Raw genomic sequence first — 1,153,433 nt, forward strand, 5'->3', positions numbered from 1 at the left:
TATTTTTAACTTCTTGAGGAACCTCCATACTGTTTTCCAGAGTGGCTGTACCAGCTTGCCACCAATAGCGTAAGAGGTTCCCCTTTCTTTGAAACAAATGTTGGTAAGATCTTTTTAAATAGTTCTTTTCTGTCCTCTGAACTATCTTTGCTTTCTCAGAAGCTGTTTGGTCCTTCCTGTTCATGCATTTGGTATCCTTGGTTATCAGGGTACTTAAATGACTGAAAAAATTAGGTCAAATAAAAGGTAGTACATTAAAAAAAAAAAAGGTAGTACATTTGTTTTCTATTGCTACATAACAAATTACTACAGAGTTAGCAGCTGAAAACAATACAAATATATTATCCCATTGTTTTCACGGGTCAGGCATCAGTGTGGGTCAGCTGGGTCTGCTATTCAGGGTTCCACCAGGCTGAAATGAAGACCCAGAGCTGGAATCTTATCTGACACTCAAGGTCTTCTTCCCTGCTCAGTGGTTGTCGTAGAATTCAGTTCCTTGAGGTTGTAGAACTGAAGTCCTTGTTTCCTTGATGACTTTCTGCAGGGCCGCTGTCACCTCCCAGACACTTCCAGTTCACCACATGACTTTTTTCTTCTTCAACGACAGCATGAAAATACCTCTGCTGCTGTAAACTTCCCTGACTTCTTTAGCAGGTTCACCTGATAATTCTAGAGCTACCCAGTACAACTGTCCTTTTTTATTAACTCAAAACCAAATTATTAGTAACCTTAACAAGGGAGCAAAATCTTGCTATAGTCATAGGTCTTACTCACATGCAAGGGAAGGAGATTAGGAATGTGGACACCAGGGGGGATATATCCTGGATACTATCTTAGAATTCTAAGACATAAGGTGCATGAGTGTCTTTGTAGAAGTCTAGATCTGTTTCCCCTTACAGGCTCATCATTTCTTATAATATTGTGAACTGAAAACTCTAGAAAAGTGAATTGGGGTGAAGGCATGCTGACTGGCTGGTTTTACAAGTTATTAAAATAAGGAAGCTTTACATTAGGAATGAAAGTCCTTAGGACAGTCTATTCCAGGATAAAGGAGCTTTATTCTATTGGATATCCAGTAACCATAAAGTCCGTGCTTCTTTTCTTAATTCCCCACTCTCAATGGCGAACCTTCTCTGGTAGGTAGTTCACTTTCTTGATCATGTACGCCTTGGATTTTAACCTAAGATCAAGTGTTGCTACAGCCTATTGCTGAGGCTGAGTTGGGAGCTGCACTGGCCCTGGTGTTTTTCATCGACCTCTTTAGTTAATATTTCTAATAGGTGCCCAAGACCCCCTCCTGAACCTATTTACTCAGTGTGAACTTGAAGTTTCTCTGGATGCACCATTACCTAAGTTGTTGTTGTTGGTGGTGGTGGTGGTAGTGTGTGTGTGTGTGAGGCTATTTTCTCCTCCATTTTTGTCCAATCTGCTTTCTATATTCCATAAATTTCCCACAATTTTTCATCTGTTGATAGCACAATTTTTAGATTCGCTTTCTTGTGCTGCTAAAGATTTATTCATTGCAAAATATATTTTGTACTGCTAAAAGAAATTTGAGGTAGGAAGAGAGGTAGATGCATGTGCTCATTCCATTATTTTGCTCTCACTTCTAATTTGATTTAACTTTACATCAAGATTTTTTGCAATTAGGGTCAACTGTCTACAAGTAGATGGCATAATCAACCCTTAAGTTGATATCCCCATCTAATTTTTGTTCCTTCCTCCTTAGGTCCCTAAATAAAGAGAACAGAGAGAAGGCAATTATGAAAATCAAACACCACTTTTTCTTCTGTGTTCATCCACAGTGGGAAAAAGTTGATTTTAGTTGAAATTTTTGGCTAAAATGAAGGCCTGCAGTATTCGCAGATTTCCTCCCCACCTGAATACCCAATGCATGGATAATAGAAGAGCTGTCATAACCTTCAAATGGCTAGAACATTTCAATTAAATAGGCTTATTCAATAAGCCATCAGAAGCAAAAAGAAAATGGAATTAGGTTGGTAACCTTTCTTACAGAACTAAGATGGAAGTACTGACAGCACAATCTCACAGAGAATAATGAAGTTTCTTAATTGGATTACAAATTGCAGAATGTCTTATCAACAGATAACATGGCATAATTTAGCTCATGATTTAAGGGAAAGATTTTAAAGAATCAGGCTTTGAAAAGAACATGAAAGTATTTAGTTGAAACAATATACATGACTTAAAAATATGTGCAACTTAAAAATATATACAAACATATACATAAGTGGCTTGTCCAACTCACAGAACAAGACGGTCAGATATGAACAAAATTTATAGTAGACTTGTATGCTAAATGCATATGAGAGACCAGAGCATAAATTCAAGCCTGGAGAGAGTAATAGTAACTGACATATAGGACAGAGGAGAGCTGTTTTACATGTTCTTTCAGCAGAAAGTATAGTAAAGGGAATCAGAGGATAAATGTTTCAGAGAAAGCCAAGTCTTGCAAAATGAACTAGGTGAAAAGAATATTAATTCTAATATACAAGGCAAGCATTCAAGGGTGAAGGACTAGAGACTGTAATCCATCCTTTTCTACGCCAGATTGAGTGCCATCCATACCATGCCAGGAAAACATTCTATTTAGGGCCATGAACTCAGTGGAAAATTGAGTAGCATCTATAAATTCTATTCACTCCCTTTTCCAGATCATTAAAGGCATTAAACTAGACCAGACCCAACACCGACCCTTGCAACACCTGACTACACATTGCCCTAGAGTTAATTATGCTATCATTAATCATTTGCCCATTGTTTATAATCACCCAAGCATTTTTAATATAACTAGATTCTTACTCAAGTCTGTTTTAAATTAATTCTGCAAATAAAATTTGGAGGGTTCACATACAATGATAGATTCACATCTACGTCCATCAATTACGCAGCATTCTCCCTCTTTTCTCTCTGGGAGTTTTTCTGGTAGGATGTACCCTTCCCACAGATCTAAACTTTATGTTAGACATAGCTCTTCTGTGTTCTAGTTGTTTACAATTTTTCTCTTTCAGTAGCTGCACCATAACTTTTCAATCGGTTGACGTAAGAACAACCAGACAATAGTGACCCAAATCACATTTGCTTCTTAAAAACTGATTACACGTCTTGTTCTGTATTCACTTTTCCACTCACCATACTCTTGTCTTTGTTTTCAGCAATATGCCCTAGTTCTCAATGGAAGTGACTAGTTGATATATTTCCTTAACACCATTTAGGTCCTTTTATGCTTGGATGTGTGTCACATACACTGCCATTTTGGATTTATTAAATAAATGTCTTATAACTGTCTCAGACTACATTTTAAAAAGAGCTATTTTTCATGTTTTTTTCTACAGACTTCAAGAACACTCCATGCCTACATTTTTAAATAACTTATTCATCTCTGCATCTGGACTTTATTCTTCTCTCTTACCCTATTTTTAACTAATAAAATCTAAGTTTTATATGCATACACTTTAGAATCAAATAATTCTACAAACGTTTATCATGAAAAGGAGTACTCTTCCATCCCCACTCCAGAATTTACCTCTTCAAGGGACAACAGATTTAAACTCAGCTAAATATTTTAGTATTTACCTCCATGACTCAATATAACGTACTTGAGGGCAGCCCGGGTGACCGTGGTTTAGTGCCACCTTCAGCCCAGGGCATGATCCTGGGGACCCGGGATCAAGTCCCAGGTCGGGCTCCCTGCATGGAGCCTCCTTCTCCCTCTGCCTCTGTCTCTGCCTCTCTCCCTCTCTGAATCTCTCATGAGTAAATAAAATCTTAAAAAATAATAATAATAACGTACTTGAATTTTTACCATTGATTTTTATTTAGACTTTAATGTCTTCCTACTATGGAAGATAAAGGTTTCGCTCCTTTTCTTTTCAGATTCCTACCATACATGCATTCCTTTCTTTTATCTCATCCTTCCGATATAATTATATCATAATTAAATTGGGTTAGTATCAGATTTAATTTTATTATGCTTTTATAAAAGTTAGCTCTAGCAGAAATAAATAGTAAACTCTAGTGACTTATTCTTTCTTGTAGAACTTTTCGTTTTCTCTGGAATTAATGACTTAATTTTTTTTCTTGATTTTTTAATTTACTTTTCACTAATTCATCCCCTGACTTCTCACCAGTTGTCAAAAGCTCCTCTCAAAACTGTGAGATTTATTAGCATTACCTTCATGTTTTTTCTTCCTAATGAAGGGCCTTACAGAGCCTCTCTTTTTCCACTCCGGAATGATAGCACTCCAGCTCTAATGGACAGGTCTCATCCTGGGATCTCCTCTCGGCATCATCTTGGCATTCTTTTATCTCCTCTTCAGTTGGCTCTCCTGGTCTCTTTTGTCCGGTATTTTTCTCTTTCTTGACTTAGTCTAAAAGAGTCTTGAGATTACAGAAATGGGAAGTAATGTTCTGTGAAACCTGTGTATTCTGAAGATCCTTTAGCTATCTAACACGTTGTTGGCTGGGCACAGACATCTTAACTGGTATCAATTTCTTTCCAATTGCTTGAGGCATTATTCTATCAACCTCTAGAGCTTCCAAGGTTACTACTGACAAGTCTGACATATTCTCAGTCCATTTTCTTTATTATTTGACCAGTTTTTTCCCCTTTCTCTTTGTTTCTTGTTGTGCCCTGTGTTCTGAAATTTCATAGTAATAAACCTCGGTATAGTTCTCTTTTAATCCATATGTGCTATATACTTGGTGCACCCTTTCAGTCTAGACATTAAGTTGTGCAATCCTAGGAATTTCTTCCCCAATTACTTTGTTAATGATTTCTTCCTTTCTAGTTTTCTTTCTTTCCTCTTTCTGGAATTCCAATTATTTGAATATTAAACTTAATTTGCTTTTCATTTTGTCCTTTCTTATTTTCTATCCTTTTGGTTCTTCGGCTCTACTTTCTGTAGAGTTCCTCAATTTCATCTTTCAGTTCTTCTATTAAGCTATTCACTTTTGCTATATTTTCAGGGGTTTTTTTTTTTACATAATCATTATATTTTATTCCCATCACTATTATACACATGGTAATAAGAATACTAATGGACTTAATCAAACCAGAACAACTGTATTTCTGTGCCATACATGAGAAGGAAATCATTGACCATCCCCAACACTGATAATCTTCTCTATTATATATAAGCGTTTTTGTTTATTTAAATTCAATTTGCCAACATATAGTATAACACTCAGCGCTCATATCCCATCATGTGCCCTCCTCAGTGCCCATTACCCCATTACCCCATCCCCCCCTTCCATCTCCCCTTCTGCAACCCTTTGTTTCCCAGAGTTAGGAGTCTCTCATGGTTTGTCTCCCTAATTTCCCACTAAGTTTCCTTCATTCCCTGAAAATCACTTTCACTATTTCTTATATTCCATTTACACGAGTGTATATTTTCAGCTTCTAATAGTTTTCAGTTTCTAGTATTTTTAAAAATAAGGTTAATCCTATTAGAACCTGAATTTTGTCTGCTATCATATTTGCATTGCCTTTTGTTATCTAAGCCTATTTTCCCCAATATTTTGTTACAAAAAATTTCAAGCATACAAAAATGGTGAAAGAGTAGTGTGATAAGTCATACACACACTACCCAAATTCAATAATTTTTAATATTCTGCTATATTTGTTTATCTTAATCTATATATATGTGTGTGTGTGTAAATATTTTGCCAAGTTATTTGAAAATCAATTGCAGATATCATGTTACTTCACCTCTAAGTTCTCCATGGGTATAAGATGATCAATTTATGCTCATTTGCCCATAATTTTCCTGCTTTTTAAACTGAATGTCTGGTTTAGTTGGCATTAGAAAAAATACAAATCAAAACACAAGGAAATATCACCTCACACCAGAGTGGCTAAAATTAACAAGTCAGGAAACAACAGATGTTAGCAAGGATGCAGCGAAAAGAGAATTTTCTTACACTGTTGGTTAGAATGCAAGCTGGTGCAGCCACTGTGGAAAACAGTATGGAGGTTTCTCAAAACATTGAAAATAGAGCTACCCTATGACCCAGCACCTGCATCACTAGGGATCTACCCTAAAGATACAAATGTAGTGATCCCAAGGAGCACCTGAACCCCAGTGTTTATAGTAGCAATGTCCACAATAGCCAAACTCTGGAAAGAGCCCAGGTGTCTATCAGCAGATAAATGGATAAAGAAGATATATATATATATATATATATATATATATATATATATATACACACACACACATACATACCTACAACGGAATACTACTCAGCCATCAAAAAATGAAATCTTGCCATTTGCAATGATGTGGATGAAACTGGAGGGTATTATGCTAAGTGAAATAAGCCAATCAGAGAAAGATAATTATCATATGACTTCACTCACATGTAGAATTTAAGAAACAAAACAGAGGATCATAGGGGAAGAGAGGGAAAAATAAAACAAGATGAAATCAGAGAGGGAGACAAACATAAGAGACTCAATCATAGGAAACAAACTGAGGGTTGCTGGAGGGGTAGGGGTGGGAGGATGGGGTAACTGGGTAATGAGCACTGGGTATTATATACAAGACTAATGAATCACTGAACTCTACTTCTGAAACTAGTAATACATTACATGTTAACAAATTGAATTTAAATTAAAAATCATTACAAATTAATTTTTAAAAAGGGAATGCCTTATATCTTGAGAATCTCCTTCAGGTTAGTTGATCATCCTAAATAGGTGACTCGTAATGATGAAATTCTCCCGCATAATCACAGTACCATTATCAAACTTAAGAAAATTAACAGTAATTCCATGATATTATCTTTATTCCAATCCTAATTTAAATGTGTACAATTGTCTTTATAGAATATATGTGTTTATGTGTTTGTATGTGTGTGTATTAGGTCTCTATTCTCTCTGTTTCTCTGACGCTGGCATTTTAAGAAATCAAGTAAGTTGCCTAGGAATTCATTACATTTTGGATTTTCTTGATCATTCATTGTTCTTAATGTCATTTAGCTTGCTCTGTATCAACATTATATTTTGGATACAGGCAGTAAGGGTTAAAGTTTGATTGGATTGAGGTTAAACTTTTGGTGTGACTATTCCATATGCTATACTATATATCTCCGAATGAATCACATCAAGCAGCACAAAATGTCAAGGTTCCCCACTATTAGTAATATAAGTTTGAACTCTCAGGTGAGGTTACGATCACCAGATCTCTCCATTGGAAATGCATGTTATTTCCCTTGCAATCAGCAAATAATCCTTGGGATGATATTTTAAGACCCTTCAGATATTCTGCTCTTCACAACCTTTCATCTGATGATTTTAGCATCCACTGATGATTTTTATCAGGAATATTATTTCAAATGGTATTGGCAAGCTGTGTTTTTTTTCTAATTCACTCATTCTATATGTATTCGCTGATCTTCTGTAATAAAGAATTCTCTCTAAACTGGGGATAAACTACAGTTTTTCCTAAAAAGAATTAGTAAATCTTTGCTTTCTTTCTCTTTCAATCTCAATTTTCCAACTAAGGAATGGTGCTACTGGCCCTCCAAAGGTGGCAAATAGGGCCTTTTCCCCCTACCCCCAACCAATGTGGCCTTAAGAATTTTTTGTTGTTAATATAATAGACTTAAAAGTTATTTTATTTTTTTATTTTTTATTTTTTTAAAGACTTTTATTTATTTATCCATGAGAGACACACACACAGAGAGAGAGAGAGAGAGAGAGGCAGAGACACAGGTGGAGGGAGAAGCAGGCTCCATGAAGGGAGCCCGATATGGGACTCGATCCCGGGACCCCAGGATCATGCCCTGAGCCAAAGGCAGATGCCCAACCACTGAGCCACCCAGGCGCCCTAAAAGTTATTTTACTAGAAGAAGCAAAACTGTCATTATTTGCAGATAACATGATACTATAGATGGAAAATCCTAAAGCCTCCACCAAAAAACTACTAAAACTAATAAATGAGTTTAGTAAAGTGGTGGGATACAAAACTAATATACAAAAATTTCTTGCATTTCTTTACTCTGATAACAAAATTGCAGAAAGAGAATTTAAGAAGCCAATTCCATTTATAATTACACCAAAAAGAATAAAATACCTAGGAATAAATGTAACCAAGGAGGTGAAAGACCTATATTCTGAAAACTATAAGACACTGATTAAAGGAACTGACGACAACACAAATAAATGGAAAGCTATACCATGCTCATGGACTGGAAGAATTAATATTAAAATGTCCATACTACCCAAATATTTAAATTCAATGCAATCCCTAGCAAAATGCCAATAGCATTTTTCTCAAAACTAGAACAAAGAATCCTAAAATTTGTTTGGAACTATAAAAAAACCCAAATAGCTAAAGCAGCCTTGAAAAAGAAGAACAAAAGTGAAAATATCACAATCTTAGATTTTAAGATATACTACAAGCTGTAAGTAATTTAAAAAAGTATGGTACTGGCACAAAAATAGACACATAGATCAACAGAACAGGATAGAGAACTCAAAAATGAGCCTCATATGGTCAATTAATGTATGATTAAGGAGGCAAGAATATACAATGAGGAAAAGACAGTCTTTTCAATAACTGGTCTTGGGAAAACTGGACAGCTACATGCAAAAGAATGAAACTGGACCACTTTCTTAGACCATGCACAAAAATTAACTCAAAATGGATTAAAGATCTAAATGGGAGACCTAAAACTATAAAATTCATAAAAGAAACACAGCCAGTAATCTTTAGACATCACCCTTAGCAACATATTTATGAATATGTCTCCTCAGGCAAGGGAAGCAAACGTAAAGACAAAAATAACAAAAAACTTTTAGGAGTACAACAAAAGAAAAGGTTTCTGTACAGCAAAGGAAGCACCAATGAAACAAAAAGCAGCCTAATGAATTGGAGAAGATATTTGCAAATTATATATCCAATAAGAGATTAATAATCAAATTTTATGAAGAGCTCATACAACTCAACACCAATAAAACAAACAATCCAATTCAAAAAATAAGCAGAGGACCTAAACAGACATTTTTCCAAAGAAGACATACAGATGGCCAACAGACACATTAAAACCACAATGAGATGTCACCTCACACCAATCAGAGTGGCGAATATCAAAAAGAACGAAATAACAAGAGTTGGCAAAGACGTGGAGGAAAGGAAACCCTCCTGCACTAACACTAGATATGTAAAGTGGTGCAGCCATCGTGGAAAATGGTATGAAGGTCCTCAAAAAACTAAAAATACAAATACTATATGATCCAGTAATTCCATTACTGGTTATTTCCCCAAAGAGAACAAAAGCTCAAAAAATATAATTAATATATATAATATATATTCAAATAATATGTATGCATCTCTATGTTTATTGCAGCATTATTTACACTGGCCAAGGTATGGAAGCAATCCAAATATCCACTGAGAGATGAATGGATAAAAGAGATGTGGTGTGTCTATACATGACTACATATATATGTGTGTGTGTGTGTGTGTTTATATATGTATATATGTACATATTTATACATGTATATATTTATATACATATTTGTGACAACATAGATGGAACTAGAGGATATTATGCTAAGTGAAATAAGTCAGATAAAGACAAATATTTTTTGATTCCACTTACATATGGAATATAAAAAACAAAATGAATGAATAAATAAACAAAAACAAACAGCCTCTTAAAATACAGAGAAAAAACTGGTGGCTGCCAGAAGGGAGGTAGGTGGGAGGATGGGTGAAATAGATGATGGGGGGAGTAAGAGGTACAAACTTCAGTTATAAAATAAATAAGTCATAGAGATGAATAGTACAGCATAGGAGATAGTAAAAATACAATTGTTGAACCAATATATTGCACATCTGAAACTAATAAAACATTTTATGTTAATTACACTTCAAAAAAGTTACGATTTTCTTCAAGTCACATTGTATAATAATAGATTGATTTCTCTTGATAGTTTTAAAATGAGCCATGTGTTTGATCATTTTCCTATTGCAGTAATATTTAATATTCAAAGTGATTCCTAGCAGCTTATTTTCTGAACTCCCTCACACAACATTAGATATATTTTTACATATGTTGAGAACTATCTCTCTAAATGTATTTCCTCTTTCCAAAATGCAGTATTAGTGGAGGTGTTTATTAATGTAGCCTCTCTCCTCTCTCTAAAGGTAAAGCTCCCTAGATCTGGCTAGTGGGCATCTGTCCCAAATGCTGATGATCCAACCACAGGCTGTGGGACCACCTTCAAAAAAACAACTAGGCTAATAAGATTCCTTTCCTATGAATTTGGAATTGGGAAACCAAGAAACTGAATCAGTTAACAGTGACACTGAAGGAAAAGTAGGAACAGAGAGGCCTTGATGACCCATAAGAAAGTCAAAGTTACTGGCACCTGGGGGGTTCCAACTGTCAACCTTGGGCTCAGGGCGTGATCCTAGGGTCCTGGGATTGAGCCCCACAACAAGCTCCCTGCTCAATGGGGAATCTGCTTCTCCCTCTCTTTGCCCCTCTCCCAACTCCTGCTCTTGATCTCTTTCTCAAATAAATAGATAAAATCTAAAAAAAAAAACAAAAACCCAAAGTTATGGGAGGAAAAACTATAAGCAAAACCAAGAAAAGCAAATCAAGTGGGTTGTTGCACCAGCACAGTATTCCTTCTCCTGTTCTCCATCTCAGGGAATGACATCATCTTAGAAGAAATAGTACAATTCTTAGAAGAAAATAGAAGTGTAAATTTTTGTAACCATGAGTTAGACCTTGGTTTCTTAGCTGTAACACCCACAACACAAACCATCAAATAAAAAATAAGTAAAATGGATTTCATAAAGATTTTATATTTCTGTGCCTCAAAGGATACTATCAAAAACAGTGAAGTGACAGTCCACAAAATGGGAGAAAATATTTGCAAATCTCAGCTAAAAAGTATCTAGTATCCACAATAAATAAAGAACTACTGCAACTCAACAATAAAAAAATTTTTTAACAGGAAAAGGATTTGAATCCACATTTCTCCCATGAAGATCTACAAATGGTAGAAAAGATGTTCAATAATGTAAGTCACTAGGAAAATGCAAAACAACAATGAAATATACTTAGCATCTACTAGGCTATCCATAACAAAACAAAACAAAAAAGGAAAAACTGGGTGAGGATATGAAGAAATCAGAACCTGCCATACCTTGCTGGTAGAAATGTAAAATGGTGTAGCCACTTGCAGAACAGCTTAGCAGTTCCTCAAAATACTAAATATATGACCCAGTAATTCCACTTCTATGTATATATCCAAGGTATCTGAAAACATATGTCCATACAAAAGTTTGTACATGTTCATAATAGCCAAAAAATAGGGAACAACCTAGATGTCCATCATTTGATGAATGAATGAACAAATGTGGTATATCCACACAGTGAACTATATTCATAAATAGGAATGGGATTTTCAATGCTACAGCATGAATGAACCCTTGAAAACATTTTGCTAAGTGAAAGCAGCCTGACACAAAAGACCATATACTGTATGATTCCATTTATATAAAATGCCTCAAATAGGTAAATCCATAGAGACAGGAAGTAGACTGGTATTGTCAAGGGCTGGAGTAGATGCAGAATAGAGAGGGACTGTTAATGGGTAGAGGAGTCCTTGTGGGGTAATGCAAATGTTTTGGAATTAGACTGCGGTGACGGGTGCACACCTGTGTGAATATACTAGAAAATCACTGATCATATACCTTGAAAGAGTGAATATGGGTGTATGAATTATATCTCAATAAAAGAAATAAAAAACCCAAGTATAAATTATAAGCATATTAAAAACATTCTAAACATAAGGCCATTATTAGTTTCCTCAATCTGAGCTATAGTTTTCTATTCTTTATTAAAGGTTTTATTTAGCTTTGAATGAAAGACAACTATTGATAACTTTCTGTAAAACAAACACCAAGGTGAAAAACTGAGAACAAAATAATTTAGTGTAGCACTTGGTCATTTGGTATTTCCCATGTGGCCAACATATATACAAATACGTTTCTCCATAACCTGCTGCCTTCCCAGATTTCCTGCCTGCTATAGTGTGGTCCCTATCTCTTGATATCCATGAAAATACCGCTATAGCTAAGATAACCCTCATTTACTTGGACTGACATGGCTACTGAAACTTGTCGTCATACAAATGTGATAACATCTTCTCTACCTTCGTTTTCTAACTTTTTTCACTTAATCATGTATTGTGAAAAATCTCTTTAATTTCAAAACACATACATATGGATCATTTAAATGACTACATAGTGCTCCATTGTGTGACTAAAACAAAATGTGACTAGTCTTCTATGATTACACTTTTAAAGGTAGGGCACCTGTGTGGCTCAGTCAGTGAAGCATCCAACTGTTGATTTTGGTTCAGGTCATGATCTCGGGGTGGTGGGATCGAGCCCTGAGTCCGGCTCTGCACCAGGCATGGAGCCTGCTTGGGATTCTCTCTCTCCCCTCCCCCTTCACTCCATCTCTCTCTAAAATAAAACAAAACAACAAACAAAAACACTTGCCAATTTTTTCCTATTTGCTTAATCTGTTTTTTTTTTTTTTTTAAGATTTTATTTATTTAATCACAAGAGACACACAGAGAGAGAGAGAGAGGCAGAGACATAGGCAGAGGGAGAAGCAGGCTCCATGCAGGGAGCCTGACGTGGGACTCAATCCCAGGACTCCAGGATCATGCCCTGGGCCGAAGGCAGACTAAACCGCTCCATTAGCTTAGCTCCCGCTGAGCTACCCAGGGATCCCCTCAAACAGGTTTTTGATTAGACAAACCTTGAAAATTTTGAAAATTCTCTTTGGAGAAAACAAAAACCTAAAAAGATTAAAGACCTAGAGTGAAATGATTAAAATTAACATTTGACTTTTGACTTTTGCATGGGAGCTATAATATGATTGAACATGGACCAGAATTCTATCAAAGAGAACTAAAGTTACAGAGTTGATGTCATACAGACTGTGTCATTCATATATATATATAGAGAGAGAGAGAGAGAGAAAGAGGGAGAGAGAGAGAGAGAGACAGAGAGAGAGAGAACACAAGAGATCGTGCCAATGGCAGCTCTCTAATCTCCTAGCTTTGGCAAAAGAGTGTGCTTCTAGAAGCTAGATTTTAAAACTTGGATACTAATTATCCATAATGAGGATCCTTCTTCTGCAAGTATATGTTTGAGAAGAGCTTAACTGTCTTATTCTCTAAAATTTATTTTCTCTTTGACTTTCTTTTCAATTTACTATAATCCATTTATGGGAAACTGGACTCAGGTAAGTATGGAGGGTGGTGGAATTATTTTTCTTTCTTAGCTTGCTCGCCTCATTATTAAGCTTTCAAGTATAATAGATTTTAATGGCTCTGTACTTGGCCAAAATGCTTATGCCAGATAAACTGGATTTTCAGGGTTTCACTTAATTAGGAAGAAAAATGGCAGAGGAGAGGTGTCTGGGTGGCTCAGTGGTTGAGCATCTGCCTTTGGCCCAGGTCATGATCTCAGGATCTCAGGATTGAGTCCCACATCGGGCTCCTCGCAGGGAGCCTGCTCTCCCTCTTCCTGTGTCTCTGCCTCTCCTCTGTGTGTGTCTCTCGTGAATAAATTAATAAGATCTTAAAAAAAAAAAGGCAGAGGAAAGGAAAGCATGTGGTCAATAAGGACAGAATGATGAGCCTAATGAAAGGGTTGGCTGGATGCCTCTCTAGTATGTCCTTAAAGTGCACTGTCTTGACCCAGTTTTCTAAGAGAAAATTCAAAACCATTTTTCTCCAAAATTCTCACTTACAAAATGGATCTGGATATTCCATGCATAGGATTACTATTTCAAAAGAAATCATTCCCAATGCATTGTTTTTAACCTGGCTTGGGTCAGGGAATGAATTCTGAGCTTTATAGTAAATATAATTGGGAGTGTCTAGGTGTCTGGAAGAAAAGCTCTACTCCAGGGCATGCCAGTCCTCTCAGAGCTGCTACACATTACTTAAAATGTTAAGAAAGAGTGGTTCTGATTTTGTATCATTCACAGCTCACTCTTTGACCCACCCCTGAGCCAACTTAGGATCCTGGACTTCTCTGGGGCGATTCACTAGTTTATTTGTCTCTAGTACACCAAGACTCGCAGTTGGAAGTTCCTTGTTCCTCGCGTGGAAGGAGCATGCTGAGGTGCTGAGTGCCTGGGGAGGCAACCACATTCGGATTCATTACGTGCCTGCGCTTCTCTGTCTAGATGAATGGAGTCTACTGGTATCATGACGAGGTTTATTGTCGGCATCTCTGCCATCTGCATGCTTTTCACACTCGCGCTGATTGCTTTGCTCAGCTTCAGATTTCAGCCTTCATTTCTTATTGGCAATGAAAGACATGATCACTGCGGCTCAACACTGTGAATAACAGCCCCTCCAACAGGATCTCTGGGCCCTCTGCGTGACCAGGGACTTTCCTTGCCACAACAGACACACAGCCTAGGCCCTGTGGAAGCTGAGAAAACGGTTCGAAAAACAGAGAGATTAGATTTAGTATCTTGGTTGCCTTCTTTTAATTGGGGTTGTGACTTTGTGAGAATGCTCCTGGCTTAGTGGTCTGTGAGTCAGAGGAGATTCGCTGTCATTTTGAAGAATTAGACTGAGTTTAATACCAAGTGTTTAATTCAACACACCGACTGAGCCCTCAACATGTCCTAGGCATGATGTGGCCATGGATAGGAGTCCCTGCCTCGTGTTTATTCTCCAGTTGTTCCTTCTTCTCATTCATGACTGCCTTGGGGACAGTGAGGTCCGACAAATAAAAGGAATTTCCAATCTTTTGAGATAAAAGTGTAGCAATTAATAATCTTGTGCATATTGTTTGCTCTACATTTCGGTAGATGTAACTTCAGGGTAGATTTCTTAAAGTGGACTGACAAATTCTTCATAATGGTTGTAACATTTGCACTCCTACTAGGAATGTATATAAGAATGTCTATTTCTCCAGGGCACCCTGGGTGGCTCGGCTCAGTTGGTTAAGTATCTGACTCTTGATTTCAACTCAGATCAAACAAATAAAACTTTGAGTTCCTTTCCAGTTTCTATTCATATGTATTAATAAATTTTTCAGTTATTGAAGTGTAAACAATTTTATGCTTTGTTTTTCATTTAACGTCTCATAACACTTTTCCTTCTTATTGAATAGTCTTCAAAATTTAAATCATAATGACTACATAGTATCACCAACAGCTTACTTTGAAAAATGCACAGAAAACCTAATAGAAAAACCCACATTGTTTCTACCAAGGATGCCTAAATATATATGAGAAATCTGAATGGAACTGTTTGTCAAAAAAAAAAACCTGTTTTTTTCCCTAGTAACAGTTTCCCTAGTCACAGTTTTCTCTAGTGTCAGGGAAATCCTTCTCCTTTTTTTTTTTTTTTTAATAATTTTTTTAAAATTTTTATTTATTTATGATAGTCACAGAGAGAGAGAGAGAGAGAGGCAGAGACACAGGCAGAGGGAGAAGTAGGCTCCATGCACCGGGAGCCCGACGTGGGATTCGATCCCAGGTCTCCAGGATCGCGCCCTGGGCCAAAGGCAGGCGCCAAACCGCTGCGCCACCCAGGGAATCCCTCCTTCTCCTTTCGTATCCATGGTTCTTTCTTTCTTTCTTTCTTTCTTTCTTTCTTTCTTTCTTTCTTTCTTTCTTTTTCTTTCTTTTTGTAAGATTTTATTTATTTATTTATGAGAGACAAGGAGAGAGAGGCAAAGACACAGGCAGAGGGAGAAGCAGGCTCCATACGGGAAGCCTGACGTGGGACTCGATCCCGGGACCCCAGGATCACGCCCTGGGCCAAAGGCAGATGTTAAACCGCTGAGCCACCCAGGGATCCCCTCCATGGTTGTTTCAAACAGATCTCCAAAATCTCTGGCACTCATCCTTTTAGAATCTAGTTCTTCTCTTCCTGATTATAAACAGTACTTCCTAACATACTGTGATGGAAATAATGCTCTCTGACTTCTGCCTGGTCTCCCTTATAGGATGTTTGCCACCAGAAACCAGTCACTGGAAACCATACCAGTCAGTATGGTTTGTTGTAAGGAAACCCAAACCATATAGAGAGGCCACATGTACGTGTGTGGGCCTACTACCTCAGCTAGGTCCTCAGCCAATAGCCAGGATTACCCGCTAAACAGGTGAATAAATAAGATTCCAGTCCATGGGTTTCAAACCCTGTATCTGAAGCTCTGAACATTGTGGAGCAGGGACAAGTCATCTGCACTCAAAGAAACCATGAGAGATAATAAATGACTATTACTGCTCCAAGGCAAGCCTCTTCAGTGAGCCTGAAACAGAAAAACACTTAACTTCCCTCTGGGAGATGTGCTCAGACTTTCAGAAACTTTGTGTTGACCTCTCTTTCTGGAGTTAGGACAAGGGAAAAAAAAGCACACTAGTTGGCTTTTTTATTTCTTAGCAAATCATCATGTTGTTCAGTTGATCATAACTCTTTTGGTTACAAGTTTCAGAAAATTCAACCCCAAAGTAGTTTATACAAACAAAGAAATTAAATTGGTTGTCATATCTGAAAGGTCCAGTGTGGATCTGGCTTCAAAGACAGCTATATTAAGAAAATGAAGCAGGGGATTTAGAGCACACATATTATGATGAGCACTGAGTAGTGTATAGTTGAATCACTGTCTTGTACACTTGAAACTAATATAACACTGTCTGTTACCTCTTTTGGAATTTTGAAAAATTAAACGTCATCAGAATCTAGTGTGCCTCCAATGTTTTGTGGCTCTGCTTTTCTCCCTGTTTTTTTCATTTTTAGTTTCCAGATGGTGACAAGATGGCACTAATAACTGCAGGCCAATAATCTTCCAGGTTTATTTAAGTCTAACAGAAAAAAAAATGTACCTCCCTGTCAGCAGACCCAGAAAAAAGTCTGATTAAGTTTTATTGGCTCTGATTGTGTGTCCATTTCTGAACCAATGCCTACAAATTAGGAAATGCAGCGCTAGCCGAGTCACCTGAACTTCCTTAATGCACATGAAATGAAAATTGAGAAGATTCCGAGAAGAAATCAGGACTTAGTAACCAGAGAAGGATAAATAGGTGGGTAAAAATAATTGTACAGTAAAGTGAAATGAAATCAACATAATATCAGGGAAATGGATAGACTGAAATTTTCTAAGACACACTAGCAAAAGGTCTTCTGCAATTTCTTTCCTCCTATCTCCTTGAATCCAATGAACAAGAACAGAGAGTACACTGTTCACAGGGGTGGATCAGAATTCCATTTTTTTTAAAAGATTTTATTTATTTATTCATGAGAGACAAAGAGAGAGAGAGAGGCAGCGACCCAGGCAGAGGGAGAAGCAGGCTCCATGCAGGGAGCCCGACGTGGGACTGGATCTTGGGTCTCCAGGATCACGCCCTGGGCTGAAGGCAGGCGCTAAACCGCTGAACCGCTGAGCCACCTGGGGATCCCCAGAATTCCGCTTCTAAATATCTAGGAAGACTAGATATTTTACATAAAAGCTTACTTGTCTGCCATGTACAAAGTACTGTTAGCTACAACTGCATGCATGTAACAATGGTTATAATCTCAGATAGTTTCTCAATATAACCATTTTGGTCTTACAACAATTCCTCTTCAATTCCTTCTCTTTTCCACCAATCCATTAGACAAACATGGGCATGTATAACGCTTAGAGATAATTCAGTAAATTTACATCCAAAGGCCACTTAGAAAAGATAAGCTTTCCCTATCAGTTTCAAGACAAAGGGTACAAAATGTGCTAATTTTTGTCAAAGATTTGCAACCTCTTTAACATCTGGAGACTAGATGTTGCAACATTAGGATTCATTTGTTCATTAAACTATATACACAGCAAAAAAAATTGTACATAAAAATAGTTTTGTTGCAAATGTCAAAGAATGAACACATTAGCATATTAACTTTTGCAATTCTTTCCTTCCCACTTCCTTCAAACCACTGAACAAGTACAGCCAGTAGTATACTACTCACAGAGGCGATTTAACAATTCCATTCCCAAGAGACAATAATTCCTATGAATTTTAGCAAAAAGATAATTACAAAGTACTATTTTACTGCCTCCTCTACTTTAACATATATTCAGTATTTCTACTAGATGTTTCAAAAAAGGACTGAATCTGTTCACTGTATACACAGCAATCACTGAATAAACTGCACACGTGTAACAAGAGTTATAATCTGAAAGCGTCTTCAAAATATGAACATTCTAGGGATACCTGGGTGGCTCAGCGGTTGAGTATCTGCCTCCGGCTCAGGGCATGACCCCGGGGTCTTGGGATCGAGTCCCACATAACACTCCCTGCAGGGAGCCTGCTTTTCCCTCTGCCTCTGTCTCTGCCTCTCTCTCTCTCTCTCTCTTTGGGCCTCTCATGAATAAATAAATAAAATATTTTTAAAAATATATGAATATTCTGACCTAAAATATTCCTTTCTTTCCCTCTTTCACTAATCCAGTGGACTATAGGTTTCAAATATTTAAAAAACAATCTTTCCTAGGAATTTTAGCATAATATGTACCAAATGTGTTAATTTACTAACTTTACTTTTGTCATATACTGGCAATCTCTTCAACATCTAGAGAGACTGGATGTTGTAAATGATGACTCAACTGTCTATTTATACAATATATATCCTGCAGAGTTAAAAAAAATCCATCAAAAGAAGGAACAATGGTTAGTTTTGCTTCATTATAAACACACTGGCAAGAATTCTCTGCATTTCCTTCTCCCTCCCCAAAACAGTGCACAGACACAATGTGTACTGCTTAAAGAGATGGTTCCTCCAACCCCTCCTCCCCTGAAACAATATTCCATATGGATTTTAACAAAAATATATTTACAAAATATGGGATTTTATTATCTCTACTTTCAACACCAGGCACTTCAGAACACCTAGGAAGATAAGCTATTCAATAAAGCACTCAGCACTGTCAACTATATATGCAGTAGTGAGGAAATGCACACATAAAACACAGTTTATAATATAAAGAGGTCTTCCAAATATGACCAGTTGGCAGAGAACCTTTCTCTTTTCTTTTTATATGACATGAACATCTAACATCTGCCTCTCATTCCACTCCTTGATATTTCTAGTCCTATCATGTAATCTGCTTGTGGCTGACATCACTAATCATCAGTGATTCTAGGACCACTGTCTGATTTTGTGCTTTGTTTTCCTTCCCAATTCTTGGCCTTTATTTGGTGTTACAGCATTAACCTAGTGGTCCTTCCAGACTTCACTCTTTCAGCCCTAGGCTACATCCCAACTTTGGAAATAACATCCCAACAGAAATCTTTACAGACTTTAAATTTCCCTAAATCTCGGCCAATATGCTTGTATAGTTTGCTTTTTTTTTTTTTTTTTTACAAGTTGAGGCTGAATTCTAGCATAAATAGAGCATTTGGTTAGTGCTTGAGGCCACTGTAATTGGATTTGATTTGAAGATTCATATTATAAAACTCACTCAACCAGACTTTTCTGTCTCTGAAATTCTTAACCATAGGAGGATAGGAAGTCAGAAGTGTAAATTCAATGACACTTTTTATTCTGACAGCAAGAAAATTGAAAAGCAATCTGAGAATTGGAAATTTCTTTATCACATGTGAACTTTAAGCAATCTGCTGTACATGTTTAAATTTTCATTTGCAGCATTATATAATTCAATTCACCAGAGTGTTTATTTAAAAGGAAAAGTGGCCTAATACTAATTTTCAATCATTTATAATGAAAAAATTTCCATATTATAATTTTGTGAGTCAAAACAAGCATATCTTTCTTTTCTTTAAAGGTCTTTCTATGATCTGTAATCACACTAAGCAAAAAATTTTCTATCCCTCCCATTTTGAGAGTTGTTTCCTAAATAAATCATAGGATGTCTTATCATACAAAGAATAACTAGCCAAGGAGCTTATTATGTATAAACATAAGTGACACAATATTTTACAAATATTGATCTACCTCTGAACTTCAAATATGTTTCGCTCAGTGCAGTGATATAAATATGTCTATGGATCTAATAGCAGAAAAAGTCTTACATTTACATACACTATTCTTTGGGAATTGCATAAAATGTAATCACAGAAATGTGTTTAGAGTATTTACTTTTCTTTGTAGTTATTTTTTGGAAATATACTTTCCAAAAAAGTTTTCTGCACAAATTTGACCATTTTAATTATTAAATTTCTGCTATCAGAAGACTGTTCCTTCATCTGCTTGTGTAGGAACCAAAAGAAGCCTGAGTTAGACAAACTGAAGCTTTGGAGCTAAAAAAAGAAAGGTGTATTTATATACCAATCAATTACCTCATGCCACCTATGCCTCATGAAGATATAGAAGAAAATAGAGAAAAGGTTCAGCTCTGAAAATGGTGACCTAACTTACCAGTTAGCAAAACCAAAGAAAGATTATAAATTGAAGTAATTTATGCAGCTGACAAACACATATACATTCAGATATAGACGCACTTTGGGTTGTTTTTTATGGGGTTAATGCCCATTGGTTCTCCCTTTTCTCCACATGATGGTACTCCATGAAATGGGACATGTAGTGCTAGTCCCCAAACACAGGGCTCACAATGCTTATAGCTGGGCTGATGACTGCCACATTGTGTCTGAAATCTAACTATTGTAAGTGGATAAGAATGCTCAAGTCTGAATAGGCCTCTTGCTTCTATGCTCTCAAGAACTAATATTTTAGGGCAGCCCGGGTGGCCCAGCGGTTTAGCGCCACCTTCAACCAAGGGTGTGATCCTGGAGACCCGGGATCGAGTCCCATGTGGGGCTCCCTGTGTGAAGCCTGCTTCTCCCTCTGCCTGTGTCTCTGCCTCTCTCTCTCTCTCTCTCTCTCTCTGCATGAATAAATAAAACCTTTAAAAAAAATAAAAGAACTAATATTTTACTTGGTAGATCCACTGATACTATAAATTATATTAGGTTAGACTGAAATCAGAATATACTTCCGGATAGAAGTGTCAGAGAGGAACTGCATAAAAAGGATGCAAGGCTTCTCCTGATGAGTCTGTTTCCTTTCTTGCTCTATTTTGGTTAGTATTAAAGGTATTTGGCAGATATGGCCAATTATTCATCCTTCATTCTCCTTAATTTCCTTTATTAAAAAAAGATGCCCTGACCAGCTAGAGATGACTTTTCTCAGCCTACCTTACAGCTATGGGATTCAGGTCATTGGGATGGGAATATAACTGATGTGGGAACTTCTGATTATGTCCATAAAGGGAAGCTTCCTCCTCTGGGCTCCCTTTTCCCTCCCTCCCACCATCAGGGGAAATGGCAACAACCAGAGGAGCTGCGTTGGACCTAGAGATGGAGCTGCATATTAAGGATGGTTGGGCTAACCCAGCAGCCTGGTGTCTGGATGAACACATAGAGTAGAACCACCCCTTTAGTCACACTGATGTGGGCTTCTGGCTTATTACATGAATAGGAAAGAAGCTTCTAATTTAAGCCCCTGTATTTTGGGATCTCTTTGTAACTACGGATTATCCTATGTCTTAACTAATGGAACAACCCAGATAACCTCAACTACTATAAGAACCAGTATCATCATCATTTTCATTGTCGTGATGATATAGTATTTGTTATCACCTGATACATCCACTTAAAAACTACTTATGTCAAGATTACTTTACTAAAAAATCCACAATAACAACATACACAGTAATACATGCAATAGAACACATGGTGCAGGTTATAATGACAGTAGCAAGCAGACATCCTGAGCAGCACGTTTGTGCTGAGTACTACGCATGTGCAGACTTCACATCTCTTCGCATCAGAGAGGAGGTGACATACCTAAGGGTCCTTTGAGAAAGGCCAGAATGTAAGTGGGAAATTAAAATGGAGAGATGTGGCAAAACTGTGGAAATACAAGTTCTCTCTCTCTTAGACATACATTTGCTGCCAAGTAACTGGTACTAAAATACAACCATAAACAGACAGTTTCAGCAAAACTTGAGGGCAAAAATGCTACCCCAAGAGGGCAAATATACTACCCACAGAGGGCATAAAGACACAGGAATAACATGCATCAGCCAATCTGTGCCTTCAGGTGAAGTCCATCACCTGTTCAGACCGCTGTGGATCACGCTTGGGGACTCTTCAGACTCAGAGCAGTTGCAGGCTGACAGGAATTCCTGGCAGTGAAGTTGCCTTTAAATTTCTCTGTGTTATTCGAATTCCATTTCCAAGGATTTTTAATGCAGCAATGGAATATATTAGAATCCTTGTATTATTCACTAGTCCTGCTTAGCTACACACAAAAGAGTTTATTCTGGATTCAAGGCAATGTCTCTGGGTCTTAGAAGTTTCATAGATGTGTGTATTCCTTTGTACAATCTGGAAAAAAGGCCAATGTGAGAATTTCTCCTTGGAAGAGAAAAACAGCCTCAAGCACCTGACAGCTTCCTGCCACAACTCTACCCTCCCTTGAGAAGCTCCAAATCTCCTCTCCAAATGTATGAATATGTATAGAGGATCTTGCCTTTCATGCCTGAATACATGGGGCATGTACTGCTGAAAATCCCTGAAAAAACAGACTTAATACAGGAGTGTGTCTGAAAATACTTATACAGGGACAAGTCAAATGACTCTAAATTTATAAAGCCCAGCAAACTGAATGCCTCCTGCCACAGATATTGAAAATACAAAGTATTCATTTTAAATGCTTACATTTACAATACACATTAGTGAAATTGGCATATTCTAGCAAGGTCACTGAAATTAGCACTTCTCTGACCTTTCAATTGTGTCTCATCAATCATTCAATATATTAAGTCACTCTTGAGGGCCAGGCACTGTGATAGGTCCAGGTCACCCGTGAGAGAAATGCTTTCCCATTTACACTGCAAGGCCAGCTCTTACTGTGTGTTAGGAGTTGGATGGATTAAAGAATAATGACAATTTGTCCTTGTTTTTTGAAACTTAGAAAATAGCTAAGGAGCAAGACACAAATATGACAAGTTTAGCACTTTTTCAGATTTCAAAGGCCAAACTAATTAACTGCTAAATAGAATTAGAGGTACAAAAAATTACTCCAACTCTTACCAAGGCGCCCAGCTGGAGGCCAAAGACTTTCCAGCTACTGTCTCACCTAATCTCCACAACCTCTAAAGCATTAACCCCACTTGGGGAAAATGAAGTTAGAGAGCTAAAGTAATTTGATTGAATTCATGCAATGAGTAAGTGACGGGTCTGGGACTGGAATCCAGCTCCGAATCTTCCAATGACTTGATTTCAGTGGGTCAATTCGACTCTTCGGGAAAAGTGACGTGACCTAAGCAGAATCTTAGAGGAAGGAAGGCGCATTTGACCAAAAGGACGAGGGCCTTCAGGGTTAGTGTCTGAGGTAATGAAGGACTGGCAGGTGGGAGCCTGAGGCTTGCCTGTCTACCGAGGAAAATGCCGCAAATCCCAGGAGTGGTTACCTCTTCCTTTCCTTAGAGCATCCAGTGAGCTAAGCAGTTGTCTCTACCAGACTCACTTTCCGTGTATACATTTGCTTTCTGTTGCACTGGTGGGCTAATCATGCGAGTTATTTTGGGGACAGAAAAAACTGCATTCCATAATTCAAATTAAAAGCCCTCGGTTTCTTTCTGTAGAAGGGCATCTGGATATTAGCATTTCCAATCGTGCCTAGGAGTCAAAAAGTAGATAAACACATCGAAAAGTTGACTTTTCATTATGTCCTTGAGCAGATCATTGCCATGAAAACTTTAGTCCAATTACGGTTTATGCAGCAGACCTAAGTTTCCAATAAAGCTACTAAATTTGTAAAGAAGATTCGGTTTTAAACCTGCTGGAAATTTCAAGCTGGTATCTCCTAGGGGTTCCAAGATACAGTTGTCTCCAAATTGGCCCTTTGTGTTGTGCCCCAGGGCAGCACAGCAGTGTTACAATTGTGTCTAATTAACCTCCTGCTAAACACAAAATGTCAGAAAGGCAAATCACCAAACTAGAGCAAGAGGCTGGGTTGTTGTTATTTTCAACAAGGGTAGAACTAGCTGTTTTAGGTTTTGAGGCAACTACTCAGAAATTTGGCAGGATATTAGCACGTTAGTATTAGGATATTTGCATGTCAAAGATGAGATTTGAATAGGTCTTAACTTTGATGAGGTTACATTAAAACCAGCAGCTGAGAAAGACAAAGATTATTATAGATGAATATTAATTTGAAGGAGAAGATTTTTCAAGCAAGTTTGGTCCCATGCAAAATTCTATTCTTTGTGTAACTCAAGGTAACTATCATATATCACAGCTTTATCTTTTCTTTATTTAATAATGTAGATAACCGGGGCGGGGGGGGGGGGGGGCGGCGAGGTTTGGGCAGGAGGAGCAAAAGACTTGCATTATAATTCAGCAGGTATAGGCCAGATTATTCTGCAGCAACAACTCCTAAACCACAGTGGTTTTAAATACCAAAGTTTTCTCTTTTTTGTAAGATTTTATTTTTTTAAAATAATTTCTACACCCAACATGGGGCTCAAGCTCACAATCCTGAGATCAAGAGTCACATGTTCCACCAACTGGGCCACCCCCAAGTTTTATTTTTCAATAGCACTACATTTTCACCAGATCAACTGGGACCTGGTTTTGTAGGAGGCTACATCTCTGTACTGCCACAACTTCCAACTAGTTTTCTCTTGCTGTATATCAAATTACCACAAACTTAGCAGCTTAAAGCAATATACACTAGCATCCTACAGGTTCTTTGGGTCAAAAATCCAGGCATGGCTTTACTGGGTTCCAAGCTACCTGGTCCCGCACTGCAATTAAGATGTTAGCCAAGGCTGGGAGTCTCATCTGAAAGCTTGAATGGGGATGGATCCATTTCCCAGTGTATGTGGCTACTGGCAGGATTCAGTACCTTGCAGGTAGCTGGAATGGGGCCTTGGTTCCTTGCCATGTGAGTCTCACCACAGAGCAAATCAAAACATGGCAGCTTGCTTCACTAAAGCCAGCATGTAAAAGAATGTGCTAAGATGGAATTTACAATCTAATGAATATAATAATGGAAATGATATCCCATCATCTTTGCTATATTCTGTTGGTTAGTATCAAGTTAGCAGAAAAACCCATACTCAAGAGGAGGGAACTGCACAAGGATATTAACGTCAGGGTGTAGGGATCACTGGAGGTCATCAAAAAAAAAAATATATATATATATAGTGTGAACATGAGAAGCCATGAACTGGCTCTTAAAGATATAGCACCTACGCTTATATTACGAAGGCCGTATCAAGTCAAATAGCCATTCCTGTCTTGGGAGGGGGCAGCAATCCTCTATATGCTCAGGGAAAGGAGAAACAGGGTATCTGGGTGGCTCAGTTGGTTGAATGTCCGAATCTTGAACTCAGCCTAGGTCTTGATCTCAGGGTAGTGAGTTCACACCGCATTGTGTTACACGCTGGGTATGCAGTCTACTTGAAAATTAGAAAAAAGGAAAAACAGAACATTTGTCAATAGCCCCAATGACAACCACACTTTGTCTATGAAATAAAAGCACTGTGATCTCTGTAGGAGAATTCACCAGTTACAAATAGTGCATAAAATAACAGGTTAAAAATTAACGAAGGGGGCACCTGGGTGGCTCAGGTGGTTAAGCATCTGCCTTTGGCTCAGGTCCTGGGATCTAGCCCCACATGGGGCTCCCTGCTTCTCCCTCTCCCTCCATCCCCTCACCTCCCTCAAATAAATAAATAACATCTTTAAAAAAATAACCAAGAAAGTTATATCATTACACACCCTTGTCCTAACTTGGGTTCCCCTTAAAGCAGATTCTGAGATGAGAAACTGAGTATAAGTATTTATTTTAGAAGTGATCACACGGAATGAGGATATGAGAGAGGAAGGAAAGAAAGCTAAAAATGGGTATGTGTATGTGATAACAGCTGCTATTGTGGGCAAATTGGGGCTCCAACCTTCTGAGAATATTTCTAAAAAAATAAAATTGGGAGACATTTTCAGGAGGCCTGGCTTCCAGTTCCAACTTCTTATTCAAAGAAACTAAGATCTCTTGAATCTTACTTTCCTCATCTACAAAATCGAGGAAATTTGCTCCAAAATTTTCTTAGGTCTTTAAAAATAATTTATTTCAGGCACACATACATCATTTTATTATTTAATATAGATCTACTTTACTCTGGTGCCTTTGAGTCTTTCTGTCACATTAGAGAGAAACTGAAGTTCTGCCATTACAATGTACTATGCAAGTCACCTTTGGGGAACATATGAGTAAGAATCATGACATCTCTCCTCAGAAGAGCTTTCAGTCATATAGGAGAGACAGACATGTACACCTTTGTCCCATCCCCCCCCTCCCCTCCCTCCTTTTAATATCACCCACATCTGTACTTGGTATTCCAAAGAAATATGTATAGCAAAAGATCCAATAAACTGCTATGTTATTTCTCTATTTATCTTCATTATCTCCAGAGAGAAAAAGATGCCGACATGAAAATCAATGACAGGTTAACTGTCCCCTTCTCCTCACAAAGGAAATGTTTTCAATGGTTTCTTAGAAAAATTCAGCCTTGGATGCCTTTGTGACTTCCTTTAAATTAAAATTAGCATAGACAACTGAATTACAAACAAATGCAGTGCCATAGGCAAGTTTGGATTAACCCCCCAAAATAGTGTCTGGTGTTAGAGAACTTCTGCGTGTTGCGGGCAGTGATAAAACAAAGGGAAAGTAGCTGTGTCTCACACCCTATGTTGCCTCTTCTCTTGAGATTCTCGGTGTTCCCTGGGGTCATGATTCCAGATGTTGAGGTCCTGAGGGCAGTCTGCTGAGCAGAGTTTCTCAAGAGATTGGTACCTCCATCTAGGGTATGGTTGCCAGATTTAGCAAGTATAAATACAGGATGCCTAGTTAATATTAATTTCAGAGAAACAATAATTGTTTTTATTAAGTATGTCCCAAATATATTGCATGAGACATATTTATATGAAAAAATGTTTTGTCGTATCTCTGAAATTCAAATATAATAAGGCATCCAGGATTTAGTCTGGCAACCCTACTCTAGTGAGCTTTTCCAAAATTTATGGAGGAAAATTTCTTCATCATGGTGATGGAGGGAGCAGGGGTGCTGGATATTATTCATATGTTGAACAATCTTACATAATAGAGAAATGTCTCTTGGCCACATGACTTTTGAATATCCCATTGGATACTCAGGAAAACTAAGTTGGGATGGTTTTAATGTATAATGAGGTTTCTTTTAACATACAATGGAATCTTAAAAATCAGAATGCAGTAACTATATAAATTAAGGGATAATTTTACTTTTTGTTCAGTATATTATCAATAGCTGTTCATCATTCCAAAAAAACATTATCACCTGTGGCAACAGTGTCTGTGGTATTTGAGTCACCAGTACACCACACCTGAATCATCTGTAGCTGTCAATATCACAGTGCTTGTATCTGTGTGTGTAAGCACCCGAGTCTTCATTATTCTTGCAGTATTATGGAGCTCAAGTTCTTTCATGTTAAAATACTATATTATAAATTATTTCCTTTTATTTCTTTTATATTAAAATTAGGGTGCTGTATTTTTTTCAAAATATTGCAGAGATAGATTATGTTATATATGAATTTCACCTCAGGACAGCAAGGGGGCTTGGGTCTGATCGAGTCAATACCCACTGCTAGAGGCGTCCAGGAACTTAGATTTGTCTACCATGACACATAGGTAGGCTCCGAGGCAAAAAAGAACTTTGAAGGAAGAAAGGTTCTAAAATTTTAATAGAAAAACCAAAACGACATGACCACACAAAGACACTGCAACCTCTTCACCTCCTCCTTTCTCATCTCTCTAAATCCCTCTAAGAAGTATAGGTACTTGAGGATCCCTGGGTGGCGCAGCGGTTTGGCGCCTGCCTTTGGCCCAGGGCGCGATCCTGGAGACCCAGGATCGAATCCCACATCGGGCTCCCGGTGCATGGAGCCTGCTTCTCCCTCTGCCTGTGTCTCTGCCTCTCTCTCTGTATGTGTGACTATCATAAATAAAAATTTAAAAAAAAAAAGAAGTATAGGTACTCAATCTTGATTCTGCCTTAAATTTTTTATGTTATTTTTTTCTTAAGCTTTTAGACAAAAATTACATCATTGTATGTTGGATGTATTTCTTTGCATTAATCATAACTGTTTTATGAATCCTAACAGATTTAAATGGAAAAGAAATCAACCCCTGAGGCTGTTTAAGGTTTATTAATACCAAAACTTCCATCAGCATAAGCAATGATAGTGTTGATTAGGGCTTTTAAAAAATCTACTTCTGAGTGAACACAATGTCTCACCAAGTAGAAGACAGACCAAGATCCTAAAGATATCTAAACATAGTTATTACAATTCACATCCTCTGCTATTAAGCAATTTGTCTGGCAATTAACTTTCTATATGGTTCCTTGAAACACTGTTATCATAATAAATAGCATTTGGATATAATCAATGTTGGGGATGCTATGAGACTGTCCTCAGGAAAAGGGGAAAAAAGGATGATGGTGCCAAAGAGGAAGGACAGCGATGAGCCTGGGTGTTCTGGTTTGAATTGCTGTGTAATAAAGTCCTTCTATAAAAAAAAAAAAAAGTCCTTCTAAAATTGATACTTTAAAACAACAGCCAATTTAATTATAGTTCATAATTTGGAGGGGTTAGGAATTCAGGTAAGGCTCAGCTGAGCAGCTCTCCTATTCCACGAGACATCATCTGAGTCACTTGGGTATTCAACTGGAGCTGGAAGGTTCAGGTTAACTTCTCCTTCACATGCTTAATGCCTTGGCAAGGAGAGTTAGAAGCGTAAGCATGGACTCCTTGTCTTCACCATATGACCTTTTCTGCAGGGTAACTGAGCCTCTTATGTGGTGGTTCCAAGCTGCAGGACTGTTTCCTATAAAGTGGAAGTAGCTGGTCTATTTGGGCCTTGGCCCAAAAACTAGTGCAGTGTCATTTCTGCTGTATTCTATGTTGCTATCACAGATGGTGCACAGAGGGAAGGAAAATAGTCCTCATTTCTCAACGAGAAGTGGATCAAAGAATTTGTGGTCACTTAACCCACCGGATTTGAAGGAAAAAAGGATAAGGAGGTTGATGGACACATATTATTACACCATTCCAAGATGCAAAAGTACCATGTCTGTGCAAGAAAGACACTATAAAAGAGACAGAGGGAAATGCACAGTGCAAAGTGAACAATAAGGTCAGTAGAGGTACTACTTACCGGGGTTCTGAAGAAGTCTGACAAGAGGTTAAATTTACATCATGAAAGATTACAACATCATGTAACAAGATAATGTGATACTAGGTAACACAGAACAGTACAACAGGCTCATATTTGGAAATATTGTACCATAGATATTTTATTCCTGTAAGATTACTTCTTTAAAGGCCCTCTTCAGAATAAGGAAAGAGCACAACAGAGACAAAAGATTAATTGTTCTTATTCGGACTTCCAAATTAAGTTCATAAAGTCCACTTCCTACAAGAGTCTAAGAGTCAGGCTGTTTAGAGCAAGAAGAAATTGCAGTATTAAATGAGCCTGAACTTAGTGAAATCAAATAGAATGGAGGCTATAAAGTAGACCACAGAGTAGTAAGGATACAGATGTGATTGTTTTGGGGGACTTGTTATGCCACTTGCACAGTTACCTACTTTTTATATGTGTATACTGCAGACACGAGGCTTCTGGGCAGAGGAAAGAGTTTTTTATTACTACAACCAGATCAACAATCAGAATAACATTACAGCCTTTGTCTCCCACACTGATACCCCAGACTTCTCAATGAGAGCCATGGAATCTTTTAACTTTGGTGGTAGAGGGCAGGGAATAATGGATTTTCTCCATGTATACACAGGAGAGAGGCAGCTGCCTCTATGCCCTTCTCCAAAATAGGAGGAGAAAGGAAAAAAACAAAAAAACTTCTGATCTTTTGGGGATGGAAATGATGCTGGGTTCTCACTCGAACTGTTTGGATTGTAAATAGAATCTTTCTAGGTGTCAGAAAGCCTGGAGTGTTTCAACCTAGAGAGGTCCTGGCTTCATCTCTTTTTATATATAAATTCCTAGGAGCTAACCTAGGTGCCTATCTCAGGATGTTTGGCTTTGGGGGAGATAAGAGAAGTTTTATTATCCTTTTAGATCATAGCAGTTAGCTACATCATTAGAAAAATAAATGGCTACAGATCTAATACTTATGGCATGCGAAAATGTGTCCAGGGGAAGTGAAAGCCCATATTCTCCATCTTTGTATCCTTTACAAAATGCTATGTCTCAGGAGACTACAGTTTTTGCAGGAGCACTGGGGAATCTAAGGAAGTTTTATATCCCCACAATGATATAACAGTGGTTTCCTGACACATAGGACGTCAATAAAAACACTTGCTAGTCTGCTGGTACCAGCGAAAGCTGGAAGGCCACGCGTATTTAGAAATGGCAAGACTAGGATATATATATATATGGTGCTCAAGTTGATCAGTTTTTATTGCTTTTAGCTACATGTACAAGTGACACGATCACGACGGCTTAAGTAAATAGAGGGTTATTTTTTCCCCTTTAACAAGAGGTTTGAAGATAAGTAGTTTATCAACGGTCCAGACTGCTCTCAGCATCCTACTGCAGGGTTAGCGTATGGATTGCCAGTTACAAGGTGGCTACTCTACTGTCATGCATGCATTCCAATAAGCAAGAAGGAGAAAAGGCAACGGCAAAGACACACATCAGCTTTTAATTTTTTTTTTTTAATCCTGGAAACAATAGCTTCTGTGAAGGCTATCCAATTTTTCCCATTTATATCTTTTTATCCCATTTATATCTTATTGCTCATCCCTAGTGAAAGGAAATCTGAAAAGGTAAATATTGATATTAATCACATTGATACCCTGAACAAAACTGGGTTTCTTTTAGCAGGAAAATAAGAAGAGCAATCAGAACAGCAATTAGCAATATTCCCCACCCCCTAGGCCTCAGTCTAAGGAAGAATGCAGAGAATGATAATCCCAGATGCCTTGGAAGTAGGCTGAACACAGAGCTTTCTGCCCCACCTGCTGTCTGAATCTGTGAAAGGAGACTTTCTCTCAGTGTGCCAGCACTGTCACAGGGTGGATTGAGTGGGGCAGGAAGGTAGGAGGGTATATTTAAGCAGGGAGAAGACCTCAGCACAATATGGCAGTCATCCAGAAGTTCATGCCTTCCTTAAATGGTACTGAGAAAGGCCATAAGATCCAGAGGAATAAAACAGGCCCCAGTCAGGATGAGGAGATGCAGAAGACACAGACCGGTCACCAGAAGCTCTGGCAGGGACAACAAACGCCAGCACCATATTTCTGTCCAAGTTCCCCAAGCAGGTGTGACCAGATACCTTAGCAGCAGATATAGTGCTTCAGAAGCCAATCTCTAAAGAGCCAAAGGAAGCTGCTGAAGAGCTGAGGCTGGTCTGTAGACCAGATGTGCTATCCTGACGGAATCGTACATATCAGGGAATGGAAGGAAAGGCCACAAACCTTGGATTGTGTGACTCCAAACCCTGAACTGAATATAATTAACTGAGAGATGAAATTTTAAACTGAATGTGACTAAATTACCTTTAATCTACAAAACCAAAATCATTTTTTCCAACATCTGAAGAAATGGTAAGATACGATAGGGTCCCGAGTTAGTTGAATTAAATCATGGAGATATAAAAAAGTTACAGTTTTGCACACCTAAATAATCTATCAATTTAAAATCTATGGTCGTAAGATAGAGTTAGGACCATGGTATAAAAATTACTAAAAGTTAGAAATAGGTGACTGTTTGTTATATCTAAGTCCTTTATTCAGGGCACAAACAATGACTCCGTCTCCCATGAACAGACTCAGTGCTTCATGCTGGTGGCCTGATCTGAACTACTACAGTGGAGCTACAGATGCTCTCTGGGGCTTTGTGAGCCTTAGAGAGGGGGCCCTGCAAACGTGAGTGAAGTAAGACAGCTTCTGCATGTTCAGTTTCCGAGCAGGGAGACTCCTATGGAGTGTGCATCAGGCTGAGGAATTCTCAGCAGTTTGCAGTAAGTTTGGGGGCTAGACAACCTGAAGATAAATGAAGAAACAATGCTCCTCAGAACTTAACTTCCCTGTCACTGGGGAATTTGTAGGAAATTCACAGAAGGAGGTGATAGAAGAGGGAGATAAGGGATCCCTGGGTGGCACAGCGGTTTGGCGCCTGCCTTTGGCCCAGGGCACGATCCTAGAGACCCAGGATCGAATCCCACATCGGGCTCCCGGTGCATGGAGCCTGCTTCTCCCTCTGCCTATGTCTCTGCCTCTCTCTCTCTCTCTCTCTCTCTCTCTCTCTCCCTGTGTGTGACTATCATAAATAAATAAAAAAAATAAAAAATAAAAAAAAGAAGAGGGAGATAAGTTAATAATAGTAGTAATAACAATTACAAATATTTACAACAGCTATTATTGGCTATGGATTTCTACTCTGTTGAAAACATGAAAAATAGTAATTATCTTCAATTCTCACAACAATTCTTGCAGAATAGTTATTTTTATCCCCAATTTTGCATATAAGGAAACAGACTTGGGGAGGATCAAGACATTTTCCTAGGGTTACACAGTCACTAACAGTCAGGGTTTAAACTCAGATCAGTGAGTCTGACACCCAAGCAGGGCTTTTCTTCACTGTGCAGTGTCTACTGCACACAATCAGGGAAACAGTCTTTGGACATTTACCCAAACCCTCTTACTGTGAAAATGCGAAGAGGTTGTTAGACATAAGTGGTGGGGTTTTACTCCTCATCCCTAGATATCCCAACTCCCATTCCTGCTAAAAAGGCTGTGGCTGAAGTTTCCCCATGCTCAGTAGGTCTGAGTTCCTAAACAACAAAATCTGGGTGTGTAAGAGAAACAGGATCTTCAACAGATAGTTTTGTGGTAACAACAAAAGACTCCTGATTCCTAAAAGATGTGCAGTCTTCCTAGTGTAAACAGAGTGAAGTTTCTGAGATTCATAACCAATTACATATGCACTTGGGATTTTTCCATTACATTCTTTGAGCTACTCCCTCTTAACTTCATAACAAGTGATGTCACCCCTGGGGGGCCACCAGGGAGCATAGGGATTCCATGTGTCTTAAATCTGTATCTAGATTACAATGGTGTAACTAAGTCACATTACAGTATTTGCAAATATTCAATTCATTGTTTTCTTTGGATCAGTGGAGTGCAGCACTAAAATAATCCAAATTTCAAGTTTTGGTTTATTTCCCAGAAAGAACTCATTATGTCCAGAGTATTATGGGTCATTTTAGGAAGACAAGGGCAGATCTCATCTTACCACAAAGGAAAACCACAATTTAAAAAAACCTGTGGCTTGCATCTTCTATATCTAACTTCCTCCATTGGTCCAAATTTCTAAGGGTTCTCTGGGGTGAAAAGATAGGAGAGCTTGGACAGAAAGGAGAGAATGACAGTGTAGGATGAGAAAGCTTATGTCATTAGTTGACTCAATACAAGCAGATCCAATCTTGAGAAGTTATCTTCCAAATACTTGTCCTTTTCAAATACAAATAAAATAGGAAAAAATGTGGCATTTATTGATGTTTCATCAACTAAATTTTAAAACTTTGCTGCCAGGGACACCTGGGTGGCTGAGCAGTTGGAGTGCCTGTTTTCGGCCCAGGGCATGACCCTGAAGTCCCAGGATCGAGTCCTGCATCAGGCTCCCTACAGGGAGCCTGCTTCTCCCTCTGCCTGTGTCTCTGCCTCTCTCTCTCTCTCTCTCTCTCTCTCTCTGTGTCTTTCATGAATAAATGGATAAAATCTTAAAAAAAAAAAAAAAACTTCGCTGGCAGAGGGTCTTAAATGAAGTTATTTGTAACTCAGCCCACACTTAGATGTCCAATGATATGGATTTAAAATGGAATAACGTCATTTCTAGTGTTGCCCACCTGATCCTCAAAAGTGATCCTACAAAAGGAGGGAATAAGCCCAAAATGGCAGGATCAAGGCTAAGCATGAATTCACAGAGGGCGAGTCACAGGGTTCTAGGGGGAAGCACACCTGGCCTTGGTGTTAATTGGATCTGACAAATGAGGTTTGCCAGAAAGAATTTCTGGAGTAGACTAAGGCAAATTATGCTTGCTGAGCCAAGCCTCTAGCCAAGTGCTAGAGAACACAGGGTGGCTACAGGAAACAGATTCCACGTCCCCTAGAGAAGAGAATGAAAAGAGCTGGGTGGGGCTTGGGGTAGAGTTCTAGTACAACAGGACAAAAGCCAAGTCATAAGTTATAGAAGCACCATCTGGGTGAAGTCTGTAGCTGGGTAAGCCCAAGAATGCCGGGAGGTCATTCTTGGTCATGCCCTACAGGCCATGCCACAGGCAGGAAGGGGGCTTTTAGTAGGTTCGTGAGATGATTCATGGATCGTGAGCAACAAGGCTGCCTCATTCCACACCTTCCTTGGGACAGGTGAAGGGCACCACCCCTCGGCTAACTATCCAGTGGCTGGGACTCAAAGACAATACAGTATGAATGTCTACTGGTGGTGTTCCATGCAGTGGTCCTGCATGCCAGATAGTCTGCACACTGAAGGTCTTTAGAAGGTCTTTAGCAAGGTGAGACAGAACAGAAGACACTGGCTGCAAATTTCTATTTATTTGTGCTCATTTTATATTGATTTAGAGATAATTCTAGAACATCTTGCTGTAAGTTGTACAGAGCATATTGCTGAACATGAAGAGCTGGAGAAGCAGTTCAGTCAAAGCAAAATTTACTGGCTAGAGCAAAGGACCACAGAGTTTTGAATATCAAAGTGCTTTGACTCTGATCCCTAGATTTGTTTGTACGAGTTGCTCACATGGATATAGACATTTTTACACAAGGGAGATGAACAAGCAGCTAAGCAGTGAAGCTAAGCAGGCTGAAAATTTGAACCTAAGCACTTCCCAGCTAGTGGAGCACATTCATTTCCCTCCATTGCTGTGTCTTCAGGGTATGCCTATCCATAACTCCTATTTTTTTTATCGTGGTGTCCAAACTCACCCCTACTCAGACTAGAATGATAAACTACAATCGAAAGAATTGTAAAGATACCCCCAGAAAATAATTCTCACTCAGATATTTTTCTGGCAACTTGTTCGGTCCAGTGTCTGAGTCTATGATTGATGAAAGCTGGTTGTGATGGCACAAAGCTAGAGTTGTGATCATTCAATGTTCCTTCATCTGAGAAAATAAATCAAGAGGAACAGCATCATGCAGCAGGGAAGTGAGGTATCCTGGAGCTATTTCTGTGTCAGGGGAACAAGTCATAGTTTCCCACGGAGCCTGAGTCTCTCAACTTCATTTTCATAATCAGGTTAGCTTCTTTTCAAAGAAGCTCTATGACATTCACATAGGGGAAAGCTCATGTTTCTTGGCTCAGCCTAATATGCTGACAGTGAAAGGGTTAGGAAGGCATGTCCCCTCTTTCTTTTCCCTTAGTGGATTGAAAGGCACTTTGAAAATATATTTAGTGTCTCTGAACATTTCTGGGCTCACTGCTGGTAGCATTTACAGAAGCCACATGGTGATACAGAAGCCTCACTCTCAAAAGCAAGCTTGTGATGAGTGAAAATAATGATCTAAATATTCTGTCCTAACTTGGGTGAGAAGGTGAGCTGAGATGGCAGTGGATCCTAGCTGCCAGAAACTTAGCTCTCCCTTCGAGGTCTTCCTGTTCCTCTGTACCCTTCCAATCTATCACCTAACCCTACTAGGGTTTCCTCCTAAATATCTCTCGAATCCCTCTACTGTTTCCATCTCCATCATTAATAACCAGCCTTCACTTCTCATGGGGACACACACACACACACACGCACACACAGGGCTCACTAACCTATGCCCTCACAGTCCATTCTCCACACAGTAGCTAGAGGTATTTTTATAACATCAATCAAGTAACGCCACTCTGCTGAATCAAATTCCTTTACTGGCTTCCTTTTTTTTTTTTTTTTTTTTTAAGACAGAGATTTTTTATTTTATTTTTTTTTAACTTTTATTTATTTATGATAGTCACAGAGAGAGAGAGAGAGAGAGGCAGAGACACAGGCAGAGGGAGAAGCAGGCTCCATGCACCGGGAGCCCAACGTGGGATTCGATCCCGGGTCTCCAGGATCGGGCCCTGGGCCAAAGGCAGGCGCCAAACCGCTGCGCCACCCAGGGATCCCCCTGGCTTCCTTTTATACTCCAAATACAACCCAAACTCCTGACCATGGCTTTCCAGCCCCTCAATTATTTGACTTCTCCATCTTTCTCTGTTTTCATTTCCTACAACTCTCCCATCATTCATAGTGCTCCAAACATACTGCCCTTCATCCTGCTTGTCTTACCTTGCACTTACTTCTTTCTCTTTCCAGAATGTGCTTCCTTCTGACACTGGCTCTTTTGTACTGCTCTGATAATCAGATTAAACCTTCACTCCTACAGAGTTATTCCTGACCACCAAGAGACTTTCACTCCATGCCAAATCTGTCATATTTTGTAGATTACTAAACAATTTACCCATTTACTGTTAACCTCCAACAGACTATAGGATCCATGAGAACAAATATCTCACCCTTGTGTCTAGTAGTAACTGGCAGGTAGTAGGTACTGAAAAAGTATTCATTAAGTGGAATGAAGTGAAATGTAGGGATGACATTTTGGCTCTAATATCTAAATCCTGGTTGTTGAGTCATTGTTCCAGCTAACTGCCTAACCTGCTGCCCAACATGACATTATCTTGCCTTCTTCTGGTTAAAGGTACCCTAAGAAGGAGTTTAATGCATGAGTCCCATTTTGACCTATTCTACTTAGACTGGGTTCTGCTTATCTCAGTGTGTTAAGCTTATGTATGAAGCCCTGACAAAGAATACCAATGACTCTAGCCCAGTTTCACTAGCTAATAGGGGAGAAAATGATGATATGATGGATTAAAGACTGTCACAAATTCATCAACATTCTTCCTGTGTATGTTAGGAAGATATGTCCACTACCCTTGAATCTGATGTCTTCTGTGACTGCTCTGGCTGAGAGAACATATTGGGAGTAAGGCTATGCCAATATGGAGTTCAGATCTTCAGAGACTGGTAGCTCACACTTCCTGCCTCTAGGAACACACTTTCTTAGAGTCTTGAGCCACCATGTAAGAAGTTCAGCTACTCTGTGGAGAGCTCATGTAGAGAAGTCCTGAAACTGTAAAAGAAGGAGAGGGGCCCAAATGAGCTCAGACACCAATCAATACAAGTAAGGCACCAGACATATGAATGAATCCTTCTTGGACTCTCCAAATCTAAGTAGCTACTAGGTGAATACAACTGAGTGACCCAACCAGGACTCCATGGGGCAGAAGAGAGGTCTATCTGAGTACTGTTCAAATTCCTAATCCAAAGATTTTGGGCTTCATGAATGACTACTGTTTTAAGGCATCATTTTGGGTGGTTTGTTAAGTGACAAGGATAGGTGGACTGAACAAGCAGGTAGACTTTTACTCTTCCAAGAGGGCATGACTCCTTTGAAAAAGATAGTTGTAATCAGTCAACAATATGGTACAAAGAAACCATAATCAATACTTGGGAGGGAGGGCAATGGTGACTTCTCAGGTTCAGAAGCAGATTCCTGCCTATTTCCTAGGATGCAAATCTAAACCATAGCAATATCAAGACTACCTTATCAGGACAACTGATAAGTGAAAAATGCATAATATTCAGTTAACTCCAATTCAGTTGTACTCCAGGCCTGATGAGTCTACCCAAACAATGTGTGATATGGTAATTATTGGTACACTTTATCAAATGCTGATACAGATTTAATCAAGATTTCAAGATTTCTAGGTTTATTTGAGGATGTATAGCACTCTCAGAAATGAATCCCAAAAACCATCCAGCACTCTCTACCAGCCATCTATCAACGCCATTAACAGCAGGTAAGGGAGTCTATTCAGCAATTTTTCTTGGAGAGTCCAGACTTTCTTGAAATTGTTTGAATCTGATATTACTAGATTATAGTTTGTCTGTTTTAATCATTGATATATCTAACAACCAAAATAGGGACTAGGACATAGTAGGAGCTCAATAAATACTATCAGTAAAATAAATCATTGCATTAGGGAAAAAATCAAAGAGGTATTCTGAGCTGAAGCGATCAGTCTCTAAAGGTATCAGAATATCAGCACTTCCTCAGGGCCACAAGCATGCCCAAGTGCTGTTCAGAGATTATGACACCAAAATCTTTCATTATAAAAGCTTTACAGGGGCAGCCCAGGTGGCTCAGCAGTTTGGTGCTGCCTTCAGCCCAGGGCCTGATCCTGGAAACCCGGGATTGAGTCCCACGTTGGGCTTCCTGCATGGTGCCTGCTGCTCCCTCTGCCTGTGTCTCTGCCTCTCTCTCTCTCTCTCTCTCTCTCTCTGTGTGTCTCTCATGAATAAATAGGTGGGATATTTAAAAAAAAAAAAGCTTTACAGTATATTTTATAAGATTTAAGAAATAAAAAGGGGAATGAGGAATAACGTAACTAAAACTCATGCACTACCACTCAGTTTAAGAGACAATGTATTGCCAAAGTTGTTCAATTCATCTAGTGTGGCCCTTTTTAGATGCCTTCCCCACCCTCCCCTGCAATATAACCATTATACTTAATTTGGTGTTTAGCAATCTTTTTATATATATACTTCATATATATGTATTTATACATATATATACACACATGTTGTATAATTATCATATTATGTGGATATGTATCTTTACGTACTAATAATATTGATTCATGTTTTAAATTGTTATCTTACTATATGAATTGTTCTGCAATTTGTCTTAGTCTATATTTAAAAGTACATCCTTATATCCTTCTAGAAGTTCTACACATATACATGGCGCACACTGATAAAGACATACCATACTCACTACTTTGTAACTTCATTTTTTTCTTTATGATCTTTCATTCTAAAGTATTTCACAATTAAAAAAAGTCTAACAAACTCAGGTGCACATACCTCAAGAGGTAAAACACTGCAGATATACTAGAAGCCCTGCGTGTACCTTTTTTTTTTTTTTTTTATTGCATTTACTTCCTTTCCTCTCCCTCCTGCCTTCCTCCTACAGGCAGAATTTGGTATTTATATTTTATATCTCCCCCCAAATCTAAGATCCGTTTTTATTTTTAAAAAAGGTATCATTCTCTTCTACAGAGAAAAAGACTACTGACGTTTTGAGGGTCTGGACTTCATGCAGGTGTGTAAATTCCAGCTCCCCACATGGAAAAGGCCCTATACCTAGGCTCAGGTCCCTCATAGCCATTAAACCTCTCCTCTCTAGATTCCTCAAGACTTGAGATGCCCTAGGACAGCCTGTGGGCACCACTCCCACTCGGGCTTTTCTCTTTCTCCATTCTTGACACTTGAAGCTTTCTACCGTTTATTGTGAGGACATCTATAAATTTTAACAGATGTGTATTTGATTTTATGCAGCCTTTCTAGGTGCTTATACCAGGAGAGTTTTTCAGAACATCTAATCTGTCAAATTTCAAGAAGTAAAATTCATTAATTTCCAAAATACTTTAAATATATTATAGTCAGCACAAGCATACAGTCATTCCCATAAGAATGCCACAATTTAAATAGCTGACAAATATTTATAAAACACTTGATAGCTTCTTAAAGAGGTATATCAAGTTCATCTAAATAACTCACTTTATTTCAATGTTAATATCTTTATGATTTTTGTTTACATATTTTTAATTTTTTTAAATAAAGAATAACAACACATGCCTTACATGTTAAAAAAGAAAACTAACAGACTTTTCTTCCATTAGGAGAAAAACAGAGGGAACTTTTCAGAGGCAAAACATAGTTGAAGAAGAAGGAAGGAAGGGGTGAGGAGAAGGAGGAGGAAAAGGAAGAGAAGGGGAAGGAGAAGAAAAAGACAATCTCCAAAGTGGTTAGGCCAGGCTTAGTGAGAAGGAATATTTGTGAATTGGGTTGACTAACACAGATATGAGGAAAGGCCCAATGTCTGGAAAAGGGGAGTTTTAGTGATGATGGTATAACCAAGTAGAATTTGTAGTTGTGGAGAGTGGAAAAAGGAATTCTGCGATACCTGGAAAGTCTTGTTCTAGAACTGTACATGGCACATCAAGTAAATTATTGTTCCACCTGAAGTTCAAGTATTACAGTTATGATTGTTTTTTACTGAATGTATGAAGTGGTTTTTATTTTGCTTTGATACTTTCTATATTTGAAATTCTTCCTGGTTTACTAAGTATCCTAGCTACCTTCCATTTCTCCCTTGCCCATTATCTAGCCTTCTCTGCCCTATTCTGGAGGGCTCCTGGAGGCTGATGCACTGTCACAATGGTCTCTTTTGGACCTCACTTTCAGTTGAGTTCAACCAATGAGAGGCACTAGGTTGGACTAGAGGGTAGAAAGAGAATAAGTTAATTGTCTCCTCAGCGCATTCCCTGACAGATAATCATGTATTATCTGCCTCCTTCTACCTAAAGCCACCACTCCTATCAGGCAATGTTTCTATACAGTTACTATCTCCTGATTATAGTAATTTTTCCCCTCCTTACCCCTCAGGCATCAGGTGGTCCAGCCATTAACACTGCCTATAACTTTATTAGCCTCTCCTTAAATTGTCCAACTTGATTATATCATCTAATTTGTGAAGGGAGTCCTGTATGATACAGAAGAATAATTTTAGTGTAAGATGAGACTGAAGATATAGGCAGGGAAACAATCATACTGATATGATCAGATTTTTAAAAAGGATTTCTCTGTGAGGAGGCTGAGAAGATACTAGAGAGTAGGAGGACCCTCCTCCCCCCCCCCCTTTTTTTTTAAAGATTTTATTTATTCATAGAGAGAGAGAGAGGCGGAGACACAGGCAGAGAGAGAAGCAGGCTCCATGCAGGGCGCCTGATGTGGGACTCAATCCTGGGTCTCCAGGATCAGGCCCCGGACCGAAGGCAGCACTAAACCGCTGAGCTACCCGGGCTGCCCAGAACCCTTTTATTTATTTTTTTTAAGGAAAAAAAAAAAACAGCTTTTTTTTTTTTTCTGTACAGACGTATAGATGAATATCTGAACCATAAAAAAGATAAAAGTGACATTAAAGACGATGTGTATGCAAATGTTTCATGGTCTAACATAGAACTGTAAGACCCATGAAGAAGTCCTAGTAGGGATCCCTGGGTGGTGCAGCGGTTTGGCGCCTGCCTTTGGCCCAGGGCACGATCCTGGAGACCCGGGATCGAATCCCACGTCGGGCTCCCGGTGCATGGAGCCTGCTTCTCCCTCTGCCTCTGTCTCTGCGCCTCTCTCTCTCTCTCTCTGTGACTATCATAAATAAATAAAAATTAAAAAAAAAAGAAGAAGTCCTAGTAACAGAGAGAACAAAGCTTAGAATGCTTGAATCCATTTACTGCTTTTCTGCTTACTGTTGTAGTAGTGTTTGAATTTCTTAAGCTAAGAAATTGAATTTCCTAAGCTAACCTCATACAGATACAATTAGATAACACTCACATCAGCATAAATAACCAGAAAAAGACTCAAAGACTGACAGAACAAACTCCACAAATGAAAGTAGAAAGGAGGCTATACTGAAGAAGGTATTAAGAGCAGAGACATGGTTTGGGAGCTTAACAGACTCTCTGCAGTCAGGAGGAAGCCCGTGGCATAGAGAAGGGTAAGAAACAGATTGTCACACTGGCAAGCCCACAAGGAAAAGGTGGATCCCCCTAACATTTGATTTTGAAAGAAAGAGAGGCTGAATTTCATGAGTTCTTAAAACCAGCAGGACTTAAACCCCAGAATTTTAAAAATTAGTGGCTCAACTCTGGAAGATCCCAGAGCATGTTAGGAAGCTGAGTCCCTGCCCTAAAGAAACAGCAGACAAACAGCCCATGCAGATATAGCACAGAAGCAGCAGTTTGGAAACTGGGCATAGGGGAGGGAGAGCTCTGTACTCATCTAAGAGTATGAGATTGCAAAGAGAGCCCTCCAGGAATAAAGGATCTGGCAGGTGCCATTTTACTGTCATCTGCTCCAGCATAAATACATGGTCACCTGTAGGAACCAGGGCAGCACTGAAACCTGCTATTTAACTTGGTTACACCAAGCCTCCCATCTCCCCACTTCCTCTAACCCACCCTTCCCAGTCAGTTTGCCTCAGTCCCTGTGCTGCAGGGCCCCTCCCCAGGAGACAGATGCAAACCTTGTGGACACCATGACTCTGACCCTTGTGTTTTGTGGGGTGTTGGTTCCAGGGGCAGAAGCAGGTCTCATTTTGCAAGCAGACCAGCATGCACAATGTTAAAATGCGCCCCACCCTGGCTAGGGCCACACACTGCCCACAACAGGCAAAGAGGACCTCTGCAGATGACTGAACTGAAGGAAAAAGCAGCCAGGATACACAGAACATAGGCAACACACACATACACTCCCTGAAGCACCAGATCATGGGGAACAGAGGACACTGCACTACAGAACTCCTTCATAAGGCCATTATTTGCAAGGGCAGGAAGAGTAGCTGACTATCCTAAAACAGAAAAAGATCCAGAGAGTCAAACAAAATGAGAAGATAGAGGAATATGTCCCAAATGAAAGAACAGGACAAAACTACAGCAAGAGACCTAAGCAAAACAGATACAAGTATCATGCCTTATAGAGAATTTAAAGTAATGATCACAAAGATACTCAGTGGACTTGAGAAAAAAGTGGAGGACAACAATGAGATCCTTAACAGAGATTTAAAAAAAAAAAAAGGAACCAATCAGAGATGCTGAACACAATAAATGAAATAAAAAAATACACTTGATAGAATACATAACAGGCTAGAGGAGCAGAGGAATGAATTAATGACCATGAAGACAAAGTAATGAAAAGGAATCAAGATGAGCAAGTAAGAGAAAAAAATTATGCAAAGTGAGAATAAATTTGGAGAACTCAGCAACTCCAACAAGCATTGTAACATTTAAATTATAGGGATCCCAGAATAAGAAAAAAATGAAAAGGGAGCAGAAAATTTAGTTGAATAAATAGTAGCTGATAACTTCCCTAATCTGGGAAAGGAAACAGGTATCCATATTCAGGAGATACAGAGAACCCTCAACAAAATCAAACCAAGGAGGTCCACACTAAGACACACAGTAATTAAAATGGCAAAAGGCAGTGATAAAGAAAAAAAATTTTAAGGCAGTAGGAGAAAAGATGACAAGTACATACAAGGGAAATACTAGAAATCTATCAGGGGTTTTCTCAGCAGAAACTTTGCAGGCCAGAAGACAGGGGCATGATATATTCAAAGTGCTAAAAGGGCAAAATATGCCTCTATCCAGCAAGGCTATTGCTCAGAATGCAAGGAGAGAGAATTTCTCAAAAAAAAACTAAAGGAATTCATGACCACTAAACCAGCCCTGTCAGAAATATCAAAGGGGATTCTTTGAGAAGACAGACAGTGAGAATGTGCAAAGTAGGAATCACAAAAGCAATAAGAAAAAAAAGTGTATCTATAAAAATTAGTCAAGGAATTCACAAAATAGAAGAATGTAAAATATGACATCATATACCTAACATATGGGAGGAGAGGAGTGAAGAGTGGTTGAAACTTAAAGCACCATCAAATTAATATAGACTGCTATATGCGGAAGATGTTAAACCTAATGGTAAGCACAAATCAAAATCCAGTAATATATATGCAAAAAATAAAGAGAAAGGAATACATCACTAAAGACAGCCAGCAAACCATTAGAGAGCAAGAGAAGATTAAAGAAAAATTACAAAGACAACCAAAAAACAAGTAACAAAATGGCAATAAATACATACTTACTAATAATTGCCTTTAATGTAATTGGACGAAGTGGACGAAGCGCTCCATCAGAAGACAGAGGGTGACAGAGTAGATTAAAAAAACAAAAACAAAAAAAAAACAAGACCTATTTATATGTTGCCTACAAGAGACTCATTTCAGACTCATTTCAAAGACATCTGCAGACAAAAGTGAGGGGATAGAGAAACAATTATCACGCAAATGGTGTCAAAAAGCCAGGGCAGCAATACAGACAAAACAGACTTTAAAACAAAGACTATAACAAAAAAAACAAAGAAGGACACCAATAATAAAGAGGACAATCCAACAAGGAAATATAATAATTACTTCCCTCCCCCCCCCATGAGATTTTATTTTTAAATAGTCTCTACATACAATATGGGGCTTGAACCCACAACTCTGAGATCCAGAGTCACATGCTCCACTGACTTAGCCAGCCAGGCAGCCCTTAATTTTTCTTTCTTTCTTTTTTTTTTTATATTAAGTAATCTCTATGACTCTGAGATCAAAAGTTGCATGAAGGGATCCCTGGGTGGCTCAGCAGTTTGGCACCTGCCTTTGGCCCAGGGCATGATCCTGGAATCCCAGGATCAAGTCCCACATTGGGCTTCCTGCATGGGGCCTGCTTTTCCCTCTGCCCGTGTCCCTGCCTCTGTGTGTGTGTGTGTGTGTGTGTGTATGTGTGTCTCATGAATAAATAAATAAAATCTTTTAAAAAAAAGTTGCATGAAGAAATAACAATTGTAAATATTTATGCACCCAACCAAATATAGTAGTTAATAGCAAACATTAAGGAACTAATCAATAGTAATACAGTAACAGTAGGCAACTTCAACATTCCACTTACATCACTGGACACATCATCCAAACAGAAAATCAAAAGGAAACAGTGGCTTTGAATAACATACTAGACCAGATGGATTTAACAGAACAATGCAGAACATTCTATCCTAAAAGAGCAGAATACACATTCTTTACAAATGCAAATGGAGCATTCTCCAGAAGAGATCACATACTAGGCCACAAGACAAGTCTCAACAAATTCAGTCATATCATGCATTTTTATGACCATAATACTATGAAACTAAAAATCACTCACAAGAAAAAAATCTGGAAAGACCACAAATACATGGAGGTTAAATAATATGCTACTAAACAGGGATGCCTGGGTGGCTCAGCAGTTAAAAGTGTCTGCCTTTGGCCCAGAGCATGATCCTGGAGTCTTAGTATCGGGTCCCACATCAGGCGTCTGGCATGGAGTCTGCTTCTCTCTTTGCCTATGTCTCTGCCTCTCTCTGTGTTTCTCATGAGTAAATAAATAAAATCTTTTAAAATAAATAAATAAATAAATAAATAAATAAATAAATAAATAAAATGCTATTGAACAATGAATGGATCAACAAAGAAATCAAAAAAAGAAATAAAAAAAGTACATGGAAACAAATAGAAAGGAAAACACAATGGTCCAAAACCTCTGGGATGCAGCAAAAACGATTCTAAGAGGGAAGTTCAGAGCAATATAGGCCTACTTCAGGGACCAAGAAAAATCTCAAATAAACAATCTAACCTTACACCTACAGGAGCTACAAAAAGATTAGCAAACAAAGCCTAAAACCAGGAGAAGGAAGGAAATAATAAAGATTAGAGCAGAAATGAATGATACAGAAACTAAGAAAACAAGAACATATCAAAGAAACCAGGAATTGGCTCTTTGAAAATATCAACAAAATCGATAAACTTCTAGCAAGACTTGCCTAAAAAGAGAGAGAACTCCAACAAAATCACATATGAAGAAGGAGAAATAACCAACACAACAGAAATACAAACAATTGTAAGAGAATATTATAAAAATTATATGCCAATAAATTGGACAACATAGAAGAAATGGGTAAACTTCTAAAAACACATAACCTATCAAAACTGAAGCAGGAAGAAACAGAAAACTTGAACAAACTGATTACCAGCAATGAAATTGAATCAGTAAAAAAAAAAAAAAAAAAAAACCTCCGAACTAACAAAAGTCTAAGATGAGACAGCTTCATAGGTGAATTCTACCAAAAATTTAAAGAAGAGTTCACATCTGTTCTTCTCAAACTATCCCAACAAATAGAAGAGGGAGTAAAATTTCCAAATTCACTTGATGAAGCCTGCATTTACCGTGATACCAAAACCAGATAAAGACACCACAGAAAGAGAACTATGGTCTAATATCTCTGATAAACACAGATGTAAAATCCTCGACAAAATAATAGCAAACTAAATCCAACAATATATTAAAAAAATCTTTCACCATGATCACCTTTCACCCTTCCTGGGATGCAAAGGTGGTTCAATATTCATAAATCAATGTGACAAATTACATCAATAAAAGGATTAAAAGTATATGATCATTTCAGCAGATGTAGAAAAGCATCTGACAAGGTACAAGATTTATTCATTAAAAAGACTGTCAACAAAGTAGGGTTAGAGGAAACATACCTCAACATAATAAAGTCCTTAAGTGAAAAACCCACAGCAAACATTCTTAATGATGAAAAACCATTTTCCCTAAGGTCAAGAACAAAACAAGGATGTCCACTCTAAACACTTTTATTTAACATAGTACTAGAAGTCCTAGCCGCAGCAGTTAGATGACAAGAAGAAATAAAAGGCATCCAAATTGGTAAGAAAGAAGTAAAACATTTACTTGCAGATGACATGACTCTCTATATTGAAAATCCTGAAGACTCCACCAAAAAGTACTAGAACTGACATATGAGTTCAGTAAAGTTACAGGATACAAAATCAATGTACAGGAATCTGGTGCATTTCTATACACTAATAATGAACAGCAGAAAGAGAAATTAAGAAAATATTCCCATTTACAATTCTACCAAAAATAATAAAATAACCTAGGAATAAACCTAACTCAAAGAGGTGAAAGACCTGTACTCTGAAAACTATAAAACATTGATGGAAGAAATTGAAAATGAAACAAAAAAATGGCGAACCATTCCATGCTCACGGATTGGAAGAACAAATATTGTTAAAATATCTACCCAAAGCAATCTATAGACTTAATGCAATTCCTATCAAAATACTGCCAGCATTTTTCACAGATCTAGAACTAATAATCCTAAAATTTGTATGGAATCACAAAGATCCTTGAAAAAGCAAAGCAAAGCTGGAGGCATCACAATTCTGGGCTTCAAGTTATATTACAAAGCTGTAGTGATCAAAACAGTATGTTACTGGCACAAAATAGACACATCAATGGAACAGAATAGAAAACTCAGATATAAACCCACTTAATATGGTTATTTGGTCAATTAATCTTTGACAAAGAAGTAAAGAATATGCAATGGGAAAAAGACTGTCTCTTCAACAAGTGTTGAAGAAAACTGTGTTTTCTTTCTTCAACACTTCATCCAGTGTTGGGAAAACTGGATGGTAACATGCAAAAAAACAAAACTGGACCACTTTCTTACAACACACAGAACTAAACTCCAGGGGATTCCCTGAGTGGCTCAGTGGTTTAGCCCCTGCCTTTGACCCAGGGCGTGATCCTGGAGTCCCGGGATCAAGTCCCACATCAGGCTCCCTGCATGGAGTCTGCTTCTCCGTCTGCCTGTGTCTCTGCCTCTCTCTCACACATCTCTGTGTTTCTCATGAATAAATAAATAAAATCTTAAAAAAAAAAAAAAGAACTAAACTTCAAATGGATCAAGAACCTAAATGTGAGACCTGAAACCATAAAGGTCCTAAAAGAGAGCTCAGGCAGTAATGTTTCTGACAGTGGCTGCAGCAACATTTTTCCTGGTATGCCTCTTAAAGCAAAGGAAACAGAAGCAAAAATAAACTATTGGGACTACATCAAAATGAAAAGTTTCTGCACAGCAAAGGAAATGATCCCCAAAACTAAATGGCAATTAAGAGAAGATACTGCAAATGACATATCCAATTAAGAGCTAGTATTCAAAATATACATTGCACTGACACAACTAAACACCAAAAAAACAAACAACCCAATCTAAAAATGGGCAGAGGACCAGAATAGACATTTCCCCAAAGAAGACATCCAGATGGCCTACAGACCCATGAAAAGATGTTCAACATCACTTATTAGGGAAAAACAAATCAAAACTACAATGAGATATCACCTCACACTTGCACTACTGATGGGAATACAAACTGGTACTGGTACAGCCAATCTGGAAAACAGTATGGAGTTTCCTCAAAAAGTTACAAATAGAACTATCCTACAATCCAGTAATTGCACTACTGGGTATTAACTGCAAAAATACAAAAACACAAAATCAAATCCACATGCACCCCTATGTTTATAGCACCATTATTTACAATAGGCAAATTATGGAAGCAGCACAAGTGTCCACTGACAGATGAATGGATAAAGAAGATCTGATACACACACACACACACACACACTGAAACATTACTCAACCATAAAAAATAACGCAATCCTGCCATTTGTGACATTATGGATGGAGGTAGACAGTATGATGCTAAGCATAATAACTTAATCAGAGAAAGACAAATATCACATGATTTCACTAATCTGTGGAATTTAAGAAACAAAACAAATTAGCAAAGGGGAAAAAAGAGAGGGAGACAAACCAAGAAATGGACTCTTAGCTCTAGCGAACAAACTGATGATTACCAGAAGGGAGATGGGTGAGGAGATGGGTGCAAGAGATGAAGGAGAGCAAGAATACCTTCATGATGAACACTAAATAACGAATGTATAGGATTGTTGAGTCGCTATATTGTACACCTGAAACTAATATAACACCGTATGTTAACAATACTGGAATTAAAATTAAAAAACTTAATAATAAAAATTTTTTCACGATTTCTCTGGCTGTAATTAAAAAAAACAAGAATAAGGAAGGCAGAATGTCTGTGGGTAGACTGATTAGCAAACTTTATCAATTCTCCAAGAAACACTAGTAGTAATAGATTAGATGAGGAGATAATGAAGATTAGTCCTAGGTTTCCAGGTTGCATAACCAGGTAATACAGTGGCTGTAAGATGGAGGATGTTGGAAAGAGCCAGGTCCTCCAAGTCCATTCAAGCAACCACAAGGAGAAGTTCCTTTAGTCTGATTCAGAACGTTTAGTATGAGAATTATTTGGGACATCTACGATGAGGGCAGGTACCCAACTGGAGACAGGATCTGGTGCTTGGAAGAGAGGGTTTGAAGATGTAGATTTGTGAGACATGGATCAGATAACCTAAGGACAGAGTAAAGAATAAAAAGGGAGGAGAGCGAGGAAGGAGATTTCAGGAATCCTGTATTTAATGACTGATTGAAGGCAAAGTATGCAAATGAAACTGAGAAGGAACAGCCAATGAGAGAGGAACTCCAGCTATTGAATTAAGTCTGTGTATATAAAAATATCTGAATGATAAAGCATTTTCCCAACACCCAGACTCATCTCACCTGGTGATGACAGCCTAGGGTTGCAAAATTAGGTTTCTCTCCAACCATAGAAGGCTATATAAAACAGTGTAGCTAGGGCAGGGCTTAGGAATAGTGGTGCAGAGTCAGGTAACCCAGATCTGCATCCTAGCTTCCCTCGCCATTAGACCTCAGGCAAATTGCTTAATCAGTCTCATCAGTAAAATGGGGATAAACTATTATTTCTATCTTAAAGTTTGTGAAAACTAGACAAAGCAATGTATTCAAAATCTATAGCACAGTAGCTGACACACGGTGTTGGGCATCATATTTTTTCATGAAAACATTAAACAATTATACTAGGAAAGCAAAACAAAATAAAAAAATAGAAGAAAGATGGTAAAAACTCAGTAACAAAAGGCCTGGATGCATATCAGTCAGTAGGTTAGAGGGACTGGGGACTGAGGGAACAGTCCAATAACATCAATAGCATCCCTAACCCTCAGGACCAACAGTTTTCCCACCAGCTTCAATGCCCTCCCCAGTGCTCTTGAACAAAAAGAAAAGAAAAGAAAAAAAAAAAAGGGCAGTGAAGTGCCCAAAAAGACAAGGTGAGGAAATGAAGGAGGAAGCTAGGCCTTCCACAAACTGCATAATTGATTTTAAATGACTGAGAACACTGTATACTTTTTCTCCTACATCATTTTCCTTCACCATGAGCAAACAAACTCACAAATGCATTTCTGCAATTCAGTGACAATGACTCTATGTGGCTTATACTGATGTTTCTGATTCAGAAATTTTAGAGACCCACAAAGTCATTACATTTTGTGAAGTGTCTGTTCTGTCATGGTTTGCCTAGGACTTCCCTGGTTTTAGAACTCAAAGTCCTATGTGCCGAGAAATCTTTCACTTTTGGAAAAATCAGAATGGTTGGTCACCTACTGATATTTCCTTCTAATACTGGAAAAGAAGAGTCGTCCCAATCAGTTTGGCAGCAGAGGATATAAAGAGCCTGCTGTTTGTGTCGAGAGAGGAGTAGATCCCTATAGGGTATAACTCAAAGGGTTGTCAAAACCCTTTTCCTCCAAACTAAAGTGTTCCTGACCCTCACCCCTCTCTCTGCTCCCATTCCACTGACTGAGACTGCCTCAAATTCTGAACTGGCCAACTCTTGGGTTGGGGCTACCTTAAGCTTCCTTGCAATGCTAATGTGGTTTGGGAAGTAAGAAAGTTCTTATCTGGAACTAACATTTTACCTGAATATATCAGATTAGTCAAACCCCTGGAAGACTGTGGTGGAAATTAATGGAAATCATGTAAATTTTGATGGAGTATGGAGCAGGTCAAGAAAGATTTAGATGATGGAAGAGATCCGACATGTATTGGTTTAGATAAGGTAAAACTGCAGAAACTTCTAGACAAGAATTTCTAAAGTTTTCCTTGAAGTACTTGTTCCAAGTTTCTTTGTATAGAAGTGTTCCATGGCAAATTAATTTTGGAAAATTGCACATGCTATCTCTCCTCTCCTTACAGACTCAACATGAGAAAGCACATTAAGAGCTCTGAGAAGTCCAGCATCAAAGAATCCTTTTAAATTGTAACTCAGCATGGGGTACCTAGGTGGCTCAGTTGGCTGGGTGTCTGCCTTTGGATCGGGTCATGATCTCAGGGTCCCAGAATGAAGTCCCTGGTGGGGCTCAGCAGGGACCCTGCTTCTCCCTTTGCCCCTCCCCCTTGGCTCATGCTCTATCCCCACTTTCTGTCTCTCCCAAATAAATAAATAAAATCTTTAAAGATAGTGATGGGCACCAAAGAGGGCACTGATGGGATGAGCACTGGGTGTTATACTATATATTGGCAAATTGAACTTAAGTAAAATATATATTTTTTAATCTTTAAAAATAAATAATTTTTAACTCAGCATTTCCCCATTTTATCATTCAACCCTCTGGATTGTACCATTCAGATATAATGTGCCACAGGACATTTGGTGGGGGGGAAATGCTGTAATTTTTGAAGAGGAAAAAAATTTCTTCCTTAGCCTATTTGAGGTAAATGGGTGTTAAAGGAATAAAATGATAAACCAGACAGATAGTGGCTCAGTTGTTTAAGCATCAGACTTTTGATCTCAGCTCAAGTCTTGATCTCAGCATAATGAGTTCAAACTCCAGGAGCCCACTTAACTTTTTTCATGTACTTTACAATATGATGAGGCACATATTCACTCATTTATTCATTGCACAAATACTTATGATTTCTCAATATTTATGATCATCCACTGTGGCAGGCAGAGTTCTAGATACTGGATATAAGCAAGAGTAGAGAAAACCCGGCTCTCACGGAGGCATCATTCTAGTGTAAGAATATAACATTGAACATGAGCTTTTAGCACATCTTGAAACACGTTTGTAAAATAAACCTCCAGACCATGATGTGAGTTAAGAGCTACCAGTATTTGCTAACTCTTGACCTCATGGACTTGGATCTGAATCCCCAGCTCCGTAAACCTTTCCTTCAACTCTCTTCTCTTTGTATTTGAATCTCAGCTTTCCTCCAAGGGATCATCATTCTGGATGTCTCCATGTTGAGGTAGTTTTAGCAGAGCAATCAGAGCTAGCTCTTGACTGATAGTCCCTACCTCTGACATTTCAGATGGAGGAGTCCTGGACTGTCACATGGCCAGGTGGTGGTGAGGTGGTGGTGCTGAAGGAGGTATTCACAAAGAATGGGTCTGACACAGCAGCAACAGTGAAGGATAGCACTGGGAGCAGCACACAGTGCAGATTTAATAAACATCATCAGTGTTATTTGCTACTTTCAATGAAACAAAAACATCAAGTTGTCAATTTAGGGGTTGGCTCAGGTGCAAAGGATGAGGGGATATTGACACACGAGGGTCAGTGGAGAGGAGTGAGCTGGGGACAGACAGAAGCTGTATGTGCTTGCCCAACAACCAAGAATGGTCTCCCAGCTTCACAATTTACTGATTTTACCACTCTAAGAACAAAACTTCTCGTATGTAAAACAGACATGATAATAGCACCTAACTCACAGCATTGTTATAAAGATTAACATAAATACGTATAAAACTCTAAGAATAGTATCCTGGCATACAGTAAGAACTCTGTAAATATTAGCTATAATTATTTTTTAAGTCATAAGTTATGTTGAAGAGAGAGAGTGCTGTAGTTCTTTTTTTGTTTTTTTTTAAATTTATTTATGATAGTCACAGAGAGAGAGAGAGGCAGAGACACAGGCAGAGGGAGAAGCAGGCTCCATGCACCGGGAGCCCGATGTGGGATTCGATCCCGGGTCTCCAGGATCGCACCCTGGGCCAAAGGCAGGTGCTAAACCTCCGCGCCACCCAGGGATCCCGAGAGTGCTGTAGTTCTAACTTGGCTAAAAGTACAAGCAGCACTAAGTGACGGCAGATGACTCCCAATATTGTTATTGCCTGCCACTGGTAAAGGAATTTGTGGTCCAGTACACTGCTTACCTAATGACCTCACATCCTTCATATAAGAAGTTCAAAGTGAAACCCTTACTTGGTTAAAATTAATCTGCGAATTCTTTAAATGAAACTTTAAGTTTTTTACTGTGGTAAAATACACATAAAATGGTACCATCTTAACCATTTTTTTAAAAAAGATTTTATTTATTTATTCATGGGGCGGAGGGGAGGGCAGAGACACAGGCAGAGGGAGAAGCAGGCTCCATGCAGGGAGCCTGACATGGGACTCGATCCTCGGTCTCTGGGATCACACCCTGGGCTGAAGGTGGCGCTAAACCACTGAGCCACCTGAGCAGCCCCATCTTAACCATTTTTAACAGTATAACTCACTGGTATTAAGTACTATAAGACTAATACTTTCATATTGCTATGCAACCATCACCATTATCACCTCCAACTCTTTTAATCTTGCAGAAATGAAACTCAACTCCCATTAAACAAATCTTCCAATGCTTTATCCCTCCAGGCCCTGACAACTACCATTCTTTCTGGTTCTATGACTATTACTCTGGTTCTAGGTACCTCATATAAGTGGATTCAAATGGTATTTGTCTTTTTTTGACTGCCTTATTTCACTTAGCATGTCTTCATCATTCATATTATAGCACATGTCAGAATTTCCTTCCTTTTTAAGGCTGCATAATATTCCATTGTATGTATAGTCCACATTTTGCTTATTATTCTTCTGTCAATGGACACTTAGGTTTCTTCCATGTTTTAGTTATTGTGAATAATGGCTCTAGGAACATGGGTATACAAATGTCTTGAGATCCCACTCACAATTATTTTTGGTATATACCCAGATGGGGAATTGCTGCATAGTATGGCAATTCTATTTTTAATTTTCTGAGGAACCACCCTGCTGCTTTCAACAGTGACTGCATTATTTTACATTCCCACTAACAGTATGCAAGGGTTCCAATTTCTCCACATTCTCAGCAACAATGTTGTTTTCTGGTTTGGTTTTGTTTTTTATACTAGCCATCCAGTAAACAGGTGTGAGGTGATATCTTACTGTAGTCTTGATTTGCATTTCCCTGTTGATTAGTGATGTCAAGCATCTTCTCATATACTTGTTGACTACTCACATATCTTTTTTGGAGACATGTCTATTGAAGTCTTTTGTCCATTTTTTAATCTGGTTGTTTTTTGTTGCTGTTATTAAGCTTTAGGAGTTCTCTGTATTTTCTAGATATTAATCCCTTATCAGATACATGATTTGGAAATATTTTGTTCCATTCTGCAGGTTGCTTTCCACTCTGTTGACTGTGTTCAATGATGCACAAACATTTTTAATTTTCTCAAAGTCAAATCTATTTTTTCTTTTGTTACATGTACCTCTGATGTCGTATCTAAGATATCACTGACAAATCCAGTGTCATTCAGCTTTTTCCCCATGTTTTCTTCTAAGAGTTTTATAGTTTTAGTTTTTATGTTTAGACTTTTGATCCATGTAAAATTAATTTTTGTATATGCAGTAAGGCAATGGTCTGAGATCATTATTTTGAAGATTTTTTTAATTAGAGAGAGAAAGAGAGTGCACAAGGTGGGACAAAGGGGGGCAAAGGGAGAGGGAGAAGCAGACTCCCCCACTGAGCCGGAAGCCTGACATAGAGGTTGATCCCAGGACCTCAAGATTGTAACCTGAGCCAAAGGCAGATGCTTAACTTACTGAGCCACCTACATGCCTCTAACATCATTGTTTTCCATGTAGATACCCAGTTTTCTCAGCAATATTTGTTAAAAAGACTATCCTTTCTCCCACTGAATAGTCTTGCCACCCCAGTCAAAAATAATTTGATTATTTTGCAAGGGTTTATTTCTGTGCTTTATATTCTATTCCATTGGTCTATATGTCTATCTTTATGCCAGTTCTTTAGGTCAAATTTTGATGAGAGAAAGATAACTATAGTATCGGTAAAGGATCAAAAGAAATACACGAGCTATAGAAATATGGGCCAATATTTTATTTTTAGCCTGGCAACATTTAAGCTCTATATACCTATTATAACCCAGCTTCTGACCACCTCCAGTTTGTGTAGGTCTCTTTAGAAGGAATAGAAGCAAAAGAAATAGCACCATATAACCTCTGATGTTCTTATCATCCCTCTTCTTGCATGTCTCTGTGGGCCCTGCTTCCTTTCCCTACCCTTCTCCTAATCCCAACAAACAGGCTGACATGGAGGGTAGACTTTTATTTTTAAGTTTTTAACTTACTCTGTGTGAAATAAATTAACAAACCTAGTTGTGAGTCATTTATACTTTAGTGTAAATTATAGAACACTGACACTTTGGGATGCAGAGACCACTGAGATGCAAAAACATCTTACCTGATATCTACTTCATTGGAGAGTCAGAACTATAAAAACATAGATATCCATTCAATGTTTTCTTCGCCCTACTGCCTCTTCATGTTGGAGACAAGAGCAGATGTTTTAGTACAAGTGAGGTTAAGAATCCTCAATGATTTGGCCTAAGTTGTGAATGCTAACAATGCAATGTGCGCACTTTCCTAGTGAAGTTTTGCAATATGCTCTAAGGCTCTTCAGAGCACATATTTGAATATCAACAGTGAGAATAATGCTATTCTTGTCCTAGGGTTGAAGAGAGGATTTCTGGCTCATGATTTCACGTTTTGCTTGTTACAAAAAAAGAGAGGTGAAATTCTCCCACAGCTGGTAAAGCTCTTACCTCATCTGTAAAAATTCCTATATGCATTATGGCTTCTAGCTATTCTCCTAATTTCTGTTCCCTTGATTTCCTGATTTCATCATATTTACAGGCAAGTCTTATTATACAAAGGATATCACCCATGATGACAGTTTAAAATAATGCTATGCAAGGAAGAAGTCTTTGGTGGGTTTGATATGCAAAGCAGGCAAAAATACAAAACTAAATTTACAAAATTCATACACTTTCTTCATGACTCCCCAGGGACTCAGCCAAGTCAAAAATCAAAACTGATCAAATTTAGGCTGGAACACACTGTAATGCTACAGCTTACTTAGACTTCCTGCCTTTGGAGCTTTTTTGTTTCTTATTTGTGATTTTCATAGGCTACCACGCTGATATAAATTTGGGTATTTCTGACATCCAGATTGGATGTGAAGATTTCTTATTAAAAATGAAGTTAAAAGAAGAAGATGAAATGTAATTGCATCAATTTGAGATAATGTTTGGATTATATTTATTCAAAGAAGAGTTCTTCTGTTATCATTCTTAATAGCCATTAGTAATGGTCTAAGGTCAAACTTTATGCATGTTTTTAAAAATCAAGATTTTTAAAACAGGCCTTTTTGACACTGTGTGTTCAGCCTTGAAATTATTTGCTTGGCTATTACTGCCACAGGCTCTCAGTGATGTACTTGGAGAGAAGTTTCAATGGATAATCATTTAGAACATTTAGAATACTCAGAGGAAATGAGCATTTGAATGAATCATTGACCCAAACAAGAAAAGCTTCCATGGTATTTAAAATGCATCAGAAACCCTAAAATAATTAGTAGCAAATTTGAGTACAGTGGAACATCCCCAGATCTTTGCTCCAAAAGCAAAATGATGAATCACTCTTCTGGGGCTCATCTAAAATTAATATTCTTCAAGGCTCTCTTTATAGCACTTACTGTAGGGTATGTTTTACTTCATCAGAAAAGAATATGAGTAAGCTAGTATTAAAATATGCAATCTAGCCAGAAAAAAATCATATTCCTTACAATTTTCTGCTCTTTTACATAATACAACTTTTTCATACCACTATCACCACTAAATAATGAAAATTAAAATGCTAATTGTCTATAGTCTCTAATCTATCCAAAATGGTTTACCTCTTTCAAAGATTTATTTTTACATTTTCTTTTGGAATTAATAATATTTCCACAAATGATAAAACATGACATTTCTTGATCTGGATGGTGGTTACATGAGTGTCTTCACTTTTATTTATTTATTTTTAAGATTTTATTTATTCATGAGAGACACATAGAGAGAAAGGCAGAGGGACAGACAGAGGGAGAAGCAGGCTCTATGCAGGGAGCCCAATGTGGGACTCAATCCTGGGACTCCAGGATCACGCCCTGGGCTGAACCAGGTGCTCAACCCCTGAGCCATGCAGGCATCCCTAGTGTCTTCACTTCAAAAAAAAATCACTAATTTAAGTATGCTTTGTGTGTATACTATACCTCAATTAAGTTTTTTTTTAAACTAGCTACTATAAAAGCCTCTATGATAATACACTTGGAAAAAGCATTCTCATATTATGTCAAATACGAAGGGTTAATTTTCCTAATTATATACAAACCTTCTCAAATAAAAAAGATCCACAACCCAAAAAAAAAAAAAAAATGTGCAAAGGGTATGAACTTAGAGCTCACAGAAAAAAAGAAATACAAGTGGGACTTAAACTAAAGATAATGTTAAATCTCATTTAGAACAAGAGAAACACAAATAAGACTTTACTGAAACAGGGCACCCGGGGAGCCTAGGTGGCACAGCCTTTGAACATCTGCCTTTGGCTTGGTGTGATCCTGGGGTCCAAGATTGAGTCCCGCATCGGGCTCTTTGCATGGAGCCTGCTTCTCCTTCTGCCTATGTCTCTGCCTCTCTCTCTGTGTCTCTCATGAATAAATATATACAATTTTAAAAAAAGATTTACTGAAACAACACTTTTTGTTTATTACTTGTCAAAAGTCAAGGAAGGTTGATAACACTATGTGGTAACATCAAGGAGATCAACAGACACGCTTCTCCACTATAGAGAAATGCAAACTGGTAACATTCTCACAGAGGACAATTTGATGGTATCTATCATATTTACAAATGGATTTTTTGACATAGGAACTCTACTTCTAAATATTTAACCTATAGGGATGTTTAAGCATATCCAGAGTGATACATACACCAGAATGTTTATGGCAGTATTGGTTACAAGAGCAGACAGTGGAAAGCAACCAAAATGTCTATCATTTGGCTGGTTAAACACTGGTACATTCATACAATGAAATATTCTTTTTTTTTTTTTTTTTTTTTAATGTAGAGAGAATTTTTTTTTTTTTTTTTTTTTTTATTTTATGATAGTTACAGAGAGAGAGAGAGAGAGAGGCAGAGACACAGGCAGAGGGAGAAGCAGGCTCCATGCACCGGGAGCCTGATGTGGGATTCGATCCAGGGTCTCCCGGATCGCGCCCTGGGCCAAAGGCGGGCGCCAAACCGCTGCGCCACCCAGGGATCCCTGAAATATTCTTAACCCTAGAAAAGAATGGAAGCGTTCTTTATGAGCTGACAAAGAAGGATCTCCGAGATCTACTGTGGGTGAAAAATAAAACATGGTGCAGAACAGTGTGTATAAATATTTACCCAAGAAAGACAGTACACATTAATATTTTCATATATACTCACAAAATATGCCTGGAAAGATATACCAGAAACTCTTATCGTTGACTGCCCAAAGAGGGGAACTGGGTGGCTCGGAACGTTCAAGGAAGACTTTTCACTATTGACCTTCTGCACTTTCTGTATATTGAACCAAGTGAAGGTACTGTTCCCAAAATACAAGGATACATTTCTTAAAGTACGCCCATGAATATCTTCCACCTAAGTAATCCGAAAACGCTTTGCATATTGGAATAGTTAAGCAGCACTGTAGATGCACAAGCTGATCTCAGACTGCTATAAACGTTCAGAAGGAGAGGGACATGGATGGTTCAGTGGGTTAAGTGTCCAACTCTTGATTTTGGCTCAGGTCATGATCTCAGGACCATGAGAATGAGCCCTGTGTTGTGCTCCACGCTGGGTGTGAAGCCTGTTTAAGGTTCTCTCAGATTCTCTCTCTCCCTCTCCATCTGTCCCTCCCCATCCTGACCCCCAGCCAGCTCATTCTTTCTCTCTCTAAAAAAAAAAAAAAAAAGAAAACTTTTTCTAATAAGAAATTAAAGGGTCAGCAGGAGACAGTCAATGTATGGGGTACAGTTATGTGAAAATTCCAGAAATTCTTTTTTATTTTGTGGTGTATGCTGATTCTTAGAGATTGTTCACATTCCTAATGAGATATTTCTAGAGAGTCAAATTACTAAAAGACTACTAAAAAGGAAAAAAATTGTGGTAGAGAATTATACAGTCTCTTTCAATAATAGTTCCATTACTCTAAGAAATCATAGAAATCAGTTAAAGAACATGGGTATTCATATTTTATGTACTGAAATATTGCTTATCTTTCTAAAGAATGCCCTTTAGAGAATGCCCTAAATAGAAGCTACCGGACACAAGAAAAGACAGTCTTGGCATTAAGACAACCAGCTTGCTAGGTTGGTGTCATATCTTATTTTGTGTTCAGCAGGCATCCAATACTCTGAAAATAATCAAAACTGGTTTTGGCAGGTGATTATCAATTGGTGGGGCTATACAGCCAATCTGAGTGACTATGCCAACGTCATTTATTAAAGTAGTTAGAAAAAAGTCAGACCACATGTAGCAATGGCCTTAACCACCCTATGGTGGTAAGATAAATGCTTAGGAAAATTATTTCAATTTTTCATACCATTAGGGCAGAGAGATCATTTTGTAGTGATTACACCTGGTTTCCTACGTGAAAAAAAAACTAAGCAGATAATTTTCAGTTGGTGGTCCCACTGCAGACAACAAGACATGTATTGAAGGCCTACTACTCTGCAGCAAGTATTTAACTCTGGCTAAACAGTTTTATAACCTACATGAGATGGGTTTTATTATCTACATTTTCAGAGGAGAAAACAAAGACACAGAAATCACACATTTAGTAATAGGGAAGCTAGCATTAAAACCAATCTCTGGCCAACGGGACAGACCAATCTTCTTCTACCACAATACTTTTTATGTAAGCTACTTACTGCCCATATTTCAGCTGACCTATATAGCTCTTTTTCCTTTTCCAGTACAGGAATGAGTCTAGGGTTTGGGTAACTGCATGTAATTGCCATGCCTCTTTAGTCTCTTTTAATCTGAAACATCTCCACAGCCTCTCTTTCACAATATTGACATTTTTAAAGAATACTGTTCCTCTGCACACTTTTCTTCTCAAATAGAAAGTTTCTTTTGTGTTCATCAGATGTTCCCTCTTGATTAAATTCAGGTTTTATATCCTTGGGTAGAGTTCTTAGAACATATCGTTTGGAAGCATGCAAAGTATGTCTGTCCTTCACGGCTGATTTTGATCACCTGGTCAAGCCGTTACCCTGTTTCTCTACTCTATAATTACTGGGATGTTTTCTTCAGTTGCAATCAATAAGTAGTCTGTGGGGGAGATACTTTAAGACTTCATAAAATTTCTCTTCATAAAATTTCATCCTAAATTTAGCATGCATTGATGATTCTTGTATGATCCAGTCTTTACCATTATGGATGCAAATGATGATTTCCTAAATCCAGCACTCTGTCTATATTTAACAGTAAGGCCTAGTCATTCTACTTTAAGCAAGAGAAGTCATCTATCTATCTACCTACCAACCAATCATCAGTAAAAATTCATGAGTTTGTATTTTTTTCAATCATTGATAACTTATTTTACTTAATTATTTAGAAGTTCAAATTGTCACAGATTTGATGGGTAGATACATCCAGCTGGCTTCTACATCCTTGTGACATTTCCCTATCGTGTGTTTGGGTATTTCTTTATTTTCTGGAAGAGCAAAGGTTGTTCCTGTATCATCTTGTACCCACCTGCCCCTACCCTGGAATCAACCTTATCTGAGAGGCTCTAGTTGTTTTTACAGAGAATGAAATTAGAGACCAAAATCTGGATGCTATATATGCTGATTGCTACCGCCATGTCTTTGCTTTCTGGCTCTTCTGGTCAACAGAGCTAGGAAATACATGTATACGTAGCCATATGTACATGCACATACATGCAAACATATAGATATAAACATATATACACATGCATTATGAGAGCCAACTCCAAGATAGCATCCAACAATCCCTGTCTCTTGGCACTCACACCCTGGTGGGAGGTTTTGTGAGAGGTTTGGTCTGAGTGATCAATAGCACACAGCAGAATTGATATGTCACTTCTGAGATCAGGTTATTAAAGACACTGTGGGGCTTTCATTTTGGTTTCTGTCTCTTCCTCCCTTTACTCTCTCTGGGAAGTCAGCTACCATATTTTAGGCAGCCTATGGAAAAGCCCACATAATGCACAACTGAAGCTGTCAGCTAACAACCATACTGGTAAGCCTGGAAGTGGGTTCCCCAGCTTCAGTCAACCTTGAAGATGATTGTGGCCTTAGTCAACAGCTTGACTATAATCTCATGAGTGACAGTGAGTCCGAACCACTCAGCTAAGCTATTCCTGGATACCTAACCCACAGAAACTATAAGATAATAAATGTTTGTTGTCTTAAGCTGCTAAATTTTAGGATAGTTTTATAGCAATAGATTAATATGTGCATAAACACATAAATTTCAGAAACCGTGAGTATATACTGCTAACTCCAATTCCAATCCCTGCTCATATTCCATATTTGTTTGTCCCTTCTTCTTCATTGAGAACTCTTGCTTCCAACATCAACATATTTACTTATTTGCTTAATCCCATTATACATCCAAAGTCATCTCAGAATTTCTTGCCATACCACCACATAAATGAACCTACTTAAAAGTGGTCATAGGGGCACCTGGCTGGCTTAGTCAGAACATGTAACTCTTGATCTTGGGGTTGTGAGTTTGAGCCCCATGTTGGGTGTAGCCATTACTCAATAAAAAATCTTAAAAAAAAAAATCATAGTCTGTTTGCAATTCTTCCCCCTCCCCAGCCTCTTCCCTACTCCAAACTGAGGGTATACAAGGAAAGTCCATGTGCCTAAGTTATTTGTATTACTTCTTTCTTGATTTCTTTGTTTGCTCTCCCTTGGTACGGTTCTGGTATTTATTTCTGGTATTTATTTGATATAAAATCAGGATAATTTCCTTCAGTTTTAAGATTTTTTTCCCTTTTTAAAAATGTAGGAAACCAGATAAAATTAAAAAATATATATATTTTGTGGGCTAAGCAACTCATAATTAGGGCTGCATTCAGACTATTAGTTTATAGAACTGACTTATAGTGACCTAATGATTGTATAAGCAAACTAACTCAGGCTAGGAGACCTGCCCAAACATCACTAAAGTAGTCAATGTCGACGTCAGAGTTTAAAATAGAACCCAATTCTCGTGGACCCTATCACTCCCTTTATCCTAAGTAATCATTGAACTCGTTCCACTGTTATGGATTCAAATAACCCATCTGAAATTCACAGTGCTTTAAAGAGGTTGATCATTTAAGACACCTTTTTTTTTTGACACTCACCTTTCAACTAAAAATTATAAATAATTTCCCTTCCCTTTTATCTTGAAATCAAATAGCAAAAGGCAGATTTTTATTCATGGTTCCTCTATTAAGACAAGGTATAATTCATCAAGTATTTGCAACACTTTTGAGTATTGCTTTTGAAAAAAACATCTGCCAAGAGATAAATGATGTGATACCTGGATAAACAGTTGCCTGCAAGTTGAGAAGCAAAGGTTCATCTCAATTAACTCATATAATATTAGATTTTTGTGTCAAGGGGCGCTTCATGGAACTTGATATCAGGACAAATATTATTAGTAATAAATCTATCTTTCAGGTGTATTGTAAAGCATAATTAGTTACTATCTGAAGAGCACTTTGTATGTAGAAATTGCTTTATAAATCCCAAGTATGATTTCTCATTAATAACCTTGAATGCATTTGACATTAATCAAATGTGAATTAATTTGACATGAAAATTGCCCATGACCCAGGAGTGGTATAAATGATGTAATCATACAATACAGTGTTATTAACTATAGTTACCATGCTGCAAAGGTGCTAAGAAAATAAATCTTAAAAGTTCTTATCACAGAAAAAAAAAAGAATCTGTAACTACATGTGGTAATGGATGTTAACTAGATTTATTGTGGTGATCATTTCAAAATATATAGGAATACTGAATCATTATGTTGTACCTCTGAAACAAATATAATGTTGTATATCAATTATAACTCAAAAAATAAAAAAAAACCAAATGATATATATCATGGAACTCAATGATTCTAACCAAATACAAAGAAATAAATAGTGGGGGGATCCGTGGGTGGCTCAGCGGTTTGGCGCCTGCCTTTGGCCCAGGGCGCGATCCTGGAGTCCCGGGATCGAGTCCCACGTCGGGCTCCTGGCATGGAGCCTGCTTCTCCTTCTGCCTGTGTCTCTGCCTTTCTCTATCTACCATGAATTAAAAAAAAAAAAAAGAAAAGAAAAAAAATAGGGCCAAAAGTTTTTTAAAAAAAGGAAATAAATAGTGGAAATAATTATAAATAATTGGAAAATAGCTAAATACCAAACCAAAACAATTGTGAAAACCCAAGGAAAATTACTGCACAGAAAAATAATAAAATTATAGGGGGAAACAATAAGATTTAGGTATTTGACTATTGTTTCGGGTTAAAACGAGTCTCTTCTTTTTTAGAATTAATCATTTGACTTAATGTGAAAACCCCAAAGGAATCAGATCAAGAAACTAACTAACCCCCATAAATCCTTGGATGTACTGAAAGACTCATAAAAATATCCCAGGGATTACAGACAGACATATTACTATTGGGCTAAAGAAGAGCTCCTTTTTGAACCACTGCACAGTAGCTTTGAATTAACATTAATATTGTTAAAAGTGACTGAGTGGCTCAGTCAGTTAATCACCTGACTCTTGGTTTTGGCTCAGGTGGTGATCTCAGAGTCCTGAGATCGAGTGCTGCAGGGAGTCTGTTTGAGATTCTCTTTCCATCTGCCCACCTCTGCTCTCTCACAATCTCTCAAATAAATAAATAAATCTTAAAAAAAAATACTGCTATTAGAACTTCTATGATTCAAGCTAATTTAAAAATGGGCAAAGGATCTGCATAGACATTTCTTCAAAGACAAACAAGAGGCCAATAAGCACATGAAGTCTGCTTGAGATTCTCTTTCCATCTGCCCACCTCTGCTCTCTCACAATCTCTCAAATAAATAAGTAAATCTTAAAAAAAAAATACTACTATTAGAACTTCTATGATTCAAGCTAATTTAAAAATGGGCAAAGGGGATCCCTGGGTGGCGCAGCGGTTCGGTACCTGCCTTTGGCCCAGGGCACGATCCTGGAGACCCGGGATCGAGTCCCACGTCGGGTTCCCGGTGCATGGAGCCTGCTTCTCCCTCTGCCTGTGTCTCTGCCTCTCTCTCTCTCTCGCTTTCTGTGTGACTATCATAAATAAATTAAAAGAAATTAAAAAAAATAAAAATAAAAAATAAAAATGGGCAAAGGATCTGCATAGACATTTCTTCAAAGACAAACAAGAGGCCAATAAGCACATGAAAAGATGATTATCAGCCATCAAGAAATGCAAATGTAAAAAAAAGAACTGCATATTAATTTTTTTTTAAAGATTTCACTAAGTAATCTCTACACCCAACATGGGGCTTGAATCCACACTGGTGAGATTAAGAGTCGCACACTCCACTGACAGAGCTAGCCAGGCTCCCCACGGAAATGCACATTTAAATCATGCTGAGGTATTACTTCATACCACCCAGGATGGCTAGAATCAAATCATCCAGTAATAACAAGTGTTAGCAAGGACATGCAGAAACTGAAACCTTCATACACTGCTGGCAGAAATGTAAAATGGCATAACCACTTTGGAAAACAGTCTGGCGGTTTCTCCAAAAGTTAAAAATAGGTTCACTTCATCCCTCCTAGGATGGTTATGATTTTTTTTAAGTGATAATAACAGGTGTTGGCGAGAACAGAAAGAAACTGGAACACTCATATATTCAAGATGAGTATATAAAATGGTGTAGCCACCATAGAAAAGAGTTTGATGGTTCTTCAAAAAGATAGACATAGAATTACCATATGATCCAGTAATTCCACTCCTAGATGTTTACTCAATAGCACAGAAAACAGGAACTCAAACAGATACACATCAATGTTTATTGTAGCATTGTTCACAAGAGCTGAAGATGGGAATGACTCAAGCATCCATGAACAAATGAACTGATAGAATGTGGTGTATTGTAAATACACACAATGAAATACTATTCAGCTATAAAAATGAAGTTCTGATACACACTTCAACATTAATAAACTCTGAACACGTTATCTAAGTGAAACAAGCCAGACATAAAAAGACAAATCCTGTATGATTCCAAATATGAGGTACTTAGAATAGGCAAATTCATAGAGACAAAATTTAGAATAGAGGTTACCAGGGGTGGGGGAGGGGAACTAGGAATTACTGCCTAACAAATATAGAGTTTCAGTTTAGGGTGACTGATGAAAGGTTTTTGTGGTGATGGGTGCATAACACTGTATTAATGTACAAATGTAATTAGTGTCACTAATTATACCATTAAGAATCATTAACATGGCAAATTTTATGGTCTTATATATATAACAATATTTATATATATATATAAAACTACAATTAAAAATTAATGTAGCATACCAAAAGCTGTTGGTTTATACACTTTAAATGGGTGATTTGTGTATTATATGAATTATATTTCAATAAATTAAAAAAAATACTATTGCTGGGGCACCTAGGCAGCTCAATGGGTCAAGAGTATGACTTTGGCTGGATCATGATCTCAGGAGTCGTGGGACTGAGCCCTGCTCCAAAGGGAATCTCCTGGAAGTTCTCTCTCTCCCTCTGCTCCTCCTCTCCACTCATGTACTCACTCACGTTCTCTCTCTCTTTCTAAAATGATAGAACAAGGGGGGAGGAGCAGAGGAAGAGAGAATCCTGAAGAGATTCCATGCTGAGTGTGAAGTCTGATGTGGGGCCTGATCCCATGACCCTAGGATCATGACCTGAGCAGAAATCAAGAGCCAGCTGCTTGACCGAGCCACCCAGGAGCTCCAATAAGTCTTAAAAAAAAAAACAAAAAACAAAAAACTATTGCTGCTGAAGCTCCAGATACTTCTCAAATATCATTTACACTCAAATAAATGTATTTGCATATGGCATCTGTGATCCCAAGCAGCTTTCCTGAACACCTCTTGTCCCATTAGAGTTAATTGCATGCTTTTCCTTCCTAGCACTTATCACATTTGAAATGTTTTCCCCTACCAGATTCCTAACTCCACAGAGCAGGGATCAAGTTTGTTTTTCATCCACTATTGCTTCAGAGTAGCTAAAACAGCATGTGGCACATATTGGTGTCGAACAAATGAATGACTGGGTGCAGAGTCTGCATGAATAGCTGTGGGTTTATCAACTGATAAAGTAACATTTGCAGAATCTATGAGTTGACAGTGCAAAAACCTTATGTAAGGCAGTGAAAAATAGCACATGATTTTCAAAATTGCCTTCAGAGCCCACCCCCAAAGATATATCTACAAATGTATTAATTACAATATGAGTGTCTATTAAAGAAAAGTTCACCCAATTGTGATTTGAAAGGTGATGCAAAGGGTTTTCACTATGAAATGGTTAGGGTGCTATTTTATATCTGGATAAAAGAGACATTTATATAGTATGTGAAAACTGAATTTGGCAGATAAAATATTGAGAGATACCTTAAATTCTAGAAACAAATAAAAACAGTTGCTAATAGGAGAAGAAAGCTACCAAAAAGAGGTCAAGAGATCTGATTTATTTAGATTAAAGAAACGACATTTCAGGTAGAAAAACACTTGAAAAAAAAGTGCCTGACTTGAGAGGAAAACAGACTTTAGATTGAAGAGGCCTGAAGAACAGTAAAGCAAGAGCAAAGGGCAAACTGAAACTGAAATTGGGAAAATATTCCTGGAGCTAATTACAGTCAGAAAGTAGAACCATTTCCCTCAAGAGGTAATTATAGCAAACTCAATAGCAGCGTTCAAATGGAAATTAAATGTTTATGGAAAATGTGTTCATTTTTCTGATACAAAAAGTTCTACTAGCTGATTCAATGAATTCATTACCCTCTTCCATCTACTCCTTTTATCCTTTTGCTTCCTATGAAGTTTTCCATTTTATCTGAGTCTGGGTCTGACAAGTGTTTTACAACTGTGTGCTTAGTCAGCATTTTATATTTTACAAAAGGCATTTACCTGCATGCCATAGTTAAAACTTCATCAAAAGACCAGGCCAGTCAGGGTTATACAATAGATTTTCTCAGCTTAAGTTCAGTGCAAGAAGCTCTGTCTTAGGCCAAAGTTTCCCAATCTAAGTGACATTAGTAATTGACATTAGTAAGTGTCAATTTACTCCTTGACATTAGCAAAATAGTTAAATCTCTTATTCAAACATTAAACATTCTATAGGAATACAATACACTTCTTCTATATTTCAAGAATCAAATTGGGATTTCTGGCTCAAGTAGCAAATTTAGAACAAGTACTTACTTCCTCTCTCTCTCTTTAGACCCCATTCATGCAGTAAAGGAATAAATCTAGTGACAGACGGTAACTATACTGATTGTGGTGAGCATTACACACTGTACAGAATTGTCAAATCACTGTGTTGCAGACCTGAACCTAACACTGTATATATATATATATATATATATATATATATAAAAACACTGTACATCAACTATACTTCAATTCAAAAAAAGGAACAAATCTGTATCACATCAAAGGAGGAGAGATTTTGAGAATTTTCTGGAAGACTAAAAAAAAAAAGAGGGAAGCAGATACTACAGGAAGGTAAGAACCTAAAAGGGAGAGGTTAATGGGCCAGCAGCTCCTGAACAGCTCCCCCCAGCAGACTCTTCCCCCAGCTTTCCACTTCTCTCTGTCCAGGCCACTCAGAAGTTATTCCCAGGCAAAAATAATAAAAATAATACATTAATAATAAAATTTAGTGGGCAGCCCCAGTGGGTCAGCGATTTAGCGCCGCCTTCAGCCCAGGGCATGATCCTGGAGACCTGGGATCGAGTCCCATGTCAGGCTCCCTGCATGGAGCCTGTTTCACCCTCTGCCTGTGTCTCTGCCTCTCTCTCTCTCTCTCTCTCTGTGTGTGTCTCTCATGAATAAATAAATAAAATAAAATAAAATAAAATAAAATAAAATAAAATAAATAAAATAAAATAAAATTTAGTGAACAGCCTGAGGAGAATTAGTTATTAGGGTAGCCTACAACTGCAACCATTACCATTTTGACATTTTTTCCAATTCAGATTTTTTCCAATACATGTTTCACTTTTTTAATAGTTACATAATGCATTTTTTAAAGTTTTTATTTAAATTCTAGTAAACATACAGTATAATGTTGATTTCAGGAGTAGAATTTAGTGATTAAACACTTAACACGTAACACCCTGTGCTCATCACAAGTGCCCTCCTTAATGCCCATCACCCATCTAACCTCCTCCCACCCGTTCCCTCCATCAACACTCAGTTTGTTCTCTATAGTTAAGAGTCTATTATGGTTTGCCTCCCTCTCCTTTTTTTTTTCCCTTTTTTGCCCCTTCCCCTGTTCATCTGTTTTGTTTCTTAAATTCCACATAGGAGTAAAATAATATGGTATTTGTCTTTCTCTGACTGACTTATTTTGCATAGCATAATACACTCTATCCCTATCTGTTGCAAATAACAAGATTTCATTCATTTTGATGGCTTAGTAATATTCCATTCTGTGTGTGTGTGTGTGTGTGTGTGTGTGTGTGTGTGTGTATCCATTCATCAGTCAATAGACCTTTAGGCTCTTTCCATGGTTTGGCTATTGTTGATAATGCTGCTATAAAATCTGTATTTTTGTGTCCTTTGGGTAAATATCTAGTGGTGCAATTGCTGGGTCACAAGGTAGTTCTATTTTTTTTTTTAAGATTTTATTTATTTATTCATGAGAGGCACAGAGAGAGAGAGAGAGGCAGAGACACAGGCAGAGGGATAAGCAGGCTCCATTCAGGCAGCCCGACACTGGACTCAATCCCAGGTCTCCAGGATCATGCCCTGGGCTGAAGGCCCTGGGCTGAAGGTGGCGCTAAACCACTGAGGCCCACAGGCTGCCGGGTAGTTCTATTTTTAACTTGTACTCCATTCACAATGGCTTTCCTTCAGGTCACACTATTCTTTCTCCTGCCTGAGGTCTCTGGCATCTGCTGACTACCTCCTGTGGCATCTCTTTCAGTAAACTGTTTTATTAAATCTTTGGATTCCATTTCAAATGTTACTTCCTCAAGGACAACTTTCCTGATTGAATCAGGCACTGATTCCATCAATTCTTATGCTTTTCCTTCCTCATCAATCTCTTAAATTCTATGATGGAAGGAACAGTATCTGTTTTGCTTAGAGCCCCAGCACTTACAACACTGCCTGGCATACAGGAAGTCTTCAGTAAAGTTGGCCTATCCCTTTCAAACCCCTGGCTCCACATCAGTTCACCACCACTGGGGCAAAACTTCCAGCTCCAAAGACAAAGCTCCCACTCCCTGAAGAATAGGGTCTAACAGGCACAAGAGGCCACTCAGAAGTCTTTTAAATAACTGCAACAATACCTAATATTTATTGGGCATTTAGCATAAGACAGGCACCGAGATAAGCATTTTTTAAATTTTTTATTTATGTATGATAGTCATACAGAGAGAAAGAGAGAGAGGCAGAGACACAGGCAGAGGGAGAAGCAGGCTCCATGCACCGGGAGCCTGATGTGGGATTCGATCCTGGGTCTCCAGGATCGCGCCCTGGGCCAAAGGCAGGCGCCAAACCGCTGCGCCACCCAGGGATCCCCCGAGATAAGCATTTTTAAAAATTTTTTTAAAGACTTTATTTAGGGATCCCTGGGTGGCGCAGCGGTTTGGCGCCTGCCTTTGGCCCAGGGCGCGATCCTGGAGACCCAGGATCGAATCCCACATCAGGCTCCCGGTGCATGGAGCCTGCTTCTCCCTCTGCCTGTGTCTCTGCCTCTCTCTCTTTCTCTCTGTATGACTATCATAAATAAATAAAATAAAAAAATATTTAAATAAAAGACTTTATTTATTAAAAAAAAAAAAAAAGATTTTATTTATTTGAGAGAGACTGAGAGAGACAGCACCAGCAGGAGGGGCAGAGGGAGAAGAGAATCTTGAGCAGACTCCATGCTGAGTGTGGAGCCCAACATGGGACTCTGAGATCATGACCAAAGCCAAGAGTCAGACGCTTAACAAACTGCACCACCCAGGCACCCGGAGGTAAGCATTTGAAACATATTATTTTATTTAATTCTATCAACAACCTACAAATTAGGAACTATTATGTTAACCATTTCACAAATGGAAAACACACTGAGAGAAGTTCAGTAATTTGCCTTGACCTCACAGATAAATACCAGCAGAATCAACTTTCCATAAAAATCACTGTGCTCTAGCATGTTGTTATAGCATGGACCTTCTTGGGACACCCGGGGGGCTCAGTGTTTGAGCCTCTGCCTTTAGCTCAGGGTGTGATCCCAGGGTCCTGAGATCGAGTCCTGCATCGGGCTCCCTGCGAGGAGCCTGCTTCTCTCTGACTGTGTCTCTGCCTCTATCTCTCATGAATACATAAATAAAATCTTTAAAAATAATAATAATAATATGGACCTTCTAATGGTGAAAGTGGTGTAAATTACTACAATTTGCCAAAGCCTGGCCATTAACTAGGCAGTCAAGAGGTGCTGTTAGGCAATTTTTCTAGCAAACATGGACTCGTGCCACCTTTTCTTTAAAGTCACAAACTCAGTATCTTTGCCTTAGATATATCTGTGGTTGTATTTATTCCAACATTACATATATGAACCTACTATACATGATTTTAGACATGCCAGGGACTTCCATGCCAGCACAGAAGATGTAAATACGTTAGAGAGGACACTGGACTCTAATATGTTCTGTTACTGAAGACTCCTAAGACAGAAAGTCTTCAGTAGACTGTAAGTAGTTCAGTAGACAGGAAGACTTTCTGTCTTCAGAGTCTTCATTCAGGTCAATTAGCCCTATAGCTGGATCAATCCTGGACCATCCTGTATCTGTGTCCTGCATCTGTGTACAAGGTGCTAAAGCTCCCAGTTGCCGTTACATGCAAAGTGGTGGAAATTGACAAGTGCCTTGGATCTCCAGCCCTGCAAAGATGAGCAAGGGAGAGGGCCCTGCAGCAAGTCCCCAACACCCTGGGATTTCAATAGTTTTCAGTCAATGCCATCCTAGGCAGCACAGAAAAGTGGGAAGAGTCCACTCCTATCCTCACAGAGGATTCCACACAACAAAATCTAACCTTTGGCTTCTCTCTACTCTTCTCTGGTTTTATGTTCCATATAGTTCTACCTTCAAGTAACTATGGAGGTCTGGCCACATGCCTTTAAGTCTATGTAGATGGTGCCCTCTCCCGGCTGCTAAACATATGACATATATAGCTAAATCACTTTTTAATTCTGTCTCAAAAATGCCTAAAGAATTTGGAGGAGGGCAGCCCCGGTGGCGCAGTGGTTTAGTGCCGCCTGTAGCCCACAGCGTGATCCTGGAGACCCAGGATGGAGTCCCACATGGGGCTCCCTGCATGGAGCCTGTTTCTCCCTCTGCCTGTGTCTCTGCCTCTCTCTCTCTCTCTCTTTCTCTCTCTCTCTATCTCTCATGAGTAAATAAAATAAAATCTTAAAAAAAAAAAAAGAAAGGAATTTGGAGGACTAGTGGACAAATTAACAGAAATACTGTTGGCCCCTGAACAACACAAGGATTAGTGGTGCTGACACCATCCCCTTCCTATAGAGACAAAAATCCATGTATAACTTTTGACTCCCCCAAAACTCACCTATTAATAGCCTACTGTTAACACAAAGCCTTATCAAATGGCATAGCTGATTAACACATATTTTTTGTTATATGTAATATATACTGTATTCCTACAATAAAGTAAGCTAGAGGAAAGAAAATGCTATTAAGAAAAAACCACAAGGAAAATAAATTTATAATGCTGTACTGTATTTCTCAAAAAAATCCATATATAAGGGACCCACATGGTTCTAGAGGGTCAACTGTATTTACTGGTTGTAAGGAATTACTCTATAGTGTTGGCACACCATACATACAATAAAAATACTTTCAAAAATTCTGAGAGCTGGGGCACCTGGTGACTCAGTTAAGCATCTGACTCTTGATTTTGGCTCAGGTCATGATCTCAGGGTCACAAGATCAAGCCCCATCAAGCCCTGTGTTAGGCTACACGTTCAGCATGAAGTCTGCTTAAGATTCTCTGCCCCTCCCAACTGTTCATGCGTTCACGTGCATGTTCTCTCTCTCTCTTTAAAAAGGAAAAGTTTCTGGGGCACCTGGGTGCTCAGCGGCTGAGCATCTGCCTTCGGCTCAGGGCATGATCCCAGGTCCTGGGATCAAGTCCTGCATTGGGCTCCATGTGAGGAGCCTGCTTCTCCCTCTGCCTGTGTCTCTGCCTCTCTCTCTCTCTCTGTCTCTCATGCATAAATAAATAAAATCTTAAAAATATATATATTCTGGAAGCCTCCTACCACGTGGATTCTGAGTGTAAACTATTATTATGAAAACAGTTCAACTTTACTTCATAAATGAGAGGGTAAAAAATCCAAACTACTTGTATCAAGCAAGATCTGACAAGGCTTTGTCAGACCAAAACAATGAATACATATTTCATAGGCTCTGGAGTCAGTCAGCAGGTTGGGGTCTGAACGTGGTTCTACCATTTACCTTCTGAGTGGCTTTGGGCAAGTTACTTTACCTATCTGAGTCTCAAATACCATAAAATGGGATCACATACATTACCTACCTTATAGAGTTTATTGTGCAGGTTAGACTTAATAACATTGTGAAATAAAGCACTTAATATTGTCCCTGGCACATATTAAATACTCAATAAATGGCAGAAATCATTATGGTAAAGAAAATGATGTAAAGCAATGATCTCCAAAGGTCTTTGATTATTCACTTCTATCAGAAAAAAATGTTTGAGAGACGCCTGGGTGGCTCAGCAGTTGAGCATCTATCCGCCTTTGACTCAGGGTGTGATCCCAGGATCTGAAATCAAGTCCCACATCAGGCTCCTGCAGAGAGCCTACTTCTCCCTCTGCCTATGTCTCTGCCTCTCTCTCTGTCTCTCAGGAATAAATAAATAATCTTTATATATCTCTCTATATATAGATATATATACGTGTGTGTGTATATATATATATATATCTTTATAAATTACGTTCACACACACCAGTGTGTTATGTATAATATTAAAGAAATAGAACTATTTGAAGGATGCAACACAGCATTTATATTCATAAACACAAATATAAACCAAAGTTCTGTTATTTTCTTTCCACATCCCAGTGAATTGTCTTGTGCAACTCCCGATACGTATGCACCCTACTAAAGACTACTGATCTAAAGGCCCAAAATAAAAGGCATTTTCCCAAGGATATACGTCCAAGTTCAAGCTCATATTTCTTCTCCTCTATAACCTCTTACCACTCTTCTCTCTAAACATATCTTCCACAAAACATGAGGTCCTATAGACTAGTGAGGGGAGCTTGCTTTCTGCCTCTCTCATAAGCCTCATTCACTGTACTTGATGGCTCAGCTCACATCCACCTTTACCTAAACTGTAGGACTCATCTTAGCAGTCCAGTTCTGTCTACTGTCTACATGAATATGTGCTGTGTTGGTCTCTACTTGGTATAAACCATTTCTACACATCTTATCTCTCCAGCAAGGCTATGAGACCTGAAGATAAGAACCATATCTTAGACTTCCAGGTATCTATGGCGCCCAGACAGCCCTGATGCTGGTGAATATTAGATCTTCAGAAAATACCTGCTGAAACATTTATATACAATTCTTCTTTTTTAATAGTATTACAATGGCTTCCTTGCTTGAAAGTTTGTTCTATCATATAAACTAACCATAAAAGTTGAAGTTTCTTGTTACATGTTATTCAAATCTACTTTTTTTTTTTTAGAGTGTAAATGGGGAGGGGCAGAGGGAGAGAGGAAATTTTTTTTTTTTTTTTTTTTTGAGAGAGGAAATCTTAAGTAGGCTCTACACCCAGCACAGAGCTCACTGTGGGGCTCTGTCTCACAACCCTGAGATCATGACTTGAGTTGAAATCAAGAGTCAAAAGCTTAACTGACTGACCACCTAGGAGCCCCTAGAATCTACTTTTTAGAATTAAGTAATCTTACAGGTGCAAAGAACTGCCTTATTCTTCAACCATGAACATCAAGATTTGGAGACTAAGTGAATTTATTTTAAAAAAAGAAGAAGAAAACATTTCCCAAAAGGAATTTTCACAGTCCAAGATAATTATTAGTTCATCAGAATAAAAATGTTTGGAGAGGATGGGGAGAGAATTTAGACATATCTTTTATAGTGTGGTTCAAATAAGATCCTTTATGACAGGAAAGCCTCTTTCTGTCTTCCTTGTCTCTGCACCTCATTTGTCTATGGTTTTAGGTATATTTCTATGTTGTACAAAAGCATGAGGCTTTTAAAATCTGTCACACACACAAAAAAATAAATAAGCCCTTGTTATATAAGGTACCCTGAGAATTGAACATAAGCAGTACTAGGCAGTTAGATGACCTAAGTATGAGATGATGACTATCGAATAGAGAAAATCAATTGCCTTTTTTCCCCTCCTCAGAAAGTGCCCTGTAGGGGATAGATAAGTGTGGGCTGTAAATAGTTTATTACTTGGTAGTTCTTCCTAATGGCAGGCAGCACGGAAGCTGACAAGGTAACAAGTAGTCACCCAGCCAAAGGTCACGTTTTGTGGCCCAGCAGCCTTTCCACTTGGAAATACAATCTGGGTCTAATGTTGATTTGAAAGGAGAGGTCATTATACCTCCAGGCTCCAACCATCAACTTTCTAAAGGTTTTAAAATTGTGCTTTTAAAAATGAACTCAAACCTGTGATATTTGTGCTTTATTGCTAGTGAAAAGACCTGATTACCGTGGTCAGCTTAACTGCTTTTATTGAGAAGTGGAAGCCAAGCAGTGGAAAATAAATCTTGTGGCTCCGTGTAGGAAGTCAGAAATAAAATTCATCACTCCAGTTAGCTTTCAGAAATAAAAAGGATGAGGATGGGGCTCTGGTTTCTTTTGATTTGTGACTGTCTGTGCAAGTATATAGGGAGACTGTGTGGGGCCCTGGAGAGGGTCACTGGGGCTTACTGAGCAGTAGGAAGAGCAGCGGCTCCTGCACTCCTGCACGTAGCAAAAGACGAGTTCTGAGTCAACCTGCATTGGCAGAAAGACTCAGAATGGCAGAGACAATTAGATTTGCATTTAAAGCTCCCCACCACCCTCCCCCCAAATAAACCTCCCCTGAGGATAAACCTAAGCAACTCTACCAGGAAGAGGAAGGGAATCTACATTTAAAAAGATGTAATTTTACACTACTACCAGTGGTGATGCTGGCCACAGCCGCTTCAGCCACTTGGCAATGACTCAGGTTTGGCTGTTTGGACACCAATTGACTCCAAGTTGAATAATGTTGATTACCACGTGAAATATGGTAATGGTTTTCCCTAGTTATGTCCCCTGTTTATTTATTTATTTATAAAGATTTTATTTATTTATTCATGAGAGACACAGAGAGAGGCAGGCAGACATAGGCAGAGGGAGAAGCAGGCTCCATGCAGGCAGCCCAATCCGGGACTCAGGATGGAACCTCAGGGTAACACCCTGAACCGAAGACAGACACTGAGCCACCCAGGCAACCCATGTCCCCTGTTTAATCTGTGACACTCTCTGTATTCAGACACTAACACCTGCTTGAATATATCTCCCATACCTGTGGATCCTCACGGCTACTCTTAAAACGGAGGTGGTCTAACTGCATATTTCGTAATTAAGCCCATATTGCCTGAACAAGGAAAGGCTCAAGCTCAATGTGTGTGCATTTCCACGGTTTACGTTTTGAAACCTAACTGCAGGCAGACTTGTCAGCACATCCAATGATTCCTTGGGGAATTTTGCTTGATTATGTGAATATGCTTCAGAAATAAGTTACTCAAGCCAGCTTGGGTTTGTGTGCTGAGCATATAATAACTCCACAATATACTGGCCATAATGACCATTGGGCAGACAGCCCTTCCTCGTCCTTTGCTGCAGCAATGCAGCTTTCTTTTGAGCACATCACTGTAATCTCCACTCCTCAGAAACATAGCATTACAGGCCATTTTGAAGCACATTCCTGATATCAGTACTGCAGTTTCTCCATCTCCATGAAGAAAATGTATTCCTCAGTTCTAAGCTGACTAAAATGAACAAAGGGTTGGTTTTGTTTCAAGCAGAATGAATACATTCAAAGCAACTTATAGATTAATAAAAGCACAGGCTAGAAGAAAAACTGCCACAGAAATGATGACGGGTTTATATCAGTATTATGAAAGGAGTGATACACATCAATAGGAAAAACAGAAAGATCTAATAAATGAAGTACAAAATGAAATTAAAGACAAACCTCAAAACAATAAATATAGCCAGTAAGCAAACTCGGGGAAAATGTTCAATACTACCAGTAATCCAATAATGCAAATTTTTAAAAAGAAGATATTGTTTTCACCATTTAAATCAGCAAAAAAATTAAACAAAATTAAAATACTCAATGCTGCTGAAATGGCAGTCTGATGCAAGCTACCACATTTTAATCAGCTCATCCCTTTAGAGATCATTTTGACAATAAGCATTGACGATGTTAAAACTACATATTTTTGGTTCAATAGTTCCTAAGAAAGTAATCGAAAATGAAGAATCTCATGCATAAAGACATTCATTTCAAAATTATTTACATTAGCAGAAATTTGAAATAACCTCAGTTATCAAAGACAGGAAAATGTTAAACAAGTGGCATATTAGAGAGCAACAAATCAAGGCTATCATGGCTATTTATTCATACCTAAAAAAATGTTTAGAGACTTCTGGTCCATACAACAGTTTCGAGCTGTGTGAAATATTTCTCCTTTGACTCACACATTAAAATTTCACTTAAAATATTACTTACAATTTTTAATCTATAAATAAGTGCAATTAAAAACATTTTTAAAGCCTCAATACACAAGCTGAATAAACTAAATACATGCTAAGAAGAAGTAATGAACTGGGAGACAGATCTAGGAATCTCACTGATAATTCAAAAGCAACAATAGAGACAGAAAAGATAAAAAAAGAAAGAGAGAGAGACTGAAAAGATGAATGAGATAATAAGAGACATGGGGAGTAAAAAGATCAGATCCAATATCTAATTGAAATTTTAGGAATAAAGACTAGAGACAATGGGGAGAGGCAATATTTAAATAAAAAGTGGTTTAGGAAAAAAAAAGTGGTTTAGATTCTCCAGCTGTAAAAAGACATGAGGTCACAAATAAAAGGGATACGCCATTGTCCTGGGGACAGCAAAACCAATGCACATATAAACACATCAGAGTGCAGCTGACAATATTAAAATCACAGAGAAAATCCTAAGTTACGGGAGAGAAAAGTCTGATTACCCCACAGCAAAACAGTAATGGGCTCGGGTATCTTACCTCTGAAGTGTATCCACATAATAGAGAAAAAGATCCCAAAGATATTACTGGAAATGCTGAAGCCCTTCACCAGCAGTTGGGTTTTTCAACACTGCTTACCTGTATCTGTGAAGGGTTACTTCTTTTCCTATGATTGTGAATCCTAATGCCTGACTGAATTCACTCAGTTTATATAGTTTTTCATTTGCTTCTTTGATAATTTTCCATATGTATAATTACATTACCTAGAAGTAACAATACTTTTTACCTCCTTTTTATCAATTTTTTAAAAAATTTAGTTCCTTATTCTTATCTAATGGTGTTTACCAGGACTCCTGGAACAATACTAAATAGGGATATCCTTGTTTGTCACTTACGGACCATTTCCAGTGTACAATCTTTTCTTTCTTTCTTTTTTTTTTAAGATTTTATTTGAGACAGAAGAGAAAGAGCCCAAGCAGGAGAGGGGCAGAGAGAGAGGGACAAGCAGACTCCACACTGAGCATGGAGCCCAACACGGGGCTCGATCCCAAGACAAGGATCTAAGGAGATCATGACCTGGGCTGAAGGCAGATGCCTAACTGACGGAGCCACCCAGGCGCCCCATACACAATCTTAAATTAATATGATGTCACTTGAAGATGGAGGTGAATTCTTCCTTAACATGATAAAATGCGGGCAGCCCAGGTGGCTCAGAGGTTTAGCGCCCCCTTCAGCCCAGGGCGTGATCCTGGAGACCCAGGATCGAGTCCCATGTCGGGCTGCCTGCATGGAGCCTGCTTTTCGCTCTGCCAGTGCCTCTGCCTCACTCTCTCTGTCTCATGAATAAATAAAATCTTTAAAAAAAAGAAACATGATAAAACATATCTGATTCCTGTTTTATTTATTATTTAATAAAGAATGGATGTTGACTATTATCAAATATTTTCAGCATCTAGGAAGGTAATCATGTAATTTTTCCATTTTGATTATTATGATAAATTTTATTAATAGTTTTTTCTGATGGTGAATTATTCCTATACTTCTAGATAAAATGCTACTGGTCATGATTTATTATCCTTTTAATGTGCTGCCAAGTTTTGTTTATTAATGTTTTATTTGCCTTAACCGCATAGATAGTCACAAGAAAGACTGACCTATCATTTTCTTTTCTGCTTTCCTTTATTTTTTTTGCTGTCATATTTGGGTTCTGGTATCAATGTTTTCTCATTTTATAAAAGGAATTGGAAGCTTTAGTTCTCCTTCTATATTCTGTAACAATTAGCATTGGAAAGATCTGACTTTTAGGAGCTAAATAAAATTTGCCTGTGAGAACATCTGAACCCAAAAAATGTTTTGGGGGTTGCCTTTTGACAGCTTTCCACACTTCTTCTCTGGTAATTTTTGTTTGAATTTTCAAATCTCTTCTAAGATCAGTTTTGGTAATTTAATTTTTTCTATGAAATTAATCGTTTTATCTATATATATATATATATATATATATATATATCATTATACACACACACATACATAAAATCTCAAACTTAATAAACAGTTGCAAATACAAAGATGTTTTGCTTTTCCCCAAACCCTCTGAGTGTGACTTGTTGACATGATGCCTCATTATTCCAAGTATTAGTGTAATTTTCCTACAAACAAGGAAAGTCTTTTCTCTATCCAAAACACAGCGTCAAATTCAGGAAACTAACACTGATATATTACCACCATCTAATCATCAAACTTCATTCAGGGTTCCGCCCATTGTACCAAAAATGTCCTTTAAAGAAAAAATGATCTAGCCCAGAATTACATGTTCTATTGAATTATCACATCCCTTCAATGTAGAAGGAGACTCATTCTTTCAGTGAATTTCATGATCTTGGCACTTTAAAACAATATTGACCAGTTATTTTGTAGAATGTCTCTCAACTTAGGTTTGTCTAATGATTCCTTATGACTAAATTCAGATGAAGTGTCTTTAGTAGGAATAGCACAGAAGAATTGAGGGAAAAAAAATACTGATTTTTATAGTTAAATTTATCCCTCTCTTTTTTACTGTCTCTAGATTTTGAGTCATAATTAGATTTTCCCACATGAAGATTAAAGATGTATTCACCCATATTTCTTTGTACTTAAATTATAAGAATTTTACCCTTTGATCTCTGATGAACTTGACATTAATTCTTGTGTATACTGTAATACCTCATTTTATCTTTTCCCAGATGGCTACCTAAGTTCATCTTTGACTCAGTGATTAGAGATGTTACCTTTATCATATCCTGGATTTCTGTATGAACTTAGATGTCTGTCTGGACTTTCTATTCTTTTCTTGCCTGTATATTTGCGTACGAGTACCTACTGCTTTAATTATAGGAAATTTGTATTATGTTTTAATGCCTGGTAAGAGTAGTCCCCCCTCATTTTTTGTGTCTTTAGTGTTCTTCCCCCCTGCAATTCTTACATGTTTGTTTTTCCATATGAACTTTAGGGTCAACTCTTCTAACTCCATAGTAAAGCCTGGTGGTGTTTTAATTGGAGTTGTTTCACATTAATAAAGTCACGTAGGGAGAATGTCATGTTTTCCTATTCAAGCATAGAGAATATACTTTGCATTTGTTCAAGTTCATGTTTGTGTCTTTCAAAAGTGTTTTAAGGTTTACCTTGCATAAGTTTTAGACATTCCTTTATTCTTAAATACCTGTTGCTATCATAAAAAGGAGCTTTTCTCTATTATTATGCAGAGGACTTTATTTTGAAACAAGAAAAAATTGCTTCACCTCATAGTTCCCTCTTTTCTTCTACCTAATAGAAGTTGTTTACTCCGTAATCATCCGTCCTAAGCACAGGGTCACCACATTTGGTCTATGTGGGTAGTGCACTGCCTGTCTCCAGAACGTATCATGCACCTATAATCTGTGGCCGTATGTGAAGTCCTTGCCAGGAAGCCTACAACATTACCTATGATATCCATACAGAAACGATATAGGAAGGTCTGCAGAGTGTGACTTGTCATAGAATTATATCTGGCGGGGATCCCTGGGTAGCTCAGCGGTTTAGCACCTGCCTTCGGCCCAGGGCGCAATCCTGGAGTCCCGGGATCGAATCCCGCATCAGACTCCTGGCATGGATCCTGCTTCTCCCTCTGCCTGTATCTCTGCCTCTCTCTCTCTCTCTCTCTATGTCTATCATGAATAAATAAGTCTTTAAAAAAATTTTAAAAAAAAAGAATTACATTTGGCATGTCTGAACAAACATTAGTCACTTTATTCTCTGAGCAGCTCATCTAAGCAGTTATAATTATTTGATTTTTTGTCCCTCCTCCTTCAATCTGAATCCCTCTTTGAGAAGTATGATGCCTTAGTTACCTATAAATTACGATACTTGGCACATATACAACTAGTTGTTCAATAAATGTTTATAGATGGAGTAAGTGAATGAGTAAACTACATCCACCATAAACAGGCTCTACTCTATAGAAGACATAGATGTTGCTTCTTCTCTCCCAGGCAATTTTCTCTCCCATGCAAATTTAAAATTCAGGATTTTTTCCTTCAGAGTAAGAAGAGAATATAGTTTTTATACTACTACATTATAAGGTGTGGTGTTTCTCCCTAAGGTAATTCTCAGTGTGGCTAACCCTCCACAGGTTGTTAGACCCTCCCAATGCTTCTCCTGAGTAGGCATCTCAGTGTATCAAAGCCACCGAATTCCTTATGAGCACTTCACATGTTTTCAGATATCACAGTCTGTATATTTGCTGTACTATCAAAACTCCTCAAGCTAGGGGTGCCTCGGTGGCTCAGTCTGTTGAGCGTCTGACTCTTGATTTCAGCGCAGGTCACCATCTCAGGGTCGTGAGATCCAGCCCCGTATCAGGCTCTGCACTCAGCATGGAGTGTGCACATCTCCCTCCTCTGCTCTTTCTTCTACTTCCCAGCTCACAGGTGTGCTCGCTCACTCGTTCTCTCAAATAAATAAATAAAATCTTAAAAAAAAAAAAAAAAACTCTTCAAGCTAGGCAAGAAGGATTTCTCTCTGGTCCAAAGATATTAAACAAGAGTAACTTTGAGCTGAAACCCACTGAACTGAGCACAACCACATTTTCCCACTCTAGTTTTTGCCCCCTCTAAAATCTGAAATCGAACTTGCAGAGTTTTTAAAGCTTCAGAAGAATTACAGTGCTTTCTGACATTTTCTTGGTTTTCTTCTCCAGGCAAACTTGTTCAATCTCATTCTGAGAGCCATTCAATTTGGTAAATCTCTTCACAAATCCAAAAATAAATAAGTAAATAAAAATGTTTCATGGCTTTTACAAGCACATAGCAGTTTTCTTCCAAGAATCTTCACGTAGTAAGCAAACAAAAGGAATATTCTTAGAATTGATTATGAGAGGAAATAGAAGTTACCACTGAATTTCCTCTCCTATTGAGAAAGTATGACGTGAGAAGGTAAAGCAAAAAATGTCAGACAAAGGAAAGAACTTCTGAATCTGACCACATCAAAATCTTTCAAGTATAGGTGCCACCAGTCTTTCAGAATCAATATCCTAATGGCCATCTGTCATCTGATGAGCTTCGGTTGTCAGAGTGTGGGAATGGGAAACGTGAGGGAGATGGGAAGGCATGATTACTAAGGCCAACTCATTCAGGTGGGGCTAAGCATGTTGTAGACCTCCAGCTCTTCTGATTAGCCGGGGAAAGCCAGTGCTTCTCATGAAGCATGAGGAAGGGACATGACCACAGTAACTCCTGAGACAGAAAGGAGGGAGAGCATTCCACTTTGCGCTATGAGAAAATGCACTTGAAATGGCAAGACAGGAAACACCTACAAAAAATAGAAGAACACATGCCACTGGTGGCTCGAGCCAGACTGAGGGCAACTAAAAAGTGGCCTCTGTCATTCTTGTCCCAAAAAATATAGATTGTTGTTTCCTGTATTCTATCAAAAAGGGTTTTTAAGAAATGTCACTTTGACAGATAAGAGACTTCATCCTTACAACCGGGGAGAGAATATTACATTTCAAATTTCCTAAATCCATTTTATTTCTGTTCATATTGAAAATACAATTAAGGCATAAAGATTATCTCCAAATATTAGGGTCTGGGTTTCCTGTCATTTCAGGAAAAAAAAAAAAAGTAGACAAGTTGACAGCATAGACAGCATGTGTTTGGATATACAATTACTTCTACAATCACTGTTTGATATAAATATACATCTTTAATTCAAAAATGCATATCAAGGTGAAAAAAAGGTGCAATCTTATTTTAAATCGTTTGGTGTTTAAAAATGTAGAAGTGAGGGGCACCTGGGTGGCTCAGTTGGTTGAGTTTCTGCCTTGGGTTCAGGTCATGATCCCAGGGTCCTGGGATCAAGCCCTACATCGGGATCCCTGCTCAGAAGGGAGTCTGCTTCTCTCTCCCCTTCTTCTACTCCCCTTGCTTGTTCTTGCACTCTGTCTCAAATAAATAAAATATTAAAAACACAAACAAAAACAAAATATAGAAGTTAAAACTTTTCTTCAGATCCAAGCCATCACAAGAATTCTTGAAAAACACCTGGGACTCATTTTATTGGGATTCATTTTATACAAAGGGAGGTTTGCAATGTCTATGATCACTAGAGGCTTAAAGGCATTTAGTGGTGTTATTTTCTAATTGCTTGAGAATCTAAATTAAGTCTTGATCATAAGATTAAAGGTTAATACTTAATATTAAAATCAGCATTTTTAACGTTATAGTTCTACTGTTATATCTTGGTTAACTGAAAAATAATTCGCCCAGTTGTCTTTTAAATTACTGCAGTCATTTTTCGATTTTCCCTATAGAAATAGAACACTGGTATCACACAGGAGGAATGACCATTTTCTCTACTTTAGTCAACTTTCTTCTTGAGAATGCAAAACAATAAGTAAATGAATCTAATATGCATACAGGTACCAAGAGTTTTCAAATAAGCTTTATAAGGGATCCATAACGACTTCTCCCTATAACTTGAAAACAAGCAGAATACAAAGAAAATTTTTTTAAAAATTCTGGACTCAAAAACCCCTGTGGCATATGTTAATCAGCAAAAATTGAGCAGGCTGTCTATGGCTAAATTCAAGTGATTATTAGGATCAACAGATCTGATATTCAATTGTTCCTACCTAACATTATATAGCTTATATTCTTAGTTGTGGGGAAACAGCTGAACCACCTTTGCCAACTTTAGAGACTCAACTTGTGACTTAAGTTCAGTTTTGCTGTATGGGTAGTCAGCACCTCTATGGTCAACAATGGAAAACAAGAATGTTCTCTTGTAATAAATATTAGCAAAGGATGGGTATATTTCTGCTCTTCAGATGACTGTTTCATTTTAAACTAATTTTAGTTCAAAGAGTCATTCATCTCTGGTTCCGCATCAGAGACAAAAATTACTTTATTTGATTAACTGTGAGGACTAGGAAGAAGTCTTCCATATATCTTAATATTCAATTCTAATGCATTCATTAGGAAGAAACAATTCCATAACCTCAAGTAAATCGTCTCAAATTGGACTGGTCAAAACAAAAATGCTAATATCCAAATAGAATTTAGTGCGTTACATAAGCATGTGCACTCGTCTGAATTAAAACTAATCACTTTGTATCAGAAGCAGTAGTAAAAGCCAAGTTCAGCCTCATTGTTCTCCGGGTGAAGCATGAATAATACATGACCCAGGTAAGCTTTCCATCTTCCCTGCCTGCATCTTCCACAAGATTTTACCAATTTTATTATTCGAACTTGTGCCTCTTTCGAGCACTTTAGCCATGCTAGAATTGAAATGATACCAGACAGCACAGCTTCTGATGTTCCGATTTGTAGATCTGTCCACAGGCCCTGATGCAAAGCAGAGTTTGACCAGGTCTTACTGGACAAAACAAGTTCAGAGCACTGAGCTTTGCCTCAGGGCTTCCCACTTGCCCAGCCCTTACTCTGCCCCATTCCTCTCCAAATTCTCCAACACTTTCCCTGGATTCAAATCTTTTCTCATTCAGAAGTATCTGGCCCCACCTAGTCTTTCTACAAAGCTGCTCTATATTGGAAAATCTAAACTATCTTGTTTTATAAGCTGAAAACCCTAAGTTTTTTTTAGATATTTGTTTCTTAGAGAGAGAGAGAGAGAGAGAGAACACAAGCAGGGGGTGAAGGCAGGCAGAGGGAGAAGCAGGCTGCCCACTGAGCAGGGAGCCCAATGTAGGCTTGATCCCAGGACCTTTGGATCCTGACCAGAGCCCAAGGCAGATGCTTAATGGACTGACCACCCAGGTGTCCCTGAAAACTCTCCTTCTAATAGCATTTTTTTACTTTACATCAAATGTGTCCATCAATAGTATCACCAGTTTCATCCATCCCATTTATGCATTCCACAAACATTTATTGAGCTCCTCCTGTCAATGATGTGCTAACATCAGAGAAAAGACTCAGACTCTGCCTCTGGGGAGATAACAAATGGAGCAAAAGCCAAATGTTACAACACCAGTGCTAGAGGTGCTATCTCACATCAACAGGAGATGTGGGGAAGGGTTCCCAGAGAAAGACCCTTTTACTCATTCTGTACGGATGAGTAGGAGTAGCTGGGTGATTGAAGAGGAGGGAGAATGAAGAAGAGAACCCTAGGAGGAGGGGTGAGCATCTACGAAGGTGGAGACTTACGGACAAAAACCAGATTTTAGGGTAGAGGTTCCCAGGTCAGTACAGATGACAAAGCCACATCAGTGCAGAGCAGTAAGAGGCAGGGGGTGCTGAGCAGACTGGGGAAGGCACCGGCCTCCAGCAGCCAAGGGGAGTGCAGGCCCACGGAGGTCTCAGAAGAGGACAGAAATCTGGATTTGCATGTAATACCCTAAAAGTTTTCATTGTCAGCGAGCTTGTGGTGTTTGTTTGGTTTTTTAATTACCACTTTGTAGGCAAAAATCAGCCTACCTTGTGGTAGGCCGAATGATGGCCTGAGTTATCCCATTGCAAACCCCTGGAACCTGTACATATGTTACACCGAGATGTGGAGATTATCCCGGATTTTTTGTGTGAACCCTAAATGCAACCCCAATTGTTCTTAGAACAGGGGGGAGAGAGGGTGAGGAGATCTGACTACAGATGGGAAACAGGAGATAATGGAAGCAAGAGGCTGAACAGGTGTGAGGAAGGGGTCGGGAGCCAAGAAATGCAGGCAGTCTCAGAAGTTAGAAAAGGCAAGAAAATGGCTTCTCCCCTAAAGCCATCAGAAGGAACCAACTCTGTAACACCTTGACTTTAGCCCAGTGAAACTGATTTTAAATTTATGGACACCAGACTTGTTTTTTTTGTTTTTTCTTTTAATTTTTTTTTTTTTACGATTTTATTTTTAAGTAATCTCTACACCCCACATGGGGCTCAAACTCTCCACCCTTAGATTAAGAGTCACACGATCCTCTGACTGAGCCAGCCAAGTGCCCTAATTTGTGTGGTTTGATGCCACCATGTTCATGGTAATTTGTACAGCAGCCACAGGAAAATAATACATCTTCTGACCTGATTCAGCTCTTTGAGTTGCCAATTTTATGTATCTTTGTGTGCCCAGCTTGAAATTAGTCTACAGAGCCTAGCCTGCACCAGGCTCTTGGTATTGTATCTGCTACCCCATTTGGAAACATTTCTTTTTATGTCATTCTACCCTATTCCTTAGAGACAGGGACTGCATCCCACTCTCTCTGTTTCTCCACTGCCTAGCAGAGAACTTGGCACATATTCTTTACTTATTAAATAAATAAAAGGCAAGGTAGAAAGCAGGATAGAGCCAAATCACCAAGAGCTTATTATTACCATGCCAAGAAATTTGAATTTTTATTGAAGGAGATGGGGAACAAATAAAATATTTTATGCATAAGAGGGACATGACAGTTTTGCTTCTTAGAAACTGACAATACCTTAAGGACAATTTAGAAAAGCACTACTCAAAACAAGAGTTTGGTTGGAAAGCTGTTGCATTAATATAGTAATCCTATAAACCAAGACTAAATCAGTGCCAGTGGGGATACAAATAAAATTGATCATGTCTTGAGATATAAATTGATGAGACTTAAGGACTGATACACGGTGCAAGGCTGGCTCATTCGGGAGAACATGTGACCCTTGGTGTCAGGGTTGTAAGTTCAAGCCCTACACTGGCCATGGAGGTTGCTTAAAAAAAAAAAAAAATTAGAAAATAACAAATAAATAAAGACTGGTTCAATAGTGAGAGAGGAAAAAAGAGAAGTCTTAGTTGACTCTCAGGTTTGTGGTGGTGAAAGTAAGGTGGAAAAGAAGCACGGGAAAGAAGAGATCAGTTTTGACAGGTTGAGATTAGAGTGCCGATGCAAGATCACAACCTGAGCTGAAATCAAGAGTTGGACGCTCAAGTGACTGCACCACTTAGGTGCCCCTCACCAGTTCATTTTTAAAATAAAAAGTCTCAATTCTTACATCACAGAGAAATAAAAGTTGCAAAAGTCATTTGTTTTACTTGCTTGACATCCCCTCCCAACAGTATTTCCTGCTGCTTACCTATCATGTGCTTCTGCAATGTGTCATTAGCGTCCCTGTCTTTATGATTCATAAATGCTCATGTTCATCCCCACATGTTCTCCATGTGTCTCCCCAATCTGTAATATTTCTCCCAAATTTTCCATCTAAATTAGTTCATTCTTCATGGCCTAGCTGAAGTTCCATGCTCCCATGATGCCTTTCCTGATCTATCTCTGAATTAGTTTACTGTATCTTCCAGCTTTTAGCACCATGCTATCTCCTATAGTATTCTCTAACAGTTGACACGTGCTAGAACTACCTTTTCAAATAAGGCTCCTGAGGACAGAAACATTACTTCATAACCGTAGATTCCCACAGTGGTTTGTAAAGCATTGAATACACAGTAGGTGATTAAGAGGCAAATTAATATGGTAGAAAGTATCTGAGTCAAACCTCATTTTTTAATTCAAGCTTTGCTCCTCAGGCTGAATTCTTTTTAGTTGTGAACTGAAGAACCTGTACCCTGATCATTCAGATCTCTTTCACTTGCTGCAATCTGATTCTAACAAATACTAATTATTTCATTTGACTAGAAGCTGTGATAGTGTACATCAAGCACATCATATTGCTCTGCTTCTAAGATCCTATCACACAGCATGCACCTATATTTAAAAGGATAATAAGTAAGTATTCAATGTACATTTAAATTGTAAGAGTCAAGTTCAATGTAAGATAGACATTCAATAAATATTTATTAAATTCATTCATTCATTTATTCATTCATTCATTCAGCAAGTACTTACTGAGTACCTATTACACGTCAGGCATAATTCTAGGCTGTGTAGGACACAGTGGTAAATAAGATAGACAAGGTCTTTGCTTTCTTAGAGCTTATCCTAGTGGAAACAGTAAAAAAACGTATAATATAATGTCAGGTATGCTATGTCACTTATGTCAGTAAGCGCTATGAAGAAAAATCACAGAAAATACAGAAACATGGGGTTGGTTATAGATGAGGTAGTCATCTTAATTTTAATTTTTCTTTTTTTTAAAAAGATGTTATCTATTTATTTGAGAGAAAGAGTAAGCAAGAGAGAGAACACAAGCAGAGGGAAGGGCAGAGATGGGAGAAGCAGACTCCCCACTAAGCAGAGAGCCTGATACTGGGCTCTTTCCCAGGATCCAGGATCATAACCTGAGCTGAAGGCAGACGCGTAACTGACTGAGCCACTCAGATGCCTCAATTTTAATTTCATACAGTAAAGATACGGGCAATCCTTTAGCTATGTATATGTGCTGCCGAAGCGAGCACAATCCTTTAGCTATGAACACAGATACGCATCTAGATATAAACATAGAGCTATAGATACACAGGTAAACACAGATGTAAATGTTCTAGACATAGCACTATGTGCCATGTAATAAGCTACAGTGGGTCATGATCACAAGTTTATTTAATCTTTCCAACAATCCTTTCAGATGTACTATCCCTTTTTACAAATGAAAAAAACTTATATTCAGAGAGTAACATGTCCAAAGCCACTTAACTAGAAAGCGTCAGTACTGGAAACCACATGGCATTTTCATGTATTTGCATAAATAAGCACACTGTTAATTTTCCTGCAAAAATATACTAAATTAGAATAGGAAGATAAACCATTATGTATTCTGATTACCAGGAAAAGAAATGTATTTTCATTTTAAATATGTCTTAAAAGATCAGAGGGTCCTTTGTGTATTTAAGAATTGTGATGGAATATTATATCCGCCAATAAAGCAGCTGAATATGAAGAGATCTCCAAGATAAACTGTTACACAAAAAAGCAAGGTGTAAAAATGTAACATATCATGCAGCCATTTGTGTATAAAAGTGGATGGATTTCTTATTTGTATATACATGCATAGGACATCTCCAGAAGGATAAAAAAAAACCTTAGTAAGAGTAGTTGCCGTAGAGATGAGTAAGAAGCTCACTTTTCACTGTATATATATTTTATAACTTCCAAATTTTTTTATATGTGAATGTATTGCTTATTTAAACATAAATTTTTAATATTTAAATGGGATAATTGAGGTTAATAGGACACCCAAAATTATTAATAGAATAATCCTATACAAATACATCTTTTTCTTAACAGAACATAAAAATTTTCCGTGAAAGAACTTTCATTAATGTGTGGCCATACTGAAAACTGATGTTGCAAGGTTGGCCTAATGTATAATTGTTGAACCATGATTCTCTATAAGCAAAGAATAAATGGACAATTGGACAATACCCAGAAAGTAGAAAGTGACAACAAAATCTATCTAAGCACTATAGTTATAAGCAGTTATTTTCCACCAGACAGCTAAAGAATGATAAGAGCTCAAAAGTTGCTTGTAAGTATAATGGAATAAAAATTTGGATTATTTTTCAAACTTTTTCTCTTATATGACATTTTCCCTTCAAACTTCCAAATCTCCACCAAGAACCTATGAAGGACCACATTATTCACAAGAAAGGGGTGGGAAATAAATATGACAATATCAGAATTATCTTGTATAAAATTATAAGAACACCAAATGCCACTATTACCCTATTATTTAATGTATTTTAAATATAGTTTATACTAACCCTTTGCCTTTTTGATTCAAGAAACAGAAGTTTTTAGCTATAATAGGTATAGTCAGAAGTTTTATCTAATTTGAATTCATGCCTCTGCATTGAAATAGGAGGTGGAGTCCAGGGTATAACCTCAGTATAATCTACTGGGAATTTAGACCTGTAATTAGCAAATCGTTGGGTATCATCACTTGCCATTCAATATGACTGCAACTAAGAAAGCGTTTATCTGGCAATAAAAAGCTTTTTATATGTTATATGTGTCCGCTTTGTATAGTTAGCCAGATCTATAATTAAACAACCTTTATAATAAACTTTGGGGAAGAACGTAGGAGCGCAGGTGGTCAAATTGCGGCAGGTTGATCCCTTGTGTCATTTTGTACGCCAGTTATGGTGCCAGAAAAAGAATGGGGCTGGGTCAACACAAACTGGAACACAGCATTGCAGAGATCTTTAATTTCTGATTATTTAGAAATAAATAGCCGTGGTTTGACATATACTGACCTTGCATCTATAGAAATGTGGCCCTTTGCTTTGAAACTTCACTCACAGTGGTGAGGCTGCCACTCAGCTCCTTCCTTCCTGACGTGGCAGGTGGATCATTGAGATAGTTACCTACACTGAAAAAAAATAGTGTGCATATTTAGAGCAGAAATTTCATCAGCATAAAACTAACTGGGCTGAAATGAGGCTCTTCTGACTTTACCATCACTAGCATCTTGTAGTAACCAAACAATTCAGATATCTCTGAATCCTTTGCGCTGGGTTCCATGAATTATTAAGTGAAGACTGATGACTTGCCCAATTAATGATACACATTTTATTTCCAGGAAGGATTTTATTCATCTCTAATAAGTGCCTACCATGTTCTGAGATTTAAAAAAAAAAAAACCACTTGGAATTTAGGTCAAGAAAACCCACAGGATTTAAATGACTCATTAACAAGTAGTTAGAAAAAAATAAAAATAAAAATAAAAAAACAAGTAGAGTAAGAATAAAATAACTCACATCTGGAATGTAAAAAAAATAAGTAGAGCAAATTCTCCATTAGAGTGGCTTAAAAATGGAGAAGAAACAATGGAAAAGATTCCCTTTGACAAAACATAAACATGGAGATGGAAATAACAAGTTTAAAAAGATGTTCTTTCATAATTGGACATATTACGTGTCCATGATTAGAGAATATATCAATCATGTACTTGGACCATATACTTCAGACAAGAAATCTTCTATCTGAAAAAAATGCCTGAAACCGTCCTAGGTCTACAAGTGGACCTGATACTTCACTTCTGTGTAAGCAACTCGATCCCTTGAACCCTGGTTTCTTTTAAAGCCCTGCGCACACATATAAGTGAGTGATTAAGGCATAGCTTTTCCTCCCCCCTCTGATGAAGCATGAAAATATCCAGACTCCTTTATACAAAGAAGTCTTGTGCCAGGAGAAATAAAGATACATACAAAGAAGGGCAAACAATTTTGCTCAAAGCACTAGCCTTCCTGTGCTGCTCTGTCATCCCTCATTGAATACATGTCATTTCCTTTCTATCAGACATAAGATAATGGGAAGAATATAAAAGGAATATTAACAATATTCTTTTCTTCTCTGTACTGAAGGAGGAACATACATTTGCTCAGAGTAGATAATAGCATACTTAGAGATAATAAGCATATATACACCCAAACAGAGAATGGTAAGTAGTAGTATTTCATCAGCTCCCCAATGGGAAAAACCATGTAGTTACAGGCAATTACAATGGGAAGTAATTCATGTGGGCCAGAGTTAGAGTCATGAAAACATTAGTCTGTGAGATGACTTAAGAAACATGAGAAGAGGGATCCCTAGGTGGCGCAGCGGTTTGGTGTCTGCCTTTGGCCCAGGGCGCGATCCTGGGGACCCGGGATCGAATCCCACGTCGGGCTCCCAGTGCATGGAGCCTGCTTCCCCTCTGCCTGTGTCTCTGCCTCTCTGTCTCTCTCTGTGTGACTATCATGAATAAATAAATAAAATCTTTAAAAAAAAAAAAAGAAAGAAAGAAAGAAACATGAGAAGAGGGTTGCCTGGCTGGTTTAGTTGGCAAAGCATGCAACTTTTGATCTCAGTGTTTGTTCAAGCCTCATGTTGCCCACAGAGATAACTTTTAAAAGAAATAAGGAAATAAAAAGAAAAAAAGAGAAATAAGGAAACAAAGAAATAGAAGATGGTTGAGAGGGTAGAAAAATGTGCCTTAACTCAAAGCAACAGTTTATTTTTTATTTTTTTTTAAAGCAACAGTTTAAATATTATGTATAAGCAAGGTATATTGAGAAAATAATGATGAGGTCATGATTGTCTTGGCTTGGTAGGGAAAGGAAAGGGGTGAATTTGGAAGAACAGCTGATAGAAAATATAGAATCTAGATATGTTCCTCTTGACATTAAATACTCCTGTTGGAAGGTCAGGAACAAGGTAATAAGCAAATGAAAATAAATTATGTTTAAGTATAGGTCTTAGCTCCAGAAAAAGTCTCTGAAAAGTTTAGTTTATTATAAAGGCATATTATTTAACCAAAGGCTAGCTCCTCATCTGGACACGCTGAGAAAATCAGAAGTAAGTAATGGAAGCCTTTAAATACCCAGGGTGGCTCAGTTGGAGAAGTGTCTGGCATCAGCCCAGGTCATGATCTTGGGGTCCTGAGATCAAGGTTGATGTGGGGATCCCTGCTCAGCTGGGAGTCTGCATCTCCCCCTCTCCCTCTGCCCTTCCCCCAATTCATGCTTGCTCTCTCTCTCTATCTAAAAAAAAAAAAAAAAAAAAATCTTAGGGAAAAAAACTGCAAACCAATACACTAAGGTCACTCAATTCGTCAATAGAAAATTGATTCACACTCAGAGCCTGTTCATTTTTGTTTTAGAAAGAATCTGGGGCACCTGGGTGGCTCAGCTGGTTAAGTGTCTGACTCTTGATCTCAGCTCAGGTCTCGATCTCAGAGTTGTAAGTTCAAGCCCCTTGTTTTTTTAAAAAGGAAAAGGAAAAGGAAAAGGGAAAGGGAAAGGAAAAAAAAGAAAAGGAAAAGGAAAAGAAAAGGAAAGAAGGAGAGAGAAAGAAAGAAAGAAAATCTAATTCCCCTCTCTACTACAGATTAGAAGCAAGAAATTTAAAAAGGTTACTTCTAGACTCAGGCTGACAGCTATAATATTCGATAGTTGGCAGTCTGACAATAAGGAGGCTGAAAAGTATTAAAGGCAGTCATAATGAGAGATACGGGTAATTATTTACTTGAAACTAAGATCAATCTCAGTAAAAAAAAAAAAAAAAGATATTAAATGATTTTAATGCATTATTTTCATTCTCTAAAATTTTGTTCCCGTCACAAAAGTTCGCATTGAGCAATTCAAGCCAAGAAATAATGGCTAAAAATGTACCAAAAAAGCCAACCTTTCTCTGATTTTCTGACCAATTTTAGATGCTACATCCTTTCACTTATTTCCTTTATAACATGTGGTTGTACTTACACTAGACATCTACAATATTTGCTTGAAGAGAGCTGAATGAAGGCTATTGTGCAACTACAATGTGTTCTTTATAATGCTGTAATCACAGTTTTGCAAGGAAATAACAAATTTTTAAATAACTATGTTTAAAGGCATACACAGTCTAAGAAAACACCTTTTTACTAGGCAGGGTTCTTGCCAAGATAGTTCTCTTCTCATTGATTTCTTATCATACAAACTGGTATAAGTGAACGTATAAAAATGGAAATTGCTTCAAGGCTGAATACAATCCTGATATAGCAGTCATATTTTGTTGCATTTCTATATTAACCAGTAGCCCACAAGAGACTAAAAGCATGCTAAAGTCTAGCCTAGGGTCTGTCTCTGTACCTTGGGCTGCCACACTCATGTCCAAACGTGTCTGGAGAAACAGATGAAGATGGTACCATCACGTGCAGATCTGGAGTTCCTTTCTGGACCACATGCTCTAATGCCTAAAAACAAGGGGGAAGAATCATCATAACTAATGTATTTTGAGGACTTACTATGCCCAGGCACTGTTCTAATCTTGTTCTTAAATTAATCCACCTATAATTTTTTTAATAAAAAGTGGGATCCTTGGGTGGCGCAGCAGTTTAGCCCCTGCCTTTGGCCCAGGGTGCGATCCTGGAGACCCAGGATCGAATCCCACGTCGGGCTCCCGGTGCATGGAGCCTGCTTCTCCCTCTGCCTATGTCTCTGCTTCTCTCTCTCTCTCTCTCTCTGTGTGACTATCATAAATAAATTTTTAAAAAATTATTTAAAAAAGTGCTATCAGGCAGGATTATTATATCCATTTTAAATCTGAGAGGCTGAGAGATTAAATAACTTGACTATTATCGTAAGGCTCGAAAACAGCCTAAATTCAAATGCACATCCATCACATGGACACTCTTCAGTACCTCAATTGAAATTTGCCCTTCTACTGATTAATTACTATACGTTTCAACCAAATACTAAGATTTGTTTTACGATTACAGAGTTGACAAGATGATATACCACCAGCCCTTCCCTAATTATCGCTCTCTGCCACTCGAGTTTTACAAATAAGATAAAGGACAATAAAGCAGAATTCTAAAACATAACATCAGCAACCTGAAGCACACTTTCTGCTCTTCAGGAAAATGTCAACAACTGAATTAGTGGGCCCCTCCTCGATAGTAACAGAAGTCCTCACTGTAACTGTTTACATCCTTGAGAACACAAATAGTGCAACATCACTGCTCTTGAGATGTGGTTTACGGTCATCCCCATTGTGTTATACAAGATTCTTTAGGTTGCAAGAAGCAGAAACCAAGTCAATTAACTTAAGCAATCAAGTTTGTAGATTCTCCATCTCCCAGCGTGGCTTGCCCCATGTTGCTATCATTCTCAGTGGTCAAGTGGTGGCAAAATGGCCATCGGAAGGTGTAGGCTTAGCAACCCCAGAGAACAAAAGAAAGTTTTTCTTTCTCACTGGTTCCAGTAGAAAATCCTAAACTGATGTTTATGGCTGTGACTGGCCTGCCTGGATCACAGTCTCTATGAACTGCCTCTATGGCCAGGGCTTTCATCTATCGAACAGTGACTCCAGAGGAAGGTTCAACTCCAGCTGAAACTCAACCGAGGGATCCCTGGGTGGCGCAGTGGTTTAGCGCCTGCCTTTGGCCCAGGGCGCCATCCTGGAGACCCGGGATCGAATCCCACATCGGGCTCCCGGTGCATGGAGCCTGCTTCTCCCTCTGACTATGTCTCTGCCTCTCTCTCTCTCTCTCTGTGACTATCATAAATAAATAAAAAGTTTTTAAAAAAATGAACCTCAACCGAAAGAGGGTGCTTCCCTAAAGAAGGATATTTCTACCTCAACGTAGGAAACTGGGATGCTGAGTATGGATAAAGCACAGATGTCCATCATATCTACCCTGGCATGCCAGAAGAATAAGTGGCTATCTTGTCATACCACTTTAAGTAAGGAGATTTTGAGTTCTCCATCAAAATGACCTCCCTCTAATGAATTAACCTGTAGTGAGTCAAAGCAAGAGTGAGCTAAAGTACACTAACAAGGTTTCACCGAATCATATCGATGCGGATGTGTAGATACAGCAACAGCAGCAACAAACTTTGCCAACTATGGCAGTCACAGACGGTGGAGCTATCTGGGGAAAGGCAAACTTTAGCAGAGAGGGTAGAGAGGTACTGCTACTAAAGTACCTTGCCACATCACAGTCAAGAGATAGAATTCACAAGGATGCTGTTTACTGTGGAAGTAACTACAAGTAATACACGCATCAGACTCTCTAGTTTTGCAAACAGGCAGAGAACACTGTCAGCATTAATATCTTTAAATGCCAAGAACGCTATTTGGAAATAAAATATGAAAGAGCTTCAATATGCTCCTACACACAAAATTTATTCTAACTTAATCCAATTTGTCATGCTGCATAGGTTTCTATTCATTGCAGTCACCCAATTTAAGTAGGTCTCTTCTTATAAATACATAGTGTTAAGAAGTTTTATTTGTAAAAAAAAAAAAAAAAAAAAGTAGTAGTAGTAGTAGTTTCATTTGTCCAAGGGCACCTGGGTGGCTCAGTCAGTTAAGCGTCTGCCTCAGGTCATGATCCCAGGCTCCTGGGATTGAGCCTTGAATCAGGTTCCCTGCTTCAGCTAGGTGTCTGCTTCTCCCTCCACCCTCCCCCTGCTTGTGCGTGCACATGCTCGCTTGCACACTAACAAACAAATAAAAACTTTAAATAAGTAAACTTTGAGTCCATTTTCCCATTGAAAATGTATTAGAAATGGTGACTGGGTTCCAAGGCTAGTCCATTAGTATCAATCAAGCAATGTGAATGTGCTTGGTACACATTGCACACACTTTAGAATTTACAGATATTATTATTAGTTATAATATGGTAAACATGAAAATAATCTAAATTTTTTTTAATATTTTATTTATTTATTCATGGAGACACAGAGGGAGAGAGAGGCAGAGACACAGGCAGAGGGAAAGCAGGCTCCATCCAGGGAGCCTGATGTGGGACTTGAACCCGGGACCACAGGGTCACACCCTGGGCCCAAGGCAGACACTCAACCACTAAGTCACCTAGTTGACCTCAAAATGATTTTTTTTTTAATAATAAGAGCTAAGGCAATGAGCATTTACAAAAATGACAGACAGGGACACTCAGTGAGTTACCATGAAAAAACAAGCTGTTTGGTTTAATTCCCAATTCCACTTCAAATAAGAAGACATTTAATATATTTGAGCCTAACAAATGTTTATTATTGCTTAAAATAAAAGAATATAGAGAATTATCTTAATATGTTTCAGAACAGAATACTATTTAAGTTATAATTAAATTTGAGGGTTCTATGTAGTTGCAAAACTGAATCAAATATTTTGAGTAGATCCATACAGCTGGGAATATTTAATGAATTGCTTTTTATTTACCAAGAACTTTTCATAATTTCTCCTTCCACATGTTACATCCAATGCAATTCCATTTATAAATTGAGGACACGGTACATTGCTATTACCAAAAAAAGAACTGCAATGGGGACATAGCCATAATTGAATTTACATCTTAATTATTTACACTCTTCTCTTTGCAGCCTCAATATTCTAAGCCTCAGAGCTGTTTTGCAGACAAAATAACATCCGGGATTAGTAATCCAGATACTCTTGACAAAAGTGACAAGTTCTTTTAGGTAACTTGCATAACTTCTCCGTGAAATTTACTTCATTTAAGAATTAATTCCACAGGGACGCCTGGTGGCTCAGTGGTTGAGCGTATGCCTTTGGCTCAGGTCAGGATCCCAGGGTCCTGGGATCAAGTCCCACATCAGGCTCCCTGCAGGGGAGCCTCTGCCTAGGTCTCTGCCTCTCTCCCTGCATCTCTTGTGAATAAATAAATAAAATCTTTAAAAAAAAATAATTCCACAGATCTATAATAGAATACTCTGATGCTAACTTCAATGTTTTTTAAATTACTTAAATGCTAAAGATACCTAACTGCCATCATTTATCTAACCATTTTTGCCTTAGTGACAATTCAGGAGAGACTTTTTAAAATCAAATGCCTTTAATAAACGTAGATAATCATGGGTGTCTAAAAAATTCAATGAGTTAGTGTCAGTAAGACTGCCTCATTAGGATTTAGACTGTTACTTTCCGAGTATCTGGCATACTGCCATATACAAAAGAGATGAAATAGACATCAGATTGACTGAAAGTGATGTGATTTGCTTCACTTTTTCATTCATTCAACAACTAGTTATTGGGCATGTATGATGTGTTAGGCTTATTTATAGGTTCAAAGAGGAAAAAGGAGTAAGCAAAGTCCTAATCCTCCATGGAATTTAATTCTGCTTGAGAAAAACAAACAATAAATTATTAGATAGTAATATTCTTCCAATGAAGAAAAATAAACCAGGGCAAGAATAAGGTCAGGGAGAGAAGGACAGTGGTCAGGGAAGTCCTGTTTGAAGAAGTGACACTTGAGACTTAAATAAAAAAACATGCAAAAATGAGAGATAATCAGAAAGTGCAGAGGCCCTGAGGTGAACAATCTCAGTGTGTTAAAGAGCAGCAAGACCATGGTGGCTAGAACAAAGCAAGCTGGCAAGGAGAATGACAAAGGATGAGGTCACAGAAGTAGGGAGGGCCAGACCCTATAGAGCACGCAGGTCATGGTAAGGAGTTTGGGTTTATTTTTATTGCATTGGAAAGCCATAGGATGGTTGGAAGTAAGAGAATGATATGATAGGAAGTTTGGAAAAGAGGCTCTAAGGAGGCAAGGAGACCATTTCAGTCTGGGCAAGGTCTGATACTATTGCACTATTATAATATTGACTCTCCACTGCCTAACTTCTAAGTGGCAAGCAGCATGTTGGGAACAGAAAAATCAGCTATTCAGCTGGAGTGGGACAGATGTAGCTAGAAGAAAATACCTGAAACTGCTTACCTGAAGGCTTACCTCAAGTACCAATTTACAGAGGTTGTAGATGGTAAATTAGAGAAGAATGTAAAAAAGTTCAGAATATTTTGAAATCCATACACCACCCTGTCTCCCTCCCACTATCGACAGCCTGGCTCCTGGTGCTAATATAAATAGAAAAGCATGATGGGTACTACAGGCAGTAAACATCTTCTAAAGTAAAATGCTGCCATCTTGAGGTTTCCAGAGAACAAAGATAATGCGAAAAACAAAACCAAAAAATCTCTGTTCTGTTTGTCGTTTCTATACGCAAGAGATATGACTTGGAAAAATATATATATAAAGTCCATAAACTTAAAAGAATCAAGAAGTAATCTAACCAGTCACATTCTCTTGCTTTGCTAGATCCAACCTGTGCTCTATTAAGTAAAACATGCTTAGTGTTGATTTTGAAAAAAATTTTTGTGGGCCTTTAAATTCATTATAGGTCTCAGAGAGGGTATGCTTCTTTTGGATTTTTGTTCCTCCTCCATAGCAACTAACACTAGGTCTAGTACCATTTCAAATGATAAATCTTCTACATCCCTTTCATTATTCTGAACCTTTTCAGGTTTTTTTTTTTATTCAAGTTTGGTAATTTATATTTTTCTAAGGAAACAGCAATTCTCAGATTTTTAAATTGTCAGACTTATACATAATACTCTTCCATAAAAGTTTAGTCTCTCATCCACCCATTGTTATATAATATTTTTATTCATTAGGTTTTTTTGGGGGGGTGCTGGTTTTTTTTACTTACTTTTTTTTTTAAGTTTACTTATTTATTCATGAGAGACACAAGAAAGAGAGAGACACACACACAGAGACAGAGACAGAGAGAGAGAGAGAGGCAGAGGCAGAGGCAGAGACAGAGGGAGAAGCAGGCTCCATGCAGGGAGCCCGACGTGGGACTCAGGGATTCCAGGATCACACCCCGGGCTGCAGGAGGCGCTAAACCACTGCACCACTGAGGCTGCCCCTACTTTCTCTTTTTATCATAGGATTTTGAGAAGAATGATAAACCTGGATTCTGTCCCAGGAAGACAACAATCACAATAATGTATAGGATAGACTGAAAGGGAGAAGACATGGGAATATCATTTAGGAGACAACTATGTCATCTCAAATTAGTGATGATCAGAGTCTGAAGCAGGGAAAAAGAGACTTAATGGACTCTGCAAAATAAGTCAGTAGGAACTGGTGACCACTGGTGAACACATATCATGTGTTCATAAGAGAAAGGAAAAGGTTAACATGATGCTGCAGTTTCTAGCCTACGATGATGGGAATGTCCTTAACCAAACTGGGGAGAATAATGATTTCCTCTGGGGACATTTGAGTTTCAGGAGATGGAAGGATAGCCTTGTGAAAATGTCCAAGCAGCTGGGAACTATACATACAAATCAAAGCTAGGGATTATAGTTGAAGTTGTAAGAATACACGAGATCAGCTGGAAAAAATATACAGAGCGTAAAAAGTGAGTGTATTAAGATGTCAGGAATTGAGAATTTTTTCTAAAGACTTAAGAGTTTAGGGCACTTGAGTAAAATCACAGAGCAGAGAGAAGGCTAAAAAGGAAAGAATTTAAAGGAAGAGGTAACAGTACAAAAGATAAAACAAATTAAAATGATGAAGATTTGATATGGAACAAAGTGCCATGAATTAACTAACATAAAAATTGGAAAGCTATTTCCAACACACCTGTCATAAGATTAATTCCCCTAATGCATGAGCACTTAACAATCAATAAGAAAGCCATAAAAGAAACTGATATAAGCTAAAGTTTATCAAAAATTAAATCATTTGTGGTGTAAAAGTCTCTATTAAAAAGATGAAAAGACAAGCTGCAGACTGGAGAAAAGCAGTTGCAAACCACCTTCCTGACAGAGAATTTCACCCGGAATATATAAGGAGGTTTCAAATCTCAATAGCAAAAATGAACAAACAACCTGACAGAGAATTTCACCTGGAATATATAAGGAGGTCTCAAATCTCAATAGCAAAAAAGAACAAACAACTCAGTAAGAAAATGGGTGAAAGACATGGGTAAAGAGACATTGTACCGAGGAAGAGTTATGAATAGTAACTAAGCCCACAAAAAGATGTCCAGCATTATCAACTCTTAGGGAAATGCAAATTGAAACCACAATGAGGTATCATTACACCCCATCAGAATATCTAAAATAAAAAAGTGATAATACCAAATGCTGGCAAATATGCAGAGAAACCGCACCATTCATATATTACTGTGGGGATGTAAAATGGTACAGCCACTCTGGAAAATAATTTGGCAGTTTCTTATAAACCTAAAATCCATCTGCCATACTGCACCCTGTAGTCATACTTTTAGACAATTATCCCAGAGAGATGAAAACTTACACTCACACAAAAACCTGTGCATGAATATTCATATCAGCTTTACTCACAACTGTCAAAACAGGAAACAACCCAAATGTCCTTCAAGGGGCAAATGGTCAAACAAACTCTGGTATCCATAGAGTGGGATACTACTCAGCAGTAGGAAGGAATAAATTATTGATACAAACAACTTGGATGGCTCTCAGGGACATTATGCTCAGTAGAAAATTCCAAACTCAGGGCACCTGGGTGGCTGGGTGGTGGAGCATCTGCCTTCGGTTCAGGGCATGACCCCAGGGTCCTGGGATCGAGTCCTACATTAGGCTCCCTGCAGGGAGTCTGCTTCTCCCTCTGCCTATGTCTCTGCCTCTCTCCGTCTCTCATGAATACAAAAAATCTTAAAAAGAAATTCCAATCTGGGGGTCCCTGGGTGGCTCAGCGGTTTTGCACCTGCCTTTGGCCCAGGGTGTGATCCTGGAGTCCCGGGATGGAGTCCCACGTCAGGCTCCTGGTATGGAGCCTGCTTCTCCCTCCTCCTGTGTCTCTGCCTCTCTCTATGTCTATCATAAATAAATAAATCTTTAAAAAAATATTAAAAAAAAGAAATTCCAATCTGAAATGACTACATACTTATATATTTGTATTTGTATACCATTCTTAAAATGATAAAACTAAAGAGATGAAGAACAGATCAGTGGTTGCTAGGACACGAGGATGGATATAAGTGCAAATACAAATGTGTAATACAAAGAAGTTCCTCTTTTGGGGATAAGAGTTCTGTATCTTGATTATGGTGGTGGTTATACAATTCTATAAATGAGATAAAACTTGACATACACAGAGGGAAAAAACTGTAATCAAGTCAACAATTTTGTGCCAATATCAATTTCCTGGTTTTGATATTGTACTATAACCATATAAAATGCCATCACTGAAAAAAAAATGCCATCACTGGGAGAAACTGGGTAAGGGGTTCACAAAGCTCTGTGCGTTACTTTATCAATTTCTGGTGCTATTTTATCAATTTCTATAATTGTTTTAAAACAAAGTTTTTTTTTCTTTTTTTTTTCAAAGTTTTTTTTAAGTTATAAGGAAATATGTTATTGCCTAGAACGAAGGACTGATAAATAAGGAAAAACTGCATCAACTTTATTTTTATTTAGGTGGTATATGCGACTGTTTTTGCAACATTTGATTTCATTACTTAATAGGTGGAAATAAAGGAAAACAGGAAAAAAGTCACTATGAAAACAACACATCAATAGGAAAATAAGCAAAGAACTATAACTGGCCTTTCAGCAAGAGACATACAAAATAGTCCATAAACATGTGAAAATGATCAAGCTCATTTCTTATTAAAGAAATACTAGTTGAAATCAGATATCATTTTTGCCTATCAAGTTAGAAATTTAAAAGGTTTCAGAATGTGTGTGACTATGGGGAAATAGGGACTCATGTCCTTGTACATTTTTGGAAAGCAATCTAGAAATATTTATTAAATTTGTAAGTGGTCATTTTATGTAATGCCAACTATCCTTCTCAGGAATTTATCTAATGGGCACTGGGTGGCTCAGTCAGTGAACTTTCTGCCTTCTGCTCAGGTCATGACCTCCAGGTCCTGGGATCAAGCCCCACATCAGGCTCCCGGCTCAGTGAGGAGTCTGCTTCTCCCTCTGCCTCTCTCCTCTCCTCCCCACCTTTGCTCTCTGCTCTTTCATGCTCTCTCTCAAATAAATAAAATTTTTTTTAAAAAAATTTTCTTAAAGGATTTATCCAACAGAAATACCTAGTATTCAAAGATCCATGTACACAGATGATCACTGCAACACTGTTTATCACAGATAATTACAAACACCGTAAATTTCCAACAATAAGGGATTATTTAAAAGTTAAAATATGGCCATACAATAATATATAGTAGGACATTCAATTAATGCTATTAACCTACTAATTACCTATTTGTTCTGATTGCTTTATAGATATTAACTCAGATAACCATCGTAACATCCCTATGAGGTAGATACCATCATTATCTCCATTTTCCAGGTGAAAAAAAAAATGAGCCACAGACAGCTAAAATAACTCACTCAGGATACTCAGCTACATGCAGGTGGTCCTAGCTTTGCACAGGAACGCAGGACCATAGAGTGACCAAGCATACTGAATATGGTAAAGTGAGCTTGATAATCAATGAGAAAATAAGGATTTAAAGTTTTCTATCAAAAGATTACAAATACTGGGCAGCCCGGGTGGCTCAGCAGTTTAGCACAGCCTTCAGCCCAGGGCGTGATCCTGGGGTCCCGGGACCGAGTCCCGCGTCGGGCGGGCTCCCCGCAGGGAGCTGCTCCTCCCTCTGCCTGGGTCTCTGCCTCTTTCTGTGTCTCCCATTGACTAATTAAAAGAAAGAAATCAGGCTTTTGGTCCTGAAATGATGCGTTTACCCCCGACCCGGGGCACGGCCGTCGCGTCTGCGCACGTGGGGGCGGCGAGCGAGCTGTCCTGAGCCTCCTGTGGGGCAGGACCGGAGGACGCGGACCGGAGGCCCCGCCCGTGTGTCCCCGTCGCCCCGAGCGGCCCACAGGGGCGGGAGAGGCCCGGACCCCGGGTGGAAGGGGCCTGCGGGGGCCGGGTGGGCCCAGCGTGCGGGAGGCTGCAGCGAAGGCCGCCCCAAGGTCCTGGGGTGACCGGGTCCGGAGCGGGAGGCCCGCGCCCTGCAGCCCCGCGCCCCGCGCCCCGCGCCCCGCGCCCCGCGCCCTGCCTGGGCCGGTGCCCAGGGGCCCCCCAGGAACGGGGCTGTCCACGTGCACGCGGGCCCCGGCCGCGGTGGCTCCGAGGCAGCCCCGCCACGGCAGGGGGAACCCCCGCAACCAGGGGAGGCTCCCGGGCGGCACCGGACCTCGGGGACGGGATCCCCGGGGTCGGACGAGGCCCCGCCCTGCCGCCTCCCGGGGCCTGCTGGTCACCTCCCTGCTGAGATGGCCAGAGCACAGTTTCTGGGTATTTATTCGGTGATTTGTTTATGGCCTCCTCTCCCAAGGGGGAGGTTCCACAGGAAGACCACGCCGGCCTTACTTATTCCCTCATGGCTTGGGGCGGCTCATCCCCCAGGACGGAAGATTCAGTGATGGGGAGGTGACCCCGGAAACCCGGGAGGAGGGCGGGGGAGGGGGGGGAGAGTGTCCGTGAGCGGGCGACCCCTGGGAGCAAACTGGACCTCGGTCCTCCAGTGTTCAGAGACTGGGGCATCTATCAGCTGTTTTCTGGGGATCACTGGGTTAGGGCCCATCACAGGTGTTACCTCTCTGAGCATATGCTCCCCAGCCCCCCGCCACCCCCGCGTCCCCTCAAAACCCCCAGCAGAGAAACTCAAGGACCCATCAGCCCTAGAGGGAGCTGTGTAGGGCCTCCAGAGCAGGCCAGGACCTGGGCCGGGCATGAACCGTGTAGACCAGGCTGGGCTGCTTGTAGACTGGTTCCGATGCGACTCCGGCCTGCTGTGAGCTCCCTAAACTACAGCTGAAGAAACAGAAGATTGACACCTGAATGCATTGAAGAGAAGGTGAATGGGATTCTAGTAATGATAATGTCACGAAGGACTGGTGTTTCTTTCTTGGTGTTGGCTTTAGTATTCTTTAAATTTTTTGTATTAATTTTTTTAAAGATTTTACATATTTATCGCAGAGAGACACACAGAGGGAAGAGAAAGAGAGAGAGACCCAGGCAGAGGGAGAAGCAGGCCCCACGCAGGGAGCCCGACGTGGGACTTGATCCCGGGTCTCCAAGATCATGCCTGGGCTGAAGGCAGACACCTAACCCACTGAGCCACCCAGGGATCCCCCTTATTAATTTTGGAGATGGGAGAGCAGAGGGAGAGGCAGGGTCCCCGCTGAGCAGGGAGCCTGACCTGGGGCTCAGTCGCTGGACCCTGGGATCACGGCCTGAGAGAAGGCAGATGGTAACCAACTGAGCCTCCCAGGCGCCCCTTGGCCTTAATTTTGACCCAAATTCTTCACATTCTCTGTCAAACTGAGAAAGATCTAGCAGGTTTTTCCTGCCACGTGCATTTTCCTTCTCTTCCTCCTTGCCTTGCTGGTCACCGCTTTATATACTTTACTCAGAGAGAAGTGTTTCCCTATGCTCATTCCATCCACAGAAAAAAACACTTCATGACTGACTTCATCCCTGTTCACTTCTCAATGAGAAAAATATTGCTAGGTTTCTTGGAAATAAATACAACATTACTTATTGATCCAGTTTTCCTGGTATATAAGCTATTGGCTATAAATTAGTTGGTCTGCTTTTAGCAGTTGCATTAATTCTTTTGGGCCAGTTGAGTACCATTTAGTGCACAAACAGCAAGAAAAGTTAAATTTACAGCATCGCACACTGCAACCATTAATCTAGATCAACACATTCTAGGGATCACTTCCTCCTTTCCTCTTTATATAGTTTTCATCTGGACTATGAATAGGACTTCTTTTCCTGGGCAAAGAAGTATTATCTTCAAAGTTTTCAAATTCTTTTTTTTTTTTAATTTTTTTTTTTTAAGATTTTATTTGTCCATGAGAGACACACAGACAGAGGGAGAAAGCAGGCTCTCTGAGGGGAGCCCGATGTGGAACTCAATCCCAGGACCCTGGGGTCACACCTTGGGTTGAAGGCAACCACTCCATCACTGAACCCCACAGGCATCCCTAAAGTTTTCAAATCCTTGATTAATAATTGTAAAAATCTTATAACCTTCAGTGAAATTCCTGATGTGCACATTCTTTTTGTTTTTCTCCCACAACTCTTGGTTCACATGAGCTTAGCTTAATTCTATTACATAGCAAATGCTCTGTGAGAGTAAACTTTATGTAGGCGGTAATAACGAATTTGAAATTATCAAACATCTGATTTTATCTCCAATTGTTTTCTATGGGACCTCTCTCTCATTTGTCATAATCAATATTTTTTTCTGGCTTCATGGTGACCTGCTATAATACTGAATAATAAATGCAATTTTCCTGGCAAAGGTCATCTAAATAGTACTACTTGAACTTAAAATTATTATTTTTTTTTAAGGATTTACTTTTTTTTTTTTTAATTTTTACTTATTTATGATAGTCACAGAGAGAGAGAGAGAGGCAGAGACACAGGCAGAGGGAGAAGCAGGCTCCATGCACCGGGAGCCCGATGTGGGATTCGATCCTGGGTCTCCAGGATCACGCCCTGGGCCAAAGGCAGGCGCCAAACTGCTGCGCCACCCAGGGATCCCAAACTTAAAATTATTAAATAAACTCACTTCTCTTTACGGTTCCTCTGATGGTTAATTTTATGTATTAAATTGGCTAGGCCAGGGGATCCCTGGGTGGCTCAGCGGTTTGGCGCCTGCTTTTGGCCCGGGGCGCGATCCTGGAGTCCCGGGATCGAGTCCCACGTCGGGCTCCCTGCATAGAGCCTGCTTCTCCCTCTGCCCGTGTCTCTGCCTCTCTCTTTCTCTGTGTCTATCATAAATGAATAAATAAATAAATCTTTTTTAAAAATTGGCTAGGCCATGGTACCCTAGTTTTTTGTCAAGCACCCATCTAGATGTTTTTATGGAAGTAATCTTCAGGTGTGATTCGTGTTTAAATCAATAGACTTTGAGTAGAGCAGGATACTCTCTGTAATAAGTCCCATCCAATGAGTTGAAGGCCGTAAAAGAAAGAGTGAAGTCTTGGAGGAAGAAGGAATTCTGCTAGTGGGTTGCCTTGAGACGTGAGACTGTAGCATCAACAGAATCCCAGGGTCTCCAGCCTGCCAGTCTATCCTGCAGATTTCAGACTTCCACACCCACAATTTCATAAGCCAATTCCTTAAAATAAAACTCTCTCTCTCTCTCTCTCTCTCGAATGCATTAAATGCATTCTCTAGAGAGAGAGAAAGATGCAGTTCCTAGGTTGCAAAGGAAGTAAATGTTCAAAGGAAAGTCCATATGTTTGGAAGAATTGCTTCCTTGCTTCCCCTCCATTCTTCCAGCCATCATGTTGAGTATTAAGGACGCAAAAGTGAGAAGTCATGGGCACTCCTCTCAAGTTCCAATATGATAAAATGATAGCAGAAATAGGTATAAGGGGTGCAGACATACTTAGGGAGGCAGACGTCCCCAATGCCAGGAGCAGCTGGGGAGGTTTAACAGATAAGTCACAGTTAAGCTGAATCTTGAGAGATCAGTAGGAGTTGACTAACTGCTATAGGAAAATGATCTAGACAAGTATAATATTTGATTAAAAAATATGACAACTGACTATTATATTCATTAATTCATTCAACAAATATTTATTGACTGCATGTTTTGTGCCAGGGATGCTTTTTGTCCTCAGTTGGGATTCATATTTTTACATCCCCCTTCCCAGGCTAGGGAAAGCCCATCGTGTTTATCCTGCCGGATGACTGCCTTTCAAAGTTCAGCTCCCTCACATCCTATAGCAGATGTTGGGGATAAAATGGTGAGCAAAAGCAAGCACGTAAAAAAGAACTGCTTAGGATTCACTTTAGCAATCAGTGACAGAGCCCCTAAAATAACAATGGCTTAAGCATGATAGAATTTTATTTTTCTCTCATCAAACTGTTCAGATCTATGATCTAGACTTGGAGTGATAGAATTAGGCTTCTCTACCTTGCTGCTCTGTCAACCTCATCCTGCAGCTATCACTTGATTCAGATGTCTGCCGCAGCTCTGATTCTCTTGTTTAAGCCAAAAGGAAAGAAGAAAGGAGAAAGAGATAAGTATTTATCTTCTCTTTACAGTCACTTCTGGAAGTCATATTTATCACTTTCACCAAAATCCCCTTTTCCAGAACTTAGTTATACAACTACGACTAGTCTTCGTTAGTGGCAGCCAGATGCCCGGCCAAAAATTGAAGAAAGAAAGACACATATTGAGAGACAATGGACTGTGTTGCAGAAGGAAGAGAATCAGAATGAATATTTCAGCCTCAGGGCTGAAAAATAGAGTTGGATAGAAGTAATTGCTCTTTTAAAATCTTCACTACAGGGATGCCTACAGGGTGGCTCAGCAGTTGGGTGCCTACCTTCGGCTGAGGTTGTGATCCCGGGATCCAGGATCGAGCCCCTCATCCAGGCGCCCTGCGAGGAGCCTGCTTCTCCCTCTGCCTATGTCTCTGCCTCTCTCTCTCTCTCTCTCTCAGTCTATGTCTCTTATGAATAAATAAATAAATCTTTAAACTAAACTAAAATCTTCACTATAGAATTCCATTGTTTTAACGATAGTCATTTGGAGCAAGTTATTTAGAAGAAAGGTGAACTTGAGTTTCTCCAAAAATCAGGAAACATTCATATTTTCTGTGTGAATGAATTGATTGATTAAAACAATTGGTTTTTTAAAGGTGAATCCCTACTCAATAGGTACATCTTCTTTCTTATTTTGAATCTTTCAAATGATACATGTGAGAGGAAATCACAAGCATTGAAAACTCAAAATAGAAGTCAATAACAAGGATTCTCACCGATAGCAAAAGTCTGAAACATTTTTAATCATTGAATTAAGCCATATCTATGTCGTAGCCATGGAGGAGCACTGATCATTCTTCCCTCTCAGAGAAACTGCCATGAAAAAAATTATTGGTCGTCCTGCCCCTGGACCCTTAAAAGTTTCACACCAAGGCCAGAGCCTCTGACTGTTCCTAGGGATTCGCTGAATACATTGAGAACGGAGAGAAGTAACCTGTGAATTTCCAAGCCTGGTCCTCAAGGAACCTTTCAACTTCTGCTCTCAGTTTTCACATGCCAACAGCACATGAAGAAACCCAGGCATCCTTCTTGAAGATCAGAAACTATGTGGAGAGAGTGGCTCAGTCAAAAGCCAACAATAACTGCCAGACCTATATGGACATCTTGAGCCATCTAGTGCCAGTCAAATTGTCAGGGGACTTGCAACCACATGAATAATTCCATGGAAGACCTGCAGAAAAACTGCCCGAGTCCAACACACATTGCTGACCCACAGAAACATGGTCAAATCAAGTAGTTGAGCTACTAAGCTACTAAATTTAGGAGCAGCATGTTAAGGACCAAGAAATAATCGACATACACCAAAAATATAAGGTACATGGTGGCTGAATATTGAATGTGTGTATGTGTGTATTTATATGTGTATATATATGTATACATGCATATATATGGTAAATACTAACAATATGAAAGTCTGCATTTCTATATTAATATCAAAAATATAGGTTTTAAGACAAAAGCCATTGTTAGAGTTAAAGAAAGTCAATAGAATTCTAAGCTGTATACACCTAATAAAATGTTCTCAAAATATGTAAAACAAAAAAAGGAAAAGATGGAACTATAAGAAGAAACAGATAAATCTATAATCACCGCAACTACATTAGTGATTAGCTCACGCAGACAGAAAAATAAGCATAAAGGAGATTTGAATGCACAGTTAAAAAGCTGGATTTAATCAACATATAAAGACCCTTTTACTGTTTAGTAGTAAGAATCCGAGGTGGTCCCCAAGATTCCCACCCCTTGATGTGCATGCCCTGTAAAATCCCCTCCCCGTTAGCTTGCATAGGGCCCATGGATATGATAAGACTGTTACTTCCTTGATTATATGACATTACATAGGACCCCATATTTTCAGATTGGAGAGAGATTCTCCTCCTGGCTTTAAAAATAGTAACTTGGGATCCCTGGGTGGTGCAGTGGTTTAGCGCCTGCCTTTGGCCAGGATGTGGTCCTGGAGACCCGGGATCGAATCCCACGTCGGGCTCCCAGTGCATGGAGCCTGCTTCTCCCTCTGCCTACGTCTCTGCCTCTCTCTCTCTCTCTCTCTCTGTGACTATCATAAATAAATTAAAAATAATAATAATAATAAATAAAAAAAATTTAAAAAGTAACTTGGGATCCCTGGGTGGTGCAGTGGTTTAGTGCCTGCCTTTGGCCAGGACGTGGTCCTGGAGACCCGGGATCAAGTCCCACATCGGGCTCCCTGCATGGAGCCTGCTTCTCCCTCTGCCTGTGTCTCTGCCTCTCTCTCTCTCTCTCTCTGTCTCTCATGAATAAATAAATAAAATCTGGGATCCCTGGGTGGCGCAGCGGTTTGGCGCCTGCCTTTGGCCCAGGGCGCGATCCTGGAGACCCGGGATCGAATCCCACATCAGGCTCCCGGTGCATGGAGCCTGCTTCTCCCTCCGCCTGTGTCTCTGCCTCTCTCTCTCTCTCTGTGACTATCATAAATAAATAAAAAATAAAAAAAAATAAATAAAATCTTTAAAAATAAATAAAAAATAAAAATAAATTAAAATTAGAAAAGTAACTTGCCATGTGTGAAAGGACCACATGGCTAGAACCAGAGGGGGCTGTAGGAGCCCTAGGACCCCAGGCCAGCAGCTAGTCAAAATATGAGGACCCCAGTTCTATAATGACAAGGAATTGAATACTACCAACAGCCCGAATAAGTTTGAAGGACCCTAAGGTGCAAATGAGAACACTGTTGATAGATGCTTCGATCTCAGTCTTGTGACACCCTGAGCAGAGAACCCATGCCCAGACTTCTGACTTACAGAAACTGTGAGGTAATAAAGTAAATAAAATAAAGTAAATAAAAACAGATGTCATTTTAAGCCTCTAAGATTGTGTTAATTTGTTCCATATGAATAAGAAACTAATATACACTCTATCATTAGAAAAGCATATCCTGGGGCTCCTGGGTGGCTCAGTCAGTTAAGTATCTGACTTTGGCTCAAGTCATGATCTCCAGGTCCTGGGATCCAGCCCACCCTCACTGGGGAACCTGCTTGTCCCTCTCCCTCGGTCTCTCCCCCCAACTTGTGGCCTCTCTTTCCCTCTCTAACAAAAAAATAAAATCTTTAAAAGAAAAAAAAGAGAAAAGCATATTCTTCTCAACCTCACATGCAATATTCATTAAAATTGATCACGAACAACATCTTGGAGCTGGTTCCAGCAAAATTCAAAGGACTGATGTCACATAAACTATATTCTTTGATCCCAGGACAATTAAAACAACAATCTGTTCATGGATCCCAAAAGTTTTCAGTGCCCAAATGTAGCCTAAAAGTGCTAAGAGGGGTGGGTATACCTGAGCAAAAGATGAGATCAGAAGGAGGCCACCGTGAATGGAAATGTTGGATCCAAGTGCAAAAAAAGATTGTGACTGTGAACTCAGCAGTGGCACCTATGTCCAAATAACTCACAACAGGCTAAGGATGAGCTTCCCTTCCACCGGCACTGGTCTGAGGCAGCCAGGCAGCCACTTAGCAGCAGGACCGGCAATGACTCTGAGGATGCTTTTCTCCCGACCATCGCAGAGTCAAGAAAGCCCCCAAACACCTAACATCACCTGAAGAGAAGCAGGTAAGAAGGAAGAGAAGTGAAAGACTAAGCACTAAGCCCAAAGAGAATGGACAGCCTCAGAAAGCATTAAAATAGAAACAGATACTCTTAAATGATATTGACTGACAAGTTTAAAATTTATTTTCCCTGCTATGCAGCACAGGTGGCTAGTGAGGTATTTTTTTTTCCATACCTGAGAGGAGTGTAATTAAGAACTTTTTAACACACAATGAAAATGTTCTTTGAAACTCATTTAAAAGAACAGTACTTAAATCAATTATAATACAGCATCTCACAGCAGGTGTCTGTTTGTCAAATCTATCTCTCTACCAAGATCTCAAGCTCAAGAGTTTAACAAGGACCAGGCATATAACACAAATGAAAGAAGCAGACTAAGTTTAAAAGAATAAGGGGTGTGGTGGAATTTTTGGTAATTTGAGGAGCATATGCCCACCCCACAAAAAAAAGGATCTCAGATTCTGTGGACTGGTTCCAATGGGCCACCATTTCGCCTCTTCCGTGCTTTGCAATATGCATGCATATTTGTTACCTCTACCACGGCTTGACCATTACATCATGGTTAAATATGTTTAGATCTGTTTCCCCTACAGTGATATATTCCAAAATGCTGCAACAGTGCTCGCTTCGGCAGCACATATACCATAATGCTGGAACAGTTTCCTATTCTTTATACCCCCAGGATATACCCTTAGTATACAGTAAGCCTGCAATAAATACTAGCAGTGGTATCAAAAAAAAAATCAAAAAAAAAAAAAAATACTAGCAGTGGAAATCATGAATGAGGGCCCTGCAGTAGCAAATCACCCAGATCAATGCATTAAATGAATGATGGCAAGAGTAATCAAATCACAGACATGAGCATGAGCATGAGGCACCTCACAGAATCCTGCCTCTCTGTAGAGTGACATGCAAACAGCTGACAGCTCTCTGCTTAATGACAGTCTGTAACCTGAGATTCTAGAAGCTTAGTGTTTGGAAAGGCACTAATTTCTTTCATTTTAATTAGGTGACCAGTGATTAGATTATTATTGCGAGAGACAAGCTGATTAAGAAGTCACTGACAAGTCATTTGTCCTCCTCCAAGGGCTGTCACAAGGGTCCATTTACATAATGACAGCTTCCCAGCTGGGAACTCTACTCTCTGCTAGTGTCACTTCTGGCAATAAATGCTGGTCCCTCACTATTTGGGACTTCAGTAAATTTTCCAAGCAAGCCATCTTCTAGAGAAAATTCTGGGCAGCCCAGGTGGCTCAGCGGTTTAGCGCCTGCCTTCAGCCCAGGGCCTGATCCTGGAGTCCCAGGATCGAGTCCCACATCGGGCTCCCTGTATGGAGCCTGCTTCTCCCTCTGCCTGGGTCTCTGCCTCTCTCTGTCTCTGTATCTCATGAATAAATAAATAAAATCTTTTAAAAAAAAGAGAGAAAATTCTTATCAAAAAGTCTTAGAAATGGAAATGTACCCAAAGAGAATTTGCTAAGGCTGCTCCTCTCTCTCTCTCTCTCTCTCTCTCTCTCTCTCTCCCCCCTTTTTTCCTGGAAAGTAAGTTTCTTAAGGATGCTGATGATACGGTGGTAGAGGAAGGGGAGGGTCCATCAGTTCTGTCTTAGAAAGAATGCTTTGGGGGGGATTGGTTAAAAGGGCATCACCCTAAAGAGGGTGAGACATATAAGGGAGTGAGTGTGAGTGTGTGTGTGTGTGTGTGTGTGTGTGTGTAGCTGGGGTAGGAGTTGGAGAGTAGGGTGTGAGTAGAAGGTTCTCTCCTAAATATTATAATCTTTGAAAAGCAGGAAAACATCTTTTCACTTGATAGTTTTTTTTTTTAAGTAGGCTCCACACCAGAGCTCAATGTGGAGCTTGAACTCACAACCCTGAGATCAAGACCTGAGCTGAAATCAAGAGTCAGATGCTCAACTGACTGAGCCACCCAGGCGCCCCTCACTTGATAAATTTTTCAAACTAGAGCAGCCCCAAGCCTCTAGTTTGCCTTGTTACTTTTATTTTTTCTTATTTTTCATTTTCAAAAGACTTTCAAGGCTCATTGTGTTTCTCCCTTTTTACACAAACAGTTGATTACATTCATTAAAAGAAATGTTCAGTGGGATAAGACGGAGAGAGAGAGAGATAGCAAGAGAGACAGAGTCCCACCCTCGGATTATTTCAGATTAGTGAAGCCTCAGTTGTTTTCTAAATAGAATGCCATTAATCAAGTCCCTAAATTGAATCACAAGAAAAGACAAATGGAAGAACTGAACTTCAAACACAACCTTCAAAATAGCTGAAAAATAGAGAAGAAACCAGCTCATTTGGAGTAAGTGTTCCAAATTAAAGAAAATTTTAATTATGTAAAATAAAGCAAACTGTATTTTTCAATGTTGCCAGCTAGGAATCACTCCGGACTACTTAATGATGTTCTTCTTCTTCTTTTTTTTTTTTTTTTTTAAGATTTTATGTATTTATTCATGAGAGACACACAGAGAGAGAGGCAGAGACACAGGCAGAGGGAGAAGCAGGCTCCATGCAGGGAGCCCGACATAGGACTTGATCCCGGGTCTCCAGGATCCCACCCCGGCTGAAGGCGGCACTAAACCGCTGAGCCCCCCCGGGCTGCCCTACTTAATGATGTTACCCTTATGTCTGAGATTGTCTGAAACAAGTGAAACATTTTCCATGCATTTTTTTTACATTATTAAATTGTTTGGTAAATTTCTTTTTTTCTCCGTAAGTGATGATGATACTCAGTACAGGGTCCAAATGGTGGGAGTACATCAACACAGAAAAGGGTATATTCCAAGAACATAGGAACATAAGGGTTCAATATCAGAAAATCTGCTAATGAAGTTCAGCATATTAGCAGATTAAAAGGAAAAAAACAACACCAGTTATTTCTTTGCCCATGAACCTGTGGTTTGGGCAGGACTTGGTAGGTACAGCCCACTTCTGCTTCCTACAGCTTTCCTTGGGTGGTTAAACTGAGCCTGGCCATTCAACTTCCAGGTTAGCTCACTTACGAGCAAGTTGGTCCTCACTGCTGTGTAGACGGCTAGCTGCATTTTCAGGGGAGCCACAGCTCCTGTCACAGGGTCGCTTGAGCTTCTCTCCAGCAGGCAGCGGGACTCCACAAGCAAGTGTTCCAAAAGACCTGGGTGAATGTGGCAAGGTTTCTTAGGATTTAGCCTTGGACATCAAATGCCCCCTGCATTCCATTAGTCAAGCAAGTCTCTTGGGCAAGCCTAGAGTCAAGGGAAGGGACTACATAGTCTGGCTGGGTGCGGAGGGTGCCAGCTTTTGTAGGAATGGGGTGTGAACACTAGCTGCTTGCACTTGGGGATGATGGTGTCCGAGGAAAGGGATAGCCCCTCCTTTTCCTGGGGACAAGAAGTCACTGGTCCTGTGGGAAGCTGAACCTGGGTGCAGCCCCAGCGGCAGAGAAAGTCAGCTGGGTGCCAGTTAGCCCGTTGACCAGATGCCTCACAGTGAACACCACATTCAGACGTTTTGCCAACCTTCTCGCTGCCCTTCAGGCCTGTTTGTCTGTCTGTCTCCGCCGTCGTCCTGGATGCTTCTTGGGTCCCCTCAATCAGGAGATTTTTGAATGATACAGTTCTCTCTGTTTTCTCTTGTTGAAATTCCTGTTATTTGGACATTGGATTCCCTGGACGATTCCTCTAACCTTCTTGTCTTTTTTTTTTTTTTTTTCTCTCCTATTTTCCATCTCTATATATTTGCTCTGCTTTCAGGAACATTGCCTCGATTTCATCTTCTAATGTTCTTTTTTTTTTATCTTCTAATTTTTTTTTAAGATTTTATTTATTCATGACAGACACAGAGAAAGAGAGAGAGGCAGAGACATAGGCAGAGGGAGAGGGAGAAGCAGGCTCCATGCAGGGAGCCCGTTGTGGGACACGATCCCGGGTCTCCAGGATCACGCCCCGGGCCGAAGGTGGCGCCAAACTGCTGGGCCATCAGGGCTGCCCTATCTTCTAATGTTCTATTGAGTTTTTTCCCCACTGCTATAATGTTTATAATTTCCAAATCTTTTTTGTTGTTGTTGTTATTCTTTATAAATTTTTTAGCACCCTCTTCTTGTTTCAGAGTTACAACATTTTGTCTTTCTGAGAATATTAAAGGTCGTTTGGGTTTGGGTTTAGTTTTGTTTTTCAAGTTTTCTTCTACCTAGGGAGATTCTAGGTCCTCCAAGTTGCTGTTTTCTGTTTGGTTTTGTCCTCATTTTCTTTGTTAGCTTTCCTCAGATACCTGGAAACCCTTGGCTGTCTGCCCTTGATAGGGAACTAAAAAGCTCATTCGGAAGCCCTGGGCATGTGAAGGAGACTTACATTGGGCTTCTCTTTAAGTTTATCTGGACAAGTCATTTGCTAGGAAAGCCCTGGTGCTGATATATGTAGGTATTTCCTTTTTGCCTGGTCAGAGTTCCAAGAATCTTCAGACCCTGACTAGAGAATGAGAGTCTGGGGATCCCTGGGTGGGGCAGCGGTTTGGCGCCTGCCTTTGGCCCAGGGCGCGATCCTGGAGACCCGGGATCGAATCCCACGTCGGGCTCCCGGTGCATGGAGCCTGCTCCTCCCTCTGCCTGTGTCTCTGCCTCTCTCTCTCTCTCTCTGTATGACTATCATAAATTAAAAAAAAAAAAAAAAAAAAAAAGAGAATGAGAGTCTGTCTGACTATTCTGGAGACCAAGTAAGGGATGGTGTCCAGAGGGTTCTGCATTCAACATTAGGTATATCTTTGTAGATATACATTCTGCCCTGTTCTTGGCTTTGTAGCCATGTTCCCTCAACTGTGCTGAAGATGCCCTTTCCCCTCACTCCCTGTGCAAAGATCCTCTTTTACACTCTCCAGAAATAAACCTCTAGTCTTTTCCCTAGATGGACAATGGGCAATGGCCCAGAGCCACAGAGAGGAGGACATTTTTATTTAAAAAGATTTTTTTAATTAAATAAATTGAGAGAGAGGAGGAAAAACGGAGGGAGAAGGAGAAGCAGACCCCCTGCTGAGCAGAGAGCCCAACGTGGGGCTCAATCCCAGGACCCTGAGATCATGACCCAAGCCGAAGGCAAATGCTTAACCAACTGAGCCACCCAGGTGCCCTAAGACGAGGACATTTTTAAAAATTTTTTTTACGAGGACATTTTAAAATCTAACAGCATCCACCCATACCTTTAATGATAGCATGACTCCAACACAGACACCCTCACAAGTGGACACACCTTGCATCCAATTCCAAACCTACCTGGAATAAATAGTTCCTGAACTTTTTCAAGGCTCTAGAGTAACTCACAGATTGTATTTGTTCTCAACCTTCCAGGCTAACAGTTGGCTCTCAACCACCTGCTTTCCATCCTACGAAATTCTGTTGCTGTTTTTTCTTACCAAGTTGTCTCTACATTGAGTTTTTGATTCTTTAAAACATACCTTGTCTATAGTTTTAACATGGTTTAGGTAAGGGGTTAAATTAGATCTACCACCTTATCCCAGTCAGCATCTTTTTTCTTTTTAATTTGGGTATAGTTGACCCACAATGTTGCATTCGTTTCAGGTGTACGACATATAGATCTGACAAGTTTATATATTACCCTGTGTTGACCACAAATGTGGCTCCCTTCAGCTCCCATATATCGCTATTACAGCATCATTGGGCACTTTGAGTCGGACCCGCTGGGGAAGCTGCAGGATGAACGTGGGGGTGGCATACCGTGAAGTAAACCCCAACACTTGAGTGACGGATAGCTGGGGCATCTGGCTGGCCTACATCATCTTGGTAGGACTGCTGTATGTGTTTCTACCCAGCATCCCCTTCTTCAGCATACCTGTTGTCTGGACCCTGACCAATGTCATCCATAATTTGTGAAAGGGACACCCTTTGAGACCCCTGACCAAGGAAGGGCTCGGCTACTGACACACTGGGAACAGATGGACTACGGGCTCCAATTTACCTCTTCCTGCAAATTCCTCAGCATCTCTCCTATTGTACTCTACCTCCTGGCCAGCTTCTACACCAAGTATGATGCTGCTTACTTCCTCAGCAACACAGCCTCATTGCTTAGTGTACGGCTGCCTAAGTTACCCCAGTTCCACGGGGTTCATCTCTTTGGCATCAACAAATACTGAGGGATAGGGCTGGGGTAACACTGGACCCAAGGGCTAGAACATCCTTCCTTTCTCCGTATTGTCTTCTGTATCTTGAAAGCCTGAGAACTATATAACCTTTCCCAAACTCCAGGAAGAGAACAGATTGGAAAGTGGGGGTCCCAGGGCCCAGCCCTAAAAGCAGATTTTTTTTTAATAAGGAAAGGTGGGAAAGATAAGAGCTAAATCACTCTCCTTCACAGCAGGAGGCCATGTCTAAACAGCTTGTTTGGTAACTGAGCAGCTTGTTTTGTGATTTTTTTCTAGATCTTCTACCCACACCACTTTCCAGCTCTGTTTTGCTGTGTATTTTCCTTATAATAAAGATACTTTAAAAAAAAAAAAAAACCAACATCATTGACTCTCTTCGGTATCAACCTGGAAATCTTAATAGTTTTAAGAACTAATATTTTACATATATATTTTTTCTTCTAGCTGTTGAACAGTGTTTAAGTTTCTTCTCCACTCGAGCATGAGACTCTGAAAGTGAGTAGGCAAGACTGATGGACACAAAAATAACCTGGCCTGTAAGCTGAGGAATCTAGCTTTCTGACCTGTAACCACACTTATAAAGCCACTCTAAAATGACCAACTAAATAAATAAAATATTTATTTATTTATTTATTTTAATAAAATATTAAAAAAAAAAAGAAAGAAAGAAAAAGGGATCCCTGGGTGGCTCAGTGGTTTAGCACCTGCCTTTGGCCCAGGGCGAGATCCTGGAGGCCTGGGATCAAGTCCCATATCAGGCTCCAGGCATGGAGCCTGCTTCTCCCTCTGCCTGTGTCTCTGCCTCTCTCTGTGTGTCTTTCATGAATGAATAAATAAATAAAATCTTTAAAAAATAAAATAAAATAAAATAAAATAACCAACTACCGAATATTCTGTGGTAGCTTAATGTCTACGAATTTTTTTTTTTGGGGGGGGGGGGTTATAATGTTTAATATCAATGAAACATTTTTTTTTTCAAAATTAGTATTAGGGAAAGTATAAACAGCAGTAAAGTTCTTCCTTCTGGGGCAGCCTGGGTGGCTCAGCGGTTTAGCACCGCCTTCAGCCCAGGGCATGACCTGGAGACCGGGGTTCGAGTCCTGCATCGGGCTCCCTGCATGGAGCCTGCTTCTCGGCCTCTCTCTCTGCATCTCTCATGAATAAATAAATAAAATCTTTTTTTTTACGTTTTTTTTTTTAAATTTTTAATTATGATAGTCACAGAGAGGGAGAGAGAGGCAGAGACACAGGCAGAGGGAGAAGCAGGCTCCATGCACCGGGAGCCCAATGTGGGATTCGATCCCAGGTCTCCAGGATCGCGCCCTGGGCCAAAGGCAGGCACCAAACCGCTGCACCACCCAGGGATCCCAATAAATAAAATCTTTAAAAAAAAAATTCTTCCTTCTGGACAAAAGCTCCCCGGAACATTAAGGATCCCAGCCACACACCACCTCATACAAAACACTATGGAAAAGCAGAAGCAGCCATTTATTAATTCTTAGCCTTTTCCCATCATGAAGCATGCAAAAGCAGGATTGCCTTTCTTGACAATCCTAGTCTACATCTATGTATATAGCTATGTTATTTCAAGTTTATTTTTTTTTAAGATTTTATTTATTTATGATAGACATAGAGAGAGAGAGAGAGACAGAGACACAGGAGGAGGGAGAAGCAGGCTCCATGCCGGGAGCCCAATGTGGGACTCGATCCCAGGACTCCAGGATCATGCCCTAGGCCAAAGGCAGGCGCCAAACCGCCGAGCCACCCGGGGATCCCTATTTTTTATTTTAACTCACAGTTGATTTGGAACAACTATCTACGAAGGAGAAAGGTGGGTAGAACCCTGACAATGCTGGTTTCTCCTTGGCCACAGGAGCAAAGGCAGAGTTCAGACTGGGCCTCGGAGGGTAAGGCTCCTGACCCGAACCCATGCCCTGCACTGAGGTCCTAACGACAAAAATTACACTGCCTAGTAAAAAAAAAAATTACACTGCCTTGGTAAGAGGTTCCTGGACAGTGTCCTGGCCTATTTCCAGGGGCTGCATGGCTTCATCCAGGCTGCTCATCACTGCAGTGGAGAGGAAATCACTGGAATGGACATTCTCTCTTCCAAAAGACTTCCTGGGTTCCAGGCTGAGCCTCATTGTGCCTCCACAGTGTTTCCCTCGGGGCTTAACGGCCAAGTGTGAATCTGCCTTTGGGCACACTTTGGGTACCAGCGCCTCCCCATGATGAGGATTTGAACCTTGCCCTCGGAGTTGGGGTCTATCATCTGGAGCAGGACCTTGAACTCCCATTGGAACCCCGGGAGGAGGGCTCTGCTCGGTCCGACTATCTTCTCCAGCAGAGGGGCCTCCACGTGAAGCACAACTGGCTTCAGGAAGTGCTTACACCTACGCCAGTACCACTGGGTGTGATAAGGGGCCCGTTCCTGGAATGAGAACACTTCTCGCTGGCTGCTGGGCTGTGCCACCCAGGCAGGCTTGCCATCACGAGGGGCACCACTGCTCGGACCCGGGACGGATCTGCAGGAAGAGGCCAACTTCTACACATTTTTGGAAGTTGACTGGTGTATGAAAGTTCACCGGATGGCACAGCAGTAGGTCCCAAAACCAGACTTCATGAGTGGAAACATCAGATCTTGAGTAGTTTGTGGAACTTCTCTGAGACTCAGTGTGTTCCAACTCTGCCGCTCTCAGTCTGTGTCTCTCTTGAAAAAACAAATGTTTTTAAATAAATAAATAAATAAATAAGTAAATAACAAAGAAAAAAAATGGTGAGTATGGACCTCATAGGTTTACTGAGAGAATCAAATGAGTTAAAACATAAAAAGTGCTTTGAATAGTGCCTGGTATCCAGTGAGTACACAATAAATGTCAGGAATTATAATTGAAATGCAGTATCATCTACTGACATTACATTTTTTTTGAAACGTGCAAATCCTCAAGATAACTTTGGTGTAGTATTTATGAAATTAAGTCATCTTACCTACCATTGAAAAGAATGATCTTCAAAAAAATTAACACTATTTCCTGAACAGGAAAATTCAAGACATTTACAATAATTTCTAGTTTGTATTTAATCAGTTCTTCCAAAACTGAGGAGAAAATGACACTTTAAATTTGCACCATAATTGTGCTGGCTCGAATTAAAACTATGAAGCAACTGTTGTATATGTTAATTTAATAAAGCCAGTATATAATTAACAGCAAGCTAAGCTGCATGCAATAATTTCTTCATTCCTTAGGTGACAGGTGTTTTAAAGAATTACCTCTTTCTTGTGATAATTAAAGTCAATACAGAGGGTTTTTTTGTTTTGTTTTTCTTTTTTTTTTTTTTTTTATTTATGATGGTCACAGAGAGGGAGAGAGGCAGAAACACAGGCGGAGGTAGAAACAGGCTCCATGCACCGGGAGCCTGATATGGGATTCGATTCCGGGTCTCCAGGATCACGCCCTGGGCCAAAGGCAGGCGCCAAACCGCTGCGCTACCCAGGGATCCCTTGTTTTGTTTTTCTACTATCAAAATGATAGTAGAATGATAGTATCAAAATCCCTTTTATGTCTTATTGTTTAATTAGAGGATATAAGGCTTCCCTGCTGATAAAAATATTTCACCACTTGAAAACCAGCATTGCAGTTAGTTTTTCTAGGCACTGGTTGAAATATGGCATGGAGCAAGAGTGACATCTGGTGATCATATAAGTTCATCACATATAATTACATCTGGGAATTCATTTGTGTTTCAAAGCCCTCTTTTACTTAAAAAAATTATACTAGAAACAAAAACTTTTAAGGGAGTACTTTCATATTTTATGAACTTCAAAGGTTGTTTTTAGGTAAAACATATAGAAGATTATGAAAGTAAGAAGAGATTTGTTACAACTTAAGTCAACTAGGGTATATTTTGTTTTTTTTTTGTTGTTGTTGTTGTTTTGTTTTTAAAAGATTTTTATTTATTTATTCATAGACACAGAGAGAGAGAGAGGCAGAGACACAGGCAGAGGGAGAAGCAGGCTCCATGCAGGGAGCCCGATGTGGGACTTGATCCCAGGTCCCCAGGATCACACCCCAGGCTGCAGGCAGTGCCAAACTGCTACACCACCAGGGCTGCCCTAACTAGGGTATATTTTGAATTCCAAAAGCACGAAACAAATGACAATGAGATATATCTTATTTCATTGGTAGGAGAGGCAAAGCCTGCTTTCTATGCTACAAAAAGCATATCGATTCTTTTGAAACTATATGGGGATTTTGCTGGAGGTTTCTCCCATAAATGAATTTAAAAGAATTTGAAACAAAAAAGTCCAACAACAAATAAAAGCAAAGTATAAAAATAATATCCTCAATACTGAACAGTTGGAACATATATGATCTTATTTGCAAACTTCGTGAGGCACCAATGAAAAATCATTCAATTTAGAGTAGAGTAAATAAATACCAAAAGTCAAAGAGAATTTCCTTTCTAGAAAGATCAAGACGGTAGAGTAAGACAGTAAGATACTGTAAAACAAAACAACAACAACAACAAAACCCATTTCTTTCATGCTGTCCAATTCAGAAATACCAAAACTGGGATGCCTGGGTGGCTCAGTGGTTGAGCATTTGCCTTCAGCTCAGGGCATGACCCCGGGCTCCCAGGATCGAGTCCTGCATCTGGCTTGCTGCAGGGAGCCTGCTTCTGCCTCTGCCTATGTCTCTGCCTCTCTCTCTTATGAATAAATAAATAAAATATTTAAAAAAAAGAAATACCAGAACTGACAACAGTAGCATACCAGGAGAAAGATACAGAATATATTTTTTGAAGTCCTCTAGCCAACACTCCAAGACAGAAGCTAGAACAGAAACTAAGCAAGAGAGGCTTTCCCCCCCAGGTGCTCCACAAAGTGGGACAGAGACAGGAATAATTCTCAGGGACCACTATCTTGATCTTGAGTAATAGTGTCAAGTAAAGATAGATAAGCGCAGGGATACACAGCCACACACACACACACTCATGCATGAAACAAAAAAATATTGTAACTGTTCACCAAAGTGTTTCGCTCATCCTGAAGAGAAGAGCAAAACATTGAAAGCCATAATTGGTTAAGAAATATCACTATTCCGGGATGCCTGGGTGACTCAGGGGTTGAGCCCAGGGATTAAGTCCCACATCAGGTTCCCCGCAGGGAGCCTGCATCTCCCTCTACCTGTGTCTCTGCCTCTCTCTCTGCGTCTCTCATGAATAAATAAATAAAATCTTAAAAAAAAAAAAAAGGAAAATCACTATCCCAACTCAGCCAGCCGTGGGTGCAGACTTTTCAAGAGAATTATGAGGAAAGAGAAAGCAGAGATAAATTTCCCTGGATACAGTTGCCCCTAGACGTTGCTTCCTCCCCACCCATCTCATGTAGCTGCATAATTGATCAGAAAATACAAGCCAACATATCAAGTCTTCTAGCTCTAAGTGAAGACTCCAATATGCTCAGGGGAATAGGAAAAGAAGTCAACAAGAAGCCATATGTGGTGTTGGGGAGAGGGGGCAAATCATAATCCTGGATAAACTATTCTGATTCAAAGTTGAGAATAAAAGAGATGATCTTTAATGATGCAAAGTGAGGCAGTATGCAAAGTATAGCAAAAGGAAGAAAGGAAGGGAACACTGGCATCCAAAGAGCATACTCTGGAAGATATATATTCCAACAAATAGAAGAAAAAAGTTTAGAAAACAATGCTTAATAATGTCAGAGAAAATCTGATGTGAAATAATGAAATAAAAATAGAATGAAATACTTGAGGAGGAAAATGATAGCATTGCAAGACCCAAAATTCATTAGGATCAAATATTACCCTATAGAAAAGTGAACCGATAGCATTGAGATGCATTTAAGATATCTGCACAAAGCAGAGGACAAAGACAAAAGGAGAAAGATAGTTTAGGGGGAAAAGAAGATCGTAGATAAAAAAGAAAGACTATAGAAAGCTAAATGTAGGGCATCCCGGGTGGTGCAGGTTTAGCGCAGCCTGCAGCCTGGGGTATGATCCTGGGGACCAGGGATCGAGTCCCACGTCGGGCTTCCTGTATGGGGCCTGTTTCTCCCTCTGCCTCTCTCTCTGTATCTCTATGAATAAATAAACAAAATCTTAAAAAAAAAAAAAACTAAATAAGGTATGATAGTTTGCAAAAGATTCCCTTGACTTCTAAAAAAAAAAAAAAAAGAAAGAAAGAAACCTAAATGTAAATAATTGGCATAAATAAAAAAATGAACCCTGTGGAACACAATTTTCTTTAACTTTCAAAAAGTGGAGGCATACCTAAATCTACACATTTAAAGGGATCATTGTATTCCAGATAAAATTTAATTAACTGGAATAAACTGCTCTATAAAATCATGTAAAAATATGGTTAATATTTTTCTAACTTAATGATTCAGTTCCCCAACTGATTTATTAGCAGGAAGTCTAGTATCTCCCTCTGAATCTCCATCCTCCTACATACCTGCCCAAGAATGCTCATGGCCATTACGATCCCCCCAAGGTCAGAAGGAAATCCACCCCCGTGTACCGCTGTGCAGGAAAGAACTGCACCTCGACCAGCCCTCTCTTGCCGTTAGTCTCCCCCACAGCCCCACACGAACTGGAAATCAACCGTGCGACTGGGGGACATAGCAAATCACCATTAGGCCAAGAGCACAGCGACAACAAGGCAGGCAAGGACCATCAACGGATGCTAAACTTAGTGGGTAAATATAATGAGAAATAGGATCGTGTCAAAGAATTTCTCTCTTGAATAAATAAATAAAATATTCTTAAAAAGGTGGGGGGGTTGGCAGCCTGGGTGGCTCAGTGGTTTAGTGACGCCTTCAGCCCAGGGCCTGATCCTGGAGACCGGGGATCCAGTCCCAAGTCCGGCTCCCTGCACGGAGCCTGCTTCTCCCTCTGCCTGGGTCTCTGTCTCTCTCTCTTTCTCTCAATCTGTGTCTCTTATTAATAAATAAATAAAATCTTTAAAAAAAATTTCTCTCCAAGATATATTTTTAAAGATCTTATTCATTTATTTATGTATTTGGGGAGGGGGCGGTACAATTGGGGGCAGGAATGGAGGGAGAGGGAAAGAGAGAGAACCTCAAGCAGACTCCAGCTGAGCATGGAGCCCCCCACGGGCCTGGATCTCACCACTCTGACATCATGGCCTGAGCCGAAACCAAGAGTCGGTGCTTAATGGATTGACCCACTGACGAGCCTCTCCAAGATATTTATTTATTTATTTATATTCATTTTTAATGTTTTATTTATTTGAGGGAGAGGCAGAGAGAGAGGGAGAAGCAGGCTCCCCCGCTGAGAGGGAGGCCCAATGTGGGGCTTGATCCCAGGACCCCGGAATCACGAGCTAAGCCAAAGGCAGATAGATGCTCAACCATCTGAGCCACCCAGGCACCCCAAGAGATTTATTAATTGAAAAGGGGGAAAAAAGAAACATTATATTGGAAAAATCCAGCAGACAGCGCTTTAACCCTGTGGTGAACGTGGATGAGGCCATATTGACCTCACGTGGCTCCTGAGAAAATGCTCTGAGAAGAGCGTCTTCACTTCTGTGGCTTTTGGCCCAAAATCCATAACCTCATCTAACCGTACATGATAAAATACTAGAAAAACCCAAACTGAAGGACAGTAAAAACCAAACACCTGACGAGTAGGTGCTCTCGGAGTGTCAAGATCATGAAAGAGGAAAACTAAAGAGACATCAGGATGAGAGGAGGTGAAGGAAGCATCACGGCTAAAGGCAGGAGGGTTCCTGATGGGCCGGAAAGGGGCGTGGGGGAACCCCACAAAATGCGAGCAGCCCCGCGGGGTGGTCAGCAGCCGGCCCAGCTGGTTCTGGTCATTGCAGCCAGGCAGTGGGTCGCCGGGGTCGGGGACACTGGGTGAGGGGCATGTGCGACTCTCTACCACCCAGCAAGCTTCTGGAAGTTGGGAATGATTCAGACTGAAAAAGGTTTTCCTAGGTGCCTGTTATAGGCATCTAATCCTGCAGAGGCCCAGGCCCTGTCCTGCCCTCGGGCCGCGCCCGCCTCCTCGTCCTGGGCCGGGCCTGGCTTGCCTGGGTCTCCCGGAGGGCCAGAGCCTCGGCCACCTTTCACCCCCCAGAACATCCCCGGGGCAAGCAGCCTGCCCGGATCCTAAAACCCTTGGGCCCTGGTCTGTCCTCGCTCTGAGCGAGCCTCCCCCAGGAGCCACCCTGTGGGCCCGGGAGGGAGCTGCTGCGGCCCGAGGTTCTAGGCCTTTCCCAGGGGGCTGGGGGCCCACGCCCTGCGGCTCCCGGGGCTCGCAGGCCTAGAGGCACCCTTGACGCCTGCACCCGTCTCCCCTTTGATCTCTACTGCCCTCTCGCCTTCCCTGACATCACCCCCAGGAGGCCACTGGCCCTCAGCCGGTGCCGGTTACAAGGAGCCACACAGAAAACGTCCCCAAGGGGATCCCCGGGGGGCTCAACAGTGGAGCACCTGCCTTCAGCCCAGGGCGTGACCCCAGGTCCCGGGTTCGAGTCCCGCATGGGGCTCCCTGCGTGGGGCCTGCTTCTCCCTCGGCCTGTGTCTCTGCCTCTCTCTGTGTGTGTCTCCCATGAATAGATAAATAAAATCTTAAAAAAAAAAAAAAGGTAAAAAAGCCAACGTCTCTGAGCTGCTCTGGACAGAACACAGCCCCTTAGAGGGCCAAGGCCCCGGCTGCTGGTGAGCACGGATGGGGCCGCCCAGCCTGGAGAACAGCCTGCAGGGCAGCTGCATGCAATGGAGGACTGGGGTCCACGAGGCCCCGGGGACAGGCCTGGGCCTGTCTCCCCCGTTTCCTAGGGGAGCCCCTGCTTCCTCCGTGCCTCGTGCAGCAGTTGCAGCCAGCTGGCGGCTCAGGGCGAGTCGCTAAGGCCAGCTGCAGGCTGCAGCCCAAGAGGGCTGTGCAGGGCAACAGTCTCCACGTGGAGACCTCTCTGTGCCATCAGGAGCCCCCAGCCACCACCCTCAGGGGCCAAGCCCTACCAATGGGGGCAGCCTCTCTCTCCTGAGCAGGGCCCAGGGGGCGAAGGAGCCCGACCCCCGCCTCCCCCTCTCACGGCTGGGCCTCTGGCTGACCCGCTGGCCCTAGGCTGTGCCCCTGCTGAACATCCTCCTCCCCGACTCCTTGGAGGGAATGGGCCCCCCCCGGAGAACACAAAGTGCTGAAAGGGGCCCTGAGGAGTGCAAGTGCTGGAAGGCAGCTTACCTGTTCTCCTTTCTCGCAAGGGAGAGGCAGAGGTTAGGGGGTACACTGCACAGGAGCCTGACCACCGAGAGGGCCGCCCGGGGGGCTTGGTGCCGGCCTGCCCGCGGGCCACAGCCCCGAGCACGTGCACCTGAGCGTGGGGACGGGGGATACACATGAGGCGTGCGGCCACAGAGCCCCGGGGGAGGGCGGCAGTGCTTGGGGGGCTCGGGGAGCAGCCGGGGAGCAAGCGCCACCTGCCCAGGTAAGGCAGGTAGCAACGAAGCCGACCATCACGAGTGCCTGGCAGGGACCATCCTCTCTGCTGGGTGACATCTGTCATCATTGTCCCACTGGGCCTTTTGCAGATGTGACCAGGTCAGGCTGTTGGGTTTATCCAGGATCAAGTTTTTGACAGACCCAGGGCGGGAAGATAAAGGCGCCCAGGAGTTTAGAGAGTCGCAGAAGGTGTTATTAAAACCATAAGCTGGGCAGCCCGGGTGGCTCAGCGGTTTGGCGCCGCCTTCAGCCCAGGGCGTGATCCTGGGGTCCCGGGGTTCCAGTCCCACGTCAGGCTCCCTGCATGGAGCCTGCTTCTCCCTCTGCCTGTGTCTCTGCCTCTCTCTCTGTGTGTCTCTCATGAATAAATAAAATCTTAAAAATAAATAAATAAATAAATAAATAAATAAATAAATAAATAAAATAAAACCATAAGCCAATAAAACAAAACAAAACAAAACAAAACCGTAAACCAGCTGAGTGAGGCTGGACAAACTGAATGTGGACAAATGCCTGGCCGACAGGGAGCGCGGGGCGCCACCGATGGCACTCGTCTTCATGCATCTCTGTCTTTACCCATTTCCTAGGCTCACTGAATGGGTCAGGCATCCTTCTTCCAAGACGGGGAGGCTTTTGCTTCATTCTTTGTACTTCACGTGTTATAAAACCTCATCGATGTTTAATTTTCATTGCCAAATATTTTATTTAAAAAAGAGGTGGAATTATAAGATTTATTTCGCTAATAAATCTCTCTGCAAGGCAGATTATATAGTCAAGCCTTTAAAAAAAACAATTTCATTGGGCAGCCCTGGTGGCTCAGCGGTTTAGCACTGCCTGCAGCCTGGGGTGTGATCCTGGGGACCCTGGATCAAGTCCCACATCAGGCTCCCTGCATGGAGCCTGCTTCTCCCTCTGCCTGTGCCTCTGCCTCACCCCCCGCCCCTCTCTTTCTGTCTCTACGAATAAATAAATAAAATCTTTAAAAAATATATTTCATTTATTTATTCATGAGAGATACAGAGAGAGAGAGAGGCAGAGACACAGGCAGAGGAAGAGGCAGGGCCCATGAGGAGAGCCCGGGTGGGACTCGATCCTGGGTCTCTAGGATCAGGCCCTGGGCTGAAGGTAGGCACCAAATCCCTGAGCCACCCAGGGGTCCTAGTCAAGCCTTTTGTTTCGCAACTGATGACACCAGTGCTGTGTTTCTCAAGTAGAGGATTTCCTTTCCTTCTGAAGACAATAATCATCCTTAGTTGACAATGGATTCGAAATTCGGCCTCTTCGGGGCCAGTCCTTCAGGAGCTTCCACTGGGGCGAGAATTACGGTGCAGGGGAAGTGGGCAAAACCAGGGCGCTGCCCCTCCTGGAAGCCTGGCCCATCATGGGGGCCAGGGCTTGTCCGGGACCTGCGCTAACAGACGTTCCTGCTGTTGCTGTCTGTCCGGCAAGGCCAGGTGGCGTCACGTGACAGTCCAGGTGGCGTCGGGATGATGTCAGGGACAAGTTGGCATGACCCTAGAGCCACTGGAGAAGTCTTCGTAGAGGTGTGCCAAACCCTGTGTGGGACAGCCAACCAAACCTGCAGCCAATTAACATCACGCCCGAGTGTCGTCAGTGTCCTGCTGTCATCTGGTGACCATTCATGGAAATGCAGACCCCCAAAACTCCCCGAAAGACTGCAGAACAATGGCATGGCTCCGGGTTAGAGTTGGCCAAACTCCATGGCAAGTAGAAGTGAGGCCAGCCACTGCTCTCTGAAGGTCACTGCAGTTAGAGACCATGAGACAGAGAGGCACAGAGGTGCAGGGGAGTTGGCTCATACTCGTCCTTTCTGGCCCCATTCCCAGTGCTTCCCAACAGCTGGCGGTTCTGGTCAACACCAAAGCAATCGCAGGCCCACCATCAAATTCTTTTTTTTTTTTTTTTAAGATTTTATTTATTTAGTCATGAGAGACACACAGAGAGAGAGGCAGAGACACAGGCAGAGGGAGAAGCAGGCTCCCTGCGAGGAGACGCGGTACTCGATCCCAGGACCCCAGGGTCACACCCTGAGCCGAAGGCAGATGCTCAACCACTGAGCCACCCAGGTGCCCCCTCACAATCAAATTCTTTGCTGTGTACTCAGAAATGAGAGCCAGGATGAGGGGACATAGATTTCAACACCAGCCCTTCGGGGTCCCCTTCTGCAGTTGGATGTGCCTGGCTTCCCGCAAGGCCTGACTCGTTCACCTGTCCCAGTGCCTGAGAACCACGTGGCTTTTCCCCGATCTTCCGATGCTGGAGGGGACCTTTCCTGCCCCAGCCCTTCTTCCAATTGTGTACAGTCCTATTCCTACAATGAAACCTTATTTCAGATATTCATAGGGTTTCTGCTTCCCCAAATGAACTTCACTGAAACACTCCCTCCACGGTCACCTGTGACGGCAGAGTGGATGCCCTGCACCCTACCCGCATCCCTGCAAAACTCAGCTCCAAATGCAAATCCCAGAAGGCTGTGTCTGATTGGAGGCATCTAGTTAATGTTTGCATTCAAGCAAATAAGGAAACTGGGAATGTATGGGGTTTGTCTTGCTTTTTAAGTATTAAAATGTGGAGGTGGTGTTTGTCAGGGTCCTGTTTGGAACAGATGGCACCCTTAAACGGGGTAATTTGGCAAGAATTTAAGATGCGGGTAAGATTTAAGGAAATTGGGTAGTGGCTGGCAATCCCTCGGCCTGAGAGGTAAGTGAAGGGAGCAGATAATACAAGCAGAAGGAAGGGCGTGGAGAGGGCATCTGACGGGAGCTGGGGCCTTCCACAGAAGCACATACCTAACCTGCTTCCACCTGCCACGGATAAACATGACCACTTTCGCTTCCTGCCCTTTGGACCTCCTGTGGGGTCTGTGTGGTGACCACAGGGCCTTTGCTCATGCCATTATCTACACTTCCTTGGATAGTTAATTTCCCAACACTCTTATTTACATCAACTATTAAGTCCATCAGAAAGAAAAAATAATTTGCTTTTTTTTTTTTTTTTTTAATTTGCTCTTTCTACTAGAAAGACTTTTCGGGATTCCTGGGTGGCACAGCAGTTTGGTGCCTGCCTTTGGCCCAGGGCGCGATCCTGGAGACCCGGGATCGAATCCCATGTCAGGCTCCCGGTGCATGGAGCCTGCTTCTCCCTCTGCCTGTGTCTCTGCCTCTCTCTCTCTCTCTCTCTCTCTCTCCCTGTGTGACTATCATAAACAAATAAAAATTAAAAGAAAAAAAGAAAAAGACTTTTCTGTATTTTCAGCAAAATCTTTAAAATCCATGCTGAAGGTATTTAAGTGATTCTCAATTTTAAGGTTTCACTTGATTGTAGACCAATATGTTGGTAAATTACGAATCAGTTAATTAGAAAAAGAAATAAAAATAAAAGCAAATAAAATACAAGTCAAAATATTTTACCATTAAATTCAATAGTGTAAAATTATTCTGTCAAATTGGCCCTAACATTTTTTTTTCTTTTTCTCTTTAAAATTTTCTATTTAAATTCAGTTAACATATAGTGTATTATTAGTTTCAGGGGTAGAATTTAGTTGCATAAACACCCAGTGCTCATTCCATTATGTACCCTCCTCAATGTCCATCACCCAGTTACTCCATCCCCCCACCAACTCCCCTCCAACAACCCTCAGATTGTTTCCTATAGTTAAGGGTCTCTGAAGGCTTGTCTCCCTCTCTGTTTTCATCTTATTTTATTTTTCCTTCCCTCCCCCTATGTGCATCTGTTTTGTTTCTTAAATTCTACATATGAGTGAAATGATACGGTATTTGTCTTTCTCCGGCTGTAACACTTTATTAATACATATCCTTGATTCTTTGCAACCATTGATTTATTACCTCTGCTTCATTCATGAGGATAACTTGAAAGAATTGTCTGGGGAGATTTTTTTTTAATACTGCTAATTCTTCATACCAGACCAACTAAATCAAAATCTCTGGAAGGCGAGGCCTGACATATGCATATATTTTTTTAAATTTTCTCTGTATGATTCTAATATGAGACTATGTTCGATAATCAATTACCCAAACTGATAAAGTTAGCTAAGAGAACTGGAATCTTCTTTGTATTTGCTTAGTCATAAAGTCTAGGATGGGTTTGTTTTTTAATACCAAATTAATTTCTTTCTAAAATGTTTACACTGAAAACCCTCTCATCTAAATATTTAGCTTTAGATACTACAGTACATTTAGAAAACCTGCCGTTTTGCAAACGTAGTTTCTTCAATACTTTTTTCTTTCTCCAATATTTTCTCCCTCTGAGGTAGTTTATCTTAATTATTGAAGGCACTGGGGAATTTATTTAGGAAATCTTGCACAAGGACTTTTCTTCTTTCTCTTCTTTTTCTTTCCCTTTCCTTTTTTTCTTTTTGAAAAATTTATTTAAGATAATTATTTCTGTGCACTGTTTTTATCCAGTTCTGATGCCTCTTATTCCCTCTGGCAGCCTCACCTAAAAATATCAGTTTGGAATAATCCATACCCTCAAAACATCTCAGGAGAGTTTTACATGAATATACTCGTTTTCCCCACTAAACATATTCTCTTTGTGTTGTCTTTTTCTCTCTCTGTATTTTGCTTCTGGGCCCCCTTTTTCTCCTTTTCTTAAAAGTTTTCACAGAACTTCTCTATTTTCCCCACAAATATTATTTCCTTAGAATCTTAAAGACCTAAGACTGTATGGTTTTAAATGAGTCCCACCATTTTCCTCACTTGAGCTATATAAAAGGAGATTTTAAAATGGAAGGGATCCCTGGGTGGCTCAGCGCCTGCCTTTGGCCCAGGGTCTGATCCTGGAGTCCAGGGATCAAGTCCCACATCAGGCTCCCTGCATGGAGCCTGCTTCTCCCTCCTCCTGTGTCTCTGCCTCTCTCTCTCTCTTTCTCTCTCTCTCTCTCTCTCTCTCTCCATGTCTATCATCAATCAATCAATTTTTAAATAAAATAAAATGGAGCAAGCCAGCCTGCTTCTCCCTCCTCCTGTCTCTGCCTCCCTCTCTCATAAATAAATAAATAATAAAATAAAATAAAGTAAATAAAGTAAAATAAAATGGAGCAAGCCAGCCTAGCTAAGAGAGTCTCTGTTTAAAATAGGTTGGGGGGATCCCTGGGTGGCGCAGCGGTTTGGCGCCTGCCTTTGGCCCAGGGCGTGATCCTGGAGACCCGGGATCGAATCCCACGTCAGGCTCCCGGTGCATGGAGCCTGCTTCTGTCTCTGCCTCTCTCTCTCTCTCTGTGTGACTATCATAAGTAAATAAAAAATAAAGTAGGTTGGGATGCATGAGGGAGGAGGGGTTTATGTAAGTCCTCATCAGGGAAACCAGGAACTTAAAAACAACTTTTCAGCCATCAGTAAGCCCCGCAGCTTGGACTTAACTTCTCATCAGAACACCCTCTGCCTTCTTCACATCAAAAGGAGCCAAGGTTTTAACAAGCTTCAATCTTTCTTTTGCATTTCAATCCAGGCAATCCCAGTTAACCTAGTTTCGATCCCTTTTCTTTCAGAGCCTGCTGGAGAACTATACTCAGAACCTTTTGCCTCTGCATCTCTGTCCCCACCTGTCTTTCCGGGAATGTGACCCAGGCTTCCACCTGAATCTCTGAGCCCAAATTGCAACTGTGATTGCCCGACTTAAATGCCTATTTGCTTAAATTTTCGGTGAATTCTTTCCTGTTCAACAGAGCTTGAAAGATTCTAAAGTCTGTTGGACCCTGGCTCACGGGTGCCAACGTGTCCCGGCGGACGCCCCAGACACTCAGACCCCAGACAGGCAGATGCAATTAGCAAGAGGGTTTATTGGACGTTTGCGCAAACAGGGCTCTCCGCCTCCAAAGAGGAAGAGAGCCCCGATTAGCAATTACAGGTATCTTTTAAAGGCAAAAGGAAAAAAAAAACCGCTTAAAGACAAAAGAACCTCGGGAGTTGCATAGCATTCAGGTTATTGATTTCACAGAGGGTCAACATGAACCTATTCAGGGACATTCCAATCAGGGTGTGGGGGGAAATGGTTTTCTTATTGTAAACAGAATGCTTTTAGTTGCTAAAATTTCAGGAAGACGCCTGGATGGGCTGCCTCTGGATTAGGGCTGGCCCTACTTACAAGGGGGGAGGTTTCTTCATTCCCTCCTCTTGTTTGGGCTGATTTTAACCTTAAAATCTTAGGGAACATTTATTTCTTCAGTTTGGAGGGCCCGACATTGCTGAGTTAATACCAGAGCTTGGGTAATAAACAATCTTTCTCGGATGAACTGGAGCGGCCAGTTGAGGACTCAGGGGACGAAAGTTAGCAGCAGGAGCAGGATAACTAGAGGGCCCATAATGGTAGAGATTAGGGTGGTTAACCAGGGAGACTGATTAAACCAGCTTTCAAACCAGCCCTGCTGGGCCTCCCGGTCCCTTTGTCTTTTATTTAACCTTTCCCTGAGTTTGGCCATGGAGTCTCTGATGACTCCAGAATGGCCTGCATAGAAACAGCATTTTTCTCCTAGGGCTGCACACAGTCCTCCCTCTTTCAGGAATAGTAAATCCAAGCCTCTCCTGTTTTGGAATACTACTTCTGAAAGTGAGGTGAGGGACTGTTCTAACTTAGAAACGGACTGCTCTAGTGCCCGTAGATCCTCATCTACAGCTGCCTGGAGTTCTATATAACATCGTGAGCCCTGGATCAGAGCAGCTGCGCCAGTACCCACCCCAGTAGCGACCCCTAGTCCCAACATAACGGCTAGGGTTAGGGAGACAGGTTCGCGCCAAAAACGGGTGGGATGTTCATTATACTGATTTTCTAGAGTTTCAGCAGGGTGATAGAACACCCTGGGTATGATCTGCACCATGACACAGAAGTCGTTTGAGCTATTTAGAACCTTAGCTGACACACAGGGGGTGAGGACTTTGTTGCATGCCCACCAAGTTCCCGGCTGGGGCTCCAGGTAAGAGTCAGTCCCTAAAATCGGGGCGGTAGTATTGCAGAGTTCCTGGTAACCCCGGGTGAGTATAGTTAGCCTTGACAGTGATGTAATCCCAGGAGGAGGAGGGCCTCTCATCCTATGTCTCCCTAGTCTCGCACCCTCAATTTTTACAATAGAAGTATTCCCCTCCTCCACAGGTGGGATTTAGCCTGCGATCTCTGTGGTACCCGGGACAGACATAAAAGGGAAGAGTGCTTAGCATGGCCCTTCTGTCAGGCGTGCCACAGCCTCCCCATGGGTCTAATCCCAGTCGCCCTGGAGGGCTTTCTCGGTTAGAGGCTCTAGAGGTGTCGAAGTATCCCTCTAGGTCCCATGGGCTAGGGGCCCCTATGGTTAGCTTGCATAGGTCAGGATATAGGTTAGGCCACCAGGTTCCCACAGGGGCGGTCTTAGTTATAGACCAAACCTCGTCACCCCCAGACGTTAGTACCTGCCAGGTTAACCTTTTGAGGGCATGAGGGTCACCTCTGGCGGAGGTGAAGAGCGCTAGGAGAGGTAGGAATATAACAACTGTCATTGAACAATTTTTTGAAAGTCTTATCTTGAGCGGGTTTTGGGTGCAGTGGAGCTTCCATTGGAGTGGCTCGTCCGGTCCGCCTGGCTGGCGTCAGCGGTGCTCGTTGATGGGGCGCGCTTCACGTGTGAGGCATGGACCCAAGCAGCAATGCCGTCTACCTTTAAGGCGGTTGGGGTGGTCAGTAGTACAGTAAATGGGCCCTTCCAGCGGGGCTCAAGCGTCCTGGACTGATGTTTCCTGATGTAGACGGAGTCACCGATCTGGAACGGGTGTGGGTTGGTTGTGTCTCCGGGGCGGTAGACAGCCGCAAGGGGTTTCCAGATCTGGCACTGGATAATCTGGAGCGCCTTTAGCCTGTCCTGTAAACCGGGAGTGTTAGCAAGAGGGTCAATAGCAGAATCTAGCAAGTCCGTTACTGGTGGGGGACCTCCATAGAGAAGCTCGTAAGGAGTTAGCCCATGGCGCGCGGGAGTGTTCTGGACTCGGAACAGGACCATAGGGAGGAGTTAGACCCAGTCTCTAGTGCCAGTCTCTAATGTCAATTTGGTTAGGGTCTCTTTAATTGTTCTATTTATTCTTTCTACCTGCCCTGAGCTCTGGGGTCTGTATGCACAATGTAATTTTTAATTTATCCCCAGTAATCTGGCCACCAAATGACTTACCTGGGAGACGAAGGCGGGGCCGTTGTCCGACCCTATTACCTTGGGCAGTCCAAACCAGGGGAAAATTTCTTCTAGGATTTTCTTGACAACCACCTGGGCAGTTTCTCGTTTGGTGAGGAAGGCTTCTGTCCATCCTCCTGTGGGCCTAGTGCAGCGGCTCGTGCTGTTTCATCGGCCATCCTGTTCCCCTCTGCTACTGGGTCGTTGCCGTGCTGATGCCCAGGACAGTGAATTATCTACCACGACCGCCCCGGCTTTACGTTCACCATTTCGTAGAAAGCTACTCCCCTCGGTGTACCAGGTTGCTTCAGCATCTGGCAAAGGCTGGTCCGTCAAGTCCCTTCTGGTGCCATGGACCTCAGCTAGGATCTGGTGGCAATCATGCATTACCAGGGAGGGGGACTCGGCTTCTGGAAGCAAGGTGGCCGGGTTTAGGGATGTAGCCGTTCCGAACCGTATCCGCTCAGAATTCAGTAACATGGCCTGATAATGGGTGACCTGGCGTTTGAGAGCCATCGATCAGGGGGCTGGCGGATGACTGTCTCTATGGCATGGGGGGGGCCACCACAGTGAGGGGTTGGCTGAAGGCCAACTTATCTGAGTCTTTTACCAGGACTGCCACAGCCACTATTATTCGGAGACATGGGGGCCATCCTGCAGCCACTCTGTCTAATTTTCTTTTGAAAAGTATGCCACGGGCCTTTTCCAGGGTCCCAGTTTCTGAGTTAGGACCCCTTTGGGTATTCCTTGGTGTTCATCAGCATATAGCGCAAATGGCTTGGTTACATCTGGGAGGCTCAGGGCAGGGGCGGTCAATAAGGCCCTTTTTATTTTGTCAAAAGCCAATTGTTGCTCCTTTCCCCAGTGGTAGGGGGTGTTGGATTTCGTGAGAGGATATAGGGGAGCCGCCAGCTCTGCAAACCCGGGTACCCAGAGGCGGCAGAACCCAGCACTGCCAAGGAACTCTCGTAGCCCTCTGGCACTAGTGGGTGCTGGGATCAGGGCTACAGCCTTTTTGCGGCCCTCCGTCAGCCACCTCTGGCCTCCTTCCAGGAGATATCCCAGATAGGTCACTCGTCTCTGGCCTATTTGGGCCTTTTTGGCGGAGGCCCTATACCCCAGTCCTCTCAGTCTCTCAAGCAGGGCCCCCGTACCTTTTACACAATCCTGTTCTGTCTTAGCCGCTATGAGCAAATCAAACACGTACTGCAGGAGAACGAGGTCCGGATGGCCAACTCGGAAGTCTGCCAAGTCCTGATGCAAGGCTTCGTTGAACAAGGTGGGGGAGTTTTTGAATCCCTGTGGTAGCTTTGTCCAAGTGAGTTGTCCTGAGAATCCCGTCTCAGGATCTTTCCATTTAAAGGCAAAAATAGGCTGGCTTTGAGAGCTTAACTTTAGGCAAAAGAATGCATCTTCTAGATAGAGCTCAAGGGTCCTTCTGCCTCAGTTAAAACTGAATGTTGAGCTCCCGTAGCAACCAGGAAGGTCACTGGTTGACCCCCCCATTTTAAGGGTTATCCGAGGCTGGGGTGGGGGGGGGCTCCTGGCCCTGACATCCCTACTCTTCATCCTCTAGGGACAGTACGGGAATGGGCTTCTTCTTAGGTCCCTGCGTTTGGCCCTTCTTTGGACAATCTTTAACCCAATGTCCTTTTTCCTTGCAGTAGGCATGCTGGTCTCGTTCAACCCGTGGTCTTCTTGTCTCCCAGGTCCTTACTCTGTCCTGACTTACTCTGCCCTGAGCCCTGTACTACGGTGGCCAGTATCCCAGTCAGTTCTTTATTGTGTTTCCTTTATCTCTTATTTTCTCTCTCTCTCTCTCTCTCTCTCTCTCTCTCTCTCTCTCTCCTCTCTCTCTCTAAGTATACATACGGTAGCCTTCCATTAATCTTTCCAGAAAACCTGCACTATAGCACGTACCTTTGCCAAATTGGTGGGGCGTCGCCCTGCCCCTCTGAGACCCGCTAGGAGTACCTGGCGATAGAGACGGAGCCGCTCCCTCCCAGCAGCAGTGTCCTAGTCCCAGGTCGGGCGAACCAAGGGGAAAACGTCCTCAATTTCATTAGGCAGCTGGGGCGGCCTCCCATCCGCCCCGGGGACGTTTTTCTGTAGACCCGCTGTCTCTCCTCCGTGGTGAGGAGAGTCTGCAGGAGCTGATCAGGGTGCCCATGGGGTCCTGGCTGAAAGACCGGGGCCTTCACCTGCAAGATAATATCAATATTAAAAGTTCCATTCCTGGGCCACCCGACGTTGAGAGTCGGCCACTCTGAGGAGCAGAAGGTGACCCATCTTCGTCTTCTGACTTCCACCGAAAGGTTGTGTGCCCGGCCGGCGACTTCTTTCCAGTGATCTAGAGCGAGGCTTAAAGGGGTGGTTACAGTTTGCCCCGCGGGTGTAGAAAAGAGGTGAGCGGGGAGGAAGAGGACAGGAAGACACAGAACAGACAGATGCACACAGATGACGGGACCGGCACGGCGGATTCAGACGGGAGCGGTCGCCAACAGCGACCCTCCCCGAAGAGGAGGGAGTGCCGGGCTCCCTCCCTCTTCCAGACCACTCGGGAGTCCGACTCCGGAGCGGGACCAGAAAGACACAGAACGAACAGACGCACACGAATGACAGGACTGGCGCGGCGGATTCAGATGGGAGCAGTCGCGAACAACGACCGTCCCCGAAGAGGAGGGAGTGCCGGGCTCCGTTCCTCTTCCAGACCACTCCGGAGTCCGACTCCGGAGGAGAACCAGGGGTCTCGGGCACGTCTGCCTCCCCCGCTGGTCCAAATACAGAGTACAGCGTCCTGCAGGCACAATACAGACCCGGCACAGACCCGGCCAGTCAGACAAACGGACGAGACAGATATGACATTTAGCGAGCTCGGTCTTACCTCCTACCGGTCTTAGGATTGAGCCTGGGGCGTCTCGGATCCCGGACGAGCCCCCAAATGTTGGACCCTGGCTCACGGGTGCCAACGTGTCCCGGCGGACGCCCCAGACACTCAGACCCCAGACAGGCAGATGCAATTAGCAAGAGGGTTTATTGGACGTTTGCGCAAACGGGCTCTCCGCCTCCGAAGAGGAAGAGAGCCCCGATTAGCAATTACAGGTATCTTTTAAAGGCAAAAGGAAAAAAAAAACCGCTTAAAGACAAAAGAACCTCGGGAGTTGCATAGCATTCAGGTTATTGATTTCACAGAGGGTCAACATGAACCTATTCAGGGACATTCCAATCAGGGTGTGGGGGGAAATGGTTTTCTTATTGTAAACAGAATGCTTTTAGTTGCTAAAATTTCAGGAAGACGCCTGGATGGGCTGCCTCTGGATTAGGGCTGGCCCTACTTACAAGGGGGGAGGTTTCTTCAAGTCTTCATGGAGGTTTTAGGGGATCTGGAAAATTATTTAGGAGAATTTGAAAAAGATGTTATTCTTTCTTTGTCAAATATACATTCTTAAAGACCCTAGTAGATTTTTCTAAATGAGAGGCTTCAAAGTAATTCCACCCTTTCCCCTCCCTTCTTTCTTGACAGAAATGGAAAATTCCATAGGAGGCTCTGGGGAATACTTTAGGAGGCTGTCCTGGAATCTCTGTCCTTCTCTTCTGCTTAATAGAAGTCTTTTTCTTCCTCTGGGCTAGAAAGAGTGGTTTTTTTTGTTGTTGTTGTTTTTGTTTTTTTAATGAAGGTTTTCCCCTCCTAGTAACTTTGTTGTAAAAGTGAGGGTGAATTTCTTAAACATGAAAATTTTCTAGGGCTCGCTGCTTCTTTTTCACCTTTAACAGTTACTGACTTCTTTTGAGAAGTCTGCTTTAGTAAATCTCAAAAGCACTGGGGAATTAATTATTGAGGAAGTTTTGCATGAAGTTGTAGCCTTCCTTTCCACTTCAAATACCCTGTTCTTTCTGCAAACCCTAAGACATGAGATGGTGTTCTCTGATGAAGAATGATGACATCGTGTAATGAGAAGCATTGACTCAACCTGGTGCTGCCTTGTGGTTGTGAAATTGAGGGATAGATGAAAGAACATGGGTTTTAGAGTCAGAATACAGAGTTCATATTTTCTGTCCTTATCCCCTATTAATTGTGTATTTGTAATTGATTTGCTTGGTCTCTCTCAACCTTATTTCCTTTATCTGCTGAAGAGAGGATTATATCTATTCTCTCAGTGTTGGTGGGAGAGTTAAATTTGATAATATACATAAAAGTGCCAAACACTTGACTTGGCACCTAACGAGGCATCCAGAGAAGAAGCAACAGGTCTTCACATCCAAGAGACCTGACCAGCTGGCTGGGCGATTGATTGGAGGGAACAGAGAATATCAAACAAGCCAGTCTCTGACTATCTTCAACAATGCCTCCAAGAGCCTTGTTACATGCTTTCTCTAACATGGTAGTTTTCCATCCTGGCTATGCAAGTAAACACTGAAGGAACTTAAAAAACAAACAAACAAACAAACAAAAAACCATGGGGGGAGGGGGTCCATTGACAATGAAACAAGGATCCTTGAAGGATTTCCACTGCACAAGAGGTTTCAATGTGTAAGTCAGGATTAAGAATCAATGAACCAAGCAATTTTATACTAAGGAAAGACTCAGTGACTTTAAGAACAACTGTCTAGGGGCGCCTGAGTGGCTCAGTCTATTAAGCATCCCATTTGTGATTCGGGCTCTGATCATGATCTATGGGTCTTGGGATCAAGCTCCATAACAGAAATCTGCACTCAGTGGGAAATCTGCTTGAGATTCTCTCTCTCCATCTGCCCCTCCTCAACTCTCTAAAATAAATAAATAAATCTTTAATTGAAAAAAAAAAAAGGAATAATTGTCTAATCGTTAACACAAAAGATGTCACAGACCTGGGAGAAAATATTTGCAAAGCACAAATCTGGGGCAGCCCTTGGTGGCTCAGCAGTTTAGTGCCGCCTTCAGCCCAGGACCTGATCCTGGAGACCCAGGATCGAGTCCCATGTCGCGCTCCCAGCATAGAGCCTGCTTCTCCCTCTGCCTGTGTGTGTGTGTCTCTCTCTCTCTCTCTTTCTTTCTCTCTGTGTCTCTCATGAATAAATAAAATCTTAAAAAAAAAAACTCTCTTGGAAAAAAAAAAAAAAAGCACAAATCTGATGAAGGTCTATTATCCAGAATTTGCAAATAACTCTTACTGCTCAGTAGCAAGGAGACAAGCAATTCGATTAAGAAGTGAGCAAAAGATATCAACAAATAATCCGATTAAACATTTTTTTTAAGGAAATCGAATTCCAATAAAAAAATACACATAAAAAAGTTTAAAAAACCAGGGATCCCTGGGTGCGCAGCGGTTTAGCGCCTGCCTTTGGCCCCGGGCGCGATCCTGGAGACCCGGGATCCAATCCCACGTTGGGCTCCCTGCATGGAGCCTGCTTCTCCCTCTGCCTGTGTCTCTGCCTCTCTCTCTCTCTCTCTCTCTCTCTGTGTGTGACTATCATGAATAAATAAATAAAATATTTCAAAAAAAGTTTAAAAAAACATTAAAAAATTTTTCACTATTTTGTGATGTTTGAAGTCTTAGAAAGCTTGCTAGCCTGATAAAGACTGTCCTTCCCTGGGCTAGCCAATTCTCAGAGACAGCAAAGACTGGGCTGGGAGCACATCTTCATATGCAAACCAATCCATCTGAAATCTGTAGCTCCAACCAGCTTCTTGTCTAACTTTCACACCCCAAACCAATATTTCCCCTGCTTTAAATCATCCCAGGGCTGGGTACAGACAACCAGAGACCACCCCTGTAGGTTTGGGGCTGGAATTATTCAAACTAGCCAATCCTAAACTGTTATTCTGCCCAAGGGAACCCCGATAAAGCTTAATTCCACCTCCCTTTCTTTTTGCCCAGTCTCACATGGAGGGGTGGGAAGAGCGTAGATTTAGATTTAGTAGATGGTATTAGGGCTGCTCTCTTGGAAAACTGCAAAGTGGATGTGTGTTGGATTCTTTGGCGACCTCTTTGTGCTCCTCCCCAAATTTCCCAAGGTCTCCCCTTCTCCCTGTCTTCTTGTTCTCCCTGCAGGAACTGAGGGCCCCTCCCAGTTATCTAGGGTAATTGTTTTCAAGCATTTTTGTTCATTCATCCCTTAAAATAAATGTGAAAATCTGTGTATCCTCCTGCTCATTTTTAAGTTAACAGCTAAATTGTTATCATATATTTAAATAAGTTTGTTTCTTGTTAAGATACAGACTATTAACTATTTTATAGGATGAAATAAAGGATCGGTTATAACTGAAACCAATGACTGAAGATGAGATTTGATGAAACAGGTCTAAACTACCTTTTTGAATAAGCATGCTCCACCTAAAGAAGCGCTGTTACATTTTTATCTATGGGTTTTATCCGATATATCAAAATTTGGGTAGCTTGACAAAGCATTCCAGTTCTGTTTAGAAGAATAAGAATCATCGTCTACCCTTCCTTTCTGTTGTGAATTCAATGCTTCAACATGAGTCGAACATCCTATTTCTCAGATCCTCACTTTTTTTTTCTTTTAAGATTCTGTTTTTAGGTAACCTCTGCACCCACCATGGGGCTCAAACTCACAACCCTGAGATCAAGAGTCACACGGTGTACCAGGTAGGGCCAGCCAGGATTCCCCTCAGAACTTCACCTTTAACAAAAATGTGTGTAAACTACATATGCCTTAATTAATCACTGCGCGGGGGGTGGGGGTGGGGTGGGGTGGGAGTGGGGGGGTGTTCCTTGAACAAAAAACTTGAATATTCCTTTGTTTAGTTCTTCACAGGTATTTACATTCCTGAGCCAAGCACGGTAGTGAGATTTAGGGTGGAGAGGGGGATGGGTATGCCATTCTTTTATACCAATGGTGATTCAGACATTTCAGATGATCAGTTTTAGGAAACGGTACATAAGGATGTTGACATCTTTTAAAAGTCTTCATGTAAATGCACATACTGGAAAGTTTTCAGATATCACCACGGGGTGCATACTTATTGTTAAAACTTAACTCTATTTTAAACTTTCTGTTTCTGGAATAAGATTCATCCTGTTTAAAGAAACTTAAAAAAAAAAAAAAAGAAACTTCAGGCATCATGAAGCTGGTGGTGAAAATATTCGGGAAGGTGCTGTCGCTGAGTGAACCGGGGAGTCCCTGGGCTCTGGGACTTGGAGTCGCCCAACGTTCTTGGTCTGGTCACAGGAATGAATTCAAGGACAGACACAACACAGGGGATGAGGAACACGAGCAAACAGTTTGTTAAAGCGAAAAGTACACTCTGAGATAGGAGTGCTGGTGAGCTCCAGGGAGAGAGAGCTGCGAGCCCTGGGGGGGTGGGTTTCTAGCTTTTACTAGGGGGTGAGGTATTTATTACCTGGGGTGGAGAAACAGTGGTTCCTGCTTTTCCTTCCTAATTTGGTCAGGGCTTGCCTGTCATGGCAACCATCATCTTGAGCCTGTTTGGTTAGGCCTGGCCTCTAGGACAGGCCTCTGACCTTCCTGACAGCTGGCCACGCCTTCCTCATTGCTGACCCGACCTCCAGGTATCCTGCTGGAACCCAGCTGCCTTCTCTAACAGCGCTACAACTTGTCCATTGCCCTGGAAATCACTCAGTGATGACCGTCATCTATTGCCTATGAGTAAAGTCCACCCTGGCTTTAGATTCTTGAGAAAAACCCACATTTAAAGCTTTTTTTTCTGAATATACCTTATGTTTTACTTCTGAGCTATTAAAACATAGATGTCTTTTTCAGATTACTTTCAAAAGCTATTTTTGTCCTATTTTATATATAAGCTTGTTTCTCACTGACCATAGACTTCGTTTTGTATTCACTTAAGAAGATTTCAATACATTTTTGTGTATATATTTGTCTTGCTTGAGAGATTTCAAATGGGATTGACTTTTCCCTTTCTGCCATAATTTCTCATTTCTTCTTTCAGTAGGCTAGAAATAAAGACCTAATTATTGTAACAAGTTACAACTGAGTCAGAGTTTGGCAAACTATGCCCTGTGGGCTAAATCTAGCCCAAGGCATATTTTTGTATGGCCAATGAGCTATGAATGGTTTCTACATTTTTAAATGGCTGGAATAAAAATCAAAAGAAAGGGCAGCCCTGGTGGCTCGGTGGTTTAGCACTGTCTGCAGCCCAGGGTGTGATCCTAGAGACCCGGGATCAAGTCCCACATCAGGTTCCCTGCATGGAGCCTGCTTCTCCCTCTGCCTGTGTCTCTGCTTCTCTCTCTCCTCTCTGTGTATTCTCATGAATAAATAAATAAAATCTTTTTAAAAAATCAAAAGAAAAAATATTTTATGATACAAAAATCCCATGAAATTCAATCGTCAGTGTCCATAAAGTCTTATTGGTGTTCCATATTCTTTTGTACATGGGTACTTATGCACTATAATAGCAAAGTTGAGTCGTTGTAACAGAAACTACATGTAATGAAATGTCTAAAATATTTTCTAGCTGGTCCTTTACAGAAAATCTTTGCTAATCTCTACATCAGATAATTATCATACAATTAATGGGATGCTCCAGGGTAGAAATAAAAAGGTTAAAGACTGGGGGCACCTGGCTGGCTCAGTTGGTAAAGTATGCACCTCTTGATCTCAGGATTGTGAGTTCAATCCCATGTTGGGCATGGAAACTACTTTAAAAAAAAAAAGGAAAAGAAAAAAAGAGGGGCACCTGAGTGGCTCATTTGGTTTGGCATCCATGACTCTTGATTTTGGTTCAGGTCATGATATCAGGGTCCAAGGATCACACCCCCACATTGAGCTCTGTTCAGTGGGGAGTCTGAGCATTCCCTCCCTCCGGCCCTCCCACTCTCCATCTCTCTAAAATAAATAAGTGCATCTTAAAAAAAGAAAAAAGAAGGGATCCCTGGGTGGCGCAGCGGTTTGGCGCCTGCCTTTGGCCCAGGGCGCGATCCTGGAGACCCGGGATCGAATCCCACATCAGGCTCCCGGTGCATGGAGCCTGCTTCTCCCTCCACCTGTGTCTCTGCCTCTCTCTCTCTCTCTCTATGACTATCATAAATAAAAAAAAAAGAAAGTATTCATCCTTTAAAAAAAATGGTAAAAAAAAAAATAAAATAAAAATTTAAAAAATGGTGTGCTAAGTTGGTTTTCAGCATTGGTCCTTTTTATAAAGCAGAGAAATCCAGCTTGAAATGGAATCCTACCTAGTGGCTTTCCACATCATTCAGAATGAAGTCCGAAGTGGTTATTATAGTAAAGAAGGTCATTCTGGATATTGCCCCCTTACCTACCTCCATAACTTCTACTAAACTCTGCCTTCCGCACTGATTCTGCTCCTTGCTATTCTGGGATTCCCACCTCAGCACCTTTGCAGTTACTGGGCCTCCCTATTCCCTTGCCCCCTAGAGATATCAGCATAGCCTACTTAGAGATTGCATTCCTTGCTCTGTTCAAATATTACTTCCTCTAGAGTGGTTACCTTAACCACCTTATGTAAAATAGCTCCCAGCCCCCAACATACATACCCTCTGTTCTACAATCTAAGTTCCCTGGGAGCGGGTACTTTAAGACAGTAGTTTGGTTCAGAGAAGATGCTCAAAACTATTCACTGATAGAACGAGTCAATGATCTCCCCAACTGTATACATGTGAGTTACTACCTTGAAAAGAGATTTGTATCTAGAATGCTGCAAGTTAAAAAATAAAAAATAAAAAATAAAACAATAAAAATAAAATACTGCAAGTTCCCTTGGGGAAAAAAAATGCATGCACGTGTGTACTACCCTGCTTGATTAAATGAAAGGATTTAAGGTAGGAAAAAAAAAAAAAGAATGAGCACAGCATCTGGGAACTGTGAAGACATTTGAGGGTAACACTGAATGACTATTGGCCAAACTACATAAATCTGTGATAGCTGTGGAGCCTCAGAAGCCAAGTTGTGGAGGATCCACGGTGCCTGGAAGAAGAGACACCTTGGAGCTGGGCTGGAGCAGAACAGAGATTACAAACCTGTGGCCCGTATGTTAAGTAGGGCCTCTCCGGGTTGCCCATTAACCATTTAAGAGATTTGTGATGCAGAGCTTTTTACAGATAAGGAAATGGACTCCCAGAGAACTAATTTGCCTTAACTTCCTTTTGCTTTCTTATGCACCTAAACTAGGTTTTATAAATGGTAGGATTACCAATCGAAAAAACAGTACGTTGGTGGTGCTTTGCAAAATGAAATTTTACTTTACTGGAACTCTCCCGAGAAGAAAATCTGGTTGAAGGGGACTAAGGGGTGACTTTATAGTTTTTCCTACAATTCTTGATGGAAGTAAGACAGGGAAATGGGTGGGATTTGTTGAAAACTGAAAGTCGGCCTGGAGAGAGGAAGCAGACGGAGGAGATAAATGAGAAGCGTGAAAGGGTTCATTTCTTAAAAAGTAGTGGTGGTATGCATTTTAGCATCTTTATAAATGTTCTGGTGGAGGCTCTATCGGAGAATTCAGAGATTTAACGGATTTAAATAGACTTTTCCTTTGCAAAGCAGGAAAGATTTAGATAAGAGATAGGTATCATTGAGATGTTAATGATCCTATCTCCACCTGAGGGATTTGAATAGCTGACATTGAACAATTAAATGCACTATTACCACCCGAAAGAGGGTGTGTGTGTTGGGGATCCTGGAGAAAGTATCCACTGAAGGTAGAATCAAAATAGAAAATTTTGCAAGGCATGGGGCCAGAGTGAGTTTTGGGTTACAAAAGCTCTTAATTTTTTTAAAGAGGTAACAAACCTCTCCTGGGGCATTCTGACACCACCACCACCACCAATCACAAAAACCGCTTTACCTACTCTCATGTAAAAAGTGTGCAGATGATACAGTGGGTATATTGTGTATTCTTTATGATTGTTAATTGTGACAAATGGGATTTTTGAAGGGCTCACTAAACTCACTAGAAAGCCATGGGTAGGAGGTAGTTGTGTTATAGCAGCTTATGAGAGTATGAAATATATTAAGCTGAGAAGAACAGACAAATGAGGATATAGGGTGAGAACAGTGACTTTCGTCTGGCAGATTTTGCCACTCAAGATCTATTGCTGATTCTCTAAGTGTAATTCCAGACTTTACATAACTTAGACTTAAATGCTGTTGCTTGAATTATCTTTCATTGCAGCCTCAGACCACCGCTAGGCAGCCTCAAAGTGCATCTAATGGACAAATGTTCATTGATGTCATTGTCAGTGTCACCCTTTACAAACCACTTCAACTGCCCTATTCTGATGAAGCCTTTTCAAAAGATCTCTCCCCCTCCCTCCTCGAGATGGGTCGATCATTTTTTTCTGCCCTTCTGAGACACTTGTTTTACTCTTCATCCTCACCGTCTTTCTATTCTCTCTCTTTCCTGGCTAATTGTATATTCCTGCCCCCTCCCTTTTATTAGTTTTCTACTGAGGATATCTTGACATATTCAACTTCAGTTTGTTTTAGTGATCTCTACACACAATGTGGGGCTGGGACTCACAACCCCAAGATCTGGAGTCAATGCTCTTCTGATTGAGCCCGCCAGGTGCCCCTCATATTCAACTGCAAACTGCTATGTATCTCCTTAAGATTTCGACCAGATGTATAAAAAGAGAAAACATTTTAGTGTTTTTCTAAGTGACAATTGATTTTTCACAAGATTTCAGGAACATTTAGAAGATCTGGGTGATGGCATATAGTGTTTATGACTTTTTGACACAGCCAGGGTAAGTCATTAATTCCTGTCAGAGGCAAATGATGGCGAATGAGGAAAAATTTGTTATGTTAGGGCTTTGACATATACCTTTGGCACTTCCTCAAAATATTTTTAGGAATTCAGTTTGCAGAAAGGAAAGAGAGCCAGCAATGAATTCTAGCCGCCCCAAAGATAGAACATGAAAGTAGGGATTGAAGAGATGATAAGATGAATACTGATCTTTACTGATTGCTTTCCCTCAAAAATGAGAATACGGAGAATCTTTTCCAAGATACCTAACCTGTCAACACTTCTTTCTTTCCTTGTGTTTACTTAGTTAATGAAAATCGAATACGTAATTTTCCTTACGGAGTCTTTCTCTAAACCGTTTTTAAAGAAAATCAAAACATGTGACCCTTGTTAAAGATGGCAAGGCAAAAAATAAAATAAAATAAAATAATAAAATATAAAATAAAAAATAAATTTAAAAATAAATAAAAATAAAAATAATAAAAAATAAAAATAAATAAAATTTAAAAATAGTAAATAAAATAGAAGACGGCAAGGCCAACTTTACTCAGGGCCATCGAGTTAGGTGGAGGGGCCCCTGCAATGGGATTTTACAGTGAGGGGTGGGGAGGGAGAGCTTGGGCTCTACTCGGAATACAGCACAGGGTGGTGGTCATCTGTAGCCCAGAAGCAGGGTGGTCAGTGTGGTGGGGAAATTACCCAGGAAGCATCAGGGCTGAGGGCGATTCTGGCTAAATCAACCTAAGAGGATTCTTGCTGAAGACAGGACAGGGTAATCAAACATCATAGGGTGGGCAGCGGGGTGGGATAGGGATGGGGGGGTGGGAGGGAGGGCGGTTAGGAACCTGATCAGATACCAGGAGTGATTAGATACGCAGAGTAGGGGGTTCTGGTTAAACTAATGAAGAACCCCCCCCCTGTGAGTAGGACCAGCCCTAATCCAGAGGCAGCCCATCCCTGCGCCTTCCTGGAATTTAAGCAACAAAAAAATATTCTGTTTGTCCGAGATAAGAAAACCATCCCCCCCCACGCCCTGACTGAAATGTCCCTGAAGAGGTTCATGTTGACCTTCTGAGAAATCAATAACCTGGATGCTATGCTACTCCCCCAGTTTCTTTGCCTTTAAGCGGTTTTTTTTTTTTTTTTTTTTTGCCTTTAAAAGATGCCTGTAATTGCTAATCGGGGCTCTCTGCCACCTCTGAGGTGGAGAGCCCGTTTGCGCAAACGTCCAATAAACCCTCTTGCTAGGTGCATCTGCCTGTCTGGGGTCTGAGTCTCTGGGGCGTCCACCGGGACACGTTGGCACCCGTGAGCCAGGGCCCAACACTAAGTTAACAGAGTTCTTGGTAAAACCTGATTTCACAAGGAAGCGCACGGAGGGGCCTAGGGAAAGTTTCAGGAGCCTGACGAAAGATTAGTGAAGCACAGAACCTGTGTCAGCATCATTAGCGGGAGAAAATATTTCAATAGCTTAAAAATAGACCTTATGTAGGGGCACCCGGGTCACTCAGTCAGTCAAAGGTCTGACTCCCGATTTCTGCTTAGGTCATGATGTCAGTCAGGGTCCTGGGATTGAGCCCTGCGACGGGCCCTGCCCTACACGTGGAGCCTGCTTATGACTCTTTCCCTCTGCCTCTGCCCCTTCCCGGCCTTAAAAAATACACGTAGTAAGTTTCAATAAACTCCAAAAGGTTAAAAATGCCAGGAGATGGGGGAAAAAAAGCAAAAATAAAAATAATATTAAAGGGGCACCTGGGTGGCTCAGTTGGTTAAGCGTCTGCGTTCGGCTCCGGTCATGATCCCAGGGTCCTGAGATCGAGCCCCACATTGAGCTCCCTGCTCAGCGGGGAGCCTGCTTCTCCTTCTCACTTGCTATGTCTGTCTGTCTCTCTCAACTAAATAGCTAAAAATCTTAAAAAAAAATATTAAAGACTGTAACATTAATTATTTTAACTCAAAACAACAATATTAAAGACTGTAACATTAATTATTTTAACTCTTTTTAATAAAAATAGAAGACCTTACCAAATTAAAGTGATCTAAATCACCACAACAAAGTATCTACTTTTGTTTTAAGTAAACGAAAAACTCCGTAACAGTTCTACGCTCTACAATATAGGGAACATATCGCTCATAGCGTTTTGTCACCAGGAGACCACTTGCATAAACAAGATTTTAAACGACCAGAACATAGTCATTTACCTCGTGATTACTGTCCCTTCAAAGAACAGACAAGTGCACATTTCTAAACATGCCACTTATAAAAAAGCCACCAATACACCCTGGGGGGCCCCGACCTGCCTTTACTTCCCTGACCCCTGGAACCCATATGACCTTTGCTGTGAGTCTGTTCCTGAAGCCGGAGATGCTGCAGTTGTGAACAGCCGGGGCCGGGCTGCCTAACGATTTGCCCCACATCGAACGCTGGTTCTCTGCACACTGTCTGAAGAATTTTTACTTCACTTTGCCTTCCATTAAAAAAAGTTTTTTTTAAAAGATTTTATTTATTTATTCACGAGAGACACAGAGAGAGAGAGAGAGAGGCAGAGAGCCCTATGTGGGCCTCGATCCCGGCCAGGATCACACCCTGGGCCGAAGGCAGGGGCTAAACCGCTGAGCCACCCAGGGATCCCCTAAAAAAATATTTTGAATTATAGATTTCACCTAGGACAACAAGCATCATTACTATTACTGTTAACATATCCGCACCTTTGGGCATTTAAGGTATAGAGGGGTGGAGAGCTTCATGTAAATTATTTCATTCCTCGCGCTTTGTCTGAAAGTTAATAGAGAGAAATTAGATGGAGCTAAAGGTGAATAGGCCTGATGCCAAGGGAGGGAAAAGATGGGGAAGAAAAAGGGGAGATCTCCCTAAGCTGCCTTTGAGGACACAGAAAAAGAGGCATGTTGAGCGGTGCGAGGAAATCTGTAGGAAAAGATTGTGGAAGGGACGCCTTGGAAGCTCAGGGGTTAAGCATCTGCCTTTGGACCAGGGTGTGATCCTGGAGTCCCGGGATCGAGTCCCACGTCGGGCTTCCTGCGTGGAGCCTGCTTCTCCCTCTGCCTGGGTCTCTGCCTCTCTATCTCTCTGTGTCTCATGAATAAATAAAAATCTTTTTTAAAAAAATTGTGGAAGCTTTAGAAAGAGGAGTAAAAGGTTCCTGGGGGCTCTGTGGAGTGCTGGGTGTCGTCTGGCCTAATCTCGGTTATCTACAATTTTTGCCATCTCAGGGCTATCTTATTGCTCTGTTAGTTGTAGTGCAGAGCACAAGAGCTCCAAACGCAGCCGCTTTGGCTGACTGAATACTTTAAGCTGAGTTTGAGGAAGCACAAAGTCTCCCTGACTGACCCGTCCACTGCCTTTCTTGCCGAGGTAGGTTGTAAGGCTCTCATGTGGGAAGCGCCCTCCATAGACCCAGGAGAAAGGAATCATCCTCATCTCCAAGACAGAGGGACATCAAGGAGAATCCAGGGGCACCTGGTGGTGCAGTTGGTTCAGCACCTGACTTGATTTCAGCTCAGGTCATGCTCTCAGGGACTCAAGAACGAGCTCTAGGTCAGGCTCTGCACTTAGCGGGGAGTCTGCCTGGGATTCTCTCTCTCCCTGTCCTTTTGCCTCTCCTGCACTGACGCTTGCTCTCTCTAAAAAGAAATAAATCTAAGAAAAAGAAGAGGAAGACGAAGACAAAGACGAAGAAGAATCATCTAAACAATCAGGCCTTGCTCGATTTTCCACTTATCACACTTACCTCGTAGTCTGTCCCATCATATTTTTCCACAACGACTCACTCTTCATCAGACCTAGCACACAAACATTTAGGTTTAATCGCTTCTTTAGCTCTTCATTTCCTTAATAAGGAGTTATTTATTATTGGGAAGGAATTATGTCAGATAAAACTAATATTAAATGAATTCATGCTTTTCTCCTGCAAATCTGTCTTTGTCAGTTTAATTTTCAGACCCAGTCAGGCACCTAAGCTTGTAGAAGAAAACTTCTTTTCTCTCTAAAAAAACAAATAATTCTTGTCCATAGAGACACGAGTGAAGTTTCGCTACTGAGGATGTGGTTGATTATTGCCCTGTGAATATTACCGAGTTTTGAGTCTCTTACCAAACGTATTCCCATGTGTCTGATTGTCTATTACTTTGTCTACTCTTTGACTTCTCCTTTGACTCGGTTTTTATTTTATTTTATTATTTTTTTTACTTGGTTTTTAACACTATCCTGATTCTCTCACTGATTAATGGATTCTTAAAACTCTTTGGCATGTGTTCATGTTACATTTGATTGAGGACTGTGATTTTCCTTGTTTAAAAATTTAAATTTCAAAGGTTTAGGAGATCCTCCTCCAAGATGCCCTATGGCTTCACCTGCAGAGCCAGGGAACATGCACCTTGGAGACACACCTCTCAAAAGCAGCCCCCCAGGGCATCTGCTGTAGATTCCACAGGTGAATATCAAACAACAACAAAACTAATTTTGCTGACTTTTTCCCCCATTGGCAAATACCTACAGACCAGGGCACTTAAAGGAAAATGAATGGCTTTTTAGGAAGACAAATAGGCAATAGATGGTAGATAACCTTTGTGACTATATATGTTAAAGGTGGTAATAGAAACTACTCATCCTCAGTGATAAGAGTCAGTCTTACTTGGTTGCTCCCGGGGATGGTATGTGTGGCACCTCGTTTCTTTTGAGTTTTAGGGGAGGATGGGGGGGGGGGTGCGGGGGGGGGGGAGAGTTTCTGCTTTTACACAAATAAGGAAATTTGGGAACTCAAATGCCTTCTGCTCAAAGTAACTTTTATGTCACAGTGGGTGGTATATTTGGATTCCTTTATGTACATTTTATTCTACTCAGATTTGTTTTTTTCCAAGCTGCAGGTTTATTAATCAAATAAGCTGACGTCAGTCCCACATAATATTATGTATGTATGTATGTATGTATTTATTTATTTATTATAGACATAGAGAGGCAGAGACACAGGCAGAGGGAGAAGCAGGCTCCATGCAGGGAGCCCAAAGTGGGACTCGATCCCGGGTCTCCAGGATCACTCCCTGGGCCAAAGGCAGGCGCTAAACCACTGAGCCAGCCAGGGATCCCTCTCCCACATAATTTTTTTAAAGGTAAATACTGTTCAACTAAATTGAGTCATTATTCTGATAAACTTTTAATTACAACAGTAGTTTTGTTTTCTAGTGTGTCAACTTCAAGATAATTTCCAAGATCTTTGGGTAACCTAAAACCTTGGACTGTTATTAGATTGAGTTAATTAATAGATAAACATTGACTACCAGGATAATTTCTAGACAAATCAGAATACTGAACCATCGATTATGAAGCAAAGTTTGAAATATATCTACTTTTCATCCTAGTTCATTTGCTACCAAAAGGCTATAACTATCAGTCATGGTTTTGTTTGTTTGTTTGTTTGTTTTATTTATATAGTATTTATTCATGAGAGTCACAAAAGCAGAGACATAGGCAGAGGGAGAAGCAGACCCCATGCAGGGAGCCAGATGTGGGACTCAACTGGGTCTCCGGATCACGCCTCAGGCCAAAGGCAGGAGCTTAACTGCTGAGCCACCCAGGTGTCCCAACTTTTGGTCATGTTAATGAAGTGTTCCTTCTTGCCATCTTCACAAGGTATAAAAGAGATGGATGTTGCTGTAGAGGTTATGTTACATGTGTTACGTGCTAGTTTATTCAAATGACTGTATAGGACAAATAGTTCAGCAATCCATCCCTGTTGGGAGAGAAACTTTTCCTATAGCTACTTCCATTTCATAGGGATCTGAAAATTAACAAGAGACAAGAGAAAAGACAAGGTTTATTTATATCTGTTCACAGAACTCACCAGTAATGAATAATTCACTGAATAGACAGAGGTAGGGGATCCCTGGGTGGCTCAGCGGTTTGGCACCTGCCTTCAGCCCAGGGCGCGATCCTGGAGACCTGGGATCGAGTCCCACATCAGGCTCCCTGCATGGAGCCTGCTTCTTCCTCTGCCTGTGTCTCTGCATCTCTCTCTCTCTCTCTCTCTCTCATGAATAAATAAATAAAATCTTAAAAAAAAAACAAAAAACAAAACTCCTTTCAAAAAAAAAATGAATAGACAGAGGTAAAGGTTTATATGCCAACTTAATAAAGAGATGGGTCTAGGGCTTCCACTGGAAAGTATGAAAGTTTCCATTGGTCTTTATTATTTTTTTTTCTATTGGTCTTTATGATGCTAATGGACAGCTTAATTTGTACTTATTGGCAGTAAGGGCCAATCTTCTTCTTTTTTTTTTTTAAAGAATTTTTCTTTTTAAGATTTTATTTATTTATTCATGAGAGACACAGAGAGAGGCAGAGACAGGCAGAGGCAGAAGCAGGCTCCACGCGGGAGCCCGATGCGGGACTGGATCCCGGGACCCCGGGGTCATACCCTGGGCCCAAGGCGGGCGCTCAACCTCTGAGCCACCCAGGCGTCCCGCCAATCTTCCCAAATTGAAAATCTCTCGGGTCAATGGCAGCTTTATTTTGGGGAGTATCGGCTTCAGTTTAGATGTTTCTTTCTGTGGCTGCTGATTGGTCAGATGTTTTAAGTTTAAAGTAATTTTAATCACTTCATCCCTATACCATCATTTTTCTCTGTGAAAGAAAAGTCAATTATTTCTTTTTTAAAGTTATAATTATTAGGAGTGGTTGAGGCCACAATAGGAGCAAGAGTGAGAGAGAAATAAAATTATGTGTGTGCTTTTATTTTTCAAAGACGAGTGGGGGGGAAGCCTGGGTGGCACAGCAGTTTGGCGCCTGCCTTTGGCCCAGGGCCTGATCCTGGAGTCCCAGGATCGAATCCCGCATTGGGCTCCCTGCATGGAGCCTGCTTCTCCCTCTGCCTGTGTCTCTGCCTCTCTCTCTCCCTGTGTCTCTCATGAATAAATAAATAAAATTAAAAAACAAAGAAGAGTAGGGTTTTCCCCCCGCCCCCGTGAGAAGTGTAATTTTTAGGGGCATCTGGGTAGCTCACTTGGTTGAGTGTCTGACTCTTTTTTTTTTTTTTTTAAGATTTTATTTGTTTGTTCATGAGAAACAGAGAGAAAGAGGCAGAGACCCAGGCAGAGGGAGAAGCAGGCTCCATGCAGGGAGGCTGACGTGGGACTCGATCCCAGGACTCCAGGATCATGCCCTGGGCTGAAGGCAGCGCCAAACCGCTGAGCACCTGGGCTGCCCGAGTGTCTGCCTCTTGATTTTAGCTCAGGTCATGATCTCAGGGTTGTGAGATGGAGCCCTGCATCAGGCTCTGTGGTGTGCATGGAGCCTGCCTAATATTCCCTCTCTCCCTCTGCCCATCTCCTAACCTTTCTTCCTCTCTAAAAAAGAAGGAATTGAAAAAAAAAAAATCTCTATATTTGTTTACACTTTAAAAATTATTGAGGATTCCAAAGAGATTTTGTTTATGTGAAAAATGTATAAAAATATTTATTTTTTGCATCTTTGGAAAAATAGCAATATCATAGGGACCTACTACATGTTGAAAGAAATGACATTTTTATGAAAAGTAACTATATTTTCTAATACCAAAAAAATTGAGAAGAATGGCATTGCTTTGCACTATTGGGAATCTCTTAAATATCTGGCTTACTAGAAGATAGCTGGATTCTCGTATCTGCTGCTGCATTCAATCTGCTGTGATGCCACACTCTGTACTGTGTACTTCTGAGAGAATGAGAATGGAAAGAGCTAATGACATCTTAATATTACTATGAAAATAGTCTTTACTTTGTGCATCTTCTAAAAGAGTTTTGGGGACCCTACAGATCCTGAGACCATACTCTGTCCTCGCCATAGATTGAAGGTTCATGTCCTTCCAAAATTCGTAGGTTTGAAATCCAATCCCTGATGTGATGGCAGTAGGAGGTGAGGCTTTTTGGAGGTCATCAGGGTGGAGCTTTCATCAATGAGTTTAGTGCTTTTATAAAACATAACCCAGAGAGCTCCCTTACCCACTTTCAGCCATGAGATGACCCAGGAGTTAGCTGTCTGTGAACCAAGAAGAGGGCTCTTACCAGACACTAAATCTGCCAGTGTCTTTATCTTGGATGTCTTAGCCCGCAGCATTGTAAGAAATAAATGTTGATTTAGCCGCCCAGGCCATGGTACTTTGTTATAGTAGTCAAATGAACTAAGACAATCTTTAAGAAAAGGGTCAGTTTATTGCAGAATATAAAAATAATATAATTTGAGGGTAGCGACTGAGATTAAAAATTAGATCATAGACACTGTAAATTAAAAAATAATAATATAATGGAGAAGACTTATAAAGGGAATTTTATTTTCTTTGGTTTTATAATACTTCAGTCTGAAAGAGGCTATAATATGTATTAAATTTTGGCAAAGATTAACTCAGTTTAAATAGCTGACTTCCTTGGTTCACTGATTAATAGCTAGCATTTATAAGATGAAAGCTCACTCTTTACTTTTCATGTTATCTGCCTACATAGCAAAGATTCTGTGACTTATCAGAATCATTTTATTTGTGCCTTATGTTGATTTTATTATGTTCTTGATTATTTAAGGAAAAAAAAGAACAAAGTCTTCCCACTTTTCAAAGAGCTGAGGTTCTTTACAATCACATTAACCTTCTAGGTTTGTGTTAAGTCTTTTATTGTCAATTTGATTAAATAAGTAACTAGGTATTGTTTCTCAGTAACCCATGATCCTATCTTAATTGTCTACATGTCCTTTGACAACTCTTCTGAAATTGCCTTCCTCAAACCAGAGCCCTAGGTTCATAAATAATTATTTCAGGATATCTTTTATACCTATAAGCATCTTTGAGATTTTCAAAGACCCCAGGAAAAAAGTCACAAAGATTTGCTTCCTTGCCTTATGGAAAGAGAGATGCTAGAAATAATTAGGTTTGTTCAAGATGTTCCTATTTTGAGAAGAGGATGGGAAGGGTTGACAGGTCAGAAGAGATTTTCATCTTCCTTAGCATAGATTTGGGTTTTGTTTGTTTGTTTTTTGTTTTTGTTCTTAGCATAGATTTGTATAGAGAGACGTTTTCATGATACATTTCGAAGCTTGCATGCCTAACGGGACATCCCTAGATGTTTGTTATCTATAGTACTTTTACTTTCAGGGGAAATCCAAATACAACTCATGAAATAGCTATGCAGTACCTCCAATAGAGAATTTTATTTTTTTCCTCTGATATTATTGGGTGCAGTAATAAATAAGCCATAGCCATGGAGTCTTTGTAATCTACAGATAGATTTGTTTTGTTTTGTTTACTTGGAGGCTTGCCTAAGGACTGTTAAAAGTTATAGCCAGAGTCTGTGTCTTCAACAAACAAGGACAGTGTTAGGGACCAGTGGAAAGAAGACTATAATAGGTATTATTGGCAATTCAAAAACAGACTCATGCTCAGACTTCTGAAATGATAGCACTTAGGTAACTTTCAGACCTTACAAATGAACTGAGTCAGAATTTTCCAATCCCTTTTAGTTCAGAGACTAGGGTCTTCATGAGAGCAGACTGCTAACCAAGACCCAGCCAAGTGAAAGTTGATTATAGAGGAATGAGTGGACTGATGAGGGGAATTTTATGGTGGTTATTCATTTGGAATATCGCTGGTTGTGTTATTATTCTGTTTTTAGTTTGTTTTGTTTTTAGGTAAATGAGGAAGCCCTTTTTCTTTCTTCTTAAGCAATCTGTAACCCACAACAATTTATTTATTCATTTGTTTATTGTTTTTATCGTATTTTTTCTCTTTAAAAAAAATAGATTCCAAAAATAAAAAATAAAAAATAAATAAATAGATTCCATGCCCAACATGGGGCTTGAACTCACAATCCTGAGATCAAGAGTCACATGCTCTACCAACTGACCCAGCTGGGGGCCCCTGTAGCCCACAACAATTTGGTGTACTGCTTTTATAAGCTGAAATAAAACATTTTCACACGATATTTGATTCTCACTGGTGCACCTAAATTCAGAAACTTTTACTAAGTCTCGTGGCTTTTCAAAACCATATAGTTGCATATGTTCAATAAGAATCTGTCTGCCTTTACATCAGGAGTCATTTAGACAAATTGCCTGGAGTGTATGATTTGAGAGTGGGGCTTTTTAAATCAGTGATGACAGGTCATTTTAATGGAAAACAAAAGTTGACAAATGATAAGAGAAAGTTCACTTACTGGTAAGCCAGAAAACTTAGCTCATTTTGAGGACCTCAAAAATAAGGCAATCACTGAATGTATAGGTATTGCAGACAAAGTCTGGTTTGGAGAAAGGTTTTGGGACTTGATTTCTTAGCCTTAGGATAGCCAGTAATAGAATCTTTAAGATTCCAATCCAAGACTCTTTATGAAATCTCCCGATCAGAGGTTTATTTTGTGGCCTTGAAGCTTAGTGCTTAAGTTGGAATAAAAACCTCAAGGCAGCTATATGTTTGTTTAATAATGCTGCTTATCAACTTTTCTCCAAAGTCAGTGGTAAATAATTTAGGCTTTCAATAGAGCCAGGATCAGGGTGAGGCAAGTGAGATGTCGCCGTGTTTTGCCAAGCTGTATTGGAGCTTGAAGCAAATGGAAAAATCAGTAACATTCTGTCTTTGTTTAAATTTTTGACATGGAGGGTTTTTTTTGCATTACTTTTGATTTTTAAAAACATTGCATCAGGGGGATCCCTGGGTGGCTCAGCGGTTTAACCCCTGCCTTTGGCCCAGGGCATGATCTTGGAGACCCGGGATCAAGTCCCGTATCAGGCTCCCAGCATGGAGCCTGCTTCTCCCTTTGCCTCTGTCTCTGCCTCTCTCTCTGTCTCTCTGTATCTTTCATGAATGAATGAATAAATAAAATCTTAAAAAAAACAAAACAAAACATTGCATCAATGTAAAATTCATTCATTTTTCATTACTCATTTTTAAAAAGATTATTATTACTATTATATATTTTTAGTGATCTCTACACCTAATGTGGAGCTCCAATTCACAACCCCAAGATCAAGAGTTTCATGCTTTTCCTACTAAGCCAGCCAGGCACCTCTATCTATTACTTAGTTCTTGGTGCCTCCTCAAGCCTGTGCCAAAGAAAAGAACCTCGCTTGCCTCACCTTAGCTCTGGCCTTGTTTTGTGAGCCTGTGGGAAAGCAGTCACAAACAATATGTAAAGAAAAAGCATAGCTGTGTTCCTATAAACCTTTAATTATGGAGATCAAAGTTTGATTTTCGTGTGTCACAAAAAAATATTTATCTTTTGATGTTTTTTCAACCACTTAAAAATGTGAAACTATTTTTAGCTCCAGGAGGCACAAAACCAGGCTTTGGGGGGGGGACATCAGCCCACAGGTTGTAGCTAGCTCTGTTAAAAAGAAAGAAAGAAGGAAATTCCTCTGATATCAAATTGGCTTTGTTCAACAATTCATGAACCTGTTGTCTCTTTTTTAACAGCTAACTCTTCCTGCCCTTGCTTCAACTATGTAGACAATGAAGTCAAACCCAGTAAAACCAGTCTTTTGGGGTGATTAAGAATATCTTTGAGGGGCTCCTGGGGGGCTCAGTTGGTTAAAGGTCTGCCTTTGGCTCAGGTTATGATTTCAGTTTCTTGGGATTGAGCCCCATTTTGGGGTCCCCCCACTTGTGCGCTCTGTGTGTGTCAAATAAATAAAATCTTTAAAAAAATAATCTTTGAAATTACTATTCTCACAAGGAGAAGACACTATCCGGAAAAATTGTGAAAGACTGAAATGACAAAGAAAAAAATATCACTCTGAAAAAAATATCCTATGAAAGGCCAAATGTTGCCTAGCTCACTCTTCCTCATAATTTGCATTTTTCATTGCAACTGAGTCTTTACCACCCTGTTAGTTGTAGTAAGCTACTGGTAATGCAAGTGATTTTTAAAAAATATTTTATTTTTAAAGTAATTTCCACACCCAACATGGGGCTCAAACCCACAGCCCCAAAATAAGAGTCTCAGGTTCTACTGATGAAGCCTGCCAGGCGCCCAATACTAATGATTTTTGCTGGTGAAGATGCAATTGATGATTTCCCTGTGAATTTCAACCTCTTCCCCCCCCCCCCACACTTATTAACAAATTCATTTGAGCACTCTTCGTGGCCTTGTGTCTTGTCTTCCCAATCTCCTTGAAGTAGACTTTTGCGTTTTTTTCCAGTTCCTTCAGTAATTGAGTTGAAACATTCCTTAACGCAGGTTTATTTTATTTTTCTACAAGGTTCTTGATTCTATCTTCAAAAAAAAGAATCCTTTAGCAATGGGTTAAGACAAACATGACTTACTATAAAAGTCCAGTCTGGGGACGCCTGGGTGGCTGAGTGGTTGAGCATCTGCCTTGGGCTCAGGGCGTGACCCTGGGGTCCTGGGGGATTGAGTCCCACATCGGGCTCCCTGCATGGAGCCTGCTTCTCCCTCTGCCCGTGTCTCTGCCTCTCTCTCTCTCTCTCTCTCTCTGTGTGTGTGTGTCTCAGGAATACATAAAATCTTTAAAAAATAAAAAAAAATTTCAAATAAAAATATACATGTGATTATTGTATATAGATCAATCTTTATGAGTTCCTAAATAATCTGGTGTTGATACACATGATAATGTTAGTAGTGGTACCTACTGGTAAGTAAGGTGAAGGAGCAGAAATTGGAAGGACCTAAGTAGAAATTTTATTTAGTACTCTATACTTAATACTTTAAACACTTAATACACTTTAAAATGCTGAAAGGCTTTTGGATGATTTCTACTGTTCTTGTGGTAGGAGACTCAAGGTAGAAGGTAGAAAAGGAGGTCATCCAAAACCTTATTTTTGATCCTTAATTTCGTATATGCACAAAGAGATTAAAATCCTTTCCAAGAGACTTTTGACTTTCTAAAACCAAATTCTCCTTGAACAAATATCTACACTGAGGTACTCATAAAGAACACTTCTACATTTCAAAGCAATCTTAAAAAAGAACTTCAAGGGATGCCTGGGTGGCTCAGCGGTTGAGCGTCTGCCTTCAGCTCAGGGTGGGATCCCAGATTCCCCGGAGGAGTCCCACATCAGGCTCCTTGCATGGAGCCTGCTTCTCCCTCTGCCTAGGTCTCTGTCTCTCTCTCTGTGTCTCATGAATAAATAAATAAAATCTTAAAAAAAAGAAAAAGAAAAAGAACTTCAAGAAATATTTTCAGCAATAACAGCATCATTGGAAAATGACAGGCAACCCATGAATATAGGCAGTTTCCAATACAGCAGAGTAGTCAAAATTCATTTGTAAATTATTACTCATCTTGGAGTGATACAAAATTATGAAAGGAGATCCTTTTCCTCTTCTGTTTCAGGAAGTTGTAGAAATGTTACTAATGTTTTTATTTAATCAACAAAAGCTGCTCGGAATGCCTCTCACATAACATTTCCTGCACAGCAACATTGTTAGACATGTGGGTAAGATAGGAAAGCAGATTGGAAATGTGTATTCAACCCAAATATGACCGAGCCGTCGTGTTAACAGTAAGCTTCCATAACTATCTGAGGTGGGAGAGAGTGAGGGAATGAAGAAGTCAGCAGGAAGGACCAGGAGGGTCTCTAGATGTGAGCTCCGGGAGGAAGGAGAGGGTCTTCTTACTCGGGTCTGTATCCCCAGCATTGTCACATAGTCAGTCACCACTAAGTGTTGAATGAATAGAATAATCCAAAAGCTATCCTTACTTAACCTGGGTATGGAACTGGGATTTTTTTTTAATTTTTAAAATATTTTATTTATTTATTCGTGAGAGAGGCAGAGACACAGGCAGAGGGAGAAGCAGGCTTCCTGCGGGGGGCGCATGTGGGACTTGATCCTGGGACCCTGGGATTTAGACCTGGGCCAAAGGCAGACGCTCAACCACTGAGCCATCCAGGTGTCCCAACACATATTTTTTAAACCTCGAATCATGCAATACATATTTTCTTAGAATTTTCCTTTTAATCGTAACCACGATGGGCATTTGTTATATAATAAAGAGAATATTTTAGGTCAGAGTGTTATCACTACACTTAAAGACATCTTCCTGATGAGTACAACTCCTCACCTAGTTTTAAAAATGATCAGTGTTTGGGGGCACCTGGGTGGCTCAGTCTATTAAGCATCTGACTCTTGCTTTTGGCTCAATTCATATCTAAGGGTTGTGAGATAGAGCCCCAGGCTCTGAACTGAGTGCAGGGCCTGCTTAAGATTCTCTCTCTCCCTCTGCCCCTCCCTGGCCCTTGTCTCAAAAAAAATTTAAAAAAAGTAAAAATCAGCATTTGTCGTGTCTCCCTCCTTACCATTTGAAACTAAGCTGTAAATATTATATTTCACCTTAAATATTTCAGTATGGGTCTCTTAACCAAAAAAAGCCATTCTTCTATATAATCATATTCTTTTGATGCCTAAGAAAATTAACAATAATTATATAATATCATCTAATACCCAGTCCATATTCAAATCACCATTGTACAAAGATAATTTTCTTAGTTGTTCTGTTACGCTATTTTATTTTTTAATTTTTTTAAATTAATTTATTTTTTTAATTAAAAAAATTTTTTTTTCTGTTATGCTATTTTAAACCAGAATCCATTCTAGGTTTATATATTTCATCTGGTAGGGATCCCTGGGTGGCGCAGCAGTTTAGCACCTGCCTTTGGGCCAGGGTGCGATCCTGGAGACCCGGGATCGAATCCCACGTCAGGCTCCTGGTGCATGGAGCCTGCTTCTCCCTCTGCCTGTGTCTCTGCTTCTCTCTTTCTCTCTCTCTGTGTGATTATCATAAATAAATAAAAATTAAAAAAAAATAAATATATATTTCATCTGGTATTTTTGTTTCGTCAGTCTATTTAAATCTAGTTCAGATATTCTTCTTTTTTGTTTTCATGACATTGAATTTTTGAAGAGTCTGGGTTAGATGTCTCATAGATTTACATCCTCGGGATCCCTGGGTGGCGCAGCGGTTTGGCGCCTGCCTTTGGCCCAGGGCGCGATCCTGGAGACCCGGGATCGAGTCCCACGTCGGGCTCCTGGTGCATGGAGCCTGCCTCTCCCTCTGCCTATGTCTCTGCTTCTCTCTCTCTCTGTGACTATCATAAATAATTAAAAAGAAAAAAAAAAAGATTTACATCCTCTATTCCTTCATTTGAAGTCAGGTTTGTGGAGATATAATTTATGCAGTGTAAATTTCATCTTTTCCAGTGTATAGTTGTTTGATTTCTGACAAATGCATTTAGTCTTGTAACCACTACGGCCACCAAGTTACAGACTACTTCTAACTCTCCCAAAAAGTTCCATTCTAGCAACCAGGGCTCTGTTTTCTGTCCCTACAGTTTTGCCTTTTGGGGAAAGTCATAGAAGTGTAATCACACAGTATGTAGCATTTTGAGTCTTTTTTCACTCAGTGTAATGTGGTTGAGATTTGTCCATTGCTGTGGATATAACACGGTTTATCCATTCACCAATGGAAAAAGGAGTTGTATGCATCTCATATTCGTATTATACATAAAGCTGCTATAAATATTTACATAATGGCTTTTGTGTAAACATGCATTCTTATTTCTCTTTGACAAACTCCCAGGACTGAAATGGCTGGATTGTATGGTAATTGTATTTAATTTTTAAAGAAACTGGTGGCATGTTTTCCAAACTGGATACCATTTTGCATTTCCATCATCAGTATATGAAAATTTTGGTTGTTTCCCATCCTTGCCAACACCAGCTATATCAATCTTTTTAATGTTAGCCCTCCTAGTTAGGTGTGTGAGGATATCTCATTAGGAGTTTAATTTAAATTACTTAAATTTTGAGGTCTAGGTTTCAGGGACAGGAAGGGATAGTTTCTGGGCTGTGTGCCATTAGAAAGACCCTACCTCACCATAACATTTAGGTCATTTCTCTATTGTCTTCTTTGTTTCCTCCTATCATGCTTTCTCTCTTGTGGCCAAGATTATAAGCTCAGGCCCAGTGCCTGTCTCAGTCTAGTCAGAAGGGTTCTAGAATTTTTCCAATCCTGAAAATTTTTATTTGCTTGTGTGTATCAGTGTATCTCTACTAAAGGAAGGGACTGAGTTAAAGGTAGAACTTGTTTGGTATTTCTTGAAAATAATTACTGATGGTAGCATAATACACAAGAAGCTCTCTTTCACACATACACATTCCCACATACCTCATGCAGTCTAAAACCTGATGGCTTCCCAGAAAATGTGCGGCAGGCTCATATTTTATTTTATTAAAAATATTTTTTTAAGTTTTTATTTTTGTAATCTATACAACCAACATAGGGCTTGAATCCATGACCCTGAGATCAAAAGTCCTATGCTCCCCTGACTGAGCCAGCCAGGATCCCTGGCTATTTTATTTTAGAAACAATTATTCTCCCATTAACCCATTCTTTTTTTTTTTTTTTAAAGATTTTATTTATTCATTCATGAGAGACACAGAGAGAAAGAGAGAGAGAGAGAGCAAGGCAGAGACACAGGCAGAGGGAGAAGCAGGCTCCATGCAGTGAGCCCAACATGGGACTCGATCCCAGGTCTCCAGGATCAGCCCTGGGCTGAAGGCAGCGTTAAACCGCTGAGCCACCCGGGCTGTCCCCATTAACCCATTCTTCAAAATTTCTTTTTGGAGTAATCATTGTCCAACTTGATCTTAGCAAATGTTTCCTAAAATGTGCCTGGAAAGGACTGTTAATTTTCTTCATTGGCTTTTCTCCAAAACCACATTTCTTTTTTTTTTTTTTTTTTTTTTTTCAAAACCGCATTTCTAAGAAGAGACTATGAAGCAAATCTCAATATTGTTGAGGTGTCATCTGGATCAGAAAAGCATAGTTAGAAATGAGACATTTTAGGAGTGTAGGGACGCTGGCTGTTAATGAAAGTAGATGAAACATCACGAAACAGGCAATACTATTTAAGCTAGGTCTTAGGGTTAATTTCTCTTAGAGTTAGGGTTTCTTTTGAAATAACACATTTTCTTGTAATGCTTTATAGATTTTGGTCACTTTCCACTGGCTATGTGCTCCACATATCTTTCTGGTGAAGATCCTAATAGATCGTGGTGCCCCTGAAACTTCTAAAGTAAATTTTTTTTCTTATTTTTTAAAAGATTTTTTTTTTTTAAAGATTTTATTTATTTATTCATGAGAGACAGAGAGAGAGAGGGAGGCAGAAACCCAGGCAGAGGGAGAAGCAGGCTCCATGCAGGGAGCCTGATGCAGGACTCCTCCTGGGACCCTGGGGTCGCGCCCTGGGCTGAAGGCAGATGCTCAACCACTGAGCCACCCAGGTGCCCCTCTTCTTTTTTTAATTTATAAGAATACGTAGAGGTTGGTAGCTGGAAAAACTATTTATCCTTTCAAAATTGACACAGAAAATGACTATATTAATTTTAGAAATAGAGTTCCTTTATACCCATAGCACTTGAAAATGACATCTACTACTATCCGCATTTGTTATCTGTCAGTAAGCCAGCAGTGAACACCTCTGATTTGTGGTCTAATAAAGATTCAATTACTCAACCTAGACCAAATTCATTAATGTTTTGGGATGTTGCTTTTTACAGACATGGCAGCAAATAGAAGAAATGTATTGATTTGTCAGGGGAAATTATTGGTGAAACAATAGAAACTGGAAAAAGCCCTGACTCCCTAACATAGAGAAACATATGCAAACACACATACTCACATATTCTTCCAAAATAAGATGGAAATTAATTTATGAGGCAGTGGGAAAGGTAAAGAAGTCACAAAGACAGTATGCTTCCTATAACCGTGGTGGTCAAGCTATGGGGATCAGTTTCCCTTGGAGGAGAGAAAAGACTTTAACATCGAAATTTTACTCATTCCCATTACTCAGATGGGGGTAGGAGAGGGAATTCAATTACAAGCGTTACTGACCAACTAAAACATCTTACAAGAAGATGTTTAGGTTTGCTTTAACACTTAGGTTAAAGACAATATAATTTTTAATCCCTCTACTTGGATCTTCACATGAAATTAGTAGAAAACAATGGCCCCCAAACTGGGTTGGTGCATTTGCATCATTATCTACTGTGAGCATAAGTGGATAAAAACACACAACAAACTAAATTTAAAATGATAAAACAAATGTAATTTGTGATTATAAAGCAAGTAGAACAGAACTGAAATCCAAAGCTACTGATGATAACAAAGATGAGACATTGATAAAGCGTTCTTCCAGAAAGTTGAGGGAATTTATGTAATTTATGAGGTTAAAGAGAACTGATTCCCAATAATTTCTTCCATTGTTTTCACACTTGCATATGACTCTTACTTTCTATTTTTACAGAGGAAAAAGAACTTGAAGAAAAATGTACTTTCGGGCACCTGGGTGGCTCAGTTGGTTGATGAGCCTCTGTCTTTGGGTCAGGTCATGATGGGGGTGGGGGCGGGGTCCTGGGATCAAGCTTTGCATTGGGCTTCCTGCTCAGCGGGGAGCCTGCTTCTCCCTCTGCCCCTCCCCGCACTTGTTCTCTCTCAAATAAATAAATAAAATATTTAAACAAAATGTTCTTTTAAAAAAATTTATTTATTCTTAAGAGAGAGAGAGAGAGAGAGAGAGAGGGAGAAGCAGGCTCCATGCAGGGAGCCCGACGTAGGACTCGATCTCGGGTCCCCAGGATCACACCCTGGGCTAAAGGCAGGTGCTAAACCCCCGAGCCACCGAGGGATCCCCTTAAACAAAATGTTCTTTCACCCCATTCTATATCCAAAGAGTATTATCTACTCCCTCACGAGTAATGAGAACAATGTCCATCACTCGGCTAAGGAGGCAACATGAGGCAAGAGGTGTCCTGATCCAGGGATTAACAAAGCCAGCAGTATCAGAGCATCAGAGCAGAGGTGGGTTTTACCCCGCATCACCACTCCTGCCACCCTTTCTCTGTCCCCTACTTGTGCCAGGAAGCATCACACATGTAACTTGAAAGGTCATTTTAATCCCTTTGGTTTGTGGATCCTGGATATGAGTGGGAGATGAAACTCCTTTTATTTAGGGAACTGGCTAGGAAGGGGCAACCTTTGCGGGTAATCAGACCCGGGAGTGAGGCAAATAAAGCCAGAGCACTGACATTCAGTTGATTATTGTACAGATGCCACAAATCGTCAACACAAAGAATCGTGGTTTGCCATTTGTGAGTCACTAACAGTAATCTTTTTAGAGGGGTGAGGGGCAGTGGGAGACAGAGAGGCCCTACACCCAGTGCGGAGCCAGACGTGGGGCTCCATCCCACAACCGAGATCACGACGTGAGCCGAAATCAAGGAGTTGGGCTTTAACTGACTGAGCCACCCAAATGCCCCTAAAAAGTGATTTAATTTATATAATATATATTATATTTAATATATAATTAAAAATATATAAAAATATAAAATAATAATATATTATTATTATATAATAAGAAACCTAAATGTTTTTAAACTTAGGAGGAAAAACATTTGTTCAGGAGATATATGCAACTCAACTATTTTATCTAAAGTCCCTGTTCTGGGCAGCCCCAGTGTCCCAGTGGTTTAGCATCGCCTTCAGCCCGGGCCGTGATCCTGGAGTCCCGGAATCAAGTCCCACGTCGGGCTCCCTGCATGGAGCCTGCTCCTCCCTCTGCCTGTCATGAATAAATAAATAAAATCTTACAAAAAATAAATAAATAAAGTCCCTGTTCTAGCAGTGGAAAGTGAGAAAAATATCAATTACAATATAGGATATGGCTGGACACAGAACTGAGGGGTTATAAATGGAGGAACATCTTTGTGTAGCATTAATTTCATGTAGGTAGAAGAAAAGATAAATATGGGAATCTTAAGCAAAAGAAAGAAAGAAAACTTAAACCCCCAGGTTTGCCTCAATTATCCCATTAATTTACATAAAAGTGGGAGAACAATGAATAAGGATTGTAAGTCCTGGTGTCTCCTTGCATGACCTTGAATTAATCTTTGAAGAGGCATGGATAATTGATTGTTTGCTTTCTTCCAATAAACTGCATTAAGTCTTGGTTTCCTCAGGACTGTTTGCTGGCCAAGTACATTTCCTATTCCACATCAACAATAGCAAAAAAATGATCATAAATGTAGCTATAGTATATACTATTTCATAGTTACGTGTATCAGTTGTTCTGGGAAGAGGTCAACTGGGTTCTCTGCTCAGGTTCTCACGAGGCTGAGATCAAGGCTTCCGTGCCCCGTGCTCTTTCTTCTGCAGCTCGGGATCTTCTCGGAGGCTCATGTGTTTGGTTGGCATAATTTAGAATTCCACGGGACTGAGGAATGGCCTTGGCGCCCATCATCAGCCTACTTAGTTCCTCGGGGCCACCAGCCACGTAGTTTTCTCCAGGCCATGGGAGCTTGGTTCTTCCAGGCCGACAGTAAAGCATTTGCTGCTGCTCTTCACCTCGGACTTCTCCTGTACTCGGACTTGCAGACCTTCTTCCAGAGAGCTCACCTGATAACATCGTGTCTACCCGAGATAATCTCTTTAAAATGCAACTGATTAGCACCTGGAGGTGCTAGCTCGGGGAGCAAGCTTAATTTGGGAGTAGGGCTGGATTCCGTCGTGGGAGCTGCGGCGAGGGACAGGAACGGTGCACCGGCACGGGGCAGCTGGGGAAGGGCTCTTGTGACAGGTGGCACCGGGGCTGAGACCCAGGTGAGCATCAGTCGGTCAGATGAGCCGAGGGAAGAACAGTGCAGGCAGCAGCTGAACGTTTTCTTAATAAGCTTTGTGCCCGTTGTTGGGACTTGAGCCAGCTGTCTTTGGCTTTGAGCACTTCAGAAGCTCATTTGTGTGGTATCTTTGGTTCTGAGCGTTTCAAAAACACAATCCAATAAGGAATAAAGTTTATTGAACCCTTGGGGCGCTGCATGGTTTTTCTGCACAAAGGACAATGTCTTCTGCTCCCGAAGAGTGTTTACTAGGCCGTCCGTTGTCCCCACCCCCATCAGTGGGGTCGACAGCACGGTCCCCGTGTTCTACCCGGGTCACTGGTGCCAGAGGATGTTTCAGCTGTTTATAACGATGATCATTACCCAACTGCAAGCATTACAACTTTTTATCCTGAAGTGTCTTATTACTGGCAAATGTGACTTTCAAAGGGAGTATATTGTATGTCAGCAAACAAGAAAGAAAAGGCTTTTCTGTTAGGGATGACTGAATGATTAAAAAAAGCATTTCAATAAAATATATTTGAATTAAAAAAAAAAAGAAAGGCTTTTATTTAAACTCAACTTTTTAGGGAATCCCTGGGTGGCTCAGTGGTTTAGTGCCTGCCTTTGGCCAGGGTGTGATCCTGGGGTCCCAGGATCGAGTCCCACATCGGGCTCCCTGGAGGGTGCCTGCTTCTCCCTCTGCCTCTCTCTCTTTGTGTGTCTTTCATGAATAAATAAACATCTTTGAAAAAAATAAACTCAACTTTTTAAATTTATAGACTGGCTTTCACTGTGAATCTACGTCATAACACAAGTCTACCCCAGGTTTGAATTTTATCCATATACGAAAATAATTTATATTATAAAGCCCACTATTTCACCACAAGTAGTTATACGCTGAAAAAAAATCATTTGAATAAACAAGTCATTATTTCAGTGTTCATTTTCTTCCTGTCATCCCCTCTTCTCTACCTCATTTATAAATTACAAAATTCTGGAAACTCCACATAAGAAATAATTCTGAATCCTACCCCTACTTTATTCTCCCGACAATAATTGCCTTATCATACTTTTACGTTTTCCCTGTTGACCCATTGGACAATCTTAACTCTTCTTGCTGCTAGGAGCCTCTTCCTTCTCTAGTTCATCTCTTCTAGTTACCAGATTATGTTCCTAAAAACTGAACAAAGTCACTGTCCTCCTGGAGTTTACAAAAGTCAAAATGAATGTGGTAATGACGTATAAATAAAGACAGGATAAGAAGGAAGAGTAAAGGTGGGAGTAATTCAGTTTTAATGGGAAAAAAAAGACATACAGCATTATATAATTTCAGGGTATATGCATTAGGAAGGAATAATTTTAGGTAGGGTGATAATCTTGATTATAACAAATGTTAATGACTTTCAGCCAAAGGCCAGCAGGAACACACCCATAGTCAAATCAACTTGGGTTTATTGACCTGTCACAAGGACAGATAGCACACCAAGAGGAACTGTGGAGAGTCTCACTAAAAAAAGGTGTTGTAAATGGCTTATTATTATAGGATTGGGATTGTGTTAGGTGATTCTAGGACAGTTCAAGACTTTGCCCTGGATCGGATGCTGTTAGAAAGCAGGTAAATCTACGATTGAATATTTTAATAATAATTGTTGTCTAGAAGGTAGGAAGAACAGAGCAAGGCTAGGTTATAATTGGTTCGAGAAACAGAAGCCATTTATTTTTTAAATAATATTTTATTTATTTATTCGAGAAAGAGAAAGACCGACAGAGAGCAAGAGAGCACAAACAGTGGAGAGGGAGAAGTGTTTGCATGGAGCCTGATGATCTGGAACTCGATCCCAGGACCCGGGGATCATGACCTCAGCTGAAGGCAGATGCTTAGCCAACTGAGCCCCCCCAAGCATCCCCAGAAGTCATTAATATTAGCCAGGATCCTTGGTCATTTTTGTGCTTTGGGGGATGTTCTTGTATTTTTGTGTTCTTGTTCAGACCTGATTATAGAGGGGTCTTATTTTTGGCTGGTCCATTATGGTTACAGAGTGGCCACGACTGATGTTGATGTTTTGTGAGATTGTTGATGTTCGACACAACACTCAGTCCTGGTGGAGAATGCCAGTAACATCGAGGCCTAGCTAATAGCTCCCAGTTGCTGCTTTGCTTTTTCTAACTAACAAAACCATCAAGTGCATAGTTGTCTCTAAATTGCTATTTATAACTCTTACTCATAACTCTGTTCCCTGAATATTTAAAATATTTATCAGTGTTATTAACTTGGGGTAATTAGTTCAAAAACTCACCAGGGATCTGGTGACCACAGCAGTGGCTCGCTTCATCATTACTAAAATACACAAGACTCTTCTACAAGCTGTGGTAAGGAGAAGAACAGCCACCTGTTTGCGGTTGAACAGCTCTGGAATTGGAAGGGCTAGGGCTATAAATTTCAGAAACTACTTGAAAAATCTCACTTGCCTCATGTTCTGAAAACAAGAAGCTAGAGTTAGATTATATGTGTAATTCCGATAGGTCTCCATGGTGCCAAGCTGCGCAGTAATCAGATGGCAAGCTGGTTAAAATCAGGTAGAGATTCTAGGGCCCCAAATCCAGAGTCTGATTCGGCCTGAGTTTTGGACATTTATCCATGTTTTAAAAGTTTCTTTTCTTGGGCCGCCTGGGTGGCTCAGCGGTTCAGCGTCTGCCTTATTAGGCCCAGGGCGTGGTCCTGGAGACCTTGGATTTAGTCCCATGTCAGGCTCCCTGCAGGGAGCCCGCTTCTCCCTCTACCTGTGTCTCTGCCTCTCTGTGTCTCTATGAATAAATAAAATCTTTAAAATTTTTTTTCTTTTCAATTGCTGAGTAGTATTCCATAGAACGAGTGTACCAACTTATTTATCCAGTTTCTACAGATGGACATCTGGGCTGTTCATAGATTTTGGGGATCGTGAATAAAGCAGCTATGACTATTTCTGCGCAGGCCTTCTTTGTGGATACATTCTTTTCTATTTTTCGGTGCATTTCTGTGAGTGGAATTCCTAGGTCATAGCATATATTTAACTAGTGTGAAACTAATGGGTCCATAATTTCGACATGAAGTAATAAGGAAAGTTAGAACACCCTCTCCGTTTGCTCAAAGTGCAGCTTGGTAGAGATGGCGAAGGGCCTGTCCTAAGGCCTCTGGCGAGTCCTGTCCCTTCTAACCTCCCCTCAGTGTGGAAGCTCCGGGGCCCTGGAAGATTCCCACACGGTCCCAGAGGGATGAAAGCTCCGGGTCTGGCAACTGCAGAAATGCAGTGTAGGCAGCGCATTCGACACAGTACTAAGTACGTAGGACCTTTTGACAAATCTTTGCCTCTAGGTTTCTTGGAACGCCACCTCTCTGCGATCAAACTCAGAGACCGGCTTCCCTGGGTGCTGACAGCCCTAAAGCACCAGTCATTGTGCGCCAGGAAGCCACTGCTAGCCAAGGTTGGGGGGTACCGACCTGGGCGGAGGCGGGTGGGAGGCCCCAGGGCCGGGAAAGTGGGCTCAGAGCCGAGGGGGCCTGGAGGCTTGAAATACTGCTTCCGACTCACTCTCAAGTCATTCGTAGCAGCTTTTAAAAACTACCCACCGCTGCCTGCTGCCCCTTCAGCAGGTAACAGGCTCCCCTTCAAGGAGAAGGGGGCCTCGTCACTTTGCCCTCTGCCCCCAGGTCCCCCTGCTTCAGTGGCCCGTCCCTCAGGGCGCCCAGGCAACGGCCTGGCCCTGCTCTTCCTCCACCCCAGGCCCTTTTCATGACCCTCCTCTACGCTGACCCGTTCCCGTTGCCTAGGCCTCTCCCAGGTCAGCTAGCTTCTCCCAGGTCAGCTCCCAGGTCGCCTAGGCCTCTCCCAGGTCAGCCAGGCCTCTCCCAGGTCAGCTAGGCCTCTCCCAGGTCAGTTAGCCTCTCCCAGGTCAGCTCGGTCTCTCCCAGGTCAGCCAGGCCTCTCCCAGGTCAGCTCCCAGGTCGCCTAGGCCTCTCCCAGGTCAGTTAGCCTCTCCCAGGTCAGCTCGGTCTCTCCCAGGTCAGCCAGGCCTCTCCCAGGTCAGCTAGGCCTCTCCCAGGTCAGTTAGCCTCTCCCAGGTCAGCTCCCAGGTCAGCCAGGCCTCTCCCAGGTCAGCTCCCAGTTGCCTAGGCCTCTCCCAGGTCAGCTAGGCCTCTCCCAGGTCAGTTAGCCTCTCCCAGGTCAGCTCCCAGGTCAGCTAGGCCTCTCCCAGGTCAGCTAGGCCTCTCCCAGGTTGCCTAGCCCTCTCCCAGGTCCTCTCTACACACCAGGTGCTGCTCCAACCCCTGCCCTGATGCTTGGGTGCCTGATAAACCTTCCAGATGGTTGGCTGTCCTCTATCCCATCTGGGCCACGAGGACCACCTACAACTGGTTATCTCCTGGGAGGCTCTGCAGTCACTTCTCAGGAGTAGGACAGGAGGGTGGATGGCGGGTGGCAGCACCCCGAGGGCGTAGGGACGGCCAGTGGAGCCCCCAGCCTGCAAAGCTGAGGACTCAACCAGTTGACAACGTGTCTTAGGGCTTGGCCTGGAGACATGACAAGTGATTTCACTGAAATAGTTAGGAGTCAGCAGACACCCCAGCAAGGGTACAACCAAGCAGAAGGGAGAGGGGGCGGCCCCACCCACCAGCCCCTCCCTGAGAGCATGGCCCCGGCACCCAGAGCTGCAGCACCCAGGGGCCTCAACACCCAGGGGCCTCAGCACCCAGGGTCTCAGCATCCAGGGGCCTCAGCACCCAGGGCTGCAGCACTCAGGGTCTCAGCATCCAGGAACACAGCACCCAGGGGCCTCAGCACCCAGGGCCTCAACACCCAGGGGCCTCAGCACCCAGGGCTGCAGCACTCAGGGTCTCAGCATCCAGGGGCCTCAGCACCCAGAGCCGCAGCACCCAGGGTCTCAGCATCCAGGGGCCTCAGCACCCAGGATTGCAGCACTCAGGGCCTCAACACCCAGGAACACAGCACCCAGGGCCGCAGCACCCAAGGTCTCTGCCAGCCCCCCCCCCCCCCGCCCCCCTGGCAGCCAAGGCAGAGGCGGCTCCCGCGACCCCCGCTTCCGGCTCCTCCCGGGCCTCGCTCTCCCGGCGCGGGGGGTGGGGGCGGGGAGCGCGGCGGCGCCCGGCCAATGGCGGCTCCTGACCTCACACCTCCCGACGTCAGCGCGGCCGCGCGAACGGATGTCACCGCGCCGGCTCGGAAGCCGCTCCTCCCGTCCCGGCGGCGGGGCAGGCGCGCGCCCGGCTCCTTCCCGGCAGGACCCGCCCGGCGGCCCCCGCAGCCCCGCCCCTCCCGAGGCCCCGCCCCCGCCGCGCGCGCCCGCCGCGGCTCCGCCCCCTCCGCGCGCGCCCCCTCCGCGGCCCCGCCCCCTCCCCGAGCGGGCCGCGCGCCCCTGCGGCTCCGAGCTGTGTCGCGGGCGCGCGCGCCGCCGGCGGAGCCGCAGTTAAAATGGTCCGAGCGGGACCCCGCGTCCCCCCCGCCGCCGCCGCCGCCGCCGCCGCCGCCGCCGCCGCCGCGCTGCCGGACTGAGCCGCCGGGCCGGGCGTGGAGCGGTCCCCGGCCGCAGGCCCCCGCCGCCCCCGGCCCCCCGGCCCCCGGCCCCCCGGCCCCGGGCACAGCATGTAGCCCCCGGCGCCCCCCCCCCCCCGCCGCGTGTGCGCCCGAGCGCGAGTGCGCGGAGCCCCGCCGCCCCGTCCCGCCGGCCGTCCCCGTCCCGCCCGCCGCCCGCCGCCCCGCGCGGCCTCCTATATGGGCCACCTCCTGTCCCGGGAGCCGCGAAGCCGCCCGAGCCGCAGGAGGCCGCGCTGCTGCAGCTGGTGCCGCCGCCGCCGCCCGCGCCCGCCCCGCAGCCGGGACTGCTTCTTCCGCGGGCCCTGCATGCTCTGCTTCATCGTGCACAGCCCCGGCGCGCCCGCCCCCGCCGGCCCGGAGGAGGAGCCGCCGCCGCCGCCGCCGCCGCCGCGGGCCCGGGCCTCCGCCGAGGACTGCGCCGCCGCCGCCCGCCGCTTCCTGCTGGCCCCCGCCGCCGCGTCGCCCGCCTCCCGCTGCCGCGAGCTGGGGCTGGCCGCCGCCGCCGCCTGGGAGCGCCGCGGCCCGGGCCTCCTCCTGGCGGGCGTGGGGCCCGTGCGCCTCCTCGGGCCGCCCGCCGCCCTGCGGCTCCTGCGCGGGCCGCCGCCGGCCGCCGACATGGTGTGCAAGCGCAAGGGCGCCGGGCTCCCGGCCTGCACGCCCTGCAAGCAGCCCCGCTGCGGGGGCCCCGGGGGGCGCGGCGGGCGCGGGCGCGGCGGGCACGGCGGGGCGCACGGAGGGCCCGCGGGGGGGGGCGCCTCGCCGCCGCGGCCCCCCGACGCCGCCTGCTGCCCCGCGGCCCCCGAGGCGCCCGCGCCCCCCGAGGCCCCCGCGCCCCCCGGGGCCCCCGCGGCGGCCGGCGGGGACGCGGGGCGAGCGGGGGGCGCCGCCCCCTCGGCCGCCCCGCAGCAGCAGCAGCAGCAGCAGCCGCAGCAGCAGCACGACTGCGGCGACGCCGACCGCCGGGAGCCCCCCGAGAACCCCTGCGACTGTCACAGGGATCCGCCCCCCGAAACCCCGGACATCAACCAGCTGCCGCCGTCCATCCTGCTCAAGGTGGGTCTGCGCCGCGGGCGACGGCTGCCCCGGCCCCGGCCCCGGCCCGGCCCCCGTGACCCCGCGGCCCCCCATCCCCGAGACCCCCGTGACCCCCCGGCCCCCGTGACCCCGCGGCCCCCCATCCCCGAGACCCCCGTGACCCCCCGGCCCCCGTGACCCTCCATCCCCGAGACCCCCCGTGACCCTCCGGCCCCCGTGACCCCCCATCCCCGAGACCCCCCGTGACCCCCCATCCCCGAGACCCCCGTGACCCTCCGGCCCCCGTGACCCCCCCGTGACCCCCCGGCCCCCGTGACCCCCCATCCCCGAGACCCCCGTGACCCCTCTATCCCCGAGATCCCCGTGACCCCCCGGCCCCCGTGACCCCCCAACCTCGAGGCCCCCGTGACCCCCCATCCCCGAGATCCCCGTGACCCCCTGACCCCCGTGACCCCCTGACCCCCGTGACCCCCCCATCCCCGCGACCCCCGTGACCCCCCGTGACCCCGCCCCCTCGCCCCGGAGCTGGTCTCTCCGCCCCCTGAGCGCAGTGGCCCCCCGCCCCCCCCCACAGCCGGAGTCCGAGGGGGACAGGCTGGTGGGGAGGACGCTCTGGCCTGTCGGGGGAAGCCCGAGACCTCGGAGCTGCTCGGCGCTCAGCAGCTCGGGCTGCGGCCTCCCTCGGTCCCGCCCCGCAGCCCGGCGGCTCCCCGGCGCTCCCGGCGCTCCCGGCTGGGCCCGGCGCTCCCGGCTGGGCCCGGCGGCCACTCCTGCCCACTGCATGTCCGAGCGGGTGTGCTACGTACACATGCATGTTTTATGTGTGAGTGTGTTTTGCATACTAGTGTATTTCATATGTAAATAGGTCTTATTTATAAACGTGTTTTATTTATAAACATGTCTTATTTATAGACACATAAAAGAATTTTTATATATAAATATACACATTCACATATATATACACACACATTTATATGTAAATACATTTATAAACATACATTTTAGGGAATCCCTGGGTGGCTCAGTGGTTTGACGCCTGCCTTCGGCCCAGGTCGTGATCCTGGGGTCCTGGGATCGAGTCCCACGTGGGGCTCCCTGCATGGAGCCTGCTTCTCCCTCTGCCTGTGTCTCTGCCTCTCTCTCCGTGTTTCTCATGAATAAATAAAACCTTTAAAAAAATACATTTTATACATAAATATATCTTTATATAAAATATATACATTTTTGTATGTAAATATATGAATATGTACATTTTATATATTTTTATATATAAGTATACACATTTCTGTAAATAAATATATAAATATACATTTATATATAAATATATACACATTTTAACATACGAATATCCACTTATACATACAATTTTAACATGAATATATATAAATATATACATTTAATATATTAATATATAAGTATATACGTTTTAATATATGAATACTTTTATAAATATATTAATATATGAATATTTATTTATATGAATACATTTATATATATAATATATATGAATACATATATATAAATACAAGTATATATATACACTTTTTAAATATATGAATAGACGTTTGTATATGAATGTATACATTTTAAATATATGACTATGTATTTATATGTATAAATATATATTTTCATATATAAACATACATTTTTATATGTAGGTATATTTATGTGTATAAATATATGTATTCTTATTTGTATGTATATTTACATATAAACACGTATATTACGAATATACTAATAGAGCACGTGTATACTCTTACCAGCTGAGCAGTTGACACTGGCTGCTGCAGCTGCCTCCGCCTGCGAGCCCGCGTGACCGTCCCCACCCCGGCGGCCGCTGGTTGCGGGTTCAGCGAACATCCACCAGGAGCGAGCCCGCTGCCCCCGGTGCCCCAGCGACCCCCCGTCTCCCCCGGCCTCCCAGCGCCGGGACACAGCCGGGGGCTCCCTGCACCAGGCACTTGAGAATCTGGGTTGGAGGACTTGTCCAAGGTCACACTACAGAGTAAGGGCACACCTGGGGATTCAGGCCTTCCCGAGGACCTGAAAACCCTTTGGGTCCCGCTGTGTTCTTTGGCCTTACTACATGTTAATCCTTACGTGGAAACCTATAATTTGTCAGAAGGTAGGGAAATTTTTTTTTTTTTAAGGGATGGAGGTGAGTGGAGCTGTGTGTCCTGTGGGAGCTTTGTCTCACTTTACTGAGTAAAATTTACAGTTTAGTTTATGTTAGCGGGAAATTTATTTATTTATTTTTAAGATTTTATTTATTCATGAGAGACACAGAGAGAGACAGAGGCAGACACACAGGCAGAGGGAGAAGCAGGCTCCATGCAGGGAGCCCGAGGTGGGACTCGATCCCGATCCCCAGGATCACACCCTGGGCCGAGGGCAGGTGCTCAGCCGCTGAGCCCCCCGGGCTGCCCATGATAGTGGGAACTTTAATTGAGTGACAAAGTTAGTGTTGTTATTACTAGCAAGTTGTGTCTTCCTTATGTTCCCCCCCCCCCCCCCAACTTAATAGACCTTTTTCCGTGTGGAGATGTTTAATACCAGTCAAAAATAACCTAGATAAGAATTTGGCTACTTTTACTGTTACGGAAGTAACTGTCATCACTCACAATTGTTATTGTCACAAATGTACTTTTTACATTAGACTTTTTTGCACATTTACAATCCTGTGTGTTTAGATCTGTTTTACTGGGATGTTAGTGTTCTTTTTAAAAGATTTTTATTTATTTATTCACGATAGACACAGAGAGGCAGAGACACAAGCAGAGGGAGAAGCAGGCTGTCTGCGGGGAGCCCGATGCGGGACTCGATCCCAGGACCCCAGAATCACATCCTGAGCTGAAGGCAGATGCTCCACCATTGAGCCACCCAGGAATCCCCAGGATATTAGCGTTCTTGCAAATAATATAGCAAGAGAATGGGAAAGCTTAAGTTTCCCTTGAGTCAAATGTAACGATTTAACTCTTACGGAAGTGTACTTTTTGGAGGAGTAATCGCTTCCTCTGTGTTCAGGGTGTGCATTTTAGGGCCGAGGGAACTTCCTTGAGTTCTTTAAATAAGCAATTGACAAATATCAACAAATATTTGGTATAGAGGTTTGATTACTGTGTTGTTACTTGGCAAGTAACACTTTAGACACCAAAACAAAACCCGGATACTTTCTGCTTTCTACCCAAACCATCATTTCAGGAGGTAGGGAACATTTTAATACCAAAATCATAAAATAAATAAGTAAAGTAGTACATGATCTCATAGTAAAGAAAATTTCTGTAGATTAAGTTTTGCTAGAATAGATTACCTGCTAAAAACATTTTTTTTTTTTTTTTCAAATTAGCTGTGGACTGTTGAAAACTTGGTCTAAAGGACATTTGAGGATTTTACCCATTGAATTTGCCCGGTTTGTTGGGCCGTTTAGACATGTCAGGTAGATTTCCTTGTATTATAAAGTTGGGTACAGATTCTCTGTGTGGGTGTCATGGTCTTAGTGGTATTCGGCATGGAGTTAGACTGTTGGAATGAATTGAAATTGAGGTGGTTCAGGGTTTACCAACTGATTCCAACTTTTAGGAACAGGGCTTTGGGTGGTAGAGGCTCTGTCAACATAGATTGTGCTCATTGCTCTATCCCTTCCCCTAAGTGCAGTGGCTGGTATTTAGTAGCTCCGTGTAAATATTTTTGAAGAAATGAATGGCTAGGTGTTTAGGAAGTCTGGGCTGATACTCTGGGTGCATATGCCATGCCACTAGGAGAAGCCTGTATGAAATGTTTATATCCTGACCTGCGTTGTTTTGCGCTACAATAAGACCCATGTGATGGTGAAAGTGTTCTTGCTCTGTTTTTTGGTTGAGAACTGGGGATATTCTGCTTGGAGAAGAGAAGATTTTAGGAGCTATAGTGATATTTTCATGGTACAAGAAGAATTGTTGTAGAGAGAAGTACAAATCCATCACCTCTGTTGGAAAAATTCTTGGAAAGCATGGCCCTTCTTCCCTAATGATGGGTCAGTAGCCTTTATGATGTTTTGCTGTATCTTTTGTACCAGAAGTTAACTGTAGTCCTTTAAAAAAAAAAAAAAAAAGGTGAGGGGGTGTGGAGGAGGGAGAGTTTGGAAGAGAAATGTAAGGAAAAGTGATTTAAAGGTTATTTTTAAGAAAAACTACCAACTTTTTCCAGGTAAATTTTTTTCCAGGCAAAAAGCAGAATGAAACAAAGCAACAAAAATACCCCACCTAAATTCTTTTTATGGCGCTTCATAGGGCAAATTTTTGGTTCAGTATCAACAAGATTTTCTCTTTAAATTTTGTTTTTTTGTAACTTGCCTTAAAGCATTAAAATAATACAGGTAGGGCAAAAGTTTGCCTAGATTCACTCCTACCTTCCCATCTAATTTCCTCTCCAGAGGTAACTAACCACTGTTACCAGTTTAGATTGTTCTTCTAGAACTGCTCTGTAGAGTACAGTAGCTGAAAGTGGTTAAAATTAAATTTAAAATTCAGTCTCTCAGTCACAATAGCCACATTTCAGAGATCAGTAGTCACGGGTGCCTGGCTGCTAACCATAGTGGACTGTGCAGATACAGATACATTTCTGTCGCTGCAGAAAGACCGGTGTAAACCTTCATAGCTATTTAAATGCATCAAAATGTACGTGTTTTGTTTTGTTAATAGTATGGGTTGAAAGTCGTTCCTTTTTAGTAAGTAGTGTATATGGTTTCTTTCATTCCTTTATTTAAGTAATCTCTACACGTCATCTGGGGCTTGAGCCTGCAACCCTGAGATCAACAGCTACGTGCTCAACCAACTTAGCTCTTCCTTCATTCTTTTTAACTGCTGCATAGTATTCTGTAATGTTATACTGTAGTTTTCTATTATTGAATTTTTCCAAATTATTGCTACTGTAGAGAATTCTAATGTTTTCTGTGCGCATATAGTCATTTTCTTGTAGGGTGGATTTCAGTTAGGTGGAACTTTAGGGTTAAAGAATGTGTACATTTGGAAATTGAGAAAATCCTTTCTAAGAAGAACTGTGTAAACGTGGAATGAAATTTTTTCTTGAAGTAGCTTCGCTGGAGATAATAATTTAACTTCGGAGCAGTAAGAGACCTCTGAGATCTTCTGGTTATTCCCCCACTTCTTTTGTGTGAGAAAACCAGCCTGGAGAGGTGAAATGGCTTACCCCAAGACATTTTAGGTAGTGAAAGGCAGACCCTGGGTTGGAGCCCCTCTCCGTGTTTCCAGGCCAGGAGATCTTTCCCCTATATTGTTGAAGAGGGTCTCAGTAATCTTCTCTCAGAGACCGTATGAAAGAGATTCCTGAATTGGTGGTGGCGGGGAGGAGCTTATACCAGACAATTTTGGAGCTATTATGAGTCAGAGGCTAATTTTATAATTGGGCCTGTAGGGTTGAATTGTGGTCCTTAAATATAAGAAATATGAGAAGTAGGGAATGGCTCTTCACAGATCAACTGTGGAAATAGCATTTTCTTAAGGCCTTGGGCCTAGTTCTAGTTCTAGGTCTTTGGTTGAGGGATTGCTTTGGATCAAATAAGGGGGCTTCAGTCTTTGGTACCTGTTGCCTTCATAGCCTCAAGCAATCCTGCCTTCTGATGTCACAGTTAGGTTTTTGTATTGTGGAGCCCCTATGCAACAGTTTTACCAAATGATAGCAGTGGAATACTTTTCTTTAAGTGTTACTATTTGAGTAACAGGTATTTTGAGATATTTAGAGACTTTGTGTGCTTTATGTTTAGGTATCTTGCTCTCTGTCAGCCCGACCTGTTTCTTTCCAAAGGAAACCAGGCTAGAGACCCCAGTCTGTCAACACAGTTGGGAAAACCGCCTCACCATGCCCACACCCCTGATAACGTGTTAGGTATTAGATCTTTATTTTTACAGCTTCATTACCAACAGGTTGCTTTAGTGATCAAGGAAGAATTTTATGAGAGAAATGTGCTTTGGGGGAAGCCTTATGTGCTCGACCTGTTTCTTTTTAGATATGAAAATAAGGATGAAAGCAATGGAAATGGGAGTCAAAAAAAAAAAAAAAAAGCAATACCACTGTTTAAAGTTTTTTTTTTTTTTTTTTTTTTTTTAAAGTTTTGAATGTGGATTACTAGTGGGTAAGAGGAACTAAGTTATATGTAGCATTTCATGAATGCTTGACTTACTACTCCAGGGCCAGGTCACTTCTAGAACGTATGTCTCTGTAGTTCTGGGGATGAGTTTAGTCAACTCTGAAATAGAATGTTGTTAGGAAGTCAGGTTCAAGATTTTTTTTTTTTTTGCTGAAGAATGTCAAGTAATCTCGATTAACTTAATCAGGCCACAAAAGGTGAGATTTGTTTTCTTTTTACATTAAGAGGTCTATAAATTTTGGTGCTTTGTAATGAGTAGCTGTCAAGGGAATAACCCTGGGCGGTTTTTTTTTTCTTTTTTTTTTCTTTTTGGCCAACTTTGGAATACCAAGTTGTATAAGTGATAGGGAATATGAGAAGATAAGTGAAGGCATATATGGAAGCATTTAATGTTAGCATAATAGTTTCCTGAAAAGTTGTTTAATTTTGGCTGAGTATCTTAGCTTAAGTTTGTCAGGAGTCCTGCCCAAGTTTTGGCCAGTTTGGAGCCACATAATATGCTCAGGGCATCTATGTGGAGGAAGACTCTAGAGTAGTGATGGGTGATTGGCAACCTACATACATACGAATATATGTATTTTCTAGCTCTGTCCACTTGAAAGGGCCTTAGAGAAGCAATGCCCAATAAACAGTGTGTGTGTTTAGCTTAGATCTAAGCTAGATCTTAGCTAGATCTTAGCTTCTAAAAACCATTCTCTGCTAAAAGGAATCAGCGTTCTGGAAGAAATGGATGATTACCAAGCTGGTACCAGGAAAGTACTAGACAAGCCTAGAATATTTTGTGCCAGAGCACAAGGAAGTACTCAAAGAATAATGAATATATGTCAGAAGGACATGTCATTTTATAGTATCTCTTCCCAAAATACTTAAAAAACTTTTAAAAAAGATTTTGCTTATTTATTCATGAGAGACACAGAGACAGAGGCAGAGACAGAGGCAGAGAGAGAAGCAGGCTCCATGCAGGGAGCCTGATGTGGGACTCAATCCCAAGACCCTGGGATCACGCCCTGTGCCAAAGGCAGACGTTCAACCTCTGAGCCACCCAGACGTCCCCAAAATACTTAAAAAAGTTTTGTATTTTATTGAATTCTGTGACTGGCTTTAGAATAAAACTTACTCTTGTGTACATTTCATAATACCTGACTACTACTATAAAATAGCACTCTGTAGTAAGCATTGGGATTGTAGAAGTTTGCTGTGCCTTAAATTTTAATAATTAAATTGCAAGAATTATTTAAAATTATAGATTAGGAAATAGTTTTAGAGTCTATGACTTCCCTTTGGTTATGTGGTTAGAAAAGTACCAGAAATATGTTTTGTGTTTGTTTTTCTAAACAGTCTCTATTCAAGAAACTACTTAGTAAATGTTACTTGCAAGCTTTTGGCAGATAATTTAAGTAGAATATTTAAGAGGGAAGATATGACATATGGGGAAAAATTGAAAAGGGCAGAAAAGTTGAACTTGATTGAAATAGTTAATTTTGAGAAGATTGCAAAGAGGGGTTCTTACTGAATTATAATTAAATAATATCTGATATTATTTGCTTAGTCCTTACTATAACATGGTGTTTGTGTTATGTGTGTGAATGTCTTCTCAAAAAGGAATTCAAAGATTCTGGGAAGAAAAATAGAATGATAGAAATACAGAGCTTGTGGACATTTTTTAAAAAAGCAGCTCTATTGATATTTACCCATTTTAAGTATGCAGTTTGAGGTTTTTTTTTTAAGATTTTATTTATAGTATAAGCACAGAGAGAAAGAGTGGGAGAGCTCATGTACAAGTGGAGGGAGAGGCAGAGGAAGAAGCAGACTCCCCGCCAAGTGGGGAGCCCCATGTGGAGCTTGATCCCAGGACCCTGGGTTCATGACCTGAGCTGAAGATAGACGCTTAATTGAGCCATCTAGTCATCCCTACAGTTTGAGTTTTAATAAGTGTATAGTGTTACATAGCCATCATTATAATCTAGTTTTGGAACACCTCAAATAGTTTCTGTGTGCCTCTTAACAATTTCTGCTCATACCCCTAGCCCCAAGCAACCACTGATCTATTTGCCTATAGAGTTTTCCTTTTCTGGAAATTTCATGTAAATGTCATCATACAGTATATAGTCAAGAATATTGTGTTTTATCTTGCATACCTCTGTATCTCTCTCACATAACACCTAGTATAGTCAATATTAGATAAAATAGCTACACAGTTTACTTCTTTTCAAAGTATTATTTGTATAACTTGCATGCCATCTGATTACTCATAAACTTTTGCAGTAATCTTTGATAGCAGATAAGATCTTATCAAAAATTAAATGGCCAAATGTAAGTATTGGCTTAGTTGATTTTCAAGTACTTGATTTTCAAGGTTCTGTGGGTTAGGTTTGACCAAGTGTTAGACAACAAAGCATTTTCTGGACTTTTTCTCCGTCTGAAGTATCTTCTGAAATCTTACACTGATGCCCTGCTCAAAAATAGAGTCTTTGAAGGCTCAGGAATATTTGGATGTCTCTGGTAGTGATTATTTCAGATTGTAGCTGTAACACGTACCTTTTCTGGTAATTTGTATTTTAGTTGTGTTTTCCAGATCTGCCCCTAAAGATAAAGAATATTAAGTTAGTTTTCAACTTAGGTCCTGGTTAGAAGTCACTGCTGTTTCCCAGTATCCATTCCCCTCATCTTCCTTTTAGACGTGGAATTTACCATGTTCTAGCTTGGCACAAGATCACCTTATTAGAGGCTGTTTCTCAGCCTTAATTGTAGCGAGGCGCAGCTATGTGACTAAATGTTGGGTGATAGAATGTGAGTGGAAGTAATGTGTCCATGAGAGCAGCCGCTTGCCCTTTGCCTCCCTTTTTCAGGGCTAGGCACGGTCTTCCTCGCCATAGCCGAAGGCAGCGATGGAGAGCAGCAAGGTGCCAGGCGATGGATCCCTGGATCTTCTACATCTGCAGGATGCCTACACCTACTTAGTTTGAACTTCTCTCATGTTCAAGCTTTGCTAACAGGCCTGTGTTAGAGTAAGCAGTTTCCTGGCTTGATGCAAGGGACATCCCAGTTTTTTTCAGTGTCCTCTTTCCCCTTTGTAGTTTTCTGTATTCAACAAAAATGTTGTTACGGGTCAGTCCTTTACAGACCTATATTCTCTTTCTGCAAATCAACTTTCAAAATACTTTTTCTCCTGAATCTCAGATTATCCAAAGATAATTCAGAAATGCCTCTGACTATATAATCTTAAAGCCAGCGAATGCCTCTCAAGTCTTAGGGTCTCCCATAGGAACCCAGGTACACGTGCACAAATATTGGTTAAATATGTTAAGATGATAGTTTGGAGAAGTAGTTAACTTTGAGAGTTAAGATTTGGGAGAGAGGGCTGTTTGTTTATTTATTTATTTGAAAGATTGTATTTATTTATTCATGAGAGATACAGAAGGAGAGAGGCAGAGACACAGGCAGAAGGAGAAGCAGGCTGCATGCAGGGAGCCCGACGTGGGACTCCATCCCGGGTTTCCATGATCATGCCCTGGACCGAAGGCGGCGCTACACCACTGAGCCTCCCCGGATGCCCACAAGGTGCTTCTTGGGACGCCTGGGTGGCTCAGTGGTTGAGCGTCTGCCTTTGGCTCAGGGTGTGATCGCAGGATCCTGGGATTGAGTACCACATTGAGCTCCTTGCACGGAGTTTGCTTCTCCTCCCTCTGCCTGTGTCTCTGCCTCTCTCTGTGTCTCTCATGAATAAATAAGTAAAATCTTAAACAAAACAAGATGCTTCTTGGTTCCAGTGACCATTTCTACATAACTTCTATTTGTTAAGTGACAACGTAGTTCTTGAAAACCACATTGTTCTTTAACCTTAAACAGATGATCTACTTTGCCTGAATCTTTATTTTTTCATCTTATAAAATGAGGAGCATAAAAATATTCAGAAGAGAGGGACCTCCAGGTATAGCTGCATGAAGAGTTTGGTGATTCCTCTCCACAAAAACAAAGTAAAATTAGGCAAAATTGCCTAAAACTATTTGGGCTTTGGAAATTGACCGAAGGTAGAAAAAAATTGAGAAGCATTTATTTTTAGGAAAAGTGCTAGAGCTTTTGAGAACAGTCGATGTCTGCGGCATTCTTGCTTTCTCCAATTCCTTTTTTTTTTTTTTAAAGATTTTATTTATTTATTTATTTATTCTTGAGAGATAGAAGGAGAGACAGAGCCAGAGACACAGGCAGAGACAGAGGCAGAGGGAGAAGCAGGCTCCATGCACCGGGAGCCCGACGTGGGATTCGATCCTGGGTCTCCAGGATCGCGCGCTGGGCCAAAGGCAGGCGCCAAACCGCTGCGCCACCCAGGGATCCCGTTTTCTCCAATTCCTTTGGCAAGAACTGGAGTTTGGGAGACTGGCAGCCGTGCTGCCAGAGGCTAATTTAGTTTGTGGCAACGAGTAAAAACCTGTATTTGTCAACTTAAAGTGACAAATTTGATAGGAAACAGTGAAAACCCACATATTTGCGAGTCTTAGGTTTTTGTGCCAGTTGGGATGAGCGGGGGACCAGCCAGGAGTTGAACAGGCCGACCTTGGAAATGAGAAAACCGTAAAGGGGTAAGTGCTCCCGGAGCCCCTGGCTCCTGGTGAGGCCACGCCCGGGGGCAGAGGAGACCTGAAGGTCTAGCAAGAGGCAAGGGCCAAGGTGGGCCGGAGAACTGGCTCAGCCTCGAATGTGCTCTTGCGGTCCCCTCAGAGGTCCAGGAGCAGGCCTGAGATGCGGAGCATGCCTGAGCCCCAGCTACGCAGATATGGGGTCACCTCGTCGGGAAGCTAGAGTGAGAGGACTATGTGAGTACTGACCCGGGCAGAGGCATCAACCCTGCAGAGGACATAGACCCCACAGTTTAATTGCAGGGAAATTAAAATGTTACCTTCTGGAGTGGCTGGCTGGCTCAGTTGGTTAGAACATGTACCTCTTGATCTCAGGGTTGTGATTCCAAGCCTCACGTTGGGTATAGAGATTACTTAAAACAAACAAACAAACAAACAAAAAAAAAAAACTTCTGAAAAATTCCAGAGTTGCTATATTTTTGATAATAAGTTATCTAAAATGTCTAGGTTTTTTTGTATTTATTTATTTAAGATGTTATTTATTTATTCATGAGAGACACTTAGAGAGGCAGAGACACTTAGAGAGGCAGAGACACAGGCAGAGGGAGAAGCAGGATCCCTGTGGGGAGGCCGATGTGGAACTCGATCCCCCCCCCCCCCCCCCCACTCTGGGGTCACACCCTGGGCCAAAGGCAAATGCTCAATGGCTGAGCCACCTGGTTGTCCCTGTTTTTTTGTTTTTTTTTTTTTGTATTTAAAGTAGGCTCCATGCTAGGGGTGGAGCCTACTGCAGAGCTTGAGTTCATGACTTTGAGATCAAGATCTGAGCTAAAATTAGGAATTTATGCTTAGCTGATTGAGCCACTGTGGTGCCCCTAAAATGTGCCCCTAAAAAGCTATGAGACATATCAAGAGACAGAAAAATGAGACCTATACTGAAAGAAAGTAGTTCATAGAAAATAACTGTGAATGAGCTCAGATATTAGACTTAAAAGAAAAAAACTTCAAACTGCTATTATAAATATTAAAAAAATACAAGGAAACATTAAGTATAATGAAGAATATGAGGATACTCAAAAAATGGTAAATCTATGACTAAATACTTCACATTTTTGATGTTATTATAAATGAAAATTCTTTCTTGCCTTCTTTCTCTATTTCTTTTCTTTTTTTTTCTTTTTTTAAAGATTTTATTTATTTGTTCATGAAAGAAACAGAGAAGCAGGTCCCTGCAGTGAGCTGATGGGGGACTACATCCCAGAGCCCTGGGATCTCAACCGGAGCCAAAGGCAGATACTGAACTTCTGAGCCACCCAGGCATTCCGGAAATGCTTTCTTAATTCATTTTAGAATTATTCATTGTTAATGCGTGGAAACCTTTGCCTATTAGCTCTAAATTTTTTTTGGTGTGTTCTTTAGGATTTTTTTTTCTTTAGGATTTTTTATATATAAAAACATGACATCTGCATATAGAGAACATTTTAATTCTTCTTTCCTGGATGCCTTTCATTTTTTTTTCTTGAATAGTTGCCCAGGTTGGAATCTCTAGTACAATGGAGAGAGCAGACATCCTTGTTCCTCATCTCCAGGGAAAAAAAAAATCTGTCCTTCACCATTAAGTATAATGTTAGCTGAGTGTTTTTAATAGATGTGCCATCTACCAAGAAAGGAGGATTCCTTTTATTTCAAGTTTTCTGAGTATTTGTATCAAGAAGGGGTATTGGATTTTGTCAAGTGCCTTTACTGCGTCTATTGAGATGGTCATTTTTTTAAAAAAAAAAACAGACCTTTCATAACATCTAAAAGCACTGAAAAGGAAAATAACACTGCATATTAATGGAACACTATTTCAAAGGATTCATGGGTTAAAAATAATGGATTTTAGAGAATACTGGACTAACCCCAAAACTGTCAACTCATAATTCTGTACACAAGCAGTAGTTGTCTTAGGAAAAAAGAAACAAAGATAATATGTCATGAACAAAACTTGAGAAAATGTGCATCAACTCATTTGAGCTAAAAGAAATCCTAAAAGATATGCTTTGGGTTCAAGAGCAATGAAACAGATAGAAACTTGTCTTCTAGAAGGAATGAAAATCACTGAAAATGCTGTTACATCTGCCTTCTTTATCTAACTGGGGGAGGACGTGGAATTCATAGGTAATAAAATAAAAATTTGATAAAATAAAAACCCCCTTCATTTTATTAATATGGTGTGTTAAATTGATTTATTTCTTCATTTTGGACCACTTTTGCATTTCTGGGGTAAATCCTCCTTGGGCGTGGTGTATGATCCTTTTAATATGTACTGGATTTAGTTTGCTCATATTTTATTGAAGATTTTGCTTCTGTATTCATAAGGGACATCTGTAGCTCTCTTGTGATGGCATCATTAGGCTTTGGTATCAGGGTAATCCTGACCTCATGGAATGAGTTAGGAAGCCTTATGTCATCTTCCAGTTAGGAAGAATTTTAGGATTAGTATTAGTTCTTCGGCTGTATCACTAATTATATCCTCATTCCTTGGCTTTTTCTTTTTTGGGAGTTTTTTTTTATTACTGAGTTAATCTTTCTACTTCTTACAGTTCTATTCAGATTTTCTGTTTCTTCTTGAGTTAGTTCTTTTGTAGTTTGTATTCTTCTTGAAACTTGTCCATTTGATCTAGGTTACTTAGTTGGCATAGTTTTCTGTAATTCTATTTCTGTGAGGTTGGCAATGATGTCTCTATTTTCATTCATGATTTTAGTAACTGGAGTGTTCTCTATTTTTAGTCTGCTAAAGTTTTGTCAGTTCTGTTGGTCTTTCCAAAGTTTAAACTTAGGTTTTCATAGTTTCTATTATTTTTCTAGTCTATATTTAATTTATATTTGGTCTGATTTTATTTTTATTTATTTTATTTTTTATTTTATTTTATTTTATTTTTTTAAAGATTTATTTATTCATTCAGAGAGAGCGAGAGAGAGGCAGAGACACAGGCAGAGGGAGAAGCAGGCTCCATGCAGGGAGCCCGATGTGGGACTCGATCCCGGGTCCCCAGGATCACACCCTGGGCTGCAGGCCGCGTCAAACCGCTGCGCCACCGGGGCTGCCCTATTTGGTCTGATTTTTAGTTTCTTCCTTCTACTTGGCCTGTATTTAGTTTCCTCTTTTTAAAAACAAAAACAAAACAAAACTGATTTTATTTATTCATGAGAGACAGAGAGAGGGAGAGAGAGAGGCAGAGACACAGGTAGAGGGAGAAGCAGGCTCCATGGAGGGAGCCCGACGTGGGACTCGATCCTGGGTCCCCAGGGTCACGCCCTGGGGGGAAGGCAGCTGCTCAACCGCTGAGCCACCCGGGCATCCCGTTTCTTCTTCTTTTTGTAGTTCTGTAAGGTGGAAGTGTAGGTTATTGGTTTGAGATCTTTATTCTTAATACAGTTGTTTACAGCTATATTTCATAAGTTTTGGGATGTATTTTTGTTTTCATTTATCTTAATGTATTTTAAATTTTTCCTTGTGAATTTTTCTTACTAATTGTTTTATGTGTATTGTTTAATTTCCACTCATTTTCAGATTTCCTTTTCTACTGATTTCTAATTTCATTGTAGTTAGAGAAGAAAAATATTTTGTATTTCAGTCTTTTAAAATTTATTGAGACTTGATTTGAGCTAACATACGGTTTAGGTTTATGCATGTTCACTTGAGAAGAATGTATATTTTTTGTGTTGGGTTGAGTGTTGTATAAATATGTTAGGCCCAGTTCATTTAACTGTTCAGATTTTTTTGACTTCCTCGTTTGTCTTCTCTCTGGTGGTTTTATCCATTATTGAAATGGAGTGTTAAAGTCTCTAAGTATTGTAGAACTGTTTATTTTTCCCTTAAATTCTGTCAGTTTTCGATTGATCTATTTTGGACCTCTATTGTTACATGTATATATATAATTGCTATATGTTTTTTAGTGGATTTACCCTTTTATCATTCTGTAATTTTTTGGGTCTCTTGCAACAGTTTTTGTCTTAAAGTCTATTTTGTCACGTTAGTGTGGACACTGCAGTTCTTTCTTGGTTAGTATCTGAATAGAATACGTTTTTCCATCCTTTTACTTTTAACCTAAGTGTGTTCTTGGATCTAAAGCAAGTCTCTTATAGATTTGATCATCTTTTTGTTCCATTCCTTCATCCTGTTTCTAAATTGGAGAGTTCGTTTTTATATGTAATTACTGATAAGGAAAGACTTCTGCCATTTTCTTATTTGTTTTCTCTATTTTATACTTTTTGTTCGTCAATTCCTCTGTTGTTGCTCTTTGTATTAGATATTTTTAGTGTACTATTTTGATTCCCTTCTCTTCTAGCATATACATACATATATATGTATATACTTAGTTACTTAATATTTACTGTGGTGGTTATAATTAATACTATAATTTATAACAATGTAGTTTGAGTTAATACAGTTCCGTTGATGTTGAGCCTGTTGATGGTAATACCCCATGTCAGAAATTCCTGTAGTGTTTGCCTAGGCACACATTATTTATGGCATGCTCCACAGATATTTCTGCTACCAGGGCCCCTATTTATAGCTGGCGAGGTCTTCTGGTTCTCACTATGCCATATATAGCACACCAAGAACCATCTAGCTGGTTGAGGGTGAAGAGAAAGAGCAGTCTTGGGGCTCTGCCTTTATTAGGGTCCAAGGCTGGAGTGTCTAGGGTTTTCCAGATTTATTCTCTATTGGCTAATTTAAAGCAGAAAAGTCAGAATTTGGGTATTAGAAGGGAGAAACAGGGTCACTCAGGCAGTCCATTATCTAGGTTACCTGGGGTTTTCTGAAAGAGAGAACTTAATGGATGGTGGTAGCCTGGTTCCATATGTGGTTGTTTTTTTAGTAGCTGTGTCGTACAGCTGACAATATGTTTATTTGAAGTGGATGTCATGGCAGTCAAAAGCTTAGTGTTAGACGTGCTGTGATCAAAAAAGCTTATTGTCAGACACTTAAATTACAAATAACTAGTTTCAATGGTTTGTGAAAACTTAGTTCCTATATTTATATTGTTGCCACAACTTATGCTTTTATGTGCTTTGTGCATCCATTTATAATTATTTTTTTATATAGTTGTCTTTTCAGTCATGTAGAAGATAAAAGGGATACAAGCCCAAAATATATTAAATCTCAGGTAAATTAATTTACCTACATAAGTACCTGTCTTTATTTGTGTTTTTTATTTCTTTATGTGGTTTCAAACTACTGGCTCATGCTCTTTCCTTTCAGCCTGAAGAGCTCCCTGTAGCATTTCTTACAGTCAAGTCTGCTAGTGACATATTCCCTCAGTTTTTGTTTATCTGGAAATATTTTAATTTCTCCATCATTTTCAAAGAATAGTTTCGCCAGATACAGAGCACTTTCTTTCAGCACTGTAGATGTGTTTTCTCATTGCCTTTGGCTTACATAGTTTCTAGTGTGAAATCAGTTGTTAACCTTGAGAAGCCTTTGTACCTGATGAATTGCTTTTCTCTTCCTGCTTTTGGGGTTCTCCCTTTGTCTTCTGACAATTTGATTATAATGTGTCTGGGTGTAGAGTCTTCGAGTTAATCTTACTGGTGTTAATTGTGTTTATGAATGTCTAGATTCATTTCTTCCATCAGGTTTGTCAGGGATCAGCATTGTTTATTTATTTTTAAACTATTTTTAGGGGATCCCTGGGTGGCTCAGTGGTTGCACGCCTGCCTTCAGCCCAGGGTGTGATCCTGGAGTCCTGGGATCGAGTCCCACATCAGGCTCCCTGCATGTAGCCTGCTTCTCCCTCTGCCTGTAACTCTGCCTTTCTCTGTCTGTCTGTCTCTCAATGTGTCTCATAAATAAATAAAATCTTTAAAAATATTTTAAAAAAGATTTTATTTATTTGAGAGAGAAAGAGAGAGAGCAAGCACAAATGGGAGAGGGAGAGAGACGGAGGATGAGGGAGACAACTCACTGACTAGGGAGCGTAACATGGGGCTTGATCCCCTGAGGACCTGAGGGACCCTGAGATCATGACCTGAGCTGAAGGCAGATGCTTAACTGATTGCGCTGCCCAGGTATCTCAGCATTGTTATACTTAGACTTAAATCTCTATCTTACCTTCCTTGGCCTGTGATTACAGTTTTAGCTCAGTTTTCAAAGACTTTTCTGTGCTTGGGTTTGTTTGTTTGTTTTTTTTAAGATTTTATTTATTTATTCATGACAGAGAGAGAGAGAGAGAGAGAGGGAGAGAGGGAGACAGGCAGAGGGAGAAGCAGGCTCCATGCAGGGAGCCCGACATGGGACTCGATCCTGGGTCTCCAGGATCACATCCCAAGCTGAAGGTGGCGCTAAACTGCTGAGCCACCGGGGCTGCCCTCTGCTTGGGTTTCTTGCACATGTGTAGCTTTCTGGTTAACTCAGGATTTTTGTCACTATATATACACAGAGTTAGGGATCTTTTCTGATCCTTCCTTTATACTTTTATTTGCTTTTTAAATAATTTATTTATTTATTTGATAAAGAGAGTCAGGGAGCACAAGTGGGAGGAACAACAGAAGGAGAGGGCCAGGTAGGCTCTACTGAGTGGAGATGCGCATGTGGAGATGCGCATGTGGGGCTGGATCCCAGGACCCTGGGGTCATGACCCGAGCTGAAGGCAGCTGCTTAACCAGCTGAGCCACCATGTGCCCCTCCTTACATTCTTAGAGGCCCGTTTTCTTGGTTCTCTGGTTGGAAAGATGGAATTTCTCTGCGCTAGAGCCGCCTCTGCTATTACCTTTGTGTAACTGGGACTACTTTTATTTTTTTATTAAAAGATTTATTTATTTATTTAATTTTGGGGGAGGGGCAAATGGAGGAGAGAGAACATCCCAAGGAGACTCTCCACTGAGTGTGTAGTCAGAAGTGGGGCTTGACTCCATGACCCTGAGGTCATGACCTGAGCCAAAACCAAATAGTTGGATGCTTAACCAACTGAACTGCCCAGGTACCCCTGGGGCTACTTTAATGGTGATGTGTTAAGAAATAGGTAGTAAGGGGATGCCTGGGTGGCTTAGCGGTTGAGCGTCTGCCTTTGGCTCAAGGCATGATCCCAGGGTCCCGGGATCAAGTCCCACATCGGGCTCCCTGCAGGGAGCCTGCTTCTCTCTCTGCCTGTGTCTCTGCCTCTCTATCTGTGTCTTTCATGAATAAATAAATAAAATCTTTTTTTGTTTTTTGTTTTTTTTTTTTTTAATAAAATCTTTAAAAAAAAGTAGTAAGGATTCCTTTCACACTCTTTGGTCCAGAGTTCTCTTTGCTGGTTCTGTTGGCCAGAAAGATGGTTTTTACGTACCTGCCACATTCCAGCTCTGTGACTGAGGCTGTATTTGGGAGATGGCCAGCGGAGAGAAAAGAGAAAAGGGAAAGAAAAGAAAACCCAAAGTGAGGATTGTTCTCATATTCTTTATTTCACATTCTGTCCAGAAAGATAACTTTCTCTTGTATTTAAGTAGTGTCTTATGTATGCTTCCGCACAGGGGCCATCCTGTTCCATGATGGGAGATAAAAGGGAAGAAAACCTCAGGAAACTCATTACTGTTATTGGTCATTCTTTAAGTTTTGGCTCACCTTCCCAGTCCATCTGTTATTAACCTTTTAGAATCCTGAGTTAATTGCTTTTTGTATGTTGTCCAGTGGTTTTAGTTGTCATGAGTGGGAGTGTGAGGCTGGAGTGGGCTTAAGTCCATCTTTGCCAGGGATTCTTATGCTTTTTTTTTTTTTTCTCACTAGGTCCTTGGAAGAGGAATGATAGTTGTGAAGGGAAGGCAGTTATTTTCCCCAGGTTGAAGATTTAAGCTTAGTAGAGATTTTAGCTTAGACGTCTACAACTTTTGGCTGCACAGAGGTTTACCATTTTAAGTCATGGTTGTGATAGGAATCATTATATACTGCTTACTCTGTTCCAGACCTTGTTCCCAAAACTTTATTTATACTCCTTTGGTATTTATACTCCTTTGGTCTTCTCAGGTCAGTAGTGTATTATCTTCATTTTATAAAAAAAAGATTTTATTTATTCGAGAGAGAGAGAAAGAGAGAGAGAGAGGCAGAGGGAGAAGCAGGCTCCACGCGGGGAGCCCAATGTGGGACTCGATTCCAGGACTCCGGAATCACACCCTGAGCCGAAGGCAGATGCTCAGCTGCTGAGCCACCCAAGCATCCCTATTATCTCCATTTTAAAAATGAGGAAATTGGGGTGTCTGGACAGGTCAGTTGGTTAAGCATCTGTCTTTGGCTCAAGTCATGATCCCAAGATCCTGGGATTGAGCTCTGCATCAGGCTCCCTGCTTAGCAAGGAGTCTGCTTCTCCCCCTGCCTCTGCCCCTCCTCTCCATATTCTCTCTCTTTCTCTCAAATCTTAAAAAGAAAATAAAGATAAGCAAATTGAAGTACAGAGAGGTTAGGTAATTTGTGCAAGGCTCCATAGATAATAAATGATGGGACCATGATTTAAACCTAGCATAATACAATTTAGTGTTTTTTTTTTTTTTTAAGTTCACGACACACACACACACACACACACACACAGACTCACACACACAGGCAGAGACACAGGCAGAGGGAGAAGAAGGCTCCATGCAGGGAGCCTGTCATGGGACTTGATCCCGGGTCTCTAGGATCAGGCCCTGGGCTGAAGGCAGGTGCTAAACCGCTGAGCCACCCAGGGATCCCCCGACAATTTAGTGTTAGAGCATATCGTCTTGTTGAAATTTTCACTTCGTATTGTGGAAATTTTCATATACAGAGCAAAATAGAAAGTACTATAATGAACCTGCCCCTTGCTATGTATCATTCAACCAATTTTAATAGTTTTCTGTATTGGCCTTTTCTTGTTTCTTTCACTAACTTTTTTTTGCTTTTGATTAATATCTGAAAGCAAATTCTAAATATCATTTAAGGTAAAAACACTAAAGTATCTAAAATTAAAATGCACAATAGCTTTTAAAAATATAAGTACAGTATGAATATAATCAATATAATGAAAACTTAAAAAGTAAAGACTAATTTTCTTTTACTCGTCTAATATATATTTTATGTTCAGTTTAATGTGATTGTCTCAGAAGAATTTTCTTATAGTCAGTTCAGTTCCGGATCTCAATATGGTCTACACATTTTATTTGCTGATACATACACACACACACACACACACACACACATATATATATATATTTTAATATTTTATTTGTTCATGAGACACATAGAGAGGAGCAGAGACCCAGGCAGAGAGAGAAGCAGGCTCCATGCAGGGAGCCTGATGTGGGACTCGATCCCGGGACTCCAAGATCACACCAAAGGCAAAGGCAGATATTCAACCACTGAGCCACCCAGGCGTCCCTGTTGATACATATATTAATTGTAAACATTTATACTGGTCCTAACCCTTAACCTAGCCATCTTTTTGTGATTTTAGCTATTTATTTATTTATTTAAGAGCTAGAGACAGCATGAGCATGGGGGAGAGGAGGGGAGAAGCAGACTGCCTGCCATGTACGAGAAGCCCAACTTGGGGCTTGATCTCAGGACTCCGACACCATGACCTGAACCAAAGGCAGATGCCTAACCAACTGAGCCACCCAGGTGCCCCGATTTTAACTTTTAAAAAAAAATTTTTTTTATTTTTTTAGATTTTATTTATTTATGTATTCATGAAAGACACACAGAGAGAGAGGCAGAGACACAGGCAGAGGGAGAAGCAGACTCCATGCAGGGAGCCTGATGTGGGACTTGATCCTGGGACCCCAGGATCACACCCTGGGCCAAAGGCAGGCACCAAACCGCTGAGCCACCCAGGGATCCCCGATTTTAACTTTTTAAAACTCTGAAAATTAAGCCTCTTATTTTAGAATAGTCTTAGAAAATTTGCAAAGATAGTAGAGTTCCCATATATTCCTCAACTACTTTCAATTTTCCCTAATTTGATTATCTTCCATTATTACCATTGTACATTTACCAAAACCGTGAAATCAGTATCAGTATAGTTTTTCTGTTGCTGTTCTTTTTCTAATTCAGGGTTGTATTAGTTGTCATTTCTCTTTCTTCTCTTCTGGTCTGTGATAGGTTCTAAGTCTTTCCTCGTTTTTCTGACTCTGAATTTTTTTGAGGAGTTGTTTTTAAAAATTTTTTTAAAGTATTTTATTCATTTATTTGAGAGAGAGAGAGAGAGAGAGAGAGAGAGAGAGAGAGAGAGCACATGCACGAGCCAAAGGAGCAGCAGGCAGAGGGAGAGGGAGAAGCAGGGTCCCTGCTAAACAAGGAGTCTGATGTGGGGTTCAGTCCCAGGACTCTGGGATCATGACCTGAGGCGAAGGCAGACACCTAACTGACTGAGCTACCCAGGTGCCTCTGAGGTGTTCTTATTAGGATTTTGTAGGATGTCCCATCGTTAGCATATATGACTTTTTTCTCAGGGTTTGATTGGGGTTGTGAATTTCTGGAAAAAAATTATAGAGGTAAAGCGTCTTTCTTACGATTTATTTTCATTATTTAAAAAAATTATATAAAAGTTCACAAGGTTCCAAGGTCAAAACTGAAAAACTATCTATCTTTAAATTAGTGTTACTTTGATCCTTTTTCCTCTACTTTTTTCTCCCTTCCCCTAAAGGTAAGCGTTTTTACTAGTTTTTGGCTTCTCCTTCCCATCTCTCTTTTTTTTAATACTGCCAAACTCTTTTTCTCTCTCTTTTGCTTTCCCACCCCCCACTTTTTACATAAAAGGTGATATTTAGCACATATTCTTTGTTTTTAAAGATTTATTTATTTATTTATTTATTTATTTATTTGAGAGAGAGGCAGGCAGAGACACACAGGCAGAGGGAGAAGCAGGCTCCATGCAGGGAGCCCGACGTGGGACTCGATCCCGAGTCTCCAGGATCGCGCCCTGGGCTAAAGGCAGGTGCCAAACTGCTGAGCCACCCAGGGATCCCCTTTAGCACATATTCTTAACTCTTATACCATACTTCCTCTTCAGGACACACTCTCTAATAATGATTTTTCTAATAATGGCCTTTGTATTCAAGATGGTTTTCTGTTTTAAAATGTTCTTTTTTCCTAATAAAAACCTTTTCCAGTGCCTTTAAAGTGTTTAGCACATATTAAATGGTTCCCCTTTTATTCACAGATATTTTCCAATTTATCCCTGGATGAGCGTTGCCTTTCTGCCTCATTGGTTTGCAAGTACTGGCGTGACCTTTGTTTAGATTTCCAGTTTTGGAAGCAGCTGGATCTTAGTAGTCGTCAGCAGGTATGGAATCTAATTCTGAGAAACACTCACTTTGACCTATTAAAAGAGTATCTTTATTTCTCTTCAGAAGTCACTTCTTTTAATGTTGTAGTTTTTCAAGATGGTTCAAGTGATTATAATTTATAATTCCTTGCTATAGTAATTTTTGTGTGTGCATTATGTTAAAGCTAGGTTCTTGTGGTGGAGAAGATATGTTTTAATGTGGATTGGTAATTTTGGTTTACTTCTTAATCCTCTTTGTCTAAGTCTTCTATATCTTCTCCCTTTTTTCATTACCTTCAAAGAAAGTTATTAAACTTTTCCCCATTTTTTAGAGGGCTTATATCATGAATATTAGTTTAATAGTAGAAAATAATGGCAAGTGTTTATATAATGGTGCTGATATGGCATATACTGTTCTCTGGGCTTTACATATACTAAAGCATTTGATGCTTGTAACAATGTTATGAGTCAAAACTATCATTATTCTTTTTAATCTATTATTATTATACTATTAATAATAGTATCCTTATGCTATTGTAGGTGAATAAATATTCTTGTACAGTTGTTATAATTGAAGAAATAGAAGCAAAATGGACTAAGATATCTTGCTTTAATTTTTCAATCCTCCCTATTGCCTGGCTGCCCAATGTGTTTATATGGTGGCATAAATTAGAAAAAAAGATAGAGCTAATAGTTTTAATTGCAAACAATTTGTTGGGCTTGTTGGATTCTTCTTTAGACTTGGTTGTTAGTACTTGGCATTGGAAATACATAAAATATCCAATAAGAATAGGATTTTATTGGAGTATTGAACCTGCTCTAAACCCTTCCAGGATATTTTAAGGTAGTGGTGCTGGTACATGTTGAACAACTGGCTTTCAGAAACAAACAGAAAGCTGTGTTTTATGGTATTTGCTAGTTTTTTGGTGCAAATGTTCCACCATAGCCAATTTCAGGCTACTAATGTGATATCACTGTGTACTGATGTCACTGACTTGGAAAGAGGTGCACATTACAGGCTCTTGTGAGTTGGTACAAGCCAACTTTAGCACATCACTGGTGGTAGTGTATGTGTATATAACTATATGCTCTAAACAAAATAAGCAAATTCCTGAGCATTGTATGTAAGTTTTCTTTTTGTTTTTCCGCCTCATTGGTTGGAGATTGAAATAATTACAGAATTAGTCATTTCCCTGCTTGGGTCCATGAAATTTGTGTCTAAGAAAATGGTGAGTATTTAGTTAGTTGTGGCTGGTAGAGTGGAAAGAAGTAATGTGAAATAATGCATTGGCTCTTTCCTTCATTAGGCTTGGATATCTGAGCTATTTGTTATAAACTCAGACTAAGAATAGCTTTTCACCTCTGCTGGTACTTAGGTCTGGAGATGAAAAAAGAAAAAAAATAGAAGGAGAGGCATGTCAGAGTTGTAGCTTTGAAGGTAACTGTCTGCAATTTTGCTTTTTCCAGCAAGCATAAAGGCAGTTGCAAGCTTGGCTCTTCCTCTTATAGCTCCTGAACATTTCAGTTCTTTCCTTCTTCTGTTCTAAATTTCATCACATGCATTTTCTTTTACCATTGTTTGTACTCAAGGGACTTGAATAATATTAACTTTCCTTTCTTTTTTCTTTTTCCTTTTAATTGAAATTTACCTGATGCACAATGTTACATTAGTTTCAGGTGTACAACATAGTGATTTGACAATTCTGTATGTTATACTGTACTTATCACCATATAATGCTACTGCCACACCATTGACTATATTCCCTGTGCTTTACCTTTCATCTTGATGTCTTATGTCATCACTGGGTAAGGAATATGTAGAGGTTGATTTTTAAAGTATGTTTAAAATTCAGATGGCCACATAAATTTTTTACTACATGAATTTTAAGCTTACTTATATTTAATTTTGAGTTTTCTGATAAGAACTATTTAATTTTGAGTTTCCTGATAAGAACTATTCTGATAAGAACTATGTCCAATAAGATATGGACATCTGTATGTAATCTTTGATGTGCTCATAAGCAAAATGATATATTTTCTAAGCCATAGATTAGTTATATATGAGGTAGTATTCTTTTTTTTTTTTATGAGGTAGTATTCTTAAAGAAGTAGTAAAACAATTAAAGTTTATATTTTGTGGTACATATCATCTAATTTGGTTAAGTATTATAAGTTACAATTCATATAGCATGATAAGAGATATACACTATTTGATGAATTAAAAATAAGAACAAAATGTTTAAAATCTCAGTACAGTTTTGTTTATGGGGAGTTTTTGTTGAGTTTGAAAGTTAAAGTAACCTTCCTAGTAAGGAATGATCTATATCTTTGGCTTTTAATGGAAACTAACACATATATTCTTGCTTGGTGTTTTTCCACACCACTTCTGACACCACATGTGTGGAATTGTTTTTGTTCTCACAGATTCTCTGTTAACACCTGGGTGTTCAACAATTCAGTTCAATTCTGAAATTAACTCCTGGGGGTAGTGCAAAACCTCACAGGTTATTGGCTTAGTCCCATAAGACTGTCCCCACTTCATAGGCCAGTCAGTCACAAGTCCCAGGAGTCATCTGTACTTCTCACTAACCAGCTGTAAATTTAGGAGTCCCCTTGACCTTTTCCCCAGGCTTGATAATTTGCTAGAATGAATTGTAGGGTTCTTCTGAGTCTTCGTTGTTACAGAATCACCCGTTTGCTTTGGCTGTCTCCTTCCTATCTCTGCTCTTATGGGGACATGGGGACAGCCCTGGAGTCAGAAGACTTGTCATTTTGTATCCTGGTGTCTATTCTGAGTGTGAGATGCTCCTTTCCATTGTTAAGATTCCTGAGGCGTTACTTTTTCTTTTATAATAAAATGCAAACCCCATCTTCATCCCTATGTTTTCCTGGCTGTGTCTGGCTGTTTTCATGTTGGCTGCAGCCGGCCGGCGGTGGCTTCCTCTTGCCATGACGACTTCTAATTGCCATGCACAGTATGTTCAGTTAGATAGCTCTTCATTGTAAACAAACTGTTAACTGCCCAGCGCAGCTCTTATAAATCAACCTAACATTTATAAGATCTCTTCTGACTCGATTCTTTGTGTTTCTTTTTAAATCCCTGCATGCCTTTTCATTCTTTTTCCTACCAAAAAAGGGGATTTTTTTTTTTTAAAAGAGACAAAGGAAGCTCAAATTCACTCATTCTAGGAATTTTTAAAAAATCTGTCTTGAGTCATGTTGCCAACCAGCTCGCTTTTGTACTTTGAGTGTTTGGAGTCTCAGGATGAAGGCATATGCCAGCCCTAGAGTTTTGGAGGATGGTACAAACCCTAGCCCTCTCCTGATGTGCTCCAGAGCTTGGTTTTGACTTATATAAAAAAAAAAAAAAAACCTGAGTTACAGAACTCAGAAAAATACTTATGTCTACTGGTTTATTGTAAAAGATACAATTCTGGACTGACCAGATGGAAAAGATACATAGGACAAAATAAGCAGGGGAAGAAGATGTGGAGCTTCCATTCCGTCTGTGGGCATGTCACCCTCCCAGCACTTGAAGGTGTTCACAAACCCAGAAGCTCTTCGAATCTCAATGTTCAAGAGTTTTTATAACCCAGTCTCTAGCTCCCCTACGCTCCTAGGAAGTCAGGGGTTTGGGGCTGAAAATGACCACCATCTAATCACATGGTGTTTGGTCTTTCTGGTGACCAGACCCCGTTCTGATACTGTTCGGGGAGCCCCAACTTAAGCTGCTTCATTAGTATAAACTCCAATGTGGTCAAAATGTATGGGGCTTGTTAGGAATAAGAAAAGACATTCCTCTTAATCAGGAAATTACAAGAGTTATAGGAGCTCTGTTCCAGGGACTGGAAGCAAAGACCAAGTATGTATTTTCTATTATACCACAATTCTTGTTATGCTTTATTTTATTTATTTTTTTAAGATATCCATTTATTTGACAGAGAGAGAGAGAGAGAGCACGAGTGCACAAGTAGGGGTAGTGGTGGAAGGAGAAGCAGGCTTCCCACCATGCAGGGACCCCAATGTGGGGCTCGATCCCAAGCCCCTGGGATCATTACCTGAGCCCAAGGCAGGCACTTAACTGACTGAGCTACCCAGGCACCCCTTATTATGCTTTGATATTAAATAAGAAGGTTTCCTTTGATTGTGCTATTATATTATTTACTAGGGAAGATTTAATTAAAGATAAAGATAAATAAGTTTCACTTGCAGCAAAGTTTAAATTTATTGCTTTTTTTCCTCTCATAGGTCACTGATGAATTATTGGAAAAAATTGCATCAAGAAGTCAGAATATAATTGAAATCAACATTTCTGATTGTCGCAGTATGTCTGATACTGGCGTATGTGTTCTAGCATTTAAGTGTCCTGGACTTCTTAGGTATACAGCCTACAGGTGTAAACAGCTTTCTGACACTTCTATTATTGCGGTTGCCTCTCACTGTCCTTTACTTCAGAAAGTTCATGTAGGCAACCAGGACAAACTTACTGATGAAGGACTCAAACAGGTAAATTTTAGCATCTATAAAATGATTTTACTCTGATTAACTAAAAATGTTTGCTTGAAGCTACACATTAAAAGATTATTATGTTAAAAATAATGTGCAGAGACTAAAATAAGCCATTTTATTTTTCTCTTGTATCCATGAATGTCTTCTTTAGTAAACTAGAGTGTCATGGTCATAAATGATAAATTAACTTTGTTGTGTTTTATAGTGTATTTGTGAACTTCTGTGACAAACTGTTTATTAATTTATTCATTTGTTACTTAAATTTTATACCAAATTTTGCTTCAGGTACCAATGGTGTACAGTTTGGGTCAGCATGAGGTTTTAAAAATTTTAATTTACCTTTTATGTTACTAGATGATACAATTATGTGCCTTAAAATGTATGTTGTAAGGCATAAATGGAAGTCCAAATTAAAGAGTATAAAATGAAATAAAAGGTAGGAATTACCTATATTTAGAACAATAATTTGATTTAAAATACTATTATATAAGTATTTTCTCTTTGATGCACTTCTTTGGAAATGGCATTTAAGATTTCTTGTCTCAGAGTGGATTATTCATTCAGTAAATATTGAATGGATTCTGTATGCCAGGCCCTGAATTTGTGAATATTGTGAATATTTAGTAATTCTCCCACTATTGTATTGGGTGCTTACTGTATTTTAACATTTAACCCTTGAAATAACTTTGTGAAATAGTTAGTGTTAAACTTATTTTGAATTAAGGCTTAGAGAGATTAATTAACTTGCTTGATGTTTAGCAAATGATGGAGCTGGGATTTAAAGCCTAGATTCTTCAAAATCTCTTCCATCTTTCCACTGTTTCACTCTAATAGACTAAAAGACCTTCTCTAAGATCTTGAATAAAGGGGCTTGCTCTTTGTTTTTTTTTTTTTTTTTTAATTTTTTTTGTTTATTCATGATAGTCACACACAGAGAGAGGCAGAGACATAGGCAGAGGGAGAAGCAGGCTCCATGCACCGGGAGACTGACGTGGGATTCGATCCTGGTTCTCCAGGATCGTGCCCTGGGCCAAAGGCAGGCGCCAAACCGCTGCGCCACCCAGGGATCCCGGGGCTTGCTCTTTGATAGCAGAGGCCGTGCACCTTTGCCATTCTACTTACCATTGCTTTGGCAAACACTTTTGGAAGAAAGAACTAATAATTTCATTTAAAAACTTTGTTAGGATTAATGTTTGAATTTAGAATTGGAGTGCAGTTCTTACATTTCCCAATAAAAGTAGAGTATCAGTGAAGTCCTAGATTTAAGTTTGATCCGAGATGAACTTAGAAATAAATGAAGATCCTTAAATTTAAATACTATAGATTAATCAAAAGCTCAGTATTAGAAGAAATCTTGGAATATTGTATCCTAAATAGTACTGGTGTGTCAGTCCAATTTATATATTATGAATGCTAAAATGTATATGGGAGCCTATTTTGTCTGCAAAGGGAAATTGTGCAATAACAGTGTTACTTGTTTTAATATTTGTCCTAATCCATTTCTGTTATATATAGGATTACTCACTAGCAATATGAAGCTCTTAAATGTATTAGGACAAATTAATCTTTAATGGGGAAATTCTAAATTTTACCAACATGGCATGGTTTTTTTGTGATGGAAAAGTCCCAGCAAATTATATTTCACAATGAATCATTTTTAAAGTTCTCTGTATTTATTAAGAAACGGACTAAATTTTGTTATGTATTTAAATATGATATAATATGGATAGGTACCAGTTGAGCAGATTATTAAGGGTGTCCTTATAAGAATAAGGCCATAGTTATGGTTAAAATAGATGGAAAAAGAATCCCTAGAGGAACTACACTTAAATATGCCAGTCAAGTATCATGAATTTATCCATCTTTACAACTTTGAGATTAATTATGTTAAATCTTTGCTAGAATGTAGGGTATTTTGAAACCCATTAATTTATGATAGATTAGATGTTTGCTTCAGATTTTCATGTTTTCTGAATTAGTTATATATGAAGTAATAATCTGATAAAAGTAGTAAAACAATCTAAATTTTTTTCATCCATAAGTAATTTTAAGTAATTAAATTACATTAAGTGATTATATAGGAACCTCATTGCAGTATACTTTCCTATACATGACACTTTCCTATACACAGTGTATTATATACTATAGCAGAGTGTGTCCTATTTCAGCTTCTTTCTTCTGATGGAATAGTGTTGTGGTATAGTAGAAAGAGAATGGCTTTCATTTATACATAAAATAGAATAAAAATTTTTTGATATACATACATAGCATTATATGCACATTAATATTTTTTGTTCTATATTATATAAATGTTGGCCTTGACTCAGTAAATTTACTTCAAGTCCCATTGATGTTTGGTGAGCTGTGCTTTGGCATATGCTATAGTTTTAGTGAACTAACAATTTAGAAATATATAACAAAGTTCCAAAACACTTAGAATGGAGCTGTTCATAATTGATGGCTTTTCCTGGGATCATTTTTTCTTTTTTACTCAAACATAGCATTTGATTGAATTGTTGATCCTGCAGTTAAAGTTGCAGGGTTTTGAGTTTTTTTTCCCTCTTCTGTTGTAAAAACTGACAAATGTTTTAGAATGGTATGCATATATTTTATTGATAATATCTTTTTTTTAAGATTTTATTTATTTATTAATGAGAGACACAGAGAGAGAGACAGAGGCACAGAGGGAGAAGCAGGCTCCATGCAGGGAGCTTGACATGGGACTCGATCCGGGGTCTCCAGGATCACACCCCGGGCTGAAGGTGGCGCTAAACCGCTGAGCTACCCAGGCTGCCCTGATAATATCTTTAAAATATATTTCAATCATAACAACTATAATTTTAATTGACTTTAGCAAATACATGAAATGTATTTTTGAGCTCTATATGTTTATAAAAGTAGTTACATAAAGTATTTCAGTGTGGAGTTCTAATGGATTTAAATTTTATTATTTTAAGTATTGCATTCTACTTAACAGTGTTTCTAAAACTTATGTGAAGCACCTAAATATCAGACTGTTTTTGGCTGAACAATATATTCTTTGTGAAATACCTCCTTGAAATCCATAAAAATAATTCCCAAGTAATTTTACCAGTGGAATGTATCTGTCATATACATCTTATAAAAACTACAATCACATAAGTGATAGAGGAAAGCACTAAATATTAAGAGTAATAAACTCTGAGTTTTTATAGTATTTCATTGCCATCGAACACTTGCCAGGAAGAAGAGATAGGCATAGCTACAGTATTCAAAGAAATCTAAGGATTTATATCCATTAAGTTACTATTTTATGTGACTACTTGTATTTAATCTTAGCCATTTAATACCTCAATACAATTCATGTATTTCTGTAGAAATTTGGAAATAGTCACTATAGATATCTTCTCAGATTAAAATGGCACCCAAATAATAAATGTTGCATTAGTAAATTTATCTTGCTTTATTATGAGTTTTTAGGTCTTTAAATATAAATATTTAATATTTATATTTAATATCAGCGTGTAGGCAGTTCCAAATCCTCCTCAAAAGAGAAACATCAAAAACAAGCAGACACTTTTAGAACCAACTTTGCCAGAACTCTGGAAAAATGCCTGTACTTTCCAGCAACTAAAGCAAATGTTGAACCAAGGAAAAGGCAGTTGAAAAATGGTAGGAAGGCTTTGTGGCATTTTTACTTGTCTGTGTCCCCCACCCTCCCCAGCTAGGCAACAGTCTTGAAGATAGCAGCCTAGATCCAGAGGGAGCAAAGCAGAGCTTATTAAAAAGTATCATCTTTGCCTATTCTAACCTGTCTGGGAGTTTCTTGAAGGATTGATGCAAGGTGCTTATATCTGTTTCACCTAACTGAGGCTGGAGAAGCAGTGGGCATTGACTGAAATATGGTAAGGCAAACAAAAACTGCAGATCCTCATGACAAAAGATTATGGCTGAGTCTTACTTTAGACCTGAGAAGAAAAGCCAGGGAGAGAATTTCTTTGGGAAATTAGGGTAGTCAAAGTGCCAGTGTATACCGGGGAATTTAGAAAACCATGTGTATACCTAAGGTAGGACTCATGGCTCAGGAAATATTTGAGAAACCCTTAAGCTTTCCCTGGCTCTTCTCTTGGCTTTTTTTTTTTTTTAATTTTTTATTTATTTATGATAGTCACAGAGAGAGAAAGACAGAGAGGCAGAGACACAGGTAGAGGGAGACGCAGGCTCCATGCACCGGGAGCCCGATGTGGGATTCGATCCCGGGTCTCCAGGATCGCGCCCTGGGCCAAAGGCAGGCGCCAAACTGCTGCGCCACCCAGGGATCCCTTCTCTTGGCTTGATGCAGGTAGTGACAGCCAAGACAGCATTGTACATATCATGGCTAAGTGTTGAAGGAGTACCCCAGCACAGAACTAGTCTAGTCTAAGAAACATGTTTTTTTGTTTCTTTTTTTTTTTAAGCTCTTTGTACTCAAGGAAATACCAGTCAAAACAGTGGCTGAACATAAGCCAGTTATATATAATTTCTTTGATAATTATAGAAAGAGAAGGGTGAGAATCTGATTTTTAAAGTTACCATGTTATAATACACCATAATACTTGAATGTCCGGGTTTCACCACCAACAAAAGCACAAGGTTATGCAAAAAAAAACCACAAAAAAACAAAACAAAACAAAAAAACAAAACAAAACAGGAAAGAAAAACAGGAAAGAATGGCTCACCCAGAGGAAAAAAAATTGATAGAAACCATTCTTTTTTTTTTTTTTTTTAAGATTTTATTTTAATTTATTTATTCATGAGAGACACAGAGAGAGGCAGAAACACAGACAGAGGGATAAGCAGGCTCCATGCGGGGAACCCGATGTGAGACTTGATCCCGGGACTCAAGGATCACATGCTGAGCGGAAGGGAGGCACTCAACCACTGAGTGACCCAGGCGTCCCATATAGAAACCATTTTTGAGGAAGTCCAGACATTGAACTTTGTAGGAAGATATTTTATTTTATTTTATTTTATTTTATTTTATTTTTTTATTTTTTTTTTTTTTGGAAGATATTTTAAATCAATTATTGTAAACATTGTACAAGAGTTAAAGGAAAGCATGGACAAACAACTAAAAGTTCTGGAAACTGAAAGAATTCTAGAAAAAATGATGTATGAAAAAAATTGAGAATAATCAGTAAAGATCCTAGAAATAATACAGAGGAACTAAATAGTAATTCTGGAGTTGAGAATTATAAAGTTTGCTAGAGGAATGCAACATCAAATGTGGGAAGGCAGAAGAAACAATCTGTGAACTTGGAGATAGGACAAAGTGAATTATTGCAACTGAGAAGATAAAGACAAAAGAATGAAGAAAAGTCAATAGAGCCTAAAGGACCTGTGAGATACCATAAAGGAGAACATAATTTGCATTATTGTAGTCCCAGAAGGAGAAGGGAGAGAGAAAGAGGCAGGAAGAGTATTTGGAGAAATAATGACCAAAAGTATCAAATTTGATGAAAGACATGCATCTATATATCTAAGAAACTCAACTCCAGGCAGGTTAATTTTAAAGAGACCTACAATGAGACACATAATAATTGTCAAAAGTCAAAGAGAAATAGAGAATCTTGAAAGCAGCAACAAGAGCAGTGACTCCTATAGTGTACAAGGGATCCTTGGTAAGATTAATAATTGATTTCTCATACGAAAACATGGAAATCAGAAAGTAATAGACTCACATCTCTAACCTAATCTATCATCTATCTATTTTATCTATCTATCTCTATCTATCTATCTATCTATCTATCTATCTATCTATCTATCTATCTAAAGATTTTATTTACTAGAGAGAGAGAGCGAGCTTGAGCAGGGGGAGGGGCAAAGGGAAAAAACAGACTCCCCACTGAGTGGGGAGCTCAATGTGGGGCTTGATCCTGGGATTCCAGGATCACAACCTGAACTGAAGGCATATGCTCAACTGACTGAGCCACCCAGGTGCCCCTGGACTGATGTATTTAAGTGCTAAGAGAAAAAATATCAACCAAGAATTCTATTTCTGGCAAAACTGTTCTTCAAGAATGAAGACAACAATAAGATATTTCCAGATAAAAAATGAAGGAACTTAGCCTAGCTAGTTCAGTTGGTAGAACATATATGATTTTTAATCTTGGGGTTGTAGGTTTGGGTCCCACTGTGGGTGTAGGGATTACTTAAAAAAATTAAAAAAATAAAAATCTTAAAAAATACATTGAGGGAATTCATTGTTAGGAGACCTGTCTTACAAGAAATGTTAAAAAAGCTTTACCTTTAGGCTAAATAAAAAAGACACTAGCTAGTAACTGAAAGCTGAATGAATAAAAAAATAACATGGTAACTGCATAGGTAAATATAAAAGATAGTTTTTCTTCACTTTTGGTTTGTGATTACTCATTTTTTCCTATGTAATTGAAAAAGAAGAACTATAGAGAAAATGGGTGAGAATAAAACTAGTTTCTCTGAAAATATTAATGACAAAGCTTTCAGTAGTCTAAGGGTAAAAAAAAGAGAAGCCTCAACTTACTAAATCAGAAATTTAAGTATGAACATTATCACCAACTTTATAGAAATAAAAAGGTTCTACAATAAAACGCTGAGCAGCTATACACCAGCAAACTGGTGTATATTCCTAGAAATACACAAATTACAAAAACCAACCCAAGAGGAAATAGAACATATGAATAGACCTACAAGTAAGGAAATTGAACCAGTAATAACAATCCTCCCAACAAAGAAAAGACAGAGACCAAATATTTGGCTTCCCGGGTGGATTTGCTCAAACATGTAAAGAATTAATATCACTCATCCTTAAACTCTTTGAGAATGTTTAAGAGAAAAAATAAATTAAAAAAAAATAAATTAAAAAAAAAAAAAAAAGAATGTTTAAGAGGCAGCAGTATTTCTAACTCCTATGAGGCCAGCATTACCCTGATTCTGAAGCCAGACAAGGACCAGAAAAGACAACTACAGAGCAATATCCTTAATGAGTATAAATGCAAAAATTCTCAACAAAATAGCAAACAGAAGCCAGCAGCATATTAAAAGTGATTTATTCCTTGATTGCAAGGGTGGGTTACCATATAAAAATCAATCTGACATACAACATTACTAGAATGGAGGAAGAAAAACTCACAATCATTTTATTGGTATAGAAAATACATTTGGTGATTCCAGTACTTGTCCATAATAAAATCACTCAAAGTAGGAATAGGATACTTCTTTTTTTTTTCTTTTTAAAGATTTTATTTATTCATGAGAGACACAGAGGCAGAGACACAGACAGAGGGAGAAGCCGGCTCCCTGTGAGGAACCCGATATGGGACTCAATCCCAGGACCCTGGGATCATGCCCTGAGCCAAAGGCAGACAGACAGACGCTCAACCACTGAGACACCCAGGAGACCCTGATTTGATTTGCCACTGCATGTAAAAGTTATGCTTACACTTAATTGTAGTCTATTAAGCGTGCAGTAACATCGTGTCTAAAACAATAATGTACATACCTTAATTATTAAAAGCTACTTTTCTTTTTTTAAATTTTTATTTATTTATTTATGATAGTCACACACAGAGAGAGAGAGAGGCAGAGACACAGGCAGAGGGAGAAGCGGGCTCCATGCATCGGGAGCCCGACGTGGGATTCGATCCCGGGTCTCCAGGATCGCGCCCTGCGCCAAAGGCAGGCGCTAAACCGCTGTGCCACCCAGGGATCCTAAAAGCTACTTTTCTTGCTGAAAACTGCTAACCATCATCTGAGCTTTCAGGGAGTCATAATCTTTTTTCAGGTGGAAGGTCTTGCCTCGATGTTGTTGCACTGACTAGGGTGTTGGTTGCTTAAGGTTGGGGTGGCTGTGGTAGTTGCTTAAAATAAGACAGTAGTGAAGTTTGCTGAATCAGTTGTTCCTTACTTCATGAATGATTTCTCTGTTGCATGCGAGGCTGTTTGATAGCATTTTACCTACTGTAGAACTTCTTTTGAAACTGGATTCAGTCCTCTCAAACCCTGCTGCTACTTTATCAGCCAATTTTATGTAATAGTCTAAATCCTTTGCTAAATCATTTCAATAATCTTCACAACATTTTTAGCAGGAGTAGATTCCGTCTTAAGAAACCACTTTCTTAGCTCATCCATAGGAAGCAACTCCTTATCTGTTAATGTTTTATCATGAGATTGAAGCAATTCAGTCACATCTTCAGGCTCCCCTTCTCATTCTGAAGAAAGTATAAATGTATATCCCTATGATCTTGTATTTGGTCCTGATTTTTTAAATGTGACACCTGAAGGATAAGCAATGTGAAAAACATGAACTGGACTTGATTAAAATAAAACATTTTGTGTTTCAATGGATACTCTCAAGGGGGGAACAGGCAACCCATAAAATGGAGAAAATATTTGCAAATCATATATTTGGAAAGAGTTTAATAACATCAGATCGACAAAACCCCTCCCAAGAACTCAATTGAAAAATGAACAAAATACCTGAATAGACCTTTATCCAAGGAAGAGATACAATTGGCTCAACATCATTAGCCATTAGAGAATTGCAATCAAAAGCAGGATGAGATACCACTTTACACCTACTCTGACGTAAATAAAGCCCAACAAACCCAAAAAACAAATAACAAAGTGTTGCTTTGGATGTGGAGGAATTAGAACTTTGTACATTGCTGGTGGGAATGTAAAATGGTACACCTGGTGTGGAAAACATTTTGATGGTTCCCCAAAAGATTATACACAGAATTACCATATGACTCAGCAATTCCACCCTAAATATATACCCCCAAAATTGAAAACATTGACTGAAATAGCTACTTGTTTCTGTTAATTTTCATAGCAACATTATTCATAAGAGTCAAGATGTGGAAACAACCCAGGTGTCCATTGAGAGATGAGTGAGTAAACAATAATATAATATATGTAATGGAATATTATCCAGCCATTTAATGGAATGAAATGCTGATGCAGGTTACCACATGAAGGAATCTTGAAAACATGCAGAGTTAGATAGGCAAGACACAAAGAACAAATGTAGTATGATTCTACTTATATAAAATACCTAAAATAGACAAATTCATAGAGATATAACGTAGAGGTTTTCAAGGAGTGGGGGAAGAAGGGAATGGGGAGTTGTTGTTTAATGGGTAGAGAGTTTGGGGTGATGATAGTTTTAGAAATAGGTGGTGATGGTTGCCTAACACTGAATGTGATCAAGGTCACTGAATTATATACCTAAATATGACCAAAATGGCAATTTTTATGTTCTATATATTTTATCCCACTAAAGGAGAAGAGAAATACGTTTTTAGGTTCTAGATTTGTATAAGATGAAGGAAAATAGTCCGTCTGTCCCTCTAATCTATCTTTATGTGTCCCAGTGATGTTCAGTCAGTTAGGGAATGAGCAGGTATGTATTGAGCATCTACCATGTATTAGGCATTATTTGTATATTCTAATTATATGTTCATATGTTTAATTTCTTTTTTGATTCACATCCACTCTATGAGTTAGGTGTTAATCCTTTTTTATAGATGAGGAAGCAGTTACAGAGAGATAATAAGTAATTTATCTGAGGTGAAGTAGTAAGTGGTAGGACTGACATTCGTATCCAAGGGTGTCTTGTGTTCATTCTAAATTGATTTAGTTCTTTCCCTCCACTTTTTAGATGATATGGCACATGTTTTTATCCCTATAATAATAATTAATGTTTATAAAAGAAGACTGAAAAACTAGAGATCGTTGAAAAGCCTTTTTTTTAAAAATCAAAACCATTATGTTTAATTAAAGGATATTTTAAGTATTCTCTTTCTAAATTAGAATCACGGTTGGCAAAAGGAAGAATATATATATATGTTGGGTGTTTTTTGTATATGCTACATAGTTTAATCTTTACAACAGCACGGAGGTGATATTTCAAGATGAAAAATGGAATCTCTTGTAAGTTAAGTAAGTTGCCTGAGTTCACATAGCTGGGAAGATATGGAGCCAGTATTCTCTTTAAAATCTGCATGAGTCATATCATGTGGTATCATGTCCAGGATTTTTAAAAAAATATTTGAGAGAAAGAGCACAAATCAGTGTGGGGGGGGGGGGGCGGGCAGAAAGAGAGAGAGAGAAGCAGATTCTCCACTGATCCTGACATGAGGCTGGATCCCGGGACCCTAAGATCATGATCTGAGCTGAAGCAGACAGACACTTAACTCACTGAGCCACGCAGGTGCACCTCATGTCTAGGATTTTAAGCTGTGATATCCAGTTCTAGAGAGTCCAATGACTAGAGAGTATTTTTCATCTATAACTAGAAATGTAGAGTCTTTATATAATGCCAAGAGGCTTCTTTTTTTCCTAGAAATTCATCTTTATAGCATTTCTGAAAATTCCCTTTGCATAGATCCTAATGAATGCCTTTCTAATAGCTTACATCTTTACCTATTAAAAATAATTAGTAATGATATATAAACATTTCTTAAGCCCTTTAAAAAATATTTTATTTATTTATTCATGGGAGACACAGAGAAAGGGAGAGAGAGGCAGAGACACAGGCAGAGGGAGAAGCAGGCTCCACGCTGGGAGCCTGACATGGGACTCGATCCTGGGACTCCAGGATCATGCCCTGGTTTGAAGGCAGGCACTAAACCACTGAGCCACTCAGGGATCCCCAGTAGCTTTGTGTAGAACATGATTTTTCCAGTACAGATCTTCATCGGCTTACTGTGGGATTATATTCGATGAACTGTTTGTAAATTGAAAATCCCCTTGCTTAGAACCCTTATATTAGCTTACAGTCAGGCAAAATCATGTAATACAAAGTTTATTTTATAATAAAGTCTTGAATATCTCATATAATTTATTAAAGTGAAAAACGGAATGGCTCTCGGGGTACAGAATGATTGTAAGTGTACAGGTCGTGTACCATCATGATTGTGTGGCCGCTGGGAATTGCAGTTCCTGCTGCTGCCCCGTGTCAGGAGAGTCTATGCATAATGGCCCGGCTGGAAAAAGATCAAAGTTCAAAATTCAAAGTATGGTTTCTACTGAACTCGTATTGATTTCACACCATCTCAAAGTAATCATAAGTCAAACCATCCTAATTTAGGGACCATACTGTTGTCTTACCCAAAACTCGTTCAACAGCAGCTTTTTATGGCTTGCTTTCACTGAATGAAAAATTATTCAACCTAGTTTTTATAGCTACAGCTTTCTTTTTTCTTCTCATTTAAGCCAGTTTATTTATTTCTTAATGTAATTATGTTATAAAAATTAGTAAAAACCAGTTTGGGAACAAATTTCCCTACTTCTTGGCAGTTTTTTTCTTACTTTTATTGGCACTTGCTATTTCAGGGTGTTGATTTTTTAATGTGGTAAAATACACATAACACTTACCATTTTAACCATTTTTAAGCAAACAATTCAGTGGCATTATGTTTATTTACAGTGTTGTGTAACCATCACCAATATCTATTTCTAGAGCTTTTTCATCATTTCAAAGAGTAATTCTATACCAATTAAATAATTACTTTGTATTATCCCTGCCTTTCTTCCTCATCTCCCAGTAAGCTCTGCTTTTGTTCTGTTTTTGTAAATTCTAGGTCTATTCTAGTTATCCTATAGAAGTGGAATTATACAAGATTAATTATTTTGTGTTTGGCTTATTTCACTTAGCATGTTTTCAAGGTTCATGTATGTTGTAGCATATAATAGTTTCATTCGTTTCCATGGCTGAATGATATGCCATTGTATGTATAAGCTACATTTTTTTTCTATTTGTTGATGGACACTTAATAGGTTCTGTGTTTTTAAAGTTAAGTTGGAAAATTTTTAATCACAATATTTCTTAGTTGAAACAGTGACAGAATTTTTGTGTATTGATGGTAAAATAGCATTTTTGTTGGTTTTTTTTTCAAGGAAATGTAGAAATATTTTAATTTACATATCATATTACAATGAATCAATATGAAGTCAAAAGTCCAAAATTACATTCATAAAAATTCCATACATCATCCTCAGAATAATCAGTTTCTATACAAAGATTTACAGATGTCCAGTGTATGTAATTCTTCCTCAGTGTGCTACAGAGTTTAGAAGTTCTGCTCGAATATTCCCCAAATCAAGCGCAGAATCTGTCTCTTCATCAATTTCTCCAATGACTGCAACATTGTCACCTCTTATGATGTATAACCCTAGCACCACTTGTTCTACTCCCTGTGAAGAGCTGAACACTCGTTCATGGCTTTCATCCAAAATCAAATTAATGGTCTGGTCAAACCCTTTCAGTGTTCCCACAATCATCCTTCCATCGGAAGTGATCACTGCGACGGTTCGGTTGATGTAGTTCTCCAGGGCGGACGTCATGATGCTCGGGCCGACGCGCTGCGCTGCACCTTTGTTGGTTTTCTAAAAAAAATCTTTTCAATGTGTAATAGATTAATCCAATGATCATTCTGTATATGTTAAAATATATCATTCCATATATGAATTTTCATTTACTCTGAGTTTTAATTATATACCATTGCAATACAATGAAAAGTAATTAGTATTGGTACATATTTTGGGAGTTTATGTGGCATATTTTCATTGTATTGAGTGGAATGTTTTTTAAAAAAGGCAAAGTTGCATGATACAAGTGTAGGGAAAATATTCAAATTTACGTCCTTAAAGTGGGTCAGATGAGTGGCATTTTGAAAAATTTGCCTTGCTTTCTTCCATATCTCATTGTCTGTGCTACTGTACTACTAATGACGAAACTAATGAGTCAAATTATAAAATTGTCCTTAAGATTTTAGAAATATGAACAGATTTTATAAATATGAACAGCATACTACTGGGTAAAGTTGTTAAAAGACATAGATTGAATTTTATTAACTGTTCTTATTTGCACGTGTATAATAATTATAGTAACAGATTGGGAATGGAAGGTAGAAGGAATAACTTTCCTTATCTAGTGAAGGCAGCATATTTTAAAAATCTTTTCTTTATATTGGTTTTGAGCAACTTTCATGTGGCATTGGAAAACCTAATTTTGTTTTTATCCCATAACATTGTTGTGGTTTCAGGTGTCTAGATTCATTGTCCATTGAACTATGCTCTTCCTAAGGTGTTTGTTTTATTATAAAAATCACCTGGTGATAACAGATATTTTATTTATTTTTATTTTTTATTTTTTTAAATAAATTTCTTTTTTATTGGTGTTCAATTTACCAACATACAGAATAACACCCAGTGCTCATCCTGTCAAGTGCCCCCCCCCAATGCCCGTCACCCATTCACCCCCCCCCCCCCCTCCACCATCCCTAGTTCGTTTCCCAGAGTTAGGAGTCTTTATGTTCTGTCTCCCTTTCTGATATTTCCCACATATTTCTTCTCCCTTCCCTTATATTCCCTTTCACTATTATTTATATTCCCCAAATGAATGAGAACATATAATGTTTGTCCTTCTCCTATTGACTTACTTCACTTCACTCAGCATAATACCCTCCAGGATAACAGATATTTTTAAAAAGATTTATTTATTTATTTTAGAGAGAATGTGAGCAGGTCAGGGAGGGGCAGATGGAGAAGGAGAGAGAATCTCAAGCAGACTCCCCACTCAGTGTGGAGCTCTGTGTGGGGCTCAGTCGCACAACCCTGAGATCATGACCTGAACCAAGAGTTAGCTGATTAACCGACTGAGCCACCGAGGTGCCCCACAGGTGGTTTTTTAAAATAGATTCTCTTTTATAAATTCTCAAGGGTGGTGTGCAATATTTTAATTAAAATTTGAGATGGTGGGAAAATCATCTCCCAACATTGTAGAAAAGTTTGAAAAATACCTTTGGATGTTTGTGAGCAAATTTGTGAATAATCTTGGATGATTATTATAAAGAAGAAGAGAATGAATCAAGAGTAATCCACTTTCTATTTATTTTCTTCAGTCTATTTGTAGTTCTGATTGCTGTTACATGTGAAAATGAACTATGGCTTCATGGGTGGATGGAGTGGATTCTTTCAAGTGACAGAGTCATCACAGCACCCTTTTATTAAACACTTTCCTTCAGGATTGACTAGTGGATGCCTTTGACACATTATTATTCTTGAGTTACAGAGGGTTTTTCTATCACTATTCATCTGACTTTCACCTTTCATAGTTACCCAGATACTGAACTGATGTTGGTAAAAATTCAGAACCTCTTAAATGATACACTTGCGTTCTATGTCTTAGGTCCATAAGACCATTTACTTGGGTGAAGAGTGAGAGTTAGGATTCTTACTTGGCATGAGTGCCAGATTGAGTAGCAATGAAGGGCAGGCTGAGTGAGAATGGAGAGGTATGGTTGGAGCTAAAATTCCACAAAGTTGATAATCTCCATTACCCGGAAGGGCCCTTAGGCAGCAGTTTTCTGTATTCAACCAAGGTAAGTGGTGATATTCATCTAGTCAACATCAAGCAGATAGGTATTTTTATCTGATGATGAGTAGTTATCATTTCAGAGTGTTCTGTGGTAAGGTACAAGGTAATTATGGAGATAATTTTGAGGTGTTTGTAGATCCTTTAGGTACTGATTTTTGTTGGGATAAGAATTAATGGGGGTAAACTATTGATACAGGAGGAGATGGATTATAATTTAGGGTTTCCTACCTTGGCACTGGTTCCTGTGGAGGTTTCTTCTAGTGGGTTTCTGCTCTGGCAGGTTATTTTTCTATGTCTACCCCTTTATTTTCTATTTTCTACCCCTTTGCCTCTCCAATTTTGGGGACAATAGTTTTCCTTGTAACCTCACTTCTCTAAGAAGAGTTGTTGATTTTTCAGTTCAACTTTTTACTTGTTGTTAGTATGGAGTAGTGACTTCTAAGTTCCTCACATGGTGGCCTGGAAGCTTCAGGTTGATTTTTATTATTTTTTTTAAAGGCATTACTATTACTGTATGATGATCTTGATCTTGTTTACACTCAGTTTTTCCTTTAATATGATATAGTTGTGGAAAGTCCAAGGTTTCTAACTTGAGTAATCTAGAATAGGCCTTATACTGGGGCTTGGTTCTTACTCCATAGTACCACCTTTTTGGTATCTTATTTGGTCACCAGGGCTCATCACGTAGGGCCAGAGCTTCAGTGTCTCTAGCACTGTCTTTCTGAATAGAGAATTCCATTCCATACTGCTTCTGTGGTTTTTAGGTAGAGGACTAATTGAACTAAATTTAGGGCATGCTGACAGGGATATTCATGTAGGCTTTGGTTGATGTCTTCTGAATGTTTTCTGTGGACGATGAACAAGATAGTTGTAGCACTGAGAGATCTGAACAACATTAGCAAAACTGGGAAATATACCTGGTAAAATGATTGATTCTCCAATGCTTGGAGAGTCTGGAACCTTAGGATATTTATGGTTGGGGTAATGTAATTAGTTCAGATAGGCCTATTATGCTCAGTGATGACGTCTAAAATAGACTATCAGTTTCTGCAGTGAGAATAAATGACAGTAATTATTCCCTGAGGCACGCTTTTCTGATAAGTTTCTGGGGCTCTCCTGCTGCTAATGTCTGTTGAGCCATCCACATCATTCTTATTTGCGTGTGGCTATCCATGCAGCTCCTACTTATGTGGAAAGTCACTTGTTTGTATATAAATCCACCAGAGAGACTTGCTAAAGTCAAAATACCAGGTAATCAGCCTAGGTCTTTCTCAAAGGCTTCAGTGGTGTGACTTACCTGTGTTAACCTGAGACTCTGACAACTTGTCTGCCCAAACTAATGGCCTTAGACATTAAGGCCCCCCCAGATACTTCGTTCACTGCTCCTGTATAGATTCTGTTGTATTTTTCAGTGATCTGGTTGGTGTGCTAAGTGTTGAGGCCTCCTTACTTCTTAGGATCTGAACAAATTAACAAGAGAAGGGAATAGGGATGGAGTTGTCAATTCAACTTTATTACTCGGAAAGGCTAGATTGGAGAATATTGCTTAGAAATAGAGTTAAACGGGCTTGTTAACTCAACTCTGGAATTTGTCTGGCAGACTCACTCATCAGCTAAGCCAGACCAGCAGAGTGGCCTGCAAATGTAGAAGGGATGCTTGTTTTGGGCAGTTTGTTTCCAGGAGGTAAAAGGATAATTATTAAACACAAACTAATCAGTGTAGAGACAAGGAATTAGACTAATTGAACTTTCTTCAGAAGAAGGAAGCATTTACCTTCCAAGCCCATCTATATTTTCTTGATTTATCCATTTTAGACGACCTCGGCTGATTCCTTACTATGGGAGATGAGAATTTAGCTTAGTTATCCTTCCCTGTCTCCTATTCTCTCATCCTCCCAACATAATTCTTTAATAATTTTGATTAAGTATTTGGTATTTACATTTTACAATTTTGTACCTACTTTTTTTTCTCTATGGAATTTTGTTATTGAAATTAATAGATGTCTTTTCATCTCCTTTAGTTTACTTATTTTTAATGGTCTCCACACAAATGGAACTAAAAGCTTTTCCACAATTGCATTAATATATCAAGATATGTAGATACTTAGTCAAATATATCTTCTTAGAGCAGCTTTTCCCGGGATAGTCTGAAGGCTCCATTTTGAACTTTTTGTATACCAGTGTTCTTGCATTAATGGTCATCTGAGTATCTTAACCATTATCATTATCCTTAAGGTTTTCCTGATCATGTAGCTGTATTAGATATCCTATTACCTAGATGTCAAATCTTCTTTTTCTTGGTATATTCTTGTCTTGTAGAGCACAGATTCTGATAAAGAATGTATGGGAGGTAAATCTTTTGAGAACTTGCATGTCTGAAAACATCTCTGTACTATCCTTACACTTAATTCATAGGTGAATCCTGACTATAGGATTCTAGGTTTGAAGTACTTTTCCTTCAGAATTTGATGGCATTGCTTTGTTGCTTTCTTTCAGTGTTATCATTAAGAAGTTTGATGGCTTTTTAATCCTAATCCTTTGTACGAAATGTTTGTGTCTTGAAGTCTGTAGAATCTTTTTTTAATACTCTTTAATTCTGACATTTTATGTTGATTTGCCTTGCCATGGGTCTGTTTTTGTCCTTTGTGCTGGATATGTGAGTGAGCCCTTTCAGTTCATAACCTTTCATCCTGAAACATTTTATAGATTTATTTATTTGAATTTCTTCATTTTCACCTTATTAACTTTCACATCATCCCTCTATTTTTAGTAGTATGCTCTTGCTGTCCGCTATGCATGGTGTAGCCTAGTCCAGAAACTCTGTGTTTTACTCATCCCAGTGAACTCCAGTCTTTTGCTATTGTGGAGAATGGGCTTTGCAGTGATGGGGAAGTGATCTGAGTGGTTAACTACTTCTTAAATAGACTCTAAAGAACCTTGGTGTTTTTAATGCTAACTTCACCCTCAATGCCCAACCTGTGTGAGCCTATGAGGTGTTTTGTAATTATTATCAAGTTGTTTTTCCACTTTCCCCACTATTGGCTTTGAAGTCAGCATTTCTAGGTTTATGTAACATGCTGTTGTATATTTGTTCTAGAAATATATGTGCCTCTTTTATGCATTATAAGATCTGGTAGTGGATCTAATGAATATAATGAATACTGATGAACAAAAATGGTATTTCATGATGTCTGCAACAGCAGTAATATAAAATTATCTTTGATATCTTGTTCAAAGTCACATGTACTGTTAAACTATTGTGATTTTTTTTGTTACATTAATTAGTGAAGCAATTAATATGAAAATAAAAATGTACTCCCTTTTTCTCATCTGCTTTCCTGGCATCCCTGCAGTCTAACTGTGGACCCAATTCAGAATTCCTGAATTAACTGGATCATGGTGATGTGAGACCATAATCATGATTTCCTGTATTTTGTTCATTTTTCAAAGAGGCTTCTTTACATCATGTAACTAAGATCAGTCTTTATTTTTTTCTCACATTTATTTAAATTTATTTTTTATTGGTGTTCAGTTTGCCAACATATAGAATAACACCCAGTGCTCATCCCATCAAGTGCCCCCCTCAGTGCCTGTCACCCAGTCACCCCCACCCCCCCACCCACCTCCCTTTCTACTCCTACTTCGTTTCCAGAGTTAGGAGTCTCTCACGTTCTAAGATCAGTCTTCATTCAACAACTATTTACTGAGTATCAGCTAAGTTAAGCATAAGACACTGAGCTCCAGGGGTAGTTAGTTATTAGGCAAACTTCTTCATAGAGTTTACATCTCTAGTGGAATATATAATTGGTTATAGTGTGGCTGAGATGAAAATAACATAGTATAACTGTATCAGCACTCCTGGAAAAATAACTGAATTCACATATCATTACTTTACTTGAAAGAGAGCTTGAAAGTTTTAATTACTAAAGTAACATTTATTTTTAAAAAGATCTGAGAAGATTGGTAGGAAAAAAAACATGCTACACTAATCACAAAAAAAGCGCCATTAACACCATGATGTAATTTCAGTCTCTTTTATAAACACACATGCAATATATATATATATTTAAATATGTATAATTTGCTTACAAAAATTGGATTATATTATATTTTTTAAAATTTTTATTTATTTATGATAGTCACACACAGAGAGAGAGAGAGAGAGAGAGAGAGGCAGAGACACAGGCAGAGGGAGAAGCAGGCTCCATGCACCGGGAGCCCGACGTGGGATTCGATCCCGGGTCTCCAGGATCGTGCCCTGGGCCAAAGGCAGGCACCAAACCGCTGTGCCACCCAGGGATCCCAATAATTGGATTATATTATAAAAACTTGTGTAAAATTTTCATTTTTGTCTAGTGTTTACTTCAGTTTTAATGGCTGTATTATATTCAATTTTCTGAAAACACTGCAAGTTGTTTCTTTAGGTTTTCTATATTTTACTATTAAAAAATCCCTTTTGCTAATTTCTTGTAGCTTATAGACTTTCATTTATTTCCAACAGTTTATTATGAGAACATTTATGGAAAAATTGAATGAATTCTACAGTGAACACCTATATACCCACTACCTAGATTATATAACTAACATCTTTATTGTATCTCTTTTTAAATTTTAATTGCAATCACTTAACATACAGGATTATATTAGTTTCAGGTGTACAATATAATAAGTCAACAATTCCATACATTACCCTGTCCTTATCATAACAAGTGCACTCCTTAAACTCTCTCACCATTTAACCCATCCCTCCACCCTATAATTAACATTTTAATATGTTTACTTTATCACGTAATCTATCCAATTATCTATCCCTCTGTAGTTAATTTTTTGGTAAAGCTGAGTCATATTTTTTCATTTATGCTCGGTAGACTGCCAGGAAGATTTTTAGTACTAATTTACACACTTACCAGTGGTATATTTTTAGGACACATTGAATCCTTTCTGACACTGAGTTTTATTTAATGTAATTCTTAAAATAATTTTGGTATACAGGTTTTGATATACAGGTTTCTACTAAATAAGTTTTATATTTTATCTCTAAAGTGATCCTATTCATATGTAATACTTATGAAATAGCATTCATTTGTAATTTGCTTTGACCATCTAATCTCCGCTGTAGTTTTTGAAAAGAAATGTATGTAATTTGTTCTTTGTGATACTTAGTGGTTTTAATGGGAACATTGTACCTGTTCAGTTACTATTTAAGGTACAGTTGGGATTTCATTAATCAGAAGTAGAAGTAGAATCTAATCACGAAATATTTTTTCACTCCTTAGACCTTTGCCTCACTTCTTGGACCTTTGTTTTATTCCTTGGAACTGAGCCCCACCAGTGTAACAATATAACTGATTAAAGAGAAATAAAAATGTGAATTTAAGGCAAATGTTAAAGAATCTAGGCACTTTGGGTAGGCATATAGTATGAGATAGTTGGAGCAAGGAAGTAATTCAAAGATGATACAGCTTACACAATTTCATTTTAAGTTATAGATTGCCTCCATTCTGTTTTGTTTTGTTTTAAAAGTAGTTCATAAGCAATTATATAACTTTGGCATGGCTATTTAAAATTTTTTATGAAAATCCCACTAGAAATATGTTATTTTTGTTATTTTCTGAGCATTCAGCCAATCTCTTTGTTTACAGCTGGGATCAAAGTGCAGAGAACTCAAAGATATTCATTTCGGCCAGTGTTACAAGATCTCAGATGAAGGCATGATCGTCATAGCTAAGGGCTGTCTGAAATTACAAAGAATATACATGCAGGAAAACAAATTAGTAAGTACATTTTGTTTCTAACTTTTGATTTCCTTATAACTTAGCTTAAAATTTTTATCTGGTTATTTTGGTGTTGTAGAGGCAAATACTACTTAAATCAAGAATCCCCTCAAAGCAGTGATTTTTAATTGATCCTGTAACTCTCTAGGTGCTTTCATGTGGTACTTGCATGTTAAAAATTCCTCATTAGGATGTGTTAACATGTTTTTGTCTAAGTTCTGACAGTGAACTAACTCAGGTAAATTGGAAAAAAATTATATTTAGTTGCTAGACATAGGTATGTGGTGGTGGTTCTCTCTGATTCCCTAGGGACCGTAATACTTCTAGGTAGTTAGAAACTTTTACTCTTCAGGAAGATGTACACATGTGAAATGCAGTCTTTTACTTGGTAGGGTGAAAAATTGGATTTAGTCAACTGAGGCAGATAATTCTGGTAGTTATATAGATTTTATACTTTAAGAACATACATATATAAGTCGTTCACATTTAATGTATCATTTATATTTAAAACCATTTAATTTTCTTTTATTCACATGCCATAAGATACACGGTTTTAAAGGGTTTTAAAGTGGTTTTTATATAGTCACAAAGTTGTTCAATCATCATCACTAATTCTAGAGCAGGTTCCTTACCCCCGAAGGAACTCTGTGCTCATTCATTGTTGCTCTGTACTCCACTTCTTCCAGCTCCTGGAACCTGATAATCTGCTTTCTGTCTCTGTGGATTTGCCTGTTTGAGGCATTTCCTACCAACAGAATCACATAGTATGTGGTATTTTGTGTCTGGCTTCTTTCACTTAGCATAATGTTCAAGATCCATTCATGTAGTCGCATGTATCAGAGCTTCAATCTTTTAAATGGTTAAGTAATACTCCAGATCTTTTAAATTTTAATGATAGGTGCATAGTACAAGTTAACAGAAAAAGTTGTCATTTGGGAGGTACTAGTAGATTTCTCAATGTCGAGAAGTAGTGTACTTTAAAATGTAGACAGGATGGTGCTGAATATGTTGTGTATTTACAAAAGAGACCTGCTATTTAATTGTATTCCTTAAATAAAGAGGTCTTTTTGTTGTCCCTTGGAATTAGTTTACAAAATTTGATAAATATATCTCATAAATTAATGAGTTTTAAAAAGTCTCTAGAAGTGTCAGCACTTCAAATGAGATAGTGGTATTTATTTAAGAGCAACAGAGTGAGAGAGAGCAAAGGCGAGAAAGGGAGAGAATTTTTAAAAAAGATTTTATTTATTTATTCATGAGAGACTCAGAGAGAGAGAGAGAGAGAGAGAGAGAGAGAGAGAGAGAAGCAGAGACACAGGCAGAGGGAGAAGCAGGCTCCATGCAGGGAGCCCGATGCAGGACTCGATCCCGGGTCTCTAGGATCAGGCTCTGAGCTGAAGGCGCTAAACCACTGAGCCACCCAGGCTGTGGGAGAGAATATTAATGGAGCTTGACTCAGAGCTCGATCTCTCAACCCTGAGATCATGATCTGAGCCAGAACCAAGGGTCTGATGCTTAACTGACTGAACCACCCAGGCACACTGAGATAATGCCATTTCAAAAGAAGATTCCAGTTAGAAAAAGCAAAACACTATGAATTAAAAGTAAATGCTTTTATTACTATATTGAATTCTGTTTGCCTCTAGTAAATTCGGTTTTCCTCTGAAATTATATAGTAAAAATCCTTCACATTTCTCTTTAATACAAATTTAATAATTTCTCTTAAAACAGTATGATCTTGTAAAATGAATAAGATCCGGGTCAGAGGGAATGAGTTTTTTATTTTATTTCTTTATTTTTATTTTTTAAATATTTTATGTATTATGTATTTATTCATGAGAGACAGAGAGAGAGCAAGAGGCAGAGACACAGGCAGAGACACAGGCAGAGGGAGAAGCAGGCTCCATGCAGGGAGCCCAATGTGGGACTCCAGGGTCAGGCCCTGGGCCAAAGGCAGGCGCTAAACCACTAGCCACCCAGGGATCCCCGGAATGAGTTTTTAAAACCTGGTTATTCACTCAGTTGTATTGTTATTCTCGGGGAAGTTACTTATTAAGCTCTGCAGACAAGGTTATACTTGCTTTTTTTGCAAGATGTAGATCTGAGGATTAAATAATGTAATGTCCTTAAATTGTGTAATACAAACTCTAATCCATTGTAGGCACTAAAAAACTAGTAATTTTTATGAAATTCTGTCTGTATTTGTTGTCTTTTAGTTTCCTTTTTATACTCAAGATAAATTGAAGGATGGTAAACCCAACTTAAAATTTTTATATTCTTCACGTAATAGGAATAATTGTTGAGTGGTTAATATTTGTTTTCTTGTTAAGTAAACATGGAGAAGCATTTTCTTGACACATTAAAATTTTTAGTAGTTTCTCAAAAGGATTAACTGTATGTTTTGAAGATTCTAATTATGTTCGTATTTGTTTTTCCATAGCATTGTGGTCCATTAAAAAAGATGTTATATAAATAAATAAATAAATCTTTAAAAAAAAACGATGTTATATACTTAAATGCTAAAGGAATCAGTTTTGTATGTAGTATTACTCAGTAAACATGTGATTTCATTGGAAATTTGAAGTAGTTTTGCTAAATCTTAAAGTTCTTTCCGTTCAATACAGTTCCTTCCATTTAGGGTCCTAGAAAGGGAAACAGAATCATTTGAGCTCTTTGCACTGGGCAATTGAATTATTGATAACTGTCCTCCCATTGGAGCTTTGCTTTGTAGTTTTAGAATTTATGAAATGAGAAATAATTGAATTCTTTAAGTAGTTTAGATATTTTCACTCTGAGGACTTTTTTATTGGTCCTTTAACAACAAATATTTTATATGGGGTGAGTAGAAATAATAGCAGTCTGGTTAAAGGCAAGTAGTATTTTATATTTATACAGAATGTACTTAGAATATTATACTGCACATGTAATTATAGACAGGAAATATCACTAAATATAAATAAATATGACAGCTTTTTTAAGTTAACTAATAGAGATATTTAGGAAAATGCTGTGTGTGAGAGGATGGCAACAGAATTTGGTTTGTGCAGATATCAGTCACTATTGAATCTTCTCAAGAGTTTTAGAGCTTTGTTGTGTAGTCTAAAAATAATCATAGTATAGTGTTTCTTTAAAAGTGTAAACTTTGCTGACTTAAAAATATCAAATTATTTTTATGTATAAGCAGAAATAGAGTATACATATTTTTCATATTCTATCTTGGCCTTTAGATGGCAGCATTGTCTTTGTATATTTTGGTGACATAGCTTTTGTGTCCTTGATTTAACTAGAAAGATATAATGCTTGTACGTAATTTCTGTAGGTATTAGGGTTTATCTTAAATTTTTGTCCTTTAGGTGGTTTTAGTGGGAAAATTTCCTAAGACAATTTGAAATATTAGTTGCATCTGGAATGTTATAAACTTGCTATTTTTATACAAAGTAGAAAGATACTTGAATATTCTTATTTGCAGCACTGATTTACACACTAAGATAAACTTTAAGGGAAGGATTCCTGTGTTCAGAGGGGGAAGTTTTATTCAGCTGGAAAGTGAGAACAATGAGTTTACATTTTAAGACTCAGTGAGTTGTGGTGAAGTAAAGAATTGAGAGCTTACATGTAGAATCTTCCTCGACAGAGAATGGATTTCTGTTTTAGTCATTTTTGAGTGAGACAAGTGCCATGCTCCTGTATGATGTATTTTGTATTTGCTGAAAAACTGTTGTATAGATTTTAGAAATAGATTTGAAGAATGCAACTATGGTGAGCTTCTAGCATATTGTATACAGCTAGCTATGTTTCTAATTCTGGTGATAGCTTTTTTTTTTTTTTTTTTTTTTGGTGATAGCTTTTATATCACTTCTGTGCAGTACTGGCTACAAAGTTTTTTTGTTTTGCTTTTTTAAAAGATTTTATTTATTTACTAATGACAGACACACAGAGAGAGGCAGAGACACAGGCAGAGGGAGAAGCAGGCTCCCTGCAGGGAGCCCGATATGGGACTTGATCCCAGGACCCTGGGATCATGACCTGAACCAAAGGCAGATGCTCCAACACTGAGCCACCCAGGTGTCCCTACAAAGTTTTTTAAAGTTCTATTTAGTTTGTGTTTACAGTTATTGGTGATCTAGACACCTCTTTAAGTATATTCTCTCTGCTTCTTTATTCTTCTTGCTCTAGATTCTGCTTCTTTACTAAAATTTGGACACAGAAGCTCTTTGGGCAGCTTCTTATTCAGTTGCAATGGGATCAGTTGGATTATCTCTCAATTATTATACAACTTGACATTTTGAAGTACTAGGATTTTGTAATTTATTTCAAAAATAACTTCTGTGTTGGTCAGTATATTTTATTTAGATCTGTATATGTTCTGTTTATTTAGTCATTTTTTTTACACCTTCTGTATAGCTTTGGGTTATGAACTAGTATAGGTTTCTGAATTACCAAGAAAGTAGTAATGTATTATGTATATGGTTATACACATAATGTATTGCGAATAGATTTTAGAAAGTTTTAGGGAAGTGATAAATATTTCTTGATTTAAACTTGAAGTCTTGAAAATTAATTGTGAATTTTAAGTTTTTCAATCTCCTGATGAATTGTTATTTTTTTACTTTTATAATTACATGACATCTCATAGAGTTCTTTGGCTGCTGGCATGACATTTTTTATGATGTTTTTTATTATTTTTTTGGAGGCTTACATATATGAAGTGGATCCAAATTCACCTCTTCAGGCCTCCTTATAGGGCGGAAGCATTTTAAGGAGTGATTGATGGAAATGCCCTATTTGAGATGAACTAAATTCAGTTCATACCAATGTTTCTTACTCATGTAACTTGGGTTGGGTTTTTTTGTTTTTTTGGTTGGTTTTCTTAATTTTTGTACTTTCATTTCCTTGTTTGCAGAAGGGATATAATACTACTTCAAACATGTTCTTATGAGCATCAGACTAAAAGAGATTTGGAGGTAAAGAACCAAATGTGTATTATGGTCCCCAAATAGAAAGTCTTCAATATAGGTTACTTTACTTCATCTTCCTTCCCAGAGTTTACTTTCTGGAGTCCAGTTTGAATTGGGCTGTCATTGACTAATATCACCTACTGTATTTTGATTTCACCCTTGAGCTATTCACAGTTTAATTCCTCTTTGCTGCTTGGTGTGATTTGAGGTTGTTGCAGCAGCTACGTAAATACACTGGTAGCCATGTTATCATCAATAGGGGTGTAGAAGGTAAACATTTGCATCAGAGTTTAAATAGCAGTAACTAATTCGACATTATATTAAGGCTTGTGTTTCTTGACTCTTGCTTTTCAACCTAGAGTTAATATATTCAGGGATTAGGACCCTCTCTTCCTCTCAATTCCCCATATTTCTTCATTTCTTACATCTTATTTCTCAAACACTCCTTGTGAAGTGAGTTTATTTGTAATCCCAGACTTAAATAATTTACATTTGTGAGGATTTCCTTTTCTAAATACTCATGTCAACTTCCAAATCTCCTAGAGTAGATACTTGCCTTCATTGTCCTTTGCCCTCTTTTTTTTTTTTTTTATCTCTTTTAGAGAGGGAGAGAAGTGGAGGAGGGGCAAAGGGAGAGAATGAGAGAGAGAACCTTAAGTAGGCTCTATGCCCAGCGGAGAGCCCGATGTGGGGCTTGATCTTATACCTCCGAGATCATGACCTGAGCTGAAATCAGGAGTTGGATGCTTAACCGACTGAGCCACCCAGGCATTCCCGCTTTCCCCTCTTAGTGGATGAGGCATTTACTTACACCCAGAGTAGTAGTTTCCAGTAAACACTGGTGCTTGAATGTGGCACTCTAAAGAAGGTGACCTAAAGATATAGAGCTTTATTTTACTATTGAATGCTATGTATCAGGATTTTGCTGTCATTTGTTGATATTTAAAAATATTTAATAATTACTCTTTATTCAGTATTTATAATGTGCTAGGCAATATGCAGTTTTACATATTTAATCCTCAAAACCACCATATGAAACAGTCTATTCTATTTTACAGATGAGGAAATTGAGACTTAGAGATTTTAAGTAATAACAAATAAGTGTCAAAGTCAGGATTGTAACCCTGATCTGTTAGATACCCAAATTTCTGTCCTCAAGCTATTCCATGAAATCACAGATGGAGCTAATGTATTTGCCTTTTAACCAGGCAGTTATTTCCAAAAGACATTGCCCCCTTTAAAACACTTACTGACAGGTGCTGTGAGACATCAAAGGAAGAAGTTAATTATTAGCATGAGCAGAGGATCTTTTTGCTAGGATGATAACCAGTTTCAGAGGAGGTACCAGTGAAGACATATTGAAATCTTTTCCAGGAAAATTAGTAAAATTATCAAAGGAAAACGGTCTTAAAAATGTGCTTAATATTCATCTTAAACCTATATGAATATGAACATAACTAACTTTAATAGTAGAATTATACTCTATGCAAAATATTTTACTTTGTAAAAGCATAGTATTTTATATTTTTTGTGAAATTTGGATTTAGAAGCTAAATACCATTTCATTTTTGTCCAGCAGATTTAAAAGAAATTTGAATGAATCAATGAACTGATAACTTACTACTCTGTGCCTTAATATTGTTTCAGATATTCATTCGGTTCATTTAATATTTGAATACCTAGCATTTACCAGGCTCTATGAGAAGTCTTGAGAAATCAAGATATACTGCTAAAGGGAGGAGATCCTTGTCTAGTTATAAAAGTGCTACAGAAATGGCCAATTACAAAAGTAGTTACTTATATTAAAGATAAGAGACAATCAGGAAATCATGTAAATAGTACATGACATATGAATTTGGTTTTGAGTGATATATAGTGATATGATTATGATGCAGGTGAACATTTTTTTGGGGTGATTGCAATTGTCAGAAAGCAACACTTAAACAAGGATTGGGAAAATATAGAATGTTTAACATGTTGTGGGCATTAAAGTAAGATTAATTTTATACGCTGGGTAGTTGGGGGAAGTGTTCATATTTGGGTCTATAAAGGAAGGTAAGCATCAGTATAAGACTTTTGAGTGTCATGCTAAGGCATTTGTATGTCTCTAGGTAATGGGGATTTGAGCAAATGTGAAATGTGATAAAATTTTGGGGTCTTGTATTTTTTTTTATTTTGAGAACTTAAGTAATAAAATCTATATGCCCATTATGTACACATGACAATTGTTTAACATTTTATTAAATTTGCTTCTTTTTGAACTTAGAGCAAATAACCTTTAAATCTCTCTCGTCTTGCTCCCCATGCCATTCCCACTCTTTCCTAGAAATAACTACTCTGATGACCTAAAATGCCTTAAAAATTAAAAAGAAAACTTTAACATACATAATGGATACCATGAACAATATAGTATTGTTTAGTTTGTAGTTATATATAGTTTATATCTGATGCCAGATTGTTTAAATATTGTTTTTTACAAAGTATTTATCAGCCTATAATTTGCATTTTTACTTTTAAGGTGTTTTGACATCTAACCATAATGAACATATAATTTGTTCTTTGTAACTGTTAGTGTTCTATATAGGTATATATCTCTTCTTTATTCATTCCTTACTTACTGAAAGACTCTTGTATTTTTTCCAGTGTTGTTTATTAGAGGCAGTGTTGCAGGAAAATCCTTGTGTAAATCTCCTGTGCTTATCTGTAAGAATTTCTGTAGGATCTATACCTAGAAATGTAATTAAGTTATGTATATTTTCAAATTTTTACTATATCATTCCAAATTGCTCTTCATGAGTAATTGAAATCATGGTTTACAGATTTATCTTGCTGATGGATTGTCAGCTCTTTTGAGGGCAGGGAGTAGTATCTAGTTAGTCTTTTATCCATCCCTCCTCATCATGCACATAATAGACATTCAATAAATGTTGGTTTAGTGAAAAATAGATTACTAGTGAATTGAACATGCTTTTAAAATGTACTTTTTCAAGTATTTTGGGAATATGCTTTAAAAAGAAGATGAATTTAAGTGTATAAATAAAAGCTTGAAAAATAGCTTTAAGATTCAGAGTCAGTCGTTTTCTGACTTCTCAAATAAGCAAATTTCTTTGATCTAGACACTATATTAGTGCTTCATGTATCAGATTTATCTAGCCACAGTCATTAATGTGCTCAAGGAGTATTTTCTAGGATGGTTTCTTTTAATGACATGTAGTTCTGAGCAACTAGAATATAATTTATATTCTTGTCAGAATTACATGGACTTTACATTTGTACTGTTAATAAAATTGGTTTTATTTTGTTGAATGGTATTTGAAAGACCTACTTTAATTAAAAGTAAAAGTTATTTGCAGATTTTTCAATCTGAAGAATATGTTTTTACTTATATGCTCTCTGCTAAAGCTTATCCTATCTTTTTAATCTATTGATATGTTTCTCTTGTGGGTATCCTTTTTTTAAAATTATTTTTTCCTTTTAAAAAATTATTAAAATTTTACTAAGTTTTAACTTTAATTCCAGTATAGTTGATATACAATGTTATATTAGTTTTAGATGTATAATATAGTGATTCAGCAATTCTATACATTACTCATTGTCATCATAACTGTACTTCTGTGGGTATCTTTATCAAGTATTTTGGTTAGAACATAAATGAAATGTGTTCCATCATTTGAAAGGAATAAAAAAAATCATAAAGAATGTGTATCTGTGGGGGTTTACGTGTGGTGTGTTTATTTTTTCCTCCCCTGTGGACTAGTGTGACATGGAGGGCAGGTAGTGACTTGGATAATATCCAAATAATTTTTCTTGGGAATGCAGTAATTTTTTACCTAGCATATTTCTTGCTTAATTGTATTAGTTTAGTAAAATTAAAATTAGTTCACGAATTTGGGACTTATCAACTGATGACAGGAGATGCTCAAATGCAAATAGCATCCCAAGAGGAAGCTAACCTATTATTAAGAGTTCCAATACAGGGCAACTCCTGGTGGCTAAGCAGTTTGGCACCACCTTCACCCCAGGGTGTGGTCCTGGAGACTGGGATCGAGTCCCATGTCGGGCTCCCTGCAGAGCCTGCTTCTCCCTTTGCCTGTGTCTCTGCCTCTCTCTCTCTCTGTGTCTCTCATGAATGGATAAATAAAATCTTAAAAAAAAAAGTTCCAATACAGATAGTCCAGTGTTATGGCTAAAAACAGGAGACTTCAAATGGTATTTACATATACTTAAAAATTTTTTTTTCTGGATGAAATTCTAGATTACTAAAAATATCCAACTTGTTTTGGGTTTGAAATTTATAGTTGGTAGGTTATTTCTAGTGTTGCAATTCTTTTGCTGGTGTTATTTTCTACTTATATATTCTGTAGTTCAGATCTTGCTTGTTTTTTTTTTTAAAGATATAATTTTTGTTTACTTTTTTTTTAGCATTACCTCTTTAAAAAATCAAAGATTTGGAACAAATCAAATTATCTGTCAGATACAAGTGTGAAAGTGTTGTCTAGGGCTTTGTGCTCAAATGTTGGTAACAGGAGGTGGTGGATTGAGATAAAGAGCCAAGTTGTTAGACTTAACAAAAAGAAATTTTATAGCATTGGATAGCATTGGGATCCTGGGAGTGCGTTAAGCCTGTCATTTATGAGCACATGTTCTTCAACTACCTTTCTAGACCGTCAGTCAACAAGTAAGACCTATTATTTTGGATCTACAGAGAAGCTTTGGCTTGCATTTTTATTTTTCCACAGTAATGAGGTGCTAGGGTCTTAGGATATCCAAGACTTAATCCCATTTATTATTTTAGTGATTATTAGCAAGTTTGCTTTTTTGTGTGTATTTTTTTAGATTTGCCTTTCTGAATATTGTTTACAAACTGTATTTGAAAATGGCTACCAGGTGATAGGATGCTTATTTTCTAGCATTTTTTACAGTTATTATCAAAAAAAGATAAGTTGCCATGAAAGTGTTATGCCATTTGGGCTTTCACCACTGATCCTTTCTTCAGGCAAAAGGTGTGCAAGTTGTGCTCCTGTCTAGGTAACTCGTGTGGTGAGTACTGTTCGTCTTCCTGCTACCCGATTTTGTCTGTTCATATTATTAGGGTTGTATTCCTTTGCTGTCTTTCTTGAAGTTCTTGTTAAAAGTCTGAACATATAGTTGCCCCCTGGGCAGTAGAAGAATGACTCGTCATGAGTGTTGGGGTAAATTCTTTTCCTTGGACTGTACACCTTCTGGTTTTCAATAGTTGAGAAATTGAAAAGCCCGATGAAGTCTGTACTATTTTGATATTTACTTACTTTTAAATGCTTTTATTGCATCTTGTGTAGCCACATCAAATCTAGGTCACAGAAAAGATCAATATAGTATTTTTCTTTAGTAGCTACTGTATTTCACTATTTTTGGTTTCTAAAATCTGAGAAGTGGATTATTTCAGGAGAGGTCTTGGGGGTAGAAAATTTATAGTGTTTATTACCAGGTTGTCATGGACTGTCTTTGGTTTAAGCATAAAATCTAGATCTTTATCATTCACTTTAATATGATATGTAAATGGATATGTTGAGAATGTGTAATTCAAAGAAAAATCACTATAAATCTGAGTCCTTCTAGTTGAATACATTTGTGTGATTATTATCCTTTATTTTCCTCTTATTGAGTATATCTTTGAGAAAATAAAGAGGAAGGCATGTCTTTATATTCACTGTTGTTCAGATGCCTATCTAAATGCCTACAGATTTGTAAAGTTATTTGCATGGTGTTATGTTAGCTTTTCATTTTGACTCATCTGAGAACATGGTAGACTTGGGTTAAGTTTTGATTTGTGGATTCTCTGAATGGGGAGTCAAAATATATTTCTATGTCTTTTTACTAGGTTAATGTTTACTTTGAATATTTGAATATAATTTTGAGTAGTTTGGTATTTCATATGTTTTAATGTGTTGCAGGACATAATTTTGTGCACATGTGCATACCCCTCTACTGTTGATAGACTAATAATAAGTATTTTTCTCATTATATATAATTGTAGGCAGTTCCATTATGTGATCTGGTATATATTCCATAAGTTACAATTGTTTTAAGATTACTAGTGAAGAACTTAATGCAAAACAGTGTGAAAGGTAAAGATATATATTCCCCTGAATTCAGTCATGACCTAGGACATTTCCAAAGATTGACCTTTTATTTTTCACATCCCGCAATCCAGGAATGTCCTTGATAAATACTACTTCATCATTTCAGAAATCAGTAATGGCTAACTTCAAAGATTTCTCTAGTTACTGGTCTTTATTCTCATTACATTCTCAACTTGTCCATTTACTCTTCATTTTCTCTTATCATCATATGTGTCCGATACCTTCAAGCTCATCTAAATATTATTTTTTTGTCCAACTTTCTTTAAGAATTCTACCACATTTACTACTTCCCATATACACTCAGCTTTTCCTGTATTTTATAATTTCTTATTAATCCATTGATACCTTGTTGTAGGTTTCAAGGTTTTAGTTTGTGTAAGCTCCTTATAAATGGGAATGATGATGTCTTTTTTTTAAACACGTAGTTAGTATCTGACTGTATCTGTCAGTGTTTTATTTAAATATTTTTTAGGTTTCCTACATAAAAACTGTAAATTTTTGTAAAGGACTATTAATGAAAATGAACCATCCTATAATTAAGTCTTTTTGGTTTAGTTCTGGAAAAATTACTTCTGTGACAAGAAAGCTATTAAAAATTAGCATTTTTAATGAGACACATGTCAGTAACCTGTTTAAAGGTGACTATACTTTGGTATGAACATATAGCTTTTAGTACATAAGGTTCAGTTTTATTAACTCAATTGGTAAAATATGCTTTATTCTGTAGCAGTGTCAAGTGATTCTTCATTAGTGTTCATACTAGAAGAGTGGTAGTGATAGCTTGAGAAAGTAAAATCCCAAAGACGTCTGTTCTCTTCAAGAATTAAGTAGTTTTCAGGAAGTGATTTCTTAAAAGTGAACGTTGAAACTCATATCTTCAAAAATTTTTTATTGCGAATTTCATTTCTTGGTCTACATCCCACTGAGGATGTTTGACTTTAGTGCTTCCACCAATGCATTTTTTTTCCTGCTTTCTGACAGCTCTAACAAAAATCTCTCCAACATTGCTAAGAATTGTGGTTTTTTTTTTTTTTTCTTTTGTCAAACGTGAATTGAATCTCGAAAAGATGAAAGTCATCAAATTGCTTTTCTGGATGAGTTTGTTTAGTAAAGCTTGATTTTATTGTTGCAGTAAGAGATAGATTAAATATAATATTTGATATAAATCTTGGTTGCTTGGTGCCAACAAAATGCATCAAACAAATCTGGTGCTAAATTTAGTTAGAACATTGTAGATATTACATGCTTTGAGGGTATTATATTATGCAGAAATGACACTGACAATTATTCTTTCAAAAATACTTCATGTAAAAGTGTTAGTTGTTAATTTAATACATTTATTCCATTTATCTTTTCTTTAAAATATCTTTATGGTTTTGCAGAGTCAAAAATTGGGGAAAGAATAACCAAAAAGAAGCATAAATAGGCTTCTTACTAGAATAATGCAGTTTGGTTCTTCCTTTTCTTCGAGGTTGAAGTGGCCTTTGGGAAACTTAAGGAAAAACAATTAGACAAGTATTTATCCAGCCAACTGTATTTTAACCTTGGATTAAGTTGTGTTTTTTCAATCTAGAAGTGATATCTTTTTCTAGTACACTTAGACAGCTTTCGGCTGTGAAGTTATAGTCCAAGCACATAGGAGTCATCTTTTTCATATATTAAAGTGTAATTAAAATAGTCACATTTTCTAATTTTCTTTATGATATTTTTTGATTACAGAGTCAGAGACAAGTTTTTTTTTTCTTTAAGAAGAATATAATTGATCAGTATAAGAGATATTTCATGTATAATCTTTTCCATGGTGGGAAATCTTTTTCAGTCTAGTGTATGTATTTGCCTAGTGTCACGGGTTAATTCTTTAAGTGTTTGTTTCTTTCTCTTAAAGCGTACCTTTCTTTAGCTGTTGTAGAAACTGTCTTCTTATAGTTATTATAGTGAACATACAATCACCTTAATGCTTACCTCCCATCTTTGAAATTCTGTATTTGCACATGCCTAAGGTTAATTATTTTTGCGTTATAATATTAAAGGTACATTAGATTTGCTTGCATATTGATCATGCACATTCTTCTCCTGAACTTTTATAAAGTTAAGAAAAGTCTTGTTTCTTAAAAAAATGATGACTTAACCTTGAAAGTGATCTCAGAGGCCTCCAAACCTGCTTCCTACAAAGCCCTTTATTGCATGCCTAATAATGAGCTATCTATTGTGCATGTTTGTGGAGAGGGTAATTTATTGATGACTATTCAAGAACTCATGCAATTATTTTAATGACAGTTGAAAAATTACTAACAGGATGGTGCCAAAGTGATATTTGACCAGATTTTTCTTCTTTCTAATATTTAGATTATTAATGCCTTTAAAAAAAAGGATTACATAAACTCAGCACATTATTTAGACCAGACTAGAGAAACTTATTCTCACACCCAATTAGTACGAGAATCTAATTTAACAATTGAAATGATCATGTCTTGTGAATATGTGCATTCTTTTAGGAGACCTTTCCATTTTTAGGTGCTGTATGGAAGTACCCACTAAGTATTGTTCCCGTAAAACTTTTGTGGTTTCATTTACTATTAACATGCTCGTCGACAGCTGGCCTTTACTAATCTCACACCATGGGTTTGAAACTTTTTCCTTAAAGCTTTATAGCTGAATTACAATACATTGTGTCCTTTGTTTTCTCCTGGAAAAGGATTTAAACAAACTTTCTATTGCACTTGTTGAATATGTATTTCATAGTAACCACCATGAAGTTTGCAGCATTTAAGAAGATGAAGAAGCAAAGATAAAAGATACACATTCAAGAGGGCTTGGTTTCACAGTTGCTGCATAATCCTTTCTGCTGTCATTGGTACCCTAACCCTGTACCTACCAGAACAAAAGAAACTGAATTGGAAATTGTGGGAGCTGGGGAACATTCAGTTGGCAGCCCATCGCATGGCCCATAGGCGTTGTCAGGTCTCAGTTTGATGCCCTTTATTCTTTCTGACAGATGTGAGGTAGGGTCTATGAGGGGGAAGTCATTACCAGAGAGAGGGCAGTGTCAGATCAAAAGTAACTAGTGATCAAACAAGGTAAAAGGGCTGTGGAAAATAGGCTCTCTTTCTGGCCTCAACACCTGCCTGATCACTGAAGGGAATAGTCCTTATGTGTCAGGGAAAGTTGATTTTCTTTGATGTACAGTGAATTAGAAGTCAGAATGGAAGCTTAACTGGAGTACAGAAGATTTTTACTTCCTAGTTCTTGGGCAATTTGGGCGTTTAAATTTTTTACTTTAATTATCCAGAAGTTACAGAAGTCATTCTCTGTTGAATAAAATACTAGTTTACCCACACTAACTTTATTAACACAATGTATTTAGAGACAGTACTCAAACAAGCACATTTCAGTACAGTATAGAACAGGCTTCAGAAGTCACCAAACTCTGCTTTCGAGCATCCAGTTATAACTTTAATCAGAGCATTTATATAATTGTAATAGTGAATACAAAGTGGAGAGCACTAAGCTTGGCACATAGTAGGTCCCTTCATGGTAAAATTTTGGAAGTTACCTTGCTAAGTAATTTCAGTTAAGTTTGAATTTACTCTGTCTCTCTAAGTGGCTATTGTTATATTTTTTCTTAAGGTAACCTTTTCTAATCAAGTCAGTTGAAAGAAAATTTAAAGAGAATCCCATTGGGGTTTTACATGTATGGTTCTTTTCCCATGCCCTTTCATCTTTAGACAGCCTATGACTAAAGTCTAGAAGAAGGATGCTATTTTTATCTTTCATTTAGCTTGCTGTGTTGATAAATTGACAATTGAGACATATTTCTAAATATTTCAATTATGGTGTTTTCCTTTACATTAATAACAAAGTTTTAACCTCTACTAGTTTTCATTGTCTCAACTTTTGGTATTTTAAGTACTACTGAATTTCATTCATTTCAAAAGTAGTTAACACATTTTGTCCTCAAATTCTAGAAGTGAGAATTTTTTGGAATTCTTGATTTTTCCAGTAAGAAGAATAAAGAGTCATAGTGCTTCAGCCTTTTAAAAGTAATTTTAATCTAATAATTTATCCAATTCTATATCTTTTTATGAACTTTTATATTTGTTTTTGATACTCTTAGGTAACCTAAATCTTCCTCCTTTATACACTTAGAGATATAAGAGAATATAAACTATAATATATATTATATTACCTTCATATTAGATTAATATATGGCTTCTAGACTATTGTTAGCTATAAATATATTTTGTGTTTAAGAAATTCCAGAATAATATATTTGAGCATACTTCTAACTAGTGATATTTCTGATTTGGCTTTTAAACAAACTTTTGCTAATAAATTATCATAAATATGTTTCAGTTTTTTTTAAGGAGTTTGACTTAGTTCTTATGTTGACATCGAATAAGATATAACTTTTTACTTGATTCATTTTATTTGGAACAAAATGTCTTATAAATTAAGATTCTATATTTAGAGCTGAAGCTTTTTGAAATTTAAGAAATTTTAATACAGATGCATCACACATCTAAATACAATTAGACTCATTTTTTTACTTTTTTTTTTTAATTACGTAGTTTTACGTGTACATTATAGCATTTTTAACATGTTTGCCCTCAACAACCTCTGAAGGGCTGCAATTGAAACCACTATGATAATTTTACTCTGATTTAGGGAGGAGAATAATTTTGGTTTGGGTCTTTGGGTCTTGGTTCTTTTTTTTTTTTCTTTAAAGATTTTACTTACTTATTCATGAGAGACACAGAGAGAGGCAGAGACATAGGCTGAGGGAGGAGCAAGCTCCTGGAAGGGAGCCTAATGTGAGACTCGATCCCAGGACCAGAATCACTCCCTGAGCTGAAGGCAGATGCGCAACTGCTGAGCCATCCAGGTGTCCCTGGGTCTTGGTTCTTTGAGAACATTTCTCTAGTCTGCCTTTCATTTCTGAATATTTGCAAGAACGGTATTTTAATACTATTTTAATATTATTTAATAGTATCTTAATGCTATTTTAATATTTTAATACTCTTAGGAAGACATTTTAATACTTTTAGGTATTTTAATATTATTAGGATATTTTAATACTATTAAATTTTAATACTATTTTAATACTATTAGGAAGAAACATTTGTGAAAGGTAAATTTCTGTAAGTAAATGTCAGTTGTTTTTTCAAAATGGACCTCCTCAACATAAAATTTTACTAGTCACAATCTTTGGTTTATGGTATACTATCATAATTGGTCCATACGTGATTGTATGTCCTTATAAAGGTTAATTTATCTAAAGAGTATTTAACATTTACTCAAGAACCTCCTGTCTAAAAGTAAGTATTGGTGTATTAACCAGTAACTTTCATCTACCCATGTAGTCTTCCCTTTTCTTATCTCTGACTCCCATTTATAGGTAACTAGAGGTAACCACTCTCCTGAATTTTATGTTTAGGCATATGCCTAAACAATAAATAGTTCAGTTTTTACTGGTTTTTAATCAAGTAGATTTCTGAAGGAGGTCATTGATGAACTGGTAAAAACCATGCTTTCTCAGATATTTTAATGTATTATTTAAGAGTACTATAATTTAACTCGATGGGATGAGTACTAGGTTTTATGCTATATGTTGACAAATTGAACTCCAATAAAAAAAGAGTACTATAATTTAGTCAATATAAAGAAATAAATTTCTAAAGTTAAAGTTGATATTATTTACATCTAATTTGTGTTATAGTCTCTGCTGTATTTTCATGTTATTTTAGATCTCTTGATTGAATGTACAGTATCTACATGTTGGTCCCTCTAGTTTGCATCTTTCATATATAAATTATATTTAATAGAGTAATAGTGAAAGAAGTCTTTTCTTAATTTTGGTATATAGCAATTGTGGCAATTTTGTGACTTGATGTACAAGTTAGAAAAGTTCCCCGTTTAGGTGATAGAGGTAGTTGGTCAGGAATAGCTAAATAATTACCAGTTAGATATGGAAGTAAGTGAATTTTAAACTTACCAAATGACCTTTATCTTTTACTTATCAATTTAATGTGTCATTAGTAATATAATAAATCCAGCCATTGTCATTTTTCATAAGGATAAAGTGACCTAAATTTTTCTGGTTTCTGGATATACTATTGGTTTAAAAACAGCTGTTGGTGGGGAGAAAAACTATATTAAATATTTATGTTGATTTTTAAGACTTCCTGTGATTTCAGAGCTAATTTGTGAAAAGTGTCTTCTTCCCCCCCCCCAGTGTAGTTCATTAGATTGATTAGTAAGTCAGTACTGGTCTGGTTCATTAGATTGGTTACTAAGTCAGTAAGTTCTGGTGAAATAAAATCAAACAGCATATTTGTTTGAGTACAAGTAGATTTTTCTTATTTCTATTTTTTAACATGTAGTCCTTGTAAAATAAAGATAAATATTCATATTACCTTCATGTTTTTGGTAGTCCTTTGGGAATATGGTTGATTATACCTAAGAATAGTCAGTATTCAAAATGGCTAATAATTTGTGAAGATATTTAGTGAGCTAATTAATATCATTGGAGATCAAATTAGGAAATTTCAACTCTGATTACAACAGATTTTTTTCCCCTTGTCAGCAAGTTATGATCAGTCACATTTACAAGAATGTAGGATATACATTGAATTTTTGTACCAATTTTCATTTTTAGATTTTCAATCCAACTGGAAAGCTCATACATATTTGTGTATGCGTATGTGCATATATACATATAATTGTATATATATTTATAAAATTAGGTTTCATGAAGTGATTTCAGGCTAATGTAATTTGAATTTATAAGGGAGATGGTTTTTTTTCCCCTTCTTTATACTGATGAACTATGCTTTTTTGCTCTATAAAGGAGTCCAGGACATTCAGTGAGTGCTGATTTATCTTTTTTTTCAAAATACATCTTGGTGAGATTGCTTATGAATGATAACTATGGTTGGCAGAAAATGTTTAGGATTGTAGTTTGGGAAGCTACACATAGTTCATTCCATTGAGGTTTATTCATTATTTTATAATGTGTCAGGTATACCTGAAGAATCAAAATAGTACTCCCTTGTATGCTTTTTAAAAGAAGTATCAAATAGTTTTCTAAAGATAGAATGGTATTGTTCCTTGTTTTTTCTCAATGTAAACCAGTCATTTGGATAATTTAATGGAGAAAGATTTGACACTGTACATCGATTTTGGGTAGACTAGAAACTAAGCTTACAGGCAGAGATTGAGAGTGGAGTGACATTTTATGCCCTAGAAAATAATATGAAAGCTTGGAAACAAATGATGCTGTTGTTTCATGTGGTATAATTCTATAAAATATATTCTCCTTGGTTTCTTTGTGGTTATTTGCTACATGGATCAATTAAATATTTTTATAAGCCTAGTATCTTAACCATTCATTCATTTTTAAGCATTTCTTGGGTACTAATTGCATACACAGCACAGTGCTTCTAGACCCATTTTTTTTGTGTGTGGGGGGGTCATGCCAGCCTACTTTACAGTAACTTTTAAGTAACATGATAAATTTCTTTGTATTTTGTATTTACCTTGTAAGAGCTTCCAGCAGAGAAAAATAATACCCCCGTCAAAGCTCCAGAGCCTGTACTCTTAACCTTTCATATGTTGAATATTACATTCATCTAGATAATCTAGATAGTATCTAGAAAATAGATAATATTTTATTTGCTTATAATAACCTTTAAATTAATTCATCTTAGTTACCTAATTAAGATGAAATATTTTGAAGATTAAAATGAAAGGAGCTATTATTATATAGTATAAAACATGATGTATTCTTTACAATGACTTGTTCTGTTTTTTTAATTTAAAATTGTTTAATTTATTTATTTTTAAAGATTTTGTTTATTTCAGAGAGAGAGAGAGAGAGAGGAAGAACAAGAGAGCACAAGTGGGGAGAGAGGGGTAGAGGGAGAAAGCAGACTCCATGCAGAGAGGGAGCCTGATGTGGGGCTTGATCACAGGACCCTGTGATCATGACCTGAGCCAAAGGCAGACACTTAACTGGCTGAGCCACCCAGGTGCTCCTTTAAAAATTTATTTAAGTTGATGTTTCTGTTAGTTGTTTATAAGGATATTTTGCTTTTAAAGAAAGACTTGTTTCATTGAGCCACAGTAGTACTTAGGTAGTATTTGGGTTGCAATACTTAAAGAATTAAATATAATGAATTGAGTTTTGGCATTATTCCATTAAGTTAATGTTTTAATTATTATTGAGATATTTATAAGAACATATTAACTGTATCGCATAGAATCCTCCCTTAGGAGAGCTTTCAGTTAAATGTTCCCTCTAGTCATAGTACTAAGGAAAGCTAGACTTCTGGGTAGTTGTTTTCCTTTATTTTATAAAAGACATTTTGGTTTCCTTTCCCTCTTTACTTTGGCATCTTAAAACTCAAGAAACAAATTAGTGATTAGTAATTCATCGAGGACAAAGCATTTAGGACTTCTGCCCTTTATTATAGAGTAACTTTTATTTTTTATCCTTATTTTCTCTTGCCTTAGTTTACATTTCTGCTTTTTTTTTCTTGTAGGGTTTATTTCCGTGAACTGCTCAATTCCTTTTTGGAAAGAGGAGGGATATACCTGAATACAAGCAGAAATACTTACATAAGCACATTTTAACTTTAAAACACTTTTTTGGAATAGGTGATTGTGGTTTAATGGGAAAAGCTTTGGAGCTTGAATTAGAAATTAAAAGTTTAAATATTACCTGTATTACTTAGTTGAGTCACCTTGAGCCAGTGTTTCTGAGTGTTTTTTTCCTGTTTGTAGCAGGAATAAAAATATTACCTTAGGTAGTTTATGTACAAGTTGTAGTCTCATGTTAAGTGATAAGATTTTTCCTTTAGTCATTTATCTGTCACGTTGTTGTTAAATATCAAAAGCTAACCATGATTTTAAAAGTATTTGGGGAGTTCCTGGGTGGCACAATCAGTTAAATGTCCAACCTTTGATCTCAGCTCAGGTCTTGATCTCAGGATCGTGCCTTCAAGCCCTGTGTTGGGCTCCATGCTGGGCATGGAGCCTATTTTTTAAAAAAAATAGGGGAGGATTCCACAAAATACTGAGAATTAACCCTACAACTGAGCAATTGCACTACTGGGTATACCCAAAGTATACAAATGTAGTGATCTGAAGGGGTGCCTGCACCCCAGTGTTTATAGCAGCAATATCCACTATAGCCAAACTATGGAAAGAGCCCAGACACTTTACAACAGATGAATAGATAAAGAAGATGTAATATGTATACACACACACACACACACACACACACACACACACAATGTAATATCACTCAGCCATCAAAAAATGAAATCTAACCACTTACAATGATGTGGATGGAACTAGAGGGTATTATGTTAAGCGAAATAAGTCAGTGGGAGAATGACAGTTATCATATGTTTTCACTCATATGTGGAATTTAAGAAACAAAACAGGAGGGGAAAATAAAATAAGATGAAATCAGAGAGAGGGAGACAAACTATAATAGCCTCTTACCTATAGGAAACAGTCTGAGGGTTGCTGGTGGGGAGGGGAGTGGGGGAATGGTGGTAACTGTGATGGCCATTAAGGAGGGCATGTGATGCGATGAGCACTGAGTCTTGTGTGCGACTGATGAATCACTGAACTCTACCTCTGAAACTAGTAAAACACTATATATTAATTGAATTTAAATAACATTTAAAAATACTGAGAAATATAAGAAAAGAGGCCTGAATAACCCTTATTGTCCTAAAACAGTATGTGTGTGTGGTTGTGAAATTGTAATAATATGGAATAAGAGAAAATGAAAAGTGAAAGTATTTGTTAATCCTTCTGATAAATTATTTCCAGACAGCTTTTAATGCATATACAATATGTATGTGTATGTCCTTATTTAAAAAAATTATACTACATATCTTGTTCTATAATACTTCATTATTGCTGGATACTTAGGGTCTTTTTTTCCCATCCATAACAAATGATAAAGCCACAAATTTCAATGGTTTTCTATTTCCTATGTGCCCCCATCCCTTTAAAGATTTTTACTTTATTTATTTGAGAGAAAGTGCATGGCGGGCAGAAGTTGCAGGAGAGAGAGAGATTCAAGCAGACTCCCTGCTGAGCATGGAGCCCCATTGGTGCTCAAGCTCACGACCCTGAGACCAGGATCTGAGCTGAAATAAAGAGCTGGTCACTTAGCCAACTGAGCCACCCAGGCGCCCCATTGTGAGCCCTTTCTATGATATGTTGATAATTTTTATTTTATTTATTTTTTTACTATTTTTTTTTGATGATTTTGATTAAACCAAGAAACATGTCTTCATATGGCTCTTTATCTCTGTTCCTAATGTTTTAGTTTTTCTTTTAAATAGTGACTATCTCTGTTGCTGGAATTTTCTGAGACCTTCAAATAGTTTAATACCTGGAGGCAGAGATAAGAATAAACAAGGTGCTTTAAAAAATACTTGATACTCTATACTAAGTCATATCATTAGGGAATGTATTTTTCTTTTTTTTTTTTTTTTTAAATTTTTATTTATTTATGATAGTCACACACACAGAGAGAGAGAGGCAGAGACACAGGCAGAGGGAGAAGCAGGCTCCATGCACCGGGAGCCTGATGTGGGATTCGATCCCGGGTCTCCAGGATCGCGCCCTGGGCCAAAGGCAGGCGCCAAACCGCTGCGCCACCCAGGGATCCCGGAATGTATTTTTCTTGTGAAAAGTAACTGATACTTTCCTTTGGGCCAGGTGAAAGGTGCACATTGATGTTTGCCACTTGATGTTTACTCTTTCCAAGAGTTTTTGCAGAAAGGTACCTTTTGTGCCAGACAGATATGGATTTTATTTTTATTTTAGCATTATCAGTTTACAAATTGTGGATTCCTTCTTAAGCGCTTAAATATTTTGGAGATTTGATTCCCTTGTTTAGAATTGGATATGATACTATTTTGATCATTGAGAAAATTAAATGGACGGAGATACAGCATATGTAAATTGCCCAACAAAGCACCTTGGCATCATGAAATAATAGCTTTTTTTTTTTTTTTTTTTTTTTAACGTTAACATCCTAACTGCCATATCTCTTCTCTTCATGACCAAAGGAATTGGGAAGGAAATCATTGCTAGAGCTTTGCTGGTAGTAAACGCTTTTGTTACTGAACAGCTTGGCAAGGAGGAGAGGTAACTGATGGTTGCTTTATGTATTTGGGAGAGTTTGGTGAGCTTTCATCTTGTGAATTCTGGAAGAGTCATTTTTAACCTCTTGTGTTTGCTTGATTTTTTAAAAACTCTACCTATCCTTCTTACCGGTTTTATATTTTGTATTCCTAGTAAGTTTTATTGCAGTGGTTATTCTTGTTGATGGATTTTTTGGGGCAGTGGGTTTCTTGCATTTTCTTTGTCATGAATCCTCATTCTTAGAAGTTAAATTCTCTTACTATTTAATGGGAAATATTCAAATCATTAAGAGTTACATCATATCATCTATAATTCATTTGATTGCAAGTAACAGAAAACCTGACTCAGCTTGCTAAATTAAAATAAGTTTATTGACTCATGACTGAGCTGTGTAGAAGTAGTTGAGGCTTTCGGATTGATTTGATTTGGTGTCTCTTATGGTTTATTTATGGAACTGATTCTTTGGACTCTTCGCTTTCTGCTTTGCTATCTTCGATCTAAGCCTGGATCCATTTGTAGTTCAGAGATTGTTGACAGCGGTTCCTAAGTACATTGTGTGTGTGATCATTAGTTCCTTTTTATTCTGAGAATGTTGTACTCAATTTGATTTTGGTATAAAATATAAACATAAAACAATTTATCCTCTCACCTGTTAATGGACATTTTGGTTGTTTCCAATTTTTTTTAGCTGTTCTACATAAAGCTGCTATGAATATCCACGAACAAGTCTCTGAATGGACAAAGGCTTTCATTTGTCTTTGGTAAATACCTTTGGTATAGCAGGGTTATATAGTTAGAGTTTGTTTAAATTTTACCTTGAGAAACTGCCAAAAAGTTTAACAAAGTGGTATTCTGATGTTTTATGCTCCGTACAATAATGTTTGGTAGTTCCATTTGACTGTATCCTTACCAGCAGGTGGTAATGACTTCTTACTTTAGGTATTCTGAATGGGTCTGTAGTGGTACCTTCCTGTAGTCTTCATTTGCTTTTCCCAGATATCTGAAGATCCTGAAAACCTTTTTGTGTGTGTGTGTGTGTGTGTACATTTTAGTCATTCTTGTCTCTTCTTTTGTGAAGTAGCTGTACAAATATTTTGCCCATCTTTTTGTTGTTGTTTACAAGTTTGGTGGTTTTATCGGGTTAGAAGAGTTCTTTATATGTTTTGGACACAAGTTATTGTGTCAAATATAGGTACTGTGATTACTTTTTGTCTTTGTCTTTCCTTTTCACTTCCTTCATTTTCTTTTGAAGAGCAAAAATTTTTAATTTTGATGAAGTCAAATTTATCATTTTTTCCTCAGTGATAAGTGCTTTGTGTCTTGTGTAGAATCTTTGCCTGGTGTCAGCTGTTTTTTCTTTATTATTGTGTACTGTGCTGCTGCACTAGGATGTAAACTCAGTAGCAGTAGGGAGCTTATTTGCCTTATTGACTGATGTAGTCTCTGCCTAGAAGAGCGCTAGGCACCTGATAATTGTTCTAAAGTAATTTTTGGATGAATGAATTTTTTTGGTCTCATAGACTAGAACATTTTAGCGATTATGTCTTACTCTCTTCTGTCTTCTATATTTCACTGATTGTTAGACTGTCTTGTTTCCTTTGATTGATTCCTTGCTTTTCTAGTCTGATTCCTTGCTTTTCTAGTCCAACTGCTAACTCTTTAGTTCTAGCCCCTTTATTTTTATGTGAACTGCAGTATCTCATTATGTTTATCATGTCACCCTTTCCACATTGGGTTTACCTATAAATCAATTCCAGACAAATCAATAAGATATTTACTTTGTTTCTCAATGATAATACTTTCTTGCTTAAGAACCAGTTAAAGCTCTATTATAGATGGAAAGGTGTAAAAGCTGCTACCTCCTTCTCTTTATTCTTATGTTTCATAGTTTTCACTTTCATTTATTCTTCTCTTTCCACGAATATTATCCCTTTCCCTTCTGACAAAATAAATCCCAGTTATTCTCCAGGTCTTTTCACTTATGTTTAAAGTCATATTTTTGTTGTGTATTTCTCAGTATTATATTTTTGCCTGTCTGTATTGTTTCTTTCCTGAGGTAATAGTTGATGCATTCTACTTCTTTCATAAGATTTGAGTACAGGGGTGATACTTCTTGGTTGATCACTCCTTTTACTCCTTGGCTAAACTTGATGGTGGCACTGTATGGGAAGGTGGTATGTTTATATCAGTTTTTCACCTCTTTTAAAAATTGTCTTCTTTTTAGTTGTGGGTAAAATACATCTAATATAAAATTAAGTATGCAGATCACTCGTGTTAAATTTGTTCACATTGTTATCAACCAATCTCTAGAATTCCTTTTATTGTACAAAACTGAGATTATAACAATTAAACAACAAGGTTTATTACTTCTTCCCCAAGCCCTTCGCAACCACCATTCTACTTTTTGTCTTTATGAACTTGACTCCTCTAGGTACCCCTTATAAGTGGAATTATACAATATTTGCCTACTTATGACTACCTCTTACTTACCATAATATCCTCAGAGTTCATCCATGTCACAGCTTGTATAAGAATTTCTTTCCTTTTTAAGGCTGAGTAGTATTTTATGTACCTCATTTTGTTTATCCATTCATTTGTCAATGGACACTTGGGGTGCTTCCATGTTTTAGTTATTGTGAGTAATGCTTCTGGAAATATGGGTGTACAGATATCTTTTCAAGAGCCCTACTTTCAGTTCTTTTGGGTATAAAACCAGAAGTGAAATTGCTGGATCATATGGTAAATTCTATTTTTATTTTTTCAAGGAACTGCCATACATTTTCCACAGTGGTTGCACCACTTTCATTTCCACCAGCAGTGCAGAAGAGTTCCAGTTTTCCCTACATCCTTGCCAACATTGTTATTTTTGGTAGTAGCCATCCTAAGGGGTATGGGATATCATCTTATTGTGATTTTGATTTGTATTCCTAATGATTAGTGATGTTAAGCATCTTTTCATGTGCTTGTTGGCTCCCTGTATATCTTTGGAGCAATGTCTGTTCAATTCCTTTGCCCACTTTTAATTGGGTTATTTTGTTGCTGTTCTTAAATTCTATAAGTCTCTTTATATATTCTGAATATTAGCTCTGTATTAGAGATACGTGTGATTCACAAATATTTTCTCCCATTCTGTAGGTTGACTTTTCACTTTGTTGATTGCATCCTTCAATGCACATACATTTTAAATTTTGATATAGTTCAATTTATCTCTTCTTACTCTTATTGCCTGTGCTTTTGGTGTTGCATCCAAGAATTACTGGTAAATCCATTGTCGTGAAGTTTTTCCCTTATTTTTTTTTAAAGAGTTAAAACTCTTTATTATAGTTTTATCTCTTATGTTTAGGTCTTTGATCCATTTTGAGTTAATTTTTATATGTAGTGTAAGGTAAGGGTCCAGCTCCTTTTTTTCCCCACATGAATATCCAGTTTTACCAGCACCATGGGTTAAAAAGATTTCTCTGTTGAATGATCTTAACCACCCTTGCTGTGAAAATCATTTAATCTACATATATGAAGATTTATTTTTGGGCTGTGTATTCTGTTGTCTATCTTTTTTTTTTAATTTTTTATTTATTTATTTATGATAGTCACAGAGAGATAGAGAGAGAGGCAGAGACACAGGCAGAGGGAGAAGCAGGCTCCATGCACCGGGAGCCCGATGTGGGATTCGATCCCGGATCTCCAGGATCGCGCCCTGGGCCAAAGGCAGGCGCCAGACAGCTGCGCCACCCAGGGATCCCTGTCTATCTGTTTTTATGCCAGTATCACACTTTTAATTACTGTAGATTTATAATAGGTTTTGGTACCAGGAAGTATGAGACCTTCAACTTTGTCCGTTTTCAAGATTGTTGGACTATTCAGGCTTCCTTGAGATTCCATTTACATTTTGGAATAGATTATTAAAAAAATTTTCTGTAGAAAGTGCCATTGGGATTTTGATAGGTTTTGTATTAGATCTCTAGATCACTTCGGGTGGTAGTGACATTTTAACAGTATTGAATCTTTCAATCCATGAACATGGGCTATCTTTCCGTTTATTTATATCTTTAATTTTTTTAAACAGTATTTTGTAGTTTTCAGTATACAAGTCTTTGACCTCCTAGGTTAAGTTTATTCCTAAATAATTTATTTTTTTAGATGCTGTTGTATGTGGGATTGTTTCCTTATTTTGTTTATTGTTAATGTAGAGAAATAAAACTGGTTTTTTATATGTTGGTTTTGTGTCCTGTAACTTTGCCGAATTCCTTTATTCTAACAGGTTTTTTTTTTGTTGTTGTTGTTTAGTTTTTGTTTGTAGTCTTTAGGGTATTTTATATATAAAGTCATATAATCTATGAACAGGGGTAATTTTACTTCTACCTTCTTATTTGGATGCTTTTCTTCCCCTGCCCTAATTGCTCTGGTTATGACTTTCACTACTATATTAAGTAGAAGTGGCGAAAAAAAAAAAAATGGTATCCCTGCTCTGTTCCTGATCTTACAAGAAAAGCTTTTTACTCTTTCAAGATTGAATATGATGTAAGCTGTGGGCCCTTTCTATCAGTTTTTATTGAAAAGTACTGGTCACATCCAGTATAGAGTATACTTCTTCTAGCTATAAACTAATCATGCTATATTACATTAAGTAAAGTTTTGGAGATGGTTATTTATTTATTTTTTCTCAGGATGCTTGCATACAGTAAGTTCCCAAGTAATATTTTTAATGACTGGGTAGGCATTGATATGACACTTGCTACTTTCATTACTCTCTTTGGAAACAATAATTAATTAATTGGTGGCCGTTTTACAAATGATTTAAAAGAACTAATTTAGTTTTTCCCACTCATATCTGGTAAAGTCAGCACTTTTTGGGAAAGGTTACTGGTTTGAAAATAAAATTCTTTTTTAAAAAAACTATTTATTCATTCATGAGAGACACACAGAGAGAGGCAGAGACATAGGCAGAGGGAGAAGCAGGCTCCATGCAGGGAGTCCGATGTAAGACTCGATCCAGGACTCCGGAATCCCGCCTGAGCCAAAGGCAGACATTCAACCACTGAGCCACCCAGGCATCCCTAAAATAAAATTCTTTTAAAAAACACATACCAAGAATCTTGCTTCCTGTGTGTAACCAGTGTTTCTTTATGAAAATATAAGAAAGTAAGAATCATATATTATTATATTTTTTCTTATACAAAAAGTAGATAGTATTTACACAAAGGATGGCATGCTAGTTACACAAAAGTTAAATTACTATGTGTATTGCACTTTTATTTTATTTACTTCACAGATCTCTGATAACAGATCTTTTTTTTTTTCTCTTCTGTAACTGTGATATAGTAGTTTATTATTTGGAGGTGGCATAATTCAGTCGTTCAGCATGTGATTGTTGGACACTTAGGTTAGATCCACTCTTGCTATAAGAATTCTCAGGTCATTTACATATATGTTGTTTTGTACAAATGTAAATGTATTTGTCAAGAGATTCTCAGAATGAGATTGTTAGGTCAGGAGGTATAGACACTCGTGATTTTGGTAGATATTGTCAGATTTTCCTTCCTAGGTGTTATGTTGTTTTGTATTCCTATAAGTATGGATTTAGAGTGCTTGTTTCTCACAGCATTGCCTATAGTGTGTTGTCAGTATATTTGATTTTTGCCTTTTTGATAGGCAAGAAATGGTATCTGACTTAGTTTTAATTTCTATTTCCTCCTTTAAAAGTCTGGGCCTCTTTTTATATGTTTAGAAACCACTGGGATTTCTTTTTCTGTGATTATTCATCCATGGCTAATTTTGTTTCCAAGTTGCTGATCTTTCTCTTATGTGTTCCTAGGTACTTTTTATTTAATCAGAATACTAGGTTCTTGTATGTAATTAGAGTTCTAAATATTTTTTCCCAGTTTGTCATTTGGCTGTAGCCCACTTCTACTACATAGAAGGCTCCCCCCTCATTTATCACCTTTTCCTTTTTTTGGCCTCTAAAGTTTGTTATATAGTTAGAAAGGCAGCACTTTCTGAATGGACTGGAATAGCCTCAGGTAATAGGAACACTATCAACATAAATTGTACAAATTGTTGTGTGGCAGAGACATTGGAACATTTTTAGGACAATAGAATACAGATGTGCTCTTATATAATAGCATTCAACACCAGTCTACGTTTCTCTACATCAGAGACCATTTTTACATGTGAAAAAAGTGTGGAAAGATGTCTAACCATTCTTTCAAATCTGCACCAATAAAAGACATACATTTAATTTGGTTAGCATTTGGGAAGAAGCCTCTTTCTCCACTCTTCTGTCCTGAAAGAAGAAGCAGAATAAATATTTTAAAACTTGTAAATATATGTCTAGTTGGCATCACTTTGATAACAGTTTCTTACAATTCAGTGCCTCACTGATTCAATAATTAAAGATTTTAAATGCGAGTATTGCTATAGAATTAAATATAACACAACAAATGCATACCTGCCATATGATAGGTAAGTAGCAGCAGCAGTAGTAGTAGTAGTAGTAGTAGTAATAATAATAATGTTTTTATAAGCAACAATTGCAGACAACCTGAAAATTATCCTCATTAGATATATTATTAAATACATACCCTTAGGACACCCCTGCTAGGTGAACTAGTTCATGATCATTTATTTAATTTTAAATATTTGTCATAAAGCTTTGTTTGCAGATAGGCATTAAGCCATGCTTTTCTTTTAAATAAATTTTTATGATTATTTCAAAATTAAATCAGCATTCTCTACAAATTCTTAAGAGTTAATCTGTTTTTACAAACACTGTAAGTAGTCAACTCAAATACGGTATGTTGAAAATCACATTTTTAAATGCTTTGGGAATTATTTTAGTTACTTGTTTCTTTAGTTGCAAAATCTGGTGATTTCATTTTTGAATAATCTAGCAATTACATATTTAGTAGTTGATACTCTTATTAGTTGGAGTAAAAATGTGTGGGAAGCAGAAAACAGTTTAGCCGTCCCTCAGATATTTAAATAAAAGTGATTATATAAAATTAAAAATTGTCAAGACATTTAGAGTCCTAGCTTATAAAGAATTTTTTGAAACATTTTTGTGTTCAATAGACTTGTGGAAGAGATTGAATTGTTATAGCCCAATTATGTTTTTAGTTCTCTTTCCTAGACAAGAGAGAGGAAACCAAAAAAAAATTTTTGGATGCTTTCCAAGAGCTTTATGTATGTGCATGAGAAGTTATAATCACTTGATTCGAGTCTGGGTTTTATTGGACAGGCTTGTCTGGTGGGTTAAAACCCCTCATCCTCTCCCAGATGATAACTGGCTTGTTTTTCTTCCCTTAAAAATAGTAAGATTTTTTTTTATAGCTATCATAGATCTAGTGTGACTTAGATAACTTTGGCTTCATATGCAGCTGGCTTAAAGAATGAATGAAATATGAAAAGACAAAAACAAAGAAGGGCGTAAAAGAGAAGGTAAGGAAAGGAATAATGTTCAAGGCAAAATAACAGAACACTGAGGATTAAAAATGATGAAATAAGTTCAAAGTAGTAAGAGAGAAGTATACATTGCTAAATGAAGAAAGAGCTCATTATCATCTTAGAAAATGCTTTTTGAGCTAAGAGAATGGATGTTTTAAAAGAATATAATATCAAAATTGAGTAGTTTTTTTTAATGTGTAATAATATTCAAGGCCAGTAGATCGCTTTTGGATCTTAGGATACAATTTTGGGTCATGTTTGATAAACTTATTTTTCACTGCACACATTTCAGATACTCTTACTTGAGGAAAAATATTGCTATTTACTTTTTGGTGATGTCTAGCCTAGATTCTAGAGGTAATTATTTTACTTCGTGTGATAATAGTTACACATTTACAAATACCAAATTTAAAAAGTGAAAGTCATAAAAAAAATTTAAGTTATATTGTTTTCCTGAGAGAAAATTTTATCCAACTAAAATAATTGCTTTTAGATGATTGATTTTTGTCTATTTCAAATATATTCTTGTGGGTGTTTGTAATTATTTTCAAAAATTATTTTGCAGTTAAGAAATATTAATGCTGCTATGAAAACCTTGAAATGTTCATATTATTTTAAATGTCTTACAAGTAAATTCTGTTGAAAAAAGTTAAGTAATTCGAGTTTTCTCATTGTTAATACTTTTTCCATTGCAGTACAGAGTTAAAATTCATTAGATATAACCTCCCCATAATGGTAGTTACTATCCTAACCAAATTGGGAATGCTTTAGTCCAAGAACTCTGATACTTGATTTTGTTTTACTGTAGGAGCAATGTAACACATAATTTATCTATCCAGGAAAATTTCAAAGAAAGGACATATTAATATATTTAAAAATGTCTTAGTGGGAATGATGTTTTTTTCCCCTCTGTTGCTAACTCTACCCATTCTGTACTTAGAATAATCAGTTTCAAGAACAGTATGGGTCATGTTATTTAACCTTGTTACATGGAAGATAAATTTAAGTAGAATGGCTTATTTAAAATACTTCCTTTGTCATCTGTATGTATAGAGTAAAACCATTGGAAGGCAGCACAGTTTGTTCCCACCTTGTGTCTTTTCGGGGGAGTAGACAAAGCAGAATGTTCCAGCTGTGTCAGATGAAGCATAGTCAGTCACAGTGGGTTTGGCCTTGTTTTGGGGATGTGCTGTAACTTATTTTTTAATGAATATTTAATTTCTGCTGTGATTTTTAAAACAAGAACATTAAAACCCTTTTAATAATTAATTGCGATTGTCCTATCATAAATATAATGGACCTTAGGCAGTTGTTTTCATAACCTTTACTTGTTTGGTTTATGATTTTAATGTGTGAATGGGAATGTTAAACATTTCACTCTGAGAGGAGTTGTATTGTATCTTTATCCTGTGTTCTGTTGGCATGTCCTCCAAGTCTCACAAGCCTGTAATATTGGGCTGCCGTTTTCTGTTTATAGTTGCATAGATACAGTGCCCAGTAAAGCTTAATTAAGTACAGCTTTGATGAAGAAGAACTAAAATAAACCTCATATTTGAAAATATCATATACAAATAGTAAAATGTACTAAATGCTATCAGTCTTAGAAACCAGTTTTCACTTCTTGCCTCAGAAATATCAGGGCCTCTTTGCATGTTGGTTATTGAGAAACAGTTTTTTTCAGCATACTTTTTTTTTCTAGCAATATTGGATTATTTGGGATTTATTTAAAATCAAAATAAAAATGATTGCGAACATAATTAACACAAGCACCATGTAGGGTATATAATAGGATATTAGTCAATACTTTTGTTTGCTATTTGTGCAACTTACTGTTTCATTAAAGCCGTAGAAAGGGTGAAAACCTGCTAAGACATTAAGTCACTGACTGTGGTATTGCTGGTTTAGAGTGTGATTTGTGGGAATATAGCTCATTACTATTATTTTAAAATAGTTGAAAGCCATTAAGAATACAGGACATCTTTTTGTTGTGTGCATGGGTCTTTTCCCTCTATATTAGAGAACTAATGTTCATTTGTTAGAAAGGAAAAATGTTCAGTCTTTATAGCTATTAGTATGTTTTTTATTGTATGTACAGACATTGAAATGTTTTGTCAGTTGTTTCATAAATAACATTTTAGGCTGGAACCATGTATTTAATTTTGTTATTTAATGTTGTTATTTAAGGATTTTATTTTGGCAAATATAGTTCCAGTAAAAACAGTTAAATTTTATGTGGTTATTTGCTGATACATAGAAAGACAATCGAATGCATACGTAAAATGCTTTTGCATTTTAAATCACTGGATTTGTAAGGCGCACACACTTGCTATATTATACTGCTCATTTGATTGCAGAAATTCTCTGTAGGTCTTGGGATAGAAATTAAATCATATTCTAAGATAATATTTTTCATATGACTATTATGTGCATATTGGTATAATTTTTTAAATGAATCTGTTATATTAAGATGTATGGAAATGTTTTCTTATGTACTTAATTTAAGGTGGTTAATCTTCAGTATATCAAATCTTAATTTTTATACCAAAAATCCTTAAGAGTAGTTTCTTCAGTACATTGCAGAAGAATCCTCTTTGAAAGTGCTCTTTGTATCTGATTTTTTTTTTTTTACAAATTTTTAAGGTTTTATTTATTTATGAGAGACACTGTATCTGATTTTTAAAGAAGTTATGACCAAAGTTTTGGTAGTATGACTGTAACAAATAAATGCATATAAAGAGGTTTAGTTTAATATGTCAACTTTACATGTTTTAGAAACTTTTTAATGGAAAATATAATTCAGAAAATTAACATTTAGCAACACACCTGTCCCACTTAATACCTGATAGAATTTGATAGAGACACATAACTCAGAAATAGAAATTGAGATCGGTATGTGTGATTTATAGTTATTATTATAAAGAATTTTAAATGTGGATAAATATACAAACAGGTGGTTTTTTAAAACCTAGAGTGGAGCAAATTATATTGGCTTAGTGTTAAAATTGTATTTTGTGTAATTAGTTGAGTTTACAATAACTTACAAGGTTGTTAGTAGGTAAAATTTGTTGTAATTTAGTGATTACTGATCTCCAAATGTCAATAGTGTAATTTCCAATATGTATTATTTATTTTATGGTCTCTTCTTGTATGCTGTTATTTAATCATTTGTTTATTGTATTTAGAACAAGAGAGTGCTGTTTAAAAATGAATACTTGATTGGCAAGGCTAAACTCTATGGAATCTAGTTTGTTTAATAATGAGTAGGCATCATCGAACATAAGAAATCAGTGTTCTGAATTTGAAGATGTTTCTCACTTTTTTGTTTTTGTATTTTAATGTTAAAGACAGTCATATTTAAAGACAGCTATCATTTATATGTATAAACTTTTGAGTGCCTGACAAATGAATGCCATCTACACAATGATGATTAGTGCTTGTGTTGTGGAAGATAGGATTTTACTAATCATCTATTAAGTATCTTTTAGGGTTAATTTGTAATTGTTATAGGGAGTTCTTTCATGAGAAATTAGGACTTAAAATTGATCTTTTCATGTAAAAATGGGTTATGTTTCCAATACGATTCTTTGGTTGTTGGTAATCTTTTAAAAGTATATTTGTCTTGTAAGTATTTTAATAATAGTGGATCACCTTTTCATCTCCTTTAAAGTTTTTAGAGGGTCAGATAAGGATGAAAGTCTTAATCTTTCTAATGGATACCAGTTTCATTGGATTCATATTATGTCATTTTTCATGAATCATAATATATCTCATTTGGGATAGATATGTGTGCAACTTGATTCAAAGAGGTTTCATTGCTGACGACCCTTGTTAAAGAGATGTCATGAGATGGCCTCATCAACAAAGTGTGTTTGTTTGCAGGGCAGCATTGTTGTCAGACTTCAGTTATATTTGGTGCCCATTTTGGAGTGTTTAATAATGAAGGCTATTTACTCATTGGATTTGCTCTGTGTCTCAAAGAGAAATGTTTCCTGTTTATCAATTCTGAAGTGTTCTGTAGATTTAGAACATGTTAATTTGTTTTTAAATATCCTATATATTTTAAAATATTTGGAAGACATTAGATTAATATTCTAATTGAATTATCAAATGATATAGATTAGCAAGTATGATTTCCATTGTATTTGAAGATTCTTTGAGTTCTTATAAGACTATGATGCTGAATTAAATAAGCATATGCTTGATGCTTGGTTGCTTAAAGATTGTTTTCTGTTTTTGACAACATCCATACGTTAGGAAGAAAGTAAAAAGTTTCTTAAGTCATATTGAAATTAGAAGAAAAATACTTGAAGGAAAACTATTGCCAGATTTCATTAAAATTTTATAAGTTTGAGGTATTTTTTAGTGTGTTATTTCATTTTTTTGACATAAGAAAATATTTTAAAAGGCTGCAACATTACCAAAATTACACATGAAATATTTTCACCTCACCATTCAGAAGCACAAAATATTAAATTGTAAGTGAGACAAATTTCGTGATCTTACTAAGGGATTCTGTTTTTAATAAATTCAAAACAAGAAAAACTGAAAATAGGTCATGCAAGCAGATTTTCTTCTTATCTTCTCTAGATCTCATAAATTCCAGATAAATTCTATAGAAGATACATTAGATTTTTTTGCAACATGTTTATCTTTTTTGCTTCAGTAATATGTGACCTTACATTATTTTCTTAACTTTTAATTATATTTACTTTCTAATGAGCTGCATTTTTGCAATCTTGTTAATTGATCAGCTTAAAAAAATAATTCATCATTCTTGAATGATTTGTAGAGATCTCAGTGAATATAATGATGTATGGCATTTGTCTTTTTGTTCATAAAAATAAAAATGGAAGAACTTTTTAAAATAGGAAAATAAGATAATAGGTGCTCTTAAATTTAATATTACAGTGGATTATAGAATTTACCTATTAAGTTGGTATTATGATACCTGCCTTACCTAGCATGCAAGATTATAGACTAAAATAAGATTATAGATTTTAGAGAATTTTTGAAGGAATTGTTATACAAGTGTGATATTATTATTTCTTAGGACTCCAGAGACTTTGTCTTATTTTAAAATAATGAAATGAAGAAACATATTTCATCACTCTTAAAAGTAGTAATTTCAGAAACTGAATGTAACTTTTTACTTCTTAATTTTTTGGGGGCCTAATTTCTAGGTAGTATAGACAGACCATTTAACTTTCTAGCACTGTATTATTCTGAGTTAAATTTATATTGGGGAAGAAAAAATATTCAGCTAAGAACAAAATTTAGGATTAAAGTAAATAATATCAATTTGTTATTTGGAAGACAACATGTGCCAATCATTGTAATAGAATGGTAAATTAAAATTGTTTTTCTTTTTGTGCTAATTTTTTGAATTCACTTATGGGAAAATCGTAGGAATTTGTTGTTTCACACTGAATTATTTTTCTTTTATAAATCTAGTCTTAGTAAGCATAATCTTAAATCTTTTTGATTATACCACTTCAATACTGGCAGACAGTGCAAAGTCCATGATTATTTTTGAGTTTTTTTTTTTAAAGATTTTATGTATTTATTCATGAGAGACACAGAGAGAGAGAGAGAGAGGCAGACACACAGGCAGAGGGAGAAGCAGGCTTCATGCAGGGAGCCTGATGTGGGACTCGATCCCGGGACTCCAGGATAACACCCTGGGCCTAAGGCAGGTGCTAAACTGCTGAGCCACCCAGGGATCCCTTTAAGAGTGTTTTTGAAGTCATAGATTTTTTTTTTTCTTTACCACAGTTTAGGAGACTATATTCAGAAGAATGTGGAAAAATAGTAGCATTGAAGACTGCTCAATTACTTATCAAAATTGGTAGTATTAAAGAAAATGTTTCAAATATAGTCTCTTTTGCTTTCATTTTAGGTGTTTAAATTGTTTTATTTTGAAATAATTTCAAAGTAGAAATGTGACAATAATATACAAAGAACTTGTATACTCTTTACCCAGATTTACTAATTTTTAATGTTTTACCACCAAATATGATATTTTATCACCATCCTCTATTTTGATTGTGAAAGTATATATTTTTCTTTATGGTCCCTATTCATAGTGCTAAGAATTTTATTTTTAAGTCTTTTTAATCAAGTTCTTCTTTACCTAATCTTTGTAAACTTTTTATTATAAAGTAAAATAAAAATGCTGTAACTATTGGATATTCAAAGAATGTTTTTAGATATGATTTGGGACTGAGGCATTAAATAAGTACAATATATAGAGCTGTGAATGGTGATATTTACCTGAATATTTTACAGAATATGTTGTATTCATTGTCACTGAGGCTGATGAGTGAAGTGTGATAGTCCTTATCTTAGTAGTGGGTAGAGAAATAATGGAGATATAGTAATATATTAATATAAACAATTGAAGATAATCACCAAACTGAGTACTAGCCTGTGTTTCATCCTTCTTTTGCTACTGTCCAACTCTCTGAAATGTAGATGAGCAGAATAGTTTAATATAGCTACTGAGGGCATATTTTGCGGTTGTTAGCTTGCTGTAAATGATTGATAGAGCTAAGTCTGTCTGTTTTGATTCCTCCCTCATTCCCACACTGATAGACTTCCATGTGGCAGAAGTTAGAGCTATAATTAAATGGCCTTAAGCTTCTGGTTTTTGAAGATACAAGGCCCATTGTTTCCAAATTGAAGTATCTGCTCTCAAAGCATGTTTATCCAGTCTAAGTGCCCAAGATTGGAAGTAAATGTAGGTGGTTTGTAGGACTTACTCCAGAGAAGTTGTGATCCCAGGTACTTACCTGAGTAGAACTGCTTACATATACATGAGGGTTGTTAGGATTATTCATCAGGTAGAAAGTTGGAAGAGGTGAATTCTTCTTTCTAACAACTTGGAGTTGTCTAATTTATGCATCATTAAAAAAATGCTCCTATCTGTTTAGTGGAAGTAAGAAGTGAGAAGGAAATGAAAGTGCAAGTTGGAAGGAAAAATAAAAGCAGTGTGAGCATTCAATGGTTGGATCTTTCGTAACGAGATTTGGCTTTATGTGAATGTTCACCTTCATTTAAAAGTATGACAGAAATGATCATTTGGAGTTTGTTAATTGATTAAATTTGAATTCAAATAGAATTTCATATGAGTAACTTTGGTCTGACCTGAAAAAAAAAGTCAAGGACTGCCATTAGTTTACTATGGGGCAATGAGGAAAGAATATGTGAACTACTACAGTGACTATGTGCTAACTTAGAAATTGTCAGTATTAGAGGATTTTAATTAGAGGGGCCTGGAAATATGTCTTTGTGAATATGTTATATAGAATAACATATATTTCCCCGGAGTAGTAAATTTTACATAGTTGTATTTTTAAGGATAGAAATGATTTTACTATGTCATCTGTACTTTTGAAGTAACAAAATCAGGATTAGAATAGCAGGTTTTTTACCCCCTTAAGCTTTATAGGGCTCTTCAACTTGAAACTTAAGTTTATAAAAGTTAGGTTTTTTTTGCTCACACTTTGGCATTTGGGCAGTGTCATAACATGTGTGACTGCTTAAATAGAAGATACGTGTGAAATTACTCTCATCCCACTGTTGGGTCGCATTCCAGCAATGGCTTGGACTGCTACAATCAGGCAATCTGCTACTCAGGATATTTAAGTTTAGAAAACAGAGATTCTTTTTTTTTTTTTTTTTTTAATAGGAATAAAGGAAATTGCTTCCCTAAATGGAAAGGTTGCTGTACTAGCTATGGTTGCATCAGAAGTATACGCAGTTCGTGACCTACAAATGAGCAGTGTTTCAAGAGTTGTGTTTTAAAGATGTCCTTTTTTTAGGAGTTGAGTGTAACTAGGAACACTTTTTCTTTCTCGGAGTATTTTATGTAATATCTTTCTAAGTTGTCTACAATAAATACCCTTTCATATGAACTATGATACTGCTGGTATTATGAGGTCTAGCTACTTTTAATAAGAATGTTTCTATAGAAAAATATCTTCAGAGCTCTAGGTTAGGAGATCCAGAGTACATGTTTCTGTCTTCTCATGGTGACTCCAAAGACCTGGACAGAAACTTAGTAAGGAGCTAGCTGGGGCACAGGAGTGGAAGCTAAAGTCTGACTCAAGCTCCTCCATTGAAAATACCTAGAGCACACTCAGTATCTCCTGGCATTGGGCCTTTGTTTGTCTTCTCTTCCATAGTTTTGTTATTAGCCTCTTATCACCCACTCGTTTGTAACTAAAGAAAGATTTCTTTCTTTTCTTCAGCTAAGACACCAAATAGTTTCAGCTTATGCTTCTTTTTTCCTGTCATCAGAGCGAATCTTTGATCTTTTTGGGAGTTTTCTAACAGTGTATACACATAACAGAGATCTGGAGAAGAATAAAAAGATTCTTAGGGAAAGTTTAGTTCAGTAAAGGTACCAGTGGTAGATATTTGGTGACCCAGAAACCAGAAGTCATTTTCTATATATTTGGAAGAACATTCAGACAGGTTTCCTTGGAGCATTTCCAAGGAAGAACATGTAAAGAATCAGTGATTTAAAAAAAAAAAAAAAAAAAGTATGCGAGGGAAGGGTAGATAAATAACTTTTCTGCAGTGAGGAACTGAAAGTAGATTGCAATGATTTCAATGATGCTTACCTTTCCCTTATTTCCTTTCCCCCTTTAGTCCCCAATTTAATTTGTGTTGACCTGGTCCTGAATTGTTCCCCATTTGAAGCTAGAATGTTGATGGCTAGAGTTATCTGAAGTTTGCCAACAGTTTGGCTAGGAGAAGAAAGGAGGTTAAGTCTTTCTTGGCAGCAGCAGGCGAAGGAAAGTTATCTGTGGATTTTCAACCTTGGGCTGTGTAGGACATGTGTAAGTAGGGAATGCTTGCAAATCACATACTGCTTTTTGTTTACAACAAAAGAAACTTGAATTCCGCACTGTGATGTTAAGTAACGATGTGATGGTTGTCGAATATGGCAGTGGCAAAACGCCCTGCAATAAAATTAAACAAATATTCTAACACACACAGTTTATTGATTCTTTAGCAGATAGATCTCTAAAGTAGATATAATCTCTAAGCTGTTTTTTGAAACAGTTTAAAAAATATCTCAAAGTTCTAATGGACTTTTTGTAATGTAAGCAACTTCACTAGAATTTCAAATTTATATACATTATAACTACAGTTAGATTGTTTATTGAAGTTCCATAGTTGGAATGGCCAGTTTCTGACATACTAGACATTTTGGGATACAGATAGCCTAACAGGATTATTAGATGAAAACAGTGGGTAAATATGGGGGCAGAGAATGTTTTAAAAAGTAATTCTTTAGGGTAAAACAGTTTGTAAATTTTGTAGTGGGGAGCTGCTTTGGTAGAAGAGGAATGCTTAGTTCATATTTTACATGTCATGTTAAATGGATAATAGGAAAGTGCTTTTTTCTTAAACTCCCTGCCCTTTTACAATTATTGAAAAAGGCAGTCCCCTCAGAAATTTTACTTGTTTTGACTTGCAATTTTGAAACTGTGATCTTCTATAGGAAATTCTGTTCCAGAAAATCCCGGTGATTCTCAGGAAAACCTGGAATTATTCTCGAACACAATTATTTAAAAGTAATCCACAATGTACATAAATTTACCTGCCTTAAAAAATTTAAATATTTAATTATAGAATGATACATTGCATTTGATAGAAATTTTCCATTTTAGAAGAACTTTTTAGTGTTTTTTTAGGTGTCAGACTTAGGCTAAATAGTTTTCACTTAAAGTATTGGATATAAAGTATTTGCTATCTTAAACATAAATAGATGAGGAGAGGTAGAGCCCTTTTATTTCTTTATTTTGCTTTTTTAAGTTACAAAATTGATACATAGTCACTGAAGAAAGCTTGGAGAACACAAGGCAAAAATGGCAGAAATCACAAATGACTTGTAACCCACCACCCAAAGACAAATTAATCACTCTTTATACCTGAATGAATGTTGTCCAGTATTTTTCTATGTAAATATAATTTATATTTTTTCAAAGGATGTTATATTTTATATATGACTTCACTAATTAACATATTTTAAACATTATCCTGTAACAAGAAATAATTTGGTAGAATATATACAGAAGAGTTTATACTCTAGACTGGGTAACTAAAGGTCATTCATTTAATTTTATACCTTTTTCAATCTTTCTAAAATATTTTGTTAAAGAGAATATATTAAGATAGACTTTTCTGGTTCAGGGTCATCACTATAAATATCAGTAACATGGTTGTGCTATACACAGTGATATTCTCAGGGACAACTGAGAGTCTAGGAGTACTTGCCCTGATAGTCGAGGGTCCTAGACAATTATTTTTTAGGCTTCATGATGGATACCTAAAAACAGTGTGTACCACACAAAAAAGATAAGAACCAATAAATGACAGTGATTGACGAAGTCATAATGATGACAGTGAATTAATACATTGAATGACATGGGGCAATTACTAGTGTCAGTGTTTTGAATTTTTTATGTACTAAGTAGTGATAATTAGAGAAGAGAGAGAGTATGAAGGTTCAAGTTCTCTTCTATGTAAGACCTTCAAGTTACACTCAAATGAAAATACTCAGTGCTCTGTGGACAACATAATGGATCTTTTTCTTCATACTGAGAATGATAAAATACTTGACAAACCCACAGTTAAAGGCCCCTTCACTTAAAAGAAGCAAGAATCTGGCTGGATAACTTGCTCCAGGGTAAATAATAACAATATTGAACATTTGAATCCAACACTCTGTAATATACTTTACATATTTTACCTAGCTTAATTTTTTTGTCAGTCCTATGAGGTAGGTAATATCATTACATTCATTTCTCAGATGAGGAAACTTGAAGCACAGAGAGATGAAAGCCAGTAAATTTCAGGGCCAAGCTTAGAATTTGGGCAATTTGTCATTAAAACCATGTTCTTAATCACTACTCTGTGCTGCCTGTATTATAGCAAATTAGGTCTATTGTTGTTTTAGGCATAAGAGTAGTAAAAAATTCTCTTGGAGACTTCTATCCTTTAGTAATTTATATCAAATGTATAAACAGCAGTGTTTCTTTCTCATTCATTTCAAAGTATTATAAAATTAAAATTGAGTCTTCAGGCCTGCTTAAGGCACTAGGAAGTATATGTTCCCTATATCTAAATGCTCACAGGATAGTAACAACAATAAATATACTTAGATATTTTTCAAGAAAATGTACAAAAACTTACCCTCAAAGAAAAAAGATCCTTTAAAAATATAGAAATTCATGTATTTCTCTATTTATGTAGACAATTGTGGAAAAGATTGAAAAATTCGAATGTAATGGCCCCTAGGTATCACAGTCGGCTCGGAGTACAGCAGTACCTTAGGTCAGTATTGCTCTGCTGGTAAAGGTGCAGGTAGTAGGTTTTGATGTTAGACTCAAACTGGCAGGTTCTTTTTGTTTTTTGTTTTCTGTTTTTGTTTTTAATAGGAATGGAAGTGATGGGATGTATTACACAGTGAAGGTCAATATTGTTTTCACAGACTTGAGTTTCGGAACTAGGTAGATAAACATATGGATTTTTTTCTGTGGAGATTGGTCAGAACAGTTGGAAAAAGGCCATTAAGTAACTCCTTGAGTTTTGACTTCAACTGCTTCCTGTAAACTGAGACTGCTGAATAATTCTCTCTTAGTCTTATTCTCTTTATGTTTGAGCCTTTATTTTCAGTTCAAACTGAGCAATGTCTAAAGCTCAACTGGACTGAATTCATAATCTTACCTACCTCTTTCTCTCAATTTATTTTTTCTTCTATGTCCCCATTCTTGGGTAAAACCCTTTAATGTTTTTCCCTCTCATAAAAGGTAGAGATGCCACATTCCTTAGAATGGTCGACAGTATTCCCCTTGGCCTGACTTCTGCTTCGCAGTCTGGCTCCGGCCTTGCCCTTACAGACCCACTCTGCCTCGGCTGAACCCGCGTGTGGTGTTCAGAACGTGCTGCTCACAGTCATTCTTCCTGCACAGAATTCTCTTTCCCCCCTTTTCCATCAGGCTCAGCTTTTAAGACTTGTTGGTTTATGACAGCTTTATCAGGTAGGTGTTACCATGTCTCCATTTTTCAGGTGAGGAAATTAAAGCTTAGAAAGTTTACCTTTCTCAAGAACTGACCAAGTTCCTCTCTTGGGTATTAGAAATTGAAAAATAAATGAATCAATTCCTCATTGAGAAATCTTGTAGACATACAGTAGAGACTCCGTTCCCAAGAGGAAGTTCAGGAAGAGATCTCTCTCCACACGGGGGAGGGAAATTCTTTTTCTACAGAGTGTGTATGAGGCTGAGACAGAAGGAAATGGAAAAGAAAGAATTGAGTGTGAGGGAGAGAGTATAAGAGCTCTCTTGGTTCCTAGGTCTTTTCATTCTTGTGTTGATGATTGTAAGAGATTGTCCCTCTCTGCAGTTGATTTGAGTTGATTTTTCGTCCTTTGCAACCTAAAGGGCCAAATTAAAGCAGACGTGTATATTAGTGTTTATTTTCTAGCTTAGTTTCAATTAATTAGAGGAAATCTTCACTGAAAAGTGATTATATTCCACAGATGTATTATGAATTTGATTGGAGTCTAGAAAATGGTTTCTCATGAAAACAATTACAAGTGATAATTATATTCTTTAGTTAGCCCATATAGGTTTTATCAGGTTGAACTACTAAATATTATAATGCAATAACAAATAGATAAACTATTGAAATGTGATTATTAAAGTAATGATTCAAATGAAGACAAAAATATTTTTATCTCAAATGCTGGTACCTGAAGAAAAGCAGATTTAATTAAAAAAGCATAGGGTAGTCGTTAAAAATTTACATGGCAGTTTTGGCTGCTTCATATTTATTTAAAACAACTGTATTGAAAGGGTTTAGCATCCATGATAGATATTTTGTTTTGTGTTTAAAACTGTAATAAAATTGAAAGGAATGGAGATACATGTCTTTGGGCTATGAAATATAAAGAGGAAGGAACATCTTACGTGATATTCCCCTCCATTAAAAGCAGTATTTCCAGGAACCAAATTTCTTCTGTTCAAGTAGTTCTCAAACTCTTTGGTCTGTGGACCACTTCATACTCTTAAAAATTATTCAGGATTCCAAAGAGCTTTTGTTTATGTTTTTTATATCGATATTTTTTGTACTTAAAATTAAAAAAGAAATTTTGAATGTAGAAGCATACATTCCATTAGTCATCAGAGTGATTATGATATCACAGGATCATCTAATTTCTGAAAAACTGCACTGTGTACTCAGAAAATGAGAATGGAAAAGACATTTAACCTGTTAGTAGTATTATTAAAATAGTTTTGATTTTACAGATACACTGCACAGGTCCTGGGTGAGAAACTTTGGAAGACTTTGAAAACTGCTCCTGTAGTTATAATACTTCTGTTTTAAAATTCTTTATTTTAAATGAGAAAACTTCAGTTGAAGCAAGAAATAAACCATCTTCAGAATACATATATCTTATGTTGAACAATCTTATCCCGTTTAAATGTATTTTCCATAGTGAAAGAAAACAATTTGACTTGGCTTTGTTTGTACTTAGTTTTAGATTGGAAGACCAAAATACAAGGAGAAAAAAAAAGACAGAGATGGGTAGTATTGATTGTGGGGTGTTTGTATTGTGTGTGTGTTTGTGTGTTTGGGAGAAGTGATCTAGTCAGATGGTCTGGGTGGCTTATCTAATGGTGGTCATTTTGCTTTCTGTTTTTAGCCATATATTACTGTTCATTATATGGCTGTTGCCTGAGTCCTATAGCAGGTAATTTTGAGACCACAGTTAGTAAAGGGAGTATATTTGAGAGAATCTCATGATCTTTCTGAGCCTTAGGAAGAATATTTATATTAAGACCTCAACATTTTGTGTTGTTACTAACCCTCGCTGGATTTGAACCAGGGACTTGAATATAATGGTGAAGCTGTACAATTTCATGTACAACTGTTTTTTTAAACAGTTGGTAGTATTTGCAGCTTTATATGTTTGGCAGTCTATTTAGAAAGTGAATGCAAATCACCTTCCTTTTTTCTTTTACACTGAGTTACATGTTAATTTAATTGTAACATTTTTGACTGAAAGAAATTCTGTAGCTTTTTTTTTTTTTTTTAAGATTTTAAAGTAATCTACACCCAACTTGGGGCTTGAACTCACAACCCTGATTTCAAGAATCGCATGCTCTATTCACTGAGTCTGCCAGATGCACCAATTCTGTGGCTTTTTTTAATAAAAAATTATTCTGAACTGTGACTTATCACTTTTACTTTTTCTTAAAAAATGAATTATATCTATGAATTTCATAGGGTACATTATAGAGAAAGCTATTAGTGTATATATACATTAAGGGCTAAATGCCAATGTCTGAAAAACATTTTGTATTAAAATATCCCACAAAATACAAACATCCTATTCCTTAAAGTATTATTTAAATATAGTAAATATCACTTAAATTAAAATACTGCATGTATTTCCTGAGTGGTTCAGTTAGATTTAGGGATTTGATGAGGAAAATTATTATCTTAATTACAGTTTTGTTAGAGGAAATTTTTCAGGTTTCGTATGTAGAATTACATTTTGTAAGTATCTTAATTTTTCAAAGCTGCTCTTAGGCCTAGGCAATGATAAGCTAATTCACGTTTTTTAAAAGGGCTAATTTGAAAGTGATTATTTCTTCAGGCTACAGATTTATTTGGAGAGTCTTCTAAAGACTTACCTGAGTGGAGTCAGGAAGCAAGCTGTATTTCTAACTTTTGGGATTTTAAAGTAGTTATTCCAAAAATCAAAGATGAACCTTCCACTCACTTTTTTGAGGGAAATTACTCTTCACTTACAATGTATTGGTATAATTGATGGAAGTATTTTTGACTCTAGGTGACTTTATATTCATATAGGAATGATCATTACACTATCTTTGTCTCTGTTTTTGTGTAAATTTTTGTTTTTCCTTGGATGTGTCAATTTAGTTACATTGATAACATCTGTATTTTCAGCTAAATTAGCCTTGACCCACCACTTTATTGATTGGTCCAAATTTGTGGCGTGTTTTTCAGAAAGACTTATGATGGGTTGGCGCACAGAAATGTCATATTCCAATCACGACATGAGAAATGGTTGGATTGCCTGTCCTACTAGGAGGTATTCTTAAAATTAGTTATCCTGTTATATCAATACTTCTAACTCTCATTAACAATGAGAAATAATTAGATTTGTTATTACCAGAGTTTATTCATAAATTTGTAGAAATTATTATTCTAGGAATTAATGTGTCAAACTTCTTTGGATTCCAAATTTTTATTGTTCCTCTAAATAGAAAAAGATATCTCTTAGTAAATAATTATTACTCCATTTATGCTGATAACTTATAATTGATATAATTGACTCTGATAATTCCATTTATACTGATAACTATAATTTTCCAGGATTAATGAAGTTTTGTCATTTAGAATCGATGCAAGAATAAGTGTTATTTCTCCAGTGTCTTTTTTTCTTAAGACTAGATCTACAGTATTGCAACTAAAAACAAAAATGCAAAACTTCCCTTAATTTCCATTACAATCAGATAGTAGTAACATAGTATTTAAATTTTTGCCCATGAGAAATGTTACCTCAAGTGCTGTGTAAGAAAGATTAAAGAATCTTGCAGCATAGGTAAGTTGTAGTAGCTGTGTGCTAAAAGGAATTTAGTAAGATTACTAAATTTAGTAAAATTGTTTTGCGATTCAAATGATGCCAACAGTTCTTCATGAAAAGATGACTTGTTTTTAGAATTCCCTTTATTAGTATGCATTATAAAGCTTTTAAATTCATTTTAGATTTTTATCAGTTTATCTATATAAAAATGTGCCTCCTCCATTTTAAGACTAGTTAACAGAAAACTGAGCAACAAATTAAAGCCAAAGGTTTCAGAATTAACAAGCAGTGGAAAAAACAGAATTCAGAGATCCCTGAGTTTTATTTGTTCTCTTTCTTAAATTCAGTAGACAAAAATGCAGTGAAATGCTACAATTAAAATGCTTCAGTGGTTACTCCAGGAATCAATTTCATTTCGTAGAAAAAACCTTTAGTAGGTCTGTTGCTTTTTATTATGTTCATGTATATGTATACTTTAATATATTTTACTTTCTATAATCTAATTTTAGACCATATTTTAAGTTATTATTTTAAACTATAAACATATTTAAACACATATATATTCTTTAATATTCATTTTATTTTCCAAAGTATGATCTTTAATTATAAGTCATTATGAGTCAACAATATTTTGGAACTAGCAGAACTCTACCCTTAAGTATATAAAACAATTCCATATAGGCCTTCATTATATAAATTCTAGGTAATAAAAATATACCTAGAAATATACATCTTTATTTTTTCTTTCTCTTTCTTGCCTTTTTTTTTTTTTTGTGTTAAAGAAGCAAAGTGAGTTATTTCATACTAATGAATAATTTTTAGGTCTAGGAGCTGCCCTCTAGGTTTTCTCAAATTGCTACCATAGCAAAATAAAACTAAAGCAAAACTCCATAGAATGAATACATCTCTTCTGTATATAGAACATTGTTAAACATACTTAGTTTACAGTAAAAATCTCCATATGGAGATAATTAAGTAATATAAAAGAAACAGATCTTTTATAGTCATTAATTTTTAACAACTGCCCTATAATACAGTAGGTAATTTGGTCTGCATGTTTAATTAAAACCATTATCTTTCTTTTTGGAAGCATTTATTGTACAATTCCAAAAATTGTTCATGAAGAAAATCATGGACCTATTTGTCTCTAAATTGGGCCATTTGAACAAGTAGGGGCAGGAGAATATGTGTCTATAAGAAGTTCTTCATTTTAGACATTTGACAGAGCTAAATATTAAAGTATATAAAATTGTTTTAGTTAGTCCTTAACATTTTTTGTCAGAGATATAGAAATGAAACCACTTAATCTAATCATTAGCAGAACCAATGATTAGTTTAAAAATATTTTAAAAATTTCAAGTGAGGCACTGATAAGTAACCGTCTGTTTCTGGGTTTAGACAAAACTGTAATCTGAATTCCCTGTGACAATGGATACATTCCTTTTGAGCTCTAAGAAATTCATTTTCTGAAACCTTTAAGTTCAGGGTCTAAATTTGCACATTTAGGTTCATTTACCCATCATTTCAGATATTCTGGGAAGAAATATCTAATGATTTTTCCATGACATCTACCCTTTTTTTCAGATTCTCGACTGACATTTTATCGTGTTATTGTGTTCCACGCTATTTAGTTCCTCCTGGAGCCTCCCGAATTTCACATGCACTACTTCCATCAGCTCCTGCAGAGTGGATAACTTACCTAGGGACCCAGGTCTTATTGGACAAGTAGTCAGTTGTGAACAGGGGCAGACTGTCCTTGTTTTTTTTTTTTTTTTTTTAATTTAAATTTTTATGTTTTTTTTGCATTTTAAAGTGTAGGTACTCATTTTAGCAACTTACTGGAAAGTAAAAGCCAGTGAGTTTCCTGTAGGAAATATATGTCTTTATCTACAATGGAAGAATTGTATACGAATGAGCCTACCTACCTGCTGGCTTTTCTTTCTGTATTCAATAACTTTTACATTGTAACTGAAACATTTTTCTATCTCTAAAAATCAAGTATATCTTTGTTTTCTAGTATATATTTCTGTAATGAAAACATGCTTGTGTAGATATGAAAAAAATCCACTTAAAAACTGTTCTGTGTGCACAAAATATAACCTACTGGTTTAGTGTGAGAGGTAAGAACCTCAGGTTTACTAAGGAAGTAGAAGAGAGGGATTTATTTAAGGAGCTTTAAACTAGTTGCAAACTGGGACTTTATCTTCTATATCATAAGGATATAACTGTGTCGTCAGTTTAAAAGAAAAACAAGAATTTGGTAGGATCTCAACTAAACAATATTAAAGGATTCTAAAAACTATTGTAAACCAGGCTACTTTAGAATAGCAACAGAAAATTGGGGCTACTTTTTCAGATGTGTGCCCATTAAAATTAGGTGTCTCTCTATTGGCAGTTAAGTAACGGGAAATTGCTGTGTTGTAGTTCAATGAAATACTGGCACTTTATAAAACTGAAAGTAAATTTTAAATATTACTATTTAGATCGGTGAGCCAGGATTTCAATGTGGATATGGAAGACTAACTTTTATAAACTGTAAGCATATATACCGGAAGTTTAAATTTTTTTGTTGCATTTTGAAAACCTGTAAGAACTAAATTAGGTTTTTGATTAGTGGCTAGTTAATGATGGAATAAGTAAGCATGAATCTAAAAATTAAACAGAATGAATTAGGAATTGTTAGACCCCTGATGCTTTAAAATTTTATATGAGAAAATAGTATATTATTAAGGGATGAATTGTGTTTTGTGTTGATCGAGAGCTTTGGTATTTTAAAAAATTCATTTATATATTTTCTACCAAGCAAACAACATTGTTTCCCATCTCTCAGAATGAATTTGAACTGATTTCTTCTTTGCACCATCAAAGTAATCAGTGGCATTTAACATGTGTAAAGCAAAACTTAGGGCTTTAGATGCTCCCAGTAAAAACTAAAGCCCATTGAAATTGTTTTGTTTGGATTTTAGTTTAAATCTATGTCTATCCTGCTTTATCCTCCCTTTGACTAATAGATTAGCAGTACCTTTTTCTGTGCACAGGTTTTATGCAAAAAAGTGATTTTTCTTAATATCCTCTATCCTTTTTTTGACATTCAGAAGCCAAATACTGGGTGTCTTCTTATCTTCACATTAAGTAGCAAGAAGACTGTAACTTGAATAGACTAAAAATTACTGTGTTGGGGTATTTTCTATCATATGATGATATGTTTTGCAGTTTCTGCAACACTTTGTTCCTTCCATTAGAAGAAGAAAGAATTAGTTGTATAATAGATAAAATTAAAATTGTATAATAGGAACCCTAATTGGATATTTGTGGTAATGCAAGAGTGAAATTGTTTTTCCATCCCCCGGTAAGAAGTAACACCGTTGCTTTTGGTGAGAGTGGCACTTGCATTTAAAATTCAGCCAGACAATTGGATCTTAAACTGTTTTTACAAATAAAAAATACAATGCCATATAGAAACTTGAATTCTCAAAAACCAGCTGATTTCTGGCTTAGCTGAATTTCTTAGTTTTTGTTTGTTCTTAAAGCTATCTTTCAGGCAAAGGATAGAATGTTAAATACTTAGAATTTTGAAGCAGGAATTGGTATAAAGTGACCTAAACTTAATTATTTCTTAATTTATAATGAACATGGGGTAATCCTTTCAAGTATATTTCTGAGTTGCTTAACATTTTTTGCAGTATTCAGTGCTAATTTTTAAAAGAAATGTTTCAGCAACATTTAAAACTTGTCTTCTATAAATGAATGGGCAGTCAGTGTCAGTCTTAAAATTCTTTGCAAGGTAACTGAAATAATTTTCCTCTGCACAGTAGAAACAGTTAAAATAATGTTTATGCATTGGGTTTTCTCCTGATGTTTGCATTTTTAAAATTGCCACAGTCTGAAAATGATTTCATTGTGCTGGAAATGCTTTTGGAAATGTTTACTTTCTTTAAAAGTGGAGATTGAGCACCACCTGTTGGTCAAACAAATGTATTTTAATTTGCGATTTCAGCAAAAATTTTTTTTGTGAAATAATTACATTCCTTAACAAGTGAGGTCTTATATAATTCTCTCACGGCATAGATGTATGTGTGAAAACTGTACTTAAGTTATTAAAAGGCATGATTATTTTATTTGCCTTATATGGAAATCATCAGATTGAGGAAGAACAGTTTGGTGATTCCGGTGTTATTTACACATTATCTGAATGATGCTAGATTTAATACTTAAGAAAAAGAAATCCGTTTTTGTTTCTCTTCTTTAATAGCGATTTGAAGTAGAACAGTAAGAACTTTTGTACTAAAACCAGCAATTACTATTTTTTATTGCAGTTATTTTTTAATAATTTTGTACTTTATCATATTGAATGTTTTATTTTGTTTGAAATGGATACTTATAACTTGAATAGGCATTATTTATTGATTTTAAAATATGTTAATTTTAATAATTGAGATGAATAAAACAGACTACTCAGAGCCAAGCAAAAAATATCTGAAGTGACATTTGATACTCTCAAAGATGTGAAAACTATATTTTCATTAAGAGTAGGTACAGAAGGCAGCGGTGGTACTTCTTTCACTACTGACATCAAAGTGAGTGCTACAGCTGTATCAAAGTCTTAACCCCTCATCCATTAATAATGTACAGTAAATAAATCAGTCCTTTTGGGTTTTAGGGAGGTTGATCTTTTTATTTTAGGTTATACTTTCTAAAAGAAATTCCATATATTCTTACCAGGAAAACAGTATAAATAAAGCCAAAAAAAAACTTTAAGAAATTTACATTGATATTTTATGTATCATAAAATAGAAACTAATATAGAAAGTAACCGATGTATTATATAAAAATTAAGACTGATAATGTCAGCTCTATTAGGTTAAGTAAAAAATCATACCCCAATTTTCTTCAACTCCTGTTGCTTCTTTTTATATCCATCTAATATCATCCCTTCTTGCTAGTTTTGTAAGCTAGAAACTTCAGGGTCAGTCCTCTCATCTTCCCCATGACATTCAGTTTCTAAACACTGGAAATGCCTCCTCATTCATCTCTCCATACTACTGCCCTACCTCAATCTATCTTATCCCTCTGACTATTCTAGTAGCTTCCTAACTAATTTTTATTATTTCTTTTTTTTTTTTTTAATTTTTATTATTTCTAATCTCTTTCTTTTACTTTTGGTAAAGAGTTTGTCTACTTTGTCTCATAGAGCAATGCACTTAATTACTCAGCCCCTAAGTGTGTCTGTATATGTCATATGCTTAGATCAGTGGATGGTAAAGCCTCAATAAATGTTAACAGTTATTATTTTAAAAAGAAAATAAAGGGATCCCTGGGTGGCGCAGCGGTTTGGCGCCTGCCTTTGGCCCAGGGCACGTTCCTGGAGACCCGGGATCGAATCCCACGTCGGGCTCCCAGTGCATGGAGCCTGCTTCTCCCTCTGCCTATGTCTCTGCCTCTCTCTCTCTCTCTGTGTGACTATCATACATAAAAAAAAAAAAAAAAAAAAGAAAAAAAAAAGAAAATAAGCCATATATTTAAATGGATTTCAATATTGGGGAAAGTACACAGATTTGATGCCAAGTTCTTAAAACTATTTTTTTTTGCCATGAAATATCACATTTTAAAGCTAATTAAAAATCTTGAGTATGTGAAAACCATTTTGTTTAAAAGCTTTGTAACTGAGAATTCAATTATGTAAAGTTTTGAGTTTGTCTTTTGGAGTTAAAAACATACACATATATAAATAACTGTTTAATCTTGTCTTAAAGTTGTGCCATACTATGTTAATTTCACTCTATAAACTATTTACCAAAATGGCTTTTGTAAATACAGAGAAATAATGTTAAGAAAATAAATGAGGGACGCCTGGGTGGCTCAGCGGTGAGTGTCTGCCTTCGGCCCAGGGCGTGATCTTGGGAGTCCTGGGATCAAGTCCTGCATCTGGCTCCCTTCATGGAGCCTGCTTCTCCCTCTGCCTGTGTCTCTGCCTCTCTCTCTGTGTCTCTCATGAATAAGTAAATAAAAATAAAAAAAAAAATAAATGAAAAAGTGGCACCTTATTTTTTTAGAAAGACATTTTAATTTAAAAATGGAGACCTAATATAGGCTTTTTCTTTTTTAATTCCCAGATAGGCTGGATTATACTAGTGTCAGTAGAAGATTTTGAAGGATAACTGTGGGATGTTTGAAATAAGTCATTTTATCACAAGGTTTATGGCAGAAATAAACTGGCATGTTTTTTTGGTTGTTTACTTTTTTACTTTCTTCCATTCTTTTGGACTCGATGAATTTTCTCATTGCTTCCATTCAAGTTCAAAGTGAAGATTTCCTTGACTTTCTTTCCGTGGTTTTGGGAGAGAGGTTTTGTGGGTACATAAGGAAATGTCAACAGAATATTTTGTATAATATATGTTATAGTTAAATCTGATTTCCTTAGTTAGAAATCTTTATTTATGATGTGGCATTGGAAGATGAAGGTTAAAAGCGTCCATTGGGATGTAGGCCTCTGAATCTAGACAGTTCCTCTCAAAAATTCATAAAAACATTCATAATGAATGAGAATCACTGAGTAATGTTAATATTAGCTTAGATTGTAAACGCTACATCTTTTTAAGGAGTTTACAACTTCTTGGAATTATAAAAGGTGTTTTTTCAGATAATAGGGTAAAAAGAAATTTGATTCTTTGTTGGTTTGGATCTTATATTTTCAATCTAGTATCATTATCAGTATGTATATTGCATAACTTTAAAAATATCATTGATATATATCATTTCCTTCTGTGATTGAATGCTTATGTTGGAAATAAGTATAGCTTTGACAGTCTGTGTTTAATATTATGTGTGTCTGCTTTGAATTTTTTTTTGATTGACATACATTACTCCTGAGTGAGATGCTTACTGTTGATAGTATTCTTAAATAATTTGTGCAGTCTACAATTAATAATTTAACTGCAGATGGCTTTCTGTTGACTCTGTGTGTGTTATTTCATCTTATGATTATAAAATACACCATAATTTAGTAATTTATTTGGGGGATTTAATTAAATGTTCAAGGATGAATATAGTCTGAAGTCTTACAGTTTTGAATTTTATTGTTTAGTGAATTGTATATTCTTCCCTAAAAGTTGTGTGCTCAGAATAATGTAGAGATGTTAAAACTTAGAGGAAACAAACATATTTCCGAATTATTTTCTAGCAATAAAATTCTTCATATTTCTCTATTTGAAAATATCTTTTAGTTATTGGATTTATAGTTTTTGTAGTTTGGTTTAGATCAGAAACTTTTCAATATTTCTTAAATCAACGAGCCAACTAAAATTAGTGTAAAAAATTTCAATTTTATATTTTTATATTCAATATATAACCCATATGCATATGTAGTATTTTGCTTTATGATGGAAATTTCTCATTGTAAAGTGTAACATTCCTACCAAGAAATATTTTAAAGTATCAGTGATAACCTTATTTTCAGATTAATAGAAATATAGAGTACTTATTCAACAAATATTTTGGTGTCTGAAAAATATTGAGACTGTGATATAAGTTGGGATATTTCCTAATATTATTTAGGAAGAGAAAAACATAATAGAGAATTAAAATGCAATGGTATATGTGCTATTATACATGATATGAAAGACACTTAGAGCAGTGCTTAAGTTTTCTGGAGGGTTCACAGAAGGTTTTTGTGACATTATTATAATGTTTCAGTTCATTTATAAGGAATTGAAGAAAGAAAATAAAGGAGTTTGGGTTCAGGAAGCACTATGTGCAGAGGTGTGGGGGCATTTAGAGAGCAGGGCTTGGAAGAGAGGACTATGGACCATGAGGCTGACTGGAGATATAGGCTGTAAAAGTTTTTTGAGTGTTATGCCAATAATTTTGGATATTATCCTGTAAGCATTAAAGAATTTTGAGCAGAGAATAACATGTACCCATTTACATGTTTGGAAGATTATTCTGGTCATACTGTGGAGGATGAGGGTAGAAAGGTCTATTAAGGAAATTACTACAGTACAGGAAAGAGGGTAGCTGAACTAAGTAGCAGTGAGAGTAGAAAGGGGGTGGGGTTATTACAGATAGAGAGTCAGCCAGCAGGCTTTGATGGTTAATTCATTGTTGAGGTTCACAATGTTCTTTTTTTTTTTTTCTTGTACCCAAGACAAGATCTAGTTTGAACTAGTACTGATATAGAGACTAATGGAAAGAGGGCATAATTTTGGGATGGGGTGGACTTTAGTAGTAAACATAGCATTTTGAGATGTCAGAGAACAGTAGCTTAAAGAAATGTCCAAGTAGGCAGTTAGATCTCAAAAGATCTGGAGCCCAGGAGCTAGAAGTTTGGAAGTTAGTATACCAGTAGCTCCCAAGCTCATTTCATCAAGGTTATTTTTTAATTTGTTAATGACTCTCTAAGAAAAGGGCAAAGTAATGAGAGTAAGGAGAATTTAGCAATTGGGTTAGAGAAATTTTGGAAAAATAAATGTCTTTGTATTTTGAATTTTAAGGAAACTGGGATTTGTTTCTACTGCCAGTAAATTTCATTGTCTGCCATCAGCTGTCTCATGTGATCAATGAATTTGTCTTAAGGGAAAGGAGAGCAGATAATGACCCAGCTGTTCTGGATACATACAAATTTAGAGGATGTCTAACTTTTTAATGTACATTCAACTCACCTGGGTGCATTATCTGTGGTTTTTTTTTGTCATATGCATCAGTGTTTTTCTCAGTTGGTGTGGGAAATTGAGAGTTGATGGAATAAGATCACTATAGTGAGAGGAATAATTATTTTGATGCTATTACCACTCATTTCAAGGCTGCAGAAATAGACCTGGTCCAATATTTAATAGTCCAACAGTTTATATGTATCATATATTGTACATGAGTATGGGTTTTGGATGCTGTGTTATTTCCAGGACAATTTAAATCTATGCTTTAATTATTTGAAATGAAATTACATATGAGTTATGAATTTTACATTTGGCCTTTTGAAGTTTCAATAGTCTGTGTCATGGAAATGTTTTTGTTAATTTTTAAATTGTGATATTATAAACATACAGAAAGGCAAGATTAAACGTATTGCCATATATATTTGAGATTCCTGAATATTCCATCATCTTACAGAACACAATTTAAACACCATTTATAATAACCCCAAAAATAAATACCAGGGACTAAATTCAGTAAAAGATGTGCAAGACTTCTGTGGAAAAAATTGAACAAATTTATTGAAAGATGTAAGAGGCAAATGAATGGAGAGAGAAACTATGCCTTTGAATAGGAAAACATAAGAATAGAAATTCTCCCAAAATGAAACCATAAAGTTCAATATAATTCTGATCAAAATCTCAACTTGTGTTTTTTAACAGCATCAGACAGTCTGATTTTAAAATTGACATAGAAGAGTAAGGGACAAGGAGAACCAAACAGTTTTGGGTGGGCTCCTACTACCTATCAAATTTATACCTCACCATATAAAACAATAGTAGATTAACTAGTAAATTAATTTTACAGGCAAACAAACTAAAAGGCAGGAACAATCTGCCTTTTCAGTTTTTTCCTAACTCCTCATTGTATACAACTACACACCAGCCAACCCAAAGTGTATATGCCAGCATCATGCTGGCAGTTGCAGTACTATGCCTTGGTATTTCCACTTTCTACACAAGCCCTACATCCCAATAGACTGTACTTGACTGAAACTAAGGTGCATTATTATTTTATGTACTGCTAAGAAAAAGTTGCCAATTAAACTGACATATCATCATTGCTGGGTATATTGTTTCAGAGATGTTAAAACATGAAAATGTGTCTTAGGATCCTTGGAACATGGTATTTAAAATGCCAGGGTTTCCAGAAAAAGTATTTTTCTTATCTGAAAGTAAGTTCTCTCATTAAGAATTTGTAGGGCATTTATTTTATCTTTTTGTGAACATTTTACAACCAACTTATAGAAAGCATTTCCCTCTACTTTTTCCTTTCAGAATGTATGCCTCTTTGACAATAATCCTCATAGGACCAAGAGTTAACAAATACTGAGCATCTACTGTGGGATGCTTGGGTGGCTCTGTTGGTTAAGTATCTGGCTCTTGATTTTGGCTCAGGTTGTGACCTTGGGGTTGTGAGATCTAGCTCCGTGGGGGCTCTGAGCTGGGCATGGAGCCTGCTTGGGATTCTTTTTCTCTCTCTTTCTCTACTGCACAGCCCTCCACCCCTGCTCGGGCTCACACTCTCTCTCCATAAAAACTAAAAAAAGTATATATCCTGTGGTAGTCGCTTTAAGGATTGATTTGATCTTGATTTTTAGGCAACTCTGCAAGGCAATTATTGTTACCCAAATTTTTACGTAGGAAATTGAAACTTGGAGTTTAAGATTATAAAATCAGGATTAGAACCCTGGACTGCTTGACTTCAAAGCCATGACATACATATCGCATCATGCTGCATTTCTGCCTCTGTGCTTTCCTACTCTGATTATAGTAAGCTAGTTGAGTGTAAAAACCATGTATTTTGCATCTTTGTATTCCCGTACCTTCTTATTTATTTCTTGAACCTACTGGGTGGTTATGTCTATTTAATGGATAAAATTAGAAGAGGAGGTTAGGGCACCCCTTCTTTAGTGTTCATTTCTCTGTGGGATCAGCGCAATGTGAGGAAAATTGAGGCTGAGCTGTTTTTCTGACATCAACTAATAGGCTAATAATAATAATAAAAGCCACTTCTTAATTTAATGAACTTCTGAATATTTTAGAAAAATAATTTCAAATACAAATTTGTATATTCATGATGGAAAAACTGAAAAGTGAAGAAAAAAGATTAGTAAGATTAGTAACACATTTATCAAGAATATGCTATGTATCAAGCACTTCATTTGCATTATCTCACAAAATAACATAGTCATAATCATAAATATTATAATTATCCTTATTTTGTACATGAGAAAACCCAGGCAAAGAGCTGGTAAGTCATTTGTGACCACCATGTATTGTTTGTAAGTAGAGGAGTTCCTGTTTATCTAACAAAGGCTATATACACTCTTCCCCCTCTGTTTTGGTATTCTGGTTTTAAACTTGGTATAAATGATATTAATAGAGAAATTAACAGTCTAAAATTTTCTTTTTTTTCTTTTTGACCAGTATTCTTTTTGAGATTTTACCAGCATTGATTTACATAGCTTTATTTCATTCAGTTAATCTAAAAAGTTTCAGAAGCGTTAAATGTACATAGTTTAAAAAGTCAAAGTATGTCAGGCTTAGAATGAAAATGGATACCTCCCTCTCCCTTGTGCTTAGTCCTTCTCACAAGGACAACTGCTTTCAACTTTCTGTTGTTGTTTTTCCCCTTTTATTTACTTCTTTATCTGCTCTCCCCATCCATACTACCATTTTTTGACCTTTCAGTTTTAATTAAATAATGTCTTTCTACTGTGGAAGACCATGATTTAGCATTTCCTTTCTTTTCCCCTCACCATTTTCTTTTCTTTTGTCTTCCTATTTTCTAGTGTATTTACATCACATTATTATGACTATGTAAACACTTAAAACAGAGCTATGTAAAGTAGTGTTCCCTTTTTTCTCGTATGAACATAAGTTAGTAACGTCCCCTCATTTGCTTAGTTTTCATTTTACCAATTTCTAATTGTTGCCTTTAACTCTAACCAAACTATAAATTCTTTTCAGTATGACAAACCAATAACATAATTAGTGTTATTTATTTTTTTTTTTTTTAAGAAATGTTCCTTTTGGAGCCCTGATAAGCACTCTTAACTTCAATTTATATTTGTTTTGTCTCTTTTCTTTGTTAGATCCCTTTTTTTCCTGTTTTCTCTATTTCTGTTTTGCTTTAATTCTTCAATGTTAATTCCTCTAATAGTTTTTTGAAAAAGAATGCATGGAGGTTATATTCTATCCCTCTGGAGAATTTAAAGTGATGTGTTGATTTGGAGTTAATTTTTCTCTAACTGCAATAAAATCTGATATTTTTTTCTAACTACCCAATAGCAAAAATGAATTCTTATTTTGTAGTTAAATAATTTGGGAAAAATATGGTGAACTGTTAGCTTGTTGAAACTTCCCCTACAGTTTACTATTGTCAAAGATTTCAGGTTGAATTTAACAAATGATGAAACACATGGAGATTTAGAGAAAGCATGGTTAATACAACTCCTTATATAAAGGAGGTAATGTCAGTTGTAAAGAGTGTCATGGCTCTGTTTTCATTGATATAATGGCATTTACTTTAAATAATTCTTGGTTTAAATGAAAACATCTAAATTGTAGTGTTTAAAGGCAATTATAATCTAATTTCCATATAAAGATGTCCAAGGTACAATCTAAATATAGGTTAAATGGGAAAAAATGTCTTTTATAATTGCCTATGGAAAGAAAATTAACCAGAGTATGCTTGTTGCCTTATCTTTTACGGTTCTTAAGTGGAAGCTTTCTGTTTCTGACATTGCAGAGAAGGCTTTTCACATAAATAACCTCCCATAAATCATTTCAAAATGTCTAAGTAAGGGCCTGAATAATAATTTTTTTCTTGAGTAGTCTGCAAGTGACATCTCAGTCATTAACTACTTTAGGATAAAAGCATTTTGCCAACATTGAGTTTCACTTAAAATTCTTAACTTGTTTAGATTGGCATATGCTGTTTATAGTATTGTATTTGACTTGTTTGTTAGATGTCTTTTTTTTTTTTTTCCTTAGTAAGAAATTTTACTGTTAGTTAGCTTGTCAGACATCATTATAAATAGGGGGATAAAAATCTTGGTGGTAGATTGCAGTGTTTTATACTGAACATTATTGATCCATAAAGATTTACAGTATATTATTCTAAGGTTGTCATTGCTAGAAAGAACCGAGGAAGGATTAGGGAACTACATTGACAGAAGTCATCATTTTAATGACAGGCAATTTAGTTTGAGGTAACTGAAGCAAGGAAAAATGCAATCAATCATCACAGCAAGGATTTTCACAAATGTTTACCAGTCTATAATGAATGTTGTGTAGATCATCAAGGTCATTTGATAGCTTCTCTGAAAGTAATGTTTTCATATTCTAACAACGCATTTCTAGTATTTTAAATAAACTACTATGTCCAATTCCTAAAGTTCTGTGGACTTTGAATTAGTGAAATACAAGGTTTTAACAGATTGGGAAACATGAAAAAAAAATTCGGCTAATTCATTAAGCATTTTATTTCATTCTTGGAATTAGAAAAGTTATTTTCTCTCCAGTGATAGTGATAGTTTCCTCAAGTGTCTGGCTAAGGAATACACCTAAAGGATAATTTAATATTGGATCACATTTACTTTATTGTTACTTGTTTTCAAGTTTTAATATAGTGTTAACAATTTTATGTTAACTCTTCAGATTGTTTTCTTTTGATTATCTCGAAGAGGAAGCCTACAGGCAGTATATAAATTCCATTCTACTTAGATTCCCCATCCAATTAGTTCTGGGATCCAGTTAGTCCTCATGGGGAGACTGCTGAGTTAGATTAGAACTGGTGAAAGCTTTAGAGGTAGTTTTGGGTTCAGATTTAGGCTCTTTTACTGGATGGATGATCTAATCAAGAGGAATAAGTCTTTTTCTTTTTTACTGCAGAATGGGAAATAATCTTACCTTGCCCATGTGTGGTTGATTGTGAGGATTAATCTCATAGTTTTTATAGGGCCCTTTAAGTCCTTGACACAAAATAGTGCTTCAAAGATGTTTAATTTCATTCTTCTTATCCACTTCTCCTGTATGAGAGCAAAGATAAGGAAATGATTCATCTCTTCAATGGCAGTAGTGGTAGGTAGAAGGAAGGCATGGTAATTATTTTATATTCCAAGGAAAATACACCTGCTATAAATCAGAATAGGCCAAGACTATTAGAAGGTAAAAATTGTGGCTTAAAATTTTTTAAAATGATTTCATGTAACTATTTTGATTTAAATTACTACATACCCCCACCCTGCCCCAAACAAACAAACAAAACAAAAACCTGACTTAGTTCATTTGACTAAATGGTATATTGGAGTCTTGTGTCAGAAGCACTACCTCAGTCAGCTAGAACTATCACTGTAGTTTGTGAAGGAAATATTCTTGTCATCTACTTTGTAAGTTAACACATTTGCATTTCATCCAGCATTCATGGTAAGTATTCTTAAAGGTCATTAAATTCTGTCTCTCTGTCTGTATAGCTAGCTGTCTATCTAGAATTCTGAGTGAAATGATAGTTATTTGTGGAGGGAGTGTTCACATAGTTAAAGAGCTCTGGTTTTGGGGTTGCACAGACCTGAACTTTGTGAGTCAGTCCCTTTCCTTGTGTGGACTTAAGTAGTTATTTAACCTCTTTGCTCCTCAGTTTTCCAATATCCTTAATTAGGATATTGTAGTACATGGGGCACCTGGGTGGCTCAGTTGGTTAAGCATCTGACTCTTGATTTCAGCTCAGGTCTTGATCTCAGGGTCGTGAGTTAAGCCCTGAGTTAGGCTCCACTCTGGGTAGGGAGCCTACTTAAAAAAAAAAAAAAAAAAAAAGAAAAGGATTCTGAAAGTACCTACATTTGTGGTTCCGTTTTGAGTTAAATAAGGTAATAAGTGTGTCTTGAAAAAAGAGAACAAAGTTGGAGGATCACATTTCTTGATTTCAAACTATATTAAAAACCATGGTAATCAAAACAGTATGGTATTGACATAGAAACAGAGAGGTTAATAGAACAGAATAGAGAGCCCAGAAATAAACCCCACATACATGGTCAATTAGTTCATGATAAAGGACCTGAGAATATACAATGGGAAAAACATAGTTTCTTAAATAGTGATATGGGGAAAATTGGACAGCTACATGCAAAAGAATAAAACTGGAGCCCTCCCTTGCACCGTACACAAAAATGAACTCAAAATGAATTAATGACTTGAAAGTATGATCTAAAACCATAAAACTCCTAGAAATAAACATAGGTGCTAAAGCTCCTTGACATCAGTCTTGGCAACGATTTTTTGAATTTGATACTAAAAGTAAAAGGCAACAAAAGCAAAAATAAGTGGGACTACATCAAACTAAAAACTTCTATATAGCAAAGGGAAACCATCGACAAAATGAAAAGGCAGCCTACTGATTGGGAGAAAATATTTGCAAATCCTATATCTGATAAGGGGTTAATATCCAAAATATGTAAAGAACTCATACAAATCTATAGCAAAATAACAGATTAAAAAATGGGCAGAGGATCTGAATAGACGTTTTTCTAAAGAAGACGTACAGATGACCAGCAGTTTCATGAAAAGGTGATCAAAATCACTAGTCACTGGGGGAGTGCAAATCAAAACCACAATGAGCTGTCTTGTCACACCTGCTAGAATGACTGTTATCAAAAAGAAGGGAGAACAGGTATTGGTGAGGATGTTGATGAGAATTGGTATAGCCAGTGTGGAGGTTCTTAAGAAATTAAAAATAGAACTACCATATGATCTAGCAGTTTCACTTCTGGATATTTATCTGCAGGAAATGAAAATGCTAACTTGAAAAGATGTATGCAACCCTCATGTTCTTTGCAGCATTATTTACAATAACTAAGAGTTGGAAGCAACCTAAGTGTCCATCGGTGGCTGAATGGTCAAAGAAAATGTGGTACATATACAGTTGACCTTTGAAAATCACAGGGGCTAGGGGCACCAACCCTCTGTGCAGTTGAAAATCCATGTATAACACATCCCCTCAAAACATAACAACTAATAGCCTACTGTTGACTGGAAGCCCTACCTGTAACAGTTGGCTAACATATTTTGTGTGCTATATGTGTTAGGTACTGCATTCTAAAAGTAAACTGGAGAAAACATGTTATTAAGAAAATCATAAGGAAGAGAAAATACATATATGATACTACATTGTGTTTATCAGAAAAAAAACCCACATTGAAGTGGACCTGTGCAGTTCAAAGCCATGCTGTTCAAGGGTCAGCATGAGCAGCATGTGTGTGTGTGTGCGCGCACGTGTGTGTGTGTTTTCTCCTCCCTACCAGGTTACTGAATTAGGTAGAGAAAGAATAGAAAAAGTCTGAGAGAGTCCAGACTCTATCATGGAGTACCTCTTGGGTTTGGAGCAACCTTGCCCCTCTTCAGTGTTCTTTTCCTCAGCAGTGATCCTTTTCTGGCTGAGCTTGGGTTTGGGATTTAGAAGGTCCTTAATAAAGCTGTGATGAATAAATGTAAATGAATTGATGAAATGAACGCTCTCCGCTCTCTTGAGCTTGTAGCTTTCTTTTCTCATCACAGTCAGATACTGGGTAGAGAGTGGGAGGAGAAGCAGCTGCCACACGTGATGTGACTTGGACATTTGTAAAATTGTTAGAGAAGAGAGGCCTTCGACAGAAAGGGAAGCAAGCTCTGGTTTTAGCGGTTGGTTTCAGTGGTTCACACTAGGGACAGTGATCCTATCAGGTGTTATGATTTCTATCATGATTTACTTAGTTATTAGGTACTGATTTTCATTGACTGTATTCTTCCCTGTTGCTATCCTTTTTCTTTCCTTTTTTTTTTTTTTTTACATCTATCACCAAATCGTTTGTCTTCATCATTTCTACTTTTCACTTGGATGTAATGTTAGGAAGGGGTGTAAATGATGTGCACACCAGGGGAGAGGGAGAGGAGACAGAGAAAGATATTTACCAAAAATGAGGCTTTTTTTGGGGAATTTTGGCAATCTATTATTCTTCATCCTTAAGTGATATTCTTCTGATAATATTAAAAGGGGATATGGTAGAAATAACTTAATAAAAATTTGTTAACATAGAACTTTATATAAACTTTGTCCTGAGAAAATAAATTTTAAATGGCATTTATTTTCAAGGTTTATGGCTAATGAATGCTCTGTTTCTTTGGTTCTATTTATTTTAATTTTTAAATTAAAAAAATTTTTTTCTGTTTCTTTGGTTTTAGTAGACAAATTTCCTTAGGACTATGGTTTTTCAAACAACAAATCTAAAGCTGTTAAGTGTATGACTTAGCTGCATTCAGAAATGTGTTAGGCACCCTCTTTTCAGCCCATCCCTGGCCTGTAGAGAAATGCATCACTTCTTAAGGTGTCTACAGACATCGAGAGTTTCTCAGTCGGTAAGGCTTCCTTTTCATTCTGAAGTGCTTGCTATTTTTAAGAATCCAGTTCTTCAGGTGGTAACATGACAGGCATCTCTCCTTTTTTACCTCCCATAGACGTCTTATACATGACTGGGGACTGTTTACTTCTCTGATGTCTTTCAATCTACACCTTTGAAAACCTAGTGTCAATGAGGAAACCTTTTAGTTTCGGATACTTGCTACTGCTGCTTTTTTTTTGGGGGGGGTGGTTTGTCAGGATCCCCCTAGTCTCCCATTGAGGGGGCTCTAGCCACACTACTTCACACTAATATTTGTAGTAATAGTAGGGGGGAAATGCATTTCAGGGTAGTACCAAAGTTTTATTTGGTATTTCAAGTAATAAATTAACTTGGTAGGAAAAACCTCTTCTAAACGATTTCAGCTGACATTCTTTATTCTTTGAATGTCGTTTTATGGCAGTACTGTCTTAGGTGTTGAAAATTCAAAGGTAAGCAATGCATTAGTCCTCTTTTTGGGAAGACCTTTGGGTGGTAGAGGAGGGGTAGAGAGGATGGGGAGGAGATCCAATATTTTCATCCTCTTGCCTCACCTCAGATTGCTACAGGTGTGGAGAATCACAATTCTTCTGTGTACCAGCCTTATGATTGTGTGGGGCCAGTGCTAATATTAAAAACAAATAAAAATGAGAGCACCTGGCTGGCTCATGCAGTAGAACATGCGACTTGATTTCAAGGTTGTGAGTTGGAGCCCCATGTTGGGTGCAGAGATTACTAAAAACAATAAAGTAACCCTGCATTTAAAAAAAATAAAAATGAAGGAATTTGTTGGGAGGAGGCACAAATAGGTAGATCACAGAGGATTTTTGACAGTGAAAATACTCCATATGACATAATTATGGATACATGCCATTATACATTGGCTAAACCCATAGAATATACAACACCAAAAGTGAACCATATTATGGACTTTGGTCATCAGTTGTTAACAAATGTACCACTCTAGTGGTGGATGTTCATAATGGGGAAGAGTTTGTGCATGTGTGGGGGCAGGGGATATGTGGGAAATATCTGTACTTTCCCCTCAATTTGTTATGAACCTAAAACTGCTTTTAAAAAGAATTTTTTTTAAAAGATTGAATTTTTAAGTAATCTCTACACCTATCATGGATCTTGAACCCACAACCCCAAGATCAAGAGTTGTGTGCTCCACCCACTGCGCCCCCAAAAAGAAATTCTTCATTAAAAAATGAAGGAATTGGGATCCCTGGGTGGCGCAGCAGTTTGGCGCCTGCCTTTGGCCCAGGGCGCGATCCTGGAGACCTCGGATCGAGTCCCACATCGGGCTCCCAGGGCATGGAGCCTGCTTCTCCCTCTGCCTGTGTCTCTGCCTCTCTCTCTCTGTGACTATCATAAATAAATAAAAATTAAAAAAAATTAAAAAAAATGAAGGAATTCACAGATTTCTTCATCTGTATCCAATAACTAAGCTTGATGGAGTTAGCCATATTGTGTGCGTCCTTCTTATTAATTTCTTCAGATTATTCCAGTCTTAGATTATCATGAGATACTTCAGTACTTTTGTTCTGATCATGGATCTCATCTAAGCTATAGGTTGAAACTTTCATAACAGTTTAAGGAATTAATGTATTCCAAGATAATTATGTAGTTGATTAAACTCCTTGAATTAAAAAACCTATAAAAAAGAGTTCTAACATGTAGTAATAGTTGATATCAACATCTTTTGAGTTGTGTTTATGTATCTTTAAAGAAAATGAATCTCTCTCCTCTGTCATTTCTTTAGGGGTTGAAATCCTAGCTTTTCAGTTTGATACTTAAAAATAAATTCAACATAGTTCTGATTGAACAGTTTATCAGGGAAGGAGTGAAGAATCAGGCTTTCTGAAATGACTGAAGTATTGTGCCAAGTGGCTGATGCATCTCGGTAGAAAAACATGAGAATTTATATAATCTAAAGTTCTGGTCCTTTTCTGATAAGGTTGAACCAAAGCCGTTTCATAGTTACAGATTTGCCTTTAAACCTTATACTTTGAGATAAAATGCTTTGAAAGTAAAAAAAGGAAAGTGCTAGATGAAGTTAGGTATGAAAGCCATGGTACATATATGCATGTGTGTATACACACACTCCCCACTCCATTAAAATTGCTGCCTTTTTAGAATAAAATGAAAATAGAAATGTCATTTACTCATGGTTTATTCATGAGCTGCTTATCCAGTTTATGGATCCTCCAGGCCTTTATTCTCTTTATTTTACTCTTCTCCCATCAGCCGCCTACTCATAAACCTCTAGTTTTTCTTTCTCATTACCAACTCTGCCAGAGGGTGGAACATGCCTGGGGCAAACAATAATTTAGCCAACGTTGTACCTTGTTAACAGTGATCAAACTAAGAACCAAAATTATTTGGGAGTTATCTTTGGCATATAGTTGTTTCTGCCATCCCTATTTATAAGGGATAAATGAAAGTTGGGTTTTTTAAATAATAAAATTTAGAAAATGTATTTGAAACAAAGAATGGGATCATTAGTTTTTTGTGACATCCTAGAGGTAGGTCTCCACTCAAATGTTATTTCCTCAGGGAAGCCTTCCCTGATTTAACCTGGTTATTAAAGCAACCCTACTCATTTTTATCTTCATATCCATATGTCTTCATAGGACATATATTGTTCATCTACTTGTCCATCTACCAGTATATTATGTTTGTCTTTTGGTTTAGATTGCAAATGCTGTGGTGGATAGTTGGTCTTATTCACTCCAGCACAGTGCCTGCCTCAAAATAGGCACAAAATATTTGTTGAATAAACCATAGACAAAGGAAGCAATTTTCGCCATGCTACAGAAATGAAAATTAATAACAAAAGATAATACCTGCCAAGGTTACATTACTACTAGGGGTAGGGGTAGGATTAAGTAACACCTTGAATCTTATAATGCATATCTTAAGTGTTGACAATTTACATAAACAAGAATTTCCAAATATTTAAATTTGTTAATCTGTGTATAAACTAGAAGTTGAATAATCTGTAGTTGTGTATCATTTTATAGTGGAGTTTTTTTTTTTTTAATTTTTTTATTTATTTATGATAGGCACACAGTGAGAGAGAGAGAGGCAGAGACACAGGCAGAGGGAGAAGCAGGCTCCATGCACCGGGAGCCTGACGTGGGATTCGATCCCGGGTCTCCAGGATCGCGCCCTGGGCCAAAGGCAGGCGCCAAACCGCTGCGCCACCCAGGGATCCCTTTATAGTGGAGTTTTTTGATTTTCAGTCCACTAGCAAAAATTTGGTCTGTTTTATAAGTGTGTTCTAAAGCATATCTTAGAAATATTGCTTTTGTTATGTTTGGAGAATTTTGTGCATGGCTGTTTCAGAAATGCTAGATTTTCTGTTACATGTTAACTGAGAAGTCTATTGAAAAAAGTAATCTCAGACATTTAGATTTGTGTGTATAAATTTAGAAACTTTGGACTAACAGTAGAGGTAAACATTTTAGAATATACGGTTTCAAACTTAAAAATATTTTCAAGGTGGCATTTGCAAGTGTTGTTTAACAAACTTAAAGTCCATACCAACTCAGAAAATAAGATTAGGTGTACACATTATGCAGAATTTTCTACAAATACTTTGGATATTTAGATGTAAACACATCTTATTGTTTGATAGATTCTGTAACATAATGCCAAATATACAAAGTATGAATAATAGAATTAGTTTTTTTTAAGTTGTTTTTATTTAGGGAAATTGGTTCTCTAATGCCAACTAGATTTTTAAATGATTCCCTACATAGTTTCTAGTAATTTTTGTTATGGGAATACCATGGAAATATAATGCTAGTTAAATTTTTTTCCTAATTGCTGAGTAATATTCCATTATGCTGAGTGAAATAAGTCAATCGGAGAAGGACAAACAGTGTATGTTCTCATTCATTTGGGGAATATAAATAATAGTGAAAGGGAATATAAAGGAAGGGAAAAGAAATGTTGGGAAATATCAGGAAGGGAGACAGAACATAAAGACTCCTAACTCTGGGAAACGAACTAGGGGTGGTGGAAGGGGAGGAGGGCGGGGGGTGGGGGTGAGTGGGTGACGGGCACTGAGGGGGACACTTGACGGGATGAGCACTGGGTGTTTTTCTGTATGTTGGTAAATTGAACACCAATAAAAATTAATTTAAAAAATAAATTTTTTCCTAATATAATGTTAAATATCTTTAATAGTAAAATTTTTTGTGGGAGTGGTAAGTAGTTGCAATTTTTATGCTATAGAATAAATCTAAATTTCTCAATCATTAGAGTTGTTAAAAATTATTTCCCAGTATTCAAAAGTTAAAATTAGTAATGTAGTTACTGTTAATAATTGCACCTTACTTAGAGCTACAGTGTGAACTTTCAAGCAAATTTTGTGTCCTGTTTTTAAGTCTTTTTTTTAAAAAAAAAATTTATTTATTCATGAGGGACAAAGAGAGAGGCAGAGACACAGGCAGAGGGAGAAGCAGGCTCCCTGCAGGGAGCCCAACTCAGGACTCGATCCCAGGACCCCAGGATCACGACCTGAGCCAAAGGCAGAAGCACTTAACTGTTGAGCCACCCAGGCTCCCTCTATTTTTAAGTCTTGAAAAGATTCTTACATTTATCTATGCCTCAATTCTATTTCACTCTATCACATTCTAAAATTTAGAAACTGGAAGGAATTTGAATTAGTTCACCTGTGTAAGAGAAAGCCAAAGGACGTTTAAGTATCTCTGTATATGAAAAGAAGTATTTTGCATTTCTGAGAAGTTAAATTTAATTGCGGTTTTGAACCTTGCTATTCAAGGTATGATTTGAGGACCAATGGCATTTTAAAGTTTGTTAGAAATACAGGATCTCAGGTCCCCACATCAGAGTCAACTGTATCAGAATCTGTGATGTGTATGCACATTAAAGTTTGAGGTGCTCTGGTTTAAAATAAGCCGGTCAAATAAAAATGAAAATAGGTCCTGACTTTAGGACAGTGAGTGTTGTTTTTCAGAGATTATTAAGACATTTAATAATAGCACAGGTTCCATAAGTCTTGCTGGAGGTAAGCATGTCCCTGTATACGTGAGCCTCGTGATTGCTTTAGTTATCTCTTGTAAATGATACAGGCATTGAGAAAATGCAGTTGAGCTTTGGGAAGTCACAAGTAGAGTCTTTTGAGTATGTGCTGATTTTTTTTTTTTCATTAAGTCTTTGTAAAGTGGTATTAGGTTGAACATACCTTAGATGTAGTAAATGGGAATAGTTGAGAAATAAGTAGTTTTGGCTATAATGGCTTTTGGCTTCTGTCATTTAAACATGTATATGGTTAATTGGGACAGTTGTCTAGATTTAAGAATTGTATGAGGATCTCTAAATGTCAAAGTGGAAGTTCTTTCCTGAAGATGAGTACCAATAGTTTTGTGCTTTTCCCTGATTAGGTAGAATGATAAGTCAGTATTTCAAGAAATCCGGGAACTACTACTGCCTTAGGTTAGTCGTATCATCAAAGTAGCTAAAAGGGCAATGAAATAATAAGTCTCCAAACATGAAAACAGAAAAAATCTTTTTAATGTAGGCAAATCATTGATTAAAAAAAATCTAAATTATTCTTTTGCTTTTTCTAAAGAGTTTTGTGTTCTAGACAGTATTAATTCATCTAATAGTTTTTGAATATAGAGCTAATCTGTGGATCATGGATAAAAGAAATACGGCTTTGACCTTGCCCCAGTGTCAATAAAAGTTGAAAATATATTTCTCAACTATTATAATTCTCTACAAATTTTTATGATTACTAATATTACATAGCATTAGGAAATGTAAACTAGGAAAGTAAAAAATAATCGACTCCTAAAATGCCTGGCTGGTTCAAATGGTAGAGCGTGTGACTCTTGATCCCAAGATTGAGAGCCAGAATGGATGTAGAGATGAAGAGTTCAATTCAAGCTCCATGCTGGGTGTAGAGATTACTTAAAAAAATAGAATCTTTTTTTTTTTTTTAAGAAAATAATTGACTGGTTTATTCTTCTTTCACTGAAATTTAAAGAGTTACAGTTAGTATTTTCATACTAGTAGATTTGTCCTACTGAAGTTATTGTCATGGATCAGTAAAGCTGGGAAAGCTTAGAGAGCTGATCTGATCTTCCTTTCAGTCTTGAACTGTTTTTTCGCTTAAGAAATAAAGATCTAGTTAGAAAGGCTTCTAGATGAAAATCTTTGAGTACTTCCTAATTTACTTGAGTGTCAGAAAATTTGAACTTATTTTGAATTGGAATCATTTCATTTTCACTTTAAGCCTCTATATCCCTATAAATTTATAAACATTGAAACAAAGGACTAGCATAGAGACAGGGACCAACTTGTTACCTTACTTTGTGTAATGATTCATAAACTTGACTGAATACTTTTGTCTTCTCTCTCTTTACCAGTTTAAATAATTTTAGTTCTGTCACTGGTTCTCCCCTTATCTTTTGATCATTTGGAACGGAGCGCCAGACCTATTGAATGTCTTAGGTGCTCTTAAATTATAGGGACCAAACTGGGACAAGAGTACCTGCTGTCTTTCTGACTCAATTTGGACCAAATGAGTTAATTGAAAAGAATGTGTTAATTGAAAAAGGGTGTAGAGATTCTTTAAAACAAACACTTTAATTAGATACTGAACATTTCTTTCCATATTGGGTAGTGTGTTCAAATGAAGATAATTTTCTATTTCTCCTTAATTATGGGTTTTGAAGAATTGATTAACTGCCATGGAACACTATGGCAATCTGGTAGAGACTGGAAACTCTCTCAGAATAATGTTAAAATACAAAGATACATGAAAGTACTTAGATGTCTAATTCTTTTTAACATATTAAATAATATGGCTAATAGATAATTTTTAAATAGCAATGAAAATTAATGCTATTTCAAGATATCTGCAACAACTGGAATGTGATATGGAAACCACCATAATTTCTGTTGGTAATAGCCACTGTATTTTGTTGTCTATATTCATAATAGAAGTAAGTGATTAGTAGTGGAAAGTGATAGTAAAATGTAATAGAAGTTGGGGAAAGTAAATAAAGGTTGCTGAATACAAAAATGTAATTTATTTTTCCATCCAGATGATTGGGTCCATTAGAGTTTACAGACTCTATGATAATTTATCTGACAACCTTCCTGAACTCTTTTATATGGAACTTTAAAAAATATTGTTTTTTTTTTCCTAGGTGGATATTTATATCATTTTAAACTAATACTGGTATTTTTCCCTTTCTTTCCAAGCTTGACAAATTTTCTTTTCTATTCTATTCTATTTTGACTGTTAGAACTGCATTTATGAGTGGTGATGCTAGTAGTCTCCCTTCTTTTATTCCTGATCTTAAAAAGAGTAAAGATTCTTCCTTAAATATAGTGTTCTTTGTAGGTTTTTGCTATATTGTTATTCTTTACTATCCAAGATTACTTGGAGCCTGAGAGCAAGGTGATCTCAATTAATTGGTTATATATGATTTATGATTTTTGGATACTGAGTGGTGAGAGCTAAGATAGTGAGGAAAATTGAAAACTGAAAATTTATTTGAATTGGTTTGTTACTGAGTTTCACTAGTAGGGGTTCAGCTAAGTTCAGATGGGACAGTATCCCTGCACAGTTTATATCAACTTAAGTTCTCTTCCGTTAAAAAAAAAAAATCGTGACTGGCAAATTTACTTTAAGTGCTTTTCCTGTATTGACTGATAAAATCATATGATATTGAACCACTTTTTACATTATAGAATACCTCATGGTATCATTAATTATTATCATTTTTAATGTAATCGTAGATTCATTTAGCTAATATTTTATTTAGAGGGGTTTTTTTTCCCTCTCCATTTAACTCATAAATGAAATGGACCCCTTTTCCCCCCTTGATTTTAGAATCAAGATTCCATCAATCAGCTTCTGAAAATGAACTGGGAATTTTCACACTTCCTATTTGCTTGTATGACTTGTATTATAAAGGATCTCCATTTCTTTTTTTTTTTTTAAGATTTTATTTATTCATGAAAGACAGAGAAAGAGAGAGAGAGAGAGAGGAAGAGACAGAGGCAGAGGGGGAAGCAGGCTCCATGCAGGGAGCCTGATGTGGGACTCGATCCCGGGTCTCCAGGATCACGCCCTGAGCTGAAGGTGGTGCTAAACCGCTGAGCCATCTGGGCTGCCCCAGGATCTCCCATTTCTTTTGCTAACTCTGGCCTGTTTTATTTTTCTGGGAATTTACCCATTTTATCTTGATTTTTCAACCATTAGCCTCTACTTGTTATACCACTTAAAAAATAACATTTAACTGTCCTTTTCATTCTGTATTTTACGTCTTTCTTCTATAACCCAGCCTCACACCTGTCTGATGAAAGGGTTGTCAATATTAATATTCTTAATCTTCAGAAAAGCAGTCTGTGTTATTTATACAGCTTTTGATTGGTATTTTGTTGATTCCTACTCTTCATCATATCCTTGCTTCTTGTTCTTATTTAGAGTTTTGGTTCTCCATTGGTGTGGATAATCTAATGTCTTTTCCTTTTCTTGGTGTTTAGTTTAGAAGATGATAACAGTAATATTTTTGATAACCCTTATAATCCTGTGTGTACTTGCATTTATCTTCCTCATTTTATTTTGTTTGCTTGTTTTTTTTTAAGTATTGATTTTTTAGTAGTCTTTATACCTAACAGGGTGCTTGAACTCACAACCCTGAGATCAGGAGTCGCATGCTTTTCCAGCTGAGCCAGGCTCAGTTTGTTTGTTTTTAATTTGAGTGCCTTCTCCAAGAATGTTCTCAGTTTAGGTCTTTGTGAGACAAACCATCTGTGTGCCCTTGTATACCTGAGTAATTTTTATTCTGTCCCACCATTGAGAAATTATGTGGCTTGATATAAAACTCTATAGTCAAATCATTTGCTGTCAACACTTTTAAATGTTAGCATATTGTATCTAGTGTTGTTCCAGAGTTTACTTTCTTTCTGTCTGGAAGCTTTAGGAATTTTATCCTTTTCTTTTTGGTCTAAAATTTAGCCATGGTGTGCCATGGAATAGAGTCTTCTTTATTTGTCTTGTTATAGAGACCCCTTTCGTTCAGAGGTATTTTATCCTTCTTTCGTTGAAGAATATTTATTTTAATTACTCCTTCAAATATTTTCTTTGTCTCTCTCTACTTCCCTCTCTCCATCATTTTTTCCTGGGCCTCCAGTTATCTGGCTGTTGACTTGTGCTTCCATCTGTCGGCTTCCCCTTCATGTTGTTAAATCTTATCCTTTTGTATTGCCTTTTAGGAAGAATGTCCCACCCGATTTTCTAAATCAGTAACTTGTCCTCTAGCTGTATCCGTTCTGCTATTTCTTTATTGTATTTTCTTTTTTTCTAGCCATTGTATTTTTTATACCATTATTTTAAATTATTTTTAATGATTTCTTGTATGTGACTCATACTGCTGATATCTTTTTTTATTGCCTTAGCTATATTGTGTTTTTTTAAATTACTGATACAACTATTCCAATAATTCTGCTCTAGTAGATACATAAAATTCCTCCAAAAGATTATAAGGAGTTCAGATTTTTAATTGTGTAGGTGCAAAAATATGTAATGTTGATATTGATGACATGATTGGAGGAAGCCTGTGCAGTTTGCCAGCCAGGTTGCTGGGCCTTGAGCTGAGAACCCAAGCGGTCCCAGCCTCACTGTTGTTCGGTGCCCCTAGCGGCCATTGCCTCTTCTGGCATAAATTTCCATGGGCACAATTTAGTTTTCGTTCATGAGGTCCAGCACAGCAACAGCAATTAAAATTTTAAGTTCATTGTCTTTCATTTTGTGTGTCTGATTGGAATGATTAGTCTGGGAAAAATGGTGGCATGTAGGAACCCACACTCCTTCCCTGCTTCTAGGAATGGTGTCGCTTGACGTGGCTTTGCCAGTGCCTTCATTTCTCTCTCCCAATCCACTCGTACCAGAGAGGGAACCCAATGTAACATTGGTTGCCCAATGTTGCCCTGGTTGTTAACCTGCATTGAATTACAGGTATCACCGACTTCCTGTTGATTGACCACTCTTTGCTGCTGCTTTATCTAGAGGTTTCATGCCCACCACAGAAGAACCTTTAAACTGCCCCATTTTACCCTGCGGACATTAAAGGCCAGCTATCTGCTGCCCAATTTCTTTGGTGTGGTGAAGGTACATACTTTATCTTAAAGGACAAGTAGAGTAGCACTGAGATGGTTTCTAACAGCCTGTTTCCTCCCAACACAGTGTCCAGTGCTCTGACTCTAACATAGTTTTCTTTCGGTTGGTTCCCTTCCCTTCCCTTCCCTTCCCTTCCCTTCCCTTCCCTTCCCTTCCCCTTCCCCTTCCCCTTCTCCCCCCCTCCCCTCCCTTCCCCTCCCCTCCCCTCCCCTCCCCTCCCCTTCTCTTTCTTTCCTCCCTTCCTTCCTCCCTCCCTCCCTCCCTCCCCCTCTCTTTCTTTCTCTCTCTCTCCTTATAACTACTTTCTTTACCAAGCTGTAGTTTCTCCAGGGTTGATTTTTGTGGAAGAAGCTGTAGTGGAAGGAGTTTACCATTGTGATAGGAACAAGAAAATGTATTACCTTATAGGTAACCACAAAGTGGGTCACCTGGGTGGCTTGGTGGTTGAACATCTGCCTTCGCCTCAGGTCGTGACCCCAGGGTCCTGGGATCTAGTTCTGCCTCAGGCTCCCTGCATGGAGCCTGCTTCTCCCTCTGCCTGTGTCTCTGCCTCTCTCCCTCTCTCTCTGTCTCTCCCATGAATAAATAAATAAAATCTTAAAAAAAAAAAAAAGGCAATCCCAAAGTAAGTCTTATCTTGGCCTAGGTTAAAAAAATGATTAGTTTCAAGTTGGTAAATTAAAAAATAGTATTTTATTTATTTTTTTCACTCATTCATTCATTCATGAGAGACACACAGAGAGAGAGAGGCAGAGAAATAGGCAGAGACACAGGCAGAGGGAGAAGCAGTCTCCATGCGGGGAGCCTGATGTGGGACTCGATCCCGGGTCTCCAGGATCAAGCCCTGGGCCGAAGGTGGCGCTAAACCGCTGAGCCATTGGGCTGCCCTAAAAATAGTATGTTATTGCATTGTCTTCTGGTATTTAAATTTTGATTTCACGAGATATTTAAAAAAATTTCCTTTTAGGGTACTCTGTGTCCTCATATGATTCTTTCTCTTTGGGAATTCCTTTTGCCTTTTGTTTTTCTTTGTATTTTTTATAGCTTACATTGTCACATCTTTGACAATGAACCTGCTTTAGACTTCTTAGAAGCTCTCATTTTTTAGCAACAGCATTTTTACAAAGCCCTTTCACATATATTAATTTTATTCGTTTATAACTGACATTGTGTGGAGGAGACTTCTTAGCTCAGAGAGGTCAAGTTTGCTGGATAAGCAAGTAAATGTCAGGCCAAGGATATAAACCTAGGATCAGCTTCAGTTCCAGGACTCTGTCTGCTACACTCTTAACTACATTGGAAGTAATTTTTCACATTAGACTCCTCTGATTCCTTTGAAATTATTATTTTTTTATATTGAAACGAGTTTCACAGTTTTTTGCTACTTAGAAACTTCTAAGTGAAAGATTTTCACAAACCCACGTATTCTATATTGATAGGCATTTTTGATGAGTTGTACCGTATTTTTTTTTCAACCAACATACTTGCTTTGTACCTGACTTTTCTCCTAGATCAAATCTCTTCAATTCTCAATTTTCACAGCTGGAAAAACAATGTTGTTTGTGCTTTCTTTCTCCAATTCAAATTATGCAGAGAGAATAGCTGAGAGCAGCCAAAGACTTATTGTTGGTTGGGGGCACCTGCCACTTTTGAATCACAGAAACTGGTTATTTAAGTGGAAATTGTGTAATTGCTTTCATTATGATCTGTAGATTGCTCTGGAAAATATGTAGTCTAGATATGGCCTCTTACAGTTTTTTTTTTTTTAATGTTTAGTTTTTCTCTTGATTACTGGGATCTAATTTGTGTCACTGGAATTTCTTTTAAATTCTGTTACCACTTTAGGAGTATATCTTGAGCAGACTCTTCACTGATTAATTTTCTACCACCTAGATTATAGAATCCTACAGTGTTTTAGCAGAAAAGAAGTTAAAGGTCATTTAGCCTGACTGTCTTGATTATATCTGAGCAAATGGAAGATTAAATGACTTGGCCAAAACCATTTCACAAATAAGGGCCCTTGCCTCCCCAGAGCTCGGGTTTTTTGACTCCAACTCTTGTTCTTTACACTATACCACTTAATCTCCTTAATGAATGGTACACAGAAATTTTGTGTTTTTTGGTTGAATCTGTTTCTCTTGTGGGAATCTCACATTATTTTTCTTTTTCAACAACTGACTACTTCTTTGCTACTTATTTTCCTCCAACATATAAAAGTGAAGAAAGGAGAAAAGAGAGCCAACATGATTAAGTCCCTTCTATATCCCTTCTACATTGATGCTGTCTCTGTTAGTCTGCTTGAGTTGCCGTACAAAATAGCACAGAGTAGGTGGCTTAAACAATAGAAATTTATTTTCTCACAGTCTGGAGTCTAGAAAGTCCAATATGTAAGTCTGACAGAGTTCATTTTCTAGTGAAAGCTCTCTTCCTGGCTTTCAGACTGCTATTCCTGTTGTGTCTTTCACCTGGTTGGGAGAGGGTGAGTGAGGGGGTAGATAGAGAATATGAGAGGGAGAGAGAAAAAGAGAGAGAGAGAGAGAGAGAGAGAGAGAGAGAGAGAGATCTCTTTCTCTTCTTATAAGGCTACATTCCATCCCATAGGGGCTCCAGCCCCCTCCCCCCATGACCCTATTTAACCTGAATTAATTCCTAAAGACCCTATCTCCAGATACAGTTACAAGGGGGTTAGGGCTTCAACATATGAATTTTGGGGGATCACAGTTCGGTCCATAGCATGCTCTGTGTATCACAACCCTATGAAATAGCGAGCATTCCATATAGCTGCTCATATGCCTGCCTCATCATCCTTAATGGGTCAAGGTCAAGCTCTGAGGAGATGGCAGATTAATGCAGCATAGTTCTTTCGGCAACCCTAGACAAAGCACACAACTTCATAGGATTGTTCCCAATTCTCTAGTTCAGGTACAAACAAGGTTTTCCTTCAAGAAATTATAATACTATAACGTATGTGATAATTTTACCCATTTAAATCACTGTTTAAATCTTAATGGAAGGTGTTATCAAGTTAGGATTCAGTGTACATGTGTACATTCTTCGTCATCAGAATTCCTAGATTTGAACCTTAGCTCTGTTGCTTAGCATCTATGAACTTGGACAGGGTATTTGTCACTCTGCTTCAGCTGATCTGTAACGTGGACAGAATTACCTCTCAGCTGCTGACACTGAGGAATAAAGGAGTCAGTGCCTGCTTTTAGATAGTAAGTATTCAGGTAATAATGATTATTATCATCTTTTTTATTTGCTACTTTTCTTGACTATTCAGGCCCAAATGACTCTAGCTTATTTATTCTCTGTAGTAGCCCTAAAAATTTCTCCCTTTGTCATTTAGGGGCCTGGTAAATTATTAATTCTGTATCATTTCTTGGAAGGGTAAATGATTATGAGCAACTTTATCTAGGTGTTTAAATTCTTTTTTTTTTTTTTAAGGTTTTATTTATTTATTAGAGACAGAGAGAGAGAGAGAGAGAGGGGCAGAGACACAGGCAGAGGGAGAAGCAGGCTCCATGCAGGGAGCCTGACGCAGGACTCGATCCTGGGGCTCCAGGATCAGGCCCTGGGCTGAAGGTGGCGCTAAACCACTGAGCCACCCGGGCTGCCCCAGGTGTTAAAATTCTTAAATTATTCCAGTGGGTAGAGAAATCGGAAATGAACCTATAATATGCCAACAATCCCCATGTCTAGATGAGGAAATGGAGGCTCAAATAAATGAATGACTCCTTGTTCACCTATGGTGCGCCAGAGTGCTCTGTCGGCTGCCTGCCTCCATCTTTTGTGCTATTTCCATTACCCTACATTAAAGACAATTCAACACTTTAAAAAAAAAAAAAAGATTTATTTTGGAGACAGAGCACATGCATTGGGGGGCCGAAGTGGGGTAGAGTGGGAGAGAGAAGCTCAAGCAGACTCAAATTGAGCGTGGACCCCAACTCAGGGGTTGATCTCATGACCTGAGCCAAAACCAAGTTGGACGCTAAACTGACTGCTCCATGCAGGCGCCCCCCAAAACACTTCATCACTTTTGAGTGGTATCTGATTAGTGTAAAGTTTGTAACATTTGAAATATTTGTAACCCATATAAAGCGCAGGCAATTTGTTACCCAGGTCTAACAGAGTCCTATTTGGTGAAATGAGACATTGGTAACTAAAAAACTGTTAAAAACAATTTAAATATTTGTGGTGTTCCTAAAAATGCCAAAGGATCACAGCAGTCATAATGAACATCAAAATGAACATAATGAATCTCAAAATAATCATCTGAAAGAACTGAAAATGCTTATTATCTTGGGAGAAATAGAAGTAAGGTGAGAGGAGTCTGCTATTTTTTTTAACCTTCTGAAGTTATTTGCTAATTCAAGCCAGATATATATATATATATATAATTTTAATAAAATAAAAGCTAAAAATAAAGAAGACAAACTTTTGCCCAATCATAAATATTTTGACTTTAACTTAGCTGATGTTTTGTTTGAATGTCAAGATAAGCGTTGATTTCCTTTAGAAGGCATCATACTTAATTAATTTGCCTAATATTAACTGAATGTCTGCAATGTGCTAGGCATGGCAGGGGATATAAATGTAAATTAGACAATAATCCTTGCTTCCAAGAAGTTGTGATCTAGTCAGAGATGAGATATATGCAAATAACCTAAATGGAAGATAGTACAAAATACCTGCCAGGAGAGCAGGCTTTCCTGAGCCTTCTTGACTCTGAGCTTTGCCTCAGGCTTTGGGTTAAGAATACAGCTTATATTTCTATACTGGCCTTGTTTATTTGTATAGTTGGCCTCATTCTAGGTCTTAATCTATTTCCAGTCTTGGTGATCTTGACCCTTTTTTCTCATGGTTTCTCAGTGTTTTGTTTTTGAGTGGACTTTACCTAGGAAGACACCCATTTGGAGAAATCCAGTAGGCAAGATGTCTTCATCTGTTGCTCCATTTTTGTTTAAAATTTTACTCTTACATGAGAATAAGTATTTCCTCATTTGTGAACATGTTTTTTGAGTACCTATGACAGGACAGAGGTAAAGATACTGAAAGGTTGTTCACAATATTTATATGAGATAAGAACAAGATGCCCTCTCAGATTTCCTCCCACCAGTCCTTTGAGTCAGAAAATTTCTCTAATCAGAATGGTTAGAAACCAGGAATATGGATTGAGATTACAAATGAGGAAACAGGCGTAGAGAGGCTTAATAGCCTACTTAAAGGAAGGGAACTGGTTATTTTTGGAGTCAACAGAGAAGGCAGTATTTGAAAATTTATAAATGCTAATCGTGTGCCTGGGTTTTTGCTAAGCACTTTCATATAGATTCCCACTTTATCATAAGATCTCTGTGTTTTATTTCTGCTCCTCCCCAATGACAAGTAGAAAAAAAAGTGGAATCTATTTTTAGTAACACTTCCAAATCTGGGTTTTCCTAGGTGATTTGTCTAAGTTTGCTTTGCTAGAAAGATGCTTTAGGGGGGAAAAAAAAAGATGTGTTTATAAAAAATCTTGGAAAAAATTGCATTATTTTCGGCTTTAAGACCTTTGTTATTCGATTTACAGCTAATTTAAAGCAATAAAATGTGTGAAAATAAGCTTAATGTATGAAAATAAATTAACATGCCTGACAAGTTAGAAATGACATCCTGGGAGGTAGATCAAGATCATGTTGTGGGTTTGGTCAGTCTTACTCTGAGTAGGAACCCAGAGGACTGCTTGGGGTTGGGCCTAATGAGCCCAACATAGTTCTGTTATATTTTCATAAACCATTGTGGGAAAATAGGAAGTAGGAAAATCTCTTGCTACTGAATTAAAATTCAGTTATTGGATTGTATAAAAACAAAAACAAAAAAAACCCTCCAAAAACCAGCCCCCTGAAGCCTATTTTCTCTTATGAATTGGCTTTTGAATCTGCGTAAATGTAGGTATTAAAGAGCAAGCATTAAAAAACATCATATCATTTTTGGGGGTCCCTGGGTGGCTCAGCGGTTTGGCACCTGCCTTCGGCCCAGGGTGTGATCTTGGAATCCCGGGATCGAGTTCTGCATCGGGCTCCCTGCATGGAGCCTGCTTCTCACTCTGCCTGTGTCTCTGCCTCTCTCTCTCTGTGTCTCTCATGAATAAATAAATAAAATCTTTAAAAAATCATATCATTTTTAAAGTTTTTGATTTTATAAAATGCTACAAAGAAAAGGAACAACCAAATGAAAAAGTTAAAATCCATTTTACGGGGCACCTGGATTGATCACTTGGCAAAGTGTCTGACTCTTGGTTTTTGCTCAGGTCATCATCTCAAGGTCATGAGATCAAGTGGTGAGTTGGGCTCCATGCTGGGAGGCAGAGCCTGCTTGAGATTTTCTCCCTCTGCCCCTCCCCGTGCTTGCTCCTCCCCTCAAATAAATAAAATCTTTTCAGAAATCCATTTTACAGTGTGTGTGTGTGTGTGTGTGTGTGTGTGTGTGTGTGTGTATACACTCAACACTGCGTGTTGAGCCTTCAGGACACTGGAACATACTTCTTTTTATTTATAAAATAATTATCTTCTGCCACAATTCTGCCTTAATGTTCTTTAAGATTTTGGCGAAAATATATTTCAGGTTGCCAGAGAATAAACAGCAAATGTATATTGAGATATATGTATATGAACCATTCTTCAAGATTGATTACAGAATCTCTGATGGAGATAATGCTCTTTTCCATTAAGTTGTACAAGTTCTTTGTGCACTCACAAAAGCCACATTAATTATCTCACAGAGCAGAGATATGTGTGTAAAGCAACATATTTCGTATGCAGATTGAACAGTGCCCTATTGCAATAAATCTAGTAGCTGAGTAGCATATGTATAGTCCATTTGAGGAAGAGGACATTAGGATTAATTTAAATACTGATACTGAATGGTTTTCTGAAGAGCATAATGCAGTACCTCTGATAGCTCTAATTGAGGAAAAAGCAGAGGGTGGGGCTTTCCTTTGTTCTCTGTTCTCACCGTTATAATTCAGCTCACCTTTGTGGGATTAAGGTATATTTTTGTGAAAATATAACTTATCTTGAATTATTAAGTATTATTTCTACAAATTATGTTGTATCTTTCCTTGGAATATAATTAAATAGGAATCTGTCACTCTTTAATATTATAGAATCAATTCTTGAGAAATTAGAGGCATTTCCATTTTCTTTCAGTTTTTGATTCATCCTTTGGGAATAGTGATGTCTTTAGGATGTCTTGATGATTTTTTCATATCCTTACTAGATCATCAAACTTAGTCACATCAGTCTTTGAAACAGTGAAGTAATGGAAAGCATGGGGGACAGAGTTTTCTCTCTAGGTGGATATTGAATTAGGGAAGAAGCTATGTATAGGCAGAGAATTTTAGACATTAGTAATTGGTGTCTTGTCTCCTCTGAAACACGAGTGAATATGTAATTTAGCCAATTCAGGCTCATCCGGGGAAATTGACTTGAATATGTTGCAATTTTTTTTAAACCTTATTCTTCTTTCTTTTTTAGAGGCAGTTTACTAGTTAAGAGCTATTTTACCAGTAAGGTGTTTTTTTTTTTTTTTTTTTAATAATGTAACTTGAAACTCCTTAAGTTTGAAGTTTTGGATTTTATAAAAAGCATTTATGTCTTAATTGTTTCCATGAGTGCAAAACACAAATTTGCCTAAGGATACTTATATTGTAGGAAAAGGTGGTTTCACATTTATTATTACTTTTATGTGGATACTTCTTTGCAAATTTTAAGTTATTTGCCTAATTACTTCTTGAATTGTTCCTACTTCTAATTATCCATTATGGCTGTGGCTAGGTGTTAGATTAAAGGAGGATGGGCCAAGTGGGGGGATTAGCTGGTGGCAAGATCTAGTATACTTTATTCATTTTTCTCTTGTAAAGAAAACAAGGAAGAAATAGGAATAGAATTTTATGAGTGATATTGGTAAGCCATGTAACATTGAAGCAACGATTAAATGATAAGGTACTTTTGCACTTTATACTATAACAAATATAAAAATACTAGTGAAGATTTAAAGTAATACATTTAACAGTATGAAGCATTTGAAGACAGCCTCCAACGAACCAATTCTATGTGCTTAAACAAGAATTATGAAAATCTGCTGAGGCACAGAAGAGGAAGAAGGAAAAAAAACCCTCAAAAAATGAATGCCTTTTTTTTTTCTAAAATAAAGTGTTCTTTTTAAAAAAATAAATATGACCTGTCTTTAAAGGGAATTTTTAAAAGTTTTTTAAAAAAGATTTTATTTATTTGACAGAGAGAGAGAGAGAGAGAGAGAGCGCAAGCACAAGCAGGGGGAGCCGCAGAGGGAGAGAGAGAGAGGGAGAAGCAGGCTCCCCCACAAAGCAGGGAGCCCACTGGGGGACTCTGTTCCAGGACCCTGGGATCATGACCAGAGCTTAAGGCAGACGCCTAACTGAGCCACCCAGGCACCCCTAAAGAGAATTTTCATGTCCAGGTTGGGGATTCTCTGCTTTTCTACATTACTTCGACAGTTTCTCTGATCACGTAGTAACAATTTTGAATGTTTGTTGTGGGACTATTTTATTGATATTGTGATCTGCATTTACTTGATGAACTGATTTGATGATTGTAGTTCTTTGTCTTAAATCATTGATAGAGAATCTGATAGAGACTACTTAGAGGCCTCAGGTCATCATCACATTAGTTTATGCCTTTTTTTTTTTTTTAAGATTTTATTTATTTATTTATGAGAGACACAGAGAGGCAGAGACACAGGCAGAGGGAGAAGCAGGCTCCATACAGGGAGCCCAATGCAGGACTCGATCCCGGGACTCCAGGATCATGGCCTGGGCTGAAGGCAGGCGCTAAACCGCTGGGCCACCCAGGGATCCCCAGTTTATGCCTTTTCTAAGACTGCAGGTATAATAGTTTCATCTAGATGGTGGTTCAGGTTTGCTATGCATAATGAGAATTTGAGAATTGTCTAATTAGAGCATAAAAAACAGTAGTAATACCTTTTACTCAGTTTTGTAGACAAAATAGTGTTTTACCTCTTTGCTTTCAGGGACATTAAATATCAATACAGCTTTCCTGGAGACCTGGAATTATTTCTTTGCGTTTTTACCCTCATCTCTCTCTTTTTTTTTTAAAGATTTATATATTTATTTATTCATGAGAGACAGAGAGAGAGAGAGAGAGAGGCACAGAAGCGGGCTCCATGCAGGGAGCCTGACGTGGGACTCGATCTGGGGTCTCCAGGATCACGCCCTGGGCTGAAGGCGGCGCTAAACCACTGAGGCACCCGGGATGCCCTTTACCCTCATCTCAAAGCAAGGCATGGTCTGATATATGTTTTATGTATCTTCCTATATGTAGAAGAGTACACTTAAGTGGTATTAAATCGTCAGGCCTATGTGCATTGCCAACTTTCAGATAACAAATGACTGCTGGAATCCATACCAAATATATTACTTTGTTTTTACCTTATTTTTATTATTTCATTTGTTCCAGAAATTTTAGGAACAGTTTGAAAATGATGTTTTTTAGAATTCTGGTGTATTAGAATTTGTTATTAACATGGTATTCTGTTATAACAAAAGCTTGCTGATTTGATTTTGTGCTTATGATACTCTTTAACCCTGTCAAGCAGTGTTCTTCAATCATGTATTAGTGTGTTTGCCATTGTTGCTTAATTGCTCTTGGATACTCCAGGCCTACCCCAGTTCTATACCTGATAACTAAAAAACCTCCCAGTTATGAAATTATGGATGGGAAGAATTTTAAGAAGAAACTAATTCGTAGTTATATTAAGTAACTTTATGAATATGTTGCCAAATTGCTCTCCAAGTACTTATGCCAATTTATGCTCTCACTAATAATGAAAAGGAGTTCTTTTTACACCCTCTTCCACACTTGTGCAAGAGCTTTTTTAGGATTCAGCAATTCCATTGCTTGGTAGGAACATGTATATATGTATATATACATGTCTTAGAAAGGTTGCTGTACGTGTGTTCAAAGAGACAGATGCAAGAATTTTCATTGCCACCTTGTAATAATTTAAATATCAATAAGATAATTGGCAAATCACTGTATATTAAAGAATTGGGAATGGTTAAATTAGTGGAGTAGATCTACATGTATCACTATGTCTGCATCTCAGCAACATAATGTTGAATGAGAAGATGAAAGCAAATTGTAGGAGATATAGAATATCCTATTTGTATAAATAATAAAACCTGTAAAACACCACTTACATAGGAAGATGGACTCTTATTTGGCTTTATACAAAGGGCTTATACAATGTGGAGAAATATGTACTGCGTATAACACGGCAGAAAGTGGTCTGTGATTATAGCTATAGGAAAGCGGCTGCATAACGTGTTTACTGTTCTGTGTCCTTCTGTGTGACTTAACTTGTCCTGTAGTTTTGCCAGCTTCTTTTGGCTCAGTGTCAAGGAATCTTGTAAATTTAGAAAACCAGATATTAGATTGTATCGGAATAATAAAGTCTGGCTGTAGGATGATTTCTATTAAGCTGTTGTTTGATTCATCTGATAAGGGATCACTTATTGAGTAGCTGCTATGCATCAAGCCCCCAGCTAAAGGGATCAGACTTGATTTTCTTGTTCTCATTTAACAAAATAACAACTGAAAACAACCATTTTTGAATAAACATGTGAGACTTCTTATTCTAACGAAGAAGCTTTAAATGAGAACAACGTTGAGATCTTGACTTTGAGATCTTGAGATCTTGACTTCGCAGGGTGGGGAGAGTAAGAAGTGGGGTAATTCCCACGGTGCTTCAGGAAGCGGCGTTCTCAGCAGCTGGGTATCAGCCAGGGCAGTCTTTCTGGAAGACAGTGTAGCAGAGTCTCTCAAAAAAGCACATATTCTTGGACCCAGGAGATACCCCAAGGAATCACTGCAGACAGCTACAAAATGTACGGATCATAATAGCCCTTGAAATACTCTTCGCAGTAACAAAATAAAGTTAGCAAGACGGGAGACCACTTAGATATCCATCATTGTAGGGTTGGTTCACTAAGTCTGCATTTTCACATCATAGATACTGTGCAGCTCTTACTGTGCACGTGAGATGGAAGGGTCTCTAGGAGATCCTAAGTGAATAAGCCACAGGGCAATGTATCGAGTGTGAAACAGCTGCATAAAATTAAAAGGAAAAACAACTATATTATACAAAATAAATACATTAAACAATTTTTATAAGCAATTATAAGAAACTTAAGAAATGAAAGAAACCTTTGGAAAATGAAAGTGAAGAAAAGATGGCTTTTACTTTTCATTCTGTACCTTTCAGTACATTTCATACTTTCTAAACTAAGACATGTTTATCTAATATTTATTGAAATGGCAGTAGGGATTACCTCAGATTTTTGTCTCCTTACCCTCCACCCTTATTCCTGCCTAATGATAGAATAATACCAGCTATCAAAAGGAAACCAGCAAAAATCAGCAAGTGACTGAGGGGTTATATAAAACACAAAACAATTATGTTTTCAGTGAGCATTGATGGTCACTGAAAAACACCCTTCAAAATAGGTCATTATTAATAGTTATTTATTGTCTTGTTAGTTTAAAACATGATGTAAAGGTCAGGACAGTAATGGCTAAAGCCAATTGGTCATTAACTGTGGTAATCATTGACCTTAAAAAGGAGAATTGGTCTTCTAAATGATTTTCTGAAGTTGTTAATAACTGTATTTGAAGATTAGCAGTTATATTGTGATGGTGACAAGGGTGCCAAAAGACATTGGCCCCATTCATATGAAAAATTATGTTTTTAGTGTGTAATTTGCAATAGTATTCATCAAAATTATTCGTTCTTTCTAAGAGGAAAAAATTGATTGGTAGCAGTCACAGTGCCAAGGTTAGCATTAATGGTGCTGAAACATCTAAATTTCCTGGCTTTTAAACCTTTTAAAAACCTTTGAAGAGATTTATATGCCTTCTTAGATATGTAACAGTTCTTAAAAAATAATAAGGTCACTTTTTTCTTGCATGCAAAAAACTGTGTTTTCCTAGATGTAGAGGAGAGTTGTCAGCTTTTCCTATTTTTACAATCTCTTCATTCATTGGGGTTTACTTTTGGGGAAAGGAAAGATGAGTTAGTTTCCCTGTCCAATGTGGTAGCTCTGGCGGGATTTTCCCTGCACGTATATTTTGTTAGTATAGGAATATGTCTCATTGTGGGGATATGGCCTCTAATAGCAAGTCCCAGAAAATATGGGTCATAGATGTTTTGTTCTTAGCTCTGCACTGCTCCTCAGGGCATCTTGCTTGGGGTGGTGCATTATGCACCGAGGCCAGAATAGAGAGCACTTCTGATTGCAGGGGTGCAGTACTCCCTTTTCTTTCCGTTTCTGTATAAGTTGCATTCTTAATGCAAGTTCATGGCCTTACAGAGGTAGCAGATCAACCAGCTTCATTCTTCGAATAAGTTAAATGCAGAATTCTCCTAATTTATAACAAAATACGCATGATGCTGTTTGTAATACTGCTTAGATACATTTTCATAAATTCACATTTAGTAGTGTTTGGCCAGGTCACAGGTAGAGTCAGCCTTCACTTTTAATCATTTGTTCCTGCCATGATTAAAAATCGTATTCAGGATTTTCTATCAGTCAGGTGCCTTCCTGGCCCTTGCATCCCTTTTGTAACAGGGAGAGAGACAGAAATCCCCCTTTTCCTAAAGCAGGAACAGGAACAAAGCGTGCTTAGTCATGATGGTGCAGCATCAGGAAGGAGTTGGGTCTCTAGGTCAGGGGACCAAGATCACAAGTCCGTTTGCTGCTCGAGAGAGAAAGGGATGGGAAATGGAGATTACCATGGGTTGAATCTGGCTTTGAATTTTTCTCAACCTGTTTTCACTTTAATGTTTTAATGTCAGGTACAGAAAACTCAAGAGGAAAAGGAAGGCCTAGTGTATTAATCTATATTTTAACTTTTTCTCTTGCTCCTCTGTACTTTCCACTGTTCTAAGACTCTTTCTTTTATTATGTCTTTTCCCTTTCAAGAACTTCCTCTATGTTATTTTTTTAGAGTAGACCTGCTGACAACAAATTTCCTAAGTTTTTCTTTATCTGTGAATGTCTTGGTTTCCGATTTAATTCCTGAAGGATATTTTTGCTGGTTATAGGATTATGGCTTGATCTTTTCTTTCAGCACTTCAAAAATATTGTCACATTTGTCTCTGTTGTCATGGTTTTCTGAGAAACCTGTTGTAATATTGAATTGTTTTTCCAGTTCCAACTGTAGAGAGATTTTGCTGCTTTCATTTTTTTTTTTTTTTTTTTTGTCTTTAGTGTTTGGGAGTTTATGATGTCTTGGCATGTATTTTGGGGGTTTATCCTGTTTGGGATTCACTCATCTTCTTGAATTTATAGGTTTGTTTCTTTAAATTTGGGGAGATTTCTGCCATTATTTGAGTGCTGTTTGAGTTTCACATTCTTCCTCCTCTTATTCTGGAATTCTAATATGAATGTTCAGTCTTTTGATTTAGTTACACAAGTACTTAAGGCTTTGGTCTTTTTTTTTTTTTTTTTTAGTCAATTTTCATTTTGTTTTCCAGATTGAGTACTTTCTATTGTTGTGTCTTCAATTTTACTGATTCCTCTCGTCTTTTTTTTTTTTTTTTTAAGATTTTATTTATTGGAGACACCACAGAGAGAGAGGCAGAGACATAGGCAGAGGGAGAAGCAGGCTCCCTGCACGGAGTCTGACGTGAGACTGGATCCCAGGACCCTGGGGTCACACCCTGAGCCAAAGGCAGACGCTCAACCACTGAGCCACCCAGGCGTCCCTCCTCTGTTGTCTTTATTCTGCTGTTGAGATTATTCAGTGACTTTTTGGTTACTTTACTTTTCAGTACTAAAGCTTCGATCTGGGTCTTCTTTACATGTTCTCTTTCTTTAGTGACACTATTTTTTTAAAGTTTATTTCAAGGATATATGTAATTGTTCACTGAAGCATTTTTATTAATTTAACATTTTTCATCAGATAATTCCAACATCTGCATCATCTTGGTATTGGTATCTCTTGATTGTCTTTTCCTGGGAACCTGAATACAACACAGCAGAGCTCTCTGGATTGTCTTTTTGCCTTATATATCCCTGACAAGATGCTGGAGAAACCAGCAATCTGGAAATATCAATGAGCATAGACAACAAACAAACAAACAAACAAATACTCCTCAAAAAATGGCCTCAGGAACACTCTGCTATGCTGTTGTTTCTAGTCAAAGGATCAGTGTGAATGCGTTTTGCTGTATTTAGTGGGAGGAGTAGAATAGTTCATCCTATTCTGGAACTACAGTGCTAGCTTAAATGTTAATTCCTGACTCTTGGCAGGTAGGAATCATGTCACTTCCTAGGTTTGTGTAGATGAGTGATACAAACCGTCAGAAGCCATAGATATTCTGAGGATGTTTAGAGGGCAGTACAAATTAAATGACATGAATGAAAAGTAAAATACATTCAAAACTTTTTAAAATCAACTTTGAATATCAAAAGTTTATATGTTAGTTTTATAAAGGTGTATTATGTTAAAAACCTCAAATCTGAGATTAGAAGGAACCTGATATTAACAGTAAAACAAATATAATTGTGTATCTTTTTTTAAAATAATTGTGTATCTTATATTTTTATGAGAACGACCTTATTTATGAGAAAGCTTTAATCTGAGAGTCTTATCTCCATTTTTACAGAAAATAAAACTGAGGTATAGAAAATTGAGTATTGTATCCCACGTGGCCACAGTCCTGCCTAGGGAAGAGCCAGAATTTGATACCTGGATTTTTTTATTCTTATCATATATTTTGTACATTCACATACTTTGCACCTTTTATTCTATCATGGTCCTGTGTTACCTCCATGCCTTTTAAAGGTCTCTCTTTTTGTAACTTTTAAGATACCATTTGGTCCCTCTACAAATTCATAAAACAAATTGCTTTGTCTTCTGTGATCCCAAAGCAATTTTGCAAAACTATTTTAGCATTTATCTCCTGTTATTATGGGTATTTGTGTATATTACCCTCCACTACCACTGCACACACGTACCTACTAGACAGGGCCTTTATATAGTTGATGATAAACATCTATGAACTGAATTAAGATTAAAATCTAACTCCCAGTTGGGCACTTACTTTACTATGTTCCTTTGCATTCTCTGAATATAATGAACTACACAATGTTAGGTAAGTACAAATTGCCCAAGATTTTAAGAGACCAAACCTCCTCAACTAAACCAAAACCTCAGTGAACAAAGATATATGTGTTTAGATGCTTTGGTGTTTTTTTTTTTTTCTTTATGAAATTCTGAAAACTCAGGTTTCACCGCAGGTTAAAATATAATCTTTTAAATCTTTTGCCAAGTTATTAGATTCATTTGAAAGTGGTTGTATTGAGCTTATATTACCTGGGTCCTTACATGCATTATCTCTTAATTCTCACAAAGCTTGATGGGGGCAAATAATATAGTACCTCTCTTTAAGATGACAGTATTGGGATTTGGAGACCTTAAGTATGTAGCTAGTGTATAGTGAAATGAGTGATTCAGATCCAGTTTTTTGTGACTCCAGATCCAAGTCTTAACCATATGAATTTGTAGAGATGACTGTTCACCTATTTCTTTGTGAAGATTTAATTAATTTATTTGAGAGTGAGAGAGCACACACACAGCGTTTCTTTTTATATACATGCTTATAAACAGTGTTTGCCAGTTTCTGATGTGTACAGTTTGAAAACATGCAGAAGTGAGAGAGAGAGAGAGAGGTGGTAGAAAGAGTAAGGAAAGATGCAAGTTGTGTGTCTTCTCTTCCTCGTTCAACCCCTTGTACTTGGTTTTAATTCCTGGGGGCAGAGGGAGAGGGCGAGATGTGCGATGGTGGGCCCCAACAGCAGGGCCCTCAGCGCTCAGGTGGGAGGGTTGGCACGAAGCCCCGGAAGACGGATTCCCCTGGTTCCGTTGGTTCTACGTCTGCTGTGCAGTGGCAGTCCAAGGGCTGGGACCTCAAGAGCCCGCCGGAGATCACACTGTGACGCGGGGGTGGCCGCACAGGCAGGGCAAACCGTAGGCTGCGTGGCTCTGCTGTCACAGACCTGTAGCAGTGGGAACCCGAGCAGGATAAGTCAGCGCGTGGTGGGAACAGCCCCTGGCAAATGGGCACTGGGCAGGAGTGAGGCGTTGCTGTGGGCATCTCGGAAACGGCTGGAGAAATGTAGAGATGCTCATTTCCATCAGTCAGGCTAGTGGGGAGTTTTAGGTCCCTAATTAGGTCATTAAAAGCAGATTTGACCCTATTTTATGGTCCCAGATGAGGGAGGCCTGGGACACATTTGATTTATATTGTTTTCAGACAAAATACAGGTGAGAAGCTGTGTGATACAAGCACATTATCACTGTGCTGCTGGAACAGTTGGCTTTGTCAATTCCTGGGGTGCTAAGCGCCTCTCATTTGTGTACAATGAAAGTACCTTTTACTCCTGAGTTCTGACTCTTTATCTTGTTTGTAATCTAGTTGTATGTTGGAAAAATTTCTGATTCGTATTTTGGTTCTCAGCTGGTGAACTGACTCTATACACTATTCCTCCTATTCCCTAATGCTTAAAATTTTGCATTTTTTTAATATTTAGGGAAGAAATATAAGCAGATTCTTAGAAACTCAGTTTTGGCCTACCCAAACAAAGTGTACTTAGATGTACTGTATATTGCTTTATAGTACATTTTCTTCTTATTGCAGTTTATGGAAATGATTTTAGAAGAATAAAGGCCACCGGGGCGCCTGGCTGGCTCAGTCGGTAGAGCAAGCAGCTCTTGATCTTGGGGTTGTAAGTTTGAGCCCCAGGTTGGGTGTGGAGATTACTTAAGAATAAAATCTCAAAAAAAAAAAAAAAAAAAAAAGGCCACGGAGAAATTTACTAATTTATATTTACTGTCTTATATGTTAAAGTAATTGATATTCTATTTTTCCAGATTTCTAAGAAAATGTATTATTTTGTTTCTTAAATTTTTCCATTCTATGAAAATTTTAGGTTAAAATGAAAGAATAAAGTTTAAAAAGTCCTCTCCCATGTTTTTTTTTCCCTCGTTAGCACTTTTCTTCTGTGACTATAAGAATAAAAATACTGATGTAGAACTGGAAAATAAAAAAAAAGCATAAAGAAAATTAAAATCACATTTATATAATCTCACTATAAAGAGATAGTTAACATTTTCTCTCTGCAAATATGTTTATTAGAAACATATTTCTACTTCTAATAATTGTACATTCTGCTTTTTCAATTATGTTGCATTTTCCCCCTTCATTAAATGTTTTAAGAAACGCGATCTTTCCCGGCCACATAGCACTCTGTCAAAAATATACAATATCATTCAATCATTTTAATATATTAGGGAAGTTTCAGTTTTTTCATTACTATAGATAGTGCTTCAGTGAAAATCCTGGTCCACAAATCTGCTGCTTTGCTTAGTGTGTTGCCTAAAGGTCCCCAGGAATGTTCTTTCTGGGTTAAAACGTATAAACAGCCTTTCTACACTGAGGTTTAAATAAATATAAATGAAGGCATCTAGCATAATACCTGGCGAATAGACACTCAGAACTGACTTTAACAATAGAAATTTAGCATTTTATTTGCTGTTCCATCCTCATTGATAATGGTTTTTCTAGTAACTGCCTCTCCTGGAATTTTTTTTTTTTTTCTCCTTAAAGTAAGCTCTATACCCAAGGTGGAGAGGAAACTCATGATCCCAAAATCAAGAGTCATGTGCTCTACCTACTAAGCTATCCAGGTGCCCCCCTGGATTTCTTTTATTCATTCATTTTCTCATTCATTTATGCATGCATTCATTCATGTACTCAGTAAATATTTATTGAGCACCTACTATTTTTCAGGCCCTGTGCTACTGGTACATTTTAACTTGGATATGGGGGGGGGGGGAAGCATTATGAAAATACTTGAAAACTTCCTTGACCCCTATACCTGGAGAAATGAATCTGTTCTTGACCTTATACAATATGAGCTTTCCCCTTCCTGAGCTTCTAATTTAAAAAATGAAGTGAAGTAGATTTATACAGTATACTTTCTTTTCTCTGACAGAATTGACAAAGAAATGCCTTCTTTGCATTCAGGTTACTTAGCATGGCTGCTTTTGTGAAGGTTAAGTGTGCGTACCAACTGGACTAGGTCAAGGGTGGGTGACGGACTCGCCATCTTACTTCCAATTATTGTGGGAACCTTATTAAATGAGGTGGGATTTTATAAGCTGTTTGAAATGTAAGAAAGAACATTCAGTGAGCTATGAATGTATTTGTCTGACATGATGAAAAATGTATAACCTAATTTTAGGTTTTGTTTTTTGATGATAGGTTTTCTTGTTTAAAGAATGTTAACGTGAATATGTAAGAAATGTTCTATATTCATACATTAGGATGTTTGTACTCTTTTTTTTTAAACAAGTGATTATTGTCTTTCATTTATGATTAAAACACAGATTGTTAGGGCTTTATACCTTGGTTAGATTTTATTCATCCTGGGAAGCATTATCTCCTGTTAAAATATTAAAGCCTAATCTGAAATATTTTCACAAACACAAGTGACTTTTTGAAGGTTGTGCTCTTGCTTCTGTGCATTTTCTTTTTGCATATTATATATTAGCTTTTCCAGAGAGGGGTGTGTTCTTTGTTGCTATAGAATATTATACGTTTAAATGAAATCCACTTATATATTCATGAGTTAAAACACCTTTGTAGAAACCTTCCTTATAATTATGGGTAAAAATCTTTGCTAATCTAATTATTACCCAACACCTTGTATATTTAAAAGCATTACAAAGCCTAATTGTGGGTGTATACAGTTGTGCCTTACAAAGTCTTTAACAACAGTAGGAATGCACTGTCATAGCTACGTACTTAGAGTAAAAATTTGTCAAGTTAAAACGTTAATAATAGAATCAATGTACCCTAACAAAATAAAGTAATTTGGGCTATTTACTTTTATTACCTATTATTTAAAATATGTTGCAAAATACAGGTTAACCTTTTGTGTACAGTTAAACTTGTTACTGGTATTTTACCAACCAAAAGTCTCATTTAACTTGTGTTTTTAACCCCCAATACGTAACTTCAGCCTGGTGAACATGTATGGAGTAGAAGAGTTAATGAATTGTTCTTTCTATTTACAATGACTTGGTGGTGGCAGGTGGGACATATTATAACAGAGATTTTCGTTAAGTGCTGATTTATATTCTATCAAGTATAATGATAAGAATAAAAATTAACTTCGTACAGTAATGTTCCAGCTTCAAGGAATTGGAGAGTAGCGGCTAATGTTTATTGAGCACTTTGCATGGTAGGTGCTTAGCACGTAGATCTCTTGGAATGCTCACAAGAATTCCATTAGGTTCATATCTTATTTTCATACTTTTTAGATAATAAATATCTCCCTTAAAGTGACACAGCTAGGAAGAGGTAGAGGTGGATTTCAACCCAGGCTGTCTGAGTTCAGTGATTTCTTAGACAGCTATATAATCTGATATTTCTACTTGAGATAAATAAAAGGTTTAGCACCACTGATTTGAAATTGATACAATACTTGTGTTTAAAATGCTTTCATTCCATATTATGACCAGCCACTTAAGAAAGGGTATGACAGTGGGCATAAAAGATTCAGGAGAAACATGAGGAAAAGGGAAACCAAGACCCAGAGAAAGGAGGTGAGTTGAGGTGAGGTGAGAGATGGAAAGGGGAGAGGACAACAAATGGCTTGAAGAGAAAGAAAGAATTTTGGCAGAGGTTGGGGAAGGAAGCAGAGGATGCCTTGTAACATAGGTAAGGAAAGAACCAGAGAAAGTTTGGAAGTCCAAGTAAAATTCCTTTTATCATGGGTGGCTTTTCCCTTGCTTCGTGAATTTTGGCACGCCTTTTGAAATACTAACTAGCTTTTGTACTATTCAGTTTTTCCACTCTTCTTTATGTGTTAGCCCTCTGGGGCTTCATTTCATTTCTTCCTTTATGGTGAAACTTCATTCAAAGTTAGATGATTCGGAATTCAAGTTGTATGTATTACTTCTATTTTTCCCCCTATTTTCTTATATAACACATGATACACATACGCATAATGAAATTTTGGTAAGCGATCCGTCTGGTGGATTTAATTTAGTCTTCAGTCGTACTCTTGTGAATTTCTTTTATGCTCTTTGAAATGAATCCTCAAACTAATCATATCTGTTCATTTAAAGGTTTTATTTAGAAACAAAATAAAGTTTGACAGAATGGAAAGACTTTCAGAAAACTGAAACTCTTTTTTTTCTGGGGTGCCATGACTGAAGAATTAATATTTATGAAGCAACAACTTTGTTTTCAATTATGTGTACTTACTACTTAATTGTTCCCAAATTTGGTGCTCAAGTAGATTCTTTGGTTTTATTTTGCATGCATTATTGATTATATTATAATAAAAAGAACATGGAGCTCATATGTAACCTTGGACAGTTTATTTTAACTTCTCTACTTCTGGGGCACCTGGGTGGCTCAGTTGGTTAAACGTCTACCTTTGGCTCAGGTCATGATCTCAGGGTCCTGGGATGGAGCTGCATGTAGGGCTCCCTGCTCAGAGGAGAGTCTGCTTTCTCCCCGCCTCTGCTTCTCCCACTGCTTGTGTGCATACTTTCTCTCTCTCTCTCTCAAATAAATAAATAAATAAATAATCGACTTCTTCATTTGTAAAATAGAAATTATACCTGCCAGTTTATCTCACTGAGTGTACAAATGTGTACAAGTACTAGAAAATACTTTGTAAGTATTGTTGCTAAATACACCTGTGATTGTTGTATTAGTAGATTGCTTTTAGATTCACCCTTCTGCAAAAGGATGAGCAGATGCAGAATAGACTAATTTTTCTGTTTCATTTAGATTATCCAAATATTGAATTTCAATAAAATAAAGCAGTATTAGTAAAAAAAACTTGGTCAGCAAATTGCAAGAAAGTGGTTAAGTCATATCCAGCCTATCATAGATCTTTTTAATAGGGACAAATATCTGTGCCATTAGTTCTGGGCCAATGTCTTTCCCTTTCACAATACTTTTAACGCATAACTTATAAATCTCTTTTTATCAGCCAATCTGACTTTTCCAAACCCAGACTAACATTAAGCAAGATAGAATGAGAAAAAATCAGGGAAGGTCAAATAAGCAATCAAATGATCAGATTCTCATTGGACACTAATGGAATTCTAGACTTGTAGAAAATGATTAGTTATGAATTTCAATGCCCTTGTTGACAAAGGGTCAGTTTTTATAAAATTATGGTAAAATCTTAATGAGATTTTTAAATCACTGTATTGGATTATTATCTCCATAAAAACTATAAGTAGTTGATATTAAGTCTCACACGAACATTTTTGCTGAAATGATAATGGCATTATGGCTATGACTTTTAAAAGAGCCTTATCTTTTAGATATATACTGAAATATTTGCTGATAAATGTGATGTTTTAGAAGTGGATAGGACTATTGATGAAACAAGGTTGGTCGTGAATTAGCAATTATTGAAACTAGATGATTGGCAAATGGAAGTTTATTTTACTATTTTGTCTTCTATTGTATAATTTTGAAATTTTTTTATAATGAAAAGCTAAAAGAGGGGAGGTAGGTAGGGGGGAGATGGGTGACATAGGTGAAGGAGATTAAGGGGATTAAGAGGTACAAATTTCCAGTTATATAAAAGTCACAAAAATGAAAAGTAGAGCATAGGGAATATAGTAATTATATTGTCATAATATGGTATGGTGATGACTACATTTATTATGGCAAGCATTGGATATATAGAACTGCCCAGTCACTGTGTTGTACACTTGAAACTGATATGACATTTTATGTCAACTATACTTCAATAATAAAAAAACTAAAATATTAAATTTCAGTGTTCTTTGCTTTTGATTTATTAATGAAATAATTGTAGCATGATAATTTAAAGTCAAAGTTATATTAGCAAATATGAGGTCTTAAATAATCCTTGTGTTTCTCATATAAAATCAATATTTATTATAACTCTTTGCTGAAAAGATATCAGGCATGTAATTAAGACTTAGCTTAAGATGTTTGGGGAGAATCTTATTTGTAATCATTAATTGTAATTTTTAGTCATATTTTTGGTTCATTTCCATGTGGACTACATAAGTATGGCATATGTAGAAAGTAATAATTCAATGACTGTATTACTATAGTGATCACACTTGTATCAAATGTTAAACATTTGTTCTCCTTACTAAATGGTAAACTCCATGAAGGCAGTCTGTATGTCTTAACCGTTGTGTGGAGCACAGCATGTGACATATAACATGTGCTCAGGAAATATTATTGTCTGATCATGGTTTAAAAGAAAATGATGTTTAAATAATCAGCTTTTCGATTTCTTTTAAAGATGTGAATTAAAGATGTGAATTTTTATTAAATGAAGAGCACAGTGGTGAAGGTCTTACTGAAATGATTTATAAAGCAAAACTGTACTGTTTTGTCGCCAAATTTAAGTATTTACTGTTACACGACAAGTGTCATTTTTATGTGTTTTTTGCAATACTGTTTCACAGGAGAAAGCTTTCTTGGGCATTAATTGTGAAAGAGATAATACGGAAAAGCAAAGGAAGATGAAAATGGAAGATTTGTTTGTAGATTTTCAAGATTTGACTGAACAAATGAAGAAATTTTCTTTCTTTTTTAAAAGTTCCTCTAAGTATAATGTATATTTACTGAGTATTTAAATAATTTGCTATTTTTATCATCATATGTACTTGACATACTCTTTGTCAGTTGTCAGGTGTGGGTACTTACTGATTCTGGCATGTGGCTAGGCCTAACCAGGGTAACCTGTAGTGTGGTTTATTAATATTCCCTAGGGGATGGACCCTGCTGTGTGTCCCTAGCCTTCTAGCCAGCTTCTTTGAGGTCAGAATATCCCTTTGGCTGGTCCTGTGTACACCTGCTGGACTTTGAAGTACAACTTTCCCTTCATCACCCTTCTCTCAGAGCCTTTAATGAATGGCTCCATTAGTCGTGGGCCTGCAGTAGGTATTAGCTCTACATTTCCTCTATTACCAATGAAATAGATTCCTTCATTATCAAGTCATAACCGTGCTGCATGGCTTTCAGTCCTCCATAAATTCCATAAAGGTTACATCTTCAACCTTGGTTTCAGATCTAGTCGGAAGGCCTTGAGAAACTGAACTAAACTCAATTGGGAGGTGAGGTACAGACTGAAATATTCCCAGGAATCTCTAGTGGTTGTGGGATCTAGACCTGCTCCTGTTCCAACCTGTAGCTTCTGCTTTTAAAGGTGAGGACTGTGCCTTATATTCATCCTGCATTAGTGTCTAACATGAAGTGATATAATAGGTACTCAGATATGTGTTGATCTACAGGGATTTAATAAACTGAACAACCCTGAGGGAAGTAAGTCCCTCATTAAATACTCTATAAACGTGCCTTTTTAATTTTTAAAGATATTGCTGATTTTATAGACTGGGATAGCCATTTACTACTGAGGTAACTTCTGTTTTCTTAAGCCCATAATCTATTCACATGGTTACTACCAAATGGTTCCTCAGACAATCAAGCTCTATTCTAACTGGCTTCTGCCCTGGAATCCATATGGCTTTTCCTGTCTGGTGAATCTTGCTAAACCGGAACACATGGAAATGTTTTGCCCTTTGGTTTTAATGCTCAGTTAGAACCCAACCTAAGCAGATTGCTTTATGCTGGCTTTAATTTTACATTCAGAAAATGGGGGCACCCCACAGGCCCACTGACCACGTCAGCTCTAAGAGATGAAAAGAATAATCAAAGGTTAGCATTCCTCCTGAAAAGTTTCCTTGCAAATAGACTCCCTATGCCTTTGATCTCTGTTGCTCTTTTTTCCTAGAGGTAGAAGGAAGGCCGTGAGTGGGTTCTGAGGTCTTGAGTGAAATTTGCTAGTGATATTGCTAATACCCCCACATTAGTTTTCCTGTCTACTCCAGAATTGAGGTGCTCCTGTTGCTTTTTTTGAAAATTGTATCCTTAGCTTCATGGAGCCATTTGTCTCATTCTTAGACTTTTGGGACAAATAGGATCAACAACTCACATTTTCTTGGCATTGGAAGGATTTGTTGGTTTTCAGTACTGAACCAGTAAGCCATTAACATACATCAAAACAGTACTTCATGTATTCATCCTGTTTTTGTTTTGGGAGCTTCTGTTGTAACCAAGGTCTTGTGCCCAGCACTGGGGATAGAATAGTGAATGGGATAGATGGGGAGACCATCACATAGTGAACAGGGAGAGGGGATGGTGGGATGAAATGAGGTGGAAGAGGTGGGTAGGAGGCAGATCCATTACGGCTTTGTAGATTATAGGAGGAGTTCAGATTTCATTCTTAGAGTAATTGGTACCAATGGAGGATTTTGAATTTTGACATCTGATTTTCCAGATCACTTTTTCTTGAAAGATCACTGTGGCTTGATGGGTGGAGAATAGATTGGTGGGGTCAAGAGCAGCAGAAAGAGGTTCAGCATGCAGGATGTTGAAAATGTCCAGGAGAAGGATGATACATCTTGGGCCATACTGGTCCACTGTGGCATGGAGGTGGCAAAGAGATAACCCCTGTGTAGACCCAATGCCATCTTCAGTACTGATATTTGAAGGGTATAGTTAGCTATGGTTGTTAGAGTTAGTAATATAACTGTTTCTGTCTTGCCATTTACAACAACGTGGGTGGAGCTGGAGAGTAAAATGCTAAAAGCAAAATAAGTCAGCCAGAGAAAGACAGCTACCATATGATTTCACTCATATGTGGAGTTTTTTTTTAAAAAGATTTTATTCATTTATTCATGAGAGACACACACAGAAAGAGAGAGAGAGAGAGGCAGAGACACAGGCAGAGGGAAGAGCAGGCTCCACGCAGGGGGCCCGACGTGGGACTCTATCCCAGGACCCCAGGATCACGCCCTGGGCTGAAGGCGGCGCTAAACTGCTGAGCCACAGGGGCTGTCCCTCATATGTGGAATTTAAGAAACAAACATGATCATGGGGGGAAAAAAAGAGAGGAAAACCAGACTCTTAATTATAGAGAACAAACCATTGGTTACCAGAGGGGAGGTAGGTGGAGAGATTGGGGAATTGGGCGATAGGGATTAAGGAGTGCATTTGTGATGAGCACTGGGTGTATGTTAACTAACTAGAATTTAAATAAAAACTTTGAAAAAAGAGACAAAAAAATAGAACTGTTTCTGGATTGATTCCACAAGAATCATTAAGAAACCTTTTTAAAAGTATATATTTCTGGGTTCTGAGCAGCAGAAAGATTAGATTAGATTAGTAGGTTTGGGGTGAAGTCTAGGAAAAACATTTTTTTAAAAGTTTTTTTGATCAAGGTCAAGAAATAATCTTATATTATTTGGTACACTCATGTACATTCTATAACGCCAGCGGTATAAACATGTCCAAAGGTTGCTCCACCTTTTAGAATTAATACTACAAATTCCTTTCATTCTCAGATACCTGATAAAGATAGGTCTCTCCCCTTATGTTCCAAGAAAACAGTTAAGTATTAAATAAGAATAAAATTGCATCTCTTCATTTAGAATTCTGAAGTTTATGTAGAAGCTTCTTCCATCCTTACTCTTATTTTTTTTCTTCCTTCTAATCTTTTCTAGATGAAGGTACTTTCTTGGATTACCAGTTTCTACTTCTGTGGTTTTACAGTTCACTGCTATTAATCCCACTTCTTCAACACTTCTGAATTAGATTTCCCCAGCCCTCTCCTATGCTTCCCTCTTTTGGACAGGTTCTCAGGATGTACAAGACTATCATAGTGTTGACACCACACCTATTCTATCTGCAGAGATGCAAAAAGTAATGCTTGGAAAATTCTTTCACAAGTAGAGCTATTGTGCCTTGATCCCTGCCACTCTCCTTCCTTGGGGCTGAAAGGAAGGCCTTGAATTTGCTCTTGCATTTGAGTGATATTAGCACCACAAAATGAGTCAAGGTGTCATTTGTATAAAGAACATAGGTTTCAAAACCTAAAAGACTAAGCCTCACCTTTTTTGCTACCTTTTAGTTGTATAATTTTGGGGAAGTCAATCTCTAAACCTATGAAATGGAAATAATGATGCCTCTTACAGCTATTATGAAGATTCCAGATGATGCAGAGAACTTAGCTTGGCACAGGGTAAGGCCTTAATAAATAGAGCCGTTTTTATTATCTAGCTGTTCCATCACTTACTCCCTCTTCCATTCTTTGGCTGCTAGTACCCCAGATCTTTACTGAATATGAGCTATGTGCAGAGACTAAATACACAATCCAAAAATCATACTTATAAAGTTACTCTCCAAGCAAAATTAGTGACCCTGTCCTGCTTGCCTTCTGCTCTTTCTTTTCCAGCCAAGAGTTTTTTAGTCATCTATGGCCATTTCCACCACAGTGGCTATTACACTTCTCCTTTGTATTAGCATTTTATAGGCCCATTATTTCTACCTCCTGGAGATGTTTCTCTCCTGTCCCCACGTTAGATCTCACAAGAACGATCTCCGATTCAATGCAGTTCCCAAGAGTTTATGAGAACCAACATCCTCTTCCTTTATCCCTTTCTCCCCTGCATTTACTTCTAGGTTAGCCACGGGAGAAGGCCCCCTTAAGATTCACAAATTGAAGCTCTACTAGAATCTTTGTGCATATTTGTATTACTCAGACTTTTCTTGGTTCTCTCAACTCTGAAGATACAACAGACATTCCTTACCACCAGTGCTTTTCTCCTTGTAACATGAAATGCACCTGCATCCTCTTTATGCAGAGGTAAAAGTGTAGCTTTTAGAATGCCAGTTTAGGACTATGGTCCTTCTTTACCTCTGCCATGTGGAGAGAGGACACTATTGAATCTGAGGTGCATCTTCCTCTTCCTCTCCATCACAGCTTTGATTAAAAGTTCAAAATTTGCTTTGCAAGCTGATCTCATTCTCCCCTTCTTTTTTGATGCTTCTTTCCAAAACCTGAGCTACGTTTCTGTTTGCATACTAATTCCTGTCTGCTGCCTGGTTTTCCCACAGTCTCTCAATAAATATAATCCTTCAAGGCCAACCATTCCAGGTTGGAGTTTTTGTTGTTCTCCCTTAGGTAGGCTCCATGCCCAGTATGGAGCCCAACATGGGGCTCAAACTCATGACCGTGAGATCAAGACCTGAGCTGCCACCATGAATCTTAAACTGAACTGACTGAGCCGCCCAGGTGCCCCTCAAGTTGGAGATTTTTAGCATTCCTTTATAGCATATAGTTTTTTTTAGACAAATGGTTGGATGTTTGTGTGCAAAAACATGATCACCTTACACAGTATTCACAAAAATTAACTCCTAGAGCACTATAGACCTAAATGCTAGAGCTAAGAGCACCATTAAGAAAATGAAAAGACAAAGCACAGGATGGAATAAAATATTTATGAAACAGGTGTCTGATAAAGGACTTGTATCCAGAGTATATAAAGAGCTCTTACAACTTATTAAGACAACCTAGTTTTAAAAATGTGTGAAAAATGAAACTTACATGAGTCAGCAATTCTCTCTAGATATTTATCCAAGAGAAATGAAAATATATGTCCATACAAAAGATTGTATGTGAATGATCACAGCAGCATTATTTATCAAAACCCAAACTGGAGAATTCAAGTATTTATCATCTGGTGAACAGATAAATAAAAGGTCTTGTAGCTAGCTATACGATGGAATTCTGCTCAGCAAAAAAATGATACGTGTAGCAGCAAGGATGAATGTCCATACGTTATGCTAGTGAAAGAAGCTAGAAACAAAGCACTGCTTATGGTATAATTCTATTTATATGGAATTTCTAGAAAAGGCAAAACTCTACAGCGATAGAAAGCAGGTCACAGGTTGCCTAGTGGTGGGAGCTGTGAGTCACTGCATATGGACAAAAAGAATAAAGGGAATTTTGGGAGTGCTGTAATGGAAGCACTTTAAAACTGGATTGTGGTGATGGTTGCACAACTGTATAAGTTACTAAAACCCAATGAACTATGCCTTCCAATGGGTGGATTTTATGGTATATAAATTATAACCCATTAAAACTTTTAAAAATTCTCCATAGCACTTGGGTTATGAGATAGCTACCCAATTTTTGCTTTCTCTGTCCCCAAGAAAATGACATAATCCCTTATACATTCAACAGTATTTCTCAAGGTTTCAGGTGCATAAGAATCACCTTGAGGGACACTTGGCTGGCTTAGTCCATAAAGCATAAGACTCTTGATCTTAGGGTTGTGAGTTTGAGCCCTACATTGGGTGTAGAGATTATTTATAAATTCATACATTGGAAAAAGAAAAGAATCACCTGGGGATCTTATTAAAATGCAGATTAGGATTCAGTAGGTCTGTGATGGGGTCTGAGATTTTGCATTTTTAACAAGCTCCAAGTGATGCCAGTGCTGTTGTTCTGAGGACCACACTGTGAATGAAAGGCCTTCGAATTGTTCATAACCCAGGCTGCACGTTAGACTCTCCTGCGGAGCTTTTAGAATAAAATTGATGCAGTTCTCTGCCAGAAATTAAATCGGGAAGCTCTTTAGGTGATTCTGATGTGCAGACAGGCTGAGAACCTTAACAAAATGAAATTCTTTTTACCATAATGGATCAGTAATAAACTTCTACCTAAGTCTGCCTCACTCTCATCCCATGGTTAGCCCATAACCTAGAGCCCCCAAATTATGATCAAAATCTCTTGGAATAAATAGAAGAGTAAGCTAGCATGCTTTGACTATGTTTTTTTTTGTTTTTGTTTTTGTTTTTGTTTTTACTTATTTTCTTACACATGTCAACCCCTTAGTCTTGGCTAAGAATTAGAATGCAGAAGAAAGGAGGAGAACATGCAATGATTTTGATGATAATAGCTAAAATGTATTGAGCAATTGCAATGTACCTTGCACTGTTCAAAGCATTTTACATGCATTATCTACCCTCATATTTTACCCTGTGAGCTAGGGACTATGATTTTCTCTGTTGTAGAGAAGGAACAAAGTATAGAGAGATGAAGTGACTTGCTTAAAATCATACAGCTAATAAGTGGTCCACCTGGGATTTGAAAAGAGGCAGTCAGGCTGCAGGGTCTCAGAGAAGCTGACACTCACCAGTGCCTGCCTCTTGCAGTCTATACTTCTTTTTGCCAGATGTTTAGCCTCCAATTTCTAACCGATCTTCTATCCTTGGGAACAGAACCAGACCCCACCCAAATCTTCAAGGCCCTTTTGTTAGTCTCCTAAGACACACCCAAGCCTACTAAGAGTGTTTCTATACCCCAAGGTCTTCCTTGACTTCTGGGACTCTGTTGATGCTGAGCTCTTTTATTCTGATTGCTTGAGCTGAATGAGAAAGACCCGCAAACCAAATTTTTAGTACCCCTTTTTCTTCTGTCTGAAAGATTTAACACCTTGTACCTGAGCTTTCTCATATGTGTCCTTAATCGTTATCTGAGTTCCCTCTTCTTTCCTTGAAGATGGATGCAGGAAAGGCTAGATGTTAGAGTGAGATTAGGCAGGGTATTTAACCAACTGACCCTAAGTATTTAACCTCTATTAGCTCCCACCCCCCTTGTAAAAAAAATAGAAATTACTTTCCATTGAGGCTTCCAGCAATTTTAGTTGCCTGGAATATTCTTTGTTAACAGAACATTTTTAGAAAGCTGAGTGTCAGGAAGGCCCATTTTTAATTTATCAATGGCACCCTTAGTCTTAATATGCTAAAGCATACTTTACTTTTGAGGGCAGAATTAATCTTTTATCAGATGTACCATGGATGCTGTTGGTTTCATTATTTTAGGAAGATGTTCTTGTGATTGTTTTAGAATTAATGCTACCCACATACCTTTATTTTCTAATATCTATTCAGAATAGATAAGGAAGATACAAAGAGTCACCCATAATAAAGCTAATGCAAAGGAGAATTGTCCCTGCTGTTTGAGAAACTAACAAAGGTGTTTAACTTGTTGATTTCGTCTTGACTGTGAGGATAGTGAATCTGAAATTAAGCCTGTGGTAGAGAATATTTGGACCTTCTTTTAAAAGCTACCACTTTGTGGAACAGTTAAGAAAATTTTAGCACAATTTTCTGGAGAGTGGCGGGGAGGGGACAGAAAATGAAATTTAACTCTGGCTTTTGTTTAAAGCAGGGTTAGGTAGAAATGTCAAAAGGTGTCAAGGTAATTTCTTTGCAGCACTGGGACCTCAAACTTTCACATGTTTAAGAGTCACTCAAGGGTCTATTAAAAATATAGATTCTTAGGCCTCACCTTTTTTGGTTCTGAGGTTTTAATAAATGCAGTTTTTCTAATACGTATTACATTAGGGTTTTCTTGAGAAACAGAACTCATACAAGGGGATGTGTGTGTGTGTGTGTGTGTGTGTGTGTGTGTGTTTCTGTAAAGAGATTATTATAAGGAATTGACTCTGTGTTTACAGAAGCCAAGAAGTTCCAAATTCTGAGGTTGCAATATGGAGACGCAGGAAAGCTGATGATACAGTTCTAATCTGAGTCCAGAGGCATAAAAACCAGTAGAGCCAACAGTATAAGTTCTAGTCCAAGTTTGAATCTGAAGGTAGGAGACGAAGATAACCAGATAGAGAAAAGGAGAGAAAGAGAGAGAGCAAATTCTCCCTTACTCAACTTTTTTGTTCCATTCACACCTCAGCTGGCTTAGATGAGGCCCACTCACATTGAGGGGGATAGTGTGCTTTCCTCAGTTTGCATTTAAAAGGGTAATATCATCAGAAATATCCTCACAGACCTATCCAGAATACCGTTTCACAAAATATTTGGGCACTCCACAGTATAGTCAAGTTGACACATAGAATTAACCATCACACTACCCAAATTTAAAAAGTTTGAAGCAATGAGGGGCAAAATCATATTCTTTAGAAGAAACACTTGAGAAACCTTATAAAGAGACAATTATTGCATTTTAGGAAGCAATTATATAATTTCCATTATAAAAAATGTTCAGACTGAGCAAATCCATAGAGACAGAAGAATGCTAGGGGTTGGGCACGGGGTTGGAACAGAGGACATAGGTTTTCTTTTGGGGGTGATGAGCTTTTTCTAGAATTAGATATTGGTGCTGGTTGCACAACCTTGCGGAGATGCTAAAAACCACTGAACTGTACCCTTTGAAAGGGTGAATTTTATAATATGTGAATTATATGTCAATAGAAAATTTATATGTCAAGAGAGATTTGATAGAAGAAATGATAGTAGAGAATGTCTACATCTTTGGTATGTTTTCTATGAAGAAGTAAAAAAAAAAAAAATGGCGTGATAGAGAAAAGGGAATTTAGGACAAAGGAAGAATTAAAAAAAAGAAAAAACACACAGGAGAGAGGTTCCTGGCTGGCTCATTCAGAAGAGCATGCGACTTGTGATCTTGGGGTTGTGAGTTTGACCCCCATGCTGGCTGTAGAGATTAAATGAATAAACAAAAAAAACCTACAGAAGATATTGCTACGTGTTTGTATACAGATTCAAATGATCCAGTGGAAAGAAAAATATTAGTGATGCAAGATAGGAGAGAAGGAATGTGCGGGAGCCAAATCCTTCCACTCACTGGAACACCACCTTTGATAACTTTCTTCACGTCTCTTCCCTAGGTCACAGATCAGTCGGTGAAAGCATTCGCTGAACACTGTCCTGAACTTCAGTATGTTGGCTTCATGGGTTGTTCAGTTACTTCGAAAGGAGTCATTCACCTAACCAAGGTAGGTTCCATGGTTCCATCCCCTTAGCTTTTCCCTTTTCTTTTCTTTTCTTTTCCTTTCTTTTCTTTCTTTTCTTTTCTTTTCTTTCTTCTTTTCTTTTCTTTTCTTTTCTTTTCTTTTCTTTTCTTTTCTTTTCTTTTCTTTTCTTTCTTTTCTTTTCTTTTTTCTTCTTTTCTTTCTTTCTTTTTTTTTTTTTCATTTTATTAGAGACCAGGAGTCTGAGTCCCAGGAATGGCAGAGGGTGAGGGAGAAGGAGAAGCAGACTCCCTGCTGAGCAGGAGGCCTGTCTCCTGCTGGGCTCAATTCCAGGAGATCTTGACCTGAGCTGAGGGCAGATGCTTAACTGACTTAGCCACCCAGGCGCCCCTTCCTTAGTGTTCCTGTCATTCATATCAGTGCCCTAGCATTGTTAAATGTACTTGATTGAGGAGCAGACTGTTAACAGATGTGTATTATGGTTTGATAGTTAAAATCAGTTTAAAGCAACAATACCAAACTTAGCTTTTCTTAAATGGGATTTCATTTAAATAAGAAACTTACATTTTTTTTTGTTTTTTCATTGCTAATGACTATGAAATATATGCATTAAAAATGATCTGTATGACAAAAATTGTTTAAGCATTAATTTATTACATTTAGAATATATTTTGATTGAGGTTTTGTTTATTTTATTTTAAATTCAGTTAATTAACATATAATGTATTATTGGGTTCAGAGGTGGAGGTCAGTGATTCATTAGTGTTAAATAACACTCATTCCTCATTACATCACGTGCCCTCCTTAATGCCTGCCACCCAGTTACCCCATCTTCCCATCCCCCACCCTTCCAGAGACCCTCAGTTTGTTCCCTGTGATTAAGAGTCTCTTATGGTTTATCTCCCTCTCTGATTTCATCTCGTTTTGTTTTTTCCTCTCTTCCCCTATGATCCTCTATTTTGTTTCTTAAATTCCACGTATAAGTGAGATGATATGATAATTATCTTTCTCTGATTGACTTATTTCACTTAGCATAATACCCTCTAGTTCCATCTACATCATTGCAAATGGCAAGATTTCATTTTTTTGATGGCTGAGTGGTATTCCATTGTGTATATACCACATCTTCTTTATCCATTCACCTGTCAGTGAACATCTGGGCTCTTTCCATAATTTGACTATTGTGGACATTGCTGCTATGAACATTGGGGTGTAGGTGCCTCCTCAGATCACCACATTTGTATCTTTGGGGTAAATACCGAGTCGTGCAATTGTTGGGTCATAGGGTAGCTCTATTTTCAGCTTTTTGAGGGGCTTCCATACTGTTTTCCAGAGTTGCTGTACCAGCTTATAGTCCCTGCAAGAAGGTTCCTGCATCCTTTTTCTGCATCCTCGTCAACATCTATCATTTCCTGTCTTGTTAATTTCAGCCATTCTGACTGGTATGAGGTGGTGTCTCATTGTGGTTTTGATTTCTATTTCCCTGGTGCCAAGTGATACATTTTTTCATGTGTCTGTTGGCCTTTTGTAAGTCGTCTTTGAAGAAATGTCTGTCCATGTCTTCGGCCCATTTCTTAAATTAGATTACTTGTTCTCTGGGTGTTGAGTTTATAGATTTTGGATACTAGTTCTTTATAGATCTTGGATACTAGCCCTTTATCTGATATGTCATTTGCAAATATCTTCTCCCATTCTGTAGGTTGTCTTTTGGTTTTGTTGACTATTTCTTTTGCTGTGCAGAAGCTTTTTATCTTGATGAAGTCTCAGTAGTTCATTTTTCCTTTGTTTCACTTGCCTTTGGAGACATATCTAATAAGAAGTTGCTGTGGCTGAGGTCACAAAGGTTGGATTTTGATGGATTCTTGTCTCACATTTAGGTCTTTAATCAATTTTGATTCTATTTTTGTGTCTGATGTAAGAGAATGGTCCAGTTTCATTCTTCTGCACGTGGCTGTCTAATTTCCTCTTTGTTAAAGAGACTGTCTTTTTGCCATTAAATAGTCATTCTTTCTGCTTTGTCAAAGATTAGATGACCGTAGAGTTGAGGGCCCATTCCTGGGTTCTCTATTCTGTTCCACTGATCTATGTGTTTTTGTGCCAGTACCACTCTGTCTTGATGACCACAGCTTTGTAATACAGCTTGAAGTCCAGAAATCTGATGCCACCAGTTTTGTTTTTCTTTTTCAACATTCCTTTAGGCTATTGGGACTCTTTTCTGGTTCAATACAAATTTTAGGATTATTTCCAACTCTGTGAAATAAGTTGATAGTATTTTGATAGGGATTGCATTGAATGTATAGATCGCTCTAGGTAGCATATTTTAACAATATTTGTTCTTCCAATCCATGAATATGGAACGTTTTTCCATCTCTTTGTGTCTTCCTCAATTTCTTTCATAAGTGTTCTGTAGTTTTCTGAATACAGATCCTTTGCCTCTTTGTTTAGGTTTATTCCTAGGTATCTTATGATTTTGGGTGCCATTGTAAATGGGATCAAGTCCTTAATTCCTCTTTCTCCCATCTCATTGTTATTGTATAGAAATGAAACTAATTTCTGTGCATTGATTTTATATCCTGCCACTTTGCTGAATTCCTGTATGAGTTCTGGCAATTTTGGGGTGGAGTCTTTTGGGTTTTTCATATAGAGTATCATGTCATCTGCAAAGAATGAGAGTTTAATTTCTTCTCTGCCAATTCAGATGCCTTTTATTTCTTTTTGTTGTCTGTTTACTGAGGCTAGGACTTCTAATGCTATGTTGAACATCATTGGTAAGACTGAACATCCCTCCCATGTTCCTGAGCTTAGGGGAAAAACTGAGAATGATATTCTTTGTGGGCTTCCCTTTTATGGATTTTATGATACTGAGGTATGTTCCCTCTAATCCTACATTGTGAAGAATTTTAATCAAGAAAGGATGCTGTACTTTTTCAAATGCTTTTTCTGCATCTATTGAGAGGATCATATGGTTCTTGTCCTTTCTTTTATTAATGTGGTGAATCACATTGATGGATTTATGGATGTTGAACCACCCTTGCAGCTCAGGAATAAATCCCACTTTGTCATGGTGAATAATCCATTAAATGTACTGTTTGATCCTATTTGCTAGTATTTTGGTGAGAATTTTGGCATCCATGTTCATCAGAGATACTCGTCTGTAATTCTCCTTTTTTAGGGACTCTTTGTCTGGTTTTGGGATCAAGATAATGCTGGCCTCATAGAAAGAGTTTGGAAGTTTTCCTTCCATTTGTATTTTTTGAAATGGCTTCAGAAGAATAGGTATTAGTTCTTTTTTAAATGTTTGGTAGAATTCCCCTGGGAAGCCATCCAGCCCTGGACTCTTATTTGTTGGGAGATTTTTGGTGACTACTTCCATTTCCTTGTTGGTTATGGGTCTGTTCAGTTTTCCTATCTCTCCTCTTTCAGTTTTGGTAGTTTTATATGTCTCTAGGAATACATCCATTTCTTCCAGGTTGCCTTCTTTGTCGGCATAATAGTTGCTCCTAATATATTCTTATATTTGTTTGTATTTCTTTGGCGTTGGTTGTGATCTCTCCCCCTTCATTCATAATTTTATTTATTTGGGTCCTTTCTATTTTCTTTTTGATAAGTCTGGCCAGTGATTTATCAATTTTATTAATTCTTAACCAGCTCGTAGTTTCATTGATCTTTTCTACATATTTTCGCTTTCTGTTAAATGGATTTCTGCACTAATCTTTATTATTTCTCTTCTCCTGCTTGGTTTAGGCTTTATTTGCTGTTTTTTCTCCAGCTCCTTTAGGTGTAAGATTAGGCTGTGTATTTGAGACCTTTCTTGTTTCTTGAAAAAGGCTTGTATTGTTATATACTTACCTCTTAGGACTGCCTTTGCTGCATCCCAAAGGTTTGGAACAGTTGTATTTTTCATTTTCATTTGTTTCCATGAATTTTAAAATTTGAGTTCTAAGTTTCTTCATGTGACTGAGTTCCAGTTTCAAAGTATGTGGTCTGAAAATAGGCAGGGAATGATCCCAGTCATTTGGTACTAGTTGAGATCTGATTTGTGACCCAGTAAGTGATCTATTCTGGAGAATGTTCCATGTTCACTGAAGAAGAATGTGCATTCTATTGCTTTAAGGTGGAATATTCTGAATATATCCATGTGGTCCATCTGGTCCAGTGTGTCATTCAAAGCCCTTGTTTTCTTGTTGATCGGCTCCTTAGATGATCTGTCCATTGCAGCGAGTGGGGTGTTTAAGTCCCCTACTATGATTGTGTTATTATCAATGTGTTTCTTTATTTTTGTTATTAATTGGCTTACAATTAATTATACAATTAATTGTATAATTGGTTACTCCCATGTTAGGGGCATAAATATTTACAATTGGTAGATCGTCTAGTTGGATAGACTAATTATGATAGAGTGTCCTTCCTCATCCCTTATTACAGTCTTTGGTTTAAAATCTAATTTATCTGATATAGGATTGCCACCCCAGCTTTCTTTTGATGTCCATTATCATGAGAAATGGTTTTCCACCCCCTCACTTTAAATCTGGAGGTGTCTTTGGGTCTGAAATGAGTCTCTTGCAGACAGCATATCAATGGGTCTTGCTTTCTTATCCAATCTAATATTCTGTGTCTTTTGTTGGGGCTTCTAGCCCATTTGCATTCAAAGTAACCATTGAAAGGTCTGAATTTAGTGCCTTTTATTGCCTATAAAGTCACTGTTTCTGTATATTGTCTCTGTTCCTTTCTGGTGTATGTTACTTTTGGGCTCTGTCTTCACTTAAAGGATCCCTTTTAATATTTCTTATAGGGCTGGTTTGGTGATCACAAATTCTTTTAATTTCTGTTTGATCTGGAAGCTTTTTATCTCTCCTTTTATTTTAATGACATCCTATCTGGATAAAGTATTCTTGGCTGCATGTTTTTCTCATTTAGTGCCCTGAATATATCATGCCAGTCCTTTCTGTCCTGCCAGGTCTCTGTGGAGAGGTCTGCTGCCAGTCTATTGTTTCTACCCTTGGAGGTTATGGATCTCTGGTCATGAGCTGCTTTCAGGATTTTCTCTTTGTACCTTAGATTTGCAAGTTTCACTATTATATGTTGGGGTGTTGACCTATTTTTATTGATTTTGAGGGAGGGTTCTCTGTGTCTCCTGTATTTGAATGCCTGTTTCCATACCTTCTCCCCCGCACCCCCCTTCCTTTCCTTTTCTTTTTGGATCCCAATTATTCTAATGTTGTTTTGCTTTATGATCTCACTTATCTCTCAAATTCTTCCCTCATAATCTAGTTGTTATCTCTTTTTTTCAGTTTCTTTATTCTCCATCATTTTTTCTTCTGTATCACTAATTCTCTGTTCTGCCTCACTTACCGTAGCAATTAGAGTCTCCATTTTTGGCTGCATTTCATTAATAGCCTTTTTGATTTCAAATTGATTAGATTTTAGTTGTTTTATTTCTCCAGGAAGGGGTTCTCTGGTGTCTTCCATGCTTTTTTTCAAGCCCAGCTGGTATCTTTATAATCATTATTTGAACTCTAGTTCTGACATCTTACTTATGTCCATACTGATTAGGTCCCTGGCAATCAATACTACCTCTTGTTCTCTTCTTTGAGGTGAGTTTTCCATCTTGTTGTTCCATTCAGAAAAGAATAGATAAATGAGAGAACAAAATACTAAAATAGCAACAATGACTTCAGAGAAATATACACTAAACAAATCAGAAGAGACCAGGAACAGACAAAAAAATTTGATAAAAAGAGAGAATATAATCAGGTGAAGAGAACAGAGCAATATACTGGATCCTGTGTGTGTTTTGTTCCATTTGTTAGAAGACTAGATCCCAAAATTGTAACGAAAGAAAACTTATATATGTATAAAAAAATAAATGCAATAAAAGGATAGAAGGTAATTGTAAGAATGAAAATTAAAAGGAAAAAAAAATATAAACAGGTGAACAGAACAGAACAATACACTATATCCTGATTGCATTTTGGTTTGTTAGAATAAATTACATCTTAGTGTTGTAAAGAAAAATAAAATTAACTGTATTGAAAGGATAGAATGTAGCGTAAAGATGAAAATTAAAAAATACTTTAACAAAACAAAAAGAAGGAAAAAAAAGAAAAAAGCAGATATGATCAGTCAGACAGGTGAAGCAAATAGAGCCATACACTATATTCTGGGTATATTTTGGTCTGTTAGAAGAAACTGTGTCCCAAAATTATAAATAAATAAATAAATACACACACACACACACACACACAAAATTAAGTACAATGCAAAAGATAGACTGTAACTGTAAAAATGAAAATTAAAAAAGACTAAAAAGGTGATTAAATTAAAATTGATTGAAAAAGGAAAGAGAAAAAAATTAACATTGCAAGACTAAAGAACCGTGGGGGAGAACCCCATGAGTTCTGTAGGCTGTATTCCCCAGGCCTGGAGTTTGTCCTTCCAGTGATGGTCGATTTGCTCTGGGCTGGATGTTTTGCTGAGCACCCACCCTCCTGCACTGCATGGTTCGCAGGTGCTTTGTCCCTGGGCAGCACTGCACCGCCCCTGCCAGGGGCCAGGCCAAGGTTTCTGCTCCCAGTTGCTCTAGGTGCCTTGTGTTCCCTGAAGGCTTTCTGTGCGCTTTAGAGGATGAGGGTGAAAATAGGGACCTCCCAGTCCCTAGCCCCAGAACCGAAAGTTCAGGACCCGCCCCCGCCCCCCTCAGGGCGCCCTCAGGGACAAGCAGTCCCTCCTCTCCCCGGATTCTGTCCACACTCACGCTCACCCAGCCTGGGACCGAGAGTTTCTGTCTCAGGCACACGGCCCTATCTGACCCTATCTCAGGTCTCCAAATCCTCTGGACTCCTGCGGCTTGCACCCATGTACTCCTCTCGTGGAGGTGGGGTTCTCGAGCCATTTCGGCCACTTGCTGGGCCCTGTGTGGAGAGCAGTCACCTGCCCGTGCTGTGGTCTGTGATTTAGAGCAACACTGGGCTGAAACCTGACCCACCCCCCATCCCCTCCACTCCCCCCATCCCCCACCCCATCCTCCCCACCCCAGGCTTGCTGATGGCAGATGCCTGGCAGTCTGCTGCACACACACCCCCTCTTCCTGTGACCCTGAGACCACACTGTCCCGCCGAGGATTCGGGGCTGATTTTGCTCTTTGCTGTTCTATACTGTCCAGTAGCAGCTTAGGAGGCCCCCTCCCCTCTCCCGCTTATTGTCCCCAGATCTCCTTGATTCACTTCTCCACACCTCCTACCTTGCAGAAAGGGGTCGCTTTTCTATTTGTAGAGTTGCAGTGATTCTTTTCCTAGAACTCCGGTTGGGTTCGCAGGTGTTCCGAATGATTTAATAGCCATCCAGCTGAATTCTGGGACCAGATGAAACTAAGGTCTCCAGCTCCTCCGGCGGCTTGGACGCTGCTCTTGGACTGAGGTTTTAACTGCTTACATATCACTAGGTCCTTTGAGCCTTTGCCTTTTAGGAGGTGAATATGGCCGGTTGCATATGATTAAGCTGAATTTGTAAAATGAAAAGAAAGGTGAGTCTGTGTCAAAAATTAACCTAGTTCAGAGAGTTCGCTTATATACTGAATATATGAAATCTCATATTTTAGCAATGATGATAATGCTAGTTTCTTTGGAATCTCTCACTTCTGTGTCATCTTCACTTCAGAACTTTAAAATAATTAGGAACTAATACCTAATGTGTTAATGGAAAGGCAGCTACAAATTTATCTGTGTATTATCTGAAATTTGTTACTGTATACATTTTAACTGTATCGTATAGTACTTAGGAGAATAGGTATGAGTCTGGCCTTTCCCGTGTAATAGCTGAGTAACCTTCTCACTCACCCTTTCTTAATTTCACTACTATCAGGAAACTGCTGTGTTAGCTGCACAGTGTTGAAATAAAACAGGTGAGATCCAGGTCTCTGTGGGTTTGGTCTCTTCAGGTCTCTTTAAGCTTACAGTTTAGTGGGAAATACTCTTTTTCTTCCCTTCCTAGAAAAAAGAGCAAATGATTGTGAATTCCTTAGGACTCTGGCAATAAGGCACAGTGGATTGGAGCCTGGGCTCTATTGTTAGCTTCGGTTTGAATCTTAGCTCTGGCCCTTAATTATCTAAGTGGAGAAATTCTTCTTCAGGGTATTAATTGAAATAATATATGCAAGGTGCTTGCTTCACTATCAAGATTGTAGTGAATGCTAGGTAAATGTTGGCTACTAATATTAAAATTTTGCAATATCTAAATTGCTGGAAAGTTAGAGCAAACTTTGAGAAAAAAAACATCAAATCACTATTTGGGTCTAGTGTGTCTGAAACAGGTCCTGTGGTTGTCCTGTGTCTTCAGTGACTGATAACTGATCAGCTTTAATTGTATTTCGAGGATCAGAGCCTAAAGCTAGTGGAGAAGAAAAGCACGTTATTCTCAATTATTGCTCTGTCAGACTATCTCAGTGTAACCAAGACCATACATAACCATAATTTTTATTCATTTCCTATAGCCTTGGCCTGAACATCTTGGTGGATGAATGTTTTTCTAGTCACATCTAATGTTGTTTATAGTGTAGAGTAGAAATGCCTTCGGATGAACAGATTGTGCACAACCGGTGTTATAATGACCATATGTGGGATTTTTATGATCACTTGAAATTGTACTCATTAAAGACAAAACAAGACTTATTAGATCAGTAAGTGCTTCTCTGAGCATTTTGAGATGGCCAAAAATTATGGTACACTGGTACTTAAAAGATCAGAATGACTCTCTGTGACAAAATAGCAGCTATAGCAAATAGCAAATGTCTGTTTTGGAAGGCTCAAATTGCTGAGAATGTTCTTCTGAAGATGATAGGCCAGAATTGGTGGTTTTGATTGTCAGTAGTCTGAATCTACTGGATTAATATCAAAGCTGGTCCACAGACTTTTGAGGATCATCTTTGTTGCTCAGCACAGTTTTTTGCTTTAATGAGAAGACTGGTTTGTGGTATAATATTGCTTAGTTTCCTAGATTCATTTTAGCATGCATAGCTTCTGCAAAGCTGTTTAAATTGTTTTATCTCTTGAAAACCAAGGGTAGAACTCAGATTTTAATGAAAATAAAAACTTTTTTTGGTAAGATATTTGCATTCTGGCAGTTTTCATACTAAGACATTACACAAAATGTAATTTACATTCACAAAATGTTTATTAGTATATAAATGCTGCTAGCAAGTTGTATCATCCTTATTATCATCATGGTGTGTTATTATAAGTAAATGACTAGAGATGTGTGAGATACAGAGTGTTGAGAGCTATTGGTCTAAGTATGTTTAATTTTATATGGTTTAGAAATTCTCTCCAACATACTACTTTTCTAAGTCTCTGGCTCTCAGTTTGCTAACAACAAATGACATAAAATCTCCATGCCTTAGTTTCCTGTCTATGAAGAGATGTGCCTGAATTAGGTGATCTGTCTCTAGTTTCTTGTACTTGAAGAATCTACACATTTAAGAATCATTGACCTGGAAGGGACTACGCAGGGCTCTCCCTGAAACTAAGAAATGTCAAATCTTTGGTAATTTAGAAAGGAAAATTGGGGATTTGTGACAGCTCGGGAAGAAGATAGAAGATTGGGAACAGGTGGAAGGACATTCATATCTTTTATTTTTATTTTTATTTTTTTGATTTTATTTTTTTTTTTTTTCATTCATATCTTTTAAATATGGTTCCTTCGGTCTGATTTTACTTTGATGTGCTTAGCCTGAGCTAGATTCTTATTCACTTTGCAATATTTACTGATTACACACCTTTAGTCTTTTTTTTTTTTAATTTTTATTTATTTATGATAGTCACACAGAGAGAGAGAGAGGCAGAGACACAGGCAGAGGGAGAAGCACGCTCCATGCACCTGGAGCCTGATGTGGGATTCGATCCCGGGTCTCCAGGATTGCGCCCTGGGCCAAAGGCAGGTGCCAAACTGCTGCGCCACCCAGGGATCCCTACACACCTTTAGTCTTTTTTTTTTTTTATCTTTTTTATTTATTCATGAGACATACACAGAGAGAGGCAGAGACACAGGCAGAAGGAGAAGCAGGCTCCATGCAGGGAGCCTAACGTGGGACTCGATCCTGGGACTCCAGGATCACGCCCTGGGCCGAAGGCAGGCGCTAAACCGCTGAGCCACCCAGGGATCTCCCCACACCTTTAGTCTTAAGAGAAATTCTGGTAATAGCAAACAATATTGGAGGTCTTCCTTCTACGCTCCTATGACTGTAAATTAAAGTCTAGAAATAGCTGAGACTGAATGCACCCAAGTTGAGAAGATAAAGTAAGGTTCACCAGACTGTGTTTGGAAACTATAGATCAGTATTAGGAAGAAATACTATGAACTTTTGAGGTCTCCATTTAACAGTTGAAAATGTTAGTCACTTGTGTTATATGTGAGAGAATTGAGTCTTCTCCAACACAGGTGTTTGTTCTTTTCACTGTAGTGTACCTATTTATAAATATAAAATATTATAAAATTATAAAATATTATAAAATCTATCTTGTTCTCCCTCCTATTTTTTAGAAACAGATTCAGCAAATGCAAATATGTATTCAACCCCTAGTATCTAGACTGTAGTGCCTAAATATCATTTGCCACTAAAGGAGCTAGTAGAAACATTTCAGAAGGACCCAAAGCGAACATGAAGTGGTTTCCACTGGTCTAGATTGGTGTACTTTGAGCATCAAGAAGAAAAATGACTGCAATGGATTAAAAAACCAAATTTATAAAAATCTTGAATTCATAGTGATATATAAAAAAGCAAAACTGTATCTCTTTTTCCAGGTTAGGTGGAGTGATAGGGACCAGATTTACTCTTTTTCCTGAAACATCCCCCCAAAACAGACAAAATATATGAAATGGTAATCTTCAAAATTCAATGAAGGACAGTGATCCCTGAGATATGAGAAGCAAGAGGAGTCCTATGACTACCTCCATCTAAAGCATTGGAGAATTTCCAGCTTGTGGCACAAGGAGGGGTAACCCAAGCGAAACTCAGCACATACTGTGAGTTGAGACAGAACAGGGAGACCAAGGCAGCCAGAATTCAGAGGACAGAGTACTGGAGTGGAGAGAACTCCATCGGGAATCCCAGACATCTGTAAATGATCTCCTCTGAGCACTCAATCCTAAATAATCCACAAGTACAGAAGAAATCAAAAGAGAAATTAGCAAGTATTTTGAACTGAATGAGAATGAAAACACAACACTGATTTAATGTGATGCTGCTAAAACATCCTTTACTATGTAAATTTAATGGCAGTAAGCGCCTATATAAGAAAAAAAGGAAGTTCTCAAATTAGTGACCTTTTCCCTCATGAGCTTCTACCTTATGAAACTTGAAGAAGAGTAAATTAAACTCAAAGTAAGCAGAGAAAAGGAAATAATAAAGATGGAAAGGAGGTCAATGAAATGGAAAACAAGAATAAAAGGAAAAAATTATTGAACCCAAAAGCTGCTTCTGTGATAAAATAGATGAAACTGATAAATCTCTATTCAGAAGAAAAGGAGAAGGAGAAAGAGAGAGACAAAGTTACAACTTGCCAATATCACAACAGGACTACAGATTCTACAGATGTAAAAAGGATAACAGGGAATATTATACGTGTTTATGCCTCTAAAACCAACAAACCAGATGAAATGAAAAATTCATTTGAAAGACATAGACTACCAAAGCTTACTCAAGAAAGAGTACATAACTTGAATACCCCTATATCTCTTAAGGAAATTTTATTTATGGTTAAAAACTTTCCCTCCAATAATACTCCAGGTGCAAGTTGCTTCCCTGGTGAATTTTACCAAATATTTGTTATATTTAAAAACTTTGGGGTTCCTGGCTTTTTAGATTGTTGATATATTCTAAAGTTATGTTAATATTATTTTAAAATATGAATATATATATAAGACTACTAAATATTATAAAATGAGTTTTAGTTAATATTCATTCTGATGCTATATTAGATCTTATTGCTTTATTCAAGTTATAAGCATGATCTGAATTCTTAAGGTCTATCAGGTATGGGTTTGGTTGGAGTTTTTAATGTTTGTTTCTGTTTTTAAACAGAATTTTTTGGAAAATGTAACAGACAACTAAACAAAATGTTCAAACTTCTGATATTTCCTTAGACCATAATCACATTTAAAGAACTTAAAAAAACCCCACATATTTTAAAAGTGCTTATGGCTGAAAGTATGAAATATTTTCTAAAGGAAAACAAAAATTGATTTTTTTCAGTCAATTTAACATAAGTAACTGAAAGAATGTTCATTCATGCAACTAACTCAATTTTTGCCTTTTTTTGTGTATCCAGAGGAATGAAAGAGGAACTTTCTTGCCTTTTATATTTCCAAACTCCTGATCAGTTTAGAATGCCTTATTCTGAAGGAAGAATATACTATTTTGCTACTTTAAGGATGATATTGTTATTTTTTTTTTAATTTTTATTTATTTATGATAGTCAAAGAGAGAGAGAGAGAGAGAGAGAGAGAGAGAGAGAGGCAGAGACACAGGCAGAGGGAGAAGCAGGCTCCATGCACCGGGAGCCCGATGTGGGATTCGATCCCGGGTCTCCAGGATCGCGCCCTGGGCCAAAGGCAGGCGCCAAACCGCTGCACCACCCAGGGATCCCATGATATTGTTGTTTAGTCATAGATTATCATTTCATTTGTTTCTAAATGATTATAGCACTTGTGTGTTATTTTGAGATAGGCAAAAATATATGCTCTTAAATTCATTCAGCTCTAAAATATCTCATAGTGAGTATGAGCCAGTGAGTATTGTGAAGGGGTGTTTTTGTTGGATGACCATGCCTTTCAAGCTTACGAACTGGGCCCAAAACCTGGATGTTGAAAATATAGGCGATGATTATCAAGATTCATTAACTGATTTTTTTCTTAGAAGTTTGCAATGGATGGCAAAGCGCTTATTTCTGTCATCAAAGTTAATGGCATCACTACTAATTGTATGACTTGGGGGCTAACCACCACATTTCTTTGCCTCAATTTCCTCATCTCTAAAATAAGAATAATAATAGCATCTACTTACCTCTAGGATTGTAGAGGAAGAGTGCTTAGAGCATAACTAAAGAAGTAGTAAAAAAATAAAGTAATAAGAAAAATAAGCATCTTGGTGTACAAAAGTTCCCTGTAAGTAGTCCTAATCTGTTCCTATTCTTTCATTAAAATAAAAATGTAAAATACTTTTCATGAAAATATATCTTATTTAAAATCATTATGATCCTTTTTTTTCTACCTTAGTATCAGTCCTAAACCTTAAGATTAATGACTATATGTCTGCTCTTCATTGTTTTGTTTTGTTTTCCTTTCCTTTCCCAGCTGAACCCCTGAAGGGTTATTTAATGATTTAAGTTCATGCACTGAACAACTAAAATAGTATTTTTAATGGAGTCATTTTAAATAATTCCTAATATAGCAATATACTTGAATTGGGGGAATATACTGTTGTACCTTATTACTGCATGAATTAGTAACTTTGATTTTTACTTTTCTAAATTAGCATAGGCAAGGTAAAATAAATAAGCTGTAGCAATTTATCACATTTAGTTTTCCATTCTGTAAAATCAGTAATCCCTGTTCGATGAGGCTACCCTTTATATTTTATAACTCTGTTACTCATTCTCTACTTGTAATATATATTTGTTTGTGCTACATTTTCCTTTCAACATCTACAATGGAAGGATGTATCAATGTGACACTAGTAAAATGAATTCATCTTTCAAATGACTCAGATTGTGGAAGTTCTAACAAGTATATTGAACAAATGAGTTTCTTTGTTGTATCTATCCTTTGATAAAATGGTTTCTTCAGGCTTTAATATAAATATATAATATAAAATGAGGAAAGTTGGTAATCTCTTTCTGAAAGGGCCTTTCTTGTATCTTGGCTTTTATATTTTAAGTATTATTTTACTTTGCTTATACCATCCTCATTTTACTTCTTGAATTTTTATCACACACTCATTATTCAGAAATTGTGGTTTTGTTGCAAATATTCTTATAAAAAAGGATTTCAACTTTATTTATCTGGTCTCCAACACATGAGGTCAGTCTTTATCTGAGAAAGATTAGGAGATGTTGCTTTCATGCTTTCTTAGACTTTCAAATTCATTCACACTGTTTCGTGAGAGAAATTTTATTTAGGGATCAGTGTGAGTCTACTTCACTTAGTCTTGTGGTTTATACATAAATAGTGATATTAGACACAGATGGGGCCCTAACAGAACAGAGTTGCTCGAATTAGAGAAATCATTTTGGGGGCCTAATGAGAATAATTTATAATGAAACTTAATGAGAAAATATATTACTGAGAAAAAGTAAAGTAAGCAAATCTCATTTATTAATTTAAAATAAACATTTATTGAGAATTAGACTTAAATAGAATCCATATTGGTTTAAGGGACATATTTAATTATATAAAACCACTGGCAGTTAAATTCAGTTAATAGTTTCAAACGATTATACAATATTTAACAATGTTTTATTTTTAATTACCTTCTAAAGTGCTGTTTTCACTGCACCTGGGCAGATCTTGTCAGCCACAGAGAAGTGCCTGTTTATGAACATATTATATATTCAGTCACTCACGTACTCAAACACAGTAGACACCCACACTATGTCAATCATTAATCATTACTCAGAACCCAAGTAATTAGATTTTTCTCTACAATTCTGTGTAACATTGTACCATGTTAGTAATGATGATCTAAAAAGGGACTCCTGGATACTGAAAGGAAGATAAATTATGTTGTGTCTTTATTGTGGTCGCAATCTTGGACAATAGGGAATTCATTTCCATAGTAACTCTCTGTTAGTCAAAGCTAATTTATTTATGCCACGGTAGGGGTGTATGTCCTGAGCTTTTAGCTTGAATTCTCAATATTTAACCAGAATTTGGGCCTATGTATTATTATTCATTATTTTCCACAATAATTTTTGGAGTGAAGTTTGGTTCTGAACTCCCTCTCTCCAGACGCGCTGGCCCAATAATAGAGGCCAGTAGAGTACATTGACCAACCGCAGTTGAGCTCCTTACATGTTTGCTCTCCAGCCCAGAGGTATCACAGGCATTTACACAAAAGCTGTTGATCATACTGTATTTACAGAACCTTTAGGAACATAGCTGCTTCCCCTACTGTAGACTTCTCTTCAATTGATTATATCCTAGTGGGATGATTGGCCATCAACATTTTTTTTTTCTCCAAAAGAAAGCTTCCCACTGGAACTTTTTCTATTATATTCACTAGAGAATATGCTTTGTTATTATGTTTAATCAGAGGTACTTTTTCAACATGCAATTGGCTATCAATCTTGGATCTTTAAAAATGAAATAATACCCCTGTGCCTGAGAAAGCAGCGCAAGTGATGACTTTTACAGCTTTCATCTAGCTTGAAAGCGAAAACAAAGCTGGTTAGCACCCTGTGTTTCTCAGGCAAGTTGCAGAAATACTCTGGAAATTATGCTTCTGGGTTGTTATAAAGAACTCCCCATTAGATGGACTGCTTTTTTTTTCTTTGTTGGGAACAGGATCCCTTTCCCCCTTTCTTTCCGTTTACTTTGCTCTGATCCTGGGTCTCTTAGCCCTCAGGTCCTTTTTTCTCCCTAAGCATGCATTTCTGCATCACAGGGGGCTTCATTTGTTTGGCTGCATTTAGTGGGAGGCAGCCAGGAGGAACGGAGGGAGAAACTAGGGTATTTCTGTTGCTCTCTTTCTCTCACAGTTTGTGTTACTGGCAAAGCTTTATTTCCTCTGTGGTTCTAGCCCTGGACAGGCTCCACCTTGCGTTGAATAGCCAGAGACTGTGGATTCCAGTAACAGTGACTCCTCCTTCTGTCCCTCCAGCCTTGGGGGTGCATTTTCTTCCTGCTGTTGTGAAATCTCTGGTTCACACCAGCCTCTGCAGTGTTTCTTCTCAGCCTCTGCTTCACCAGAGTAACCAATTTCCTTAATGAAATTCCCTTTATGTAATTTAATGAATACTTACAGTGGTTTCTGTTTTCCTGTTTAGACCGTAATACATCTCTTTGTGTAATTCTAGGTTTCTTCCATGAGACCCCACTTAAGAGAATAGAACTGATATTTTTTTCCTCTCAGGGAGTCTTGTAACAGTGGCGATCAAAGCGCAAAGCAGAGAATGGCACATAATGTAAGATTTAAGTTAGTCTTGACCCTTGCTCGGACCATCACTAGCCATACTTCTGCTCTGGATCTAGACAAGCTACAGCTAGAGAGATAGGGGCGGTTAGCTATGTGACCCTTAAGAATAAGGAAGCCACAAGGTCATGGTGAGTCCCAAAAGTGGGATAGTGGGCTAGTTGCTTAATTATAGAAAGATAGTTTTTATACATGCTCCTAGCAAAACCGACATTTAAATGTTTTCTCAGTGCTGTAATCTATAATGTCAGTTCACAGAGGCGAAGACAAAGAGAAATATTTGACTAAGAAATTAAGTTGTGAACTAGTTATTTGACTTACTGGTTATTCGTTACTAGTTAATTTAAGTTATATCTTGATGGTTTTGGCTGATAATTTAAAAATAACATGCTGTCCTGTCTACTTGTTTATTTTTTTAATTTTCAAAAAGCTTGGTCATACTTTTCTCATTGATATGAGAAGGTATAACTGACTCACAGTGTGTATTATTAAAGAACATCATAATTTGATATTTAAAATTATACCTTAGCTATACACTAGCTACTGTTATTTTAAATTCATCTCAGTTGGTTGAAGGTTTTTTTTTTTTTTTTGGATGAAGGTTGAAGGTTTTTTTTTAGTCAGAGATGGACAACATAGGTTGAGAGAGTAGTATTATAGATGGATAGTTCTTTGTATCAGAAAGTAGTATTTTAATATTTAAATCAAAGTTACAGAATTTTTATAGTTTCTTTTGGAAATATTTGTATTATCTGTTTTAATGATAATGTAATTTCATGATCTACATTATTTAATATCAAAGAAAATTTCCTAAAGACTTTCTTTCTGATTACCATTTCTTATTGATAATGTGCCTATAGCACAGATAATAGCCGAGAAAATTTCCTAAAGACTTTCTTTCTGATTACCATTTCTTATTGATCTGTGCCTATAGCACAGATAATAGCCGAGAATTTTAGATCATTCACTTTTAGCTTTTGAGTGTGATTAGCAGAGTCAGGAACTAAAACTTACCAATTCCAAATTTAAACATATTTTAAGCCAAATGCTATCGTTTCTTGGAATGGTTATTATAGCACAGAGGTAAAACATCTGAAATCTGATTTAGTGTTTGGAGAATTCCTGACTTGGATTTGGAGTATACATCTTTGCACGCCCTTTAAAAAGTTTGAGTCTTCTAAGATTTTTCTCACGTGCAAAGTGTTCATTCTTTCATTATCATAGTGATTGGGGCACTTGGGCAATACCATGAACAATTAAATCAAGTACAATGCCAGAAATGAAGAAGTATTTTTTCCAAACTTGTATCTTGATTTCTTTTGACGGATTCTGTGACTCCTTTCTCATTAGTAGTGATGATCTGATTGATTAATTTTTAGATTGTTAGTCCCAGATATGTGTTTCAACTAGAAGGAGTATTTGGGATTTTATTTGGGGACTAGGCAGGGGGATGATAGGAAGGAGGAGTTACATATATGTTTTGAATGTTTCTTCTCATAAAAATGGCTTAGAGTTTGAGAGGAGAGAAAGCTGCTGCTGGATGCCTGGGTTAATTCTTCTCTCTGGTGACTCCGAGTGCTCCACACCTACAGGGCAGGCCTCAGAGAGGAGCTGTGGGTGCCCTATTGACACGGGCCTCATAGTGCTCCTCCGTATTTCGGGAGATCTTTATTCTGGTGGTATGGAAGGCCCAGAGATGGGGGGGGGGGCTCATCTGGTGGTTATTCTATGCACCAGGGTTTCTTGGTTCACCTCCCTGAAACAGCATCTGGTCACAGAATAGGAGGAATCATTTCTGAAATTAAGGTTTAGGTACTTTTTACTCTGAGCTATGGCCTTCAGCTGATGCCCAGAAATGAGAGTGCAAGCAAGGCAGGCTCTAGGAGATTTTCTATGTGAAGTTGAGTCCCAATTGCAATTCTAAACTGAGAAGAAAGAAAAAAAAATAGACGTCTTATTTTAGACAATAGGCACAATATTTCTATAATATTTCTGGAATGCTAGAAAATAAACATGTCAGAATATTTTTTAATTTAAAAAGAATTTTAAAAGATTTTATCTATTTATTCATGGGAGACACAGAGAGAGAGGCAGAGGCACAGGTAGAGGGAGAAGCAGGCTCCCTGCAGGGAGCCCGATGCGGGACTCGATCCCAGGATCCATGATCATGACCTGAGCCAAAGGCAGACACTCAACCGCTGAGCCATCCAGATGTCCCCAGAATATTTTTTTTAAATTAAAAGCCATTAATGTTATTCCTTTGTTTTCCAGCTGCACACGTTTAAAAATAAAGAATGGAATAATATGGTGGTTTTGCCTTAATAGTATATGATTAAGAGGTGAGTGTACAGGTCGCTTGGCTTGAATATGATAAGCTTTTGCCCTTAGTTCAGTTTGTCCTGGATTAAGTTTCATTTATTTTACTACTTTAAAAAATTAGGTTGTAAAACCTTTTTTTGGAATGTATTTCCAAAACTTTTGACACACTGAAGTGTGCTGTATGATGCTAGTGACTGAAATGGGTTCAGAATTCCTTGAACTGTCTTTTTTTTAAATAACAGATCTCTGACCTTGGTAAAAGAAAATGAAAAAGAAGTACACAACCAGTCCAATTAGATGAAATAATCTCCCCTTGTTTGCATTCACATTTGACTTAATTTGCCCTTAATTTATTTAAGCTTTGATTTTTTTTTCTTTTTTTTAAGTGAAACAGTGTGAACATTTTATTTTTTTAATTGAGGAGAAGTTCTGTTTCTTAGCTGCTGCTGGGTAAAAAAGTGACAGGGCTGCTTAGTGCTGCTAACTTTAAGTGCTGTTTGTAGTTCATTTTGAGCTCCAGAAATCTTATATGGAAAATAGAAAGGGATTTGGTGGAAAGGAAAGTCCCAGGAAAAAGTCAATTAGAGACTGCTGCCTGCCAGAGTGAAAGAGGAGGAGCGGAGCGTCCATTCTGAATTGGTATACTAAGATGCAGAAATCCAATTAACAAATTCACATTTCTGCAGCAGAAGACAGTGATTAAAATTTTGGTGCACTATTCAGGATTCCTGTCACACACTTCAAAATGCTGACAACTTATAGAAGCTTTTTAAAAAAATTGTTTCTTCATGTTAAAAGCAAACATGTAAATAGTGAACTGATTATGCTTCTTGTTCTAAAATGATCTTTAATTCTGTGGAACGAGATTGTTGTTTTTGGTTATGTAATGCTTCGATATTGTGAAATTTATGTTCATATAATACCACTTTTAAAAACATGGAGCTTCAGAGCTGTAGATCCTGCATTTGATATAGTTAAAGGGATACTTGATCCCTGGAAACCTAAATCAGTGAAATTATCTTTAAAGTTTGATTCACACTCCCTGAAACAGTATTTCGAATAGCCTGTGGCATGTAATTGGTGCCCAATAAGTAGTTACTGTTCATATGAATAATATCTCCTGATGTCAAATTTATTCATTCAGCAATAAGCATTTAATAAATGAGTTTGATGTACCTAATATAGCTAGTTGGGCTCATGACACAAAGGCGAATAGCCATGGCCCTGATTTGTGGTAGTTTGCCTGGACTCCAGTGGGAGGAACAGTCTCTCAATGACTTTTTTCTAGGCTGTGATTGAGCAACATCAGTGGGTGTACGAAGAGCAGTCTCATGCTCGGACTGTGGGCATCCCAGGCGGTTGTACAGAGGATGTGCATGGGAGCCACGAAGGCTGAATTATGCCTCAATAGGAAATGAAACCAGCCTGTAACTGCCCCTGATGGCTCAGGAGCCTATTGCTGCTAATGCATTTTTAAATTTTTTTAGAATCAGGCTAGCTCATTATGTATTATATTTTATTACTATGGGTATGTATGCCTGCATATTAATTTTATCAGTTAAGTAGTATTTTATTTCCTTTACTCACTACAAATTGGAAGGCTGCTATCCTTGTACTTAAAGATATTAACATATTTATATATAATTTATGTATAAATTATTTCTATTTATAAAAATATATAATTAAATGTAAATTACATAATTTACATATAAAGAATTTAGCATATTTCTATATAATTAAACTTCCATATATTAAATTTAGAAGTATAAATGCCATTTATGTGCTCATGACTTCTAAGTTTACTTGACATTTTTTCTTGGCTGTCTAATGGGCATCGCAGACAAAACATAATCAAAACCAAACTCTTCCTACCTGCTACCAGCCATCTTAGTTAATGCCAACAATACCTTCCATGAGCTCAACCCAGAAGCCTTAGAATCAACCTTGATTCTTCTTTTTCTCTTTCTCTTCATGATATATTTGTCAAAAAAAATTCTGTTGTTTCTACTTTCAAATATATCCAAAATCTGATTTTTCATATCCTGTCCGGCTGCTGTCACTGTGGTCCAAGTCACTGATATTGATTGACTGGATTAATTCAATGTAACCTCTCCCTGTTTCCACCTTTGCTCCTATTCTAGACTCACAGGGAATATCATTTAAAAATGTAAGTTAGATCAAGTCATACTCCCACACAAACGCTCCCAGTGGCTTCCCAAATTCCTCAGTGCAAAAGCTAAAATCCTTACTACCTTGTCCTACAAAGTTTCATGTAGTCTGCCCTTCCTTACTCACCTCTTTGGCTATGTCTCCTGTTAGTTCTCTTTCTGTTGACCCTGCCACAGCCCCTCTGGCTCCTCACTAATCCTTCAAAATGTTCACCTGTTCCCACACCAGGACCTTTGCTCTGAGTCTTGCCCCAGACATCCCCATGTTTTGTGTGCTCCCTCACCTCCTTCAAATCTGTGTTCTTTGATCATCTTCTCAATGAGATCATCCTTGACTGCTTATTTAAATCACATCCCATCTCCCTTCCCTCCAGTGTTTTCTATCTGCCTTGCCTCGCTTTATGATTTCTCAGTAGTACTTAGCACTTTAACCTACTATATACTTTGTTTACTTGTTTATTGTTCCCCTCACTTGTTTCCAACCAGGAGTGTAGACAGGGATTTTTGTCTGTTTTGTTCACTGCTGTATTTTGAGCAGCTAGCATAGCCTCTGGTACATAATAGGTGCTCAAAATTAGTTTTTGTTCATAGGAATAATATCTTCTGCATTCCTTTTTGAGTGATGGAAGAGGCTGAGCTTCACAAATTATTTTTATACTTTTAGGGTTTAGATATTAATAGCCGTGCATCAGAGAAGTGGTTCCCAATTCAGGCTGGGATCAGCTGGGTATCTTTTTTGGGAATACTAACCACTGGCCTTACCGAGGCCAGTGAATCAGAAGAATGTCTAAGGATGGGGCCTGGTTATCAGTATTTTTTAAAAAAAGTTCCCCCATGTGATCCTAATATGTAGTCAAGTCAGGGTCAGGTGCTTAGGAGACATTTAAGTAAGTGTGAACGAATGAATGAAAATTCACAACCATCTAGATTTGGGCCAGTGCAAGCATTAAGATTAGATGTCAAGTGTTTGGGATGAAAGCCTGGTCTTGAACTGCACAGCCTGGGAAGGGCTGGTCAGGGATGATGAGGGGACAGGGAGGGGAAGGTGAAAGAATTGATAGAGACAAAGAGGGGACACCCAAGTACTTTGAAGCAGGAAGGGAAGATGGTTCTCCTGGTCCCTTGGCAGCTGCTGCCAATTGATGATTGCTATCTAAGGGGCATAGTGACATTGGGACTGTCTGGTTGATAATTTGTGTTAGGCAAGTATATTGTATTTCCAAGACTCACTAATTTTTCCTCTCTCTAAAGTAATCGAGAAGGCTTTATGGAGAAGATGAGGTAGGCACCAGGCAGTTGAATAGAGTGGCATAGAGGCAAGATGTACTTCCAAGGCACCTGAGAAAAAGAGTGAAGGGAGAGCAGTTTTAGAGTAATGAGCACAGCTCTTTGAGTACAGTGAAAACAACCTCTCAAAATTTGGGGAAAGAGTTTTCAGCTAGCTGAACAGATTTCAAGCAATGGCAATAGTAGACAGTGAAGGGCTTTGATAGGCAAGTTCTGGGATTCATTTTTTGCAGTTGAAATATTTTTATTCCCTAAAAGTTTCAGAGAAGGTGAGAGATAATGGTCAAAGTTATTTAAGGGAGATTAATCTGGCTGGTAAGGTGCCAGGAAGGAGTTAGAAGGGACAGCTCTGAGAAGCATTGCGGGAAGGTGTGCTAGAAAGCAAAACAGGATGTGAATAAAGTGGCAAAAGATGTCAGATCTACTGGGGGAATGGCAGAGTGAAACAGACCTTGGATTGGGAACTAATGCAAAGAGACAGCAGCCCAGCATGATTAAGAAGGCAGTGGTTGGAAGGAATACGTAGAGAAGGTGTCAGACAATTAACGTGGTCGCAACTGGGGAGGTGACAGCATTCAGTACCCTGGAAGTCCTATTTTCATGGTTTTTGTCTGTGCCGTGATCTCAGGCTGTTTAAAAGCTTTCCGTTCCACCCTGAGGTTCTTGGTTCTGTGAGGTGCTGGAAAGCTTTTGCCCAAGGTCCTAAATGTGACTCATCCAGCTCAATTATTATTCCCACTCCATGCTGGAGTGCAAGCCTTAACAAAGCTGAGGTTCAGACCGAGGTGCCCCGATTCTCTTCCTTGTCTAACCAAGTTCTCTAAATGTAGACACCAGACCCTGTCAAGGTGTAGAAGCCGTCCTATCCTCAGGGACAGCAATTCCCACTCTGCCCCTTTCCTTTATTGCTTGTGTCTCCCTCCCTGTCCTTAACAGGAGACTTTTCCTCCAAAGAAACTGCCTTTCTCTGACCCTTGTCTCCCCGCGCCTCTGCTCTCTCCCATGGTCTCCGTCTTGGCAGTTGGCAGGGGGGTGTGTGGTGCTGACCTACAGCCCCAGTCACCCCAGTTTCAGCAGGGCAGCCTGTCCTTACCCTTGACTTTGCTCCCTACAGATTACAACCAATTGCTTAGAAACCCAGTCCCAATAAAACCAACATCTGCAGGGCTGGCAAGAAGTAATTTAGGATTGGTTGGCATTTCAACATATTTAACTACACGGAAGTTTTTACTCTTTTTAAAACTTATCACCTCCAACTGGCTTTCCCTAAGTAAGATATCCTTGTTAGCCTGAAATGGTGGAACAGCCCTGCTGCCTTTGCCAAGGTCCTGTGTGTCCTCCTACGTTGATTCATCCACCATAGTCAATTTGCACAATTGAGGATTTTGTTTAATTTTTTACTTTTCCAGAGTCTTAAGAGAACTTGGAAGCCATTTGAGGTCTTTTTATAATCCTTCAAGACTCTGTTTCCTAGGTAACATTTTAGTGTCTCATTTTATACTTAAGTACATACATGGCCATACCAGTCATTGACTAATTTTAGTCTTTAACCTGAATTAGTTCTAAATAATATTTTTCTCAATAAAAGAAGAATTAACCTGAAAGTTGATTATCTACAGTCTACATTCTGACTTGGATTTCTTTTAAAACATCTTACTAAATGTTTAAAAGTTGGAGTGAAGCATCTATGAGGTTTTGGTTGTAAGTCTTTGTTTATTCAGATCCTCTGTGATTTGTATAACCCAAGACTACCAGTGAATTTATAAGGAAAGTAAGTTTAATTAAAATGTCAGTTTCCTAAATGTAATTATTTGTTTCACACTATGAAGAATTAGTTTAGGGAGCTTTGTATGAAACCCTGGAGGGCGCTATTATGACATGCCTATAGCAAGGGAAGGAGTGTGATGAATTTGACAGAGCTGTTTGTAGAGTTTTCAATAAAAATGCATCCCATAGAGGTACTCAGTATGTGTCTTGTAATAATGCTGGTATCCAGGAATTTGCCTCCTGAAACTGCCTTTGGATATTGTCAGATTTTATGTTGAACTGGCCAAAGTGGTCATAGGGAAGGAAGGCCACATGAGCATAGTCAGGGATTGTCACTTCATCATAAAATGAGCCTTAATTGAATCTGACGGTAGGGTAGCCCGGGTGGCTAAGCAGTTTAGCGCCTGCCTTCGGCCCCGGGGCGTGATCCTGGAGACCCGGGATCGAGTCCCACGTCAGGCTCCCTGCATGGAGCCTGCTTCTCCCTCTGCCTGTGTCTCTGCCTCTCTCTCTCTCGTGTGTGTGTCTCTCATGAATAAATAAATAAAATCTTAAAAAAAAAAAAAAGAATCTGAGAGTAGAACCCTCTTCAACCTGTGAGAGCCGAAATAAATCTGGTTCCTCATGTGTGAGTTTGTGCTCCATTGGAAGAGAAGGGATGTTTCATTTATGGACAGTAAACAGGGCAGTAGCAGCCAAAAATAGGCCAGTGTCATTATCTGGCTCACCTTGCACTGAGGAATGGGGTTGGATGCAGGATTTCTAAAAGTTAGAGTCAATCAACTAGAATTAGAGTTTTTATTATATATAGATAGTTTTTGGAGTTGTTGCTTTTTGTGTTTCTGTGAGTTCTAGATGATATCCCTGGATTTCCCCACATCTGTAAAATAATTTAGATTTACTAACATTTCTCTCCCCGTTATCTGTACTTTGATAAAAGCTATTCAAACCTATTTGGCCCTCAAGTATTTTTCCTAATGTGAGGGGACTGAACTGGCACAAACAGCTTTAAATTTTCAACTCTACACAAATTTATTACAGCCTCCTTCTATGTCCTGGTTGATGAAGTGATTTTTTTTTTTTTTTATCATGCTCAGATGTACATAACAGAGTTTACCTTTTAGCCATTTTTAAGTATACAGTTCAGGGGTATTAAGTACATTCACAGTGTTGTGATGAAGATAATTTACAGTAAGAGAAGCTAAGAGCTATGTAAGAGTTCACATAGAAACTGTGTTGAAGTTGTGCTAGACCACAAAATATAAAAGTACAGGAAATATTTTTGTGGGTGCATAAAATCTTTAAGATTTTGTGTCTTCCTAGTGACTATAATACAGAAAAACTAGAAAATAAAATGATGCTATATATGTATTATACATGGCTATATTTAATAGTTCACATATGCACATGGTTACACATAGCAAAATTTATCCTTAACATTCACAGCCTTAATAGTCATGCTTCAGAGTATTTTCCAGCATCTCTAAGGTCCATTTTATATATTTCTGATTTTGTATGGCCCAGATATGAGTAGGCTCTCAGGACATAAGCCCAGCAAGCTACTCAGCACTTGCAGCTCTAAGAGGCTATTGGTTCTTTTTTTTTTTTTTTTTTTTTTTTTTTTAAGATTTTATTTATTCATTCATGAGAGACATAGAGAGGGAGAGAGAGAGAGAGAGGCAGAGAGAGAGGCAGGCTCCATGCAGGGAGCCCGACGCAGGACTTGATCCCTGGTCTCCAGGATCAGGTCCTGGGCCGAAGGCAGGGCCTCAACCGCTGAGCCACCCAGGGATCCCTATTGGTTCTTTATATGTTTCCAGATCAGTATATCTCCACAGAAATAAAGACTTTTTGGGTGTTTTCACTGAAAATATCTAGGAAAAGAACAAAGTCCAAAGCTAGTAGAAAGAGGGAAATAATCAAGATTGGAGCAGAGATAAATGAAATAGAGACTAAAAAACAAAAGAAGATATTGGTGAAACCAGTATCTGGTTCACTGAAAAGCTAAACAAAATTGGGATCCCTGGGTGGCGCAGCGGTTTGGCGCCTGCCTTTGGCCCAGGGCGCGATCCTGGAGACCCGGGATCGAATCCCATGTCGGGCTCCCGGTGCATGGAGCCTGCTTCTCCCTCTTCCTATGTCTCTGCCTCTCTCTCTTTCTCTGTGACTATCATAAAAAAAAAAATTATTAAAAAAAAAAGAAAAGATAAACAAAATTGACAAACCTTTAGTCACACTCATCAAGAAAAAAAGAGAGGACTCAAAATCAGAAATGAAGGAGGAAAAAGAGAGGACTCAAAATCAGAAATGACACACAGAAAAACAAAGGATCATAAGAGAATATTATGAAAAATTATATGCAAACATTAAACGACCTAGAAGATATGGATAAATATCTAGAAACATACAATCCAAAACTGACTTGGGAAGAAATAGAAAAGTTGAACAGACTGATTACTAGTAATGAAATTGAATTAGTAATCAAAAAACTCCCAACAAGTAAAAGTCCAGGACCAGGTGGCTTCACAGGTGCCTTCTACCAAACATCTAAAAAGGAGATCTTGCCATTTGTGACAACATGAATGGGCGTAAAGGGTATTACGCTAAGTGAAATTAGGGAAAGATATATGCCATTTCACTTGTATGTAGAATCTAAAAAATAAAACAAGTCAACAAGCAAACAAAACCAGACTCTTAAATACAAAGAACAAACAAGTGGTTGCCAAAGGGAATTTGGTGGGGGGGTGGGTAATGGATAGGTGAAGAAGATAAAGGAGATTAAGAGGCAAACTTCCAGATATAAAATAAGTAAGTCATGGAGATAGAAAGTACAGCATAAGGAATATCGTCAACAATATTGTAATAACATTGTATGGTGACATATGGTGACTGTATTTATTGTGATAAGCAATGAGATAATTATAGAATTGTTGAATCACTATGTCATACACTTAAAACTAATGTAACATTGTATGTTAATTAAACTTCGATTAGAAATACAAAAAAATACCCTGTAAAGACAGCTAACTATAAAAATGATATAGTTTAAGAAAATGGTGATTTTTGTATAGAAAGTAGAAGTATAAGATACATTACTAAAATGGGCATTAATAAGAGTATCAGATTTAATAGTGACTCTGATCCTTGGTATGTTTAACTTCACCTTTGCTTAATCAAGAACAAGAAAACTTGTCTAGTGAAACAGCCACTTTTTTCCATCCCAGTACAAATTTTTGTGAAAAATAAAAGATATGTGAAGGTAAAAAGACAACTTCTTGCAGTATTAGGATATGTATAGTAAACCCGTGGCTCTTGACAAAATACAAATTGAGTAAAAGCCGTGAACATTTTTGTGAAGCATTTCCAATAAACTCATCTTTCCACGAGTGAGGAGGAGTGGTTGGAGAAATTTAGCAACACCTTCCCCTACTACAGTATGGAGCTAGTAAGGGTGGCCACATCAGAGTTGCCTGTTTTCCCAGGAAGTACTTTCTGGGCACTGAAGATGCACCCGTAGGAGAAGGCTGAATGGCCCAAGCATCTCCCTCTATTCCTTTGTAAGCATCTGTGTCTAAAGGAGGGCAGTGGGCCTCAGGATTTAAAATGGTTAAGGATATTCCCTTGTCTTAAGAGAAACTTGACTTCTCTTCAAGGATAGAGAGTCCCTTGAAGCCCTTCTGTGTTAATTTTCTACTGATTCATAACAAATTACATTTAGCAGCTTAAAACAATGTCCCTTCCAAGGGCCCCGAGTCTAGATACCCAGTGTGGCCTTGTCCAGTGTCTCACAAGGCCACAAGCAAGGTCTCAGTTGGGGGAAGCATTTCTTTCTAGAGCTTAGATCCTCTTACAAGCTCGGGTAGTTGTTGGAAGAATTCATTTTCTTTTGGTTATAGGACTGAGGTTGCCAGCATCTTGCTGACCTTCATCCAGTAATTTCTCTCAGCTCTTGGAGGCTTTGCAGTCCCTCTCCAGTATGGCTGAGTAATGACTGCTTCAGTGGCAGGAGGACAGTCTCTCTGACCCTAAGTCAGCCCCGTCCAGGATACAGTCTGTTTTGATCAATTCAGTGTCAGCTGATTGGGGACCCTAATTACAGCTGCAAAGTCCCTTCACTTTTGCCTTATAAGGAGCCTGTCCCATCATATGCACAGGTCCTGTGCACGCACAGGGGCAGCATTATACTAGGGCCTAGGTCATGGGGTATTTTAGAATTCTCCCTATCATACCTGTTTATTTTCTCTCTGTGTTTCTTAGGGTTAGGAGGTAGGGGCAAGAGCCTCTTTGCTCTCTGTAGCTGCTTCCAGACCATCAGTTTTCTACCTCCCGTGAAAAATAAAAACGATAAATATAATTAACAAAACACTGAGACTTTGACACCTGTGCCTTTGGCGTTACCGTGATCTCTCCCATTTTATTGGCGTCTTCTACTCTCCTGGTGTCTTCTGCTCCTTCATGAAAAATTTTGGCCCTTGAGTCACAGCCTTCCATTTTGCTCCATGCCCTGCCTTTGCTCTGAACGATTTCAGCTTCTGTGCCCCCCACGTAGAGATGCGTCAGGAAGAAAACATAACAAGAAACCTATGTATGAGCTTTTTGATTCTTCAGGTGAATTTTAGTGATCAGAAAGACTATAAAAACTGTATTTTGCTGTTTATCTTATATTTTATGTAGTTATTTTTTTGTTCCTTTAGATACTTTGAAATGTTTTGATCACTGTTGCTTCATTTAATGCCAGTCAGCCTCATTTATGGTGAGAGGTGTAAAGGGTAGGGACCAGGAGTCCGGTTGAGGGCCGAATGTTAGAGCCTGAGCAGCTTACCTGCACCCTGGGCATGGTGTTGGGCCTGGGTTATCAGCGAGAGGAGGGAGGAGCACCCCAGGGGAGGGGACGCAGGCTTCGGCCCTGCTTCTGATGGGCCTGCTCTCTGGGGCCCCTGCAGATAGCCACAACGGTCTGTTTTATTTTAACAGAGACGAGTGCCCTCTGCGGTGTGCTCGGGTGGCCAGGTACGGAGCATCTTCCAGGGTTGCCAGAGCTCTGAGCTCACGGTGCCTTGAGTCGGAACCCATTTGTTAGCACTCATTTCTTCTTTTTTGTCCTGCCTCCATTCTAGGCTGCTGCCTTGAGTCTCTCATTGGACTAGTGGCTTCTTTGAACACCTGGCCCGGTAGACTGATGGCAGAGGTGTTTTCCTAAATCTTTTGATGAGCGCTTAGAATTCAGCCCTTAGTGAATAGATGATTCCTGTCTCAATTAGAAAAAATTTACTATTATGGACATTTTCATGTTTCATCTCCCTTAGGTAACTCTGGTTCTCAGCTCTGCAGCATGTGTCAGGGAGCAGTGAGCAGTGGCTCTGTGTGAACACTGTGCCACTCTTCCCTGAGGTTGGAAACGAGGGTTTGAGTGCTGCCCGGCACACTCCATGCTCTCCAGCTGCTTGTCCAGCACTGCAGCCACTAGCCACAATGGGCAGAAAATGGGCAGAAAAAGTAAATACAAACTAAAGAAAATAAGTTAAAAATCCAGGTCCTCCCTCGCACTAGTCACATTTTAAGTGCTCAGTAGCTGCATATGACTAGTGGTTACCATATTGGACAGCAGAGATAAAGAACATTTTCATCATCAGAAAGTTTTCTGGAACAGTGCTGTTTTAGAGCATTTCTTTCCCTTGGGGCCAACAGCAGTAGCGATTCCAGTGTCTTATTTTGGGGTTGAAGCTCAACTGAGTCTTGAGTGGAACTTGGCTGTCTCACTCCTCTGAGGCCTTTGGGTTGGGTTACAGCTGCAGGTCAGCTTCCTGTAGTACTAACCTGCTCCCTCTACAGAAGGATTCGAGGATGGTGTGAAGACTGGCCAGTCCTTGGTAAGCCCCGTCACAGTGCTAGAAATGCCCTGTGCTTCTCTTCTGTTGCTGACATAACAAGTTGGTAGCTTAGAACAGCACAAGTTTATTATCCCATAGTTCCTTAAGTCAGAAGTCCAACACAAGTCTTAACAGGCTAAATTCAAGGTGTTGACTCAGTTGTGTTTCCTTCTGGAAGCTCAAGCGGACAGTCTGTTTTCCTACTCCTTCAAGTTTCTGATGGAATTCAGTTCTTTAAGATGGTACATCTGAAGTCCCTCTTTCTTGCTTTAAGCTCTGGGCTGTTCCAGTTTCTAGAGGATGCCTGCATCCCTTAGCTCCTTGCTCTTTTTCTCCATACTCAAAGCCATTAAAGGCAAATTGAATCCCTTTCAGAATTCACGTGTCTCTTGCAACTCCTTCCTTTATACCTCTCTGACTTTAGCTGGGAAAGGTTGCCTGCACATAAAAGCTCAGTAATTAGATTGGGGCTACCCTGTTAATCCATAAGAATTTCTCCATCTCAGAATCCATAACTTTGATCACATCTGCAAAGTCTGGTTTGTCATATAAGTAACATATTAGGGCATAGATATATTTAGAAGGAGTGTTAACTTGGGTTACCACTTGCTTCCACATTAATTCTTTGCATGTTATTAAGCAAAAATAGCTTATTTGATTTAAGCTTATTTGAAGAGGATAATTTCCATCTTTGTGTAAACAGTATTAGTAACTTTCTTTGGAGACTAAACATCAGGGAAAGACAGGAAGCTTCAGGGAAGGAGGAGAGAAAATAGAGATATAGGGAAGGTGATACCTGGAGAAAAATATATTTTTTCAAATTTTTATTTAAATTCCAGTTAGTTAACATATAGTGTAATATTGGTTTCAGGAGGAGAATTTTGTGATTCATCACTTACATATAACACCCAGTGCTCCTCACAAGTGCCCTCCCAAATCCCCATCACCCACCTAGCCCATCCCCGCCCACCTCCCCTCCAGCAGCCCTCTGTTCTCTATAGTTAAGAGTCCCTTATGGTTTGCCTCCCTCTCCTTTTTTCCCCCTTCCCTTATGTTCATCTGTTTTTAAATTCCACATATGAGTGAAGTCATATGGTATTTGTCTTTCTCCAACTGACTTACTTCACTTTAGCATAATACAGTCTAGTTCCATCCACATCATTGCAAATGGCAAGATTCACTCTTTTTGATGGATGAATAAGATTCCATTGTATATATATGCCACATCTTTATCCATTCATCAGTTGTTGGACATTAGGGCTCTTTCCATAATTTGGCTATTTTTGAAAATGCTGCTGTCAATGCCGGGTTGCATATATTCTTTTGAATCAGTATTTTTGTGTCCTTTGGGTAAATACCTAGGTAATGCAATTGCTGGGTGCAATTGTAGGGTGGTTTTATTTTTAACTTTTTGAGGAACCTCCATACTGTTTTCCAGAGTGGCTGCACCAGTTTGCAATCCACCAGCAGTGTAAGAGGGTTTCCCTTTCTCCACATCTTTGCCAATACCTGTTGTTTCTTGTGCTTTTGATTTTAGGCAGGTGTGAGGTAGTATCTAATCATGGTTTTGATTTGTATTTCCCTGATGATGGGTGATGTTGAGCATCTTTTCGTGTGTCTGTTGGCCATCTGGACGTCTTCTCTGGAAAACTGTCTATTTGTATCTTCTCATTTCTTAACTGGATTATTTGTTTTTTGGGTGTTGAGTTCGGGAAATTCTTTATAGATTATGGATACTAACTCTTTGTCAGATATGTCATTTGCAAATATCTTTTCCCATTCCATATATTGCCTTCTGGTTTTGTTGATTGTTTCCTTCACTGGGCAGAAGATTTTTATCTTGATGATGTCCCAATAGTTTATTCTAGAAAGAAGTTGCTTTAGCTGAGGTCCAGGAGGTTGCTGCCTGTGTTCTCCCTTAGGATTTTGATGGTTTCCTGTCTCACATTTTTAGGTCTTTCATACATTTTGAATTGATTTTTGTATATGATATAAGAAAGTAGTCCAGTTTCATTCTTCTGCACGTAGCTATCAGTTTTGCCAACACCATTTGTTGAAGAGACTATTTTATTTTTCCTATTGGATATTCATTCCTGCTTTGTCAAAGATTAGTTGACCATATAGTTGTGGGTGAAAATCTTTACTTCTTAAACAAGATTTTATATTGCTTTCTATGTGGTGAAACACACCACCTGTAATAGTTCAATTTTGAGTATGTTGGTAAAATATCACCAGAGTATCTCTGAATTAACCACTTAATTCATATCTCATCTTTTAAAAAGTGAGAAAACCTATACACAAGTGGCATTATAATCATGAAAATAAATATCAAAATTGAACAGTGTTAGAATAATCTTATCAAACTATGGGTACTTAATGTAATATGTTTAACAGCTCCCCCACCTTTTAGGTTGCTCACTTTTGATTTTGGTGAAATGTCAATAAAATCTGTTTGATTTTAATGTTTATTGCCATTCATATGCTTACAATAGATTTCTGTATTCATTTCTAATTTAGTATGTAAAGTATTATATGAATGAATTTCATTTAATTAGACTGTTACCCATTTTAAATATTGTATGGTGATACTCTCCTTTGGAATAAACTGTACAACTTTTGAGAATGAATGTAGCATTAACCTTTCTCATCTTTCATTTTACTTATCTCATTAGCTACGAAATCTTTCCAGCTTGGACCTACGTCATATCACTGAACTGGATAATGAAACTGTGATGGAAATTGTCAAGAGGTGCAAAAATCTTAGCTCTCTCAATCTCTGTCTGAACTGGATCATAAATGACAGGTAACCATTGTAACATCTTAAAAGCACTTTTCCAGAGGGAAATGTGTGTTCCACTGACCAAATACTAATTATCGTTATGACAAGGCATGTCAATTTTAAGGAAGATTTAATGTAGCCGTGCCTTTTACAAGAGATGCGTTCAAGATTTGAAAACCATCTAGCTGTATACTTTTAATCCATGCATTGCTCATATTTGTGACAAGGTTTTATGTGCTTTGATTCAAATGTTTGCCTAAACAGTGATAACAGCAGTCTGTCGAATTTTTCTTTGTCACCCATCCAGGTATATTGCTTATTTGTCATTTTAATGTTTTTGCAACTTTTGTGGTTGACTTGCTGTTTACTTGTCAAGGAAAATGATTCTCAGAAATCATTTCAAACATGATGCATTCAGACGCTTTCTCAGGCATGACGTTTTGTTCTCTGTATCAGTATAGTTTGTTTTGGAAATGGAGGTCATGTGATGGACAGTTTAACATATAGAGTAAAAATGTGTAAAATGGGTAGTTTTCTTCTTATAAACAATGATGAACCCATTTTTCTTTGTGTAAAAGAAAAAAAGATGAAAGAATCCTTGAGAGTAGATTTCATTATAATGAAAACAAGTTTGGTGTAAGTGTTCCCCTACTATCAATTAACTGAGGTGGGTTCTGAAATACAGGCATGAGACAGGATGCTTGCCCAGTGACTTTTAGGGATGTTTTCTTTTTAAAGATAAGCCCCTCAAAATATTTTGCTTTCAAAATAGAAAGTACTATTTCAGCTAAAATTAGAACCTATTTAGATTAAAAGACTTTTTCATAAGTAGGGGCAGTGATTTATTGTTTGTGTCAGAGAATGCTTTAAATTCAAAATACTTTCCCCTCCTCTTTTAATTTCTGTTTGTACTTAAAATGAAAGTTATATGTTCTCCATTTTCACAATTATGGGTAAGTTCTAGTGACATTTTCTTAACTTACCCTACATGACTCTTACAATTATATGATAGCCTTTGACTTGACTCTTGCCTAGTAAAATTTTTCTTGAAAAGCTTTGTAATCTGGTCACATGGTCATCATTTATAAAAGGTGTTTATTGGTTTTGAGTAATCATGTAAAGTACATCGATGAAATCTAAAGAGAATTGGTAAGAATTTTAAAAATAAAGTTCTCTGTAATCAACATTCTTCTACAGTTGATTACATGACAATTTAAAAATGATCTTTTAAGTGCTTTTCATAAGATAGAGTACATGAGGAAGCATTATCCTATGGTATTTTGCATCAGTTCAATATTGAGATAAACTGCTTAGTAACGTGTGGAATTAAAAAAAGAAAAACTTGTTTCTCCGACAAAATGATTATGAAATCGATTGCCTTTTATTCAACAACAGTTTTCTGTGTACCTGACATATGTAGAAGAATCAGTAATTAAAGAATACAGGGGTCAATAAGCAGTCCATATATGATTAGAGGGTTATCTCCTACGTAAACATTTTGCTTAGGTTTGAATCCTTTAAATAGAGATATTTAGGGATTTCTAATCTAGCTCTTCAAAGGCTTATTTAGTCACAAGTGAGTATTTACAAATGAGAAAGTGGGCAGCCCTCACTTTGCCTTTTCTTCCCTTTGTTAGGCTCCATGTATTCAAAGCTCTTGCTATTTCATTAATTTTCTTTCCTACTTAACTGTAATGGTTATTTGGTATTTGATCCTAAATATATGTACTGTAGAGATTTATTTGCAAGGAATGAAAGTGTATTTTTATGTTTTTAATGGAAAAGTTTGGATTAATTGAGAAAATATGCATTTTAATGAGGCTGAGCAGTGGAGTTTTAAAAATCAGACTCTTTTAGGTTTTAATTACACTACTTGCACTTATCCTGTGTACTGTAATAGAAGTTTCAAACATTAAAACCCACTTTGCAGTATCATCTAAATTACTCATCTCATTGTTCTTGCCATACTCTATCACTAAGCTAAGTAATATTTGTAATTATATTGGTATAAATCTAGGACTTCCCATCAGACTTAATTATAATTTCAGCACTTAGCCAGGATGGGTTAGTCACCTTTCATCCAGAGGGCACTGAATGCACTAATGCATTTAGCCTATCAATTAGCGTCTGTTTTACATTTGTTCATTATTATTATCCTCTAGTAAAGCAGGAAGCATTTATTAACCCCCTACTAAATACGTGGCACTATGTTTCAGACTGTAGGGCACTGAGTGCCTCCTCTTCTTAAAGGTGCTCTCTCTTTAGGTGACATAAGACTTAATGAGTGAGATAAGAGTGAGTCTTATAAAGATACAAGGAAAGTATAAAGATTTATCTTATAAAGATAAAGATACAAGGAAAGTAACTTTAATTACCCAGGTAATTGATAGACACTTTTTACCTGTTCTTTTAATCCTTTCAACATCTTTTGTTTAGTGGAAGGTCATACTGTTCCTATTATACGTAGACCATTTGTATAACTTTCCTTTGGCTTTGCCGACGGATGTATTTTTCCATCATCGATGCATTGGGAACTGGGTGAGGACAAACAAGAAAAAGCAAATGGTGGTTGACGGGTCAATTTTCCATTTTATAGTTTTGGGACTCACAACCAACACTTATATGTAAAACTCTTAGTTTTAAAAAGTAATCTCATTATTTCCTTTCATAATAAAAGTATAATAGAAACGTTAGATGTTGTTTTATACGTTGTACATATGAAAAGGATCAATGTTTAATGGTGCTGGCTTTGGAAAAGGATTCTTTACATGAAGATAAACTTTGATATTCAGATCTTTAGATATAAGGTTTATCTTGGACCTTAAAAGTTCTTATCTGTAAACTTTCTTTGAAGTTCAAAATTTTAAAATATGTAGTAATTGAAGGTCTTTATAGTGCCATGCTCTTGGTATCTTTTAGCATTTTGTGGTTCTTGAATTGATGTGTAGGACTAAGACGTGCTGTTCTTTATCTTTGTTTTTCTAAAAGCACTTTTTTGTGTTTAGAGAGTTAAACAGCATGATATTTTCTTGTATTCAGAAGGATGGTCTAGTAGTCATTTGACATTTACCATTGCTTTTGAATACAAATAAAATCCAAGTGGTTTATGAAAAGAGGACACTATTTCTATCAGTGACTTAAATTAAAAACATCTGGTTGTTATATCTCCTCTGCTGTGTCTGACTCTAAGTTTATTGAAATGTTTATTTGTATTTGATATGAATCTTTTATTATTTCACATCCAATTTGGTCTCCATCGTTTCTGTATGTTTGGCACAGAGTCCAAAAGCAGCCTGCTTTGGATGTAGCAAGCTGATATGTGAAAAGCTGAATGGTTCTGAGCATCTTTAGTGATAGACATTAATGGTTCTTTTGTTCTTTTTTGCCAAGAAGAATTAAATGAAATCTAACTGATTTTAATAGATCTTTACAAAAGCTTTTTAAAATTTTTTATTTGGCTATCAAGAGAAAATTAATCTCCCTGTTTTCAGTTTTTAACATTAGTCCTGAGAAAAGTTCAGTCACATGATTTGTATACTCATTATCAAATATATGATCCATTCATTAACTGTTGCCCATACTTGCTGATGGATCAGGATAGCAATATAAGAGAAATGAAAATTTCTCTAGCACCCATCAGCTAGTATTCCCAAAATAACAAATACCAGGCTGGTTGTTAAAATAAGTTATGTGGCTAACCAGTCGAACTTTCCTAGCTAGCAGTTTATTCTTTGAATTCACAGTTAAAAAAAATCGAATATATTAAACTTGTTGACTATCACTAACTAAGGAGACTTTCTTTAAGGATTTAATTTTGCTGTGTGAATCTTATATGTATGTCAAGGGAGCTGTTTCATCAGTGGATATTCTAAAATTTGGAGAATTTTAAATCTTAGGCTATTGTGCCCAGTTTCTTTCAAATATAAAATAGCATTTATAACATGTTGCTATTTCATTTTATACGTACTAGTGTTTAGAATAATAACTAAGGATATTTTCTCTTAAAGCTTTGCAGTAAGACCAATTGATTGCAAACAGGTTGGCTACAGCTGAGTCCCGTCCATGAAGCTGTTTTGTTTGGCCTATACGATATTTAAAAAGTTGATCTAGTTGCCAGCACTTTAAAATTGGAATAGTTCTCATAAAAGTTCTGAGGTTGGGCTCTCTCTTGGAGAAGCTACAGATGCAGCAACTCTGACTCACAGTCTTTCCAGGATGAGGAAGGGGCTGTTCTCTCTGGCCATTCAGTCACCCACCATTCCTGCCAGGCACGACATACGCCTTTGTATTATCTGTCTGTCCACAGTCTACAGACTGAATTCTCCTTTATCAAAATCAAGAATGTAGAGGTGTTTTTTTTTTTTAATTTTTATTTATTTATGATAGGAACACAGAGAGAGAGAGAGGCAGAGACACAGGCAGAGGGAGAAGCAGGCTCCATGCACCGGGAGCCCGACGTGGGATTCGATCCCGGATCTCCAGGATCGCGCCCTGGGCCAAAGGCAGGCGCCAAACCGCTGCGCCACCCAGGGATCCCAAGAATGTAGAGGTTTTTAAAAAGATATTTATTTCAAACCAAATAGTTCTTTTAAACCCAGTCTAATAAGATATATTAACAGATAATAGTTAATTGGCCTAAGTTAGTTCTTCATTATTTCCAACATCAGGACTTTGGCCAATGGGTGGAAGTTATGAGACAGAATTCAGCTGAAAATGAGTCAAAAACTTTATTTTCTGGGCAGCCCGGGTGGCTCAGGGGTTTAGCGCTGCCTTTAGTCCAGGGTGTGATCCTGGAGACCCGGGATCGAGTCCCATGTCGGGCTCCCTGCATGGAGCCTGCTTCTCCCTCTGCCTGTGTCTCTGCCTCTCTCTCTCTCTCTTTCTGTGCCTCTCATTAATAAATAAATAAAATCCTAAAAAAACACAACAACTTTATTTTCATCCCCTGCCATCCGAAATGGACACTTGAGCCTAGTGTTCAAACAAGAGAATTACCAAAAAGCCTCCTGAATTACAAAGAGAGCTGCACTGGTTTATAAAGTTCCCTCCAACTTCGGGGCTGTGATTTAAAATTATTTCTTGCAAAGTGGATTTCTTTTTTTCTTTTCTTCTCTCTCTCTCTCTCTTTTTTTTTTTTTTTTTGCAAAGTGGGTTTCTTTACAGTGCTCAGTGTTTGACTTGTGATTCTTCTGTGTACAGCATTAAGAAAACTTACTACTGTTCTTTCTCTTTTCTTCCCTGGCTAGCCCTTTCGAGCCTTTTAGGTGCAGTTAGGTTAAAGGTGTAGCATGACCCATTCCTCCCCTGCCCTTCCAGGGAGGCTGACAGTGCCCTGGCTCTTGTAGAACTCAATGAGGCTTCCTATAAAGATTTCTCTACCTCTCTGATCTTCTCTGGATGTTTATTCTGTTTCTTCTTTCAAATTTCCGTTGATTCAATAAAAAAAAAAAAAAAACGGTGACATTTAGAAATAAAGTTCAGAGAGGATTTGAGCAGGTGTTGGTGATATAAACTATTTGCCGAGTGCCCATTGTGTTTTATTTCCAAGAATTGTTTTGTGAGCATATGCTATATATTGTATTTATAAGTGTTCAAGGACTGGGTGGATAATCTACCATCTTCCTGTGAATGTCATGTCACAGCGGACCTAGAATTTTATTTCATTTCAATCCCCTAATATTACTTAATTCTCCTAGAGACTGAGGTTTAAAGATTGCCCAAGGGGGACAAACCTATCCATTAAATCCAGCAGGCATAGTTGAATTTGAGTTTGAGAATATTTTGTTTTCTATTAAATTTAAGTGGTCTGGAGGAGAGGAATGCTTTTCACCTTGGAGTATTGAGTGTGGAGTTTGAACAATTTTCTCTTATAAAAGTCTGAAAACTTGGAAATAAAGAGGCGGCAAAAATAACACCGACTATTGAAGCAGCTCCGTGGTGGTGTTTATAGCAGCACTGTCCTGCCTGTGGAGAAGGTGGAACAGTCTGTCTGCATACCTAATAATGTGGCTGGCCTGCCTAGCTGGAGCTTTTGAAATACTGAATTTTAGCTTATTTTTGTGATCTATGGCATCTATTCATATTTTTGCAAAAAGAATAAGAGATATTTTATTGAGTTCTGAGGGAGTTATAGGGACAGAATGGAGTCTTTCTGTGCTGGTGACACCTCTTTAAGCTTGGCATATTTTTTGACACCCTCTTTTATATTTACAATTATTTGTAAGACCATCCCTAGAAGAGTAGTGTGGTATTAAAGTAACTACTATTCAGATTCTCAGACCATCTGTAAAAATATGTCTTTTCTGTCCTTCTACAGAAGGACCCTCTCTTTAAGCCTATGATGGGTCCCAGGGGCATATGGCTGACTTAGTCATTGGAGCGCACAACTCAACCATGAGGTTGTGAGTTCAAGCGCTATGTTGGGCATAGAGCCTACTAAAACAAAACAAAACAAAACAAAAACCAAACAAAAAACAAACCCATAATTGGTTCTTCTGATACCAGAAGGTCAGAGGATATAATGTTTTCTCCCTTTTGGTTTTTGGATGGGTAATAGCAATATAGCTAACAATATCTCTGTCATTTGTTACAGTCTGTGCCATATGTTGTGCTAATAAGTGTTTACACACGTTGTTTGACTTAATCTTTACAACAGCCCCGAGGAAGAAATTGACCCCATTTTCAAGTGTAAAACTTCAGGCCCAGAGAGGTTAGGTAGCTCACAAGTAGTGGTGGAACCAAGACTGGAGCCCATTTTAATATGTCTTCAAAATCTGGGCTCTGACCACGAAGGGCTCATGTTCTCTCAGCCCTTTACTCTGCCTCAGACCCGGAGTGACCCAATGTCCTGATTTCCTCATGTCACTTCCGGTCCATTCTTGTCATTTTGAAAATCCGTCAATTTTAGCATTTGTGTTACACTGTTCTGTTCCCTCTGTGCTCTGAAGTGTCCTGGTGTGGGTGATAGATCACATGGTCACCCTAGCTCAGGCGTGGTCATTCTAAACATCAGTAGAATGTTACCCTCTCTTTTCCCCATGGGATGTCTGATAGGTGACAAGTTCTGGGTATCTTACATAGAGTTGTAGATTTTTCAAGATAGCCAATTTTGTAATGAAAGGCACTTTCCCCCAACAACCCCATTTGTAAATGCTCTTCATTTCTTATTAAGTTCGTTGAAGAAAAGTAGGAAGTCTCACCCATTTTTTGTGTCTTGTACCGGGCCCGGTTCATAGTTGGTACTGAAAAGAATTTCACAATTGAATTTTGAATAGGTATTTATTTAAGCATATGATGATGCACATTTATTTTTTTTATTATTTTTTAAAATTTGAATTCAAATTGACATACAGTGTGTTATTAGTTTTAGAGGTAGACGTCAGTGATTCATCAGTTGCATATAACACCCAGTGCTCATCACACACGTGCCCTCCTTCATGCCCATCACCCAGTCACCCCATCCCCTCGCCCACCTCCCCTCCAGTGACCCTCAGTGTGTTTTCTAGAGCTCAGTGTCTCTTATGGTTTGCCTCCCTCTCTGTTTTTATCTTATTTTATTTTTCCTTCCTTTCCCCTATGTTCACCTGTTTTGTTTCTTAAATTCCACATGAGTGAAATCATATGATATTTGTCTTTCTGATACAGATTTATTTTTACAAATATTTTATCTGAATGCTCCCTGTCAGTTGTAGCAAATGTTTAACCATTGCAGAGCAAAGGAAAATACTGGGTATATACTTTAAGTCATCACTGCGTTGAAAAGAAGGAAGTTAACTTTACTGAAGGTTTCAGTACCTTTGGTAAGATAATAATTGCTATAACTAATCTGTACAGTTTCCCTAGTGTATGTGATTTCTCAAATAGCTGATGATACTTTTGTACAAGAGGTAGAGTTTCTCCGATAAAATGATTCATGTGTCTATCCTCAGATGAAATTTTTAGTGCAAATTCAAGGAACTTTTCTATTGTTTTTTTTTTTTAGGTTCTTCAAGTAACCAAGTGTCATGTATAAGGAAATATTAATTGATATATATTGTAGAATATTTAATCTAATAAAATCACTTGAAAGGAATATCTATATGAGATGTATATGTCTCAGCTTGCTTTGATTTTTAACTCCAATTCTGGAGATGGGATGGGAGCTGTATTTGATATGGATGGATTTGTCTTATTGATTCTTCTTCACATTATTTGGTCTTATAGAATAATGTGAATTTTTATGGTAGTTCTGACACATAATGGTAATTTTAAATTTCTGCTTTGTCTCTGGTTCCTATTGAGCAGTAATATGTAAGTAAACATTTCTGCAAATAATAATTAACAGAGCGTCTATAGAATTATGTTGTTAGCTTTTCTGGATGCAGTACTCTAAATGCTGCTACTGCTTTTGTGTTTCTCAGGGAATATAAATGTGAGTAAACGTATAGTAATCATTTAGTTTGGTGGATTAAAAAACATGTCTCACATCGTATGAAATCAGAATTCATGATCAAATTTATGGGAAAAATGGGACGTGTTTTTTTTTTTTTTTTTTTTTGGAAAAATGGGTCGTGTTTTATGTGATGATGAATGCAGTACGGCATACTCATGGATTTGGAGGCTTCCTAACCTTAAACCTGTTTTAAAATTGGCATCAGTGAAGAAAAATCATCATTTATTGATAAAAATAGTAATAGCTTATCGATTGCTTGGATAAACTTAGGACCATCCCTCCCTTCTCCAGTCCCCTCTGGGAGTTGTCTTCTTCTTAATTCACAACGAGAAATGGTAATTAAAATAACTCACTGTTGTCAAAAATTTTAAATGTATGATAAATGAAGCCCAGTAAATAGTGAAAATATGAGAAAGGTGATTAAATCTGACAATTTTCCTGTAAAAGGCTGGAGATGATAAATATCTCCTGTGATTAGTTATTAATTTAGTGCAAGAGATTTGCTTCAGCCTAAAATATTTTATGAACTGTGGCATAAAGAAGTATTTTAGAAGATAGGTACACACATGTTTAACTAGAGGAGAAATTGCTGGAATCTGATTGGTAATAATTAAAAATGGCAGACCTGACGCATATGTGCCTGGGCTGTTTTCTGTGTGACAGTCCTTTCAGAAATTAAGAAAGAAGACATGAAGACGTGGAGACAAGAATGACAGAGCACTTGCAGCTTGAGCCCTTTGCCTCATGAAAACAGAAGGGTTTCCACGTATATTATTCCCCAACTGATAAAATATTTAATTTAAGATGGTATAAAATAATTCCTCACTTGCTGAAGTCAGAAAAGCAGACTTGTTTCATTAGCAGTTAGAGTTGCACTATTGATGATTTCCCTTAAAATGAATGTGAGTTTCTTTAAGGAAAAGATGAAATAATAATGGTGGTTGTGATGAAGTGCTGCATGGTGTAACCGGCTGGCTGGATCCACAGTGGTCACTCGGCTGGGCCATATATCATCTTGGGGCTGCATGATGTTTTGTGTCTGAGATTCTCTCCTGGTAAGGAGGACCTGTGTCTTCGCCTCGGGCCCCCTGCCCCCGTCACAGCCCCTGGCACCTCGCATAGGGCCCAGGTCAGAGAAGTAATTTAATACCTGCGTGGTGAGAGAATTATAAATGCTGCTTTTGTAGGATGTATAAATCTTTTAAATTTGGCTTGAACTCTGGCTGGAATCCAGGTGATTGGTTCAAATGCCCTCTTTCTTCCAAATTTATTTATTTCTGAATAGAGTTGATATGTAATAAGGTGAGGATTTAATGTCATTGTCTGGATTCAGATAGAGCTTGCTTTATGTATTGCATGCTATTTATCTGAAAGCCATAGCCTCCTTTTTTGAACAATCAATAGGATTTTAATGTTGAATCATTGGGTTTGCCCTTGTAATAGGGTCTTTGGAATACTGAATGAAGAGCCAGCAACTTCACTTGCCTTTCATATATGTAATGATACCTTGTGTTAATTGAAAAGAGGCAGAGGAGACAGTTACAGCTTTTTTCCTGCTTCTTGGTGAGAAAAGTGTGGCTGTCTGAGAAAAAAATCGCAAGTTTTTCCTTAACTCTTCTTGTAGCACTTTTAAGTGCTGCTCTTTAAAGTATGTTTAATATTTGGTTAATTGCTACTATGAACCTAAACATACTGATTAAGGCCAGGTTCACATTAGAACAATTATCTGGTTAATTGCTCTGGTGCAAAAATAGGCTAAAAAATCATCAGAACATCAAGTTGTGAAAGCACTGGCAGGAGTTTCAAAACCACCAAGCATACCTACTGCAAATCACATCAGCAAAGCAATTAATTTAGGCTAATTGCTTTTCTGTTTGTTCAAGATGCACTTTGGAACTGTCTTTTGAAATCGTGGCAATTAAGATTAGTAAGCAGTATAATTAAAGAATGTTAGAATAGTCACTATTTTTCAAAAGTGATAACTCTTCCATGTGAACCTGTATAGTATAGCTATCACTTGTGTAGCGCTTTGAAATAATTAAAGCAAAATCAGAGTGTTTTAGATATTTACAGGATTTCCTGTAAAAATAAATTAGGAAGTAGATTACCTATACAGAAGCTATAGCCTGGGATCATCTTTGATCTTTCATTATCAATTAGAATGATCTAGTTTCAATATACACCCTAGGCTGCCTTGTTCACTCAGGAGGAGAAATAACCTCGCCACCAAAGATGGCACTGGCTAGTGATATTTTCTCTAGCTGAATGTGTATTTGGCTTCTTATGTGACTTCTCATAAAATAATCAGGATTTTTCCATGCCTTAAAAAGCAGATTAGGCACATTTCATGTTATTGAAGTTTTCCGTTATTGAGTATTATAATTTTGGCAGCATCGATTTGTCTAAAATTGAAAACTGCTTGAGTTTCCAACTGTTTCTCTATGGAGCAGTGTTACAACAGATTCTTAGCTGCAAAAAAATGGTAAGTTTAGGAATCAGTTCTTCATTGGAAAATGTAGAAATGTCAGTAGGGGAATTAGCCTTTCCCCAAACTGCTTCTCTGCTCACCATATTGTCAAACAGCAAGCAGCTCCTTCTTTCACCTCTCTCCTTCCAGAAGGAGCAATTCTTATCATGCAGTGTGTTCAGTGGCATATCCTGCCCCGCAAAATTCCCCAAAACAAACAGATTTTGTTGTATTAAGGACTGTGGCTCTCAAGATAAATCTCTTGGAGACACACCATCTTAAAGAAAGCCTTGGTAGCAGTTATCATTTTGTGATTTTCTGTGACCGTGACAAAAAAGTTAGAAAGATATTCATTAAAATGAGATTTGACGCAATAAATTAAAGATAGATTACAAGTTTTGTTTTGGCATTCTACTTTTTTGTTTCATAAAAGATATAAAAGTTATTTTCTTTAATTTACTTCTTTTTATTTTCTCTCTCCTTAATTCAGTATGAATAGATCTATGGGCCTCGCTAAGTAACTGTATCACAAAATTAAATTTTTCTCTAGTGATCGTTTTCATGGAGAAGAACAAAAGTATATTGTATACTTTTTCCATTGGTTCGTTTTTCTTTGTTTTGTTTAGAAACTATATAGTTTCTAGAAGTACTTCATACTCAATCCTGATTTCTTGGTGATCTATTTGTTTTGGAATCTTCAATTAGAAAGCTGCTTGTTGAAGGTAAAACTGTTAAGTCAGATGAAAATAAATTTATTGAGGGATGCCTGGGTGGCTGAGTTGATTAATCATCTGCCCTCAGCTCAGGTCATGATCCCAGGGCCGTGTGTTGGAGCCCCGCATTGGGCTCCCTGCTCCGTGGGGAGTCTGCTTCTCTCTCAGCCCCTCTATCCCTGTTCCTCACTTGTGCTGTCTCTCCCTTTCAGATGAATAAATAAAAATCTTTAAAAAAAGGGGGGGGGGGGAAATAAACTCATTGAATTAAGCCAGTAGAAAAGTGTTGAGAATCCAGGCACAGAAAAGCAGCCAAAGAAGCCCACATAATCATATCAGTCACTGGGACTGGATGTTGTTCGTCTTTTAAAATCTGTCATTGAAGCAGCAGGTCAAATGTTACTCTCGTTTGGGGGAAACTCAAGCTAGCACTTCTTTTTTGGCCTTCAGAACTTAAATTCTGCAAATATTTAATGTTGAAAGATAGCATAGGTGCTATAAAAATTTGTCACTATTTTGCCAACTTTAGAAAATTGCAAATGACAGCCACAAGTTTTTCCCATCCCTGAATGCGTGCCTCTGTGCCTGTGACATTGCGCATCCTCCAGTCAACAGCTGGCCCCAGTTTCCCTGTCCTCCTGAATCTAGGTTGGCTTTGTGACTTTCTCTGACCAGCAGCATGTAGTAGAAATTGTTATGGGATTTCCAAGCTTTGGCCTCAGGAAGCCTTGCGACTTCTGTTCTTGCCTTTCTGGAAAGCTGCCACCCCCTGAAGAAGCCCAGACCAGTCTCTCTGAGGATGAGAGACCACATGGAGATGGAAGGTTGGCTGATAGCCAGGATCAGCTGTCGTATATGAGTAAGGTCATCTTAGACTGTCGAGTTTCAGTGGAGCCTTTGGACTCCTGCAATCCTGTGAATGAAACCAGCAGAACTACTCAGCTAAGCCTTGTCCGAATTGCTGGCCCATGGATTAGTGAGCAAATAAGAGCTGATTTTTTTGTTTTTAAGCTACTAAGTTTTGATGTAGTTTGCTACACAGCAATCAGTTATAGAGACTTTGTAGCTACTCTTTGTTGAGAATTTTATTGTTAGGCAAAGTGCCAAGAGTGTTCTATTTATTATCTTATTTAATTATCACATTAACTCTATGACATACGTATCATTATACCCTGCTTTATAGATGAACTAAAAATGAGACTCACAGAGGTAAAGTATCTTGCTGACTATCGCAGCTAGTAAGTGCAGAGTCAGGATTGAATGCAGATCTGTGTGACCTCAATCGCATCTATCAGACGGCCTCCAACAGCTTATTCTGGGTTTAAAAATACAGTTGGTTGCCATAAGCAGTTAAATCTACCAATAGAGTCTATTGAATATAAGTGCGAGCTAAATAGCATTATAATAAAATAAATATCATTGAATTAAATAAATATCATAATAAAATAACATCCATTTGCAGTTTCCAGTGTTATTGTTTAATCTTGCGTATTCATCTAAACAGTGCATGGGAGAAAAACAGCTCTTCTGGTCTCATAAGAGCTTTGAGTCTGAAGGGAATAGTATGAATATAGATTTAAAAATACATAAGTAATAAAGCCTTGATTTTATGTACGGTTGAGTCTTGAACAGTGCAGGGTTAGGAGCTCCAACCCGTTGCACATTTGAAAATTGTCATAAACTTTGACTTGCCCAAATATAACTACTAATAGGCTGCCATTGACTGGAAGCCTTATAGATAATATGAACAGTCAGTTAACACAAATTGATTGTTGTATGTATTATGTGCTGTCTTCTTACAATAAAGTAAGCTAGAGAAAAGAAAATGTTATTTAAAAAATCATAAGGAAGGGAAAATACATTTACAGTACTGTATTGTATTTATTTAAAAAAAATCCGTGTATAAATGGACCTGTGCAGTTCAAATCCGTGTTGTTCAATAGTCAGCTGCTGTATTAGAAACAATTTTAGGGGTATTATAGTTTTAATAGTATATTCTTTCTACTCAGTTGTTAAGATAGAAATGGAAGGGAAGAGACGCTTCCTTAGAAGTGTTATGGCTGGGGCCGGGGGGCTCAGTGGTTGAGCGTCTCCCTTCAGCTCAGGTCATGATCTCAGGCTCCTGCGATGGAGCCCTGCATCGGGCTCCCTGCTCAGTGGGGAGTCTGCTCCTCTCTCTGCCTCTGCCCCTCACCACTGCTTGTGTGCATGCTCTCTCTCTCCTTTAAATGAATAAATAAAATCTTAAGAAAAAGGAGGTGTTGTGGCTGCGGCTTAATCACCATTACATTTTTACTTTCAGCATTTATGTCTTCTGATAATAAGTCTTGTAAGTACATAGGTTCTATGACATATGGAAGTAGTGGTAGTTAATGCCTACCACAAAAAAATTCCACAAATAGAAGTGGGGTTCTTTTCATCTTTGAAATGCTTTTATTTTTAATTTTAACTATCACCTAAATAAGTATGCATCAATAAGCCGGTTAATAGTAGTAGTTAATTCTGACATATATATCATTGCTCATCTTATCATTTACCATAGCAGCATACTAATCGGAGCTGCCTCAGGGTTTTATTGCCTGTTAAATAAAGCCTGGGAGCATTTCCTCCATGATTTATTACAGTATTTGGAGAACCAGTTTCATTTGGGAAATACAATTTCCATTTGTTTTCCTTTTACTTGAACTTAAGCTGAATTCTTATTTTCGGTTTTGATTAATCTCTTCTTTTCCATCAATAAATCAGTACTATATTTTAGTATATTGATGCTTTATTGTATCACACATATACAAATATTTAGCTCTGTGTAAAATATTTTCTAGATATAAAGAAAATGTCACTTGATGTTCGAGGAGAAGCGAGAAGTTGCGTTTTTGACTATTAGTTCTAACTTACACTCAGATGGTTTATAGGTTTCTTAGAATGTTGCAGTGATAGCAGCATAGGTATTAAAACCATATCTGGGAATTGTGACTTTTCCACAGTCCTGGGCTCCTAACCAGAAGCTCAGTAAATGTGTGTTGATTGATTATGTGGCAATCAGACCATAAGCGTGTCGTTCAAGGTAACAGGAAAAAAGAAAACAACTGCTCAAGTCGGTCAAGAAATAGAGCAAGTCAAAATAAGTCATTCAGAATAGTCAAGTTCATTTAATGGGTATAGGCATAACCTTTAAAAACGCTTTATAAATGTAATTTAAGAATTAAAGAGACACTAACTGAGTTCTCTAGTAGAGAGTGGTGGTTTGTGTGCGAGGTACGTGGACACAATTTTAGTCCAAGTGACAACATGTTAACCTTACTGGATTAAGAAAACTGAATGAAGATGGTGGGGGTGGGGGAATGGGGTGAGGAACCTAGAGGAACAGGATATCCTTGTGGCAGCAATTTATTCGGAAAGGGGATGACAAAATGTGTCAAGACAATGCCTTGGCTTCATTAAATTGAGTAATGAATTTGGGGGTGGGGGTGGGGAAAGACAAGAGTTGTGTTCTGTAACATTTCTTTCTGCAGATTTGTAGACATTTATGGGATAACTATCTTCAAAAATACATACAGTATTTATCATAGAGTTAATATTTTGGTTATTATAGTCTTGATGAATTTAGAAATGTCCAGTAATTTATATCTTTAAAGAGCTGTCCATTGTCTTTTTGATTCTAAGAATTTTCTTTCACAGGTTTATTCACAGTACGGAGACATCATTATGTTACAGAGGAGCTTTTTTTTTTTTTTTTTTGGATGATGGCTCTTGGCAGCCATCCATCTCCAAGTAGGATATAACAGTGAAGCTTGTTAGAGGAGGAGAGTATGAGGTATCACCAAACAGGCCCTGACAGGCACTTAGACATGCACACAGACGTTGCTGCCACTTGGTCCTCTCCCATTTTGAAAATATAGCCATTTGGAAAAGGGACAAGGTTACAGTAACACTCCTGTTGCTTACTACATGTGCATTTATTTTACGTGTGATTTTTTCCCCCATTGACAGTATTTTTCTAATGTTCACTTTGAATGGTTGCATTTATCTTTATTAACTTGTCGTTGTTAGTTGTACACTTTGTTTCATCCCACTAAGTAGGCTCTGTGCGTATTGCATTCGAGAAAGCTTTTAGAATTTGTAGTGAACCACATTGATGGGCCTAGGGGTACGCATGGGAGAGAACATGGGACGGTAATTCAGGGCAGTAAGAAAATCCCAACATGCGCACTCTCTGCTTTCTTAACACTCATATGAGCATTGATTTTGCTTCATCGTTAGGAGGATGGGTGTCCCATAAGCATTTAGTTGGAACAAACTGCCTAAGTTTAAATCTGGACTATGGTTGATCTTCAAAACAATTTATCCTCAGCCAGTTAATCAAAAGCGTGTAAATATGTTATTTTGAAGGGTCTAGTAAAGCTTCATTTAAAAATACGAATCACGTAGAGATGAAAATTCCAGAATATACAAAAAAATATATTCTAATCATCAGTTGTTTGCTGCAGTCATTGATTTCAATAATCACATTTGAAGCTAGGTCCATTTTATTTTTTGAATTTAATTTAATAAATTAATTTTTAAAGCTAGGTCCATTTAGAAAAAATTTCCAAGTCTTAGTGTAAAAGTAATTTTCTCAGTGAAATCATATACATATGTAATGTATATGATGTATATCTATTTGCCTATACGTATATCATGTATTTGTATAAATTTCAAAAAGGTAGGCATATCCAAATCTAACCATTGTTTGACTGTAATATTTGTACAAGTGAAACTTACTTCCAAATGCTTCAGAATCAACAACTTTTGACTTGCTCTTTTAAGGGCAACAAGGAGGAAATTTTTGTTCAATTTCTGTTTAATTTGCTTTGACTACTTATGACATTCACAAATTATGCTGTTCATTTTGACATGCAAAGGAGAAAATGAGTGACTTTGGGATTCAGATCTGAAGAACTCTCACAGGTGCTTAGACATGTTGTCTCCATCTCCCTGTTCCTCTTTCTCCAGAAACAATAGGATGATCTCTAAACGAGACCTAGTTTTTCCACAGGCCTCCATAAAAGGAGTCTTTCTTCTCCTTTCTGCTCCATTAGTGAGCATTGGATTCTCAGGTAATTTTCTCCCCTTTGATTTGTGTCTTCTTCTTTTATTTAAAGCTGTGGTCTGTTCTACTTTTCTGTTGCTGTAGTCACTGATGACATTTTCTCAGGTAATTTTTTTCCCCCTTCAACTTGGATCTTCTTCCGTTCCTTAAATCTGTAGAATATTTTCTTTTATTGTTGTCAGTGTCACTGATGACATTTTCATCTGATTCTTGACATATTCATTTTATAATACATGGCATTGTAAGGAGTTTTTTGGTCAGTGACATTTTGGCAAACACTTGCCAGTGGCCCACCAGAGAAGGTCACTTAGAAATAAATTACTCTGAAAGGCTTCTCTGCAATACTAATGAAAAGGGTTTGCAAGTAGGAGTTAGGAGTCTGGGGTCCTTTGTGTTGTTTATTTTGCTGACATTCCAAACTTTTGTCATTAAGTCATTTACCGTAAAACCTTGGCAAACTTGTTTAAGTTCTCTTTTATAAGATTGGGGTAATGAGACCCTACCTTAGTGGAATGTTTGGAGGCTTAATCATGTTTCAAAAGCACCTTGAGTATGAATCATTAGTTCATTATTAGAAGGGTGGCTTGGGTCGTACCATTTATCACTGATGCTTTATCGCCATTGTAGCCTCATGGTTTCCTGCAAATTGACAGCGGACGTCTTAAATCAAATTTTTTAAAGACACGAGCAGATTCTTGAAGGTTATTTAATTGCTTATTGTATAGTGACACTGAAGTGTTCTCAACTTTACAATTATCTGAAGAAAATAAGACAACTAGCGTATAGTAATTATTATATATTTTCATAAATGTGTCTGTTTTCAGGTTAAATGCACAAAGTAATTCAGATTTAGAAATAGAGATTTAAACAGTAGCAACAGTGTTTCCTACTTATATTGGAATAAAATAAGACCCCTTAATATATAGCTCCATTACCTTTGTGAAATGTCTTTCACTTGCAGTTTTTATATAAATGTATTTTAAAGAGTTACACTTTTCAAAAATACTTTCACATCATCCGCACATATACACATACATGCACGATGGGGGTAATGAGAGATTAAATGAAATTCAAAATATTCTAAGAAGCAGGGCTTTTAATTTCTAATTTCTAGTTCAGTTGAGAGAATGTAATGACTTGACAGTTAAGAAAAATAACTATTTACTTTGAATGTTTATGTGTAATTCTGAGTTTGATCTATTCCAAGAGTCACAGGACTTGATTTGGAATTAATTTCGGTTTCTATGTAGAAGCTCCTTGGTCTTCGTCTATTGCCTATATTCTCTCTCTCTCTCTCTCTCTCTCTCTCTCTCTCTCTTTCTCTTTCTCTTTCCATCTTCTTACCACTTTTTCCTGCATCTATCATCTGGGTCCATTTAGTTAACATATAAAATCACAGTCTGACTACATGACATTCAAAATGCTGCTGGTAACTACAAGATCAGCAGATTCTTAAAGTATTTTAAAGATCAGGTTATTTATTCTCGATTTAAAAACAAAACAAAAACCTGTGATACATCCTCTTAACTTTAGAGTTTGGGCAGGTCTATAAGAAGTTTTAAAATACAGAGAAGCCCCTCTGGAGTGCGTGTTTTTGGCAAGTGGAGCAGGGAGGACACAGTGGCCTGCCAAAGGGCAAACCGCTGGAGGGAAGACATTGCACCTACTGATTTCCCTTTGCTCTGTCTCCTTCTGTTTTTCCAGCCCTGTGGCTTGTAGGTTTATTAAAATGCTAATGATGTTTATTCTGTTTTTATTGGCAGCTCTCCAGATTTGATTATTGATATATCTGAATAATAGTGGAATGCAACATCAAAGTCTCTCTTGACTATTCCTTAGATTTTTGTCAGTAGACATATAAATACCACAATGTCAGATGGATCGTATGTAGTTTTTTTTTTTTTTTTTTTATCTGTATAGAAGTGAAATGTTATAAATGAGCTGTCAACTGTTTGGGAATGAACTTTTATTGGGATGATGAGGTCTCGGGTGGGTTCCTTCCTTAGGAGAGCATACAATCCCATCTCCGAGGAACAGTCATATTTCCAATAATAAGTTGCGTGAGTGTGTTTGGGGGTTTCCACTGTTCTCATTTTCTGGACTTTGATATTTCACGTCTTGTATAAAGAGACTAAAGTGTAGACTAATAAACTGCAGAGTAGCCACTTGTGACCAGTAAGGGATAGAGAAGTTGTCCTGTTCCTTACCTGTTCTTTCAGAAAATTTTAACCAAAAACCCTTAGAAATGCAAAGAACTCCTCAGAGTACCCCCGTGTAACTACTCATTTTGCAGTTTTGAAACCGGTTCAGAGATCCTTCGAAACTGTTCCGGGTTTACCCAGTTTACCCAGCTTGCTTGCAGGGCCGGGGGAGCCTGGGTGCTGCTTCTTCCTCTCTCGTGGGCTGCGCATCCCACTGCTTGGCTCCTTTCTCACCTTTCTCAATAGCAGCCACTTACTTGTACCAACACTTGTTTCCTTTGGTGTCCTAGAGTGAATGGAGCGTCTCCAGATTGTAGGCTCTTGTATTTCTTTATGCCCCTTTGAATGACAAAATAACACATACACAAGTAGCTTTTTCATAAATAGTTTCAAAACAACGAGACTACCTGAATTCCTGCTATCCAGACATTTCTACTGTTTACATTTTGATGGACATCTTTTAGATATGCACATAGGTGTAAGTGCTCCCCATACCTCCTCTGGAATTTCATTATGCATACTATTTTGCAATCTGTGTCTACAACTCAACAATATATTATGGATTTATTTTTGTTTTAATAACTATAAATCTATGTCACCATTTCTTATGGACCCATGGTAGTGTTTTCGCACGTTGTATTAAGCAGTCTCTTATTGGTGGACATTAAATTATTTCCTAGTTTTATTCCTATCTACAACTATAATGAACATTCTCATACCCATTTCTTTGTGTACTTTTATTTTTGTCTCATTAACGTTAAATACTTGAAACAATTTCTGCATCTACATATACATATGTATACATATCTAAATTTCTTATACATCTTGCCTAGTTCCCTATAGAAGATTATATCGATATAGAAGTGTAGATTCCTGCAGAAGAGTGTCCATTTCTGTGATTACGGATGTTATCTCAACTCTTTTGGGAAATTTAAACATGACTTTAAGGTCTAAATAGCTGAAAAAAGCCTGTAATAAATTCTTAGGCACCGTGCATTTTCCACCAAGAGGCAGTAAGTATAGCATGGTGGTTGTTAACTTGCGCTCCGGAGCCAGACAATCTGGACTTGTACCAGCCTCTACCATTCCCTACCTACTTGTCACTGGGCCTGTTACTTAGCCTCTTGCTCTTATTTTCTTATCTGTAAAATTGGGATACCAGTCGTACTTATAAAGTTTTTGTATGATTCAAATGTGCTTGTACTTGTAAAGTACTCAGAAGAGTACATAGTTAATAATTCAATACCTGCCAGCCCTAATAATGATTATTATTACTACCAGCCAGTGAGCATTTGATTTCTATATACAGTTTATAGTACATAATGCTGGAATGTGGAGTTTGAAAAGAAACATGAGACATTGTCACAACGATCGAAAGCATTTACTGTGTACTAGGAGAAATAAGGCATAAGTCGATGAAAAGTTGCATACTTAAGTTACATATAAAAACTCAGAATGACATCGTAAGGGTAGATTTGGGCTAAAACATTAGGAGTCACCAAATGTATGATATATTCATGAAGCAGGATCCCTTTAATGGTACTTGGAAGGGCAATACCAAAAGTTTGCTTTCCTGTTCCTTATTCTTATTTTCCAGTAGCATTGAAACTTCTTGTAATGTAGGGTGATCGTATGTCTCAACTGGGCTTTTGCCTCGTAATGTCACGGTTGGACAATAAATTAGATGGTTACCCTGTTCCCAACTGGTATCTTCTTTCTGTGGGTGTCATTGTGGAAATGATGTGAAGTCAAATTCTTGTTGTGGCCTGGGAGCTATTTTGCCTATTATCATTGCTGATTTGTTCTATTTTTGATTCATTTCATGGTTTAATTTAGGAGACAATCTTATTTCTAGGTTCTCAGGGGAAAGCTCATTCTTATCTTTTATGTACTGCTTAAAATGTTAGGAAGGAAACTATGGAAAAATGTTATTGCCAGGTTTTAGATGATCCAGCATGTTACATCAGGGTACTAATTGAGATTTTAGTTTTCTGAACCCAAAGGGTGAAATCTTTCAGGGTGAATAATAGCAGGTAGGTGGAAATAAAACAAACCCACTCTTTCTTAGAGTGCTAACATGGTGTTTTGCACAGAAGTGTGCCTGTAATGCTAACTGCATTACATATCTTCAGTACAGATTTTTAAAAATGTTTTAATGTCCTGCATTGTTGACATCTTAGCCCATTTCCCAATGTTTGATTGTCAGCTGAACCTTCTTATCTGCTATCCTTGTCATTGATGTCACAGTAATACATTTAAAGGATTGAGAGCTTAGTTTTTGCATGATGAATAAATGGTAAGAAAGAATATAAAGGAAGAGAGGTTGACTGTATGATGGGCCCTGGCAAAAATGAAATATTTTAAGCTCTCCCATTATTACTGTCTCTTAATTAGATATTATCAAATGTTAGAGGAAAATGTGTGTCACATTTGGATTTATTATGTAGGAAATTCGTGCCCTGAATCATAATGGGCCTAGATGACTTTTTTTTTTTTTTCTGATGAGAGCGTTGTATTATTAGTGTTTGATTCACTACAATTTGTATTCCCTTTTTTCTTTAGGACCATATGTTATGTGCCAGGCATCATGCTTAGTACTGGCAATACATAGTTAAATAAGAAATGGTCTCTCTCTCCCGGGGGTCAAAAGAGGGACTAATAAGAAGAGTGACTAGCCATAGGGTTTGAAAGAGCACCCTGACTGTTACTGCACAATAACAGCAGAAACCACGACACACATATAGCACCGGCTCCGCCAGTCAGGATTCCTAACTACTTTCCATGTACTCAACCCCTAAGGACGCCGTGAGGTACACATACTGTCACTATTGCCATTTTTTAAGTGTGAGAGCTGAGGCAAAATAAATTAAATAAGTTGCCTAGTGTCACTTGGGTAGAATGCAGTTTTCTATCCCAAGTGAAGGCTTTAGAGAAGCATTGTTCACAGGTCTGTTTTGTGTCTGATAAGCATTTTGAGCAGCAGTTACTTGTGTGATCCGAGACTATGTGAGGGAAAATTACTGAGTCTGATTTCATGTATTCTTCATTCATTCCTTTATCAGATATTTAGTAAGCATCTCCAGAGTGCTAATAGGCACTAGGCATTGGGGATGGGGCAGTGAGCAGAACATTTGTGTTCCTTGCCTTCACGGAGTTGATAGTTTAGTAATACTTACCTCTGACATAGTCAAGGGATTTCTGGATAATCATATAATACTTTTGTCACTTTTCATTTTCATCATTTCTACTCCTTTTAACTGTGCTGAGCACACTCTGTGCCTTATTTGCTATTCCTGTAATTGGGAAAATGAATGGTCTCCAATTCGCATGTGTGGACAGTTTTTAATTACTATACGTTGCACTTTTCTGTAACTTGGATTTTCACATACTGTACAGTGACTTCATTAAACTCATTAAATTCATTAAAATGAATTTTGTACCAAATTTCATTGTTCTAGTTGACAAAAAGATGGTCCTTGGCTCTCATTTGGATTTTCTAACTTATTTTCAGGGACAAATAGAGCTAAACTATTTAACTAAAATTTCTATTACACCTATATTTCTTTTTACATATAGGGAAAATAAGTAAGCTTTTGCTGTCCTAGTGGGAAAGTAATCCTGAGTCTTGAGTTGATTTATCATTGCGCGGTGGTGTGACTACTTGCTAGCTGCCGCAGCTGGTAGACAAGAATGTAACTGGTGTGACGGCCTTAAGATGCCAGCGGGTAGCCACCTGAAAACAAGAACTGACCCACTGGTTGAGCTTGCATTGGCTTTTCTTTCAGCATGCCATGATTTTCTCCCCAGGTCTCTCAGACAGGTGATCGTTTAGGTACAGTCTTGGCAGCTGAGAGAGAAATCTTGCACCCCTCCTCCAGGGACCTAGTATCTCCCACTTTGGAGGCTTCAAGGGTTGAGGGCTGGCTGACCTTCCTCAGAGGCCCAGAAATGGGATGGAAAAAAGGGTGATTGTTCTCAGATTGGAGAAACAGCTCTCTTCAGTAGCCTGAGTCATGAGTCCTCTGAGATGACTGGCAGCTGACTTTTCCCCAAGGCCCCAGTTAAGATTCTTACTTCCATGTGGAATTATGTGAGCCCAAGGAAGGCATGCTGGCATGGACCGTTATTAAGGCTTTTATCATTATTATTTTTAGATCTCGGAGAGTAAACCTTCCCTCCACTCCTGCCCTTCTTCTGTCTCAAATAATATCCTTAATTCAGGTTTTTGACTTTTTTTTTTTTGCTTTCTTTTTTTCAAGATTTATTTTTATTTTTAGAGAGAGTGAACATGGGGAGGGGCAGAAGGAGAGGGAGAAAGAAACTTTAGCAGACTCCTCACTGAGCTCAGAGCCCAATACGGGGCTCGAACCCATGACCCTGAGACCATGACCTGAGTCCAAACCAAGAGTTGGAAGCTTAACCAACTGAGCCACCTCGCCACCTCCCCCCTTTCGAAAGTAATCTCTGTGCCCGGTGTGAGGCTCAAACTCATGACTCCGAGATCAAGAGTGGCTTGCTCTACCAATGAGCCAATGCTCTACCAATGACTTTCAAACTGTTTCCAGGACTGGTTTTTGTCCTCAAGTAGGGGGACTGCTTCAAGGTATATGAAAAGGGCTTTCCGCTGGGATTTTTGTCCTTAGTTCAGATATGAAACTAAACATGGAACATAATTTACGAAAAACAATTTTTCTTATTGGTGGCTCATTTTACCTCAGTAGAATGCCAATCCAATTTTACTCTGCGTTTTCAAAGCTAGTGACTGAAAGCTTTCTTCTTCTACTCTTTATTTCAGGAGTAAGTAGTGGTTTGTCTAATTACTGTACTGTAGTTACAATTATTGAGAAAAGGTCAGTCTAGTCATTGCCAATTAAAGTAGGAAAAAAGCTACATTTATAACCACTAAGAGCCATTATGTCAATTTAATGCTGTTCATCAGCGTGTAACCCATTTTCTAGGATATATAAATCTAATCTTGGTATTATAGTACATGCACCCTATTAAAGGCCTTTGGTACTGCAGAGGAGAGATTATTGCAAGCAACTTGTATTAATTGTGCAACTTTTCACTGTGTCTCATCATAGATTTTAGGATCTGGGTTTACCATGAGTAGAAATAGGCACTCCCAAGTCACTGGTTGAGCCTTTTATTTTTAGGTATCGGACCATTATACATCTAAAACACGGATTGCTGATTGAAATACATACCACCATTTACTTGCTAGGGACCTCTCTATTACATTGGTCTCTGTTTCCTTGTTGTGGGGTTCAGGGTACACCTTTGGGCCTTTGAAGCTTCCCATTGCTATATTTGCCCCTTCTGGTGTCTTCTACCCCTAGTTTTCCTAGTTTTAGCTCTCAGATGCTATTATCTTAAACTCTCTAATCTGAATATGTCATGGCGATTGCATTTAAAGTTTTTAAAGAAAACTCAAAAGTTGAATTCACTGGTTATTGCATCTTCATAGACTGTTCCTAAAACTCCATAGAACACAACAAACACAATCTTTTAAAATAAAACAGTGTTACATTGGATTTTGTTGCATTTTCTCTTAAAAAAAAAAAAACCTTCTTGTAAGAGATACTTTGGGCTATTTCTATGACTTGATCTCTGTATTAAACATACTTCCCTAGTGATTTAGACTTGTAGAATATTTGTTGATAGAATGTATTTTAATAACTCTTTGTTGCACAACAAAATGAATTATTTGGAATGGAAAAAATTGGGAGAAAAATCCTCTTCATCCTTCATTTTTATTTTTAAAAAATTCCCTAGTTATTTCACATTTGTATGTTGTCCTTAGCTTACTCTTTTTTCTAATTTGTTCAGCGCCATTCATAGGAGTGCATGAAGTGAAAAATCGAATACTACATGATGCATATTATCAGATGGTGGATATTTGCATATCTAACAGCTAAATCTAACTCTTACGCTTCGATTCATTACATAAAATAGGTTATTGAAACTCTTGTTTTTTAATTTGAATAAATAGATCATTTCAGGAATGATTAAAAATAAAATTATATAATTTAAGAGATCTTAAATTTAGCCCTTTGTGTAACTAATAATACTAATCTTCACTATTTTAATTTTCTTATTTTCTTGGTGTCTGCCAAGCGACAGAACTAACATGTGCATTAGAGTCAAATTATTATTCTTGGAATTTCAGTGTAAAGCAGGAATATAATTGCTACCATTATTTTTGTTTTTGTTTATTTGATATGTAAAACTAGAAGTATATTTTAAGAAAAACTTCATTTAGACAGAATCATAAAATATTTCCTAAAACTTATTAATATGAAAATAGATGAAAACTTGTTGGTATAAAGTGCTTTTATAACAACACATTTATAATGTCTTTAAACATGGAAAAATAAACAATAGGGGTTGATTTAGAGCAAGCTGATAAAATATCAGCAAGCTTTGATACTCCAGAAATTTTTAAATCCTTAAGTTGTGAAAAAAAGACAGCTATTCTTTTTTTACTTTAATATAGTATGTCTGGGATATACAAGTAAGATTTTGTAACTGGAGCCACATTAATGTACATTTCTCCAGAAGTTATTTATTGATATCAAGTACACAGCTTTTGTTCGTAGGTTGAATATATTTATATTTATATTCTGTGGAGGATTTTTGTCCTTTCAACTAATTTCATGAACTCAAATTTATATGTATTGAGTACCTATTAGACGCCTATTCTAACACTTCTCGTATTTTGTGCTAGGTGCTGGGCACAAAAAGGTAAATAAATAATGTGATTTCTTGTCTTAAATTGCTCATAGGTGTCAATAAGGGGAAAGGCAGATTTATGAATAAGTAACCATAGCATGATATGATGCTTATTATAACAGAAATCATAAGAAGCAAAATATCAAAAACTAAAATCCCTAACAGGGTTATAGTAAATATTCACCCTAAGCTTTGATAGTTTGTGATGGATAAAGCTGTACACAACTAATCAGAACCATATAGAAGTTGCTTCTATAAGATTAAAATTATATTTTAATCAGTGCCCCCACTTTTGATAAAAGGTAGTTTATTTATAATCCTCCCGTAGTAGTTTCTTGACTCCAGTCTTTGCTTTTCATGTCTTCAGAGCAATCTGGGAAGATGATGACCCTGTCTGATACCTCTAGGCGGGTCTGTCCAGAGGTAATGGCTGGGTAAACTCTGCATTTCCACTTCTGACCCCTTTTATTCAGTTCTTTCTCATCATTCTTTGGTCTTTTTTTTTTTTTTTTTTCATATCTCCGTCCTCCCTCCCCCTTCAGCTCTCTCATTTCATCCTTAAGATTATCTGTAATTCTTTTCAAACCATTTTCTTCTTTCCTCTCTCAAATTTACCCCTCTCTGGTATTTTCCCTTTCTCTCATCTGTTTTCCGTCCTGCCATTTTGAAGTTAATCTTCTCTTCCAAATCAGGTGTTCACATCTCAGGTGTCTGGTAGTGGGTGGAACATAGTTAACTCAGTCTCTTGTTACTAACATCACCCTGTGATGCCTGTGACTGGCATTCACCTGGTGGCCCAGTGACAAGTGGGCCTTTGGGCTATGTGGGAGTCCCTACCCAACCTGGGAAGAAAGCACTGTCTGTAAGAGGCAATTTTTACAAATTGCCTGAGCCCTACACACCAGTGTAGTACACATGGACATCAGTGTCAGAGGTGTTTGAGCATTTTGGACTTTTAAAAAAGTTTTAAACACATTTTTACACAACAATTAACCATCTATCAATAATCCGGACAACAGCGAAAGTAATTGTTCTTGTGAATTTTACCCTTTAATCAGAGGATAAAACTTCCTTTTTAAGAAAGCAAGCTAGTCCTTGATATTTGCTCAGTGAAATTTCCTGACTCTTAGTCACAGATGCCATGGTCCCTGGACCAAGTGCTATTCTGCAGAACGGTGAGGTTATGGCCTATTACATCAACAGTATAGATGTTGGCTTCCACAATAAAACAATGCTTTTTCTTAAATTCTTATTTCACCAATGCTTATATACCATAAGGCATTATCAGAAATGTTAGGTTTCCTGAGCCTGCCCACTTTGCAGGGTATGTAGGGCAAATAATATTAAAATATTGAATGGAAATACTCACAGACGTAACTAATCAGTGTTAGCCACCTAGTTGGTGCCAGAATTGTATTTGAATTCAGTTCAAGGCCTTGTGTCCTAATGCTTCCTATTTATTGAAGAATAATTTCAAAATAGTAAAATAGGAATTTCTTATTTAGAACCATAGTTCATGATTCAAGTTATATACTACCTAGCACTTTAGGATTGCCAAATAAAATACAGGGTGCCCAGTTCAATTTGAACCTCAGATAAAAAACAACAAATACTTTTTAGTGTAAGTGTATCTCATGCAATGTTTGTATTTCTATTTGCTAATAACTCTGGGCTCTACCCTACTTCCAGGAGTCTGTTCCTAATTCACATCCCCGCCCTGGCCCTGCCCACAAACAAAAAGCTCTGATCTCTCTGAATTCTAGGGTTTTTGTTTTCTCTTTACTGTACTTTGTATTTCATTTTACTTTTTTGTAAAACTTACTCTTAATTTCTATGAGGCTGAAGTCTCCCAGGATAGAGGAATTTAGTTTTAAACATTTCGGTGCTTCACCTGTTGAAAGAGTGAATCCTTAAATCCTTAGCCCTACTGAGCCATATGAGAGACTCAGGCAAAATTTAAAAAAAAAAAAAAGTACCCATGTATGCATTTATCAAAGTATCTTCCCATATTTTGTATCAAGTGGAAAAAGTTAATAAAAGTTCTCTAACACAAGTATGATTATATATAAAAGACAGATTGCCCAATGTGTTGGGCACCATTCTCAACCCGTATGATCCTTCCTGGAAGGAAACAGCCTCATGGACAGGAAACTGCCAGCTGATGGTAGGTGACTGTGTTTCTGTTACACAGTAATGCAGGGTCATCAAACAACTTGTCTTTGTTTAAAATTTTGGTATTTTGTTTATCTTGATTTTTGCCATATTTTTATTTTTAAAAAATATTATATTAAACTCTTAATTATTTTGATTACTGAGTATTTTTGGTGCCTCTTTAAATCTTGTGTTCTGGTTCAGCCTCTTGGGGGAATGCGAGGGGTTATTTTATTTGAGTATCAACTTACGTTTTCACATCTTAGTCCAGTACATTTAGGTTCATAGATGACACTGCACATAACATCTTTAGAACTCATCAAGTCTAATCCTCTCGTTCATAGATGAAGGAACTGATCACAGTAGCAGAGTTGAGACTAGAGTTCCTTTGGTTTCTGCTGGCCATTTAAGCTTCCCTATAGGAGAATACATAATTTAAGTACAATGGTATTTTTTTTTGCCTTTGGTATTAAAGTTTCTGAGATAAAGAATGTCATTGGAGCATATTGTGTTCATTATTGGAGGTGTTAACACACATTGTTCATCCCTGGATTACTTACTTAAAAAGTCTGAAGGTTTTTCACAGAGATAAAAATAGAAAGTGGAAAAATAGGAGTCCTTATTTAAATTGCCTTTCCGTTTTGCATAATAGAATGATCAGGTTTGATTTTTATGGTAACATTTGAGCCTAGGTCATAGTTACTTTCTCAAAAAATTCCACTGTCGTAATTATCTGTCTTAGCAAAGTTTCTTCTAGGGTCTACAGATGGCTGTGCTCTTCCTAGGATTGCTCTCTTGACTTCTGATTTGGGAATTAAGATTCTGATAGAAACCTTATTTCACCTTCCTATGTAGCTTGCTTCATTAGAGCTGATAAAGTAAGATCCACAGCAAATATAGAACGCTGGAGATATGACAGGCAACCTGGTACAAATCTTTTAGGAGACAAGCTACAAGTTTGATTGACAGATTGTCCTGTAATTTTGTGAAGCAAAGAGAATTTTCTCTATTAACCAATGAGACAGATGGGCTCAAGTTTGATGGGTTTAGTTTAGTTCTGCTTGTGTATGGATGAGTTTTTTTTTTTTTCTTTTCATAGAAAGTGAGACAAGCAAATAGGTTAGAGTTTTGGTGTGGGCAATAGATTAGACTCATACTGATATGAGCGATGAGGCAACTACTGTGTAAAATACTGTCTTTGAAGCTTTTAATAAAAGAAAGTTCATAAGATTGAGAAAAGGGAAAAAAGGGAGAGACTGTATCCTGAAAGCTCCAGCAGACCATTTATACTGAAGCTATAGGCCTCACAAAAGAACCTTATGGTTCTTTTACCTAGGCAAGCATTCTGGGAGGGACAGATTGGTTTATAGCAACCATAAGGAATAAGGGGTCCACAAGGAATTAAGGCTGTCATATTTATCAGTAATGCTAAAATCATTGTGTAGGAAGTTTCAGGGGAAAAGATAGTTTTATAATTATTCATTGGGAAGGGGAAATTATTAATTGTGAAGAGCAAAAGGTACCTTTGCAGTGGTGAAATCCAGCAGAGTCTACCTTAATCAAGCGATCAATGATTACCACCAATAATGGGGGGAAATGGACATTATGTGCCTTCAGATATGATCCTTTGGGAAGTACAGCATCTCCTATAGTATTCTTACCAGCCATGCTTAATCTGAATTTAATCACAGTCGTAACTAGACAAATCAAGATTATGGGACATCCCATAGAACAATTGATGTGGATTCTTAAAAAATGCAATGTAATGAAAGGCAAGAGTAAAAGTCACAGAACATGACAGTTAAATGTAATGCGTAATCCTTCATTTGATCCTGGATTGAAAAAAACATTTGTTAAAAACGGCAGTGCGAGGGGGGCATCGGGTGGCTCAGTGGAGGTGGGGGCAGGATTGGCTGGGTCGGTTTTATTGTCTGCCTTCAGCTCAGGTCATGATCCTGGGGTCCTAGGAGGGAGCCCCCTATCAGGCTCCCTGGGTCCCTCCCGTTTATGTTCTTTCTCGCTATGTTTGTCTCTCTCTCTCAAATAAATAAATAAATCTTAAAAAAAAAAAAAGAACATGATTGGTACAAATGGAGATGGGCTCTATTAGAGAAAAATAATTGTATCAAACTTCTTTTTTTAATAAATTTATTTTTTATTAGTGTTCAATTCAAACTTAAATTTCCTGATATGATAGGATATTGTTATTTAATAGGAGAATGTCCTAGTTCTTAGGAGATATGTTGAAGTATTTGTGGTAAAATGTTAACAATTGCTAAATCTAGGTGAAAGGTTCATAGGTATACATTCTATTCTTCTCAGCATATTTGAAAATTTTCAAAAGTAAAAGCTAAAATCAAGCAAATAAGTTTCACATCCCTAATTATATACAAGATTAAAAGTTAAGGGACATGGGATCAGGGGAAATCACTCAAGTTCCCTGCGTTGGACTTTTATGCATTTTATACATTTATGTACTTAGGAGCAGAAAAATAAAGCAATGAGTATTATTTTTGAGACACAAATCATATGGTACATGGAAAACAGAGAGTATGGGATATGTTAAAGTTAGGACTTTTTCCCCCTCATTATAATAAATTAATGGATAATTAGCTTGGACTTAGTATGAGAAGAAATGACTGACTTCCTGAAAGTACAGAGTGTGAAGTGTGATAAGCATCTATCAGTAACCCTGGTAGGATGGCGTAGGAATGCAAAGCTACAGCCACTATCGTGGGCTGTCCAGAGACTCATGTGTCAAGGGTAGAAAATAAAGCTAGAACCAGAGCCCAGCTCTTTTATGCTTACCACATGCTTGACACACTTCAAAGTGGGAAAAATTTGTAGCTAAGACGTTGCTTCAAATGCCAGCTTCTTTTAATGTTTACATGTAATGATAACTCATGTTCAATCACTTATTTAGTTCTATTTTGACTATTTAATAAAAGTCTGCTCCTCCTCCATAAAAGTCTGTAGAATTTGCATCATTAAATGATTTGCCCCAAGGCAAAGGCAGGCTCAGCCTGGTGCTGGACTAACTCAGCAGTCCTTTATTTGCGTGTATCTTCCATGTACCTCCCTCAGTGAATTTGTCAGAATGTTAAAATGAGAGCATGTGTGTAAAAAGGCTAGAGAAATTAAAATGTTTATTCCATACATAATTCAAGTATTTTAAATTGAATGTTTGCTTCGAAGGCTATAAAGACAATGAATCAGATAAAAATCCTACACTCAGAATTTACAGGTTGTTGGATGAGATACGGTGTGTTGGCAGATCGTGGTTATCCTACAAGCTGTACTGTGGGACTCGCCACAAAAGGATGGTGATCGGAGGACAGGCTTTGAAGTCCCATAAGTGGAACCCTATCATTTGCTGCGTACTGTGTAACCTTGACAAAGAGACCTGAGTCTTGGTTTTATCGTGAGCAAAGTGAGAAGCTCCCACTTTGCTTATGAGTCATGAGGAGTGATAATGTCTTAGCACAGTGACCGCCTTGTAGTTAGCACTTCATAGGTAATAATAATAATGACATCTGTGTGACCCTCACTCAGCATTCTGTATTTTCTCTAGAACCTATGGCACCAACAGCTACTTGATGGCAGCAATCAGAATTACACGTGTTAATGTAGAGGATGAAATCACTTGACCTGTTGTGCTCTTTGAAACTTCCCTGAGAAATCAGTCTGTAGTCTTTGGGTGTACTTATTTATCTATTTTACTTTGTATATTTGGATGGTTTCCAGTTTTTGGCTGTTACGAGCAGTGTTGCTTGTGTGGAGGTTCTTATGCATGTCTCCCAAGCATGTGTGCAAAAGTGTCTTTTTTTTTTTTTTTTTTAACTAGGATGTTCACCTAATGTGCAAAAGTTTCTTGAGGACACATACTGGAAGTAGAACAGATGAATTGTCTTCCACTTTCCAATGGAATGCCAAACTGTTTTCCAAAGTGGTTGAATAAATTTACACTCAAAGCAGCCGTGGATGAGTGTCCCTTTGCCTCATATTCTCATAAATGCTTGTGAGACCAGCTTCTGAATTATTGCTCGAGCTAGTGAGGTTTGAAAAGAAATCTCATTGTACCTTAATTTACATTTTTCTGGATTACATAGAATGCTTTTCAATTCATTTAGGTCTTTTTTTTTATGTCTTAGAATAAGATTTGATAATTTTCCTCATCTAGAGCTAGTACATATTTTATTAATTATTCATAGGTATAGCATTGCTGCTATAAATGGCATTTTAAAAAATGTTTTCTCTTACTGGTATACAGAAGAGTGGACTTTTTTTTTTTTTCAGAAGAGTGAACTTTTTAATGTTGATTTTTGTATCTGATAACTTTACTATCCTCTCCTTAATTTATCTGTAATGTCTGGTATTTTCTACATAGGCAGTTGCAGTATTTGTAAATGATGGCAGTTTTGTTTCTTATCTGTTGCTATATGTCTTTTTGCTTTAGGCTTTGCTATTTGAATCTTACAAATTTAAAATTTCTGTATTTTTCTGTTGGGAGAATGTCTTATTATTCTATCATGACCTTCTTTTTCTCTATTAATGCTTTTGACTTCAGGTATCTTTTGTCTTTTTTTAGGTATCTTTTGTCTGATATTAATATACCTCATTGACTTTCTTTTAAATAGTTTAATTTTAGCTACAGAGTTTCATCCATTTGCATTAGTGTTACTTCTAATATAGATCTTTCTTAACTTATAGTGGAGTTATGTCCTGATAAATCCATTTTGGGATGAACTTATACTATTTTGAAAATGCATCTGGGGAGCCTCGGTGGCTTAGTTGGTTAAACATCCAACTCTTCATTTTGGCTCAGATTATGATCTCAGGGTTGTGATATCAAGCTGGGCTCCAGGCTCAGTGCAGAGTCTGCTTGAGATTCTCTCTCTCTCTCCCTCCCTCGCCCTCTACCCCTCGCTCAGCTTGCCTGCACTCTCTTCTCTAAAATAAATGAATAGTCTTAAAAAAAAAAAGAATGCTTAAGGAATGTATTTAATAAATCTAACCTACTGAACATCATAGCCTAGTTTACCTTAATAACACTCATGTTAGCCTACAGTTGGGCAAAATCATCTAACAAAAGGACTATTTTATAAAAAAGTGTTGAATGCTTCATGTAATTCACTGAATAGTGTACTAAAAGTGAAAAACAGTGCCTTCTGGCAGCCTTCTTTGCCATGAAGAAGTCATTTTAAGTCTAATTAATATTCCTTTATAGATGATCAATCTTTACCTTCTGGCAGGTTTGAACATCTCTTTGTCTTTAATATCGTATGACTTTATGACACTCGGATTTGTATTTATTATGCTTGCAATTGGGCTCTTTGAGTCTGGGATTGGTGTTCATCAGTTCTCAAACCCCTTTGTCATTACCTCTTTGAAGATAATATCTCACTTTCCTGTATGCTGTGTGTTCTTCTGGAATTTTCATTATCTATGTGTTGCTTCCTCCTATTTAACTCCTACTCCATACCTCCTTACCTCTCCTTGTTTTCAACTCTATTTGTGCTCCATTCTGGATAATTTCCTCAGATCTATCTCGAACTACTTTGGTCTTGATTTTGATTGTCTCTAGATTATAAAAAATGAAAAGGAAGGCAACTGAGATTAAGTACTATATTCAATAAAAAACTTTAGGCATGAAAGGGAATTAACTTGCTCTTCTCACCATAACTTACTCTAGTAGATTAATCACATGGCCCTATAGAAGATGAAAAAATTACATTTCTGGGGGCACCTGGGTGGTTCAGTCAATGGTTAAGTGTCTGTCTTCCGCTAGGTCATGATCTCAGGATATGGGATCGAGCCCCAGGTCTGGCTCCCTGCTCAGCAGGCAATCGGTTCTCCCTCTGCTCTGCCCTCCCCTTGCCCCTCACCCGCTCATGCTCTCTCTCTCTCTAATAACTAAATAAAATCTTTTAAAAAATTATATTTCTTTCATAAATAATTACCTGGGTTGAGATTTATATTGTATCTAAAATTATTTTCTACTTTCACAGAAGTGTCCTATGTCTTTTTTTTTTTTTTTAAAGATGGGATGTGAGAGAGGGGTTGCTGAAAGCAGTAGAGAGAGAGAAGAAAAGAGGATACTAAACATGCTCCATACCCAGCATGGAGTCTGATGCAGTGCTTAATCTCACAACCCTGAGATCATGATTTGAGCTGAAATCAAGAGTCAGATGCTTAGCTGACTTAGCCACCCCGGTGCCCCAAGTGTCTTTTCTTTTCTTTTCTTTTCTTTTCTTTTCTTTTCTTTTCTTTTCTTTTCTTTTCTTTTCTTTCTTTTTTCTTTTTTCTTTTTTTTCTTTTCTTTCTTTTTTTTTTTTTTTAAGATTTTGTTTGTCTATTTGAGAGAGGCGAGGGGCAGGGAGCACAAACTGGGGGAGCAAATGAAGATGAGAAAGAAATAGGTTCCTCACTGAGCAAGGAGCCTATGCAGGCCTTGATTCCAGGACCCTGGGATCGTGACCTGAGCCGAAGGCAGATGCCTTACCGACTGAGCCACCCCAGGTGCCCCCAAATGTCATTTCTTAATTTGAAAAGAAAGTCAAGTGCTTTTATTTTCTAAGATATATATTAACAAATTTAGTTAGAATGAGGGCTAACTTCAAGGATTTTTTTTTTCCTCTTTTGCTTCTTTTATTTTTTGTCTGTATCAAATTCTTCTAATGTGAGTTAAATTAGAAATCACTTATTTTTTAAAGTGCTACTCCAGCTAGAGGTGAACTTTATACATTTTTATCCATCTTTTTTCTTCTTATCATCAATCAGAAGTTCAATGACTATTTTATAGGAAAGTGGTTCTGTGTCAAATAATTTCTTAGTATTAGTCATTTAATTAGTCATTTATTAAATTAGTCATTTAATAAGTGTTCATTAAATATATTACAATTAAAAAAATAAATATATTACAATTAACCTATTTGATTCACTATCATTATAGCAGAAAACCTTAACTATCTTATTAAAACTGAAAATGCGTATGTTTAGTTGAATTTGAGTTGCTAAATAATTTGATATTCCTTTTAAAAATTCAATTAAATTTCAAGAAGGCACATAATGAACAAAACAGAAAGGTCCTTTAAAGGCAGTAAGGGGATCCCTGGGTGGTGCAGCGGTTTGGCGCCTGCCTTTGGCCCAGGGCACGATCCTGGAGACCCGGGATTGAATCCCACATCGGGCTCCCGGTGCATGGGGCCTGCTTCTCCCTCTGCCTATGTCTCTGCCTCTCTCTCTCTCTCTCTCTCTGTGTGACCATCATAAATAAATAAAAATTTAAAAAAATAAAGGCAGTAAGAACCATGTCCATAGATTTTTATTTTAAGGAAAGTTCTTTGAAAAGGGAGAAAAAACTTAAACAATTACACTTTGTTGAAAATGATATAAAAGTATATACATACTATTTAGGAGACAGAAATAAGCATTTAAAAATGTAAATAGTTTGATAATGCCAAAATGATACATCTGTAAAAAAAATAAGCTCCATAAAACACAAGTGAAAAAATACGATTCCATAAATTGTGAGTGCATTTTATTTTGGAAAGATAAGAATGTAATTGTTTTCTTTTGTTCTGTGAAGAAAGGTAATCAAAATTATGTTCACAGTATTTTCAACTGATCGTTTGGTAGAGGAGGGCAGGTGTAGGATGAGAAAGGATGTTGTTACATTAGCTGATTCTTATTCTTTTCCCAGTTCAGGCTCTGTGTGCAAACCTCTGAGTTCTTAATTGTTCTTCTGGCCTTTGCTAGATAGGACCTCACAGATTCTTTTCTGCTTGAACCTGTTTGGAGGTCTCTAGCCTATACTACCAGTGCACCCAGGCCAGGACACAGCCTTTCTGAACTTACAATCTCATTCTCTTGTGGCGAAGTTTTAGATAGGTTTTGGATTGATGGTATAAACCATGTCACTTAAGTCTCTATAACTTTTGAAACTTAAAACCTACATCATTGCAACTCAAAAGCCTGGGTTTATGAAACGTAAAGAGGGGTTTGATTCTTATTTTCCTAAGATTGCTTCCCTAAGCCCCTGAGGTGGATTGTCCCAGCCACTTGGACTAGGAGAAGAGAATAGGGCACACCAGGACCTAAGGTGGAAGGGAGAAACTCTTGTTAAGTCTGACTAGGTGGTGATGAAACAGAAGGTAATCCCTGAGTTATTTTAGAGGCCATGAATTAAAATAATCCTCATTTAAATATGAGGATTTGAAAATCCTTTTTTATGTTAAGGGGTGACAATTCAGATTCTAAGATTCTGCTTTAGTTATAGAAACTTATCTAATAGTTTATGCTTACTAATAATATCTTTGTGCAGTTCTCTATTAATCTCAATTAAGAGATTGTCTTTTAATTGTTATGTTTTGTTTTTTAGGCAGCAGGGATGGAGTACTTACTATATTCCCTAACAGTTCTTTCTCTGTCCGTCCAAAAGCCCCTTTGGGAACTGATGAGGCACTGAAGTTCTAATTTCAAATAAGTTTAAAACGGAACTTTCTGTTGTTTAGAATAATTCTCTTTATTTAATAATTCACTTTCTTTATTTGCAGAATGCAGACTAAAAATATAACCTGCTTCATATCCTTGACTTCCCTTGCAAGACGCTTTTTAACATTTGTGTTAGTAAATGAAAGTGATTGGCGAATGAAGGAAATTGGTGAGTTAGTATGTGTTTAGTGCAGTATGTGCTTAATGAGGGAAATTTTTGAGCAGGCTGGTTTGGTGAGGCGATAAAATGGAATTTGTCTTGACCTGTCTGACATTGGATTATACGAACTTCAAAGTTCTGTCTTGTGCTAACAGTTCTGAGAGAGAGGATCTGAGATGCTGATGTCCTTGAAGCATAGAGTTCTGCTTATTTTCACGTGATCCCTACTCATTTACTTCTATGAAGTTGATTGTTTTATTCTTGATGTATGAATTCTGCAAGTACTTAATGTACGGTGACAGAAGTAGAAAATGATCTGTCAAGTGAACTTCATGCTTACTTTTTAAGTCACAAATTACGTTTCTCAATTCATCACTGGCAAGTGCCATAAGTAGAGTACATCAAAGTATATGGAAAATTGGTTCCTGTTTTACCATTAAAAAAAAAAAAAAGCTTTGTGAAACTCTGATAATGAGGCAACTGTTTATTTAAAAAATGCCAGGAATTTCTTGGTTGTGGTGGGTGTGGCCTGAAAGAACATAATTCTAAAACAATGTATTTAAAATGTTACTGTGCTTCTCTATCACATTTGCATTTTTAAATATAGAAAAGTTTGAAGAATTATCGGTCTGTGAGTCTAACCAAATTATTTGAATATTAAATGTGTTTGTTTTCAATATATATGGAGATTCAGTCACGAGCCCTATTTTACTAGTTTCTCCAGGTAAAATAGGCCAACTAAAAGATTTTGTCAGTTTCATTTCTATTATGATTTAATTTCGTTTGAGAATTTCTGTAGATTATATGTGTTAAAGAAGTTTCTGATAAGAAAAAGTATGCAAAATCTATTAGACATACTGTATGAGCAATGTTTATGAAATAGTTTAAAATATATTGGCAGTACAGCATTACTAGGTATAGTTTTTTGCCTACAGCAGCTGACTATCAAATGACTAGAAATGTTGGAATGCTTGGTATATCTTTGAAAGAGAAATCTGCAAAAGTCCATATCTACCCGTGGAAAGTTGCCAAATCCATGTATTATGCCATTTAAATATAATTTTTAAATATTTTTAGCAGTGGGAAATTGCTTTCTCCAGTTGACAAATGATTAAATGAGGGCTTTTTCATGTTAGAAATAATTCCACTATATTTATATTGGTCCATGAGAGTACATAAATTTAAGCCAAATAATTTAATGTTTATCATATCATATCGTTGTAGGTTCATATAGGATTAGCTCATTAAACACCTTTTAAGAATCACTTTCCCTCATAGCACATGCATTAACTCTTTGAAGGCATTGGATATAATCGAATATACTAGATTACCTTTTTTTTTTTTTAAATTTTTATTTATTTATTTATGATAGTCACAGAGAGAGAGAGAGGCAGAGACATAGGCAGAGGGAGAAGCAGGCTCCATGCACCGGGAGCCCGACGTGGGATTCGATCCCGGGTCTCCAGGATCGCGCCCTGGGCCAAAGGCAGGCGCCAAACCGCTGCGCCACCCAGGGATCCCTATACTAGATTACCTTAATCTAATCTAATGATGATGTAGTCAGTTTCCTTTTTTGAGAAATGGTTCAAGTAAAAAAAGAATCAAAAACAATTTGATTCTTTTCAATTTGGTCTGAGTATGTCAGAAATACCAAAGAATTATAAAACCAAAGAGAAATTTCTAAAAATATCACACATCCTTGGTTCTACTATCATTTGAGAAACATGAATTGCAAATAGATTTTTTTTTAAAGATTGTATTTATGTATTTTAGAGTTAGAGAGCTAGAGTGCAAGCAGGGTGAGGAGCAGAGGGAGAGGGAGAAGCAGGCTCCCCACTGAGCAGGGAGCCGGACATGGGGCTCTATCCCAGAACCCGATCCCAGAACCCGCAATCGTGACCTGAGTGGAAATCAAGTTGGACACTTAACCAACTGAGCCACCCAGGCACCCATCTAGTCAACTTTTTTAAAGCTGAAATTAAAGATATTACAACATTTCTCTATAATTTTTCAGTCGTAAGTTCTTTCCATTAGCTCAGGTTTTTTAAGAATCAAGAACCAGCTTCTTGGACACAAATTAAAGAATTAAAGAATGTGAGTTTTATTTTTCCTGCCAGGATGGAGCCTTCTCACAGTTTCACCTGGAGACAAATTGCAGAAGCACCCACAGGCAGGATGAGTATCCATATAAGAAGGCAGCTGTATATATTTCGTATTCATGAAAAATGTAAGGTCACAGGTGTAAAGAGCAAATGAGAAATACCTTCACTTCAGTTAAGGGGCTCAATGAAGGGTTATTGTATGTGATTTGTTAGGGCTGTTGGGGTTCAAATATATTTAAATATTCACATATAAGAGGGTAGAGGGATTTTTGATGCAGATGTTTGTAAAAGCAGAGGCAGGAGAGAGCAAGTAGCCCATTATGATTGAATGTTGTAGAAAGTCTGGGCATGAAGAGATGCCTGGCGTTGTGCTTGAGATTCCTTATAAAATACTGTAACAATGAATAAACACATTAATAGTGTGTTCTTCTTATGAATATGTGAATACCCTTTTTTCTGATAAAGCACATTAGTAGTCTGTATTTGTTTATTGAAGAATATATTTAATATCTGAATAATTTTACATGGTGGTACCTGAATGTGAGAAATTCTTTTAGCATTGAAGTTCATCATGTAGGAACTTTTTACAGTTAAAAGTAATCTTGCCCCAATTCCTCACAACATATTTTTTTTCCTATGCTTTTCCTTGTTTCCAATTAGTTTTTAAATGCAATGATTAGTATTACTTATGTAGGCCCCAGGGGGAGAAATCAGTTAACAAATTGATATTTATTTATAAACAGACAGCATTTTTTGGACAGAGGTGCTCTTGTGAATGCTGGAGAACTGCTTCTTAGAGTTGATTGAAGGAAATAATAAGGAGCATCTGGAAATTCAAGCCCAACTGATTTAGCATTTACTATATCATTTTGGGTCTATGCAGATTTAGCTCATTAAACACCTTTTAAGAACTTCCTTTTGTTAGAAGTAGAGTGGGAAAAAAATCCCTAAACAGTTTTTGAAAAATTACTGTTTGCAAAAAAGATTACCAGGGAAGCAAAACACTGAATTCAAAATAATTATAATTAGAGTGTGGCCTCTTAGTTTCTAAAGTGCTAGTGCTAAAATGATAAGAATAGAGGGGGAAAATATTTTAAGTGTAGACAAATAAATGTCAACTAAAGTGAGTTAGAATGTGTTTGTATTTTTGTGTTTGTACAGGCTTATCTTTTTACTCTTCCTGCTAGCACTTGAAACATAGGCTTTTATGTGCCAGACATTTAAAGATAAATGCAGCAGTCTCTACTCTGGAGGAGTTGACATTCTAGTAGGAGAAACAAACTTTTAAACAAAGAAGTTAAAGTGCGTGAACTAAACAGAAAACACAGACTTACGTGAAAGGTATACCAGAGAGCAGGAGAATCAACTCAGCCAGGGATGGGAGTGGTGAGGTCAGAAATGCTGCATAGAAGTGTGATTCCTAGACGTTAAGTGCTTCATAGAGGTGTGATATCTTGAAGGATGAAGGGCATTTTCCTATCGCGACCTTGGAGGAGTGCAGTTATCCATGTGAGCAGGTCTGAAGACACAAAATAACATATAATCTGATGCTACTGGAATGTCTGGTTTGAGGGTGAAGGAGTAGAAAGTGATTGTGGAGGAGCAAACAAGGATCAAGTAGGTCATATAGCGACTTGGATGCCAAACTGAGGTACTTGGAAATTCCTTCAAAGGTCCCTCATTGCCTTTAGGTTAATTAGAGGAGTAACCTGCTCAGATCTACTTTTAGAAATAGAACTCATAGACGTATGGAAGGAGGAAAATGATTGGAAAGAGAAAAAGATGAGTGCCCTTCTTTCATTGAAAAAAAATATTGAGTGGTTCCTACAATGGCTTAAGCATGGTAAGAAACTTTGGGGTTACCGAGCAAAGAACACCAGGCCTGGCCCTGCTCACAGAATAGCAGGCCAAGAGGCCTTTCAACAAACTAGAATATAGTGAGGAAAGGTCTTTAGTCAGAGTAGTTGTTTTGACAAAAGGAAAAGGAATGTGAGAAACTTCTAGGTCTGTGTGTATTGGGGTTAGTGGGTCGGGGTAGGGGGGAATCCAAAGATGCTTTACACTGGACCTCAGACCTGGAAGCTGAGTGTAATTTTGTGAAGGAGATTCACAAAGGTTCATACACATGTGAAGGAAATCCGCATGTGTGGAGGAATAGAGATAGCTCACTGAGATTAGAACATAAAAGGTAGGAGATGAAACGAGAGAAGTAGACAGGGGTCCCCCTGGAGAAACCTCTAAATGGAGCAGGGACATCATCGCATTTCCATGTTAGGACAAACAGAAGTTTAAGATCAGGATTCAGGATCATTGATGTAGGTAGACAGTGTTGGCAAGAGATAATGATGATGAGACTTAAGTCAGGGATAGGGAGAAACTATTAGGGAATACATTAAAAAAATTAGGAGATAATTGAGTTTCAGCATCTGGTGTGGGGAGGGAGAAAAGGAATGATTCAAGTTGCTTGTGTATGTACCTGGGTGGTGCCACTTATTCACTGAATAAAGTGGGGTATCCTTGAGTTTATATCTACTTGGCTATTGAATTTAGGGAGTAGAACTTGGGAAAGAAATCTGAGCCAGGTATTAGGAGATGCCAATATTTGGTGGCTGTTAAAGCCTTGAGTGTGGATGTGCTCTCTCAATATTGCTACAGTTTAAGGTTCTAGATAACACCTCAATGAACACCACTGGTTAAGGAATGGGCAGAGAAAGCTGAAGCCCAAGACAAAATGAAAAAGGGGAATCAGAAAAATAGGCAAGTTGTTACTTGAAACCAAAGGATGAGAAAATTCAAAGAAGGAGGTGTCAGATGCTCCTGTGATAATTAAGAATTTGAGGGCTGAGGAGAGACCTTGGATTTAGCATTTAGGAGGAGCTTGCTGATTCTAGTGAAAGCTGGTTTAGCAAAGAAGTGGTTGGGGGTGGGTGGTAAGACCCAGATTTCAGCGTATTGAGGAGTTTTATTTACTTTTTAAGGTGGGTAACCCTTGAATATGTTTAGCAGCTGAGGCGAAGGAGATAAGAGAATGAGAGAGATGTAGGGGAGGGGGGATTCATGGAGAGAGATCTAAGAGGAATTCAAGGGGTCTCCTTAGGAATAAGGGAATAACTGGATGAGTTAACCTTGAGAAGAAAGAGAGAGATAACCATCTACCTCTGAGAATAGAGCACGGGTGCTGATTAAACACTTGGAGGTTTTGTGGAGTGTAAAAAATTGAAAGAGTGCAACTTGATGGCCCCTAATTGTTCTTTAAAGCCAAACTAGTTCTAAGATGAAAGCCTGAGGCCAGGAAGGAGTTGGGTAGGCCCCCTGGGACAGTAGCGAATTTTTGGAAGAGCCCCTGTGGCAGAGGGAGCTGACCAGCAGAATGTAGAATTGCTGAGTGGTTGTGAGAGCTGGGAAACCATAAATCTGTAGTGGCACCAGGCCACATGATTGTTGTATTTCCTCCAGCAGCCCTCGGCAGCCCGGTTGGTTATGAACACTCAAAAAATGTTGATTGAAACTGAATCTGGAGTTGCTGTGAAGCAAGGATGGCATACGACAGCTATCAGATTCCATAAATTCAAATGTGTAGATTGCAGAGTTGACTGAACAATTCTGCGAATTCTAAAATTAACAAATGCTGTATGTTGGGTCCCACGTGGACGTAATTTATTTCCTATTTAGTATTTCTTATTCAGGAATATCCTCAGTTACTTCAGCCCTGTTCATGGTCGCCATGCACGCCGTTGCCTGCTTCCCTCCCGCCTACACACAGTGATATGATCGTAATTCTAAGTCCACTGCCTACTTCAGTCAAATCATTTCATCTGAGTTTAAATATTTCTATATTGGTCATGTAAGGATATGCGTTTGCTCCTTGATGAGTGATGTGCCTGGAAGGAAGATAAATGCTCGTTCCCAAATGAATGAGTAAATCTGAGGTACTTCTCACCTTGGAGTCTGGCTCTCACGTGGCCCTCTCCACGAAACCTGTGCCAGGTTCATCTCCTCTTTGGAGAAACAACCCTGATCTCTTATAGCCTCTTTTCCATACTTTGTCCACATAGCAGTTTTCACAAAATTTCCTGCCTTTTCTGTATATTTTTGAATTCCATGAATGCACGAGTCTTACTCATCTGTATTTATTTCCAGTGTCTCCTTGTTGCCTGGCTCAGATTAGACACTGAATCAGCAGTAAGTAAATAATAAAGGCATAAGTGAAAAATAATAGTAAGTGCATAAATGACTTATTACTTCTTCGATGTAAAAGCCATGAGTGAAAGAGAGGAAGAGTAAAGGTTTATGACTCTACTACCTTCTTTTTGCCTCTTCTCCCCACTGCAGTATCATGTGGTTTACCTTTGACCAACTCAAGAAGAGCTGTTTACTTGTCTCTTTGATATCAGGCCCAATTGTCCTAAGCATTGGAATAGGAGAAAGCATAAAATCCGTATACAATCCAAAAGCCCATACAGAGTCTTTTACCAAAATTATGATGGGCAAAAAATTTGAGTTTAAAATTTTCTCTTCTGTTCTCTATGTTTAAGTTCCATGGTAATGCATTTTCCAAGCAAAGCCAATGAAAAATTACCCAGGCATATTAGGGAGACAAAGAAAATGGGAAGAAGTAAAGGTTTTCTAAAAATGTCAGTAATCTGGAGGTTTGCAGTCTGAAACATACTCTCTTTGTTTGACCTTGCTTTACTTCTGCTTCTAAGCCTGCCCCAATTAGAGTCTGTTTTTATAACTTTGGACAAATCACTGAACATTACATTATCTTGCCAATAGTCTCATTGTCCTTTTGATTTAGGATCTTTAAATTATCTCTGTATCGTAAAACATCCTAGTTCTGAAAACTTTAATGGGAAGTTACAAAAAAATAGGCACAAATATTCTAGGAAAATAAGGCAACTTAAAAATCAAGTAGGAAGCAGTTATATATAGTTTTAAGAGCTGTGGGGCTTTTATCTTAGATGTTGTACTTAGTCAATAAAGCATATGACTCTTGATCTCGGGGTTGTGAATTTGAGCTCTACATTGGGTATAGAGATTGTTTAAAAATAAAACCTTAAAAAAAAAAAGAAGTGTTGTACTCAGGTTATCAATAGGCTTGGTATAGATAGTGTATTTCTTAGTAACTTATCTAATTTTCCCTGGACCTAGAGTCAAATGTGATGTCCTCTTTTCCCCATATGTGAAGTTTTACTTTGTTCAACAGATACTGTATAAAATAAATGTAGAAGTGGTCATGTTGGACCATCTATTATGAGGAGGAGGGGCACTGCTAAGATACCTGTCCAGAAATTTTGGTTATCAAACTGATTTCATGATTTTCACTAGAAGCAGATAATTCACAAGTATAGTGCATTTTGTGAAGCAGATAATTGTTGGGCAGTGATAAGCTCTGGGATAATTAAATACTCTAATCAGTGCAGTTATCATGTATGGCAGCTTTTTCAAAAGTGGCATGCCACTTTACTCTCATACATGATTACTAGCAGGCGATCATGCCAATTTTTAAAAACACAGAGGTAATTAGTGATGTTCCTGATTTTGTGAAAGTGGGTAGTGGGGAGATAAGGATCATGTCTGATCCTCATGCCCCTCCGATGACAGCCTCAGGTTGTCCGTACAGTCTATAGAGATCATGCGCAGATAACCAATTTCCAAAGAAATAGAATGAAGTAAAGTATACTTAGAAGAGATTACACTGAATATTCACTGAATCACATTTTAGGATTTTTCCATATTTTGTGATTAACATTATGATTTTCATTGTAGAGGAGATAGAATTACTTCATAGAGAATTCCAGTTAATGGCAACTTTTGCAGTACTGCAGGTTAATATCTAATTTCTGATGACTATTTTTAAATTTTATTATCCTTTGTTTAAAAAACTGATGACATTATCTGATTATTAAAATGAGTTTCTTAGAAAAAACAAAAAAACAACAACAACAAAAAATGAGTTTCTTGGAACTTAAAGTAAATGTTGCTATACATAATATATATATATATATATATATATATATATATATATATATATATATGATTTAAGTTGTAGATTTAAAGTAATCAAAAAACTAAAACTGGATTTCAGTCTCAGTAATCCTGGATAATTAACTTTCCTTTTTTTGCTTATTAAGAAAAAGTAGAATGATCAAAGCAGATTTTCAGACTAACTTAGAAATATTAGGTTTCCTGAGTTTAGATTACATACCTGATAATAGTCACTCCTAAAAATTTCTGTACTTACCCTCTAAATTTTCACCAGGTTGGGCTCTCTTCACAGTGTAAATTTATTATAATTTTATTTTTTTTCCTCTAAGAGATCAGTTTTACGTATTAGTATATATATTTTTTGGTGTGAGCAAAGTACTGCTAAACCCTACATTGTGCTTACATGAAGTGGCTACAGTAGTTGTTATAGCCACTTCCTTGACTGTAGTCTTTCATCCCATATTGCTTAACTGGGCAACAAAAATTAGTTCTTATGTCCACAGTCCACTTCGAGTCAAGAAATACCACTGTTTAAACTTAATCGCAGCATACCGAGAAACATGTTATGAAACTTGCTATCACTATAACTTAGTGGTTTTAAATTTGATATTTGAATACTTAAGTTCTTCACATTTAGCAAGCTTAACATGCATTAGCCCATTTTCCTTTTTTATTTCAGGTTAAATTTTTTTTTTAAAGATTTATTTATTTATTCGTGAGAGGCACAGATAGAGAGGCAGAGGCACAGGCAGAAGGAAAAGCAGGCTCCCTGCGGAGAGCCCGATGTGGGACTGGATTCTCAGGTCACGCCCTGAGCTGAAGGCAGACACTCAACTGCTGAGCCACCCAGGTGTCCCTCATTTTCCTTTTTGTGAGAATGAATAAAACTTATTAAAAGGAAATGAATGATCTAAGAAACATTCATCAGTAGTAGTTTGAATTAGTTCTAGAGTTAAGTTTATAAATAGATAAAAGCGTATCTTTCCGTTTTTGAATTTAAGAGGTTTAACCTATCTGTAATATTTTTCTTTTTCATATACACAACACACATATGTACATATATTTTGAGTTGAAAACAAAATGTTTTCTTCAAAAGTAATCCTACTTTTTTTCTTCCCTGTGCTGAAACAGAAACCATTGTTGTTGCTCATTGGTGATTGAAATACCCCTTCTCCTTGCCATGCCTACCAAGACCTATGTGGTAGGTATTGACAACTAGATGGTATAAGAGGACGGAGTGAATATTTTAGAATTTCCTTTCCTCTTTCCTGCTGCCTCCTAAAATATTTATCTAAAAAATTCCTTTTGGGGGGAGATCAGAGATGTTCAACTTTTTGTATAGATTGATTAGAGAGAAGATAACTATATTATCCTTCTACCACTAGGCCCTTGTAAGCTCTGAATCTAAATTTGACAAGCAAAGGAAATGCCAAACATAGATGTCACATTCATTCATTCATTCATTCATTTTTATTTTTATTATTCATGTATTTATTTTTAAGATTTTATTTTTAAGGAACCCAACGTGGGGTTCAAATTCAAAACCCTAAGAGTAAGAGTTCCTTACAGTTTACCTGGAAAGAAATTTTTAGGAATATAAAGATTTTTGAAGGAGAATAGACAATGGAGAGTTCGAGATTTGTTCACTTCACTACTGGTGGGTGCTTCAGACATTAGTGGAGGACTGAATCTCTGAACAAACATGGTTTGAATCTCAAAGGATGTGTGAAGTCAGCCAAGGCCATTTTCTCAGCGAGGTCCAGATGCATGATCCTTACCATTTGGAATACCAGGGTAAATGTGAGCACATTGTGAGTAAGCTTCCCTTGACTCCTACCTTCAATCCTACGCCGCATTGAAACTGTCGCCTTTCAACATGAAGGTGCTCTTCTTAGAACCACCAACAGCTTCATGCTCTACAGCTCTGGAGCCACGTGAGATGAACAGATAAAGGCTATGGGGCAGTTATATAAACACACTGGTAAGATGATTTCTGTGGGCTCTCTTCCTCCCATCTGAATGACATCCCCAGTCCCCTCCTTTAATGAAATTTTGAAGCTGCCACTAAATAGATGGAATATATTAGATAGGTGATTGCTAACCTTTTTAAGTCTTTGAGTCTCTGATCACAAAGAAGTGTTATTTTGGACCATACGAAATAGCAGCAATATTTTCCATCTAAACATCTAATGAGAAAAAATTTATTTAGATGCTATTGTGATTTTTATTTCATTTTTATTTTTTTTAAAGATTTATTTATTTATTTATTTATTTATTTATTTATTTATTTATTCATGAGAGACACAGAGAGAGAGAGAGAGAGAGGGAGAGAGAGGCAGGGATATAGGCAGAGGGAGAAGCAGGCTCCATGCAGGAAACCTGATGTGGGACTCGATCCTGGGACTCCAGGATCGCGCCCTGGGTCGAAGGCAGAGGCTCAACTGCTGAGCCATCCAGGTGTCCCCGCTATTGTGATTTTTAAAACAGATTAATTAAACACTTCACTAAATTCATAGGAATTTGTTTTGTTCTGGGTTTTGTTTTGTTTTTGTTGTTTTTGTTTTTTGTTTTTGTTTTTGTCAGTAAGGGAGAGAAAAGGAAATGCAGTGTAGGTTTAAGGTAGAACAGAAATGGAGGGTAAGGAGTCAGGACCTGAGGATTTCTTCTGCAGGAGAACCTGCCAGCCTGTGGGTGGCTTTGGGGGCCAGGAGGCTGTTGGAATTAGCGTAGGAAATCAGCAGTTACATCCATAGAGCGCACATCTTACACGTATGTGTGGTTTTAAAACCTACTCCTTCATGGAGAACTTCCAGTGTTTACTTTGTCACAGCATTAGTTCCCTGTGCTGCCTCTGCAGATATAGTTGTGCTCTTTCTTTCTTTTTTCCTTGTGTGTGCACTTTTCTTTTGATCACTATACTGGGCCAGGCACTCCTTGGAAAGAGAAGTCTGTTATTATCCCAGAAAGAGTGACTACAGTTCAGTTGTGGTTTGAGGAAAAAAATAGTTACATTTTTTTTATTTGTCACTTTCTGAAATTACATCTGTCTGTTATTTTGAAGATGTACAAGTGTGCCCCAGTTTTAAGAAAACCTGATACAGGCAATTATAAACTCAAAAAAGAGACAAAGTTATGATAGGATTATTTTCATTATAAAATGACTTCTCAAAGCAAAGAAGAAGATACCCTCTTTGGGTCCCCTGATACATTTTCTGTTTTTATTACCACATATGTATTCATCTATTTGCTTTCAACACTGATTTTGAGGGGTTTTTTTCCTCCCATATAATTTCCCTCCGTGGACTATTATGGTCATATAACAAGTACTAAAGTTGTTGACCATTGGACTTATCTTAAGAATTGCTATTTATTGTTTTTTGCCATTTTTGGAAAAAAATGAAGCTAGGTCTTTTTGGGCTTTTCTAAACAATGGTTATATATCTTCAAAACAGCCAATAAGGACAGCCAATATTCAGCCTCATTTTACTGGCAGTGCTTAAATTTGTAACGTAGAACATTAGAAGTGATTTTAAAAATACAAATCCTTCCAAGTGTTTTGAGGTATGAGTGGGGCAGCCAGTATTTCCTGAGCACCTACTGTGGATTGGACCTCTGTTAAGCCTTTTACGGATCCTACTCATTCGACTCTCATTTTAACTGATAAAGAAACTGGAACAATAACTTAAGTACATTCAAGATTTTCAACTAGTTAAGAATACGTACAGAGTCCAAGCTGAGATATTTGACTCCAAAGCCGAAGCATTTCTTTAAACTCTTTTCGTCTTTCCCTTCTTTTTATTTGCTACATACAGACCACCCTCCTTTCCTTCTTCCTCCCTTACTCCTCCATTTTTTTTCTTCCTTTCTTCCAACAAATCTCTGTACACTGCCTGGATTCCTGACACTGTGGTTGGCACTGGGTGTTCAGTGTCATTTGCCCTCAGGGATTTAAAATCCAGTCTCTAGAATGGGCTGCTCATTTGTACTCTGAATTAGTGGAAAAATGAAGGAATGGAGAAAACAACATAGAAACCTTGGATTTCTTTCGTTAACTCCAAATAGCTTTTTATTGCTAATAGTAAAGAAGACTAAATTGGCAGATAAAATTCATATGTGTAAGACATTAGGAAGTATTTAAGTATAGCCTATTAAACTCTCCATGGTGGCCACTTCCCTCAGGTACAGTACCATTTGGTGACCCCCTCAAGGAAAGAGCCAAGCATAGGGACAATCTAAAAGAGGAGAGTTCACAGATGAAATAGTTTATGGGGGAAGTTTAATTTTACCTTAAAAATTTCAGAATTTTGGGGGATCCCTGGATGGCTCAGCAGTTTAGTGCCTGCCTTCGGCCCAGGGCATGATCCTGGAGTCCCGGGAACGAGTTCCACATCGGGCTCCAAAGCATGGAGCCTGTCTCTCTCTCTGCCTGTGTCTCTGCCTCTTTGTCTCTCATGGAAAAAAAAAAAATTCAGAATTTTTAATGTTTTTTTTTCTTCCAACCCTTTATTAGTAGTGCTTTTTAAATTGTAATCCTAGGGCTGGTACACTTTCACCAACGTCTGCCTCTGTGTTCCTCCAGAGTCTTCAGAGCAATCATAGTAATGACGAGATTGCTGTCAGATGTGCCTCTGAGTGGATATTTACCACAGTTGACTTAACCATTTCCATTTTCCTCTTTGAAGGGAAAATTTATTAAAGTTATTTCTAATTTTTTAGTAATACTGCAGATAATCTCTTAATGCAGAGAACATTCCTTTCCTTTGGTTCCTTGTTTCTGTGCTGCGTTTGAGGTAAACTAATGCAGGGATATCCAAATGGAGATGCTCTGTTCATATTTGGGATTATGGAGTGTTGGTAAGATCTGGCTAAGTAAACAGAAGTGGTTTGTGGTGATGTTTACTGTCCATAGAATCAGATTACTTTTTGTTCTGTAAGACTGTTGTTATTAAATAGTTAAATGATGTGTTTGTTAAAAGGAAGTAATAATAAAGGTAAAGGTATGTTGTAGATCACTGTTTACTTGAATGAAAGGCTACTGAAAGGTAAACTTTTTAAGCTTCCCAATCAAATCAGAAAATCCTTCTAATTCCTAGAAAAAATTATCTAAGTTTTGAATATTTGTAATAAATATAACATGTTAAACAAAGCAAAAAAGTTTATTGATTTATATAAAACACACCCAAACAGGCATGCCTGGCTGGCTCGTTTGGTCGAGTGTGCAACTTTTGATCTCAGAGTTGTGAGTTTGAGCCCCATGTAGGGGGTAGAATTTACTTAAAACACACACCTACCTACCCAAAAAATATTCCTAGGGAGAGTGTTCATTTTGGCTAATATCCATGAATAAGGTGTAAATATTAGTGTATTAACTAATTAGGGTTTTCCATCATTTTGTATTTAACATTAATAACCACACAGAGATTTCAGTTTCGTGCGGTCATTGTTCTCTGTATGTCAGAGATAATTTTGAGCTTTCAGTGCTGTGTATGAATTGTTTACACTTTTGCATTTCTTAAAAGAGACTACCTTTAGTCAAAGTTAATATAAAATAATTCTTTTGCGAAAACATATGATTATGCTTCTAATAGAATACTGGTTTGAGTATGATTATACATGTGAATTTCTGTGCCAATTAATCTAAATAACAAATGATTTTATGAAAAAAATCCCTTAAACTCAACCTTGACATCTATTCAGATAATTTTAGAAATTATAAGAGAAAACCAGAAGTTCTAACAGAACCATAATTACTATAGCTACATAATAATTAGCATTCATAATTACAACAAATACTATCATAATTATTTTTCTCTTACTAAGGACTCTGTGTTCTAAATTCCCTCTGTAGTAAGAATTTATGTTTTGATGAAAATGTAGTCTTTTGGTGCTCTGAGAATGTAAGAGAATTCACAGTGGTGATTAGCTTGTAAGGAGGTTATTCTCTCCCCCCACTTTTTTTCCTAATGGAATGTTTTATTAGGATTTTCCTTCAAAGGTATGGGTTCTCATTATTAAAACCAATAACGCCCATGTAAGTTGTCTTTCTATAGAAGTATCTGCCTCACTACAATTTTAAATCATTTATAGTCATCCTATTAATGAGGACTCTGGGGGTCTCTTCATTTGTGATTTTGGTACCTATTTCTTGGGCTGCTTGCAAATCCTTCACAAATCACACTTACAGCAAAATATTATTACCAAACAGTCATGGATTTATTTATAGTAGAATTCAGAACTTCCAATGGTGAATAGTCAAGGAAACACATTTATTATTTAAGATTCATTAGATGCTCAAGGAACCTTTTAATGTAACCAGGAAGTAATAATTTACCGGTGTCAGAAATAACTTGAACCAAGAAGTTTGTGTCGGAATAGACATAAAACAGGAGTAGATTTAACCCTGCAAAAGTGTTGCTATTCCTGTTTGAAATATGTTATTTATTTCAGTAGTGGTGTCAAGAATGGCATGGAGATTTGTGTGAATAGTATGTCTCTTGAGTTCTGCTGTGTTTTTCTAAAATTTGAAGCCTTAGAAAGACTTGAAAAATCTGAAATAATAAAAAAAAAATCTGAAATAATAAAAAATATTAATCTACATTTTTTTTCAGAAACAAAATCTAAATGAGAAATATATGAATATTGAGAACTGGAACTTAAAGTCAGTCTTTCAGGTTAGGACACAGCAATGTGGGGCTATTTGTTGAATTTAAAAGAGGCATCCTAATCTTAGTACACCTGGCAAGTGTGGTTGTAGCCATCTTTGAGGGTATAAATCTTATTTCATAATAAGATTCATAATAAGACTTCACAGAACACAATTGACAGTCTGTGTAAAGTGAAAAGAAAAAAACAGAAACTATAGTGGGGTTTTAAAGCAGATTTTTTTTTAACACTTTAAACCAGAGAAGTTGATAAATGTGCCTATAAGGTAGCAATAGAAAAGAATTGGTTTGGGAAATTTTTAGCATATAAGAAAGTAGTTTTTATGAATGAACTTGTTCTAGGTTTTTACGTTTAACCAACTGGAGCAAAATCTTGAACAGACAGCCTTTTTTCCCTTTATCCATATAAATTTAATCCACGTATATATCAGCCTTTGACATCCCACCCATAGGCCTAATTATGTTGATACATTATTATTTCATTGTAATCTTAAGGGCCTTTCTCAAAATTATATGACTACTTCCAGATATTTATGAATAATATTTTCTTTTCCACACCCACCCACAGCTTCTTAATTAGTGAGTAAGATATGTGATTTTTTTGGCAGTTTTAAGGTTTGCAATTCTTAAGTTAAAATGGCAAGTTCACATGTATACATGAGAGAAAGAGAAATTTTCCTTTCTGTCATTTCTTTCCTATTCTAAGTCTCAGTTTGACTTCATGAGAACTTTTTAGTGTTTGTTTTCTCACCTCTAATAAAAATTACATATCAAAAGTCATTATGTTCCTGGTTATATAAAAATATGTGACAAAATCTGGATGGGAACATGAAAAATACAAATTGTTTATGTATAATTGTCTTCCTTTAAAACAATTTTTCTCCTGTTAACATTTTAATAAATAAAATCATGAAAAATAGCATTGTTTACATAGACTTATCAGAACTTGTATGAATCCTTGTATTGCCTGGTCATTTTTATTTTATTAGATTATTAAGTATGTGGGATTCAAAGACATAGTTTATCTAGGTAAAAGACTATATATAAAGAGGTCTCTTAAAAAAATTTCTGAAAAAAATGATAATTTAACATTATTTTAAATTTAAAAGATCTTAGTATACCAGCCAATAATTATTTTCATTTATTTTGAGAAATCCTTGTTCTAGACAAGTTTTAGAATAGATATCAGCAATCTACCATGGTAATGAATTGCTGCTTTAAGGAATGCTATCTGATACATTCTCAGGAGTTATGTAACTACCATGACATATTTTTACTCGGTAATTTTCATCTCAGTAGAGACATATTTAAATAGGTAATGTTATTCAAAACTGTTCGTGAAGTCTTTTGACTCCTTTTCACTGTTTAGAAAATATTAAGGTTAAAACTGCAAAGTGATTGAAGCTAAATGGGAGCCTACTTTGATTATAAAGGAAAATGATATTCAATTAGACAATTTCATACCTGTGAGACTTTTCAACAGATAGTGGTAGGTTGTCTATTTTAAGAGCATAAATCAGACTGCAAATGGATTCCTTGGAAATATGTATGTAACCCTGCTCGAAGATGCATCTCCTTAATTTACAATACTGTCATCCTGTGACTGACAACTAGTGAATACATTGCATTGATTTCATAATACCTGACACCCTATACAACCGCAGAACAAATTGGTAAAATCCTACTTTGTGAAAGCATGGTACTAAAAGAGCCTTTCTTTTGTTTTTTTCTTTCTTTACTCATGTGCTCTGTCAGGATGTAATATAGGTAGATTGATTGCTTACAGTTGAAAGAAAATACTTAAATTCAGATTTTCTGCTAACAATAATCAAGACTTGAGAGCATTCTTAAGTCAATCTATTTGATGCAATTCTCTGGGAATGCAATTCTCAGTGGCAATTGGTATCACATCTACTTAAAAATCACATCAACCAGAAAATTCCATTTAAATAGCTAGATGGGGAAATGAATTTCTACATACTGTGAACATAAATGTAATAATCGGACTTGGTTTAGCTTGTTTTTATATTGCAGATATTTAAATATCCAGATGTTCCTGCTGAAATTATATATAATGTTGAGAAGTTTATTTTCCTTGCAGTTGGCATTATCTGCAGAAATTGTACATCGGTAGCTTTACTCCCTAGTGTATCTCAGTTGCTTTCTTTAGCTAGTGTTGTGCGATCTATATCTCATTAAAATTTTAAAGTGCTTGGAAAAAAAATTGTGCTATGGATCTTCACATAATTTTTAACTGTGCTTTGTAGACTCTTGTTGGTTTTGGTATTTTAATCAGCTACCACGACAAGTCATCAGAAATGTCAGGTTAAAGGAAGTTTCCTTGGTGGTTGTTTTTATCGTAGAGTTTCCTTGTGCCATGGTGCAAGTCATAATAAGGTGATGAATTATTGTTGGCGTATTAACCCTTTCACTTTTCTTATATTTCATAGCCCTCTTTCTTATTATAATAGCATTTTTAATATTGAAGCTGAGCCAGGCTAGTTGACTAAGGAATTCCCAGTAGCACTACTGACTGTTAATATTAGAGGAAACAATACCAGAAATGAAGAGCATAAAACATTGACCTTCATCACAGGTGAAACCCAGTGAAAGCAAAGAATTATGATCAGGTGATGATTAGATGTTCTGGTTAATGGAGGCTTAGGGAGAAGTTCATAATAATTGATAAGTAGAAAAAGCAGGAAAAAAATTACAATTCTGAAAACCTCATATGGGCTATTATTCAAACATTTTTTCAGTATTTGAGTGCATTTATGCATAGCACATGTAAGAATCCTTAAAAATCTATTAAAGTACTCTTAATTGGAAAAATGGCCTGCTGCAGAATTTCCCCATTTCTAATTTCTTTTATTTCTAAGTACCTCTTCTCTCAACATCTTTCTAACACTAAAGCACCTCCCTTTCTCCAGGGGGACAAATGCATATCAATAACCTTTGAAACTCCAAGTCCTGTTAGATATGCTGACTCTGTGGCTCACTTACAAAAGTGGAAGGAGCACCCATGGCAGTTTTAAAAAGGGAATCAAGGTGCATAACCCTCTTGTGCTGCGCAGCTGTTCCACACTGTTTTCCTTCCCATTGTGTTTTAGACATGACAATGACAGCAGTTTGGTGTTTGTCATCATTGTAGTTGAGCATCAGAATTTGTCACTGTGGCCTTACCATAGTCTCAGTTTGTACTATAGGGAGCCTGAGAGGCAATCTAGAAGCGACTTCTACAAAGACATACATGTCTGAATCTTCCAAATTGGAATTCCTTTCTTAGCAAAAATGGCTTTTCAAATTTCATATTGATATCTTTCTTCTTTTTACTGTTGGCATAAGCCAGACAAACACCACCACAACAAAGCATAATACAGAGAAGCAAAAACAAGATTGAAACTATATTGATTTGAGGATTTTAGATACTTAAAGGCTTCTAGTAACTTTAAATAGAATCTCTGTGGGCACCTGGGTGGCCCAGTGGTTTAGTGTCTGCCCTCAGCTCAGGTCATGATCTCGGGGTCCCAGGATCGAGTCCTGCATTGGGGGAGCCAGCTTCTCTCTCTGCCTGTGTCTCTGCCCCTCTCTCTATATCTCTCTATGTCTCTCATGAATAAATAGATAAAAATACTTTAAATAAATAAATAAATAGAATCTGTGTGATGATGTGTGTAATACTCTCTTCACTGACCGCAGATATGTTTTCTTCTCAGTTTTTAACTTTCAATGACCCTTTCTCCCCCAAATATGTCTTTCAGTGAACTAAATAGACCAAACCTGGTTATCTAAAATGTGCCTTGGTAGCTTGAAACTCAGTATTTTCATCTGATCCTTCTTTTAGAAAACAGGCTTTTAGCTGACTCATGCTGTATGTTTGCTCTAAGAATTAATCATATATGATTAATGTGTGTGTGTGTGTGTGTGTATATATATATAAAATAAACTATAATTATGGTAAAAATAAACTGGCAGCTTCTCATAGGGTCTTAGCTGTCTAGAATGTTAACAAACTCATTTTTATTCTGAAGTAAAAAGAGTCTGATTTGAAATAGATAAAAATTTCTGGTTTAATACTTTAGCAGACCAATTTAAAAAACAAAATCTTCATGGTCTAACAAAAGAAACTGAATCCTAAATGAAAAGAGAGAGAAATGAGTAAACCTTATCTAGTTTTACCTATAAAACCTCCAAAATAGTTTTTAAGAAAATACGCCCTTGGGTGGATATCTCAAATGCCAGGTTCTAGCCTAGGGCCCAATTTTTTTTTCCTGCCTGATTTTTAAACTGATTAAATTTAGAGGCTAAATTATGCTCTCTATTTTAGTTAAGCCATGTGCTAGTAGCAGGGAGCCCTAGGACTATCTCCAGTCTACAGCTGACCAGAAAGTACTTGCCTCTGCACCTCTCCTAACTGCACATGATTGCTCTAGAGAAAATTCTCAAAAGCCCCATTCCATCAGAGCAATCTAAAATTAAGGAGTTGAGAAATAGGATTTTCACACTTTGGGCTTTCAGAATTTTTGTTGACTCTTTGGACCCTTTGGACTGTGAGAATAGACAGGTGTTGTGTTTCACTTGGTTACATTTCTCAGGAAAGTAGAAGGACGTATACAGCTAAGGGAAGGTTTTCCACTTGCTCTTGGGGTTTGGATATTATTTAGCTGATAATAACATAAACTATCTAGGTTAAAAAGGAACCTGTCCCTCCTCCTCACAAAGCATAATGTAGTTCTGGTAACACCATAAAAATTATATGCAGATATCTGCCAAAGTATCCATTAACATCGCTTCCCAAAGCAATCACTGTTGATCAAAACTACCTGACAGTTTTAAGAGGATCCATTAGCTTCTCCCCCCCCCCCCCCCAAACCCCTGGGCTTACCTGTAGATGTAAAATTTGAATATGTCATTCAGGAAAGTGGATATTCAAATGGATATTCTATTCTAATTAATGTTTAAAGTCTTACTCATTTTGTTCAGCAATGACCCTGATCTAATTTTATAGATTTTTCTGGAACTTTCAGGTTTGTTTTAGTTTATTTTTAGGTACATTTATCTTGTTGTCTTTCTGAATAGTACATTCAGAAGAGGCTCCAGTGGTTATGATCCCTTATGTATGTTGCATTACATTTTTTCTTTATGTTACGTAGATATCTGTATCTGTGATTTTATTTTATTTTTTAAAGATTTTATTTGCTTATTTTAGAGAGAGGGAGAGAGTATGGCAGGGGGAGGGGCAGAGGAAGAGAATCTCAAGCAGACTCCCCGTTGAGTGCAGAGCCCAATACGGGGCTCACATCCAGAACCCCAAGATCATGACCTGAGCCAAAACCGAGAATCGGCTGTTTAACTGACTGAGCCACCCAGGTGCCTCTCTCTACCTTGATTTTAAATGCATTCCTTTTTAAAAAATAAAATGTAGGATTTTATGACTTCTAGTACTTTGATAACAAGGAAAAATATTATTAGCCAGGTTTCCACCCTGCAGCCCTTTTTGTTGGCTAATTAGTTAGGTAATTTCAGATATGGTTTAGTTGAACATGGAGTTCTATACTTGGGATATTACCCTAGTTCTTTTACTTTCTTGAAAAGAGGATATTTGATTGCGGTTAAATTGTGAAGTTCTAAAGCTATGTTAGCTAAATTTTTTACTATGTCAGCAAGCAGAATATTGTTTGCACTTCTTTGCTTTTTAAATGCTGCTCAGGGAGCTGCGTAAGTTATAATTGATGCACAGAAGAGATTTCGAATTTTATATGCCTATAAATTGGCACTGCTACATAGACTAGAAAGATGAGATTGGAGAAGTTATTTTCCCGTGAGAATGATACAAATTACTGTCAAACTGTTTATGCTTGCTGTAAAAATATTTTCGATGTACAGGTATTTGCTTACTAGCTGGGTAGCACTCTTATTAAAGTAGAATAACATTTTAAGCCAAAGTGAACTGTTTTTAGTAGTGTTGCATATTGTTGTAATAGGCCAATTTAGTCATTTCAGGGCTTAAATACCTGTAATTATGTTTGTTCTTTCAAATTCTGATAAATTTGCTTAAGTTAGGAGTTTAAGAATTTTAAGAAATCATAGAGTTTATCTGGTCCAGCCTTCTTGCCTTCCATATGAAGAAACTGAGGCCCAAGGAGCTAAGGAATATATGCCAAGGTCAGAGATGTAGAAATTTGCATGAGTGACACTAAAATTAAGTTTTTTCTTTCATTACTTTGGTTCTTTTCTGACATATTTCCTATCTTATGAATGGCTGCACTTAATATGTGTTTATTTCAGGAATATAAATGCCTTTTCTTCTTATCAGCTTAGCTTAACCTCCAGATGACCTGAAATTTACAGTGTTTTAGATGAATTTGTAGAACTTATTTGAAGTTGGTTAGAATTAAAACCATAGAGTAAGCATAAGCAAACCCAGTGTCAAGGCAGTTTAGTAATGTCAACAGTGAGAATGTGAAGTGATTTTTTTTTTTTACCCCAAATAAACTGCCAGTCACTGACTCCAACTTAGCGCATCCTTTAATATAGTTTCAAAAGGAATAAGAGTTGGTAGGCGCCCTGTCCTTGGGGCTCGGGAGAGGAACTTAACAGCCTGAGGTTACACGGGAACTTCAATCCTTCAATTTGTGAGTGGCTTCTCCCAATAATAATGTGATATGTTCTGTATATGAAGATATTGATTTTGACTGACCATTTCAGAGTGTAGTTTCTTGGTTTTGCTTTCGCTTTACCCAAGAGCAGAAACTAGAAAATCTCCAGCTTTGCAGTGTTTTTTCTTTTTTTCTTTCTTCTTTTTCTTTCTATTGGTACATAGAAGAGACACAGGAATAGGGAGCATCAGCTAATGAAAGGTGACAACGAGACGACAGGTGGAGGTGTGCTGAAATAGGATGAAACTAGAGTTTGCCTTCACTCAGACTCCTGTTTTTTTTTTTTTTCTTTTATTCTGGAAAGTAAACTCAAAGGAAAAGATTCAGTGATACGTCTCTACTAAAAATTCAATAGTACAAAAACACCAGGATGTAATTCATTTGCGTTAAAGTCTCAAATGGAAGTGTAGACATCATAGCTGAACGTTTCGATGCCCACAGTGACATTGCAGATTGGTCTGGAGGAGGTGGCCCGTACGTGTGATTGCTGGTCTTCAGGGAGCATCCTTCGATTACCTGAAGGGTGGCTTGATGCTGCCCTGTCAGAGCTTTGCCTGTGCTGAGGGGGAGAAAAGAGGCGAGGTTGAGGGAGATTAACAGGCTGACGCACTTCTCCCCGGAGAAAGCTGTATTAAAAATAGAGATATTGGAGTAATTCCTACAGAATCCTCACTTCCCTGTGGAAGATTCTGCCAAAGCCGTGTGGTGGCAATTAAAGAAAAAAGCTCAACCAAGCACAGACCCACACAGAGCAGCACCACCACGAAAACACCCTTTTGGCCTAAAAGATGCAGCCTGGCCAAGGAGGAAATCTGTGCAGCTAAGGAGTGGGGAGTAGAAGTCGGGCTGGGAGGAGAAACCACAGGCCCTCAGTAGCCCTGAGCCTGGGGAAGGCCTGGCGTTGGGTCCCGGAGGCTGACGCTGTGCTGAACTCTGCGCCAGCTGTCAGGGGGTGCCCTGCAGGGGTGGGTGGGGTGGGTGGGTGCTGAGTTCTCCCTCGGCTTCCCCCAAACGCTGTGAGGATGAAGCACAGGGCAGCGCCGTGGAGCAGCTTCTCGTGGGCATTTCCCGGAAAGCCCTTTGCTGACAGACCATGCCGCAGACGCTGTGGAGAGGCCTTTGCGTTTGCCTCCCTGGCTGAGGATATGGCACTCAAAGGCCTTGTGTTGCTGTGAATACAGAACTGGCGGGTAGTCTTCAATTCCTAGAATGTTGATTTTTCTAGTCTTAGCTATTTCTCCTCCGAGGTTATTCCTGTTTCTTTCCTCTTTGTATGCACGTACTTGCTATTTGTGGTAAGAGGTTAGGCCCACAAGGTTAGAAGGGCAACTCATAAGTGGATTTATTAGAAGACATTACAGATATTTCACTTTGCATTTTCTAACAATGTCCTTAATTTAGGATACCTTCACAAAAAAATTAAAATCATTTCTCTATGAAGTGCAGCATAGTGATTTAGAATATGAACTCAGGAGCCAGACTGAATTTAAATATTGGTTCTGTTACTTATTAGCTTTGTGACTTATTAACAAGTTATTTAACCTCTATGTGCCTCTGTTTCCTCATGTTAAAAATAGAAGAGATGACGCTCTCTACTTCATAAGATTTTCATGAGGACCGAATATATATATATGTTTATGTATATACATGTATAGGAGTATGTACATGTGTATATATGTATTACATATAACTTGGTATTTTATTTTATGTTATACAAATTATATGAAAAACTATGTATATTATAAATAGTATTACCCACTGTGTAATAAGCTCTTCATACGAGTTTGCAATTGCTGTTGTTGGTATTTTCATTCTGAAGGCCCGATATATTGTCAAAATTTGGCTTATAATTTAGAAAATAGTATTTCAATGCTTTTCACAGATGTTTTTAGTCTTTATTAATTTGATTCCACTCTGTTCCAGTGGATAGAATTAGAATATTACTTACCCAAATTAATTTAAAGTGTTTAGGCTGGAATATAAAAATAACAAGTATAGTAATAAAATGTTACTTTTCAATTATCTTTAAAAATAAGATGAAGAAAACATGTGTAACCACATTTTTGTATGCATTAGAATTATGTAGCCTTTTCCTTTTGTATAATGAACAGTTATATATTAAAATATGCATAAACTCATTCATACAACTTAGAAATATTTCTTTTCTTCCTTTCTGTTTTTGTTAAGCTTTTGAATATATAAGAAGTATGCATGTGTGTTAATCACCATCTATATGTTCTATTGCCAAAAAACATTAAAATTTTCTTATTGTTATAGTTATATACCTGTATAACTTACTGTAAATTATTTAATAGTGACAGACTAAATCTGAAACTCCTTTTTTCTTTTGAGCTTTTGACTAATATAAAGAGCATAATAAACATGGTGATAAGGATAGACTCATTCAGTCAATCAATAAATCAATATTTGAACTATTCTAGAATCTAAGACACATCAGTGAAACCTTTGGGTCAGAAATAAACTAATAATCTTTTTTCATGGTCATCATTGTTAATAACATTCAGATACGTATTCAGGACACTGAGCCCTTCTTTACCTGTATTATGTGGTTTAAATGACTTTTTATTCTCTTGCGTAAAATACCCTAGTTATTGTATGCAGTGGTTAAATCAATCTGAAACACTGTCTCCTACACAGGGGGGATTAACCACAATGGGATTGTTCATAGAACTTCCATCTTGATATGAACCACTTTTTTTTTTTTAAGTCAAATTTGAATAATAAGTGGTGCTACTATCTGCTTTAATTAAACTCGATTTATTTAGCCATGGACTATCTCTTTGTTCCAAAAGGCCAAGGAGCTGGGATTGGGGAATATACTGGCCTTCCCCATTCCTACAGGGAGTCTGTGTTCCTCCTAATAATGATAAGGTACTTCTCTCAAGTAAATTTCCCTTTACCTAGCACCTTGCTTTTGGAATGGGATGAAGGGTAGATGAATGTTAATTGTAAAGGCAACGTGAACAGCGGAAATGCAGCATATGTTAACACTACGGCAGTTTAATGGTGAATGCACGATATGAAGCAAGGCTAATGCCAGGGTCTGATCCAGCAGTGCCCCGGAGCCAGTGGGCGGCTCATCAGATACCACTCTTTCCAGGCCACCTTCTGTATTTTGTGAAGTTCTATCCCATGGAAATGTAGTCACAGGTTAGTTTTTGTTGAATCTTGTTCCCTAGAATTATTTGAAAATGTAGAGAAATGATCAGGAATTGCTGTTATTGTTATAATGTAAGGGGGCTAAATAAATGTCAAAATGCCGGCCTGTATTCTCATTACATAGAAACTTCTGCAAAATATCTAATGCCTGTAACAAGTCACTATATAGCCAACTCGTCATTAGAGTATTAGATGTACTTATTTTCTGACAAAACTATGAATGCTACAATTTTATTAATCCTAAAGGCCTACATTCCAGAACTTTCTTCACTGAATTTCGGAGAGATGGAAAATACATTCTTTCTAAAGTTGAGGCTCCTGATTTTCTCAATGTTAATAACAACGGGCCCTATTATGCTGCTTCCAACTGAGCAAAGCTAGGAAGAACTTCACAGCTGGCTGGGCACCTGACATGCCCAAGGCAGGTACTCTGACCTGCTCATATAGCCCTGGTTCCTCCTGGGGAGAATAGCAGTTTCCATTCCCTGAAGTGCCTAATTTATTCCAGGCTATGAATAGAATGAGCCTGTTGATTTGGGACCAGTGGCATTCCCCTTGCACAACCTGCGGACATGATTATCCATGCCAGGGTCAGGTGGGAGCTTCCCATCTGACCCTGTGCAGTCCTCACCCTGAGCACTTAACAAGAGTGATAAGAAGCTGTTGGAATGTCACATTCTTTCACATTTATTTGTATTTTTAATAAGGCACTGACATTCTCTTTTGCTTTTATCTGAGCCTGACTTTATAGTAGCTTGATTACAAAAGGGATGTTAACCTAGTGAGTTAGATGAAAGATATTAATACATGAAAATCGTAATGCTGGAATATCACCTTTCAGAATACATGTGTTTTTTGAGTTTATAATGTGTGCAGAGTACTGCCCTAGGTTCTATCTGTGACAACAAAAATAAAACCGGAAACAATGCTTCTGTTCCTGAGACAAGAAGTAGAGAAATGGGGAAGTTGAGAAACAAGTGAAAGGAAGCATATTAGTGAATAAAATCTTATATACTGTGGTCTAACCAAGTACCTAAGGTTTTTTTTTTTTTTTTTAAGATTTTATTTATTTATTCATGAGAGAGAGACAGAGACACAGGTAGAGGGAGAAGTGGGCTCCATGCGGGGAGCTCTACGCGGGACTTGATCCTAAGACCAGGATCAGGCCCTGGGTTTAAGGCGCCGTTAAACCGCTGAGCCACCCAGGCTGCCCAATACCTAAGTTATATTTAAACACAAAGGACAAATCTCAGAGAGAAAGTAACCACGACCGATTTCTTGTAGATAGGGAATTGTACTGGAAGTCCTAGAGTGTTTCAGTAGGGTCCAAAAGAATAGAAGGCTGGCCATCATGAGTGGTGTTTGGCAGGCAGGGAAAAAAGTATCTTCTTAGCTGGGGCTGCATCTCTCCTAAGAGTGAGTGACTTCTACTCAGCAGTTGCTCAGTAAATACTTGTTGAATTAAATCAACTTTCTCCTTAAGGGAAGAGAGACTGAGGTCTCTGACACTCAGCAGAGTCAGCCCAAGCCCCCCAGCTTCTCATATCCTGTAGGCATGTGGATTTGTGACCAAGAGAGACCTGTATCAAAATTAAGATATTTGAAACGTTAGTATATTTTGTCCTTTAGTTGTAGAAGATAGAAGGGGACATTTATGGTTTACTGTTGGCCAAGAAAAGAAAGAAAAAGGAAAGGAAAGAAAGGAAAAGGAAAGAGAAAAGAAAAGAGGGGCACCTGAGTGACTAACTCAGTTAAGTCTCCAACTCTTGGTTTCTGCTCAGGTCATGATATTAGGGTCATGGGATTGAGCTCCGGTCAAGGGGCTCTGGATGCAGTGGGGAGTCTGCTTAAGAGTCTCCCTCTCCCTCTGCTCCTCCCCACATTCATACACACACACACACACACACACTCTCTCTCTCTCTCTCTCTCTCTCCTCTCTCTCTCTCTCAAATAAATAAATATTTAAAAAAAAAAGTCGGTTGAGGGAATAGATAGAGGATGTGAGCTAGGCCTTTCTGCTAGAGTTTCTAAGAACGTTATTAGAATAAGGAATAAGACAAAGAAGGAAGTGATCAAATTGCACACTTAGGATTTTAAAACGTTATTTTAGGAGATCTTGACTCAATATAGGTAATTGTACTAGATATTTAAAAAAATTTTTTTGAAGACCTAGAAAATAATCCATGCCACCTGAGTCTTAGTAGGCAAGGAAGCTCTGTGAAGTGAATAATCGCAGCAATTTGAAATGAGTGCCTTTTGTGTATTTGAATAAAGTGCAGTGAATTAGCACAGACTGGGAAGTAAGCAAAGGGCAGAGGGGGCTCCTTGAGGAGGAGACATTTCACTTGAGTCTTAATGGGTGAGGTAGGAGTTTTTTGGAAGAAGAAGTAATAGGGCACTCCAGACAGAGAAAACTACATGTGAAAAAGTTTAGAGATTTGAAGGGTTACGGCATATAGTAGGAGGTGTAAGAAGTTGGAAATGTCTAGAACACAGGGTTAAGTAGGGAGGCCATAGTTGGGGGGGGGCGGTTCTGAATAGGTAACTAGGAGACAGAGCATAAGGGACTACGGGTATCACACTAAAGACTTAAGAAATTGGGATCCCTGGGTGGCGCAGCGGTTTGGCGCCTACCTTTGGCCCAGGGTGCGATCCTGGAGACCCTGGATCGAATCCCACATCGGGCTCCCGGTGCATGGAGCCTGCTTCTCCCTCTGCCTATGTCTCTGCCTCTCTCTCTCTCTCTCTCTCTCTCTCTCTCTGTGACTATCATAAATAAATAAGAATTAAAAAAAAAGACTTAAGAAATTATCATGTATCGATTATGGGAAGGCATTGAATGTTTTGTAGCAAAAACCAAAATAGCCACATACAGTGGAGCAGAGGGCAGTGGGAAGCAGGGAGATGCCATAGATGCTGTGGCAGCAGTCAAAGGGAGAATTACGACATCCTGAATCTCGGTAGGGAAAAGCAGACTTGGAAGGATAAATGTGAGAGTCATTAAGCATATGTGGGTCTTAGTGATATGAAGGCTAAGCGAATTTATTACAGATTTTGGCCTGGGCATCTGGGTAAGTGGGATGCTGTTACTAACTTGTGCAAAACTGGAGTTCAACCAGATTTAGAGTGAGAAAGAATGGCCTCAGTTTGGGACATGTTGAATTTGAAGTTAACACGGGTCATCGAAGCAGAGACGTCCCTTAGGAATACCCACAAAGGTTTGTCTGGATCCCAAACTGGATCAGGATATAGATCATTGTGAAAATCACACACATAGATGGGATTTAAAGGAAAGAAGAGGCTCAAGAGCAATAGGGAAGCATACCAGTGGCTGTGGACCCTGGCAATATGTGAACAGCTCTTGGGGCGGCCAGCCGACCTCTGTTGGGTGATATTCACCAAATCATGGAAACTCTGACCCCCTGGAAGCGCTTGGTGAGTCCTTGTGGTGCCAGAAGTCTGACAAAGAAGAAGCCTTGAAGGAGTTTCACATCTAATGTTTCATTTCCCAAACCATGTTCCATAGATGCTTCTGCAATTCCGCAGGATGTTAAAAGCCATTAAATGAACTTTTGTGTTCAAGAAAGCGAAAGTGAAACATTACTTTATCCCAGGACTTCTCAAAACCTTTAATAATATACACTAGAAATTTCTGGGGGAAGGGATGTAGGTGGTAGCTCCCTCTTGAGTTTTTCTTTTTGGAAACTACAGACCCTTTCTCTTCATGGAATACCTATTGATATCTCAAGGTATTGGAAAAGATGCTTATCCCCTGATTGGAGAAATTAATGTCATGTTCACATAATTACTTGGCTTTTAATCTTTGAGGGTCTTTTATATTTGAAAGGAAAACTGATATTCCTTGCATTTTTAATGATTATTCATCTTTTTAAAGTTTGAAATCTTAAAGCTGAGTTTTTATAAGCCTTTAAGCTCATTTTACAAATCTCTTCATTTTAAAATCTAGTAATTTTAGGGTAACTTGGATGGCGCAGTTGGAAGAGTGTGTGACTCTTGATCTCAGGGTCGTGAGTTTGAGCCTCACGTTCAGTGTAGAGCATACTTAAATAAATAAAACTTTTAAAAGAACTTAAAAAATAATATCTAGTAATTTTACGTTATATCTAAATGCTCACTTTCATTTGTTCTTTGATTAATGATCAATTAGCTTATAAATTTGACAAATTCTTCTAAACATTTTACACCACTTTTAAACTTGATTAATTAAATTCCTTTAAACATTTCCAACTTTAACCTCTAATATACTTAATTTTCCCAAACACTTTAAACCTCTAGCAAGACAGCCTTACAAATCTTCCAGAAATCTTCCTGAGCATTTAAGTAAAATTTACAAACTGAAAACCTAATGTATGTATCAGTCAGTTTTCAAACACTATGCATAAATTTAGTCAAACTATCCTTAAATATTTCAAACGAGAATCCCATGTTTTCCATTATTCAACTTCTTTTAAATATTTAAGTAAAAGTCACAAGCCTAAAATGGCAGATTTCCTAAGGTGTCGAAGCCTCTTAAATGTTTCAAACACCCTAAATATCGAACACAACATCCTTGACCCTAACAAAAGTGTGATTTTTAAAATGGTTTTGATCCACTTCATTCCTTTTGTATGTATCCCTTCCCTTTTGGGGTTGCAGAGTCATATACATGATGAAATATGTGAGAGAATTACTACTGTCTTAGCCTTGCTGAAGCTACAGATTCAGGGTCGTTGGCCAAGTTGGGAACGAAAAAGCTGGATGCTCATCCTGGGATGGATCTATCTGAGCTTCTTTTTATAGTGATGAGATTTTTTGTGAGCATAGTTGCTTCTGGAAAACTGTGTCATGCATCCTTTATCCCTTATTCTTTTTTTTTTTAATCCCTTATTCTTTATTTTAATCTCTCTCTCTCTTTCCTCTCTTTCTGTTTTTTTTTTTTTTTTTTTTTTTTTTTAAGATTTACGTATTTTTAGAGAGAGAATCTCAAGTAGATTCCCTGCTGAGTGCAGAGCCCAGTGGGGCTGGAATTCAGGACCCTGAGTTGAAATTGAGAGTTGATCGCTTAACCGGCTGAGCCACCCAGTCGTCCCATTTTAACCTCTTTTACTATTTGTTAATTGTTGGATTGATGATGTTCTTGACCCCTTCATGGATCTCTGTTTATCTCTGGCAATCTGGCTTGGTTGGCACTCAATTCTTATTTTGCTCCCCTGTCTTTCTTCTAGAGCTTGCTCCTGGAGTCATTTTATTGCTCTGAGGCCGAGAGCCTTCCTGCCTCCTATATTGTGTACTTCCTTGACTTTAGGACTTCTCTTATTTCTATTTTCCCTCTGGTTTACTAAATTCCCTCCTAGGAGATTTTGTTCCCTGTCATCGTTACTTCAAAATTTCAGCTCTATCTTTTCAACTTTTTCCAAGCCAGGACTTGTCAGTACAATTTCCAAACCAATGGTTATTTAGCTTAAAAACCAACCAACCAACCAACAAAAGCAGTCATAGAAAGTGGTCAAACTGTGTTGTTGCTTAATTTTCAGTGTGATTGTGTTCATTTTCATCCCTTTGAGTCTTGGCTGCATCAGCTTTTTAAACTTTTTAAACTTAACCTTACCTGTGGAGAGGGGGCCAGATGAGACAATATTTTGGGCCTTCTCTTTCACTGCTGATGGCTCTAAGTCTTCCTCCCTTTCATCTTGCTCATTTGCTCATTACTGACGTGGTCTATATATATAGGTCATTTTGTAGAACTACTCAGAGAAATAGTTTTTTCAATTTTGAATTAGTTGCAAAAATTTGAAAATTGGGGGATTTTCATTTTTTGCCTTTTTCCTAAAATTGGAAGATGTAGAAATACCATGTCTATATTCCCACTCCTCCCCCAGCAGCTTGAATTGAATATTGGCTATCACCTCTAGGTGGGTGGGCCTGTGTTTTCTGGTTGGCCCCAGTCCCCACCACACCCTTCTTATAATGAAGAGAGCCTATCGGGTTTACATAGAAACAAGTCTAAGAAATGAAGCCAGTCTAGAAGTTAAGGTTTAATGTTCATGTATATGATAGTATGTGCATTTTAAAGAAAAAAATTGTTTTAATTTACTATAAATATATTTTTGTATACCAGATTCAACATAGACACATGTGAAATTTTCACATATAAAAAACTTTATGTAAAAATCAATGAATAAAGCCCATGTTTTCCTATGTTTGTTTTGTTTCCCCACTAGTAAGAACTTTCTGATTTTACGATGATAGGTACTGGGAAAGGGCAAATATTTTTATTTGCATAACTTGAGTACTTACTGTTCTATCAGGTTATTGCACCTGCACATATATTTCATAATGATTATCCCTCAAGTTTTTTTAATATGTCTTGAATATGTCCAGTTGTTGAGGGATTGATGCATTCTTTTAGAAAATTGCTTGGGGATTGTGATCCTGTATATACTTAAAGAGTACATACCATACTGAAACGGCTACGTTTTTCAGACTGCATTTTTGTATAGGATTAGGGGCACTCTATTAATATTCCAGATAAGAAAAGAAATCTGCAACATGTTTGTCATTTACCTTGGTTCTCTGGACTTAGGACATGAAATTCTATCCAGCAGCTTGAGAGCAATATTAAAAAATGATGTAGCATCACAAGTCAATGATAAATATGTTCACCCTAAGAATTTAAATGTGGTGAGTAGATGCAGCAGTGTGATTAGCATTCAGTGGCTTCTCTCTAATTCCCTTTTCAGGCATTTAAAAGTCAACCAAGCTTGAAACATTTTGCAATGTGCCAAGCATTTGTGTGTTCCATTCAGTATCAGGGTAAATTTTGCCCATTTGAATGTCTTTCTGATATACATAGTTTGAAAAACAAATGTCCACAGATAAGAATATGAAAGTCACTTGATATCCTACACCATCACAAACAAAGAATGTGGGGCTACTGAACATACAACAACTTTATTTCTCATTATTGGCTATAAAATTATTTTCTTGCCTAATTTGTTTCAGTCAGACATTTAGTGATGTGTACCTAATTGTCTTTCAATAACAATAACACTCAATTAATATAAATGATGATTTATGCTTGATGTCATACTGAGTTTATAGTAATTTGGAAGTCAGAGACAACAATTTATAGGGAATTGAATGAAATGAATTCAGTAAGATACCAAAAAATCAAAAGTATTTTAAGAGTAAGCACAGGGTACCACACACAATAAATTCATAAACAACTGTGAAGTTCTAGGAGTTGGAGTATATAAAGTCTATACATGTTATAATCACAAAATGCTTTATAAACTCCTTTGGGGAGGTTTTTTTTTTCTAGTTTACTTATTACAGATAATAATGACTAAGATTAGCTTTATGACCTTCATATATAGCACTAACTGTATAATGCAAGCAGTTATCACCACAAGTCTATTTCTCCAAGTGAAAAAGACACATAAATGATTATTGTTTAAATGAATTACAAAAGTATTAAAAATGTCTTTTATATGCAGTTCTAAAAACACAGAAATGATTAAAATGTCTATTTCATAATTATTTGTGCCTTAATTCTGTTGTACTTTTTTGTTTTTTTTGAAAAACCAATTTTCTGAAGAATGGCTTACACAGCTACATTTCTGGGATGGTTATTTCAGGTGTAGTGTTTAGGAGTTATTTCAAGGCAGAGGGACATACTGTGTAGAAAGATTCTGGGGACAGACTTTGCAGTTTTACAATGCTAAATAACAAAAATTCAACTGAGTAAATTTTGAAGATTTAAGTGGCTTTACTAGTTGATTCATGAATGGGACAGGGCACCATCTAGCAAATAGAGGGGCACTCCACAGGGCTACAGAAAAGGAAAGACTTTTAAAGGTAGGGAGTGGAAAAAAAAGGAAATTATTAGCAAATAATCCATTGTTTTGGGCAAGGTCACCCTCGTAAGGGGAAGAGTAGGGGTCTATCAGTACATTCCCCAGTGCTGACCAGGAAATTCCCATGCTGACTGGTTAAAGGTTACATTTCCTAGTTATGTATTAGGTCTTGGGGCCTTAACCTAAGTGATGTCATTTTGGGTCTGCGGTTTTCGATTTTCATTTTAACCAAAAAGAAAGGAAGATATTAAAATAGGCATCCCTAGAATTGGATTATTTTAATGTAAGGAGTGTTTACTTGTAAGGGGATTTTTCTCAGAGACTCATCCATTCTTGATGGCGTCTTGATGTCTGTTATGAAGGCCACTCCGTGGTTATCCTGCCTCCAAGAAAGATGTCTCAGAAGTACTTTTTTTCTTTCCACTTGCCTGTTTTTCTCATTTACTGCATTGACTCACATATATTCCCCCCTATTCGTATTTCCTTCCATCCTTGATGTATTCAAAGCAAAATTTAAGGAGAAAGAATTTTCCCATCACATGATTTTATATTATCTGCAACGGTTATTCACAGATACCAACTTTACTCATTTAAAAACTACTATGACTATTAGTAGCAAATACTCATTGCTAAACTTCTGACTATATTAGCAGTAACCTGGCCTATATATGGGGCCTGGATTAGGGTAACACAGTAATATTTTTCTGATTTTCAGAGTGAGCCAGCATACTAATTTGATACTATTAAACACTAAATCACACCTACTGTAGTAAAAGGGTATATTGTTGTTCACTACCCTTCCCATCTTTCCTCATCCATCTACAACCTCCTAAAGGGCAGACATGGTATTAGATCCACCATTATGTCCCCAGTGTCCTACCCAGGAGCTGACATAGAGCAGATACTCAATAAATACTTATAAGTGAATAAGTTTGACATTGAGGTGACTGGTTGAGCTAATCCCTAGTTTTAAAACTAGGTACCCAGCACCAGGCGGGATGGAATATGTGAAAGGTGATTTGTTTCATCCCTTCTCCTGTGCTTCTCCTCACCTACACATGTAAACACCCATTCCAAAGTACCATAATGTAATGTCTGTCTTGCTTATTTGGATTAAAGGGCTTAATGACTGGGAAGTATTTTTAAATTGCTCATTAAGATAATACTAAGATCTTAATCTTAAAATTACAGTTTATCTTCTCTTTAATTTAGAAGATAAAGAGACTGAGAATTAGCCACATGCCCTTGAGGTCCTCAGACAGAGGAGGAGACCAGATGGGATTTCTTATCTCCTGATGTCCTGCCCACACCTTCTTTACAATACCAACACATCTGGAGCATAGAGGTCTAGATAAGCATAAAAGTATGAGAAAGGGTGAGGTATTAGCAAAATCTAGATCATATTCGACTGGATCACTATATGCTGTGTGATTTTAGAGGAGTAACTTTTTATTTGTAAATGGGGGTGGAATGGTGAGAAATAGTAGAATGATTAAGACTATGAATAATCAGGTTAAGAGAAAGTTTGGAACCAATGAGCTGTGACATAATTACCCCTATTTTGCCATTATTTTAGGGTTTAAATATCAGGGGAAATCAAAGGAATAAGTCAAAGATTTTATGAAAATATGACATTTGTTAAATATAGAATATTTTGACCTTGAAGCATATCAGCATATTATTTCATCTCTTAAAATCTGATTTGGGTTTTTTTTTTTACATCTTGCAGTTCTCTCCTGATCATGCTGATGCTTTTCTTTTCCTTTTTGAGCAGCAATATATTTATGATACTGATTGAATGCCTTTGTTTACTCATTCTATCATTTATGCCATTTCTGTGTCTATTTCTAAGGATTTATTTTTCTCCTGGTTACGGGATATATTTTGTTGCTTCTTTTCACAACTAGTAATTTGGAATTGGATGCCAGGCATTGGGACTATGAGTTTTTTGAGTACTGATTTTTTTTTTTTTTTCCGGATTCCTTTAAACGTTACTGGACTTTTATCTGGAATGCAATTAAGTTACTTTTACACAATTTGATCATCTGTGGCTTGCTTTTAAGATTTGCTAGGTAGATCCAGAACAACTGTTAGCCAACGGGTAATTTGGCCACAATAGGGAAGCCTTGACCTTCTGAGGCCTCGACTTGATGCCCTTGTCAATTAGGAGGTCTTTCTATCCTGGCTCCTGGAAATCTCAAGTGTTGCCAGGCCTTTGTGAGCTCCAGATACTGTCTCAGTTGCTCCTTAATGATGATTCTTTCTCGAGCCTCGATCACTTTCTTTTGTGTTCAGTGAGACCAATATTTAGGCAAAGACTTGACCAGATTCCTGTACCTATTTCCAGAGCTTGCTCGTTGGCTCTTTCCATGCAACTCCCTCCTTTCTGGTACCCAGCCCACAGACTCTGGCCACCTTGGCGTGATACAACTCGGAACTCTGTGTCCTGAACTAAGTACTACACTGGGCTCTGTGTGAGATCTCCCTCCCCATGCAGCCAGCTGGAAACTCTCGAGGCAGTGAGTGTTTTACATTAGGGCTCGGTTGTTTTGTTTTCCTTCTCTCGCAGATCACTGTCCTGTATTGCCTGTTCAGTGCCTGAATACCAGTTTTGTTTTGTTGTTGTTGTTTTTTTAATATATGTGGTCAGGCTTAGTGGTCTTCTGAATTAGGAGGGTAAATCTGGTTTCTTTTCTTCTTATGGCTAGAAGCAGAAGTTCCAGACTCCACTGAAACTTTGTTATAACATTTAAAAATCTTTCACCTGAATATAATTTATTTAAGATTTTTGATCATCTAATCAGAAACCTGAAATCAGAATTTTGGTCAGTTCAGGATAGGATATAGTACCCCCCCCCCCCATGAATTTGTGACACCTTTAGCCATGTGGTGGGTCCCCACGAACATTGCCTGACCTCCTTTATGCTCCTCAAGAGCTGGAACTAAGTGATCAATCCATATGGCAGATAGTCATTGAGAGTTCATTATGTGATAGGATTTTGTCAGTCACGGAGAATGCAGAAATGAATAAAGCATGATCCCATAGTCTAGTGGAGAAAGCTGGCATGTACAGTTTTATACATTGACTGAAAGATTATGAGAATAGGGAAGACTCTTCCTGAGAGATCAGAAGGTCTCAGACCACTTTGTGCTTGCTGGATGTAATGTATAATTAGATCTTGTGCACCGTAGCCCTCAGTAAATACTTGTGGATGGAGGATGTTGCAGCTAATTTATAGGTAAAATCTGCTCAGAAATGTTAACTTGTTTATTTCTTAGTCCTCTAGAATAAAGACGGTTTCAATAAATACACAATAAGAATATAATGCATGTTTTAAGAGAAACTTGGTTTAGTTTGCACTATCGTGAATATTATTCATTGATAATTTCAAGGACTTTAAATATTAACATTGACATCTAAATTATGTAGCCCTGCTTTGTTTCTAATTGTCATACCAAACAGTTGAAAAGTACCAATTCAGTCAAACCTTCATCTTTAACTACTGCTCCCCCCTCCTTTTTTTTTTTGGCTATTCCTGTTCATATTTTGAAAAGCAGTGTCTGCAGATAGTTATTTATATGTATGAATTCACTGGTTCATTCTAGTGCGAAATAGGTCATTCTGGAACAGTGAGAAATGTGATTGCTGAATTTCAAGCAGTTTTTGCTGCTCAGCTGGATCGTAGAAAAAGAAAGGGGGTCAGGCCAGCACTTGTTGAAGATTTCTTGTTGCCATTGTCCTCATGAAAGAGGCTTGATGCTGGTGAATATGGACCCCACAGTGTATTGGCAGAGAGGGGAAAGGAGGCTTAGATCCCAGGTTTACCAACTATTAGGATATTTTATTTGGACCACTAATTAGAATCAAGGAAGCACATAAAGTACCATCCTAATTAAAATGTGTGGGGCTTTTTTGTTGTAAAAAATTAAGGTACAGCAAATGGCTGTGTGGTATTTTTCAGACACAAATCTGCTTTTCCCCCCTTTTTCATAGCATGCCAGTATACTAAAAAGAAAGAGGGCTGCAGTTGGATTGGCAAGTGATGATTCTCATCAAAAATAACAAATTCTTAAATAGTAAAATAAAGAGTACTTCGAAAAATGTCTATGTTACTCAGCACTTGAAAATTACAATCAATTAGATTGTACTTTTACAAAGAGTGAGTTTTATGGTATGTGAATCATGTCTCAATAAAACTTTAAAAAAGGAAAAAAAAGAAAATTGCAATCATTCAAAGCCTTCTTTTTTCATCTTTGTGAAAATTAGGGCTCTAAACAAGAAACTGTTTTTAAGCACTAAACTTTATTTACAAACTTGACAAAGGGCCCATTAATTAGAATCTAATTCCTATAGCCAGGTAGCATTTGTGCTTATGATTCATATATGAATTCATTCGTTTCTTTTTCTTTTTAAAATGGCATAGCTATAATGCACTGTGTTTTATTTTTATTAATACCCAGTTAATAAATACCAGAAATTCTGTATTTGGAAATATATATATTTTAGTCCATTTTAATTGTTAATATAAATAAATAGCTTGTATTACTGAAGACTTTGTTTCAAACTAAACTCAAAGAAAAGATCTTGTAAGAGATAAATTCCAAATTATGCTTCAGGTTCTGCTGGGGTGTTCCTGAATCCACTGGCTTTTTTCTTATCTATTTTAAAGTGACTGAGGATGAAAGCTCACGGAGTGGTGAGAGTCTTGCTAGGCAGGCCCAGGGGCCAGAGTGAGCTAGGGTGCACCCATCCCATCCAGGAGTGGTGTGAAGAACAGAATCATACTTTTGTGTCTGTAAATTAAGATATTAATCGGTTTATTGGCTTGTAAGCTAAAAGAGAGTAAAGTCTTTATCGAATGACTTTTTTATATGATAGACTTAATTTTTTTTTAATTCGAGTATAGTTAACACACAGTGTTACCTTAGTTTTAGATGTACAGTGTAGTGATTCAACTTCTCTATTACCTGATACTATTCCAGATGTCACACTTCTAAAAGAAAAAAATCTTTATTATGCAGAAAAGGAATTATTTCTCTGATTTGAACAGAATGGATGTATCCCTTGCTCCTCCTTCCCCAACTTCTAGTTTATGTGTATGTGTGTGTGTGGGGAGGGGGGTTTGGGGGGCTGGGAAGGACATGTGTTAATGTATTTAATGTGTGAAACTGATTAGATAAAATGTAGTATTCCTATAAAAAAATACCATATAATGTCTTATTCATATATTGCCCTTGTATTGATATAAAACAATACAGATCATAAAACTGCATGTTTGGGAATCTTGGGAATGGAGCTTTGGTCAGTTCTCCATTCTCTCTATCACCCTTTATCCTTCCTTTGGCAAACCCCAAGTGTTTCCCTGCCTACTCTCCCTTTTTACTTTCTTGTTGGGTCTTTGAGGGTGTGATGCTTTTGGCCACTGGGGAACTAGATCTACTGGGTATGCTTTGTGTTGTTTTAAGTAAGGACACAGATCCAGGTTATTCAAGGTGTGTTCTACTCAGTGCTGAAAAAAAATGGAGCAGAGGAACAATTTTTTTTTTTATTATTTTACAACAGAAAGGCCGAAGGAAATTTTAAAAACTCTTTAGTAATAGCTACTCATATAGCTATATTTGAGTACATAGCTACTCATTGTAGCTATGTACTCAAATATATAGCTCTATCCTAACCTGATTATCCCTAACATAAAAACTTCATTCATTCATGAATCCATCTGTCCATCCTTCAGACTTACTAGATGCTCAGCCCTGAGGGCACAAAGATGATTGCTGTATTTGAAGAGCTGATAGTATTTCATAGTTTTCTAAGCACTTTCACTGAGACTCATCTGATTGTTTATTCATTTATTCAACAAATACTTGCTGAACTCCCTATTCTTGACACTGGAGTTAGAGCAGTGAAAGGAACAGATAGACCCTGCCTTCGTGGAGTTACATTCCAGTAGGAGGGATGGATAATGAACAAGTCAAAATGTTTTTTACATCAGATAGTGGTAAGAAAAGTCTAAAAGTTTAAGCGGATGTAGTGAGTAGCCTGGGGGTTATTGTTTGCAGTTTTCGATAGGGTGGTGAGGGTATGACTCGCTAAGATGCTCGCACTGGACCAGAGACTTGAAGCAGGACCACATTCGTGTGCTTGAGAAACAAAGAGGAGGGCAGTGTAGCCAGAGCAAAGTCAGTGAAGGAAGGAGGGGTAGGAAATAAGATTGGAATGCTAGCCAGCAGGCAGATTATATTGGGCCTCATAGGTCAAGTGAAGGGGTCTGGATTTTTATATATTTTTAAATTATTATTTTAAAGGTTTAGAGAAAGCATGTGAGGGCCTGAGTGAGGGGAGGGGGAGAGGGAGAGGGAGAGGGAGAGGGAGAGGGCCTCAAGTAGACTCTCTGCTGAGCATGCAGCCAGATGCTGGGCTCCATCCCGTGATCCTGGGATCATGCCCTGAGCCGAAGCCAAGAGTCGGAGGCTCAACTGACTGAGCCGCCCAAGTGCCTCAGAAGGGGTCTGGATTTTTAGATATGTTGGAAAGTTGTTGGAAGGTTTGAATGAGAGGATGGCGTGATCCTGCTTATTGCTTAAAGGAATCATGCTGTCTGATGAGTAGAGAATACACAGTAGCAAGGAGAGGATGGAAGCAGTGTGGTGGTGTGGACGTGGATGATAAAGGTGGAGATTGTGGGAAATAGTCAGGTTTGGTATATATTTTAAGACTAGAGCCAACACTATTTGCTGTTGGACTGTATGTGGGAACTAAAGAGAAGAGTGGAGAATGCGGTCTCCTGTCCTGTCTTGGTGCGTACATCGACCCTAAGTTGCTGGGTGGAGGGATGGAGTTTCCAAGGTGCCAAGTATAGTTAACCCTTGAATAGCTCCAGGCTAAGGGCACCAATTCTCCTGCACAGTCGAAAATCTGCCTTTAACTTTGACTTCCCTAAAACGTAACTACTCATACCCTGCTGTCAACCAGAAGTCTTACTGATAGCATGAACAGTCGACTAACACATATTTTGTATGTTAGATGTGTTGTATACTGTTTTCTTACACTAAAGTAGGCTCTCTAAAGAAGAGGAAATGCTACTAAGTAAGCCCCATGAAGAGAAAATACATTTATAATACTGTAAAAATTCTGTACATAAGTGGACCCTCAGAGTTCAAACCTGTGTTGTTCAAGGGTCAACTGTACTTTCCCTAACCCTGTTCTGTTTCAGAACCTGGACTGGCTCTGAAAAAAAAAAAAAAAAAAAAAAAAAAAAAGCTAAACTCTTTTCTTAATCCGTTGTTTTTTCCATTTCCTCCTATTCAGGAAACTAAGAGCATTATGCAATTAGGTGAAGAGGCAATATTCTGGATATGAACATTACAAATATAGTGAACAGTTATATTATTATTTTATCACTATAAGGATTACAGAAATTTTCTTTCTTTTTTTTTTCTTTTTTGAAAACATACACTCAGGATTTTAGATCAATTTCTTTGAGATTGTTTCCTCCCTTCTGTCACATGTAGCCATTTCTAAGGAGTGTGGCAGTGAGTGACTGGCAGCCGTGCATAATTTTAGAGAAATATGTCGAGAGAACTTACAGAGGAGGAGCAGAATAGAAAGTGGAGGCAGTAAGTGGATAGTGAAAAGGAACATTGGGAATTAAAATGAGTTTACGTGCAGACTTTCTTTGTTATGTGTTATTATCTCTGTAGTGATGGACCCAACATCCCTTCTCTTTGATGCGGGCCCACAGGGCAGAGAAGGATGATTCGGTGGTTTCAGTGGAGTGGGTAAAACAGGGAACAGAGGCAATAGTCCAGCTGCTTGCCCTGTGCTCTGTCAGCCTAGATGCTTAGCTGGGTCAAGGCTGACCCCGGTGCAAGCTGTAAATAAGGAACCGCAGATTGTTCTTATTTCATTATTAAGGAATTAGCTAACTCTTAGGCTTTGCTTATGTTGTCTTATGTACATGGTACTGATCAGAGTGCTTCACATGCATTAACTCGTTCAATCCTCACACAAGCTTGCAGGGAAGTTACTATTGTCTTATTTTAAGATCAGGAACCTGACCCCAGAGAGGCTAAGGGACTTACCTTGGCTTTATAGAATTATAGCTAATGAGTAGCAAAGCTAAGATCAGAACCCAGAAAGTCTGGCTCTGCTGTTCCGCTCTTACCCTCTACATCATACATCTCATGAGCAATAAGCACATGCATTGAATAAAATGAAAAGGGAGAATGTTATTTACATTTCATATACAGATCTTCAAGTTTTAGAAAAACAAAAGGGAATATAAGCTTAGAAAAAAACATTGCCTAGGATATAATTAATTCAATTTCAATAAAGACAGAATCAAAATAAGATTGTGGGTTTTTGGGCAGACATCCATTAGAAAAATACATAACATCAAAGAGTGATAAGCTGAATGAGGAGGTGGGAAGGACTTACATGAGTCGACCCTAAGGAAATGGTTGCCCATCCTGACCTGTCAAAGTCCTTAGGACTCCCAGGAGATATATTTACTTTATGTAGGCATCATGGTTCCCTTTAAAAATATGTTTCACTTTATGTTTCATTCTCCATGTTTCATTCAAATTAAATTCTTTTTTGTTTTTAAGAGAGAGGGAGGGTCAGAAGGAGAGAGAGTTTCAAGCAGACTCCATACCCAGCGTGGTGCCCATTTTGGGGTTCAGTTTCACAGCCCTGAGATTACTAAGCCGAAATCTAGAGTCAGATGCTTAACCAAATCTCACCCAGGCGCCCCCAAATGAACTCTTTTATAAAGACAGTTTGATTCTGTAATTCACCTTCCTCATGTCTTTAAGGCTGGTGAAATGAAAAGAGTGAGGTTTCCCTTACAGGAAGGAAATGATGTTGAAATTATGTTTTTAAGCTACAAAGAAAACTAAATTAGTGAACTAATGCCTAATCAGAGTTGAAAAACTTTCATTTCATTATATCATTTAATTAACCAAAAAACCTCCACAGTTTTGTTTAAACTCAAAGGCTGTTAAGAAAGAAATTCTATATATATTTGTAATATTTTCTTTTAAAAAATATTTTTCTATTTCTTTTATTTTCTCCTCTTTTTAAAATAGCTTTATATGGATATATTTCATATACCATAAAATTCACCATCTTGAAGTGTGCAGTTCAGTGGTGTTTACTATATTCACAGGTTGTGCGACCATCACTAATATCTAATTTTAAGATATTTTCATCAGCCTAAAAAGAAACCCTGTAACCAGCTGCAGTCACTTCCCATTACTCCCTTTTTCCAGCCATTGGCAACCAGTCTACTTTCTGTCTCTATAGATTTGCTTATTCTGGATATTTCGTATCAGTGGAATAGTATAATATGTGTCATTTTGTGTCTGGTGTCTTTCACTTAACACCCCTTTCCCCCCCAATGTTCTTCCCTATTGTAGCATTTATCTGTACTTCATTTCTGTTCATTGGAAATAATATTCCATTGAATTAATATACCATATTCTGTTTATCCACACATTAGTTGGTGGACATTTGAGTTCTTCCTATTTTTTGGCTATTGTGAGTAATACTGTTGTGAACATTTGTATACAAGTTTTTATGTTTTCATTTCCATTGGAAATGTTTTTTGTTCAAATATATAAATATAAATGTAAATATAAATATATACACATATTTACTTGCCTATCCAGGAGTGGAATGGCTCAGACATATAATAGTTTTATATGTAATATTTTTAAGGAACTCCAGATTCCTCTCCAAAGTGGTTATGCACCATTTTAACAGCAATGTATATGGGTTCCAATTTTCCCATGTTTTTGCCAACATTTGATTGTCTTTTTTTTTTTTTTAAGATTTTATTTATTTATTCACGAGAGACACACAAAGAGAGAGAGGCAGAGACACAGGCAGAAGGAGAAGCAGGATCCACGCAGGGAGCCCAACATGGAATTCGATCCCAGGACCCCAGAGTTACAACCTGAGCTGAAGGCAGGTGCTTAACTGCTGAGCCACCCAGGCATCCCAATTGTCTGTCTTTTAAGCTTTATTTCCTTAAATTTTTATATTTAGGAGAACCAGAATCCTGTCCTGCTTGGTTGTTTTATACTCTTAGCGTCCCTGCTACATTACTTTGCTAGAATCATTAGCTGCGGTTTAGAAGGGGCACCAAACTGAGAAGAATTGCCTTCCATATCCAGCTTATTACTTATTATCCAGCTTGAGTCCTTGAGCAAATTAATCACTTTACTCCCGAGAGCCTCAGTTTTCCACATTTCAAATAGGATCAATCCCCCACTTTCTGACTTTCTGATTGTGGTCCAATAAAATAATATATAGAATTAATTTGCAAATTTTAGAGCAGTAGACTCTTCTTGCTGTTCCTTCTCTGCCACCATTTTGCTCTCTGCTTGATACATGTTTCTTAAGTAAATGGAGATATTAAATGTTTTTGGTATAATGGCTTTTTTCTAATAGAATATAAACTCTACGAAGGCTTTAAGTTTCTTTCCTGTCATTGTTATCCTTGGTTAACTTAAGAAGTAGTTGTATCTGCAAATATGTTGAAAGCAAAGCTTGTCTTTTGTCCTTTCCCTTTTGGGAAGGATTTTATAATTTGTCTAGGATAAGAAATGAAGTGCATAATCTATATACACGGAAAATGAAGAGTTCAAAAAGAAGCTCTCTTTGTAGCATTTTAAGTGTTTTCCCTGCATTTTCTCTATGTTTGTAATGTGGATATGTTCTCGGAAGAGAGCTGTGTCTTCTCCTTGACCCTCTTTGTAGTTAAAAGCAACTCTGAGAAACATACGCAAGATCTAATATCTAATGGCTTAATAACAACATCATGTCAGAGCCTTCACCAGTTTACAACAGCCTGACTTTTCTACTACAGTTTTACCTGAATCATCTTCTGAAACTAAATTGGCATAATTATCATCTTTTGCACGTGCCAACACTTTGCTTCCACAGGGCTTTGCGCTCTCTCTGCCACCAGCCTGGCCCACAGCTTTGTGCCTGTTCCTCAAGGTCTCCTGTTCTGCCTTCGTCAAGAAGCCTTCTCTTGTCTTTACTCATATGAGCCATTTTATTTATTGTTAGTTTTTTGTTCATACAAACAGTAATTCATACTTTAAAAAAAATCTGACATATCCAAAGTATGTGAAGGAAAAGGCAAACATCCTTTCTACTCCCCAGAGTTCTCTGTACGTATCCTTCTGGTCATTTTCACTATATAGCTGAATACACTTTTAACAGAAATGGAAACATCCTCTACATGTTGTTTTGTCACGCTTGCTTTGTCACAAAACTATGAATCATTTATTACATTCATTGAATGAATCCTTTACTTTTTACATCTGTTTTTATTTAATTTTTTCATGTGCAAAATGTTTCCATGTGTCTTAACTCTTCCAACAAAAGTAAGAAGCTTCTTGGGGGACAGAGGCTACACCTTCCGCTTCTGTTCTTCCCTATCCGGAATGCACAGAGGTCTGTCTTGTCGGAGATACTAAGGATTGTTGGTTGAGTTGGACATTTTGAGCCTGTATCTCAGTGTGATCTTCTGTATATGCAGGAGAATTCCTGGAGGATTGATTTCTTTATTTTCGTTATAGGTAATCTTCCTAATGAAAACGACATTTAGAAATGCAGTAAAGTTAATATTTGGGTGAGGGGAGAGGATCAAATCGATGAGGGAAATTTGAGAAAGTCCAGCACAAGGCCTGGTGTCTAGCACAGTTTAGAAGAAGGAAAAGGATAGCAGCTAGAGGGGAATAGAAAGGGAAAAATCAACAAAAAGCCTAAGAGCAACTTGTCGTAGGCTGAGAAAAAAGGTGAATAAAGGGAAGCTTTTGGAGGAATAAAAGAGATAGTCAATACAAAAACTGCAGAAGAGACCAGTTTTCCTTTAAATGTAAATTAAGAGCCCTACTGCCTTCTAAAACACCTCTTCCATCAAAGTAAAAAGATACAAGTTTTGTGGTAAATGAAAGAGAAAATATTTTATTTGGGCTGAAACAGTTGAAAAATGAAGAGCTTTACTGCTAAAGTATATGAGATTGCTTGATAAAATACATGACATTGACATAAAGGATCAAAATTAATCTTCTCACAGATTTTTATTTTGATGCTCACAATCATCTATCTGTTGATCATTGTTATATTTTATTTTTTCTTAAATTGGAATAGTAGCATTTTATACTAAAGGTTTATATTGAAGGTTACCAGTGATGGGGTCACTGACCAAGTGAACACTTAAATGACAACAAAAAAACAACCAATGCCCTGTTTTTGAAGCCCAGGGAGTAGCCCAGCCTTGTGCTTTTTTCTAATGAGCTCTGTTTGAATTTGCAAGTTCTTCATGCTACTGGAAAGTGAAAGGGCTGCAGCTGAAAATCCTGTGCCGCAGCAAGTCTTCTGAAGTTTTAGAAGTTGATTTACTGAATACAGGTTACCTTCTGCATAATTGTTTAAAGCTGATGAAATGGGTCTCTTTTGCTCTGATTGCTTTCCAAATTCTATCCAAGTGAATTCACAGCCGATGGTTTTTTAAGCAGAGTAAGGACAGATTAACTGGCTCACATAAAATAAAACCCTTAAAGACAGAAAAATTAAATAGTTCCACAGCTTCACAGGATATTATACATATTTGCAAAGCACCCAGTAATTCTGATGGCAAATATCCTTTTCTCTTCCTCTGATTGGCTTTGTTGTGATGCTTATAACATATTTACCTTTTCCTATTAGTATCACCTCTTTTATGTAATCTTCAACTCTGACTTTACAATGTTCAGAATAATAAATGTTATTGGCAGAAAAAAATGTCATGAGAAAATTGTTTTGTCCATAAGATTCTCAGTCTTGTAAAAGATAGGACTTAAATATTTCTCCTGCCAGGAATTGTCTAGACAATTAAGCATTAGTGACACACAGGGAAAACTATGCCTGTGTTGTGTTTGCAGAAATGTTTTCTCAGAAAGGTGTTTTTTGTTTTTTTTTTGTCATTGCACCATATGTACACAGGTGAACTGAAATCCGAGTAAAACCAAAGACAAGACCAGGAGTAAGATAGTTGCTTCTGGGCTGGATCATTTCTGATTAGGAGTAGACTAGGCTAAAATGGAAAGAATCCCACCACACTTCAAATTCCAAGCATTATTTCCATCTTACAGATAAGGAACCTGTGGCTAAGAGAGATTAAATAATTTGTTCAGGGTCCCGGTTAGTATTGAAATCAGGAATAGAACTCAACTCAGGGATATCTGACTCAAAATTCTATCTTAATCACTGCACTTTCATTCATTCATTCATTCATTCATTCATTCATTCATTTATTTATTTATTTATTTATTTATTTATTTATTTATTTATTTATTTATGAGATTTTATTTCTTTATTCCTGAGACACACAGAGAAAAGCAGAGGGAGAAGCAGGCTCCCCGTGGGGAGCCCAATGCGGGACTCGATCCCAGGACCCCGGGGTCACGCCCTGGGCCAAAGGTGGATGCTCCACCACTGAGCCCCCTGGGCGTCCCCATCACTGCACTTAGGATTTGGTTTCCTCAATCCTAAAAATTTGGTAGAAATAAAGCCACTTTTAGTCAAAGGGAATTGAAACTTGTAATAAATTAGTTTCTTAACTTGAGACTGAAAACGGTTTGGGGACTAAAACTTGTACTGTGTAAGAGCAGTACATGTCACGAGTTTGTTCCCCATGAAGATTAGCATCTCCGATGCCCCCTGCATCTCTCCACCCTCCCTTTCCAGGCATCTCACTCTTTACAGACAGAAACCCTTTAGTGCATACTAGCCGCCTCCCCTGGGGAGTAAACTCCATTTGATCCTCACTCCTTGGGGACGAGCTGCTCAAACCCATTCGGCTCCTCTCATTGCGCCCCAGCTGCTCAGGAGCCCAGCTACCCCGCGTGCTGGTGAACTGGGGCACACAGGTCACAGGCAAACTCACCATTTTCTCAAGAGCTGTCTGCTTCTGCGGTGTCTATTTTGAAAGTTTTGCAAGTGTATCTTTAGCATCTCTCCCAACTGAAGTGACATCCTTTGTACATTCCACTCTATATTTTTAGTGTTTTTAGAAATTTTTGTTAGTTAAAAGCAACAGATCAGTGTAGGTGATGATTAGAAGTTGGTACTTGTTGTCCAGTTTCCCTGCCCAAGTGACTTTGCAAGAGCAGGAGAAGATAACTTGGAAAATGACCATTACAAAATACATTTTCAAGTGACCAATTATAAACATTTTCTCCTTTTTTTGGTGCCAGTTAATGTTAAAATACAGCAGAGAGGTAACTCAATTTAGTTCAAAAGCCATTTTCTAAATGAGAATTAGCTGGGAACAGTGTTATATTAATAGACACTGCCAGCGGCTGGATCCTGCATACAAAACACTTGTTCATGTTTTCCTTGAACTCCTTTGATTGGGCCCAGCGCTAAGTTTATACTGAATTGGCTCAGTCTGGTCCTTGGCAAGCGTCAAGGAGTAATGAATAGTGGAGCATCGAAAGGCTTAAATGTCCTGGCACAAGTCCTGTGTCGGTATGATGAGCTAACCATAGCATTGTTCAATGAGAAGGCCTGTGTCTCTTGGAAATAAAATCTTGGCCTGTGGACAGAGGTCTATGTACACACATTGAATTTCTGTCTTCCTGCTACGCTATTCCATTCATAATTAAACTTTGAAAGCGAAGTTCTGAAGAGGTTCTTGAATGCCTCTCCTCCTCGCATGCCCAGAAACAAGTGGCTGATGTAAAAATGACATAGCCCAACCCTTTTATTTGATAGCTCTCCGAAATTCACATCAAAGACTTGAAGAACAAACTCTTTAAAACAAAAACAAAAACAAAAAAACTAGAGAGCAGTGTAGACGTTTCCTGTTCTCTTCTACATAAAATGTCTTCCCTCTGAAAGCTGTGGTAATTTACCACAGATTTTTGCTATGGAATTTCTGATGTTCTGATCTTTTATGTTTACAGCTCCATCTGTATTTGTAGTGAAATGTCTAAATTTGTCTCAGTACATCTAAATTCTAAGAATGAATTGATCTCCTTCTGAGTATTTTCCCCTTGAAAGCAGAGAAAGGAAGAAAAATTAAGCCCTAGTGATTGATTAAAACTATGACATTATAACTTGCTTTTCCACTCTAATTTTTATTCTTAAAAACCAAGTAAAAATTCTGTAATCAGAGCCTGCCAGAAAGTACCTGAAGGATCCAGGAATAGAAACTATTTTAGCTGTTTTGAAGCTGGTTCTGATTTTGTAAATTATCGAGAAGAGCCTCCTAAGAAGTGCTTTTAAAGTATGTTTTAGTTCTGTGTTATAAAACCAGGGTCCTAGTAGGGTATAAACAGCTGAGTAAAAGCATGAAAAAGCTGCCTTATGTAACTACTAAAAAATCTGCGGATATATTAGGAATATATTTTGGAGTACTTATAAATGTAATAACAATTTCTCAGATTTATTTAAAAAACGATTTGAAGTGGAGGGGAGTTGGGGACAAGTAGGTCAGTGTATAAATGACATAAGATTGACTGTGAGTTGGTCATTGTCAACCTGGGGGGTTGCACACATGAATGTTCACTATATACTATTTCTTCTACTTTTGTACATGTTTGAGATTTTTCATAATAAAAAGTCAAAAAATAATTTATCATGGTTCAGAATAGTTTCATAGAATGAAATACATTCTCGGTAAGGAAATACAAAAATCTAAGATCCCTTAAAAATTTTTTAAAGTTTTATGATGTGCAAATGACCCCATGATATATAAATAATTAATTTTTCCTTCAGTGATTATATTTAGAATGCTAGTGGAGACATGGATTATAAAAGTCATGTCATAAATAGTGTCTTAACTGAAACGCAAGGGTCCTTGACATAATTAGGATAGTCCAGGGAGTCTCTAATATAAGTTATGCACAGATGAATAATCTTCTAAAACATGATCGTCTTGTAATACAAGCAGTAAACCCATGCCTGTTCTCCATAAAGTAGTTGAAAAAAATGGTTTATTTTATTTATTTATTTATTTATTTTTTGGTTATGACTTATCATACTGCTGTGGACATGGAAAAGTTTTGGTTAACAGAGTCTCAGTTAAGAGAATGAGAGGTGGTCTCAGTGCCGAAACTAACTGATAAGTATGTTGATGTCTATTTATGTCACATAGTAAACTATCTCATACTTTGTTTTTTTGGCTTGGTTCGACCGCTTATCATCTACATTAGAGTTCAGTTTTAAAACTGTTTACAGTGTTGTCTGGTTGGAGAATACGCATATTCTGGTGAGCTCCTGGTGGGAAAGCTTTGCTCCGGCGAGGCTGTTAATTGTGGTGTCAGAGGCAAAGGAAGCATCAGGGGGATGCAAGGGACTCTGGGTGAGCACAGGGAGCCTGCGACGACTCTGATCCCGGGCTGCTCTTCGGCTTTGCTTGAGGAGAGGACTTTGAGAGTCTAAAAACTGTTCCCTGTTCTCCGAATGGTGCTGCATCCTTCATGTGTTCAAGTTTACAGTCACTCAAATATCTCTATCTATCTATCTATCTATCTATCTATCTATCTATCTATCTGTCTATCTATCTATCTATACACACACACATATAAAGTTATTGTTCTTTTCAGTTTGGAATGTTTGGCAACATCCTATTCTACAGAGATTTAAAAAGATCGTGGCTTCTGCGGCAAGTTAACTCCAAATTAAAATGGACAGCAGGCAAATGCTCAGAGATTGAAGCCTTAATTTTTCTTCTTAATGCATCCGTGAGATCACTGTGGACTTTTATAAATAGCTATTAAAAGTGTCTGTGGTACCCGGCAGTCTGGATTAAATTTCTGGTCCTTAAAGAGTACAATCTGTCATCGAGTATTTATTGAGGATCTCATGAAGTAACCGTGTGTTCATTCATCTGGCCCTACACCCGTCCATTCATTCATTCGACTGTTTACTTGTCCAAAAGTTCATTTGAACTTTTCCTCCTAAAAGTTCACCTAAGTGTGTAGGAGATCCAGGGGGGGAATAAGACAGGCAAATTTCCTGCTTTCTTGCAGCCTTTGTGGTGGGGTTTTACCCGAATAGTATGTGTACTTTGATTCTACCTGACCAGTCGGTGGACTGTGCCTTGCATCCCTCATCCGGTAACTCGCTGCAAGCTGGATTTCCTTGTCGCCTACTTCAGGGACCTTTAAGTGCCAGTGCAGGCTGCTTGGCTTTGGCCTGTTTCCCTTGGCCTTCCGGCCTTTGCTGCGAGGCCTGCCCTCTCACCCCAAACTGCGTCCTGCTTCTGGTTGCTCGGACGGCTCCTTATTTCCTGCCCTCTCTCCTACTGACTGGCCATCCAGGTATCCTGGGGGTGCTGCCTAAACCCCCCATGCCCCAGATGAGGGAAGCCTTTCTTGTCTTCTCTCTGCCTGATGCCAAACTCTTGTTCCTCCAGAGGGTGCTTCTGGATAATCTAAGGTCCAAATCCGAGCCATACACGAACGAAGAACAAACTACAGTCTCCTCCTTGGTCTCCCACTCCACGCCCCCACGCCCTCTGGCAGGTTGGCTCCCTGCAGGGTAGCATAAGAACATGCTGGTGGTCTTTTGGGACGGTGCCCACAACTTTGGTGTTAATTTTGGACCGCCACTGCAGACATTCTGGAAATAATGGCTCTCGTAACGCCAAGGTTGTCCTGTGTGGGTAACTGTCTAAATTAAGTGCTGTTCCCACTCATGTCTGCAAAACTCTGTATTTTCCATTTGCACAGGAGCAATGCTATTGATAATGAATTAATGGCTTCTTACTGAGCTGAAAAATCACTTTGCGAGAGATTCATGTGTAGGATCTCTATGCCTAAATAAATTGTTGCTTCAGTACCTATGGAAAAAGATGATTAACATTTAAAAGGAAAATCAGATAGGATATTTGGCGTTGCAGTCATCGATCATGTTCTTTGGACTCCTTAACTTTGTAATATTGCTAACAAGCCTACCGGTTTTAGAACACTGAGTCTATATTGAGGAAGATAACTAGATTGATATGGTAATCATGCTGTTTAAACAGACCCAGAACATTTTCGGCTCTTTAGCATTTTAAACTTTAAAAAAACAATGTTATCTATATTTTTTAAAGTTATGTTTTGGCATAGACAGCATGTCCCTGTTCAGCATTGATTTTACCTGTCTAGGATATTGATTTATCAGTTTTTCTTATTTCTAAGAAGACAGTTCTCTTCATAAAATCCCCTAGTTCTTTTCAAACAATTGAATTTGTGTCATTTTGTTCTGACATCTGACTTCAAGGTGAAAACTCTATGAATGATGCCATTTATCATCACATCAGCCCTTATTGTGAATAAAATGTACCTATGTTTGCCATTTATTACCTCTGGCTTAATATTAGCAGTGATAAATGATACATAAAAATTCCTCACATATAATATGTTCCTAGCATGACAAATATTATTAAGATTTGAAGTAACAGGAAAAGAATCTCAGTTGTCAGGAAACTATCAAGTCAGTTGGGTGCCAGATAGCATTTTGTCAATGTGAATAGGTACCCATTTGATTTTTTTCCCGTATAGTATGTGGGGCTAAGACTGGAAGAGACTTGTGTTCTCTAATTTCTTTAATAGCTTACTAAAATAGCATATTTAAATTTTACATAGCTTGAGTTTCCCCATATAATGGGCATAAATACCATCCCCTCTTATTTCTAACACTATAGTAAATGTTAAACAAATATCACGTATTAAGGGAGAAAGCATCTGAGGTTTCCACTGATTTCTGCTCCCCGTTCTCTCTTCATTTTCATACTATAGGTAAACAACTTGGCCATCTGATGGTATTTATAAAAGTTGGTTAGAGATAAAAAGTAGGGTTCTGGGCACATGTAAAACATTATTAATAGGAAGAAGAATACGTGTCCTCCTGTCTCCCACGTGTAAAGATACAACATGTTATGATTTTTAAGTGAGTGTCATAAATAACACATTTGCTTTCTATAAGGACCCACTTCTATATAAAATAGAAAATCTAAGTATAATCGCTTAACAGATTTGGCCAGAGAAGCTAGCTTTTTTCCTCCCTGTGATGATTGGTAGCGTTGCTTCCCTATCAGTTTTGAAATGCCCCGATAAAATACATAAGACATAGGTGGGCCGAGATGAACCTTCGGTTGATTTTTTCGTAAGAGGTCACCCACTCATTTGCTTCGCCGGACCTTTGCTTCTATCGATTGTGACATGAGCCTTTACAAATGGAAGCTTTTAAAGTCATTTTTATTTTTGCTTCAGTTTCCATAGGTTCCTCTAATCATAGCAAATCATATAATAATCAATCCCCAGAACTGGTTTAGAGGAGTAACATCTTCACATCTTCAGAGCAGAATGGGAGCGCCCATCCAGATTTTGAAAGTAATAAATTTCCAATTACAGAAAGATCTTGCTCTCATGAAACAGGAGCACATTCACAGCTTTTGTTTGTGTCATTTCACCTCAAGACCTATTTTTACATGTGAATGAGGAACTTCTAAATATTTGTTGTTCACATGAAAGTGCAAAATGGAGTTTAGAGATAGTTTTGGTATTTTTTTAAAGAGAAAGAGAAGTAGAATGAGTGAGCTGGGAAGGGTTTCTTGGATTTTTCTCCAAATCGCACATACTGTTTACACAGCGTTACACACTTGTCCTGCTGGCATTTGGATTCTGGAAGCGCGATCAAGCAATAGTTGCTTCTCCCAGAATCACGAGTTTACCAGGATTTGGACAAGTTTCTGGATATAAGTTGCATGGAGACGCATAATTAATTTTAAGCATTTTATCAGAAAGATGATTTCGTAACTTGTTTGTGCAGAAGAGCTTTTCCCTCGTGTTTTGCCCTTGCTTCTTGATGAACTGATTGGTCGCAGGGAGCTTAATTTGCACAAAATAATGACTGAAAAAGCGCACGCTGCTAAGTGCCACAGATTGTGTTTTATTCCTGTGCTCCAGTAATGATTTTAAGTTTATGAGTCCAGGGCTCTTGACCGTGCCGCTTTCCAAGAGCATACTCTGTGCAAGTACAGATTTTGATGTTTAAACCATTGACTTAGTGCTGCTGTTTTGGTGCACTGAGTGATCGAGGAACTCTCAAGGGGGAATATGGACCTCTAAAATTAAGGATTACAGCCCATGCAGATGTGTTCTGGTTCCAGCATCCCCAATCTGCAGTTTTCTAAGTACTTGATGGCTTTGATTTTTTTTTTTAAATCGTGCCCGTTTCTTTCCACATTATCATACATTTACATTACATCTTGAAATAAAGTTAGGCATTAGAATGAAACATAGACACCCTACTGAGTTAAAGATTTTAAATCTTATTCTATTGTCCTTACCTTTAGACAGATCCACCCACTTAACTCTCAGGTCTGCATATAATCATTGCAAATATAAATGCACTAAAATTACTAAATCAAAAGATGTTAAAAACTGTCAGTGTGAGATTGTGAACTTGAATGGGGAGTAAAGGAAATTATTCTAAGATGCTCAGATGCTAAACACGGTATGATATAATATTTTTTCATTGGTGACCCCTAGGGAATATCTGGCAGTGTAAATTGCCTTTTCAGCTTTTGGATACATTTCAAGATGAGATCCTTATTAGAAATTCAAAGGAAATCTTCTTTAGTAATCATTTTAATGCTCCACATCAGTAGATTCATCTTTGCTTCCTCATAAAGTTTTGCTTTTCCCTAGTAAATTACTGACAAAATGCCATTGGGGCGTAATGCAGGACTGAGTTTTCTCACAAAACTCAAGGGGGCAGTAGTTCCAGGGGAAGGAAGCAAACTATCTGTGCTAAACTACTGCATTTTCTTTTTTAAAGTAGATTAAGATTTTCAGTGAGATTGTTATCATAGAAGTTGATTATGGCATGTAAAACACAGGAAAAGGGATCTTTTTCAACAGGGAAATATTTACCAATTTTAACAAACTATGAAAACTGAATTGTAAGTGACTCACTCTAGAAGGAGACTTGGAAGTGTACCTACCGTGTGGTACTGGGAAGGAGGGTGCGTGCAAAGAGGTCTGTGTGTGTAAGGTTAAACATTACTAAATGCTTTATCATCTGTCTAAGGGTTTAGAAATGTTTTATTTCCCCTCTCTATTGCTGATTCTCTGCGTAATTATCTCACAGATTGATTATATACTTATTTAATTTGGGAATTGAAGAGAGCATACTCTAATTAGTTCCTCAATTCATAGTCTTTTCTTTCTTTAAAACAAAAGAAAAATCAAGTTTTCTAAAATACATAATACATCCTAACAGTATGCACAAATCCAGTACTTACTGCTTGTTTTCATTTTCTTCCCTTAGGGTTTTTATCCCTCAGGTACGTAATTGAAAAGACCTGTTTGTGTACTCATTTAGGGGAAAGCCTTTAATGAGACCTTTAAACGTTTCTTGGCAATGAAAACAACTCCAAATTCTGTGGATTTCATATTTATATAAATAACAGCCGCACTCAGCTCCAGCTTCACCCTTCAGGTTTTCAAGGCCAACTGTTGGTCTCATTTAGCTACTGTCATTGTGAATACCTTTCTCTGGCAAGTGAGAGTCATTAGGAAAAGTCCAGATAGGACCGGTCCAAGTGTACAAGGTGGGGCTTTGTAGAGGGGTTTTCTGATCTTTCACTGCAAAAAAAGACACCGATTCATTTTTGTTGGCCCATTTAAATAAGTTTTAGTATGTCAAGGACTATATGGAACTAATTGTGTTCAAAGTCACAATTTTTCTCAGCCTAGAAGATTGCAGGACGGTGCCAAAGCTAATGCCATGGTATAAATATAGGAGGGTGATTGTGTTTTCTGGACAGAAGAGTTTGACACATAAATTAACTAAAGAAAATAAGTTGTTATAGATTTTTCTGCTGTTACTAAAGCTAAACATCTTATTTAGCTTATATTCTGATCCACATATATTCTGATCCATTATATGAAGATTAGAGTTTATTAAAAATGTACAAGAATTCTAATATATACCTCAGTTTAACTGAAATACATGTAAGCAAAATGTACATCTAAGGAATTCACAAATTAAGCTAAAAACTTGCATCTACAAGCTGTGTGCTAAGCCCTGCTTTACGGGGAGTATGTGGGATATGTGTTTTGTGGGTAAGGAGTAGCAATGTAGCATAAAGAGAGGGAGAAAACGCCTAAGGCCTGATGCCTGTCCTCAAAGACAACCTGATACTAAAAGAAGCAGGATTTGTATAAAACAGCATAGCGGCATATAATAAGAACATGCAATAAAATGCCAGAGTGGGTGGCACATTAAAGGAAAAATAAAGGCAGGCTTCCCTTTCTAAATGAAATTGTATGCAAAATGCCAACATAGGAAACAGAGAAATGTGGGGGTTTTGTACTATTAATTTTGTCGTACAAGTTCAGACGTACATAATATTTACTCAAGAAGTTATTTTAAAAAGGGCATCTAAATGAGCCAAAAAATTTAAGTAAGTAGCAACGGGGTTGGCCTACAGTAAGGACTCCACAAATGTACATTAGTCTTGTTATTGCTGTTAGTTTTAGATTCCGTGCTTTGGGTAGCAGTTACAACACAATATTAGCCTCAGCTTTCAATTTATTTTTGTGTTTTGTTCAGGTTGCACATTGCAGAGAAAAATCTTGACTCACATAGTTTTGTTCGGTTTTCATAGCTTGCTTTGCTTATGTCACATTATGATAGTCTTCAGTTAAATGCAGATGGCAAGGGAAGAGATTCTTTTAAGCAGAGCCCCTCCCTCCGGTAGGAACAAGAAGGGAAACTTGGTAGCACAATTTTATTGTTTTCTTACTCTATAAAGAAAATGTGTGTGTGTGTGTGTGTGTGTGTGTGTGGTGGTCATGCAGAGCAGCCTACAAAACAGAACCAGATATTTGAAAACCCCTTGAGAAACCCTCCTGTAATACAAACTTAGTAAGGTATGCAGTTTTGAGAACCCCCTAGTGTGTCTTGAAAGACCCAGGTCATCAGACAACAGCCCAGGGGTCAAATCTTGCTCACCTCCTGGGGGCTCAAAGTGCTTTTACATTTTCAGTCACTGGAAAAAAAAAAAAGAGAATTTATCAGCGTGTGAAAATTTTGGAGGCTGAACCAACAGGACTTGATGATGGATTCGGAGGTAGGGAGACAGTGACCTAGAGGGAGATGTCACTGAGGCCATTTGGTTTGGGTTTTTCACTCCGGATGGAGAGTAGTGCCGTTCTCTGAGGCGGGCAGCCTGGGAAGGGCGTGGAGGGTGCAGCAGTGGGCACGTGCGGGTGGAAGTGCCTCTGATGCATTTATGTGAAACGTCCTGTGAGTGGTCTGCACCAGTGGATGAGGTGTATGTCTGTAGCTGTCACCTGCGGGTGGGTGCAGCGTTGGAACCCCATGGTGGTGTGGACACCAGGGATCGCTTATGGAGCAAGAAGGGCAAAGGGCCTCAGACCAAGCTGGCAGCGATGTCTTATAATGACTGCCTGGAAGAGAAGGAGCCTGGATGGTAGAGGAGGGATAGGGTGAAACCAAGAGTTGTTGCTCTGTAGGGCCGCCTGGGGGCTCAGCGGTGGGGTACCTGCCTTCAGCTCAGGCCATGACCCTGGGGTCCCAGGATCCAGTCCCGCATCGGGCTCCCCACAGGGAGCCTGCTTCTCCCCCTGCTTCTCCCCCTGCTTCTCCCCCTGCTTCTCCCCCTGCCTGTGTCTCTGCCTCTCTCTCTGTGTCTCTTGTGAAAAAATAAATTAAAATCTTAAAAAACAAAAGTTGTTGAGCGGTAGAAGTCAAAGAGGATTGTCAAGGGAATGATAATGCTTCAGAGAAGTAAGTCTACAGAACAGGAGTGATGAGTGTCCATGGAGTTGTGCAGTCAACTGTCTTTGGGGTCTAGAGCCAAAAAATGTTGTGATGAGGCAATGAGAATAGAATCCCTAAATTGCTGTTTTGTTGAAGTTATTTATGTCTTTATATTAGTTTTAAAGAAAACTTGCACTCCCAGGTGTGACTTTTTTATGGTTCAATTGATCTCCAACTTTACAATGGCAGTTAATTAAAAAATCAGATTCACTTAAAAGAAATTTGCTTCACAGCAAATTTTGATTGAAAACCTCTATTTCCCATCACCTACTTAAATCTTACCCAGATTGTGCATCAAATCCCCTTTAATAAAAAAAGACAATAATGAGAAAGAGGTTATTGTCACAACACTCAAAGTGACTAAAAACAAACAAACAAAAAAAAGCAAAACTGGTGACTCAAGGGAAATACCACATTGCTCTCGGGCCTCATCAATTCCTAGCCAACTTAGTTGTATTAATTCAGTTTATTAAATAATGCCTTCCTCCCTGACCAGGATTTCTTCTGGAGGTGGCTGAAGGAAACTGTAGTATCGAAGGAAGTTTGGGAAATGGGAAAGCTGGGACGGGCCACCAGGAAATCTTGGTTATGCGTTTTATTTATAGACCTTTGATTTTCCATATACGGTTTCCCATATATATTTGCTTTTCTTCTGTTTTCTTGTTTTGTTCTAATGCGTCGTAATGTGCACGTGGACGGAGACTGTGGCTGTCACCGTGGAGTTCTCTGGCAGCAGACCCTGAGGTGCAGGTCGGGGTCTAAGGTGTTTATTAGGGATCAGCCCCAGTGAGAGGAAGTATAACAGGAAGAGGGACTGGGCAGAGGGAAAGTTCCAGCTGGGATGCAGGCACAGCAAGGTCTTGGCCAGCCCTGCAGGGACTTCTGTTGCCAGCAGCGCCTGTGCGCGTGCCCTGCTCAGGGCTGGTTGGGTGGTTCTCTCCGTCCCTTCCGTGCCAGGTGGCTCTCTGCGGGGAGCTCGGGCCCAGGGCAGAGGTCAGCAGCTGACGTGGGGGCTGCTCACACCCCAAGCCTGGCAGCAAGTCCTTGCTAAAGGAGGCTCTGGGTAGCACATCATCTCTGCAACATTGTCATCGGGTCATTTCCCACACGTTGAAACCAGTGCTTAGCTTAGGTTTATAGTGGTTGCCTTCCACGTTCCAGCAGTGACAGCCTCTCACACTGGCTCAGCCGGTCCCGGATCTCACTGGCCCTGGGGGGAGAGGCCCAGAGGTCAGGTGGGCTTGGCAGATCCCGGAGCCAGCAGCTCCAGCTCCCTTCCCTGGGGTGCTCTTGGGCAGCTGCAGCATCCTGGAGCCTCCCCTCTGCCCCGCCTCTGCCGGTAGCCCAGGGGCAGAGGCCGGGGGCCTCCACCTGCAAAGCCCCCGGGGGCCTCCACCTGCACAGCCCCCTGTCCGGGCCAGGAGGGGCATCGGGCAGGTGCTGTGAGCCCAGGCACGGGCCTGGGAGCTCAGTGCGGCCGGACAGGTGGAGAAGACTCAGCGACTCGGTCCTGGCCTGTTCCTGGGGCCAAAGAGAAGAGAAAAGTGAGTAAAACGGGCGGATAGGAATTGTAAGTGTCACAATATTTATGCACTTAACAAGCTCCCGCTCCCATCTGGGATACCCACTGTATAGATAGGAAGTAGACGCTATAAAAATTTCATTTTCTTGGAGTTTTTATAAAACATCAGCATTTGATTCCTCTGCCTTTACTAAGTGGTTGAGATTGCAGACTGACACTTATTAATTATACCAGATTTCTGGTTTTAATTAGAGAATGTCTTCTGAGACTAAACCTTTTTACCATTAGGCTGTTTGAAACCTAGGAGATAAAAAGGGAGAGTTCTTTCAGAAAATTATTTACATGATTTTAATTAATGATTATAATCTCCATGGTCATTTTTTTGCAAAAGAGCATTTAATCCCTTAACCAGTTTCCATGATTTGCATTTTGCACAAACATGCTGGCCCTGCAGGCTTATTATCTGCGTTGTGGTTTTTTTTTTTTTTTCCAGATGAAACTTATTTTGGGTGAGTTTTTATTTTGCTACCGCTCCGAGCCCCCGTTTCGTACCTTAACACCTGTTTCTCATGCAGAGCAAACCGATTGGTAGAAAAGTAAAGTTTGCTTCCTTTTGCCAAGACAGAACATAGCCCTTGGCAAGGTTACCTTTGAAAGCAGTTTCTCATGCACAGACGTGCGCGAGCAGCAGCGCCGCCGCCAAGATCCCCCGGCTAATGAGGGCCGGGCGCTGCCGGCCTGCTCGCTGGCGGCACGTCGGTGGCGTCGCTGCTGAGGAGAGGCCCGCCAGCCTTTCAAGCAGGAGCTGCAAGTTTAACCTTCCGCGAGGAAGGTCAGTGTTCGTTTTTATTGATAACACAGAAGAAAGCCGCTTTATAAGAATATGAAAGGTAGATTCTTTCCTAAGTAGAAATGATTAAACGCAGGGAGTTTTCTACCTTTCTTATGAAAATTAGTCTGTAGCTGTTTTCCATTTCCAAAGTTGGTTTCTTTTTTTTTCTCTCTCACCCCCCCTTTCCTCGCTGGGGAGATGGTCCCTGGCCCGGGCCTCCCAGCCGTGGGCCCGCATTCCGGGCCCACGTCCTGGGCCCCGCGTCCTGGGCCCACGTCTTGAGCTGTGTCCTGGGCCCCGTGTCCTGGGGCCCACGTCCTGGGCTGCATCCTGGGCCCTTCGTCCTGAGCCCCATGTCCTGGGCCCCGCGTCCTGGGCCCCGCGTCCTGGGCTGCATCCTGGGCCTGCGTCCTGGGCCTGCATTCTGGGCCCTTCGTCCTGAGCCCCGTGTCCTGGGCCCCGCGTCCTGGGCCTGCACCCTGGGCTGCATCCTGGGCCTGTGTCCTGGCCTCCCAGCTGTGGGCCTGCGTCCTGGGCTATGTCCTGGGCCCCGCGCCCTGGACCCGACGTCCTGGGCCCGGTGCGGCCACTGCGCTGGCTGCGGCCAGGCCATCTGTGTTTCGGGCTGCGTGTAAGCTTGTTTTATGAGAACGTTTCCATCTCTGGGATGCTCTGAGCTATCCATGCCTCAGTGGTCTCATAAACTGTGAGACTGATGCCTTGTTTCACAAACGGGAAAAATCCTAAAGATCAATGTTTTGTGGGTACTTGGGAAGGAACAGAACATGTTTATTCTGGGGTACATGACCAAAATAGCTGATACTTTAATGTGTGCATGTGTGCGCGTGTGTATGTTTGTGTGTATGAGTGTGTGTTTTCTGAGGCGAAGGTGAGGGAGAAGCCATGGAGAGGGATCTAGTGTTTCTTGCTGTATTTTCCTCCTCTAAAACAGTCATTACGTACATGCTTTCAACCATTTACAGATTTTTCCTATTTTATACCTTCTTAAGCATCATTATGGGTTATATTTTCCATTGTTTTCCCTTTTATCTGCCCCCACCTTCAGTCACAGGCAAAAACTGATTAATACATTAATTCCATAAAATTGGGGCACCTCAGTGGCTCAGTGGTTGAGTGTCTGCCTTTGGCTCAGGCCGTGACCCTGGGGTCCCAGGATCGAGTCCCTCATTGGGCTCCCTGCAGGGAGCCAGCTCCTCCCTCTGCCTGTGTCTCTGCCTCTCTGTGTCTCTTATGAATAAATAAAAAATAAAATGTTTTAAAAAATTCCATAAGATTTCAGCAGTACTCACGTGTAATGTTGCCTTCCTGAACAAATGCAAATAGTTGATTGACAAGTGGTATTTCTTTAACTAACAAATTTTATTATCCAGATACCACTGAAAGACTCTACTTCCTGCTAGGCATTGCAAGAATTCAACTGTTTTTACTTTTGTTTCACAATCTTATTACTTTTGGCTAAAGATGAACTGATATGTTTATCAAAGGTTGGGAAATAATTTTTATGAAAGAGACTGGAGACAAAACAGTGATGCTATCATTATATTCTTTTTGTTTTCGTTATTGTTATTATTCTGATGTTTTACAAACAGGAATTTATAGATCACACTGGGCGGTCATTGCAGTTCATGTTCTTAGAGCACTCTGCAGATTATGAAGCAATACTTCTGAAACTGGGGGTAAGAGGGGCGCCTGGGTGGCGCAGTCGGTTAAGCATTCGACTCTTGGTTTCAGCTCAGGTCATGATCTCAGGGTCATGATCTCAGGATCATGGTCTCAGGGTGGTGAGATTGAGCCCTGGGTCAGACTCTGTGCTCAGCGGGGAGTCTGTTCTCTCTCTTTCTCTCTGTCTCATCTCTGCCCCCCCACCCCGCTTGTGCATAAGCTCTCTAAAATAAAATCTTTTTTAAAATTAAAAAAAAAAAGAAACTGGAAGTAAGAAAACTTGAAATAAGTAGAAGAGATGGCTAGTATGTGGAAATTTGTCTACTGTGACACAGGGAACGAGTCACATGGCTCCTAGGCACCTGTCTTTGGTTGGAAATTTTTAGAATAACCATGAGAACAACTAACATATACTGAGCACTTAATATCTCTCAGCCATTATTCTAGGCACTTACAATAATGCTAAGTAGCTTAGTTTTCATTAACAATGCTATGAGATGCGTCACCATTTTCGAAATGAGAAATCAGACATTCATTGTTAGGAAGCGACCAAGGTGAGATTTGAACCAGGCAGTGTGAGCCTACACAATGTGATGGAACCACTGCTCTTTTTACGTTTCAGCAATAGAAATAGTGTTTCCCAAAGGTCAGATGTTAGGGATGGAGGTAGGATAGTGTTGAGCCTGGGTGCCCCCTGGTTTCAGGGTTTCTCACCCTCTGGGGCTCTGGGCCTCTCCCCTGGTAACAGTATTGGAACAGCTTATTTCCTCAAGCTCATTCTAGAATTGAGAGTTGTTGGCCTCAAGCTTTTTCTTCTTGATGAAGTTACAGCCCAGACAATGCTAGAGTTTAAGCAGGTAGACTGGAAAGTTAGGGAGAGAGGAGAGAAAGGGAAGGGAAGTTGGATGGGCAAGATGGAGCAGGGCCTGGGGAAGTGACTTGGACATTATTTGCCAGGCAAAGCTTGAGTGCTGTCTGAACATAGGATTCTAAGGAGACAGAGGAGGCAGTCTTAGCGGGCAGGACCCTAACTTCTCTGAAGGCAAAGGTTGGGTGACGTGTGCGTTTGGTATGTGACTCTGATGATTCTAGATTTTGCCTCTACTAACGAAGTAGATGATTTCTTCCTAGCAAGATGGAAGTGCAAATCCTTGTTGAAATTTAAGACTTGTTTTCCCCATTGCCAGTTTGGAGACCTCTAACGGCAGAAGAAAATTCTCCTGTCACTAGAGACAGGAATAATTTTTGGGCCAGATCATTGTTCTTTTTATTTCTATGAGAAAATTAAGTTTAACTGTAGTTAGGCTTTTATTTTTATTTCATTTTATTTTTCAATTTTTTTTGTTAAATTCTTGTATAGTTAACACACAGAATAATATTAGTTTCAGTTATAGAGCTTTGTGATTTGTCACTTACATATAACACCCAGTGCACCTCACAAGTGCCCTACTGAATCCCCATCACCCATCTAGCCCATCCCCACCCACCTCCCCCCCAGCAGCCCTCTGTTCTCTAGTTAAGAGTCTCTTATGGTTTGCCTCCCTCTCCTTTTTTCCCCCCGCCTTCCCTTATGTTCATCTGTTTTGTTTCTTAAATTCCATATAGGTGTGAAGTCATATGGTATTTGTCTTTCTCTGACTGACTTGCTTTCCTTAGCATATAATCCATTCTAGGTCCATCCATGTCATTTCAAAAGGCAAGATTTTATTCTTTGTGATGGCTGAGTAATATTACACTTATATATACACCACATCTTTATCCATTCATCAGCTGATGGACATTAGGGCTCTTTCCATGATTTGGCTATTGTTGATGATGCTGCTGTCAACATCAGGGTGCATGTACTCCTTCAAATCAGTATTTTTGTGTCCTTTGGGTGAATACCTAGTTGGTGCAATTGCTGGGTCATAGGTAGTTCTGTTTTTATCTTATTGAGGACCCTCCATACTGTTTTCCACAGTGGCTGCACCATCTTGCATTCTCCCTGTTAGAAGAGTTCCGCTTTCTCCACATCCTCACCAACACCTGTTGTTTCCTGTGTTGTTAATTTTGGCCATTCTGACACATGTGAGGTGATATCTCATTGTAGTTTTGATTTGTATATCCCTGTGATGGATGATGTTGAGCATCTTCTTGTGTGTCTGTTCTTTATGTGTCAAAGAAGCCATCTGGATGTCTTTGGAAAAATATCTGATTGTGTGTTCTGCTCATTTCTTAACTGGATTATTTGGGTTTTGGATGTTGAGTTTTGTAAGTTCTTTATGGATACTAACTGCTCATCAGTTATGTCATTTGCAAATACCTTCTCCCACTCCTGTTCCAAAGGTTGCCCTGTAGTTTTGTTGTTTCCTTTGCTGTGCTGAAATGGTGTATTTTGATGAAGTCCCAATTACTTATTTTTCCTTTTGTTTCCCTTTACGCTTTCATTTTTAAAAACACCTCTTAATAAGTTAAATTTACCTGGTTTCAATTTTTCTTTTAAGATACTTACTTTACATCCTATCCATTTCCATAAGCCGTATGTCCGGTGTCACAAGGATATACTGGATAAATAAAGTACCTGCAGACAGTAGATGGTGGTGTTCAATCCTATACAAAAGTGCCATGTAATATAGGAATATTACACTTAATATCTGCTTCCCTGCCTTGTTTCTTAATTGGATCTGTGCTCTAGGGGGCATTAGGTTGAAGTGAACAACAATGTAGAAACAACATTGCATTCCTGAAGCCAAGTCAATTAATCACACAATACATTTCAAAGGAGTTACTTTCTAAGTAATTGTTGTGTAAATTAGGCCCATTGCAATTGCTGGATAGTAAACAAGAGAGGAGCCTGCTTTATGCAACCTAAAATACAGCATGAGTTTGCCATTTCTAACTCCCCTGTGAGCTAATCCTTAAAACCTCAGTGCTCGCACCCACAAAATAACCATACAATTTTTTATTACCATGTTGGTTATGTTTACCCAGTGAGCCTATAATTACACATTTAACTTTTTCAAACAGAGGTTAATAATAATGGGACTTTTGAGTTTGAGGTTATTTTATTTTTCTCTAATGATTTTCTCTGGTCCTTCCTTGTATAATACAAGAAGATTAAAATACAGGTAAAGAATGTCATGTCTTAAAAAAACAAAAAAAAGAATGTCATGTCTTTAACAGCATTGAAACTCTGCCCTATGGCTTTCATCACATCAAACAACATGAAATACATTATTTATATTTTATTTTTAATCAGGAGTCAGTGATTTTATCTCGAGACTTCCTGTTTCAGAAATAGATCCAAAACTCTAAAAGGACCCTCACAGAGACAGTTTCAGGATCACTTGCCCTCTTACCATACAAATTATCTTTCAACAAAATAGTCAAGTTACTCAGTTAAAAGTTTCTTCAGGAAGCACCCACCTTTCTAAGAGTAAGCATGCCCAGGAGGTACAATGCCTACTGAACCAGGACGAACCATCTTCCCATTCCATCATCTTACCAGAAATCAAATATATTTGGCTTTGGACCTCTAAGGTAGTAGTGTTCCTGAGAGTGATCAACTGTAAATATAGCTCAAGCTCCCCACTCCATTGCAAGGATGGGAGGGTGTGAGCCCAGAGCTTCCTAAGCCATGGTTCTGAGTTGTGGACAAAATGATTATGAAAGAATGAAGCCAGTTTAGAGACAGAGAAGTGGAAAGAGACACAGAGAAAGGAACCCTACTTCCAGTTGTTCCTGAGTATACCTTACATTTGTGTAGAACCCAATTTATTGGCATTTCATCCAACCTACTTTTTTTTTTCCTTTACAGTATTACAGTATATTGATGATACAACAAGGTAGGGCTCCGCAGGTCCCTCCCCTTCTTCATGGGGTCTAGAATGGAAACTGGAGGTTGGGAGATTCTCAGTGTGTTGGGAGATGAATTGGGGCAAGGGCTCCCCTGGCAACTGAGGGCCTCTCTTCCTCTTGCTCTTGCTGGGGCTGGTAGTTCAGAGGACTTGGGGGCCATGTGGACCATAGGAAAAATACTCTGTTGCTGTAGCCGAATTCATTGTCATATCAGGAAATGAGCTTGACAAAGTAATTGAGAGCAATGCTAGCCCCAGCATTGAAGATGGAAGAGTAGGTGTCATTGTCAAAGTCCCAGGGGACAACCTGATTCTCAGTCTGGCCAAAGATGCCCATGAGGGGGCCCTCCAATGCCACCTTCAATACCTTCTTGATGTCATCATACTTGGCAGCTTTCTGCAGGCAGCAGGTCAGATCCACAGCTGACATGTGGAGGTGGGGATATGGAAGGACATGCCAGTGAGCTTCCTATTCAGTTTAGGGAATGACCGTGCGTACAGCTTTGGCAGCACCAGTAGAGGCAGAGATGATGTTCTGGGCAGCCTCTCGGTCATTACATCACATTTTTCCAGAGGGGCCATCTGTGGTCTTCTGAATGGTATGGACTGTGATTCATGATGCCAGAGTTGTCATGGATGACTTTGGCCAGAGGACCAAGCAGTTGGTGGTCCAGGAGTCATTGCTGATAGTTTTGAGAGAGTTGTCATACTTATCATGGTTCACGCCATTACAAACACGGGGGCATCAGCAAAAGATGATAACCTTCTTGGTCCCACGCTTCAAGTGAGCCCCAGCCTTCTCCATGGTGGTGAAGACCCCAGTGGACTCCACAACATACTCAGCACCAACATCACCCCATTTGATGTTGGTGGGATCTCGCTCCTGGAAAATGGAGGTGGGCTTTCCATTTGACGGCAAGTTTCCTATTCTCAGCATTGACCGTGCTGTGGAATTTGCTATGAGTGGAATCATACTGGAACATGTAAACCATGTGGTTGAGGCCAGTGAAGGGATCATTGATAGCGATGAGATCCATTTTGCCAGAATTAAAAGCAGCCCTGGTGACCAGGACAGCCAAAGCTGTTTATTCCAACCTTCACCACTGTGTCTCAGGGAGGTGGCTGGCACTGCACCAGAAGATGCAGCTGTCTGTTGACCGGGGTGGAGCAGAGGGCCTCATCTAGCCTGCTTCTAATTGAGTTTCCTTCACATTAAACCAGAGAGACCTGCTAGGTTAGGTACATTTCCCAGAGGTCCCCATAACACCTTCACAAAAAACTTTTGTGATAACACATAGGTTGGTATGTATGGTATTTGTTTGTTTCTGTGAGGAGAGGTACTGTCCTCATTATTACTTAGCACAGAGTCTGGCAGTTAATAGGTAAATATTGGATGAAGAGTGAATGAATGAGCAAACGTATTGCTTTCAGTGTCCTACTACCCCTTTTCTAGCAAGAAAATAATTTGAAAAAAAAAAAGGAATTTGAGACTACTTGATATTCATGATCTGGTCATATAATAACTTATTATAAAACATGTATAGAAACTATGCAAATATTTTCTTATTAACCAATTTTTCCAATAGTATTTCCATTACCATAAAATTATAATATTGTATCTCCTTTTCTTTCTCACTTCATTCGTAGCTAAATATAGTTAACTTCTGGAGCCTGGTTTCATGAGATTGACCTAATCCTCAGTAAGAATTTCTATCTGTGTTATTCCAAGTATAGAAAATACATTATAAATACAGCATTGAATGCTTTCCATACTAAGGACCTTAACATGTTGGATTTAGGGGGAAACTTGCTTATGCTGTAAAGCCTTATTAATGTTTTGTCATTGTCATTTGCTGAGCCTTCCAAATAGAGCAGGTTAATCATTTATTTATTTTTTAGTTTTGATTATCTTTCATTTCCTCATATATAATATTTTTCATGATAGGTTTTGACTTCAATTTAGGTCCCTACGGATAATACCTTGTAACTGGTAGTAATTAAATTCATGAATAGCAGTTCTTTCATTTTACTTGTGTCTCAAGTCTTCGTAGATGTTACAGAAAGAAAGCAAAGTGTTCATAACTATTTAAAATACTGTTCTCTTCACCCCTTGTCTCCACATTAGGTTTGAATTTCACAACCAGTGCAGTTCAATCTTTATCCATTAAGTGTAGTGTTTGGTGTTATTCAGTTTAGGAGTATACACAAAGAGTTTTTCATTTTTCATTTTGTCCGCTTTACTCTGCTGTTAACCAGCTATTACTTGAAATATCATTAAAATATATATAGCCTTGCTGGCATTCTAACTTTCGTAACTTCACATAGGACTAAAAGTGTTCTTCCTGAAGCAAAAAATATGTGTAAGTGAAAACAGGCTGGGGATCCCTGGGTGGCTCAGTGGTTTGGCGCCTGCCTTTGGCCCAGGGCACAATCCTGGAGTCCCGGGATCAAGTCCCATGTCGGGCTCCCAGCATGGAGCCTGCTTCTCCCCCTGCCTGCGTCTCTGCCTCTCTCTCTCTCTCTCTCATAAATAAATAAATAAATAAATAAATAAATAAATAAACAAACAAACAAACAAACAAATAAATAATAAAAAAAGGAAAACTGGCTATCATAAAATAAGCATATGTATTTCAATAATTTTATGGACATGATCCTATACACCTCTATCTTTTTCCCCTTGAGATGGGGTCCTTATTGTTTAGCTCCATAACCCCTTAACACTAAAAGCGACATATTTCATTGTTGAGAAAGGCAGGTGCCCCTCAGCTAGACATCTGAAGTGTTTCTGATACAAAAGAGTTAATGAGGAATGAGCGAAGAAGTGTTGTTGTTAGGGGTTGAAATCAAGATGTGACTGAGGACTTCCTTGTCATACTTTCTAGGAGACTTTCTGCAGATCGTGACCGTGTAACTGTCCCTGCCTTGCTGTTGCTCATACTTGACTTCAGAGTAATAGCTCTCTCATATATACAATGTATTGTGAGGGTTTGGGGGTGTCAGTAAGATTTTTTTTCACGTTCTTAACTTACTACATTCTGTCAAGCGAGCTCTCTAAAACTTTAGCTAGGTTAAAGTATGAGGAGAAAAAACAACTGGTTTGAAGGAATTTGAATCTCAGTTGGAGTCTGTGTAGATAAGTGTTGCAGGCATAAAGATTAAGGATAAAGCAGATAAAATGACAATAAATTGGGGGAGGGGCAAGATGGCGGAGGAGTAGGGTCCCCAAGTCACCTGTCCTCAACAAATTACCTAGAAAACCATCCAATCATCCTGAAAATCTACGAATTCGGCCTGAGATTTAAAGAGAGACCAGCTGGAACGCTACAGTGAGAAGAGTTCGCGCTTCTATCAAGGTAGGAAGACGGGGAAAAAGAAATAAAGACACAAAAGGCCTCCGAGGGGGAGGGGCCCCGCGGGGAGCCGGGCTGAGGCCGGGGCGAGTGTCCCCAGGACAGGAGAGCCCCGTCCCGGAGGAGCAGGAGCTGCACCGACCTTCCCCGCGGAAAGGCCTCCCGGGGAATTGGAGCAGGATCCCCAGAAAGGCGGGGATGCCCTCGGGCTCCCTGGGACAGTGACAGAGGAACTGCGCCCCCGAGAGTGCACCGAGCTCCCTAAGGGCTGCAGCGCGGCGGGACCCGGAGCAGCTCGGAGGGGCTCGGGCGGCGGCTCCGCGGAGGGGGCTGCGCGGCTCCGGGAACAGCTCGGGCAGCGGCTCGGGCGGAGGAAGAAGCTCCGCGGAGGGGGCAGCGCGGCTCCGGGAACAGCTCGGAGGGGCTCGGGCGGCGGCTCCGCGCAGGGGGCTGCGGGGCTCCGGGAGCAGCTCGGCGGCGGCGGCTCCGGCGGAGGAAGAAGCTCCGCGGAGGGGGCGGCGCGGCTCCGGGAACAGCTGGGGGGGGAGGGGGGCTCGGGAGGCGGCTCCGCGGAGGGGGCTGCGCGGCTCCGGGAACAGCTCGTTGGGGCTCGGGCGGCGGCTCCGCGGAGGGGGCTGCGGGGCGGGAGCGCGAATCCAACAGCGCAGGCCCCGGAGCACAGGGCGCCGGGACACAGCCCAGGATCCGGCCTCCCCCGGGACAGGCAGAGGCTGGGAGGGCCCAGGACAGCGAGGACGCTCCTGCCTGGAACTGAGCAGATCAGCGGCCCCGCCCGGGAGCCCCCAGGCCCTGCAGACGGAGAGCCCCGGAGCTACTGCGGGAGCTGACTCCGGGGTCCCAGAGCTGCCCCCGCCACTGTGGCTTCCTCCGGGGCCTCACGGGGTGAACAACCCCCACTGAGCCCTGCACCAGGCAGGGGCAGAGCAGCTCCCCCAAGTGCTAACACCTGAGAATCAGCACAGCAGGCCCCTCCCCCAGAAGACCAGCCAGACGGACCAGTTCCAGGGGAAGTCAAGGGACTTAAAGTACACAGAATCGGAAGATACTCCCCCATGTGTTTTTGTTTTTGTTTTGTTTTCTGTTTTTTTTTCTCTCTTTCTTCTTGATTTCTGATTGCTTCCCCCACCCCACCCCCCCTTTTTTTTCTTTTTTCTCCTTTCTTTTTCTTTCTTTTTCTTCTCTTTTTCCCCCTTTTTTCTTCTTTCTCTTTTTTCTTTTTCTCTTTTCTTTCCTTCTCTCTCTTTTTCTCCTTTTCCCAATACAACTTGTTTTTGGCCACTCTGCACTGAGCAAAATGACTAGAAGGAAAACCTCACCTCAAAAAAAAGAATCAGAAACAGCCCACTCTCCCACAGAGTTACAAAATCTGGATTACAATTCAATGTCAGAAAGCCAATTCAGAAGCACTATTATACAGCTACTGGTGGCTCTAGAAAAAACCATAAAGGACTCAAGAGACTTCATGACTGCAGAATTTAGATCCAATCAGGCAGAAATTAAAAATCAATTAAATGAGATGCAATCCAAGCTAGAAGTCCTAACGACGAGGCTTGACGAGGTGGAAGAACGAGTGAGTGACATAGAAGACAAGTTGATGGCAAAGAGGGAAACTGAGGAAAAAAGAGACAGGCAATTAAAAGACCATGAGGATAGATTAAGGGAAATAAACGACAGCCTGAGGAAGAAAAACCTACGTTTAATTGGGGTTCCTTAGGGCACCGAAAGGGACAGAGGGCCAGAATATGTATTTGAACAAATCCTAGCTGAAAACTTTCCGAATCTGGGAAGGGAAACAGGCATTCAGATCCAGGAAATAGAGAGATCCCCCCCTAAAATCAACAAAAACCGTTCAACACCTCGACATTTAATAGTGAAGCTTGCAAATTCCAAAGATAAGGAGAAGATCCTTAAAGCAGCAAGAGAAAAAAAGTCCCTGACTTTTATGGGGAGGAATATTAGGGTAACAGCAGACCTCTCCACAGAGACCTGGCAGGCCAGAAAGGGCTGGCAGGATATATTCAGGGTCCTAAATGAAAAGAACATGCAACCAAGAATACTTTATCCAGCAAGGCTTTCATTCAAAATGGAAGGAGAGATAAAGAGCTTCCAAGACAGGCAGGAACTTAAAGAATATGTAACCTCCAAACCAGCTCTGCAAGAAATTTTAAGGGGGACTCTTAAAATTCCCCTTTAAGAAGAAGTTCAGTGGAACAATCCACAAAAACAAGGACTGAATAGATATGATGACACTAAACTCATATCTATCAATAGTAACTCTGAAGTGACGAGCTTAATGACCCCATCAAAAGGCACAGGGTTTCAGACTGGATAAAAAAGCAGGACCCATCTATTTGCTGTCTACAAGAGACTCATTTTAGACAGAAGGACACCTACAACCTGAAAATAAAAGGTTGGAGAACCATTTACCATTCAAATGGTCCTCAAAAGAAAGCAGGGGTTGCCATCCTTATATCAGATAAATTAAAATTTACCCCGAAGACTATAGTGAGAGATGAAGAGGGACACTATCTCATACTCAAAGGATCTATCCAACAAGAGGACTTAACAATCCTCAATATATATGCCCCAAATGTGGGAGCTGCCAAATATTTAAACCAATTAATAACCAAACTGAAGAAATACTTTGATAATAATACACTTATACTTGGTGACTTCAATCTAGCTCTCTCTATACTAGATAGGTCTTCTAAGCACAACATATCCAAAGAAACGAGAGCTTTAAATGATACACTGGACCAGATGGATTTCACAGATATCTACAGAACTTTACATCCAAACTCAACTGAATACACATTCTTCTCAAGTGCACATGGAACTTTCTCCAGAATAGACCACATACTGGGTCACAAATCAGGCCTGAACCGATACCAAAAGATCGGGATAGTCCCCTGTATATTCTCAGACCATAATGCCTTGAAATTAGAACTAAATCACAACAAGAAGTTTGGAAGGACCACAAACACGTGGAGGTTAAGGACCATCCTGCTAAAAGATGAAAAGGCCAACCAGGAAATTAAGGAAGAATTAAAAAGATTCATGGAAACTAATGAGAATGAAGATACAACCGTTCAAAATCTTTGGGATGCAGCAAAAGCAGTCCTGAGGGGGAAATACATTGCAATACAAGCATCCATTCAAAAACTGGAAAGATCTCAAATTCAAAAGCTCACCTTACACATAAAGGAACTAGAGAAAAAGCAACAAATAGACCCCACCCCCAGCAGAAGAAGACAGTTAATTAAAATTCGAGCAGAACTCAATGATATCGAGACCAAAAGAACTGTGGAACAGATCAACAGAACCAGGAGTTGGTTCTTTGAAAGAATTAATAAGATAGATAAACCATTAGCCAACCTTATTAAAAAGAAGAGAGAGAAGACTCAAATTAATAAAATCATGAATGAGAAAGGAGAGATCACTACCAACACCAAGGAAATACAAACGATTTTAAAAACATATTATGAACAGCTGTACGCCAATAAATTAGGCAATCTAGAAGAAATGGACGCATTCCTGGAAAGCCACAAACTACCAAAACTGGAGCAGGAAGAAATAGAAAACCTGAACAGGCCAATAACCAGGGAGGAAATTGAAGCAGTCATCAAAAACCTCCCAAGACACAAGAGTTCAGGGCCAGATGGCTTCCCAGGGGAATTCTATCAGACGTTTAAAGAAGAAATCATACCTATTCTACTAAAGCTGTTTGGAAAGATAGAAAGAGATGGAGTACTTCCAAATTCGTTTTATGAGGCCAGCATCACCTTAATTCCGAAACCAGACAAAGACCCCACCAAAAAGGAGAATTACAGACCAATATCCCTGATGAACATGGATGCAAAAATTCTCAACAAGATACTAGCCAATAGGATCCAACAACACATTAAGAAAATTATTCACCATGACCAAGTAGGATTTATCCCTGGGACCCAAGGCTGGTTCAACCCTCGTAAAACCATCAGTGTGATTCATCATATCAGCAAGAGAAAAGCCAAGAACCATATGATACTCTCATTAGATGCAGAGAAATCATTTGACAAAATACAGCATCCATTCCTGATCAAAACCCTTCAGAGTGTTGGGATAGAGGGAACTTTCCTCGACATCTTAAAAGCCATCTACGAAAAGCCCACAGCAAATATCATTCTCAATGGGGAAGCACTGGGAGCCTTTCCCCTAAGATCAGGAACAAGACAGGGATGTCCACTCTCACCACTGCTGTTCAACATAGTTCTGGAAGTCCTCGCCTCAGCAATCAGACAACAAAAAGACATTAAAGGCATTCAAATTGGCAAAGAAGAAGTCAAACTCTCCCTCTTCGCCGATGACATGATACTCTACATAGAAAACCCAAAAGCCTCCACCCCAATATTGCTAGAACTCATACAGCAATTTGGTAGTGTGGCAGGATACAAAATCAATGCCCAGAAATCAATGGCATTTCTATACACTAACAATGAGACTGAAGAAAGAGAAATTAAGGAGTCAATCCCATTTACAATTGCACCCAAAAGCATAAGATACCTAGGAATAAACCTAACCAAAGAGGTAAAAGATCTATACCCTAAAAACTATAGAACACTTCTGAAAGAAATTGAGGAAGACACAAAGAGATGGAAAAATATTCCATGCTCATGGATTGGCAGAATTAATATTGTGAAAATGTCAATGTTACCCAGGGCAATTTACACGTTTAATGCAATCCCTATCAAAATACCATGGACTTTCTTCAGAGAGTTAGAACAAATTATTTTAAGATTTGTGTGGAATCAGAAAAGACCCCGAATAGCCAGGGGAATTTTAAAAAAGAAAACCATAGCTGGGGGCATCACAATGCCAGATTTCAGGTTGTACTACAAAGCTGTGGTCATCAAGACAGTGTGGTACTGGCACAAAAACAGACACATAGATCAATGGAACAGAATAGAGAACCCAGAAGTGGACCCTGAAATGTATGGTCATCTAATATTCGATAAAGGAGGAAAGACTATCCATTGGAAGAAAGACAGTCTCTTCAATAAATGGTGCTGGGAAAATTGGACATCCACATGCAGAAGAATGAAACTGGACCACTCTCTTTCACCATACACAAAGATAAACTCAAAATGGATGAGAGATCTAAATGTGAGACAAGAGTCCATCAAAATCATAGAACAGAACACAGGCAACACCCTCTTTGAACTCGGCCACAGTAACTTCTTGCAAGATACATCCACAAAGGCAAAAGAAACAAAAGCAAAAATGAACTATTGGGACTTCATCAAGATAAGAAGCTTTTGCACAGCAAAGGATACAGTCAACAAAACTAAAAGGCAACCTACAGAATGGGAGAAGATATTTGCAAATGACATATCAGATAAAGGGCTAGTTTCCAAAATCTATAAAGAACTTATTAAACTCAACAGCAAAGAAACAAACAATCCAATCATGAAATGGGCAAAAGACATGAAGAGAAATCTCACAGAGGAAGACATGGACATGGCCAACAAGCACATGAGAAAATGCTCTGCATCACTTGCCATCAGGGAAATACAAATCAAAACCACAATGAGATACCACCTCACACCAGTGAGAATGGGGAAAATTAACAAGGCAGGAAACAACAAATGTTGGAGAGGATGCGGAGAAAAGGGAACCCTCTTACACTGTTGGTGGGAATGTGAACTGGTGCAGCCACTCTGGAAAACTGTGTGGAGGTTCCTCAAAGAGTTAAAAATAGACCTGCCCTACGACCCAGCAATTGCACTGTTGGGGATTTACCCCAAAGATTCAGATGCAATGAAACGTCGGGACACCTGCACCCCGATGTTTCTAGCAGCAATGTCCACAATAGCCAAACTGTGGAAGGAGCCTCGGTGTCCATCGAAAGATGAATGGATAAGGAAGATGTGGTTTATGTATACAATGGAATATTACTCAGCAATTAGAAACGACAAATACCCACCATTTGCTTCAACGTGGATGGAACTGGAGGGTATTATGCTGAGTGAAATAAGTCAATCGGAGAAGGACAAACAGTGTATGTTCTCATTCATTTGGGGAATATGAATAATAGTGAAAGGGAATATAAAGGAAGGGAAAAGAAATGTTGGGAAATATCAGGAAGGGAGACAGAACATAAAGACTCCTAACTCGGGGAAACGAACTAGGGGTGGTGGAAGGGGAGGAGGGCGGGTGTTGGAGGGGAATGGTTGACGGGCACTGAGGTGGACACTTGACGGGATGAGCACTGGGTGTTTTTCTGTATGTTGGTAAATTGAACACCAATAAAAATTAATTTAAAAAAAAAGATTAAGGATATAGATCAGGGCCTAGGATGCATTTGGGAGTCATATAGGCAGAAAGATCTACCCATCATGTGGAATAGGTCAGGTCACTTCGTTCAAGGGAACTGAAGAAGCACCTCCAACATCATGTTGGGAAACAGAACAATCAGGAAGATAGGAGAAGAACCAATCTGATGCTGCCCAAGAAGAGATGGTTTCATGAATGAGGTATCTGGTAAATCTAGATATTGTGGAAGTTGTGTTGAGATTCTGACCTAGACTTTTGATTTAAAGAATCCTATGATGGGCAGTTTTACTGAAGTTGTACTCTAAAATGTAGGGGATAAAAGTGAATTACAATGTACCAAGGAGTAAATGAAAGATGAAACAGAAGGGACAGCAAGTTTAAATGATCAGGAAGGGAAGGGGAAAATGTGTGATAATGATTTTACAGTCAAGTGGAATAAGGGATGTTCCTTTTAGAATTCAGTGACTCTGAATGGGCCACTTTCCCCAAATCTCCGTATGTTCACCAAAACCCCATACTTTTGAGGGTTTCTGGAGGCATGATTGATTTAACCAATGGCCATTGAGAATTGTTGAAACTTCCAGCCTCTTTCCCTTCCCAGGAGTGGCATGGGGCAATGAATGAAGGTTAGTTACAACCCTCTAATCACAGGGTTGATTCTCCCTGGCACCCAGACCCCCATCCTTGGGTGCAGGACCAAAAACCACCTCACTGATATAACAAAAGGCACTTTTCTTTCCTTCATCACTTAGGATGTTCCAAGGGTTTTAAGAGCTCTGTGCTAGAAACAGGGAGGAAGACCAAATATGTGTTTACTATAGATCACAGTATCACCAGGGGACTGAAGAGATTAGGCTTGGAAGGAAGTAGAGCTGCTTCCTCTGTGACATCAAAGCAAGTTTAGAAGAGGACAGAATGACTCTCACCCCTCACCTAGCCACGGGTGTTGTGGATGAGGAATGTGACTTGGAATCAGATTGGTGTCACTCTGGATCTAGATTAAGACCAGACCAAGAAGAATCCGTGCACTTGACTGAAGTCATCCTCACAATTGGAGATGCCAGTAGTGAAGTGAAGTTTTTGGTCTAATTTCAAGCCTACATGTGAGACATGTGGCACAAATGGAGTTTTGGTTTTCCAATATTACTGAGTCCTGAGGCAAGTAATTCCTGTTACAGATTTTGTTCCATTGTCTTTTACCTGAAAATATCATACAGATATACTTCATTTGAGTATAGTAGGAGCATGAAAATCTTAGTGCCTGCTTTTCTACTTTCAAAACAGGATATTACCACATGCCTGGGTGGCTCAGCAGTTGAGCGCCTGCCTTCCACTCAGGGTGTGACCTGAAAGTCCCCAGATAGAGTCCCACATTGGGCTCCCTGCATGGAGCCTGCTTCTCCCTCTGCCTGTGTCTCTGCCTCTCTCTCTTTGTGCCTCTCATGAATAAATAAATAAAATCTTAAAAAAAAAAAAACCCAACAGGATATTAAGATGCATGTTTTGGCAACTAAGCCAAGTTAGGCTTTGGGAATTTCAGGGAGACCACTGAATTTGTCCCAGCAGTGCCACCTATGGATGGTAGTGCTGCTTGTATCAGAGTAATATATATTTTCACAAATTGATCTTTTATTTTGTGAAATTTTATCTCAAGATGGTTTGGATTCTAATTAGCTCAGATAGCTCTTTCTCCATCAAGAAACTGCATTTCGTTGGTTTAAAAAGAAAAGTGTTATGGCAATGCCTTATCTGCTTCATCTGCAAAATTACTAAATTTCTTTTTTTTTTTTTTTTAAGGATTCACTTTTATTTACACCAAAGTGTTTCCTTAAGATCCTGCTGCAAATTAAAATTGCATTTCCCAGTGGTAGTTACATGGTAGTGGGTATTATGGGTTTGGGCCTCTCTATTTTAGAAGGCCTTTATGCTCTGCTGCACTCTGGAACTATTCAGCCCTAAATTATCTTAATCTCACTAGTCCAGATAATAAGGATCAGGGTTAGTAAAAACTGTCCAAAGCAAACTATATATTTTTAATTAAGTGACATTAATTTGTATATCTTTATATCTGAGTTTTCAAAAATGCTGAGATCCTTGCAATTGAGGTTTGGTTTACCCTAATGAGTTTACACTAATGAGTACCGTTTTGATTTATGCAGTAGAAGTGACAGCAGGAAAGCAGATGCATCTTTGAGATGGGTTCGAAGCATTTGTAGTGATGAAGTGTACCCCTGTGAAATAAGCCCTGTCGGTGACTTAAAAACAGTATAATTTTTCAGTTTTCATTTTATGGCATTCTCTTTCTTCATGCTATCATGAAAAGCTCTTCACATTTGCTAGCATGAAAGATAAGATTTTTAGTAATGGGGAAGAACTGTGTTAAGAGTATCTTTAAAAGTTACTGTCTCTGAACCTAACAGTGGTTTTCAAAGACAGCCACACTTCGTGAAGATGACTGTAGTCCTGCCGAAAACCATTGTTAACCTGATCAGAGCCTTAAGACTAGATGCGTTATTGAATCTTTGGCCGAATTTGGCTTTGCAGGACCTTACTGGGTGTCATGGAATGACATGGTGAACATACCAACTTATGCTGAGATTTCCAACATTGGAAGATTCATTTACAAATCTGTTATTTGGAGAAGTACTTCTACTTAATCTGATGTTCTAATGCATAATATTTTAATTTGAAATATATGCCATATGTCCAAAGAAGTACCTTAGGGCAGCAATAGAGGGAGAATCAGGCAACTAACAGAGAAGATTAATTCTCTTTGTAAGAATATTCTCCAGACTAGTTTTGTTATTTGACCACTGGAGTACTGTAGTCAAAATAGCTTGAACATAATTATAGCTAGTAGTCTGGAGTATGGAGTGAAAAAAAAAAATCAGTTATCAGCACTGTAGAATTTGGTTTTAGGCTTCTGCATAAGGAAGTTTTTGAAATTAAAAAGCTATGTGTAAGGAGCTCTTGTTTCTTCCTCCAGCTGTGTGGGACATGACACCCTCTCAAACCAAGAAAAACAAGTCACCTTTCTTGATGGACACTAACCAGTCCAGGGTGAGGAGTGAGGATGCAGGAAAAATAATCTTTCTTTCCTCCATGGAAAGCAGGAAGTTTAATTTACCCCCTGAGATATCTTGATTTACAGGTCATGGAATCTAGCATTTTACCGAGAATAATTTTCTTTGTAACTTTCTTCTAAGAGTTATTTTCTTTGTATACATACTGTTGGCATGATGCATATGCAAAAGCACATTAACGGAGATTACACAAAATTATCCTTTAAAACTGAGTTTCTCTTATTCTTTCTTTATATATAGACATCATTCCTATTCCTTATCTTCTTTGACTTAAAAAAGGTACGTCTTTAAAGTTTCTGTTTTCAGAATAAAATAAGCACTCCCAAATAGGCAAACTGTTAAATTAAGCCCTTAAATCCTTAATATCCCCCCTTTAAAATACAAAATCACTTATTTAAAGTACATATAGCATGACACAAGAAGGAAAAGCAAATGATGTTATCACTGCAGTAAACATGATTCAGTTGTAAATTTTAGGGCATGTTTTCCTTGTAAGTTTTTCTTATTTCTCTTAGCTTCTGCTCCTCAAATAACAAAGTGTTCCTACGAAAAAGATCAAAATATTTCTTGCTGTAGACCATGGTGTGTGTGTGTGAGAATGTGTGTGTGTGAGAGAGAGAAATATCACACTCACACCTTCAAGCATTTGTTTTAACAAGAAGTCTAATGATCTTATTTTCAGCAGAATCAGATGTTTTTTAAATATTTTCTTATATCATTCCAAGGCCAAGAGTATTCCAGTTGCCCCATTACCTAGTACTAATGTACAAGTTTGTTTTGGGGGTTTTGTTTTGTTTTGTTTGTTTGGGCTAAAACTGGGTCAGTGTTTTCATTGTAAATGTTATTTTCCAGGCATTCATTGCTCAGCATAGGCTGTAAATACTCATTTTGGGCTAATACTTGTCAGAAAAAAAATCTGTTAGCAATTAGGAATATTTATATTTTATTGACGTAAAGATAATTTTTTTGTATGCTAACTTTAACAAAAACATCATGGACTCAAGGTATTTCATGATGCTTTCATGATAGTTGACTTTAGATATTTTGGTAGAACATGTGTATCAAAATATTAAACTGAAAATTGAATGTTATATGTGTATTTCAATTACTGTACACTTTTAAATGAGACATATTAGATCACAAGAGGCAGAAATCAACAACTCTATGATATTTTCACGTGTTAAATGAAACATAAAGAATTTAAGAGGCAATATTAAGTGTCTATTTTTTCTAGTACTCTAGGCTATCTGAAAATATGAGGAAATGTGAAATGTCAACACATGAAGTAAAATAAGTGAAGTACTAGAGCAGCTGTTAACCGTCAATAAATGTCCAAGCATAATTACCAGAAAAGAAAACTGCAATTTGAGAAAATGTGCTGATACGTGATTGAAATCTCACCACATGATTTGTTAGATGATAAAGTGTATTTCAGAATACTGTGCTCGCCCGTAACTTAGAATTGGTTCTATTTTGATTTTTCAGCAAGAAAAATCTTTGAAGACAGATCTTTATGAAAAATCAAAAGACAGATATCTATAAATGTAAACTAAATCTTTGTTACCTGCCCAAATCTTGGTTTAGTTTCAGTTCTTGCGTTAGGGTGTCCTCAGGGTGTCAGGATGCTGTGGAAGAGCAGATCCAAGATTTCTGGAGCCTGTCACTTTTATAACTTCCTCTCCTTCCCTTAAGAAATCAAATATAAAATTAAAAAGAAAAACTTAGATTCTAAATGTGTAGTAGTCATAGTTAGAATATCATATAGAAAAATTTATGAAAACATATTACCAGACTCATACAATGTGAAGGCTGTTCTCCGGCCTTAGAAGGGCTTGTGCAATCTAGGGACCCTCAAGCTCAAAGATTTCAGAAATACATTTTGTAGTAAATATAATTATTCCCTTAAGTTTTCATTTTCTAGTCACATATAATTGTATTTTTTTTCTCATTTTACCACTTTAGGAGTGCTTGTGCTTGTTTTAACTAAAAATTGAATGTTGTAGTCAATTCATTTATTAAGGATTCATTGTATGATCATTTATTGAACTTCTACCATTTATAAGGTTTGGTGCCATTGTATTCCTACTAATAGGAATACAATGAGATATATGTTCCCGGGCAGAAGATTTTAAAAAGTACATGTATAACAATAAAATCTGGGGATCCCTGGGTGGCTCAGCAGTTAAGCGTCTGCCTTCGGCTCAGGGTGTGATCCTGGAGTCCTGGGATCCAGTCCCACATTGGGCAGGGATCCCTGCATGGAGCCTGCTTCTCCCTCTGCCTGTGTCTCTGCCTCTCTCTGTGTGTCTCTCATGAATAAATAAATACAATCTTTTTTAAAAAAACACAATAAAATCGTATGAGGTAGGTACTGTCTGTTTTATATGACTCAGATATACTGCATAGTTAGTGCGTAAAACTCCACATTGTTATAAAAGGTTTTTCTGTTATGTAAATTATTAATGCTATCCAACCCATTTCCTTTAGAATATCTATTCATTGAGATACAGACTAGTTATGTCTTTTAGGGCATCTACTTAAAACATACTGTAGATTCAGAGTTATAGGATACCGTGACCTTGCTTTATTGTAGATATAAGAAGAAAATTAATAATTCATTTTTCAGAAGACAAGCTAAATAATTCCATTTGTAAAATATAGTTTTGCTTTAAACTGTTATTTAGCTTTTACACTTAAATGCTCAGTGCTTATTTTCAAATCCAGTGCTTTATTTAAGATATAATCATTTCATTTACTTTCATATACGAATGAGAAAAATCATACTCTAAAGGCATAGATGGAAGAAAAAGGGCATATATGTTACGTTTTGAATAACTGAGAATAAAAGTGAGAATATCTTAAATCCATCTTCAGGTAAGCACTGCCATTAGAATACAGATGTTAGCCTTGTGAAAATATGCAAGTTTGTAAAGCAGATAATAAAATGGAGGAAAATTGCAATTATTCACCTTCTATCTAAAATGATACACAATGCAAAGGACACATTAGTATTTTGACACTGTCCTCAAGTTTTATTTATTTTTTATTTTTTTATTTTTATTTTTTTAAATTTATTTATGATAGGCACACAGTGAGAGAGAGAGAGAGGCAGAGACACAGGCAGAGGGAGAAGCAGGCTCCATGCACCGGGAGCCCGACGTGGGATTCGATCCCGGGTCTCCAGGATCGCGCCCTGGGCCAAAGGCAGGCGCCAAACCGCTGCGCCACCCAGGGATCCCTGTCCTCAAGTTTTAGATACAAATTATACACTTGAAACTTATTTTATATCCTGCTTTATTCAGGAAAATTTGCATACAAAGATTAAAAGATTGTATTATAGTTCCCAGGAATTATACAAAGAAAGTTGTTTGGAGTCATGTTGGAATGGAAATTTTAATTACTATGATCAGTGCTTTTAACTTCAAGTGTGTGGTGAGGCAGTGGAGTCATGTGCATATATGAGACCACACCAGGTATATACCCCAGACTTCCTAAGTAAAAAAGTTTTAAAAGATTATATATTTAGTTTACATATTACACAAATTAACATTAATGGTTATTATATCTTGGAGATTTAAAATGTTGCTCTCATAGGCCAACACAGTGACTTAGTAAATAAACAGTAGTAGTCAGCAGGCTCTGAGTGATCGCTAAGATTTTATAATCTTCCTTGCAATCACTGTCATGGTGTCTCTCTCTTGTCCTCAGCAAAGGCATTTTGAATTTCAGAGCCTGGGCCTACCCAGTTTCTCTTCCTCCCTTTTCCTTCTCAGCATCTGGAAGACAGTCTCATCAGGAGGGGTGTACGTGAGAATCCCCGTTAGAAACCTGACCCTCCCTTAGCCCCTGAGCCCTTCTCCAGGTCCTTCCCCAGGTGGAGTCCGCATTTCCTTTGGTAACCAGCCCTTTCTTGATGAGATCTATTGGTAACTGTAGGATTTCCAGTTCAAAGAGTCCTGGTGATTTCATTTCACTTTTCTCATTTTTTCTTTTCTTTTCTTTTTTTTTTTTAACTTCTTCTCATCACCTCCTGCTTGAGAGGAATTTTATCCTGCAACTTGAAGGTTACTGGAAAAAAGTGACTCATTTAAAACCCAGATTTAAAATCTTTTCTTTCAAATTCAATCCCAAGTAGTTTTCTTGTTTTCCTATCTGTCAGGCAATATCTTCCATGTGACCGATGACTTGTTTTTTAGGGATCTGTAATCAAATATACACCTTGAATTATTCACTTTGAGAGTAAGAGGGTAACTGGAAGCAAACTTTATTAATTTTGAATTGTCTTCCTCCTCTATGAAAACTCATAATACATCATTCTATAGGCACAACATGGAAAGAATTCATTGCCATGTTGTGTTTTTGAATTTCAAGTTTTAACCATTATAAAACATGGGGGAAAATTTGGCACTACTGTCCAAGGAAAAAATGCGCATACCTTTTGACCTGGAATTCTATTTTGAGCTCTTTATCTAACAGATAAACAACCATGTGTGTAAAATAATATTTAAGGATATTTATTGTTTTATTTTGTATGAACAACATACATGTTAAAACTAAAAAGTTTTATATGGAAAGTGTGAAAGTAAAAGTGCATCTTTCTTTTAGGCCTTAAGTATTTTATTAGACTTGAAAGAATGTGGGACACCTGAGTGGCTCAATGGTTGAGCATCTGCCTCTGGCTCAGGGCTTGATCCCGGGATCCAGGATTGAGTCCTGGTCCCAGGACCAGGATTGCATAGAACTTGCTTCTCCCTCTGCCTATGTCTCTGCCTCTCTCTCTGTGTGTCTCTCATGAATAAATAAATAAAATCTTAAAAACAAATTGAAAGAATGCTCTCTGGTAGTTAACCACAGTCTAGGCCTCTTAGAAGCTGAAAGTATTCCCTAGTCAAAGATGCCTAGAGAGGTATATAGTCCAACTACATAAGTAATTTATGAGCATATCTGTTTCTTCAGGTTTAAAAAAAAATAGAACCAGAAGATCACTTAGGAAGTTGCCATCAGACTTCCTGGTCCCACTGATATTGGAGGTTGAGTTAGTACTTCTGCATAACTTGTCTGGATAAGTAGATACTTCTCAGGGGATAAAGTCCAAGAATTTAACTGTCAAAGATGAAGAATAAAGAAAAGGCCAAGACACCTGAAAACCAGTAGAATGAGAACTAAATATACCTAAGATGTAGTGTGTGTGTGGGGGGGGGGGCGGGGGGTGCATAAGCATAATCAGGGGAGCCAGTTAAAAAAAACCCAACAAAAGGAAGTTGGTAAAATGTCCAAAGAAAAGTTCTCCTAATGATCCTGTGACTCAGCTCTTAAAAAAGAAAAAAAAAAAAAAAGTAAAATGCAGAAACAGCATGTATGCATGCACAGCTATTTATAGGGAGACAAATTATATATATATATATACACATATGTATGAATATGTATCTGTATAACGTACACATGTATACACACACACACACACACACATATGGCATGTGTCTGCAAGTGCATAGGTTATCTCTGGAAGGCTCTTCATGAAACTGATAATAGGGTAGATAGCTAGCCTCCAAGGAAAGAAACAGGGTATTTAGGGATAGAAGAGGAGGGGGAGGGGGGGCGACTTCATTTTCACTCCCTTAGAGCTGTATATTTAAATGTAATCTACCTAAAAATATATATCTAAAAATAAAGAGAATGTGTAAAAGGAAGCAGACCAGGTGAGAACTTTTGACCAAAGAAGGGTACAGGGAGGAAGACTGCCCCAAACCAATTAAGCCCAGGAACCCTGAGAAAAGACCACCAAGTCCTTTAGGTCCGAGTGTCGGTCTCACAAGGTCAGTAGTGTCGGGTCCTGTGTGGGCGAGGACGCCACTCTGACAAGGCCAGAGATCCAGCTTGCATTTCAGGAAGGTGTCGTTCTAAATTAACAAGGTGGCATTAGAGGAGTTCTGGTTTCATGAGCTTATCCCCGCAAGGCTAGGCTTCTCAGTTTCCCTAGAAGCACAAAATCGTTCCTGGAGTCCCCACTTTGGTGACCCAGATGAAGTGTGGCCCCCGAGAGGCACCCAGAGGTGCCCCGTGTGCTCTGCGACTGTCACGGAGCTGGATACACATGCTGTTTGCCGCCCATCAGGGTCTCCCTTGCCTTGGAGTTCAGTTTCAGTTCTTTAGTTTTTATTTCATAGACTAAAATGAGCTCAAATCCCAAGAGAAGTGGGAAAATGAGTGCTCATTATCTACATTAGAAATTGTGGGATTATTTCTCAGAAAGTGAAACTTGATAGACTCATAAAAGAATATTATCTCTGTGCAGACGACTTCAGAACAGAATAAAAGCACAGCAAGTGACTGAGTGACATGAATATAGGTGTGCCTGCAATATATATTAATAAACAGGGCCATTATATTAGGGACCAGAAGCAATCTATTTCATATTTAAAATATCAAGTAAAAATTATCTCCACAATTATGAATATTTAAACAGTATTATTGCTTCTCAATATATAACACATGCAAACGTACCACATCATTTTTATTGCCAAAAAGGAAAAAATAATTAAAACTATAAAAAGCTGTTCTTAGTGTCATTTTAATGTCTTTGTTATTGCCATTTATCTCTGAGCGATAATATGAAAAAGAAAGTGAGAAATAATGCATCAGTAGATGATAAATTTTATTCATAGCAAACTGCTTTTTAAAAAAATCACTGTTGTTTTTCATCCAAGAGAACGACAGAAAACAAGAAAGACATATCTGTTATAAATGCCTGTTTCATATTTACATCATTTTAAAAGCAAAGGTTTGTTTCTTCCTTCAACTTTTCAATTTAGTTTCCCTCTTTGTTTGATTTTCTCATCTTACCTCAATTCTTAAATTTAGGGAAGAATTTTATTCATATTAATGAAGGCACAGATGAAGGAATTTCTCTCCAATACATGCTTACGTTTTAGGTCCACCTACAGGCTGTCTGCTCACGAACCTGACAGATTGGGAACAGTAGTTCAAAGGTTGGGCTGCTTCTTTCTGCACAGGCTAATGGGGGGATGAGGGGCCGTGAGGGAGGGAGATTGACAGTTCAGCTCCTTAAAAGCCAAGTTAAGCTCAGATTTCTTAATGGCCTGTACCTTGTACTGAACCTCACCTTGGGCTTTCTTGTAAAGGACAGTGGAGACTAAGTTCTTAGATGGGAGTAGACGTAGGAGAGATGATGGTGCCTCGCTAAGTTTAGACAGTTCGCCGTGGCATCTCCTTTCTCCCACTGTTCCAAACAAGACTGTCACCATCATTTCTCAAGCCGTTGGAGAACAGTCTGTAGGACAAATGACAAAGTTCTGGGGAATGTCAACTTTCCATTGTGATCCATAAAGCAATTTTCTGAAAGGAAAAAATGAACTTTATATAAGGAAGTTTCTTTATATAAGGAAGAAACACACATGTTTTGAGTATAAAATGTTTTCTTGACATACTTGACTGAAAAGAGCATGCTATCACATGATGTCTCTAACAGCGTAGGAGATACAAGAAAAACACACACATCCATAAACACAAAAAGCTACATATAGGAATAAAGTAAGAGGGAAATATACAAGAGGTGACCGGTGGCTGCATTAGACTTTTTTCTTCTCCTTTTACTTTCCTAAACTCCACATTTTCTTTTATGAACCTGTATTGCTTACATAATAATGAGGTGAAAAGAAAGCTTTGTCCTTTGGAAATTTATTATTTTATGTTGTCTACGTCTTTGCAGTTACTTCTTTGTATACTCTAAAATCTACAAACTTAGAGAATTTTAAATGTCAAAAAGAAAAGGTGAGAAAGGAAAATAAGCCATAGAAAGAAGTGAATACAAGAAGAATATTTAATAAATGGTTTACTCTCCAAAAAAATGTTGGCATGAAAATTGCCTTAGTATTTTATTTTTTAAAATATTTTATTTATTTTATTTATTTATTCATGAGACACACACAGAGAGAGAGAGAGAGAGAGAGAGAGGCAGAGGGAGAAGCAGGCTCCATGCAGGGAGCTCCACGTGGAACTCCATCCTGGGTCTCTAGGATCACACCTGGGGCTGAAGGTGGCGCTAAACCGCTGGGCCACCCGGGCTGCCCCTCCCTTAGTATTTTAAATCCTAGACTGAGAACACTAGGTTCATTAGGCTAGGGAGTTTATCTGTTTAATAGGTTTTCTCCAACATGGAATCCAGCTTATTCCCAGTTACTGAATAGTCTGTAATGATTATTTGTGGCTCTCTTTAGAGTTTCTCTCTTCATTTCTTTGTTTTCCATTCTTGATACAATAACCAACTTTGCTTTTAGAAAACTTTGTGTTCTTTTTAATTTTAAAAATAATTTTTAATTTTTAAAAATATGAATTTTATATAGCTGAATTTTAAAAATTTTTAATTTTTAAAAATATGAATTTTATATAGCTGAATTTCTAGCTTTATGTTAGATAGCCTTTGTATCCATGGCCACATAAGCGTGATGTCTGTATGCTAATATGCTTACTTAATCTTTAATACATTATATTTTAATAATATAGGAATGCCAAGCTACGGAAGAGCAAATGAAAAGGTCATTTTTTATTCATGTACTACTGAATGTACCTTCTGCTTGTAGCTCATTATACATGCAGTTGAGCCCAATTTTTTAAAAGTGGAAAGCATACCAAATTAAACCACAAGTTTCACAACTGATGTTCCTTTTGTAAAAGGAGTGCTCTCCATTGTTTCAATTTTATTTATTCTGACTGCTTGTTACTCATTTGTGCCTCTCTCTGCTCTGCTATAGTCAGAATTTCTAATCCCATTTCAAGCAGAAGGCTGCCACTTTTCATCAGAGAAGAGGCAATAAACACACATCACACTTATATATTCGGGCTTTCATCTGGGGAGCTCAAAGTGTTTTATGCATAAGTAGCATTTCCCCTGGCCTTTTTTTTTTTTTTTAAGTAGGAAAAATGAAGTCGAGAGAGCTTAAATGACTGAAGGAAGCCCACACCTGCAACAATGGAAGTCGTGATTTTAATTAAATATATATGGGTGAAAGTATTCAGGATTTCTTGACCTGGATATCAACTTAGACGCTGTGCTCAAAGAGTTACAAAATTGTGGGGAGTAAAAATTGGTACTAGCACATTCTTTTCCTAGTCCAGTTAGGGGAAATGGTCACAGAACGAAAATGAGCTCTAATATAGGTAACTTCATGAGCTTGACTAATCATTTAATGCCTTTAAATATTGAAATTGTAAAAAGAACTCAACGGGAAAGGAAAAGTCTTTTCAGGGTCAGACTTTACAGAGTTTTGTTCCTATGGTTGAGAGGACCAGAGAAAGAGCAGCCTGTGGGTGGGGTAGTAGGAAAGGTCTGGTGTCAAGAATTAGCACCTCCCTGTTTAATCAATCTTAATCTTTCTCTTCTTTCCTCCATGTTTCTCCCTCTCCCTCCTATTATTCCTCCCCACCTTCCTCCACCTTTTTTTTTTCCAAAGACATAAATAATCTCAGTGATACAATTCAAATGTGGATTATTTGTTATAAAAGCTGAGTAAGAGATTAGTAGAAAACAGGGAATTAAAAAATAACAATAGTAAAAGCCCATCTTGTTTTGAATATGTCTGGATTTAGATCTGTGATTCTCAACCTGCCTTGCCCTAGATTTGTGGAGAATGAGGAATCGGAAGGTCTCTTTGTCACCTCCACTTTTGGTTGTTTTGTGCAGACTGATTTAATGTGTGTGGGACGGAGGGTCAAAGTGCGGGAAGTTTGACTCCCATTAAGAAGGGAGGCATAGGGTATGAAGGCCCGGGTGGAATGAGAAAAATTAGAACCAAAAGAGGCAGTGTCTGTAAGAAAGTGATGGGTGAATTGAGAGATTTAATGTAGAGTTCAGAGGTCATTGCTTTCAGTGTTGAATGGGGTTTTGGGAAGATTTCTGAACAGGATTTTCAGAAGTGTGACTAGATAGTGGGAGTCTAGAGGCTAACATACATACACGTAAGAGATTACTGAATTTGCTGGCATGTGACCCATTCTGCCCAGTGAAAAAAATAGGTTAAAAAAAAAAAAAGTGCTGTGTGAAGGGAAATAAGTCCGTCAGGGAAAGACAAATACCATATGATTTCACTCATGTGTGGAATTTAAGAAACAAAACAGATGAACGTAGGAGGAGGGAAAGAAAAATAAAATAAGATGAAAATCGAGAGGGAGGCAAACCATAGGAGACACAGAACTCTAGGAAACACACTGAGGGTCACTGGAGGGGAGGTGGGCGAGGGGATGGGGTGACTGGATGATGGGCATGAAGGAGGGCACGTGTGTGATGAGCACTGGGTGTTTGTTATATGCAACTGATGAATCACTAAATTCTACCCTTGAAACTAATAATACACTGTATGTTAACTAAATTGAATTTAAAGACTATTAAAAAAAAAAAAGTGCTGTGCGTCCCATAGACTCTTAATAGAGATGAGAGGCTGAGACCTTAGTATATCAAAGACTGGATTGGCTGAACAGCAGAGGAATGTCCATGTACCTCTCACTGTACCTCTTTATCATTTATAATGCAAGCCAGATTAATTTCTTAAATAATATAATTACTGGATTACCTCTAAGAAAAGCTTTCATTTCCATTTCACTAAAAAATGGCTTGAAGCAGAATTCAGTAATACCAATTAATATATTTTTTAGCTGTGCTATGTCTATATAAACGTATTTGGATATAGAGATATTTAGATAAAATGTAGATATATACTTAGCAAATATTACTACATATGTAGAAACTTATGATTTCCTCCTGAGTTCCAAAGTATATATATTTCCCCTAGAAAACCACTTAAAAACTACTCCCTATGCAGCTATGATGAAAAGCACTTGACTTTTCCCCCAAATTATCCCTATAAAATTTAGAAATACTCTTGGGTTTCATTAATGCCTGTCAATATAGTAGTTGGGGGAAAGCTGTGGGTATATTAGCCTAGAAACAAATCTAAGATGTCAGACACCTACGTGATATTCCTACTGCAAACGTTTCATGCTCAAAATTGTAGCCTTACCATGATGTTTGGGATGGTTCCTCTGGAGAACAAAGCACATAGCACAAAAGCGGAACAACTGCACCCAGAGTCCATGTTTTACAATGCTCATAGCTATCCTCCTTTGCCTGGTGACTCTGGACCAGACCAGCAGAGAATGCCAGAGAAGAGCTGAGTGAGAAACCTCTGACATGTCATCCCACTGAGGCACCATGGCCAAGTCTGGTGAGGAGAAGCCATCACTCAGCAGTGCAGCCACTTTGCAAGGTCCAGTGGTCTTGGAGCAGGTTCTCAATCCCTCTAGGCTCTTGCTTATTCATATGTAAGTGAAGGGATGAGAAGACCCTGAAGGCCCTGGCAGATTTAATATCCAGGGATTATCCATTTAGTCTCATCTGGGGCTATCCCTTGTCTATACCTGTAGAAAAGGCACTACAGGGCTGTACCTAGTGGATAACGTACTAAAGATTCCTCTATTCTGTAAGAGAAAAACACACTGTGGATTATTATAAGAGGCAAGTTTGAAATATCAGAAGTTGTTCCCTAGAATGACTTTCACTTGAGTGTCAGGTCTTACACTTGGGAAACACTTGGTCAAGCCAAGGTCTGGGACGTGGTCCCGCAGTGCTGCTCAGAGCTTTCCCTGCGCAAATTCGTACTGGGGATCTGTTTTTTCGCACAAGGATCTGTTTTTTCGCCTGATTTGAACGAAGTCTTTTTTGTGTGTCAATTTTCTACATTCTGGAAAACAGTTTGTGGCTGTTTTCAGTATGCAGCTAAATGATCATCAAATACAGTATTTTTCTTCCTAAAGTCTGCCCTTCTCCTCGCTTGCTCTAGTCTCCAGGAGCGTCTTCTGCAGAAGCATCTCAAGGCCAGGAATTAAGTTTTAGGAAGAAGTGTAGGAATATCAGAGTAGTAAGAAGCGACAGACCTGACCCAAATTTACCTGGTATTTTGAGTTCCTTTCCCCCTGCCCTTGTCATAGAAATAAGAGTCTGTGCAGACAACTAGTAAGGACAAAGTGCATATCGTAGCTTCGGAATTATTTCTAGCTTTAAAGTTTTTTCTCTTAGAGGAAAAAGCACAAACTTTGTAATTGTAATCATACCAACTTCAGTTTGTTTGTTTTTTTTTAAAGATTTTATTTATTTATTCATGAGAGGCACGGGGGCTGGGGGGCAGAGACACAGGCAGAGACACAGGCAGGCTCCATGCAAGGGAGCCTGATGTGGGACTCCATCCTGGGACTCCAGGATCACGCCCTGGGCCGAAGGCAGGTGCCAAATTGCTGAGTCACCCAGGGATCCCCCCAACTTCAGTTTAAATGTGCCGTTTACTAGGTATAACAATAGGGCTGAGCTCTTCTGCAGTTTTAAAATGAAGATGTAAAATGGTAGGTAGAACGGAGTAGTATTTCACAGAATTAAACAGGTAAATAGTTACCAAATTATCAATTACTTTCAGTAATTTATTTACATAATTTATTTAAATAATAATTATAATAATTATAAATTAAATTATTTCATAATTTATTTACATATATAATATAAATTATATAATTATAATATATATAAATTATAATATAATTTATGTGAATAAATTATGCTCACTAATGCTAATTACCTTTATAGTTTCAGTGTTGAGCAGAGAGGTCCTAGATACAGGAGCCAGTAAACTGGTCTTATTCCAATTCTAAGGCATTACTAACTACCACAATATATAATCTTGTTGTGCCCAAGGCTTAATATCTCTACAACTTAGTCCCCTCAATTATCAAATGAAAACAAAACCATCATACACAATGTTTAAAGGATAAACTGAGATCATAAATGTGTAATTAATTTCAAAAGATTTATTTAAAGATTTTAATTTTTAAGCTATCCCGATACCCAACATGGGGCTTAAAACCACAACCCCAAGACCAAGGGTCTCATCCTCCACTGATTGAACCAGGCTGGTACCCCAATTTCAGAAGATTTTCAAATCTTCTGAATTAATAATTAATTCAGAATTAATACATACTAATTTTTTAGTGATAGTAAAATTATTATTGACTACTACTCTGACAGTGGAACGTTTTTGTTTCCAGTGAAATATCTATTGTAATGGGATTGCTGAAAGACCATGCTATTTTAACAAAATCCCTTTGGACAGATTTAAGAAAAAGTACTGAACCTCTTGTTTTCCATCTTACATAGGAAGGTTTATATACTTTTTAACATTTGTACACAAGTTCTTTCATCTTCAACAGCACAACTGTAAAAGATTTAGAGTTTTTGAAGATTGTGCATTTAATTTTTAGCTGAATTGTATATAGATCAAATCCATGCATCAGAAAGGCTCCAAAAAGCAAATTTATAGAGACTGGGGAGATGGAGTTAAAAATTTATAAGTTTTGGAGAACTTTAAATAGGAAAGATGTTAAAAAAGTGTTTTCGAGGCACTTAAAGCTACATTTTAGAACTATGGGAAACTAACTGTAGATTCTTAACATGAAAATGATGTTCATTTCTCCTATCACATTAAAGACATGTTATTAAAATCATTAATGTCACAGTGTGAAAATACTATTGGCATTGAAATTTTGTATAAGTTATCTTAAAGCATTTTGTTTTGAAATTGATTTCTGTTGTGAAATTTTAGTAGTTTAGTACAAAAAGCTTAAGCCTTTTTAAAAAAACAAATGTTGAAGTTTATTTTGACACACATGTTTATCTTACATTATGTCAAACACTTTTTTTGCCTATGTTTTTCATTTGTATATCAGACCTCTTTGAATAAACTGAGGGTTTTGAAGGCATTTGCAAAATGGTTTTGGGTGGTAGATCGCTTACCTGTCTCTCTTGATAAATCTCCATTTCCTTACTGGATATTTAGGAGAGAGGTCTAGATTACTCTGGGGTTTGTTTCTAAAGCCCTGGCTGCTTATTCTGTTGCAGCTATCTATTCAGAATTCACTTTCCAGGTGCCAATAGTTAGACGGGCATTTTGTAATTTCCTGTAGGAGTTAAGTGTGTAGACAGAAAAAGTCCTAAAATTGTATTGTTGAGAAAAGATTTCAAAACATGTAAATCATTGGTAACATTGTGTTCCATCTAAGACACTTAAATTGGTAAAAGATCATAGGCCACGTGTCTATTTTCATGCCATCAATGATGACAAAGAGTGCTTCACAGGTGCTTTTACAGGAGTTTACTGTAGAGCATGTGAGTCCATAAATTTCTCTGTGTTGAGTTCCATTTCTGGGCACAGCATGGTATCAAAACCCTGGCATGAGAAATGTTTTCTACTTACTTAATCGTGAAGTTTGATTGAACATGAGCCTCCTTTGTTGGAAAGAAGCACCTTTTCATGCTGATAGTTTTAATACTTTGAATTTAATAATAAAATACTAAAGAAAAAACCCCCTAAAATATTTTATAAATATATGTTTTCTGATTTAAAAGTATTAATAATAGCTACCAATTGAGATAATAATTGACCACTTATGAATATGAATCACTGTATATGTATCATACTGTTTTATATTCACAATAACCCTATGAAGTCATTATCTCCATTTTATTATTAAGGCAATAGGCCAGAGAGGTTAAATAATCTGGTCCATGGTCATACATCATGAGACAAAACCAGATGTGAACCCAGACCTCTGATTCCAAGTCCTGTGCTATAACGCTTCATATTTACTAATACATATTTGCAACTTTTATAGCTGCTTTCTTGCCTGAAATATCTGAACCAAATCACTCCTATGTTACCAAATCTGAACTCCACCTTTGTGTTCTTACATATTTAACATCTGGTGGTTCAACTTTCATCGTAAAAATCTCATGCCCACAAAACCTCAAATTATCTGCTGATTCCTACAAATCATTTGGCAAATAACTATGTTTTGAAAGAACGATGTTGAATCTAAACCAATTGAAGAATATGTAAGAAATACTAAAAAGCTGTCTTATAGAAAAGATCATGTTATCTATGCTGCTTTGTGACTTTATTTCAGCATTATTTCGTGAAATCTTGACATGTCAAGGAAACTATGTATCATTCTATTACATGCCTGCAAGTGGATACCGTCATGTACTTAACCTATTCTACTTGTGTTTGCAGTAATAGAATTTCTGGGTCACAGGACACAATCACTGAAAGTTTTCTTACTTTTGTTCATCCTGTATCACTAGGATCCAGCATATCCCTTGGCCACGTATGTTGGTCCGTAAGCATATAAAATGAAGGAATGAATAATAAGACCAGACTACATCCCAGAATGATTTTGATAATTTATGCTCTTGCTACATGTGTGTGTTTCCCCATATCTTTCCCACAGCCACATATGAAAGGTGACAACGAAGCCCCTCTTGTCTTTTTCTAAATAAACTGCTTTTCGAATGCGGGTAGAAGCTCCCAATGATCAGAAACTCTTAGCAGCAGCTGTGTTTAAGGTAGCTCCTAGACGCCAGTCACGTTGTCCACTGCAGTTTTAAAAAGGCAGTGTCAGATTTCTAAACACTTATTCATAATTCAGGATTTTATTATACCCAAATATGTAACTTCTTATAATTTTGTAAGTTCAGTTTTGAGAAACTATAATAAAAGTTCTCTTTTGTTTCCCAAGATATAAAGTAATGTGTTTCAACATTTTTACTATTTTTAAATAAACCACCAAACAATGTCATTTTGAAATTTAGGATGATGAGGAGTTCTGGCACAGGGCTTTAGGCACTAATTATGTATTCATTTTATGCTGATTTGCTGCATTGGCATGTTTTCCAACAGCTCTGAGAAAAGGGCTATAATTAAATCAAATCTATAACAAAATATATTTTCCTGAGATTAATTTTTTTCTATTTCAGTTTATTAGAACCTACAGACTAGGATTTTCGGTAGCTTTCTGTGATTGTATTATTGTCCCCAAAGTATACAAATAAGACTCAGAATTAATGCTAGTGCTGATATCCAGCTGTACAAATGAAGACTGATCATTTTTAACAGGAAAATATATTTAAATTCTGGCACTTCATTATAATGACTTCGAATATTTTACATAACTTGGCTTAGGAAAGGAAGTTTATTTTAAGCATTTTTTTTTCCTTTTAGAGCAAAGTTCAAAGTCATCTCGTCTCATTGTCTCATGATGAGCTAAAATAAACATTTACTTTCATTTTAACCTATTGCCAATTCTTTTGTCAAGTAGGCAGAGTATAAATAAATAACTTGTCTTTTTTCTTGAGTTTGTTTGATACCAAGACATTTTACTGTGTATTTTGTCTTTGGTCAAATGCAAAACACAGCTTTTTGCAATTTAGAAAGGCCTCCAGCTTCTGGATTTGTTAAGGCTAAACCTATAAAACATCATATCGTTTTCTCAATTTATACCACTTTAATCTTATACTATGAATCAATCGATTAATGTAAATAATTGAAATAATATTTTGAACAGGTTTTCAAACAGAGGTAATCTTTGGATTTCATTAACTAAGAGGGGTCCAAAGTGTTTATTAAAGAACAAAACTAACTTGTACCTCAGGAGAAACCCTTCTTTTCTGATACTATTTATTTATTTAGAGAGTTAATAAGGGGGAGGGTGGGAATTGCAAAATATAATATTTAAATAATTTGCCTCATTTAAAATTCTATAAATGCCCACTTATTCACCAGTCTTCTGCTGAAGGGCCAAGACCTTTTGTTTGTACAAGAGCTTGCCGTCGGGAGTTTCATTATCATCTCTCCATAAACCCCAGCTTTGCGTACGTTGAAGTGGAATGAGCACTAAGATACTTTGAAGCAATATAAGTAAAATCCTTCTGAATTTTACAGACTTTCCCCTGAACTCTTAAGATCATCTCACATTTAATTTGAAAGCATTTTTTTAGTGAGTTGCCTTCATCAAATATATGCAAATATTCAACATAGTTTCATATTCTTTTTCTTTTAGTTTCATATTCTTAATAAAAGCGATGCATTTTTTCCTTTTATTCAGAATTCTAATTATATACAAGGCCCTGATTTGTGTTATCAGTGTCTTATCAGTACCAGTCCTTCACTCATTCACACAACAAACCTGCCTTGAGCATCACATCAAAGATGATTGAAACATAGGCCCTGCATGCAGGCAGAACCAGAGTCAGGTCAGGATGATGACACGTGCTTCATACAGTGGTCACAACAGAGGGGACAGAGAACTCTGGGTCAGGGGCAACAGTCCGTCTGAGAAGAGACCAGCACGGATTTAAGGGTTTTAAACTCACGTGGATGAATGTACATGGTATTTTCAGGTGTCGCAAGCCTATAAAAACCAAAGAATATAAATGAGTAAAGTGGATCAAGTGTATCATTAGGGAATGGTGGGGACTGTTACAGCTGAGAGCACAGGTCTGATCTAAAGGCATTCACTTTCAAAAGTTTAAGACACAGACTCAGCCTCGCAAAATGTGCCTGGGCTGCCTATTTGTAGCTCTGGTAAGTCTAAATACATGAAAGGCAGGCATGGTGTTTTGAGAAGCCATCTAGGTAATAAATGTGTTCAGTGAACCAAGTCAGTTATGCAGGATATGTGGGCCTGAGTTGAGTGTCTGGGGTTTCAATCTGTATCGAAAGAAATAGATGAAGGATAAAATTTGAACCAAAAAAAAAAAAGTGGCAAAATCATTTTGATCCATAAAATGGGGGAAAAGTGTTCCCAGTGAAGTAGCAGTCAGTTGCTCTAGGATCTGAGATTCCACTGGATTACTGTTAAGCAGACCAAGAGCATGCTTAGTGTAGTAGCACCACAAGGACGACATAAACAATCTGGGAAAATAAAAACACCCCAACAACTCTGGTCTTCCTTTCGTGAATTGTACAGTTTAGTGGATTTTTGAATTGTTACACAATTTCAGATGGAAGAGGAACCATATATTTTTTTTCCAGGACTTCACAGCCTCTGTACACCTTAAGCTGACCTGAATAAGGTGATAAAATTTAAGATTCTAAGGATAGAGGAGTACAGTGTTTGGCTGAATACCAGACTCAGGGTGACTGGGCATGGGTGTTGGAAGCTAGGCTTAATAACAAATATGGCCATATTCTATTTATATGAATATATAGCCCCCTGGCCATTAAAACTTTTTCCTCCTTCAAATAATTCTGAATGCATCCTTATAATTAATGTTTGATATTGGTTGTACTAGCTAGTAAGAGATATTTCCAAACTTACAGATATGTGCTCTGTATTAATTCTTGCAATAAACATGCATTTATTCTCCCTTGCAGGGATCTGTAGACATTAATTCTAATCAGTGATTAAAGATTACTTTAAAAAGGTTGAATATTTTGAAAGTTATATGGGATAATTGAATAATGTAGAAGTGTAAAATGACTTTTAAAAGCTCTCATACAGTTAATAACTTTGCAATTATTTCTTAGTGGTTTCCATTTTTAAATATTGATATGAAAAATAACAGTAACTCATAGAATTCTTACTGTATTTTTACATATTTGTGACATAAAGGTATCTTTTTCTTTCACTGAATAACAGACCTTGATCATGTAGGGTTTATAGTACTGTGCATAAAGTTATTAATATCTTCAATAATCTTTATATTATATATGAGAAACGTCCTTCAGATGTAGCAGGAATCCTCAAATACGTGCTTGCTACACCGTAGCATGGCTTACCATGAACTTTTATATATCTTGAACCTTAATTGAATACTTTCAAATCTTTGTGACTATTTCTCTCCTTGATCTTTACAAAGAGTTCTTTAAATACCTGATATTTGGTTGCTTTACACAAATCAGATCATAGATGAATCACTGTATGTGAGACATAAATAAAACTTACGGTGGAATGAAAAAAGATAAACTGTCAGGGTAAATTTGCTGTAATCTTTTTTGTTCTGTTTTCACTTATGATTAGAAAAAAATATTGACTTTGTCTCTTCAGCAGTACTAAGCATCTTTATGTTCATTTGAAAGTGTCCATGGTTTCCAGTATGTTTCATTGAGGATTTTAATTTTATATGTATTATATGTAGCAATGAAAATCAGTAGATTGCAAGTTTCTTAAAATTGGGCAATTAACTTAAATAATTAGAATCTGTAAAGGAAAGAAAAGTCCATTATTTTTATCCCCAGTGATTGGAGAAAATTCTGCTGAGCAATCCAGGGTATCTAGCTTTTACTATTTGCTGATTCATGCCAAAGTCCTAATCCAGTTCCTGGCAATATGTTTTTTACGGTGTTGTTGTTGATAGAATAAGCAGTCTACTTTTTAAGTCACAGCATTATATAATATCTTCCACCAAATATTCAGGTGGCTTTAGAAACCCTAATTGTAAAGCTTGGAGCTTATATAGGAGGTCATGGTTTGGCCAATTTGAAATTGGTTTCCAACTTCTGGTTTAACTTATGAGAGATGATTAACTTATGAGAGATGATGTAGAAGGCAACATATATAAGGTCATGTTGAGGGCTATATGAAATGACTAAGACCTCTTTCCTAAAGTTACCTGGTTATTGTTGAACAGTTAGGTTGCTTCCAATAAAGATGATAAAAGATAGAATCAGTCATGAAGATCTCCCAAAGACCTAGCAGCAGATAGAATGTTGCATATGGGCCAAATAGCAATTACAAAGAGTCTACTCCAAGCTTTGTATAATGAGCAAATTATATCATATATATGTACTTTTAATGTTGGGTGCATTTAAAAAACTATGGAAATATAAGGATAAATTTTAAAATATTGATTAGTTTCCAATTATCTTTTGTCATTGTGTAAATATTTTTGTAAAAGAGTGGGGTGCCGGGTTGGCCCAGGTTGAAGAGCATCCTACTCTTGATCTTGGGGTTGTGAGTTTGAGACCTGTGGTGGGTGTAGAGATTGCTAAAAAAAAAAAAAAAAAAAAAAAAACCCAAAAAACCAAAAAACCAAAAAAAAAGATGTAAAAAGAATTATTATCATGAGAGGACTTTTGGATTTTTTTAATATTGAACTAGTCTTCATCACATACTCACCAGATTGGGTAAAAGTCTGATAACATCAACACTGGTGAGGATGGGAAGCAGTACAACCTTCAAAAGTGTTTGTGAGAATGTAAAACTTTGGAAGGAGATTGGTAGTTTCTTCTAAAACTAACCCTCTACTAAATACATACTACTAATCCTCTATGATCCGGCAATTCCAATCCTAGGTTTGTACCTATGAGAAATGGAAGCGTATGTCCACAAAAAGATTGTACAGGAATGTTCCTAGCAGTATCAATCAGTGGCCTCCAAACTGCAAATGATTTACATGCCGCATCTTCCAGAGAAGAATGGATAAGGAAACTATACTGCCTTCATATAACTGTCTGCCTTTGTGGGTGGGTAAGAGCATTGACTGGAAGGGGGCATGAGGGAAGTTGGTGGCGTGCTAGGTGGTGACCTTGATAGCGGTTCAAAGTAGACAGATATGTGTGTTTGTTGAAACTGACTGCATTTAAGACTTCTGCATTTCACAGTAGGTAAATTTTACTTAAAAAAGAAAGAACCTGGGATCCCTGGGTATCTCAGCGGTTTAGTGCCTGCCTTCAGCCCAGGGCGTGATCCTGGAGACCCAGGATCCATTCCCAAGTCCGGCTCCCTGCATGGAGCCTGCTTCTCCCTCTGACTGTGTCTCTGCCTCCCTCTCTCTCTCTCTCTCTTAAGAAAGAAAGAAAGAAAAAAAGAAAGAAAGAAGAAAGAAAGAACCATGAAAAACATTGAAGTCTAGTCAATGATGTATATGCTGAAGTGGCTAGGAGTGAAATGTACTAATGTCTGCAGTTACTTGAAATGCATCAGAAAACAAAATAAACTGGGGGCACCTGGGAGGCTCAGTGGTTGAGCATCTGCTTTTGGCTCAGGTCCTGATCCTCCTGCTTCTCCCTCTGCCTGTGTCTCTGCCTCCCTCTCTGTCTCTCATGAATAAATAAATAAAACCTTAAAAAAATAAATAAGATAAATTGATAGATACCTGGTTGGATAGAGAAATGGATGCATACTTCTGAGAGCAGATGTAGAAAATGTTAATTATAGAAGTTAGGGGCTTTCACTGAACAATTCTTCAAACTTTTTGGTATGTTTGAAAATCTCCATAGTAAAATGTTGGGGGGATTTATTATAAAAAAGACATACCTTTTAGAATTTATTTTAATTCAGGTTGAAGATACGGTTCCATTGTTTAACTTTTTCCTTTTTTGCCCTTTTCACAAATTAAGATTTTGTTTTATGCCGTAAGGTCATCTTAATTGCATTTAGCTTGTTACCTTGAGCAGTCCTACTCCTCGGTGGCCACCTGTGTAATCCGGGGCGGCCTTGGGCCTGTTTGTCTGCCCGGGGTCACCTGCCGCCGGGCCCTAACTCGGCAGCACAAGCGCGATGGGGGGAGGCGCAGAAGCCCCCAGGGATGAGCCGGGGTGGGGGTGCAAGAGGCCCCCAGGGATGGGGGGAGGGGGAGGCGGGGTGCGCCGAGGCTCCCCAGGGATGAGCCCGGGGGAGGGGAGGGGGTGCGCAGAGGGCCCCAGGGATGGGGGGTAAGGAGGCCCGGGACCGAGACCGAGACCCGCCCCTGGAAGCTCCCTCCCCTTAAGCACATCCTGGGAAAAGGGGGGCTTTCCAACAGCCAAAGAGAAAGAACCTACTAAAAAATTGGATTCCTGGGATGGTAATGAAGAGGAAATGAAAAGTTGCCGGGAAGCCGCAAGGACTGGTGTAGTGGTCAAGGTGAGCCGCCCCGGGCGGCGCGGAGGACAGGTGCCCTCGGGGCCCAGGTGTGTCCGCAGATGGCTCCGCCGCCCCGACAGCTCGCTGCCCGCGTCGGCCCCCCCCCCAGGCTCCCCCGAGGCTCTCCCCCACCGTATTGAGGCTCCCCTCCCCAGTGAGGCTCTCCTACCCCCCATGAGGTCCCCCTCCTCCTCCCATGAGGTCCCCCTCCTCCTCCCATGAGCCCCCCTCCTCCCCCCATGAGGTCCCCCTCCTCCCCCCATGAGGTCCCCCTCCTCCCCCTATGAGGTCCCCCTCCTCCCATGAGGTCCCCCTCCTCCCCCCTATGAGGTCCCCCTCCTCCCATGAGGTCCCCCTCCTCCGATGAAGTCCCCCTCCTCCTCCCACGAGGTCCCCCTCCTCCTCCCATGAGCCCCCCTCCTCCCCCCCATGAGGTCCCCCTCCTCCCATGAGGTCCCCCTCCTCCCCCCATGAGGTCCCCCTCCTCCCCCCCATGAGGTCCCCCTCCTCCCATGAGGTCCCCCTCCTCCGATGAGGTCCCCCTCCTCCTCCCATGAGGTCCCCCTCCTCCCCCCATGAGGTCCCCCTCCTCCGATGAGGTCCCCCTCCTCCCCCCCAGGAGGTCCCCCTCCTCCCATGAGATTCCCCTCCTCCTCCCATGAGGTCCCCCTCCTCCTCCCATGAGGTCCCCCTCCTCCTCCCATGAGGTCCCCCTCCTCCGATGAGGTCCCCCTCCTCCTCCCATGAGCCCCCTCCTCCCCTCCATGAGGTCCCCCTCCCCCCAGGTGCTCCCCGACCCAGGCTGCAGGCCCCCTGCCTCCTGCACCCCGCGGCCCCGGGGTGGGGGGGCCCACACCGGCCTGAGGGGCGGCTTGAGGGGCCGAGTCAGGAGGTGCCCAGGCCGCAGCTAAGGGCAGTGCGCCTTAGTGTTTGTGAAAGAGAAACTTGCCTCCGTGCCTCTGCCTCTGGCGGTTCTAGAAGGAAACCCATGTGGAGGCACCGCCGCTGGGCCCTCGAGGTCCCAAGCTCGGCCCCAACCCCAAGGCCAAGGCCCGGGCCTTGGTCGTCCTGCCGCAGGGCCCAGCAGGGAGAGCCGGGTGCTAGGGGCCGTCGGGGTACCCCCCCCAGGCTCTAGGGAAGGAGCCCTGCAGCCTGCCCGGGCCCTCACTCCCGTCCCCGGGGGACCTGCCTCCTGCCCCAGCCCCCCCCCCCCCCGGCCTGCCTTCCTGCGAGTCCCCAAGGTCTCGCTCTGGGGTCGCCCGCACGTCCAGGGCCATCTCCCCATCCCAAGACCCGCAAGGTGGTCACCCTGCAAACTGCTCACGGTCCCTCGTCGGCTGTCTTGGGGCTGCTGCAGGCAGCGGTGCTGAGCCCCGAGTCCTGGGAAGGGCGAGGAAAGTCAGCAACAGTCAGGTGCCCCCTGTGCCGGGCTGTCCCCGTGCCAGGCTGTCCCCGTACCCCAGACTGTCCCCATGCCCCAGGCTGTCCCCGTGCTGTCCCGTCCCCATCCCGGGCTGTCCCTGTGCCCTGGGCTGTCCCCATGTCGGGCTGTCCCCGTGCTGGGCTGTTCCATGCTGGGCTGTCTCCATGCTAGGCTGTTCCATGCTGGGCTGTCCCCGTGCTGGGCCTTCCTTTCACTAAGGGAGAAAATGGATTTCGCATGAGCTCGTTGAACCATAAATTTCTTTCCTGCATATGCCAACTATTAAAGCCCCAAAGTGCTAGTGCTCTGAGAAGTGTACGTTGGGAAATTATATTCTCTTCTAAATAATCCTGTCTTCTTGGTATGGAGGACAGTAAAGTTGACAAGATTGTGAATTCCCCTTGGGAAGAGGCTTGGCTTATCCATCTTTGTGTCCCTATCGTTAGGGACAGAGTAAGGGTTCCTAAATGTTTGTCAAATAACTAAAAGAGCCTTTGCAAACATCTACCCTTGGAGGTAGATATTGTAATTTCTATTTTACAGAAAAGATTTAGAAAAGTTGAATTACATTCCCAGCACCAGGACTGTGTATACACACCTACACACACACTCACAACTTTGACAGCCTGAGCATCTGAAACACATTTCCATTATCTGTAACTGATTGATTTTGTGCATGAAACATTAAATTTTAGTAGAATTCCGACGTAGCTAAATCTGTTTTATTATTACACGGTGTTATTAATCACAGGCTCTATAGTTTTAATTTTTTTTTTCTAAAGTACTTTTAATTTTTTGAATGGCCAGTTGCTCGTGGATTAAGCCCATAGCGGTTTTAGGAAAGGAGAGAAAATTTTCTAAATGATGCAGAGTATTTTGATACTTTTTTGGGAAACCTTTGCTTTTCACCAACACTGCCTCAAGCATATATAGTTTTTTTTTATTTAAGTTCAGTTTATTAACATAGAGTGTATTTTTAGTTTCAGACATAGATTTCAGCATGTCTAGTCTTTTTGTAGCTTCTTTTGAACATCTGATTTTTTTTTTTAAGTCATTGATATTATAAATCTTTGAAATAATCGTACTTTCCTCTTTGGTTCCTTAAAAGCTTTTCCAGGGCAGCCCGGGTGGCTCAGCGGTTTAGCGCCACCTTCAGCCCAGGGTGTGACCCTGGAGACCCGGGATCGAGTCCCACGTGGGGCTCCCTGCGTGGAGCCTGCTTCTCCCTCTGCCTGTGTCTCTGACTCTCTCTCTCTCTGTCTCTCATGAACAAATATATACAATCTTTAAATAAAGAGAAAGCTTTTCCAAAATCATAACCCACTTATAGAGGCTTTTCAGGACTGAATTATGTCGGTCCCTTCAGGGTGAGTATATCCCTGACTTACTATTTTACTATACATATTTCTGACCTTTCTTCCCTTCAATATATCTTTCATAGTTTTGTATGCATTTCTAGTGAAATAAGGCTGAATATATGTAAACATGAAATAAATTCAGGTCCCTTACTAGTGATGAATTATATGAATATATTGTTACATATTCATTATTACATATGTTTGTAACAGGAGTTATTGCATATATGTAACAAGAATTATTGTATATATGTAATATATAGTATGTTACATATTTGTTGTATTGTTATGTATTGTGTGTATTGTTTTCTTCTTTTTCCTCTTTATAATATTCTTTCCGCAACCTTAAGTCAAGCCACTAATCCAACTAGTACATCCCTGAGTTTATTTTATTTTATTTTTTTTTCATCCCTGAGTTTATATCACATTTTCTGACTTTATATTTTCTTTCACCTTTTTAAAACTATGACATGGCATTGAATTGTCATTATTTTCCCCAAAGCCCCAAATCTTGCCAGATGGCCTAAGTGTGTTCTGTGTCAGATGACTATGTATTTACGTTTCAGTAAAAGATCACAAAAAGGGATTTATCCTCTATTTTTTTAAATAAAATTCTATCATTACCAGGGCAGCACTCATGATACTCTCAGGACCCGTGGAAGCACAAAACTGAGCAATTGATTCTAAGCACATTTACCTGACATCCCTTTTAAACACCTGGCATTGCTCTTGCCTCTTTATTCCACTAATGACTTTTAAAAGAAATAAACTCTCTTCTCAATTCTCAGTCTTGCTTTTTCTTCAGAATAGCAGAATGGCTACTTGAGAGAAGTAGTTGTGTGTGTGTGTGTAGAGCAGGAATCTAAATACTGTTTGTCCATTTTGCTCCATGATTTGTTCCTTACGCAGACAGAACCGTAACTACAATGGACAGTAGAACACTGAGAAATATGACAGGGATGTGCTGTCCATTTTGATCTATCATTTAAAATAACAGAAAGCTGAGCCCTGGGTTTGGGAGTGTTGCTGGCTGTCAGACGTGATGTTGCCTGCAAGGTACCCACTGTCTGAAGCAAATGGTGAAATGATCCTTCTTCCCTCTCCATGCTTTTGCAACTTTCCGCAAGGGGGAACTGGGTAAGGCTTCCCTCCATGGCTTCCATCCGTCTTAGGCACTGGTTTCATTGGCTTTCCACCAGCCTCCCCAGGATCAAAGAGATGCAATTTTTTCCCTTCACAGGAAACTGATGATCAGTCCCAGCAAAGCAACCTGGATTTTAGTGATTATGGTATTTCGAGAGCTAGGCTGCTAAAATTCTTTCACTAAGTGCATTTATAACAATTACGTTTTTGTTGACTTAATGACAGTATTGGTAAGGGAAAATGTATTTGTTAAGAAATTATATTCACAAATATATATATATACATACATACTCTTTTGAATATAAATTAAATGGTTGATGAAATGAGTCTTTTCACTGATGGATAGAGTTAAGAGAGAATCCTCTATAAGTATATTTTATAGGCAAATGGACTTTATATTAGGAGTCATTGAATTGGCCTGGTAGCCAGAAAAACTAATAAGGAAGTTTCAATAGTCTTTCCCTGGAATTTCTAAATTTCATTCTGTTGTATTTACTTAAATGTTGTTTAAGAAGAAAATTTGGAGGGCTTTGTTTCTCTATCCTTAAAATAGATAAAAATTAACTGAAACTAGCCATCATCCTTGTGTTGGGATTTACAAAATGTAAACTGCATACTTTTCACGAGTTAATTTTTGGTTGATGCCCCTTATTGTCATGTGTAGAAATATATGGACTGCTTTTTTTTCTTTTTTTTTTGAAAAAGAAGTGTAATTCTTATTTCCTTTTCTTTTAAGTGAAAAAGTAATCTCTGTGTAAATTCAAGGTACCAAAACAACCAAACATGACCTTCTTCCTCTCTTTCCTGTAAATGTTAGAGCAAAGATTACTTTACCTCTGACGTGAATGATATGTAATGCTATGGGAGAAAATAAGAATAAAGCAATGACAGTTTCAGAGCTTTGGAAATATGTTTTATGAATTCAGCAGTGAGGATACTTAGGCCTTAGTGGGTTCAGAGTTCAACCTAGCTAAATATTAGTAGAGTCAAATTTATGTAATGTCCCCTGCCCTCCTCAAGCCCATGTGGTCTTTCTTTTTTCCTCTTTGTGAATGAATTTTGTGGGTTACTTTGTTCTCACGCCTCCCCTTTCCCAGCTCCCTAATCTAGAACTCCTTCCTCATCCCTTCTTTTATAGAAACTAGCAAGAAGCACATGCTTTTCTCTCAATTGCAGAATTTGTTTTATGTGACGATTACCAAAAATCACCAGTAAAAATTTTCCTATTGACTTTTGATCAGGTCAGAAATTTTCTAAGCTTAAAAATTAATGACAAAGTACAGGCTACCTGAGGATGAGTGCTTGCAGTGTATGGAAAACATTTGGAATGGAGAATGTTGACCTCTTTTCCTTGCTATCTAATTATAAGCTTTCAAAGATATCAAATTAGGTGCCCTCTTCATTGCATTTTAAAATAATCTATTTCTTTCCTTATCACCAAAACCATTTCTCAAACAAAATTTTGAATAGTACATTTGGATGTTTAGAATCCTTGTTAGCCAAAGTGAAACCATTCTTTCGACTTTTATAAATTGTCTTTACCTACTGTGTTTTATAGTCTTCTGAGAATTTGGCTTATCCAAAAAGATATTGTGTGCCTTCCCAAGTGAGAAGGAAACCTTTTGTCAGCATCTTGTCTGAGTTAACTCCTTGGCTACACAGGTCATGGGAGGTCTATGTTGAACATTAGTCTTTGGCTCTATCACAAAACTGGTATTGAAGCACAGGCCAGCTCCCAGAGTACAGAGGTTAAAGAGGCAATTAGTCACTACAAAGCCGACTTGTGGCGTCTTCTGGTAAGGAAGTACTTAACTCTTTCCTGAACAATGCCTCAAATCTCATCTCCTGGGTGCTTTTATATTCCACTAAAATAATTTACTGTTCAGTCTTAGCCATTTTAAAATCAAAGGTGAGCGTAAAGTATATGCTGTCTCTTGAATTGAGACTTTCTTATCAATATTTATAGCAGTTAGGGTAAATGGGGCAGAAATGGGCAGAGAGATTATAACAATTTTACGTTTAATAATCCACCTGAATTTCATTTTAGTGTTTGGAAGCCTAATAATCTCCTTGAAATATTTATAGCTTTACCACTGAAGTTGTTATTTATCATTGATGGTGGTGGTGGGCCTTGGTTTGGAGCTTGCCAAAATCTTGCCTCACTTTTTTTTTTTTTTTTTACAGAAAAAGAGTGGCCTCTGATGAATTATAATTCGCTAAACTGGACCATAGTTTTATATGTTTTTATATTCCTCAGTTTTTTTTAAAGGGCCTGGGCTTCTGCTTCTGCACAATAAATTTTTGTAAGATGTAGGATAATAAAACCTTCTCTTTTGTCCTCTATCTTAAAATATGCCGAGAACCCATAAAGATAGCACCGGTCTTAACTGTATCAACATTGTGCAGTGCCTGGATTCTCCCAGTTATTGGTCATAAATTGATGGAACCCCAAAAAGCTTAAAGGAAGGAGGAAGAGACTTAACTTTTCCTATTTTGTTGAAAGTAACTATATTTTTCCCCATTGAAAAATGAATAAACTGCTGGATTAGGAAGTCTTGCCTTTATACTTCCCTCCCCCTTTCTTTTCTAGCATTTCCTTTAGTCCTGAAATATAATTATTTTTAGTGATATGTTTTTCTGCCCCGAGGTGGGAATATTATTATCAACAATAACAAAGATAAATAGTAGATGATCTATCAAGGTTATAAGTGTTATGTCCATCATTTTATAATAATGCGGCTTTCCGATTATATCTTTTAATATTTCTAACACAGAGTTGCACTCAATAAAACATGGTTGAATTACATAAATAAAAGCTTAGAGTCTTTTTCTGCCTCTTGCATATTTTGAGGAATGCTTAGAAGAAGTGAGCTCAAATCATCATGTAATGATTGAGTGTAGTTGTGGTAAGAGTATGGAACTATGGCTAAAATTAAAAGCAACACTTTGAGATAAATATATCTGAAATATTAAAGCCAAAGCCAAGTTTATCACAAGTTTAATCCCCCACCCCGACCCCCCAACTTTGGAAGGGGCTTTAACCATATTGTTTCTAGTAGCTTAAAGAAGATGTGCATTTTTAAAATAGTGCAGGCTTCATTCTATCTGAAAAACATGATTAAAGTACTATATGAAACATTTGAATTAAATTAAAACATGTATTACTATATAAATGAATAAACAAAAGTATTTCTGTAAGAGCTGGTTTGTAATGGTCCTTCCTAAATATATCGGAAAATATTATTTTGCTGTTGTATTACTACGTTTTTCAGGGCTGACTTCTACTTACCCTCCAGTTGGGAACCCTACCTGATGTTAGAGACACTTAGGGGAAGGGTGGTCCAGAACAAATCAGCAATGACAGCATCTGCTCTGCCTCCCTCAAAGATGTGACACCTCTGTTGGCAAAGGTGCAAACCTGTAGAACTTAAGTTTCTGTAACATTTCAATTTATAGGCCACTTATTGTAGTTAAGTCTCATTTAGAAAAAAAAAATACTCTTCTCATTTTGTAAACTTTCACTATCTTTGTGTGACAAAATGGGTATCAGTTCCCCACTGTTTTTAAGTAGCAAATGCCTAAATTAATCTTAGATTCACTAATCAGATATTGGCTTTCTGGAGAATAACATTTGGTAAGTGAGAACTTAATGAGTGTCCCAAGATAACTGTTGTTAACTGGTGGCGCTGGTGACATTTTGCATGTCACTGCTAGTCTTTGCCCCAGTGGTATATTAAGAACATGCTTTGAGCAAATGCTTTAGCATTTTCACCACAAGTCAACCTTTCTTTTTTTTTTTTTCTTAAATCTCTCTTTCAGTGAACATCTCTTCTATGAGAATATTTTTTTCTGTGAAAAATTGACTTGTGTATATATCTGGTACTGTGTTGTTAATGGGATAGAATAGAAGAATGTTTACAAGAAAGTGTATCATAAAATACAAAGGGCACACAGCATATCATTTTGATGCCTTTTGTCTTTCATTTGTCATTATGTGCAGTTGTTTAAGCTAAAGACAGCAATAACTACTGCATATTCTTTCTGTGAGGTTAAGGTGTCATATTACTAAAAAAATAACTATAAACAGAATGCTTATAGATGAAATTATAGTCACCTGTAATAAGGGGAAATGTACCATTATTAATAGATTATTAAATTGATTCATCTTGCACATGTTTACCTGTAAATATCTTTTTTTTGTGTAGATAGAAAGTTTTTATATAGGACATCTTCTAAAAGCAGGATATACCTGTAAATCATGCCAATTCATTTGCTACACTGGGATCGGATTATTCTTCAGTAAAACTCAATTTGAGGATTTAGAAAAATCAATCAAATATCATTATTCTTTCTATATGATGCCAAATTGTGTTTTGGTGACCTCTGCTATCATTTAAATGACCTGAAGTCAGGATGAGCGCTCGTGGCACAGCATTGGACTAAGTTTGCTCCCTTCTTGCTCTCTTTAGATCGTGTAAATCCTTTTTATTCTTTTTTCATTTGTATGTGTCTGTGAGTTGCAGCTTCTTATGCTTTCATCCATTTATAAGCTGTATAACATAGGGTGGCTTATTTGCTTGTTTAGTTTCAAGAAATGATGAAAATGAAGTTCTATTCCTTGAACCCCCCGATAGATCACTTTTACAGTGTGTTTGCATTTCAGGAGTTTTAAGGTTTGATCTACATGTTTATTCAGTCTTGAATGTATCTAGGTCCCCGTTGTACTTATTTGCCAATTACTTTGCAGCCCTTTTCATAGTTTTTGTTCTAAATCTTTGGGGTTGTTTTTGTCTTATTGCATTTTCCCTCTGCTTGAAGATATATCTATTATTCAAATATAAAAGTGACTTAGGAAAGAACATCCTAAAGTTTATTTAGAAATTCACCAAGCCCATACTAATGCATCTCTAATGGGGACATTTCTTTCCACACCTCTAAGGTGATTGAGCCTGTCCTTTAAAGTGAGATTTGCAAACCAGTGTCTGGCAGCTCCAATTAGCTTCTTTTGGGTTTGAAGCACATCACAAACAGTAACAAGGTCTCCTAGGACACTCCTCTCGCAAGCAATGTAGTCATATTTCCTCATTAGTTCTTTTCAATTGTCACTAATGCCATGTTCCAGCTTTTGAGTAGGAGACAAAAAACATAAAAATTTGGTATGTATGTAGAATGGGCCATTGTTTTCCATAATTCAAGGCTCTTTTGAATTCCTTTGATAGTTTTGAAGCTTACACAGCTTAATTCATTAACCTTTACCCTTCACATAAATCAGGTGATTAGGAATCTATTGCCAAGGAGACAGATTTTCCCTCTACTGAAACTAAGTAAATACCTTCTGGTCTTAAAAAAAATTCCTATATAGCTGACAAAAGTAACCTTTCTGTTGCTTTTCAGATTTCATCAGATATTTCAGGTGCATTTTAGAAGATTATCAAAAGCAAGTGAGCATAACATTGTGTTAATACAAATCATAATTCGGGATGCTTTCAATACTTTGGAGCAGATATTCTTGCTTTTTGGGATTCTAGAAGAGTTTATATGTATATATGTATGTGTACACACACATCATACACACTCAACAGCTGTTACTCAAGAATTTACAGTGGTTGCGATTTTAAAAAATTTCTTCAAGAGCACCTGGGTGGCTCAGTCGGTTAAGCGACCGACTCTTGATTTCAGCTCAGGCCATTATCTCAGGGTTGTGAGATTTAGCCTGCCTCAAGCTCTGCACTGGGCACGGAGCCTGCTTAAGATTCTGTCTCTCCCTCTCCCTCTGCCCCTCCCCACTCCCTCTCATAAATAAGCCAATAAACTAATAAATAATTAATTCCCTCTGTAGTCCCTCTCTCTCCCCCTGGGCCCCATGAGCTCGCTCTCTCTCTCTCTCTCTCTCTCTCTCTCAGCAGCAGCAGTTTTACCCCCCTTTGGAACCCTGTCAAATCATAAAAAGAAAGAAAATAATTTGAGAGGAGACAATTCAGAATAAACTAAAATATATTGAACCTAGGATATTTGATTAGGAGAAACTCTTCATATAGGCCCTCATGCTATGGAGAATGAGAATATGGGGTTTCAAAGGAGGTAGGTGGTTCTGTGGTTCCGCGGGGATTAAGAATGGAGTGGATTTCTCCAGATTTTTTATTTTTTATTCCTTCTTGTTAAGATACATCTCACTTTATTTCTCAGAATTTGGGAAAATAGTTTAGTAGGCTTGTGTTTGACGTTCACGGACTATTCTAAGAATATTTGATATTCTGCAGTTTTCCACTGTGCCATTTTCCCATTATTAGTTTCACCTTAAGAATCTTACAGATTGTTACTTTCCCTAAGGATATAGTTCTTTTCCCAAGTTTTAGAATTCTTTATGTTGTCATGCATGAAATGAGAAATCTTTGAATGTACTGACCCATAGAGGATGTCAGTCATTTGATATTCCGAGGTTTATCCTTAGGGATGGCGGGAACAGGTAGGGTGAAGAGTGGGGAAAATATGAATTCTAGATTCTGAGTTTAGAGACTCATGGCTTGTCATGACAAAAGTCTAATTTATCATTGAAGTTAATGGATATTCTCCTATGCGTTACCTGTGAATAGGAGAGAGGATGGAGAAACAAAGATTTTAAATGTGGCCTTTGACTCTCACTCTTCCTTTTTTTCTTTCTTTCTTTTCTTTTCTTTTCTTTTCTTTCTTTCTTTCTTTCTTTCTTTCTTTCTTTCTTTCTTTCTTTTCTTTTCTTTTCTTTCTTTCTTTCTTTCTTTCTTTCTCTCTCTCTCTCTCTCTCTCTCTCTCTTCCCTCCTTTTCTTTTCTCTTTCTCTTTCTCTTTCTCAAAGTAGGCTGCACACCCAGTGTAGAGCCCAATGCAGGTCTCAAACTCATGACTGTGAGATCAAGACCTGAGCCAGGATCAAGAGTCAGACACTTAACTCACGGAGCCACCCAGGCTCCCCTCTCACTCTCCTCCTTAAAGATTGTCACTTTACAAACATTTCTCTATTTTATTGGTACCATTTAAAAAATACCTTTACATAAGTACCTATAGTTAAAAAGTTTCAATAAGCTTTACCATCTTGTTTTGTTGCCTGCATACCTAGTATACTGTGAACTGGGAAGTGCTCTGATGTTAATATGCTAAAGGTCATGACTAGAGCCAAGATCCTTTTAAAACAGGGAAGAATTATTTAGAGTAAATGCAGTCCATAGACTAGGTGATGTTCATGTACTTCCTGTAAATACATACTATAATGGACTCTCAGAGTTTCAGGAGGAAAGGTTAGTCACCATGTGGGTCTCTGCAGGTTGCCTGGAAAGTAGACCCGAACTAATCACCAGGTTTCAGGCACTAGCCAATTGGTGTGAGGTTCCCTTTCCATCAATTTACAGTAACAGGACAGCACAAACCATTTCCACTTTCAGTTCTCAAAACAATAGCTATTTTAGCTATTTATTTGAAACATTCAATTTCGTGTAATATTATTATGATGTTAAGAATTTCAGTCCAGATTCACAGAACTTGAGGTTTCTTTCTCTCTTCAAATATCAGTTCTGGGAATGATGTGATATTTACATTTAAAAAAATTAACTTTTGCTACAAGTCTTCCAAGGAATGTTTTTTCCTCCATGAATTTTTATTCAAGGAGTACTTCTGTGTTGTGCATTAACGTGTAGCACACTGGCTGTGATTACAGGATAATTAAGACTATTTGGAAAATCTTATGCAACTGGACTTTTTAAAAACAGCAAAAATCCTAGGTGATCCCTTGTAGAAGCAAAGTGCTTTTCTCTTATATTTCTTTTCTCTTTTTTCTTTCTAACAGATATTCACTGCTTATTTCTTAATCATATGTTACCTCTTGGCTCTTGCCTTTTGAATAAGCTAAATTTACTTACAATATCTGTTCGTAAAAACTTCCCTCTGACACACATGAAGGAAGCCTGATGCTTGTGGCGTTTCATCAGTTTTTAGAGAATTTTCATCTGGTGATTGATTATCTTATATTTATATGAATACTGGTTCTTGTTGCCTATGAAATAGTATTTGATCTGGCTTATACAGTGAAATCAATTTGTGTTATTTGCTCTTTGTAGTGGGTCTAAAAAAAATGTTAATGTGTCTTTAATGTTCCTGTGTGCTTGTAGTCTACAAGAAGTAGGAATGCAGATAGAATATTGCATTTGTGTAGAGTTTTTTTCACAATCAAATGTAAAATCAGGCATTTCGGACTATTTGGAAAGAACGTGAGAACAAAATAAACGACACAAACATTATTTCTGTACTGACTTACTTAAGTCCTAAAGGACTGTGGCAGTCCTAAAGAATACTGCATGTGTCAACCTCTGGTGGGGCTAGAGGAAGACTGAAACATGTTTCTTTGATATGACAAAGTAGCCAGACCTTTTTTTTTTTTTTTTTTTTTTTTTTTTTAGGATTTTGTAATCAACTAGGGTCTTTATTTTTATCCTGAGCATGTGAAAAATCATTTTTAAAGTCATAAATAAAACATAGTTGTTGCCTGTAATGTCTTATCTGCTTTTGTCCTTCCTTTCTTATGAGTTTATTCAAATATTACATTAAGGTAAATGACATGGAATTAGGTTTAAAATTTCCCCTTCATGATAAGTTGTATCAATGGTAATTGCGTTGTACTGCTGTTTTAAGTTTTCTATTGTAGCCACAGAAAAACTCCTCCAGTTTTGTCATAAATCTTTTTTAAAAAATAGCCAAAAAAAGAATGCTTATTCAGTTATTCTAAGGAACTTTGAAATGTTTATCATCCCATTAAAACAATATCCTATAAAAATATTTTAAAGGAAAAAAATGTCTTCATAACTAATTTAACCTTCAGTAATGAATTATGTGAAGTAAAATTGTATAAAATTTTCTGACATTTTATGAAGATTCCTACAAATAAGCCAGACAGCAAATAAAATATCTGCAAGACAGAGATGGATACTCAGTAATTTTTTGATGGATTATACACACAGGTATCAAATTACTTGATCTCTACTTCCTAGAAAAGGTTAATGACTCTTTTTGCTTTTACCCTTTTACTTAACTGTTATTTATAAAGATTAAAACAGCGACTACATTGAAGGATGCATATTCCAATGTGTCAGTATGACTGTACAGGTTTTTCTGATCTTATTGGAGACTGAGCCACAAAATGGATGGCGTTGTTAATCATTATTTTTAAAGTTCATTCAGTTCTATACTACATGTTCTGCTATGGCCATTAAATCTGAGTGCACCATTCAAAAACCTTTTAACTTAAATGAAACCAGAAAATACTTTAAATCTTATATATCTACATCTATATTTATGTATCTATGCAACCATTCATTTAAAATATTAAGAATTAAACATTTTAAAGTTAAAAAATCTTAAAGTTCTTATGTGTGCCAATTGTTTCTTTCATCTATAATCACTGTAAGATTTTTAAAAATATTTCTGGTTTATATTGAATAAAATATACAAAAATGTGTATTTTAGTGTTATCAAACTCTGTCTTTAATAACTGAACCATGAGCAATATTGCTGTCCACCTATAATGACCATCCATCTAGATTCTAGTTTCCTTGTGATTTTTTTTATTTTATTATATAAGTAACATGGTCATTATATAGTCTACGTTGACTTGTCTACTCCTAAAAGTGACGTCACTCTTATAGAAATACCACTTTTTCATCACTTTGGTTTTAAAATATACACTAGTCATAGATGCGTTTAATTAAAGCCACTTAGGTATTAGAGCACTTGAGTTTGGAGCAGGGAATATAATACTTCTTCCTGAAACACCTTGAAAGAAGTTTGTTGAAAGAAGAGAGCTATGGCATTCATCAAATGCTGACCTCTTCCTGTTATAGTCATGGCCAAACTCTTGCTAATTTAACTTGAAACGCATTAGTGTAACTCACCACTTTTTTGTGTGTGTGTTTTAGGTGTGTGGAGGTCATTGCAAAGGAAGGACAAAACCTGAAAGAGCTGTATTTGGTGTCCTGTAAAATCACAGATTATGGTATGTAAAGAGTCATTGTCCTAATCCTTTTCTAGAATTTAAAAAGTTACAAAATCTTTGAAAACTTTTTAAGAGAAATCAAGAGCTGCTATCTCAGAGAGGCTATTTGTCTTTATTTGTGCTAACTCTGATCATTCCAGAAGAAATTTAGAAATCCTGAGACTAGGACCCAGAGTAAAATGAACATGTGTACATTATCCATTTGTCACCACATGCAATCACACACTTATGTGCGCATACGCACACTCACATAGGATTAAAAAGTATGGTTAAAAAAGCTATACAATGAACACAAATATCGGGACAATTAATATTTGATATTATAACTATAAAGATATTACTTGAGCTAATTTGCTTAATTTAATGTCATGTCAGATACATTCCCTGCTGACATTCCAAATGGCACACTACTTAATGCTTTACATTTTTTAAAGCATTGGAAACTTCCAGGTTTAGATATGTAGGAAGTGAGGGTTATATATTTATATGCAAGATTTTAAATTATCTTAATTTTCAATATCACTTTAAAGTGAAGAAAAGCAAATTGTTTTATTTAAAAAAAAATGGAAAGGATGAAATCATCCTGTTGGAGTGATAAAAGGAAAACAACCTAGTCTTTCCTTTTTTGGTCAGCTTTATAGATTTTTACTTATTAATTCATGTATTTACTCTAAATATAGAGTTTTAACCAGATATTTGGCTTTATGGGAGACTGAATTCGTTTTCTTTTCCCTTTTCTGATTTTTTAAAAATTTGTTTAAATTTGAGACTATGCTTTCTACCTCGAGGGCAACTAATAATTCATTAAGTTTCTTTATTGTTAACTCTGACATATGCTAATAAATGACTCCAATCCTAGGATGTCATACTGACCATCTGTCCTGGGTGGGAGAGTTGTATTTTGGCAGCTACTAAATTCAGCCTTTAGAAAAATTCTACTATAGCTGTAATAAAAAAATAACATTAAAATTTTGGCTTAAAATAATGCTAATTTCTTTTCAGTTTATTTTTTAGAATGATAAATGAGCCTTATGTGGATTTATTCATAATATTTCTGGGTGGTTGAGGTTTTTTCCTATTATACCATGCAAAAGGAGTGTTTTGATATGTTTTCCTTTTCTTATAGTTTGTTTTCTGGTTTGGCATAGTAGATCACCACTAAGATACAGTAATTCTAAAACTTTTACTACCTCTGTGTTGTCTAGCCCTTAGAGCGTTCTCTGCCCAACCCAGGGCATATACTCAATACACGTAGATTTATTAATTAGCTAATACATTCATTCATTCCAGGCTCTTTCCTTGGCATTCAGGTTCCTTTACCATTCGTCTACTATCTGTCCCTCCAAACTTATTTTATATATTTCCCCACTTTATCTATTCAGTGCCATCGTCAGATTGCTAATTGCCAGGAGAGCTACAGATTAAGTTCTTTGGAATGAATTCTTCAAGGTCCCACAGTAGAAAATGTTGCTAAAATTACACTCTGTCCCGGCACCTGTTAAGATATTAGCAAGTGCAAAGAAATGTTCCAGAAGATGAAGAGAAGAGAAAAAGCTTTGGACTTGAGATACATCTGGGATCATGTTCAGTCTGTGTCTTTATCCGTTCTTTGGGCATAGGGAAGTTCTTACATCTCTGAGGCTCAGTTTCCTTATTTGTAAAATGGGGAATTCATGCCTGGTGTCATACTTACGTACCTGGCACCAGGTCTAATGATTAGCATCGGTAAATGTTGCTTTCCTCTAGGGGGGGACCGAGAAAAGATTTTATACAAAATTCTTCTACCCTCTTTCCTTTCATAGGTTTTTGAGGTGGTTTTTGTTGTTGCTATTGTCAGTGCTTATTATTTATTGCTGTTGTTTTTTGATATTATTGTGTTTGGAGTTTAGAAATTTTAGGATCTTCTCCTGGTAAGGCAAAAACATTGTTAAAACCTTGCCAATATGGTTTACACTTATTTATATTTCTGAATTACTTAGGTTGGTGGATCTCTGTACATTAGGGTCACCTGGGGAGTTTCTAAAGCATACTGTGCCTGAGTCTTAATCAAAACTAATGAAATCAGAATTTCTGTAAGGTGGGACCCAGGCAATGGTTTGGTAAAACGTACCTAAATGGTACTACATCAGCCAAAGTTGAGAACAACTGATCCAGTTCATTTGAAAGGGCCAGAAGTGGACATTAGAGGACTTCCTGACATGGTGATGAGAAATCTTATCATGATTTTTCTGGTACCTTAGTCACTTCAGCTTTAAGCTCTCTCTGCCTCACCTCATCTCTCTTCCGTCTTTCAAAGGTTTTAGGTATTCAAAGGGTTCATAGAAAGCCAGTGTTCATCTATTGATTCTGTTTTTCAAAACGTTGGGGCAAAATTGAGGAGAGGGGTAAAGGTCGGTAGTTTATGAGATTGGAGTATAATTGCTATTCGATTATAAAATTAAAACAAATCACTGAAAGTTCAGCTCAGCTCTGCTCAGCTCTTTTCCCTGGTAACATGCCAATAACACATGAATAATTTTTGTCAAAAAAGACAGCAAAAAGGATTATTCATTGTAACCAGAGAAACAGCCTGTTATTGGAGGTAACTGCTCCACCAGGGGAGGCTGGCTGTGATCTCTTGCCCTGTGTTAATTATACATTTTAAGGTGGAAAAACAGACCTGTTTTCTTCTTTAACTGGATAAGCAGAGATGTATTCTATAGAACTTTTAGATTATTGAGACTACTTAAAAATCATAGAATTTGATAACCACCTGATACTGGGGGAGTTCCATCCTTTAAGAGACGACAACATATTTCTGCTCCCTCTTGCTTTACTTCTATTTGAGCTAGTCAGTCTTCTCCTCACCTCCTCCCTCCGTGGTGCTGTGTTTGCACATGCTTTCAGGATAGCATACGGAGATTTGGGAATTTTTTCGCAGAATGCATTGATTCAGAAACAGCAGCTTGCCTGGCGTATCATTTGTAATTTTTGTCAAGATTCTCACAGATGTTGAATGTGGTTTTGTAGTACTTAGCAACACCTGGCCAGGCTGTTATGAAGTTATGTTCATTTTAATTGATATATGATATAGTTGTCATGAAGAAAACTATCATTCTAATAGCCCTTCTTATTCCCCAAATTGAACATAGATCTTTATGGTAAAGGATGGCAATTATAAACAAATCAATAATTCAGGCACAGCTAAATGGAAAATACAGTCTTGGGAAATTGCTCCCCGAAGAGAAATCTAATATTGTCACTCTTCTATCACTGAACTAATATATGTTACGTAGGCAGTATTGTGGGCAAGAACTCAAACTTAAGAGTTAGCTTAGATCCCAGCTTTGCCCCTTTTCTTCATGACCTTGAGCAAGCGACTTCACCTCCTAGTTTTGTCATCTGTTAAGCACATGATAAAATGTACCATAAAAGGTAGTGAATATGAATTTAAAACATCTGCGTCATGCCCCATGGCGTAGTGGGTACTCATTAAGTGTCAGTTCTTAAAATAATAAAATCATCATCTTTCTCTGAAGAAGCATCAGCTCTCTGCCTCCTCCGCCACCTCCTCCAAGGGCGGCTTTCCTGTCTGTGGGACTCATGATCGAGAAGTTTGGCCTATATCAGTATGTACTTGTCTCGTTGACTTGTTCCTTGGGAAGAGAGGGAAGGATGCAGCCTCCCTATCTTAGGTGTGTCCTCCTTATCTCTTTCTCCTTTTCATCTGGATAATTTTCTCTTTGCTCCCCTTGTGCTTTTTTGTTCCTAGAATGGTCAGCTAACAGTTTTCAGCCCCCCTTGCTGCTTGCCCTCAAACACTTTTCTGCCGAAAGTTCTCTCCTGGAGAACTGTATCCTTGGGAGTGAAAGGAAGACCAGGCGTAGAAAGCAGCATGTATCCTTGAAGGCTGTGGGGGTCAGAGCCAGTCCACGTTGGGCTGCGTGGCCCAGAGCATGAGGCGTAATGAAGGGGGACGGGGTAAAGCTCCTCTTGCCTCCGCCAGGGTCTCCATGGTGAGTTTTACCCGTGTCAGGGAGCAGTTGTAAAAAGGACCCGGGTTTCTTTCTGGGTCGTTATCACATTTCCTTTAACATCAGCACCCCTGAGGGCCCTAGAAATATACTGTAGAGGGTATCTTTGGCTTTCCCTCTCAAGTTGTTAAATAAACTTTAATTACAGAAGACTGTAAACCCTTAACTACTGACATAGATCCTTGGGGCCCGCAAGGTTGCTGCCCACCCACAGACTCACCCTGCGCCGCTCCCCCACTCCTCTGTCACTCCACAGGCCCAGACCTCCTCTTCTAGGGCAGTCTTTGGTTGCCCCTTAGTCCGCTTGCCATCGCTCTTCTGTCTCATTTGGACTTTTAAACCTAACCCCAAGGCTTGCCGCAGAGACTTTCAGATTGCTCTGAGCGAAAGGTCTCCCAAGTCCAGGAGGTCACCGCTGCCATGGTCGTCATTGGGCCATCATTTCAGCTGGTGTGCCGCACAACAGCTCTGTCAGCGGGTGGATTCCGCACCTACTGTGTGCTGGCTTCTGTTCTAGATGCAAGACATGTCAGGTCTCTGTATTCCTGGAGCTTTCATTCTGATGGGATTGAGAGGACAAGGCGAACCTCCTTTAAAAAAAAAAAAAGAATATTCATCTCCTTCTTCCAGACAAGAAGAATTGCAGGGAGTGGCTCGCTGACATTAATCTTTGCTGTGGTGTAACCCACGCCTCACCTCAGCCTTGCTGACCTTCTAACGTTATTCCAAGATTTATAGGTTGTACCTTCCCTGCCTCTTCTTGGCCCCCCACATCTCTCCGGCTGTTAGTTAATCCAAATTGGGATCCCTGGATGCATTATCAAAATAAGTAAGCATGCCCAAGAAACAAAAGGAAACCCTAACAAGCATCCTGGATCACGCTAGTTGTCAGAGTGGGCTTCGTCTTTTCTTATCAAACCAATACTGATAAATTACTCAAGAAGAAAGTCTTATGCCAAAAATAATTTTGCTCTTTTTTTTATGTTATGTTTCATATTATTAGGTCTGCATTACATAAAGTGATGTTCCATTTAAAATTAAATTCCTGGTTTTTCCTTTCACATTTTGTTTCATTTTCTTTCTTTCTTTTTTTTTTTTTTTTTTGGTATTTTTTTATTGGAGTTCGATTTGCCAATATAGAGCATAACACCCAGTGCTCATTCCGTCAAGTGCCCCCCTCAGTGCCCATCACCCAGTCACCCCAACCCCCTGCCCACCTCCCTTTCCACTACTCCTTGATCGTTTCCCAGAGTTAGGTTTCATTTTCAAAGTGTATTTCAAACTGTTTGAAGATTGCCAGGTACAATTCAAGGCCTTTTGTCAGCAGGAATAACTCTGAGACTTGTAAAGTGACAGAGAAGAACTTTAGAAAATACATTTGCAAGTCAAAAAGAATGTCTTATTGTTTACTGTTGATTATTCATGCTTTCTTTCCATTCTATCATTTAAATATAGCTTTTATTGTTTCTAACAAAATAGTACTAAATTTCTAAATCTTCCATTGTTGCAAATTTCCCTTGTTATACTATATGACCATCTTAAAAGTTTATTTCTTTTCACTTCTAATTCTCTATTTTTATTCCTGGAGTTCCTCACTACTAGATTGATGTGCCTACTGTTGTACTAAGCAAATGTTATATATTTCTTTTTCTTCTCAGTAGTGGTCATAATTTTTCAACAAAAATTTGATATTTAATTGTAACTTTTTCTAAATGCTTTTCTTTGCTTAACAGCAAAGAAATTGTTGACTTTCTTCCTCAGTTCCTAGGTCATCCTAAGACTACAGCTCCATAACCCTGAAATAAAAGGCTGAACAATAATAATGCTTATCACTGTGGCTTGCCAAATCTTTTGAGAAGGACTTAAAGACATTTTTTTCAAGTAAATACTCCCATAACCAATTCAAAGGCCAACTCTAGTTTTTATATATAATGGAGTTTGTTAGTTTGTTTTTTAATTAAGAAACCTTTAACCTACATTTAAAAGACAAAGGAACCATTTCTTTTTGCTTGCCTCTAAACTTTCTTATACCTACAAATGCATATATGTTATTGCTCTAAATTATTAATTTTTTAAATAAGTAAATACTAAATTTCTATATTTTACTGAATTAACTGAAATATTAAGTTTCCAACTTTCCTCAATTACTTTTAGCATTTCTAAAATGTAGTGTTTAATTTTAATTATACTTAGTTGTTTTTCACATTAATCTTGTAAAAGAAATTTGTCCCAAATCACAGTCATTTTTCAGAGCTTTCATCTTTAACCCTCATTGCTTTGTCTCCTTGAGTATGCAGACCAAGCATTTGTTTTCCTTGTACTATGCTGTATTATAAATAGAATTATTATTGATTATTATCAGTGATGAATAGATCTAAGGGGACTGCAGTGAACACCAAGATAATTGCAGTAATCCTAGATACTACATGAGAAACCATTTCCTAATGTTAAAACTTCTTGAAGATAGATGTCTTGAGTAGTAGTGAGTTCTCTATTACAAGAATTATTCAAGCTGAGGGGCACCTGGCTGGCTCAGCTTGTGGAGCATTCTACTTTTGCTACCTCAGAGTTGTGAGTTCAAGCACAACATTGGGTGTAGAGATTAATTTTTTAAGACTTTTGGAAAGAACTATTTAAGCTGGGATAGTCTCATTAGGAGGATGTGCAAAGATGGAAGCATCGAGTAAGGAAGTCACCTATGTGATGTTTAAATTCCTTTCTAGTCCTGCAATGTATTCTGGACTGGTTTTGTGTTTTATTTCATTCAGCAGATGTTTACTGTGTAAGTGCTGGCTGGGTGCTGTGGCGAATACGGAGATGGATAGAAAGTTGAGAAGAAAGATAGGAGCAGTGAAAAGTTTTCTAACATACTAAGCAATACGATGAGGTCAAATAAAAAAAAGAGGCCCTATAAGGTATAGGGGTTCAGGGGCGCAGATCATCAGCTTTTGAAATCACTGGAGAGGTATCTGTGGTGGAAGAGGCATCGGAGGACAGAGATGAGAAGGAAGGGCATTTGAGGTAGTACAGCCCTAGGAAAGGCTCAGAGCAAGAACAGGTGTCTGAATGGATGAGTTTGTATGCGTTGGTTAATCTAAAGAAAGAACAGAAATCATCCAAAGTGATTACGTGCACACACGGGCAAATTTTGAAGAAACCTTATGAAAATATTCTAGTTGAAAATTCAGGGTAAGTTCCAACTTTCAGCTCAACTTTTCCTGTCTTATTCACCATTCCCATGGTAACAACTTAACATATATAAAAGGAAACACTACTTTGAGTTCTAACTAATCAAGTATCCAGTTCAATTGAAAGGAACCAAATGTAAACTTTCATGACCATAATCATAATGATAATTAACACTTTTTTTGGTGTTTTCTGTGGATATTATTTATTTAATCCCTTTACCACCCCACTTTAGATAGTGCTATTAGTATTTAGGCCTACAGATGTAGAAACTGAACCCTGGAAGGGCTCAGGTACACACAGTTTGAGTAGTGATCTCTGGTATGGGTTCAATATTAGGTAGTCTCTTGCATAATCACTTATAGGGCAGTGATGTGCTTGAAAGCATTTATTATTAGAAAGCTTTGTTAGATTTTCCCAGTTGTCAGAGCTTAGAGACTATAACTGAGCCCTATGCCACCACGTTTGTCCATCTGTGTATAAACATATAGTGTCACAAAGCAGCCGCCCCTTAGGATCTAATTGTATAGTTATAGAACTTAATAGGTTTAATGTGCTTATTCACTGTAACTTTGTTATGCCGACACCAAATACCAGTTGCATGCTGTGATTAAACGTTCTCTAGCCGGAAGGTAGAGACTCTCATTGATGTTCAATGTGTATTCATGTATTCAACAAATATTTTCTTAATCATTTCAAAAGTGTATATAATTCTTCATGAGTAAAAAAATCATCTTACATCTCCTTTCTAAATTTTTCCCCAAATTGATGAAGGAAGCAGAAATATTATTGCTTTTTTTTTTTTTTTAATAGAGGAGAAAGTTGAGCCCAGATGGGTTTCATTCATTAGCAAAGCTGGAGCTCGAGTCTCCTACTCTAAATCATTTACTGGATTGTGTGCATGTAACTCCTCAAATGTCTTTGCTTTGCATATAGAAATCATTTCTTCATTGAAGCAGTCCTTTAAAAGCAATTTTAGCCAACCTTAAATGACATAATGTCATAGCAGTTTTTAAAGTACAGATATTTGTAGAGACATGCAGCTGTGCCATTCTCCAGAGCACCAGCAGCTGTTCTCTTCTTTACGTTCATCTTCCCTGAACCTGAACTCAGAAGTTCCTCAGTGTCATCACCTGTCTCAGATGCCCGTTACCCTCCTTCCCTTAAGGAGAGCCTCTTCCAGTAATGTTCTCTGAAGAGTTGGGATGGAATCTCTGTCTTCCACATGGCTGTCCTCTCTACCTCCTCTATGCTCTTTAATTTTAGAGCACCTCGTTTTCTGAGATAGCATGAAAAATAGGAGCAGAAAGGGAGGAAAACCCAAGAGCTGCATCTCTTCCTTCTAAAGCACCAAAACACATCTCCTGTGCTTACAAGTGTTCTCTTAGGGTTTTATACCTTCTCTCTGAAATGATCCTGTCCTCCCCAAGCTGATGTTTCACTAAATCCTTTTCATTATTTGCTGGCTAGTTAGCCTATTTAAGATACTCGACATCTAATTTATTTTGAAACAAAACAAAACAAAACAAAAACATTTAGTTTCCCCTTAGAAAGTGATAATAACACTTACAATAAAATACAAATTGAACATTAAGATAAATTGATTCTACTCTCTGTCACTAGACACATCGTTATGTCCACTAACACTGATAGGATTGAGCTTTATAGAAGTTTTTTCTCCTTTCGTTTATTAGGAGGACTTATCCTAAGAGCAATATTCTGTTATTGACTTTGTGGTTTACCTGAGTTCAATTTATAAAGGAAAGGGAAGAATAACACAGGATTTTTTTTCTCTGTATTTACCAGTTTTCGAAATATTAATTATGTTTCCATCTTCTTCCAGAGGTGACCAGTGAAGAGTTATTGTTGTTGAATTATCATTATAAACTCAGCAATCCACTGCAGTTATTTCCATACTGATCCTCAATTTGTCCTATCTTTTGTAACGGAAGCTTCTTCAAGTTGGTTCCTGTGTGCTTTTGTTATAGAATGATCATGTCGAGACACAGCAGGCTCGCTTTGCACGTTTCGCACTGGAGACATGGCATCAGCTACTTTTCTAAATAACTCTGGTTCTTTGAGTGAGTTCAGCTTTTTTTCCTTTTTTTTTTAATTTAGAAAATTTCCTCCTTTAAAATCTGCTGCACTCTGAATCTTCCATCACTGTATTCCCTGTCTCTTATTCATTCCTCCAGCTTAAAACTTATTCTGTATTTCATCACAAATCCAGTCCTCCCATTACAACTCTGCGATACCATCCCTTGAGCTTTAAAGCACCCTCATTTAGGGATTTCCCACACACTAGAAACTCTTAGTTCCTTATATCCAACACTCTCTAAATCTTAAATCTTACCTGCAAATCCTGCTTTTGGAGAAGTTAAAGGTGGGACTTAAGAAGGAAAAGTAGTTTTACATTTCAGCGACTCCATCAACTTTTTGGAGAGTTCCTTCTGATTTTGTTTGTCTCAGATGGTCTGCATTTGTTTTAAGCAAGAGCTAAAAAGTAGACCTCTTGGGTCCATTTGGGAATAAATAGAAAACTATTCAAACTGTATGGTCTTATGTAATCTCATTCAGGGGCTTTCAGACTTTCTTGTCCTACAGTGAAAAATACATTTTGCATTTAAAGTGCTTGTGGTACTCTCACTAAATTGATTTTGTCGCTTACTGGAATGACCAGCAGTTGACACTGCTGTGGTTCAACTTCTCCTTCAGTGTATAGATAAGAACTACATCTGTCAGTCCATGACCTGCTCAAGAGTAGAAAACTGATGGATTTCCTTCATATAGATGGTCACTGTTCTTGGGGTAGAAGGTGCCAACCTTCCCATGCTCATCAAATCCAGCAAACATGCTTTTATTATCTGTGAAATAAGGGGTTAGTAGTGCTTCTGTCTTTATCTTTGGCAGTAAGAGAATCAAACAGATTCTCTTGATGATTGATTTCACCTTAGATAGATACTAAATGGAACTTTCTCCTGAGGCAAAAAAAAGGTAGTTTTGTTAATTTCCTAATTTGGTAAATCAAATGTACTTTCAACTTATATATTAAAACTATTCATTTTAACCCTTATCCTCATACATTTCCTTGGGCTTATAAGATTGAATCACCTAAAATTTATCTGTCAAATGTGTTCCTTTTCTTGGGTTTATCTGCCTGACATTAAATAAATAGTTTGAACTTTTCAACTTTTCAAACAATTGTGTTGAGTTGACGTGGCTGATCCAGCCTATGTGTGTCTGTGTGCAGTGTGTGCCAAATACCTGAAAGCAATTTGTCTTTCATTAAGAATGACTGAGTGTAGGCAGAGAAAAGGAGATTTTACAAATTAGAAATGAGAAGTAAACAAAAGAACATTCTGTCTATCTTCAGGGAATTATCTCTCTCTATATATGGCCTTTCAAAGTGAACTACCTTCATATTGATATAATGTAAAATTTGCTTGCCATGATATTTTTATATGGTAAGTAATTCTAAGAAGCAGAAAAAAATTACATAGAAAACTAGCTAAGTACCGTTTAATGATTGAGTGATGATTTTTAATCATCTCTATCTCTTCCTTACATGAAATTTTCCATTTTTTTTTCCTTCCTACTATCTCTTTCCACACATACATGTTTAGGAGCTTCTCCAAGAAAGCAGTTTTTCTTTGAAGATATTTTATTTCCTCTCATAAAGGATTCTTCTGTTCTTTTAGATTGAAAATCACAATAATACCCTCATAGGCTCCAGCCCCTTCCCTGCCCTCTGTCTGTTTGAGAATCTCTCTGAAGTCTGCTTTGGAAAGTCAGTTTTGGAGATTTGAAGTCCAGAGATGCTTCTCTGGTGTACTGAAGACAAGATAGTCGTGCGTGAAGCAGCTCATGACCAAGCTGAAATCATCCAGAATGACACTTTGTGAATGTACTTGCGGAGAATGTATTTGGAATTTTAAATCACGAATATCTTATAGTAACCAACAACTTCTTTTAAATGAATGAGAATAATATATATCTTATAATTACACATATATAATAGCATACGATTCAAGCCAATTTTGAACAGCAATAAGGAACTTAACATTTCAGCTCTACAAAATAAACGAAGACTTTGAAATTCAATCAGTCCTATTTTATGTTGAGGCAAATGTACTTGGCTTTTTCTGAGAATCATACCTTCTGCTCTGGTTTACATAAGAAATTGCATGAAATCATTTAAAGCATTCGTTTTCAACTTTGCCATTACAACACACCTTGCATTCAAGGCTTGGAAGTGATTTACTTTTGAAGATTATAAATTAGAACAAATTCAGTAATTCTTCTTTTCACTCGCTTGGATTCTGGTAAAATTTTCTTGAGCAGCAGCAGGAGGGGTGAGTTTAGCGAGCCTGTTGAAATTTGCACATAATTTGTGGGTTCTTTGTTGTCACGGCTTTTGGTATGTGGTATTCACCAGTATACTATCATTAATTATTTACGTGCTTGTGAAATGTGTTATTATGAAAACCAGTCACCTCTTCCCCATATACATATCCCCCCCCCCCAAATTCCTGTCATGCTCATTTGCTTCAATATTTTGTAACTAGAGCAAATTTAGGGAATGCACCTGAGTCTGTGCTATACGTGTCAGTGTCATCCATTGTATTCATCATTCTGTGGAGGAAAACACGGACTTCTAGAGCTGGGGGCCCATGACGGCAATAGGATACCAAACAGCATAAACCCGAAGAAAGACCCTCTCGTCTACACACACAAAGGCACAAAAGGCTGTGCCTTTCTACAATATGCTGCTTTTCTCGTGTAGCGCGTATTTCATCCTTTTGCTAGATTGTTGATGTGAAACTTACTCTACTCTTTCAGATTTATAAAAAAAAATACAATTTTTAAATTTCTATTCAAGGAAGTGGCCTTTATTTTTAATAGTCTATACAGCATATACTTTTATAGTTGTTATTTTAAGATACGGCATTTAAATTAGACACCTACTATAATTTCTTATGGTTTCCTGGATATGGCAAGGCTCTTGAAAGCATTTTTTACATGCAGTGGGCTCTACAAATATTTACCTCTGTTTTTCAACTTTAGGAAACCAGTTGAAAAATTGTAGAATTAGACTTTGGGGCTTTGTAGGGTATTTTCTGACTATTACAAATCTATCTAAATCTACAACCTGCTAGGAAAGAACGAATCCCTTCCAGCTTGTGATTGTAATATATAATTTGTGTGGATTCAAGTCTGTCTCACAAATGCATTTAATATTTCTGAACTGAGCTTCTGTTCTGTGCCAGGCAGGTTTCTAACTGTGCGTGTTCAGTCCACTGATTGACTGACTGAGAGCCAAATTATTCTCGCTAACACATACTCAATTCCCAACTACTACAGAAAGGATGGACTCCAGGGCCAAAATTGGACCCGCACTAACAAAGCTTGCTTTCTGCCACTAGTAATACTTATACAATGAATGAAAATTCAGTGACCTATATTCTTCCATTTAAATCCTTAAAAATTTAAATTAAAACTTTGTCAACAGTAATTCTAACCATACTGAGGCAAAATGAGTGTTCCCTGCAATCTGGCAGCACTAAATGTAATTCATAACTATCAAAAATCCGTTTTCTCTGCATAACTTTAAAGAACGCTCCTGATGTCTTGAAAATTCCATGCAATTTTCTTTAAAAGTTGGTTTGGAATGCCACTGTGCATCTTGAAGCCCACATACAGTGAGTTAAATTACAGCAATAGCATATTTCTCAAGCACCATATAGTTGCAAATCCTTTATCCTGAAGTACATAGTGAAGGATTTTCTCCTTGAACAGTGAAGGAAGTTGAACTTTGGGGTTGTTTCAATTTAACACATGACGTGCTGCACACTTAAAGCTGTGTTTTGCCTTTCCTACCTTTTCTTCTTTATTCATCCCCACTTCCTGTAAAAGGAATTAAGGATGTAATGCCGATGATACAACTGGGTCCGTATTATCACTTTGCTCAAAGCATCATTTCCCCGCACAGCCAAATGTAAGCACTTACTTCCCAGTGGGTTAATATAAATGCAGAGTAGAGGGCTGTTTATTCTTCACCCCCATTTCTATCGCTTCTTTAGAACCACTGCTGGTCTTCTCTGGCTCAGTAAATGGCATCACTATTCACCTCGTTATTCCAGCCGAAACCTAGATGTCCCTGATGCCTCACTTCTCTTCATACCTCTCGTCACATCCATTAATGAGCCAGGTCAGCTCTACCCTTGAAATATATCTCAAATAGAGCCAGCTCCACTGATAACTGTACTGGCCACTTACTTAGTTGTACTTCCTATTTGCCTTCTTACTTTACAGTCTGTTTATCACAGAACAGCTACAATGAACCTTCTAAAAATTCTTGAATGAAGGAGCAAATTAAAATGTTATTAAAATCAATTTGTTCATGACTTTAGCTCTCTGTTCTGGGTTGTAGTCCTGACGCATAAGAAGCACTAAAAATTAACCATTGTAGATGCTTTGCCCGCCATGGGATCTTACAACGTGCAACTAAACATTGAGACATTAAGCCATCATAGGCCACCATTGGCACAGTCTGTGCAGAATGAGGAGGATGGGAACCTCAGCTTTGCCAGAGGGCAGTGTCAAGCAGTCCTTTCCTGTAGGAGACCTTGCAGCAGTCTGTGCCACAGCTCACCCAGCAGTCAAGGAGGCATTTTTCTTTTACTGCCAGATGAAGGCTCAAGTGCAAGGAGATGAGATCCACTCAGCATGACTGTGGGTGCTGCCCTGGCCTAGAAACATCAAACCCCCAAGAACTAATATTGAGATCTCATGGAATGATCAGTAGGCATGGCATCTAGTCTCCCTGAAAGTTACACGGTTAGTTAGGAGCGTGACTGCACTGAAGGAGTCCAGAGCAGTGGTGTCCCCATCAGATGTGTGTACTTCCCTTAAACTACACAGATGCGACCTGCCAATTAGTGATCATCGTCACTGTAACCAAGGTCTAGTAACATGGCTAATGCACTATTTTAAAGGGAACAGATCTAGAAAGTTAACTGAAGGTCAGCTTCTCATCCAGAAAGTGGGAAGTTTGTTAGCTCTTTGCCCACCGTAGGATCTTTAATCAGCTTTAGATTTGACCTTAATTTTAACATTATTTCATATTTATTAGAGGGCAGATATCTAGCATATTTCCTGCTTTCTCTGCCCAGCACTAGTTTTTTGTTTTTGTTTTTAAAGAAACAGACACTTTGCCCCTAAAATTGATATGAAAGGAGTAAGCCAGGGATTCCTGGGTGGTTCAGTGGTTTGGCGCCTGCCTTTGGCCCAGGGCATGATCCTAGAGTCCCAGGATCGAGTCCCACATCGGGCTCCCTGCATGGAGCCTGCTTCTCCTCTGTGTCTCTGCCTCTCCCTCTCCCTCTCCCTCCCCCCCACCTGTGTGTGTGTCTCTCATAAATAAATAAATAAAATCTTAAAAAAAAAAAAAAAGAAAGGAGTAAGCCACTTGACAGGATGGCACTGCTGTTTCTGTACCCCTCTGATCTTACCCCTGGACCAGCTGGGCCTGGTCTCACTGGGGACTCTGAAACCTTACACACACTCCAGACTCAGCTGCGGTACAAGCACTTTTAGATTTCCATTTTGTTTTTGGATGAGGGAGAAAGCCTAGCTAACACCAGGCAGCAAAATCACTAAGACTGTTGCTTATACCTAATATCTCAGTCTGGTCCCAAAATGACACAAGTAAACAGGAAAACAAAGTCATTGGAAATTAGCTGCTATAGCAATTTACTTGGCTACTGTTGGGAAGACCTGTAAGCTGGCACCTAGTATCCCCTCACCAGCACAGTGTTCTTGGAGGAAAAGCTGTCAGTTTTGTAAACATCTTTTAAAGCAGGTGTTTCTATTATTAAATCTCCTGGGGCTGGAGGATGAGGCGTCAGGATTGGAAACTTCTAGGTAATACAATGATTAGTGGGAGAATACTGCAAGAATGTGTTATACAATGTGCTTCAAGTTCCATCTACAAGTATTTCCCGCTAGCTTTATTACAGGTTCTGAGATTATGGAAGACAGAAATTTCATCCCATGGGATTGGGCTAAAAGATTATCAGGCTTGAAAGCTCTAGGAGCCATCAGAAAATGTTGATTTCTTTGAAGTCCCTACTTTTTGGAGAGGAGGAAACTGAGGTTCAGTTTACCGCAGCTCCAGAACCAGAACCAACCTGTCCTCTTTCCCCAGCTGGAGGCCTGATTCTCCCACAAAATCACCTGGTTCCCCTATCTTCCAACCACAGGCTTTTTTGTGAGACCAATCAGGCCTGCCTTTCCTCAGAATTGGAAAGGAGGTAGCAAATATGTTTATTATTCAAGTAAATCATTATTTCTTTGGTGTACTGATCTCATAAATGTTCCTTATTAACTTCTTATATAAATTAAAAAATATATATATATAATTCCTTACCTAATAGTTCAGATTAGGTAGGATAAGGCTATTTGTCAGTTTATTGAAGAATGGGGAAAGTTGTGTTTGTGAAACAAAATGCATGGGGATTTTATGCAGAAATATTTTAAAAACATAAGATTACAATTTTGGTTTACCCAGTTCTTGAATGATATTTAGCTATGTACACAATATTAAAAATTACAGTTATTTTCTTTCAGTATTTTTTAAAAGATTTTATTTATTTATTTATTTATTTATTTATTTATTTATTTGACAGAGAGAGAGAGAAAGAATATAAGCAGTGGGAGGGGCAGAGAGAGAGAGAGAGGGAGAGGCAGGCTTTCCACTGTGCAGGGAGCCCAGATGTGGGGCTCAATCCCAGAATTTGGGATGATGATCTGAGCTGAAGGCAGATGTTTAACCAACTGAGCCACCCAGGCGCCCCTTCCTTTCAGCATTTTGAAGATATTGCTCCACTGTCTTTTGGCTTCTACTGTAGTGAGAGAACTATCAACCATCATTCCTTTGTTAGTGATTTACTTTTTCTTTGGACTGCTGGTCATACCTTTTTTTTTTCTTTTAGTGTTCTGCAGGTTTTCTCTGACAGCTCTACTTAAATATTTCTTTTTATTTGTCATGCTTAGAATTTGCAGAACATCCTAAATCTGAGACTCAGTTCTTTAATCAGTTTGTGGCAAGTTTCAATTATGTTCTCAAACATAGCCTTTCCTCCATTATCTCTATGCTTTTCTTCTGGATATTTAGTTAATCACATTTTAGACTTTCTTGTCTGTTAATCTCTTTTATATTATCCATCCCTGTGTTATGAAGGATGCTATCTTCATATCTGCCTTCCAGTTAATTAATTTTTCCTTCAGCTCTTTCTAATTTACTCTTTAAGCTGTTGCATTTTGAATTTTGGTGATCATTGTTTTAATTTTTAGAAATTCATTTTTATACAGTCTTCTTATTCATGTTTTCAATTTCCCTTTTTATTTCTCAGTTTTAATAGACATTAAATTTATGATGTTGTAATCTAAAATCTGAAGTCCTCTAGGGTTCATTCTTGCTTTGGTTTTGTATTGTGTTTTAGTTGTGAGGTCCTGTGAGCTTCATCTGTAGAACTCCAGTCGGACTTGGGTTAAATGGATGTGCCTCCAAAGATCTGTGCTTGCTTCCATCCACTAGGCACTCTGGGGGCACTACCAGTTTGGACAAATTAGTTTTTTAGTTTATTTCTTGAGTAGGGGTTTCCAAGAGGAAAAAAGGGTAATTCACAGTCCATATTTATGTGAGGGATAGTCTAGGGCTTCAATTCTTAGAGGAGATAGCTTTCTCCACTCAGTCCTACATGGCCATTAAGCTCAGCTACCAAGGTTAGCAAACCTCCCCAAGCTGATTGTGACATTCTTCCTTCATTTGGGGGTCCTTAATTTTTTCATTTTCTTTTTTTTTTCATTTTCTTTTTTAAAAAGAACTTTATTTGTCATAATCTATATACGTGCATTTTAAGTACACAATTAAATTATTTTAGTAAATTAACAGAATTATACAGCTATCCAAAATCCAGTTTTAGAATATTTCTACCCTCAGTAAGATCCTCTTGTAAAGACTTAATGATCCCTATTTGCATAGTAAATCCCAGGCAGCTGGCATTCTACTTTCTGTCTACGTGGAGTTGCCTCGTCTGAACATCTCTCACATAAGTAGAATCATACAAGGTGGGGTATCCTCCATGTGCCTCCTTCAGTTAGCATCATGGTGATGTACATTGTGGCGTGTCTCAGGCTTTCATCCCGTTTACTGCTCTGTAGTGTCCTGTCGTATGGACGTACCAGATTTTGTTTATCTGCTTATCAGCTAATAGACATTTGGGTTGTCCTTACATTTTTACTCTTATGAATAATACTGCTATGAATTCTCATGCAAGTCTTCATATGGGCACATTTTCATTTATCTTGGGTGGATACTTAGAAAAAGAACTGCCGAATTGTAAGGTAAATTTTTCGTTGCTTTCTTACAAAGTCAACTGTGTGTTTTAAAGAATTCTTACTATATTTCACCTGACATTTCCAGCTGTTTTGTAGTAAAAAGATTTTTTGGCATATCTGAAGCATAACAGTAATTGAAAGAGAAGGGTTTTTTTTTTTGTTTGTTTGGGGTTTTAATCTACAATTTAATAAGAGAAATTTATGAGTTGAAATTTTTGTCATTTGAAGATATTCACCTGTAATAACGTGATCATATCAGTGTATGTACCTTTTCCTCCACTTTCTCCCTTTATGTGTCTCTTTTTTTTGTAGTTGCCATAGTCATCAGAGGCCCTTAACAGCACAGGAGAAAAACACTAATAGAATGTCAGATGAATTAGCCACAAGATATTTTTGTTTGTCATTTGTTTTAGTTTTTATTCTGGGACACAGGGAACTGCCCAAGGAAACAACTTTCTCTTCTCTGTCACCCAAAGAATTAGATTGAAGGAAATATACTTTTAATGTATTCAAATATCCAAATTTAGATTACTTAAATTCTCCTTTTGCTATTACAATGAGCATTGACTTAAAAAATTTGTAATGATAAAGTCATTTAATTAGAAATTAATTCTGTTTCAGAGGCTTGGTTTGGACTTCCTGTGCTTTCATTAAAAACATAAAAACATCCACACTTAAACCATTCTTATTTCTCTTTTCGAGGTCTTCTTTTCCCTAAAGTCAGTCACAACTAGTAAGTAGTTATAGTTGTTATACATAAACAATATTGCAAAACTAGCAGAGTCTACTATCATATGTGAAAGGAAATTTTCTTCCCTCTACCCTTAGGTTATTTAGGGCTATGAGGCCAACAGGCTGGTGTTGTTAGTCCCTTTGAGGTTTGGCATTTGCAGTTGAGCTTAATGATTCTGTGTGTCAGCTACTTCATGATTTCATGTGTCTGTGGTAGATGGAGGTGGGCACTGGTGTTTATGATTACCTGTCACCTATAAGCACTTTGTGATTCAGGGGTTTGTGGTATATTCCCCTAGTAGATGACATTACTTCACTAGCTAAATGCTTTAAAATAATTTATTGTGCTATGTTTCCCTTTTTCTTTACAACAAAATCATTTTTGCAAGATCTTTCTAAATGGATATTATTTTTGTTCATGGAAAATTTCAAGATCATAAGGTTGATTTAAATGCTTTTAACCAATCACTTATCATTAATGCACTGAATCATCATGGAGATGCTGAGAGCAATTTAAGGTTCTGGTATATGATACTCTCTGGTGAGATTTTATTGTCTTGAGATCCTGGTGTATCTATCTTAATAGAAAGTTGAAGATAGAGTTTTTAGTCGGTGTATGGATTACATTAGTATAGGATGTTATGAAATATACTCTTCCATCAAGTATACCTATTAAATTTTATCAGTAATCAGATATCCGTTGTCATTTGTAAAATATTGTTATTGTGTTTTTGACTGTGCCATTTGAAAAAGAGACTTTTTTTCTTGGTTGAAACAAGCAACAAAAGATGATTAACATATAGATGTAAGAAGAATTCTACCTTTAGGAGGAAGGAATCTATCCTCACGTCTTCCCATATATTTCCCATTACTCACTATAACCACTTCCTTCTGTTCCTACACTGGCCTGAGGAAACCTCAGCAATAAGTGTGTAAGAAGCTGCTGTTAGATCAGAAGTCCGCCTCATCTTCAAGGTTGCCAGGATGATGTTGTTGTTATTATTATTTGTATATGCATACAAAAAATAATAAAGCAGCTTTCATTTACAGAGCATACTACAAGCTCGTTTATAGCAAATCTTGAAGGGAGGGAGTATTATCCCCACTTAACAGATAAGTAAATGGGGAGGCCTGGAAAGTTCTGTAATTTCCTCAGGGTTATTCAGCTAGAGTACAAATCCAAATGTATCTGATTTTAAAACTCATTCACATAACCTCTCTTCCAAGGCTACCCTGACTTTTGTGGTTTGGAAGATTCCTGGTTTCTGCCCTCCTTGGCCTGTCTTTCATTATCTCCTTTCTGCTTGTTCTTAATCGGTACCCCTTTTAACTTCTTTGCCTTGACTGTGATATATGAATGCGTCTCTACTCTTAAGACTGTTGAGTAGTGTATGCTTAAGCACAAAAGAGCATGAATATTCACTTATCCATTTCTTCAATCAACCAACAAGTGTTTGTTGAGTATCTATCATGCGTACTCTACAAGATGTTTTAGGAAGCATAAAGAACCAGGTAAACCTGCCTTCTTTTGCCTCCGTGTTCTTTAAGAGCAAGGTCTAAGAAATATAAAAATGAAGGGAAGAATAAAAGGAAACACCTAAAGGAGTTGGAAGTGGTTGACTTCAGGGAGTAGGGCTTAGAGATGAAGTACATAACAGGAGACGGCTGGTTGTGGTGGTTAACTTTTTTTTTTTTTTAACACTTTTAAAAATTAATTATTTATTTGACACAGAGAGAGTGGGGAGGAGCAGAGGGAGGGAGGGAGAGAGAGAGAGAGAGAATCTCAAGCAGGCTCCACACCGAGTATGGAGTCCAATGCTGGGCTTGATGTCATGACTCTGAAATCATGACCTAAACTGAAAGAGTCGGATGCTTAACCAACTGCGCCACTCAGGTGCCCCTAACTTTTTTACCCCAAACATTATGTGTGTATTATTCTGGTAAAAGCAAAAGAAAACAAATTTCAAAAAGAAAAGCATTCCAAACTGTGGTAGAAGAGCAGGGATATAGGTCCCAGTTGTAGGAAAGCTCTAGATGTTTCAAAAACACGAGAGTCATATGTGGCTGATACCTAAGAAGAAAGGAAAAACATGAGTATTTATTGAAGACCTAGTTCATATCTGTCACTATACTGTTAGATCTAGGGACACAGAGGTATACTACTAAGGTGTTTATCTTCATCTCCTCCCTCTCAAACTGATCTTGGGTGGGGCAGTAGCCCTATACAATATAACACGATGAGTGGGATATATGATGATATCAATACACTGGATATCTGGAGAGTATAGAAAAGGTGATCCCAAGTCACCTAGGGGTATCACTGAAGGCAAGGACAGATCACCAGCAGACAAGGAGGGAGATGAGGGCAGCAGAGCCCTGAGCAAAGCTGGTATAGTTGGGAAGAGCAAGGGATTTGCCTGTGGTGGAGAAGAAAAGAAGTTTGGAGTGAGATGTTGGCAAGCTTTATCTCTGAAGAATTTAGACTTTATGCTATAAGTGTTGGGAGCTATTGGAGGTGTTTGAGGAGGAAAGTGACAAAATCCAATTTATCTTCCAAACCAGAACTCTAGAAGTAGTGTGGAGGATGGGTTTCACTGAGAAGAGATCAGTGAAGAGACTAATAAACAAGGAAGATATGGGAGTAATTTAGGAAAGAGATGATAAATCTCAGGTTTCCAGAGCTTTCCTGTGCTTTTGATTTTCTGACCTCAAAGTAAACATATGTGTATACATATATACACACGCACACTGAAATCTGGTGTTCTGATGCATCTGTGTCACTTAAATATATTTAGAATTCATATTGAAAATATATATTTAGAATTAAGCTCTTTAAACCTTATCTCAGTAGATCACGATATTGAAGAGCAAAAACATTTCAGGTAACAACGTAACATGCTAAATACCTACTGATAATTTCATATGAATATCTGTGACTCAGGAAACAGTTGGCAAATGTAATTCTTAATGAAGTTCAACTCCTCTTGTTTGAGTTGAAGAGAGTATTTCTCACATATTATCACTTGCTTGAATGTCACATATCTTTGGTTCTCATTCAGGCCAACGCTGTCTAATACAAATGTAATGAAAGCCGCAAATATGAGCTACATATGTAATTTCAAATTTTCTGGAAGTACATTGAAAAAAGTGAAAAGAAGCTGGTGAAATTCATTTTATTAATGTATTTTATTTAATAAAATAATTTCTAAAATATTATCATTTCAGCATGTAATTAAGTAAAACTGTAACTACTGAGGTATTTACATTCTCTTTGTTATACTACATCTTTGAGATTTGGTGTGTATTTTACATTTACAGCACATCTCAAATCTGACTATCCATGTTTCCAGTGCTCAATAGCCATGTGTTGCTAGTGGCTACTGTATTGGAATGCAGCTCTAGATTATCCATCTTTAACATAAAACTCCATTTTAGGACTCATTCTAAATTTAGTGACATATGAGAAAAAATGGATGTCAGTGTGACTTCTATTTTTTTTTTTTCTTTGTGGCAAAGATGTAACCAGTCACTGAACAGGAATTTCATCTATTTTATAACCTTGTTGAGTCAGGTTGTTAATTCATCCATCTAGTTAAGAGGTCTTAAGTTTACCTCTTTCTTCATCTTTCTGAGGCTCCCCCCCCCCATCTTTTTATAATCTCATCTTTTTGTTCTCAGCTGTAGGATAATTTATAAATAAATTGAGTGTTCATCTGACATCCTGGAGGATAGACAGGAACAAATCAGACAGAGATAAAAAGGGATCCATCTCCTTCACAACTCCTTGCCCTCTTATAATGAAACCTGTATTATTTGATATGATAATGAATTCTTGAAATTATTTTCAAGATGCCACTTCCTGAATACTCTTGAGTAGTGAATAGCAAGCAAGGAGCACAATTCCATAGGGACATATGGAGGGGTCATGGAATCCCTGTGGAATAGATACCCCACAGAGGACATATACCTGATTTCTGTACCCTGCTTTATGATGAACCCCTGCAGATGATGATGTATCAGTAGAACACCAGAGTTGACCATTTCACTATCACGTGTAAGTTGGGAGAGGGCAGGAGGACTAACTCTATGAGTATTTTGTTAGTAATTTAACATTTATCAGATCCCTTAGTCTTCCCATTATAGATCTTGAGCATCTTTATTACTATTGTTATATATGGAAATATGCTGAGTATTTGCAAATATTGCCTAAGGATACAAAGTAATGTTAGAGATACGATTTAAACCCAGATTTCTCTGCCCCGAATCTGGTACCCTTTCCACCACAAAATGCTGTGTGCTTAGGGAAAATCATTCATCCTTGAGCACTCTATGCTATTAGTGTTCAGTGGAACATGGTACAAAGTAGCTAGGAGACAGTTTCTAGTGCCTGCCCTACCATTAACACAGTATATGAACATATGCAGATTCCTTATCTTTTAATATTTTACATCTGAATCTGTCTCGGGCAACATGCAAGGACAGTGAAGTTAATAAGCAACCCATTTTCTAGAAGAGGTACCATAGTAAAGTACAGTGTTCTTTGTCCTTCAAAGTCCCCATCTGCTGGAGGGCAGTTGGAGGCTTTAATATTTTGGCGTCAAGCCCTTGTTCAGAACTCAGTCTTACCTCTCAATGTCTACATGAAGACCGACAAATTATTTAGTTTCTCATGAGTCTTACTTTCTTCATCTGTGAATTAGACTATTAGAAAGATTCAGTGAGACAATATAGTGGATGGAATTTGTCCTTTGTTTGCTTTTCCCATCAGAAAAAAAGATGAGTTTCACTCATAAAACATATCTTACAGAAGAGTTAAGTTCTTAGGGTCAGACGATTTAGAGAAGGAGAAAGATCATCGGGAACTGGGGTGTGATCAGAGGAGATTTCAGAAAGGATGAAGATGTTAGGTTGGTGGAGGAAGTAAGGATGGGAAAACTGGGCCATACAGTGAGCAGTATCACAAGAGCAAAGGTGAAAACAGACATGGCATACGTGAGAACATTGGGAATTTCTAATGATGTTGAGCATTATGACATGGTTCAAGTTATTGAGTATGGTCATAAGCTAACCATAAAATTAAGTAGCTTTTTCTGCCTGAGTGTCTAATTGTATCTAAACGGGTAAATCTGTTGTAGTGGGCTCTCTTCTAGACTCGGCTACCCCATGTACTTCACCAGCTGCTGGCTTCAAATTTTTGTCTGAATGTCTCTTTTAATGTCTACATTTTTCCAATTTCAATGTTCCATGTCCAGAACTTTCACCTTCTTTTACGATAACAGCTTTATGTCTCTTACTAGGTTTCACAGAATTAATTTAAATGTTCATTGACTTAATACTATTTATTTAATTTATTTAATAATATTTATTTTTATTTGATAATATTAAATTAAACTTTAAGTGAGACCAGACTACTTGAATTTCTTACATCTTACATATGATACATCTCTCATATCATTTTTCAAAAATAATTATTTTAAAGGTCTTGAATAATTTATAAAAGCCCTCAGAAATTTGACTTCATTAGGATTTTGGTTACATTGATGCACACATACACAAACTTTTATGGAACAGATAAGGTTTTTTTTCCCCCTTAAATGTAAGGGCAATGTTGTAGTCTCTAAAACAAGGCCTGTTAGAATTGATGAAGAATATATCTTTTTTTTGGTTCTTTTGGGTTACCTGATAGAGATAGTTTAAATATACTATAATAAAAGAGTTTGTTTAGCCATCTTTACTCCTAATGGAGGCTGAGTCACATCCAGAATTATTCCCAGTTCCTCAGAGGAACACGTATTTTAAATAAATCAGGTTGGGTAGGAAATAGTTTGTCTTATACAGCATTGAAATTAAAAGAACCACTCTGTATTTTTATATATATTATATATTTACTAATACATAAAAATATAGAAAATTTTGAGACGCCTGGGTGGCTCAGTGATTGAGCATCTGCCTTTGGCTTGGAGCATGATCCCAGGGTCCTGCGATCGAGTCCCGCACTAGGCTCCCTGCTGGGAGCCTGCTTCTCTCTCTGCCTGTGTCTCTGCCTCTCTCTGTGTCTCTCATGAATACATAAATAAAATATTAAAAAAGTATATAGAAAATTTAAAAATACTCTAGTATTTTAATTCATGTTCCACTTAAAAATTTTTAAGAATAATATAGAAAAAAGTGCACATATATTGTAAGTTCAGTGAATCTTCACAAACTGAATACCCCCTATGAAGAAACATTTCCACTACCCCACAGTCCTCACCTCTCCTGACCCTTTCCAGTCATTACACCACCCCAAGGGTAATCAGCATCATTCCTTCTAACAGCACAGATTAATTTTGCCTCCTTTTCTGCTTAAAAAAACACTTTTCTTTAAATATATGTGGCATTATAGAAATATCTAGTCTTATTGTTTACTGTCTTTTATAGGTTTTTTTTAAATATATAATTTTAATGCTGTCTTCAGCCTGAAGACAAAACTATTCATAAATTAATTGCCTGTGGCCTGAAGGGAAGAAGGAAGGCTAATACTTGTGCATGTGTGAGCACATGCATGCACACACACACACACACACACACACACAATAAGATTTTGCTTTATCACCAGTTCCATCTTCCTTAAAGCAGTGCAATAGTAAGAAAATACACTATTTTGTTGATTTTTTTTTTTAACAGTGGAATTACTTGGCATCAAAATGGAGGATTTTCTTTTTAAAAACAATTTTTGTGATACCATGTCACAGCCTTTATTGGGAGTAATTTTGGAATCTTCTTAGAGTAGTCCGAGGAAACAATCCAGCTTTATGAATCAGTGTTTATTCTATTTGTGAATCAGTGTTATGGTGCCTCTTTCAAGCCTTCTTTAATAAGACACAATTTTTACCTTTAAAATTAGCTTTTAAATATGTAGATTTAGCCAAAAGGATAATTTCAGTATGATTTTAACATAATATTGAGAATCAGTGCTAGCTCTTTGAACTCTGCACCACAGTTACCGACGGGAACACTTATTCTTGAGCTGAAGGATGTGAGTTTAAAGTGAGCTTGATCTGGCAGGTAGAGTCTATTCAAAAATTGGTTGGCTATGGATTTCTCAAATATAAATTTTGATTTACCACCACATTTTGTCTTAGCACTGCTGTCACTTACCTATTTGGGATAACATTATGATACAAAGGAATGTGATTTGAAGGAAGATTTCTGAAGAGTGATAACATCTACCCTCTTTCTCAACATACACATTCTATGAAAAGAAGACATTACATGTAAAAAGGAAACACCTTAGGAGAAATATATGTTAGATTAAACAACTTAAGGAAAATGCAGGAAATTTTCCTACTTATGTGGGCCTTGGCGTTAAGATACATGGAAAGCATCTGCATGGATTGTTTATTGCTTAGTCAAATGAATGTAAAATGGAGACTGTACTGACACTGAGCTTTCCTGATTGATATATCAAAAATGTGAGGAAAACTGCACGTATTTAATAGCTTTATTTTAGCACATATTTGCAAATGGGAGTTTAATAAATCCCTGCATCTCTAATTTCTTACCTGGTGATTTATTTTAATAGAATCATAGATTATACATCAGAAATACACATGTGTAAAGAATCATCGCCTTATTACACCTGCTTGAGAGAATCTTTTTCCCCCCCTTAGCAAGCTTATGAAAGCATTAAAACATAAGAGAAAAATTTTTGGCAATAAAAAATGTACAAGAGATATGTCTTTAAAAAGAAAACAAAATCCAAATTATTCAGATGGTGAATAATGGCTTGATTAAATGCCCCCTGCCCATCCAGTGATCTGTCCTGCTGTTTGGGATTTGCTTTAAAGAAGTCCAGCCAGTGAGCCCATTAGGACAGGGAGAGTATGTAGGGGTGTTTACAAAACAGTTTTGCTGAGGAGTTAGTTGTTGAAGCGAGGTGATAGGTACATGGAAGTTCATTGTACCAATTTTTCTACTTTTGTGTATGTTGGAAATTTTTCATGATAAAAAATTTTTAAAAAAATGTGTCCCCCAAAGCAGATTTTAGAACTTGTACGAGTAATTCTTGTTTCAGTGTGCCGTCAGTTACCTTTTACATCATGTAGAAGGACAGAGGGGAAAATCTACTTAGTAATGGCAAGGTTTTTTAACATTAAAAAAATAATGACAGAAATTGGAAGAGTCATAGCCTTGTTATACATCCTTTTCGAGGCCAGCAGTTTGGGAATTCTCACTCCAGTCTCAGGGAGACAAAGTATTCTTGTCTGATGTGCGATAACAGAAAATTTCATTTTTCTCTGTATTTAATGATATTGTACTTTTCACGTTAGTATGGGATATTTGTGATATGTTGTATTCCCGTAGTAGAAAGTTAGTTCCTTCCCAGTCTGACTAAATCTATTGATCACTAAACTGTATAAAGAGATGATCTGTCCCTTATTCCTCCTACTTCTTTTTTGTTATAAGAAAATCTCAGCATTACATGGTATTAGACTGCCTAGATGGCCATATACCTGCCCCAACTTTTATATCTTTAAACATCAGTGTGTGTGTAGTTTTTAATCTCGAAATTTTTAGATGCAAATAAGTAAAGTCCTATTTCATCACTCCTCTAACTTCATCTGAAAGAAATTTTGATTTAAGTAATTAGTTCTTATTTCACTAAATAGTGTGATTTACTCTCCCTACCCCAAGCACTGGAATGATAGGCTTAGATATGTTAAAGTGTATTTTATGTAGGGTCCCTCTGAACATAAATTATGTTGACTCTCTACTTCTCCAAGCTGATGAAAGGATATTGTAAAAAAAAAAAAAAAAACAAAACAAAACAGATAAACCATGCAGTATTGTTTTTCTCCCAGCATAAGCAGTATCTAAATACCAAAAAAGAGAAAGAGATAAAGTAGGAAGAGAAACTTAGATCTGAAAGAGCAGTTTTCAGGTTATTTCTGGGGAAGTGAATGAAGACTAAATAGTATATATGTCACCCTGGAATTTAATTTTTAAATCTTATCTATAATTTGGCTTCATCCGTAGTTAGGATGTATACCCTCAAGTTATGTTTGTGACTTCACTCAGCGCTGAAGCTTATGCAGAGTAAGAGCTCGTGTAACTTCTCCTGGCAGTGACAGTGGCATATCTTAGGTCTGAAGCACGGAAATCACATCCCGTTTTGTAATAAACTGCTCAGAAGAAAAGCGTTGAATTAGGCCCATAGTCCATAGGTCTAACTGGACCTTAGAATCACATGGGCAAGCTTTATTAAAACACCAGTATCAGGTCCCACCCTAGACTGGTAAAACCAGAGTCTCTGTGGAAGTTGGGGGCTGGGTGATAATTCTAAAGATCAGATTGAGGTGAATACATCCAACCCTGGTCTTCAGATATTCTGGGTAGCTCTGGGAATAGGGAAGCTGCAAATGACCATCCTTCCAGCAGACTTACTAAATCTGACTCTTAGCCAGGATGGGGGTGAGGGGTAGGGGTAGTGAGCAGAGCTCTGTGGTTTTTCTGTTAATGTTATTGAGTGTTTCTCTGGTGAGTTTTATGATTGGTTCCATTTAGGTATCACTGCTTCACAAAACACCATGCTCTTTTATTTTTTATATATTTTTTAAAATTTTTTTTTATTTGAGAGAGAGAGCACACACACACTAGCAGGGGGTGTGGCAGAGGGAGGGAGGAGAAGCAGGATCCCTACATAGCAGGGAGCCCAATGTGGGGCTTGATCCCTGGACCCCAGGATCATGATCTGAGCCGAAGGCAGACACTCAACCCAACTGACTACCAGGTGCCCCCACTATGCTCTTTTAGATCAAAACAAAATGAATTTTAAAAAATACATCTTTTATGTGCATGACATTTGTTTTTGAATGACATTTCCCAGGCCGCCAGGACTATAAACCATGAAACCTCAGCCTTGCTCCTTGAACTCAGCCTTTTATACTCATGTCTCTGCTTTCAGAAGAACCATTTACCTGCTCCATCTGTTCACACGCAGCCATGTTAGCTGTGTAGTCATGTTAGACAAGCCAGAGGCTTTTAGAAAACAAGACCCTGGGGGATCCCTGGGTGGCGATCCGGGAGTCCAGGGATCGAGTCCCGCGTGGGGCTCCCGTCATGGAGCCTGCTTCTCCCTCCTCCTGTGTCTCTGCCCATCTCTCTCTCTTTATCATAAATAAATCTTTAAAAAAGATAAAAAAAAAAAAAAAGAAAGAAAACAAGACCCCATCCGTATTTAAAGACAGGCATAAGTAGCTGAGAAGTAAGGCTGACATCCTTTGTGTTTTTGGGCCTCCACTTATCTGTAGTCACATATGTTTTAATTCAGTCCCATGAAGCCTTACTTTCAGGTACCTATTTAATATTATCACCTTTAAAAAACATTTGTTAGTAGGTCAAGCTTGAAGTATAAAAGTTGAGCCCCTTTCAATATACAGATTTTAGCTAGTGAGGCTCAGATTTGGCCCTGGTCTTATTCTGAAAGTCGATGTTTGTTATAAAGATAAAATTTCAGATTGTGATTAAGATGGCACTTTACTACAGGAATCATGACTCAGACAAATCCTAGCAGTCTCTAAGAAGATGAACACTTAGTACCCTAACCTAACACAGGTTCCCTTGGGCTTAGGGACCTTGTGTTTCATGTGCATATTTGTGTCTTCTCTTGCTTAGCTGCTTGCCAAGCAAGACTAGCATTATTAATATTCATTATATTAAATAATTATCAATAATAGTATTTAATGTTTATCAAGCATTTGTTATATTCAGTCTATTTTAAGTTTCCATATTTATTAACTTAATCAGTTCTTACCAGCATTCTACTAGGCAGTTTTTATTATTTCTCCCAAATTACAGATGAGAAAACTAAGACACAAAGAAATTAATGCCCAAAGTCATGCAGTTTTTCAGTGATGGAGCTAGAATTCAAATTACAGACACCAGATTTTGTACCCCGAATTATTATTCACCTGATAATTGGCAAATGAATAAATGATAATGAACATGATTGGCCACAAACTTCACACAGAACTCTTAAAAAAACACACACACACACACACATAGAGTCCTCCTTTTGTCCAGGGAGAAGCCAAGCAGGTTTCTGACCCCTGAACATCAACCTTAAAGTTAGTAACCACATTGAAACAAAAAGCACATCCTTCTGCGCCCTCTCACGCCTGCCCATGCTGAAGGAAAAGAGATGGTGGGTAGGGTGTTGAGTGGAACCTCATAGAAGGATGCCAGAAGAAGCAACCACCATACTGGGTAAAGAAAAGTTCTTACCTCTTGTGAAAGTTTCATCCCTAGAGCCTGTTACTCATCCACCATGCTAGAATCCAACTTGAGATTCACACACTTCATAGAGAGAAATGTGGAGAGGTTAGGGGAGGAGCAAAAAGGAACTGCAAAGCTCCCTTCTGGAGCCCAGCAATGGTGGTCTTTTTGAGTAGAGATCCACAAACACTTCCAACAGGGAGAACCTAGTGGAGAAATTAACTTCATTCAGAGAGTCACAGTATGTTCTCATATCTAGAAATATTACAAATTCCAAATACATCGAATGTACTCTTATTTAGGTGTTCAAATGAGAATACTGTGGGCATATAGACATCATATGAGGTAAATAGCCATTTGAGATTATCCTCTTCCTTATTAAGTCTCGTCAGAGGTTGGCTTCGTTGCACAAAATTCTTCCTCTTACCAAATTTCATTGCTGTCTAAGAGAAAATTTAGTTTGGGGTTAAATTCCAGGTAGGTGGTTACCCACATTAGGCTAAACTAAAGATCAGATTATCATACTGTTTTAATTAATGAATCATTTTTAACTAATGGATCAAAGCATTCAAATGCACTGCCATATCTAGATGAGGAATTTTATTCTTTTAATCGGTTTAAGCAAAATTTTCACATTTAAGAACTAAACATCCAAATTTGGTCTGTTTTCAGTAGCACTGGTTATTTGTGTTTGAGGTTTCATTCATATGTAGTAAATGATCTTCAAATGTATTGTTCTACTTTTTATAAAATCATTTGTTTGGTTCTGCAAGAGTATTACTCCTAAAACTGAACTACTTAGAAAAGGGACTATTTGTAGCAGCCTATATGTTCAACTCCTATCAATTTTTCAGTGCTCTAAAGGTGTTGATTGTGCTTATGAAAGTGTTAGCACTCTCTATGACATCTTCAAGAAAAAATGATTGAAAAAAATTTTAATTGCAAAAGTGGAAGGAAAGTGTTTGGCCAGTAAGTTCTCAGATTAATCTGTTTCTGCAGCAGAAGAAAGTGGTAATGAGTTGAAAGGTGATATCTTGCTAGACTCCTGAGTATAGAATTACTTAGTTTCAGACTAATCATAGAATTCAGGATGTTATAGCCCCACTACATACAGTATATATTATGAAAAGAATTCTGAATTTTTTGTCATTTTTATCCTTATTTTTTTAAAGTTAATTTTTCTTAAAAAAAAAAAAAGAAATATATTAAAATTGTCCTGGTGTGCTAAAGAAAACCTGGTCACCCCACTTGTTTGTATTAATGATCTCAGATTACCATTATTAGATTTTTGTCTTCAAATATATATATATATGTATATATATATATATACAAGAAAAATTCCAACGGTATCCTTTTGTAACCAATATTTATGCAAAAGAATCTAATTAATTTAGAAAATAATTTCAGCCATCAGCATCAGTTCAGTTCCATTTAACACATCCATGATAAATTCAACACTATCAAAAGTATTGTCTTTTATCATTAAGATAGGTATAGATCTAATCATTGCTTGGCCTGACCAGAGCTTCTTATTCATTCCTAAGGACACTCAAAACCTATTTCTCAATTTTCTCATATTCAGCCATGGTTCAGCATCTATTCAGCATATGCTAAATTATGCTAAATTTCTTGCCTTTGAATATTTTTATTGTAGACATTGTTTAAAAACAATGAACAAGATGTCCACTGAAGACGGGTTTTATTTTTTGGACACACAATATGCAAAGAGCATGAGCAGGCATTAAGCCAAAGCACTACAACTGTCTTATTAGATATGTGTCTTGAGCTACTGAATTTACATGAGCCATTTTCCTAACCTGAAAATAAGTCAAGAGCTTAGGAAAGAAGACAAGAGAGAACTTATACAAAGCACCTAGTATAAAAAGTTTCATTCTGTAATTGCTATTATTCTTTTTAAATAATTTTTTTTAAATCCAGGGTTTTAGCACCTAGGAGAAATGACCATAATGTATCTAAATATTTGTTTATTTTGTTACTTGTTTTCTGTTTTTAGTAAAGGAAGAGTGTTGGCTAAAGCATTAAGAATAATAGAGTAGCTGAAAATCTACATTACTTATATGGTTTTGGCTTTTCTGTATCACTCAAAAATATTTTTTCTCTTAATGCCATCTTTTTCTTTTTCTTTTTAATGATTAAAGACCATACAGAGAAAATATTTTCTACTGTGTATGAACTGTAATATACTTTTAAATTCCCACTCCTGTATTTCCCTATTTCTTGTCAAAGAAGTCAAATCATCTCCTGGTCATCCTTTTATAAACACAATTGCTCAAAAATGTATTCAGATTTCAATAATGTGAAATTATTATTTTTTGCTTGAGTTTATTAGTTTTCAACATAATATGTCAATAAACTTGTTTCAAGAAAATTTAGTAGTATTAAAATTAAAAACGTATGCTCAGACATATCAACATGGTTTTCCCACAATTGATCTTACAGGTAATAATATTATATTATTTGTTAGCTATTTACTGATTTTTGGAATATATTTTTAATTTTTGAATGATAGTTTTTGAAATTGTCATAAATAGGGCTGCACATTTGTGTGTCACCCTATTAACAGGAACACTTAGTGTGTTAATATGTTTTTTTAATGAAAGTAACTATCAAAAGTTGTGAAAATAATTCTAATATGATATGAAAGACTATTCTACTTAAAACTTTTTTAAGTGTTGCGATTAGATCTGTTTCAAGCAGTTTACTTGATTTTAGTGTGTATCCTTGTTACATTCAAGACTATCAAGATATTATATGGAGATCTGAGTTCTTTTAGTGTAAATGGAAATACTTCTTGCAACCTCGTTCATATTGCAAATAAAAGGATAAATAGATCTAAATTTGTGTCAAGTTTATATATGTTGTTCTAACATTTGAATAGATTGCTTTCTTGTGTGTATGTTTAATCTTATAATTTTCCTTAGCCTAAAAACGGGTTAATTTGAGAGCATTTATATCTTTTGTGATTTGAAGTTAAACATGCCAACGAAAAAAGTCTCTATTAAAATAATTGTTTCTTTCAGGTTTCCTTATATTACATTAGTTATGGTTGGTTTGACAAGGCGAGAAGTAGATTTATCAGTATAAAAAGCATATATCTATATTAGACTTTGAAATATTTACTCTAGCTACAGATATATTTTATCTCATATATTTATTATGGTTACTGTGTAAAGTAGATTCGATACTGATGATTCAGTAGATTATATTTCCAGTCTGAAAAGTAAATTTATTTCAACCATGTTAGGTAATATAACCTTCCAAAGTTGCTAGGTTTCGTGTTTTAAAATGTTTTCATCATGGAAAATTTCAAATGTTAACAAAAGTCTCTACAGAAAACTAATAATGCATATACACAGTACCCAACCTCATCAGTTGCAGTAGACAGCTAAGCTGGTTTCGTCTAGATTCTCACCTTCTCTACTGTCTTCCCACACACTGAGTTACTGTGAAGCAAAGTCAAGAAACATTATGATAATGTTTATAATTAGTAATTCGTAGGATATTTCATCATTTAACTGACAGCAGTTTCGGTTATGTTTAGTATTTGACCCTGTTTTGGCTAGCTACAAATGGATGGATGCTTGACCGTTTACTTCTGGGGAATAAATATCATGTTATTGTTTTCAGGCAAATGGAAAATATTAAGAGTTCTCTTTGGGATTAGAGTTCCCATAGTTTAATACTGGATCACTCTGACACGTATAAATCATAATAAAGGTGGAGAGAGGTACGTGGGTGTAAGATGGCCTGATAAACTGAATGCCTGAGGTTAAGTTATGTGTCTCAGCAGTATGGCAAAAATGAAAAAACAAAAAACAAAAAACAAAACAAGAGACCAATCTGAGAAGGTCCATTTATGGCAGTCTGAAAACACACATCACAGGCACAAAGAGAATAGATATCAGACTCTGACAAGCTTTCAGCAGAAAAGCCAGAATGTTCTCTGAGGTAATCCTGGAATAGCTACACAGTCTGCACCACCTCCACTGAACTTTTAGCTTTCTCTTGAGACACTTGGCAACACGCCATATCAGCCTGATGCCAGCAGTACAAGGACTAATCATCCTTAGACGTGGCATGCTCTGAAGGTGCATATAATTCTTTCAAAAACTGAAATAGGATCACAAGACTGAGGCATCTATTTCCAATTAATTTGGTCACAGGAGTTTATCTGTCATCTTTGTTCTGTCACAGCAGTTTGTGGTAAACCTGCTTCACATGGATTATCAAATATTAAGAACAGTGGATTGCAGAATTTTCCCCCCAGTCAATTCCTATTTTGTCACTTTTGGTTTAAAGTAGATGAAACTAGCCATGGGTTTAAAAATGAACTTGACATTTTCAAACTTCCATGAAAAGGAATTGGTCAAACTTCTGGCACGATGACATAGCAGGTTATCGTATATACCGTACTAATTCATTCTGATTTTCTGCAAAAGGTTAGTGTATAAAGTTTTTACTCTCGAAAAGTATATACGACTTTAGCGATGAAAATATTCTTTGTTTTGCTCAGAAATGCATATATGAGGATTCTCTGCATAACAGTGTGATCGGGTGCTAAATAAAGTGGATCCCAGTTTTCTGAATAGCACCTCTCAATATTTAAGTATCTCGTCCACTGTAAAAGCACAACAAATTACTTTCTCCTTTACAGTCATATAATTCCAGTGTAGAACAGGTAGGGATTTAGATGGCATGATAACCATGTATTTTTTTAATCTTTATCTGACCTTGATTCAACTGTCTTAGGCTATTTTGGTTGTAAGAGCAAAACCTTGCTCAGGCTTGACCAAAGGGAAAGGTCACTAGAAGGATGAACTGTATGCTGTAGAAAGTAGGTAACCGGAACTCAGGGGCGTCTGGGAACTGAAATTATATGTCTGGTTCACTGTGGAACTAGACCCAGAGTATTTCTGCAACTCTCGCAAAATGAGGGACTAGAACTTTCTTAATATTGTCATTTCAGCGGTATTTACTCATTAGTTGATAGTAATATACTATGTCTGACTTTTATAAAAAAAGATAAGGCATATAAATTATATTAGAAATTTATAAAATTAAATAACTTGAAATGTATATAATGTGAAAGGAGATAGAAGTGGGACTACGGCTCCTTGAAAGTATTTTAAATATCTAAGCTTGCCCTCATAATAACTCTGGGAGGTTAATATTGTTGTCCCTAGGTGACTTGTCCAATTTGATGCAATCAGCTCATGGAGGGGGGAGCTGAGAATCAGAAACCTCACCTGTACAAACCCTGAGGGCTGTGCTTGCTCATTGGACCACATAGTCTGCCTGCAAGGGAAATAACAAGATTTTTCAAAATTGCTAATCCACGAGGGGCATGATTGGCAACTTCATTTTTTTTTTCCTTTTTGGACCTCAATTCTTTTTACTTCAAAGCAGGTTAAACCAATCCAGAACACCCCTGCCACCTTTTCTCTCTGAGCATCTTCCTCTTTTTCCTGTCTCTCCCTCTACTTCTGTTCTTCTCCACACTACCCAACCCCTTTTATTTCCATTTCTGGTGAGTCTTAGTGCACGTAGGGTGTGATGCATGCCCCCCAAAAGAACTTGAGGGACCATGACTCAGGGTCAGTTTCCCATCCTCCCTGGACTCTGCCCTCTTCCCCTGGCTTAGCTGTTCTGACATCTCTATTGTTACAAATGCTACTTTAGAATGGCCCTTAGGGACTATGGTTTCTCCTCTGAATTTTCGAGTATATTCACCTTTGTTTTGTGGAGAGAGGCTTCCCATCAGTCATAGTCACCTCTCCCTTTGCTGTCTTCGTATTGGTTTTGTTTATGAACTTCATTCATTGTTACTCAAAAGGCAAAGAATGCTGCCACTGGGCATCTCAGATACAGGGCAGCCAGGTTTCTTCCAGAGGAAACAGCAGGGCAACAAAGTCTGGGAAAGGAAATGGCATCAAAGAGAAGCCATCAGGCCTGCTCCTGATGAAGGAAAATTCAACTCTGTGAGTGAAAAAAGGGAGAGCAGACTCTCCTGGAAGGAGCAAGTGAGTGGGGGGACAGGGGAAGGCCTTGATAAAAATGGAGGTTCCTGATAACCAGACAGCTAACTTCCCCAGTTTTTTCCCTGAGTCTAGCCTCCTAGGCGTATTCCCTATGGCCCAAAGTGGCTGTGGGTATGAGGAGAGGACTGAGGTCAGGGCCACGAAACAAGAAAACAACCCCTTTTGTTCCCTACCGTGAGTCTTGATTATAATGGAAATCCTGCCAGACCCTTAATTATGAAAGTACAACAGGGCATTAATATAATTCATCACCTGTTAGAAGGAGCACTTGTGGGCTATTTACTAGAAATCTATTAAATATGACATGAAGACAGATTGCACTCCATTTCTTAACATGACATTATAATCAGGATGTATGCTCAGTAAAATGGTTTATAGAACCCTTGTCTGTGAGTCCTATCAATTAACCTGAAATCTGCATAAATGAAGTGTAGCCAGACAGCGCCCTAAGCAAATGGATGCATTCCTCCTCTGGCTCTCAGCAGAGGAAGGCTTCATTTTGAAATATCAGTTGTTTTCATCGCAAGTTCATTGCCATGTATTCTATTCAGCACTGCACGGAGCGAAACGATTATAAAACCGAGTACTCACTCCATCGTTGTGTTGCCGAACGTTGAAGGATTTGTTTTTGTATGAACCTGCTACGTTTCCTTGACATCCTAATATAAAAATCTTTTGTATAGATAAGGTCAATATTGATGGCCTAGCACTATAAGCCTGTAGAGCGTGCCCTGATGTACCTTCGAGCACAAATACCCTTTTAAACTTCTCTGTTTATGAATGAAAGAAAATTCATTTATATATTATCTACATAGCAGTCAAAAATGAGAATCTCTCTGACTTTAAGTAGAGAATAAGTATCCTCAAATGTATTTCATTTACCTTTGTGCTCCAGATTCATCCTTGCCCTCTCCCCCCCTACCCCCCCCCCCCCCCCCCGTAAAAAAATATTGTGTGACACTCTTCCTCCTTATTCCTATGGTTAGGACCCCACTCTGCTACTCTGAAATTATATCAGAAATGTTACACAGTAAACAAGCAGCCATGATTAACATTTGCTCCATCAGGCTTAGTTCAGATCTCTTTGTCCCTATTTTTCTGGTAAAGGTACACGTGCGCATAGCTTCATCCATAGGGAGGCATTGTGTTTTCGGCTGCAATGAAGGGAAGCAGTGAAGGAGGTCAACCGACATGGAATGAAAAAGTCATCTGGGTGTGGCTCTCGAATAAATATTTGGTTTTACTTACTATGTTTGTTCATTGGTTTCTTTCCCCTTCACATGCCAGCGAGAATGTCAAGGAGAATGTTTTTCTCGTGTAATGTCCCTGCCCTGGTGCCATATTGGATTAGGCTTTAAAATAGAAGCTGCTACTGCCAACCCAGATTTCCTTAAGGGGGGCATCCTCTCTTCAGGCCAGAATAGAGCAAGTGTTCACTAGACCAGCAGGACACTTGGAGCTAACGTAGAGGGTGGGGGTGACCTCATCAGTCCTTCCTCCACCGCCCCTTGCCATGACTGAGCAGCTTTCCACCTCTACACTTTCCGTTCTGCTCCTGGCAAAGGTTACTTTCCCAGTCAAATCTTGGTGTCTGTTGAGACAGAAGAGCCTGACCCAGGGCTCTGGTCATTCCTTGTACATATCTTCCTAGGTATATCCGTGAGTGGCGCAGAGGTGCAGAAACAGTAAAGGAGAAAACCTGTTATGATGATATTAGGATTCTGGCTAGCAAAACCTATGGCTGTCAATGGGATGACTAGGGCCATAGAATTCGTTTTCACCCCCAGGTCTTCCTGTGTTTCACAGTGTCTCCTATTTCTCTACAAAAAATGAATTCCTACCCAAGCCAAGCTGGGCTTCTCCTCACTCTACTGTAAATGTTTCATCCTCACTCCAGTCTCTGTGACCTTGGCCATGCCCTCCCTTCTCCCTTCATGATTATATCTCATCTTCTCTATGAATTGTCAGTTCCCTAATAACAGCCAAGCGTTTATTCACCTTTGTATCTCTCCCAGAATTTAATACAAGAGATTTTACTAAGGAGACATAGTAAATATCTGTTGAGTTGAAAATTTATACAAAGTAAAATTTCTGTGTACTTTTAGATCTATAATATCTTCAGGATTATGGTTAAGAGTTTGTGAGAACATGGAAGATGCATTTACATTTAAAACTGTTCTTAACTGTTTTTAAATCTCTTTATACATCTTCAATATAAGTCAACAGGTTATATTTCTTGAAATTTAAAGACATGAAAATAATCCTTTCATTGTGTTCTTGTGTATAACATGCATCTCAAATTAATATTCCCTGAAATGATAGTTCAGGGTTCATGATGAATACTTATTAAAATGAACAATGTGAGTCCTGGTTAGCTGTTAGCCCCAAAATAGAAATGGTCATTATCAATAATCAAGCCCCTATAATAGATTCCCACTCTTTTAGAGGAGACCATAATGTTTGCTGCCTCATTTCCAGAAGAGGCTTGTGAGAGAATCAGTGCCCGAAGTCACAGCTGTCACACTTTGGAGTCTCGGCAAGGCATGCTGGGTTGGAAAACCAGCTTTCCAAAGGGTCAAGGAAGCAGAAACTGATTTCTCACACACCATTACACAGTTTAACTAACATAACAAATGCCAAATAATTGCTGGCACTAATGGGTAGGTGGATGTTTACTTTGTGTGGTTACCATGGATTCTCTTAGCATTGATGGGCCTGCGGTGATTGAGATGCTGCAAATTTAAGGAAATAGCAATGATATGATTAGCTTGACTCAATAATTTGAAAAGGGCTTGTTTATCTGAAAGACAATTAAAACTGTCCACCTATATTCAACCTGCTTTGATTTAATATATTATTCTATCCTATGGAAGTTGTCTTGGTATTTTATAACTGTAATCCAAGTGTGTGTGTGTGTGTGTGTTGAGCTGTTGAGTTTATTGATTTATACATAAAGTCTGTTGAACTCTTCATGTGTGTCATACACTGGGATAGGCACTTCACATGTGTTATCCCATTTAATGTATAATCATGCCTACTTCACAGATTAGAAAGCTGAGGTAGGGAGAGGTTAAGTAGCTTGTCAGTGATCCCCCCTCATAAGTAATAGAACAAGGATTTAAACCCTCTTGGGCCCCAGGGCCTGAGTCTCAATCCAGTGTGTTATTCCCTGTCTGGCAGCAGCAGCGTTACCTGGAAACTTGTTAGAAATGCAGATTCCCAGGCCCCGCCGCCGCCTGACTGAGTCAGGATCTCTGGGGATGGAGCTCAGCAACCTGAGTTTTAACAAGACCTCAGGGTGATGCTGATGATGCTGAAATTTGAGAATTTCCATTATTCTCTCAAGCTTAAGTTCCTGGCCAGCCTTCCCAGCCTGCGTCCATCCCAGCGGCAGCTGCCTTCTGGCTTCCCCGCCACAGGCCCCCTCCACCCCCCGACCCTGCACACCCCCAGTCCCTCCTGAAATCACTTTGCTGTCTTTAATGAATCCAACCATACAAGAAATACTGTTTACGTTTATTGAAAGAAAAAACTGTGTGCTAGGTTTCTCTCTCGAACAAGCCCTCTAATCATTATCTGATCAAAGTTATGAACCTTCTGTCCAAATATGTCTGTCCAGACACACATGTATGCCCGTGTAGAATGTGTTAATCATGTTTGCCTGGAGCCAGTCCATGCAATTTCCCTGGGATTTCGGTGAAGACCCGCAGGTAGTGGTTATAAAGATTTGTCAAGGCCCGTAAATGCTCCTCACAACAACAATAAGCGTTTCATCTCTGTTCTTTAGTACTTTTTCTTTAAAAAAATCTGACCTGTGACATTTAATTTTCTTTGTGTGAACTTAAGCAGGACTAACCTTCTCTGAGCCTCAGGTTTTTTTTTTTTACTCTATGAACGTAGGGGTAATAATACCCATCTTGTAGGATCATTGAAAACTTAGCAGTCATAAATGTAAAGTCCTAGCATTATAGTAGGACACCCCATTAAAGTGTGTGTGTGCATGTGTGCATGAGCACGCATGCGCTTATTCCTTATCATTTGGAAAATGCAGAAAATTAGAAAGAAAATAAATGATAACCCAGAAATAAAATAAATAATAACTCAGAGATAACCCACTTGCCTCTCATTTTTAAAACTTCATTTGGGTTACACAGAGTTTAGTAAACTCCACTTTTACTAAACAGTTTATTATGATTCTTTGTCAACCTGCCTAGAAAGAATTATGTCCAATGAATAATTTAGTGTAATACACAAATAAGACTTAATCCCTGCCTGCCTACACCCAGCTATATATTCTTTGTCTTATAACAGTGGCAGGGGATAGACATTTTTAAATTCTAACTTAAATAGCAGACATCTCGAAACTTCCAGTCCCCTTCTCTAGCCAATTCCCAATGATAATGACCTTGGAAAGAGGGAAGAGAGTGAAGGTGAATGTGGACTTAAAATGTCTCTTATTCTTCTATGAGAATATGCTAGAAAAGTACATTCTAATACTTAAAATGTCCGCTCCTCCCAACCCCCCTCCCCATCCACCCCTCCCACCTCCGTCACAAGACTAGAATCAGTTGTTTTAACTCTAGATGTTATAGCTTGAGACCTCAGTTGAAACACTATTTATTTATACTGATATCTGTTCCATGATCTCTTTTATTGTCTTATTCTTTTTTCCCCTCCAATTGTTTGCCACAACATAAAAGGTCTCAAAAAGAGAAAAAAATATCATTAAGGCATTTTAAAAAAAATGAAATGTGTTCCATTTTCTACTTATATCTTATCTTTTGTGGCTGTTTCTTCACTGTTGTCTGGAACAAGCCATCTCCAAACAGAGTGAAAGCCCACACTATGCAATCAGGAGAGATCACGGGCAGACCCCTCCTGCCCTCAGGTCCCTACCACCTGTGTGGTGTCACTACCACCTAGACTTCGAGTTTTATACATCACAAGACATGAGAGGGTCTGGGTCTTTTTTTCCCTTCTTTTTTTCCAGAATCTAGTGCTGAATAAAATTAATCCAATAACTCTTTGTTGACTAAATAATATGAATTTGCTTCAAATAGTATGAACAATTCCAAATATCTTCTTTTCTCTGTATTTCAGACATTCTTACATCAACTTCAGTAATTGGTTTCAGGGAAATCTAGCAAAGAAAAGAAAAATTGCAAATAGAGAATCAGATTTTTCTGCTTCCTTAATGCTTAAAATGTTCTTTATACTTGCAACCAGTGGAGATAAGATAGACTTTTAAAATAAAGTCATGATTCTTCCAAGTGATTGTATATCAGCCTTGAGAGAAGTCAGCGTGCATCATATATAACATCTGGAGATTTATGATCCCTTGGAGAATGCTAGCAGAAATCTTCCAATCTTCTCAGAATTTTATTTGGTTTTTAAACTTTTTTTTGTATTAACACCTTTTTATCTGTCTGTAAAAGTGGTATCTATTCATAGTCAAATATTTGAAAGATACAGAAATTATAGGGGGGAAAAATCATCATCACCAGCAATTCAAACATACAAACATAACCATTATAACTTTTATTGAATTTCCTGCTATCATAGCCGCATTTGTTAGATGTATTATAAAACAAAGGGCTAGCACAAACTCTTATTTATATTCATTTTGATATTATACAATAATTTTACGACATGCTCACTATTGGTATCATTATCTTCATGTTGGAATATTAAACATTTCCCCTGTAATAGTTTGTTACCTGTACTAGGCCAACCGTCTTTAAGTTTCTTTTCTTGAAAAATCTGATTTAACTAAAGTAGGAAAATCAGAACAATCTACTAAGACTAGGACTCTTCACTGAACCATACAAATGGAATCTTTGATATTATTTACAAGCCTGTTATCTCAAAAACTCTAATTATCATTCGTAATAAAAATGAACTGCCAAATTTACATCTAGATTGATTCAGATTCCATGCATCTTTTATCTTTTGATTTCTAGAATTCTTTGTGTGTTACTGAAGAAAACAGTAAGTTCATCCTGTACATTTTAATTCAGAAGTCAAATTCTACTAATCCTAATGCCATTACAATAAAAAAAAAAAAACAGTATAATAAAATAGTATCCAAATCTCAGGCAATGACACATTTTTTCAAGTACTTTTCAGTGTAATAGGTTGTGCCCAAGCAAAAAACAAAAACAAAACAAAAACAAAAAACAAAACCCAAAAAACCTATTAATTTTTAAAGGTTTTACCTATATTTTTAATCTTGAATACTACATAAAAATTTTTAAAATACCAAATAGTATTTAGTAGGAATGCATTATAAGCTGATGGTATGTTAGAGTTGAAATTGTACTTTATGATATTATTTCTTTATATGACCTGTTTACTTGACGGGGGACTCAATCCTGTTAATTAAACATATTTCAAGAACTATAATGAAAAACGAGATTACTGAAGGGAAGTGAATTTCCACAAATTTTTGGCAAGGTTTCTAAACTGATGGATTTGTGTCACCCAGCTCATCTTGTCCTGGATGTGCTAATGAGTATTTGAGCATGTTTATAGGCAATCCATAGCTCATTGACTAGGCACTGGATATCTGAGAATTGATTTTACAGAAGAGCATATTTTAAGAATGAGAATTTTCTTAAGTTCTTTTACTCCCAGAACAAAATAATCTCACTATATTTTTAGGATGCTCGTCTAGGAAAGGCTTTTGATATAAATAAATGATGCATTAACATTATATGCAGACAGAGTGTATATGCCAGCAGAAAACTAAATGGGGGTGAATTGTATGTTTATACAATACAATTCCAAGGTCAGTTCACTCTTTGCTGAACGCCTAGCTCAGATTTTTTCCTTCTTTTTGATATATGCTCCTTTCTCTGTTAACAGTAGATATCCCTTTATCAAGCATTCCATAAATCTGAGTCTAGTGAGATAATTTTTTTGTAATTCTCCCTTGACCCATTTCTGCGCAGTTTTGAAAACATCTAACAAACAGCTGCATGAAACAACCGAGTAGCCTAAAATAACAAAATAAGTGAATGCGGAGCTAAAAGAAATTAGGAAATAATCAAGTAGAGGTTCTATCTAGCAATTGAATTTTCAGTCAGTAAATATTTTTGATTAACTGACACTGTTCTTGAAGGACATTGTTGTTATGTCTCTAGGTGTATTTTTTGTTTTTTATTTTTATTTTTTTTGTATTGTTTTTTTTTTGGAAATTGTTGCAATAGTGATAAAAATGCTGTCTGATGGGAATTGCTCTAGTATCAAATATTTTTGAGTGGAAATTAAATTTACTTATCTAATTTAAAATTTCCAATGAAGAAAGCCTTTACAACCATTAAGACATAATTGCTTTACTCTTTTTTTGTTTAACTGTATTAATAGGGTATTTAATTTGAAGTTTAGAAAGTAATGGAATCTTTTTAGTACATGCATTTAATTTTAAAGTTACTTTTCACCAGTTTTTGCCTTTCTGTGCAGTTACGCAGTATTTTGTAGAATCATTCAGCAACTTGATCTCCAGATAATACAACTATCACAGGCATCTAGATTGATCAGGCCCCTATATTTAGCTTCTTGTATTGACTCACAAATCTTTTTACATTTTAAATAGTTAATTAATTAGGCATTGATTTGTTTTTAAGCTCCACAGTGACAATAACCAATAAAGATCACCATTATGAAACCTCATTATAGGGGCTCTTGATCTTGGGGTTTGAGTTCAAAAGCCCCACATTGGGCATAGAGACTCCTTTAAAAATAAATGAGTAAGTAATAAAATCTTGGTTATAATTTTATCTTTCTGTGTTTCGAATAGGAAATCCACCCAAAGTGGTATAATTTCCTTCATGGTGAAATATTAACCTACACAAGCTAAAGGAAAGCAGTGGCTGGAGTAATTATCTATTTGCGATCGCCATTAATCGCACCCTGTAAACTGCTACCCTTTTACCCTTTATCAGTAAATAAGAAGATTATGTCTAAGTAGATCCCACCACAATTTAGGTAGACACGGTTTTTTGGTTGTGTGTGTGTGTGTTTTTTGTTTTTTGTTTTGTTTGTTTGTTTGTTTTTTAAGGTTACCCTCTAAAGTCCTTATCATAAGCCTTAGGGGTCTGTTAATTAGAGATCTTCAGGATTCAGTCCTGGTGCCCGTGTTAGATTCCATTCTGCATTTCATTATTTCCTGGGTGACAGAATGAAAAGCATGCTGATTAAGTTTGGAGATTACACTAAGCTAACAGGGGTTACAAACATTTGGAAAGCTAGAACTAGAATTCAAAATGATCTTAATAAATTATATAAATCACATTTCAAAAAAATGGAACAAATTCAAGGTTATATCCTGAGAGAAGAAAGCAAACAATACTCTCAGCAGAGGGAGGAAGATTATCCAAGCACAGGAATGATAAGAAAAAGGGCTGTAAGCTCAAGGTGAGTCAGCAGAGTGGTGCCCAGCCTAAAACAAGATTACAAAGGCCAGCTTTGCTCTGCAGAACACATGTTTAGCTCCTTTGTGGCCTGAGCTACAGAAAGCCAAGCAAGGCACACGTGGAACGTGCTCTGTGCCCCAAAGCCCTAGTTCAGCAAGCTGGTGCAAGTAGACACAGGGTGTTGCATGTGCTCAGGGCACCTTTGAACAGCTGTCCACAGAGAGAGCGTGGGTGCCAGGCCCTGTTCAAACACCGCACATTCAGAGAGTGCATGAGGACTGACCGGCACGGAGAGGGGGTAAGAGCTTGTTGGCTTTTAGCAAAGCATGCCATAAAACTCCTACGATACTGGGATTTAGGGAGTTAGGAAATAATCCTTTGTTATGTTTGGCGTCGTATAAGCTTTTATTAAACTATTTTGTCGACTTTGGGTTTCCACATTTTAAAAAGAACTGTGAAAATTGGAAAAGGTCTGTAGGAGAACCACAGAAATGCTTAATGGGATGTAAAATAGGTCATGTGGGGAAAGATGAAAGGAGTTTCATTGCTTAGCCAAGAAAATAGAAAGCTAAGAGATGACTTAATAACTGTCTTATAGTATACAGAGGTTTATAATAAGAATGCTGACCAGTTCTCCATCCCTAAGAAGAAAGAACAAAAGAAAATTAAAGTAGCAAGGGAGAGCCTGCTATTACATTGGTAGGGATTTCTTGATTACAAACCATCATTAAGCATTGTCTAAAGCTACCAGGAGACGTAATCGCATCTTCGAAGGTGTTGAAAATGGAATAAGCCTTCCTGGTTGGAAAGCTGAAGAGTTGACCAGCTTGACAGTAGAACTGAGTCAGATCTCCTCTTGAGGGATTTGATGTTTCATGGTCGTAAAATGTCATAGTCCTCTTTCTGTCTCGTGCATCTTATAAGGTTGAATATACATTATGCAGATCAAGGCTTTATTGGCCTTGTTCAAGAAAGGACTCCGCTGGCCGTTTTCCTGTCTAAATAAGTACACTTCTTGTTTTCTGTTTTCTGTCAGAAATAAATTCAACAACGTCTATTGAGCGCCTGGTCTGTGCAAAGCACTGTGCTCAGGGCTGTGAGTAATAACAAATAACTGGACGTTCCTTTATTCTTTTGCAAACATTTTCTGGGCACCTCCCCTGTGCTAGACACCGTGCTGCATGCTCAGAATCCAAACACACGTGCAGAGACAGCTCGAGAGAGCTCGGAGTGTAGTGAATGAGAATAATAAGTAAAGGGAATTGCAGTGTGGTGTGCTGAGGCCTGAGCTTTGAGGCTTTGACGTTCACAGGACACAGTGAAGGCGCCTGCTGTAGATGGACGTGGTTCTGGAGATTGGGAGAATTTGCTGGAGGAGACGCGTCTGAGCTGAATCAAGGTGTCGTGGGAAGGGAGCCCCGTGGGCTCTAACATGCCAGGGGGACTGTCCTTCATGGACTGATGATTTCTACTCAGTGAGACACATGAAAACATTTGTTTCATTTTATCAACTAAAACGTTATTGATTGTGTCCCCTGCCCTTTCTTTGATCTTTAATAAAACAATGAAATCGGATTTACAGTCCCTTTCGTTATAAGGTGACATGCATGTTTCTAAATTCATCGGGCCGCACAGAAAATGATAGCTTGGGGCCAAACGGGATGAGAGACAAACATTCAGAAACTTCATCAGGGACATGAAAAATTTTAAAAAGAGGGGGACGCAATAAAAAGGTGGCCGCGCGGTCTTAAACTAGGGGACAGTTGAGGAATCGTGGGACTAGGACGGCTCCCGGTGCTGCGAGGGCGTCTGAGCCTGAAGTAGTGGAGGGAGGTGATCTGACGTCGGAAGGCAGGTCGTTACAGCAGGTGGGCTGAACGTGAACGTGGCTCACAACTGAGTCATAACGCCCGACGTGAGGCGAGAAGTTCGAGATGTGAGCTGCGCGCACTCTGGAACCTTCTGCATGGTTGGGTTCAGCTGGGTGCAGCTTTCCGCGCTCACCTAGCCTTTCTCACCCAGAACTCCACATAAGCAGATGCAAAATTTGCATCACGCTCCCGTTGGTCCCTAACACGTCAGTCCTATTGGAACCAATTTTCAATTTTAAAAAGCGTTATTGCAGACCTGACTATATATTGTTGCAAATGGAGTTCATAATTTTTTTTTTTTTACTGTATCTCCTGAAATTTCAAGTATAATGTGTTTAGATTCTACTGGGCCTATCAGGATTTTGTTTTCTACATAACTAATGCTGATACAGGGACCTCCATTTCTTCTGGAGCAGCATTTTCCCGTAGGCCTCTCTGACAGGAGTGTCCACCGCATACTTGGCAAAACAGGGAATTTGCCTCCAGTGAGTGCCAATCATGTCCTGCAACCTGAGCCTCCGTGTGTGCAGCAACCCTTGGGCAGACACAGTAACAAGGACAGCAGGTCTTTCCCCCCACCACCACCCCCTCTCTGGCAAGGTAAATGGCTAAAGCTACAAAGCAGCGATCCCAGGAGAGTAGGGCTTTGGCTGTGGACCAGTCTCCACTCCCAGGCACGCAGAAACAGTGATGCCTCTAGGAATCAAAGTGTTGCTTTTTAGTAGGGGGCCAGCAAGTCCAAAAAAGCCCATCTTTTCTTCATGCTTTCTCCTTTTTTTGGTAGTGGGCCTAGATGCAGGCCTCTGGGAACAGGCAAATCTCACTGGAGGAAGTTATACTTAGGGGCACAGGAGGTAGCTGTGGAGGTATGTCAGACAGTGTCCCTCATTGGGCCCCTGTGTCCTCCTGAAGTATTTTCCCCCATAAAAGATATAAGAAGGATGTTTTTCATCTATGCAACGTAGTGGTGATTTTCCTTTTTCCACTTAATCCAAGCGTTCCTGCAAGAATAACAGTTCTTAGTGACACAGTCCAAGGTGGGGGAGAAGAGACAGTTTTGGTCTTGGATTTGGTAGCAGGGAGAGTGGTCACGAGCCCTTCCTGGTGTTCTTGAAGTGGCCGGAGCCCTCTCGTTCATTCTGAAACCCCCACTCACAGGCCCAGAGACGGGGAGGCTCCCTCTGCCCGTATCGCACTCCCGAGTTGGACAGCCCAAGCATAAAAATTGGGAGCTGAAGGGTTAAATTACACCAGATGATAAAATCCTTACATAGCCTCCAGCAAACATTCAGCTGACAAAAATGTTATTGTATGTTCCCTCTTGAAAGCTTTAAGATATGCTTGGGTTAATTAGATTTCCAAATATGCAAATATGCCCTAGTGAGGTTTTTCTGAAATGCACCATTTTAAAATTATGTAGCCTGGCATTAGTGTTCAAAATACTGAATTGTAAGACTTAGCCTGAATAGCTTACTAACATATCACATAAATTCATAATTGATCAAACCCATTTATTCCCCACTGTCCACATTATACTGTTCAAATTGGGTTAGAAAGTTTTATGGAAATTAGGTTCTCTAGCATGCTTTGGGGAAGATCAAGGAGTAGTTTAAATTACAGCAGTAATTCTTCAAAAAATGCCAATTCACTTGTCTGACATCCGTGTTTCCAATGTGCTCAGTTTAGGGAACACGAGGTTTCGTAGAGCCCCGAGACTATGGATCACCTGAAGGAAATCAGAACTCAAACTTTGATCGTAAGGGGAAAAAATGTGTTCGGAAGGGCATCTGAAATGATTTCATTGTGTTGACCTGCTTGTGCCAGTAAATAACTTTATGATTTTGACTCCTGAATAGTCTCTTTTTTGAAATATTAGATTTGCCTTTAGAAACATAATCCATGGGATCCCTGGGTGGCTCAGCAGTTTAGCGCCTGCCTTCGGCCCAGGATGTGATCCTGGGGTCTCAGGATCGAGTCCCACGTTGGGCTCCCTGCAGGGAGTCTGCTTCTTCGTCTGCCTGTCTCTCTCTCTCTCTCTCTCTGTCTCTCTGTGTCTCTCATAAATAAATAAACAAAATCTTAAAAAAAAAAAAAAGATACATAATCCATGTGGGTGTTCTATAAAAGCAGTTTTCTGGTTAACTGAAATGTTTGTCTTTTGTCAGTTAAAAATAAGAATAATTTTTCCCAGAAACCTTTATAAAATGGATTATAGCCTTCAATGCTTTATTAAATACTGTCTACTAAAGCATACTACACATAAGCCAATAATTTCTGGAAAACTCGGGTGTACTTTGCCCCGAGTCCCTGGGAAGGTATGGGAGGCTGTTTATCCAAGCTTTTAATGAGCTAGACCATAGGGTCAATGAACTTTTTCTGTAAAGGGCCAGATATTAACATTTTGAGTTTTGCAGGCTATATCGTCTCTGTGGCTGCTCCTCATCTCTGCCAATTGCCCTGTGAAGGCAGCTGTAGATGTTATATAGTGAAAGACCTTAGCTGATTTCCATTAAAACTTTGTCACTGAACAAGCAGCAATTGAATTTGACCCGCAGGCTGTGGTTTGACACCCTCTGACCTCAGCCACCATCTTTCTGGAGTAATTTTTTAGAAATCTGTTATGGTCATTGACTCATGTCTTGACGTTCTTGCGTTGCTTCTTTTAGCAGTATCTCATCCCTTTCTGATTATTGCTTCTGATGTGCTTTGGTCTGTAAGGGGGAGAACGAGCTTGTTAGAATTATCCCTAAAATAAGAGTCCCTGGACACCCAAGGGAGGGCCAAAGGCTTTCCAGTGGAGGGAGCACACAGTACATTTACTCTGGCTTTTCTTTTCCACACTTGCTCAGAGGCCAGTTTTATTTATTTCCAGATTCTTGACCAAAGTGTTAATGTGTAAAATAAGTTTTGTGTTAAAATAATTTTGTTGTGGTTCAATGGCTTTATATAAATCTACATCAAATTCGCTTAAAAGTAAGAACAAATTTTTCAACTACATTTTCATGGGCATAGTTTAGTGTGTCTCGTCCGGTGTTTTCCATATTTATGACTAGTTATCAAGAGTAACAGATGTGTCTACTCAAAAAGAAGAGACTAAATTGCCTTTCAAACAAGAAGAAATTGCCCTGCCCTCACCATGATCAGTGTACTGTAATATTTTGTGCTTACTCTAGATTTACTTTATTCACATAACCAAACTTTGTTTTTTGAGTTATTGGGAACTTTTTAGCCTGCCCACAGAACTGAGTTGTTGAGAGCACTGGATCCAGGTTCAGATCGTAGCTCTGTCACCTGTAGCTCTGCGACGTTAGGCAAATCACTGGACTTTTCTGAGCCTCGGCTCTTTCATCTGTAAAATAGGGGTGACAGAGATGCCTACCTGGGAGCCTCGTTGTTCTGTTCCATTGATGTTTTTGCCCTGACTCTTCTCTTTTCCCTCCCTCTTTCCTCCAGTGGCGCTCAAGTTAACAATAGGTTTAAAACTTAACATGCCAGTTAAGTTACACTATCCTATTGAGGCTCTTTTCCTTTCTGGTTCATCATTGAAAGAGACAATCCCTAAGATTAAAATAACTTCTCTCAATTTAAAATAGGTGGCCACAGTGATACATGGAATATAGGGAGTGAGGCTTTGTAACCTAAAAAAGCCACATCCTAGCACAGAAAATGTGATTTTATCATTTTTGCTATTACATTATTAGATATTTTGGGCATTATCTCCATCTGGTTTGGGATGCATGCTCAGCAAAAGATAGAACATTTTGTGTTACATAGGCCCTAAAATAAAGTCTGCTGGCTCTAGGAGAAGGTGGTCAGTTTAGCCATTAACATTGGTCAGCAGGTTCTTCCTTGACTGTACTTCCAAGAAGTTCCAGAGATTTAATCCTATTATTCAGTTTCCTAGTTGGTGTCACGACAGGGACTTAGGAAGATCTAACTTCCTGAGCAACAGCTGTCCAACACTGTTCTCATAATTGGTACAGAAACAGCATCTTTGGTCTCTATGGTACACACAATTTAAAATTGTGAAGGAAGAAGGAAGGAAGGAAGGAAGGAAGGAAGGAAGGAAGGAAGGAAGGAAGGAAGGAAGGAAGGAAAAAAAGAAAGAAAAGAAAAGAAAAGAAAAGAAAAGAAAAGAAAAGAAAAGAAAAGAAAAAGAGAAAGAAAGAAAGACAAGACAAGACCGGCCAATAATGATGTGAATAGTACAGTTGATGGAAAGTGCCCTGGCCGGTAGAGTCCAGCAAATCATCAGTAGCAAGTTGCTTAATCTTTTCGAGGAAGAGTAGTCCCATCTTTAAAATGAGGACATGAGGCTTCAGGTTTTATGTTGACAGAATAAAAACGTTTCTGTACCCTTCTCTTGAAAATCAACCAAAACTAAAAAAAAAAAAAAAAAAAAAGCACAAACAAACATAAGGTTCAATTGTGATTAGAGTAGGAGCTCGCTGTAGCCTGGGAACACAGTTGTGAAACTAAAAGTAGAGGGAAGAATGAGAAATGATTGGAATTAAAAAAAAAAAGCTTTGGAAATAAGTATTGGTGATGGTTGCATAATTATATAAAGTATAAGGGTCACCATTGAATTGTGCATTTAAAAATCGTTAAAATGGCAAGTTTTTAATAGATATTCTATGACAGTAAATATTTTTTTTTAGAAATAAGCAGTAAGTGATTTACTAGGGAGAAGGGAGGTCACACAAAAACACTTACAGGTTGAAAGTACCAAAGAAGAGCTAGCCAATCAGTTTCTCAGAAAGGGCTCCAAAACTGGAGGCCAGGAGTAATAGGTGAGGGTGGTGAAAACACAGGTTGCTCGAAATTGTGTCCAAGGCGCACCTGGCCCCCTCCTGATCTTCCCCTCTTCCACATCTCACCGTGCCTGGTCAGGTGACCTCATCACTTCCATCCAGGCAGGATCAGACTCTTAGGACGTCTGAGTCAGAGTCTCGGGACTCGGAGACTCCAGGGACTGAAGAGAGTGAGCGACCGTATTGAAGACACAGTGGAAGGAAGTCCAACACTGACCGTGAGCTGTTTCTCCATGATGAGCCCCAGAGCGCAGACATCCTGTGAGCTTATCCCACTAGAGGAGTCACAGCTGATTTGGAATCATGGAAGTGAAGAGCCAAAGCAATGATTGAAAGGTTGATAAATCATTTCCTTCAAGGAGGAGGAGAGGAGAGGATGGGACAAATAACCCTAAGGGTTTTTTTTCTTTTTTCATTGACATATAATTAGCATAGTGTTATATTAGTGTCAGGAGTACAGTTTAATGATTCAGCAGTTCCACACCGGACTCAGTGCTCATCGTGATAGATGTACTCTTGATCCCCTTTATCTCTTTCGCCCCCCACATGCCCACCTCCCCTCTGTGTCAACCACCAGTTTGTTTTCTGCATTTAAGAGTCTAGGGTTTTTTTGTTTCTCTTTAGTTACCTGGAAGTTTTTAACAGGCCTTTTATTATTATTTGATTTCTCAACTATATGCCTGTAATACTTTGGTTTTTCAAATGATTAAAATAAAAGACATTAAACGGGATGATTTCTAAGAGCCCATCTTGCCTTTTGTTTCAGTCAGATTCAATCATATTGTCCTCTATCGAAAATACTGTTTCTAGATTCTTGACTTTTTTTTTCTGAAAGGGAGACGAAATTCACCAAAATAGCTATTTCTAAGGAGTGCTTATTGGTGCCATCATATTTTATGTGTAGTGTATATTTCTACTTAGACATTTTTCCCATCTGGTAATTTTGTGTCTGTACACCAGACTATGTCTACGTCAAGATCCCTAATTTTGTCCTAATTCAGAATGTCTAATAGTACAACCAGAGTGGGCCTAGTTTCATTTATGATTTTTTTTTCTGAGGAAACCATTTACTAAGTAACGGAATAGGGTATATTTAAAAACATGTTTGAGGGAGAAATGTCCTATCTAATATCCAACCGCTTTGTATTTGCATAGGAAACGGGTACTGATTCAAAGGGTCTTATCTATACCTTAGAGAAAGTCTGGGATTTTTATATTTTGTAGTGTCTTATTTCCATACAGAGATCCCTGATTGGCCTACTCACTAATAGGCTTATATTTTAATTCATTTTTATGTATCTAAACAAATGAGTTGATTTTAACAGACATTGTTATACTAGGTATTTTTCAGCAGACTACTGCAGTTGATTTATGCAGTTCTTTATGTTTGTTCCCATGAAAAGACCATTTTCATCTTTTGTTTTTATTTTCCAAACATGCAAGGGTCACTAAACCTCTTTAGAAATTGCTTTTGAATAGTCATTCTTTGTTTGGAAAAACTACAGTATATTCCTTAAGTGAAATTCAATCAACTACTTTTATGGTAACTGGGCTTAAAAGACATCAGTGAAAATACCCACACAAGCTCTTAAGATCAAGGCATTTGTTTCAGCTGACTTTAGTATGTACTTATCCATTGTGCATCAAATAATGAGCAAAATAGCCAGACTTCTAATAAGCAAGTACAATATAGACAAAAGAGAACACTGATTTAAGGTCCTAGTGTCAAATGCGGTAAAATACTCTGTTTATAGCAGGTCAGGCTTGGGTTTACAATTAGCACTAATTACTGAGAAAAAAATCAGAACCCCAGCTTTAAGGAAGGACACTTTTCACTGCAAGATCAAAGGCAGTCTCTGCAGAATAGGGAAGCCTCTACCACTTAATTGCACTGAAGTGCTAATTGGATTGTAAGGAACTTTCATGAGTTCCTCCAATTAGCCAGCCATCCCTGACGAAATCCAAAAAGAAGAGATTATGAGTTCTTAGAGCTTTTGTCTATATGGTTGCCATTTGTATACCTGAGTGAATGTTGCCTTGGCTTCTTTTTATGCAAATTGGGGTCTTTGGGGTCTCAGTTATTAGCAGCCTATAAATAGCCTCGGAGGTAAAGCTATCCATCCTATACAAAGTCGCAACTGTGTGCTCACGATAATGGGACATTTACTGGGACTATCATTTTTATTAAGATACTTCATTTAAAATATGAGAGTTGGGTGCAGCTTTCCGGCTCAGGATTGTCATCTCTGGCGGTTAGGATCCAGTTAGGATATTTGAATTACGTTTGGTATTTGTACTAGGTCTTAAGTATTCTTCACTTTGGGTAATTTTATGAGAGGAATAGATAATCAGTAATTTCATGGTGTTTATTCTCCACGTAATAATTTTTATCCCTGAGAATTATTCATGGCTCTAATTGTGCTTTGCCCATGCACTGCGTCCCCTGTGATTTTTATTGTTGTTTTTTGATCATATAAGGCGGCAACAAATGTGCCAGCTCGCCACATGAAAGCTCACATGACAAAGTGATCTCTTTGGGCAAAAATTATCCATTTGGATAAAGAAAATGGGAGCCTTTGCCCGATGCCAGGTTGTCCCTACACAAAGTGAAATAAAAAATTGGCAGCTGTGCAGTGAATTCACCTGTCTGTGTGAGCCTGGGACTATAATAAATCTTAAAAAGCTCTTACTGACACAAAAACTATTCTACTTTATTCATGTTCCTCAAACTTTGTTTATTTGGACATTTGCCTCGGTGATAAATGTGCTAGTTACTACACTTTTGTACCAGCACAGGAAAACAATCTCAAGCTTATTTATTCAGAATTTTTAGATGTTCGTAATTATCTGATGATTAACCCCATTAACTAGAAAAGAATCTACTTACAATTTACTTTCTGCCACATAAAGCCCAGGGTGTGTTTCCAAATAATAAAATTGTTGCTTTGCATCCCCCAAAATTTGAGTCAGATCTTCGTCAACTTACGGTAGGACTGTCTCAGTAAATCCTTCCTAAGTTGAAAATACTGTGAGTCATAAATAACATTTGATACACCCAACCTATCAAACCTCACAGCTTAGCCTAGCCCACCTGAAATGTGCTCAGAACACTTACGTTACAGTTGGGTAAAATCACCTAGCGCAAAGTCTGCTTTATAACAAAGTGTTGAATATCTTGCATAATTTATTGACTACTGTACTGAAAGTGAAAAGCAGCATGTCTGTAGGGACAGAGTGGTTGTAAGTGTATGGGCTGTGTACCCTCCTGGCCACCTGGCTGGCCGACTGGGAGCTGTGGCTCATTGCCACCACCCAGCATCAAGAGAGAGTGTCTACTGCATGTCGCTAGCCCAGGGAAGGACCAAAATTCAAAATTCTAAGTATAGTTTCTACTGAATACATACTGCTTTTGAACCATTATAAAGTTAAAAAAAAAAACCCTAAGTCAAACCATCGTAAGTTGGGGACTGTCTGTATGCCAACCAATGACAGAACAAGGGACTGTCATCAAGAGGTAGCATGATTTTCCAGGCTCCCTGAATTAAATGTGTTTCATACCCAGTTTTTATACTTTATAACAAATGGAGGTATTATGATAATAACGGCACCTATTATGTATTTCATTGATTTTATTAGGGGTTTTATATACTTTGTACCTCTTAGAACAACAACTCAAAGAAAAAGAAGCGCTATCCTCATTTGACAGGTAAGAAGACTAAAGTTTGAAAAAGTTCAGGAGCACAGGTGTTAAGTAACACAACTGCTAACTAGGGAAGCCAGGATGAAAATCTGTTTTTTTGTTTTTGTTTTTTTTTTGTTTGTTTGTTTTTGTTTTTTTCTGATTTCAAAGCCTTTGCTCTCAGCCCATTAAAATTAGTGGCAAATTCATCCTTCTCCTTACCTTTGGTCTTGGCCCCTTGTATGTTTCTTGCATAGGACTTACAGTTTCTATCTATATGTGTTTTATTTTCACAGTGTTGTACAGCTACCATCACTACCCACTTATAGAACTTTCCAAAAGGCAACTGTGTGTATATTTTATTTTTTTAAAGATTGTATTTATTTATTCATGAGAGACACTGAGAGAGGCAGAGGGAGAAGCAGGCTCCCTGCAGGGAACCTGATGTGGGACTCGGTCCCAGGACCCCAGGATCACACCCTGAGCCGAAGGCAGATGCTCAACCGCTGAGCCCCCCAGGCGCCCCTGTATATATTTTATTTTTAAAGACTTAGACAACAAAAATGTATTTAACAGACCTATGGTGAACATTTATTGAGTTCACGCTTTTTTCCCAAAGGTATTTCACTCTCTTGTAAGTCACATTTACTCTAAGGAATTAATGACTGAAGGTTCTCACTATAAAGGTCTTGATCTGTTCTTCCCTAACCTCCAAGAACCCATCTTCTGCCCTTTGCTCCCTCCCGCCCCATCCCACATACATAGCCTCCCCCCATGATTACTTGAAATTAGAAAGTTGAGCAGAGAAAGTAGTGCAACTGAGAGAGCCTTTCTCACATCTACATGAAAGCGTTCTTAAACCAGACGTCTTTTAAGAATAAGTATTCACCAGGACAGACATTTTCTGTTAGTTCCATTTTATCCACATTGTGCCAGGTTTTGATTTGGTTTGAACCCCGAGTTTGGATCACCTCGGGCCGTTTCCCCTGCCCTTGCCCACCCTTTTGGTGCCCGTTCCCCACCGTGTTACCTTGATTAATCTGACGTTGACTGCGCTTGAGTTTCCCACGTGTGTGTCTCTTTTGTGTACTGCTTATTTCACCTAAGTGTCCTCCCTGGCTTGGACTCCCACTTGTTTGCAGACAGGCTGGTTCTTACTATCACTTTGTGTGAAAGTCACACTTTACCTTCTCAAGGAAGCCTTCCCTGGCACTCGGCCTCCCTGCCTCCCATCTGTATGCTCGCAACTTCCTGTCTGTGCACTCTGGTAACCTGCGTCACTCTTCTCCGAGATCTCGTACTGACTGTCCTTCTTTCCCTCTAGATTGGGAACTCCCTAAGGTTTGGTATTGAGACTTACAAATGTTTACTTTTCTATATCCTGGCACAGTACATGGTGCAGAAGAGGCAGTTAGTAAATAGTTTCTAAATAGATTTTTACAGTATTTGAATTTTTCCAATTGTAGCCAACTTGTCATACCCAAGAACAACGGATTGCTATATTTGTATTTTCAGCCGATCAGAAACCTTGGGGGATTACTATTAAGAATAAAGTAGATGAATGAGCAGCTGTGCATGTCAGGAGACTTAGGACAAGCTGAATCCCAGAACCATGGATAAATGAGTGAGCTCTGGCCCACATGAACAGCAAGGCATTTAGAGGAACAAAAATAAAAAGGAATTGAAAACCAACAGGAACCACAAAATTCTCCAAATTTGCCTTCTGTCCATATCATTCCTGTTCTCGATTAATCTGAATATCAGTTTCCACAACAGAATAAGGCCCTGGGACTCATGTGTCACGTGAGAAGGAAGGTACACAGATTAATTTTAGTCATTGAGAACAGATCTACTGAAACATTCCCTGCAGTAAGTATGGATTTTATTACAAAGCACAGAATAAACCTCCCAGAGCTTTTCTTGCCTTTGTGAGACCATGTTAGTTCCAAAGCCCCCACCCCCCCAAAATACAGAAGAAGCAGGGAACTCAGAGGCTATTTCTAGCTACAACTTTAGCAAACCATGTTAAGCTCTCTTCTCCTTCAATTGAGACCACGTGGGAAGGGCCTGAAACTGTTTTCAGTACCGAACAGCAGACATAATCCCCATGTCCTAAGGACCAGTACTTTATACATTGGGGGCGTAAATATTGTTGCATAATAGAAGCTACTGCTGTTAGAATATAACCTAATATGGAGTGATTAACATTGAAATGTGACCAAGCAAATAAGCTAGTGGATTTGGTGAGTGAATGAAAAGAGATGTAAGGTATGAGTAGAACCAGGTGAAAGGCAGGTAAGGCACGTCGTGGAATGCGTACAGAAATAAAACCTATCTCAATAATGAAAGTTGTCTGTGTATGTGTGTAATTATATAGCAGCCCCGTATAGTAAATAGTGATCATGCCTCTAAACACTTTAACTTTTTGTGTAACTGGATAAAAATAAGTTAAAAATACACGAGGTTCTTCTAAATGATCCCGGAACATTCCTCTGTATACAAGGTAGTTTTTTTGTACCCTTGGCTAGAGGCAGGGTTCTGTGATTGGTAATTTCACCCATTAGTATCCCAAACTTAGGTTAATGAAGCCCTGAATTCAGAGGGGCCCCACCTATGAGGAGAACAATCCTATTGCCCAAGCACTCATCAGAAATATCGTGGGGTATTGTGCATGTAAGAGAGGGCCCTTTGATGTAAGCACCAAGGCTGTTACCATGGAGACCACATGATTCAAGTCACTTCCTGATGCTAAAGCACCTGATCTTCACATCTCCACTAATTTCCACAGAATCTTGACCGTACTTGATATTTTAAACTATTACATGACAGACTTTATTTTAAGAAAACGTGTGATTGCCCATCATTCATAAAACTGAAGATGCAAAATTTTGAGAGGTGTGCAATAACCCCTATAAAATTTAGAACTTGATACAATTTTTCCTTCATTTTCTTGGCCTTAGCTCTATGACAGGATCATTTTCCATGTAATTTTGAAAGTTATCCTTTTAATTTAGATCCCCGTGAGAAAGCAGAGGCCTGTCTAACATAAGGAAAGTAGTTCACAGGGTGTTAGCTGGCAGCCACATGTAGCGGGAAGAGCCTATTATTTAGGGGTATGCTGGGAGCGTGCATAGGAGTGTTCGTGTTAGAGCCCTTGCCCCATTCCTCAAAAGGCTGGGCCTGAGCTCACATGATCCCCAGACCTCCATGACATTCGTGTAGTACATAGGCTGTCGGTGAATGGGTCACAGCTTGGGCGTGGGCAGTGGTCATTGAGAGAGCAGCTATTGAGGGATGGGGGGGGGGGAGAGACTCCAATAATTTTTCACGTGGGGGTGAGGAATGAGCTCTTCACAAGGTATTTTTTGAGGTGTACAAAATACAGCCTGTAGGTCACATCTTTAAATAAAATAATGTGGTTTCTTGTAAATCCTAATCTGTCATGCTTTTACTGAACTCTAGTTGTGTAACATCAATTTGAAATAAAATCTGAGAGGAATGGAGGATTTAAAAAAAAAAAAAAGTGAGACCATAGGACAGAGAAGCATGGAACAAGTATCTCTACATGAAAGAGCCACATCATTTGTGTTTCGGTGCTTTTTAAGGACAAGTTAATTATGGCTGGAATCACTGGAGAGGGATAAATAATTTGGGTTTTTCTCTGTTCGTGAGAGGAGGTAGGAAAGGCTCCGTGAGATGTTGATTCTCAAATTTCGGGCTGGCCGGTGCAGATCATTGTGAGCTCAGTACAGTAGATCTTTAGTTCTCAGAGTAAAGATTTTATATTAGTCTATCGGAGTCTTAAAGCCAAATAAGGGGAAGCAGTGATGGCTGATGAGAAGAAAAGAGATATTTAAACTTACAGACAGATAAAGGAGCAGTTCAGTATCTCTCTGCTGAGAACAGCTGACAAAAAAAGAATCCAGGCTATCTTTTCTCCCTCTATTTTTACTCATGATTCACTTTCCCCACCCCCCCAAAACCACTCCATCTCTTTGTACCATGGTTGACTCATTCATAAGGGAGATAATTATGCTTCCTACCTGTACTTCTTGGCCGTTGTGCTGGTACAGCTTAGATCTTTTCTGTGTTGCATCAGCAGCTACGAATTCATTACCTGGGCCCTGGGCCTCACACCTTGCACAGGATGCCTGGTTCAGAAACTGCTGTTGGACGCGTTCTGCGTGTTGATGTACATCACCCCGCAGAACCAAGCAGGTCATCGTACAGCTGCCCAGTGACCACGGCAAATGGTTCATTTTTAAACACCTTTTGGTTTTTTCTCACTCCAGTTGAATCACTAGGAAGCTTCTACCACAATTAGGTTTTAAATATTCACCAACTATCTGCTGTAGAGTTGCTTCCTCTTGGTGCATGTGTGCATAAGTGTGTGCTTGTGCTGTGCTTGGGCCTACGAAGCAGCCTGGGTTGCACCCGAATCGGTATGGACAGAGAGCTCCATTGCTAGGTTAGATGGAGACAACGAACGTGCCCCACTTGGAGGAATCAAATACGATGCATGCGTTAAAGTCTTTATGAAGCTCCAACAGATGACATGTGACATTTTCTTTACTTAAAATATCAGTTTCAAGGATAGCCCTTTTTAGGCAATGCGTCTCTAAATGTACATTCTAAATAGGAGCGAAAGAGTCTCTTCTTCCTGAGTGATTTTTTTTTTTTTTTTTGGTAATTTGGCCTGAAGCCATTTTTTTCCAACCAATGAAAAAACCTTGTTTCCTTTCTCTCCTTTCCAGTGTTAGAACTGTTTATTAGCATGCTACTTCCTGATCACACTAATTGGCTGATACAGGGGAGCAGTTGGTGGAACCAGCTGCTGTTTATACCCATCTTCCTGGGTCTCTGTCTCCATTATCCTCACCTGGATTACTCAGAGAGCCAGTGCCCTTTGTCGTCTTGGCTGTACACTTCTGGTGTAAGGGTTCTTAATCGGTGACACTAGAAGGTTGAGAAAGCACAAAGCGAAGAAAGGAATAATCAAGAAATGACTATATTAAGCAAAGCAGTGAAACCATGTAAATTTAAAATTAAAGGAATCGATCTCACAGTCCTGAAGGTGATAAATTATGTCCTCATTTCAAATGTGAAATCTATGCAAATTCTCCTGCTACCTTCCCAGCACTATAGACTCCTGGATTTGGGCACAGAGAAAATGCGAGAGTTTATCTTTGTTTGGGGATCATTTCTTTCCAGTGCTTTTCTTGACTTACCCCCTCAACTGTCCGATAAACAGCGTCTCTTCTACGCACTTCACAAAATTAACTTTGTGAAGTATTAGTAAAACTTCTCAGGGTTTCATCAAATCACCATGCTGTGGGGAGTTAGGAGCACACAACCCCAAAATAGTTCGTTTCTTTGATTGGCTGCTGTGGTGAGGTACATTCTGTGGACCAGCTGCACAACAAGTTAATTGTCACTGTGGGGATTGAATGAATAATGCTATCTTTGAGAGCTCCCATGTGCCAGACTCTTAACATAAATTTTCTTTAATCCCCAAAGCACCTCTATGATGTATTATTAAAAGCTTTAGTTTTACTTTTTGACAGAACCGAAATTCTGGAGAGTTGGAATAAACTCCCCAAAGCTAGATTGTGAAGGGAAGAATGAGAGTTGGGGCCTTCAGTCGACCTGACCTCCAAGCACTGCACCTCATTCCTTTGGAAAGAAGGCCAGAGATTACCATACCAGGCTGTACACAAGTCAGATGGCTGACCAAGTCCTTCTCCAGCAGTGGCTCTGAAACCTTATTGTGCAAATAATCCCATGGGAAGCACTGCAATATTGCAGATCCTTTGCCATACTTGCAGATTCTAGGGATCTAAATTTTTAAAAAGATTTTGTTTATTTATTTGAGAAAGGGGGGGGGCAGTGGGACAGGGAGACGGAGAATCTTAAGCAGACCCCACACTGAGCACAGAGCCTGAAAATGGGGCTCGATCTCATGACCGTGAGATCATGACCTGAGCTGAAACCAAGAGTCAGATGCTTAAACGAGCGAGCCACCCAGGTGCCCCGAGGCATCCGAATTTTTAGCAAGTACCCCCAAGCAATTCTGAAACAGATTTCCACATTGTGAATCACTTTTCTAAAGGCATCAATAAAATTATCTGCATCTATCTATCTATCTAATCATCCATCCATCGTGTGTATTTATTTATATCTGGAAGAGTTTCCATAATAATTTTTACTTGAAGGAAAAAGAAATTGACTTCTCTTGCCACACGATGGTTAAGATTTTGATGGTTTTAATGTCAGCTCCTTCACAATCTAAGTATTCCTCCTCTACCCACTTTCTTCCTCCCAAGAAGGCTGAAACTGTTGGTTTGCCCTCTTCAGATTAATTCAAGAGGTCATTGATTTTGAGTTAAGTCATTTCAAGTAATGCTAAAGATGTTTTCATTTTGATGGCATCAGAATTTTATTTAAGATTGATATCTATTAGTACTTTGAGGAATCTTCCTTTTGACGCATTTAGCCACAGACATTGATTTTAATTAGTGGACACAACTTATTCTAAAAGATTTTTGGGAGGTGAGCTACTCTGAAACCAAATACAAGAGTAGGCTACCTTGAGAACCTGTGCCTCTGAAATAATAATGAATGGGGGGAAAATAGGTATAGCAACACTTTTTTTGTTATAAGACAAATTTTTAATTTAAAAAATTAGTTTTCCATAAGCCAGTACATTTTTCATGGAGAAAGGTGGTTGGTGACACTCCCTAAAGTGCTGCAACATTTTGCTAATTTAAAAAAGGTCTGCTTCAGATCAATTGCGACCTTATCAATAGGATGATCTCATTCATCTCCTTTGGAGATTCCTGTCACAGGGGGCTGCAATAGCTCTGAGCTCCTCTACTCTGATTGCAAAATCAACACTAAAGAGCGTTTCACAATCAGTTTGTGGTGAAGTGGAGCATCTTTGTGATCTTTCTTAGAAGCATTAGTTTTTAAAAAGTGAAACATCTTTGTAATCTATTTGTTTTTAAAAAATCACAAACTCATGCTACTGATAATTGTTCTAATTTTTTTTCTCTTAAGCTGCAAGGGAGAATGATTTCATGATATGTATTGAATTTGTGGTTCTTTTGAACCATACCTCCTCCTACTTAATGCATTAATTTTGTTCATATAACTGACTATATTATTAATTAGAAGTAATTTTCAAATATCAGCAGATATAATAAAAAATAAAATTCCTTAGAGTTTACTAGTTGTCAGGATTTACTTCTTATGAGAAATTACTCTGTAATTTAAAAAAATTATTTCCTTGAAGTTGGATAAAATTTTAGAGAGTCAATTTTTAAAAATGCATAACATGTTCCATACTTAACATATCTAAGGTCTGTCAGTAAATGAATGCAGTAAATCTCTGGTTTAAAAGTCACATTTAGTATCAGAGCAGTAATTATATAATCTATAGTTAGTTCCTTGAGCTTAATTTTACAGAAAATAATAAAAATGAGAAAGTTTTCCTGTAATTAACCCTCTTCCATTTCTTTTCTGTTTTTCACATTTATTAATTTTGTGCTAACCGTTTCAGCTTTCTAATACTAGTTTATCTCAATTTTCCTTCATTTCTAGTCATCTGTGATCAAAACCATTTTCTCTCCATCTGCTATCTTTTCATTCATCTCTCCTTTTAAAATCTGTTTCCTCTCCTGTAGACTCATGAATATGCCATGGTATGTCAACTTTCTTTGACTAATTAGGAGGGGGAAAAGAATTCTTTACTTTTGAGATTGTCATTCTCCCTGTGTACCAGTGTGAACAATTAAAATCAGCTGCCTTTGCCTACTAATGATTCCCCAAGTTGGATGTGGGAAATTGAAATGGGATGTTTTCCTTTTGTGGACCCCTGCACTTTGTAACAGTGCACCTCCCATCGCCCTGCAGGCCCAGTGACTGCTATTCAGTGCATGAGTCAGCCTACTTTCTGAACTGATCTTTCCTAATGAGACAGCACTGACCTCTTAAAGCTGTTGCTATTTTAAATTATTTTTTTGTATGTTTCAAATACATGTCAGGAAAAACATTTTGGTAATACTCGATAGAGTTATATTATATCCATTTATTTTGTGCATAACTAGTATTTGCCTTTCTTCTCATTTGGAAACATAGTATTAAATAAGATGCTCTTCCAAAGAAGTATTTATTCGGAACTCATCTTTTTGGTTTTAATATTCAAAACTCTCAGAAAGAAAATATTTTTAAGCATCTGATTCATATTTTAGAGATATGTCAGCCAATATGTTGCAAAGAAAAAATGATTCTGCAATGAGGATTTATTAAGTACCTATTACAAGCATAAACTTTTCTAGGTCTGGGCAGCCCGGGTGGCTCAGTGGTTTAGCGCCTGCCTTCAGCCCAGGGCCTGATCCTGGAGACCCGGGATCTAGGTCCCTCATCGGGCTCCCTGCATGGAGCCTGCTTCTTCCTCTGCCTCTCTCTCTGTCTCTCTCATGAACAAATAAATAAAATCTTAAAAAAAAAAAAAAAAAAAAAAAACTTTTCTAGGTCTTATGAGAAATACAAAAAAAAAAAAGTTCATTAAAGTTTGGTAATTAGTGACACAGTAAATTGATAAATGATTATCAAAAGTAATTAGTAGACTCAAGCAATGCTCTATGAATTCAGAGGAAAGAGAAATCAGTATAAATTGTTGACCTTGGAAAATTTGGTTTGAAGAGCTAGTCCTTGAAAGACACTTGTCCTTGAAAGATGGATATTGTGATGCCTGGGTGGCTCAGTAGATTAAGCATCTGCTTTCAGCTCGAGTCATGATCCTGGGGTCCTGGGATGGAGACCTGCATTGGGCAGGTCTGCTTCTCCCTCTCCCTCTGCCTCTCTCTCTCTCTCTCTCTCAAATAAATATATTTTTAAAAGATTTTATTTATTTATTCATGAGAGAGACAAAGAGAGACAGAGACATAGGCAGTGGGAGAAGCACAGGGAAGCTGATGTGGGACTCCATCCTAGGACCACACCCTGAGCCAAAGGCAGACGCTCAACCCCTGAGCCACCCAGGCATCCCTCAAATAAATAAAATCTTTTTTTTTTTTAAAGAAAATGATATACTTCTATATAATCTCTATATCAAAGACCTCCTCTTAATTATATTTAGAAGACAAAAGGAAGGAGTCAATGGTAATCTTAAGATTTCATAGCCTAGTATGAAAACCTGGAGAGTGAGCTATCATTAGCGAAAAAGATGTCATGGGAGCTGGCTTGACAGAGAAGGTCAAGAATCTGGTTTTGGACACTTCAAGTGTGATACCCAGTAAGAAATAAAAGAGACTAAATGAGACACCAAGGCTAGAAATGGATGCAGTGTTGTATAGGAGAGAGCAAACAACTAGGATCTGCAGAGACCTATGTTCCCCTGCCCTCCCTGATGCCAACTAGGTGGATAAGTTTAGTCAAGTGACTTCATGGCTTCTAGCTTCCATTTCTTACGTGTAAAATAGGAGAGTCCTGAGATTCCTTGCATTTTAACATTTCACAAAGAGACATTTCAGACTTACCCACATATAAGTCATAGTTGAATGCTTAAAAGGACGTGGACTTCTGAGAAAAAAAGGATATTTCCTGAGAGTAGAGGAGGGCTGAGCCAGAGGAACATAGCAGTTTTGAATTGGAAAACAAAGTAGAAGGGACCGTGTTGTCAGGGAGTAGATGATAGTGTTGAGGAGAAGGGATGACCAGCGTGTGAGATGACAGAGAGCTTAAGTAGAGAAGGTAAGGAGATCACTGAAGGAGTGACAGTGCGTGTCTCCTGCTGTGTGTCCAGTCTTTGTGTCTGACGAGATAGACATCGTGCTATGGCACTAGAGTAGTGTTTCTTTTTTTTTCTTTCTTTCTTTTTTCCATTTTTATTTTATTTTATTTTTTAATAATAAATTTATTTTTTATTGGTGTTCAATTTGCCAACATACAGAATAACACCCAGTGCTCATCCCGTCAAATGCCCCCCCCCAGTGCCCACCACCCAGTCACCCCCACCCTCTGCCCTCCTCCCCTTCCACCACTCCTAGTTCGTTTCCCAGAGTCAGGAGTCTTTATTGTTCTGTTTCCCTTTCTGATATTTCCCACACATTTCTTCTCCCTTCCCTTATATTCCCTTTCACTATTATTTATATTCCCCAAATGAATGAGAACATATAATGTTTGTCCTTCTCTGATTGACTTACTTCACTCAGCATGATACTCATCATTTCTAATGAATTCTGTGACTAAAGTCTATAAATAACTAATAATATTGTTTATCCTCGGAGATGATACCAAGATAGGTTCAGTAATCTTGGAGGAAGATGTGGAGAACTGCCAACACTTAAAATATCCACTTTAGTTTTAAGACTAATAGCAATGCAAAAAAAAAAATCCAATTTTTATCCTATCAAAAGAGATAAAACCATACAAATGTCATTACAAAAGAATGCAAAGAGTACATGTAGAAAAGAGAGAAGCCATCAATTATTTTATGATTCAACACTTAAATTGGCAGATACATTCTTGAATGCACCAATGACTAAAGGTAAGAAAGGAGTTTGGTTTTGTGGGGTTTTTTTAAATGTATGTGTATTCCTGTCCTTGAGGTTTTACAAGTGTTAAAGTAGTCAAGATTTTAAGAAATTTGTTGAGCTAAAATCAGGCAAGACATACTCATTTTAATTGGTATTCTCATGAAAATTTACTGTTTTGGGGAAAAATTTTTAACCATTACAAGAAAAATGCTAAAAAGCCAGTTAGATTTTTTTCTAAGTACTGTGGACAAGTACAGGTTATCTGTATTCACCTCATAGAGCACTACGTGGGCAACTTTTGTTGCCACCTTTGATCTATGAAAAGTGACTATCTTGGACTTTTTTCTGTCTTCTCTTACCTTATAGTTCCTAGGCAGCTCTCATCATTAAAATGCATTGGATGCAATTTTTAGCACAACTGTGTACTAAATGCTTTATTCATTATTCGATTAATCCTCACAATTGTTTTTCACTTTTGCAGAGAAAAATTGAGACCTAGCTGAAATAAGTTGCCCGGGGTCACATAGGTTAGTCAGTGGCAAAGCCTGGATTCCAAGCCTATTTGCTTAACTCTCTTAAGTAATATTCCCTTTATTTCTGGGCTCTCTAGTCCAGGCCCTGTGCTTGGTGCCAGGGATGGAGATGAAAAAGACTTTCTGATCTCGTGGCTGGTAGAGTAGGGTCATCATTGCCCTTCCTTGTGTGGTTCACCTGGCAGTACCAGCCTACCAGCACCTGCCTGTGTGGGTGCGCCCCCTTCCCCATCCAGGTAGCAAATGACATCAGCTGAAGCCCCTGTTCTCCCTGAATCTGCAGGCGGTTTTCCATCCTAGCGCCAAGGAGGCTGTTGGCTAATGCCAGCTCTTGCTGTAACACTACCAAGTACTTCCCAAGTCTTCTGGTTATTCTCACAACAGAAAAATAGGGAAGAAATGCTGCACAAGAACAAAGCAGGAGTATTACTTATATGCACTGAAAATGTGTTTCTGCAGTGTGAGTCAGACTGACAGGCACATAGAGCCCTGAGCCGAGCCTGTAATGAGACTTACTTTTTTCCAGCACCCTGTGACCCACTGCCTGACTGGTCCATTATGACCACAGCAGCAACAACTGTGCTCAACTCGCCATGTGATGACAACCTTTCCAGTGTGTTCCTGCCATTTATTAGGACATTAGTGGACAGCCATCCTCCAGATGCCCAGCCGTGACTATCACACAAAGAAAACATTAGCTTTCTTGGATGTTGCTATTATAATTCGAAAATTAGTTTTGCCTTCATGGCTGCATCACATTTGGAATCTCTCTTTGATGTTGTTATTAGTTTGGCTCATGGTGCTCATGATAACTGTCACACATTAATCACGTCCATCACGTGATTCTTAATTTACTCTATTATGACAAATGGATTTAGACACAAACTTGCAATTACCTATTTTGAGGTTAATAGCAGATTTGGGGTTGTAATTGGTTCCCAAATATTCAATTTAGGGAAATTATTTCTCACCCAGCTCTAAAACATGTTCTAAATGAGCAAATTGTATTTTTTACTATCACTGCAAAATTGTGCCAGATGAGACCATATGAGACATTTGAGCATAGTAATACACCCAAAAGTTTTTATCAGAACAGAGTATCTGTGCATTCTATGAGGTGTTTTTCTCTTTGTCACTTTATCATTTATCCACCCCCGTTTTTATCTGGATCTCAAAGTACTCCAGAAAGTTTTACTTTTTAAACTCTCTTCCTTATGGAGAATATTGTGTAGTATCTCTATTTTCAGGATGTTAGCAGTCTTAATAACTACCTGCAATTATCAATTTTTAATCAAATGGCAAGAAGAAGATATTTGTAAAGGTTGTTGTATCTTTTGATTTTTCTCTTGGATCTCTTTAAGTATTGCATATTTTAAATGATTGCTTATCTAAAACCATCTCAGAAATTCTTCTTCTGAATAAGCACAGGGATCTCTTGTAGGGTCCTTTTTTGGTTACAGAGACTTTTTTTCTCTTGGAGGGTTTGTATAGATTAAGGTTTCTCTTCTGCTACAACTATTTCTCCTACCTTTGAATTCGTGTATATCTCCAGGAAATGGTACACATTCATCTATTTCAGGAAAACTTCTCTTTCTGACAAGTCTTAGTAACAGGAAATGATTGATATATGAGATGCCAGTAACCAAGTGACTGCAAAAAGTTGTGAGATGGAAACATGGAAGTTATAGGTGGAGAACATTCAGAAACCAGCATGTTTAGTAGATGTGGTGTTGCACAGAGGCTAAGAGTCCAAATTCTGGAGGTAAGCAGCCTGTATTCAACTCCTGTTTCAGCTGTTTTCCTGTTGGACAGTAATAGGCAAGTCACTTAACCTATATCAATTTTCTCATTGGCAAAATGATAGTATCTATCTCATAGAGTTGTTGTGAAGATTAAATGAGTAATTTTCTAAAGCTCTTAGCACATCATTAAGTGCTTAGTAAATATTAGCTGTTATTATCCAGTCCCAGCTCTTATCCAAAAAGGAAATTCTTTCCACATGGTTCTTAGATGATCCGTTAGCTTGTACTTAAAACTTTTCCTGTGAAGAGCCATTTGTTACTCTCTTAAGTATTTTTCTCCTGTTTTTGAATAGTTCTACTGGTTAGAATTGAAGTCTTCCTTGTGACTTCTATACTTTGGGTCTAGCTCTGCTCATTAGGACATATATAATGTGTTTTCTATAAAAAGACTTTCCAAATATTTGAAACATCTCATCCATCCTTTCTTTCAGGTATTTTCTTCCCAGGGCTAATTATCTCAGTTCTCTTAACGATCTGATATATAACATTGTTTGCAGGCCCCTTACCTTCCTACTTGTCCTAAATTCATCCTTAATTCATAGGTGAATCCCTCTATTAAAATATAGTGCCCAGAATAAAACCGAATGTTATCTGACCAGTGCAACAAGCAACTTCTCTTGCCTTAGTTCTAAATAGTCTCATGGTCTAAGATTTCATTCGATTGTTTTCTGTGTGTGCGTGGAGGTAGGGAGGCTGCGTGGAAACCGCTGTGCTCTTTTCTCTTAGCTGTTTGCGATCACCTACAGCTCTCAAGGTCTTTTTATATTAGCTGTGAAATACCCTAAGCCATTTTTGGTGCTGCTGATATTTTAACCCAAGTGTAAGCCTCTATACAGTTAAATGTAGTAATTGCCTTATTGACATAGCAGTGAGAAAAGGATGCATGATGGGAGAAGTATTAGAGTTAACTCGTTTTTGATGTGCCTAGCTTGGCGTCATACACAGAGTGGATGTTCTGTGACTCTATCAACTATAAAATATTCAGAGTTGACACTCATTGGGTGCTTGGTGTATATCAAGAAGTGTCATAAGCACTTTACAGGCAGGTTCTACTACTTAGCTATGTCTTATAGCATAAGATTTATAAGGTAGAGAAAGATTCTATAACTTACTCAAGCTCACATGCTAGTTAATGATGGAGAGGCAGACAAGAACCAAATCCTGTGTGTTTGAAGGCTAGGGAAGGAGCGTAGGTTTGGTTTAAAAGCCACTGATATGACCCTGAAGAGTGTTTCCTGGGGGGTGGCACAGCCAGGTATGTGGCTGCTCTGTGGGGAGGAGATTGGAGGACGGCCAGAGTGCACAGGGGTCACTACAAGGGTTTTAAAGAATGTAGACAAGACATGGCTGGCAGGGAGAAGAGCAGCGGAGAAGCGTGTGGTTCAAGGTCTCTACTGGAGTCTGAGTCAGGGTTTAGTGGTTAGCTGGACATGTGGTCAAGGAAAAGGAGGACTCGGAGGTGACTCTCAGGTGTGTAGCTTCAGCCACAAGATGACAGTAGTGATTAAAAATGCAAATTGTTTAAGGAGAATTTATTACTTAGATGATTATGTGTTTAGAAAATATCTTAGCGGGTGCTAAATGCATGGATGCTGTCTGTTCAAGTTAAAAATAAGAGACTACTTTCAAAAGATTGCTTCTCTATTACCTCATTTCCTTAGAGAAATTACATAAAACAATGTCCTTATGAGAAAAAGTCTTTTTCTATAGCCATGGTACCTCAAGAGACTTTTCTCTCCAGGAGAGAATGCCTTTTTCCCATGAGGAAAGTTGGCAGGCAGCAATTCCCATCCGTTCCTTTATGTTTCCAATCTTTTTAGTCTTCTTTGATATATTTCTATGAGATTAAATCATGGGTACACGTGTCTGAACACGTCTGTTCTGCTCAGAGCATGTTTGAAATGTTTAGGTGGAAGAAGGGACAGGACTGGAAGGAGGTAGAAGAAATTTTTTTTTTTTTTTTAAAGGAGAGTCCTAGGATTTTGCCTCTATCAGGAACCTTACAGAAGATAATGTCTACTAACCTGCTCATTTTCAGGTTGAAAAAGTAAGGACCAGAGAAGTTGTTCTTTCAGTCCAGCCTGGAAGCCATAGATCCTTAGTCTAGAGATCTCTCAATGACCATGACTTTTCTTAAAGCCATTTTCGAGAACCCTACTCTTTAGAAAGGAGCTAAAGGGAAGAAACCAAACTCAAAGTTGAGGAAGAAGTAGCTTCCATCCGAGTGGTGGTAGTAGTCACAGCAAAAAAATGTATCAGCAAGAACTTCACATTTTAGGGATCAGTAGGTGAGACAGGTGAGAAGAGAAGGGCTAGGAGCTTAGCATAGATACCCTAGTAAGAATCAGCAGCAGAGTGTCAAGTTCAGGCAAATAAGGCAGGATATTGAGAGCCAATAAGCACCAGGAGCTAGGGCTCAAGGTGTGACAACCTTGCCCAGTGGGCTGGCATGTATATTCCAGACACCAAAAGGAACCTGAGCATCTCACAGCCCAGGCAGGCCTTGCACCATGTTACCTGCCAGAGTTGAAAGAGTTTTTCCTAGTTGCAAAAGGCAATAAGCATTAAACATCTTGACTCTGGAGCTAAAACCAAAGTCTTAGTACATAAGAAGCTGAGCCCTTGAAATTGGGGCCCATAGCAATGTCAAGGTAATGGCCATTGTATTCCAGCTGTCGGGCCCTAATCATCAGCCATCATTTTCTGATCAGTCTGTGAAAAAGGGCATATAAGCATGATAAGGAGGTGGGACTGGAATTTTCTGGGAGAAGAAGGTGAGAAAAATAATGTTTCTTTCATAAATAGAGAAGCTATAAAAGGTGTATAGTGAAAATCCACCTTCCAAATCATGTCACCTGCCCTGCTCTGTTCCCATTCCTCCTAACAGCTAACCACTATTCTGATTTATCCTCCATGGGTATTTTCTGCATATGCGAGCCAAACACAATGTTCTTGTTTCCCTTCATTTTTTTAAAAAGTGGTGCTGTGTTCTACACACTGTTCAGCACCTTACTGTTTTCATTTGATAAATAATTATAAGGACTCATAGTCCGGAATGTATCCAGGGGCTTCAGTCCTTAATGAAAGTTTCAAGATACGTATTTGGAATTCAAGCTTAAGTAAGATTGACAAAAGTAATAATACTGGGAATGTTGGACATTGTGCTTGGGAATGCCCCTATATAATTATACTCTGTGTCTTGGGTTGTAGCAGCGAGGGTAGGGATCCAGCTGTTCTAATCCCATCACTAGCCAGTCTGACAGTATGGACTGAGTTATTCCTGCCACTTCCTAACTTGCAAATGGGAAAGGATTAGACTGGCCAAACTTTAAGGTAAATTCTAATTCCAAGGATTGAAAACACTGTTTGAGTAATTTAAAATCTCACCAGTTTATTGTTGTCAGGGACTGGAATATGTCTGGCTGTTAGATTTATATTGTACAAGGACATGTTATGGCAACTTCTTTCAAAGGGAATGGTCTTCAAAGAGATTGACTTTTTAAATTGTGAAAATTTCGGATTCTCAGAAAAGCAGAGAAAATAGTATAGAGACATTACTACTCCTTAGCTTAGTGAAACAAATGATTACAGATACTATTAAAGTCCCTAATTACATGCCTGCCTCTCCCCTTCAAAAGTAACCACTACCCTGATTTTGGTATTTATCATTCTCACACACATCTGTGTACTTTTGCTTTATTTGCATGTAACCCTAAACAATATAATTGATCATTCCTTTTCAGTTTTTTAATTTTTATGAGTGGTATTTTACTAAATACATTTTCTGCCTCTCACTTTTTTTTTTTTTTTTTTTTGGTTATTACTCAGCATTATGTTTTTGAGATTATCCACGTTGGTATATGTGTCCTATTTCATCCCATTGAAGGACAGTTGGGTGATTTTTCTCTTTCCTATTACAAACCGTGCTGCATTGAATATCCTTCTGTGTGTGTCTGTCTGTGTGTGTATTTGCGTCTAAGAATAAATGTAGGCGTGCATCTTTAACTTTATTATATACTGCCAATTTGCTCTCAAAGTTGTTCTAATTTACACTCCCAACCATCAGGTATAAGCTTTCTCATTGTTCAGTATCCCTGCCAACACATGGTGTTGCCAGATTTTTTAATGTTTGCCAGTCTGATAGGTGTGAAATGATATCTCATTATGACTTTAATTTGTATTTACTTGATTTATGATGAGGTAGAGACTTTTTAGGAATGTTTATTGGACCTTCAAGCCCAATCTTATTTTGGATTACCTGGTCATGTCTTCTTTTTTCCCCCTGTTTAGGAGATTGCTTTTATCTTATTGATTTGCAGTCACTCTTAGACAATCTGGATGTTAATCTTTTGTCAGTTGTATGCTTTGCAAAATGCCTTCTTTAAACCTATGGTTTGACTTTACTTAGTTTCTGGTATCTTCACAAACAAGTTTTTCATTCTAATGGAGATGAATTTATCATCATTGGGTTTTGTTTCTTCTATTTCACCTTTTAGGAGCTTTCCCCATCCAAAGTTTATAAAAATCATTTTCTCTTAAAAGTTTTAATTTGTTTTTATAACTTAGGTCTGTTATCCACCTGAAACCAATTTTTTGAAAATGTGGTTAACCATTTATTGAGTATTCTATCCTTTGCACAATGTCATTTTATTAAACAAAAAAATACATTCTGGACCACAGAACGTTCCCATCAAAGTTAATAGCCTAACAGAAGTATTTATTTCAAGATGGTTGCCATCACTGAAAATATTTTTGAAATTTCTTTTTTATAAAACATTGAAAGCCTGCTGTAAACTATTGAATACCTACCATCACTGGTAGATTTTTTCCTTTTAAGGTCAGACTTAATTTAGAATAAACTTGGTGATGAAGCTGGAGAATGATATTTTATTTAACTTAAAATGAGATATAACTGCAAATTGCTAAGATGGCTCTCCTTGCATGAATATAAAGAGATTCTGAAGGCAGACATCTAGGAGAAATTCTCAAACTATTTTGAACTAACAGTAGCTTCAATATAAATAGGAGCATAAGATCTTCATTATGTTCATTTGAAAGTTTAATCCTGGAAAGTTTAAGCCAATTCATAATAACTTAGCACAGCAATCAGATATGTAGTGGATATCATCCTGGCAGTGGTGCTGTTAGTGAACTTTTTTCTATGAAGAGCCAGATTGCAAATAATTTAGGTTTTGTGGGCCACATGGTCTCTTTCTCCATTGTAGCATGAAAGCAGCCATGGAGAATATATTAATGAACGGGTGCTGCTGTGTTCTGGTTAAATTTCATATACAGAAACAGGCAGAAGGCAGGAGTTGGCCCTTGGTCTTAGTTTAATGATCACCGGATAGAGGATAGGTTGAGGAGAAGATTGAGGAGACAATATAGAGACAAGAAGATCAACTAGAATGATTGGACTGGATTGGATTTAAAAAAAAAAAAAAATGAAGAAGTTCCATACTAGGGTTGTGAAAGTCGGGACAGAGAGAAAGGGATGGCTGAGCAAATGTTATGGAAATATACTTGGCAGAACTGGTGGTGGTGATGGTGTTCTGGAATAGAGAGGGTTGGTAGTGAGGGAAACATGGCTATGGGACCTTCTAGAAAGCCTTCAGTGTCCTTGGAAACCCCTCCGCCTCTTCTCTGAACTCTGCAACAGAACAGTCTTGTTTTTCTTTTTAGATCCTGCCTTATATGACCTGAGGGACCTTGGTGTTAGGGAAAGGCCTAGTGAGGGAATGTTAGGCACGTTAAGGCCAATTATGGGAGCTCAGAGGATTTGCTGGTGCTGCTATTTTAGCCTTGTGCCAAGAGTTAGAAGCTCTGCACGGGAACATCTGTGTACCATGGACGTCCGTGGGCAGCGACCATCAGGGCATCTTTGGGTTGCCAGCAGACGTTTTGCACGTGGAGCCGCAACCCTTTTGTGATTTGAGAGCCAACCCTCAGAAACACCAACCGCCAGTAGTTCGGTAACAGCACTTTCATTCTTGGTGGCCGCAGAATGAGGCCTAAAAATTTCCCTGCCTCTCCTCTAACAATTGCAATAGGTAAGCTGTATTTTGCCACTTGAGCTCTTTGCGGGGAAGGGGTGTGGGTAAGATGCTAAATTAGGTTCTGCTTGAATTCCTTAGTTCTGTCGACACTGAAAGGTTCTCCTTATCTTTTGAAATGTGAGTGCTAAGTTGAAGACAGTGAAGAGTTTCTCCTTCTCTATCTCTAACACGGGATCGGGATTATATACATCCTCAGCCACCAAGTCTTGTGCTAATGGAACTAAAACTCTCTGGGGAAGCATCCCAAACCTATTTAATGTTCCCAAGCACTGAAGTTTGCATTAGGGCTTTTACATTAGCTGAGGTGTCTATAAAAACGCATGCTTGCAGCCAGGTCCCTGGTGGCTTCACATCCGAAGAGACTGTGGAACATCTATCATTCTACCCAAGAGCTGGGATAACTTTCACTAGTGCAGATACTCCCATTATGTAACTCAGCCGAGACTGTTCTGCAATTGCCTTGGCAGGGTTTAGCCACGATTCTGTACAATCTGTAAAGATAAAGATGATTTTTAACTCTTCTCACCCAAGATACATTTGGTAGAGAATCATGGAATTTTAGGAAAGGAAGGTTTTTAAGATGGGCGATTGATTTTCTTGTTCTCTTTTTAAAAGTCATGGCTTTTCCACACTGTTTCATCATCTGATGCTGTGACTTGACCCCTTGGCATTCTGGCACATGTGTTGCCAGCAAACCCTTACTTTGGCCTGTAATTACAGACCAAAGTGTGTTTTTGTTTGTTAATTTTCCCTTTACTTAGCAATAATTTTGTGTAAGACATTGTTTAGAATTCTATCTGAGGTGGAATCTTCTGGATTGGTGGTTATGTTTTGCTTTTGTGAGGCAAATGTTTAATACAAGTACATTTTTTTTTAATAGATTAGACTCTAGAAGCCAAGAAACTGTGGTTCTCAGCCTGGACTGCATGTTTGAATCACCTAGGGAGCTTTTTAAAATACCGATGCCCAGGTCCTCCCTCAGATCAACTGAATTTGATTCTCTGGAAGTGGAGTTGGGGCTCCAGCAGTTCTTTAAAAGATCCCCCGATGATTCTGATATGCAGCCAGATTTGTGAACCCCTGCCTTTTAAAATGCAAATCCAACCATATGCCTCTCCACTTTATAACCTTTGTGAACAGAAAACAGCCTCACCTCCTTAGGGTTTAAGATCCTTCCTTGAATGGCTTCACTGCTTGTCGGTAAGCTCATGCGAGTCTGTTGTGTGTACCCTCTAACTACTCCACTTTTTTCTTCTTCTCTTGAGATGTAATTGGCACACAGCACCATATAAGGTGTACAGCATAATGATTTCACTTGCATGTATTGTGAAATGATTACCATGGTAATACTCCCTTTTCTCAAACCGGTGATCTTATCTCCACTTCCATGTGTTAGCAAATATTTTGGAGCGGAGGACCCTATCCTTGCCCACTGAAGTCTTTCCATTTTTTACAATACCCCTTAGGCATCAGCACCCTAACTTAGCAAACCTTCCCTGGTTCTCTCAGGCTGGTGTTGCTTCTCTTTGCACTGTGTATCCTTATCCCCCTGCAGGTACTCAGTTGTCTCACCACTGTTGATCTCTGTGGCCCCCTCCTCCAAAACACGGAGTTACCTGAGGATTGGATCCAGACCTTACTGTTCTTTATGTTATCATACAGTAACTAAAACATAATGAGGACTTGACATATGAAGGAATGAAATTTATTATAAAAATTCACTTGATGCAGAGCAACAGCATGGATTCCAGAGTCAGACAGGCTGGGTTCAAATGATAGCTCTGCCACATACTAGCTTTGTCACCTTGAGCAAGTTATTTAATGTTTCTGAACCTCAATCTCATTATCCCTTAGGTGGGAATCACACTATTTCCTACTTAGGCTTGTGGGAATTAAATAGGATTGTACCCATAAAGTGGCTAGGATAGTACCTAGTGCATAGCAAGCATTAAATGCTCACTTGTATTGTTCTTATTGCCTCCTAATTGATTTCCATCTGAATGTAACTAACTATAGCGATAGAGGAGGAAACAGATGAAACATGGCTGATGAAGCTTGCATTCGTCTGATGTAAGTTGGCTGAGCCTCCTGCCCCTTCTTCCAAGGCCTTCCTGGCTGGCTTGGAGAAAGGAGTAGATAGAGCTGCATGGAATCAGTTGTTAGAATACTTTGAAAGACAGGCAAAGAATCCTGGATTTCTAAATCTTGCTATAGCAAGAGAGTGAAACAGTTGAGATTGTACATGAACAGAATTATTCTGTATAATTTTACATGATTGGAAATAGGGTAATTTCTCCAAAATCTGACATGAAATAATGAGTATCTACCAAGGGCAGAGACTATGAATTTCTGACTCTAAAACAGAAATAAAAATTGTTTACACACTAATATTTTATGGCTACAGTCATCTGCCTAGAGGCATTTATTGAAATCAGATCATCATAGCCCTTCCTGATGATCCCTGGTCTGAGTCTGGAGATTCTGGTAGTTAGAAGTTTAGAAGAAGAAAGGAGGAGAAAAAAAGAGAGTAATCAAAGAATCAGATCATTCATTAACTCTTTTCTCATGTTGCATGCCCCAGAAGCACCAGGATTGTCAGAGTCAGATATATGCAAAATCACCATTGTGATGACTGAAAATTATAGTCATTCAGGCTTAAATGATGTAGTTATAAATATAAACATCATTCCTGCATTTTTTATTACATTTTACTTATAGATAAAATAAAAATGACATGTTATGTCCCATAGCACAATACTTGGCATGTAATCTGTACTCAGCAACTATAAACTGTTGTTGATCTCATGAGGTTGATGCTGATGATTGAGGATGATTGTCCATGACTCATTTGTCAGTAGGAGAAAATCGTCTACTTCCAGAGCGTAGTTAGGAGCATTGGTTGGCATGATACATTAGAATTCATGCTAAATTGGGTTTGACCCAAGCTTAAACAACAGCACTACCTTGATACTCGAGCTTGAAAATTTTATAGTATATAGTATTGTAGAAAGAAGTTTGTGGGTCCAAGAAATGCGGAATTGTGAATAATAGGGATTACTTTCAACTGATTTTAAAATAATTCTTTTCGTATTTAATTCCTGTAAGTATTTCAAAATCCACAAAAGAGATAACAACCAAAGGATAAAGAAGGGCCACTATTATTCAGGTATAAAAGTGAAGCATATGGCTGTTTTCCAGAAGACATGTTTATGGTAATATAACATATGGGTAACATATGGAGAAAATCAAGTTGGAAGCCCTCTGGAGATTAGACTAATATATCACCACTGAGCAGATGTAAATTGCAGTGCCTTAGTCACCTACTATCTCTCTTAGAATTAAAGGAGCTTTTCAATAGCTAAAAGTGAAGTTCTTTTTAAATATAAAAATCATTTAGATATATATTTACATACAGCGCACGTATTTTTCTCCTTAGTGTTTAAAGATAATGCTACTAGTTCTGACTACCGTTTGTGACAACTGATGTGGCTAAAAGACAGACAAGTAACTAATAACCCTTTTCACCCTAGATTCATGGAAGCTGGTGACTTTGATGCCCAGGATCATGTTTTCCCACAGTTTTTCTCAGTGTGAGCTGTCCCATTTCTTAATTACTGATAACCTGATTCATCTCATCTCTCTTTTCCCAGGATTTTTTTTTTTTTTTTTTAATGGCGTGGCTGTATCATTTTGAATGGTACTTCACTGGGTACTTTAAAGAATCTCTAACACTCATCCAGTTTATGTTAATCCCATTTCGGGTCGCCACAAAGCAGTTGTTTTCATGTCTAATCGGCAGGCTTGCATAATCCACAAGAAGGCTGTTGTCAAGTGCACTTCTTGAAGCTGGTAAATTTGCTGCAGTCTGGGAATGTGTTATCTGTGCTTCTCTCTCGTTGCTCACTAGTAGCTCAAGTATTACTCACAGGTGATGCTGATGAAATTGCGCAGGTAATCCGATGTGGTCAGTTCAGGTCTCTAGCCATGTACTAGAAGGTTGGACATTCGTCACTTTGATCTTGACCTTGTTGCTACAGTGAGTGCGCACCCTGCCTGCCTGACACAAAGGTCATGCTGGCCTTCTTGATTTGATTTTCTACTCTGTCAGTCAGCACACTATTAGGCAGAGTGCTGCCAGTGACCCCTGTAATCTCAATACTGGCAGTGAGCTGTGTGTGGGGTTCTGCTGATGGGGACAAGTGCGTGATCCCGTGCTGGAATTCAATTCAGCACCTATTTATTAACACACCTGCCACTCACCTAGACGTTTACAAGGTGCCACAAGGCGGAAAGAAACACGGGCACGTTTCTACCTTCAAGGAGCTTAGAATATTATTGTGCGATGATAAAAGTCTATCTCATGATGAGGAGGGACAGACAAAAAGTGCTACTGGAGGTCAGAGTCAGCTTTTCCATGCTTTGGCCACTGAACTTTTTCTGTAGAAAGATCTTTAACCATGAGCTGTCTTTCTGTGTGTGCATTTTGAAAGCTCCCACGTCAGCCTACAGCAGCAGCCCTTGAATGACTATCTCAAAGGCTTTTAATGATATTCAGAGCTGTTAAGTGGTGTTTCCCAGAAGACAAAAATCACAGTCTAACACAGGCTTCTGAGCCCTTTATTCTACTCTCAGAGAATCACTGCACACAATAGATTGAATAAGACGGAGCTGATTTGCATCCCTGCTTCACCGATTGGTGACTGAGCATATCAGCCTATTTACGTTCCGATGATTATTGGATGTTTCACGTACGTCGTTTAATGTTTTTATCACTAAGTTAATTCACACCCTTTTGTGTTTATAAATGAGAATATAGAATTTTTGCTTAATAATAAGACTTGTAAAAAAAATAATAAGACTTGTTACCCAAGTTTTACCTTTTTTTTTTTTTTTTTTTAATTTAGGAAACATTTTCCTATGCTAACATTGGCCATTGTGTTTTTTTTTTCCCAGCCATTTTTTTAATCCATGGTTATTTTCAGTGATGAATTGTTTAATCTAGTCTTTGTTCCTCTTTGAGTTTCTTTATACTGCTAGTTAAACTCTTGCTAGCCTGCTTAATATAATACAAAAATAAGTGTTAAAGACAAGTTCATGGTGGATAAAGCCGATCATCTTTTTCCTATTGTAATTTATAACCTGGAGAGTTGACCATTGTAAATATTTAGGAAAGTGGTCTTGCTACCCAGCCTCATATTTACACATGGGATTTACTGGTCCAATGTTAGGTCAAAAGTCAATATGAAACAGGAATGTAGGCTCTGATGTCTTGTCCCTTGGAAATGTTTTCTGAAAATTCCACAAGCAGATCACTGTACTGTAAAAATAATGGGCTGCTTAGCACATCTCCAGACTTCACCTACATAGGGGCCTTTGTGTAACACATCAATCATCCTTCTAATGTAGAGTCATCAATAGTTTTCAACTGAAGAAAAGTAGGACAAAAGAATGCTTGTTAGATCTGCCAAGGTAGAAGATGGCACAAGGGGAGGAGGAATAGTTAGCCAGGAGGCAAAAGAAAAGTAGCAAACTTAAGAGGATTCTCAGGCTGTGAGAATAATTTTAGAAAAAATAAATAGTAAATTAAGTGACTTACAAGCTTCTTTGACCCCACTCAACACAATGTTGAAAAATCTTGCCACACAAAACAAATCTTAGGAAGAATTTATACTTTAACTTCTTAAGCTATTAAGAATTTGAACAGATTTAGGAGTATAAAATAGACAGTTACATAAACGTTAAAGCTACATGATGCCTTAGTGAGAGATTGCATTTGAAAAATCAAGGCCAGGGCGCCTGAGTGGCTCAGTTGGTTAAGCGTCAGACTCGATCTCCACTCAGGTCATGATCTCTGCGTCATGACCTCGAGCCCTGCATTGGGCTCCACACTGGATGTAGGGCCTGCTTAAGATTCTCTCTCTCCCTCTCCTTCTCCCCTACCCCCATGTCTCTCTTGGGAAAAAAAAATCAAGTTCAATTTTAAATTCATCCAACAGTGCAATTTAATGCAAACTTAAAGGAAATTATCAACGCAATTTTTTTAATGGCTATCATAGTAATAGTAATAACATAAAGGAATAAGATTTCTTTGGAACAGATGATATATGGCAAAGTGGCTGGTATGAAATATAGTATTATTAATATACAGGTGTTAACAATATGACAGTGTTGTAAGTGGTAAAGAGTATTCCCAATTAAGTTTCTCTGTGTTACTTGACTCTTATCTATAGCAATATCTACAGCCCTACTCAGATTCTCCAGGATTTCTTGAGCTTGCAAATAGCTCTCCTAATTGATTAGCAGGTGGCATGTGGTTCCCTGTCTTTCCCCACCCTCTCAGGTTGCTATGGTGATACAAGCTCAGCTTCTCCTTTGCTTCTCTTTCCCTGCTCAGACTGATCTGTAGAATGAGATCTTGTGAACCTGTTGGACAAACTGGTGCTGGCCATTCTATTCAGACGTGTTACCTAACATTCCTTTTCGGCTTAGTAAAATGGAAAGTGGTCCTATATGCCAGCTAACAGGCTTACATTGTGCAAAAATGTCTAAGAAACAAAGATGTGATTCTATTTTATAAAGCTTTTGTTTCATCATTACTTCTAAAGCAGTAGAGTATAAAATATTTTTATGGTAAACCTTGAAAGCACATTTACCTTCTTTCTTAGAAGATTCATAACAATCACAGTGGAAAGTGTTCTGTTACCACTGACAACACTTTTGGGAGGAGTCTGTGTGTGTGTGTGTGTGCACACACGCCTTTTATTTTAAAGTTGTTTTGAGAAAATCAAGAGCGTTGTTTTGTTTGCTTTTTACGGAAAAGCTAAGGCAAGTCAGTAATATTTGTATACCTTTTCTGTAGTCCCCTGCTACAGCAAAAAGAGCAACAATTACTTATAAATCAATTCCTAAGTGTCCTTGATTTTTTAAGGTAGCTAGTTATTCACACATAACAACCAAAGAGTCAAATCCGGGCATGCTTTGCAGCTTCTGTAACGAAGCAGACATTTAAGTAATATATAAAGATACTACTTTTTATTTAAACAGCACCTCGTGTGTAGAAAGTACAACAAATCAAAAGACATCTTCTTACTGATCATTCTTGATTGTAGACAGATGACACCGATAAGAATAACCTCTTTATAACAGCTCGTTTCACAGGCCACCTGACCTGAAGTCCCCATTTTCAGAACACATTTTATTTTAAATCATGAGAGTACTGAGTTTTAGGGTGACATTTGGCACCTACCTTTTTAACATGACTTTATGTACTTTACAAAGTACATTAAAATACGTGATAAAAAAAAAATACGTGATAAATTGTGTGTAAGTAGGGCAGTAGTTCAGGATACATTCCTATACTTTTATAGGAAATACAATACATAGTCAGAGATTCCAGCTTTTGAGACTCCTGCCATCGGTCCAGTCTGGAATGTGCTCATAGAGATGACTGGAAATCCCCGATCGGTAACCAGAGTCACTGCAAATAGAGTGCAGAGTGAAAGAATGAGAAAAAAATGAAATTAAGAAAACAAAACAGGAAAGAGTTAAAAAAAAAAACAATCTATAATATTGGGAATTATGTACTTAGTTTCAAAAAAGAAAAAACACCTTTGATGAAGTTATCCTGCTTCTAAAAATGTTGAAGGTTTAGCTGAATTTTTGAGAACTTTGACGTAAATACTTGATAAGTATTTTTTTAAATATCACAATATCATGTCTGCTTATTTTGTCATATTGACTATTTTGAAATTAAGAAAAAGATGCATTTAACTTATGTAGAATTCTCCTTAATGTACTGGATGACAATCAAAAAATGACTAATAGAATTTTAAGTTCCCTACCACTCTCCACCTCAAGTAAGAAAACTGAGATTTCTTTTAAAGTGACCTGAACAAGGTCATGTTTCTGGACCTCAGACTTGCATATTCTGATTCAAAATCCTGTACTTCCCTTACTTCTGCCCCTTTCTGTCTTCTGATACTATTCAGTTATCCCTCTTCATACCATTTCTGTCTCCGCTTTTGCTCTCATAATAGCCATAATCTTGTACTTGATTCCTAGAATTCCTGTGTATATCCATAATCAACGTGGAACGAGACTTCCTACATATTCCTTCACAGGCTTCTTACTTTTGGTGGTGATAGATTTTTCAGGCTTAGAGTAATTTGGATTCTAAACACTGTTTTAGAGATAGTTTGTAGGGTTCCTCCCCCCACCTCTGCTGTTCTTTCCAGTTTCTCTTTAAACTTATTTTAACAGATATCTCTTATTTTGAAATAAATCATGTTCAATTTGAATATTTTAAGATTGCCTTTGATTCTTAAAAATCTTTTCACCATATGCTAAAGAAGAAAAAAGACTGTCTTATTTTGAAATAAATCATGTTCAATTCGAATATTTTAGGATTGTCTTTGATTCTTAAAAATCTTTTTGCCATATGCTAAAAGAGAAAAAAGACTGTCTTAATTCAATGATTTGAGATACGATAATGCTTTTAAAACAAATCAAATTTGTTTTATTAAATATATTTGGGGTTGAGAGTTCAGTAGACAACAGTCAGCACTTTATTTCAAGCCACTTAATGGAATTGCATAAAATAGATCAACTAGTAAAAAGTGCTTTCCTATTCTTCACAGTAATTCCACCTGCTGCTAGCCACATAGAGGTCATTAAAATATCCGATTTCATTGTATTCATAGAAAGTTTTAAACATAAATGTATTCCTTAAATGTAGTTCTTTTTTGGAAAAAAAAACTAGTATTAGCTAATATTACTATTCAAAAGACATATTATACCAGTGAGAATATTCCATTAGATGTTTCATAAAGTCATATAATAAACTTTCTATTCTCATGAACAGTTCATTCAGTGAAAATGTATTGATGCCTACGAGATGCCAGGTAATTACGCAAAGTGTTAAAGGAGACATTTAAAAATGCTAGATAAAAATCCTTCTGCAAAGTAAGAAAGACTAAACCAGTGGCTTTCGCTATGGGTACCTTTTTCCATCAGCATCCACATCACCTGGAGAATTTGTTAAAAATGCACATTCCTGGACCTCTCCCCAGACCTACTGATTCATAATCTGCAGGTAGGGCTCAGACAGGTATACTTTTAAGTAAATTATTCAGTGATTCTCATTAGTTTAAGAGGCACCTGTATGTCAAGAAGATAGACACAAAGAGAAATTAGTGTAACGCTAAGTGATAATTATTCTAGTAGAATTGGCATTGATAAATACTTGATTTAAATTTATGTTTCTAATAAATGTAAAATGAGAACATGTGACCTATAATATGGAGTAAGCACAGGGATAGATATTTATCTAGAATTCCATGCCTTAGATGCCTTTATATGTTAACAGAAATTAATTAAACACCTTGTTCTAGAGACGCTGTTTTAAACTAGAAATGTCATAATGAAGTCATGTTTGCAAGGAGTGAGAACAAATCTGCCATTCAATAGAATAGAAAGGTGCCTGTTTAAATCACTCAATTAAAAAAAATTCTCTTTAACATGAATTCTCAAAAATGCGAAAGAGGTCTTGGCTTCTTACACAAGTCATAGCAAAAGCAATATCAAGTGGCTCTAGTTGAGGCTAACCCTACTACTTGATTGGTTTAGATGTGCAAGTGGGAGTCTAGGAAGTATCCATCATTAGATTTCATGTTCTGCTCCAGCCAACCAGCTGCTCAGCTCAACCACAAGTGATAATTCACAAAGACTAGCCACAGAAGCTGTATATATATATAGCCCCAAGGAAAAATGTCCTTATTTACTTTTTACCCAGCATAAAAAGTGATAAACAGAGCTAAATTCCAAAAGATGCTTAAAAATCAATAGGAAATGTCAAGGTAGAAAAAAATTGGCAAACTGGTATTTTAAAAAAAAAAAAAAAAAAAGCTTTTCTTTAAAAAAAAAAAAAGAATATAACTTTCCAGTATTTATTAGTAAGGTACTAATTTCCAGAATCAGTCACCTTGTATAGATAAGCATGCAGTAACAGTGCGACCTGTAGGTCATGATTATATATGAACAGGTAACACAACGAAGTGAAATATAAGGCACTAGGATGTCGCCAGATTTCCTATGCACCTCACGCTTTTCTCTTGTGTTTATTCATGTAACAAGTTCTTAATGAGTGACAACGCCGGGGACTGTCGTAGGCCCTGGGCTGCAGCCTCCCGTAAGCACACATCATAATCGCACCCAGCCCTCGGGGGTCCTGTACTGGTTAGAGGGTGCTCCCTAACATGGACAAACCAAGGAACAAACTAGCTCCTAAGGGAATTCCTAGGACTCTGTGACACAAAAGAACAGGTTGGGGGTCCAGTTGGACACAGAATTATCAGAGAAGGCCCCTCTCAGAAGGTAATATCAACCCCCCCTCCCCCACTGAAAGATGGGAAAGAGACAGGGACAGGAGTTGGATCAACAAACTGAGGGAGAAACTGCCACAAAGGCCCTGCAGAGGGAGAGAATCTGGGGGGGAGGGGTCAAAGAACCTGGTAGAAATCCGACACACCCCAGCCGGCCGACAGAGATCGCGCAGAGGAAGTCAGATCCGCAGGTGGAGCTGTGCTGGACAGGTAGTGGCAGTGCACTTGGCTTTTACTCTAAAAGCAACGGGAAGCCATCGAAGAGTATCCTGCAAAGCAGTGCATGATCAAGACCAGCGTTCAAAACATTTCTTTGGCTACTGTGTAAGAGACTAAATTGGAGGAGGTGGAAAGATGACCAGTTAGGGGGCTGATGCTGTGGTCCAAGGAGAGCGATGGTCAGCGTGCAGGTGGACAAAAGTGAAAGGATTCAAAGTATATTTTGGAAGCAGAATAAATGGACTTTGCTGAAGGATTGAATTTTCTTCTGGAATTTACATAATGTTTTTAGAGTATTGTTTTCAGGAGGAATATATGTGAATCCAGACTTTATAGGTATAGAAATATCAGGGAGTAGGGACTAAAGATGTCTCAGCTGCTAGCTCCCTCCCATCCCTTCTCCACCCTGTGCTTTGTCCTCTTTGGGGAGGTCATCACAAAAGCATCTTGCCTTTGCATACGCAGATGGGGGAGGAGATGGAGAGAGCCTTTCTCTCTTTGATTCCTCCCACAGAAATCTGTGAGCATGAGGGGGTCCTATAATTGTATCAGCAAATGTTCCTTGGAGCCATTGTGTTTCATAGGTATCTGATTCCAACTCCTATTTTTGCTTTTAATGCCATGTTCATATTTTTAATAAATCAACATTTCAGATTGAGAGTAAAATCCAAGAAAATCTGAAGTGTTTAGAAGCTCTAAAAATAAAAAGGTATATATATATGCAAAATATTTTTATTTTTACTAGCACGCACATCCCCATCATAGTTAAATGTTGTTTTCAAAATAATTTAATATGTTTCTCCACTAAGTAGTAGCAAAAGTAATTTTACAGCATTTAGGTTAATTTATCAGATTTAATAATGCCAAACAAATGTGGCTCATTTTAAGTAATGAGACTAGAGTAGGAAAAGAAGCATCAGGAAAAATCGGAAACCACGGAATAATTAGATTTAGGCTTTCAAAAGCACTTGAGTTCATATCCTCCTCCCTACCCCAAAGGAAATAAAAGACAAGCCATTTAAAAATGAATTCTTTTCTGAAGACTTTCCCTATTGTGTCTGTTTAGTCTTCACAGTTTTCAATATTGACAGTGAGTTTCTTTTCACTACCAATATGGCAAGTTCCTTTGAGGTGGAGAGAGATTTCACCTTTCATTGCCTTGTGTTATTTCCTCTCTACTGAACTATGTAAAGAAAGGTAAATGGTAAAATGGCAGTGCACGAGATGAAGAGCCTTAGATTATTCACTCCTGCACAAGGAGATTGTTTTCTTTTTTCTGTTGTCAGTGTGCATTTGGGGGGAAAAAAATCTGCTTTAGCAAGAAATTTCTTCTTCCAGAGAGGTAATTAGGAAATACATAACTTCTGTTTTAAAAGCACGTTTGCTACAAACGGTTGCATGCACTTACAGTGATGATTGCATAATCAGAGGCAGGCCTACAGCTAAATAGCAGATGAAAGAACTTTACTCGGAAGATTAGGGATACATGCCTTCTTGCTCTCATAGTAATGATAATGTTAGATATTAATCCTGTTAAAACCACTACCTCTTTCTCTTCAGACACCATCCTTCCCATAAAATTAAATTTTGAAGCTGTTGATCAGTGAACAAAATGTGCAAACTACATACATGCCTTCCTGAAGTCGGAGCATGTAAGATCACTTAGAGGTAGGAGTAATTGTTGAGGGTCTGTACATAAAATTAAAAATGTGATTTTATTTTTGGATGCGATACAGCTTTCTTCAAAAGGAATAACTAGCGAGTATTTTGTTAGGTCATCTTTGCTGACTTTTTTTAAAAATCAAAGTAGCTTTTTGTCTCTTAGAACAAATCCTAGAGCCAAACTCTCTTAAGTAAATAAAGGTTTAAAAGAATAAATGTTTCAGGACTAAGGATGTGATGGATTGCTACTGTATATGTATTTTCCTGCAAAGCTAGTCAAAGGCTTTTTTTCTCCCACTACCTCTTTAATCTTAGTGAAAAGCTTTCCTTAGAGCTTGAGCAGGCCCCATAGGAGCCCTATATTCTCTTTATGTGTTTCTACACACTGCTTCTCTTTACCAGACTTTAAGATATACCCGCGTTTCCTACACCAGGGCTGGAAGAGCAGTCATATTTTTTCATATTAATTATTATTTAGAATTTCCTTTGTCATGGTTGAGAGGAACTATCCCAGAATTTCTTCTCCCAAGGTAACCTCAATATTTTTAAAGGCTCTGTAGATGAACGGTAAGAAATTAGTCATTCTATAATATCATTTGCCGCCGCTAAAATATTCGGATATTTGATATCTAAATGTCAGATGAGGTCAGTTTATAAGAACAGGCGAATTTGAAAGAGTAATTGCTAACACAAAATGAAAAGAAAAAAAAAACAAAAAACAAAAAAAACAAAAAGTGCACCACCTCTTTCATTCTTGCTCCTTAACTTCTTGGAAGGCATGTAGAATTCCAGTCAGCAAGTGTCAAGAGAAGAGGTTGCTTCTGTTGGGTGTCAATTTATTATAATTTTTTTAATTGAGGGTTTCCCCCCCTATAACACATACTTGTCTGAAGCTGAAGAATCTTTTCTTCAGAAGAAAATTACTATGTTTGTGAAAAATACAACCTGTGGTAGATAAAAAGCTCTTTTATATCCGGTTTTATTTACTAGAGAATCATTGTGTGTTTACAGTTAGAGTCTTATGAGAGCTTATTAACTGAAGAAATTCTTCTTTGTATGTTTTGGTTTTCACATTTGGTTCATAATCTTTTATATAAAAGGAAGTGATTGTTCTTAGCTATTGGACAGATGGGATGCTCAAGAACCAGACTTTAAAGCTTTCCAAAGAGTCTTAAGTACTCACTTGCTCCTCTACAAAATCCTGGGTAACAGAAGTCTGTAGTAGGAGTCACCATTGCATTTTTTCCCCCTCATGTAGCTAATTGCCTACAGCATGCACTGTGGCTCTGAGCCATTATTTAAATATTGCTATTATGTAATGTAGTTACAGTTCTTATTATTAAAGGTCGTTTATTATTTACAGCATGTCAGTCTGTCATGGCTAGTTTGCCCAAATAGATTAACCTTTAACATTTTAAATATTTGAAGAGAAATTGATTTAGCATTTATTTTTCTATGGAGTGTTTTTATTAAAAGTCATAGGACTTTAGGGGCATTATTTTAATCACGAAGACCTGTTCTATAGATCACTTTAGCTTATTTTTTAATTGCTCATTCACCTGTTTGTAGATACAACATTTATTGTTTTGTTTTCTTTACATGTTTAACTTGTGATTTTATTGTGCTTTGTTTTTAAACGAAATTCAAGTCAGTAGTCCAGCAAAAATCAAGTCTCCAGTCGATGGGCTAGCAACATCATTAACCTATTAAGTCAGGTATAGATAGCTCAAATATGTGTATTAGTAATGGAAAAAAAATATTCTTGATATACTAAATGTTCCCAATTTATTTTGAGGCAGAAGATAAATATTGCCACTACTACCACTTGTACCTGTAACTTGTCTCCATATTAGTATTTTTTAATGATAATGATGATGATGATGATGACAATAAAAGAAAAGTATTTACATATTCACCTAGCACAGGCAGGCTAGTTACTCTGCCTTTCTAACTTCCAACCTGAGAAATGCTATTAGACAAGAAGGACATTCGCCAGAGATCATGACACATGTTAATCATCAGATTAAATGTTAGTGATACACAAGGGCAGACACATGGATTTGCTTATTCAGAAGATGCCAGGAGAAAGAGTAGGAAAGGCTACAGGTAGCCGGAAGGATTATGACTACTATAATCAGGAAGTGAAGATGCAAGGGATGCAGATTTTATGTGTGTGTTACAACAGCTAGGTTAGCAACCCTGAAAATAACTTTATCTCTCTGCAAGGCCAGAGCAAATAAATATTTATTAAGTGGACTCCCTAGTCCTCTTCCTCATCTAGGCCATCCTCTAGGAGAGTGTGGGCTTAAGAGCTTGAACTCTGGCAACAGCTCTGCAGTTTACAGCTGCAGAACCATCAGCAAGTTACTTAACCTTCCTAAGTCACTGTTACATCATCTGTAAAATTGGATTTATGCAACAGGTATTTAATGGATGCCTGATATGTTTTAGGTACTATTCTAGCAGCGGAGGCTCAACAGTAAACCAGATAAAGTCTGTGCCTTCAGTAGTATCCACAAGGCTGTTGAGAAAGCCAATAGGATATTATAAGGTTGGGCAAAGTGTGCAACATAGATGTGTTCAGTTGATGGTAGATGTTTTCTTCATCATTATCAATGCCATATTTTACGTACAAAGCACTGCATTAAGTATTTTAAGAAATGCAAAAAAAAAAGGTCTTGTTTTAGACATATCCTTTAGCATTAATAGTCGCTTGACATATTTCTGTTGTAGATTATTTAGGTTGTAATTCGTGAGAGACTCTGGGGCAAGGATTTGAATGCAAGTAGTTTATTTAGGGGGTTATCCCAAGCAGCTCTGGTAAAGCAGCAGAGATGGAAAACAAGGCAGGGAAGGAAAGCCATCAGAAGATACATTGATGAACACATCACAGCAGTAGGCGACCAGGACTCTCTCACTCAGGGTCTGTAGACGATGACATAAGGTGCGCCTCTGAGTTGTACCCCCAAGGGGAAAAGAAAATGGGGTATTTTTCAACCATTGCCTTTCTATCATTGGCCAAAGGCTACTGCTGGGGACTTAATTCCTTAGCATTTCCATCCAGCACCATGTTCAGTCCCGGCATGCCCTTAGCAGTCACAGGTGCTTGCAACAGGAAGCCCTTGGCCTTTTCAGAAACAGTGATATTTAAAGGGATCTGGAAGGGGCACCAGTAGCATTTGCCACATAGATCTTCACCCCAAAACTAGGATGCAGGCTGTATGTGGCAAGCTCAAAATACATAGAAACAGAAGAGGAGTAGATATACACTGGATTTAGAATTCCTTTTCCAGAATAAGGGTGGGAACATTAGTGTGGAAGCACAACACCTGCCTTACATAAAGGAAATATACTTGAGCGTTTTTCTTTCTAAAAGCATTACAAGTAATTTTTTGGCACTGAGGAACATTTCAGAATGGTCACCACATTTTGATCAGCTCTTTTATCAAATTAGAACTTAATTACATAACATCTATATGGAAAAAAATCAGTCTTTTTTTCCTTAGTTGCTGAAGCACTTGGACACTCCAAAGTAAATTGAATCTTTACATCAATTTTCCAGGAAAAGAAACGATAAAATCTTTGTCCTTGAGGTTCCACTTGACAGGGTCAAAAGCAATTCTTTCATTGTATTATACCATAACACAAATCAGAAAATGCAAAGATTTCAGAATCGCTCTATTTCACATATTATCTTCTTAACTTTCCTCTGCAGCTGAGCAAGGGTGTTATTAGGCACAGGAAATTTTGTTGAATTCTTAAATTGGTCTCAAGAATTTTGTGATGGATGGTTTACTCAATTTAAAACAGATCATCTGGTGAAATTGCTTTTAGGTTAAAAGGAGGGTTCCTCAAACTCTTTTAAGGGCAGATCCTTTCAATTACTTGGTTAAGTCCTGAATTGCTAAACTGTAAAGTTTGAAGACTCTGGGTACATGGATGGTAAATATGATAAAAAGAGAATTCTAGAAGGAGACTAGAACAGACCAAACTTCATCTACTTGGAAGTTTCACAGGAGGTTAGCACTGGCCTGACCACTTATTTATCTTTGCTCAAGCCAGCTTATTCTGAGTAATCTAAACCTTAATTAATGATTATTAATTTGACATGAAGCTCCACGCAAATGCCCAGATACCATCTGGAGTATATTTTACCCAGTTTCATGTAATAAATATTTCTCTAATAAGACTCCTTGTACCCGATTAGAAAGACATGTGGGTCTCTGCCATGAAGCTCAGTTTTTGGTAGAATGTAAGCCACATAAATGCGGACAAACAAGAAGATATTTTATGAGCTTCCTTCATATTTTTGGTATTTCATGGGTAAAGGCTACAAACTGAGATTTCACAGGAACATACTCTTAAAAGTTGAGCCTCACTGAGCCTAAATATTACCTCCTCAAGTAGAACCTCTCTGGTTACTCCATTTAAAATAACCCCTCACCCCAGCCCCTTGTCTCCATCACCTCACTGTTGCATTTTCTGCAGCACACTCATCACTATCTTGTCGTCTTTATTTGTTCTTGCTTCTTTATTTGTTTGTATGTTTTTCTGACTTCTCCCACTGGAATGTTACTGCCATGGAGGAAGAGAATTTATCTGTCTTATTCATTGTTCTCCCCCAATGTCAAGGACAGTGCTTCCCACAGAGTAGGCGCTCAATAAATTTTTGTTGAATGAATCAATGAAAGGATGGATATTAAGAATCCTGTGTCCTTGAAAATAAATGTAGCATATCAAGTACCCTAGTGTTTTAGGGAAGAACCTTAACTCTTTCTAGCTTTTAAAAAATGCATTTTATTTCACTGCAGCAATAATATTAAAAACATGAGAAACAGGCAGCCTGTCAGTAAAATCGTTGAGCTGTTGGGCACAGATTTCCTGACAAGGGAACAGTAGACACAGAGGTTGGGATACAGACGCAGACCCTCGTGTTCAGTGTGCCAGGCAGCTGTGGAACTATATTTGGGAAGTACCTGGGACTTGAGACAACATGAATCAGGAAAGAAACAGGAAGGATGAAAGGCTCAATACATCCTCACCTGAGTTCTCAGGGCTCAGGCACCTCAGGCATTCCCTGGTTAGAAGGGCCTTCTTACTGAGACCCGGAGTAGATGAAAATGCCATTATAGGCCACCAGAGGAAAGGGCATGCTGAGTCTGTTTGAGGTAAACACACTGTGGGACTTTAGAGCAATGCAGTCTGTCCTTGCCTGAAATTATGGGCCATGTATTCTTTAAACAAGTTTTTATCAAGCACCTCCTGCGCACGAGCACTATTTAGATTCCTCCATTGTCTCTTCCATACCCATCACTACAGAGACACTCTGCTTTTGATGTTATTATTTCTTGGCCTTCTGTGGCAAAATTTGGTTTGGAGAAAAGGCTTTGCCACTAACAAGGCCAACAAGCCATGTCTTCACACCTTATTAACACTAGTAGGGAGTGCTTTAGGTACAAGGTGAATATACCTATTCCAAAACACAGTGTCCCACTAGAATATTCTTTTCTGCCCCCCCTCCCCCAAGAAGTTGGGAAGTCTTCAAGCTTATTCTTAGGATCTCGTCATTTATGCAAAGGCCTGTTTTTTTTTTTTTGTTTTTTTTTTTTCAGAAGTGGTGGGTGACCCTGTGCCTTTTGGGTAATTGAGATTGAAAGTTAGGTTTCTGCTGTCGTATTAAACTGACTCTGGTTTCTTACTTGACTGAATATGAAGAAGCTAGGATTTTAGGATTGCTTCTGTTACATTTCCCAAGATGTGAATGTGACAGGAAATTTTTATTTTAAAACAATACCGTGATCCATGTACTTACTTACTGACAGAAGACGTCCGTTTAAAAAATAAAAATAAAAAAGACCGTGTCAGTCTCAAAGAAATTGGGTGCAGCTAGACTGTTAACAGACAAGTCAATTGCTGAAGATATCTCATCCTCATTCATTGAGCTCTCAGGGAGAGTTTTATTAACCTACTGTGTTTCCAGGGTCTATACTGTCTTTGGCCCAGTGGGTCATTACTCAGTGGATTGAACTGGGTGAGATCCTTGCATAGACTCAACATCTTCTTAACAAAAATGAAAACAATATCATATTGCGTTTTGAATCTGTTTGGGAGAGAAATATTTTTAGGAAAAAAAAAGATAATTGGAAAGCTCTGTATTCATCTTTCTGTGCCCTAGGACATTGATTTTTCAGACGTTGTAATGTATTACATGGTGAAATAGTCCCATGGACTTTCATATATATTAGTGACTCCAGTGCCCACAGCACACATTGCAAACCTTTGCATTCAGAGATTCAGCGTGCCTTGTGGTATTTCTGTCTGACCTCAATCCATTTTGGAAATAAAATGTTCCAGGCACTAAGGGAAAGAAGGTCTTAATGGCCTCTCTCTGGCTTTCCTGTCATCCCTTGGTACCTGTGTAGGGAAGCCAGTGGCAGGCATCCTTGCTCAGAATCTGCCTGGTGATACCTGGGTCTCTGCCAAGGGCTTTGGGATCCGTGTTTCACTCTGCGGGCTCCCAGCAGTACTGTCTACCCGTGTAGTCACAGGAGATGTGAGCTCTGTATTCAGCAGGTGCTCCGTAGATATTAAAATGGAATTGAATCAAGATTTAGTAAATCTGAGCCAAATCGGGTGTGGTATGTGAACTGTATCTTCCCTGAAAGCAAGAAGTGGAGGGAAGATAGCAGTGAGAGCAGACAAGGAGAGAGAAATCAGGTCCTTTTTGATTTCAGGTTCAATCGACCCATGCACCATAAAAGAGAAGAGATTGAGGCAGGAGTGTCTCCTTCCCCCGTCCTAGAGTGTGACTGTCCCTGGCCAAATCTCTGACCCATGCTTGATTTTTATTATCAGATGCTTCTCTTCTAGTCTTACCTCTCAGTCACCCAGCATCCTGGCCAAGAGCATGGATGCAGTGTGGTCCGGGCCCCCTTCTTCCATGATCATAGGAGGCTACTCCTGTCACCTTAACCCCTCACCAGGGACATCTGTTCACCCTGGCTACTCCTGCTGCCCTCTCCTATTTTTCATTATCCATAATGACAGCCAACTTCGATTTAATGCCTCAAGTTCTATGTAAAGTTGGGTTTTGTATAAGAAGTATGAGAATTTTGGCTTGCTGCCTCCATATTCTCCATTCTGTTCTGTTGTATGACTGGCCATTTCCTTCATGCCATGACACCTGCCCTTTGCCTTACTGCTTTCTGCTTCTCAATGGCATTGCTTTCAGCTATGAAAAACCTTAGAGGAGCTGATCAATACCAAGTTTTGTATTGTTGATCTTTTAATACCATATATGAAAGTGTGTGGAATGATACGGGGATGTATATGCGCGTGGGAATATATGTGTCCAGTCACTGCCCTCTGTATCCTGTATGGTACATGAAATGGAGTTGAGGGAGGTAGGAAACAAATTTCATTTCTAAAGCAGGACGTCTAGGTCAAAATCGGAAATGTTAATCAAAAGTTGGGTGTAAATATTCAGAATTTTCAAAAACTAACACCAAATCTCCTCCTAACAATTTACATAAAACCCTACCAAAGGATGTTCTGAACTGAAATCTGAGAAAGTACCATTTATCATTAATGATAAAAAGCTCCTCACACCTTGCCAATCCTCTTGTAAAGGACCATTTACTAATAAACAGTATTGTAGTAAATGGATGTCTCCCTGAAAATGGACCCTGACATCAAATAAATATGTGTGTGCATATAGATTTGCACAATTTTTTATTGGTTTGTTTTTAAAGCAGAATAAAAGGAAAATAAACCTTTGCCAACTGTGTCTTTATTTATTCTTTTTATGTATTTGGCATGTAAATCCAAAAAAAAAGTTCTCTTTAGATTTCTGCAACACTAATCTTGAACACTGTTGCTCTTGGTCAATTTAGCACACGTTCTCTTTTACAACTAGTATATGATGATAAGACTTCAGGGGTGTGCAGCCCTACAGAATCCCTGAATAAGTCTCACAGACTATGGTAGAGTCACTCTACTAAGAGCGTGTGAATAATTAATTTTTTTTGACTAGGTTGAAAATAATTCAGTGACCACCTCCCTCATTCCCATTTGAATTTGAAACCTCCTTTTCAGATTGTTAAGCCATGTCAAATAAACAACCCAATGCTGTTGTTACTCAGTTTATCATAGTCAAGCCATGCTAGTTTTTAAATTTTAGCCTCTGAGCTTTCATGTGACTATATCCTGTGGCTCTGTAGTATGTATAATAGCATATATTTTTTTCAACAAAGAATAAACAAAGAAGTGCTATGAAAATAGAAATGAATTGTAAACCATGGTCCTGACATGAGCAACTTAGTTCCTACTGGGATTGTGGAGCAATTTTCATGGCTTTTAAAGGAAAGGAGAAACTTGTAGTGGTGATAAATTATACCATGGAGACCTCTTAAACACTTAGCCTTGGTGAACATTAAACCTGTCTCTTCAACAGGTTTATTGCAGGATTAGGCACTTCCTGGAGAAAGATTCACTCTGTCTTTGGCATTGATGTAAATTTGGTTTCTGCTAGATTTATAAAAGGTGCTATACAGAAGTCATTCAATTTTCTCAAAAGTTCACTTCAGAATTTGGGGTGTGGATTTATTCATATCCCAGACATCACGCCATTGTCCTTCAAGTGAATCATCTACAAAATCTTCACAGATTCATCCTGAATCAGGCTGGTTCAGTCCTTTGGGGTAATTTGTATCTGCCTCAACATTCTACTGACGCTTTCTGGCCACCAGCGTTGTGCTGATTAAGTGACAGCGTCATTGCTGTCAAGACCTGTGGGCTGTATTTTTAAGATTCACATCTGCAGTTTAGATCCGAATGTGGCAGGCCTGGTCGCTTTGGTTCCCAATTTGCAAATTTGCCAAAAAGAAGTAATATGTCATTAAAAAAATATGAATGGTTAAAGAGTCAGGACATGAAAATAACTGCTTTTTTGACTTAAGTTTCGAATATACATTTTGCAACTGGTAGCATAAAACTAGATCTTAAAAGGCTGCTTGGTTGCACTCTCTAGCTGCTGTTCATTTATTCCTTAAGCATTTATTGAGCATCATACCCGAGGTTTGTCCTAGGTACTAGAAGTAAGGCAGAGACAAAAACCCTTTCAGGGAGTGGAGGGGTTATATTCTAGTTAACTAAATAAATGGAATAAACCAGGAAGATGGGAGCAGATGACGGAGGGTGGGGGGAAGTGTCATTTGAGCAAAGGATGTGAAGAAAGGCCTTAAGGAGAAGGAAACTATAAAAGAAAGGTCTGAAAGATGTGAGAATGTGAGCCCTGAGGATTTGGGAGGAGGGTGGATGGAGCATATCTGGGTAGAGGCCACTAGTTGGGAGGATGGTTCATTTGTTGGCAGAAGGGTGAGGAGGGCAGTGTGGCTGGAGTAGCGTGAGCAGAGCAGAAGTAGTAAGGGATGAAGACCAGAGCATGCAAAGCCATTATTTACGGCTTTACTCGAGTGAGGTGAGAGCCTAATGTGCAGAGGAGGGACTTGAACTGATTCACTTTAGAAGAATCCCATTCTTGAGAATAGATTCTAGGGCATTCTTGAGAATAGATTCTAGAAAGATGAAGGCAGATGAGGAGGGACCGGTCCGGAGTCTGTTGCAGTCATTGGCAATTGAGGCAGGAGAGGAAATTGGCTTGGATCTGGGTGGGGAGGGTGGTGGCGAGGACAGCAGAGGGGGTGGGGAGAAGCAGTTGGGCTCTGGATCAGTGGAAGACAGAGCCCAGGGAACTCGCTAATAGAGCAAATAATGGCTGTGAGAGCAACACAAGAGTCAAGACTGCCAGCCTCATAGTCCCAATTCCTTGTTACGTTGTAGCCAAAACAGGGAATCCAGTCTCCCTTTTTTCAGGACCCTATGTATTTTTTTCTTTTACTGACTCAGTGAAAATCTGTGTCTCTGTCTATAAAAAGACCGACACAATACAAGAAGTAGTTGTCGCAAGGTAAACAAAGTTCTACTACTGCAACGTAAGATAGAGATGCTGCTTAGCAATTAAGGTACCAGATACACCCCCCTAACACAGCCCCGCCCCCAAGGTACCAATGAGTAATGCAAGCAGAGAGGGGGTCAAGTTTGAAATATAAGTGGAACAAGAGCCTGAGCTCATGCATGACTTCCCTGGATCAGGAGACAAAATCCAGAGGCGCGCTGAGCAAAGATTGGTTGATAGAGTTACTCACTCAGCAAGGCTATGCGCTGGGAATCAACAGAGGGGTAGGACACACTCCTTGTCTTTGAGGAGCTGCAAGTCTAGTGAGAGCACTTGGCCTCCCATGACTCAGTGTAGCACTAGGATTTTATTTATAACGTGCAGAGACGGATGTCAGTGATGTAACTTCGAAGCAAAGATACAGAGACATTAAATGTAGATTCATGCAGGTATTTCGATGTATGTTTTTTACGTGTGTGTAGGCCAACAGTATAGATATGGGACTCTAAGCTCACTCCTATTCTTGTTCCAAATTTCAGTATTAAGGACTTGCTTGGCTACAATGATCAGTAAAAGCTGTAGTAAACTAAGGGTACATAGAAGATGCTCAACAGATTTTTGTCCCCAAAAAATGTTCAGTTTGGGACTTAATACTCAACGAGAATATATTGAGCAAGATTTCTTGAAAAAAAAAATCCCTGTGCATCAAATAACGGGTAATATCATCTCAGCAACTCTCCCCAATGTAGCAGGAGTCCCCAGCCAGCTCTGAAAGGTGCCCATGGCTGTGTTAGAGCTGCCCAAGGAAGCTAGAGAGCTGGTGTGTGCATCTGCTCTGAGCCACTCCTGGGTTTGCCCCTGAAAGGGCTCCCTCCCCCTCCACTCCCCAAGGGAGATCTGCATCTCCTTCTGCAGAGCAAGCCCCCATTGTTCTGACTCTCCTCCCACCAAGGACCCAAGGAACAGCTTGCCTTCCTAAGCAGCAGTAGGTGTGCTTCCCCCCTCACTGGAAGGCTTGTACTGCAACAAATAAGGGGACACTGAGCTGGCAAACCAAAGTGAGGAAGGCAGACGGAGACCTTAGCTAAGGGTCATCTCATTCACGTTTCTATGCTTCTGGGCTAAGTAGAAATAAACATGCAAACCACGATCCCTCAGTCTGTCCAGCAAAAGATAAATTTAATAACCTATTTTTTTTAATTTTTCTTGTGAAATTTTGTTGCTTTTCAACTCATGTAAGTTCTTGAGTTATCCCTCCCCTCCCCAGTTCTAAGCTTCCTTTAACTTATTTTGGAATAAACCAAAATGAAACAAAATCATACATTCTAAATCAAGCTCTTAAGACAGAACTGAGTTCATTGATTAAATATGAAAGGGAGCATCTTTAGCAAAATGAAAGCCAAGCTTTTAAGTCTTCACTGAACATTGGTTAATCTTAAACCGTCTTGGCACTAGTTTCTTCATACAATTTTGCATATCAGGTGTTTACAGACTAAATAGTAGATGAGCTCCAAGTACGCTATGTCATTTAATGTCAATGAGCTAACCCTGTTTATTCGGCTCTGTGCTTAGCAATTGCAATAATCTGCATAAAAGTGCTCAGTATGCTACAATTAAGAAGCGTGCTGGTGGAAGGCACAGTCTTGGTTCATTTTTTAAAAAGACCATCTGTTTCTTGGTGTGCTACTTGTACAGGTTTTCCTTTCATCTTTCACCTTCTTAAAAGAAATCCACAGTTTTCTAAAGCTTTTGATACTACTGCATTCTTGGGCTTTATAGAATGCTCATTCTCTGGATTTTCAGCTGTGGTTTTACCAACATCCTCACAAGATCATTTTAAACCCTCAGGAATCTTAGAAATGAGAACAGGGAAATAGGAAGCCTCCCCCTCCCTGTATCTGCTCCCTTCTAGTGAGTTGACAGTTGCTGTCAGCAACCAGTAATAGTTCTTGTAATGGTGGTGGTGGTGGTGGTGGTGGTAGTGGTGGTGGTGGTGGTGGTGGTAATCTATTAATATTTGCAAGTTAACAAGGTAAAATATATTTAAAGTTTATATATTCAAGAAACTTTTACTCATTTCTTTGAAATACCCTTAGGAAAGGATAGAAATGCCCTGACAGGCTGTGAAATAGGAAATCCTAAATAGGATTCTTAGACCAAAAGTTTTGCTATGTCTTAGTAACACACCTTTGATCATGCTCAAAGACTAAATTTTTAGCATGTTGAGAAAACAGTTTCTTGTTCTGAGTATTTTTAATTCAGAAAACAAACATCTTTAACCACATATGTTTAAGGCATTTTCTTTTCGATCTATCTGCAGGTGAAGTGTGTACATTATTTTGTGGGAAATGAACGAGATAAAGGGAAGAGGTAAAATATTCTTCAGTTAAATAGCACATTTTATGCCCAGCAGCCATGGGAAATAGGTTAGCTTATTTAAGGAGTTTATTTCCTTATGTAATATAGAAAGAAGAAAGATGTTTGTATAGCCTGTGCTTTGGAATAAAAATAGCAAATTTTAGACTTGACTTCATTTAAAATGATTAAACATAATGTCTATTTACTGCTGAATTTCTTGGAGGAAAGAACAGTCTTGTCAGAATTGTATATTCCCAAACCTCTTTATTTCATGTCATTTTTATCTCCTGAAACTACATTTTACAAGGCAAGTAGGAAGTGATGCAGCTTTAAGGAAAATCACAATGTCAGAAAAGAGATTGGGGTAAGTGGGATAAGCCTACACCCCTGTGCTCCCCTAGGATATGGATAAGGTGGGGTTCTTACAATGATGTCAGCCACAACCGAGAGCCTTCCCAACCTCTGTTGTACATTTTGTTTTCAACTTTAAGAGCATGACCTTAAACATATTTAGGCGGTCTTACACTTTATAAAACCTTGTGAAAACAAGGGATTGATTATTATAGTCCCGAACCAGGTAGTCTTTATTGAATAAATATGGACATAATACCTGGGATCTGGACTTTGTGTTTACTGCACCATCTACACTACCCGGCCGGGCTTAGGGGAGGTATGCAGTACACAGAAGATATTTAAGCAGCCAGTTTAGGTTCTTATTAGACTGCCCACCACCAGAAGAAAAATCTATTGTTTGGGATGTCTGGGTGGTTCAGTGGTTGAGCGGCTGCCTCTGGCCGAGGTCATGACCCCGGGGTCCTGGGATCGAGTCCCACATCAGGCTCCCTGCATGGAACCTGCTTCTCCTCTCTCTACGTATGTCTCTGCCCCCCCCCCCCCGTGTCTCTCATGAATAAATGAATAAAACCTTAAAAGAAAACAATTTAAAAAAATGTATTGTTTAAAGCAAAGAAAGTTTTTAAAAGAGCCTTTGTATCGTGAGAGAAAATACCTGTCAAACAGTGAGGTGAGAAGTCCAGAGGTGCCTACTGGTAAGCGTGGAGACCTGGCACCAAGCATCCTTTGTCTGCTGGCAGATGTGTAAAGGTCTTTGAACCAATAGATGTCAGCCTGATTGAACACAGACGGGAGATAGCAGGAACGAGCAATAACGATGAAATGTTTGGGAAGTCAAGTTTGGATTAAGGTATTTGGTTCTAGCAGTTGAACAAGGCAGCAGACAAGGCTAGAGTAAACACAGCTCTCCTGTTTAGCTATTGATTTATTATAAGTACCAAAATTACTTTTATTTTTACATGCAAAAAGGTACATTCAGGTTCTAAAATTATATGTCCCAAGACTACATGACGCAAGAACAATGTGGCTCACTGTAAATTTCTTAGAAGCTAAGGGGGAAAAAATCTCATTACTTTCATAAGTTCTTGCAGAAAAGACTGTTGTATATTTTTTCCAGACTATTGGTGGAAATTTTTCTTAACATATAAAGAATAAACCATTTCCCCACCCCAGCCCCTACACAATCTGGGAAACCGCTCTTATGAAATAGCAGTTCTCTAAAATAAAAACACCAAAGACATATTAACTAGGGTTCTTTTTTCTTTTTATTGTTGGCATTGAATACAAATCAACATTAAATCTGAGACCATTTTTAGTGTCAGATTCCCAGATCTAAAATAGGGTATACAAATAAAAAAAATTGGCAAAAATGTTTTACTTATGTTTTATGCAGCTTGTAATGGTTGAGACTCTTCATTTAGAATTCAAACATCCCCCTCCGTATTCCATATGGAATAAATTTTAGGAAGTGCCAAAAATAATGAAGGGATGCTTGGGTCTAAGCAAATAATATATTTTAAATTTTCAATTATAGTAAGAAACTAGTTTTTCTCTACACAAAAGAGAGTTTATTAGCCTCTCCACCAAAGACTAAAATGTTACTTCGACGTTCAATCTGTATGTTTAAAACCATTAATCAAATAAATGGAATACTGTCCGTTAGGAATCTTTCGGTTACAATTAATAAAACCCCCAACTTACCTGATCTAAACAAAAAAAGGAGGGGTGGATTTGATTGGCTCATGGAACTCAAGAGGTAGCTCTAGTTACATGTGAGGCCTGGACCAGCTGTTCAGGGTCTCGGCTGCCAGCTCTGGATTTCTGTAATTCTTCCCACTTTGCCTCCCTCAATATATTGGTATTGTCCTTAGGCCAACTCTCCTTCTGCTAGCAAAAAGGGCTATGGTCGTTCTAGACCTGAAACATCATAAATACCATCCCAAGGAAAGAAGAAGTCTGTCCCAGCATTTCCAGCAAGAGCCATGGGGTTTACGCTAGTGGGATTGGCTAATGTCAAATGTCCACTGATCGCTGTGGCCAGGTAGATGGGATTCACAGGTGTGCCTTAGCTCTTCAAAGCCTAAACCGCAGCACTGAAGATGGGTTCAGTCTCTTCTAGGGACAGCGAAGAATTTGAGGACAGATTGATTCTTGAAGGAAGATCTAGGAGAAGGGAAAGAAGATGGAGACCAAACAACTAGGAGGCAGCCAGGGAATATCCTCCACAACTGTGTCAGTAAAAAGGCTACTGTCTTACATGCCTAGCCCTAAATTGGCTGGGGGAAATTTATTCTGTCCGTCATCCCCTTTACCTCTCAGCAGACAATGCAATCCTATTATTTGGGTACTTCCAGGAGGGATGATGCAACCTTGTTTCAAAATGTTAATTTTTAACATCTGTTAGAAGCAAATCCAGTTTTCAAAGGAGGAATGTGATCCACAGGCGTAAGTGGAGTCTTCCCCATTGACTACCTCAACAGCCCACCTCAATTGACTATATATTCAGGTTTGAAACGCTGTTCTGGTTTCAATAAACTGCTTGTAGGATTTAGAGAAAAGCTTGATTCAACAGGAAACATTTTACCAGTTTTGCATTTAGATTTTCTACTAAATCTATAATGAAGTAGTCCTGTGGAATGCTCAACTTTCATATGATGGGCTCATGGTTGCATTTTATATTCATGTCATTGTGTGAAGTGTCTCTCGTACAAAAAAACAAAAACGAAAGATTTTCCCCCTTCTTTTTTTTCTGTCTCTCTGCATAAGCTCATCCAGATAGGTCCATTTCAGTCCTGTGTGGCACATGTTCTTATATGTTTTTAGCAGCCTAAATTGCCCTAGTTGACCCTAATTTGGATTTGTATTTCCACCCACCACTGTCAGTATTTGCAGAATGAGCAGTCATACTGTTACCCTCAGCAAATAGCATCCTCCTGTGCTGAGTTTATGAAGCCAAGCCCCGAATGCCCTCCTTAGACATAAAAGGGTAAGAGTCCAGGGATTAGAAGGTGGCCTTGCATCCCTATCAACCTGTACTCCTGTTCTCCAGGATGGGGTGCCGTGAAGAAATCGTGGGTCTGCTTCATTTAAAGTCCAGAAAGTCTAAGGCAGCTCTAACCATTTTATTTGCTTCCCAGGGGATCAAGGGAACCCGACAGGGTGACACCGTCATCATGGTCATGATCATCACCATCATCACCATCGCCACCATCTTTTCATATTTCTTCTCCTTTGCTCCTATCCCAGAAGAAAATGTTACTTCTCTTAACTTAGCAGTCTGCACATATACTTCTCATTTCCCACGTCCTCTGCCCAGCTCTAAGACGTGATGCCATTTCTACACCTCTGCCTCTACCTGTTCAGAATGCAATGAAGGAGCAAAACAGACCTCTTTTCAATCCCTCAGTCCCATAAAAACGTCACCATCTCTTTCTCCTTCGTGGCTGCTGTCTCTGCAGTTGATCATAGTCCTTACCAGCTTCCTCAACTTCTACCCTTATCCTTCCCCGCAAAACCACATGCCCTCCTAAAGTCTCTAATAATTCAGTAAATATTTATTGTAAGCCTATTGTGTGAAGAGCTAATTACTGTTAAGATACAAAATAAATACAGTATAGCCTCTACTTTTAAACCACTTACAATATTATGAGAGTTATTTCCCACCTAGTCAGGCCACTGAAGCTCTCTATCACAGGGGCTCAGGGCTCCCCTGGACATCAGACATAAAGTCGTCCTTAAGTCCTCAGAGTACACCTCTTTACAACAGTTGATTGCTTGGCCAAAGATGGAAATAAGTGGCAAAGCTAGAATTTGAACCCAGGCCTTCTGGGTACCAAATTATGAACTTTATTATTAAATTTTAACTGCACAGATAATACATGAGTACTGTGCCCTTTAAAAACAGGTATTATGTTACAAATGAAACAAATTTCTTTTAGCCACTCTCCTACGTCCCACTGTGACATGTGTAGTTCTTTTAGACTATTTTTATACACATTCCTACGTGGATGTACTCATCGAAAATATAGAATATTGTTTTATTGTTATGCAAATGAATTCTAGCATAAACATCTTTGAACAACATCCTTCTTCATTCAACAGTATTCTTTTGAGATTCATCTGTGTTGATAGATACAGGTCTAGATGGTTCTTTTAGCCACTCTGTAAACTCCATGAAATGAATACACCATATTGTATTCATCTGTCTCATCTGTTCCCCTTTTGAAGACCATTAAGTTCTGTTTTCATTTCTCACTATTGCAAATTCCTCGGTGCGCCTTCCTTGCGTGTAGTGAAGCAATGTATTTTGCTGGTTAAATCCCAGCTCTTGACCTATTGGCTGTGGGGCCTTGGATAAGTTACCTAAATAATATAAGCTTCATTCTCATCATCATAGACTTGTTTTAAGAATTAGATGAGTTTGGGTATGAAAAGCGCTGCATTACAGGCTTGGTACATAGTAAGTGCTCAGTAGACTGTACTTATTTCCAGTTTAATTGGTACTTCCAAGTTGCTCTTTAAAGTGGCCACATTGATGTGTAATTCCTGGAGCAGTGTAAGAGAGTGTCCACCTCCCTAACTCCTCCTAATACATTGTATTATCAAACCTTCTTATTTAGTATTCTGTCCAAGAAGAAACCATCTTTAAGTGATGTTTTAATTGGAATTTTCCTGATATTAATGAAGATGAATGCTTTTTTATGTGTTTATTAGCCAGTTTTGTTACTACTTTAAATTATTTGTCGCTCAGGACGTTTTTTTTTTTCTATTTTTGTAGACTTTTGCCGAATTTTTAAAAATGTACTAATTTTGATACTGTTTCCTTTTTACACACTGCAAATATTTTCTCTCGATCTGCCAGTTTAAAGTATCTTTGTCTTTAAAACGATGGAGTTTTATAGGACCACATCTACCAAACTTTTCTTTTATGTGCTTTAGGCTTTGACAGTTGAGATGAGTTCTCACTCTGCCACTTACAGACTCTGAGGTCTTAGATAACTCGTATGACCTCTTGTTGCTTTCAATTTCTCAGCTGCAAAATGAGGATAATGATAGTATCTACTTTATAGGTCATGCAGTATATGCATTAATATATGTGAAGTGCCTACCACAGAGCCAACATAGTGTGCTTTCCATTATTGAGTAAGTCCTCCCCCAACCCAAAGTCAAGAAGACACACCCCTATAATACTGTAATTATTTCAATTTTCTCTTTCTTTTAAAGTTTTGGTCTTTAATCCACCTGGAATTTACTTTATTTATGAGGTTGAGGTCTACGTATTTTTATATAAGGATCATGAGTTGTCTCTACATAATTTATTGATATTTTTTCCCCTCTGATTGGTTAGGGCAATTCTCTCATAGACAACATTTTCATATATTCTGGAACGTGTTTCTGGGATCTCTTCAATTGGCCTATTCCATCACCAGTATTATACTGTTTTAATTATTGTAACTTTATATTTTGACTGGACATCTGGTAGATTTATTTTTTTTTTATCTGGTAGATTTATCCCCCCTAATTATTTTTCAAAATTGTCTTCCTCCTTCTTACACAATATTCTTTCATATTAATTTTACAATCAATTTCTTAAATTTCATTTAAAAACTATGTTGGGGGGGATCCCTGGGTGGCTCAGTGGTTTAGTGCCTGCCTTTGGCCCAGGGGGGTGATCCTGGAGTCCCGGGATCGAGTCCCACGTCGGGCTCCTGGCATGGAGCCTGCTTCTTCCTCCTCCTGTGTCTCTCCCTCTCTCTCTCTCTTTCTCTCTCTATCATAAATAAATAAATAAATCTTTAAAAAAAAAACTGTGTTGGTTTTTTTTGGGAGGATTATATTGAATGTATAGATTTTTCTGAAGTGAAAGGACATATTTATAGCACTGTATTTTCCTGTCCATAAATTAGGCATAGTTCTCTATTTCTGGTCTTCTTTTATGTCCTCTAATAAAGTTTTACAATTTTCTCTACAAAGCTATTTCATGTTTTGTAAGGTTTATTCCTATATAACATTTTTTTTGTTACTATTACCAGTGGAATCTTTCTCTCTTAAATTCTAACTGGTTGTTGTTACTCAATCAGAATGCAGTTGGTTTTGTGGATGTTGTAACTGGCTAACTTACTAAAATCAACTTTCTTAGTATTTTTTAATAGTTTGTTAGTTTGAGTCTCTTGCAGTTTTTTTGAAACTCCTTCCAGTTTTTATGCCTCGTGTGTCTTCTTGTTTTATTGCCATTTTCTAGGACTATGAATGTGCTGGATGCTAGGAATGTCAGAGACCTCTCTGGCATGCTTCTGGCTATAATGGATGCTTATACTATGGTACCATCCAGTCTGATGCTTGCTCTGGGTTTCACAAGGACACCTTCTTGGGAGCAGCATATCATTGCTTATTTTATACTTTTGAAGACTGGAACAATTAGCTTTAGAAGTCTGTTAGCCTTCTTTGTCTGTGAAGTGGAAGACCTAGTAGTTTTACTTGTTATTTGTCACTGATTAGATTTTTAGGAATGTAAGATTTAAAAATTAATTTTCATTTGCTTCTTTCTTAGTTTTCAAAAGAGGCAGGCCCCATTCCATTATTTCTCTTCTTTCTGTAATGCTTCTTTTCTTGAATTCTTTGAGTAGTCTGCCCCTTAATCCCCCATGGCCAGGCGTTCTGTTCACTCAGTCTGAATAACCTCTCTTCCTACAAGCAAATGACATTGAGATTCTGAACTGCATTTCTCTGAGGGATTTACGGTGAGGTCACTTTAGTTCAATGTATGTAGCTCCCCAAGAATAAGTTAGTGACTTTTCTTTTCTAAAGAAGGTATATTCTTAGAATGCATAAGCCTCAATAACAGTAATAAGGCAATTATAAACATATTTGTCTACCTTCTTCGAGATTGACTTTCATCCCTGAAATGGTTGAACCTTCTTCACATTCAGGCCAGTTCTGGTCTGGTCCCAGGACCTGCAGCATGAGGCTTATTACCAGATTCCACCCAGGATGCTTTGGGATAAGCTACATTAACACGGGTTGACTTTAACATCCTTCCCAGCTTTGTATGCAGCTTTCCTACTTACCTCTCTTATCTCCATATTTGAGCTTTATATTTTATTTAAAGTTTCAGAATTCGTTGGGCAAGGAAGTGGAGGGGAGGTTGCCATTTGTATTATGTTTTCCTGAACAATCCCTGAGGCAAAAAGGCCTTAATTAGTGAGAAAAGTAAGATTTTGCTACTTAAGCTTATGATGCCAGATAGGCTGGTGAAATGTTTTAGTTCAGGAGGAAAATGTTTCAAAGGCCTGCAAGACTAATAGCTATTCTTTGTATTTCCATCATTCACACAGTTGCTTAAGGATTTTGAAGACGATTTCATTCAATCACCTTCCTAAAGTTCCATGTGCTCATTAGGCAAGGCAGCTAATTATGGTTGAAAGCTCTGTTAGTCTAAAGAATATTCAAGTTGTGTGTAGCCACTGAGCAATAAACATTGTTCACATACAGTAGGTAACATTATTGAAACTAATTTGACAGTCTTGAAGCACTATGCACAAATTGTGGTTCTTTCCATGGAAACTTGGCACAATTGTTCCCAAGTACTCAGGACCCACTTAAAGGAGTTTAATAATGAGACTTCAGAATGGTCTGACTGCAAATACTCCTTCACTGTGTTTTTACTCGGTCTACATTGGTTTATAGTATAGAATTCTGTTTAATTTTGTTCTTTTTTTTTTTTTGCCAGAATCTCAGTATAGGCTGCTCTAAACATCTGTTTATGTTCATTTACATGTACAAGTGAGATTGTCATGAGTTTACTTAATCATAATGAACATGGGGCAGAGTTTATCACTGAGGCCACTCGCTGTGCTACAGCCAGCCAAAGTGTGTCGGCCCAGCGACAAGAACCATTTCAGAAAGAGATCACTGTCCCGAGTTCCTAAGTGTAAGGCTACTGGGAGCTTTCAGCACAGTCAGCTTCCCAAACCAGCACTTAAGACCTTCCTAGGAAGACCCCAGCCTACATTTATTACCTTGATATACCCACTATTTGTCTCCACAGATTCATACGCTTGTCGATAGACTCTTTGAACTGCATTCTTCTGTGCACATTCCCTCCCCAGAGCCTTTGCTTCCTCCACCCCCTTTCTAGAATGCCCTCTCATCCCTTCTTAGCCCACAGCCCCGTGGCTCAGCTCATGGCTCACTGCTACTGAAGTCTTCCTGACTACCCTAGCACATATAGTATCTCCCTATCTTTGAACCCATGGCTCTTTATAGAGAATTAATTGTATACAGATTTTTTTTGGTCATGTTTCTCAGTTTTTTTATACCTATCTTTTTTTTTCTAATGGGCTCAAGATTCCTTTAAATTTGAACATACAGACATTTTGGCTTAAAAATAATATATTTTTTATCAGCATCCCATCCCACCCAATCCATTCTTTCATATTGCAGTACCTAAGAACTGTGCCTGGAACTTTGTAGATACTTGCAATCATTTGTTGAATAAATGAATAGCTATCTCTGCATGCAGAAGACAGCATTTGAATATTGGTGAAATTAGCAAATAAATCTAATTATGACTACGTGAAAAAAATAAGGAGAATTAGTTATTAACATATTACTAAGTATAGGGTATACCAAGTAGAATCCTGTGGTTGCTTGGTTGATTCCATTTTTTGTTTCGTTTTGTTTTGTGTTGTGCTTTGCTTTGCTTTGCTTTGAAAGAGGGATTAGTGTGCAGCTATCCTGGGATTACACAGGTGTGTAATACTGAGCTTCTATGACCATACAGTAGCTTGTGGCTATTGCATGATTTCATTCACAATGAACAAAGAACAACTATAAAGTAATGTTACTAATCTTTAACCAACATACTAGGACTTCCTTATTTAGATCACTGTTATCTCCTTCAAATTAGTCATCTTTTGAGACTATTCCTTATTCATTACACTATAGTCACACTTCATAGATCTTTATAAGGTAAATGTGTGGAATGTGAATGGATGATATGGCGAAGGAGAGGTAGAGGACAAGAGGATAGGGAGGTGCAAATTAGCTATTAATATTTTGCTCCATTTATCAATGAATTACTGTACTTGTCATGGGAGTTTTATCTATTTTACTGAGATATTTATTGAGACTCAAAAGTTGACTATATTTCAGAATCTGACTAGGAGACCTCTGCCCTTGCACTTATCATCACATTACTTTCCATGCAGAATGGAAACTACTTTAGAGATACACCTACTTGAAAGAAAATTAAGTTTAATGTAACAGTAGTATTATAAACTACAAAATGTTGCGTAATTTTTATGACCATATAGTTCCTTTGTCTTGTTCAGACTGTTTAAATGAAAGGATTTCCCATTTTTTAGTTGTTTTTTAATCTCTTTGGTTACTTTAGTTTACTATTTATAATAACTCACATGTATTAGCCATGTTCATAGACATGTTCTCTCCACCTCAGTTCTTTTGCCTTCTGTCCTTTCTGGGTTATATCTAATTGCTTAGTCGTATGAGGTGAGATGGAGTCTGAGATAGTTGATGGACTTGGGCCCCACTCCTGGCCCTACCTCTTATTAAATGTGGAGCTTAAGTTGTTCAGCCTCATTTGAAATATAGTGTCCTCATTTATATAATACAAATAGCATCTATATCACAAGAATGGGATGAGGGTTAATTGAGTAAATATGTATGAAAGCACTTATCAAATATGTATATAAATGTATTTAAGAGCACTTACCAGATAGCACATGCTCATAAACTATTGCTCCTTTTGTAATTATTATATTAGTCATCGTCTCTTCAGTGGATACTATATTGCTTTATCTTTTATTTTACCTTTATTTAAAATAGTTTTTATCCATTTTTGCTTTAGTATATGAAGCTTAAAGTAATAGTTTCCAATATATTTTACATGCTGCTTGTACAGGCTAATAGAAGCCATTGTGAATACTTGTGATATTTAAAGAGCATGCTTTCCAAAAATATGAATTAGTAAAAATGATCCTCACTCTTTGGCTTGTCATCTAGTTTCCAAAAAAAGATCAAACTGTACATTTATATATAAGGAATTTAACCATATTTGCTAAACTTCCAGAGAAAAAAGTTCACTCTAGGCATGTAGTCTGCCTCTCTTTTCATCTGGCCATAGTGTTAGATTGGTTCCCAACATGGCCATGCCCTTATATTTCTGCTCAGTTTGACTGTAGTCCCATACTTCATTCTCAAGAAATATCACCCAGAGGTAGACTCACAAATTACCACAGGAGACTACAGCTGCCTGAGGTAGATGAGGCCCAGAGAAAATATGAAAAATATAGGATTTATTAAAAGGTAAGTCTTTACCCCCAAAATATGGTATGAAGTTTCATTATGAAAATAATTCCAAATGGGCAAAGGCTTAAAAATGGTAGTACTGTCGAGTAGATGAGTTACAGCCTTATCTATATGGCCAAGGAGAAGAGATATATACATATATACATACGTATACCTACACACACACACACACACACACACACACACACACACGTTGTGACTGTGTGTTCAGGTTTACCTGTCACTAGCCATATTTAACTACAAATGTCTACAGTTGTCTGTATCTGAAATATTTTAAGGTCTCATTTTCATAGTATATACTAAGTGCTTGGTACATATTATTCCACAAATAATAAAAATATTAGCATAGTAGCCTGGGGAAGTATTCCACACACCTTGTTTTATGGGTTCTCTTGAAGTAGATCCTGTGAAAATCAAAGCAAAAGGAATTTATCAGAATAATGTTGGATAAAGTCTTCACTTTTTGAGAAAAACTCCTTTTGGAAATATATTAAGTATCTTGTAAACAGAAAATCTTTAAGGAGACACAAAGGGTAGTTTTATATTTATGGAAGGGGGATAGGCTTTGTGTTAGTGGTTATTTAGCAAAAAATCTTTTTTACATACACAATTAGTTACTACCCTTTAAATCGAAACATTTTTCATCTACTGTAAATTTTTAGATTATAGAACATTAACTTTTAAATAACTATTTTAAGCGTTATTACCTTTTATAATTAAATCTTATGAAGAGCCACAAAATATTTAGAAAAAAAAAAGTTGAATTGCCCTGTTTGAAATGGAAGTAAGTCCCAGGAATCTAACTTACTTAGGGTTTCCCTTTTCTCTTCTCTCTTCTTCCCTTTTCTTCTCTCCTTCACTCTCTTCCTCCTTCTGCCCCATCCCTGAAATTGGTAAAGTACCTGGAGTTACTTCAGCAGAATTCAGGGGTCTTTAGCAATCTGCTGGACTACTGCTCCTAAAGCAGAAAGTCTAATAGCAATTCAGCATAAGTTATATTAATATCAGTTACATAGGCATTGAAATTGTTGCTCTTGTTGTTTTATACCTTTAATACTTGAGTTACTTTATTTAGGGAAGATATACTTTGGTTTTTGTTAGGATATTTGATTATTGGCATGAATAAACACTCCTTTAAAAGCCTAGGTGTATAGGCCCAACTGGTCAGTGGGTGTTACTTACCTGCCAAGAAATTGAGTTACCTAGTATTTATGATGTCCCTGCTTTGGGGTTCAAGCCCCAAATTAGCATATGTAAGTAAAGAAGGTTGTTTTTCATCTTTTAAGTATGTTTGATATGACTAGAAACTGGAGAATGAATGTGAGAAAAGCAAGGAAGCAAGCAAGCTTTCCTTCTATAAAGGCTAGACGGAAGTAGGACAAGACTAGAGGCAGGGAAACCAGTTAGACTGGGTCATTGGTTAGCAAGAGATGAGGAGGATCTGAATTAGAATAGAGGCTTTGGGGATGGAGAAATTGGAGGAGACTGAAGAGCTGGTTAAGAGACAGAATCAGTATTACATTACTGATTGAATACGAAGGCCAAGGAAGTGGAGCAAGGAATGATGCTCTGGACTCTGACCTGGGTTTCTCGGTGCCATCACCTAATAGGGAATAGAAAGAATAATAGGTTTGGAGTCAAGAACAGTGAGTTTGTTTTTAGACATCTTGCATTTGAGTACCTCTGAAGAACTGAGGTGAAACCCCAGATGCTAAAAATACAGTATGGAGCTCTGGAGAGGTGTCTAGGCTGAGAGTCATTAATGTTTTAGAAGTTCATTCTTTTATAATGAAATATACTGATATCAGAGTCAAAAATGTTACCTTTATAAATGCGTGTTCGATTATAAATGTATTAGAGAAATTTGCCCTTGCAGTCCTTGGGACATATGACCAAGGCTTCCCTCCTACCAGTGCATGATGCCCTGATGGTCTCAAGAAGCCTGTTCTGGGAGAATGAATAGGGACAGAAAAACTGCTCCTGAAATTACAGTAGTAAAGCTCAAGTCATGGTGTGAAAACAAATGCCCAACATTTTGCACTTTGTGGTGTGACGGTGGTGGGGTTTTCTGGTTAATTTTGATATTATTATTTTTCTCCTCAAGCAAAAGTGTAAACCTCTTATATTTAAGGGACTATCTTGTACCTTTTTCCCTTAGTTCTGCCTTCATCTGTCATCAGATGCTCCCACCGCAGCTCCTTAATATAAGAATACAGACTTTGGGACCAGGTGGACTTGGGTGCGAATCCTAGCTTTGCTGTAAACTGGCTACCTGATCTTGGAAAGATCTATCTATCCACCTCTATCTGCTCAGTTTTCTTTTCTATAATAGGCTTATGCTAATATTACTTACTAGGTTATTTGCAATTGCTGTTATACCAAAACAGTAATTTCACATGGTTCAGCCTAATACTGTGCAACCTTATCTCATTGAGGGTAAGATACTGTGTTTAAGCTACGTTGACGGTGTTCAATAAATAATTTTTAAAATAATTATTATGTGACTGACTACTACTACCACTATCAACGTACCTCAATTAACTATATATCAAGGAAAGTAAAAATTGCTTAACTTGAAAATCTAAAGTGTTGGGGGAAGGTCACTTTATGGTCTGTGAAATATGAAATATTTTCTAGAAGAATGTTGCCTAAATCTTTTTGTGTAAGCTTAGATTATAAATCAAGTTACAGTTAGAAAGACAAAATCAAAATGACTTAATGGTTTTCATTTTTATGTAGAGAATTTGATGAAATACACAAGGAAAGTTCTTCGGTCTCATAAATTACTGAGATAAAACAAATTTCTGTTCTCTTCACTTTTTATTCAGTCAGCGCCATGAATGATGATTTTTATTATACAAACTACAGTAAAATTTCAATTGTCTGGAGATCAATTATCAACCAACTTCAACTAGAACACAAACCAAAAGCCTGCAAGTTATTTAAAAAAAAAAAAAAACACTTTGTGCAATTAAAATAGATACCACAAAGTACATGCATAAAATCTCTTACTTTTGTTTTTAAATTTCCATAATAAGAAGTTTTAAAAAATAAATAAAGGCAGATGAGAAGAAAGTATGAAAGGATATTTTTAGATGGTTTTCAAGAGTGCATCATCTTCAGATAGCTTTTTACTTTATGGAATGAAGAAAATAGACTCTGAGCTACCCATGCTTTTTACTTAGGTACTGAAGGATAATTCTAACTTGGCTGTTTGAAATCTTACAGTGTTAACAATTTTGACTCCAACTCCTACCCTAAAGGGGGGATACTATGTTAGGGTAATAATGCATGGCAACTACTCTTCTTGCCTGTCTCTCTGATATTCCTAATTACATTAGTACTGCATCAATAGTAAATATTTCTTTAAAACCCATACTGTGATGTCATGTTGGAATCAATAAATTAAAATTAATTTTTTTCAAAGAAACCTCTTATCCTTTACTCCCGTAGAACCTGTTCATTCCAACTTCATATAGTGTGATTACCCGATTTCTCAAGCTACCCAACAATTTTAGGAGACACTGAAAAATAGCCATAACAAGAGGGAAGAGATAATATATAGAAAGACTTAAAACCACCCAGCCTAGTGTGAGACCAGTTAGAGCAGAGATTCCACGTTAGTACTTAATAGGCCATGTACATCTCACAAATATGTTTTGTTTAGCTCTCATTATGTTGATTTACACAGTATTTCTTTTTTCAGTTGCTAACACCTAAGTATCAGATTCATATTTTAAAAACTTGATTTCGAGCCTTCTTGAAGGCTGAAGATCTAGCAGCACTGAATTTACACTCCTAAAAGGCATTGGCTCTCGGAGTTCAGACTGACTACAGTGTATGTGGCATCCAGTTTGCCAGCCCTCCGCTTATTCACAGGTCCTCACTCAGCCCTGTGGGGACTATGAGACTCCCCAACACTGAGCCTTAGTGGTAGTTGCCATTTATCTTGGTTTAAATTACATCTGAGTCTCTTTTTAAGATGAACCCTGTGAAAGCAGAAAGTTGCATCCATAGGGGAGAACCAACAAAGTGCAATGTAGTTAGTTTCTGGAACATATTTATTAGATGCTAAGTAGAGTAAGCCTCTCAAGAGAGAGCATTATATCTTAGGGGATGAGAAGATTTGTAAAACTACTATCCTCTCATAATGAAGGGCTTATCTACACAAAATATTTTGTCATTACGCTCAGAGTATATTATCATATCCATGAACATAAGCTATATTTCAGACTGTAATCAAGCATGGTATTGCATATTTTAATTATTTTTATAAGATTTATATAATATCTGTAACTATTCTCCAGTATATTATGAATTTTATTAACCCAGATAAGGCACTGTCTCATTAATTTGGAATTGCAGGAGAGAAAGAGTTTCATATAAGTAAAAACAAGTAGCAGACCCTACTTTACAACAGATTAATTGATGTGAAGTTGCCATTTTTGTGGGTCAGAAATTATTAAGTATGGCAATTTCAATATGGTTCAACATTTTTATACCAAATGATTCTTATTTTAATTATTTTAGAGGCAAATAGTTCTGGAAAGTTTTCGATACTTCATTTATTGTAACCAGTCAAACTTTTCTTTGACTATCATGATTTTATTCTACTGTAACAAGAAGCTCAGAACTATAGGAGGGCTCTTTAGTAAGCTCAAATGCTTAACGGGCCATGTAGGTAAAGTAAATGGCCAAAGCTGCTCTATTACATTATTTTGACACATTTTGTGTGCATAATACACTCAGAAATATTCTTCTCCTTCATAAAAAATGTACTTGCTCCTATTCTATACCACTCATCTTAAAAAGAGATCATTACCCGAAATTCAGTAGATTTTATAAGAAGCTTCAATAAATGTAAATAAAAGCTTTGAGGGATGCAATTTTATTTAAAATCTTTCATTTCTTGGCGTCTGCACAGTTCTTAAAGTAATATATTTAGTGCACACAAATAATTTTTAGCCTCATAGTGGTTACTACATTCTGCGTGCATATCAAAAAAAGAGAAAAAGAAATGTAATGATTAGTAAATAGAGAACTACATTATGTGATATTCTTTAGTTAGAACAGTTTATATTTGTTGAAAGGATAAAATTCCAGAGAACTAAAATGTTTAAGTTCTGCTTCTTAGCTTTCTTTTTTTTTTTTAACTTTCAAAGCTATTATCACTGAGGATAAATTGCATTTCTTTTTTTTAATTTTTATTTATTTATGATAGTCGCACCGAGAGAGAGAGAGAGAGGCAGAGACATAGGCAGAGGGAGAAGCAGGCTCCATGCACCGGGAGCCCAACGTGGGATTCGATCCCGGGTCTCCAGGATCGCGCCCTGGGCCGAAGGCAGGCGCTAAACCACTGTGCCACCCAGGGATCCCTAAATTGCATTTCTTAAACTAATAATAGTTTGTTTATAACTATATATATATAAATATTTATGATATTACGGATTTGAGGGAAATGTCAATCATAGGCTATTTCTTTAAGACATCCCTCTCTGAACCTGAAAAAAAAATTGGCTGATTTAATGACTATTACATATATTGTGGATAGATGATGGAATGAGGTAAATGGAAGCATAGTACTATTTCACTAAGATTTATTACAATTAACCAGTTTGATGCACTTAGCAAGTCATGTTAGTACATTTATTTTAGCAAAAAATAGTCTCTTTACTGAAAATATTCTTTTGCATAAAAGACCAGGTGTTTACTTGTTTGTTTTTAAATATCTTAAAATAAAAAAATACTTCATGTAGTAAGGTGTCGGTGAAATCAGAAAAAGTGTTTCAAATATATTATGAAGGAAACATCCAAGTTATAGAAACTATTCCTTGAGAATATATGGAGAATTTTCAAGCATCTGGGATTTAATTTCAAATGTTGTTTTACTCAGTTGTAAATACAGTATGCCACTTGATAAAATAAAGTACATCCCAATAGGTTTTTTAAACAGTCTATTTCCCATATGGATTAGCCTAAATTTAGAGAAGAGTAATGTAAAATACAGAGCAGAGTAATAGTTCAGAAGCCAGGAATAACTAAAAAGATATTACTATTTATTAAGTTTACTTACATTTTCCAGGTTACACTGCTCACTTTTGATGTTATCCAGCTTTTACTCTGCCTTTAATAGACTGGGATGTTACACATACACATGTAAAGAGACTGACCTTTCCTTTAATGATATATTTCACTTAAGCGCAAAGGAAGCAATTTTTAATGAACACCTAAAATTAGGAACACTTAGGGAAGACCATGCATTCCCCATGCTCTTTCTCACCAATTAAAATTGCCAACAGACCACATGCATTAATCTTTTCTCTATCATAAAATCTTGCAAACATGATGTTAAAGGATTTTTTTAAGACAAAGAAAATAGGAAAGGAGATAAGAAAGCATGAGAGATGTCAACATATTTTTAGAAATCAGACATAAGAAGGAGTGCTTTCTTAACAAAAGCCGATCTCATAGCCTAAATGCTTTGAGAGAGGGACTCCGAAACAGGTGAGCTTATTGGCCTACAGAACCCAGCTAAGGCTAAGCCCTCAGGGGCATCAGATACTCTAGAAAGCCCAAGTGATATGGTCAAATCCTTAGGTGACTAGCCTTTTTAGAAAAGCATCCAACATAAAAGAGAGATATTAAAACAAACCCAAAAAATCAAGCTAAGAGGAAACAGAGGCAATGGGGATGGCAGAAGAAAACATTAAAAGCCATAAGTACTATTCTCAGAATTAAGAAAAACAATTCCATCCTTGAAAAATAAAAAGGCTGCTATGAGAGAAAAAAGGACATGAGTTTCCAGATTGAATGGTCCCACCAAATGTCCAGTAATGTATGAAAATAGATCTACATGAAGGCAAATCATCTTGAAATTTTAGATTGTAAAGGATGAAAAGTCTAAATGTTTCCTAACAAAGAAGGTAGGATCCATGCTACAGATCAAAGCGTAACTCCAAATCTCTTAAGAGCAATATAGATAGTAATCATTTTGCAATATATATCAAATCAATACATTTTATACATCGAACCTACACAATATTCTGTATCAATTAAAAGTCAATAAAGCTGGGGGAAGAAAGCAATATGGGAAGCTAGAAAACAATGAGGCAGTGCCTTCAAAACTAAGGAGAAGTGGTTTACAATCTAGAATTCTATACAATGCTCTATACTATTAATTACTTGTGAAAGTAAAATAAAGATGCTTTTAGACATTTAAGGTTCAAATTTGATCTCCCATTAACCCTTTAGAAGATGTGTTTCATCACAAAAATGAATAAACCATGGTAAGAAGAAGACATGGGGCCCATAGGAGAGCTGAAAGAGAGAATCTTAGAATGATGGTATACTTAGGTGTGAGAGCCTGCAACTCAGCCACAACTGGGGTTTAGAAGACTTCAGAAGAGAGGGCATGGAGACAGGATGGTGTGGTTGGATAATGGAACTATTCAGTTGACTAATTTTTTGAACTTTTGGAAAAATATGGACAGGGATTTGAACTATCTGTAGGAACATTCAAAAGATTATAATAGACAAAAAGTAAACAAATAAAATACAAAGCAAATGTAAACTCCAGATAAAAATTGAGAAATGAAGCTTGGTCATAGTATACCACTTGGCTCAATAGTGAACAGTATTTATATAGTCATAATAATATAAATATCTTCTACTTAATTTTATCTCCCTAGTCACACTGAAAGCAAGGACAAGGACTTTGCTTTACTCGTCTTTTTATCTGCATTGTTATTTTGCATGTGGTAATCATACAATAAATATTGATCAAATTAGCCTACAGTTCAAGAATTCTCTACATAATTTGATATTTGTCAACATTATTGACTCTAACTTCATAATTCTTAAAAACATCTTGGGGGAAGGGGTGTGCCTGGATGGCCCAGTCCATTGAACAGCCAACTCTTAATTTTGGCTCTGGTCATGATCCCAGGGTCCTGGGATCAAGTTCCACATTGGACTTTATGCTCAGCAGAGAGCATGCTTGAGGATTCTCTCTCTCCTTCCGCCCCTACCCCTGCTTACTGGCTCTCTTGCTCTCAAATTAAGAAATCTTTTTCCAAAATCTTGGGGATATTTCTGAATAACATGAAACAGGTGTCCCCATTTAGAAAGGCACAGCCAGCAATCCTTTCATTGGAGCCATGCATCTCCATGCCTGTGTAGAGTCCCAGTTTTATATTCTAAATGTCGGGGAAGAGGTCACCAAGGGAGAAGCCATGTTAATGAGCCATCTCCATCATCTGCTGCCTTGCTTCAGAATTGAGGAGACTGCCTAAGTGAAGTGGGTGAGAGAGGGAGAGAAACACAAAGTGCCAGAATTCAACACAAAAAATGGCTCAAAGAGCTTTGTTATCAGTAATACATTACATCTTGAACATAGAAATCTGAGAGAACAGGCGTGTCACGATGAAGGAAATAACAGACTTGTGATAAGGATAATGGGCACAACAATTCCCAGTTAGTTCCAGCTTATTACTCACCTCCCCATATTCCCGACAGATAACCATCCATCCTCAGTTAATCGAAGTAGAATTTCAGGGGAACACACGTACAAGCACTTGCAGAGTCCGTTCCTAGCATTTTATTTGAAGGCCTCATTTGCAAGGGGTGAGGAGGAGAAGTAAGGCCAACAGAACAAGAGTAAAACACATGGATCCTGCATCTAATGAGTTCCAAATCTACAACAATCAAAAGCATCTGCCCTGTTCCAGGAAAATAAATCCCGGCAGAATAGTAAAGACTTGGCCTGATAAAGGAAGAATCATATAGCTTCCAGACATTAAAGCAAGACATGTATGAAGGAGAAGAAATCAAGTTGGACTTAGTTTCTCCACAGCAAAACTGAAGCACCTGTCTATAAAGCTCTAAAGGTAAAAAAATAAGTATGACCCAAATTTTAATACTTAGTAAATATTGTTCCTTAAACATAAGCATAACAATCTTTCTCAAGCATTGAAAATTTAGGGAATATAGGATGAATCTTTCTTTAAAAAAAAAAAAAAAGCCTACTTAAAGATGATATCTGGCCACCCAAAAGATTAATTGAAAAAAGACCTCAGGAATAAAAAAAGAAAAATCCTGAAGAAACTCATGGTATTTAACCCACTTAATATAGAACCAGAGCAAAACAACCGTGATAATCGTGGTTACGAAAGCAGATAGGAATAGTGAAACCTGACAGTGTAAAAATAATAATATAGCTACTAAATATGAAAGGAAGGGGGAAGAGGGAGAAATGCCTGCCAGTTTTCTTATTTTTTTTTCTAGAAGGGAGTCTAGAAAAAAAAATAGATGCTATCTGATGTAGTATAAAGAATTTTTTTAATGACTCTAAATTCTTAAAGGCTTTCATAAATTTTCTTTTTAAGATTTTGTTTACTTAGAGAGTGAGAGAGCATGAGCTGGGGGAGGGACAGAGAGACAAGTGGATGCCCCACTGAGTGTGGAGCATAACATTGGCTCCATCCCAGGACCCTGCAATCATGACCTGAGCTGCACGCAGTCAGATGCTTAACTGAATGAGTCACCTGGGCTCATTTTCTTTTTTTCTTAATTTATGTAGACTCTTTTAAGCAGTATCTTGTATGGTAAAGAAATATTTAACTGTGAAGGTCAGTGATTCTTTCTCAATTCAATCTATTTTGGTTAAATTCAACTAAAAACAAATTAAATACTTTTTTTAACATGCATACTTATATATAAGATTTCTTCTGATATTGTTTTTCTCTTTCTTTTGCACTGCCTGTATGTGGAAGGTGCTAGAAGAATGCTTACCAAATATTAGTAATGGTATTTCTGGGTGATGGGATTTGGAATAATTTTAAAGCTTTATTGTACTTTCCTTTATTGATTTAACTTATTATACAAGTTGTGCCATTTTTCGATAGTTATTATTTTAAAAGTTTTAAAAGACATAAATAATAAAATATTTATAATAATAAAACTAATATTTTAATTTGACTGCTAAAGAGTGAGTACAGGATATGTCAGGAACACTTACCAACAGAACAGATGTTTCTTTCCTGAATCATATCTGTATTTTCTGCTGGCGTGACTCTTTCAGCTGGGCATTAGTTGAGAATCCATTTGGGTTTTTTGTTATTGTAGAAAATACCTAAGTTATCAGGTGCACAGTTTTCTGTATTAAGATTCTTTGGTTGCAAGTCGCAAAAACCAACCAAATCTACTTTTAAGTGAAACAAAATCCAGGACAAAACCAAATAAATTATTTGAAGAAGATGGAGTAACTCCCAGAATTGAGATAAAAACTGGGCCATGAGAAAGACAAGAACATGGGATCTCTAGGTAGCTGGGACTAATGAGAGTCTCTTTTGGGAACCTCCCCCAGGATGGTTGTCTCCAGCTGTTTTTCTTCTCAAGTCATTCTGGACAGAATTCAGATTTTAGGGAGTTTGCTTAGATAGGTTTGGGACACATGCCCACTCACACCTTGGAAAAAGGAGGGACCCTTTGATTAGAGCCCTTATACTGCACCTTTGGAAAGGAAAACAAGGGCTTGTTAATGAAAAAGTGGGAATGGAGGCCAGGCAGGTGAAAACCACCCATGCCTCCCTTTAAACTGGCAGTAAGGTAAGCTTCTCTCCTGCTCAGTATGCCCCTAGAGGAATTAGCAGATTTAGTTTCTTTATCAGATCTGTTCCTTCATTCCTTTCAAAGTAATTACAGGCTGCTGCTTCCCTGTCTCATGACACTGATTATTAGCTAAAGCTAATTCATCAGCTAGATATAGGTGAAACACCTTTAGCTATCTTTCAGGAAAAGCTTAGTAAATTATTTGTCATCCTCCAACCCAAGAAATATTCTCCCTGTAAGTAAAAGTTTATTAGATACCGTGAGAGGTCTTTGGGTTCAGCCATTTTCTGTCCCAGCTATAATTAGAAAGCTAGACAAATTATATCAACTCCTAGGGAAAAAAAAATCCACATACTCTTTTTAATAAATCCAATTTACTCTATTTGCTTGGTATTAACAACTGTTAATGTTATGTCCAAATTCCCTTCCTTCCTGGTTGAAAAGAACTCTATGACTCCAGCCAGCACATACAAATGGATAGTTAATTACTCGGCACAGAGGGTTATGTGATTCATCACTGCAATGTGGAAGTGAATGTTGCCAATTGTCAGCTTTTTCCAAACTACGCAGTGTTATATGGTTTATGTCTCAATCAATGGTGGCAAAGCTCCAGGAAGAAATACTACCTAGATGTCAGGGACTCATTAAACTGATCAGTCTGTAGTCCTTCGTCAGTGATTTCCAAACCTGGCTGAGCATCAAAATCACTTGGTGACATGAAAAAAAAAAAAAAAAGAAAGAAAGAAAGGAAAAGATACAGCTTCCTGGTATCCACCCCCAAAGTCAATGAATCAGAATATTCTGGGTTGGGTCAGGGACAAATTGAGATTTTTTTTTGTTTTTTTGTTTTTTTTTTTGGTCAGGATCTGAGATTTAAACAATTTGTGGTCTCTCTTTAAAAAAAGAATAGAAAAGCATCTTACTTTTACGAATTTTACAAAAATACATTACCCCGTGAATACATTTCTGTAACCCAGACCCTTGTGAAGGTCCGTGTAAATGATGGATCCTGCAGCTTAACCTTCAGTAGCTGCAAAGTAAGTCTACCTGTAAATTAGGGCCTACGAATAACGTATGTGTGTATGTGCGTCTGTGTCTCCTTGCGCATGTGCACTCGTACGCATGATTCAAGTTTGCAGGTGAGCAGATCCAGAACTGGAATTTACATTTCCCCCTCGAAAACAAAGAATATACAAGGTTTAGTGTTCTCTGAATGTTAATCTAGTTCCCCACTAAACTTTAAAAACTCCAATTGAAATGTTTTGAGTTTCATGGTTTTATTTCCTTTTCCCTTCTTATGGCAGAAAGGTCCACAAGCAAAAACTGTTGCCAGTATCTAAGGTAGTCCATGCTCGGAACAAACACCCCTGGATTATAATTGCTCTGGTTATACTTAGGGAGGAATAAGTCAGCTTACCTTTTTGTGTTTAGTGTTAGTTTGCAAATTGATTTATGCTTTTTTTCACAAGATTTCATATGATTTTAGGTATTGAATTTTGGCGCCAGTAAATGTGTGTGTTTGCCTTGAAGAGCAAGGTCAGAAACCCCACTGTCAGGAATGTTAAGTTCTTCCCTTTCCTCCGATAAAATTTAGAAATCTGTCCAGGATACCTATTTATTTTTTATTTTTTTTTAAGATTTTTATTTATTTATTCATAGACAGAGAGAGAGAGGCAGAGACACAGGCAGAGGGAGAAGCAGGCTCCATGCAGGGAGCCCGATGTGGGACTCGATCCTGGGTCCCCAGGATCACACCCCAGGCTGCAGGCGGCACTAAACCGCTGCGCCACCAGGGCTGCCCAGGATACCTTTTTAAAAACTGGTTTTTACTTCCTTTGTAAAGCAAAACATGCCTAGTGTTGACAATTTTTAAATGCAGATATATATATAGGGGAAAATGTTTATTACCTATAACCTCTCCCCGCCCCCCCCAAAGATTCCTGCAGACACTATACCGATTGGTATACTGTGGCTACTCAGTAAATACTTTTTGAATAAAAGAATGAGTGAGAATGCAAACAGGACCCCTTTCTGAGTTTTGTTTTCCTTAAGTGCTTTCAATTGTGATGTCTAAGATGCACATATTTAAACGAACATACGTGGAATACTAACAAGTGAAGGCCCTGTGCTAGACAATGAAGGTATAAAGATGAGTAAAGGTGGTCTTTGCCCCTCTCGGAGTTTATATCCCAGAGAAGAAACCAATATATTCCTGCTAACGCAAGGACACTTAGACACACAAGGACACAAAGAGCTGCTGTGTAAAACCCCATGTGGGAAATTTCTTTCACATCTAAGTGCCAAAAAACGATTTCTTTTCTCTTAACATCCTTGACTCTTCTCTTTCTCTTACTCACATCCAATCCATCAGCAGTATTGTTGATCCTCTCTAAAAGAGTCATCGTTCAACTCCTCCCCATTTCTCCTACACAGCCCTGGGCCACGCCGCTGTCACCTCTCCTCGAGATAACTGCAGCGGCCTCCTCACCGGCCTCTGTGCGTCTCTGGCCTCCTCACGGTCTGTCTCCAGCCCAGAAGCCAGAGAAGTCCTTCGAAAAGTTTAAGTTAAGCCACAGCACTCCTCTGCGCCCCCCCCCCCCAATTCTCCCGTGGATTCAATTTAATCTAGTTATTTATTTGTATTTAGAATACAGGCCCCGCAAGGGCAGGGATTTGATCTCTTTCTTCCCAGCTCCTGAGACATTCCCTGGTGCATAGTAGGTACTCAATTAGTATTTGTTTAAAGAAGGAAGAGATGATGTATTCACTCTGCCGACATCCACATGTGTTCTTCCCTCTTCCTTTGCTTTCCTTCCTTTCAACCTCAGACACTTTTACCGTGCGTGTCGGGCAGTCTGATGACACATATGTTGTCACCAGCCTCGGTGTCTCTCAGGTGGTAGTTGCCGCAGGCACATCCTGCTCTGCCCTGCCCTGGGTCACATAAATATTTGTATCTGATGCCCGCTTGCAACTGATGCTGTGTCTTTATGGTGTTCTGGAAAATTCAGCGCAGAAAGGTGGACGAGGCAGATACATGACAGAAACACTAATGTACTTTTCCAGATCCGTGGACTAACATATTTAAGCCCAGAGTTCACTTCTCATAAAGTGGGGAAATCTAATATAATATTAGGATTTTGAAAAAGATGCATCAGTCTTTGATAGGTAATCTGTGTGTTTATGCAGGCTGGAATAAGAACGAGTCAGTGAACCCCAGGGACTTTAAGGTTCTCAGCTACTGCTAAGAGTAGTAAGGCTTTTTTTCTTCTTCATCTTGGATTCTAAAATTTAATCAGGGGATTATAAGGGGAACAACATTCCACTCAGAACGTTGGTTACTACCAAACGCAGCGCCGCTGAAAACCAGGGCAGTGGATCAGATCCCTGTTCAATGAAGGTTAGTTCTAAATATGCCTTATGTTCCTTACATTTTTGGAAATCACGTATTCAAAAATAGTTTCTACCTACTCAGATTAGTGTCTTTCTGTTATTAAAATAAAAATCATTTGAAAAAGATAAAGGGTAAAACAAAACAAAACAAAACAAAACAAAACAAACTTATCCTTGTTTCTGATGAATTTAAAGACCTTTTAAAAAAAAAAAGTGTTCACTTAAACTCTTACTTTTCCACCAACTTGTTTATCTCATAGGAAGGGAAGCAGGTGCAGCCTATAAATAATGTTGCATTTCCATTGCATGATGTATAGGGCAAGAGAAGCTTCTCCTCAAAAGGTCAAGGGCCGCAACCAGCTTGTTCCCTTTGTCAGAGAAGACTTGCGTGTTGCTATCCCAAACTCAGTAAACAGAGTTCTCTAAAATGAATGAATACCCCTGCGTGCAGTGTCTTGAAAATTCTACCGTAATTCAAAGTTTTCACGCTAATGTTACCCACCATTGTTGGACAATTTTTGTATCATATTTATTTATCACTTGATTTTCAGAGAGAGTTCCTAAATAAAGCATTCTCTACAAATAAACGAGCATTTGGAAAGCTTTCTATCACTCTAATTCTTCTAAATTTACTTTCTTATTTCAAGAAATTCTATGATTTTTCGTGTCTCCAGAGGATAGACTAAGTTTATTTTACTGGTACTTTCCCTCAAATCACATAAAAATTATCTGTTGTCTAAGAAAGCTAGTGTTTACCCTGGAGTTTAATAATAGAAAACTTATGTGCTTTTCCTTCTTTATCAATTTAATAGATATTTACTGAGTACTTGTAAGGATAAAGACACATAATTTTAGGCTAGAACTTTATAACAATGTATGACACCGTGACAAGATGCACAACATCATTAGTCCTGAGGGAAGTGAAGATTAAAACCCACAATAAGGTAGCACTTCACACCCACCAGCATGGCTATAATCAGAGAGACAGATATTGCCAAGAATTGGCAGGAATAGAGAGACCTTGAGGCCTCTCCATTACTGGTGCGCATGTAAACGGTAAAGCCCCTTTGGAAAACATTTTGGCAGTTTCTTACAAAGTCAAACATACACCTAATGGTACAAGCCAGAAATCTCACTCCACTCCTCGGTGCTGTCTTAGATGACAGAAAACCCTGTCGACACTCATACGCACTACGTGTACCAGCCAGCAGAACGGAATATTACGCAGCGCTGACAATGAACGGGCTCCCAGTACGCACAACAACGTGCATGGAGCTCATGGACACAATGGGCAGCTGAAAAAACAGAAGCAAGAGTGCTGAGTGTTCTACTCTATTTAGATGAAGTTCAAACACAAGGATACTGATCTGCATGTCTGGAAATCAGGACAGTGGGTGTCCTTATCGGCAGAATTGCAGGGACTGGATTTGGGGACAGAGGAGCCTCAGCGGTGGAGGTCACGCCCTGCCTCCCAGTCTGGATAACTGCCGTACAGCCGGGTTAACGCCGTCAGGGTCTGCCAAATTGCACCCTTAGGATTTGTGCAATTTTCCGCATGCGTGCTATCCTTCCATAAAGTTCACCAAAACTGCAAAAGACGAGTGACACCTGATTTCCAGAGATTTAGAGGTCCTAGAAAAGCATTCTTTTTTAAATTATTATTATTTAAGATTTTTAATTTATTTATTTATGAGAGACACAGGGAGAGAGAGAGGCAGAGACACAGGCAGAGGGAGAAGCAGGCTCCATGCAGGAGCCCGACGCGGGACTCGATCCCGGGTCTCCAGGATCAGGCCCTGCGCCGAAGGCAGGTGCTACACTGCTGGGCCACCCCTAGATCCCTCTAGAAAAGCATTCTCCATATCCAGGGCTTCAGAGACTTGACAATCTAGTAGGAAGACAGGGGTGTTGTTAAATAATTCCAACAAACTCTGATAAGTGCTGCCGCATTAGAAATATAAATAAGTGCAATGAAGTAAAGAAAAATGTTTGCTAAAAGGACAACCTGGAAAATTAGAATATGGTTGCCTGTCAGTTCAGGACATAATAGTAGGAGGGCTATAATAGCAACGTATAAAAGTGGAAGGGAAGGATATAAATCGGAAGTAAAGAAATGAAAAAGTATTGGATTATATGCAAGAAGCCACTGCTATCTGAGAGACAGAGTCATATTAAAATACCAGACCCCATAGCTCTGTACATCCTTCGGAATGAGTTCTTTTGTTTTTAGTTGACTGACTTTGCCTGAGTCGTAGGTGGTTCTGCTCCGGTGGTTGTCAGCCCCGGCGCACTCGGATCACAGAGCTTCCGTAGCCTCTCCTAAGCCAGGCTCTCCAGGGGTGGGACCCGGCCCTGTGACTCTGCTGGACCGCCAGGCCTGAGCAGCGCGGCTGCGGTCCCTCCAGGGGAGAGCCAGCCTTCCCGGGGACACCGCACAACACCAAATGTCTCGGAGAGTGGCACCTCTTTGTTCTTTTGGAGCTTCTGGGGCTCCTACAAAGAAGAGCACTTTTCATATTTATCTCTTTGTATCCATGCCAAGAAATTTCTTTGCAAATGGCTTTTATACAAGTATTACATGAAAGATGTTAATCCTACTGTTAAATTTTAACCCTAGTTCTTTCAAGCACTAGGGCATTTCTTCTGATTGTGTCGCGGGTACATAGATCCACAGCAGAAGATAGAACTGGAAAGGACAAAGTGGCATATGCAGGTCATTTGTTAATGCACTCGTATGACTATAATCTCCCTCCCGTGAGGAAAAAAAATGTATTTTTAGTTGTAACATTTATATATCAGATTGTTTGCTGTGGAAGTAATAGCTGCTTTCACTTAGAAAATTTTTGTTCTCTCCTTAGTTCATTCACTTGTCTGTGATTTAGCTCATCTCTGTGTTTTAAATCTTTGTTTTGAAATACGTTTTTTTTTTCTAAAGATTCTATTTTTAAGTAATCTCTACAACCAGCATGGGGTTCGAACCCCCAACTCCAAGGTCAAAAGTCACATGCTCTACCAACCGAGCCAGCCAGGCGCCCCAAAATACTTTTAGAATTACAGAAAAGTTGCAAAAACAGTACACAGTTCGCACACGCTCCTCACCTAGCTACCTCTAATGTTGTCAACTCAGGCAACCACAGTATAATTATCAAACCAGGAAATTAGCATTGAAACAGTGAGATAACTAAGTTCCAAATCTGATTTGAATTTCCCTGGTGTTTTTTCCTCTAATTTTTTTTAATCCATTCCAAGATCCAATCCAGGATCTCCGAGTGTATCTAGTTGGCACGTCTCCTCAGTCTCCTCCTATCTGTGACACTGCCTCATTCTTTCCTTGTATTCCATCCCCCCTACCCTTTAGATTTATTTCTGCGATGTTTTTCGGGTTGGGTTTGTGTGGCATTTCCTTCTGAGTAGATTGAGGTTATTTATTTCAGCAAGAATACTGCAGAGGTGCTCAGGTGGTACGTGCTGTCTGTCTGTGTTGTTACCAGTGATGTGACCCTTGGCCTTTGGGTCATGATGGTGGCTGCTGGGTCTCTTCACTAAGAAGGTAGTAATTGTACTAACTTCCCTTGGTAATGGATAAATACTCTGGGCATTATGCTAATACACTGTTTCTCCCCAAACTTTCACCCCCTGATTTTAGCATCCACTAGTGGATTTGGTCTGCAACAGTTATTACTGTGGTCTTTGCCTGATGATGTTTTTCTATTTTCCTATTCCTTCTTCGCTTACCAATTGGGATTTTTCTGTAAGGAAGAGTTGTCCTTCCTTGACTATCTATCTGTCTTTACAGTATGGACTTGTGAATGCTTATTCAGTTTTCTCAAGTATAGTCTAAAACTCACATCATTTATTTTGATGCTCAAATCGTTCCACCTGTGTCCATTGGCCGTTTCTTTTGATCGGATCTTGCATCCTTTTGACATGCTCTCATTCTTTGTTAAGCACTTTTTTTTTTTTTCTGACAGCACAAGATGTTTCAAACTCATCTTGTATCTTCTCTGCCCCAATCTAAGAATCAACCATTTCTATAAGAAGCCCTAATTCTTTTTATTGGAGAATGATATTTATAAGCCAAGGTCTGGGTGCCAGTAGATCACTGCTGCTGGAGTATCATTGCTCCTGGTCTCTCTTAGCTGAAAAAGATAGGAAATATACGCATATATACTAATCCATGCATGCATATACATCATATTTATTAGTTATTTCTATATCTGTGCATTTCTGTTATATATAACAGACTCCCTGGAGTGGGGTCAAGTGAAGTGAACTCTGTGCCATCCTCTCTCTTGCCAATGAAGTGGTGGGAAGCTGGCCTGCAAGAAATTCTCTCCCACCTCATCCTCTGACCTGTGGGGGCACAAACCCGCTCCCCGCCTAGTCTTGTATAGGTGTTCATTTTACACAAGAAACATTTTCAACAAAATAAAATCAATCATATCTAAAATGAAAAAAAAAAATACTCCCCTCTGCCCCCAGAGTGTGTGTGTGTCGTATGTGTTATATATATATGACCATGAGTTCCTTCTAATACCTCTGATTCCAATTCAGTACCCCTGGGATCATTATAAGCCGCTCCCCATTTTTTTTTTAATTTATAACTTCTTTCTCTAGCAGTAAAAAGCCCAGCTCTCATTACTCACAATCCTAGATTACACATAAAGCAGTTACTGAATTGCTAACTCACACCCCTGTGAGAAATAGACTTACTACCCGGAGTACGGTATATTTGCTGACAGTTCTTTTTGGGTTTCACCTTACAATATCCTGCCGAAATAATGTTTTCCAAAGTGGCTTAATTCTTAATTCCCATCCCTTTCTGTGTGGTTCCAGGTCGTGCTCTTCATTTGTAATACAATTAGCTTCATTTGTTACTGTTTGGATTGTATCTCCTCTTCCCCTCCATGGCGGTTGGTTTTAATTTTTGTATTTTGGGAGGTAGGTATGATGCGGAGTCAAAGCTGAATCCAAAGAGATACTCCCAGAGGTGTCTACCCCTCCTCGCCCCCTCACCCCCCACATTCCATGCCCCTTTCTTCCCTCCCCTTTCCCACCAACCCCCTATAGTTAAACAGTCTCTGTATTTTCTGCTTTATCTTTCCTGTGTTTCTTTTTCACAAAGGAGCAGGTCTGTTTGTGGGGTTATTTTTTTTTTATTGTATTATCTTTTACATGGTGACAGCACACCATATAAATCCTTGCACTTTACCTTTTCAAAGGAATGATTTAGAATTCCTAGTGATCTTCCCCCATCCGTGTTTTTACAGCTGCATAGTATTCAGTTGTAAGAGGGGTAGCATCATTTAACTGCTCTCCTACGTGTGGGTATTTAGGCCCTTTCTATTATTTTGCAATTACAATCAATGCTCCAATGAATAAACTTTCATACATGTAATTTTGTATTATTAAAAGTATATTTTTGGAGTAGATTCCTAAAAATGGAACTTCTTAGTTTAAGTACCAATGTGCTCGTGGCTTTCGGTTGCTCTGTCTGCCTATGGAAATATCTTCTAGTGGGTTAACGTGTATCCTTGATCGCTACATAAATTACTGAATCGCAGTTTTTCACTTGTGTAACTTGTTCGGATTTAACTTTTTTTGTTCTACTTGGCACATAAAAGAGTGTATTAAGATTGTACCGAGATTAGGAATTAGTCTTGCGTAATTTACCCCTTTTCAGGGCTCCACAAATATCATTGCAAAGTGTCACCAGCTCCTAATGAAGGCAGTAATCACGCAGTACACTTACAGCCCTTTCACCCCAGGTGCAGTCTACAAGTTCATGATCGCCAGTGGAGAGTGGGCAGTTCAGGAACTAGCGCTGACGTAATGACTAAGCATTTATATGATGCTCTCATTTGCCCAGAAGCATTTGATTTTTCAAAACTCTTTCAAGTCTTTTCATTTTATGTCAATTGCACCAATGTAGAATGCTCTGGGGGAAATATCACATAAGCCATGACATTGATCTAGTACAAAGTCCCTTCCCTGTATTATGTTTTTTGAGCCCCTGACCAACCCTGTGAAGTAAGCAGCACGTATGGTCAACATCCCCATTGTCCAGACGAGGATGCTGAGACTCAGAGAAGTGAAGTGTCTTGAGACCAGACATCTACCTACTACGTAGTGAGGCTGGAAATGAATTTGAGACTTGCCACTAGTTTCACGGCTAGCTTGTGAACAGCAATGAAAAAATATCCAAGGGTAGGATGTAGTCACAAAGAGGTGAGGTGGTCTGTAAATTTTGGAATTCAAAGTCTCTTGGACCTGTGATTTATGGTCAGGGTTAATACCCGGCTACCTGTAAGCTGTACTGTTTAAGTCTTGAATGATGGTAAAAGGAAATACAGTCTGTTCACATGCCGGCCCCTCTCCCAACCTGTGTGCTGCTGTGATAGAATGAGCACTGGCTTTGGAGCCAAACTTGCACCTTGGTTTTGCCACTTATTGGGGGTGGGGCCTTGGTGAAGTGTTGAACCTGTTTTCTTGCCTTAACATGAGTATTGTTTTTACTGGGCATTGGAGGGATTAAAAGTAAGTTCACCAGAAAGACCCTCCCTAGTGCCCCCCACCAAAATGTTATTCTTAGATGCCCAGTCCGTTTCCTTCAGAGCATTTGTCACAATTTCGAGTTATATATAGAGTTATATATACTTTTGTGTTTGTTTCACATCTGTCTCTCCTACTAGAATAGAAGTTTCAGGACATCAAGGACTCTGCTTGTTTTTGCCACTGTTTGCATCCCTTATGCTTACCCCGATGCCATTAGTCACCGAAAAACTCCTTCTGAAGGGAATCCCACCGCGCCCTTGTATTTGTTTTTATTTCAGCCACACAGAATGGCCTGCAGCTGCCCTGCCCTTTCACATCTCTCTACCCTTCCATATGCTATTTTCTTAGCCTGACATACTTGCCCCTCACTCCTTTGTTTTTCTGGAAAATTCTTACTCATCCCTCAAAACCTAGCTCAGCTCTTCCATGAGGGCTCCCAAGATTCCTCTTCTCCCTTAAAGAATGAGAGGCTCCATTGCCTCCATGCTTCCATAATAGACCTGAACCCCCCAGTCGTAATTGGTGTGTGCAACTAATATTCTTAGGAACCAGTTGCTCCCCAGGTGCAGGCTAGAGCTGGGTACACAGCAGGGAATGGGGGCTGTCATGCTAATGGGAGAGGTGGGCCATGACAAAGTAAACAAATAAATTAGTAATAATGTCTCCAATAGTGGTAAACGAGAGGATGATCAGTTTTGAGAAGCTGACCTTTGACTTGAGATCTGAAAAGTGAGAAGGAGTTAGGGATGGGAAGGATGAGGGATGAGCATCACATTGTCATTGTCCCCCCATCTACCCGGGGGCTCCTTGTTTCCACCCCAGCCTGCCAGCCGCCACCCCCCACTCGGCTGGCCTCTGAGCTATGTGAGTCTTTCTGTCCCCACCACCCAGCACGGGTCCCACACGTCACACACTGGTGGCACAGCGTGTTAGAATTGCTGAGTGCCTGGCTCCGCGGTACTGAGTCAGTGCATCTGCTGTGTGGCCAGGGCTCAGAGCCAACTCTCAGCTTATTACCCACTCTCCCACTTAGTATCTGGCGACGGGGGAAGTTATTCAGTCTTTTTGTGACTCAGTTTCCTGATCTTTAACATGGAAATAGTAATACAACTCATAAAGTGTGAGAGGATTAAATGAGACAATCTACATAAAATTCTTAGCCCAGTGCCTACCACATGGTTGGTCGATAGATGTTGGAAAAAAATGCTCTAGAGTAAGTGTTGATGAGGTGTTTGCTGAGTAAGTGAAGGAGCTAAAGAATAATAACATTTAATTCTTCCTGTAACATATATAGAACTATGTCAAAACAAGAACTGAATACCCTGCTTGATCATCAGTTGTCTTATTTACTGCTTATTTTAATTTGGACAAGAAACGGGGGGAGGGAAATAATAAACACCAGTGTTTTTAGCAGTTAGAATTAATAGCTATTGACTCTTCATTTGCTTATAAAGCAGTCTCTGAAAAATCCTCAGATCATTTGTTTTTACCTTTTTCTGGCTAGTACAGGGCTTTCATCTTCTAGCCCCAAACCTAAATAAAAGTACACAATCTACCAAAGTGGGGCCATCCTGCAACTTGTGCTTCATCATCTTTTGAAATCACAGTCGGAGCACACTGTAGTGAAAGAACTTTCTTGTATGGAGATCCTCGGGATACCATAACTAGTAAGAGTTATGATGATGCCAGAGATAACAGTTTTCTTAGGGCAAGGACACCAATGGGATTAACCTGGGATATTGCTTCTACACACAAAATATCGCTCAGGCTGTTCAGCAGACCTTTGGCAGATCCTCCTCCATCCCGCTCCACTTCCTTGGAAACTAAATCACGAGGTAGCATGTGCAAAGATGAGAGCATATGAACAAATTCATGGCAGGGGGAGCTTCGAGGAAGAAATTTTGTTATCTTTCTTAGCATTTTCACTGGAAAACACTGGCATAACGATTGCTCTTGTGAACCTTAAGTATCTGGCCACTTGGAAATACCTTGATACTTGAATGCGTGGACATGAATTTTCAAGCTAAAATGAATGATTAAAAAATAAATAAATAAATAAATAATAAAATGAATGATTACGGAGGGGATTAGCAAAGAGATTTTGCCAAGTTCTTGTCTGTGAGCTCTAAGAGTTAACATTTATTTACATGAGTAATTCACTCTGCTCTGAACACTCTCGTCAATTGGAAAATATCATCCACCTTGAATGTCACAGAAATCAAGGCATCCTATCTTAGAATGAGGAAATAATTAGCAAACAATTTCTTTCCTTTTTAATATGTGTGGCATTGTTTTCAGGGTTTTCGCTTACACACCAATGCACCATAGACTTCTTCTGGCTGGGGGTATTGAAATCTGCTTTTCCGCTCCACAAATGTCGAGGTGGGCCTGTCTGTCAAGTCAGAAGTCCGTAGCAAAGAGCCACCTTCACTGATTGGTCCCCCTGACAGGTGATGGGTAATGGAGCGGTGCTAAGTAGTGCACATCGCAGATTATGGGATAAGAGTCTGCACTGTGGTAGCGGGACGATGCTAACCAGTCAAGAAGACTAGGGACACTGAGAGTGTGCAGACGACAGGCTTCATTTTATATGTTAATAGAGGGAAGACTTCTGCTAATGGTGAGGAAATTCACCATAACAAATGCATTCCCTTGCCGCACTCTAGCATGGCACCAATTAAGTTCAACTGTATGTATAATGTACTCTTAATTCCTAACAGTGCCAAGAAGGACTAACATGAAAAATATTACATAGTCTTACATTTCACAGATCACGAACAGATGGGAAAAATTATGCCAATCGGTAAAGAAATTCACATGCAGTATATAACACACCTCAGAGTGGTGCTTACATGGATTTTTTTTTTCCTTTTAAAAGTATCCAAGTTATCTTGGGTGAAGTTTAGCTTCTGCTTGGGGTTTTCTCTAACATTATATATGTAACCCATTTTAATTTATTCCTTCTGCAGATACGAATGTTTGAAAGTACAGGTAACCTTGTAATGAGTCGAACTGATAAGAGGTTGTGTTCCAATGAAAGGGGAATTATGGAATGATTATTCACTCTGTGAAAGGGTTTGTCATAGAGCAAGCCTTCCTGAAGCGTTTCAAATTTAATTTCATTTCCCAAACACTGGTTTACACACAACATTTCAGGAACAAATTTAGTGAGGAAATGAGAGGAATAGTCGTAATGAGCTAGAGGTCCCTTACACTGCTAACATTTATGCTTGCTTCCTCCCTCTCTGTCCCTCCTTGCAGCACTGATCGCCATCGGCCAGTACAGCATGACGATAGAGACTGTGGATGTCGGATGGTGTAAAGAAATTACAGACCAAGGAGCCACCCTGATTGCACAGAGCAGCAAATCTCTGAGATATCTGGGGCTGATGAGATGCGATAAAGTAAGAGTTACCTTTCAAGTTTGTTTTCTATACATCCGGGTAGGTAACAGCTCTCTGTCACATTCTCTCTCTCCCTCCCTGTATGTACAAACATGTACTTGCACATGCATGTACTATTACAGCTACGCATTGCAAGATGCCTGGGTCTCTAAACGAATCTGAGAGTATTTTTGCATTTCCCTGTTTAAAAATGAATTTTGTGCCTATGCAGAAAGGAAGAGCAGTTGCGCACACAAGTCAAATTGGATGTTGGCCTTCTCTCCCTAAGTCCGTGGACCAAAATTAAAAAGGTTTGCATGGCACACAGCAATGTGCAGTCAAATAACAGTCAAATTCTTTTCTGGGCTCCAAGTTTCCTGCAGCAGTAAGGTGGAAAGAACAGTGCCAAATTGGTCTTTCGCAATTTGAAGTGTGTGATTTCAGTGTTCAACGTCTATGGATTCTTGCCATGTGAGGGCAAGAAAGGGCCAGTGAGGGGATATTATGTGGGAGTCTGTGCCTTTCGACACTTAAGATGCCACTTTTAGCACATGATGAGAAATGGTCTCAGGGGTCCCACTGAAGGTGTGTGGAGCTGGCCAGAGAAGTGCATGTCAGAGTTTGGGAAATTGTGCCGCGTTTAATATGGGACCCTTTGAAGACAGAGAAGAAAAATGATAAAAATCTGTATTGATCCCCAGGCCCTACAGAGGTGCTCTCCCCCTTGTTACTCCCATGTTTCCCCTCCAAGTCTAACAAGTGGTTCTCTGCGCTGTGGAGGGGAGAAGGGGCGGGGGGGGTGGGGCGGGGCGCGGAAAGACCAGGCACTGGCCAGAGTCCACTCATCCAAGATACTACCCCAGGTCTTCGGAGTCTGGGTTCAGTGCTTGTGGCCCACCCTGGGTGTGGTCTCCAGGCCCAGGGACTGCTTTCTTGGAAAAATTCCACCTCGGATATTTGCTCAGAACTTGCATCTTAAAATAGTTTACACATGTGTGCTACTTCTGCAAATGGTGATTAGGGACAAATCTAGCAAAAAAGAGGGAAACTAAATATATATGTCTCTCAAAGGACAGGCATTTTCTAAATGTAGCATATTTGGGGGCACATTGGAGAATGGCCCAAATCCTTTGTGTGCTATGTCATTTTTGTTAATTGACCTAGTTCTTTTCTCCAAATGCTTTAAAATCCCAACTTACACTAGGCCTTTTCCAGTTAGTTATGTTTAGAGAGAATTTACTATATATTCTCAGCCCAGCCTAAAAAGCTGACTGACTTTGTTACTAAGCAACAGCACTGAGACCCAGGGGTTGCAGGTCTCCCTCAGATTTCACTACTAAACTAACCTGATGCTGAGACTAACCCTCTCACTTAAAAATGGCTCAGTCACTGGAGCGTGGGACTCTTGATCTTGGGGTCATGAGTTCAAGCCCCGTGTTGGGTGTAGAGATTAGTTAAAAATAAAATCTTTTTTTTTTAAGACTTCTTTTTAAAACAAGTTAAAGGGGGGCGGGGAACAAGTTAAAGAGTCTACAGTAGACAGAATATTCTAGAAACGCTAATCGATGACAACAGCTTTGCTCAGTGTCCGCCTGAAGAAGCTGCTACCTGAGTACTGCCTTAACTAAGAACACCAAAGTGTATGCGTTCAAAATGTACCTGCGTATCCACACGCATTCTTGGAAATTACCATATTTCTAGTCCATACTCTTTAGATTTGTTGAGGTCAGCTCCACCTTCAGAGATGAATTGTAGAAGTTTATGTTCCAGAAGATTATTCCAGACATTTGCTGACCAGCGTTTTGCTTATTTTAAGTTAAGGAATGATCCTTTTCTACCCAAATGCAAATTACTCCAAAATGCGATGGGGAGGCCGTACTGATTAGCGGTATCCTTGAGAGAGTGTTAGTCCTTTCCTCGGGCAGCCTCGGACTCCTTCCTCCAACCAGTGAGCTGCTCTGAGAGCTAGCTGCTGGCTCTCGCACCACCTTGTGCTGCCATGTGGCCCAACCTATGGGATGATGGGCCCAGCCTTGCTGCCTGGCGTCCTTACACTTATGGCAACTCAGAGCCAGACACAAGAGGTTCTGTGAGGATGGAAGCAGTTTCCAAACCACCCACAAAATGCGAGGAAAGCCCTGCACATAATAGCCTGTTTGTTGATTTAAGTGGGATAGAAATCTAGAGTATGTAGCTACTCAGCTTTCAAAATTTGTGTTAGGCAATCTGTCTCCAGATTTTAAATTCTTATTAAGACTCATAGAAAGACCTGGATAGCAAAGAGGTTAATAGTTGAGGGCATGAACTCAGTGGCCAGAGTTCAGGTTCAGATCTGGGCTCTGCTCTTCATAGTATCGTGTTGGGGAGTTATTTACTCGCTGCTTCTGTTTCCTCATTTGTAAAATGAGGGTAATAATAATACCAAGCTCTTGGAATAATCATGTTTGTTGTTTATAAAATACTCAGTGCTGCTGCTGATTCTTATCATCAATGTCATATTAACCTGTGTTTTGACATTTGAAATTTCCGAATGAGAAAAAAGTTGTACCGCCTGCTATCTGATTTTGAAAAGAAATTGAAGAGAGGAAAAATAAACTAAGATTAGAGAAGACATTGCCCTTTAACTTTTGCCTCCGTTAAATCTAGAATTATGATTATTATTTTCTATACTAAGATGTCAATAATTATATTTTCTACACACCCCACAAAGGAAAACTAATACCTCCATGAGACACTCTGTATTTAGAATCTACTTGCAAACCTGGGCATAGGGATGAAGAAAGATTAGCAGTGGGGAAAAAAAGAAAAAAAGGCTGGGTTTCCAGAAGATAAGACAATTCAAGTAGGCCGGGAAACAGAAAGTAATAATAATGGAGAAAACTAAAAATAGAAATAGAAGACCAGAGAAATCATGATTGGGATATGGCGATGAAGACCCCTTGGTCTATCTCCATGTGATCATCTGTGCCAACCAATAATTGAAGAACAAAACTATTTTGGGCCTATCAGTCTTCTCTCTGTCCCTTAACCAAATTTGCTAATAACCATTGATAACTCATCGAGTTGAGTTCTTCCACTCTCTGCACGCCAACTGGAGCCAGAGGAGAAGCAAGAGACTTTGATGGTCTACACAATGAACCCCCTTGCCAGGAGCTTTGTCGTAGGGATCCCTGCTCTGGGAAGAGATGGAGCTTGTGATGTCTGTGTGTCCCAGAGCTTGAGTTCTGTGACCCTGTGGTTCTATGAAATATTGAAGGCCAGTAATCTTTTCTTTCACACTCAGCCACTCATATTGAATTTGGAAGCCATATTATACCAAACTTGAGCCTTTTTCCTCACTTGGGCTTTTAAGGAAATTGAAAGAATAGCAAAATGCATTGTATTTGTTGTAGGAAAAGGTGTTTTCCTCCTCTCCCTCTTCTTTCTCTCTCTCATCCAGTAAACAAAGAACAGATGAGAAACGTTAAATGTATTCTTTGCAATGAAAGCAACGTATGCTCAGATTGTCAGACAACCTCTAAGCTAAGCTGCGGCGAATTTGTTTGGCTGCAGCCTCGGTGACTCTTACGGAGGAGTCCTCGGGCCGTTCCCCAAATGCAACGTTCCCTGAGCACTTGTAAAATTAGGAAGTGCACTCAGAAGCCCGTGTTTGAGTAGCTGTTCCGATTGCTGGATGGATAAGCATGTTAGAGGCATTACTTTGAGTTTTAAAGCCGACGCCACTTAATCTCCTAAACTTTAGTGCATTGTAAGAACCAAGAGAAGAAAACGCTGTGTGAGACGGCTTTGATGAATTGGGGTGAACTTATATTCTTAAAGACTGTTCAAAGGCTTACTTGACCTTGGGAATTAGAGTTGACCTGAAATCACCTATCAACTTAACACGCATTTATTTGGTGATTTAGTTAAAACTGCTTCTATAATCAATGGGACTCTAATAAGAGCGATATGTTTACTCTGCCTTCCACGATTGTAGACAGTGGCTTTGGTCACAAAAATTATTTTCACAACCCAAAATAGAACATGCTGTCCAATTCCAGATTCCATATAGATGTTTCTTCTAGTAATATGATTTTTTCCCTCATTTCATACAAGGCAGTTTGGATGGAGAACAAAACTGAAAAGGACAAAAAAAAAAAAAAAGTCATGGGAAAGCTGTAGGGCAAATGGAAATGCAGTGTTCAAGGTTAATGAAAAATGTTTGGGGTAACAGGGTTGATGAGAAGGGAGGGAGCCCAGTGGCATGGCCCTGGCTGAGAAACCAGACCTCGCCAGAGGCAGCCTGGCTGGTTTGGAAAACCTGGGTGATAAAATGTCGTGGTGGGAACCTCTGCAGTGTGTGTTAATACAGAAGTTTGGAGACAGAGGGCCTGAATTATGAGCAGCGAATAACATCATAAATGTAGCAATTCTCAAATGCCAAACCCTTGTGAAAAGCAGTTGGATGGAGAAATGCTGGAGCTTTTAAAAGCTCCCTTTCACTCACTCTCTCTCTCTCTCTCTCTCTCTCTCTTTTTTTAACTTCATGCAGAACTAATTTTATACACTGTTCATTTGATTTGAAAATGCCAGCGTCTGGGCTATCATTAAAGAGCGTTATTGAGGGAGCCACTCTTGGCAAAGCATTTTGCTTTAAAATGCTTATTTGTTCTTATGTCCCCGCAGAGTTAGAGACAGGAAGGGGGGAAAGTGTGCCTCGGTTTACCTAACGCCCCTCCTCTGCCTCTGCCTGGAGCAGGTCGCTTCTGTTGGGAGGCTCCTTCTCCTTGGCCTCTAGAGGCGCCCGGAGGGTCGTGGGGGCCATATTACTTAAGGAATAGACATAAATAGATTTTGAAAGGTCCACCCCAATGTCCTATGACCAAAGCCTCTTGGAATTTCTTTGATTTCTAGTTGACATAAATTAGAATTACACAGGCGTGAAGAGTCCGCCCAGAAAAGATCAGAGAGGCTGCTGGGGGAGGAGAAGCCTCTGTGTGATCCTATTGATTATCCAGCTGCCTTCGGGCCAGGGGCCTCTGTGAGGCTGACTATTATTGATCCACACCCTGGAAATAATCGAATTAATTCATTTCTCATCAAACTGCCATTGCCAAGACCTTTCTCCTCACCTGCTCCAATTCTTGAAGTACTTAGTTGAGGAGTGAAATAGATGATTTCTTTCAATAAGGAATGATTTCTCCAGGTCATAAGAAATGTTTGTGTTCACACAGAGTCCCTCATTTAAATGGTAGAGAGATTTAATCAAATCAATGAGAAGCCAACACAGAAAGCAAGTAACAGAAACCAGTCATCTCTTTCAAGCCAGAAATCTACTTTACAACCTTAAAATATCAGAGGCCAACTTTCGTGTGCCCGATTTAATGTAAAAATATTCAGGAAAAATTGACTACTGCATTTTTCAGGAAGTAATTACGGCAAGAGAAAGCCTCGACCACCTAAATATTTCTGTGGAGAAAATGGAGTTTTTATCAGCTTGTTTAGGAATCAGGAGCAGGAAAGCCCTATGGGGAAAATAATATAGGACTCTGTAACTAATATACAGAACTAACTGGAAAAATCAGTTTAAAGGAAAAATAATTTGTGGGGCGCTGTGTCCAGGACTGTTTTGGTAGCAATTCAGCCATGAAACAAAGTGTGTACCTGCGGGGACTCCCCTCCCCCCTGCCATGTGCGCACAGCTGTTTCCAGATTGCCCATAGCCAAAATTGAAAATTGAAAATTTATGCCTTATCAAAGAAAATAAAATGAAAAACAGAAAACAAAACGTTCTCTGAGATTAACGCCAGGAGTGGCGTTGACTGGATGGGATGGTGCAGGCCCAGGCCGGGGCGACAGCCCGCAGTCTGGGCCCCGAGCAAGAGGGGGAGGCTGGGACGCCGCCAGGGACGGGCCACGGCCTACAGGCTCCAACCCCAGTCCTGCACTGGAAGCATCAGCATCTTGCACCTTTTGCTGATGAAACAGTTTCTCGGGTGATTTTCACGTAGGAACGCTTCAAAACACATCTTTACAACCCTCTCCTGACTATTCTTGGTAATGGAAACAGAAAAACACACCAGCTGAAACCCCAAGGAGACCTCACGACCTCACGGTAGCCGGGAGCTCCCGTCTCCTCCGCCTCCAGGCCTGGTCACCCAAAAGGCCTTCCCTGTACTTAAGGATTGGCCAAGAAACACAGCCTGGAGCTTCATGGCAGAGCTTAAACGGGTGAGCACTGGTGTCACACTGCTGGGTGCTCCACTGCTGTGGGACCTTGGGCAGCTTGAGCTCCAGGAGCCTTAGTTTCACTGTCTGAAAAACCGGGATATATCTCCTCTGTAGGGCAATTAAATGAGATATAGTGCAATAGAGCACTTGACCCCACGTCATGCACACGGTAAGCCATCCGTGAAGATCAACCACGACCACTGCTATTACTTGTCCGTATATGCGTATCCATTCCAGAATCTTGCACGTGGTATTTAACCACGACGTGACCTACGCGGCTCATAAGGTTCATACGCTAACATCTTACTAAGAAAAACTAGGCCCTGGGACTTAGCAATCCTCAGAAACAAATAGAATCTATCTTTTTCTTTCTTTCTTTTTTTCTTTTTTTTCTTTTTTTTCATGTTTTTAAGACCCATTAAATCACAGTTACACTTGAAAGAAGAAGAAATTCAGAGACCAGTAGGTCACGGGCCTTTCTCCTGAGCAGGGTAAGGACTTGGCCAGTTAGATGGCCACGCAGCGTCCAGGCTGGGACGTGTCTCCCACACTGTCTCTCTAGAACCCCGTAAGGCGGTGTGTTGTAAGGAGGTGCTTACACTTTGTTCACTTCTGCTATGAGGCTGATGGATGTTGATTTTTTTTTCTTTTTTAGAAAGGAGGAAGGCGAGGGTCTGCTGTTCCAAATGCTGTAGGTGAATAGAATGTTATGTTGGGGTTTGCCTGACGGCACCCGGGAGCATCATGGCTTTGCAGTAAATAATCTTGGAACTCTGATGTGGCTTAAGTAATTATATGAAAGAATTAGGCTGCGGGATCATATTATTTTTCTAATTTAGAAATAGAAAAGGTAACAGCCATTTCCTAACAGGGCTCAGATTAGATCCCAGGACTCAAGCACCTGTCTTCACAAAGTGGAAATAAGGACAGCTGGCGGTGGCTCAGGAGACCGAGGGACCAACGGCCCTCGGGGAGGAGCCCGCTCAGTCTGCGTGTGAGGCCCAGGCATTCAGCGGCAAGTTGTGCAGGGAACATTTGGTTTGGCAAGCAGTTTTTCAAGGAGAAACCTAAACTCCCTCCCCTGCCCCAATTTTTTTTTTAAGATTTATTTATTTAATCATGAGAAAGAGAGGCAGAGACACAGGCAGAGGGAGAAGCAGACTCCATGCAGGGAGCCCGACATGGGACTCGATCCCAGATCCTGGGATCAGGCCCTGAGCTGAAGGCAGATGCTCAACCACTGAGCCACCCAGGCATCCCTCCGTGTCCCAATTTTTATCATGTATTTTATCCACTGAATTCACGAAATATCTGTTGAGTCGCTTACTGTGTTCCAGTCACCGTGATAGGTGACAGGTCTGAAAAAAACCAGGAAACGAGACCACCCCTGCCTGCGTGGAGCCCACGGGCTCTTGGGGGAGACAGACCATCAAGCCAGCAGCTCCACAGCAGTGAGACTACAAATTAATTTTCAGAACTGGCACCCCAAAGTATATTTCTTCTGCATAAAGAACCTTGCTTTGATCCCACATCTTTTAGCCGGGGGCCTCTGGCGTTCTGTTTCCTGCCCCCCCCACCCCCACCCCACTGATTCTGCTCCCTCCAGCATCACGGGTGACTCCCTTGTCACCACATCCAGGGGCCACTTCTCTGTCCGCACTTTGCTCCATCCCCTAGCAGCTGCATCGCCCTGGTAACCGTGCCCTCCTGCCCGAGAATGCTTTTCTCTTGCCTTCGGTGTCCCCGCGCTCCTGGCTTTTCTCTCTCCATCTCCGGCACTGCTTTTCTCGTCTGTAAAGTGGAAATAAAAAAACAACACCTCTCCCATAAACCACGGAGAGGATTAAATGAGTCTGCGTGTGCAAAGTTCCTTACAGGCAGCAAGCAGCAAACCCCAGCTCTTATCTGCTGTGGTGGTGCATTCTCACCTTCCTCCTCCTCGTCGCTCTCCTCCTTGTCCACATGTGGGATCCATGGATTTCTCCCTCTGGGATTTTCCTCCCATCCATGGCCAGACCCCGCCACAGTGGCTGGCACATAATCATCCCTGCGCAAATTATATATCGCATGATGCGCGGATGGAGAAGGTTTCTCATCTGTCTTCTGTGTAGCTGCAGGGTTTGAGGAGGTTCCTCAGGGTCTCTGGGAATGGCAGGCTGGCCACGAGGGCTGGGCGTCTGGTGCTTACACCAAACTTCAGGGCAGCCCCACCTCTACTGCTTTATTTATTTAGTTTACCTATTTGGCTTGTTTATGTGTTTATTCTTTTGGTTTGCAGAAGTATTGTATGCCTAAAAGCAAGTTCGAAAAACATGAGATCCCACCTCCTGCTAATAATTTTGCAGATTATAAGAAGTATCTGGACAGAGGGAAAGAAATGACTGTGAAAGAGGACACCTTGGATTTATAGAGTTTCCTATAGCTGGGGAATTCTGAGTGTAGCCCAGAGCCCCTGGGGTTCAGGACGGTCAACAGATAAAATTCAGGCATCTGCTGGATGATCGGACTCAGAATTCAGCCTAACCCTGAAATGCTCTGATTTATGTAGAGTCTCTCGTCTGTAAACCAAAAATCTCACTTGTTTTCAGGTGTTCTAATCTACAGATTTACAGATCACTTTTACGCAGAATAAATTTTTTGCTGGTAATAAATTTGTTTTAGGAAGCAGGTCAAATCCATAAATTCTACGGGACAGAAGCTGCCGTTTTAGAGAGAGATTTTTTTCACTAGGCATCCACTGGTGATTGCCGCTGCCCAAGGCTTTACATAAGAAAATAAAAACTGAAAAAAAAAAGAAAAAAACTGAAATCAAGAAAGCCATTAAGCATAAAAGACATTTTTAGTTCTGAGAGATTTCTTTTTTTTTTTTTCTCAATTGTGTTTTTCAGCTTAACTTTGAGAGTTTAATTTAGAAACACCCAGATGTGTTCTATAAATACATTGCACTTACCACTCGGTTAGTGACTACATTAATTATCTTATTAGGACCCAGTGTGTCTCAAATAGTCAGTCTTTTGCTAAACCATTTAGAGCAGTTCAGATGACTCCCCAAGGGGCTCTCTCCATCTTGATGCCCCAGACTGGTCTGCTTTGGTTCCCATCTGCGCCACACATGCAAATCCATACCCCCCAAAATGTATAGATCTGTGCAGTAGGTCAGTTCCACGGCCAGCAGACCGAGGCCTCGGAATGGGCTCTGCAAGGCTACATGTAGAGCTCACACTTGACGTGAAACATCCTTCTTGGTGGAAGATTGCTTGGTGAAACGGGGAATGAAAATGTCACTAATTTCTTTGACAGTCTGGTGGTTGGACTCCTGTCGCACTAATCTCTAATTAGAGGCTTCAGGTTGGTGAGCCCCGAGTCTCACTTAACACTGCAGGCATTTCTGTGATCCTCATCCTCCCAGGTTCTTTGCTGCTTTCTCACTGTGCTAATTCAAGTGAATAGAAAGCAATGCTAGTGTTAACAGGCAGCCCACATTTCATGAAAAAGAGACAGCATGAAGCCAGGCCTGTTGTGGATATTGACAGAGCATAGCACTTCCAATCATTGCAGATTCTGGAATGGAATGACTGCATTTGACAAAGTTGACTGAATTTATGAGCCTGCCTCTGTCAGGTTCATTGCATTCTCAGTATCTGTCTTTTTCTATGCTTTGGGACTTTTAGATGAGTTTTTTGCCACCCAAGAGTAATATTTTTTACCTCTCTCTCTCTAAAAAAAAAAAAACATCCTTAAAGGCCTCGGGCTAGCAGTACAAGGTTCACGCATGAAGCATAGTGCATTGTGGGTGGCCTGTAATCAGCTGACTCCCATATTCAGCAGGTGGCCTCCAGTCTCCAAGATGATGATCAGTGTTTCCTCTTAAGATTATATTAAACATTTCCCAGTCACGTGGGCCCTGTCCTTCCACCTTGTGGATGGTCCCATGAGGAAGCACTACATACCTCCACGTGACAGCCGGGTTTAGGGAAATCGTCCCTTCCTTTAGCTATCAGGGAGGCCAGGAGGTGGCCTCCTTGGCTGTGCCCAACTAGAGTCCCAATACCAATGCTGAAGAAGAAGAAACCAGTCTGTTTCTACCACATTCAAAAAAATGTACCTTTTGTTTCACGTAGCGACAAGTATTTGTAAAAAAGATGGGCTAATCGGCTGTCGGAGCCACGGTTTCCTTTTCTCCAGGAGCCCTGACTCAGTTTAACGTGGAGGGCGACACGGGAGGCGAACGCGTGACTTGCCACCTTTAAATCATCTCAGTTTAGAACCTGCCTTCAGATTCCCCGAGAGCAGAAGTCACCTGTGCCCTCTGTGAGTGCTTCAGATGAAAGCTTTAGACCAGTAGGACTGAGCCCGTGCTATGCTGGGGGCAGGAGGAGGCCTGGGGCCCGGGCCCCACGCCCGCGGGTTCAGATACAGTCAGTCTGGGGTATGACCTGAGCATCGGGACCCTTGAAAGATCCCCAGGTGACCGTGGTGAGCAGTTGGGCCGAGAGCCACCGCATTCTTGTTTGTGTTCCTGGTGGCAGCCACAGCGTAGCTCATGCCGCGTCAGTAAGCACGTGGGGAGCATCCGGATGGTTGTACTGTTCGTGCTTCGTGGAAAAGGACATGGGTTTGACTCAGGCAGAGGGAAGGGACACACTGCGGCGGCCTGCAGAGCAGAGGCAAGGAGCAGGTGCTTGGGTCCCGTCGAGAACGGTTTGCACAGCACTCGGCAGTCACAGTCAGGGGAAGGCCCTGCCCCCCATCCTGGGCCCTGCCGCTGAACAGGACGGGGAGGTGAGGGGGTGACAGTCGCTCCCACAGTCCCTGTCGGCGTCCTGGACCTCCCGGCTCAGGCCCAGGGAACCCTCGGCAGGACGCGCCTGCCACCCACACGGGGACGTGAGGAGCCCTGCTGCCGAGGGAAGGAAGTAGAACCCGGAGCGGGCCTGGCGCGGGGTGTCGCTGGGCAGGGTCCTAGGAAGATCGACGTGCTTCCTTCTTTTCTTAGCGTCCTATTTAAAATATCTTCAACTGCACTTAGATGACTCATCTCATCTACATGCAAATTCGATGTCTTACTGGAACTCACGTTACCCTTATTCTGCCCATTGAACACGTGCCCACCTCGGGGCCGCCAGCCCGGCCTGAAGAGCTGGGGGGCCTCCTCTGAATGTGCTTTGTGCCCGGCGACCTCTGCTGCACCTCGTGAGTACGGACCCGCGGAGAACCAGTGCGGGCCCCCTGGAGAAGGCTGTGAGGAGCGGATTGGGGGGGCCTGCGGCCCGGCCGACGAGCTGGGGCCCTGGGCCGCGGGGAGGCCGGGAGCCGGGGGAGCTGCCGGGGCGGGGGCCGGAGCCCTGCATCAGGACGGGGGAGCCGCGGGGGCCGTGGGCAGCGCCTCCGCAGGCCTGCTGTGGGCTCCCTGCTGCCCCCGCACAAGGGGCTCCGTCCCCCCACCCTGGAACGCGGCCACACGACATGAGAGCTACTGCGGCCACACGCGTCCTTTGCTCCGTGGGCTACAGACACTGTGGCCGCGGCTCCGGGAGGCAGGTCAGGGTCTACGCAGGTGGACCATGGGTTGGCTTTCTTCCCTGAGTCTGATGTGTGCACCTGACACGTAGGTACACGGGCGGTGCCCCCTTGTCCTTCGGGATCTCGAGTCAATGTGTCTTTTTTAAGATTTTTTTATTTAATTATTCGGAGAGGCACAGAGAGACGCAGAGACACAGGCGAGGGAGAAGCGGGCTCCCTGTGGGGGCTGATGCGGGACTGATCCCTGAGCCGCTGAGCCCCCTAGACACCCGGGGAAGTCCCATTCAATGTGACATGTTCTGGAAGCCTTTCCCAGACCCCTGGGAAGGCCAGGTGCCCGTCCCCAGCAGCTGGCACCCCCAGGCCCGGAGCACAGGTGCACAGCCGTCCCCGCCATGCCCCCCACCCCTGCAGCCACAGCTGTCCCCATCCTGTCCCCCACCCCTGCGGCCACAGCCATCCCCGCCGTGCCCCCCCCCCCAAGGCCACAGCCATCCCTGTCCTGTCCCCCACCCCTGCAGCCACAGCCATCCCCGCCGTGCCCCCCCCCCACAGCCACAGCCGTCCCTGTCCTGTCCCCCACCCCTGCAGCCACAGCCATCCCCGGCGTGCCCCACCCCTTCGGCCACAGCCACATGTCTCTCTGCGCCGGGATGGGGAGGGCCGGCTGGGAGGCCGAGGGATGCCGGCGACCGTCCTCCGCTGGGGGTGCCCAGGGCTCCCGGCTTCGCGGCCCAGCCACCACTTGCGCAGTGTGACCCGCGTGGCCTCCCGGATGGCGGGAACGGGGACATGGTTCCGTCTCGCCTTTGTCGGTCATTAGGAGGAAGGCCTAGCCACGTGTCAGGCGTGCTGCCACCGCGGCCCCGGGGCCTCCGCTCTCCAGCCACAGGTGCCCCCCGCCGCGCCCAGGCGCCCCCCCCAGGCGGCAGGCGGCGGGCGGCCTGCAGGTGGCAGGAGGCCGCATGGCTTCGAGCCGGACACCTGGCCACGGCTCCCTCTCTGCCCCGGGTCAGTGCAACGTGACAAGGGATCTGAGACGTCACAAAAGCTCAAGTGCCCTGAGTGGGGGCTGGGGCTGCAGGCAGAAGCCTTAGATTTCCATCAAGTGGCGGTGTCAGCGACTGTCCCCAGGCCTCCTGTGCGCACGGACACCCCAGCAAGGGCACATCTGGAAAGAGGCACAGCTGGGAAGGAGGGAGCAGCACAGGGTCGCCTTGGGCAGGATCTTCAGAGGACGACAGGACTTGGGCGCCACTGAAACGTCAAGACTCTAGAGGCTGTCCCCGCCAGGCCTGGAACAGTCTGGAAACACGGTGGGCTTACCTGCACAGCTTCCGAGGCGCTGCTGATTGCCGCTCCGTGTCCCCTCAGTACCTGTTCACTGCCTGACCATGACAGTAACTCAGCCAGCAAATATTTTTCGAGTCCCTCCCAGGTGCCAGGCCTTCTGCAGGAGCCGGGGACTTGGCAGTGGACAAAACCAGGAAACACTTCTGTCTCCTGGGCTCGGGACTAACGGGGCGAGAACGCATCAGGCAGCGTGCCCAGACCTGGACACCAAGAGGTGACTCGGGGGAGCCCGGGTCGCTCAGCGATTGAGCTCCTTTCTTCAGCCCAGGGTGCAGATCCCGGTGTCCTGGGATCGAGGCCCACTTCGGGGTCCCTGCATGGGGCCTGCTGCTCTCTCTGCCTGTGTCTCTGCCTCTCAGTCTCTCATGAATAAAAAAATAAAACCTTAAAAAAATAATAAAAGAAATGACCCAAAGACTCTTTGCTGTCAAGGAACTGACAGTCTAGAGATGACGCGATGCACGTTCTTGGCGCTGGCATTTTTAGTAGTGGTCACTTTTTGCAGGGCAGCTTTTAGAAAAAAAGCATTTAGAAAAAAAAGTGATTTGGAAAGAAGTGATTTTAAGGGGTTTATAATATTCATAAATGTGAATTTAATATATGCAGGTGTCCAGTATTTCTGCCCCTCACAAGAAACATGTCCTGTTTTAAAACATAAGTCAAAGAAGAAATAAGAATCACGTAATCTACGTGGTTTCTTCAGCAAATTCTATCAGAAATAGTCTCTCTAGAATGGTAGGTATCATTGGGGAGATACTTCAGGCCTGGGCTTACACTTAGCTGGAACTTTCCAGACAAAGTATTGATGAAGAGGTGAAGCCGCGGTGTGATGATCTAGATAAATTAGTGCGGTGGGTCTTGGAGGCTCTGAAGGTTCTCTCCTCACCCTTCCATAGTCGCAGCAGCCATAGAATGAAGCTATGGTGTGATTTACCTTAATTAGCACAGCAATTTACCTCACATTTTGAAAAAGTGCTAATAGATGTTAACTCAAAATAGATTAAAATACCAGACAAATTGCTACTACCTTGAAAAGAGTTATAATAATTTTGAAAATGTAAATTATGGTTGTGCAGTCTTTGGAGAGAACTATAAAATCCAATCTTTCTTATATTTAAAAAAAATACCTGTGATACACACTTTTTTCCCCTTTAATCACGGTAATTTCTTCAAATGACACCACTGCATATTTCTTTAGGAAGATAGGCTGCGTTTTTCAAATCTCCCGTGTAATACAGGCATTGCCATTGATAGTTTTCGGAAGAAGGAAAAGAAATTGAATACAGAAAACCAGGGATCGTGGGGAAATTTTTAAAGATTCATCTATGTTCCTTTTTTATATTACACACATTTTGTGAGTTGGAACAGAGAATGGTTCTTTTCATTCTAGCAAGTGGAGTTGTGCATGACAAAATGTCTGCAGAAATGTGTATGTAGGCGTAACGATTTAAAATGATTTAAAATGATAAGACACCCTCCTGGTGTCTTACACCAAACTCTTTCTCTAAGGCACCAAAGTGCTTATGGATTCTATACAAAGAGGTGAGCATAATTTGTACTTCTGAGGAGTAAATGAAAATAACTTCAGTATAAAATTTGTCACACTGTATCGCCAGGAGACACTATAAGTAAAAGATAGAACCTTCCCTAGTGGGAACACATGTATTTCCCCTGAATAGCTTCTACCCGACAAAGCCCTAAAATGGGATATTTGCATTTCCCCCTCTGCTTTGTTTTCTAGAGTTTACAGAGCACAGTTAGCACAAAGATCGCTCAGAAGGTGTATTATACACACAGAGGTTTGCTAGTTCCGATTTTCATACAGCCACGTGAAGCCAAGTCACCGTCTCCCCCTGCCCATAACCTGAGAAGGCCAGAGAGCTAATATACTCTGTATTCTCAGCTACAGGTAGACCTGACTTAATGCAACAGAAATAGGTAAATTGAATTTTGGTCAATCAAGGCATATATAAAATACGTTGGGAGAGCTGAGAAAATAAATTAACCCGCCCATGGAAGACTTCACGAGGTGAGCGGGTTATCCCCTCCTTGATGTACTTCATGAATTTATCTTCATATATCGAGTTTGCTTACGGTGAATTGTATCCCTCTTCCTGCAAAACAGGTATCACATAGAGATATTTCCTATTTTTAAAAATTGGGCCCCCCAAACAAATTGCCTGTCAGCCGTGGCTATAGGACTTCATAAAGGCCCACGTGTAGATCAGAAAAGACGCAGCACAGAAGGCAGTCCCCCATCCTTACGGTGGGTTTAAATGTTTTCTCTCCTCCATTCTTTTGTCATCTGTTTTCAGGTAGTTAGTTCTTCCTTGAATACTAAGTGGCTTGGACCACACTTTCTTCCCTTGTGATGCGGTGTAGATTTTTCTGGGCTTCCTCTCTGACCAAATGACTTCAGTTCTTTCTTAATGAGACCAGCATCCTTATGGGTTTGTTGACGGCAGGAGGGGGGAAGGTAACCTAACAGCAGAATGGGGGATATCGGGTAAAGAAAAGGGAGGATTTCTGAAAGTAGATATTTAAAACCTGGGCCGATTTATTAAGAAAAGTTCTAGAATCTCCCCCAGAGAACGATTAAGATATAATCAACTCTGCTTACGTATGAAGTATGTTTTAAAGGTCACTTCTTGCCCTGTGATTCTTTTATTTTGAACTTTACAACTATTGTTATCAGGGCTCATTTCTGAACTATCTCAGAGATTGAACAATATTGAGCATCACTATGGAGAGCGGGTCACCCTAACACATCGTTAATTAATTCACGCACTCAATAACCATTTATTGAGTGCCTGCTGTAATAGAGCTACCATTCCGGGACCTTGTTATGTCCGTCACAGTGTTAAGCATATCATTACACTTAATCCTTATATCAGTCCTATGACTTACGTATTTTTATCCCGTGCATACAGTTGAGGAAACGAAATCTTAAAGAAGTAAAGTGAAACTAGGGTTCAGGCCTGTTTCTGGTCGATTCTGAAGTCCATGGTATGAACCACAATGGTCGTGTTTCTTTTGTGTTTCGCACAGCTTGACAGCCTTAAAGGTCAAAGGCGGCAGGTCCCTGGTCCCCAGAGGCTTTTGTTCAGGTGGGAGGGACAGGCGAGTAAAGCGAGGATTGCAACATGAGAGAGCCTCAGTATAAGAAAACCCATGCAGGGTGCCAGCCACAGGTGCATAGGGAAGGGGGGACCTAACCCAGCCTCTCTGGGAGATAGGCTCGGGTGGGAAGACCTACCGAAGGAGGGACTTCCTCAGCCAAAGAGGAGCTGCTCAGGAGTCGTTGGTCTTTGTGACTAGTATGTTAGTGTATGGCTTTGCTTTGCATTGAGTTCCTGTTTTTTATTTGTTATTTGGTATTTATCATTCATTCACTAATCGCTAGGCCTAACTTACAGATACAAAAATGATTTTGGCTTTGGGAGCCAGACATGGAATGAAGCAATTATAAACTAACTTTCTAGGTGCTATGAAGACCAAGGGGGCAATGTTGAAGGAATAAATGACCTGAAAAAAATAAAATAAATAAAATAAATGACCTGGAAGCCTTACCTAGATTGGGGGGAGGGGGAGCAGGGATAAGGCAGTGATCAGAGTTTCCTGGGGAAATGACATGGAAGCTAAGAACTCAAGAGTGACTAGGAAGTAGGCATAAAGAAAGGGTTTTTAGGAGAAAGTGGATTAAGAAGTATTCCAGGTAAAGAGAATAGCATGTGCAAAGACCCTGAGGCCAGAAGAAACTTGGACAACTCGATAAACTGAAATGAAGTCAGGTGACTGGAGTATCAAAAAACATGCTAGAGCGACTGGCAGGGCTAGTTGGTGCGGGACCTTCTAAGTATATTGTTGTAAGCTGCCTCAACTCAAGACTTAGAGCATACATTTAAATTTAAAAAAAAATAAAATAAAAACGCTGTTTAAAAATCATCTTAGGGCCATCAATTCATATTCTCAACTCTAATTTGTTTATCAGTTTTTCCTTTTTATTTAAAATTATCTTCTTCTTGTTTTTGAAAACAGCGTTATACATCATATCTGTATCACAAAAACTGATTACCTACATGGTTTGATTGAAATTGGAATGAAGGTTGATTTAAATATAAGCAAGTCTTGAATAGAGAGGTGTGCCGACGGATTACCATCCATGCAATGCTGGAATATCAATTCTCATTTTTTAAAAAAGAGATTATATATAGCATAGTTTTCCAAATCACCCAGAGAACATCATGTCGTTTCAGAAAAGTGCAGATGATGGAATGTCATGGTCATCATCCTTCTTTAACAGGCTTTCAAAGCAAACAGCAAGGGTTTGATGTTGTTTTAGGTTTTTCCTGGCGGCCCTGATCCTTTTCAATAATGGACAGACATGGAGAGGGAGCACGGAACTGTGTATCATAAGCACCTCCTTTCAGATCAGCTTACTCAGTATAAATGAAATATTGATGTATCTGAAAATGCCCAAGTGTTCAATAAAGATTTTAAATAAAGCTACCTAAAAGTTGTGGTTCTTAGGTTAATCATTTATTTATCTAAAGGATGAAGGAAGCTGTCTGCTTCTGTGATATGAACTGCAATCAGCTTAAAAATAATTGACAAATTAATCCCTTCACAGCACAGCAATTGTAAAGGTGTTAGTTTTAATTAGGCCTGTCTGATTGCCTTGTCTAATCAAGAATCAAGGTGGTATCTTTGATGGTTAAGGTCTATCGGGGCCATCCCTGACCTGCCAGCCACATATGTTTTAATTATTGATTCCTCACATTTCAGCCCTTTTCACAAAGGGACTTGGAGTTTGCAATACCTTAACATTTAAAGGGAAGAAAAATAAACATTTTCCCCAGCACTCCTAGCTGGAATCCCGTGGATCTTCTCTCCCAGTCCAGAGTTTTGTCCTTAAAAAAGCTGTCGGGTTGACGATGAAGGCAGAGGCACCTAAGAATGGTGCCTTACTGCCGCCTCCCCTCCCGCGCCCCGGCTCTCCCACGGGCACCGTGAAGGTCTCCACAAGTCCCTATCGCTCACGCTTCTAGAAAACACGTTCAGTTCCTTGATAGCGTATGTCTTTTTTAAGCATCCCTCCGGGTGAGTGCAGTGCCGAGGCATCGGGAGGGCAGACAGCAAGGACACGTGTCGCGTCGTGTCATGGATGCTGCCTGGCGCTGCCGCGAAGGAAGGGGCGAGGGCTCCTCCCCGGAGTCCACAGGCGGCTGCCGGGCTCGGTGGGCCTGTGTGTGACGGCGGCTCTTCTGTGCTTGCAGGTCAACGAAGTGACGGTGGAGCAGCTGGTGCAGCAGTACCCCCACATCACCTTCAGCACCGTGCTGCAGGACTGCAAGAGGACCTTGGAGAGGGCCTATCAGATGGGCTGGACCCCCAACATGTCTGCAGCCTCCTCCTAACGCTCCTGCTCCGGGGGGGGGGTGGGAGATCTGGGGGGCCGAGCCCTTGGAAAGATTTTCCCTGTTCCACGTCTACGGGTGTACCCCAGTGTATATGTGTGTCTTGTTCGCATACCGCATAGCATAAGCGCAATTGCTGTTTGTTCCCAGGTGAGCTGGGGTGGGGTGGTTTTTTGGATTTTTTTGTTTTTTCCTTAAAAATTAAAGATTTTTGAAAGCCACAGACCCTTTGGTTTTTAAACTCAAAGGCTTGTTTCTCTAAAGAAAAAATTTTTTTTATTTACTGTAAAACCAAAAGCCGTAGGCCCTAGTATGTTGATCTTCTAATTGCCGCCTCTTGAAGATGCCCTGAAATGAAGGCATCCATCGGCCTTCTCTTCCGATGGAATAGAATCGTGCACTGCTCCTGATGGTGACCAGGCCAGAAGGGATGTTGCACCAATTAGAAACCAGGAAACCAGGCCTTTGCAACATTTCAGGGGCCTACACACGTATAGGTCCTCACACACACACACCCTAACATGCCAGTACCTGTGCCGCGTGAGCACAAACGCCAGGGCACTTTCTTTCTAGATCGTTCTCTGACGGAGGGGCCTTCCTCCAGGCCACTGAGGAAGCTCGGCACCCAACCCGGGATATGCACAGGTGGCTGACTTGCTGTCTGCAAGTGAGGGAGGGACTTGAGAACATAAAGCCTTCTGAGAAGTTTTTATATGGAGGCAACGATCTGAGCTCCCCTGGCCAGCTCACACAAGTTAATTATCCATTATTCTGCAAATTTGTTCTGTAGAGTCCTGAATATTTTCGTTAAGGTTTATGTTAATGTTGTATTCGCTCTTGTTTCATGGATTGCAACTGGTCCATATATATTTTAATGATATTTGGAGCTACCCTTAAGCGTTATCCACATTCAAAGCACCAGTGTAATACTAGTGTGCGGTTATTTAAAAAAAAAAAACAGCAACAAAATAAAACAATACCTACAGATCATTTAATTATTTTTGTTGATTTTGGTAATTATGAAAGTTTATTTCTAAGATTTGGAGGTAGTCACATGAATAGAAGATTAATGAGTGAGATATAAGTAGACAATCTTCCTATTGATTTATCTTTTTTTTTTTTTGCTTTGCTTTGGGCTTTAGAACAGGTTTTTTGGATATATGCATGTTAATTTTGAATAGTTCTTGTGCTACTACAGAGATCTATTGCTGGTTAATGTATGAGTTAAGAGGAAAAATTAGAAAATCTTTTCATTAAGATTTGTGTTTACACTTGTCGGAAATAAGCGTTTCTTTGTTTCAAGATTGCCAGCTTTCAGTTAAGACAAATCTATCAGTAAATGAATATATGTTTTGATTTCACACATCTTTACAATTAATTCATAGTAGGGACTCAGGCTCAAGTAAACTTTCCTGTGTCTCGATTTATAATCAAGACAGCAGGGGAGCCTTTTTAAGCTAAAGAGTGATTATCTTTCACAGTAGAGCTAGATACAAAACCCTGCCCTGTGAGTTTGCTATTTATTCTTCCCCAATGTGGACATAACTGGGTTTTTTGGTTTTTGGTGTTTTTTTTTTTTTTTTTTTTGGTCTTTAACAGATATACTAAGGTTTAAGTTTCACTTTCTGTAAGTCCCAATATGTCTAAAATGATACTAGCTGTAAGCAACAAAATATAGCTTTACATTCACAAATACCATTCACTTATTTATAGTGACTCCTTTTTTGTAAACACTGTTTCCTTTGATTATGTCAACATGTTTCTGATGTGGCATATGTTTTTTTGCTTTTAATCCCAATCAGTTAAGAAAATCTAGTTAGTAAGCACCAAGGGTATTTTTTTTCCATCACTAAATAGGTCACTAATTTAATTTGAAAGGAATAAATTTGTGTAAGAAGAAAAGCTGTTTATTATTAATAAAAAAGTTCTTGCACATCAAGTGGTATCGTTTTCATGTTCATTTCCCCACCACTGAAAAATATTTTAATTCACAATATTTTAACTGGTTTTTAATCCAAAACTAATTTATAAGACAGTATGTATAGTAATAGTAGCTTGAGTGAATAAACAAAAGTTTAATTTTTATATATGTCACACTATATTTTAAATAGTTAAAAAAGACAAAAGAAGGGAGAGCGGTTGATGATATGGATGGTGCCATTTCAGTTCAAAGTTGTGATAATCTTTAGAGTGTTACAGTTTGGTTGTCAAATGGTTCCAGAGGTGTATAATTGGTTTTTTTTTTTTTTAATGTTGCATTGTTTGAATCTAAAATACAGCACTATAACATGCTTTAGCTTGGGGGGTGGGTTGGGTTGGGGAACTTGCACTTATTCTTTAAGATGTTGACTAATCCAGAAAGCCTGATGCAACATAACCTGGAAAACTGCTGTGGTATATTTGTAGAAATCTGTAGAAATATCATATCCAGCCTCAAAGCATTAATTAAAAAAAAAAAAAAAAAAACCAACCAGAAAAAAAAAAGCATCACCTTGAGTGATCCTGTGATGGTTGTTGAATGTGTTCTCATTAGATGCTTTGAAATGAGGCTTAAAATGATTTCTGGGCAATATAGAGTTTCTTGTTTTGCTTAGAGTGTCATAAATATATGTGAACACGTTTAATGCAGGGCTTTTTATCCTCTCCAAAATGTCAACAGTATTTTCAGAATAAAGACTATGAAATATATTGCTGTAGTGAAAAATTCTGGTCCTTTGTCTTTAATGTCTTTTTGAGTGGATAAAGGAAATTCACCCAGTTTGTAGTTTCTATATTTCCGTGAATCTTTTGACCTTGCAATGGGTTGCAATAAAAGAGAAACAAAACACTGTGTCTTTTGTTTTATTTTAGAGACAATAAATGGCCTCCCTGATGCTGGGTTGGGTGTGATGCATGCAGTGGTTCCTGTCCTTGTGTGTTTTGCTGCTGACTTTATATAGGTTTGACTCAACCAGAATCATAAATGAGACTGGCTTTAGGAGATTCTGATTTGGCCAGTGATTACCGAGATGGATTAAAATCTAAGGGTTTAAACGAGTGGCTTGTTTAAAATCCCACTCCCTAAATATTCATTTGCTTAGCCATTTATTCCATTTTTCAAAAGCAAACAAATTTATTACATAAAAAGCATGTATCAGCACTGGTCATTTAAACAAAACTCATCCCCAGCCTCGAGTGTCTCACAGCCTCACAAAGAGACATTCTTGAAAACTAGCCCTAGCAGTGGAGTATGATCGGTGTAATAATGGGCACAACTAGACGGAACACACGGGCCACAGCAGCTTTGGGAAGGAAGAGCTTTTACCAAAGAGGTGCTTTTGATGAGAGTTGAAGGAGTCGCAGGAATTTACCAGATTTACCGTGGGGAAAGAAGGGAGAACGGCCTGGAAGATGGACCAATACGTGCAAAGGCGTCAGGTAGTAAGACAGCAGGGCAAGTCCTGGGTGTTTGAGGTCACCCAGTAAAGTAGATGAGTATGTTCTGTAGGGGCAGAGGGTAGAAAAAACCTCTACAGAAAAGTAAAGGCTAATCATAAACTTTTCATCGACTACTAAAGAGAGTAGACCTGGGGACCCTGGGGGGCTCAGTGGTTGAGCATCTTCCTTGGGCTCAGGGCGTGACCCCGGGGTCCTGGGATCGAGTCCTTCATTGGGCTCCTGCATGGAGCCTGCTTCTCCCTCTGCCTGTGTCTCTGCCTCTCTCTGTGTGTCTCTCATGAATAAATAAATAGATAAAATCTTTAAAAATAAATAAAATAAATAAAAAATAAATACATAATAAAGAGAGTAGACTTGTAGGAAAGATCATTTCCAGTAGAAAAGTCTTCCCCCAAATCCTTTAAACAAGTAGAAATTTAAATGCGGGGCTTCTATTTCTGTCAATTATGTTAGAATGAAGTTCCTGAAATATTTCCTGCTATGTAACACCTAAAACTTTCTCAGTAAAATTTGTTTAAATCCTTTTAAATGACTAGGTGTGCCTGCAGGGAAGCAAAAGAAACCTCTTGTGACCAGGAACAGAGTAGAAATGTCAGTCTAGAGCAGGGGTCAGCAAACTGTGGCTCCAGGCCAAACGTGGCCTGATGCATATTTTTGTAAGTAAAGTTTTATTGGAATACAACTGAGCGCATACATGTATTCTCTGTGACAACAGCAGAGTTGAGTGACCATGACAAAGGCCATGTAATCCATGTTTTAGAAGATCCTCTGGGTGATTCTGATGCATGCTAAGACTACTATCTCTAGAGAAGCTTGAAAACTAACGAAATGTGGAAGATTATATTGTTCACTGTGGCCTAGAAAATGCGTACAAAACTTTGGGCCAGCGAATAATAGGGAGGTAAATCAAGAGCTGATCTTTATAAAGCCAGGATCCCTGACAGGCAATACCCTTTTGTAAATAGTGAACTAAAATAAAACAAAAATTGAAGACTCAAACGGTAAGAAAAATTGTCCTTTTCGGCCTTGGCTATTCATGAGTTTGGGGTTTGGGTGTTTTGTTTTTTTTTTAAGGTTTTCTTGAAAATCAATACCCACTGGCTCCCATTCACATGATTTAGTACCTGAATCTACACTATTTGCATAGTTTGTGTTGCTTGTTTGTATTTTTAAAAGGATTCGTTACAGGAGTGCTCATTGCCTGACAAAAGCGGACAAATATCATCCCTTGAGAAAGGTACCCTTTAATCCAGGCCTTAAAAGAAAGCCTACAAATAGAATGGCAGCAAACATAAACTCACAATCTAAAAATCACAGAGAACAACAGGAAATAAGCCAGCACTAGTGCAAGTCAACAGGAAAAACAGACAACAGACCCACATCCTCAAAGGCTTCAATATTATATTTTCAAATCCCTGATACAAAATAAAGTTTTGATATATTCAAAGATATTAAAAAGTTATTTAAAACATATATAAGAAAAAAACTATCAAAAGACATATTTTAAAAGAACTAAATAGAATGTTTAGAAATGAAAAATGTAATAATTGAAATTAAAATGGAAGGCTTGCGTAGTAGTGGTATTCAGCTAAGGGAAGAATTTGTAAACTGAAAAGTAGATCTGAGTAAAGTAAAAAGGAAGTTTAAAAAAAAAATAGTCTTTCTTCTTTTGTATGGATAATTTCCGTGTGGAAGCCTGAGAGATTTAAGACACGTGGGACATAGTATGAGACATTTCCAATCTATCAAATCTTGCAGAAGGAAAAATTAAAGAGGAGACAGGCAATATTTAAAGAGATAACAGAGTTTGCATTTGTTATGGAGAAGAAAAAAATTGGGGAGGAGGCTAGCAAAGGCTCAGGTTTGGATGAGTTAATTTTGAGGTGCTTATTCAAGTGAGTACATTGAGTATGCTGTTGGATGTAGGAGGTCAGTTCAGAAGACAGGTTTGCAGGTGGCACTGAAAACCACGAACCTGTCTATAATCATCATACTGGGTCATCACCCATTAGTTGGGAGAGAAAGAGGCCTAAGGAGGGTGTCCTGGGGCACCCCGAGATTTGGAAGACTGGAAGAACAAAGGAATTAAGAGGGAATAACCTGAAAGGCAGGAGGAAAAAGGAAAACCCCAAGCATGTTCTATCCTAGAATCAAGTGAAAACAAGCAAAATTAAGTACAAGCTATTATTTAGGGACTGACATGTATTCATAAAAAGGCAAAAAGAAAAAGGAAAGCAGTGCAAAACCGCAGAGTGGTGGTTACCTCTGTGGGGAGCGGACAGCGGGCCAGGATTGGGGGCTGCACGAAGGGCGTCTATGGAGTTGTAGGTTCTCTTCTGTAAATTGAAGACTGGCCTCACCAGGATTTGTTGTATTGATCTGCTTCACCGTGTATATTCACGTAAAAGATGATTTTTTTTTATCAAATATTAAAGGTTAAGGAGAAAAGGTTGACTACCTTGCTGATGAGCAAGAACCGCTAACCCGAGGTGCAGGTCTCCCCACAGGTGTGCTCGCAGAGGTTCGCTCTACGGGAAGCAGAGTTCACACAGTCCCATGTCTAAGCTGGTGGCCGAGGTGGGGACATACTAGTCTCGGCCTTCTCTCCTCCTGGGCCGGGGCCACCGTGTTGCCCAACATCCTGCTTTCTCTCTGTCTGTGGTTGGAATTCTAAGCGGAACAGCTGTCCACTGGGCCGGGACAGCTGTGAGAATTCTTGCGGCATATCTGTCATGTCATTACTGCAGGAATCAAAGGGCCTCTGCACTGTTTTGTAAAGCAGTGGGGGACCCTTTCATTATCACTTCATTTTTAATTACACAGATAAAGTCTGGTATCAAACCTCTTAGCACTAATACGGAGGCTTGTCTGATAACGTGACGACCTATAGCTGAAATGAACAGTCAGGGGCAAAGTCTACCCATTTCACTTTATCAACAACCACAATTTATTTACCCACACGACCCCGTGTGGATAGTGGGTTGCTTTCTGCTTAGGGCATCTTGCTTCTAAAAATTAATTACAGTCCCTTGACATGTCTTGTGGCTCTCAATGCAGCAGCACAGCTTCCTCGGTCCCTGAAACACGCCCACCTCCAGAAAATGAACTTCAGCAAACTAAAATGTCTCCAAGAACTCCAGACAAGCTTCCCCCTTTCTGTGATTCTGCTGGGCTGATAAAACTAGGTATGGATGCCATCGGCCCAAGGAAAGAGAAACACCCAAGGAGCAAGTGTTTGGCTCTTTTCTTCGCCACATGATAGATAGACGATTCCTGTCCTTCTCCCCCAGTTTGGCATCACTTGAGAGACCTGGGGATGAGACCCTGAGTGGATGCACCCCTAGACAGGCTGATGGGCACTCAGCGATTTCCTTTCTCTTGACTAAAATCTCTCCATGGTGTGGCTGTGGTCCTGTGTGTGTGTGTGTGTGTGTGTGTGTGTGTGTGTGTCTGTGAACACACTCGTGTGCTGACACATAACATCCAATCATAAAGGTTGCCTACTGAACACGGTCTATTCAACCTTCTGTTCTTTCTTCTTTGGAGTTTTTCAGCGATCGACATAATGGAGAATGAAAAATTGGTGTCTAAAGAAGGACTTTTTATTTTATTTATTTTTTTAATAAATTAATGTTTTATTGGTGTTCAATTTACCGACATACAGAATAACACCCAGTGCTCATCCCGTCAAGTGTCCCCCTCAGTGCCCCTCACCTACTTACCCCCATCCCCCGCCCTCCTCCCCTTCCACCACCCCTAGTTCATTTCCCAGAGTTAGGAGTCTTTATGTTCTGTCTCCCTTCCTGATATTTCCCACACATTTCTTCTCCCTTCCCTTATATTCCCTTTCACTATTATCTATATTCCCCAAATGAATGAGAACATACACTGTTTGTCCTTCTCCAATTGACTTACTTCACTCAGCATAATACCCTCCAGTTCCATCCACGTTGAAGCAAATGGTGGGTATTTGTCATTTCTAATAGCTGAGGAATATTCCATTGTATACATAAACCACATCTTCTTTATCCATTCATCTTGCGATGGACACCGAGGCTCCTTCCACAGTTTGGCTATTGTGGCCATTGCTGCTAGAAACATCGGGGTGCAGGTGTCCCGGCATTTCATTGCATCTGAATCTTTGGGGTAAATCCCCAGCAGTGCAATTGCTGGGTCGTAGGGCAGGTCTATTTTTAACTCTTTGAGGAACCTCCACACAGTTTTCCAGAGTGGCTGCACCAGTTCACATTCCCACCAAGAGTGTAAGAGTGTTTCCCTTTCTCCGCATCTCCAACATTTGTTGTTTCCTGCCTTGTTAATGTTCCCCATTCTCACTGGTGTGAGGTGGTATCTCATTGTGGTTTTTGATTTGTATTTCCCTGATGGCAAGTGATGCAGAGCATTTTCTCATGTGCAAGAAGGACTTTTTAAAAAGAAGTGTTATAAATACATAAATACATAAATAAATGCATAAATACATAAATAAAAATAAAATTAACAAGAAGTGTTATTTTTTTTAAAAAAAGAGGCTGCCTTGATGGTCTTGGGTGGCTAATGACAAGGGTAGTTTTTTGGTTTTTGTTTTTGGGGTTTTTTTTTAAAGATTTTATTTATTTATTCATGAGAAACAGAGAGAGAGGCAGAGACACAGGCAGAGGGAGAAGCAGGCTCAATGCAGGGAGCCTGACTGGGACTCGATCCCAGGACCCTGGGGTCACACCCTGGGCTGAAGGCAGATGCTCAACTGCTGAGCCACCCAGGCATCCCGACGAGGGTAGTTTTTATAAATAATGCCAAAATAACTGGAAAAAAATATCGGCAAGCTTGGTTCTGTTCCTAGAAACGAGTCTACTGTATTTTAAGCAACATCTTGCAACTGAGTCATTTGTTGGCTTAAGTGGGGATAGAAAAGACATCTTGATAATTGGATTTCAATAAAGCTTTTATTAATGTTTCTTTGATTCCAAATCAAAATCACTATACTGGGTTCATGGATGTGGAGGGGCAAATGCTGGGAAACACACTCACGAATAACGTAAATAATTGGGCTTAATGTGAAAATTAAATTAGTGGCACCCCTCTTTATTAGATAATTTAGATGACTGAATTTGCTCAAATGTGTACTAATGAGTGATTAGTCACTTCTCTACTCTTTTCCCTGTTGTTGAATGTTGCTGCTCCCATCTCTTTATAGCTATACTTCTTACCGTTAACTGAAGAATCTAAGAAAATTAGTGATCATGCCTCTAGGGATTAATGAGATATTTGACACTGACTCCCAAACACGCAGTTGGGAGCATGGGGAGCTGATGGTGACAAGGAGAATTAAATGAATTCTGTAAAACATTCAATATTTTAAAACACATCGCTGTGAACACAACGGAGACTATGACACACACATGCGACGGTGTAACATGGTTGTGATGGAAGTTCCTCTTGAGACAAGAAATAGAACATGACTGGCACCTACAAGCCCCCACCCCAGGGACCCCTCCCTGGCCCAAGGGTTCCCCTAACTCCAGATGTAACCACTCTTCCGGCCTCTATGGAAATATTTTTTTCGTTATTTCTGTTGTATTACCTACATGCATCCTTAAGAATGCAGTTGGGTTTTGCCTGGACTTGAACTTTAGATGAAAGAATCATACCCCATCTATTGTTTTGTGACTTTCTTTTTTTTTTTTTTTTTTTGACTTTTTTTGAACTTGATAGTGTGTCTAGGACCCATCCATTTTGTTGTAACTCTGGTTTATGCAGTTCCATTGCTCCTTAATATTCTGTTGCGTGGATATTTATCCATTCTGCTATTGAAAAAGAAGCATCTGGCTTGTTTCCAACTTGGGACCATTACAAATCCTGCCGCCAATAAAAAACGTTCTCTGCCAGGTGCGAGCCCACATCTCCAGGATGCGGGCCTTAGAGAGGAAGCACTAGTATTCACCTACCTCCAATTTTATTAGGTGACCCCACACCATTCTCCAAGGAGTGAACTAATTCGCATTTCCACCAGCAGAGTATGGAAGTTCCTCGTGATCCCTCACTGGTTTGCGATTGCCACGCAGTGGTATCCATCACGGCCGTTGTCTGCATTCTCTAGGATATTAAAAAATCTGGGTATCGTATCATATGTTCATTGGCCATTTAGGAAATAATGGTTTGTAAAGATCTTTAAACCAATGTTTGCCTTTCCATTTCGAGAAAAGAAGGAACATAGACAGGGAAGGGGTGAGAGGATTGGCACAGCTTCACGGTGGATCTTAGCTGTTGGGGGCAAGAGCTGCACAAAGAGGGCCGAGAAGATGAGGGACCCTTTAAGAGGTTTACAGATTAAAAAGACAAAGCTTTGCCTTCCTTTATTACATGGACTTTATGACGACTGTGACTTTATTACATCTTGATATATGTGGAAGGAGGTCATTACCTTGGATTTAAATGAGAAGTTACAGGAATCTGAGCAGGGCCTTAACGCAAGATTGCACGGTTATTGTGATGATGCAATTAAATTAAATATGATGCCAACAAATCAAATAAGAGTGGGAAAAGAGAGTTGTCACTCCTCTGCTATGAAAACAAAGTTGAATGCTGCGGAAGTTGAGATGGAAGGAGAGGCACCAAAATATATATATATATCTTTCCAGTCAGTGACAGGCCTCACAAGATGCAGAATGTGGGAAAGATTATAAAAACCTAGAAGGAGTTTGCATTTAGACTGCTTCAACAGTGAATTTAATTTAATTTATTTCTCCTTTTTTCAAGAAATTGACTCTAGAAATCACAGATGATGTGTTGTGGTGATGATTTATACAAGAATCACAGCGTAGAACACAAATCGAAGAAACACGGCCTTGGCTTTACGTCCAAAGATCAGCCAATGACGGCATCTGTGTAGGTGTGTACACCTTATATTAATATAAAAGTGTGTACAGATCTGTTTAAATCTTTTATATTAAAATATTGAAAATATATGAACATATATATTTTTAAACAATGTTTTGATAAAACTCCTTCAATTAACTGGCCAACTAGCTGTCCTGACTCTGCTGAGAAGAGGGCTTTTGCTCTGCTTAAGCCAGAACAGATAGCCAGCTGATGAGAATTCATGTATTTTTTTAATTGAGGTGTAATTCACCTACAGTAAAATACACATATATTAAGGTACGGTTCTCTGCATTTTGTCCAAAGTGTAGACTATTGTAACAAGCATCACAGGGGCCACCTGGGTAGCTCAGTCGGTTAAGCGTCTGCCTTCGGGTCAGATCATGATCCCAGGGTCCTGGGGTCCAGCCCCACATCGGGCTCCCTGCTCCATGCAGAACCTGCCTCTCCCTCTCCCTCTGCCCCTTCCCCTGCTCACGCTCCCTCTTTGTCTCTCTCTCTGTCAAATAAATAAATAAAACCTAACAAACAAGCAAAAAAGAAAAAAAATGAAGCATCACAAACAAGCTATACAATTGATAAAAAAAACAGTATACACAATGCATATGTGTGTACAATAATAATAATAATAAATTATTGTGAAGAAAAAGGAACTGCTTACTCATACTCAAGAGAAAAAAAAAATCAGTCGATTGAAATAGCCCTGATACGATCCAGATATTGGAATTAGCAGACAAGAACTTTAAAGGAACTATTATAAATATGCCCTGGTACTTTGAGAAAAAAAAATGATCATAATGAGTGAACAGATGGGGAATCTTAGCAGAGAAAATGGAAACTATATTTTAAAAAATGGAAATTCTAGAACTGAAAAGTACAATATCTGAAATAGAAAATTCATTGAATATGGGTTTAAGAGCAAATGTGAGTTGGCAGGGGAGTCACTGGGTGTGAATATATAGCAACAGAAATGATGTAATCTGAAGAATGGAAAGCAAAGAAGCTAGGGAAGGAAAAGAACAAAGCCTCAGTGGCCTGTAGCAAGTGGCCTCGCATAGGTTCAGTTCCAACCCCAGACAGAGAGGAGTAGAGAAGAATAGGTAAGGCCAATGCCCTTACCGTGAAGGGACCTAAACTCCCAACTCTTTCCTGCCTCAACTGACTGAGAGGAGATACCTCCGTGATCCTTTCATCTTCCCAGCTATCACTTTTCCTAGGTTCTTTGCGCTGGGCCCCGCGTGGGCACCGAGCAGGAGTCAGCCTCCGCCTGACCCAGCCAAGGCAGAGTTAGAGGCAGCTTCTGACCGATCACTCTTGTTCCCAGGATCTCCCCCAAATCAAGCTCCCACCCCGTGGACCCCCCTCTGACCCTTCCAGGCCACAGACACCAGTTTCCAGCTCAGGTTCCTTTATTTAAGCAGCTGCCTTCCCGAGCGTAGCGGCCGACCTCGGCCTTCTCTCCAGCGACTTCAGGAGGTGGTTTTCCTTGTTTTCCCCCCAGAGTCTAATTGTTATCTGGGGCGGGGGGGGCTAGTCCAATACAAGCAGCTCTACCAGAATCATAGCTCCTCAAGTATTGGGTTGGTCTGGTTTTTTTTTTAAGATGTTAATTATTTATCCATGAGACACAGACAGAGAGGCAGAGACACAGGCTCCCGGTGGGGGGACTCGATCCCAGGACCCCAGGATCAGGCCCTGAGCTGAAGGCAGATGCTCCACCACTGCATATTGGGTTTAAGGAGGCCAAATTTAGACATACCAGAGGACGGCTTCCAGGGCTCCGCACGCACCGCATGGTGGCAGAGACAGCTCACCATGTCTTCCTCCTCCTCAGGAACACAACCCCAGTTTGACCTGGAGTCACACTTCCCCCATCACCTAGCAACGTAACTTCTGTCTGGTGACCTATGAGCAGAAAATGTGGGAAGGAAACTTGTGGACGTTTCCTTAAAAGAGAAAGAAACAGCCCAAGGAAGGAGACCCTTTGCCCTTTGTTTCTCCTCATCTTCCACTACGTGGTGTGGACGCGGCGGCTAGAACTTCAGCGCCCATCCCGGTCACGAATGGGCCATAGAAAGATGGAGCAAAACTGGGTCCTCATTTCTGTGCAGTTATCGCACCACCACTGCCTACCGCCAGTCTTCTTTCGAATAAGTGAAATGTCCATTTTTGTCTCTCTTCAACCCTGGTTGGTAGCAGTGGAAGCTGATCCTAAAGGATGTAAGTCCAGGGAGGCCCTCCTCTAAGGCAGGCACTGACGACTGCAAGCACCCCCGTTGTATAGGATTTTGGTCAGGAGAAAGAGTAACTGCGGTGCCAAGTCCGTCAGCCTGCAAACGAGGAGACCTGAATTCGAGTTCTGCCTCTTCCGACAGTAGCTATGGATTTTTGAGCAACTCTCCCTCCCCAAACCACAATTTCGTCCTCCGTGAAAGCCTCTCGTTAAGTTAAATGGCCCCTAACAGCCCCCACCCCCAGGCCACCATTCCACTGAAACCCTCTGTGGTGTAAATTACATTTTTGCAATTTTAAAGAGTTTTGGAGCTTTTATATGTTTTTCCCCCCTTTAATTTGATCATGAGTCTTTACTTTCACACCAAACTCTCTTTGTCCTTCAGTTTCCAAGGAACTTTGGTGACCAAAAATCAAAGAATCTGCGCTCCCATTGGTCTGAGTCTGCTCAACTTACGTACTGAATGGAAAGAACAAATTTTTGCCATGAACCTCGCTGCTCACAAATATTTCCCTAATTTTTTTTTAAGAGGCTGGAACCAGTCAGTGGTACAAATCAAACAAATAAAACACATTTTCAGCAGTGCTGAGGCTCAGAACTGTGGCTGAGACGATGAAATGGTTTTATTTTCTAGATGACTATTTTTCAAACTAGAAATATGTTTTGCATCAGTGATGTGTTAAGGTCAAGTCAAGAAAAGAGACAATATGTCCCATGTCACGGAGACCAGGATAATGAGAGTGTTCTCTGGGAGCTGGCTCCGAGGCTGTGCATTTCACTGGCAAAAGGTTATACCAGACAGATTGTTTCTCATTTGATGTCTTAAATTAAACTGCTGACATGACCTGCCTCAAAGTAAGAAACATACGTGTTTGCCAAACAGACCCTAAAGAAAATCCCTGTTTTGAGAAAGTTGGTGCCTTTCGCTGCAGCCTTTTGAGGCTTTTCTCTTTTTAAGGTGCGCCTAGGAGTTGAACGAGGTTTGCAACCTCAGGGCAGCCTTGCTAAAGTGTTCCTGGGGGAGGCTGGTGGGTCTGGGGTCTGGTGGCTGGTCGGGGTGCTATGGGATTTAGGATTTAGAAATGTCACGCATTCAAGATGCTCAGGAGGCCAAAGAGGATAGAAACCTACCCATAAGAGATTCGTGTTGATTGTCCCCTGGTTCTGTCCCTGCCTGGGCCTCCTCTGCGGGAGGCCGTCTGCACCCACCCCCCAGCCCGAGCTAAGGGAACTTCAGACTCCGTGGCCCATGGTCCCAGACCGGCCACCTGAGCCCCGCAGTCCCCGTCCAGGTGTCAGAACCTGCCTTTGCTGCAGATCCCTGGATGGCTCAGAAGTCCTGGTCCTCTCCTTCCAGGCAGGACTGGCCAGGGGGGCCGGGCCAGGTGCAGTGTGTATAGCGCCCGAGTCCTGCTTGCATTGAGTTTGCACGGGGGGCGGGGGGGCGGTGTGGGGGGGTTAATAAGCAGACACTATTAGTATTTCTGAGGGCCGCGGGGCTGGGGCCGGTGAAAGGGCGACGGGTGCTGATGTGGGGTGAGGGTTCCTGGACTGCAATGGGGGCACCTGGATGGCACGGCCGGTTAAGTCGGACTCTTGGTTTCGGCTCAGGTCATGATGTCAGGGTGGGGAGATTGAGCCCCATGTGGGGCTCCTGTGCTCGGTGAGGAGAATCCAGGATTCTCTGTCCCTTCCCTCTGCCACCTCCCCCCCTGCAAAAATAAATAAATATTTTTGCAAAAACGGTCGTCAGGGTAGGTCTTCACCAAAAGGGTGAAATCTGGACCGAGATGTCAATGAAGTCAGAGGGCAAACGGCAGTGAGCGGCCAGAGGAGCCGGCCCGGGGTGGCCTCCCTGTCCCTGTGGCCTCCAGCATGTTCCGAGCCACAGGCCACCGAGCCTCCCGGCCCCCGGGCCCTCCCCCGCCCAGGAGACGCGGAGACACTCATGACAAACTCATGGGTGATTCGGAGCCTCGGGCATGGTGCACAGGTGCTCGCGGGCCTGCCCCGGCCTGTCCCCCGGCCTCTGGCTCCCAGGGACCCCGGCTGGGTGCCCGCAGCTGCAGGTGGAAGCGTGGCACGGCCGGGCTTGGCACGGCCCCCTGTCTGTCTGCCTGAGTGCCACACACGAGCGCGGCCCGCTTCCCAGACCAGAGCGCCTCCAAGGGACCGTCCCTCCCCCGCTTCCCTCCCCACGTCCTCCCCACACCTCCTCCCCGGCACTGTCTCACCTCCATACCCAGACCTTTAACATCCGCCCCTGTGACATCTAAATGTCATCTTTCCTCCAGGCCACTGCCCCTCCCCAGGGTGAGGCCACGGCTCCGCTCCTCTGGTGGGGAGTGTTCTCGAGACTCCGTGGCTCTGGCCATGTCCACAGGGCCTCCTCATCTCCGTTCGTTTGGGGCTGGACTATACGGAGCCTCTGTCTGCTTTGTGAATCCCTGAGCTTCTATGACGTCAGCCCTCTTCCATGACGGCAGCCCTGTTTTACAACATCGGCCCTCTTCTACGACCTCGGCCCTCTTCTACCTTCTTCTACACCTTGGTCCTCTTCTACGACCTCAGCCCTCTTCCACGACCTCGGCCCCCTTCTATAACATGAACTTGAATGGCTCAGGCCTGATGCCTGGGTCCGCAGATAAAGGGTGTGACCCCCCCAGAGAGGTGGCCCACCCATGTGGCATTGGATGGAAGGGAGCCCGAGGCAGGAGCTGTGCTGCAACTTACCTTGTGGCATTTATTCCTCACGAGCAATCAGTTCCTTCCAATTAATTTGAGAGAATGTCTGTATTTGGTGTTTCTGTAATTTTATTTTGTGTTTCAGTTGAGTAAGTGTTGCTGAATATCTGTAGAATGTGTGATAATTTTTTTGTAAAAAAAAACTCAATAAAAGAAACATTAGCATAGGAAAATATTTTATGTTGTGTAAAACACTTGGCTGAGGAACTGTTTCAATGCATTATATCAAAATGCTACAGACGCTCAGCAGCTAGATTGCGGGAGTGTTTGGCACTGCAGGAGACCCAAGTCGGCACCGCCAGGTTGGGAGAAGGGCACTGGGGGCGGTCTTGATGGGAAAAAGAATTGGGTATCAAAGGTTCCTCTTTGACTGAATCAACATCCATTCAGCATATTCAGTGCAAGGCACTGTTCTAGGCTCCTTGCAAGACATGGTGATGAAAACTACAACCCATCATCCTGTGGCTTGTACACTAGAGATGGTCTGGGTATGAGCACTGATCCCTTGGCCCATCTTTTGAGGAGGTACCATGAGCCAAGCCCTGTATGGGATGTCGGGAAATGAAAATAAAACACATGTGGGCTCTGCCCTTGGTTCCAACAGGAGTGAGGACACACAATAACACATCATTAAAAATATCCAGTGTGAGGGGCACCCCGGTGGCTCAGTCGGTTAAGCGTCCGCCCTCAGCTCAGGTCACGATCCCAGGGTCCCTGCTGAGCGGAGAGCCTGCTTCTCCCTCTGCCTCTGCTGATCCCCCTGCTTGTGCATGTGCACACTCTCTCTCTCTCTCTGTCAAATAAATAGAATCTTTAAAAAAAAAAATAAGTCAAATGTGATGAGTGGTAGATTTTGACGTTAATGATTTCATGTCACATCTTTAAACCCAGCATCTCCCCACATTTCTCAGCCCTGTTGATTGGACTTCGGGTCATCGACTTCTGGTGACCTGCAGTGTAGTGGCAATCGTGCCCGCCTTCTGTTGTTCGTTCTGCTGACTGTCGCCACAATGTCCTTCACTCCCCTCGTACCTCTTTCTGCCTGACCTTGTGAGCAGTTCACATAGTAAACACTCAATAAATTCATGTGTGCCAAGTGAGCTGGACCTGCTGTGTGCTTGCCGAATTTTATCCTAGTAACCCTCTCTGTGTGGCACACCTGTGGGCTCCTGACTCTAATCATCATTTGAGCTCCCTCCAAAATCCACAGTCTGGAAAGAAGTTTCTTTTTTAAAAAAATTTTATTTATTTATTCATGAGACACACAGAGAGAGGCAGAGACACAGGCAGAGGGAGAAGCAGACTCCCCGCGGGGAGCCCGATGTTGGGACTCAATCCCAGGGCCCCGGGATCACGCCCTGGGTCAAAGGCAGGTGCTAAACCACTGAGCCCCCCAGGGGTCCCCTGGAAAGAAGCTTCTTACTACCGTTCCCTCCACCTAGGAGGACATACAGCCCCATGTATTCAGACTTCCATTTAGAGTCTCAATGGTTCCCATGCAGAGGCTGTAAACTTGTGGAATCCAGACCACGGACATCAGACATGTTTTGTTTCTTTGAAAACACTGGTTTTGAACGGTCGAGACGTTGACCACTAATTCCACTTGTAATATTTTCTGCCACCCCGTCTCTCTCTCTCTCTCTCTTTTGTACCTGGATGCAAACTGCACATACTTGAGACCTCAATTCCCAACTTAACCCATCTTCATACATCTTGGGTCGCATTTGCAGGGACCTGTAGAGTGTTGCAGCTCTAAGTCCTACCGTTCCTAGACCATAAAATTTAGCGCTGCAATAACCTCTGCTCCCAGATCATCGGAGGAAAAAAAAAAAAAAAGCAGACCATCTTAGCTCGCTTCTAAAGGGTTGCTGACCCCCCGACCTACACAAGCACAAGAGTCATTGAGAAAACGTTGGGAGAGCCATCACAAGCGAGGCCTGTAGGATATTGGAACCTTACTACATGGCCATCGAGGCTTTAAGAAAAGAATTCTGGGACTTAAAAGCACAGGTTTTCTTTTTCATTTTGCATAGAAATAAGCTAACGTCGGAGTAAAAAAAAAAAAAGGAAGTATATCAATTTTTAATAAATACAAGCCACAAAATAAATTTAATAAATTATAAATGATAAAATTATTGAAAAATTAAATATTAAACATTCCCACATAAAAATGTAGAACATTTATTAATTAGGGTGCATTTTCGGAGTAATACTTGCACTTTAAATTGGTCTCAACTTTCCAAACATGCAGGGTTGTAGACCTGTAGGAGATGCCTCACCGGATTTGCATGGCTGGTCCCATGGGAATGATGACGCATCGGGCAGGGTGGCCCGGGTGGGGAGGACACGGGATGGTTGGGGACACGGAACCCCCGGTGACATTGCTGCAACCGGCATTCAGGGAACACGGTGAGAGGTGTCTCTTTTCTTATTTGGATTTCCTAACACAGCCGTGGCCCCTTGGCGGCGGTTGCACTCTGGCCTCGGGTGCCGGGGAGCCCCTCTCGGTGAAGCCCCGCAGGTCAGGAGCAGCCCAGGCCCTCGGCCTCGCCACCTGCCGGTGGGACGGGAGAGGAGGCCTTGTCGCCGACCTCCCACCCGGCCTGATTCACGGGTCACACTCTCCCGCAGGGGCAGGTGCGCCTCGGGCCCCCCGGCGGGTCGGGGCACCCAGGCACCGCACACCTCTGGGGGTTCCCGTCCGGGAACAGCGACCGTCGTGGGATCCTGTCTGGGAAGAAGTTGGGAGGAAGGTCCCCACAGATTCGTGTCTGGTTCTCGTCCTGGAGGCTTCAGGGCACTTCCCAGCCCGGGTTCTCTTATCCTGGGTTTGGGCCTAAAAGGACACAGGGGACAAGGGACAATGAGAAGACCTCGGAGAGGTACAAGCGTTTGGTCTTCTTGTCCTTAGATCTTTGCAGTGCTTGTCTCCGTCTTACCTTCTGACTTGTACACAGTTGCTCTTTGGGCCCTCCCAGGACCCTCCCCCTCCTAGCACCCTCCCCCACCCAGCACCCTCCCCCTCCCTGTATCCTCTCCCTCCCAGAACCCTCCCCCTCCCAGCATCCTCTCCTTCCCAGCACCCTCCTCCTCCCAGCACCCTCTCCCTCCTTCCACGGTGGGAACACAAAGAGTCCGGTATGTACAAGCCACCCACCAGGAAGCACGGTGTGGCCCAGGCCGGGCCCCACCCAGGGCGATGCCCAGCCCTGCTGGGTGGGGTCTCCCAGGGGTCTGAGGAGAACTGGGTGCTGGACACGGACACGTTCACGAAGGGTCCTCCAGGCCGGCCAGAGGGAAGGGGTGCAGCCCACAACCAGCCTCCAGCTCAGCAGCTTGGGCCCCAACCCAGCTGCAGAAGCCACCTGGCCGGTCCCACTCTCCCAGGGCAGCAGCACGCGGCTGTCTAGATGTCTCCACGGCCCCTGGCAGCTTGGCCGAAGCTCTGTCAGGCCTGCATCCCTGCATCGCAGATCACCTTCCTCCTGGGGCCAATCCAGGCTCTTCTTCCTTCCCTTAGTGGGTATTAATCCTTAATAAATACCTCACTCCCCAAACCACCTCAGCACCTGCCTCTGGAGAATCAGGCTTTCTGTACCGAGAGAAGCCTAGAAAGTGGCAGGTGATAAGGTGGAGCTTTAGAGCCAACCCACTCTCCACCTGGCCAGCAACGAGGGCCCAGCTTCTGGGACCAGGTGGCGGTCCTTTTGTTAGAACTTTCCTCGGTGGTAGACTGGGGTGGCATCCTGGGGGAGGAGAATGTACTAGTGACAACAGTATGTAAGGCACCCGAGGCCTAGGACGATGCGGACGTCAAGAGAGGGGGATTAGACGACTCCTGCCAAGTGTCACTGATGCTCCAAGGAAAGATCACGAACAGCAGAAGACGAGTAACAGGTAACTGAAAGCAGAGATGAAAGCCTCCGGCCTCTTTGCTTGCCCACAGTGAAGCTCTCCTCCTCTGTAGCTAGAGTGCAGCAAGGCAAGGACCAAGCCCAGGACTTCAAGGCAGAGTGGATGAGCCAACCGAGAAAGATCTGTGAACCCAAGGTCAGGGTCCTGGCCGATAAACCTGGGACCTCGACAAATGAGAACATCTGAGGGGACGCCCTCAAAGCATCTATGGCAAGTCCCAGTGGGAGAACAACAGTGCAGGCTTCTGAAATTCTGGAACAAAGCCATGGTGTCTTCACTGTGGAATTACGTACCTTTTGAAATACAACTCGAGCATACAAATAGGGCCCTGCTGGAAACAGAATGTCAGACCTTGGGTAGGATGATCAACACATCCTGCTCTGTTCAAGACTTTCCCAACCTCTCAGATTGAGCGATGGAAGTCCCTTGCTACAGGAACCCCCTCGGTCCCACGCAAACCCGGTCACCGTAAAGTGCAAGGAGCCTGCACTGCCCCTCAAGGTCTGGTTCCTGCCAGGCCCGCCATGTCAGAAGGCCCAGCAGTGATCCATCATAAGATGCATGTGATCCATCTGGGATCAAGCATAGGTAGGCCCAAATACATAAGCACACTGCATGAACAGGTAGCCCAGACCATGGTGCCTGCCCTGGGTGCACATGCCCCGGCCTCAGCCCTTGCTTAGGGACGTGTGGGACATCTTGTGTGACTGGCTAGAAATGGAGGGAAGAGCCAGGATTTGGCTCAGTATGTGGATTTAAGCCAAAAATGGAAGGCAGCTTCATTAGCGATGGCCTTACAGGACAACGACAAGAGAAAATCCAACAAATGGGCAGTTGCGTGTGGTGTATCTGGTCCGCAAACTGTAGAAAGAGAAGTGGCCCAAGATTAGAACATCTGCTGTGGGCTCTAGCAAAGATCCTGGCTTGCTGGTCAGACACCTCGTGGGAAAAAGAGTCAAAGGTCAAGGATAAGGCAGTCTGGGGCGGAGGCATGTGGATGAATCTACAGGCCTGCGCACCAAGTGTGAAGGTCATTGGACAGCGTGACACTGCCTACCAGAGAGCAACCACTACAGAAGAGGCACTAGAGGAGCGAGCAGATAAAATGACCAGGCCAGGTGACCTCATCCAGCCTTTGTTATCAGCTGCATCAGCGCCGGCACGATGGGCACACGAATGAAGTGGCTGTGGCAATGCAGATGGAGCCTACACATGGGCCATGTAGCGTGGACTCCCACTCACCAAGTCTGTCTAGCTGCTGCTCTGCTAGTCATCCCACCTTCCAGCAACAGCGACTGACACTGAATGCCCAAAATGGCATCATTCCTCTAGGAAATCAACGAGTCCCTTAGTAGTAAGTTCACTACACTGAGCCTTTTCCCATCCTCGAGGGGCCAACAAGCACTTTGTTGGCAAAAGGTGGGTGCATATGCATATTCTAGGCCGGACTTTGCCTCTCCTACCAACAGGGCCTCAGACAGCACGGCTCTCCAAGGCCTCGTGTAGCAATATTTGATCCACTGGCCTAGGAACCCGTGTAACCCTGCATCCCATCAGAGAAGCCACCTGGGAATGGCCAAGTGACTATGAGGTCCATTCCACACTGCCCGAAAGGATAAAATACACATGTTGAAGCAAAGGCCTTTGTAGGGCACTATGTCCCTATAGGAAGAATTCATGCATCTAGAAACCAAGGAAGAGAAGTAGGAGTGGACCCCACTCCCAATGACCCACTGGCAATCTTTGTGCTTCATGTCCCTGCGACCCAAAGCTGTCCCAAAGGGGACAAACTTCTTTTAGGGGACACAGCAAGGGACCATTGAATTCTTTTAGTTTTTTTTTTTTTTTTTTTTAAGATTTTATTTGTTCACGAGAGACAGAGAGAGAGAGGCAGAGACACAGGCAGAGGGAGAAGCAGGCTCCATGCAGGGAGCCCGGCGTGGGACTTATCCCAGGACCCCAGAGTCACTCCCTGAGCTGAAGATACACAGCCACTGAGCCCCCCAACAGCCCCCACATTGAATTCTAACTACAGCTACTGCCTAGGCATTTTGGGATGCTTGTATTTAGGGACAAGTAGGCAAGATGAATGACAGAGGTAACTGACCCAGATCATCAGGGCCAGGGGGCTCCTGTCTCACTGTGGGAGCAGGGCAGACTGCATATGGAGCCAGGTGGGTGCCTCTCTGTGTGCCTTGCCCGTCACTCTACACAAGCAGAACCAGCAACACCACTGAAGAGAGATGATGATCCTTGGAGATGGTCTGGGCCGAGCCACCAAGGTGAGCAGAGGTGGTACCTGAGGGTGACGGGAGGAGAAGGAAGGAAACATCACTCTGGGCCCTGCAGGCACTTGCCTTGCTCAGACAGCCACACCGGGGGCCGTAATTATCCACTCGCCCGCCCTCTGAACGAGGCCCCAGGATTCCTGGAGGAGCTGTTCCCTGGACACACACAAAGTGGATCCCAGCATCTCACGGGTGGGCTGTGGTGGAGCCTGAGAGGTGCCTTCCGGACCTCCTCTAGGGAAGCACCTGCCACCCAGCTCGGGGGAGTACAGCGGGCCCAGCTCAGCCACCAGCCCTGTCACCTCTGCCTCAGCTGCGCAGGGTGGTCTGCTGGCAGTCGTGCTCCTTCCGGGGCAGCTCTCGTTTGGAGCCTGAACAAGAGCAGCTGACGAAGTCCTGGCCACTTCAGCCCAATACGGTGTCCTCTGAAGGGCTCTACTCACCAGGTTGGCTGAGGTTGGTTGGTCCCGCATCATCATATGACTTCTTCCTCTAATCCTGCCTTCTCTGCTTTCCATTCACAGCCATTATTCCCTAAAGAAAATCTCGTACCCCCATCTGCTTCCGGATAACTCATTCCATTTCCAGATTTTGGGGACCTTTGGCCCCAGAGCCAAGAATCTAGGAACAGAGATGAAGACTGCCTTGTAATCCTTGGGGTGGACCTTAGGAATCCACCTGCAGGTCTGAAACACTCACTGGCTAGAGGTAGGCAAAGCAGGGCTGTAATGTGGCAGGTGAGAGTTCGAGAAAAGCTCCAATCCACCTCTGGGCATCAGTCTAGACCTCACAGAGCAAAGCCACTCTCAGGCCTTGATGAATCCTTGGCTGTGAAGGTTTGGAGCTTGTCAGACAGGCATAGCCTGCTGTGATGAGCAGCCAGCAGTGGACGCAGGTATGGTGGATAAGGTGGGGCCCAGAAGAGACGGTGATGAGAGGCCTCAGGGCATCTGCAGATCACAGCGGCAAGCCCTGTATTCACGTGGCCTGTTGATCTGTGTGTCTTACCTCCCTGACCAGCCACCCTCTCTCTTCTCATGGCAGTGACTGCCATTCCCCACAGCCACTGCAGTACCCAGCATAGAGCCTGTACCCAGGAGACATGTTTATAGAAGGACTAAACTAAAACACTGAAAGGAGCCAGCAAAGAGGCCCTATAGCTCAGAGGACCCTCAGCTTCCCGGCACTACCTTAGATAAAGTCTTAGTGCAGCCTCCTGGAGCGGGTCGGTAATAAGAGCAGCACCAGCGATCTCTGACCAGGGTGATTTGGGGTAAGTTTGGAGTTCTAGGAAATCTGTGTATAGCTTTAGTTAAAACTAGAGAATTGTTTTGTGTTGTTTTGTTTCCTTCCCATGACTGACATGACCTGAAAAGGAAGTGTTATATTTGTTTGTCACGTGGATGGATGGATGGGGTGAGTGGATGGATGGGCGAATGGATGGATGGGTGGGTGGGTGGATGGATGGATGGGTGGATGGATGGATGGGTGCATGGATGGGTGGGTGGATAGATGGATGGGTGGGTGGATAGATGGATGGGTGGGAGGATGGATGGATGGGTGCATGGATGGGTGGGTGGGTGGATGGATGGATGGGTTGGTGGATGCGTGGGTGGGTGGATGGGTGGGTAGTTGGACGGGTGGGTGGATGGGTGGGTGGGTGCATGGATGGATGAGTGGATATATGGGTAGTTGGATGGATGGATTGATGGATGGATGGATGGATGGGTGGGTGAGTGCATGGATGGATGGGTGGATGGGTGGGTGGATGGATGGATGGATGGATGGATAGATGGATGGGTGGATGGGTGGGTGGGTGGATGGGTGGGTAGATGGTTGGGTGGGTGGATGGATGGATGGATGGATGGATGGATGGGTTGGTGGATGGGTGGGTGGATAGATGGATGCATGGGTGGGTTGGTGGATGGATGGATGAGTGCATATGTGGTAGATGGATGGATGGATGGGTGGATGGATGGATGGATGGATGGATGGATGGGTGGGTGGATGGATGGATGGGTGGGTGGATGGATGGATGGGTGCATGGATGGGTGGGTGGATAGATGGATGGGTGGGTGGGTGGATGGATGGATGGATGGGTTGGTGGATGGGTGGGTGGATAGATGGATGCGTGGGTGGGTGAATGGGTGGGTAGTTGGATGGGTGGGTGGGTTGGTGGGTGGATGGATGAGTGGATATATGGGTAGTTGGATGGATGGATAGATGGATGGATAGATGGATGGGTGGATGGGTGGGTGGATGGATGGATGGGTAGATGGATGGGTGGATGGGTGGGTGGATGGATGGATGGGTGGGTGGATGGGTGGGTGGATGGGTGGATGGGTGAGTGGATGGATGGATGGGTGGTTGGATGGGTGGATGGGTGGGTGGGTTGGTGGATGGATAGATGAGTGCATATGTGGATGGATGGATGGATGGATGGATGGATGGATGGATGGATGGATAGATGGATGGGTGGATGGGTGGGTGGATGGATGGATGGATGGGTAGATGGATTGGTGGATGGGTGTGTGGATGGATGGATGGGTGGGTGGATGGGTGGATGGGTGGGTGGGTTGGTGGATAGATGGATGAGTGCATATGTGGGTGGATGGATGGGTGGGTAGATGGATGGATCGGTGGGTGGATGGGTGGATGTGTGGGTGGGTTGGTGGATGGATGGATGAGTGCACATGTGGGTGGATGGATGGGTGGGTAGATGGATGGATGGGTGGATGGGTGGGTGGATGTGTGGGTGGGTAGCTGGAGTCAAAGAAAGATACAGAGAGAAGAAGAGGCAGTGTATCAGAACCTCTTCTGCAGTGTATTAGTTAACACGCTTTTGGTTGCAAATAGGAAAATCTGACTGAAAGTGGCATTAGAATGAGATGTTGATTATCTCAAACAAGACATCTGGTGACAGGCTCTTCTAGATTTAATTTTGGGGTTCGGTGATATTCTCAGGGGCCCACTTTATTTGTCTTTACATCTTGGCATTGGCCTCTGACTTGAGTTGATCCAGCCTGTCCCCTCGCAGTGGCAAGATGGCAGCAGCAGCTCTAGGTGTCTCATCCTCACAGAGTAGTCTCCAGGGTAGGAAAAGAGACTGTGCCTTCCTGCATCTTACCTCTCTACTTCTCAAGACCAAGAAAAGCTGTATCGGTCATGATCAAATAGAGTGCACTGTAGTGACAAATAAGCCTCTAAATCTTAACAGCTTACGTACGACAAAGAAAGCGCATTGCCTGCTGGTGTTCCACGTCTTGCGCAGATCCACTAGCTCACTATAAGGGACCCATGCTGAGCAAGGCTCTCATTTTAAAAAGAACTTCAGATTTTGGTGTGGCAGGGAGGAAGAAAGTTGAAAACTCTAGCTCCTGGGGTCCGATCCTTTGGCTCAAAGTGATACGTGTAACTCCCTCTTAGATTTCATTGGCCAGAACTCCAAGGCCTTGCCCCGCCTTGTGGAAATAGGGAAGCACAACTAGCCAGGTATTTAGGAGTAGAGGAGAGTCAGATATTGGAGAATATTCGCCAGGTCTCCCCAAAACAGCTTTCCCCAGAAGGCCCAAATCTTTTACAGCCTCTTGTCTGGAAGTGGGTCACGTGGTCACAACTAAATGAAAACTCTATTCAGGGAGGATGGGATCACTGTGGACCCTCTGGGGCAAAGAAACATTTGTGGGAACAAAGTCAGGAAGGAGGTTGATCTGGGTAGGTGGACAGCAGTACCTGCTGCTTGCTGTAAAAGGGCTTATTTGGCAAGATCTATAAGCCAATTAAAAAGGACCTTCATGAGAGGATTTGCTCCTAGATTTAGAAAATAACTCTTCCACCTTGCTCATGGATGATTCCTTAATCACCTTGGGGGGGGGGGGAGGGTCAGACCCAAACAGATCCCACCATAAGTACCACTGAGGATTTTGCCTTCATCCTCCTACAGTCTGAGAGGTGAATGGGGGAACTTCAGACAAGAGAAACTCTAGTTTGTTAGTTTTTCCAGAAAGATTGGTCCAAACAAACAAACAACCAGAAAGTCTTTGAAAGAAGCCTAAAATTAGCTTTTTTTTTTTTAACTCAAAGTTAATGAGGGACAGTTGAATACAGAAGGTTCTTTTAATTTCTTTCTTCCCCCCCTTTTCTCTCTACCTACGTATTCCACTCATAACATAAAACTGTATAAAGTGCCATTGCCCTGTTTCGCCATGGTTTGGGGCCTCAGATGTTTATCATCCTGCGGCAGCGTGGGGGCCGTTTAGTGAATGGTTGAAGGGGAGGGGGGAATTAGCAGATGGTTGAAATTCCAGAAAAGTCAGCCATAGCACCCCTGCTAAGATTAAAATTGCCCTATTTCTGGGCAGGCCCAAACCTGGAAGTTGTTTACCTATATAGCCTCCTTGAAAGAAAAAGCAGAGGGTTGGAAGAAGAGCCCAAAGCCTATAGAACCCACTTGATCCCAACCCCAAAACAGGCGTGTGTGTGTGTGTGTGTGTGACATATGGCAATTTAAAACAGTTAAACATATGAAGAATGTTTTTCATTCACAGATGGTTAAAAAAAAAGGCATTTATTTTTTCATATAACACATTCTTGGGGTTTGGAGCCAACCGCCTCCAGGGAGGGTCACAAATCCACTCAATGCCCCCGACAACTCTGGTTTATGTTTGAAGGTCAGCTTCAGCTGAAAGATGAGTAAAACTGTGGTGAAGTCAGATGTTCCCTGGTGGCGCTGGGGCCTAGGGGCACAGATTATTTCAACAAGGCTGCATGAAAAAGTCCAGTTCAGAACATTTGCTTCAGATGGATTCACCTGTTCAAGGCAGCCAGAGGAACAAAACCTGTCCACTGGGCTAAATCCTTCCCATGGCACTCACCTGGCGCCTTTACCTGGCCACCGCTCTTCTGGAAGGGCTTGTGGGGCTGCGCGGAGAGGGAGTGAGGTGGCCTTCCCTTTTCCTTTTCTCCAGTGAATAAAGTATTGCTACTTACCCAGGTTTTCTCCTGCCGCTAGGAGAGCCAGTCGGGACCCAGGGTGTCCAATCAGGCCACCAAAGCTCCGCACTACTCGCAAAGACAATTATTCCAGGGGGGCTTCTGACAGTGGGAAAAGAGAATTAATTAAGTCTCCCTGTATGTTCTAGAGCTAGTGTGGTTATGCCTTCTCTCAGAGCCTCGTAAATTTGGAATAGTGATGTATTATTAGAGATTTTCGTGGAGTTCTAGAACTGAAGGGTCTTTAAGCGATCATGTAGCCAAGCAACTTCCTTTCATAAAGACGAGAACAAGCCCAGAGAGGCTGTGTGACAGATTGGAGCCTACACCAGGTCTCAGGACACCAAATCTAGGACTCAGCGTTTCGTGATTTACGTTTTACACAGAGACAAAGTCTGCAGCAGGTGAAAATAGCAGGGGGCCCGAAGGGTCTCCCACAATCTCTTAGAAGGGCGCTGTGCTGGAAACAGGCCCGCGTCTCCCATCGGGTCCAACACACACACATTTGCCCTCGGAGGCCATCTGCGTTTCTCAAGTTGTGCGCCAAGTGGAGTCCCAGGTTGGGGCCTGGAGGCTCTACTGTGGGGAAATGGGTCTTTAAAGTCAAGGATCACAATCCATTGAAGATGCTCCCACTACCAGTGGCACCTAAATTGAGACCAGCGTCAGGGACAAGAGCGTCCTCAGGCAAAGTCCCAAAGGGAACTCTGTGACCTCGGAAGTGTCTCTCGGTGATGAGCTCTCTCACCTCCCCGGTACTTGGCCCCATGACGGGGAACCTCTCTGAAATCTGAACTCCGTCTCCTCCACTTAACCAGGCCACAGGTGATCTGCGACTCCCCTGTCCCTGGGCTGGAGCCTAGAGGGTCTCTCCAGAGTTGGCTCATGTGACGATGGAGCCTGACGAGTCCTAAGGTTTGCAGTCGGCAAGCCGGGGATCTGGGGATCTAGTCCAAGATCTGGGAAGAGCCGGTGTTTCCGTGTCAGTCTGAAAACAGGGATGGGGGATTGGAGGGGAACGATGTCCCGGCTGTCAGGCCATTAGGAAGGAGTCCTTTCTTATTCACGGGATCCTTTCCATTCTCATTAGGCCTTCAACTGGTGGAACGAGGCCCACCCAAGCTAGGGAGGGCAATCTGCTTTGTCCAGTCTACTGGACATAGTTCATATGTTCACCTCATCCGGAAACACACTCACAGACACATCCAGAGTAACGTGTGGCCGAATACCTGGGTATCCTGTGACCCAGGCCAGTTGACACATAAAGGTAACCACCACAGCTGTCCTGTCTGCCGTGGTCCAACATCTAAAAATTTTTGCTTCAAATACTTCTTCTGTTTGTCATTGTTATTTGCTGTGAGACGGTACATCACATCTTTTTTTTCAACCCTGTCCTGATGGAACATGAAGTCTGGCAGACGCATTGTTATCTGGAAGCACGCTGTCCTATTTCCTCCTCTTGCTCTTTCCCACTTCGCCCCCCGATGGGCAATGACTGGGCTCTCCTCTTCCCCTGTGTCTGCGATAGGATGTGTTGTCTGACTTTGGGATTATCGTCTGTCTCATGGAAAGAAGTGGCATCTCTATTTTTAATTCGCATTTCTTTTGTAATGAGTGACACTGATCATCTTGGTGTATGTTTGGCGTTTGTGTTTCTTTTTCTACAGACGGTTTTTTTCATGTTATTTGTTCATTATTCTGTGTCGGAGTCCCTTCTTTTCTAGGGGTTCTTTTTATAGAGAAATTAACGCTTTGTCTGTATACAAGCTGCAATTATAATTTTTTTCTCTTTGACTTTCTTTATGCTACTTTTGCATGGCAAAGTTTGGGGTTTTTTTTAAATGTAGCCGAATTTATCAGTCTCTTTCTTTATGGATTCTGAATTTTTAGTCAGAGTTAGAAAGGGCTTTCCCACACCCGGATTCCTTCTAGTACTTTTATGTTTCATTTTTCACATGTAAATAATTAATCTCGGTGTGCAGTATAAAGTATGGATCCAATTTTATCGCTCAGCACATGACACTCAGTGGTCCCAACGTCTAGTATAAGAAGTCAGTCTTTATCGTATTCTAAATTCTCTATGTATTTTATTCCTCTCTAATTTCTGTTCTGTTCCAAAGGTCTGTCTTTTTTCTATGGCAGCTCCACCATTTTTAAAAACTAGGAATTTTGGGGCTTGGTCTCAGGTCTGGTCTTGATCTCAGGGTCATGAGTTTAAGTCCCAAACTTAACTGGGCTAGGCATGGAGCCCATTAAAAAAAAAAAAGAAAGAAAGAAAAAGAAAAAGAAAAGAAAAAAAAAAGGGAAGGGAAAGGAAGTGCATAAAATGAATAAAATTTTTAAAAATTAGGAATTTTTATTAATATCAAATAGATCTGATCTCTAAAAATCCCTGTTCTAGCCAATTGTTTTTCAGAAGTTGCAGGGTTATTTTGATTATTTGTTTTTCCATGAGAACTTTAAAATCACCTAGCATATTTAAGTCCAGGAAAGAACTATTAGTACTTCTGTTGAGGCCGTATTGAATTCATAACTTAGTTTAGGGAGAATTGAGATATTTATGATGAAAAGACTTCCTGATTAAGAACCTTGTGGATCTTTCATTTGTAAAAAGTCCGAGGGGATCCTGGTAGTTTCCTATCCCTGCCCTCCGGGCTCAGCAGTGAGCTCTGCTGGACAGATATTAGGATTGTGTTTTACCTGGAGGTTAAAGAACCCAGAAAGCCAGAGTTGGAGAAGGCCAAGTGTGTTTAAGGAGCTTTGGTGGGAGTTCCATCGACATCGTTGTTGATAACGTGGAACATATAAGATCTCTTAACCTAAGTGACACTTAGCCTAAGTGACACCTCCACATGGCTCCTCAGGGCCAGTTCATTACTTTCGGCTAAGACTAGCCCCGTGGAAAATTAGGAAGTGGTCAGCTTCGGGCAGACTCACCTTTCCTATTTTTCATCATTTTCCCCAACACAGCATCCCCTCCCTCCCCCAGGTACAACTGCAGCGATCCGTCATAGCCCCATGTTCCCTCCTACACTTCTCTTATCAAAACCCATCCTTCGGGGAAAAAATCTGTATCAGTCATTCACACCTTAGTGTGAAACTCCTTCTAGCAGTGTCACGAAAGATTGTATTTTTTGAAAAGAGTTTTGCGTGCCCGGAAGCCACTGGAGGAGGCAGGAGCCTTCCAGGTGTCCCTGAAATGCTAGCAGGTGCACCTGTAGCTCCTAAGGCCCTGCTTGCAGGCACGAGAACACCCTGCAGACCCCCAGAGACGCTTTTGCCATCTTCCTCCCCAGGCTCTGAGAGCAGTACCGAGGCGACGTGACCTCCTTGTGACCACAAATCCCCGCCAGGCTGTCCAGAAGCAATACATTCTCCTGACCTGCGGGGCCTGCCAGCGTGCATCGGGGATCGGAGCGCACTCTGAAAGCCAGAAGGGGACGATGAGAGGCCAAGATGGGAAGTGCATCACGTGCAACTTCTCTCACAACACATGCAGGGTAATCCATCTCGGCCCCTGGCAGCCGCACCGCCGAGTCGGTCTTTCCCTTTTGATTTATTGACTTGCCCTTGGCCAGCCCTTAACCGATTTGTTTCTGTCGTTCCAAGGCTTTTGCTTACAGTTCGGCGGGTCCCGTTCCCTTCCCGGGGTGGAGGTGGCTCACCTGTCAGCTGCCTGCGGTGGCGGTGACCACCGGGCCCCTTTCTCGTGACTGGGCCACGCGGGGCCTTTCCAGCTCAGCCCCTGGGGATTTCCGCGAGCACAGCCTCCCCTCTGCAGGTGCAGGGCCTAGCGCTCCGGCTGAGCAGGTGCAGGGCCCGAGTCCCCGTCGGAGCAGGTGCAGGGCCAGAGCTCGGCTCAGGACTCGGGGGCGCCCCTGGGACCAAGGCGGAGGGATGCGCTCCCTGCGGGGACCCCCGCCACCCCCACCCCCCCCCCCCCCCCCGGCCGCCGGCGGCCTGCGCCTCCTTCCCTGGCCCTCCGCCGAGGTTCGAGGCCGGCTGCGGGTCTGGGCCTCCTTTGCTCCTGGCCCCGGGCCTGGGCGGGCGGCGGGGAGTGCGTGGGGGCCCCCGGCGGCCCCGCCCGCCCCGCGCGGACCAGGCTCCCCAAGCGGCTGCGCCGGAATTCTGGGTTTTTCCTGTGACTCGGGTGAATCTTGTGCCCAGGACCTGGCCTTGTCCCGGGGGCTGCGGGGGCGGGGGGGGCGCTGCGGCCTCGCAGTGTCTGCCCCCCTCCCCGCTGCGAACCCAGCGCCCGCCCCGAGGTCACCTGGAGCCCGGGGCTCACGGACGCCCCCGCGCCGCTCCGTGCCCAGCTGCAGGTCAGAGCCACGGTGCTGCTCTGTGACTCACCGGCTGCCATCCAGCCCCCCGCGGAGAGGGTGCAGGTGTCCCCACGGAGAGGGCGCAGGTGTCCCCCACGGAGAGGGTGTAGGTGTCCCCCACGGAGAGGGCGCAGGTGTCCCCGCAGAGAGGGCGCAGATGTCCCCGCAGAGAGGGTGTAGGTGTCCCCCCACGGAGAGGGTGTAGGTGTCCCCCCGCGGAGAGGGCGCAGGTGTCCCCACAGACAGGGCGCAGGTGTCCCCGCAGAGAGGGCGCAGATGTCCCCGCAGAGAGGGCGCAGGTGTCCTCCCCGCGGAGACGGTGCACGTGCCCCGCAGCCCCAGAGGTGGAAAGCGCCTCGGCCTCTCCTGCTTGCACAGGGCTCAGCCCAGACCCGGAGCCTACAGAGCCTGGACTAAGGAGCCACCCTCCTCCCTGGTCCCTGGGTCCCTCCCTCCCTGGCTCTCTCCCATTTTCTCCAGGTCCCCGGACAATTGTTTTCCCCTAGGCCAAGCTGTTGCAGGTGCAGGGGAAGTCCCGCCTAGGTTTTCTCACCGCGTCCGCAGCCCTCAATCGTCCCGCCTCTCCTCCGCACAGTGGGGAGCCCAGGCCTCTGGATGCCCGCAGCCAGGAGGGGATTTTCATTTCCACCCTGCGCAGCGCCCTCCCCGGAGCCCCGAGCAGAAAGCGGCCCAGGCCCAGCCGCTGGAGCGATCGCAGCCTCACAAGTATTTCTGTGCCATGAGGATCCGGTGGCTCAATAAACAGAAGCCCCCGGGAGGGTCCCCTGTGCTGAAGCTCCCCACGCCGCGCGCCCAGGCCTGGCGAACCCCGGGGGTTTGGCTCCAGCTCTGCAGAGGCCCCCCCTGCCCCCCCCCCACCCCCCGCCCCCAACTCTAATGTCCCAGCATGAGCAGGCGACTGCAGACACTTCCCAGGACCCTATTACCAACATGGTAGTGCACCCCCGGACTTCTAGCACAATCTGGCATGTTCCCTGCCCACCCTTGCTCTTCCCGGGTGTATCCTGAGGCCAAAACTCGTGTGAAAATGAGGAATGTGGCCCTCAGTGAGTTTCTGCTCTTTGAACATTTCTCCTAAGTATTTTCCTTGAAATGTTTCCCATTTCGAATTCAAGGTTTTCTTTAATATGCGAGTAAATTTGTAATATATATATATTACAGTATATATATATATATATATATATATATTACATGTTGAATTTTTCAGCTTGTTTGCAGATAAGCTTCAAGTAGACGGAGCTCATTTAGCTGGTCTTTTTAAATTACAAGTCCCTCGGACGGATTTTGGCATCAGGGATCTCATTTTAAAAGGAATATTTGTCTTTATTGATTGTACCAAGTGGAAACAAAAGGCCTATTGGGAATTTTTTTAAAAGACACAGGCCAAGTAACACAAAAAGGAAGACTTTATTTTAAATTATTTTGTATTTTATTTTTTAAAAAAAGGAAGTCATTTTGAACTTCCTAAAGGTCGTGCAGGAAAAAAAAAAAATCACTGTTGAGCTTACTCTTCAATGGTATGCACATAAAGACCTAAATCCACCCACTGCAAGAACACCTAAAAATGTACAGATACGCTCAGGAGTAGGATCATAGAGAGAGGAGATGTGGGCGGATCATGGAGCAAAAGGAGAACAGTGCCCCGTAGAGAAGAAAAGAGTGAATTAGCATGAAGGGAGTTCGTGCTGTGTGCCTGGTACTTCTCAAGTCGGCGGTGTAGACATTATTGCTTCTACTTCACATGGAAGGAAACCAAGACCAAGGCCCAGTTAGGTAGCTTGCCCGAGGTTACGTGTCTCCTGGGCAACAGAGCTGGGCCCCGAGTCTCGGTCTGCGGGACTCCACAATAGCCTCTTTTCACAGCAACCCCCAGCTGTGGTCAGTCTCGTGCCCACGGAGTGGCAACATAGATGTTTGGGTATATCTACCTGGGGCATTTTACACTTCTAGAAATCCATGCCAAAGGATGAGCTAGAAGGAATACGATAAAAGGAGGTAGCCAACCCTACGTCCTTAGATCCATTTCACACATGGAGACAAGGTTGGCTACAACAAATCTTGTTGGAAGATATTGATTTGATCAGTGCAATCTTTCAAGACACGATCCAGGTCTTTTGCGAGAGCCACACTATTTTTGCAATCCATTGAGTGGTGACAGGAGTTCACTTCACACCATCACAAATTTCCCACGAGAGCTCACAAAAGCTTGCAGCTTGGGAACATATGGGAAAGTGCAATATTCTACTCACAGAGTAAAAGTAATATGTCACCATTGCATGGTACGGTAATAAACTACGTGTGTATTAGCAGTGAGACGGACCCGGGCAAAGGGGGCAGGGGTGGGTCCTCAGACAGAGGGTGCATTGTGAACCCAGAAACAGCAGGAGATACTGCATCTCTCGTGATAGATTCGCTTCCGACACTCTGTCTAGATTTGGCCTATATCTAATTTAGTGGTCTAAATGCCTTTGTTTCTTTATATCCAGCACAGGGCTGGAACTCAAGCGTTTTCATTTTTAAATCAGTTTTTGCAAGTGTCACTCATTGGATGATCCCTTTGGTCCCTCTGAAAGAAAGAAAATCCACTGAAGTCTGATGTTCTTGAAGATCTAATCTTGTGCCTAAAATGCTTGATAAAGCATACAACCCTTGTATAACTGATGCCTTAAAGACTGACTCAAGAGTTTTTTGTTGTTTTTTTTTTTTACTGTTGCATTTATAAAACAAAAAATTTAAGTGGTCTATGCCCAAATCAAATAGGACCAGTTTCCTTATTTTATTTTTTTATTTCAGCAGCAGCTCCTCTGTCTCTTGTAAAAAAATTTTTATAGATTTATTTTTTAAATTTTTTATTTATTTTTTATTGGAGTTCAATTTGCCAACATATAGCATAACACCCATCTCTCTTGTAAAATTAATCAGGATCTTGATTTCAAAACTAAACACTAAAAAATAAAAAAAATATCAAACTGTCATTATCTAGAAGTGGAACCAAGAACTAGGAAGGTTGCTAATAAACAGCCAGCTGCTCATCCCCTGCCAATAAAAACGGCTTCCAGATAAATTGGTCCTTTCTCCAAGGACATTCCCTCTTCGAAGGCACAGGGAAGAAATCGAATATACCAGGAACACTGGAAAGTTCTAGGTAACCATTTTATTTCTAATTTTATTTTATTTTATTTTTAAAGATTTTATTTATTTATTCATGGAAGACACACACAGAGAGAGAGAAAGGCAGAGACACAGGCAGAGGGAGAAGCACACTCCATGCAGGGAGCCCGACGTGGGACTCGATCCCGGGACCCCAGGATCACACCCTGGGCCAAAGGCAGGCGCTAAACACTGAGCCCCCCAGGGATCCCCTATTTCTAATTTTAAATAAAACTCAATGCTTCGATGCAATAACTGTATCACCTCAGAGATACCTGGTGGCAAGTGGGCGGAAGAGCATGGACTCTGCAGCAGGAGGTTGCCAGTCCCCAACCACCACTTCCGAACCAGGTGATTCCCCACCAGCCGCTTGGCCTCACCAAGCCTGGGTTCTTAATTCATAAAAACTGAGCTCGATAAGCCTGTGGTCTCATGAGGTCAAATAAGGTAATATTTGAAAGTGTTTTCTATACTCCAATCGTACAAACTTTTAAAAACTATGAAGCTCCTGTCTCACACAGTACAGCAGTGTGGTTTCCTTTAATTGCATGAGATGCTCTGCGTCACAGAGAATTTCGGCCACATTAGGAGTCACACAGGCTTTCAGAGGCTTAGGTAGGTAACCACCATGCTGAACATTTTTTCCCCCCAGAGGAAAAAATGTGAATCAATTTTCAAACACTCAGCACCCCCTCCTTTTCTTTTTTCCTTTCTTTTTTCTTTTTCTTCTTTTCCTTTCTTTTTTCTTTTTCCCTCCTTTTCTTTTTAAACAACACCTACTTGTTAGGTGGGCCTATTTTCCTCTGCTCAGCGCTCCCTGGGGTACAGCCCCCCCACCCGCCCTGGGGGGGAAGTGTAGGAGAATCCTCACTATTCCAGGGGCTCGTTGACAGCAGAGACCAGGTTTGCACGTGTAGCACCTGGCACCGTGCTTGGTGCTGAGAAGATGCAACGAGTGCTGCTTGGACCCTGCTCTTGAGCCGAGTGGACTCGTGATGACACACGCATGTATATTATTTGGCGACCCTCTCAGGTGTAACCTGACCCTGGCCCCTGTTCTCAGAGGCCAGGGAGAGACTGGACCTACCCCGGGGTTGGTGGGCGGCACCTTGATGAAGCGAAGGGAACTCTCGCACCAGGCTTGATGGGGCAGCAGCAAGTTGGGTTAAGTCCTTGCACCTGCCCATCAATTGTGACAATTTAGAGACCTTAACTAGGTCCGGTCATGCATACCATGCAGGTGTTCTCAGCCCCGCATCACTACTTCAAGGCTGTGTCCTCCGAGCAGCCTCCGGGAGGGAGGGGGAAAGGCAGGCAGCCTCCAGGTTCCAAGGACAAGGATGGAGAAGGGGATGAGGAGCCTTGGAAGGCCTGCAGCCAGTTCGTGGGCCACCAGCAGTCGTGTCTTTTCAGGGACCTTCCTCTACACTGTGAGGTAAGGTGGGCCGGTCGGCCGGGAGCTGACGAGCATTGAGCAGAGGCTGTGGCCTAGCGACACCCGTGGTCACCCATCAGAAGGTGGCAAGGTCGATGGTGGCCGTGTGTCTGTTATTTGTGCGTAAAGGCGGAGTACAAATCTCCCTCTGTGAGGTTGTGTATACTTATTTATCTGCATAAATGTGAACGCAGGTAGATGATGGGAGGTTTTATTTTGTTTTGATGATGGGAGTTTTGATGGTGAGCTACATATGCAGGTCCACTTAAGTGACATTTTGGGTAAAATCTGTCAAAACCAGTCAAGACCTCTTCCTTTCCCTAGTTGTGAAAGTTTATCTACTTTGTCTTTTTATTCTGACTTTCCAATTTGGCTTTCCAATCAAAATCTAATTTTACTTCTTTTATCATCTTATCATAGTGTGTGTGTATATATATATATATGGAACAGTTATAGATGAAGAAAAAAGCCAGTCTGTTCGTAAATGTATTAATGTGTTTCATTTCACTCTGATGCCTCCCTGGTCTGAATTAGGCTATAATGGGGCCGAACACTGAGCTTAGTGCTGGTTTTGTGGGGGAAAAGCCAAGTAGTCAATTTTAATTACTTGTTGCCATATCCTTAAACAATGCACCAAGCGTGGAAATGTTCAAAATATCTTTCCTTCTGTCTGATTTCACTTTAGTCGATCCAAATTTGGCATCACTGCTTTCTGAAATATTTTTGATTTTAGAGCAGTTGGTGATTTTAATAATTTAGTATAGAGGAGAGAAAGAGATTGGAATTTAAAGCACAATGGCAAAAAAAGTTAATTTAAAGTGATGTTTGGTTAAAAAAAAAAAAGGTTCCCTTTGCAATGCTGTTGTGTAATTGAACGGATTAAGGGAACTGACGGGAACTTCACGGGTGTCTCAGTGGAGGTCTCGGAGGTCAGCGCTCGGCTCTTGTGCCTCACGTTAAACAAGTTTGTCAATTTTCCATCAGATTGATTTTTCTCACAGGTCTGAAGGCCTTGTTTTATTTCGCCTTATTTCCACAGGGGTTCTTAGCATTGCAAACTTCCATTTACTTTTGTTTCAAATTGAGAAGACTGATTTTTATCTCTGAGAGATCATCAAAGAGGAAACTCTGGAAATAGAACACCATGTTTAATATGTAGACCGTGTTGGTTGCCTACCATTTTCATTCATTGTTTTTTTCTATTGGAATGAATCGCTCTTTAAGGATAATTGTGTTTATCTAGTTTACCTGGAGTTATCTTTTGCATTTGATTTTTTTTTTTCAAATATTTACTTACAACAGAGGTCTTGAAAAAGATCAGGTAAGTTGCCCCCTTCAAGATAAGTTGTTAAGCGACTATGGGCAGATTCCAAATAGACCTCTGGGGAATCCAGAGACTTAACTAATATGTAAGAGTTGGTCTACCTGGCCCAATGACATCTGCAAGAACTCAAGCATTGAGTAAAGAAGCTATTTCTTGGCTCTTAATTTTTAGTTCCTTTGTGATAAATATTGGCTCTCTCAGGGTTTCTTTTTTCTTGTTTAAAGTCGTGTTCTGTTAGTTCCAAAAAAGAAAATTCACTTTTACTCCAATTAAAAAAAAAAAAGAAAAAGTTCCTTAAAATGACTTTTAGTCTTATGACTTCCTTTTGAGTTTTTTGGAAAGCATATAAGAAAAAAAATACATTTGCATAAGCAGAATCAATTATGTCTTTCATTGCTGTCCTTACACGTGCTCGACTATTTCTTATTTAAATAGGAAACCACAAAAATATACACATCGCACATTTCTGTTTTCTTAAACTTTCAAACATTTTCTTCACATACATGGTCTCATTTGCTCCTCCCAGCAGTGCCGTGAATTAGGAAAATGAGTATTACCAACCCCGTTTATAGAGGATGTGAGTATGTTCCTCCCCCAAAATGTATCAGTCAATACAGAGTTAGATCTAGAACTCAAGTCTTCAGACTTTCCAGCCTAGGCCCCTTCCACTGCATTCCACCGCTTGAAAGAGCTTGTCAAAGACTACGGATCCCTCAAATTGATTCCCCGGCAATTTTTCTTTCAAAAAAATGGAAATGGTTTCTTCATCCTCAACACTACAATCGCTTCATCACATTAATGGGGAAAATCTTCTCATTTCCAGACTTTTGACAAATAGTTATCAGTGAATAAATGAACCCTGTTCTGTCTCTGACCTGGTAATTTATTAGCTGTTTTCATATTAATACCCAGAGCCAACCTGAGGAGGAAGCAAAACAGGTGTCCATAATGCCTACAATTCCACTATTATAACATTTCTTTCTTTGCCTGCTTTTGTCCCCATTGGAAATGCAAATAATCTCCGGAGAATCATGAAATGTTAATTAAAATTTTACCGTGTGCTAGTCTCTGTGGTTACAGATGAGAGTAATAATGACATGTACTGAAATCCTAGTACCGCGAGCCCCAAGGTGCTGAGCACCTTGCACACATCTCATTTAACTACAGAGCAACCCAGTAGGTAGGTTCTGTTTTCATCCTCATTTTACAGGTTTGGAAATTGAGACTCAGGCTTAAAAGCGTGTCCAAGGCTCGCGGCTAAGTAGCGGGGTAGGGTCAGGATTTTGAACGCTGACAGCTTGACTCCCAGTTCTCAACTTTTAATGCTCAAGCTCTGGGAATCAAGTTTCCTGCCCGTGAGAAACTCTCGGTCTAGTTAGAGACAGGATAGTGTGATGAGGGCAGAAAACTGTAGGACCACAGAGGAGGGAGTGCCTCACTTTGCCTGTAACAGCAAAGGCTCTCCAGAGATGGAGACTGCAGTCTGGGGTCTGAAGGATGGGCAGCAGTGTTCCAGGAGGCTGGGGAGTGACGTGGAGAGGGCACTCCAGGCAGAGGGGAACAGCCAGGACCAAACATCTGCGGTGTGCTTAGGAATTACAAGTCATTTGGTGTCATTGGAGCAGAGACATTAAGTAGTGGTAGCATGAATAGAAAATGGGTTGAAAAGCTGCAGGTAGAGGTGGCTCAGTGGTTAAGCATCAGCCTTTGGCTCAGGGCGTGACCCCGGGGTCCTGAGATCCAGTCCCGCATCCGGTTCCCTGCAGGAAGCATGCTTCTCCCTCTGCCTGTGTCTCTGCCTCTCTCTCTCTGTGTCTCTCATGAATAAATAATTAAATCTTTTAAAAAAGAAAAGAAAAGCTACAGGCACATGCCAAATTACCAAGGGCCTGGGGTGTTCAGTGCTAGATTTTTAGAATTTTTCTTTTGGAGCAATAAGGATTCATAAAATATTTTTAGGAAGGTGAGTGTGATTGGGTTTGCAGTAAGAAAATAGAGTGTCGAGCAACAATACCGTTCGTTACAATACCCTAGACAACATAGGACTGGCTGTATTAGTTACCTCTGCTGTATAACAAGTTACCCCCCAACTTAGTAGCTTAAGACAATAAATGTTTATTATTTTATAGTTTCTATGGGTCAGGAATCCCGGCACAGATTTCTGTGTTTCTGACTCAGGGGCTCTCACAGGGTGCAATCAAGGGGTCAGCTGGGCCTGACTGCTGTCTCCTCCAGGCTTGACCACGAGGGGACCCAGCCTCAGCTCCCTCACATGGCTGTTGGGAGGTCTCAAAAGACCCACTTCAAATGACTCACTGGTGTGGCTTGGCAGGCCTCAGGTTCTCCTGGGTTTTTGGCCCAGATATCAGTTCCTTGTCACATGGGCCTCTCCACAGGGCTACTCACAACAAGGCAGCTTGCTTCCCCCTAGAGCAAAGGCTCTAAGAAGAGGAGAACATGAACAAAGGAGAGAGAGAGAGAGGACGAGGGAGCAAGAGCAGGCAAGCAACACAAATGCCAGAGTCTTTGGGGACCCTAACCTCGCCATTAGTATCCTACAACCTTTGTTACGTTCTGTTTGTCAGAAGCGAGTCACCAGGTCCAGCCTACTGCAGGGAAGGGGATTAGACAGGGGCATGAGTACCAGGAGGCAGGACTGGGACCACTGGGGGGGCCATTTTAGGGGCTTCCCACCCTACTGGCTTTCTGGAATGTTGATTTTTGAGCTTATTGGGCCTTTAAATGCTGATGTCCATTGGGTGGTTGAAAATATAGGTTTGAAGTTGAAAAGGAAAGTGGGATCAAACTATAATTGTGTGTGAAACAGTTTTGTTTTGTTTTGTTTTGTTTTTTAGATAGCTCTATGGCAGCTGTGTTTGAATATAGGGCACACCACAGATACACTCTCATTTCCTTAGTAAATATTCAAGCACTCTCTGTGTGTAAGAGGCTACGCTAGGCCTTCAGGTAATAAGTTAGTGTGTTGCTCTTCGGTTTCTTAATGGGGCTCAACCTCTCATGGTCTTGTAGAAATTAAAGGCTCTTCCATGGCATGAAAATATGAGGTTTCAGGCCCTCGTACCCTCCCGTAAGTGGTCCGTATTTTTGCCATAAGCATCTTCGCTATAGACATCTTTGCTGCAAGCATTTTCACCGCACACATTTTCGCCGCATAACTAAGTGGCCATAAGGCAATTTTGCTGTAAAAAGATAAAAAAAATAACTGGTTGACAGTTTGGTTTGACAATTTGGTTTCATCAACTGGTTGACAGTTTAGTTTCATTTCTCCATTGACACGGTACTCCCATGTGATATAAATTTTAGCCCTTGTGGTAGTCTATCCAGTGGTCCAGGATTCTAAACCCATGCTTCCCATAGAACTTTGGAACATCTGTCAATGGACATGTGACAATAGGCCAACAGCAAAGAGCAGTGGAAAAGGCTTTCACGATGCAACATAGAGCTCAGTTACAAATACACATTCTAATATTTGGAAACTGATATTTCTCTTTATGAGGGAAGAAATTTTAGCAAAAAAGAAAAAGTATAATGCTGTGCAAGAAGATGAATCAACAAGCAAAATAATAATAATAATAATAATAATAATAATAATAATAATAATAACAATGATAGGGGCACCTGGGTGGCTCAGTCAGTTAAGCATCTGCCTTTGGATCAGGTCATGATCTCAGGGTCCTGGGATTGAGCCCAGAGTCAGGCTCCCTGCTCAATGGGGGGAGTCTACTTCTCTCTCTCTGCCCCTCCCTCCTCCCCCAATACCTGCTCCTGTTCTCTTTCCCTCAAGTAAATAAATAAAATCCTAAATAATAAGTATAATATTATGAATGAAAGACTTAGAAGACAAGTGCTTAGGTAAAATTCACAAAATAAAATCAGTTATTTGCACAGTAGTGCCACGAATCTACCCGCATTTTAAATGTTCCAATAATTGTATCTTGCAATAAAATCTTTTTAATTTTGTTCCTAGTTCCTCATGTTTCATTACGTCCTTTTAAATGAAGAATGTCTGCCTTTTCTCTTTTGTGAGTTTCTTTTACAGCAAAATTGCCTTACAGCCAATTAATTATGCGGAAAAAGTGCTTCTGGCGAAAATGCTTGGGGGCAAAGATGCTTCCAGACAAACGACTTAGTGCCCCTCTTGTAGTATTGCCTAACTGTGACCAGAGGGAAGGGCAGGCACTGGGAGTGATGACCTTGGCCCATGAAGCAGCTCCTATAACCAGCCCACAGGAAGGGCCAGGCTGAGGAGAGGCAACGCGCAGATGCAGCCGAACGACAGCAGGTGCAAGCTCATCCCAACCAGCTGCCTGGAATGCAAAACCGACGAGGAGAAGGAGCCCAAACCCATGGCTGCCTTCATTTCAGTGAACTCGGAATAAACGCTTGTGCAAGAACCACAGTTTGACCATGGAAAAGCTTATGGTCTGCAAACCCAAATACCAATGATAGGGGTCTTTCTGCTTCTCTTTACTCAAAGTGGATTAGAAGGAAGGAAGGAAGGAAGGAAGGAAGGAAGGAAGGAAGGAAGGAAGGAAGGGAGGGAGGGAGGGAAGGAGGGAGGGTGATCATTTAAGGTCATTTTTCCAGATAGATTAAGCAGCTTAAATCTGATAACAGACACCATTACAATGGTAGCAGCCATTGTAACAAAGGTCCGATGCCCAAATGATGATGTACTTCTTGCAAACAATATTCAACATTCAAGGCAGTTAGACAAGTGTCTTGAAGTTTGTTGAAATTAGATTTTACTTCTATCCAGATAATTAAGACAAGTCAGTAGTTTTCCTGAAATCTCCAGATGATTGCTTCACCTACCTACCCCACTGGGGTATGTGTACGTGAGTAGCTGAATCCCCATGCAACTTCAGGAACGGCCCCTGGTGTCTCAGAAAAGTTGTAAGTACCTCACGCTCTGGTACAGGATCCAGTTCATTATTCAAGAAAGGAAGAAAGCACAGCAATCCTCAGATAATTAAATGCCGAGCCTGTCAACACTCAATGTGATACATTAACACGTGAGAAAATACGTGAATTACATCTTTCTGGAGAGATCTAGGACAAGAGCTGCACATAGCCAAGCTCTGGGGGGAAAAAAATTATTGCCAGAGCCAGGAAAGTAATATCACTGTTCTACCCAAATATGACTCTGATCCTTCCACGAGGCTGATTTATATCCTGTCAAATTATTCTTTGTCTCCCCACTCAAGACTGCGGCGTTGTGTGGCATGAGATGGAGCTGTGACTCCAGTTGGGGTGTAGAAGCCCTCTCTGTGGAGTACTTTTCTCCACCACGACGTCTTCTTTGGCTTCATGGAACTGTCTAGATGTCTGGCCTGGCTCCTTCTAGTCTTGACTCCTCTTTCTTCATGTACCTCTTCATCCAGCTTGACTTACAACCTGCTGATGGTTGAGGTTATTGTTAGGACGAACGTTCTGAATCATTTGTGCCTCACAAAAATCTAGCAAGTGGTTAAAACTGGTGTCCCTCGGGCCTCCACATATGCACAACACTAGTGCATTTGGAATATTTGAATGGGGAACATGATCTGACTTGATATATGAGCATCAGAGTCATACCTTATATTTTCAGAGCATTTTAAAACTTTTCCAAGCCTTCAAATTTTTATGTATATATAAAATATGTATATTTAAATATATATTAAAATTTTACTACATTTAAAATTTTATATATTATATATATTTAGACATATATATAATATGTACTTAAATTTTCATTGATACACAAGGAAAGTATTATTGAGTGTATATTTTAAATGAAGAGATGGTCACAGAAAGTTGAGTCATTTATCTAAGTTCAGACACATTCGGTGACAGGACTGAGATGATCTATTATTCCTTTCCAAGGAAACTGGTAAAAATAAATTCGCAATACCTCTCCTCCCTGTTTTCATCAGTCAGTGCAGCAGGCGTAAGCCCCATAGTGAATGGATGCTCAACAAACTCAGATCTCCACATCCTGCTCAATGGCTCTATCACCATTTTCTTCCTTGCTCCTGACCCAGCGCCCCACTCCTCACCCGACACCCACAACACATCTACCTTGTTCTCTGGAATTGCCATATTTCAAAAAATAAAAATAAAAACACAACCCCACAGGCATATGATCTTTTCTCAGAGTGCTCTCTTTAACTCTCTCCCTTAATTGACAATTGGATCTTCCCCAAGGAGTTTGCTACCTCTACCCCTTTCAAGACCCAGCCGTTACTTCTCTCCCATCTAGTATGCCTCAAGGCCGGCAGGAGGGCTGAGTCAGTGCTCTCCCCTGGACGGTCACTCCCCCATCTTCTTCCCCTGCTGGCCTATGGGTTCCTCCACTTTATCTTTCTTTAAATTTTTTAAAGCTGGCTTAGACTCCTTGATATAGCTTTCCCCAAAGAACATTCTTTCAAGTACCCTCAGCTCTTTTGCACCTCTGTTTTCCTTCATGATGCCTTTCTGGCCATCTGAGCCCAGAGACACTGGTCACCACTAAGCCTCTGTACCAGTTCCCATCACAACTACCCCCACTACCACTAACATGCAGTGACTACTACCACCTGTATTCCTGCCACCGTTCATCATTTACCTGCTGGATGCTGCTCTGTGCCAACCCTGTGCCGAGTGCTTCACATGAATTCTCTTTTCAAATCATCACAGCAACCCCATGAGGTAGGAATTCTTATTATCCCCATATTATAAATAGTCTGGGATTCAGGAAGGCTTACTGGCTGTAGCGCTCACTGTGCATTTACATGAATTTTTAATACATGGGCCCACACTCAATAGCTCAATGAGTTGTCGTCAACAAAGGTGACTTCAATGAAATGCAGCTCATTTCTAGGAGGACCAATTATACACCAGGTTTATCCCAAACACTGGAGATACAACGATAAAACAAATAATTGCTCCTTCCGTATTTATGGTAGCCTGGTCAAGACAAATAATTAGGCACGTTATTAAATCAGGCAGCTCATATTTTGGAGGCCAGAACAAGAGTACAAACAAAAGCCCACATACCGTACACCTAAATATTTAAAGCTAATAAGCTGTTTAAATATGTTCTATTTCCCTGACAAATATATTTCATAGAGAAAAAATTGAAATATATTAGTAAAAATTATAGGCTTTATATGATTTAAAGTTGGCAAAATGTCAAAAAGGACTGAATTAATTGTTATTACATACATCTGGGTTTCTGTTGATGAGCTAAAGATGTTCGAATGAATAATAAAAAAGACGTACGTAATTCATAAAGTATCATGCATTTATTTCATAAAATTCTTCATTTTAACAAAATCACTAATTAAGATGTTATAGTTAACATTCTCATATAATTTGTGTTCTACTAAGAGTAATGTCTAAATACCTTAAAATATTAAGACATATTAGCTTACATAAAAATGCAAATGAAAGTAAAACTTAAAAATAAGGTTAAAATTGTCTCATGTCTTTAAAATAATTTTTCTTTTAACAGAAGGTAGTATGTTGTGATTGCCAGGATTTGGAAAGAGGAGAAAAAAGGGAGTTATTGCTGAAAGGGCATAGCGATTCAGCAGCATTGCAAGATGAAAAAGTTTGAGAGATCTGTTGTACAAGATGCACATAGTAACACTAACACTACATTTAAAAATGACTAAGATGGTAATTTTTTTAAAAAGATTTTCTCTATTTATTTGAGAGAGCGAGAAAGCGTCAGTGGGGGAGAGAGGCTCAGGGAGAGGAAGAAGCAGACTCCCCACTGAGCAGGGAGCCCGATGCAGGACTCGATCCCATGACCCCGAGATCATGCCCTGAGCCAAAGGCAGACGCTTAATTGACTGAGCCACCCAGGCATTCCGAAGATGGTAAATTTTATCCACTGTTTTTCACAATAAAAACTTTGTTTTTAAAAAATATTCAAAATAACCTATTAAAGTTTTTTAGAAAAACAATATAAATTATTAATAATTTATAATTTAAATAATTATAAAATAAATATTTAAAGGCTAGATTGTTACTTTATTTTTAAGCATAAATCTTGTAATTTATTTTTATTTTTAAAAAAAACTATTTGCAGCTCTGCTATTAAATTCCCACCTAGCTGCCAATGTGAAGCATCAGTATCACGGTTCATTCATGTTACATCTAGACCCGTGTGTACACACGAGATTCCCGAGTAGCCCACATCGGCAGCCTCGTGTAACTCTTGTGAATGCTGCGTTAGCGCGCGAGCACCTTGGGGATCCCCAGTTGGAGTAAGAAGGGCAGCACACAAATGGACACTTGGCATCCCTGGGAAATGGCACTTTGTTGGGTAAGAATCCATCGCATTCAAGCTCCGTGAGAGGACACATTTGACAAGTTAATTTGTCATTTCTCTTACCTAAGTGCGTCCGCCGTTGAGATCCTCCTTGTTTTCGGAGGCAGGATCCATCCCCTCCATCTCCCACCTGAACGTAGACCTGCCTGGCATTCGGATGTGGCACCATGTGTTTGGAGGACCCTGAAGACAAGACATGTGAACAAATGCTCCCCCGGGGCATAAAGGTGTTATTCAAAGAAGAGGTGCTCAAGATGCAGAGAGCCCATCTGTGCTGGCCCTGAACCTCGGATCTCACGGGGCAGAGAGGCTCACAGGACTGCTAAGTAAATACATTTAGCATCTCCTGGCTCTCCCCACATCTGGAGCCCCCTTCTTTCCTTCTTGCAGCTCTGAGAATCTCTTCCTTTCCACTCTCCTCTCTCGGCTCCCTCTCCTGTGAAGGCCATAGGTTTTCTCCCCTCCCTGTTACTTTCCCCTCGCTCTTCTCACAACAGAATTGCTGCTATCTCTGGTACAAAACTGGTAGCGACCCTATGATTTGTTCTCTCTTACCTGGTGCAATAAACACCACTTTTGTGAAGATTAGACGACGTAAGCAGGTTCCTTCCCAGATGACATTCTTTGGTGAGGTTGACCTCTTCTGGATTCAGTGCCTTTTCTACAAAGATCAACTTTAATACTTGAATTTAGGTGACTGGGGCCTACAACGGTGGCACGTATTTTGGGAAAGATGAGTGGGCCTCGGCAACTCTAAAATATTTGTTATAAAGCTGCCGCAATTATGAATTCTTTTTTCCGAGTTCCACATTTTTTCATTCCCTTAAGTAATCCTAATTCCACTTTTGCATTATGTTGGGTCCAGTTTCACCTAATTTTTAAAGGTCAGGTTGCTCTTGATTTTAACATCCCTCCAGGAAGCTCCCCGTGTTTGGTGTTCGTTCGTACTTGAGAGTTGATCCTTCAGAGATGTGAAGGAAGTCAGGAAACTGGCTGGATGCTTGATCCTCCTCTACATTATGATACATGAAGGTTTTTTTTTTTTTTTTTTTAAAGATTTTATTTATTTATTCATGAGAGACACAGAGAGAGGCAGAGACACAGGCAGAGGGAGAAGCAGGCTCCATGCAGGGAACCTGATGCGGGACTCGATCCCAGGACCCAAGCCGAAGGCACATGCTCAACCAGAGCCACCCAGGTGCCCCAAGATTTAATAAGTTACACTTTGGATGAGCCCAGACCATCACATATCACATGTTCTTTTAGAGTCAGGCTTTGTAAGAAACCCTACCTCATACTCTAGTGACCTCATATGACAGCAATAGCATTAGTGACTATTGAAAATGCCATTTAAGGATGGCAAGAAAACTAAAAATCTTTATGAAAGGTAATGAAAGTTAATTTCCACAGACACTTTTCAAAATTAAATACTTGAGACACCTTACATTTTTCTTATAATTCTAAAAATAATTAGATCACAATGTGGATTAATTTCTTGTCACATTTAATTTTTTAGACAAAAGCTGTTGTTCAGTTGAGCACAAAAAAAAAAAAAAAAAAGAAAGAAAGAAAGAAAGAAAGAAAAGAAAAATCCCAGAATGAAATCATTCAAACATTATTGCCCCCTTTTTGTACCCTTGGTATTTTTCTCTAAAAAAAAAAAAAAAAAAAAAAAAAAGTTAGGTCCCCTTGATTTTGGACTATAGACCAAGATGGAATTTTTAGTCTGGTTCCTTGCATCTTAAAAAAAGTCATTAAATAATCAAGTTGTCGATTAAAGAAGAAATTCTCACATTAACTCCTTATCATAGGTAATGGATCTGACTATTCAAAAAAAAAATCTTATTTTTGAAAGCCCAAAATGGGGGGAAAAAAATTGTACATGTTGTATCCTGGCAGCCAGGATGAACTATTAACCCAGAATACTCTGATTGCTAAGATCTCAAACTCTACATTTAGAAATATCTGGGTTCCCATCCCAGCACCGCTGTTCACTCCCTGATGACATTAAATATCGTCACCACTCTCAGCCCTGGTTTCTTCACCTGCAAACTTGAGACCCTAATACCTACTCGTCAGGTCCCAGTGAGCCTGAAACAAGACAGTAAATATAGAGCCCTTATCACAGGTAAGGGTTCAGTCTGTTGTTAAAAAAATAAAAAAATAAAACCGATGACGCCAGCTCGACTTCCAGGACATTCGTGATGTGACGTTACTCCTTGTTACCACGTCAAGACTTAGGGGTGATGAGATAGCTTTGGCACAGAGAAAGTACCAGACTTACGGGAGGGGCCCTCTAGGTCCCGGGCTCTGCGAGGCCACCAGGCCTCATGGGGACAGTCGTTGTGAGTTTTGCCTTCCGTGTTTGGCAGGGACTTGGTGACCCTTGAATTTGCGGCCACGTGTTGGGTGGAAGCTCCCAAGAACAGGGCGTCGTAGGGCAGGGGTGACAGCAGGGAGGGCTTTGGGGGCAGCTGCGGGGACACCTGTGGAAACCTTTGTACAGCTTGAACTCAGACACCCCAGCCAGCCGAGGCGGAGGCCAGCTGGAGGTGAGGCCGGAGATCTAGGCCACAAATCTAGGCCACTTCGACCCAAAGGGGAGACAGGAGGCCCTCCGGAGAGGACCCCGTCTCTGTGGGTGACAGGACGAGGACAGGCCCGCGCGGGGCCAAGATGCGCGCTGCGGCCAAGAGCACAGCCAAGGGAACCCGAAGGCCTGGTGTCCACGCAGGAGGAGCCCCCGGGCGGGGCCAGCGTGCCAGAACTTTCGTCCGCTCGGTGCAGGGCCCCTCGGGGACAGCCGTGTCCATGCACTTATGGTCAACGGCGGGCTGTTTGGGAAGGAGCCTGGGTGGTCACGGTTCAGGCCTGAGCCCCTCAGGAGGCCCGGAGCAGGAGCCCTGAGCCAGCCAGGGGCCCAGGTGGCGGCCCGGAAGGCGGCCGCATTCTGCGGGGGCACGTCTGGGGTGCCTCACGCTCTGGCCGCCGGTTCCTCGAGTTTCCAGAACTGCTCATCCTGTCCTGCCTGGCCTCTTGCTGCCCGGCTAGCCCGGGCTCCCCAGATCCTCTGTGGACACCTCCAGGACTCTCCTTCCCCAAAAGCCAAACTGGCCGCTCACCCCCCACAGCTCCCGCTGGTCCTCACTGGTCTGGCGGCCTCACCGGCCGGGAGGTGGGCAAGGCCAGGGGGGGCTCTCGGCGTCCCCTGCCTGGCACCCAGGGGCCTCCAAGAGGTTCCCGACCCCGACTCCACAGTCTCTTTGGCCAGCTCTGCAGCTCTCATACCTCAGAACCTATGAGCCTGAGTTCCTATAAAAGCCAACACTATTTAGGAAGAAAATGCTTCTCTTTTATCATCTCCTCGTTGTGTATCGGCTTCCACATCTTTAATTCTCTCACATATTTCCCTTCTCCTAAGTCCTCCCTTCATTTGAACTCAGAACGCATTCTTGGTCCTCGGGAAAATGTATTAATAATGCATCTTATTATACATTTATTTGCCCCAAAACTGTTCTCAAATATGTACATATAGAGAGGCACAGCAGAGCCCCATAGATATTTATAATGTTTGGCTCACTCCAGAATGATTCCCGGGATTTTTGCTGGGTCAGCCATCGGGGCCCCTGTGCTGTAGGCTGGGTGGTGTCTCACTGAGGGGCCTCCCAACCTTCTATCCCCTCATTCAGTTGGGTGACAGCTTGCCTCCGTGGTCAAGTCCAGCCCGCACCCCTTGGAGCCCGCCTCCCATGCAAGTCACTCTCTGAGTAGCTCCAGTGGACGGAGCTGGAGGCGGTGGCCACGTGTCAGAGGTGGAGGGTGCGGAGGGGAGGAGAAGGAAGGGGGAGTGCTCCCAGCGGCATGACTGTCAGGGGCTTCTGGTGGGGGAATCTGATGGAGTCAGGAGGTGAGAGGAGGACCAGCTGCTTAGAAGCTATTTATAAGACTGTCATATGGGGAAGTGTGTCTGGCCGGCAGAAGCAAAGGGGGGTGGCGGTCTGAACTGGCTCCTTATTTAGCTTGATGACACACACGCAGCCCAACTGTGAGAACCCACTCTGTGTGGAGACACCTGGTCAAATCTGCCACTGCCAGACGGTGGGAAGGAACATTGACATTTCTCAATGGGATTGAAAAATGGTCGTGCAATTGGATGTGCAGCAGGAACAATAAACTTTCTTCTACTTTCTTTTCCTTCCTTGCTCAGTCTCTTGGGCCTCCCGTCAGACGACTGATGTCATTCCCAACCCCTCACCCCGAGGAGCCCAGGCCCCCAGCCTGATGGAGATGCCTCACCAGTCGGGAAAGAACGGAGGCGGGGGTCCACTCTTGGGTACGCTGGGCAGGAGCAATCAAAGTCTGGAGATTTTTTTTTTTCCCACAAAACCAGCTGCTAAGCAGCAGGACATAGAGTGGCAGTTGGTCTCCTGGAGCCGAGGGAGGTTAATAATGTGGTGCCTTTGGGGTCCGTTCAGGGACCAGTGTTATTTAATGTGTTTATTATTGATTCGGAGGAACAAGTGGATAGTCCACTAGTGAAGGCTGTGGAGGGCAGTAAGTTATTTCACTTAGTAAACACCACAGAGAGTTGTCGCGAATTCAGGAAGGATTTTCCATAGAGTTAAAGAAATTAGGAATGAAAACGTCTTGTTAGATGAGGTACTCCCTCCCGGGGGGCCCGCGCAGGACTGTTGCCGACAATGGAAAATGTTTCCAAGAGTTTAATTCAACCTCAATTCTGAAATGCCTTGAGTGTGCTCGCCTTCCCCTCGGAATAGGGGAAGCTCCGTCTTTTCCCTAATGCCTGTCTCAGATGTTTAAGTTCCTTCTCTTCCACCCCACAGGTATTCCCCGGGGAGGAGGGCTCTTGGTGGCTTCTCTGCGTTTCTCTTCCTGCGTGCCATGATGAAGGCTGACCGTTAGCCTTCCTCGCAGCCAATTCTGCTCCAAAGTAATGCTTTGATCTTTTCTTACACCAGTCTGTCATTTTCCATTCTTCCCAGTTCCCGGATCCTGGTAACCACCTCATCTCCTAAGAGCCTTTTCAGGTCCCCACAGCGGCCTGGTCCCAGGCCTAGTGGGTTGTCCCGGTGGCTTCATCTCCCGTTCCCTTCCAGGGGGAAGAGCATTATGTCAGTGTTACACAAATTCCGATTTGGATACCCAGGGACCTGTGGCTGAGGCTCAAAGTCCTCAAAACCAAGTGAGTGTATTGAAAACTCTTTTCCTGCCGTGGAGGCCGACCACCTACCTTCTCGAGTTCCAACTACCCATCTAGCTCTACCTTGTTCTCCCCCCGCCCCCCCCCCCACCCCGAACTGCTTTGCAGTTTTCCATTCCCAGAACTGGGAGCTCTAGGCTCCAGGGAAGCTGCTGTGGAGCATTTTTTGTTATTTAAAATCTTCTTGGGACGCCTGGGTGGCTCAGCGGTTGAGCATCTGCCTTTGGCTCAGGGCATGATCCTAAAGTCCCAGCATCAGGTCCTACGTCAGGATCCCTGCATGGAGCCTGCTTCTCTCTCTGCCTGTGTCTCTGCCTCTCTCTGTGTGTGTTTTTCATGAATAAATAAATAAAATCTTAAAAAAAAAAAATCTTCTTGACCAGGGACACCTGGGTGGCTCAGCGGTTGAGCGTCTGCCTTTGGCCCAGGGCGTGATCCTTAATTCCCAGCATCAAGTCCCACATCGGGCTCCCTGCATGGGGCCTGCTTCTCCCTCTGCCTGTGTCTCTGCCTCTCTCTCTCTCTCTCTCTGTGTCTTTCATGAATAAATAAATAAAATCTTAAAAAAAAATCTTCTTGACCAGGGACACCTGGGTGGCTCAATGGTTGAGCATCTGCCTTGGGCTCACAGCGTGATCCCGGGGTCCTGGGATCGGGCCCCCTGCAGGGAGCCTGCTTCTCCCTCTGCCTCTCTCTGTGTGTCTCTCATGAATAAATAAATAAAACATTAAAAAAAATCTTCTTGACCATGTTGAAAGACGGAGCAGCTTGGTGAGAGAGGGCTCCTTAAATAAAGGTGACATCATTTTAAAAATGGAAAATTCTCATCCTGACCGCTTAATTGCACCAATAACATGGGTAAACATGATTTAGAGATTAAGTGTACTATATGTCCAGCCAGGACGGTGAAGGAGGCTTCAACTTTGTACCCAATTTCAATCATTTGTTTTCTTCCCATTGGTATGATCTTCCCGTTTGCAGCCCTCGTCACGAACCACTACTTACTGACCTCCCAACCGCAGCATGGACACAGAGGAGACGGCCCTGCGTGGGAGAGACGCTGCATGCAAGGAGGAAAAATCTCCCGGCAGCTCTGTCGCTACCTTAGAGGAGTTTCACAACGCTTCCATTTAGCAAAACAGGCCTCTGGGTGGAGGTCTCCTTACATTGCCTACTCTTGTCTGGGAGGAAATACGGTCCTCCCAGCCCCAGAGAAACACTGAAGCGATCATAGCCTGTTAGAGTCAGAGAGATCTTAAAGGTCATTTTAATTAGCCCCTGCGTTTCTAGATGCTGGAACGGAGAAGCACAGGGTTTAAGCTCTTTGAATGCACGAAACAGCTCCAGAAACTCAACCTTGAGCACAAAAAATATCCAACAGATGCAAATGAAAGAGCTACCGCTTTCGATGGCGTTGCAGCGTGACTCCGAGTAGTACCTGCCAGCCGTTGCAAAGTGTATACAGCAGGACAGCTCGGTCCCATTCGTGTCTCCTGCCCACTCTTAGTTGATTAGCTAGTCTCTGCCTGGAAATGTCTCTGGCCCCCACGTGGGCAGGTTTGGGAGCTTTTGCAGAAGGATACGAGGAGCTTTGGGGGAAGAGCAGGGTGTCAGCTCAGCCAGCCGGCTCAGCTTAATCAACAGCGGTAATCATGGGGTGACATATGTCACAGCCAGATCATTCTCACATTGAAAATGTGTAAAATTCAAAAGCCACTATCAAAAGCAAATAAATTTATGGGTTACTAATAGAAAATGAGTCACTTCTGATCTTCGGAAGGAAGTCCCATCTCCACTGCACCAGCTGTTTGCGTAGTGGGCGTTGTGGCCTGCCACCCGGGTGCCCCCTGGGGACTACGGGTCTCATTACCCCTGCTGGTGGGGGTTTGGGTGGAAGTGGTGGCTGAGGGCTCTCAGGTGACTCGTTCCGGGAGTCAGCCCAGAGCTGGAGTGACCCGTCTTGTCCCCCGAGTCACAACCTCCCCATCAGGGAGGAGGAGCCAAGGACTGACTGGTCCATTTCACTCCTCACGAAGGTTTCTCCTGAGAGCATCCCTCAATAACTGTCCTACATGCTCCTTCTTGGAGCCTGCACCCGCAGGGACTTGACCGAAGACAGACGTATGGAACAGGTGTCACCATTGCCACCGTAAAAATACGGGCCTGGCAGCCGAGGGCAAACACTTCCCCTTTCATAGCGCTCATCCTAGCTTATTGTTTAATTATATTAAACAATTAAAAACCTTCAGAATTACCAAAACAACGTTCTCAAAATGCACATGCCTGGCCCATGGCAGCGTTCAATAAATGTTAAATTCATGAATGAATTCCCTGATGTCACAGATTGGTTCACAGCAAAGGCCTAGGACTCCTGGCCCATTGCTTTCACCACTGGAGGTCACACACACACACACACACACACACACACGCACACACACGCAGAGGCACAACTTTCCTAGGAATATCTTAATCATCATTCCTTTGGCAATAGTTGAACTTCTCAAAATTCCTCCCAGCCACGGCCACAGAAATAAAACCACACGCACACACAAAAGCTGCAGGCTAATGGGCTCTCTTAGTAATTTCACCACCAAATTATATTGCACACTCTCCCACTGTCATCCCCCACTCCAGAGTCATCTGTGCTAAAAAGATGATGGATACACATATTAGTCTCTGGTCGTAATGAACACATCCATTACAAAAGCAATAGTAACTGCAACAGGGATTATGTGCTTGGTGAAAACATCTCCAGCGTCTTGTAAACACCTCAGCCTTCTGGCAGCCCCCCTGTGGGCCTATTTACTGCCTTTACGAAGCAAGGTAGCTACTGTCTAATTATACACAACTGGCTTGGTTAATCCTGTATAATAATAATTAAAAACAATTCGTATTTTTTTTCTTTTACTCTCTTTATTAACTTTAAACTTTTAAAAGCCTCAGAGGTCCCTGTAGAATCAAAACCTTATTAAAATATCAAGACATGCGAGCCTTTTCAAGTGCATATTATTACATTTGTTTTTGTTAACATGACAAGGCCCAAAAGAAACTCAGCGGACTTCTGTAGATCAAAACAAAGGCGACGTGAGAGCCGCTGGAGCGGTGTGCAATGTCACCCACAGTCCCACGGAAAACAGCAGGCCCCAAGGGGTGGCCCTGTGCGGCAGCGGCAGCGGCGGCCCAGATGGGCAGGACCACATCAAGGAAGGGACAACACCTTGAGGGCTGCTTCCTCGGGGAGGCCTGCCGGGCCCTGGGGGGCTCTGGCTGCCTGGTTCCCCGGCCCGTGGGCTCCCAGACTCACATCCAGCCTGTGCACAGGAGAGCTGGGGAGAGGGCAGGGAGGGGAGAGCAAGGTGTGTCCCCGGAGCTGGAATACTCGAGGGGGGCCCCCGAAGGAGGTGGCTGCGTGGCTGGTGGGGGCCGAAGGAGCCCCTGTGCACACAGCGACCCACATGTGCTTTCTGGGAGCATGTCCACGAGGGACACTCCACGGCCTCTCCCTGGGCCTCAGGCAGAGCAGTGCCCCCCACGCCACATCCCTCGGGCTCCCCTTCCTCGATTCCTTTCTCTTTGGGGAAAATCTCGCTGCTTTATTTCACCTCCTTCTAGGTTTTCGAGGTGGGACATCAGGCTGAGTCGTGTGCATGGCGTGACGGGGCCTCCCTGGGGGTGACCTCAGGGCCCGAAGGCCCTTAGGGCAGCCCAGGCAAGGCCGAGCGGCCAGTTCTCAACATGGACTCTCCTCGTTCCTAACCTCGGAAGGAATCCGCACACCAGATGGAGTTTCAGAGCGTGAGCCTGGAGTGGTTGGAGTGGTAGGGAGAGATTCCCTTGCTTACCCATCCCGACTAATTAGCACTAAGTAATTTTAATTGGTCTCAAGAAGCGCAGGAGAGTGTGAATCCACATAGGCCACACATAGGCAATTACCATTCTGAGCAGGGAGGTAGCATAATCTACCGAGCACCTTCTGGGGTCAGGCATCGCACCAGGTGTTTCGGGCATATGTGACCTCCTATTTGAGGAAGAGAATCACGTTACCCAAAGCAAGTACCTAGCACAGCGACTACGCTTAGCACATATTTATTAAACGGATTGACGCACAACCCTCACAATGACTTCCTATGAGGCCTTAATATTCCCATTTAGCAGATGTGGACGGTGCAGCTCAGCAATTCGCCCAAGACCTTGCTTCAAACGCTTCCCCCCACCCCCACCGCCCCTCCGGCTCTCAGGTCTCTGCACCCTCTCGGTTTGCATCCTGCCCCTCCTCCACCCATTCCTCCTCGTCCTCCTCATCTCTTCATTCTTCATCTCTTCATACTTTCTTCCCTAAAGGTATTCCCTTGGCGTTCATTCTCCCTGAACCCCATGACTGGAAATATCGATAACTCCCTCACTTCTATTTCCCCCCATCCCTGCAGCCTGCACCCCGCACATCCCCAGACTTGTCTGCCCGACGGTCATTCAGCCTCTCTCGTCTCGGTCTGGAGGTCTGTTGGATGTTCCAATCCTAACGTGTTGAAAATCACACTCTGGATGCCTCCCCACCAAATCCACTTGAGGTAGGTCCCCCTCAGCTCAGTGATGGCAACTCCACCCTTCTTGGTGTTCGGGCCCAAAACAACAGCACCATCCTTGGCTCCTGTCTTTCCCTGGGACCCTATCTATCCTCTCTCTTCAAAATACATCTAATTCTGTGCTTCTTGTCAGTCCTCCAGCACCGATGCCCACGTCTGAGCCTTCACTGCTGCTTGCTTGCATTATTGCAGCAGCTAACTGGGCTCGCCTTGAGCCGTGCCCCCCGGCCCTGAAGCTAGACCATGCCCCTCCTTCGCTCACAATCCTAAAATGCAGACCATTTCACCCAGAGCAAAATAAAAAATAAAAAAACTCAAAATCCTTCAACAACCTAAGGACCCAACATGACCTCCTACCTCCGCTGCTTGCAGAAGCTCATCTTTTTACATTCTCCCCTCAACCCTTGAGCTCTAGCCATCTTGTCTCCCACCCCTGTCCTGGCTGTTTCCTCTCCCTAAAATTTCCTCCAGGCTAACGTGCCTTAATCTTTGTGCAGGTCACACCTCCCGATGAGGCAGCTGGCACCGTGTGGTTTATTCAATGAGATAAAGGCAGAAACTGAGACTGTGTAGGAACCTTTATAGGAATTTGCCACTGGCCTGGCATCTGGGCATGTGGGGTAGTGAGCGGGGTATAGGCCAGAGTGGGTATCGCTGCCCGGTACGGGGGTGGGGGGGCAGGGGTCAGAGGTCAGCCAGGTGGAAGGCCCGCTGGGCTGCCACAGACTGGAAGGAACAGGCCGAGAACCGGCTGTCCCAGAGGGCACGTGGGCATCGGGGAGACGCTTCCAGGCTGAGTGGGCCTGGGAGGTGGGGGAGGATTTCTCTCTATGGTCTCCAGCCGACCCGCCACTTGGAAGCTCCTGCCAGTCTCCTTTCCTCTCTCACGTTACCCAGAACCTCTAGGCCCCGTCCCCCTCCCTTGCCCCCCCAGAAGGTTGTATGTGATCCGCTCAGTTAACTTGGCGAGAGGAGGCGGGGAGGTAGAGCGAGAGACAAAGAACACAGCTGCCCGTCTTGACAGCTGCGGCTTCTGTTACTGAAACTGGGAATTAGCTGAATTGGAGAGATTGGATAGGATGAGCAAGCTGTGGGCTGGATGTGCTGGGAATTGGCTCTGGGCGGGGTGCAGGGAGGCCCCAGCCCTGGGGCCAGCGCCCACTGTGGGTCGGCAGGGGGCCCGGGCTCCCCAGCTTTGCCCCCTTCTCCAAATCATCACCTCGGCTCCCCACGGCACACTTTGTCCTCCTTTTCCTTCTCTCACCTGTGGCAAAGTAGTTATCTTGATCAGGGAAGCATGAAGGGCTCTGACATTTTAATTATCATCTGTCTCCTTGAACAACAAGAAGAAGAGGGAAAACAAATCCCTGAAGAGTTACCTGCTGGCGGGCTTCGCCAGGCCTCCCTTGACCCCCGCCGCCCCGCCGGGCGAGAGGGACCCGGGCTGCGAGCTGCAGGGAGGGGGCAGCGGCGTGGACCCGAGGCCCACCCAGAGCCGTGGGCTGCGCTGGGCGCGCTCCGACTGCGGCTCCCGTGGAGCATAGCGGGCCCCGCGACTTCTCCTTGCCTCTGTTTCCTAAACTGGTCCCACTGGCCCCAGTACCACGAGAGCTGCAAGGACCAAGCACGTGCACCTTAGCCCGCGGGCCTCAGCGCAGAGCCGGACCCCTGGCGAGGAGGCTCGGGCGGCAGGTGTTCCGTGAGCTATGGTTGGCCAACTTCCCTCTGCTCCCTCGGCTTTCATCCTCTGGCTCCCTCGCTGAGGGGCGGACTGAGCCCCCTTCCCCTCCGCCATGTCTACATCTCCCCCCTCAAACCTGGGGATTGGTTATGCTACTTGGAAAAGGGGAATTGAGGTTGCACATGCAATTAAGATTGTTAATCAGGGCCGCCTGGGGGGCTCAGGGGTTGAGCGCCTGCCTGGGGCCCAGGGCGTGACCCCGGGGTCCCGGGATCGAGTCCCGCATCGGGCTCTACGTAGGGAGCCTGCTTCTCCCCCTGCCTGTGTCTCTGCCTCTGTCTCTGTGACTCTCAGGAATAAATAAATAACATCTTAAAAAAAAAAAAAGATAGTTAATCGGCTGGTGTCACGGTTCATCCGGGTGGACCCAGTGTCATCCCAAGGGGCATTAAAAGTGGAAGGGGGCAGCCTAGGAGAGGGCCAGAGCACCCTCCTATCGCTGCCTTTGGAGGCGGAGGAAAGTAGGCCACGAAGCCGGGAAAGTGGGCTGGGGCCAGAGGCTGCCAAGAGCGAGGAAAGGGGTTGTTCCTACACCTTCCAGAAGGAGGGCCTTGCTGCCCACGCCTTGGCTTTAGCTCATGAAATCCGTTTGGAGCTTCTGACCGCCAGAGCTGGAGGAGGAGGAACCGGTGGGACCCCAAAGCACGGTATTTGTGGTGACCCGTCACAGCGGCCGCAGGAAGCTGGCCCTCGTGTCCTTCCCTGGTGTCTGTAGGGCTGTGCAGAGGCCAGGCTGTGACGGCCCGTGCCGTGGTCACTCGGGCCGGGCTGGCCGGGCTCCTGCATCCTACACAGCATTGCTGCAGGGGCCTGGTGGGGCGGGGGCGCTGTTCCACCTGCCAGGTCTTACCGTCGGATCGGGGAGCCGTAGGCAGGCCACATGTGCGATTTAGGGGGCCAAGTCGCCGCAGACCTTCAGGAAAGAAGGGGACCTTCGCCGTGGAGACAGTGACTTTGCAGGGCTGGCCGGCATCCAAATGCTTCACGGGCTCCCCGCTCATCCGCCAGCACGTGGGGCTCACGATGTGCACAGGAGACGAGGCTGCTGCTCCGAGCTCCCGCCTCTGTGGTAGGCAGGGACGGACACCGGGTAGATGGCAAGGGGCGTCCACCCCATTGCTTCCCCCCGAAACCCTGGGACATGTCCCTTTATTCTCTTCACCTATAAAATGTGGACTATACCCGGAGAATTTTATAAGGATTAACTAGACTAGGCCGCTGCGAGCGCTCTGGGAGCTCTAAGGGATACGTGCAAATCAGCTTTTTGCCTCTAATCTCTCTTGCAAGAGTCGGTAGCCTAGATCCGACTGGCACCCTCAACAGTTAGGCATAAAACACTCCTGCAAGCAACCTCTGGCTCCATCCACAAGCCGTCAGATAAAGGCTCAGGGGTGCTTTGGGGAAATTGTTAATTGCAAATAAATAGCTCCTGTCCTACGGCCAGACGATGCCTCTGTGACCAACCAGAACAGGGCAGCTTCGAGAAGAGGCCTCCTGGGAAGCAGCGACCTCACGCAGAGCACATGGTGAGCACTGCATAGCACGGGTGGGGAAAGGCAGGGGTCTCACAATTCTGTGCTGGTCTAGGAGACGGCCTCCTGGACGCTGACACTTCGGGGGAGCACGCACTGTACATGAGAGCTCCCTGGGGTGTAAGGGGGCGTGTGGTATTGGAGCACCGGGGTTGGTGTGACAAGGAAGCCCAGGTAAATCCCAGGGACCGGACTCCAAGGCAGTGTGTGGTCTGACACCTATATTTATGTCTTCCCCGTACAGGTGCACAGGCCTTCAGCTACCCTCAGACTTTCCCCAAGGTCATCATGACACGTGCACACGCTGAGGCTCAGAGAAGACTTTTGCTTCCAGAAAAGTCTTGTCTATCAAAGTGTGGTCCAAGAGCAGCCATGTCACCTGTCGGAAATGCAAATTCTTGGGGGTCTGGGGGGCTCAGGTGGTCAAGCATCCGACTCTTGGTTTGGGCTCAGGTCATGAGGTCAAGGCCATGAGATCAAGCTCTTCATCGGCCTCTGCACTGGGCACGGAGCCTGCCTATGATTCTCCATCTGCCTCTCTTCTATTGCCACCTCCCAGCCCCCCTTGCATTCATGTTCTCTCTCTCAAAAAAAAAAAAAAAAAAAAGAAAAGAAAAGAAAAGAAAAGAAAAGAAAAGAAAAGAAAAGAAAAAGCCAATTCTTGGCTTCCACCCCACACCACTGAGTCAGAAATTGTGGGGTTGTGTCCAGCACTCGGTCTCAACAGACCTTTCTGGGCTGCTTCCAGCTGCTACTGCTGTCCAGGTACAGCATTACTTCTTTTCCAAAATTTTCCGGGCACCTGAGCCTCCCTGCCCTTGTGAGGTAGGACCCTTCCTCCGGGATCTCTGCACGAGTCCCACCTACGCCACTCAACGTTTCAGGTTAACCCCCCCCACCTTCGTTCTGGGGGGATCGGGGTGGCCGGCCTTCCCCAAGGGGGCCACACAAACGCTCTGTGGCTCCAGCTCCCCAGCTCCTCTCCGGCCGGCCCATTCCTCTACTCTTGGCCCTGCAGCCCAGCTCAGACCTTTCCTGAGCCTATTCCTGCCCCTGGAAACCTCTTCTATCAGTGGAGGCAGAGAACACGGCTCAGCACGCCCACACTGGTCCAGCACCGGCTCCATCGGTCGCTCCATTCATTTGTTCATTCACTTGTTCATCTTTGTGCCCCTGCAACCAACACCGCCCGAGATGTCAAGGACACAGAATGGAGAGCTCCACAGCTTACGTGCCAACTGTATGTGAGCCTTCCAACCCTCCCTCTCTGGTCAACTCAGGAATTCCAGGGGCACCAGGGTGGCGGTGTGGGCGAAGCGTCTGCCTTTGGCTCAGGTGGTGATCCCGGGGTCCTGGGATCGAGCCCCTCGTCGGGCTCCCCGCTCAGCGGAGAGAACTCGCTTCTCCCTCTACCTCTGCTGCTCCCCCTGCTTGTGCGCTCTCTCTCTCTCTCTCTCTCTGTGTCAAATAAAGAAATAAATAAAATATTTTCAAAAAAAAATTCTAGCAACCTCTTCATGGAGCTTTGAGGATAAGACGAACTCATAGATGAGAAGCAAGCAGCACAGGTCCGGCACACTCAACAGGCCCTTGCATTTCCCGTGGTGTCGATTCCCCGGCTGTGCCACCGATGTCAGGCCCCGAGAGTGTCACGCTGCCCCTCGAAGGGCTCCAGAGGGCTTCCACCGTTCAGTCCCAGCTTCTCGGCCCCATGTGCACAGTCCTCCGTGTGCCCTAGACACACCCTGTCACCCCATCAACTCAGTGACCCCCCCCCCCCGGCTCTCCACGTTCTGTCCTTTCTGCCTGGAGCACCCCTGGTGCCTCCATCCTTCCCGCACAACCCACAACCCAGTGCCTGGGCCCCCCGCTGCCCGGGGAGGTGGCCCCTATGCGGTTTTGCCTGGAACCCCTTACTGCCCTTGGGGAGCGTGCTTCCCCCCAAGTTCCTGGGGGGCCCAGCGGGGCAGGGGCTGCTCATAGGCCTCGGGCGGCCAAACGGTTTGACGGGTCATTACAGAGACAGATACCGGTGGGCCCTGTGGCTGCAAAGACGCCATAGGTAGCTTCAGAGGAGTCGGGAAGGCTTCTGGGAGATGAGGACACCTAAGGCCAGGTACAGTTTTTATTTTTTTAAAGATTTTATGTATGAGGGACACAGAGAGAGAGAGAGGCAGAGACCCAGGCAGAGGGAGAAGCAGACTCCATGCAGGGAGCCCGACGTGGGACTGGATCCCGGGTATCCAGGATCATGACCTGGGCCCGAGGCAGGTGCCCCGCTGCTGAGCCCCCCAGGGGCCCCTCCAGGTGAAATCTTGCAAGCTAATAACTATGGGGGCGATGCAGGCCCCAGTCGGCGCAGACGCCTGCAGGTGGGAGCCAGCAGCAGGTGCACTGCGGTTGGGCCTCACATTTCCTGGTAGGAGCGCACACCCTGTGCTGCCGGCTTGGCCAATTCTCGAACCGGAGGCAGAACCGATTATTTTCGGGCGCGTGTCCCCGTCCCCCTGCCTCCCCAGGCCGCACTCCTGCCCCGGGGCTCCGGCACCTGCTGCACTGACCACTCGCAGGACTGGCGGGGCCCCTGTGGCCCTGGGAGGACTCGCTGTGCCGCAGCCGGGATCCGGGGACCCCTGCTGGACTTCCGAGCCAGGGGACTGTGAGTATCCCAACCTCCTCACCACCTTACCCAAGGCTCCTTTATTTCTTGGTTGTGACAAGCTGCACCAGGATTTTTGGGACCCGATGGCTATGCAAGCTACAGGTGCGCTCAGTTCTAGTATCTGGCTGTTAGGCTGCGTACTCTGTTGGGGACACCGTGCGCTGCGAGGTGGGCACTCTTACTAGAAGGCATAGAAATTCTCAGATTTTCACCTTTGATCTTGCTTTGTTTTTAAAGTGACGTTTGGGAGGATGGAGATTTGTTCTAAGATGCACCTTGCCCGCCCGCGGGCTCACAACTTTGCACACGTGTATGGAAAGATCCTGTTTACCTGAGATTATTTTTTCACTCTCTGCTATTTTGATTGGCCTGTCTCACGATCCAAGGAAACGCTCGGCAGCTTATGTATCTTGAGTGATTAAAATGACTCCATAATAGAAATGGTACAATTTTCACATTGATGGCTGTGAATATTAATTAATTTCTGAAAAGGAGTATGAACATTTTGGGGAGGAGAAATCTCACAAAAGGTTGTTTATCCCCATGAAAATTTTAGACTACGTTTATTGAAATATCAGTCAGAAACCATGTGAGGCTTACGAAGATAAAAGAGTTCTTTAAATTCTGCTCTATTTATTATTTTTTTTCTCAGCTAAATTGCTTCTCTACAGAGAATGCTACTGACAAAAAAGGTGAAAATAGGCCAAGAAGCACCATGGAAATTAATAAAAGCCCAGAGTGCTCTTCTTAATAGAAGGTATCCTCTGTGTGTCCAGGATTTTCAAAAGTGAATCAATCCAGTGTTGTATCAAACGGTCCTGTGCAGTATTTAACTTCATGAGAATTTCTGCCTTGCAAATATTTTTGGGCTATTTTAGTGAAAGTGGCATTCATGCAACAGCTTTGAACTAGTTAACTCGTGGGTAGAAGAAATGCAGTTTGTTTTGAAGGTCGGCGGTGGTGGGGGGGCAAACTAGTTGTAAGACCCATTGACTTTTTTCTAGTTTTGAAAGATTTTTCAGCTTTTTAAGAAAAGAGAATTAACATAAAGTATTTCCTGGGCATCTCTTAAGGTCGAAAACTGAAGAAAATTGAAATAATGGTCCCTGTGTTTGGCTTCCTTCCTCCATAACTGAAAACTCTTCCATATGTTTGCTTTCTTGCCCCTCCTCACCCGCCACTCAATCTCTTTTTTGACTTCCTGGGATGGTGGATCTGGTTTTCCTGTTTCTCTGTTTGGCCGCTATTGTTTGAGAACAGCAGGATGTCCACGGGAATCGCCTTCTGAGGACTTAGAATATCCCTATTCTTTGGGATGTTTTGTCCTTGTGTCAGTGACTACAAGACAAAGCATTTGGTGGTTGGTGGGAGGCGGGGGAGGACTCAAACCATTTACAAGGGTACAAAGTGCATTTTGTCATTTGCATCCTGAGGTCCAAATCCTTCTTCAGATTTCAAATGAGCCGAAAACTTAAAAATTAAGCCAATAAAACAGATTTTTCAGCTGTGGTCAGTAACAAATGTGACACGGAGCGAGGAGGCAGCACCAGACCCAATCAGGACCCGACTTCCGCAGAGGCGCTGGTTACCACCGGCCACAATCCATTGACTGCCGCCTCTTCGGGCTCAGAAAACTGGATATGCCACTTGGGCCATAGCTCAGACTCAGGTAGAGGGAATTGGCCATGCCTGAGCACCTGGCTCAAATTAGAGCTTGTTAAGGGGCATCTGGGAACCACATTGAATGGACTTGCCTCATACCAGGGTTGATTTAATGCTGAAACCCACTTAAGCTCCTTATTTCACCCAAAATCAGGAGAGTCATTGGAGTTTTTAAAAACGTAATTTTTATCTTTATTCTGGCGTAGTTAACATACAGCTTTATATTAGTTTAAGGTGTACAATATAGTGATTCAACAATTCCCCACGTGACCCCGTGCTCATCACCACAAGTGCCCTCCTTAATCCCCATCACCTATTTCACCCATCCCCTCGCCCACCTCCCCTCTGCTGTCAGTTTGTCTTCTACAGTTAGGGACATGCATTAGAATTTAAAACCCTACCAAACTCGCTATGTAAGCTCTTTTGTGAGAGCAAAGACCCTAAAACTCCACATCCCCAATGCAATTCCTACATCTAGGGGTGCCTGGGTGACTCAGTGATAGTGGTTGAGCGTCTGCCTTTGGCTCAGGGTGTGATCCTGGGGTCCTGGGATGGAGCCTCACATCAGGCTCCCCACAGGGAGCCTCTGCCTCCCTCTGTGTGTCTCTCATGAATAAATAAACAAAATCTTTAAAAAAAAAACAGTAATTCATACATCTGAAAGTAAGCCATTTAAATGATAGACTCCAGCATCTTCTGTACCTATTGCCTACTGACTCCTAGTTAGTTGATTTTCTTACCTCCACTTGTGTTCACCTTAGAGTTGGTCTTCCTCTTATTTAAAACTGTTCTTCAGGAGTGATATGAGTCACTCGTTTTTAACTTGGTGAGAAACTAAAGCATGTATATAGCTTCTCCCAGATGTTTCCATTCATCAGTAAGAATAAGTGAAGCACGCAGAGGCAAAATTCAGTGGTAAGGAGGTCTAATATTCAAACAGGACAGAGAGTGAACTTAGATCAGTCATAAACAGTTTAGTCCTCTGTCCCAACTGATGGGGGAACAGAGGACTAGCTGAGGACAAGGCACGAGCCTGGGGCAGCACACTGACAAGTCCTTGAAACAGGCAGAGGGACATTCCTCTATAGTCTCAACTACCCGGATGCTCAGACTTTGCTAAGGGCAAGAGGCAATTTTAGCTTCACCCCCAGGAGCATGTAAGTCTACCTTAACATATAAAAATTCCTTTAGAAATTTCCTTTATCTCTACCCCCCCAAGATATGTGTTGGTGATCATCCCCAAGTACATGGCCCATCGATATCCATCTGAAGGGTCTCATGGCTCAGGTTTTATTTTTATTTTTATTTTTTTTAATTTTTACTTATTTATGATAGTCACAGAGAGAGAGAGAGGCAGAGACACAGGCAGAGGGAGAAGCAGGCTCCATGCACCGGGAGCCCGACGTGGGATACGATCCCGGGTCTCCAGGATCGCACCCGGGGCCAAAGACAGGCGCTAAACCGCTGCGCCACCCAGGGATCCCTGGCTCAGGTATTATTAGGTGGTAATAAATGAACTTTCCCAACAATAAGCCAGCCCCTCAAGGTCCTGGAAACCTTGCTTCCAAAATTCCTTAGAGAGGACGCTATCCTCAAACCCCTCCCACTCCCAGGTATATAATCAGCCACCCCTCACAGGCCCAGGGCAGCAGCTCTTCCTGCCCACGGGTCCTATCCCAGAGCTTTAATAAAACCACCATTTTGCACCAAAGACATCTCAAGAATTCTTTCTTGGTCATCGACTCTGGACCTCCCCCCCACCAGACCTCACCTAATTCCAAAATTTCATCACAACCATTCTCAGTCAGGGGCCTGACACCCTTCTCGGTTGGTGGAATAGCCTTGAGTGGCCAGTCATTAGTGCGATGGCTCTCTTGCTGTTCCACCTACCATTTACGCTATTTCCCACATCCCTCCATAAAAATCCTGTCCCTTGCAATGTACAAATTAGGTAACTTATGGTCTTCAAAAGGATAGAATAAAACTTAAAGAGGCCTGGAGGTCAAGGAGCTAAGATTCACAAATCTCTTCTTTTGCCTTTATAACGTGGGTTGCCATGGTGATAGGAGGATGGGAATTAGGAAGAGACAAGGAGATGCAAAAAAAAAAAAAAAACAAAACTTTTTTGATGTTTCCTTCAGAGTCCAGCCTGGACCAAGAAATTGCTTGATTCTCATTTTGTGGTGAAAGGTGGTCAGTAAACACAGTTGGATTCTTCATCTTACCATCTCTACCTTCTCTGTGCTTCCCTGAGACCTTGATAGGACCAGCGCTACCAGAGGGCAGGTGTTTCTATGGTTTGCATGTCAAGTCTCATTTTTAATTGTGAAATGAAAGACTGTTGGCATTTTAAGCTTCATCAAGTGTGTGGGTGATTTTGGTAAGGGCCATGCAGGAGTGTGCTTGGCATTGTGTTGTATAATAGGTAAGGTAGGCCTTGTTGCTCCATCCTCACAATCCATAGCAAGAGGGGGCGGGGGAAAGCAAAATGAGTCTTTGTCTTTTTCTAAGAAGTGCAGAATTAAAGGCTTTGAAATTTTTTTCATTGACTCAATCAATATTCTCAGTTGCAGGCCACATGAGGGCTTCAACTCTCAGTTGAGGGTCTCTTATGCAGAGAGATGACCAGAACCCCCAGTCGCCACTGCCTTGGCCATTTGGTTATAGACACTCCAGGTTTACAGGGGAAACTCTAAGCAAGTACACAAGTTTCACAACTAGAGGAATTGGACCTCAGAGGCCTCCATGGAGCCCCCGGCCCTGAAGAGCTGGAGGCCCCGAGGTCTGTGGCTCAGGTCTTTCACCTAGAGCCTCATCCTTGTGTTGGCCCTCTGGGTCTTATTAGTCAGAAGGCAATAAAAGGCAGAAAATGGTAGACACAATAGCAAGAGAGATCAGGGTTTTTCCTAAAGTCCAGGGCATGTGGCCTCTGCCACCCACTCCACGGTTCTCATACCTGAAGCCCACCTTATACCCACTGGGCTCTTTACAAGGGAGAGGGAGAAGCAGTCTTTGTCACAAGCTGGAAGAAGACTGCCTTGTCTCATCAAACCAACAGTATGGGAGGGGACAGAGGGACCCAGGGAGGGAGGCAAATATTTTTAGAGAAAAACCCAAAGAGGATATTCATGGGGACAAATGAGCTTTACACTTCTCTGTCTGTTTGAGTGTCCCCCACCCCAGAGTCTAATGACCTAGTAGCATCTATGGTCTCGTTCTATACCACTGACCCTCATGGTCCTCGAAACTCCTTCTGGACCAGAGCAGTTTCACTACCCCCAATGCCTACATGGTCCATGTACTGTCGACATGTGGAAAGGGCCACACAGGGACGTGGGAGAATTGGAGAGTACAATGGGAACAGCTATTCAGGTCTGGCTGTTGAGAAAATCCAATGCAAGTGATTCTGATTTTTGACATAAGGCTAGAAATTCAGATTTTTAGGTGTATCTTTTATTCTTAGAATGCTAGTTCCATTAAAAAAAAACAAACAAAAAACCCCTTTATACCAGATATGGGTGGATGGCCAGTTACCAATCTTTGCCCCGAAGCTTAGACATTAAAAGGCCACTATGCAGTGTTGATCATAATGAGTGTTACGTGACAATTAAGTTTGGGGAATTCAAGATAGAGTGCATCACTAGCATGTGGTAAAGGGGCTTATGCTCCAGGACACTGAAGCATAACTAAAGCAGACTACAGCCCCCCAAAACTATATCTGGAATCTAATTGCTTCTTCCTACCTTGGTCCAAGCTGCCATGGCCTCTTGCTTAGATCACTGCAATAATCTCCTAAGTCCTCTCCCTATGTCTCTAACTGCCCCTTAGCTCAGCACGGCTATCAAAGAGGCCTTTTCAAAACATGTCAGGTCATGTCTCTTCCTCTGCTGAAAACACCACTGTGGTTCCCATTTTACCCAGACCCGGTGCCAAAGGCACCCACAGTGTCCATGGTGTTCTGGCTCCATTCTTCATCCACTTCACTTCCTATTCCTCTCTCTTGCTCCTTCTGCTCATGTACTGCCCAACTTTAGGCTTTTGCACTGGCTGTTCCCCTCTCAGGTACCCTTCCCTCTCATATCCATGCGTTCCCTTTCGTGTAGAAGCCTACCCAGGTCGCCTGATTTGAAATCGTCACTCGCTCCTCTCTGGCACTCCTTATCCCCTTTACTCTGTTTTGCTTTTTCTTTCTATCCATAGTGTGCATCCTTCCATCATAATCTGTGACTTGTTATGTCTTCTGTTCACTGATGATCATTTCCGGGCAATGTAAGCTCCGGCGAGGATATCAGTCATGTTCACTGATAGATCTCCAGTTCCTATCAAGTGCTCACACAGAGTCTTGTGGAAACACTCATTATGTCCTTGTTGTGAATTAATGAATGCATCGAATTGTGCGGGGAAACCCCCTCCCCTGGAGGCCCGGGGCACTCCCAGATCACCACGCTGCAGAGGGTAACAGGTGCAGCCTGACGCCTGTCATGGGGCTGGGTTGAATCTGGAGATTTGGCAGCTCTCGATTGTGTCAAGGGTCACACACAGTGGCTGCCAAGAGAAGACCATGGGCTTCTTGAGTTTTGCTCTCCCGAAGGTGCTTTGGGAAGAGCCTGGAAGAGGTTGGTCTGGAAGGGCCTACAAACCTGAAATCTGGTTGAGGATGATATCTCCTTGGCAAAACCTCAGTCCCCATGGTCCTGACGGCTGTGCCATTAAGTCCTCAAGGTCTGGCCATGCGTGCCGCCCCTGGCCTCTCCTCAACATCTGCTCCTCTCAGCTTTCCTGTTACTGCACACACGCACTTAATTTCTAACTCCATTAACACATACTTCCTGCCACGTCACCCACCATCCCTGCTCTCCTCAGGGAGCTTCCTTCAGGCCTCCTCTTGGGAGAAGGACCACTCGCAGAGCATGGTCCCAGGCAAACTTTCCTGAGAGAGGAATCTTCTTTCAATCTCGGCCCACTACAAGCTGCTTGAATGACAACTGCACCCAGCACAGGACAACACAGAGCTTGCTGAGAGGACATTAAACTTGAAAACTTGAATTGTTTACCACCGTGGGGAGGCCTGAGCCCTGACTGAGACTCCCCTCCCATCATCCTCTCAACCTCGTCCCACCTCGAGGAAGCCTGTGGAACACTTGAGGTCTGAGAGGGCCGCTTTCAGCCTCCAGAGCTCCTGAGAGTTAGGAAGGAACCAGATGGAATCACTTGAATGACCAAACTGGGGGAGGAGGTCAAGAGCTTCAAGGTTGGCCTGCTTGGGTCTTTCGGTTGGGCTGGTCTCGCATTCTCCCCAGGTTGGGTCGCATTAGTGACCCTGCCTCCAGGCCTTTGCTCACATCATGCTTCTACCTCTCAACCCAATTCCATTCATCTCAAAAGCCAACCATATGCCTCCCTCTCTGTGGACTCTTCCCAATTATCCCCATCCAGGAAATCCAGCATCTAGAGATTGCCTTGAATCCCCTTGTCTCCTTGCCATACAGCTTAGCTTTCCATGCACTATTTCGTACATATCGATCATTTCTCCTACCACCTCATCAAATCCTGTTCTCCATAATACGATGCTATCACACTAAGGTTGAGGTGAGAACCTCAGAGGGATCCAGGCTATCCAGCAATGTGATATTAAGGATTTGGGGCATGGTTTCAGTGTGGAGAATAATGACAACTGCACGGAAGGTACTGGTACCCAAGTGATTCACAAGATGATCCATTCAATTAATGAAAGACAGTATTAGAACTTCTATTACATTTACTTTTCAATTTCATCCTTTTAAGATTTCTATTGTGCAACTTACCATCCTTTCCATTATATTAGCAAAGTAGTCTCGGTGCACATAATTTATAAATGAGTTAAAACACATAAATTAGAGGGGCTAGGTCAAAGTTCTGTTAGAAGGGTGTGTGCAATCAAAAAATCCTTGAGATTATTGGCAGAAAAGTCCAAACAGAAAGATAAACATCTGGATCTGTCTACATGTTCCCGAATAAGATGAAGAGATACCTGATTTTAGAAGGAACCAGTATAATGTATTTACCACACAGCGTAACTCCAAACCCTTTGCATTTTTTGCTATGGTAAGTGCTATGGCTTTTAAGAAATCTTCCCTTTGAAAAGTGTTGGTTCTGAGTTTCTAAAAGATAGCGGTTTATTGATATTTATGAGTTGTGGGACTAGAAATAGCAAATATTAATTTCTGAATAGGGGTAATCAGTAAGCTTAAGCTGGATGGATCCTCTCGAGTCCTTAATTGCTAAATGCTGCTTTCTGGCTGTGAGGACCGAGGGAGGGAGAACTGAGCGCATGGCCACGGGACGGGCCTACGAGATTGACCCAAGAAGTGTTACAAATTTCAGGGAATCTGATTTTGCAGTAAAGTGTTAACTACCAGGCTTGGCTTGTTCAAACCCTTCATATTCCAAAGAAAGAACGGGCCCTTGTCTGGCTCCTAGAACATGACTTTTGAATCCTTGGAATGTCTTGCCTGATAAGAGTACCTTCATATACCCAGGGCCTTGGGCTACCCCAGATAGTTTATGCTAATGATGTGATGCACGGTGGGGGCCTTGGGCCAGGGTGCATCAGTTAGACCGTGGGTGGGGGGCGCTCCAGGCCCACATTGCCAATTCCCCATAGAAGCCCTAGATGCCCGGGCTCAGATAAGCTTCCCTGGTTGGCAATACCCTATACGTTGTCACACATTACTCCTGGGAGAAATGCCGTCTGTAGACTCCGCTGAGAGAGGATAACTGGGAACTTGCACCTCCCCTGTACTCCTTTTCCTGATTTTAACGTGTATCTGTTCACTCTAAGAAGCTGTAGCCATATCTAAAACGGCCCTTCTGTGTTCTGAGACCTTTGAGTCCTTGAGTCTGTGTGTGGGGCGGGGGGGCTTGGGGAACTCCAGCACAGTGCGGAGAGTATCTATGATATGATCATGATGTATCATATGACCTTATTGCGTGGAATAGGAGCATGAAGCTCAGAGACGTGAAGTGACTTGCCCAACGTCGCACAGCCGGAAAATAACACAGAGAAGAACCCAAATCCAGGAGTGTTGAATTCCGAAACGTGTGCTCAGATTTCCTGCGATCGAACACCAGTTCTGTGATTTTTGTCCAAATTATTTAATGTTTCGGTGGCTCGGGTTGCTTCCTCTGTAAAGCAGGGATGATAAAAGCAGCCTCAAAGGGCTGTTGCAGTCGTGAGGATAATGAGACCGTGCACGGAAAGGTATTTGGAAGAGTGCCTGGCTTATGGTAAATACTTAGCAGTTATTAGTTTATGTAATTATGATGATGAAAATGGTACTTGAGACTAGATGGACTCCAAACGGAAGGAACAGGCCACTAGCTGCGTGTGTGTGTGTGTGTGTGTGTGTGTACGTGCAAATGTATGCATTTCAGCTTCTCCTCAATCTCATCCCTGCTGCTCCTCTACACGGTCATTTGCTTTATGTGTTTTGGCCCAGACTGATCCTATCAAACGAGAGAGAAAGACACAGGTTCTCTGCTTTTTCTGTCTCGTGTGAGGTGTAGCCGCCGTTGCCAAAGGCGGCCATCTTGGCCTTTCTCTTCTCTTGGTATAATTGGTATAAAACCACTGTATTTGTTTAAGACAAGCCACAAAATTGGATATTTATACATTGCACAGTGATCACCGCAGTAAATCAGTCTGGTTAACATCCGTTTCCACAGCTAAAGAAGTTTGGTTTTTTTCCTTGAGACAAGGACTTCTTTTTTTTTTTTTTTTTAATTAAAAAAAAATTTTTTTTTAAACTTATGATAGTCACACACACAGAGAGAGAGAGAGAGAGAGGCAGAGACATAGGCAGAGGGAGAAGCAGGCTCCATGCACCGGGAGCCCAGAGACAAGGACTTCTAAGATAGACTCTCCTAGAAGCTTTCACATATGGAGCAGATTATTATTAATGCTGTACACTATATGCCCATATCGTAATTATTTTGTAACTGGGAATTTTTAGCTTTTGACCACGGTCACTCATTTTCACCCATCTCCCACACTCCACTTCTGACAATCACCCATCTGTTCTTTGTATCTATGGGCTTGGTTTATGGTGGTTGTTTCTAAACTCTACATATAAGTGAGACTATCGTATCAGTATTGTCTTTCTCTGTCTGACGTATTTCACGGAGCATACAGCTGTCAAGGTCTATCCATGTTGTCGCAAATGGCAAAAGAATTTCATTCTTTTTGATGGCCAGGTTTTACTACACACACACACACACACACACACACACACACTATGGATAGTGTGTGTGTGTGTATGTAATATATATCTCCATCTTTTTATCCATTCATCTCTCAATGGGCATTTGGGTTGTTTCCACATCTTGACTATTGAAAATATACTGCAAAATATTCAAAACAAGAGATGCATATATATTTTAAATTGGTGTTGCGTTTTTTTTTTTTGGATGAATACCCAGAAGTGGAATTGCTGGATTACATGATAGTTCTATTTTAATTTTTTGAGGAATGTCCTACTGGTTTCCATAGTGATTTTACCAGTTTATACCCTGACCAACATTTCACAAGAGTTCCCTTTCCTCCACATCCTCACCAGCATCCTCTTATCTTTTCCATCATAGCCATTCTAAGAGGTATGAAGTGATATCTCACTGGGGTTTTGATTTGTGTTTCCCTATTAGTGATACTGAGCATCTTTTCATGTACCTGTTGGCCATCTGGATGTCTTCATTGGAAAAATGTCTGTTCAGATCCTCTGCCCATTTTTTAATTGAATTCTTTGTGTTTTTGTCGTTGAGTTATAGTTCTTTATACATTGTGAGTGTTAACCCCCATCAGATAAATGATTTACAAATATTTTCTACCATTTTAGTAGGTTGCCTTTTCATTTCCTTGATGTGTGTATAGGCTTTTAGTTTGATGTAGTTCCACCTGTTTATTTTTCCTTTTGTTGCCTCTATTTTTGGAGTTAGGTTCAAAACTCATTGCTGAGAGCAATGTCAAGGAGCTCATTGCTTATATTTTCTAGGAGTTTTACAGTTTCAGGTCTTATATTTAAGTCTTCAATCCATTTTGAGTTCATTTTTATGTGTGGTGTAAGATAGTGGTGGAGTTTCATTTTTTTGCATGTGTCTGTCGAACGTTCCCAGCACCATTTATTGAAGAAACTTCTTTCCCCATTGTATATTCTTGGCTCCTTTGTCATAATTAAATGTCCATATATGCATGGGTTCACTTCTGGGCTCTCCAATTTGTTTCATTCATCTCTTTTTTTATGCCAATACCATACTGTTTTGATTACTAGTTTGAAATCAGAGAGTATAGGGACCGCTGGGTGGCTCAGCGGTTGAGTGCCTCCCTTTGGTCCAGGCTATGATCCTGGAGTCCCAGGATGGAGTCGTACATCGAGCTCTCTGCATGGAGCCTGCTTCTCTCTCTACCTGTGTCTCTGCCTCTCTCTCTTTGTCTCTCATGAATAAATAAATAAAAATCTTTCAAAAAAATGAAATCAGGGAGTATATTATGAGCCTCCAGCTTTGTTCTTTTTCAGAATTGCTTTGGCTCTTAGGGATCTATTGTGGTTCCATACAAATTCTAGGACTATCTGTTTCACTTCTGTAAAAAATGCCATTGGAATATTGATAGGGATTGCACAGAGTTTGTAGATTGCTTTGGGGAGTATGGATATTTTAACAATATTATTTCTTCCAATTCAAGAACATGAAATATCTTTCCACTTTTCATATCTTCTTCAATTTCTTTCATCACTGTCTTAGTATTTTAAGTATACAGGTCTTTTACCTTCTTGGTTAAATTTATTCCTAAGTATCTTATTATTTTTTATCCAATTGTAAATGGAATCATTTTCTTAGTTTCTCTTTTTGATAGTTTATTATTAGTGCATAGAATTACAACTGATTTTAGTATCAATTTTGTATCTCACAACTTTACTAAATTTATTTATTAGGTCTAATAGGGTATTTTTTGGTGGGAACTTTTGGGTTTTCTAAGCATAATACATCATCTGCAAATAGTGAAAGTTTTACTTCTTCCTTTCCAATTTATTTCTTTTTCTTCCCTAATTGTTAGAACTTCCAATACTATGTTGACTAAAAAAGGTGAAAGTGGGCATCCTTGTCTCGTTCCTGATCTTACAGGAAATGCTTTCAGCTTTTTGCCATTGAGTATGATGTCAGCTACGGGCTTATCATACATGGTTTTTATTATGTTGAGGTACCTCTGTACCCACTTCATTGTGAGTTTTTTTTTATAAATAGATGTTGAATTTTGTCAAATGCTTTTTCTGTATCTATTGATATAACCATATGATTTTTATCCTTTGCTTTGTTAATGTGGTGTTATATTGATTGATAGGTAGATGTTGATCAATCCTCATCCTCAAATAAATCCCACTTGATCATTGTTTATGATCCTTTTAATGTACTGTTAAATTTGATTTGCTAGTACCTTGTTGAGGATATTTTATATCCATTTTTATTAAGGATATTGGCTTGTAATTTTTTTTTCTTATGGTGTTCTTGTTTGGTTTTGGGATCGGGGTGATTCTGGCCTTGTAAAATGAGTTTGGAAGCATTCCCTCATCTTCCATTTTCTGGAGGAGTCTCAGAAATAATTCTTTGATTTTTTTTGGCATAATTCAGCAGTAACACTGTCTTGTTCTGAACTTTTCTTTGTTGGGAGTTCTTCTAATTACTGATTTAATCTTTTAACTAGTAAGTTGCCTATTCAGATTTTCTATTTCTTCATGGTTCAGTCTTGGAAGGTTGTATGTTTCCAAAAATTTGTCTATTTTTTTCTAAGCTGTCCAGTTTGTTGGCATAAAAATGTCCGTAGCAGTCCCTTACAATCCTTTGTATTTCTGTGGTATCAGTCGCACTTCTCCTCTTCCATTTCTGATTTATTTATTTATTTACTTACTTATTTATTTTTGGGTCTGGTGACTCTAATGAAATATTTGTCCATTTTGTTTGTCTTTTAAAAAACAGCTCTTCATTTCATTATCTTTTCTATTGTCTTAGTGTCTATTTCATTTTTTCTACTCTGATCTTTATTATTTTCTGCCTTCTAACTTTAGGCTTCATTTATTTTTCTTTTTCTAGTTTTTTGAGGTATAAATTTAGGTTGTTAGAGTTTTTTTCTTAAGGTAGACATTTATGACTATGAACTTCCTAATTAGAACTGCTCTTGCTGCTTCCCATAAATTTTGGCATGTTGTATAACCATTTTCATCTATCTCGAGGTTTGTTTTTTTTTTAACTTCTCCCTTGATTTCTTTACCTACCAATTGTTTAAGAATCTAAGTTGCTGATGTTCTTGAGCCGCTGAATTCTTACTTTTAGATTTCCTTTCATAAACATAATACATTGTTATTTCGTCACTTTGACTTAAGGATTTTTGTTTGTTTGTAACTTGCAACTGCAAGCATCTTAACTAACACAGCCCAACTCCCTTGGTTGATTTTCAACTTTGCTATTCTGTCCTGAAAACTCTAAAGACAAAGAACATTCTCTTCCCTTCAGCCAACTAGGATTTTTTAGTTCCAGGAAAGAGGAAATCAATTCAGGCTTACTTGACCCTCAGTCAGTTACATTGCTTCACATCGCAGAAAATTCCTGAAGTCGAATGAACCCTAAATGGGAGGTTCGATGGGGGGTTCGATGGGGGCTCTGGCTCCCTTTCTATATATCTTCCCAGTTTTATCTCTCTTTTTGTGTCAGCTTCATCCTCTTCTATTAGTTATTTTGCAAGGTAACTAAGCGGGTGATTCCACCTGTCACCCCTCCAGAAGCCATTTCCCACCCTTCACACCTGTACAGGTGGAAATCTACTTTTGTTTAGTGTATAATAGCCCCTTATCCCAGGGACTGTGGTTCTGGGTCTGCTTTACAGGTAGGTGTGTAACCCAATCCTTGCTTTAGGGGTGTTTGAGAATGACACTTTTCCATCCTGATGGGAGGAAGGCATGTGAGGAGAAATGACGCTCTGTGCTTTGTGTCATCTCTGTCCCCTACTGCTGATTACAAATGCGTGAGGATGGATCTATTGCAATAATGAGGCCAAACAAATCATGGAGATGTTGCCTAAAACCCATTTAACTTAAGCCAGCAAACTCTCATCTCTGGTATATTTGTTTTTTTAAAAGTAACAAGCTACTTTAATCAGTTACCTTGGTTGATTTTAGCTGAAAGCATTCTTGATTAGTACAGCCTACCAGCAGCAACCAGGGTTACGTGCTTCCTTGTTTGCATCCAAGAAGAGAGAACCTACTGCTAACTTTCCCAATGATGAAAAGTCCTAAACCTCATTCTGATTTAACCATCTATGCATTAATCATTGTAGCCCTGGAGATGACATACCCTTGATTGCCTTAGTCCAAAATGGAGTCAATCTCTACTAAGCCAAAAGTGTGTGTGTATGGAGTGAGTGGGGAAGGGGGGAAGATGTGTAATGGTTTGTAGGAATAAACCACAATGTTCATCACACATCTCCAGTCACATAAGCAAATATATTAATATTAGCCACTGAGGTGGCTATGGAGGTGTACCCCTCAGATGTTTCTTCAAAAGAACTTCCTGTGGACATACACTCCAGCTTTGGCACCTGAGGATCCACCATGGTGTCTGCACTAAGGCAGAAGTATTAGATTCAGGTAATTCCTGCTCACTGAGGGACTCCTCTATTTTCAGTCTTGCTCTTCAGCCCCCATTGGCCAACCTGAGACTTTCACAGAATAGTGTATTCTGAGGCTGCTTCTAATTGATCTTTTGTCCCTCTCTCCTGTCAACAGAGTCAGATCTGCATATTGGTCTGAGGGCCTCCCCATGCACCTACTCTTGCTCCTTCTTTTTTAGTCTGCACAGGCATTTCCCCCAATAAATCTCTTGCATATCTAATTCTTTCATCGCATCCGTTCTTCACAGGTCCAAACTGATGCTAGCATATACTGGATGGTTCAGTGCTACACATGTTTGAGCACATCATTGTCCTGAGAGTGAGTGCCTCTCTCCTGAGAGTGAGTGCCCTCTGATGGCTTCATTTGCCTCCCTAGTCCCAACCCTGTGACATAGTAAATATTTTAGACTTTAGGTCTTTGTCACAGGTATTCAACTCTATTATTACAAATCAAAAACAACCATAGACACTGTATAAACAACTAGGCATGACCATGTTCCAATAAAACTTTATTTACAAAAGCAGGCAGCATCCCTTGGGGCTCCTGGGTGGCTCACTTGGTTTAGTGTTCTAACTTGATTTCGGTTCAGGTCAAGATCTCAGGGTCATGGGATCTAGCCCCATGTTGGGGCCTGCACTCAGCATGGAGCCTGCTTGTTCCTCTCCCTTTGCTTCTACCCGACCCTGCTTGTACTTTCTTTCTTTCTCTAAAATAAATAAAAATCTTTAAAAAAATAAAAAACAGGCAGCATCTCATTGGGGTCTATTGGTCATAGTTTATTAACTCCTGATATAAAGGATTGATTGGAGGAAAAATAGAGTCAATTTAAATAGTTTAGTTGAAAAATAATGATTAGCTGATGATAGTAAAGAAAGCAAAATGAAGGAAAGTTTTCACTTCCTTCACATTATAAAATTCATACAGATTTATTTTTTATTTACTTATTTTTTTCAGATTAATTTTTTAAAGGTGAAATTTATAGGAAAATGGAAGGAAGAAAAAAATCAGTCAAAAATCATGAGCCATTTTTATGTGATTTTCTTTCAGTAATTTTCTAATTTTCAGTAACTTTCAGTAATATTGCCGAATTCTCTATAGTTCTATATCATCTTTACTCAGTATTGTTATATCATTAACATGTCCTCATACCTTAAAAGATCTTTAAAGAATTATTTCTGGTGGTTGTACAATATTACACTGTGTATTCTGTGATTTATTTAGTTATCTTTTAATTCATATGTTTGAGATTGATTCTAGAATCTCAACAGAAAGGGAACTTGGAGATTAACCTGATAAGATCTGTTTTCATTTTTTAAAGATATATTAGTTTTGAATGATTTTATAATCTCCAATAGTTGGGAAAAGTTTTAAAGGTTATGGCCTTTTTAGGAAGTCAAAATAATGTTAGCATGTCCAAAACCTTGAGAATTCTGTAGTAAAGAATGGAAACTCCTTACCTTATTTTAACCCAGAATTTCTCAAATACACTTGCTTATTAAATCATGCCTCCCTTTTTTGGTTGAAGACCTATTGTATCCTCCAGGACTCTAATACTTCAAGGAAAACACTTTGGAAAAAACTGCTACAGGGCTTTACCATTGCAAAATGAAATTAAAAGGGAAGTGCTGTTAGCAGAATGCAGATCTATTAAAGTTCAAATGACCTAGTAGCTTTAATAGGTCAACCTTCTGGAAGGTAAACATTCTGGAAGTCACAATGGATGTGACTATAATGCACTAATTTTGTTTGTATTATTTCTAAACGAACCTTTTTATTGAAATTAGAGAGGGGATTAAAAATATGTCAAATAGAGATTATAGATGGCCACTGAACTGAGGCAAGAAACGAATTTATGAATGCTGCCACAATTGCAGTCTCAAAGTAAATGAAAGAGTTAGAACTTGTTGGTTTAAGAGTTTATAGATTTCTATAGTTAGAAGCAAATGATAAATGATGAGCATCGATAGGATAATTTCAGCATGGAACATAACAGCTGAATATTATTTATATTTTATTATATATCAAGGGTATTGCAGTGTTAAATTTTCATCTTGAAATATAAATCTAAAGACGTATTAACCTGCACCTGCATTTCTGAAATAGTGAAATCCTCAAATGAAATTGGTACTTTGCACATTTGTCAGTTCATTGATACTCTTGTCATTTTGTGGAAACAGACAAAAGAGAAAGAATATTTTCTATTTTCCAAGGAGTTACGTTTCATATTTTTCATGAACTTACATTAACAAGAACCAATTAAAGATTCTTTTGTTGGATATAGTGATTTCAGCAGCTGTCTGTGAAAGAAAATTACTATTTACAGCCAATGACAAAAATTAAGTCTGCATTTCTAAACACAGGGAGACCATCAAAACACCTGCAGTGCCATCATAAAAGGGCCAACTCCAGGCTATATATCTATTTAATCAACTTTTCAGACTGTCCTATTAGGAAGATGGGGGTGGGTGTATAATAAAGAATCTGAATTAAATAGCGTGAGACTCACAAATGGAACCAAAAGCTCACATAACATTTCTAGTTTTAAAACTGGCCACCCCTACCATGAAAAGTCCAAAAGAAAAAATAAATAAAATTAGAGAATTACTTAGTCTTAACCCCCATAGATAGCATTCTTGTCTATCTCATCATTAGATAAGAAATGATGAGCTGGACAACCTTATACATGTTTTACAAATAATCTTCATTTGTATTTACATAAATGCATATAGATGCCAGTTCTCTGTAAAAGACGTTTCCTAGCAATGCTGTTAGATTACAGTGTCACAGCAGTAAATTCTGACGTGGTCTCAACTAAGTCTAGAATGCTCAGTACTAGTCAAAGCTGCTATAAGAGACATTCCATTGGCCTTACTAATTCACTGACTAAGCTCTTTCAAGACTGAAATTCTGAGTCCATTTACATTTTATTAGTGTTAAGTTGAGCTAGACTGCAGCATATATGTCTTTATGACTTCAGTTTACCAATCTTCTTCTAGATTGCATTTTCCAAGTAGATCTTTTCCATGTAGAGTGGATTCTGTTCATCTTCCTCCGATGGGACCAGTAGGCATTTCTAAAAGTCACCAAGGCTGTAGGAGGGAGTTTTGAGTTTATTATAGAAATAGAAATTACAGAATTTTCCAAGTGTTTTTTTTTTTTAAGGAAAAAGGGAGTATCTACATTGAAAAATTGATCGTGGACTTTTCTGTCCTATATCTTCCGTTGTTCTCCCCTTACCCCAATGCCAACTGGCAATATCTGAGCATGGGCCATTGGGTCTCCGTCTCTCCATTTCCCTTGTCAAAAGCACATGCCATTAGTTTCTTTCTTCTCAGAAGGAGTGAAGTATTTCTATCAATATCGTACTCCTATCTTATCTATCTGGGGCTGATACTATAATCTCATTGAATAAACTTTACTTTCAAAAGAGCTAAAAATTCATGCCTTTTAGTAATGGAACAGATCCCAAGTATACAAAATTAATGGAATATTGAAATTGGTTTTCTAAGTTAAAATTTCATTGCTATAGCCTCCTAGTATGAACAGAGGATACGTCAGCTTTGTCTCTCTTTCATCCATACAAAGTAACGGCAATAATTAGTAATGTACCATTAGCACCATTAGTACTAATGTACCATTAGTAATGTAAATGTAAATGAAATAAAGTTTTAGTGAACATCATTTTCAGTGAGAAGATAGGAGACAGATATAATCAACAAATGCTAAGATACATATGAGGAGCATAAACTTTCTAGAGAAAACATAGCAAAATACCTTTATGACATCAGGACAGGGACAGATTTAATTAACGGGACACAGAAAACAAAAACCACAAGAGAAAAAAATAATGAATTAGGCTTCTTCTAGTCAAAACATCTGCTCATCAAATTATACTGTGAAATAAATAGGCAAACCACACACGGGGAGAAAATGTTTGCCTTCGTTATATCTGGCAAACTGCTTGTATCCCAAATACGTAGAGAACACCTATAATTCAATTAAAAAATACCAAATAATCCAATAAAATATGGGCATATCCAAAGTTAGCTAAACTGTAAGGTTTGTAACTGTAAGTTACAAACTGTAACTGTAAGTCTTCTACAACCACTCTCACTTCTGACACCAACTTCAAGTTTGGGGTATTCATTTCCAAAACCGCCTTCACATTCAGTAATTCTCTAGAAGTACAGAACTTACTGTATGCTAGTATACTCTTGGTTACAATTGATTATGGGAAAAAAATACACAAAATCAGCCAAAGAAAGAGATTTCTAGGGCAGAGTCTGGGTCAATTCCCAGTGTGAAGTTTCTGTTGTCCCCAAGATACATTACCTTCCCAGCATTGATGTTTGACAATATACACAGGGTACTGCCTATTTGGAAAGCTCATCTAAAGTGCAGGACCCATGGTTTAATTGGGGCTTCGTTGCATAGGCATGATTGATTGATTGAAATTAGTAATGTGGTTGAAAAAAACCTAGAAATTTTGGAAGAGTTAAAAAGGATTTGGAAAGAAAAATCATAGGTGTAGATAGATATAGGAGATGGGCAAAGGAGATCCACTGGCTGCTTAATTAGAACTATATTATAAAATCAGTAATGGAAAAATAAATATTTGATTATACCAGGTGTTATATTATAGGTTGGCAAATTGAATTTAAATTTAAAAAAATGTTTAAAAAAGCATAAAAAAGTTAAAAAGTTAATTATATAATTCAATGTTTTCACCATTATAAAAGCATGCCTAACTCTATCAATTGAATGGGCATCCTGTGTGCCAGAGAAAATGGAGCCAAAATGGTCCAAAAAGGGACTTGTCATTATAAAGAAATAGCTGAAGACTGCTGCTGAGCGGCAGGATGTTGAGCTGAGGATGCCTCCTTGTAGGAAAAGAGTTCTTCCTCTCAGATAACATGAACGTTACACATTCCTGGGTAATGTATCATTTTGCAAGGTACTGCGCAGCAGAGTAGTGAGACCAGCTCATACCTGCTCCGAAGGGCTAATTGTTAAAAAGGTAGGAATTTTGCAAGCTAGTCTTTAGATCGCTGGTAGCCTGAAATGAGCCACTATGTGAGTATTTACACCACGGAAATTGGTAAACACTACTAACCAGGGCACTTTCCCTCCCTCCTGCTGCTGGTTTAGCAGCACGCTGCTGGCTAGAAGTACCTATTTTTGTTTCTTCTAGTTATGTCCTCATTCACTCTTCTGGAAGGACCCACAACTTAGCCTGGTATTTGTAACAGTTTCATGTGGTAGCCAGAACCATTTGGAATATTAAATAATTAAGGTTGCTACTAAATTTGGGTATGTGTAGGTATGTTACATCACAAGTGAACACTGAACGTTAGGATTGTATATATTTTAATTTTTGTAAAAATAGCAAGACTTCAAAAAAGTTAAAAAGTGAACACTAATTTTTAAAGTTTACTTAAAATGTTTATATTTGGTAATTATAATTGATCCTTTGCCTTTTAACTTTAATATATAGTTTTAACATTGTAGAAGAAAATGGATTTCTTTGAGAAATACATAAACACTAAATTTTTATGTTTGATTTAAAGTTTTGATGAAAATATTCAAATTTCCTATTGTAACTATTACCTTTTACATTTAACACTTTCAATCATTTTTGGCAATAGAGCAAAAATTACGTGAAAATCTTTATTACAATATATTTTTGTTGATGGTTGTTAGAGTGGGTTGTTAGTGGGAAATGGGTAGTGAGTACTTAGTGGGCATGGGTTTTTTTGCAGGGTCATAAAAATGTATTGCAACTAGGTAGAAGTGGTAGTCGCACAACGTTACGAATGTACTGTCACTGAATTGTTCACTTTTAATGGTTAATTTTACGTTATGTGGATTTCACCTAAATAAAAATTTTAAGAAATAAATAAAACAACATAATGTTGCTGAGAGGAAGGCAAGAACAAAATTTTAGGGGATAAATATATAATAATTTATGAATTATGTATGTCTTATTTTATTATTTATCCAAACATCAGCAGCAAATCAACAAAACATCCAGACATGGGCAAAAGGAACTGAATTCTATCATTTTTTTAATACTTTGTGGGCTTCTAGTCATATAAAAACTATGCCTTTTTACATATTACTCAATTTGTTATTATGAACATATATTTATCAGGATAGAAGAATGGACACATTTTATTAAGAGTGCTGGTTTTAGTGCAACTTTTTAGACATGCTGTGTAGCTTTTCAATATTTAGATATAGGGACGCCTGGGTGGCTCAGCAGTTTAGCGCCTACCTTTGGCCCAGGGCGTGATCCTGGGGTCCTGGAATGGAGTCCCACGTTGGGCTTCCTGCATGGAGCCTGCTTCTCCCTCTGCCTGTGTCTCTGCATCTATCTCTGTGTCTTTCATGAATAAATAAATAAAATCTTAAAAAATATATTTAGATATAATATGTTAGCCTACATTTGTGCTCCTGCCTCAGACCCCAACCACCAATGGTAGGGATGGGCCCGTCCTATGTGCTTGATGTGAAGCATCAAAAGACAGTGAAAAGAACCAAGCTCTGGGCAGTTCCAGAAGCACGAGAGACTGTTAGATAACCAGAGATACTTACAAAGTGTTATTTTGGAATAAATGGTGAAATTCTCAATTATGGATTAATTTTTCAACCTGATTTCCATATGTTTAATGTGCATGACTCATTTAGTGATATTTCAGAAGACAATTTACACAGAGAAGGATATTTTAGAAGTTTATTTACATCTGTGGTATCATTGCAGAGGACTTTACCATCTCTTAGAAAAATATGCTAGGATACATGGGAATGTCTGAATATCTGAATATGAAAATAGGTGATTGTTTATTCATCAGTAAATACAGATTTATCTACCCACTGTTTTTTTTTTTTTAAAGGCTATCCAATAAGATAGAGTTGGAGAAAAACAGGGCAGGTTTGAACCTTAAATTAAGAGACATAGCAGAGCAAAGACCTCAATACCATATGGCTATCCTGGAAAAGCTAAATGGTCACTTGATAAATTTTATGTAGAGTTGTTGGGGCTACTTAGGACTGCACTTCCAAATGGCTTTCACCAAAATGACTTCTTCCCCCCGCCCGTCATTGTGCCCCCTTTTGCCATTATGAAATAATTTTAGGCACATGTCAAAATCCTCCCGTAGCCCCAACTATAAAATAATTGTCAGTCTCGGTGTTTTATAAAAGTCAGAGACTGCCAACATTTTGAAGGTCAGGGAAGTGACCTCGGTTTAGGATTTTTTGGATTTTTTTTTTTTTTTGTAGTTCGCTTTCAGCACTCATGACTCCAGCCGTATTGAGGGCTAATGTCACATTAGGATTCCAGGAGGATTTGATTGACAATGCTGCATGATAGCCCATCCAAAAAATTAATCTGTGTTGGAAACTGTGAGATGCCCTCCAGACACTCAGTCAGTTGGCTCTTTTTCACTTTTTCTTAGAGATAGTAAGGATTATAGTGATTCTCCTCAGTCCTTGAGAAAAGATACCACGCAGACATCAGAGCAGCCTCGCACGTCTGTATTTTCAGCAGGTCAGCCATCTGATCTGGGGGCTTCGGTTTTCTCCACAATCGTACTGAAATGTCGGTTTTGTCAAAAGACAGCATCACGTCTGTGCAGACCGTCTAGGCGGCCGGGCTGCGCTGGGCCTCGGCGACGCCGTCGATGATGACGGAAGAGCCTGAAAGGTGATGACAGAGGCATTGTTGCTGCGTCCAACCATCCTCCTTTGTCAGCTCTTCAGCAACTCCTTCGTAACCATGGAGTTCGAAATCAGCTTTCACGTGAAACATTTCAAAATGTCACATTACAGTTGTGCCTCTTCCAGAGAGGTTGCATTTTCGTGGGGGCCAAAAAGAGCAAAGAGGAGAAGAGCTTTTGAACAGAAGCCTCGAGAAGGCAGAGACCAATCCTTCTTCCTGATCCGATGGTTATTTTAGTTCTCAAAGAGGCACAGAAGGATCCAAGCTCAGGCATGAAACAGCCTTTCTTGTTCCCTGTGCCCTAAACGTTTGGCACGGCCTTGAAGGGGAAATCTGCCTTCAGACCTCCAGGCCTCCTATTTGGTCTCTCCAACCCCCCCCTCCCCCCAAAACACACCTGCAGCTACTCCCCAGCCTCTCTGGCTCCGGCAGTGACCTCTGTAATCCAAGGACAAACTGGGTCTTACATCAAAACCCAAGTCACGACCTCCTCTCCTCCTCCCAACTCTGAGATGCTGGAGGAGGACGGCCCTGCCTTAGCATGTCTTTTGCAAAACACGAAGGAAAATCCGTCGGCCCGGAGAAGGTAGAGACAGAGGAGCACAGCCGCAGCCCCTGAGGGGGAGCACCTGCCGGGAAGGGGGCCCACAGACCTTGAACACAACCCCTTCGGGTTGCAAGAGAGACCCTATCCCTGCCACCGGAGGGACGCCCCGTCTTGGGGAAGAAAAAAAAGAAAACAAAAAAAAATCACAGCTCTTTTCACTTAGGCAGAGATGCAAGTACCTCGTGCAGGAGAGCCAGGCCCCGACATGCGGCCGCCCTGCGCCAACAGACACCGGGCCGGAGATGCCTCGTGGCCCTTGGAGGGTTTGATGGTCAAGCTGACGTTTCTCGAAAGCTTGAGGGCACCTGAAAGATGAACTGTGCAGGCCCAGTCGGACCCGAGAGCCCTGGGCCTCTGCACACACAGGGCAATCACAGGCTGAAAGGGAGCCCCCTCTTCTGAAAGCCCCTAACATAAGGGAGAAGCCTTGGAGACCATGTGGATTTGGAAGGAGTGCTCGGCGAGGGGGCCGCGCTGCGCGGGGCAGATAAATGATGAAACCCCAGCGCCCACTCGACGGCAGTTGCCACACTAATTACAGATCAATTACTTCCCAGTTGTTTGCAACCTTATCAAAGGATGGTATATTTACCGAGAGCGGAGTGTGATAAGATGACTTTTCATTATTACAGTAGATTTGTTGAAACAGCTCTGACACCGAGATTAATAAGGGCTCTCCCCGAGGTAATAGGAGCCGCGAGCAGAGAGAATTTAAGAGCTGCAAAGACGCGATCCTAAAAACCCTGCCTCCCGCTAATTGTTATCACCAGTGTGTGCATGATGCAGGAATCAGGCAGGGAAATGATCCAGTCCCTGGGACTTGCCTAAAACAATGTAGCTCTTTACTCCCAAAGAGGCCCGGCCGAAAATCAAAGGGAAGTCAAAGCATTTTGGTTTGGAAACCAAAGGGTGTGTGTGTGCGTGTGCGTGCTCCTGAGCACGTGCGAGTGTGTTCCAGCCGAATTCCATGTTCATTAGGACAGTCACGAAGAGATGGTCTGTCCAATGTCATTATAAAAGGAAGAAGTGTCAAAGTTTCTGTGTGGATGTCAGTGGAACCACCGAAGAGCTGAGCCCAGGAAAGATTTCGGGTCATGCGTAGCAAGATCCCTCCTGGGGGGGCGGGGGGAGAGGCCTGGGAGGAAAAAATGAAGGGTTCGTAGAGGCCAGGGAAATCTCATTTCAAGATCTGCATGAGTAGCGCATAATGTTCTTAACACAGTGCGTGGCAGCTATGGAACCCTATTTTTATTTTCTGGTTTTTGTCTTTGTTTTTTTAACCAGGAAATAATTCGTGGAGGAGCACTTACACGGGGTTAAGGCCAGGCTACCGACCTTTTAGGGGCCAGTCCGTGCTTCTTGATAACCCCAAGTCTAGTGGCACTTGGAACTCTTGGGGACCCGTTTATCCAAATTTGCAAGCTATTGCTATCTGAAATATACGCTCTGGTCAGAGGAATCTGTGGGAATTGATGAGAAACGAGAAACTTCCATCGTGGCTTGGGTAACTGGAGAAAGGTTACGAGTCCCATTGGAAATGGATGAAGGGAGAAGCTCGGAAGCGAGGGCCGGCTTTTAGGAATGGGCAGGCTTTTATAAGACATCTTATAATGAAGGCTTCCGTGATTTTTTTTTTCCTGACTTTTAAAGGAAATCTGAAACCCTAGAGTAAAGATCAGATCTCTCTGTGAATTGAAAACCAGTCAGGAAAGGGAAGGAGCAGGGGCTGTGAGGCTGCGTGAGCGGTAGGATGTTCACCCTCGCCCGTGTTGAGTGTTGCTGATGGGGGGATGAACTGGGTGCGGTTTTCCAGAAATGTGGTGCAACTTAACTTCCTAGCTGTTCTATTCTGCTCAGCTCTGTACGGTCATCCTCACTTGGAAAACAGATTCAAATAAGTAAACTAAAGCCCAGGAACAGAAAATAATTCCTCCCAGGTTATTTTCGGGACCAAATTCAAAGCCTTGTTGCAGATGTTCAAGGCCAGTGATTCTGTTCCTTCAAGGAAAAGTCATGGCAAGTTTGAAGACTTTTCAGATACAACCAAGGAAATTGGGAAGGAAGCCAGGAGGAGAGCGTGTAGTATTTAATTGGGACAAATAAAAGGAAAGATGATAATGACTGGGGAAAGATAATATGAACTTGGCCTACTTCAAACTTAATTCTTACACCTGCAAACTTAATTCGTACACGTCCCTGTGGCAGGGCCTTGGGAAGAACTGTCAACCAATCAGTATATTTCTCTGAGCCACAGACACCAAGAAGCCCAGATGAAAAAGTAAGTCAACGTGCCCTCAGTAGTGATGGTTGCTCTGTGCGTTCACTTTGTGTGTTTTTGTCACGACAAAGAATAATGCAAAAACTATAGGAGAATAATAAAATATCTTCTTTAAGCATTTTCTCCATGAACTATGAAAAAAAAAAAGACCGCAAAACACCCCAAAACAAATATCTGTATTCTCTTCTACTCAATGGACTATTTGTAAGGTGATAATAGAGAGGAGAGAGCGCAGAAGAGCCTTTGAAAACCACACAACGGAATTTCTAGCCCAAATTTCTCTCCTCTCCCCCAGTCCTCTCTGCCTTTCCCATCTCTCCTCCTACTTGCTGAATTTGATTTATTTCGCTCTTGGTGGTTATTTGGACATAAGAAGCATACTGCTTTGCACGTTATTGTTGCAAATTTGTTTTCCTTCGTTTTAAAAATCAGTCTGGGAAAAACTCTAGTGCGCGTATGTGTGAGTGGCTATTACATAAAGGGGAGCGGAGAGGGAGGGAGCTGGCGTGGTATATGAATTACACATGTTGAGAATATTTAGCATGGACTGTCTCGAAGCAGATGTGTTTGATGTATTCAAACACGTGCATATTCAAAAATCACGAGAGGTGTTGGGAAAGCTGATCAGTTCTCTCCATACTTCCTGCCCAGAATGTCAGAACAAAGGATCGCTTGATGAAATTGAAGGGCAGAGATTTATGAGGGAAGGGGGTACCAAATGAAAGGAAATTCCACTTCACATTGCATTCATTCAACCTTCTGAATCTGCTTCCATGGAAATCCCTGACTTTAATACTGTAGTGGGATTTTAATAAGGTTAATTTTCTGACTGATTGTACCGCTTGTACAAGCTTTTTCTGAGATTATGATAAAAAAGAAATAAGAAAATCTCTTGCTTTGGGTTGTAAACCATCCCTGGAATGATTAACTTGATTCCGTGCATAGTGTTGGCAGAGTCATTCGAGGAAGAGTTGGATTTATTTTTCCTCCTCAGAAGCAGCGCTTTTGGAACGTCGTTAACTGGATGAACCTTTTGCTTTAGAAAATCCTGCTCGTGACAACCCGAAATCCACTTTGTTGAAGAAGCTGCTTCATTTTGATGTTAGCCGTCATTTTCTACAGCATTAGGGCTAGCCCCATTTTAAACACTTACCTTTTTTATTCATTATAAAAGTAATATATACTTATTCAAGGGAATGCAGAAAATTAAGGAAAGAGGGAGAAAAAGTACTATCATTCAAATGTAGCTACTTTTAACTTTCCAATAAGTTTTTTTTTCCAGCCCTGTATTTCCTCTACAGAGGAATCCCCTGCCCCCACCTCTTCCCTTTTCTGGCTAGCTGGCTTGTGTAATATATAATCATGCTTATTTGGAATTTTGTATCTTGCCTTTCTGACTACATTTTAGCATATGCATTTTCTACATTATTGCATAATCTTTATAATCATTGTAATGGTTGTATAATATCACACTGAGATCATAAACCATGGTGTACTTAACCATTCCACTATTATTGGGCATTTAACTTGTTTTCTATTTTTGTTATTGTTTAGAATTGTTTCCTTGGAAGAGTGGTGTTACCAAGTCAAAGAACATGAATATTTTAAAATATCTCACTAATATGAAATGCAAATTACTAGAAAAAATAGATTGATAACTTTGATTCCGTATTTCAATATTCAAACAGTAAGCCACCCCTCTAAGTAGGACAAGAACAAGGACATTAGTTGTAAACCATTTTGAGTAAACTGGTGTCTGCTTGTGTTAAAGATAGGACCTGAGGTCTACACCCCCTGAGGTGGTGATAGGACCTGAGGTGGTGATAGGACCTGAGGTTTCCATGCCCTTTATGGCTACCATTCCCAGCTCAGCGGCCACCGTGTTTATAGGCCATGGGCTTCCAAACTGGTTTGTTGACTCTTTTTAGCAACCTTCTGTCAGTTTTACATAGCTCATTCTCAAATTCCAGTAGTGGAAAACATCTACAAGGGCCATCCTGAAACTTCCTGATGGTATTTTTCTTTCACTACTTAAATAAAATTGAATTTGCTTTCTTTTGCCTCTTAGGTGATAGAATAAAGCCACCCAGGTACACTGAAGAGCAAATCTGCTAACTCAAAGGGAGTTGTGTGGATCTCAGAAAGAATATTTTAGAATGGGGGTGGGTGGGGAGGGGGTAGATTTTAGATCCTCTTGAGTGGATTTTTTTAAAAAGGAGGATTAGACCATTTCCAGATCTCTTACCCACAATCGTTTTTGGCTTGTGTGCTCCTGTCAAAGGAACAAACATCCCACCAGGGAGGCACAGGGCAGGTGCCACGGCAGTGGGTACTATTGTGGTCCTATAGCCCTTGGGGGGGGGGGGCCCTTATATTATCACAGCAGCAGAACCAGGAGGTCAAAATGCCACTTCCCATCTATGGCAAGATTGGGACTATCCTCATTCTGCCCCTGCCCTGAGGCCCTGCTCATCTTTTGCCCTGGGTACGCTTACACTTGTGCTGTGATGTTTTCCCAGCACCAGCTGTGTCACACGGGCTTCTCGTTGGGAAGGAGTTGAGTAGAGGGATGTCAGGGCTTGTAGGTAGAGTTAAAGCAGTGGGGGTCCTCTACGAGGGGGCTTTTATGAGAGAGAAATAAGGCCATACTAAGGAAGCTTAGAGGCAAGTTTCAGTGGAGTTAACTTTGTTCATAAATTGCCAACCCCAAAATGGGGCGTATTCACATGAAAATTTAGGTGTGTTTTTGTTTTTATTTTTGTTTTCTTATGTCTCATTAAGAAATCAAAAGTTGGGACATCTGCATGGTTCAGCGGTTGAGCATCTGCCTTTGGCTCAGGGTGTGACCCCAGGTCCCGGGATCAAGTCTTACATTGGCCTCCCCGCAGGGAGCCTGCTTCTCCTCCCTCGGCCTGTGTCTCTACCTCACTCCCTGTGTCTCTCATGAATAAATAAATAAAATCTTTTAAAAAAAATCAAAGTTAATACTAGGCTGCATTTTCATAAAGCAGTAGCCTGAGTAGCAGCCCCGAACCTTCACCCCGGCATCCGCCCTTAGTTCCTGTTCACTGTGTCCCACCGTTGTCAATTCACCTCTGTCACCTTCCCAGTTGAGTGGCTCAGACTCCTCTCCTGGCCACTGGGCACATGAGATGGTGACCCTCAAGATGCAAGAGCATGCCTGGGAAGAGATGTGGGTATGGGATCCTAAATCAAGAGTGACAATATCTCGCCCTCCTCCTGGACACCATGATCTTTCTGTTAGGGGCCAGTGTTACTGGCTGCTCTAACCCGTTGACCCTAATAACACCCTCCAGAGCTGTACGCACTCACCCACATGGATTTTCAGTTGCTCACCTGCACAATCACATACAGCAATCCAACTGACATTAGCAATGGACCTGGCTTTGCATGATCTTAAAAGTACAGTATGGGAACTTCCCCTTTCCTATTAACCAAAATTCCATGAGACATGTTGCATGTTGTGTTAATGTGATGATTCTTGACCAAGAAAGTATGGCCCAGTTACCGAAAGCTGATGTCTACAAGAAACTATGGATGTGGTTACTTAGCCACAAAACTCAAATCTACGATGGGAAGAATTAGTTCCTTCCCATCATGTCACATTTTGCAATGAATTGATGTGTTTCCCCCCACCATGTAAAGGTGTAATTTTCATTTGCAAGAAGTGAATGTTTGTTAATTTTTAAATAACATATGATGACACAGGAGGAGGGGTCCAATGTTGAATAAAAAAAATCAGAGTATGATATTGTATATATGGCAGGATCTCAACTTTACAAAAATGGCATTTCATGAACATATGAAAAGTCTAAAAGGGAATTGTTCATGGTTTTACTTGTGATTAGCTTAAGTAGTAAGATAGAAGTAAATTTTCTTTCTTAAAGTATATTTTGATTATTATTTGGGGGCCAGGGCTACTTTATGGGACAACATTGTTCTAGAAACTCTTATAATTAGACAGATTGAAATAGCATTCTAAAATCTTTCTTTAAGAGGTATCACAAATAAATAAAATCTTCTTTTTTTAAAGGTATCATTTGTTAATATGCTGAGACCATGTGCTATGCTGGTGAGATTCAGCATTCATATCAAATGCTTAAATACATCTACTTATTTCTCCACCTACAATGAAAGGAATCATACTTGCTTTTGTATTTCCAGGTCTAATATAGGGCCAACAGACAACACAATTGAGGGAATGCCAGGAAACGGGAAAGTGAAGGGGGGGCAGTGTATCTGACGTATATTCACCTGTGATACTTTTAAGCTAACTAGCAGTGACCTGGTGCAGCCACTCTGGAAAACTGTGTGGAGGTTCCTCAAAGAGTTAAAAATAGACCTGCCCTACGACCCAGCAATTGCACTGCTGGGGATTTACCCCAAGATTCAGATGCAGTGAAACGCCGGGACACCTGCACCCCGATGTTTCTAGCAGCAATGTCCACAATAGCCAAACTGTGGAAGGAGCCTCAGTGTCCATCGGAAGATGAATAGATAAAGAAGATGTGGTTTATGTATACAATGGAATATTCCTCAGCCATTAGAAAGGATGAATACCCACCATCTGCTTCGACATGGATGGAACTGGAGGGTATGATGCTGAGTGAAGCAAGTCAATCGGAAAAGGACAAACATTATATTGTTTCATTCATTTGGGGAATATAAAAAAGAGTGAAAGGGAATAAAGGGAAAAGGAGAAAAAAAAATATGATGGCTGGTGTTGACGACTGCTACACTTCGGCCAGGGGGCTGCACTGCCACCCTGGGGAACTTTGCCAAGGCTACCTTTGATGCGATCTCCAAGACCTACAGCTATCTCACCCCTGATCTCTGGAAAGAGACTGTGTTCACCAAGTCTCCCTATCAGGAATTCACTGACCTGACCATATACATGCTCATATGCATGGGGCAAACCAATAATGCACGATGTACATGGGGGGGGGGGGCGGAGAGAAAAGGAAATTTTTGGACATATTGACATAGCACAGTGAAGTTGTTGCAATATATGAATAGAAGGTGGTTTATTATCAGGGAATAGTTTAAGAAGAATTTCAGCTTTGGGTACTGATGGTGGAGCTGGTGCTTCTTCCTTGAGTCTTATACTTAGAGACTGCTTGTAAAGACCCACACCAGAGTCTCCGTGCAGAGGATCCAGGCTCCAGCTGTGGCTACTACGTAGTTGTTTTTTTTTTTAAGATTTTATTTATTTATTCATTACACACACACACACACACAGAGGAGAAAGAGAGAGACAGAGACATAGACAGAGGGAGAAGCAGGCTCCATGCTGGGAGCCCAATGTGGGACTCGATCCTGGGACCCCAGGATCATGCCCTGGGCCAATGGCAGGCGCTAAACTGCTGAGCCACCCAGTGATCCCCCTACCACATAGTTTTATACAAGAAAAATAAAAGTGAATTAAAGCTTGTTGAAAAAAAATTCTATCTCACTCTTTCCCTTCTGGGTTTCGAGGAAGAGAGATACATAAAGATGGCAAAAGGAATTGAACACCATTCATTCATTAGTGTGGAAGGTGAACTCCGTCTTCTGTCTTGATTGCCTGTGCCACGTGACTGAGCATTTTTAACAGTAAAGTGAGAAACCAGGATGCATTATGCAATAAGCATATTACCAAAGTGTGGACAGCCTTAGGTAGAACACTCTTACATTTTGTTTAATGAGGGAAAAAAAATAGGCATCGTGCTAATAATTAGTGTTTCATTTCAAACTCTTATTAATCAGGATTAAATATTATTAAATATTGTGTATATCACCAGAACAACCAGACTGGAGAGTTTGGGAAACTTAACATCAAATTGAACACTATCCATGGATATTATTGGGTTGCTGCGATGTTGAAGGGGAGAGTGTTGCAGAACTTTTCACGGATTTATTTATTTTACCAAGGAAAGGCACTGGGCTGGATCAAAGTTAAGCTAATTACCAGAATGTATTTAGACATCCCTAAACAGAGGCTGGGATCTTTATAAACATCTCCTGCATTCTTGTCTGGAAATGAAACAGGGATACACCATTTTAGGAGCTCATGTAAATTATTTCTACTAAATCACTGAGCCAGTCTGAAATGACTTTGCAGCAAAGGTTCCCCCTCAGGTACCAATTGTGTCCTGGCGCCCACGGAGCTCCGATGGGCCCTCTTGTCCTCCGCCTGGCTTCATCTCTCTCTCAGCCCCGACTTCAAAAGCAGATGATAAAGGCCATCCTCTCAGGCATATTTTCTAGCTGCAACTATTAACTTTTTTCTTCTCATTCTTTTTTTTTTTGCAATTAGAAAAAAAAAAGTAGAGTCCTCTTCCAAAACCATTGCAATTCCTTCGGGCTGGGGTGGGCCCACTGCAAGTCCTTCTGCTCACCCTCCGTTTTGGGGGGCAGGGGGAGAAGGCTGGCCCCGTGGCTGCTCATTCTTTTGCATCTGGAAGGACGCCCCAGAAACACACTCGTCCCATTTCCAGCAAGTGGGTGGAAAGTGAGATTTAGGAACTCCCTACCTTTTGTGCTAATCAAGGGGCATTCTGTGTTGTCAGCTTCCCTCTGATGGAAAGGGTGTTCGGGTCTAACAAGTGTCTCTCTCTGACAGGGAGGCCCTGGGTGGCGCACAGACAGACAGCGATGGGCCAGGGCTGGCTCGTTCCTCTGGTAATTCAGTGACCGTGAAAAGTAAACTTTCCTGACACGGCTTTTGTGGTTCACTGCCCTTATTCCCCTGTCCTCCCTGAGCATTGAACAACTTTTAAATTTACCTCAGTAATTAGCGAGCCTCAGACAGCTGAAACCCGAATCCCTCTGAGAGGTGCTAAAGACACTACAGAGACCCACGACCCAAGCGGTTAGCCTGTGCCCCAGTTTTAGAAGCCTCTGAAATCCCTTCTTTGCCTTTCAAAAATCTCCCACTTTGAATTTGAGGAAACCTTGGCTGAGTAATGAATACTTAATTCTCCATAGATGGTTCCTAAATGGCTGGGGCCTACTAGTAAATAATCCAGCCTAGAAAGGAAAATGAACTACTTGATCCGTTTGCTGCCCCCGCTAACAATTCCTAGAAACATCACACTCTCACAACTTTACCCTAAACATCTATTGCTCTCAGGCAAAATGCCAGTCACCCTCTTAAGAAATCCTGAAAGAAAAAACAACAACAACAACGGATGGTGATCAAGACAAAAACCAGTCTCCACCAGGGACTAGCATCTGAGGTTCCATTTACTCCACAGGCAAAGACTGGCTTCTTCCATCAACCATAGAACACTGGCAAATCAAAATCCTAGAGGAGAACACAGGCAACACCCTTTTTGAACTCAGCCACAGTAACTTCTTGCAAGATACATCCATGAAGGCAAAAGAAACAAAAGCAAAAATGAACTATTGGGACTTCATCCAGGTAAGAAGCTTTTGCACAGCAAAGGATACAGTCAACAAAACTAAAAGACAACCTACAGAATGGGAGAAGATATTTGCAAATGACGTATCAGATAAAGGGCTAGTTTCCAAGATCTATAAAGAACTTATTAAACTCAACAGCAAAGAAACAAACAATCCAATCATGAAATGGGCAAAAGACATGAACAGAAATCTCACAGAGGAAGACATAGACGCGGCCAACATGCACATGAGAAAATGCTCTGCATCACTTGCCATCAGGGAAATACAAATCCAAACCACAATGAGATACCACCTCACACCAGTGAGAATGGGGAAAATCAACAAGGCAGGAAACCACAAATGTTGGAGAGGATGTGGAGAAAGGGGAACCCTCTTACACTGTTGGTGGGAATGTGAACTGGTGCAGCCACTCTGGAAAACTGTGTGGAGGTTCCTCAAAGAGTTAAAAAATAGAGCTACATTGTGACCCAGCAATTGCACTGCTGGGGATTTACCCCAAAGATACAGACGCAGTGAAATGCCGGGACACCTGCACCCCGATGTTCATAGCAGCAATGTCCACAATAGCCAAACTGTGGAAGGAGCCTCGGTGTCCGTCGGAAGATGAATGGATAAAGAAGATGTGGTTTATGTATCCAATGGAATATTCCTCAGCCATCAGAAATGACAAATACCCACCATTTGCTTCGACGTGGATGCAACTGGAGGGTATTATGCTGAGTGAAATAAGTCAGTCAGGGAAGGACAAACATTATATGTCTCATTCATTTGGGGAATATAAAAAATAGTGAAAGGGAATAAAGGGGAACAGCTAAAAAATGAGTGGGAAATACCAGAAAGGGAGACAGAACATGAGAGACCCCTAACTCTGGGAAATGAACTAGGGGTGGGGGAAGGTGAGGGAAGGGGAGATGGGTGGGGTTGGGGGTGACAGGGTGATGGGCACTGAGGGGGGCACTTGACGGGATAAGCACTGGGTGTTATTCTATATGTTGGCAAATTGAACACCAATAAAAAATAAATTTACCAAAAAAAAAAAAAAACCCCACTGGCAAATCTCAAAGTCACCAAGAAAGCCAACTTTGGAGAGGATTTACCGAGTAATGAACCCCGGTGGATGTCTCCACGACTCCATCCCTCCACCTCAACAGCTCATCTCCTGGGTCTCTTTCCCTGAATCGCTTCCCAGCAGCCCAGGGCTCTCCGTCAGCCCTTCCTCTGGTCCTGTTCCCTCCTGCTTCAGGCCTATGGCTCCTCCCTCCCTATTGCGGCTGGGCTCCCAGCCTCCCCCACTTCTCTTCAAATGCACCCAAGGTTCCTGCCACTCTCTTGATACAAACCACTAACCTAAGACACCAATCCTAATTCGAGTTCTAGGAGAGCGTCTCAAAGAGTCAGCTAGCCTTCCCTGTCTTCAAGGGTCTCCTAGAGAGGACACCCCATCTTTACCTAAATCCTAGAAGCGCGTCTAATAGTAGGGAGTCCTTACCAGCCCAATCACGAGAAGAAGGCGGCTGCCAATTCCTCCCATGCTGTGGGCTGGCCCTGGCCATAAGTATATGTGTGGGAAGTTGAAGTTAGTAAACCTAGTATTTACCCGGACCTAAAATTATTTACTTGGAGGTCTTGTTGATGCGTCTTTTCTGTCATGCTTTATAAACACAGTGCTCTAGACTTGTTCGTGCTTTTCCCTCTCCGACTGCAGGAACTGTTCTCAATGCCCTCTAGCTCCACGCACGTGCATCATGATCACTTGGGAGATGTCACAAGAAATTTGTTCCCAGTAATAGTTTTCCTGAAGCCTGCAAAGTACTTGGTTTCTTTTTCTAAGAAGAGAGTTTTCTAGGCTCCAGTAACCATCTCGTGGTGTTGTTGCAGCTAGAATGACCCTGACAGCACCCTTGAGAGTGGGTTGCACATGTGAAAGTCCTCCACCGTGGATGAGGAGGGGGGAGAAAACGTTGACAAAGTCTGTGCTACAGCACTGGACCCACTAATCGAATAGAAGGGGGATGACTGGACCATTTATTCCGGCGGGCTCCTGTTCAGTTAAACCATATGCCCAGAGGAACAGGGCAGATAACTCATGTGGGGTGGGGAATAGGGTGCCAGGGTGACCTTATGACCTAGAGGACACTCCAGGTCAGCAAGGGCAGTAGCTCCCCTGCACCAGCTGACTGCTGCCATGAGACGCAGAGAGCCCGAGGTGGTCAGCACTCCCGATTCTTCCAAGAAAGGAGGAAATGGGCAGCCTGGGTGGCTCAGCGGTTTAGCACCTGCCTTCGGCCCAGGGAGTGATCCTGGAGACCCAGGATCGAGTCCCACATCGGGCTCCCTGCATGGAACCTGCTTCTCCCTCTCTCTGTGTCTGTGCTTCTCTCTCTGCATGTGTTTCTCCTGAGTAAATAAATAAAATCTTAAAAAAAAAAAAAAAAAGAAAGGAGGAAATGCAAATTTTAATGTGGAATCTCACCTCTCATTAACGGAAATATCTATGTTCGACCTCAAACCTAAATCGCAATTGGTCAAACTCGGTTTGGGCCAAATACACAACCAGCCAGATTGCTCTGTGGGCCCCCGTCTGCAGTCTCTCGAAGGAACCATCAGCTGGCAAGACTCAGCAGTGGAAGATGAGTGTGAGCCAGGCCCTCGTATGCAAGGAATGGACGAGGGAGAGAGGGGGAGCCTCAGACGAGGGTGGTCAGGCGGCGCACAGTAACCCGCTTTAAGAGAAGCCCGAAGGACCATCTAGCCAGCAAGGGGAGCCAAGAGAGCTGAGAGAGCTTGCTGTGGAATCTCTAAGTTTGCCTGCACCTTGGGCTTCTTATTTCTTTTTGTAAAGATTGTGTTTATTCATTCATGAGAGACACAGGCAGAGGGAGAAGCAGGCTCCATGCTGGGAGCCCGACGCGGGACTCAATCCCAGGACCCCGGGGTCACACCCTGAGCCCAAGGCAGATGCCCAACCGTTGAGCCCCCCAGGGGTCCCCAACATGGGCTTCTGACAGGGGCCAAGAAAAGTCTGGCACCCAAGCCCTCCCACCCAGAGAAACCTCCTCCAACAGATCTGCTGAGTGCTCTGGGGCCCATGCTGGCCCACAGGCTGCCTGTGGACACAGCCCCGTGTGCACCAGGGCCACGCGTGGATGACGTGCTTGCACAGAGCAGGGAAAAGGCCTCCTGGGCCAGGTAGCTGCAGCCCCAAGACACGATGCTCAGCGTGGCCAACAGATTAGGGGGTGGATTTCATCCCCCAGCCATGCCTTTGCCTGGGTGCCCTTTCTCGGGACACCACACGCGAGGCACATTCCCCAAGCTTCCCAGCTTCTTATCAACCTAGTTGCGTGTCTCCAGATGCGCTTTTTTTTTTTTTGAGCCTGGTAAAATGTAGACTGTGTTGAAAATTATTTTCCTGCAGCCTTCCTACCTGCCGTGTAGATGGAAATCAGGAGCCCTTGGGATGTGGAGCTATTTAAAAATAAATGTGGCATATGTAACCATAGCAAGCGATTATATCAATTCTAAATGGACTTTGCCCTAAGAAAAATAAAAAGCCAAGCTTTGGGGTTTTATTTCATTTACCAAAACCCAAGTGAATTGAGCGTGATTGAAGTGCCCGTGTTTGGCTGGGCTCCTGGCTGCAATGCTGGCTTGTTGGACTGGCTTGAGTGGACCCAGCTGTAAAACTAAGAAGCCCCTCTGGACACAATCTCTTCCCAGATGCCAAAAATACCTCCTCTTTGAGAAGCGGGGGGAATAACTCTGCTCCAACAATAGGACATTCTTTCTTCTGGAAGGTTTTATTTTTTCAGGGAGTAGGAATGGAGCAGGAGGTTATTCTCTGCCACCAGGCAATGCCCAGAGCGGGGACCAAGTCCTAACCTAGTTAGGAGACTGGGAATTTGATCCAGCATCCCAAAGAGAAAGTTGTTGTATATTTCTCTTTAGACACAGCACCCTTGTCCCTATGGTCCATTTACCGTGTGTGTGTGTGTGTGTGAGTGTGAGTGTTGCCAGATGGAGACGAGAATCACTAACATTCTTGGAAGCAGACTTTGTTTCTATTTCGGAGGGCATCTCGCTCGCAGAGTTCCTTCCAGAAGCCCTGAGCAGACTCCTTGAGCAGGCCGCACGAGAGCAGCAGCCTCCACACAGGCCTGCGCGGCCTGCCGGGCCCTCCCCTGCGTCCCTCTCCCTCTCCGGTGGGCTCAGCCTGTGGAGGGATGCCCCCCGCTTCTGTTTCAGCCCCCCACCTCATCTGCAGCCCCCGCTTCTCGATGCCATTGGAACAACTGGGAGAGTTCAGATGGAAACAAAACACAAAAGCCTTCCCTCTCCGTCTGATGTTGACTTTCAAATTGGCTGGAGGGCTCCTGGGATTAAACGGAAGATGTGTGGTGTCTTCTTGTGAAAGGATCGTTTTTTTCCCCCTTCTTTTTAATAGAAAATTTCTCACCGAGACAGAGGCCAAGAGAGCCTGTTGAAAAATCAGCACATCTCATGCGGCTCTTCCCACGGAAAATAGGAGAGAAATGCAAATCTTGCACAGCGCCTTGGCCCGTGTGAAGGAATCATGGTACTCGGAGGGTGGGAGGCCCAGCTCGCCTCACTGGGCCCTTCAGGGACTGGCGATTGTTGCAAAACCAAACTCTGAGTGGACTTCAGCGTCACTAGGGACGTGCAGCCCCTTCCTTGGGAGGAAGGTGAAAGTAGGCGGCCTGATGGCCGATAGGGAAGCTTCGTCCCATTCCCTACTTGGAGCATCTCTGCTTCCACATTGGAGCTGCCCTCCCTTTGCCCCGCTGCAAGGAAGCACCTTTGGGGGGGGGGTGCACCCCGCTGAAGAGAGCCTGTCATGCTTTTTCTTAATTCCTTCAGAAATGCCATTGCCCCTACCAGCCAGTCTTTCATAATTCTGAGGAGAAAATTGAATAACTGCCCATTTCCCGAGAACCACCTTAAAAAGTTTGCAGTCCATTTTTTCGGCTGGCCATGAAACAACTCAATGATATGGGTAAGCTTGCGGGAGGACAGGAGAGCCATTACGTGTAATCAGGGAAAAAAAAAAATATATGATGGTGTGTCCGGGCCCACTGTTTCACAGAGTTCAGTTAGTTTAGGTTAAGAAATGTTTTCTCTCCGGAAATGCCTCTAAACCAGGGCTACATTTTATTTAATGATGTGGAAAAATTCCACAAAATATCCTTATGAGAAATGTATTTAATTTTCTCTTTTTAAGCCAGTCAGCAAGTAAAGTGAGCTGCATATTGCTCGCATTACTAACGCCGCCTGGCAGGCCACGTTGAAATATGCCTGGTCATGCACATTCAGAGGTAACATTAGTTGGGAGCGCCTGGTATGGTTGCCTAGCACTTTCCAAACGCTGATTGACTTCAGCTGCTGGAAATTTCTACCGGGGATATCGACAGATGTTGAAACCCAGAGTCAACTCGCCCTCGCCTCCTTGCCTGTCCCCGCGTACAGAGGCATCAACAGACGTGCACGTGAGGGAGCCCCGCTGAAGGAGGGTGTCGCCTTCTCCTGGCTTTGCTGACTGCCCTGAGGAAAGAGCATGTAGGCCCCGATCCTAAAGGGCATCATCAGGGTAGGTGATGGGGGAGGTCCCCATAGAGGCCCAGGCTGTGGGACTGTGTTCGAAATGAGCATCTTTCTTCCCTCCCACTCTGGCCGCTGTCCTGACCCGACTGATCTTCTGCTCCAGCAGGTTTGATCATGAACAGGTCACATTCTGTCCTCGCCGGGATCAGCTCGGTTGCTCTCTCCCCGACCTTTGGCGGAGCTGGGCCTGCTTCACTCTGCTCTATCAACACTGCCAGGCGGTAATGACATCCTCCCAATACGTGGGCTTCAGTTATGAAAACCACTGAGGTGACGGTGATAAAACAGTGTGCTGAATTATCTTTCGCCCCTCTATTTACAATTCGTAGACTCTAATTTTTTACTCCGGGTGAAAAGTAAACGGTGAAGATAGGCTGATTTGTGATAGAGGTAAATGCGACGGAAAATCCTTGGTGCAAAATGCAATGTATCTGATTTGAGATTTCCTTTCTTGTTTGACCTTCACTCTTGCTTCCAGCTCAAGGCTACTTGCTTGAACACTACAAAGAGATTGTGTGTTTTTCAGAAGTCAGATATGCAAAGGAAGGATTGCATTGGCAGGGCTGTTTGGGCATTTTCATTCTATTAAAGCTGTCACCGGATAGTGGTTTTTTTTTTTTTTTTTTTATGGAATCAACTTCTTCTACAAATTTTAAATATGTACACTGTCTCAAGTTCCTACATGATTAGCAAATTAATAGGAAATTTATGTACTAACTAAGGGTATGAGCACAATAAAACAGTGGTCCTTGACCCTGGCAAAGGCATAAATCACAATTGTTTATACTCTCCCCCTTTCCCCCCCACCTAACCGTCCACCTGAGGTTAATTGTTGTGAGTTTTCAATGTGCTAAGAGCTCTTAAGGAGGCTGTCAGCTATCAGTTAAAAATGAAGTATTGTTGTTACATAGAGCCTCTGCCCTCCAGACCATTGATTGACACTAGGCCATGGGTAAACTTTGGGGTTTGACATAGGTGCAGACAGTCACTTGAAGCCAAATGGCTGTCTGACGTTATCTTAATCCAACGGGAACAAAAAGGAACCAGTGTCCTGCAACACTGTATATCATCTCTTTGACCTGGAGACAGATGCTATCTCATGCTTAATAGAGGTTATTTTACACAGAGCTTTCATTTCCCTGGAAAGCATTCTGGTCTTCCCAACCAAGGATGAGGCGCTTCTTTTTAAAGAAAAATCTTGCAAGAAAAATAAAGATCTCCCAGAGACAATCAAGCATATGGTCCCCTCACCTGGTGTCCTGTTTCATCCTTAGCCAAGATCTAATAATAGCCAAATATGTTAGCCACTGGCCACATCATACAATGACCCATGAGTGTGTGTGATACCACTCAACGAGGGAACTAGAATCTTCTGTAGGCAGTTGACTAATAATCTCTTGCTTTTGTTAGCTTTGGATTACCTGTAAGAGAGATTGATAGAATAATTTTTTTTTTAAGATTTTATTTATTCATAAGAGACAGACAGAGAGAGAGGCAGAGACACAGGCAGAGGGAGAAGCAGGCTCTCTGTGGGGAGCCCCATGTGGGATTCGATCCCGGGACTCCAGGTTCAGGCCCTGGGCCGAAGGCAGATGCTCAACCAGTGAGCCACTCAGGGGTCCCGATGGAATGATTTTTTATACTTGTGGAGAAAAATATGATTAACGATCATAAAATATTTACTTCCATGATTTTTCTACTGTAATCCTTGACACAATGTTCTATATTTTGGCTCTATGCAAAGTGAAAAGTAGTTTACATTTTTACTAATTTTCTTTTGGACATTAATTTCATAGTGTCCTTTTTTCTCCTTAACACAGGTTAAAATGTGGAGTTGCTCAGAATTCATTGAGGGCTTAAATAGCTCAATAAAGGCTCTAATAATTTTTCTCTATTCTAGTATAAAATAATTCAAGACTGTTCAATTTCATACCATGTATTGGGCCATCCATCTTACAGTCTCTATCTGGAGTCTTAATCCAGAGTGGTCTCCTTAACTCTTATCATGCTTGACTCTCCTAAACACTTTTGAGTAAAGCCACCACAATTAATTATACTCTTAAAGATAAATATTTTTAAAAATGTTTTAATATTGGCATATCATAGTTTATTCATCTCAACCCTCTTTCCTGATTATAGAAATAATACATATTCATAATAGAAAATTTGGGGGGAGAATAGAAAAATATAAATCACTTTTAGAAAGTAATGTTGGATTAGTTATATTCTCCCCCTTTTGTTGTACTTCCCCAGAAGGAATTTAAATTGAATATTGATTTCACTTTTTTTTTTTTTTTTTGCTTCAGAATATATCAAGATTATAAGTGCATATTGGTTCAATTAGTCTTTGAAGCAAGTGTTTTAGAATTCAGGAGGCTCGGAGTTTTCAAGTTTCTTGTATCTCTTGAGGACAAAACACCTCTGTAATTTCCAGAAATAATCCCTGTGCAGTAATAGATGACGGGACCCAGTTTTCAAACCTTTATTCAAGAAAAAACTCCCAGTGGAGCCCAGTGTTTAGGTAAGAACGCAGCACCGAGACTGTATTTTATGTCCTGGCCGATGCTGTGGCCATTCACATGTGGGTCCCCCTGGGATCCCACAATGAATACCATCTGGCTTTGGAGAGTTGAAGCACTTACATGGCTTAAGTGCTACGTAATGACTTCCTGGAAGACTTTATTCTCCATCAACATTTTACGAAAAACGATTGCAGGAGAAATTTTTGTTTTACCTTAAGCTTCTTTTGTTGAAACTTCCTCTCTTGAATTCTCAGCTCTGTATCCTATTCTCTGTGAAATTTATCTTCAGCCACAGACTTTTTCATCCAGCTTCTAAACTACAATAGATAGTTTTCAAAAAGGTTCTCAACGATCTTTCGTGCCATCTGTTTATCTGCCCCAGACCATCTGAATTTAATCTATGTATTTAATACTACAATGACTATAATGAGAGCCAGGTAGGTTTTTATTTTCTACATTATATTTTATTTTATAGAATTTCTTTTTTTTTCCCCCCGGAGAAATCATTTCTCTACTTCGTCACATGGGGATTACTCTTTCCTGCCCTTACACTTTACTTTTCAGAAGTGTAGTGACCTTCAGTGCCTTTAACTCTACATGTTTATTCAACCTCAAGGCTGATTCTGGGCTGCCGAGTGTTTTTTAGGTGCATGTTTTTGGTTTTGTTTCTTGTCTGTACTAAATGTGTCCACTGAGCCGCTGTCACTGTTGCTGCTGACCATGCCAAAAATTGTAGAATTGTAGACTCTCCGTCACTCTTGAAAGGCTTCTCTTAGGTTCATTTTGCAAAGTAGTTCTTCATCTTTTGTATTTTGTTTTGTTTTGTTTAACCAATGGGACCAAATTATAAATTCCTTGAAGGCGGGGACTCTAGCTTACTAAAATTAATCTGAATATCCGCAGTACCTACCACAGCACCTGACTTCTGAAGTACTCCTAAGTATTAAATAAAATGAGTGTCCCTTGACCCCACCATGACTCAAAATGTTCACTTTTTCTCAAGCGGACTTTTATTAGTTTATGGTAATATGTCTCATCTACAGACAGTTTTAAAGATATTAAAATGGCAGAAACATTTTTGGGAGTGAGCTTTAGTGCTTTTTTTTTCATATTTTATTTATTTATTTATTCATGAGAGACAGAGAGAGAGAGAGGCAGAGACACAGGCAGAGGGAGAAGCAGGCTCCATGCAGGGAGCCTGATGTGGGACTCGATCCTGAGACCCCAGGATCACACCCTGGGCTGAAGGCAGACATTAAACCACTGAGCCACCCAGGAGTCCCCATTGCTACAGCAACACCGAAAATATTTCCGCTTAGAATATAGAAGCAGTCATGATGCTGTTGCAAGTGGAAATAGAGATTACAGAGAACAAATTCTGAAATCCTGGGCTGCCCTGCACTACTTCTCCGGCCCACAAGTGGCGTGCAGCTGAAATCCATCAGTCCGCACCTTGGCCTGCTACCACTTACAGTTCCTGATTAACTTGAGCACATTTGCCTTACATGGTGCTGTCAATACATTGCAGACCTGTGGAAGGGATAAAACTTGAAATTAACAAAAACTGTCACCATTTTCCAGGAGAGGCTTTCGGTGTCACTGGGGTCACCACTAGAGTGCACTAGTATAGAGATTTCTGACACATCATCATCTCTGTGTGCTTGGTTGGGTTTTTGTTTTTGTTTTTGTTTTTTCATCTACTGGTAATAACAATGCTGGCTTATCAGGAAGGTAAAATGATGAATTGATGATATGAACATACTTTAAAATGCACCAAATACCCAACAAATATTGTTATCAGGTAGGCTCAGTCTGCTAATCTCTCGCAGCCACCCATTCCGTGGAGCAGCCAAGGATGGGGAGAAATGCATGGCAGTCATTTTCTTTTAAGTGTGTCACCAGAGTGTGTGGACAGAGGAGGCCCTGGGACTCAGCACCAGTGTGACTCCATTTTGTTGAAGAGCCCTTAGCCTCAAAAACTTCCCAAATTCCTATAATTTGAAGATTAAATAAGAAGGATCTATGTACCACAGGCACACAAGAGCAAAAACAAGCACACAAAACCCTAGAGAGGGATGTGAAGACTATGTGGTGGGAACTGTCTCTTCTTCTGGTATAACTAGTCCCTTCGGACAGGAAAGATCTCTCCTGAGGAGGGGACTCTGGAGGATTGTGTGGCACCTCTTCTCTCCTGCAATCCTCAGCAATTATGAGTGTGGTCACGGACCAGCAGCATCAACATCACCTGAGAACTTATCAGAAATTCAGGCTATCAGGTCTACCCACACATACTGTGTCAGACACTCAGGGAGTGGGGTCCAGTTTTAACTGTGTTTTAACCAGCACTTCAGCAGATTCTGATGCACAGTAGTTGAAAACTAGTGGTTTAAAATGGGGAGAAGCCCAGAAGCTGATCCTCCCAAGCCCCACAACTATATCCCAACAGTCTCATGTGTGGTGAAAATGCCACATTTCAATCTCCAAATGAGAGTCAAAAAGAGGGCAGCCTGGGTGTCTCTGTGGTTTAATGCTGCCTTCAGCCCAGGGCGTGATCCTGGAGACCCGGGATCGAGTCCCAAGTTGGGTTCCCAGCATGGAGCCTCCTTCTCCCTCTGCCTGTGTCTCTGCTTCTCTCTCTCTCTCTGTCTCTAATGAATAAATAAATAAAATATTTTTTTAAAAAAAGAGTCAAAATGATATGGCCTGAAATCCCCTCAATAGTCTTTGAAGCTTCTAGCCTATCATGTTGTTCCTTCTGCCTTTCTTTCACCTCCCTTGTTTGCACAGAAAACTCTTATTCGCCCTTTAAAGCCCTTTTCAAATGACATTTCTTATGTGAAAACTTCCCCAACCTGCCTCCTTCCTACCCCAAAAGCCACAACGGAGTTATTTGTACCCTCCTCTATATGAATTCTATCATTTGTACTTTCGAGAGCTACAGATAATTCTCTACATTTTTCCTCCTTGGCCTCATTTGCTTGGTCCTCTTCAGCCAGCCCAGTCATAATCTCAGGGCTCTCTCATGGATGATCATTCTCTCCCTGGACAATCTCATCCATTGGCCTGGCTTTAACTACCATCATTCAAGTTGGTGACTTTAAAGTCCGTATCTGCACCCTAGACCTCTTCTCTGAGCTCTAGAGTCATATTACTAGTGCCACTTGGACATCTTCCCCTCAGAGAATCACAGTGAACCTCAAAGTCAACATGTCTTATATGAGATGAAACATCTTCTCCCACCGCTGTGCCCAATTCCCCATTTGCTTCATCTCTGTTTTCTCTCAGAGGCTGTCACTGCCATTCACTTTATAAACCATGTTTGCCAGGAATCTGGGAGCCATCTTGAACTCCATCCTTGCCCTCTCCCCCTGTATCTGTCACCTACTGTCATTTTATAGAACTTCCCCTGTTAAATCTATCCAGAGTTACTGGAATAGTTTCCTAACTGGTCTCCTAGCCTGAAGTTAGCTCCTCCCCTGTGCCTATAATTCATCCTGTTACTAAGGCAGAGAGGCCATTCTAAAATGTGCCTCTGACTATATAGTATAGCGCTGCCCTGCTTAGCAGCTTCATGGCTCCATATTTTATATTCAACAGAAGGACCAAACCCATTCATCTGGGTCTTGGCTACCCATACAGCCTTAACGTTTTTTTCCTAACATTTTATTAAGAAAATGTTCAAACTTATAGAAAAGCTAAAAGAATTTTACAATGAACACTCGCATACTCTCTACCTAGATTAAGCCATTAACATTTTACTCTACCTACTTTGTTATAGAACGGTCCATCTATCCACCCCTCAATGCATCTATCAATCCATCCTATTTTTTGAGATCGTTCTAAAGCCAGTTCAAACATCGCTGTATTTCTCCCCAAACATTCAGCATGCGTTTTATTAGCTAAGTTTTAATATTTGTTTACAGGGTTTTTTATTTGAGGTGAAATTTACATATAATGAAATGCACCAATCTTAAGTAAACATTCCCAGAGTTTGACAAATGTATGTACTGGTTTAACCCAAAGCCCTATCCCAATATAGAATATTACCAACAATGTGGAAAGTTACTGCAGACCTGTTCCCGGTATATTGTTGCTAACTCAGGCACCCAGCTTTCTGACATTATCCACCACATATTAGTTTCACCTTTTCTAAAAGCTCTGTAAGTGGAATCTTTGGGTAGGAGTTCTCTCCCTCAGCATTGATTTTGAGTTTCATTCAGTATAGTTTCCCCACCCCCACCTTTTTTTTTTGAGAGAGAGAGTGAGCATGAGCAATGGAGGGAGAATCCTAAGCAGGCTCCTTGTCCAGTGCAGAGCCCAACATAGGACTTGATCTCATGACCCTGAGATTATGACCTGAGCCAAAATCAAGAGTAAGACTCTTAAAATGACTGAGTCACCCAGGTGCCCCTTAGTTTTCCCCCTTCTTATTGCTGAGTAGTATTCCGTTGTATGAATAGAGCAGAGTTCTTTTCTACATTATGCTATTGATGAGCGTCTTTCAGTTTTTAGCTATTATGAATAAATGTACTAAATATGTAGTATATATATAAATATAAGTATTTAGTATATATATTTAGTATTTATATTATAATGTATTATATTTTATATTTTATTTTATTTAATATATTTAATAAAATATAATATATTTAATAAAAATATATTATATATATATATACTATATATGCCTTGTGGACACATGCTTTAAATTCTTTGAGTAAACACCTAAGAGCAAAATTTCTGTCGACATAAGGGATCTTGTACCGACTCTGAGTTCTACTATTTGCTCCTAACAATGCCATGTGACAGTTCTGATCACTCCACATCTTTGTCAACTTTTGGTGTTATCTCTCTTTTTAATTTTAGCATTCCCTGTGGAATATTTATTGGTATTCATTGTAGTTTTAAGCTGCATTTCTCTGATAACTAATGATATTAAGCTTTTTTTTTTTTTTTCATGTGCTTTTGGCCATTCCTCTATCTTCTTTTGGAAAGTGTCTTCAAACCTTTTGCCCTCTTTCTTATTGAGTTACTTGACTTTATGTCACTGAGTTGTAGAAGTTCTTTATATCCTGGATACCAGTCTTTCACCAGATATATGCTTTGTAAATATTTTCTCCTAGTCTTCAGTTTGCCTATTTGTTTTCTTAGTAGATTCTCCTGATGAGAGAATGTTTTCATTTGATAAAATTGAATTCATCAATTTTTTTCTTTCATGTTTAGTGTTTTTTTGTCCTATTTTAAAAAAAATTAACCTACCCCCAAATCATGAAGATATTCTCCTATCTTTAAAATTTTAACTTCTTAAAGTTTATGGTGTTAGCTTAAATTAACTGATGTGTATAATGTGAGGTAGGGGCCAAGGTTCACCCTATTTCCCTATGGATATCCAATTTTTGATATTTATTTCTTTTTATTTATCTTACCAATTTTGATATTTATTTCTTTTATTCATTCATTTATTGATAAAAATGTCTTCTTCCTAATGGACTACATTGTCATCTTGTTGAAAACCAAACAACCACCTAAGCAGGAGTCTATTACTGTGCTCTATTCTGTTTCATCGTCAACCTTTATGCCAGTATTGTTTTGATTACTATGGCTTCCCAGAATATTGAAATCAGATAGTGTAGGTCCTCCAACTTTGTTCCTCTTTTTCAAGATTGCTCCAAATATTCAAAGTCTTTTGCATTTTCATATAAATTTTAAGATCACCTTGTGTATTTCAGGAAAGCCTGCTCATTGAGCCTTAATTTTTGATGTGCCACGTTCCGTCTCCACCCTCCCTACAGATTGGAGAGACTGAAGAAACTGCTTTCTTTTTTTTTTTTTTTTTAAGATTTTATTTATTTATTTGACAGAGAGAGAACACAAGTAGGTAGAATGGCAGGCAGAGGGAGAAGGAGAAGCAGACTCCTTGCTGAACAGAGAGCTGGATGCAGGGCTCGATCCCAGGACCCTGGGATCATGACCTGAGCTGACGGCTGACACTTACCCCACTGAGCCACCCAGGTACCCCATAAACTGCTTTCTTTAATAAACTCTTTAAGCTATAGAGGGTTTTAAAAGGACAGAAGTTTTAAAATACTGAAGTTTGTTCTTAATTCTAGATCAAAAAAAAAATTCCTCTTTCCATTCTGACAAAATGCATATGGCTCTATTTCAACTTTACAGTGACTATTTTTCTACAAGGACAGGTAAAGGAATGCATCTAAATGCTGCACTACAATATATTTTATCCTTAGTAAAAGAGAAATTCCCTTTTTTTTTTTCACCAGACAATTGTTTCTCAGGAGTCTCTCTCTCTCTTTCTGTCTCATTTCTTTTTTTAGATTTATTTATTTATTTTAGAGAAAGAGAGCATTTGTGTGGTGGGAGGGGCAGAGGGAGAGAGTCTCAGGCAGACTGCCCACTGGGCATGGGGCTTGATACAAGTCTTGATCTCATGACCCATGAGATCATGACCCATGAGATGGAGACCTGAGCCAAAACCAAGAGTCAGATGCTTAACCAGCAAGCCACCCAGGCACCCCTCTCAGGAGTCTGTTTTAAAAAGATTTTAGATTTGGTCTTCCTGATTTTCCTCTTCACTCTTTTTCTCCTCCCACTTTTCAACATTTTCCCCTTTATTGTTACAACATCACAGCTGACATTTATTGAGCCCTTACCCTGTGCTACCCATTCTATGCTAAGGACTTTATTCATATCTCATTCAAACCTCACATCACCCCATTTGGTCGGCCTTGTCACTGTGTTCACTTTAAAGGCAAGGAACCTACAGCTCAGTGAGATGAAGGACTTTCTCGAGGTCCAGCGGATTGAGTGATGGTGCTAGAGCTCAAACTCAAATATTTCTTACTCCAAAAACTGACATTTTAAGCATTTTCTATAAAAGAATGCTTTACTAAATCTGTGCAATGGTATTTCCTTTGTCCATTCTAAGATAATTTAAAACATTTATCATTACGGTTGCTGCTTCTGTAGCAAAGTATAAGGTATACCCTGAAATCTTCAGATACTCCCCCAACTTCAGCAATCATGCAGTTCTGACGACATCTGGAAAACAAAGTTGGTTCAGTTGGTTTTTGCATTACATGGGGTTTTAGAGCCAAAGTAATTTAACCTTCCCTTTTTCTCTTCACAGTGGTAAACTATTTTCATAGTGTCAAAGGATTCCTTTATACATCATGTATGTCTCATTCCAGTCCTAAGCTATCTTTATGTATAACTCAAAGTAAAGCTTGTCATGCCCCACTGATTTCTATCACCCAAACATGTTGCTGAAATTCCAATTATGATGCTTCTTTCTGACTCAGCCATATAAATGCAACGCTATGATTTGGATTTTTTAATTTCCCTATTAGCATAGAGATAGTTATTAATATATTTTCATATTAAGCTGTATATTACACTTTGTTTTGCTAAGAATGGAATAAATGCCTCATTATCCTTGCTCCTGAGAATCCAAATTTTCCTTAAAGAAAGGAAATATTTATGTATACACACACACACACACACACACACATACATACGTGTACACACAAACTCTACTACCACCACATAGGTAGCATTCTGTGCTTTTTAACTGACTCTCAAATGGTGAATTGAAATCTTACCAGGTGTCTATATTGATATACAATAACTACTGCCAAGATAAGAATGATGATGTCTTCACTTGATATAAACAGAGAAGAGTTAAAGGATTCACATACTGGGATCTTTGAGAAAATGGCTTTTTCTGAAGGTAATGGTAGAGGAAGACAGAAGCAATGACCAAGAGGAAAATATACTTTGCTTATTAACCACTGGCTACAAATAGACCCTCTATCACAAGTTCATCAGATGATAATAAATACATTACAACTCAAATTGAACATGAAAACATTAGTTGGTATAAATACTGTTTATGAAGATGTAAAATTAAATACAGGATTTCCCCCCCTCCCATATCCACTCATTTTATTAAACAGACACCATATTTGTAAGCTTAATGGCTTTGGTTGAAAGAGTAATGAAAAAAAGTTGGAACATTCTCGGCTTAATTTTATAAAGATCACATAATAATGGTGACAGGTGGAGCCACATGGGGGTGGAGGCAAATTGGTCTTCTGTCCCAGATGTCAAAGACATGCTGCAGACATCAGGGAAATGTCTCATGGTTGGGAAAGGTACGGAAACTCAGCAGGCTGGTCTTTGATACCTAGGGCTTTCATTTTTAATTAAAGAACAGAACTCTGGTGAAAAGTCATCATATCATCCTATCTTATATGGGGCGAGGGTGATCACTCTGTAAAGGGGATGATTGGGAATATGCCTAACGTAATATCTAAAAGGTTCTATGTATCTAATAAAATAATAAAAATTAACATTTGTTGAACATCATCTCAGGATAACAGTTGCTACCCCCATTTTGCAGATGTGAAAATGGATTCTTAGAGCAGATAAATAGCTTCTCCAGGGTCACAGAGCTAGGAAGTGGGTGTTGAGGAGAAGGAATCAGAATAATATGATTTTGAAGACTGTGCATCTACTACCCACAATGTCATATTCTCAGAACTTTTCTTCCTTCCTTGAGGCTAGATTAGATTCCTAACTTATATTTTATGAAAGAGCTTTTTCAAGTACTGTGAGGTGGAATTATTTCTTTCTCCATATGTATAACCTCATTGCAATAAAAACCCTAAATGAACTTTATCTCTAATATCTTTTCTTCCAGCCATAGAAAGATGTCTCTTCTTCCTTTCTTTGACAACATGCTATTATACCTCACAATTCTCCCAACTTTAGAGTCTGGAGACTCTTCCTAATGTCTCTTTGTAATCTCTGTTGCAATAGCCCAAAGCATTTGTTCTCCTCAGAGTAGGAACATGAAACAGCTGCTCACTGTCACTCATATAATAGTTTTTTCAGACACTCAGAAACTAATTGCTAACATTTCCTGCCCCTACCTTTTCTTTTCTGAGTCAGATAATTTGCCCTCCTCCTTCTCTTTGTCCTCCTCCTCCTTCATATATAAATTACTTCCACATAGAGCCTATTTCCAAAATTGCTAATCATTTTTGTTCCGGTCCTCCAGACTCTTTCAGCATCTGGATGTTCAGTGGGTATCATAAAGACATTGCCGTATAGTACTGAAATTATGGCATCTGGGAAAAATTTTAAACATGTCCACAGGAATATTTTCTGTTGTTTTACAAATTACAGGCAAAACATTAAAGAAAATTATGGTTTTCCCAGTTCTCAGATGGTGTTTTGTCTAAACTAACGCAAGACAAGAAAGGTGGAGTGGTTTATATTGTTTTCCCTGGGTAGAAAAGATGCAGTCATTTTGGAAAGATCTTATGCTCTCCAAATTCAGTAATTATTCACATTTGTGTATCTGAATGTATAACATGAGGGATGCCAATCAACTACAGAAATTTAGAGGAAAAAGAAGGTATCATTTAAAGGAACCAGGCAAGGCTTCACAGGGGTAGCCTTTGTGATGGATCTTAAAGAATAAGTAGTACTATGACATAAAGAACTTGGAAGGAAGAGAAGTTCAAAGTGAAAGGCAGCATAAACAAAAACTCGAAGAAATGAAAACATTTTCTTTGGAAAAGAGGAAATGGTTCCATTTTGTGTTGTCTACTTTGGTTGGTATGTCAAGAGACATTAGACAGTAAGGCTGGAAATGGATACTGGGGCTGGATTATTTAAGATATTTAAGCAAAGTTGAGTTTCCTTTGGAAAATAATTCTGGAAACATAACACATAATGAGTAGAGAGATTATCAGTAGGGAGGACAGTTTTGAATTTGATGCAATTATAGCAGGACTGATATATATTGAGGACTTATAATGTGCCCAAGAGATAGTCAGGAATATAAAGTGTGACATGAAAATGTTAAGTTTCCAAGATAATGAAAAATAAGAAAAGGCCTTTGGATTTGATAATTAGGAGATCCTTGACTAACTTGGAGTGGAAAGTTATCAGGAGGATGGAGAAAAATGAGTAGAGATGGGTTAATGGGAGTGAAGCAAAGGAAAGCAACATGAGGGCAACATGAGGGTCAAGGGATGTTTTCTTGTTAATTGGTTTGTAGGATGTGAGACTTAAACTTTTTTGGCTGATATCAGGGGGTTAGTAGATAGAGATATATTAAGGACTCAAAAGAAATTTCAGTCCCAAAGCTGATGAGAAAATGTGACAAAGATGAAAGCATGGTCTTGGCAAGCATTAAGAGGGACATCTTCTGAGTTAACAACAGGAAGAGAGTAAAAGAATCGAATTATGGAGAGCTTTTAACGCCATGAGGGAGCTCATATCGTCTGACATTAATACTTGTAGTTAAATGGGTGGGGGGGTCCCCATGGAGGGTGATGGGAATTAACAGTGGCTGGATCTTAAGGGGTATAGGAGATTTGGTGTAATCTCCATGGGAAAGCAATAAACAGGTAAGAAATCAATTGCCATGCAGCAGTGAGTGCCCAGCGAGGCAAGGGTGAATGGCACATACGCAGAATGAGCATCTGTAGGATATTTAATGCAATGACGGTAAAACATCTGATAAATTCTTCATTTGCTTTAATGATAATTCACCTCTCAAATTAGAGGAATTGGCCAAGAAATTAGTAATCTCTTGTCAATTCTGATCCTCAGGAAGAGTGATTGTGTCACCTGAAAGTGTGCAGCATAGTTGGACAGATAGCTTGAATATTACCCAAGGCAATGTCTGGAAAGTTCCATGAGCTTAGCAATATATGAATATAAGACAAGGAGAGGTACATGACCATGGTAAATGTAGAAGAAGGGCATAAATCTATTTTTAAACTGACACAAAGAACTAGCTAAGAATAAATTTGGGGAGACATGACTGAACAGAAGTGTAAGTAAAATGATTTAAAGCAATTGACACAGATCCCATATATGCCACTGATGTGATGTAGCCATTGTGAACTTGGACTGCATTACTAAAAGTAGCAGGCAAGATAAAGTACAACCACCCTACTGGATTGAGTTTTAGATGCCATGTCCAAACAAAGTTAAATATAATTCTTCTGTTGTCTTGGATTTTTGCAACAGACCTCAAAGACAGGAATAAGAGAAGAGGTATCAAGTTCTACCATAACCCAAAGACAGGAATAAGAGAAGAGGTATCAAGTTCTCCCATAACTCAAAGATGTGACAGATCACTTCTGTGGAACATGCTAAGAGACCAGAAGTCCAGTTTGGTCAACATAAACCCATCACTCACCTCAACAGAAGATAAAAGGAAGGAGCATAATCTCCTTAAGCCAAGACAGGGAGGCTTTGAGAGAACGCCTTGAGAGCTTGGAACATACCTCCCAAAGCTTGGTGCACAGAGATGCTCATCTCTCCATGAGTCTAAGATGAACAGTTTAGGTCTAGGGACCTCTGAGGAGTACAGTGATGAGAAGATAATGTTGGCAGGGAACACTACTGCCACTAGCTGTAGGATAGTGTAGTATCCTGGGCTACTCTGTGTGTATGGGCTCACCCCAGCAGGAGAACACGGAACTGGACGTGCGATGTACCCAGAAACTGAGGGCATGACCAAGGTTGTAAGTGGCCAGCCAGAGGGAGAGGAACCACTTTCAGATCAGTGCTTCTCAAACTTCAGCCTGCATTGGAATCACCCAGATGGCTTAGTAAAACAGATTCCTGGGCCATACTCCCAGAAACTCTGATTCCTTAGGATGGAGGAGCCCCCAAATGTTGTTTCTAACAAGTTTCCAGGAGACAATAACTTCACCATTTGTGGTGTTTAGAGGCCCCAGCAGGGCCTCTCAGAGGAACATGTAAAAGTATCACATAGGAGGAAGAATAAGCTTTGCATATCCCTCATGCCTAGAAGTCGGCAACAGACTTAACTGCCCCAACCGGTTTCCCCTACCCTTTTCTCCCCCAGTGCAACTCTGGAGTGGTTAGAAACAGCAGCCAGGAGAGAAGAAGGAAGAGCTGTGATAAAGAAAAGGAGGCAACCATATGCTTTCCCCAACTCCAGGCTTCAAAAACTGAGGTAGATCTCGGCAGGAGCAGGGGATCATCTCTTCTGGACAAGTGTTTGGAATTGTACCTAAACTGAGGTAGATCGGACTGGAGTTAGAGACCTATTAGATTTGTAGTGTCCCAACAGAGGAACTAATATTATTTCCCAAAGCAGAAAAGCTCTGGTGTCTGCTTCAGATTTTGTGCCCTGATGGAGAAGAACTGGCTTGAGAAGAATGGATACAAGAATGAACTTAAATGAGGCCAGCTCGGTTGATCAGCCAATTACACACGTCTTAGGAACGGTATTTCTTAAACTCTTAGTCCATCCAGTGAAGGACAGACAGGACACCAGGACACTGGAAACCTCACCACGGAAGCACTCATGCAAGGAGATAGGGAGCTTGAGCCTGGAGAAGACTGAGGAAGCCTAATGCCACCCTTAATTAAATATTAACGGGCCATCTTGTCAAGGAAGGAGTGGCCTTCCGTGTGGAGGCAGAGCCAACAATTAGCTTAAGTTAGTGGAAGTTAAGAGAGACGTCTGCTTAGGTTCCAGGTAAGGGAGACATAACAGTGGAAGCCATGTTAGTGATGCCAAGCGATGGACACTTGACTGGAATGTTGAAGAGTTTGATGCTTGGTGGAGGGCAGTTTGGGATGGACTCTAAGCACGTCAGCTCTACAGCAACCTTTGCAGCAGGTCTGGTGAAGGGTGGGGTGGGGTCATCAGAACTCACCCGACTGACTCCCTGCCCCTGCGTCCCTCGGCCTACTTCAGCCGAGCCTGCCTCAGGCTTCAGGCCTACTCCTAAAGTCGCCCAGGGTTGACTCAAGGTCCTGATGAGGGCAACTGCTCACTCATGGCTTTAGTCCCCATTAGTTGAAATTTGGTAAATGGGCCTTTGTGGTCAGGCCTTCCTAAGGCCAAGTTACCAACTGGTCAGGATGACTGGATCCTGCCTGGTACCCAAGGCTCTGGCCTGCTCTCGCCATGCCCCTCCTGCCCTGTGCAGCTAGGCTTCCTGTGAAAATAACTGACGGGGGTTGGGGGGTGAGGGGGGCAGGTGTGGGTATGACGAGAAACCAGGGAAGTCGGAGATAGGATGAGTCTGACATGAGTCCTTGCCACCTGGAGAGTCGCAGTGCAGGAGGGAAACTAGAAAGACCGGGAGCATGTGCAATGAGAGAGGTGGAAGGAAGACGGGGCGACGTGCTATTGCCCCGACTGCCAAGGGCAGAAGTGTGTTCTAGGCCTCTGTAGCCCCAGGGACAGGAACGGCTATGAGAGCTCTGCCGCCAGAATTCTGATCAGACGGGAAGTCACGGTGTCTCTCTTCCAAATGTTGACATAATCATATAATAATCCAGGATCAAGAAATCCCTAATCCTCCATCTGAAATAGCTTCCAAATGTCCGCAGGGGCGCAGCAGGTTGTCGGTGGGGTCAGCGGGCCGCAGGTAGGTAAGTGATGCTGACAGCTGCAGGCCTTAGCGTTTACCGGCCTAACAACGCCTCTGAGGCCACGTCTTTCCAATTTGTTTTCAACCTTGCGGCCAGCCGGAGTGCTCTTTTCAAAACACAAATCTGAGCACGTCACCAACCTCCCGAAAACCCTTGAATGGCTTCCCACTGTTCTTGGAATAAAGACCAGCTCCTTAACTAGGAGCTGCTGGGGCTAGGCCCCTGTGGGGGTTGGCGTGGGGGTGGGGTCCTCCCTGGGGTGTGCCCCCCTCCCTTTCTCTTGTTAGCTTGAACTCAACCTTGGTCTTTAGATCTCAGCTCAAATAGCCCTTTGGGTACCCCCACCTGGGCTCCTTTGTTCTTTACTTTTTGTAGGGCGCCATTCTTTTCCTTTTAAAGCACTTACTTCAGTTTGTTAAGATACGTTCTTCAGTACCAGGGTTTTTTTTTTTTTTTTAAAGATTTTATTTATTTATTCATGAGAGACATGGAGAGAGAGGCAGAGACACAGGCAGAGGGAGAAGCTTGCTGGGAATCCAATGTGGGACTCCATCCCAGGACCCCAGGATCATGACCTGAGCGGAAGGCAAATGCTCAACCACTGAGCCACCCAGGTGCCCCCCACCCTTATTTATTTATTTTTTTCAGTGCCATGATTGGTTTACTGTTCTCCCATCCTCACTACCCTCAATTCCATGAGTAAGAAAGGTCTCTTGTTCACCATCTTCTAGAGCCTAACATCATGCCTGGCTCACAGGAGGCCCTCAATGCCTTTTTTTTTTTCCTGAATGAGTAAAAAGGCTGCCTAAATTGTGCCTTCCTTCTGAAAATTTGAATTTTATAAAGGGAGGAAAGTGTTAAGCAGACATCAGAACAAAATTCTTAGTAATATTTCCTCTGCTTCCATGCAGTGATTTATTTTAAAGCGCAGAACCCTATGAGCCCTAATCTTCCTTTATATTATATAGAAATCTGTTCATCAAAATAACCCTCTAACTCTACCTGGTATTCTCATTTATTCCCCATTTTCTCTGGAATGAATTTAAGTAGTCTTTCTTAGGGTTCATCTTCTTTTGGGAACTCGTCTAGAGAACATTTTATTTTAGGTTAATTCAGTTGAGATTACATTTAAAGACACCCTAAGTTACAGGCATTGACAGGTAAGTGTTTATGAAAAGATAATATACATACACTCTGTATGTGTGTATGTCTATCAATCCTTCTAAAAATATGTGTTTTCATGACTTGAAATAGAAAAGATTGGATTTAGGCAAGGAAATCATTAACAGTGTCAAGGTTTCCACCCCCAGACTCTTACCCTCTCCAGCTAAATTCTGCAGGATTTGGTGGCATAATAAGCAGGCAGTCTGATTTCCTGATGACTGACTGAAGGACATGTTTCTTCCCCTCCTATTGAAATCCTCAAATAGTGAGTCATACTGCCAGAGGCTCTGTTCTCCAAGATTCCATCTCTGCCTACTTCTAACCCAAATTCTGAAAAGAGCACCAGCCTGGACCCAGCCCTTTGGATCTCTGTGCGGGACTGAAGTACACATTTCCTTTCCAGCTGCTCATGTTCTTCCCGCAGTGGAACAGCCATCCAATGGGCAGGAGTGGTCACTGTGGATGACCATGATGGCAACACAGAATAAGGAATTTATTCTTAGTTGCTGGCTGTGCCATGCCGGTGAGTGTCCCTTTCAGGAAGCCATAAAAATGGACATTTCCTGAGTCATGAAAGAGCCCAAGCCAAATACTCTAGACACACAACCCCTGCTATGACTATCTACAAATGGCCCCATGTGATAGAAATCTGGTTATTTCCTTGAAAAATACCCATTTGGTACCTCTGCCCTTCAGAAAAGAAATGTCCTTAGGGTACATGGAAAGAGAAAAACGTCCTTTATTTTATTCTACGACACTCTCTAGTTATTGTCATGTTTCTCTCCATACTTTTACTGCCGGGTTTCCTAAAGGATGGGTCTACAAGCCCTGTCTCCTCTTCACCACCACCTTACCTTTTCCTGAACTCCTTGTTGGTCCTCCCACTGAATGACCACATCAGTTCTCCAAAAAATTCAAGAAACTTCCTCTAATCACTTTTTAATATGAGTTTCCTAACAATCTTAGGGACTCGGCCACTCTCATTCTCTCCTCCCTAAAGCTTCTGGTTTCACTGACCCCCAACTTGACCCTGAAGCCGCAGGGATGGCACGAGAGACAACTTTCTGGATTTTTAGCTGTCTGTACCCAAACACCATTCAACTCTGATGCCTGGCCTTTGTCTGGGTTTCCTTCTCTTTCTTTCAGTTCTCGTTCATGTTGACGTGTTCGACTGTTACCTTTTTTAAGCGGGCCCCCAAATTTTCTTCCCTGGGACTCTTACAGAGCTTCAACCTCACGACTTGGGTCATCTCGTTGGCTATCTCTCTAGCAATGGCTGTCTGGCAGACATGTCCCTATCCTATTCCTGCTTCCCCCTTCCCGACCCTCCAAGTCCATGTCTTCCCCTCCCTGAGACTTAAAAGCTCATGTTTGCCTTCGCTGCCTCCTTCTCACACAATCTCTATATCCATCAGTTAAAGTCTTCTGTTGTAAATTTTTAAATTTTTTTAAAATTCCAGTGTAACTAACATACAGTGTTCTGTTAGTTTCAGGTGCACAATATAGTGACTCCGTGGTTCTGTACGTTCCTCAGTGCTCGCCACGGTAAGCAGACTCTAAGCCCCCAAAACCTAAGCCACCATCCCCGCCCACCTCCCCTCTAGAAACCATTTGTTTGTTCTCTAGAGTCAAGAATCTGGTTTTTTTTTGTTTGTCTCTTTTTCTCTTCCCTTGTTCTGTTTCTTAATTTCCACAGATGAGTCAAATCATATGGTAGTCGTCTTTCTCTAACTTATTTCACTTAGTATCATGCCCTGTAGGTCCATCCCTATCGTTGCAAATGGCAATATTTCATTCTTTTTTATGGATGAAGAATATTCCATCGTGTATACATGCCTTTCCTTCTTTATGCATTTACCTCTTGATGGACACTTGGGTACTTCTGTATGTTGACTCTTGTATATGATGCTACAGTAAACATAGAGATGCAGATATCTTTTTGAATCACTGTTTTCATTTTTTTTGGGGGGGGGGGTAAATACCCAAGAGTGGAAATTACTAGATATATGGTAATTTTATTTTTTAATTTTTTGAGGAACCTCCATGTTATTTTCCACAGTGGCTGCACCAGCTTACATTCCTACCAACAGTGCATGGTGGTTCTTTTTCCACATCTATATCCACACTTGTTATTTCTTGTGTTTTTTATTTTAGCCATTCTGATGGGTGTGAAGTGATATCTCACTATGGTTTCAATGTGCATTTCCCTGATAATGAGTGATTTTGAGCGTCTTTTTATGTGTCTGTTGGCCATCAGTATGTCTTAAAATGTTTATTCAGGCTCCCTGCCCTTTTTTAATTGTATTATTTGAGGATTTGGGTGTTGAATTGTATCATTTTGTTATTTGGGTGGATATTAACCCCTTATGGAATATATTATTTGCAAATACCTTTCTCCCATTCAGTAAGTTATCTTTTTGTTTTGTTGGTGGTTTCCTTCACTGTGCAAAGCTTTTGTAATTTGGTGTAGTCCCATTACTTTGATTTTGCTTTTGTTTCCCTGGCCAAAGGAGGTATAACTAGAAAAATATTTGTATGGGTGATGTCAACGAGATTATGGCCTATGTTTTCTTCTAGGAATTTTATGGTTTCAGTTCTCAAATTTAGATCTTTGATCTATCTTGAGTTTATTTCTGTATATGGTCTAAGAAAGTGGTCTATTTTCTTTCCTTTGTATGTATTTGTCCAGTTTTCCCAATACAATTTGTTGAAGAGACTACTGTTTTCCCACTGTATATCCTTCTTTCCTTTGTCATGGATTAACTGACTGTATAATGGGTTTATTTCTGGGCTCTCTAGCCTGTTCCACTGATGTATTTGTCTCTTTTTGTGCCAGTATCATACTGTTTTCCTTACTACAACTTTGTACTACATCTTAAAGTCTGAGTTTGTGATAACTCCAGTTTTATACTTCTTTTTCTCAAAATCCCTTTGGCTGTTTGGGGTCTTTTGTGGTTCCATACAAATTTTAGGATTATTTGTTCTAGTTCTGTGAAAAATGCTGTTGGCATTTTGATAGGGATTGCATTAAATCTGTAGATTGCTTTGAGTAGTATGGATATTTTAATAATACTGGTTCTACCACACCATGAGCATGGAATATTTTTCCATTTGTTTGTGCCATCTTCAATTTCTTTCATCAGTGTTTTATAGTTTCCAGAGTGTAGGTCCTTTATCTCTGCTACTTCATTATTAGTGTATAGAAATGCTACAGATTTCTGTGTATTAATTTTGTATTTTGTAACTTTAGTGAATTCACTTATCTGTTCTAATAGTCTTTTAGCAGAGTCTTTAGGGTTTTCTACATACAGGATCATGTCATCTCCAAATAGTAAAAGTTTTACATCTTTCTTACCAATTTGGGTGACTTTTATTTCTTTTTCTGATTGCTGTGGTGGAACTTCCAGTTCTACGTTGAATAAAAGTGGTGAGAGTGGACATCCTGGTCTTGTTCTTGATCTTAGAGGAAAAGCTCTCAGTTTTTTTACCATTGAATATGAGGTTAGCTGTGGGTTTTTCATATGTGGCATTTATTGTGTTGAGAGTTTTTTTCATGAATGGGTGTTGTACTTTGTCAAATGCTTTTTCTACATCTGTTGAAATGATGATATGATTTTTATCCTCTCTCTCACTAGCTTTTTTTTTTTTTTTTTTTTTGAGAAAGAGTAAGCACAGTGGGGAGGGACAGAAGAGAGAGAAAGAGAATCTTAAACAGGTCCCATACTCAGTGCAGACCCTATGTGGGACTTGATTTCACCCTGAAATCATGACTTGAACTGAAATCAAGAGTCAGGTGTATAACCTACTGAGCCACCCAGATGCTTCTATCCTTTCTCTCTCTCTCTCTCTCTCTCTCATTTTTAAAGATTTAATTTATTTATTCATGAGAGACACACAGAGAGAGAGGCAGAGACACAGGCAGAGGGAGAGGCAGGCTCCATGTAGGGAGCCCGAGGTAGGACTTGATCCCGGGTCTCCAGGATCACGCACTGGGCTGAAGGCAGCACTAAACTGCTGAGCCACCCAGGCTGCCCTGGGTGACATATTACATCAATAGATTTATGAATATTAAACCATCTTTTCATCCTTTGGTTGTGGGCAATTATTATTTTTTTTAATTAGTTTTTATTGGTGTTCAATTTACCAACATACAGAAAAACACCCAGTGCTCATCCCGTCAAGTGTCCACCTCAGTGCCCGTCACCCATTATTTTTTCAATGTATTCTTGAATTTGGTTTGCTAATCTTTTGTTGAGGATTTTTGCATCTATGTTCTTCAGAGATACTGAGCTGTAGTTTTTGTTTGTGTGTAGCGTCTTTGAATGATTTTTGATTCAGGATTATGCTGGCCTTATAGAATGAATTTGGAAGCTTTCTTTCCTATTCTGCTTTTTGGAATAGTTTGAGATAAATAGGTATTGACTCTTTAAATGCTGCTGGGTAGTTAGAATTCACCTGTGAAGCTAACTAGTTTTGAACTTTTGTCTGTTGAGATCTTTTTGATTACTGATTCAATTTCATTGCTAATGATCAATCTGTTCAAATTTTCTATTTCTTTCTGAGTTTGGAAGTTTAGATGTTTCTAGGGATTTATCCATTTCCTCTAGATTGTCCAATTTGGTGGCATATAATTTTTTATAATATTCTAATTCTTTGTATTTCTGCAGTGTTAACTCTTATTTCTCCTCTTTAACTTCTGATTTTATTTATTTGAGTCCTCTTTTTCTCTCTTTCTTTTAATGAGTCTGGCTAAAGGTTTATCAGTTTTGCTGATCTTTTCAAATAACTAGTTCCTGGTTTCATTGATCTGTTTTTTGGGTTTTTTGTTTTGTTTTGTTTTTGTTTTTGTTTTTCTATCCATTTCATTTATTTCTGTTCTAACCTTTACTATTTCCTTCCTTCTACTGGCTTTGGGCTCTGTTGTTGTTGTTGTTGTTGTTGTTGTTGTTGTTGTTCTTCTTCTTCTTCTTCTTCTTCTTCTTCTTCTTTTCTCCTTTAGATCTAATTTTAGGTTGTTTGAGATTTTTCTTGCTTCGTGAGGTAGACCTGTATTACTATAATCTTCATTCTTAGTTTTTGCTGCATCTTAAAGATCTTGGACTGTTGTGTTTTCATTTGTCTCTGTAATTTTTTATTTCCTCTTTGATTTCATGGTTTATTCATTCATTATTTACTAGCATATTATTTATTCTCCATGAATTTGTGTTCTGTCCAGATTTTTTTTTGTCATGGTTGACTTCTAGATTCATACCCATAGTTGAATAAGATGCATAATATGATTTTAATTTTTCTGAATTTGTTAAGACTTGTTTTGTGGCCTAACACGTGATCTAGTCTGCAGAATATTCCATGTGCACTTGAAAAGAATCTATATTCCACAGTTTTAGGATGGAACGTTCTGAATATTTCTGTTAGATCCATCTGGTCTAATGTGTCATTCAAAGACACTATTTTACTTGTTGGTTTTTGGTGTGGACGGTCTATTCATTGCTATAAGTGGAATTGAAAGTCCACTTTCAATTATTACTGTATTAGTATCAATTATTACTGTATTAGTATCAATTTCTTCTTTTATGTCTGCTAATACTTGCTTTATGTATTTGGATGCTCCCATATTGGATACATAAATATTTATAATTGTTGTATGTTTTTGGTTTTTGATGAATTGTTCCCTTTACAATTATGTAGTATCCTTCTTTGTCTCTTGTTATATAGTCTTTGTTTTAAAGTCTATTTTGTCTGATATTAGTATTGCTACCCCAACTTTCTCTTTCCTTCCATTTGTATGATAAATGTTTCTCCACCCTTTCACTTTCAATCTCTATGTGTCTTTAGGTCTGGAAAGAGTCTCTTGTATGCAGCATAGATGGGTCTTGCTTTTATATCCATCAGTGTACCTTACAGCTTTTGGTTGGAGCATTTAGTCCATTTACATTCAAAATAATTATAAATGGGTACATATTTATTGCCTTTTAAAACTTATTTTATGGTTGTTTTTCTTCTCCTTTTTTCTCTTGCTCTCCTCCCTTTCATTAATGATAGATTTCTTTCTCTTTTTTGCATATCTATTACAGGTTTTTGATTTGTGGTTACCATTAGGTTTATATATAAAATCCTATGTGTATTATAGTCCACATTAAATTGATGGTTAGTTCAGCTTGAAACCATTATAAAATACTAAATTTTTACTCCTCCTTCCATATTTTATGTATATGATGTCATACTTCACATCCTTTTATTTTATAAATGCCTTCACTGATTTTTATAAATATAATTAATTGTACTATTTTTGTGCTTTAACCTCTATGCTGGTTTTTATAAATGATTAATCTACTACTTTGATTATGTTTTCAGTTACCTGTGAAATTTTTCCTTTCCTAATTTTCTTACTATTGATTGTGGCTTTTTCTTTCTACTCAGAGAATCCCTTTTTCTTATAAGGCTAGTTTAGTGGTGATGAACTTCTTTAACTTTTGTTTATCTGGGAAACTCTTTATGTTCTTTCTATTCTGAGTGGTAGCCTTGCTAGATAGAATACTCTTGGTTCCAGGTTTTTCCCTTTCAACACTTTGAATATATCATGTCACTTTCTTCTGGCCTACAAAATTTTTGCTGAAATATCAACTGTTGTCCTTATGGGGTCTCCCTTATATATAGCTGCTTTCTTTTCTCTTGATCCTTTTAAAATTCTCTCTTTAGAAACCAATATCACAGTATATGTTACCTAGAATTTAAATTAAAAATTGGAAAATACAAAATAAAATTCTCTCTTTATCACTACTTCTGTGGATTTCCTTGGGCTGATTTTGGAGGGAGGGGGGTTCTCTGTGCCTCCTGGATTTGGATGCCTGTTTCCTTCCCCTGATTAGGGTAGTTTTCAACTATTATTTCTTCAAATAAACTTTCTGCCTCCTTTTCTCTCTCTTCTTCTGGAATCCCCGGTAATGCAAATGTTTTTGCACTTGATAATGTTTCTGAGTTCCTTAACCTATTCTTATTTTTTATTATTCTTTATTCTCTTTGCATTCAGCTTGCTTGCTTTCCATTACTCTGGCTTCCAGCTCATTGATCTCTTCTTCTACTTCCTCTAATCTACTATTTATTCCCTCTAGAGTATTTTTTATTTCAGTTATTGATTTTGCTTCTGACAGGTTCTTTTTTTTTATATTTTCTCTTTATTGAATGTCTCACTAATACCCTCCACTCTTTTATCAATGTCTCTATGACCATTACTTTGAATTCTCATAACTGGCATATTGCTTATCTCTGCCTCATTTAGCTCTTTTGCTTAGATTTGGTTCTTTCATTTGGGACATAGGTCTCTGTCTCCTCATTTTGTCTCCTTGTGTTTCTTTCTATGTATTAGGAAAGTCAGCTATATTGCCTGATCTTGAAAGCAGTGGCCTTATAAAGAAGTCCTATAGGGCCCTATAGTACAATGTCCCCTGTTCACCAAAACCTAGTGCTTCGGGGATGTCTTCTATGTGTGCTTCATGCATCCTACTATTGCGGTTAAGTCGGATTTGCCTTCAGTACAGTCAGCTGCAATGACCTTCTTTGCCTGTTGGGGGCAGGGTTTGGTCCCTGTGCTGTTAAGGGGCCAGTCTGGGGCCACCATGGGCTTATGGTTGGGCCAGACCAGATGCCTGCCCTCAGCTTGTTTGCCAGGCCTGTAATTGCACTGAACTACAGGGCATTCTCCCTGCATTGTCCTCTGAGAAGCTTCTGTTAGTGGGCAGGGGTTCAGTCAGAAAAAATGTCTGCCCTCCCCAGCCCACTGCTGGGACTGTAGTCAAACTGGCATGTATGGTTATCTTCCCATCTGCCCAGGTCAAGAGTCACCTTGGAGTGGGGCTGGTTACTGTTGGAGCTGCTTGCAGAATGAGAGATGTCAGGCATCCATTTGGAGGGATTCTTGCCAAGTGGGGCGGGTTCAATTGAGTAGATCTGCAGGAGAACACAGGGGCAGGTGTGCAGTGTTAGCAAACTATGTTGAGATAGTTAGTATTGTTTTCCACAGGTGTCCAGGTATCTAGATGGAGGGAAGGGAAGAAAGGTGCCTGCCAGCCCTTCTGTTCTTGAAGATGTCTCCTAAAGATCCCTGCCCCTCCAGGGTACACTAAGATTAGTAAGTAAATCTCCTTCTGATATACTCAAGGTGCTTTTCTTTCTTTCTTTCTTTCTTTCTTTCTTTCTTTCTTTCTTTCTTTCTTTCTTTCTTTCTTTCTTTCCTTCCTTCCTTCCTTTCTTTCTTTCTTTCTTTCTTTCTTCTTCTTTCCTCCTTTCAAGATTTTATTTATTTGGCAGAGAGCAAGAGCATGAACAGGAGGAGTGGCAGACAGAGGAAGAGGAAAAAGCAGGCTCCATGCCAAGCAAGGAGTCTGATACCAGGCTCAATCCAAGGACCCTGGGATCATGACCAAAGGCAGTGGCTTAACCAACCGAGCTACCCAGGTGCCCTCAAGGTGCTTTTCAAACTGCTGCTTCTATGCTATATCTCAGAGGGGTTGTTTAATGTGCTGGTTCTCTTAGGGCAGGGACTCAGGTTCCTATCACTCTCTAGGTCTTTCAGAACTAAGCCTACTGATTTATAAAATTCCCATTGTTAAGCCCCAGTGACTGTAAAATCTCATAAAGTCAAGCTCCTCTGGTTTTCAAAACCAAATATTTTGGGGACCCATCTTCCAAATGCAAGTCCCCCATATCTAGGGTTCTTGGTGTGGTATCTGCTGCTGTCCCTCCTCTGTGCTGGTGTTGTACTTCGCATTTGTGGTTATCCTCTCAGGTTAGTTTGGTTCTCAGTTGAACTCCATCATTTCCACTGTTTTGGCCTCCTCTCTACAATTAACTGTGGAGAATCTGTTTTGTCAGTTTTTTGGTTTGTTTTCCAGGTTAGCTGCACTAATGTAGCTGTTATCTAGGTGTATCCGTGCGACAAAGTGAGGTTAGGATCCTCCCACTGTACCATCTTCCTAGATGCCCCTAAAGTCTTCTCTATATGCATCTAATGTCTGCCCTGCTTCCCATGACCACTGCCACCACTAAGGTCCAGGATCTGTCACATAATGTTTAGATTTTAGCAATATGCTTCTAACTGGTTTCCCAAAAATGCCTTCTACTCCCCAAATTGTTCTGATTCTGTTATCAGAAGAATCATTTCGCCATATTGTCTATAGGGAAAATTCCAAATATCCAGGTGTGGCAGGAAAACACTTGAGATATTCATTAGCAAGGGTTACTCCACCTATTTTTCTCCTCCACATTCCAAAAAGCCTAGTTTTGGGGGTCTCTTCTTCCTTAGTAGGGAAATTTGTACTAACTGATGCCACTAAGGCATTTCCTTAAAATCTGAGTTCTCTGAAGACTTTGAGGGTTGCTAGAGGAGACAGAGAATAATTGTCTTGGATTTAGAAAAGAGCTTCAAGGTTACTGAGGTAGGGAATAGAGTGTGCCTTCCATGGTAATGGCCCCATAGGAGAGAAGACTTCAAAAGCAATGGCTTTAGGGTATATCCTGGAGGTGAGACCATGTTCAGTCTTAGTAAAGATTCCTATAAGCTACTGTGTCCAAAACATCAGGGGGTCACAGGACTTCAAGGGGCTGTTATTATGGACTCAGTAGATAAGAATGGTCAGCATCTTCAGGCTGGAATAGATAATAGAGATCAGATACCTTTCTTCTAGGATCCAGATAAGCTTCCCAGATTCTGGTGTGATCCTGGAATGGGAAACAGCAGAATAGTGACTGAAATGGACTTTCCTATGAGCTTAGTAAAGGTATACGCAGAATAGGATCTAATTTAGAACAAGATTCAACCCTCTATTCTGCATTCAAGGCTCTGAAATCCATATGCCTTCATTCATTCACTCAACAAAAACATACTTTGTGTTTCATATGCTGCCTGAGAACACAAAAGCAAAATAGAATACTTTCTGTCCTTAAGTCTTAATAGTGGGAGAAATAAGCAAATTCCCTCTGCTTTTCTCTTCTTTAAGGAAGCCTACCCATGACTCCCCTGACCTTGGTAGAATTGTCTTATACACATTTTTAATAGCATACGTTAACTGTGTTAAGTGCTCCCAAGGAACGGTAGTTTTACATGTATTTGAGCTATTATTTAATTAATTATGTCAACCCCAACAGACTGTAAGTTCTATGAGGGCAAAGCCATGTCAGTTTTTGAGCAATAAATGTTTGGAAGAGATGATGTCTGTGAGGATTACTTCCTTTTACCACATTAATAATTCTGCACTGCTCCTCACACTTTTGGCCACAGTTCATAGACTTTTTGATATCTTGAGAACATGCCAATGCATTTTTGCCTCTAGTCTATTCTTTTCCCATTCTCCCCAGACTGAAGGCCACCATCACTCCTCAGGCACAGGTTAGATAGGGTCTTACATTTTCACTTATCTCTCTATAATTATCCTATCTCTCCAACTGGTCGGTAAGCATATCAGCTGACAGGACTGTATATTACACTACCCCAAAGTAAGGCACATTTAATTGTTGCTCAACCAGAGACCCTCTGCTTCCCATATCTCAAGGAGCAGGAAGAGAGTGTATTCTCTGTGAGAGGCATCTCTGAGGGCTATTCAGTGTACAGACTGCAAGGCTATATGATGACATGGCAGCCCTAATTAATCCACAGTGGAATGAACCTGGTCCAAAGCCAGGTAACTGAAATTAAGAACTTGAACACCTTTGTGATGCTCATTGCCCTAAAACTAATAGTAATTAATTCATTTCAACAAATGTTTCTTGAGTTCCTACTATGCCAGGAACTCTTCTAGGTAATTGGGATATATCCATGAATAAAACAGAGATCCCTTCATCTCTGGGGCTTACAGTTTAGTGGGAGAAACATAATAAGGCACAAACACCACAAAAACAAAAATTAGAAGGTAGAAATTTCTATAGGAAAAAAAAAAAAAGAAGAGCAAAGGATGAGTGTTTGATAAAAGTCAACTTCTTGCCTGCAAGTCTAGTCTAGTTCTTGTCATTCCAAAAAGTCAGGTCAGTATCTGAGTCACTTGTCATTTAAAAGCCTTAGAAAAGACCTAAAACAATTCAGAAGTTCGCCTGGAATTAGTTGTTGACCGCTAGTAGGACATTCAGACAGGAAAATGTTTAATGACGACATTAAGAAACTGCAGCTGTGGTATAATATCCACTTTTTAAAAAAAAATATTTTATTTATTTATTCATGAGAGACATACAGAAAGAGAGAGAGGCAGAGACACAGGCAGAGGGAGAAGCAGGCTCCATGCAGGGATCCTGACGCAGGACTCGATCCTGGGTCCCAGGATCAGGCCCTGGGCTGAAGGCGGTGCTAAACCACTGAGCCACCTGGGCTGCCCTAATATCCACTTTGTAACCAAGTTAATTAACCTTAATATGACTTTTTATTTTAATAGTAATAGCAGAAAATTTTTGAGAGCCAACTCTAGACTAGGCACTGGGCTTCGCCTTTCTTACATTATCACTGTTTTGTTCACAACCGTGTATGAGTGTGTGATTACTTTCATGTTACAGATAGGGAAACATATAGACTGAGACTTTATGTAAGTTGCCTAAGGTAACACAAATGATAAATGGTGGGGTTATGATGTAGAGGTAGCAGCCTAACTCTAAAGCCATTCTGTCAACCACCTGCCCTACAGCCTGTGCTGATAAGAGATTGAATAGTCAGCCAGAGGAAGTTTTAAATACTGAAAGAATCTACACATGTGAAGTGATGAGTAACTAAGGAAATTCCATGGATGAATGCAACTAAAATATAGAGCTATAGTTTCCATCAGGCAGTCAAGGACACAGGCAAAAAGAAATGCTCAAAAGCAAAGGCATTCACAATACCAAAACCAGAGCCATAAAACAAATCCAAGACTCTGCATTCAGTTGTTTCACAGCATGGATTGAATGTCTCTTGTTCAGATACACCCAGAAGGCCTGGCACCAATCAGTAGGAATGCTTGTTAATCTTAGCATATAATTGTTCCTAGCTACTTTTCTTAATTTATTTTAATTCCTTAAACTTTAATCCTGTGTTTGTGGTTCATTCAAAACACCCTTCAGAGTTTCCCAAGATACTTGCTTTCCTTCTTCTAAATACAGTCCATGTTCTCTCCTTTATTGGGTTGTCTCATTTTCCAGTATGTTTCATTCTCCAAGTGATCTTTTTCATATGAGAGGATTAATCTTATTCCACTGCTGTTTCCGTTGGACAGTCTGGGCTGCCCTTCAGTTGCTGATTACCTGTTAGAGGTCATCTGAAGGTTGTATGGAACACCTAATTGGCCAGTCTCTGAGCAGTGCTCTGATGGGATCTCTAGAAGAATTCACACTCAGTTCCAGAAAACACATATTTTTAACTTATAAAGAGCATTCCCCAGTACTTTTCTTCATCCAAAGACAGCTCCTGCCACATATCTGAATCAGGACTCTTTGACTGATATCGCATGACTGTGTGTTAGCTGAGGCCAAAAGTGACTCTGTCATTTTCTTTACAGTTCAATTCAAAGTTCCAGAAGAACCTTCCTTAGTTAACTCCACTCACTTAGAATCTCTTCATCTAGCTTGACTGCTTAGCTCTCGTGTACGCTTTGAGTATCTCCTGGGTGATACATCTCTTGAGGACTGAAATTGTGTCTCCTGAACCTTTCCTATCTCCAGCTTTCTCAAAACACTTCTGTATTAAATGTTCAGTGGGAACTTGTGGAGCTGAAGTGAATGGAGCTGATCTTTTAAGTTGCAAGGGACAACCTGGCATCTGGATGATTTTGTGTAGCTCTGCTCTAGATGGACATCTCAAGACCCTGTTAGTTTCAGAGCTCTAGAGCCTCCCATTTCTCCCATGTATCTAGAGCATAGAGAACATTGGTAGCCTCAGAGCTACCAATGTTCAATGTTCAAGAGGCAACTTTAGCAGTAACTGTGCAGATAACCAGATATTTTCTTTTACTCCTAAGTAGGAGCAATTAATAGTTTGGCCTCATATTAAAAATACAGATTTTAATGAGGTTCCTTGCTAGGTTTTGTTCATCATTATTTGTGCCAAATGAAAGCTTTCCAAGAATGTTCATTTAAAATCTAGAAAGATTTATTAAGTATGTATGTTTTAGTGTCAGAAAAATTAAATTCCAAAGAAAAACCATTCATTATGTAATGTAGAAAAAGAACAACTCTAAAGACAAAAGTCAACTGTATTTGAACGAATTATCCATTCATGTTGGGCTCTGTCTCCCTACTCTTCATTAAGAATTTATCAATTTCTTAGAAGGAAAACCTACTATACAGTGACGCTATATCAATATTTAATGTAATAGTGCCTGGAGCACTGGATTGACTATCTTATTGTGAAAATGGGAAAGGAAATTAAGACTCAGCCCTATTTTCTAATGGCAAGACACTCAGATAAATTACAATTTTGTTGTTGTTCTTTACATCCTAGGAGTGATAATGATCAGATTCTTTGTGTTCATTGATATGTTCTTGCTAGTTTCATTTTGTCAGACTTAACTGCAACGTTTAATGTTATCGATCAGTCTGGAAAGTGCTAGGATGTCCTAACATTCCCATGGTTATATGGCTTAGCTCTAGCTTGTCAAAAAAAACAAAAGTGGCTTGTTGGTCTTCCCCACTGGGTTCCTGAAATATCCACTATTTTCTCTATATTCTCAGAGGGTAGTCCCTCATACCTTACTAACCTAGCTTATTAGCAAAATTCCCAATAGATTTTTGCTTTTATTTTTACATTTAATATATTCAGTAAAAGTGTAATATATTCCTGACACCTGGCAATCCTCCTGATATTTCTGTGCTGCTTTCCTATCTACCTTTCAGTGTAAGATATAGTGATTCTGCTGCTGTCCAGGTATGGACTCTGTATAACATCAAGTTCACACAAAATCAGGGCATTCTATAAGACAGAAAAAGGACAGACACACCCAATATGTATAGAGGTATATAGTTTGGGCCAAGGCCATATTGCATTGTTTGAGGTGGTCAAGCAGAAGTGGGGTCCCAGTAGTATAACATGAGACAGCTGTTCTCATCAGGAAATCAGACCTGAAATGTCCTCATTTGACCACTGAGTCTGGTTACAAATGATTCTAGATCAACTCCGTGATATAAAAATTTCCAAGATTTTCTCCTTCAAAAGCAGCTTTTAATGTGTCTTCTAAGATCATTTTCTCCAATGTTCACCACTGCATTTTCTCATTAGCAGGTTTGTACTAAGTGAGTGAGACTTCTCTACGGATCTGAATGTTGTCAGAACATATAAAATTAAGTGCCTGGAAAAATGCCTTGGTGAAAAACCAATTAGACCATTAAATGCATTTGGAGAATCCATCTAATAGTAGATCCATCTAATAATAGATTTTAAGTTATATTAAAGCCAAAATATAGCTCTTATTCTTATAGCTTTCAACCCTGGCATTCCGTCTTGCTTTAAGACCACTCTATTCTGTATTATGTAGTGCCGTTGCTCCAAATGAACCAGGGCCAAGAAATTATCTCTTTATAGCAGGACAGCTCACCACAAAATGCATACATGATGCATCCTATCCCTCATCTGTAGATGACTCTCTTAGTCAGATTTCTGTGGTAAGTGGGTTTGAAGTCAGTTGACCAGCTGCAGAATGAAGAACACTTATTACTCATCCCTATGGAACTAAACTTCTGGTGATGCATTGTTTATCCAAGCAGTGCATCACTTCAACTGCATAATAATTATCTGTATATATGTATATAGTTATAGATAAGTAAAATAACTGGTTATATAAATGTAGATATAATGTGAGTGATCCTTGAACTATGGGTACCAATATTCTCAGGAGATAAATTTCTGGAACAATATGATCAGGAGGTAGCACTGAGAAGTAAAACATTTTTCTTAAGTGTAGGAAATATCCATTTATCCTTCCTTTGATAGCATTATTATCTTTGAAGTTTTCTCGGTTCCTGTAATTTGGGTGGAACAGCCTCAAGTGACCCAGGGCTGGCCACCCTGATCATCACATCTCTGGTTTTGGTTTACAGATGGGCTCATGATCCTGTCAGGGACAATGAAACTCAGTTCTCAGATGCTAGAGGAGCAATTGGGAGAAAAACCCTCTAACTGCCGGTAGCCATCTTGATGTCAGGAGTGGAGAGATGGCAGAAGAATGAAGCCAACACAAAGGATGGTAGAGAGAACCGGTCCTCTGAGGGCATAGAATATACAGTTAAGTGAACCTATAAATGATATCTTTTGCCTAATGTAGTTTAAATTGAAATTCTGTCATTTGAAATTGAAGTAGAACTGAATAATACATGGGTTTACTAATCAGGTGGGTCAAGGAAGTGCTACACACACAGTGTGTTAGTATTTCAGCAAGGAATCTGACAGTGTTTCTCAGGAAATCCTTGTGGATAACATGTGAAATGTGGGATGGATGCAAGTACAGTCAGGTGACTTCATCAATAATTGAAGAGTCATGTCCAAGAATGCTAATTCCATGTCAACCTGAAGGAAATTTTATAGTGGTGTGCCTCGGGGTCCTTCCCTGGCCCTGTCCTTTTTGACATATTTATCAAAGGTCTGGATGGCCTTCCTATCAAATTCTACAGATGACAAGATGATTGGAGCACTAGATAGAATGTTGGATAACAGAGACAAGTCTCTAAAACTCTTCATAAGCTAGAGCATCGGAATGGAATTTTAAAAAGAACAAATGTAGAATCTTTGAATTAGATCCAAAAATTAATTATACAAATAACTGGGTAACACTGGAAGCTTAGTTAAGTGTAATTTCAAAATGGATCAACAGTGCGATACAGCTAAATAAATAAATAAGTAAATAAAGCTATGTTAGATTACCTCAGTAGGACACAACAGTGATGGAAGTCGATGTCATATGGAACAAACCATGGTTAGGCTGGTAGGGCAGAGGCATATAGAGCCAAAGGAACTGAAGTTTTGCAAACATTTCTACCTGAATATCTAATGATCTGCCCCAATGGGCCGAATCAGATAAGCAAAAAGGATGCACATTACCAAAGGGAATGTTCATACCCCTTTTGCTGCTCCCACTTGTTATTTCAATATTCTGTCTCCCTCTTCCCCAATAGGAAGGGTTGTTTTTTTTTTTTCTCTGAGAGATAAGTTATACTACCTAATAGAGTAGGCAAGAAGGATGGGGGGAGGAAGAGACAGGAGGGCCAATGGGCACATGATGAGGAGGAGTTTGGGGAAATTTAATCATAGTAGTTTTTTTCCAGAGCACTTTTAAAGTGTAAGAGATTAGAGGGAAAAGAAGGAAAGGGACCTAATTTGGATTAGAGGAAGCACTCAAGTACATGTAAAATCAAAATGCACCTTGACCATAATTACTCAGCTTTTGGTAGGAGTCCCTGGCTTTGTAAGTATTTATTAGTACCTTTTTTTTTTTTTTTAAGATTTTATTTATTTCTTCATGAGAGACAAGAGAGAGAGAGAGAGGCAGAGACACAGGCAGAGGGAGAAGCAGGCTCCATACAAGGAGCCTGATGCGGGACTTGATCCTGGGACCCCAGGATCACGCCCTGAGCCGAAGGCAGACCTCAACTGCTGAGCCACTCAGGTGTCCCTATTAGGACTTTTCATGTATTTCCTTCTCAGCCTGATTCTGCTTCCTCCCCATTCCCTACCACAGGCATACGAAAGGTTTATGGGAAACCCTACCACATTCTTAATCAAGAATATATGATAGTGGATTTCATGCCACAATGCAACTGGGTCTAGAAGTAGACAAGACTAATTTCTTCGAATGCAACTAATCATCCTATTACTGGAGGTTTTGGCAGGTACAATCAGACAATAAGTTAAAATAATGAAAAAAATCTGGAAGGGCGAAGACGAAATTGCCCTTGTTTGTAGATTATATAATAGTTTACATTAAAGCACAAGAGATAGATGGCTGGGTGGCTCAGCGGTTGGGCATCTGCATTTGACTCAGGGTGTGATCCCTGAGTCCCCGGATCAGATCGAGTCCCACATCAGGCTCCCCACAGGAAACCTGCTTCTCCCTCTGCCTACATCTCTGCCTCTCTTGAATGGATGAATAAAAATCTTAAAAAAAAATAAAGTACAAGAGAAGTTACAAACTATGAAAATTAATAAGGGAATTCAAGGTTAGCAAGGTTGAGAAATACAAATATCATTAAACAAAGACAAACAGCAGTCCTTTATACCAGCAATAACTAATTAGAAAATGTGATGGAAAATAAAAACATTATTTACAATAACTCAAACGCTAAAAACTACGAGTTGGCCTAATGATGGTCCTTATAGAGGAAAATTTAAATTTAAAAGAAGAGGGAAGGACCCCACTGGAGCCACCTCTGTCAGCAACATGTTCAAGGTAATTCGGCCGTCTCTGGGGCCAGCCAGCCTGAGTCTGCTCACCTTTAAAGTCTATGCATCACCTAAAAGGGACTCACCTCACAAAACTTCTGTGAAGGTTAATGAGCTTTCACTCTACTTCGTTCCTGAGGGTCAATCTAAATATGTGAAGGAGCCAACGACCCAGCTTGAAAAAAGCATTTCACATCTCTGACATTATTGCAAGCCATATACAAGTTGGTGTCAGGAAATGTACTCACAAACGAAGCCCAAGATGCAGAGCTTAGTTCAGTGGGGGTTAGACAGCTATGAATATCTCCAAAATGCACCTCCTGGATTTTTTCCAAGACTTGGTGTTATTGGTTTTGCTGGCATTGTTGGACTTCTTTTGGCTAGAGGGTCAAAAAGAAAGAAAGAAGCTGGTGCATCCACCTGGGCTCATGGGACTAGCTGCCTCTCTTTATTATCCACAACAAGCCATCGTATTTGTCCAGCCAGGAAATGTGAAGAGTTCACCTGGAAATAAGTAGAATGCTCCATGCTCTGCCCATTTTAATCAGTTATAGGTAAACATTGGAAACTCCATGCATTTTCTACAGAAGAATGGCAGAGAAGTCAGTTCTGAATGTAGTAAATTGGCTTTCTTCTTCAGGAAAAACTATTCTAGGCTTCTTTGTTATCTTGGGTGATGCCATACTACAAGTGGACTAATTGGAAATCCTTTCACCTAGAGAAATAATGTCCAGCATTAGAACTCCTCGTTCCCATGTTGCTATTTATGTACATAATTAAAATTCCAAATTAAAAAAAAAAGAAGAGGGAAGATTTGAATAAATGAAAGTCACACATATAAATGATGTGATACCTTTATAATTTAAAGATGTAGATTTCCATAAATTGATCTAAAAATTCCATGCAATTACAATAAAAATTTCAGTGGAATATTTTGGGAAAACTGGGTAAAACTGCTTCTTAAATTAATGTAGAACAATAAAGGACCAGAAACAATTAAAACAATTTTTAAAAAAGAAGAGCAAATAAGGAGCTTGACCTAAGCAGATACTAAGAAATACTACAGACATTAAGAAAAACTATCACAGTTAAAGCAATATACTACTGGTAAAAGAACAAGTGAAAAATTAATAATAAAGTTATGAGGCAGACCCTGAATGAGAACCTTTGGGACCTTAGGTAGAAAAGGATGTCTTAAAAGTAACCCTCAAAGTACAATCCCTAAAAAGAATTAAGGATGGAGTTTGGCTATATCAAAACAATTCAAAGTTCCTATTGAACAAGGGACCCTATATACAATATTAAAAAGTGACTCACATACTGGAAGATCTTTATAACATCTATGACAGACAAACCATTAGTTTCTAGAATATATAAAGAACTCTCAACAATTTACAAGGAAAAGATAGAAACCCGATAGAAAAATGGATAAAAAATATGAATAGGCAATTCACTGAAAATCTAATCATTAAAAAAAAATTTGAGGAGATGTTTAATTTCACTTATAATAAAAAATGTTAATTAAGACTATCAGGAGATATCATCTGATATTATTCATACTCACAAAATTTAAGCACTGAATATATCACCTGCCAGCAAAAATATGGGGCAATAGGAACCTTCTTACAGACCAGGTGGGAGCGTAATCTAGTGTGATCATTTTGGATTGCAATTTGGCAGGATTTAGTGATACTAAGTTTGTATATTCCCCGTGATTCAGGAACTCCACTCGGTATAACGGTGTACAGGAGACATTCAGAGAGGACACTGCATGATTGTTTTTAGTGGTGGGGGTTGGAGGCAACATGTGTGCCCCTCACTAGGGGAAGAGTATGATAGAGTACTTGTCTAAGATGGAATAATATGCAGTGAACAAAAGAAAATCAATCCAATCTTCATATAATAGCACAACTGGATCTCACAATGGTATATACATTCAATGGAAGACTCTTCAGCCTTTAAAAAGAAGAAAAACCTGCAATATGTGACAACACGGATGAATTGTGAAGATGTCATGCTAAGTCAAATAAGCCGGATATAGACAGACAAATGCTGCATGATTCCACTTTTATGAGATATCTAAAATAGATTCATAGAATCAAATTGTAGAATGGTGGTTGCAGAGACTGGAAAAAGAGAAAAATGGGTAGTTTTTAATCAACAGGCATAAAGTTTTAGTTAAGCAAGATAAGTAAGCTCAAGAGATCTGGTGTACAACACTGTACCTATAGTTGACAAAAATGTATTATACACTTAATTTGTTAAGAAGGTAAATCTCATATAAATGTTCTTACCATGGTAAAATTAAATAAACATACTGCTACAGGAAATAAATGAGGTTTATAGCAAAATAAGAAATGTGTAAATGCCTAGAAACAATTTCACACATGCCAAGCAATATTTTTACAACTACACATGTAGCCACATAAACTAAGGTATAGAAGGTAGATTGGAAGCATCCATATTGCAAACAAAAGAATGGGGATCTATGAAAGGATGGGAAATGGGATCAGGGATAAGGATGAATGAGAAGAAGAAATTAAAAGGAGGGTCTTGCACCAATTTTAAATACTAAGAGTAAGGAAACATAATTAATTCTGTATAAGCAAAGACCCCAAAAAAGGGAAAGTGGGGGGAAAAAGATGACTTAAAGGATACTAATTTAGGATCTCCTTCTCCATAAAACGTTTAAATGAGGTTTCATTATCCAGATTTCAGGCAATAACTGTTTTTAAATGATCTATGGAGAAAGTAGCCTTTTGCTCCTGAGGTCCTAAGGTTCAAACTGTCTACACATCAAAAGAAATCAACTTAATTTATAAATTATGCATTCTCTCTTCCTTTCATATGTCTATCCGTCTAGTTATATCCTAAAGCATAATCATTTATATGGTGCCATAGTATATAAAGCATTTTCATGTGAACTATACCATTTTTCGAGCTATACCATTCAATTTTCACAAAAATATGTAAAGGTATTATTAAAGGTGAGTTAGGTATTATTATTAATTATTAATTATTATTATTATTGGTTTCTCCTTTTGTAGATTGTAAGCGCTCATTTTTTGCCCAGGTCACATTAGTGGCAAGGGCCAGAACCGGGGATTGAATCCATATTGCATGACATAAAAATCTCATGATCTTTCCACTGAATCCATTTTCCAGAGATGAACGTGCCCAATACACGATTTTCCTTAATTATGAACATCTCTGAACTATAGCTCAGAATTTTTTATCCAATGTCTGGCAATTAACAGCTGCAGGACCCCAGACTCAAAATGTTTCTGTGCCTTGAACGGCAAAAGGCCAACACTGAAATAATGTCAGACCAAAGGTCTCTACAAAATGAGCTTCTTAAAAATACAGAAGCAAATGTTTAAAAATTTACTAGCAGCTTTGAGTACTTTTGAGGGCCCACTGAGCCCTCCAGAGGCTCCTGTAGTCTCTAGAACTGGACTTGGGTTTGCAAGGAAGTACTGCAGGCAGTAGAGCCAGGCTCACCAACAGTCACCTCCAGATCTATCTGATAAAGGCCCCCTAGCTCTCTGCTCCAAGAGCTAGAAATCAGGGATGATGCTTCCCTTGTGTTGTGGTTGAGCACATTTAATGGACAAGCAGGAGTCTAGACAGAATGTGTGCTAGTTCCTCTATATTTACAACATCCCTGACAGGGTCAATGAAACTCCCTAAGTATAAGTATTAATTAAGTATTAATTCCTTAAACAGTGTTGGAAGGTCTGTAACCAAACTAAGGAACTGTGGTTCTCTACCCTAGCTAGGCAATAGAACCACCTGAGGAGTTTACAAAAACACTGATGCTTTTACCCAGTAGACCAGTTAAATCAGAATCTCCTGTGAGTAGAACCCGTGTATCAGAATGTTGTTTAAAATCTCCCTAGATGGTGATGAATATGCTGTGTAATTAGATAGTGGTGGTGGTTGCCGTGCAACTTTGTGAATAAGAACCACTAACTTGGACCCATTAGCAGGGTAATTTTTATGTGTGCCAATTATACCTAAATTAAAAACAAAAAAACTTTCTCGGTTACTCTAATGTATAGCCTGTGCTGAGAACCACTATGAGATTAGATGGTACTTTCCAACCTGGGCTGCACCTTGGAGTCTATGGGGGAGCTTTAAAAAAAACGATACTGAAGCCTAATCATAACCACCATAGAATCTGATGTTACTGGTCTGGGCATCTGGAGTTTAAAAACCTCCCCAGGTGACAATAATGTGCAACCAGCTTGAGACCCCTGGTCCTGAATAGTGGCCTGCCACCTGGGCTACCCAGAGGAGCACCTGGAAGCTTGTTAGAAATGTGGGTTCTTAGTCCTACCCTAGACCTACTCAATCAGAAATTCTGGGGTTGGTTCCAGCAATCTATGTTGTAACAAGCCCCCCGGGTGATTCTGATGCTGGCTACAGTTTGAGAACCACTGTTCTAGCCCTCAAGTAAATGGCATTCCTACCCCATTACCCTTAAACCTCCCTAATCCCTAAATATTGTGTTCCAGAGACAGAAAACTTTTGGATATCTGGTCAACCTGGAAAGTGACCCAATTGGAACCAATTAGTGAGGAGGAAACTGGGTAAGATGCCGGGTTATAATGTTTCTCTTACATAAAAGAGTGTTAATTTTGAGGATCCAATGGAGCTGGACAGGGATCCCAGCTTTGTGGGGGAGGGAGGATGGGAAGGGGATGGGCCTAAGGAGCTTGCTGCCCGCTGGGGGAAGAGCACTAACCTGAAGCCTTGAGGCTGGTGGTGGAACAGGCAGGTCTTCTGGAGGCAGAGATCATGGAGGTTTCGATCAAGGTGGCAGCTTCATTCGTGGCCATAGCAGCAACCACTTCTGAGATGGAGGTGGTGGTGGCAACAGAGGAGCATCCGGACGAGGAGGTGGAAGGGGCAGCTTTAGCAAAAGCCAAGACCGAGGCCCTCCAGAGCATGTAGTTCTATTAGGAGAGTTCTCACATCCCTGTGAAGATGGCAAAGCTTGTGAATGTGCTACAGGTGAAACTAAGGTGCCTTATTCCAATGCTGCTACTTACTTAGAGAACAAAGAACAAATTAGTAAAGTGGGTGAACTATTTGGACGGCTTGGAGGTTTTTATTTTTCTGTTAAATTGTCAGAAAATATGAAGGCATTTTCTTTTAAAAACCTGCAGAAGTTTTATATAGACCCATAGAAACTGCTACCACTGCAGAGGTTTTTACCTTGACCTCCAGGTGAGAAGGGACCTCCAAGAGGTGGTGACAGGAGGAGGAGGTGGCCAAGGCGGTGGTTTTAGAGGCAACAAGAGAAGGTGGAAGTGAAGGCTTCGGAGGAGGAATGGTGGGGTGGTTGCAGGGGCAGAGGACATTAAGTGTCACAGTTGACAGAAACTTCCTGCATGATCTACTTCTATGGATCAGAGACTTCTTTCTTGAGCAAGTCTTGAAGAACTCGTCATTTTACAACAGTGGAACTAAAATATCAATGCCATGCAAAAGAGAGTACAACATAGGCAATTTTTCTCTAAGAGTATGAACAAGTGTTTTAATGTTTCCTACAATGCTTGGAGCTCTGTGGGTGCTTAATAAATGGACACTTTTCATTTGAAGCATTAAAAAGAGAATGTTAATTTCAGTTCTCATACCACATCCTTGAAATTAGAATTATAAAATATTACCTACGTGGTCTATTATTCATGAATTTTGAAACTCAAAGTACATTGTGTAACCTCAAAGCCTTTCTTCATCTTGGCCTTTTTAAGCCAGTGGTTCTCGGGGCAACTGGGTGGTGCAGCCTGTTAAGTGTCTGACTCAAAAAAAAAAAAAAAAAAAACCCCACCTCACTCTTGGTTTTATCTTGGGGTCATGAGATTAAGCCCCCAGTCACCTCAGCCCTGGCAGAGTGGGCTTAAGACTCTCTCCCTCTTCCTCTGCCCTTCCCCCACCCCCACTAAAATAAGTAAATAAATCTTTAAGCCAGTGATTTTCTTTTTTCTTGGTTTTGATCAATAAACGATTCTCCTTTCCACCTTCTGCAGCCATTTGCAAACGTTGTTGGAATAGCATTGACATTTTAGAAAATATATTGCTTAGAATTTTGTTTTCTAAGTTTGAATGAAAAACCTAGATTTAGATCAGTATTAAAGATTTTGAGACGATTTTTTTCTACCTGCCAGCCCACAGGTGTAAAATATCTTACTGCATCATTAATTATAGACTCCTAATGAAGCAGATTTCCCTAGATTTTCAGCATTTGTGGCAATATCACTTAACAATATTGATCTAAAATCAGTCTTTGAAGAAATGGCTACGTTATTCGTCCTATGTTAGGTCACCTTGATATAATAAGGTTGCTAATAATTTATCCCCCTAACACTAATTACTCCCAAATTACAAATAGAAGACTCAGAACCTATGGTTAAGCCCAGTTTATTTGAGAGCATTACAGTTATCTCACACACCTCTCCAGGCTCATTAACACAGGGATGACACAGCAGTATTTCTGGGGCCTGAATTTTGACCACCCTTTCATTTGAATAGAGAGAGAACTTGCAAAACCAAGACTTAAGAGTGCCTTACATTTGGCTTCCAAGGCCTGTCAGCATCAGAATGTAGTTTTGTGTACCTCCGTCTCCCTCTTATCCTCTCCCAACTAAGAGAACTTCAACTCATCCTGCCAGACATATGCCTCAGCCCATAAGCCATATCCCATTCCCAGTGGGGCCTCACCCTGGTACACCATCACCATGGTGACTTTCAGACATCCCTCAAGAGGCCTGAGCAGGTGAGTCGGTGCATGGAGCTCATTATCCCACAGAGCCAGAGAAGAGAGTAATGCAGAGAAGACCAGTTGGAAATCATGGAAGATACATAAAAGATAGTTATTAGAACCATTTAGTGTAATTCTTCAGAGGACAGACAATTAAGTAAAATCAGAAACGAATGAGGTTGAAAATAATTGGAAGTAAGGTCAGTAAATTGAAGGGAAAATTCTCTAGTGAAGAATGAATCTTGAAACATCAGATAGTGATTTCTATAAATTTATTGGGGGTTACTTTTTAAAAATCATGTGAAAAAATTCTCAGTGAGTTGATAGACTCTTTCTGCCTTGGAGACCCCGGGAACTCCTTTTAAATGTGTCTTTCACTAGTTCTCAGGACTCCCTAAGTCTTGAAAATCGACTTCTACTCATTCTCCGTGGAGTTCATTGTCCAAATAGTATTGGTAATGTTTTTTCAAAGTTCTAATCACAGGTAGTGACTGATCCATTATCTTTCACTCATAACATATCAATAATCCCCCAAAGTAGATAATTATATCATTATATGCAACATGATCTCTGAATATAACAGGTGTGGTTAGAAGGGGGCATAGGCGAGATGACAGCAAAAGGTCTGCTCGGAGATGAACGCTTTTTAAAAAATTGCCTAGTTCTTCATAAACATTACCACCTGAAGATAATCAGAAAATATACCTGATAGCATGTACTTTGCTTAGTTTTTCTTCTGGTACTTGAATTACTCCTTCTGTGATAATTTTTAAAAATCACATTGGAAAAAAATTTTCATTATATAACCAATATAAACACAATGTATTGTATATTAGCATTAAAGTGAAATTACATTTAGTTTTTTAAAGAATTTTATTTTATTTTATTTATGATAGTCACAGAGAGAGAGAGAGAGGCAGAGACACAGGCAGAGGGAGAAGCAGGCTCCATGCACCGGGAGCCCGACGTGGGATTCGATCCCGGATCTCCAGGATCGCGCCCTGGGCCAACGGCAGGCGTCAAACCGCTGCGCCACCCAGGGATCCCTACATTTAGTTTTATACTCATGATAGCCTAAATAAAAGAGATTAATAAAATAATTGTTAACGTATATTCTTTCTAGAGCCTCAGTAGAAAAACGAAAAAGCTAGTTTTAAGACAGTTAATAAAATACTTTTCTCTCTAAAAATTATGGAGGATTATATAAAAATGTGAAATGGAAATCTTTTAAATTATAAGAGATGAGGATGTAGATTAACTATCTCTCAAGTAGCATAAGAAGAGAATTTCTTTGTATTTCTACTGTGAAAAGAACTATTGCCTCAAGGCTCAAAAAATAAGAGACCTTGTGATGTTAATGATTCCCAAAGTGATTGAATAAAACCATCTTTCTTGAGCTTTCACAGATAGTACAATGTGTAGGGAAGATCTAAGTGTGAGTGTAAACACTGGTGTGTTTTCTGAAACTACTTTTTTTTTAATTAATAAACTTTACTTTTTAGAGAGCAGTTATAGGTTCACAGGAAAACTGAGCAGAAAGTACGGAGTTCCAGTGCACATCCTGCGCCCTGCCCCATGCCATATGGCCTCCCTGCTATTGACAGCCTCCAACAGCTTAGAACATTTGTGACAATTGATAGAATTACACCGACACATGCTTATCACCTACAGTCCATAGGTGACATCAGGGTTCATTCTCAGTGATGTACATTCTATGGATTTGAACACGTGTATGACATGGATCCATTGTAGTGCCACACAGAGTAGTTTCACTGCCTTCAAAATCCTCTGTTCTTGGCCCATTCATTCCTCCCTCCTCCCTAAGCCTGGAACTACTGCCCTTTTTACAGTCTCCATAGTCTTGTCGCCTTTCCCACGATGCCAGTCACAGAGTTGGAATCATATAGTGTGGGTAGCCTTTTCAGATTGGCAGCTTTCATTTAGTAATAGACTTTCGGAATCCATTCTTGTCTTTTCTGTGGCTTGGTAGTTTACTGCTTTTTTAATTCTGAATAATTAACATTCAATTGTCTGGATGTACCATAGTTTATTTATCCGTTCACCTACTGACGGGTGTCATGAATACTTCCAGCTTAGGATAAACCTGACAAAAGCTGCTGTAAACATCCACGGGCATATTTTTGTGTGAACATAAATTTTCAGTTCATTTGGGTAAATACCAAGGAGAATAATTGTGGGATTATATGGTAAAGTTTGTTTAGTTTTGTAAGAAACTACCAAATTGCCTTCCAAAGTGACTACCCGTTTTGCATTCCTGCCAGCAATGAGTGAGATTTCCTATTGCTCCATGTCCTTGTCAACATTTGGTGCTGTCAGTGTTCCAGATTTTGGCCATTCTGGTAAGTGTGTAGTGGTATGTCATTATTTCATTTTGAATTGTCCCTGATCTCAGTGGGAAAGCTTGGAGTTTCTCACCATTAAATATGATGTGAGCTGTAGGGTTTTCAGAAGATATTCCTTACCAAGTTGAGGGAGTTCCCCTACTATTCCTAGTTTGCTGAGAGTTTTTATCATGTGTATTAGATTTTGTCGAATTTTTTTTCTGCATCTGTTAGTATGATCATGTGATCTCTCTTCATTAGTCTGTCAGTGTAATAGATTACCTCAGTTGATTTTTGAATGTTGAGCCAAACTTACCTACCTGATATGCTAACCCCACTTGATCATGGTCTGTAATTCTTTTTATACATTGTTGAATTTGATTTGCTTATATTTTGTTGAAGATTTTTATAGTTATGTTCATGATATTGGTCTGTAGTTTTCTTGTAATAGTTTTGTCTAATTTTAGTATGAAGGTAATGCTGGCCTCATAGAATAAGTTAGGAAGTATTCTGTTTTTATCTTTTGGAAGAAATTATAGAGAATTAGTATAATTTCTTCCTTAAATATGTGGTACAATTTACCAGCAAATCCATCTAGTCCTGGTGCTTTCTGTTTTGGAAAGTTAATTGTTGATTCAATGTCTTTAATAGGTATAGGTCTTTTTCAATGGTCTATTTCTGCTCATGTGGGTTTTGGTAGAGTGTGTCTTTCGAAGAATAGGGTCTTTTCATCTAGGTTATCAAATCTGTGGCCATAGAGTTGTTCACAATATTTCTTCATTATCCTTGTAGTGTCCATGGGATCTATAGTGATGTCTCCTCTTTCATTTCTAGTATTTGTTATTTGTGTCTTCTCTCTTTTCTTCTTAGTTATAGTGGTTGAAGGCTTATAAATTTTGATCATCTTTTCATAGAACCAGATTTGGGTTTTGTGGATTTTCTCTATTAATTTTCAGTTTTCAAAAAAAATAATCATAATAATAATTTTCAGTTTTCAGTTTCATTGATTTCTGCTCTAATTTTTTTTCTTTTGCTTACTTTGGATTTAATTTGCTCTGTGCTCTAGTTTTCTAGTTTCTAAGATGGAAACTTAGATTGTAAGTTTCAAATCTTTCTTATTCTCTAATACATGTATTCAAGGCTAAATTTCCCCCATAGTGCCACTTTCATTGTATCCCACAAATTTTGATAACTTGTATTTCATTTCTATTTAGTTAAAAATATTTTAAAATTTATCTCAAGATTTCTTTTTTGTGTATATGTCATTTAGATGCATGTTTAATCTGCAAATCCTTTGAATTTTCCTATTATCTTTCTGTTATTAGTTTCTAGTTTAATCTCATTGTGTTCCAAGAGCAGATATTATGTGATTCCTCTCCTTCTAAAATTGTTAAGATGTAGTATGTGGCCCAGAGTGTGGTTTATCTTAGTGGATATTCCATGTGGACTTGCAAAAAAATGTGAAATCATCTGTTGTTAGATAAAGTAGTCTATAGATGTCAATTATATCCAGCTTATTCGTGATGCGATTGACTTCAACCTATCCTTACTGATTTTCTGCCTGCTGGATCTGTCCATTTCTATCAGAGTGATGTTAAAGTTTCCAACTAAAATAGTGAATTAATCTGTTTCTCCTTATGGTTCTTTTGGTTTTACCTCGTGTATTTTGATGCTCTGTTGTTAGGTGCATTCCCACTAAGAATTTCTATGTCTTCTTAGGGGTATTAATGCTGGTGTCATCATTGCACCCATCTTTATCCCTAATAATTTCCCCTGCTTGCAATCTGTCCTGTCTATATGTGTCTTTATATTTAAAGTGGGTTTTCTGTAAACAACATATAGTTGTGTTGTGTTTTTTATTCATTCTGGAATTCTTTGCGTTTTAGTTAATGTATTTAGGCCACTAATGTTCAAAGTGATTCTTGATAATGGTTAGATTAATCTCCACCATGTTTGTTACTGTTTTCTACTTGTTGCCTTTGTTCTGTGTTCCTATTTTTGCTTTCCACAACCTTTCTGCCTTCTATGGTTTTAATGAACATTTTATATGATTCTATTTTCTTTCCTTTCTTAGCATATCAATTATACATTTCTAAAAACTTTTTTAGGGGGATCCCTGGGTGGCGCAGTGGTTTGGCGCCTGCCTTTGGCTCAGGGCGCGATCTTGGAGACCCGGGATCGAGTCCCACGTCGGGCTCCCGGTGCATGGAGCCTGCTTCTCCCTCTGCCTGTGTCTCTGCCTCTCTCTCTCTCTCTGTCTCTGTGACTATCGTAAATAAATAAAAAAATTAAAAAAAAACTTTTTTAGGGATGCCTGGGTGGCTCAGTGGATGAGCATCTGCCTTTGGTTCAGGGCATGATTACAAGGTTCCAGGATTGAGCAGGCAAGGAGCCTGCTTCTCCCCCTGCCTATGTCTCTGCCTCTCTTTCTCTATGTCTCTCATGAATAAATAAATAAATAAAAATAAAAACTTTTTTAGTGGTTACCATAGAATTCACAATATATATTTGCAACTAATCCAAATATACTTTCAAACAAAACTATACTGCTATTCCTGAGCAGTGTGAGTGCCCTATAATAACAAAAGATTCATAATATTTCCCTCTTCTCTCATTTTACTGCTGTCACTCACTTCATTTATATGTAAACAGACATGACACATATGTAATTATGATACATATATCCCAAAACACTGTTGCTATTATTATTTTGAATAAACTGTTATCAATTAGATCAATTAAGAATGATAAAAATGGAAGTTTTTCTTTCATTTTCACTTATTCTTTCTCCAATACTCTTCCTTTCTTTAAGTAGATCCAAGTTTCCAAACTACATCATTTTTCTTCTCTCTGAAAAACTTCTTGAATGTTTCTTGCAGGACTGGTCTCCCTGCAAAATTTCTTTAATTTTTGTTTGCCTAAGGAAGTTTTTATTTCTCCTTTATTTTGAAGGATACTTTTTGCAGGGTGTTGGGTGTTGTTGTTGTTTTTCCTCTCAACACTTAATATTTTACTTCACAGTCTTTTTATTTGCACAGTTTTTTTTGAAAAGCTGGATATAATTATTATCTTTGTTCTATAGCTAACATGTTTTTTCCCCCTCTTTCTTTCAAGATTTTTCTTTACCTTTGACTTTCTGAAATTTGAGTATTATATCTATAGGTGTAAGGGGGTTTTGTATTTATCCTTCTTGATATCTCTGGGTTTCCTGGATCTGTGGTTTGGTGCCTGACATTAACCTGGGGAGAAATTCTTAGTTATTAATGCTCCTTTTTCTTTTACTCTTTCTTCTCCCTCTGATAGTCCCATTATGCATATCTTATACCTTTTTTAGTTGTCCTATACTCTCCAGGTATTGTTTTATTTTTTTCAGGCTTTCCTATCTTTCTCAGTTATAAAACGTTTCTACTGTCACATCCTCAAGCTCAGATTCTTCCCTCAGCCATGTTCAGTCTACTAATGAGCCTAATGTTTTCCATTTCTGACACATTGTTTTTTATCTCTAACATTTAAAAATTCTTTCTTAGAATTTCCATCTCTTTGCCTACATGATCTGTTTTTGCATGTTGTCTACTTTCATTAAAGCCTTTAGCATATTATTCATAGTTAAAAAAAATTCCTTCCTGATAATTTCAGCATTCTTGCCGTATCATACTCTAGTTCTTTTTTTAAATTTTAAGTTTAATTTATTTATTCATAAGAGACACAGAGAGAGGCAGACACATAGTCAGAGGGAGAAAGAGGCTCCCTACAAGAAATGTGATGCAGGACTTGATCCCAGGACCCTGGAATCATGACCTGAGCCAGAGGCAAACACTCAACTACTGAGTCACCCAGGTGCCCCTCTTACTCCAGTTGATGCTTATTCAGTCTCTTCAGACTTGGTTTTTTTTGTCTTTTATTTTTTTTAAAGATTTTATTTATTTATTCATGAGAGACACACACAGAGAGAGAGAGAGAGAGAGAGGCAGGGACACGGGCAGAGGGAAAAGCAGGCCCCATGCAGGAAGCTCCATGTGGGAATCGATCCTGGGATTCCAGGATCATGCCCTGGCCCAAAAGCAGGCGCTAAACCTGCTACCCAGGGATCCCGGCTTTTTTTTCTTTTAGAATGACTAGATAGTAGGACGCCTGGGTGGCTCAGCGGTTGAGCACCTGCCCCTGGCTTAGGGCGTGATCTGTGGTCTCAGGATCGAGTCCCACATCAGGCTCCCTGCCTGGTGCCTGCTTCTCCCTCTGCCTACGTCTCTGCCTTTCTCTCTCTCTCTCTGTCTTTCATGAATAAATAAGTAAAATCTTTAATAATAAAAAAAAAGAATGACTAGATAATTTTTTTGTTGTTGAATGATGGACCTGAGGTGCTGGGAAAGGAACTGCAGTAAATAGGTCTTTAATAATATAATGCTAGGCATGGGGGAGGGGAAGCATTTTATAATCTTCTGATCAGGTCTTATCCTTTGGTGAGCCTGTTTCTCTGGATTGTGTACTTCACCAGTGTTTCTCTCTCTCTCTCTCTCTCTCTCTCTCTCTCTCTCTCTCTCTCCCTCCTTCAGTGGGACAGAATAGCCAAATGGGGCTGCAGTTAAACATTTCCCTTCTCCCAGATAGGTTAGGGTCTGATAACACCCTACCTAGCAGGTTAGGGTCTAGTAAAATCGTTTCTCTTGAGGTTAGGCTGTATTAAGAATAACAGAATGCTTTGTTGTATTTCAAAATGATTACCTTTCCCCTTTCCCCTTCCCCTGCTAGAAGCACAAGGGGCTTTTCTTTGCTATTCACAACCAGGACCTGGTAAAATTCAAGACGCAAAACAAAAGTGTCAGTTCCACCTCTGCTTGGGTCTCCTGGAGTTTAACTCTTAGACTGGTGCACACTGAGCCACGGCAATTTGTGAGTTACAGCGTAGGTTTTCCTACCCTGGGCCTGGTTCTGCTTGAGGTTTCTGCTCATGAGTTTCTGTTCCAATAAGCTGGGATTCCCTGTACCTTCCTATATATGTCTTTGCAATTTTGAGGCCAGTGGTTTGCCTTACGATCTCGCTTCTGTCACAAATAGGAAAGAAGAAAGAGGTGATGGGTCCCAAGCAAATCTCCAACCGAGCAAGGTAAATTCCAGGGTGCTCAGGGCCAAGAATAATCCCCTTTGGCTACATGCCCCACCTTCTAGGTCCACTGAAAGCCCCCAGTCTTGCCCCTGGGCCTGTGGTGGGAGTGGCAGCCATGTGATATCTGAATTGCCTTCTGAGTCAGTCTTCCCCTACCTGAAGAATAGTGCACATTCACAGCCGAAGAGCTCTATGGTCAAATCATGTAGAATCCAAAAAACCTGATAGCCTGCCTTCATTCTGTTCCAGTTTCTCTGTCCCCTTTTGTTCAAACTGGCAGTGTCTCTGCTGGTATATTACCATTTCTGGCCCTGGCTTCTGCTGAGATGTCCAATTAAGTACATGAGTTGCACCTACAATCTCTTTTATCAAATGGTTGTTCAGCCACACTCTCAGTGTTTCTTCCAAGCAACCATTTTCATTTTTTGCCTCTTGGATAGGCTGAGAATTTTCCATATCATCAAGTTCTGTTTGTTTTTTTATTTTAAGATTTTATCTATTTATTCATGAGAGACACAGAGAGAGAGAGACAGACAAAGACACAGGCAGAGGGAGAAGCAGGCTCCATGCAGGGAGCCCTCCATGGGACTTGATCCCGGGTCTCCAGGATCACACCCTGGGCTGAAGGCGGCGCTAAACCACTGAGCCACCCGGGCTGCCCAAATTCTGGTTGTTTTTGCTTACTAATTATCTCTTCAATTCACTTCTTTCCTCTCTCATTTTACTATAAGCAGTCAGGAACAACCAAGCCATGGCTTCAAAACTTAGAAAGCTTCAAAGCTTAGAAATCTTCAAAGCTAAATATCCAATTCCTGTGCTCACAATTTCTACCTTCCACAAAACACTAGAACACAATTCAGCCAAGTTATTTGCTACTCTATAACAAGAATCACTTTTCTTCCAGTTTCCAATAACCTGGTCCTCATTTCTGTCTGAGATCTCACCAGAATGAATGGCCTTTAACATCCATATTTCTACTGACATCCTGTTTCAGAAAAGAAATCTAGGCTTTTTCTAGTGTGCGACTCAACTTCCCCAGCCTCTGTCTATTACCCAGTTTCAAAGCCATGTCCACATTTTTAGGTTTTTCTTATAGCAGCATCCCTTTTCCCAGTACCCAAATGTGTCTTAATCAGCTCAGGCTGCCATAACGAAACAGCACAGACTGAGTGATTTAAAGAACAGAAACTGTCTGGCTCAGTACGTAGAGCACGCAACTCTTGATCCCAGGGTTGTGAGTTTAAGCCCCAATGTTGGGTGCAGAGCTTACTTTAAAAAATTAAGAAAGAACAGACACTTATTGTCTCACAGTTCTGGAGGCTGGGAAGTCCAAGATCAAAGTGCCAGCCTATTTGCTGTCTGGTGAGAACTCCCTTCCTGACTTTTAGACAGCTGCCTTTTCATTGTGCTCTTACTTGGCAGGGGGAGAAAGAGAAAGGGGAGGAAGGGAGTGGAAAAGAGGACAAAGGAGGGGGAAGGGAGAGGGAGAGGGGAAGGAAATAGGGAGAGGAAAGAGAGACCACATATGCACTGTGTTATTTCTGGTGTGTCTTTTTATAAGGACGCTGATCCTCTCGGATCAGGACCCCACTCTTATGACCTCATTTAACCTTAATTACCTTCATGTAGGTCTTATCTTTAAATGCAGTCACACTGGAGCCTGACTTCAACATACGGCTTCAACAAATGAATGGGCTGGGGAGAGCACAAAACTCAGTCTATCATCAGGAAGGTTTTTTTTTTGTTTTTTTTTTTTAACAAATCCTGATTCCCAGGCTATACCACAGAGCAATTAAATCAGATTCTCTAGGGAGGAAAAGTGGACACTAATCATTTTTAGAACTTTTCAGATGATTCCACTCTGTAGCCAGGGTTAAGAGGCTCCGCCATATTGTGTCATTGGGTGAACTCATTCATCCTGGTAGATTTAATAACCATCTAGAGCAGTGGCTGCATATTAGAATTACCTGGGGACTGTTGTGCATTCTTTTTAAATCACTGCTTGTACCCTTCATTGCCAGAGCTTCGCTTAGCCTGAGATAGAGTATGGGCATGGGTCTTTTTCAAAGCTCTTCATGTGATTCTAATGTGTAACCAGGGTTGACAACCACTTACCCACAGACTGTTGACTTCCCAATGATATATCTCCAGCCCAGATCTTTCTCCCAAACTTCAGCCTGTATGTCCAATTTCTACTGAACTTTACCATTAAATGTAATTGAGCATGTAACTCATTTAGTAAATCCTCTTTGCTCCAAGTTCCCTATGAAGCCACTCACCTTTGGTTCATCTCTGGCTACCTCCATTTCTGTAGATATAAGAAATAATTGCTCATCATGTCCCATTAATCCATCCTCCTAATGAATTCAAAAGTTTGTCTACTTCTCTTCATCCCCATGCCATTATTCATTCATTTCAAAATTATTGCAACAGCTTCCTAATCAGTCATCCACCTCTAGATTGCTCACTGAAGCTTGTGTAGTCTTGAAAAAGAAAAACAAAAAAACAAAAACAAAAAACTAATTTGATCACTCACTCATCCCCTTGCCTAAAACCCTTTAATAACACTTCCTTGTCTTAAAGATAAAATCCAAAGCTCCCACCCGTAAATCTCTTCCTGATCTTGTCCTGTCTGTCTTTACCCCTCCCCACTTCCCATTTATCATCTTTCCTCTATCCTAGGAAGTGGGAGGATGTCTCCCTAAGGGAAACATTAGAATTTCTGGGATAGGATAGTGTGTATTTTGGAAAGCCCGTAACTTTCTGACATCTATTCCCTCATGCCTCTCAGTACCGCTGTGTAGAAATCACTGCTCTAAGCCATAACTCCTTAGAGACAGAAATCCTGTAATTCATCAGAACATCATGCTTATCACATTACTTGGTACAATCAGCAAGATATTGTGAATGAATTATAAATATAAATAAATGAATAAATGAATGGCTGATTGAATGAATGTATCTGTTGTCATTGTGGAATCCAGATGACCAAGTATATTAGAAATCTATTTGAAATAGGAGCAAGTAGGCCCTCAAAGAGAACCTGAGGAATTCTCTAAGAAGTAAAATGAATTACTGTTAGTGCATGAATTTTCTGATGTAATTTGCCTGCTAAGAGTTCTAATTTGCTTCCTTTCTGATAATTGCCCATATAAGGTTAAAATGTGGGTAAGTAGCAGTCATGTTTTTTAAAGAAAAAAAAACTTTTTATTTTTAAATAATTAGACTCATAGGAAACAACAGTATTAATATACAGAGTCCCATGAACCCTTTACCCAGTTTCCCCCAACAGGGATGTCTTAGCTAGCTGAAGGACAATATCAAAACCAGAACACTGACCTGAGTGCAGTACTATTCAAGACTGTAGACTTTGTTCAATTTTAAACTTTTTTTTTTTAAGATTTTATTAATTTATTCATGAGAGACACACAGAGAGAGAAAGAGACAGAGACACAGGCAGAGGGAGAAGCAAGCTCCCTGTGGTAGCCCAGTGTGGGACTCAATCCCGGGACCCCGGAGTCACCCCCTGAGCTGAAGGCAAATGCTTAATCGCTCAGCCACATGGGCGTACCTATTTTCACCAGTTTTTATATGTACTTATTTGTGTGTGTGTGTGTGTGTGTGTGTATTGTTCTATGCAATTCTATCTCATGTAAAGATTGCCGTAACTACTACCACAGTCAAGATCCAGAACTGTTTCAGCAACACAAAGAAATTCCCTTATGCTATCCCTTTATTAGTCACACCCACCTCCACCCCATCCCCTGACAACCACTAATCTTTCTCCATCTCTGTAGTTTGTCATGTCAAGGCTGTTCTATTAATAGAATCATAAAGTATATAACCTTTTGAGATTGGCTTTTGTTTCCCTCAGTGTAAAACCCTTGAGATAAACCCAAATAGCTGCATGTAATACTGTTTTTTAAATTAGAAAATACAAAAGAGATACAAATGGAGTTCTGAAATTTAGATAAAACTTCTTTTATCTGAAATATATTGACTTGAATGTTTTAAAAAGACATCTGGGCTTATTCCTTGTTAATGACTAAAAGTACACTTTAAAATTCGGGTGAAATTAATTTTTACATTGCTGGAGAAATAGTGATGGTTTCAGATACCATTTGAAAAGAAATATAAGCTCAGATTGTGCAGTTTTCAAGTTATGCTCTGCAACTTGATACATACTTTCAGTATGAAAATTCACAAAATAAACTCAATTTGCCATCACTACCAACTACAAAGGGCCAATGAGTATTTTATTGGCTGTTAGGTTTAGTGGAAATATCACTCTGGTGAGACTGATTTAGCAGCTTATTTAATTTGAAGAAAGTTTTCTTGATTTCCCCTTTCCTGAGAATTTTTCTTGTCTGCCATAACCTCTTATTATTGTCACCTCTTTACAAAATGCTATCATGGTTTTCATATTCAAATGCATTTTCCATTTTATTCATATTTTTGAGCTACTGACAGCTATCAGTCTTGTGACAGGTAGCATTTATGATAATACACTCACAAATTGTTTGAAAGAAAAGAAAAGTGAGTGATTTATGTCTTGAGTTTAAGAGGTTAAATTTTATTTTATTGTAATAAGACACTTTGAGGCAGACTTAGCTTTGCTGCTGTGAGCCTACTAGAATTATGCCACATGGAGCAAAAGCTTTTATCCATGTTTAGCCAAAAGACTTACTCATTCTGCAAAAGAAAGATTTTTTTTTAAGATTTTATTTATTTATTCATGAGAGACACACAGAGAGAAGCAGAGACACAGGCAGAGGGAGAAGCAGGGTCCCTGCAGGGAGGCCGATGTGGGACTCGATCCCAGGACCCTGGGGTCACCCCCTGAGCCAAAGGCAGATGCTCAATCACTGAGCCAGGTGCCTCCAAAAAAGAAAAATTTCTATCACGGCTCGAAGAATTAACTTCAGAGTAGATTTTTGAGAGAGACTTTATCTTATTATTGCTCTGCTTATGTAAGACAAATATTTGGGAAGCTCCCCAAATACACTTCATCCATGAGAATCATTGTCTTCCAGCCTCCTTCCCCCTCTTGATTGGCTGATGCCATCTTTAGCTATGTTTTTTCAAATGTAGCCACACTAAGATAGTATAAGCTTTCTGTCGATTCCTTTGACTCTGTTCTTCCACTTACCTTATAAGGTGTTCATAAATTTTGCTTCATGGGGACATGTGTAATTTGTCACAAAGAAAAACAACAAAAGAAAAAAACACATTTAAACATTGTTTATCTTAATAACCTTAATCTATTAAAGCTCTTACATAGTAATAAGAAAAAGAAGAAAACCCCAACTGAAACTTGGGGAAAATATCACAAATGGGCAATTCAGAAAAGAAGAAAATAAAAATGCCAATAATCAAATGAAGAAATGTTCAACGATACAATGAACATAGAAATTCAAGTTTAAAGAGCCATGTTACTTTTTTTTTTTCTTTTTGATTGTTGAAGATTTTACAAAAATGAACATTTCCAAATTTGGCTGGGGCTTCACGAAAAAGACACTTCACTCAGAGCCTAATATGAATGTGAATTTAGATAACATTTCTAAAAGGCAATCTGGCAATAAGAATCAGATGTACAAATGTTTTATGTTATTATCATAATTTATAGCACTTATAATATTTTAAATCAAAGCAAACTAAATGTCCAAAAATAACATAATGGCAAATAAGTCATGGACCATTCATATGATGAAATATTATCAATTAAAAATGATTTTATATATATATAGGAAGATGACCACAATGCATTAAGTGAAAAAAAAAGGTTCAAGCTTGTATGTACAGCATGATCTCAATTTTGTCCCCTAAAATGTACCTATGGTGAGAGAGAAAGATTAGAGACTTTAAGAATTCTTTTTTTTTTTTTTGAGACTTTAAGATTTCTTAACTAAATATCAATAGTGATCATCTCTGTGCAGAAGAGTTATGGTTGATTTTTCTATTTGTGTCTTACAGTATTACTCAAAATGTTTGCAAATGTACATCATTTATCTAAGGAAATAGGAAAGCAGAAATGATTTTGCAGGGATTGTATGCAGTATTCTAAAGTGGATAATACAGAGGCTTAAGGGATAAAAAGTGCGGTGATACACCTCAAAGACCTACTCTTCCCATCGCTCTCTTATGGTTTTGTTTTTGTATTTTAACTCCTAGGAACTATATTTATTATTCTCTCCCTCTCTGTCTTTTTTTTCTTCCTTCAAATTTTTATTCAAATGCCTGTTGGTTGACATGCAGTGAAATATTGCTTTGAGGTGATTCATCGCTTGTGTACCACACCCTCTCCCTCTTCTATAGACCTCCAGCTTTGGAACATTTCAGCTACCAAATAAAATTTAGTAAAATTAATGTGTCTTCTCAATTTTCTTCAAAAAGCTATATTGGCGAATTATATTTCACAAGGAAATAGGTGTTACCAAGATGAATTGATATAAATAATCTAGTAAAAAAACAAACAAACAAAAATACCAGTGTTGCAGTCAGTAAGCAGTCTTGTCACAGAATAGGCCGGGTCCCTCCCAGGCTCGGACAGAGGTTATGGAAAGCAAGGACCTCTGTGGCCTGCAATGAGCCCACTTGCCTGCAGTGACTAAGCTGTTTAAACATCTTTTAACTCTTATGGACTATCTCCCAATTGTTCTGTTTTCTAGATAATTTCCTTACCCTTATTTTCTATGGAATTTTTACACTTTACCTATTTTTTTCCTCAAAGGCTATTTCTTGTTCTCTGTTCTTTGTTTTTTGCTTGTTAGCTTTGTTTTGTTTTGAATCACTGCTTTCTATTTCATAGATGTATATATCCTCCTGACTCTGGAAAAAAATGACAGTCTGTTTTGTTTCATTTTGTTGTCTTAGAGATTTTCTTTAAATGTGTTGTGATCCTTGCTGACACTTTACAAAAAAAAAAAAAACTTTCAGGGGCACTTGGGTGGTTCAGTGGTTGAGAATCCGCCTTTGGCTCAAGTTGTGATCTCGGGGTCCTGGGATGGAGTTCCACATGGGGCTCATGTGTCTCATGAATAGGTAAATAAAATTTAAAAAACCCACAAAACTTCCACATTTTTTTCATTGAGAATAATGTATATTCAGTCATGTGCACTGATATTAAGTGCACAGCTTGATGACTTTCTACCCATGCGTGAATTCATATGACCAACACAATCATAGCATAGAGCACGGTCCAGTACCACAGATAAGGCTCCTCCCCACCCCGGATTCTAACTACTAATACCATAGATACTTTGGCCTATATTTAAACTTCATATAAATTGAATCTTAGTATATTTGTTTTTATATCTGCCTTTCACTAAAAATATTGCTTGTGAGATTTATTGATTTTGTTGCATAGAGTGGTAATTTTTTCTCTTTTTTTAGCTTTTTGAATAACTGTTTATTATTCGACCATATAAATATACTACCCTTTTTAAATCCATTTTCTCACAAAGGATATTTTGACTGTTTCCAGTTTGAGGATATTGTGAATAAAGTTCCTGCGAATACTCTTTTACATGTATTTCAGTGGACGTATAAACCCACTTCTTCAGTTGTGTAGCTAGGAGTCGAACTGATGACTTGTAGAACAGGTGTTTATTTAGATTTAGTAGGTACTTCAAAACCGTATTCCCAACTGGTTGTATCACTTATACTTGCATCAATTAGCAATGTATGAGTTTGAATTGCTCGTAATTCTCACCAAAACTTGATACAGTCTTTTTCATTTAAGCCACTTTGGTGGTTTTACAGTGATTTCCCATCGTCATTTTAAATTACATATCCCTGATGACTGTTGCTGTTGAGCTTTTTTTCCTATGCTTATTGAATTTTCGGATATATACTCTTGTGATGTTTGTTTTCAAGTTTTCACTTAATTATTACATTAGGTTCTCTTTTATGTATTTGAAGGAGCTTTTTTGCCTGGTCTCATAAGTGTTTTGTCAGATATCTGAATTACAGTTATATTGTTCCTGTTTGTGTCTTTATCCTTCACTCTTAATGGTGTTTCTTGATGAACCAAGTTCCTTAATTTTAGTAAAGTCCAATCCATCCACCCATTCTTTTAGGATTAGGGCCTTTTGCGCCTTTTAAGAAATCTCTGCTACTACAAAGTCATGAATACATTTTTCTATCACTTCTAAAAGCTTAATTGTTTTATGTTTAGATCTATGATCCACCTCTAATTAATTTTGCATGTGGTGTTGGGTAGGAGTCAAGGCTCATTTGTTTTTTCTTATGGGTATTCAAGCAGAATTATCTCTAGTCTCCATTGGACTCATGCATGTGCTACATTTGGTCAAAAATGAGACACTAAAAACCCAGGGAAAAGCAACCTATTAGCAAGAGATAAAGCAGTCCACAGAAACAGACATGGAGAGTGGTGCAGTAGGGTCTCACCGCAAGTTCTCTGTACTGGGTGGGTTGTAGAGAGTTAAGCACCACTGTGTGATATTGGGCGGCTATCTGACTTTTCAATGGGAACCTACACAATGTCTGTATTGCATTTTGTAAAGGACATTCCGTTTCTGCTGTTAAGAATCTTCCAATTTTTGGACCCACTTGGGTGTTTAAAATCTCCTTTCACTTGGTGTAGTAAAGGGAGTGTGCTGTGCATCTAAATATTTTCTCCCTAGTCTTTCAACCAGTGTATTCACTACTACCTCTCCTTCTTCCACAGCGAAGGCTCTTCCATTGCATTGTCTTTTTGGGGTTTGATAGGGCAATTTGCCTTGCCTGTAATTTCTCTTCTCCTGTGCACGGATGTGGGAGTTAGATCCTCTGGGTTTATGAACCAGTTTCCACCAATTAACGGCTTTCTCATGGACCCACTGTGCCTCAAGATCATCACCTATTAAATGGAGAGAATAATGCTACTTACCTCAGAGTGCTGTGGGAGCTAACTGAATTAAATTGTGTGAAGCTTTTATAATAATGCTTCGCACATAATAAATGCTCAAAAATCATTAGCTATTATTAGCTTTCTCTATATAACTCATTCAGTTACCATGCCATTTGCTTTCATCTTCCAAAAAGTGAGTAGATATATCTCCTTAGCTACTGTCTTCTCTCACATTCTCTTTGTTCTTTTAAATATCTTTGTTGTAATCTTTATAAGATTTATGGAGAAATTTGATGTAGAAACATGTTCAATCCTCATATTTAACTAAAATTCACCCAGCTACAAATTTAAAAATTTAAATTGCCGCACAAACTCTCTTTATAGTTTTTTTAGCCCACGACTGTGTAATCATGGAGATAGATGATTCTAATTCAAAGATTTCTAGCTCTAAGATTCCTTCCAGCTCAAAAATTTTAGGAATTGATGACATAGCAAGTCATGCCCATGAAAATAGTGAATTCTGTCTTTCTAATGAAACCTCAAATCATTTGTTTACCTTCTTTGTCCCCTTATTCCAGGGTTCCCATCCTCCTACCTGATTGGATATTGGTTGGTTGATTGGCAGGTGTGAAAAACACTTCAGGGAAGCTCTTTGGCAAGGACATGGAAAGCTATATACATCCCTTGATCAAATTTAAATACCCTTAAGCAACCTCCATTAACCTTGAACACCCCAAGCTGTTCCCTTAGGCTCTACAACTTACTCAAAGCTCAAACCAAATTTAGTGTAAGAATGAGTCCATCCACAAAAAAATATGTCACTATTGTTTCAATGAGTGCAAAAAAAGTTTGAAAAAAATAATCTTTACAAATATATTTATGGCATTAGTATCAATTGTGTATCCAATATCATTTACTCTGAATAAGCTACAGTAAACACTATAGTAAAAGATCATATTCTTTTACTCACATGCAGTAAATATAATATTCACAAAGGGCCATAACATAAGTTTATAGTTTGTTGCTCCTTTATCAGTTAAAGGCAATTGATACTTGTTTCATTAATTGGTGACCTAAAAGTTAGGGGTCTTTATTAAATTTTCTCATAAACATATTGCAGCTGTGTAATATTTTCTAATTGTGTATATGTGCATACATATATGATGTGTATATGTTTGTGTGTATATATATGTGTGTATTTAATTGGGGAGAGTGGGAGGAATGGGGAGAGAGAGAGAAAGAGAGACATTATTAGTCTATTTGAAAAGTCCCAGTCTCAGGGTCTGGGTTTGATTTTTTAAATGTATACTGTACCTACTCAAAATTAAATTCAAGTAGTTTTCAGGTGGATTGGGGAAATACAAAACAGAATAATGGAAATAAGGCAAAAAAATATACATAGAGGGGCTCCCGTCGTAGTTAGCTATTTTAGACTGTGAAGTGATATCCCAGGAGAAGCCAAGAAGCCTCCATCACTTGAATCATTTAAAATTGGACTAGACTAAGCTCGGGAGAATATACCGTGGGGAGTAATCATGCTTTGACAGAGAAAGACTGAGAGATCTTTTTCGATTCTAATTGCCATGATCCTGTGTAATTCAATTTGAAATGGCCTTGCTATTCTAATTCACAAAGATCCTATTTTTACCAGCTCTTTCTTTTTCATAATCCTGCTTCTGGTATCACTACTCCTTTTTTTCAAACGAAAAAGAAACCCTCCAACTTGGTTCCCAAGTATTCATTGAATTACACTCCTTATTTCCGTGTTGTGGGTTTTTATCCCCCCCTCCAGACGGGCTGTTTTGCAGACTCAGGCACTGGGCTCAGGCGGGCAGACAGTGATTATCATCACCCCCTGCTTTCATCCATTAGAGCTGGGCGTTAGCAGGTAAGGGGGAGGGCTGACAGAGAGGTTTTCAAAACGGGTCAGCATAAATGCTTCCAGGAGGCCAATTCAGGATAATCTATTGAAATATGGATCAGAAATATTGCCAGGAGAGGCTGAATGCCTCTATCTGTGGCATTTAAACCAAAGCAATAGAATGCTTTCATGGGGGAGAAGTAACAAAAGCCATAATTACATGGGGAGAATTGTCTGTTCACATCGTTTGGGGGTTAATTTTGTGAAATGGTTGCCATTCTGTCTGGGTCCAGCATCTGTCTCAGCCACTTTATTTGTTTTGAGATGCTTCAGGGTAAGGTCCCTGGAGACTTGAGTCCAGGAGGCCTTCTGGTTTCCAGGAGCCAATTTGTGACAAGATCAAAGGGGTCTGTAGTCCCAGGAGCCTGAGTAGCACTTTGGAATTTACAGGTGTACCTCATTTTACACGGCACCTCGTTTTACGTGTTTGAAAGGGATTGGAGAGTACATTTCAGTGAACTGAATTTTGTTAACCCCCTCATACTTCCGATTGGTAGGAGCCTCTGATCATTTACTTAGTGGTCAACATTGAAGTGGAGCCACACAGTGAATCTTTACAAGCCAAGAATGCTTCTGTGATATAGCTACCAGTGCTTTATGGCATTTCACATCCCATGAGATTTTTATTCAATAGTTTACAAAATGGAGAACTAAAGCCCAAACCCAAAATTTAACAAAAAGAAAGACAAAACTCTGAAAATTTGAAGTAAAATTCCCAAGCATTGCCAAGACAGTAGTTATCATTCGTTAAAATTCAAACAGACAAAGGTAATATTTAAATTGTAGAGTGATAACAGTTTTCCCACTGTACCTTTCTAACAACAATTCTTTATTTTGATATTTTAAACACATGGAAAAATATAAATAGTAATATGATAAATATTCATCACACATCACTCAGATTTTCTTTATTGTTAAAAAAAAATAAACACAGGCACATACAGTTGGAGAATATTTAAACCCTTCCCTGGTGTTATTTCCCTTCCTCTCTCTCCAAAATAACTCCTATCCTGAAGTAGGAAGATACCAGGCCCATCTATCGTCAACATTTGTACTACATACATATGAATCCATAGTTGGTATATAGTATTTTTGTGAGCTCTTAAAATGCTCATAAATGATGGTATCATACTTCAAGCTTGCTTTTTTTTTCATTCAATATTTTGTTTTTAAATTCTATCCATATGGATGCATGTAGGTCAAATTTATCTAATTTAACAGGTATGAGAGTTCCATCATCATTGACTTTATCCATTCCTCTAATGTGTCTTTATGTTGCTGCCAATTTTTCACTGCTATAGGCAGTACAGCACATCTCCTTATGTACAAATATTCAAGTTTCTTTAAAGTTTGCAATAACAGTTGGAGGTTCTGGGTCTAGAGCACATGCATCTTCAGCTTTCCTAGATACCACCAGATTGCTCTCCACATTTAAATATCACCAACAATAACAGTCAAATTAACCAATCTTTTCTTTTATGATTTTTTACTTTCTGAGCTTGGTTTAAGAACTCCTTCCGTCTTCAAATGACAAAAAGATATTTATCGTGTGTTCACATTTATGTCTGTAAACCATTGGAATTCATTTAGAATTTTTGTTTTTTTAAGTACAAGAGGTAGGGTTCTAATTATATTGTTTTCTATATGGTTGGTGAAGCTACTTAAAACCACCTCTGCATGTGCCAAAGTCCAATGTAAGATTAGGTGTTTTCATTCGCTGATAGGTAGGTCCGATTTCTTTTCCATTCCTTGATAAGCTGATCTTCCCCTAATACCACATTATTTTAGTTGATAGAGTGGTAACTAATTGTGATAGCTAATGAAGCAAATCCTTGCTTCTATTTTTTTCCTTCAAATTTGTCTTGGCTATCTTTGAACCTTTGTGCTCTGATGCGAATTTCATAATCAGTTTTTAGAAAATGTTTAAAATGATAAAGCGGTAATTAAAATGTGTAATGTAATCTATTCTTATATCAAATCACTAAATCTAATTTATTGCTCATTAGTCAATATTAATGATGTCCTGCCACGTTCTGGCACTTCTTTAAAAAATAAGCTTATCATGTTCCTTTTCTTCTACAAATAATTACCATCTCTCGATTTCAGTAATTTTCATGTCATTCTCATTCTCCCAACTCATGGGCCCCTTGATTTCCATTCCTGCACCAAGTTAAAGGATTCCGTCCCTCCTGATCCCCTATTGTAAGAGTGGCTTCGTAAATGTAACTCATGGTCTGATTTAGTCCTCCCCTGTCTGTTTCCCATTCCAACACATTCCTGGGTTAATCATGCCCCTTTTATGCCCAAGGACTTGAACTCCTATTTGCCGCAGGTTTTGAGTTATTCTCAGAGACCACACATCCAATTTCACTGGTAAACAACTGAAGTCCTGGAGAAGATTTGCTCTGCCCAGAGTCACAGAGCTATCAGGGGAGGAATTAAGACTTTAAGGTAAAACTTAGTCTAGAACGCAGGTCTTCTGACTCCTGAACAATTCTCTTTCTACCTTTTGCTCTCCTCCACTGAACCTTCAGATGTTATTTCCTAAACGATGTCAACACTGCATTGATTTTATTTCATATAAATCCCCCAAAGGAACTTCCCTTTCTTAGTCTTACCTCAAAGTGTACCTCGTTCCTTTCTCCTGCCTTGGAAATACAAACATTTACCGTGAAACCGAATATCCTTACTTTCCACAGAGCTATGTCTCACCTTCTGGGAAATGTGCACCTTTTTCAGAATATATAACTATTGTTACTATTATCCCTTGTCCTAATGATGACAAAGCCATGACTTATTACACACTTGCCATGAATCTAGCTCTTGAAAGACATGACCTCACCTTGCTTTGCTGTACAGATGCAGGATTTGAAAGCCAGAGAGGTGAAGTAACATGCCCAGGGCTCCACAAAGTAGAGTACATCCCCAGTCTTTAGCAGTCCAGAGCCCACGAGTTTACCACCTTGTTCTGTGCCTCCTAACACTAAGTATTTGGCACTTATTTGCACTATCTTACTCTTGGGTTCAGTTGCACTTTCTCCTAGCTGCACTGGGTGTATTCTTAATGTTTGTCATAAATGAAAGCTCTTGCCTTCCAACTAGACTACGTATCTCCTGAATCCAGGATCACTTAAATCTTTCTTCAGATTGCTCTCTCCCCTCAGAGAATCTAATATGAAGCCTTGCTCTGAGCCCTCCTATGACTAGTAAGGGTCAGCTAGCTTGGACACCCTCTCACAACCATCCAAGAAATTTCTTTGTTGAAAATCTTCCATATGGCAGAGACAAAACCCGGGACCAATAGTTTTGTTTGTTTTAATTGGAGTTCAATTTGCCGACATATAACATAACACCCAGTGCTCATCCTGCCAAGTGCCCCCCTCAGTGCCCATCACCCAGTCACCCCCACCCCCCGCCCACCTCCCTTCCACCACCCCTTGTCGTTTCCCAGAGTTAGGTCCCTCTCATGTTTTGTCACCCTCTCTGATATTTTCACTCATTTTCTCTCCTTTCCCCTTTATTCCCTTTCAATAATTTTTATATTCCCCAAATGAATGAGACCATATAATGTTTGTCCTTCTCTGATTGACTTATTTCACTCAGCATAATACCCTCCAGTTCCATCCATGTCAAAGCAAATGGTGGGTATTTGCCGTTTCTAATAGCTGAGGAATATTCCATTGAATACATAGACCACATCTTTATCCATTCATCTTTTGATCGACACCGAGGCTCCTTCCACAGTTTGGCTATCATGGACATTGCTGCTACAAATATCAGGGTGCAGGTGTCCCGGCGTTTCACTGCATCTGTATCTTTGGGGTAAATCCCCAGCAGTGCAATTGCTGGGTCATAGGGCAGATCTATTTTTAACTCTTTGAGGAACCTCCACGCAGTTTTCCAGAGTGGCTGCACCAGTTCACATTCCCACCAACAGTGCAAGAGGGTTCCCCTTTCTCCACATCCTCTCCAACATCTGTTGTTTCCTGTCTTGTTAATTTTCCCCATTCTCACTGGTGTGAGGTGGGATCTCATTGTGGTTTTGATTTGTATTTCCCTGATGGCCAGTGATGCGGAGCATTTTCTCATGTGCTTGTTGGCTATGTCTACGTCTTCCTCTGTGAGATTTCCATCAAAAAACTGGAAAGAACTCAAATACAAAAGCTACCCTTGCACCTAAAGGAGCTGGAGAAAGAACAGCAAATAGATCCTACACCCAGCAGAAGAAGAGAGTTAGCAAAGATTAGAGCAGAACTCAATTAAATAGAGACCAGAAGAACTGTGGAACAGATCAACAAAAGCAGGAGTTAGTTCTTTGAAAGAATTAATAAGATAGATATACCATTAGCCAGCCTTATTAAAAGCAAAAGAAAAAAGACTCAAATTAATAAAATCACGAATGAAAAGGGACCAATAGTTTTTATGACAGGGTGAATAGAATGCCACTGAGCAAACATATTTATTATATGTTAGCACAACAACTTGTTGGCTATTAATGTAGATGAAGTCCAAGCAAAAACTCTCTGATTCATCATTACTTGTAGTTTCTCTAGCCCGTATTATATGCTGTTAATAAGAAACAAATGTAGCCTATCATGTGAAACACATTATAAATCATTCTAAGTGAATGATTTTACTTTAAGTGATTTTGTGAGAAAACATAAAAGCATGTGAAATTGCCAAGATGAGGAAAACACATAAATATAATGCAGTTGGAGGCCTGCTACTCACAATGCTCAGAGTATTTTCCATGAGTTTGAATAGAGCACTCTGTGGCCAGGCTTGGACAAGGAAGAAAGCCTTGTCCTCTCTCTACTTCATCTTGAGCAATCATCTTCTAGCGGTGAATAAGTAGGGCATGGATCAGTTTTGAAAAGACCTAGTTAAAAGACACTTAAGGAGTTTTGACGTTATTGGGCTTTTTATTATAAAATTTCAAAACAGACTTTTAACAATTAATAGACTTTATTATTTAGAGCAGTTTAAATTTTATAGGAAAAGTGAGCAGAGATTCCCATATATCCACCCCCACACCTCTACCCACCTTCCCCAGATTCCCCTATTATTAACATCTTGCATTAGCGTAGTATATATTTTACAATTGATGAGTCAATATCGATACATTATTGTTAGGTGAAGTCTATAGATTACATTCGTGTTCACTCTTGTGTGGTACCTTTGATGGGTTTTGGCAAAATGACATGTATCCACCATTACAGTATCATCGAAACAGATTTTACCCTAACAAAATCTGAAAAGAAGACTAGAAGATACGATTCTGAAATATTTAACTGGTGAAACCAGTTAGGTAAGCTAAAACTCAACCCAAAACTTAGTGAACTTATTCTTTATAGTTCCTACCAGACAGAAAAGCAATATAGCAAAAATTAAGTAGTCTTTCCTTTGAAAATTGTCGTTATTTTGATAAACAGTGCTGTCAAAACAGCAAACGTGAACGCCACATACTCTAGCTCATTCTCTTTCGTGTACTGTTCTTGAGGTTTGGTGTGAATACTTCATAGTTAAAGTATGTCTTCCCTTGAGGATTGTATAGCCATTTAATTTCTCTTCTGGCATTTGGCCTATTGTGTTTATGAGGTTCTATTGAGAAATGGAATTGATGATTTCTTCCATAACCACAAAGAAAAATTGAAAGTTACTGATTTCAAACAGCTATTATAACCTTTCATGTTTTTCTGGAAAAATGTTTTCTTTCCAAAATGGAAAAGAAAAAAAAAAAAGAATTCCCTCTTAAATATCTAACTGTTCGGTATCAACTCATCTTACATGTTGAAATTTCATCTCAGACATGGCCAGAGGAAGGCTGGAGTTCTGCATCTTTAATTTGGAAGCTACTAGATGTTGCTGCCTGGCCTGATAGACCTCTATTAGAATCCTGCTTGTTGAGGCATCATTTTTAAGGAAAAGAGTGGATTTCATATCTCAGGCCAACCCCAGCTGCCCCCCATCGCAACTTTCTTGTCAGTGTAGCTTCACTGCTTTTGCCCCAAAAGACGAGTTGCCTCCCCAACCCCCACAATCACCTGAGGACTTAAATAAAGTCAGCAGTCCAATATCTTTCCTTTTGTGTGAAATGCCATTTTAGGACTTTTTTAGGAAACTCAAAATCCAAGTTGTGATATATGGACTTTCCTCTAGAGTGATGGTTCTCAGCTGGGGGCAAGTTTGGCCCCCAGGAGATATTCAACAGTAGAGATACTTTTTGGTTGTTTTGAACAGGGGTTGGAGAGGGTACCATTGGTATCCAGTAGGGAGAGACCAGGGATGCTGCCCAGCAGCCTGCAGTGTACAGGACAGCCCTCCACATCCAAAGATTAACTTGACACTAAAAGTCAATAGTCCTGACGTTGAGAAATCACCTTCTAGAGGTTTAGTCTCTCAGCCATTTTTGCCATTCCAGGTTGAAATACTTTGCATTTCAAAGTCTTGCATTTGTTGAAATATTAAAGCATTACCTCTTGATTTTTTTAAAAAGTTAGTGTCCAATAATAGTGGATAATACTGTTTTCTTTTTTTTTTTTTTAATACTGTGTTTTCTTAATTACCTTGCTCAAGAATAAAGCTACCAAAAAAAAAAAAAAAAAAAAAAAAGAATAAAGCTACCATATGTGTAAGGTTGAAAACCTTCATTGTCACTCAAAATGCAAACTGTCATAAGGGATAAGAGATTAACTGATTGCACTGCCAACTTTTAGAGTGTCATTATTTTCCCCTCTAACTACCTCCTTAATATCTTTGCTGACAAAGATGTTTTAAAATGGAAGACAATTAGAGGCTTTTTGTTTATGAAAAATGAAATGTTCAGGCGCGAAAGCGTGCACAGTGGACCTCTTACAGCATGTTTAAAATCTCCTTTCATTAAAAGATGTTCTTAAATGGCCATTTGTCACTTAATAGGAATTCCTGTTGTTTCTACGTTGTTTTTATGTATAAACACCAGCATCCATAGATTTCCAGGATATCCTTTACAGTTTCACACCCCCTGATTGCATGTGGGGTTGCCTCAGATGATTTTCCCATCTTAAAATCACATTCTGCAACAGTTTCCCCCGAGAATCCACTAGAAAAGCCGTTGTGAACTGGCAACCAGAGGACCAGATCCTAGGCACAGGGTTTTGTTTAACCAGTGTAGAACTTAAATTTTTAAGAATTAGTGGCCAATACTTAAAAAATTAATAGATTGCTCACCAGAATCTGGATCTCTCTCTCTCTCTTTTTCTTGAGAAATGGAAAGATCTAGCATTTAGGACCAGTATCCCTCAATAGCAGCAGTTCATGGGAAGAGAAGAGACGCTGGATACTCCTGCCAGGGGCGGGTGCTCGCCGGCCTACCCTGCTCCCCATGTCACCCTGCCGGGCTGCCCCCAGCAACCTTGGGATTTTCTTTCTTTCTTTTTCTTTCTTTTCTTTTCTTTTCTTTTCTTTTCTTTTCTTTTCTTTTCTTTTCTTTTCTTTTCTTTCCTTTCCTTTCCTTTCCTTTCCTTTCCTTTCCTTTCCTTTCCTTTCCTTTTCTTTTCTTTTCTTTTCTTTTCTTTTCTTTTCTTTTTCTTCATGAAGAGAAGTGTGCTTGAGAGTGAAGACAGATTCACTTCTTCGGAGCAGCCCTGCACAGAAATCTTCTGAACTTTGGTGAGAAGAAGGCAGTTCAGGCAGTAAAAGTGGAGAAAACTCAAGGACACTTGTGACCACATTAGAGGCTCTGTGCCGGAGTTGGCCTGGGTGTCATCATCTTTGCCCCAAGTGGTAGCTTCCAGTCTGGGCCTGTGAACTTGAGGAATCACCAGAAAGAGAGGGAGTCCAGGGTGAGCGCCAGGGGTCATCCAAGGAGGGGGGGCCAAGGGAGAGGGGAAGGCGACACTTGTGCCATGTGGGATCGGCATTAGGGTTCACTGTGTGGGGTCCAGCCAGAAGAAAGGGCAGGATAGGGAAGACGTAGGCAGCAGTTTCCGGCCTCTGCGTTCCTTAGTGCAAAGACTGTGATTTGGATGAATCTAGAAGGCCCATGGGGCTTCTCGTTCTTCTGTTTGTAGTAGTGTGAGGTCCCGCGTTAGGGGGTCACCATTCCTCTGTGGGCATGCTTCCATCGGCCTTCTGTCTAGTCATCCGAGGTCTGGGGAGAAGCAAGTGGTGGCCTGCCCCCAGAACTGGAGGCGACCTTGCTGTCTCGCTGCCTGCCCCTCGCCACCAACAGGACAAACCAGAGGCAATCTTGAAGCTGTAGGTCTAAAGCGTGAAGGCCAAGAGCAGACAATTCTTGGGATTTGTGAGGAGGGTGTGTGGAGAAGGAGGAAATGGACTCTGGAGGGCATTTAAAAAGCCTTATCTGATGCAAGAGAAAGAAGAAAGGACTGGAAAGAGAGTCGTTTGTGGAGGGTGGACAGTAAAAGAATATTGGAATTGTTGCTGGAAGGAGTCTCAGGAAGCACTACCCTGGGCTCGGCGGGGCCTTCCCTGTTGATATGTGTAGAGGGACCATATAATTTACCATCCGAATCTGTACTCTTCCAAGAGTTAAAGAGGAAACTATTAGTCATTTTCCAAGCCACCAGCAGGACCTGGGACCGGCCAGCAAACGGTCACGGTCGCGAGGTTCGGTGGTTAAGGACAGAGGAAGGCTGGAGCTTTGGGGCCCCTACTGACTAAATCCTAGAGGCCTGGAGACCTCAGACTGACCCTACTGGGTTAGGATGAGAAAGTGGAGACTGGGGCTCAGGTTGGATCAAGGATGGAGGGGGATCCCTGGGTGGCGTAGCGGTTTGGTGCCTGCCTTTGGCCCAGGGCGCCATCCTGGAGACCCGGGATCGAATCCCACGTCGGGCTCCCGGTGCATGGAGCCTGCTTCTCCCTCTGCCTATGTCTCTGTCTCTCTCTGTGTGTGTGACTATTATAAAAAAAAAAAAAAAAAAAAAAAAGGACGGAGGGCTTCTTGCTTACAGGTGCCCAGGGATGCACTTTGAATCATTCTGGATTGGGCCTAAACAGGGGTATTTTATTATTATTATTTATTATTATTATTATTTAAAGCTGCCTGGTGAGTCTAGTGGGCAACCTAACCAGAGCTCCAGGGTTTCCCCCAGGCTCCCGGGGCACCCTCCTCCGCCCTTGCCTGCCCCCAGTATCAGCCTCCCTGCCTCCCCTCCGCCCCCAGCCCCAGCCCCCATTCTGGGGGCTGCAGTAAAGGGAGCTTGTGTATTTGAGCCGAGCATGTCTTTCTTGCCAAGAACACGGAGTATTTCAAAGCAAAACACAAAACAGGACAAAAGTTGAACAAAGCCCCTTCACCAGGCTCCCCTGGCTGTTGGCATCACAAACGTGAGGACTGGGGAGTCGTGTTGGGGCCCGCGCGGCATCACCGCCTGGAGCATCACCGCCTGGAGCCTCGCAGACCCGTCTACGCGGGCGGGGTGGGCGCCCGGCATCTGCCCTCGGACCCCGGGGTTCTCCCCGAGCCGGCTGTTCGCCCAGCACGCGGCGGGGACAGCGGGAGCCAGAGGCAGCGGGCCGCCGGGTAAACTGAGGCACGTAAAAAAAGATCATTATATTATTATTATTTTAAGAGTTTGAGCAGAAACGGACCGGAGGGAGGCGGGTTCGAGGCCTGCCCGGCTTCGGGGCGCAGGACCCCGCGCACCTGCCGGCCCCGCGGGCGAGGGTGCGGGGACGCGTCCTAAGTCCTCCGCTGGGCCGCTCGGAAGGCCGCCGAGGGCCGGAGCACCCCCCCCCCCCCGCCTCCCCACCCAGGGTCCGTCCGTGGGCCGCGCGGGTCAGCAGGTCAGGATCTGGGGCACCTCGCACCCGGCACCCAGCGCGGGTCTCCAGGGTGGCCGCCCTGCGCCCCTCCCTCGGCTCTCCGCCCCCCAGCGCGGCTCCCAGCTCGCTCCCGGAAGCCTTTTCTGCTCCCTCCTCCTCCTCCTCCTCCTCCTCCTCCTCCTCCCACCTCCTCCCTCCTGCTCCCTCCTCCTCCTTCTCCTTCCTCCTCCCACTTCCCTCCTCCCCATCCCTCTTCCCTCCTCTGTCCTCCTCCTCCTCCCTCCTCCCCCTCCCACCTCCTCCCTCCTCCCTCCTCCCCATCCCTCTTCCCTTCTGCCTTCTCCTCCTCCCGCCTCTTCCCTCCTCCTCCTCCCTCCTCCCCATCCCTCTTCCCTTCTGCCTTCTCCTCCTCCCGCCTCTTCCCTCCTCCTCCTCCCACCTCCTCCCTCCTGCTTCCTCCTCCTCCCTCCTCCCTCCTCTCCTCCAAACTCCCTCCTCTCCTCCCTCCTCCCCATCCCTCTTCCCTCCTTCCTCCTCCTCCCTCTTCCCCCCTCCCTTCTCCTCCCTCTTCAGCCTCCTCCCTCCCCCTCCTCTCTCCTCCCTCCTCCTCCATCCGCCTCCTCCCTCCTCCTCTTCCCTCCCTCCTCCTCCTCCCACCTCCTCCCTCCTGCTTCCTCTTCCTCCTGCCTCCTCCCACCTCCTCCTCCCACCTCCTCCTCCCTCTCTCTTCCTTCTCCCTCTCTTCCTCCTCCCTCTCTCCTCCTTCCCCCTCCTCTTCTTTCCTCCTCCCTCTTCCCCCTCCCTCCCCCTCCTCTCCCTTCTCCTCCCTCCTCCCCCTCCCCCTGCTGTCCCTCCTCCCTCCTCCTCCTCCCTCCTCCCCCTCCGTCCTCCTTCTTCCTCCTCCCTCCTCCTCCCTCCTCCTCCCTCTTCCCCCTTCTCCCCCTCCTCCTCCTCCTCCTCCTCCTCCTCCTCCTCCTCTTTTGGATCCGTTTCTGGGGCCAGGGCTTCTGTTCCTTTACAATGTAAATCCTGCAGCTCAGCTCAGATTGTAATCAGCAGACAAAAGGCCAGGCCTGAGCCGCAAGGCTGCTTCCTAAGGCTCCTTCCTCCGAGAGCCTGGGGCTGGAAGCTGAGGGGGAAATGCTGGGACTGCTCAAAAATGGGCCCAGCTGCTCTGCATCCTTGTATGCAAACCGATGCATACGTGCAGGTGTGTAAGCATAATCACAGCAAGGGCCACACGCAGGTGTCATGCAATGCCGTGGAAGCATTCAGGAATCATTTCGTGTGAGGATGACATGTTTGGTACAGAAATATATGCCAGGAGAGCGCTTTGAAATTAATTTTTGTTGCTGGACACATTTACAGTATATTAAAAATGCAATTTTCGCCAGAGGAACTAAAACTGCCTTTCACTATCCCACGACTGTTAATTTTCACAGTAACAAAAGAGAAATTCTTGTTTCTTATTCTAATAAGGGTCAGATGTGGAGAGACGTATGTACACATTCTTTGAAAGAAAATTAAAACATAATCTCTTACAGTTCCATGAGAATAATATAAATACAAAATATGAAAGTTTGCAAAAATTTTCTTGTTGCTTATTTGGTATCAGGCCACATAACCCCTCATTACGCTGGACTGTTTGTTGACCATTGTAACTCTAGCGCCTAGTATGTGGCCTAAAATACGAGAGGCGACCACTGAGCTTGCAAGTACTACAAGCTGGCATTTACAGGGCATTTGCTAAGTGCCAGGCTCCGTGCTCCAAACACAGAATCCCAGGCTCTTACATTTTCTGCCATTGGTGTGTTATGCATAGAAAGGACTTTTCGACTATAACATCTTTCAAGGCTTATATCTTTTTTAAAAAGATTAATTTACTTGAGCGAGATTGAGAGAGAGAGAGAGAGAGCACGCATGAGCAGAGGGAGGGGTAGAGGGAGAGGGAGAGAAAATCTCTAGCCAACTCCTAGCTGAGTGCAGAACCAGTGGCCGGGCTCCACCTCAGGACCCTGAGATCATGATTGGAACTGAAATCAAGAGTAGGATGCTCAACCGACTAAGCCACCCAAGCACCCCTAAGGCTTCTATCTTCTAGTTCTTACAGATTCTTTTTTCTTTCTTCCTTCCTCCCTCTGTCCCTCTCCCCCTTCTCCCTTCTTTCTTCCTTCTTTTCCTGTTGTAAATATTTAGACCAGTGCCACCCAATATAAACATAATGCTATTCCCAAATGTGAGCAATAAAAATTTAATTTTCCTAGTAGTTCCATTAAAAAGAGAAAAACAGGGCAGTCTGGGTGGCTCAGCAGTTTAGCGTCGCCTTCAGCGCAGGGCTTGATCGTGGAGACCTGGGATCCAGTCCCACATGGGGCTCCCTGCATGGAGCCTGCTTCTCCCTCTGCCTGTGTCTCTCTGTGTCTCTCATGAATAAATAAATAAGATCTTAAAATTTTTTAAATTAAAAAATAGAAAAAGCAGATGAAATTAATTTTAATGTATTTTATATAACCCAGCATATACAAAATACAATCATTTCAAAGGGTAAACAATATGAAACAATTTTAATGAGATATTTTGCAGTCTTCTTTCTCCTGAGTTTCCAGAAATCTTGAGTGTCCTTCACATACTATATATCTCCACTTAAAATATCAACATGTGAAGTGCTCAATAGTCACCTGTGGCTAGGGGTTATTGTACTGGCCAACACAATTTTAGATCATCGGAGATGGAGATAGAAATTACTAACCAGCCACTCGTATCCATTTTCCGAATAATCCGCCTCTCCCCTACTAGCATCCACAGCGACTTCTATTTTTACGCTGATACCTTGTATGTATGCATAGCGCTCAATACACGTGGTAGAAAGAGTGCATGGTAGGATGGCATTACGGTTTGAGAAGGATAAAATATTAAGGAACTTCACTGAGGGGGAGGACTTAACATGAAGAACACCTACAGGGTTGAATAGGTGTTGAGTCCGTGATGTTAGCCCAGTTACTTGATACACATGACCTCGTGTCCTGCTCGCCGCGTATTTTATTGAGGTTGTGCTGATCAGACTCAGTTTTATGAAAGAAAGAGAGGCCTAGCACTGCTTGGTAGCTCGCTCAAGGTTACAGCCCTAGTAAACTGCAGAGCCAGATTTGTAACTACGTCCGCCCTACAGACTGAAGCCTTCCCCATCCCACACTGCCTTTGTAAGAGAAGCCCATCAGGCTGGAGAAATAGCCGAGTCTGTGGTTATTCTATCAAGTTAGAAAAAAGACCATTCACGTACCCTAGTTGCTGGCGTTTTCTCTCTCATCTCACTAGTCGGAATAGTTCGGTAGAGAGTGGCAAATATTCTTTCATTTTCACAAGGTTTTCATTTGTTTCCAGAGCATTTGTTGGCAAGGCATTTAGAAAATTATTTTGTATTCCTTTAAAGATGGCAGGAGAGAGAGGTATATTATTTACATTCTGTGGTTTGAAACCTTAAGTGATTAAATAGTCACACAAAGGTATTAGTAGTAGGACCAAGGCGTTACCGTCGTTACGTCCCTTTTCTGAACCTCCTCTAACCACCAAAGAAAAAGTCCTCTTTAAAATGAGGTTACGAATTGGGATGCTAAATTAGGTAAGACTCTTCCTTACTTATTCTGTAAGGTAAGCTGCTTGTTGAAACTCAGAAAATAATGCATTCCTGTGCATATGTAATTGTACAGATAATTGCCTCTATCATTTAAAAATATCATTTGCCAAAATGGTGTCTATGATTAATTATGTACATTTATCATTGAGTCGACTGGGGTACATTATAAAATCCCTTCCCTAAGCTCTTGCAGCTTTCCTCCCTTCTTGTTTTTTTTTTCAGTTATTTGGTAATTCACAATTTTTTGTTATTCCTTGAGCCATAATTCACCTGCCCAGGAAGCAGCAACGAAATTGCCCTCGGGCTGCAGAGGGCTTGTTCTTTGACTTGCGACATCAAGGAATAAGGATGATGTTCAAAATCTCCCTTCTTGTTTTGTGGATGCTTCTAAAGTCCTGGGAGAGGGATCATTTATTGATATTAGGTATCTCCACGACCATTTCCTCAGCCCGAAACCGTACAGTGTTGGGCTTCAAGGTCAGATAGTACTAAGGAAAGGAAAAACTACTTAAAAATAAGAGAGTAAACAGTAATCCTGAGATCTTGTCATATTGAACTTACTTCGGGTACCTGTGATGTACTAAATGGTAACAGCAACTGCCCAAGAAGAGACTCCATCTTTAACATGAGTCCTTCTGTGGGTCTATCTCTGCTCTACCTTGATTCTCAGAAAAACATCCAGACTGATACTGGTTGTACTTTTATTTGTTGAAGCTTAAGAATCCCATTTCTCTGAGTAGGAAAGATGGTTGCTGTCAGCCCTGAACCTGTATCCACAGAATTCAAAATCCCCAAAGCCTTCCCAATCCCAGATCCATTTATAAATCCAGGAAGAACACCGATGGCTCAATTGGCCCCACAATGGTGGTGGGGGCGTAGTGTTGGTACAGCATGCTATCTGCTTCATGGCAGTGGATAGCTTCACTGGGATCAGAGCATGAGAGAGGAGAGGTTCTCCAAAGAAAGGATTTCTGGCAAACAGGTGGTCTTAGTCCACCCTAGGACCCAAATTTTTTTTTTAATTTTTTTTATTGGAGTTCAATTTGCCAACATTTAGCATAACACCCAGTGCTCATCCCACCAAGTGCCCCTCTGGACCCAACATTTTGATTGCTTTCTTGTCACTTGAAAATTATTTTCAAGCCCCATGAGGGCAGGCACCGTCTCTGTCTGGCTAACCAGTGTATCCTCAAGGCATAGCTCATTATTAGATGCTTAATAAATTTATGAATGAATGAATGTCAAGCTATATAGGAGGCAAATTACGAGGTTGGTTTGGTGGCTTCAGAACAAAGGAGGACATGATGTGGGTTAAATGGTGTGCTGGGGGGGATCCATTTATAACTTGGATTTACCCATTAACACCCCCCCACTCCCCCCCCCACCACCACTGCTTGGGGATTAGAATTGGGAACGTGCCTCTGTTCATGGTTCATGGCACTTTCTTTGTTCCATCTTCGACTGGCTCCCTTTGAGGTTGGCACTTTCCTCCTTTAGAAATGGGGAGACCTTAAGTTGGGTCTGGCTCTAGGATGCAAGTTCTTCCTTAAGGTTGGTTTCATATATGTTTGCTGAGGGGTTGTTGGGTGCAGCTTCTCTTCCAAGGGAAATCTTTCATTTCCAAATCTATGAGAGGCACTTGACTTTCTCACTCTTATCCCCAGTGCCTTTGTATGTCTCTGAAATATGTTTCCCCATAGAAACCACATGGGGAAACACAGTGTTAAGTACTAGTATTTTCATTCATTCATTCCGTACATAATAACAGAGAGTCTACTATGTGTTGTGCATAATACTAAGCTTTGGAGAGGTGATCCTGAGCAATTGGACTAAAAGAGGAAGTGGACAAAATGCCACACAAATACACACTTTTTTTTTTTAAAGATTTTATTCATTTATTCATGAGAGACACAGAGAGAGAGAGGCAGAGACATAGGTAGAGGGAGAAGCAGGCCCCATGCAGGGAGCCTGACATGGGACTTGATCCCGGGACTCCAAGATCACGCCCTGGGCCAAAGGCAGGCGCCAAACCACTGAGCCACCCAGGGATCCCCATAAATACAGAATTTAAATCAGGAGACAGGTAGTATGAAAAAAAGGAACTCAGTGCCATGCGGTTATTTAGAAGAATCCTCCTCTATTCTATGTCATCCGAAGAGATTTCCCCAAGGAAGTGACATCTGAGCTGAGATTTGAAGGAAGAATACAAGCTAAACAGGTGGGAGCCTAAATGTTTCATGCAAAGGGGACAGTATAAGCAAAGACCCAAAGTCAGGGAAAGGCATGGGAGAGGGTCGGAGTGGCTGGAGTTAATGAGTGTGGGGAGGATTCTAAGACATGAGGTCAGAGAGGAAGGTAGGAATCAGCTTATGCAGGGCTTGATAGCCATGTTGAGAATTTTATCTTTACTTTGCAAGGCATGTGAAGCCTTAAAGTGGTGGAGGGCGATGTCTGTTTTCCCTCTGGTATAGATCACTCCAGCTGCAGAATGAAGCAGATACTGGACAGGGGTAAGAATGGATGGCTGACACCGGTTAGGAGCCCACTTGATATAGATATGAGAAATTAGGAAATTGATTTTTGCATTTCTCAACATAATACTGAATCCTCTGTCTTATCAGCTCTGTCAGCTAGCTCCTAGCTGTTCTCATCTGAGAACTGATGAAAGACTTTATCCCGACCTTGTCATGCTAGAGAACATATGCCAGGAGAGGGGTGTTTGGGTGTGTTGAACGATCAGATGCACTTTTGGGGCTTGCTGGTTTGGAGGTATCCGAGTGCAGTCCTACAGAAAACGAGAAGGCTGGGAATGTGGGTCTGGTGCATCGAAAACAATAGATCCTCAAGCCTTAGCTTGAGGGAGCCTTCCACAAAGAGACTATAACTGGAGCTGGGAGTAGAATGAGTGCTACAGATTATGTTCAGGAAGAAGGAAAAGATTGCTAAGGAAAACACCTATATGTACAGATGGATATTCATTCCACAAATACTAAGTGATCACCATGTGCCTGGCGCTGGGCTGTGACTCATAGCTGACAGCCAGAAGAACCTAGCTGGAGATGAAAAAAAGAGGACCGAAAATGTGGACTAACAAACACCAGTGATCAAGAAAGTCTCAAGACGGAAGGGTGGCCAAGGTTTGGTTCCCAAGGAGGACAGAGATACAGTGAAGGCTGAAAAGACAACTTTGGACTATTGGGGTAGTCTCCACCCTAGGTGGCACACATTACAAAGCCGGGCTAGGAACCAGACGGAGAGGGAGTGCACACAAGGGACCTTGACAAAATCCTCCTCCCAGTTAGAACTTTAAATCATAGGAAGATAAGACTCCGTATATAAAATTTCACTTTGTATCTCACTTCCTTGAAACACAACTATTCTATCTATGGAAAGAGAGCTGTGCTTCCCCTGTCCTGGCATGGCTGTCAGCCAAAAGCAGAGATGTTGTAATTTGAGGTTGACAGCAAGATGACCCTTACAGGGTCACTACAGCTTCTGTCTTGTGGCAGATCCTCCTGCTGAAATATGGAGGTGCCGTGATGTTAAATCAATAGCCGTGAGTGATGTGGAGATTTGAGATGAAGCTAAACATAGCTTCCTTTGATCCTACCTTTTCATTTTTCCTGCTGGGCACCACGTTCTTAGAAGAAGAATGATTTCCCTCTGGGTAAGTCATCTGCTCAGGTTTGCTATTCTAACCAAATGTCATTATCCTAAGAGGACCGGAAGGGTCTGAATGTTAATTGTGTTCCTTTAGGGTTCCATGTTAAGTTTTTGTAACCAAAAAAAGATTCCCCATGAAATGTATAAAGTAGTGGAAACAAACACTCCTGTTAGAAATCTTCAGGAAATTCTTATTGCCAATTACAGATGTTTGACACCAAGTATCTCAGTCAAGGAAGTCACAGTTATAAAAGAATGACCTGTATTTGGGCTGAATAATATCCAAAATTACATTTCCAATAATTTAAGAAGATGATGTATCTGTTAATCCATTGCTATATAACAAATAAGCCTGCAATTTATTGGCCGGAAACGAGAATCATGGATTCACAACATGATTCTAGGAGTGGGCAGTTTCGGCTGGGCTCAGCTGGACAGTTCTTCTAGCCTAGGCCGGAACATCACATGCATCTGCTGCCCGTCCGCAAGGTAGCTCTGCTTCTGGGGCTTGGCAAGGGAGCCATATGTCTCTTATCAACCAGAAGGCTAGCTTTGGCTTGTCCACATGGCAATTAGGATTGGTTCCTAATGAGAGACTCCTAACTCTGGGAGGCGAACTAGGGGTGGTGGAAAGGGAGGAGGGCAGGGGGTGGTGGTGACTGGGTGGCGGGCACTTAGGGGGGCACTTGATGGGATGAGCACTGGGTGTTATTCTGTTTGTTGGCAAATTGAACACCAATAAAAAATAAATTTATTATTAAAAAAAAAAAGGATGGGTTCCTAGCTAAAGAGTCAAAGATTGAATGCCTCCCCCCATGCGTGGCTCAAAATCGGCACCATGTCGTTCTGCTGCATTGGGCTAGCCAGACAAAGTCACAAGGTCCCCTCAGGTCCAAGACATAGAAAACTCCATCTATTGATGGGAGTGATGAACTACAAAGTTATAACCGGGGTAGGAATACTGGCCAATTTGCTGCCTACCACAGATGATGCATCTTTTTTTTTTTTTTTTTTTTTTGATGCATCATTTTTATCCTACTTGTTTTACATACAGGTAGATAAAATGCATAATATTTAAACAATACCTTCGGGAGGAGAAGTATTTTCACTTTTTGCTTTGCTGGCACTATCAAAGTAGAACCGCTCTCAAAGCAACCAATTAGGATGCGATTGTGTTAACCAAATATCTGTAGCATCGCACTCTCATTTACCTGTAAGGAAAAGCCTCGTGGTTTCAGTCTAGGCTGTTAGTCTGGGTCTGACACCACCCATCACAGACAAAGCAGACCTTCTTAATGGAAAGGAACAGGACGTAGCTGTTGGCCTAGTAATCTTTTACAAAGATTTCACAGTCGCCAATGGGAAAAGGGCATTTACCTGACAAATGGTGCTATTTCTGTTTTTGTCTGCCCGGTTTTAAATTTCTTCTTATTAAAATGGCAAATTCAGATCCCAGAATAAACCAAACAAATGAAATACATAAATGGAAGATACACACTTCACCACTTCACTTTGTAATATATAGACATCTTATGGAGGCAAGGACATTTCATGGAAAGAGAGTTTTAAAATTACTTTGTATGCGTATAGAGAAAATAAAACTTTTTGATGTCTTGGCTCAAACTGAATAGGATCTCACTTAATAGCCCATGTAGTACTTTAAGATGATTTATTATTATGCTAATATTGTAATGTAATATTTATTAAGCATTGGAAGTGTGCAGAATACTAGATAGTCCACATAAAAGATCCTGGTGGATTTTAAGAAAAAGGGCTAAGAAATGCACTCTCCTAATCCACAGGAAAAGAGAGCGATTGAGAATGAACGAATAAATCCTATTTAATTTAGTACACAGCATATGTCAAAAAAAAAAAAAAAAGGCAGGCTAATAGAAATGGAGGGTGAGCATCTCTGATTAGAAGACTGTCATCTTAAGAGCACACTTCCTTCCCCCGACCTGAGTTTCAAAAGGGTTAATTCAGTAAAATATTTCTCATTTAAAAGAAGTTTTGGCCAATAATCCTCTGCATTATCATCTGATGTTCTTTGATCACAAGTTACAGTGGTTTCTATAGAGACCAGCTTTGTAACTATTATCCCAAACTACATGATGAAATGCTTTTAAAAAATTATACCTTAACTGTAACTTTATAGCATCACAATAAAATTTACAATGTTGGCACAAGGTATGTGAAAGTCTCAGAACAGAGTTATAAATTTCCTCTAAGAGGACAATTTTCTCCCCCCGCCCCAGATTAATAGCATATTTAAAAAAATCTTCTCCACTGTGGCCAGGAGCAATGGGAAAAAAATCAAAACAATGATTTAGGGGACTACAAAGAAAAATTCACATTCCCAAATACTAGGACCCAAATCCCCCCACTTTTATCTGAAAAAATGCATGTAATGTGAGGAAAGAGTTTCTTAGTTTGCCATAATTCTACACTTTGCTTTGCTTAGCCAGTTTAGGTCTGGGGGGGAAAAGTAAGGCCAAAGCAAAAAAGGGGCTTAGAAACAGCATTTCCTATTTCATGAAATCATGCCAACTAAGGATTATATCTTTTACTTGTCATTGAATTCTCCCAGAAGGTGATGAAAGTCTTGGGTGAAAATTGATTGAAAATTAAGTTCTCTCTCTTTATCTATCACTGTATATGCTCATATATACGCTATACAAATAAATATGTGTGTATATATGTGTATATATATTAAATATATATTATGTATAATTTTTATATATATAATGGCCTCAGTGAAACAAAAAATAGATATTCCAACTTCTTTTGAGCATCCAAGCAGGTAGAAGAAATAGAGATGCATACTTACATATTTTTTGGTTGATGGTAGATGGAGCTAATGGGATAAATGTATCCTAATTATCAGTTTGAATACAGAAAAAAACTACAAATTACCTTTATTTCTGAAAGGTTACTTATATTCTTTTTATTTAAATGAAGTTATGCTATAGATGTCTATGATTGCCATCATAGATGTCTATGTCTATGATTGCCATCGTAATAAAACCTAGGCTCCCCTACCTGGGGAGCAGGGGAGAGGGGTGGGGGGAGAGAGAGAGAGACAGAGAGAGAGAGAGAGAATCCTCAAGCAGACTCCCCACTGAGTGCAGGGTCGGACCCTGAGATCACAAGCTGAGCTGAAATCCAGGGTCGGAAGCTCAACCAACTGAGCCACCCAGGTGCCCCTGCCATGTAGATTCTTTTAAACAAAGAATGTAGTGTTATTTAATAATTGCACAAAGAACATTCTAGGACAGTATACTTTATGCTAGTTGATGGATTAGATTTGTAAAATGCAGATACATTTTACTCGGTGATTTTTATTTAAAAATTTGAAGAGGGAAAACGTAGAGCACTGAAAAGTACATACAATTCACGTAGTAAAAACAACATGAAAATTCCCATAGGAATGGGAATAAAATCACCTCCCAATTTCAGCTTTATAGTTGAAGACTCATCACGTAACTCTGGTGTATAGAATGAAGCTTAGATAATGAAAAGTGATGTGGAAATTGGTTGAATCAACTAGTTCTTGTTTGCTTTTTAAATTACACGTAAGCACATAGTCATTTGTAATACACAGGACCAGAACACATATTTTCACATATGTCTAATTACATGGTTTGGTTGTTTACCGAAATGACCGTCCAAGCTCCTGTATGTTTAAAAAGTTTGCTCTGCAGATCTTATGTAAACTATGTTTTCAAACAGGCAAAACAACAGCAGACAGTTCATAAATAAAAAATTTGGAAAATGTCTTTTTCAGAATATTACAGCAACTTGTGAAACTCCTTCTACTTAAGCACAGACTTTCTGAGAAGGGATGCTGTGAAACAACCCCCAGGAAGCACCCGGGAAGGAAAGAAAGAATGAGCAAAAGTAGGAGATTCACGATAGAAGTTGAAGGTCACACGACAGAAGGTAGAGACGCGACACTCTCTTTGGTAGACAGATTTTTTGTTTTGTTTTTTCACTTTTAGGTTGTACACAGAAGCGACAGCAAGATCAGAAATAGAAAAGGAGCATTTCCTTAGGTCTCCAAGGAGAGAAAAACTGGCAAATAGTTATTTCTAAAGATTCTGAGAAACCTGTTATAAAAAGGGGTGAGGAGGAGCGAAGGCTTCATTAGTTTGGCAACAGAACCTGGGTTTCTTAGGGCTAGGAAGAGAAATTGCGGGGTTAGATTAAATACCATTCTGTTAGTCGTCTGTTAGAAAGTTTTGTGTCTGTTATATCCTTTCATCTTTGTTCTTGAGTTTGTTTCCTTTATTATTTCTTCTGGGTATCAGTTCTAATTTAACTACGGATATTAGAAGTTGCTTAGTCCATGGACTGTAAGGCTTGACTCACCGGCTTGCTTCATTTCTTCGGACACTTGACCCCACAGAATTCTGCTTCCACCCGGAGACAGCTAGTGCAAACACGAAGTCTAAACTCGCCCAAAAAAGATTAACCCAAATTTGAAAGCAAGCTTTGCCCACCCAGCCCCATCTCAGAGATGGCATTCTCTTTCTTGCCACGTGGAAATGACTTTTAAAGGATCATTTCATTTTAATAGGGAGGACCACAAAGTTCAGTTCTCAAAGGTATCAACATTCCTGCCCTGACGGTTAGTTGGAGCATTTCAGACAAATAAGTACAGAATTTCCTTTTTTTTTTTTTTTTTTTTGCCTAAAATGTTGTAGTAGTTAAGGTGAAAATAAATTCCCTAGATCAATGATTCTCAGTTTTCTCTGCTCCTCAGAACCACCTGGGGCTGGAGGATGGGGAGCTCCTAAAAGTTACAGCTCCCAGGTCCTGGCCCCTAACTAACTAAAACAGGAAGTGGGGTCCTGGCATTGTTCTTTTTAAAATAGCTCCCTAGGTGGGGGTGCCTGGGGCGCTCTGCCTTTGGCTCTGGGTCAAGATGCGATGTCTGATGCCCGGGGTCCTGTTGGGAATTTGCTTCTCCCTGTATCCCTCCCCCTACTCCTGTTTTCTCTTTCTCTCAAATAAATAAATAAAATCCATAAATAAATAAATAAATAAATACGAAAGTTCTCCAGGTAACTCTAATTTGTGGCCAAGGTTAGAAACACCAGTCTGGATAGTTCAAGGCCAAACAGTAATGAACCAATTAATAAAGAACAAACCAAACAGTAAACCCATCCCTACGTGTGTGTTGCAATGATCACTGCTTGTCACTTGGGTTAAAACCACCAGTGCATTTGGTCGCCTGTAGCTTTAAATTCAAACATTTGTAGGTTGCAGTTACGCTCTTCTGGAATCTTCTTAACAGACTTTTCAGGTCTCAGCTCCCTACATACAACCCTGTCCAAGTCTTGTCAACTCAGAGCCTTTGAACGCTTCCTACACTTTTATTCCTCTGCGTTTTTAGCTTGCTGCTTTCTTCCTCATACGTCAACCACTTGGCAGAGGGCTATTTACCCGTCAGAGGCCAGCTTAAGAGTCACTGCCTCTGTGACACTGGAGTAATCATAATACAGTTCTTTTATATAATGCTGATTTGTATAAATTCAAATTGCTTAAATGTTTTCCCAAAGAGACAAAGTCACTTCGTCTGGTGACAAGTACACGGTTAATAACACCTCCTCAAAGTCCAGTCCCTGCGTATCTATCATGTTGCTGCTTAGTTACTCCAGTACCAACAATTGCTTAGGTCTATCATCCCAGAAGGAGGCATTTGGCTTAGGTTTATGAATTATTTCCTAACACAGACATTTGAGTCCTGTCCTGTAACAGTTGCAAATTCCAACATCTTATTCCGATTCCTTGGATCATTTTAGGGAGGACCATCATGTGTGATTATTTTTTTCTGTTTAAAATTGGACCATCCAGCCTCTAAGCAAATTAGATATTGAAAATACTAGGACCTCTATATTCTTTTGATCTGTTGAATTTTCACATTTGGAGTATGAGTTTCATATAGGAAGTAAGTGGGTATAATTTCTTTTTCTTTACTCCTTCAGCTTTGATGCCACAGGAAGCCAGCTTGCTAAGTCCCTGATACCTGATATTTCCCTGACTGCAAAGACTTTCTGATGAGGATCAGCATTTTCCCCAAGACAGGGCTGTGAGTTCTCTTCTTCCTGAAGATACCCATGTCCCTTAAAAGAGTCCAGAATATTTCATCCACAGCTGCCTCAGTCATCTGAGCACTTATTAGAGCCACTATCAGAAAGGCCGGTGGTGGTGGTGGTGGTGGGGGGGGTTTGAAATGTGCCATTCCTGCAAAGCAAAAAATAAATGCACCCTCAAATGGGCCACAAACTTGAACATCAGCAAGATTACAGACTGGGGATGGGGTGGGGGCGCAAAATAAAAAAAGTTTTATTCTTTTTTAAATAAAGTTTTAAAGAAAAATTTGGTCTAAAAAATAATTGCTTATCGTTTAGTTCCCTGGCTTCAGTTTCCCAACTTTCTTAACTGCTGGAATTTTGCGGTAGACAAGTAGTTGTGTTAATACATTCTGAATTTGCTTTTTTTTTTTTTTTAATTAGCAGGGCTGTTGGTCTGTCGGGGTGGTCTGTCACGGAGTCTGTCTTCACGCAGGTTGCAGCTTACACCTGGTTGCAAATAGAGGAGTTCCTTCCCCAGCACAGGTAGGAAAATTTTCTGGAAGCGAGGAATGGGACCCAGCTTTTAGGCAAGCGCTCATTGCCTCCAGGTAATTCCAGGCCCAGGTGCGCGTTCCTTTTCCCTGCAGTCTTTATCCATCTTGACCCCAGGGTCTCCATCCCACTCCATCCCGGGCCGAGCTGCTGGCGGTACCCCCGCTGCGTGCGGACTTCAGGCCCACCACTGGAGGGCGTCTGGACGCTTCCAAACCATTCCGAAGCGCCTGGAAAGTCTGCGCTGGAAAAACCGTAAAGCACAGGAGGGAGAACGTGATATTGGATTTTATTGGGCTAATGAGTAAAAGGGGGAAAACAGGAAGGTTTGGGAGGCAAACTAAACCGCCTGCCTCCTTGGGATCAGCCCTGCCCAGCGAGGCCGGCGAGAAGCATCCCTCGGGGGCTCAGGTCTCCAAGGCCTCGGTGCCCCCCCCAGCACCCCAGGGCATCGCAGGGCGGGGCGGGGGGTCGCTGCCGGAGGCCGTGCTTCGCGGCCCGAGCTCTGGAGGCCTGTCCTGATGCTAAAGGGACTCGTGCTGCAGGGACCCCACTTCTCCGCGCACCCGGTTCTTGCAAGCATTCATCCTGGAGGAGGAGGGCGGGGGGCGGCAAACCAGCCGGGGGGGGGGGGGTGACCTGTCAAAGGTGTACGGTGTTCACCTGGGGCTGCCAGCTGCATTCATTTCCTTCCCGCTCGAGGAGCGCACCGATTTGTGATCACTTTACACTGTGCTTTCCTCAATTGCACACACACACACACACACACACACACACACTGTGTGTGTGTTTCACAGCATCACCTTAAAGGAAGTCAGCAGCCTTGAGGTCCCTGGTGGGAAGAGGCGCAGGAGGGCCGCCCAGGTCTCCAGCATGACCCAGCGCCCCGCACTGCGCGCGCTTTGCAGGAACGCGGCCACCGAGGCTCCCCGCCAGCCTGTCTCTGGGGGGGTGTGGGGGGGTGGACAGGTGAGGGGGGGGCTTGGAGACACCTGCGGGGCCCGGCCTGCCGCTTCCACGATGGGAACGGGCTGCTCTGTCACCCAAAGCCCCGACTGGCGCGTCCACGGGCGTCCAACCCGGCCCGGGCCCAGCGCCCAGCGCCCAGCGCCCAGCCGGGGCTCAGCATCCAAAGGGTTACGCGCGGCCGCCCGGGCACTCCCAGTAATTCAATTAGTCAGGTTTCTGGAAGGTGGGGCCGGGCAGGGGGGCGGGAGGCGTGGGGAAGGGAGGAGATTAAGAAAACGCCTCTCTCCCGTGGAACAAGCCAATCCCGTTGGAGTGAAGAGCGAGAGAGGAAAAAAAAACCCGACCTGTAAGCAAACAGCAGGCCGCTCGCGCACCCCACCCCCTCCCCGAGCAAACTGCACGGGGAGGGAAGGGGCGGGAGGAGCGAGAAAGAAAAAAAAAAAAAGCAGCCACATGACCCGGGCCGCGGCGGCCGCAGCGCGGGCTGGGCGCCTCCCCCCGCGGGGTCCCGCGCTCCCCCCGCGCCCCCCGGCCGCGCCGCCCACGTCCACGGTCACGCGCGCGGCCCTGCGCTCCGGGGCGGCGGCGGCGGCTGGTCGCCGGGGCTGTCGGCGTTCCACGCAGGTCATTAACGAGGGGGCGTGCCCGCGGAGGTTTTTTTTTTTTTTCCCATAAAGCATTTTTTCTGTCTCTCTCTCTCCCTTTTTTTTTTTTTTGCCTCCCTCTTTTGCAAAACTGACTTTTACCTCTTTGCACTTCTCGCCAGTCATTTCCATCCTCCCCGGGCTGCTCGTGCTGCTGCCGCCGCCGCCGCCGCTGCTCAAGTTTATTTTCCCGCCCGGTAGAGGTTTGAGGATTCGGTTGGTGCTTTTCACCTCTTGTTGCTGCTGCGCCCGAGGAGGGAAAAGAGGAGCAGCTGCTGCAGGAGGATCGAGAAGGTTTTCTGATGTAGTCATCGGGGAGGTGCCACCCGCTCCTGCGCTCTCGCTCTTTTTTTTTACATTTTATTATTATTATTATTATTTTCCTCTTTCCCGTTTCAAACCGATTGATGCATCTCTACAAGTTGCCAGGCTTGCGTCCGGACCCGTCGGAGTCGCAGGGACACTCTTGAGCGCTCGCCCCAGGCCCTTGGCACCGCGTCTGGGGGGCTCGGTCTTGCTCCACGGGGGAGGCGACCGGAGACTGACCTCAATCAGCCCGTCCCGGAGTTGGAGGCGTTCGTCTAAAAGTGGTTGCTCTCCCCCTTCCCGCCCTGCAGCCCTAACAGTCGGGTCGGCGGCGTCCTGCAGGGCTGGGCGCCCCAGCTCCGCCTCGCCGGCGGGCTCGTAACCTCCGCTCCCCGTGCGCCCCGCCGCACCCGCACCCGCACCCGGCCCGGGAGGGCGCGCGCCAGGAGTCCCCGAGGCCCCCCGCCAGCGCCCGGGGACCCGCCGGAAGACGCGGACAGCCAAACTTTTCTTTGAGGTTTGCAAAGCCAGGACCGCTCCTCGCCGGCCGCGCGCGCAGCTCCGGGACGCCGGCGGGCCGGGCTTGTGGCTGCGGATCCCCGGCCTCCGCGGCGCGCCCGCGGCACCGACGAGCCCTCCGGGGCTTGCAGCGGGGGCTCCCGGCGAAGGCTCGCACCAGGCGGGGCGGCACCGGGGTGCCCGCACGCCGCCCCCCGCCCCCGCCCCGGCCCCACCCCCACCCCGCGGGGCCGCCGTCCGCATCCACGCGGAGCCCGCCCCCTGCAGTTTCGCTCCGGCCGCCAAAGTAACTTGCGGCGAAGCGGGGCGCGCGGCGAGGGCCCCGGGCGGCGGCGGCGGCGGAGGCGGCGGCGGCGCAGGCGGCGGAGGAGGAGCCGAGCGCATCCCGCGGCGCCGCCGCTGAGCCGGGCCCGGCGGGCCGGTGCATGTCTCCCCGCGGCCGCGGCGCGCAACTCCCGGTGACCGTGCAGCGCGCGCCGCCGCCCGCCCCAACCCGCCGGCCCGGCGCGCGCCCCCTCCTCCTGGGGTGACCGGCCTGCCGCCGCGCGAGCCCCGGCCCGGCACCCCTTCCCCCGCCCCCGCCCTCGCCCTCGCCCTCGCCGCCGCACACACGCATGCTTCTCTCCATCTTGTGATCCCTCTTTTTTTTTTTTTAATTTAAAAAAAATTTTTTTTAAATTTTCCTCCGGAACCCTCCAGTGGGGGAGCGAGTTAGTCTTCGCGCCCCCCCCCCCCGCGCGCCACCGTCTCCCCAGCTCGGCGTGCGCCTCTTTTCTCTCGCCGCCACTCTTCGTTCTTATTTATTCGTATTTATTGGGCTCCTGCCCTCCTCCTCCTCCTGCTGCTGCCGCCGCGGCTCCCCCGCCCTCCCCCTCCTCCCGCCCTCCGGATCCCTGCGCTCTCTCCCCGGAGCGGCCGGTCCGGGGGCTCCGCCGCTGGCCGGGCGTGATGTTGCACGTGGAGATGTTGACGCTGGTGTTCCTGGTGCTCTGGATGTGCGCGTTGAGCCAGGACCCGGGCTCCAAGGCCGTCGCCGACCGCTACGCCGTCTACTGGAACAGCAGCAACCCCAGGTAAGGCGGCCGCGGCGCGCAGGGCCGGCTCCTCGGGCCGCCTGGGGACCCGCGCGCCCTGCGAGCTGCGGCGCCGGGACGCGGGGGGCCCCCGGGGCGCCCGCGGGAGGCTCTCGGGGCGCGCCGCTCTTTCTTTGTTCAGCCGCGTCCGAGGGGCCGGGGATCCCCGGGAGCGCCCCCGGGGCGCCGGGGACTCGAGGCTCCTGCGCCGCCTCGCCCTGGGCGAGCCGGCCCGCATCCCGCATCCTGCTCCCGGCTCCCCGCTCCCCGCTCCGCGCTCCCCGCTCCCCGCTCCCCGCTCCCGGCGTGGCGCCTCCGGGCGTTCCCGCCTGCAGCCTGGGGGGCGCGGCGGCTGCGGGGAGGACCCGCCAAACATCCCCAAAGTTCCTTCCCCCCCCCCTTTATTATTTTTTTTAAAATTTTCTTTCCCGTTGCATTTTTCTTCCCCCTTTGGGCGCGCTCCGAGAGCGCACGGGCTGGGGCAGCGGAAGCTTTCGGCTTTGCAAGTAGCCGAGCTCCGGGGGCTCGGGGCGCCTGGCGGCGGAGGGGGTCCTCGCGCCCCCCAGTGACCCGGCACCTCTCCACCCCCCCTCCCCACCCCGCGGGCTCGGGGTGCAACAAAGTTTGCTCCAGTGCCGGTTGCGTCATGTGTGCAGAGCGAGCTGCCGGAGTTGGCGGCGGAGGGAGCCCGAGGTGGGCGGCGGCGGGCGGCCGCGGCCAGGCGCGCGGTCACCCCGGCCCCGCGGGGCGGGAGGGGGCGCGGGAGGCCGGAGCTGGGGCGCCCCGGGTCGGGGCTGCTGGAAGGGCAGCGCGCCGGCGAGCCCCCCGCGGGTGCACAGCAGCTCCGAGCGCCCTCCGCGCCCCGCCCGAGGGCAGCCCCGGCCTCCCCGGGCCCGCGGCCAGCTGCCAGGTGCGCGCTGCGTCCGGCGCCTGCCCCGGGGCGCGGGGGGTGGGGGGGCGCCTGGCCTCGGGGCGCCCTCCGCTGCAGGGAAGTGGGGAGCCAGGGGCCTGGGGCAGGCCGTGCCCTCCCGCCTCCCTCCTGGGCCCCGAGATCCGGGCTTGGGAGGCATCCCCCGCTTGGAGGAGGGAGGCCCTGCAGCCCCCACCCCGCCCTGCTGCTCCGGGAGAGGTGGGCCGCCCGGGCAGCCCAAGCCCGAAACTGCACCGCCTGCCAGAAGGACAGACAGCCCTGAAAGTTTGGATCTTAAAAAAAAAAAAAAAAAAAAAAAAGTCTCCGGGAGGTGGGTGGTGGGATGATGGGAAGCTATTTCTCCTTTGACATGCCACTTACCACTCTTAGGCAAAGAAAGAGAAGCCATCCTGCCAGAGGAGATGCCTTTTATTAAAGCTGACAAGACAAATAGAGCAAGCTTTCCAGTTGTGATGGTGTTAAAAGCAAGTCTCATTATGTTGGTTGGTTTTATTCCCCCCTGGGCTTTATTAAACAGCATCTACGAAATAGAGGAATTTCTATTTCTGAACTTTAGCGCCCTATTAAATAAAACAGCAGCGAAAACCGGTTAGGGGAATGTGGGGCATTTTGTGCTCGGTTTGTCTTCTCTTTCCCACTCCAAACTTCCCAGGGTGATCTTTTTGCTCATGGTTTTCATGTATCTGGATACTTGGGTGTTCCAGTCGTCCTGGGTTAAAACTGAAAGAATCCGCGACACCCCCACGTCCCCCTCCTTCCTAACCTGTCAAGCTAGTCTGAGTTAGTATGAGGACGTTTTATCTTAGGTTATCTCTGTTTTATGCTTTTGATACTGTTGTTTGGCTTGAGATTAGCACATTGATTTTTGTCACAGGTCATGTTTTTTAATAGATCTGCCCTGCCTGTAGAAAACTCTGCTCAGGATGCCATGGTGGCTTTGAACCTGCCCAGACAAAGTTAATCTTCAGAATTTCAAAATACCAAAGGGTATTTTCGAGTCTGTCCTCCAATTCCAGGCTTGTGGAAATACCTTTTTATTTGATCATTATCATTTTTGATAACGTTCAAAAGAAAGGATGATGTATCCCTCTCCCAAGAGACCCAGCTCTAACTTTAGTATTCTTAGGGGTTTGTGGGCACGTTTATCATCATACGATGTCTTGGTAAAACTTACTTTAAAAGATAACGTAATTGAAAAGGTAGGGACCGGTAGGCGGATTTATCTCTGAAATGGTGAATAAGATGTGGGGTTTTTTTTTTTTATTGTGTTAAGAAAATTCAGCTTGGATGTAATTTAAAAAGAGGCAATGCAAAATAACTAATTTACAAATAAACACAGTTTATCTCAAAAGATGGTGAAGAAACATTTTAGAGAATTTTCAAGGGTTTACTAATTTTGTAAATTCAATGTTTTACATTTTGTTTTCAATGTAATCATTTTGTACAGTAATCTAAGCATGCCTTCTGATTTTATAGAAGTCTTTTTTTTCTTTTTTTTTTTTTTAGGACTTGGTAAACTAATAAGATCAGAAGACAGTCTTTTGGAAGAAAGTTGAAAACTTTTGTTGCAACTTAAACAGATTAAAAAAATTTTTTTTTCTTAGAAAAGTTCAGTAGACAAGCTGCTAATAAGGGATTCTGTTGCGAAATGAAGTAAATATATTTTAGCTTATACCAAGGGAGTTGAAATTGAAATCGTGTTTAAATACAATTAGAATTAAGTATTACATCTTGATCACAGGGTTTAAGTATCTTATATTGTAACTTGTGTAGTCCTAGGAGTTTATGTTTTCATTGCTGACTCTCCATTATGCCATTAGCATCCATAGATCTAGATGAACAGAAGAAAAAAATATTAAATTTATATGCTACCAGATAGAATCTATCGTCCTGAGTATTCGTTTCTGGAAAGTGGATGTTCAATTTTCAAATGCTGATAACTTTTTAGCTGCTAGTATTTACTGGGTGGTGGGCCCCAAACCAACTTTTATGTTTTGAATTGGCACAAATCTCTGAAATAGCAACCGAGAACTATCGATCTGAATAGAAGTATGTGATAAAATTTGCCAAAATGCATCTTGCATATTTTAAGGATTTGGAAAGTTGTCTGGATTTCACCTGAGTAACAGAGTAGAGTGATCCTTTTCATGTTCTGAAGGCTGCTTCTGAACCAGCATGTTACTAAATAACTTTGAGTAATGAATATCTAAATCAAGGAGAATATAGCTATTTGTCTTTAATTTCTTTTAAGAATGTAAAAAAGCTTTTAAGTTAACTTTTAAAGAGACTTGCAGTAATAAAACTTTACCTTCTCCCATAGCAGCTACGCTTATAAAGATAGAGATGACTCAATATAAGAACATGCCTCTCTCCATCTGAAGCCTCCTATAAACAGTTTGGTGCCTCCACTGAGAATACTCTTTTAGATATTGTGTGTATATGGAAGAATTTCTTGGTTTCTTTTGACCAGTTGCCAAAATGATGCTAGGATAATTAAACGTGTCTCCTACTAGTTGGCATTAATGGGTGGAACAGTAAGATAATACAGTGGCAAATATTATCAGCGTACTTTAAGAATACTGATTCTCCTCACTTAACGCTTTGCTTCTGTTAGGTTCTGAGTATCACCAACTTAAAGTGTTATGCTCTGATGGGGAAAAAAAATCTCTATAATTCACCTGGGGTATACTAAATTTTAACCTAATCATGTTTTCTTTGGACTTTGAAAATTCTTGTAGGGACTTGTAAATTAAACATTTCATCTTCCAGTAGCACGTAATTGACATCATTTAGTTTTGTTAACATGTAATCTTGGAGTTGTGAAAGTGATACGAATTCTAGGTCAGTACTCCTAACCCTTTCTGGCTTACAGATCATATATATGTGCCTAAGTAGAGAGAAGTAGTAACTTTTTTTTTTTTTTCCTCTTGGTCATAATAATCCCTTTGGTGTTTATTTTTTTCCTTTCAAAGTAAATTTGTTTGATTTTTAAAAATCTGAGTCATTAGAGTTTTATTGTATGCATACTAGTATTCCAGCCCTGTGCCTTTTCCACTGACAAATAAATGAAATCGGTTTGATTTAAATCTAAGAATATGTTCTGAGGAAAGATGGAAAATTGATCCTGGGTTTGAATGCATTTTATCACCGGACTTATACAGGATTAACTTTATTTTTGAAATTTTAAATGTTTCGAATACTGTTTGTTAAAAACAAAGTCCTTCAAGTAGAAAGCATTATCTAGAATTTTTTAACTTTATTAACTCTGAGCCTCCATGTAATGTATTAGATGTAATTAGGTGATTTTGTCATTTTGATCTTTATATCAGAATTTATGTAGACATCTGGATAAAAATAAAGCAGTATGACAGGGATTTTTATCTCCTCTCTTTTCCCCTGATCTATCTGTGGGAGACCTGAAGTGAATCCTTCCCCTTCCCCTTCCTCTTTTTTTTTTTTTTTTTGTGTGTGTGTGTGTGTGTGTGTGTGTGTGTGTGTTTTCTTTTACTTTACAGGTCCGGATAAGAAAAATATGCTTCTTGTTTTTGGCCACTTTTCCGTAAAAGTTTGAAAAGAAGAGTTAGCTACCGAGGTGTTTGTTCCATCCATTTTATGCGTCATATATTCATAATAAGCTTTCAGAAATAGTCAACTGTCTTTTTTTTTTTTTTTTTTTTTTTTAAGATGACTGGGACATCAGTGCTATTTGAGGCACACTTGGCTGTACAGTCTAATTTGGCATTTCCAGCATGAGACCAAGGTCAATAAACTCCCTGTGATTAAAAGAATCAGAGGGCGCCTTCAGTTGTTCATTACTGCCTGTTAGTTGATTTTAGTGGTGTTAACTAAGCCATTGGCTCACTGAAGGAATATCTTGTTGTCATGTGTGTTGTGGCTGATAATCAATAGCTGTAGAGGCTTCCACCTTTGAAGGCTGAGGATCAGGTTTGGAAGGAGCACTTACTTATTTGGGGGCAAATTAACCTTGTGAATTTCTTGCCATTTAATCTTGCAAGATGCCTCCTGAGCAGGCCTTGCATTGCATTCTGTCCACTGGCCTGATTTCCTGTTGGATAGGGACAGATAAAGATGAGCTCCTTCTCTCCTCCCCTGTTGCTATGAACCAAGCAAGCTACCAGCTTCATGCTGGGCCCAGAAAATGAATGAATACAATTAGTCCTTCAGGAGTCCTGGCCTTCGCAAGCTTGGGAGAAGAATATGCTAAAAGAATGTACCTTTGAGAAAGAGAAAGCATTAAAATACAAAGTGGAACAAAACTGAGAAAATGCCAAGAACAGAATTTTACATATGAGTGGAATTGATCTATTGTTTAGTGTTTTTTTTCCCCCAATATAAATAAATCATTTGCTTGATAGTTTTTTTTTTTTTTTTTAAAGATGCCACTCAATCAACCCTTTTCATTTTTGTATTTGTTTTGAGTCCCTTCCAGTAGCAGTGAGGATTTTAAAACCTGTGTTTTATTTTTAGTAATGAACCAGTCTATGTCGACTGATTCTACTTTTTAGAAACAGTACACAAACTGTTAAAAAAAAAAAAAAAGCAGCTCTGGTCCGAATGCTCATGTTGGAAAGGAAGCCCGTGTGTCCCTAAGTACAGTGAGCAGGGCCCTGGCCACTTACCCAGGATATTGAGACAGGATCGGTCTTCCGAACTGAGAAAAATATTGCCTTTTGATCATTTGTGACGGATCACACCTTCATATTCAGGTGTAAAAACCTCAACGAGGAGTATAAGAAATGAGGTATTAATATTCACTTTTGGTAATTTGTCTTACGATGGTGGCCTTAGACAGCTAAACAGCAGTAAATTACTGTCTCTCTTAAGGGCCTGATTTATATTATTAGTTTTATGTTTTCGTTTGCTTCTGAATCTATATCCTGACCTGTTTTGTAGAAAAATTTCTTGTGATTAATTTGAATTTCCAGTGTTTCTGAATGGGATATTACTCACAACCAGGAGATCTGTTTCCCCTACAATTTGTCTGCATTTACGTCGTCAAACTTAAGTCAGTTGTAAACAAGGCACAGGAAGACAATAGCTTAGTCTAAAATTCAAAAAGTGATAATGTGGTTCTTTTTGGACTGTAACTGTTACACATAGTTCGATTATGAATGAAAGAAGTCCCCTGTATGTCCATCTTCTCGATAATCTATACTCCTTGTTGCACTTTGAAGGATTTATTGTGAACTCCTGAGATCTGTGCGCTCTTTTGAAATGGGAAATGTGTGTGGATATAAACGCTTGGTTTTGAGGCTTTGGAGTCTAGTTTTCAAACAGCCATGGATTTCAATAAAAACACGATTTTAAAATAGTGAAAACTCCTACTTAAGTGAGCTAGCTGCTGAGAGACAACAGTGTACCACGGTCATGGTTACCTGAGCTTTCATTCAAGGAGAATTCTATCATTTCCAATAAGGAAAAATAAACCTTTGTCATCTTTAGAAACATCCTTCATACAATTGACAGTTGACAGGTTGAGGAGAATGTTACTGTCAGGTCTTATTTTCCACTCAAGTGAGAAATAAAAATAGTTTTGAGTGATTTTTAGGAAAAAAAAATCTCTTTAAAAATTATTTCACAATGTAGGGGAATGCTTTTCATATTTATTATGTATGTCATAGAATTAATGTGCCATTTGCTTCAGGGAAGGTCAGCAAAGTGCAGTTCAAGGAGAGACTCGGACAGTTAAGTTCCTAGGCTGTTTACTTTAAAAAGTCCAATACAGATGTTGTGTTTGTAACAGGACGTCACTGGACGTTTTCTGACCGATGCTTCAAGGGATATGAAGTACATCGGTATTATTCCTGTTATTACTTATCAAGGGACCCGTTTTCCATGACTGATGACCGTGATTCTGCTGTGACGTGGGGATTTTGGTCATGTGATAGCTGCATGTGTATGCATTGGACACTTCTCTTATTGGCACACAAAGATTAGGCCTTTTAAAAAATTGCTATAATTTTAAATAACTGCACGGTGTAATCTCTAGGTTTTCACGTGGAAACGTGTGAGATGAGGAAAAAAAAAAAAGACTAAGTTTTTGTTCCCCCATTTAGAAAAGCTAGGGTTTTGGCTTCCTGGTACATCAGCGGGTTGTTTTTTTTTTTTTCCCCCTTCAGAAGCAGCCATCTTGTTTTAAGCGATTTTATTTCTTTCATGAAATTGGTCCGGAAATGAATATGGACGATAGAGAAGGACTAAACCACTTTCTAATAATTTTGGCAGGGCTCTACATTTAAAGCTCTATCAAGTTATTTGTGAGCTCATTAAAAGGCTGTCTTCCATTTAGTTGAAATAAAGGAGGTTTTAGTTTAGTGATAATATATTTTAAACCCAGGCATATTTAAATGTTACATGTTGGGCTGTACCATGTTTACGTATGTATTTTTCTCTTGAAGCTTATAATTTATTATTAATTTCAGAGTAATAATAGCCCCGATGGTCACACACCCCCCCCGCCCCCAAATCTTAATTTCCTTTTTCTAATTGTTCTAAGTAGTCCTTTTGATGTCAGCCAACATTTTTTTTTTTTTTCCCCTCAATCACTCAGCGGTACCAAGAATCTTTCTCTACGAAGAGGTACTGATAAAAGTATGTAGTTTTAAAAATGAAACATTTTGGGGTGCTTTCAGAAGCATTCTATGAAATTAGAGCCTTTTTGTCCCTGAAATACAGTCTTTCATTCTCTCATTACTAGACTGTTCTTAGGGGTTCTTATGGAAAATTATATTGGAAGTAGATTCATATTTGTTATTAAGAATTATGAGAACGTATCAACTGAGTCTGCTCTTATTTTCCACCACATATTGTATTTTTGGATACATTTGGAAGAACATGTGGCCCAGTAAAGTTTACCAAAAATTTATACTAAACTTCTTGCTACTGCATCTGTTTGATGATGTCTGGGAACATTATTCCCATGAACTGCAGTAAAAACAGAACTTCCTTAAGATTAATTTCAAAGTAACCTGACTCAGTCTGATTAAACTGGGCACAGATTGAAAACTACTTACATCACAGATTGCCTCAGTTCATTAGAAGTAGGATTTTTGGTGATTGCAGATGCAATATAAAGGCGGTAAATAAAATGCATGTTTTTAAGAAATGATAAAACATCTCATAGACTCCTTATTGAAGTCCGGGTAGGAGTTGACAGTTTTTGTACTGAAGAGCTTTCCTCTGATATCCATCATCCATCCATTTTTTTGTTTTGTTTTGTTTTTTTTGACTGGCTGATGGAAAGACTAGAATAACCAAAGTGTCCAAAGTGGCCTTTTTGGACTAGCAAACACTTTTGTTTTTTTCTCGTTGCTTCCAAGCTGTCAGAGTGTCCATTCTAAGTCTTATTAGTGACTCCTGTGCATAGAAACGATAGTTAACAACTAGCTCTGGCTTCGTATTGTGAAAATACGTATTAGGAAAGTATTTTGTCATGTTAAGATGCAGTTTTATGGTTTGAATAAAATCAAGGCATGGCTTATTTTGGTTGGATAATTACAGTGCAAATTGTGATCTAGATGTGGATGGTGGTAGATGTGATACTTGATGTTTCGTGTTCCATAGACACCACTGGGACGTACGACTTTTCATAATGTTATGGTGGGGTGGGGGGTAGCTTAACCTCTTAGTTAAGGTTTTTATAGGACTTAGTTTCATGGAAACAAATGGGGATGGAAAGAAAAGGAGAACTCATTCTAAGTATGGGGAAATGAAAAGAAAATATGGGGAAACGATCCTTTGTGTTTAACAATTAGGTTAAACAAAGTGGGAGCAAATGAGCCTAGGTCCCCTTCTGTTGTTTCAGGGCAAGAAAAATCCAGACAGATGTGGGAATGTGGAAGCTGTGACCTCTGACCCGCACAGCGTAGCCACTGCCATGGCGCACAGGTGTCCTGAGCCACCAGAGTAGCAGGATGCTTTTTTGAAGTGACTGACACTTTGAGATGGAGAACCTGAAACTGATTCTGTAGCTATTTGCAGGTCTCTGAAGTATCAGTCTTTTTAGCTTCACTTTTAGGTTCCTCACCTTACCTTTTATGAAAAATGTTTCTTTGTTTGGCTCAGACAGAGCTTTTGTGACTCCTGGACGGCTTCTGTAGTCCTGCGGCCACTATCAATCTTTGCCTCCCAACAAACGCAGTCGTTGGGTTGGGATAACGGAGGAGGCTCAGATGTATGGCTCTGCGGCACCAAAGCGTGTGTCTGCTTTATTTAACTAATATATATATATATTTTAAAGACAGATGAAAGCGGTGGTTTTATTAAAGACTTTTTTCTTTTACTTTCTGTTCTGCGCTCTTGCCAATAGCCCTTGGGTTCAGACAGACCATTAGTGTTTTAGATACTGTGGCATTCAGTGTTTTCTTCATATATTTGTTTACTGTTACTGCTTCAATAAACTTTTATGCCCATTTCGGTAGTTTTCTGGCGAGGGCTCCATTTATTAAAATTTAGTGACCCAGCACTAAGAGGGGTACAGTTCAAATAGTGGTGCTCCTGACAGGGTTTTGTGTCAAACTAGAGAAAATAATAGGGAAATGAAAGCTGCCAAAATGTGTCTCCCAATTACTAATTAATCAGGCGAGAAAGGGCCTCGGTGACAGATCTGGTGTGCGCCCTGACAGCAACTCGGGGGATGCTTTATTTTAAATACTGTATAAAACAAATTAAAGGAGGCCTCAGGGAATGGGGCACCCAGATAGTTGGTTTCACAAGTGCTCATTTAATTCTGTGAGAAGCAGAGCAAAAAGCAAAATTTGAAACTGAATCTTTGTGCTCTTCACTGATCGTATCAAAACCCAGCCCTTCTAAAGAGTATTTCCCTTATTAATAAGCAATGCCTTTATTCTTATTAATATTTTAGCACAGATAACGGTAGTTTTCTTGGCTTTAGTATTGATAGGGCGTTTTATGCCTACTTTATTGTCGATGGAGACTCAGGGAAAGAGTCGAAATGTTTCCATCCTATGCCCATCATCAGTATTTTGAGAATTACTGTAACCGAGGAACAAACTTTTTTTCTTCCCCTGCAAATGTATGTTTTTGCTCTTCCGGAGGTTCCCTTCTCTTCTGGCAGTGTTCCCACTATGGTTGCTGGGCCCATAATTAAATGCCTGTTATTAGTGTATTTTTTCCATAGCATTTACAACATAAAAAGAAAAGGGTCTTGTATGGAACTCTAGCTGTCAGGGGAACAATGAAAACTAATTACACACTCTGCTATCACCATTGTCAAGTATACTCTTGGGAAAACAAAAACATGACAGAGTGTGTGTTGGGAGGGGCGTGTATGCGTATATGGGATATTCTATATGAATATATACATGCGGGGTCAGACATACCTGATGACTTAACTTGAAACTCTGGGTTCCCGGAAACCAAACAAAAAAGCATAAAAGACAATCTGATTCAGGTAATTGAAAAAGAAACAAAGCAGTTCCTTACTGGGGAGGGAGTCCTAACTTTAGTATCCCTCCCTTATTACATGGACTGAGAGGACCAGCAGTAATTTTGACTCCGAATATCTCATAATTTTGGGTTTTGCTTTGAAATGGTCTTGTTATCCATGCATCTGGAGATGCTATTAACGTATCTGATTATTATTTTTTTTTTTTTTTAAATTTTTATTTATTTATGATAGTCACAGAATGAGAGAGAGAGAGAGAGAGAGGCAGAGACACAGGCAGAGGGAGAAGCAGGCTCCATGCACCGGGAGCCCGATGTGGGACTCGATCCCGGGTCTCCAGGATCGCGCCCTGGGCCAAAGGCAGGCGCCAAACCGCTGCGCCACCCAGGGATCCCCACGTATCTGATTATTTCTTACAATTGCCTCTTTTACGAATTGTTACTTCCTATCTCTAGATTTCTGTATTGATATCTGGTAATTTGAGAACTAATTACCTCGTTCGTTTATTATGGAGATTGCTCTATCACAATCTTTCCCCTTTTGATGGCTTTGGCTGTTCCGCTATTTCTGGGCCTGTCCTGTGGTGGTTTTGAGAAAGGAAATAAAACTAAAAAATGACCTTTCTGAAACCTACAGCAGCTTTGGTGTGAGATTTGGTAAGAAAAGACTTCGAGGCTATTGAATAACATGAGGTTTTGGAATCAATTTTGGACTTCAATCATCCGTGCCATCCCTGTTCTCTGGTACCACGTGGCATTAGGACTTGGCCCTGTATAATGTTTTCCATGACTGTTCTGATTCCTTGGGTGAATTCTCTGTCGTATACTTAAAATCAAAGCCAAATGGGTGAATTTAGGAATTATGTATTGATTTTAACTTATTTTTCCGAAGTTTTCACGTTAAAGCAATAACATAGCTAATATCCAACAGGAACGGTATATTTTTATATTGAATATCTAAAATTTACAATTGATAAAATATCTCTTGAGTGATACGTGCAAGCAGTGGGAGGCACACAGCAGCTTCAGAGATGAAGACAGCATCTGTACCCTGAGGGGACTTGCAGTTTTGTGCAGTTACAACAATTTTATACACAGAGTAGATAGTACTGTAAGAAATGTTCACATATGGATTTATCCAGCAAATATTTATTGAGTGTCCACTGTGCACCAGTATTGTTCTTATAGTAGAGATATCACAGTAAACAGTGTAAACAGCAGCCCTGCATGAAGCATTTGGTTAGCAATTTCTAGATCACTGCTTCTCACAGTCTAATTGCAAGTAGATCCTCTGGAGGTCTTGACGAAATACAGATTTTAATTCCGTGGATCTGGGGCAGGGCCCTGCTAAGTGAGCATTTCTAACAAGCTCCAGGTGATAGGATACAGTTGGTCTGTGCACCACAGTTTGGGCAGCGAGGTTCTAGATAAGTCAGTGGGGAGAGAGATTACCTCTGGCTCCTCATCAGGGGCTCTTGGTTGTATTTGCACTGAACTTCCTATATGGTTCTACAATTTCTAAAATGGCACAGTATTTGCACAAGTGAAGGTTATTTGTCTTAAGACCAAGCAGTCTTCATTTTTAGCCACTTTCCCCCAAATCTCAAATAAAATAGCTTTTCATATTGAGCTTTCTGCATCATTAAAAATCCACCATGAAGAAAAGTAATAAGCCAGAGATTTTGTTGTAAGTTTTGCTTAGACAAATTCTACCGGAGTGAAAATATTGCCTTAGTCCAAAAAGTTTTAGGAGGATCCTGTCATAAATGTCTAAGGATATTTATTTGCACACCCTCCCCAAAAGATGTATTTTATGTGGCCATGCCGGAATCACACCTCAGAAACAGATTTTTTTTTTAACACTTTCCAATTTAAATTGGTATGCTTAAATGAACCCAAAATGTTCATTTTATATTCAGCATAGAAGATGACTAATAGTGTCTCTGCTTCCACTGGCTGGGTTTGTTGTGGGTGGCTTTCAGGGGCCTACACTTCCAATGGAGCTATAAAAGACTTGGGGGAAAAGTCATTCCTGCTTTAAAATTTTCTGATTCTGGTGTCCTTTGTGAAAAATCTTTGTTCCTCTATGGTCCAGGTGATAAAAAGTCCATAAATATGCTTCCACTTTTTTCACAGTCTGTATGTCACTTGATTTACAGAATAAATATCATCTGATGCTTGTATTAACAAGTAAAGGATGGAACTAGTTAAATTCAGATTACCCTGCGTACCCTTTTTGTTCTTCACTCGGTGAGTATAAATACGAGATTACTAATCTCCTGAGTGAACTGTAAAGTCTTTGAAAGCATCAGCTGTAGACTTACTTAACCAAAATTACCTCTACGCAATGATTATAAAAAGAACGATGGGACTGTTTGTACTATAAATCAGCCATAGTTTAATAAAAAGAAAAGGGGCGGGGGAAGGATGGTGAGCACTCTTAATTCAAGTATCCTTTTATTTTTATAATAGTTTTTACCAACATTTTTTATAGGTAATTATCAAACAGAAGCAAATCTTTGCATTTTAAAATCCTTGATAAAATGGGTTTAATTAAAACACTGGGTAGCATTTTATAAGAACTATGACTCTTATTAAGAATAGTAAATAAAGACATTACTGTTTTGGGGTTTTTTTTTTAAGTAGGTTTATGCTTATGCTCACCGTGCTGTAACATATTAGTGAGCATTCTGAGACAGTGACTTTGAGATGACATCTGCTTAGTTTCTAGTTTTATGAGGCTCATTGATACAGGAATTTGAGAATACTCTGTGCCTGTGTGAACTTAGGTGGTTCCTAAGAGCAGAGTATGCTATGTGCTTAGAAGATTATTACATTTAGAAATAGGATATCTTCATTGATAAAAAAAATGAAGTCATTTGCATATCTCTAAAGGATGGTTTTGTTCAGAATGAGCTGATACACCTGAGATTTGTGGTCATCGCCCTGCTTAGGTGAAGTAGAAGATGCTGAATTTTTCTAGTTACTGTGTTTACCCTTCATTTAAAAAAAATGAGGGGGAGGGAAGGAGTAAATACATTAAATAGTTTTTATTTAACTCAAAGTTATTAACAATGATTTGTCATCACATTAATAGGGTTGTAATCAGGTTCTTAGGAATACTGATATGTGTATGTTTATAGACCGTTTCGACTGTATAAAATAAAAGCGAATTGATGTACTTTTTTGGTTTTGAGTTTTTATAATAGCAGCTGTTGGGGATATGGCCTTAAGTGAGCTTGCGTGGTGCTGTAAAGGCAAGGGCTCAGAGAGTGAGGCACTTAAAAACGTACCATCAGATTAGATTTTGCAGTTGTCTGCATTAACGTTTTGTTCGTCATATTTCAGGTCTGGTTAAGTGTCAGCTCTTGTCGATTCCTGAGTGTGCCACTCATGGTGACTAAGGGGAGCCTCAGTTTCTTCACCCTTTGTGAATAAAGGGGCATAATGAAAATAAGTCCCCCTCAGATTTGTGCAGATGTAAAAGAAAGTATATCTGTGACAGGACTTTGAGAAGGGAGTTCTAAAAAGGCTAGAGCCCGAGGAGGCCACCTCCCTTCGGCCTAGTGCATCTCTCTCTCTACTTCTGTATTTTCTTGTAGGTTGCGTGGAAAACCCAAAGACCTAATTTCAGAGCATCATGGGAAAGGTGACCATGTGAAAGATAGGTTGAGTTGCATTTTATGTTTTAGGCTTTATCTTGGGATTTCTGCAAGGATGACAATGTGCAGAGGGTGACACGCGAGAAGCAAGTTGTTCGGCCTCCTCTTCCCCGGAAAGGGGTTTTGGATCTCCTTTGTCAAGTTTATTTTTAATGCCTCTCGTCTCCTCTCTGTGTCTTCTGTGTTGCTTCCTCTTGACTTCTAAAACCCTGATACTCTGCTTTGGACTTTGCAGGTATAATGAGATATCTCCATCTCAAAGGAGAAATTAATGAATACTGACACCCTCTTGGAGAATGCTTGTATTTCCAATGAGGAGCTTGTTGAAACAAATCAATTCCTGTCTGGGGCTGTTCCTTACAGGCAGCCCGGCTGTCCCTGGGATCCTTGGATTCTTCTGAATCCTGCTGCCAGAAGAACAGGGTTTAGCCTCTTGACGCCTCTGTGCTTAAAAAACTCCTGTTATCGACTGCTTTTAAACTTAGTACATATTAATTATACACACATTGATGTTAGGAACATAAATAGATCATAACAGCATCTCGCTGAGAAAGGAAACAGAATTTGTCAAGGAACACATTTTAATGCATTGAAACCTGAGTAACCCATTACTGTCAAAGGGCCACTTTTCTGTAGAATTGTCTGGTGATTATTCAAAGCAGGTTTTACTTCATATGTTTATAGTTATTTAGGAGAATGGCAAATGTGTCTGTTACTTGTTTTAAAATTGCAATCATATACTTACACGATTATTTTATAATGTTGTTTTACTCCTGAAGGTATAAACCTCACTTACGGGGAAAAAAAAAAAAAAACAACCCCAAATAGTAATTTATAAGGAAAATTATCAATGATCCTATGTGCTGTACCCAGAAATTTAGTGACAGGTGAGGACAGCACTTGGCAAGTAGCCATAAAAGTAAAAATTATTGAATCAAAATTTATTTGAAAGAGCGCTTATAACTGTGCACAACTGATTTCCCTTAAAATTAAGTGCAATGCTCTAATATTTCGAATGGCTGTGCTCACTAGAATGCTAGGCTGACCTTTGTTACTCTTGTGTCATTTCGTAGAAAAGCAGATACCTTTTGTCCTACTAAATTGGAAGTTAAGATTTATCAAGGGAATGAGCTCGCTGTGTGTTTATTTCAAGTGTACAACTCTGTAATTTTATGTTACTTGGATTCAGTGTCTGATGAATGATTAATGGTTACAATCCCTCTCTTGTTCCAGGCCTCCTTTCTTGGCGAAAGGGTACTCAAGAAGTTTAAATTTTGATGACTTACTTATTGACACTTTGTATTATTGAAAAAATAATTCCTTATACTCTTATATACCGGTTCAAAAATAGCAGCCAGAGACCTCCTCTCAGCTAGGCTGACTCGGTATATTCTTTCCAGGAGAGCACGTTGATTGATCAAATTGAGTGTATGGCAATCCAAGAATTCCTTAAGATGTTGAAATGATTCGGTTGAGTTGCATTTTAATTATTTAGTTTTTATTAATACAGTAAATAATGTCGTAAAGATTAGAGCTGAACATACTCCAGTGCATTTGATGAATTTAAGACAAACGTAACTGAACAAGCCAATCCTACTAGACCTTTGACCTCCTATTTTTTGGAGGAGGGGGTGATTCGAATTCTCTGTTCCCTTTGTTAAAGGCCAAATTGTGTCAGTGTGTTTTATACCCTAAGAATATAGATGATGGTCATGACTTTTTTATTTGAACGGAATAATGAGCTTCATAATTGGGTACAGCAGACCACTATGAATTTCTTTCCTCAGGTATCTGACTGAAATTTTTAGTAACTTTATATGGCCCTAACCATTTCGGTAAAATCTCCCCACTGTCACTTCAGGTTAGTTTTATTACAGTTGACCTTTTTTTTTTTTTTTTTTTTTTAAGTTACGTCCACTAAGCACATGTAAAACTATTTACAGTTGAATAGTCTTATTTTTAATTGAGTGTCTCTACATTTAAGGCAACGTAAACCCACGGGCCAACTCTCCACCCCTCCCACCTGCTATCCTGTAGTAAGCTACTTTTACCGGCGGGAAGACTGACTTCTTTTTTTTCAGTTACTCTCTTCGAGGCCATGGACCTTGTTCCCAGTATTGCCCTGGCAGCACACACGTGTCCTTACTGTCTGTGAACGTCCTTCGGTTCTTACCATCGCACACTCTGGGGTCGCAGGGTCTGGTAATCACCACTTGACTGTGGGACATGCTTGGATTGGTAGTGTACGTGGGATCTGGTTTGGAAGTCAGTCAAGCGGTGTGGACTGACCCCCGGGGGCCCTTAGCATTGCCATTCGGGGCAGCGTAGGCAAATGTTGGCGGTTGATAGGCTCAGGCCCCTGCTCGCAGGATGTACCGCGGTCGCCTTAAGTGGATTTGCCCTTCAGCCTGATAAGGGGGTTTTAAGAGCTCAGTAATCGCTGTTGGGAAGACGATTGGTTTCTTTTTCTCCTTATAAATTGCTAATTAGTATTGAAAAAGTTTAACCTGTGTTGTCGAACAGCCTCCCTTATTTTCCCTGAGAGAGTGGCTTGGACAGTAATCTGTTTACCCTGGCCCTACCAACTCCACTGCCCCTTCCCCCTGCGTTAAAATAAAATCTAGAAACCATCCGGGGACCCCTCCACTGTCCAGTGCTGCTTGGAAGGAGCTGGAAGATGGTGGCTCTACACTGGAGTAAATATTGGCTGGGTCTGGGGCTGAGGCCTGCGCAAAGCCTCCCATTCGGCCTTGGTCAGCACCCCAGAGCCCATGTTTTAGGAGGTGGGCGAGGCCTGGGGCCCACCTCTGGGCCCGGGGAGGTGACTACAAAGCCAGCAGGGGCTGCGCTGGGCTCCCGAGAGCTGGCCTGGCCTGTCCGTTCCAGAGAAGTTTAAGGTACGTGAGGCTGTTGTCTTGGCAGGTCCGTCATCCCATGTCTGGGGGAAGCCTTCCTGCCAGTGATGCTGTTTTCTCAAGGGCTGATGAAACGTCGCCTGTTGGTGGACTTGAAAGAAAGATAAGGGCTAAGCCTGGATTCCAGAAGGATCCTTCTCCCTCCCTGATACCTGTTCTGATGCTTGTGTCAGCCTTTCCTGCTTTGGCGGTCCCGTCAGATTCCACACCCCCTTGGATCCCCTAGTGCCTCGGTGTCCCCCTGGGTCCGGGAGGGCTGAAGGACAACCATATACCATCTGAAAGGAAAGTTCTGAAGTTCCGAACTGGGGCATGGGTTCTTATTATATGAAAATCTTTTCCTTTTTTTATATGAAAAATTTTTCCTTCCCCCTCCCCCCCCTTTTTTTTTTTGAAAAAGAAAAACTAAATCGTGTAAATATAAAACAGATTCCCTTGTTTCAAGTGGAGTACTTTGAGTAAAAGCTGCCTGGGTTTTTGAACCATTCAATTCAAGAACCCAAACAAACAGCTGGCTGGCTTATGTTTTTAGGGAGAAACCGCCCCGGTACTATACTAAGTGGAAAAGTAAACATCCTTAAAAAGACATCCTCGTGCGTCCCGGCTACAAAAAGTGACTTTTAGTAAATATACAGTAAGACCGACGGTGTGTTTGAATTGTTACTCATCGTGACTGATGCTGTAAGCACCCCTTCAGCTTAAGTGCCTGGTCTTCTGTGACATTTTTACTTTTTTTTTTAAGATTTTATTTATTTATTAGAGACCCAGAGAGAGAGAGAGAGAGAGAGAGAGAGAGAGAGAGACAGAGACACAGGCAGAGGGAGACGCAGGCTCCACACAGGGAGCCCAACGTGGGCCTCGATCCCGGGTCTCCAGGACCACACCCCGGGCTGAAGGCGCTAACCCGCTGGGCCACCTGGGCTGCCCTTCTGTGACATTTGATGTGAACCCATCAGTGCTGAAGGCCCCACGCGGGCAAATGCCAGGACAATTAGAAAAATTCATTAATTGTCAAGGCAGCGATCAAAATGCTCTGCTTCGCTCAGGCTGCTAATAATGAAAAACAAAACAAGTGACGTCACAAAAACAGCACAGAATGCTGTGGACAGAGAGAGACACATCTGCTTGGGGGCGAAAGGAACTACTTCCTGCAAGAATAACTTGGCCTTTGGATGATGGTTATGCTTTTAATAGAGCTGGGGAGAAGCCCTAGAAGGATGTTCTGGAGATCCATGGCAACAGGAGTGAAGACCTGCTGGCTGTATCCTTGTCACGGATTTTGGGGGGAAACACAGAAAGCAGTTTATTGGGAATAACGTGTTTCTGGTGAAAGTGTCTGAGGCACAAGAGGGGGGCTCGCCGCGTTTTTAGGTGTCCCTGTGAGGCGGCGTTTGGCGTCGCAAGGGGTAGGGCCTCTGGTGAACCGCTTTAAGGCGGATGGACTTGCGGGTTATCATAGGGCCTGACTGCTCTGCACTGCTGTGTATCTTGGGCGCCGTTTAGTTGCTTTGTAAACCGAACTGAATGCTGGAGATGCTCAGGGTGTTCGAGTGAGGCTTGTTGAGAGGTGGGTAGGTGGTAAGGTGGGGGCCGTCAGGGCAGTTTCTACGTTTCCAGACAGAACTTGGGGGTGCTCAGTGGCATGTGAATCGTTTCACTGATGGGCTGAGCGGTTGTTCTCAAGCTGCTTTTTTTAAAGCGAGAAAACGTTATTCATACAAATCATTAGCAGAAACCTATTACGTAAAACAGGAAAAAAAAAAGGGAAGAGAAGGAGAAACCACCCAACAAGCGTCATGGGATCTGGGGCTCTGCCCGTTTCTCTTCCCAGGCTTCGGAGAGGCAGGCGAGGATCCCGAGTGGCTTTTGGCTCAGGTTCTCCCACCCCGAGGTGTAGCCCTTTGGGGACCGCGTGGGGATGAGCATGTGGGATTTGCTTTTGCCTTTTTAGGGGCCGCAGAAGCACGTGTGTGCGCCTCTGGAAACGGAAGGCTTTCTGGCTAGCCTGCGTTTACTGAGCACCTACTATGGCCCGTCGCACCCTTCACCCTCAGAGCCGGGTGTCCAGGCCGGACCACGCGGGAGGGTGGTATCCTAACCATCGCCACTTGGCAGATGAGGAAACTGAGTTTTATGTGCTCTGAGCTTGGCCAGGGAGTGGCCTTTGGCTCCTCGGGTGGGCAGCGTGGAGCGACACGCTCCGCCTGATGGGCGCGGCGAAAGGCCCGGCGGTGCTGTTGGGCCAGAGCTTCCCAGGAGGCCCGGGAGGGGTGGGGGGCCCTGCTGCTGGGTGAGCGCCTCCGGAACTGGGAGTAGCCGCGCACACTCTGCCTCCTCCCGGGCAGTCAGCGCAACCCGAAGTCTAACGCCCGCCGACTGGGGTTTGGAGCGATCGGCGAGGCCTCCCATCCCTACGGGGTGGGGGGGTGTATGCGAAGAATAATCCGCTGCCAGGCAGTTCCCCGCCAGCTGGGCCTCCTCCTCAGCATTCAGGTACGCCTGATTCCTGAGGGCCGGCCAAGCGAGAGAGCTATTTTTGAAGAATTTCAGAAGAAAATCTGAATATTCCCAGAATAAAAGTTTCCAAGTTTAACAATCATATGGTCAGGAAATTTTCCCCCTATATTTAATCTAAATTTCTGCTCTTTCAGTCAGTTTCAATTTGCATGATAACAATATGGATTCACTTAAAAATTTTTAAATACGGCTTTGCCTACTTCCCAGTAAACACATTTTCAGCAAGAAATAAGTTTTTTCTTTATTTTATTTTTTTTTAAGCATAAGCAGCAGGTATACGAGGGCTTGAATGGACTCCGTGTTCTTCTGTGCTCCAGGTCCTCCCCCCGACCCGTCTCCTCTCCCTTCCCGTTGCTCCCTTCCATCACTGGGATGTGTGCCCTATGGCTCAACGGCCAGGAAATGATTCCTGAGGAGTTTCAAGGACCAGAGTCTCCTGGTGGGATGTGGGAGGATCAGGTTCCCGGCTAATCTCCAGAAGAACAACATGTGTGTGTGGGGGGGTTGGCACCTCACCCATTATGGGCACCTGCTTTGTTAGATGAGCATGTGCCTGGACGTGTCAGGGGATTCATCACTCACGCACGGCCCTGTGTGCCTCCTTCTGTGCCAGAAGGATGGTGTCACCCCTTCTTCCACTTTAGTTGCTTGTGTGACTGGTGTTGGTGTGTGGATAATAGTGTGGCTTGTGCACGCTGCCTGCACTTTGTCTCACGTCCTGTGGCCAGCAATAGGCCATGCATCCCTGGGGCCAGGGATTGGGTTTACTGTGGAAATGCTCCATGAGAGCTGGCTCGGGGCGGTCAAGGTTTGAGGCGGGTTCCGGCTACGGTTCCCAGCCCTTCCACTTGCTGGGTGCCGCCCGTGGCCCTGGAGAAGCCTCTTGCCCTCTCCCTGCTTCGTCTTCTGGTCTGTACAGGAGGCTAGGGGTGTCCTCAGCCGATTGCCTCGTCCTGACGATTCAATGAGGTGCTAAATTAGGACGGTGCCCGGCACATAGTATGTGCTCAGTAAAATGTTAACTGGTGATCCTTTTGAGTGAGTTTCTGTATTTCTTCATCATCTTATTTTTTTTAAGACATTATTTACTTATTTATGAGAGACACAGAGAGAGGCAGAGACACAGGCAGAGGGAGAAGCAGGCCCCACACAGGGAGCCCGACGTGGGACTCGATCCCGGGTCCCCAGGATCACGCCCTGGGCTGAAGGCAGCGCTAAGCCGCTGAGGCACCCGGGCTGCCCTCTTCATTATCTTTTTATGTACAGAGGAATTTTGTGATGATACAGAAGTACGTCAAGGACTGACTTTGGAGTTGGGGTAACCTGGGTTCGGATGCCGACTCTTCCCGCCATCCCTCATCTTCCACTTGAGCCAGATAGAGAGGATGTGTAATTTGTGTTGATTGAGCGAGAAAGTAAACTTATGTAAAGTGCCTGGTTCATAATATTCCCTCAGTGAAGTCTAGGTATTATTATCATTATTACTGTTGTTCTGATTAATTAATTTGAGAATTAATCATTGGAGTATTAACCTCTCACACGTATTGTCTGCCCATGGGTTTCCTTAATCCATTTCATTTTCTTGCCTGCCTGTTGCGAAATGTTTTGGTAACCTGACTGAACTCGTGTGTTAATTGTGTGAAAATTCTCCTTTCTGGTTTTGTCAATTTGACAGATGAAGTCATATCTTAAAAAAAAAAAGCAAAAGCAAAAAAAGAGAAACCTACCAACGGCCGGAGTCAGGTGATGTGGATGTCACTTTTTCCTTTCTGCCGACTAGATGTTTGACCTTAGGCAAATCACCAAAGGCTCTGGGACTCTGCTTTTCATCTTTACAACAAGGTGATTGAATTAGTTGATCTCTTGGGCTAGAGCATCTGATTCGGAAGATCTGAGATGTGTCAAGGCTTTGACATTACTTAACTGTTTGACCTTGGCAAGTTACTTAACCTTGGCCAAGTTGAGTTTCCTCGTCTGTGAAATGAGAGGATTGTTGTCCTTTGGGGAGGTCATTTTCAACTTTTCGTGAATCTTTTTTACTCTCCAAATTCCTTGGTTAAAACATATAATTTATTTCCCATCCTGTCCCCATTTCTTTATCAGCACGGTGGAATTAATACATACATATCTATAACACGTATAAACTTTTGAAGAGAACACACAGGTTATTTTGCTTTTCTACCTTCAAACGTGACTTTAAAGGCACTTTTTAAAAGGCATTTTTAAATGTTTTTTTTTTCTGTGTTATTTCTAAACATTATTTTAAGGATTCATCTGGAAAACCACACTGAAGTTACAGTGAATCAGTAAGAGAACTAATGTCTGGCATGTATCCAGCTACCCAAACTAGCCCAGCCACTCTCATCCAAGTTGATGAGCCCAATCCTAAAATTTAACACAAGGAGATCTGACTGAATTGTATCTGATTAAACTCCCAATTTAGTCTGGTTCTAAAAATTCAGAGGACTTTAAAAAAAAAAAAAAAGCCTGTTTCATAAGAAGAGCCTAGTATAATTTTTTTTTTCACAGCTATAAGATTTACCATAAGTTGATGTACAGAAACTGTTTGGGTTTCATTTGTTTTTCCTTTGCCTTTCGGAGGCGATAGGGAGTAGAATAGAGAAGACTTGAGAAAATTGGGTAAACATGTAAGTATTGGAGCGCAGCGTACAATTATACAATATAAGTCTTTATCGTAAGTTATATAAATACTACTCCACTGTCACAATCCTTTGGGTTTTTTTTTTTTTTTTTTTTTTTTTTAATTTATGATAGTCACAGAGAGAGAGAGGCAGAGACACAGGCAGAGGGAGAAGCAGGCTCCATGCACCGGGAGCCTGACGTGGGATTCGATCCCGGGTCTCCAGGATCGCGCCCTGGGCCAAAGGCAGGCGCCAAACCGCTGCGCCACCCAGGGATCCCTCCTTTGGGTTTTTGATATAGCTCATCTAATTTTACATATTTATTTTTAAGATTTTATTTATTCATTAGAGAGAGAGAGCAAGCGAGCAGTAGCAGGGGGAGGGGCAGAGGGAGAGGGAGAAGCCGACTTCCCGCTGAGCAAGGAGCCTGATTTGAGGGGGGGGCCCAGAGCTGGACCCCAGGACCCCAGGATCATGACCTGAGCCGAAGGCAGACATTTCATGTACTGAGCTACCCAGGTGCTCCTGCGTATTTATTTTATATATGATCATTAAAAGTAATATCATCATGGTAGAATGTAATATGAAGTGAATATTTCAAAAATTACTTTAATAATCCCTGTAATCCTAAGTGGACAAGGCACGCTGAATCTTTAAAAATAAGTTTTGGATGCTGTTCACTACACAAGCAAGAATAATTCAGTCAGAAAATCAATTAAGTTTTTAAGTAAATTATTAAATGTGGGACGCCTGGGTGGCTCAGTAGTTGAGCATCTGCTTTCCATTCAGGTGGTGATCCAGGGTCCTGGGATCGAGTCCCATGTCAGGTTCCCTGCATGGAGCCTGCTTCTCCCTCTGCCTGTGTCTCTGCCTTTCTCTCTGTCTTTCATGAATAAAAAAATAAAATCTTTAAAAAAAAAGGTAAATTATTAAATGCATTTGTATCCAGATGGTGGTAAATGTAGAGAGAGGTAAATACACAGTAGTAATTACCACCTAACTCACCTGTTGTACGTTCTTGTTGCATCGGACAGACCTGCTTATGGAGGAAAAAATGGTCTGATTTGTTTGGAAACGCCTGACCCACTTTGGGGTCTATTTTCTCAGCAGTTTCTAGTCAGGTTATTCTTAATCAGTTTCATGGGTAGATTGGACTGGATTCACCCCATTTCCTGTGTCACTGTGGGTTTCCAATGGACTCCTCACCATCACTGAGCACGAAGATGTGTCCTCTTAGAGGTGAGGTCTTCTTCTCATCCCAGTAGATTGATCTGTGAGCAGCTGCCATTGCTGACAGTGAGAAGTGTGTCTGCTGGGGTGTTTCTGCATTTGCTAATTTGTCGGACATGAACTCAATGTTTTTCACTTTCTTGTTCACTAATAAAATCAGTCTGACTACATTAAGAATCCAACTTTTGTAGAATCTGGCTTTTTTTTCCCCCCATTAGCTTGTAGTTTTGTAATCTTTGATTTTCAAGGATCAAAATGAGTCTTAAAGTAGATTTATTTTGCTTAGTATTTATTTCCAGTTAACAATGTAGTTGGGCTTGTTGAAATACATTCTCAAAATAAGAGCTTATTGTAATGACACTGTCTATGGGACTGTGATTTTAAACTATGTTTCTTTTTTGTGAATTTTGAGTTACAATGAACCCATGGTGGACATTCCTACCAAGACACAGTTGTGAGATGCTGAAGAAAGTGTATTTGTCGTGCAGTATACTTAACAGTGAAAAGTTTGTCTAGTTCCTAGGTATCCAGAATTGACTAAAGCTAGAAATGCGTTGCTGTTAGTTAATATGCAAAACAGATCATTTTATTTCAATACATACATAAACTGCATTTTATCTTCCCTGCTAATTATCTTATCTAGTGTGTCATTTGCTTGTATTTAACACATTGTCATCGGAATAATAACAACACAATGATCATGTTTTGGAAAAGACCTGATTTGTATTACGGGACCTTATTCACATTATAACTATCATATATATATGTTTAACTTAAACATGCTTATTAGCTGCCTACAATGTGCTGGTAGTAATATTCAAAAGTCCCTATTTCAGTGGAATTTATATAATAAAATCACTGTGTTTGGAGGAACTTGGAGAACTTCTGATTTTCAACGTGTATAAGTCACATACACCCAAACCTCCTACATGATGGAGCCTTTTCACTAAGGTTTTCACGTTTCTTTGGAATCGAGGAGATTTCATCGTAAGACTCATGTTCCGTAACAGTACCCACTGGCAGTAAGGAGCAGTAGGTACTTTATTTTTCAGAAGCAGTGGTTTAACTGTTCTCTCAACAGCTCCCTCTTTCAAAATGATACACACAACCTGAGCGAATGTGTGTGACCCCTCCTGTCCCTGTGTTTTAGGGATACCTGGGAGCTTAAGTAGATTTTGTAAAAGGAAGCGTTAGCGCCAACTCAACATGTTTAGGGTCCTCTCCCTGTTACCCTGTGGAATCCTTCAGTAACAACCACCTTACCTCATTAAGTCACACCAGAGGCACTGTAATCGCCTTGGTGGCAGAGTTGCACCCGGTTAATCTTGAGTGTACCGTGGTTAGCGTACTGCTGGACACATAGTAGGCACTTTGTAGAGTTTTTATTATTTTTATTTTTTGTAGAGTTTTTATTTCCTTATTTTTATTTATTTTTTAAGATTTATTTATGATAGACATAGGGAGAGAGAGAGAGAGGTAGAGACACAGGAGGAGGGAGAAGCAGGCTCCATGCCGGGAGCCCCACGTGGGACTCGATCCCGGGACTCCAGGATCGCACCCTGGGCCAAAGGCAGGCGCCAAACCGCTGAGCCACCCAGAGATCCCCTGTAGAGTTTTTAAAATATGAAAATGACCATGCCATTGAGCATATCATGTCTGTTTAGATTCTGCTTACCTTCCATTTCATAAAACGGAGCTCCCTTTAGTTAATCCACTTCTTACTAGATGATCTTAAGCCACAGCTAACCCGTGACGACACCTCACAGTAGACGGGTGAATAGAGCCTCATTCCTGGTTTTTCTCAGCGGAGTGTCTGTTCTCAAGAGGTCTCAGCCTCTTGAACATTGGAAGAGATGGATTGATGATGGCAAAGCAGGGAACAGACTTTTGGCCACAGAGTATGGTCTTTGAGTTTGGCTTTCTTAATGCACGAAATCCCCCGTGTTTATGTCGAGAAAACAGTAATTGCTAAATAGCTGATGTGGTCACAGCTTAGGATGCGCCCTTCATGGTGCTTCTTGTACTTGTTTTAGCAATCTTCGCATCAAGAATTGTAGCCTTACACTGAGGTGGGCACTTGACGGGATGAGCACTGGGTGTTGTTATTCTATGTGTTGACCAATCGAACACCAATAAAGAATAAATTAAAAAAAAAGAATTGTAGCCTTAAAAATGCCTAACACTTTTGAAATATTTGGGAGTTCTGCTGTAAAGATATGGTGACTAATAAGTTTTGTATGTATGTGCAATGTCCATATCATATGAGTAATATAGGAAAATTTTCCCCCAAGTCCTTTTGAAGTGAGATTCGGACAAAAATATTTATTTGGCCTGGTATTTTAGGGCAGAGTCAATAACAGAAGCAGACTGACTCTAAAGCTTGACCCGGTGTATTGTGGGCAAGTTTGGTTAAGATGCACTGAGACCATTGTCACACATCTACAGAGATTTGAGAGAAATGTGGTAGTGTCATTAAGATGTGAATGGGGAATGCTGCGTTGGGGGGCCTTTTAAACAAAATTTCATGAATGGTAGTGTAAATTTAATTTAGTCAGCTGGGGGACAATGCTTCGGATAAAAGATAAGCAGTTTAGTGCCATGCAAGTTCAAGGTGACTAAGAACATAACTTCAAGGCCTGTGGAGCAGATTTACTCCTCTTTCTCCCCCCTTGTGTGGAGCTTGGCACATAATAGACATTTCATAATTTTATAGTTTTTTTTTCTAGTTGAATTTATCTGATGCTTGCATAGTTGAAAATGTTTGTGGGTCATGATGTCCTGTAACTGACGGTATTTTCGTCTTTCAGAGTAAACGGTTTTTAAAAGTCTGTTGAGGAAATTCATTGCTGACCTCTTGAGCCTCTGCTCTGTTAGGTCCTCACGGGGTAATTAGCAAAAATGCTTTCGGATGACCAAATAAACAGTTATTCATGAACAAGTGACCACATTTCTCTGCTTGCTTTGCTTTACAGCAAAAAGTACAGGTTTCTATTTACACATGAAATTTCTTTGGATGACATTGTTTTTTCCCTCTAATGAATGAACCCTTTCCCATAGACTTATGTTTTGTTCACTAATCTGTGTAAATAATTTTGGAAATGAAGCAAAATCGTCTCATCAGACTGTTTCCCTAAATGTTTCTTTTCCTCTCCTTTTATGTATAAGTAAGCACTAAACTTTTTCTGGAGGTTTCTAGGAAATAACAAGTAGCAAGATGATGTTTTCCTGACGAATCTGAGCCCAGGTGACTATTTCTCTCTACTGGAGAATGACAACGATGGATTTAAGAAGTCATCCCCCTTATTGTCTCCAGTACAAAAACCTTCCGCCTGCATCTTTCAGCTTGTATCACACTTCTGAAGGATCCATGGACAAACTGCTGAATTTTTATTAATCAGCTTAACTTAATGAGATGAAAAGACCTTTTCAAAAGAATGAAGAAAGGAGAGACAGATACTGAGAGCTCCTCTAATGCTTTTCCGTGAAAAAACCATTTTCTTCCCCAGATTTTTAGGGAAGACGTATTCAGTCCTGTTTCCAGGTAATTCGTCTAGCTCGTCTTTTCGAATTTTCACACCCTTGTGGACTTTTCTGTGGCCCTGTGCTGCTTTTACTATTATTATTTTTTAAAGCAAGCAGACAGCTATAAAGGAGAATTAATGAGAGCGGAGGGGGGAAATACCTTTGGGAAAGGAGGCAGGAAAGCTTAAGCTGATAAAACATGACTCTTGTTTGATGGGGGCTCTGTTTGGATAACTTGCCCTCGCCTAAATTCGGCTGTCTTCCTGTCCGCCCCCCCCCCCCCCCCCTGCCTTGTCAAGCCTACTTCATAAACGGTAGCAGCTGGAGATCTTTTAGTGGCATTCAGGGATTACTTCCCTTCGGGGGTTTTAATAAGCCCTGATGCTTGAAACACAGTAAAGACGCTTCTGGAGACAATCACCATTCAGGCGGAGGACCGTGGTCGCTTTCAGGGCCCAGATGGTGGTGTCCAGGCATTACCTCGGGACGCCGGGGGCCCAGAGGATCTCTGCGCTGGGGAGGTGGGGGGCCGTGGTCCTGGGGAGCCGCTGGGGGGACGGGTTCTGGCTCGTCCGGACACGGTACTTCTTCCCGGGATTCCCCAACCCACTGGACCGGCGCTCCTTAAATTGCTGGGTTGGGGTCTGGGACCAGCCAGCGCTGCCACACCACTCAGGTCACATGGCTTAAGGCTCGTGGGAACCTGGGTGGCAGGGGGGCAAGGGGGTCGGATGGGGGGACACCAGGACAGCAAGACAGCAAGACAGCCTCATTCATTAGACATCCTGAGGCCTGAGGCGAGATTTCAAGGGCTGAGCCTGTTGGGCGTCACGTGGGACACAGGGCCTGTGTCTTAGCCTTAGCAGAGAAATACATTATTGTTCCCTAATTCTTTTTGAAAGCTGCCTAGGGGCGCCTGGGGGGCTCAGTGGTTGAGCATCTGCCTTGGGCCCAAGGCGTGATCCTGGGGTCCTGGGATCGAGTCCCACATCGGGTTCCCCACAAGGAGCCTGTTCTCCCCCTGCCTGTGTCTCTGCCTCTCTCTATGTGTCTCTCAGGAATAAAAACGTCTTTATTTTTTATTTTTTTTTATTTTTTATTTTTATTTTTTTTATTTATTTATTTTTTTTTTCGTCTTTATTTTTTAAAAAGTTGCCCAGTAGTTTTCCCATACGGCCTGGTCATTCATCCCAGTATAAGTCTTTTTAAGCCAGTTGGCAAAACCGTATAAAGGTGGCGTCACAACGGATTCTTCAGGATTGTCGCGTGTAGGGTTTTGTTTTCAGGTGGGGGAGGTAGGAGGCCAAAGGACGTTCTAGATGGCACACGGAACTCGGGCTGTCTTCTGGTCTATGATTTCTGAGATTTTCCTTCCTCCTCCTCTCTTCTGTGGAATTCTGGGTTTAACGTGGTCCACGAGAGGACTTCTAGAAAATCTCAGTGCGCCAAGGACAACTGGGGCCACTCAGCCATCCTCCTTTCCTTTCCTTTCCTTTCCTTTCCTTTCCTTTCCTTTCCTTTCCTTTCCTTTCCTTTCCTTTCCTTTCCTTTCCTTTCCTTTCCTTTCCTTTCCTTTCCTTCTCTTTCTCTCCCTTTCTTTTCCTTCCCTTTTGCCCTTTCCTCTCCTTTCCTTTCCTTTTCCTTTTGCCCTTTCCTTTTTCCTTTCCTTTTTCCTTTCCTTTTTCCTTTCCTTTTCTTTCCTTTCCCCCCACACATTAATTTTCCTTCTCTCTCCATAACGTTCAGGAAAGTAAAAGCACATTCATTCCAGAGAATGTTACGACTGCCCGATGATGTGACATTCTTTAAAAGTCGCGTGGGTTCTAGGCAGAGAAGCCCTGTGTTAGAGGCCTGGGAGTCAGTCTCCTCTCAACGTTCCTTGGCCTTCTTGGTGCAGGTGGGTAATTGTCTCCTTAGGTAGGTTTCTGGATACAGGAAGTAAGATTGATTAGGATTTTGCGGAAATATTCGGCAATGACAACAGAAGATGGCTCTCAGAATGCCATCTGGTTAGGCCAGGCCCACTCTCTCTTGTGCAGACGTAACCCAGTGCATGGCTTTCAGTGTCCTCCTCTGACAGTTTCAGCTGGGGAAAGCAAGAGTGGGGGCAGCTTTAGGCTAGTCATTGGGGGTTGAACATGGGCTCAATGTGGAGCTGCAATATTAAGAAACAGCTGTTCTTTGTCTGGGTGGACAGTCATTGATTTTTAAATACTTGGGCCTCCTGATGGCATAAAAACCCATTTGTGCCTCTTTAGATTAAGGTTAATTTTTGTGGTAGTGAGTGCAGATGCAGTGAACAGATGCTGCACACTTGCTTCGGCTTTTATACATCCTCCATACTTTAAAATAAAATTTAATTAAAAATTAAATGCATCGTTAGGTCATAAAAAGAAAAGAAAAGAAAAAAAACCATCCCTGCATCGGATGTATCGCATCAGATAAAATCAAGGTCCCGGTAAACATTGCGGTATATACTTCAATAAAGTTCCTAGGCAAAGCTGAACTATCCATCCTGGAGGAACTTTTTTTTTTTTTTTTTTTTTGGTGGTGTTTTTCTACCCATGTAATTCGTAGCCTACCAGGATCTTGTTCAGCTGCCTGAAGCTGTTTTAACCGCAAACAATTACAAGGACTGGAAGTTGTTTATTCGTTTTCTCCAGCGCGATGAAAATCAGTTTTCAAAGTATGTGTGAGCTCTGGCTGATGCCTACATACATTTTATGTATATGTAAATATAAATGTAATGTTTGTATATGTGCATATTAATAGGTACGTACACCAGGCTGCAAAAATTCACACTCAGAAAGTGTGGGAGTGCTCACTCAGGTGTGCCCACCGGCCCTCGCAGAGCATCTTCTCCTGGGGAAGAAGGGACAGCCAGCTTGTCTCCGAGGCTTGTGATTGACCTTGCATGTGGCAGCCTTCTCATTTGTCTTTCAAAGTATCTGTATAGTGGTTACCTCTGTGGTTAGGAAATCATTTGTAGCTTAGAGTTGTAATGCTGCGAGACAGTCCGCTCACCTGCAGATAATGTTTCATTAGCCTCTTTCAAATTGACAGGGCTGGCTGCTTCCCTGGATTCCTCCGGTGAAGCTGAATGATCGCTCTGTTTGTTTTCTACTTTCTTGTTACAGGTCACTTTCAGTAAGGGTTCTCCCCTCAGGCCTTATTAAAGTCACAACTAGATAAACAAACAAACTACACTTCTGAACCGGGAAGGAGGAGAATGGGACTTGGTACCGTGGAATTCACATTGGTTTTATTTTCCTGATGAACTTGTTTTCGGTGGACAAGTAGCATCGCGTTACAGAAATACCTGCTCATAATTCTGCAGCTCGTGTTGGGGTAGTTCGATTTGAGTTTTTCTCGTAGGCTTGGCTATTAATTAATTAATTGGTGGAGTCTAACCCTTCTTCCCTTAACCTTACATAATAAAATCTTCTCCTATTGCTGGAAGCAGCCTGTATGGTACTGAAGGCCCTCCTTGTTAATGACTGCATCAGTTTTCATCAAGAAGATGAACCATCACTTACTTAACCAGTATTTTTCTACCTCATTCCGGGGCACTCTAATGAGAAAAGTCCATATTAACTCTCCCCCGCCCCCAGTTTCTATTACTAGTCTGTTTGGGATATGCTGGATTAAAGAAATGACATTAAGTCTGAGTCAGTGCCTTTGATATATGAATAATCATGGACAGGTCAATACGGAGAATCTAGTTACATGTGGCATATTCCAAATCGGCTTACTACTTAATAATACGGAATTACTGTTTCTTCTTCTTCTTCTTCTTCTTTTTTTTTTTTTTAAGAAAGGATTTATTTATTTATTATTTATTTATTTATTTATTTATCAGAGAAAGTGCACACAAGCAAGGGGAGAGAAAGAAGCAGAGAGCCCAATGTGGGGGCTCAATCCCAAATCGGCTTACTACTTTAATAATACAGAATTAGTTTCTTCTTCTTTTTATTTTGAAGAATAGTTTTATCTATCTATCTATCTATCTATCTATCTATCTATCTATCTATTTATTTATTTGACAGAGAAAGAGAGAGCGTGCACAAGCAAGGAGAGAGGAAGAAGCAGGGGGCCCAGTGTGGGGGCTCAATCCCAGGACCCTGGGATCATGACCTGAGCCGAAGGCCCACGCTCAGTTGACTCAGCCACCCAGGCAACTCAACTATTTCTTATGATTAGACATATACATTGTTTCTGGTTTTCTCATAATAGAAATGGCACATAAATCACTCCAGAAATTTTTTTGGCTCAAAGCTTCCCTCCTGTTTTGGTTTTTCTCTAAGGTAAAGTAGGATTATTGGGTCAAACAATATAAACATTGTATAATTCTTGGTAATGATGTCACATTGCTTTATAGTTTCCTTATACTCTTAATAGAACTGGGTTTTTTTTTTTTTTTTAAAGGCTCTCATTTAATAAACAAGCAGGAGCCATTGTCTTAATATATATTTCTTTGATAATCAGTGAGGTGAGATGCTTGTTTATTTATGTATTCACTGTCTATAAAGATACTAATAACTGGTAAAGCTTGCTCTAATTAGCCTGTGCCATTAGAGTAAAAGTATCACTCCTGGCTGCCACGGTGCTGGGTCCAGCCATTTGCTGGGCGCTTCCTATGGTCACAGTCTGCCTGGCAGTCTCCAAGTAAGAAAACATTTACGTAGCTCTTACTTACTATGCATCAATCTTTTTTTTTTTTTTTTTTTTTTAAGGAGTCTGCCTATGTCAAGTCCTCTCATTTGTACCATGAAGCCGGTTCTGTTATTGCCATCTTCATTTTACAGATGAGGAAACAAAGACTTAGATTAAATGTGTTCATGGAGGCTCTATGGTTAGCATGTGGCGGAACTGGGATTATTAACCCTGGTGGTCAGTTCCACAGACTATATAGTTCTTAACATTTTCCCCACGCAGCATCTGCTCCCACTGTTATTTGGACAACGATCTGTCATATTATTAAACATACCGAGCAAATACTGCTGCCCATCCCCTGCCATTTTCAAAGTAGAATTTTCAGTTCTAGAAAGTGTAAATTACAGGCCGTATTTAAAGTCCCAATTTATGCATCTTACTTATGCATGTTATTCTTCCGTATGGAAGGTATGGGCTGGAGCAAAGCGGGAGCGCGTTGTGCTTTCACAGAAACACCTTCCTGACTGAAGGCTGGATTCTTAACACCTGCAGTTACAGTCTGTGCTTCCTCAGTGGTCTGCAGTTCAGCACATATGAGTATCTTGGATAAGATGTGTTGTATAGATTGGACCGTCAGAGCTAATAAGGGCAGTTTCAGGATTAAAAGTAGTTGAAATGCAGAAATGACCTAAAAAAAGTAAGCTGTTAGCTTAGTATTTTTCTCCTTTGGGACTTGAAAATTTTAAACTAGACACACACACACACAGGAGTATAATTATACATATCTCTTTATATATCACATATTCTCCTATTTTTCTTCTATTTTGAGGATTATCCACTAAAAATAACTTATTCATCTGTATTTTTAATTCCATGACTCGTACTTGAAAAGCAAAAAAAAAAAAAAAAAAAAAAAAAGAACAAAAACAAAAGCACTTTGCAGCACTGTGAATATTTGGTCTTGAACCTTTCTAATAATATGCTTTCTCCCTCTGAAGCATTATTCATCCCCTGTTAGCATTCTCCCATGAATTGAGAGTTAGGTCTGTGATTTTCTTGACAGATGCTGGAAGCAGGATAGAGTCACAGGACTTGTCTTGTCATTCTAAATATCATAGATTGAAAAGACTTATTTTAACCAGAAATCTTTTTTGGGGGGGGTGGATTAAGGATTGGAGAGAATATGGCAGTAATTTTGTTTTTGTCCAGACTTTTGATTCCCCTTGTGAACCATAAAGGTTTTATTTTATTTTATTTTTTTGGTTATGGTTTAACAAAAAGAAAGTGACCAGTAATGAACTTATTTACTGTCGTTGGCTTTACAGAAGAAATTTAAGCCTCCCACATAAAATTTGGGGATAGGATCTTTGCTTAGTTCAGCATTTAGGTATTTGTCGTGGTCATTACTGGCCTGAATAAAATAAAATAAACAAAAGCAGGCGAATTTTAAAAAGATTTATAGTAGGATGTTCTTGTAAAACCAGAAAGTTTAAAATCTGGTTGATTTAAACCAGAAATGCTTGCTTTGCTCTCAAATATTTATAAAATGCTAAATACTTTTCAAGCTCTCTTCTGATGGCTTACAGATTACTGCCCCCTGTCAGTGTCATCATGCCCACCCCTCTGCCAGAACCTTCTAACCTTCACTGGTGATTATTGTGGGACCACGTTTGCCCACATTTCACTCTTTCCCTTCTAGACAGTCTTCGTGGTGTTTGGCTTTTAAATATTCTAATAGAAGTGGTGCGCAAGATACGTGGCTCCTGCCATCCCTATGAGAGAACATGATGTCACCTTCTCGAACAAGAATTGGATAAGCTTCTACTTTATGTTAGCTGTAATAAATAATGCAGTTTGATATAGAAACATTTCTTGAAACAAATATCTCGAAGTAAACTGATAAATGAATCCTTTACTTCAGATTTTTCCATTTCGTTAACTACTTGAGAATGCCAGAGGACACTTAACACGTCATTTGGTGGAAACTTGTCTTGGCTTTAGCTGAAGTTACTTACAGTTTTAGATTATTAATCTATAAGGGATAAGATAAAGAATGTCTTTGTACTGAATCTGAACATGCTTTACGCTTTGGGCACCATGAAAAATTAAATTCCATCTTTGCCATCTTTGCCAGCAAGCTTGGGTAGGAAAACTGTTCTGTGTTGCATGGGTGGGAAAGGGTTGAGATTGTGACATCTTGGTTCCAGGACTCTTTTATTCCTCCCCTCATTTAATAGTAACATTTACCTGGAATGTGTTTTGAGAGAGTCATCTAGGTCAGAAATGCATATACAAAATATATACACACGTATGTGAAATGTGTTCTTATGGTATTTTTATTACTAGTATTAAGACCACTCGAATCGCTTTTTTTTTTTTTAAGATTTTATTTATTTATTCATGAGAGACATAGAGAGAGAGAGAGGCAGAGACATAGGCAGAGGGAGAAGCAGGCTCCATGCAGGGAGCCTGATGCGGGACTCGATCCCAGGACTCCAGGATCACACCCTGGGCTGAAGACAGGCGTTAAACCTGTCTGAGGTTTAACTGAGCCACCCAGGGATCCCCCTCGAATTGCTTTTGTATGAAACTATGATTTCAGAATTGTAGTTGAAGCATGCAGTTGTGTAATGTGGTAGTGTACATGACACATTTAAGCAAAAAAAAAAAAAAAACTTTTTAAAGTCATAGGGAGGAAAAAGAAGAAAAGGGGGAATGATATTTAAATCATTGACATTTTTGATAATTTTTCCAACCAATGTTCCTTACATTTGATGGTCCCCAAGAAGTTCGATTTGCTCACAATCTGGGCAGGCCAGCATGTCCTTGTGGAGCGTTGGCTCACTCACAAGACCACCCATTGTAAGGATGAATGCTTTTACGAACGTGGACTTCACTGTCAGTATGTCTGCACAGAACTGAATTGATACATCTACATTTCTTAATGAGGAGTTTGGTCTTAAATGTAGTGAACCCTCTCACTGTGAGGCTGTCTGTTACCTAAGGCTCAAAATCTATCATAATTACCATTTCTCTTAAACACCCATCATTAAGGAGTGCACAAAATGCTTGCCTTAAAAGGATACTTTCATGGAGATTGCTTCTTGGGTATGTGTCAGCACAAATGAAATCCCTGGGGTTAAGAAAAAAGAAGCACTTACACGCTGAAAAGTGGTGAAAATCTACAAATTCAAATACTGCCCACTGAAAGGCAGTTAATAGGTTGCGTGTTGGTGCAACCACAGAGGCAGCCAGCTCTGTGCCCCGCTGAACTGTTGGGGACGACTTCTTTCACTTGGTGGTGGGTTGACATGGAAAAACAGGAACCCATTACGTGAGCAGGATCTTGTTTGGCCTAGACAAGAATATATATCCAACTTTGGGCTAAAAATTATAAGGAGTTGGCTCAAACCGAAAAATAAAATAAAAGCACTCATACATTAAAATAAAAACTCTGCATCATGATTTATTGACTTTGGCCATATCAATTTGCTAAATCATATGGATGTGATTTAAGAAGAATGTTATTTTAAGAAGCTTTGCTCCCCTTTAATTTGACATGACTAAACCTGAAGCCTTCTGGAAACCACAGTTCAAAATGGTTTTTCCCCCTAGAGTTTTCGTCAATTTGCATTTAGAAATGTAATATTAGCCTCTCATGTAGACTAAGGATTAATTTTGGAATATTTCTAGATAATGGGAGCCTCATTCCAAAAATGAAGTTGAGTATCATTTGACATGAATTAAGTGCTGTTCTCCTGAATTCCACATATTTTAAGGTTAGCTTCTGATTTATCAACATCCCTACTGGAACCTAGTTTTATGCTTTCCCCTTGTGCTCTTTGCAGAACCCAGTGTGATTATTCTGACCCTTCTAAAGCATGAAAATGTCACATTATATTTTGGTAGTTGTCTGATTCTCTTTTTTCCAGATTGAAATTGTCTCTGTCTGTTCAGGTATACACCATTAAAGACTCATTTTACAATTTCATCTGCCAGTGGCGGGTAAGGAACAGTGTCCTCCAGGCGTTAAGATGCTGGCGACGTTGCTGAGTCTTGAGCTTCTCGGGGCAGGCCAGGGAGCACACTTGTTTTCTCTGCAGGTTTTGAACATAGAAAAGTTTCTTCTCAGCTGTGCATTTTCAAATTACAATTTAAAGAACAGGATACTGGGGCAGCCCTGGTGGCTCAGCGTTTTAGCACTGCCTTCAGCCCAGGCCTGATCCTGGAGACCCGGGATCAAGTCCCACATCAGGCTCCTGGTGAGGGGCCTGCTTCTCCCTCTGCCTGTGTCTCTGCCTCTCTCTCTCTCTCTCTCTCTCTCTCTCTGTGTCTCTCATGAATAAATAAAATCTTTAAAACAAAAAAAATTAAAAAACAGGATACTAATAAGGGTTCTTGAAGAGTTTCTGAATTGCAGTTCAGTGATGGTGAGGGTAGTGCTAAGGCAAGGTGATAGACCAGAAGTCTCTACGTCCGTTAATCCCCTGCCAGCTCCCAATTGTACTTCATTGCAGGTACCCTCGGTGGGGAAATAGCACTCCAGGTCCGAATTCATTTGGGTCTGAATCACTGCACGTGCAAACAGTGTGTCTTTTCTCCTAAAAATCTTCCTATCTGCAACTGTTTACCTTCCTCTGGCGGATAAAAGATGCCAGGGACCTCTCGGGGGCTGCCTCTAGTGCCCCAGATACACATCATCTGGTAGGCTCTGTGTCCTTGACGATTCTCGATCAGTTTTTAGGGGTGCGGATACCTCCGTGAGCAGTTCGTTTTGCCCCTTTCCTCGCGGTGGACGGTCATCAGGAAGGCTCACTGGCAGGTGGCCCGGCTGCGCCCTCCAGACTGGTCACTCGGTGCGTGCCCCGCGTGCCCCGGCCTCCTATCAGTGGCGGGAGGAATATGGCACGCAGGTGTTTAAATTATTTACCATCATAATCGGCCTTTATGTTGCACTGGCTCGCCAGGCCTCTGTTATTCTAGTGCATAATTGATGGTGCTCAGAAGTGGAAAAGTTAGAAAAGCGGAAGTAATGTGCCGCAGCAGAGCGGAGAGGCCGCTGCCCATCACCCAGGACACCTCCCAAGTTCGGGGCTCGTTTGGCATCTGGTCAGGAAATTGTTCCTCTCTCACATTTTCCACGCAGAGGGGAACGGGAAAGGTGGAAAGAGCACATCAGATTTCTGCGGCCTAATTGCACGTTGGGCCTGGCCCTCGAGTGGGGCTGGCCGCTTCCCATGTAATTCAGCACGAAAAGCACATTCGTAATGTTCCTGGAGGAGGAGTGCACTTCAGCAAAGGGCCCTGAGTCTTGGCCTGTGTAGTATTGGGATTAACAAATGACTTACAAATAATGAAAGCAGGAAGAAATTTGTAAAAAGGAGAGGGCCCATAAAAAAAAGGAACCCTATTTAGACTGCTGAAGGCCTTTTCCTTGTTAGGCCTCAGCGTGCGTTTATTGGGAAAGCAGGAGATGGAAAATATTCTGAAAGTGCACGTGTAACAAGGAGGGATTTAGTGCAGGTTTCCAGGCGAAGAAAGAGACCTTACGAGACTGAACTCTGGGGTGCATTCTAAAATGTTTATCGTGGCCAAGTTAATTTGCTCATTTTCAAACTTAAGTTAAATACTTTTGGATACATGAATATTTTCAGAAAATATTTTTCAAAGGATGTCTTCGTGACCGTGCTGGAGATTTCCTAGGGCAGGTGAAAAAGTTTGGTACGTGCGGTGTTGTCCTAGGAGTGTGTTCATTGGAGACACACGTTCTAGATTGTCTGCTAAGGGCTTGCTAAGGGGAGGGGAAGGGATGGGCGGAGAACGTGTTTCCTGGATAGAACTTGGTGAAATTTTGTGCGTATTGGAAGGGGAGGGCTGTGGAACGCTTGGTTAACTATGAAAGAATGTGCTCCAGGGAGGGAATAAAGATAAAGAAGAATGAGGAGGGGGGAAAGGACGCTAGAGGGAAGGCTGACCAGGAAGGTAGAGAGTTGTGTGCTTAAAATGAATGAAAAAGTATAGATAGTTGATAGGATACTAATGGCGCTCGCAGGTGTAATGAAGAGAGAGAAGATCCAATATTTGCTAGTCTTTCTCATGTACTATATCTGTATATTTTTCCTGCTGGAATTTCCCCAAAGTATTAGAATTTTGTGTTTTTTTGCAACTATGCCAAGGTTTCTGTGGATGGGTATGGTTAACAACTAAGGGAGGGGGGAGAAAACATTACACCGAAGAAGGAAGTAGTGGAAGTAGTAGTTCTCAAGAGGGAGAACGAGAAGAGAAGGGGAGGCCCGAGTAAGACGAGAAGAGCTGCAGAAAGATGGGGGAAAAGACAAGGCCCTTGAGAGGAGGGAAGGAAAAGAAGAGAGAAGAGACAGGTGAGAGTGAGTGAGGCAGGTAGTGGTTCCATGCTGTGCCTCAAGTCACCCTCTCTGTCCTCCCCTCCCTCTGCCGTGTGCTGGGTGCTGGTGGGTGAGGGGGCCGGTGGCGCCCACGGCCTCCTGGGAGCTGGTGCAGGGCTCCCTTTCAAGAGGCTGGTTCCTTGCCTCCTTCAGCAGCTGGACCCCCGCCCATTACAGACGAGGGAAGAAAATGAGAGTCATATCTAAGAAGTTTAAAATAAATGCAAAACATCCAAATGCAGTGTATTACTTTGTGAAATCTGATCCTACTGAGCGCTTTGAAAAGCTCTTCTGATAACTGTATTTTTCTTCTCCTTTTTCCTTTCTAGGAGAAAATGAATACTTTGTGTCAATTCTTCTTAAATGGAAGATGGTTAAAATATTTTGTGCAGTAGAGATAATTGAGGAGGACGTAAATAAATATTTGTCTTCATTTTTTATTAGCAAATACACATCTCTGCATCACCAAATTTACTTCGTCTGTAAAAAGTAGATACAAAATAAACATTTGAGAGGAGTTACTTATTGCGTATCTCTCAGTGTCATATAGGAAGAATTGATCTTGCGTTTTCATATAAAATAGTGATTTTTTGGTGTCCAGGAGGACGGTGTTTGCAAGGTGCATGCCTACAATTACACTCTTTTAAAATTTTACTACAGGCAAAATTTATATTTGTGTGCTTATGTACATCTACATGTGTACTTGTATACATGTGTATATATAACACAGAATACAACATATATATAAATTTATATAAATTTAGATGTATAGCTAAATATACATACATGTACTCCATATACATATGGAGAGTGTAGCATGTATATATATTTTTTTATTTTTATTTTTTATATTTTTATTTTATTTTATTATTTTTTTAAATTGGCGTTCAATTTGCCAACATATAGCATAACACCCAATGCTCATCCTATCAAGTGCTCCCCTCAGTGCCTGTGTATATATATATTTAAATATAGTTCTGTACTCTTCTCTCTGGCCTGTTGTTCTAGAAACAGAGTATTTAGAATTATTTACTAATTATTTATTAATTTTTAAAAATAACTGTAGGTAGAATTTGCTAAATATCCCAGTTTTTGACTGAGTGTAGGCTGCCAAATTTTTTATTTTTATTAAAGCAATAGGTAATACTATGCACATAGTAATTTTCAAAGAGTACAAAAAATAGTTCAGAAAGGTACAGAATGAAAATGATCTTCCTTTTTATCCCTGTTCCTTTTCCTAGAGGCGAATAAAGGAGACTTTAAGAAAATCATCTAGGAGACGTAAACCCCACATTTTCATATAATATCATAGTCCTTTTGCTTTTTTTCCCATATACTCAGAAAATAATTATATGAGATAGCTTGTCCGTCCTTCCTTCCTCACGTCTTTCTTACATGCTGCATTTTTTTAATTATTGTATAATTAATCAAGAGTGTTGTCGTCATTATCTTTTCCAGACCTCAAAACTACTATCTTCCTTTGTCCTAAGTAAGGACTGCTCTCTTCACAGACCTCAAAAGACTAAGGGACAGCTTGAATTGGGCTCACATCCATTTTACTTTAGCATCATATTTCATCTTTGAGTTACATTGTGATTTGTTTTCAGTTGCCATTATTCACTGTCAATGTAATATTTAGTATTTATCAAAGGCTCTCTGGGTACAATATGGTGTGGCATTTTCAATAATGTATAGATTAGCTGCTTTTCCAGACCATGAATAGCTTGTAGCCTAAGTAGAAAACAAAAAGAAACAGTTTCAATATTATATATACCTAGTGACAAGTTTTCATCATGAGTGGATTTGGGAAAGTGGAGCAAGAGGTACTGAATTCATACAAAGTATTTATTGAGTCACTTTATGTCTTGAGTTTCATTTTGTATACTAGTGCATTTTTTAAAAAAGATTTTATTTATTTATTCATGAGAGACACAGGCAGAGGGAGAAGCAGGCTCCTCGCAGGGAGCCCGATGTGGAACTCGAACCCGGGACTCCAGGATCACACCCTGAGCTGAAGGCAGAGCTTAACTGCTGAGCCACCCAGGTGCCTCCATACTAGTGCATTTTTGAGACTATGTGTAACGTGAACTTTCTAAAGTACTACGATGTCCATAACTTAATAAACCTATTAGTTTTAAAATCAAAGTTTCCTCCAAGCTGGTAATACACAGCATTTGATTCATGTAAGACTTCTTACGGGCCATCATGACACACTGGCTTATTTTAGAAATTAGAGTGTAAGCTCTAGAACTAATCACCTGCCACTTACTAATGATGTAGTTTAGGCAAGTTCTTTAATCTCTTGGTGCATCATTTTTTCCCATCTGTAAAACAGGAATGGTAACCGTGCTTACCTCACAGTGTTATTTTACAGAGGACCTTGAGTTAAGGTATGGGAAGTGCTTAGTTTCGTGCATGGCACATCGTAGGAAATTAATAGGCACTGGTTTGTATGGTTCGGGGGATTACTATAGATCCAGCCTAGTTAATCTTGATGCTTTTTTGTGATGTTTTCTCATTGAGTAATGACATATATTTTGAAACGAAAGATTGTATGGCTCTGATGGTGAAATAAAGGTATTTCAGGAATTGACAGTGAGCAGTGCTGATGAATAGGACTTAAATTCTCCTCTAGTAAACACAAGTGTTTGCAACTTGTGTAAACACCATTGTGGTAATGGAAATTGAAATTCATCATAATGTAAAATACACGATTCGATAAATGAAACATTGCACTTAAATATGTAAGTGTATTTACAGCTGAGAATTGGTGACTTTTGACACAGAAACAGTGGCTTAATGCTCTTTAATTGCTAATGTGTTCTCATCTTATGTGGCATCTTCAGTTATTTTTGGTGTGTGTTGTAAATGACTGGGCACTATTTAATGAAGCCCTTGCTTGCATTCTGTTGAGGCAGAAGGTAACTCTGATACAGACATTTGCATGCTAAACATTCCCTTGGTGACAATTCCTCAGGTGATAGAGGGGCTAATAACATTTATTATTATATCTGTGTGAAGAAAATGAATGTTCCATCCCCCTTAGTTGGAAAAAGAGATATGAAGGCTTAGATCAATTCATCCGGGTACTCTAATATCCCTCTGTAATACTATTTTTATATTAATTTCACCAAAGTTGAACAACAACAACAACAAGCTAGAAATAAGTCACCTAGGTATTACTATGACAAAAAGACTGAAAAGGGGGTCCACATCTATTCTTTAATAGAAAAAAAGCAGCAGTTAGTGCAATAACCGGAATCATTATAGCATATTTGATGATGCAGTATAAAATCTAATATTAGCCTGGAAGAGAGGCATCTCAGCACTGTGTACACATAAGGACGGCGTAAGAACTCGTGCACGGCTTTGCCTGGGGAGGCAGGAGGGATGGTTTGGAGGTGAGGCGAGGGGTTACAAGATCCTCTCTGTTCTTAGTGAAGAACAGGCCTCAGGGCTCCACCAATGATCATTGTCAAGGAAATGCTGTTAAGGAATATTTTTCTCTGAAGTTGAAAAATCAAAACCAAATCTGAATCCCAGTACGTTGGAAGTAATGGTGTAACTGCCTGAGTTTAATAAATGTGTTCTTTGAGGCTGTTGATTATGTATGTAAACACTAGAGAGATGCTTTATCAGGACCTACCACTCATTGTGGGCTTTTGGGCCAACAAGCCTGCTGTCCAAATTATGGGTGTCTCATTAGCAAATTTATGGACAATATAGTGTGTACTCTTTCTTTTTTTCTTCTTCCTTTTTTTTTTTTTTTTTAGGAAAGCAACTTACGAATTTTAATTGGGTGATTCTGCTTTTACTAAAGCTATTAACCATCATTTGTACACAGCAACACATATTAATTGGACCAAGGCTTCTGTTTCGCTCTAGGACCTCTGTGCAGTGAGTTCTTAGTTACATAACACTGCTAATCAATTCATAAGATATTGCTTCGATAATGAGTGATCATCTGTCATGGTAGACTGAAAACAAGCCTGTGATGCATGAATTCATCAATTGTTTTAAGCTAGCCAAGAAATGGGCTTTCCTTGTGTTTGTAAACTGTGGTATTGAGATAGTCATTGAGGCTATACCTAATCTCCTGTAATCATAATTTAAGGAAACCATCCTAACTGTGTACAACTGAAATGTACCTTTTATTAAAATTTAAAAATCATGGTAACAAGACAGGGATTTCTGAGTTATAATCAATAAGACTAATTTAATTTAGAGGTAGCTGAGGAGAAAGACAAAAATCAAGTACTGTAGTTTGAATTATGGAAAGTGTCACATTTAATTTCACAATTGGTTCTGGTGTGTTTGGGGATTTAGAATAATTTTATACCTTAACATTCAATCTTTATTTTACAGTGAATAAGCTAATTTTAGATGACTGCTCAACCTGTGTCTGCTTGCTATAATGGAATATTAGCTTTGGAATAATCTGGTAATTCTTACTTAACACCAATTAATAAGGAATTAAAATTATAATTTTAGATGTGAACAAAGCGCTTCAAATGATCACATTATGTAGTTTATATAAATTAGCATTAGTGACAGGGAAAGAAGAAGGCATGCTGCCTGAAGATGATTTTCTTCACTTGTCTTGGTTCTGCTCTGTTACATATACGTTGGGAAGAAATTGGCTAATTGTGAACTTCATAGTCATGCTAGCTTATCGGTGGCTGTTAGAGATGGAAATGCACACGAGACAGTCTCAAAACAGCTCACCTGTCACATTGGAGCGTGTGTCAGCTAAGCTACCTAAGGTCAGAACAACTGACCAGATTCACTCGATTAAGCCGACTCGTTACTGAGGGGGAGGAAAAAGAGCTCCCTTATTTGTTAGTCCTGAGTAGAGGTTTTTAAAGATTTTATTTATTTATTTGAAGCAGGTAGAGGGAGAAGCGGGACTCCCACCAAGCAGGGACCCTGGCACAGAGCTTGATCCCAGGGTCCTGGGATCATGACCTGAATGGAAGGCAGGCACCTCACCAACGCAGCCATCCAGGTGCCCCTCTGAGTAGAATTTTTAAAATGACTTTCTGCAGCACAAGTTTGGAAGTTGTTTTGGTGAGAGTTTTTCTTTTCTCAGTTGACAAATCTGTCAGGTGTATTTAGAGGTTCACCTTTTGGGGCCTTCCTTATGCATGCTAGAGCCAAGCACAGAAAGTTTATGGAAACATTAAAATTAACCCAATAAAAATCACTGTAATTACTTTTGAACTGCTTGTCCAGGATTATAATCAATGGTTGGCAAGTGAGTGTTTATGTATAAAGTATAATCTTTGTGAACACTGTATTTTTCCCCTTTAAATAGCGTTGTTCCGAAAGGCAATTTGAAAGGTAAACGACTAACACCTTGCATTGGGTAGCCACCCATTTTGCTGGGAGTGTCGCAGGTGTATAGGAGCACTATAAAGTGAGTTAGGTTGAGATGATTTGTGACGCTGGTGGGGTCATTTTGAAAATGACTGCTCTTTTGAGTTGAAATTTATCCCATGACTTAACTTTCCTACAGGAGAACTATTTCTGCTGCAGAAATTCACCGCCGAGTTGTTGAAATTTGTGGAGAGAATTTTTTTAGTCAACAGAATTCGTAAAACTCGTATGCAGAATTTGGTAAAGAAATACAGTTAGGCTGGGACTTGAGGACCATGTGTCTAGAAGGCAAAGAGAGAGAGAGAGAGAGAAATAACTAGTTTCTTAAGCTAAGCTTAAATCAAATACGTGATCTACTTTATAGTGGTAACAATTATGCTGTCAGCACAATTATTATATTAAGCTTTATGCACTGATAGTTAAAACTTAGGAATTTTGTTAAATCTGTAGTCATAGAGTATTTAGTGAAAAAAATGAAAATCATAAAAAAGTGGCATGGCGTGGCGTTGCGTTCCTGGTTATCTGGTTGGGTTGTTTTAAGGAAAACATCTGAAGGGTGTTTCTTATGCAACTGGGAATGCTAAACTTTGACCCAGCTTCTGTCATTATGACTTAGTGTCTGGTCCCTGTCAGCTTCAAGTTCATATTCCCTATTAGAGCATTGGCTACTGTTCTGATTTTATTAAAGGTAAGATGATATGCCCTGACAAAATTATGGTAGCTGTTTGTGGTATTGTAAAATCCAGTTAATGCCGGATGAAGGTCTGTTTCAGGCCTTATCTCTTTAGATATTTCTGGAGCAAAAGAACTTCCATTTTAAGGATGGGAGTTGGATAAAGTTAGGAGAGTTTCCCACTTGTGTGCTGGGAAAAAATTCTATACTTTTTGGTTTCATTTTGCCGATGTTCTTTAAAATTGGAGCGAGATGCATTGGAAACATTACAATCCTCTTCAAAGAAATGAATTTTTAAAATCCGATAAGACTTTACCAAAAACTCCTTCTTTGTCATCTTTGGGTGGCTGGAGAAAGAATTAGCACATCCTTAGGACAATGAAGGATTTCTCTGCCTTTGTAATATATTGCGTTGACAAAATAGTGAAGTGCTTTTTTTTTTTTTTTTTTTTTTTTTTTGGTAAGTGACTGCCCTCCCTTCAGCAAATGTTTTTGCAAGTAATAAGGCAAAATTACAAACGATAAATTATTGTAGTGGTGGCTGTTCACCAGCCTGCCCACCCATTCATGCTGTACAGTACTTCATGGAAAGTTATGTTTAATGTCACTTAATGAGTCCTTAGAATTGGTGTGCTCTCAGACACTTTGATGGGCTGTTAAATTTACAAATGTTCTAGGGCTATAAATTATCATTAAACGTTAGGAGAGAAAGAGGCAAGTTTTTCTATGCATTTCACATGATTTATTTATACCTCTAAACCAGGAAGCTGAAAGTAGGTGAGGATTCGGTGCTTCTGCTCCCATTTGGGAATTTAATCTGAACTTGGTAGCGTTCTGGATCCAAGTCAGAGAGACGTTTACGTGAAAGCAAATAAATGTAAACCTTTACTAAGTAGCTTTACATAATGGCTCAAGTTAGGTTCACTGTTGAGCAAATCATAGGACCCAAGAAGTAAGGTTAGCTACTGGTTATTCTGAGGAAACTCATGTTAAATATTACCAGGATCCTTCTTCTCTTCTTCCTCCGTCCTTTCCCATCATCTCCCTGCTCGTTAGCCCCTTCATGGGCAGCCCTACGTGAAGTGAAAGTGAGTAAAACACATCTGGCACTACTATGCCGTGGTTAGGAGAAACCCAGCTGCCTTGGGTTTAGAAAGTTCTGGGCATGAATGCTAGCAGGACGGTGCAGTGGTTAGAGAACTGCCTCCATCGAATCAGTTCCAGGCTTGCCTGCTAATCTCTGGGATTCTTAGGTCAGTTACTCAAACTCCATAAACCTCTGTTTCCCAGGAAGGAAAAATAAAATGATAATATTGAGTGTTGTGGTGGGGATTGAATTAGAGAAGGAACGTGAAATGCTTTGCTTAGCGCGGTGCAGTCCTTAGGGTTCACGGCGGCTGCTACGGCTCCAGCCAGCAGGTTCACCTTGTGGGCACTGGGATGGGAAAAACCATGAGGAGCAGCGTGTCTTCTGACTCTAAAAAGTCCCACATGCATACCTCTGCTGTGTCACATGGGTCATTACTTAGTCATTTATCTGCCTGTAAGATGAAGGGTTTTGTTTGTTCATTCTCAGGCAGCCGTGCCATTCAGTTAAAAATTGAGAGAGACTGGGATTCATTAGAAATTCTGGAAACAATATCAAATCAAGGGAAAGTCAAGTATAAAAGGAGGTTATTATCTCCTGTGTCAGTTCCTCTGTCTCCAACACCAGACTCTCTTCACTAGAAAACCAGCTCATCTACAAATCAAACTCATATTAACTTGTTTTTTTCTCTTACATTAAGATCAACTCAGATCTCCCAAAATAGTACCTGCGACTGTCTCGTCTCCTTCGTCTTTCTTAATCCCCAATTTAATAATGATGACTACAGTTACAGTGTTTTTAGTTTAATCCTCTCTTAACTCTCATAACAAACCAGTGAATTACTTGATGGATAAGAAAACAGCATGGGAAGCAACCTCCCTCGTGGCCAGGCAGGGGCGCAGCTGGCAGGTGTATTTGGACCAAACACGTTCTCTAAACCTCTGTGTTCCTTGCCTTTCTACACATAATTGGTTTTTAAATTTTGTTGACTTCACCTTAGCCAGGCCACGTTGTCGTAGTTGGGTTCTTTAGGTTGGGAAGACTAAAGTAGTAGTAAGTTTGGGCACCAGTGTTGCCTTTGACCTTGAGTCAGGCGCTCGTCCCTAGTGTGATGGATGAGTGACCTCCCCTGGACAGGGCGCAGCCCAACCAGCCCTGCTTCCAGGGACACGGACTCTTGGGAGTGATCCAGGGCTGGAAGCAAAAGCTAGCTGAGCGCTGAACGTTGCTTGAGGTAGATTCTTAATGTCCCTTTGTCTTTACTCCTGCCTCCTGAGACATTTCTGCTAGATTTTTCTAAAGTGATCTTTGGCTAACTTGTCAAGTTATCAAGTGGCTAACTTGTCTGCTTATCTTTCAAACACATGCATCTGATCACACCTTTCCTTTTTGTTGCTGTTGCGTGTGTGTGCGCGGTTAATGGAAGTGAAACTGACATTAGTTTCAGGAGTGCCGTGTAATGATGCAGTATTTTTATATATTGCAGAATAATCACTGAAGTCTGCCTAACATCTATCACCATAAATAGTTTGAAAAATGTCTTTTTCTTGTGATGAGAAATCTGCTCCCTGTGCATGAGTGGCTCCATCGGTTAAGTGTCGGATTCTTGGTTTCGGATCAGGTCATGACCTCACGGGTCCTGAGATTCAGCCTCACGTCATGCTCTGCACTCGGGAGCGGGTCTGCTTGAAGATTCTCCCCCTCAACCCTTCCTCCCGTTGGTGCACATGCTCTCTCTCTTTCTCTCTCTTAAATCAATAAATAAATCTAAAAAATCTACCGTCTTAGGAACTTCCAAGTATAAAATACTGTGTTATTAACTATAGTCAGCCTGCTGTACATTGTATTCCCAGGACTTATTTATCGTATTACTGAAAGTGCACCTTTTGATCCCTTTTACCCATTTTGCCTGTCCCCGACCCCACCTCTAGCAACTGCCAAGTATCTACGAGCTCTTTTTCTTTTAAGATGCCACGTATGAGTGAGATCACGTGGTATTTATTGTCTTCTGAATTATTCACGTAGCATCATGCCCTCTAGGTACATCCGTGTTACTTGAAATGGTAAGCTTTCCTTTTTTATGGCTGAATAATATCCCATCGTATGTGTAGACCCATTCATCCATCTGTGGACACGTGGGTTGTTTCCCTACCTTGGCTACTGTAGAAAAATGCTGCGGTGAACATGGGAGATTGCATTTTTCTTTTGCTTAAAAACCTTTGATTGCTCTTAGAGATGACTCTACCTGCTAGCCCTATCTTCTCGTATCAGTGTTTACCATTCCCTCCTCCTCACTCTTTTCTAGACATTCCATGTTACTTTCCTTTCTCTTAAAGTTTCGTACTTTTTCACCCCCTTGCAAACATGGTGATCCAAATCTGGAATGTTCTTACCCTTTTCCACGTGATCGGTTCCTGTTTATTCTTCAGGTCTTAGGCTGTATTAGTTATTCTTGCCTTCATGCCCCTGAAGTTTTACACACAAAACTATTATTGTACTAATTATTTTATATTCTGATTATGTGCCTTTTTCTTTTTTCTTTTTTTGCCTCTAAGTTAAATAGTAGGGACTTTCTGTGTCTTGTTTTTCCCCCACTCTGTTTCCTTAAGCATGGTAGCGGGCACATAGTTCATGCTCCATAAATGTTTATTGGAGAATATATATTTTGAAAGAATTAACTCTTAGAACATAGTGGAATTAGAGACTTTTGCAGAGATGTGTTATGTCACATTATGTTACATTTGCCCAGTTTAGTGAAAAATTCCTTTGACTTTGCTCCTTTGAGAAGGAAAAAAGACTGTGAAGCCATGCTGAAAATACAGAACACATAGTAAGTAAAAAAAAAAAAAAAAAAAAAAAAGTATTTTTTCAGTATATCTTTTAACTAAAAGATACACTTGGGTACCTCTCTCATTTGGGAGACTGTATAGACTTAGGCAATAAAGAACCGATTTTTAACTTTCAGTGTATAACATTCATAAACATGTAGGTGTACGATCAATTTAGAATAAATAACTTGAGAGTATTTGGTAATTTATAGGACCAGTATTGACAGATTGTTGTTGGATTGGTGGTGAAAGGAGATGAAACGTGGCCAGCACAATTAGAAGTGGCCTGAATGGGGATCCTGTTTTTGTTTTTTAGACAATGAGAGATGCCGAGTGGTAAAGATTTTGTCAATATTCTTTATCGTTGCAGATTTGCGCAACTTCACTCATAAATGAAAATCAGATGCAGGGTGACCGCGCTAGAGTTGTTAGATTCCCGGGAAGGGACGCGCGGGAATGAGGCGCTGGCCTCTCCTGGTGGAGCCACTCCTGGGCCTTTGCGGCCCTCAGAGGAGCAGTCACCCGGGGCCCTCGGGCCGTCCTTCTGGAGATCTATTCACAAATAGGAAATTGGAGGAGTCTGAGTTTTGTAGGCAGAGGTAGAAGCGTGGGCCTTGGCTCCTCCTCAACGGTGCCTTTTGTAGAACCGATTAAGTCATTTTTTCTTTCACCCACAGTTTGTAGAATGTGACTGTGTAAGTGTGCATCTTGGGGGGGGGGGCGGCAGATGGGGGAAGTCCAGCTCATTGGCGAATCAATCCTAGAGGAGCCTGATGTCCATTAGAATTCATCTGCTCGTGCGTTAACTTGCTTTTTAAAATTTATTTTTATCTGCCGATGCGGAAGCCAGGGCCACCAGTAGGGAGGCCTGTCAGGTAACACGTTCAGCTCGGTCTCGGTTTCCTCACATCATCGCTCGATGCCATTGGCTCGATCACTCACTCGACACACGTTTATAAAAGTCCCCAATTGGCACAAGGCGTGTTGGGGACACGAAGGGCAATGCAGCTGGGCACCTCTTGAAGGGCGGGTGGGATGGTTGTCATAGCAGATGTCCTCAGAGGTACCTTAATCCTTGTCATCTCAGTGGACATTCTCCTAGTCCTATGTTTCATTAATTAGGCAGTCAGGCATTTTATAACACTTTTTGTCAGAGACTCAAGTGGCATGTCATACATTTCCTCTTGCTGTGTGTAGTGGTTTTCTCCAAAATAGCAGACAAAAGTGGTTTTTTTCCCCCTCCTCGCTCTCACTTGGACTGCGAAACTTTGGTGTGCTAAAACTGTCAGGAAGACTGGGCCTATCCTGTCATCGCCAAACCTGACATTTCTGAAGATTATGCCAAATGTATTTTCTGACACATTTCAGTTGATTCAAGCTGAGAGGTACTTCTTATCTTTTGATTTGTCAGTCTGCTGGCCTGAGGAATAGAGCTGCAGTCCCCAGGAATCCTACGACATGCGGAAGCTGAATCACTGTGTTCAAATGCTGTCAATTAGTGTTTGGAAATGGAGGGAAAACAAAACAAAACCAAAAAAAAAAAAAAAACCAGTGCGTGAGAATGTCACAAGTTCATATAATGAATTTTGTTTAAAATGAATTGCACACTCACGCGTTTTCTTACCAATATTAAGTAACTGAAATACATCAAGATTTTATTCGAATAAGCCCTGAAAGCTTTAGGTTTTCCTTCTGTGCTTTTTACTTGTTTAAGAGACAGAGGAAAATTTCTGTGACAGGATTAAATATGAAATCTTTGGATTGCATATGTGTTACACACATAAAGATATTGTACCTAAAATGGGCTTGGCACGTAGTAGGAGCTCAGCAGATCTGTTTAACGAGGGAAGGAAGGATTGTGGGTAGTGTGCTGGGGGCGGGGGATATATATTTATATTTTTCTTCTTGAAATGCATGATTTTTAATCTAAATATTTAATATGTTCACTTATTTTAAATGGATGTTTTTCTGTATGGCAGAAAATTAAACTGTATTTTGTTTTCACTTGTATTTGAATTTTGCCAAGCCCCAGCTGAGCACTTGAGCGCTCATCCTGCGTTACGGCATCTCCTACTCCTACCGGAGACTGCAGGGAAGAAGAATGGTACTAATTTTAGTCATGGTTTTCAGTTCTTCTTCTTTACTCATAAACAAATGCAAACTCTTTGGGACACACTTGCCTTTATTATGAGGGTTTTTTTTTTCCTTTCTGTTTTGCTTTCTTTGCCTTTTGGTGAAGTTTAAAGCTGCAGATCACAGCTGGGCAGGTGGTGGTGTTGGAGGTGACTCTCAACCTGCTTCTCCCATTAGGAAGTAAACTTCCCTAGAGCAGAAAACCCATTTTACCGATTGTAGCCTTTCCCCCAGTTTCTGGTGCAGTGACCAGCATCTGGTTGGTACTGAACAAATGTTAACCTTAACCTCGATGTTTGAAAGAATAGGGGACCATGCTCCAGATCTCTTTCGTGTGTGTGTGTGTGTTGAGAGGGAGAGAGAGAGAGATGGACACTTTCTTACGGGTTGAAATGTAATGGTATAGTAGGATAGGCAGTAGTGGTGTCAGCTGAGTTAGGGTTAATTTTCCCTATGTTGAAGCTGGAGAGACATAGTGTGCAAAAGCCTTTGGATTTGGCTCTTGATGACCCTTTCATTGAAGTACGTTGGTGGTGGGTCTGGGTTTCCTCCACAGGACCACTGGTGTGCCTTCTGCCCTTGGATGTTAAGATCAGGCAAATGGGTAGACATTGATCCCTTATTTGGCTCCCGGAAGAGAATGAAATTGTTGGGTCTGGCTGTTCTCAGAGTCAGAAGTACCCAAACTCATGCAAATTAACATTTGGGTTTTTAAATTTTATTTATTTTTTGCATTTGTTTTTATTTAAGTTTGATTAGGTTTTTAAAATTTAAGTTTTGTTTGTTGAATAAAAAGAATTGGCTTCCAAAAGTTGTCCTAGTGGTATTTTCTAAAACCACAGCTTGGAATGAATATGGTGGATCTTTATGTAAAGAAGCCTTTGTTGGTGCGACTAATTGATCAACATTTCAGTTGCTTCTTAATTAGCAAGATACTTTATACTAGCAACTGAAACGTGGCTCTTCTCTATCTTGTTTTTTTTTAGATATATGTGTGTGTGTGTGTGTGTGTGTGTGTGTGTGTGTGTGTGTGTGTGTATATATATATATGCAAGCCTTGGAGCTTTTTCACTTCTTTATTTTTATTTTTTTAAGAGAGTGTTTGTGGACTTTATTCATCTCTATCTCCTACATTGCATTAGCTTCCAGTTACCCACATGTGGTTTATTCAGCCTTGGGAATTATCTGCAGAAATTTGTCAAATCCCAGGCTGCTCTCTGCTATCCTCATTTGTATGAATTATGTTAGTGTCATCAGTGTGTGCTGCGGTCTAGCAGCCTAAACCAAGCATAGCTGGGAAGGCAAATCAACTCATCCTCTCTATATTATATTCTAAGGCAAAATATTCATCATTTTTTGTCAATCTTTTTCCCTTTGGGATCATTCTACCCGTTATTAACACTGTTGACTGTGAATTATGTGTGCTGTGATTAAAGATAAAAACACCACATAATATGAAATCTTATAATTCACCTTAATTCTCTAAACTTTCTTAGTGAAATTAAATCCTTTGATTTGATCAAAGATGCTGTGTGGAAAGGTTGGCTTGAACTTGGGTTACTGATTTCAATATAATGCTTCTTAAACCCACATATAGTTTCTCTAATTCTCTAACTGCTTACTTAAAATACTTGATCTGGAAGTGGCAAATAATTTGAAGAATGATTTATAAGTGGAAAACTATTTTTTGTTGTTTTGATTATTAACCATCTTTGGGCTTTAACCATGATGTTTCCTATGCTATGTAAAAAAGATAAGGTGGGTCCAGTTTCTGACCTATTTATTCAGTGAAACATAGCCTGTGGCATAATTGGGGGAGGATAGAAAAGATAGACGGAGACACCCCCCTTTGTGCTGATTATATCTCCAACAGGCTGAGGTTACTGATCATGGGATAGAAGAGTTTTTAGTCAGATTTTAAGAGAAGTCAGCTTTTAGAGTGCAAGACAATTTTGGGGGGTTGATTTTTTTTTTTCAGTCTGCTCTCTAGAAACCAGAGAGGAAAGGATGCATAATGGGATGCTGTACTTGTGCATTTCGGCAAAGATCTAATCTTTTTGAATTCATTGCTTGTGAGTTATTATTTCTAATCACACGCTTGATTGACTCCAGCTAAATGACTGTCTGACTGCAAAGGCAGGGGTGTTAAATCCAAAACCGTAAGTGTGCATTTTAACTGAAAATAGGGATCATCATGGAATGCCTTCTCAATCAGTAGTGCCTGACACCCCCCCCTCCCTGGAATGTATTTTTAAATAGAAGTTCTCTTGCATCCTCATGTAGGAATAGAGCATCACAGAGCATGATTGAGCTCCAAGAGGGAAGATTGAAACCCTGGAGGGGATATCAAAATGGTGAAAACTAAGACTCCAGTGGCGTCACGAGGAGTGTAGTTAATATGCCCGTTTCTCTGACAGGCAGGTCAGATGCCCCTTCAGACTTGAGATTACCTTGTCATTTTCAAGATTAAAAAACAAAACAAAACAAACAAACAAAAAACAGGGAAGAAATAGAAGTTAATGGTATTTTTTTTTTTTTTTAAGAAGCAGGACTTGGCTATTTCTCTTAGTGCTTTTTTTTGCATTAAAATCCAGTAGATCCCTGATTTTTCTCTTGGTTCACATAGATGTTTATCAACATTAAAATAGTGTGGCTCCTCAATAATTTGTTTTTATTCAAAATACAAGATAAAGTAAAATCCCAAGGGGGAAAAAAAGCAGCAATGAAAGCTGAGCTGTCTTCACATAGGGTTTTGTTTTGTTTTGTATCACTTTTTGAAAAAGTTGTTAGGGAGTTTTTGAACATTTAAGTATATTGTTTATAACAGTATAACTTCCCAGTGAGGTTTGTTGATTATATTTCTGGGATTTGTGCCTTTCTTGCTTTAATAGGACACAAATATTCCATAGTTGCCTCTGGATTTTTGAGGGAGATATTTAAGCAATTAGGAGTCTTACGGGAAACTCACGTGAATGTTTCTGCGTGGCTTTCCCGAAAGCTGAAATAATCATTGATCTTTAATAGAGACAAGGTCCTCATCTAGAGTCAGCTGCAGGTACTCAAAGATTGAGTGTGTGCCTTGCCTTCCCAGTAAGGCCGAATTATAAATGAACATGTGATAAATGGTCAGAACACCTTTCTGTCTGAGAAAAAGCCAGTGAGGGGCTGGGGTGTTCCACAGATGGCTAGCCTGTTTCATATCAGCTTATTTCAGTGGCCACTTAAAAAATAATTGCAGGTTTTACATTAGATAATTTCTATGTGACTGAGCGTCTTTAAAGCAATACCTGAGCTTGTGCAACTGCTTCGATGTTAACATGGTCAACATCATGTTAGTGTGTTAAATCTCTGGCATTTTATAGTTTAAAAATAATAACATTTTAATGTTATCTGAACATCACAAAGCTTCCATCTGGAAGACCCTTCCAGCTCTATCTCATGCCGAGGGAGGAGACTGAGGTTGCCATGAATCTGTTCCAGCAAGAGGCATTATCTGCATAATTAGCGCAGTGACGGTGCTATGGGGGATGTGGATTATGTGTGTAAACTATACAGGGTGTGATAGTTGGGTGTTAATCTTTTTATGAAGGTCATTGGATGGCTAGTAGGAACAGGTGCCAGGACGACTATGAGTTCTCTAAGGATCAAAAGGTTAGATAAACTGCTTTTAGGATTTATGCAGGGTAGTGATTTTCATGTCAGTTTAATTACCCTTATGTTTTACAAGACTGTCAATCAGGGTGCCTTAGGAATCTTAAGGAATTGGAGGCCCTGAAAAAATTTGAGGTCTTTTCTGATTGGCTTTATTTGATAATCATTCTTTTCATGATGACCTTACTTGAAATGAAGAGTTGTGAGGACTACAAGGCCCGCTTTAGTGTCAGAAGAAGATTTAATCAGGACTCTATCATCCAGTGAGAAAAATGCCTTTCATTCTCTTTTCATTTATTTGAAATTGCTTAGTGATTCAGGAATCTCTTATTGGGGTCATTACTTTGATTTTTAACTTAGCAATGTAACTCTTGAAATACTTTATGTAAATGATTTCATTCAGGGTGCACTATGTTTAAAAAGCTATCAATCAGGTGAAAATTGTTTTTAATTTATTTCACTGTAGAAGCATGATCTGTCAGGAAGAAAGAGAGAACAGAAGTTCATACAGCCAGGGTCATGCTGTGTCATCCAATCACCAATTTATAATGGATTTTCAGTGTTTTCTTCCTTTTTAGGAATCTTGAAACATCTTGAAGATTATGTGTATTTCAATTTGGTGGTAGTAATTACAGTGGCCACATTACAGTTAATAACTTGCATGCCTTTTCTTCAACCCCAAAGGCATGAAAATAAAAGAAACTTACATGATATTAAAAAATACCCTCAGCAATTTTTCCAGGCCCGTTATTTTTATAAAACACTTGAGATTTTATTTTTATTAGTGTGAGACACTTAGAGATGAGTAACTAGCAAATAAACTTAGCGATATAATTCAAGTTTATATCGCTCAGTTAATAAAATGAACAAAATCACAGCTTTTTCAAAGGTTTACCTTCATCTTTCTTTCTTTTTATTTTTTTTATCATAAAAGAAAATGGTTAAAGGTCTAGAGTTTCAGGTCTTGTAGGAAAATTATCTTTAGTTGTTTGTTATGCAATTTATCGCTGTTTGTAGATGATGAAGCAAATTTTTGTGTCTTTTACCAAAGCAGTCGAATCTTTCTGAAATTTTATTTGCACACAATTTGTTTTATTCCCTCTTTTTGCCACTGAGTTTATGTGTCTCGAAAGTTATTTCCTTTTTTTTTTTTTTTTTTATTCATCTAAGAGGATTCTGGGATCTTATTGCAGATTTTACAGTCTGGTAAACAGAAAATGTATTCTCGTAGTGGCTCTCTTCCGTTCTCAGCTGTTCATTAAGTAGGCTTCCCCTGTATTAATAAAGTGACTGACAGGAATATCACAACCAGGGCCTTTATGTTGGGGAGCTGCTCACAGCTTTGTTCCAGATCCTCCCTGTGTATTGCAGGGAGTCCTTCTCTTTGCACCGATCTCCTGATTAAACAAAGAGCAGGCTCTCCTTGATGACTTTTTTAATACTGAATCTGTGTATTAGAATTACCACAGCTACCAAGTAGGTTTGAGGTCCAATCAAGGTAAATCTTTTGGGTGAGCTTTTATTTTTTTTTAAATGATGCTTCAAAGTCTCTTCTGAAAAGAGAATTTTCACTTTCTCAGCCAACTTTTTTTTGCTGACTTGGGCTATTGATGAATGCAGGTTCTGATAACATGCAGGTTTTCCCGGTTTTGAGAGACCGGCATGGCATTTATATAGTAAGAGGGCCTTATTAGACATTCTTCAATGAGTCCTGTGTTTTCGTGATTCTATACGATTTCATTAAGCTATTATAATACAGTTCAGTATACAGGGCATGGAAGTTACAGGTAAACAGGTTTCATGTTTACCAGTAAAAGTTACTTCCTAAGAAACGTCATGATGAAGAGAAATGCAGTTCTAGGCTAATAACCTGAGATAATTTTCATGCAAGTGCTTGTATATAACATATACCATAGCAAAGAAGAGTTTGAAGTTCCCTACCAGGATGATGATATTAATGTCAATTTTATGTTACAATTCTTTGTTAACGTCTGAGGAAAGTAGATATATTTGAAGGATACCTGTTAATCATCCTTAACTCCCCACTTCCTATCCTGGTTAGTGCAGTTACCATGTCAGAATTGTGGCATGGCTGATACGGAAGCAAAGTAACCATTCAGTGTCTTTAAGTGAAATTTAGTGGAGAAGATGATTTGAAATAACCACACCTTCCACGTTCATTTACTCTTTTGTTGCTGCTAATGTGCTTTTTGTTACTAATCAGGTGAAAGATGTAGATTGAGGCTGCATTGGACGAGATAGTTAAATTCCTTTCCAAGGCTAAATAAAAATGCCCGTCCCAGCCCTGGCCTGCTCGCTCGCCAATATTTATCTTTGGCACCCGTTGAAAGATTAGTGAGACTACAGCAGCACAATCCCATACCCTCCTTTAAAAAAAAAAAAAGAAAAAAAAGAAGTTGTAAGCTCATGTACGGTGAGCTATTGTATTTACATATCTGCAGTCAGAACCTGGGATCCTTAAAACCACCCAAGCAGCCAGAGAAAGAACCTTCTGGACGTGTTTGTCCACAAAACAGAATACAGAGAAAACCTAAGAAAAAGAAAAAGAGAGAAAACTTAATATATAATTACATACACAATTTGAGTGCTCGTTGATGTGACCTCAACCTTCCTACGTCGAGGGCGGCCAGGCTTAAGTCACAGCCTGGCCAGGTTGGCCTTCTATGGGATGTTTGCAGATGGGGGTTTCTGCGGCTAAGGCACGATTCTGCGTGGCCGGTGCAGCCTGTGGTTCAGCGCGGGCTGAGCCATCACCCGGCGTTCTACGTGGCCTTACGGACGGAATCGAACACTGTCAAGCCCCCTCTTCTTCGCGCTACGGCTTTGTGGCATCCCCTTCCGCTGTGGCACCTCCAGCGCGGTGGCTGTGTCGCCAGTGGCGCCCGCGGCCCGGTGGGGTGATAGAGCTGTGTTGCCAGCAGACGTCTTCCCGGCAGCTCACGCTGGGCCTTGAAGCTGTCATTGCCCCACTTTCATGTTGCTACGAGGATGGAAATGAGTTGCGACAGGATATCATTGGGAATCGGCGCGGAGCTAAGTGCCCAGGTCTCCTGATTCTCCATTGAGTCATCACGAGTGTCTCTGAGCAGCGCCGGCGGTATTCTTGGCACGCGAGGCTCAGCGGGAATAACACTGAAATAGCAAAGATCGAAACCTGCGTTGCTGGAAAATTCTCCGCTTGCCGTATGACCTTTTTTTGGTCTTGCACCTTTGAATGTGTGCCTATGTCGCCGCTACGGAAGGATCAGGGCTCCCATAAAAAAACAAAGTGTCGGGGAGAAAGATGTGAATAAAATGAGCAGTTGGTGACACAATGGTGTCCCCCCCACCCCCCACGTTCATGGACTTTGTATCAGCAACGGGGGACTTGGAGGCCATAAGCCTTGAAACAGAATCAAAGGATAATTCCAGTTTTCTCAACAGCAGAATTGAAGGCGGGCTTTGAAGGAGAGACTGTGTGTGGGTGCTGACGATGCAACGGTGGCGGGGCAGTTCTGGGGAAGTGGGGTGGCCCCAGATGGGCTGCGCCTGTGAGGACGAGGACCGCAGTCTGTCTGCAGGTGATGCGAGTGCCCCGCCCGCCCTCCCTCTGCGCGGGTGGCCTGGCCCATGTGTGACCCGGGTCACCGGATGGTGTGGCCGAGGCCTGGTGCTCCTCGGGCTCCTGGGGGTGCCTGGCGGGCCGGGGAGCCCGCCTGCTCGGCGCTTCTCCGTCTTGCTCCCCTCATCCGCCTGCAAACCTCCGATAGTGTGACGATCTAATAAAAATGGAAAACTCGGAGTCCTTTATAGACGCATAAAGAAGTGTAATTTCCCCGTGACCTGAATGGCCCTCCCGGTCGCGGCCCCCGCCCTGTGAGAGAAGGCAGCTCGGCTCCACTGCTTTGTGTTTCTTTGAACATCTTGCTATCTGGCTATTTTAAGGACGGAAATAATAGAAGAGAATTTAACTCAGGGCTCTACTTTGAAGGGCAGGTGGGATTCCCGCCTCCCCCCCACCCCCCCCCCCATTGAGCATGTGCCATCTAGCCCAGCCTCTTCAATGAGAGGTGATCTTGTTGATGAATAAAATTAAACGACAATACTGTTTTTCACTTATTCAGACTCCTCCACCTTTTGGTTTTGTCCCTTTGAGAATCGTAAATTGGATTTGTTATCGCGACCTTTCTGGGGGCGCCGCTCCGTCCTCCTGCTGGGCCCGCGGCTGGGCCGAACGGCGCTGGGGTGGGAGGCGGAGGGCTGTTGGCTCGGGCCTGGGGCGTGGGGAAGCAGGTGAATCTGAGGACGAGTCGTGCTAACAGCGATCTGTTCACTCTGGCCCAGCGCTGCCAGTGGGCTGGGGGACCCAGGCTCTGCGCCCCATGAGGACTCCGGGGTGACTTGGCCTCCTCCGCTTCGCAGGCATCAGCCTCCGGGCCGCTTGCTGCCTTGTGAGCTGCCTCCTGCGCAGGAATTCATTTGCTCGTTGTGACATGGATCTACCCCTCCTGCCACTAACGTTTATAACCAAGGGAGAAGGATCAAAGGGGGCCAACCCCCCGGGAAAACGGGAGGAGGGCGGCCTGGGCTGGAACGGCAGACGGTTAGTTTTAATGACTAGTTTTATAGGTAATTTTAGTAATGACAGATTTCGGTGGTTGCTGAAACGAATGGGAATTATTGATAGTAAATTTTCATTGTTTTGGTTTCTTTGTGTGATGTTGAATGCTGGCATACAAACTGTGCGTGGCCATAAACAGTGACAACCAAGTGCGTTTTATTAGAAATTTAGAGAGGGCACCCTTTTAATTACACTGTGTAATTTTGGTTGGTCTCTTTCCAATTGCCTTCTTACGTAATTTAACAGCCACTTGATTATTTGAGATTTCTTTCTTTTATAAATTAGTGTAGCTGCATATAGATGTGTATGGAATGTATAAAACCCAGGCTTCACAAGAAGAAATATTACGCTCGGGATGCTCTGGGTGAAGAAGACAGCCAGGGAGTTTTGTAGTGCCCATTTACTGGGCATATCGCAGTCAGAAAGCCTTGCTTAGGGTTAATTTAAAAAGCCTCGAGCCCTCTGAATTCTAGTGAAGTGTTCTGTTGGCTGGCGATTTGGACGTTCACAGATGCTGAAGCCTTGGTTCAGCTTCTGGAACCAGCTGCACCCCAGGGGCCCACTTGTGGGCATTGTGGGTGAGGCCGTGGGGTGCAGGGTGCAGGGTAGGGGTGCAGGGTGCAGGGTGGGGCGCAGACTGCAGGGCAGGGGCTCATTCTGTAGGGCAGGGATGCATGGTGCAGGGCAGGGCGCAGAGTGCAGGCAGGGGAGCACAGTGCAGGGCAGGGGCAGAGGGTGCAGGGCAGGGGAGCACGGTGCAAGGCAGGGCCGCACAGCACAGGGCAGGAGTGCACGGTGCAGGGTGGGGCGCAGACTGCAGGGCAGGGGCTCATCCTGTAGGGCAGGGGTGCAGAGTGCAGTGCAGGGCAGGAGCCCACGGTGCAGCGTAGGGGAGCACAGTACAGAGCAGCGGAGCATGGTACAGGGCAGGGGCTTAGAGTGCAGGCAGGGGAGCACGATGCAGGGCAGGGGTGCAGAGTGCAGGGCAGGGGCCCAGAGTGCAGGGCAGGAGCCCACGGTGCAGCGTAGGGGAGCAGAGTGCAGGCAGGGGAGCATGGTGCAGGGCAGAGTGAAGAGTGCAGAGCAGCAGAGCATGGTACAGGGCAGGGGCTCAGAGTGCAGACAGGGGAGCACGATGCAGGGCAGGGGCGCAGAGTGCAGGGCAGTGGAGCACGGTGCAGGGCAAGGGTGCAGGGCAGGGGCGCACGGCATAGGGCGGGGCACAGGGTACAGGCAAGGGAGTACGGTGCAGGGCAGGGGCACAGGGTGCAGGGCAGGGGCACTGAGTGCAGGGCAGGAGCGCACGTCACAGGGCAGGGCGCAGAGTGCAGGGCAGGGGAGCACGGTGCAGGGCAAGGGTGCAGGGCAGGGGTACAGAGTGCAAGCAGGGGAGCACGGCGCAGGGCAGGGGAGCACGGTGCAGGCAGGGTGCAGAGTGCAGGCAGGGCGAGCTGTTCAGGGGCTTGGCTGCATGTCACCCAGCGGGGGGTGGGGGGGGGCATGCACAGCCAGGAGGTGGAACCCCTCCCTTGGGAACCGGGGCCCTGCGGCCTCCTGGCCCGGTGCGTGCGCGGGCCGGATGGAATACTCGGCAGAGAGCATATTCAGCTGAAGCAGGCGGGCAGAGAGACCTGCGCGTCCAGGACCTGACATGTGCGAGCGCATGTGCAGAGCGAGGGGGGCAGGGGGAGCAGGGGGGGCGAGGGCCTGGGCGGCACCTCCAGCCACACCTCCAGGCCTGCCCTTGCAGGTGGCGCATGGGCCGGGCCGCGGCCGGAGGCTGGCTGTTTTGCTGTCCATGGTGGTGAAGCTGGGTGTCCGGGTGTCCGGCCGTAGCTCGGGAGGGGCTGCGCGGGGACTGGCCTGGAAGCCCGTGTGCTCGGTGGCAAAGCAGAGCCCCGGGCCCGGCCAGCCCGCCCGTGCCGGAGCCCTTTGTTTCGGCGAAGGCCCCACTTGTCTCCAGCTCCTGCTACGGGTTAGCACGGGCAGCAGCGGGGCGCACCTCGCCAGCCGCCTTCAGACAAGAACTGGGGTTCGGTTCCCTTTGGTTCTGCTGATGGTGCTGGAGCCTGAGAGCTCAGTGCAATTTGTGAGCAGATGGTAGTGGAGGCTCGGACCCCAGGCCCGACAGCTCCTCTGCATGATCGGGAGGGCGGGACAGAGGCGCCTGCGGAGTCGCGTCCACGGTGACGGTGACGGTGGAGCAGGTCTGGTCCAGGTCCTCTATTTAAACGTGGGTAAGCAAAGTGAGGCCCTCTTTGACCCCGAAGATGCATTCGTGTTTCACTCTCTTCTCTCCCGTGTCCTCAGCCCACCCCCCAGACTGTGTTGAGAGGTGAAGAGCAATAAGATAAACTTTGAATTTCCAGCTGCAGAGATGTAGGTGCAGCCACCCCACAGCATAGTCTCTGGCACGATGAGTATTGACTTAAAATGTGGCACCAGATTTTTTTTTTTCTGTTTGTAATATGGGTTAGTAAAACCCGAGGGGGAAGAAATCATTGGTTTTAAACATTTGTATATTGAATGGCCAGCAAGTAAAATAGACAGTATTGTCTTAAGCTGGATTTTTTTTTTTTTAAAGATATTGATTAACTGGGCTCAGACTCTACTGCAAATGTTCAGAGACGAGGAGAAATGCATGTCATGCCACCCCTAGCAGATAGCAGGCTAGCCCACCCACTGTTTTATTTAAGTGAGTGAGAGCATGCTTCCTCCCGCAGGTGGGAGCAAGCTGTAGAGCTCCCCCATACTTTACCCTAATGTGTCGAAATCTATGTTACCATAGTGGTCTCGTTCAGAGATGTTTTCATTTGAGCTGTGGCTCTTTTCCGACGTAAACTTCATGCTGGCTTTCGTGCAGTGGGAAGTTTTCAACATTTTATTTTTTTTACTTTTCAACATTTTAAACATAACCTTCAAATTCAGGCCCAATTGCAGGATGACCATATTGACGGTCCGGTCCCAAATTGGTATCTAATAAGTATAGTTATAATTGGTAACTAATTGGTATAATTGGTAACTAATAAGTATAGTTATAATAGATTTCTTTACCTGTAGGAAAGATGAGAGAAACAAAGAAAAAATATCAGTCCAGCGAGAGTACAGATTTATGAAAGAAGAGGGTAAGAAGTACCGAAATAAGAAACTGACCATGGAAAGAAAAAGCTTAGGGCTTTTCCCAGCATCAGCAAACTCCAGAAGAAACCCTTTCTTATTCATTGATCTGTGAAGTCTATATTTAAAGGGCATTAGAGTGCACCGTGCCTTGTGGGAGGGGAAGAGGTGGGAACTGATATTTTATAGATTATTGTTGTTAAGGCAGTGCTAGTGTTTGGTAGCCGGAGGATGCAGGAATTGGATCTTGATTTTATGGAAGAAGGAAGCTGGGGTTTTGAAGATGCTGTGTCACTTGACAAAGTCATACAGCCGGTGTGTGGTTCCGGTAAAAAAAAAAAAAAAAATCCTGGCACACGATCTTACTAGTTATCTCTGTGTGTGTATGAGAGAGATGGATTTGTGTGTCTGTGATCAGGGTAGAGTGAGTGGCAGGGGCTGAAGCCTCAAAGCAATTAAAAACCAAACCAAACAGGAAGATGGATAGATGGATGGATGAGAGGGAGAGAAGGAGGAATGAAAGTCTCCCTTTGTGAATCAAGTGGATTCATTTACTCATTCGCTCACAGGACGAGAAAAGCTGCTTTGAGAGTTTAGACCAACGCTGTGCTAGTGAGTTCTCTATTCCGCATTAAAGCTTTACATGGACGTGAATCATAGGGAGAAAAGTCCATTTTGATGGGTGTTCGTTATGTTACAGGTGATAATATTAGAGTTTGGGGATGTAAAAGGATCTTTTTTTTTTTTTTTAAAGTTACGTATGATGTGGCTCGGTTGCATTAGACATTTGCAACGGCTGTTCTGAGTGCGTGGAAGTGTTAGATTTGCTGTATCGGAGTGTCGAGAGCATTGGGCAGAGGGCTTGCTGGTCATGCTGCGTTGATTTGCAGCATGTGGGCTGCGTTGTTTACTATTCCCAAGTGTAGCCGCCTGCTGTTGTCTCTGTTTTTGATCACCTTGTCGCCTCGAAGTGACCTGAGTGATATTATATAGGAAACAGGAGTTTTATTAAAATGGGAGTGATACTCCATCCCCTAGAAAACCATTTTATTCAGTGCCAAGAGAAATAGAAATACTTCCCTTCCCCCTGCTTCCTCTCCGTTGCCCATATTGGCTTTACAAGGAGGGAAGAAAGCCCGTTATTGAGGACAATATTGAAGGGAAGAGAGGTCAGGGCAGGCAGGGGAAAGGGAGGTTCTTGCAAAAACAATACATTCTTTGTGTTATTTTAAATAGTGTGTGACATTAATTCTCAGTTAAGGCCGAAAGTCAAAGCCTCTTGAAATATGTATGGATCAACAGACCACTTTTGCACCCAAAAAAAGGAGAAAGGTGCTGGCAGTGAGCCATCCTGAAATCTTGGGCTGAGAATTTGAAGGTGGAACTGGGCAGGGGGGTGGGGTGCGCAGTGCAAAGGTCACAGCAGCAACAGGATGTACCATTTGCGGACTGGTAGGTCAGCCCTAAATCTCTCTCTACCTCAGGTTTATTGCTCCTGTAGGGTTTCCCTTAGTTATCATGGCTCCTATCTGCTAGTGCAATTTTCTGCTGTATTACTGTATTTAGATAAGAGAGGATTTTTGAAAAATTATCAAATAAAGTTTTCTAGCAGTTTACCTCATTCTCCTGGCAGGTGACTTTTGTCTCTAACAGGCTGAGTTATGGTCTCCAGCCTCATGGACAGGGTGCCGTCAGGAGACCTGATCCTCTTCGTTGGGTCATACACATGCTTTCCTTCCTAATACCCCTAAGAGGCTTTAGGGTAGAAGGAGAAAAATATAAACACAGAAACCACATCCTAACAGCTGTCTCTAGTTAGCTCTGTTTTCCCCCCTAGCTTTTAAATCTTGCAGCGGCACCTAATTTGTCCCACATGGCTCTCCTCCCAGTGGAGCTGCTGTCCCTTTCTTTGCTGCCCTGTTGGAGCAAAAGCAAACAGTTAGGGAGAATCAACTTAGTTCTACCAGTGTGGGTTCACTGCCATTTGGTGGCTGGTTTGCAGGTGCCCAAGACTACGAAGGAAATGCCATCTGTAGACTGGGAGAGCCTTATGACAAAGTCTGAAGCCATTTAGGTACCAAAATATCCCCCCAATTAAGCACTCCATGAAACTGGTTGGCCAAATAAATTAGACTGCGAGCCACTGAGTGGGATTTGAGTAGATAAGTGGTGTTGACCTAGGATGACCTACCAGCATCATCGAGAGCGTTGAAAAAAATCCACACGCATGCCCAGCTCCTTCCCCTTATGTTCCGTCTTCTATTTTAACGAGCCTGGGAGTGAGGAGCATAGGCTTAAACAGATTTGTGTTCCAACATGTCTTCATGGGAAGTGGGTTTCAACTTGCACTATTCATTTTTTAAAGTTCTAGATTATCGTGTGTGTGTGTGTGTGTGTGTGTGTGTGTGATTTATTCATGTCTCCATTCTCTCTCCCATGCTTTTTTTTTTTTTTTTTTTTAATACAGTGAGGCCAAAACCAGATGCTTCCAGGGCACGCAGAATACTGAATTAAGTTATTTCCTTCCCTGAAACTAGTGTTCTGTTTCTTCCAGCTCCTGTTTATTTCTTACTGCTGTGGAGAAGCTAAGACATGAAATTCACACAGCCGATGGCTTTTTTCCCGTGACTTTGCAAAAACGATATTAGTCCTGTTTAAAAAAAAAAATCAAGTTAGCATTAGTGACAGAGAACAGTCCTTCTTTTATATCGAGCTCTAGAGTAATGACCTCCTCAAGATGTATTGATTATCTGAATTTTATTGCATATATGCAGAATGCTCCTGGCTCGTGTCCTCTGAGATGAGAGAAATACGTGTGCCTCACCTTGGAAAAAAAAGGAGCACCTGAATCAGTCCATCCGGAATCACTTTGTCCTGATGATTCGGGTGAAGAAGTGATAGTCTTTCGTAGAGTAAGGAATAAACCCATCACCGCTGGCTTTTTAAAGGTCATTGTCTCTTGCAAAGTAGATTAGCTCAGTTTGTCCCAGGAGCAGGAACCGTGCTGCAAGTCGGTAAGATTCTACGTCTGCACTGAATTTCTGCCGTCAGTTTGGTTGCTCTTGTAAGATCTCTTGCCTCCTGTTTTTCACCTACGGAGGTGACCGCAGCTGCCCCGGGCAGAGGGGCAGGACCTGAGCGTGTCTCTGCTCTTGGCCAGAGCATTTTGCCAGGCATGGGGAGCATGGCTAAAAACGTGGATGACGAACTTGGTGACTTCATATTTTTGATGTTGTCGAGGCCATCACGTAGATGAGTCACAGCAGCAACTGAGATGACCGACATGACGTGCATTTTATGGAAGTAAGTGGCTACGACGGAAGCCTTCCTATCGGTCTGCGTGTGGGTAGCACCGAGCGCCCTCCTCCCGGGCATGGCCCATCCGCCTCCGCTGAGTGCAGGTCCTCCTGTAACAGCGGCCCTGGGGTCTCCTGTTGCATAGAAGACCCCGTAAGCCCGTGTGGAAGGAAGGGATGAAAACTGCCGTGGTGTCTTCTGGAAGAATCATAATTAATTCGGCATGCTCTTTCCCTTGGGAGCTAAAAATGGAATTGGTGGGGGTGGGTGGGGTTCCCCTAAAAGCATAGTGACGCTTAGATACACCTGGGCTGCACGCTTCCTTGGGGTAACTGATTCATCTAGGGGATTCGGGCAAGAGAAGTTCCAGCTCCATCCACCCAATCCTTTAAACAGCGTTCCTTGCAAATGGGTCTAAAATGTCACAGGCATTACCGGTCGTGGCCCGTTAGGCTACGGTGAGTTTTCCCAGGTGAACCAGGACCCTCATTAGGAACACCGGTTAGCGAACTCTTTGGTAATATTGGAAGGCACGTGGGAGCCTTTGAGGTCTGTAGGGTTAGCCTGACGTTTTTATTTTTCCCACATGGCTGGGTCTCTAGCCTCCTGCCAAGGTCTAGGGCTTTGTATCCCTCAAGCCCACAGCCTCTGCTCACTGTGCTCTTCCAATTAGTTATTTTTTCTTTATTTCTTTCCTCTTGCTCCCTTTTGATAATTTCTCTTCTCCTCCACCCCTTTGAACCACTGGGAGCCTGCTCTGACTTCCAGAATCCCAAGTTGGTTTTTCTTTCCTTTCTCTTTTTATAATCTGGGAGCAGTTTGAGGATCTCCAGTTGAGTCCAGGTAAGAAGTACCATGTAATGAAGCCATGTAATAGGATTAGTCCTATCCCCCCACCTGTGACGTGTTTGGTGAGAAACAGGGCTCACCCCTCTCCTGATAAGGAAGGACATGGGCTTCGTAATGGCTGTGTTCATTCAGTTTACAATGTTCCTTTGTTTTGTTTCTGATGTTTTGGGTTTCAAGACTAGATTCTGACCCCTGCCCCCCAAACAAGAAGCAATTCCACTTTCCCTTCTAAAAGGCTCCAATTTCTGGCTTTGGCCCATAGTCTCTTGGCCTTTTCTCTTTCTCGGATTGGTGATTTGTTAGGACTCTGCAACCATATACATTAACGGGCCGGCTTAGAAGTAAGGAAGCCCCCCAGCCCAGCCCGCTAACCTTACCTCAACAGTATTCGGAATTATGAACGTTGAAGAAACGGCCAGGTTTTCAATAGTTAAGTGTCTGTCGATTTTCCAGATTTAACTCCTGTATTAAATACAGACTACGAAAGGTCTCCTCGTATTGAACGTGTCTTTGCTTTGAATTCCGTTAATAATGTGCATGTTTCCTGAGTGATCATAAATTCTCATTCCTTCTTGGCTTCTTTTGAGCGCACATCTCTTTCCCAAGATTAACTGGAGTGTTAAATTCAGAGTAATGCTCATTGTAAGTATTCAGTAAATTAAGGAAATTTAAATACATGCATTAAGGCTAGAAAGGGAAAAATAATTAGTTCCTGGAAAGCTGTGAATGACTCTATCCACACACATAGGTTTTTGAGAAAACATCGAATGCGTTTAGAGAGTGTTTTGGCATGCAGGGTTTATTGTTTCAGGGTGTTATCACCGTGCAGTCACATCCTCAGGACTCCAGGTGCCCCCCGCACAGTATCGAGGTGTTTTTCCTCGTCATTTCTATAGAGGTATTAACCAAAAGTGAAAGGAGAAAACATGAAAACATAAAGGGTAAAAGAGCTTAGAGTACCTGGCACAGTGTCTGGCAACTAGTTGGGTGCACAGTTCAGGCACTGCCTTGTAGGAAAAAGGGTTTTCCTGCCCATGGGGGGGGGGCAGTCTTTGCTTCAACCTTACGGACCCTTCTTTAAGAAGGTGCTTAGTACCTTATCCTCCCAGTCAGCTGAGTTTTTATTTTGCAGTCTTCTTGAAACTGAATGATACGGGGTTCCTAACTTTGCTAGTTTTTGTATACGTGATTCATTTGGGTTGATTTTTGTTTTTTTTTTCCCAGAGTGGCATTTATTTCTTCAGTCCTAGGAAGCTGGTGCAGCCCAAAGCAGTGGTGAGCTGACCCTGCTGGTAGGGAATTACCTTGTGCTCCTCCGATGCTGCGCTTTGTGGTTTATGTTATTTTCCTTTGAGATTTGCCCTCTGGCCACTCTGCCACTATCTGAGATAGAGGAGGGATTGCATCGTGAGTTTTCCACTTGCCACGGGGCTACGGACAGAGATTCCCTCCCTTGGAATGGCCCACAAATGCTCCTTCCTTCTAAGGAATGATATATGGTGAATGTATTTCCCATAAAACAATCTGAAGCTCTTTAGAAGTTAATTTTAAATCCAGCCCGAACCTCCTCTGGGGGTAATGAGTTCTCTAACCTGACCATGTGCCGTATTAAAGACTGCTTGCTTTAATGTCTCCGATTTGCCAGGTTGGAAGGTACTAAGAACTTGATCACTGCTTCTCTCAGCTTGCATTCTTGTAGGCAAAGGGATGCTAATCTTGGTAGGTCTTGTGGGGCCTCTCCCTATCTGGATCTCCATCGGATCTCTCCTCTGAAGCTGTCTCCAGCTCTTCAGGTGGTGGGATCCAGATCTGAGATGGAATACCAGGTGCAAACGTGCTTTGGGTTTGCGCTTCAAGAGGAAACGTTTTAGTCATCAAGCTGATTACCTCAGTTTATTGTGGGCCTTTGGGCTACAGCAGTATATTGGGTTGTAATCCGTAGTGAAGAGTCATCAGTGGTCAGCAGTTCCTCTTCTTGGGTTATAACTGACACCTTGTAGCCCACTGATCATCCTCCAAGCGTAATTTATATTCATTTCCCTTAAATGCATGCCATTACAGTTGCCCACATTTCAGCTCTGTGCCACTGTTCTGTCTCTCACGTAGCCCTGTGAAATCTTACGGCAATTCATCTCTTGTCAAGTTGGCGTTCGTTTCCCTTTTGTCACCTTCAAACCTTGGCGCGGACTCGCTTCCTCTGGGAAGTGGCCTGTGATTAACCCTGCCTGACACTGATCACTCACACTCATCATTCGGATGACCAGGGCCTTCAGCATCCAAATCCTTCGGTCATACTGGGTTTGGTTGTAATTATTTCTCGAGTCTGTCTACTTCGTATTCCTTTTTTTTACTGAGTTTGGAAGGTTTTCAAGAGATCGGCGAGAGTCCTGAAGGGAAGCTGCTGTTTTGGACGATGCAGAGCCTTTCAGGTTTTTTCCAGGTAGTTCCTGGAGGCAGCTGCCATTGAGCATCTGCAGGGCAGCCCCCAGGAGATGGTTTCTGCAAGTGAGAGCTCTCACCAGAGCCTTCATAGCAAAGTCATTACATTAAGGTTTTTCCTGGAAACCTGCACTGGCGATTGCCCTTCTGTCCTCACCGAATCTCTGTCCTCTTGTCACGTGCTTGAGAGGTAGCTACTTTTCATTAAATACTGGAGAAGTCCTTCTAGGCTGCAGTGCTATTTACAATTACTATGTATTACCAAAAATTTCCTATCAGTTTCTTAAATTCTTTTTTTTTTTTTTTGAGGTATAGCTTGACTATCAGTTTCTATTTACCTGAAGAACTTCTATTTTATTTTACTTTTTAATGGTTAATACATTCAGGAGGTTCAGAAATCAACGTGATATAAAAAAGATATATAGTGAAAGGTCTTGCCTTCCACTGCTGTCTTCATTCCCCTGTTCCCCACCATCCCCTATAGAGAATCTCTTTTATTAGTTTTTCGAATATTCTATTTTTGTGCAAATACTGCAGGCACATCCAAATATCTATTTTGAAAATCTGCACATTCTTCCTCAATCGTCTTCTATTCTGAGCATATTATATACTCTGTTCTGTACCTTGCTTTTTAAATTGGAGATCTTTCCATATCAGTACATAGAAAGCTTCCTCATTATTCTTTATAACTTCATACCATTTTATTGTGTAGATGTGCTCTAGTTTATTTAGGTGGTCCCCAGTGATGGACCCTTGGGCTGTTTGCAGTATTTTGCTATATAAAGAGTGCTGTAGTGAATAACCTCATACACACATCGTTTCAAATATATACCTACTGATTTTTATCCTGTTTCCTTGCCCATCTCCTTGTAGACCTTGTAACTGTTAAACTGAGTAAGCGTGAGGTTTTTATCTGCTTAATATATCCACGATACTTCCTGACGAGGGGTACAATGTCTTGAACTGTAGGATGCCTCCAATCCAGACTTCTTGTGGTTTCATTTGGGTCTTAATTCTGGCTGCTTTGGGTGTCTTTATTAGCTCAGTGAACTGAGCTAAAAGGCAGTGAATATACCTCAGAAGTCTTCCATAGTCCAGTGTATTTTAAAGAGTTCAACTTTGTGGCATTTTGCCAGACAGAGGGATATTAAAAAAAAAAATTAGATTGTTGGCTACTTTCAAGAAAAATAAACAAAAAATGTTACGTTGCAGTTTAAGAATTGAGGATTTAACTGGATGAGCAACAAATTAGTGTCATTAGTATAATGGTCCGACAAGGTTCGTAATTCTGATTCTAAATTCGGACTGTAAACTTTACAAGTGGATAATTCTGTTTTGTTCTCCAGTGTTTCCTTTTTTTTTTCTCGTATTTCCCATCCCATCTGGTTTTACATAAAGAGTCTGTGGTCCATTATGAATCTTGATTTTTCTATATTTAAAGCATAACTAGTCTTCCCCCAGAATTTAATTTCCTCCATTCATAGATGAATTCAGTTTCCTGCTTATCGTCCATCCTTTTGGAGTGTTTACTATCCCCCACTCAGTTTGGTATCAGAGCCAGTCGTTATGGATAAGATGTTAAAAATAATGGAGAACCCTGCAGGGCAGGATTCCAGGTAAGGAAAATGATTTACCTCCTCTGACTCCTCACCTATAAAAAATATATATATATAAAAAAACACTGCATCTCTCCTCCTTGCCGTTAAGAGGTGGGTAGTGATGAGGGAAGTGAAGTACCTAGCATGGTGTCTGATGTGTGCTAGGTGCCTCTTAGTGAAAATGCTAGATGTTCCACATTATCTCCTACATATGTTACTTTATGAATTTCTGTTGTCTCTGAGGACTCTTAAGGGTCATTGTAAACGGTTGAATACATTATTTGAATGATCTTTAATGATTTTCTCATTCAAAAATAGGAAAATGACTATAGAAATTGTTTGAGATCCATGTTAGCATGATACAATCATTTGTTCTCTGCAGTTTGTTTAATACTTCTCCATTTTGCTGGCAGTTCATTAGGAATTCTGTTGGGGGATGCACTTCTATCAGCACATTATCAGCAGCTGAAGAATTTTCAGTTTTCTGCTCACTCAGTGGTTGTAAAAATTGAATATATATCGTTTCCCCTTTATCATGTTGAAAATCTCTGGTTCATGGTCTGTTGAAATTCATCTTGTTATATTCAAAATGCATCTCCTGGAAGCAGCAACAATGCACAAGGCTTGAGTACACTTAATTCTCACAGTGTTTTTGTTTCAATTCCTTTTCTGCACTTTTTACTTGGAGATATTTTGTTTTAATCTTCTCTTCCCTTCTTCTCTAGCCAAGTTTTTTGTTTGTGAAAAGTAATATTTTTCCAAGCTATATTCTGTGTGATACAATATGGCTGTGTTTCAAGATGTTCTTCAGCTCTTGCATCCAGCTACTGATTCAGTTCTCTGAAAAAACTAGATGATGTTTGTGGTGATGGGTCAGTGCCAGTGGAAGGAAATAATTTTGCGGAAGATGAATCCATTTCCAAGTAATGTTGGCTGAGTAGAAGCTTACATTGGAATTTGTTAGGTTGTTTGATAGAAACCAAATTTGACCAAGATGAGGCTGTATACGTTATCTGTCTTTGCCTACTCGTGTATACCTTATGCTGTGTGTGCGTGTGTTGTGTATGGGATGTAATTTCATTTTGATAGTTAATTTTAGGTTTTACAGAGATTAAAATAGTGGCTTTTACTTCTCTCCGTGAATTCTTTTTTGGTTGCTGTTTCAAAAAGTATTTTAAATCAAATTTGATTTAAATCAATGAGCTGTTTTCTAAAATAATTTTCATGCACCCGCTGTTCAACTGTATTATCTCATTTAATCATGGCACGTGTCTTGAAAGAAGTATTATTAACCCCAATTTACAGGTGGGGAAATAAGCTCAGAGAAGTTAAGTAACTTACTCAAGGCCACACGCTTGAGTGAGTGCCAGAGCCAGATGTTGGGTCTTGGAGTTCTATGGTTCTGATCCACGTGATACGATTTTTGATTGATTGATTTTTTTTTTTTTTTTTTTTGTCTTCTTAGTGAATTGCCAGTGAGAATTCACTTTAGGACTTACTCTTTTGATATTCCCAGAATATAAAGTCTCAATGGTGACAAAAATAGAATCCCCAGTGTTTTCCCCTTGTTTATTTCGGACGGAGAGGATAGAGGAGCGTGGTCAAAACCTGCTAATTCCCTACAACTCCTCTTGCTTGGGAGATGAAGAAATGTCAATTTTATAAGTGGGATAACTTTTTCAAACATTTTTTTTTTAATTTTATTTATTCACGAGAGACACAGGCAGAGGGAGAAGCAGGCTCCATGCAGGGAGCCTGATGTGGGACTCGATCCCGGGTCTCCAGGATCATGCCCGGGGCTGAAGGCGGTGCTAAACCCCTGAGCCACCCGGGCTGCCCTTTTTCAAACATTTTGAGGCCAAAGATAAATTAGCCTTTCTTTCAAATCACCAAAATTATTGATGATTAATAAGAAAGGAAAGACATCTGTACCACTTTTGACTGAGAAAATTACATTCTCTTCTAACCAAACGGTTATGAGTAAAATTGTAGCTTTACATGCTTGAATTTTATTTCTCAATCTTGCTTTGACAAGCAGTAATGGAAAGCAGGAAGTATTTTTTTCTTTGACAACTTAAGAAAAATAAATATTTGGAGCCTTTTGATTATCACCTGGTGGGAACAGAAGTCTTTTTGCTGATCACCACACAGCAATGCAAGTGCCTTCTCTTCCAATTTTACTTTTTAAGGTTTACGTATCATTTTCTGTCAGTAGGTGTCATTTATTGAATATGCAAGTTCCAGACACTTTAAAGTACTTATTTACCCTCATTTTAGAGATCAGGGAATGGAAGATTGGAAGGCTTAATTATCTTGTCTGTGGCACACAGCTAGCAGTAGCAAAGCCGGGGGTGAAATCTCAGTTTGTCCAATTTGGAATCTTGTGCTTTTAATCCCGATGCTGTGGTGTTGGCACTGAGTGGGGCGGGTGTGGCTTTGTAGGGCGGCCACCCAGATGTGAACCCTTCTCTAAAAAAGTTTCAAAATTTCTGAGAAATTGTAAAGTTGAGTTCATAGTAAATTATGTTTATCTTTCCCTTTCCCAGCTTCCCCAAAATGAATTATTACTTTTTTTTCCTGTAAAGGATATTTATTGAATAATGGATTTAAAAGGGTGCATGGCAATATAGAGCAGCTTGGCTTCGTGTTAATGGTATTCTAAGCTTTACATGATAGGATGAGGTGGTGTTTAATTATTGGGGTTTGGTATGGAGTTATATTAAACCCAGTCACTTTATAACGAGGCCCCAGTCATACAGTGAGTGCCTTTATTAAATTGTACAGAGAAATTCCTTTGTAAAGTATGACTGACTTTACTTTCTCTTAGGAAGACAGATTAATAATTTTTCACTATTAATTAGGTTCCATCTGCTCATCCTGCCTTCCACTCTAAAGGTTATACTTATTTCCATATTCACAAGCCAACCCAACTGTGTAATCGAAGTAAAAAAAAAAATAATTTAAACCAAAGGTTCAATCTTGGTTTTTATAATGTACTTTCTTGGCTACTCAACAGGGGGACCAATGACTCCACTTCCTTTTTCTTCCCTATTTTCTTTGAGCCCATTTCGTTTCTTCTTGTAATCCAGCCATGTGCCACAAATGACACAAAATTAAGCTCTCTGATACGAGACTGGGTAATAAGAGAAGTGACCCGCCCGCTCCCTGCCATTTTGGCCAGAGGGCTCCTTAGTGTATCCAGGTCACGAAAATGAGCAATGGAAAAGGCCTGAATGTCATCTGTATGTGGGAATAATGATTCGTTTTCCTCATTTCGGCCCGAGCGCCTCAGCACCTCTCCCTAGCCTGGACCCTGCCACAGGGCATGTCTGGGGGGGGGGCGAAGGGTGGGGGGGAGGATGAGAAAATGGTTGGAAGCAGGCAAGCCCTGACTTTGTAGCTAAAAATATGAATAAATGAAGTTCCATACCACAAATTGAGCAAAATTTGATGATAGGGGATTACTGGAACGTTTTATTAACTTGGGTTTTGCTTTTAAAAATTAACTTTTGAAGAAAGTGGACTCTCTGAGCTTATGTGTAAGGGTTTGGCTTGGGGACGGTGGTGATTACAGCAGCTGGCACAGATAGCCGAACCCCTTGCTGTCACACCCTGCCGCCCGGCTCCTGTTTAACTCCCTCTCCTCCTGCTTTCCCCCTCTTGGCCCCGTGCCCCTCCCTCTCTGCCCCTCACTGAAGCCCGGGGCAGCTTTGATGACTCATCCAATCACAACATCATTTAGAAGGTAATTGCCCCGTGTCAGCACACACGGGCCTAGAGCGGTGCCTCGCCTGCTGCATCGGGAGCTGATGCAAGGACCCCAGGGCCTTCAGAACCCGTCCTGGGAGGATGGATGGAGCAGGTTGTGTCAACGAGGCAAATCCACCCAAGCCGACAGTATTATCTGCAAGCAAGCAAGATCTCTTTCTCTTCCCCCCAATTCAAGTTTCGTTGTTCAAAGAGCCAGTAATGCGAAGCAACGGGAGCGCGCGTCTTGCTTCGTTTTACCTCTTCCACTCGTCCGGTAGCCATTTTAGGGGGGCAGGTCTTTCCCACCAGGCAGGATGTAATTCTAGTTTAGCAGCTTTAAGAGAACCTCAATTATAAAGAACTGAAGGAGTTTCAGGTGGAAGGAGGGTGATAGCTGGGTCAGGAGAGGAGTCCCATCTGGGAGGCCGAGGCTAGGTTTGTAACCATGGGCCAGGGAGGGGGGCTCTGCTGTGGTCCTACCCCATCTTTTCCTCCTTTTCTTCTGAGTGAGCATTTTCTTTCCAGTTCTGGTGTCCTCTTCACTTTCATCAGCCACCATCTGTGGCTCTCTATACGAGCTGCACGTTTTGCACCTCCTCGGGGAGAGGGGAGCGAGTGCTGGGACCACACCCTTAGAGGGTCTGATTTGAGTCAGGTGAGGCCTGAGTGGTGGGCAAAGCTCCCCGCCCAGGTGTTTCTAATGTGCAGCCAGCCTTGAGACCCTCTGCTGTGGGGGTTTAAAAATGTCCCACAAAACCAGGGTGTGCCTTAAAGGACCACGGAGTAGGTGGGATTTTTTTTAAGTCAGAAGCAGCACAGTCTCCCCATTGTGGCCTTGGCACCATCGACCGAATTAGGGTCATCAAGCAGATTTGGCTGGAAGTCTCGTCTCCTTCCCGAGAGGATAGATGTGTTCTCCTGGTGCACAGCCACGGCAGGGCTTGGGCTGGAGCAGCCTGGCCTTGTGTGCACGGCCCGGACGGGTGCCCGAGAGCGAGGGTGCCCGGAATGGCCCGCAGGCTGGCTGTGATGAGCATCTGCTCCCAACCAGGCCTTACGTTCAGCTGCTCTCGGAGCTGTTGCAGAACAGGTGCTAACGTACCTCTTTAGGGAGGGATTGGGAGCATGAACGGGATCACGCGCTACAACTTCCAGAAGCCAGCTCCTCCTAGCCCTTTTAGTAGTGCTCGCCACCACTTTTGTGAAACCTTGAGTTTGGCAGATGTTTGCCTCCTTAATGTTTTCCATTGGCTATGCAGAAAAATGAGTCTAAAAATACCTGGTTTTTCCTGTCTCTACCGTGGCTGGGGAGTTCAGACTCATTTACAGAAAAAAAAATGCCAGAGGGCTCCCGAGTTGGTCATTTTGGTGGGGCGGTTAGGCAGGTGGTTCTTTGGTCGCGTATTTCACTTTGCCTCCCTAGCAGGTGCAGCCCCCCCTGCACCCCCTCCCCCGCCAGTTCTGCTCACGGGAGCAGATCCATTCACGTGGGAGGGGTGGTATCCCGGCTCTGGGGGCCTCTCCAGCTAACAGGGTGCTTTCTGGATGGGTCCATCTCTGCAGCTCTTGGGTAGTTGTATTCGGATGGGGGTCTGGTGCCCCCTTAACCTCCTAGATGGTTTAAAGCCATCCGCAAGAAGCGTATTGTTGGTCAGCCTCATCTCCTCCTCCTTCAAGACCAATTAACGGGTTTGGGGACTGTCAGCTTTGCAGATCAAAAGAAGGAGAGATTCCTGGAGAATTTAAAGCCTGTGCGTGTTATAACTGTGCAGTGTTGGGGTTAGCTGTGTTCGCATCCGTCAACAGACTCCTTGGTCAGATTTGGGTATCGAACGAGTGCTGCGATTTAGTGGCAGTTTGACCATCGGCGGAACTGAAGTTTCTTCTCTTTAGACTATTTTTTAATTGTTGGACATCATTTTGAAAACAGACTTTAGTAGTTCTGTAAAATCGAGAGTGGGAAAAGTAACTGATTAAAAAAAAAAAAAGAGTGGAATATATTTTGGGCTGGTCTCCTCTGCCGTTTTTAAAGTTTAATTCTTCATTGACTCACTCATTCCGTAGAGCTTTGTTAAGCGCTGGCCGTGCGTTAAACTTCTTGATCTTGGTCTGGGCGTCTCAAACTCAAATGCCAATAGAGGCCAAGTGGGTAATGCAAAGAAGTGATTCTCTGGAAAGAAATGGGGACTGTCCTGATCTGGAGAGGACAGGTCCTACCTCAGGGGCAGCTGCTCCGCAGCTCTGTGGCTGGGCATGAATACTAATCGGTATTGCCAGATGTTACCATATTTTTATGAAAAACCAGTAATCTAGATTTTTAGGTTAATTCAATACTGACTTTCAAGCCTTGACTCAAAAAAGAAAAAAGTCTGTGCCAGCCAAGTAAAGCATGTATGTAGGCTGAGGACTGTTTGTGACCTCCAGTCTTTCTAGCTCTCTCCCTACTCCCCTTTCTGCTTCAAACACATGGAAACTATTTGAACAGGATAGCTTACTTTTAAATATAATCTCAGCCCTGAGAATTGCATGTTAAGTAATTAAAAATCATTGAGACAACAGATGGTAATAAAATATGTACAATGATAGATTCACTCCACACAGACACTCCCCTCTTGACCCACCCACACAACTGTTAAAATTTTTGCATTAAGAACACAACTGGTTACAAGCGTCTATGATTATTGGTGTGGAAAATGCTCATAAATATGGGCACATAAACTATCCAAATGACTATCTAAAACGAGTTTTGGTCACATTATTTCTCAAAACAATTTCTGAAAGCAGTTGTGGTTGCTGTGAGCAGGGTCCAGCCTTATGGCCCTGGAACCTGTGAGGTTCTTGTCTTATGTCAGCCACTGGAGATCTCCGATCACTGACATTTGACCCAGAACTATAAATTCTCCTCCCTTGGGATGAACCTCTTTGGAAGCATTTCAAGAATGTCATTCTCCTAAGGCTGTGGTTTGGAGAGTAGAGTTTAGAGTTCTAGGAAGGGGCTACTGGTACAAAAAGATGAGGTAGGCCTGTTACTTTTAGTATTTTTATGGAGATCTTTGTAGCCCTCCTTAGTCGTTTACACTTAGCCTCTTAACCGCCTTGGTAAACAGACCTTCTTGTTCAGGTGAGAATACCAAGATAGGGAAGCCTGACTTGTCTCTTTTAAGGTCTCTGTCTCCAAGGAGAGCCCAAGTTAATGTCCTTAAGGCATTTCTGGGCCACCTGGCCTGGGGCTCCCTCCTGTTGGAGCGCAGACTGTCACACTGATATGTGTAAAGTGTGCAGAGCTGAGAGCTCGAGGGAGTCAGGCCAGGAAGAATGAATGGCTGTATTCCCAGGTTTTATGTAAATATTGGTCGGTCATATATTTGTGTAAGACAAGGAAATACAGCCATTCGTCATCAAGAGAAGGCAGGAGCGTTGAAGGAATTCCTTTTCTGGCAGGGTTTATTGAGGGAGAAATTTAGGAATCAGGAACCCTAAGCAGAGAGAGAACAACCCAAGTTCAACTTAGCAGGGGGTCAAGTTCTAGCCGACAGATGCCTTACACCTAAGACGATTCTTTACAGAAGAAACCCCTCTCCTCTTTGGGGATCCACATCAATAACCTCAGTGGAACGTGAACAAAGAACATTAAGGGTGATCTCTTCTGTTTTGTTTTAAGATGATGCAGAAATGACAAAGACCTAAGCAGATGGCCACCTCTTTGTTTCAAGTCCCATTTGGAATGTGTTCCACGTACTAGCGTTGTACCTCTTTGCGGAAGAGGTTCTGTGTCGTTCAACTTCAGTTCACAATTTTAAAATATTCACTATGGGAAAGAGTATTTGTTGTCTTTACTGGTGTGTGACTGGGTTTATAATTTTTTCTTTTTCTTTTTTTTTTGGAGGCTGCCTAACTCGGATATTAGCAGGGCCCTAGATGATGTCTTGCACCTCCTAACCTGCTGTAGATCTTTCCAGTCGCTTTGCTATTTACAGTCTGAATAGAAGGGGGGGGGGGGGGACTGGGGATTAAACTCAGATGAGAGCCTCTTCTTTGCGCAGTTTCGGGTTTAGTCTATGAGCAAGTGGAATCTGTTGCTTATATTTAGGGTTGGTGGCTATCTGTAGACTTAATTCATCTGTCCTTGTCACGCACGTCTCATTGGGGTTAATGTGCCCCAACTCATGACCATCTGCAGATTCCTCTTTGAGGGTGCCCTTGCTGCCCCACATTTGCAGCCCCTTGAAACGGCAAGTCTGTAGGCCATCTCAAGGCTAGGTTTCCCTCTCCCAATGCCACCTACTTGGTAGGGGCTTTGGAAAAAACAGTCAATAAATGTCAGTGCCAGGGACTGCTGGAAATCTTTTTTAGAGCAAGTTGAGGACCCTTGGTACCTTTCATAGAAGCCAGAGTGGTGTGCATGCTTTTCACTTTGCACTGCAGCCAGAGCACCTGTTCAGTGAGAGGAATCAGCTAAATTACTAGACGTAATTGATGTTTGTGCAAAACATAGAACATTTGTTTTTCTCTCCTTGTGGTTAATGCTCAGCTTGATAATTTAAATGAGGCTTTTCCCTCTCTCTTCCCATGTCTCGCCACATTCTATTACACATATTTTTTTCCCTTTAGCCTTTGTCTCTTGGGCACTAACAGTTGTTAAATGTGTCTTATGGAGGGTAATGTATTTAGGAAACAATTTCCATTCAAGATTGTAATGCTACCTGGCCTCTTTCTACAACCCAAGCATTGAAATGTAGATATGATACAGTTATCTTCCCCAAAATTGAGTCATTTTCAAGTGTATGCACGTAATATATAGTTTTTAATAATCTCTCTGCTCTAGAGCATAAACTGGTCTATGAACAAGGACAGCCTGATGTAACTCGCTCCCCTGTAAACATGGCTTGAGCGGAATCAGCCAATTTCAAGGCAGATTAGTGTCAGTGCAGAGAGACCAGGATAAATAGGTGACAAACATCAGCTGAAGAAAAGAAAAATCACGAGGAGATTCTTTTCCAGGATGCGAGGATGCAGTTGAGGTGACCAGAATGGACCTCCCAGCTCCATATTGTCACCGTGGAGCCACATGCCAAAGGCCTGATGGCTGCCTCGCTGGTTTGTTTTTAATGAAAATAAAGTCTGGTTGTTTTAAAGGCTCATCGCGACCACAGAAGCAGCAAGTGGAATTTGAACATTCTTCCTGGACAGAGTCTGTCTAATTTCTTGCCAGCCCGTATTTTTAAATGAGTTACTGCATGAGCCAAGGAGGAAGGTCACTGTGAGTGTTGAGCTTTATCCTTGCACGTGGTAGGTACCCTCATGGTTTGTCTGGTGCCGAAGACTGTCCCGTGCCTGATGGTCTGTAGCCTGATGCCTGGCCCTGTAGGGCCTGCAGTCATTAGCTGACTGTCTTCTCTCAGCATCTCCTGCTGCCTAGATTGTTTTTCCAGTTGTTTATGCTGTGGCTGCCCCGGAAGAGAGGCACAGTCATCATATCTTGAAGGGGTAGGTGGCAAAGACAAGGAAAAAAATGGAATGACATTGTCTTAGTGGTACAGAGCTTAAACACCGTTAACAGATTCAAGTATAAATGCTTGATTTTCGTACCTCTGAAAACCTTTCGTATTATTTCTGCTACTTTCTCCCCTCCTCTTCCCCCCCCCCCCCCCCACCAGCATACAACTAGGTCAAGAAGTCTTCTGAGAGTCCTGAAATAACTTTCAGGTTTCTTTGGAGGCCAAGAAGCTTCTACTTTGACAACGTCCCTAATTTTCCATCAAAAGAAGGAGGTGAGGACAGGCAGAGAAGAGGAAGACAAGTGTGTGGCTTGGCTAAGTGCATTATCAGGCGTTTGCTTGAAACATGTTGATCATTTACAGGGCCATTGAATGCTGTTAGGATTTTACTTAGAAAATTAGTCTGTGTTCCCTGATTTTTCCCTTGCCTTCCACAGTTTTTTAAGACTGAGGTGAAAATAAATGTGATCTGTAAGAGATTCAGTGTAGGCATTTAATCTACATTAACACACAGCTCTGAACATGTTCTGCCAAAAAATAACGTGGTTGATCCTTCCACGTCCATGTACGATTACACTTCATCGTCTCTGAGAGGCAGTTAGTAAAGCTCGCAAAATTATTTTTCTGGAAATAGAGACTCTGCAGCGTCCTTTGGCAACGCACCGATTTGCTTAAAAGCTGAAAACTTCTAAACGCAAAGTTGTCTCTAATTCTTAATTTAAATTCTTCCCTTAAAATACCTAATTCTGGAAGGAGTGCTCCTTGGTCCCCTCTCTGAACCGTGAGGCTTCACTTTCTAGAGTAGATGTCCTCCTTTAAGATTGGTGTAGTTCTCTAAACACAAGGCCATTGGAGCTATTTTCCCATCGAATTGGATTGTAAAATTGAAAACCACCTTTAAATCACTCCCTACATTTAAGATGTATACATTAATGGATAATAATTATTTTGAGGAGAGGGGTGGTAAAAATAGTCATCAATTAACCACACTCTGGGAATGCCTGGCATACAGTAGCACTAGGTACGTTCTCGTGGGTCTAGATGCATGGGTAGAGCAGTGTGTCCTACATTTTTACATTCTCTTCATGGTTCTGAGCCCTTCCTCGATCTCAGGCTTTTAGCTGTTCTTTCTAAAGACAGGTTTATGAGGCCTGCTATTTCATTTTACTCAATAGCCCTAATTAGGGCTGGAGATGTATTTGTTTACTGTCTTTTGTTTAGTTCTTTATAGGAAATGCTAACTAACTTTTCCTGATTTCTAGGTATGAGGTGCCTTTAAAAGCCATTACTGTGAGCAATTATTTCCGTAATTGCAGATCTTTATGTAGTGAGTTTTATTTAGGCAGGCTCTATTCCTAATTAAGCATGATTGAATAAAACTAAAATACCTGAATTTGAGCAATTCCATGAGTCAACCAAAAAATTCAGAAACAAAAGGAAACACTGTAAACATAATATTTTTTTTCAGTCCGATGGCATGAGAAGTCACATTTAAAAAATTGTACCCACTCACTCCAGCATTAGTTGGTTGGGGATTTTGATGTCAGTCTGATTTTTCTCTTTGAGTGATCTGCTTTCCATGGGAGTCTTCATTTCAGCAGTTTTACTTACCATGCTACCAAGCGTTAAACATACCAGTGAACTAATCTGCCCCCTAAATGTAATTTCATTTTATGCCATATAATATCTTTCACTGATTTATCACCATCCAGATGTTCTTCTGGGACTTAACTTCTAGCCACAGATCTGAAATATTTAGGGCTAGTTGGTGCTATCGGCATGATCTCAACTTCCCTCATGGAGAAGAGAATTATCTTTCTCATTTTGGTGTTTGATTTGATTTTAAAGGATTCGCTAATTCAATGAAATCTGTGCCACCCCTCCTCCTCCCCATTGTAGTCCCTTCCACCTGTCTTTGGTGGTGGGTATATTATCAGGTTTGGCGTCATTGTTTGATTCATCCCAGGTTCATTATGAAACTGTCTTGTATTTGCATTTTTCAGGTACAAAAAAGAGGCTATTCACAGATTGTTCCATTTTTACAAATGGCCTGATACTATTTAGAATTATCAGTATCCTAACTCAATGTGGTTAAACTTACTGTTCTTTATTTTGGAAGAATTTATATTTCCAGATCCCAAACTGCTTTCCTACCTACCTTGAATTGGCTTTTGCTGCTATTGGGGCACCTGGGTGGCTCAGTTGGCTAAGTGTCTGCCTTTGGCACAGGTCACGATCCCAGAGTCCCAGGATTGAGCCCAGAGTTGGAGTCCCTGCTCAGCGGGGAGCCTGCTTCTCCCTCTCCCTCTGCACAGGCGCTTGCTCTCTCTCTCTCTCAAAAGAAAAAAAAAAAAAAAACAAAATGGGAAGAAATTGAGAGGAATGTAAGAAAAACCATTTTTGCCCTCTGCATGGCACAACAGGAATGGGCCAGCTGCTTGCTTTCCTGTGAGAGAGTCTTTGACTTTCATAGTTTATCGAAGTTAACTTAGAATTTCCATTCAGTAGTTCATATTAGAGGTGAGAAGCAGGAAATTGTACCCACTACTGACTGCCATGGATATTGCATGAAGCTGTTCTTCAGATCCTCTCCTGTTTTAATCCACATTGATTGGAGGATGACGTCCTCCCTAATGAGGGAATATTCTTTATCTCATCTGCTTTTTTGCCGCAGTTAGAATAAGTGAAAGACTTGCTGCTATGATGCCCACTCTGACCACCTTCTCACCATTCCCACCACTTCTGCTCTGCCTCACAATCATCGAGTGCCTCCAACATGTCAGGCTGCTTGTAGTCTTCATGTGGAGCCTCATAGAAACTTGGTTGGCTCATTTGTTCCACGAATATTGAGTACCTGCTCGATATTAGGAAACTCATATAAGGTCCTACAGCTAGCAAGCAAGTGCAATATGAGAATTGCTAAGTTGCCTATGAGCAGTAAGTATTAGTAAATGCTGTCAGTTGGGAAGGAAAACCAATCAGACGTTAATTGGGCCCATTAAGTTTGTTAATGTTTAGTTTTATACTATGAGAGGAGAGACTGGCAATGTTCAGAAGGTGATGAAAGACTCATTATATTTGAAATAAAAGTGTTCCGTCATTGCATTTAAAAGTTACTAATTTTTAAATAACTTAGGGAATATATAAATCCCAGGCAAAGTGGTGCAGCCAGCCTCCTGGACTGTGCCTTGGCTGTGCTCTTTTTTTTCCTGAAAGGTCTGAATTGTAGACAGTGTTGCTCTAAGGACATTGAAAAGGGAGTGGTTCATTTTCAGTGAGCCTGACTCCCTGTTGTTAGAGGCCATGGGTTTAGGAGAGTATGATGATTCCTGGATTCCAGTCACCTCGAAAGTTTGAGGTTGCTTCAGAAAACAACTCAGGCAGTGTTCTTGGCTTACCGCCCAATCCATTGGTCTCTTAAGGACAGCGTTCTGTTTTGCAGTCTTCCCAAGGGGATTTTGATTGCTTCTGTGGGGAAAATCCTAATATTCTCAGAACAGCCTCAAACTCCATAGTATTCTGATGGAACTAATTGGATCCTTTGGGAACATTTGCATGTAGTCATTCTCTAGAGATGTGTGAGGTGTGTGACTCCTCCTGGACATTGAGGCTGCCTGGATCCGTGGTAGACTCTGTTCTGGAACTGTGCCCAGAGTAGGGCCCTCATCTCTCCTCTGAGGTCTAGATTAAATGTGTAGCTCAGTAGTCATCTGATGTTGGATCTGTGTTTGACCTGCATCTATCTACTGCATCTTCCGGAGTTGGTGGTCAAAAAAATGAAAATACTCGATTTATCTGTGCCTTATTGAATCATCAAATAAAAGACAATACTTCATTCTAATTAGATGAGAGCCGTCTTTTCCTAAATAAAGTCCTTGTTGGTAATAAGCCATTTCTGTGTCTCAGATGAGGTATGGACAGATTTTCCATGGTAGGGCCTACGTCCCACTTACTAGATCCCCTTTTTCCCTTGTGTCCATTCCGCCCCTGCTCTGCAGCCCTTACGCGTGACCCATGGTGGCCTTCAGGGAGCAGGTGCTCTGAAGGCACAGTCCTACGGGGTGCCCTCCCCGTTCTTAACAAGCAACAAGCATTCCAAAGTGTTCATTCATTGCGAAGACATCTGAAGAAGCAAGTCCATACTAAAGAGTGAGGAAATTACATCCCTCACATTCCTGTTGCCTTGCCAATGCCCGGTACATAATTTTAGCCAAATTAATTATTGCTACTTCATTTTGAGTTGTTTTGAACTTAGTCAAATGTATTTGGATATTCTCTCGGGCTGTTACGTTTTTGGGGGTGAGGGTCCCTCTTAGGACAAGGAGTATTAATTTGCCTTAAGCTAGTAGCCTTCTCACTTTTTCTCAGAAAATGCTTAGTTATGAGGCCCTTGGATTTTTGCTTACCTCAATTTTATAGGATTAAAATTTTCCTGGGTTCTTTATTAGTAGTTCATATAGGTGAATGTTATATACATGACCTTCATTTTAAACTTTAGAAGATGTCCTGTTGTTCTCCTCTAGGAGGGAATTAAAATTTTTGATCAGGGAAACTTAGGACTCCTGTTGTTTTAACCTTTGAGCCATAAGGAATCCTACTAACTAGATTATAGTTATTTACAGCTGTTTCCTTGAAAAGCTAATCTTCTATTCATCTGTTGTTTGGGATGGAATGTGGAATTTATTGACATTGATCTGGGCAGAGAGTAGAAAAGGAGAGGGACAGAAAGGGAGGAAAAAGAATGAGGTCATTTATTTTTCACTTTTTTGTTTTTTGTGTAAGATATTCTTAAATTCCTTAGAAATTGTGCTTAGTTTCACTCCCAGTTATTCATTCTTGGGGGCTAGATGCAAATAAAAACAACATTTAAACATTAACTCAAAGAATCCTCTGGACAATAATGGGGGAGTCACTTACGTAGTCTCCAATATTATACTCTAGGGCCTGTAGCAGAATTCAGTGAAAAATTACTAGATTGAGCAACACCAAAACATTTTTGGCTTAACCTTCTAAGCTGGTGGAAGATATGTAGAGTACAAGTCTTTAAGTCTTCAGAAGGTGTGGATTCTGTTCTCCAAGCATTTATTGAGTACCGTACTATTAGTAATGTTCTGTTTTACATATGCCAAACTGAACCAGATAATCCCAGTCCCAGATGAATTTAAATTCTTATGCAGATATGTTGAAGCGTTTATAGATGGAACTAGTTTTTAAACATGTGTTCAAACCCACCCATATCTACTGAGTACCTACTGCAGGCCAGGCTGGGTACTAGGTGGATGCTTAAGCATGTCAGGAGCACCTAAGACTAATGACAACATGAAAATGGACTTGTAAGTAATAGTGTAGGACTCTTTGGGAGCAAAGTCTTCAGTTTCTTTTTCACACTCATCTTCTACTTAGGATACATTTGTACACCTGTACTTAAAATGAGACTTTCTGGCCACCGGGGTTGTCCAGGTACGTGCGGAAACAGTGATTCTTTTCCTCCCTTTCTTTGAAGAGCTAAAATGTGAGCCGCTTTCTGTCTCAGACGCCCTTTTTACCTGTTGGCATGGACCTTGAGAGACAAAGGTGATCTAAGGAGAACCCACCCTACGCCGCCACCGACCTCCTTATCTGAATATCGGGCAAAGATGTTTTCAGCTGCTAAAATGATACAAGAGTTCTGGTTCTCATGAGGCCCTGGGACAGCAAGTTTGTCTTTTAAGGTCTAAAAGGATGTTTTGCCTGCACAGGGGACCCAGACTCTACTCTCTGTTCCTATTTACACGTGAAGGCGGGCAGCTGCACAAGTGGAACTTGAGTCTAAATCACAGGGTGTTATAACCTAAGAAACTTGAATGTGGCAACTGTTATTGTCTGCAGTAGTGAGCTGTCTGGGGAAATTCAATCCCGGCCATGCGCCCGCAGTGGAGGCTCCAGCAGCACCGGGTCACCAATGTAGATGGCTTTGGAGCTGATTTTAAGCAGTTTTTGTTGGAACTGAAGTATCATTCTGTCCGGCAGCTTAATCAGAGAGTCTAGGTGCTCTCGACTAGTGGAATGTTTTACTGTTCTTGGCTGTGGCTATCCCTAAAGGCACAGTGTGTCTCAGTTGCTCTCTGTTATTCCTTCATATGTCTCAGGGGTAAAGGACCAGGATAATGAATAATCTCTCAGGATCATCTCACAGGGGGAGTGAGATGATCAGCAGGTGGGGAAAGAGGTAGACTAAATTATTTCTAACGTCTCTTTCAGGATGCTCTGTGAAACAGCTGACCTTGTACCCTCTGTTCCAAGGTGAAAAATGTGATGTCCTGGAAGCGATTAATGGAATTTTGGCAGATGAGTGTGCTGGGGAGGAAGGAACTGGGCCCGGGTAGACTGGCTGGCTGCTCTGTTGTTCACAGCCTGAATTGCTCAATTTTAGCTGGATCTTGCTATAACTGTAATAAGATCTATTTTGTACACAAACACACGTCTTAAAAATGTCTTGTTTGAAGTCATTTTCCAGTTTTACCCCAGAGCACAAATTTACAGTAAAAATTATTCTCAATATACTAGCTCAGTGCTGAGATTAGGAAATTCCCTGGGCTTCCCTCCTCCCTTTTTTTTCCCCCAGTACGCTGATTTTAAGGTCAAAGATTTCTACTACTTGGAAGGCAACAGATTGACCTAAGCAACCGTACTCTTGGGTGAACACAACTAATGGAATGGTACAACATACGTTTGTGCCTGCTTCTCTGTCTTTCTCGTTTTTGTGGGAAAAGGTATGAGTTCTGTCTACCTTCATACCTTACGGTTGCTCACCCCAATTTATCATCATTCCAGATAATCACAAAAACAAGATCCCTACGAGGGTAAATAAATAGCGGGAGAAAATGAATTTAAGATCTAGACCCTGTTCTCTTGCAGATGTCCTTAGTTTTTAAATTCAAATACAGAATTCTGTGTCATTATCACACTTCCTTCTAAATGGAACACTCCTCCTGGTGTTCATGTGGTCTTGTCAGAGATTTAACTTGTAGAATTAAGTGTCTTCAATTGCAGTGGCAGTTGGTAACTGAAAGGAGCTCTTTAAATTGTAATTTCTGTGTAGCCATATAGACTTGTCAAGTACCTTCAGAAGTGTGATCATGCGGTCCTCTCACACACCTTTCTGAGGGGCTCAGTTATTCCTCAAGTCCTCATCAAAGGCATATAAAATCGGCCTTGAACGTCCAGGAGACGCTATGGAAAACTGTAAACTATTAAGAGATTTATGGATAAAGACTCTTATTATAAATATTCTGAGTTGTGGTTGATTAAACCTCCCACCTCTACTATGGTTGGAACACCGTAAACGCCTGGGGAGAATTGGACTGACTGGTGAGTGGGGTCGCTGAACGACACAGAGGTCAGAAGCACAGCTCCCACGGTTAAGGTGGAGCACGTTCACGTCCTCCCAGAAGTGAATCAAGGGCACAGCCTCTTTGGTGGATGAAAGCATTTTAACGGAACAATTCATTTATGTTGCCTATCTTTCTTTGAACTGAAATGGCCAAGTCCTGTTGCTGATTTCTGTTAAGGGCCGGGGGCGGGGGGGGAGGGGTGGGTGGGGGTGGAGACGGGCACTGTTATCTGTGGCTTTTACATTTTTTTTCTATTTTGCATAGAATGATTTTATTTAAGCACGATGTCTTGCTTTCTCTTGTTCTTTTTTTTTTTTTTTTTTCGTATTTCTTTTCTTCTTTTTTTAAACACCAGATCCCATAGAGTGTAGCATTCTTGGGGCTTCTTGTGTGCTGCGCAGGTCTGAAGAGGACACAGTGGAAACAAATAATTCAGCAGCCGACCTGAGATGGAATGCTGGTTCAGCCAGTAGCTATTTAACCTTGGGCAATAATAATGATTATGGTAATAGCCACTATTTATTACTTATTCTGTGTCAGGCTCTTTGCATACATTTCTATCTAATTCTCTTAGCTGTGAAGGGTTGTACCTTGTTCAGTATCTGTAGTTGCTTAATGGAGGAGCTAGAATGCCAATCCAGCTGTGTTTGTCTCTCAAATGCTTGCTCTTTCTTCTGTATCAAGACTCACTTAAGCATTTTGCGGTGCAATATCCACATAGATAAAATAGCGCCAGTGTTAATACTTCTGGAATTGTTGGGTAGAGAGGTTATGGAGAGTTCATGGCATCCAGGAGGCACACAGGAAGTGGCATTTCTGATCAGAGCCACAGTATGATTTATGTAGCCCCAAGCACTTTTGTTTTCATGGGCCTGTTCCTTCATTTAAAAAAAAAAAAAAAGAGAGAAAGAAAGGAAATTAAAAATTCTATCTTATGACTGTTGGTATAAGGATGAGTGTAATCAAAGCTGGATTTTATTCTTTTTTTTTTTTTAATTTTAAAAGAAATTAAAACATTGTGTGGGCCCTAGGCTCTGGGCCTACTGTGCCCAATTATAAGTCGGCTGATAGCATCACAGGCTAACCCTCAGCCCCAGAGCCATGGCTTTTTCTTTTGTGGATCCTGTTGCTGTTATGTCCTTTCACTGAAATGTGAATTCTACTCCACAAGTGTGTACGGGTGAGTGTGTATATTTGCGGGGAACAAAAATCTGTTATCGTTGGTATTAGCTGGACAGATGTTCTCGACAATGGATGGCTCTTGACTGATTAGTCTGGCATATGCCATTTATCATTTGTTTTTCCTCAGAATTTTCAGACCACTTGTATTCATACTGCGACTTATTTATAGAAGGGTCTGGAGTCATTTCTCACTTTTTATTTTTCCCCCCCTCTACCGATCAGAACTGGCAGCTGGTTTTGGCCTCAGGGGGACCCCTCTCTGCTTTCTCTGGATCGAAAGCTCATTTCCAGGGCAGCTTCTTCTTGCCTGGTACCCCTCAAATCCACAACCAAAAACTGATTATCATCAGCATTTCTCAACATTCAGAATGAAACTCATGGTTACTTCAGACTTTATGGATTTGTGCCCAGTCTGCATACACAACCAGTTTGACTCCTAACTAGTTTAATGACTTCGTGTTTTGGCTGGCTTAGATCACAAACTTCTCTGAGAGAGGCCTTCTTTTGCATCTTCTCAACACCTAAGGATTTAATAAATTCCTGTTGATTGAAGGAAGGAATGAGTGGCTGGCAAAGAACCAGTCAAGGTTATGTCAGAGGTGCCAATTCGATTGTGTTTTAGACTCAGTCAATTAAAAAAATAAGAAAAACAACAACCCAGCCGTTTGAGTAAGGCCCCTACTCTCTCTCTCCAAAGTTCAGAATTTGAGGGAGACTCTTTTATAATCTTATCAGGACCCAGGCCATGTTCTTTGATCAGTTAAGGGAAAAAATACCAACTGTCAGGCATAACCTAAGATTTTGGGAAGCCTTCCACAGCGATGTTGGAACCCCAGCGCTCCCAAAAGGTTTTATCCCTCCTGTGGATGGCAGACAATATGCTTGCTGATGCAGCCGGTGATATAATTAAACTTTTGACCACATGCATGACTTTAAGCGAAAAAGTGGCTAAAGCTCTGTGTCTAACGTGATTGAAGGGTGGAATCCGATGCTGAGGCTCTCCCGACTAATCTCTCCTTTCAGAGTTCTCTAGAAACAGCCCTTCTGGGGGTCCAGAGTTTACAATAAGACCCTTTTATACTGAAAATGTCAGCAGAGCACTAAGACCAGCTCTTCCCGATACACGAAGGGGTAAGCCTGTCCATTCTTTCCTCTTGACATTCGGTCTAATTCTATCTCAGATAAGTGGGTGTTGGATGTAATCCAGCTGGAGCGGGGCATCCAGAAATTCCCCTGTTGCGATGTGCCCCTGGGATCTAACCCTAATCGTTAAAGCTTCCCTGGGCTCGCTCTCTCTCTCTCTCTCTCTCTCTGTCTCTCTGAAAGGGGAACATAGGTCTTCTTTTCTTGGCCGGCAGTAATAGCTGATATTTAGATTTCATGAGAAACGTAAAATGTTCCTAGACCAAACAGCCCAGCTGGGAGACTGACTTCATCTGGGGAGGCAGGTTTCCCGTTTGCCCAGGCTCCTCTCTCCAGCGGGGGCGGGGGGGGGGGGCAGGGGGGGTTACCTTCACAACTGACCTGCCTCCGAGTGCCCAGGTGGCCCAGCGCCTTGCGAAGCCCCTAGGGCCCGGGGCCCCTGCAGCACCTCTGCAGTGGCCGCTCTGTGAGTCCTTTTGCAGGTGACAGGTGTTCTGATTTACATTTCACAATCTGCCCTGCCCAGGGGGACAAACTGGTGCAACTGGCCCCTGGATCTTTTTGAGCTAAGAGTGAAACAACACAGACTGAGCCTTCTGGTAAACCCTCTGACTAACCCTTAGGTAGGCGGGCGGGCTGAAACGGGGCTCAGTGCTTGCACCCGGAGGTAACCCCGGGCGTGCCAGCTGGGCCCGAGGGACGTCGATGCATGCGGTGCAGTGACCGTCACATGGTGGCCCAGAGGGAGGCTTTCTCCCACCTGCGGATTGAGCCATGTAGGCGCTCCTCCCCAGAGGGCAAGAGGAAGCCCCGTGTTCACAGGGTTAGACACCGGGAGGGCCGGCCCCTCTGGTCACAGCCCCTTATCTTCATGAACTGGAGCATTTGGAGATTAACAGCCTCGTCAGAGCCTCGACGGAAAACCACTGCTGGGTTTGCCTATCACTCGGGCCCTCTCCAACCTCCCATAGGTAAACAGAGTGTGAGTCGATAAAGTCCCCTCCGCAGCCTTTATTTTTTTCACAGGGGAGCCTGTGATCGGGACAATATCCGAATTCCTTCCTTCTAAGACAAAGAAACGCCGGCGTAGTTCCCGATGGTGTACTTTTAAATTCTTCGGTGTTCGGCATGACTCAAAATTGATTTTTATGAATGAGGCTGCAGATTAACCTTTCTGTAACAGGCTGGAAAAATGATCACTTGAAAACCTACTGCCCCCTAATAGCATTCTTTGTAGCAATCGGAGATAATCTGCTTGTGTGCAGTCACGTTATTAGCTCATTTCCTTAAGCCGTTTCCTAAACTTGTTATCTGATTGCCAGGATGGTCCCACTTATTGGATTGAGGGATGGGTCCTTTACTGCATGTAACTTTTCTCAGTTAAAAAGAATAGGATACTGACCGTAGAAACGGACATCCCATTAGAGTGCGGTGGTAAGAATTGGAGACCAGAGAACAGTCTTTGAACAACACCTGTCTTAAGCCACGCCGAGCCTTTGGACAACGACGTGTTTGGTTGACAGCAGTCGTTTTGGGGGGGGCGGGCGCAGGTATTTTGGGGGGAGTGTTTAACACGATCATTTCAGTCACTGTTTGCCTGGCATTTCTTCCTGAAGGAAATGAGGCAGTTTGCAGAAAAGAAATTAAATAAATCTCTTCTTTTTATTGCCTTTGAGATTTCCACGAAAACTTTTATTTCTGGGGACCGCTAAGTATATTTGCTGTCGGCAAATGCTGATGTTCTCTGAACTAAATGATTTTGGAGACTCGTAGAAGTAGGTCATGCTAAATAGGTGGAATCCTCCACCTGTGTCTTTTTCCTTTTTGATCTCTCCTTCCCTGATACGTTGAATTTTTACTACAGCTTCGAATATCTTTGTTTTTTCTAGTGGGCCACGAAGTCCTTGAGGGTAGGGACCATGTGCTGTATTGTGCATAGTAGGTCTACATGGAGTGTTTCAAGGTTTTCAGGATCTCCAAGACCGTGGCTCACTTGCATGGAAAATAAAATCCAGCAAAATTTACATTTTCATCAACTTATGAAAATATTAATAGACATAATAAACTCTACCTAACAAGTATCTCTAAGGTTTTATGAACTAATGGGTAAAAAGAAGTCTACCGTGTGCTTAAAAGTTTACTAGGAAATAGTTTTTGCCCTTCGAAAAGTAAAGTCTGTGTCCAGGGGACCTCAGAACAAGTCAGACCTTTGGGGGAGGTATCTAGTTAGATTTTTGCATTTTAAATGCAGCTGAATGTTCTTAAAATTTTTACTGGGGACAATCTGTTTATAAAATGTGATATTTTGAGGCACCTGGGTGGTTCAGGCTGTAATCCTAGGGTTCTGGGACTGAGTCTTGCATCAGGCTTCCCGCGGGGAATCTGCTTCTCCCTCTGCCTGTGTCTCTGCCTCTTTCTGTGTGTCTCTCATGAATAAATAGTCTTTAAAAAAATATGATATTTTTCCTGATTATTCAAGATCACTTCCTGTCTGCTGGGGGAAGAATTTCTTACAGATGAAGGGCTGGTTTTCACCCCTTGGATCTTTTTGATTAACCACTTGTGATATTTATACCTCCAGAACGGGACCAAAGGAAAATTTCTGTTTTTATTCTTTGTTGCATTTGAGGAATTAATGGGAAAGAACATCATGCATTGTAGGAAATGATTTTTCATGTTAGCATAGCAAAGCAGAGCAAGTGCCCTCTGCTGTGGCTTTTTACCATATTAGACAGGGATGTCCTTCAACGTCTTTGGTGATGATGGGCATAAATCAAATTGAGAACAGTGGTATGTAGTGAATTTAGCACAACTGCATTTTTTAATATGTAAGTAGGCTTAGGTTTTTATCTCCCTTATCTTAAGCCCCGTCAAGATCAAACTCAAGCAAGCATTCACATCCACAATTGAATCTCACCAGCCTTTTTCTTTAAGTTAACATTAGTTCAAACTCTCCCCACTGCTTCTGTCAATAGATCTTTTAAAGGCAGGCATTAGAGTTAAGTTTGCCTTAGTCTTTTTTCCCCCCTTCCACAGCTTCAAGCCCAAGGGCTTCTTTTAATAGGCATTAGTTAAGGCCCAGAATTGAGTAGACATTTGTGAAGGAGACTTGAAGTTTGGAACAGAATTGGCCTTTATAGTTTTTCCATGGGGGGAAAAAAATCTTCTTATGAGAATAAAGGCCGCCTACTAATCTGCTACCATCTGGAGAATGGAGAAGCCAGAGGTTGTTGGCACCAGGTCACATCCCTTATGTAAACTGTCAAATTCTTTTCATATTAATGGCATATTGAGCTTAATCTAAAGGGGTTTGGTATCAGAGCTTATTTATTGATTTTTTTTTTTGCAAGGGAGGGGTCTTAGTATTGTTACAATATGAGAAAAAGACACCATCCAAAAAAAAGAGGTTTAGATTCATGAAGGACTTTCCCTCATCCTTACATGTCACTTAGCATTTAGTGATGTTTGATGCCATGATAAAAATCCTGTTTTCCTAAGCAACTTTTTTCCACTAGACCTTATTAAGAAAAGCTTGACTATATATAAAATCAGTAAGAAGGCCAGTTGATAACTATCGTGCTTATCCCCACACCTGACATAAAGTAGTAGGGAGCCTAAGATTCTCTTTTCCTTACGGATTATTTTGTACACATGTGCGTGTGAGTGTAAATATAGATGTGTATTTTCGTGGTTTAGGGTATAATAGAATAGCCGAGATCATACCGAGTCTAATGAGGCTCCTACTATTGGAGTGCTAAAGAATAAAAATCCCTTACATTTTGATTATGAAACCTTCAGCTTCCTTGGACTCAGGGCCAAACAGATTGCGAATGTCTTGACAGCTCCATTCAAAGCAGAGGCTTATTCCCCAAACTGGTATGGATTGATTTTGTGCATTCTAAAACTGTTCCACTCTCCCCTCTTATAAATAAAAATAGACCCACACACTCACTCTAGACCTTTTGATAGGTAAAGGTTGGACTCTCTAAACCACAGCATGGAAGCCCAAATAATCATTGTTATTCCTGGGGATAGATATCTATGGTACAAGCTACCAAAAAAAAAAAAAAAAAAAAGTGAATAAAAGCTACTGTTGTATTATATAATGTCCACATAGGGTATTTTGGCACAAACACCTCTAACAGTCAATAGATGTTCATTGAACAAATAAATAAAAGAATGACTACCAACCCTCTTTTTTACCTAGACAAGCATTTGGTTGCATCAGGAACATGAAGAAATGAAACCTGCACATTTCAGCAAAGATGATTGAATAAACGAGTGCTGAGGTTTCCAGCTTTTGGAAATTCTTTGTAAATTCTGAAATGAGAGCATTTGTCCTTGGGGCTTGTATTCCACTGGTACTTCTTACGCCCCTGGCTTCATATGTAAACCAGAAAATGAAAACCAGACCAAATGACCCAAAGGAGATGAAGCATGTTTGTTTTGCCCATTATATTTCTCTGCTCACGCCTAGATGCCTTGCCTTCTCTGTCCTCTGTGTTTGAAGTTGAGAGCTGGGAACAGACAAGAGATTGAGGTCCCAGGGAGGAGCCAGGTTCAGCCTGAGCTGGTGAACTCGCAGAAACTAAGGGCAGATAACGTGAGCTAAAGATACTCAAGTGTGACATTTGTGCCAGTGGGGAGGAGACCCACTGGGCCTTTGCAAACAGGTTTCTCTTTGGTTGTCTCGGCCGATGGAGCCTAGCCGACGCCTTGGCAGTTTCTCTTAAGTAAGCATCTCCCGTTGAGGACGGTGGGGATGAACTTGCATAGGATTTTCTGTCGAAGACCTGGGTGCTAGGATTTTGAGGGGAATCGTTGTAGGGGGCAGTGAGCTGATAGGACACCACATCTGGGTGATTTTGTAAGAGCCTAACAGCAGAAGCAATGGGAAAAAAATAATCGGGTGGAAAGGAAGGGAAGTAAAAACTTGGGAGGGGCAGCCCGGGTGGCTCAGTGGTTTGGCCCAGGGTGTGACCCTGGAGACCCGGGATCGAGTCCCACGTCGGGCCCCCTGCATGGAGAAGCTTCTCCCTCTGCCTGTGTCTCTGCCCCTCTCTCTCTCTCTCTCTCTCTCTCTCTGTCTCTCGTGAATAAATAAATAAAATATTAAAAACAAAACTTGGGAGGAACGCGGAAACACCCGTGCCTCTGGTGGTATCACGTCAGAGGAAGAATGGCGATGCAAAACTGATTTTAGTCTGATATTTTGTTGGCAGTAAGTGCTGCCTTCATGTTTGCATTTTAATCCAGCGCCGCCTTGTCATGGGCAATGGATTTAAATAATTACCATTAAGAATGTCCTGATAAACTCTTGCCTTTAAAAGGATTTCCTCAAGTGAAAAAGCCCCGTGGGTGCAAGTGACTTGAGGATCTCTTTATGGTCCCTGTTGTGTCCCCCCCCCCCATCCACCCCCATCCTGCTCCCTAACTTTCTAAACTTCTCACATACAAAACAGCAATCAGGGCTGTATTCATTCTTTTCAGCCGTCCTGAAACGTATGTGACCGCACAGAACCGTGACTGGACAGAGATGACGGCTCAGGACGGGGCCTTTTGCTCCCTTTGTGAGCCTTGGGGGCTCGCGCGGCCCCCTCCCACCCCTCCGGCTGGTCCAGGGCCCGCGGCGCGGACGGTGTGCGGCGCGGCGGCCAGCAGGGGGGGCCCTTGCCGGCCGAGATGGGGCTCTCCCGCCGGCTTCACTGTCGGCCTGGCCTTTTTAGTCCCTTTGGCTCCGGAATGGACCCCAGAAGCATTTCATGTTGCCCTCCTGGGTCCTGGCCCTCCTGTGTGGCCGAGCCGTCCCCGGCGCGCTCTTTGTCGCTACCGGAGGCTGTGCGTTGCTGTCACTGCTGCCCGGTCCCCTTTGACTTGGAAATCGGAGCGGGGTTTCCTTTCCCTCTCCCTGTGTCTCAGGTCAAGTTGAAGGGCACCGTCACCTGCAGGGAACAGGACGGAGCTTTGCTGTTTTGCATGACCTAGCCGTGCAAGAATGTCCCTGGGAAAGGAAAGATCTGTTTCGCAAGCGGTGGCGGTGGCCGAGCTTTGTTCCCTCTCATCGGGGTGGCAGCCCTCCGGTGCCTGCCGGTGGGCAAGCGACCCACAGTGCGGAAGCTGCCCCGGGAAAATTCCACGGGCTGCTGATTCTCGTTCTGGAGCCTGGGGGTTCCCAGGGAGGCTCAGTGCAGTACCTAGTTCACAGAGCCTGAGCCCATTGGGATGAGCATCTTACTCTTAAAAAATAATTAATAAAAAAGACAGCCCTTGGCAGTTTTTAACCAAACTCTGCGCTGTCTGGTGGTAGGGGGTGAAGTGAGGCAGTGTTTTGTTTCTTGAGCCCTGGATCTAGTGTATTTTTTTTTTTTTAAGATTTTATTTATTTATTCATGTAAGAGAGAGGCAGAGACACAGGCAGAGCAAGCAGGCTCTGTGCAAGGAGCCCGATGTGGGACTCGATCCCAGGTCTCCAAGATTACACCCTGGGCCAAAGGCAGGTGCTCAACTGCTGAGCCACCCGGGGAACCCCCCAGTGTACTTGTTGACTGGACCTCGCTGGGTGATGTGCTCCCCGGACTGCGAGGCCCCGGGGGAGGCCGCAGCGTGCCTCGGGGCCCGTTGCCACAATGTGCTGCTTCATTACTGAGCCTTCTCTGGAATGCCTGAGCCACCAGGTGCCTGTGGCCTCTGCCCCACGTCGGATTATGAGTGCCCCGGATTATGAGTGCCCCGGCACTGGAGCGCTTCCCACTCTGGCTGGGCCAGACGCAGAGCAGAAGCCCTACAGCAGGTGCTGAGGCCTTGGGTGTCCTTTTGTGCAGAGGCCTATGCCGCCCCCCTCCCCACTCGCCCACTGCCCCCCGGCCCTATGCCCCGGTCCCCAATTCTTGGATTCATTCTCAGGCTGCTGCAACTACTGACACACCGTCTTTTGAATTGGGGAATGGGGTGGGGGGGAAGCCCATGCAACAGCCCCCCCGCCCCCAGAGAGGAGTGTGAAATCACCGAGTTCAGATCTTAGCTGCCTTTCAACAAAGTCTGTGTGCAGTTGAGTCTATGCTGGCTTATTTTTTAGCTTAAGCTAGTTATTTAGTGGCATCAAGTTTTCTTTGTCTTCAGGCCCCTTGTGAGTAACTCCGTGGTATTTCGGCTGTATCAGGACAGAGACTCAAAGCTCTTTGGTTTTCTGTCGGGTCTTAACTTTTGTTCATATAAATTGACCCGTTTAAGCAAGTTGTTTGCAAAATAGGATTCTGAAATCGGAATTATTTGGAGAAACTTTTTTTTTTTTTTTTTTTTGGTCCTCTCTTCCTACTCTTTTAACAAAATCATTTCATCCATACCCCTAACCCCTTTTCATTTGAAAAGTCATCTTTGGAAGCTGTCTTTCCCAGAGCCTCATTGTTCATGAATTATATTGCGAATCCATTTGGACACCGACCAGGAACTTGCTATAATTGCTCACATGCAAGTAAAAGCTTTCTCTGTGTATTAATTAGTTGATACAAGGGATTAAGATGATTACATGAAAGGCATTGCTGCTTCCCTCTGACTAGTTAGACCAAGGTAGGTGCCAAGGCATCATTTGATCCCATTTGCTCAGCATGTTCCCTTGATAAAGGCACAGAATTTGAACAGTGAGGTTTCCTTAGGCAGCGGAATATGGGGATCATTTGGATTCACTGTTTCTGTTGATGTGAAATGTGGGATATTAATCAAGGCTAATTACGTGCCCTGAGTTTGGAACAAACTGAAGGCCAGTTCAGGGCATGGTTCTCTGTGTAATTACTGACTTTAAGGTACCAGGGTAATTACTAGAAATTAGAGGTCCTTCCTTTATGGGTCTTGCCTCTCAGAAAGTGGAAACAGTTTCTTTAACCATTCGAGGTAAGCCCTCTGTTCTGAGTTTGCATTAAACAGATATGACCTGCTTTGAAATAGGCCTCCATGATGTTGCATCAAGTTTCTGGAGTTAGAATCTGGGTAATTCTGGCCCCCCTTTTTTTCTCCCTGTCACAGATCTTTTAATGTTTGAATTCAAAGTGAAAATTAGTATATGCTTGGTTAGGGAGGGGAATTTAATAGTTCATTGTCCTTCTCCAGCAGACCATTTCCCCCAGGGTTGTATTCTTTGGAAAACATCATTGGCAATTCTTTCGGTTAATGCATTCAATACCACCCTTTTTCCACAAAAAATAGTAGCGGTTAGTTGCTTCATGTGTAAGTAAGCCTCTGGGAGAGCAGCTGTCACCTTTCCGTTTTGTTCTGGGTTTTTTTTGGGGGGGGGGGGGAGTGGGTTGCGGTTTGGAGATGCTTAGCATCTTGAAGGCCCTTCCTAGAGGGCTGGGACAGCCACCATTGGAGACAGCCCCGAGGAAGTGAGGGGTCATCTCTGGTACCGCAAGCTCCAAAAGCCAGATTCTTGTTCCCGGGGGTCTCTAGCAGCTAGAGCACAGGCAAATGGGCTACCCTCACCGATGTGATGTCCCTGCCTGGGACTTGGAGTCTAGACAGAGGGACACAGGTAGTCCTGGACCCTTACGGGCTTCCTCCCTTGGCACTGGCCTTCAGTGTCTGCCAACTAGGGGCAGGTGTGGCCGTGGGGTCTTGAGTCCAACAGCTCAGCAGGCAGTGTCCAGAGCTGTTAGCTTTCATGGTGGCTTTCTTCGATTTGGGCCCATTTCTGTGCAGTAGAGTTTTTGAGAGAGTCCATTTGCGTACGTGAAATACCACGTCTGCATAAGTCCCCGAGAGCTGACCCCTGCTGGGACTAGAAGAAGCACCGTCGTGATGACTCTGACGTCTGTATGCCCATCTTGGAGTTACTGTGCCAGCTACAGATGGAATCGTACATACGTACGGGTGTCTGCTGCTGTCAAATGCGTGCATAAACCGTGGATGTCTGTACTCCTCTACGCCCCTGCTTGTTATGAAGGAGAGGACGTGGTCTCTAGGTGGAAAAGAATCAGGATGGAAGACACTGGGGGTGAACGTCCTACTTCTTGGCCACCCCGACATGGTCCTTTATAAGAGCTCCTGGCGCCGGTGGCCATCACCGATCTGCTGCTGAATCTAGAAACTGAGGTCGAACTGTAAAGATAGGAAGGGCTTGCAGTAATTTTACAAAACTGAAGTTCTATTTCGTGGTAAAAAGGTAGATCTTATATCAAGTTTTCAAAAACCGGGACGCCTGGGTGTCTCAGAGGTTGAGCATCTGCCTTTGGCTCAGGGCGTGACCCCCGGGGTCCTGGGATCAAATCCCGCGTCAGGCTCCCTGCGTGGAGCCTGCTTCTCCCTCTGCCTGGGTCTCTGCTTCTCTCTCTTGCCCCTCTCTCTCTCTCTCTCATGAATAAATAAAATCTTTAAAAAAAAGTTTTCAAAAACATTTTTCAAGTGATTGAATTCATCACAAGCCTCTAACGAGCACACTCTTGTCTTATTTGTGTTGGTGCCTCTGATGCTTTGATGTGTCACCATCGAGGTGTCCCTGTCGGGGCCCCCCGTGCTCAGAGGCACTTGGGCACATTCGTTGACCTGAGTCTGAGGATGGCAACGCGAGGATGGGCAACGCAAGAAGCGGTGACTGCACCTCTCCACAGAGCAGCGGTTGGTGCCCTGCGGTTACCTTCTCTCCTCGGTCCCCCCCCCCCCCCCCACCGCCTTAGGTGTTGTGTCACACGGTGCTGCTCACGGTCGTGATCTCACCATCCCTGGCCCCCTGCTGTGGACCTCGGCACGGCCCCTCCCTGGGCCTCTCCCACTCCCCTTCCCTGCCTCTCCCGTGGGCCGTCCTGTCCCCACCTGTCCCTATGACGTCGCTGCTCGTCTTGGTCTCTTGTGCCTCTCTTCCCCTGTGCTGTCAGCAGGTGGGTGTCCTTGGCATCCGTGGGTGTGTGTGTGTTGGGGGGGGGGGAACTTGCATACCAGTGTTAGAAGCACACTCTTCACTCTAAGCCCCATGCTCCCTTGCCTGAGAGCGTGCACCTGCGGGGCCCAGTGCCACCCAGGGTGGCCTAGAGGTTCCACGGAGACCTCCCCCTGGATGCCCCGTGTGCGTGCTCCCTGGAGCCCGGTTGTTGGCATTTCAGGGTGCGTGGTTCTGTTGCCCTTGCAGATTGAGGAGAGTGTGGCCAGGGCTCTGTGAGGGCGTGCCCACCCTCCAGCCTCCCTTTCTTGGGAGCCTTGAGTGTCTTGGTTTCGGGCCTCCCAGCCTGGGACAGCAGTGGGTGGCTTTGTCTCACGCTCTGTTCAGCTGGCCTGGTGTTCCACAATAGGCAGGTGAGGGCCTGAGTATGTGCACGCACGTGTACCCACACCCACCCCACTTGGAGCAGGAGCCAGCCCGAGGTCACAGACAGAAAAAGCAGAAATGGAAGCCAGGGTTGTTATGTTTTGTACTTTTTTTTTCATCATTCCCTCCAGTTTCCTCCTTATATACTCTTAAAAACAAAAGAAAAGAAAACAGGGACGCCTGGGGGGCTCAGGCGGTTGAGCATCTACCTCTGGCTCAGGGCGTGATCCCAGTGTCCCGGGATCAAGTCCTGCATTGGGCTCCCTGAGTGGAGCCTGCTTCTCCCTCTGCCTGTGTCTCTCCCTCTCTCTCTGTGTGTCTCTCATTAATAAAATCTTTTTTTAAAAAAACAACCACCACAAAACTGGTCACATATTTTTTTTCCTCCCCTGAATTCTTAAAGATTTATTTCATCTTTGGCAATATAAGAAAAGAAGTGGAATTTGATCTGTGGGGACTTTTTTGTATAGAATATCAGTGACATCGTGGACTGACCAGAGTCCTGCCTTGTATTAAAGGACACACAGCAGGTCATGATACACATAGGACAACCCTTTCTCATCCTGCCCACTTGAAATAACACGTGTCTTGTGTTACGTTCTTTTATTTGTTTTTTATTTTTTTTTTATTTTTCTAAGATTTTATTTATTCATGAGAGAGACAGAGAGAGAGAGGCAGAGACACAGGCGGGGGGAGAAGCAGGCTCCATGCAGGGAGCCTGATGTGGGACTCGAACCTGGGACTCCAGGATCACGCCCTGGGCTGAAGGCGTCGCTAAACCCCTGAGCCCCCCAGGGATCCCCTATTCTTTTCAACATTCTGTAAAAATTCAAGTAGCCTTTGAATAAAACTCGGTGGATATTTGAAATGCACCTGTATTTCAAATGTATTACCTGATTTGAAATTTGTATTCCAAATTTCAGATCTTTCAAATTTCAAATATATTACCTGATCAGATTCAAGTGGGAACTTGGCAAAGGGAAACTGTAGTAGGAAGTTGATGGCGGACACTACCTCTCTTCCTGTCCTTATTCCTTATGGATTGGCCAAGATTAGTTCAGGGAATTGCAAAGGATGGCGTTTCGGGCCCTCCAGGTGAGCGTTTATTGCATAGCAGGAATAAGGGATTTGATCAGTGTCCTTTTCCTGGATACTTTCACACTTTGGTCCACATGGGGGAGGAGACCCAGAGCTCAGGCTTTGCGGCCTCTGTTCCCGGGGTTGATGCGGCCGCAGGAGGCCTGGGAGGCCGCAGGAATCGGGGCTTCCTCTTGTCACCAGGAAGGCAGCGCTTAGGTATTTGCTTACAAGGTGTAAAGTATCCTTAACAGAAGCGTCGGGAGGAGAGCTGTGCTGTGTTTTGCTGTATTTTGTGTTTTTCAAGCTAAACTATTTTTACCGTGTTTTATTCCGAGCCACCTTGCGCAAGCTGGAAACCGTCTCCACTGACCTCGCCTTTTTCCTTCACGATTGAACTTTCCTGGCAGGAACGGCTTGTCGATAGAGTCCAAGCTAGTTCATTCCCTTTGTGTGCAGAGAATTAGACCCGTGAATGCCACAAATTAATCAAATGTAAGTCTAGAATAGAAGGCTCTCACCCACTAACAGGCCTGTGAAAGCCGCTCTGAATAAGAGGGAGAGGACCCATCAAATATACATGAAAAATAGTGAGTTTATGAAGGCCCAGGGATTGTCGGGCTTGACCAGACCCGCATGCCACCACTTAGGGGGGCAGGGGCGGAGGGTGGGAGTGGGAGGACCACCAGCCCTGAGGTGGGGTTTTCTTTTTTAAATGCTCTTCTTCCATTGAGAGAAGCTTCTGGGAATATCAATGAGCCCCTTGCTGAGGCAGGGTTGGAGGTCAAAGTGCAGGGCCAGCTGCCAGCCTTCCTGAGGGACAATAGCAAAGCCCTTCAGTACATACGACAAAAGGATATTTCCAAACAGTGTTTTTAGACCCTGAATGAGACAGCAGTTAAATTAAAATATGCAGCATCATGTAAAATTAACTTTTTGCCTCCCTCCTCCTTCATAGAGTCGAAAGTTGGTTGGTTCTGCTCTTATTTTTCTGACGTCACTCAGCTCTTTTGAGTTGCAGGACTTTAATCATTCAGCCACTCACATCATAAAAAAAAATTGCCTTCTTTAAGACTTATGTAGAAGACTGTGATAAAGGGGAAAGTTTCCTTGTGGTACTTTTGTGTTTAATATACTTAGCCAGTGCCTGTGCACATTGGAAAAAATACCCGTTTTTAGGTGGGCGTAAATTATATATTAGCTATAACACGTGTTCTCGTGCAACTGATGAAAACATAATGTGGCAATGAAGTAATGTGATTGAATCAAATATATACGCATAGGTTATTTTCCAGAGAAACATTGAAAACCAAAAGCTGAACTATGAAAATATTAACTAGAAGTAACCAACTGTTTATGCTGAGATGCTTCAAATCTGATTTTGATATTAATGTAATTTATGTAAACATAAACAGATGAAATGTGAGAAGTCCTAATATTAATGCTAAAAACAAAACGAAAACTTGGCTTTTTAGTCCCATAGCATAGCTACATGTACCATTTTCCTGACTCTATCTTGATAAAATTGAAAGTTACCCATAAAAATACTACTCTGTGGTCTTTCAGTCCATATTTTTTGTTCCTGGTGTGGCTTGAATTTCATATTATGTTTATTTTTTTTTTAAATTCTCTTCGTCCTCACCCTGAAACCACAGAAGGTTTTCAGTGGAAGGGAGAGTATTGTATCACACTTCCTGGTCGGTGCCAATTCATTCCAGTGTGGACTTTCTTTGTGGCTTTCTGTTGGAATGATACCATATTATTGGTCTTCATGTTCCCCAGAAGAGTTCAAGTTTTCCATCTTCTAGCACCAAATCCCAGAAAAGGTCACACACAACCTTCCTAATGGCCAAGCACACATGCTGGGGTGGGGTTGGGGGTGGTGTGTGTGGTTTCTTGGGAAGATGACGAGGAGTGGCAAGTGTGGGTTTTTTATGTTCAGTCCTTAATAGTCAACATTTATGAAACTCCTCCAGCCAAAAGTTGATTCTTAGATCAGATGGTGATAGCACATGTGTGCTGGATACTGATTATCATGCACCTTTATCTCATTTATAATGCTAAACCTGAGAAAGGACCTTTGAGGAAACTAGCAGAAGATGAGGATCAGAGCAAGAGGCCCTACAGGGACCTGCTTGAGTCATTACTAGTGATACTGTCAGAAGGCTGAGGTCAGATTGTCATCTGACAGAGAATAGCAGGCCAGAAAACTAATCATGGCAGTTCAAGTAAGAGTATCCCCACTGTGGTTTTAACCATCTTTCTTTAGTAGCAAGACATTCGACCGAGTGCCTACAATATTCCTTTGGGAGTGCAATGCAGTTTAGAGCCTAATGATGGGCATAGGGCAAGTAGACTATCATTCATTAAAAGCAGGACTAATATAATTAATAGCATCAAACATATATCACATGCTGTTGGGACCTAAAGAAAGAGGAAGTCTTCATGCCATGGGGAGGTAGAGGGAGATTTCTTAGTAGAGATGGGTGTGAAATATGAGGATTTTGAAACTGAGAATGGAGGGAAGCTCAGGAGCCAAGACAGAGACAGACAAGAAGGTCTGCCTTTAACCATAATTCGTCAGGCCCATTTGCCTGGAGCATCTTCTGGGGTGGGGGGAGTGGGTTGGGAATTGGGTAAATAGATCCAGCTGCTCAAGGCTGGGAAGAACAGGTCCTGCAAGTGTCCCTCTCCACCCTCTCTTTTCCAGAGATGTAATCCTTTGGGAACACAGTGGTTGAGATGCTCTGACTAGAGCTTGGTGGAGGTAAACAGCGGCCCATTGAGGAAGTGCTTGGACAATAGACTGAGAGTTGTTTGCACCAGGAATGGAGCCGGGGCCTTTGCTGACTCTGGGGCAGGACTGTGACACTTTGAGGATTGCTCTTGAGAAAGAGTAATCTTGTAGGGAGAGACGGACTAGACGTAAAAGGCCAAGGTGGGAGGCTATTGCAGTTGGACAAGATCGAGCCAAGTGAGTCTGGATACAGATTCTTAGTAAGGAGGGGAAAGCAAGTGTCCCTGGACTTGGAAGAGGAGGCACCTGCCCACAGCTGGGGCACAGATGGAGCGGGTGGTGACGGCCACATCTTCAGGATGGACTTGGGGATGGAGGTGTTTGGAGAAAGACTTCATTCACTTCTAGAAAGCTGGGGCAAGGTGTTAGTGTAGAATTAGCCAAAAATAGAGGATAAGAGCAGTGTCTCCTAAAAGATTGTGTCGTAAAGAGGATGAACTGTTAATGAGCTCCTGTGTCTCCAAAGGACAGTGACTCTGTCTGTTTCACAGAGCTGGGTCCAGCTTTACGAGAGCGTCTGCGTCCATCTCGTGACCTCATCACATGGTGGCAGAGCCAGAGGGAGATTATTTTCGTATCCCACCCACTTTCTTGTTGGTTTGTGAATCCACTGAAAATGAAGCCTTTCCCCTCACATTTTACAACTCAAACACTCAGCTCAGTAATTTAATGCTGGTTCTTCCAATATAAATATTACATTATGAGTATAATTTCCCATTATTACCACAAGAAATTATCTGGATGCTAAGAATAATTTGGCTTTATAAGGTCACACACCAGTGTTTTCTTTCCAAACCGAAACATTGAAAAATACAAAGGGAAGCTCTTCTTTTCAGTTTTATTTCTTGCACTAGATTGAAAATGTCTCGAGGGAAGCATCAGTCTTCTGCAGTGTGTACTGGACAGAGGTGGTTGTTCCCTGTGGTCTAGGAGTTTGGATTTGGAAAATGTTTCTTTATTCCTTTTTTTTTTTTTGAATATTGATGCTCATTTGCTTCCTATAGAATCTGATCACTGCTTTAAGTCTAACTCCAGTTTTTTATTAGTCACGGCACCAGAGTAGAACACACCAATTATGCTGTGTCCTGACACACGCACGTGCACAGTGACACGCACATGCAGGGATGTACCCAGAGAGATGCACACGCAGACCCACATACACAGCAGACAGCAGAGGCACACACAGCGAGAGACACAGATACACACAGAAAGAGACACATACAGATGTACACACACAGGGACACGCATGCACACATACACACACACAGACACCTGCACACATGGAGACAGAAACACAGAGACTGAGAGAGAGATGAACACACAGAGATACAGAGAAACAGACACATGAGGAGACAGAGAGACCTACACAGAGACATACAGAGGGTGGGAGAAAGGAACTGGACGGAATGATAAATGAAAATCTAAAAAGGCGGGCTTCATTTCGAAGGTATTAATTTGGTAAATTATCCATAATTTATTAGAGCTTGTAAACACGTTGGCCAATTTTTTTGCCTTGTCAGTAATGAATTGCTCCATCATTAATTTTGTCAAGGGATCAAGAAACAACACTGCTGAGCTCAAAGAAAGCTAGCTGCATGTAGTTCGGTCTCAGGTGTGATTGCACGGTGAGCCCACGGCTGTTCCTGACCTGGGGAGCCCTTGCTTGCAGGACGCCCATGGCCGGCGAGCCTTGCTGTGCTGCTCTGGGCCTCCCGCCTCCAGGGTGCGTGCATCCTCCACGGGGAAGGGGACCGGCTGACGTATTAGTAGCATCTGAGTCTGTTCACTTGCTTCCAAGTACGTTTCGAAGCACTAGGTGGCTCTTTTTAAAGTCCGTTGAAAGAAAGATTATGAAAAGAGGTCAGAAATTTAGCTGAGGATAATTTAGGAAGAATTGAGTGGAGGACTCGAGAATGTCTGTTGAAGCACGAGCTGGGACTCCTAGCTTCCTGGGAGCTGTGGGGAAGGAGAAACCCGGTCATTTATATAGTTGTCATTTTCTCATGACAGAAAGGTATTTGTCACATGGGGACCGTGTTGGCTAGCAGATTCCGTTGAGTTTTGTGCATGATATTTTATAGCCTGTTTCTTATTAATGACATGCTGAAGACCGAATTTGTGGCTTCGAATTGTAATTCAGAGAAGGCATTGCAGGGAATGGGCAGCTGGAGTTTTCTAGCGTGCTGACAATGTCTAGTGGTCTTGGCTGGGTCATCGGACCTGAGAAGGGATGACCTGACCTAAACTAGTCTCTGACTAGTTCAGAGAATGCAGAGGGTGAATGAGGACTCTATCCCTTGTGCTGCATCTGTTGACCACCTGGTGCTTCACCTGTTTTTCATGGGAGTAGTTAACTGACACATAAGTCCTCGGGGCCTGGGGGTAGGGGGGCTCAGTGATTGAGTGTCTGCCTTCGGCCCAGGTCGTGACCCCAGGGTCCCGGGATCAAGTCCCGCGTCAGGCTCCCTGCATGGAACCTGCTTCCCCCTCTGCCTGTGTCTCTGTCTGTCTCTCTGTGTCTCTTGTGAATAAATAAATAAAATCTTAAAAAAAAAAAAAAGGTGGGTAAGTCCTCATAGGGTTGAAAGCAGTTTTAGCCTCCATTGCTTGGGAAAAGAAGGAAGGAAGGAGGGAGGGAGAGAGGGAGGGAGAGAGAGAGAGAGAAAGAAGGAAGGAAGGAAGAAAAGAAAGAGAGAGAAAGAAAGAAAAAAGAAAAGAAAAGAGCCTAGTCTCTAGAAACCTGAGACAGAGGTAGCTCTCCCATCATCCCTGCAGACCTGGGAGCAAGGCCTCGCAGTGATGGCTAAGTCTGCTGCACACGTAAGGCTCCCATGCCTGAGAGCCTCATTCCAGAAGCTGTCTCAGTAAGCAGCTGTTAAGAGGGGTGAGGGCTGCCCCCACGTTTTACATGGGAGGGGGTTTGGGGAGTCGGATAAGGGGAGCAGCCCAGGTCCAGTCCAACTCCTGTTGGGACAGATGATGAATCTGATCTTCCAAGAGCCTCAAGCCACACCTCCGTGGCACCCATCGAAGTCGTATCGCATATGAAACTAGAATGTATAAAAGTAGGTAGCTTGACTCCTATTTGTGGCCAGCCAGAAATTGAGCCCCCTTCAAAAACAGCACATGGGAGATGGCTCAAGTAGGTGAGTGGAAAGAAGGACATGGGGGTGATATTAAAAGTGTATTTGAGTGATCAAAATGTAAGAACATCATGTTTTCACTTATGTTTTTATTCAATTTTTTAAAAAGATTTTATTTGAGAGAGACTGAGAGAGCAGGAGCTGGGGGCACTGAGGGAGAGAGAAAAGCAGGCCCCTCACTGGGCAGGGATCCCCATGTGGGGCTCGACCCCAAGACCCTGGATCATGACCTGAGCTGAAAGCAGATGCTTGACTGACCGAGCCACTCATGCACCCCCACTTATGTTTTAATACAAAGAGCCAAAATCGCCTGCTTTGGACGGTGGCGACTACACACAGTACCTAAAAACAGAAGAAGAAATTTTACCACTTAACCAGTTACCTTGTTTAAGGAATCAGGTAACCATTTCTTCTCTCTGTCCCTCTCTACTCTGTATTATGTGAAAAGCTTTTATGGGCCTGTTATTTTTAACAACATAGCCAATGACTATATTTAAGTTAAAACTTGAAAACCTTTGGAATATTGGCTGGTAAGCATTATGTAAAATTAGAAGTCGAAAGTAATTCATTCTTTTTTCAATGTAAAAGCGATCTTTTAAAAATAAACTTTGGGCGTAAGACACTTGAATCTTCAGTGTTGTAGCGTTTGAGAAAATAGAGTATCTGGTTTTATATAACTACTCTAATACTCAGAATACCAAAGTGTTTTCCAGTAACAAGTTTGAGATAGGATCCAATATGAATATATTATCCTCGCAGCGAGCCTGTTCCTTCAGTCAATTTCAGAATGTGTATTAAGCAAAGCAATATATATGCACACTCCTTGTTTCAGCGTATATTCGTGTTCTCAGATTTGGGGGGAAAAAGGCATTCAGAAAGAAGTTGTTTTCTTTTTTAAAGCAAATAAACTCCCTGAAGAATAATTGCTCTTCTAGAGGCATCAACGTATATTCCAATATTTATCTTTGCGGAGTGGTACATTTCTATTTTCTTTCAGTAAGTTCACTGCCGACAGGGATGGCTACAGGAGGGCTCCTTCCAGAGATGGAATGAATGACCTTTAAACGGCTTGAGTTGAGACCGTATTTTCCCTTCAGAGAAAATACAAATATTCTTTGGATTTGTGCATATTACTTAAAACTTACTGCGGAGTGAACTTAAACAAATATAATCTTGTCTTTGATCAAATTTAAAGTTACCGTTCGGTCATGAATTACATCGTGGGAGAGAAAAATTACGCGGGGCGAGGCGGGGAGGGGGGCTTTAGAGAGTGCTCTATACAGACATCATTATTGTCAAGAGGGATGCATTCATTCCATCATGTTCCTCGGTCGGTGCGCATTATAGGCCGACCACATACGTGAGAGTTACGACCGTTTAAGAAGAGTCATGATAAATGATCAGAAAAGAAGTTCTTAGCAGAAGTCACCTTGAAGAAGGGTTTTGGAGGAAGTGGGATGGAAGCATAACCATGGGAGAGGCGGGGGGCCTCGGCAGCGGGGGGCCAGGGAGTCGGGGCATCCGGCCCAGCCTTGGCCACTCACGATCTCCATGATTCACTGAACCTTTCTCCGAGTCAGCGCCTCCAACCATAAAGTTGTCTCTGACATCTTCCCTTGCCATGCTGGCCGTGGAATTCTCTTCCTGGCCACTGCCAATATTTTGCGTAAACATAAAATTATCAGAGCATCTACAAGAAGAACCTCCCATCTGCCAACTCCGTGTTGTCCTCTTTCGTCAGATACAACCCAGATTCCTCGCCATAACTATTTCCCGTTTAGAAAGTAATTACATCAAGGGAAAAACCATACCTTTAAACATATATGGCTTTCATTGTTGCGGAATAGCTGAGTCTAAATTGGATGATTCTCATTAATGAAAGGAACAAAAAAGTAAGTTAGTCAAGACATAATTAGGTCCCAGCCTTTGACCATTGTGACTTAACCTTCCCTTTGTCCTTATCTGCTAAAGCTTTGGCCTTAGTATGGACAAAGAGCAATTTAAATCTCTTTCCATTACTATCCTTTTTCTTAGAGCAGCTTCAAATCTCAACCTTTAATAAAGAAAGGGATAATAAAACAGCGCAGGGCGTGTAATGGGAATTATATTGACTCTCACAGAAGTTTTGGAAGAGAAATACATCCTCTTCCCTCAGCTCTGTAATAACATAATCATGGCAAGATTTCTACTTTGCTAGACCCAGGACTATTTGGAAATCTTTAATGAATATAATCAAGCGGTAAGCATTTAAAAATGACAATTTCCTGAAAGCCGGGAAATTATTTGCTCAGTGGAAAATGCAAAAGAAAAGGGAAAAAGAAAAAAGGCTGGCAGTTAAGTCTGTTCCCAATGGCATGATCCACATATGATGAAGTCACGAGTGGGGGGTTGAGACCTAGGTATTAGCCTTATCTTAGCATCTTGCAGCGTGAACTTGGTCAAGTCACTTAATCTCTTTAGGACTCACGTTCTTTTAATCACAAAATGATGATAATACCGGACATTTATGTTTACCGTGTGTCACGTGCCCTTCTAAACACCTTACATTTGGTCACCTAATCGCCCTGGCCACACAGCAGACCAGGTACTGACTGTCCTACCGTTTGCAGTTTGCTTCCTCCTCCACTTTGCCAAATATTTCGATGAATAGCTCAAGCCAAGCTTCCTTGACCAGGAATCCACATTAGGAACCAATATGCTCGATTGCCTTGTTATCACATCATTATTTATAAGAAGCCGGATATGTCCATTATTCACAGGTGAACACGTTCCAGCGGGCTGTGTAATTCTAGAGCCAGTGCTTGGGCCAGATTCATGCTGGGATGCCTGCCACTGGATCTCCTTCCTTCCTTCTCTTGCCCCTTCTCATCTGACAGGTATCTGCTGGGCACCTCCCAGGTACCAGTCCCGGTGCTTGAGATGAGGGCTCAAATGTGACCGGTAACAGACATGTGGCTGAAAATGCAGCTGGGGAGGTGGACATTCAGGAGATCATCCCACAAGAGGGGCATAACTTTCTAGGTATGCTGAGATGCCTACAAGAAGGACAGGTGGGTGGTGACAGGGGGATTTGGGACAGGAGTCTTGAGGTTTGGACTCCAGCAGCCATTCGATTTCTTCCTGTGTTACCACCTTGATGAGGCCCGTCTCCCACCCAGTGGATCATGTAGGGCAGATGAGATGTGCTGAGTGGATTTGAATGAGATCAAAATTCTGATCAAAAAATGTCTTCCTGTGGCTTTTCATCAGTGGGATGTGGAGCGATGATGAACTGGCTTCACGAGGGCACTGGTTCAGGTAACTGCCTCTTGCCACAGACCACCAGGTTTGAAAAATAGATTTGCAACTCTTGTGGGCAAGGGAACAGAGTTCCAGGTTGAATAATAGAAAATGTGAATTTTACTTTGCGATCTGTCGCCCCACAAATCACTTGTGTGATCTTTTGATACAAATCTATAGGACTCTGGTGATGATTGAGAAGGGAGGTGTGCCTATGGGTTCATGCAGCACCTGGGATATAGAAAATACTGGTGAAGTTTAGTTTTCCTTGTTACTAGTGGCCTTGGGGAAAGCGGCGTGGATAAGACATTGTGCTTGCCAGGTTTTGACAGACATAGGGTGTTTATCCACAGAAAGGGTAGCTTGTGATCTATGTGGGCCAAAGAGGGACTATTGGGTTGATTCGCCAAACAGGCAGCAAGTGGTGTAGGGGTTCAAGAAGGGAATACCCCAGAGGGGAATAAAGGTGTGGCAAAGAGAGAACACAATTAGTTCATCCAGCAGCAAAGACTGAGTGGTTTGACTTCCTGGAATGCTTGATCTTTAGAGGGAGGGTTGACTGGTAAGTTGGATGATGATCTTTAACCTGGGCCCACACATTCACCCTGGACCCCAAAGGAAGCTTTCCTTCCTTTCCCAGCCTCCTGAGTGGAAGATGAAGGAAGAATGGAAAGAAAGCTCTTGTTACTCTCTCCTTACAATGGAGCTTTGCACTATGTTAGTATTTTATTAAGAAGCTCCCTTCCATGATTTTAAGCTTGAGATGGAATCGAGGGTTGTCCCGAGATTAGAGGAGTTGTATATATGATAGAGTGCGTGTATCTCACATCTAACTTGAAGCCATTAGCCATTCTTTGCACTCCTTTCTTCTGTCACAGGTTAAAGATTTTATTTATATTTATTTGAAAGAGAGAGAGAGAGTGGGAGCAAGAGAGAGCACAAGCAAGGGGGAGAGGGAGAAGCAGGCTCCCTGCCGAGCCAGGAGCCTGACGTGGGCCTCGACTCCAGGCCCCGGAGCCACCCAGGCGCCCCTTTCACCGATTAATTAAACTCATGTGTGGGGTCAGCATTTACCTTCTACGGTAGACTGTTTTTTAAAGCTCGGTTTAAGATGATTAGAGGAGAAGTACATGGGTGGGAATTTAAATCGATGACTTTGGGACTCAGTGCCGTAGAAAAAAAAAATAATGGCCTTAAATACGTGAAAAAATATGAGAAACATCTCCACTCCCCTCTCCTACACACAACGACATACAGCCACAGACACAAAGGCATTAAGAAGACCTGGAACGTGGATAACTGCGCAAACAGGATTACAGAGCTGCACGGTGACCGACCAAACAGATCAATGGCTGATGGTCTCTGGCTCTCTCCAGCTTGGGAAGGTGCACCAGAGCAAGATAATGAAATTGCCTGTCAGGTAATCTGATTTGAGAATTCCAGTCATCCTGAACTGGTGTGTGGGCTCATCAGCCAAGGGTTTGCCAAGACTCATTATTTTTTAAGCTGTCTCTGCAGGACACGTTAGACGAGGGGTCCTGCGTAGAACCAAGAGGTGGGGGACCCAGGAGAGGGCCACGGCGACAGGGAAGGACCGAGGCCTGCACCAGGTTGAGTTCCACGTTTCTTAGATGTTCAGAGCTCAGCTGGGGACGTGCACAGCTGCTGGGCAGAGGGCCCTGTGACCTCGGGACCCCAGGCGGGCAGGAGCTGCTGTTGCAGGATCTAATGGCCAGTGTGTCCCTTCAGAGGCGTGCGTTGTAGGCGTTTGAATCTTGGCTGTGGCTAACGGTAGCAGCGGGGCCTTGGCCCACAGGGGTCACTTTGCGGAGACTCAGTTTTCCTATCCGCAGCATGCAGAGAACAGTGCCTGACTCAGGTTGTTGGTGTTAAGGCTCCTCTCACAGTATTTGGCACTTGAGCATTGGGGAGGTGTAATCAAAAGATTAAATAAATTGAGGGCTGTGTACATCATTGCTGTTTTTCGTTGCCTGTCAATTAGTTTCTTCCTACCACCTTTTTTTTTTTTTCTGAAATGATTATAATTGTTCCCCTCTCTTCTACTTACTGTTTTCTATGAGGATAAGCAGAGAAACCTCACAATTACTTAATATGAGTAGGTTTTTGTTTTATTAGGATCTTACATATATTATGCAAACATTAATTGTTCCCATATCAGTGCCATAGAAAAATCGCCAGTAGTAATGCTTCTTTTATTTTGGGTACAAGACTCGACTAGAATGTCGAAATGGCAGGATCCTTAAAAAGATGCTCAAAGCTTTAATTATTTTTCTTTCTAATACAAATGAGATGCATGCTTTTAATATACATCTGTTTATATTCTGGAATAATTAATTTCTCCCTTTTGTAGCTTGTTAACCTTGAAATATTTTATAGGGGAAAAGCTAAGATGCCTCAGTGAAAGGGTGATTATTGTCAGTACCACTTTAAACAGTGCTAACAAATTATAGAGTGACCAGCTGGCTTTCTGGACATCAATTGCAGCTTTCCTTCTCTTTGAAATAACTCTTTATTCTGCATGTGGAATTTATTATAAAATTATTCTACCTTTTAAAGGAATTATTTCTGAACTCTAAGGATTAATTTTTTTTTTTTTACAAAGTATCAGAAGAGAGATTTTCATATCTCAGATAAAATAGCAGTTAAAAATTACCAAGACGGACAGAAAAAAATATAAGAATGTGAAGAACCCTTTAGGTGTAGGATTGTTTTTGTTTTGTTTTGTTTTTTTGTTTGTCTTTTACTAAAACATTTAAATGCTTCCTCACTGACTATAAACAGTTATTCCCACAGAACGATTGTGATGTATATATAATTTAGAAAAAAATTGCATATTTAGCATACTTCGTTTAGTAGAAGGAACGCCATAAGAAATCAACTTCTCATTCTCTGTTATGTATTTAGTGAATTCTGTAGAATTCCCTTCGATATCGAAGATCAATTGATGCTAATAGTAGTGGCCACAACATATAGTACCCTGCAGGATAATTGCTCCGCCGCTAGTTGAAGGCAGTGTGTGTTAGGCCAACAAGAGCTTCTGTTCAAGGTCAGGGTCTCCTCTGAATGTTACAACTATTATACCTTGGGGAGATGTGAAATGGAGATGGTCTTCCCCCTTCAGGGATATAAAATCTAATGGATGGGTTTCTATGGTCTTGACCTTTTGGAGTCAAGACGGTCACCAAGCTTCCTGAGCAGGAGGCAGGAGGCCATTGGTGGAGGAGGGATGAGATCTTTCCCATCTTTCCCTTTCCTGTGTCAAAGCCTCTTCCCTGAGGCTTCAGCAGGGCTGCTGGTGATCACAGACCTGGCAGTTAGTGCTCATCCCCTACAAGCGGTGGCTGTGCCTCCCCACAGAGTCAAGGTCCCTGGGGAAACCAAGTAGATTGGTTAAGTTTTGGACTTAAGTTTTGGACTGTTGAGTTGAATTGGATCAGTGGCAGTTCTTTTCTTTTCCCCATCACGCCCCCTTTCTTGGAGTATCTGTATTGCCTCACGGTCAGGATTTCCTTTCTGGAGGGAAATTCGTATCTAAAACTTAGTTCCGTCGAGGAGAACTGTACTAGTAAAATAACTGGTTATTAATCCTTTCACACCTGGTAAAGTGCCACACCCCACACTAACACTCTGAGGGAAATTATGACCACCCTGTGTTACAGCTTATAGAAATTGTTGCTAAAAGTGATAGGGCTGGAAGCTGGACCCTGAACAACTTTTCCAAGGCATGGATGGTTCTTCTTCACCTCACCATGCCATGGATGGTTATCTGTAATATTTGGTGCACGTGGTCAGCATGTAACACTGCATCTCCATACACACCACACCTTCTTTATCCATTCATTTATGGATGGACATTTCAGGTTGCCTTCCCTATCTTGGCTGTTGTTCTCTTTGGGTAAATACCTAGTAGTGGAATTATTGGATCAGATGATATTTCTGTTTTTAGTGAGATATGTCAATATTACACAGTCGTAAAAAAAGAATGATCTAAAAAAAATGAGATCTTGTCATTTGTGACAACATGGATGGACCTTGAGGGTGTTCTGCTAAATGAAATAAGTCAGACAGGATAAGACTAATACTGTATGATTTCCCTGAGAAGTGGAATATAAAAAACAAATGAACGGGCACAGCCTGTTCTTTTCTGGGTTTTCAAAATCTTCATTCCCTTGGCTTTGTAAAATGGAGAACTTCATGAAAAAAATTCCATGATAGGGTGAAGCCTATTTATATGAATGGTTTTTGGACTAATATAACTTGAGTTATATTCAGTGGAACAGTAGGAATGAGTAACCTCTGGGAGCCAGAGTCTGGGAGCCAGTGCTCTCAGTCGGGTCTCTTCCTTCCCGGTTATCTTCTCTCTTCTAAGTTACAAACCTTTTCCTCTGCCTCAGTTTCTTCCTCTTACATGGGGATGATAATAGAGCTTCCCTTCTGGGTTTCTTACAGATCAAATGATTTAACACATGCCTAGAACGATGCTTGCCTCATAATCAGCCCTCAGTTAATATTGGCAGTTATTATCATCATTCTTAGTGTTGTTATCGTCCCTCCACTGGCACTTTTGCCCCTCCTGTCACGCCACACAACTGGGAAGTGGTAACTTCCTGGGCATCTTCTCATTTTTCCCAGCAGAAGTTACCAAAGACCATGAGAACACTGTTTGGTGTTTGGGCCACAGCGAGCAGCTAAGATTGCATATCTCTGTCAGAGCCAGAGTAAAAATAGTCATTTTTTAAAATAGTAGATGTATTTTTTTTAAGTATTTTATTTATTCATGAGAGACACACAGAGAGAAGCAGAGACAGGCAGAGGGAGAGGCAGGCTCCCTGGGGGGAAGCCCAACGTGGAACTCGAACCTGGGACTCCAGGATCATGACCTGAGCCAAATGTAGACACTCACCCAGGCACCCCATAGTAGATGTATTTTGAAATTAATAAAATAGTAGATGTGTTTTAATATTTAATATTAGTATTTAATATTAATAAAAATGTTTGGGTTTCAACTGAAAAATCAATAATAATGGAACAACTTTGTATGGTGACAGATGGTAAGCATACTATATATGCACACTATATATATAGATAAAAATATATAACCATATATCTATTTAACAATAGAGAGCATTTTTTGTAATGTGTATAAATGTCTGATCACTGTTGCAAACCTAATATTGTGTGTCAGCTCTACCTCAAAAAAATTAAAGATTGTCAAGAAAGTACACTTTTAGCTGAATGTGTTGGTCATGGGAGAGAGTAGTAGAGGTTCTTTCAGCTTTGCAAAATCAAGCAGACCTTCATTCCCCCCCTTAGCTTTATTCCCCCTTTATTCCCCCCTTAGCTATATTTTGCTTATAGTTCCTTTTCAGAGTTAAAAGAATTACCACGTCTTAGGAGATTTATCAGTACATGTTTTGTTGCAAATTATGTAGGGAAATTTCATTTTTTAATTTTTTCCTTGGATTTTATTTATTTATTTGGCACAGAGAGAGTACAAGTAGGCAAGGCGGCCGGCAGAGGGAGAAGGAGAAGCAGGCTCCCAGCGGAGCAGAGGGCCGGATATGGGGCTCGATCCCAAGACCCTGGGGTCATGACCCGAGCGGCAGGCAGATGCTAAACCACCTGAGCCACCCAGATGCCTCTACGTAGGAGAATTTTAAAGAAAACAAACGTTCAGAGACCTCCGTCCTTCCGATGGGATAGCAGAGGTGGGCATGAATCAGTACTGCCCGAGTAAAGTGACCATCACCACCGCCACTTTGATACTTTCGTTTATCGAGTAGACAGTCTGGTGGAGACAAATATGGAGATTTGTAGGGTGTTGTGGAAGTAGACCAGAAGGAGTCCTTGTGTGGACGGGTCCCAAATCTGGAGTCCGAGCCTATGGTCTCTGCTCTTCTCTGCTGCACCTGCTGCTGCTCTAAGGGAGACGCACACCAGGCCTCCGTGTCCTCGCTGACCAAAGGGAAGCAGTGGGACATGTCATGACTGTTGAAGACTGTAGTGAGAATCTAATGAGCTACACATAAAACCACTCTGCAAATCTTAAAGCATTTGAGAGGCAGCAGGGTGTAATGCTTTGGGGCAGCAGTTGGCAAACTACACCTTACGCATTATTTGTGGCGGAGGGCATGAGTTCCACAAAGCCGGAGATACTTATTCTGTGGCCCTTCAGAAAAAAACCGGCTGACTCTGGTCTAGAGCCTGGGTTCTAGACCGTGTTTGAGTCCTAGCTGTGCCCTCGTCTGAACCCTTGGACTGGTGAAGTAACCTTCCATATCTCAATCTTTCCACGTGTAAAAAGACGGTGATGATAGTGGCCAGTGCCACGGGATGGCCAAGACTGTGAAATGAGTTCATACACATAATTATACGTATGCAAAGGTCTTAGGGCCTTGCCTGTCACTTATTAAATGCTGTATAAGGTTTACATGATATTATTATTCTTTTTAAAGATTTATTTATGAGAGAGAGAGAGAGAGAGAGGCAGAGACACAGGGGGGAGAAGCAGGCTCCATGCCGGGAGCCTGACGTGGGACTCGATCCTGGGACTCCAGGATCGCACCCTGGGCCAAAGGCAGGCACTAAACTGCTGAGCCACCCAGGGATCCCCTACATGGTATTATTAAAGTGCTTTGCTAATACACGGTACTGTTGGATTCAATGACAATTTTTATGGGATTCTAATTCTACAACATCTGATATTTACATTCTAAAGCTTTTAAAATCGCCAGATTGATAGTTACGGAAACTGACTATATTTTCCATCACACCCAGCAGTGGTACCCTAGTATCTAGAATCCTCTAGCCTTCTACCCAGAGGGCCAGAATGCTGGTATGGCTCAGAAATATCCTTGAACTGTGGAAGTCACATGACAGATTATTAATGGCATTTGAGGTGGCTTTGGCTGACCCTGGGCTTCCCTTAGGATGGTGGACAACTTGAAATAAAACTGAGAAGTTTGGTATTCTGTTTGTGTTAATGTCTAATGAAATGCATACATTTTATTTCAAAATAGAAGATGGAACAAAAAATTGTAAGTGCCTCCTGATTGAGGTACACCAAGTACATTTTATCATTTGGCTCTTATGCCAGTACTGCAGGGCGTGTGGATTTTTTTTTCCTGTTTGAGAAATGGAGGGAGGACAAATACCCACTATTTGCTTTGACGTGGAGGGACCTGGAGGGTATGATGCTGAGTGAAGTAAGTCAATCGGAGAAGGACAAACATATGGTCTCATTCATTTGGGGAATATAAAAATTAGTGAAAGGGAATAAACGGAAAGGAGAGAAAATGAGTGAAAATATCAGTGAGGGTGACAAAACATGAGAGACTCCTAACTCTGGGAAATGAACAAGATGTAGTGGAAGGGGAGGTGGGCGGGGGGATGGGGTGACTGGGTGACGGGCACTGAGGGGGGCACTTGGCGGGATGAGCACTGGGTGTTATGCTACATGTTGGCAAATTGAACTCCAATAAAAAAATAAAAAGAAATGGAGGGAGGAATCAAAGCCCAGATGGAATGGCCAATCTGCCTAAAACATAGGTGGTAAGCACGTTAATCTCTCTCCTCTACGGCACCATCAGGGAGGAGTAAGCTCCAGTCTCCTGTGTTCAAATCCCAACGCTGCCTCTGAATACGAGAAGAAACTCTTGGATTGTCTAAATGGCAACATAGTATTTGTGTCGTTGTACTCAATCGTATTAAAATAGACATTCTGAATTAAGTTTCTTAAGTCTTTCTGTCTTACACTGATATTTGACATCTCTGAGAGGACTGCTGACAAGAGTTACGTGTAAGGACCAGCCGTTTTGCATCCCCGTCGGAAATCAGAGCGCATCTCAAAACATCTCTGCACTTAGTGGATCCACGGGAGGGTACTTGGCCTGCGATGAGAGTCATTTTAGAGTATTCTTTGCTCACGTCTTTTCTGCTCTGAGAAGACCTGGAACGAGCAGGCCCCCCCTCGAGTGCAGCCTGCCATCCGAAGAACGTGCGTAAGAGACAGACGTCCTTGAAGCTGAAAGGTAGACAGATGCCTCTGAAGGGCGGAATTCTGTTCCCAGAGGCCACGAGCTCTAACCAACCGGTTTACACGCGAGAAGGGCACGGTTTCTGCTTGGGTCAGGCAGCCAAGTGGGGAGAATCCTGACAACCTGGGGGCCTAGAAAGTGGCTGCTTGAGCCTCGAGACCAGAGAGAACAGGGCCCAGGTGGCCACGCCTCCATCTGTGGCAGGGACTCTACGGGACCCCCCACTCCTCTTGCAACCATGAGAAACCTGGCACCCATCATCCCATCATGTTTCAGGTGACGTCTGAAAAGATTTCAGTTTGCGTAAGATCCTAAAAGGTGTGGGTGCTCAGTGTGGATGAGCACGAAATCTGATAGTCTACGCTCATGTGTTCACAGGAACCCGAGTTTACTCTTAGGCACTAGAAGCTCATCTCTCACTTTCCATCCTCCCGAGGAGGCTGGAAAGCGTCCACTTATTAGCTTGGAGTTGGGCAATTCTCACCATCCATGTTCTCACCTGTAAAATGGGGATAAGTCTTGACTGGCCTTGTCTTTACAACTTTGTGAGGATCAAATGCAATAATGCCTGTCTTCTCTTAGGAGAAGGATTATGGCATGAAACTTTCTCCTGATTAATGACCACGCACGTGGAGATTGCCAAGGTACTCGAAAGCCTCCATCCTTTCAACAATTAACCACTGTTCATTGTTAATCGAGAAGAAAATAAGCATTCCTAAAACTATCGTGTGAACCAGTTACCATTTGGGCTCAATTTTTTTTTTTTTTCTTTAAAAGGTATCAATACCACTATTTTAGGAAACCTGGTTTCTGGCAAGCTTTGAATGAAGTTTTTACTCTCTTCGAGTTTATTTTATAGAAAAGTAACCCTCCCGCAGAAAAGTGTTAGGCACCAGTGTGTGTGTTTTCCCACTCAGTGTGTGAATTATGTCATCTTAATTTAGCCATTGCACACTTGAAGTTTTTTTTTTTTTTTTTAAACTTAGACACATTGTCTCAAGGACTTTTTGGCTAGATCTCTGCCTAATTCCACTTTGTAGTGCCAAACTTGGTGGAGTGTTGGATTTACCACCACAGTCCACTAAAGCTTAACACACTTTTGAATGATCATTTCCTAGAGACGAGTAAATGGGCAGGTGGGCTCACATTTTGCACCTCTGGTGTGTAAAACAAAAGGCTGATTCAACAGATACTCAACATCAGTGTCTTTACCTCTGCTATAGACTCACAGCTCACGTCTGCTGTCCATCTCAGCAATGGGTCATTGATGAGATAGTATCTTACAGTCTGTGGGCATAACAGGAGTCAAAGCAAGTAATCCCCCAACTTCAAGTCCTACCTACTAATCTTTCCAGAAATTTATATTCTGCCAAAAAAAAAAAAGTCTGAAGGTGTATCCACAACCTTCATTTTTGATTGTTGCCCTTTTGAAAATCATCATCATCTCATGTGAGTTGTGAAGCCAAATTGTAGGAAAAAATATTTTCATTCATAATGGTAGCATTGTGTATGTGATATCTAGCATTTCCTATACCGTCCAACTATGGGAAGAGAAGAGATTGTTTTCAAAGTCCATTGTTTCATAAAGTTTGTTGGTTCTAAACTTCAAAGAATTAAAAGGAAAGGAAATATGGCTAGCTATTGGCCCCAACTAAAATAATGAATTGCATTTTGAGGTTTATGTCTGACTCTAATTTCAGCTATGCTAGCTATGTTTTCTTGGGTAGGTTAGTTTGCTTCTCTATTCCTCATTTTCCTAATTGTAAAATCAAAGTTTAGACCACTTGATTTTTGTGGCTCTTAACCTAGACAACCATCACAGAATTTTATAGAGGCTGTCTTAGGAACTTGCAGCCTACTACATAAATAATTAACCACTTTCTCTGAAATGGAATGCTGTTTTAGGGTCTGATTTTTGTTTGTTTGTTCGAAAAATAGTGATTCCATCTAAGCCAAAGCACTTACTTTAATAGCGGATTCTTTTAAACTATTCTACCAAAATTATATTACCATGAAATTTCTGGAAGGAAAAAAAAACCCCACAATTACATAGTCACATCTTGTAATCATTCACAATTAGTATACATCATCAAAAATGCTCTTTGTCTTTTTTTTATGGCTAAAAATCACAAGAGACTACATGTGAGTATATAATCCATTTAATATCTTTTTTTTTAAACATTCTGCAACCAACTCAACCAAAAATATCCTGTAATTGTGTATTTGTTTTCACAGCATGCACGGATTTCATGAGGTAGGCTTCCATTTCTTTAACACCATCAATATCTTGCTCTAACATTTCAAACTATAAACGGACAACCTCAAACCATAGGAGCTTTGGTTGCTGGAAGGCTTGGAGGATGCTGTGGGACACCATCCTACCTGTGTCCTGGTTCCAGAGGTTTTAGGGAAGAGCCACATTATTCAAGGACAACAGCAAACCCACCTTCAGCCTCTTTTTAGAAGGTCAGAGCTCTCAGTAAGATGGAGTATGAACTTTCAGCTGTGTCATCCCTGAGAAAATGCCTCGCCCAACCTTCCTCTGGGGCCCTAAAGGAAGCTCTGTATCTTTGCTTTTTCTACCGCATTCCACTCTTCACCAGGCCAGTGTGGTACAATATATCCACGATCCATGTGGGCAGTAGGAGAATGAAGCCACAGTAAGGAATACAAAAAGCCACTTCTTTGGAGCCTTGATTAAAAACAATCCACTTGTAGTTGCTTGGTTGGCAGCTTGAGCCTGTCTCTGTGACTTCTTCTCTACCTCTTCCATCCATCATTGCAGAGAGCATAGAAGGCGTATATATATAGTGCCCTGTGCTTGCTTAGGCCTTAGCAAATATCAATTCATCATCAGCTTGACTTTGAAAGGGACCATTCATTGGCATGTTAGAACGTCACAATTTACCCGGTGTTCCCTGGTGCCAAAGCAGTCACATGACCGGATCTGAAAACAAAAAGAATTCCGCAATATGTTCTTGAAGTTATTAATAAAAATAACTGCTGGTTGACAGGAGGAAAGGCATCTGACACATTTAAGATGCATGGCCACAGTATTTTGTTTTTTTAAAAAAATCTTCCTGACATCAGGGATGAGTGCACGTGTGTGTGCGTATGTATGTCATGCGCCAGAAAAATCTCCAACCCTGACAAGCCATCGATGAGGTGTTTTTGGTCGTTGCTAGCTTACTATTTCATTGCTCTGTCATTGAGCCCTTGTAATACTGCAATGAATAAATGCAATCAGAGCAATTGGCTGCCTGAGATCTTTTTTAATGCACTGCTTCGGACGCGGTACATATGCCGTGCAAATAAATACAAAATTAGTGTTCCTGTTGGAAGCGTTCGGGGAGAGTGAGTGATTTGTCTTGCTTATGAGAGGTGCATACATCTCCGCTCGAGGTTGTTCATCAGCCGGCCTCCTCCTGCTTGTGGATTCCAGAGGTGGGATGCGTCGCTTGTCCGCGCGAGTAGACGTGCTGGGCACGAGAGGCTGATCCGTGGGGTGGGCGCCGCGGGAGCAGGAGGGCGGCCGCGCGGTGCCCCCTGCGCCTCGGCCTCGGGGCACTGTCTGCTCCGGGCACAGGAGGCAAGGCCGCCTCCCCCCACTTGTCCTGCTGTGTAGACACGGCCCCTGGGGCGGCTTGGTGGGAACGGGGCGCAGCCCTGCCTCTCTGTGTGGGTCATTCTGCCCCAAATCCACTTGCGCGGAGCTCCGTCCTCCTCCTTCCCCGCCGTTAGCCACACTCCCTGATGCGGCCAGCGGCGTCAGCTAGGAACAAGACGCTGGACGTCGGGGCTGCAGACGTGTCGTTCGATGGGCTTTCAAAGTGCCATGGCCGGGATGGGCTCCGGTTCTGGGCGGCCCGAGGGGAGGCAGGACCCCGGGTCTTGCTTGGAGGAAACAAAGGCCTTTCCAGAAGCGTGGCTGGCTCTCGGTTCGAGGGGGGCCCGTGGTGGCTGCGGCCCAGCCGAGCGGTGTGGCCTCCCCTGGACGGACACCCACGGGGCTGCCAGCTCTCCACTGGGCCTCTTGCGGCCTCCCGTGCCCCCCCCCCCCCCCCCCGTGATTCCTTTCTCATCAGATCCCAATATGCACTGCGTGTGAGACCGCCAGAAATCCACAGGGGTCTCTGGATCCGTGGCCGCGGCCCACCTCCTGGCCCCACGCGGAGGCCAACCCGGCCGGTGGCGCCTGGGGGGCGATGGGGCCCTGATGGGCCACTGGGACCCCTCCTCCCTCATCGGCCAACAGCAGGGCGACGGGGAATCCTGTGTTCTCACCTGTCACTCGCCGGGTTAGGTGTGTCCGTCCTGCTCGACGTTGGTGATGTTTTTACAAGTCCTGTGCCTTCCAAGAGGAGGAGAAGTCAAGGATGGAGAAGTAGACGGCGGCACCTGAAAGGGCGTCTCGACAGTTTGTGAGTTGAGGGACGGTCAGAGGATGGTAATCTTGTAGGGTTTATCGCATACCTGAGAAAGTTCTTTGGGTTCCTCGTTGTTGCAGATGTTGGCGTGTATTCGGCAGCGGGGGTTTGTTTGCCATGTGTCGTGCTGCACGTTGGAGGGAAGCTGTGAAAAAGACATCCTCTGCTCTCAAGACACCCAGGGAGCAGCACAGCAGATAAATTAATGAGTATTTGGGGCGTGCTCTAACAAGAACATTCCAGTAACGTTGAGGAGGGAGTGGACCATTCTGTGGGACCAGCAGCCCCTGAGCTGCTCGTATCATTTCACGTTGCTTATGTAGGCTCTGAAGATTGTGTAGAGCTCACGGGGATTTATTATTTCCTTTTCCCAAGGGCTGCTGCTGTGTGACTTGCAGGTCAGAGTTTTGTCTTCGTTTACCGCACGCAGCCCCTGAGAACCAACTTGCCCCTGGTCCGTGGCGAGGCTGTGTGTGTGATGCCCACCAGAGGTCACTCCCCCAAAAGACCATCCTCGGTCGGGCCTGGTTCTCAGGGGCCCGGGGACACCATGATGTAGGGTGACAGCCGTCTGATGCTCCATGCAGGACCCTCTAATAGATTTCTCAGAGCCCTCCGGGGGGTCGAGCCTCAGCATTTATTCGGGGGCCTCATTCAGCAAATGTGGCATCTCTGCCATCGAGCTGTCATTGAAACTGTCTGATTGAACACCAGCAAGTGCTCTCTAGGAGGGAGATCCTTATTGCCCATTTTCTCTGTTTCCTAAATGATCTTAATTGCTTGGGTAAAGAGGCATCCATTCTAAATCTCCCTCCCACCAGGAGTGATTCACACAGTAACAAGGTTTAGATTACCCCAAATGTCAGGACCCCCACAGTTATAATGGGCTCCCCTCCAGGGCTCACCTGACAAGCTTCCTCTCTCTCAAATACCTGTACTGCCCGGAACTCAGAGCCTCTTGGACTGTACCCTGATTTCCTGCCCTACCTGCCCCTCCCTTATGGGATGGGACCCAGAGCTGCTCTCTGTACCTTTTGATTTTTGTTTTAATTTTCAAAAGGAGTGGGATGCTTATACGGTAAGCACTTTTAATCCCATTTTTCAAAAAACATACTAAGATATATAAGTGATAGTCTCACCAAGGGTGATCCCTAAGATATGATAGTCATCGTTGTAGTTTGTAATTTGGCTTCTGAAAAGTTGGAAATTATAAGGAAAAAGAAACACTTAATTGTGCTTTGGAGTATTCAGCACTTTGTTACTCTCTGCACTTCTGTTCTTCATTTCTTTGAGTCTGTTGTATTCCCAGGTGATATCCTCAGAAAATTTTGCACGCTCTCTCTGTAAAAGTTTATTTGATCATAAGTGAATGTGAAAAAGCTAAATTAAAAAGAACCCCTGAAAATAAAACATTTGCACTACTTGCCCCTGCCAAGATGTTCTTTGTGTGAATTTCTAGGTAAGAAAATAACTTCCCCCTCATTTCCATCAAGCCACGAGAAAGACTTAGGGGTAGAAGAGCATTGTCATATTTGAAAAAGGAAATGATTGACAGTGTCACTTAAATTCAAATATCTCCTTAAAATAAATGTAAAAGGGCCTTTGAAGAAGTTGCTTTGAAAAATCTTTTTTTTTTTTTTTTTTAAACCTGGAGTCCTCAACTTCTTTTTTTCCCTTCTACTTTGTTCTTTGAGACTGAGAGGTAAAATTTGGCTCTTATCACTGTGGAGGCTCCAGGAGCGTGCATCACATGTGTCAGAAATTGTGGAACTTTGCTAGGCAGCCCTGTCCAGGGAGGGCTTGGATGGAGTAGACTCTGGGGTGCTTCCTGCTGGCCTTTTCCATTTCTTGGGTGCACAGGTGTCTGGATGCTAGGAGGCTGTGTAGCAAGAGTGTGAGATACCTCCCTTGGCCTATGTTAGGTCGTGGCTTCTGTTTTCATTTGCGACCATCCATCTGTTCTCCCGACACTTCAACCTGGCAATTCGGGACAGGCACAGCGAAGTCTCAGATGTGCGGCCTGTTAGGTTGGGAGACAGGCACGTTCACTTCCTCTTAGGTGACGAAAAATACTTCCAAGAACTGACCTACTATTTATTGCAGATGATTAGAAGTGCATTCAGGGTCTAGATGTTGGGAAAGCTGATAGGCATCTCTCTAAATACCTCCTAGAGTTTCTGGATACTTGGTGTTCCGACGTGCCGAGAGGCATGAGTCAGGCCAGCTGATAACCAGGTGAGTGCTTTTCTTCCTCCTTCTAGTACACACATGAGTCATATTTGCCAACAGAAAAGGCAGGGCCTTCTTTATCTCCCACACCCCCAACCCTTACCCCACCCATGCTTTTGCAACTACACAGATGTAAAAACTAAAGCGAGGTGGGTAGCATATGAGCAGACTCTACTTACCGTGCTCGAAAATCAGAGTTCGTCATTTTTATTTTCAAAGGACAGACCCTAAATAACCATCTTTTACTAATTTATCACCAGCTATACTAACTCGTCCTTTCCATGGGGTTTTTTACGTTGCCCGACAGACTAGAGAGAGTGCCACTCATATCAGAGTTGACTTTACATTTTCCATTCTTTTTTTGGTAGTTTTCTTTCTGTAAGGTTTTGGGGGCACTGGGGCGGAGGGGTGGTTATTTGTTGTTCAAGCCTATAACTTTTCATAAGCAATCTTATGATATTAAAAACTTTTAAGTTAGGATTTAAGAAGACTTGGTTGTGACAGCATTTTTTTTTTCCTTTTCTTTAAAGTGTGGCCACCATTGTGTGCTCAGCTCCTTGAGCATATGGGAAATCGAAGGTTTGGGTGGAATCAGATTTTAACAGGATGTTAGAATGTTTTCGGAAAGTTCATTTTTCTTTATCTCTTGAGGAATGTTCTTGAGGAATTTTTAGTGTTCAATTTTTTTTCTATCTCATCTGCTTGAGAACGTGTGGCTTTGAAGGATCCTCACTCTATCCAGTGACAGCAGCAATTAAAAGACAAAAGTATAGTCTCTCTAGCAAACATTTATAATACAAAAAGAATGTAGGTGTCTGCAGATATCAGTAAAACAGATAGAATCATTAAAATGTTGGCTGGTCTGATTGGATAGGTCAGCCATGAAATTCCCCATGTGTAACTCAGTTTCCCAAAGGATAGCTCTTATTTTTTCCTTATTCACTTTTCAAGTACAAAATCTATAGAGTTGGCTTCCGGCTACTTAGAAAATTATTCTTTTCCTCATTACGGTTTTGGGCTTGAGTTTGAGGTTTCCTGCCTTAATTTCTGTGTGTGTGTGTGTGTGTGTGTGTGTGTGTGTAGACAAATGGTGAGACATAATAACATAGACTTCTCTGTATAATCTATAATCAATACCACTTTTAGCTCAGTATCATATGAGAGAAAATTGACAGTATTTGCTCTAATCCATGGTTTTCTGTGGTTGCTTCATAAATAGTTCATGGAGTAGTTTTGTGGTCATTTTTATTGCTATTTTTGGAGTTGTGAGCTTTGATTGTATTTTCTCTGATTATAATGTTTATTATTTGTAGCCTATTTGTAAAATTATAATAAATCGAAAATAAAATAAGAATTCATAGATTATTGCTCTTAGTGTTCTGGTGCATTAACATTCAGTATTTTTTTTTTCTGTATACGTAGGATGAAAACTGATTTCTGTTGTTCTTCCTATATAGTTGTAATCCTATTGGGAATATAATTTGGCCTTAATTTTTCTCATTTACTATTATAAATATTTTTGCATGTTATTAACATTTTTATACATTATTTTTTCTTTTTAAGTTTTTTTTCTTGATAACTTTTAAACAAGTCTTTTCCCATATTCTGCTGATTTCCTTAGGACCGATTTCTAGAATTGGACTCTCTTGCTACAAATCTGTGAACATTTGAAGATTTTGAGTTTATGTTGCCTAATTGCTTTCAATAAAGCTTAAAGCTCTTACAAATTTATAATCCTAAAGCATCTGAGAGTACTGAGTGATCTCCTCATTCGCTTTAATAATTTGTAACAAAAATACGTCCCATATCTTTGATGACCTCACCAAGGAGGAGTGTTTTCTCGTGTATTGTACATTTGCATTAGTTCCTCGGTGTTTGTATTCTTTGCCACGATGCTTTCATAAACTTAGAGCAAAAAGGTTGTGGATAATCAGCTTTTTATTTGGTGGCATCGTTTCATTTCGATGTCTTTTTTTTCCTTTTTTAATTATGTGAAAGACTAAGCAGGGTTTTTTTTTAATAGCAAAGTGTTACATAAGCAGGTTTTGTCATGCATTCTCAATCTGGTTTTAGATTATACATTAGAATGACTCCTTTTGCTGCTTTTGTCTTGACTGTGTATTTTAGTTGGAGGTATAATTATGTATGTTCGTAAAACTTGAAGAGTAGCGTGCCCTTTGTGTTTTTCTTGTCTGTCTTTTGACTCTTGCCCCCTCCCCCTGACTCTCCTCCAGGATAGATCCTCTCCTCCCTTGAGTCCATCTGTCTGGTCATCTGTCTAACGAGTTAGCATTCTCTCACTCTCCCAGAATCATCCAGAACAAATAGTCCATGGCTAAAGGAAAACTGATGAGCATTTGTGTGTGAAAGGCAGACTTTCCACCTTTACAATCCCTACGTGGAGTCTGCAGCAAGAAGCCATTGGCTAAGGTGTGATTCCAGAAGCCTGGTCGACCTCTAGCTGTGGTACTAGTGCTTCTTTCAGGATCTCTTTTAACCAGAGTTTTCCTCCGATGGTACGTGGACTGGTTTGAATCCTTTGAAGAGCTTTCAGAATCCTGTGATTTCCTTCTTCCCCCTTTAAACCTCACTTTCCTCCCAAACACGGTCTCCACACCTGTGACGGTCATAGAGTAAGTACATTACCAGCAACCAGACCAAGGTTAGTGTTTTCCATGGCTCTCCCTTCCCTTGGGTTCAAAGGAGCAGGGAATCCCTTGTGGATACAGAACTGGGAGTAGCTCCTCACATTCCACTCCCCTCGAAAATGGCCCAGCTCTTCTTAACACTATAAATTAAATCAGCACATGTGGCCTTAAAACAGCCCAGGCATGGAAGGCATGATTATCTTTCTGGGAAAATGATCAGGGCTACATTCAAAGAACCCTGTGTCTCCCAGGCAGCTCTCAAGGACATGTTGGTGTGTCATGACCTTTCCGGGCACGAATGGGATTTTAAAGATTGCCTTCTCATTAGTTGACTGGCATATATTCTGTGTACTGTGCCTTGAAGGTTGTAAGGTTGTGACAGTGGCTTTTGTTCCAATATGGGCAGTTATAATGATATAAACCAGAAATGCAGAAACCATATCCAGCAAGGCAGCCTTAACAAAAGAGAAAAGTTGAGCGTCTCAGGAACCACTACATAAAAATGTACACCTTCTTCCCCCAACCCCTACGCCCAGACTCAGATGTTCATAGGATGTCACGGCAGCTGAGTCAGGACTCAAGGATCACACAAAATTATGAACATGATATCGAGTAACTGTTTAGTTTCTTGAATTCTATTACTGCTCTACATTCCTGGTAATTTTGCATCTCCATTGCCTTACACAGTTCCTACACAAAGTAGACCCTGCTCAGTCTGTCGGAGGAGGGTAGTGAATATGTGCCACTCACCCCATCCTTGCCACCTTAGCTTGTGCCGTGAACTGGCCGGCGTCCAGTGCATCTAAGTCCCATTGCTCTGGAAGGTCATTGCACTTACTGCTGCAGCCATCCTTATGTTCTTTAGTCATGTGATAATCTGATAATCAGATTTTTTGTCTGTGCTCAACAAAAAGGATTCTAAACTGTTAGAGAATAAAAACTATGCTTTGTAGTTTTGTTTAAAAAATGATTTATTAAAGCAAGCGAGCACAAGGAGCGGGGAGAGCTGCAGAGGGAGAGGGAGAAGCAGGCTCCTCACTGAGCAGAGAGCCCCACGTGGGGCTCCATCCCAAGACCCCAAGACCCTGGGATCATGACCCGAGTCGAAGGCAGACAACGGACTGAGCCACCCAGGTGCCCCTGTACTTTGAACTTCTCAGAGTGGCAAGCATATTACCTTGCGCATAGTAGAAGCTCAGCAAATACCTCAATGATTCATTCTTTTTTTTTTTTTTTTTTAAAGAAAGTGGATTTGAATGGATAACTGAGAGAAGAGTCCAGGTGCTCCCCTATATTGAGTAAACTTGGCTGCCGTGGTGAAATTCTCTTGGCTTCAAATTATATACTAAATAAAAATGGGTGATGCATACTGGGTGAAATTATTTTTAGCTCAAACTTTCAAAATTGACTATCAGGAGACACATTATCCTATAGAGCTTCTGCTTCCACTCTTCCTCCTTATTTAACTTGTCCTTTTAAGACTCAGCCCAGGGTTCACCTTTTTTTTTTAAAAAAAAAAAAAAGACTTCTCCATCTTTCTAATCTCAATCTGTTCCTTCTAGGAGAATAGCTGACTCTCCCCCATCATTTATTTAGTGTTTGCAAATACTGCAGTGTATTATATTCTCATCATTTGGGTGTATCTGGCTCCCTTCCATAGCTAGATCGCAGCCTGCTTTGAGGTCTCAGGACCATAGTTTAATCCTTTTGCATACAACCCAGTAATTAGCATGATGTTTGTCCCTGGATTTAGGAAAAAGCATTTAGAAAACTTGGTTGACATGCTCTGTTACCTAAGGACTGTGTGAACCGAACAAATCACTCCGCCTCTCTGAACCTAACCTTTGTCGTTTGTAAAGTCATTATAATCTCTCACAAAATTATCATGAATGTTAAATAAGATTATGGATGGGCAAATGTTTTAAAATTGTAAACAAGTATACCAAGGGGTAGGGGATTGCTGTTGTTAACTTAAAAAAAAAAAAATCTGTTCTTTATCCCACTGAATAAATATAAGCTCCTTGAGGGAATGCTCTGCGTTCTCTGTGTTCCCAGACTGGGGATCATGCCTAGCAAATAACGCTGAAGAATAGTTTTTGTTTTGTTTTGCTTTGGGTAACATATTAGTAGGCCAATGGGAAGCTTCTGAAGCTTCTGCTTTACATATTTTTAATAAGAAATACTCTCTGACTTAAGAATTTGGGCACATTTCCCGTCTTCATTTCAAGGTTGCGACGTTGACCATCCATTAGAAATGATAGATCGTAGACAGTGTCCTAGGTGTGCTTGGAATAAAGTTTTAAAATATAAAATAATTTTTATTAACAAAATATACAACCATAAGCCATGTAAAGATGCAGCTGAGTGGCTTGTGGTAGGAAATGAAGTAAAGGATTTAAAAGAAGAAGTTATAATTTTTTTGTCAGTAATTTTCTTACCCTAGTTATATACTAGAATCACCTGAGTTGCCCTAAAATTCAGATACTTGGGTTTTGCCCTATTCAGTGAGGATTTCTTTTCCACATAGAGAGTCAGCCCCTCGTTGCTCTAGTTGCACAGTGTGAAATGAGCATTATTTGAGGATTTCCATGTGCTGTCGTTTAAGGTCTTATTAAACTAGCTACCTCTGGCAGTATGGATATATCGTAAAGGAATCCAAGAGGGAGAGTAGAACAACTGTATGGTGTCATCTGAGTCTTATTAGAAGCTTGGGGACAACCTCCTCTGTATGAGGTACTGTTGCTCAGTGTGCAGACTCGTTCAAGCAGTGGCCTCTGCTCTTGGTGAGCGGCGAGTGAGAAGAAGAATGTCGAAGATGCTGTGGGGTCCGAGGAGAAGATGGGGTGTGGTGTGCCTTGAAAGAGCAAAGAAGGGCTTCAGAGGATGAAATAGGAACTTCCCAGATCGACAGGAGGTGTAGGCTAGTCATCGGGTGAGGAATTCCGGCTATTGGCAAAACAAGCAACGTTAGCATTTCCTCTAGACTTCGCACACAGTGGCTGTCCCATAAATATTAAATGTGAGTAACGATAATGATGATCTGTATGACTAAAATTAATTGCTAACTCTTCAGCCCAAAACAAAACTTCAGGAGATAATTGTCATTGAGTAAGAGAATGGACCAGACACCACATTCTTTGCATATGACTTTTCCAAATCTGGAAATTTCTTCTTACCGCTAGTAAAAGTTATTTGTGCTGCCATGAGAGAACTTTGTATTTCATTCTTAATTTAAGAATGTCTGGTTTCTCTTTTCTATATAATATTTTTATGGCATGAAGATCAGTATTTTTCTATTCAAATTTTATAATAATTTATACTAAAATTTTTTTATAATAATTTTACTAATAGGGGAATCCCTGAGTGGCTCAGCGGTTTAGCGCCTGCCTTCAGCCCAGGGCGTGACCCTGGAGACCTGGTATTGAGTCCTGCATTGGGCTCCCTGCATGGAGCCTGCTTCTCCCTCCTCCTGTGTCTCTGTCTCTCTCTCTCTGTGTGTCTCTCATGAATAAATAAATAAAATCTTTAAAAATAATAATAATTTTACAAATATATGGCTTACATTTTCCAGTCTTTAAAACTATTTTATTTTTTACTCCATTAATTATATGTATAATTTTTTATAATTATATATATATTTTGGAATCATCATGGTTTTAGTAAGGGTACATAGGCAGACTCGTACTTTGTAAGACAATTACATTAAAGTTGTTCAGTTATTATTTATCCGATACTACTGGTAAGATACTTAAAAAAAAAAACAAAAAAACTGTACATGGTATTGTTTGTTAGGTGGGGGCCATTAGGCCTCCAGTCTCCTTTCCCCTGTATCTACTAGTCATTATTCAACTGGTATATGTGACATTATTTTTCGTTTCTAAGTCTGCACTCCTCTGTCTACCTACCTGCCCACCTCTGTTGAGTGCCACTTTGCTGTTACCTTCTCTCTCAGACAATACACAATTATTGTCCTCTCTTTATACCTCAGGTATGAGAAAGCAGCTAAATTAAATAGGTTCTAATGTTTCCCTTTTTCTCAGAAAAGCATACACACAGAGGGTATATATCTTTTTTTTTTTTTTTGGCAAAAAGTACAGAAAGTCATTTTTACAGAGAAAATGGAATATTTTCCTTAGTGACAAACAAACTTCCATTATACTTTTATTTATTTATTTTTCATGAAAGAAATTCACGCTTTATGTAATCAGGCTCCCTTTGAAGCCGCACCACTCCCCTTTCTATCAATTTTGTTTTCCTTCAGAGCATCATTTGGTTGATAAGTTTCCTGGTGTCCTGTTTAGCTGTCAGATTTTGATAAGCTTTCTGGGGAGCTCACGTCACCCCAACTCGGCGCTGTTTTCCTTATCTGCGGTCTACCAGAAGTAACTTGGGGTTAAGGTTTGGCACTTCCTCCTGGTATTTTGGCTTGGGCGCTGCAAACATATCACAAAGCAGACATAACACGTATACAAACAGCTAGAGACATTAGTAGGATCTTGTCGGCTGAAAAGCAGAAAAGCCTCTGAAATGTGAAAAGGAGAAAATGGTGCTGAGTGTGTTTCTGATAGCATGCTTGGGTCTATCAGTGAGACCGCAACTGGGCTTACGTAGCAGAAAATGAACTAGATTCAGGTTCTTTATCATCATTTGCTTCTTTCCACCGCGGGCTGTAAAAGTAATTAATAGCTCATGCAATCTGCATGGATTGCGCTCTCTTAGCTCATGTGTTTACATGGAAACATCGCCCACGTCCACGAGAGGAGAGAGGCCTCCAGTGATGTTCCTTACGTAAGGGAGATAGCATCAGCCTTCTTAGAGTTTATGTATCCTCAAACTCTGTTTATGGGGAAAGTCAAGATCTTGAAGTCTTTGCTGCTCCCAGGTTTAATTGGTTTTATCCGCTGTTATCATAACAACCTTATCTGTGCAGACAGTTGCATGGATAATATTTGGAGATCAGAATTCAAGCCCAGACGCACAGTGTCATCTAGCAATTAAATGTTATTTGATAGTTCTGTGTGTGGCTCAGGTGTTGGGGAGCTCCTGCCTCTGGTTGACAGTCTTTATAGCATCATAAAACGGTTCTCAGGGGAAATCCGGATATGGAGAGCTTTCCGAATAGAAATGGCCAGAAAAGCCAGGGTGAAATGCGGTTCAGGCTCTTGTGGCGGTTCCAGTCATTGACTGTTGCCTAATGACTATGCAGTTCAGGCCTGAGAGATGCTTAATTATTTCTGTTATCGCATTTTGGTGAACGGATAAAGAAGCTGTCCAGCTCCGTGACACGGGTGCTGATGTATATTTTGGGGGGGTCCATTAAGTGGATCAACTTTGCTCTCCACGTGCCCAATTTAATCCCTCGTATGAGAACTACATAAAACCTGCTCGATGTAGGAGAATTCTTGATGGATGCTTAACTGCATAGATCTAATTAGATGCAGAGCAAGACTTTCCCCAAATGATTAACTGGCAAGATTACGTCGACCTGCCTTTGTTTTGTTGGGATTTGGGCTTTCTTCCTGTAATTTTCGTTTCTTTATGTCTTAAAACGAGTTTCTGAAAGCAGAAACGGAGGTAAAACAAGCACTTGACACGGCTAAGGTTTGAAGAGTATTATAGTTATTCTTTTGGGCTTTTCCAGGAGTGGATTACCTCCTTGGCTTCCTGTATGGAGGAGATAGGGAGAAGCCCGACTCAGGCTCCTGTGTAGGTGAAGCACTAAAGTGTTCTGCTCATTATGTGTTTTAATTGCTCAGTTGTGCCTGGAGTGTAGATTAACTCTCTCCCACCTGAAGAAAGATTCCCCCCTTCCTAGGGAGAGCGGGGAAGATGAGAGACAATAGGATGACAAATGAGATGGCTAAGTGGAGCCCTGATCAATAGAGAGTGCTGTCCATTTGGGTAATGGACATCCCTGTCATCTCAGCTGTTAAAGAATTCAGCAGAGATGAGTCCCCAAAGGTCTGCAAAGTATAAGGCATCCAATACAGGAAACATTACCACCTCCTTTCCCCAACCCCAATAAATAAAAAGGTGCATCTCAGGAGCTCACTCTTTAGCTGCAGTAAGCTGTCGTGCATAGAATTTATCGTACTCTATTTTCAAAAATCTGTGCACAAAGCAGAAAGACAACCTGGAGCCTTGGGGTGGGGGTGGGGATGGTCTTTGTTCCCTCAGACCTCAGCGGTGGGGCGAACACCTTAGGTAATCCCGTGCGTGACGGGGAGAAAAGTCTTCCGACCTAAAATTATGAGGTGGTTTAAATTCCTCTTTTAACATGTCCTCCCAGCCCGGCGCCCCTCCACCTGGCAATTTAAAGCCAGCATATTTGGCAACCGGGAAGCTTGACGAATTGCTTTTGTCAGACAGCCATATGGCAGATGGGGTGGAGGTCGCCGCGGTGCCCGGCCTTCCTCCCTCAGATGAGCGCCATTCGTCCACACGTCCAGGTCTCCACGTCCGGAGGAGAGCGCTCATGGCTCTTCCTTTCTAAATAACTTCAGCATGGCCCATCTCTACTTCTTCGGGGGAAACTCCAGGCTGCTTCAGGCCCACGTTACGTCGTGGAGGCCGGATGGAGGCCCGGTCTTCATCCGTCTTGCCACCACTCATTTGGCCCAGGCAGCTCCCACGGGGCTTGCTGGAACCATGGCGGCCAGACTTCCTGCTGGAATGCGCCTGTGAGGATTTCCGGCCTGAGGAGTGCAGTGCGCCTTTCACGGGGCAGTCTGGTGCGGGTCATTAATTTTCAGTGCTGTTGTTTAACTATTAATGAGGTCGTGGCCCCGGGGCAAGACTGACTTTACCTATCAGATGTCTCCCCTCTCCCAGCAGGCCGTTCACCTTTAGTCAGAGCTCTCCACCAATAATTGTCCCGGGCAGCGTTCACACGCCATTGCCTCATCTCTTAACCTCAGCTTCTTCTAGATAAGAAATAATTCCTCCTGCCCGTCTCCCCAGCCATCCATCTTCAGTAGGGCCCATAAAACAAAGCCGTTCCCATTTTCCATTAACCTCTGTGTCCTGACACTTAGAGGCATATATGCTCTTCTCTTCTTCCTCAGCAAGAGGCATCTCTTAGCCGTCCTTTTCGGGAGGCCTTAAATTATGCGCAAAAGGCGGGCATCACCCTCGTTGACCTAGCCACCTACTTTACCTTTTATTTCTCTCCTATTTACCATTAGAGTTGATAATTTGTAGAACTCAGTAAAGTAATTCACAACTGTCAGCATCTTTATTATATTGCAGCCAGCAGCAGAAATAGTAACCTGAAGGGATATCTACTAAATCAAGATTTCTGTAGCCTAAGCAGTGTAAATGAATTCCTGCACATTACATGATTATTTTTATAATGTCTTTATTAAAAAGGAAAGGAGAAGATGCCTATTTAGAACAAGTACGTCACGTCCAAAGGCTAATAGAAGCTTAGGGTTGGGGGGGAAAAAAACACGTTAAATGTCTGTAAGGCCTGGCTCCTGCCCATTTGGATGTGCTTGCATGTCCTCGGCAGGTCAGCAGTTGGTCTCCACTTGGCCGTGATCTCAGCAGCAGGCAGGGGTGGTTCCTACCGCTTCTTCATCCTCCTCTTGTTCTCCAGAGCAGCACAGAGAAAGATCTACTCTGTATGACAACCGTTCGGGTACCGGAGAGGAGGTCTCTTGTTTCCTGACAGTCTCTCTTCCAGCCTAAACATCTCCACGGTTTTTCCAACCATCCCTCATCTGTCACGCTTCCTGTAGACCCACCGTCCTGTCTGGCCCTTTCACTTGTCGCCAGAGGCTCACAAGGGGCAGGGGGGCATGCCAGGCCCTGCAGAAGGGGTGCTCTCGCTCTGCAGAGTTGAAGGTGTGGGTCATGTCTCTTGATTCCGACACTAGAGCTTAGGGCACAGCCCCGTCCCCCTGGTTCACGGTGTGCTTGTGGTAGACCAGAATCCCTCAGGCCCACACCTGTGAACCTCACTCAAGGTAGAAACTCCCCTCCCTTTGGGCTCTTACTTAGTTGACCTTTTTGAATCTTAAGGGCAGGATTTATTTTATTGATTGATTTATTTATTTATTTATTTATTTTGGGGTGGTTTTTTTTGTTTGTTTAAAAAGGTCTTTGTCAAGGAGCATCTTGTCTGATTATAAATCTGTTCCCTTTTACAGTTTTGCTTTGTTGGTAAATTTAATCCTAAAATTCTCTTCATGAAGCATCTGTACTAGTAAAATATGCAGATAAGGCAAAAGGAAATAATATGGATGATGCTTCTTTACCAGAAGGCCATGCACAGCCCCCCCTGGTAGACAGCCACCAGGGCCAGCTGCCTTTTATCAGAGCATCCTGTATGCGAGTCCCAGCGTGGGACGGTCTCACCCATTGTTTCCCATGCCTAAAATGAAAGTATAAGGTGGATGTTGTTGTTTCCCCCCCTAACAGGTGTGGGAACCAGACTGAGAAACACAAAGTGACTTTAGTGAGGCCACGGCAAGTAGGAAGTGGCGTAACTGGGATTCGAGCCCACATCTCTCACTCCGTCTCTCTTGCCATTCCTCCTGCTTTGGTGTCTGGGTTAAATTGTTTATGTTAATGTGCTTTTAAGATAAGTTCCCATATTCCTCACTCGTTGACGCAGGCCATTCAAAACCACAGCGGGCCAATGGAAAACAGACCAAGAACAAAACATTCCTGTGCTAGAGATAATTTACACCACACATTATCTGTGGTAGTTATTTAGACTTTTACAAAGGCTTCGATTCTCTTACCTTCCAGACATATGGTTGAATCATATCCCCTAATCCGCTTGAAATTCAGTGTGACTATTTTCCATTTGGTTCTGTTTTTAAAAAGCTGTTGCCCACTAATAGGTCACGATGTGCAGTTTGAAAAGCCTAAAACCTATCTCATGCATTTGTCGATCTCTATGATAATTTTTTGCATATGATAACATAATGCCTTTAAACCTAACTCTCTGTGATAGATCAAAACTGTTAAAATTTTTGGCAATATTTTTGACCATAGTGACATGATTGAGAGAAATATGCTAAACACTTAATTTTAAAATGGTTTTTATTGTTGTATTTAGGAAGACTATTCCAGCTGTGAGAAGATGGAGAGGGAAAATTAATGAACTATTAATGCAGCCAAGGATAGAAGTGCATGGAGGTTAGCTAGAGGGTTCCTTGTTTTTGAGATCATCACTTCAGACTTGTATTACACGCATAATACTGCCATAGTTGGAGCGGTCAAGCAAGTTACATACTTCATTTGTATTAAATTCTGAGTTTTGCCTTTTTTTTTTTTTTTAACATGGACTTTTAAGAGCACTTAGGAGATGCTCCGAGTAAATTAAATTGCTGTTGATGGTGATAGCAATAGAACAAAAACAAACAAACCTCCAGAAATGTTTCCCAATCACAAATAAGCTGCGGGTCTCCAGCTTAGGAAAAGCCATTGTTGTTTTTCTCTTAATAACAAATGTCCCATAGAATAAGGAAAGGAGGTCCTGTTTCTGGATTAGTTTCTGGATTAGTTTCCTTAATAACAAATGTCCCATAGAATAAGGACAGGAGGTCCTGTTTCTGGATTAGTTTCCAAGTCTGCAAGTGAAGAAGGAGGTTTCCCAGTGTCACCCCCGGCAGGGGCCACGACAGCCCTGTGAGGTGCGCGGGGTGGGTGCCCACTGTGCCCTTCTCACAGATGACTAAGCTGACCACTCCCTCCGGCCTTCCTGTGAGTGACCAGCAACACGTCCCTGTAGAGATGAGACTTGGCGTTAGCAGGAGGGACAACACTGTTTCCTCTAGTCCATCTACTCACCAGGCTGTTTCCTTCCTGAAAGCCCTTTTATTTCCTGATTTCTGAAATACCATCTGTGAAGAATGCTCTGAACACCATTTACTTCCAGGGGGTGAACGTTACCACACCTCTTGTGCTCTATAGTGGGGAGAAGGCCCAAAATCCTACGTGGCTGCCCGACGTGGCTCCTGTCAGTCCTTGCCTGCTCTTTATATCCTGCACGTTTCTCCGCCTTAGGCTTCACGTCTGTTAAACGAGTTTATTATGAAAACTCCTCACCTGCCATGTATAGTGATTGTGCATCTGAAATAAGACCATGTGCTTGAGAATACCCTGAAAAGGTAGATTGATTTTATCAATACAGTGGTATTGAAATTGTTATTATTTTTCCTCCTTCCATTCTCCCCCCTCCCCACATACACATGTACGTATACATGTAGAAGAATCTTCGTTTTTTGTTTTTTTTGTTTTTTTTTTAGAAGAAAATGAAGTTAATCTGAATAACAACAAAGACGGGGAATGTTTGCGTTTTCTAGTTCTTAGACAAAATGTAAGGCCATATTTTCGGGCCAGAAACTTAGAGGGGGAAAAGGGGGGCATATTTTTCCCAGCACAAAAGCATTTTCTCCTGGTTTACCCAGAGGACAAAATGGAAAGCTGGTATTTTCTAGTTAATATGGTTGGTTCTTCTATACGTCGACAGTGTGCCTACCTGTGGTACCTATATCCATCATGTTAAAAGAACAGCATAGGTGGAGCCTCTTTCTTTTCACTTTACACCACTTGTCATAACTTGCGGACTTCTCTAATGACTCGACAGGGCTTTCTTGGCACTCTACGCTATTGCACTGCTATCATCGAAGAAACTAGAATTTCACATTGTACTTAGAGTTTATCCTCATACTCCTCTTTTTACCATAACACCTTATTACTTAGGAATTTGCTTTCCCGATCTCCTTGGGCTAATGTGCTACTCTGCTGATTCAGTTGTTAGAATAAAGTAATGTACTTTCACATTCAGAAGTAAATCCTGTTCTGTTATTCTCTGTGCACTTTTCACTTGGGAAACTATTTAATCAGAGAATCTATTTATAATCTGTGACTGACTATAACAGCACACATAAAGATGATTTCTAGAAAGGCAAAATGCATGTGGCTTTTCCCTTATGGGATATTTAGAGTAACCCATGCCAGAGGGTGTCCATGTTCAGATCCAGCCACATCTGGGCTGTTTGCTTTGTCCTGTCAGAGTGAGCAAAAATCCCATGTGAAGCCCAGCACCAGTTTCAAGAAGACTGTTCCCAGGTATTCCTTATGTTGGAATGAATCGACACAGAGAACATGTAACTGTGGCTGTAGAGTCGTGGAGCTGCGACCAAGATCAGGCTTCTCTTCTGAGTCTTTGAGTCTTCTGGATGAAATCTACCATGATTGCAAAAAGCCAATGTCTTCATCTTAAAATCAAGCATCGAGATTCTGGAATAATTCTGGAATGATACTAATGCTTTGTCCTCTTAACTTCCGGGATAAACTAAAGAATAACTTTCTGTTGTTTTCTATGACCCTGTATTGATGGTTATCAGCAGTATAGTATCATGTCTTTTGATTGACTTTGGGGGAAGTTCCTGGTATTTTGGCACACCCATTGTAAACATTTTCTGCAAGGCAATATAGATTTGATTGCAAATGAAACAAAAAGAGGGAAAGTAGAGTAATAAGTATTAGGAAAATCAGAGCACTTGATATTGCTGCAAATTTAACTGAAGTGGCCATTGCCTAAAAAAAAAATAATAATTACTCTTGAAATGGAAATATCCACATTAGCGGGATCCCTGGGTGGTGCAGCGGTTTAGCGCCTGCCTTTGGCCCAGGGCGCGATCCTGGAGACCCGGGATCGAATCCCACGTCGGGCTCCCGGTGCATGGAGCCTGCTTCTCCCTCTGCCTGTGTCTCTCTGCCTCTCTCTCTCTCTCTTTGTGTGACTATCATAAATAAAAAAAATTAAAAAAAATAAAAGGATTAAAACATTCTTAAAAAAAAAAAGGAAATATCCACATTAGCATGTAAATAGGGGGAAAGGAGATAGAGCATGTATCGTATATGCCACGTACACTGTGTTTATACCCACCATGTCTGCCGTCCATGTATCCACGGTGTGCCAAGAACTGGGCTTTCTCTCGTTCATTTCCTCCTTGATCTTACAACCTCAGAACCCTTGCAAATTGTAATATAACTGTCTTCATTTTTGCAGAAGAAGCAGAGGCTGAGAGAGGTTGACTTTTCTGTCCAAAGTCCCCATAGGCAGTGCTGGGTAGGAAAGAAAATCCCTTCAGAGCATCTCCAACTCCAAAGCTCATGGTTTTTTCTTGCACTGTGTGAGGTCACTCGAAGGTTCATAAATATAATTCAGTAGCACCATTTGTGTATGACACACACCTACATGCCTCATCCGCATTCGCAGTATGAATATAGTTAAAAAGTGTGAGTTTATATGCTTCTACTTCCTAAGAATTTATTTACTACAATTGCAATTTCGAGTGTGACCTCCTGTGAGTATGGAGCGGCCACTCAGAGAGCTATGAAAGATGTCCCGTGGCACTGGTCCAGGCAAAGATAGGTAGATGGAGGTCACACAATTCTCTTCGGCCCTTGTGGATTCTCTGCTGGTTCACCGTAGGCCTGAGAGGATGCCAAGTGGAGTTACGTCTCCTCTCAGTTTGAAGTATGAGGTCCAGCTGTATCGAAATCTACAGAATTCCAGTTGGGCTTATACTGAAGCCAGCAGTTTCCAAGTTCTCCTCTACTTTCAGAGGAGGTAGACGTTCAGGTATATCGTCAATACCAAGAGAGCCGCATTCAGCTCACCTTACATTAGTGAGTGAATTGTGGACGATGTGTAAGTTATGTGGAATACTCTTTTTCACCTACATTAAGCCGTTGTTGCATCTTGAACACGCTTAGACGCCTGTCTGTTTTGAGGCACTTTGTGCTCAGCTGTGACTCACTCAGCCTGTGCTCTGGGCCTTTTTCTGACCTGGCAAACAAATGTTTTGCCATTATTAATAACCCTTCCCCCCGACGGAGTAATTGTTCCTACTGGAACAGCAGATGCCAACAATGGCCTTTAGGTTACAGCCAGTGAATTTTATACTCACCGATCTGGTTGGTTTGAAACATAGGTGAGTAGCTTCCACTTCGAGAGTCAGGGCAATTATAAGTTTAGAGCACAGCTCAGGAACTTCATCTAGCAAGGTTTGGCATGGGCGGAAAGAGGTTAGGTAGTAGTATTTTGGTTGATTAACTACATGAATCACAAAACAGAAGAACCCAAACTAGATCTGAGTTTTCAAGACTGAAACCACCAGCATTAAAAAAAGAAGCTCTTTTAATCACTGTTTTATGCCCCCTTCAAGATACTCAGAAGCCAACCTGTTACCATAAGTTACTGCTCGATTTAATTATTTCTTATTAGAAGAGTGAAAGGAATTGGAAGAAGGATATATCTGCTCTTGTTAACTGCAAGTGGTAATCCACAGGCCGCTTAGGCTCCCTGTCATTCTCCTGCCAGCCAAATGGGAAACCACCCATGCATTGCTCATCTGCATGAGGAGAAGGAAACTCTCTTTGTTAACGGCCAAGGGATTTATTTCAATAAAGAAATAAGAGTGAAGGGATGACAGATAAGTGCACTTAAACCTTCTGAGCATTATGACAAGCTCGTAGAAATTTGGTCACTAAATATGATCTCGGTGTTCTCTGTTAATGATGGAGCTTCTTGGTCAAACTGATGTTGTGCCTGGAACCATAATCCTCTCTTTATGCCACCTCATTGCTTCTTAGCAGGCGGGAGGCACAAACTCATTGCTAATTCTTTCGTTGTCCACCTGCTGGCCCCCTTGTGAACCAGAGCTTTTGAGTGATACAGCCTTTTGGGTGTTTGCACAAAGGGCCTGGCACGTTTGTGGGCCATGTGCCTGCTGCAAAGCAGTGGGACAGCAAACGTCTTGAACTCAACTTAGATTGCTTTGCACTCAGACACATGGAAGGCACATAAATCGAAAATGTGAGACTATTTCTAAAAAACAACAACAACAACAAAAAAAGGACACATTTTTAGTTTTCAACTGGTTGATACCATGGCCATCTGCTAACTCTAGATGATAGTAAGACAGCTGCCTTTCCAGGGGGCTTGGGGTATGTGCATTGCTTCTAAAGCAAAGGTAAGAACAAGCCAAAAGAAGAAGGAGGAGAAGGGGGAAGATAATAATAAAGGGGAAATATTTGAGGCTGTATAAAGATTTCGCACTGTTGCTTTAAAAAAGAAAGAGCATTGATGGAGCTTAGCCACATTTACTTGGTAAAACAAGCCATTTTGTCTATTTTCTTTGTCTTCTGGAATCTGTACCCGTAGAAAATGGCTTAAATTCAGTGAGCCCTGTTTAGGTGTCGGGAGCACCCTTCTGTTCTATTAACAAGGCAGGGTCCCTGTTCTCTTGGAGCTTCGTTTTGGATGGCTGGGGGAGGCGCACAATCTTCAAATGACTGAACAAACAAGAGAACTGGAGACAGTGGTGACATGAATACAAAAGCAAAGGAAATAAAACTCAGGGATATGATAGAGAAATGGGAGGTGGAGGAGAGCTACTGAAATGGCTTGGGTGGTCAAGGAACATGATGATTCTGAGCCAGTCATATTTGAGTTGAGGCCAAAAAGGAATGAGAAAGAGCCAAAGGGTATAGGTTTGAGTGGCCCTGTGGGGCAGAGGGGCCTCAACGACTTGTGGATGTTTCAGAGGGGTCTTCACAATCCTGTTGTAACACAGAACGTGATGGTGCCTCACGAAGAGTGAGGGGTTTCTTGTAGATAGACATGCCATTATTTGTCAACAAATTTGCATGCTGTTGGGAGTTAACAAAATAAAATCTCGTATAAAACTGTTAGCGCAACCAGAGTAGTTTTTGTCATTCTGCATCTTTTTAGCCTTGAGATGAAAGGAACACCACTGCTTTCATGTCGGGGTTGTCGTTCTTGAAAAGATCGGGCCCCAGTGCCATATAATAGTTGCTGAAGGATGCCTTCTGCTGCTGCCCAAGGATGACTGGCCCACCCTTCTCTCAGACCAAGAGATCACAGACCAAGATGAGATCTAATGATAAAACGGCTTGCCATCATTTTCCCCTTAGATGCGAATCCTATGACACTTATAATTAATATTTATGGCCTAACTTTAAGAGGGTGGAGGCTTAGGAAATAGATAATAAGGGTGTTTTATTCTATATGATTCATTTAAATACTGTGTATGGCTGTGTGACCAGGTTCTGGGTAACTACTCCCTACCCTGAGCTATCACCGCTAAGATAATTTTTTAAAAGAAACGGCAGAAACATTTTGATCTGTAGTCATTAGTATCAATTCACTGTGCTCTGGGCACACCTGAATGGTACTTAGCAGGCAGAAACATGATCTCACACATTCCTGAAAACTTGCTAATTATAGTTTGAGGGCCAGCTTTTCTTGTACTCACCCTGTTCCGAGGAAAACCTTAAGCTGACACAATTATTCAGTTCAATCTGACAGACACCTAGGGAGCCTTTTGAAAAACTCAGTAGGAGTCTTTAAGCTGCGTACCAGGTAAAAGACGGAGAAGAACTGATTTGGACTAACCTGAACAGGGTTCCAGTGGATGCTCAGTATTTCGTACCCATCCTCCTGGGAATCCTGTCATCTCGGGTGTCCTAGAAGCAGCCAGACACCCGACACCATAAACCTTACCATGTGTATCAGCTTTAAAAACAGAAAAAAAAGGATGTTAAGTATTTTCGTTTCATACCTGAGACGGTTTACTATTTTGACTTTTTTGCAGTCACTGGTTCCTTGGATGCGTGCACGGAGCAGCTTCACTGTAGGAAGAACAAAGGCCCTGCCCTTTGCTCACTGCGTTGATGTGTTGCGCGTATAAAGCGTTTAGGGACGAGCCAGATGTGGGGTGCAAGCATGCTGCACCGGGACAGAGCCTCCAGCACATACATGAGCACAGCTTTTGTTACACCAGCGTGACACGGTGATTTATGAAGTGTCAAACCCCCTTGCCTTTGAAGAACGCCGGCGCTCACATCTGTCTCCTGTGTTTATTTCAGTTGTCCCCGTGCCACACTGTCCCCGCGAGCCCCTCGTGGTCCTGTGGGCCTGGTGGCCGATGAACGGAGGGTCGTCCCCCCACCCCCTTTTAGGACAGGAGACAAAACGATGAATGGGAGATCAGGAGAGAATGGGGAAGTGAGTCATAGTGCTGTCACCAGGGTGCACTGGGTCACACTGCATGGGGCCAGGGCAAGTGCTCAGGGCTCCCAGGGGGGCGGGGAGCTTTCCTTCCAAGGTGTTCAGTTTTGGGGGTCTCGGAAGGGAAAAGTGCCTTAATCCTTTCTGCTCTTAAAAGGGTTTTCTTTCTTTCTTTCTTTCTTTTTAATTAAAAGGGTTTTTCTAAGTGAAAATATTCAAATAAGTGCACGTGAGCCATGTTGGATTTTTTTTTTTTTTAACTCAAATTGTCTTTTGAATACTCACCTTGTGGCTTATTGACAGCGTTCGGTTACATGTATAATTTTACACTTTTCTACGGTACGTGTTTTTCAAGGGGAAACATAATCACTCGGTACCCCCAAAGAAGGAACACTCATCCTTGTGGATTTGGAAAAGAAAACACTCTTTTTTTTAAAGACCTCTCTGTATTTTTTTTTCCCTCAGCTCTCTGACACCCTGCATGTCTATTGTTTTAGTATCATATAGAAGTTCTGAACAGGGCTTTCTAGAGGACGAAGTAGATTAAATGAGAAGTTTTCCAAAAGGATTAAGTTAGGAAAAACCCGGTGTGACCTTGTCATGGCAAGATTATTTTTATTCTTTGCCCCAAGGAATGGCTTGAGTTTTCGGGTGAAAGCGTCCCCAAAAGGAAAATTTCCAATTTTGTAAAAATTTTAATTTCAGCATATATACTCCTGTCGTTTTAATCAATGTTCTGTTGAAGCTGAATCAGCTGTTGGACCGTGATTCTCCTTACCAGGCCTTGACTACTGAATTGAGGGGTTTTTGAGGGTTAGAAGTTTTGTGGGGGCGACAGCTGATGGGTGATCTCATCGGTGAGTGCAGGTCCAGCACGGTGACCAAGAAAATCCAGGTTTCTGGTGGCAGCCCTTGAAGAGGGACATCTTCCTTGGCTGAAGTCACCTTCATTAAACTAATTTAATAACATCCCATGGAAATGGTTGTAGTCTCTGTAACCACATGTCCCACACATCATTATATTCACGTGGAACTGACTGGATGTTCTTGCTAAATTTGGGATCTGCAAGGGGAAGGGCCTTGGGAATAATTAACGTGGGTCCTCTTCATGACTGGAAATGTAGAAAATACTTTTCATTGAGTTTCTAGGAATTCGAGTATGACAAGGAGATAACGTTGGCTCCATGAGTCCAGGCTGTGGGTTTGTTCTGTTTTTTTGTTTTTTTTTTTTTTGTTTTTGGGTAGTTGGGTAGGTGGGTAGTTGGGTGGGTAGGTGGGAGGAAGGAAGGAAGGAAGGAAGGCAGGCAGGCAGGCAGGCTGTTTTTTTGTTTTGTTTTGTTTTTTGCCTTTCCAACATGTCTAATGACATTAACGTCGCCACCCATTAGAGAAACCAGTGTTGCTTTTCTGAAATGTCTGGAGCTTCAGCCGCTCATAAGGGTGCTTTTGGGACTTGGGGTTACTGAAGTGTACCTAATGGAAATGGCTACAGGGTGCCTTGCCTTTGGTAAAGGAAGATCCTTACCCTGGGAATTTTTAGTTTTCTTTTTTCGGCCCGGTGTACCTCGGCTTCCCAATGGGTACTAATTGACTGGGAATGTCATTTGCAATCCTTGAACATCCTTCCGCCCACCAGTCCCCCAGGCTTTCCCTGTTACATTGTTCTCCAGAGTAGCTGCCCCTTGTATTAAGTATGGTCAGGTCTCTGGAGCTCTTCTCTCAAGAGATGTGTGTGCATTATCAACCCTCCTACCAACACCAAAATCCTGTCAATCACACTGACCTCCGGGGGCCTCCAGCCTGGTAAACAAGGGGCCGATGTCTGCAGTGGCTTTTTTTTTTCCCCCACTTTTTTTTTTTTCTTTTTTTGGAGTGGGGCTTTCTAATTACTTGGTTGTGTATGCAAACACTGAAGGAGCATTAGGCGCATCAAGTGGGGCTCTCCTTTTATTAGGAAACTCTTTTATTTTCTAAATAGAATATGTCAAACATATTCTTTCCTTTTTAGACAGTTAACCTTTCATCTCTCCCGTAGCAGAAATTCCAGTCTCTGGGGCTTGCTAATTTTGTATTTGAAATATTCTAAAGCAGAAGGAAAATGCTGTTTACAGTGCCTTCATTAAAAAGCTTTTAATCGTATTTTGTTGCTGCATATATAGCTTGGGTCCCTGCTGGGTACACTTCATTACACGAGAAAAATACAGTATTTTTAAAAGACACACCAATAAACCCAACCCAATTGTACTTTGACCCTGACGATTGAGTAGACGAAGTACTTCTATGGTGTTCACGCTTATTAGATCATAATGAAAATGTGAGTTCAGTAGATCCTTAGGAATGTGTCTCTCAGTGGCTTCCAGCCTTGTGATTTTTGCGAAAATCTTTCTATGTAATTCCCTTAATTTCTTCCTCACATGTTATCATGTACGTTGAGTAGTAAGTAGTGCCACGTACAATAGATGACGTGGCGCAGAAGATGATTCAGGCCTGATGTGGTTCGATTCGTGTGCCGTGGTTCCCAGCTTTCCTCCTATCTTCACACACACACGGAAAACTGTAATATTTATAGGGTGCGCTATAAAGGGAGGCCAAAGGGAATAGTGACGGTAGCCAACACTTAGGCAGTGTCTGATGCTTTGAACGTCGTTCAGATACTCAACTGAGTGTTTGGAACAACTCTGTGTGGTGGGTGTTATTATGACCTCTGTTACAGGTGAGGAAACTAAAGCACAGGGAGTGGCTTTCAAGTGACTGGCCCTGAGGTCACAGAACCAACCAGCCCGTGTCCTCCCCTGACTGTGAGTCCTGCTTGCACCTGTTCTGGGCCCGACAACACCCCCCCCCCCCCAGATCCCCTCCTGGCTCATCCTGAATACACAGGAGTGAGGAGAAGAACAGAAGCCATAATTTGCACGATGGACACCTCATTCCTTCTCATCTCTCCTTCCACACCATAAATCATAAGCTTTTATAGATACTGGACTATCCCCGCTGCCCCCCCCCAACACACTCTTCTTAAATCAGCTTTATTGACATATAATTTACATACCATAAAATCCAGGGAGTTTCAATGTGTAATTCAATAAATTTTAGTCTATTTACGGAGTCATACAGTCTAATAGCCACAATCTAATTTCATAATGTTTCCATCATCCTAAGAAGCTTCATGCCTATTGACGTCCTTCCCTATTCCCACCCTAGCCCCAGGCAACCTCTCATCTACCTGCTGTCTCTGCACACTTGCCTTTTTTCCTCTGTACATTTCCACTTGAACCATACAGCACATGTTGTTTGGGATCCGACTTCTTTCACTGAGCTCATAATGTTTTCTGTAGTTCTAGATAATGAACTTTGACAAATGTAAAATGTTTCATTACTTTCAGACATCTTTCACACACTTTCTAAAGCTGCCTCCACGGGAGTGCGGGGGTCCCACGTTGCTGAAATGCTATGGCTGATGGCTTTCACCCCAGGTTTAGGTGGTCCTGCTGGAGCTCTGAAGTTTACCTTTGAGGGGATCCTCATCATCATCACCCTCATCACCCTCATCATCATCATGAACCTCCCAGATAATTAAGGGTTTGTGTGGATAAAGGCTTCATGCTATTTACGACATCCTTACATTTGACAACCGTAGATGTACTGGAGCAACCAGGCAGTTCGAGGGGAGCAAAAGCTGCTAATGCTGTGAAAGTGATAAATTGAAGGCTTTGTTTCTTGTATTGAAAGTTGAATGAACGATTAGCAGGACAACAGGTTTTGGGGGGGCATCGTGTAGACATAGGCTGAATCATTCCATTCCTGGACATTGTTCCTTCTTTTTTTTTTTTTTTTTTTAAGATTTTATTTATTCACGAGAGACACAGAGAGAGAGGCAGAGACACAGACAGAGGGAGAAGCAGGCTCCATGCAGGGAGCCCGACGTGGGCCTAGATCCCGGGTCTCCAGGATCACGCCCTGGGCCGAAGGCGATGCTAAACCACTGGGCCACCTGGGCTGCCCTTTTTTTTTTTTTTTTTTTTTTTTTTTTTTTACTTTTGAGAATTAGGCTCTCTTAATTCGTGTATATTCCAATTGCTTAAAACCAGGAGCCTCACCATGTCTAGGACTATAGGTCATTTGAATTGCAGGGGTAAGTAACACAACATAACGGATAATTCAACAAATGGATGGTATAACAAGCTCTGTAATGAAATCAGCTTTGTTCATTTTAAAACTACTTTGCAATGATTTTCAGTTGCCCTGTCTTGGATTTTCCTGTATCCAATGTATCTCATAGATGGATAGATACCTTTGGGGCATGAGCACCAGAAGGGCCGGGTTATGAGATTAGGAAGTACCCAGAGTTCTGTATTATAATTCTCTGATTTGATTTTTGGAGTCCAGGCCTCGAGTGGATAAAATAGAGCACTTGGAACGCCACTGCCCACACCTCGCTCCCACGTGGGAAGGAGAATCACATTTTAGGTTGCCTGGGATTTGGGAAGGTGCCCTTTACAAGAAATAGAAAATGTCCATTCAAAAAATAACTCCTTCTGGAGCACCTCTTAGGAGGCACTGCCCCAAGTGTGGGGAAGGCAGCGGGCAGCAAGTGTAAGGGCCACACGGCCGCCTGCCGGGTGAGGGCCACGGGGGAGCCACCCTGATTTCGGGGCTCCTGAAGGTGAGGAGGTGAAATTCCGAGCCGGGAGCAAGCAAGCCACGCGGGTTTCTGGGGCAGGACACTTGCAGGCCGAGGGCGTGGTGCCATGGGGTGACCTGGGGCCAGAGGAAAGCAGCCATGGGGGTGAGGGGCGGCAGGTAGGCCCGTCCTCACGGGACCACCGTGCAGACTTGGCCTTTCACTCTGTGTGAGGCCGGATTCAGGACAGGGTTCCCCGCATTCCTCTTCCCCCATGTGGAGAATAATGGGCTTGGGGGTTTTTTGCTTTTGTTTTGTTGTGCTCGTCAGTAAAAAAAAAAAAAAAGTTGGCGCCCTTCTGTTTTTAGGGTTACCACCGGCCACTGCATTGACGCTTCCTTCTTAGGGAAAAATAAGTCTCCCTTTTTATGTCCTTCTTCGGGGTGTAGAGGAGTTCGGACTAAACCCAAGCGCTGCGCAAGCTCTCCCCGTCCCGGGTGGGCCGCGGGGCACCCTGCCTTCAGCTCCCGTGAGCTGGTGACTTTGCTTTCTCTCCACCTTCTAGAAGCAGACAAGCACCACGAGCTTTCTGATCCTGTATCCCTCGTGCGGCGCTCTGTTGAGCTCCCAAGTGATGCTCCGGTCTGTAGTTGTCCCCAGTTCCCACCAGAAAGGAAAGCTTCCCCTGCCGGGCCGGGGAGGCCTGGTCCCTGAGACATCAGGGGTGTTGAGGACTTTGTGCCAGGACAGGAAGGTTGCTTGGGGTTTTATGAAGTGGCAAGAAACAGCTCCTCTTGGGGACGGGGATATCACTTAGCACGACAGATACAGAAAAAAACAAAACCGAACAAGGCGCCCAGGAATGTGTTCCCCCCGTGCTGGCCTCCGGAAGGCCGTGTGAGGTTAGTGTCCCCCCGCGGTCCTGGCCACGCGCATCTTTGGCACAGATGTTCCGGAGATGGGCCCCGGTGACACCGGCCTGGGCATGCCTCGCAACCTCCTCTGCTCTCCCTGCACCTCGAAGATCAGCTTACGGGGGCCCCGTTCCTTCCCCGCTCGGATCGCCATCCACCCGGTGTGTCGGTGCCCCCAAGCCCAGGACCCTGTCACCAGGTACTCATGATGGACAGCCAGCGCCTGCCCCCGTCCTGGGGCCTCCCAGGAAGGCCCGGGGGCAGTCCCGTCATGTAAAATAAATAAGGGAACCGTTGAATTCCGTGGGACGTCCGTGTCCTATTTTTAGAGCAGGGCTGTTCAGGTAGTGCTCGTTTTGAGACTCTAACATCTGCCCAGCATACGGCTTCTGACATCTGGCTTCCGCTTGCTATGCAACAGGGATGCTCCGGCTAATTTCCCCATCCTTGCAATGGGACAGTGCTTGTTTCTGGAATGCTCTGAGAGGGGGAAGGGGGGCCGTCAGGTGGCAAATGATAGGAAAGCATGTCTGAGACAGAATCCACCGAATCAACGTGCTCATCACATTTTTTTATTAATTGTTGAGCTCCCAAGGAAGTGTCTCCTTGTAAATCTCAACAGGCATTTTGTTTTGACCGAGTTTTAATGCTTGGCTCAGGAGGGTACTGAGCTGCCTTTCTGGAAGAAGCCGCCTCCCTCTTCTCCCTGCCCCCCTATCCAGAATCTCTGACTCCCTTGGGTGCCGGACCTGGCTCGCGTGGAAGGACGGGTGCTGTGGAGGCGCGTCGAGGCAGGTGCAGGGAGCACACATGCCCCTGGGAGGCGAGGGCCCCACTGTGTGGGTCATAGATGCCCCCTGGCAAGGGGCAAGAGCCGCTCTCAGCAGAAACAGCCCAAGGGAGACGCCCAATCAAAACTAGCCCGCTCGGCTACTTCTGCACCAGAGAACATAGACTGGAAGTTCACAGTTGATTTTCCTTACGGCGATTTTAGGTCTTCAAAAAGCTTCACGATTATTTTTATTACTTAGTAAGCACCCCATGCAGAGGCAGTTCAGAGTGAACAACGTGTGAGTTGTAAGAGAGGTTAAGTGATTTATTCAGGAAGAGTGGTTGGCAGGGTTCCCTTTGAATTCAGAATGGCATTCCGGGGCGGTTGCTACAGGAAGGTGGGGCCCCCATCTCGAGGGGCCCCCTCGAGTTCAAGTCTTTGTATATACTTGGGTGAAAACCCCTCCGCGTTTGGATTGCGTCGACAAAGCCTTACCTGACCGCCCCGTGTTCATGGGAGCAGTCTGGGAACCTGCACAATGTCCTCAGCTTCCTAACCCGAGTGAGCGATTTCAGCTGTGTGCCTTCTGGGGCTTTCTGCATGATGGGCCTACAAGATCCTTAGGCTTCTAGAAGATAGCAAACAGGGAAGAGCATTGCCTTCAGAGAGTATGTGAGGAATAAGGGAAGGACCCCCCACACCTCCACCCCACCCCCCCACCCCCCCACCCCCCCCACCCCCCCCACCCCCCGCCCAGCTTGCAAATCAGTTGCTTCTACCTAGATGGTTGGAGCAATTTGCACCCTACTGAGGAGGCTACGTGGGGTTCTTGAACTATAGAGCGTGGATTGATTGACAGCCGCTGTCTTCAACTACAACAGAGATGGAGTGAGCATTTATATGGACTCAGTGGGGTGGGACTTCCCCGTTGAATGCTGCTTTATGTCTTTTCAGCCAAATGCCACTTACATCTGCCCACCATTCGAAGTCTCCTTTGACTTCATACTTCTTACAAAAGGAAGTAAAACAAGTGTTGCAGCCGCTGTAGATAGCATCATGGCATTTTCTTCATTTTCCCAAAATGCACCTTTTGGGGGTTTTGTGCGCGAGAGCTTAAGGGAGGAGTGTGTCTTTTCACATGAAAATGTTGTAAAGCCTTACTATGAGGTAATAGGGCTAACGAAGATTTTGGAAAATGCATTGCGAGCAGATGGGGCTGTGATGGCTTCTTTGCCCTTTGAACAAACCACATCTCTACGTGACATGTTCATGAGCCGCATTAATGTCAATTTGGTTGTTGTTTTTGAAGAAAATAATATCTGTGCGCACTGATAGATGGTGACTGTATTTTGGTGAGTTTGTTCTTAATGGACAGTTTTGGTGTTAAATAGGCAGTTGTGGTAAGGATGAATTTAGAGCTGTGCTACCCGGCGGTTAAGGTAGTTTACAGACGTAAATTTAAATTAAAGGAATTTTGTGCTTTATTGTCAAACGAAGGGCTACGGCATTTTATAAACGGATAAGCACAGGCAGTCAGAACTGCAAAATACATATCAAAAGCAAGTGTATTTTGCAAGATGAATTAAAGCCATTTGGAATTCAAAACATCCTCAATATCAGCATCATTTTTTCAAACTGTGTGAGAGGATCACATCCAGGCATGCAGTTATGTCGAAATAATTATGTAATTGTTGTGGTGACCGTGTAAACCATGTGGTTGAATTTACCACTTAGTTTAACAGTTTCGGTGTCTTAGAATACTCAAAATCAAGAAGGGATTTCTGATCCCTGACCAATTCATGACTGGATGGATGGTTCATTGTCATTCTAGTTCTTCAAATGTAAATTTGGAAAACCTAATCATAGGGTTTTTTTGTTTGTTTGTTTGTTTGTTTGTTTGTTTTGGACACTGTTAAAAAAGCTTTCATGGGGGAGGTTTATAAGAAGTTTGGGCATTTCTGGTCTTCGTTGCCTTTTTAAAATAAAATAAACTATGCAGTTTTGAAATCATGATGTCCCAGTGACTCAGTTTTCTAAATCCTGACCCAGTCTTTGCAGTTTATTTATTCATCCATTTTTTTCAAGAAAACTTATCAAGCACTTACTTGTCATTAACATTTAATCATTCCTGATAGCTACCATTTGAAGTGTTCACATTGTAGCATACAGTGGAATGGTGATCACATAGCATATTGTTAATAACTAATGGCCTCACCATTATCATGAATTATTCAGTCATTAACCATTTATACTTTGTGTCTTCTGGGTCATTCAGTACAGAAATATTTAGTGAGCATCTACTGTGTGTCAAGAACTTCTCTAGGGTTAGGGATGTAGCAAAGAATATAACAGGCAAAAGTTACTGCCCTGGTGAAGACACACTCCAGTGTTTTTCAAATACATTTTAAAATCATTTGATAACCATACTGGTGTATATGAGCGTTTTTTTTTTTAATGAATGTAGAAAAAGTTTGCACCGTGTTTATTCTTTTGCGTTGGTTCTTTTAGGTGAAAAGAACTAGTGGTTATCAAAGAGTCTGAAAGAGGCATATAAAGAAATAGAGAATATAAAAAGAGTATATAAAGAAATCCAGTCCTAGGTTTTAAAGGGATAAAAAAAAAAAATTTAAGCAAAATTGCATTGAAGACTAACATGTCCCACTAGTCCACATTGTTGGGTGACTCAAGTTCTTGTGATTTCCAGAGCAAAGCAGATAAATTTACAAGAATAGCGCTTTGTTCAAATGCAATTTTAAAAAAAAGAAGTTTGCTCCTAGATAATTTAGACTATCATACTCAAAATACCCATCTAACAAAGTATAAATATCAGAATAGCTCTGACATATGATAAAGAAATACTACAAAAATAAACACATGAACGAATGATTTAATGAAATGTTTTAAGTAGTGGAAGGTTTAATTCCTTAATGATACTGGAAATGAGAAAACAAACTAAATTATTAAGAATAAATATTGAAACACCTTTAAGTGAAAGTAAGTGTAGGGCTTTTTTTCTTAGTAATATAAAAGGATTTATTCATTGCACATATTTGTTTTACCAGCTTTTTTGTGTACTATTTTCTGTTGGAAAACAGTGTTGGCTCTACCTTGCTTTATTAACCCTTCGTTTTGAGAATTCGCTAATTAGGGGGCACCTGGTGGCTCAGTCCGGTAAGCGTCTGACTCTTGATTTCGGCTCTGGTCATGATGTCAGGTTCCTGGGATCGGGCCCTGCACAGGGCTCTGTGCTCAGCGGGGTGTCTGCTTCTCCCTCTGCCCCTTCCCACATGTGCACAGGCTCTCTTTCTCTCTCTGAAATAAATAATGAAATCTTTAAAAAAATTTTTTTTTTTCTAATTAAGGCCACTGCTGTATCTCAGTGGCCAGAGATGATCAGAAGATTGCACAGTTGACCTTGGTAGTTCAGCTCTTGCCACTTGGAAAACCATAAAGCCATCTGAATGCTTGTCTGCAGCTCCTGGGTTCAAGGTTGTCATAAGGTGGATGTGGCCCAGGCTTATATTTAAAAAGCATACTAAGCACCGAGGGAACTGTGCAGCCTAAGACATACATGGAAATAGTGCTTTGTACCGAGCGACCCCGTGATAGTGCGTGTGTGTGTGTGTGTGTGTGTGTGTGTGTGTGTGTGTCTCCACACTTAAGGACTAAAATACCCAGAATGCTGCTTCTGTAATCGGGTGACCTTGTGCGTGAGAACCTGGGATGTTCACATGGTAACGGTGGTCACTGAAGGTGGATGCTTTTTGAACATAAGGACTGGCATTTTTTCAGTTATATTCTAAGAAGCCATCCATCTGCACCTCACTTGGCTCCTGGTTCCTCAGAGAACAGAAAGATAAAGTGCAAGCTTAGTTCAGTGGGAGGAGGGAGGAGCTCTGATTTGGCCAAAGGCATTATACTGTGAAGTTCCACAGTTGATGGGAGAGATTCCTTTCTCATGGGTAACTCCCCAAATTTTTTCCTGTGAGATAACATAAGCCCTGAAGACAAGTCTTTTGTTTTCTTTTTCTTTTTTTTTTTTTTTTCCCTTTTAAGATTCCTATCTCTAGGCTGGTTAGATTCCATCCCATCTCCTTTCCTGGGCTTCCTAGGGGTGCCAAAGCCCACAGCTGGTCAGTCTTGCTCAAATTCCTGAGCAGCCCCATCCAGCAGAAATGTCATGTGAACGAACCACTTATGTAATTTTAAGTTCTCTCTTAGATTTTTTCAAAAGATTATTTAAAAGAGAGAGCGCGCGTGCGCGAGCTGGTGGGGGGGGCGGGTAGCAGAGGGAGAGGGAGAAGCAGGCTCCCTGCTCATCAGGGACGTGGGGGGGAGGGGGGTCTCGATCCCAGGACCTTGGGGTCACGACCTGAGCTGAAGGCTGATGCTCAACCACTGAGCCCCCCCAGGTGCCCCTCTCATAGTTAAATTTTTTAAAGCAAAAAAAAAAAAAAAGTGACACTATTTTTGGATGTAACCTGCAAATCTAAAATATTATCATTCCACCACCCAATCAGGAGAAAAAATATATTACTGAGATGTTTTATATATATATTTTTTTATAATAAGTCCTCAAAATCTGGTATTTTGCACTTCACAACAGACAGTAGCTAGGTGACCGTCCAGAGGGTAGGGCTTGCGTTGGCCTGAGTAGGTTTTTCATGTAAGCTGCTGAGTGAACAAAGGAATCCGTGCTCCATTCTCATCGGCTCTCCTGTTTTAAACTTTTAAAAGTCCGTGTGGCTCTTACTAAAGAGTTAAAATTTGTCTTGTGCCAAAATATACTGGAAATTCTTTTTATGGCATAGTCACATTTGCAACTCTAAGAGATGGCAAGAGGCAGAGCCGTTCCGAGACGAGGCTTATACGAGGCTTATAATCCACAAGCCTCTATGCTCCTCTCCGAGCAACCCCCTGTGTGACCGAAGGCCCGGTTGCTTAACTTCTCTGGTCCTCCCAAAAAGCTGTGGAATTAGGTTACTTCTCATGTCCTTTCCCATCCTGATTGTATAATTTGTTTTTGAACAAATGCATGTTTTCTTTTTGACAGATGATATTATAGAAGAGTAATAGCTCTCCTTTGCAGACCTTTGCAAACAACCTGTGATGCTTTTTATGAATGTCTTTCGTATTCCATATTCTGTTCATTTTCAAAAATTGAGATCCTTATCCCTGAAGACGATGGCATTGTTTTGGGGGAGCCTTAGCACAAAGGAGCATCATAAGGGGGCAATGCATGCTCAATGAATTTTTACTTAATGTTAAAAACTGTCCATTACAGTTTGCCTGGTGGATCAAGGTGGGCCACTTCAGCAAGAAGTGAATGTTTCAGCTGCTTTTTTTCCTTCTTACTAAAGAAATTCTGAGTGGATTCCACACTTAAACTAGATAAGGCATATTCTCCCCCATTCACCTTTATGCTGCAACGCAAAATGTATTTTCCTACCTTGCTCTTCCAGTCGTGCCTTCTTCTTGCCCGAAACTCTTTGCTGCCCAGAGAATACATTCAAGGCTCCTTAGGTTGGCCCTGAAGAGCCTGGCTGCGGGTTCGGCCCTCAGCCTGCCTTCTTGCCTTTGCTTTGCACCAGGCCCCCCAGGAATGGGGCACTTCTGACTGCGGCTTGGCCTGCGCATCCCACCTGCCTCGGGCAATCCTTCCTCTCTGCCCCTGGCCCTCAGAGCACCTCCCCTCATCTCCAATCACCAGGGCCGTTCCCATCCTTGAAGGCTAGAGAGTCCGATTTGAGCCCATCTTCACCCCAATCCGTAATTCAGTAGCCTGTGCGGAAAGAACCCTTACTCTTACTTACCATGATCACACATTGCCTTTAACAACAAACACAGACCTTCATTCCAACAGATTTTGGACTCTTTCTCCTATTCAGTTGCAGTCTTCTAAGGACAGGTTCATTTTTTATTTACTGGATGCTTGATGCCAGGCCAGGCCCCAGACATAAAAAGGGCATAATAGGTACGGAGGTAGGTACAATATAGATGTGATAAGTGCAAAAATTGGAATGTGTGCAGGGTCCTTGAGGGACCGGAGGAGGGAGCAGATGGCTGTTCCTGAGGGACATCCAGAGAGGGCCCACGGGACTGGTGATGTCCAGGCTGGGAGTCATCGAAGGCCATGGGGATTGCACTAGTGAAGCAAGAATGCCGACAAGCCTGGAGTGGCATTCGTGGCCCTCCTTCCCAGCAGCGTGGTGTTGTGTCGCAGTCGACAGGCTGGTTCTAGTCTTGGCCCTGCCACTTAGCTCAGTCAACCTGTCGTCAAGCCGTTGTGCACTTCCATCCCATTCTCAAACGGAACATGGGGATGATGGTAACTTACTCTGGGGGAAGCTAGAAAAAGAGTAAAAGGAAGGAGGAGGAGGGGATTGTAGATGAGTTAAATTCAGTAAAGAATTTAGAATACAAAGTTCTTAATAAATGTCACTTTTCTATGTCTCACTATTGATTCTTAGCGTGCCTCCTCCAATAGAAGATATTCAGTGAATATTTACGGAACGATTGCACGTTGCCAGCAATCAATTAGTTGCATGCATACCCTTTGTCTGGCGTGGAAGCCTGCGTTTTCTAGCCCTACCTCTCGGGGATGTGACCTCGCAGTGCTACGCTTCTTGTTTTGAGGGCATGGGAGGGATGTGTGTGTTGTCAATGATATGTGCTGGATTCATTTTGGCTCACTAGAGGAAATTTTTCAATTCTGAGATCAATGACCTGAAACTTCTTGTCTGCTGTGATTTCCAGCTGCCTAGATTTCTGATACAGCATGCCATAGGCAGTGTTTGCAGATTTGTTGCATGGAGAATCACTACACGGTGCACCTTTTGTGTGGGCCTGTCTCTTCTCTCACGGAATGTGTATGAAATTAATAACATAGGGATGCCATGAAGCTTTCCTAAGTCATTTTAACTTAAAATCATTTGGTATTATTTTAAAATTTCCATTCGTATGACAAAGAGTGGTTCCCCCCCAACAGATATACAATGCCTACTGCTTCACAAATTATGAACTATGAATATTTACTTATTAGTCCCTCCTCTTAAAATTCATAGCATTTTTGCCTTAAACTGAGATTATTGCCGAGTCCTTGTTAGGCACTTTCTCTTTACAGGACTTGTCTTTTATTATTAATGTTAACAGTAGTTTTTCAGAACAAATTGCATTAAAAATACAGAAAATACAGAGCTACTTTTTAATGCATGTAGTGGCTTACTGAGGTAATAATTGAGTAATAAATATGACAATATTTATAGAGCCATAATTTTGCTAATAATTATATGGTAGGTTTTTCTGTTACAGCTGTATTTTTGAAGCATTCTAAAATAAAAAAGTGAGAATTATTCCTTAAGGTTAAAATTCAGAGTCTCCTAGAGTAGGAATGAAAATCATTATAATTGTACTTCCACAGATATGTGTCAGAACTCTCAGACTTGGTGCCTGAATAGGCTTCCTTGCTTCTTTTTCCTGGGCTTTCACCCAGACACGTGGGGGATAGGTAGGGAGCCTCTTGTACTGATTTTACCGACAGGTAAACTGAATCACAGTAGTTACAGGATTAGCCCAGGGTTATGTAGTAATTAGATACCGTTATCTGTTTTGTTCATTATTCTGCTCAAAATGTTTACTCGTATAAGCATATGTATTATTAGTACTTCCACAATCCATTTTCTGCCTCTGAACAACATGAGAGGAGAGCAGATAAAGTTCCCTATACAGAGGGTACATATTTTAGTAAGGCGGATCCAGCACCTCATTTTTTATCACCTATCACCAAAAATGTGGCCTCCTTGAGAGTAGAGACACATTTTGTCAGAATTCATTAATGGGATACATTGAACAAAAATAATTTCGTGTTAAAACAGCTGCCTTTTAAAACGATTATGTAAAAAGATACTTTAACTGCGATTAGTCTGTAACGCAAACCTGAAGAATAAAGCTCTTATAATTAGATCATTTTAAAAATATCCCATCCCCAAATACTCTCATCCTGCCACAAGACAGACCTTTCTTTTGGGATCCCTGTTCTGCATGGCAGAGAGTTCCTTCCAACAAAAATACTGAAGGAAACCAGAAAGCTCTTCAGACACCCCTGATACAACTGATGCTTGAAAACGTTAGTCTGACTGATGTACGAAGATGAAGTTTTCCATAATGTGACATTTTAAATCATGAAGAATGAGGAGAATTGTCTGGTTATTGGTTTAAAAATAATTTCATGCATGCTGTCATTGAAATGTTGCACCTTTTTTTTTTAAAGGGTAAACAGGTTTTTCTAGCGATAAATACCAGTGATGATGAGACTAGTTTTATTAAAGTGATTGCTCAGAGTTTGAGTTAAAAATGGCCTTACCTGTTAAGACCTTATTTCTTTAGAACTTAAGTGTCTTTACATATTTTGCCTCATTTACTTTTACAGCGTCCTTCGACAGGGATATGCGTGGGTGGCACAGTTCTCACTATATAGGCAGTGAAACCCAGGCACAGGTTAAATGATTTACTCTTAGTTTTATGCTGTCCTTTTTTTTTCCCCAGGCATTTTCTCAGGCTTTATATTGCCGTTATCCTGAGCAGTGCATAATTCACAATGACGAGCAATTTTAGGGGTAGACCTAAGAACACCAGTGCTTAGGTTAAGGCTTTCCAGAGCCCTTCATGACCCTTATGTTCTGATGCATGAATGGTTGAAACTGTTGCCATTTTACAAAGATGCTAAAATGAAGGGATGCCCGGGGGGCTCAGTGATGGAGCGTCTGCCTTTGGCTCAGTTCGTGACCCCGGGGTCCCGGGATAGAGTCCCGCATCGGGCTCCCCGCAGGAGGGGCCTGCTTCCCCTCTGCCTTGGGTCTCTGCCTCTCTCTCTCTGCATCTCCCACGAATGAATACATATAATCTTTAAAAACAAAAAAGATGCTAAAGTGAAGGCTTTGTACCTGGGCACCACATAGTCAAAATACCGGGTAGACTGGTGTTCCCCGCGCATCTGCTGAGGGCGGACGGCTTCCTGAGCCGGTGACGCCTGTGCCCGTTCTGAGCCCTGGGGGAACCCAGGGGACACAGCCCCACGTGGGCGGCCGGGTCTGGGGAAACAGCCGCCCCCGGGAGGAAGTGCTGGGGTGCGGCCGAGGCTTCTCCCCGCGCTGGCCCTTTCCCAACGGGCTGTGACACATTTTGAGCTCTTCCATTTTCGTTTCTATTATCCACCACCCCAGTTCTCAATTCAATTTCAGACTCGGGCAAAAGCCTGTAATTCTATTTGTTTTGGGTAAATTTAGCAAGCTGCTCCTGATTACACCTTAGCCAGAGACCATCTGTTGACTGGCGTGCCTCTTGGAGGAGGGGTGTCTGCGGCGGGGAAAGGGAAGAGGATCGAACCCGCTGCTCCTAGGAGGCAGGTGCGCCAGCCTCGTGCTGGTGGGGCGCCCTTCGCCCCGAGGCAGTGACAAGTGCCCCCCTGGGGGCCATTTATCAGGTGTTCTCAGTGGCGTCTGATGGAAAGGAGTTTAGAAGCCATGGTCTGCTACGTGGAAAGCAGGGCCATGTCCGCTGCACCCCGACAGTGTACGCGTGCGCACGCGTGTGTGTGTGTGTGTGTGTGTGTGTGTCAGGCCCGCGCGTGCTCCCCAGCAGCTCCCGCCGTGTGCTATCAAAGCCCCGCCGGCCCGCAGCAGGCCACAGCCGCGCGGTGCCCCCTAACGGGGTGCCTAACCTCGGCACCAGGCCCCTGACTGCGCAGTTCCTGCGGTTGGCCCGCTTCTGGGGACGATGTGCGAGAGGCCGTGGGTGCCGTGAGGACGGTCCCCTCCCCGTGCTGATGGCTTCGGGAGCTCCGGGCTAGGGGACCCGGGCCCAAAGCCGCAGACACTGCAGCTTCCTGCGGCAGCCAGGCGGCAGGGAAATGGGTAGAACCAACGGAGGTTAGCTTCATCTGGTTTTCCAGAAGGATCGGAGGAGGAAGGTGAGGGAGGGAGGCAGAGGAGTGCCCGGGTGCTTGCAAAGGGTGCGACCCGCGGAGTGACAGGAGGACGGTTTCGGGCCGCGTTGGGGGACGGAGGGATGCCTGGGCACTAACCACCCGGTTGGCGTCCTTATCTGGCCCCTGTAGGTGATGCCCAGGTCGTCTTAGAGACCCATCACATGAAGGATTTTGCATTGAGTTCAGCTCCCAGGGTGGGGAGGGAGGTTCAGAATTGTATCCCGGCTGCAGGACTTTTCTTGAAGGCCAGAAAGAGGTTAAATTTGATGAAATCCCACAGGATACAACATCCACTACTTTTTTTCACCTAATTGTGCCTTGTTATTTTGATATAATGGGTGGGTTTTTTTTTTTTTTAACGCCATGAATTAAAGCGGGAGGATTTCTCTCCACCTCTGTCTCTCATGTACAAAATCAGCGTCCTTTAATTCTCGTTCTGAACATCATTAAAGGTCCGGCGAAGTGAGGGCTAAGATGCCACAACAGAAACGTCGCCTCTAGTACGTGTCTTAGACTTTAGTAAATAATGAGCGTATCGAGGCATTATTGCAGTTTAAACATTTTCGAACAGTGAATACACAAGTACTGGAATACAGTACAAAAGTAGTTTAAGGGATTAAAATCACCCATCTCGAAAGAGAAAAAAAAATCGTTTCTGGGAATTTCTTTGCTAATCAGGGCAATTTGATTCATTGCTCCTGAACTGATGAATGTAAGGCTGATTTAATAAGCTATAATGTTTGCATTTACATGTCATCTCTGATATAATGGGATATAATGTATTTAAAATGCAGATCATCACCAAACCACATAACAATCGTCGCACAAATAGAGTAAAGGAGGCTTAGTTTACAGAGAAATGCCACCCTTTGCTGATATTATAGTTGATATTATGAAAGCAGTAAAAAAAAAAAATATATATATATATATATATATATATATATATATATATATATATATATATATATATATATATATCCTGCATGAGCGAAGAAATATTTTTAAAACACATTTAGGAGAGAAAAATAAATAAATAAAACACATTTAGGAATCATTTAGTTGATTGGCTTTCGGTGAACGAGGCTTAACTGATACAAATGAATTGTTTTAACAAGGGTCTGTGGTCTTTAGGAAATGACACTTGATGGGAATGCCAGAGAAGGCTTGTAGGAATGGTCTGGAGCTGGTGTGCATTGTGTGTGAATCTCTCCTTACCTGACCTGGCCCCGGCTCTGGCTCTGACCTGACCTGGCCCCGGCTCTGAAACAGGCTAAGGCGACCTCGGGCAGGAATACATAGTAAGGGTTGGAAACCAGAGCTGACTCCAGTGTTCACAGGTTTCTTCCTGTAGGCTCCAGGACGGGTGATCCTAGCCACAGCATTCCCGGGAAACACTTCCCATCAGCAGCCTTTTTCAGGCCCTTGCCACGTGCGGAAACAGAGTCAAGGTGATTTAAGGGGAAGGCAAATATCGCTTAAGGAGCTTTGCCATAATACGGCTCTTTTATCATATGTGAGCATATGCTTGGTTGCCTGCAGTGTCTCGCATTCCAGGCGGGGCGGAACAGGCTAATTTTTAAGGGACGTGATTCAGGGGCACAAATAAGGAAATAATAAATAGGACTGGCGAGGATGCGTGCGGGGTAGACCCAGAGGAGGGTGCCGGGGGCAACAGCCACACCCCGAGAGGACCGTGCCGGGAGACGCGAGGCCACGCCAACAGAGAGCCCTGTGGCTTCTTGTTGGTTCGGTCAGTGGAGAGGCACTGGTGGCAGAGACAAGGGTGGCCTAGGTCGCTGCTTGTACTAAACTTACAGATGCTGGCAAAATCGCTCAAGAACAAGAAGGCCTTTGCCCCGCGCACCTGTGTCCCTCGGGGGATGGACGCAGCAGGTGCGGGGACGAGGGACAGGTCAGCCCGGGACCCGCAGGTTGAGGCTCCTCAGTCACCTGCCCTGTGCCTGCTTACAGGGCACAAAGCCCCGCGATGCAGATTTTGACTCTAGGGATCGTTTCTAAGACGGAGATTGGGTCCCAGGGGCCTCCTCGGGTGGGGGGCCGCCTCTGAGAGCTGCCACCCAGCAGTGGCACTGGGAGGATTCGAGAGTTGAGAGGGGAGGAGCGGTGGCACCGAAGCTCTGGTGAGAGCGCTGTCCGGCTGAGTCCACACCTGCCTTGCACCCGGGACCCCCCCCCCGCTTCGGCTGCACCAGGGAAACTGAGGCACGGCGACTGCGGACCCGGACCTGGGCCTTCTCCTGCTGGGCCCTCTCGGATACTCCAGTTGGCGTTGCCAGCCTCACAGCCTCCGCGGGCCCATTTACCCTGGTAATTTGCACCTGATGCATTTATATTGGTGGTTTTTTTTTTTCTTCCCGGAACCCTGGGATCTCATTTATTCGCTAGGGCAATAAAGTGGTGGAGTGAAAATCCTTCCCTCAAGCGAGGAGGCGAAGAATTGTTTAGGGAAAACAGCGACCGTGCTAACTGCGCCTCTAATTAAAACCCCAAAAGAAGCCTTGTTCTTATCTAGAAGGGGCTCCTACCTGTGTCTCTGTATGTACAGGCCAACGTTAGTCCGTCTGTGGGCGTCACTACCAACGCCGGCGTGTTTTGTTTTTATTTTAATCCACCGTCGATATGTTTTTGTCTCAAAACAAAACGGTAGCAGCCCTCGGATTGCAGCACAAGAATTCTTTGGCCACAGCTTGTGGGGGAAAAAACCATGCACGGTTGTGTGTGCAGGGAAAATTACTTTGAATAACAAAAGCACAAACAACAATTGATAGAATAATAAGCAATTAAGGTGGATTAACAACAGTTGCTGAATTCCAGCTGTTGGCTGCAGATGCAGCCTGGCTCCTTAATTCAAACTGTTGGCAACCCATTGCTATTCAGAGACCAGAAAGGAGAGAAGTGTGCTCGCAGCCGTTCCTGTATGCTGTGCCTGTATGGGGGCGGGGCGGGGGGGGGGCTTTCTTGTTGTCTTTCTTGGGGGGATATGAGTTATCTGGCTTGTGTTTTACTTTTCTTCTGAGCTGCGAAGATATTAATCATCTTTCTTTGCCTTCTGTTATTTCAAGTATCTTCCCGTATGCTTTTTTTGCGGCCTTTCTGATTTCACACGACTCCCCAAAATCTGTGTGCTCGCTTGCTCTTTGGTCATGGCGTATCGAAACAAAGAGAAGGAAGCAAAGTATGTGCTTGCCTCTGTTTCCAATGGGAAAGAAGAGCTCGCAGCAAGAGAAAGCACAGATTCCTTTGGCTGCTATAAATAATTATCTGGATTGTTTCCTGGGCTAGCAGCGAGGCCACATTCTGAGCCTCCTTAAGGAAGACGGCCTCATATAATTATAGGCCCAAGCACGCAAGCCTGGGAAACTGTGTGAACAGGTAATTTACGGGGTAATCACCATACGCAGTCAATCCCCTGCAGCCTGACCACACAATCTGTATTGTTGCCACCAAACCCAGGTCCTCAGAGGGCTTTGTTATCAGAGGTCGGGATAGACCATCTCACAGGAATGGGCCAGCATCATGGAAACCCGTAGGTCACACGGGGCCCTGGGTTTGGGAGGCCCCATACGTGGCTTAATGAAGGCTTTGCTGCTGCCCTTTCAGAATCCTTAGGTTTATCTTTGAACCAGTGCTTTGTAAGGGGAGCATGCACATGAGTGAAGGGGGATGGGGAAAAAGTTGCCTCTTGGGGCACAGTGTGCATATAGTGTTCAGGATGCCCCATCGACGTGGACGGTGGTGTGTGTGAGTTCTGGGAGACTCCACGTGAGTACAGGGCAAGCATGTCATAGAGACAGCTCATTTCCATAAGGTGTTGGTGGAACCTGTATGCATCAAGGAATTAAGTTTTAAAAGTTGAGCTAGCTGCGTGAAGCGTTTGCGCAGTTAGAGCAGGACGGGTAGGCGTGCATGGACTACGGTACACAGGTTGTGTCATCTGATGATTCCACGTACAAGTTTAATGCTCGTATATTCGCATTTAAACCTGTCGTTACACCGTATAAGGTGAAGGGTGAGGGCAGCCCAGGTGGCCCAGTGGTTTAGCACCTGCCTTCAGCCCAGGGTGTGATCCTGGGGTCCCGGGATCGATTCCCACGTCGGGGTCCCTGCATGGAGCCTGCTTCTCCCTCTGCCTGTGTCTCTGCCTCTCTCTCTCTCTCTCTCTCTCTCTGTGTGTGTGTGTGTGTGTCTCTCATGAATAAATAAATAAAATCTTTAAAAAAAAAGATGAAGGGTGAGATTCACGCCAATAGTTAAGTATTTTCATTTTTCGTTGTTTAGAACGACATTGGATAGAAACTGAATGACATTGTGAGAAATAGACTATGGGAGAAAGGGAAAAGCTGTATAGTTTAGTGCCCTTAATGGTACTTTTTCCTGCTTTTTCTGAGCAGGGGGCCTTTTTGATTTGTACCATGACCTGCAAATTCTGTGGTGGGACCCACTCAGGTGGGTCTACAGTCTCAGATCTCACCGGGTCCAATTGAAGAGGATGCTGAGACCTCCTCCTAAGGCTCGCCAGGGAGTCAGGGAGACACAGACAGACAGACGTGCACAGGTGCCTTCTCTAGGGCCTTAGCTGAAGCAGAGGACTGACCCAGACAGCCTCCCATTTCCGTAGATCATACCGTATTTCAGTTTCCACCTGTTCGAAGAACCCTTGGCTGACTTTGGGTTCAGGCGTTGTAGCTTTTCTTGACTCTTACTTTTTTGCCAGTGATGTGTGAGGGTCCTTTCACCTTCTAGATGCGATCCCCAAAAAGGGGACGAGTGCACCGGCCCAGAAGCATTTTAAAATACCTCTCCCCGCCCAGGTCTCTGCCTCTGACCACCTCCTGACTTCTCCATTTCAGCGGAATGTGTACTTGTTCCTGCAAATGAGTTAGGAGACGTGGGCGTGTTGATTTATTTGCCCCAGGAATGTCAGCGGTTCTCTGACAAACTCCTGCCTGCTTCCACAGACAGAAACACCGCCAGGCCGATGCTTCCCTCATGATAGGCATCACGTAAGCCCGTATACCCTCTCACCCAAGGCAGCTTACCAGCCAGCTCCGAGGCCCAAACTGTGTTCATAAATGTAAGCGCCCCCAGGGAGCTGATACAAAACCACAAGTGCCCACTTTGGACCAGTGGGAGAGCTGGTCAGCAGGAGGGCAGACAGTGATCCATCATCCCCCAGGCGTCCAGGGGACATCCTCTCCCAAAGGTTAGCCTAAAGCCAAGGCTCTAGACAGGAAATGACTTGCTTCTAGAAGCCAACCACATGGAGTGTCCATTTGATTCTTTCCTAAAACCGTTTTATCTCAGCAGGAGAGGTTATGGCCTGGGATGAGAAGGAGGAGCCAAAGTCCTACCCCCAACCTGGGTTTTGTCATAGGTTGGCCGACCCGGGTTTCTTTTCCAGCATGTTCCTCCCTTGGAATTGGTAGGAAGTCTTAGTCACTCGCGAGGTACATCCTGTCGCTTGGCAAGCCCGCAACTGCTGCCCGGAGTAGGAGTCAGCAACACTTCCCCCTGAAAGACATGTTTCTCGTCTCTTCTGCTACAAATCTCCTCTTGTGAGAGCAAGAGGGAAGACCAGGGTAGGGCCTACCTGCTGCGTAGGTTGGGTTGTGATAAGGGACTTGACCGCCCCTCCCCGAAGTTCAGTGAGGATCCTGTGTTGAAATACAAACAGCCTGAAAGTGGAAAAACTCACCAAGACGTTACGTCTCAGAAACTTGCTATGACCTGGAGCCTTTCATCTTACCTGTGGCAAAGAACTGTGGGGGCTGTTTGCTTTGTTTTGTTTTTAAGATTAATTTTGGGGGGAATATGTTGACTTTGTAGAAAGGAGAGAAAAGACACGGACGACCAGTGGGGAGCTGGACTTCGTGGTCTCGTCAGGGCAGCATCGTCCCTCTGCCTTTGATACGTGCAGCCCACCTGCCTGGCTGCCCTAGAATTCTCTCCTGCCTCAATCAACACCAGGCCAGGAGCCATTTAATGCCCAAGACCATGGGTATTAGAAGAATTTGGCTTCCAGGAATGACTAGAACTGTGTTTTTTAGTGTTTCTTTTTCTTCTTCTTCTTCTTCTTCTTCTTCTTCTTCTTCTTCTTTCTTCTTTCTTCTTTCTTCTTTCTTCTTTCTTCTTTCTTCTTCTTTTTCTTCTTCTTTCTTCTTCTTTTTCTTCTTCTTTCTTCTTCTTTCTTTTCTTCTTTCTTCTTTCTTCTTTCTTTTTTCTTTCTTCTTTCTTCTTCTTCTTCTTCTTCTTCTTCTTTCTTCTTCTTTCTTCTTCCTTTCTTCTTCTTCCCCCTCCTCCCTCCTCCCTCCTCCTTTCTTCTTCTTTTTTATGCCTTTTTTGAAGGAGAGGAAGTGCCAAGGAGTTTCAGACTACTTGATAACACGTGTTATTTGTCGCGCCTACTCCTATTCTTCTCAAATAGCTGACATGAGAATGCACATTCTAGAGATTGAGTAAATATGTATTAAAATGAATATTAATACATAAGGAATTTGTGGATGTTTGTTGCCTGAGTCAGATATTGCAAACAAACAAACAAAAAAAGATTGTAGAGGTAAAAATTTGTTTCATACTTAGTTTCCAATCATCTTAAGAGAATTAAACTTGGGACATCTGGGTGGCTCAGTGGTTGAGCATCTGCCTTCGGCTCAGAGCATGACCCCAGGGTCCTGGGATCGAGTCCCACGTTGGGTTCCCTACGTGGGGCCTGCGTCTCTGCCTCCCTCTGTGTGTCTCTCATGAATAAATAAATAAAATCTTTATAAAAAGAGAGAGAGAATTAAACGCTTTGCCAAATAGTGTTGACAGTACAGACTCTAGAGCTTGACTGCCTGGATTTCAGTCTCAGCACTAACTAGCCACATGACCTTGGATAAGTGTGTCTGTGCCCCAATTTCTTCATCTGAAACGAGGATCATGATCATCTGAAGCCCAGGGATTGTTGTGAACATCAAATGAGTTGATACATGGAAACCACTTAGAACTCAGCTTCTGTTCAATAAACATACACTATTGGTATTATTTTGACGGCAAAAAATACCAGTTGGGGCGAAGGGAGTCAGCAACAAGGGCAAATAACTCATCGTAGAGTTTGTGCAGACTGTTATGAAGACTGATGCGTTTGCACACAAAGGTCCCTTAGAAAGTATTATCCTGCCACTTAGGAGTTTGGGAATCCAAATAGGGACAGGACAGTGGAAGGATGACTTGGGTCTCCCAGAGTCTTGGTATGGACCTTGTTTTTCTTCTTGGAAAAGGAATTTAGGCCTCGGAGCTATCCTCCTGTGGGCAGCTTCCTCTGCCCGGAACAGAAAACAGGGTGTGGGAAGCCCCCTGCAATTCCTTCACACAGGCAGCTTCAGAGTCCTTTAATTTTTCTTATCAGTAAGTCACTTTAGATAACTACTCTGGAGATAAAATAGGCCTTAGGGGTTGGCTGAAAGGAGGAAGAACAAAGGTTTTATTGGTCTTTTATCTCCTATTTACTAAAAAGTATTCCGTTGTAAAAGATAAAGATGAAACTATTGTGTCTACTCCAGAAAATGAACAAATAAAAGTAATTATTGCAGAGAGGCATTAGTAACAAATAGGATATCCGTGCTTCAACTCTCGACATCATTATTTTTTAGCATTTTTTGGCTCTCCAGTTGAAATTCAAACATAAGAATAGTCCTCAGGCTAATTTTCTTTCAAGCTGAAACTGAGGGACCTGGCTTATCAGCCTAATTTTGTCTAGGAAGACCACAAACAGGTGGCTTTTTCCTCTAGTGGGATCTTAGTGTATGAGAATGACTAATGTGGTAAAGCACATTCATGAACGTTCTTGGGTCATATTGAAGAGAATAGGATGATCACAATAGATAAACGAAATAATATGTATTTGTCTGAAATGCTGAATATTCTTTTAGAGGGAAAAATAACATGCTTTGCTTTTAAAACACATTATCTCTCTTTTTTTTAATGTCTAACTTTTATAATAACTGAAGTAGGTAATGAACTTCCTAGCTGAATAGTAATCATAATAAAAGGTGACATATGACTCTTTCTTAATAGCATCTACCCAAGTGCAGCATTTTAGGTAAAGAGTCTTTGAAGCATTTTTACAAAATCTATTGTGAATATTGCATTGGCTTGTTTTCTTAAGATTTTTTTTTTTTAATTTGTACAACTTTATAAGACGGGCTGTTTTCCTTTAAAACATAGTTTAGGAAAGTTTTGTAGGGTTTTTTTGCTTGTTTGTTTTTATTCCTCCTCCAGTGTTAAATTGTTTTTATTTTTCAAGCCTCTAGTACATGACAGGATACAAAATTCAGAAGCTTATAAAAGGATACAGAGTGAAAATAAGTCTCTTTCCCACTCCTGTTCTCCAGCTATCCAGTTCCCCTCTCAAGTGGTAACTTTTATTTATAGTGTTTGTGGCTATATAAAGACATAAAAATTGCAATCTTCCCTTAATTCTGGTCCCCAAGAATAAAGAAGGACTAGCAGAAGCCTTCTGAATTCCCACTGAGAAAATGCTAGAATTAAGAGTCCTGTTGCTCAGAGCACATGCCACCTCATGATTTTTAATATGCCCAGAGGAAGAGCCTCATCCTCTCCTCACTACCCCGGAGGCAGTTTGCCTAGACGAGACAAGACCCGGCATTTGTCCTATACCCAATGGTGACATAGCCAAGAGGCCCTAAATATTTGATAACCAAATTCTGATAACACTTGTGCTCCCTAATTTATAAACTATGTCGAGATGTGGTATGAATGAGATTAAACGTAAAACGTGATTTTTAAGCCTTAAGCAGGCACACGGTCCATTTTCCTCTCTTGGAGCCAGGTTTTAAGATGATCGAGGGTTCCTGAAATCTCATTCTATTTTGAAATCCGTAATGAGTAGCATCTCTGAAGGGTAAGGTGACACTGCCAGAATGGTTGGGAGAGTGTCATGTTAGAGTTTGGGTAACTGGAATCAACACCGTGTTTCTTGTCCCCCATGAACGGAGGCCCAGCAGGGGACGATGCATCTGAGTGTCCACTGTAATTAATGCATCAGCCATGAGTGTGGATGTGTAGACTCTTGACCTGTATCAGCTTCCTTCACCTGTGTAGTGACAGACATGAGTCAGCAGTTGGTGGTAACCCCCTTCCCCAATGCCTGATGGACTCTCGAGTGTAGACTGTGGCCAGCCCCAGGCCCCAGGTGAGGTGAACGAAGCACCCACTCACTGGCATCGAAGTGCTGCGGAGTCAGAGTGCAGGAAATGGCTGGCTTCCTTTGAAATGATTGATTTGGCGATTTCCTTTTTTAGAAGGTGTAATGCAATTCACGGAGCAAGAATCATTGTTTAGTTGCAAGTGTGCATGCATGGGTCAGGTGTGTGGTCCTTGCCGTGGGGGTGTCCTTTTCTCCTTCCATCAAAAATTATTTGAAAGACCAATGATGGTCATTTGGAGGGATGCAAACATTGATATTGGACCTTGTGGGTGGCCGGTGAGAGTCAACTCAACCAAGAAACGCTCAGAAATTTCAGGATCCGATGAAAGAAGCTCTAGGTACCTTCTTTTTTTTTTTTTTTTAATGCAAGGATTTATTTTTTTAAAGATTTATTTATTTATTTATTCAGAGAGAGAGAGAGAGAGAGAGGCAGAGACACAGGCAGAGGGAGAAGCAGGCTCCATGCAGGGAGCCTGATGTGGGACTCTATCCCAGGTCTCCAGGATCACACCCCGGGCTGCAGGCTGTGCTAAACCGCTGCGCCACCGGGGCTGCCCCTCTAGGTACCTTCTAAGTCTACTTTGGAATGATACTGCCTCAGCTGTCCTCTTAAGATCGACTCAAGGCACATCTGTGAACTTTTAAGTTTTGTTTAGTTCAATATACGGGTTTGCTGTAGATGAAATGACACACTGAATGTGTGACAATGGTCCTGTTTAAGTTATTGATAATATATTTTCTATACCTTGAATTCTGTTCCCAACACATGATCTTCCTTGGAAGATTTAGGACCAAGCCCCCAAGATTCCACTATTGGATAATCTCTTTTCTGTCTTTCACTCTTAATATGTTTTTTTTCTTAATATGTTTTTTAAGGATGTAATTCCACTAGATCGTTATGTGTGTGCGTGCGCATGTGTGTGTGTGAATCTTCTTAAGAGGAAAAGGCTCAAAATAAAACCAGGTGTGGCTTCTGAAGGGTTTCTGGCTTTGACTTTAAGATCAATAAAATAATTAGATGCCTGTAGGACTACACGTTGACAGCCATAGCTCCCCAAAAAAATGTTTCGACAAGAAGCCCCTGCAAACCCTACCTGATAGTGAATAACCAGGGATATTTGGCAAACCAAACACAGCAGAAGAAATAGGCACATCATTCTTTTACCTCGCACATCATCGCTGCCTTCGGGGAGTAAGTAAAAAAGGTCAACGTGAAACAGACAGTAAATCCAAACAGACTTTTGAATAAGCCTCGGAAGCAACATTGCCTCGCACAATTTAAGTAATTTGTAAATATTAAGTGAATGAACAAATGAATGAATCAACGAATAAAAATTGAAAAATGAAAACCAGAGCCCAAGGTGGGGGATAAAATCGGCGTATGGCAGGTCGGATTTCTAGAGCTATAGCCCATTTTTGTTTGTTTGTCCCGTCGCCACTTTAGAAGCTGTGTCCTCTGCCCCGAACTCATCTACTCCCTGGGAAAAACCTTCCAACATTTGTGTTGTGAATATACCCCAGTTTATTGCAGGTGCTCAGGCTCCAAACATGAATCTGTATTCAAAACCGGACAGTTGGACTCTTCGGCTCTCTCGGATTTCTGTTTCCACGTTTCCATGGGCACTACCCTCCTTTAAATCCATTTCCTACCTGACGTTGTATATAATACAATAGCCTCCCGGCTGGTTTCCCAGCCTCACCGCGTAGGGAGTAATTTTTCTAGTATTAAACTCAGCAAATATTTGTTGGCACCTGTTATACAAACACTGTGCTTGTTGCTATAGGGGATACAAATATGATTAAGGCGCAGCCCCTGTTTTCAGGGAGCTTTTACAGTCAAAGGGGGAATACGAGTGGCACAAACATAGCTGGACAAAATTTTCATCATTTCTCTGTCCAAGAAGTTATAATGACTCCCCCTCACGTTTTGAATCAGGTGAAAAATTCCCAGTCTTCATAATGTGACACCCTCGTAGCCGCTTAAATTTATGTGGTACTCCTCTGCAGCAGACCGGTGTGCTCCTGTCCTCTGCCTCACGCTGTCGTGCACACATCGCCTCACGCGCTCCTTCCTCCCTCTGCACATTCTTTATTTCTGCAAATCCCAGCTGCGTGTCACATACTGTGCCGCGTACTCTGGGGGATACAGAAAAGGATCAGCCCCTGCCTTGAGCCACTCACCACCTAGTGGGAGGAGACAGAGACCAGAAGAAGAGGTTTTAAGGAGCGGGGCGTAGTGGGGTAAGGGAACACCAAGGGGATGGGGGCCTGGCAGAGGGAGGGGACCTTGCCAGAAGTTGGTTATGCCCTCACCACGGACAAGGTGGGGGAGAGCATTACAGACAGTGGGGAGCCGTGCACGGAGGTGCAGCGGATAGAGGCTCCACAGGAGGCTGGTGGCAGGAGGATAGCAGGGGACCGGTGGCCTGGCCACACCCAGGAGCCAGATATCCTGGGCCTTGCCTCCTGTGCCAACGAGTCTGCTCTTTCTGTTTTGTGTCGGGGAAATCCCCCCGGGGCCTTCAGACACAGATACACACGGAGGTGGGGCTGACAAGGCCCTGGCCACGGCTTGGAGGATGTGAGTGAGAGATAAGGGAGGCAAGAATGCTGGAAGAGTCCTGGCCAAGGAGGAAAAAAGGCAGTGAGGGGGTCCCAAAGTCCTTCTCAGTGTCCGTGTCCCCCTGGGTTTTCCCTGCTTGGGGACACATCTTGCAGCGCAACACAGCATGTGCCGCGTAACAAACAGCCCCAGGATCTCGAGGGGGCTGCGCCCAGGTTCTTTCTTACGACAAGTAACTCTTGTCCGTGCAGAGAGTCAGTGATCAGAAACCTTGGGGAGGCTGTGTCCGTGCTGTGGCCTTGGCGTCTCAACATGGGCTCGCTTGCAGGAGAATATGCAAGTGTTGCCCTGACCCCAGATGACATCCTCCCCGGTGCTCGGGTTTTGCCTAATCGTGCGGCGTAGAGTGGTGTGGTCTTGTGTGCTCCGAAGGTCAAGGACGTGGAAATGGGTGAACTCTACGGACCCCTCTCACCCCCTCATCTATTGTCTTTTGTCTTTTTTAATTTCTTCAGCATCTCTGCCTAGTAACGGGATACTCTCTCTCGGATTTCATAATGAATCTCCTTTTGATCATCACCTGGTTGTTTCTTTTTTTTATTTTTTAAGATTTTATTTATTTATTCATGAGAGTCACAGAGAAAAAGAGAGGCAGAGACACAGGCAGAGGGAGAAGCAGGCTCCATGCAGGGAGCCCGACGTGGAACTCAATCCGGGTCTCCAGGATCACGCCCTGGGCCAACCGCCGAGCTACCTGGGCTGCCCCACCTGGTTGTTTCTTACAGGTGTGTCTGGTTTCTCCAGCTGCCTGCACCTGGGAAGGTCTCCAGGGTGTGGTTGTGTCTTCCCCATCTTTTCACTTGTGTTGTCCCTCAGGGGTCCTGACACTGAAGGGACAACTCAGGAAGCCCAGTGGGTGTTTGTGAGAACACTTTGGGTTGAATTTGGCAGGTTTGGCTCTTTCTGTTTTGTTTTGTTTTCCTGTCCAAGCCTTGGTGTTCTTTTACACACAAGAGGGAATCATCTGATTTTTCTTTTTGTTTGGGATTTCATGTCCATCTGATGATTGGAATTTGATTTGAACTAAAACGAACCAATAGAGCTTGGAGTCTGTTTTACTGTAAAGCCCTTTTATGTCATTTCGCCCGTGGGGCCCTCAGTTCTCCTCCCGGCCTCCCAGAAATTGCACAACGTTTACCCTGAATGTGACACTGCCTTGGCACATTTTAAAGGTGAATCTAAAAGTTTAAGGGCATCTGAATATGCCATCCCCTCTCTTCGGCATCCAGTTGGTGAGGTTCAATGGAAAACAAATCAATTGCTGGGCCCGTTGAAAGTAAGCAGAAAGAGATCTCACATTTAAAAAAAGAAGAAGAAAAAGAAAAAACCAAAAGGAAAAGGAGATGTATTTATTATTATTTTTTAGAGATTGTATTTATTTATTCATTCATTCATTCATTCATTCATTCATGAGAGACAGAGAGAGAGAGGCAGAGACACGGGCAGAGGGAGCAGCAGGCTCCATGCAGGGAGCCCGACGTGGGACTCGATCTCAGGACCCCGGAGTCAGGCCCTGGGCTGAAGGCAGACACTCAACTGCTGAGCCACCCGGGCTGCCCGGAGATAGGTTTATATACCGTGTTGGGAAAAATCCGTGGCGGGAACCCTGGCAGCCAAGACCCCCTGCTGGAGGGTCAGCCCAGCGGGGCCAGTGGCCCTGCAACATGGTACTCGGTGCAAGTCTGTGTTTTGCTCGCCCGAGGACTCTCCGTCCCAGGGCCTCGATCCGCCTTCAAGTTCGCCCCGTCCTTAGTTGGCACGCCGACTCACGGCAACTGCTGATCCGTGCAAGACGGGAAACACAGCTGCGACCTGCAGCCCGATCCGACCCCCAGCGTCCCGATCCCGCTGAGCCCACGCGGTGGAGGGTCGTGAGTCTTCCACGGCGACCGGGTACCTGCGCTCCTCCCCCATGCAGAGCGAGCGCCCGCGGCCAAGCAGTGGTGGCGGCGCGGGGAAACTCGGGCGGGCATCGGGGGCACCTCGGTCCCGGCAGCGCGCGAAGTCTGGCAGCTGCCGGCCATGCGGGGCTCGTACAGCAGTTCCAGGGCACCACGTGCTCCCAAGACGGCTCCTCTGGCTTTAGGACACAGGTGTCAACGCCACCTGCCGTGTCACTGTCACCTGAGCTCTCCTGCGGGCACAGGCCTGGGAGGGCAGGCGCGGGGAGGCGGCTCTGCAGGGCCACTGGCCCCGCTGGGCTGACCCTCCAGCAGGGGGTCTTGGCTGCCACCGTAACATTTCTTCAGTCACGTGGCTTCAAATGCAGAAATACTTTTTTTTTTTTAAGGTTTTATTTATTCCTGAGAGACACAGAGAGAGAGGCAGAGACACAGGCAGAGGGAGAAGCAGGCTCCATGCGGGGAGCCCGACACAGGACTCGATCCCGGGACCCCAGGGTCACCCCCTGAGCCAAAGGCAGATGCTCAAAAGCTGAGCCACCCAGGCGCCCCTCAAATGCAGAAGTAAGAGTCTGCAGTGGGTGCCCTGGCGCTCATGAGGGGTCCTTCCCAGAGAATAACACGGTTTGGGGCCCTGGCGGTGCACGGGGTCCTTAGCACCAGCCTCTGCCGGGCCTGGAGCATCAGTTGCCTGCTTCCCGACCAGCACATCGTAGCCCCGCCAGCCGGGCCGTGAAGTCACTTTCTAGCACAAAAAACTTCACTTTCTCTTAACAGTCGCACTCGGTGAGGCCTGTTCTAAGATAAACCTCGCCCAGGCCAAGGCTCCTGTGCTTGCTTGATGCCCCGGCCCAGCTGACTTGTGCACCCCCTGCCATTCCCTGGGGTCTAGGTTGCGGGGGCCTTAAATCCCGTCCCTGCCCTGGGCCTCGAAGACACCTGAGGGGAGGTTTAGCAGGGCCGTGTTCTGGAGGGGACCCGACGCTTTGCTTTAGGCCTTGTCATCATCTGGGATCTGCGAACCAGACAGCAGCCGACATGTGACTTACAGCCGGGATTCGGGGGAAGATGGGCCGGGTTCAGGAAAAACCTGCGCGCCGTGAGGTGTGGCTGAAAACTGTAAATATAATTAAGCCAGGTGGATTCCATGACAACAAAGAGGATTAGGGCTTGGGTGGATCTGCTGGGCCATTGAGACCTGTGTGAATAGATGTCAATTTATTTATAGCCCTTCTCCCCAGGAAAAACAACAACAACAACAACGCCGTTTGATGTCTAAATGAAGTAATCTCTAGAAAGAAAAGGGAGATTATATTTGTTAAACTGTATAAAAAAAAATCAGAAGATAATATGGCTTTGTTCACAGTATTACATAAAGAAGATTAAAGACGAGAAACAAGCTGCTTAAACACTGTAAACTAATTAGTTCTACGAATTGTTTTCCCGAGGTTCATGAGATATGAAACATTGGCACCAGTGCGTGAAATACACTCTGCCTCAGTGCTCTTTTCAATTTATTTTTCTGTTAGTGTCATATGTATATAAAAAAAGAGCAGCCAAAAAGAAAGAGGTTACAGAGGGAGACCAAAGCCTGTCAGATGATTGGGGCTGACATTTTGTCATCTAAAGCCCGGCGCGGGAGGGTCCTCCGCTAATACCCCATACAGATACCAGCTTCACTTTGTGCCATCGCGGGCCTACGTTGCACAAATGATGTCACAACAAGGCCCAGAGGAATTCCTGCGGCTGCTCCGAGCACTGGGGCAGCTCCCGCCGCGGGTAGGCCCGGTCTGGGGGTGCATCCTTCAGCTGTGGTTGGGCCCGACTGGGGGAATGCATCCTTCAGCTGCACTTGGGCCCAGTCCGGGGGTGCATCCTTCAGCTGTTTCCCAGGAGCTGGTCTTTTCTGAGAGCCAGGCCGAGAGGACCCAGAGTGAGCGCAGGGTGGGCCACCTGCCCTGCTCAACCTCTTTGGTTTTTGGGGTTCTTTATTTATTCTTAAAGATTCTGTTTACTTATTCAAGAGAGGCAGAGACACGAGCAGAGGGAGAAGCAGGCCCCATGCAGGGAGCCCGATGCAGGATTGAATCCATGGACCCCGGGATCCCGACCTGGGCCGAAGGTAGATGCTCAACCGCTAAGCCACCCAGGCGTTCCAAAAACACTTTTTTAAAAAAGATTTATTTATTCATGAGAGAGACAGAGAAAGAGAGAGGCAGAGACACAGGCAGAGGGAGAGGCAGGCTCCATGCAAGGAGCCTGACGTGGGACTCGATTCCAGGACCCCGGGGTCACGCCCTGGACTGAAGGCAGACGCTCAACTGCTGAGCCACCCGGGCGTCCCTCCCTGCTCAACTTCTGATGCTCTGGCTCGAGCAGGAGATGTGCGGCTTTCTTGTCCCTAAAAGCACATGTTCTCTGGGTGGAGGACCAGCCGAGACTCCGTTTGTGTTCCCTCAGTAGATAAGTATATTTATTTACTTGATGTAGACCGGAATAGTGAGCTTTTCTTTTTCTAACACATTTAATCTTTTTTCAGAAACACAGCTTAGGAATATGTTATTAAGAAATTAGTTGAGGGAGGGACGCCTGGGTGGCTCAGTCTGTCTATGCGTCTGCCTTTGGCTCAGGTCGTGGTCTTGGCGTCCTGGGATCCAGCCCCGTGTCAGGCTCTCTACTCAGCACTGAGTCAGTTTCTCCCTCTCTCGCTGTCTCTGAAATAAATAAATAAAATCTTAGGAAAGAAGGAAAGGAAGGAAGGAAGGAAGGAAGGAAGGAAGGAAGGAAGGAAGGAAGGAAGGAAGGAAGGAAAGAAAAAAAAAAAAGAAATAGAACGAACTCTGTGGAACTGTGACTCTGCATCATCTCTTCTGGGCATCCTCGCTCCTGCCCATAAGCATTGCTGGGTCTCTTAGGATGAATCACGACTTCCTCTGTGTCCTCAGAGAATCGGGTGTAAAATGTAAAAAATCAACTGGTGAAAGATCAAACGGGCTTTACCCCGTGATTGGCGAAGCAGGCGGCCTCCCCTCTAGCGAATAGAAAGCAGCTCCAAGGAGCTGAACGAGGCGGGAGAGCTTTGTGGCAGGAGAGGGCAGGGCCAAGGCGGGAACAGATGGCTCCGTCTGTCTCTGGGGGGCTGGGGGGGTGGTCAGTCTGTCCTGTGGTCTGTCCATCTCGGGCGCGGGCCAGACGATTCCAGATGGACTCGTGTAAGATCACCTTCCTGGGAGAGGAGGAGACCGTGGTTAGCTTAGGCCTAAGTCTTGGTTTGGGGATGCAGGCTTCGGACCAGCGACTCCGTTTGGGGCCTGTTGTGTCTTTTTTTAACAATACGTCAAGTGCACGTGAAGAGACCACCCTATTTACTTCGTCGTCAGACTTCCGCGATGCACGCGGGCTACTGCTGTCTCTTCCTCGCTGGATCGGGCCCAGCCCCGGGGAGAAGGCTGTGTCCGCAGCAGGGAATAGCATCCCTATGAGCCGCTCCACTCCCTTCTCCTCGAGCCAAGCTGCCACCCCACCCCGCTCCACCACCCTCTTCTGAACCCGAGAAAGCCTTAGGGTTTCCTTGGCTGTGCTTGGACACACCTCAGTCCTCACTCGTGGCTCGTGCCTCTCAGCAGGGAAGACGGACTCCCTGTTGCCTGCCGCGCCCTCGCGTGTCCCCAGGGCCTCAGCAAGTGCACGCGGAGCCAGTGAAAGGCAGGACCCTCAGGGTGGGCTCCGTCGGCTCCCAGACTCGAGACGTCTGTCGCCGCCCAACTGACGACTTCCCATCTGGCTGTGTCTCGTGAGGCCGTCTTGCCCCCTTCCCTTGGTCACGTTTCCGTCCTTTCCAAGGCCTCCTCTCTACTCTTCCAAGCCGGCGTCCCCCAGGGGCCCTCCGCCCTCGCCAGGCCTTTGCACAAAGCAGCAGTTGGTCTTTCCCGGCCTGCTTGCTCCAGGGAGTCCTTCCCCCGACGCCGCTGGCAGAACCGCCTTCCTAGGCACAGGCCTGAATACACGGAGAAGCGTAAGCCCACTTCCGGTCATGACAGAGTCAGGGTGGCTCATGATGCGCGGCAGCCAACGCTCCGGGCCGCCCGGCTGTTACTCCTGGGTCGCACTTCACTCTCCACCCTCCGCCTCCTCCCGCTCGAGTCCAGTCTTCCCAGAGTCTCAGCACCTGGGTTCTGTTTCAACTGTGGCTTCTTCTGAGAAAGTCCCCAAGAAGCTCTGCCTTTAAGGCTTTGTTGGGCTTTTATGCTTTTCCCTTTTTTTTGTCAAAGGAATCCAGGTATCGACATAACGGGCTTATTGAACATCTGCTCTTTCCCCCTCAGAAGCTTTGGAGAGCAGAATTTGTGTCCTTAGTCTTAATATCTGTCACACAGTACCTTGGATAACCTGGTGCATTACAGTTAAGAAAATTAAATTCTGGCCCTTACTATGTCCTACCTTCTATTGTGGCTGAAATGTGATCGTTGGCATTAAGCTCCTTAGGAACCCAGGGCATCTCTGAGACCTCTTTGTACCCTCCTTCTTAGGAAGGTCACACAAATGTGGCTGAATTTAAATCTAAATAAAAAGGTAAATAAATAAACGGGAATGTTGAACAGATGAAAATGCCGAAAGTTCTAGCAATATGCTGACTTATGGAAAAATGGCTTGAGGGTTAGTGTACATTTCATTATATAATCCAACCAAAATAGTAGTCGGGTTGGCATTTCCAATTTCCCTAGAGCCTTGTGTCTGTGAAGCATATCTGTAGGGCACTTTGGACGTGGAAATATGTATTATTCCGTATTTTCTTTTTTTTTTTATGTTATGTGTCTATTCTTTTTTTTAATAAATTTATTTTTTTTATTGATGTTCAATTTGCCAACATACAGAATAACACCCAGTGCTCATCCCATCAAATGCCCCCCTCAGTGCCCATCACCCAGTCACCCCCACCCCCCGCCCTCCTCCCCTTCCACCACCCCTAGTTCTTTTCCCAGAGTTAGGAGTCTTTCATGTTCTGTCTCCCTTTCCGATATTTCCCACTTATTTTTTCTCCTTTCCCTTTTATTCCCTTTCACTATTTTTTATATTCCCCAAATGAATGAGTACTCTGTATTTTCTAATAACTTTTTAAAGAACCAATACAAGCAGGCACTTGTAGGTTTAGGCCTAGCACTGTAGACTTACATCAGTACAATTTCAGGTCTCTGGAAACCGTATTTCCCTTATCTTGTTTTTCAGAATATATCGGTATGCATTGCCTGCCCTGTTACTTTAAGGTCGTATGTGAACAAAGAATGAGGACTCCAGGGGGTGCCTGGGTGGCTCAGCCGTTGAGCATCTGCCTTTGGCCCAGGTCGTGATCGAGTCCCCCATTGGGCTCCCTGCATGGAGCATGCTTCTCCCTCTGCCTGTGTCTCTGCCTCTCTCTCTGCGTCTCTCATGAACCAATAAATAAAATCTTAAAAAAAGAATGAGGATTCTGGAATCAATTAGCTGAGACTTAGTTTCCTTACCTGTAAGATGGGGACAGTAATGACCTCCCTGCATCAGGGTGCTGTGAAGATTTGAGAAGGGCCTGTAAAGCTCTTGGCAGGGTGTCCAGCACATGCTCAGTCCATGTTAGGTAATGTTATTTTTCTGCTTTAATTGGGATTTCTGTAGGGAGAGAGTTGTGTGTTTGATGGGGGGAGACGAGAAGTCTGGTGGACGTGCTGGTGCTTTCTAGTTCCTGAGCAACAGTGGCAGTGGGTGACCTCCTCGGAAGAAGTGTAAGCCTCCTGGAGCCTCTAAGCCCTGTGGTGGTAGTGAATCACTTTTTATCCTGAATAAGGATAGCTATAATTTAGGACTTTTAAAAGATGTTTTCATTTATTGAGGTCAGTGCATTTGTGTCAAACAATTGAAATCTGACAAGAAAAATCAAGGGTAGCCTGGGCACTGCTCAATTATTACTCTGATCAGATTTTAATTAGCACCAGATGTAGAAGGAAGTGCTATTTTTATTATCCATTACCATGCATTTGCTTACATATTTACCCTGGGGTTAGAGGCGTTTTATTAATTAATTTTGTTGGCAACCAAGACAGTAGTTTTGACTTCTGAATTGAAAGTTGCCAACCTGTTTAAACACTAATAACCATCATAAAAAATGAGCAGTGCTATTTACTAAGGATAAACGAGTCTCTCTACAAAATAGGGTAATTCATTGTCTAGAGAAGGTCATTAGCCTTAACTTTTATTTGCAATCTTATTTCAGATCCCGTCACTTACAAATTGTTTTAATTGAGATTAAAATTATTTTCTTTGATTTAAGGCATTTTTCGACTTTATCGAGGTGTAGTTGACAAAATCGTAAGATATTTAATGTACACAGCGTGATGAGCTGAGTCCCTTTCATCGATAGGAACTGTCAACACGTATTCGCATCTCTTTAAGGGTAGAGGCCCTTCGTGATGGAAAGGGGAGCGTCGCTTAATTATATTTTTGGAGCCGCCTTAGAGAGGTATAAAAACTTCATAAATAGAATAAAAGTTTCATTTTAGAAAGCAGACTAATGAAGTATGAACCAGTCTAATGGCAGCAGTAAACGGGAGCATGAAAAAAAGCTCAGTCCTTTTACAAAAATAATTAAATACGAAGGGACTTCTGTTGGGTCCGGGAGTCCACTCAGGTGACCCTGTCTTATGCATGAAGACTGATGAGCTCTGGTTGGTATGTTTATTCCTTTGCCCCTGCCACTTTTCAGCATTTTTTACTTGCTGTCTAGAAGTTTGCAACTTTCATGCTGTATATTTTTTCCTTGTCTGACTTTTATGACTTCCCCCATAAAATGTATTGGTTGTCTGAGTCTCACAAATCCTAAACTACTTAATGGCTGTGGCTGCATCCATTATGCTGTTCCGGGTGTTTGTGTGTTTTTTCCCAGACATCTGTGTAGATAGCTTCTGAAATTTACAAAACCTTTGTAACTAATCCCATAGGTTGACCTGAGCTGGGGCCGTGTTTGTTGCTGCTAATTACACAGGGCAAACCTTTGGGAGATAGGCCCTTTGTTAATGATGAATTTGAGCAGGCAACTAAACATTCCTGAATAATGCTGAGGATATTACTGGCCTGGGTCTTTAATGCCTGGAGAGCCCCTGCCTGCCTCTTCTTTCTCTGTGGATGTCTGGCCAAGGTGCTTGATGTGCATATTAATTGCTAGATGAGGGAGAGAAGCAAGGAGCTTTCTTTGGCAACAGGGTGTGACAAACAGCTGTGTGATGAGGCACATGTGGATTATTAGGTGTGACATAATGAGTAGTATTTCTATCATGGCATTATAGATCTGTCAAATTTTTTGTCAGGGGGAGGGGGTCGGGCTTTATCCTTCCGAGGGCTTGAAATCCAGGGCTCCTGGATTGCAGTGGTTATCACTAAAAATGGCCAGAAATCCCACTGCTACCAATCAGTTATGCTACTTCTAAATATCAGCCGATGATTGATAGCTTGTTAAAGCGAATTTCAAAACCAAGGGGGAACTCTCTTTAGAGTAGGTATGTATTTGATTTAGGGTGTATTGATTTGCATAATTTAGCAAATAAAGTACTATATAATTAAAGAGCTGGAGACATTTACTCTTACCTAAATTTAAAAAAAAAAAGTACCATTCATATATTGTGGCCTAGAATAGTCACACAAGAACCATCCTGTGAAAAGGAAACGGTTCAGTTAGATATTAGTCAAGCCGTACCGTGAGACACCTTTCATCTGGTGACTTGGTTACGACTGTCAGGCCCACGCAAGAGAAAGGAGGATTATAAAAAGAAATTTTTTAAAAATTACAATGTGTATCACTAAAGGCGCCTGAAAAACTCAGGAATGTAAGAAATGCAATTGCCAGGGATCCTTTTACAATCCCGAATGTGACCTAGGAAAGTTTCTAGAGCAGCAACCTCTAGAAATAAAGGTATAAAGTCTTAATGTCTTGTAATAAAGGAAGGCATGCACTTTCTGCTCTTTTAGTTCCACGTGCAACTTGAGGTGTCGATTTGCACCTGTAGACAGCCCGGAAAGAAAGGTTTCTCCAGGTGTTACTGAGTTGATTGCTTAGTTCAAAAGATTATAAATTAATCAATTTTAGAAGAAGAGAAAGCCTTAAGATAAGTACAAAAGTATCAACGTTTTAATATTATTATCGTTATGTGCTGTAACCTGTATGTATTGACCTGTTCATTAACTTTCTCTTCTTGCAAAGATTCTTACCGAGAAAGCCTTATTGCTAAACTAGTAACTTCACTTCTGAAACTGAGCGATGCATTGTGTTTCCTTTTTTTGTTTCAGCCACTTGGAAGCTCAGCTGGGTTTTGTGTCCAGTTGCCATGCAGCTTGTGGTCCCGGCCGGAGGCCAGCAGCACCTAGCACATTGTACCACTTGCTCAAGAAATAGATTCTCAGCCAGCAAATGTATGATTCAGAGTCGCTTTTCATTGTAAATAATTTCCCATCCTCTTTGTATTTGGCTTTTTTGGTCTTTGAGTTGTCTTGGGTTTAGTGGTTTCATGAGGCCTGCTTCTAAGCTGTGGAACCAGATCAAATCATTTTGTGAAGGACTCAGGATCTAATAAACACGGAAAGACCATGCCTGTGCAACATGGTGACAGCATGGTTTGGTGTTGCTTTGCCATCCCCAAACCTGGGTGAGAGAGAGAGAGAGAGAGAATGAACTTTTTTTTTTTTTTAAAGCAGCTAAATATTTTTTTAAAAAAATATTTATTTAGGGAGTTAGAGTAAAAAAAAAAATCCTGACATAGAAGATTCTTAAAATTGAAGTTGATGGAAAGGTAATGAAGTATCCCTTCTCCCAAAAGTTCTACTCAGATATTCTCCTTGAACGGGTCATTTTTGCTTATTTTATAGTTAAACTAAAGCAGAGGAGAGAAACAGCAGGAATAAAAGGGTCTGTTTTGAAACTCTGAACACGCCACTTGATGGCTTTGTTTATCAGTAAGATGACCTGGGTCCCTTTGCGAGGAAACTAGGAAAATAGAGACTTGGGAAAGTTTACCTATTTTCATTCTACGTTACGTACTCTGTTTTGCTCTCAAGAGTGTAGTTCCTTAAAAGCTCTTGAGCTACCCTGGTATCTTCCATCTCATGTTTTATTGATTTCCAAACTCTACCGTTTCAGACAGGTGCCATGCTGTGAAAAACGCGAACACAGTTTGAAATTCACTCTTGTAAAATATTTCGACGTGAGACATTGTAAAGGATCTGCAAAGTGTTGTTATTAATTAACAACATCCCATTGCTCCAGAAACCAGTGAGCCTGGGCATTTTGAGACTCTCAATAGTGTGATCTCAAGCAGGAGAATCCAAAGAGCCTTCTCACTTTGGGGTGTTCGGAGCGGGATGCTCTCAGGAGAAACACGTAATAAGGTTGTGGATACCCAAGACAAATCTCGCTTCAGGTGTAAAAGTCTTTGGCAAGGTTGTAGTGTGGTCGACACAGGCCTTGAGCGGCCCTAAAAGTTATACTGACTCTTCAAGCTGTGTTCCCCTTTTAGCAATGCAGCATATTAAACTAACTCCTGAAACCCTTGAAAAATATCATGCTGCCGAAAGCCTTGAAGTCTCTTGACATTTATCTCCCAGGACCCTCACTGAGTCCTTGACAGGGACAGGAGTGGCATTCGGTTTCTCTGCAGTTTCTTAGAAAGTTCACGTGGGCCACCGTCCTCCACCACAAACCTTCTGTGGTTTCCTGTGCCAAATTCTCACAGGGCGTTACCGAGCTCTGCGAACCATCTGCCCAGCTGGCCAAGGTCAGGGATCCAGGGCTGGGTAGGTGTGAAGTGTGCGGGATGATGAGCCACCTCCCAGGAGCGGGGTGAGGTTACACCAGTAGCTGTTTGAGAAGACCTGGTGTGTTAATTCACAGAGGCAAATGAATTATTAACGTCTAATACCGTATAACTTACAGGAAGAAAAGAGGATTGTTTGTTCGCTATGCCACCCTGACGCCTCTGTTGGGCAGGGTACGTGTTACACATGCCACAGGTAGTAACTCGAGGATGTGTCCTCCGACAGCTCACTAGTAGTCACGTCCCGGTCAAGTAAACATCGTCGCCCAGAAATCCATCCAGTACTGTGTAGTCGTGGTGCGGAAGCGGGAGGCCGCTTCATTTCACAACCTCGGTCTTACCATCGGGACAGAATTCTTGCAATAGACCATGCTTTGTATGGAATTTTGTGGAAATTTAATAGCCCAGGAACACTTGTAGCCTGGACAGTTACCATAATTTGTCCTTCCACTCAGAATGGCTTTAAGTAGTCACACAATGACGTTGTCTTTGATCAGCATGGCTTCTCCTTGTCCCCTCCCACTGCCGGGTCAGCCAGCATCATTCTGGAACAGTTGCTGGTCTGCCCTCTGTCTGAAGATTGGGTGACTCTTGGTTGGAGCATAGTGGCGCCTAAGATCAGTAATATACACTCCAGAACAGATTTAATAAGATTAAAGTGCTGGTCCCTCTGTTAGCCAATGTTGGGTACCAACAGGCCTGGCCCGACAACGGAGCCAGTGGCCTAGAGATAGACTTTCCATCCTGGGATGCCATCAGCGGGAGAATTGCAGCTGAGGCCCTCCTCGTTGCCAGTGCCAGGTTGGATGGTTGCATGACAACACCTTCCTGTACTGCATTAGTCCTGCTTGTAGGAAATCTCAACGAGGATTTCGGATCGCTTGGGGGAATTCTTACGATTGGAATTGGAATTCAGGCTGTCTGAAGTCCTTGAGAACTCTTCTTTTGGCTGTTCATCTCTGCTGATGAGTATTCCTTAAAATAGAAGACAATCTGTAAAATATTATTGATTACATGGCAAGTTCTGAGAAGTGACAAAGACGGAGGTTCCTTTGCAGGGATGCAGCCTTTCCCGCCAAAGGTTGGCTGCTGCCGCCCAGCACAGGTCCTTATGCAGTAGGTCAGGCCTACTGCATAAACTGTGCTGTAAGGGCGATGTAGGGTAGGGATCCTGTTGAAAGGGATGGCTGCTCACTCATCCTAGCAGAATATTTCCATAGATGAAGAATACGGAACCAACAATGCCAGATCTTGTCATTTTTCACAGGAAGGCAGAAATAGTGCTTGCGTATGAGATGGTTGGATTTCTAAATATTGATTCTGATTGCTCTGAAGAAATACTGTGCGGGCCAAAACTTACACATATAGGGTGGAAATTGGCCCATAGGCCACCAGCTTATAATCTCTCATGGAGGTTTCCAGGGAGGACACGATAGTGGTGTTTTGACTAAGTAGATGTTAAAGTCAAATGAAGATATCATTGTGGTTTTTTAAAGATTTTATTTATTGATTCATGAGAGCCACCGAAGAGAGAGAGAGAGAGAGAGAGAGAGAGAGAGGCAGAGACACAGGCAGAGGGAGAAGTAGGCTCCATGCAGGGAGCCCGATATGGGACTCGATCCCAGGACCCTGGGGTCACGCCCTGAGCCAAAGACAGACGCTCAACCGCTGAGCCACCCGGGGGTCCCAGATATCATTATTAATAAGTTAGAACATCTAAATCGAAACACGTTCTTGAGTTGGGCGAGTGTGTGTCATGACGTGACGTTCATCCCACACCACATCATAGATGCTCACGCTAACTGTGTTTTCAGATTTATGGAGCTTCGAGAATTGGGTGGGCCATAGCTACAGTTCCTGACTTTGGGCGTAGTTCCTTCAGTCTCTCTCCCGCTGTGCGGAGTGAACAGTAACACAGGGCAGCGTCCTCATGTAACCTCCAGAAAACAGCCTGTTTGTCTTAGGTGAGGACCCCCGGCTCTTCTCAGTGTATGTGCGCAGCAGGGAACCAATGGAATCCATGAGAAGCTGGCGGCTACCATGTTGGTGAATTTGAGAACGGTGTCAACAAAGAGGATGACTTCACAGAAATACTTTAAACACTCAAATTCTGCTAAGTTCAGCGGGGCCAGACTGCTTAAACCAACAGGCCTGGGATGCAGCATTTGGGAACGAAGCGGCTTCCTGAAGCCAGCATTTGAGATACCCCAAGTGTCCGCTCTGGAGGCAGAGGTTCAAGGCGTCAGCTGCACAAAGGCTACAGCTTCAGACGCAGCATCCCTGAGCCAGATCTCCCTCAGTAACAACATCTTGGAAGGGAGCAGCGGTGTTGGCAGAAAAACCAGTGGTCGGGGGCCTTGGAAGGAATGTGAGCCACCCTGCGAGGTGACGCATAGGTGGATAGAGAGTTCAAGCAGGTGCTGGGGGTAGGGGGCACGGGGCTCCATTCACAGTGTTGAGATGCCGGCAGGGGCTAAGAATATCAAAGGTTTATTCAAATATGCTTCAGCCCTTTCATCAGCTCGACATTTGCACCCCTTGGTCCTACCAGCTTTCTTTCAGCAGCGAGTCCGCTCAGATGACCGGCGAGGGGCTCCGGCTCACGTTACCGATCGCTATCTGCTTGTCATTCTAGCCCTCTTACCTCCCGCGTGAGTTGTACTTTTTTGGTGCAAATAAGCTGCCAGGGCCAGCCTGGCTTGATCTCTGCGCCGCAGATGTCTCTAATTAACTTGATTGAGACAGGTCCATGGGATCCCCTTACACAGGCTGACAAATCCCCCGTCCTGGGAGGCACTGTCCCTTCTCCACCTGATGCCTGCTGCTTGCTGATGTCCTTTGGGTCCAGTTTATGATGGGTTAAAGTCTTTAAGTGCCCGTGCTTTTAGTGAGAAAGCTGTGCCATGCGGATGGTGCCTAATGAAGAACCAGGAACGTAAAAACCGTCTCATGCTCTCCTTTAGGTTCCGAGAAAAAAAAAAAATCTTGAGGGATCTTTTAACTTCTAGTGTTCTAACACTCAAAATATTACATTCTTTATAATTACTAATGCTGTGAATGTTACTATTTGTAGTAAGTAAGAGGAGCATGGTCTTAACTCATTGCAGACGTAGGCGCGTCGGTGATCACTGGGAGATAGTGATGAAACATGTACAACAACAAGGATTTGGAAGTACCGGGGTGACCCGTTCTGAGATCAGCGAGGTGTCCAATTACCGTAGGTGAAACTAGCCCTGAGCACTGTGAAGATGGGATTTGGTGTTTATTTCTCTCAACATCTATGTTTAGTCTTGTTTTTCTGGAGTCCTAAATTATTATATTACATTTTATATTTTGTAGCATACGGTTTTGTGCATGTGTGTCTGTGTTTCCTGTGAATGGCGATAGCTTTTTCTACAGTTGCAGGAACTTGTGTTTGCCAGCCTAGATTTAGGGCTGTTTAGTTGGACTTGCTCAAGGGTATCCTATAGCAGTTATTTCTAAAATGTCCTGACAAAGAAGTCCCTTGCTAAATGTTGAAAGATACAATAGAGCGACCTTCTATATATAAAAACTACATGTAATATTAATGACTTCATTATTCCCTATGGACATAATGAGAACCCCGTGAAGGAAAATACCGAATTCTTTGGTTTTTTAAATTCTGGTTTCATTGGCCACCATGGCCATCGAAACCGATCACCAGAGCATCCTTTCAGTCCCTCTCCATGGAAGGCTTGCCGACCTGAGTCCATGACAACTCATGGTTTGGTACCACTAAGCAACGTGGCCTTGCTTCTTCACCTGTGATTTGCAAGTGGACTGATAGCAGAAGTGGTTCATGATTCGTTATCTGGATTGAATTGTTCGGTTTCGAGGACCGCAGTCTCTATCCTCAGTGACCAGCAGGAGCTTGTAGACTGCAGAGCCTAAAGTGAAGCATAAAGAGAAGATGAAGACCTGATGGTTATTGATGCCAAGGAATGGGGACATGCAGTTGGGACCATGCGCCGGATTTAGAAAAAGTAATCTGTGTAAATACATGTCTCACGTGTAATAATGTTCTCAGTCCCGTTGGCTCTCAGAAGGGGAAGGGTTCATTGTGGACTCAGAAGGTGGTGAAAGCTTTATAGAGGAGCTTAGCCACTGGGGGGGGGGGGGTGGAGGGTGGAAGCTCAGGGGGACATAAAGGCCTTGGAGGCCACGAAAGAGAATAACCGAGGCCTGAAGATGGGAGTTAAGAGGTCAGGCAAGACTGCCAGGTTGACAGAGGGGTCCTGGAGTCGACATCGGAAAGGTGCGCAAACACGGAGCGTGTGAAGGGCCGAGCATGAGTTGACCTGCTTTTACAGACGAGGGAGCTGGTGGAGGTTCCTCCCCTGGGCAGGCCTGATGAACTGGGAGACGAGAACAGGGAAGGAAAAGGGTCTGGGAAGTGAGAACACTGTCCACACACGTGACAGTAGGGCCTGTGTGAACCTTCGCATGGACTCTCCATGGCTCTGAGCAGTGCAGGGAGGGAAGAAGGGAATCTTCAGCATCCGTTAACGGGTGAGCTTCATCCATCCATCAGTCAACCTCTTGCCCTTGATTCCATTATATCTTTCTTCTTGTGGACAAGCCCGTCCAAAAGTAGGGAATAGAGAAGTGAAATTAAAAAAAAGAATACGTTTTATCCAAGACTGTTAATGTTAATCTTTGATTGAATGGAAGGGGAGAAGGATCTATGATTGTTGAAGGAAGGACTGCTAACCTCCAAGTTTGTTATGGAAGTGAGGGGCACATCTTACGCATCGTTAGGAGAAAACATTAGCAATTGTCTGATTGCATCCGCGCCTCCCTCCGTTTAGCCCTCCAGTTTTAATCAAATAAGACTGAGACAGGCACTGATGGCTTATCTGCCCGTATCCCACTCTCTGGTCAGGTCTCCTTGCTGACATGCAGGTGGTCATCGGAGGTGAGTCACTCCCTGGGATACGCTTCCTCGCCGTCCGAAGCCATACAACAATGATTGGGTGTCCTTGGCTCTGAATCCAGCTGGGAGGCTTTAAACGACGTCTCTGGCTGTCACGCGAGCCTTGTTCGGGACTGTGTGGCAGCCCCAGGAGCAGCGAGTTAGTGGTCCCAGGACCCCCGCCCCAGCCGTTTTTCAGGAACAGAAGCAGACGAGAGAGACAGCTTGCGTTGGTACCGATGGGGTTACCCTGACGGGGAAGGAGAGGCTCCTCCAGCTGTAGGTGCGCCTCTGAGTTTCAGCCCCTCCTAATGAATTTTTAGACTGAGAATCTCATTCTCCTAGAACCATCACTTGAGAATCAGAGTAATTATTTCCTATTGCCCTTTGTGGAATACAGTTATAATTGCATTACTGTTAACGGTGTTCGCATTAACACTTAATTGTTAATGTCCTCCTAATTTGGAGGAAATCATCACCTCTTCATATTTCATTGCCAGAAAGAGTTGTTAAACTCAGGATAATTTGAAGCCTCTACATGGAGAAACGGGAGAGAAGATGCTAGAAGAACTCGGAGGCGGAATTTGTGGGATGACTTCTCCTTCTAGCGTCGGTGCTTGTTTACTTTTAAGGTACTAGACGCCTGCCTCTTTTAGGGGTTCAGCCTCGATGCTGAGTTGATCCCCAGAAGGTGACCGGGATTTCCGTGTGGATCGGAGACGGCTCCGGGGTTCGCGGGAAGAAAAGGGCAGTAACTTGGTCCCCCGGCCGACATCCTGTTTGAGTGTTGAAAGGCACATTAACAAGAAAAGAAAGCGGCCACTGTGACAAGGTCAGCCAGGTGGCGGTGGGCCGTGGGCCCTGACTTCCAGATGATAGTTAACATCTTCCTTCACAATCCAGTGAACTGCCCGTTGTCCCCGGCCACGCGGTTGCCTGGCTTAGCTCCGCAGCAGGAAGCTGAAATAGTTTGAGAAGTTTATTCAGGCTCGAAGGGCAGGGAAGAAGAAAAAAGAAAAACAACCCAGAGAGAGAGAGATGAAACACCAGAATTATGTCCATCTTCAAATCTGTCCAGGGAAATCTTGTCCGGGGCGTTGGGTGGGGTGTTCTCATTTGACCCCAGGATTGGCACCTCTGGGGTGCTGGTTGGGAAAGAACATTCGGGCCCAGGAGGAGGACCCACAGGCAGGCCGCGTGGGTGCTGGAGCTGCAGAGTCGCGCAGGGCCCGGTGCTCGGTGTCCTGTCACCCACCGCGCAGCTCTTAATGACCTCCCAACAAAGCGTCCCCCGCTCCGTGTGGCACTGGGCCCCACGGATTGTGTCGTTGGCCCTTCTAAGCGTCATTTGGATTCCGCCAGGCATCCTGGAAGCCTGATTCTCTCCAACCACCCACGGGTAATTGAATTTTGTCCTCTTATCAACACGCAAACTGGCCTGACAACATTGCAGGCTCATTCCTTAAAAAAAAAAAAAAAAAAAAAAAGGTCATTTAGTCAAGTAGCTGTATTTCCTTGTGCTTACATGATGCCAGAGAGCCCGTGTGACCTACTTTTTTTGTTTTTTGGCCTTTTGGCTTTTCAACTCCGTGTGACTGGATCCGACGTAGGCTACGAATTTATGTTGAAACGTGGAGGATTCATTGGGAGTCTGGGTTCGTGAGCATTGATGTAGATTTCCAACCAAAAGAACAGTTGAAGCTCACGGAGTAGCAAACCCGGTCTGGTTTGAACACACACCTTGGGGCGCATTCCTTGATTTCTGCAGGTGTGATCGTTGAGATCTAGACGCTGGTACAGATTCCTCCCGGCAGGGCCTGGTTTCTTATCAGGTGATGCGCTGACAAGTGAGGAACGACTCCATTCATTTCGTTTTGCTCCGTGACTCATTCGCTTTATTTCTCATAAACGCCCTTCCCTCCCACATACAATCTAGAAAGTTCTGTCATTAAAAGCAATCTTGTTTTTTCCTGCCTCCGGGAGACCGTTTTCCGCGAAATATGTGCATCTTGACAACGTAAGCCTTGCCCGTTTAAAGCGTTAAGTATAATTTCTCTTTTATGGGGTGATAAACTTTCTTTCTGACAACACAGAGGATAGTCGCGATGTCTTCTCTTTTAGAAAATTGTGGTTTCTCATTTCTTTACACGTCTTGAAGCACGTTTTATAGAACTCTGCTTGGAAGAAAGGAAGTTATACGGCTCTGCGTATTGTGTGTTCTACAAGGATGTCAGTGGTGTGGCGCGTAAAGGGGAGCACGAAGAGGTCACGGAAGGAACAGAATGCGGCCGTTGCGTTTCAAAATTTGGATTTAAATGTTTCATTCCTAGGACTATAGTGTGATTATGAGTTTCCTGTAAAAGACCTAGAGCCTGGGACGCCTGCGGGGCTCAGTGGTTGAGCGTCTGCCTTTGGCTCAGGGCGTGACCCTGGGGTCCCGGGATCGAGTCCCCCCGTCGGGCTCCCCGCATGGAGCCTGCTTCTCCCTTGGCCTGTGTTGCCCATGAATAAATGGATAAAATATTTAAATAATAAATAAATAAGTAAATAATTTTTTTAAGAGAGGTAGAGCCTGATTTTGATGTCGGGATGTATGTAGGCAGACACCTGTTCATTCCTTTGCAGATTATTTTTGGTCTGCCGTACAAAGAAGAGGATTTCGGACAGTGGGGCACGCGTCCCGCTCCTGCCTCCACCTGGGAAAGCCCACGCAATGGGGTTTCCGTGCCCGGCCTCTGGTCCCGCTGCCACTAGTGCTCAGCGCTGGCTTCTCCTTGTTGTTCTCACTCTGGGGTTTTACTTCTGGGGTCAGTAAAGCCAAAAAGACAAAGCTGCCTCATGAGCAGGCTGTGAGACAGGGGTTTCTCCGACTGCGGTCATCCGTGTGCCGCCTTTAGAATTTTTGTGCCGTGCATGTGTCGCCAAGGATTTACCTACAATCTATTTTTATTTTTATTTTATTTTGAAAGATTTTATTTAGTTCTTCATGACAGACACAGAGAGAGAGAGAGAGAGAGAGAGGCAGAGACATAGGCAGAGAGAGAAGCAGGCTCCATGCGGGGAGCCCAATGCGAGACTCAATCCCAGGACTCCGGGGTCACGACCTGGGCCAAGGGCAGGTGCCAAACCGCCGAGCCCCCTGGGCTTCCCCTAAAATCAATTTTTAAACAGACCCTAATGTTTCTTACCTGCCGGTCTACTCTGGGAACTCTATATCCTCCTAAACGTCCCTTTGTCACGGGTGGTAGCAGCCGCCAGGAGCAAGCCGACAAAGCTCCACCCCTGAAGATTAGCCGGTGGTGGGGAGTTGTTAAAGATCTGCTGGCTCCACTCTGAAGTTCTTCTCCTTGACTACTTGCAGGGGTTCATACGGGAGTAATTTTCTTATTATATGACTCATCCCTCGTGAACGCTGGGTCTACGCATCACCTGTAGGTCCCACAGCACCGCGGGAGGTCTGGATCATTCACTCTGAAAATACTGCCTCGAGTGATCGGACTGGATGGACGCGGAGAGGGCCCTCGCGTGTCCTGTTGTCTCCCATCCCACCATTACAATATATTTCGATTTTGTTCAGTAATTACCTATTTAAATGTAAATTGCTCTGTAACCTCTTAGTAGTCTCCTAAAGATTGGTTTTCCTTATTAAGACTAAGGCACCACCAAAGGGGAGGACTCAGGCTTGAAACCCGGACTGCGCGAGAAGCAAAGACAGACTTGAGACGAGCACGTACTGTCGGCTGTAGTTTCATCTCGGGGCTCCCTCCCAGCCCGGGAAGGGCCCGCTTGTTTCCCCCTACTCGGGTGTCACACTATGGGGCTCAAGCGCCAGCGCCTCCTCGCCTTGCCCAGGCATCTACCCCTAATCGCCGCTCTGTGCACCTTGCTTACAGGAGGCAGCCCACGGCTTTGCAAGGCAGCTGGTGGGGAGCCTGCCTCCCCTCCCGCAGGAGACCCCCACAGGGAATGGTGCCCCAACAGGAGCCCTGACTACACCGCCGCAACCCACATGTCGGGGAGCCGAGCGTCACGCGGCGAGATTTTCTGAGTTGGTTTTGCAAGAACGGTCCTGATGCGACCCAGCTGGGAAGGGTGGCATTCCGTGGAGCCCACGTGGGCCCGGTGACATCAGTGTGACTCCCCGGAGCTGATGGCCACCGAGGCCTGCCGAGTGGTGCTCCCGGGTCGGGGCCCTGTCCCTCGCAGCCCAGGTGGCTGGCCGGGATCCATGGGCCAGAGGACGAAGGTTGTCTCTGCAAAGTACGGCAGGGGCTCCGCATGAATGCCCGCCCCTCGGACACCGACTGCAGCTTAGCTTACCCCGATGTACGAGCCGTTCCTGGTCTCTGGGCCCACGGCGGGATTTTGGCGTCGGAGCAGAAGGTGGGGAGGGCAAGAACGAACAGGGACACCGCATGTCCGTGCACCTGGGTCAGCCCCGGCCCCCCAGCAGCTGGTGGCTTGGGGCAGGTGGGCCTCTGGGGCTCCGCACACTCTCAGGGAAGTGGCAGGGGCAGGGCGCGAAGCAGTGTGATGCCAGCGCTTGTGCCACTGCTCCTTATTTCCTCCTGAGGCCCTTGGGCTCTGCTGGGCCTAGATCATGTGTCCGCCTTTGGGAGCCGCGCCCCCCTTTCCCCAGTGGACTGATGGGCGCCTCGACAACACGTTCCCAACCAGGGCACGTTGCTCCCAATGGGTCGGCCAGACCCAGAAAGAGGGGAGTCGTTGTTCATCGCATTTTGGGATGCTGCTATGATGGATTTTCTTGGGAATACACCCTCTGGTAATTATTTAGCCACCCACATATTTGATTTTCCTGTGTGTCGGGCTTGAGTTGTCCCAAGCTAACTACCGTGATGGCGCGAACACCACCCTGGCTTCACCGCAATACGGGCTCGCACTTTATGAGGCAAAGCCACGTTTACGTGGGGTCTTTGGAGTAAAATGGAACCTGGCCATTTTTATTACTTTATTTTATTTTATTTTATTTTATTTTATTTTATTTTATTTTATTTTATTTTATTTTATTTTATTTATTCACAAGAGACACAGGCAGAGGGAGAAGCGGGCTTTCTGCAGGGAGCCTGATGCAGGACTCGATCTCAGAACCCCAGGGTCATGGCCTGAGCCAAAGGCAGATGCTCAACCACTGAGCCACCCAGGCGTCCCTTACCTGGCCATTTTCTTTCTTTCTTTCTTTCTTTCTTTCTTTCTTTCTTTCTTTCTTTCTTTCTTTCTTTTCTTTCTTTTTTCTTTTCTTTTTTCTTTTCTTTTTCTTTCTTTTCTTTCTTTTCTTTCTTTTTCTTTCCTTCATTCCTTCTTTCTTTCTTTTCTTTCTTTATTTCCTTTCCTTCTTTCCTTTCCTTCTTTTTCTTTTTCTTTTTCTTTTTCTTTTTCTTTTTCTTTTTCTTTTTCTTTTTTTTTCTTTTCTTGAGAAAGAGAGCTGCGGTGGTGGGAGGGGCAGAGAGAGATTCTCAGGTAGGCTCCCTGCCCAGCACAGAGCCTGATGCAGGGCTCAATCCTCACGACCTGAGCCAAAATCAAGAGTTGGATGCTCAGCCGACCAAGCCGCCCGGGCGCCCCTGGCCATGTTAATTTATCTAGTATTCTACATAAGTTGTGACGGAGCAAGATCTAAGAAACAGAAGGAAATGACATTGAGCTGTGATTTTCAGTCAAACATCGACCATTATCTTTAGAGACTTAAATGTTGATGCTTGCTCCTTCTAGAGAAGCAAGAAGAGATGGGCTTTGGAGGGACTTGGAAGGAAGTGAAAGTGAAGTCTGGTGCGTTTTAAGTCATAATTTAGGTCACATTTGAGAAAGAAAAGAAAAAAATCTTTGCTATCGCTGTTGGTAACCATTGGCCTCAGGAAAAGCAGTGGTTCAGAAACTTGCCTTGCATTGCTTTTCTTTAAAAAAAAAAAATCTCACACAGAATGGAAACTTTGGGTCACAGGTGTAAACCCTTAGGCCCTGCTTCCTCAGTGAGCTCAGTGCTGGTCTCAAGGACAAAAAAAAAAAAAAGTTTTGCATTAGAAACAGATTCACCTCTCCGGGCAGAGGGACGGCTGTGAGCACAGTCTCTGTCAGGAGCTGGAGTCAGGAGGCAGAGTTGCAAACAGCAGCTACGGACTTGAGGTGTTTATTTTCTCCTCGTCTCCTTCCTAGCATGATGAATTTTGCTCTTGGATTTGGTTTTGCTTCAGAGTTCTTTCTGTGTGATAAGTGAGGGGTAGATACTTGGGGACCGGTAGTTAATTGGAGCCTATGGGCAACTCCCCTCTTGCCTGGGATTCCATTTGTAACATCCTGCTCTGTGGGTTTAACTAAACTGTCAGGATGGCAGAGGGCTGAGTTATTCGAGTTCACTGTAGAAAGCTCAGGCAGGAAATGAAGCTGTTCAGCACCCCAGAGAAAGGCACTGCGGCGGGCCAGGAAAGCGTCTGGGCCCAGAATCCTCTGTGATGCTCTGTTTCTCTGGAAAATTCTGTGCAGAATGACTGAGGGTAGATTTTGAAGCAGCACCCGCAGCTTTGCTAGGGCACAGCCTTGCTCTCATATGTGCCCTGGGGTAGGGGCAGCGCATGTGCCGTCTCATCCTCATCAGAGGCCCTCCCAGAGCCCGAGTGGTGACAGCGGTGATGAAGAGTGCAGGACCCAGGGGAGACACAGCCCTGAAGGACGAAGGTGGGAACTGACACTCCTCTCAGCTTTTGACGTCAGCATGATTTGCTGGCCCTGGGGCTGACCCCGGGTCCTTTCTCCAAGGTGAGGAGGTCAGGGCAGGTGCCGCTCGCTCCCTGCCTCCAGGTTCAGCCTTGATAGAGCTGCTCTTGTCCCCTCTCTGTACACAGAGCTTCTGGTTCTGGTTATTGCAACTTCCTAAAAGCTCTCCTGAGCTCTAAAATGATTTACGTAATGCTTTCAGCCCCCTTCCCTTTGCCACTCCCCTGCGGAATTAACCTCGGTCAAGTGTGAGGTTGTCGACAGCACGTGTGACACGCTTGCAGGTGCTTCAGGACAGGAAGCCAGGTGTGGCTTCACGCCTTTGAAGTCCACGTGTTGGCAGACCCAGCTCATCCTCACAGGAAGCACAGTGCTGTAGATGTTAGGGAACGAGAACGTATGGAAAGCTCCAGAAAGGCCCAATCTCAGTGAATTGTAGGTCGATTAGATGAGGATTCTCGTCGCAAGAGCATCCCCAAATTAATTCAAGCAATGCTTTTAATTTCTCTGCACTCTTGAGTTTATCACTCCGCTGATTACTAAGACTCTTCTAAGCCCTCTCCCAGGTTTTAATTTTTATTTGTTCTCTAAAATGTTCAGGTCGGTTTTTTTGTTTTGTTTTGTTTTTCCTGAGTGTCAGCATTGCTCTCGCTGAATCCCGGTGCTTAATTATATATATGTACACACACACACACATATACGGCCTGTGTGTCACGGATGTTTGTCGGGAAGGTCTTGGAAGTGATCCTGAAAATAGCTGGGCGTGGTAACTTGGCTTTTTAATTCTAATAGGATTTATCTAATTAACAGAGAAATTCATCGTCACTGGAGGAAAGTAGAAATAGACATTTTCAAAGTAAGCTGGTAAGAACAAACTCTGTTCCCAGTACTACCACCCAAGGTGTTGATTGTCTCACAGCTACAGTGTGTATGTATGGATGCGTTAACGTAACCCAGGTTATTTTACATCTTGTAACCTGCTTTTTTTATTTAGTGATGTGATGATTATTTATTTACAAGAGCAAGGATCTGACCACCGTGAGCTTTCTCAGAGTCTTCTGAGAAAGTGCTGGTTATATTTTGGAGCAAAGTCAAAGGCATGCCACCCGAGAATGAAAGAATGTGGGGCGGCCGCCTACTCCCCCGTGTCCTTTCAGCACCCTCTCCTCATAGATAAGGAAGGGGAGCCCTGGACAGTGTGACATACACAAGGTCACGCTGGGGGCCGGCGACAGACCAGGGACTGCAGTCCAAGCCTCTGGCTCCTCCACAAGCTGTATTTTCTCTCCAGTACAGATCTTTGCACAGGTTTCTTTTTTTTTTTTTTTCTTCTTTACTTTCTGCACATTAACAAACTTCAAGTTCAGGAGCCTTTTGAATCTTAGCACGAGGGAGGTGTGACCCATGCACACAGTGGCTCTGGGAGGAGGGACACAGACTTGGTTGCTTACTGGCCAGGTAGCCGTGCTTCTCAGCGATACGAAGCCTCCCTCTGGATAATTCTGTCCCTCACAGCAGATCACAGCATCACGCTTTGACTGATGGGTCGGGGTAGTGTTCCCACTGAATTAGTGACTTAAAATCTGGGCCTCAAGAGCACGCAAGCTGTGCGTGAAGCTCTGGGCCTGGCTCATGGTGTGGCCTGGGGTGTCCTGCGCTGTGGGTGTACATCGTGGGGCCGACTTGCCATCTGAAGCGGTGAGACCACCTCCTCAGTGGAGTATCCGTCCCAACTGTTCCCTTGATTTCTGGACATCAAATAAGGATCTTAATCCAGAAACTGTCCGTATTAAACAGAAGATGCTCCTCTTCTTCTCTTCCCCCTGATCCCCCCCCAACTCTCCACTTTCCTTCTCTTTTTCCCTCTCTGGGTTTTTCTTCCTGCAAGCCCCCTCCCACCCTCTAGTCTCTCCTGAGTTCTCTCACTCTTCACCCTTTGCTGTGAGAATGGGAGCTGCGTGTGTCTTAGGACCACGGTGCCTCTGTGTGTGTGGAGGGGGTGTGTGTCCTGGCATGGTCAGGATCTCTACACAGATCCCAGGGCCCAGCCGCACACTCCGCAGAAGGAACATTCTGAGGAGTTGCAGGAAATAATTGATCAAGAGGTCGCTCTGTGCAGGGCACATTGGAATTTAGTTAATGTGTAGCCTGGAGCAGAAAGTGTCTAACTGCTTTCAAGGCCCTTTGAAAACGTGTACAAGTATTTGGTGAGAACTTCAGAACTCCGTTAAGTTGTCTTTGATTCTAAAGATATCCCTAGGGCCAAGTGAATAAATTACAGATGCTTTTTTTAAAAAAACAAAACAAAACAAAACTTTTTTTTTTTTTACTTAATGCCTATATTAATTTTTTTTACAAACCAACGTGACTAAATATGTTAATCAAGTTATTGCTGCATTTGCTTAATTTCTCCCACTTTTTTTCTTTCTTTTTTTTAATCATGCTGCCTTTAAAGAGGTGGTAACAGGATCCTTTGTTATCCTGGTACAAAATGAAACCCTGGACTGTTAGGTGTTGCAGGTCCGTTCAGTTGAGCGCTGCTTCCCTCCCCCATAGGCTCTTACCTAGATTATAACTTGGAGAAAGGGTCTTTTTCTCTGTATTTAATATCTGGCACATAGGACCTCTCTTTAGGGGTATATCGACTGGCTTCACAAAGATGCTATTTGGGGCTTGAACTCGGTGACTTACTAAGTGGTACCTTTGTACCCTTACAGAGTTTTCCTGAATAGCTTGTTCCGTGCTCGTGGGCAAGTTCAATCTCTACCTCTGTGCACTTGGTCCCTGCTTCATGGGACGATTGCATAGAGCCGCATGGTGTGATTATGGGTGTTTTAGCCCACGCTTTCACTTTCAGGCTCTTGCTCTTTTCCAGAAACCTGCACCTTCCTTGTTCTATCTTTGTTTTATTTTTTAAACTTCAACGTCTCCTGGAACCTGGGAATTGGAAAAACAAACAAACCTTGGAAGAGCCACAGAGTCTGGTTCCTGCCTCTTTTCATTTCACTGAAATGACACGGTGGTGGGAATTTGGAAATTTCCCTACTGCGAAAGCGTGGGGGTGGGGGTCCCCGGGCAGGTTTTCAGGGACACTGGACTTGTGCCTGAGGTGCGCACTGTCCTCTTTGGGTTTGACACCTACTCCCACCATATTTGCACGACAGACGTGGAGGGGAGCGGAGCGTCCTTTTGTTTTCTCACCGAGTCTCCCAGGCTGTTTCCAAAGGAGAGGTTAAGGGGAGGCCCGTCTGCTCTCTCATTCTGATGCCTTAGCTCTATTCTCCTGACAGTCCTGGACACTCTTACAGAGCCCAAGGTACGGTTCTCCTTAGGGGATTTGAATCTCATTAGCATCTCTGATGAGCCTTCCAGCTTTGTGGTAATGTTGGTAGCATTTCTCTTCCTCCTCCTCCTCATTTTTGGTCAAGAGAGAGGAGGCAGATCAGTTCTGTGCCGGTCTCAGGTTTCTCTACATTTAATTTTTTAAAATAAATAAATAAATATTTATAAAAAGATATATAAATGTCCTGGCATCGTCAGGATCTCTACACAGATCCCAGGGCCCAGCCACACACTCCGCAGAAGGAACATTCTGAGGAGTTGCAGGAAATAATTGATCAAGAGGTTGCTCTGTGCAGGGCACATTGGAATATACTCATATTTTATATTTATAAAATAAATATATATGTATATTTATATTTATTTTACCAAAAAAATGTAGTAAGAAACAGTTGATACCGTCTCTTAAGAATGAGACTTTACCCAGCCAAGTTTTCGATAAATCAGTTACCCTGATACACTTGCTGTGACAGACGGCAAGTGCACCTCATTATTCATACATGTCTGTGTGATGTTAGCGAATCAATTTGTGCTGTATCCATTTTGCACTCATGGATGGTTCACGGTCCCTTATGAGCAGAAATAGTCAGCAGGCAATAATAGAAGACAAGGAGCACAAATGGATGGGGCCCATAATCCTTTGCTCTGTGGGGCTGGGCCCATTGTGAACACTCATTTTTAGTGGGGTGTTGTGGGGTTTTTCCTTTAATTCTGGTGTCCTTGGTATGAGGATGGCATCAGCGAAACCAGAAAGCAGGTACTTGGCAACGCTTGACAAACCATTCTGTGCTGAGTGTAACGCAGGTCGTTAGAGGTGGGGGTGGCCCGGCTGACACGCGGGCCTCCGTGGGCTCCAGGAGCCCCCTGTGGGGCACCGTCATCTTGCCTAATTCCAAAGCCAGCGTGAAACCACAGAGCTCAGGCTGCGCTCCGAGATGTCACCGTCTCAGTAGCTGAGCAGTCCTGAGGATAAGTGTCGTGGCCGTGGGACAGCAGAAGGAAGAAGGAAGCAGAAGCGCCCGGCGTCCCTTGTGGCCATGGTGGGGCACCCCCGTCCCCCGGGGGCCCCTCCGGTGTGAGGCCAGCACTGTGGCCCCCTGAGGGGGGGACCTCACCCATCTCACTTGGAGCTTGGAACTTTCTTCACCCTGTGCCATTGCTTGACAGCCCAGCCCTGACCCCTGGCTCCCTACTCCCGCACCCTGTGCCCCTGTGGGAGACAACGTACGCCACCCAGGGCCATCGGCCCTCTGCACCCCGACAGCTCCAGGGCCTTGTTTCTGCGACGCTGTCCTGGGACTCGCTCCACTCTGAGCTCTGTCGCTGGGAACCTTGGTGATCGTCCCCAGGGACTCCACCTCTTGGGGGGCCACCTGCCGCAGCTGTCAAACCTGGCAATCGGATGAGTGACCCCCAAGGCCCTGCCTCTAGTTTCAGACTTTTGTGGTTCCCCGTCTTGTTTTTTTGTTGTTGTTGTTTTTGTTTTTGTTTTGTTTGCATCATGTGCGTTAAAATGAAATAAAACACAAACCCATGAGTTTTAATGGGTAGTTGAAGTCCTCAAGTGCAACACTGTTACTTGGAGAAGTAAATCTAGAGGAAGAGATGCTTCGTAGGTCAAAGAGCAAAGATCTGTCAGATGAGCCGTTTACCAAAAAAAGTCTACTTTGAGTTCAAGGTGAAAAGCAAGACTCACGCCTAGAGAGCCTTTTATGAGAAGCAAACTTCTAAAAACAAACATCTGGAATGTATTTATTCAGGTATCAGTATTACCCTGAAATTTCCGAAGAAAAATTAAAATTATGCCGTCCCCCTGACGGTACGAGGAAGCGTCAGGGTCTGTTGCATGGAGCGCAGAGGCAGGAGAACCAAACCTAAAGACCTTAGTCTTCCACAGAGAGACTTGGTTGCTTTACCAAGTGTTTCCGGTGGGGTTGTGACGCGGAAGGGACGTCAGTGCTTAACTTTCTCTTACGATGGCAGCAAATAATTCGGGATGCTGACCTGCACGGAGGTTTTTCCAGGGCTCTGTTTTCTGCATCACAAAATTGCTGTACAAAAGTATTTCTTGACAACCGTGCTTCATTGCCCGCTTCCCAGAAGGCCCAAGTGGCCCGGGTGGCACATGCCCCTTGTCGCACCTCTTTCCCCCGCCGTGTTCCCGACTGTCCGGCCTGCCTGGATTGCTTCTGTGAACTCACGCTCGCTCTCGTTCAAGCTTTGACTGGAGGAAGGCTCTTCTTACCTGCAGAGGTACAGTCGGGATCCCATCTTTGATATTTCAAACTAGAGTTGCAAGTCCCCGGGGCCAGGATGAGTTCTGTGGGCGCAGGGCCACCTTGTGTCCTACGTAAGGCCTCATATAGGTAAAATTCAACGAAGGCTTCTGCGTGCCTAACTGAAGGCTTATAGTAGGAGACGATGATGGTGATGATTGTGAGAGTGCAAAGGGGCAAGGGGGGAGCAGACACATCAAGAGTCATATATTACTCTCTAGGAGCATTAAATTCAGCCCTAAGCTACACTTGGGCAGCCAAGCCCAACAGTAACTTGAATGTGGCCAAAGTATGGTAGAAAGCAATAGGGTTTGGAGGGCGCAACCTGGGATTTGGAGGGAGAGATGGGGGGTTTGAATCCAGGCTCCGCTTTTTCCTAGTGACCTTGGGCGAATTCTAGAACCTCTCTTCATCACATTCCCTGCGCCTGCAAAATGGGAATAGCAGCACCTAGTTTGGAGAGTTGTCCTAAGGAGGAAACGAATTACGGTGTGTGAAGTGAATACAGTTGCTGCTCAAGAGTGAGGTATTCCAGAAGGTCACGATGGTGGGTTTTTTGGGGGTTTGCTTTAGTTTTTGTTTTAAATTAATAGACTTTGCTTCTTAGAGCAGTCAACTGTTGGGGTTTTAAGTGAACTACGGAATCCGTAGCGTCAAAAGCCAAGGGAAAGGCCTTTATGTGCCTGTGTGGAGTAGGGCATTAAGGGTTGTAAATGAACTTCCTTTGGGAGAAGATGACTTTAGACCACAACCAGCCAGCAGTAAAAGTCAAAAAGGGCCAAGTCATGGAAGATGAGTTTGTTTCCATGTAGAATTTAGGATTTCCACCTGTTGTCTGCGACCGAACAAAAAGGAGGGGGGCAGTTTCGACATGGATGTGGGTGCCCTGGTGGGGGGACGGGGTGGCCTGGCCTCTGCGCCCCACGGACCCTGGACGGCGGGGACAGCGCAGGGCGGGAGCCAAGGGAGTGAGGGCCTGGCCCCTGGCCCAGGCCCATGCACGGCCTCCACAGCTCCCCGAGCCACGGGAGCGGTTGAGGGGAGCGGATGCTCGGAGCGGATGCTCAGACCCCAAAGTTCTCTTAGAGCCAGGGAGCCGGGGAGCTCGCGTGGGCCAGAGGCCAGCAGGGAGGGATCAAGAGCAGCTGGGGACCGCCCTCCCCATCTAGAGTCTCGCTGAGACAAGAGTGGTGACACCTATCACTGATGCAGACGCAGCTCCCACCCACCGCTGGCGCAGGTGCAGCAGCTTGTGGTTCCAGAACATCACTTCTTAAAGTGGACCATCGTCCCGCTGCGGACGCCTCGCAGGGCTGCGGAGGTGCCGCTCTGGGTACTGGCTGGGGTGCAGGCCCCGGGTGCACATCTCCCTGGGCGGCCCCCTCGGGGGATGACAGTGCAGGGACAGCTGGCTTCTCCGGGAGCCGCGTGTGCCACCCCGATGTCACCTGAACAGTCCCCGCTCGCTCTTCTCCTCCCCTCGGGGCTTTAGCAGGTGTCGTGCCTTGGGACAGGAGCGCATGGGAATGGCCTGGAGCGCTGGGATCAAAACACACGCCACCCCCGAGCTGGGGGCTTGGATTAACTCTGGCCTGTCCGCAAGGGCCCCGGAGCTGACCCGCCACCCCCCCCCCGGGGGGGGTGCCTTAGAGACCTGGGGCTGTTCCCAGGGCTCCTGGTTCTTTTTCAGTTGAGGGCTCCAAGCTCAAGTGACAGCTGGCATCCTCTGTTCGTATTACGCGTCCCAAACTCCAGTGGTGGTGAGGTGACCAGCGGCAGAGTGGGTCCGTTGCCCGTGGGTGGCTGGCCTTCCTCCGCAGGAAGGAATCCGAGCCCGAAGCGTGGCTGCGCCCGGTCGGGGCAGCTGTGCATTCAGGTGCTTCTGCACCGGCACCGATGCTAACGGGACCGCGGTGTTAGCGTGCCAGATGGTTAGGGTGCTTGTGAAAGAGAATAATTCACACCGAGTGAGGTGGAGGGCATCATCCATCACCGGATTGCAACGGTGAGCTTTACCAATAAACAGAGGCATTTGGGGTGTCTTGTATTGCGAGCCTTGTGTTATTGTAGAGAGATGGGATCATGGTAGGTTAAAGAGTGAGGAGCTTTCCATCCTAATCCCATGCAGTATTTTAAATAATTTATTTGATAAAAGCAATGCCCGCTTCTGATCTACATATGTGTATTTTTATATTTATACTTCTATAGTAGTACGGCTCTCCTCCCAGTTAAAGATTCTCAAGGAAAAATGCTGGTCCAGTTTGAACAACACATATTCCTGAGTTCCCATTGTGGTTCGTTAGTAAATCCTTATCCCACAAAGAATTTTAAAAATGTACCAGCTTAAGGAGGTCAGAGGCCAAAGCATGGAGGTGTTTAATGTGCTTTTTTTTTTTTTTCTGTCTCACTAATAGGCTGTTGACATGGGTCTTTTGTGAATTCCTTGGCCGACTAAATATGTTCATGATCCGAATGAGGGGAGGAGCAGAGACTGCTCACATTTCGGGATATGAGGTTTTTGTTTAATTTCAGTCGATCGTTTGTTGACGGCAAGTGCCCCAGACGAAATGCATCCTCCGAATGAGCTTCGGGGTCTCTGGGCCTGTGTATATAAATCATCTTGCTGCCACAACACCACATCCTACAAACCCTCCTGACACTGACAGGGACCAGATGTGTTAGGCCAGGGCGAAGACATTCGGTTTTGACATCCGCTGACTGACAGGTACATTTGGAGGCACCAGTCGAGGGTTTGAGATTTTGTAGATGAAAATCAGCATTTAATGTTATCACATGCCTTGGAACATTTAACTGAAGATAAAACCACCCCTGACCATGGGATTGAGCTTACAATAACCTAGCTTTAGCTCTTCAGATCTAAATATTTTCTTTCTTGCTCACTCACTCTTGTTTTCTCGCACTGTCTCATTTTTACAGCCACAAGGTGAAGAGAGTTTAAAAAGTAAAAATGACGTTTACCAAACAGGTGTAAAATATTTTTTCCTGGAATGCTTTCTGCCCTGTTCTATCCCTGCCCATCTCTAAAGATGCTAAACGTGGTAAATGTGTGAGCAAATAAAGATGCACATACTACTTATTCTAACAAAATGACCGTACATTGATTATGGATACTGTTATGGAAAGTGCTAGTATTTGCATATCACAGAATTTCCGTAAGTCTTTACTTTTAAGGGTGTAATAACTTCTGGGGGTTTTCTATTTCTGAATCTTGAGGTTTAAAAAATTCTAACACGTGAATAGTAGTTGAAGCAGATTACCATTCCAAGTACAAAATTCTTTGCACAAAACTAATGAGAGGCTGAAGTCGTTTTAATTTAAAATTGAAAGAAAAGCAGAGGATCACAACTGATTTTAACGTAGCGTTTTGGGTGATTGTTGTTTATTCTTCATCTTGTTTTTAAAAATTAGCTATATTTTCATCAATACTTAGATAAGTAGAAACAGCAAAGGGGAAGAGTTTTGTTTATCTAAAAACCATCTCTCGCTGAGTTTAGCACAAACTGTTTCTAACGTGGGTTATGGAATTGTATGCTTCAATCTTCGGAATTTCAGTTTTCAATCTTCGAAATTTCAATGACAAAATATGAATACGTTTTTACACTTAGAGAGCCTGCATATTGGCATTTGCTTTGGTTTGTATAAAAGCAACTGCAAAGTGACAGAAGGAAAATGTCTGCACTAATTATGAAGGGAAGTATTACTCTTGTTCATATTAGAGCCCCTTTGGTGTTTGAAGAGTGGGTCGCTGGTGGTGTGCATTCATTCAGCCGCTCATCAATCACACAGGCGTGCGTGTACACACTCACCCCCACTTGGCATCTTTGCCTGCAGTCTTCTGAGAGCTGATTGTAGTTCTAATCAAAACCATCACAATCAGGGGAGACAATTAGCCAGGTTAGACCTCTGCTGATTTCGCATGTGGCCCTTAGCATCCTCACGTGGCCTTGAGGACCCTTGAATCCTATCAAGTTTTCAGCAATACCTGCTCCACTCCACCCGCCGTCGTTAGGGTCTGCCTTTCACCTCTGGGATTGCTTGAGTTTGTGAGTTCTTGCTTGTCTTAAATTTAGACCACAAGAAACTGAAATTTTCAAAAGTGGAAAGTTGGCAGCCCTCATTGCGAGTGCCATTTTAAAATCCCCAGGTCAATAGCTCCAAAAATCATGAAATCGATAACCTATAAATAGGTTTCCATTTGTTTCTGGGCTTATGTACTTGTGGAACTCAATTTATAGGGTTTGTATCCTATGTAAAATGCACGTCGATGCGGTACGTAACACAGAACCCCACCTGTGATAGGCCTAGACTATTTTTAAACCAGACTTAAATCAGAATGACATAAAACCCATTTGGCAATAGTACATTTTCATATTTTTTCCAAATTTTTGTTCTGAATAGAAGATAAATCTGAATAGAAGATAAATCTATTAGTCTGGTCATTGTCTGAATTCATCAGATACTGGAAGTTTTTAAATCAAAAAAGCAATGTCCTCTTCTTTTTTTTTTTAAAGATTTTATTGATTTTTTTTTTTTTAATCTCTACACCCAGTGTGGGGCTTGAACTTGCATCGCTTGCTCCACCAGCTGAGCTCACCACGCATCCCAAAAAGACAATGAATGCCTTTTAGCAACTCTTTTTTAATATCTACTATGTCCAAATAGCCTTTGTATCTTTCTAATTGAACATTCTACCAGAAAACAGGTCTAGAACTCGGTCTAGAATACAACTGTGCTCCCAAGATTTTTTTATATTCCAGTATATAACATTTATTTGACTATCCCATTTCAACGCTATGTTATCATTTAGAAGTAGTGTCTTCAGAATGAAGCCGGAAGATGAAGTAGAGATTTATTTTAAAACATTGTGTGACTTGTTATTTCTTATGTGAGGATACAATACTCATATAAATTAAAAAAAAAAAAAAAACGAGTACAGGTACGTGTGAGTACATATCTGGGTGTTTAGGAGTTATCCTGCGTGTACGCTCTCTAATTCTTATATTTACCTCATGACACTAACAGGGATGATCAATTAGAAAATGATTCTTTAAGAGTTTAATACATAAGGAGATTATACTTCATTTTACATAAGGAGATTTTTCTTTCATCGTAGTTTTCTGATCATTAAATGAAAATGAGGATTCAAGAATCAAAGCAATTTTTACAAGCAAATGTCAGCTTCATGAGTCTGACATTTCATAAGCACGTCCAGGCATGGGTAATTTATATAATTTCTCTATGCATTTATTTATTCACTCATTTAAGCTTTCATTTTTAAATAAGTGAAATTTGAATAAGTGAATTCGTTAATTCACTCACCGTCATTCTTTCTATGTAAATCAGTCTGCAAATATAAGCATATTGATTACATATATATATAAATGATATGATTCTCATATATATATTCTCCATCTCCAACACAGTCAAGTAGTTGATATCTCCGAGTGTACTTTTAAGGTTTCTTTTTCTTTGCATTCCGCAAAATTTAGAAATACTTGTTGGATTTACTTGTGCTTCGTTTTTGCGGTTTATAGCTTGAACAATCTTGCGTGTTATTTTGCTTTACACATATGCAGAGACGGCTAATACAAACCCAAGTAGCTGATTTATCCAGTTGCTCTATGGGCAATTAAACCAGGAGTATTATCTCAGCAGGAATAAGTGGGCAAATTACACATGTGAAAGAAATGGGTCTCTGATGCCTGAGCACAAAGGTATTACTGTACGAGAGGCTACAGGCTACGCTGAGATTCCTGTAGAGATCAATGGGGGTTTATTGATGAACACCAGAAAATAGAGAAATGATGTCATAAATTTTTAATAGTCTAATAAACTATATTTAAGGTTTTCCATCTTGGTGAGATCTATAGCTTTTATGCACTAGAATAGTGTGATTCTCTACACACTGTGAAGAGAGCTCTCTGACTTCCCAAGGGATTAACCCTGAGGGATCAAATGCCAAGGCCACGCCACTCCCGGTTTCCTGCAGTTGTCTAAAGAAAATGAAAAGCCTCCAGATTACCTTTGTTCTCTTAGGAAAAGTAACAGATGATAAAGCATTGTGGCTTTTTAAATATTACTTATGCGTTGCGACATACAAGCAAAACTCTCTTATCCTGGTTGGTTTGAGTGGTCTCTGGTTGACCTCAGCAAAACTATATAATTTTAGAATTCTAAACACCCCCAGTGTGTCTTACAAAACAGAGTCCAGTTCATGTGAAATAATGAATACTTTGTTGGAGGATTGAGTAGATGAACCACATACATTCGGTGCCCTGGTGTTCACCCTTAGCCCTCTAATTGCTCAGTCTCTCGTGCTTTTATCAATTATAAGCAAAATTTAAGGAGCAAAAGGAGAGAAAAAATTTTGAGTTATGGAGCCATACTTTCAGGCAATAGGCTGTCACTAGTGTTTTGTGTGAATTACGACTTTGAACGTGCTCAAAGACATCAGGGGGAGAGGATATTTAGTCAGCAGGACTGGTTTGGGAAGAAGAGGAGCAGGACAGAGGCAGAAGGAGTTCACAATTCAAGGCCTGTGACTTAATTTAAGTCAAGTTGTGACTTAATTTAAGTCGAGTCACAATTCAGCTGATAGCTCAGATTTTCCAGGAAGTGAAGACGTAGCTGTCGTCTGGAGAAGCCAAGAACTTTGCCTTTGGAATCCTAAACCCAAACTCAGAGAGGTCCCAGGGTGCTTTCAAGAGCCACTTTGTCTCAGTAAATCAAAAGAACCAAAAGCCATTGCTGTTTGGCGTATCCCGGTCCCTCCCTTAGAACCCTGCTCCTTCCTCCTGATACTAAAGTTGGGGCATATAAAATATTTCAAGGCTTTCTGTCATAGGTAATCCAAATTTATTGCCAAAAATAACAGATCATTTGAAAGGACAGGATTTGCCTCGCCCCTGGGACCTGCAGGTCCATCTACCACGCATAACAACAAAACATGGGTGTCAGCATATCCTTCATCAGAGAGCCAAAAGGGAAAGTTAGAGAAATAAAAGAAATGACCTCCATCTGCTTAACATATTTTCAACAGTTTTGGAGAGAGACAAAATCTTAAATTACCCCCGCACTTAAGGCACCTAATTACCTTCCAAAAGGCTTTGGAAGAGAAGTTTTATCTGTCCAGTGAGGGTAATACAGATGGGTTTTTTCTCTCGTTTTTAGTAGGAGGGAACAGGTGTAAAACAATTTTGATTAAGTGCACGTTATGTATTTATATCCCTGTAACGGGGATGTTGGAAGCCAGAGCGTTCCTCAAGGACTTTAGATGTTACGAGACTCCATGAAACAGTTCAGAAGATCCTCGGTGGAGGGGATTTCTAAGTGATGACCTCACCGATTTTTCTCATCATTAATACTTGCCATTTCCTGTTGCGCTGCTCGGGCCCCGGGCAGGGTTGAAAGCAGGTGTGTGTCGGGGGGGTGGGGGGAGGCTGATCATGTGTGGAACTGTAACCCCTTCTGTAGCTTTTCACCAGTGGTGACGTATCTGTCATTTGTTACCACCTAAGTGATCTCTGCTTCTGCCACTTTCTGTGTGGGAAGAATGGAATCCTTGTCAGGGTCTTGGCCATGTTACTGTCCTTCGCGACCGTCTGTACCAGACACTGGATTCTCAAGCATCACGGCCTCCTTATGGCCCCTGGGGGTGGGTGATGTACCAGCTTTGAGCGTGTAGTTAGAGCTGCTCCTCACTCCACTGAAATGGGTGTAATGACTGGAAACCTGGTGTGGAACCGTGCGTAATCTTAGTGCTCCACCGAGTCTTGGCATTCAGTTTCTGAAATAATTCAAACACCAACTCCTCTCTGCAGGATCCCTGTGCTGAACTGAATAGCATCGTGGAACCTTGAGGACATCTAGTTTTCCATTTATTTCTTTTGAAAGTGAGGTACAAAGAGATTAAGTAACTTGCCCGATTCACACCATATTTGAAGCAAAGACTGTATGGAAACCCAGATCTTTTAACTCGGGTTCACTGTCCCTTCGTCCGCTCCCCATTAACACACTGGGTCATGCACAACAGTGGACGAAGGCTAGCGATTGCTTTTAACCCCAGTCCGATGCTTCTGCTTCTCGTTACTTTTCTCTTGTCCGTGACCATTTTTTCCTTTAATTCCACGAATGCTCTACTTCAAGCTCTTCACGTCTACATAGTCCTAAGGAGCTGGAGTGAAGAGTTTGTATCTGGCTTATTTTGTAGTTTCCACAGTACCAAGTACCTTGCACGGACTCGTCTTCTGCTCAGAGTTACTGAAGGGATGAAGAGGTGAAGAGCCTATCGCTCTTGGTTTCGGCTCAGGTCGTGATCTCATGGGTGGTGAGATGGAGCCCTGCTCAATCTCTGGGCTCTGGGCTCGCGGGGACTCTGTTTTGAAGATACTCTCCGCCTGCCCCACCCCTACACTTGCTCTTTCTCACATAGACACATGTTTTAAAAAAGCAAACAAATACAACAGTAAGATAGATAAAAATATGAACCCAACCATGTTCTATACCTTCTTAAAACTCTTCTTTGGTTCTCAAATGCCCACCCATCTCCAACCTCAAAGTTTTCACCTCCCTTAGCAGCCTCATGTGCCCTCTCAACCAGCTCCTTGCTTTCAAGCCTTCTGAGGTCTTCTCTCAGCACCCTCGCCTAGAAAACCCATACCCTCCCCTTTTCTTCAGAGACTTCTGTTCATCTTCCAAGACCTGGGTCCCCTGTGAGGTCTTCCTGAACTCTTTCAAAGTCCATTGCTACTTCCTATTTTCCACATCATTTGGTACAGATTTCTCTTACTACATATTTTTATTGCAGTGATTTATTTGTGCACCCGTCTCCCCCAACTGAGTTGTCAGGTTTTGTACCCTGGGACTATGTCTTGGCTCAGTTTTGTTCCTCCACCTTCAAGTACAGCGCCTGAGTTACAGGAAGCAATCAATGCATTGGATGAATTAATTAATTAAGAGAGGCAGGGCATAAATATGTGAAAAGTCAATCAAATTAAGAAAGGATGGGAGGTCAATCTAATATCATATTGCTCAAGCGAAGTGTAATTCTAAAGTTTAAGTTAAAATAGACCTTCTTATAGAGAGATGTCATTTGTCCTAATGAATTGTGATGACACTTAATCAGTTGAGCTGACCTCAGCGGAATCGGGAAGTCTCAAGTATTTCTCTAGGATTTCACCTTGCAGGTCTGTCCATCTGTCTGGTGTCCCTTCCCTAAAGCCCCTTCTCCAAACCCTGCAGACCACTTACTCTTTCTCATCAGAATTTGCCCACCATGCGCCTTAGTCTCTCAGGGGTCTTAGCTCTGCAAGGTGACACGTATTAATGAGTCAGAGAAATGAAAGTATGTTAATGCATTAGCTGGCAAGTACAGTTTCCCTTCCAGGCAAGATAACACTTTGCACAGATTTAAGAACTGAAAGCCACTTTTGGGAAGGCATTTTTGTTTAAAGGTGGCTTTTGTGTCCCAGAAATCATACTACAAAGGCAACTGCCCGTCTTTACTTAGGGTATTTATATCTCCAACATACTTATAAAAGGCGCCTGAGTAGTGTCTGCATATTCAGAGGCAGTCTGTCCAAAGAGTCAGCATATTCTCTTCCCCTGGTTTCTATAATTTTTTTAGAAATCACTTTTCAGGGATGCCTGGGGGGCTCAGTCAGTTAAGTGCCTGCCTTGGGGCTCAGGTCATGATCCCAGGGTCTTGATATCGAGTCCCTCATGCTTCTCCCCTACCCTGCGCATGCCGCTCGTCCTCCTTGTGCTCTCTCCCTATCAAATATATAAATCTTTTTAGAAAAGAATGAAAGAAATCACTTCATAACTTAAACAAAAATTTGTTATAATTACACTCTATTCAAGGTGTTGCAAGTATCAAAATTTTTATTTCTGAAGATCTTTGAGACTCTTAAGATTTTGTTCAAAGTCGTAAAACTCTCTTTAATCCAAACATACTTTTTTTAGTCGTGTAAATAAAATTGTTCATATTTTTACCTGTACTACTTGTCAAGCACTGTCCAAGCACTTTCCATCCAGTCCTCATTCGCTCATATAATTTATTCCCGTGATCCTAAGTAATGTCCTAAGAGTGAAGTGTTACTATGCCAGTGTTGCTGTTGAGGAAACTGAGGCATGGAAAGGTAAAGTTACTTGCCAAGGTTAAATAGTAGTAACAGAGCCCAGATTTGAGGCGAGGCGGATTCCTTTTCTCTTGACCTCTTTCCTGTGCTGCCTGCCACACCAGCAAGATGGTTGTTTCTTTTCAGGGATCAGATGGATGCCTGTAAAGCTTGGAAAATGAAGATAAAGTTGAAATATCTTTAATCAACTCTGATTTCCTTGATAACCACCAGACATTAGCAAACTTTACAAACCATATGTGCCGAAAAAGCCAGGTGCCACAAGGAGGATTAGAAATGAAATTTTCCTTCCACTCTGATTTCCACTTTTTATTAGTGACACCTCCCAAGTGGTTCAGAAAATGCCTATTAGTGTTTCTGGACATCTTGTACGATTTGCAGCCGTCCTCAGAGAGGTCTAGGTGGCTGAACTCCGCACCTGCCAGGTGTCCCTCTGCCCCTGGTGAACATCCCTGCCTGAGCAATTCTGGAATGCTCAATAAGCTGAGAAGTCGCCCTGTTCAGAGGCTCCGCATCTTGTGACTTCTCCGTTGTCGAACCCCAGTGCCAGTAATCCTCCCAGAGGACAATGAGAGCAGACTCTCGCTGGACTTCCCCAATTCCTGTCTCTCTTCCTCTTTTGGACGTAGGTAAATTAGCGACGCAAAAACAAGAAGAAAGAGTTCTAAATCCTCTGACAGGACATAGGAGTGCTTTGTACGAGATGGATTCACATACTCCTTGGGTTTCAAAAATCATGTCTCATAATGGCAATTTTTGAACTCTTTGGTCTTACCAACAGCTTTTGGATCACTTTGGGTTTCAGTAAGTTATTTTATCATGGGTCCCAAGACTAAAACTAGACTTGTTTACTTGAGCCCACAAACAGAGAGCATTTAGACTAATAAATACTGAAAAATATGGGGTAATGTTTTGTTTTCCTCCAGAATGAAGCATTAGACAAAAGCATTATTTGAGATGAGGAGCAGACCATGTCTGAAAATCGTGCCTCCTGGGATTTAGCCCTTTTGTTAAGTTTTCCCAGTAAAGGCTATTTTACTTGGAAGTTTGACTGTCTTACACAAATGGAAACGGAAAAGGAGAGCCATTCCTGCCCTGCCTATAGCAGCTGTGCTTACTGGTTTTATAATCTGTAATCTCAAATTGTGCTTCTATTTTAACTTGAGCGTGCCTACAGCACAGGATTCTTTTCAAATGTTCAGACATGACTACTTAAAATTGAAAAGAGAAGTCGTACCACTGACTGTTCTCATTGTCTCTGAAACTCTCTTTCTCATGTGATGAAGCGAAATACTTTTTCATGTCACCCATGATTTCCACTCAACCCTGTTTAGCTTATGCAAACTTTTAAAATAGGCTGTAGATGTAAGGGCCTATGAAAATCTGTACAAGTTGTGTCTGGCTTTGCATTATTGTTCAGTCAGCCAGGAATCTAATGGAGTGCAGGGGATGAGACAACAAGGATCCAATCAATAGATACAAAAGGCAAATGAACGTGCATAAATTAGCACTCTAATAGGAAAAGATGAATGCATGTGCTCTTCCATCTTTTAAGCAACGCACATTATTGAAGGCGGTCTCATGGATACCACTTTGATTTGTTTTTTACCCCTTTTTCAGAGGTGCCAAAACTAGAAAAGGCAAGGAAATGGAGCACTGCTCCAGACCCCCGAAATGAGATCGGGGTGTATGAGATACAGTTTGTAGAACTCAGCGTGTTGCATCCACATGGATGACGTTGTCACCCTTGTTGCTCACAGCAGTACAGATACAAAGATGTCCTGAAGTAGGCCTGTGGCCTGTTCCATGACCAACGTTTATCTTAAAGAAACTAGTCAGCGATGCTGGCATTCAGGCATCGCCAGTGTGCTCCCGGGTACATTGACACCATATCCACCCAGGAAGGCTGTAGAATGGCTGGGTGTCCGGGGCCCGGGCAGCCACAGGTCGTCTACCATGACACCCCCCCCCCCCAATGCAGGAACTCCGTTAGCCATCACCCCATCACCAGCTGGAGTCCAGGAATTCTTGGGGAGTGACAGCGTTGGGTGGTGGGGTATGGTGGGGGCGCTTGGTGGCTCTGGCACGAACGTCAGAGGGTGGCAAGTGTCTGACACTACAGCTTGCAGCCATAATATAATTAGTAACATCCAAGAATTTTCTCTACCACTTCTTCCTGTTGCCTCCAACTCTTGGTTTGCTGTTTCTGTCTTTGGGAAGGGAACTGGGTATCCAAGGGGCTGCCAAGTAACCTTCACCGCCTTTGCTAAAAAGGCAGAAATCTCAGCCGTGGATTTGCTATCTCACTCGGGCAGCTTCAGCCCAGCGCCACGCTCCGATCATTTGTGTTGCCAGTTGAAAAAAAAATACCCCTCTGGTTTCATAATGGTACTTCTCCAAAGAGCTCACCTATAGACGAGGAGAAATCTGCACTCCAGGGAAAATTTGGATATCCTCTTTCATGATATTAGGGAATACTCTGGTTTGAAGTAGGTATTTTTAAAGATGTGTAAAATTCACAGTGTTATTTTTTTTCCTTTTTTTTTTTTTTTCAGCACCTAGAGAACTTTCGCTCTTTGAGAAATCTTCTAGAAATTCTATTTTAGGGGAAATACCATCTGTATTGTTGGAAAAGAAAGGAGAATTAATTTATCAGTGTTGTTTTGATCTCAATCCAGAAAGCCAAAAAGAGTTTAAAAAAAAAATGTCTGTTGAGTATCAGCATTTCTTATCTTTTTCTGTGCATATTTTAAAAATAGGTCTTTCCTTAGCGCTCTTCCATTATGGTTAACTGTAATCAGTACTTTATGGGTATTTTATATAGCTTTGTTTCATTAGGGCAATGAAAATGGTATTGAACAATAGCAATATAATGCGGGCCAACAGTTTGTACTTTGGTGGGAAATGGCTAATGCAGTAGACAGTCAATAATACAATCAGCTGGACTTTCCTAGGAAAACTTGAGCTAAATTGCCTCTGTTTTTCTTTTTAAATCTTCTCGTAGGGCGGGGCAGTGGGGTGAGGAAAACTGCTCTGATCCACCCTGGAAAGCTGGATGCCCCTGAGTAGAGAATTTTCTTTATGCGCGTTGAATTGTGAATGACATCTACAGGTCCTGGGAAGAGCTACTATTTAAGACTCAAACTCTCCCTGGAGATTTTTTTTTTTTAAAGAGACTAGATAATTAACAGTCCTGAAAGGAAACAGCTGGAGGAGATGGTGCCTCGAAGTTCCTTCCACTGGTGTGTCTCTCGGTCGTCTTGATTGCAGAAGCAGCCTTCTTGTGAAATGATCTTCAAGTGCTGCGTACCAAGGGAAAACTAGAGGCCGTCTCCTTACAAGCCTGCGTCCTGCGTGCTCTGTGAATTAAGGAGTGTATAGTTACTGTAGGTTAAGACTAGTAAATATGAGTAAGCAGCGTCTAGGAGGACGAAGGCAAATAACCTGGTGTTTTTTTTTTTTTAAGGAGTAATGAGTTGCAATTTTGTCTCTCGTGACTAGTAAGCTGATCATGGTTGTTGTTGAGTCAAAACCAACTATAGATGGTTTTATGTGAGAGGAGTTCATAGATTCCGTAAGGTACATAAATACTTCGCTGCAAATACAATGCTGAGAATTCCACTTTTAGGTCCAGGAGTGCGTGGGGATGCTGGCTTGCACCGTGCCGTTTAGAAGAAAAGGAGCAGTGCGTCTCAATTTGAGTTTCCCTATACCTTGTCCTAGTCATTAGAATCAGCCCAGTTTCCCCTCGTGTGTTGCAGATTTTTAAATCTCTTAACCATCCAACCGAGGACGGCGGGATGTCTCCAGATGCTTCCAGAAGTCTCTGATGCCTTTCAGAGGTGGCAGTCAGATCCTGAGCCACCACCCTGATGTAAGAAAATAGACAAAGCTAAATTGACTACTCTCCTGGAAAGGGCTGCTGTGCACACGTCCGTTTATTCCTTCAGCCTTTATCCTAGAAATTCGTAAGCAAAAACCAAAGCAAAATTTTGGAAAGCATTTCCTATAATTCCTCATTTTCAGTTCATTTCCTGTGGTGGCTTGGAGTACTCAGTAACTTTTTAAGCTTCAAAACCCTAAAAACAAAAAACCCAAACCCTGTGGAGGCGTGTGGAGGCCTCAGTCCCGCGCCCCCATCGTGTGGTGTGTGTATAGACTGTGCACAGTGCGGTGTGTAGACTGTGCACCATGTGGTGTGTAGACTTGTGACTTTGTCTAGTCATGGTCACAAGGCCATTGTAACCACTTTCAGGGCCCAGGACATGGGCCTTTCGCTTAATGAATGGATTCTTCGAGCAGCCCGGGTGGGCCTTAGCCGTCACGCATCTTTTTTCAGCCACGGGTGTTCTGAGACAGAAAGTTCTGGAGCGCGCCACCACAAGTCCCCATTGGCCTCCACCTCTGCTTCCTAGGAGAGGGGCTGAAAAGTGCACCGTGTGTGTGTGTGTGTGTGTGTGTGTGTGTGTGTTTGTGGCATGGGGCGGGGGGGGGGAACCTAAGTTCCTTTTAGAATGCTAAAAGGGTTATGATTTTATTTGTTTTTTTAAAGATTTTATTTATTTATGAGAGACACAGGCAGAGGGAGAAGCAGACTCCCCGCGGGGAGCCCAACACGGGACTCAATCCCGGGACCCCGGGGTCACGTCCTGAGCCCAAGGCAGGCACCCCACCGCTCAGCCCCCCAGGGGTCCCAAGGGGTATGATTTTAATTAAATACCTGGCACGTGCAGAGTAGCAGGTGCCTGTGGGTCGAGTCACAACATCAGTAGATGGGATGGTCCTGTTTTGTGAGTCTGTGGCCAGCGACAGGTGACGCCGTCTAAGGTCAGAGAACCTTGGAGATCTGGAATTGTCCTGCCGGACCCTGGAGAGAGCTGGTTGTGACCCTGTCATCCCCAGGGCAACGCTGCATTGTCACCCAGCGTGCAGTGCCCATTACGGCCCCCTTCGTCCATGGTGCTCGCATCTCGGCGTGAGCCATCCCTCTGCAGCATCATAGGCCCTGCCAGCGGCGCATTCGGAGATGTTGGCAGGACCAGAAGGTTCTGAAAGTTCAAGGGGAGGGTCGTGCATGCTTGCTTTGAACTGCAGGTCCCTTCCGAGGTGCACATTTTGACGGAGGGCTTCTTACAAGGAAATGGGGGAGGGGAGATGACGACTCTATCCTCTGACGTTGAGGCAGACAAGCCTTCAGCTGGGGGTGAGGTTACAGCCCTGGAGAACCCCCTAAAGTGGTTAGATTTATTTCTGCAAAATAAATGGTGAATTGTTTATTTCTTTCTCCTCCCCCTTATGTTTCCTTGGGATAGAGCAATTAGTTTCTTATTTTTTATGATTGCATTATTCTTGCATATATCTTTCTGTGGTCCAGGCTATAAAAGTAAATAGAGGATCCCGCCGTATGAATGAATATCCTTTTAATGACTGTGGGAGGAAATCATAATACTAAGTAGTGCAAAACCATTTTTATGTGATGAACCGAAATACCTCTGCTCCCCAGCTCCCCAGTCTTCAGCCACAGGCCACCAGTAAATGACAGTTTTATGTTTTCTGGTGTGAACAAAGGTACCTCGTGGTTTGCTTTGGCCCCGGAATGCACTTAATAGGATTTTTTGAAAGGCGGTGGCATATTCTGTTTTAATTTCCAGGGTCAAGGGAGGGTAAAATAGAGACTGTGACTTCCCTGTAACACCCTTCATCCTATCTTTGGGTGAAAACCTTGCTGAAACAGTGAGATAACACCGTTGCCGGGTGATAATACAGTCGTTTTCATGGTGCCATGGGTTAGTTTAAGAGGTGAAACTATCCTTACTTAGGAAAACAAGGTGCCTTCTCCCCTCAGACCAGCCATTGGCTCAGAACGGCAGATGGATAGTGTCTCCCACCTGCAGGGTGCTGTGGGGCTGCCAGCACTGGCTCCCCCTCCCCGCCCTCCCATCCCCTTCCTTCCCGGCCACTGTTATCTTGTGGTTCTTCATCAGATTTTTGCAGATTTTTGCATTTCTGAAGTCTCTGGCAGTGATCTAATTCAATGCCGCCCTGTCCCAGACTCTTCCAGCAAGTGGATTTTAAGCTACCTTTATTAGTGTGCTCAGGCTGCCATAACCGAAGACCAGAGACTTGTTGGCTTAACCAACAGAAATTTCTTTGCACCACTGTGGAGGCTTGGAGTTTCACATCAAGGTCCCACAGGGTCAGTTTCTGGAAAGAGCTCTCCCCCTGGCTGGCGGAGGCACATGAAGGGAAGGGGACAGGAGAGAGAGGTGATGGGCCCTCGTTTTTAGAAGGACGGTAATACTGTTGGGTCCTGGCCCCACTTTTATAACCTCATATAACCTTAATCACCTCCACAAAGTCCCTGTCTCTAGTAGAGTCAGTCGCGGTGGAGGTTGTGGCTTCAACATATGAATTTCGGGATGAGGGGTTGGGGGGTGCAAGCTTTCAGTCCATAATACCCAAATAATAGGGGGGAAATCCTAAAATGGACAACTGTACCGTGACAGGAATGCTGTAGTAGCCACTAAACCTTTCTACACCTCCTCCACTAGCAGCAGGGACACATGCCAATGGGGCGGGGTGCAGGGGGAGCTTCGGGAGTCCCAGGATAAAGCGATGTGAAGAATCTCAAAGGGCACCTGGGGGGCTCAGCGGTTGAGCATCCACCTTCGGCCCAGGGTGTAACCCCAGGGTCCTGGGATCAAGTCCCCACATCGGGCTCCCTGCGGAAAGCCTGCTTCTCCCTCTGCCTGTCTCTCTCCCTCTCTCTGTGTCTCTCAAGAATAAATAAATAAATTTCTTTTTAATGTGAGAAGGAAGATAAAAACAGAAGTAAACCCCTAAAGTGACTAAGTACATTATTTAAATTATCAAGTACAACTTCCTAAAATCACAAATATAATTACTGAAATTATATATTCAGTGTATTGGATAAACAGCTTAGATACAGCTAAAGACTCCAGTTAGCTTAAAAATAAGAACAAATTACCTAGACTGGCACAGATAGAAGATGGATAAAAAATAAACATTAAAAAACACACAGAAGGGGGACATCTGCTTTCGGCCCAGGGTGTAACCCCGGGGTCCTGGGATCGAGTCCTGCATTGGACCCCCCACACGGAGCCTGCTTCTCCCTCTGCCCGTGTCTCTGCTTCTCTCTCTCTCTCTCTCTCTCTCTCTCTCTCTGTGTGTGTGTGTGTGTGTGTGTGTGTGTCTCGTGAATAAAAAAATAAAATCTTTTTTAAAATTTTTTTAAAAAGGATCTCAAGCCCCCTTTGCCTTCCCGCCGGGGTGCCGCGGTGACTGGGCGTGTGCGCTGGGCCATGCCGGGCCAGCTTTCTGAGCGAGGGGCCCAGACGTCGGATCCGTCGAGGCGACTCGGGTGGATCCTGGGGAAGCGGCTGCCCTCTCCTGACCCCGGCTGGGCCTTACTGGGAGGGGGCGCCGACTGTCCCACCCTGGGCCGGCCGACCGAGCGGTGGGGAGCCCCGGGGCCACAAGCCCCTGTGGCCGGTCAGCCCCTGGGCCGGGGGGCGGCAGGGCTGCAGGTTCTGCAAGGCGGGGGTTGCACGGCCTCTGGGCACAGCCTCCCGACGCACCTTCTCCGGCCCGGGCCCCGACACCGCTCAGCTGTGTACCTGGGGGGCAGTAGGCCGAGGATGGGGCCAGTCTGTGCTTCTCCTTCGGGGCTGCCGGCCGGGGGTGGGGGGGTGGGGGGTGCTAGTAAGCCCTCCCTCCGCGGGCCAGGCCGTGAGGAGGCTGAGCCGGCCGAGTGGTGACTGGAGCTGCCGCAGGTAGGTGCGCGCAGCGTCTTGCTCTGATCCGAGCTAGCCTAGCCTAGCGGAGACGCGTAATTATCATAATCTGACAATTAGCCCGGCATCACTTTCCAGTGTTTAATTACCCCAATGAATGGTAATTGACTAGGGGACTTAATGACAAGAGAGAACTTTCATTCTGCCTTTAGGTGCTGACGCTGCGGGCTCCGCGGGCCGGACTTTGCAAGCCGGGCCGAGAGACAGTCCTGGTCCCCACCTGCGCCCCGTGGTCAGTGGCCCAGGGTCTGGTGCGCTGCTGCTCTTGACCTTGGTTTGCAGCATCGTGAAGCCGTTCGCGGGTTTTGACTCCGGGCTGCCAGGGCGCAGACGGAGATGACGGGCCACTTCGCGAGGATTGTCCTGTTCTTGAGCCTGGCCTGGCCTTCGGGTAGTTTCCTTCTCTGCTCGTGTCTGGTCGCCTCTGCACACGCACACGGTGCTCCGGGCCGCACCTACGGAGAGCAAATACCGGCCCTCCACCTTCAAGGGGGGCTCCCTCTTAAAAAAGGTCTCCCTAAAAGTACGCTAACCATCCTCATTTTTGTCACCGTGATCTGCTCTCAGCACCAACCCAGTGTCCTTCAAAATCTGTGTGTTTGCCTTGCATGAGATCATGACGTTCATGACCTAACCCGCTGCCTCATTTCTAAGGACCCCAGATTCCCTTTTCTTCTCTCGCCTCATGTTCTTTTCAGGCTCCAGGTTTGTGTCCACTTGCTCAGGGGCGTTGAAACTAAGGAGATGTCAAAGCAGCTGCCTTTCACGCGCCAGGGTGCCCACGAGAGCAGCCGTGTTTGCACCCGAAAGCTCAGTGTGAACATTATTATTGTTCCGCCCTGGCATTCTCGAATAGATGCCTCCTCCTGTAGTGTGAAGATCAAGCGTAGGAGAAAGCCGTCCTGTCCTGTCCTTTCTACCAGCTTTTTTTGTTGTTGTTTACTTGACGATAAATTAATGGAGATTGGTTCCCCGCCACGTAGGTTTCGCACACAGCACTGCGACTTTTGAAAAGTCAGGGCCAGACTTCGGACTTGGCTGGTGGGAAGTCCAGCAAGTGGTGATCGAGCCGTAACATAAATATTGATGTCAGGGTTTGCACACCAGTACTTAAAAACTACCAAATCGTTACTTGAATCGGTTAATAGGAACGTTTCTGAGAACTCCTGGGCTGTCATTATGACCCCTGAAACCAGGAATGGCCTGGGAGTCCCGCCGGGTCACCTGTCCCTATGGGATGCGAGAGGGCTTGGTGTGTGTGCAAGCCGCTTGGCAGGTGGCTTATTGGTTTGATTGACTCCTGCACACCCTGCACGGAGCCCGCGTGTGTGATCCCATTCTCGTGGGACGGTGGCTGGATAACCTGTCCCGCGATTTCCTGCAACTGCTTTTGGGCGTGTGCATGTGTGTGTGCATGTGGGTGTGTGTGTGCATGTATGCACATGTGCGTGTGCATGTGTGTGTGTGGCAGGTGCTCCGTCCCACGTGCTTGACACAATAGGAAACCCCGGATAACATAGGGCGCCAAGGGCAGACACGTGGGGAAGCTCCTGACCTGCAGGAGTCCAGAGTGAGCCCATTGGGCTTTGCGGGAGTGACCTCTGCTAGGACGTGTGCTCAGGGCGCCGCGAGGACTCTTGATGGTCTCTTACGTGCCATGCTTGGAAGCCGTCGGGGCATGTGCCACGCACCGGGTGTGCAGCACTCTGCCTGGCTGGTTCTTTGGCCTCCTTAGCCTGCTGATGTTGACACATTCTTACTCCGTGCCTGAGGCCGCTTTGGGGGCTTAGAAGCAATTAGACTGTCACCCAGAGCTCCCAGTCCCTTCCCGAAAGCCAGTCTTGTTTAGGTTCTGCCAATTTAATGCTTTGTTTCCTTTGGAGCTCCTCAGTCGAGCTAATAAAACAAACTCCAAATGAGTTCGAAACACTGGAGGAGGGAAGACTTTGTGGGCTCTGTGTTGGAAACAGGGAGTTGCTCTTGGGAGATCCCAGTTTTAAAAAGTCCTTCAGGCTGATGGGACTTGCACTAGAAAGGCAACCAACGGGAGGTTTTTATCCATCCATTGGACATGAGTAGTCAGTGTGAATTGTGAAATCTTTCACCTGCCGGCTTTTAAGGCCTGTGCACACCTGCATGTGCACACGCACACGTGCATGGAGAAAAAGGGGGACAGGTTACTGTCCCAAACCACTAATGAGCCCTCAATATCTGCCGTCGTAAATGATGTCTTACTCCCATCAGTAACCAGCAGTAACTGAATTCGAGGCAAAGCTCTTACGCTGCAGAATTGATAATTTTTTTTTAAATTTTTATTTATTTATGATAGTCACAGAGAGAGAGAGAGAGAGAGAGAGAGGCAGAGCCACAGGCAGAGGGAGAAGCAGGCTCCATGCACCGGGAGCCCGATGTGGGACTCGATCCAGGGTCTCCAGGATCGCGCCCTGGGCCAAAGGCAGGCGCCAAACCGCTGCGCCACCCAGGGATCCCTGCAGAATTGATAATTACCACAACATGCATGTGCAAGGACTTTATTAGGATTGCTAGTAATGGATGAAACACCCACCCCGGGTCCTAAGTATTTTTGTCAGTATCTCGGGCTTCTCTGGGGGAAAAAAAAAAGTGTATGCATTCAAACACACTGCATTGTAGGCGCAAGAATAGGTGAGAAACATCTCTGAAAATCATCCTCGAGTATTTTTTTTTCTAGCTTGTAAATCTTCACTGCTGTAGGAGCTTTAGCTGTGACGGGTGTGTTCTAGGGCCTGGGAGAGCTGGATGGGGCTGCCTGATGCGAGGTGTTGTGGTCATCAAACCTCATTCAGACTTCTCCCCAGTTTAGCTTCAGCGACTGGCCTGGGAGTGGTGAGACTGTCCAGGACTCCATCTCCGAGCTGCAAATGAAGGTCAATCACCAATACGTCTGGAAGACACACATGTCTCAGCCCACGAGGGAAGCAGGACGTTAAAAAAAAACAAACAACAACAACAAAAAAAAAAACAGCAGCAAAACAAATCTTTCTTCAGCCCCCAGTGATGCTATTATTTATCCACCCTGTCGGGTTTGCTGTTTGCGTTTCATGCTTTAACCTCTGCGGGAAAACAAAACAAAACAAAAAGAGCATCTTCCGACTTAGGGTACGAAAGCCATAAGGCTTGCATTCTGTGCTGAGAGCAGAACAGAAGGGGACGAGGGGAGTCGCTCAGCAGAGACTGCCGTCCTGCCCACCTCCTCGCAAAACACATTTAAAAACCAGCCCCCGGGTCTCCAGCGGGCCCATCGGGACCTCCAGGACGAATGAGAACCTCTCCTGATCCCAAAGTGACCTGTGACTCTGAAATTAGCCTTTAAGTCGGTCGAAAGACGGGGCTGCCAAGACATATTCGCTCTCGATCTAAAATTGGGAGGAACCCTAAGCTGATAAATTTGCCTAATCTGTGACCATAAATCACATCCTTCTCTTACATTTCAATTTCGGAGTGTCATCTGTTAAGTTGCCTCGTAATTAAAGTAGTGACCTTGTAGTTCTGTTCAAATAGGGATATTAAAACAATCACCTCTTTGACAGATTAAAATACATTTAAAATGTAATAATCAACTTACCCAGTTCACGAGAAATAACATCTCCGTGACTGAATCCCTTAGAACACTACACGGAAGGGGGCACAGAAGTGCCTCGCAGCTTCCTAACCTCTGATAACTACTCCGTCTCCTTTCAGTAATGCTGCTTCTATATTTATGGAGTGAAGAAGCTTCACTCAGGAGCTGCTTGACAAAATACCTCCGTACATATTTCCCTGGAAGCAGGCTCTCTGCTGTGCCAGCAACATATGCTAAAGGCCAATTTAGAACGTTTTAAATATGCACCATACCCTTCCTTTTCCAGCTCCTAAAATGAAGTGTGTTTTGGCTTTAGCGGATGAGGAAGGGGGAGCAGGGGGGAGAGGAAGAGAACAGCACGGGGGAGAGTGGCTGATGGTGAACCCCCAGCAGGGTGGTCACGATGCTGCTCCTCTGCAGCCTGGAACCCTGGGCCCTGCGCGTGGGGCCTTTGGGGTTGGCCTCTCCGGCTGTTGGTATCCACGGCACAGGAGCACGTGGGATAGAGGGGGGAGGAAGGTCAATGACATGGAGAACCTTCCATTGGGAAAGGGAGCTAGAGGGGCTCCCGGGTGGCTCAGCAGTTGAGCGTCTGCCTTCGGCCCAGGGCCTGACCCTGGGGTCCTGGCTTCAAGTCCCACGTCAGGCTTCCTGCATGGAGCTTGCTTCTCCCTCTGCCTCTATCTCTGCCTGTCTCTCATGAGTAAATAAAATTTTTTAAAAAGAGAGAAAGAGAGAGAGAGAGGGATCCCGGGTGGCTCAATGGTTTAGCGCCTGCCTTCGGCCCAGGGCCTGATCCTGGAGTCCTGGGATCAAGTCCCATGTCGGGCTCCCTACATGGAGCCTGCTTCTCCCTCTGCTTGTGTCTCTGCCTCTGTGTGTGTGTGTGTGTGTGTGTGTGTGTGTGTGTGTGTGTCTCATCTCATGAATGAATAAATAAAATCTTAAAAAAAAAAAAATGAAAGAGAGAGAGAGAGCTAGATAATGCCAACTTGCCCCAGTGAAGACAAACCAAGGACAGGGTCAGAGTAAGTTGGGAACTTCCACTTGACACAGGTAAAAGACTATTCAGGTACTGCACGTCCCTCCTTTCAGTTTGAAAGTAAACCCCTGAGGTTAGAAGGAGCGAAGCCTTAGTAGTCCTTGCTAACTAGGTCTGGTCAGGAAGCCATGTCTGGGCCCCCCATCCCGGTGGGAAAGCTGGGGGCGCTCTTAACAGCCAAGTAGTGAAAAGACAGGTGGTTGACTGTGACCTCATCTGTGTCTTGATTTCATTTGAATTCAAATCATCGATCACTCTCTGCAGACAGGTTCGATAAGGAGAGAGATGTTAATAAGAGTCTTAAATCTGTGATCAAAACCGGTTCGCTGAGGGATGTCATCAGGTAAACGCTGAAGACGAGACGCACACGCGCGTCGGCAGGTAGACCCTATGACCACGTGCCAGGGCTAATTGTTCCTTTTGCTGTCGACAGCCGTGAGATGTGCTTTCTGTCCACCCTTCCAGGCAGCTTCTGGGGCCTTCAGAGCTCCCCATAAAGTGCCTGATTCGTGTTCGGTAGTTGAGTTGGTAACAGCGCTGGTTGCCAGACTGGAGTTTTCTTCCTCTTGATGAGCTAACACGACCCTTTCGTAGTAGAGAAGCCATCGGCTCTCAGCCGGCCTACTGTCAAACTGTGGTGGATGTATCCAAGGTTTTCAGGCCTTGACGGAGTTCTGCATGCTACTGCCTGTTACGAGGAGCCCTGACCCCGGGAGCCCTGCCGCTCAGGGGAGGCCAAGGGCCATCTTCCTGCGCATACAAGGTGTCTCCTGGCATTTGAGACTTTCGTGTTCTGAGAACACAGGGCAGTAACACAGCGCTTTTCCGAGCGCGCTGCCTGCAAACCACTGTGATCACTCGGTAGAGTCTGTGTGGTAATTATCACGGGCTTGTTGGTTCTCAGAGTTCATCACGTGCAATGATTTCGGAGACGTAAGGCCCCCACACACACACACAATGGAGGGAATTAAAGATAAGGAGTGAAGGGGAGACCTTTACAAGAGAATTTCCAAGAAAGTCAGAAATGTGTTTAAAGCAGCAGCCTTGCCGCTCGTGACTTTTGTACATATGGGCATGTGGAATCTTTCTTCCTGGATTTGAGTTTCTCTCTTAAGAGGAACTAAAGCCCCAGGAAAGCCATTTCCTGAAGGGGCAGGCGGCGGGGAGACCCCTTTATGTCAACAGCTCCTGAGCCCAACAGGGCTTCATTCTACGGAAAACCAGAGTGGGGTGCACGAGCCATCCCTGCTGTGTGAGATGCATGCTGAGTGGATGTCAACACACCTTTCAGTTGAGTTTGGGAACCAGTGTGGTGGGGAGGGTACAGGGCCAGGACACCTTGCATCCGACTTCCCTAGAAGGTCAGTATAAACATGAGGTAACCCAGTGGCACCAAAACCCTTCAGGTGAGGGGCATTATTACAACCACTGGTAAAACTTTGGAACCATTGCATTTTAGGAGGAAACAGAATTGGCTTCCGGACCAGATATCCCGAAATCCTAACTCTGCTGCTTGTTTCCTGTGAAAGAAAATGAACGAAGAGGATAACAGCCTCTCTGAAAGTCATTTCCTCACCAGGAAGATAAAACTAATCATAACTTGAGGTTTCACTTGACGCCGTAGGTAAAGCCTTAGCGTAGCAGATCCTGGATGCAGCAAGTGTTTGGTTGCATCAGTGAGCGGGGCAGAGACCTGGAACCCCATCGACAATGAAAATTGTCCCTGTGAGGGAATCAAGAGTAGACCTAAGAGCTTGACCTGCATATCCCTCAGGAAGCAGACAGTAAAGAGCTTCATTTCTGAGGTCTGAATGCTTGGGCTTGACGTCTGCCTCCACATTTTACTAGTTGTGTGACATCGGGCACATTGCTTGACTTCTTAGTCTGGAAATCCTCATTTATTTTATTTTTTTTAGAATTTATTTTTAAAGATTTTATGTCTTTGAGGGACAGTGAGAGGGTGCCAAACCTGGGGTTGGGAGAGGGAGAAGCAGGGAGCCTACTGATTCCATCCCAGGACCCCGGGATCGTGACCTGAGCCCAAGGCAGGCGGTTAACGAATGGGGCCACCTAGGCGCCCCCCAAAATCCTCATTTTTACAAGGGTGTACAAAGAGTAACTGCTCTATAAGATTTGTGACAGAAGTTGAGGTACTGAGTATAGCATAATAAACACTCAATTATATGAGCCCTACACATGTGCCGTCCTCATAGTAGGGCCAGAAAAAAATGGGTCGGTACTACTTTGTAGCCAAAGAGTGTGATCTGGAGTAGTATTAGAATATCTAACCCTAAACTTCGCTTCAGATTGTACTTGGGTAGGTTACAGGAATGCCTTTTCTAGGATTTCTAGTTTATCGTTGGTTTTTACTGTCCATTCTTGGAAAATTGTATTAGTAAACTGACTTGTGCAAATGCAAGATCTGAAACGGAGCTGAAGTTGATTGAACGGCGAGTCCTCCTCTTTGTCCCATGGAGAGACGGGTAGAAATGCCCATCACGGGGACGATCCCATGTTCAATACTGGCCCCACAGTGATCCATTTAACACCCCACACAAAGTAAAATGTCATCAGGAAGAGATAAGGTCAACCCAGTGTAAAATGGGTCTTCACGCTCATGGCTTGTTTTATGAAAACGCCAGCAGTATCCACAGTGAGGAGAGTCGGAAAAGGGAAGCCGACTTCAAAGCATCAGAAAAACAATGACAATTTGTAGAATAGAGCAGTAACAGAAGGGGTCTGGACAGGGGCAGTTTTAATTCTGGGTGTGTTTTTTTTTTTCCCCCACGTCTAAGCAGTATCAAGTGCTAGTAGAAGCTAAAATAAGTGACACTTAGGAAAAGGGAAAACCTCTCCCCTTGAATGTCTTTAAAATCTATAATAATAATAATATAAAGTACATCTGGGCATTGCCTTCTGCTGCAGTTCTCGTCTGGCTCTCCTCCAGAACCGTCAGGCTCCTCTGAGTGCTGATGATTCATTGCCCGGCACCCTTTTATCTGAACGGTGCAGCGTCTCTTCTTTGTACTTTGGCAGTGATGTTACCTTGATGTTCAGAAATCTTTTAAAAGCAACACAAGCTTTCCTCGCATCTTGACAAATCATCATCTGCCAGTAATGAAGAAAAAGTAAACCCAGTTCCGTAATATTGTATTAATATTATATTGTAAATATAAAGAAATAAATACTTCCAGGGTTAGGTTTTTTTTTTTTTTTTTGATGTTCATGCATTTTGAGATCCTCTAACTGAAAGTGATCTGATCGTCTCTCCTTATTCTCCTTGTATAAATCAGCATGCTGCTTCTCGAAAGCATTTGATCAAATGAAGTTTTGGGGGATCCTTTGATAGTTGAGGACAGAATTAGACTTTTTTTTTTTTAACGTGATTCCCTGTCTTTGGGGATTTTTAAAAAGGGAACCAAGGATTGTTTTTATTGTTGGGTCCATTGACTGCTGTTGAAAAGTTACTCTTCTGTTAGTTACCGATTTTAATACGCTTTAATACATTTCGATGCGAATAACAATGCGGTGCATTCACATGGTGCGTTTCATACGTTGCAATGTCGGAGATTTGAAGCCGTTGTGTGAGGGTTGTTAGCAAGGCAGATTCTCATCATTTTCCCAACTTCTATTTGAGGAACCTGAGGCTCAGGTGGTTTATGACGCTCCCACTCAACAACAGCAATCCGGTCATTGAACGAGGTCTACTCACTAAAATGAGTAGTTTCCACTTGTATCATGTTGTATCTCCAGAAGGAATCTCAGCTTTGTCAGTAATATTTAGCATCCAGGACAAAGGTGGTCCTGGGGTGACCGCCGGTCACAGCAACCTGTCAGAGGTATTGGTCATGTTTGGGGGCTGCACTTCAAGGAGGTCCCTGGGAACCTGGAGGACATGAAGAGTGGAGAACCTAGAATGTGAGGATTCTGGGGACAGAAATAACCAAACAAATCAGCATTGTCAAGTGTGGAAAAAGGAGGATACAGAGATGGAGTCGACAACTCCAAGTGTCAACTTACCAGGACTACCTGGTGGAAGAGGACTTGGGTTTGTTCTTTGTGATGTCAGGCAGCCGGATGCAGTAGGATCACTGGATAGAAAGCAAATGGAGGCAGATTTATGCTCACCATAGGGAGAAACTTGCTAAACTTCAGAGATGACCAAAAAATGGACTAGACCAGCTCAGTGACATTGGGAAGTGTTCACATGGAGACCATCTGACTCAAGACTAGATGACTTGATTGGCATTTGTATTTTGGCAGTAACGTAGTTTTATGATGAACCTTCTGAGGGTTCAGAGACCTCCCTCGTTAGCTAAAAGCTGGGGCTTCTAGATGCTTTTCTGTCCTGGTTTTAGTAAGTCGCATACATGACAATTCCTGTTTCGCACCTCATTTAGTTGCTGAGAAGAAATTTGTCCGTCTGATGGAGACAGGCACTATTAGTTAACCCAAATGAGCAAAACTTCTTGTAAGCTTAAGAATGGAAGCAGACGGTGTGATGCGGACAGTGATGGGTGGGTGGGTGGGTGGGTGTTGGGTATCTTCAGGATGGAAGTGGTGCCGGGTTCCGCTGTGCTCGTCCAGCTTGTTGCTTTCATGACTCATCGGTCCAGCCCTACAGCACAAAGAAATGGGGGAACAGCTCATTTGATTTAGCTGGTTTTAATTTCTTTTCTTTCTTTTATTTTGTTTTTTTGGGGGGGTGGTTTTTTTGTTGTTGTTGTGTTTTGTTTTGTTTTAATTTCTTGACATAGAAAAGGATGGGGCATCAAAAGAGATGAGCTGAAATGAGTCTGTGACCTAAGCACATTCACTAAGAGAAACAGCTAAGACCCAAAGTTGCCCTCCCAGGTCTGGGGCAGTCCCCCGCCGCCTTCTCCTTGTGCCTTGGGTTTTTATTTTCCGCTAATGCGCAAGTGTCCCAGGAATTTTCTTTCCAACCTTTAAATTTTATGATCCTAATTCTCTCCATTTTATGGCTCTAATTCTCAACATTTGCATAGAAAATTGAGAATGATCTCCATGATGGCAAAAACAGCCCCGTCGTCCATTTGTTCTCTAAATGACTTATTCATTTGTTCAAAAACGCTCATTCAGTGAGATGCCGCTTTGAAATATCAAAACGTTGCGTCAGTGTATGTGATTTTTAAGAACGAAAGGGAAACAGCACGTCAGGAAGTGTACTACTTACAGCGAATGTGAGGAGTTCCATTTTTAGGGTGTCTTGAAACAAACAAGAGACTAAGTAATAGACTTCCTCTGTCAAAGGGTCGTCGCTTAGATCTGGAACAGTAACGTACCCCAAATCATGATGGGAGGCAATAAAACCTTCTTATAATAAATCTGTTAGCACCCGCGTTATTAAAGTTACTCCCACGCTGATTCCAAGCAGGAAGTCTTGTCCTTAGGAATAATCTCATCTTTCTCTTCTTCTTCCAACAGATTCCAGAGGGGTGACTACCACATTGACGTCTGTATCAATGACTACCTGGATGTTTTCTGCCCTCACTATGAGGACTCGGTCCCGGAAGATAAGACTGAGCGATATGTCCTCTACATGGTGAACTTTGATGGCTACAGTGCCTGCGACCATACTTCCAAAGGGTTCAAGAGATGGGAATGTAACCGGCCCCACTCTCCAAATGGACCGCTCAAGTTCTCTGAAAAATTCCAGCTCTTCACACCCTTTTCTCTGGGATTTGAATTCAGGCCAGGCCGAGAATATTTCTACATCTGTGAGTATACGGAGATTTATTGCGTTGTAGGGCCGCTGCAAAAACCCAGACTAATTTTTTTGAGCCACGTTTCAGAGAATTGCCGAGAGCTGGACTCTGCATTACAGATGTCTCCTTGTAAATGCATACATCAGGATCCCTAGATACATTAGCTGGGAATTGAGAGCACAAATTAGATTAAAGACACAGCTCCTCTCCCCCTATGAAATTGCGTGTCAGCCTGTTCAGTGAACCACTGCTGACTTGTATTTCTTTTAAATGAAAATTGCTAGGACTTCTCCAAAGCTGAGGAAAAGAGAGATTCCTGAAAAAAAAAAAAAAAATTTAAGGAAATAATTAAATTTACATAGCTTGGAGTCATTGGATTTCTTACTCAGGTGTCAGCAATATCCTTTCAATCATCCACACTTGCCGTGGAGAAAGCCAAAACTCCTGCGAGTGTCAGCATGCTGATGATAAATACTCTCTTTGCACCAAGGAGAAAAGACAAGTATTAAGAGCAGCTGTGTCTTTAAACAGGCAAGAGCGTGAAGAAGTATCTAGAAAGGGTTCCAAAGGAACGGGATGAGTGGGTTTCCCACCTGTGACTGTGTCCTGAGGGAGCTCTAAAACTTTCTCAGCTGACCTCTGTATTAATCAGCTTGCTGTGGCCTTGTCTTTCGTCCGTCACATACGCCATCAGTGCTTCAGGCATCCTTCTAGTCATGTATTCCACGTAAATCCTTCTCAGACTTCCCAGTACCTGCATCACCTGGGGACCTTGTTGTCATGCACATCTGATTCAGGTGGTCTGCTCCGGGGGCCTGAGAGCCCATATTTTTATGAAGTTCCCGTGGGGACACTGTTGGCTGCTGGGCCCTGGACCACACTTTGAGTGAGGATGGTTATAGGTAATATTTCAGTGAGGCAGCTTGCTGTACGTCCGGACTTGGCCTTTGTTGGTATCAACTATTTAAGCCACCTAGACTTTTCCAGGTATTTTTCACTGTCACCTGAAGGAGTTAAACATTTTTGGTTCAGAAGCATGTTCATTGAACAACCTATTGGGGCCCAGATCGAAAGGCCTCCCTGTCCTCAAGGAGTGAGCATCTGGTGGGGAGGAGATAGAAATAAATAGGTAGCTGCTGAATGAAGGTACAGGCAGGGAGCGGTGGGTACAGGGTACGCGGAACTCACCTACTTGAAAGAACCAGGGAACGCGTCCGCACACCGCGTGCGGAGATCTAAGCACCACCACCCAGTAGGCTGAGCATTGACTTTTCACCTCTCCTCACCAGACACACAAGATAAAGAACATCCGTGTTACTCTGACTCATTTCTTGAACCCGAACATCCCCACAGACTCCCAACCCACATGGTTCTTATTTTTTGTTTTTAAGTCTACAAGGAAATCCAGCTCCTCTTCTCCAGAAAACAGAATTTTATAGTTAGCCGGATTTCACTATCACACGGGCAGTCCCACTTATACGGAGATTGAATTTGAAAAGGAAATTGAACAGTACCAGTTTTATTATTTCAGCACATATTTTAGTCATTAGTCATGAGAAAACACGTAAAGGTCTTGATACCATCTCACATTCGATCCATAAAATAAGAAAAGGAATATTGAGTCCCATGGGTGGAGGGAACACGGACATACAGTGAAGTCACACGTTCTCAGGCAGCAGGCTCTTGCCTTTTCCTGATTTTTTTTTTTTTTTTTTTTTTTTTTTACTTTGTGAAAGACCCTCATTCAGCCAATGGGAAAAAGGAAAGAGGGGAGACTTCCGTGGTGGGACGGCAATCGCTAATTGCCTAAGTCTAAAATATCCCGCTGATGTCAGAGGAGATCGTTGCCAGCTTCACAATTTACATATTGATTTCTCTGATTAAAAGACAACAGCAAAAGCAAAAACCAAAACTGAATGGAGAGCCCTGAGATAGGAAACATACCAGCTCTAACTGGTTGGTTGCGTGATTATTAGAAATTATAGAATCCATTGAGGTTCATAAGCAAGATGTTATTATTCAAATATACCCATAGTGCTTACGACTGGGTTTTCCTCATTTGTGGTTAAATTCAATATTTCACTGAAAATCATTATGTGTCTTCTGTAACATTCATTTAACGGAGTCATTTAACTGTCAAGGGCTCCTGTCAAAGTAATTGTTCCAAAATGCTTCAAAATATCAAGAGCTTTTTTGCTGTTCGGCTGAGTTTAACCTGAATTACTTTTTTTTTTTTTTAATGAAAGGTAAAATAACACAAAATTAGCAGTGAAGAGATGTTCATTTATTAGAAGCACAGTGGCCTCGTAGTCAGTTAAATTGTATTTTCAACCATGTTTTAGAACGACAAAGAGCAGCCTTCCCTGTCTTTTTAGTAGGAAAGGGTTTCCTCCTTTCCTTTCCCTGCTGAGAGCAAGAGCGGCGAGGCTGACGTGGGTGTCCTACAGACGTTTAATATACTGTGGTCATAATTAAACTAAAGGATTCTTAGGGGAGAATTGGCCCTTCGTTGAATTTCCCTCTCTCCTAATATGCACGGAATGAATCAGATGATTGGGAAATGGCTCACTGCGCACGTATTACCTTCCAAGAAGCCCTGTTGCCGGCCTTGGGATCAAACCTGACTCGTTGCCCATCGGTCAGTTTTTAAGAAAATAGTCATAACCAGACCAGCAGTACGTTTGAAGTCCGCAAGGGCTTGCGATGTCGAGCAAGTCTTCCAAGAAGGAAGGTAAAGAGAGCTGTAGCCCTCCGGGGGGTCCTGCTTCAGGAGGTGCTCGAGGAAGGATCAAGAATAGTGGTGGGAACCCAAATCAGGTACCCACTTGGCCTTGGGGGACAGGGAAGAGGGGAGTGTTGCTTGTTGTAGGGTATCCACACTCCACTTGCCCCGGGAGGGCGCGATTCCGAACGCTCTTACCCGGTTTTGCCTTGTCCTCAGTGACATTAGATTTCCTTCTTAATTTCTTTGAGTCCTACAAAAATCAAGGAAACGGGGTAGTTGGAAATAGGTGAAATTTCCTGCTTGCTTTGCAAAGACAATGCCGTTCGCTGGTCTGGATGCATGATGCGCCCCAGGACCAGCCCCAGGACCAGGACCGGCTCCGCACGGCCTCCTCCTTTCCTTGGGAACAACAGGCCAGCTATGAAGTTGTTAGACATCGCGGATGCCGCCAAGGCGACCGAGCCCATCCTCGAACGTGACAAATACTGTTTTTAATCTAGAAGTTAATTTGGGGTAAGAGATTGGCATTCTAAAGTAATGACAGAAAGTGGGTGTTTCTAGCAGGATAGGTTCGCAGGAGCGCCAGTCCACGGTCGTGGCGATGCTCCTTTATATGGACTTCCTAAGGCAAAGGGTTATTTCAGAAACTTTTGGAAGTACTCATGTTAGAATTGATTCTCGTAAATATTAACCTAATGAGGACAAGTTGGAAAGAAGTTTTGCTGCTGTTATTTTTATATCACAAGAGGCCAAAGGAAGTAACTGAATAAGGCACGTTCAGTTATTTTTAGCAGTCCGCAAAACGCTGGATTTTGCAAGTCCTCGTTGAGTGAGGAAAGCTGTGTCCTGGGCCCTTCTCTTGGCCTTGCTGACCCTGCAACCTTGGGTAAATCGGTGAAGGTCTCTGGATTTCTGGCCCTGCTGCTGTAAAGTGATTTTTAACGTTTCTTGGAGCGTGAATGTCCTGATATTACCCTGTTTGTTCGGGGGGTCTGCACAGCAGGGTAGGGAACCAGGTCCATAAAGCGACTCAGCCCGACGACTTATGTATTGGGCACCCAGGGCCTGCCGGTCACAGGGGTGCTGAGGGGCGATGCAGAGCACAGGGGCGCAGCAGCGGCGACCGCCCTGGCCCTGCCACCCTGTCGGCTCCTATCTGGGGCCTTGGTCCGTGTGGCAGGTTCCTGTCCCCGCTCGCGTCCCTGCTGTCCCCAGTGACCTCCCATCTGAGCAGGACTAAATCCTGGGTCTCCCACCTGGCCCACAAGCCCCTCCGTGGCCGGTCCCCTCGTGTCCCCTTCATGTCTGCCTTCGGCTCAGGTCATGATTCGGAGTCCTGGGGTCGAGTCCCAACCCCAGCTCCCTGCTCAGCAGGGAGTCTGCTTCTCTCTCCCTCCCCCTCTACCCCTCCTCCCTGCCCGTTCTCTCTCTCTCTCAAATAAACAAAATCGTGTTTTTTGTTTTTTTTTTAAAGATAACATCTCTGCCATCCTCTACCTCCTTACCCAGCTCTATTTCCTGTCCAGCGCTTTCAGCCCTGACGTCCTGTATCCATGGTGCTTCACTCATGCTCCCTTGCTCTCTGCCCTGCATCACGCTGTTTGGCACATAGTAGGTGTTCAGTGAGAATTGGCCGCGGGTGTTGCCCTGGCACAGGGTTCTGAACCCCCAAGGCGCTCAAAGCCGCATCAGGGAATCCTGATCTGATCTCCCATTTTACAGGAGAAGAAACAGAGGCACGGGGAAGTTAGGTGACCTGAGAAAGGTTCAGACAGATAAGAGGTGGCCGATCTGATAGGAAATTAAGTGAGTAAACACCTGCAAGGAAGTGAGGAGATAAAGTCCTAGGCCTCGTGTGCTTAAAAAGGTAAAGCATACTTTATTTTTATTTTGGGTTTTTTGGGTTTTTGTTTTTTTTTTTGTTTTGTTTTTTTACAAAAGGTTAAAAACGACGAGCACCGCTGTTCAGAGAGTATTACTTTATAAACTGCCGCAGACCTCAGCTCGGGTAGCAGTGATGTAGGTCTTAAACACAGGTATGTGTTTTCAGCTCTACACAGGATGCTCGTCCGTCTCCAAATGCTGTTTCCTTCAACTGCATCTTCCCAGGTGGGTGACCCTTCTAATATAAGAGCTTTTCTGACCCAGGATTTGGGTCAGAGAAATTCTTAAATCCAGTGAGTGAGCGTTCAGCCTCTAGACTGAAGCCTGATTGCACAGCCGATCTAGGGAATGGGTGAGTTTGAACGAGAGAGACCTACAGTCCAGAAGACAGACGTCGTCTTCCGAAAATGATGACCCAAAAGGCAGAGCAACATTCTAGCATTGGCCACATCTAAGGAGTAACTGGTTTTCTTCCAAAGAAGGTGACTCAGAGTAAAAGTTTACAGTTACAGCACCCAGATGCAGTCCAGGAGTCTCTGAGAGGTTAGTGGGGAACACCCTTGTCCTAAACTCACCGGCGAGACCTCTTTGCGCGTGTTGGCTTTGGTATCAATCCTTCATGTTGATGTGGTCGTAGAAGGACAGCTGAAGTTAGAATCCTGACAACGTTGATGAAAAAACTGTCCGGGAGCTGAAGACATCTGCTTCTGCTCCAGTCTTTTTGGTGTACATATTTTTCAAAATTTAAAAAAAAAAAATCATAGGGATAATCTACACTACTGTGAGCATCAGTCCTAAATCCACAACATAGAACTGCTCGGATGCGTGTGGTGAACCACCAAGTCTCTGCTTTATGTGCTTTCATTAAAAGTTTGCAGTCTTGGGACACGGGGTGGCTCAGTGGCTGAGCATCTGCCTTCGGCTCAGGGTGTGACCCCAGGGTCCCGGGATGGAGTCCCGCATCGGGCTTCTGCAGGGAGCTTGCTTCTCCCTCTGCCTCTGTCTCTGCCTGTCTTTCTGTGTCTCTCTGAATAAATAAATAAAACCGTAAAAAAAAAAAAAGTTCTCAGTCTTAGGCTGTGAGGCAGTTTTCACAGGCACCACACAGTTTTTAAGACTGACCAAGTCAGTAACCTCGATTCCGGAGAAATGACCAAGATCAGCTTCAGAAACCGTTTAAGTCTACCACATGGTTACTGACTGTGATAAAAGAATGTTCAGTAAACATTCCCAAGAAATGCCAGCATAAAGAAAGTCCATCCCTTGCCAGCTGGTTTTGTTCCAAAAGCGTATTTGCAGGTGAGTTTTCTGGAGCTCGGGGTGTAGCTTCCCATAAAGTGCTTCTAAAATTGGGCAAGCTCTCCTCGACGTGGTGAGATCTGCTTAACCATAATATTGACTTTAAAACTGCATGTTTTCAAGGAAAAAAATAATAGAAAATGGCATCTGGAATAAGTGTTCAGTAAATATTTGCTGAATGAATAAATGCCATTGTAGGAAACCATGGAAAAAAAGCAATTAAATTCTTTTCCTTATATGCTGATGTTTCAGAAAAGCAGATACGTTGGGAACCCTGGGTTTTACTGTACCCACCGCTGCAATTCCCTGGCTCCTTATTAGTGCTTTTTGATCATATAATGAGAATACGCCACATCAAAGGGGAGAGTGGGAAATGGTTTTAAGAGAAAAAGAGGCACAGGTAGGTGGAGGCAGCCTCGCCCTCCTGTACTCTCCGTAGCCGTGTGACTGGGGTAGCTGAACCTCTCTGAGTCGCGCTTTCTTCATCTGTAAAGTGGGCGTAAAATAATTGTTCATTATCACAAGCTTTCTTATTTCCAAGGCTTGAATAAATATTTTTAAATCACCCCCAAAAGGCGGCTTCAGCAATTCCTGTCCAAGTGCTTGTGCGTCCTTTGAAAAGTTACCAGCACCCGGGTGGCTCAGTCGGTTGGGCATCTGCCTCCGGCTCAGGTCATGATCCTGGAGTCCTGGGATCGAGTCCTGCATGGGACTTCCTGCTCGGCCGGGCGTCTGCTTCTCCCTCTCCCTCTCCCTCTGCCCCTCTCTCCTGCCCATGTGCACGCTTGCTCGCTCTCTCTCTCTCTCTCAATTAAATATTTTTTTAAAAAGAGAGAAAAGTTATGGCTCCTTGAATCGCCCTCTTTGATACTTTTTCTCTATTTTGCCTTTTTTAAAAAAAAAAGATTTTATTTATTCATTCGTGAGAGACACAGAGAGAGGCAGAGATACAGGCAGAGGGAGAAGCAGGCTCCCTGCAGGGACCCCGACACGGGACTTGATCCCAGGACCCCAGGGTCATGCCCTGAGCTAAAGGCAGACGCCCAACCACTGAACCACCCAAGTGTCCCTTGTTGATACTTTAATAAAAAGTTTCATAAACGCCTAGTAAAGTTCCACATTTTAAGTTTGTGCCCTAGATCCTGAAGGAATGTTCCGGTGGGATTACATCCGCCGAGGGAGGTCTTCATTTCCCTCTGGACGTCCAGTGCTCCAGGAGCTTCCTTCAGTAATTGTACATGAAGAATTATTTTAGGTCCTGTCAGTTCACGCCAGTCCTCTTTTTTTTTCCCCCGAGTTGTTTTTACTGAAATAGGAGAGTGTCAAAACAGCACATTTATCAACGCAGGAGGTAATCTTTTTCATCTTAGTCTTTTACTCCTGCAGGTGGGGTGACCTGTAAGTACCATGTTCTTTCGTAAAATGAACAACTCTGTGTTTTCTCCAGCGTGTGTGTGCGTGCGCATTTTGCTTTCATTATTGAAAATTGTTTTTGTTTGCTAGAGTCTTATTTTAGCATTAAATGCGCTAGCTTATACCTCAGCTCAGATTCAAGGGGTTTATGACGGAAATTTCCAGAAGGCCTCTGGTCGAGTATTGGTTCATCTCCTGTGATTTTTTTTTTTAATGCATAGACTCGGAGCAGAGTATTCAGCAAGGCGGGTTTAACAGAAAGGGGACGGGCAGTGTTAGGAAATGGACACATTTTAATACTCGCGAACATGGAAGGAAGATGGTGTAAGCGTCAAAGGAGTTGCTCAGGTGCAGAGTGTCCGGCATCGCTCAAACCTGTTTAGTTGTTTTTCGTGTTTTGTTTTGTTTTTTAAGTTTTGCTTTATTTTGAACACGAAGCAGAACAGTGTTTCACCACTTGAACATTGGACGTTTGTCCGGATCCCATCAGATTTTCTGTCTGAAGACCATTGCTCTGTGTCCTCTGTGTCCTTCAGGGGTCCTTAATGAACCTGCAGGTGTGCACCTTTTCATGTACAGAATGAGTTTAGAGAAGTGTGTCTGTTTCAGGTTGTCCCTCGCCATCTTTTAGGAAAGCGTGAATGGATTTCAAGGGCTCTTAAAGGAAGGTTAAATAAAGAATATAAAAGAGGATATTTAGAGACTTCGGGATATTTTTCTAGGTTAATTGTAAGTTTCTTTTACAAAAACGGTGGTTTGTTGCTGGGTGCCCTGGTAAGCTTCTGAACAAGAATGCTTGGCCTCCGCTTGGGCGTGCTCGGAGTGTGGGTGCCCGACCTGCGCTTCGCGTGGTCCAGGCAGACCCAGAGGTCGGGGAGGTGGCGGATAATAGGGGCATGGGATGTTGTCAAACAATGTATTATTTTTTAACAGTTGGCAGTATTTCTTGGTTGGGTTGGGGAGACTTTTTTTAAAAAGAAATGTGGGACGCCTGGGTGGCTCAGTGATTGAGCATCTGCCTTCGGCCCAGGGCATGATCCCAGGGTCCTGGGATCGAATGCCGCGTTGGGCTCCCTGCATGGAGCCTGCTTCTCCCTCTGCCTGTGTCCCTCCCTCTCTCTCTCTCTCTCTCTCTCTCTCTCTCTGTGTCTATCATGAATAAATAAATACAATTTTTAAAAAATAAAATAGGGATCCCTGGGTGGCTCAGTGGTTTAGCGCCTACCTTCAGCCCAGGGTGTGATCCTGGAGTCCTGGGATCGAGTCCCATGTCGGGCTCCCTGCATGGAGCCTGCTTCTCCCTCTGCATGTGTCTCATGAATAAATAAAATCTTTAAAAAATAAAATAAAAATAGAAAAATAAAAAATAAAATCAATTAAATACAAAAATAAAAAAGAAATGCATGCTCTGCTCTGCTACATGCTTCACCTAGAGGATAAGACGCCGTTCGAAAGAATCCAAGATGTGAATGCCAGGTCTGTGGAGAAGGAAACCGGAACAAACATCTCCACTTAATAGGTATGGACTTGGGGAGCCGCCTTAGAGCTCCGCGAAGGGACCTTAAAAGGCTATCGGATAATTGGGGATGATGGAAATTCGCAGTCTAAGCCATGAGAAACTAAAGACTCATCAGTGCTCTTTGCGTTGTTTGAGGTTTTCAAAGGCGGTGACACTCAGATGAGAAGTCGGAAGATGATCACTTTGACGTGTGCTCCCCTTATGGGTGTGAAATGCTGTCATGAGACCAAGGGAACACGCAGAGCTCTGACCTCTGGCCGGGGAGGATGGAATCACGCTCTCTTTTGCTCCCTTTTACCTACACCGAGACTAACTGCTGCAGTGGAATAAAGGAAAGGATTGGGGTTTTTTTTGTTTCTTTGTTTTTTAATCCCTAAATGTCAAAAGCAGCCCCACCTCGCAGAGAGATAACGGACCTGCTAAATCGTGTAATTTCACAGGGAAGCCGTGATCCTCGGCCTTACGGACGTGGGATGTACTAATCGGGCTGCCAAGGAACGGCGAACAGTCTAACGTGCTGCCGTAGCGCGGGTGCAGGTGCTGGTAGGGCAGTGACATGCCCCGGACATCCTACGACAGCGTTTGTCCCCCCTTGACGCTGCGCTGTCCGCGTGCTCATCTCCGCGCTCCGCTTAGGGACCTCCCAAGGCAGCCGAACTCCAGTGTGATGACGACTACGTGTCACTTGTACGCCACACACGCGCGCAACCCAATGCACCCAGTCGATGTTTGGGTGGAAAAAGATAATAATTCTAATAATACTTTGTCACCTGGACGACTGGACTGTGGGCCGCGACATGTACGTGCAGAGCGAAAGGTGAGCCTCTGAACACTGTGCCGGCAGGAAGAGCACACCTTGGCCCTTCCGTCGGAAGAAATACTGTTTCTCCAGACTTTCCCCGCTCGTCCGCGCTTGCTGTTTTAACAGTGTGCTCTCGTGTAACTCTTGGTTTGAAAGTTGTCATACAGCCTCACAGCGGGCTTATATTATCTCCCGAGTTCTTTATGAGAAAATATAAATCACCGCAAATGAGACTTTTCACAGCCAGAGATATGTAGGAATCGGTGCCCATGCTTTGCCGGCTTGCTGAAAAATACCTCTAGGCTCCAAAGTGCTCTCGACGGCTCATCCCCGCTCCCTATCCTTTTGGGAAGCAATTCTCAAAACTTGAGATTTATGGTTCAGAGAGCTGATGGTGGCTATAAAGTTTTCTATTTTCTCTTTTCTTTAATATTAATGCAGGGAACGAGGCATTATCATTCATTATTTTAGTTCATGGATATCCTGTGGGCTTGAAATATGGTTTCTTGGGGACACGGCTTACCTCTGTGTAATAGGGGAAATGTGTGGACGTCGGCAACAGGCTGCTTTTACCACTGACTATTTTCAGGCAGCGTGTCGAAGATTCACGTCAGGAGTGGAGCTTTAATATATGTGCCATATCCAGGTTTGGCTTTAAAATTTAAAGCTTTACAAATATTAATTCATTCTGAGCCCCAGAAGTAAAATATCACAAATTGGAGAATGGCCAGCCCATCTATTATTGTTAAGAATTGAAACGATAATGTCTTTTTGTTTGACCATTTTCAGAGACGCACCATATTTCCTGCAGGTTTGATCTGCATTAGCGTCAGGTGACTCTGGTTTATAGTCCAAAATCGTGCAAACCAAGCAATGTCTCCAAGTCATGAAGAGGGAATATACGTCGTTTCTGACTTAAACGTGCCCGGTTTTTATTAGCTCTCGTGTGTGGTTTCTAATGTGAACTTGCTTTTTCTGATTTTTGGGTTTTTTTACAAAAATTTCTTCAGGTTGATTTTCTCCGTAAGTACATTATCACGGGCCCCGACGAACCCCGATCCCGTGCCGTGGTTTCCCTGTGTGTTTTTTCACGGTTTCAGTGGGTCCTCAGCTTTGAAAGTAGAACTTCTCGCTTTATTCTAGACCTAATTTTTGCAGAACAAATCGAAACAAAAGGGTAAAATAGAGGCCAAGAAATATGAATAGGCAGTGTTGTGCTTTTTGTTTTTTTGACTTTTAAAAGATTGCTTAAAGGTCTTGCTTCTATCTCAGGCAGTTCAGGCAGCGATGAGACCATATAATGAATCCTGCGATGATTTAAATGAAATTTAGTTCAGAGCAATGATGATGATAAAAGCAGCCTTTTTCTTTTTTAAAAAGACTTTATTTACTTATTCATGAGAGACAGAGAGAGAGGCAGAGACACAGGCAGAGGGAGAAGCAGGCCCCATGCAGGGAGCCCGACGTGGGACTTGATCCCAGGTCTCCAGGATCACACCCTGGGCCGAAGGCAGCACTAAACCGCTGGGCCACCGGGACTGCCCTCATAGCAAATATTTTAAAGGTTAAGAGGAGAGGCGCCCCGGTGGCTCGGTTGGTTGGGCTTCCAGCCCTTGGTGTGGGCTCAGGTCGTGACCTCGTGGGTGGTGGAGATGGAGTCCCGCCCACATCAGGCTCTGCGCTCCACGGGGAGCCTGCTGGAAGATTCTCTCTGCCCAATGCCCCTGCCCCCGCCCGCGCTCTCTTTCTCTGTCTCTTAAATAAACCTTAACAAGTAGATGAATAGGGGATCCCTGGGTGGCTCAGCAATTTGGTGCCTGCCTTTGGCGGGAGCGTGATCCTGGAGTCCTGGGATTGAGTTCCGCATCGGGCTCCCTGCATGGAGCCTGCTTCTCCCTCTACCCATGTCTCTGCCTCTCTCTCTCTCTCTCTCCATGTCTATCATGAATAAATAAAATCTTAAAAAAAAAAAAAAAGATGAATAAAAGAAGTCAAAGTAAGACTGATCTCAAGCGCTCTTGGCCAAGTCTTTAAGTGCTACGGTGCGCCCCGGAACGTGAGGCAAACCCACTTCCAGAACTGGCCCACGTACCCAGAGAGGCTGCTGCGCGTCCGTACCCCTGGGCTCCACGTACCAAGGGGTACATGTGTCCTCACGACAGAGCAGAGCGCTAGCCAGCGGCTCATGCGCTCAGGACAAGAGGACAGAATGAAACGTGTCATTCGCCCTCCGTATTTCAGTTGTGATGCAAACGCTTACTGATGAGCGGGACTGTTGAAAGCCTAGTCTCTTTGGTGCCCTGAGTCATTTTCAGAGGCTTAAGTCTGACAAGCAGAGTCAGAGTCTATAGCCCCGGGTGGGCGTCGGTGAGTAGACGCAAAGCCTGGTGACCAGCGGTCTCCGCGTCTCCGCGTCTCGGCGCCGGGATGACACCTGAGGGATGGCTTGTACGCAGCCCGGCAGCAGCGAGTTACTATTTCCGTTATTATTATATTGCGTCACTTCTGTTATTATTCGAGATCTACCAGTTTCTCGCAGATTTGGAGTTGATGACACAGTTTCATGAACTCAGGGAAAAGGAGTAGAGAGTCTCCTGAGGCTCCTACGTGGCCCACGGGGGTGGTGGCCACGCTGGGCAGAGCACCGCCAGCCCCCCGGGGCGCAGGCCCGATGCCAGCCCCATGCACGTCCTCCCTCCTCCCCATGAGGAAATCGGAACAGCCACGTCCCCGGAAATCCATGAAAAGATGGGTCGGGCTGGAATGGAAAGTGTTTGAAAGATGACCCTGGACAGAGAGGTAGATGGGGCCGGATTGGGGAGGGCCGTTAACTGTATCCCAAGGAATTTAGAGGTTCTCTAGAAAGTGGGAGGGAGCAGCACAGCTTTGAAGGGGAAGCTCATTCAAGGCCTTCACCCTACGACCCCAAGGAGATCATGTGCCTTAGGGCTGGATGCCAAGGTCAGCCCTGGCAGGTGGTGGCCACTTGTGTCACAGACACCTGCAGGTCCTGTCCCGCCCCGACATTCGACCTTCTCCCAGCTGCGTGCTAGGCCCTGGGGCCGTTCTCAGTTGACCGGTGGGGAAGCCCCAGCCCAGGCTGGCCTTGTGGCTCCGGGGCTCTCGCCTTTAGCTCCTTCTCATGTATGGCACGTTCAGGAGCTTATTACTTTAGCTCCTTCTCATGTATGGCACGTTCAGGAGCTTATTACGTAGAAAAAGGGATCAGAGGGGAGCCTGGGTGGCTCAGCAGTTTAGCGCCACCTTCGGCCCAGGGCCTGATCCTGGGGTCCCGGGATCAGGTCCCACATCGGGCTCCCTGCATGGCGCCTGCTTCTCCCTCTGCCTCTCCCTCTCTCTCTGTCTCTGTCTCTTATGAATAAATAAATAAATGAAATCTTGAAAAAGAAAAAGAAACAGGGACCGGTACTTAAGGAGAAATTATTCTAGAAATTAGAATAGAAATTATTCTGATCTCAGAGATATTAACACCCTCCACTTGAATTTCTATTGTCTCGCTATTGCCTTCCGGGGCAGTTCGGCTTCCTTGCCCGCAGGTGCAGAGTTTTCTTTATTTACTTATTTTTTAATTTTTTTGGCAATGTTTTGGCGATGTTTGCACGTAGGCTTGCAACATCAGTAACATTTGCCGGATTGTTAATCACGTAGAATTTCTGACCTCTTGATGAGATATGTTTACTGTTTTGGAAGATTTACCGCAGCTCTGACAGCACTTCTACTCGGAGATGCTGTAATAGCGCCGCGTATTATGCTCTCCGGGGGCTGTTGGTACTTGCACATCATTAGATCCGTGGCTCCGGAGACATCTACAGCGGCTAGGACACTTCAGTAGGATCTGCTGTTCTCTCGTTAGCCAGCCCGTCGGTGCTCGCTGAGCTGTGTTTAGCCGTCGGGCCAAAGCGGGCACCGTCCCGTTGCGGCAGAGCATGCTCAGTGTAACCTTGGTCCCCCCGGAGCTCGCAGATGAATGTGAGCAGAGTGTGTCCACGGAAATGACCGCAGATGGAGACGTAAAGTGGGTTGCAAGGTGGACACCACGATGAAGAAGAGAGAGGACTGCTTCGGGGGGAGCGATGGGAGGGCCCAGGTGAGATCCAGGTCCCCGCACCAAAGACACTATCCTCCCTGTAGTGATGGGGCTGTGGGGGGGGGGGGGGGGCGGTAATGGTGCAGCTTCTGCGAACCCACTTCCAGAAGGCCTGGTTTGTTGCATTTTCTCAGGCTGCACTGGGGGACCTTCATTTTTAAGGAGCTCTCCAGCAGTGCGTCCTGCGGGTGATGTGCGGGCAGCGCTGTGGGGACAGCGGCTGCACGTGGGGGGCTCTAGGTGCAGGGGGGGCGGTCCTGGAAGCTGTGAGTGCAAGGGGCCTGCAGCCTGGTGTTAAGAAACGGCGGGTCTTTGTGCTGGGTGGGTTTTAACCCCGGGAGCTCCGCCTAGGAGAAGATGAAGCAGGTCTAAGCATAAAGATAAAGATGAACTGAGACGGGTGGGGCGGGGGGGGCGGGCAGTCCATTCACCACAGTCGTAGCCACAGATCCTTCCTTCTTTTTTTTTTTTTTTTTTTTTAAGATTTTACTTATTTATTCATGAGAGACACAGAGAGAGAGGCAGAGACACAAGCAGAGGGAGAAGCAGGCTCCCTGCGGGGACCTGATGCGGGACTCGATCCCAGGACCCTGGGGTCATGCTCTGAGCCCAAGGCAGATGCTCAACCGCTGAGCCCCTCCCCCCAGGCACCCCAGATCCTTCACTCTGCATCGCTAAACAAACCATCTCATCTGCTTCACCATAAATAAGGTTCTGTCCTGCCCCCCCCCCAATGCAAACAAAGACCAGGTGACCCTTGGCCGGCAGGGGGGAAGCGGGGTGTTCTGTGTCTTCCATAAATTAAACAATTTGTGTCCTGGAACGAAATCCTCTTACAACGCGGCGAAGCGCAGAAGTGGGGGTAAGAATCAGAAAGCCACGTGAAAATGGGCAACGGGTACCATAGTGAGCAGCAAGAAATACTCGTTTTGGAGCAACAGTTCAGAAGGAAGACGTGTACTTGGGGGGCGGAGGGAGGGACGGTGAGCAGCTCCTCTGATACTGTGATTACAGGGCAGCACGGGGGCTTGGAAGGTGCCCTGAAGAACTGGGTGCTGCCTGTCGTCTGCGCCCTTCCATGCTTGTCAGGTTATGTTTTCTTCTCCCCAGTGTTTAGAGTCAGATTAAAAAAAAAGAGTCTATCGAAATGGAGCCACAATTCGGTTATGATTAAAGGTCACCAGGGGTGTGTCTTTAATCACTATCCTACTCTTACGTATCGGGTCAGACAGCAGTCATGGCTTTGGCCATATAACATATCCTGATTCCCAGAAAATAAGACCTTTGCGGCGTAGGTTCTTTCGAAACCTCAGTAAGTATAGGAGAGCGGACGAGAGTGAGGAGAGCGGGGTCTTGACGTCGTGCACTAGGTGCGTGAGTCTGGGCGAGCGGGGCTCCAACCCCAGCTCCCAGTTCCCCCTTTATAAACGAGTGGGAGCGCCAGTTTAATGGATGGTACCCTTAATATTGATGTTTGAAAGGCAATTAGTCACTTTCCTAGTTTCTGTCAAAATTAATGGTGGCTTCCGTGACAAATTTTTATGGGTCCTTTGAATTATACATTTGCGTGTGTCAAAAATAGTTCCTACCATCAACTAGCTTGGAGCGCCCCGGTGGTCAGAAATAGCCGAGTGCCCTCTACTCACCAGGGCATCTTGCTCGCTGTCTGCGCCGGAATCAGATACGATCAAAATACATCCTCAGTCCGCTGTGGTGTATTTAGAACGTTCCCCAGGGGTGCGGATGCCCAAGTGCCGGGGTGTCCCTCAGAGAGCCGTCCTGGGTCGCATCCAGGCCCCCAGCCGTCGCCGAATTCACGCGGACCAGGGCTAACTGGAAGGCCGCGCTGCCCTTGGCAGGTTTTATGCGCCTGGTTTTTTTTCTTCCCCCGCGGAGTCTCCTACCTGAGAAACACTGAAAAATGTTCTTTCCCTAAAATCGAAAAACTCAGCTGTAGTCTAAGTGAAATGGGATAAATGATCTTTTTCACAATTATCCATTAAAGGGAGGATTAGAATTAATATTAATCACAGATGTTTCATCAAGTTTTATTATCAACCAGATTGACTGCCAAAGTGCTTTCTGGAAGACATTTTCTCTCCCTCCCCCACCCGCTACTGAGAACAAACTGTGATTATGGGTCCTTAGATAAAGATTAATGGTTTTGGCAATTCATTTGAGGAAATCTGTATTTTACTGTACACTCCACTTCAGTTCAAGGCATCTCTGAAAAGCGAGGCTTGTCACTTCCCTGATGGAATCAGACAAAGAAGACACAAGACCGTGCGATTCTTTGCAACATCAGAAACAGGTTAATCGATACGCAGCCCGGGATTGATATCGCCACATCTGGCGCCCTTTATGGGCAAAATAAACAAAGTGCCTATTTATTAATTCAGGTATTTTAGCCGCTGTGTTTTCACCCGTCACACTTATTGTACTTTGATGCCATTTAACAAGTTTTATGTTCTCTCTCTTTCTGGGGTAATTCGCCCCCAACTGTGTGCCCCTTATAATTAAGTATGACAGTTTGGTAATGTTCCATCCCCTTGCAGAACCACCGTAGATGAGTACTGTGTTCATTAAGGCCCTCAGCTCGTAAGCAGTCTTTATCAGTCCTTAGCTGACTTAAACAAAAATAGGGAAACATTCCCCCTACTAGAGAGGTCGATGCATTGAGGCGAAGACCTCGGGATGAACACTAACCAAGGCAAGGTTGGGATTCCAGAACCGGGACACAGGTGGGTGGTTAGAATTACCCCGTCAGGACCCAGCCAGCGAGCCACTCGACCGTCTCAGCTCCAACACGTCTCCCTTCCTCATGTCACGTATGTACTCAGGATTCCGGCTTCTGAGACGGGGAATTTGATGGGCATAGGTAGTGATCCTTTGGGAAGAATAAAGAGTCTCTTGATTGACAGCCCCACCGAGACTGCACGAAATAAGGAAAGAGGCGTTCTTTCAGGTTTTTGGGGGTGATGGTGGTTTGGTTTTTGGCCTCCAGAAGGTAGGCCTTGATGCCGAGTAGGCAAAAACAACCCCTGGCCAGGACATTGTTGAGCGGTAGTGGAGAAAAGGTGGAATTATTGCTCAGAACGTATAGAAAATCTATGTAGCGAATCCTTTAAGCGCAACAGGGCAAAGCATCAGTTCAATGTTCATATTTCTAGTCTGTTGCACGGCAATAATTTATCTTTGATATTTTTGCACGTTTTACCATGGTCCGACAAATTAAAGAATGCGCCTCCTATTTTTCGGTGAGGATTTCTCTCCCATTCAGTTGCTTTTCTTTCTTTTAATGGAAGAAGCAAAAATCCCAGAACAAGCGTGGGAAATATCCTTATGGGCTGACATACAGCTTTCTTTCGTCGACGTCAGCAGAACCTAAGAAATGGGCAGCAGACTGGGTTACGTAAGGCCCATTCTGGCCCACTCCACCTCCGCTCAGATGTGGGATCAGTCAGGCAACTGGGTCTGTGTTCAGATGTAAAATAGAAGAAATGAGCGAGATCGGAGATCCCAAGTAACAAGAAGATGTTAACGGTTTCTGGCCACAGGTTGACATCTGTGAAATTCTGGGGTAAAGTTGATTCTTTGGAATTCCCTTCTTTGGAAGGGGAGGCAAGATTTCTTGGGGCCTTGGAGGTAATGCCGCGCATCGCAACTCTTCAGAGAGAGAGAGAGAGGATCTCTTTTCGTCACCAGACTTAATAGACTTAGGAAGCTGTTTTCCATGGGAGCATCTGGAGGGACCTGGCTTCCATGGAAGGGAGGTTAGATTATTTATAAAATCCCATTCAGCTTTAAAATACACTAAGTACATGCTTCTCCGAGTCATGAGAAATGTGAAACCTATTTTAATCCCATTCATCTCCCAGCCCTTTGCGTGTAGTTAGCCTGTCGGGCTTTCTGGGTAGTTGAACCCACATCCTTGCGTCTAACCCTCTATTGAGGTGAGCAACAGACACAGGCTAGCTGTCCCTGCCTCCACGGAGTCCTGTGTTTCTAGTGGGTTGTGCCACTTCAATTCCCCTGGCTGTTCCTGCTCATGTCGTGTTAAGTTTTGGAAATAACGTCTGTCACTTTTCTGAAGTCTTGTTTTCAGTGTTTGATCCAAAACGTGAGGTCAAGCGCTGGGTCAGGTCTGATAAAAGAGACCAGCAGGGGCGCCTGAGCGGCTGCCTTCAGCTCAAGTCCTGAGATCGAGGCTCTGGTCGGGTGCCCTGCTCGTCGGGGAGCCTGCTTCTCCCTCTCCTCCCCGCTTGTGCTCTCTGGGTCGCTATCTCTGTCTCTCTCTCTCTTTCTTGAATGATCAAATAAAATCTTTCAAAAAAAAAAAAAAGCAAGTAGACCTGTAGGATGCAGGTTCACTTTGCAGTGTAGGTGGGCTGCGTTTTTCATGAGGTTTCCCTGTTGCTCACAGTCTGCTGTTCTTCTGTTCTTTGTTGACTTTTTTTTTTAGCTGGATCTCACTTTTTTTTTTTTTAATTTCATTTATTTATTCATGAGAGATAGAGAGAGAGAGGCAGAGACACAGGCAGAGGGAGAAGCAGGCTGCATGCAGGGAGCCCGACATGGGACTCGATCCCGGGTCTCCAGGACCACGACCTGGGCCGAAGGCGGTGCTAAACTGCTGAGCCACCCGGGCTGCCCTAGCTGGATCTCACTTTAATGTATGTTTTATTAGTTGTCTCTAAGGACTAGGGACCCCATTCAAGTAATCCCACCTATAAACCCATACCCAGATCAGGGTCAAGTCCCTCAATGGAAATAATCCCCTGGAAGGGACTGCGATGGGGCCTAGAGGAAGGGAGGCATGCTCTCCTGTGCCCTCCCAGCTGGTCCTGAATTAGTCCTGCTTTTGTGACGAAGAATTAGGTGTGTTCACTTGCCGGTACGACGTCAGTCTCTCCCCCCACTACTCTGCTCTTCCGCGCTAGTCCCTCCACCTAAGCGGCTGATTCCCTACACTGTCCCCGCTGCAGCCTCCTGGGTCCTTCTGCTCCCCCGCAGGCCTGTGGGCAGGTGCCCCCTGCTGCTTTCCGTCTGCTGGGCCCCAAGGGTACCCAGAACCTTGACGTCTTTGGAAGCCACTGCAGGATGTAGCTCCACCGGGCCTTCCTGCACCGCTCACCTCAAAACAAAAAGCGACCACGGCCCCTGCGTGCATCCATGCAGCTCCCAGGGTGAACACCACATCGGTATTCAGTAAGTGCTTTTTAACGGCGCTGGGGCCGGTCCTCCAGCTGGTTATCCGGATCAGCAGGTGTCTCCAAGTTGCCAAGACGCCCTAAGTGGAGCTGCCCCGTGAAGGCCTTGAATGTCCTTGTGCCCAAGTTGGACGTAGAATTGAGCGCATTGGACCAGGTGCCTTAGTTCAACATTGACGGACCCCCACCCCCACCCCCACCCCCAAGCCCTGACCCCTGACCCCATCCCGCACGGAGCTCCTGACAGCTTCTACCTGCCGGACGCCTCATATCTGCCTTCAACGCAGTGAGGACAGGTTCCAGTTTTGCATCTTTCTCTCTAACATGTAAGGTCCTGGGACACCTGGCTGCCTCGGTGGGTGGAGTGTGCAGCCCTTGATCTCGGGGTTGTGAGTTCAAGCCCCACGTTGGGTGTAGAGATGACTCAAAAAGAGAACCTTTCAAAAAGTAAAAATGAAATGTAGGGTCCTGGGGGCAGGGGCTGTGCATCTCTTCTTCCTTATTGTAAACGCAGTGGCACAAGGGAAGGGGCGTAGGTAAAGGTTGGGACCACCCCAACCTCTGAGAGTCCAGGGCATTCCAGCGGAGGCCACCGAAGTTCTCACAGGGAGGATTCCTGCTTTATTGGAATTCTTGGTCTGTGCATATCTGCAGAAAAGGTGAAGCAGACGATGCCAAGTGTTGTTTTTACAATTCTGCTTTCTATTCTGGAGGAAGTTTTCCGCTGAAATGGGGTAGAAAGAAATAATTGGTGTTGATTTTATTCCCTGGAGGAAATCAGAACAGGTCTCTGTCATTTTAAACAAGCATGACGTGCGAAAATCAGGATTTTACAAAAAGATAAATTGCAGAGTGATCATTCCATTTACAGAAGCGGGATTCTTTTCTAGAGCCCTAGAGCATTTTTTTTTAAATGATTTGATCTCTAAAAATCCAGTTCATGTGTGCTTTTTAGAATCAAATTGGTCACAAGGGGCGAAAGTAGTTGGAAATTTTGAAAAGATTTCTTTGGGAATGAAGTGAAATGCTCAGCGCCCGAGAAGTGAGACAATTTTATAAATCTCTTCCTTGCCGATATGGGGGGTGTGGGGTCCGGGCATGTTGCATTGCTGAGGGCGGGCGGTGGCAGTAGCTCTGTCAGGCCTTGACTGGGGTCGCACACCGTGTTACGCTGTGCAGAGAACAGGGGCTGGGAGCTGCTTATGAGAAATAACAGTTCCATAACTTCATTAGTTTTTCAAATTAGTATCACAGACAGCTCCCACTTTTCACCACTGTGCTTTCTGGAAATAGAATCATAAAGCAGAGAGTTGTTAAGTGCCTCTCATTTTCCTCCAGGAGTCATATCTTAATTGAGACTGTATCTTCTGACCATATATTTGAGAAAAAGTAAATCATAACTATGACCAACCCCGGTGTCAGTGGCAAACATGCAGTAGCCATAATCTTCCACGGTTATTTAAAATAGTAAAATTATACTCTTTTCTGTAAAAGGGATGTAAATGTATTATACACATTGATTTTACGTGCTCTCTAAAGAATATGTTCAGCAAATAAAAAGTGCAGCTGAACTGTTTCGTGAATTGTAGCAGAACGGGCTGTACTATAAATTCGTTAAATATTTAATTCCGAATAATTTGGCTCTTTGTATTTTAAGAGGAGCTTTGGGGATGATTTCCGTGCCCTGGTTCTGTCCGTTGGTAGTTTGAGTGAACACTCTCCTTGTGACGAATGTCCCTGGGCTGCATCAGCCTGTTCAGGATAGTTTTCGCCCCTTAAGATAAACCTTGATGGGTTATTTGGCGTCTCTGAAATGCTAAAGTTCAGGTATATAAGCTTGTAAAATGAGGAGACTGAGCTAGATTGCTCCCAGGGGTCAGGCCCTGGCGTTTTGTGATTCAGTGACATAAGCCTGCAGGTTAGTGTAAGGAGGCTGAGGTGCTCAGTGCTTACCTCTTGAGAGATGCTGGTGATGAGATTTGTCTCCAGCCCCTTATGCATCTTCAGGCTCATCAGGGGCTGCTGCTGCTTTGCATTATTCCAAATAAAGGCCGCCCGAAAACCCTGACCTCCTTCTCTGACTTCGTGCTTTGCTGCTACTTGGCTGTCATCTGCCTTTACCCTTCACAGGAATGCCTTGAAAACAGCCACCAGGTTATTAGCAGAAGCTTTTTCAAAAGTACTTTAAAATCATTTTGCTTTATACAAATATGTTTTAGTGCATCTTAATTGAATGTGGGGGGAAAAAAACACTCTATCTGGAAAAATAAGCCACTTATTCACATTTATAGCAGGCTTAAGGACCTACTTACATGGCAGGAAACTCACATGCCTACTCAGTTATTGGCTTTTTTTATTTCACTTTTTTCCCCGAAACTTGTGATTTTTGTGGGCATTTATACTCGCTCAGTACACGAACAAGCATTTTCTTGGGGTGACCTTGTGTTTCATTCATTTATCCTTTCTTTCCTTCCCTCATTCAACAGATAACTATGGAGTGCCAGAGTGCTGGCCAGATGCATTTTAGATTCTGTGTGTATGGTGGAGAAAAAAAAATAGCCAAAAAACAAAAAGCCTTGCTTTAATAGAACCCACCCTCTGCTGGGGAGCCAGGGGGTGGGGATGGGGATAAACAAGCAGGTAAATAAACCTGCAGTTGTGTCAGGTAGTTGGTAAATGCTATGATGGCAAAATAAAGTAGGAGCATAGAGAATATAAAGGTAGGGAAATTGCTATTTTATAGATAATATATAAATATATTTAAATATATTAAACATCATCTATATAATTATAATACAGAATGATAAATATTTATTTTTAAGATTTTATTTAAAATAAGCTAGTTAGTTAGTTAGTTAGTTAGTTAAGATTTTATTTAAAATAAGCTAGTTAGTTAGTTAGTTAGTTAAAATAAATAAATTTTATTTATGTGTGCCTGCCTCGCTGGGGCAGGATGAGCCCCTGGGGGCTCAGGGACTGTGTGTGAGCCGTGGGACCCGGAGGGGGGTGATCCGTGGTAAGGGTCCCGGAGTTCCCAGCCGGATGGGTGTGACATGAGTGACTTGGGGTCTACCGCGATCACTCCGGACGCTGGTCCCCCCGCCCAGAGTGGGGCCCGATGGGATCGTGCAGGTTGGGTCCACGGAGGGGAAGGGTTTTTGAAAACTCGATGGTGCAGGAAACGTGAGGGACGCTGTTGAGCAGACAGGCGCCCCGTCGAATGCCAACGCTGCAAGGGAAGCAGAAAGGAGGTAGAAAGGTAACAGAGCCACCCTTCGTGTGCCCTATTAATGCACTGCCCTTACGGAATTGAGGGTGAGCCTGAGTGGACCTACTGCATGTGCTATTTTCCTGCGGCGTCAGGAGAGGCCGTGGACTCTGTCCGTCTGTCTGTAGGGAGGGGAGGCAGGTGGCTGCGGGCCCAACAGGCCCCCCGCAGACGGAGCCCTCTCGGGTGGGTTTGGAGAAGAGGCATTTCTGCTTTCCGGGTTAGCTTTGGTTCCTGTGCCCCAACGTTGTCGGCTAATTTACTTCTCCGGGGCCAAGCCTGAGGCCCCCCCGGGGGGCGGCGGGAGGGCAGGCCGGAGCTGCCCACACCCCCGGGGATGCCAGGAGGTCAGAGGCCCAGCGCGCCAGGCTCAGCAGTCTCCCCTTTCACGGGGACTGTGTACTAAGAAAGCTGCCAATTTTCTCTTTTTTTTAGAACGTTTGGTCACAGGTCACTATGTGTTGCTGTGTGTTTCCCCCAGCAGTGGTGCACGTGGGAACTTGGGGGTAGTAGAGGCTTTTTCTTGACACGCACCGGTCAGGAGGCGAGCGCAGGGCATGTCCCCGCAGGCCAGGCCCCCCTCGCTGAGCTTACTAGAAGCTCTGCGACTACGCAAGGTTGCACGGTCAAGTTCTACCAAGTTTTAACCTACACCCCCAGACTTTTTTTGGAAGGATGTTCAGCAGCTTCTGGGAAATTATGCAACAAGTCTTTGAAGTAGGGCAGCCAGGAAGAAAAGTATGATTTCGTGTAAACCGAGGCTGTCGGGTCCTGGCATCCGAAGGACGTGGACTTGAGTATCCGTTTTGCCGTCCGCCAGCGAGGTGTGTCGTTGGCTGACCCCCGATCCCTGGCAGCCTCAGTTTCCTCGTCTCGTGCATCAGGATAATACCTGCCGGGCAGGACTGTTCTAAGGATTAAACTTAATAAACCTGGCATGGTGCCTGGTGTGTAGAAATAGTAGATAAATGGCAGCTATTATAATATTATTATTATTATGCATCTTGAAATGAAGTTCCCTCCCACTAAGCTCCATATCAATTAAGAAATAATTTCATGTTTCTCATTTGTATTTGGTCAAGTTAAACAGAGAAAAGGAAACGTTATGGAGAAATAATATTCTGGAGTAATTGGTGCCAAAAGAATCCTAAAATAAAAATATAGGTCTTGTTATTAATCCCTTATAACAATCATTTGTAACCATTCCGCGACAGATTTATGGACTACGGCATTCATTTAGAAATGCTAAACTAATGAGAACTTGGCCATTAGTTGTGATAATGGTCTATCATTTTGGGCTTGAACCATGTGTACTTATTTGGCCTCTTTTCAAAACAATAAATTATTTCAAACTCATTTCTTTTTCCTGAAAATGTCCTCAATGATTTAGGTCATGCTTTGGATTATGCAAGTAGTAGTCCTATAATCCATCATCCAAAATAAACCATGATTCCGGGCTATTTTAAGATTGAGAAGCTTCAGACATTTTTTTCCTTTTTTCAGAAATTGCGTGAAAGGGGGTAACGGAGGCTCCTCAAGCCTCTAATTTATCTTTTTTCTGCTGGTTCTTGATTGTTATTCCATATTAAGGTTATTTTCCTTTTAAAATAGCTCTGCACAAAGAGAGTATACTGCTAAATACTATTGCAAGGGAATGTTTACAGATGCAAATGACTTCTATTTAAGGAGCTCGTGATTAAAACTTGAAAGAATGTGGCACTAGAAAGCATGTGAATAACCTTTGAAAAATCTCACAATAGAACTGAATATGGGATATTTATAATCTGGGATTACAGCTATAAGGGTATGTGTGAATATGCATGTTCAATATGCTGCAGAGGACCTCCAACTAGAAGCATGTTGATTTTACTTTTCTTTAATTTAGATAAATTAACTGTTTCATTATTGGGGACCTGTGATGGAAAATGAGCCGGAAGGCCAGCGCGGACTCTCCAAGGGCCTAGCATCACGCTGGGCCTGCAACAAGTGGGCCGGGCCGTCTCCCCGGTGCCGTCTTTCTGATAAAGACCAGATGTCTTTTTGATAAGTTATTCACCGGCCCATTTCCATCTTCCGTGGTGCCTTTGAGGCTCGAAGTGTATTTCTTTCTTTTTCTTTCTTTCTTTCTTTCTTTCTTTCTTTCTTTCTTTCTTTCTATTTATTTATTTATTTATTTATTTATTTATTTATTTATTTATTATTGCTCACAATGCAGGCTGCTAATAAAGTCGGAGAAAAGAAGGTGCGATCACTCGGCAGGCCTGGGTTTTCCAATCCCTCGTGCCCAGGGAAGGCCTGCCCTTGGGTTTCTTGTTGGCCAGACTGAGCTTCTGGGGCTCCCCGGGCGATCAGGCTGCAGGGGGCGGCTGGTGGGCATGTCCCCACCCGCCGTCTCGGGTCTGGGCCCAGCTGTGGCACTGCCCCCCACTGCGAGGCGCAGCACGCGGGCCATTTGCTGGCAAGTGCATATTTCACGCTGCGGGGAATTGGAAGGATGGGACAGACAGGAGAGGAGTTTTATTTGCAGTAGCCTCCGAGTCCCCAGCCTCGGAGTTGGCATAAAACATCTGCTTCATGATCTGCTTCAAGGCCAGTTCCTTTCTTCCAACAAAGGTTACGACTTGAGGCAAGCTGTGCCTCCCGTGGCGGGAGGAGATTCGCCCGAAGACGTGATTGAGGCAGAATCAAAGCTTCCTGCCACAGAATTTCTTTTTTCAATTATCTTGGAAGAGGCAGCCAGACTTTAAATGCATCGGGGTAATAAATGAAAGGAGGCAGCCCCTCCTTTCCCCCTGTTGCTGCCGAGGGAAGGTGCAGAGGATGGTGCATCGGCACCCAGGGGCCTGTGCACCCCCCCCCCCCCCGCCTGGTTGTGCATTGGCACCTAGGGGCCCCTGCACCCCCCCCCCCGCCCGGTTGTGCATCGACACCCAGGGGCCCGTGTACCCCCCACCCCCTGCCTGCCCGTCTACACCCAGGCCTCGGCGAGGGCACCGGGCAGCTCTGGCCTTCGGTCGTGCCTTTCAGCCCCACGGTGGCGGTGGCGCGACCCAGAAGCACCTGCACTAGCGTCACCCGTGGGTTCCCCACTTTCAGATCACGGAGGCCCGTTGGCCGGACCCTGAATGGGCCCCAGACGGTGTCTCCGTGCGAGGAAGCGTCAGTTAGCCTTTGTGTTGTAGTGAGGTCCTAATTACTAATTATATTTACCTGCGTGATTGTGTTGTGCATCGTCATATTTCTCGTGGAGACAGTCCTCGCTGGCCCCACAGACATATACACAAAATTAAATCCTGGCATTTTATTACGCGGGAGCAATTAGATGCCATCCTCGTAATGAGAAACATGACATCTTCATCGCTCTCCTTTATATTTTCATGTTGTTTTAAAGCAGACATTTACCAGAACTGAACAGTCTTCCTCCCCCCCCTCACACACACACACACACACACACACACACCCCTAATTGAATATCTGCATATCTCCAAGGAGTCCTGTGGGTGAAACCATGTATTCATCTTCTTTAGTTCTTAGGCCACTTTGGTTTAAGAGTAAGAACTGTTGCTTTTATGAAGTGCCTTTTTCTATAAAGTCAAAACCTCACAGCAGTGCACAGAAAGCCAGTGGTATAAAGGAGCTAAGTAGAGTCTTTAATAGAGAGAGCTGGGTTGTAAGTGTTTTTGTTCCTACGGAGCAGATAGATTTGGCTCCATCTGTTCCATATTCATAACAAAGGAGCGCACTTACAGGAGGGCCAACTTCCCCGGAGCCGCCTGGTAATGATCTTTTTACCAGAATGAAAGCATCTGAACCCAGTGGCTTGGCCCCACGAAAAGCAGCTAGCAGGATTGCCCGTCAGAACCCCAGTTTTCTCATAACTCAGGTAGACATAAATTTTCCCAAGGTATGGAATGGGGAGAAAAAATCCACTGATTTCCCTCCTCCCTGCAGCACTGTGTGGTGAGGAAGCTGGAAATACATGAGTATAACCTCCCACGTGCCCCTTCCACAACCACAAAAGATCTGTAATTAGATCAGATGAGGGGAAGTTTGCACTAGAAGTATCCAAAGGTATCACAGGGGAGAGGCTACTCTTCAAACTTCTCAGTAGTTTCTGTTCAGATTTTCCAATCTTTTTTAAAGCTGGGGTTAATGAATAGAAATATGAGTTATACCAAATAAGGGAAAACCCCTGTTGAGTTTTGTAATTAGCAAACTTCAAAGTCAATTTCAGCTGAGACCTCTTAGATTAAAAAGATAAGTTGACCCCAGAGTACATACTTTTTCCTTCCACTAAGCAGAAGAAAAATAGAAATTTTTGCCCAAAATGCTAAGCTATACAAAAAAAAAAAAAAAATCTTCCTATTTATATGACATGTAGAGTCAGCATCAAAATGTAAATGATTCCTTAAAACTTAAATAGCACGCTGGTATTAATATCATAGCTAGTGGATAGAATGCTTGTATTTATGTGCTGGCTTCACAGATTTCTTAAGAAATAGGGACGTATTTTGAAGTATAGTAATCCTTTTCTCCATTCTGTGTGCTTTTCAAATATGAGAAAAAATATGAAAAAAAATACAGCCCTGATTTATTTAATATACTTCATGTTGGAGTTATAATTGTGATTTATCAAACTTTTTATTATACAGCTTGGTACCGTCTGCGCATTATCTGTTTGCTAACCTAGGGTTTCTGGCAAATCAAATAGTAAACAAATCTCTCAAAAAGTTTGCCTTGGCAATAAACCGGACAGGGTTTTCATCTAGCTATGAAATTGCTCTGTATTTTGCAAGGGGAAATATAAAAGTAATATTCACAGAGTGAAAAACATAGCCAATCAATCTGTGAAGATCTCGGGTTGCAAGAACACCCTGGTCCTGTTGGTTATTTTTTTGTAATATATCGACCTGAGTATTTTCTGGCTTATTTGGTTTCTACTTTGTTCACTCATTCATTCCTTCAAAAATAACTGTGTGTGTCCTTTGTACCAAGCACTACATTAGGTTTTGGAAACACCGGAGTGTATTAAAAAAAAAAAAAAATGGTTACTGCTTCCAGAACTTTACAGTTTAATTGGGAGATAGACGATGATGCAGGAAGCACACAGATCTCTAATTCCCAGTTACACGAGGACCTACAAAAGGAGCTAGATGGGGTGACAGAGCAACAGAGAGGAGTGATCCTGGAGTTGGGTGACCCTGGAAGGCGTCCCTGGGGAGGCAGCATTTGACCCATGGCCTGGAAGGAAGTATCGAGGGTGAAGTTTGGGTGCACAGAGGATAGTTTATGTCCCCAGGAAAGGCTATGTAAAGGGTTAGTTTGGATTTTAAATTGGATAGTTAACTTTACTGAAATAACTAGTTCGAAAAAAAATCGTTAAAATTTCAGATTTAGCCTACTCAAGTTAGTTTATCCATCTTATTATTCTATGAGACTAGGAAATTTAAATATTGGGCTCCAATGACAAGTTTGGTCCATTAAACTCCTCTAACCATTAAAGATGTAACATATTCTCTTTTTATTTATTTTCAATTAAAGTATGATGAACAGGGTCCTGTTAGTCTCAGGTGTGCCTCATAATGACTCAGCGATCCCGCCCATTAGTCAGCCAGGGCTCATCAGGGTAACTTCCCTTTTTTAAGTACATAAAGGGTTTGACGGTAAAACCTTTCCAAGTATTTAAGTAATTCTTATAATAATTTAAATGAAAAATATGTTGTAATTCCGATAAATGTTTTAAAAGTATGTAAACCCAAGATGTCACTTAGTCAAAAAAAAAAAAAAGTCTAGATCATCTGCTCCATTACGTATCTTAAATGGAAATTCCATGTCTGACCAGTTACTCTGAACTGGCCAAAGTTGTCATATGCTTTGAAAGCACTAAGGTTCCACATTCTCAGGGGCTTTAACACACACAAAAAACACTAGCCGTAGGATTCTGATTCTCTTAAAAAATGCCTGTACTTTGTTTTTAAACGCAGCTGCGCCTTAATAAACTGCAGCTACATCCCTTAACACGGTTCTGGGACTCTGTTCTCCTTCAGCGTCTGCGGGACCCTAAGTGGCCAAGCTTCTTAGTGACTGGAGTTCAGCGAGGATGGCTTCCCAGTCAGCTCTGATTACAGCCTCGGGGTGTCACCTCTCCTTAAAAGAGCCTGAGGCCACCGGATTCTTGCATCGCTCCGCCTTTATTCTCCTGTTTCCTGGTGGGGCCTGCAACCCCCACAAAGACTGATCACGGGACCTTAGTTTGTGGACGCTCCTTCCCCTTCCGTTTGCATCTTCTCTCTTGGCCCTCACGCCTGCAGACACAATCCTACCCACTTGGATTTTGTATGTCTCCCGGGGTTCTGAGCCCTGGGTCACAGTTTCCAGGATCCTTGCATAAGAAGCAGCCCACAGAGATGGGGAAGGAGCCTCCCAGGAAAGGGGATTTTTTTTTTTTAATTTCCTTGACACCCCCCTCTTCTCCGTTTTCTTTTTGATCCTAATCCTGAGTTTTCATTCACATTTCAACGGCTCTGCCGGTTTCTGGTGCCTCTAGACCCCTTCTCCAGATCTGTATGGAATACATGTTATGAACAAGGCAGTCAGCTCCCTGGGAGCCCAGCAGTGCTCCTGCCTGTAGGGACCTCTCGGTTCCAGGGGCCGGGATGGCGTGTGACAGCCGCTGTCAGACAGAACAGGATGGGGTGTACCTGCTGTGTCTTACCTGAGAGGCACGGATCCTTGTGAGAACCCAGAAGAGGGTTTCTGTGTTGCAAGAATGGGGAACTGTACCCCAGGTGGCCCTGGGGGGCTGGGCTTTTGAGAGGCCGGGAAAAGGTCATATGAGAAAAGGGAGGCTGGGAGGTGCTGGGAGGGGATATTGTTGGGACTGGCCAGTTAATGTGGATGAAAGTTTAGTCCCTCCCTCTCCATTAGCTTTGGCGTCTTCACTCTGTCAGCACTACTACAGCCTTCCCCGAGGAAGCATCTATGGTGTGGCCTGGGGTGCTCAGCCCTGGTACCTGGAGGACTGCCTCCTCCGTGGGATTCAGCCGTTTTTTGGAGGGGGGCACTTTATTTACTTGAGAGAGAGCACATGGGTGCGTGGGGGGGTGGGGGGGGCAGCAGGGCCTGAGGGCGGCCTCGATCCCAGGCCCGGGTCATGACCTGGGTGGAAGGCAGGTGCGCGGCCGACTGAGCCCCCTCCCCCGGGGCCCCTGCCCCCAGGATGGGCTGCGCCGACCAGCCCCCCCCCCGCCCCCCCCCCCCCGCCTTCCTGGGCCCTGACCTTGGCCCCCGCCCTTGGCCGCCAGGTGCCGCTGCGCGATGGGGGGGGGGGGGCGTCCCTCACGGGGCTGCAGGCGAAGGCCGCACCTGTCCGCCGGTGCTCCTTAGGACTGAGGACAGGGGTGGTCCGGGGGGGGGGGGGGAGTCCCCGGATGGGGCTCGCCGCGGGGACCCTGCTTCTCCCAATGCCTGCGTCTCTGCCCGTCTCTCAGAAAAGAAGAAATAAAGAATATTTGCAACTTAGAAGATGTAAAGCAGCCCTGGATACGCCCGTCTGTGACCCGGCCTGACCCCGCGCAGTGCCCGCCGCTGGGGTCAACGGTGCAGGAGGGGGCGGGTGCACCGGGCGGTTGTTGCGCAAGGGGGCTGGTGCACGAGGCGGCGCATGCACGAGGAGGTGGGTGCGCTAGGAGGGGCCGGTGCACGAGGGGGCGGGTGGACCAGGCGGCGCATGCACGAGGAGGCGAGGCGGGTGCAAGAGGCAGCGGGTGCACGAGAAGGCGAGTGCACGAGGGGCGGGTGCACCAGGACGCGGATGCACGAGGCGGCGGGTGCACGAGAAGGCGGGTGCCGAGAGGATGGGTGCACCAGGATGCGGGTGCACGAGGGGCGGGTGGACCAGGCGGCGGGTGCTCGAGGAGATTGGTGCACCAGGACGCAGGTGCACCAGGCGGCGGGTGCACCGGGAGGCGGGTGCTCGAGGAGATGGGTGCACCAGGACGCAGGTGCACCAGGAGGCGGGTGCACCGGGAGGCGGGTGCTCGAGGAGGTGGGTGCACCAGGACGCAGGTGCACCTGGCGGCGGGGGCAGCAGGCGTGGCGGCGGGTGCACCGGGAGGCGGGTGCTCGAGGAGGTGGGTGCACCAGGACGCAGGTGCACCAGGCGGCGGGTGCACCGGGAGGCGGGTGCTCGAGGAGATGGGTGCACCAGGACGCAGGTGCACCGGGCGGCGGGTGCACTGGGAGGCGGGTGCTCGAGGAGGTGGGTGCACCAGGACGCAGGTGCACCTGGCGGCGGGGGCAGCAGGCGTGGCGGCGGGTGCACCGGGAGGCGGGTGCTCGAGGAGATGGGTGCGCCAGGACGCAGGTGCAACAGGACGCAGGTGCACCAGGAGGCGGGTGCACCGGGAGGCGGGTGCTCGAGGAGGTGGGTGCACCAGGACGCAGGTGCACCTGGCGGCGGGGGCAGCAGGCGTGGCGGCGGGTGCACCGGGAGGCGGGTGCTCGAGGAGGTGGGTGCACCAGGACGCAGGTGCACCAGGCGGCGGGGGCAGCAGGCGAGGCGGCAGGTGCGGCGCCCGCGGTGGGTCTGCGGACGAGCAGCGGCGGATCTCGAAGCTGCGGGGCGCGGCGGGAGGACCCAGGGGCCTCAGGCGTGTGGGGCGCGGACCCCGGACCCCGACCCCGAGGAGGCCCCCGCCCCGCGAGGAGGGTGCGGATGCCCGAGCTCCGTGGCTGCAGGCGCCGGGGCGGCCGCCCCGGGCTCCCGTGCCGGGGCCACGCGGTCTCCATCCTTAGGGACGCGCCCTGCACCTGCTGGCGGCGGCCTGGGGCTCCCCGCGCCCCGGTGGGGGAGGGCCCGGCCGCACGGAGCCCGTGGGCAGGACCGCCCTAGGGTCCTCTGCCACCCTCTGCCTTTCATCTGGCGCCGTGGGGTTTTGTTCTTCTGGGGGGACCTCTGTTATGTGGCTTCGAGCTGAAGAAGAGTTTTTGTAAGTAAAGCGCTGTGCACAGGTTTTCTTTGGTTAGATTGTCCTTATCTGGTACAGAAAGCAAAATACACCGAAATCGCCACCAACGAGAGAACAACTATCTGACCTCGGTGACCTCAGTAGGGCGGCATCAGGCAAGTCTGGGCCTCAGAAAATAGTCCTAACACAGGTGATAATAGGAAATTTACTTTTCCTGTCTGTCCATTGATTTTTTTTTTTGATGTAAAATATCCAATGAGAAACTTTAAAATAGTTTTTTTTTAATAATAAAAAGAAACTCAAAACCCTAAACACAAAGAAATATAATTCACAGGTAATATGCTCTCTAAATATTATCTTGCTTTCTGGGCCTCTGCAGACTGGATTTTTTCCAGTCGCATCATGGAAGGAGATAAATTTGGACTGACAATTCTTTTTCTTAAAAAGAAGTAGACGGGATCCCTGGGTGGCCCAGTGGTTTGGTGTCTGCCTTCGGCCCAGGACGTGATCGCCGGGTCCTCGGATCGAGTCCCACATCGGGCTCCCTGCGTGGAGCCTGCTTCTCCCTCTGCCTGTGTCTCTGCATCTATCTCTGTGTCTCTCATGAATAAATAGAATCTTTAAAAAAAAAAAAGAAAGAAATAGGTTTCTTACATAGAGGATGCTTTGGAAAGCAATCTCTGAAACCCAGATTACTTTTTTGGTCATGCCTTAATGGATCCCAGAGTATATGGGAGAAGTCATGTCCTCTCGAAGGAGCAGCAGGAACAAAGTTGTTGTCGCTGAGCTTTGAAAAGCAAGAAGTTTGCCCGCGCTCTAAATAAATGTGTACAAAAGCAGGATAACGTCCTGTTTTCCTAGAAATCAGTGGAAGGAAACTTGTCCTCAGCCATTTGTTTGAGGTTGCTAACAAAAAGAAAATAATAATTGATCTACTGAGGCTTGGCTCCTGGAATTTAAATAATACTTAAGTTAGCATTTGCAGTGAGAATGGTGCCTGAGGGGGCAGAGAGCCCGTAGAGGGGGAGCCGTGGGTGTGATGGGTGGTGCCTCCTCCTCCTCTCTTTTGTCTGCTGCTGCACAGCTGGAACTAATTTTACTTCCCTCTCCCTGAACTTTACTCTAATTATTTGTCCCTGTTACAGTTCCCTGGTGTTGAAACCCAAGTGTTTAGCTCATGGAGGACGGGAGCTGGTTCCACGGTGGGAAACCCCCCTCTTCCTTTCCTAGTTGTTGTTTTGAGAGAGTCCCCAGGGCCCCATTGGGGAACCCAGTATTTACGGGATGGTCTGTCCTCGGGCCTCCTACCTTAACCGGGTAACCTCTTTGCCAAGTGTTGCCTCTGCGGCTTTGACCTTAACCTGCCAGTGACTGAAGTTAAGGATGAAGTTAAGGATGTTAAGGATGAAACGTGTGGGCAGATGTGGTTGCCCTTAGGACAGAAGTTTAAGAAGCCTGGGGCCAGGAGCAGGTTATTCAAACGCAGGAGCTTCAGTCTCCAAAGGTGTGGGGGGGGGGGGGCGGGGGTGCATCCCATCACTAGGGGTCCTGTGGTTCTTAATGTGAAAATTAGGTGTCGTGCTGCTCTTCAAGAAGGGGCAGATGGCCAGTTGCGAATTGTTGCTGGGATATTCTTGCCTAACAAGAGGCCTGGCTTTTAAGACTTTTTTTTTTTCCTGTGGGTCTGGTAACCATTTTCCAAGACGTCCATATGGCTTTGGTTAATCTCTATCCTATACCCACCACTTCTGTTCCCCACCCTCCGCCCACATGGACAGAATGGATTTTGATCCCTTGCGTCCTCGGATTCGTTTTCAGCAGTGCCGTGTCTTGAGATGGGCTTTGCTTCTCAAGCATCTACCCTGAAAGGAACACGAATCCTTCGCCCATGTGCCTCGCATACACCAGTGCTGTGCATCCAACTACCTGCAAACCTGCAGAGGAGAGGCTGGGCCCCGCGAACAACGAATAGCCTGTTTTTTTTTTGACTTGCACAAATCGAGAAATACTGCCTGTGGCAGAATGGAAAACTGCATTTTTAATGCTCCCACACACACACGTTGCTTTAAAAGGAAGAAGAGAGTGGCTGACTCTTCTTAAAAATAAAACTTCTCCGAGTACCCAGACCGGCAAGGGGACACGGTAACGGCAGAAGGATCTTGGCTTCTGGAATTGAGATGTGGGGATGAATAAGGTTCGGCAGAGATGTTAAGGTTGGCCGAGGAGGGTGGTTACTGGGCTCAAAAAGGTGGAGAAAGAAATAGAGGTTAGCGCTGCACCTGCCGCGTGTCTGGACATTGGCTGCCTTGATGGCTTCTGAGTGGCTTCAAATCTCAGGGTTGGCATTTGACGAAACAGCCTGTGCATAACATCCAAGCTTCTCTTTCTTTCTTTCTTTTTTTTTTTTTTTTAAGATTTATTTATTTATTCATGAGAGGCACAGAGAGAGAGAGGCAGAGGGAGAAGCAGGCTCCATGCAGGGAGCCCAATGCAGGACTCGATCCCGGGACCCTGGGGTTACGCCCTAGGCCGAAGGCAGGTGCTCAACCGCTGAGCCCCCCGGGCTGCCCTGATCCAAGCTTTTCCATGCGGAGAAAAGTTTTGACTTATTATGACAGTCCTTTTATTTCACGTGTTTTAAAGCTCACCTTTACCTCCCGGTTCTCCAGGGTGAGGAAGGGCTTTCTGTCTTACCATTCAAGTTAACATTTTTCTATCAAAGCTCATTTAAGGTCCCCCAGCAATGTGGAGTTGAAGGGAGACACCGTGATAAGCACACAGAACAACACGGGTTGGCTGCAGTAGCAGGAAAAAAAAAAAAGAACTAGGTGGCATGGAAAGGAAAATGAAAAAAACAGCGTTTTTAAGTGCTGGAGCGAAGACACATAGATACGTCTCGGAGTGTGTCTGCAGCAGCAGTTGATAATGCTTCTCTTCGAAGCCTGTTGTAGGTGCACTTACAACAGTGGCTTGAAAAGTAAACCAGCAAGGGACCCGCTGTGTGGACACAGCAGCAGACCAGGAAGGAGCCGCCCCGGGACCGGGGCAGGGACCAGGGGCCAGGGCAGGGCAGGGCTCCTGCGGAGAGCAGGCCCCAGCACCTTAGTTTTCAGGTCTCCTTCAGGTCGGCTGCGGGGAGGCCTTTGGTGGCACAGAGATGCCTTTCTAAGGCGTCGTATCATTCAGCTGGTGGATTACAAAGAACCCCTAAATTAGGGGCCAAGACAGCATCCACAGTGTCTGTGGGTCAGGGATCCGGGGGTAGTGTGGCTGGGTCCTCTGGGCCCCACAGGGTGACGGCCCTTTAAAGGCTGAGCTGAGGATTCACCTTCTAGCTCACTCACCGGATGCTTGGCCGGGTCAGCTCCTTGCATGCTCGGCTGCAAGCCTCCCCGGGCTCCTTGCCGCTGGCCCCCACGGTGACGGTCTCGTGCCGTGGCACTTGCTCCCTGAGCAGAAGGAGGCCGGCCTTTTGCAGCAGCAGCAGCAGCAGCACAGAAGTGACATCCTTTCACATTATCTGTATTCTGCTCATCAGAAGCAAAAAAACAGGTCCAGCCCCTCCCAGGTGAGCGAGGAGGGTCATGGGAGCCGGGCCAGAGGCCACCTGTCAAAAGCAGGATGACATCATGCTCTCGCCACGCCAGCTGACAAGCCTGTAGTGAGTAGGGACGCGGGGATGGTGTCTATCTCCCACGCCCAGCACAGCTTGTGGAGGTGCTAACTTGGGGGGCCTGAATGTGCTCCCTCTGATGTAGCAGCAGACTGGCTGGTAAGCGCTGAGCTGAGCCTACCCGGCGCCCAGGGGACCGAGGAAACAGGTTCTCAGGAAAGGCTGCAGTCGGGGCACCCGAGGTCATGGGGTGAAGATGAGCAGCCCTCGGGGCCTTATTAGCTGAACACGGGGGACCAGGGGGCCCTCAGGTTGCATTTCATTAAGTGTTGTGAGGTTCTCATTGGCACTTTGCACATCATTAGGGGGAGGGGACCCTGTGGTTTGATTTATCAAGTTGCTATTAAGGTCACAGAATGGGAGGTTGTCCTTATGTTAATGGTCCCATACCCCTCCTCCCAGCTTCCGGACTCCAAATGTACATTTTTCAGCAGAAAAAAAAAATTACTAAGGGGCTGTGGATTTGGACTATGACACAACGTTTGAGACAGGAGTTGCAATTCACCTGTTACCTGGACAGATTCTGGTAGAAAATCCCCGCGTGCTTATGGGAAGAGTTCCGAGTCTAGGGTTTCTTCCCCTGTTGCGTGAATGCTGCTTCTTGGTTGTGCAAGCTCCAACGTGGGGACTTAGGGAGGAGATGTTCTCCTTCTGTTGTCCCAGTTGCTGTTGATTTGGCTTCTGCGGGCTCCAGAAAGCCTGGATAATACTCCCTCAGAGGCGCACTTCTGCGCCAGCCTCCCTCCCTCCAAGCTAAGGCCATGCCCAGGGCCCTGCTGGCAATTCCTGCAGACCTCGGTTCTCGCACCCACCCCCCTGCGGCTCATGGTCATGGCCCCGGCTGCACGGCACAAGGATGGGAGCAGGGTGCCCTACACACCTTTCTACCTCGTACCCAACAGGGAAGCCAGCGCATGGGAGGAATTTTAAAGCATTTGAATGGGGGTGCGGGGCTCAGCAGTTGAGCCTCTGCCTTGGGCTCAGCTCGTGACCCCGGGGTCCTGAGATTGAGTCCCACGTCGGGCTCTCTACAGGGAGCCTGCTTCTCCCTCTGCCTGTGTCTCTGCCTCTCTCTCTCTGTGTGTCTCTCATGAATAAATAAAATATTTTTAAAAATCAGAAAAAATGCATTTGAATGGATGGATGAAGTGGTCGGTAATTATTGCCAGTTGTCAAATGTTGCCTATTGATTTTGTAAGGAAAGCAGCATAAGAAGTGGTAAGAGGGGCTTTAACTAGTCGTGTTGGCCGCTGTGCACTGGTGGGGCTCTCGGATCAGTGACTCAGGTGACCTGCCCTCCCGGGACAAGCCAGGCCCACGGTCATGTCCGCTGCCTCGGGTCCCCTCTGCCATGCGGCTCTTTTTTGCTCAGAACCGCTCCCCAGAGGACTTTCTTTGCAACTTCCCTGGTGTGACCGTTCGGTCCTTCGATTCCTCTGCCCCTTGCCGTTCGCAGCGCTCGGGCCAGTGCCGTTTGGGGTACTTGTGACGGGCAAAGCGCTTCTCGGGTGACCTTCTGTCTCCCGGTCCTACGAAGTGTCTCGGTCCACAGTAGAAGGGCATCGGTCCCCGCCTGTGTCACCCGGCGGGCCTGGGGTTCAGGAACCGGGGACATGACACGGAATAAAGCCGGACTCTCTTAACCTTTTCAAATCTCATGTGAGAAGTTCTGACGCTTTCCGGTTTGTGTTGGTCACTGTGAGAAACGGGGGACGCGGTCGGCCGGGCCCGGCGCCCCTCGCGCAGGCTGCCGTCGGGTTGAGAGCGGCCCTGAGCGCAGCGCCTTTGCTGTCACCTGCGCGGGGCGCTCAGCACTACGTGTCCTTATTCTTTGCTGCTCGGTTTTCCCGAGGGTGAGGGAGGCTGACAGGCCGCAGGGTGACGGGGGGTCGCCCTCGGGCTCCGGCTTTCCTGGTGGTAGGAGAGGGGAGTGATGAGGTTAGGGAAGGGTCTTTCACTTAAGGACACTGTATGTTCCTGTACGTTTCTGTCTTACGATCTGAGTTCACAGAGGACCGTGTGTAGGGCCGCCCCTCGGCCTGGGAGGGGAGCCGCTGCACTTGTCCCAGGGTCGCTGCTCTGTGTCCCCGCTGCACAAGCCGCAGGAGCAGTCCAGGCCCCCGCGACGCCCCCACTCACACACCTGAACACCTGCTGCCACCCGAGCCTCTCGCGGCCCGGGCTCTGGGGGCTCGGCCGAGCACCCCAGCAGTGGACGGCAGGGTGAGCATGCACGGGGCGCCTTTGCACACCGCTGCCCATGAAGCCTGGCCGGGGGCGAGCTTGGGGACCGCGGCTTTTCTGATGAACCGCAGTCACCTACGTGTCCCGTGTTTGCGACGTGCGCATTGGCTGTCGGGGTCCAGGGGAGGACGCCACTTGCCGGGTCAAGCCAAGGGTCACACGCTGGTCACTGTAAGTGCCCACGGATGGGGGTTCTCACAAGAGCCCCCAGCAGAGCCAGCTGTAGCCCACCCCGATGGCTTGGCAGCGGGGAGGGCGCCCGAATCCTCCCTCCTGCCACTTTGGTCTTGGACTCGAGGCCTCAGCAGGTGTCGGGGAGCCACACCAGGGTCCCCTGGGGGGGTGACCCCATGCACCCTCCAGCACCGGCTCCCAGACTCCCCGGACCAGATTCCCCTAAAGCTAGGGGAGGGTGCAGCTTGAGGCACAAGCATGTCCGTGTTCTGGGCACCACGAGGCATATGACAGGTAACCCTAAAGGACAGTGGTCCTGTGTCTGTCGCCAAGGACCTCCCGACGCCCTGGAAGCCGCCCGAGTTCTCACTGCTGTCCGGCTGCACCTTCTGGAGCAGACGTTGGGGGCCCGAGGGTGCAGCCCCCCCTTGCCACCCTTCTCGTCATTTTTCTAAAATGCACCAGGAGACGGGTCGAGACCGTGGGGGTCTCACGGGCCTGGGGGTCTTCCCAAATGCAGAGGGAAGGTTCACCATCTTGCCCTCTGCAGGAGAAGAGTTTCTTCCTCGAATGAATTCTAACTTGAAGCACGTTGTGTTTTCGAAAGCCCTCCTTGTCACTTACATCCTCGGCTGTGGCACATTTTTTAAGAACAAATGGCCCGTTGCCCCGCGGTGCCTTCTCAATGGCATATTGTCCTCCAGCAGCCTGCTGGACGGCGCTGGGCTCGGTTTAGGCATCGAGGCCGCGGAGCCAAGCTCTGAGGAAAACCTCTAATTGAATTACCTGCAAAGCACTGACAGACGGGCTTTCAGGACGGACAAAGCGCTGCTTTCCCCCAGCAAAAATAGGTCATGTCTAAGTTGGCCTTGCAACTATTTGTTACTGGTTTTTGCCAGCACTTTCACCTTGGGCCCCTTTTCCTGCAGGAGACTGGGGGGGCGGGGGGCAGTGGTGAGCAGCTCCAGGACGGCCGGAGGCCTCAAGCATTATCTTCTTATTTTTGAGAAAATTGATAACAGATCAAGTTAAATGGAAGAGCCTTTGAAATAAAAATCCCAAGTATTTGTCTGTAGATCAGCGGCATTCTTGCGTGCGTCTCTACTGTACTGAAAAGACAGGGCCCCGGAGTAGCTCCTTCTAGCAGGCCCTTGGCCATCTGAAAAGTGGTTTTGTTTGGACTTCTGGGAGAAATTAGAGGGCGCCCCTGTTGTTGGGGGGGGCATGGCATGTAGACCATTTGCATTTGAAAATGAAGAATAATCTGTTGTTGCTCTCTCCTCTCTTTCTCTCTTGTCTCCCCGCAGCCTCTGCAATCCCAGATAACGGCAGAAGGTCCTGTCTAAAGCTCAAAGTCTTTGTGAGACCGACAAGTAAGTTGACCAGAATGAGCTTCAGAGGGTGGCTTCACTGCGCATGCTTTCTTGTGTGGTCTGGTTTCACCGCGGTACGACTTTTTTTTTTTTTTCTTTTGTTTTTAACTGTTAAATCCTGTGTGTGGTATCCGTTTTGTATATCGGCATCCGTGGTTTAGTTTTTCACCATGTTTTTTTTTTCCCCATCATCCTTCGTGATGCTTTTATTTTTGAAGTACACAGCAGTTGCTAACTTGTTGTTTCTTAGACTGTTGTACGTGCACAGCAAATGGGAACAATATTGGCATGTCGGATACATGCCATTGATTGTATAAACAGTCTCTACATAAATTAAAGGAGAAAATAGAGAGAAAGAAAAAAAAGAAATGGGAGTTTAAGGGCGTCTTCACTAACATATTTGGCTGTTATCTCTATTTTTGTTATAGATAGCTGTATGAAAACTATAGGTGTTCATGATCGTGTTTTCGATGTTAACGACAAAGTAGAAAATTCATTAGAACCAGCAGGTTAGTATGCTTAGAGACTCTCTTTTAACAAATGCATCTCTCTCTGGTGCTTCCGTACTTTTTTTCCTTTCTTCTTCTCCGCATGTTTGCATGGTATAGTTGCTCTGCTTTTGCTCATTGCTAGCAATGCTAATATTACTTATACTCTACCTCATTCCTCCAGTATCTTTGTCTAATGCATGTTAGATAAAATATGACCTTTCTTTTTTTGGACGTGGGTTTGATATAATACAGTATCCTAATATAGAAGCCCCAGCAGAATGCTAAAAATCTCACTGCTTTTTACCATACCCTCCGAGCATGCCGGTGCATCACCGTGAATAGTGATGGATCTGTTTTTCCTAGAAGACAGGAAAAAAAAAATTCTATCGTATGCGCTTAAAAAAATTTTTTTTTAATGTTCCGTCCAAATTCTGTGGATAAAAAGAATTAGGACCATCGCCCCAAACAGCAGCTACCTCCACATACCTGATTTTCCCCATTCTCATGCATCCTTGCGCTGACCTAAAGACCTTTATTACATCCCAGATATTATGCGTGCTGCTGGTATCAGGAGAAGTGTGATCACGTTGCCCAACGCCACCAATTCGCACACTTGTTACTCCCACGTGCGTAGCAGCAGTCTGTCTGGCCAAGTGTGATCCTTGAGTGCTGAGGCAAAATAAGTATTGAGGATGAAGTGTTTGCTGCTGCTACCCTCCACGCACCCCGAACCTTCCCGTCGCTGAACACACGTTACGGCCCACACAAGCGCTCCTTGTTTACACTCTGGGGACTGTGGATGAGGCGGCCCTGTGTACCACGCACTTGGGGCACAGACTCACCTCGACTGGTCCCGAGGGATGGGAGGTCCCCATCCCGCGCCCTGAGCACTGTGCCGTGATGCCCCTTTCCCCCTCCTTCCTGAGCTTTCCTCTCTTGGCCCTACCTGCTTGAGATCTTGATCGGTTTCCTTCCCCGACTCCCGCTACCATCTCCAAGCTTAAGGGAATTAAAATTATCTCTTTGTCACAGAAAGATGTGAGCCCTACCCCCCTCCCACCTATGTGAACAGAATCCTTTTTATTTTCCCCCATGGATCTGTAGTAGCACTTCTCTTTTTTTATGGTCCTAGAAATTAAAGGGTTGTGAAGTCCACTTTATCTTTTGGGTGTTGCTGCTAGGACACAGTCGGTGAGCCTTAGGGAAACTTACCCTGAGTAGGTGCGGAGCCCCAGGACAGATGTACAGGAGCTTTCACATTGCAAGTGACAGGAAGGGTTAGGGTTTCCCCCCAAGCATTCTGTTTTTTTTTCTAAGGTCGGTGTCCTACAATAAAGCTCTGAGAGGGGATGCCTGGGTAGCCCAGTGGTTGAGCATCTGCCTTTGGCCTGAGCCCAGGGTCTGGGATCGAGTCCCACATTGGGCTCCTTGTGGGGAGCCTGCTTCTCCCTCTGCCTGTGTTTCTGCCTCTCATGAAAAATAAATAAAATCTTAAAAAAAAAAACAATAAAACTCTGAGAGGCCTTCTTGGCTCCCCAGGGGTCAGTTAGCTGCTTTGGAAAGTTGCTAGGAATGAGTGCTTGACGTGGAGAGGTTTTCATTGTGTCCTGGAAATCGGGGAGCATTACTGTGGCTTTTCAAGGTCCCAGGCTCCTCCCAAGCTTGAGGATTTGGTCCATCCTAGGATCTGTGAGCCCCGGATGGGCTCTCTGCTGAGGACCATGGGGTCTACGCTCTCCCCCTTGGGAACGGAGGCTTGCCCGGGGCCACATCACTAGTTAGAGACTGATCCAGGTTTGACAGTCAAATGTCTCAACTGCCGTTCCAACGTGAGTAGAAAAAGTAGGCTTCTCTTACCATCAGCAGACACGTAGATCCTCATGAAGAGAACTTTATTGGATTTGTTAATAAGTCACGTGTGGAATGACGGACAGAGTGAAGCATGTCATAGACGTAAGTCATCCCAAAATAGGATTTTTTGGTGCACGTCGTGGTAGGAGGTAGGCATATCTTTCAAAAAAAAAAATCCTTTTTCCAGGGAAATTCCGTTGCCTATCAAGAAAGCGAGAGGCTGTTTAGAGACAACAGACTGCAGGTTTTTCTCTGGTCATCAAGGGAGAGAGACCCTGACGACTATTCTGGCCTTAGGAAAATTACCTTTGAATTCAACTCATGACAGAGTGCAAGCGATTAAGATGCATCCATACGTGAACGTATTTCACTGTCCTGGGGAAATAGGCTCTTTTTCACTGAGCATTTAAAATCCGCCATGGTTCCCAAATCGACGCACGTAGAACTGATGGAAGTTTGCAGGGACGTCTGATGGAACGTGGGGTGTGTGTGTGTGTGTGTGTGTGTGTGTGTGTGTGTGTGTGTCGGGGAGTGGAAATGCAGGCGCCCCTGCGTAGTCCAGTCAGGTCCAGACTGTATCTAAGGGCTTTCATGGGAGCATCCGCACTAATAAAAGTAAGCCAGGCCTGAGCTAGCATCCCTGGCTGCAGGAATCCAAGAATAAATCCAAGTCCCTGGTCTTCCGCGTGACAAACTTGAGGCCGACTTAGGGCTCTGCACCAGCACGGTGGGCGGCTGAGTGTGCACCAGACTTGACGAATCCGGGAGGCCCGAGAGGACCCCACTGCATGTTCTCGGCGATGTGTACTAACTCACCTGTCTTTGGAATGCGTCTGTTTCGTTTGCCTGCATACTCTGCCTGCCAGCTTCCTAGCATCAGGGCCACAGGATGACGTCAGGGCAGACATACGCCGCCGCACAACATGCCCCCCCCCCCCCCCCCCCCCCGCACATGGCTGGTGCTCTCCCTCTGAACCACTGAAAGCCTCCTACTGCGGGATCCAGGAGGCAGGCGGCAAGGCTCGATGTGGTCTCTGAGGAGGAGTGTTTCCTTCTCTTGAGCCACACGTACCATCGTGAGTGTTAGAAATTGTCTGATGGTCAGAGGTCATTTCCACTGGGATAGGTTTTGCATATGAACTCTTCCCAGGGAATTCTGAAATTGCTCAGGTGTGCCTTAAAAGGACACCGACGGCTCATTTTTGCTTCTCAGGCGCCACGGAATCTTCCAGCACTCAGGCCCTGTTATAGTCAAAGGATGCTCTGTAGGATCCTGAGCCCGGCGCGGCGCAGTTTGGAGAGCGGAGGAGAACTGTGTTGCCCCTAATGGGACAGATCTCCCCCCGCCCCCGCACTTTGAAGGCAAGATGGTACTTACTGGGTCGGGTCCTTAGGAGAGGGTTCCCCATCCCTCATCCACGAGCAGAACGCTGAGAAGTACGCAGAACCTCATGCTTTACTTGTATGAAAAACAAAAGCTGGGACGCTTGAGGGGGGCTCAGCAGTTGGGCAGCTGCGTTTGGCCCAGGGCGTGATCCTGGAGTCCTGGGATCGAGTCCTGCATCGGGCTCCTGCATGGAGCCTGCTTCTCCCTCTGCCTGTGTCTCTGCCTCTCTCTCTCTCTCTCTCTCTCATGAATAAATAAATCTATAAATCTTAAAAAAAAAAAAAAGCTTTCCTTCTCTCGGTGTCCCCCAAAGTCACTGCCCCCGTCTTGTGCCGCCTGGAATGATGGCTGGCCCTTTGCTGAGCACCCTGGAAGGACGGGGCGGGGGGGCGGGGGGGCGGGGGACAGATCTCCTTCCAGTTCACACTGGGTGTGTGGTTATTGGCGCCAGATCTCTCTCAGTACACATCCAAACTTTCCAAGGAAGGGGAGTGGGTGATTTGGTAGTAAAATTAAGAGGGAGGAGAACCCAAGAGCCGCTGGAAGTACAGGTGTATAAATACAACGGTTTTTTCAGAATGAAATCTGGAAGCCTCGGGGTTCATGGTTTTTATGAATTAAACCTGAAGTCCTCTCCTACTCCGAGTGACACCATACTGATGCTCTCAAGGTGATTTGGATCTGAATTGCAGGGCTGTTCGGGGCATGATGTTTGAGTCCTGGTAGCTCCAGATTTGATATATTTGCGAGGCTGAAGAAGATCAGAGAGGAGTCCACAAGTAGTGGGCACCATGTGGGGCTTTCTGCGTTGTCCTCTGCGTCCATCTAACGTCACCTTGTCGCTTCCTGACCTCCCCTAGTCTTTTGAGCCAAGAGCCACTCCATCCAGGGTTGCTTCAGGGAGGGGAGCAGATGGGATGGGGACGCAGCGGCTTCCACAGAAGAACACGCTAAAGGGAAAAGGGCGACTCAGGGGCAGGAGCTCACCCTGGAGCAGACAGAGGCCCCCGCTCACGCTGCGGGTGGGTGGGGTGAGCAGAACCCGCCTGCCTGTGCCCACCTGAGGCAGGGGCCGGGCCGCGGCCCGGGGAGTGGTCACTTTGGGGCAGAGAATAGGGAGCGTGAGGACGTGCAGTGAGAAAGCAAGCATCGTCACTGCGACGTGTGGCGTGAAGCTAGCAATGAGCTTGGACTCGGGTCCAGGCCGGGGCTCCTCGTGGGCCTTGCAGGCCTCGTCGGGGTGCTCCGACTGTTGGGGTCCAGGAGATAGAGAAGCCTCCCTGGAGGCTCACTCGTGTCCACCCGGACTGACCGCTGAGTGAATACAAGATGGGCTCTGAGCTTTGACGGGAAGGGCCCCCCCAGTGCTGGCATGACGTCCGCCAGTGAACCCCGCCCTTGGCCCCATGAGCGCGCGTGGTTGGAAAGCATTAAGCCAGAGGAAGGGAGCAGACGGGCGGCAGCCCCCGGTCCGTGTTGCCGAGGTCAGCCGGCCGGCCACGCGGACCCCGAAGGCCGGCAAAGTCAGGCAGCCCGTGGGACCCTCCGGAGTGTCTCAGAGACATAAAGGCAGTTTACGCCTCACTTAATCCCGTTGTGTGTAGAGGAGAATTTGCATCCACGCCGATAATTTGTGTGCCAAGCTTCAGCCCGATAAAAATAGAGACAGTCAAGTTCAAGGAACTGAGCCCTGGAGGTCCCAGGGCCCCAAACAGAAGTAGGGCCATCGCGGGTCCCCAGTCGTAGGCAAACTAGCAGGCACCGCTTGGTGGGTTTGGTGGGCATTATGTACAGTTCCTCGAAAATGCAGTTTGGGCAAGAAAAATGTATTAGATACATAAAATATGGTCTCGGCATTTAATTTTTCTTATCTGGACATGCAGGTAACCAGCCACCAGGCCTCCGACACTAACCCTAGGGAATAGCTGAGAGAGGGGACCGGGCAGCCCGTCCTCCACTAACGTGCCATCTAACTACCCCCCCCGCCCCCCCAAATCCCACTTGCTTCTTGGGCAGAAGAGGAACGTTGGGCTCGCTCTCAGCGAGCGTGTGCCCTGGCAAAGCCAAGCCAGCCGTGTACCCCAGGTGACAGGACGTGGGCAGCCTCGTCCCCTCGGCCTCCTTGGGGACTGACCTCAGCAGCGCTGTACAGGCCCAGTCTTCTCGCTCTTCCCTTGTCTGCTGCAAATTCCGAGCGACGGCGCGGACCCGAGGGCCGCCGGTGGCCCGACCAGGCCCTGCCCGGCCGCAGAGGGCGGCTGTGGGAGGGCCCCCGGGCCGTGGGTCTCACCGGGCCCTGTGCTTTGTGCCCCACAGATGACACCGTGCACGAGTCCGCCGAGCCGTCCCGCGGGGAGAACGCGGCCCAGACGCCGAGGATCCCCAGCCGCCTCCTGGCCATCCTCCTCTTCCTCCTGGCCGCGCTCTTGACCTTATAGCACCGCCGCTGCCGCCTGAGCAGCAGGGCCTTGGACACCGGAGACCCACCTGACTGCTCATCCTAAGAAGGGACTGGTTATTGGGTTTGGGGTTTTGGTTTTTGGTTTTTGGGTTTGTTTTTTTTTTTTTTTTTTTTTGGGCAGATGTCAGATTTTTGTTTTCTTTCTTTCGGCCTGAATTCTAAGCGACAACTGGGGGCCAGCAGGGGCTCAAGTGGTTGCTGCCCCCCTCCCCCCGCCCTCTCCCATCCCTTCCAAATTAAATGGACTCCAGATGAAAATGCCAAATTGTCATAGTGACAGCAGCGGTCGTCAGCTCGTGTGCACTCTCCCCTAAGAGCCCCGGCGACAGGCCCACGGCGAGGAGCAGTGGTGGCAGGTGCGGCCAGCACGGGCCAGGCCCGGAGCTGCTCTCCCCACGGTCCACAGCCTTCTCCAGGACCAGGGGACGGTCGTGCGGGGCTCGGGTCACCAGGTCGAGTCCGGGGGGTTCAGACAAGACCCGAGATCACACCCTTTCCTCTAGGAGTAGGACAACGAACAGGCTTCTCCGAGGTTGAGACACTGGGCTTCTTGTTTTTGGGGGGTTTTTTTGTTTTTTTTTTTTGTTCTTGGGGGGGTTGCTTTGTTTTTTACGATGACTGTCTTAAAGCATTCTTGACAGCAAAACTTGTGCTCCGTGAAAGAAGCCTTTTTTTTCCCCCCCTTTTCTAGAAAGCAGGTTGGGTGCGGGAATGCTAGCACAGAGCAAGGGTGAAAACAGAGACAACTAGGTTTGGTGGGGGTGTGTACTTGTGAGTGCCTCTTTTTTTTTTTTTTTTTTTTTTTTTGGTGACTGGGCAATGCACAGATTTTTTTTTCCTTTAAATACAGATCACCATGGTGCTACAATCTTTTTTTTTTTTTTTTTTTTTTTTAAGAAACTCAAAAGAGGCATTTTTATGAATAAAGTGACCTTCCCCAAGGCTGACAAGCCAGGGTTGATGAGTGTATAATGGAATAGCTTTGGATGCTCCTCTGGGGGACAATATGTACCGAGGAGAGGAGGTCAGCGGCCAGAGGAGATGTGATGTGGCTTTGCTGGAGCGCCAGTGTGCTGTGGCCTTTCCCCGACTCCCACCCTAGCACCCACGTTTTGCTCCACACTCCACAGCTACAGGGGCTCGGACACGTGCCCCTGCTACCAGGAGAGTCAGTCAGCACTACTTGGGAGGGCTAAAGGGAAATTTGGAATAAAAAATTCCAAAGTTTGGAATAAAAAAAAAAAGTTCAAGTGTTGATTTTATATTCTTTCCCTTCCTGACACAGCCTGAAGCGTAGGGGGAACATGTGTTTATCTGTGGGAGATAAACAAGATGGAGTCCCAAAGACTTTAACAAAATATTTTTTTAAAGATCCACTAGAATAGAAAATACATTATTTAGATATACTTTATGCTGAGAGTGAGTATATATGCTTGTCCTATTTAAACTTGTGAGAAAAAAAAAAAGTGGTATCCCTTGATACATTTAGAGACCTAGGGGGCTATCTTGTTTTGTTGTGGGGTGGGGCGGAAGGAGCGTAGACACAGGGTGACCCTGGTTGAGGAGTCCTGGCCCGGCCGACGGGGGCCGTTTCCAGCGGCCGCGCCGTGGGGGCTACTGCTGGTGAGGCTGCCACAAGCTCTGAACTCCAAGGCCTAGGCAGGAGAAGTGTCGGACCAACGGAAAAGCAGCCTAGCCTTTTTACTGTTGCACGACACGTCACTAGGAACCATGCCTTTCAAAACCGAACAAAAGAAACCAATAAATAAATGCAATGATGATGTAATATATGAGAAAATTGGAAGCATTCCAGCAAAATGAGGCTTTTTTAAAATATATATATATGTGTGTGTATGTTTCTTAAAATGTCTATATGAAAAAGGAGAGGGGTCAGATTGTGGGTAAACTTCATGAATGGGAATTTGCTACGAATTGTGAGTAGTTCTGAATTAGGGGAGAAAAAAAAAAAGCAAAACAAACCTGTGTGAATGAAAGGCAGCTGTAAAGGTCCTTGCACCCTGGAGAGTTGTACACATGTTGAAATGTAATCTGGGCTTACCTGATTCCTTTGGAATGGATGTTACCGCTGGGTCTGTTCACACTTGGAACCGTGGGAGTGGGCTTGCCGGCTGCTCGGCCGCCCCCGACACCGGGAACTTCTCTGGAGTGGCACAGTCTTGTCACAGAAGGCAGCCACCATTTCACGGGAACAAAAGTTCACAGCATTGGATTCTTTTTTTTTTTTCCTTTAACTCTGTGCTCAGTACTCTCAGTGATATACAGTAATACTTTTTTTTTTTAATTAATAGTTACAGGCTTGTTGGTCCAGTGGGATTTGAGTGGGGGGAGGGGGGGAGGGTGCCTCCCCAAAATGGATCAATAGTCGGAACCAAAATAATACTGCATGTTCTAGAACCACGAGGAAATCAAACGATCCTATAAGGATTCCAGTTAGTCATAACTACATTAGCAGTGCTGATTTCATTTTTAGAAATGGTGATTTCTGTGGTTTGGTAGCATTTGTCTCTAACAAATGATAAAGTAATCACTCATGGCCCTCTCTGCCACTGTCTTTCATTTTTCACGGTGAAATTAGACGCCCCCCCCCTTTACTTCATTATGCCACTACAAATTAAGTTCAAAAAAAAAAAAAAAAGCAAGACTATCCACCCCAGTAGACAGTGTGCTTCTCTACCTTTAAGTGATAATAATCGTAGGTAACGCTTGCCACGGAGTTTCCAAGACCATGATCGGAGTTTCCAAGACCATGATCGGTATATCAGACGGTTTTCATCTTGTCCAGAAAGTGCTGGTGGCCTTTTATGGTGGTGTTACAACCCTCTGGGGGCTTAGGAGGATGTCGATGCAATTTTGTAGCAGCTTTTAATTTAAAAACACAACTCAAAAAAGTCTGAAGGGGCCGCCTTAGCTGCCTCTCAGCCCCAGAAAAGTCAAACCCCAGCGACCTTTGCCCCCGGTTGCCAAGGGCTTTGCAACATGAAGCAGGGAAATAAGGATCTGTCTGTTTAGTGGATACCGTGTATCCTTTAATAGACCAGGTAACAGTTCGTGTTAGTTTAGACTATTGTTTTTGTACTGTACTTTCTTGGGTGGCAGAGGAAAGAAAACATTAAAAAAGAAAAAAAAAACACAAAAAAAAAATGAACCAAAAAAAAAAAAAAACTGCGTTCCTTAAATTCTGTATTATTAGCGACCTCTGTTGTATATAGTGTTTGATAATAAAGTATTAATTTGATTCTTATGTCTTTTGTAAGTGAGAACAATAGTCTTTCAGGATCCAAAACATGCATCGAGGCTTTGAAACATCCGCTGTGTGGGTAGCTGAGAAGAGTCACAGGTGGCTGAGATGCTGCTCCATCCAGGACTCACATGCGGCCACCGCCCTCCCGGCCCTAAGACTCCACCACCTTGGGAGCTGGAACAACATGACTTTTTTGATCCATATTTTATCCTCAATGTTTTCCAAGGTCCCATATGTTGGAGCCCTGTGGGGGTTTTTCTCCCCCCGCGTGTTGGTTTCAAAAGGCCTAGGGAACTCCCCACCAGTCCTGTACTTTGGTTTTCTGTTTGTGGTGGTTTCCATAGACTGGTTCATTTGTCCTCAGGAGGAGTGGCCCAAGCACGGGAAGGGTTTCAAGCCCCCCCCCCCCCCCCCCCATTTAGGCAGGTTACGTGGGAGCTGCTTCCCTCTGCCATTGTGAAAGGAAGAGGCACACGGTACCTGGGGATTTTCAGGGACTTTGTTTTTCTCTGGTGCCTTAGCAACGGCAGCAGCCATTCTTAGCAGTTTACCCCAAAATTAATGAAACCGTTTAAACCCCCCTCCATTCATTGCTCTCAGAGCTGTGGCCAGTTGTTTTTCTTTTGAAAACCACCTTCACCGGCACCCTCCGTTTGCCTACCCCCTTTTTATTTCTTATGTTTATATTTTTGTCTCTTGCCTTCCTCCCACGTTTTATTTTTTTCGTCAGAACCGTGAATGGGCAGGTCTGTCTCTGGTTTGGCATCACTGAGTTTTTTCCATGCATTTGCCCAAGAGCCGCTCGGATGTGAGACAAATCTCCCTGCAATGGGCTTGCTCCCATTGTCTGTACAGTTTAATAGATGCTGGCATGTTGGAGGTTACCCATGAGTCAAAAATCTGCTTTCCATGCTTACTCTTGACACCCCATTGAAGCCACTCATTGTGTGTGCGTCTGGGTGTGAAGTCCAGCTCCGTGTGGTCCTGTGCTTGTACTGCCCTGCTTTACAGTTCCTTTGCACTTACTCATCGAGTGCTGTTTTGAAATGCTGACATTACATAAACGTTAAAAAAAAAAAAATGTAAGAAAAAAAAACCCACACACAAACCAACCCATACAATCTGTATTTGTATATACACATGTCCGTACAAGTATACCTAAATAAAAATTAAAGATTTTCATCATTTTAATTGGAGCCCTCCTTCTACTTCTTTGTTCCTTGCATGACACCTTTATTTCAGGGGCTATTTAACACTCTGCTGATTTTTCAAAAACTTTGTGGATTAAAACAAAAAAAAACCTTTGTGGATAGAAAAAATATATGTACGAGAGAAGGCCTGAGAAGCTCAAAGAACGCAGGGTTAGCAAATGGCCCAGTTATCTAGGCACCTTCCAGTTATTCTGATGAGGAAATCTTGAGATTCAAGCCTCGTCTCTGTATTTGGGCCTTAAAGCAGGCCCTGCCTCCTAAAACCACTGAAATATGAGAGCTAAGTGCAAAATTATGTTCTTTCACTTTGTGTAGCTTTCCACCCTATCAAGATAAAGACAGAATAAGCATTTTACCCACAAATACCCCATACCTCAGAGAGAAATAATGATAGTAATAACCACCGCTTCAGTACAGCACTGAAGCGCAGTGCTCACTATCAGGGAAGACTTACACTTACCAGTGTGTAACCTTGGGCAAGTCGTACAGTATCTTTGGGACTCCGTTTCCTTACCACTAAGTAGTAGAGTCAGAGAAATGATTTGGTTTTCTAAGTATTGCCCTTGCTGGGCACCGCAAAGCCCATTTGGCATCTGAGTCATGCGAGAGCCTGTCCCTGATGATGACATTACTATAAGCACAATCTGAAAATCTCATCTATGGGGGGGGGGGGGTAGCATCAAATATCTGACATAATAGACACCTAATGCATTTCAAGACGTGGCTTTAATTATACCATGTTAACATTAAACTCATTGAAAGCTTTTTATTATACTTAATTATTTGACAGGGCACTAAACACTAATTATAACTTACCGTAACCTTTCTTTGCTAATGAAGAATGACAGCTTTACAGAATGAGGAACGACATATTAAAAAAAAAAAAGGTGTACCGGACTGCCTATGTGATATTTTCAAACCAGAACAGCATTACGTGGTCATTATCATCTTCACCTTCATCATCAAAAACATTTAAGTGCTCATGACATTGTGTTCAGTGCTGTGCAGAATGAAGCTGATGTTTACAATGTGTACTTGCAAAGCTCACCAAAGGCGGACGTTGTGTGTAAGCCTAGCGTAGGAACTATTTACAGAGGAAATCTAAAATTCGAACGTTTATATCGAGCATAAGTAAGAGGGATTGGGATTTTGAGATTAAGAAGCTTAGAGCAAAAGTAAATCATCTTCACAAATAGTCAAAATGGGGTTAGGAGCTTCTTACAAAACCAAGAGCACTTGGTAAGTTAGGGGCTCCTGGGGCCCTTCGGAGGATGGCAAGTGCACAGAGTTGAGTCGTCACTGTAGCCAAAAGGGTGACCGTGGGCCTGAGGAAACGGGCCAGCTGGGGCGCATCCCCCCAGCAGATCCTGACGGGGAGGGACCAGGGCCATCACCGCAGTGCCTCCGAAAGGAGGGGATGAGGGACAGAGGCCAATTTCAGCTGCCGCCTTGGGCAGGTGCACGCTGCCCAGACCTGAGACGGCTCTACACCAAACCGTGAGGCATCTCAGAGCTCAGCCAAAGGGAAAGGGGGGCCATCACCCCCAAGGCAAAGGATAAAGTGCAGAATGTGCAACCTTGGGGACTAGTATCATTCCATGGTGCCTGTGAATCCCCGAAGAGGCCACATCCCGAGACAGCGCCACACACTCTACTGGGAAGGCAGCCTGGGCCAGAGGGGAGATGGTGGCCCATGTTGCCCGAGTGGCACTTTGGCCACCAACTATTTAGAATCCTTGAGTCCCCGAAGGTGCTATGACCTCATAGGGTGGGTTTCAGTGAATAAAACGCATCTGTGTTTGAATCTCTTATTTCAGTGACCGTGATGAGAATCACCTCTCTTACGGTGGGAAAGGTATAAAACCGAGGTGTCAAAACTTCGCAAGATGATTCTGATGCACCTTCACTGGTTGCCCTAATAGTTTCTTAGGACTCGTTTGCAAAACATCTTCTGAGAGATGGTTTGCAAAGCTTCCTGTCGTGTTCTGCTAACCACATAAGCATTCTTCAGGAAGGCACCGGCAAAAATGCTGTGAAAAGCGTTAAGATTTTTGCACAGTCCCTCTGGGAGACAAGTACTTTAGAAAATGATTATAAATAACTAATCAGGGATCCCCGGGTGGCGCAGTGGTTTAGCACCTGCCTTTGGCCCAGGGCGCGATCTTGGAGACCCGGGATCGAATCCCACGTCGGGCTCCCGGTGCACGGAGCCTCCTTCTCCCTCTGCCTATGTCTCTGCCTCTCTCTCTCTCTCTGTGTGACTATCATAAATAAATTTTTAAAAAAATTTAAAAAAAAATAACTAATCAAGCCAATATCCTCCATCAGTTTTTAGTTTGACACATTCTGCTATATTAAGACCATCATTCACTGGCTACATACATACATATGCCTATTTTTAAAAATTCTTTTAATTTTTTTAAGCAAGCTCTATGCCCAGTACAGGTCTTGAACTCACAACCCTACGATCAAGAGTCACGTGTGTGTGCTACCGACTGAGCCAGCTGGGTGCCCCTCTGTGTGCCTATTAAAATGGAGTTGTGACTGCAGACGGACCCTGAAAGCAGGAAGTTTGCAATAATTGTGTTTCTTTTTTTATACAGATGATAAATGAATGCAGAAGCTTTAAAAAAGGGGGGGGGGATCCCTGGGTGGTGCAGTGGTTTGGCGCCTGCCTTTGGCCCAGGGCGCGATCCTGGAGACCCAGGATCGAATCCCACGTCAGGCTCCCGGTGCATGGAGTCTGCTTCTCTCTCTGCCTCTCTCTCTCTCTCTCTCTGTGACTATCATAAATAAATAAAAATTTAAAAAAAAAAAAAGGAAAGAAAAAGAAAAAGGCAGGGAATCATGCTGCCCAAGGAATTGGTGAAGGGCATCACCAAGGGTTCCTCTGCTTGGAAGGAAGTAGTTTGGTTAACCAAACTACTCTTTTAAAGAAGGGGGAAAAAAATACATAGCATCTGAATAAACAAGGGGGGCTTGCAAATTCTTCTGGGCAAGTCCCCTCCCCTCCTCTCCTTTCCAGAAGGAACCCAGCTTCTAAGCCCTTCCCCATGTAGAATTACTGGAACCACCCCTTAGAAGGAGGTAGAAGAGAAGTGTTTGAAGGCCTCATGTTCAGCATGTCCCAACGCAACGACCCTTTTGACAATTTCCATCGAAGACTGTCACGCTCTCTGCCCCAGAACCTCCATACATGCTGAGCGTAAAACGCAATTTCGTAAACGTAAACTTGGGGTAAGAACCACCCCAAGTATCCCATGAGCTTTGCCACCTTCCTCCCCGCAACGGCATTAGTTAGAGACAAAGTCACCAGGATAGTCCACCCACCTCCAATAAGAAGAACGTTCAGTTCCCCTGCTTGTGGTTTACTTTTTGGCTCGGTTTAATCCCTAAATGTGGGGTTTTCTGCAACACGAATCACAGAAACCTGCTAAGCAACACAACCCTTATCATAACATCCTGGGATGAGGATGCCAACATCGGAGCTATAGTAGGGACGGGGCATGACTTGCGAGTTTGGGGTCCAAGTATGACCTCACTGATGCCACCAGTCAGAGGTAATTCGTAAGAATCCAATCTCGTGGGCGTCTCTCTTGAGTCAAGAATGTGTTTTGAAATATCCTGGATCTTAGTCATGATTATTAAAGCAAGAACTTCATGTCACTGGGTAACAAATGGATGCTTGTCAATCTTGACAAGAACACAAAGAGAGGGACAAAAAATAAATAAATAAAAATAAAAACCAAAACCAAAAAAACACCTCTTAGCGTGATTACAATGAGAAAATAGAACAAGATATTTCTGCATGCTGTTTTGTTCAGAAGTACCAGGTGTTCCCACAAACTGCACACAACACTTAAGATGTAGACGGCCAACACCACTTCCTTTCCTTCCCAGCCGTGAAACCAGACACTAAAATGAGAAAGAACATGTCTCTACCTATGCTCATCTTAGAAAATGCATTTCATCGACACTCTAGTAGCCTCTCCTTCTTGTGATCAAAGCTTGTTCTTTTGGACCAAAAAACAAAAACAAACAAACAAACAAACAAACAAAACCCAATCTGTGTAGCATAGACTGTGGAACACGCAACTCCTCTGAAATTTGTGCTTTGCTTTACTAGATCTGGACACATTTTCTGCAGCACACGGAACAAGAAGATCTGTGTCTTTTTTTTATTTTTTCCTAAAGACAGTGTGCCCGCCAGAAAGCTGACTCCATTTATTTCTCCTGCAGGGAGCCAGCGTGTTCCTTCTCCTGGAAGATGCAGGTACTTAAAATAGTAATAGGCTTTGTGGTTTATCGAGAGTATTTCATCCCAGGATCTCACAGGCATAAAGAATAAAACATAAACTAATGGCTCTTTCCAACAAGCTTGGGAAGAATTAAATGGAAAGGAGGATTGTCATCATTCTTCCCTGGAGAAACAGAGAAGAAAGCCACTTAACTCAGGTAGCCCCGGCAAAGAACCCAAGGCCAGCTGATCCGAGATTTGGATGGAGGCCTCCGGTCTGCTCCTCTTCATTCCTAGGAACTTGATTAAGAGCTTCAGTGGAAGGAACACAAGTGACTCATTTATCCCCTAAGTTCCGAATGCAGCGGAGCTGGGAGAGGGGCACTGGGCAACTTCCCAAATTGGCGTCGGTGCGTCAATGGTTTTATTACAGAATGTAACTTCGATTCTGTAATTTCTCAGGATGCCCCAGTTTCTGTGCCTTCACAAACATACACAACTTCGGTAGAAGTTACAAGAGTAATTTGTAGGGTCAGCTCTCTCGGCTCTCCTCTGCCCCGCAAACACACATTCACACCCTTACGTGTGGCCTAAATTGATGTGTTCACGGCACGTTCCCCCACCCTGGCATTGCCTATGCCCAGCAGTGTGACACCTGAAAGGACACCAAGGGTCACTCCAGACACATTTAAACATCAGTCTGTTGAACATCTAAAGCCACAGGGCAAAACTGTGGCGGTTAAAGGAAATCCCGCTAAGGGATGGCCAGCTGCTTGAGAATTGCCAAGACCCCCCATTTGTAAACAGAAACCTGTCTACGCAGGCGGGGAGCCACACGTGGCATTCCGAATCCTTGGTGTATTTTCCTCAACTCAGTTCACTTCCCCACCCGCAGAGTCCCCCAAAGTCCCAGAACCGGGCAGAGCCACCAATACGCCCGTGTTTGGGCCCCAACCTCTCCTGATCAGTGTAGACGGCTGAGTATGAGAGCGCAGGCTCTGAGCCCCGGAGACAAAGGATCCACACCTTCAAGGGGCCGGCCAGTCTGGGCAAAGGGGTCCGTGGAGACGACAACCACCCGTGTTGGTTTGGGACCTCCTTAAAGTCCCTCTGTGGGTTTACCTTAGGGAGACGCCGGCACAGATCAGAGACCCTCAATTTACCTCCACTTCAGACTGTGAGGTTGCCACCAATTAGGGAGCCCTGCGCTGTGCGTGGCCCTGCCCTTCTCTAGTCCCTGTCAGTATTCAACAAAGCAAGTTAATCTCCCTGGTAAGTGACAGCTCTGCCCCTTGTAACTGGCATGGAATCAATTTTTTAACTTGATTTGAGAAATGAGGAGAGTACCAAGAATTCGGTCCTGGCGAGTGGATTCATTAGCAAGCTGGATCAGTTTTAGCTAGAATCTGTGCGGCTGTCCTCATCGCTTAGTTCCGCTTTTTTCTCCCCCACCTCTTATCATCGATCCTGCCCACAAGACTTATTAGCTACTCTGGTGAGGACACCGGCCTCCTTTGCTGGGTTGTTCGCAGCAGGCTCACAGAGCGCACTGCTCCAGCCCAAGAGAGGAAGAAGAGAGTGTGGGGGAGCCCTACGGCCCCAAGGGCTGCAGCGGGGCCAACAGATAAAGCAGGTAAGTGTTATCAGGAGACCCAGTCACTACATGCAACAGGTATATATGGTCTTTCAGAAGCACCTCCAAGTACTAGAATATTCTCCTTTCAAGCAAGGTGGAAAGAACCATGAATCAACCTCAAAGGAACAGACGTTCAGTTTTTTGGTGGGAGGTTTATAAAAGGGATGATTGATTATTTTTTCCCTAATATATATTATACTATTTCTCCTGCTTCCAAGCACGTTCTCTGCCCCGATGATGTCTATGGATCCCCAGACGGGAACAAGTAAGGATGAGCATGCGGTCAGAGGTGCGCCAGGGCAGGAAGAGGCCTTGGTCCCGCATAAGCCCGTCCTTGATGCCGCACGTCTGCGTTGCCCACTGTGGTTTAGAGTCCAGTTCCACTTCGTGCACCTGCCGTGCAGCTGTCCTCTGGAGACGATCCTACTGGGACATCTACAAAGGGGCTAACGCAGCCCCCCGGTGTGCCTGCCATCCCTGAGGGGGAGCGGACATACTGCCCCCCCCCCCCGCAACCTGTATGCTCAACGTAGGCGATGTCTGCCCAAGGCCTCGAGGAACTCAGAGTTTGCCGGAAAGAGCTCACGTTCCAGCCTTCCCTCTCAAAAAATAGTCCCAGACCACCTTGAAGCCAAAATACTAACCTATATTCTTAAAAACAGCTTTTTCCTGTGGAAGCTGGTAGGTCTGCTCTAGGGCGGCCTGCAGAGGGTGACTCTGGAGCACCAGAGGGAACAGCTGGAGACACAGCTCCTTTCTCATCTGGCAGTTAGGGACCACAGGCTGGTGCCCCGCAAAATTCCTATGTTGAGACCCTAATCCCCAGTGTGATGGTGATATTCAGAGTTAGGCCCCTGGGAAGTGACGAGGTCCCAGGGACGGAGCCCTTGGGACGGCAGGCAAGAAGGGACCCCAGGGACACCAGCTCACCATGTGAGCCACCCAAGAAGACGGCATCTGCACAGCAGGAAGAGAGCCCTCACCGGAGCCCCTGGAGGCTACGGAGTCTGGGACTCGGATCCGCGAGAACGAAATTTCTATCGTTAAAGCCGCCCCGTCTGTGGTATTTGTTACAGCAGCCCTAGCTGACCGAGCCAGCCTCAGGGAGCGCCGACTCGCTGACTCCACGCCATGGCTTGACTCTTAGAGATCAGGGGCGGGAAAGAAAGTCTACCACCAACCACGGGAAGGACAGGTGCACCGCGTCTTCAGGCAGGTGTGTAATCCGCTACTTCCCCGCGCTTGGCGTGGAGCACGCAGATCCCAAGGCTACCACCTCACTTCACCCTCAGCCCCAGGAAAGAAGGGGATAAAGACCCATCCATTCCTTTAGCTCTAGGTTAGGGGGCACCTTCTGGGTGTCAGGGCCTGGGCTGCATGCTGTGGGGTTCTCGGCGGGAAGCCGGCTTCGTCCAGCTAAGGCTCCGGGGCATCGTGGGCTGCACACGGCAGCTCGGGGGCCTGTCACACGCGCAGTCCCTTTTAAGGAAGAGAAAGGAGGCCGTGCCGATGCCGTGCGGCCCCTGCTCAGAGCCGATGGGACGGGCCGAGGCACCTCCAGGCCACAGGCCACTCGGTGCCGTATGTGTCGGGCGAGGGACAAGTATCTCTGCTCTTACCTGCTGCTCAGCACGTCCCTCTTGAGACGTAATATAAACAATGAGAAGAGACGGGGATAAACGAAAGAAAGGAGACAGATACAAACCTCTTCGTCATGGTTTCTTCTAGCAAAGCCCTGACCTGTATCTGCTCCGGTTCCGCAGGCCTGTTCTCTTAAACCCAGAACCAATGTACAGGGCCCAGTCACTGTAATGCCTGGTCATTACGTGGCTTTGTTTTAAGGTTTTCTTCATGTTCTGACCCCGTTATTGGCCCAGGCGTCCTTAAGATCACCCCCCCACCACCACCACCCCGTCATTCGAGTTAGGCCGAGTGAATCAGAGTTCCTTGCAAGCAAAATAGTCTATTAAACAAATATGATAGGATAAGAGGGCTGCGAAGACAGTGCGGTGGACACAGAGGGAGTAATTAACACCGCTAGGACTTAAAAACCTGATTTTGAATTTCAATACGTTACAGCACTGAAGAGATCGGCCGTGTTTCAAAGGTCACTACATCTAAATTGACACAATGAATTATATAAAATGACACACTTGATTTTTCTCAAAGACTCAGACTTTTCTTTTTTTTTCTTTCTTGACAGGGTCAAATATAAGATAAATGGTGAGCATCACCCCTTCTCCCGGCCCCTACACAGGGGCCCGCAGACAGGGTGCACAAGGACGGCCGGCTGGGGAGCACCAGGCCAAGCTACGCCACCTGACAGAGGCCCAAGGCCACCGATGAGCTCAAGGACCAGTGGGGAAGCAGACCCACTCTCATAACACCAGGAATGGGGACCAAGGCGAAGGCCCCTTGGGTGGCCCTCCACCCCGGACCCTGGGGTGCTCTCCCCTGCGGTCACCAGTGCAGGCCACTTCTAACACGCCAGCTGCTAGGCCGCCGCTTGGATGGGTCACCTGCTTCTCCTGGGCCTGCCCCCCCAGCCCCCCGGGAAAGGGGGACCGGCTGGGTGCCCCGAGTGGTGCCAGCCTTGGCGGCACCTGTTGGCACCTGTCGGCCACTCGGCAGGGAAGCCAGCCCACCACCCGACCCGACGCCCCCAGGAGCCCCGCGCAGGTGCCTGCGGGTGTGGGTGCTGCTCTCCATGATTCCTCCTCCCTGGTGACGGGCCTCCCGCTGAAGAGCCAGGACAGGGACCTTGCAAGGCACGCACCTGAGGCACAAAGCGCCACAAAGCAAGGCCCCCCACGGTGTAAATGCGGGGGCAGGGGGCAGCGCATCTGGAAGTTGGCTGGGTTGTCTCCTCCTCCTGGGGCCAGCCCTCGCTGCTGATGGAGAGTGCACGGTGCAGACCCGATTAGGAAGGACAGAGGCCTACCGAATTCATCCGTAGACACTACATGGCAGAGCCACCTGCCCCACAAGTCCAAGGCCCGGGCCCCGCGTAGCTCAGCCCCAACCCGACGTCACTCATTGTCCAGACGGGACAAGAGAGGCCCGTGCAACCAAGCAGGCTTTTATGCGGCCTCTCTGGCTCCTGCACGAGCCCATTAGCATCGCGGCCTCAGACCCCCTCTCTTGTACAGTGTGGACCCGCATCTTCAGCTGGACCCAGGCGCGCCATCGAGGCCGAGCCGAGGGATGCATGGCTCCCCCCTGCAAGGGGACGCCTCCCCTGCTCACCTCCTTTAATTATTATTTATAGTCGACGTTTGTTTTCAGGTTACAAATCAAATAACATAAAGTAGACTAAGCCACCCTGCCTTTCCTGGGCTCTGGGCTCATTAGCCAGATTTTCTTAAAACTCTGGTACTTCAGAGAAGTTTTGCCAAGTGGCTAAATGAAATGCACACAATTGCAAAGTGTTATGAATATTTATGATGGTTTAATGATGGGATTTTTTTTTCTTGCATCCATGAATAATAAAGATTCTAACAAGAACAGATAACGAGATGGGGACAAAACAGTGGAGTGGTTAATGCGAGAGCTGCTCCGGGAGGGACCCCACTGAGAGCAGCAGGAGCCGAGGGCCTCTCAGCCCTCAAGCCAGATCCAGGGGCAGGACGGTGGGCCTGCTTCCCCCCCCTTCCTTGAACAGCTACGTCAGCTACCGCAGGCCTTCCACCCCCACCTTGTGCCTGTGCTCTCCTGGGAGGTGGAGGCAGTCCAGAGTGACAGACCCCGCTGGCAGGTGACCACCCACCTGCAATGGCATCACCATCCCAGCACAATCTGCAGCTTTGCCTTTTCTCAGCTAGTTACTAGTTAAAAGGCCGAGGCTCAGGTTGCTGGGCCTGCTCTGAAGGCTGCAGACTCTCCCACCAGCTACCAGCCTCAGTGCGAGGAGGCCCTTTGCTAGAAGCTTCTAAACGGTGAACGCTCAAACTGTTACCCCACCGGGATTTCATGCATCAAAGGTGAATAAAAGCGTACAGGAGCCGGCCAGGCTCTGCGTGTAGGGACGCTCTGTGTCCCAGCTCCCGGCCCCCCGGGGCCTGCTCTGGGAGCCAACCACACTCCCACAAGGAAACCCTGGAGGGCCTCAAAGGACAGCCCCTGACATAATGGGGAGCTCGATGGAGGAGTTCTGGGCTAGCCGCCTCCTTTGGCTTAGCTCATTTACTCTGTGAGGCAAACTTTCCCTGATCTCCCAAGGCCACTCCTTCGGTCAGTAAATATTTACTGAGCACCTGGGCTGCAGAATGTTCTACATTCTGGTGTATCTCTGAAGAAAGAAACCATGGCCTTCTCACAAGAATTTGACACACTTGCAGGTGGAAAGATGACATACAGAATGGGCCAAATACATAAATGGTGGGTCCTCAAAGTGACACAGGCAACAAGGAACTAGTACTTCCACGCTCATTTATTTATTTTTTTAGGTTTTATTTGAGAGAGATAGTTTGTGCATGCACATGTGCTGGGAAGGGGGTGCAGAGGGAGAGGGACAAACAGACTCCCCACTGAGTGCAGAGCATGCCCTGGGGCTCAGTCTCACAACCCCGAGATCATAACCTGAGCCTGACAACTAATCCAATGAGCCAATAACCCAGGCGCCCCTACACTTATCTTGGTAATAGGGTTACTTGGTGTCATAGATAAACATTCCAGAAGAGCTGCATGAAAATCAAGTGACTTTTAATGCACTTCAGCAGTGTTCATATGAGTGTGTGTCTTTCGAAGAATCTATATGATGAACCCCTTCCTCTGTAACGACCATGTCCTGCTCCTTTGGGAATCCCAGTTCCTACACACTAAGTATGGTTTACACACACACGAAGGACCATTTTTCATAAACTGTCCTTGAGATTGGAAATCTTTAAGACCAAACCATAATCCTGCCTGATACTTGGTTTACCTCCTGCGTTGGCAAGTACACAACCATGCTCTTCAATCTATTGATGCAAATTTATGGGACAATAATTCTTATCTGGAGACTCATTTAAGAGTAAATTAGGTGCAGAGAAGGAAGGTCCGATAGGCCCCCGTGATGGCTTTACTTGCTCTCCATCTCTATATTCCCCACCAGTCTTCTCACACAGTCCGACATCCCTGCCTGCCAATTTTATTAAACCCTGCTGTGCGGGCATTTCCTTTCCCTGCTTTACTAGCTACCAAGACAACCCCGTCAACGTGATTTTTCACACATTTTCTCTTCCTGTGTTCTGCATCTCAGTGAAATTTCATCTCCCTGACTCACTGTTAAGTGTTTCTCATCTGAAATCACACTCACCCGTAATCTCAAATACAGTGCAAAAAGAGGGAGTCACAAAAAGACAAAGACAGAACAAAGTCCTTCTGCCTCCTATTACTCAGACATTAAGCAAAAGCTACATGGGAATTGCCCAGTCAACCAAGACTGAGTACCAACATGTACGGAATCAAAGATTAGTCTTGGCACACAACACATCACATTCCCCAGCGCTTCTCCCTTAATAGAGCACATACATCTGGCTAGATATTAAAATCACAGGGACTGATGATAGGTGTTTCATAGAGCAAAAAGATCCACTGGAAACTTGATTCCCACAGGGTAGACCCTATATTGCCTCCCCAGGGAATTAGGAACAGAGCTAGAGGAGGAAGACCTCAAAAGGAAAAAAGCAGAAGAAAGAAAAGAAGGAAATCCTGACAGAAAAAGAGACTAAGAAGTAGCCTTTGAAGGAAAGCCCTGCCCATGCACCTACCTTACTAGCAGCAAAAACTTAAGTCTCTTAGAGAAAAATAGGCAATCTTCTATTTTCGATCATACAATACCAAAGGTTAATCACAAGCAAAAGCTGGGATATATGTAGGTACATTCTAATACAATGTACCTATTTTTAATAGACCAGGAACCCCAACAATATATTTGTCCACCTCATCCAGTAATTGATGAAAGGACCCCCCCCAAAAAAAAAAAATCACCACAATGTGAAGACAAAGAGCAGAACCCGGGGCCGAACTTTTGCTTCTGATGAGTGTAGCATGATTATAATTGGTCAATTGGAGGTCACTGTATTGTGTATTGTGTAAAGAAGAGCTGTGTGTACTGCTTAGTTGGACATAAGTTCTACTACCAAGGACTTGAGATCTAAATCCACAGATAAAGCATCCATGACAGAGACTCGAGGAAACTGGACAATTTAACAAGCCACTTATATGGTTATTTGTGGTCAAAAGTCAAGTAGAAGGAAGGCTTCCTGCTTTCTTGTTGTCTTCATCTCAGTTTTCAAAGGAAAACTGGGAAGGGATGTGTGTGTGTGTGTTGGGGGGGAGGGGAGAGTGGAAAACCCAAGGCACTAATGATCTGTAGAGAAATACTAGTGCTGGTCTATGTCAACTATTTCTATTTCACAGGCATTTAATTAAGATCATTCCTAATGGTGGCCTATCATGACACAGATGTTATTAAGGTCATGGGAAGAATAGACATGGACCAACAACCCATAGAAAAAAAGTATGCAGTTTTTAAAATTAATTAATTAATTTTTTCGTATGCAGTTTTTTTTTTAAGATTTTATGTATTTATTCATGAGAGTCACAGAAAGAGAGAGAGAGAGGCAGAGACACAGGCAGAGGGAGAAGCAGGCTCCATGCAGGGAGCCCGATGTGGGACTTGATTCCAGGTCTCTAGGATCACGCCCTGGGCTGAAGGCAGGCGCTCAACTGCTGAGCCACCCAGGCATCCCTCATATGCAGTTTTAAAAGCAAAGTTGATCAATCAAATAAAACAGTACCATATAGTATCATGATGGTCAACTGGTTTCAACCTGATTGTGACTCTCTTCATCTCAAGCATCTGCTTTGAGATCTCAAAAGATGGGCCAAGTCTAAAATACAAGTACCTGTTAGAATCAATAGAAAATCACACGAGATAGGCTCAGCGTGACGGTTTGTCCTGATTCCTGAAAGAGTGCCTCAGTTGTGGGTGAACTTGCTGTCTTCCTAAAAATCGTGAGTGAGATGCTGGTTTTGGTTAGATTCTCGATATAATTGCAGAAATCGCTGTGTTTGGAATCAGAGAAATAGACATTTTAATCTGGTCTAGGCCATTGACTTACAAGAAAAAATTCCTTTGCCTCTTCATCCATGAAAAAGTGGTAAGGATCCCACCTTTAGATTTAGTTATTGGAAGAGTTATATGTGTCGTTGTATGTAGCATGGCAATATGCTCATGGTAAATGCTCAATAACTGTTACCAACAAGAACGTGTGAAGTAATGCCCTTGAGATATCTGAACATAATAACTACTTCCTCCCATTGCCTGTTAGTGTGTATCTTCACATGTGTTCTCTACCTTCCTTTTTTCTTTAACCTGAGATGCAAATGTGTAACTTTCCCAAATTCTACTCTGGTCTCTCCCTTCTCATATTCCTTAAGAATGGAGGAAATGATGAAAATGTTCCTGAGAGAATCAGGAAGGCTTTACATATGCTATACCTGAGATGAGAGCTTTATCAAAGACACCCATCAGAATTTATCCCTCTCAATTAGAGTGTCTTGTTCCCAAAAGTCATAGGAGACCCCAGCCATACTTTCCATGTTGCTTTGTTTAAAAAACTTATAAAAACATTCTCGTTTTGTAATTGCTTTAAAAGTCTTTTCAATGTCCTCAGTGATGATAAATTTTTGTGCTTTGGAGGTGCACTTGATTTTGAGAAAGAGCCAAAAGTCCTTGAAAGCAAAACTGGTAAGTATAGAGGGTTACCCTCAGGGTATTACTGTTTTTAGGCAAAATGAGATGTAATTTGTAAAGCATCTGTGTAATTTTTTTGCATAGATTTTAAGAATTTGTGAGATATTCCAAAGATATTTTGAATAAATTCAGCACTTCTGCAATCAATGTGTGTTTCAAAATTTACTCCTTTAAAGGACAACTATTTTGGCTTTTTAACTCCCTTTGTGTTTATTTAAAAAATATATATGCACATAGTCATCAGTTCTCACTTTATAGTCACTCCTGATAGACCCAGAGATGGTAAGTTTCTCACATCTGTGGTATACCAAGTAATGAAAAATGTGTGAAAATTTAGCAATTAGGAATGTTTACTATGGAATGGGTCCGACTTCTTATTTTCATTAGCTCAAGATGTGCATTTTATACATTGTGCAAAAGTACTTGTGACCTAATGGAAACATCTTGGCCTAGAAACTAGTTAGCAAGAACTTGTAAGGCACAGGGAGGCAGATCATGTTGAACATAGCCAACTTCCACTTCAGGGCATCTTGTTAACCAGAATTCTCTATTCACCAACATATTTTGGCAGTACAATGAAAATTTCCTATAACCATGGTCATCCAGGAAGCCTGGGTGGTTCAGCAGTTGAGTGTCTGGCTTTGGCTCAGGGTGTGATCCCGGGGTCTGGGATCGAGTCCCACATCAGGCTCCCCATAGGGAGCCTCCTTTTCCCTCTACCTAGGTCTCTGACTCTCTTTCTGTATCTCTCATGAGCAAATAAATAAAATCTTTAAAAAAAATGATGGTCATCTCAAGGTTGTGGGGATAGTTTTGAACCATCCTAAATAAATAAATAAATAAATAAATAAATAAGTAAGTAAGTAAATAAATAAATAATGCAGATTCTGGTTTAAGATGGCAGCGTAGGTGGATCTTGATGGGTACACTGAATCTACAGGTATACACAGAAAAATTTCCTCTAGAAACAAAATCCAAAAATAAGCTGCTTGACTCCTACACATTGGGCAAATAAGACCCATATAAAGTGAGTAAGAAAGGCTATAACACAATTTCATCATAAACCCCACCCTGGATGCTGTGACCCACAATCAGAAAGGAAGTCATCCTTGAGCTTTTCCCTGAGGTGTGAAAGCTCTGAAGCACACATTTGGCTTGCTAACTTTCAGAGCCTGCATCTGAGAGAAGGACTCCCAAAACATCTAGCTTTGAGAGCCAACAGGACTTATGTCCACGAGATCCATAGACTCAGGTGGGTGAGTGAACTGAGAAATAGTTCTTAAAGGGTTCACATGTGTGGACTCCTGCCACATCTCAGGACCAAGTGCAAAGGCAACTGACTGAACAGCATCCAGACATTCAATGGAAGAGGCTTATTTGCTTCTCTTAAAGTGTCAGCTTCTGTGTCACACGTCTAATGTAATACACAATGAGGGACCAGCTGAAATATTGTCCGAAGACAGAGGCCAGCAGAAACCATTTTTACACCCTATTTTGCTCCAGGTTGCCAGGATTTTCTAGAAAGTAACAGTACCCTCATCTGGCACCCTGATTTTTTCATTATTATCCAGGGGACACCTCTGGATCACTTGGCTTAAGTGGCCATCAGGGTTTACCCTTGCTAGTCCCACAAGACTGTAAAAAAGTGAATAAAGTTCTTAGCAGCTACTACCCCCAGGGTACAGCACAGAGGCAACAAATCAAGGCATCCAGTCCTTCTATTAAAAGGCCTATTGGCTTATCTTCATAGCTGTGTTTTGAGAAGCTTCTAATTTAACACATATCAAAGGCTCACCATAATCCTCACTAGAGACCACAGAAGGCAAGTGCTATCTTGGTTTTCTTCTTCTGCCATGCTCCAGAGCACCAGTAATACCAAGAGGGGAGATTGTACATGTACCTGGTGCCCCAATTTTTATAGATAGTTCCCTGGTTTTTGTGTACCACACAAATTCCCCTTGACCACCGGACCAGTGAGCCTAATGCTCACGAGTTCAATGGAATAGTAACAAAGAAATAGTTCTTATCTGGTGATCATCCCATGGAACAGTGCAGAGGGAATAGATAGAAATGCTCATCTCTCAGGCTTCCCTTAGAAGAGGTATTTTTGCATGTTTTAAAAGCTGATGCCCAGGGTCTGGCTTCCAATGAGCCCGAATCTAAGTGCTGACTGAGATCCTTACAGGTCTTGGCTCACCCTTAACTACTGGGAACCACTAAAAATAAAGTAGTCTGCTTAGACAATTACAAAGGTTTGAAAGACCACCAAGAGCTAGGGCAAGGTTGAATGTAAGTTTCATCTACACAAGGCTATTTCTTCAAGACTGAGACTGATGGCTGTTTTATCTAATGCAAGGAAACCAACACAGAGTCAAGGAAAATGAAACAACAGGAATATGTCCTTAAACCAGCTAAGATTTCAAAGCTAAGAACCAGCTAAGATTTCAAAGAACTAAAAACAAAGAAAGGTAAGTGATTTATCTGATACTCGTTCAAAATAATAGACATAAAGATGCTCACCTAGCCCATGAGAATAATGGATGAAAACTGTCAGAATTTTGATTAAGAGACAGAAAACATATCAAAAATCAAATAGAAGTAATAGAGCTGAGGAATACACTAACTAAACCAGAAAACACAATATATAGGTTCAACAGCAGAATTGTTGAAGCAGAAGAATGCAAAAATGAACTCAAGGCTAGGGCAGTGAAACTCTTCCAATCAGAGCAGCCAAAGAAAAAATGTAAAAGAATGAAGGTAGCTTAAGGGGCTTATGGGATGTCATTCACATGTCATCAAAGACCCACATTCACATTACAGGATTCCAAGAAACAATAGGAGAAAGGGGCAGAAAACTTAGTTGAAGAAATTATGGTTGAAAACCTCCCTAAACTTGGGAAGGAAACAGACATCTACATCTAGGAAGCCCACAAAGTTCCAAAGAAAAAACTTACACCAAAATGTTCCCAAGATACTCACATTAAGATATATTATAACTAACATGTCAAAAGTTACAGAAAAGGAAAAATTCTTAAAAGCTGCAAAAGAAAACTTGTTACACATAAAGAATACTTATAAGACTATGAGCACATTTTCCAGCAGAAACTTTGAGGCATGAAGAGAATGACATGATATATTCAAAGTACTGAACTTTTTAAAAAAGCCAACCAAAAATAATCTGCTTGCCAAAGTTGTCCTTTATTTGAAGAAGAGATAGAGTTTTTCTGACAAGTAAAAATTAAGCCATTTCTTACTACTAGACTTGTCAACAAAGGGACTCTTTAAAATGAAATGAAAGGGTGAAAATAAGTAACAACAAGAAAGTGAAAGTATAACTATCTCTGGTAAAGGTAAATATAGAGTAAAATTCAGAATACTCCAATATTAAAGATTGTGGGGGTAATCACTTATGAAGCTAGTATGAAGGTTAAAAGACAAAGTAGTAAAACATGTAACTACAATAAGTTGTTAAGGAATACACAAATAGAAAGATGTGACATGAAAAACATAAAACATGGGGAATGAAAAAATGAAAAACTTTAGAATGCAATCAAATTTAAGTTATCAAATTAAAATACACTGTTATAAATATAAGTTTTATGTAAGCCTCATTGTACCCTTAAACCAAAACCTCATTCACAAAAGAAAAAGAAAGGAGTTTAAGCATACCACTACAGAAAATCAAACCACAAAGACAGTAAGAGCAAAAACAAAACAAAACAAACAAAAAAAAAACCCAACAACAAAAAGAACCCCAGAGGAATTGCAAAACAATCAGAAAGCAATTAGCAAAATGGCAACAACTCCATATCTATCAATAATTTTCATGTAAATGGACTAAATTCTCTAATCAAAAGAGAGGGTCGAAGTGGATTTAAAAAAAGACCATTTATATTCTGCCCAAAAGAGAGTCACTTTAGATATAAGAACATGCAGTGATTCAAATGAAAATTCATGAAACTCAGACCCAAAAGAAAGCTGGGGTAACTGTACTAACGTCCCAGAAAACAGACTTTTTGACAAAGACTATAATAAAAAATAAATATGACTATATAATAATAAAAGGGTCAACCCAACAAGAGAATATAACACTTGGAAATATGTATTCACTCAACCCAAGAGCAGTTAAAAATATAAAGCAAATATTAACAGACTTGGAGGGAAAAACAGAATAATACAATAATAGTAGAGGACTTCAATACCCCACTTTTATCAGTGGATAGATCATCCCGATAGATAATCAGTAAGAAAACACTGACCTTAGAGGACATGCTGACCTAGATGGACTTAGGTATACACAAAACAGTTAATCCAAAAGCGAGAGAATACACATTCTTCTCAAGTCCACATGGAACAGTCTCTAGGATGTAATACATGTTAGACCACAAAATAAGTCTTAATGGTTTCAAGAAGATTGAAATCATATCAAGCATCTTTTCTGGCAACAATGGTATGAAACCAGAAATCAATTACAAGAAGAAAAATGGAAAATTCACAAATATGTAGAGATGAAAAAATATTCTACTGAATAACTAATGGGTCAAAGAAAACAAAAAAGTATCTTGAGACAAATGAAAATATAGCATACCAAGACCTATGGTATGTCACAGTTCTAACAGTTCATAGGGGTAAATGCCTACTTTAAAAACAAAACCAGATAAAGACCTCAAATGAAAAACCTAACTTTACACTTCAAAGAACTAGAAAAAGAATAAACAATGAAGCCCGAAAATAGTAAAAGGATGGAAATAAAAAAGAACAGAATAGAAATAAATGTAACAGAGACTAAAGATACAATAGAAAAGATCAGTGAAACCAAGGCTGGTTTTTTTTAAATAAGCAAAATTAACAAACCTTTAGCTAGACTCACCAAGAAAAATAAAAGAGGACTCAAAATCAGAAATGAAAGAGGAGGCATTACAATTGATATCACAGAAATACAGAAGAACTTAAGAGACTACTAGGAACAATTTTAACTGACAAACCAGACAACTTCTAAGAAATGGATAATTCCTAAAAACATATAACCTACTAAGACTGAATCATAAAGAAATAAAACAACGGAACAGACTAACTACCAGTACGATTAAATCAGTAAGAAAAAAAACCTCCCAACAAGCCAAAGTCTAAGACTAGGTGACTTTCATGGTAAATTCTACCAAACACTTGAGGGATTAATACCAATCCTTCTCAAACTTATCAAAAAAGAATTCTTTATACCTATATATCTATACTTATACCTATCTATATAGAAGAGGAGTGAATACTTATAAACTGACCTTATGCACCCAGCATTACCCTGATAACCAAATTAAACAAGAATGCCCCAGAAAAGAAAATTATAGGTCCATATCCCTGATGAATATAAGGATAAGAAAATTCTCAACAAAATATTAGTAAACCAAATTCAATAATGTATTAAAAGAATAATGGGTGGGATTTATACCAGGGATGCAAGGATGATTCAATATCCACCATCAACATGATACACCCCATTAACAAAATGAAGGATAAAAATAAGATCATCTCAACAGATGCAGAAAACAATGTGACTAAAATCAACATTCATTTATGATAAAAAAAACTTTCAACAAAGCAGGTATAGAGATGGATATAAAAAAAAGCCACATATAACAAGCTCATGGGGAACATGACATTCAAAGGTGAAAGCATTTCTTCTCAGATCAGGAATAAGACAAGGATGCCCACTCCTATCACTCCTATTTATTTGACACTTTTGGAAGTCCCAGCCCAAACAGCTAGGCAGGACAAAGAAATAAAAGGCATCCAAGTCAGAAAGGAAGAAGTTAAACTGTCATTTTTTGCAAATGACATTTTACAGAAAACTCTCAAGATTCCACCAGGGGTACCTGGGTGGTTCAGTCTGCCTTAGGCTCAGGTCTTGATCCCAAAGTCCTGAGATGGAACCTGCATGGAACTCCCTGCTCAGTGGGGAGGCTGGTTCTCCCTCTCCCTTGAACCCACCTCCTTGCTTGTGCTCTCACTCCTGCTCTCTCTCTCTCAAATAAATAAGTACATTAATTAATTAATTGATTAATTAATTTTAAAAGACTCCACTAAAAAACTGTTAGGCCAAACAAATTCAGCCAACTTGCAGGATACAATAATCAATATGCAAAAATCAGCTGCAGTTCTATATACACTTATAATGTGCTATCAGAAATAGCAATTAAGAAAACAATTTCACTTATAATTGCATCAAAATACCCAGGAATGAATTTAACCAAGATGAAACACCTAAACTCTGAACTATAAGACACTGAAAGAAATTGAAGATGACACAAACCAATGGGAAGCATACCATGCTCATGGATTGGATTAATGTTGTTAAACTGTCCATACTACCCAAAGCAATCTATAGTCAATGCAGTCTCTATCAAAATATCAACAATATTATTCATGGAGCTAGAATGAATCATCCTAACATTTGCATGGAACCACAAATGACCCTGAAGAGCGAAATACTTTTTTAAAGATTTTATTTATTTATTCATGATAGTTGCACGGAGAGAAGCAGAGACACAGGCAGAGGGAGAAGCAGGCTCCATGCTCCCGACATGAGACTCAATCCTGGATCTCCAGGATCACACCCTGGGCAGAAGGTGGCACTAAACCTCTGAGCTACCCAGGCTGCCCAACAAATAATTTTTTAAGATTTTTTTTTATTCGAGAGACAGAGAAAGAAAGAGAACATGAGTTTGGGGGAGAGGGAGAAGAAGAGGCAGGCCCCCTGCTGAGCAGGAAGCCCAGCACAGGGCTTGATACCACAATCCTGGGATTGTGACCCACACCAAAGGCAGATTCTTTTTTTTTTTTTAAATATTTTATTTATTTATTCATGATAGACACACACACACACAGAGAGAGAGGCAGAGACACAGGTAGAGGGAGAAGCAGGCCTCATGCAGGGAGCCCGATGTGGGACTCGATCCAGGGACTCCAGGATCACACCCTGGGCCAAAGGCAGGTGCCAAACCGCTGAGCCACCCAGGGATCCCCCGAAGGCAGATTCTTAACCAAATGACCCACCCAGGTGCCCCCAGACAAAGAAATATTAAAAACACAGCTGGACGAATCACAATTCCAGGTTTTAAACTGTGCTACAAAGCTATAATAATCAAAACAGTAGGTACTCACATAAAAATAAACACCAATCAATGGAACAGGATAGAGAGCCCAGAAATAAACCCATGCTTATATGGTCAATTAACATATGACAAAGGAGGCAAGAATATACATTGTGAAAAAGACAGTCTCTTCAATAAATAATGTTAACTAGACTAGACTACTACATGCAAAATAATGAAACTGGGGCAGCCCGGGTGGCTCAGTGGTTTAGCACTGCCTTCAGCCCAGGGCCTGATCCTGGACACCTGGGATCAAGTCCCACGTTGGGCTGCCTGCATGAAACCTGCTTCTCCCTCTGCCTGTGTCTTTGCCTCTCTCTGTATCTGTCATGAATAAATAAATAAGATCTTAAAAAAAAAAAAAAAGAATCAACCTGGACCACTGTCTTACATCATACACACACAAAAAAACCTGAAAATGGATTAAAGACCTTAATGTAAGACCTAAAACTCCCATATAACAATATAGGCCATAATACCTTGGACATTGGACCTAACAACATTTTTCTGGATCTCCTCAGGCAAGGGAAACAAAAACAGAAAGAAACCATTGGGACTATGTCAAACTTCAAAACTTTTGCCTAGTGAAAGAAAGTATTAACAAAACAAATAGACGACCTACTGAATGGGAGAAGACGTTTACATATTATACATATGATAAAGGGTAATAACCAAAATATCTAAGAACTCATACAATTCAACACCAAAAAAAAAAAAAAAAATCAAATAATCCAATTAAAAATGGGAAGAGGACCTGAATTCCATTGATGGGTATGTGTGGAAAGAAAACAAAAACACTAAATCAAAAAGGCATCTGTACCCCTGTATTTATTGCAGCATTATTTACAATAGTCAAGAAACGGAAACAACCTAAGTGTCCACTGATAGATGAATGGATAAAAAAGATGTGGCATATACATACAATTAAATATCCTCAGTCCCCCCCCCCAAAAAAATGAATGAAATTTTACCATTTGCAAGATGGATGGACTGAGAAAATGCCAAATGAAGTAAGTCAGACTGAGAAAGACCATATGATTTCATTTATATATGTGATCTAAAAAACAACACCAACCAACAGGAACTGACTCTTAAATACAGAGAAGAAACTGGTGGTTACCAGAGGTGAGGGGAGGGGCAAAATAAATGAAAGGGATTATTAAATACAAACCTACAGTTATAAGTAAATCAGTGGGATGAAAAGTGTAGCATCAGGGATATAATCAATAAAACAATAATGATATTGTCTAGTGACAGATACTGATTACACTTATCTTGGTGAATACCTTATGATGTAAGGAACTGTCTGCTCATGGTGCTAAAAAAAAAAAGGAAAAAAAGAAAAGAAAAGAAAAGAAAAGAGAAAAAGAAATGGGCAAAGGACTTGTGTAGACTGTTTTCCAAAGAAGACCTTCAGATGGCCAACAGACACATGAAAAGATGCACAACATCACTAATCAGTAGAGAATCAAAACCATAACAAGGGTGCCAGGGTGGCTCAGTCAGTTAAGCATCCAACTCTTGATTTTGGCTCATGTCATGATCTCGGGGTCCTGAGATTGAGCCTCGTGCCAAGGCTTTGCACCCAACGCGGAGTCTGGTCTCTCCCTCTCCCTCTCCCTCTGATCCTCCTCCTGCTTGTTCATTCTCTCTCTCAAGTAAATAAATAATAAAACCTTTAAAAGAAAAACCACAATGAAATATTATCACACATTTATCAAAATGACTAGTATCAAAAAGATAGTAAGTGTTGGAAAAGATATGGAGAAAAGGGAACCCTCTTGCACTGTTGATGAGAAGATAAATTAGTGTAATCACTACAAGAACTGGTATGGAGATTCCTTAGGAAATGGAAAAATAGGACTACCATATGATCTAACATTCCACTTCTGGGTGTTTAGCCAGGGAAAATACACTAACTTGAAAAGACGTATGTACCCTTATACTCACTGCAGCATTATTTACAGTAGCCAGAGTGTGGAAGCACCCTAAATATTTACTGATTAGATGAACAGAGGAAAAGGTTTATATATAAATACACAGACACACCTACAAACATACATGCAGACATACAATGGAATATAACTCAGTCATAAAGAAGAATGTAATCTTGCCATTTGAGGCAATATGAATGAACCTAGGAGGTATTAGGCTAACTGAAATAAGCCAGAGAAAGACAAATATCTTATGCTTTCACTTATATATAGAACCTAAAACACCAAACCACACCAAGATAAACCTCTATCTAATTCATAGATACAAAGGACAGAGGACAGATTGGTGGTTGCCAGAGGTCATGGGGTTGGGGTGGGCGAAATGGGTGGAGGTGGTCAAAATATACAAACTTCCAGTTTTAAAATAAATAACTAACAAAGATCTAATGTATAGCATGGTGACTGTCTTTAATAATACCGTACTGTGTATTTGAAAGTTGCTAAAAGATCTTGAAAGTTTTTACCGTGAGCAAAAAACTGTATGTTTGGTGATGGATGTTAACCAGACTTATGGTGATCATTTCACAATATACAAATATCAAATCATTAATATTACACACCTGAAACTCCTATATCAATTACAGCTTAATTTAAAATGATGCTCATTATAGCTGTGGCATTAACTATACTTTATTATAAACGCATTCTCCCAAAAGTGATCATTCATGTTGCAGAGTCACGTACAGCATATAGAACCAATTTCCATCATTACATATGTTTGACTGATCCTCATGTCCCACCAGGGAATGACAGAAGGCACAAGAATAGATGATTTTGTCTGTTTGTCTCCCTAGCACCTAATTTTCAAGACACAAGTATGTGCCAAGTCTGTCCCTCATGTTGTCTCTCTCACTTTCATAACAACATCTTAAAGGTGAAGAAACTGAGCCTCAGAAGGTTGGGGTCCTTTGCTCAAAATCTCCTAAGGAACAAAGCCAGGACTTGAAGCCAGCTGGGTGTGAACACAAATCTAGAATCTACCAAAAGGCCCCAGTAACTCAAAGTGGGTTGAGCCAAAGCCACTGAATGACCTTTGGAGCAGTCTTCATTGATGAAGGGGAAGAGGCTCTAACACTCTGGGGCCAATCCAAGAGTTTCATGGCTGTTAACGAAACACTCTGTGGGTTTGAATAAGTCCCCTCATGGCTCCTTCAGATTATCATTGCCCACTTTCTTTCTGGCAGTCTTTGACTCTGGCTTTCTTTGGAGTTTATCATTGGGCCCCTTCCTAACCACACTTTGTTATGCTAAGCAGGAAAAGTCAAAACGGAGAAACTCAAAAGATATTACCCTAGTTGTTTATCCCTAGCTGCTACATAGTTCCTATCTGCACACTAAAATATTAAGACACTTTTCTTTATAAATTCCTTTTTTTCTTAGGATTTTATTTATTTATTCATGATAGAGACAGAGAGAGAGGCAGAGACACAGGTAGAGAGAGAAGCAGGCTCCATGCAGGGAGCCCCATGTGGGACTCGATCCAGGTCTCCAGGATCACGCCCTGGACTGAAGTTGGCGCTAAACCACTGAGCCACCCGGGCTGCCCCTATACATTCCTTTAAACAAGACAAATTCTTTCTGTCTTCCTCACTTATAATTTTCACAAACAATTTTTTTTCCATGTGTAAGTTTGTCTACAAGCACAGAATCTGAGATTTAGAAAAGTTAGTTAGTTCTTCATTTACTTTCATAGGTGTAAAACTTAACCAACAATTTAAAAAAAATTTTTTTAACTCTGGAAATGAGTGTTTAATTTGGGCATTTTCTCCAGCTGCCTTTGTTTGTTATTATCCATGATAATCTAGTATCCCATTACTGTGAAAAATTAAGGGTTGCCTAATCATGAAAGACTAATGAGCAATACATATGCTCAACTGGATATTCTCAATATAACAGAATAAGGAATGAACCACATTCTTGATTATGGGACCATGTGTTTCATTCCATAGATTAACTACAAAGCAGTTCTTTTTAAAAAAGGGGTGCTTGGGTGGCTCAGTCAGTTAAGTGTCCGACTCTTGATGTCAACTCAGGTCCTGATCTTAGGGTCATGAATCGAAGTCCTGCACTGGGCCCCAGCGCTGGGTGAGGAGCCTACCTAGAAAAAAAAAAAGAGAGAGAGAGAGAGAGAGAGTAAGAAAGAGAGACAGAGAGAGATGAAATGGACCAAAAAAGAGACTGAGCTTGGACATAACTGAAGTAGGTAGGTAACTGTCAAGGAGTTTGCATTTAAGTGGCATGACAAAAACTTCTAGTCACTTAACTAATAATTATATTGTCCTTTTCCCCCCTAATTTAAAAATCCTTGAATTTATTTATGGTAGAGATACTCCAAAGCTAAAAATTATAGTAAGACATAAGTCTCAAGTGTTTGGGGGAACGTCTGAGTAAATAGCATAACGGGCTACAGTAGCGAGGACTCCTATATATAGTCCACACCTGCCCTGTCCTTTGTGGATGTGGAATCATCACAGCCCCCATCTTAGACCATGAGGTGAACTTCAGGGTGAAAATTAGGTTTCAAGATAAAGAGGCAGGTAAGTAGAAGGGCCTCCATCCCTGTGGATTATGGAGCACCCAAAGTCCTGGACTGCCTTTCACTGGACTTCCCTTCTGGGAGAGAAACTCACCCATGTAAGCCATTGTTATTTTTAATCTCTATTACTAGCAGTCAAATGCAATTCCTAATTGAGATCTGAGGTAAAATACTCACTACTGTCTAAATTTAGAGGGCAACGGGTCTTGTTTGTCTTGAGCTTTGATCTAGCTTGAAGAGCAAAGTCTCCTGGGAGAGGGAACATTGTTGAGTTGAAGGTCGTTTCTGTACAGCAGGTTTAGCAAAGGAGAGCAAAAAGTAGAGATGAAAGTCTTTAGGGTGAAAAAAAAGAAGGCAGTTGTAGATGTCATGGAGAGCACACTAAATAAAGCACTAAAAAGATAATTAATACATTGGCTCATTTTAATATAAGTGGAGTGAGTGATCAAGAGACTTTGCAATTAGGATTTTTAGAAGATTCCAAAACAAAAAAATGTGGATCACATCATCAGGACAAATCGTGCTAAGCAGAAGAAAAACAAAACGATCCTGTCTATCTGACAGGTTTCTCCCTTAAATTTTAGTCACGTTTTTTTCCCCCCCTCTGGGGATGAAGAAAACTAGGCAGGAAGGCTCCACCTGGGGGCACCTTCTTATCACCAGATATTAAGACCTCTCCCTTTCCCATCCATAAAATTTACTATGTTATTCTCATATCGATCAGCCCCTGCTGATTTTAAGAGTCAGGAATTTTTACAAAAATATTATAATACCTTTCACTCTTCTTTCTCTTTGAAGTTCCAGCTATTTCTTGGCTCATAAACTTGGCAAGGCTTTCTGAAAGAAAAAAAAAAAAAGCCATCTCATTGGCAGAGAGCTTTCTCATATGCTGACAGTTTAGCTCTATGAAATCGCTGAGTAATAAGAAGGATAAAATAAGGCTTGTAAGGGGAACAGGAAGCAGAGTACCCTCCCCAAATGAATCCCAGACACCGAGTTTTTGCTTATCTAAGAAGATGAAGGGTCTTTCCTGTGAGGCAGCATTCATTGACCTCTTGCTAAAACTGTTTATTCAATGTGATTTCTCCACTGGATGGAGAGTAGTCTTGCTTTCTTCCCTGAACCTTTCCTTAAGTGCTGTTTCAGATGTAATTCTGGGCTGTCACATTGGAGCAGCCTTCTGTAACCCCTTCTGCTAAGGGACACAGCTGGAAGCTTTAGGACCACTTAGAATGCTGCACACTCAAGTAGCCCTTCATCTCAAAACAAATCTCTTAAAACTATTTCTTGGCGTGAATCTTTGTAGACTGCTCTATCTGACATCTCATAAAGACCGAGAAGAGGAAGCATGTGCACCTCTGAAGAGAGCCCATCTCCATCTCTGCATGTAAAGTACATAGAAAATACTAATTAGCTAAGTCCTTGAGTACACAATGTAGGAGACATCTGCCCTTGTTTTCTCCATGCTAAATCCCTTTTCCATGCTTACTATTAAAAAAAAAAATCACAGGAAGTAAAAACGGTTCAAATTAAAAACACACTCTTTCACACAACATCCTGTCCTGCTTAACAGTGCCATAATTCTCCTGCACTGTAAACAATTAGATAGAGATATTGTAAAATTAGCTCCAATTTGCATAATAATGCTTGACTGTTATAATTTAGTGACTGCATTTGCACAAATTTAATAACAATTCAGCTTACATTTTTTTGTTTTAATGTATTTTATACAAATAATGTCAAATTTATAGATTACTAGTTTCCCAAAAGCAAGCCAGATGAGGACATTGCATTTTTGCAAGTTTAATACACCACATGATATGGTAATTCTAGCCTTCTTAAATTAAAGGTCACCTCTTTTCCTGATTCTGTTTTTTCCCCCTGCTTAAGAAAAAAATGCTTTTGAGACTCCTAAGGATTGGGAACAAAGAAAAATATACCCAGTGCTCGATGACATCTAAACCAGCTCAAAATATTTTAAGTATATTTTTTTCCATTTTGTTTTTAGGGAACTATAGAATTTAATCCTCAAATCTCATTTTAAGGATGTCTTTAGGTTTAAAAGCAATCACATTTGAATACTGGGCTGGTAGAGAAAATTGCATTAAAAGATGTTTTTATTGTATTTATTGTCATAGATGTTAATTCGATGGATCTAACCATTATTGTCTTTTGGCTTTATAGTATAATTCCACCTGATGGAAATTGAATTGCCACATAAGCTCTGCTCTCATCTGAGGCTTTGTGCTCCCTGGCCACTGGGTCAATGATGAAATCATTTCAAGTCCTGAATCATTGCTTTCCTTGAGGAAACTTTCAATGATTATTGCCATAACAGGGCATCCCTTTCTCACAAAAGAGACCAGCAGTGGATTTCTTATTTAAAAAAAAAAAAAGATTTTGTTTTTGTTTTTGTTTTTTGTATATGTATAGAGAGGTATATGACTGTTAAGGTAGTTGGTTAATTATTGAAAAATTTTTTTTGATAAAATTGGTTGTTAAACACTCAAACTTGCTGTCAAAAAAGGCACACAAATACATATTTCTTTATTATGGTTTGAATTTTTTGGTTCTGTTCAAAGCTTCTCCATATAGTTGTGCACGTTACTAGCTAAGAGAGGGACTAAAATGAGGGCTGAAAGGCAGCTTACACCCCACTGGTCTAGTTGGGTGCTGTGAAATGGAGCTGTATAAGCTCAAAGGAGAAAGCATCTTTTCCAGTTTACACAACAGGATTCCATGAGCTCACGGTACCCCTTAGTCTGACTCTCCAGGTTGGTATAAATGTACTTGGCTTAATGGGAAAAAAACAAAAAACAAAAAACTACTCCCTAGGAATTTCCACAATTCTGTAATTTTAAATAAATGATTCCAGTTTATATCCCATGAGGGTTTAAACTCAAAATGCTAATCCCACAATAATTGTCATAAAGAGGATTATGGAAACCACTGGTAGCAACATCCAAATCGATCCTGGTTCAATGTTTTGTCTTCTCATGGTTTCATAGGAACTCGTGATTATATCTGTGCTAGAAAAATGTCAATATTTGTCCAGTGAATTTGATCACTGTCAATAATTGATCACAATAATTAGGCCAAAAATCCCAATCTCTACTTCATCTTTCACCTTATAAGTGATGGCAATTTTTCTGTTGTTTTATTTTGTCTAAACTCTTAGAAATACTTGAACTATTCCTTTTGATTTTCCAAATAATCTGTCTATCCTTTAATCTGGTCATCCCTGAGGTGGCTCATAACATTAACCAAACTGCTTCTTTATTCAGGGACTTGTCTAGATTTACCAACAAAAAAAGTTGTTTGGTTCAGACAGATTTTGGACTTTATAAAAACTGGTCTGTGCAATTATTTGCTATACAAATAACTTTCTTTGCCATGTATTTTGGTCTATTTAAAGACATCTGGCATATTTAAATAACCAGAGAGAAGACACATAACAAATAAGAAATAATGTAAATTTCAAATAGGGAGAAAAACAAAAATGTGGCTAAGGTAATAAAATAAATACATGTATGGTTTAGAACATAAGTTTGTATTTTGTACGTGTGTTTTGTACATAGTTATTTCATTAGTGTTCTGAAAAAAATGTATTTGAATTAATTCCCTTTCTCTAATGTGTTTTTCTATTCCAGCTTGTAGCTTGTGAAAATTTCTCTTACTTCATATTAGCCTCTGCAGATCTCTGTACTGTCAGAGTGCAAAGATGACATAGAAAGATGATAATATGTATTTAGGAGTATATATTATAAACACAATCCTATAGGTTAAAGAATATGATGGAGGACCTCATTCAATTAAGCCTAGAGTGCCAGATGCATTCCTATTCTTAACTTTCTCTGATGCACATCATGAGGTGCTATCTTTATGCATCCCATAAAGCTCTAACTGAAATCTAAGACTGATTTGAAAAGAAAATACGTATTTGTGAATGCTAAGAAACAGTATTTTTCTTTTACTACTCATATTAAAATTTGAAACACCCATAGAAAATAAGGAAGATGGCATTCATTTACTTTCTAGTCCAGAGAACAAGGGAGCATAAGCATTCTGCTAAGACCTACAAAATGATTCTCAGCTTCAGTCCTAGACTACTTTCATATTTTTACTTTTAAAATATATATACCATCTGTATTATTTGCTTATTTTTTCCTTAAATGGTCTAGTAAAATATTTTGGATATATACAGATTTTTTTTTGTGTATATATATATATATATATATATATATATATGTAAAATATATTTTTTAAAGGAAAACTCAAGTCACTACTATAAAGGGACAAATCACTATCACTTGTCTTGAGATACTATAAAAATAAATATAATGGAACTAAGCCAATTTTAGTCAATTCTTGCTGGGCAGTTTTGCTGTCAAATGCTTTGAGCCCTAGCCTTACTATTTGTTAAAAGAGTAGAAAGGAGGAAGGAAATGGGAAGGAGGAAGGGGCAGGAGGAGAGATAAAAGGAGGGGAGAGAGATAAACTGGAAAATTTGGAAGAGACATTATAGTCTCATCTGTTTTTCTAAAGGCTTGAAAGACCTTTGAAAGGGAAATGCATTTCTTTATATGGCATTCAAAGTTATTTAATGTCAGGTCTATCTACCACTCAGAAATATCTTTAATTATAGTAGGGGTATGAGTCCCAAATTTTTGGTAACACTGAGCAGAGTTCTCTGCCGTGCTTATCATGCTCTTCTGTATGCTTCTGACTCAACATTGTTTCTATCCTTTGCCACTTAATGAAATGGCCCTTGACTATAAAAAGCATTTGGCAACAGCCAGCAAAAATCATAGCATAATTACTCAACCTATTTATTCATTTGTTCAATAGACACATAGTACATATAAACTAAAGCAAGAAAGCATTGCTACCAGGTACAAGTACAAAAAAATCAGTCTCCCCTACATGCTCAATCTAATGGAGATTTATTACCCAAAGTTTTAAAATTGTAATTTCAAAAAGGAATATAGAAAAACTGTTCCATGTCCTGATATTTTTTGTTAAGTACTTCTTCTATCTACCTATGAAGAAAAGTGGGTGGAGGTGTTGCCTCAAGATGGTGATGTAGGAGAATCCAAAACTCACATCTCTCCCAGAAGAAGAAGAGAAAAAAAGAGAAAACATATCTGGAGTAATAATGGTTGAAAATTTGCCTAACCTGAGGAAGAAAACAGACATCCAGATCCAGGAAGCCTAGAGAGTTCCAAATAAGGTGAATTCAGCAACTCACAACAGGACACATTACGACTATACTGTCAAAAATTAAAGACAAGGAGAGAATAGCAAAAGCATTGAGAAAAAGAACTTGTTACACACAAGGGAGCATGCATAAGACTATGGACAGATTCTTAGCAGAAGTTTTGAATATATTATGCCACCCCTCTGGCCTTCAAAGGACTCTAAGAAAAAAACTGCCAACCAAGAATACACCACCAGGCAAAATAGTCCTTTATTTGAAGAGAAAAAAATTTGCAGACAAGTGAAAGATAAAGGAGTTCATCATCACTAACTAGATAGAACTTATAAGAAATGATAAATGAACTTCTTAAAGCTGAAATAAAAGGGCGCTAATTTATTTTTTAAAGATTTTACTTATTTATTCATGAGAGACACAGAGAGAGGCAGAGACACAGGCAGAGGGAGAAGCAGGCTCCATGGAAGGAGCCCCATATGGGACTCAATCCCAGGACCCCGGGATCATGCCCTGGGCTGAAGGGAGGCGCCCAACCACTGAGCCATCCAGGTGTCCCAAAGGGTGCTAATTAATGACAGGAAAATATGTGAAAGTATAAATCTCACTGGTAATGGTAAATTTATATTAAAATTCAGAATAATTTGATGTTGTAAAGCGATGGGTTAATTTCTTATAAATTTAGTACGAAAGTTAAAAGACAAAGTAGTAAAGGTAACTATAATTCTAATTGTATGGTTATGGTTATATAATTATAACTATAGTTCTAGTTGTTAATGAATACATGTTAAAAAAACAAAGTATTCAGAATAATCTTTTAAAAAGAAGTTTTATAAACTACAAAAACATACAACTAAATGAAATTAGCAAACAATGCATGAAGACTATAAGTTCAACCGAAAAATTAGAAACCATCAAAATGAAAAAAAAATCTTAGAGCTGAAAAATACAATGACTTAACTGCAGAACCAGAGACAGCTTCAAAAAAGATTCAACTGTGCAGAATAAATAATCAATGACTTACAAGACAGGACTTCCAAAATTATTCAGTAAGAATAAAAAGTAACAAGAATGAAAAAGGGTGAAGAAACCTGATAGGAACTATTGGACACAATAGAAAGAGATACTATACATATTATGGAACTCTGAAAAATAGAAAGAGAGAAAGAGAGAGAGAGAGAGAGAGAGAAAGTACATTTAAAGCAATAATGCCTAAAAATGTCCCAAACCTGAGGGGAAAAAAAAGGGATTTCCAGATCTATGAGGCTCAAAGGATCCCAAAAACATAGGACCTAAATAGGGCTACACTGAGACAGGTAATACTGTCAAATTCAAAGACAAAGAATTTTGAAAGCAGAAGAGAATAGAGAAATTAAATACAGGGAACTCCTCTTCCCCATCCCACATAAAGGCATAGACAGATTTCTTAGCAGAAACTCTTCAGACCAGGAAAGAATGGGAAGACTGATTCAAAATACTGAAAGAAAACAACTGTTAACCAAGAATTTCAAACTCAGCAAAGCCATCTTTTAGAAACGAAAGCAAGATAAAGATTATCAAATAAACAAAAGCTGAGGGAGTTCATAATGACTAGATCTGCCTTACAAAAATTTCTAAAGGGGGTTTGTTGAGTGGAACTAAAAGGATGCTAATTTATGTTATGAAAACATAAGGAGGTAGCACAGAACTCACTGGTAATAATAAATATATAGTCAAAGTTAGATTGTGTAAGGTAGTAATGGTGCTGTGTAATTGACTTTAAACTTCAGTTTAAAAGTTAAAAACTAAATGTAGTAAAAAATAGCCATTGCTATCAAAATCTACTATTGGACATACAATATAAAAAAATATTTAACCTATAACATTGGTAACCTAATATATGAAGGGGAGGAGAGTAGAAGTGTAAACTTTAGACTTGTTATGAAACTGCAGTTGTTATTTTATTTTATTTTATTTTTTTAAATTTTTTTATTTATTTATGATAGTCACAGAGAGAGAGAGAGGCAGAGTCACAGGCAGAGGGAGAAGCAGGCTCCATGCACCGGGAGCCCGACGTGGGATTCGATCCCGGGTCTCCAGGATCGTGCCCCGGGCCAAAAGCAGGCGCCAAACCGCTGCGCCACCCAGGGATCCCTGCAGTTGTTATTTTAAAATATGGTGTTAATTTTTAAGAAATTTTGTGTAAGCTTCATGGTAACTACAAGGACAAAAATCTGTAGTAATCACATACAGAAAAATAATTAAGAAGTCCACCGACTGCTACTGAAAGACATCAAAACACACATACACACACAGCATGATAAGCAGCAGCAAAGGATCTACAAAAGAGCCCCCCAAAATGACAATAAGTCCTTATCAACAATTACTTTATATTAATGGTTTAAGTTTTTACATCAAAAGAAAAAGAAAAGCTGAAGTGATTTAAAAACACAATCCAGAAACATGCTGCCTATGAGATATTCATTCTAGCCTTAAAGAGACATACAGATTTTGAGTGAAAGAAAAAGATACCCCAAGCAAATGTTAACCATCACCCCCCAAAAAGGCAAGGATAATTAGACAAAAAGGACTTTCAACCAGAAATGGTAAAAAGAGACAAAGAAGGCCATTATATAATAATAAAGGCATTAATCCATCGACAATATATAACATTTGTCAATATTTATATACACAACATTAAAGCATCTAAATGTGTACAGAAAAAATAAAGCACTATGGAAAAATGATCAGAAATACAATAATGATTGTATACCCCATTATCAGCTCATCCTAACAGACATATATAGAACATTCTATCCTAAAACGCAGAGTACGCCTTCTTCTCAAGTGCACAGGAAATGTTTTATAGGATAGGCCATTATGTTTATATTAGCAAATTCAAGAATACTAAAGTCATATCAAGTATCTTCTTTGACCACAATGGTAATGAAACTAGAAATCCATAAAAGAAAGAAAACCGGAAAACTCAGGACATGGAAATTAAACAACACTCTCCCGAAACATCAATGGATCAATGAAGATATTAAAGGAGAAGTAAAGAAGTATCTCGGACAATGAAAATGGAAACAACAACCAAAACATGGACAACGGCAAAAGCAGTCCTAACAGGGAAATTCATAGTGCTAAAATGCCTACATCAAGAAACAAGAAGGATCTCAAATAAGCAACTTAACTTTATACCACAAGGAACTAGGATAAGCAAAAACAACATAGCCCAAAGAAAGAAAGAAGGAAATAACAGAATGGAAATGGAAATGAAATAGATACTAAAAAGAAAATAGAAAAGGTAATTTAGGGGTACCTCGGTGGCTCAACCAGGTAAGTGCCTGCATTTGTCTCAGGTCATGATCTC

The 1,153,433-nt window shown here is 41.0% G+C and overlaps 3 protein-coding genes and 3 pseudogenes across 5 annotated transcripts; 5 read left to right on the plus strand and 1 right to left on the minus strand.

The window, feature by feature from the left end:
- Positions 1-116,217: 116,217 nt before the first annotated feature.
- On the plus strand, positions 116,218-116,654 carry LOC112915600 (ORM1-like protein 2 pseudogene; annotated as a pseudogene).
- Positions 116,655-172,325: 55,671 nt separating this feature from the next.
- On the plus strand, positions 172,326-659,547 carry FBXL17 (F-box and leucine rich repeat protein 17). 2 transcript variants are annotated; one of them, XM_072736637.1, is made up of 9 exons: positions 172,329-173,300; positions 195,143-195,265; positions 199,496-199,753; positions 219,779-219,910; positions 324,176-324,283; positions 356,523-356,653; positions 505,597-505,673; positions 638,098-638,240; positions 656,582-659,547. In XM_072736637.1, exons 1-9 carry the CDS (start codon positions 172,425-172,427, stop codon positions 656,720-656,722), a joined length of 1,989 nt encoding a protein of 662 aa, XP_072592738.1. In that variant the 5' UTR covers positions 172,329-172,424; the 3' UTR covers positions 656,723-659,547. The 2 variants fall into 2 exon arrangements, with proteins under 2 accessions (XP_072592739.1, XP_072592738.1); XM_072736638.1 differs by lacking the exon at positions 219,779-219,910 and having other exon boundaries at positions 172,326-173,300.
- LOC112915450 (U6 snRNA-associated Sm-like protein LSm8) lies at positions 211,655-212,107 on the minus strand. The gene has a single exon (XM_025992808.2). The coding sequence runs from the start codon at positions 212,099-212,101 to the stop codon at positions 211,811-211,813; it is 291 nt and encodes a 96-aa protein (XP_025848593.1). The 5' UTR covers positions 212,102-212,107; the 3' UTR covers positions 211,655-211,810.
- Positions 659,548-790,042: 130,495 nt separating the features above from the next.
- LOC112915601 (MICOS complex subunit MIC26 pseudogene) lies at positions 790,043-790,562 on the plus strand (annotated as a pseudogene).
- Positions 790,563-794,641: 4,079 nt separating this feature from the next.
- On the plus strand, positions 794,642-795,413 carry LOC112915560 (H/ACA ribonucleoprotein complex subunit 1 pseudogene; annotated as a pseudogene).
- A 46,524-nt stretch (positions 795,414-841,937) lies between these two features.
- Positions 841,938-1,118,363, plus strand: EFNA5 (ephrin A5). Of its 2 annotated transcripts, XM_072736639.1 has the most exons (5): positions 841,938-842,236; positions 1,069,976-1,070,268; positions 1,108,852-1,108,917; positions 1,109,346-1,109,426; positions 1,114,963-1,118,363. In XM_072736639.1, the coding sequence occupies exons 1-5, from the start codon at positions 842,112-842,114 to the stop codon at positions 1,115,082-1,115,084; spliced, it is 687 nt and encodes a 228-aa protein (XP_072592740.1). In that variant the 5' UTR covers positions 841,938-842,111; the 3' UTR covers positions 1,115,085-1,118,363. The 2 variants fall into 2 exon arrangements, with proteins under 2 accessions (XP_072592740.1, XP_072592741.1); XM_072736640.1 differs by lacking the exon at positions 1,109,346-1,109,426 and having other exon boundaries at positions 1,114,963-1,115,365.
- The last annotated feature ends 35,070 nt before the right edge of the window (positions 1,118,364-1,153,433 follow it).

This window comes from Vulpes vulpes, chromosome 14 (genome assembly GCF_048418805.1).
Source record: "Vulpes vulpes isolate BD-2025 chromosome 14, VulVul3, whole genome shotgun sequence".
Classification (NCBI taxonomy): Eukaryota; Metazoa; Chordata; class Mammalia; order Carnivora; family Canidae; genus Vulpes; species Vulpes vulpes.

Bases quoted from the DNA above. Each gene is read 5' to 3' on its own strand.
- FBXL17 (XM_072736637.1), top strand. From the start codon at position 172,425: ATGGGCCACCTCCTGTCCCGGGAGCCGCGAAGCCGCCCGAGCCGCAGG. The intron at 173,301-195,142 runs GTGGGTCTGCGC...TTTTATTCACAG, and splicing joins CGCCGTCCATCCTGCTCAAG to ATATTTTCCAATTTATCCCT. The intron at 356,654-505,596 runs GTAACCATTGTA...TGTGTGTTTTAG, and splicing joins AACTGGATCATAAATGACAG to GTGTGTGGAGGTCATTGCAA.
- LOC112915450 (XM_025992808.2), bottom strand. From the start codon at position 212,101: ATGACGTCCGCCCTGGAGAACTACATCAACCGAACCGTCGCAGTGATC.
- EFNA5 (XM_072736639.1), top strand. From the start codon at position 842,112: ATGTTGCACGTGGAGATGTTGACGCTGGTGTTCCTGGTGCTCTGGATG. The intron at 842,237-1,069,975 runs GTAAGGCGGCCG...TTCTTCCAACAG, and splicing joins TGGAACAGCAGCAACCCCAG to ATTCCAGAGGGGTGACTACC. The intron at 1,108,918-1,109,345 runs GTAAGTTGACCA...TTTTTGTTATAG, and splicing joins AGTCTTTGTGAGACCGACAA to ATAGCTGTATGAAAACTATA.